This window comes from Triturus cristatus, chromosome 11, assembly GCF_964204655.1.
Source record: "Triturus cristatus chromosome 11, aTriCri1.1, whole genome shotgun sequence".
NCBI classification, from domain to species: Eukaryota; Metazoa; Chordata; class Amphibia; order Caudata; family Salamandridae; genus Triturus; species Triturus cristatus.
This window is the reverse complement of record NC_140594.1, coordinates 1,132,143,105-1,133,040,082: the sequence shown is the minus strand read 5'-3', so window position 1 is coordinate 1,133,040,082 and position 896,978 is coordinate 1,132,143,105. Positions and strand designations below refer to the sequence as shown.

At 48.8% G+C, this 896,978-nt stretch overlaps 1 protein-coding gene across 2 annotated transcripts; it reads left to right on the top strand.

Moving 5' to 3' along the window:
* The first annotated feature begins 288,449 nt into the window (after positions 1-288,449).
* ARMC9 (armadillo repeat containing 9) lies at positions 288,450-831,162 on the top strand. Of its 2 annotated transcripts, none has more exons than XM_085635734.1 (25): positions 288,450-288,536; positions 303,632-303,717; positions 319,753-319,878; positions 321,239-321,409; positions 329,281-329,436; positions 334,325-334,417; positions 342,244-342,268; positions 351,300-351,457; positions 388,772-388,870; positions 534,907-534,941; positions 538,092-538,203; positions 538,781-538,873; positions 547,275-547,365; positions 572,042-572,165; positions 610,553-610,692; positions 611,633-611,709; positions 632,912-632,986; positions 637,103-637,193; positions 640,430-640,488; positions 728,982-729,086; positions 750,458-750,573; positions 770,410-770,546; positions 773,491-773,623; positions 815,243-815,409; positions 830,396-831,162. In XM_085635734.1, exons 2-25 carry the CDS (start codon positions 303,664-303,666, stop codon positions 830,416-830,418), a joined length of 2,460 nt encoding a protein of 819 aa, XP_085491860.1. In that variant the 5' UTR covers positions 288,450-288,536; positions 303,632-303,663; the 3' UTR covers positions 830,419-831,162. The 2 variants fall into 2 exon arrangements, with proteins under 2 accessions (XP_085491860.1, XP_085491861.1); XM_085635735.1 differs by lacking the exon at positions 288,450-288,536 and adding an exon at positions 290,695-290,740.
* The last annotated feature ends 65,816 nt before the right edge of the window (positions 831,163-896,978 follow it).

Here is an 896,978-nt window from a genome sequence, read left to right as displayed (position 1 = left end):
CTATCCAGAATGCTTCAAGTTGACAGCAGCTTAACATTTTATGACTTTGTTGCACTAGAAGCATCAAAACTAAATTGACCTTTGACTGTAGATTTCTTACATCACTTTTAAGACACCGCAACAAAGCTCTCATTCTAGTCAGCAAATCCCACCAGTGCCAGGTCGGTTGGAAGCCATCAAGAAGATGTTACCCTGCTTCTGATTACAACATTCTGCCCACAGCAGTCACTATTTATCCTGATCCACTTGTAGTAGTGTCAGCCAAAAAGAGGTATCTGAGCATGTCCCAGCCTCAGCTCTTTATATGTGAACTGTAGGATAGACTTGGAGGGAACACAAACCTACTGTACATCAGCAACAGCTCCAGTTCCACACCTCTCCTTTGCTGATACTACTCTTACCTTTGTGTTCAGATTCGTAAACTACTATTACCAGTAGTCTATTCAGATAATGAGTGCAGATGACCTGGATAGTACAGCTCTTGTGTATTACCTTCTACTCTTGGTAAGGCACTCATCAAGGCTTCAGGTCACTTGATCGAAGCCTGGCGGTCAGCCGACGGTCCTGGGTCTTTACTGGACTGATCAGCTTTAGATCTCAGGCTGACAATTGTTAGTACATGAAATAAAAGCCAGAGTGAGTAGACTATACATAAATACTCTTACTCGCTTTATGATTGGGTCGAATGCGTAGCTATACCATAAATCATATTACCCGCACACATCTCCGCAGCAACATTAACAAAAGTACAATTTCCTTCACATTGACCTTCAAGGTGGAGAGCCGGCTTACAGGTATTGCCCTCAGCAGGGAAGTTCCCTGCTAATCCCAAGCAACCTCACTTCATTCTCAGTGTTGCTTCGAGTAAGCGAGCTTTGCAGCCGACATTAGCGTGTGGTAATAAAGGCGTATCAATACCCTCTGTCGTGAAGAATTGCTACTTACTAAAGCTCAAGCCATTGCCTACAAATGCACAACCCACAAAATCCAAATAGTTTCACACAGAGAACTTGAGACTTGTGTGTTGTCCAACTAAACCAATTGGTGGCGAGAGTCATTAGATACCTAGTAACAAAGTAATCTGTTTGAGGTTCTTTGGGGTGTGAAAGGAGAACCTACAAAAGGAGTTTGGATCCAACCTGTATTTGATAACAACGAACATGTGGCTTAAAATAAGAAAATGCATAATGCTGGTGCTTTACCAAACCTCCTCAAAGCTTCAACACTTCGATTGGATGCGCATTCTAGATCTTTAAGGTGCAGAGATCTTGAAGATGCATATGTTCATGTGCCAATCGATGACCAGGAAACACAGTTCCTGGGGTTTGCTGTTCAGAAGGAATACTTCCACAGTTCATATTTCCCTCGTCTGGTCTGGCGTCTCTCCTGAAAGTGTCCTTGAAGCGCATAGCTGGTATTATCTTCTCACCGTGGAGGGAAAAAGATCTTTGTGTACCTGAAATCGGGCTATTTGTTCCTCTAAGCCAATTCGCAACAACGTTTTCCAGCATTTCCATTCTTCAGCTACGAAAATGAAAGTCTAGGTTTCACCTAAGCACATCAGTGGTTTTCTTGTTTTGTTTTGTAACCATAACTTCACTTTTATTGTGTTTTTTGTGTGACTATAGCTGTGTATTGGCAGTTGCCAGCGTGTAGTTCTTGTCAGGCCAGAGTCCCTGAAAAGTCACTTTTTCTTTCCTAATAATTTTGGTGCCTTTTGATAAATCCTCATGTTTTGTGCATATATAGACCGACTGAGCAATCCAAAGTGGCAGAGGCTACCTGCTGATGAAGGCCAAACAGGTGGACTGAAAGTGGTAGCTCAAACAAATTTGAAAGTAAAACCTTGAAGATAACTTGATTACGCTGCTAAGGAAACACAAGTTATAGCACAAGAAACTGATTTGAGTTAACGCTGATTGGAGAAAGAACCCACGAGAATAGCCTGCAGTGCAGTTAATACAGATGTGAGCTAAAATAACCTTGTGTACAGATGTTGGAGACAACATCATGCACACACTCAAAAAATGTGACTAATAAATCTAGACTTAAATCTACACTTAAATCTACACTTAATTAAAATCATTAAGCTTCAAATGGCTAAAGGTAGAATAAAGGAAATCTGCCGAACAATTGCTTCCCTTTCTACCACATGCTTGATTTTGCCGTCAGTAGATAAATAGGGAAATTAATATATGACCGGTCACCTTAAGCTAATCGGTTTTATGGAAAGAGATCGTCACAAGTCACTGCAGTCCCCACCCATACATGTTAACATTGATGTTTGGGAGAAAACAGGAAGCTGTTCTTGGCTGCCAGAAGTAACGTGCTGCCCATAAAACATACAAAGATGGTTGGGTATGAAAAAAGGAGATGGAGGCAAGTGGTCCTGTAAAATGTGGGTAAAGTAAGGTTGTGTCGAATGACAATGAGACAACACGAGTAGTCCAACAGAGAGATGGGTATTAGGAGGACTGCTGAAATGATGCTGGGTGTGACCGGAATTGGATCACGCAAACCGTTCTAATGGGCAACCCACATGAAACTAGATAATGAAAAACCTGGCTGACCAGTAAGATAGGAGAAGCTTAGGGAGCAGGTATCAAACGGAGGCTCTGCAATCTAAATCAAGTGTACACTTACCAGAAACCGTACTCAATATCTCCATTACTGAAGCACTCCAGATTAATGCATGACATTAATTAATAGACTGCAGAGCTGTGTGGCCGTAAAGAAAAAACAAAACCCGTACAGTTGCACCGTTGGGTGCAATATCAACGTGTCCTACTCTGGCACCCTTCCATCCTCACCATTGTGCCCTGGTGACAGTCTGCTTCTTCAAGTATCATAAGCTGAAAAGGGGACTGGTTATGAAATTCATCAATAAGAGAGCTGCCGCTCAGACTGTTGGCTACCTGAAGGGTCCTCGTGATCTCATAATCGACTTGGATCTGCTGCTCCCTCTCTCTCTCTCTCTCTCTGTTCCAGTCATTTTACCAGTGAGTGAAGCCATCTCTACGTGCTTGGAGGTTCTGCTGTACTTGATGTAAACAAATATAGAATCCCAGCTTACTGTTGTTGAACAATCTGAAGGCACCAAATCCTGGAATGAGCATTTTCACTCTGACATTTAAATACACTGGTCACACTTAACCATTTTGGTTAACTCACACATGGTGTATTCCTCTTTCAGTTTTAACCCTCTGCCATGTTGGGTTGCGGGGGGATAAATTATGATGTTGTTCATGGCTGCCAGAAATAACTTGCTGCCAGTACTCGACTTAAGAAGGAGGTTGGAAATGTCAGCAGCTGGACCTCGGCTCCTACCCGGTCACCTGCTGGACCTCGGCTCCTACCCGGTCACCTGCTGGACCTCAGCTCCTACCCTGTCAGCATCTGAACCCGAGCCCCTACCCTGTCACCTGCTGGACCTGACCTCCTACCCTGTCATCAGCTGGACCTGCTCTATTTTCCTGTCAGTTGCCGGACCTGAGGTCTTACCAAGTCATCATGCAGCACCTGAGCTCCAATCCTGTCAACATCAGAACCTGAGCTCTTATTAAATCAGTTGCTGGACCTGAGCTCAGATTTATCAGCTGCTGAACCTGAGCTCTTAACATGTCAGCAGCAGGCATTTACCTGCTCTCACGCCAATAGCTGAACCAGTGTTGCTATCCTGTAAGTAGCTAGACCTGAGCTCTTACAATGTCAGCAACTGTACCTGAGCTCCGGTCCTGTCTGCGTATGTATCTGAGCTCCTCTTCTGTCAGCAGCTGAACTTGGTCACCTATCACTTCAGCAGCTGGCCCTAAGCTCCCATCATGTCAACTTCAGGACTCTGAGCTCCTACCATGTCAGCACCTGGACCTGACATCCTATCCTGTCAGGAGGTATACGTGAGCTCCTGCCCTGCCAGCAGGTGGACCTGCATTCCTGAGATGTCCGCTTGAAGGAAGTGACCCGAAATGGGCCACCCGGGTCATTCGCGACCACCTCTCGGCCCTCCCAACAATGAAGAGTCGGGACGACAGTGGAGAATACAATCTAACATGTTTATTAGTAAATACACCGCAGCGGAGCCCAGTCTGACCAGCCTCATGGGATAGCAGTTGAGGGGGACTGACTTCAGAACACTTGGTAACACAAAATAAGCTTCCAACACGGCCCAAATCCCACCCCTAGTGGAAAAATACAACTTGGGCAAACACTGGACAAAGGAGGCACAGAGGTATGAGCTACCACCTGCAGAATGGGTACACATTATCAGGCTTTCAAGGTCATCTTGCTCGGTCTCAGCCCTCTCTACTGTGGGAGCTTGACTATGCCCAGGGATAGGCATGCAAAGCTGAATAGACTTATTCATTTCATACATCTGGGTTTCAACCTTGAATATGACGAGAGAATTACTGAACAGCAGCTTTTTGCTGAAGTAAGCCAAGAACGGGGGCCCAGAGGGCAGATTTCAATCACAGCACAACATGGCGAGCTCATGGCAGGAAAATGGCGTCTCAGACGCTAACTTTAGCTTACACAATGTTAGAAAGGCTGGACACGCACACATTTGCAATAGCGATCAATATAAAGTAGCTACATGAATGCTAACATAACACAATATATGGCACAAAGGATGGGGTAATGGCGCATTCGAATCTAACAAGCTGCAAGACCTGAGCTCCGCTCCTGTCACCAGCAGAACCTGAGCTCTGCTCCTGTCCTGGTGGTAGATGGACATGGCCTTCTATCATGCCCTTTGTGGGTCCTGAGACCCTCTCCTGTCACTAGCTGACACCGAGCTCCTAACATGTCATTTGTTTGACTTGAGCTTCTTCCCTGTAAACACCTAGACCTGAGCTCCTGTGTCATCAGCCGCTAGACCTGAGCTTCTGTCATCAGCCGCTGGACCTGAGCTCCTGTCTCGTCAGCCGCTGGACCTGAGCTCCTCATCAGCCGCTGGACCGGTCTCGTCAGCCGCTGGACCTGAGCTCCTGTCTTGTCAGCCGCTGGACCTGAGCTCCTGTCTCGTCAGCCGCTGGACCTGAGCTCCTGTCTCGTCAGCCGCTGGACCTGAGCTCCTGTCTCGTCCGCCGCTGGACCTGAGCTCCTGTCTCATCAGCCGCTGGACCTGAGCTCCTGTCTCGTCAGCCGCTGGACCTGAGCTCCTGTCTAGTCAGCCGCTGGACCTGTCTGCTGGATGTGAGCTCCTGTCTCGTCAGCCACTGGACCTGAGCTCCTGTCTCGTCAGCCGCTGGACCTGAGCTCCTGTCTCGTCAGCCGCTGGACCTGAGCTCCTGTCTCGTCAGCCGCTGGACCTGAGCTCCTGTCTCGTCAACCGCTGGACCTGAGCTCCTGTCTCGTCAGCCGCTGGACCTGAGCTCCCGTCTCGTCAGCCGCTGGACCGTTCTCGTCAGCTGCTGGACCTGTCTCGTCAGCGTCTGGACCTAGGCTCCTGTCTAGTCAGCCGCTTGACCTGAGCTTCGCTTTAGTCAGCCGCTGGACCTGAGGTTCGGTCTCGTCAGCCGCTGGACCTGAGGTTCGGTCTCGTCAGCCGCTGGACCTGAGCTTCGGTCTCGTCAGCCGCTGGACCTGAGCTTCGGTCTCGTCAGCCGCTGGACCTGAGCTTCGGTCTCTTCAGCCGCTGAACCTGAGCTTCTGTCTCGTCGGACACTGGACCTGAGCTCCTGTTTAATCAGACATTGGACATGAGCTCCTGCCCTGCCAGCAGTTGGACCTGAATTTCTGAGATATCAGCTGTGAGACCTGACCACCTCTTCTGTCAGCAGCTGGACCGGAGTTCCTGTCAGCCGCTGGACCTGAGCTCCCGTCTCGTCAGCCGCTGGACCTGAGCTCCCGTCTCGTCAGCCGCTGGACCTGAGCTCCTGTCTCGTCAGCCGCTGGACCTGAGCTCCTGTCACGTCAGCCGCTGGACCTGAGCTCCTGTCACGTCAGCCGCTGGACCTGAGCTCCTGTCACGTCAGCCGCTGGACCTGAGCTCCTGTCACGTCAGCCGCTGGACCTGAGCTCCTGTCACGTCAGCCGCTGGACCTGAACTCCTGTCTAGTCAGCCGCTGGACCTGAACTCCTGTCTCGTCAGCCGCTGGACCTGAGCTCCTGTCTCGTCAGCTGCTGGACCTTGACTCCTGTCTCGTCAGCTGCTGGACCTTAGCTCCTGTCTCGTCAGCTGCTGGACCTTAGCTCCTGTCTCGTCAGCTGCTGGACCTTAGCTCCTGTCTCGTCAGCTGCTGGACCTGAGCTCCTGTCTCGTCAGCCGCTGGACCTGAGCTCCTGTCTCGTCAGCCGCTGGACCTGAGCTCCTGTCTCGTCAACCGCTGGACCTGAGCTCCTGTCTCGTCAGCCGCTGGACCTGAGCTCCCGACTCGTCAGCCGCTGGACCGGTCTCGTCAGCTGCTGGACCGGTCTCGTCAGCTGCTGGACCTGTCTCGTCAGCGTCTGGACCTAGGCTCCTGTCTAGTCAGCCGCTTGACCTGAGCTTCTGTTTAATCAGACATTGGACATGAGCTCCTGCCCTGCCAGCAGTTGGACCTGAATTTCTAAGATATCAGCTGTGAGACCTGACCACCTCTTCTGTCAGCAGCTGGACCGGAGTTCCTGTCAGCCGCTGGACCTGAGCTCCCGTCTCGTCAGCCGCTGGACCTGAGCTCCCGTCTCGTCAGCCGCTGGACCTGAGCTCCCGTCTCGTCAGCCGCTGGACCTGAGCTCCCGTCTCGTCAGCCGCTGGACCTGAGCTCCCGTCTCGTCAGCCGCTGGACCTGAGCTCCCGTCTCGTCAGCCGCTGGACCTGAGCTCCCGTCTCGTCAGCCGCTGGACCTGAGCTCCTGTCTAGTCGGCCGCTGGACCTGAGCTCCTGTCTCGTCAGCCGCTGGACCTGAGCTCCTGTTTAATCAGACATTGGACATGAGCTCCTGCCCTGCCAGCAGTTGGACCTGAATTTCTGAGATATCAGCTGTGAGACCTGACCACCTCTTCTGTCAGCAGCTGGACCGGAGTTCCTGTCAGCCGCTGGACCTGAGCTCCCGTCTCGTCAGCCGCTGGACCTGAGCTCCCGTCTCGTCAGCCGCTGGACCTGAGCTCCCGTCTCGTCAGCCGCTGGACCTGAGCTCCCGTCTCGTCAGCCGCTGGACCTGAGCTCCCGTCTCGTCAGCCGCTGGACCTGAGCTCCTGTCTAGTCAGCCGCTGGACCTGAGCTCCTGTCTAGTCAGCCGCTGGACCTGAGCTCCTGTCTAGTCGGCCGCTGGACCTGAGCTCCTGTCTCGTCAGCCGCTGGACCTGAACTCCTGTCTCGTCAGCCGCTGGACCTGTCTCGTCAGCCGCTGGACCTGTCTCGTCAGCCGCTGGACCTGAGCTCCTGTCTCGTCAGCCGCTGGACCTGAGCTCCTGTCTCGTCAGCCGCTGGACCTGAGCTCCTGTCTCGTCAGCCGCTGGACCTGAGCTCCTGTCTCGTCAGCCGCTGGACCTGAGCTCCTGTCTCGTCAGCCGCTGGACCTGAGCTCCTGTCTCGTCAGCCGCTGGACCTGAGCTCCTGTCTCGTCAGCTGCTGGACCTGAGCTCCTGTCTCGTCAGCCGCTGGACCTGAGCTCCTGTCTCGTCAGCCGCTGGACCAGAGCTCCCGTCTCGTCAGCCGCTGGACCCCTGAGCTCCCGTCTCGTCAGCCGCTGGACCCCTGAGCTCCCGTCTCGTCAGCCGCTGGACCCCTGAGCTCCCGTCTCGTCAGCCGCTGGACCCCTGAGCTCCCGTCTCGTCAGCCGCTGGACCCCTGAGCTCCCGTCTCGTCAGCCGCTGGACCCCTGAGCTCCCGTCTCGTCAGCCGCTGGACCCCTGAGCTCCCGTCTCGTCAGCCGCTGGACCTGAACTCCCGTCTCGTCAGCCGCTGGACCTGAACTCCCGTCTCGTCAGCCGCTGGACCTGAACTCCCGTCTCGTCAGCCGCTGGACCTGAACTCCCGTCTCGTCAGCCGCTGGACCTGAGCTCCCGTCTCGTCAGCCGCTGGACCTGAGCTCCCGTCTCGTCAGCCGCGGGACCTGAGCTCCCGTCTCGTCAGCCGCGGGACCTGAGCTCCCGTCTCGTCAGCCGCGGGACCTGAGCTCCCGTCTCGTCAGCCGCGGGACCTGAGCTCCCGTCTCGTCAGCCGTGGGACCTGAGCTCCCGTCTCGTCAGCCGTGGGACCTGAGCTCCCGTCTCGTCAGCCGTGGGACCTGAGCTCCCGTCTCGTCAGCCGTGGGACCTGAGCTCCCGTCTCGTCAGCCGTGGGACCTGAGCTCCTCTTCTGTCAGCAGCTGGACCGGAGTTCCTGTCAGCAGCTGGACCGGAGTTCCTGTCAGCAGCTGGACCTTAGCTCCTGTCAGCAGCTGGACCTTAGCTCCTGTCCTGTCAGGATGTGGACAAGAGCTCTTATACTCTCAGTAGCTAGACATGACCTACTGTCCTACCACTAGCTGAGCCTGAGCTTCTATCTGTTCTGTATGTGAGTAGCTTGGCTATTGGGACCCGTGCTGTACCTGTTTTGTATGTGAGAGAAGCTTCTGCTACAGCTACCCCACCTGAGTTGTACCTGTCCTTTGTGTGAAGAGCTTGTGCTGCTGCGACCCGTGACGTACCTCTTCTGTGTGTGAGGTGTGACACCCCCTCCCCCCAAAAAATGCATTATTTGCTTATCAGTTGGGTCTGGGGAGCCATGAGTCAGGTCTGCTATGTCTGTTCCATTTTTCGTGGGCCAAGAATGTAAGACAAAACAGTGACATAATGTAAATGGACGGCTAGAGAGACAGATAACCATCTGGTGGATTAATTTCAAAATGTGAAACCAGATAACCGGGAATCAATGCCAGCTTCTCTGTTTGTCCAAATTCTGTGATCCAAGGTATTATTTTATTTCACAGAGCCTGATTTTTACGTCTTGTGTAGACCACGCCTGTGCTGTCTCTGAGACATTTTGTGTACTGTTATTGGGCTTCAAGCCCTCCCATTACTTACCATTGGTGGGCTTCGAAGCCACTCTCAATTGCTTACACCTGCTGGTCAGATTTGCAGTCAGCACTTCCATCTTCTAGCTTGTGACCCTCCCCTAGAACATGGCCCAACTACTTGTGTCCTTACACTGGTCGCACTCTTGGGACCAATTGTTTTTTATTTTTGTTGAGCCACTCTACAGAGTGCATCTTTCCTAGCTGGTTCTGTCATTTGCGTGTTGGATTAGGCTGTCCAGACTAACTTTGTCTTTCTGGTAAAGACTTCTTGCTATCTGTTAACAAGCCTTCAAATCTTGTTCTTATCTGGTCTCATTTTCTGTGCATTCAAATGTCAGGCTTTGTATTCCGAGGGAACTTGCTGTTTACTTTTCTTTTGCTGATTTCAAATTGAAAGAATTTGTGATAATCCATCCTGCTGAGTACCCATGTGAGAGGACAGACTGTAGGATGTTATTTTTTCTAGCTCACAACAAAAATGAACTCTGCTGATATTTCAAATGATGAAAACAGTAGAACTGAAGGACATCTTTTTGATAAATGTGAAGGGTGGTGGAAAAAATATTTTAATATGATCAAAACAAATAAATACAATTAGCGATGGCATTTCCACACATTATTATTTGTACACAGTAAAAGTGCATGTTTGTGCAAATATAATGGCCATTTCCAATTTGAAATGTGTTGTCTTTTCAGGCATTGCCCTATCGCACCATGCATACTCCACACTATGCCACTCCACCTTATACACTACTACACTGTACGAAACTATACGCCACATCACTCTACAACACTTTCCACTGTATGCCGTGCCACTCCACTGTAAGACACACTACGACATGGCTCGTCACTCCACACCCCTCCACTCCACACCCCTCCACTCTACGCCCCTGCACTTTACTCCACTATACGCCTCTGCACACCACTCCACGCCCCTGCACACCGCTCCACTCTACCCCGCTCCACTCTACCCCACTCCACTCTACCCCACTCCAATATACCCACTACTTCACTACAATCTACCTTTCTAATCTACCATACTCTAATCTACTCCACTCCACCCTAATTTACCCCTACTCTAATCCAATCTGCCCCACTCTACTGTACTTCGTTCTGCCCCCACTCTACTTCGTTCTGCCCCCACTCTACTTCGTTCTGCCCCCACTCTACTTCGTTCTGCCCCCACTCTACTCCGTTCTGCCCCCACTCTACTCCACTCCAATCTGCACCCACTCTACTCCACTCCAATCTGCACCCACTCTACTCTAATCTACCCCACTCTACTCCACTACAATCTACCGTTCTCCACTCTACCCCAATCTCCCCAGCCTCCCCCACTGCACTCTACCCTACTCCATTCCACCCTTTGTACCCCACTACACTCTACCCTACTCCAAACCACCCAGTGTACCCCACTATACTCTGCTCCAATCTAGCCCACTCCAGTCTACTAAGCTCCATCCCAATATACCCCACTCCAGTCTAGCCCAATCTACTCCACTACAATCTACTCATTTTACTTAAATCCAATCTACTCCACCCTGCTCCAACCTACCCTTATCCACTCTGCCCTCTCCAATCTACCCCACTCCATTCCAATCCACCATACTCTATTCCACCCAGTCTACCCCACTCTAAGTGCCCTGCTCCACTCCAATCTACCCTGACTCCACTCCATCCTGCCTCACTCCATTCACATCTACCCTACTCTAATCCAACCAATATACTCCACTCCAATCTGTCCCACTCCATCCTACCCCAATCCACCCCCCTGTACTCTTCCACAATCTACCTCATTCCAATCTGCCCCACTTTAACTCACTTCACTCTACCCCGATGTATTGCACTCCTATCTACCCCCATCCATCCAAATCTACCCCACTCCAATCTACCACCCAACCCCTTCCACTCCAGTGTAACCCACTCCACTACAATCTACCAAACTCTACTACAATCTACCCCACCCACTCCAATCTACCCCATACTACACCACTACAGTCTATCCCACTTCAGTCTTCCTCCTCACTCTACCCTAAATATACCCCACTACAGTCTACCCCACTGTACCCAACTCCACTCTAAACCAATCTACCCTACTCCATGCTACCCCACCCCACACGATGCCACTAACGTTTAGCCATGCGGAACAGCAGCCATACTGGTGTACAACATGCCTAAAACACATTGCCAAAGCCAATAGCTCTTGCATAGGCGCGACCTATTGGCTTTGCCAATACTTATTCTTTATTTTCACATATTGATCCCACTTTAAATTCTTCAGGATGTGCACTGTACAAGCACCTCTTATGTATGATTTAATAGACTATAATGTTGCTTCATCTATAAGAATCTAGGCCACGTGTAGGGTTTACATGACTACTGACTTGCCTCTTAGTTCACTAATAACTTTGTCATTGGGGGGTGGGGCTGATCCGTGAATGTTTCTAAAATTTTTAACTTTTTATAAATGCCGTTCAATGCAGAAATATAATTGGACGTCCTAAGTTCAGGTGCAGGATATACATGCCAAGCGTTGGCATGGCTCGTCTCATCCACGGACTCTTAGAGCCACGCCAGACCTGTGGCTCAGATTTGACTCGCCCTATTAATTTGCCGGCGCGCCCTCCTCGGTTTACGACTTGGACTTAGTATATGTGGCTATCAGTATCTTAATAAAATGATTTGTAAAAGGAGAGGACTAGAAATATAGAGCCGTGCCCTCATGCACCAATTTGACAACTCTACCTTCAAGGTTTCTTGTAGCAGAGAAGAAGAAGAGTAAGTGCATGGGAAGTGCATTTAAAATAAGTGATCCCAGGGCTCGAGTGCAGACCATTGTGATGGACTTGATCGTAGTCATAAGTTCCCTGGTAGAATGACCAGGCCCAGGTGGGACAGGCAGGGGCATAGCTTCAGGGCAGTGTTTGGGGTGTGAAATGCCTTAAATGCATTCTTGGTTTGATAGTTGAGTCTGAGGGCCCAGAGTTTGGTCTGCTATGTTTGTTTTTCTCATTTCACTAAGAGGTTTTAACTTGTTCATATTTTGAATCTGGATCTTAAAAATAAATATATATATATATATATATATATATATATATATATATATATACTGCTTTACCAAAAAAGTAAATCTGTACCCATACAAGTACTCCTTGAATAGGTACAAATGTACTACTTTTTGGAATTCATAAGCATTGGCAGTAGTGGGTTTCGAAAGCTGTGCCTGTCTCTGGTTTCAAGGCATACGACTGGTAAGCAATCACCCAAAAGTGATGGGACAAACGTTTGCAAATTTTCTCACCAGTGGCAATCTTTTGGGAAAATATTCCAACGCATCATTTTTTGCCCACTGTGGCGCTTTAGACTGAATCCCGCCTAATGCAGATCAGTACTGACCCTGTTCTTCATGGAAACAGTCTATCCCGAACATTGGTCATCTCACACCTCTGCCATGCAGCCCTGTGAGAAGTTGGCCTGGTATATGATGTTCACTAGTTAAAGTGACCACCTTGTACCATGCCAAGCAACCCTTATGGTGTGGTTGTAAGTCAACCTTTTCGGACTAGCTGCCCTAGTGGTAGCGTAGGCTAAGCAGTCTTTGAGGCTAAACTCGTTAAAGCGTGTTAAGCAAGCTGTTTTACCATATGTAACCCCCCTTTATACCAATGAAAGGACACCACACAGATATATATTCAAAATATATATGTATTTATTTCTCAAAGTAACCCCTAGTCTCTTTATGAGCACAGGAGCACAAATCGTCAAACAAGAAAGTATTACAATATACAGAAGTTGCACTTTATATGGATGGGCCCTGGTGGCCGCTCAAACCATATACTAAAATAGTGGTATAAGTACCACGAACAGGAAAGGGAAAAGGCCTAGGGCCTCTAGAATCGCTGGGCCTACAAGGAGCTAACTTCAGTTAGTGACCTTCTGTCCTCTGTGCAGCAGAGCGTCAAAGTTCCCGTCTTCTTCTTGTAGTTAAGTTGATTCCAGGATGTCTGAAGTCTTAGGACACAGCTCCTACCTTTAAGCGGATTCTAGGGGCCGGACTACCTGCTAGGTCCCTCCCTAAGGGTGGGACCAGGAAGGGGGGTGGTTACACCCCCAATCCTTTGTCCAGCTCTCCCCAGGTCTGGGGCTGGTGTGCCCCAGGACCGGTTTGAACTGGCATATGCACCGAGGCTCCTTGTGAGCCTCAGGCATGTCTGATTCCATTCAAGCCCTACCTGACCAATACACAAAATCCTGTCTGGGGTGGTGCACGCACCTACCCTGGCAGGAAACCCTTTGTCCACGTCTCCCAAGCTGGAAGGACTCCCAGCAGCAGGAGGGCAGACTTGTGTCTGTGGTGGCAGCATCCATTTTGTGGAGCTGAGGCTATGTCTGATTTTACCCGGGTTTCAGGTACTGTACATGTCGTGTCCCTCTAGAAGGGTGGAATGCTAACCCCGTCGCCAGAATTGGCGAGGGGTTAGTATTCCAATTCGTATGACACCTTACTCGACATGTTTTGATAAAGCCAAACCAAAGATAGCATTTAACCGCGAGGTTCATAATGCACTTAAGAGTATATGGTATGACGATATCTGGAAACGGTAGAAGGAAGTTGTTCCGACCACTGCAGACAGGCTCAGCTCATGCCAGAGCACCATCTCACATGGAACCAAGCACTCTGCCTTCAGGATTGTCAAGGCCTGCCATAGGAGTGACTTATAGGTTAACATGTGTCCCATTTAAGGTTAGGTATAGGTATACTACACCTAAGTAAGAGGTGGTTACACCAACTTACCCCAGCTGAGGGATCAGCCAGTTGTGTCAAATTGCTAGGCCAGGCCAGGGGTGGCACAATACATGCTTCAGCCCCTGGTAGGCCTTAGATGCACCAATGCCCTGGGTACCTAGTGTACACTGGTACAGGGGCTCACAGGGTGATCCAATTCCAATTGGTTATGCACCTAGGGTGCATAGTGTCAATTTAGTTAGAGAGAACAGCAGGCTGGGGGTCTGATTAGCAGGCCCACAGCCTCAATATGTCAAAAACCAGTGAAGCAAAAAGCAAAAATTTGGGGTGACCATAGGATAGCAGACCCTACTCTCCTACAAGCCCACTGCAGCTTTAGTTGGGAAATTTGAGATTCACACCCCATGAATCACATTGACTTAAGCTACGCTCCTGGTGAGGTGCCTGTGCTGCTGGGACTTGTGCTGTACCAATTCTGTATGTGACAAACGCATGTGCTGCTGCAACCATTGCTGTACCTGTACTGTGATTGAGGATTTTGTGCAGTTGCTACCGGTGCTGTGAATTCTGTGTATGAGGAACGTATACTGCTGCTACCCGTGCTGTGCCTGGTTTGTGTGTGAGAAGCTTTTGCGACCTGTGCTGTTCCTGTTCTGTGTGAGGAGCTTCCTCTGCTGCGACCCATGCTGTATCTATTATGTGTGTGAGGAGCTTGTGCTGCGACCCTTGCTGCACCTGTTCTGTGTGAGAGGAGCTTCTGTGACCCGTGCTGTATATGTTGTGTGTGTAAGAGGAGCTTGTGCTTTTGCGACCCCTGCTGCACCTGTTCTGTGTGAGAGGAGCTTCTGTGACCCGTGCTGTACCAGCAGTGTGTGTGAGAAGAGCTTGTGCTTTTGCGACCCATGCTGTATCTGTTGTGTGTGTAAGAGGAGCTTGTGCTTTTGCGACCCATGCTGTATCTGTTGTGTGTGAGAGGAGCTTGTGCTTTTGCGACCCATGCTGTATCTGATGTGTGTGTGTGTGTGAGAGGAGCTTGTTCTTTTGCGACTCATGCTGTATCTGTTCTTGTGCTTTTGCGACCCATGCTGTATCTGTTGTGTGTGTGTGAGGAGCATGTGCTTTTGCGACCCATGCTGTATCTGTTGTGTGTGTGTGTGAGAGGAGCATGTGCTTTTGCGACCCATGCTGTGTGTGTGTGTGTGTGTGTGTGTGTGTGTGTGTGTGAGTGTGAGAGGAGCTTGTGCTTTTGCGACCCATGCTGTGTGTGTGTGTGTCTTGTGCTGCTGCGATGTCTTGTACCTGTCTGGGCGACAAGGTGCTCTGCTGCCTGTCTTACCTGTTGCGCGGTGCTGGGGAAAACCACAGCCCTCTTAAAAAAAAACACAACTGTTTCCTTATTTGGCGTGTTTGTATTATCTTTTTCTGTTTCATTATACTCTTATTTTTTCGACAATATTTGTACTGTCAGAGGTATGTCTGACCGCCATGTAGGTGTAACTTGTTTTTTTTTTTATTTTGCTGTTAAAAAAAAAAAACAGTCTATGCTCCTTCGAAAGTCGGGGCATTCTGAAACCTTTTAGTTTAACTGACATGTTTTTTTGGGCTGTGCTGCCGCAGCGCCAAACTTTGCCCCTTCTATGGACACATACCACCCTCCACCCCCTTGCATCCAGTGGACCCTCGAGCTTGTTCACTGGGCCCCCATTGCTTACGTGCAGGTGGGAGATCCCCATTGACTTATATTGAAGTAGAGGCAATTTCAGGTGGAATACAACTAAAATAAGGCCATTTTTGCTTCAAAAATTGGGAGTTTCCAGCCTAAATCTTGTCTCTTGGCATGTATGCCATTGTCCCTGGTGACGGATGGCTCGCTCCCTCCCTCATTAGCTGAGTTCTTCTTCCGGAAGTCCTTCACTGGCTCTTGACCTCTCACCCTCACTCGAGTTGAAACTTCCTGGACCCGGAGAATGACTCCTCCGGATCCAGGGTGATGTCATCATGAGCACAGACATGGCGGTGCAAGGCTGCCAAAAACCTCAGGCCCTGACTTCTTGCCACAGATAAACTCTGCGCCCAGCTTTGATGCGGACTCCAAGCTGCTGTCCGCCTGCGCCCTCGTTCCCGCCCACCCCTCCGCCACCCAGCCCTTGAAGGGCGTGGGTCACAACAGCGTCCTCTATAAATCACACAAAACACGGGGAATTCCATCTAAAGCTGTTCTTCGGTTTGTAATTACCAGTGACTTCTGCAGTGCCCTCTATTGTTCAATTCTGGAGTTTAAAAAACGACAGAAATAACATTATTCCATGATTTAAGCCCCAACATCAGGCCATCCATTGACTGATGGTCAATAGATGGCGTCTGTTCGCCACTGAATATAGCGCATGCGACCCTCAAGGACAGATACGTCCAATTCTTTACCTCAAACAACTCTCCATATGGTATTTTTAAATCGCATGTAATTGATGGCGCTAGGGCAGTGGTTCTTAAACTTCTGACTTCTGTGGACACCCACCGAATCATTATTGAAAGAGGGGGACCCCCACTGAATTATTACTGGATCCCGGGGACCGCCACCGATTACTGGAAAACGGGGATCGGCCTAAGCAACAGTAATAGTGTCAACCGCAACACAATAAACAAATGATGAAATATTTGATTTAATTCCCTAACCGGTTAATTTTAATGGGAAGGTTGGAGCTTTTCTAAATTCAATAAAGGTCACCCATCGCCAGTGATATATTCTGTTTGACCCGCTTACTGGCCCACAAATCAATCTGAGGATACCAACTTAATTTTTAGCCTCCAACTTCACATTCCTTCACATTTACAGAACATTTTAAAAAAAAAAATCTTTATTTGTATATACTTTATTAACCTGTTAATATTATTGAATTTTCTTAGCAGTTGTAGACGCCTTAAGTAGGCGTTGGAGACTCCAACGGGTCCCAGGGCCCCACGTTCAGAACCACTACACTAGGGTATTATTCTACAAATAAAAGCCGGCGCTATAGTGTGCCTGAAAAGTTTAGGCCTTGACAAACTGCAGAGCCCATGAGTAGCCAGTCGTGTTGATATCTCCGCCCGTCTGTGGCTCTGTGATTCTTGTGTGCACAGAAGTCTCTGACCCTGGGCATTAACACAACATGGGACATCCATGTCCGGATTTCCTTCCCTGTGTGACTTTCTTGTGTGGTTGGAAAGGCACATTCCTAACAGTGAGATGATGTGGTACAGCCGTGTCCGTACCCCCATCCACTGGAGTGTGGGTGGGAAATCCACCATCTTGATGGGTGAGATGTAATGTGGGCAGGCCTTATTGATCCCGCTGTCACTCTAGGACTCTTGTGTGGTTGGACGGTCACATCCTGAACAGTGAGATGATGTGGTACATACATGTCACAATCTCCTTCACCATATGATTCTCCAGTCTGGTTGGTAAATCTGTCACCCTGTTTGACATGGGCAACCTGCATCAACATCTCCGCCACCCCATGACTCTCTTGGGTGGTTAAGAAGTCACATCCCGAAGGATGGCGCATGATCTGGGCTAATCATGTTGTATCTCTTGCATCCTTACGGCTGTCCAGGGAGGTTTGCAAGCATGTCACCTGAATGTTGAGGCGTGATGTGTGTGGATAAGGCACTATCACAATATATCTATCTCCCCATGACTCTTGAATGTCTGGAAAGTCCGTCGGCCAGTGCCATTACTTATGATATAAAGCAAACACAGGAAGATGATGAATAGAGAGCTGAAACTTTTCAGACACTCACCCCCAGTCACAGATCTGGATTGAATCCATCATCATTCTTTAGCTCACTTCGCCACCTCAGTTCAGACCCAGCTATATGCAAATAAGTCCTGACCCTGTGTCTCATGGAAACAGTCCAGTCCGAACTGGCAAGCCAAGTCTTCCCTGAACCGGAAAGAAGCATCCTGGGACCGGTTTCTGAGCAACACCCTTCATCAGCCAGGCTAGCTTGAATCCAGTGGCAAAGTGAGCAAGGGACCCACGTCAGGGCATATGCTGCCAACTTAGGGCGAACAAAGCAAACACAAGGAGATGATGAGCGGAGCGCTGAAACGTTTCAGACACTCACCCCCAGTCACAGACCTGGGTTGAATCCATCATCCTTCTTTAGCTCACTTAACCACCTCAGTTCAGACCCAGCTATATGCAAATCAGTCTGACCCTGTGCCTCATGGGAACTGTCCAGCCGGAACTGCTAAGCCAGGTCTTCTCTGAATTGGAAACCAGCATCCTGGGACCAGTTTCTGGGTAACACCCTTCATCAGCCAGGCTAGCTTGAATGGCTTATGATATAGCTCAGCTGCCAGAGTGAAAGGAGCTGTAGGACCCTAAGTAGTTAAACTAGTGGAATATTTAAGGAAAGCCTTTCAACAATAGCAACCAAATGATGTCCGGCATAGCCATTTACCGCTTCTTCAGTTCGAAAAGCTGTTACGTGCACCGGTAAAATATCTTTCTTTGGGGAAAACTTGGAAACACCTATCCAAAAAAACATGCTATCTGATAGCGACTTCAAGTTGCAGATGGCCTTTTTTAGGTCTTCGGCCAAGGAGAGTCGTCTGTTGGTTTCATCTGTAGTTATAAATTGTTCTGCGTGAACCCTGAAAACTGATCATTTGCACCATCCATGTGAGAGATGGAAGACATGTAGGTGTTACTTCTATGTTTAGAGATTGTGCGTGAAGCCAGTCTATTGCGTGGGACTTTGGCCACACAGGAATCCATTTTAGTTTCCTAAATCCAATTGGTACCTAAGATGGAGGGCAGAATGAGCCTCAGATGGCGGTGTGACTAGCAGGGCTCCTGTGGGATGTTCCTTTGTGGAGGGCCAAACTTAAGCGTGTTGGGGAGAGGAGACAGAGGTTTCCTGAGCCCTTTCCTAACCTATTGTTTACTGGAAGATCTACCACTCCCCACAGTTGTTGGGTAGTTAAGTGTGGCAGCCTCTCACTATTTTGTGCTCCTGTTTTGGGGTCTCCCATGACAGACTTGCAACTCCACTCCACCCCTCCAACTCAACCCCACCTTCCTGCTGACACCTAAAGACCATGGACGTGCCAGTATTTGAGGACTAAGGTAAAGGCAAGAACTGCCCAAAAGCAGTCCCATAACTGACTCTTGGAAAACGCAAACACCGCCTGCAACTATAGCTGAACGATGGGACAGGAATTCCAACACGTGTGCCAATAATTCACGACCAAATCCATACCCAACACCAGTGCAAGCAAGAAACTTTTTTGAGTTCCTGGGTTGAGTGTATCAACCGCCTGCTCTTCTTTACCAGATTTGGAACTAGAAATCTTGTGAGTTATACAGCCTGTTGGGAAAAAGCGCCTTGGGGCCTGCCTTTAAGGAGCTCAATGACTGTTTAGATGGGATATTGGAGGTGCCGTCGCACAAGGAATACGTTGCCTGGAAGAGGGGGGCAAAGACATGAGGTGGCAACAAACGGAAGCTGCCACTACAACTTGGGGAAGATCTGCAAGCCGAAGGGTGATGCCTTCGTGATCTGGGTGTCGTGGCAGCATGTGCTGAGAAGCTAGAGTGCCCATGACTGTGGGGACTCTTAAGACCACATGTGAGCTTTGCGGGCTCTTCCACTGTAGAAAACTAGCATCTATAGGCCTGAGGCACAGAATGAATTGTGACAGCCTTCTGCAGTTTCATCTAACTGGGATCAGCCAAGTAGGAAGGCGTCCACTGTCATAGGTGAGAACCCCAGTTGACACTTGACCAGAGTACATCAGTTGACACTTGCTCCAAGGTTGGCTTCTGGCTTTGCTTGGGTCAGATGAGTGTGCGTGGGCCCAACACAATCCAGCAAATCAAGGCCCACTGGACTGTGAGCAGTGTGACTTGAGTACGGGCACTTGACGGCCCATACTAGTCATCTGCCGGGCGTTCACATTCACGGCGGACTGCAGTAACGTTGGCTGGGCCGGGATAGACACCAGGCACACCCTGCTCAGTGGGGCCAAAATAACACCACCATGAGTGCTCTGCAGATTACTAGCACCAGGCATGCACTCCACAAGCACCATCAAGGACAATGAATGTCTTGTGGAATTGTGACTCCAGGAGGGAGTGAGCCATCAATCCATTGAGACCAAACTAATCCACCTTGTGGGCCAGGGGTCAGTCAGCTCAGCCAAGAGTGAGGGGGCGAGGGGCGAGTGAGGGGGCGCCACAGGAGAAATTCCTCTAGGGTTCCCCCAAGAGGGCTAAAGACCCACCTTACATTGAATGGCGGTTATGGTCGAGTGAAAAGTTAATCTGTCTGCATCCACTTTCTTCTTGCCCTAGACGTGGGGCTTTTCTTTCAAACCGTCTTCTGTTTCCACGATATAGCCTAGTTGGGGGAAATACTATGGAAAATTTGCCAAAATGGGGGTAGGTTTTCTCAGGGTCGTAGATTTACCATCCCCTTATGCAGTTGGTTTACCACTGCTCATATACAGAAATGGTGGCTGACCAGACTGAGTTAGCACAGAGAAAATTCACAACTTTACTCTCCCGGTGGATTTACTGTATCCACCGATCTTTAGGCAGATTTTTCAGCAATGCTCATTTCCAAATGGAGCCTTTATTTTGCAAAATGAGCAAACTGTATGTCTCAGCCCTCAGCATCAGCCTTACCCCTCTGCTAACATTACTCTTGAAGACAAATTTATCACATTTATCTCCTTGCTGAAACCGAAGAGGATCATTAAACAATGGCCTATAATCATGCAGAAAATATTTTAGTAAATGACATAAAGACTAATGGTTTGCTTAAATAATCTGATTTGGCATTTCCCTGCCTTCCTGCCTCTCAATCTCGCGGCCAACGCGTGCTCTGTGTCGACCGCTGGACGCCGTCCCGGCCCTCTGAGTCGCGAAGAAGGGAACATCCACTTGTTAAATCTGCCATAAATAGAAAGTGTTCCTTCTGTGTTCTCTGTCCTTTGCTGTGGTGTTTGTTTTAAATGTGTAGATCCAGAGATCAAAGACCTACTTTGCGGCAACACAAGCTTTCTGGCATCGAGGGAGATGATGCGCATGTATGAAAATTGATCGAATCGGGGATATCAATTAGGAAATTTTATAAAAACTAAGAAGTTCTAATACATAAATATCCCTAATAAAGAAATATAATGAGAAAGTATTATTCTCTAGGCACCAATGAAAAGAATATTAAACATAAAAACGAAGTCAATTATCAATTCAATATTTAAAAAAAAAAAAAAACCATGCCTGTGACGACAAAATTCAGCATTAGGAATCCAGAGAGCAGTACAGATGAGGCACTTGGGACAGGAGTACATGTCCATTGCCATGCCGAGGACTTTTCAGCCTCAACCACAGACACCTGCTATTAAACATGATCACAAAATTGCAGTTTGCACTATTTCCATGCGCATCAATGTATGTATGTGTACTAAATTTGCACACGCAGCCCAAAATCACATCAGGGTCATTAATCTCGTGAACAAGATTAAATTCTGGGAACAAGTCATTGGTGTTTGCTTCAGCAAAAGCCGGTAGCAAGTTGTAGGAGCAAATTGTGTGTTCAGTTATGAAAACCTACAAATGGAAAATCCATCCTCTCACCCTGTATGGAGCAGAGGTCGTTGCACTTGATTTGAGATCCGGTGGGAGATGCAGTTCTTAAGGGTTTATTACGTTTTCCCCAGGAAGCAACGGTGTAGAGTATAAGGAGAGAACTACAGTTGGTACCATGACATATAATGTCTAATTCCTGCTTTCTGAGTGTGAGGATTTGGGTGTATTTGTACCGTGAAATACACTCCCAAAACTGTCTTTGATGCAGTTAGGCTTGTTTGAACAACCTTAAGCTCAACCCTAGGTAGCTATGGCCTTCGAGCAGCAAGGCCTGAACTAAGGAACTTACAGCATTTAACAGTACCACACAACGAAATTAGGAAGCCACACAACAGGAAAGAAACAAGACACCAATTAATAAAAATAGATTATATTGTTATGGATTTTTTGAGACATTGATGAGCAAAATCCACTGGAGTCTTCTGGAGATACAGATTTTTAAAGGTTTTATCACTTTTTAATTAAACCGCAAACACGCATTGGTCAACAAAAAGTTTGTAAACTTTTCAAAAGTTTGTGAAAGTTAGTTCGGCTACTCCGGCTTAGGCTACTAAATCCAACAGAAAAAAGGTCCACCGCTATAGACTTTAATGGCGTGGTCCTGATGCTGGGGATGCAGAATGAAAAAATGCTCAAAGATGTTGCGGTGCGGTCGACGGGGGTGCCTATGTGGTGATTCCTCAGTCCACAGTGATTGGGGATGACTTTGACCACAGAGGTCGGTGTCCCACGAAATCCTCTTCGCAACAGCAGAAGGCTGAGCTATCAGTCGCCATGCACAGCGGTTGGAGCAAAATCCTTTTGTGGGGGCTAGTGTCCCTCTTGGGCGACCAATCTAGACTTTGACGTTACTCCTGGATCCAGCTGACTCAGGTGCAACTTTGGCCATCGAGGATCGGTCATTTGGGGTGCCTAGCAGCAGGTCTTCTGCAGTGGCTAGCAACTTGCTGGTTTAGGTTTCTTTAGCTATTTTGTCCCTGGAGCTGGGTCTAGGGGATCAGCCGACTGATCCTTTGAGTCACTTCTTAGGTCCGGGGCTGGAGATCACCTTTTCCCAAGCTTGGAGCCACAAGCGCTGTCAAAACTTCACTAGCCTAAAGAGCAGCAGGTGCAGTGCAACAGACGGTACAGCCTCTCTTTGTGTAATTCCCAGGGCAGCCCTTCTTCGGTCCTCTTTCCAAATCCAGCATGATCTCAGTGTCCAGGGTGCCAGGGGTGCACTATTTATTCTGTTAAAGTGCCCCAAGGGGACCACGCGGTCAATAGCCAAAGTGCTACCAGGTCCCCTCTCTCATGGTGATGAGTTTCCAGTGGTGTGTGGCACCTGTCATACCCAGACTGCACCATTCTGGCCACTCTCAGGATGTCGGACCCTTCCTTGGATGTTAGCTCAGTAGCCCACTCTAGGTATGTGGCTACCTGGGGTCTACAAGTACATGGGAAAACTGGTTTGGAGACTGGATTTCCCCTGAACAGAGGGCAGCCCCTGGGGAATGTTCTCACTGTTTGCCCATCACCCGCGGCTTCCTCTTTGAAGCTCGCTCTTTGAGCTAACACCCCGAGTGGCTTCCTACAAAGGGGAGGTAACACCTCACCCTGCGGCAGGCTGTGTTTGATCCTAAGCCTGGGAGTCGATCACACGACTCCCCAGGCGAGCAGAAAAGTATCTGTGGGTCATAGCCCGTGTGAGGCTACTGGACCAGGGGGGCACAGAGTGGCAACTTTCTACAAGTTACCCTACTAATAGTGACAATAAATTCGACTAGGGCATCCAGTCTGGTTTAATGCCACAACTAATTTGATACATTACAGGACCAGTTAGGGAGTCTCGTTGAGGAGTTAGCCAGGCTGGGGTGCCAGCCTGTAACCCTATGTTAGCCAATGGACCTATTAACTTTTCCACAGCAAAACGACAATTTGAAGGGTTTTGCTGCAGGGACACATATATGTATACGTGCCCCACATAATATTATACAGCTCCCTGTCTTAGGGCTCTACAAGCCTTCCTTAGGGGAGACTTGCATATATTGTTAAGGGAAGAGGTAGCATTGCCATTGGTTTAGATGGAAAAGTCGAGCTGGCAGTGTAAACAGTGCCCTTCCAGTCTGCAGTGGCAGTCTGGGGGCCATTGTGTCACAGACAGGGTGGCACAATGAGTGCTGCTGCCATGGTGGACACTCTGCCTTACATGTCCTGGGCACGATATACTAGGGACTTATAAGTAAGTCTGCACTTGCCAGTTAGGAGTAACCAGTTCGACATACCCTTTGGAAGGGGTTAGAACACTGGCACTGAGGTCTGGTTAGCAGGCCTCCGTGCACTCAGAGTCAAAATAAACAGCGGCATCAGTCCAAAAATGTGGGGGTGAACATGCAAAACGAGGCATTCCCTTTCGCTGAGGTTCCTGAATAGGCTAGACCAGTTTGAAAAAGTTTTAAAAATCTAAAGGCTATGTTGGAAAGAAATCCTGAAAAGCAAAAAACAACAAATGATGGACGGAATGCTGAACAATGCAGACATTCACCCCCAGTCACAAACATCTGGGTTTAATCCATCGTTCTTTTGCGCACCACACCACCCCAGTTTGGACCCAGCTATATGCAAATCAGTCTTGACCCTGTGCCTCATGTGAACAGTCCGGCCCGAACTGCCAAGCCAGGTCTTCCCTGGACTGGAAACAAGAATCCTGGGACTGGTTTTGGGGCATCACCCCTCATCGGCCAGGCTAGCTTGAATACAGTGGCGCAACGAGCAAGGGATCCACATCTGGGTATACCCGGCGCACTAGGGAGAGAAGGCAAAAGAAACAAATGATGGACGGAAATCCTTGGCAGTTAAGGAAAGTCGGCCTGGGGTGTCCAGATAAGGAATCTTAAATCTGTGCATACCACATAGGGTGCAATAGAAACACAGTCCCCTTCCCCCAGTAAGCAAGTATTGAGGATATCGGCCAAGAAAGTAGGTTACTTGTTGGATGTGGCCTACTTACTGGATAAACTCTCAATAAAGTTTACGTTGCAGACCTTAGACTGGGAAGATGGTTTTCCCTATCTGTTCCAGCTGTCCGATACTAAGCTTCAGAAAGGCATTGGGGCATATTCACAAGAACGTGTGATAACTACCGCAAGAGTAGCTTAACGCAGCTCTCAACATTGCAGCCCATCGCGGTAAAATAACCTTGTGTCAATGTGGAATTCACAACAAGGCGGTACCATGCGATAGTCTGCCGAAACCGCGGACAATGTCCGCTATAAAACCACCTCGATGGAGATAAAAACACAAACCACAACACCAAAAAACCTGCAATGGGCCAAAGCGCGATGAGGAAATCAGCGATAAGCATCGCCAGGCCTGCAACATACACCTGGCCGGCGGGAAAAGTCACCATAAAAGTAGAAAAGACACTCAAACACAAACTGACCAACACCCAAGCACCATCGAGGCAGCCGGAGCAGGTGCAGAGGACGAGCGCAACCCCACAAGCACCCCGGACGGCCAGCCCAGGACATCGGGGACAGGGAAGGGCAAGGACAAGAATAAGAGGAAGACGAAGTTCAGTCCGCAGGCGAGCAGGATCATAGTCACAGAGGTGATGGAACACCATCAACAACAGTTCGTCACCTCCAACGTGTCATTGGGCACCAAAACAGGAATATGGAGGGTCACCGTGGACAAGGTGAATGCCGTCGGAGAGCACCAGAAGACAATGGACGAGGTCAAGAGGTGATGGAATTACATCAAGCGTAAGACCAAGGAGAAACTCGCAGCCTACCAGAAGGCAGCAATGCAGACTGGAGGTGGGGGCCCAGCGCCACAGCTCGAGCTGGAGGACATAGAGGAGCTGGTGTCGACAGTCATCAGTGTGGATACTGTGGCGGGAGTCAGGGGTCCGGATACTGCTCGACAGGACACAACACAACCGCAACAGGGTGAGTGACTACCAGGTCCTGGGGGGACGGGTGGAGATAGCCACGATGACGCACATGCACAATCAAGCAGAGCACAGTGCATACCCTCAATGACTGGGTCATCGCCCAGATCCACAGACTGTCACAATGTACAATGCCATGCTGTCTGAATGTCAACATGTACCATGCGGCTACATACATGTGGACACATTGCAATACACCATCTCCCCTTCACATTGCAGGGCCACCGTCAACAACCCCTGCAGAGCAGTCCCAGTCACTCTTCACTGATGACGAGGAGGACAACCCCAGCATCGACACCCAAGCCCTCCTAGACATCATTAACATCATCTGCGACTCACCTCCAGGATCAGGGCTGACCAGCTGCATCAAGGAGACCCCACCCACCACCCAAACCACCCAGCAGGAGGCACCCACAGTCCCGCCAGTCTCCCAAGACCCCCTGGAACAACACATGGCCTTCCAAAGCCGTGTGCTGAAGGCCCAGAGGGAGATTGCTGAGCAGGTGCGGGTGGGGTTCGACCTCATGGCTATCAAACTGGACGCCATCCATGGGTGTCTAGACCCGCTCCATGGCCCCAACGAGCCCTGACTGACATCGCTGGAGTCTTGACACGGAGAGAAGAACACCTGTCCGCTCAGAGGGTCTCCAGCGATAACAGCCGTGAGCTGGCACACATGCGGAGGCTCATGGAGGACATGGTGCGGATGGAGGCGGAAAGGATGACAGCCACCGCTGTTCATCAGCGAAATGTAACTGGGATCTACCATGCCCTGCAGACCATCATCATACCATTGCTGCCACAAGGCGTGGCGCTGATGAATGCTGCTGACCCCACACCATCCACATCTCTGCCCCCTGGTGTGTCAGTGCCCCACTGTGCGGCAGGCGTATCCACTCTGGCACCTGATGTCTCACTGCCACATAGTGCGGCCAACAACCCTCCTCTGGGCCCCTGATGTGTCAGTGGCACACACTGCCCCCGCCGGTACTGCAACACCCACAGGTGGGGCAGAGCACACATCCGGGGACGAGGACGTGGATGGGCTTGTGATCCGGAGGCACTAGCTTCCATTTCCGCCACCTGGCCTGTTCCTGCTTGGTGCTGCACATGGCCCCATGACCTTCCACTGACCCCTGATACACTCCGATAGACTCACCGTGGACAGCTACATGGACTGCCATATCCTGTTTGATGACCAATGACACGGCTACCAGACTGCGGACTGTACCCTACCTCTTCCGCAGTACTTGTCATCCCCGAATGGACTCTGGCTGGCCCTCCACGGGCCCATATTGTGTAGGGTGCTCGGCATTGGCCTGTACCGCTCCAGCTGCAGGACTGCACTGGATGTGCAATAAACATCCAGTGACGCACTGCTGTATTATGTCCTTCATCATCCATGTATGAATGTGTGGGTGAATGTAGGGACAGTGATGTCCCTTGCATCAATGATACTCATCCTGTGGGATGCCAGTCAGAGGGTGCTACATTGCATATTGTGTACCGGGTCCCGTGAACACTACAACAAGGACAGCATCAGTCACTTCCATGTCCAGACATGGACTGAACCACGCCCAGATCCCACGAGTCATTGTTGCAAGCCCTGCGCTGGTCCGGCGTACGGCAGGCCAGACCACTCCTTTTACGCTCCGAGGGGGGGCCCTCATTGTTACCCGTCGCAGGCGTACTCGCTGGTGGTGTGCAGGTCACTGGTCTAGTTGTCAGCATGTCACCGACACTCCCTGAGGACAGGTTTGCACGCACACCACACTCATCCGGCACAGGCGTCACACTCCGCCAACATAAGGGGCTGACGACGTCACATTCCCCTCTGCCGGTGGTGACTGGATGACGGATGCTCCACGGTTCTCAATCATAAAGGGCCCATGAGTTGTTGCGCACAGGGTTAGTGGCACCCGAGGCCTTGCGGCCGTCACAGGCCTGGCGCCAAGTGGCGCTGACTGGGGTTGCACAGGGTTAGTGGCGGCCGTCACGGGCCTGCCGCCACGTGGCGCTGACTGGGGTTGCACAGGGTTAGTGGCACCTGGAGCATTGCGGCCGGCACAGGCACCCTGCCAAGCGACTATGACTTTGGGTGCACTGAGTTAGGGGCACCTTGAGCTGCTGAGCCAGTGTGCAGCCTGTGATGATGCCCCGTCCCGGCAGTCCGGACAGCTCAGATTTTGTGTGCCCTGCTGGACCGCAGTGTAAGCCAGAGCCAGCGAGCAGCGCGGGCCTACTGCCACATGGCGTCGCTTCCGGGATCACAGAGTTGGTGGAACCTATTAGGCTGAGCGGGTGTGCAGCCTGCGATGAGGCCGGGTGCCCTGGTATGTCCTCTGCCATGGAGTAATCAAGACCCAGCACCAACCGTGAGACCTGATGGCCGGCGGGGAGGCATAGTGTGGAGTGTGCCATGTCCGCAGGCCCCGGGCTTGTGGCTTGCAGCGGCACGTGGTGAGCCCTCCTGTCTGGACGCCGGTGGCGGAAGGTGAGCAGTGCGGCCTGGGTGTGCATGGGCGGGCATGCTCCGATGGGCGGCGGCAGGTGCTGGGGTGCCTCTGTCTGGGTGTGCATGGGCGGGCAGGCGATGTTGTCTTGTGCAATAGTGTGTACTGTACCAAACATGTATCTGGACTCTGTTTCAGATGACGGGACTGTCTCAGATGTGTGACCTAATAGACTGCACTACATACCGGCAAGTGGTTAAAGACACACCGGTGGCAGCAGGTGAGCAGTGTGGCCTGGGTGTGCAGGGGCGGTGCTCTCTCTCTCCCCCTCTCTTCTTCTCTCTCGCCCCCTCTCTTCTTCTCTCTCGCCCCCTCTCCTTCTCTCTCTCTGCCTCCCCTCTCTTCTCTCTCTCTCTGCCTCCCCCTCTCTTCTCTCTCTCTCTGCCTCCCCCTCTCTTCTTCTTCTCTCTCTCCCCCTCTCTTCTTCTTCTCTCTCTCCCCCTCTCTTCTTCTTCTCTCTCACCCCCTCTCTTCTTCTTCTCTCTCACCCCCTCTCTTCCGCTCTCTCTCTCTCCCCCTCTTCTTCTTCTCTCTCTATCTCTCTCGCCCCTCTCTTCTTCTTCTTCTCTCTCTACCCCTCTCTTCTTCTTCTCTCTCCTCTCTTCTCTCTCTCTCTCCTCTCTTCTCTCTCTCTCTCCTCTCCTCTCTTCTCTCTCTCTCCCCCTCTCCTCTTCTTCTCTCTCTACCCCTCTCTTCTTCTTCTCTCTCTCCCCCTCTCTTCTTCTTCTCTCCCTCCCCCTCTCTTCTTCTTCTCTCTCTCTCTCGCCTGTCTTCTTCTTCTCTCTCTCTCTCTCGCCCCTCTCTTCTTCTTCTCTCTCTCCCCCTCTCTTCTTCTTCTCTCTCACCCTCTCTCTCCCCCTCTTCTTCTTCTCTCTCTATCTCTCTCTCCCCCTCTCTTCTTCTTTTCTCTCCCTCCCCCTCTCTTTCTCGCCCCCTCTCTTTCTCGCCCCCTCTCTTTCTCTCCCCCTCTCTTCCTCTTTCTCTTTCTCTCCCCCTCTCTTCCTCTTTCTCTCTCTCTCCCTCTTCTTCTCTCTCTCCCCCCTCTTCTTCTCTCTCTCCCCCCTCTTCTTCTCTCTCTCCCCCCTCTTCTTCTTTCCCCCTCTCTTTCTCGCCCCCTCTCTTTCTCTCTCTCTCTCTCCCTCTTCTTGTTCTCTCTCTCTCCCTCTTCTTGTTCTCTCTCTCTCTCCCCCTCTCTTCCTCTCTCTCTATCCCCCTCCTCTTCTTCTCTCTCTCTCCCCCTCTCTTCTTCTCTCTCTCCCCCGCTCTTCTTCTTATCTCTCTCTTCCCCTCTCTTCTTCTCCCTCTCTTACTCTCTCTCTCTGTCCTTTGATGTGCGCAGGACACACCTTCTCATCATGATTTTTGTCTTGCAGGCTGTGACCTACGGATTGTCCCGAGGGGATCCGCAATGTGTCTTCATTTCATTTCAGTGTTCATTTTTTTAAAGTTTGATTTGTTGCTTCGGAAATGAATGTGTGATGCTCATTTTTGTGACGACACATGCAGATAATTTTGTACGTGATTGGGTGTAGCTGATGTGTCATGTCTTTGGCCAGGGAGGGGGGGTCCTGGGGGTGGTTGCGGCGGGTGTTTTCCTTTCGGCACCTCCGGACTGCATGTTCAGTTGCCCGGGTGCATCTGTTGTTCCTCAGGTGTGGCTCTGGGCTGGGCTCCCTTTTGTGGTGCAGGCTGTGGTCCGACTTAGCACCAGGTCTTAGCAGGTGTTATTTTCCTGCTGCTAACGCGCCTTAACTCAGCGCAAGGTTGAATGGGAAGGCGCTTTCGTCCAAGATGCGTTTTTAGGATAGTACAGTGAGAATCACACGTGTTATATTGTGAATTAAGGGGAGTGTTAAGACTGGATTGTTCTAGGCCAGTTTTAATCGTACGTATTTATGGTTTTTAGATTTTTTTTATGGACAATTGTTCCAATAAACTTATTGTTACTAAAGCCGATTAGAATTATCAACCATAGAAAAATAACGCACTTTAAACCTATACTTATTAGAATTAAACACCCAGTAGAACTATTTCCCATACGAGTTCATGCCTTTGAAAGTGAACTCCTCTGAGACTGACCATAGAGTCACCTCCTTAAAAAGAATCCAGCCGCAAACAATGGGATGGCTTCGAGTGCGCATTGAGGGTGATTTATAGGGCGGCCTGCCAGACAGCGCTATAAACCGCTATCCTGACGAATTATACATTATTTAAACTGACAAACAGGCTGAAAGGGGAGACTGCGGGGCCGGAGGGGGCCGGGAGGGGGCCCGCAGCGGAAACTGGAGAATGATGCTCCTGTGTCATTCACTCACAGGCTGGGAGTTGTTACTGCGGCAGACGGCTGGAAGTTAATGGGGTCACCGGCGGGTCCTCCCAGACACAGGGCTTCTCCTAGCGCTGCAGACAGCGGTGCTTGGGTGGGCCACCCGGACCTGACGCCTCCTCTTCCAGGGTTGAAGCCTCAGACATCTTTATATGACATCAGCGCCCCCTCCCCGGCCTCAAACATCTGTAGATTACAACGGCGTCCGTCAGCCTCAAACATCTGTATATTACACCCCCAGCCCCCAAGCCTCATATCTTTATATGACAGCCCCGAAAAAAGTCTCAGACATCTTTATATGACATCAGCACCGCCAGCCTTAATCATCTGTATATTACAACAGCGCCTCCCCCAGCCTCAAACATCTGTATATTACAACCCCACCCCCAAGCCTCCGTCATCTTTATATGACAACCTCCCACAAAAAAGCCTCAAACATCTATATATGGCAACACCCCCTGCCCCCAAAAGCCTCAAACATCTGTATATGGCAACACCCCCTGCTCCCAAAAGCCTCAAACATCTGTATAAGACAACACCCACAGACCTCAAGCATCTGTATATGACAACACTCCAGCCTCAAACATCTGTATATGACAACACCCCCTCCCCACACCTCAAGCATCTGTATATGACAACACCCCAGCCTAAAACATCTGTTTATGACAACACCCCCATGCACCCAAGCCTCAAACATCTTTATATGACAAAACTCCCTCCCCCAAAAGCCTCAAGCATCTGTATATGACAGCAGCCCACAGCCTCAAACATATGTATATACCAACCCCAGCCCCAAGCCTCAAACATCTGTATATAACAGCACCCCCTGCACCCAAGCCCCAAACATGTTTGTGCCAACACCCCCTCCCCAGACCTCAAACATCTGTATATGACAACACCCCCAGCCTTAAACATCGGCATATGACAACAACCCCAGCCCCCAGGCCTCACACATCTGTATATGACAACAACCCAAGCCCTCAAGCCTCCAACATCTGTATATTATGACAACTCCAGCCTCCAAGCATCAAACATCTGTATATGACAACAGCCCCAGCCCTAAGTAGCATCTCGTGAGTCTCAGACACTCGAGCAGAGCTTTGGATTATTTTCAAGAGAAAAAGTCGATAAATTACAGGCCTAACAAGCATTGGCAAAGCCAATAAGTCTGGCTTTAATGTGCCAACTCAGGCAAACACACACATTCATACATTCTTTGCACGTCTTGCATGCCCGTATGTTGCATTTCATGTCAAAGCCAGTCCTATTGGCTTTGCTAGTGCTAGAGAAAAAGAAGCAAACATGGATTGGTTTCTGTGTAAAATGAATATTGGAGAAAATGAAGTGAATGTGACAAACTGGTGATGATTCAGTGTACTTTTCAGATGTAAAGTAGTCCCTCACGCATGCCATTGAAAGCACATCCTGAAGGGCGGAGTGATACACCAAACAGCGAGCAACCAATAGCATGAAGCGAGTCCTCTGGCTGGAGCCAAAGCCTACAGTTGGTAACAATAGGTCTGGCTGACAGCTGCGCTGTCTGGGTAGACCTAAAAGTGTATAACTTGTTCTTTGGAAAGTCTAAATGCTTCCATGCTCGTAGTTTTGGATGACCAACGACCTGGCAGTCGGGTAGAGTGGCAGGCGGAATCCCCGTGATAATGCAATAAGACCAATGAACGACCACATATACCATTTAAGAATATTTTTTAGTTTATTTACATGTATGTCAAATTCTTTATTAACCTCTAATCGTTTGCTTTTTGGGGAGCATAGGTTTTGATGCCAGCTGCAGCCTTCGGCCTTATAACCCAGCATCCAGAGTGTGTATGTTCTGCCAGTATGAATCGACAGCATTTTTCTGCACCAAAGGGTGGAAGGCCAGCCTTGTGCCAGCAGACTCTAAACCACGTGATATGTGCCCCCCACCTGAACTGTATTTGTAAACAATGCCTGGAATCACCTTCTACTCTTGATATGAATTTTTGCATTCCAGTTGGCCTTTTACTTTATAAGTCCAAGTACTGAAAGGGGTCATTGAAAATCTTCTATTTGGCGTGTCGCGTTACCTGTCCATTTCGTAGCCTGGAATAAAAACGCGGTAGGAAACAACTGGTCCCACTTGGGTGGGAAATCCTTTGCGTGCATTTGGCAGTGAAGGTAAAATCAGGCATTAGAGACCTGATTAGGACCTCTGATCTGTAACAAGGTACTCGGGTTTTTTGTGCGACAGATGACGGAATGACTGTGATGCAGAGAGGGAAGTGACCGCTCTGTTCAAAATTCTAGTTTACGATCTTGCCTAAACCTGATGGAGCAAGGACTCGTCTAAAAGAGACTTGCTCGGATGCGATCCTCTCATATAACTCGTAACACTGTATTAATTATGTTTTGTGTAGACTAATATGCACCACATTCCATATTTTAGCTAGAACGACGCTTGCTTATGTGTTTTACTAACAAGTAACTCGAGTGGAACTTAAGATGGCTGCTAACGCGGCAAACTGTATTGCGCATGCGTCAACTGCATCTACGAAGTATGACGGTCTTTCGCTTGGAGGGTATTTACTGCAGCTGCGCAGAAGCATCTAATATGGCCGCTTGGAAGCTCACATGAGAAGCATCTGCCTTGCTGAAACTAAAACATGCTATTTACTAAATGCAAATGCGGGGAGAGTTATTATAAGTAAATGGGATTAGAGTAGAGATGTATATTATATTTATATTTACTCATTTGTATTTGGCAACGAATCATCCCCAGGGGGATCTCTCGGCGCATGAGAGAGGAGCACAATGTTGCGGAGGAAACATTAGAATAGCCAGGTCTTAAGCAGCTTTTTAAAATGGCAGAAATTGGTACAGGCACGAATCTCGTCCGGCAGGGTATTCCACTGAGTGGGGGCTAAGTACGAAAATGACCGTCCACCCACCCTAGCCTTCCTGATTCTGCGTACACAGAGCAGATTACGGCTGCTGGATCTCATCAATCGTGTGGGTTGATACCATTCGAGCTTCTTCAGGTAGGCAGGGCCCAACCCATGAAGGGATTTGAAAACTAGACATAACAGCTTAAAAATGGACCTTTTTTTAATGGTGAGCCAATGTAGTTGGCGCAGGAGGGGTAGCGAGGGGGTCCGTGCCGGCTTGTTAAGGACAAGGCGGGCTGCCGTATTTTGGACCACCTGTAGTTTGGCGGCCAGATCCTCCCTCATCCCGACCAGCAGTGAATTACCATAATCCAGTCGACTGACCAAGAGCGACTGGATAAGGGTCTGTCGGGCCATAAACGGAATCCACGAAAAGATCCTTCTAAGCATTCGCATGGTTCCGAAACAGGTGCCTGCCACCGATTTGACCTGCTCATCCATTGATAGGTTGTTATCAATTTTTATGCCCAGATTCTTGGCCCATCCTCTGGGGGCGGCGCGTCTTCTAGCTCTGATGGCCACCAATCAGGGGTCCACATCTCCTTTGCTTTACCATATAGGACTATCTCGGTCCTAGAGGAGTTGAGCTGGAGAAAGTTCTTCTTCATCCACCTCGCTTTGCTGGCCATACAGTGTCCAAATTAAGTCTGGGGACTGCAAGGCACTTCTCAATAGGGACTATCACCTGGGTGTCATCAGCATAAGATATGGTTTCAAACCCACAGTTTCCGATAATTGAAGCTAGAGGAGCCACATATATGTTAAACAAGGTGGGACTCAAAACCGAGCCCTGTGGCACCCCCTTGTCAACGCTAGTGGTTTGAGAAATAAAGGACCCGAGCTGGACACATTGAGTTCTGTCTGCCAGAAAGCTCTGGATCCATATAAAAGCCCTGCCTCTGACACCAATCTCTCGCAACCGGTCCAAAAGGATCTGATGGAAATGGTGTCAAAGGCAGCCGACAGATCCAACAGCACCAACATAACAGGGACATCCCTGTCCAGGGATATCCTTATAGTGTCCGTTACTTCCAACAGTGCTGCCTCTGTGCTGTGTGAGGCATGGAAGCCTGACTGGGAAGTATCCAGTATGTTATTCTGCTCCAGATAATGGTAAAGATGCCGGTTGACTAAGGCCTCCATAATTTTTGCACAACACGACATAAGAGAAATAGGTCTGAAATTCTGAAGATCGTGGGGTCCGCTACAGCCTTCTTCAGAAGGGGTTTTATACGTGCATTTTTCCACTTACGAGGGATAGTGGAAGTAGCAAGCGAGATGTTGCAGACATTAGCAAGAGCCTCTGCAAGGACTGGAGATAGCGCTGACATAACAGCAGGAGGCACTGGATCTGATAGGGAGCCAGATTTCCCTCGGATTAACAGAGAACAAATTTCTTCCCCCGTAACATTAGGGATGAGTTCTAGGTTTGAAGGACTCTGACTCTCCAAAATGGGAGCTTTGCCATGAGCGCCCTCCTCAGCTCCAAAGGTACGATAAATCACATTGATTTTATTGGTAAAATGGCTCCCTAGGTCCTCACATAATTCCTGTGTAGGCGGTGGAAGCGTATTATTGGCCCTAGGATTGGTGAACTCCTTTAGAATGATAAAGAGTTCCTGGGATGAATTCTTAGCTTCCATGATACGGGAACCCAAATAAGATCTCCTAGCTGAGTTGCAACTACTCAGGTAGGCTCTGTGTGCGGTTCGATAGAGCAATTCATCCTGCTCCAGCTTGGACCTTCTCCATCGTCTCTCCTTGGCCCTACAGGAGGCTTTCTCTGTTCTGAGACTATCTGAGTACCAAGGAGCAGGCGCTGCCCTCGCCTGAATATTTACCCTCTTAAATGGAGCAATGGAGTCTAAGGCGTTAGTTATGGCGGCTTCGAACCTATCTAAAGCCATGTCACCATCGTCGACCTCCTCAAATATGGGAGAGATAAAGGCCCCACTGGAGGCGGCCGGTGTCACCTTTTACCAGGGTCTACGGAGGTCCCTATGACTGTGTGGGGGGCTAGATGGTTTTATACACACCCACAAGAAGTTAAGAGCTGAGTGATCAGTCCAGGCCATCTTCTGCGGGGGTTCCACCACCACCTCATTGATGTTAGTAAAGATAGTGTCCAGCACATGGCCCACCTCATGAGTGGGGCCAGTGACTCTAGGGGAAAGGTCAAGAGATTCCATCGCCGCTATCAAACAGGCAGATTCCATGCTGGAAAGAGCCTCCAGGTGATGGGTAAAGTCCCCACCCAGCAAGAACCTATCCGCTTGGAGCGTGTACGGGGCCAGCCTTTCACGCAGAGTAGAACAAAATTCTCTCTTATTACCTCCAGGAGGGTGGTACACTAGGGCACCCGCCCATTCAATGGCTTGGCCCCGCAGTACCCTAAATATCAGCAGCTCTAGGTTGGGGGAAGAAACAGTATCTAGGGTCTTAATATGATACAGGAACTGCGATGCGATGGCCAGACCTCCACCCCGCTTTCCAGATCTGTCCAACCGGACCACTGAGTAGTCAGCTGGGAATGCTATTGCCAGTGCAGGGGTCGCTTCATTATTTAGCCAAGTCTCAGTAAAGAGACATATGTCAGGCCTAGCTTCATCTAGTAAATCCCAGATTTCATCCACGTGTTTTGGGATTGATCTAACATTAAGATAGAGCCATTTAAAGGGCACTTCTGGCCCTCCCCCCCCAACTCCCTTTTGATCCCCTTCTCATGTGTGTTCTACGAGGGTTTAAGGGGAGATAGGTGGTATACAGTGAAATAATTTTATTTTGCATTTAATATGTTTCTTTCTGACCTCTCTACTAGTTCGTATTTGGGCCCCTGAGGGTGACCGAAGTCCATACTACACGTGACTTTTGCGCAAGCGCAGTAACCACCAGCCAGAAGCCATGATGGTGTACTTGAATATCGTCCAAGGCCACTTTTGAAACATGCCCTTGGAACCTGATGGACATCCTGAAATTTGAACAAGAATAAAGTCACATGTATACAATGTGTTGATAAAGATGTGAATGCGGGTGGGAAATAAAGCTTGGGAAAATAAATTAATAAGCGGGAACATTGAACAGAGAATTAAAGTATATTATCAAACTTAGCATGGTGTGATGATCATCCCCCCTTGCCTGTCCTATCAGAATTAGGAGGTTCATAAAGTTGAAACATTAAGGGGTGGTACATGCCATTAGAAAGGTATAATTGAGGTAGTTTAGTGAGTTAGTTATGCTCGTTTTGCTGAGATGCAGAGAGACTGGGATGCTGTCCAAGAACTGAACGAATGCTGCTGAAGAATCGAATTGCAGAACTCAGAACCTAAGAAGATCGCGGAAGAATCGAGGCTTGAAATAGGTAAAGAATTAGAAGAAGATTGTGGAAGAATCAAGGAGGAAGATAGTGGCAGGCGTCGGATCTAGAAGAGGGCATCTATCCTGTCCTGAGTCTTTGTCGCCTGATCTTTCCCAGGGGACCCTTCCAGCTCCTAGGCCAAGGGGTTGGTTTCCACACCATCCTAGGTAAATATACTTCAGTGTAGTATGTCATTGTACTGCTATCTCTATCCTCTTCTTTCCTGAGTGCTGTCATTATGAAATTTCGTTATTATAGATGACTGAATAATTGAATTAATCGACTTTCCTTCCCTGGAAAAACTGAGTTCATACTGTATTTGAAATTTGCTCTCATGAGATTAACTAGATAAACATTTAAAATATTTCCCTTGACTGTGGTTATTTCACACCAGAAAGCAATTAAATTTGTCATTTCACCATCAACTAGTTCCAACTAATAGGTCCATTGACCAGAGGAAAGAACTTTTTGATCAGTGAAAGATTGGTTAGGAATGTTCAGGTAACTAATCTTAAAGCATTTTATAAAAATTGACCCCCAGCGGTATTTACTAGCCTATGTGAATGAATGTCTGTTTATGGGCCCAGGTGAGTATATGGTTTGTGAGTATCTGTTGCTGGTATCCCGCTGGATCAAACCTTAGTGTCAACCAAGGCGGACTAACTCTTTACATTAAAAAAAAGAAATGATCTGAAAAAACTTGTTGGCCTTTTTGAATGGACCCGTTGTTGCTCTTGATAGACTTCAGTTATCTCACAAGTTGGTAGTATTTCTTCTATTTTTCCTTGGATGCAGGGAAGACTACATTTCCAGCTCCATCCTTTAGGGCATTGAGACGTCCCTGCCTAGAAATAAGAAAGACAAACCCACCAGTTTGCTGGACATACGTTGTAGATGAATTATTTTGCCTGCCTAAACCTGAATGATTCGGGTGAATTTTGGGGGGATTCTAGTTTGTAATCTTTATGGCTTGTGGTTGCCACCGATAATAATTCTGCTCTCCTCTACCAAGTATGCGTTGCAGCTTGGCGTTCCCTTTGGGATACTTTTCCCATTTGAACAAGTACTTTACAAGAGTCCGCTAAGGAATGAAAAGCACCCAGGATAAGACAGGCTTGTTAGACAGTAGCCTTCTACCTAATCTGATAGCCATGTTGGAGCCGTCGAACTAGTCAATCCATTCAAAGCCAAGCTCCTGCCTGAGGAATACTGCCTGCACCTACTTCCGGAGTAGGCTCCCGCCTACTGTCTTCCAGATCTGTAGGACACCCCGAGTTTGAACATCCCATGTGGTGCAACTGACGACCAGGCTTTTGAGAACCTTCTCATGGTCTTGTACCTGGAAGGAGAGAGGGAGAGAAGTTGGCATGGACTATCTTTGGAGCTTCCAAACTCCATTTCAAAATGTTATTGTTTGACGCCTGCGTTTCTGCTTCTGAACAAAAGGTTGAGTGTTGATCTTGTGCTCTAAGATCATGTATCCAGGACCAAGTATTTTTGCCCTGACATTTTACAGGAATGTACATGTCATCTCAGTAAGATCCTTGAGCACTGCAGTTATTTCAACTTCGGAGAGCATCTCTTATTCCTCAACAACCACTCTAAAGAGTTTCGAAACCAGAAGTACAGCGAGCCTAATAGATCCCCTGATAGGACAGAGGAACCTGCGATCTGCCTCCTATATAGTCGCCTCCTAGCCTAGGTTCTTCAGCTCCACACTGCTGAGGAGGCTTCAACTAATCCAAAATGTTACTGCCCGATTAATAAAAAACTGCTCTTTCAAGGATAATTTCTGATGCATACTTTAACCTGCAGATTCCTCACCCTTACAATATCCACAGGTGCCAGACTGGATCCAGAAGATTTTTCATGATAGTCCATGCGTGATAGTAGGTGGCGTTGTGTTATTCCATGTCGAATCCAATCCAACCCAGAATGACGACTAGCGTGCTGACATTCGTTCCTTTCTTTCCGCTCCTTCGTATGCAGATTTCGAGTCAGCTCCTAATATTTTTCTCACCTGTTGACAGGTTTTTTTCTGCTCAAATGTCAGCAGTGTGGAAGGGATCTCATCCCCTCCTAATACTACAAAGTTTAAGGCTTGTAGAGTTTGCAACAGATCCCTAATCAGGTGCATCTTGGGTGTTTCAGTTCGTGCCATGACTCTAAGTCGTGTGAGAAGTGTGGCGTGATGCGCCATGAGGCTTTCCGAGAACAAGAAGCCACACTGTACGTCAGTGAACACCGCAGGAAGTTGTGTAAGACTTGCTCCTGCTGAAAGTCAAGGATGAAGGCCCTTTCCTGCTCTCTGGGCTAGCCACTTCTCCACTGAAAAGTTGTGAGGATGTCAAGGAGGCCCCTGGTCTTGCTCCTGGTCCCCACAAGGAACCGATTCCACAGGTGACCCTGATGCACCCCAAATTACCGGGGCTTTCAGCGACACAGCAACAGATTGAGGCATTTAAAGAGACCATGCTTTTAATCCTTAGCACCCTACCGGTTCCCTTTGGTGCACCTTTGGGACCATGTATTTGGGAAGGCCTCCAGTCATTTCTTTAACCACTGGTGGGTCCACCCTCAGTGCGGTCTGTGCCTCCCGAACCTGCTTTGGGTTCAGCTGACTTTGGAGCTGACTCCACGTCTGGCACCACGATTGACACACCAGTTTGTGCTGCATCGACACTGGCTCCAACAATCTCATTATCCTGTCTGACTCGAACTGAATCAGCCTCAGGTGAAGTTGCGTCCCTACACAGTTCTTGCTTTCCTGCCCGCACTGTTGTGGCATTCCCGCCCCCGCTCAACTCTGACTCTGAGAAGACCATGTCTTTGCCTAGGAGCTGTTCCCATACCCGTGACCCTAAATATGATGACACTTATTGTATGGCTCTTTGAGAGGCCAGTGAGGTGAACCCTTCCTCTGACAAAGATGCTGACTTCTCCCTATGGCCCTTCCACAGAAGTTACCCTCATTCACTGTAGTCATCAGACGAGCGGTGGAAGTTCTTGATTTAGAGTTTTCTTCTGTTGAGGTGAAGATGTTTTACAACCCAGACAAACCGCATTGAAACCTTTACTTCCGTTCAACGAAGCTTTGTCCAACACCCTCATTGGTACTTCAGCTAAATCCTGGTCCTCATACCCATCCATGACCATACAGGCAGCTCAACGCCACAGACCTGCTCCTGGTGACCGTGCTTTCCTGAAGCATCTCCCCTGGTAGTGCAGGCATCTACTAGTATGGTTAAACCCAGTTCTTCTCTTACCACCCCTCTAGACAGAGTTAAAAAGAACTGAGGAATTTGAGAAGACCATCAGCTGTTTTCCATGCATTATTGGACATGATGGTGGAGATCTTGCCAGTGGACCCAGAAGAATTCCATGCACAGGCCATTCAAGATGGCCAGGGTGCACCCAAGTATGTCTTACGGTCAATCCTGGACACAACCAACTGGTTAGGCACAGCAGTCAGGACACATGTGGTGCTCTGGTGCCATGCATGGATGAGATTCACAGGCTTTTCGGGTGACATTCAAGCTTCGCTGATTGACATGCTTTTGATGGTTCTCGCCTTTTTTTTTTTTTTGCAAAAATGCAGACTCCGCGCCTTTCAAAGAAAGTAGAACCACTGCATGCTCCCCTCGGTTCCAACAATTTTGCTTCTTTCGAGATATTGCTGGGGGTTTCGCCTGCAGACAGCATCAAGAACCACCACCCCAAAAGCAGAGACCCCAAGTTTTTGGGGGGTCAACATAGAGGATCCAGCAAACAACATCCAGTGCTACAGGAAGAGTGAACCTCGCAATCCCCGCCCCTCCGGCTGTAGCATCAAGCCATTTAGTCTTCCCTTAGTGGCACATGACCACCCTGTGGGAGGCAGAATCAGTCACTTCTTCAAAGGTTTCAAGCCTTAACATCTGACGGGTAGGTTGCGGATAGTTAAATGGGGGATACTCTCTACCTAGACAATGGGCTTCTGAAGGCGGGCTAGTCACAGTACATTTTGAACCACTTCCAGAGGACAGCGAGCCTCTTACATGGCTGGGGTTCATGATCAATGAGCCAAAGTCTGACCTGACTCCTTTCCAGAGGAGCCATCCTGGATATTGTACACTTCCAGGCCTTTCTTCCAGATCGATGAATCCAGGACATTCAGCCTTTTAATTCCTATGTTTCAGCCGCTGTCCTGGGTCTCCGTGAGGGTGGCTCTGAGGCTTCTTGGCCCATTAACCTCCTGCATCCTGCTCATTGACAATGGCAGGGGGCACATGGGAGCTCTGCAGTGAGATCTGAAGTCTCAGTGGCTCAGTACCAAGAGATCCTGTCAGATTCCATCCAGGTTTCAGAGGTCACTACAAAAGATCTGCAGTGATGCCCACCCGACCTTAATTGCACCAGCAGAAGACTCCCCTCCCTGCCCCACCCAGAGCTGATGGTAGAAGTGCCGGGTTAGGGAGGTCACCTACAAAAGGTGGAGATAGAGTACTTTGGTCTCTGGTGGAGACCCGCCTCCACAAAAACCTGTAAGGGTTTGCTGGCCATTTACTTGGTGTAAAAACCATCCGGATGTCCCTCAAGAGAAGGCTGGTTTAGATTCTCAAAGATCATTCCATCACTATGTGGTATTGCAACAAACCGGGCAGAGTGGGTTCCTGGGCATGTGCCAAGAGGTCCTGCACCTCTGGGACTGACTGAATCATAAGGGCATTTCTCTGGTTGTACACCACCTGGCAGGATCTTTAGACGTCGGGGTTCAAACTCAGCAGGTGACACCTAGCAAATCATGAATGACAGTTAAATCAGAGGTGGCTTAGTGCATCTTCCAACAATGGCACGAACCCTGGCTCAATCTTTTCACCACAGCGAGAATGTGCAGTTCCATTCTTTTGTGCCCTGGAGTTCCCAAGAAGGCTCTTCCGCCACTTCCTCTCATGCCCTGACTTCTTCAGAAGGTCAAGAAGGACCAGGTACAAGTATTTATTTATTTATTTCGTGTTTTATAGAGCGCGAACCAGACCTGTAAGGGTATCAGAGCGCTTTACAGGAATGACAAGTAGTATACAAGGGACTTAGGAGGGGTGAATACATTTAGGATAACATAGATGGAAACAGTTAGGATAAAACAGGTAGATACATTTTGCAAGAGACAGGCGGTCTCAGATCCAGGGTGGGATGTCCAGGGGTGCCAGGTGTGTATCATCCAGACATCGTGAGAGCCAACAGAGAACAAAGTCGCTGAGGTGATTGTGATGAAGCGTTAGGAGAGGAATTTGCCCATAAGGAAAGTTTTCGCCTCCATTTTAAAGCGTGCCAGGGCCGAAATTTTTCGAATGGTGGGTGGGAGTGAATTTCTAATTTTTGGTGCGGCCCCGGAGATGGCCCAACTGTACGTTTTTTCCCCCGCAATCATGCAGGTTGGAGCAAAAGGTCTCTGGTGGAGTGGAACTTTCTGGCTCCTCCGGATACTACAAGTTTTTGGGCGAGGAATGCCAGTGAGTTAGAGTGTAACGCCTTGTGAGTGATGCAAGCCAGCTTAAGTTGGATTCTGGCTTCGAACGGAGGCCAGTTGAGAGCTTTAAGGTGAGGGAACATGTGGTTGAATTTCTTTGAGCCTGTTAGGAGTCTCGTGGCAGCATTGAGGCATGCTTTTAATGGCACCAGGGAGGTCTTGGGTAGACCTGCGAGGGTAGAGCATCCATTTTCCAGTCTGGAAATGACTAGAGCCTAGATTGCCATTTTCAGGTCAGGAGTGTCAAGGAAAGGTTTTAAGTTTCTTAGGTAGCTCAGGTGATATCTGGCTGTTCTGTCCATCGAGTTAATGTGTCCGCGCACGTTCAAGCTGCAGTCTAGGGTAATACCAAGGGATTTAGCAGAGTCCACAATGGTTGGCGGGCAGTTGAGCGCTGAGATCGCCTTGATCCATTCCTGGATGTCCGGGTTGGTTTTAGGTGGGGAGATTAGAAGAAATTCAATTTTTTTTGCGTTAAGCTTGAGCTGGTTGGAGGTGAGCCAATGGACAGTCAGCTTCAAGGCCTCATTCAGGGAAAGAATGTCCTTGGGAGAAGACATTTTTATGTAGCTCTGGGTGTCGTCGGCATACATGTTGTAGGAGATATTGGCGGTGCGTAGTACTTCTGAAAGCTGTTCAAGGTAGAGACTGAAGAGGGTGGGGGACAGGGTTGATCCTTGGGGGACTCCAACTGTGATCGGAGAGGGAGCGGATAGGTTGCCGTTGATTAGGAATCTATGAGAGCGATTCTGGAAGAAGGACCTAAACCATTCAAGAACGGGGCCATCCAGTCCCATCCTGTTTTTGAGGTGTTCAAGGAGATTTTCATGGTTGACCGTATTGAAAGCCGAGGATAGGTCTAGGAGGATTAGGAGACAGGTTTTGCCTTGGTCAAGGGCTTGGAGAGCATCATCCACGATGTGGAGGAGGGTGGTTTCAGTGCTGTGACCAGGTCTGAACCCGGATTGGAAGTCGTCCAGTAAGTGGAAGTTGGTGATGTGCTGGCTCAGCTGCTGTTGAATGCATTTCTCCAGAACTTAAGCAAGGAGTGGGATATTAGATATAGGTCTATAGTTGTCAGGGGAATTAGGATCCAGCGTAGGTTTTTTAAGATGGGGATGACGTGGCCGGCTTTGAGAGTCAGGTATCGATCTTTGTAGGAGGGAGACATTGATTATTGCAGTCCAAGAAGGGATGATGGCCTGAGAGGCGGCGGCTAAGCAGTTGGAGGAGAGGGTCATTGAAGGGGTTTTTCGGGTTAAGGGAGGATAGAATTTTCGAGACGGAATCTTTGTCGTAACCTTTAAAGTTGGACCAATGTGCTTGGTTTTTGGGTGATACCTGGGGGGGGGGGGGCAATGCAGAGAGCGGAGGCAGAGCCAGCGGGGTTTGGGAGCGAGTGGCGGATTGAAGTTCATTTCCTAAGGCAATGATCTTGTCGGAGAAGAAGGAGGAAAATTCTTCGCAAGATGTCAAAGATTTGGGGGTTTCTTTAGAGGTTTTTGCCAGTTTGTTAGATTGGTGTTTGACCATTTGATATAGTTTGCGCGGTCTGTTCTTGGCGTTCTCCAGTTCTGTTCTGAAAAATAATTTTTTTGAGTTGGGTTTTCTTGTTGTAGGCATTTCTGGACTGGCAGAGAAGTTTTAGATGGGCTGCTGATGGGTGCTGTTTCCAGTTTCGTTCTGTCTGCCGGAGGGCTTTCCTCTCATTGTTTTTTTTTTTTTTTTTTTTTTGAAACCGTTTATTGCAGTTTATAGAAGTTACAGGTATGGGCCTACAACCACCCGGCCGGCCGCTAGAGCATCAAAAGCATATTACATACATACAGCAAAAATTTTCTCAGCGGTGCACAGTAGGAAGACAGGAGTGATCAATGGTGCAGGTCTCCAAGCTCCATGCCCACAGTACGGTTCCATTTTCTTAATACAAAACAACATAAACAAACCACAACCGCAAGGCAACCCTCGATCCAAGTGACAACACGTGCTCCATAAGTGGGGGATCCACACCAGCAGCAAAATTCTGAAGAGGGGGACGGGAGTAGATCAGGGACTGGGGGACCGCGCGCCCGCGGCCAAGGGAGGGGCGCCATCTAGGGAGACGGAGCCGGCGAGGCCGCCGGTAGCAGCGGCGGCTCACAAATACCCCCGCGGTAGGTGTTCCAGGGGCCCCAGAGTTTCATCCACGCCCCAGGCTTACCCCTCGCCACATACACCACCTTTTCACGAAACATACACCAATCCATATGCTCTTTCCAGGCCGACACCGCAGGGGGCCTCTGGGATCCCCACAATTGGGCAATATCACGCTTGGCTATCATGTATCCCAGAGTCACCCACCGCGCCTGCGGGACCGAGTAGTCATTTGGTTCCCAGACATTCAGCAAGCATCTCCTCGCTTCAGGCAGCAGCGTGACACGCGTAACCATTCGTAGAACCTCATGCACACCACGCCAGAATCGCTCCACCTTCGGGCACTCCCACAGTATATGCATGAAAGTCGCCAACGCACCACAGCCACGCTTACACATTCCCTCACCGGCAAAACCCATACGTAAAAGCCTTGGCCCCGTCACGTAGACCCGGTGAAGGATCTTGAGCTGGACGAAACGAAGGCGAGCCGGGATGGCCACCTCTTTCGGAGAGGCCACCGCGGAAATCCAATCCTCGTCGTCCAGCTCCAGCCCGTCGGCAACCCAAGCCTCGCAGAGACTGGTCAGCAGACACGATCTATCGTTAATCAATTTTTTGTATATGAGGGAGATCGTGCTGTCCGGGACATGGCCATCTAGCACTCTGTCCTCCAGGGGGGAAGACTCCGGAATGGATGCAACATCCGGGAAGACGGAGCCCAGCGCATGGCGGACCTGCAGGTACCGAAAGTACTCGCTGCCCTGCAGCTGAAACTCCGCCTGCAGCGTCTCAAAAGTTTTGAATCCCCCCCTCGTCCAGAGATCTCCCACCGTGCTGATTCCGATCGTGTCCCACTTCTCGAAGCCCTTCGACGTCCACAGGGAGCCCAACCTCTCAGATGCATACAGCGGAGACGCTCGGGTCAAACGGTCCTTCCACCCCATAGCTGCATTAGCCGCGTGCCAGACACGCACCATGACACGCGTCGGTCCCGTCAAACGGGAGTCGGGCGCGCCAGAGTAGAGCGCTCGATTATAATCGCCACCGGGCAGAAGCGTCCTGTCCATCTCGAATGCCGGGTTCAAGGCGGGCCCGTAAAGGCCATGATTAATTGCAGCTAGTTGGGAGGCCCAGTAATACCGTTTGATGTCCGGGAGGGCGACCCCTCCGTCGTACCACGGGAGCGTCAATTTAGCCAGAGCAATACGCGGCCTCCCGTCCCAGAACAGGCGCCGCTGGAGGCCCTCCACCTCGCGAAAGTAGCGTGCCGGGACCAAGTCCATGGTATTCTGGAGGGCGTAGAGGAAGCGCGGCAGGGACATCATTTTAAATAAGGCCGCTCGGCCGAGCGGCGAGAGCGGCAGACGCCGCCAGCGCACCACGTCCTCCCTCAGACGCTGGAGGGGGGGCAGCAAGTTCCGCTCATAGCGGGCCTCCGGGTCAAGAGTGATATATATACCCAGGTACCGGAAACCCTGGGAGGCAATCTGAATCGGACAGTCCCGTGGCAGGACCGGGGCCTCCCCGGAGAGCACATAGACACAGGATTTCGCCCAGTTGATGACCAGGCCTGAGTTGCGACCGAAGGAGCGCAGAACATCAACCAGGACGATCAGTGACTTGCGCGGGGAGGCGAGATACAAAAGGATATCGTCAGCATAGAGAGACACGCGGTCCTCATGCTCTGGGGTCCAGCGGAGACCACGGAGAGAAGGGTGCCACCGCAGCCACTCCGCCAGGGGCTCCATGGCCAGGGCGAACAGGAGAGGGGACAGGGGACAACCCTGTCGCGTGCCCCGCCCCAGCGCGAACGGGGCAGATACTCGCCCATTCACCACCACCTGCGCCAACGGGCCCGAATATAGCAATTTGACCCAGCTGACGAAACCCGGGCCGAACCCAAACTTCGCCAGCATCGCCCAAATATATGGCCATTCGAGCGTATCAAACGCCATGGTGGCGTCCAAGGACGCCAAGATGGCCGGCTCCCGCACAAATGGGACACGCGCGAGCACCCCGTGCAAGCGCCGCAGATTAAGCGCCGTGTTGCGGTGCGGTATAAAGCCCGATTGGTCTTGGTGGACCAAATCGCTCACCACGCCAACCAACCGGTTGGCCAACACCTTGGCGAGGATTTTGGGCTCCGCGTTCAAAAGCGAAATCGGCCTATAGGATGTGACCCGTTCACGGGGCTTCCCCTCCTTGTGGATCACCACAATTGTGGCCAGACGCTGGTCCGGCGGGAGGGAGCCCCGCGAGTGGGCCGCAAGGAACATCGCGCGCAGGTGGGGCGCCAACACATCCGGGCGCAACTTGTATAGCTCAATGGGAATACCATTGGGGCCCATGGCCTTGCCGGATGCAACCGAACGAATAGCCGAGGCAATTTCGTCCGAGGTGGGGGGGGCGTCCAGCGAATCCCTGTCCTCCACCGTAAGGGAGGGCAGTGCGATGTCCCGAAGCAAGGCATGGGAATCTTCCTCCGAGCAGGGAGAAACCGGGGAGTAGACTTCGCGGAAATAATCCGCGAAGCAGGAGACAATGGCTTCCGGCTCAGTGACGCACACACCATCCACGCTCTCAATCAAAGGCACCACGCGGCTCGCTCTCTCCCTCTTGTCCAACCACGCGATCAATTTGCCAGCCTTGTCACCCACATCATACAATCGCCCCTGCTGCTCTCTACTGAGGCCCCTGGCCGCCTCCGTAACGAGGGCCCGATAGGCCGCCTGCTTTAAATGCAAAACATGCAACTTGGCGTCTGTTACCCCGCTCCCCAGGTCACCCTCCAGTTCTGCAATCTCGGCCTCAACCCGGGTCACCTCCTCCCGCTCGCGCCGCCGGGCATTGGAAATAAAGGAGAGGGCCTCCCCTCTAAGAACCACCTTGAAAGCCTCCCACAGGGAGATGGCAGACGGGACCGACCCCACATTCTCATCGAAATAGCGCTGTAAGGATTTGATCAAGTCGGCACGAATGGTGGGGTCGCGCAAATACCATGCATTGATCGGGGCTACCCTGCCATCCCCCCTCGGGAAGACATCGAAATGCAACAACAATGGGGAGTGGTCTGAGATACCCCGTGCCAAATGGCGCACCTCCCCCACCCTCCCTGCATGGGCCGCCGGGACAAGGATGTAATCAAGCCGCGAGAGGCTACCATGGGCCCCCGAGTGGAAGGTGTACTGTTGCAATACGGGATGCTTTAAGCGCCAGCAATCCACCAGGCCCAGCGTGTCTAAAAGGCCGGGCAGCCACGCCTGCGCCCGGGGGAGGTCCCTAGGGGGATGGCGGTCCATAGACCCAGAGGCAACCGCGTTAAAGTCCCCTCCAACCACCAACAGGCCACCCGGAAGGTCCAGAAGGAGGCGCCCCAGGTCCGCAAATGTAGTGGCTTGTAACCCAGGCGGGACGTACACTGATATAAAGATAAACACTCTACCCTCCATTCGTCCCACCAGAACAGTGTAACGTCCCCTCTCATCATGGCGCACCTCGTCAATCTCCAACGGGAGCGAGTTCTTGACCATAATGCCCACCCCCCGCGAGCCCGAAGTGAAGCCGGAGTGGGCCGCCAAACGATATCCCCGCCGATTCATTGCATGAAAGGTGTTACCTATGAGGTGTGTCTCCTGTAGGAAGACAACATCTGGTGAAATACGTTTTAAATACTGCAGGACCACACCACGTTTAATCCTATCCCCCAGGCCGTTAACATTCCATGACAACACAATCAAATCCCTACCCCCCATGATACGTCCAAACAATCGGTCGCCCCCCACCGAGCATCTTAAAAACGACAAAACAGTTGCGGGTTTGCCTTGCGGTGTTAACAAACAACACACCCCCCCCACCCCCCGGTCCCAACAGAACTCCCCCCTCCCTGCACCCCTGCATGAGCCCAGACAGCCCCCCCAAAGTGCAGTGTGCCTGTCGCCCCATAGCTAAGTACTAACTAGTCCCCCAGAGGAGGAGGGAAGCCCCCAGCAGACCCCACCCGACCTCCGTGGGAGGGGAACATACAAAAGCAATATATGGTAAAGGAGTAATATCCCGAGCAAGGCCTATACAGTCACCCCTCAATTCTGATCCGGCGGGCCCTCCCCGCCAGCCGAGCCCCCCCCACCCCGATCTCCAGGCAAAGTATCTAACCAGTCCCCAGCCGCCTCGGGCCGGTCGAAGAAGTGCGTACGGCCATCCACCTCCACCCTCAGCTTAGCCGGAAAGAGCATTGAGTACTTGAGGTTTAGGTCCCTTAGGCGACGTTTAATACCGAGAAAGCTCTGTCGCTGCTTCTGGACCGCCGGAGTAAAGTCTGGGTAGAAGTGTACATCCATGTTGTCCAGCCTGACCGGTCCCTGTTGCCTGGAGGTCTGGAGGATGGCGTCTCTGTCCCGGAAATTAAAAATCCGGGCAATAATAGGCCGCGGCGGGGCACCGGTCTTAGGGCGGCCCCCAGGGACCCGGTGGGCACGCTCCACCGCAAAAAGCTTACTCAGCCCCCGGGGCTGGAGATGGGTCAGGATCAATTCTTCCACAAAGAGATCCGCCGCCTCCGCCTCTCGGCCCTCCGGCACACCAATAATGCGAACATTGTTCCTCCGGGCCCGACCCTCGGAATCCTCCAGTCGCCGGTCCATCAGGGCGCTCGCCTGGCCAAGCCGGCGCACCTCCTTCTGGAGGGCCACCACGTCCGTCGTGAGGCTCGTTGTGGTGTGGGCCAGGGAGTCAACTCGGTCATTCGTTTTTGACAAGTCTGCCCTCACAAGGCCCACATCCACCAGGACCGAGTCAATTTTTTGCGCCAAGGTATCAAAACGCTGGTCCACCGAGGCCTTCATCTCTGCGATGGCGCCCATGACGTCCCGGAGGGTCAGATCCACCGGTTGGGCAGGTGCCTCCGTCGGGCCCACCAGGGATGACCGCGCTGTCTCCGGAGAACCCTTCTGGAGCGTATAGCGATCCATACTATTGGCCTGGTGCGCCGTGCCACGGCGGGTTGTCTTCATCTTCGCCCGGTCGCCATCTTGTTTGGTGGACATGCTGGCCCTTACACCGTCGTGCCAAGATCTCCAAACGGGCCGCCACACCAAATCACGGGTGTCAGGGGGGGGGACGGGGGCGACCACCGGCCAGCGGGTCAACCCACCGCCGGCGGGTCAGCCGGGCACCTGGACAAGGCAACACCACCGCACCCCGCTCCGCAGCCCGACCCCGCCAGAGGCAAGGAGGGCGCAAAAGCGAAAGTGAAAGTGCGGGGTATGCGAGTCGCTCAGCCCCGCTCGCCGTTGTTATTCACTTCGTCCCCGGATCGCCCCACTACTCCAATCCGGGGGGCCGGCGAGGAGAAGGCCGCAACCTTCAATCGATGCTCCCACCGGTGTTCGGGGTCCGATTCGAGCCCAAAGAACGGGCGGCGCCTCAGCTCGGGTTCACCGACACAGTCCCCTCAACAAGGACAGGATATCGCCAGGATTAATTCAGGAGGTCGCGGAGGTCCTCGGGAGCCTCGCACCTACGCGGCCATCTTGGTTGCGCGCTAGGCTCCTCCTCTTTTCCTCTCATTGTTGAGGGATCCGTTGAACCAGGTGTTCCTGTCTTTGATTTGGGATCTTATTAGTTTTAGTGGAGCATGGTCATCTTGATTGTTGATATGGTCGTGGAATAGTGTTCAGTGAGGTTGTTGGCTGTAGTGATATGAAGGGGAGGAGGACGTCATCCTAGTGGCTCTGGATTCAGCCAGGAGAGTGTGGTTCCCGGAAATTCTTGTGTGAGAATCTGTCTTTCAATCAGGCTGCTGCTTTGGGAGAATCATCTGTCACAGCAGCACTGCAGGGGTTTGCATCCGTTCCTCCGCAATCTACATCTCCATGCATGGGGGTTAAGCAGCTACAGTTGACTGCATTCGATCTTCCTCCCAAAGTAGTGCATTTTGACATTGACATTGTAGCCAGGTGTCCTTCCACAAAGTCTGTTTTCCTGGGCACTGGGGCAAGTTTTGGTCTCAGTGTGACACTTGTAAAATGGCCCTGTTGTAGGCCAAACTGACGAATGTTTATTTTATCTTTGGCCCTGCAAGTGGCCTTTTTGCACTAACCGTACCAACCCTCCATTTTTAAATCACCAGTTGTGATGGGATTTCTCAAAGGATTAATCTACATATTTCCTCCTAAAGCTACGTGGGCACACGGTGTGCCCATCTTGGATATCTGTCAGGCTACAATGTGAACATCAGCGCCCATGTTCATAAAACACTACTATATAAAACACAAAAAAGAGAGGGGATCTGGGAGCTTAAAAAGGTCCAGTGTCATGCTCCCTAGACTAAATATGTATCACCAGGAGGAAAAAGTTACTACGGGCAGGTGCAAAAAGTCACCCGAGCCCTAAAAAAATAGAAATAGAGAGTGAAAGGATTCCTAGTTTGGAGACCCACTTGGGTAAGTGGAAGACCACTCTATGTCCTCTGTTGCCCTCACACACCCCGAAGGGTGTCATGCTTCATTATCGGGCGGTTGCTCCTCGTAGGGCCGGTGCTGCAATTCCCTACGGGCCCCCGAAGTGTCACTTTGACGGCGATCTTTTGAGGACCGCTGGATGGTGCATGTGGGGAGTGGGTTCTATGTAGAGGGTGAAAAGGGTGCGTGCAAGTTAGTGAAAATATAGAGGGTCATCATGCAGCGAATTATATAGATGTACCCTGAGCAGAATTAAACTGCTAAAAAAGTAGTAACCCTGAAGGCACACTATGCCCAGGGGTCATGGATCAAAGGCCAACATGTTTCGCGCCTCTTTCGCCTAAAAGGTCGGTGGCGCTTCGTCAGGACCAAATTCTTAAAACAAAGGGCACGTGAAAATAAGTGAAACAAGTTAAAATACCCTCAGTATTGGTCTGGGCAATCGCCTAAACACCCTCAGTATGGTTACAGGTAAACAATGAAAAAAATCAATCCAGGTCAATACCTAGGAAAAATGAAGAAGAAAAAGAAACCACAGGGATGTGTATCAGTAAAACTTAATACAACATAAGTGTGCCACAGTCTTGTGCACATCAACCCCAAGCCAAGGCAGGTACACGAGTCAACAATATATATGAGGGCACCACAACCATGGATGGCATCTAACAAAATTCCCCACCCAACAGTAGCCGCATAATGGCATGTCAAAAATGTTATCTTAGTTCCCATATGTTGGGCCAAGGCAACATAATCTCACCCAATACATCAAAACCCTTGCACCAATAGGGAAACCTCACCCTAATAACAATAATAGAAGCTATATTAGCAGGGTAATTGGTTTTAAAAGGATCTTACCTAACTGGTTGAAGATACGTGCTCCATCAGCTAGGCGCATGGACCGCCCGCATATTATCGGGAATTCAGCCCGTGTAGTCATACCGGTGTACCGACCCCGTCCATGCGACTGCCAGTAATAAACTACCAGCGGCAGCACGCGCCACTTTAATAGGTCAGGAGAACTCGTATCGGGGTAATTTCCTTTTCCGAAACTTGGGCTCACAACAAAATAAGCTGCGCATGCGTAAGGCATTATTGGTAGTGCGCGTGCGCGTGCGTGTGTCAGGTAAACTAATCCCCTCTGCCCCAATACGGGCATGCTGTTAATATCTTAAATCACGTCACTCAATCGCAATACCAAAATTTAACGTGATCATAATGTCTCCCACACGCAAAAAATATTGAAGCCTGTATGTTTGAAAGTTATCCCAGGGCATGTTTCTTATATTTACAATGCATAGTAATGGTTATCAGCCAGCACAGAACATGCAAGGTTAAAATACACTATTGTTTCCAACCAATGGAACGGAGGTGAGGAATAACGTGAAGAATGTGGGTTGTTTTAATTTCAAATGCCCCTTAAGACCAAGCCTCATCAGGTTCGCTATGCCATATGAAATAAAGTAAGGTGTTAGTTGGAAAGGTATTGCCATATCCTGATCGTTGGAGCACTCATACACTACCCGTGTCATGGTAGTAAAGGCTTGTGTACCCGAAGAAAAATAAACTAAAGATTAATAATCCCACGGCTACACCGCCGTACTAAATATATAAAACACAAAAAAGATAGGGGATCTGAGAGCTAAAAAAGGTCCAGTGTCATGCTCCCTAGACTAAATATGTATCACCAGGAGGACAAAGTTCCTACGGGCAGGTGCAAAAAGTCACCCGGGCCCTAAAAAAATAGAAATAGAGAGTGAAAGGGTTCCTAGTTTGGAGACCCACTCAGGTAAGTGGAAGACCACTCTTTGTCCTCTGTTGTCCTCACACACCCTGAAGGGTGTCATGCTTCATCGGGCGGTTGCTCCTCGTAGGGCCGGCGCTGCAATTCCCTACGGGCCCCCGAAATGTCGCTTTGACGGATATCTTTTGAGGACCGCCGGATGGTGCATGTGGGTGTGTGGGGAGTGGGTTCTATGTAGAGGGTGAAAAGGGTGCGTGCAAATTAGTGAAAACATGGAGGGTCATCATGCAGCGAATTATATAGATGTACCCTGAGCAGAATTAGACTGCTAAAAAAGTTGTAACCCTGAAGGCACACTATGCCCAGGGGTCATGGATCAAAGGCCAACATGTTTCGCGCTTCTTTCGCCTAAAAGGTCGGTGGCGCTTCGTCAGGACCAAATTCTCAAAGTGGCGCGTATCCTTGTCTTTCTCTCTCTACTTCCTTCCCTTGAGTCCTTTCTTACCTTCATTTATTACTTCCATCTTCCTACTTTTCTTTTACTCTTTCTTGTTCTTTCTCATATGCTCTGCTGTCTCATTCTGTCCCTATCACTTGTTCATCCTCACTATCTCGCCCCACTTTATTCCTCTTTTTCACAAATTCTCACTCTTTGAGCCTTTCTCTCATTCTCTTTCACACTCCTTGCCTCTCTTTCTTCCTGTCTTTGTCTCACACCTCTCACTCTCTTCCACCCCTCTGTATCTGCCCTCTCTCATTGGTCTCCTAGAAATTTCATCTTGTGAGTGACCTACTCTGTTGCACGAGGGCGCGTGAAGATGATGATGGCCCAGCACATGGGCTGGGCTCCCTGAAACGTTTTGTTCCTTTCCTAGTCCTTTTTCCAAAATCTGATGGCCAACCTCTGTAGAAACATGTTGACTGGAGGCCAGCCAGCAGCTAAATAAGGCGTGTATTGTGATCCTAGACAGACTGCGGACCTGCACTCTGCTGCAGCAGTCCCCAGGGCGAGCCCATATCTGATGGGACACTCATGCCTTCACTCCGTGGAAGATTCATTTTACTGTGTAAATGTGTCCCACATCACAAGGCCGGGTCTCCAGTTTGTTATGGTAACTCGCAGTGTAGGCTCGAGGGAGGTCCACTTACGAGGACTTGGATCTAATCAGGGAGGGAGGGAGGGAGGGAGGGAGGAAGGACTGATTAGATCCAAGCCCGGGGCATAAGAACATCATGGACATATAGAGGAAGTATAGATTTACTATTCCTTACTCCACACCTATGTACCTTGAAGATATATGCACTGTGACGAGAGATATATATATAATTCACCACTTTAGTTCCAACTACAGCTCGCTCACAGTTTGTGAACAGGGCGGAACCATACCCTGTAATTTATTGTCCACCAAAAGATAAACGCTGCACTTCAGGAGTTGATTAAGCAATATTAGTTATTGGTGGCCAACCATTGCCACACAAAACACCATCACCAACGCGTTTCGACAAACCAGTCTTGATCACAGTCGTGATAAATATTAATGCTTAATCAACTCCTGAAGTGCGGCGTTTATCTTTTGGTGGAATATATATATATATATATATATATATATATATATATATATATGTGGAGTTAGTTATTTTGTCCTCAATATTTGTATACCTCGATATTCTATCCTTGATATTCAAGTGGCATACCTCGATAAGAAATGGTGAAACGTAAACTCTGATAAAAGGCATGCCACCCCAGGAGGCAATTTCCTAAAGTGTCCAGGTTCTGAAAACCTAACAATGTGCTCTTAGTTGCAGGCACCAGAACCTGGCTTCGTGGTACAGTAAATGCAACCTTCAAAGAAAACTCACTTGTTCCACAAGACAAGCGCCTTGAAGCGCTTCGGGGCACACGGTGCTATTGAAGTGCTCAATTCATTAGTTTACATAATATGGGGTGAATCGATTGTCCCAGCTGTTTCGATATACAGAGATGGGGCAGGTAATGCCTCAGTTTGCTCAATGCCCACCCCCCTCTGTTGTCCATTGGCTTTATGTGCTTGGTTTAGTGAGGGTGCATCATCATAGAGCAGCACAAATCTTGACCATTAGGTGCAGTACATAGAGCAGTGTAATAAGGGCTACATGTTACCGCACCCGAGGCCAGACGGAGTTCTGCCGCTTGACCATAGAGGACCTAATTGGGAAATCTTCTTCTTTAACGATTTGGGGAATGCTGCTATTTACGCTTCCGTTCACTTAATTTTGATCCTGCAGTTCTGGGTTCCTCACTTTGGATATATGTACAGCCCTGAAGAAGTCCATTTGTAATGGACGAAACGTGTTGGCTGATCCACTCTACATGTTGCATGTCACGCCAGAACCGATTGTGATTGAAAATAAAAGGAGAATTTGAAGGATACAACTCTGGATACAGACCTTGTATTTTATTGAATTGGTACATAGTGGTGCACCGATTGCTTTTTATGTTAAACAGTGTAATAAGGGCATTTAATTAATTCTTTGAAATGTGCATTTTTGTACAGGCAACTGTAATAGTGTTAAATTGATACAGCCAACTCCAAGATCATGCACTTCAGACAAACTGAAAAACCACCATAAACACAACTATGAGAACAGGGGTTATGCTTGTTCCAGAACTGAGCTTACTGGAGGCGCTGTGTGGGCCATAAAGGAAGGTGCGCTGCTTAAATTGTCAAGCGCCATGTTCTGGAGCTTCGCGGTCAGCCACGCACTAAGCGCTCGCAATGCTGGTACTGCCCTGGTGTCTTCATGCTCATGGCACGCAGTGCTCTGCGTGCTGCTTGGAGCACTGACTGAGTGAGGGTGGTGGTAGCGGTGGGATCACCGTACGCAGCAATGGTCGAAAGATGTCAACCTGTGCCTTCTTCGCTTACCATGTGAACACCATGATTCTCAAAGTGGTGTGGTGTGGCCTTATAACGTGCCCTCTCCATGATGGTAGTTTGCCCAGAGCATGGGTGCTCACAAACATTGGCCAGGGGCCGAAAAGTGCGGTCTGTGGTGTGACCGAAGGCCGCACTGATGCCAGCAGGGTGGTGGGAGGGGGTCTGAGTGGGCTAGGGATTGTGTAAAGAGGTCTAAAAATGTTAAATAAACGTGCAAGCATTTATTTGCAGATTAATAAATGCTTGTTCGTTTATGTAACTTTTTTTTTTTTTAATACTAGTGCTCATCAGCTAAACAGCAGCTTGTGCTGCTGTTCACCAGGGGGCCACATGTAAAGGTCAAGAGGGCCGCAAGCGGCCACCGCGTCGTACTTTGAGTATCACTGGCCTAGAGGATGTTAACAGAGGTTCCCAATGCAAGATTTAAACTACTTTACTACAATGTCATTCACCAGTTGTACTTAACTCCGCGCACCCTTCACGCAATCTACCCACACCGCACGAACAACTGCCCTAGGTGCACTGCTGGGGGTGCAGACTTTATACACATGATCTGGCAGTGCCCCAGGATCCAGCCCTACTGGGACAGTGTTTTGACACGTTTGTGGGAGGCTGGGGGATGGACTATACCACGGGAGGTCAGACAGGTGCTACAAGGCCTACTACCCAAACTCAAAAATAAGGCATTAAGTTGAAAATTTGTGAATCTGGGATTGGTATTAGCTAAAAGACGGATAGTTATAAGATGGATGCAACACCACCCACCGACGCACACAGATTGGCTGAGAGACATGAAGGAGTGGGCAATGGCGGAGTTAGTTAGGATGAAATTTGAGAGAAAAGACGAAAAAGCAGATGACGTCTGAATGGCGTGGTCCTCTATGATAATAGATCTCCAGTGGGACCAAGACCGGACCTCCCTACAGGCTGAGCAGAGAAACACTACCCAGAGAGACAAGAGTAACACTAGCCCAGAACGGGAGATTCCAAAATGCACTGCGGGTGATCATGAAACATGTTGCTCCAAGAGACAGGACGGGAAAGGGGAGGGGTTGATGTTCATGTTTTTTTTAAGTTCTACGAATTATCTGCCGCGAAGTTGGAACACGCCATAATGTTTCGAAGTGTTCCCACACTGTTCATGTAATTTGCGAAAGTGCTTCCCCATGGATGTACACAGCCTAATTTGACTGAGATGTAACTGAAAGCAAGAAGAGTATTGTAAATTGATTTGTGGTGCAATAATGTATACTGTGAATAAGATTAAATGCCTAAAAAAAAAACCAGAGTTTCCCAATCCAAGATGAGAGAGAGTTTTTACTGTGTATATCAGTGCCTCTTAGTACCAATAAAATAAGATGTTACCAAGTGGAGAGTTCTTCGTAATGCATAAATTCCCTTATTTTTCCTATTGCGCATCATCCCTTTGTCACCATATTTGCTCCTGATTGCAGCGGGAATGTCTACTGGATTCTGCTTCTGGGTACCTTCACCAGGCTGTTGTCAGGAGGGGTTGGTGCCTTGCTCCTCTCTTCAGTTCTTATCTTCCTTTTTAATCAAGACTTACAAGATTGCCAATGAGTTGTTTTTTTTGCCCATTGTGGTCTAAGTGGAGCCCTCTTAAGGCTATACCTCTCACCTTTCACGTATAGTGCTACTCGCCGAAAAAGCACTTTGACGCCTCGTCTGGGGTAGTAAGTGCTATATTAATGCAATTACGATACAATACAATATGATTCTGTAGGGGGGGGGACTTACCGAGCTACGGGGAAGATACGCCGTCTCCTCAGACAATCAAGAAGAGACCTCAACAGTTACGCAACCAGAAACCTTTACGTACTGCCGGGACAACAAAATGACACACAATTGTAACTTGTCATATATTATTATTAAATTTTTTAAGTGCAACTTTCACCTTAAAGGTATCCTGCCGCTTGAGCGGCCGTACCAAAAGCGTTTCAGCAACAGAAACACTTAAGTCCATATCTAAGGTACATCTTTGGGTCCATCCATCCTCCCGGTGCGAAACTGGCAATCTTGGGAAGAGCCAAGTTTTCGGATCTTTCCTGCATTGAAGGAGGCTGCCACCATTTCTAAATAACTGGTGTTGTCCAATCAATTTACCTTGAACTCTACTTCATATTGGGTGTAGCCGCAAGTGTTGAATACTCTGAGTTATCCTGCCGGACACGGATCAACATCTTGTCCAAAGAACCTACGGAGAGTGAAGTAGGTTCCGTCAGAAAGACTGAAATACCACCCAGTCAAACTATGGATAACTTAGAAGGCACATATATTTATTTAAATATCTTTATAAAATGAAACAAAAACAGTTTTGTGTTTGAACTTTTCCCAGCAAATATTGTTGACTTGGTGGGGAACAGCAACTAAGTCAAACTACAAAACAGGTAGTGAATGTTGTCTATGTTAACGTCTATTAGTAACAATGTTTATCTCTGTGATGTAGATAAAAAACGAATATATGACGTTACAACACAATTACAACCCATGCTTTTACAACGCGGTTTTTGCATCGCAACTACCATTACATCGTATGATTTTACAATGCATGCCATTATAATGCATTTTAAAAAACTACCTTTACGATGCATTCCATTACAGCGCATACCATTACAACGCATAATACTTTTAGGGCAACAGTAGGGTAAGTGTTGGATAGTGTAGGGGTACAAAATTACTATTCCCACTACAGTGAATGCAACAGTAGGGTAAGTGTTGGATAGTTCAACAAGGTAGTCAGGGCAAGATAGGATTCTGCTCTTTTCTAGGAAAAAGTTCCAGTCAGACCATGGTTCATGGATGGCCATGTAAGGGGTGAAACACGTGTTGGCTGTTAGTCTGTTCCTTCAATCACTCTCACGGATAGAGTTATAACACCATCATAAACACATATATCAACGAACCATGGTCTGACTGGAATTTTTTCCGAAAAAAGAACAGAATGAACCCCCTGGTCTTACCTTTGGCTGAGAATTTAGTCATCCAACTGGAGTCTTCAACTCTGTAGCTCACATTTGTACTATTATATAGACCTCCCAACTACATGCAGGAATTTTTGCAGGCCCTGGTAGAAGCGATAGCGCCTCTTATTGTCGACAATGCCAACGTCATCCTTATAGGAGACTTTAACTACTGGGCCAATGACATGGGGGGGGGAGGCATCAAGCTATAGATCTTACGGCGGCCCTGGGTGATCTAAATCTGGAACAACTGGTGAATGGTCCTACTCACATCAAAGGACACACCCTGGATCAGATGTGGACCACCAGTACTGAACAAGCATTGGCATAGCCAATAGGTCTCGCCTTTGGGACCTTATACGTTTTTAGCCATGCAACAGTTGGTGTTGGTGCACCAAGGATATTGTGCTGCATAACTAAACACTTATAAGGTCCCAAAGGAACTGTAAAATACAGGGTACCATATTTATTTTATTTACCATAAGTTACTTTTGGACAAACCTTCTCCACCATTTGTTTACTGTTTGGTTCTTTACCAAACATAATTTACTTCGTAAAAATATTTTAACAAAGATTATATGTTGTTTTTCTGTGTCCTTGTCTTGTGTGATTTTAACATCACTTGTCTATGCAGATTCCAGGTTCTTAAACAATGAAGGCTTCTTGTGCCAAGAAGCATTATTCAAACATTAATCAAAGGGGAGGCCATTCCTGGGCAGTTATTGACCGGGGTGAAGTCAGAGGGACAGAGGTCACAAAATTGTTTGTTAGATGGTATGTTTTTTATGAGACTGGTAAAATGCATTGTATTGAATGCCTGTTTTTGGTCGAGACATTTGGTCAGTGGGAAAAAGCATTACTCCCTTGGGTCTTCTCGTCCTGATTGGGAATAGTGAGGTGATTCCACCATGAAAGATATTAACCATGCCGCCCACACCAAACACTTCACGATTAGCATTTCTGCAGGATATTCTGCCGCTGCAAGAGGAGGGACATGAGTCCTGCACTCCTCTACCAAACCCTTTTATGGTCTCTCTGCAGCAATAGGCAACGGACCATCAGAAGATATTTCATCACATGTAAATGCTTGCATATCCAAAAAAGGTTTCACGTAACACCAGACTGAAGTACACACAGTTCAACTACACCCACATGACGTATATGACTCCCCACAAACTCAGGATTGTCTACGGTGGCGAGGCTCGCAAATGCCAGAGATGCGATCATAGTGATGCAGATTTCATAATTATGACTTGGGGACGTGCCGTCTTGCGTGGGCTTTGGGAGAAAGTGTTGAGGTCGGCAGGTACGGCGTACATTGGAGGACACAGTGGAGGTGTGCTTGCTGGGGCTCTTCCCTCTGCCACTTAATCGAAAGGTGGGGAATAAGTTCCTGGTCCTTGCCCAAGTCCTAGCTAGAAGACGGATAGCGTTGGCTTGGAAATCAGAGGTTGGGCCCGCAACTCTATGTGGAGGCAAGATGTGACCTATTAGGCTGGGGCTGAGTCCTGGTTATAGAGGAAAAGAGGGGGCTCAGATGCCGTCCCACTGCAGAACTATGGACAGAAGTCCGTGAGACTTGAAAGAATCTGGAGCGTGGTCAGAGTGGAGGGGAGAAGTAATAATACACAATCAGATGACAAACATACCTAGGTGGTTGGTGACCCCGATAGCAGCTGAATGACGGCCTGATAGTGAGGTGACTGAGGGACCATAGTACAGTTGCCCCAAAGTGGTTGAACAGGCAGAGTTTCCTCCTCCTACCACCAAGAAGACACTTCATGGTCGCGAATGAAATTAAATACCTGAGAAGTAGCGATCGGGGGTCCCCCCGCCCCAATGCCTTAACCAGCGCCCTGCTCAATATGTGTGTAAGTACCCCCATGAAAAATACTTGCTGTTTAACTTTCCTATAGGAAATTGTGCAAAACAAATTGGCAGTAAAATAAAGACATGAGGGAAGGAGGAGGAGAAATTGATGCTGTTTAGGAAGGTAAGAAGAATGTAGATGTATGCATGTGTGTGCATGTTGGTATTTGTAGAACGTGAATTTGTTTGCCAGGTTAACTGTGATCTTGTTATTAAGGGATTTAGAAGTGATGCAGTTGATCTCAAGATGACCCGGCTGTAAGGGGAGCAGTGTAGTTCGTTTAACTTGTGGGTGATGTGTTTGGATTCCTTCAACTCTTGTTGCGCCACCCTGCTGCGTCTATGATACCTTTCAGGGGTTCTATTGGCGGTATTTATATACCACATAAGTAGCCTTGAATAGCAGCTATATAAATATCGCCTATAAAATAAAGCAACCTACGAAGAGTATAATCGCTCCCAATGGTGCACTACTTTAATTTGGAGAGGTACGAGGTTATATATATATGTATATGCATTTTACATGTAAGTGTAAAATTAGAAGATGTTAAATGACTGTTAAGGTAATGGATTACTTCTGGCATATGTCTCGCGAGATAATGTCCAGAATAAATAAATAATGCTCTACAAAATGGCAAAAACGAGAAAATAAACGTAATTAGAAACAACTGCAGAGTCACTAGGCAGGGTTTCAAAGGGACAATAACTTTATCTGATTATACTACAGGCAGAACAGAATAAAAAGAATAGAGATTGAATACATAAACGAGGGTCTCATTCTATCATGATCTAAGAGCTAATGAGGGAGTGGGATCAACAGCCGGTAATAGCAGTCTTAAGAAGGGGAGTGCGCTGATCACATCGCTTGAAGGACCTCATAAAATAGTAGCACTTCTCTTCTATTGGCTTCTCTTTCATCCTTTTCCCAGGAACTCGAATAGTACGTGTATGCGTTATCTGTCGATGCCTTTTAGAAGTTTGCCCACATTGGCTCGAAGCTGTTCGAACGCAGACATGATTGCAGCGTGGGAGACTAGCACCGGAAGAAAGAAGCCGACGAACGCAGCAAAAGAAAACACTGCCTGTCCCCTATCTTTACATGTCCGGCTTATTTCCGGCATCCCCTGGCATAAGATGTCCCCGGTGTGCAAGGAGTAAAGTGTTGTTTCCTGAGCTAAAATGGCAGCTACGATTACGCACACCAGCTTCGATAGGGAGTTACGGTCTACTGTTCGAATGGGCTGCAGAGAGAGGATTTTTTTAGCAGTTTTGTATAGCGCGAACTCGACCCAAAGGCATTTTGATAGGCATGAGGGGAATTACTGGACACGGAGAAGGAGTAGGTCAGATACGGAGATGGGGATGTTATTCACTCAGAATAGTTTCATATTTAAATTAAATACTCTTTGTGCAGACAGTTTGTGAAGAGCATTATACTGAATATGTAAATTATTCTAAACTCAGAAGAACGTACTTTCTAAAATTCATTTTAAATTATGTCAACCTGTTTTCTTTTTTATATGATCTTAATAAAAAACATTTAACATTCATTTGAAAGCGTCCACACCATCACAAAAGCAAAAGAGCAGAACCCTGGAAATGGAACACTTATAAAATCACAGGCCGTGCAATGTGATGTCTCGATACAGGGACCCACATACGTGCAGAGCGGAGGACTCTCTTCATTGCGTCAGAGTGAAAAGGAAACCACTGTTGAGGGCGTTATGATGGGTCGCACGGGGTATTCTTTCAGGTTCACGGTTGGATCATTTTGTGTGGAATAGATGGATCTCGTCAAGAAATCGGATTTGGAACTTCCTTTGTGCTGATCTTATTGTTAAAATGGAAAATGTGGTATCTCCCACAGTGGTGATGTCTGATGACATGTTGAAAGATCACCATTGTGACGTACGTGTCCCTGGTATAACAAGCATTGGCCGCGCGGCCGTGAAAGTGACGCGGCCGCGAAAGTGAAAGTGATCTCATGCTTAATGAGGAAGAGAGGGGGGGCCAGTTGTGTGTGTAGAGTTAATGAGCCATGACGAGCAGATGGCGGCTGCGCGTGTAACCGCAAGCTTGAGGCCAGCAAAATCGTGTGGTAGCTCTTTGAAAACCCCACTTACTAAATGTCTCGCAGAGCAGTGCATGCGCTGGCTCAGGCGAGACCTAAAAAGGTGGGAGCAGCCGATCCCTCGGATATGAAAAACTTTCACCCTGTATCTCTTTTACCGTTCTTGGCAAAAGTACTGGAGGCCAGGTAGCCCGCCATCTCTGTTTCTTTATTGAGGTATCAGAGTTCCTGGACTCTAGTCAGGCGGGATTTAGGCCGGCGCAATCTACAGACGCTGTGATCATGTCAGTTGTTGATGACTTGAGGAAGGAAGTGGATAATGGCAATACTCAGACCCTGGTGCTACTGGACCTGTCTGCGGCCTTTGATACAGTCAACCATGCTATTTTGGCTGATCGGATCAGGGCTGCAGGGTTTCAAGACACAGCTTTATATTTTACTGAGTTTTATATAGCGCGAACTTGACCCGAATCGGGTATCGGTGCGCTTTACATAACACCAGTTGCATTACATGAGGACACATTCATTTTTTTTTTTTTTACGCACGGGGAGATTGTGATTTGCCCAGAATCACAGGATGTTCAGTGTCATTGCCGAGACTCGAACGCAGTTCCCCAGATTCGAGGTCGACCGCCCTAGCCATTAGCCCAACTCCTCTGGACTGAATTAACTCTTTCCTGAGTGAGAGATCCCAATCAGTCAGGTTAACCCCCTTTGTGTCATCTGAGGTACAGCTGCATTGTGGAGTGCCTCAGGGATCCTCTCTATCTCCTCACCTCTTCAGCATTTACATCTGCCCTTTGGTTAGCTATATTAAAAACAAAGAAATTAACATCTTTAACTACGCAGATGATATGCAATTACTATTCATGATCAAGTATAGCCCCACAGCTAGGCAACAATTCCAGGAAACTATGAATTCACTGGATTGGATAAACTGAAATCAGCTGATATTGAACTCCAACAAGACAGAGATAGTTATCACAAAAAGTAAGGTGGAGCGTTGGGTTCCATCACCGGCCCAGCGAGATGGGTTCTCTGCCAGTCCCTAAAAAGGTGGTAAAAAGCCTTAGGGTCATTATTGATGAGGAGCTTTCGTTTAAGCAGCACAAAGGCGAAGTTACTTTGGGAAGCTTTTACTAACTGCGACGCATAAAAAAGATAAGGACATTTCTTACCAGGGAGGCTCTGATCCAGGTAATAATAGCCCTTATCACGTCCAGAATTGACTATGCCAACTCTCTCTACTTGGGCCTCCCTAAAATCCTTCTGCGCAGATCCCAGCTAATTCAAAACCAGGCCACCCGACTGATATGTTATCTGCCCAAATATCGCCATATCTCCTACGTGATGAAGGACCTTCACTGGCAGCCAGTCGATCAGAGGACCAGGTTCAAGGTGTGCTGCATGGTATTTAACCCTTTCGTTGCGCCCGTCGGGCAACGGCCGTCGCGAGCACTACCTCGGTAGTACTGTGCACATCTGTTGGCCGACGCGGCCCCGCCCACTCAATGGAACGCCCCGCACCGCGGCGGTAAACGGGTTAAAGCCTTGTATCTGAACTGTCCTGCTTTCGGGAAGTCACAGATCAACAAGTATTGTCCTACCAGACAACTGAGAGCTAGCCATCTACATTACTTGGTGGTCCCACCATGTAAAAAACGACGAACAGGAGGGCGCAGGTTTTCTGTCATTGCTGGAATACTATGGTCCACTGTAAACCACACCAGATTCAGACAGCTTCTGAAAGCATGGTTATTCAAACAGGCCTACCAATAACCAGGGATCAGGCTGTATTAGCAATCCAGCTCCAAGAGACTGGTTGATAAATGTGCGCTTTAGAAATTTTCAGTAAGATAACATAACAGAGGGTTCCATGTAGAGGGCGAAGAAGATGGGAACAGGGTGAAACCCTTGGGGACTTAAAGATGGTAGGGATTTTCTGGGACCTGGGGGGTGTTCCCATTTGAATGAACTGATATTGGTTGGAAAAGTAGTAGGTGAACTGGTAAAGGATATTGCCAGCGAATACCACTCGGTAGTTAAGGGTGTGAATGGTGGGTTGGCTATTGGGATTGAAGGTGGCTGAGAGGTCCAGCAATATCAGGAGGAAAGGGTCATCTTTCATGGTCAGGAGGACATTGTGTACAAAGTCTGAGATAGCTGCCTCTGTGCTGCAGTCTGATCTGAACCCAGTTGGTGGTTGGTTGGCATTGCTATCATATTAGAGTTGAGAGAAGGTTGCTTTTTCGATGATCTTGCAGAGGAAGGATAGGTGAGTGATGCGCTGGTAGGTGATGATGTCATCAGGGTCAACTGTAGGTTTCTTAAGGCATGAGAGGATCTGGCCTGTCTTGAGTAGCCATATAGATAATTTCCTCGTTATCTGGGGGACGACAAAGCTTAAACCCCTTTTTTTATTATCTAATATAATAGTTTTATCTTGAAGAGCACTATGGTGAGAAGTATAAGTGTAAGCCTACAAGAGGAATGTCCTACATTGAACCTTCTTTCCAGTGTAAGTGCTAAAAGTAAGAGTTTATTAATGATACAGACACAGGGAAATTAAAGTCATACTTAATATGAAAATTATACTTTATCTGTTAAAGGGGTTTGTAAGGCACTGCTGTGTCGCTTTCGAGTAACTTGAGAGCTCTTGGCTATGAGTTCTAATTTTCCACAAATTAAATAAAAGCTAGTGTGTCCTGAAGCCACCCAAGCAGTGGAGCTGCCAGCCTTTATCCAGCCACATCCTCTGCCAGATGTCAGACCTGGCCCCCGAGGGTTATTTTATGTGGGATGAAGGACACAACAGGGCATCATTCCCTGCTGAATGGTACGCAGTGTGGCGTGTCGGCACCCTTGACACCTTGCTCGTCAGCTGTGAGGTGGTGTTTGGTGGGGATCATGTAGAGCAGCTCCAGGCTGGTGAGACAACGAAGGCACTTTGAAAGGAGCTGCACAGTCCTAGAGTGGTATACATGAGGAGCTGCAGCTGGGAAGCAAAACCTGCCAGAGCTGTGACCTGAAACATGCGCTGGCGAGGTTTGCTACGTCAAGGAAGAGGAGGATCTTGCGGAGCCCCTTTCCACAGAACTTTGATTTTGTGCATGGATGCTATTCTGGATGGTGGAGAGCTGGGGAGGGCGAGAACAGAGTTCTGCTGGTGGAGCTAAGCTACACAAGTTAGGTTGGCCAAGAAGAGCCTGACTCTGTCCCAGAAAGCCTGAAGAGGGGTTGCCACACTGCAAATTAGATTGATTCTTTCAGGGGGAATGGGGAGTAGGGTAACTGGGCCCCTCCCCACTGGACTTTCATATAAATTGAAGGAGTTGGCACTGGATCCCTTCAGCTGAACACCACATGTTGGTGGTAATTCTTTGCTGAGTTGGAGAGGTGGATGAAGTCACGTGTCCGGCCAGTGACCCCTGGAGGCCCATGAATGGTGTGACTTATTTAAGGTGAAGGATGGGCCTCCCAGGGGGCTGGTCATAGATGCAGTGACTCTCCTGTCGGCGACGCCTCAATGTTGGTGATGGTTGGAGAGTTCTGATGATCTGACTCCTAAGTGAGGAGCACTAGGGTCTCAGGCCGCAGCACCTGGGATCGCACTGGTGCAGGCTACTACTTCCAAAACTGGCCCCCACTGCTCCAAAACTGCCCCCCCTTCCAGCCTCCTAGGCAAACGCCCGATGCCCACTGCAGCCAATCCGGCCTGGTCTCAGGCCGCAACACCTGGGATCACACTGGTGCAGGCTACTACTTCCAAAACTGGCCCCCACTGCTCCAAAACTGCCCCCCCTTCCAGCCTCCTAGGCAAACGCCCGATGCCCACTGCAGCCAGTCCGGCCCTGGTCTCAGGCCACAACATTGGGGATCGCACTGGTGGTGATACAGGCTACTAATGCCAAAGGAAGTTATTACATGGTGGTAGCTGCCTAGGGGTCCTAGATGACTTTGGCCATATTTTCTGGGCACAAAGGTCACCTAGTCACAGGGTTGGTACATCTGTCCTTCCAGAGGTGAGGGGATAATGGCCCTTGATCGAACTCGGGGCTTAATTTGAGCCGGCAGCTGCTGGTGGGGCCCACTGGCACACATTTTTGGGGACTGGCACTTATTTTTCCTCATCAGACATTTACAGAGCAAGAAAGAAAAACACACAAGAAAGAGATAGAAAAAGACGGAAAAACCATCACGAAGGGAAAAAGCAGGAACCTGTAAGAGAGAGAGAGAGAGAGAGAGAGAGAGAGAGAGAGAGAGAGAGAGAGAGGGAGGGAGGGAGGGAGGGAGGGAGGGAGGGAGGGAGGAGAGAGAGAGAGAGAGAGAGAGAGAGAGAGAGAGAGAGAGAGAGAGAGAGAGAGAGAGAGAGAGAGAGAGAGAGAGAGAGAGAGAGAGAGAGAGAGAGAGAGAGAGAGAGAGAGAGAGAGAGAGAGAGAGAGAGAGAGAGAGAGACGGACGGACGGAGAGACGGACGGACGGAGACGGACGATGGATGAAGGAGGCGTGAGGTGGCTTCAAGACTGCACAGCCTTGGTATTCGGCACGCCGGCGTTTAAAAGCGCCGGTCGCGGACTACTGAGCAGAGTATTGGGTACTGGCACTCTTACTTTTGCAAATTAAGCACCCGGAAGTCCTTCCGTTTTTTACCACACTCACGTGCACCTGACCCAAACTGGTTCTTACCACTGCATATACTTTTGATCATTAAATGCTTTAAAATATATTCTGCGACTCTATGACTACCCGGAAGCAGCCTCTTTGTTCTCTGAATGGATTATTCATTAACCCATTGACTTTTTTTAGGGTTTGTTGTTAACTGATACCTCCAGGAGCCATAGCTGTGGTATCCTATACTTGCATATTTCCCCCCTAATTCCATCCGCCTCAGCATGTTTTCTTTTTCTGGCCTCAGCTGAGGATCAGTAACTGGTTTGTGTGACATAAATCCTCTGCATTACTAAAAACCAAAGGAAATGATGGACGGAGTGTTGAACATTGCAAGCACTCACCCCCAGTCAACTGATCTGAGTTTAATCCATCACCGTTCTTTAGCCCACTCTGCCACCCCAGTTCAGACATGGCCATATGCAAATCAGTCTGACCCTGTGCCTCATGGGAACAGTCCAGCCCGAACTGCCAAGCCACGTCCTCCCTGGACCGAAAACAAGCTTCCTAGGACCGGTTTCTGGCATAAAATCTATTCATAACTTCCAAACTGGGCGGGTTATAAAACTGTGAGTTGATCATCCTGGGTGTTCTCTGGAGCAGGCAGTGCAAACTCAACAAAGGCCTCAGGCCCAGCCACATAATGCAGAAGGGAGTTTCCTGTTACCGCAGCCAGGATTGACCCGGAAGTGCATTCTCCCTGGACAGTTTCCCCACCCAGGCTTCAGACACATCTCTTCCCAAGTGACCAGGAGGTGACCCGTCTGCCTCCCTCTTTTCACTGCTTTAGATAAACCAGCATTATGCTTGCAAACAGTATGTAATTAAACATGATGTACAAGTAATATTTCAACTCCCAACAATTCAGGACTTGACACTCGTGTTACTAATGGAATCTGACAACAAAGGCAGGATGTGTGTGGGCGGTATCACGAAAAAAGACACAGTTTGATACAGCGCCCAAGACAACTTCTGTTTGCTCCAAAAATAGACTTTGTATCGCAAGGGCTTGGTGCCTTGGTGATTTGTCACAGATCACACGGTGAAACCTTCGACTCGTGACTGTGCTCCTTGCACAGTCAGCTCAATACTAAGGGGCATATTCACAAGGGCACGGCAGGGCACAGAGCTGCCGATAAATTGGCAGCGCCACGCTCCACCATTTCCCCCTGCGCTGGCACTAAAAATAGCCGCCTGGCGCTAACACAGCCCCCCTTGTGCCATGGTGCAAGAGTGCCTGCGTTGCAGGGAATGATTGTTTCTGTGCAGTAAGGTGCACATAAACAATCTATAATGGCGATTTGTTACTTCTATGTGTGCTGCAGAATGCAGCACAAATAGAAAAAGCAAAAACGAGGAGAAATAAAGATATTTCTTCTTTATGCGCCATTCTAACGCCTGCTATTTCATGGCGTTCGTTTTGGTACAAAAATCGCATTAACGTTGATTGCGTCATAATACTTAAAAATATATATTTTTAGCCATGCTGCATAGAAGTCACACTGCTCTGCAGCATGCCTAAATATCATTGGCAATATCATTGCCAAAGCTAATACCGCTCAGGCAGGCGAGACCTTTTGGCTTTGACGATGCTTGTTTTTTTTTTTTGGCATAATGTTCCTGGGTGCATTAATGTATCCAATTCTGCTTATGCCAGTATTCCTACCAAAGCATTATTTTTTTTAAAGCCATTATTCGTTCTGGGCTTCCAGTTCAACGTATGCCAATGTGCACAGAATCCATGAAGGACATTAATCTGTCTTGGCACTGCGTCCCTGGCTGCAGGGTCGTACCCACAGGCAGTGCTATAATAAGTGCCAGGGCACTTGTCAGGAGGCCACTGCAGCTTGCACCACTTTGCCCCTGCCTGCGCTGCCAAAACAAAACTATTAACGATCACACTCCTAAAAGTGTAACAAGTCAGACCATACCAGGCCCACGAAGCTTGTAGGGGTCTCTTGGGTGGCAGGTTATTAGTAATTATTAATGTATAATTATTAATAAACATCTGTTGTTGTGCTCATCTCTAAATTAGTCACCACGTATCAGACTGTCATATGTATTGATGTTGACAATTAAGTGCTGGTGCGGAGCACCGGAAACCACCGGCTCAAATTAAGCACTGCTCACAGGGGTCTTTTAGGGCCCAGCCTGTCTGTATTTTTGTCTAGCGTCGCTAAAATAACTGGCCGCAGATTTTTATATTTATTTTAGCCCAAATTTGTAGAACTCTCTTCAGTTCTCCTTAATACTGAGGCAGCTCTTTGAGCAGAACGAGGGTTGTGTCAAGCAGGGTCGAGTGGAAGAAAACATAATATAATATAATGCACACACCATAAAGGAAAAGAAAATGCAGGCTAAACTGATTTGTATGAACAGCATTGATCTGGTAGGAAAGCTCATTTGGTTAACGCAATGACTTCTGGTGTCTGTGAGTCAAACTAGAGGGTCACCTATTTTAATCCTGGTTGGTGACAGAAAGCACTGTGAATACAGAAGTCATTAGTTAAAGAAAAATAATTACAGACAGTGTAAAATAGGCAAATGCATTTGAAAAATGTATTTCATACAATATAGGATAGGATGTATTACCTAGAAGATCGGCTCCTTCACAGTGTTAAACAAGCATTGGCATAGCCAATACGTCTCGCCTTTGGGACCTTTTAAGTGTTTAGCCATGCAACAGTTGTTGTTGCACCAAGAATATTGTGCTGGATAACTAAATACTTAGAAGTCCCAAAAGCGAGACCTATTGGCTATGCCAATGCTTGTTTACTTGGGTCGTTCAGATGTACATAATGTCTTCTTGGTTGTACGTAAGGTGCTTATAACACTTTTTTATTAGAACTATCAACATGCTGCACAGCAGCCATAATGCTTCACAACATAGCTTAAAGACCTTGGCAAACCCAATAGCTCTAGCTACACACTTATAAGATCCTAAAGGCTAGACCTATTGGCTTTGCCAATGCTTGTTCTTTATTCTCATGTGAGCGCACCCTTCATTTACGGGAGTTTAAGAAGTTAGCTGTACAAAAGTTGCATGATTTATTAGAAGCTGATGATGTCCAGTCTAAATTAACAATCTAGGCCACATATTGGGAACAAATGACTTGCCTGTCACTTCTCTTATGGCATTGTCATCTTAGCAGAGAGCAGGATTTTTCAAAGTTCATGTTTAAAACCTATCACTTTTAATACATGACACTCAATGAAAGGGTATAATCTGAGGTACTCTTCGACATGTTAAAAAAGAATAGACTTTCTTGAATTCTGAATAGATTTGATAATATTTTGACATATTTGTTGCATGGTTTACATGGACAATTTGTCATTTCTCAGCTCGTGCACGGACTCTTGCGAGTCAAGCCACACCTATGGCTCAGCTCTTGCTCTCCCTGATAACTTGTTGGCTATCCAACCTCTAGGTCTCACTGAACTTAGACCCAACTGGCACATATGTGGCCTTTTGCAGATAAGGGAAGCTTGTGCTACTAAGCTGTGCAGTGTCTTAAAGAAGCCTGGAAACGTATTAATATTGAAAAATTACATTGATCTGTTTTGACGAGGCTCTGTCATGAGGCCCAAACCGAACTCGCTGAGTATTTTAATAGTATACTTTCAGGTAATGATGGCAGCAACTAAGCTCAGCGCTGCTTCTGTCTGTTGAAGCCCAGGCCTGGCCCCGAACAGGTTCGCCTGCTCCTTCAGTGGTGGTGCATTCGTCCGAGCTGTCCAATAGGCAGAGCTCAGAAGGTTTAAGTAGAGAAAGGGACACGCGATCCCGAAGGGGTGCCTAATCATTTTCTAAAAGCACAATAATAAAGGTGGGGCTCAATATCGATACTTAGAACATTTAAATAGTATACGCACACTTAGCCTCTCAATTTAGGACCAGCGTGTTTTACAAAAAAATGCAGTCACAGAAAATAGTGCCAATATCGGCAACAGTTATCACAACACACATAAGTACATAAATAAAACACACGACACTGAATGTAAGTGGAGAAATATTGCTGCAGGTTTATTAGCATAATAAATATGCAAACACGGTGGGTTATCTTACGGGCGATCCCAGGGCAGGCCAGCCCCAAGCCGCCTGCCCGTCTGATAAGCCTAGAGTCACCATGGCAACGCCAATTGGTGTATACCAAATGTTGGGAGGGTCCCCCCCTCCCATCCGTGGACCTCCAGTCCACATGCTTCACACGCCCCCCCGTGATGGGTGGGCAGAGCATACATGGCAGCCCCCGGTTGCTCAGACCCACAACCGCCTGTCGGTTAGCGGGGCGCCGTAGGTCTTCCAGTGGACACGCTAAAGATCCCTGGGTATCCTGGCTTAGCACCACACGGTGCTGCTGCATGCTATACCCCTTGGTATGTGCAGACCCTGGATCGCCCTGTAACTCCTCCACAGCCTTGGGAGTGGCCACCGTCACTACCAGGGCCCCCCACCAAGGTAGACCTATTTCCTTACAACCTGCTGCAGCCAAAGCTTCCCCTAGGTCCAGTAGGAAAAGAACCGTGCCTAAACTAGAGAGGTGCACCCCATCTCCCTCCCGGCACCCTGTGGACTTGGCGTGTATAAGACCATGCCTGATGAAGCCCAAAACCTCTTTGCTCTGCGCAACTGCGCATGGCTCCAGGTAGACCTTTTTACCTACAGCAACTGATACCGGGCTTCTCCCAGGTCCAGCCAAGACAATCTACGCCCAGCTGGACCGGCGGGCGGCCTGCCCCTCAGGACAGGTGCCCTCATCCTTTCTAACTCCCCCGTGGATTTTGACTGAAATGACCGTAAACCTAAAACTAGGCGTTGGTCCAATGTAGCCTTTGAATGGCTGAAGAACAATCCCCTTGACAAGACACTCCTGCCTGACAGTGCCAATGCGGGAGGGGTAAGAGTTGACAAGCCCGCCTTACCTCCTCCTTCACTCAGTTGAAGTATGTCCATCGCATTCCATCAGTCACCACCAAATGAGAAGCCTTGCCCTCCCAAACTTTTGCTAGTATACCAGGGAGAGACAGGACTGAGTGACCACAGAGGAGGACCAACGTGTAAAATTCTTCACTATCTTGGATACTGGGTACGCCAATTGTTCTCCTGCTAATTGGTAGCCCAAAAGCATTACCCCGGGGTTTCCCTCAATCATGTGGACCATATCGCCCCCGAGGAAGGCCACTTCCACAACCTGCATAGCTGCCAGCCAGTGCTGGAGGGCAGGATACGTTACCCGGTACCGATACTCGCATCCATGGTACCTGTTTCGTCGAACTCAAGGACGGGCTACTAAGTGAGCAACCAGGCTCCGCCCACTCCTGCCTGGCAGAGCCCATGCGGGAGGAGGTAAGGGTTGACAAGCCTGCCTTCCTTCCTCTTTCACTCCGTTGGAGTACGCCCATCGTATTCCATCAGTCACCACCCAATGTGAAGCCTTGCCCTCCCAAAATTCTGCTATTATACCAGGGAGAGACAGGACAGAGTGACCACAGAGGAGAACAACGTGTAAAATGCTTCTCTATTTGAATACTGGGAAAGCCAAATTGTTCTCCTGCAGATTGTAGCCCAAAGTGTTACCCTGGTGCTTCCCTTAATCATATGGACCATGGCCCTGTTGGAAGGCCACCTGCATAGCTGCCAGCCAGTGCTGGAGGTCGGGAGAAGTTACCCGGTACTGATGCTCGCATCAAAGGTACCTGTTTCGTCTAACTCAAGGGCGTGCTACTAAGTGAGCAACCAGGCTCCGCCCTAGTACCCCGAGGCCAAACCCAAGCCCCTCCAAGTTCTGCTGCCTCACCTGCCTGTTAACACGAATCCCAGGGCAGACCACCGGCCTATAATCCATGCTTGGCCATGCCTGAGCTAAAATACCTCTGAACAGCCTGACAACAAGCTAACCACCAGCATTGAGTTCTGAATGTTTCTGACGCTGCCAAGAAACATGCGCATAACTAAAGCAACTGGCACCATGCCATAAAAGTAACAATTCAACCTTCTATGAAACAAACGTGCCCTTGTGGCGATCCGAGTAGTGCTCCCTCCAAGCCAGCAGCCCTACTCAGGCAACCCGCACCCTCTTGGCACTGGCACACCCCCGCCACAGCTGCCCTAGAGTGCCTGGTCGTGTGTAGCCACAACCTAGGTTTCATCACTGCGTCATACCGGGGTATGATGACCCATCTAACTCGACTGCTGAGTGCCTATTGCACCATCGCAAGTATGCCTTTGCCTGCTCAGAGTCTGGCTGTAAAGTTGGAAGGCATTGACCCCCCAGCCCAGGGTGAAGATGTCAGCATTACAGTACCTGGTGCTATAGACGGTCCCTGACCCTGATGGGACAGAAAGCAAATCCCTTGCTCCTGTTGAGCACGAACCCAAAACCAATTGCTCACCATGGTTTAATACCTTCCTGCTGCTAATCATTTCCTAGCTGAATGTTGACAAATCCATGTTCTGTAATGGCACTACTTCGCAGCCTGCACCATTCTGCCAGTGCCGAAAAGACCTTTGTCATGCTGCCTGGCCTCATCAATCTTGCCCTGTTCTAGCAGCGCCCGCTTCAGCCGTGGAGCAAACAACTCGCCGGTACCCCCAAACTGGCCCTGATGCGAGACAAACCGGGCCAAGGCACAACAGTGAGTGTACTAACTAATAGCAGGTCTAACAGCGTCAACAGGCATCCTCAGCTTACAATAGGCGTGATGGAGTGAGGGTATCCAGTGAGAATCAAGATGACAACTTCCCATCTGACCGACCGTGGTGGGAACCACTCCTGTATATTCTAGTACACATGGTCCCAGTTCACCTGTCACTGCCTGATGTACGTGACCTAGGTACATGGTCCCCTAGCATGGCGGCATGCCATTGAGACCACCATCCAGTCCCCGATAAGTACCACTATCTGCCTATGCTACAATCTTGCCTGTTCCTTCCTGCCAAGATATACCACGCGATGGTTGCTCTCCTCCGTCACTTGACCCGACCACACCTAGCAGAACAAACACAGCGAGAGGAAGCAGCCTGTGACCTACCCCAAGACTCTACGAAATCCTCCTACCAAATGACGTGGGAGCTCGCGGACCCCTATTGCTCCAGGAATTGGAGGGGGGAGGAGGGGCCGTCCTATCTGGAGATGTGTGTAGTGGAGGACCTGCGGCCTAGAGTACCTATTGTAGGGTGCAACGATCGCCTGATGTGTCTGATACTAATAACCGTAGTAACAACTCAATCAGCACAGGGCTAGTTGCCCCCCCCCCCGTCTTACAACCGTGCGTGACAAGCGGGGGGATTAAAGGAAGGCTAACCCCGGTCAGACACAAAGCACCACCACGTGGCTGTGCCCAAAAAACCACCAACCCGCATCAAACCGACCCGATGGAAAGACAACCAGCGCCTAAAGCTCTACCCCCGCGGATGACCCCGGAAATAACCAATCGTTTAACAATCGAGTAAATAACAACGGACATCCTTTCAGCATCTGAAGGCCTAGCCATTTCAGAAGTAACCTGGGACCCCAATGCCAGGCATCGGGGCAGGCCTCGGCACCTGTAGTGTGAGTGATCTTTTCCCACTTCCGTGTGAGCCAGGGCCCGCGATGCATACTTTCTTCATGATCGCTGAAGCACACGTAAAGCACCCTGGCAGTTCCTTGCCGCAAGGTCATCCTACCCTAAGGAGCTCAAAATGAACGACCAGGTTACATTCACACTCACTCAATCTAGGCGTAACTCTTTGCTTAGCCTAGGTGCTGGATGCAAAGTGACACCGACCCCTGCTCCCGACCATAGTGGTGAAGCGTCCAAGGGGTGCCCGGCTAATATAAAAGACCCCGACAGAAACGAGGAAGCCCTGCGCAGCTACAAGTGTTCTCCCGAGTAACTGGTCTGCAGGGCTACCCAGCATGCTCAGGCACTGGCTGTGGCCTACAGACCGGCCACCAACACACCGCACATTTACTAGGTGTTCCAAATCCACTCGGTCTCATTTACCAATTAAACAAGGCATTGCAACCAAGCCCCCCCAAATCCAGGCCCAGTCCCCCGCTGCGGTAGGAATACTATCAATCAACCGCCCATCTCTCCTCATCATTACTGGCTTGACTAGGCCTCTTTGTTGCATAAGATAAATGAGTCATCATTGTGGCCAACAGGCATATCCTTTTGAAAATGCCTCCGTTCAAGCCTGATAACGCCGGGTCACCAACACTACTAGCCAAACTTATAAAAAGGTTTATACTCCCAAGCCCTTTCAGTGTAAAAATTATTTGAATCAAAATGCACATGGGATACCTACGGGCCCCGATGTAATTTGAATGACGCTAGCCTGCAGGTAACCCAATAACATTCCGAAATTCCATCTGGACGCTCATCCCTGCTCTATAATTCTACTCTTCATCAAATTTACTTGTACCGTCACGGAAATTGGACGATATGTCACACACACAGCTAAGCTCTTATGAAGGGAAGGGAACAACCGACCAACCTTCCTAATAAGACTAATGTGTCCCGCCTATCAACTGCACACCACCTACTAATAGTGCTTTAATGAAAGCGCTGTAACGCAGCGACCCGTGTAGCAACAGTACCCAAGGTAGAATATACCCAGAAACAGTCCCCTGCGATAATGTGATGCCATCTTCTGTTGCCGGGCGCCAAAACAGCCCCCGTGCCCTAGCTTACCGATCCCCCTGATGCGAATGCGGACCGTGTGTCACCAGTATGCTTGTCGGTGGCGTTCACTTTTAGTTGCGACCTGGAAAATAAAGAATAAATGAAACAGACGCGGACCCCGTAGCCCATAATGCTACTGGTACCGAGGCAACAGGGGGTGCTCTGACTCAAGAGCAATGTCAGTAAACCTGTAGAGAAAAGTGAGACCATCTTCCCCCATAAACGACAGATGGCATGGAGAAGCACTAGAGCAAAAGAGGCACCAATTGTCCCATGTTTCACTGATATTCTTTGGGTCAGGAATGAATGGTGGCCCCTTGAATGACTGCCTCCCCTTGGACTCCCCCTAGTCAGGACAGGCCCAGCCAGCAACTCCCAAAATCATGTATGTCACCCAAGGAATGTGATATGTCACAAAAGCATATCTCAGAGCAATCACAACATCTCATTGGCTAAAACTACTTAAACACAATGTAGCGCATCTCCACCTTCAGGGACGGGAGAGTAAGCGACATGCCCACGATCAAATTGTGCGTACGCGACCCCGAGGCTCAAAAACATGGTGCTATTGCCAGCCCGAGGCCTCATACGTGCGAAGCATGCGCCCACTGAGCAGTAATATTCTTTTTAGCCACTGCTGCGGGATGGAAAGCTGGGAGGCCGCACAATGGATTCAAGCCCGTAACCTGCCGCCCACGCGCCCCCCGTGCGCATGCATACCCCTCCGTGTCGCCACTACTGCAGAGATAATGGATATAGCGCGACTCGACCTGCAGGAAAAGGAGCGCTTACACGAGCACCGTGTTTCCATTGCACATACAAGCACGGGAGATACAGTGACTTGGCCCGAGTCACCGGATGTGGCGCGACCCCGAGGCTCGACCCGTGATTTCAAACCCCGATGTCGGCAGTCTAGCAAGCGGACCACCTAGCGGACCTAGCCCCCAATATTCCTCGGCTGCGACCCGATCTGAGGCCCGAACCCTGGATACCCGTACAGAAATGGGCAGTGCCACGCAGGCGCACGAAACGACCCGAAGGTATAAAAGCGCACGGCCGCGCACCAAAGTACATCGCACCTTCAATCCCGGATGAAGTGGTTTAACCCGAGGGAGTTGGAGCGCTATACATAGCCCGTATTAACATGCACACTCCCGGTCGGGGGGGATGAGGATTCGCCCCTCCGACTCGCAGGAAGTGAACGCGACCTAGAGGCACAAACTCCGGTTACCGCACCTCGTCGCAGCGTAGCCGGAGGGCAACCTACTCTCCCAAACAAATAAGTCACATGTGAGGGTGTGATTCCTATTGCTTAAGACAACCCCGGGGATCGAACCCAGCTCGTCTTTTCACCCTGATGGCATAGACGTGTTACACTAATCCCACTCACTAGTAGGCGACCCTGAGGGGGGGTGCCACAGATCGCTGCGCCCTCCCCCGGGGATACCCTCCCCCAGGGATACCCGTGCCGCTCCGTGCGTGGGGGGGGGAGGTGGGGGCGGGCTGACGGTGCCCCTGCAAAGGGATCGAAACCGACCACGACAGCACTAAAGTCCCACGATCACTACGCTGAGCTGCTAGCTCCTACCGCATTAGTAAAAGGAGGGGGAGGGAACAGCCATCCCTACCTGGCCCGTGGTGGGGTTCGCCGTTCTCGCAGAGGGCCACCCTGCTGCCACACCCCCACCCGGTGAGGCTCCGCGGAGCTCTGCCCGCCCGCTGGATACCATGTGGCCTCGGCCACTACGGGAAGGTTCGGGTAGGGCACCCCCCCCCGACCGAGACTGGACTCCCCCGGGTGATAGCAAGTCCATGTGGCGTGAACTTGGCCCGGAGGAGGGAAAACATACATCATCGGCACACGATGGAAACGCTTGCAGCCTGATGGAGCCTCCAGGCCGGGTGTAAACCTGGTTCTACAGACTCTCATTAGGCCGCCCTGCCCGCTAAGGCAACGCCTCTGCGTCGAGCGCTAGAAGCCATGAGCCCTGGTGAGAAAAGTATGCCCGCTTTTGTGAGGCCACCGCGACCCCCGGGCATTCTTAAATAGTATATTATACCGCAACGCTCTCTGACTGGCACATATATCCAATCGGTCAGCGCTAGTTCCAGCCTTCCTTATAACACCTAGCTGACTAGAGAGCCTTGTTTTTACAAACTTTCCCACTCACGCGTGGCAGGAATCGAACCCATGCCTGCGGACTCTTGGACCACCGGCCGGAACTACTGTGCTAATGGCAAAGCTTCTGGTAACAACGCAATTGACTGCGATTAGTATCAAATATTCCACAGCTGTAACTACAGGCTAATACTGTTCAGGAATTGCCATTGCTGTTGAATAAACATGCATTTCCCGAGTTCTTTACCCTCCAGTACCTGTGGTGTTCGATGCAGTTCGAAGACACTGGCAATTTATATTCATTTCCCACTGCCAATTCATATTATGGTAGCGAGGGCCAAGCCCTAACCTAAGACTGTCCAGCCCCTGCACACCGAGACAGCCTCACCGGTTTATTTATTTATTTTTTTTTTGGCTCTTCTAATTGTATCGTCCCCGGAGCAGCGCGCTGACAACAGCACCACAACCTATTTCCCGATTTCCCAGCCCCAAAGATCAGCGGTGCAGTGCCAGCTTCTTTCGCTCTCAGTCCAGCCATAAGGCCTGGCCCCCCGACAGGGAATTAACTTCGGGTATGAGAGCTGGGAGTAACTTCGGGTAAGAGAGCTGGGTGGCTCGAGCGTGGCTTTGAACAGGTTACAACAAGTTCGAGCCGAGAGACCATTCAGCTGTTTCTAAATAGGAGTCAATAAAATAAGTTTTTTGGGATCTGAACAGTGCTAATTACGTGTTGTTCCTTGCGTGCTGTGTCCTTGACGAGTATTAGGTCTCTACTTTGCTACTCAATGGCATAATAAACCTAAATGGGATCGTCCCCAAGCAGCGTGCCAACAAAGAACAACAAAAGCGGATCTGCCCCACACCGAATGCCTTAACAATGTAAGAAACCGTGGCCACGCCCCCCATAAAAGGCATGCGGCCAATCGCCCCCACAGACGCAATATGTATCCATGCGGTTGCCATAAATTGAAATAAACAACTGCCAAATTGATACCAGGGATAAAACCAACAAACTTGTGCTCCAAGCACTATTAGATCGAGACGGGCAAGCCAATAGCTGGGTGAGAGGCGGCCTCTCTTATGGACCAGGTCCGCCGTGGATTGCTCTGTGCCGTCTCCGTTCCGAGCAGCTTGCCGGTGGAGGTTAACACCGCAAACCGCTCAGTGAGCTGGTCCCCACCCCCTCCAGCGGCGGACCGGGAATGGGCAATGGCCGATACCGGCCGCACAGACCAGTAGCAGACTAGGGTGGGGGACGCAAGGTGACTCACCGAGATAGCGAAGATTACCGCGTCGATGCAGCGAGGCGGGTTGCCGGATGCGCGGGAGATCGACGCTGCGACCAGCCAAGGCGAACGAGCGGACAAGAGGGCGAGGAGGGGGCGGGGACAGCATATGTACCCCCCTTTGCTCCTCCCCGCCGGAAGCAGCTACCTGTCTGGGGTCTCCCTTGGTCAAACCCAGGGACAAGACCTCCCACCCCTGTGCCTTCCTGTGGCACTAAGGCGGCCGCCCTCAAAGGGGCGGGCCGCTGCGCAACCCCCCCCCCCCCGGGCAGCCTTACAGGTTGTCTACAACCATTTAGCCAGTTCTTGTGAACAGCTCTAGAAGCGGGCGAGAAATTCAGTGTAATGTCCGCACGTATCAACAGCACTCCGTTCACTGGCAGTGACAACGGAACTGAGACGATAACTTCCGGTATTATTTCTTCCGGAGCAAACGTTACGTTTTCCAACTACCTGTCAGTCATGAGAAACGAGCTCTCCCATTTGCTTTCCCTGCAGTCCGTGTTTAAATCTGCTCAGACCCGGAAGCGAGGCAGAATGACACACACGGATATTCTGAAGATTACCTGTGGGTGGCTAGGTAAAGTGTGGAGTTTGAGACTGGATCTGGCAGGGTGCCAACGCTTTTAGGGGCAGATTTATGTTAACTGGCGCATCCCTGCATATCAGCAGGGATGCGCCAATTATTATGCGCCACAGCTCCGCCACCATGGATGCGCCGCATTTATAATGCGGCGCACCATGGGGCAAAAACGGCACAGATGCGTGACGCATCTGTGCCGAAAAGTGGCGCATTGCTGGAGTTGCGTCGCAAGCGCGACGCAGCTCCAGCAATGATCTGGGGGGCCCTATCTCTACAATGCTGCGTCAATCCTTACGCCTGCTTCAAGCAGGCGCAGGGTTTTGACGCAGCATGGGCCTAAAAGTGACTGAGTGAAATCTTGTAGATTTCACTCAGCCACTTTGAGGAGGCGTTCCTGCGCCGGAACGCCCCCACCTGCCCTGAAACGCCTACATGTGGCGCAGGGCTTTACAACGTGACGCATCTGGGAGATGCGTCACGTTTGTAAATACCCCGCACCATGGCGCAGGATTTGCGCCGCTGCTGCGTCACAAAAGTGACGCAACGGCGGCGTAAATGAGGAGCAAGTAAAACATAAATCTTCCCCTTAGTTTTTAGCCAAATATTTGTTATCCCATGATGGGATTTCTTTTTGCCACATTAAAATAATAATTAAAGGACAGTCTCGTTTTATGGGACATAATATTTGAAACTACGGGAATTGTTTATGTGTACGTGCTCAGTAACTCTTGGGGAATCTGTTTTCGGAGGAAAGCGGTGGTTTTTGTAGGCTACTGTTCCTTCTCCGCCTCAAAGAATGCAGCTCCCTATCTTTCGTTGGTTCTTTTCTGCACCTTTGCAAACTAGACTGAAGGAATTAACAAGAAACGCGAGTGGTGCACGCGCGCGCTTTCACGAAAAGTGAAAGTAGGCTGCGCGCGCAAGGGAAAGTGATCGCGGCTGGCTTTACACATTGCAAAGCTGCCGGCTGCGTGCGTGCACACTCACGTGAACGCAATCGCTAGGCCAGCCACCAGCACTTTGAAAACTCATCTACAAAAGTTTCTCCGAGCAGCGCATGCGCGCTGACTCAGCGAGACCTAAAATGGACTTTGGCAGCATTGAGCCATGCGTGCACCTTGCACAAAACGCAAGGGTGTGTGCGAGATGTCAAGTATAAGATTATGAAACACACAAAAGGTGATCGGAGGAATGCTTGCAATAAGTCTAACCACTAGCAATACCTCGGGGTAGCAATCCAGTCCATCATTCTTTTGCTCACCATGCCACCTCAGTTTGGACCCAGCCATATGCAAATCAGTCTTGACCCTGCTCCAGTGGGAATGGTCCAGTTTGAACTGCCAGGCCAGGTCCTTCCTGAGTCGGAAGACAAGCAACGCAGAACCAGTGTTGCCCTAGTTATGCAGTTATCAGCAGGGACACCTAGGTTCCATTGTCATAGTTTTTTTTTTACTGAAAACATTCCACACCCTTCTATGTTTAGACATAGTTAAAAAGCCTTGTATGTATGTGTGGTGTACCTTAAAGCACACATGCAGACATAGAAAAGTTTTGAGAAAAAAAAATTCCTGTGTGCCTTTTACATAGGAAGGGATTTTCATCAAAAGCCATGGAAGGTTGCATGGGAACGCTCATTTACCACTGATGTTATGCCAACTCAATGCAAACTGTCTTGAAGGAGTAATACTTTAGGGCTACTTTCCAATGCAAAACAAGTTTTGCTCTGGAACGTAAATACCAAAACAGCACTTTGCACTATTTCCATCACTTTTGTGACGCAAACCCAGCACAAAGTGTTTGCAAATGTGGGCCTCTGTGTTTAAATGCTTTCAGTTCTTTCAAACGTTATGGGTTTAGTAATACCAATGCGAGGGCAAAACTTTTTTTTATAGGTTTACAATAAAATGAACCGTTCCTGGTTTCACCCTTACAGTTTTGCAAAAAAGAATAACACTTTGTCCTCGTGAATCTTCAAATGGCGCCATCAATGAAAGCCTCCAGTGTTTCCAGAGCAACCTTTAGATTGCTTCCTCTTTAGCTGTTTGCCTTTTCCCTTGCTCCACAGTGCAAGGGCTCCTTCCTAGGTGACTGGAGGTCGGCATTAAGCCTTCAGTTGTTTTTAGCAAAAGGTAGAAAATTGGAATGTTGAGATCTCCACTGAAGACAATGAAGCAGCAGCGGCCTATATGAACTGGTGCAGGCCCGCTGCTCTCAACATTAATGTCCTAATACACAGCCTCTGCCTTTCCCTCTCCCTGCCTCTCCAAAATACATGGATGAGGAAGGGGAAAGCTAGAAAGGCAGAGGCTGTGCAGCAGACCCCCCCAGCCCTGCACCCCTAGCTCACAGTGTCACTGGGTCTCCCTGGCTTGGATGAAGAGCCCAGTGAGAACCAGGGGCTGACTAACTCCTTCATCCACAACTATTGCTGTGAATGTTGGATAGCTAACACCGTGGCCCTGCGCGCAACTGTTATCTGTTGAACAATTACAGAAACACCTGTGAAATAAAGACTTAGGAGCCACGGGGTGGGGGGGGGGGTTCAACCCCCTTGGGCTCTGGAAGCCATTTATGTTTTTAAATTTGGACATTCTGCGCTCATGGGGCAGAATGTTCTAACAGCCTTAGCGATCTACACCGGCCCTTATAGGCCCGCTCCCTTATGGCCCACACCTTCGGCTCAGCCTTTAATGGCTGGTATAGCCCACTGCGGCAGGCTATAAGGCTGTAGTATGGAAAGAGTTTTGTTAAGCATAAACAAGCGTCGGCAATCACAAAAATGCCCTTTCTGCCTCTGTTGGGCTTAGGCACTCAATAAGTCATCATACATGCACGCTGTCATTCATCTTTGCACTCCTGCATCCATTCATTCTTCCATCCAGTGCATGCACAATCGCATTGAAACACAGATAAACTCAACAACAAATGCAAGATAAATGAAAAGAATATAAGTAGAAAAAAAGAAATCATTCTCCATCCAAACATGGCCGCCATATCACTGCAATAACAAAACCAAACATAGGAGTGGCTGTCTGTCTTGCAGAGGTATTGTACTAGCCTATCTTGTTTTAAAATTCCATCAGGGCCGCCACATTTAGAACCAATGTGTTGGCCATCTTGGAAAGGTAAAACAATGACACACTGTTGGCAAAAGCATTCCATTATTGTTTCTTGGTTTTGAGGAAGTGGGCACATGTGATTGGGTGCACTGCAGATGAAATGAGCAGCAATCAAGCTATCCTTTAGCACCACCCGGAGAGCTATAGTTTTAAATTAAAAAAGGAGCAGCAAAAAAATTAAAAGAGGCCTAAAGAAGGATACAATTAAAAACTAAAGGACTGACTCATCCTATTTTTCAGGCGTAACTACTGAGAGACCCTCAAATTCCTGTTGACTTTAACGTATATTTTTCACAATCAATATGTCAAGCTTACTGTGCTCATCATAACTTTTCCTAATAACTAGATCAGACCCACGGCATCTGAAATATTTTTTGCTAGTGAACAATTAGGTCTTTGCTGTTATCATTGACTTGTCACCATAAACAACTCAGGCCACCTGTACTGGCAACCAGCAAGCAGACAGTTATACAATTCTAGAGCATGAATAATTACAACTAGCAAACAAAATACTATCTCTCCTAAGTGGGCCTCACAAGGATTCTGAAAGTGCAAATCATCTACGCCCAGGGTTTGTCAGAGGGGGTAACCAGCACCAAGTAATTTACCTAGTACGGTAATGTGTGAGAGTACATGCAACAAAAACCTATCTATAGGCTTTAAATACAGAATAACAATCCACCCTTAAATGACCTTTGACATGTCATCATGCCAGACCTACTGCCTTTATCATAACTTTTCATAATAAACAATCAGGCGTATTGCCTTTGTCATTGGTTTGTCACCATAACCAACTCAAGCCTACCACGCTGAGCGTAAACCATCTGGCACAAAGCCACAAAAACACAAATGTAAATAAAGTAAAAGCTGGCACTGCAACATACTACCGCTCCTAAGAGCGCCCAACAAGGATTATTGTAGTGCAATATCTGTTATCCTCATGACTTGTTATAGTGAGTCACCAACAGTGAAACCCTTGCCGAGGACGGTAATCTGTAAAATTCCATGTAACAAAATACATGCCTACGGGCTTTAGCACTGCGTGATAACTATCCATCCTTAAACCCCCATGGACTTTAACACATGCCTTTCACACGCCCATATGCCTACTGGCTTTGTCATAACGTTTCATAATAAACATATCGAACCAATGAAGCCTGCCAAGACTTTTCCCAACAAACTGATGAAGCCTTTGGCCCTTACCCAACCGTGGCATACTCACGTGCACAAAAAATAGCAATCATCATGCATACAGTTATAAAATTACAAATATGTATAAAAATTCATCTCGTACGGGAATTTGCAGCCCCTCTCAACAGGGCCTGAAAAGAATCATCTCAGTATAAGCCCAGAGTGTTTGTCAGAGTGGGTGACCAACGCCAAACCCCTGCCTGCTCTGGTCATCTGCAAACCTACATGTAGCAAAATACCTGTCTGTGGCCTGTGACACAATGTGATAACAACCAACTGGAAAAGCCTTACTGGCTTCCACAACTGCTTTTCACAATTAACAAACTAGGCCAATTGCCTTTGTCATAATGTTTCGCAATAAACAGACCAGATCTGTGGCATCAGACATACATTTTCCTAGTGCACCAAAACTTGTCGCCATAACCAACTCAGACCACAAGTTTTGAGTGTAAGCTTTTCCACAAGGCTACCATCCAACAGAGTCATAAAATTAGACTTGTGACAAAATCACAGTCGACTAAACACAATACGATCTCTCCTAAAAAGGATTCTTATGGAACAAACCTTCTATATCCACGGTTTGTCACACGGGAAATGAACACGAAAACCATTGCCTACTATGGTAAGTTGTGAGATTCCGTGCAAGAAAATACTGATAAGTCGTCTTTAATAGAGAGCAATAACAATCCTCACTTCAATGCCAGTTGACTTTAACATATGCTTTTCATAATAAAGATATCAGGCCTAGTGCCTTTATCTTAACATTTTATAATAAACAAGCCTTCAGCCATGGTCATTGGCTTCGCACCATAACCCACTCAGTCCTACTGTATCGAGTTTAAGCTTTGACACAAGCCAAAACATGCAATAAAAGACATCTTTTTATTGGAATCGTGCATTAGGGAGTTTGTTTTTGAAAAATAAAAAACTTTGGAAAAGTTTAATGGCCAGCCATCATGTTTGATGGAGCCATCCGCCAAACGTTTCTTACATTAACAGGAATCGCCACGATGGGGGTTCCTGCCAACGTAGAGAGATCTTCACGGGGCAGGTGGACATCTCTAAATTTGGCAGATGGAGTAAAGGCAAAGTGAAGGACGTGAAGTCCCCCGCCAGCCTGTCTGCCAGTTACTCTTTTACTCCAAAACCTAAATCCGGCCATCCGTCTACAGTGGACAAACCGCGATGGGTTGGAACGCGTCCCAGAGCGATTTCCAGAGATTGGACTCTTTGCAAGCATTCGGACCAACTCCTTTTGGTTGTTTCATTGCCTGGAGTTGGCTCAGAACCCAAGAAAGGGGCAGCTTTCCATGCCTACTGCTACCAATGTTTGTGATTTCCAAAATGTAGTAAATTTGCATCCATTCGAAAAGTACTTCTGTGTGTGTAGATTTATTCGTTTATTGGTAAAGCGGTCACTACATATATATTCACGCTCCAGATTCAAAAATGTTAAAACCGCTTAGTGAAATTTTGATGATAAGAAGAACAAACAAAGACATAGCAGCTCAGAAGCAGGGCCTCTAGACCCAAGTACCAAGCCAAGGATGCATTTATTTACGGGGAGTCACACCCCAACCCCACGCCTCGTTATTGCGTTATTAACAACGCTAACCGCCTAGGCGATAAAAAATCCAGCGATAGCGGCATTTTGGGAGGTTATCGCTGGTAATGCAGCGATAAAACTACAAGGATAGGGATATCCTTGTTGATAGCCCATGGTGGATTTAGCCATGTAATCCACCCCCCATTGGATTACATGGCTAAGTCTGAAAATTAGCAGACGTAAAAAAGCAGCGTTAACTGTGGTTAGCGCTGCTTTTTTTTGTCTCTAACAGGGTTAGCGTGAAGCTTGATAATTAGCGACATTTCTCCTATTATTTTGCTCTGGAACGCACCCTTTGCATCTCATTAGAGATGCAAAGGGAACCATAGTGAAAAAGGGTGCTAACATGCGATTTTGCATGTTAGCACCCTGTTGTTGATAGGGCTATATTTTTTTTCCGCTTCTTTGGCTTTTATAGCCAAAAAAGCGGAGATAAAGCCCTTGTTAATATGCCCCCTTGTTAGTTTGAAAACTGTTGTGTTTTAGGTACTCCTAAAAATCCGCACTCCTCTCTCTTTCCACTGCTTCTTAAACCCCTCTTGTGTCCTGCTTCTCATAATGTATTTTAGCATTATATGCCAGTGGGATTGTAGGGTAGTCTGAAGCTTACATCCCCCCAGTTTTACTGGGCATGTTACGCCCCTGGTGGCACTTCTCCTTTTAATGCAGCGATTAAAGAAGCACCCAGCGTTCTCCACAAGTCGCCCTGAAAGCTGATTTGTCGTGCAGGTGTAGGTGTTAAATAGGGGAAGCAAAGCGGCAATACCATAAAAGGATTTTGAACCCGTCGCCTAGAAATGTCACTTAGTTGTAGATGACTGTGCATCTTGCGGTATCCGAAAGGGGTCATGCTAAAATCAAAGCTCTGTCCAGTTCTATACCTACTAATGACCATATGGGTTAGAACTTAAGACCCTTCAAGCCTTGTCTAGTTCTTCATATTGTTAGCATGGATGTCATAGAGGGGTCGCCAGGAGTCGCAGCTGCGACCCCTGGCTTGCCCTTTGCGTCTCCTAGCACTGCTTTTGCTACCCCTGGCTTCAGAGTTGGCAAATTCAGTGCCAGGAACACAAGGGCAGCTGGGGCTCCATTCTCTTTATTTTCTGTCAATTGTTTATTACACTAATAGTGAATAATTGAAATATATTATTAACTAATAGTGTAATAAAAATGGAGTACAATAAGCTGGAATATGACTCTCCATGGCTGAGGTAAGTAAAAAATGCTTTTAAATGTATGTTGTGTACGTGCTGGCGAGTGAGAGCGTATTTATTTGTGAGAGAGTAGATATGTGTTATTTTGTGAAAATGTGTAAACGTGTGTGTGTGAGTGAAAGTGGAGGTCAAAGGGCGTGTGATTTCACTTCCGCTACATACTCCTTGCTACAGTCCTGCCGTGCCCTCCGCCGCTTATTCTTGTTTTACTCATAGCACAGAATCCAGTCAGTATTCCTGGTGATGTGCTTCTTGGCGCACTAGTGAGTATTATATCACTCCCTCTGTGGATGAGACCTTGTGAATAGTGTTTTTTAACAGTGCACTCGTTTACTTCTGCCGGTGTCAGTGCCAGGTTCACAGACTTACTGCTGCGGCCCAGCACAAGGTCATAGGAGCATCTCCATGGAGGTGAAGGTGAAATTTATCAAGGTTTTACATCACCCCTGCGCCACACAAGGGGGCGCTAAGGCAACGCAAAACCTAGAATGACATTTACTAAGCCACACAACGCCCTGTGGGGCTTGGTAAATGTGGAGCGATGCAAGGCAGCGCAAGTTGCTGCCTTGCGTTACCCTGCCCCACGGAGGCATTTCATGGATGGAACATGGGTGTTCCCACGCACCCACCTATGATTTACAATTAGTGGTAGACCTGGAAATGCATCAAAATGCTACGCCTTTCCAAGGGAAGAGTAACAACGAAATATATCTTTATTTCTCCTCTTTTTTTCTTCTATGTGTGCTGCATTCTACAGCATACATAAAAAAAGGAAAAAAGTCACGGGGTATTGTTTTTGTGCAGGAAGGTGCAGGAAGGTGTACCTTCCTGCACAAAAACAATCCTGCCTGCAACACAGGCACCCTTGCACCGTGACGCACAGGAGCCTGTGTTGGTGCAAGGCAGCAGTGTGCGCACCAGCGCAGCAGAGAGTATAATGATAAATACAGTGCACTACCACCCTCTCCCTTTCCCGCAGCTCAGTGCAGTGAATAATAGATAAATATTGTGAGAAGCTGGCCTGGTATATGCTGTCCACTAATTAAAGTGGGCACCTTGTACCAGTCCAAACCACCCTTATTGATGATTAGGTTAAAGACAACCTTTATTGAAAGCTATCCTAGTGGTAGCTATGGAGAGCAGCCTTCAGGCTAAGTCTCGAAGGAATGTAAAGCAGCTTGGTTTGCCAGATTATAACCTCCTGAATGACCAAATGAAAGGAGAACCACACAAGGTATATATATAAAATATATGTATTTATTACTAAACACTTTCTACTAACCTCTTTATGAGATTAGAGAGCAAGACACACAATATTACAACACTAAAACAACAGTAAATAGCACAATACACAGTCTGCCCCAGGGGGAGACCAAACCATATATTAAAAAAGTGTTATAAGAACCACGATTTGACTAGACACAGTGCCTAGAGCATGTAGAATTGCTGGGACCCCAAGGTAGTGACACAGGGGAACCACGGGGGATGCATGCAGTGTGAGAACACAGCCGCGAGCTCCGTACAATCCTATGGGAAAAGTCAGGGTTGGAATTTTAAAGATTAAGGACACTTCGGAGAGGACTTTGAGCAAACCCTTTCAAACTTAGAAGGTTCTAAGGCCAGCACCCATGTGCCCACCGGAGTACTCGTGGTACCTAACACAGGGAAGCCGGGTGCATAGGTGTCAAATGGTGTCGGGAATCTTCGCTGTTTTCAATGGCGTGATGCTGCAAAGTGCTGCTGCCGGGAAGATGAGAAGTGTCCGCTGTGATCCAAGCTTAGATCGAAGATGTGAAGAACCTGAAAACAGAGGGGACAGAGTCTGGGTCACTTGCTAGTGACCAGGGGCACGGAAGACGAATGCCCACCGATGTCGGGTGTTTCAGGTGCGATGAGGTGAAGCTTGACTCTGCAGCCACGGGGACCAGGAGACGTTGATGATGACCAGAGTCCACAGGCAAGCTGTCCCACGAAGTATGTCGAGTGCTGGGTGGTCGGTGTCCGGATTGAAGGCCAACAAGCCTTGGCAACTGCAACCCACGGGGTCTGAGAAAAGATGCTTCGGTGTGGACCAGCAAGGTCCTGGGGACTCCCCAAGCAATGGAGAGTCAGGGCACGTCTGGAGCAACCAGGTAAGCCCACTTAAAGTTACAAATCCCTCCTCAGGGACCCACAGGTCGACAGACCAGGGATCGCAAAGGGACCTCGAGAGGAATCACTAAATATCAGCCCACGGAACAATCATGGAGTGTAAGCCAGTAATCATCAGAGGAATCACTGCTCCGGGTCTGGACTACAAGTAGCCCAAAGAACAGCCTCAGGGGTCACCAAAAAGCATATACTGCTGCAAATGTGCACGGTGTCAAGGGGTTTGGGTTGCAGGGTCCCCACGAGGGCTGCATATCTCAGGTTTGCTGAGAGAACTTTTTGGCCTCGGGGAAGCTTCAGAACCCACCTCCTGTGTTGAAAAATCTTCGGTGTCCATCAGGAGCTGTGTAGATGTAAACCGGTCAGATGCTTTTCAAGTGCTTGCCTTGCAGTAACTCCTTTACTCCAAGGGAGATTTTTCCGTCATCCAGCGTAGTGTAGATAAACAAAGTACTTGGTTGCTGTAGCAGAGTTTCATCCAGGTAAATCTAAAGTCCTATAGCCAGGGGTTCCTACTTTATACCCAAGGAAGGGGTGGGACAAACTCTGGGGACCCACCTATGGGAGGGTCAGGACAAAGGGGTGGCTACACCCATGTCCTTTGTCCAGTTTTGCGCCAGAGCAGGGGCTCGACTATGCACAGGGACACCAAATGTGCCCCCAGTGCAGACATCAAAGCACTCTCAGAATGCACCCACCCAGCCCCAATACACTAAAGCCTGTCTGGGAGGCGGTCACACCTCCCTGTGACAGGACACCTATAGTCCAGCCATCCCCTGCCAGAGTTTCGTCCAGCAGCAGGAGGGCAGACTCATGTCTGTGGCTGGCAGCATCGATTTTGTGATGCCAGGGTCTGTGAAGTTGGTACCGGGTGTACCGGTGCTGTCATGTTTCCATGCAGCCGTTTTAAAGTTAGCATTTACCGCGAGGTTATAATGCACTTAAGTATATATGGTTGGCTACATCACAAACAACCCCAGAATATAGGTTCCAAAAGCTGCAGAGGGGCTCTGATTATGCATGGGCACCCTCTCACATAAAGCCTAGTACCCTGCCTTCAGGATTGATCAGGCCTGCCATAGGGGTGACTGATAGGTTTATATGTGCAGTGATTAGGATAGATATAGTGAACCTATATCTAAGTGAGGGGTGCATGCACCACCTTACACAGGCTGCTGTAGCAGACCTGTTGTGTCATTTTGAATGATCTCCCAGGGGTGGCATAATACATGCTGCAGCCCCTGAGAGGCCTCTGGGGTACCTATGCCCCGGGTATATAGTATACAATATACTAGGGACTTATAAGGGTACCCCAGAATCCAATCTGGAGTGTACCTAAAGTACATGAACAACCAATTTAGGGAGAAAGCAGATAGACTGGGGTCCTGATTAGCAGGATCCCAGTCAAACAAAGTCAAAAACCAGCAAAACACCTGGCAAAAAGTGGGGGGTAACTATGCAGTCAGATTCCACCTTCCTACATAAATCCCCCCTGTTGGACCCGGCCTCGTGGCGTGGTCCCGAACCCCCCTACCAGACTAAACGGGGGCTTCCCGAACCCTTCGGGGTCCCCCTGGATTGTACCCCGCTACCCTCCAGCCGACGCAATGCGACCCGCCCCCGGCCTCGGTCCCCGCGAAACCATGACCTCAAGGCGCCAAGACTTGACCGGAGGGGGGTCGAGTGGCCACTCCACAGATTCCGGAGGAGGAGAGTTTCGATGGGGCCTCCAGCCGTCCCCCGACGCCTGGTTGCGATCGCCCCCCGGCCTCCCTGGGCGCTGGCTCCACCCCCGCTGGGTGTCTGGACACTCTTCTCCCGGCCCCTCCGACCTCCCCAGGCGCGAGGGTCCGGACATCAAAGGGCTCCAGACCTATATCTGGGGCAGCCCAAAACCAGGACGGCAGTTGTATCCTGGAGTCGAGAGCCCTGCTGATCGGATCGCGGCTGACCCTAAGGAGAGAGACTCATTGCTTGGAACTGGGAACTCGAGCCCTGCTGACTGCGTCGCGGCTCCCCCTTGCTGAGAAGAAGACCCTCACGGAAACCATCGGAGCCCTACTGACCTCGTCGCGGCTCAATCTCGAAGAAGTTACCATCAGAGCCCTGCTGACCTCGTCGCGGCTCGACGTCGAAGAAGTTACCATCAGAGCCCTGCTGACTTCGTTGCGGCTCGACCTCGAAGAAGTTACCATCAGAGCCCTGCTGACCTCGTCGCGGCTCGCGGATCCCCCCCAGCTCGAGGATTGAGAGCTGAGCGCAGGGTGTTCCCGTACCAGGCTGGTACTGAGACTGTCCCGCTACCCCGTCCCTGAACGACCCCGAGACTCTTTTGGATCCCTCGATCCGCCTGTAAATATTGCCACAGAAACCTGCCTTTTATTTTCGATAAAGACTTGTGAGAACTGATATCCGGGTTGTGTCCCTTTGTGGTGGTGTGGGTGCTGGGCTGGTACGATCATAGGGGAAGGACCTCACCCAGGAGGCTTCTCAGCGGCGCTCGGCTACTTTCCTACGGAACGGTGGCTCTCGGAGTGGTCAGTCCGACACCCTCTGACTCCCCGGAGAGCGCCCTTCTAACATTGGTGGCCAGCGGTGCGATCCGAGCCGACGCAAATCGTACAGCGAGTAACTCACCCACTACCTATCCAGACACAGAGTGACCATGAGCATCCAAGAGACCACCCCAACAGCGGAGTTCCAACAAGAACGGTTGGAAGAATATACCCATAAAGAACTAAAACAGTTTTGTAAAGACAAGGGCATCGCGACCACCGGATTAAACACGAAAGAGGACCTGCAAAAAGCCCTAAAGACCTGGGTAGAGTCCGAAGCGGCCTCCCCCCAAACCGAAGAAAACCCGGTGCCAAACACGCACCAGCACCCAACCGCAGCACCGGCAGATGGGAGGAGAACCAGCGTGGAGACCGGCCTCTCCCCGGAAGAGTTACGAGAACGGGAAAGAGTCAGGACCCACGAGTTGGAGCTCGCCCGACTCCGTCTGGACGGCGAACTCCTACTAGCCGAGAAGAAATTGGCCCTAGAACAACTACGGCTGCAAAAAGAAATAGAGGAGAAAAAGCGGCACCGAGAACTGGAAGAGAGGAGGCTAACCCTCGAGCATGAGCGGGGCCTTAAAGAACTGGAAATTAAATCCAAGAATGGGGAGACCGGCACCCCCGGAAACAGGGACACCCAACCGCCGGCCGAGGCGAAAGTGCATATCCCCAAGGATGTCGTCAAAGAGTACTACAAGAACGACGACATCCAACAATGGTTCAAGGCCTACGAGGTCGCCATGACCGCCCATCGGGTACCCCGGAAAGATTGGGGTGCCGGCCTATGGGGACGGTTCCTCAGCGAAGGCCGAGACACCCTGCTACAGCTCCCAGACGCAGTGATGACATCGTATGACCATATGAAGGAGGCCTTGCTCACCCGCTATGGTCTCACCTCAGAAATGCACCGCCAGCGCTTCCGGGACTGCAAGAAGCTCCCCGGTACCACCTGGGTGGAGTACGTAGATTTCTTCAGCAGAGCCCTGGAAGGCTGGATCAAAGGCAGCAAGGTCACCTCCTACGAACAGCTGTTCGACCTCATCGTATGAGAACACCTCTCCAACAACTGCTTCATCGAGCTGAGACAGCACCTCCTCGACAGCAAGCTGACCGAGCCGCGGAAGCCCGCCGCCGAGGCCGATCGATGGGTGAACACCCGGGTCCCTCGGAACTCGATGGGGGAGTACCAACGGAACACCACGGGGCCCCCCCGCCAGCGTGGCGGAGGAGGGGGATCGAACAGGAACAGAGACTTCCCAGCAGGGCCGCCCCGGAATCTTCCCCGGGGACCGCCCCAGAACCGCATGTCCCCGGCCCTCGCCCGAAGAGGGGCCACCCTAACCCGACCAGGACCTCGACAGACGGTAACGTGCTACAACTGCCAACAGCCAGGGCACTATGCCAGTGACCCAACCTGCCCCGTGAACCGACGAGCTGGGACCACCGGGCCACCCCCCGCCAGTTGGCGGCTGCTGCCCTGGAAGAAGGGGGAGCAGAGGAAGAGAACGACGACGCCGGGCCAACAGAGTGGGAACCCGCCGCCATGACCTTGGTATGCCTGGGCAGCCGGGAAATGGTGCCCCGTGCTCCCATCCCGAGCAACACCAAGAAATACCAACAATGGGTCACCATTAATGGACGCCGGGCCGAAGCCCTCCGCTACACCAGAGCCATCGTAACAGCCGTCCGCTGCCACTTGGTGACCCCCGAACAGATCCTGCCTAATGTACTGTGCCCCGTCCGGTCGGCAGACAACACCGAAAGCTTGTGCCAGATGGCCCGGATCCCCTTCGAGTGGGGGGGAGTGTCGGGCAGGCTGAAGGTGACCGTCCGCGACGACGCCCCCGTAGACTGCCTCCTTGGGAACGACCTGGAGAGCTCCCCCTGGGCCCACGTCGAGCGCCGCGAGCATCTGGGGATGCTGGGACTGCCCGAGTGGGCCTGTGCAACCACCCGGTCCGCGACCGCCCGGGCCATCCAACCGAGCGTAGCTGCTCCCCCCGAAGAGCCAGAGTGGCCCGAGCCCCCACCTCCCCCCGTCGACGAAGAAGCCAACGCCGAGTCCGGGCCACCAGAACTCGCCCCGGACGAGGTCGCCGCGCTCGGCGATCTCCCCGAACTCGCCCAATGGCGCCAAGAAGGTGGCCCCACAAGGGAACAGTTCCGCCAAGAACAGAAGACCTGCCCCTCCCTCGAAGGGACCCGACAGCAAGCAGCCGCCCAGGCTGCCAGAGATCAGACGGGGACCCACTGGATCTATTGGGACAATGACCTCCTCTACAGCGAACAGAAGACCGCAGAGTTGGGGGCCAGCCGAGTGCTGGTGGTCCCCCTCCGATTCCGGGACTTCCTCCTTAATCTGGCGCATGATGTGCCCCTCGCCGGGCACCTGGGACAAGACAAAACATACAGCCGCCTGGTGACTCACTTCTACTGGCCCCGAATGCGGAGGGACGTGGACAATCATTGCCGAACCTGCCCGACCTGCCAAGCCAGCGGGAAGAGTGGGGGAAGAGTCAAAGCCCCACTCCAGCCCTTTCCAATAGTAAACACCCCGTTCGAGCGAGTGGGGATCGACATCGTGGGGCCCCTGGACCCCCGAACCTCCCAAGGACATCACTTCATCCTCGTCCTGGTCGATCATGCCACCCGATACCCCGAGGCCATCCCGCTCCGAACAGTGACGGCCCCCGTGGTGGGCCGAGCCTTGATGGGAATCTTCTCCCGAGTAGGCACAAACTTTATCTCCAAGTATATGAGGTCCCTGTGGCCACAATGCGGGGTCACCTACAAGTTCACCACCCCGTACCACCCCCAGGGGAACGGACTAGTCGAACGATTTAATCGGACCTTGAAGGGAATGATCAAAGGCCTGGAGGAGCCCCTGAGATGCAAATGGGACGTCCTGCTGCCCTGCCTCCTCTTTGCCTATCGGGAGGTCCCGCAAAAGTCTCTGGGGTTCAACCCATTCGAACTCTTGTACGGACACCCTGTCCGAGGCCCCCTCAGCCTGGTCAAAGAAGGCTGGGAGACCACCATCCAAGATGCTCCCCCCGACGTCTACCGGTACCTCCTGACCCTGCGAAACCAAACCCGGAAATTCAGGGAACTGGCCTGTAGGAAGGTGGATATCTGACTATGGTTACCCCCAAATTTTTGCCTAGTGTCTAGCTGGTTTTTCGACTTAGTTGGCCTGAGATCCTGCTATTCAGGATCTCAGCCTGGCTGTTCTCTCTTTAAAATGGACTCCATGTACCCTAGGTACGTACCCAATTGGTTGGATCACCCTGTCAGCACCTGTACCAGTGTACACTAGGTACCCAGGGCATTGGTGTACCCAAGGCCTGCCAGGGGCTGAAGCATGTATTATGCCACCCCAGGCTTGGCCTAACAATTTGACACAACTGGCTGATCACTCAGCTGGGGTAAGTTGGTGTAATCACCTCTTACTAAGGTGTAGTATACCTATACCTAACCTTAAATGGGACACCTGGTAACCTATAAGTCACTCCTATGGCAGGCCTTAACAATCCTGAAGGCAGAGTGCTTGGTTCCATGTGAGATCGTGCTCTGGCATGAGCTGAGCCTGTCTGCAGTGGTCGGAACAACTTCCTTCTACTGTTTCCAGATATCGTCATACCATATACTCTTAAGTGCATTATGAACCTCGCGGTTAAATGCTATCTTTGGTTTGGCTTTATCAAAACATGTCGAGTAAGGTGTCATACGAATTGGAATACTAACCACTCGCCAATTCTGGCGACGGGGTTAGCATTCCACCCTTCTAGAGGGACACGACATGTACAGTACCTGAAACCCGGGTAAAATCAGACATAGCCTCAGCTCCACAAAATGGATGCTGCCACCACAGACACAAGTCTGCCCTCCTGCTGCTGGGAGTCCTTCCAGCTTGGGAGGTGTGGACAAAGGGTTTCCTGCCAGGGGAGGTGCATGCACCACCCCAGACAGGATTTTGTGTATTGGTCAGGTAGGGCTTGAAAGAAACCAGACATGCCTGTGGCTCACAAGGAGCCTCGGTGCATATGCCAGTTCAAACCGGTCCTGGGGCACACCAGTCCCGGGCCTGGGGCGAGCTGGACAAAGGATTGGGGGTGTAACCACCCCCCTTCCTGGTCCCACCCATAGGGAGGGACCTAGCAGGTAGTCCGGCCCCTAGAATCCGCTTAAAGGTAGGAGCTGTGTCCTAAGACTTCAGACATCCTGGAATCAACTTGAAACTAAGAAGAAGACGGGAACTTCGACATTCTGCTGCACAGAAGACTGAAGGAAATCTCCCCTGTGGTCAGGGAGTGACCACCTTGCTAACGCAAGCACCATCCAGCGAATCAACGTCTGCTTTGCCGCCGCCTCCCGCCGGAGCCCGAGCCCAGAGACTGACAAGACCTGGACCTCCAGACCTCTCACCGCCCGATCCACAGTCCCTGAAAAGAGGAGACCCATGGAGGCACCGAGACACGTGGAGCCAGCCATCTTGAAACAACCACGACAAGCTGACAAGTGCAACAACCGAGGCTCCCTCCAAGTTGTGCTTTGGGATCTGAGAAGCCCAACCCTCGAGCAGCATCTGCACCAAAGGTGAGCCCTCCAGCATCTCCACGATCTGCGTGGGGCCCTTCTGCATTTTGCCACTCGACGCGCCTAACCGGTTGCTGGCCCGCTGGCTAGTAGCCATCTTGGCGACGAACTTTACAAAATACACCGCTGGTCTGGTTGCTCCAGACTGGCCCTTGCTCCCCTCCAAAGGAGCAGTCCCTCTGACCTTGCTGGTCAGAACCATCAGCTTATTTTATCTCCTACAACAATTGCTTTTGCCAAGGCTTGTTTGCTTCGATCAAGTCGCCGACACCGCCGACAGCGAGAACCTGCGTGGGACAGCTCGTGAACCGACTCCTGGACGTCGTCGACCTCCAGGGACCACGTGGCTGCAGAGACAAGCTACACCTTTCTTCCTGTTTCACATGACATTGCCTGGTACCCACCTGGTGCCACGCTGGTCACTGGCTAGTGACTGTGAACACTGTCCCTTCTGCTTACAGGTCTTCAACATCTCCGATCCACTCTTGGATCCACTGCATCTCTCCCGGACCGACCGCCTGCAGCATCTTTGTCTTCAGGCTCCACGGAACAGATAGAAGAAACCCGACGCACTTCGAGGCCTATGCACCCGCTTCCTGTGGGTGAGGTAAAGCTGGCACACCTGTGCCCAAGTGTAGTATTACATCTCTAGTGCCTGTGTTCCAAATCTTGAGTTCCTAGTCCATCCGGAAGATCCTTTTTGCAGTAACTTTGTACTTTTTACGCACCCATTGAAACCTATGGGAGCACGCGTGTGACTATTTGCTCTGCACACGCCACCCGTGGACCTCCTGGTCACTAACTGAAGTTAGCTCCTTGTAGGCCCAGCGATTCTAGAGGCCCTAGGCCTTTTCCCTTTTCTGTTCGTGGTACTTATACCACTATTTTAGTATATGGTTTGAGCGGCCACCAGGGCCTATCCATATAAAGTGCAACTTCTGTGTATTCTACTGTAATCTTGTTTGACGATTTGTGCTCCTGTGCTCATAAAGAGACTAGGGGTTACTTTGAGAAATAAATACATATATATTTTGAATATATATCTGTGTGGTGTCCTTTCATTGGTATAAAAGGGGGTTACATTTGGTAAAACAGCTGGCTTAACACGCTTCACGAGTTTAGCCTCAAAGACTGCTTAGCCTACGCTACCACTAGGGCAGCTAGTCCGAAAAGGTTGACTTACAACCACACCATAAGGGTTGCTTGGCATGGTACAAGGTGATCACTTTAACTAGTGAGCATCATATACCAGGCCAACTTCTCACATTGGTGAGCAGCGGTTGGATTTGAGCTTGCTGTGTTTTACGATTGTAATCTCTTGGTTACCAATTGAAAGATCACATAGGTACCTGTAGGTACATATAAAACAAGATTAGATATACATAAGTTCTACTGAACTTAGTTGTTGTAGAGCAAAGGGAGTAGCACACCCTGACTACAACTACTAGATAGGTTTAGTAGGTAAACCCAAGTGTAGGTAGATTGCAACACATCCACCCACACTTAAGAGCAATGGCTGGGGCAGAGGGGTCCACTGTACCCATCTCTGTTGAGAGTGACCCCCAGAGGGCACCATCCATCTTTGCTACCCTTAATCAGAATGAGCTCAGGCATTTGGCAACTCTTAGAGGCCTTAAACAGCCCAAGAACCCTACCTCTGCTGAGCTCAGAGAACTCTTGCAAAATGATGAGAATCAGAGAGAGCTCAAGAAAGCTTCCCAGTTAGCCCCCTTAGGGTCAGGAACAGGAGGCCCCCCTTCTGAAGATGCTACAGAGGTACCCAGTTCCAATAGTCACCCCTTAGATGGCAATAATACCACAGAGGATGAGAGTGATAAAGGTGCTGATACAGAAAGTAGTGATGATGAAGGGAGAACTAGCCCAGTGCCAAGTGTTATACTTGGCCCAGCTAAACTAAGGCTATTGGGGACTGACAATGGGTTTACCCCATTGGATCTCCCCAGTGGACTTAACACAGGGCTTGGGAGGCAAAGGAATCGCTCAGGTGACTCCAATGCTTCTCATGGATCTAGAGGCTCTCAAGGTCACTCCAGGAAAAGGATGACCACCCCTCAGAGGAGGGAACACGAGGCCAGAATGCAGGAAGCCCAGCTGAGGATCAGGAAGCAGGAGCTAGAAGTAGCCCTGATGGAAGAAAAACTGAGGAAGGCTAGGCAACCTAGAGAGAGTGGGTCTATACCCACTGGTGGCAGCATTGTCCCTAAGGACAAAGATAGGGTCTTTGATAATAGGAACCTGTCTAAGGTTGTGCCCCCCTACAAAAGTGGGGATGACATCCACAAATGGATAACTGCTCTTGAGAGAGCCTGCAAAGTACAGCAGGTTCCTGAAGACCAGTGGGCAGCAATCCTCTGGCTCTCCTTTGAAGGAAGAGGCAGAGACAGACTCCTCACTGTTAGAGAAGAGGATGTCAGAAACTACAGAGTCCTGAAGAGTGTTCTGGTTGATGGGTTAGGCTTAACCACTGAACAGTACAGGTTAATGTTCAGAGACACCCAAAAGACACAGACTCAGGACTGGTCTGAATATGTTGAATGTGCCACTAAGGCTTTGGAGGGTTGGTTGCTGGGAAGTAAGGTATCTGATTATACAGGATTGTACAATTTGATGATGAGAGAACAGATTTTAAGTAACTGTAAAAACCAGCTCCTCCATCAACACCTGGTAGACTCAGATTTGACCTCTCCCCAAGAATTGGGAAAGAGGGCAGATAAATGGGTCAGGACCAGGATCAGGCCTAAGAATCAGGGTGGTGACCAAAAGAAAGATACCACCAAACCTCAAGAGAAGGGAGGGGATAAGGCAAAAGAGAAATCTTCCTCAGGGCCCCAAAACTCCACACAGGGTGGTGGGTCCCAAGCTCCCTCCTCTACCACAGGTAAAAAGCCTTACTGCCATGAGTGTAAAACTCCTGGGCATTGGAAAACTGACAGCAGTTGCCCAAGGGCTACAAACAAAACTGTTCCTCCAATTACTCCTGTCACACCACCTATTACTGTCAGCAGTAATCCCCCAGGTGGTGGGAGTGCCCCCAAAAATTTGGGTGGGTTTACTTGGGGAACACAGGGGGACCCTGGCTTAGCCAATTCCCCTGCAGCAGATACTCTTGTCTGTGATGGTGGCATGGGGTTTGCCAACTTCACTGCCTGTCCCAACACTTTGGGTAGGTACAGACAGGAGCCCTACATCAATGGTACAAAAGCTGAGGCCTACAGAGACACTGGAGCTAGCATCACAATGGTGGCCCATTGGCTAGTTCCCTCTGAGCAGCTTTTGCCTGGTTTCTCCTACCAGGTGACCAACATTGATGGCAAACAGAACAGTCATCCCATGGCAGAGGTATGTCTCAGCTGGGGAGGTGTCACTGGCCCTAAAAGGGTGGCAGTGTCCCCAACCTTGCCTGTAGACTGCTTACTGGGGAATGACTTAGAACTCTCAGCTTGGGCTGGAGTTGAACAAGACACCCATTCTAAAATGGTAGGCCTTTCACAAAAGGGTAGTGGGGTTGTGCCATTCACAACCCCTGTCCAAATAGATTTCCTCCCTGGAAAGGTTGGAAGGGCAGTGGTAGCCACAGCCCAGGCACAGACAGACTTCCCTGTAGAGACTGGCAGAGCTGTGACAGTCACAGCTCAAACACAAACTGAGTGCCCCCCTGAAAAGGTTGGCAAGGCTGTAATGGTCTCAGCCTATACTCAGACTGACATAGGTGTAGTGAAGCCTGAAACTATGGATCACTCCACACAAACAGAGAGTAGTGGGGAGGAAGAAAAATCTCCCTCTCCCCAGACATTAGGAAAAAGTCAGCCTCCTCAGGGAGCTGACCTCACCCCTTGTGAAGGAACTGCCCCAGAGGTAGCCAGGCCTGGCCTGGCAGAGCCTCTGATGTCAGTGGCCCCTTCCAAGGTGGGACCCAGTCTGGTGCAGGTAGCCTGCCTCTCTCTACCCTGCCTCAGTCAGCCCAGGGCTGCAGAGGTCAGGGAGGCCAGTGGACCCCAAGAGGGCCCCTGTCCACAAGAACCCCCCCATCAAAAGAATAAGGATTGCCTGGCTAGTAGCCCTAGTCAGGTGATGGGTAAAAACATTCCTGAGGGATCTCCTTTACAGGTAGTTAGGGACCTCCCCCAGAGGGATTCTGTTGGGTACAGGCAAACATGGGACCTTAGGGCCCCAGACCTGACCTGTCCCTCCAGTAAGCCCACAAAAGGGACTTAGCCTCCAGCTTTAGGTAGCCAGAGGCTGACCCTGAGAGCACAGTGCAACTCAGTTAAGGAAAGAAAGGCATCCATGGTGGAGGGGGATTGGAGGAAGGTGAGGCCTCACTTTGAGGACACTCACTTCAGTACTCCATCTCAACACCAGCCTTTTACTTTGCCAAGACACACCAAAGGTAGAGATTCCCTATGGTGGAGACCCTCTGATACCCTTAGGGTGAGGGATTGCTTAGTGGACCATGAGACAGGGGGTAACCATGCCAGTGCTGGTTCCTCCTTATATGGCCACTTGGGCAATATAGGCTTACCTGGTCAAGGTCAGCCTTATCTCCCTTCGTTTGGGGGGGGTTGTGTAGGAAGGTGGATATCTGACTATGGTTACCCCCAAATTTTTGCCTAGTGTCTAGCTGGTTTTTCGACTTAGTTGGCCTGAGATCCTGCTATTCAGGATCTCAGCCTGGCTGTTCTCTCTTTAAAATGGACTCCATGTACCCTAGGTACATACCCAATTGGTTGGATCACCCTGTCAGCCCCTGTACCAGTGTACACTAGGTACCCAGGGCATTGGTGTACCCAAGGCCTGCCAGGGGCTGAAGCATGTATTATGCCACCCCAGGCTTGGCCTAACAATTTGACACAACTGGCTGATCACTCAGCTGGGGTAAGTTGGTGTAATCACCTCTTACTAAGGTGTAGTATACCTATACCTAACCTTAAATGGGACACCTGGTAACCTATAAGTCACTCCTATGGCAGGCCTTAACAATCCTGAAGGCAGAGTGCTTGGTTCCATGTGAGATGGTGCTCTGGCATGAGCTGAGCCTGTCTGCAGTGGTCGGAACAACTTCCTTCTACTGTTTCCAGATATCGTCATACCATATACTCTTAAGTGCATTATGAACCTCGCGGTTAAATGCTATCTTTGGTTTGGCTTTATCAAAACATGTCGAGTAAGGTGTCATACGAATTGGAATACTAACCCCTCGCCAATTCTGGCGACGGGGTTAGCATTCCACCCTTCTAGATGGACACGACATGTACAGTACCTGAAACCCGGGTAAAATCAGACATAGCCTCAGCTCTACAAAATGGATGCTGCCACCACAGACACAAGTCTGCCCTCCTGCTGCTGGGAGTCCTTCCAGCTTGGGAGGTGTGGACAAAGGGTTTCCTGCCAGGGGAGGTGCATGCACCACCCCAGACAGGATTTTGTGTATTGGTCAGGTAGGGCTTGAAAGAAACCAAACATGCCTGTGGCTCACAAGGAGCCTCGGTGCATATGCCAGTTCAAACCGGTCCTGGGGCACACCAGTCCCGGGCCTGGGGCGAGCTGGACAAAGGATTGGGGGTGTAACCACCCCCCTTCCTGGTCCCACCCATAGGGAGGGACCTAGCAGGTAGTCCGGCCCCTAGAATCCGCTTAAAGGTAGGAGCTGTGTCCTAAGACTTCAGACATCCTGGAATCAACTTGAAACTAAGAAGAAGACGGGAACTTCGACATTCTGCTGCACAGAAGACTGAAGGAAATCTCCCCTGTGGTCAGGGAGTGACCACCTTGCTAACGCAAGCACCATCCAGCGAATCAACATCTGCTTTGCCGCCGCCTCCCGCCGGAGCCCGAGCCCAGAGACTGACAAGACCTGGACCTGGACCTCCAGACCTCTCACCGCCCGATCCACAGTCCCTGAAAAGAGGAGACCCGTGGAGGCACCGAGACACGTGGAGCCAGCCATCTTGAAACGACCACAACAAGCTGACAAGTGCAACAACCGAGGCTCCCTCCAAGTTGTGCTTTGGGATCTGAGAAGCCCAACCCTCGAGCAGCATCTGCACCAAAGGTGAGCCCTCCAGCATCTCCACGATCTGCGTGGGGCCCTTCTGCATTTTGCCACTCGACGCGCCTAACCGGTTGCTGGCCCGCTGGCTAGTAGCCATCTTGGCGACGAACTTTACAAAATACACTGCTGGTCTGGTTGCTCCAGACTGGCCCTTGCTCCCCTCCAAAGGAGCAGTCCCTCTGACTTTGCTGGTCAGAACCATCAGCTTATTTCATTTCCTACAACAATTGCTTTTGCCAAGACTTGTTTGCTTCGATCAAGTCGCCGACACCGCCGACAGCGAGAGCCTGCGTGGGACAGCTCGTGAACCGACTCCTGGACGTCGTCGACCTCCAGGGACCACGTGGCTGCAGAGACAAGCTACACCTTTCTTCCTGTTTGCACCCGACATTGCCTGGTACCCACCTGGTGCCACTCTGGTCACTGGCTAGTGACTGTGAACACTGTCCTCTCTGCTTACAGGTCTTCAACATCTCCGATCCACTCTTGGATCCACTGCATCTCTCCCGGACCGACCGCCTGCAGCATCTTTGTCTTCAGGCTCCACGGAACAGATAGAAGAAACCCGACGCACTTCGAGGCCTATGCACCCGCTTCCTGTGGGTGAGGTAAAGCTGGCACACCTGTGCCCAAGTGTAGTATTACATCTCTAGTGCCTGTGTTCCAAATCTTGAGTTCCTAGTCCATCCGGAAGATCCTTTTTGCAGTAACTTTGTACTTTTTACGCACCCATTGAAACCTATGGGAGCACGCGTGTGACTATTTGCTCTGCACACGCCACCCGTGGACCTCCTGGTCACTAACTGAAGTTAGCTCCTTGTAGGCCCAGCGATTCTAGAGGCCCTAGGCCTTTTCCCTTTTCTGTTCGTGGTACTTATACCACTATTTTAGTATATGGTTTGAGCGGCCACCAGGGCCTATCCATATAAAGTGCAACTTCTGTGTATTCTACTGTAATCTTGTTTGACGATTTGTGCTCCTGTGCTCATAAAGAGACTAGGGGTTACTTTGAGAAATAAATACATATATATTTTGAATATATATCTGTGTGGTGTCCTTTCATTGGTATAAAAGGGGGTTACATTTGGTAAAACAGCTGGCTTAACACGCTTCACGAGTTTAGCCTCAAAGACTGCTTAGCCTACGCTACCGCTAGGGCAGCTAGTCCGAAAAGGTTGACTTACAACCACACCATAAGGGTTGCTTGGCATGGTACAAGGTGATCACTTTAACTAGTGAGCATCATATACCAGGCCAACTTCTCACATGGCCGAAGCCAACCTCGAGGCCAGCCAGGAGGAAATGAAACGCTGGAATGACCAGAACGCCTCCTCCATCGAGTTCGAGCCAGGACAGCAGGTCTGGGTCATGTCGCCCGTCGACCCCTGTGCCCTCCAAGACAAGTGGACCGGGCCCTTCAAGGTGGTCGAGAAGAAGAGCCCCGTCACCTACCTGGTCGACCTGGAGTCCCCCAGGAACCCCCTCCGGGTCCTCCATGCCAACAGGCTCAAACCCCACTTTGCCCGAACGGAACTTAGCCTGCTGATGGCTACAGACGATGGGGCCGAAGACGAATCCGAGCCCCTGCCCGACCTCCTAAAGAGCTCAGACAAGGACGGCTCCATAGAGGGAGTCCTCCTTTCCGCCACCCTGACTCCAGAGCAGCGCCAAGATTGTCAAGGACTGCTGCATCACTTCGCTGCTCTCTTCTCCCTCACTACCGGAGTCACCCGATGGTGCGTCCACGACGTCGACACCGGGGACAGCCCCCCGGTGCGACACCGAGCCTACCGGGTCCCCGAACGGGTACGGGCCTGCATCCAAGCCGAGGTCGCAAAGATGTTGGCCCTGGGGGTCATCGAACACTCCGACAGTCCCTGGGCCAGCCCTGTGGTCCTGGTACCGAAAGCTGCCGCCCCCGGTACCACCCCGGAGCTCCGGTTTTGCGTGGACTATCGGGGGTTGAATGCCGTCACCAAAACCGATGCCCATCCCATTCCTCGGGCAGATGAACTGATCGACCGCCTAGGAGCAGCCCGCTACCTTAGCACCTTTGACCTCACCGCCAGCTACTGGCAGATCGGGCTCACCCCAGGTGCCCAAGAGCGTTCCGCTTTCTCCACCCCCGATGGCCATTACCACTTCCGAGTGATGCCCTTCGGCATGAAAAATGCCCCGGCAACCTTCCAAAGACTTGTGAATAAGGTACTGGCCGGCCTAGAAGCGTTCAGCGCCGCCTACCTGGACGATATTGCGGTGTTCAGCAGCCACTGGGCCGAGCACCTAAGGCACCTCGGGGAGGTCCTGACCGCCCTCCAAAGAGCCGGGCTCACCATAAAAGCCAGCAAGTGTCAGATAGGCCAAGGATCTGTAACCTATCTGGAACATCAAGTGAGGAGTGGCCATGTGGCTCCCCTCCAGCCGAAGATCGACGCCATCGTGGCCCTCAGACTCCACCAACTCTCTCAGGGAGGCCTAACATTCCCAAATGGGCCTGGTATTCAACTTCAGCCCAGGCTGAAATTTCCAGGTCATTTCCCAACAGGCAATCTACAGGCAAGTTTGGGGACATTGGCACTCTCTTTGGGCCAGTGACCCCTCCCCAGCTGAGATAATTTTGGCCATGGGATGATCTGTCCTGATACCATCAAGGTTGGTCACCTGGTACTTAAACTTAGGTAAAAGCTGTTGAGGGGGGTGACTAGCCTCCCTGTCACCATGGTGACACTAGCCCCTGTGTCCCTGAATGCCAACACCTTCTGACCATTGATTACTGGCTCCTGTCTGTACTTGCCCAAGGAACTGTATCTGACAGTAAAAGTGGCAAATCTCATGCCACCATCACATACTGAGGAGGCCTGTGAGGGGGACCTTTCTAAATTATGGTTAACCTCAGTTCCCCATGAGAACCCGCCTAACTTTTTGGGTGCACTACCACCACCTGGGGGATTACTACTTGTAGTACCAGGAGGAGTGGTAGTATTGCTAGGAGGAACATTTCCTTATTGCTGACCTTAGGGCACATGGGTCATTTTTCCAGTGGCCAGGTTTCTTACAAACATGGCAATAAGGTTTTTTTTCAGGGGAGGAAGGAGTTTGGGACCCACCCCCAGAAGAGGACTTTTGGGGCCCTGTAGTGGATTTATCTTTTGATTTTTCCCCACTTTCTCTTGGGTCTTGGAAGAATATTTCTTCTGGTAACCACCCTGATTCTTTGGCTTTACTCTGGTTCTGACCCATTTATCTGCCTTCTTTCCCAATTCTTGGGGAGAGGTCAGATCAGAGTCCACCAGTTACTGGTGTAAAAGCTGGTTTTGACAATTAAGGATCTGCTCCCTCATAATCAAATTGTACAATCCTAAAAAGTCATGCACCTTGCTGCCATATATCCAACCTTCCAGAGCCTTTGTAGCACAATCTACAAAGTCAACCCAGTCTTGAGTCTGTGCCTTTTGGGTATCTCTGAACTTTAACCTGTATTGTTCAGTGGTTCAGCCAAACCCATCAATCAGAGCACTCTTCAAGATTGTATAGTTATCAGCATCCTCTTCTTTAACAGTGAGGAGCTTGTCTCTACCTTTGTTTGCAAAGGAAAGCCACAAGTTTGCTGCCCACTGCTCCTGAGGGACCCTCTGTACTTTACAGACCCGCTCAAGTGCAGTTATCCATTTGTGGATGTCATCCCCACTCTGGTAGGGAGGGGCAATCTTGTTCAGGTTCCTATGGTCATGAGTATGTTCTCTACCTCTAAGGACACTGTTGCTGCCACCATGGGGTTCTAGCCCCACCTTTTTAGAAGCTCTCTGAAGCTCCAGGGATTCCCTATCTAAGGCCAATTGCTCTCTCTTGATTCTGAGCTTAGCTCTTTCAACCTTAAGCAGTTGGCACTTCTTCTCATAAGAGGACTCCCTTTTATGAGAAGAAATCCTATGAGAAACAGAGGTCCCTACAGAAGTACCAGAATGATTAGATTCCTGAAAAGGAGATCTTGATCTTCTTGGTACACTGTTAACCCTTCCAGGTGGGGTAAAGAGAGGGCTACCGAGGCCTTCTCCCTCACCTTCAGGAAGAATTGGATTGTCCAGGTTAGAATCATCTTGATCCTCCTAGTCAGCTTCAGAGTCTAGGTCCTGGATTTTTTTTTTATGTTTGAAATGCTTTATTGAAGAGAAACATAGCGGACGACAAATACAGGTCATATAAAGAGCATTGTCATACAAAGTCAAAAGGAGAGAAAAAATATTACAGGGTCATTATAAGCTCAAAAACCTTAGGAACCTGAGGAAAAAATACGAAAAGCATTTTATAAAATTTTAAAGGGAACCGAAAGGAAAAAGAAAGAGGAGGAAAAGGAGAGAAAGGGGGGAGGAGAAAGGAAAGAAGGGAAAAGAAAGAGAAAGGGAGATATGAGGCGTCTTAGTGAAGAGTAAATGCTATAGTCAGACAGAAGATAGAAAAAATAGAGAGAGCAAATAAGCCAAGGGTAGGGAATATTTGAAAGGCAGGGAATAGGAATGTAAATATAGATAAGATAAAGAGAATAGAGAAGAAGAAAGAAAGAGGAAGGGTAGAGCCGGTGTACTTCATGGGGGTTTGAAATTCTCAGAGGATAAAGGAGAAACAGATTTCGACTTTAGAGCCATAGAATCAAGATAAGTTGTGAGAGGCAACCAGAATAGATCTCTGTTGAGAGTAGGAGTGGAGGCAGCCGCGAAGCGAACATCAAGTCTGTGATAGTGACAGAGGGAGTTCCACCAACATTGTATCGAAAGCTTAGAAAGATCCTTCCAGTTAGAAGCAATGTGCTGGAAAGCCAGAGCCAACATGAGATCTAATAGACCTGAGGAACTAGAAGGAATGTCAAGAGCGTCAGAGATACTACCTAAGAAAAGAAGAGGGATAGAATACGGAATAGAGATAGAGAATAAGCGAGAGACATAAGACCACACCTGATCCCAAAGTACTAGAGCAGAAGGACATAGAAAAAGTAAATGATACAGATCAGCATTAGGGGCAGAGCAGGTCCAACAGGTAGAATCCTTATCAGGAGAGAAGCGAGAAATAGAGAGGGGAGAGAGATAAAGTCTATGATATAGAAAGAACATAGACTGAGTTAGTGAGGCAGAGCGGGAGATTTTTAAAGATCTGACCCAGACTTTGTCCCAAACAACTATAGACCATTCACAGCCCAAATCAAGCTCCCAAGCAATTTCCAATTTGGATTTTGGACGAGTCGGATTGGGGGAAGAGAAAAACTTATAAATAAGAGAGGCTTTGGGAAGAGCAGAGAGAATCTGAAGAAGCGGGGACTGGGAGACAGAAGAGGGTGACAAAGGGAGAGAGTAGTAGACCTCAAGTATAATGGCCATTAGGACAGAGAATCTATGGAAGAAAGACTGGGGACAGTGAAACAAGAGTCGGAATCGAGGAAAAGAACACGGGAGAAAGCCATCAAAAAGCTGGTTAACCCATATCAGCCCCTTAGATCTCCACGCAGTCCAGCAAATAGGGCGGTTATGGAGGAGGATAAGTGAATTGTACCAAATCGGGGAAGCCAAAAAAGATTCGCGGGAGATCGGGTCCGAACGGACTAGAGCATGTAGTAGAGAGGTAGTATGTTTAAACAGGGGTAGAGGGGTGGTTAAGTTCTTAGCAGTGAAATGTACAACTTCAGAAAGGGAAAAAGGAGAGAGGAGTGAACGTTCAATGGAGAGCCAAAGAGGAGCTAGAGGGGAAGGTGTAAGGACCAGCCAATTAGAAGCCTGACGGAGAGAAAAGGATTTATGGTAGAGACGGAAATCCGGAAAGTTGACTCCGCCGTTAGCCTTTGGTTTACGAAGGGCAGCAAGCGCAACTCTCGATTTTTTATTATTCCAAAGGAATTTAGAAAGACAGGAATCAATGCGTTTGAATTAGACATCAGGGATATGAACGGGGAGCATGGAAAGAATGTATATGAGAATGGGAGAGATCATCATTTTGATCGAATCTAGCCGACCCCACCAGGAGAGAAAAAGGGGATTCCAAGAAGAGAGCAACTTATCTATACGGGATAGTACGGCAGTGAAGTTGATCCGAATAGATGAAGAAATGGAGTTGGAGAACCAGACTCCAAGGTATTTAATTTTAGAGGGATTCCATGCAAACCCGGTGGCCGAAAACTGGTGAGGGAGACAAAATTTAGTAAGAGGGAGAATCTCAGTTTTATCGGAATTGATCTTGTAACCAGAAACTTGGGAAAAGGAGTTAAACTCAATTAATAAGGCCGGAATGGATTGGTCAGGATCGGAAATAAACAAAAGAATGTCATCTGCATACGCAGAGAGTTTCAAGTGGGTTTTATCATAAGGAAAGCCAGAAATAGAAATATTGTTCCTAATGGACGAGAGAAACGGTTCTAAAGCCAGAACAAAAAGTAAAGGGGAGAGAGGACAGCCCTGGCGAACACCACGCTGCAAGGGAAAGTAAGAGGACGTTCGGCCGTTAACTAATACAGACGCTTTAGGAGAGGAATAAAGTAGAGAAACAAGAGAGATAAAATTAGGGCCAAAGCCGTGCCAACGAAGGGAGGCGAACATAAAGGACCAATCTACTCTATCAAAAGCCTTCTCGGCATCCACTGATATAGCAGCTAAAGAGGAGTTAAGAGAAGGTACTTTATTGAGAACATTAAGAAAAAGACGGGAGTTATCTGAGGTAAGTCTACCCTTTATGAAACCGCATTGTTCCTTACCGATAAGGTGTGGGAGGAAAGAATCTAAACGCCGGGCAAGAAGTTTAGCAAATAATTTATAATCTACATTAACGAGGGATATTGGGCGATAGTTCTTACAGAATCGCGGATCACGACCATCTTTGGGTATTAAGCAGATGGTAGCCTCGTGAAAGGTACCAGAAGCCGTGCCGGAGGTGAAGAAGGATTGAAAGAGGGAGAGAAGTTTGGGAAGCAAAAGATCTGAAAAATGTAGATAAAATTCCACAGAAAAACCATCTGGACCCGGAGATTTACCCTTGGTTAGAGATGTTAAGGCGCTGTCCAGTTCGGTGAGAGAGAGGCCAAGCTCAAGATCAGGGAAATTAAGATGAGAGGCAGAGGGGGCAGGAATTTTGTCCAAGTAGGATTGAATGAGAGTAGTCGAAGGGGGGGATTCAGGGGTATAAAGAGATCGGTAGAACTGCTGGAATTGGGCGAGTATATCCTCTTCCTTGTGGAGGAGATGGTTATCGTTGGAGTATATTGAATCAATCAGGTTACGCTCCTTGCGAGACTTAAGATAGTTGGCCAAAAGTTTACCTGACCTGTTACGACCTCCGTAGTAGCGGGCGCTGCTGCGGAGAAGCAATGAGGACGCATTGTCAGTAGAAATTTTGTTGAACTCGAGTTTGGCACGTATAAGGTCTGGTACAACAGTTGGAGTAGAAGAGGTGTAGAATTTATGTTCTAAGGATTTGATATGAGAGAGAAGGTCTTTTTGCTTCTTAAGATAAGATTTCTTTTTCTTTGAGACAGAGTCAATCACAAAGCCGCGAGCAGTAGCCTTGAAAGAGTCCCAAATAACATGAGGGGGTAAAGAAGGAAGGATCAGAATTAAGTAGGAAAAATTCCGTGGCAAAGGAAAGGAAGGAAGAAGAAAAAAGGGGGTCTAGGAGGAGAGAGTTATTAAAGCGCCAGCGGGAGGATTTGGGGTGAGGGGGAAGAAGATCAAAAACGGTGACAATAGGAGCATGGTCTGAGATAACTATCGGCTCTATAGATGAGGAAAGAAGATTTTGAGAGAGAGATTGAGAGAGGAATATATAGTCAATCCGGGAGAAGGAGGCATGAGGGGGTGAGAAGAACGAGTAGTCTAAAGAGTCAGGATGGAACAGTCTCCAAGAGTCAAGAAGGTGAGATTTGGAGATAGTGTCAAGGAATTGTGTATGTGATTTGTGGGGGGTGAAGCGGGCAGAGGATTTGCGATCAAGAAACGGGTCAACAATTTGATTACAATCTCCCCCTAGAATGAACAAAGAATCATTGTGTTGGAAACATTTAGAAGTTATTAGAGGCCAAAAGTTACAATCAGGGTGAGTGGGGCCATATACATTAAAAACAGTCAAGGAAACAGAATTAATTAACAGCTTAGTTAAGACCCAACGACCCTCAGTGTCATTTTCTTGAGAGAGAACTTTACATTTTAACTTCTTGTGACACAAAATGGCCACACCATTCTTTTTGTTAGAGGTAGGAGAAAATAAAACCGTTCCCACCCAACCTCTTTTTAACTTAAGAGACTCCGCCTCAGAGAGATGAGTCTCTTGCAAAAGAAGCAAGTCAGGGGTGTAAGAGGCTAGATGGGAAAGCACTCTCTGCCGCTTAATGGGGCTAACAAAACCTTTCACATTCCATGAAATAACTTTAAATTAAATCACAATAAAGTGTGTCAGGAACAGAGAAAAGGAATAAAACCAAAAAACGCCACAAAGGAGAATAACGAGCAGAGGAAAGACAAAAGCAAGACAAAAGAAAGTCGAAGAACATGGTGAAAAGAGAGCAAGGAAAGAGGAAAGGAAGGAAAGGGGCGAGAAAGAGGAGAAGAAGAAGATACAGTACATATCCAAAACGGACGACTGAAGGAAACATACCTGAAGGGGGAAGGGAGATGAGAAGATGACGACGATGGGGTGTGGAAGGATTCGACAAGAACAGCCCTCCGAGCCGGAGAGCAACAACCCACCGCAACAGGGCGGGTTATAAGGAAGACGGATTAAATGGTATGGAGAGGATTACAAGAGGGTTGGTCAAACAGAGAATCTGGGGAAAGAAAAAAGAAACATGTTATGCAGGGGTCATGGGAAGGTAAACAATACACAAACAAACAATTATATGCAAAAACAGAAACCCCAAACGACAACCATTATGTAATCACATCAGATAGAAGGAAAATCAACTAAGAAGGGAAAAACTCCAGCAAGAACCTGTAAGGAAAAAAGACCAATCAAGTAAATAATCAACCAGTAGGAGGATTGGATGTGTCCATGCCAGCGTTAGTCTGAGTGTGGATGAATTTCCTGAGCTCAGCCGGGTCTTGAAAAGTCCAAGTATTGTTCTGGTGAGTTACCTTGAAGGTACAAGGGTGAAAAAGGCCATATCTAGCTCCCATAGAACGTAGGGGAGCGCGAAGAGACAGAAATTCTTTTCTTCTGGCAGCAGTGGCACCAGAGACATCCTGAGAGAGATAGACTCTCTGACCCATCCAAGAAATTTGGCGTTTCGCTCGAGCTGTGGAGAGGATCAGGAGGAGGTCAGTAAATTTAAGAAAGAGGATAATGACCCCCCGCGGTTTGGTGGAGGAGGAGGAACGAGGACCAAGTCTGTGGGCTCGTTGGATACTAAGAGAGGTGGTAGCAGGAAGGTCTAACAACTTCAGGAGGAAAGAAGAGAAGAACGTGACAGGATCATCCCCCTCCAAAGATTCCGGTAGGCCATAAACGCGCAGGTTATTCCTCCTGTTCCTGTTTTCCAAATCCTCAGTATGCTGCTGAAGGGCAAGAAGAGACTTCTCCAAAGAGGAAATGCGATGGGAATTTGACTGAATCTCTGGAACCTGCTGCTCCACAGAAGAAACACGGGCCTCCATAGTTGACCATTTGTCCTCAAAAAGCTGCATCTTAGCGTTAGTCTCTTCCACGAATGGGCGCAAAGCGCGAATCTCCTCAAGTATCAACTCCATAGAGATAGGGGGTGGAGATGACTCAGGTGGCGGAGGAGAGGAGTCCGGCTTCATGCGCTTAGGTAAGGAAACAGGAATGCTGGAAGAAGATTGTGAAGAAGAAGAGCGGGAGGGACCTGCTGTCGCCATTTGCTCTATGGAAGGAGACTGAGGAGAGTGGCCTGATGGTGAGGAGGAGGCAGAGGAAGGTGGAGCCTTCGAAGGCACAAAGACAAACTTCGGATTGCGAAGCTTGCCCATAGAAGCTTGAAACGTGCCAATGATAGTGAGCAAAAGTCAAATAAGCAAGCCAACACAACAATCTAGGTTCAGAGGCAGGGATTGTCAATATGTCTACATGACCAGACCAGATCTAAATAGCCCAGCGACTATCAGAAATAATAGAGGAGACTTGGAAAGGTCATTGAAAAACTCCTGGACTGAAAATGATGTGAGCAGATATTAGGAGGTGTTTCCATGCATAGTAAGCAATTAAATATGGTTGTCCAATACCACGTTTAGTACCACATAAGGCTTGGAAGAGGTATCCTCAAGATTGCATACAAGTCGTGGAGAAAGAGCCCCTGGTATAGAATCCATCTCCAAGCGTCACAAAAAGCGTAGAAAACAAATTAAGTCATTTCCCTGAAGGGTTAAAGTAGACATGTAATCCTCGGGGAACAGTTCAAGACCACAGAGATATTCACCTACCAGGGAAGTTGTAATGAGTCTTTCATACAGCTGCTCCTTGAAAAGCGATTGGAAAGTAGGAATTGCTCCACATTGTCATGGAAAGCAGAGCGCGTCTGAAAACATGGGAGAAACTTGCTGTTCCAGATGCGCGCGCCGGTTACAGGCGAGCGTTGCTGAGGAGACAAAATGGCGGGCGTTCTGAGGAGCGCATTCAGCGCGACGAAGATAGCGTGTTTCGAACGCAAGAGGGATCACCCTTGGCTCCCCAGGTGCACATCCCGTTCCGCTTGCTGGACCGTCTCCGTGGTGTTGACAAAAGAGGTTGGAAGCTGTAATAATCAATCCGGGTCCATCCCGGTGCGGCGGAGCTCCGGGTCTAAGCGGCCATCTTAATCGGCGTCCAAGCCACGCCCCCGGTCCTGGATTTTTTAACTTCCTGGCCTGTCCTCCTCTGCTGCCCCACCCAACGTGCCTGCTTCATCTGACCCTGGGGTCTTTCTGAGATCATCTAAAAGCAAAGCCTCTATGAGACGTTGAGTTCTAGGGTTTTTCCCTGTCTTCAGTTTTCTAGATGCACACATATTTCTCAATTCCTGAAATGAGGGATGGTCATACTAAGTCAGCAAGGAGCCACTGGCTTCTGCTCTTGAAGACATACTAGTGTTATGTGTTGTGGCACCTACCTAACCTAGTGGGAACTACTAAACTCTCTTGAGTTGGAGAAAGGGTGTGCTAGACCCTTGACTTACCCAACTCTAAGTTCAGTAGAACTCACTTTATTCTAGTCTTGATTATATGTACCTATGTTCCTATAGTGGTTTTCAGTTAGTCACTCAATGAGATTATCTGGTAAAGCAATAGCAAGCTTGAATCCCAACCGCTGCACACCAATGTGAGAAGTTGGCCTGGTATATGCTGTCCACTAATTAAAGTGGGCACCTTGTACCAGTACAAACAACCCTTATTGATGATTATGTTAAAGACAACCTTTATTGAAAGCTATCCTAGTGGTAGCTATGGAGAGCAGCCTTCAGGCTAAGTCTCGAAGGAATGTAAAGTAGCTTGGTTTACCAAATTATAACCTCCTGAATGACCAAATGAAAGGAGAACCACACAAGGTATATATATAAACTATATGTACTTATTACTAAACACTCTCTAATAACCTCTTTATGAGATTAGAGAGCAAGGCACACAATATTACAGTACTAAAACGACAGTAATTAGCACAGTACACAGTGGGTCCCAGGGGGAGACCAAACCATATATTAAGAAAGTGCTATAAGAACCACAACTTGACTAGACACAGTGCCTAGAGCACGTAGAATCGCTGGGACCCCAAGGAACCACCCAAGGTAGAGACAAAGGGGACCCACGGGGGAAGCGTGCAGTGTGAGAACACAGCTGCGAGCTCCATACAATCCTATGGGAAAAGTTGTGGTTGGAATTTTAAAGATTAAGGACACTTAGGAGAGCACTTTGAACAAACCCTTTCAAACTTAGAAGGTTCTAAGGCCAGCACCCATGTGAGCACCAGAGTACTCATGTTACCTAACCCAGGGAAGCCGGGTGCATAGGTGTCAAATGATGTCGGGAATCTTCGCTGTTTTCAATGGCGTGCTGCTGCAAAGTGCTGCTGCCAGGAAGATGAGAAGTGTCCGGTGTGATCCAAGCCTGGATCAATCAATCAATCAATCATGGCATTTGTAAAGCACATTACATACCCGTGAGGGTCTCAAGGCGCTGGGGGGCGGGTGCTGCTACTGCTTGAATAGCCAGGTCTTGAGTAGCCTCCTGAAGGTTAGTAGGTCCTGGGTCTGCCGTAGGAGGAAGGGGAGGGTGTTCCAGGTCTTGGCAGCGAGGTGGGAGAACGATCTGTCGCCGGAGTTCGTTCTTCGGATGCGGGGGACGGTGGCGAGGGCGAGGTCGGCAGAGCCGAGCTGGCGGTTCGGAGTGTAGAAGGTGAGTCGACTGTTAAGGTATGCTGGGCCGGTGTCGTGGAGTGCCTTGTGTGCGTGGGTGAGGAGCTTGAAGGTGATCCTCATGTTGACGGGGAGCCAGTGCAGGTCTCTCAGGTGGGGTGTGATGTGGCTGTGTCGAGGGATGTCGAGCATCAGGCGGGCGGAGGCGTTCTGTATGCGTTGCAGTCGTTTCAGCAGCTTGGCCGGGGCTCCCGCGTAGAGGGTGTTTCCATAGTCCAGCCTGCTGCTGACGAGTGCCTGGATGACCGTTCTTCTTGTAATGGAGGGGATCCACCTGTAGATCTTGCGGAGCATGCGGTGGGTGTTGAAGCAGGAAGAGGAGACGGCGTTGACTTGCTTGGTCATGGAGAGCGTTGAGTCGAGGATGAACCCTAGGTTGCGAGCGCGGTCGGTGGGTGTCGGTGCAGCTCCCAGGTCGGTCGGCCACCAGGAGTCGTCCCAGGCTGAGGGGGTGGAGCCGAGGATGAGGACCTTGATCTTGTCCGAGTTCAGCTTCAGACGGCTGTGCTTCATCCATTCGGCAACGGCTTTCATCCCTTCGTGGAGGTTGGTTTTGGCGATGAGGGGGTCCTTGGTGAGGGAGAGGATCAGCTGTGTCATCGGTGTAGGAGATGATGTTGAGGTCGTGCAGTCTGGCGACGTGGGTGAGCGGGGCCATGTAGATGTTGAACAATGTCGGGCTGAGGGATGATCATTTGGGTATGCCGCAGATGATCTCAGAGGCTTCGGAGCGGAAGGGGGGGAGGCTGGCGCTCTGGTTTCTGCCGGTGAGGAAGGAGGTGGTCCATTCCAGAGCCTTGTCTCGGATCCCTTCATTGTGGAGGTGTGTGCGTAGGGTGCGGTGGCAGACAGTGTAGAAGGCGGCTGATAGGTCCAGGAGGATGAGGGCCGCCGATGTGAAGATGTGAAGAACCTGAAAGCAGAGCGGACAGAGTCTGGATCACTTGCCAGTGACCAGGGGCACGATAGACAAATGCCCACTGATGTCGGGTGTTTCAGGTGCGATGAGGTGAAGCTTGACTCTGCAGCCACGGGGACCAGGAGACGTTGACGATGTCCAGAGTCTGGAGGTGAGCTGTCCCACGAAGGATGTAGAGTGCTGGGGGGTCAGTGTCCGGATTGGAGACAAACAAGCCTTGGCAACTGCAACCCACGCAGTCAGAGAAAAGATGCTTCGGTGTGGACCAGCAAGGTCCTGGGGACTCCCCAAGCAATGGAGAGTCAGGGCACATCTGGAGCAACCAGGTAAGCCCACTTAAAGTTACAGTTCCCTCCTCAGGGACCCACAGGTCGACGGACTAGGGATCGCGAAGGGACCTCGAGAGGAATCACTAAATATCAGCCCACGGAACACTCCTGGAGTGTAGGCCAGTAATCTTCAGTGGAATCACTGCTCGGGGTCTGGACTACAAGTAACCCAAAGCACAACCTCAGGGGTCACCAAAAAGAATATGCTGCTGCAAATGTGCACGGTGTCCAGGGGTTCAGATTGCACGGTCCCCACGAGGGCTGCGGATCTCAGGTTTGCTGAGAGCACTGGTTGGCCTCAGGGAAGCTTAGGAACCCACCTCTTGTGTTGCAAAATCTTCGGAGTCCGTCAGCAGCTGTGTAGATGTAAACCGGTCAGATGCATTTTAGGTGCCTGCCTTGCAGGGGAGTAACTCCTTTACTCCAAGGGAGATTCTTCGGTCATCCAGCATAGTGCAGATAGTCGAAGTACTTGGTTTCTATAGCAGAGTTTTGTCCAGGTAAATTTAAAGTCCTGTAGCTAGGGGATCCTACCTTATACCCAAGGAAGGGGTGGGACAAACTCTGGGAACCCACCTATGGGAGGGTCAGGACAGAGTGGTGGCTACACCCATGTCCTTTGTCCAGTTTCACTCAAGAGCAGGGGCTGATAGCCCCTGCAACCGGTTTGAGCTGGACTGTGCACAGGGACACCAAATGTGCCCCCAGTGCAGACATCAAAGCACTCTCAGAGTGCACCCACCCAGCCCCAATACACTAAAGCCTGCCTGGGAGGTGGTCACACCTCCCTGTGACAGGAAACCTATTGTCAAGCCGTCCCCTGCCGGAGTTTCGTCCAGCAGCAGGAGGGCAGAGTCATGTCTGTGGCTGGCAGCATCCATTTTGTGATGCCAGGGTCTGTGAAGTTGGTACCGGGTGTACCGGTGCTATCATATTTCTCCCTCTAGTAGGGTGGAATCATACCTCTCACACCAGTTACTGGCGTGGAGGTATGATTCAAAGGTGTTTGACACCAAACACGCCATGTTTCCATGCAGCCGTTTTAAAGTTAGCATTGACCACAAGGTTATAATGCACTTAAGTATATATGGTTGACTGCATCACAAACAACCCCAGAATAAAGGTTCTGAAGGCTGCAGAGGGGCTCTGCTCATGCGAGGGCACCCTCTCACATAAAACCCAGCACCCTGCCTTCAGGATTGATAAGGCCTGCCATAGGGGTGACTGATAAGTTTATATGTGCAGTGATTAGGATAGATATAGTGAACCTATATCTAAGTAAGGGGTGCATGCACCACCTTACACAGGCTGCTGTAGCAGACCTGTTGTGTCATTTTGAATGGTCTCAGGGGTGGCATAATACACGCTGCGGTCCCTGAGAGGCCTCTGGGGTACCTATTCCCTGGGTATATAGTATACCATATACTAGTGACTTATAAGGGTAACTTACTTCATGGAATGTGGTATGGGGCGAAGAAAACCCCATTCCTATTTCATCGATGGGCACAAGGTGCAAATGGTGGATTCCTTTAGCTATCTTGGCATCACATTTTCTAAGAATTGTAGCTGGACTAGCGAGTTTACCAATGTCCGGGCCAAGATGGCGAAATGCGCCCATGGGGTGTTCAAGTTTGCCACCAAATTAGGGGACAAACGGATTAAAGACATGTTAAAAATCTATCAAATGAGATGCCTTTCCATTGCCCTCTACGGTGCTGGGGTTTGGGGACACGTCACGGCAGGGAGCCTACAAGTGGAGGAAAATCTCTTTTTAAAGAGACTCCTGTGTCTGCCCAAATCAGCCTCTAACGACCTGGTGCACAGAGAGCTTGGGATTCAACATCTCTCTGATCTGATTGCCCTAAGACCATTAATGTTGTGGCGTGCTATTTGGTCGAAGGAAGAGACCTCTTTAAAGAGAGCCATCATAAGAGATTGTCTTTCTACTGATAACCATTTAAAGATTCCTTGGATTAAATTTGTCATCAATGGTTTTTTAGAGATTTATGGTACCGATATAAGAGAGGATAGCTATGTTGCTTCTAGTTTGTCTAAATCCGAGATGAAGACTGCCTTCATGAGCTACAAGTTAGAGAGGCGGGGGAGGGACTGTGGCAACCTTACCACATGTATGCTCTACGGAAGATATTGCGAGAATGTGGGCTATCAACCGTATTTGAGTTTTGTCACCAGAGCTTCCCACCAGTTTGTCTTAACGAGACTAAGGTTCGGGATCGTGCATCACCTCGTGGCCTTCCCCTGCAACAAAAAACATCCGACTGGTCCGTGCCCATGCGACAATACTTCAGCACAAAGCACTATGCAGTTTTTATTGCTGTGTAAACTCTACGGTAACTTTCGTTCAGCTTTTTTAAAACCTATCTTCATGAAGTATGGAGTCAGAAATGTACACAATACCATGAAGTTGCTTTTTAACATGCCCCACCCTGACGTTAGTTTTTTTTACCGCTACCTTCCTTCTTCAAGCTATTAAGGCAAGGACTAGTATGTTTTTTTAACTGTCTTTTTTAACCATGTATTCTGTACTGTATTTCTACCATGGTTTTTATTGATTATTGTATATGTAATGTAAATGTATGTGCTTTTATGGACTTTGTATTTAAGCTCCGAATGATATGATACATGAACATCCAATTTAGGGAGAAAGCAGATAGACTGGGGTCCTGATTAGCAGGATCCCAGTCAGACTAAGTCAAAAACCAGCAAAACACCAGGCAAAAAGTGGGGGTAACCATGCAGTCAGATTCCACCTTCCTACAAATATACCCCTAAATTGTAAGCTTGAACCTGCAGGAAGCCGCATGTGCTAGATTTTAGCCGGGCTAATGCCACTCTAACTTGTGTAGAGCTTCTTTGAGGAAGCAGAATCCTGGAAATATGTAATGATCTGGAGATAAAGGGGTTTCCTTCAACGTATTCAGCTGTGCAGTCCTCTCCTTGGCTCAGCACTTGATACTGCAGGGACACCTGACTGTCCAGGAGGAACAGTGTGAAAGGTCGTGACCTTTGGTCTGATACCGGGAATAATGACTGGGGCAATCATAACATGGCTCTCCTCCCAAGGGCTGACTGCCAGCACAGAGGCATGAGTCTGCAGCAAGTACGGTGGGGGATGGTGGCAGCGGCTCTCACTCGGCCACTGCATTCGGCTCCTTCATGTCTGTGAAGTCATTAGGAAGTGGCCCTTTGGTCTCTTCCATGTTGGTGCTTCTGACCACATGTACATGAATGTTTGGTAGAACATGAGAGCAGTTAAGAGTCAAAGAGAGCTGGTCCCTGAGGAGAGTGGAGCCAAGCACTGCCCATTGGGCAGCTGTGTGACCTTTGCCCTGCCTTACATGACCCTGAAAGAGGGGGGTCTCTCTGTAAGGCCAGGACTCCCCGCTAGATAGGAAGACTTGGGCCCTTTGTGAGACCCTTGAGCTGGCCACAGGGTCCGAATTGGTCAGAAAACAGGCCCTGGGCACCAAAATAAAAGTGGCCCCAATTAGTGAATTAGAAAGCTAGAAAAGTGGCCCACGGGTACAAATAGGGGCAGTTATGAACCTGTACGACGCGCTATATAAATGTTTCGCAAGATATGGAAGACTGCATGGATTTGAGTGAGCTGCCAGCAATGTTTGTTTTAATATCAGGGAAATCAACAGTAAAAACGGCCCAGCAGACTATAAAACTGGCCCACAAACGGGGGAAAACAAGCATAGGCAAATCCAATATGTTTCGCCTATGCAAGATCTACTGCCTTTGTCAATGTTTTTTTTACATGTTGCACAGCTGTGTGAGTTGCTGTACTGCCCAGCTTAAAGTTAAAAAAATCTATATGATGTGGCATCATAGTGCTTTTTTTTTTTTACTTTAAGCTTATGCACGTACAGACAAGTTAACATTTTTATTTGCCCTATACTTAATATGCCATTTATATTCATGAACAAATGCCCACTGCAGTTACCAGGGTGACAAAGTGTAGCTTGCTGGAACACTGAGTATGGAGGGGCTGTGGCGTTACGGCCAGAGCTGCTTACTTTGGCGCTGGGGAACCAGGTTCGAGTCTTGGCGCTGGCTCAACACCCTGTGATTCTGGGCAAATCACTCAGTCTTCACGTGCCTGTAAAAATGAATGTGTCCTTGTGTCATGTAACTGGGCTCATGTCAAGCACTCTAAGTCCTTCCAGTTGACTTCACGCTATATAAAACAAGCTGCGACTAACAACGAGGTGGGGAAGAGGCAAGCAGTGACGGGAGCATGGTGGTGGGAGGGAGAAGCCAAATACGAACGGAGAAGGGGTGTGGGGGAAGGGACATGCAGTGACAGAAGTGAGGTGGTGGTAGGGACAGACGAGCAACAAACAGAATACGGACGCTGGAAAAATAATTATAATATGTTACAAGTGCGCAGCCAGTGGAAGAATACTGGTCGCCGGAAGCAGTACTCTGTCCAAGCGCCACAGCAAGGACAAAGATGTGAAGCTGAGGAGGAAGCTGGAGTCAGGGGGAGGCACCGACCAACAGGAGGAAAGGAAACAAGAGTGGCGTGGGAGCCAACCAATGGTAAACTAAGGTAAGTAGTGGGCGGGTTCTAAGTCCCTTTGAAGAATTTCTTTTTGTTACAAGAGATTTCACAAGCGTGGCACAATCTCTGAGAGGTGAAGCCTATAAACGGACCACACTGGCCTCTCAGACCAGCTCATTGGGCACTGCCTGATTGCCCTTTAGGAAGGGTTGCCACCTTTCCAAGAGAAAAATACCCACCATTTGTTGTTGTTTTAAGACCCGGATGTGATACTAAATAGGAAATAAAAAATTTGCTATGTATTCATTATATCACATGACTTTTCGGCCTTTGTTTCCTTTAATTATTAGTCGGGGGTCGTTAACACTGCTCTAGAACACATTTAAAAGTGTTTTCTGTTTATATTTGCTGTTTGAAGTACCGATAACAGCTAAAAATTCCAGCTTTAGGTGATTTTGCTTATTTCTGTAGCAGCCAGGACATTAAAATACTGGTGGGACCTGTAGAAAACCGACCAGGACCTATAGGACAGTCCAACTGTGGTGGCCAAGGCACTAAGGGGCAGATTTACAAGCCCCTTGTGCCTCTTTTCCGCCGCCGTTGCGTCACTTTTGTGATGCAGCGGCGGCGCAAAACCAGCGACATGCTGCGGGGTATTTACAGCGTGACGCATCTGGGAGATGCGTCACGTTGTAAAGCCCTGCGCCAGAAGTAGGCGTTCCTGTGCAGGGGGGGGGGGGCGTTCCGTCACAGGAACGCCTCCTAAAAGTGGCTGAGTGAAATCTACAAGATTTCAATCAGTCACTTTTGAGCCCATGCTGCGTCAAATCCCTGCACCTGCTTGAAGCAGGCGTAAGGATTGACGCAGCATTGTAACGATAGGGCACCCCACAGCCTTGCTGGAGCTGCGTCGCGCTTGCGATGCAACTCCAGCAATGCGCCGCCTTTTACGGCACCGATGCGTCATGCATCTGTCCGTTTTTGCCCCATGGTGCGCCGCATTGTAAATGCGGCGCATCCATGGTGGCGGAGCAGTGACGCACAATAACTGGCGCATCCCTGCTGATATGCAGGGATGCGCCAGTTATTGTAAATCTGCCCCTAAAACTCTACGAGGCACTGGCGGGCACATTCCTTGAGGACACCTGTGTCAGAGAGCACATCGTCATCAGTCATGGGGCGCCGGAGATGGAGGGGAGATGCGAGACCCTATTCTACCGCCTCTTTATGCGATGTAACTGGGCGATGCACAGCAAGTACCTACGACGATTATCAACCCAGCGAACAAGTCACTCAGCACTACTGGAAGTACACTCTTGAGTTGGGCGACCACTCGTTCGTTATTTTCACGGACTATCCGTGATCCAAGCATCAAATCCGTTGTCCATAATTGTTTCTTTTAGGGACGCATTTTGTTCGTAATTACAAGTGGTGCCTGAGAGCAGCAATATTTCCAAATTTAACTCCTTCATGAATGAATGCTTTTTGCTGCACTGCCTGTGTCTGGGCTTGGGGCTCACACGACAACTAGCATTTAATTTGAATAATCTGTGGTTACTGAAACATGATTATTTACAAGGATCCCAGCAGTGCTTAATTTGAGCCGGTGGTTTCCGGTGCTCAGCACCGGCACTTAACTGTCGACACCGGCGATTTTGACAGTCTGTAACAAGGTGGCGCTGTTTGGCTAATTTAGAGAGTTCATTATTAATTCAATATACATTAAAAATTACTATTACCTGTCACCCATTCCTATAGGTTGGGGGCCTGAAATAGTCAGTATTTTTACACTTGTAGGTGTGTGATGGTTAGTAGTTGTGTTGTTATTATCATTGGCAGTATAGCAAGGGCAATGCGTGGTGCAAACTGCAGTGCTGCCCTGACCAGAGCCCTGGCACTAATTTATCTTACAAATTAAGCACTGGGCCAGAGGTGTTCTTCTTTACCTGTTGTTAAACAGTCACTTCTCAATAGAGGGATTCTTCTATTTTTCAGTGTTTGTCTCAAAGACAGCCTTATGTTCTCGCCAGAATAAAAGGCACCAGGCAAAACACATCAGTGCATTTATGTTTATTTTACAAGTCAGCAAAGTCTTCCTTTAAAAGTGGCAGATTGCATTTTTTCATTCCTCTCTAGTAAATGTTTATACATTTGGCAGATTTTAACAGTCGTTTGAATCACCAACCGCAGCAGCCAGCTAAAGACTGCAGGGAAGATTTATTAACATTTCGCACTGAGTTTACATCACAATCGTGACCCAACCAGCGAAAATTGTTTATTTGGGATTTACTTTCCAAGTGCGTAACTTGTTTTTGATGTAAAGATACCTGGAAGTAAAGCAAAGCGGTGCTTTGCACGCCTTTGCATTACTTTGTGTCAAGGGGCCTTTCCATGTTTGGGACATGGGTGTTCCCATGCAACCAGCTATTGTTTTGACACAAAAACTGTTCTACTAGCAATGGTAGACAGGGCTTTGCGATTAAAAATCACGGGGCATATTTACAAGGGCTTTATCTCCGCTTTCTTGGCTTACAAAGCCAAAAAAGCAGTGATAAAACCAGCGCCCTATTTACAAGAGGGTGCTAACATGCATAATCGCATGTTAGCACCCTTTTTCCCAATGCCTCCCTTTGCATCTCTAATGAGATGCAAAGTGGGCATCACTGGGGGTACCCCAGATGGACTGCCTTGTAAATATCACTGATGTTTACGTCGCGATATTTACAAAGCAGCCCACATGATTTTAGCACACATTAGATTTTGGCGAAAACGGACGTTTTCGCCAAAATCTCACGTCTGCTAAAATCCTGACTTAGCCATCCCTAACATAGGGGGATACGACCCTGTGGGTCGTATCAGCAAGGTTATCGCCCTTTTGCAGGGAACCTCGCTGGAAAACCAGCGATGTTCCCTGCAAAACGGCGATAACCTTGCTATCTCCGGAATTTTTATCGCCCTGGAGTAACGCGTTGTTAATAATGCGCTACCAGGGCGATAAACACCAGAGATAGCCTGTGATAATATAATTATCGCTAAGCATGGCCAGCGATGATTATCGGTGGCCGTTGATAATATGCCCCAAAGTCTTTTTGAGTCAGGTGTTAAAAAGGAGAATTTCTTTTTCCAACTTTGTGTGTGTGCTGCACTGTATTATACACACCAAGCTGGGAATAGTTTTAAAGTTTGTCTGGGCACAGTACTTTGTACTGGAAGAGTGTTCTTCTGGTAGAAACCCTTTTCTAGACATGACACAGACACCAGTGGGCGTGGCCCTAGGGAGATAGGGGGGCAATGCCATATCTTGGTAGATATGGTGCCTCGCTGCTCCCTCCCTCTCACACAACACATTGCAGCAAGTTCAGTGGTAGCTGCGCATTGTATGAGTTTATAGTAAATCTACCCCTAAGTGTCCCTCAGAAATGTCACTCTTCATTGTTCATCTCTAGCACTGATCAGCTTTTACATTTGGCAGTCTCAATGAAAGCCTTTTAATTTGATGTTCATTAATGATTATAACTTCCACCCATATCGGCGTTCTGACTTCTGGGGCACAGGAGGGGGTGAGCCTGTTAGAGGGGAGAGGCAGAGACTTACAGGGGTTTACATGAGATGAGGAGTGAGAAAGCAACAGAAAAAAACAAGATTTAGGCAATGCTATAAAGAAATACGGGCAAAGACTAGACAAAATATGATGGTGGAGAGAAAGAAATAAGCGTTGTCACGCCAATAGTTTCACCCTCTAGCACCACGGAGTCTCCGTTTTATAGACTGCACAGTATGTTGGCGCCACAGTGCATTGAATGGTAAATTGACATTTCATTTTATGTGCATGTCTGACCTGTTCTTTTATTTTTCTAATATGTCAATGTATGCGAAGATCGCTTGTTGTATTGGCTTTGCCTATGTTAGAATCAAAGTAGCGTAAAACGCACACTGGAGTCAAGAATTGAATCTGACAGACAATGTGCTCATTGAGTGTACTTTTCAGATGCAAAATAGTGCCTCATACATTCCAGTGTGTGCGGAATGACACACAAACTAGCCAACAGCATGGAGTGAGAGGGTATTAGGTGTTTGGGAGGAGCCAAAGCCCACTCCATGTATATTTTAAAGAGTTGGTAACAATACACCTTGAAGACAGCTGTAGGGTCAAGACAGACATAAACGGGGACAGGAAATTGGGGGAGATATAGGAATCATAAACACGGAATAAGCAGAAGTAGAGAAAAATTAAATGGGTGACAAAGAGAAGATGGTGAAGGTAAGCATAACAGAAGAATTGAACAGGAAAGAAGAAAGGATATGAGTTGGTTTAGGAAAATAAGACAGTAGAGGGGACAGGACGTTGGAAGAATGTGGTAAAAAAGTAGAAAGAGCACAGGAGGAGAAATGGAGGGTTATGTGAATTGAGAGCAAAGAAAGTCGAAAGGGAAAAAACAAATAGAAAGGGCAGTAGAGAGGAATAAATCAATTCAGAAAAACAAACAAATAGAAGAGACAAGAGTGGGGGCGAGAGAACAACTGCATCGCAAAGTAAGAGCGCAAGAAATCCAGACGTGCAAAAACATGTTTCTTGCTAAACATACTCGGTAAGGATGTACTTAACCTAATCATGTTTAACAGGACATTATAGAATGTGTAAATATAAGTGAAGTATTCTGAAGAGCATAGTGTAATCCAGCCATAGGCAGTATACACAACAGTGACAATCTTACCCCTGTATCAGTAGTGCCAGGCCAGACACCACAATCAGCCCTGGCAGGGATGGGCAAACCAGCCGCACCCTCTTAGAGGCGGAGACTAGCATTGAGTCTCTGTGGTAGGGTTCGACTATGGGAGCCGATCCTATGCTGAAAGCAGCCCCCCAGCCTGCAGCCCCCGGGAGAGATGCCAGAGTGGCACCATACCACCTATGTGCTCTACACAAATCAAGAACTCTAAACCCGCAGGTGTGTCAGCTGTCTATTTACATCATTGTACATCACTGCCTGACCTTCTCTGATGTGTCCGTAAAATTGTCTTTTTTTGTCCTGAGTGTTGACCCTTTGTCCTGAATTTGTACAGTCACAGTCCATAATTGACCTCCATGCCAGCTGGCCACCCTACTCTGGGGGCTTCTTGCCACACATACCTTGCCCCACAGCCATTGCTACATTTGGCCTTTACAGCTGAGGGCATTTGAATCAGGCTGAGTTTAGGTAGAACCAGGAGGAACCTTAGGGGAGACTCTTACGACACCCCACATATAGTGTCGCCGTGTCCACTGTATCTGGATCCAGATGTGGTGTTAGCCACTTCAGGGATAGACCTACACTTATGGAGGGGTAAAGCCCCTGCCTGAGATTAACTGGAGGGAGATGAATGAATTCACTATTGTGAGTGAGACCCAAGAACTTGTGAATAGCCATGCTCCATCCGAGGCACTCTGATTCACGTCATGTCCTTATAGCATGCATAACACATGGACCAGGTAGGTACTCGCCCCTGTGTAGGGAATGTCAAAGCCAATCAGACCAACACAGAGAGGAGTGACATCCGAGGAATGGATTTGGTACCAGAATACCATGGCCTAAATATTGTTTACCAAAGTATCACCGCATTGGAGATAATAATAGAAAATGTACACTCAATGGATTGATTTTTTTTTGTTTTTTGTTAACAATATTTAAACGATTTTGATGTCAGACGATATTTTTGTTAAGGATATTCTGACATACAAGCAAGGGGTGTGTGGCGCACATAGTTAGAAACACAGCTTACTATGTTGGGGAAGCCGATGGTTCCCATGACCAAGGAATAAACGTATAGTCCGGGCAGGTCTGAAGGTGGAATGAATGCGCTTGGGATGTAAAAAGCCAGTTGTAAAATCCAGTGCAACTGGTCTCTCGCGTGAAGGGTGGGCGGCCACCACATTGCACTGCATGGCTTGAGGATGGCTAATCGCATCCATCGGCTTTCTGGTCATTTCTTCACTTGAAGCGTCTCTGTGAAAGATCAAGGCTGCCATACCAATGTTTTTAGTGAATGGGTTCATGATAATGTCCAAAAAAGAATGTAACCATCTTAAAAATTCCCTAGCACCCTGAGGGGGTCTGCAGTTCAGTTAAAAAATACCTGATGTAAGTGGCCCAGAGAATACACCACGGCCAACTTCTGTGTTTCAAACATGGCCGCCAGGGAGGCTAGCCTAGTGTCCCCATTGCTGCCCTGATCTCTGCCCTTGCTTCCCTTGGACTGAGAGTAGCAAGAACATCAAATAGTTATCGATTGTTTATATTCTGTGGTTCCTACATTTTGCCTTTTCTCTACTTGACCAACCAATAGGAGTCCCTTATGGGTTAATGGTGGGAGAAGGGGAATGTCCTTTGGTGTTATCCGGGGTCAAAGGCTGTGTGATGTCACTTCCGATCGACATCCATGGATGTTGGGGTCACGGATTTGTTGCCCTCCCCTTCCCCCACTTCAGCAAACCATGCTGGTTCTAGATTCATGATTTACTCGAAAACAAATCTAGAACTAATAAATATAATCGTTATAAGAGCGCCAACACATCACTAAAGTGCAACTCGCATCAAAAGGGAGTTACCATTTTTATGCAGTATTGTATTTATTTGAGTGTATTATTGGCTTCTAATTTATCTCATGTTTTTTATAGCTGATTTACATTTTTATTCCCAGGAGGTAGAAGCAACCTCTGGGAAACCTTAAACTCGACATAAAATGATTGTTGTTCTGGACAGCTCAGCAAAAAAATATCATTGAAATATTCTTTCAGAGGCGCAGCTAGGGCATTAACTATTATCTTGCACACAAGCCTTTCTGGTCTTCTTGGACAGGGGCTGCGTGACATATCTCAGCGACCCTGGAAGCCGCGTTCAGGTGCGATAGGACACAACGACATAACTACACATTTCCCCAAACGAAGGGGCATGGTTTTAGTTAAATGAGTGGTGGAGCAGGTAAAACAACATTTAGTATACATTCTCTATTTAGCATAAAAAAACTAATTACGTAATCATTCTAAATATTAATCTGTATTAACTGTTTGAAGTGTTTTTAACCAACCCGTGCACCTTAATAAACACAATATACATGTGGGACTAAAATGCTAATGGCATGGCTAATGAATCTACTGATTAACTGTGGTACGCAAACTAACTATAGGAAGTGTTGGAATAGAGTATTACATGATTTATGTTGCTTTTGTGATGGTTTGTGCTCCCGGTATTGCGGAATGGTGAGTATTATTGCTTTAAATGTTGCTATAAGCTAGGCCAATACTAATATATATTGGGATTAGTGTGGGTTTAAAAATTAGAATCCTCATTTCCGTGTATTAATTATTTTTATGTTTGTTTTTGCTTAAGTTGTCATTCGGGCCTACTAGGCCGCAGTATCCAAAATAGAGTTCGGCAGTGGCCACCGTCGGGTGAGCGAGATGTCTACTGCGCAGACTCGGATGGCTCTGAAGATCTCCAGGCGACCTCTAGCCGCGAGACTACGTGTTCCTTGTCAAGGATAGGAACGTGGAGGATTGCCAAGACCCAGCCAGTGTGAATGACTGAAAATACAATAAGCGACCTGTACCCGGAGGTCTACATGTTGTTACTTCGGAACCTTCGCTTGAGAACCCGAGGAAAACTTACAAAATTTGGAGATGTCGTATTCTGTTCCATGGGAAACAAAACTCTTGGGAAAGTCACCGCTTCTTGCAAATTCAGGGGGATTTAGCCAATCAGGAAAGTTCTGCTATTAAAATTTGTTGCAGATTTGTTATAGAAGTAAGGGGAAAATGTATAAAAGCAGGGGTATTTAGTAGAGAAAAAAAGGTCGGTACCGTATTTCTCATTGGTGACTGTTGGTGTGGAGTTCGATTTCATAGCGCGATTGCCTGGTCCCTTGACTACCTGTGGGACTGTATCGTGCTGCGCGAATGAACTTTTCCTGTACTCATTTGGGTTTTAAACTGCATTTGACTGAAGGATTTTTCCAGAAGGGATTTTGATTTATGCAGGGTTGACGGGTTTCTGGAAGTGGTCGCCGATGTCAAAATTTAGGTAAATATAATTGTATGCAAATTTATGCCAAAAGATATTCACAGAAATTTCTGATTTGATTAATATTCTGACTATGCCAATGAACGTGAATTAATTAGATAAACTAAACATTTATTAACTAATTGAGTCCGTGATTCTTTCAATAAGGTATTGATTAAATCGAAAGGTTCCGTAGCTTTAAATGTGTTTTAGCTGGTTCTAAATCACCATCAACCAGTCCAACTAATTGGTCCGTCGACCAAGTGGTGGAGTGCCTTGATGTTAAAGTTAGGATTCTATAGGTGCAGATGTATATGATGTACATAATGTAAAGATTTTCCTCCAATAAGTAACAAGGTACCCCACATGTCCAGCGCTTCTTTCCTCCTGTGTGCAGATTTGAGTGAGACGTATGAGTGTTGGTGTTATGGGCCCCACCAATGAATGCGTACGTCAATGAGTAAGGGTGATGACGGATCTGTGACACAGGGAGGATACGTAAATTTGCCCTTTTCCGCTGGAGCATAAGCTTCAACAAACTGTGGCATGGATGGCTTACCAAAATGGGACAGTATAAAAAGCAGTGGCACACGTGATCTCATCTACCCTTGGCTGCAAAAGGCTTCGACCTGGCAGGGAACAAAATGGCACAGAACTCGAGCCATTAGCCCTGAGCTTGCCTATTGGCTCTAGGTCTAGAACGAAGCAATACAACCCCACAGTAAATGTTGCCTGACTGTCCACACAGTCGTGATATTGTCTATTCCTTTGATTTTTTTCCATTTTCACTCTCCTGTAGTTAGCAATACGGTGCTTGCGGGCTTTCTCTGTTTATGGAGAGACCGCTGTGTTGATGAAGACACCAAGCATGAGTCACAGCAATAGTAGTGGGCTCTATGTTTATTTTGCTTGCATGTCAAGACACATCATCACTACACCCTTGCTGCTGGGTTTGGCTGCACAGTAAAAAACGTGGACTTGGCACACTTGAATGCCAGTTCGTGTTATGCACTAAAGTGCATAGTGTGCCTATTCCTTTGTGCACTCATCCACAACAGGATTATTGGTCCTTGCCTCACCATGAAACCTGCATTTTTAGAGAATGCACAAGTGCCACACGCATGTTTTTCTCTGTTCACGGTGATGGTGGTTTCTGTACTTCACCTCTTTGTCCCCGTCGCTTGAATTCATTTTGTCGAGAGGCCTCCCTGCCTGAGCCACCACCAATCAGCGACAATGTTTTGCTGCAAAAGTCCCTTCCACCCTTGCCACCTATGTTTATGCCTTTCTGGAATACTTCCAGTCGTCCTCCCCAGTACCAGATGATGCAGGGGGTCTGTTTATACCATATTTTATCACTCTGTTGGTAATGCTTCCTATTCATAAAAAGATTAAGTACCAAGGGGCATATTATCAAGAACGGCGTTAAAAATTATCGCCGGTTTAGCGGCAGAAAACTGCTGCTAAAGCGGCGATAATGGGCTTGATAATATGCTCTTGGAAATTCCAATAGAAGTCCATGTTCTGGTGTGAACCTGGGCTTCTATTGGAATTCTCCAGGGCATATTATCAAGCCCATTATCGCCGCTTTAGCGGCAGTTTTCTGCCGCTAAACCGGCAATAATTTTAACACCGTCCTTGATAATATGCCCCTTAATTTTTAAGCAGTGGAAGGAAGTGGATCATAACACCATTTTGAGATTTTTACAAAAGACGTGTATGTTGAAGGAACTGGAGGATGTTTTCCTGCATAATGTCCGAGTTGAAGCCATTCTAGCTCTGTTAATTGGTCGAACTACAGTGAACCCTTGGTACTGTCCTCCAAGTGATACTGTAGACAGAAGGGTGGATAGTGACCTAAAGAAGTCGTTCACAGCCAACCATTTGGTCCATGTTGGCCCTCTCCACATGACTACCCCAAACCTTTTGGCTTCACTCCCTTCCTTTGCTAAAGACATTTTTGTAGGCTTTTAGGACTCTGTGCATTTTACCACCGCTAACCTGTGCTAATGTGCGTGTGCTCTCTCCCTAAAACATGATAAAAATGGCCTACAGCTCATTGGCACATTTAATTTACTTATACGTCCCTAGTAAGGGATACTACATATACCTAGGGCCTGAAGATTAAATGCCACTAGTGGGCCGGCAGCACTCATTGAGCCACCCACTAAAGTAGCATTTTAAAACATGTCTCAGGCTGCCATTGCAACCTTTAGTGCAGTTTTAAACTGCCATTTCCACCTGGCGAAATAAACCTTTTGCCAGGCCTAAACCTTCCGTTTTAATACATATGTCACCCCTAAGGAAGACCCTAACCAGCCTATAGGGTGTTTTTTTTTATTATTACAAAGTAGAACATGAGTTTTTAAGTTGTACATATCATGGTAGTCAAAAATCCAAAATGCTTTTTCCAGTAATGTAAGGCCCATTTCTTCCCTTGGATAACATCAGACTACTTTATTACACTTAATAAGTGCAAACTTTTGATAGGGAGCAGATAGTGACATCAAGCTTGAACTCAAATGAATTGTTATTTTAAATTCTCTTTAATGATAAATTCGGATTTTAAGTTACAATTCTGAAAATGCCACTTTTAGAAAGTTGTACAAAAGGGGGTGGTGATGGACGGAGCATCAGAACCAATCAAACACTCACACCCAGTCAACAGATCTGGGTTTGATCCATCACCGTTCTTTAGCCCACTCTGTCACCCCAGTTCAGACATGGCCATATGCAAATCAGTCTGACCCTGTGCTTCATGGGAACAGTCCAGCCTGAACTGCCAAGCCATGCCTTCCCTGGACCGGAAACAAGCTTCCTAGGACCGGTTTCTGGCATTTCAGCTGTCTTCAGCCAGGCTTGCTTTAATCCAGTGGCAAAGTGAGCAAGGGACTCACGTCTGAGCATACCCTGCCAACTTATGGCGAACAAAGCGGTACAAAAGGGGGTGGTGATGGACGGAGCATCAGAACCAATCAAACACTCACACCCAGTCAACAGATCCGGGTTTGATCCATCACCGTTCTTTAGCCCACTCTGCCACCCCAGTTCAGACATGGCCATATGCAAATCAGTCTGACCCTGTGCCTCATGGGAACAGTCCAGCCCGAACTGCCAAGCCATGCCTTCCCTGGACCGGAAACAAGCTTCCTAGGACCGGTTTCTGGCATTTCAGCCGTCTTCAGCCAGGCTTGCTTGAATCCAGTGGCAAAGTGAGCAAGGGACTCACGTCTGAGCATACCCTGCCAACTTATGGCGAACAAAGCGGTACAAAAGGGGGTGGTGATGGACGGAGCATCAGAACCAATCAAACACTCACACCCAGTCAACAGATCCGGGTTTGATCCATCACCGTTCTTTAGCCCACTCTGCCACCCCAGTTCAGACATGGCCATATGCAAATCAGTCTGACCCTGTGCCTCATGGGAACAGTCCAGCCCGGCTGAAATGCCAGAAACCGGTCCTAGGAAGCTTGTTTCCAGTCCAAGGAAGGCATGGCTTGGCAGTTCGGGCTGGACTGTTCCCATGAGGCACAGGGTCAGACTGATTTGCATATGGCCATGTCTGAACTGGGGTGGCAGAGTGGGCTAAAGAACGGTGATGGATCAAACCCGGATCTGTTGACTGGGTGTGAGTGTTTGATTGGTTCTGATGCTCTGTCCATCACCACCCCCTTTTGTACCGCTTTGTTCGCCATAAGTTGGCAGGGTATGCTCAGACGTGAGTCCCTTGCTCACTTTGCCACTGGATTCAAGCAAGCCTGGCTGAAGACGGCTGAAATGCCAGAAACCGGTCCTAGGAAGCTTGTTTCCGGTCCAGGGAAGGCATGGCTTGGCAGTTCGGGCTGGACTGTTCCCATGAAGCACAGGGTCAGACTGATTTGCATATGGCCATGTCTGAACTGGGGTGACAGAGTGGGCTAAAGAACGGTGATGGATCAAACCCAGATCTGTTGACTGGGTGTGAGTGTTTGATTGCTTCTGATGCTCTGTCCATCACCACCCCCTTTTGTACCGCTTTGTTCGCCATAAGTTGGCAGGGTATGCTCAGACGTGAGTCCCTTGCTCACTTTGCCACTGGATTCAAGCAAGCCTGGCTGAAGACGGCCGAAATGCCAGAAACCGGTGCTAGGAAGCTTGTTTCCGGTCCAGGGAAGGCATGGCTTGGCAGTTCGGGCTGGACTGTTCCCATGAGGCACAGGGTCAGACTGATTTGCATATGGCCATGTCTGAACTGGGGTGGCAGAGTGGGCTAAAGAACGGTGATGGATCAAACCCAGATCTGTTGACTGGGTGTGAGTGTTTGATTGGTTCTGATGCTCTGTCCATCACCACCCCCTTTTGTACCGCTTTGTTCACCATAAGTTGGCAGGGTATGCTCAGACGTGAGTCCCTTGCTCACTGTGCCACTGGATTCAAGCAAGCCTGGCTGAAGACGGCTGAAATGCCAGAAACCGATCCTAGGAAGCTTGTTTCCGGTCCAGGGAAGGCATGGCTTGGCAGTTCGGGCTGGACTGTTCCCATGAGGCACAGGGTCAGACTGATTTGCATATGGCCATGTCTGAACTGGGGTGGCAGAGTGGGCTAAAGAACGGTGATGGATCAAACCCAGATCTGTTGACTGGGTGTGAGTGTTTGATTGGTTCTGATGCTCTGTCCATCACCACCCCCTTTTGTACCACTTTTAGAAAGTTGGCATTTTCTTGTCCTAACCATTTGGTTACTGCTGACAGTGTCCTTGGTCGCATAACTGTGAATAGCTTAGCAGTAAGGCTTTGTGTATTCCCACAGACAGTGAGACACAAGAGGACTAGATGTTGGCTGGATGGGCCGTCCTGCGAGGATGGCTAAAGGCAGAGCGGTTCCCTGCCCACTCACACTTCAAAGAGCTAGCCTACAGCACATACACAGAGCTCTCACCACACACTTCTTGGAGCCTGGTAGAGGAAGGGATGAACTTTCCAGAACCAGATGTGGGAGATAGCATAGGACAGTCCCACACTTCAAAGGATGGCACCAGCTATAAATATTGGGCCATCAGAACCCATCTTCAGTTCACTCCTGGACATGGGCACATTACAGAAGGGCTGCCTTGTTACGCAGAGGACTGCCCTGCTGCTTGAAGCCTACCTTGTTCCCCAGAGTACTGCCCTGCTCTCTGAGAGGGAAGACTGGACTGTTCCATTCCTTCTAGGCTACCTGAGTGATTCCAAGGGACCGTTGACTGACCTCCTCTTCTGAGCTACAGGGGCACAACAAGCTCCAGAGGTCTCCCTGCAAAGCCCAGCTGGCCTGCTGCAACTGGACCTGCTGGCCCCTGCTAGAGTGAGTTCCTGACTCCAAAGAGTTACCTCCCCAGGTTCTGGACCCCTGTCTGGCATCAACGGAGTGCCTTCTGTGAAGAAAGGAGAAATCCAGAAGTTTGGGGCTTTTGGCAACCAAGCCTGTTTGCGTCAAGACTCTGCCGCCTGTGACGACCACCAACTTGAAGCTCCTATATAACTGACTCTTCGTACTATAGTGAAACGCAGCTGTAATGCGAGATCTGCACTTTGCACTACAGCAAAGTAAGCTATCTGTGGCTGCCAATGCAAAGCAGTGATAGTCCGCAATGACAGCCCTCACCGACCAGCCTGTTATTTGCACTACAGTAACAACTATCCGCAATGCTCTCCCTGCTCCTCTCGGCCTCCTCCACCGTGAGCTGGACCCTTCATGCCAGACTTTGAGGAGGTAGCCTTTTCAGCAGGACTAGCCTTGTCCCTGTAGCCAGCCTGCACTCCATCCTGCTTGGCCTGAACTGGTGACTTTCCCCCGTCTAATACAACCAGATGACCACAAGTGGCGCTTTTTGCTTGTGTTGAGTTTTCACTTCTTCATTGTTTGTGTGTTGCATAAATACTTTACACTTAGCCTTTAAATTAAGCCTGATGAGTTTGTGCCAAGCAATCAGAGGGCTAAGAACAGGATAATTTAGTGACTTTTGTGGTCCACTCTGACAACGATTGTGGTTGTTGAGTTGGGTTACCACACTCTTCCACCAATACTCTGATTTCCTACAGACCTTAAAAGCCAGTACTTACGCAGATGTGTCAGGTCAGGAATTTCAAGTCCTTGGCAGTGGTAATCCAAGACGGCACATATTGTTTCGATCTCCTGGTGTACATGGAACAAGAAGCAAAATACTTAGAAATTTTAAGATCTGCAGTAGCTTCCGGGACTACAGTCAAAGACAGGAGATTAATTTATAGGTGAAGGATTGGATGACAGACTTTTAAGAGAAATTATCCTTGTTAAAAATTCCTTTTGACGGCAAGAAGTTGTTTGGAGGTCAGCTAGACTCTATGAGAAAGAAGGTCGTCCCTCATAGTCCTCTTTGGTCCAGCAAAAGTCCAGTTGCCACTGGACTACTGGTCTCCAGTCACAGTGAAACCGGCAGTTCCCCTCTTCTGGCAATAACTTTCCTTCTGGGCGACCAGACTGCACTCTGGCGCCTCCCCCCTGGACCAGCAGACTCGGGTTCTGAGTGATAATCTGGGTATCTGGGCTTCCATCTTTTGAGTTTGCGAATGTCATGGGGGTCGTGGATGTCTGGCGGTGGTTCCATCCGTCACTTGCCCGTTTTACGTTTCAGTCGGGGGTGCATGGCAGTCAATCGCGAATCGACTATATATTTACTCAGGCTCAGGACGTTCATCTTTTCACCACGGCTAGTTGCCTGGCCCGTGGGATCTCCGATCATTCTCCCGTCCTGGCGACTTTGAGTTCAAGGCACGGGGGTCGCCCCACCACCATTTCCATACACCCGTGGGCGCTAAAAATTCCGCACATCAAAGATGCTCTCCGCAAAGACACTGAATATTACTTTACTGAAAACACTGGCTCTGTTGACTCTGCGGTGACATTGTGGGGGGCCTTTGTGGCAGTCACAAAGGGCAGGGCTTTATCACTAATGGTGGGACACAGGACGTTCCAAGAGAGTGTGGGAGCTAGAGGCGGATGTCTCTGCTCTGGAGGAGTCGGTGGCTCGAGATCCCGACCAGGCCACATGTCATAGCCTGGCGATTAAGAGACAGGACTATCGGCAGCTTCTCTTTGACGATGCTGCGGCCCGCTCCCTCTCCTCCCGACACCAGATATACGAGCAGGGCGAGCAGACGGGTGAATTTCTGGTGTGGCTTGTACGACGGGAGCAAGCTACAAGGTGGGTCCGCGCGATAGTGAATACTGTAGACACTCTTTGTACTGGCCCTCAACAAATCGCTGACAATTTTGCTAGTTATTACGCAAGTGTCTACACTAGCTCTCCCACGTCCCAGGCCTCCCTGTCAGCTGACCTCCTGGCTACTATTGATGTCCCCACTATTCCCACACATGAAGCGGAACTCCTGGAGGCGGACATTACAGTACTTGAGGTCCAAAAGACGTCCGTTCTGGGAAGGCTATGGGACCCAACGGGCTTCTTATCGAATTATTTAAACCCATGTTGAATCTGTTGTCTCCCCACCTGTTAAATCTCTACAATGAATGTTTTGAATCAGGGGTCCTCCCCACCGAGATCCGAACCACGGCCATCGTGGTTATTCACAAACCAAACAAACCTGTCGAAGAGTGCAAATCGTATCGCCCCATATCCCTTTTGACGGTCGAGACCAAGATCCTGGCCAAACTTCTTGCGAATCGACTCCTCCATTATATTACTGATCTGGTCCACCCGGATCAATCAGGGTTTATGCCGGGGAGAAACACGGCTCGTAATCTTCGCCGGGTCCATGGGGTCCTCGGCGGGCTCCATATCATAGAGGAGGATGCGATGCTGTTATCCCTGGATGCCTCCATAGCATTTGACACCATTGAGTGAGACTTCCTTTTTGCCATGCTTGATCGCCTGGGGTTTGGGCCTAAGTTGATACGCTGGATCCGACTATTGTATACTCGCCCAACGGCTCATGTTGTGGTTAATAATCATCGCTCCGCCACCTTTGAGCTTCACCGGGGCACGAGGCAGGGTTGCCCCCTGTCGCTGTTACTCTTTGCTCTTGTTTTAGACTGCTAGTGGTGTGGGTCTGGGAAGACCCCGAGATACGGGGGCTTAAGTGGACGGTGAGTCACGAGGACTGTACCTCGCTTTATGCAGATGATATCCTCCTATACTTGGCTTCCCCTGCGCGATCGCTGCGGTGGGTGCTTCATATTTTCCATATCTTTGGTGCCCACTCTGAATACCAGCTAAACTGGTCCAAGTCCCAGATGTATGCGCTATGGGGTCCCCCCGGCGAGTTCACGGGGTTATGAGATACCGGTGGCTCCCCGGGGCTTTCAGTATTTGGGCATCTTTGTCACTCCAGACGCCGATCTCTTTTTCAATACCAACCTACTTGGCCCTCTTCAGCGCTTTTAATCCGATGCTGCACATTGGCGCTCTCTTCCCCTGACACTTCTTGGGCGTGCGTCCCTGTTTAAAATGCTTGCCCTCCCGCGATTTTGCTATGCCCTGCAAAATACCCCCATCCCGATCCCAGATTCTTATTTTTCCCAAATCGACGGCGTATTGTGAGACTTGTTGTGGGAAGGCCGTACGCCACGTATAGCAATGACTAAACTCACTATGGGTTGGTGTGATGGGGGCATCGGCCTACCTGATCTCCAACTGTATTACCAAGCTTCCCAGTTGATCGCTGTCAATAGATGGGTGTTCGAACCCCACGACGAGCCGAGCCTCCGCACGGATTACTGGCTCATGGGGCGCGGTGGGTACAGTAGAGCACTCTAAGCCGATCCCCACAAACTCAACTTAACTGGGCCTACGGCGCGTACGATCGAGATTTGGCACAGTGTCACTAAACGATTGGGATGGCACAAACGGCTGACGAAAGCGACCCCTCTCTGGGAGCCTGATGTTCTCGGCCGTCTGAGCTCTTGTCCCAGGTTTGAAAAATGGGAGTTAATAGGTATTTACATGGTGAGAGACCTCTGGAATAAAGGGAAACTGGCCTTGTTCACGGAGCTCCAGGCTAAATACCAACTGGCTCCGTCCGAGACATTTAGATATCTGAAGATTGCCCATGCTGTGTCCTCTGCCCCGCCGAGGGAGGGCCCCCTCCCCAATTCATCCCCCTAGAAGACCGGCTATTATTGGACCCCATGGATCGGAAAGCCATCTCACTCACATATAGGAAGTTGGTCAACAACCGCACTGACCCAATGCTGAAATTGAGGGGGGGTGGGAGAGGGATTTGGGAGTGTTGGAGGATGACATGTGTGGGGATGCCTTGACCTCGCCCCGAGAAGTCACCATCCCCCTGCGCATGCGGCTCCTCCAGTTTAAGATCCTCCATTGGGTATACTTCGATGCCAGATTGTTGTTCAAATTAGGCAGACGCCCTGACCCACTCTGTCTCCGCCACTGTCGCCAGGAGGGTACTTTCATTCATATTTTATGGGACTGCCCACGTATTCAGGATTACTGAGGGAAGGTTTTTTGCCAACTCGAGAGGGCGGGGGGCAAACCCATCGGGCTCTCTCCCCAGTTGTGTTTACTTAATGTTTGGGAGGCGACGGACCTTACACACGCAGAACAATCATGTGCCTCTATGGGTTTTATTGTAGCGAAACAAAATATTGCGCAGAAATAGGGGGTGGAGGCGGTCCCACTCCTGGTTGACTGGGCAAAGGATATGGACATCGCCATGGTCGCTGAAAAGTCTGTATTTAAGGGACGGAGTTGCCCCAAGAAATGGGATCAGAAATGAGGGAAATGGAACAGGTATAGAGGGGAAATTTGCATCTCCCCAACTGTGGAATTGCAGAGAGAAGGGCGAGCCTTAATGGACCAGCTGACGGCAGAAGTGCTGGCTTCCCCTCCTTAGACATGATGCTCGTGCAATATGCGGACCGGACCACCTGTTGCAACATATTCCTCTTTCTTAGATAGCAATGTCTCTAATTGCTCCCTGTAAATGGTGTGACCTGTGTTGCTACATATGCCTTCCTACTTTATTAAGGGGGAACTGTCACTATGCTGATGTATGTTGTGGAGGGGGGATCTTTTTCAGTGAACTCGTTTTACACATGTACCGGTACCCGGCTGTTGTTTGTACAAAAAAAAATGTTTTAAAAAAGAGCGGGCAGGACTCAGAGTAATGCAATTGATTAATTAAGTAATTGAAGCATTCCTGTTTATCTCATATTGTTGCAAGTTGGGGAAACTTAGCCACAATATGTCTGAATACAGCAGATAGAATTAACTATCTGAGGTTTGTAAGGTATAAAGGGGTTACATGTCTTTGACCAGTAGTTAAAAAAGCTCCCCACTTTGGGTTTCACCATGGAGTCTCCATTTTGCAGCCTGGGCTGAATTTTCGCCCCATAATGCATTACATTATAAATCAACGTCTAATTGTACGTCCATCTCTGAAATGTTCTTGCATGTTTCCTCATCTTCAGCCTCTTTCCTGCTGTGAATGGAGAGGGATGCTTATCCTGCAGCATGTGGTGAGTCAGCCCTCCTGCCATTTTGATGACAGAGACTGTTGTTCTAAGGCATTGGCTTATGTTTTTCCAGGATCGCCTCACCGCGTGAGTGCAAAAACATGCTGTCCAGGGAACAGGCTCACTGTTTGCCCAAGAGTCACGTGGCCATGCCGCGATGAAAGTTGCAGACACAGTAGATTATTTTTCGCGCCCAATAAAACTTGCACTTGGCACCTGCTTACTCCTCTTGTCTGGTGAGATCTTTGATGGAATTGTGAGATGTTTGTGGACAGCATGCAGGGAAGGACTCGGTTGGCTGTTTTTTGATGATGGTCCAAAACTGGGCTCCTCATGATTGGCTGCTTCAGTCTTGGCCGTCATTGGCTGCTGTTTGCCTTGGCAGGCTCAACACTTTCCAAGGAGGTTGGGCAGGAAGGTGAGCTAATGCAAATGACGCGGTCCGGAGACACGGGTGCATGTATTGGACTTATGCTCAACCGATTCCTGGAAAGGGACACGGCAGATGGATTCTCAGAGGTCCCTAAGGATTTTTGCTGAAATTAATTTATACCTTTTGTTTGTGTCCCTGGCTTCTTTGAAACTGGTGTAACCATCTCTTTGCACACTGGGTGTGACTCCTTCCACACCAGAGGAGGGCTAGAGCTCTTGGAGCCTGGTCCATGTACTGTGGACTAGGATTTGATGGTCGGTCAATGCAAATAAAATCTGTCAATAATTGGGGAGTGAATATTATTCAAACTATTGCAAATGGGTATCAGATAAACACATATAGGGCCAGATCTACGAACCTTTCAGTTTGCATTTCCTAAATAGCGAATCCTCAGAGATTGCCATTTAGGAAATGCACAATGGAATGTACAAAAACAGAGATTTCCTAGTAGCAATTCCTATAGAGTAGGAATCGCTGTTAGAAAATGGCTATTTAGGAAATGCTAAACTATTCGCTCCTATGGGCTTAAGGGCTAGATGTACGAAGATTTGTACTAGCGATTTACCAAATAGCGATTTTTTGCAATTCGCTATTACCTATGCACAAAAGTAATATATGGCCCATTAGCAATCCGTAGTGGGTCGCAAATAGACCTACCTCATGAATATTAATGAGGCAAGACGCAATTTGAGACCCACTAGGATATGCTGCCATCACTGGGATGGTGGCCTGCTGGGGTCAGCAGAGCATGAAATCTGTGTTTGCTTTTTATAGGGATAGTTTACACAAAATATCAAAAAGGAACATAAATAAGTCAGTGCTGTTCTGTGTGCTGAACCTCATGGTCCTGATACAACAAAAAAGGGTTTTCGTTGAAGGCCTTTGCCATGTCAAATATCTGGGCAAAAAGAACACCCTGAACAGGAATCAATCAGGAATTTAAATCTCACGATTTCTTCAAAACCAGACCCAACCAATGTATGCATCCCTGCTACCGATTACTTAAACTCCCCCTCCAAGGTACCTTTGCTTTATTTGGCGCCCCGGACAATGTGATAACAAACCCCCATATCGCTTGTTGATAAATACGCAATCCCACGTAATTTGGGTTATAACGCGATACTTGCTTTGTACTCTCTTGTATCGCTTGTGCTACACGTGATGTTTCCCTATGACATAAAAGTTGAATCTGATGAGCTGTGCTTTGTACCTGAGGGTGTCTTCGTGTACTGTGCATGACCAGTGCTCTGTTGTCCCCCTGAAGCTAGGCCTATGCTATGAAAATATCCCCTGTAAATAAAAAACACTTGCCAGAATAAAGTAGAAACACATCAAGTAAAATTCAGTGCACCAAGGAAGAGATCTATATTGTTCATGTTTGAAATGTATATTCCAATCTTTATAACAAACCAATTCTAGTGTATGTGGGGTCGGTGGGCAGCTGTTGAAGTTTCAAGGACTCCAGGCCATTGTTTACGGTGAATGTTGTTTTTTTTGTTAAAAATAGGAAAGTAGCCCTGGTTTGCATTTGAACTACAGAGAAGTGTAAAATATGTGTGTTTTAGGCCTGTCTATTCCCCAAGAATATGGAAATCCAGGACACATTTTGCATTGTTAGATGGGTTGTGCTGGGAGCACTGGAAGGAGAATGCAGAGGTAAAACAGAGGACATCAGAAAAGAGTTATTAAGCACTGGCCACCAAGGGGCACAAGGGAAGGAAGTAGTGTGTCAGACAGTGTGTGACAAAACATAAAGAGGTCCCCCCTGCAAAGTACATGGAGCCCCCCCCACACTCCAGACCCAGAAAGGAGCTCTCAGGCCAGGGGACCGATGCCCAGGTCCAGTGCCGGGGGGGACCCATGGAGCTCGGGCCACCGCTGCACCGTGGGGGCCATTGTTACGCCACTGGTTTCAGAATGAAATGAATGTAACCCACATGAAAAGCCCTGTGTTATGTATAGAGCCGGACTGGGAACCGAAAGCAGCCCTGGCAAATTTTGCTTGACCCGCCCCTGTACTGAACGTACCGAGAACAACGAGCGAGCCTAACCACTGCAAGCAGGGTAAGGGGCTACGCTGCCCCAAGAAATGTTTGAAAAAAATGCACATGTGGTATATTTTACTACACAGCCTTCATTATAGAACCTTGTCCAGTCCTTGGATGGATGGAGATTGGAGGCAGGGCTGCATGGCTCAATGAATGAATAGTTGGATGGTGAGAAGTGGGTGTATGAATTCATACAAGAATGATCGACAATGAATAAAGACGCTTAGCTTCGTGGAGCAATTGGCCTCACTGCATTGACCAGAGGTGACTGCTCTGGTTTCATCTTAGCTTCTGTATTGAAAGATCATCCTCGCCAAACACTACCACCCCTAATGCTTTTGAAACATGCATAGCCCAGACGTATTTAACACAGTGCACTGATTTAGTGCCTTAAAGAATTAAATACAAACCATTCATCTTTGGTCTAAACCAGAAGAAAGAAAGAGATAACCATGTAATAGCCAAATTGCAAAAAGTGAACCCAAGAAACCTTGCATCAATCCCGGCTTCCACTTCACAACATTGTGTGATCCCAGGCGTTTACTCTAGTCAGAGCGCCTCTATTTCCTTCATCGTCACATGAGAGCACCTTTAAATATATCAATTCTGGGTGTGCACTGCAGGAGGGCAAAAGACTATAATGTTTATTTGTAATAACACCCGAGGCCACATCTACGGGCAAAAGACAACTGACTTTCCTCTTGGTTAATTAACACCATCGTCATCAGGGCAGAGGTAGTGGGGGCAGGAATGCTACTACATTCATGATTGGGATATATAACTTCTTTTCAGTTTGAAAGGAAAGTTTATTAATAAAAGCAAAAGTATCGTTACAGAAGTCATAACAATAAATTCATGTCAACACATTACAAAAAATTCATGTCAAAACACTGCAGTAAATTCATGTCAAAACAATACGATAGATTGCATTACATAAAGTGAAATCTAACTTATGGGTAAAAAATAAACCATTAATACATAACAATTAAGTCATATAAGTACTGAGTTATGAAGAAATCTGGGAACGCACAAGGGATTCAAGGGGGTTTCAGAACCTCTTGCTGAGACGGTTTTGGCTGGGAACATTTTTTGGCGCACCTGTCAAGGTAAAGTGTAACGGGGGACCACAGGTCCAAACGCTTCGCTGCCATCTGAATAGGATATACAAAGGAGGTGTCCAACCTATGATTATGGCAAACAACATACCACCATGCCTTATAAGAAATCTTTGTGAAATCCTTCCAGTTAACAGTAATCTGCTGAAAGGCAGCTGCAAACAGCAAATCAATAATTTTAGTATTGGCTGTAACATTCTCCCAACACGGTGAAAGGCTCCCTAGGAAAACGTGGGAGATAGAAAAGGAAAATGTAGTATTGAATATGAGATTGATTTGAGACCAGACTTGTTTCCAGAAACTGTCTACCAATGGGCATAAAAATAACATGTGAAAAATGTCAGCTTTAGGGGAGGAACATGACCAGCAACTATCCGGAGTAGTTGCAAATCTACTACTCAAAACACTCGGAGTAAGTAAAAGTCGATTGTACACAAAGAACAACATTTGTGTTAGGTTAGCTGCCCTGGAAGATTTGCACAATTTAAGCCATATCTTATTCCAAAGAGATACTGGCCACGAGAGTTGAAAATCCCGTTCCCAAGCTTCCTCTATTTTAGATTTCTGCCTGACGGCATCCTTCCCTTGTAGAAATTTGTATATACTAGAGGCTGAAGATTTAGTGCGAAGGAGGGAAGACAGCTGCGAAGGAGAGACCTGGGAATGAGAAGCACAGGGCGTAGCTGACAATTGGTTAAGCCTATCCATCACAGCCACCTTGAGTAAATTATATTTATGTATAAACGAGGCAGGTAGGCCGAAACACTGTCTGAGTGAATGAAAGGGTAGGAAACTGGAATCGGAGAATAGCTGGTGTATCCAAATTAAGCCTTTCCGTCGCCAAGTCTTCCAATAAATTGGTTTATTACGGATAACTAGGTCCTTATTATGCCATATTGTCGAACTTAGGAAGGCGTCAGTAGTGGTAGGGGGTGGAGAGAATGTAGAAGCCAGAAGTTTAGAAGTGAGTTTAATTATGGGAGTAGACACCGCCTGCGGTTTGCGCGAGAAGGAAAGATACTCAGAGAAGGAAAAGGGAGACAAGAAAAAACGCTCAATTGTAGTCCATAATGGACAATCCTCCAAAGGGGCAAGCAACCAAAGTGAAGCTTGACGCAAAAGAAAAGCCTTTTGATAAACCTGAAAATCAGGAAAATCAACTCCCCCCTCTGTTTTAGGACGTGTTAATTTAGCTAGAGACATTCGAGGCCTCTTCGAGTTCCACAGGAATGAAGAGAGGGTGGAATTGATTTTTTTAAAGAATTTGGCAGGGATGGGAACTGGAATGTTGGAAATGGTATACAGAACAATGGGTGACAGCATCATCTTTATAGTGTCTAAGCGTCCCCACCATGATAGGTAAAGGGGATGCCACTTGGCCGCTAAGTCAGCAATTTTTTGTATACATTTATTCAAACATAGCTCTACTGTGCCTGATATTGAAGGGGTGACATACATTCCTAGGTATTTAATATGGGAGGGACTCCATGTGAAGTTAGATGCACTAAAATCCGCCCTGAAAGTGTACCTGCTCAGTGGAAGAATCTCGCATTTGTCATTGTTTAACTTGTAACCAGAAATATTAGAGTAAGCCTGTACCTCCGCCAAAAAGGCAGGAATGGAGACTCTAGGATTAGACATAAAAAGCAAGATGTCATCGGCGTAGGCAGCCAACTTAAGGTGGACGCTTGCGGATTGGAAACCAAATAAATTCGGATTTTGACGTAACTTAGAAAGAAAAGGTTCCAAGGCTAAATTAAAAAGGAAAGGAGAGAGAGGACAACCCTGACGGACTCCCCTGCCCAAATCAAAGAACGAGGAAATCAAGCCATTGGCACATATAGCCGCACATGGATTAGAGTACAAAAGAGAAATCAGGGATACAAACTTGGGACCAAAACCAAACCAATTAAGAGTATAAAACAGATAGGACCATTCAACCCTGTCGAAAGCTTTCTCAGCATCAAGTGCAATTGCCGCAAGGGAATGTTTTAAGGATGGAGATTTAGACAGGTCATTAAAGAGGAGTCTTGTGTTATCCGTTATATACCTGTCCTTGACAAATCCAGATTGTTCCTTACCTAGCAGATCAGGTAAGTAAGAGTCTAGACGTATCCCTAAGGCTTTGGAAAAAATTTTGTAATCAATGTTTACCAAGGAAATGGGTCTATAATTCTTGCAATACCTATGATCCTTGCCCTCCTTCGGTATAAGACAAATATGGGCCTCTGAAAAAGAACCGGAAGAGCTGCCCAATGTGTTAAAGAAAGTTATTAGAGAATGTAACTTGGGCAGCATGAGTTTGGAAAAATGCTGATAAAATTCTACTGTGAAGCCATCAGGCCCAGGCGCCTTATCCTTCTTAAGTTACTGGAGAGCCCCAGATAATTCTTGCTGTGTCAGGTCCAACTCCAAAGGAGTTAAATCCGGCGAAGAGTGGGGGGTCCTTTGGAGATTCGAGAAGAAATGAGATAAAGAATGAGCATTGGGCTGAGATTCCGAAGCGTAGAGGGACTTATAGAAGAGAGAAAATTCACTCAAAATCTCAGCATGTTTGAATTTTAAATCCGAATGATCGTCGTAAATAGATTCAATGTTAAGTTTATTGGGCCCGATTCACAGAACTAACTTAAGACAAAATCCTAAACTTACTACCATTTTGGTATTCACAGAAGGCACTTACTCATTTTGGTATTCACAGAAGGCACTTACTCATTTCGGTATTCACAGAAGTTAGGAGTCCTAACTTTAGGACTCCTAAATGCCTTCTGTGAATACCGAAATTCTTAAAATTAGGATTTTTCTCAATTTAGTAGTCCTAAGTCTAAATTTAGGACTACTAAATTGAGAAAAATCCTAATTTTAAGACTTTCGGTATTCACAGAAGGCATTTAGGAGTCCTAAAGTTAGGACTCCTAACTTCTGTGAATACCGAAATGAGTAAGTGCCTTCTGTGAATACCAAAATGAGTAAGTGCCTTCTGTGAATACCAAAATGGTAGTAAGTTTAGGATTTTGTCTTAAGTTAGTTCTGTGAATCGGGCCCATTATGTTTAACTTTTAAGTAGTTAGCCAATATTTTCCCTGCCTTGTTTTTACCTCCAAAAAATTTGTCGCTAGATTTTAGCAAGTATAATGAAGCATCCTCTGTTGATTTCTTATTGAATTCCAATTTAGCGTGAATAAGAGCCGTGAGGGTTTGTTTTGAGTGTGAAGTGTAAAAAGAATGCTCCAGTTTTTTGATATCCTGTAAAAGGTCTTTAGTGAATTTACGTGAAATATTCCGCCTCTTTGCAACAAAGCCGATAATAAAGTCCCTCGCTGATGCTTTAAATGCATCCCATGTAGTTGAGAAGGGCATGGAGTGATTTTGATTGAACATAAAAAACTCATCAAAAAAAGTGGTAAAAGAGGCAGTGAATTTTGGGTCTAGGAGAAGGGCATTGTTGAAGCGCCATCTTTTGGGACCAGTAATTTTAGGCAGAATCTCTAGACCAATTGAAACAGGGGCATGATCTGACAGTAAAATAGGGCCAATTTCCGCATGTGTGAAGCTTTGTGAGATGGAGTGGGATACAAAAACATAATCAATTCTTGACTGGGTTTGATGCGATGGGGAGTAGAAAGTGTACTCTCTGGTGGTCGGGTTACAGAGACGCCAAGCGTCCAGAAGCTTGTGCTGGGATACAGCTCGCACAAATGATTTCTGAGGTTTATTTGGAATATAGGAAACCCTGGAATTCCTGTCTATAAACGGGTCAAAGACCTGGTTGCAGTCGCCAGCCAAAATGAAATTATCCTCCATGCAGAGAGCAATCTGTCTATTCAATGTGGACCAAAAAGAAGGCTCTCCACATGTAGGAGCATAGACATTGAAAAGAGAAACAGGAACACCCTTCAAGGACAACTTAACATTCAACCACCTACCATTAACGTCTGAAGCCTGAGCCAGCAACAAAAGCGGAAGGGACTTACGACAAAGAATCATCACCCCATTCCGTTTACCATCACCAGGAGAGGAGTAAACTTCCCCCACCCAACCTCTTTTCAACTTTAATGATTCAACATCGGAAAGGTGGGTCTCCTGCAAAAAAAACAATATCCGCGTCTAGCTTGGCTAGGTGGGTCAGGACTCTTTGCCGCTTAATGGGAGAATTTAAACCCTTAACGTTCCATGTAACCAGTTTTAAAGGCATAGATGTTTAAAAATAGCACAAAATTCAATCAAAAAGCAAAAATCCAATGCAGTACAATCTGAACTAGACCAAATAATAGTAAGATCATTAAACCATGAACAAACAATGCAATAAACAATTATAAAATTGATATAAATGGAGATGCAGAAACATACTATCAAGCAAAGAAAGGAGGTAAAAGGTAAAGGCAAAAAGAGGAAATAGAAAAGGGCAAAGCCAAAGTCGTGAACTAGTAAGAAAGTATAAGAGCGAATGCATATTAAGAAAGTAAACAAAACAGAACTTAAGAAAAAGCCATCTTTTAAATGGAACTAGTGGAATCATGAGAAAAATTGAAAAGTGAAATGCAAAAAATAAGAGGTTAAACATCACACAAAATAAGGAGAGGACAGAGAAAGAAGAAAGAATAAGAAAGAAGAAGAGGTTTACATGAGTTGATATAGCTCGGCAACGGCATGGGATCTTCATACGTAGTTGTACTGTTGTTGTGTGTAACCTTGAAGAGACAAGGATGAAAAAGGCCATATCTGGCACCTATGGAACGGAGTTCAGCCCGCAAGTTTAGAAAGGCCTTGCGGCGATTTGCAGTAGCTTTGGCATAGTCCTGTGCGAAGAACAAAGATGAACCAGACCATGTAATTCTTGGCGAAGCTCGTACTGCCGAAAGGACTTTTAACAAATCTGTATATTCCAGAAAATATAGAATAACACCTCTCGGTCTTGTCGCGGATGAAGCCTGTGAAGGAACACGGCCTAATTGATGAGCTCGCTGAATGTTGAGGATCGTTCCATCCGGCATGTGGAGCAATTTTAGAAGGAAAGATTTGAAAAAGGAAACAGAGTCCGGCCCCTCAAGACCCTCACCCAGGCCATAAATGCGGAGGTTATTTCTTCTATTACGATTTTCCAAATCCTCCACGTGCTTCTGAAGAGCAGATACTTGAGAGTGAAGATGAGATACTTTGACTGACGTATCCTTGAATGAAGAGACATTTTGTTCAACAGAAACGACCCTTGCTTCCAGTTGAGACCAATTATCTGTTAAAACTTGTAATTTAATGTTAGTTTCTTCCATAAAGGGCCGAAGAACCCTTATCTCCTCCAAGAGTAACTCCATCGACACAGGCGAAGGTGGTTTAGGTGGAGATGGAGGATCCTTCTTTAGTCGTTTGGTGTTAGACTTCCCGTGAGCTGTAGACGGGGGCTCCATTGCAAAGTCTAGGTCCTGAGAAGAGGAATCTGAAAAGTCTGTTAGCCTAGAAAAATCAGAGAATATTTTCAAATTTTTGATAAAAATATGTTTGGGCTTGGAATTTATAGAGTGTGGTATCTTCGTTCTGCCCATAAGATCACTCAACATGCACCATAATACTGCAAGTTGTGAAACATATGAGCGCAGCAAAAATATAAAATGTCTCAAGACAGCTTTATGACTAGTAATAGGTCATAGAGGAGAGGATACGAAGCAAGAAAACTTAGCGACTGAAAAAATGAAGAAATCCTGAAAGTGTCAGAAACCAGAGTGCAGCCATGACAGTAGATAGAAAGCATAAATTGAAATAGGGGAAAGCATCCGTTTATAAAACCCATCCACTTGGGATTCTCTAGAGGATTTCCAGTTGACTTCTCTCGTCAGCGCAAGGTATATATTGAAGTATGGTAAAAGGTCAAGGACTAGGCAGCTGATGGCGACCTCCAAGAGCAAAACATAATTGCAGCTCCAATACAGTCAACCCGCATCAGCGCTGTTAATGAAGTGCGAAGAGATGGTCTCAAATCCGTGCTCCTCACAGCATATTAGCTCTGTTTCAGTCAGTGAGGACACGCACATCAGTGTTGACTGACAGGAATACTGCTCACAAAAAGCCCCACCGAATCAAAAACTTGACCAATATTGAAAATATCATCAGTAGCAGCCTCCAAAAACATTAGCAGGGAGGCAGGAGAGCTCACCAAAACAAAGATATCAAGTTTGCAGTAGCAGCTGAGGAGACGTGAATCGCGCGTGAAAAAACAAGATGGCGGCCGTTCTTCAGAAAGAGCCGCTACGGAACACTCACTGTCACATAAAACATGTTCAGAGGACAATACGGGGTCTTCAAGCCTTCCCCTGCAGGCTGCACAGCTTCAGAAACCTCCACTTGCCCTCAAATGAACGGCGAAGTCACCGCATGAAGCCGAATCCTCCGGGCTTATCGGGAGCGTCACCCCGCCGCCGCCATTCAGCTTGGGCGCCAAGCCACGCCCCCGGATATATAACTTCTAACAATTTCCCCTAATGTGTTGTTAGAGTTCACATTATAATGAAATACAGGGGCTTATTTACAAGAGGCCAGCACCGCCGGAAAATCACTTTCTTTGACGCTCCAGTGGAGCAGACCTCTGATTCATATCTATGAGGCGACGCAAAGCCACCCTGCGTGGCCTTGAGTGGCCTCATAGATACGGAGGAAGGTAAGGCAGTGCAAAGCACTGCATTGCCTCACTCTGCCTCAAGGAAGCGGTCCATGGGCGTTGCGGTGGGTGTTCCCACGCAGTACCCATGGATTTTGAGGCTTCCTCCGATTTACTAAATCACGTAAACCTGGGGCAGTGCCAAAACCTTACACCTCCTCAGAGCAGTCATGACGAGGAGAAATGTTATCATTCGGCTTTGTTTTTCCTCTCTACATGGGTGCTGCATCCTGCAGCACACGTAGAATGAGGAAAACACCTCTTGGGATTGTTTTTGTGCAGGAAGCTGTCCCTTCCTGTAAAAAAAAAAAAACAATCCTGCATGCAATGCAGACGCCCTTGCCCTGCATTGGCGCAAGGCAGCCATTGTGCGCCAGCACAGGGGGCGAGGACATAAATATAGTGCACTACTGCCATTTCACATTGGCGCAGGACCGCACAGCAAGAACACTTGCGGCGCTACCCAATGCCAATTCTTTGTAAGTGAGGCCCCATATTTCATAAATACGGTGCATTCCTGCCCTCTCACGTTGGCGTAGGGCAGCGCAGCAAGAAGACTCGTGGAGCTGCCCTGCGCCAATTCTTTGTAAAGGAGGCCCACAGCCTTTGGAATTGAGGAGTCTTTACCATATATGTACTCAACTCTCTGAGCCAAGCACCAGCAGACCCCTCTCCCCCTTTCCTTCTCAAGATCGGTACTGGTCATGGTGACCCTGCAGGAGACAGGAACCCCACAAATGCAAAAACAAATGGTCTTCAAGTGAGTGTTGTCTGATTGGCACATTTTAAAACCGTTTGTTTTGCATTGTTTATAAAGGGATGTATTCTGAATGGTTTGGACTGAACAAGCATTAATTAATAGCAGAAGGTTTCTACTTACCCTTTGATGCACACAAAGTTCTCTACAAAGTATGGAAGTGTGTAGCACTGGATCTACTTTACAGTTATAAAATCATGTGGTTTGCTTTCTTCACCGCTCCATTCGTTTGTGGGTGGTTAAAACTGGAGGGTAAAGCTCTGTGACTGAGAACATAGTCAATCCATTCTGTAAAGCTACACTTGAGTGGCATATTAAGGGTTTTAGTCCTGACTTTATCTCTGATTTTATGTTATGTTGTGCAGATCTGTAGAGCACCGGGCAGGGTATCCTGGCACTGAGCAGGTCTAGCCACACCTAGGGCCTAGTGGGCCTACTCGGAAAGCCAGGTCTTCAACTTCTTGTGAAACTCAAGAAGTAAACAGTGGGCTCTTATGTGTAGCCGCAGGTCGTTCCACGCTTTAGGAGCGATGTAAGAGAAGGCTTGCTCGCCAGATCTACTTTTCCATCTGTGTGGGATTTGTTCAAGTAGAAGGACAAGTGGTGGTGTCTGGAGGGTTTGTGAAATGTTACCATATGACTACATTATACTTTGACATTTGCTGCCTAATGCGATCAGGATTAAATTGTTATGTACATCCTAAACATTGTGAAGTGGTAGCCTCTTGATCTCTCTTAGAAATCATTGGTTCTTTTTTGTTGTGTTTACATGCGATGATATAATGTGTGTAACAATATAACGCTTAATATACTGTCTGTAAAGGAGACGGCACCAAACGAGGAGCATGGACATTGCTAGATTGGAGAAGAAGAAGAGCAAGAAGGGATGGACCAACAAGCTGGTCTTCTCTATCTACACAACCAGCATCTGGAACAATATGGCCACCATCATCAAAATGGCTCCCACCCTTCTGAAATCCAGTAATGATTGAAGGACCCCCCCTTCAAAGAGCACCACCTCCTTCATATGAGAAGTCAACCTATAGCTTGCTTCCTTGGATCTTATACAGATCTCACGCCGATTGTTCATCGCTCTGTGGTTCTCCGGAATTGTTTGCATTAGCCAAGTCTCACTAAACACATCTTTCTTGTAAGAGATGTAGAGCACTTCTCCCACGAAAAAAAATGTGTGTGTAGGTCCTTGCCAAGAATGGCAGTCTAGGCGTATCCCATCTTAGACGTATTCCTGCGACTCCCTTAGAGGTCTGATTTTCCTAAAAATAATTGTTAGGACTAGTGGCCGGCCTTCTGGCACAATCTCACCGCTCTTTTTAGGGAGAGGAACAATCACCCCAGATTTCTAAGGCCAACCACCCCAGGTCTATTAGAAGGTTTAAATTTAAGACAACAACAGCCATCTACTGCACAGACATCTGCTAGGAATGTGCATCCTCTTGAGAAATGAGGATACAACTTTCTGGTGCAATCCTATCTTTCAAAATCCACTCTCCCAAGCATTTTGTATGCTTCCCTCCTGCTGTGCTCTCAAATCAAGCTGAGATTTCCGATTAGTTGTCCCAGGACGAAGGACAGGCGGTGGGAGGCGTGTTCAATAATAGGTCAGTGTATTTCGGCATTGCAGTTAAGGACATGAATATAGGGCCATCATCAGTTTCAATATCTGCTACTAATTCCTGCCGGGTCTTGACCGGAAGCACTGAGCCCACTTAAAGCCCAGGATGATTTCACTGTGAGTGACGTCATTCTGCTCCTTCACAATGAGCGGATCCATACACAAAATAGTTCCCTTCTGTGCCATGGATAACTACGGCAATGTGTGCTTTTTGAGACCCCAAAATAATTTTGCCTTAAGCCAATGTTTATGTTTTATATCCCCACGGGCCTGGCAACTCACCAGACAATAAAAGTTTTACAAAAACCATGAGAAAACAAAACAAGCATTGCCAAAGCCAAAATTCTGGCAGCCAACACCGGACCTATTGGATTTGTTAATACTTGTTTTACCGTTGTGATAAAGGAGGTTTTTTCCCTTGGAATAATAACGGTGCCTACGTTTCCCGGCTATGATGCATGACATCATGCAAAAGCACTCATTTTCTGAGATTAACGACAGTAGATTTTACCTTAAATAGCTTCTTTGCTGAGCAAATGCCTCTGTACTAAAATAGTAATATTGTATCTTATTATATGTGGCTGCATATAGTACTACCATATTAAAGGGCAAATTTATCGGTAGAAAAATGTGAAATTTACCTGTTGCAAATTCCCTTTTCCTAAATATATATACATACCTGTAAGAAGAGCAAAAAAAAAGAAAGTTAAATACAGACGATGTATAAATACCATGTAAATCTACTATCAACTTGTGATGGTATCTGCAAGCACCAGGGGTTGCTGTGACTTTAAAAGGGCCATCTGGTAAATTATCTCACAACTGCTCTAAAAGGCAAACAAACATCATCAAAGAACATTCACGAAGGCCTGTTGTTGGTGATTCAGGGCCGTTTCTACCATTAGGCAAGACTAGGCGGCCGCCTAGGGTGGCAAAAAGGGGGAGGGCGGCAAAAAACATGAGTATGGGAATCCCCTTGAACGGCTTTCAACCTCGAAAGCGCATTGGGGAGCGCCTTCTACGATTCGACGTGACGTCACATTTGGTGCCACGGGTGGGGGCGGTGCGCGTCGCTAATAGCCAGCTGAAAAATTCCTGCCCGCGGCACGGCTGAGTCACTCGCTGACAACTACAGCCACGCCTGATGTCACCTGGCCAAGGTACTAGTGTGCAAGATGTCGCAGTAATATGAGGCGTGCGTAATCTCTACTAGACCACCGACCTACCACAGAAAACCTCAGACTCCGGTGAGCCTGGTATCTTTTACCAATCTCTGTGAGTGTAGCACTGCACGCTCGTAATAACTCAGTGTTTCATAGCTTCTTTCTGTAGCGCGTGGCCACTTTCCACTGCCTCTGGCATCGGCCCCTGTCATCGGCCCCCGTCTCCGTATGCACCAAAACGATAGCTGCACTGTGAGCGCGCGATGCCGCATGTCCCAGCAGGCTTGAGGACTGGTGGTTCATGTGCGCGCTAGAGTACCATACTACAGTGAATATTACCCGAAACACTCGGCCAGCATATCTGTCACTTTCAGTGCCCTGTGGTGAGACACTTTACTAGGGCGGTGCTACGAGCTGGCGGAACTTGAAGTTTAGCTGCAGTGTGTATGCTGTTTGCACTACCGCGGGGGCGGTGTAATGTATCCCGCGGCCCTCTCGGGCTGACCCGACCACCATTAGCAGGAGCCTGCTGCCTGGCAGCCTGTAGCAGAGGGAGCTGCTTGCTGCTGGCTTTCGGCTGCTGCCTAACTTAAAGATCCCGCAGCAGATTCTTGACAGATTCTTGACTGTGACTGAATCAATGGTTTGTGACATAGATTTGAGCCGGGCCCGGCTCAGAGAGGTGAGCGCTGGCATGTTTATCACTTTTTTATTTTAGCATCACAATAAGCCCAGATCAAAACCTGTGATCAATTAAGCTGCCCTCTGTCCGGGCTGCCCCACAGGCTTTCCTCGTGTGCTGTTCAACATATGGAGGAGAACAACATGATCCGGATCGCAATCCGACCGCGGGCACTGGCTGCAGCTCCCACGCAGATCTGGTGGTGCCTCGCCTCCCGTTTTAACCCCTTCGCTGCGGCGCGAATTCCGCCGCAGCGCTGGGGGTGTTTTAAGTGTGGGTGGCGCCGCCATGCTCATGACGGAACCACGCCGTCATGAGTCACGGGAGAGCTGTGCTCATGACGGAGTGGTTCCGTCACGGCGCCGCCCACTTACGTTAGACGCCCGCACAGGCGGGGAAAAGGCGCCGCGTGGGCGGAGCGGCAGCCAACGGCCGCGGCATGACGGAACCACTCCGTCATGAGCAAGGCGCGACCGTGGCTCATGACGGAGTGGTTCCGTCATGAGCAGGGAAGGGTTTAAGTGCTGGCAAGGCACCCCAGACGTCACTACAATGCACATGTAGTGTAAAGATTCCAGGTTGAAACAGGCTGTTTGGTTCTTTTTACTGAGCTGCCCTAAGCTGGGTTGTTGGCAAGATGCTTTATTTACCCCCCTGGGCCCTGCATCACAAAAAACCGAAGGGCCTCCTGGCAGTCAGTGGAGACCCCTCCCCACCCCTCCCAAACATCATTTCGGTCCCAAGCAGCCGCTCTGACTCCGAGAGCAGATCGTTGTACACCAAGGTCAGTCTACTCTGCAGCAAAACGAGCAGAACGGCCACTGTACCTGGCCGTTGAAGTTCTCAAAGAGTGCGAACCGATTGCGGAAGAATAACTAACACCCAGGGCAATCCATGACACCGACGCGGCGCCTGTTTACATTTCACACGTTTTACTCTATTTTGCATTCCTGAAGGCTGTGATGTTTCTGAAGATTTTAACCCTTTCGCCGCGGCGGGAATTCCGCCGCGGCGCGGGGGGGTGCGGGGGGGCAGCGCGGTGGCGCTGTGCTCATGACGGAGCCGCTCCGTCATGAGCCACGGTTGAGCTGTGCTCATGACGGAACGGTTCCGTCATGACTCCGCCCATTTGCGTTGTCCCCCCTGCACAGGCGGGGAAACAGCGCCGAGTAGGCGGAGCGGCCGCCAACGGCCGTGACATGACGGAACCGTTCCGTCATGAGCACACGGCAACCGTGGCTCATGACGGAGCGGCTCCGTCATGAGCGGGGAAGGGGTTAACAACGCACCGACACGGCGTGCTTATGGGCCATCTCAGAGAGATGTTGGAAGAGAAACAATGAAAGTGTATAGAGAGTGGACACTGAGCCTGGATGACAGGGCGAGAGAGTGATGGTAGTAACAGGGAGGGGGCGGCATTTTGCAATTCTCGCCTAGGGCGAGCAAAACACCTAGAAACGGCGGAGATGCAGAACTGGGTGAAGAGAATATTTTTTTGTCTGCCCTGTATGACCCCTTTAATAGATCAAATAATGTACTTCTTTAATATGTTATTTCAGGACAACAACTTTTACATATGACTTAACTTTCCTGTAGATTCATGTGTTTTTAGTCATTTCATTTATTGAATTTGTAAAGCTCTTAAATGTGCTAGATAAATGTTACCAACGTTACATTCAATAAGGAAACGCATCGAGGAACATCACACGATTTGCAAGCAAAGAAGATAAGGTACACCGGAGCAAGAAACGAAGAACGTAGGCCCGGAGTTAATACTCTTTCACGCAACGCAGCAAGGGACTTGCTGTGCTGCGTTGCATGAAAGATAAAGAGCAGAAACGCTCCGTAGCTCCTAAGACACGGCTCACTTTTGCTCCCTCCTTGCACTGGCACACTATGTGCAGCGTAGCCCCAACGCAGGCACCCTTCCCCCAACGCAGGCACCCTGTGTCATGCTGCAAGCGTGCCTGCGTTTCGAGCAGGAATGCTTTTGTGCAGGCAGGGACGCCTTCCTGCACCCAAACAATCCATAAAGACATTTTCCTTTTTCTATGTGTGATGCAGAAGGAACAAACTAGGAGAAATAAAGATATTTCTCCCCATTACGCCTGGGTTTGAGAGGTGCACCATTTGACACATTCTTAGGTTTACAACTCCTTGTAACTATAGGCAGTTAGTAAATGGGCAGCTCCAGGGCATGGAGTTACAGAGCCCTATACAAAATTGTATTTTGCCGTTTGGATGCTCCCTTTCCACTAAAAACAAGGTTGTTCTTGGGGCTATTTCTTGTAATCTGTCGCCCTCTTGTGGTCAGTTGTGTATGTTCCGCTGGAGTCATAAGACAGCTGGCTACAGAGTTCTTAATTTACCGTTGACCCTGGTATAGAACACGAGAGGAAGTGTAAACAGACACAACATAGGTACAAGTGTGTGTGGGGGGCTTAATGGAGATAAGGCACGCCCTTATTGCAGCCCACACTGTAAGTGGGAACACGCACCGGGACAAGATGTGCAAGCTGGATGGGGTAAGTGCCGGCTAACTTCCGTGCAGTGTCATCAAAGGTGGTCATCACCTCAGATGGTGCTACTGCTAATCATGTTTCTCAGCCCCCCTCCCTCCCCCCACACTTTATGCCTCTGTTTTGAACGTAAAACTCTAGACACAGATGTAAAGCCTCACAAAACTGAAATGCTGATAAGGGGTTTATCTGTGGGTTTAACGTGGGCGTCTAAATGACGTCACTGGAGTATAAGCCTGCAGCACAAATGTAAATAACGAGCGGAAACGTTCAAAGACACTTCATTAACGTCATAATCCAGACCTGCAAATCCCCGACTTCAGACCACGGGAGTTTACCTCACCTCTCCCCCCCCTCCGCCCCCCCCCCCCCTGCAGCTTCTCACTTGACCTCAGTGCTTAATTTGTAAAATGTTAAGTGCCAGGGCTCTGACCGAGAGGCCACTGCAGCTTGCACCACCCATCGCCCATGTCATCGCTGCCAAAACAACCACTAACCATCACTCGCATGTAAATGCGACAGTTCAGATTATTCCAGGCCCCCAAAGCTAAAGGGCTGGGGAGGCAGGGATTAGCACTATTTTAATGAATATTGTATTCATAAACAACCATCATTCTGCTCATCTCTAAATTAAATGAGCAGCGCCGCCATGTGGCAGACTGTCATAAGTGCTGGTGTTGCAAATTAAGTGCTGGTGCCAAGCACCAGGATACCAATTAAATGCCAAGCACCGAAGCACTGGAAACCACCGGCCCAAATTAAGCACTGCTGCTCTCGCCCTCTATCCCATCTGCCCCCTCCTGTGACCCTCCTCACCGCATTTTATGAACTGAACCATCTCCTCTGAAAATCTCGCGTACCATGTACAGTGCCCCGTTGCTTAGTAGCCAGGTCCGCGCTTTATAAACCAACATATATATTCACAGCTGTGCACACTTTAGCTTTTCTTCAGGTTTAAAGTTTTACATAAAAAAAGTGTTCGCTGTACAACCACATTAAACGATTAGAAATCCACCAGTCATTATAAAACAAGACAACAAGTCTTAGAATGTATGGGGGGGAACTGGGCTGGAGCAGCACAGGAGGCATGGGTCTGGGAAACTAGGCAGCTATGACCAAGAGCCAGCATCTTGCAATCATGGTTGTAAAATCGGCCATTTTGAGTCCATTATTTGGGTGTGCAACTTAACGGGGCCTCCGTTTATTACATCTGGCGTTAGACAAGATCTTTTGATTTACAAAAATAGGGGCAGATTTACAAGAAAGTGACGCATCTGTACAGATGCGTCACTTTCCCTGCGCCACCCTTAGAAACCCTTGCGCCACCATAGATGCGCCGTATTTACAATACGGCGCACTATGGCACAAGAAATGACAGATGCGTCAGAAATTCTGACGCATCTGTTGGCGGAAAAGTCACGCATTGCTGGAGTCGTGTCGCAAGTACGACACAACTCCAGCAATGCTTGTTGAGGCCTATTCCCACTACACTGCGTCACTACTTACGCCTGCTTGACCTGATTTCTTCTAGACCTCTCGGATGGTTGCCCGTTGATCATGTCATCGACATGAATGTGAGTCCTGTGCTCTCGGGGTGGATTTTCAAGGAAGTCATTTAAAAGTTGAATAAAATAATGAACAAGGTAAGGAATACTGGACAACCTTCCGGCTCGCTGCGTTACCTCACATGGAGGAACCAGTTCATCCCGTCATGTGACTTTGTTTGACTGATGTGGTTCTGTTAGAGAGGAAGTCCGAAACCATCTGATTGAGGACTTGGACACTCCGGACTGATGACCAAGAAGTGTGTTATGATTGATCATGTCTAAGGCAGCCTGGGAAATCCAACCGCACCAGAAGAACCAAGGATCCGTAGTCTGCTGTCCATACCAATTGGTCTTGTAGGCAATAAGGCAAGATCAGTCTCTCTTCCTTGTCGAAATGGTGATTGCGCATCTCCAAGCAATGCATGGGTTACAAATGGTTAGACAATGGAAGGTTTACCACCGTCTCTATAACTTCTGTAAGAAAAGAAAAGCGATACCTGCTTTCGGGTAATGGCCGGATCGTGTGGGCCAAAGAAGGCTTTCTCAATGAAGATTAAATCTTTGATTGATTCAAAGGTTGAGGGACTTTGGGACATATCAGCAAGGGCCGGCGATAATTATCGCTAAGCGCACTTAGCGCTAGGATAATTATCGCCGGCTATCGCTGCTTTCTATCGTGGAGATAGCGTGCTATCAGCAACGCTTATCTCTTAAGCGATAGAAATGCAAGCGTTAGCTGGAAAACAGTGTGATTATCGCTGGAAATCCAGCGACAATCTCACTGTGACCGGCGATACCTTACTGATAGGGCAGGGTGGTCTTAGCCATGTAATCCACCTCCCTTTGGATTACATGGCTAAGTCAGAACTAAAGCAGGTGTAAGGAAAGTAGCAATAACCATGGTTAGCGCTACTTTTCTTATCGCTATGCTTGTTAGCGATTCCCTTGATAATTGGAGAAATGTTCGTTAGCGACATTTCTCCAGTTATTTTGGGAAGGAACGCCCACTTTGCATCTCATTAGAGATGCAAAGGTGGACGTTCAGTAAATAGGCGCTAAGGCAAGTATTCACGCGGTTGCGTGACCTTGCTGATATAGCGATAAAATTATCGCTGCTTTTCGGCCAAAAACGGCCGCAAAAGCGGCGATAATTTTTTATCACTGCCTTGTAGATATGCCCCTTTGTTCTTATGAAGTGAGCAGTTGATGAATCTAACAGCAACTGCTGCTGTTAAACCTGCGTTCTTCTCAATAATAGATGTAGGAAAAGAGTCTCTTGGACAAATAGTAGTGTTCATGTAGTGTAGAGTCGAGTGAATGTATTCAATGGTCATTGTAGGTAATGAGAAAGGATGCATAAGGACCATTTGGCTTAGATCAGTGGCTACCTGCAGCTTCCTGGCGCCAACACCCTAACATTTCCCAATTGTAACTTCCTTTCCACCTTCTGAACTTCAATAGTGTTTCAATATGTCTCAACTTTTTCCTAAAAGTTTTTTTTTTAAACCACTTAGAACAGGAGCTCAAGTGATTCCAGACCTGTTTCACCCTTGTTGGGTCTCACTAGTGAGTTTTAGGCTCCATAGCAGAGCGAGGAGGAGCTAAGCTCCACCAGTGGCTCACAGTCAAAAATTGATGAATGTAAATTAATCTTAACTACTGGCAGTTGCTTTAGAAGCTGTTGGCAGTGAACTCGGATTGTAGGATGCTGCAAATTACCCAACTTGCTTCCCTGCAGGCCTCATTCTGTAGGTTCTTGAACTTCCTTCCTTCTGGAGGAAGAGCCCGGCTTCCATCACCTGCCCTTTCTGATGGCTCCTAGGTGCTGCTCCTCTCCCAGCCTCCAGGTCTGGCACCTAAATCTTAAGGCCCACGCCGCTTACAATGAACTATTACTTGTCCTCACTCTCTTACATAATAAGACATCCTATTACCAAATCCAGCGGCAAGTCTACAAACTAGTCACTTCGAGTCTTGGATTCAGCGAACAGGTGGTTAATGGCTGGCTTAAGGAACAACGGACCTCCTTGTTTCATGCGGTGATCCTGGGCAAATTAGACCATTGTGGATGAGATGAACAGTGTTGCAGAAGTCAAGAGGACACAGAGTGACTGCAAAAAGTGCGGGCATGATTTCAAGCGCCGGACAAAGGAGAAACTGGCAACCAATCTCAAGGCAGCATTGCAAACCGGAGGTGGTCGTCCAGCACCCTAGGAACAGCTGGATCCCTAGCAGGAGCAGGTGTCCGCTGTCATCTCCGAGGAGTCAGTGGTCAGAGTTGCGGGACAGGACAGTGCTGGCTATGATGAACTACAACAGCAGCAGGATACGTTGCAGCAAAGGGCAATGTGGGTAACTAGGACATGTTGTGGAGTGCAGGCAGCGATGTCCCAGTGGTATGCAGCACTGTCTGCAGGCCAAAGGGTAGGGTGCCGGCTCATCTATGGTTAAACATGATATGAATGGAAGTTTCATGGAAATTGTGACAACATTTTAGTGTGGAGTAGCACTGCAAGTCTAATAGCTGTGCTGCCCTACATCAAAAGAAAAGGACAGGAATGCATTGTATCTACAAGATACGGCGTATTTCTGTCCTTTCTACCAGTGCAGGCGAACAAACAACAGCAGACTCCCAACGCAGGCAGTCTTGCACATGGTGCAGGGGTACCTGCGTTGGTGCTAGCCAGCCTATTATGCACCAGCACAGAGGAAAGCACAGTGACGCATTGTATTGTTGTAAATACAGCACATACCTGCACTTTCCTAATGGCACAGCTTGACGCAGCAATGTTTGCGGCGCTGCGCTGCACCATATGATTTGGAAATATGCCTCTCTGCCTCACCTGGGCCAATGCACACTAACCTAGCCTGCAAATCCATGGCATTTAATGGCTTTGTCAGAGGAGAAAAACCCACATGAGGGGTGGGGGGTATGTGGTCTTTGGAAAATATCTACACACTGGGACATTTCTTGAGCCCAGTCCATACTAGCCTACATTAAACTACATTGCACGCAGCTGTCCTGGCATGCAGGGTCATAGCCCACAGGTTTCCGCCGCCATCGTAGGGACCACCTGAACTCCTCTCATCTACTAAGCCTGACTGGGTTTGGGGGTGAATGCAAATGATGTACACCAGAGGACCATGGGGCATCTTTACAATGAAATGGTGCAGTGTGTCGCTGCAAACCATTCAGCTGCGCCGAGCTGTGTCATTTAAGAAATGCAGGGATGCACTATATTTACAGGAATACGGGGTCCCTTCCTGCACATAAACAATCCTGCCTGCAACGCCGGCACCCTTACACCATGGGGCAAGGGTACCTGTATTGGCTGTGACACAGGTACCCTTGCCCCATGGTGTAAGCTGTTCTTTTTGTACCTGCTCAGGGGTGAGCAGAGGGGTGCCCCATATTCCTGCAAATAAGGCGCATCCTTCCTGGACATAAACAATCATTAATGACATTTTGCTCCTTCTGTATACACTGCATAATGCATCAAAAGTACAAGTAGAAATAAAAGTGTTTCTCCTCCTTTGCCCACTCTAAAGCCTCCTTTTGCAAGGTGTTAGTTTTTGTCACAGCCACAGGTTTGAGATTATTTGTAAATATGGGGCAGCACCAAAAATCAATGGTTGTTGTGTTGGAATGCCTACAGCAACACACATTGCATGCCCCTTTGACGCAGAAAACTTTGTCAAAGAGTACAATATTTACAAGGTGGTGTTAAGCCATGCAAAGTGGCTTAGTGCCACCTTGTAAACATGGAGCAGGGCATGGCGCGAATGGAGCGTCTTAAGAAGTAACGCTCTGGTGGCCCAATGCCCTTGTAAATCTGCCCCCATGTGTGTCAAAATAAATGATGGTGTGTGGCCCTGGTGGGTTCCTGCTAGTGCAGTGCGTTGGAGGTGCTTGCTGTGCACGTCGAAGTGCCTCTGTATCTGAATGGGGAGACACTGCATTGCAAGGAGGTAAGAAAGGGCTTGTACCCTCCCAAAAACACATGCACTGCTGTGTCTGACTGGGTCACACTTGTGTAGCAGCTGACAGACAACAACCCATTGTGGAACTAAAGTATACATTTAGGGGCAGATTTATGTTTCGTGGCGCATCCCTGCAAATCAGCATGGATGCGCCAGGGAAGATGCGTCACGCAAGTTTGCCCTTGCGCCACAGCAGATGCGCCGCATTTACAATGCGGTGCATTGTGGCGCAAGGACAAGCAGATACGTGACGCATCTGCCGGCGTAAGGTTGGCGCAGTGCTGAAGTTGTGTCGCAAGCATGACGCAACTCCAGCCCTGTTCCAACCTACCCCATACCTAACATGGTGCGTCAAGCCTTACGCCTGCTTCAAGCAGGCGCAGGGTTTTAATGCATCAGCGTTGGGAAAGTGACTTTTCAGGGTCGTTCCTGCGACGGAACGCCCCCCCTGAGTAGAAACGCCCACATGAAACCTGACGCAGGTTTCATGTGGCGCAGGGCTTTACACCGTGACGCATCTCCATAGATGGGGTGCAACATGGCGCAGGGTTTACGCCACCGCTGCGTCACAAAAGTGACGCAACCGCGGTGCAAAAGTGGCGCGAGTCTGATATAAATCTGCCCCTTAATGTGGACCTGGATGAAGATGTAGTATGTGCCAGGATGGATTCTGGTCCAAATTTGTGTCACTGTGCTACATGTACAAGTTTAAGGATGTCATACAGGGAACTGTCAAGGGATAAACCAACCACAAAGGACACGAGTCCAGGAAGGTCAGAGGCTGAGGTGATTGGGCCCAGTTGTCTTTGAAAACTGGGTAGGTAAATGTCACCATCCTCAGCACTATTACCATGTGGGGTGCTGCCTGACCCATATCACTCTATAACAGCAGGCCATCTCAGACCATTGGATATGGTCATGCATAATGTAGGTGTCGTAGGCACATGAGAGTCAGTGTATGATCTGGGTCCCATCACTGTGTGGCAGTAAGTCGGCTGCCAGGACCAAATTGGGAACAGCCAGAGAAGTGCATGGATCTGTGTGACACCCTGCAGACAACCAACTCTGGTCATGATGAAATGGGTTGAATATCAGTCATCGTCATCTGACTAGTATGACAGGGCCCATCCACTCAGAGTAGGCACACAGTGGCAGTGAGAACAATGCTGAGATCCAGTCATCTGAAAGGGAAATACAGTGCAATTTGCAATCCATACCCTTGCGTAACAGGGGTCCTACACATCAATGAGGAACTGAAAGTGACATGTATTGAACCTTGATTGTTAACCAGATTACTCATGTCAACATCTAAGAGAGATCAGCAATAGCATTTCTCCATCTCATTGCAGAGGATGAACTCTCACCTCTTGGCCAGCATGCTGTCCCAGACTTCTGCGATGATACGGATGACAACTTGCCAACCATTGACCAGGACACCCTCCAAGAACTCCTGGACTCCATCAGGACACCATCTCCGGCCATGGAAAGGGTCAACAGTATCGTGGGGTCTCCACATCCCCCGCCTACCAACCAACAGGCACCACCTGCCACCCCATCCAGAACCCTGGACTCCGAGAAGCCACAGATTACTTTCCAAAGTACTGTCGTAGGAGTCCAGCGGGAGATGGTACATCGGGTTTGGACAGGGATGGAGACTGTGGTGATCAACCTAGAGGGAGTCTGTGGGTGCCTCAGTCCCAATAGGCACAACACTGCAGCCATAAGAGGCACCTACTCTCCGCTCTGTGGCCTCCAGCAGACCCTGGCTGACTTTGCAGGCGTCATTAGGCAGAGGTATGACCAAATGCCCAGCCAAAGTGGCACCAGTGAGGTGGCCAACCAGCTGGGGGCAATAAGAACCATCTTGGAGTCCATGGAGCGGAAGCAGGACTCCCACTGTATTGCCATGGCTGCCTACCACAGCAACGTAACTGGTGTTTTGCAAAAGCAGATCCTCCTCGCTGCTGTGTTGCCTCATGTCTTGGCACAAATGAATTCTGCTGCAGGCACAGGATCCACATCTTAAGCCCCTGAGGTGTGTGTGCTTCCCTCGGCTGCTGCACCTACAACACCCCTTTCATGGGAGACACCACATACATCAGAGGAGGAAGATGTGGACTGCACCTCCTTTTTCTGAAAATGTGTCTGTTAGCATTCATCAGTGCCACATACCCAGTTTCTTCTTTACCCTGTGCTTATTAACATGTCAGTGGCATATACTCCCCAATGCCATAGTGGTCATCCTCACTGAAGCACTCCTGTCCTCCAGCTGTCCCATGACATGTTACACCCATCTTTTGGGGGTGATGACCTATGGACTGTTCCTGTGAGCCACATAAGCACATGTAAATAAATGCGCTTTGTACTTCCTGTGTGTTGCCTGTCTGTTGGAGTCTGGGCCAAGTTAACCATTGTGCATTCTGTGAGGCAAAGACACCAACTACATGTGTTGTTTGGAGTCAGGAACAATGCTAGACAGTGAGAGTGAAACATATTTGGTTAACCCTATGCGTGGGTTGACTAGCACGTGGTTACTCAAGGTTGCAAGCATGAAGTGCAACAGGTGTCATGCAGTCAGTGTTAATGGTGAATGAAGTCACATCACAAGTGTCAGGTCTACCCATGGATACTAGCAAGCCAACTATATTGGGCTGACAAGTAAACACTGCTAGTGTGACTGTGTATGGTGTAGCCATCAGTGTGTGAGTTCAAAAACCTTCCATTTGGGTGAATGCTTTGACCACAGCATCCTCCAAGGCATGTCGCATGATGTACCCAGACAGAGACAGAATACTCGTATGTTAATACACGTGTTGCACTGTGTACCATTTCCATCATGATTGCCATGTGCACTGCTCAACAATGTCTGTAGATAGATCATGTAAAGCCACAGCCAGCCTGTCAGATACCTGTCCATAGTCAAATCACCCATTTACAATTGTTGCCAAACACTGCTAGTAAAGACAAATGCATTTACATAACATTACCTGGGCACACATGCTTAATTCCACACAGTCAATCATGATGTAGACCTGAATGTAGCAAACAATGACATTTAATGGCAACAGAAACATTAAAATTACTAAAACAACCTAACCTACACTAACTAACTAATCTAACCTAACCTACACTAACGTATCCTACATACTAGCCTACATAACTTAACCTAGCTTACTTATTTAGCACAACATGATAAACATCAATCACCCACCCCACGTCTTCACACAAGGACAACAGAAACTACACCTAAACATCAACTAGCTACACATTGAATCCTAAACAATCATAATTTGTTTTTTTTGGGGGGGGGGGTTCATGATACATATATAACACATCACCCCATCCCAAAGAACGCAAAGTATCCCTACCCACTAAAAGTGTTCCCACCCTTAAAACCCCCTAAACCTGCTACCCCTACATTATAACTACACTAACTAAGCTAAACTAAGTTATAACACCATTAGGTACAAGATTGAAACTATGCAGAGGGGAAAGGGCTGAAAGGCTCCCTGTGGCTTTGAATGTGGCTAGGGTCTTGCCAGTGCCTGCTTCACTTCCTGGGGCATCTTGTGCTCAAACACCGCCACCCTCAATTTTTGGTCCGACAGGTCCTTCTTTATTTCTTGCTCAAATGAGCTTGCCCCTCCTGTGGGCTGAGGTGTAGGGACTGGTGGTTGTGAGGGTAGCTGGTGGAGGTGCTGGCCAGGGGCGGCTCCTCTACTATTTGTTGCAGGTAGTTGGCATGCACACTATTTTGTTTGTACCATATGTTGTTCAATGCTGTTTGTTACACATAGCTACGTACATGTTCTGTGTGGCATTTAGTAGCAGGTGTAATGTGAATGTTTTGATGTTTACTGTTAATTTTTAATCAGAATGCATACACAGTGGTAGTGCTCATATATTTAGTTACATATATATGTACACAGTTACATGTGTCATCATTTGCATTTGCATCAGTGAAAAAATTGTTAATAATATAGTCCCTCCGCCATGTTGCGGCTACTGATGGAACTGTTCGATGTGGCTCCTCATCTTCCTCATCCTCATCATCCGGCGGTTCCTGCTCCTCATTGCCATCGGCCCACGGTACATTTGTCCTTACACAAATATTGTGCAAAATTCAGCAAACAAGAATAATACTGTACACCACTGGTGATGTGCACAGCAATCGGACCCCAGACATATCCAGACTCCTGAAGCGGGATTTCAGTATGCCAAATGTCTGCTTTACTATCGACCGGGTCCTACTCAAGGCAAGATTGTACTTCCGCTGGGGTTCCGTCTGGGGGTTTTAAGAGGAGTCATCAGCCACAGCTGCAGAGCATACCCTTGGTCAGCTGAAGGGGTAAAATTAGTTAAGAGTCATGACAGGGGATGGCCCCACATTCGTTCTCATTCTATTATGTGTCCTGAATTACACATCCACCTTGCCTACTCTAAGAGACGTGCTATGACTTGGGCGCCGATCACGATCCTGTAAAAACCGGGTACGAACCGTCGGACGGAGCATATTCTCCGTCCGACGCGTACCCGGTCGTCAAAATATACAAACATGGAATTACGATTCGCACGGGAACACCATTTCCGTATGAATCGTAAAAAACCCCGACCGAACAAAATAAACCTACAAATGCGATCCGGGAAAGCGCCGACCTGACGTCGGGACGCTCGCAGCCTGCCATTCACAAACCAGGAATTACGATTCGCACCGACGTCATCCCGCACGGTGAATATTTTCCGGCTGCCAAAAACTGCCGGGAAATCAGGACGACGCGAACAAGGACTACCAGTACGCGACGGACAGACAGGACGACGCGAACAAGGAGGACCAGTACGCGACGGACAGACAGGACGACGCGAACAAGGAGTACCAGTACGCGACGGACAGACAGGACGACGCGAACAAGGAGGACCAGTACGCGACGGACAGACAGGACGACGCGAACAAGGAGGACCCGTACGCGACGGACAGACATGGACCCGAACCTACGTGTCATCCCGGCCCTCATAGCAGTCGACCTCCTCTACAGGTTCGGACGCAGACGCCGCAGAAGGTCAGAACAACTAAGGGAGGGGGGAAAGTAGGGTGGGGTGGGGGTGGCAGGACCAGGGCAGGCCACAAACCCCCCACCAAAGTCACACAGCACACATGCCCTGGACATACCTGACTCCCATGCCCTGGTCACTACGAGGGGGTGGGGGCGTGTCCAGCTAAGCCAGCGACCGCCACAACGGAAGTCCGTCACGACGCAAACCGGCAACACAAGCAGACAGGTACGTCCCGTACCCACGCCTGAAGAGAGTGGGTACGAGTCGTACCACGCCCACACCCACGTCACCCCAACAATGGCGGGACGGCTCGTACCCACGTGGCAAAGGCCTGGGTACGGGCCGCACAAGCATCACATAGCGTGGGCGACGGATATGTACGGACCCTACCCCCACCCCGTATGCATGGAGCGTACCCCCACCCCAACAGTGTAAGTATGACACGTACCCCCACCCGCGTACATATGGAGCGTACCCCCACCCCAACAGTGTAAGTACGACCCGTACCCCCACCCACGTACGTATGGAGCGTACCCCCACCCCAACAGTGTAAGTACGACACGTACCCCCACCCGCGTAGGTATGGAGCGTACCCCCACCCCAACAGTGTAAGTACGACCCGTACCCCCACCCACGTACGTATGGAGCGTACCCCCACCCCAACAGTGTAAGTACGACACGTACCCCCACCCGCGTACGTATGGAGCGTACCCCCACCCCAACAGTGTAAGTACGACACGTACCCCCACCCGCGTACGTATGGAGCGTACCCCCACCCCAACAGTGTAAGTACGACCCGTACCCTCACCTCGAATGCATGGAGCGTACCCCCACCCCAACAGTGTAAGTACGACACATACCCCCACCCGCGTACGTATGGAGCGTACCCCCACCCCAACAGTGTAAGTACGACCCGTACCCTCACCTCGAATGCATGGAGCGTACCCCCACCCCCAACAGTGTAAGTACGACCCGTACCCTCACCTCGAATGCATGGAGCGTACCCCCACCCCAACAGTGTAAGTACGACCCGTACCCTCACCTCGAATGCATGGAGCGTACCCCCACCCCAACAGTGTAAGTACGACACGTACCCCCACCTCGAATGCATGGAGCGTACCCACATCCGTGTATGCCATGAGCGTACATATTGTGAAATAGGAGGGGTGTGTGCAGAGTCCTCCCAGCAGTGCCCAGACACAGGAGGGGTGGGTGCCTATCACTCCCAGCAGTGCCCAGAGACAGGAGGGGTGTGTGCAGAGTCCTCCCAGCAGTGCCCTGAGACAGGAGGGGTGGGGGCCTATCACTCCCAGCAGTGCCCTGAGACAGGAGGGGTGGGTGCCCATCACTCCCAGCAGTGCCCTGAGACAGGAGGGGTGGGTGCCTAACACTCCCAGCAGTGCCCAGAGACAGGAGGGGTGTGTGCAGAGTCCTCCCAGCAGTGCCCAGAGACAGGAGGGGTGGTTGACTATCACTCCCAGCAGTGCCCAGAGACAGGAGGGGTGGGGGCCTATCACTCCCAGCAGTGCCCAGACACAGGAGGGGTGGGTGCAGAGTCCTCCCAGCAGTGCCCAGTCACAAGAGTGGTGTGTGCAGAGTCCTCCCAGCAGTGCCCAGAGACAGGAGGGGTGTGTGCAGAGTCCTCCCAGCAGTGCCCAGAGGCAGGAGGGGTGTGTGCAGAGTCCTCCCAGCAGTGCCCAGAGGCAGGAGGGGTGTGTGCAGAGTCCTCCCAGCAGTGCCCAGAGACAGGAGGGGTGGGTGCCTAACACTTCCAGCAGTGCCCAGAGACAGGAGGGGTGGGTGCAGAGTCCTCCCAGCAGTGCCCTGAGACAGGAGGGGTGTGTGCAGTGTCCTCCCAGCAGTGCCCTGAGACAGGAGGGGTGGGTGCCTATCACTCCCAGCAGTGCCCTGAGACAGGAGGGGTGGGTGCAGAGTCCTCCCAGCAGTGCCCTGAGACAGGAGGGGTGGGTGCCTATCACTCCCAGCAGTGCCCTGAGACAGGAGGGGTGGGTGCAGAGTCCTCCCAGCAGTGCCCTGAGACAGGAGGGGTGGGTGCCTATCACTCCCAGCAGTGCCCTGAGACAGGAGGGGTGTGTGCAGAGTCCTCCCAGCAGTGCCCTGAGACAGGAGGGGTGGGGGCCTATCACTCCCAGCAGTGCCCTGAGACAAGAGGGGTGGGTGCAGAGTCCTCCCAGCAGTGCCCTGAGACAGGAGGGGTGTGTGCAGAGTCCTTCCAGCAGTGCCCTGAGACAGGAGGGGTGGGTGCCTATCACTCCCAGCAGTGCCCTGAGACAGGAGGGGTGGGTGCAGAGTCCTCCCAGCAGTGCCCTGAGACAGGAGGGGTGGGTGCCTATCACTCCCAGCAGTGCCCTGAGACAGGAGGGGTGGGTGCAGAGTCCTCCCAGCAGTGCCCTGAGACAGGAGGGGTGGGTGCCTATCACTCCCAGCAGTGCCCTGAGACAGGAGGGGTGGGTGCAGAGTCCTCCCAGCAGTGCCCTGAGACAGGAGGGGTGGGTGCCTATCACTCCCAGCAGTGCCCTGAGACAGGAGGGGTGGGTGCAGAGTCCTCCCAGCAGTGCCCTGAGACAGGAGGGGTGGGTGCCTATCACTCCCAGCAGTGCCCTGAGACAGGAGGGGTGTGTGCAGAGTCCTCCCAGCAGTGCCCTGAGACAGGAGGGGTGGGGCCTATCACTCCCAGCAGTGCCCTGAGACAGGAGGGGTGGATGCCTATCACTCCCAGCAGTGCCCAGACACAGGAGGGGTGGGTGCAGAGTCCTCCCAGCAGTGCCCAGTCACAAGAGTGGTGTGTGCAGAGTCCTCCCAGCAGTGCCCAGAGGCAGGAGGGGTGTGTGCAGAGTCCTCCCAGCAGTGCCCAGAGACTGGAGGGGTGGGTGCCCATCACTCCCAGCAGTGCCCATGGAACGCAAAGGGTGGAGTAGCCACAGATACCATGCCCACAAATGTCAGTCAGGTGCACAAAGACCCTGCAGTACATGTACCACATGTGTGCGAGGCTGGGAGTATACGCATGCATAGCGCAGAAAAGAAAACATGTACACATGAAGTCATGTCAATAGGCCACATACACAAGTACAATGACTACCAAGGATGCCACGAATGATGCAAGTGGAGACATCGCTCAGCATGCATGTGCAAAGGTGAAGGACTACGTCACACACCCAGCTAATGGACACACAGCTCTGTGCTAAAGTCAGGGGACACCCTGCAGGGAAGAAGTCAGGGTACACAGAGGAAGGAATACACCTTGAGACAATTGCAACATGCAGCAACTGCTTACATGAATGGAGAAAGGTAGCTAACACCGTGTGATGGCACACAGATCCCAGGGTCCCCCCTATGAGCAGCACACTACTACATTTCCCACACACCCAACACATGACCAACACCCACAACCATGTAGCAGCCCCAACAACAGCAATGCCAGCAATGCAGGAGTGTTCCAAGGGCAAAAAATAAATAGCTTTATTCAGCATGAGCAAAAAACTAGTATGACGTAAGTCCAATATTAACAAAGGCCATAGGGCAGTCCAGGAGTCCCAGCTGGATGGGGGACACAGTGGGATGCGTGTCCCCTAGCTTGCCTGCACAGTTACAATCCGTTGTCTTCCACAGGGGTGAGGGCATCATGTGGGGGGGAAGAAACAGGCACCGCAGGGACAGGAGGGTGAAGGGTAGGCGTCGTGGGTGCAGGGATGGAGGACTCCACCACAGGGGGTGGGGCAGGGCCAAAGGCGGAGGCCAGGATCTCGCTGCACACCTTAGCAAGGTCCTCCAGGGACTCCCCTGCACCCGAAGGAACCACAGGCCCCAAGGAGGGTGGGGGGGGGGGTCAGAGGGATGGGTCGCAGCGCCACTGGGGGAGGGTGTGGACAGGGGGGGGGACTCAAGCACCCTGACCGGGGACCTCCTTGACCGCTTGCGGGGTGGTGTCACTGTGGGACTCAGGGACAGAGCGGCCATGAAGGAGTCTTTGGGGGAGATGTGGCCAGGAGAGCTGAGGGGAGGGGATTTGGAGGGAGTGGATTGGGTGGAATGCGGACTCCCACTCTGGCTGCGTGTCACACGTTTGCCCCCCGACCCAGTGGGTGTGCCTACTGCACCCTGTGTGTGCGTGTCAGGAGGTGTGTGGCGGACCTTCCCTGCTGGTGTGGTGCCTGTGTTTGTTGTGGTGGGTGCATGCTTACGTCTGGGTGTATGTGGGACAGGCATGGGAGTGGGAATTGTGGAAGGAGCAGGGGTAGGGGGTGGGACGTAGCGCTGCAGGAGACCCACTGCTGCAGTCAGTGTGGAGTCTATGGACCTCAGCAAGTTGCGTTGGTCAGCCTGCGATGAATGAATGCCCTCCAAGTATGCCTCCATGTTGTTGAGGACCTGGCTGTGGCCATGGAGGACATTAAGGATCGCAGTCTGACCAATCTGCAACTGCCGCTGGATGTCCACAGACTCAGCATTGGCGGCCAGCAGTGGAGACAGGGGCAGGGGGTGCGGTGCCTGGCAGGAAGGAGACATGTGGTGACCGGGCACGTTGGGAAGGGACACGAGCACGTGGGAGGCGGCTGATGCCAATGGAGGGGGCGGTGCCAGATGTAGGGCTGCTGTCAGATGGTGGTGCAGCCACCGCCCACTCGGAGAGATCATCCTCGGACCCGTCAGCTTCATACTCTGTTGTGCCAGTCGACAGGTCCCCGGGTTCACTCTCCTCCGCCTCAGTCCCACTCGAAGTGCCAGCCCCGATGTCACCACTGGCACTGGTGCTCGGTCCCTCCGCGCCGTCTGTGTCCATGTCTCCCTCCGTGTCCCCCGACGATGCTGTGGGCAGGGTGAAGAGACAGAAATTAATCATACACCTGTATACATATGTCACATGAGTCAAATCTACGTAGGTTACAGTGCATAGCCTGAAACAAAGGATGAGTTACAACTACAAAACAAGGTACATACGTAGGCCCTGCAAGACACAGTTGTGTGACCCACCATGCCATGGAAAAACTATGGAGAGCATGACACAATAGCAAATGAGATGACATGGTATTCTGACTGAGGAGCAAGGCCCTGGGGACAATACAGCACTGCATCTGCACCACACAGCGTGGCAGGAAATTGGGATGAGCAGGGCCAAATCCAGGAACTAGAGGCACATGCAGCATAGGTAATACTGAGAACATGCCCACCCTGACTGGCACGCTGCACCTTGAGTGTATGTCCAGACAAACATCACACACTGGCCAGTCCGAGCAAGGAGATGACAGGTCTTGACATGTAGGACATGGCCCCCCCACCCACCCCCTACATGAGACAAATCTGTGGAGACACAGAAAGCACTTACATCTCTTAGTCTGGGTGAAATACACATGGGATGCAACAATTCAAGATTGCACACCAAATACCCAAGGTGCGCCTGTCCAAATAATCATGTACAAATGGGCATCATCAGATGATTGCAACAAGACACACAGGCAATGGCCACCGTGAGTATGTACTTTGAAAATCAGGTCAGGCTGGACAGTGGACACTTGTAATACATCTCACGTCAAGAAACATGGTGCCAGGGGACAATGGCACAGAGCACAAACTATGCTGTAGACACAGAGATTGTCGACATTCTCGGATTACACACATGATACCTAGGAAAAGATGCCCCTGGGGACAGTAGTGGCCACACAACTCCATGCTCCTGAATGGGAATGACTGCAACACACGCTAACATCCCTGCACTATGCGTAACGCACACTCATGCACATCATGTCACAGGCCACCACATGGGACATGCCTGCTGGAAGGCCTGGCACTCGAGAGATTAACTCCCATGTCTGGACTCAGCATTAGTGCCAACTGACATGGAACCCACAAGTCCAGAACTGGACAGGGCACAGGCAAGGTCACAAAACCTGTTACACACCACCCCCACACATGATGCTGCAGGCATTGTACACTTGGAGAAGGTGTCAGGCTACATAACCTTGTGATGGAGTGACTACACACAGACCAGGGAACACATTGCAAGGAGGGGAAGGGAGGCAGGAGAGCACTGCAATACTGTGGGGAACAGGATCTGCACAGCACCATAAACCCTGGAAGTGTATCCATGGAACAGTGCACTTACAAATGCTGGTGAAACACAACAAACACACACATGTACCTACCCCCTTCCGGCTGCTGCATGTCCTGTAGACACCTGTCCAAGTCAGGAAAGACCACCGCCAGCACACGTTTCTGGATGTGGGAGAGACGGCGGCGCCCGCGGTTCTTGTGGCTCTCAGGTGAGTCCCCCAGCAGGACCCGTGCGATCCTCCGCGTCCAGCACCGGATATCCTGCCAGCGTTTCCTCACCTGGGACAGGTGCCGCCTCCGACCATCCGCACTCCTCACGGCGCTGACGGCGTCCAGCCATATCTGCTCCTTGGCAGAGGCGTCTACCTGTGAGGATGAACAAGTGACACTACATCAATACACCTTGCACATGTCACAGGGACACAGATTAGAACACATTTGCTGTTTACAACAAGGCATAGTGTGCATCCAACGCATTGCAACTTTGTCATAGGGACATGATCCTCTGGGGGAAGGCCAAAAGCAGTACGTGCCATTGAAAGGACACAGGTGGAATGAGGGCAACTACACAATCAATGAGCCAGGCTCACACTGTGCATCACACCCACCCCTCCTGTCTCAGGGCACTGCTGGGAGGACTCTGCACCCACCCCTCCTGTCTCAGGGCACTGCTGGGAGTGATAGGCACCCACCCCTCCTGTCTCAGGGCACTGCTGGGAGTGATAGGCACCCACCCCTCCTGTCTCAGGGCACTGCTGGGAGGACTCTGCACCCACCCCTCCTGTCTCAGGGCACTGCTGGGAGTGATAGGCACCCACCCCTCCTGTCTCAGGGCACTGCTGGGAGGACTCTGCACACACCCCTCCTGTCTCAGGGCACTGCTGGGAGGACTCTGCACCCACCCCTCCTGTCTCAGGGCACTGCTGGGAGGACTCTGCACCCACCCCTCCTGTCTCAGGGCACTGCTGGGAGGACTCTGCACCCACGACTCTGCACCCACCCCTCCTGTCTCAGGGCACTGCTGGGAGGACTCTGCACCCACCCCTCCTGTCTCAGGGCACTGCTGGGAGACATCAGGCATTCCCCCCCCTGGGACCCCCCCTACAGTACATAGCATGTGTGTCACACCTGGACACAATGGCAGAAGTCACGGTCACAAAAAAGGGACACAGTCTGTGCCAGTGGACACTGCACTCACCTGATAACCTGGTCGCCCATACAGCATGGGGTACCGTGGGAGGATCACTTCCACCAAAGCCATGTTCTCCTCCAGGGTGAATGGCTGTGACCTCTCCACAGCCCTTGACATGGTTCCAGGGAATCAGTAGCAGCAGCTGGGTCGTGGAATACAGAGATGTGCAGGCAAGTGCTCCCTCATGGGACCTGGCTGCCTTATATCTGCCTTGCTGGCCCATCTCATGCACAGGAGTACAGAGTGATTGGTCACTCACATTTGCATCCTATGTTTCCTCCAATCCCTTCAAACCTAGCAGTCTGTGGGTTCTCTATCGGTTTTTTTCTCCTGCATGATGTCAGCCCCACAAACACATTGCAACAAAGTAGATTCATTCCAACTGACTTCTGCTGTGCACCTTCCAGAACAAATTCAAAATTTGAACTTGGTCTCCATGACAACCAGCATGCATGTAGGCCTTAATACTTGTCCCTCATGTGTCCCCTATGTAATTTGGAGCTTCACACACAGGTACGGTGCGTTCCGGGGCCCTAGTGCTGGACGCGATCCTCCGCGTCCAGCACCGGATATCCTGCCAGCGTTTCCTCACCTGGGACAGGTGCCGCCTCCGACCATCCGCACTCCTCACGGCGCTGACGGCGTCCAGCCATATCTGCTCCTTGGCAGAGGCGTCTACCTGTGAGGATGAACAAGTGACACTACATCAATACACCTTGCACATGTCACAGGGACACAGATTAGAACACATTTGCTGTTTACAACAAGGCATAGTGTGCATCCAACGCATTGCAACTTTGTCATAGGGACATGATCCTCTGGGGGAAGGCCAAAAGCAGTACGTGCCATTGAAAGGACACAGGTGGAATGAGGGCAACTACACAATCAATGAGCCAGGCTCACACTGTGCATCACACCCACCCCTCCTGTCTCAGGGCACTGCTGGGAGGACTCTGCACCCACCCCTCCTGTCTCAGGGCACTGCTGGGAGTGATAGGCACCCACCCCTCCTGTCTCAGGGCACTGCTGGGAGTGATAGGCACCCACCCCTCCTGTCTCAGGGCACTGCTGGGAGGACTCTGTACCCACCCCTCCTGTCTCAGGGCACTGCTGGGAGTGATAGGCACCCACCCCTCCTGTCTCAGGGCACTGCTGGGAGTGATAGGCCCCCACCCCTCCTGTCTCAGGGCACTGCTGGGAGGACTCTGCACCCACCCCTCCTGTCTCAGGGCACTGCTGGGAGTGATAGGCACCCACCCCTCCTGTCTCAGGGCACTGCTGGGAGTGATAGGCCCCCACCCCTCCTGTCTCAGGGCACTGCTGGGAGGACTCTGCACCCACCCCTCCTGTCTCAGGGCACTGCTGGGAGGACTCTGCACCCACCCCTCCTGTCTCAGGGCACTGCTGGGAGTGATAGGCACCCACCCCTCCTGTCTCAGGGCACTGCTGGGAGGACTCTGCACCCACCCCTCCTGTCTCAGGGCACTGCTGGGAGTGATAGGCACCCACCCCTCCTGTCTCAGGGCACTGCTGGGAGGACTCTGCACACACCCCTTCTGTCTCAGGGCACTGCTGGGAGGACTCTGCACCCACCCCTCCTGTCTCAGGGCACTGCTGGGAGGACTCTGCACCCACCCCTCCTGTCTCAGGGCACTGCTGGGAGGACTCTGCACCCACGACTCTGCACCCACCCCTCCTGTCCCAGGGCACTGCTGGGAGGACTCTGCACCCACCCCTCCTGTCTCAGGGCACTGCTGGGAGACATCAGGCATTCCCCCCCCTGGGACCCCCCCTACAGTACATAGCATGTGTGTCACACCTGGACACAATGGCAGAAGTCACGGTCACAAAAAAGGGACACAGTCTGTGCCAGTGGACACTGCACTCACCTGATAACCTGGTCGCCCATACAGCATGGGGTACCGTGGGAGGATCACTTCCACCAAAGCCATGTTCTCCTCCAGGGTGAATGGCTGTGACCTCTCCACAGCCCTTGACATGGTTCCAGGGAATCAGTAGCAGCAGCTGGGTCGTGGAATACAGAGATGTGCAGGCAAGTGCTCCCTCATGGTGTGGAAATGTGGATTTTCCTGATCAGTTATGTCCCCTATCTTGGACCCCAACGGTTTTATATGCATGTTACAAGTACATGTATGTTCCCTCCAGTTCCAGTTTCTAAGACGCAAACATATGTGTGTCTACTGTCAACATGTTCTCTGTCAGATCCGCCATCAATGGGCTGGATATTCGATTCCTTAGTATGAAAGGCCACCGACTTTATATGGCTAAGTTACTCCATTTTTACAGTTCAGGCGAGTAGGCCCGATTCTGTCCTCAAAGCCTTTCCCTGCTCTCTGTCTCTGACAGCTTCAGCTTGAGCTCGCATCTGTATCCATGAACTTTGTCCTACTCCCTGTGCAGCTAACGGTGCCTGCCTCGGCCAGTTTTCGCCTGTCTGCCAAGAAGTTGTATTTCACCTTCGAATTATCTATTTTGCTCTCCAGCCGATGCATTCCTGTCCAGTGATTTAGGTAAACATTTCCTTTAGCTCACAAGCAAAGGACTCAGCCTTTCCGTCCTCCTGCAAGTGATTCATAGCCCTGTTGCCATGGAAAGTTTTCTATCCCTCGCATCTCATATAGACACTTAGACGCTTGTACAACGCACACAGTCAGTATAGAATAGATTCTGTCCGAGAGTCCTTCCTTGTGGATAACATAGTTCTTTAAACATAGGATGTTAGATATGATTTGGGATTAGGTTGACTTGACCCCAGACTTCTCGTCTCCACATGTAGAGCTAAATGTCAAGTCCCCTTCACCCCCTAGTTGCACGTCAATTACACGTCATGCTGCCGCGCGCGCATCTATGCCAAGTATTATCTTATAGATCCACCTATGCCTGATAATTCTAACCAATCATGTTTCTTTTATTCCTTATTACGCCTAGTTTCGATTATGTCACTGTTACGTCATTTTTCTTATCAAATGTTACGCCTTCTACATTCGTTTCATTGTAATGTACTTATTATAAAAATATATGTCTGTTAATAAATTATTGTACTTCACTTCCTGAACCTTCGTGGTGACGGAACCTGAGGGCCGCGACTCGAGTCGGCCATTTTGAATGGAATAAAGCCCATTAGAAAACCTCTTATACCACGGATTCTGCCTCTCGTTATTTTGAGCTATTTTACTTTAATTTAAGATTCCGCATGAAATTCAGTCCGGTAATATTTATTTTATTTACCACATAATGGCGCCCGAACAGGGACACTTTCTCATCTCACGCGCCGGCGGTGCGTTGCAGGCCCGGTCTCCTGCCACAGCTGGACGGACCATAAACGCGTACCAGCAGGATTTCCTGTAAGCTCCCTCCGGTCAAGCGGGGGCGACTGAGGCTGCGATCAACCCAGACGAGGCGGTGAGAAGTGCGAAGTATCCCGACCAGAGCCTAGCTGAGAGAGCAAGATCCGAGGTATACAGAGGCCCACCAGGTTTTCCGAAATTCCGACGTCCAGAGGGTCCGATGTCCGCAGTTATCGAGTCCTGTCCATTCTCTGAGGCCTTCCGTTTCAAGGAGCTACTCGGTGAGTACCATCGCCGAGGAGGCGTGTTGACGCGCACATAGGTTGTGCCGGTCAAGACGGATTTGGGTACACAAATCCGGTCTGCACTGTTTAGCAGTGTATATGTACTGTTTAGCAGTATATCAAGTATTCCGAAGTACTCAGTTATTGTCAAGAATTCAGCGTGGTGATTAGTTAAGCAGACTGTCATCATTGTCGATCATTGTTATAATGTTCAATGTTTAATGTTTAAAGTATTCAGAAATGTCTTGCATATTGTGGTATGAATGACTGTTCATAGTTCACTGTTCATTATTGTGTTTCTCGTATTAAGTAAGTTCAAGAGTAAGTATCAGGTCAGTTGTCAATATGCCGCTCTTCTCGAAGTTAAGACAGATTACTACTAGAAAAGGGGTGCTTGAAGAAGCAGTTCCTATTCCTCCTAGAGACACTCCAGGACATTTCATGTACCATAAACATGGCTTAGATGCCATATTGTTTCTTGATCTATGGGTAGATTATACCAAAGGATTACCGGAAAGTCAAAGGTGGCCCATAGCGGGAACCTGGGATGCAGAGTGCATCATGAAAGTGGAGGAAGAGTTATGGAAAAGAAAGGTCAGACAGTCACAGAAAGACGCTGTTGAGTTATGGCGTAAAGAATCTCATAGACGAACAGAAAAAGCACGTAGACAAGAAGAGAGGAGTAAAGAGAGTTCAAATAAAGTTCAAGAAAATCTATTAATTGAGGAAGGTATCCGAGTGAAATCAGAACAAGTAAATAGACAAAGAAATGCTCTTATGAATGGTATGTATCCCCTTCTAGCCGAAGGACTACCTAAGGCTGTTACGGAGGTGCCAAAAGACTTGCCACCCCCATTATTTCCAATTAAGGTACATCCAAAGGGGCATCCCAGAACCGCAGAGGATGTTTTTCTTTCCTCATATCTAGACGATGCAGCCCCCGAGTATGCTAACGCCACACCACATAGACCGTCTGGCGGAGGGATTCAACGTCAGGATCAGGTATCTGTCCCCGTGCAACAGCAAGTCCCGATGCAAGCTCCGGCAAGCACATCTGTTTCCGCATCTGTCTCCGCAGTCGACTCTACAGGGGTATCGACACCCATAGTTGCTGTATCACGTTCGACGAACCCTTTCACACCCGACGCCCCAGATGGGGCCACGGGAGGTGCTAGCAGTACTTTCACGCCACCTAGAATAAATAAACTTGTTTTTCAAGAGTCAGCACATTCACGTACACCTAAGTTCGTAAATGAACGTACGCTTAAGGAACTCCTTGTAAATTGTAGATATGACCCAGTGGTTGGTAAAGAGGACGAAATGGTCCTGGCATCATTACGTATCAGACGAGCCGCAGAGTATTTAGCAAGGTTACCAGGGATGACTACGCATCTAGATAACATATACCATTTTGTTCAAACGGGACGAGATCCAGGATGTATTAACAGAGCTATGGAATTCCAGAAAGTAGAGATACAGGGGGAACTGTTACGTTTCCTCATAAACTGTGTGATCAGAAATCAAGATCGTCCGGGGGTAGACCGGAATGCAATGCTTATTCTTACAAGATGGAGTCAGAATATATCAGAAGGGAGACACGATAAGCAAAATTGTATAATAGCCATGTGCCGAAAAATACGTAAAGAAATAGAGCGTATTCATGAAGAGAGATTGGGAACAGACGAGTTTGAGCAAGATGAAGTGTCCGAAGCAGGGAATTCTGCAAGACAGTCAGAGACCATAGCCTATGTAGGCAGAGGAAGATCTTGTGAAAATACTAGATGTTTTTCTGATCCAATACACTCTGTATGTCCAAATAATAGCAGAACGTATCCGACGCCTGTAATAAATCTGAAGTCTCCTGAACATTCGTTTCAAGCCGCAGATAAAATACTACGAGAACGAAGAGGTTACCACCTCCTCGATTCCATGGATGAGCAAGAATTAGTCAGATCAGCCGTTCATTGGATTGTTAGTCCTGAAAAATACGGTGATGAGACCGTAGCACACACGTTTCTCAACCTCAGTACAGATGAACAACGTTTAGCTGGAATCTATATGATTCAGCAACTCCTCATATTATATAAGAGCCAACATGCTGACCCTGGTCCTTTACCTGATATATTAACGGAACTACTCACGTACAGATGGAAAGGTTCTAGTAACAAGCTAATTAAAGAGATATTAGTGTCACGTAAGCAGTATGTTCTTTTTGTAAGTCCGGATTCTCTCTCCCTGCCCCCCAGAGAAAGAGCACCGTACTTCATGGATAGACAAAATCCTTTACGGGAAGTGCACCCAATAAAAGGCGAAGACAATGAGTTTCACCGTGTATTTGTTTACACACCCATATCAAAAATGGAATTATTAGAAATGAAAAAAGTAGTACCTAGTCATGACAAAGACCCAGCGGGTTTCCACCGAGAAATTAAAGACATGTTACTGATGGGAGAGTACACCTTTCCTGATATTATGACAATATTAAAGGTGCTTTTGCCTGCTGGCATTTATGAAAAACTGAAAGAAAAAGAGTGGGAAGTGGGAGACCAAAGGATAGACTGGACAGCATTAGCAGAGGAAGAAAGGGGCCGAACTGCAGGTTCAGGGCTCGGGGATAAAGTTAAACTATTACCAGGTTTACTAGTACAGGTACTGCCACGTTTATTAACTACAAAGAAGGAAGATTGGGGTGCAATCACAGCCTGTAAACAAAAGCAAGATGAAGACACAAGTGATTATTATGCTCGATTTGAAAAATGTTTTGGTATAAATAGTGGTATAAAAGCAAGTAGTGACTCATATCCACATCTATTTGTGACAAAATTAGTGGAAAATGCATTGCCTCCAGTGAAGAATAGAATATTGAAATTCGAGAGTACCTGGCAAAGTAACACTCCGTCGCAAATGCTACAAATGTTACAGTATCATCACAATAGAATTAGGGATGAACAAGAACACGAGCATAAACGCATGAAGGATACAAAAATGAAAATGCTAGTTTCTCAGACAGTACCAGCAGATGGTCACAAAAAGGGTGTGACACATTCTGGTGATTCTGCAGTTCCTGTAAAAGGAACCTGCAATTACTGTAAACAACTAGGCCATTATGTACATGATTGTCAAGTCCTGAAACGAAATATAGCAACAGGTATTGCAAAGGAGAGACCACGATTAGTTAGACAAGATCAGAATGAACAAGGAGCTATGCAGCATGGACAGTCCATGCCAGTTCAGCAACAGTCTATGCCAGCCTCACAGCAACCCATACAGTTTGTGCCAGCTGCACCACCGTTGCCTGCTACTGCCACACAAACCACAACACAACAAATGTATCAGACTGCACAGTATGAATACCCTGAGTATCAGCGTTACGCATGAACCAGCCTAGAGAGGGAAGTTGACTTGCCGCTTATCGAGATTCCGGTAGATCAAGAAGGACCTTATGTACATAGTGAATTATTAGGTCAAGATAGAAAATTCTTACTCGATACAGGGGCAAGTCGAACAACCATAAAACGTAGTGAAGTTCCAGGGGCACCCCTCTCAGGCTCTCAAAATGTTTCCCTTGGTTTTTCAGGAAAACCTATTGTTAATGAAGTATCACAGCCTCTACCACTTACGATAGGACCTTTGACACGAACTACAGATTTATTGCTTACTAAATCATGCCCAGAAAATTTGTTAGGAATTAAAACTCTGAAAGCACTAGGAGCCATAATATGTTGTTCTCCGGAAGGAGTAAGGTTGTTTTTGCGTGATTTTAAAGGTCACTATGTGTCTAGAGACATGGATCCCCGACTACAGATTTTACCAGTACATCTATGGGCACAAGGCCCTACGGATGTTGGCTGCATGAACATTACACCCTATCGAGTTACATTGAAAGCAGGAGTGGTATTACCACGAATGCGACAATACAAGTTACCGCATGATGCTGTAGTGGCTTTGTTGAAAATCATTGATGAGCTAATTGCCCAGGGAGTAGTTGTAGAAACAGACTCCAATGTATGTAATTCACCGATAATTCCGATTCTTAAACGAACTGATCCTACTGCTCCCCCAGTGTACCGATTGGTTATTGATTTGCGTGAACTAAACAAGTGTATTGTACCACAATTCCCTGTGGTCCCTGATATATCATCATTGTTGACAGCAATTGATTCCGAAGCAACATTCTTTACTGTAATTGATCTCAAGAATGCCTTTTTCAGCGTCCCAATAGATCCGGAAAGCCAATACTTGTTCGGATTCAGTTTAAATGGGCGCAGCTTTAAATTCTCACGCGCTCCCCAAGGATTTACAGAAAGCCCCAGCATCTACAGCCAAGCACTGAAACGAGAACTTGACAGTATCCACATGCCAGTCAATACTGCACTGCTTCAATATGTCGATGATCTGCTGATCACCGCGAGAAGCGAGCCAGAATGTGAAAAAGCTTCTCTGACAGTTTTACATTTCCTAGCCGACAAGGGGCACAAGGTGTCCCCTTCTAAGCTGCAATTCTGTGTTCAGCGAGTTATTTATCTTGGTCACTCGCTGTCCAAGGAGGGAAGGCAGCTTACACCAGATCGCATCCAGTTAATTGCTAACATGTCAATACCCCAGACACAAAAGGAGGTGCGGGCTTTCATAGGCCTCACTTCATATTGTAGGCAGTGGATCCCTCAGTACGCATTTCTAGCAAAACCACTCATTCAGTTAACCACACAGGAGGCAGCCACATCGACTGTTCTCCCTTGGACTCAGGAACATACACAAGCTTTTGAAAGCTTAAAGGAAGCTTTATGTCAAGCACCTGTTTTAGCAACACCATGTTATAGCAAACCTTTTACACTCTTTGTTACAGAACGCGAAGGTACTGCCTTGTCAGTACTCACTCAGGATCAAGCAGGATCACGCAAGCCATGTGCTTATTTTTCCAGTACATTAGATCCCGTAGCTCAGGCTTTGCCTGCATGCCTGAAATCAGTGGCAGCGACAGCTTTAGCAATCAGACAAAGCGATGCCATAGTATTAGGACACCCATTGACAGTACAAGTACCACATGCAGTAGAGGTTCTTGTGAACCGAACACAAACGCAACACTTGACCATAGCAAGACTTACCGGTTATGAACTGACATTGTTTCAACCACACATAGAGATCCGACGGTGTAATACATTGAATCCTGCTACACTATTACCTGTAATTGGAACAGACCCACTAGCTCATGATTGTGTTGAAATCATTGAAATAAAGACGAAACCTAGACAAGACTTGACAGACGTTCCATTGTTAGATCCAGACCTGACGTTGTATGTAGACGGATCATGCATGAGAACAAGTAAAGGAGATTTAGTGGCCGCGTATGCAGTCACAACAGACACTGAAGTTATTGAGACACATTGTATAGATACTCTGTCAGCCCAAGCAGCAGAACTTATTGCTCTAACACAAGCCTGTATTCAAGCCACAAATAAGAAAGTTAATGTATACACTGACTCACGTTATGCATTCGGAGTTGTACACGACTTCGGCGTGCTGTGGCGAGAGAGAGGTTATTTTACTTCCCATGGTGCCCACATTCAGCACGGACCCCTCATTCATGCCTTGTTAGACGCAATACATTTACCCACTGCTATATCGATTATGAAATGTAAAGCACACACGAAGGTTATTGATACCATTTCTCAAGGCAATGATTTAGCTGACAGAACAGCTAAACAGACTGCTCAGAATCGCACATTAGACATGACAAAGCCAATAGTTCAGACCCCAACACAGTGTATGGCAATTAAGGATCCCACACTTGACGTAATTGACATACAGACACATGCCACAGCAGAAGAAATAAAGAAATGGACTGAACTAGGAGGGATCCAGACAGATCAAGGATGGATGACGAAGGAGAAATCTGTATGGTTCCTCCCTGATTCCATGGTTCAAGCCATTATAGCTACAGTTCACAGTCCAGCACATTTAGGAGAGAAGGCTATGCTAGACAGCATTCAGCACATTTGGTTCAACAAACATTTACGAGCAGCAGCTAAACAAAAAGTTCGTACCTGTATGATATGTTGTCAGTTTAATCCAGGAAAGAGTGTTCCCGTAGAGCAGGGTGGATTTCAGCCTCCTGACCATCCTTTTGAAGTCCTCCAGATGGATTATATTCAGATGGAACGTTGTCGAGGATTCAAATATGTCCTCGTAGTTGTCTGCGCTCTCTCCCGTTGGACAGAGGCGTATCCCGTATCAGATTACACTGCCCCGACTACTGCCAAGCAGCTAGTTCGAGAATTCTTCCCACGGTACGGTTTACCACGTGTTGTATATTCAGATAACGGTCAGCCTTTCTCATCCGAATTAATGAAACATGTCTCACTCTTGTTGGGATATCAGTGGAAATTCCACTGTGTCCGACACCCCGAGGCAGCAGGTCTCGTAGAAAGACATAACCAGACACTGAAAATCAGACTGTCCAAAATATGTAGAGAGAAAGGTGTCGACTGGATAGTAGCATTACCAGTTGCACTCTTTTACATGAGAATGGTAGCACACTCTAGAACAGGGCTATCCCCGTATGAGGTGATCTTTGGTAGACCACCGAATATGTGGGGGACGCCTATACCACGTAAAATAACTGATGTTGACTGTAATATGCTGACAGATTACCTGGCTTCCTTGATGTCTGCACTACAATCTTCTCGTTCACAGGTAGCTGCAGCCTTTCCCGACAACACTGAGGCGAAACCCCATGACGTTGTTCCGGGTAATCTTGTCTTTGTGAGAAATTTCGACAGGAAGAGTCAATTGGAGCCCAGGTGGAAAGCACCCAAGTTGGTCCTGTTGACCACAAGAACAGCCGTGAAGATCGAGGGACGAAAGGGGTGGATTCATTCGAGTCACGTAAAAAAATTTCATGGACTACCTTCAGATATAGACACTGTGCCCTGCACTCCCTCACAGACTGATTCAAAACTTCCTTTTGTTGAACAAAATGACTCTCAGTGCTATAAACAGAAACTCAGGTCCAGATCTAAACTGTCGGACGATTTGATTGTTTAAGTCCTCTCCAAGGTGAAGCGGTTGAATCTGTCCCGACATGTACCCTTTAGGTCTGAATCATGTAGAGTCCAGAATCATAATGAAACGACATGCTTATTGTAAATTACTGCGTAACCACTGTATTGTGACATTATTAATTTTGTTTTTATTGAGTATTTTAGTAATTATTACGAGTATGATTTTGCACATATATCATCCTGTTTCTAAACGTGTTTTCAATATAACTGATGAACATTCTTTTAGTGACCTACCGCCACATGAATTATCTTATAGACTTGCGCTGCGCAATAACACATTCATTAGTATGTTACATCATTCCCATCAGACTAGTAATGCGACCAATTGTTGGGTGTGTGGCCGACTTCCTCCCTATCAGAATAACAAAGGAGTTCTGCCTTTCTTTCCACATCCATTCACACACAATGGCTCCTGTGGAGCATGGTTTAGTTTATTAAATTCCATAGACCCAGACACAGCAGTTTATCAACAACATTGGATATGGGGAAATCTGAATCTAGTTTTATTCAAAGTCTGTCACCCTAATAAGGAGGGTCACCCCAGTAGAACAGGAACTGATTTAGAAAATGAAGTGTATAAATTAGGTAATTTTACACCTAATCTTATGATTCTGAATGTCAAATCCGAAGTTGAACTAATTTTGCCCACTATGTCAGTATTTCCAGTTAAGGGTGAATTATGTGTAAGAAAAGTTGGTTCCATACATATGGGCCATAGCCAATGCGTTACTACAGTAGAATATAGTGATCAAGGCAAATCTTCATTTAGAGCTTCTCGCCATTCCTACTTCATATGTGGTCAGACGGCATATATGCGTCTGCCTCTAGATTGGGATGGTACCTGTTACATAGCATTCCTTTTTGCCACCTGTTTTCCTAGCTCCCCCTGATTATTATCGAAATGTTCATTTAGTACACAATAGAGAGAAAAGAGATCTCCCAGTTGTCGATTATACTGAGACAGCATGGGACAAGTATGTAGATTTCAATAAAGGTATCTTTCCCTATATAGGTACTATATCAAATAGTAAGCTGATACGCAGACTCACCAAGACTCTTGAAGCTGTAGTAAACGAGACTATAGCCGCCCTAGGCAATCTGACAGAGGAACAATCAGTGATGAGAATTGTTGTTCTCCAGAATCGTCTTGTCCTTGACGTCATCCTGGCCGATAGGGGCGGAGCTTGTAGGGTCATCGGATCCAGCTGCTGTATATTCATACCAGAAAATTCGCCATCTGTATATAAAGCTATAACACGCCTTCATAAGATTGTAAGCCAGATACACGAGAATCCAGGCACTTGGACGTGGTCCGGGTGGTTTTGGAGTGTGATATCAGCCTGGGGATGGAGAGTTCTATCCTTCCTAGGTATTGGCCTTCTTATGCTCTTCAGTTGTTGTCTATGCCTGCAATGTGGACCAGCGATTTGTGGTCTGTGTGCCACATCGTGTATTCCACATCAAGGTTTTCGCTCAAGATCCCGGAAGAAGAAAGAAGAAGAAATGATGCTCCATGAGCAAATCAATGGAATGATGAAGATTGATGTCTCGTGAAGGGCAAGAAGGGGACAAGGAGGGAATGTGGAAATGTGGATTTTCCTGATCAGTTATGTCCCCTATCTTGGACCCCAACGGTTTTATATGCATGTTACAAGTACATGTATGTTCCCTCCAGTTCCAGTTTCTAAGACGCAAACATATGTGTGTCTACTGTCAACATGTTCTCTGTCAGATCCGCCATCAATGGGCTGGATATTCGATTCCTTAGTATGAAAGGCCACCGACTTTATATGGCTAAGTTACTCCATTTTTACAGTTCAGGCGAGTAGGCCCGATTCTGTCCTCAAAGCCTTTCCCTGCTCTCTGTCTCTGACAGCTTCAGCTTGAGCTCGCATCTGTATCCATGAACTTTGTCCTACTCCCTGTGCAGCTAACGGTGCCTGCCTCGGCCAGTTTTCGCCTGTCTGCCAAGAAGTTGTATTTCACCTTCGAATTATCTATTTTGCTCTCCAGCCGATGCATTCCTGTCCAGTGATTTAGGTAAACATTTCCTTTAGCTCACAAGCAAAGGACTCAGCCTTTCCGTCCTCCTGCAAGTGATTCATAGCCCTGTTGCCATGGAAAGTTTTCTATCCCTCGCATCTCATATAGACACTTAGACGCTTGTACAACGCACACAGTCAGTATAGAATAGATTCTGTCCGAGAGTCCTTCCTTGTGGATAACATAGTTCTTTAAACATAGGATGTTAGATATGATTTGGGATTAGGTTGACTTGACCCCAGACTTCTCGTCTCCACATGTAGAGCTAAATGTCAAGTCCCCTTCACCCCCTAGTTGCACGTCAATTACACGTCATGCTGCCGCGCGCGCATCTATGCCAAGTATTATCTTATAGATCCACCTATGCCTGATAATTCTAACCAATCATGTTTCTTTTATTCCTTATTACGCCTAGTTTCGATTATGTCACTGTTACGTCATTTTTCTTATCAAATGTTACGCCTTCTACATTCGTTTCATTGTAATGTACTTATTATAAAAATATATGTCTGTTAATAAATTATTGTACTTCACTTCCTGAACCTTCGTGGTGACGGAACCTGAGGGCCGCGACTCGAGTCGGCCATTTTGAATGGAATAAAGCCCATTAGAAAACCTCTTATACCACGGATTCTGCCTCTCGTTATTTTGAGCTATTTTACTTTAATTTAAGATTCCGCATGAAATTCAGTCCGGTAATATTTATTTTATTTACCACAATGGGACCTGGCTGCCTTATATCTGCCTTGCTGGCCCATCTCATGCACAGGAGTACAGAGTGATTGGTCACTCACATTTGCATCCTATGTTTCCTCCAATCCCTTCAAACCTAGCAGTCTGTGGGTTCTCTATCGGTTTTTTTCTCCTGCATGATGTCAGCCCCACAAACACATTGCAACAAAGTAGATTCATTCCAACTGACTTCTGCTGTGCACCTTCCAGAACAAATTCAAAATTTGAACTTGGTCTCCATGACAACCAGCATGCATGTAGGCCTTAATACTTGTCCCTCATGTGTCACCTATGTAATTTGGAGCTTCACACACAGGTACGGTGCGTTCCGGGGCCCTAGGGCACCCCAAATGCATTGCAACGGCCCGTACACGCGTGCCTACGTTCACTATCACTATGGGTGTCCTCGCGTATGCATACTCGTAGTGGTACGGGCCGTACACACGCCTGTACGCTCCCTATCACTATGGATGTCCTCGCGTATGCGTACTCGTAGTGGTACGGGCCGTACACACGCCTGTACGCTCCCTATCACTATGGGTGTCCTCGCGTATGCGTACTCGTAGTGGTACGGGCCGTACACACGCCTGTACGCTCCCTATCACTATGGGTGTCCTCGCGTATGCGTACTCGTAGTGGTACGTGCCGTACACAGGCCTGTACGCTCCCTATCACTATGGGTGTCCTCGCGTATGCGTACTCGTAGTGGTACGGGCCGTACACACGCCTGTACGCTCACTATCACTATGGGTGTCCTCGCGTATGCGTACTCGTAGTGGTACGGGCCGTACACACGCCTGTACGCTCCCTATCACTATGGGTGTCCTCGAGTATGCGTACTCGTAGTGGTACGGGCCGTACACACGCCTGTACGCTCCCTATCACTATGGGTGTCCTCGCGTATGCGTACTCGTAGTGGTACGGGCCGTACACACGCCTGTACGCTCCCTATCACTATGGGTGTCCTCGCGTATGCGTACTCGTAGTGGTACGGGCCGTACACACGCCTGTACGCTCACTATCACTACGTGTACGCATACTGGGGTGTACATACATGGGGGTCGGACACGTACAGGGGTGGGGGTAGGACTCGAACGTACTGGGGTGTCCATAGAGGGTGGTACGACACGTACAGGGGTGGGGGTACGACTCGGACGTACAGGGGTGTACATACACGGGTGGGGTGTACATACACGGGGGGTACGTCTCAGACGTACGGGGGCGGGGGGTGTGTTGGGCGCGTATGCGGGCACATGTCTCCATGGTTGCTATGGGAGTTCGGTGCGGACGGTGTTTTTTCCATACGGTTGTAACATCGGACGCACGGGATGGATCGTGATTCCTCGGTCGGACTTCACCTTTCACATTTGTACGGTAAATCGTCCGAGGACGTGTCGGACACATTTTCCGACCCGAGGACGTGTGGGAAATCATTCCCGATGCGGTTCGTATGGACTTTTTACCATGCGAATCGTGATTGCCAGTTCGTACGGCACTTGTACGATTCGTACGGTAAAAAGACCGGATACGAGTCGCACGGGGAATTTTTTTACCGGATCGTAATTGGCACCATTGTGTGACATACATGCAAGTGGGAATTGGAAATGACTGTATCTCACTAAAAGTGATGAAATGCTAATGTCCTAAGGAAGAAAAATATGTGTGTGTAAAAGGAAGGGAGGCAAAGGAAATCTTTTCTTTTAAAGACGAGAACCCTCACTCACCCGAGGGTGACATGCTTCATCATTGGGTCCCCTCTTGCACACTGTAACCGCAAGGTATACAGTGTGGGCTACAACTCTCAAAAAAGGGACAAGAGAGGAGCGTGAGGTGTTTTAATGGGGATATCCAAGGTGACAGGGGGAGTAAGGGGCAGAGTGTGAAATTAAACAGTGTGTAGGTAAAATAAAACTAGCTACAGGGTAACAAAGTCAAATTTAATAATAGTTCCCATCAGCTAGAGTTAAAATGAGGTGATCTAGGATTGACAAAATATCCTAGTTATTGGTGGTCGACATGTTTCTGCCAGATGACTTAATTGTTCGCGGCATTCATCAGGACCTCTCAATATATCACTCTGCTCGTGTAATCAAAATAAATGAATTACAGACCATACTCGTTGGTAGGTTGTAAATGACAAAAGGACCAGCTGCAGTCCGGTACCATGTCTCTAGGGGTAATGTTAATTTACCTCTACCTTGCGACGAATGATGCTAAAGAGCACAGATTACTTCCGTTAATCCGTCTCGTCCTAATAGAGCACCAACCCGCTGGGGAAATGACTGACACTGTGCTACACATACAGCTGTGCTGTCCTCTGTGATTCACTTACTATTTGTCATACTTGAGAGTGCCAAAAAACTCACAGTCATCTGTTGTGTCTGTTGTGGCTACTATTGCCATTCGTGAACTGATATGTGTCTGACTTTCAACCTGTAGCTAGATCAGGGGATTTGGCAGTGAGAGTTGGAGTCAACGTTGTTCAATGTGTTCCGCCATGGGAAGGATAGTGAGTGGATATCAATGTGGGACACGATGGTGTACACACGGCAGTGCACAGTGTCCACTATGCTGACAGTAAACAAGGGGTTTGAGATATGTGTTAATCTTGTGCTGTACAGTGCAGCTGGTAGACTAACTACACTACAACGCCACACTGCTTGCGGACAGTGCAGGACATATTTTTCACATGATTCTGTATCCAGGGTTTGGTGCCTGCGCTGGCAGAAACTGTGCAGCATTGCTCCAAGGCAGGCACATTATTCCCAAGATGACTGTGTTGCTGCCTGTCATGGGAGATGTAGTTTGTGCTTGAGGCTGTACCTTGCTGCACAGTCTGAAGCCTTGGAGGACTGATAGAGTGGTTTGTGCGCTGCAAAACCCTGTGCACATAGGATGGGATCTGTGTATAGGATGAGAGATGTAATGTAGCATGGTAGACATGATCTTGCAAGGTTAAACTATGACTGTATTTCTCATGTTTCCCAGGTCTGGGATGCATCACATGCCTCATGACCATGGGATTTACCTGTGGACACACAGACTAGAGACAGGGAATCCCTACTTCAACAGGGTGTTTGGACGCAGCATTTCACATAGTACTGCATTAGTGAGGTTCCTTCACACCATTGAATGCACACACAGGGCCTCATGCGGAATGCAGTACACATAGTAATTGGACATGACAAAAATACATGTAATTATGTATCCTCATTTCACCTCCCCTTGGGAGGCACACTATTTGTAAACAGTCCCAGGGTCCCTGCAGCTTGGATATGTGGAAATGCGTGAGAGCTTTATTGGTGCTGCATTTGATAAGCCCATGGAACACATCCTTAATGTAGGGTGCATCTATGCTGCACTTTGCTCTGGCTTACCTAACTGCATAAGTATGAGTCCATGCAATGGCACGCAGACTGACTTTGCATAGCCTCATTGATATGAGTTGGAGACTTGCTCCACCAGAGCATCATGAACAGTGATGCTCCAGCAGCGCAGGTCACTTGTACATGTGGCCCACTGCGGCATAGGTGGTCTCAACATGTGACTTATAGGTTTGTTTCGCGCATATGCCATGTAGCATGGCATAAGTATGTAGGCTCACAACTACTGTATCTGCACTGTCTTATTCAGCCCAAATCTAATATGACAATGTATTCTAACATAATTGACTCTCATGTGATCTGTCATGTTTTTGAGAAGTACTTAGCAACCCGTAGGCCATTCCCATATGTCCCATCTGGAATCGCTCATTGATGGTGAAATGGCGGAAGATGAAGGGATGATGAGCACTGTCTGGGTACTTTGCAAGGACATTGATGAAGAGGCCCAGATGGTCTATGATTGCCTGCACATTCATGGAATGCGTGTGCTTCCTGTTGCGGGACAGGTGTGATGTATCCAATGGAGACACAAGTTGAACATTGATGCAGTCCGTTGCCACCAACACATGTGGAAATCCTGCAATGGCATAAAATCCTTGCTTATTTTCCTGTTGGTTCTGCGTTGTGTTGAGGAAGAAGTGGTAATGGGGTGTGAGGCTTATGATGGCATCCAGGACGGAGGGGAGGAACCTAGGGAAGGATGCCTGAGATACTCCTGCCACTCTGGCTGTGGTGGTTTGGAAAGTTCCAGACACCAGCATGTGTTGGATAGCCAGTAGCTTGGCCTGCGGAGGGATGTTGGTGCACCGCTGTGATGTTGGCTGCAGCCTTGTTGCAATCTGGTGCAGGAGGCGTACAATGGACTCCCTCCTGATCCTCCCTGAGGTCAATGAGGGTTATCCTTTGACACTATGTCTGCTCCCTTCTCCTGCGCTGCCTCCGTGGTGATGGTGGTGGTGATGGTGGACATGGTGGTGGCGATCTTCTTGGTGCTCCGAGCTGCAATAGGAGTAGGTCTATGGTGCTGTTGAGCTTGCCAGAGTAATTTCAGAATATTCTGCTTTTATTACAGTGGACATGCGTCATTTTTATGACTGGTTTTCCGTAGTGGTAAAATTCTGCTGCTACTGGGCCTCTGTGCGTCTTTTGCCAAAGTAGTATCATTTTCCAAAATCGTTGTAAATACGGCCGTGTCAGTTTTGCGTGGCTTTTTACGGGAGAATGCCTACCTTGCATATCATTATCACTAACTGCTGCAACAGGGTCTGGCGCTATGAAAAATAGACGCAGGAGTTGAAAAAGTGACGCTAAAGGCCTCTAGCATCACTTTGCAAATAAAGAGCAAAAAAAAGCTGCCACAGCATCAAAAAACAATGCTGCGGCGGCGCTAGCTCCTTGTAAATAGGCCCCTTAGTTTTCATATGGAATACTCCAGGCGGAGGAACGTGTTATTGAACTGGTCGTTGGCACTCCTGCTGCAGAACTGGCTTTGGATCAGGCTACGACCATGCCAACAAAACCCCAGGTTCGAGTGGGTCGTAGTGCCCGGCTTTGGGTAGCAGCCTAGTATCTGATTTTAGCTTTTATTAACATCAGGCATCACCAAACAGATCTTTATTTCCACATTAGTCTACTCTGACTGCATATCTTATCCTCCCTCTGTAGGTGGCCTTTTACGAGAACCTGTGAAGATTTTATGACTTTATTTCTATTATAAGATCCCTTGTTTTGGACGCAAGACTAGAAATAGACATTTTCCTTTTTTAACGTTGGATTTTTCTTATTTTAACATTGGCTGTAAACCAGGTTAAACAATCCCTTCTTATCTTTGGCTTATGATACACACAATTAGAACATTTTGAAAGCTTTTAGGGTGCAGTAAACTACTATCGATGGGAGGGGCTGGGCGGGAATGATTGAATGTATTAAGCCTGTGACAATGGTGACAGAGATCCCGTCTGCTGAAATATAAATCCCATATCATGTACCAGGATTTATATTTCGCCGGACAGTATATCCGTCACCATTGAAACGGAGTAACCCGTCCGCCAGCATCTAAATCAGGTCCAAATGCCACAAGCCAAAATAACTGGATGTCGTCACCTGGGCTTAATTTGGGGACAAATGCAAGTGCAGGGCTGCCTAGTTGGTTCTCAATAACTTGCGGATGTTGCTGAATACCAAAGGTTTTCACCTATGATTCCATCCAATGCCTCTTTCTTTCACCCCCTGCACATGGAACACATCCTTAATGTAGGGTGCATCAATGCTGCACTTTGCTCTGGCTATGAGGCCATGCAATGGCACGCAGACTGACTTTGCATTGCCTCATTGATATGAGTTGGAGACTTGCTCCACCAGAGCATCGTGAACAGTGATGCTCCAGCAGTGCAGTTCACGTGTACATGAGGCCCACTGTGGCATAGGTGGTCTCAACATGTGACTTATAGGATTGGTTTGCGCATATGCCATGTAGCAAGGCATAAGTATGTAGGCTCACAACTACTGTATCTGCACTGTCTTATTCAGCCCAACACTAATATGACAATGTATTCTAACATAATTGACTGTCATGTGATCTGTCATATTTTTTAGAAGTACTTAGCAACCAGTAGGCCATTCTCATATGTCCCATTTGGAATCGCTCATTGATGGTGAAATGCCGGATGTATGTATTAAGCCTGTAGGATTCCATAATGAGGCTTGAGCTGACTCGGTGAGGTATGGATGGAAGGGCAGGCAGGTCTAGTATTGACAATAAGTTTGGCTTTCTTATGGCGCTTACACAAGGATTTTACAGTCTGCGCCACCAGGGCATTACAAAAAGTGATGCTACAGCAGCACAAGGGGCTCATAAATACGTCCACAGTGTGCAGATTTTTAAATGAGTATCACAGCGTGCAATGTATCACAAGTGTCACACAGGTGTGGGAAAACTAGCATGTTCATATAAATGTTGCTTAACCTGATTAGCTCCTGTTTTTTTCAGGAACATTTATAACTGGGAACTCTCCGGCGACAAAAATCTGGTATCATAAGTGTGTGCATGGTATGAGTGCGGTTAAAAGAAAAACTGTGAACGTAACAAAACACGGAAGAGACCCGGTAGGTCCTGGTGAAAGCTGGATGACCCATGTGGACAGCGATGGTAACCAGCCGAAACATGTTGACTCATGGATGTTGAAAGGATTTGGACTACATCCTAGTTTGCTTAAAACTTGTCCTTGTGTGCCCAAGGAAAAAATCAATGTAAATACAAAAGGGACACCAAGAGGCATTTTAACTTTTTCCCTGGTCCCAAGATCATGATCTGCTATGACATCAAATTGCTCCCCCCCCGAAAGTCGTGTTGAGCCCGCCCGGTATTCTTCAATTTAGCGGGTGAGGATTCGATGATGAAGCATGCCACATAGAAATGTCTGGGTGAGAGTCCTTTTAAAAAGAGAAGTGTTCCCACATCAGCGGGACAAGACAGACTGTACAGGAGGCCACCCCCCATTTTGGTCTATTACTCTTAATTCCCCAGGGAATTGAGGTTCCCCTCCTAAAAAACCCTCCTTCCTCCCTTGTTTTGATCGAAGCAGCACCATATCGACTAAGATGTGGCTCTGTATTGCTCTCCCCGCGCTAGCGCCCTTTTGGCTGCCATGCACCAATGCAGACACCCTTGCGCCATATTGCAAGAGAGAGTGTCTGCATTGTGGCAGGTATCGCTTTTGTGCAGGATGGGGGCCGCTTTCTGTACAAAAACTATACTTTAAAGCAGCGAAACTCAAAGTACGGCCCGGGGGATGCTCGCGGCCATCTTGATCTATTCATGTACCCCCCCCCCCGGTGAACAGCAGCACAAGCTACTGTTTAATTGCTGAGCACTAATATTCAGGAATTTTTTTTAAATAAACGGGCAAGCATTTATTTGCAGGTTAAATGAAGTTATGAAGTAACTACAGTGGTGTCTTGAACCACTTCACTTTAGTTAACCTGCAAATAATTGCTTGCACATTTATGTAACTTTTTTTAGACCTCCTTACACAATCCCTAAATCATCCAGACCCCCTCCCGCCACCCTGCTGGCATCAGTGCTGCCCTCGGTCACACCACAGACTATACTGTGTGGCCCCTGTGCCAATGACTGCGAGTGCCCATGCTTTCAAGCATTCCCTCTTTGTATGTGTGCCGCACAATGCAGGGCACACGCAAAGAAGGGAAAATGAGGAGAAATGAAAAGATTTCTCTTAGCGACGCCTGCCTCAAGGAGGTGCTGGATTGTGGTGCAGATACCTTCCACCAGTTGTTTGCAGATAGGGATTTGCGTCAAAACCCATGGGTGGTTGTTGTGGCACGCCCATGCACCACTCATGGAAAGCCCCATTGATGCAAAGTACCACAATGCAGCACGTCTGCGCTGCGTTGCATTACTTTGGGTTACAATCCAATGCTAAACTTGATTTGCGTTGAATTGTAAATCCCACCAGACGACTTTAATCAGAGTTCCGTTAAAAAAACTCACGCAAACCATGCACACTTTCTCGGTACATATGGGCCCAAGGTGTCCTGATTTGAACTCCTGTTGCAACACGTGCTGTGCTAAAGTCCCCACAGCAGCTAACTGCGGGTCTGAGTTAGGTCTTGACGGATGGGTCGCTCTGTCACAACGGTGACAGAGATCCCGTCTGCCGAAATCCCATATTATGTACCGGGATTTATATTTCGCCGGACAGTATATCCGTTACCATTGAAATGGAGTAACCCGTCCGCCAACATCTAAGTCAGGTCCAAATGCCACCAGCCAAAATAACTGGATGTTGTCACCTGGGCTTAATTTGGGGAAAAATGCAAGTGCAGGGCTGCCAAGTTGTTCCTCAATAACTTGCGGATGTTGCTTAATACCAAAGCTTTTCACTTATGATTCCATCCAATGCCTCTTTTTTTCACCCCTTGCACTTCCGGCCTCTTTATCTCCCTCTTGCAGGTGCTACCTCAGATTGTCACTATTTCCTATATTTCATTTCCTCCTCCAGTCTCCCTCTTCTGCCTTTCTCCCTCTTGATTTGGGGCAAAATCTAACAATTAAAAATAATTCAAAGTCCTAGTAAATGAGTGTTGGGGGTCCACAGGGGCAAGTGCCAGCACAATTTTTTTTTCCTGCAGTTTTATATAGCGTAAACGCGACCCAAAGGTATTGGAGCGCTTTACATGAGCACCAGTAACATTACACAAGGACACATTCATGTTTGGGAGGCACTGGGGAGACTAAGTGATTTTTCCAGAATCACAGGATGTTGAGCCGACGCTCAGACTCAAATCCGGTTCCCTATTTCCAAAGTCGGCAGCTCTGGCCATTACGCCATTACGCAGGAGTGCCCAGTATGCTGGAGGATCAGAGCGGATGGGTGGGAGAGGAGAGGGGCACTAGGGGTCATGGGTGGGATAAAATAAAAGCAACATTTAAAAAAAGTACCTACAGCCGCCCCCATTACGCTTTTCTGCTCCTCTTCACCTCTTCAGGAAGGCACAGGCTCCCAGAATGCACTGCGGTCAATCCTGAAGATGCTCTCGCGCATGACAGCAGCTTCAGATTTGGCCTGAGAGGCCTCGATTTGTGATCCAGGACAGGTTTGGACTGAGACAGCAGGCCAAACCAACATGCACAGCGATGAAAGGGCACTACCACTCCCCTCAGTGCCGGTCACCACTGGGCCCCGCCCCCAAGACTCGGCAGGAAAGGAAACATAAAACGAGCGTTGTTTCATTTTTCCTTCCCTGACATTTTTGTGTGGGAGGCGATGCACCTCCGCCATAGCGGAGGAGCCGCCACTGCCGTTATGCCACATCCTGTCCTCTGGTTGGCACCTGCAGTCAGATGAAAAACGTTTTGGTCGGGGCTCAAGAGCCAATTATTGTTTTTTACAATCACTGGTGATAAAGACTGTGACGAAGAAGAGGACGGTAGTGGAAAATGCTGAACATCTTACCTGCTACCTTCATTACAACAAATCTTACATTCGATCTTCCACCCACTCCAGTGCTTAATTTGTAAAACATTAAGTGCCAGGGCTCTGACCAGGAGGCCACTGCAGCTTGCACCACCCATCGCCCCCATCATCGCTGCCAAAAGAACTACTAACTATCTCTCTCACATGTAAATGGGACAGTTCAGATTATTCCCGGTCCCAAAGCTAAAGGAATGGCTGGGGAGGCAGGGATTAGCAATTTTAATGTATATTGTATTCCTAAACAACCGCTGTTCAGCTCATCTCTAAATTAGATGAGCAGCCACCATGTGGTAGACTGTTCTAAGTATGGTGTTGACAATTAAGTGCCGGTGCTGAGCACCGGAAAGCACCGGCTCAAATTAAGCACTGACCCACTCCCTTCCTGATGGTAAGGGGGATCCCCTGATCACGTGGTAAATGCTCTATATGATACAGGGGGGCCTTTGGTTGAAGCCCTTTCTTGTACCCTTCCATTGGGGGAGGGAAAGAGGGGAAAGGTCAGTTTTAGGATTTGCTCCTAAAGACATAGGGGCATATTTACATGCTCCTATCGCCACCACAACGTCACTTTTCACGACATTGTGGTGGCGATAAGGGCTTCGCCTTATTTACAAGGCAGCGCTAAGCAACCTTAATGCTGCCTTGTAAATAAGGCCTCCTTTCACGCTATGCTTAGCGTGAAAGGGGAAGGCAATGGGTGTTGCGGTGGGCGTTCCACCGCAACACCCACTTATTTTGGCGCTGCCCCATATTTACAAGGTTGCGTAAGTATGGGGCAGCGCCAAAATTAAGACCAAGGAAAACCTGGTCTTACTCTGGCACAATGAGGAGAAATGTTTAATTTCTCCTCATTTTTGCTGCGTTGTGCAGAACACATGGAAACAGGAAAACACAATTGGTTGTTCATGTGAAGGAAGGTGTCCCGTCCTGCACAAAAACAATCATTAAAAAAATGATGTTTTGCAACTTCAGTGTGTGCTGCAACAAACAGAACATCCACTCAAACAAAGGGGGTCCCCTGATTCTAATATAGGTAGAGACCGACCGGGGAAATAAGAGATATAATCAAGAACAAAGTCTCTACCTGTGCGAATCTATATGTTCAAAAAGTCACTAATAAACTCAACACTAAGTAACTCAGGGCCACAGAGTGATCAGAAAGACAAATATAGAAAAGTATCAAAAGGTTTATTATAATTGATAATCCATACATCCAAAGAAATGTGTTAAGACACATATATATATATATATATATATATATATATATATATATATATATATATATAAACTATTCAATGTTCACAAAGCACATCCCACACATAAAAACATTCATTCAGCCATATCATACAACCTGATTCATATGCACACACACTCACATGTCAAGCAATTTCAGACATCCAACAATAAAGTATTTATGAACAGATGAGCATATCTATCCCCAAAGAAATCATCAGTTGCTCAGGTCATATTATCCTTTTTACAGAGAGATTGATGAGGCACATTAGGAAACAGGGATTAAGAATATGAATAGACAATAAATCAATCAATTGAGGAATACAGTTATTATAGGTGACCAGCTGAACATTTCTCGTAGTTTTGGGGGATTTCGTAACCGTAAAGCTTCAGCTTGCTCTTCCGGCTGCATAGGTACTGGTCCTGTCTCCTTCGAGCCTGTGAGATGCTGCCTAGATATTTGCCCATCCTCATTCAAGCCTGTGCAAAGCTGCATAGATATTGACCCTGCCTCATTCGAGCCTGTGAGATGCGGCAGAGATATTAGCACTGTCTCCTTCGAGGCTGTGAGATGCTGCATAGGTATTGACCCTGCCTCATTTGTGCCTGTGAGCTATTGCTTAAGAACTTGCCCTGTCTCCTTTGAGCTTGTGAGATGCTGCCTAGGCAATGACCCCTGTCTCCTTCGAGGCCATATATGCTGCATAGGGACTGGCCCTATCTTCTTCGACTCTGTGAACAGGGCCGAACTGGTCATAGCGGGCACTGGGCGTTTTCCGGGTAGGCCGCTAGGGTGGGGGCGGTTTTGGACCCCTGGGGGGCCGTTTTTGTTACCGGGCATCGGCAATATCGGCCCCCTGTAACAAAATCGGCCGAAACCGGCCATCGCAAACTGCTCAGCTGCACTCCCCCTCATCCTGGGGGGGGGGGGGGGGAGGGGGGGGCGGCTGAGCAGATTGCCAGGGCCGGTTTCTGTTCCCAGTCCGGCCCTGCCTGTGAGATGCTGCATAGGTACTGGCCCTGTCACCTTTCGAGCCTGCAAGATGCTGCATATGCACTGGCCTTGACTCCTTCGAGCCTGTAAGATGCTGCAAAGGCAGTGGGCCCTGACTCCTTCTAGTCCATGATATATGCTGCATAGGTACTGGTTCTGTCTCCTTCGATCCTGTGAGATGCTGCCTAGGGACTGGCCCTATTGCCTTTGAGCCTGTGAGATGATGCATAGGCACTGGCCCCTGTCTTCTTTGAACCTGTGAGATGCTACATAGGTATTGACCCTGTCTCCTTCGAGCCTGTAAGGTGCTGCATAGGCACTGGCCCCTGTCTCCTTTAAGCACATGATATATACTGCATAGGTAGTGGCCCTGTCTCCTTCGAGCCTGTGAGGTGCTGCATAGGGACTGGGCCTGTCGTCTTCAAGCCAGTAAGATGTTGCATAGTTACAGGCACTGTCTCCTTCAAGCCTGTGAGATGCTGTAGAGGCACTAACCCCTGTCTCCTTTGAGTCCATAATATATGCTGCATAGGTACTAGTCCTATCTCCTTCGAGCCTGTGAGATGCTGCATAGGCACTCGCCCTGTCTCCTACGAGATATTGGCCCTGCCTCCTTCAAGAAGGTGCCATGCTGCTTAGATATTGACCCTGCCTCATTCGAGCCTCTGAAATGCTGCATAGATATTGGCACTGTCTCCTTCAAGCCTGTGAGATGCTGAATAGGTATTGACCCTAACTCATTTGAGCCTTTGAGATGAGGCACAGGTACTGGCCCTGTCTCCTTTGAGCCTGTGAGATGCTGCATAGGCACTGGCCTGTGTTTCCTTCAAGGCCATGATATATGTTGCATAGGTACTGGCACTGTTACCTTTGAGCCTGTAAGTTGCGAATACATACCTTTACATCGCAAGCGTTACATCGCATGCTTTACAACGCGGTTGTTACAACGACCGCATTGTTACAACGCAAACTATTACATCGCAAGTTGTTTCAATGACTTGCAGAAGGGGGCGCGCTGGACTTAGGAATAGTATTATTTACTATTCCTACTCCAGTTTGTGCAACAGCAGGGAAGGTGTTGGATTGTAAAATCAACACCAGTGTGCCCCCTACAGCAAGTCGTTGAAAGGACTTGTGATGTAATGGCTCATGTTGTAACAATGCCGTCGCAGTAACGACCGCGTTGTAAAAGCATGCGATGTAAGATATGCGATGTAATGGCTGTTTCCCTTAAGATGTTGCATAGGGACTGGTTCTGTTGCCTTTGAGTCAGTGATATGCTGCGTAGGCACTGACCCCCTATCTCCTTTGAACCTGTGAGATGCTGCATAGGTACTGGATGTGTCTCCTTTGAGCCTAGAAGATGCTGCAAAGGCACTGGCCCCTGTCTCCTTCAAGTCCATGATCTATGTTACATAGGTACTGGCCCTGTCTCCTTCAAGGCCATGATATATGCTGCATAGGGACTGGACCTGTCTTGTTTGAGCCTGTAAGATGCTGCATCGGGACCTGCCCAGTCGCCTTTGAACCTGTGAGATGCTTAATAGGTACTGGGACGGTTTCCTTCAAGCCTGTGAGATGCTGCATAGGCACTGACTTCTTCGTGTCCTTGATATATAGTGCATAGGTACTAGCCCTGTCTCCTTTGAGCCTGTGAGATTCTGCATAGGCACTGGCACTGGCACTGTCACCTTCAAGCCTAAGAGAGGCTGTATAGGTACTTGCCCTGTCTCCAAGCCTGTAAGATGCTTCATAGGTACTGACCCTGTCACCTTCAAGGCTGTAAGATGCTGCATAGGTACTGGTACTGTCACCTTCAAACCTGTTAGATGCTGCATAGGGACTGGCACTATGTAATTTGAACCTGAAGATTCTGCATAGGTACTGACCATGTCTCCTTCGAGTCCAGTATATATGCTGCATAGGTATTGACCCTGTCTCCTTCGAGCCTGTGACATGCTGCATAGGTTCTGGCCTTGTCTCCTTCAAGCATGTGAGATGGTGCATAGGTACTGGCCCTGTTGCCTTCATGCCGGTAGGATGCTGCATAGGCACTGGTCCCTGTCTCCTTCGAGCCCATGATACATACTGCATAGGAACTGGCCCCTGTCTCCTTTGAGCCCATGATATATACTGCATAGGTACTGGCCCTGTCGTCTTCAAGCCTATGAGATGCTGCATAGGTACTGGCACTGTCTCCATCAAGCCTGTCAGATGCTGCCTAGGTACTGCCCCCGTCTCCTTCGAGCCTATGAGATGCTGTATAGGCACTAACCTCTGTCTCCTTTGAGTCCATGATGTATGCTGCATAGGTACTGGCCGTATCTCAATTGAGCCTATGAGATGCTGCATAGGCACTGTCACTTTCACCTTTAAGCCTGAGAGAGGCTGTATCGGTACTGGCCCTGTCTCCAAGCTGGTAAGATGCTTCATAGGTACTGGCCCTGTCACCTTCGAGCCTGTAAGATGCTGCATAGGTTCTGGCGCTGTCGCCTTCAAACCTGTTAGATGCTGCATAGGGACTGGCACTTTGTCATTTGAATATGAAGATTCTGCATAGGTACTGACCCTGTCTCCTTCGAGTCTATGATATATGCTGCATAGGTATTGATCCTGTCTCCTTAGAGCCAGTGAGATGCTGCATAGGTAGCGGCCTTGTCTCATTCAAGCATGTGAGATGCTGCATAGGTACTAGCCCTGTTGCCTAAATGCCGGAAGGATGCTGCATAGGCACTGGCCCTGTTTCCTTTGATCCTGTAATATGCTGGATAGACACTGGCCTCTGACTCCTTCCAGTCCATGATATATGCTGCATAGGTACTGGTCCTATCTCCGAGCCTGTAGGATGCTGCATAGGGACTGGCCCTATTGCCTTTGAGCCTGTGAGATGCTGCATAGGCACTGGCCGCTGTCTCCTTTGAACCTGGGGGATGCTGCATAGGTACTGACCATGTCTCCTTCGAGCCTGAAAGGTGCTGCATAGGCAGTGGCCCCTGTCCCTTTCAAGCCCATGATATATACTGCATAGGCACTGTCTCCTTTGAGCCCATGATATATACTGCATAGGTACTGGCCGTATCTCCTTCGAGCCTGTGAGATGCTGCATAGGCACCCGCCCTGTCTCCTTCAAGTCCATGATATATGCTGCATAGGTACTGGCCCTATCTCCTTTGAGCCTGTGAGATGCTGCATAGATATTGGCACTGCCTCCTTAAAGCCTGTGCAATGCTGCATAGATATTGACCCTGCCTCATTCCAGCCTGTGAGATGCTGCATAGATATTGGCACTGTCTCCTTCGAGCATGTGAGATGTTCCATAGGTATTGACCCTGTCTCCTTTGAGCCTGTGAGATGCAGCATAGGCACTGCTCTGCGTCTCCTTGGAGGCCAGGATATATGCTGCTTAGGTACTGGCACTGTTAGCTTTGAGCCTGTAAGATGCGAATATCTACGTTTATATTGCATGCGTTACATCGCATGCTTTTACAACGCGGTTGTTACAACGTGAACTATTACATCGCAAGTCGTTTCAATGACTTGCTGTAGGGGGCGCGCTGGACATAGGAATAATATAATTTACTATTCCTACTCCAGTAAATCCAACACCAGTGCGCTCTCTACAGCAAGTCGTTGAAACGACTTGCAATGTAATGGCTCGCGTTGTAAAAGCATGTGATGTAAGGCATGCGATGCTGTGGTTGTTTCCCGTAAGATGCTGCAAAGGGACTGGCTCTTTTGCCTTTGAGCCTGAAAGATGCCGCATAGCCATTGGCCCCTGTCTCCTTAGAGTCCATGATATATGATACCTAGATACTGGCCCTGTAGCCTTCGAGGCCATGATATATGCTGCATAGGGACTGGACCTGTCTCCTAAGAGCCAGTAAGATGCTGCATAGGGACCTGCATAGTCGCCTTTGAGCCAGTGAGATGCTTACTAGGTACTGGCACGGATTGTTTCAAGCCTGTGAGATGCTGCATAGGTACTGACTCCTTCGAGTCCATGATATATGGTGCGTAGGTACTGGCCCTGTCTCCTTCGAGCCGGTAGGATGCTGCATAGGCACTGGCCCTGTCTCCTTTGAGCCTGTAATATGCTACATGGACACTGGCCCCTGACACCTTCTAGTCCATGATATATCCATGATATATCCAGTTTGTACAACAGCAGGGAATCCAACACCAGTGCATCGCCTACAGCAAGTCATTGAAACGACTTACGATGTAATGGCTCGCGTTGTAACAATGTTGTTGTTGTAACGACCACGTTGTAAAAGCATGCGATGTAAGGCATGCAATGTTATGGCTGTTTCCTGTAAGATGCTGCAGAGGGACTGGCTCCGTTGCCATCGAGTCTGTGAAATGCTGCGTAGGCACTGACCCCCTGTCTCCTTTGAAACTGTGAGATGCTACATAGGTACTGACTGTGTCTCCTTTGAGCCTGGAAGATGGCGCATAGGCACTGGCCCCTGTCTCCTTCGAGTCCATGATATATGCTACATAGGTATTGGCCCTGTCTCCTTCGAAGCCATGATATATGCTGCATAGGGACTGGACCTGTCTCCTTCAAGCCTGTAAAATGCTGCATAGGGACCTGCCCAGTCGCCTTTGAGCCTGTGAGATGCTTAATAGGTACTGGCACCGTCTCCTTTGAGCCTGTGACATGCTGCTTAGGTACTGGCCTTGTCTCCCTCAAGCATGTGAGATGCTGCATAGGTACTGGCCCTGTTGCCTTTATGCCGGTAGGATGCTCCATAGGCACTGGCCCCAGTCTCCTTTGAGACCATGATATATACTGCATAGGTACTGGCCCTGTCGTCTTCGAGTCTGTGAGATGCTGCATAGGTACTGTCACTGTCTCCTTCGAGCCTATGAGATGCTATATGTATGGGCACTAACCCCTGTCTCCTTTGAGTCCATGATATATGCTGCATAGGTGCTGGCCATATCTCCTTCGAGCCTGTGAGATGCTGCATATGCACTCGCCCTGCCTCCTTCAAGTCCATGATATATGCTGCATGGGTACTGGCCCTATCTTCTTCAAGCCTGTGAGATGCTGCATAGATATTGGCACTGTCTCCTTCGAGCATGTGAGATGTTGCATGGGTTTTGACCCTGCCTCATTTGAGCCTGTGAGATGATGTACAGGTACTTGTCCTGTCTCCATTGAGCCTGTGAGATGCAACATAGGCACTGGTCTGTGTCTCCTTCGAGGCCAGGATATATGCTGCTTAGGTACTGACACTGTTAGCTTTGAGCCTGTAAGATGCGAATACCTACGTTTATATCGCATGCGTTACATCGCACGCTTTTACAACGCGGTCGTTACAACACGAACTATTACATCGCAAGTTGTTTCAATGACTTGCTGTAGGGGGCGCGCTGGACATAGGAATAGTATAATTTACTATTCTTGCTCCAGTTTGTGCAACAGCAGGGAAGGTGTTGGATTGTAAATCAAACACCAGTGCGCCCTCTACAGCAAGTCGTTGAAATGACTTGCAATGTAATGGCTCGTGTTGTAACCACGCGGTCATTGTAACGATCGCGTTGTAAAAGCATGCGATCTAAGGCATGCGATGCTATGGCTGTTTCTCTGAAGATGCTGCATAGGGACTGGCTCTTTTGCCTTTGAGCCTGGATGATGCCGCATAGGTATTGGCCCCAGTCTCCTTAGAGTCCATGATATATGATACATAGGTACTGGCTCTGTAGCTTTCGAGGCCATGATATATGCTGCATAGGGACTGGACCTGTCTCCTTCGAGCCTGTAAGATGCTACATAGGTACCTGCAAAGTCGCCTTTGAGCCAGTGAGATGCTTAATAGGTACTGGCACGGTTTGCTTCAAGCCTGTGAGATGCTGCATGGGTACTGACTCCTTCGAGTCCATGATATATGGTGCATAGGTACTGGCCCTGTCTCCTTCAAGCCTGTGAGTTGCTGCATAGGCACTGTCACTGTCACCTTTAAGCCTGAGATAGGCTGTATAGGTACTGGCCCTGTCTCCGGGCCTGTAAGATGCTTCATAGGTACTGGCCCTGTCACCTTCGAGCCTGTAAGATGCTGCATAGGTTCTGGCACTGTCGCCTTCAAACCTGTTAGATGCTCCCAAACCCGCGCACTGCGGTCCAATTGCCGCGTTCAACTGGCCGTCCCGCGTACGAAAAAGGCTCGACTAGGCGGATGGACGTTTTCGGCAAACGTTACCTCTCTATGGAACACTCTACCACAAGAAATCCAGCAGGCCCCTTCTGAACCTTGCTTTAAGAAACTGCTGAAAACGTGGCTCTTCACCCAACCCCGCTAGCTCTCCTTCTCTGGCCTCCAGGTCAACTGTGTTCTCCTAGTGCCGGGACACCTCCTAGCGAGGTAGCTGTTCGCGCTTTATAAAATGCAGTATTATTATTATTGACCCTGCCTCATTTGAGCCTGTGAGATGATGCACAGGTACTGGTCCTGTCTCCTTTGAGCCTGTGAGATGCAGCATAGGCACTGGTCTGTTTCTCCTTCGAGGCCAGGATATATGCTGCTTAGGAAATGGCACTGTTAGCTTTGAGCCTGTAAGATGCGAATACCTACGTTTCTTTCGCATGCGTTACATCGCATGCTTTTACAACGCGGTCGTTACAATGCATACTATTACATCACAAGTTGTTTCACTGACTTGCGGTAGGGGGCGCGCTGGACTTAGGAATAGTATAATTTACTATTCCTACTCCAGTTTGTGCAACAGCAGGGAAGGTGTTGGATTGTAAATCCAACACCAGTGCGCCCTCTACAGCAATTCATTGAAACGATTTGCGATATAATGGCTCACGTTGTAATAACGAAGTCATTGTAACGACCGCGTTGTAAAAGCATGCGATGTAAGGCATGTCATGTTATGGATGTTTCCCGTAAGATGCTTCATAGGGACTGGCTCTGTTGCCTTTGAGCCTTGAAGATGCTGTATGGGCACTGACCCCAGTCTCCTTAGAGTCCATGATATATGCTACATAGGTACTGGATCTGTCTCCTTCGAGCCTGTAAGATGCTGCATAGGGACCTGCCCAGTCGCCTTTGAGCCTCTGAGATGCTTAATAGGTACTGGCATGGTTTCCTTCAAGCCTGTGAGATGCTGCATAGGAACCGACTCCTTCGAGTCCATGATATATGGTGCATAGGTAGTGGCCCTGTCTCCGAGCCTGTGAGATGCTGCATAGGCACTGTCACTTTCACCTTTAAGCCTGAGAGAGGCTGTATAGGTACTGGCCCTGTCTCCAAGCCTGTAAGATGGTTCATATGTACTGTTCCTGTCACCTTTGAACCTGTAAGATGCTGCAAAGGTTCTGGCCCTGTCGCCTTCAAACCTGTTAGATGCTGCATAGGGACTGGCACTTTGTCATTTGAACCTGAAGATTCTGCATAGGTACTGACCCTGTCTCCTTCGAGTCCATGATACATGCTGCATAGGTATTGACCCTGTCTCCTTAGAGCCTGTGAGATGGTGCATAGGTAGTGGCCTTGTCTCCTTCAAGCATGTGAAATGCTGCATAGGTACTGGCCCTGTTGCCTTCATGCCGGTAGGATGCTGCATAGGCACTGTCACTGTCTCCTTTGAGCCTGTAATATGCTGGATAGACACTGGCCCCTGACTCCTAGTCCATGAAATATGCTGCACAGGTACTGGTCCTTTCTACGAGCCTGTAAGATGCTGCCTAGGGACTGGCCCTGTTGCCTTTGAGCCTGTGAGATGCTGCATAGGCACTGGCCGCTGTCTCCTTTGAACCTGGGGGATGCTGCATAGGTACTGACCATGTCTCCTTCGAGCCTGTAAGGTGCTGCATAGGCAGTGGCCCCTGTCTCCTTCGAGCCCATGATATATACTGCATAGGAACTGTCTCCTGTCTCCTTTGAGCCCATGATATATACTGCATAGGTACTGGCCCTGTCTCCTTCGAGCCTGTGAGATGCTGCATAGGGACTGGCCTTGTCGTCTTCGAGCCTGTGAGATGCTGCATAGGCACTGGAAATGTCTCCTTCAAGCCTGTGAGATGCTGCCTAGGTACTGGCCCTGTCTCCTTCGAGCCTATGAGATGCTGTATAGGCACTGACCCCTGTCTCCTTTCAGTCCATGATATATGCTGCATAGGTACTGGCACTATCTCCTTCGAGCCTGTGAGATGCTGCATAAGCACTCGCCCTGCCTCTTTCAAGTTCATGATATATGCTGCATAGGTACTGGCCCTATCTCCCTCGAGCCTGTGAGATGCTGCATAGATATTGGCCCTGCCTCCTTCAAGCCTATGCAATGTTGCATAGATATTGACCCTGCCTCATTCGAGCCTGTGAGATGCTGCCTAGATGTTGGCACTGTCTCCTTCGAGGCTGTGAGATGCTGCATAGGTATTGACCCTCTCCTCATTTGAGCCTGTGAGATGATGCACAGGTACTGGCAATGTCTCCTTTGAGCCTGTGAGATGCTGCATAGCCACTGGCCTGTGTTTCCTCTGAGGCCATGTTATATGCTGCATAGGTACGGCCACTGTTACCTTTACATTGCATGTGTTATATCCCATGCCTTTACAATGCGGTCGTTACAACGACCGCGTTCTTACAACGTGAACTATTAAATCACAAGTCGTTTCAACGACTTGCTGTAGCGGGCGCACTGGATTTAGGAATAGTATAATTTACTATTCCTTCTCCAGTTTGTGCAACAGCAGGAAAGGTGTTGGATTATAAATCCAACACTAGTGCGCCGCCTACTCGTTGTAACAACGCGGTCGTTGTAACGACCGCATTCTAAAAGCATGCAATGTAAGGCATGCAATGATATGGCTGTGTCCTGTAAGATGCTGCATAGGGACTAGCTCTGTTGCCTTCGAGTCTGTGAGATGCTGCGTAGGCACTGACCCCCTGTCTCCTTTGAACCTGTGCGATGCTGCATAGATATAGGCTGTGTCACCTTTCGTGCCTGCAAGATGCTGCATATGCACTGACCTTGACCCCTTCAAGCCTGTAAAATGCTGCATAGGCACTGGCCCCTGACTCCTTCTAGTCCATGATATATGCTGCATAGGTATTGATCCTGTCTCTTTCGAGCCTGTGAGATGCTGCATAGGTACTGGCCCCTGTCTCCTTTAAGTCTGTGAGATGCTACAAAGGTACTGTCCCTGTTGCCTTCATGCTGGTAAGATGCTGCATAGGCACTGGCCCTGTTTCCTTTGAGCCTGTAAGATGCTGCATAGACACTACCCCCTGACTCCTTCTAGACCATGATATATTCTTCATAGGTACTGGTCCTGTCTCCTTCAAGCCTGTGGGATGCTGCATAGCACTGGCCCCTGTCTCCTTTGAACCTGTGAGATGCTGCATATCTATTGACCATTTTTCCTTCGAGCCTGTGATATGCTGCATAGGCACTGGTCCCTGTCTAGTTCTAGTTCATGATTATATGCTGCAAAGTTACTAGCGCTATCTCCTTCGAGACTGTGGGATGCTGCATAGATAATGGCCTTGCATCTTTCGAGCCTGTGAGATGCTGCATAGGTACTGGCCTCTGTCTCCTTCGAGCCTGTGAGATGCTGCTTAGGTACTGTCCCTGTCACCTTCAAGCCTGTGAGATGCTACATAGGTATGGGCTCTCTCTCCTTCAAGCCTATAAGATGCTGCAGAGGGACTGGCCATATGTCCTTTGAACCTGTGAGATTCTGCATAGGTACTGACCCTGTCTCCTTCGAGTCCATGATATATGCTGCATAGGTATTGGCCCTGTCTCCTTCGAGCCAGTGAGATGCTGCATAGGTACTGACCCTGTCGCCTTTCGAGCCTTCAAGATTCTGCATATCCACTGGTCTTGTCTCCTTTGAGCCTGGAAGATGCTGCATAGGCACTAGCCCCTGTCTCTTTCAAGTCCTTGATATATGCTACATAGGTACTGGCTCTGTCTCCTTAGACGTCATGATATATGCTGTATAGGGACTGGCCCTGTCTCCTTCGAGCCTGTGAGATGCTGCATAAAGCCCTGCCTTGTCACATTCGAGCCTGTGAGATGCTTAATTGGTACTGGCACTGGTTCCTTCAAGCCTGTGAGATGCTGAAAATGGACTGGTCCTATTGCCTTTGAGGCTATGGGGTGCTATAGAGCACTGGCCCCTGTCTTCTTTGAACCTGTGAGATGCTGCATAGGTACCGACCATTTTTCCTTTGAGCCTGTGTTATGCTGCATAGGCACTGGTCCCTGTCTTGTTCTAGTTCATGATTATATGCTGCAAAGGTACTAGCGCTATCTCCTTCAAGACTGTGGGATGCTGCATTGATATTGGCCTTGCTTCCTTCGAGCCTGTGAGATGCTGCATAGGTACTGGCCCCTGTCTCCTTCAAGCCTGTGAGATGCTGCTTAGGTACTGGTCCTGTCACCTTTGAGCCCGGGAGATGCTGCATAGGCACTTGCCCTGTCTCCTTCAAGTCCATGATATATACTGCATAGACACCGAACCAAACTTCTTCGAGCCTTTGACATGTTGCATAGGTATTGGCCCTTCCTCCTTCAAGCCTGTGAGATGCTGCGTAGGTCCTGACCCTGTCTCCTTCAAGCCTGTGTGGTGCTGCATAGGAACTTGATTTGTCTCCTTCGAGTCCATGATATATACTGCATAGGTACTGGCCCTATTCCCTTCGAGCCTGTGGGATGCTGCATAGATATTGTCATTGCCTCCTTCGAGCCTGTGAGATGCTGCGTAGGCATGGACGCCTGTCTCCTTTGAACCTCTGAGATGCTGATTAGGTACGGGCTTTGTCTCCTTTGAGCCTGGAAGATGCTGCATAGGCACTGACCCCTGTCTCCTTCGAGGCCATGGTATATGCTGCATAGGGACTGGCCCTGTCTCCTTCAAGCCTGTGAGATGCTGCATAGGGACCTGCCCTGTTGCCTTCGAGACTCTGAGATGCTTAATAGGTATTGGCACTGTTTCCTTCAAACCTGTGAGATGCTGCATATACACTGTCTCTGTCTCCTCCGAGCCTGTAAGATGCTACATAGGCACTGGTCCATGTCTCCTTCAAGCCTGTGAGATGCTGCTTAGGTACTGGCACTATCTCCGTTGAGCCTGTGAGATGCTGCATAGGTACTGGCTCCTGTCTCCTTCAAGCCTGTGAGATGCTGCTTAGGTACTGGCCCTGTCTCCTATGAGCCATGTGAGATGCTGCATAGACACTACCCCCTGACTCCTTCTAGACCATGATATATTCTTCATAGGTACTGGTCCTGTCTCCTTCAAGCCTGTGGGATGCTGCATAGCACTGGCCCCTGTCTCCTTTGAACCTGTGAGATGCTGCATATCTATTGACCATTTTTCCTTCGAGCCTGTGATATGCTGCATAGGCACTGGTCCCTGTCTAGTTCTAGTTCATGATTATATGCTGCAAAGTTACTAGCGCTATCTCCTTCGAGACTGTGGGATGCTGCATAGATAATGGCCTTGCATCTTTCGAGCCTGTGAGATGCTGCATAGGTACTGGCCTCTGTCTCCTTCGAGCCTGTGAGATGCTGCTTAGGTACTGTCCCTGTCACCTTCAAGCCTGTGAGATGCTACATAGGTATGGGCTCTCTCTCCTTCAAGCCTATAAGATGCTGCAGAGGGACTGGCCATATGTCCTTTGAACCTGTGAGATTCTGCATAGGTACTGACCCTGTCTCCTTCGAGTCCATGATATATGCTGCATAGGTATTGGCCCTGTCTCCTTCGAGCCAGTGAGATGCTGCATAGGTACTGACCCTGTCGCCTTTCGAGCCTTCAAGATTCTGCATATCCACTGGTCTTGTCTCCTTTGAGCCTGGAAGATGCTGCATAGGCACTAGCCCCTGTCTCTTTCAAGTCCATGATATATGCTACATAGGTACTGGCTCTGTCTCCTTAGACGTCATGATATATGCTGTATAGGGACTGGCCCTGTCTCCTTCGAGCCTGTGAGATGCTGCATAAAGCCCTGCCTTGTCACATTCGAGCCTGTGAGATGCTTAATTGGTACTGGCACTGGTTCCTTCAAGCCTGTGAGATGCTGAAAATGGACTGGTCCTATTGCCTTTGAGGCTATGGGGTGCTATAGAGCACTGGCCCCTGTCTTCTTTGAACCTGTGAGATGCTGCATAGGTACCGACCATTTTTCCTTTGAGCCTGTGTTATGCTGCATAGGCACTGGTCCCTGTCTTGTTCTAGTTCATGATTATATGCTGCAAAGGTACTAGCGCTATCTCCTTCAAGACTGTGGGATGCTGCATTGATATTGGCCTTGCTTCCTTCGAGCCTGTGAGATGCTGCATAGGTACTGGCCCCTGTCTCCTTCAAGCCTGTGAGATGCTGCTTAGGTACTGGTCCTGTCACCTTTGAGCCCGGGAGATGCTGCATAGGCACTTGCCCTGTCTCCTTCAAGTCCATGATATATACTGCATAGACACCGAACCAAACTTCTTCGAGCCTTTGACATGTTGCATAGGTATTGGCCCTTCCTCCTTCAAGCCTGTGAGATGCTGCGTAGGTCCTGACCCTGTCTCCTTCAAGCCTGTGTGGTGCTGCATAGGAACTTGATTTGTCTCCTTCGAGTCCATGATATATACTGCATAGGTACTGGCCCTATTCCCTTCGAGCCTGTGGGATGCTGCATAGATATTGTCATTGCCTCCTTCGAGCCTGTGAGATGCTGCGTAGGCATGGACGCCTGTCTCCTTTGAACCTCTGAGATGCTGATTAGGTACGGGCTTTGTCTCCTTTGAGCCTGGAAGATGCTGCATAGGCACTGACCCCTGTCTCCTTCGAGGCCATGGTATATGCTGCATAGGGACTGGCCCTGTCTCCTTCAAGCCTGTGAGATGCTGCATAGGGACCTGCCCTGTTGCCTTCGAGACTCTGAGATGCTTAATAGGTATTGGCACTGTTTCCTTCAAACCTGTGAGATGCTGCATATACACTGTCTCTGTCTCCTCCGAGCCTGTAAGATGCTACATAGGCACTGGTCCATGTCTCCTTCAAGCCTGTGAGATGCTGCTTAGGTACTGGCACTATCTCCGTTGAGCCTGTGAGATGCTGCATAGGTACTGGCTCCTGTCTCCTTCAAGCCTGTGAGATGCTGCTTAGGTACTGGCCCTGTCTCCTATGAGCCATGTGAGATGCTGCATAGGCACTGGCCCCTGTCTCCTTCGAGTCCATGATGTATGCTGCATAGGTACTGGCACTATCTCCTTTGAGCCTGTGGGATGCTGCATAGGCACTGGCCCCTATCGCCTTCATGTCGATGATATATGCTGCATAGGCACTGGCCCAATCTCCTGCGAGCCTGTGAGATGTTGAATAGGTACTAGCCCCTGTCTCCTTCGTGCCTGTGCGATGCTGCATAAGTACTGCCCTATCTCCTTTCAACCCGTGAGATGCTGTATAGGGACTGACCCTATCTCGTTCGAGGCCATGATATATGTTGCATAGTGACATGCCCTTTCTCCTTCGATCCTGTGAGATGCTGCATAGGTACCGGCCCCTGTGTCCTTGAGATGTTGCATAGGCACTGCGGCCCTGTCTCCTTCAAGCCTGTGTGTTGCTGCATAAGTACTTGCTCTGTGTCCTTCGAGCCTGTAAGATGCTGCATAGGGACTGTCCCTGTCTCCTGTGAGTCAGTTGGAGGCTGCATGGGGCCGGCTCCTGTCTCCTTCAAGTCTATCATGGTTTGCTGTAGAGCTGTTGCCCCCGTCTCCCTCGTGTCCGTGAAATGCTGAGGGTGAAAGCATCAAAGAGGAAGCGCTAGGAGCAGGTGTGGGTGTTCCCAGAGCAGCTCAGCACCCTGCTTCCGAGCCACCCTAGTTAGCGCCTAGTGTCCCTGCGGAGAGCTAGAATGATGCATCACTGACCCTCGACATTAATCCTTCACCTACAACCCGGCAACCAGGGGCGTAGGAGACACTAAAATTCTGGGGGGGACAGGGACAACCATGTGGACCCTATACAAATCACCGCCCGTTAAACAAATACATTTGCATACTTTCGAAGTGAAAAATTGAGAAAAGCAGGCATGCCGTCACAGTTTGCATGTATGCTTTATTGTTATTTACATTCATATAGTAATGAGACCAAATGTTTAAAAAAACATGTTTATGAATCTTGCATCTTCATGCACAAAGCAAACAAAGGCCGCTGACTTAGGGTGTGGGCGTCGTGTTTGCAAGTGCATTATGGTTTGAAAAGTACCTGCTGCTGCATTCCTGGTCTCCAGCAATTTTCAGGCAACAATAAAAATGTGAAGATAACGTTGGTGATTAATGTTCTTTATTGAGAGAGATCGAAGGTTTTTCTAGTGGAAGTTTTAACTCATGGTAAGGTAGCCACAGTGGGGTAATATGGCTGCTGCAAAGAACGTGTACCACGCAGATCACAAAATGCATATCATGTAAATAGATCAGTGGGTTACTGCTTTTGTCTGAGAAATTCTTTTAGGATTTGCAGTTTATAAGTTAAAATCCTAATATTGAACAGTGAGCTATTAACCGTCATCAAAGAGCTGCATGAAAACATCAAGGTATAGATTAGAACGTTATGATTTTTCCCCAGTCTTTCCCTATCCTATTGTTGGAAAATGGGTTCATTAGGATAGAAATCAATTCTGATTATTAAAGAGAACCCCCCAACCATGGTGTTATGTTTTACATTCTGAGTTTGTGTGTTGCAAAGCCACCCTGTGCCCTGGGCGCTCCCCAACATTTTGCTGACTGGTACTGGTGGTACCTGACTGACTGACCCTGGCCTCTGCCTAAACAGCCAGTGCTATTCTGAAAGAGGCACTTAAAAATACAGTGAAAACACCTACATACACTAGGGTGCACTATGGGCTAGGGTACCCCTATGATTGGCATGACCTCAACTATAAGGCCCTAGTACATAATAGGGCAGGGGGATTAGAACTACATTTAAGTCCCTAGAATATAATAAGGCATGGCAGTTTAGAGGCCAGCAGCCCTTTCTGCGCTTGCATGTGTGCACTGCTGAAGCCTGAGGTCAGTTTAAAAGTAGCCCTGTGTTGTAGGACTGCTTTTAAAATGCAAATTGGGACCCATTTAGGCGCAACCAGCAAAGAGCTAAGCCTCGCAAAATCCTCGTCAACTTCCACACCTATGCCCTTAAAGAGCGGATTCTTAATTTAGCCTTGAAGCAAAAATCTCTTCCTGGAAAGGGATTCACTTTTCTTATTAGGTCTGATTTATCCAGGGCTACGTTAGAAAAACAGTGGGAGTTTGGAAGGCGTCTTGAAGCATTCAGAAAGTTGGGAGCCACCGCCCAGTTGGTTTTCCCTGCTGTCTTGAGGGTGATGTTTAACAACAAAATGTCTAACATTAGTACAGTGCAAGCTGCTGATGAGCTCCTCTTAGAACTAGGCAATAAGACAACGGGTTAAGTTAGAATTAAGGAAGGATTTGATTTTTGAAGCCTAGGTTTACTCACTTGAATGTTGTTATTTGAGAAGGGGAAGGGAAATGATAAGGAAGGAAGGAAGGAAAGGAAAGAAAAAAAATAAAAATAAAAAAAAAATAAAAACAAATAACAAACAACAAACAACAAACAAAAAAAAAAAAAAAGAGGGTGGACAAGAAATTTCTTTGTGTACTTTCCTAACTACCTTCCGCTTGTATAAACGGTTACTCTGAACTCTCTCTTTTGATTGCAACTCGGTTCAGGGGTGGGTGTGAAACATGGGAGCTTGAGTTGGGGGTGCCATCTGCTGGATTCGATCCGGTTAGATACACCACGGGTTCTCCAGGGGGGGGTGGGGAGGGGGTGAGGGTGGGGGGGTTGGGAGGGTCACGGGGTAAAACGATTAAAAATTTCCTCTTGTGCCATCTTAGTGTTCTATTATTTCTTGCTTTGAATATGAAAATCTTAGATATGTTGTTGTCTGCTATAAAGTTAGTTCAGACAAATGAGGGCACCTACGCAAGGTTTTGTATTTTTAGGGTCAGCTATCTAACATCATGGCTTTGGCTAATTTAAAGATATTATCATGGAATGTGAATGGTCTGCGTACTAAACCCAGGGCTAGGAAAATATTACAATATCTTAGAGACTCAGAGGCACAGGTCATTTTATTGCAGGAGACGCACTTGACTCAGGATGAAATGGACGCAGTAGTCAAAAGCAATAAGTGGATCAACTTTGCAATTTCTACTTCACAGTCTTTGACTTGTAGAGGAGTATCGATCATTTTTAAAAAGTATCTCGGAGCAAGGGTATTAGATTTCAAAGTCGATCCTGCAGGTAGGTGGGTAATCGCAGCGCTCTCCATCCTGGGTACCCAGATAACTCTGGTGGGGTATTACGGTCCCAATCAGGACGACCCGTCTTCATTAGAGGTAATTCTATCTCACCTCTTGACCTTTCCAGAACCTGTAGTTTTTGCTGGTGATTTTAATATTGTCCTAAATCCCTCCCTGGATAAATCTTGCAATAGTCGATCGCTAATTTCATCTAAATCAAGGTCTGTTTTGTTAAATGCTATGAAGCAGTTTGGATATGCAGATATTTGGAGGTTAAGGGCAGGGGAACAACAGGGTGTCTCCTATAGAAATCACAAATACAACCATCAATCTAGAATTGATTTTATACTAATTAGCCATTCCTTAGTAGATCTTGTTAAAGATATCAAGTACCTTCCAATTCACTTGTCTGACCACTTGGCTATAGCTTTGGATCTTACATCACTATTGAGGGCGCCGGCGAGGAGTTGGTCCTTCGATCGTTCCTTACTCTCCCACTCAGAAGACGTTCTTTTTCTTAAGTCTGAGGTGAGCCTCTTTTTAAGGGTAAATGTTGACTCGGCAGACATCGGAATTGTATGGGACTCTCTGAAAGCATTTCTGAGAGGGCTTATTACAAATAAAGTGGCTTTCAGGAGGAAGGAATATAGGGAGGCCGTTATGTCAGCCGAAGCAAATATTGTTAAGATTCAGACCCAATTAGATCAAGAGGATAATTATAACACAGCAGCGGTCCGCTCTTCTTTGTCTGAGAGTTTACTTTCTTCAAAGGGCCATCTAGCTTCGATTTTAAATCAGCGGGTTCAAGAAAGGTGGGAGGCCAGCAAACTTGCACACTTTCAATATGGAGAAGGAGCGGGGAAACTATTGGCCTGGAAAACCAAAACTGACCAAGTACGGAATAACATCGAGGTGATTAGAGTCAATGGTTCCCCGCTCTCCCGGGATGATGACATTAGATCTGCCTTTAGAGACTTTTTTCAAAATATTTATTGTGAAGACAAGAATATTAGCTTAAATACCATCAATGACTGGCTTAGCAAGATCACCCTTCCAGCACTTTCTGCTGAGCAGAGCGAAACATTAGAAGGTGAAATCTCGGAGGAGGAAGTCATCAAGGCCTTACATGATGGCAAAAAGGGGAAGGCGTCTGGTACAGACGGCCTCCCGGCTGAATTATATAAGGTGCTCGAGCGGGAACTTGTCTCGTTCCTGGTTCTACTATTTAATAACATCTTATTGGCTGGCGGGTCTCCCCCTAAGTCCTGGGACAGTGCGTCCATCACTGTAATTTTAAAACCGGGGAAATCACCAACGGCATGTAGTTCATATAGGCCTATTTCCATTCTGAACGCAGATTATAAACTATTTGCTTCAATTTTGGCAAATAGACTAGCTCTTGTTGCACCTAAAATCCTACATCCCGATCAGAAAGGGTTTGTCAAAGGGCGCCAGTTATATGAACTGACATACAACTTAATTGGGGCAATAGATCTGGCAGTTTTGGAGCCGTCCCCCTTGGCAGTCCTTACCCTGGACGCTGCCAAGGCCTTCGACAGAGTGAATTGGTCGTATCTGTCGGAGGCCCTGGCGAAGTTTGGTGTGGGACCAGTGTTTCGTCGGACAATTGCCCTTTTATATCAGAACCCAAGTGCTTGTGTATTGGTGAACGGAGGTTTGTCTGATCCCTTTAACATCTAGAGAGGAACAAGGCAGGGTTGCCCTCTCTCTCCGCTCCTATTTGATCTGTATGTTGAACCCTTTGCCCAAAGTCTGAGGGATAATGTTAACATCAAGGAGTTTGCGTGTAGGGGCTGGGAGAGAAAAGTGGCCCTGTACGCGGATGACATCATTATCTATACTTCCGATGCCCATATGGCTCTTCCAGAAATATTTAAGCTAGCCTCTGCTTTTGGAGAAGTATCTGGATATGAGATCAATGCCACAAAAACTGAGATGATGACTTGGAGTATGGATCAGAGTCCGAGTATTGCCGGTATTCAGCCAGGAAAGAAGTTAAGATACCTGGGCCTTGACATTGTTGAGGATTTAGACCAGATTGTCAAGACCAATTTTTCAAAGATAGTTAAGGACTGTCGTAAGTTACTTCAGTCCTGGTCTTGTCTCCCTCTGTCGTTACTGGGGCGGTCTAATCTGGTCAAGATGTCGGTTCTGCCAAAGCTTTCCTTGTTATTTAGTACTATTCCCCTGTACTTTGATCCAATCCCTATTAAAACATTCCAGGCCGAGATTAATACATTTATTTGGAATAAACATCTTCCAAGAATCTCGTGGAAAAAGATAAGGAGGCGTAGGGAAAAGGGGGGCTTGGCTGCTCCGGACATCCAGTTGTATGTATGGGCGTTCCAGCTTTCCCATGCCAGAATGCTGTTAAAAAAGCCATTAGAGTCTGGTGTGGGAACACTATACGCGACCCTGCTAGATGGAGAGGGGGTTAGTCAGTCTGGATTCCTTTTGAAATTTGGAGATCCGAAATACTTCAAAAAGATTAAGCTGAAGATCCTACTGGGGATGGCAAGGACTTGGGCCCAGGTTCTAAAAGCCACTAAAATAGGGTATTATGGCAGTAGGACTCCCTTATGGGATCTCCCAGATCCCCCGACCTGGTTGTGTGATCTGCTTGCATTACCTATCAGGGAGGCAGGGTTGGAGTGTTGGGGAGACCTATTTGTCGAGGGTGAATTGCTTTCTTGGGACTGCCTGAGGGGGAAGATCGGTTCTGGCCTATCTAGGCTAAAATATCTGCAGATGTCCAGTTGGTATAGATCTTATATAGCACAGCCCTCTCAGAGAAGCAAGCCCCCATTAGGTGGCTATAGTACTTTCATAAATTTGTTGATCGACAAACCCCCTGCCAGGAAAGAGATCTCTTTATGGTACAATTTGATTTTGGAGGAGTTAGACGGGGAATTTCAGCTACCTGATGAGCTTTGGGGGTCAGATATAAGCAATACCAACCTGCAAGAAGTATGGGGGAAATCATGTAGAATGATGTGGGATGTCGTGAAGCCGGCATGGTTGCGCAGGAACCACCTTTATACTATCCACAGAGCGTACTACTCTCCCCTTCGCCTGTCCAAATTTACTCAAGGGAACACGGTGAAGTGTGCTAGATGTGGTCTCTTGGCTGCCTCGGACATCCACATGTTTTACGAGTGTCCATCTTTGTCGCAGTTTTGGGTAGCTATTTGTAAGATTCTGTCAACTTCTGTCGATTTCAACATAGTATTGGATTCTCAGTTAGTGATCTTTGGAATCCTAGAGGGGGTTTCCAATATGGCGAAAAAGTTAGTCTTCTATGCAATATTGCTTGCTAGAAGGGAGATATGTAAGAAGTGGAAGGACTGTTCACCTCCCTCTGTTATTGAATGGTTTGCTTCTGCTCTGCAAGTCTCCAAGCTGGACTTGGTCAGAATAGGGAATCCTGAGAAAATATCTTTTTGGTGCCTCCTGAGATGGGATCATTGAGAGTCTGGGGATTTTTTTTTTTTTTTTTTTTTTTTTCCCCAGGTCCAATGATTAAGCCATCTATACTATGTCTGGGTATGAGTAATGCCTGGATACTCCTGTTCAGTATTTTGGTGGATCTCCAAAATCCTCTGTAAGGTTATGCTATGCTGATCGTTGGTATGTCAAGCTATACTGCTATGGGACGAGGCTCTCGCTCACCGTTTGGTCCCCTCCAGTTGCCGACTGAGCTAGCATTTTGTTTGCTAACCTATCGATCACGCACATAGAACCTTGGTGGCGCATGAGGACAAAAAAAAAAAAAAAAAAAAATGCAAATTGTGCCCAAACTCGACTTTTGGGTTTGGGGAACTTACAAATTGATCAACTACAATGTTGGGGCAAAATTAAGTTAAGTGGAAAAATGTTTTCCACTTAACTATGGCTGTATCATATTTGCCACATAATACATCATCTGCTGCATAATCCAACAATTTTCCCCAAAACTATTTTGTAGCTCAAACGGATCACAAATTACTAAAATAAATGTGACTTATGTTGCTGTGAAGTGTAGGGCCCTTTGCAAAGGTTAGTAAAGAAAACAATTGGTGCCAGACACTCCTAATTACACTCAAATTAATACCTGTAGGAGAGTGTAGTATGCAATCAATTCATACAACTGAAAATATATAATGTAAAGGCACATTCAACAGGGAAAATCTCATAGATAAGAGGCCAGGTATTAATTTGAGTGTAATTAGGAGTGTCTGGGACCAATTGTTTTCTTTATTGATCGATACCCAGGTCCTTTGACACTATACTGGGTTACCCCATTTATTATAATGGTTACCTTTGCAAAGGTTGACTGGTCACCTTTCCCACTGCTGCATTTGTATGTTACACCGGTACTAATGAGGCGAAAGTTTTGCAGAGGCTGTTAATATGTATAAATATGTCAAAATAATAAAGTGTCATAAAATTTACCACATTACGCTGCAGCCTTTTTATTATTGCATAATTTAGTCAGCACTGCGATGTCATTTTGGCCTCCATTGCTGCATAACTCCAGTGGCCCGAAAGCAGGCTGCACATGTTAAAAGTGTTTGTGCATGAAGCAGAGACCAAGAAGTTTGCAAACTTAGGTGCTGATTACGATGGCAGGCAGACTTCAGTTCGTCAGCCATCGAATCGGGGAATGGGACCGCTGGCCTTCAAGGTGGCAGCCCCACAATAGGCATTACAATGCGACCGCCACTACGTCGTTCGCAGTGCCTATCTTTTACATTGCAACAGATGCTGCTGGCTGCATCATCCGCCGCAATGTAAAAAAGGGACATGTTACATATATCACTGCACTACGTGGCAGGCACAATGCGGTGCCTGCCACATGGTGCAGTGATATGTAGAGGTCCCATGTCTGGGGGCCGGGGGGTAAAGGGGCCTGCTACGGGGCCCCAATGTCCCTTACCAGCAGCTTTTCCATGGTGGGTGAACCGCCATGGATAGGCTGGCGGGTAAGGGACATCATTATTCCTACTGCGGTGCCTGGTAGGCACCACCAGCATTGTAGGAACCATGAGCTCCTCCGCCGCAACGGCGGACTCAAGGAGCTCGTCGGGTGTGTGGCGGTTGGTCTTTCCGACCACCTGGGAACCACCCACCATCGTATAATGGCGGGCTGTGATGCAGTCACCAATGGCGGTGGGACCGCCACCGACGTGGCGACGTGGCGGTCCAACCGCCATTATAATCACCCCCTAAGTTTGGTGTGCTTGCAAATCCTACATTGCCAACCCCTGGCAATGTAGTGCTGGAAAAAGGCCAATGGAGGTACCAATGGGTGAGGTGGACTGGCCTCAAGGATCTTGTGACCTCAGTGACAGATTCACTGTTGATCTAGGGTGTGCTTCTTCGTATACCTGCCAGTAAGACAGGAAGTGAACTGCAGTATAGATTGTGGTGGACAGGCCTTGAAGGTTAAGTCACACTTGCCACCGTTAGGGTCCACCTGCGGGTGCTGTAACACCTGGGCTTCTAAGGTCTATCGGGCCTTCTAAGGTGTAACATCGGAATGAGCTCTGTCAGGAGTGTGGTCTGGTGGACTGGTCATGAAGGCTGAACATGGTTCTCCAGTTCCATATTCTTCAGCTCTGGCCAGAGTGCCACATCCTCTCCCACACTGAACACCATACTGCCCCACTGAGAGAAACTCGCACTGCCTTCAGCTGCAACTCAATTGTGCTGCGACTAAATTCAAATTATGCACTAGACAACAGTAAAATGCTGCCTGAAAAAAATGAATAACACCCTGGAAAAAGCAAACACTCATAGGGAATGCAAGAATAAGCAAAGCATGTGAACTGTAATCAGAAAAAAACATGGTTACCTTAACGGTTTTAAACTCATTATTCAGAAATCAGTAAGTGATTTTGCCTGAAAAGTTCAGGACATGGCTACAGGACCAGGAAGGGCACTTAGGGGCATATTATCAAGAACAGCGTTAAAATTATCGCCGCTTTAGCGGCAGGAAACTGCCGCTAAAGCGGCGATAATGGGCTTGATAATATGCCCTTGAGAATTCCCATAGAAGCCCATGTTCTGGTGTCAACATGGGATTCTATGGAAATTCTCCAGGGCATATTATCAAGCCAATTTTCGCCGCTTTAGCGGCAGTTTCCTGCCGCTAAAGCGCCGATAATTTTAACGCCGTTCTTGATGATATGCCCCCGTTTCAATGTCCATTGTTTATATCAAAATGTAAGCAGTTTGGTTTAAAAACGATCACATCCCCGAACACAGAGCCGCATTTTATAAGCTAAAATAATTAAAACAGTTGAAAACGATCATATTAAACGTTTCCACTCTACCCATCAACCAGGTATTGCAGTCCCTTTAGGAATGGCGCACTTACCCACCCTGGAAAAAAAATGTTGTTCAAAGAAAGAAGATAAAAAGAAAGTAGCGCTTTCACTGGCAAACCCTGTAAAGTGGCGCTAATGTGTGTGGGTGTAAATAACAGTCTGGCCTGTCTGCTGGCCACTCTGTATTGCTTTATTTAGGTATTTAACTATTTTTTCTCTCCATTCCGAGATTTTTCTTTTCAATAGAAAACGGTCAGAAAATGAGGACATTTCCAGCCAAAGTGTTCAGCCTTTTTTGGATCCATTTCACAGGGGAACAAATAAAGAAAAGGAGAGGCAAGAGAGAGTACCTTAAGAGCTGCCTCTTGAAATCAGCAGGTAAGCAGGAGCGAGACAGAGACAGAAAGGGGTGAGGAATAAAGAGAGGAGGGCAGCCGCCAGAGGCAGATCAGGAGTAGTGGACACGGTCCTTGCCATGAAGGAAAAGAGACCGCGTTTATTTTTTCTCCGTTCTCTGCCCTTCCCAGAACGGCTGAGCCTTCCCGCAGCATAACAAAAGGCAGAGGGCGGGTGGCCTCTTTGACTCCAGGCAGGTCAAGTGCAGGGCCATTAGGTAGCGCTTTCGCGCGCTAATGGCCCTGCGATAACAGAAGGGAGAGGGGAAATTCTTTTGTCCCCTCGTCCCCGCCACACTTGTCCCCGTGTCCCCCGCACTCCAAAATCTGTGGGGGGGGGGGGGTGTAAGGTTGTGAGCATTCTAGTAGCTGGCGGGGGCGGAGCCTTGGGGTGAGGGGAAGAGGAGGAGCGAGGAGAGAAGTGGGCAGTTAGAATAGGGACGAGGTAGAGATAAGGAGTAGAGAATAAAGCTCCTGAGAAATCGTAAAGGGCGTCTGTCATTATTTGTAGCACGATGCTACAACTGGCGACGAGGGTGGGATGAGCAAGCCCACACCAGTTACAGAGCCCTGGAGCGTGGTGAAGAACCGGACCTGCCTGAGGCGATTGAGCACCTCTGGATGCCACCAGTGACTACGGAAGTCGGGAGCCTACCCCGACCCCGCCTCGTGTCCCCAGAGTGAAGGAGAAGGTGCCTGACGCTGGAGACGCTGTCTCCAAAAGCCTGCCTGTAAGCGCTGTTGAGCGCGCAAAAAAAATAAAAGAAAAACGAAGACCGAAAATCCCTCGCTGCCGGCTAATCTCACGCCCGATGCGTGAGCTTTGGCAGGGTCGGCGCGCAAGAAGAGCGGGAAGCTGCAGAACAAGGCGGGAGCCCACCCCGACCTCACCTGGTAGCTGTCGCCGCCGTGAATGAGCAGGGACTGGAGGGTGCCACCCCTGAAGATGCCCGCCGGTGAGTCCAACTTGTAGTAGACTGAATGAGCCGGGAGAGAGCCTCGCGCGTGTGTGCAGGGACGGCGGCCATCTTGAAGTCAGGCAATCCTCCTGGGACACCCCCCATTAAAGTGAATTGGCGGCCATCTTGAAGTCAGGCGCCTAGGATTCACTGAGGGAGAACAAACAAGCATAAGCATACCCAGGATAAGTCATCAACAAGCACAAGCAAAGCCAAGATAAAGGAACAAACAAGCACGAGCAAAGCCAAGCCAAAGGAACAAACAAGCACGAGCAAAGCCAAGATAAAGAAACAAACAAGCACGAGCAAAGCCAAGATAAAGGAACAAACAAGCACGAGCAAAGCCAAGATAAAGGAACAAACAAGCACGAGCAAAGCCAAGACGAAGAAACAAACAAGCACAAGCAAAGCCAAGACAAAGAAACAAACAAGCACGAGCAAAACCGAGACAAGTGTGCTACAAACGCAGGTGCGAGCACGCAAGCCGACTGAAGTGAACTGACCCGAGCGCACGGGATTCACAATGTCGAATCAAGGATCACCGACCCGACAGGAGGCCAAACCCATCGTCATAGGGCTGTCACATCTGCGCCCTCCGGAGCCCCTGACGCTTGTAGTCGGTAGCAGCATGGGCCCTCGTTGGGAGGAGTGGATCGAGGACTTTGAGGACTATATCAAAGGTTCCAAGGTCCTCGGCGATGAGGACCAACTGATTGCGCTTCGAAACCTCGTGGGAAAGGACATTAGCAAGATAATTAAGGAAATCCCAGCTGCGGATGCAGGGACGTACGCCAAGGTACGGGAAGCCCTGGATAAGAAATTTTTACACAAAAAAAATGTAGACTACGAGAGGTATGTGTTCCAGCGGGCGCACCAAGTAAAGGATGAAGCGATGAACACATACATAACCCGACTACGACGGTTGGCACGCCACTGCAACTTTGAAGCATTCTCTACGGAGGATGCCATACGGCTGCGTGTCATTGACGGCTGTCAATCTGAGACCCTCCGAAGAAAATTGTTAAAGAAAAGTCACACCCTAGACGAAATAGAGGAACTGACGAGAGTGCATGACCAGACCGAGGAGCAGGCCAAGACCATGGAAGCAGGGCGTACGGAACGCCGAGAGCAGATATGTCAGGTGCGAACCGGTCGCCCTCGCCGAGGGTCCAGGGAGCGCGGGCGACACGATCGGCCATCATCGCGCCGGCGCCATTCTGGGCACCGTCGACCGGACTCGGGGAGAAACAACAGACGACATGATTATGTGAAGAAGGCGACAGCACAAAAATGTTACAGATGCGGGTACGACTTCCCACACTCCAGAGTGTGCCCGGCTATGGGCCAGCAGTGCCGCAAGTGTGGTCGGAGCAGTCACTTTGAAGCCATGTGCGGAGAGTATCGCCGCGAGAAAGGAAAGAAACCGCCCGTGACGTCGCGGAGTGACACTTGCCGGCAACATGCGCGAGCGGTGCATGGTCGCCCAAAGTCGTCATCAAGATCATCGCACTCCAGCAGGGAGTCGCGGACATCGCGATGGTCGAGGAGATCACCCTCTCGGGACTCTAGATCGACATCAGACGAACAAGAATATTCAATTGAATACGCGAGCATGGTTGCCGACCCGGACCAACTTAAGAAATATTCCCGACTGGACATCAGCGTCGGTGGACATGCCACAAAATTTGTGATGGACAGCGGAGCGTCACTAAATTACATTCCGGTGACGGAGTACAAAAAAATGAAACCCCTCCCGCGCCTGAGTCCTGCATTTGTTCGGGTCTACACCTGGATGTCCAGGAAGCCCCTCCCTTGCCTCGGGAAGTTTTCAACTACGCTGAGACACAACACAATGTCAGTTCCCGCTGTGATCCACGTCATAGAAGGGCCGGAGGCTGACTGTCTCCTTAGCCTGCCGACGGCCGAGCGGCTGCGTCTGGTGGAAGTTCTCTATCGCGTCAGCAATGACAATGACATCGTGTACAAGCCAGGCAAATCAGTCAACGTGGCTGACTACAAGTCGCGACACCCCAGGGCACCACACTCACTTGGACTGTCCGTTGTGGAGGAAGATGTCCACCTTGGGGAGGATCAAGCGCGACCGCCTGCGGGCCCCCTGGAGACCACCCCTCATGCCACCCTGAAAGAGTATCCACAGTGTCCAATAGTAGGGCACGGTGATCTTCCGGCCCCGAGTCAGATGACACCGCCGCCGCCTGGAGTGCGGCACGAACTAGCCCTGGACTTTTATGGCCCAATGCAATCAGGCAAATATGTTCTCGTAATAATGGACGAGTACTCCCGGTTTCCCATTGCCCAGTTTGTGCCGTCCACCAGTGCTGCCGCCACCATTGCGGTTCTAGATGAAGTCTTTGCAGCCTGGGGTGTGCCCAAGGAACTGAAAACAGACAATAGCCCATCGTTCACTGGACGGAAATTCAGCGACTTTGCGAAATCCGTGGGTGTCCGGCTTCGGCGGATAACACCTGTGTGGTCACAAGCCAATGGCACTGGTGAGAGGTTTATGGCCATACTCAAAGAGACTCTCCAGCAGGCTACCTGTGATAGACGAGATTTGCAAATGGCTCTCAACGAAGTGCTTCGAGCATATCGAACAACACCCAATGCCACGACAGGCAAATGTCCAGCGACACTCATGTTAGGGCGCCCCATCTGGACGCGGATACCCACTTGGGAGGGGGCATCAAGACCGGTGTCATCAGGTCATCTTCACCAAGAAATAGTAACTAACGCTGATCGCGCTGACAAGGAGAGCATGAGAAATTCTACGGACCACAAGAGACGAGCCAGATCTCTCTCGCCTCGGGAAGGGGATTGCGTCGTGGTCAAACAAGAACCAAGTAAGGAAACGGACTGTTGGTTCCGGGCAACGCCCCTCACAGTCACTAGACGAACGAGTACCGCGCTGACGGCTGAGTCGGAAAACAGGCGCACCACTCGCAATGCCCCCCACCTTCAAAGATGCGGTCTCACCATGAAAGAGACACTCACGCTGGGGCCTACAACGTCTGTGACTGGACACTGTGAAGGGCATGGTCGAACACCTATAGGTCAGGAACGGGACGCTGAGGGCGGCAATGGAACTGTGTCTGAAGGCCTGTCCCTCCGGCCAAGAAGAGATATTCAAAAACCGAGACGGTTGATCGAAGAGATGTGAGCACTGTCACAAGCTTTAGTAACAAAGGGGGAGATGTAAGGTTGTGAGCATTCTAGTAGCTGGCGGGGGCGGAGCCTTGGGGTGAGGGGAAGAGGAGGAGCGAGGAGAGAAGTGGGCAGTTAGAATAGGGACGAGGTAGAGATAAGGAGTAGAGAATAAAGCTCCTGAGAAATCGTAAAGGGCGTCTGTCATTATTTGTAGCACGATGCTACAGGGGGGATATATCCCCCGCATCCCCCACACTTCCTACGTCCATGTCGGCAAAGAAGCGAGAAGCCGAACTCTGCTGGGCCGAAAAGCAGCCTTTTACCAACCACAACGAACTATAAACAACAGCAACTCACGGAGCGAACCTTTTAAAAATAACGTTGCCGATACGTGAAGAAGACGCAGGGGTTGTCAGCAATGCATCAGCGCCCCCTGCAGGCAAACGCATGCACTTGTGTCCTGCACCATGTCACAGGGCTAGTGTCGAGCCCTGAAAAAGTAAACAAATAAAGTCACCATGTTCTTCTGCGTTATGGCAGTTGTAACTGCTTCATTTACTTGGAGAATGAACACAGCTCTCTGGACCCGCAAAGCCACACTTTTCCATGAAAATTAACACATCAGCACAATTTATTAAGGTAAAGGATGTTTTCAATATTTGAAACTAAAGTAAACGGCACCAGGGGTCAAACCGGAGGCCATATACTCGAATAATGTCTTTGCACCGGCCTAAATGCCCTGTCTGTCGTCGTGAAACGTCATTTGAAGATTTGTCTTTCTACAACCTGGGAGAGATATATTTATTCACAGGGCTGCCAAAGAGTGCAGGGCACATCTGTGCGCGCTGCAAGATTCAAGTAGCCTCCTGGCCAGGGCCACTGAGGACTCTTTCGTGAGCACAGTCGGTCACACCAGCGTGCAGCTTCCATGTCAGTTTGTATAGCGAAGAGAACCAGTTAGTCGTTCCGACAAAAGTCTTTAAAAAATGTGTGATGTAACTTACATCAAGCGTCATATAATGTAATGTCCTGTGATACCAAGGTTCATAACACGTCATTTCCAGAGCTATCATTTCAGTGGGGGTTATAATAGTCATCTAACCGATGCCCAAATTTCTTACACTACAGATGGAATCTGTTAACAAATAAGGGGGCTTATTTATAAGCCCCTTGCGCCGCCGGTGCGTTATTTTTTGTGACGGTCCAATGGTGTAGAAGCCTGCTTCATACTTACCAGGCTGCACTAAGCCACGTTTTTTGGCTTAATGCTGCCCTGTAAATATCGCTCCCTTTAACGCAGTTTTGTGTGTTAAAGAGGCGTGCAATGTGTGCTGCTGGGGGCGTTCCCTGCAACATCCATGGCATTTTGACACTGCCCCGGATTTACGAGAAATCGTAAGTCTGAGGCAGCGCCGAAAAGGAGGCGTAAGGGAGGCGCAAAGGGGAGAAATATCTATATTTCTCCTCTTTTTTCCTTTTTCTATGTGTGCTGCATTCTGCGTTGGCGCAGGGCAGGACCCTGCAACGCAGGCACCCTTGCACCATGGTGCAAAGGTGTCTGCGTTGGCGCAGGGCAGCACATTGTGCACCGGCGCTGGGGAAAAAGACAGGTATGCGCCGTATCTGACAGATACTGTGCATTCCTGCTCTTTTCTTTTGCCGTAGGGCAGCGCAGGAGGACGGCCTGCAGGACTGAGCTACGGCAAAACCTCATAAATGAGGCCCGCTTTGCTTTAAGGCGTGACCACCATCTTCCAGTAACAAACACTAATGATTGGCTTACTTTACCTCCTAGACGTCAGGTAGACTGGTAAATACCAATGAACCTGAAGAAATGACTATCGAATATTGAAAAACACAAACTACCACAAAAAGAAGCATCTACTAACTTACTTACTACCAGTAGGAAACTACTCCTAGCAGTGCTACACTTTATAAGGCCAAACCTACTGAATAAAGATTGCAAATATAACTGGTAACTGTGTTATTGTAACACAGAGGGGCCGATTCCGATCCGGGTCCTGAAACTACTCCATATAAAATTACTAAAATGACAAAAAATTACTAAAATCCAGTAAGGTGTGCAGGAGATACGACTGTTTGCATTTGTAAGTAGGAATAGTGCCAAAACACACAAAGTGCCAAAGGTAGTCTTAGGTCGAGGTAGAACGTGCCCTAGGCACAATTTGAAGCTGACCGAGTTGGTGTGCGCGTCAGGTACACCAACCAGATATGTCCTGTTCAAAGATTTTACCTTCTGACTTAAGTCCTTGAAGTCCTAATCCACCATTTTACCACTGGTTAGCAAGGGTAGCGTGCACAGAGTTCTATAGCCAACAAAATATCGGGTTCAGCACAAAGGCCAAAGAATTAGGGCTCTCCCAGCAGAACGGGCAAGTTTCCAATAACCCTTTACTCCAGGATCACCAAATATCATCTCAGATCCCTCTTATCGGAACAGCTCGCAGCTCGATGTTTGAGTGCTAGCCACAGAAAACAGTGTCTCCTTGGCAACTCAGGAGAGAATCGGTGCCTGAAATAAGCAAGGTCAGAACTGCGGGCCTGATTGCGAGTATGCCGGTCTCAAGCAGGCTCCCATGCTAGCACCCCACTGTGAGACCGACAAACCCATAGTCAGACTGCCCGCCGGATTATGAGTTTAATCCCATGCAGGAACTGGGAGTGCTAACATACAGGGGGCACACCATGTGCCCCCCTACAAGCACCACCCTGCACAGAGGTGACAGGGGACCCTGTAAGGGCCCCTGAGTTGCCTCACAACCACCCTCTCCATTGCGGGCTCATCGCAGTGGATAGGGTCGCAGTGAGGCAATCGTAATATGCTCGGAGGTGCTGCAACAGCACCCAGCGGCGGCCGCCATAAATAAAGGGTGGTGGGCAGATGGGATCGCGGGGGAGAGGTCGCACGGGGCGAGGGGGGCATACAAATAATTGTATTTCTAAAAATGAAATATGAAACTTAACTTTTCCAGACAGCTGCCGCCAGCTTTCGCCCCTCGTCGTGCCGCCTCTCCTAATATTCCTGGATCCCAGCAGCCCCTGGGACCCAGACTCCCATCCAATGCCCGTGCTGCCGAGCAGTGCCGGGATTGGTCTGAGCAGGGAGTACAGACGCCCTGCTCAGACCAGGGAGTATGAGGGGTTTCTCCAGGCTGGCTGCTCGATGCAGCCGGGCTGGAGAAACCCTAAGTGTGCATGTGTGTTTTGGTCAGCCTGAGCCGACCGGCCAAAACACATATGCGCGCTTAGGGTGTGGAGTGCACGTACCTAGGCCCCGCCCCTCCCACCACCACTGGCTAAGAACCAGCAAATGTAAAATAAAACGATGTAAGAGCATTGCTTTATTTTACATTTGCTAGCTCTGAGCCAGGTAGTGAGGCGACGCTCCTCCGCCACTGCGGAGGAGCCGTCACTGTCGATGGCACCACCAGCATATTACAGTCTCAGACTGCTGGCCACCGCCACGAGATCCATGATCCCCAGCGGTTGTGGCGGTCCTGCGGTGGCCCAACCGCCAAACTCGACATACGGCCGTCAGACCACCCTCACTGCAAGATATTATTGAACAACGGGCCCCTCAAAATCCTTGCCCTCGCTGAACCGTCAGCTGGAGAACGGGCACGAGAGAAGGCGCCCTCCCTATTTACGAGGTACCAAGGCTTTTTGGCTCTGTTTATGTAAAATAAATAAACGAAAGCGCGCTGCTCGCAGTTTACGGCAGCCATGTTGGCCCTCGTCCAGCGGCTAAAAGTACACAACATGTTTCTAGAATTCATCTTGTGACCTCAGGGCACCTGATCCCGGCTCGCGAACAATTTCTTTAAAGTTCACGTGTTTAAGCTGTATTTTAAGTTACAAGAATATCTCCTTTTATGATCCTTTGAAAATAATCGAATAAAGTTCATGATGAAGATGAAGTGATCGATAAACCCATATCTGTAAATTGATTTTAAGTGTCCGCAGTGGCCCTGGGCGCTGCAGTGGGAGCTCAGGTTTGCCTCGCCCACCTACGAGTATATATTGACCTGAAAATAATATATATATTTTTCATTTTCTATAATTTTCTTGGGAATTACACAACACAGAGGCGATGTGGCCTCCACGCGGGTGGCAGGGGTGTGTCGTGAACAGATGACCTGTTTGTAATTTAGGGATAGGTGGCTTGGGGAGGGACCACAGAGACGGTTTTTGTAGGCATGGGCAAAGTGGGCTCTGGCCCAGGGCTCCACCCTTTCAGGGGGCCCCCTGATAGAGCCACCTCTGTTCTGCAGAGAGTCTTGCCTGGCGATGATTTTTAAACAGATTGTTTCAATTGCCGTTTCCTTTCATTTGTTTTTGATGTGTGAGAGTCTATCACAGATATTTTGCTCAGAAATGTTGTGTTTAGTTTCATGCAACATCCATAAAAAAGTATCCTTTAGACCGAAACAGGACCTGACATATTCATATGTCACAGAGATCCTTTGCAGTACAATTAGTGAACAGCTGCTGTGTTACAATATTGAAAACACACATCACTATCCCTAAATATTAGCTGTAAACACATTTAACATTTGGACGAGTGTGCATGTGCACTGTCAGTGACCTGCCCAAGAGGGCATGAAAGAGCTGAAACTGGCTGTTCTGAACAGGAGCCCCCAAAATACATTTGGCCCAGGGTCCCCAAAATCCTTAAGATGTCCCTGCCTAAGAATCCCCGGGATGTCAGTGTATTTGGCCCATTGAAAGTTTCCTCAGTTCGGTCACCAGGGGGCTCCATGTCACCAAAGACGCTGTTCTCCAGTCTAGTACTTTCGTTTGACAACCTATTGCATTCTGGGGTTTGTAGTCTTGCTTCACTTTAGTTGAACTAATTTAACTAAAACACCGGAGAGCAATGATTTCTAAATGAAAAGTCTGGCAGTAGTAAGGGGCAGATTTGAGTGTGTTTCAGAGTATATCTACCGAGATGTGCCCCGTATACTTCTTTGTGGTAAGGGTTACACCTCACCTCAAGTAATTGTGGCCATCCTGACTCTATTCCTAGGCTCTTGTGTGACATCCTAACACACTCTAGCAGTTGGTTGACTTCAACGGAACCGGTTACATGTAAGTCACAGCAAAGGTTGTTAGTGAAAAGCCCAGGACAGGAAATACAGAGGCTGTGATGACAGGAAGTGAGGTGGCCACCCTCCCTGGCAGGTTCTTTTGTACCCTGTACACGTACAAACATTTACTCCATCACTGTATCCAGGGAGGGGATATGCAGGAAACACCACCGCCCACCCCAAAAATAATGGTGGTGTTCTAGAAAGGGCATAATATTTCCCCTACAGGCTAAAAACCCTAAGGGGCTCATTTATGAGAAGGTGACGCGGAGCAGCGCAGCAAGTCACCTTAATGCGCTGCACTGCGTGACAGGGAAACACCAGGAATGAGCGGCACTTAAGGCAATTTGGCACATTTCTGTCCTTTCCCTCAGCTGGCGCCCTTTTGGCAGCCTAGCGCCAACCCAGGCACTATGGTGCAAGGGTGCCAGCTTTGCACGCAGGATCGTTTTTGTGCATGAAGGTGCCCAACCAATCCTGGGAGGCATATTCCTCCCTTCTATGTGTGCTGCATAATGTAGCACACATAGAAAGAGGAAGAAGCGAGGGGAAATGGAGATATTTCTCCTCGTTACGCCTCCCCTGGGAAGGTGTGAGAGTTTGGTGCATTCCCATGTTAACAAATTCTTGTAAATCTGGGAATGTGTCAAATCCATGGTAGTTGATTGGCAACACCCACACAACGCCCATGGAATGCCATCCCAGGGCAGAGTAACGCAACGCAGCAATTTGCACTGCGTTTCTCCAGATTTTTTAAGCCACTTAGAGCCGCGCAAAGTTGCTTTGCATGGCTTCAAAAATCTGACTTAGAGGTTTGCATCACGCATGTACCACGTTGCGTTGTTCATACGCGACGCAAGCCTCTTATAAATATGCCCCTAAGTGCGCAGATACATATTAGCATTACATTTTCACATGGAAACACCTCCAGCCGGTATACGTGTTATATAGGGCAGGCACCGATTCCCATAACGGTCTAGGAACCCTTAGCAAATCTCTGAAAAGTCAGCAACTTCTCAAACTCTATGAGAAGCCCCACAGGAGCATGTTTGGGACTCTTCTTCTTCGTGCTTTGAGGGTTGCACCTCCTGTATTTACATGATTTTGTCCTCTCTCGGGTGCAGCACTCTGAATCCCAGGTGTTTTTGTTCTCACATTGAGTCAAAAACTCCCAGCCAAGCTGAGAGCCTGCCTTGGGGTTATAGAAACCTCAGGCTGAAAGAGTGACAGAAAGCTAGTAAAATGCTCTTGTTTGTTTACTTCTGCAGGTCTGTTTACATCTGCGGGTCTGTTTACTCCTGCAGGTCTTCCTTCATCTACCTCTGGCAGTGCACGTAGGCTCTGGGGGATGGCCCACCTCTGACGGTAGGTGGTACCTTGAATGTGTGCCCTTTCTGCTGGGTGTGTTACTCACAGGGTGGCCACCTGGGCAATATTGACAAGAATTCCTATTAAAACAGATGATATCTTTAGCGCGAACGCTGTGTGTTGAAGGCTATATACTGAAGCTGCTTCGCTTTGTTTGCTCTCACTAATATTGCGGCACCCTGCCCTCTCCTAATAACGAGGGAAGGTATCTGCGCGCACTACTCGTTTCTGCATTGAAACATTTTTAATGTCTTTCAGTTGTTTTTAAGAGATATTTTCCTGCCCACTCACCTGCACATAAAATTGGTTACGCTCCTCGCGACTTAGCGAGCCTCATTAGATCTTTTGGTGGTCGTGCCAGTAATCGGCCGCCATTTTGGTTAGCGCTCTAGCGCTTCTGTAGCTGGGGTTATTTTAGACAGGACGATGCAAGCGCGCAGTGCAACAGATGATATCTTTAGCGCAAACGCTGTGTGTTGAAGGCTATATACTGAAGCTGCTTCGCTTTGTTTGCTCTCACTAATATTGCGGCACCCTGCCCTCTCCTAATAACGAGGGAAGGTATCTGCGCGCACTACTCGTTTCTGCATTGAAACATTTTTAATGTCTTTCAGTTGTTTTTAATAGATATTTTCCTGCCCACTCACCTGCACATAAAATTGGTTACACTCCTCGCGACTTAGCGAGCCACATTAGATCTTTTGGTGGTCGTGCCAGTAATCGGCCGCCATTTTGGTTAGCTCTCTAGCGCTTCTGTAGCTGGGGTTATTTTAGACAGGACGATGCAAGCGAGCAGCGCGCGCACGCTGGTGGCGTGCAAGAGGCGCACCAGAGGCAAGCTCGTCTGTGCCCGTCCGCGCCAGTTCGCCGCCAGCAGCCAGGACCCCTGGTAGGTTGTTATCATTTACATTACCTACCCTAATATACCCCGCAGATATTCGCGTGATTCTTTAGTAGATCTTAAGCCTGCCCCTTGCAAATCACCCTCTCACCTTTATCGTGTACTGGAGGGCCCCTTCTCATGTCGAGCTTGTAGATTCCAGTGCACTGAGTGCTTCTGTCCCTCTCTGATTACTATTCAACAGCTTAATTTTAAAGACCCACCTCACTCTCTAAAGAATACCTTTCCTAATTTCCCATCTTCCCCTGGGAAAAATATCGAGTGGAACTGCTTTTTGGCTAATGTTAGGTCTCTCCCTAAACACGCCACAGATATATGGGATATCCTGACTGATCTAAAACCCGAGATGGGTTTCATTACTGAGACCTGGATTAAACCATCCTCCACTCCTGCCATTGCCTTGGCCATTCCGGAGGGTTATCGGATTTCGAGATTGGATCGAACAGGCAGAGCGGGCGGGGTATAGCTATAATCTATAAAGAAGCCCTAGCAATTACCATTTTAGATCAAATGGGCACAGAGGCGTTTGAATGCCTTGTATTTAGATTAGATCTTTCTGCACGCTGTAGCTGGAAAGGTGCTTTGGTATATAGACCACCTGTCCCAATACTGGATTTTACCAGCCAATTGCAAGACTTCATTTCTCCTTACATAATTGCTACTCGTAAATTTCTTCTGCTCGGAGATTTTAATATCCATAGCGAAGATGCCCTGAATCAGGACGCAAGACTATGTTTGCAAGACCTGGCTGCCTCTGGATTGGTTAAAATTAATTCTGCTCCTACTCATGTAGCGGGTCACACTCTGGATCTTATTTTAACCAATTCCCAGGATATCAAATGTGGTGATACTTACCCGCTTACTTGGACCGATCATTCACTAATACATTTTCAATTTATTAGTCCTACCAACTGTATTTCTGCTGCTACTACAATTCCAGCCGCTCGCCAGTATAGACCATGGCACAAATTTAACCCTGATCATTTTTCTTCGCTATTTTCTTCCTGGGACAGGGAAACCATGTCCTACAATGTCAATCAACAACTTGACCTTTTTAATTCTCTTATTTCCAATTTGCTTGATAAGGTAGTCCCTATGAAGCTTCTCACTCATCCTCCTAAAAATACCCCTCATCTGCTTTACGAGAGGAAAAAAGCTCCTGTAAGAAGCTTGAACGCGTATGGCGACTGTCGCACAATGAGCAAGCTAAATCTAACTATAAGGCTGCAATATCTAACTACCACAATAGTATTAAAAAGTCTCGCAAATTGCATATTGCGTCCGCATTAGATCAAGCAGGAAATAACTCTAGAATGCTTTTTCAAATTGTGAGGGATTTTACTAATTCTAAATCTTGTGAGACTAGGGACATCTCTTCCCAAACTCTATGTGACAATATTTCTTCCTTTTTTATCCAGAAAGTAGAAAATATTTATCAAAAAATTATTTTATCTAACACTCCCTTTCGTGTCTCTATTGTAGATCTATCAAATTACACTAGTGAGTACTCTCAACTATACACCTTTCCCAATGTTACTACCAGAGAAGTATCATCTTTACTGGAATGCACTAAATCTGGCTCCCCTCTTGATATTTTTCCAGCTAAAATTGCATCTAAACTTTCGGCTCAACTTGCTTCACCCATATGTTCCATTATTAATAGCTCTTTAAAATCTGGTAGTCTCCCGCAAGATTGGAAACATGCCTAAATTATTCCTATTGGCAAAAACTTTAAAATTCCGCCTTCCGAGTTGACCAATTATCGCCCTATTTCTTTGCTTCCTCTACAGAGCAAGCTCATAGAAAAACATATTAATAGACACCTATCGGCGTTTATTGAGTCCACTCATGCACTTGATATTTCTCAATCAGGCTTTCGAGCTAAACATAGCACCGAGACTGCCTTAGTGGAAGTAACGGACAATATCCGGATGGCTCTGGATAGCGGTCAAGCAGCACTTCTGGTGCTGCTTGACCTTTCAGCAGCGTTCGATACCATTTCTCATCAAATCCTGCTGTCCAGATTACAGGGGCTTGGATTTAAAGGACTTGCACTGAAGTGGTTGTCAGATTTCCTGACAAACAGAACTCAGGCAGTCACGATGGGCTCTTTTAAATCTGCTCCCTCCCAAGTTACCAGGCGTGTCCCCCAGGGCTCATGCTTGAGCCCTACTCTTTTTAACATCTATGTGACCCCCCTGGCGAAACTTATGAGAAATGTGGGGTTCAGCCCTATTTCTTATGCGGATGATACCCAACTCCTCCTCACTTTTGAAAAAAGATCAGACACACAACATATTTTCTCCCAGGGTATGATGGTTATTGCCTCTTGGATGCAAAGTAATTTCCTCCAATTAAACTCCGAAAAATCTGAGATTATGTTGTTTGGAAGTGCTGCCATCAGTTGGTCGCCAAACTGGTGGCCTGAGGAGTTGGGTAAAGCCCCTATTCCTAAAGAGGAGATAAAAAATCTAGACATTAAACTGGATCAAAAACTTACCCTAGATGCCCACGTCAATACAACCGTTGGCACTTGTTATCATGTTCTGAGCCTTCTCAGGAGAATTTTTCCTTTGCTTCCTATCTCCACCAGGAAGACTTTGATTCAGGCCCTGATTATGAGCAGAATTGATTATTGTAATGCTCTGCTTTTTTTTTACGAATGTAGCCTCATTGGGAAAATTCCAGGTTATACAAAACACGGCAGCCCGTCTAGTTACTGGCTTACCGCCTAGGACTCCTTCTCTGCCTTTGTTACTAAAGCTTCACTGGCTTTCAGTGAAAAAAAGAGTGGAATATAAGATAGGATGTATGATCTTTAAGGCCTTAAATGAGCTTAGCCCCTCTTATCTTGCCAGGAAATTTAATATCTACACTCCTGGATGCTCACTTAGATCTGGATCTAAGAGACTTCTTTCGATTCCCAGAATTAAGAAGGTACGCACTGGAGGTAAAGCTTTCTCTTACCTCGCTCCGAGTTTTTGGAATAGCCTTCCTCAATATCTTCGCGCTGAAATGACTCTCCTCCAGTTTAGAAAGCTAATCAAAACATATCTCTTCTAACTTGTTTGATAGGGTCGTATATCTGTTACAAGCGCAGAGATACCCCTCGGGGTGATTCAGCGCTATATACAATTAGAAAATAAATAAATAATAAATAAAAGGTTGGTATGCAAATTTGCAAATTTGAAACATTCCCATTGAAATAGAAACGTAAACAGCCACTACAAGTTGAAGTCACTCGCAAGGATTTTAGACCTTTTTAGCCTATTTGTTAGACCCAACAGACAATCAATCCCAAAACATTCAAACACATGATGCACTTGAAACCACAATAACAAGTACAACAACAAACCCCCAAATGCTGTTTAGACAAAATATTGTAAAGGAAAATATTGTGATACAAAAACATTGTGTCAATGTAGGAAACCGGGGTCACCATTCCCTATGGCGGTAACGTGACACGAGCGGCTGGGCACCCAAAGGTCTGTGTGTAAAGCAACCATACAACACGCACCTCTCATGGAACGGGGAACACACACAATAAGTGACGCCACACGGTATAAATTATGCAAATACTCAAGTTTATCCAAGCAGGTCGAGATAGATGCAGTTCATGAGATATCAGTGCAATTCATAAGCTTATAATACAATTCATTGAGATGTACATGCCAGTCATGAGATATAAATGCAGTTCATACCATAAATGCAGTTCATGAAATATATTGTCACTGCATGAGATATAAATGCAATTCAATGAGATGTACATGCAAGCTTCACTTTCCCCAGCACATTATTCACTCGTAGGTTCGCTGAAGGCCCTAGGCCACCCTCGTGCGTCTGACTCCCCTTAGTAGGGAGTGGGGAACGCAACGCCACTCCTGGGGGCGTGCAGGGACCCAGGACAGACCTCGCGGGCTTGCCGCGGTTTCAGCTACCTGTAGCGCCTTAGGGGTGATTCCAGTGCAAAGCGCGCTAAGCGGTGACTACCTCAGAACGGGGCATCTAGCACAGAGCACTACTCGTAATCGATGACAATGGATACTTCAAAACGGAGCATGTAGAACAGAGCGCTACTCGTAATCAATGACAATTAATACTTCAAAACGGAGCATGTAGAACAGAGCGCTACTCGTAATCAATGACAATTAATACTTCAAAATGGAGCATGTAGAACAGAGCGCTACTCGTAATCAATGACAATTAATACTTCAAAACGGAGCATGTAGAACAGAGCGCTACGGGTCTTGCGGAGCGAGTCTCTTGTGCTCCGGTGCAGTTCGTAGGGCACCACGCTCCAGTACAGTCAAGGGGGAACAAGGAAAGGATCCCTCGGCGGGGTCTCTCTGTCGTGGTGGCCAGGGGGACTCCCACGGAGAGGGAACCTGGGCTCAGGGTGCGGTGTGGCTCCCAACCAGTAGGGGGCGCACCGGGGTCAATCCCAGCCTCCGGGCTGACCTTGATCTCGACGTCGGAAGGCGTCCGCTCCGGCGGCGACGGGGGAACTCGTTCACGGCCTCGCGCACCTTCTCCCACAGCTGCGACGGCAGCGACGGGGCCCCGGGCTTCTCCGCGGGCCTCGTGACACTGAAGGGCACTTCTTCCGGCCTCCGGGCCGCAGCGGTGAGCGCGCTTCGCTTCCACGCCACAGGGGGGGCTCAAATTAAGTTGGGGAGCTCCGCGCTCAGCGGAGCACGCTGCCGGGGGTCCCAGGCCAGGTCAGGGAGCGCAGGAGTCACAGCGCTAATACCTGGTCGATCCCCAGCGATTCCTCAATCTGCTTGGCATAGGGTTTCCGGGTTTAGTCTGGACACGCAGTCTCAGCGCTTGGCATATGATTTCAGGGTTCAGTCTGGACACGCAGTCTCAGCGCTTGGCATACGATTTCAGGGTTCAGTCTGGACACGCAGTCTCAGCATTCAGCGTCTGTACTCAGTTGTTGTATGAAGTCTTGATGGCGCAGATGTCTCTGGCGCCCTTAAGAGGTTCTGTTACAAAGGGGGGTAGGGAGTGAGTTGGCGAGTAGGTCCTTCCTAGTCAGGCTGGGCAGAGGTGTCCGGGGTCCTCCTACTGCTGGGCAAGATCAGTGGGTTTCACAGGGTCCCTCACTCGCTTAAGAGGCAGCACCTAAATCCTGTCACTCTCAGAGGCATAAGTCCCTGGCTAGGGCCTACCGCCTACACTCCTGCGTGGATTCTCCAGCTCTGCTTTACCCCACTGGCCAACTAACTACAACAAGTTTTCTCCCTCACTTAAGTAGCCCTAGGTCAGGTGACCTCTAGCCAAGGCGGCAAAAGTAAAACCACACCTCCCTTCTAGAAGGTTCCAGCACATTCCAGGAGCTTCCCCATTCTACCTATGGGACAAAAAGGCGGGCTGGTGTCGCAACATTGTAGTGGGGTTCCAGCCAGCTCCTGGCAGCTAGGGTGCTACTATGAAAGACCACTCTGCAGTAGCAGGGGTCTGTGGCAGCCATCTTGGGAGAAGGGAGCACCTGCACCTTAACACTGCAAAAACGAAAAAATTCAGGGAAAAAGGGCCAAGTCCAACACAACCCCCTTCCAGCCGAAAGCCAGGGTAGACCGATCAATGCCTTGATGGGCTTCCCTGCTTGGGGCGAGAAAAGATGGACGCAGGCCCGCAACGGCAGGAGCACCTGCAGGTTCTCCTCCGCTCTGGAACCCGATGGTTCCCTCTCAAGCCTCCCTGGACCAACCAAGCCACCCCACTGGGGCTCCCTAGCTAGTTGTGGCCAGGACCGGCCCCCGGGCCATCCAGATGTCTCCGGTCCGTGTGGTCTCACAGAGTGGGGGGCAGTAGCCCCAGGCCTGTAGTGCCCGTTGACCACTCCCCTCCTCCTCCTTGCAGTCGCAAACTGCCACTGGTCCTTCCACCTGGGGTCCGCACCCTCAGGCTGACCAGCCATCAGGGGCGAGGCTCTCCTCCCCCTACCTCTCCTTCTGGGGTTCCTCACCTTCCTCCTCAGTCCAGGGCCTTGACCCTTCACTTGGTTCCTCAACCTAGGGTCTAAACCCTTAGGCTGAGCCGGTGCCCGAGGCGAGACCTTCCTCCCTCTGCAGCCCCTTCCAGAGTTCCGCACCCTCCCACCTGGAAAGGTACCCTGGTAAGTCAATCCTGGGGGGACACTGTTAACAGACGTCCCACCCACCAGGTCAGGCAACCCCTGAGCCTGGCACCCCAGCCCAGGATCTAAACCCTGCGACTGGGCCGTCCCCAGAACCTCGGGAGCTCTGATGACAGATGCTCCGGGTACTCCTGACACTAGGGGCTCCCCTTCCCTGGACGGCACATCCGGACAGCCTAGGCTCCCAACCTGGGGCTCACTTACAGAACTCTCCAGGCCCTGAGACTGCGGTTGGGGCACCTCGGGACACCTCCCCGTCTCACTCCTTCCTATGGATAGGTCGTGAGGCCCTACAACCCTCTCACTTTCCTGGGACCTAGCTGGGCTATCTGCAACCTCCCCCACCTCGCTGGGTTGGAAGATCCCTGCACCACCCCCTTCAGGGTCACACCCCAATGCCTCCTCAAACACCCTGGGTAAATAGAATGTTGGGTCTTGGGGATCTCTCGGTATGCTGCCACCATCGTCCCTATTGGACGCACTTATTTGGAGGGCGCGTAGCTCTAACTCTTTCAGCTGCAGCTCGTGCGCCATCTTCATTTCCTCCATTGCCCATCTCTTGTTTTCCCTTTCTTGTTCCAATTTGGCCAATTCCCTTTCTTTCTCTTGTTCCAACATGGCCAGCTCCCACTTTAACCACCTCTCCTCCCTCCTGTCCTCGTACTCCTCTGGAGACGCGCTCCTCCTCGACCCTGTCCTACTACTGGCCTCAGAACGTCTCCCTGGGGGCACATTTTCAGACACATCTACATTTAATATGTCGATTACTTCCTGGGCGCTCTCCTCCTGAGGTGCATCTGGCGCCTCCTGTCCCTCATCCCCTCTCCCTTCTGGGTGGGCCTCTACCCATGCCCTAATGGCGGTGCGGAGTTCCGGTCCTTTGGCCTTCCGCATCCCAGGCACCCCCATCCCCTGCCCGAACTCCCTCAGTTGCTTTACAGTGTACCCCTCGAGGTCAGCTAACCGGAATTCCATTCTGGCAGGTGGGGACCTAGATACTAAGGAGAAAATTCCTAGGATCTGGGTGACAGTTACCCGCTAACCAGGACTCATGCACTCTCAGCCTGGACAGTGGAAATACTAATGCAGCAATCAATGGTTTCAGAGCTTTGGAACAAATAGGCATTTAATTGTGGCGCCCTCCGCTTCACGGAAGGGTGCTGTATGGTCACAGGTCCCAAGATCCCACCGCTCGCCAACAATGTAGGAAACCAGGGTCACCAGTCCCTATGGCGGTAACGTGACACGAGCGGATGGGCACCCAAAGGTCTGTGTGTAAAGCAACCATACAACACGCACCTCTCATGGAACGGGGAACACACACAATAAGTGACGCCACACGGTATAAATTATGCAAATACTCAAGTTTATCCAAGCAGGTCGAGATAGATGCAGTTCATGAGATATCAGTGCAATTCATAAGCTTATAATACAATTCATTGAGATGTACATGCCAGTCATGAGATATAAATGCAGTTCATGAAATATATCATCACTGCATGAGATATAAACGCAATTCAATGAGATGTACATGCAAGCTTCACTTTCCCCAGCACGTTATTCACTCGTAGGTTCGCTGAAGGCCCTAGGCCACCCTCGTGCGTCTGACTCCCCTTAGTAGGGTGTGGGGAACGCAACGCCACTCCTGGGGGCGTGCAGGGACCCAGGACAGACCTCGCGGGCTCGCCGCGGTTTCAGCTACCTGTAGCGCCTTAGGGGTGATTCCAGCGCTATGCGCGCTAAGCGGTGACTACCTCAGAACGGGGCATCTAGCACAGAGCACTACTCGTAATCGATGACAATGGATACTTCAAAACGGAGCATGTAGAACAGAGCGCTACTCGTAATCAATGACAATTAATACTTCAAAACGGAGCATGTAGAACAGAGCGCTACTCGTAATCAATGACAATTAATACTTCAAAACGGAGCATGTAGAACAGAGCGCTACTCGTAATCAATGACAATTAATACTTCAAAACGGAGCATGTACAACAGAGCGCTACGGGTCTTGCGGAGCGAGTCTCTCGTGCTCCGGTGCAGTTCGTAGGGCACCACGCTCCAGTACAGTCAAGGGAGAACAAGGAAAGGATCCCTCGGCGGGGTCTCTCTGTCGTGGTGGCCAGGGGGACTCCCACGGAGAGGGAACCCGGGCTCAGGGTGCGGTGTGGCTCCCAACCAGTAGGGGGCGCACCGGGGTCAATCCCAGCCTCCGGGCTTACCTTGATCTCGACGTCGGAAGGCGTCCGCTCCGACGGCGACGAGGGAACTCGTTCACGGCCTCGCGCACCTTCTCCCACAGCTGGGACGGCAGCGACGGGGCCCCGGGCTTCTCCGCGGGCCTCGTGACACTGAAGGGCACTTCTTCCGGCCTCCGGGCCGCAGCGGTGAGCGCACTTCGCTTCCATGCCACAGGGGGGGCTCAAATTAAGTTGGGGAGCTCCGCGCTCAGCGGAGCACGCTGCCGGGGGTCCCAGGCCAGGTCAGGGAGTGCAGGGGTCACAGCACTAATACCTGGTCGATCCCCAGCGATTCCTCAATCTGCTTGGCATAGGGTTTCCGGGTTTAGTCTGGACACGCAGTCTCAGCGCTTGGCATATGATTTCAGGGTTCAGTCTGGACACGCAGTCTCAGCGCTTGGCATATGATTTCAGGGTTCAGTCTGGACACGCAGTCTCAGCATTCAGCGTCTGTACTCAGTTGTTGTATGAAGTCTTGATGGCGCAGATGTCTCTGGCGCCCTTAAGAGGTTCTGTTACAAAGGGGGGTAGGGAGTGAGTTGGCGACTAGGTCCTTCCTAGTCAGGCTGGGCAGAGGTGTCCGGGGTCCTCCTACTGCTGGGCAAGATCAGTGGGTTTCACAGGGTCCCTCACTCGCTTAAGAGGCAGCACCTAAATCCTGTCACTCTCAGAGGCATAAGTCCCTGGCTAGGGCCTACCGCCTACACTCCTGCGTGGATTCTCCAGCTCTGCTTTACCCCACTGGCCAACTAACTACAACAAGTTCCCTCCCTCACTTAAGTAGCCCTAGGTCAGGTGACCTCTAGCCAAGGCGGCAAAAGTAAAACCACACCTCCCTTCTAGAAGGTTCCAGCACATTCCATGAGCTTCCCCATTCTACCTATGGGACAAAAAGGCGGGCTGGTGTCGCAACATTGTAGTGGGGTTCCAGCCAGCTCCTGGCAGCTAGGGTGCTACTATGAAAGACCACTCTGCAGTAGCAGGGGTCTGTGGCAGCCATCTTGGGAGAAGGGAGCACCTGCACCTTAACACTGCAAAAACGAAAAAATTCAGGGAAAAAGGGCCAAGTCCAAAAGTCAAGAATACCGGAATTTCAAAATACCATCTACAGGAATTTCTAAGGTAAAATATTGTTTTTAGTGTTGTCTATAATATCGTTGTAAAACTTCTCATTATAAAAAATATCATTGTAATTAATGTCATTTGTAGGTGTTAATTAGTATGTAATTTAACGTAGTGTGTTTGATTGTATATGTATATTTTTTTCTTTGTGTTTTTAGTTAGGGTGTTAGCTACGAAACTGTTGAAATTAGTTTTATAGTTGCATTAATGTATATAAATAAATGCTGAACACTTTTTTTAATAACAGAATATTTGGTTTTTTGGGGCTAAGGGTGTGGAGATTTTTTTTAAATGTGTGTTTTAAATTTGAATGTTAAGTAAAAAAATTCAAGATACAGAAATTAATAATTGAGAATGTTTCACTTAATTTTGTCATATTAATATTTTAAAATATATTCTAATTTGTTATTTATTAAAATATATACTAATGGTATTAAATAATTAAACAAATATATTGTAAGATTTAAAGACATAAGCATTTTTTAAATAAAGTACAATATTTTGAAAATATTTGTTTTAAAATGTATAATTCTATTTTTATAAATATTTCAAGTTACATAACATTTTTGATTTTTTTAACATGACATTTTAAAAGTTATAAAATGCATTAAAATATATTTTTTAATGTATGATTGTTAATTTTGTAGTATGGTTTTATATTTGGTTTATTCTTTAAAGTTTATGAATGTTAGTAAATATTTACAACAATATACACATATTTAATGGTCATTAAAGTATTTATTTGTATATATTAAAATTTAAATATGTATATAAAGGTGTTTAGTTTAGATTAGTGTGTGACATTTTAGTCAGTTTTATATTAAAGAATGTGTGTGATTATGGAGTATTGATTTTGTTTGTAACATTGTTAATTTGTATTACCTTGCATAAAATATTTTATGTTGAAGTGGATATTGTAAATTTCATCTCGTTAGCGTCCAAAACCTTCTTCAAATAGCCTTAGAATGGAGTGGAAATAGTGAATGTCACTTGTTTAGTGTCCAACACCTTTCCCAAATTGTTTTAGATCAGATTAGGAATAGTAAATGTCACAGTTTTAGTGTTTAACACTTTCCCAAATCTTGGTTTAGATTAGAATAGGAAAAGAAAATTTCACCCTTTTATTGTCCAACACCTTCCCCCGGTATGGTTAGATTGGAGTGGGAATAGTAAATGTCACCCCTTTCGTGTCCAACACCTTCCCCAAATTGGTTTAGATTGCAGTGGGAGTTGTAAATGTCACCCCTTCAGTGCCCAACAACTTCGCACAATATGGTTAGATTGGAGTGGGAATAGTAAATATCACCCTTTAGTGTCCTACACCTTCCCAAAATTGGTTTTGATTGGAGTGGGAATAATGAACTTCACCCCTTTAGTAGTCAACACCTTTCCTCACTATTGTTTGATTGGATTGAGAATAGTAAATGACATCCCGTTACTGCCCAACACTTTCCCCAAATTGGTTTAGATTGAAGTGAAAATAGTAAATGTCCGCCCTTTAGTGTCCAACACCTTCCTCCAGTATAATTATATTGGAGTAGGAATAGTAAATGTCACCCCTTCAGTGTCCAATGCTGTCCCCAAATTGGTTTATGTTGGAGTGGGAATAGTAAGTTTTACCTCTTTACTATCAATACCTTCCTTCATATGGTTTGATTGGAGAGGGACTAGTAAATGTCTCCCCTTTCTTGTCCATCACTTTCCCAAAATTGGTTTCGATTGGAGTGGGAATAGTAAATGTCACCCCTTTAGTGTCCAACATCTTCCCCCAATATGGTTAGATTGGAGTGCGAATAATAAATGTCACCCCTTCAGTGTCTAATGTCTAGACCAAGTTGGTTTTGGTTTGAGTAGGAATAGTAAATGTCACCTGATTAATATCCAACACCTTCCACCAATATGGTTAGATTGGAGTGGGAGTAGTAAATGTCACCCCTTTACTCTCTAAAAAAAAATTACAAAATGATTTATGTTAGAATGTGATACATTTTGTAAATTTTTTATTTAAAAAACATGTATTTTACTTTTATTTGTCTGTAGTAGAAATGCTTTGTGTTATTTTATTATTATTGTTGGTGATTATTTTTTTAATTAAATATCTTTATTGACATCTGAGACAAGAATATAGGATACATCCTCTTCCACATATTATGAAACTGTACATCAAAGGAAGGTCAGTGAATCGAAAGAAAAAAGGGAGAGAAGGAGAGACAAGAAAAGCAGAACTAATAACACACAAAATGCATACATACAATTATTGTTGGTAATTAGCAATATAAAAAATAGTTATATGCCTGTAAACAATAATATTATTAATTTAATTTTTTTGTAAAATAAAGACATCACACACATTTTTCTATTTTTATCTATGTTTAAATGTTTTATTTATTATATATTTTTTTATTTTTAATTATACATACTTCAAGTAAAAACAATTATATAAAGTTAAATTCTTTTTAAAATATTTTTTTATTAATCAAACATGTAAATTATATTTGTATACATTTGTATGTTTTACATTTTAAACTTTTATTTTCCATTGTTTGACAATTTTTGTACATTTTTAACCTTTTTTATATACATATTTTTAACATTATTTTTACATATGTTTTATTAGAACATATTAAATATTTGCATGGATTTTATACTATTAGTTAATCTATACTTTTTCATATTTTTTATAACATTGTTTGAAACGTTGTACATGGTTAATCATTTTTTATAAAAACATTTAATCAACATTTTTAAAATAGTTTCAATTTATTTCTATGAGATAGTCTTCTTTAAAGTTTCATTCAACTGCCATTTTCTTTACTGCTACCTTCTATTTTGTAATTTATTTGTGTTATTTTCAGTCTATTTTCCCAGAACCAGGTCGCAGTAAGGCGTTGCTGTTCGTTGGAACAGGAAAGCCCTTTTCAAAGGATTTTTTAAGGGTTTTGAGGGTAGGGGAATTTAGGACGGAGGTCTAGAAGTTAGTTATAGTGTTGTTTGTGTTTTTTTTGTGTATTTAGATGTATTACTGTTTTTTTTTTTTAAACTTTATTGTGCAAAATAACATTGTTACAAATATGGGCCTACAACCACCAGGGCCGGTCGCTAGTATATGCATATCAATTGCTGGATGTCACGAAGCAGCCACTGATCCCCAGAGGTTCAGCAGAGTTACAGGAGATATTCTAAGCACCTCAGAAGCTAGGCAGGATACAGATATTTTTAATTTTAAAAGAAAGAACAAACAAAGAAACAATGAAACAAAACTCAAGGCGAGAAACAGTCTAGACGGTGTCGAGCTCCGATGGGGGGGATCCCACCATACCAGGTAGAGAGTAAGGAGGACAATAGAGATGACCAGGGGGGGGGGAGGCAGCGGGGAAGTCAGAACAATCAGCCAAAAGGGTACAGTATTCCAGGAACCTCAGGATCAGGGGGACAGAGAAATGTCCGGAGTATCTACAAAAGGGGGCGTACAGATGTTACCTCGGTAGGTGTTCCACTGACCCCAAATTCTACCCCACGCCCCAGGCTTGCCCCGAACCAGATACACCGTCTTCTCTCTGAACATGCACCAGTCCATGTTCTCCTTCCACACTGACACGGTGGGAGGCCGTCGGGAACCCCAAAGCTGCGCAATATCCCTCTTTGCAATCATGTTCCCCAGTGCCGCCCACCGGGCCTGGGCGACGTTGTAGTCATTCGGCTCCCATACATTCAACAAACATCGACGAGCCTCAGGCAACAAAGCGACCCCAGTGACACACTCCATTACAGCATGCACACGGTGCCAATATGCCGCAACCTCGCGGCACTCCCAAAGGATATGAAGGAAGGTGGCGCTCATTCCACAGCCGCGCTTACACAACCCAGCCGAAGAAAAACCCATCACAACCAAACGAGGACCCGTCACATAAACACGGTGAAGAATTTTGAGCTGGACGAGACAGAGACGGGCGGGAATGGCAACCTCCTTCGGGGAGGACAGTGCGGACTGCTAGTCTTCGTCATCCAACTCCAACCCGTCTCCGGTCCAGGCCTCCCTAAGACGCAAAAGGAGGTCCGCCCGATTGTTGATTAATTTCTTATAAATCAAGGAAATCGTACTATCGGGCAGATGACCATCAAGTATACGGTCCTCGAGTGGTGAAGATGCAGGGACTGTGGTACCGGCCTCGAAGACCGCAGCAAAGCGTGGCGGACCTGTGCATATCTGAAGAACTCCCTCTCACTCAACTCATACTCACTCTGAAGCACCGCAAAGGATTTGACCGCACCTTTCACCCAGAGATCACCCACTCTGCTAATGCCAATCATATCCCAGTTATCAAAACCTTTCGTTGTCCAGAGGCATCCCAATCTGTCTGATGCAAACAAGGGGGTCGCTCGTGTCAGGCGATCATTCCATCCCACAGCCACATTGGCATCCTTCCACACACGTACTGCAATCTTAGTGGGTCCAGTTAGGTTCCTCCCCGCCGTTCGAGAGTAGAGCGCTCTGTTGAAGTTGCCACCAGCCAACTGATATTTATCCATCTCAAAAGCTGGATTCGGACCGGGTGCATACGTAGCATGGTTGATGGCGGACAACTGGGAGGCCCAATAATACCTCCTGATGTCCGGGAGCGCGATGCCCCCGTCATACCAGGGGAGAGTCAGTTTTGCCAGACCGATGCGTGCGCGACCGTCCCAAACAAGTCTCCTCTGTAAACCCTCCACCTCCCGAAAGTAGGCCGCCGGAATAATATCAAAGGAGTTCTGGAGTGCGTAGAGAAATCGGGGCAGGGACATCATTTTAAAAAGTGCCGCTCGACCGAGTGGCGACAACGGCAATCTACGCCACCGAGCCACGTCCAACTTCAATCGCCGGAGAGGGGGAAGGAGATTATGCTTGTGGCGGACCGCTGGGTCCAACGATACGTAGACCCCCAAGTACTTGAAACCGGATTGCGAAATTTGAATGGGAAACCTGCTCGGTAAGGGAGGAAGGCCACCGGAGATAACATACACACACGATTTAGACCAATTAATGATCAAACCGGAGTTTTTACCGAAAGAAGTGAGGACGTCAAATAGGACATTAAGGGATTCACGCGGGGAGGTGAGGTACAAAAGAATATCGTCGGCGTACAACGAAACCCGGTCTTCAAAGTCAGGGGCCCACTGAATGCCCTTTATCGATGGTTCCCATCGGAGCCAGGCTGCAAGCAGTTCGAGAGCAAGAGCAAAGAGCAGGGGGGACAATGGACACCCCTGCCTAGTACCCCTCCCGAGAGCGAAGGGCTGGGACACCCTACCATTGACAACAACCTGAGCTAGCGGATCCGTATATAGAAGTCTCACCCAGCTAATAAATCCCGCACCAAAACCGAACTTCACCAGAGTGGCCAAAAGATATGGCCATTCTATTGTATCAAAGGCCATCGTGGCGTCCAAGGAAGCCAAGATGGCCGGCTCGGAGAGAAACTCCGCCCTGGCGAGAACGCCATGTAAGCGCCGCAAGTTGAGAGCAGTGTTCCGGTGCGGAATGAAACCAGATTGATCCTGATGAATCAGGTCACAGATGACAGCGAGTAAGCGATTAGCAAGGACCTTGGTGAGAATCTTCGGTTCAGCATTCAATAGAGAAATAGGCCTGTATGAGGCACAACGATCACGAGGCTTGCCCTCCTTAGGAATCACAACTATAGTGGCCAGACGCTGGTCACAAGGGAGGGAACCAAGCTCACGCGACTCCAAAAACATATCACGGAGAAACGGTGCGACTTTATCCGGGCGCAATTTGTACAATTCAATAGGCAATCCATTGGGGCCCATAGCTTTGCCAGAACGAAGGGAACGAATCGCGGTAGCAATCTTATCGGCCGACAACGACGCCTCCATGCGCTCTCGATCGTCTTCAGCCAAGCAGGGCAGCGCAATGTCCCTCAACAAGAAACGAGAGTCATCCTCATCTCTATCGGACACCGGGGAGTAGACCACACGAAAATAGTCAGCAAAACACTCCACAATCTCGCCAGGGTCAGTCACATGCACACCGTCAGAATTCTGAAGCATAGGGACCACACGGTTCACTCTCTCCTTCTTATCAAGCCATGCAATCAATTTACCCGCCTTATCCCCGACATCATACAGTCTACCTTGCTGTTCCCTGTACATTGTCTTGGCAGCATCCGTAACAAGGGATTTATAGTCAAACTGTTTCAAGCTAAGGGCGTGGAGCCTATCCTGGGTGACACCTAAGTTGAGATCAGCCTCCAACTCCAGTATTTCGGCCTCCAGCTTCACGACCTCCCCATTCCTAGCTTTCTTGGTCTCGACTATTAAAGATAGGGCCTGTCCACGAATAACAGTTTTGAAGGCTTCCCACAGGGACACTGAGGACAAAACAGACCCCTCGTTCTCCAGGAATTAGTGGTCGAGCGACTTAATGAGGCTGTTACGAATCTTGGGGTTGCGCAGATGCCAAGGGTTAATAGGGGCGATCCGCCCTGCGGCTTGCGTCCCCGTGTCGAAAAGAAGCCACACAGGGGAGTGAGCTGAAATGCCCCGGGCCAAGTGTCTTACCTCCCCAACGTGGGGGGACTGGGCCGCGGGCATGAGGAAGTAATCAAGCCTAGAGAGACTCCCATGAGCCCCGGAGTGGAAGGTGTATTGACATTGCGTCGGATGCATTAACCTCCAGCAATCCACCAACCCAAAGGTGTCCAGAAACCCACCAAGCCATGATTGGGAAAGGGGAAGGGCCCGGGGGGGGTGACGATCCAGATCGCCGGATAGCATGGAGTTGAAGTCCCCACCCATGAGGAGAAGACTATCGGGGAGTTCCAGCAACATCCGACCAACATCAGAGAAAGTGGAGGTCTGGAGGCCTGGGGGAACATATATAGAGGCTAAAGAAAGAGTCTTACCCTCCCACCTACCGGTTAGGGCGGCATAACGCCCTCTGTCGTCATGGATGACATTATCAATCTCTAGTGGGAGGGAAGACCGGACCAGAATACCAACCCATCTGGACCCAGTGGTGAACCTGGAGTGTGCAACCAATCGGTACCCCCACCTATTCATAGCATGACAAACATTGCCGACCAAATGCGTTTCCTGCAGGAGTACCACATCAGGGGTCAAACGACGCAAATATTGCAGTACAACACCCCGTTTAATATGATCCCCCAATCCATTGACGTTCCAAGATATCAACCTCAACCCACTACCCCCCATCCCCACAAGAGTTGCATGAGTCCCCCCACAGAGAGCAGGACACCTGAAACAGAGAAAGAACCAATATGCCACCTTGAGAAAAGAAAACACGAACACAAACACCCTCTCCCACCCCCCAACCAAAACCCGTTACAACTCCCCCCTCCCTGCACCCCTGCAGACTAAAAAGCCACCCCAAAATGCAGTGTGCCTGTCCCCCTAACAATCCCATTCTACAAAAAGACCCTGGAGGAGGAGAGAGGCCCGTCTCCACCCGCCACCCGGACGCGAACTACTATAAGGCAAAATATACAAAAGAAATAGAACCAAACTGAGCAATGTCCGATTGTCAGGGTTAGGGACCAAAAGGTTACTTCTGTGTAGGCTCACCACCCTCGGCACCGCCAGGGTGCCCCGTTCGATCGCCCCGACCAGGCAGGGAATCCAACCAGTCACTCACATTGTCCGGTCGCTCAAAAAAGAAGGTCCGTTCCTCGTATTCCACTCGAAGCCTGGTAGGGAAAAGCATAGCATACTTCAATCCCAGGTCCCTGAGACGTCGCTTAACCCCCTGAAAGCCCATCCTCTGTCTCTGGACAAGTTGAGTGAAGTCCGGGAAAAAATTGACAGAGGAGTTTTCAAATTTCACCGGGCCGTGCACTCTCGAAGCCTGCAAAATCGCATCACGGTCTCTGAAATGAAAAAGTTTTGCGATGATAGGCCTCGGAGGAGCGCCAGGCTTGAGCTTACCGCCCGAAAAATGATGTGCACGCTCCACAGCGAAAAACTTGCTCAGTCCAGAAGGGGCAAGATGGGTGAGGATTAGATCTTCGACCAGGAGGTCAACCGAACGTGTCTCGGGATTCTCTGGAACACCTATGACGCGAATGTTGTTGCGTCTTGCCCTGTTCTCAAAATCCTCCAGCCGATGGGACATCAGGTCGTTGGCCGATTTCAGAGTGCCAAAGTCTGTGTGAAGTTCCGACACATCGGCCGTGAGGCTGGAAGTCTTCAAATCCATTGGCTTCCCCTTCTCATTAGTCTTAGACAGGTCGGCCCTGATTAGAGTGACATCAATGGCGACCGTGTCGATTTTACGAGCCAGAGCCTCATACTGCTGACCGATGGTCTCCTGCATGCCGGCGATAGAGCCCATAATGTCCTGCAGGGACAAGTCAACAGGGGCAGAAGGGTCGTCTCTGGCGTGCTCCGGGGTACTACTGGAGGGCCCGGGGGATCCTTTGGCTTGAGTGTAACGTTCCATAACATTTGTCTGGAACGGTCCCCCACGAAGAGACGTCTTGGACTCCCGCTTCTCGGGTTCACCCCTGCCCGTCATGTTGGAAGATGCACCCCGGAGGGGCCCGCAAGACCTGGTGAAAATGGCCGCCGGCAGGTCGGGCACCAACAGGCCAAGAAGCTGGCTCGTACGGTCTGGAGAAAGTCACGACTTGACCCAAGAGGCTATAGTGAGGAGGCAGCGATGACACTAAATGGAGGCTGGATTGGTCCCCGGCCGAGCGAAACAGTCTCTCAATCAGACCATGTCAGGATCCGGAAACGAAACCGAAAGTGGGGGTACGGCCACCGATGAGGTCCCACTGCCGTTGTTGTTTAACTACGACCCGGCTCCACAAATCACCAAGTCCCCGGCACGGCCTCCAGGTGGGCCTCTAAAGTTCAAAGTGCTGTAATTCTGGTCGCCCAGGTCCGATTCAAATTCTGAAAAGAGTTATGGACTCAGTCAAGATTCACCTTCGAGAGTCCGTCCGAGAAATCAGGATATCATCAGGATAAATTGCGAGGAGTGGCGAGGGTCCGGGGAGCCCTGTGCTCACGCGACCATCTTGGATGCGCGCTAAGCTCCTCCTCAGATGTATTACTGTTAGTGTTTTTCACTAGATTGTAGTTTTGAGTTTTTGTACACTATTTTAGTAATGTATCACTATGTTATGTAAACTGTGTGATGTTAGTTATATTTTGATGATTAACTGTTATGTATATGTATTTTTGGGAATGTTATGTGGCTTGCGGGTAGTTTTTTCATTTACTTTAAAGGTTTTTGTCTACAAACGTGTCCTATGGGCATTTGGAATTTATATATTTTTTTAAGGAAATCAGTTTTGGTTAATAATAAAATCAATGGTTTTTACTTTGATTTCCTTTTTTTGGGTTCCTTGAGTGTTTCTTCTTGGAAATATATTTTTTTAAGGATCCTAGATACTTTGGATTGCTTTGAGGGATTCCTATTGGATTCGTTATATTTTTGCAGTTTTATGGGGGCATTTTTGGGTATCATTTACCTAGTTTTTGATGGAGTACTATTTTTTTATTATGTGTATTCAGAGAAAGATCTGCAGCTACAGAACTGGAAGCTTACTTTCCTTTCTTTTGGGTGGGATATGTGATATTATATTATTTATGTAAAAAATATGTGATTGTTATGTGGAATTGTTTGGTTTATATGTTGTAATTATTTTATGTGCTGGATTGAGTTTGCTTTGACCAATCCTGGTTGGTGATGGTTAATTGCTTTTAAATTAATTTATACATAATTCTAATATGTCAATCTTTATTAACATTGGGATTTTAAATAATTGACGGAGCTAATGAAGTATAATATTTTTTTTTTTTAAGAAACGTTTTGGTATGTTGGTATATAGTTTGCCATACAATTTGAGGACTTTGGGTGGTTACTATTCATTTTATAATATGCATTTGCGATGAGTTTAAGTAATCGGCCCTCTTATTTATGAAGAGTTTGACTTTAAATTGTAGCATGTCGTACATTATTTTGGTTTATTTATTACGTTTAGGGGCAATTTGGCTAACAGATTGCTCCACTCGTAGTCCTTGGTAGCTTTGCTCTTTTTGTGCTGTTTCTATAAATTTGTAGAGTGTAGGTTGAGTTATGCCTATTGTGGCTTGGAAGGCATTGTTCCATCCTTCCACTGCGTTGTTTGTTATAGCTTCCTGTGCCACGGTGCTGTCATAGACACCATGGTATTTGTAATTTGGGCTAGAGTCTGTGTCTGGAGCAATGCAGCCTACTATCTCAAGCGTCCATTAGGGGACTACGTTTGTCTTCATTTTGTTGGTAGAAAGGGCTTTCCATAAGTACATTGTAGTGGTTGGCTATTTCTGTAACAGGGACATAGGCTGGTGCTATTATTGTTTTAATTTCAAAGGCTGTTTTGAGCATATTCTACACTAAGGGCAGAACTCTGCCAAGCCGGTGGCTTCCTGACCGCTGTATTCTGAGAACTGGTCTGGCAGTGTTGTGTCGGTGGTGCCACGGTGGCGGCATGCTTCAACTCCTAGAAAGAGCCTTAAGCCTCAGCTGCAGCTGTGGCAGTGCCGCTTGCACATGAGTGCAATGTGTACCATGCGCCATGTCGTGCATGGCACACAATGCATGCACCACAGTGCATGCAGAGGGGGGCACAACATGTGTTCCCATGCATATCCCCCCAAGGGCAAATTCAACCTGGGGCCCTGGTTGGGGCCCCTTCCCTGCCTTTCAGCTGACCTTTTCATGGCAAGGTTGCCATGAAATGGTCGGCGGAAAGTCAGGTCGAAATAGGCACGGCAGTGTCAGCATCACCACTGCCTCCATTCCCTGCCGATTTCATCACTGCTGCTCTGTCTGAATCCAGAATGTTGGCGGTGGCGGCGGTCTAGCATTAGGCTTGTGCCACCATCACGGGAACGGCAATCTTAGGACCGGGTACTTGTAATCGGACCCTTAGTAAAGATGTTTGGAGGTGTCCTCATATATTTTGATTGAAGTGATAGCAACAGCTTTGCATGTCTGGGGGTGCATTTTCAGAATGGTTTGAATCAAGGCATGCTCAAAGTCTGTGATTATTTTCTGGAGTAGTAGCTATTTGTTTTATATGGTTTAGGAGGTCACAGTAAGTTCTGCTTTTTTTATTTGGTAGTAGGGCATACATAAAATGGATATTTGTGTTTTGATTTTCACCATGTATGCTGCCTCAATTAGGCATTGCATATGGCCATGTCTGAACTGGGGTGGCAGAGTGGGCTAAAGAATGGTGATGGATTAAACCCAGATCAGTTGACTGGGGGTGAGTGCTTGCAATGTTCAACACTCCGTCCATCGTTTCCTTTGGTTTTTGCTTTGTTCGCCATAAATTGGCAGGGTATGCTCAGACGTGAGTCCCTTGCTCACTTTGCCACTGGATTCAAGCAAGCCTGGCTGAAGACGGCTGAAATGCCAGAAACCGGTCCTAGGAAGCTTGTTTCCGGTCCAGGGAAGACATGGCTTGGCAGTTCGGGCTGGACTGTTCCCATGAGGCACAGGGTCAGACTGATTTGCATATGGCCATGTCTGAACTGGGGTGGCACAGTTGGCAAAAGAATGGAGATGGATTAAACCCAGATCAGTTGACTGGGGGTGGGTGCTTGCAATGTTCAACACTCTGTCCATCGTTTCCTTTGGTTTTTACTGGTGTATATCTGAGTGACTGACGTAGGACACATTTTGAAGGTCCCATCTAACATTCATGTTTGACATTGGGTGAGTGTTATTAAGTTACCCAATAGTTGGATTTGTTTCTCATTATGTAGGTTGTCATGTAAAAGGAAAGGTTCCTCATTATGTGTCATTGTTAAGTGTTCAGGTATGTTTATGTCTTGATATCTTCTAGCAGCAGGTGCGGTACCACTAGTGGCTTTTTAGTTTGTGCAATTAAATGCTTTAAAGTGGGGTTCGGTGGTAGTTGACCTTTTATATGTTCGGGGACTTTAGATAGTATATCTTTAAGGATTTTGCTTGTAGGATCCCAAGTTGCTAATGCTTCCCTCTCTTATATCCTGCCATATTTCTCTCACTTATATTTCTGTCACATTTTGGGAGGTGATTGTGCTCTCTCACATGAATTACAACATCATCTTTTGTAGTTGTCCTGCCACCCTCTCCATGACTAAGCAGGTCAACGCCGTCTCTTCCTCCTGCTTCAACACCCTTTGCATGCTCCGCAAGATCTACAAGTGGATCCCCACCGGATAGAGAAGAACGGTCACTCAGGCCCTCGTCAGCAGCAGGTTGGACTACGGAAACACCCTCTACGCAGGAGCCTCGGCTAAACTCCTGAAAAGGCTTCAACGAATCCAGAACGCCTCCACACGCCTGATCCTCGACATCCCTCGCCGCAGCCACATCACACCCCACCTGAGAGACCTGCACTGGCTCCCCGTCAACAAGAGGATAACCTTCAAACTCCTCACCCACACTCACAAGGCACTCCACAACACCGGACCAGCGTACCTCAACAGCCGACTCAGCTTCTACACCCCCACCCGCCAGCTACACTCCACCGACCTCACCCTCGCCACAGTCCCCTGCATCCCAAGAGCAACCTCCGGCAGCAGATCATTTTACCACCTCGCTGCAAAGACCTGGAACACCCTCCCCATCCACCTACGGCAGACCCAAGACCTGATGACCTTCAGAAAGCTCCTCAAGACCTGGCTTTTCGAGCAGTAGCAGCATTCCCCTCCCCCCAGCGCCTTGAGACCCTCACGGGTGAGTAGTGCGCTTTGCAAATGCAATGATTGATTGATTGATTGATAGCATGCATTAGAATAATATCTAGTACATTTCCAGTTTATAATTTTGGACTATGCACTTTCTTGGCTGTAGGTGTAGCACATGTGATTTAGTAATTACTTTCCTTTCTGTGAAGTGATAAATTTGGCGACCTCTGTCATTTTATCTGAAAGTAGTGTAATAGTAACTATATATATATTATATTTGAACTTTTCCACATGTTATTAATATGTAAAAAAAATGCAACTACTTCTATTCAGTATACTTAAACATATATTCTGTTTAGATGTTTCACATTGTTTTGCAGCTTTTCCATTGGGATGTTTTTCTAATGTGAAACAGATATTTTATTTTCTGTTGGATAAAAAAAATGCAACTTCCATTTTAAATGTTAATATGTTTGTAGTTTGTAGAGGTTGAGGTCATCAGGTTTATTTTTGCTCGTTTTTTGGGTGAGTTTGTTATTTTTATTAATTTATGTATGCTTACTTTTTTATATCTTGTTGCTGGTTTGTTATAGTTGAAATTTTCTGGTAGTTTATCTGTTTTCAAGTCGTAGATTTTTTCTTTTAGGCAGTGTTTAGTAAGAGACAGAAGTTGGTCAGTGTGTTAATATTTATTTGCTATTTTATGATTTTAAGTTATGTTTTAGTTTAAATATAAGTTTTACTTACTTGGTTAGGTAGTTGTTGGGTTGTATATATTTTTCTTTCATGGTCGGTGAATGAATCCAGCAGAGTTTGCTAGTCTTGCAGCATTTGTCATTTTTTGAAGTATTTAGATGTTTAAATTAGTGTGCCTTTTATAATGTTGATTTAATTATTATATATTTTTTTGATAATCAAGTTTATTGATTTTAAAGAACAAACCACAAAATACATTGGCAGTGAAATCAAGCACATTATAAGGATAAGATACAGCTATAAGAGAGACAAAAGAGATTTGTAAATCATTCGTAAGGGTAAAAAAGTTGCATATGGTTATTTCTGTATAGGAAACACACACCCCCCTTAGGGCAATAGGTTGAACCATTTACCCAAAATCTTGCCAAAAAGCTCGGGGCAGCCCCTGGCCTCACAAAGGGGTTCCTCTTGAGTTCCACACCAATCCACCCCTGTCTCCATTTCCGTACAATAGGGGGCTTGGCCGGAGACCAGAGTGCCGCTATATCTCACCACCGCCACAGCCACCGCTGTTCCAAGGAAGCGCTTATCGGCCCGAGATCCATCTAGGCCATCAAACACACCCAAGAGCAGACGTATTGGGCCATGGGGAACCCTCCACCCCAGGGTATGTGTGAGTTCCAGTTCCACTCCTGCCCAGAAGGGTGTAAGGAAAGGGCATTGCCAAATAATGTGATAGAAGTCAGCAGGGGCGTGAGTGCAGTGCGTGCAGGTCGGGGAGGGCCGCAGACGGGCGCTGTATAAGCGCGCAGGAGTGAGATATGCCATGTGTAGGTAGTAGAGTTGGACTAGACGCAACTTGGAAGAGGTTGTCAAGGTCTTGGGGGCCATGAGAGCGTCTCTCCAATCCGCATCGTCTAGGGGGCCCAACCAACCCTCCCAGCGGGCACATAACAAGTCTAGAGATGCGGGCCATTGTTCACCAGCGAGCTTGTTTGGTTGTTTTTATTGGGTAAATTTGTTTATAGTTTTATTTTATTGGTTGGTTTGAGCCAGTAGAGCCCACTACGGAGGGCTCTAAGGCTCTCAGAACATTCAACCTCTAGAGGGCAGAATGTTCTAATTTGTAAAACAAAGCCCGAGGCTCATACCAATGTGAACAAACATTGGTATGTTGGAGCTCCAGCCTTCTACCGGCCATTAGAAGCCCAGAGCACTCCATTGTCTTCAATGGAGCCCCCAACATTCCAGTGTTTTAATTGGTGTTATGCAGTGCTTAGAATTGCACCAATTGGCAATAGGTGTCTCACAAAATTCCATAGAGGACAGTCCCCCCTCTTTCAGAGTGGTCTTGAAAGGCTACCATGTTTTGGTCAATTCTGCTGACCTAACTAACTTCTATTTTTCCTGAAGATTCAAGGGATGAGGCTCCTGAACCTTCTAGTAAACTAGTCTTTAGGTCCTTCCTTTGGACTAACATTAATGCAAATGGTGCTTAAAAAGGACTCAACGGCCACTCAGTTTCTAAAAGAATCTCCTGGGGCCGAACCAGCAAGCCCAGCTTTAAAGTGGACTTCAAGTACTATTAAACGTTGACCAGTGTTACCGGCCCAGTGGACCTACATATGCACAATATGTGACTGCACGTCCTGAAACAATCTATGGGAGGATCTTCAAATCCGCTTGTGAAGTTTTCTCCAAATCCAAACCACCATGGCCCAAAGTTACAGTTCTAAAGTGATCAAAAATGAGTCACCTCTCACTGGATGACCTCCTGACCAGGCCTACGAGGGACCTGGTGCACCACGGCTGCAAATAGCACAAGGGACTTTTGCCAAAGTTTGTCCACCTCCTGTCCTGCTGGCTTCACTGCTGACTAATGGTCAAGTCTCTCTTTGGAAAAGCAATCTTCATTCCCAGCTATCCCTCCATCCAGTTATACCAACCGCAACAGCAATAGGTTTATTGGTGCAACTTCCAAAATATGGAACCTTCACTATCTGGAAACAAGGTCTCTAAAGATGCTGAGCTTCCTCAGGAAAACAAACAAGGCCCTAAGGTCTGGAACTTGCCCATGGGTGTTCACTCTCCTCCTGCCCTGCTTGTTTATTCAGTTTCCTGCCCCATTTCCCACCTCTTGTTGGCCTAGGTCTGCTCCCCGGCCTAGAGAGGACTTGACTGTTGTATCACTTCTACGGAATACAAGTGTAAATAATTTACTCTTCTTTCGTGCGACTTGCATCAGAGTGTGTGTTCGAACCATTGAGCAGGAGCTCACACCCCCCAACGCATCTCATGAGGTCTGGCACTCAGCGAGAAAGGGAGAATAGAGAACTTTAGAGAGGAACAGGGTCACCCACCCCCTCACCGCCTCCCTCAAAAGGAAACATTGACCCGCACCAACGTCTGCACTGCAAGTGTGGGCCACTGACCTTCAGCAAGATAGGGAGACATGTTCATCCCATATAAGGAATGTGCACAAATCGCTGCAAACTCCATCTCATCTTTGGTGGGAGATGCACCATCTTTTCAGGCCCTAATATTCATCCAGGGGTTCTACATTTCTCAAGCCATTTCGCTGCCAGTCTGTGCATCTTTTTGCACTGACTGACACACCGTGGCGGGCACTCCTTGTTTTTTTACAGGTTCTTCCTTCTGGACATTACAAGAAGGATGTGTGGACCCACAGGTCAGAAAGGAGTGAAGGACTGGAGTTGCAAGATGGCTGCAAACCCATGAAGGTGAGAAATGAATGAAGGACTGAGGGGCATATTATCAAGACAGGTGATAAAATTATCGCCGCTTTAGCGGCAGAAAACCGCCGCTAAAACTGCGATAATAGGCTTGATAATATGCTCTATGGAATTCCAATTGAAGCTCAGGTTAGATGTCCTGCACATGCGCTGCATAGGCAAAAATACCTTTTGCAATCGCATCAGCTTTTCAGCTGAAAAGTGCACGCGTTCCATTGCCTTCAATGGCAACGCGTGCATGTGTGGTGATTGCCTTGCGGGAGCGAGCTTGACACCATATGTTTGTAATTAATTTACAAACACATGGTGCCCCTGGCTCTCTCCTGCAAGGGAGACGCTTTGTGTGCTGTCGCACTCCCCCACCCCTCCCACTTTTAGCGCGAGGCGCGCGCACGCTTGTTCTTCTTTTCCAGTGTGGGCTTTACCTCTTGACCTTTCTTGTGCGTGTCCCTCCCCTGGAGCATTGCTGCATTATCTATTTCCCCCTGCTCCTCAATTTTCAAGCACTACGTTTTTCTTTTTGGTTAAGCACTCCACAAGAACGCATGGGTTTTCAGCTGTCATTGTTGTGTACTTCTATTGCCTCCTCTGTCACTTTATTTTATTATTTTTTAAGCATTCTGCACTGCCATCGGGCTGTTGTACAGTATGGAAAGAAGTGGAGGTGGCACCAGGTATGAAGTCACAGTCACGTGAAAATGGATTGGTTCACTGTGGTACTTTATTCTCCTTCATATAACATGTAAAAACAGCCAACGCGTTTCATTCCGTTTAAAGGAACTTCATCAGGGCTGTAACCAATACAGAATATACATATAAATAACGACATAGATATAAACATGAACATTTACCATTACTAAACATTCAGAAATATATCCCACATGGCACTAAACAGATAAAAGACACCATATATTATGGACATAAACATATCCAATAAACACCATATATTATGGACATAGACATATCTAATATCACATTAATACCTTGACGACATAACTCATAAAACACACAAAAGGTATTATCAAATCACAGTTAAAAATAAAAAATAAGTTTAAAAGAGCATACTATTTACAATCATATACGGTCATTTGCATTTCATGAATTTCAGAAAAGAAATGGTGACGGGAGAGAAAAGAAAAAGAAACAGAGGGAACAAAAAACAAAAATTGAAAGAAAAGCAAACGTCTTTATCAGTCGGCTGTGTATCTTTTGTGTTTGTCTGTTGTACAGTATGACTGAAACCATTGACAAAGCCAATCAGTCCAAATGAGAGACCTGCTGGCTTTGCCAATACTTGTTTTGGTAAGCCAACCGTACATTTACCAGGGGTAACCCTTGGGAACTAACTAGTCTCCCTGAAAACCATAGTGCCTGGCAGGCTTGTTGCTCTTCTGAAACATTTGCTAGTATGTGGGTGTTTCACTTTTAATAAGGGTGACACTCACAAAATATGCGTGAGCTGACAGCGCTGCTGGTTAGGTGACTAAACACAAGAGTTGGGTCTGAAGACCGTCACTGTCCCAGAGTGTACCATTGATGCAAAAGGCAGGTCTCACACTGTGAGTAGAAAGTGGGTTGGGAGCACACTGTCGCACATCCCGGCACAGTTTGCCCCTTTGCATTGTGGTAAATGCAGTACACAATTAGTCAGTAGCAGCTCCTCAAGGGGTAGTGCGGCAGGGTGGGGGAGGGGCAGGGTGGACGGTAGTAAACTCCGGCATACGGCCGACTGAAGTTGAGTAAATAAATAAATAAATTACATTGCACGCGCTGCAACGCCAAATCGGTGATGCAGCGCGCAATGTAATTTGTTTTATTTCTTTACTCAACTCCGGTCGGCTGTATACCGGAGTTTACTACTCTCCACCCTGCCCCGCCCCACCCCCCGCAGCACTCCCTCCAGGACCCGCTACTGCAATTAGTGCCCACTTCAATATTAACTGTCGTTTTTCACCAAAGTTGGTGCAGATAGTGTTGGACATCTCTAGACACGTGTGTTTCTGGATTTAGCAGAGTGCAATGGGGTGAACCGTCCTGGGATGAGAGGCAGTGTGCGCCCTCCCGAATGAGATTGGATTCAGCACACAGTGCCTGGGAATGGGGCGCCAGACTTTGGGGCAAAGTAAGAGAAAGCCCTGCTTCCGTTGGGTCGGAAGAGATAAAGGGAGAGAAGAGTAAATGTAGGTTTAAAGGGAGGGTAGAGGTTAAGGACGGTAAGGATAAATTTAAGGTTCAAGGGATAAAATAGTTAAAAGGGAGGTTAGGAATAAAAGGGGGATTTGGGGAATTCACCCCGAAATAAAAGTAAACATCTATCTATCTATCTATCTATCTATCTATCTATCTATCTATCTATCTATCTATCTATCTATCTATCTATCGCTCTATCTATCTCTATCTATCTTATCTATCTATCTATCTATCTATCTTTATCTATCTATCTATCGCTCTATCTATCTATCTATCTATCTATCTATCTATCTATCTATCTATCTATCTATCTATCTAGCTATCTATCTATCTATCTATCTATAAATCTATCTATCTATCTATCTATCTATCTATCTATCTATCTATCTATCGCTCTATCTATTTATCTATCTATCTATCTATCTATCTATCTATCTATCTATCTATCTATCTATCTATCTATCGCTCTATCTATCTATCTATCTATCTATCGCTCTATCTATCTATCGCTCTATCTATCTATCTATCGCGCTATCTATCGCTCTATCTATCTATCTCTCTCTCTCTCTCTATCTATCTATCTATATTCATCTATCTATCTAAAAAATACAATACATATATATATGCCACAAAGATGCGTGGTAAAGGGCTATGATGTAATGCGCCATATTGTAAAGGTCAAAGCGTTGTATTACATTCGTGGTAAAGGCATGCGTGCTAATGGCATGCGTTGTAAAGACATATAACCACAATCTTATATTTACACCTCCACCAACCCATACTGAGACCATCCCACAAGGTGGAGAAGATGTACTGGTCATGTATTTATTATTTGGATCGGTAACAATGCATCAGGATTTGAGTTCCTCGACTGGCACAACCCACGCTGACCAGTCACACAATTCACTATGAGCCTCAAGCCATCACTCTATGAAGCTAACAAGAACAGTGCATGGTGGTGAATCTCCACTTTACACAACTGTTGAGACTGCAAAGGAACTGCAAATGCAAGGCTAGCTGCTTTAAAGAGTCTCAGTGTCTGGTAGTATGTTTCCTGGGAAGACGTCTCCAACAATCGTAATGAGACTTCCTGTGAGAAGTTGGCCTGGTATATGCTGTTCACTAGTTCTAGTGACCACCTTGTACCATGCCAAGCAACCCTTATGGTGTGGTTGTAAGTCAACCTTTTTGGACTAGCTGCCCTAGTGGTAGCGTAGGCTAAGCAGTCTTTGAGGCTAAACTCGTGATGCGTGTTAAGCAAGCTGTTTTACCAATAGTAACCCCCTTTTATACCAATGAAAGGACACCACACAGATATATATTCAAAATATATATGTATTTATTTCTCAAAGTAACCCCTAGTCTCTTTATGAGCACAGGAGCACAAATCGTCAAACAAGATTATCACAGAATACACAGAAGTTGCACTTTATATGGATAGGCCCTGGTGGCCACTCGAACCATATACTAAAATAGTGGTATAAGTACCACGAACAGAAAAGGGAAAAGGCCTAGGGCCTCTAGAATCGCTGGGCCTACAAGGAGCTAACGTCAGTTAGTGACCAGGAGGTCCACGGGTGGCGTGTGCAGAGCAAATAGTCACACGCGTGCTCCCATAGGTTTCAATGGGTGCGTAAAAAGTACAAAGTTACTGCAAAAGGAATCTTCCGGATGACCTAGGAACTTAAGAGTTGGAACACAGGCACTAGAGATGTAATACTACACTTGGGCACCGGAGTGCCAGCTTTACCTCACCCACAGGAAGCGGGTGCATAGGCCTCGAAGTGCGTCGGGTTTCTTCTATCGGTTCCGTGGGGCCTGTAGACAAAAGTGCTGCAGGCGATCGGTCGGGAAGAGATGCAGTGGATCCAAGAGTGGATCGGAGATGTTGAAGACCTGTAAGCAGAGGGGACAGTGTTCACAGTCACTAGCCAGTGACCAGCGTGGCACCAGGTGGGTACCAGGCGATGTCGGGTGCAAACAGGAAGGAAGGTGTAGCTTGACTCTGCAGCCACGTGGTCCCTGAAGGTCGACGACGTCCAGGAGTCGAGTCACGAGCTGTCCCACGCAGGCTCTCGCTGTCGGCGGTGTCGGCGACTTGATCGAAGCAAACAAGCCTTGGCAAAAGCAATTGTTGTGGGCAAGGAGTTTAAGCTGATGGTTCTGACCAGCAAGGTCAGAGGAACTGCTCCTTTGGAGGGGAGCAAGGGCCAGTCTGGAGCAACCAGACCAGCGGTGTTTGTCGTAGATTTCGTCGCCAAGATGGCCACTAGCCAGCGGGCCAGCAACCGGTTAGGCGCGTCGAGTGGCAAAATGCAGAAGGGCCCCACGCAGATCGTGGAGATGCTGGAGGGCTCACCTTTGGTGCAGATGCTGCTCGAGGGTTGGGCTTCTCAGGACCCAAAGCACAACTTGGAGGGAGCCTCGGTTGTTGCACTGGTCAGCTTGTCGTAGTCGTTTCAAGATGGCTGGCTCCACGTGTCTCGGTGCCTCCACGGGTCTCCTCTTTGCAGGGACTGTGGATCGGGCGGTGAGAGGTCTGGAGGTCCAGGTCTTGTCAGTCTCTGGGCTCGGGCTCCGGCGGGAGGCGGCGGCAAAGCAGACGTTGATTCGCTGGATGGTGCTTGCGTTAGCAAGGTGGTCACTCCCTGACCACAGGGGAGATTTTCTTCAGTCTTCTGTGCAGCAGAATGTCGAAGTTCCCGTCTTCTTCTTAGTTTCAAGTTGATTCCAGGATGTCTGAAGTCTTAGGACACAGCTCCTACCTTTAAGCGGATTCTAGGGGCCGGACTACCTGCTAGGTCCCTCCCTATGGGTGGGACCAGGAAGGGGGGTGGTTACACCCCCAATCCTTTGTCCAGCTCGCCCCAGGCCCGGGACTGGTGTGCCCCAGGACCGGTTTGAACTGGCATATGCACCGAGGCTCCTTGTGAGCCACAGGCATGTCTGGTTTCTTTCAAGCCCTACCTGACCAATACACAAAATCCTGTCTGGGGTGGTGCACGCACCTCCCCTGGCAGGAAACCCTTTGTCCACACCTCCCAAGCTGGAAGGACTCCCAGCAGCAGGAGGGCAGACTTGTGTCTGTGGTGGCAGCATCCATTTTGTGGAGCTGAGGCTATGTCTGATTTTACCCGGGTTTCAGGTACTGTACATGTCGTGTCCCTCTAGAAGGGTGGAATGCTAACCCCGTCGCCAGAATTGGCGAGGGGTTAGTATTCCAATTCGTATGACACCTTACTCGACATGTTTTGATAAAGCCAAACCAAAGATAGCATTTAACCGCGAGGTTCATAATGCACTTAAGAGTATATGGTATGACGATATCTGGAAACAGTAGAAGGAAGCTGTTCCGACCACTGCAGACAGGCTCAGCTCATGCCAGAGCACCATCTCACATGGAACCAAGCACTCTGCCTTCAGGATTGTTAAGGCCTGCCATAGGAGTGACTCATAGGTTACCAGGTGTCCCATTTAAGGTTAGGTATAGGTATACTACACCTAAGTAAGAGGTGATTACACCAACTTACCCCAGCTGAGTGATCAGCCAGTTGTGTCAAATTGTTAGGCCAAGCCTGGGGTGGCATAATACATGCTGCAGCCCTTGGCAGGCCTTGGGTACACCAATGCCCTGGGTACCTAGTGTACACTGGTACAGGGGCTGACAGGGTGATCCACTTCCAATTGGTTATGCACCTAGGGTGCATAGTTTTAATTTAGTAGAGAGAACAGCAGGCTGGGGGTCTGATTGGCAGGCCCACAGCCTCAACATGTCAAAAACCAGTGAAGCAAAAAGCAAAAATTTGGGGTGACCATAGGATAGCAGACCCTACTCTCCTACACAACCCCCCCCCAAACGCTGGGACATTAAACTAGCCTTGACCAGTCTCGTCTTCATGTCCTAAGTGGAAGTACCTGGAGAGACCATCTGCATTCCCATGGTCAGTACCTGGCCGGTGCTCCACTGTAAAGTCCATCCCCTGTAGGGAAATGGACCACCTAAGCAGTTTGGGGTTTTCACCCTTCATCTGATTTAGCCACAAGAGGGGCTTATGGTCGGTCTGAATCTTGAAGTGAGTGCCAAACAAGTATGGCCTCAGCTTCTTCAGGGCCCACACCACAGCAAAGGCCTCCCTCTCAATAGCTGACCAATTCTTCTCTCTGGGGGTCAACCTTCTGCTAATAAAAGCAATGGGTTGGTCTTGACCATCTACATTAAGTTGTGACAGCACAGCTCCCACACCCAACTCAGAAGCATCTGTTTGGACAATAAACTCTTTGGAGTAGTCAGGACTTTTCAGGATAGGTGCAGAGCACATGGCCTCCTTCAGGTCATCAAATGCCTTTTGACAGCTTACTGTCCACTGAACCTTTTTGGGCATCTTCTTGGATGTCAGATCATTAAGAGGAGTCACAATGGACCCATAGTTCTTAACAAACTTCCTGTAGTACCCAGTCAAGCCCAAGAAAGCTCGAACTTGAGTCTGGGTGGTTGGAGGGGACCAGTCCTTGATGGATTGTATCTTACTCTCCAGTGGTTGAACTTGGCCTCCACCTACAAGGTGGCCCAAATACACAACCTTACTCTGCCCTATCTGGCACTTAGTAGCCTTGATAGTGAGGCCTGCCCTTTGCAGAGCCTCAAGAGCCTTCTTCAGGTGGATCAGGTGATCCTCCCAGGTGGAGCTAAAGACAGCAATGTCATCCAGATATGCTGCGCAAAAGTCATCCAACCCAGTAAGGACTTGGTTCACCAGCCTTTGGAAGGTGGCAGGTGCATTCTTCAGACCAAAGGGCATCACCACAAACTGGTAGTGCCCACCTGGGGTTGAGAATGCTGTTTTGGCCTTAGACTCCTCAGCTAATCTGATTTGCCAATAGCCAGCTGTTAGTTCAAATGTGCTCAAAAACTTTGCAGAAGCTAGTTTGTCTATGAGCTCATCTGCCCTTGGAATAGGGTGTGCATCTGTCCTGGTGACAGCATTGAGTCCTCTGTAATCCACACAGAACCTCATCTCTCTCTTGCCATCTTTGGTGTGAGGTTTGGGGACCAGAACCACTGGGCTAGCCCAGGGGCTCTCTGAGGGTTCAATGACACCTAATTCCAGCATTTTATGTACCTCAGCCTTTATACAGTCCCTGACGTGGTCAGGTTGTCTGTAAAGTTTGTTCTTTACAGGCAGACTGTCACCAGTGTCCACCACATGGGTACACCAGTCAGTTTGACTAGGTATCAAGGAAAACATATGTGAAAATGATTGTAGAACCTGTCTACATTCAGTCTGCTGATGGGCAGTGAGGTTGCCTCCAAGGGTCACTCCTTCAACTGAGCCATCTTCAGGGTTCTGAGACAACAGGTCTGGGAGAGGGTCACTCTCTTCCTCCTGTCCCTCATCTGTAGCCATGAGCAAGCCCATGTCTGCCCTGTCAACATATGCTTTAAGCCTGTTAACATGGAGTACCCTGTGGGGACTCCTGGGAGTTCCTAGGTCGACCAAGTAGGTGACCTCTCCCTTCTTTTCCAGGATTGTATGGGGTCCAGACCATTTGTCTTGGAGTGCTGCTGGGGCCACTGGCTCCAACACCCATACCTTCTGTCCTGGCTGAAACTCAACCAAGACAGCCTTTTGGTCATGCCAAGCTTTCTGTAAGGCCTGGCTTGCCTCAAGGTTTTTGGATGCCTTCTCCATATACTCAGCCATCCTGGAGCGGAGACCAAGTACATAGTCCACTATGTCTAGCTTAGGCTTTTTGAGAGGTAACTCCCATCCTTCCTTCACCAAACACAGTGGGCCTCTCACAGGGTGCCCAAACAACAATTCAAAGGGGCTGTAGCCAACTCCTTTTTGTGGGACCTCTCTGTAAGCAAACAGAAGGCAGGGTAGAAGGATGTCCCATCTTCGCCTGAGCTTTTCAGGTAATCCTTTGATCATACCCTTTAGGGTCTTGTTGAATCTCTCAACAAGCCCATTGCATTGTGGGTGATAAGGGGTGGTGAACTTGTAGTTGACACCACATTCCTTCCACATAGCTGTTAAGTATCCTGACATAAAGTTGGTACCTCTGTCAGATACTACCTCCTTAGGAAACCCCACTCTGGAGAATACTCCCAGCAGGGCCCTGGCCACAACAGGTGCTGTAGTGGTCCTAAGGGGAATTGCCTCTGGATACCTGGTGGCATGATCCACTACCACCAGTATAAATCTGTGCCCAGATGCAGTGGGAGGATCCATGGGACCCACTATGTCTATTCCCACTCTTTCAAAGGGAACCCCCACCACAGGTAGTGGTATCAGGGGGGCCTTTGTTGTGCCACCTGATTTGCCACTGGCTTGGCAGGTAACACAGGAGCGACAAAACTCCTTGGTATCTTCATTCATATGAGGCCAGTGAAAGTGAGGGACAAGTCTGTCCCAGGTCTTGTTCTGGCCTAGGTGTCCTGCTAAAGGAATATCATGGGCCAAGGTAAGAAGGAAGCCCCTAAATTGCAGAGGTATAACCAACCTCCTGGTTGCACCAGGCTTGGGGTCTCTAGCCTCTGAATAAAGGAGCCCTTCATCCCAATACACTTTATGGGTACCTTGAGCATTCCCAGCAGCCTCAGCAGCAGCCAGCTGTCTGAGGGGTTCAAGAGAGGGACAGGATAACTGAGCCTGCCTCAAGTCAGCCCTTGAAGGTCCCCCTGTCCCCAGAAACTCAACCTGGTCAGGTTCAAGCTCTTCAGGGACAGTTCCTTCAGGGTCCTCTAGATCAGCTTCCTGGGAAGGCTGATCATCACTCTGAGGCAGGGGGGAAGGCACAGCCTTGACCCTCCTGTTCTTCTTCTTGGTAGGTGCTTGGTCCATTGTTCCAGGATCCAAGACCTGTGGTTCAGTGAGGCACTTTTTGGCCTGTGACCTGGTCACAGCAAGGACATGTGATGATATACCTAACATCTCTGCATGAGTCCTGTACTCCACTTCTGACCATAGAGAACTCTCTAGGTCATTGCCCAACAAACATTCTACTGGGAGGTCTGCACTAACCACAACCCTTTTGAGGCCAGTTACCCCTCCCCATGGGAAGTTAACAACTGCCACACTATGTGAAGTAGTGGCATTGCTGGCATTGGTCACCAGGTAGTTCTCACCTGGTATGTACTGTCCAGGGTCCACAAAGCCTGGTGTCACCATAGTGACACTGGCACATGTGTCCCTGTAGGCTTGAGCCACTTTGTCATTAATTAAAGGAGTCTGTCTGTACTTGCCCAGGTTACTGGGGCTCACAGTCAGGGACAAATCAATGTCCCCATCACAGATCAAGACTGCCTGTGTCAGGGTTCTGTCTAAGTCAGAATCTCCTTCAGTTCCCATAGTGATTCCCACTACACCCTTTGTCTGGGGACCAACACTGCTAACAGTAGTACTGGGAGCAGGTGCCTTAGGGGCAACAGTGTTGGGGGCTCCACCCTTTTTGCAATCACTAGTCCAGTGAGTTGTATTTTTACAATGATTGCACCAGGGTTTCTTTTGACCTTCTTTCTTCTTTTTGGACTGTTGTTGGGACCCACCCTCCTTAGCAGTAGTTTGGGGCCCTGTTGAAGACTTCTGGTCTTTAGATTTCTGATCTCCACCCTTTTGGTCTGTTTTCTTCTGATCACCCCCTTGGCCCTGGTTCTGGTTCTTTTGCTTAACCCTGGTTCTGACCCATTTGTCTGCCTTCTTTCCCAATTCTTGGGGAGAGGTCAGATCAGAGTCAACCAAGTGTTGATGCAGTTGCTGGTTTTGACAGTTATTTAAAATCTGTTCTCTCATCATCAAATTATACAATCCTGTAAAATCAGATACCTTACTTCCCAGCAACCAACCCTCCAAAGCCTTAGTGGCACATTCAATGTATTCAGACCAGTCCTGAGTCTGTGTCTTTTGGGTGTCTCTGAACATTAACCTGTACTGTTCAGTGGTTAAGCCTAACCCATCAACTAGAACACTCTTCAGGACTCTGTAGTTTCTGACATCCTCTTCTCTAACAGTGAGGAGTCTGTCTCTGCCTCTTCCCTCAAAGGAGAGCCAGAGGATTGCTGCCCACTGGTCTTCAGGAACCTGCTGTACTTTGCAGGCTCTCTCAAGAGCAGTTATCCACTTGTGGATGTCATCCCCACTTTTGTAGGGGGGCACAACCTTAGACAGGTTCCTATTATCAAAGACCCTATCTTTGTCCTTAGGGACAATGCTGCCACCAGTGGGTATAGACCCACTCTCTTTATGCTGTCTAGCCTTGCTCAGTTTCTCTTCCATCAGGGCTACTTCTAGCTCCTGCTTCCTGATCCTCAGCTGGGCTTCTTGCATCTTGGCCTCATGTTCCCTCCTCTGAGGGGTGGTCATCCTTCTCCTGGAGTGACCTTGAGAGCCTCTAGAGCCATGGGAAGCATTGGAGTCACCTGAGCGATTCCTTTGCCTTCCAAGCCCTGTGTTAAGTCCACTGGGGAGATCCAGTGGGGTGAACCCACTGTCAGTCCCCAATAGCCTTGGTTTAGCTGGGCCAAGTATAACACTTGGCACTGGGCTAGTTCTCCCTTCATCCTCACCACTGTCTGTATCCCCCTCACTTTCCTCCTCTGTAGTATGGTTTTCATCTAAGGGATGGCTATTGGAAAGGGGTACTTCAGTGGCATCTTCAGAAGGGGGGCCTCCTGTTCCTGTCCCTAAGGGGGCTAACTGGGAAGCTCTCTTGAGCTCTCTCTGATTCTCATCTTCTTGCAAGAGTGCTCTGAGCACAGCAGAGGTAGGGTTCTTGGGCTGTTTAAGGCCTCTAAGAGTTGCCAACTGCCTGAGCTCATTCTGATTAAGGGTAGCAAAGATGGATGGTGCCCTCGGGGGGTCACTCTCAACAGAGATGGGTACAGTGGACCCCTCTGCCCCAGCCATTGCTCTTAAGTGTGGGTGGATGTGTTGCAATCTACCTACACTTGGGTTTACCTACTAAACCTATCTAGTAGTTGTAGTCAGGGTGTGCTACTCCCTTTGCTCTACAACAACTAAGTTCAGTAGAACTTAAGTATATCTAATCTTGTTTTATATGTACCTACAGGTACCTATGTGATCTTTCAATTGGTAACCAAGAGATTACAATGGTAAAACACAGCAAGCTCAAATCCAACCGCTGCTCACCAATGTGAGAAGTTGGCCTGGTATATGCTGTTCACTAGTTCTAGTGACCACCTTGTACCATGCCAAGCAACCCTTATGGTGTGGTTGTAAGTCAACCTTTTTGGACTAGCTGCCCTAGTGGTAGCGTAGGCTAAGCAGTCTTTGAGGCTAAACTCGTGATGCGTGTTAAGCAAGCTGTTTTACCAATAGTAACCCCCTTTTATACCAATGAAAGGACACCACACAGATATATATTCAAAATATATATGTATTTATTTCTCAAAGTAACCCCTAGTCTCTTTATGAGCACAGGAGCACAAATCGTCAAACAAGATTATCACAGAATACACAGAAGTTGCACTTTATATGGATAGGCCCTGGTGGCCACTCGAACCATATACTAAAATAGTGGTATAAGTACCACGAACAGAAAAGGGAAAAGGCCTAGGGCCTCTAGAATCGCTGGGCCTACAAGGAGCTAACGTCAGTTAGTGACCAGGAGGTCCACGGGTGGCGTGTGCAGAGCAAATAGTCACACGCGTGCTCCCATAGGTTTCAATGGGTGCGTAAAAAGTACAAAGTTACTGCAAAAGGAATCTTCCGGATGACCTAGGAACTTAAGAGTTGGAACACAGGCACTAGAGATGTAATACTACACTTGGGCACCGGAGTGCCAGCTTTACCTCACCCACAGGAAGCGGGTGCATAGGCCTCGAAGTGCGTCGGGTTTCTTCTATCGGTTCCGTGGGGCCTGTAGACAAAAGTGCTGCAGGCGATCGGTCGGGAAGAGATGCAGTGGATCCAAGAGTGGATCGGAGATGTTGAAGACCTGTAAGCAGAGGGGACAGTGTTCACAGTCACTAGCCAGTGACCAGCGTGGCACCAGGTGGGTACCAGGCGATGTCGGGTGCAAACAGGAAGGAAGGTGTAGCTTGACTCTGCAGCCACGTGGTCCCTGAAGGTCGACGACGTCCAGGAGTCGAGTCACGAGCTGTCCCACGCAGGCTCTCGCTGTCGGCGGTGTCGGCGACTTGATCGAAGCAAACAAGCCTTGGCAAAAGCAATTGTTGTGGGCAAGGAGTTTAAGCTGATGGTTCTGACCAGCAAGGTCAGAGGAACTGCTCCTTTGGAGGGGAGCAAGGGCCAGTCTGGAGCAACCAGACCAGCGGTGTTTGTCGTAGATTTCGTCGCCAAGATGGCCACTAGCCAGCGGGCCAGCAACCGGTTAGGCGCGTCGAGTGGCAAAATGCAGAAGGGCCCCACGCAGATCGTGGAGATGCTGGAGGGCTCACCTTTGGTGCAGATGCTGCTCGAGGGTTGGGCTTCTCAGGACCCAAAGCACAACTTGGAGGGAGCCTCGGTTGTTGCACTGGTCAGCTTGTCGTAGTCGTTTGAAGATGGCTGGCTCCACGTGTCTCGGTGCCTCCACGGGTCTCCTCTTTGCAGGGACTGTGGATCGGGCGGTGAGAGGTCTGGAGGTCCAGGTCTTGTCAGTCTCTGGGCTCGGGCTCCGGCGGGAGGCGGCGGCAAAGCAGACGTTGATTCGCTGGATGGTGCTTGCGTTAGCAAGGTGGTCACTCCCTGACCACAGGGGAGATTTTCTTCAGTCTTCTGTGCAGCAGAATGTCGAAGTTCCCGTCTTCTTCTTAGTTTCAAGTTGATTCCAGGATGTCTGAAGTCTTAGGACACAGCTCCTACCTTTAAGCGGATTCTAGGGGCCGGACTACCTGCTAGGTCCCTCCCTATGGGTGGGACCAGGAAGGGGGGTGGTTACACCCCCAATCCTTTGTCCAGCTCGCCCCAGGCCCGGGACTGGTGTGCCCCAGGACCGGTTTGAACTGGCATATGCACCGAGGCTCCTTGTGAGCCACAGGCATGTCTGGTTTCTTTCAAGCCCTACCTGACCAATACACAAAATCCTGTCTGGGGTGGTGCACGCACCTCCCCTGGCAGGAAACCCTTTGTCCACACCTCCCAAGCTGGAAGGACTCCCAGCAGCAGGAGGGCAGACTTGTGTCTGTGGTGGCAGCATCCATTTTGTGGAGCTGAGGCTATGTCTGATTTTACCCGGGTTTCAGGTACTGTACATGTCGTGTCCCTCTAGAAGGGTGGAATGCTAACCCCGTCGCCAGAATTGGCGAGGGGTTAGTATTCCAATTCGTATGACACCTTACTCGACATGTTTTGATAAAGCCAAACCAAAGATAGCATTTAACCGCGAGGTTCATAATGCACTTAAGAGTATATGGTATGACGATATCTGGAAACAGTAGAAGGAAGCTGTTCCGACCACTGCAGACAGGCTCAGCTCATGCCAGAGCACCATCTCACATGGAACCAAGCACTCTGCCTTCAGGATTGTTAAGGCCTGCCATAGGAGTGACTCATAGGTTACCAGGTGTCCCATTTAAGGTTAGGTATAGGTATACTACACCTAAGTAAGAGGTGATTACACCAACTTACCCCAGCTGAGTGATCAGCCAGTTGTGTCAAATTGTTAGGCCAAGCCTGGGGTGGCATAATACATGCTGCAGCCCTTGGCAGGCCTTGGGTACACCAATGCCCTGGGTACCTAGTGTACACTGGTACAGGGGCTGACAGGGTGATCCACTTCCAATTGGTTATGCACCTAGGGTGCATAGTTTTAATTTAGTAGAGAGAACAGCAGGCTGGGGGTCTGATTGGCAGGCCCACAGCCTCAACATGTCAAAAACCAGTGAAGCAAAAAGCAAAAATTTGGGGTGACCATAGGATAGCAGACCCTACTCTCCTACACTTCCGGTTGGAAGAGTGCCTCACAAAATCCAGTTACCACAATAAGGTAAAGTAATAAGGGTTCGAAAGTAGAAGATGGGTTCAGAAGATAGACTGAAGAAAAAAAAAGATGTCGGATATAAGAAGGAATGAAGGAAATTGACGATGGCAAATGAGCGATTAAGGTGGGAGTAGGGGAGAAAGAATACAGCGGGTGAGGGTTAAAACAAGAATGATTGTACTATTGAATATCGACCCCCAGAATATCCTGGTACAGGAATATGGAGGACAGTATACTGAGGAACAAACTATCGAAAGGTAAGTGCATCTTGGGAAGTATAAATTTACTGTTCACGCCTCCCCATCTACGCACCTCCCAGACATATGTACCTCTTAGGTACATATATGTGGAGTTAGGTATAGAAAATTAATACTTACTTACCTGTTGATATATTTTTCCCCACATTTTGTCCTCGACATTTTGGCCCATCGATATTCTGGGGTCAATATTGAGGGTGCACACCAACAAGAACAAATACCAATAATTGAACACAAATGTGTCGGATATCCCGCCTACCTTATTACAAGTGCCATAGGTTATAATGCTCATGTAACAAGGCGGACCAGATGTTTGTGATGGAGTAACCCTTCCACCAAACTCTGTTTCAGATCCTTAAAGTGTGCACTAGTGGAAGTGCAACGCCACTGACAACAGAGGAATGACCTCCTGCAAATCAGGGGCCATGATGGCAGCTGCCAATGTAATGTGGCACTGGTGCAGCAACGTGCATCGCTGGGGCGCTCATTCAGGTGCACCATGGCATGGGTGTGATCCATGCTACCTGTGAGGGGTAGAGGTGCCCAAGGAAGTCATTGATAATTCATGGACGTCACAGAAGCACCTTTTCCAATGCGCATTCGTACAAATGTTGGTGAAAAGAAAACACTGCATGTCATGACTGACAGTTACAAACAACCAATGGCTGAGGAACGTGTGCTGATCAGTATGTGACCAGAACTTACAATAACAAATGACTGAGAGGGACTGCTTCCGCCCATCTATTTGCCACTCTCTGTGTGCATTGCAATAATTAGCAATTAATGGTGGAAACACATTTAAGTCAAACCTAATCCAGGTGTGAAAAGAGCATCTTAAGTGCACTTGGTGTGGCCACAACATGTGTGCTTGAAAAGTGTTGGGAAAGTTTTGTTGGCTGGAAATGTGCCTCCTAGAATAAAGGTGGGATATCTGAGGTGGGATACCTGAGGTGGCAAACCTGAGGTGGGATGCCTGAGGTGGCATACCTGAGGTGGGATACCTGAGGTGGCATACCTGAGGTGGCATACCTGAGGTGGCATACCTGAGGTGGCACACCTGAGGTGGGATACCTGAGGTGGAATGCCTGAGGTGGCATACCTGAGGTGGGATACCTGAGGTGGGATATCTGAGGTGGCAACCCTGAGGTGGGATACCTGAGGAGGCATACCTGAGGTGGGATACCTGAGGTGGGATACCTGAGGTGGGATACCTGAGGTGGGATACCTGATATGGAATGCCTGAGGTGGGATACCTGAGGTGGAATACCTGAGATGGAATACCTAAGGCGGGATACCTGAGGTGGGAAACCTGAGGTGGGATACCTGAGGTGGAGTACCTGAGGAGGCATACCTGAGGTGAGATACCCGAGGAGGCAAACCTGAGGTGGGATACCTGAGGTGAGATGCCTGAGGTGGGAAACCTGAGGTGGGATACCGGAGATGGGAAACCTGAGGTGGCATATGAGGGGCAAGACCTGAGGTGGCATACCAGAGGTGGAAAACCTGAGGTGGTATACCTGAGGTGGGATACCTGAGATGGCATACCTGAGGTGGGATACCTGAGGTGGGAAACCTGAGGTGGGATACCTGAGGTGGAGTACCTGAGGAGGCATACCTGAGGTGGCATACCTGAGGTGGGATACCTGAGATGTAATACCTGAGCAGGATACCTGAGGTGGGATACTTGAGGTGGGATATTCCTGAGGTGGCATACCTGAGGTGGGATAACTGAGGTGGAGTACCTGAGGAGGCATACCTGAGGTGGGATACCTGAGATGGAATACTTGAGGCTGGATACCTGAGGTGGAATACCTGAGGTGGGATATTCCTGAGGTGGCATACCTGAGGTGGGATATTCCTGAGGTGGCATACCTGCGGTGGAATACCTCAGGTTGAATACCTGAGGTGGCATATCTGAGGTGGGATACCCTAGGTGGGATACGTGAGATGGCATACCTGAAATGGTATACCTGACATGGCATACCTGAGGTGTCATACCTGAGTTGGGATAGCTGAAGTGGGATGCCTGAGGTGGAATACCTGATGTGGGATATACCTGTAGTGGCATAGCTGAGGTGGAATATCTAAGGTGGCATACCAGAGGTGGCATACCTGAGGTGGTATACCTGAGGTGGGATACCGAAGATGGCATACCTGAGGTGGTATACCTAAGGTGGCATACCTGGGGTGGCATAACACAGGTGGGATACCTCAGGTGGGGTACATGAGGAGGCATACCTGAGGTGAAATACCGGAGGTGGAATACCTGAATTGGGATATACCTGAGGTGGCATACCTGAGGTGACATACCTGAGTTGGGATATACCTGAGGTGGCATACCTGGGGTGGGGTACCTGAGGAGGCATACCTGAGGTGGAATACCTGAGGTAGGATACCTGAGGTGGGATACCTGAGGTGGAATTCCTGAGGTGGAATACCTGAGGTGGAATACCTGAGGTGGGTACCTGAGGTGGGATACCTGAGGTGGCATACCTGAGATGGGATGCCTGAGATGGGACTTCTGAGGTGAGATGCCTGAGGTGGCATACCTGAGGTGAGATGCCTGAGGTGAGATGCCTGAGGTGGGATACCTAAGACTGCATTCCTGAGCTTTAATGTTTTTATTTTCATAGAGAAGCACACATTATTATTTGACGTTAGTAAACCTGTGATGTTGGTGTTCTTTCCAAAGGGAGGTGTTGGCAACAAGAGCATGGAAGGAAGCCTGCCTGCTGCCACTGGGCCAGGGCTCCTCGCCTTGGCAAGTGTGTGTCTTTCTTGAATGACTCATGTGTTGACCTAGCCCGGACCCAATGAGGCATTAAGGAAGAATTTGTTCATCTAAAGTATTCTGTGCTGTTTGAAGGGTATCTTTGTGAAAGCACGAATCCAGCACACATGATGTCAATCCGGGGTGGCGTTGACGGCAGCTGCCTCCCATGGTTGCCACTGCTACCACTACATTTGTCCTACCTACGCCCAGTCTGTGGATCTTTGAAGGTAACAAGACGAACCGAAAGTTCCTGGTTACTTCCTGTAGTTTCTAATATCAGCAGCAAAGAAGAGGCTATTGATGGCCTAAGGAAGGGCAAGGGGTCAAGCCCGAGATGTGAACAGGGAACACATGGGTTGTTATCACTTCTCCCACCCAAGGAGTTTGGTTGCTCAATTTCTTGAGCACAGAGGTGTTAGAGTATCCTCTTATGACACTGGTCCTTCCTCTGCAGAGATCTGGGTATCAGAGCTTTAATGTCGCTTGCAGTAGGCTCAGTCCATTGGTAGGTGGAAATGGGTAAAAGAACTCTAGCTGCGCTTCCGTTGATCTGCGTCCATTGGCATCAGCGACACAGGTATATGAGCTTTAGGAAGGCTTCCAATGGGCTATAGTCTTGGCTGCTGGTGCCCCGGAGATTCCAATGGGCTTCGTTTCCTACCCCGTGTAGGAGACATTCAACTTTTACAGTTAATGGACTATTTAGTGACATTCATGTTTGCGCTTTCTTTCTCAGTGCAGACTTTGAATTGGATTTGCCCTTCAGGTTGTTTCCCTGTATGCTTCGTGTTCATACTTAAGGTGAGTGTTTATCGAATATTCATAGTAGAGGCAGTGTTAATCCCTTAGGGCTCCATAATGATTAAAAGTGGTTCCAATTTTTATAAGGAGTTTTCCCCTACAGATGAGGAGGTGGTTGTTTTCAAAATTCATCAGTCAGTTCATTCACTGGTCAATTCTGGAACCCAGTGGAGGTCTGGCACTAGAGGGACAGAGTCTATACATATTATACAAACATACTTGTTAATATGATTTTAATGAAACCACCCCCCATTCTGTAGGTTTCTGCCAATACATTACTCACCCTGTCCTGATGAAGACCCCGTCTAAGGCTCTAACTGGCTCCTTCCCTATTTTTCGGGTCGAAACGTCGACATTTCTCTAAAGCCTGGATGGAAGAGGCTATCCACAGAGAGGCAATACTGATTTAAGTAATCACCTTTGCATAGTGGAACAAGTCTATAGTGTTTAAGATGATGAACAGTCGGGCTTGTTTTCAAATGAAACTGAACATGCTTTGTTGTTCTTTTCTTTTTCATCTATAAAACTCATGCTCTGCTTCTGGGCACCCTGTGGCACTCATTGGAGCAAACATTGTATATAAATATTGTATGTATGTTGCTGTTTCTTAATATAGTTTTTTTTTCTTTTGCATTCAGTTATACTCTTTTGTGTGATGTATTTCTATGTGCTCTTCCTTTGCCGATACAATACTTACCTCTACGTTTAATTGGCGGTTTAGGTCAAATTGTATTGCCTCAGGAGAGGTTTATTAATAAAGCTTGTCCACAAAATCCGCGAGGACCATTTGTTGCATGTATTCGTTTCCTGCTGGAGCAATGTTAGTACATTCAATGAGCTCAGCCTATCGGTGGGAGTGACTTAGGAGGAGGGGCATTATATATCTCACCAAGCACATGCTACTGCATGTGTGGGATCATGCGCATCACTGAGGACTTCCATAAGCAAACGGAACAAGAAAGAATGCAGAGTTCCTTTACGAGTTCATGGACCTCCAAGGTGAATTGCAATATCCTATGAATATGTGGTAGGAGGTACTTTATTTCTTATAATTGGAGACTTTTCATCAATATCACCATTGTCCTTGTCACAAACAGTCATCGAGTAAGATGGAGAGGTCTCCTTGCCTCTGGTAATTTGAGTCAATAGACTCAGACGAGAAGGTACATCAGCAGAAAGACAAAAGAAATGTTCAAAACTTCTTGAAATATTTTCTTACCCATCCACCAAAAATGCTTTTTAACCATAACCAGAGATGCCAACCTTCACACCGAGGCTGGTATCTATTGTATGCAGGTCTCCAACACTTTCTCGTTTTGTCTGAATCTCTTCATGGATGCCCATAGCGCTACAGACACCTTCATTGTGCCCATCACCCTAGCCCTGGTCACATCAGTTGGCCAAATCCAAAAAGAAAACAGAAATAGTAGTGAAAGCCCCCATCAGGATCATATCTAGGTTTGAAGCTGGCTCTTTGCAATACATCTCAGTATTATTGTTCAAGCTAAGACTGAATCCATTTTATTTTGTGATGCTGGAATCTGGTTGGCACATCGATCCCCCGCAAATAAGTATGATTTCTGTACTTGTATAACCCTAGGAAAGGGGGTGGAATAGCAATTATATACAAAGACCATCTTAAAATAACTACAACAGAGTTAAACTACACCGAGTGCGAGGCACTCCTCTTTACTATAGGCCTCTCAAGCAGATCATCATTTAAAGGCATATTAATCTACCGCCCTCCAGGATCCAGATCCAAATTCCTCTTGTTTCTAGATAACATCATCGAGGCTTCAGTAGGATCACCACACTTCACCATCTTGGGTGACTTTAATTTTCACCTAGAAGCCTCGGATGATCCTGATACTGTAACTCTAATTAATGACCTAGAGGCAGCTGGTCTCCAACAAATTGTTAAACAGCCCACACATAAAGCGGGACACACATTGGACGGACTCTTCACTAGTAACTCAAAGATTGCCATCATCAAGGTCATCCCTCTAGTTTGGACAGATCATGCGGCCTTATGTTTTTCTATCCCAATTAACTCTAACAAACCCCCGTCCACACCGTCTACACCTACGAATTTCAGAGATTGGAAAAACATTAATCTGGACCTTCTCACGCAGATAATGCGAGACAGCCCAATGCCAAATGAACAGGATCCCATAGCAGCCTCCGCTAATTACCTGAACAATCTAAAGGCAGCCTGCAACAAGCTAGCACCTAGCAAAACCTCTCACCGAACCAGAAAACTCCCTTCCGCACCTTGGTTCACCGAACAACTCCGACTACAGAGACAATACTGCAGGAATCTAGAAAGGCAGTGGCGTTGCCATTTCAATCCCTGTGAAAAAATCACATATAAAAATGCTTTATCAAACTACAAAAAACTTATAATAGCAGAGAAAACCACTTACTACACCAACCAAATCAATCAGGCCAAAAACAATACAGGTAAACTATTTCAGGTGGTCAGTTACCTATCCAACCCCCTCGCACCTTGCCCAGAAGGATCACAGGCTCTTTCAGATGCCTTGGCCAAATTCTTTGAAGATAAAGTCAGAGCTATTTTCACTACTTTCTCCCCGGACTCGTCACTCACCTCCACTCCGCAATCTACCGCCGAAATTGTCCCAGTTTTTCCAATTTTTGAAGCCACCATGCAAGAACTCATCCAACCTTTAATAGCCCGAACCAAATCGGGTTCACCTTTTGATCCTTGCCCTCCGGGCATTCTTAATCTCATTTCTGAAGCCATCGCCCCGTCACTATCTACCATCTGTAATGCAATGTTTACAATGGGCATCTACCCTTCTGTCTGGAAGGAAGCTACCATTAAACCTCTTTTAAAAAAACCTACCCTAGACCCCCTCCTCCCTGCCAGCTACAGGCCCATCACATGTCTCCCGTTCCCTGCTAAGATTTTTGAAAAAATCATGAACATCCAGTTGCCAACTTACATACATAACAACAACCTGCTGGACGACACCCAGTTTGGGTTTCGACAGGGCCACAGAACAGAGACTGCGCTACTAAAAGCAGCGGATGAGATAAGGTCCACTATGGACAACGGAGGCTCAGCGATTCTGATACTCCTAGATTTCTCCGCGGCATTTGACACGGTCGATCATGTCACCTTGATCGACCGTGTCACGGCCATAGGAATAAAAGACAAGGCTAAAGATCTTCTTGCTTAATTTTTGTCTAACCGTCCACAAACAGTGAAGATAGGCAACTATATCTCTCAGACTTTCTCCTTGCCTTGTGGAGTACCGCAGGGATCCTCGCTAAGCCCGACACTCTTCAACATATATGTGTCGGACTTAGCGAGGGTCATAAAATCCCATGGAATCTCACTCACTACATACGCTGACGACACCCAATTGGTGTTGTCTGTGTACAATGACGGCACTTCTGTGGCAGCCAATTTCCAAAATGGAATGAAGGCAATAAGCTCCTGGATGTCATCCAATTGTCTAAAATTGAATTCTGATAAAACAGAAGTGATGACATTCGGGAGACTGCAACCTACTTGGTCCCCGCAATGGTGGCCATCTCAGATGGGACAACCTCCTGAACCAGTGACCAAGGTACGAAACCTGGGTGCCATCTTCGATAACAAGATGTCCTTCCAGCAACATGCTAATTCGGTGGTCTCCTCTTCTTTCTACATCCTAAAAAGGATTAAAAATCTAATCCCTTACCTTCCTCCATCCGCAGGCAAAACCTTAGTCAGCACACTAGTCTTCTCCAAAATAGACTATTGCAATGCCCTCCTACTAAATGCACAACAAAAGGTCCTCAATAAATTGCAGACAGTGCAAAATGCAGCAGCCAGGACACTGCTATCCATCCCCAAGTTTGCATCCATCTCCCCTTACATCAAACAGTTACATTGGCTGCCGGTGAGAAGCCGGATCAAATTTAAGGCTTTATGCATAGCATACAAAGCTATCCACAACCAAGGCCCTCTATTCTTAAGACAAGCCTTTCGCCCGCTTGAACACCTTAGAACATTACGCTCATCCACAGCTCATTTACTAAGAGTCCCTCGAACAAGAAGAGCTAATTGGGGAGACAAGCGCTTCTCTGTCGCCACAGCCAAGTTGTGGAACACGCTCCCCCTCTACATTAAATCTGCGCCAACACTGCTCAATTTCAGGAAAAAACTAAAAACTTGGTTGTTCCCAGCCTAAATACTCCCTGATCCATTGGAAGTTCTGCAACTATAAGCGTCGAGACACCGTTGGGTATTCGCACAATAAATCACCAACCACCACTTACTTGTTAGCAAAAAAGGCCACTTTATTAAGACAGGTGCCAAATCATAATTTTCTGCAATGCAATAACTTTCCAAAGTTTGTCTTCAAATCACCCCAAACCTAACCCCCAATGTAAAACCCCACCCCTAAACAAAATCCCGACCCCTGTGTGCATTTTCCCCTACTTCTCATTTCCTGATCACGTGACTGCTCCCCCCCTCCCCCGTTGGAGGATAGGCTAACCCGCTCAAGGCTGCCCACCCCCCCAGCAAAACCCCGCCTACCCAGGACACTATCAAGCCGTAAAAACAAAACCCAAGAAAAACCTGTCTTATCGTGGCAAAAGGAAAAAAGAACGTCGGTGTAATGCCAACACCAGGAAAAATTGGGGAAGAAAAACAATGCTATGAAAAAGAGGGTGGGTGGGTGGGACAAAAAGAGTAAACCAGCCCCTCCTCCCCGCTCCCGAGGGCCCAGTGATTTTCCCGCCCCTGCCTCCCTCTACTTATCACCTTCGGCGCGCCTCGCGCCCCTAATCAAACCCCCTACCCTGCACCTGGGTGGCCGCTCCATTGTGCGAAGCCACCCAGGGGGAGACCTGGCTCGCGCCCTGCACCCCCTGGGTCCCCCCTCGCACAATAAATCACCAACCACCACTTACTTGTTAGCAAAAAAGGCCACTTTATTAAGACAGGTGCCAAATCATAATTTTCTGCAATGCAATAACTTTCCAAAGTTTGTCTTCAAATCACCCCAAACCTAACCCCCATGTAAAACCCCACCCCTAAACAAAATCCCGACCCCTGTGTGCATTTTCCCCTACTTCTCATTTCCTGATCACGTGACTGCTCCCCCCCCTCCCCCGTTGGAGGATAGGCTAACCCGCTCAAGGCTGCCCACCCCCCCAGCAAAACCCCGCCACCCAGGAAAACCAACAGAGTTTTCCTGCCCCACCCATCAACTTGGTGGTAGCGCACAAACCATTTGTCAAGCGCACCATATCTGTTCCTTCCAAATTTGCGCAATCAAATCCCGCAACTCCAGCAGGTAATATGCTTGCCCCATTGTAGATAAATGTACCCCATCCTCACGAAACATATACCCTTCGGTGCATTTAATGTTGGGATGAGCTAAGACCCGCACCCCATGACCCTCACAAAAATGTCTCATAGTGCGGTTAACCTTTCGTCTCGCTTTTTCCATCGCTGCATGATGCCGTGCTCCTCTCCAGTGCAACCTTGTAATGAACTCTGTCCAGATCAACTGGGTGTTCTCCCAAGTAGCCTGGAGGACCTCCAAATCATGTTTCATCAACTTTATTAACGACAGCCCTGACAAATCAACGAGGTCATTTTCACCCAAATGAATAATGAGCAAATGTGGCGGTCCCCTTCCAGAGCACATCGTGGCCAGCACCGGAAACAAACCCTCCCAACGCATTCCCCCTTTGCCTTTCCATACCACCTCGTGGCTGGCACTGCGCAGTCCAAGGGAACGCCCACACATCTGTTGTTCGGCATAGACTGCAGCCCATTTAACGAAGGAGTGTCCTACTATCCATGTCGATTTTTTCAAACTTACGGGCCCCGGTGCTAGACCTAGACAGAAAAACAATGATTAACCAAAGAAAAAACGAGGAGCTATGTAGAGACTTTCCGAACATATTTCTCACAACATTTGGACTTCCATCTCCCAATACGGCGTATGTCTGCCCAGGACCACCCCAACCTGGCCGCCTCTGTTGCTGCCCCGATCCGAAAAGAGTGTGTCCCAAAACATAAAGGGTTTTCTCCCAAAAGAAGAAGTATCTTCCTCATCACCGCCAGCAACTGAGCCACAGAAATAGGTTGCCCCGAGGCGTGGCAAAATACAAGACCCAGAGCAAAACCACTAGAAGCCTTGAAACTTTCCCATTCCCCGACAGGACAGCATAAACCGTCCACACTTCTGTTTAAGAAAACCCATTTACCCCTGCCCAGCTGATCCGTCTTTGACATTCTCAACCACAGGCTCAACCTGTGCCCCTCAATAAATACCTCATCACTGCGGATACCTGGCCTATGACGCAGCTCAAGCAGTTCCGAGGCTCTGAAAGCCCCAAAAAACAACCATAAGAAACATAATCTAAACAGCCTGCACTCAGACTCATCATAACATACCAAAGGTATCTGCCGCAGCATTCTTTGCAGCAAATCATAAGTCACCGCCCTGCGTAACTGTTTCGTCCCCGCCTGCACCCTGCTTAAACCTTTAAGGACCCTTTTCACCAAAACCCCCTGAACCAGATCCCTCCCCCACCCCAATTGCCCGTAAAAGGAAATCCCCGCCAACTTGCCAGAAATAGTAGTATGTGTGAGGCCTTTGTCAATCAAATGTAACACAAAACCTAGCACCAGATGAGCATCGGTCCAACTCCCCCTATTCTCAGCACACAGTTTACCATAGCTCAAGAACTCTCTCCACGCCTGCTGATAGCTCCGTCGTGTAGAAGCCGCTATGGAGTTTTCCACAAAAGCGGCAAGTCTCAATCCCCCCACTCCCAGACACACTGCGGGATTGGCATCTTGGTGTGTTCCGCCCCAGGGGCCAGCCTGCGAAATCTCGCCCACTGTAAACGAGACAGAGAGTCCGCTATACTGTTATGCACTCCCGGGATATGACGCGCCTTAAACACAACATTGAGCTGTAAACATTTGAGCATAAAAGCGCGCAGCAAGCGTAAAACTCTCAAATCCCTGGCTTTCTGCTTGTTAATCAACTGCACCACCGTTAAATTGTCAACGTGGAAAAGCACTGAACGATTCTGAAACTCATCGCCCCAAACATATAGGGCAACCAAAAGTGGAAAAAACTCAAGAAAAGCAATACTGCGACCTTGCAACATCCAATGACGTGGCCAACTCTCAGCGCACCAGCGGCCCTCCCAAAATACGCCAAATCCATGCGCACCAGAGGCATCCGAGTAGATCTGCACTTGCCAAATCATGTCTTCGTCCGCAAAAAACAAAGACACACCATTAAATTCTGCTAGAAATGTCAACCATATAGCCAAATCAGCCCGTGTAGCCGCTGAAATACGCACTCTGTGGTGAGGAAGAAAAGCCCCAGACATGGCCATGCCCAACCTCCTGCAAAATGTTCTCCCAGCCCGGACCACCCTGCATGCAAAGTTAAGATAACCCAACAGCTTCTGCACCTTCCTGAGCTCCAACTTGCGCTCGTCAATCACAGAGGACAAAATGCAGTGATTTCCTGAACTTTCCCAGCTGGCAACCTTGCTACCATCGCAATGGTGTCTATTTCAATACCCAAAAACACCATCGTCGTATTGGGACCCTCTGTCTTATCCGGGGCCAAGGGCACACTCAGCTCCTGCGCCAAAGTCTGAAAAACCAACAAAGCCTCCTGGCATTGACCTGTGCCCTGAACTCCAATGAAAAGAAAATCATCCAAATAATGACAAATGAGGGCATGACCAGTAACCTGAGTGAAGCGCCACTGCAAAAATGAGCTGGAAAGTTCAAAGAGGGCACAAGAGATAGAGCAGCCCATAGGAAGCATTCGATCTACATAAAAAGCTCCCTGCATCTGCATTCCCAAAAGTTCAAAGTCAGAAGGATGAATGGGTAACAGCCTAAAAGCAGATTGGATATCACTTTTGGCCAATTGAGCCTCCCTCCCTGCCGATCTAACCAAACGCAAGGCATCATCCACAGAAGCGTAGGACACACAGGCATCGTCGGGCGAGATGAAATCATTAATGGAGGAGCCCTCAGGCCAAGACAGGTGGTGTATCATACGAAACTCCCCTGCTTTCTTTTTAGGGACCACCCCCAGTGGAGATACAATCAAATTGGGCATAGGACAGCTGGAAAAAGGACCAACAACTCTTCCGGCCTCCACTTCACCCTGCAACTTCAGCTGAACCACCTGGGGCAACTCCTTAGCTGACTTCAAATTATCGGACCACCTACCCAGTCTAGGCCCCTGGTAACCTATCTTGAAGCCGTCCTTGAAACCCCAAAAAAGCCTACTGGCGGCCTCAACATCAGGATAGTCCTGCAACCATTGCCCCAAAACCTCCAACTTAACCGGAGTAGGACCCCTTTCCTGCAAACTGGAAAGCATTGCCCCTTCCCCTCTGCCCCCTACCCATGTCACCGAACCGCTGGCCGGCGAAGCATTGCGTGAGGGGATGCCTTCCACCACACTGGGAACACTCATGCTTATATCGGCAAAACTGCCTATTGCAGAAACCCCTGTTGAAATTCCAACAGGCTCCAAAAATAGGGGTCTGACCTCTGCCCCCAAACCCCGCCCCAGGCTGGGCGGGACGAGCGGGAAAGGGCCGATAAGATATAGGTAAACCACTAGCCGTGTGCGTAGTAGCAGGCGGCTGAGAAGACGCCATCCATTGAAGCCACAGCTCGGAATCCACATCACCCCAAGGTCTGTCCTGAGACACACTCAGACGGGCTCTAAACTCCTCGTCATATGACAGCCACGCAAAACCCCCAAAGTAACTCTGAGCCTTCCGAATAATATCCATGTATTTGAAAATCGCTACCGCCCTATCTGGGTATTTTTCACAATATACACTGGCATATATCAGGAAAGCAGAAGACCAGTTCTCAATAGTCTTAGGCACCCTAGGACGCCTCGCCAGCTCCCACTCCTCCTCCTTGGAGCCCTCCTTTGCCTGAATGTCACGGTGCAACAATTTGAAAACATCCACAAACTCATGGCGCCAAATCTTGCTTTTTGTCTTGTCAGATAAATGTGAGCCCAACGGCATGGCAATCCCCATATAAGGCAATTTTTTGTGTATATTTTTATCTTCCTCCACTACCTCCGGGGCCCCTTTACCTTGATCCAGAAGAGGCTGAGACCCAGGGACGGGGGCAACCCCCCCCCCCCTCCCCACACCGAAGGAGGAACCTTGCTGCTCAGACACTGCCTTGTCCCCCAAAGTATCTCCCCCAGTGCCAATAGACCTGGTCGCTTTTGACGGTTGACCCCCTTGTTGCCAAACAGACCACCACCCCGTAGTACCTGAAGGCAAAGGAGCTGGTCGAAGAGTGCTGACGGGCCATGCTGCTTGCTTGCGACTGGTAGCTTCCAGAGCCTGGTCCGTTGCATTGTCCGCACTAGACGTCTGCAAAAAACTAAGCACATTTGGTTGCCCCACAAAACCCCTCTTCCCCCTCACAGATTTCCCCCGGTGTTCCCCACAAGCCCCTTCTCCGTCCCTCAATTCCCCTTCCTCCAATTCATCACTGTCCAAATCCAATCGCCCCAAAACACCAAGATCACCAACAGGTGCCCCATTGTCCCCCATCCCCTCCAATAAACCCCCTCTCCCAAACCCCAAACGCTGCTGATCAGTCCCCCTAGTGGAGGGGTGACCCCGCTGGGAAAGGCAATCCGCTCCAGATCGCCCCCCCTCAGTAGGCCCCCCAGACAGAGCCGCAGCGTGCTCCATCCGCCGTGTGCGCTTGCCGGCCGCAAACCGTGTGGCTAAAACCGGTATATCTTCCTGGAAGCCGCTCAAACCAATACGTTCCTTCTTAAGCGTCGCAAACCCCTGACCCTCCAAACTGCCACCCCTCCTAACGCCCGAGGCATCTGCACCTTGTATCCAGATCCACTGTCCATCCCGTGGCGCCTGTAACCCCCTAGTGGGAAACCCCTCCAAGCTGGAAAACTGTGCCGCGTGCCCCAACGTGGAGCTCGTGCCCTGAAAAGCTGCCTGGCCAGTAGATTCGCCAGTGGGAATAAGGGGGGAAGCGCCAATTAGCTCAGGGGGACTGACAGTCAATGACGTAAAAACCGGCCCCTCCGTCGCACTCTGCCGCCCCAAAGCGCCTTCTCCCACATGAACTGGACCCGTCTCCACTGTGCCCAGGGCCCCCGACACCCTCCTGGGTGGCACAACCACTGAATTCCTCATTAAGGGGCATTCCTGAGGCACCTCCGGGGGAAAAACACCAGGCAATGTCGTCGCGGGGCTCAACAGAAACGTCGGCCCGTTCAACTGCACCAGCTGTGGGCTGTTATGCCAAGACAACTCAACGGACCCTGTAACTGGGGTAGTGGCTTGCCTCTGAACCGGCCCGGGGACCTGCAAAACCTCCATACTCCTCCCACGTCCCTCACTCCTGGCACGCCCAGCCTGACAACCAGCCCTGCAACCGGCTCTCCTCCCACGCAGACCGGCCTTCGAGAGGGACCGCCCCCTCCTTCCCCCCACCGTAGCACGCCTAGGGCCCACAACCAGACGGGCAGGAGCACATACCTGCGCCTCTTCGGCCGCCTCCTCCGACGGGCCTGCCTGCGCCTCATGGTCCACGAACTGGGCCGGTTCCGGCGCCACTACCGGACACATCGCGACCTTCTCCACCGCGTCGGGCCCCGGGGATAAGCAGGCCGCCACCGCTCGAGCGACGCCCCTCCTGGCCATACGAGGTGCGAGGTCAAGGCCCACCCATGCCTGGCCAGCAACGCCGGGCTTCAACAGGTCACTTCTGCCAGCTTCGTGCAGCACCCGTACCGCCTCCCGCACCGCCTCCTGTGACGCCATGACGCCTGCGCACAAACTACGGAAAGCGCGATGGGACAAAAAGAGTAAACCAGCCCCTCCTCCCCGCTCCCGAGGGCCCAGTGATTTTCCCGCCCCTGCCTCCCTCTACTTATCACCTTCGGCGCGCCTCGCGCCCCTAATCAAACCCCCTACCCTGCACCTGGGTGGCCGCTCCATTGTGCGAAGCCACCCAGGGGGAGACCTGGCTCGCGCCCTGCACCCCCTGGGTCCCCCCTTGCGCGCTCTAAAAATCGCTCAAATAAATAAAATAAAATAATCGCTTCACTTTTTCTTATTATGTAATCTTGAGTAAATCTGTAAACTCTTAATATGTAACTCTAACCACGAGTAACTGTTGTACCTATTAGTAGTTTTACCAACTTCCATGCTAGTCTCATTCCTTATGTAGTTTACTTCGCTCTATTCTGAAGCGCTCAGACACCTTTGGGTAAAGTTAGCGCTTTATTAAAACGCATGAATGAATAAATAAATGAATTAATTAATTAATAGATAAATAAATTAATTAATTAATACATTGCTTGGTTCTACTCACTATTTCGTCATTCCAAGTCCCACACACGAGGCAATGAAATGTCACACACGAGGCACTATGAAAACACAAATGTCACACAGTAACGAGTTTGAAAACTTTGGAAGCTTTGTGATAAAGCTAGATTGCCTCATATTTTCCAGATACGTTTTAATACGCAGTTTACAAACATATCCCAATATTTGAACACTATTCCTATTGAATTTAATTAATGGATAGCAACATCTCTTGTTTTTTCAATATCTTTGCAATAAGTACAGTTTCTTTTGTTTTCCCTTTTTCTTTTATGGCAACATTCTTCCACTCTAAGATGGTCGATTGAATCTTCACCTTTATCTTATGGCGCAAGTTACAGTGCCGCGCTCGCTCTAAAGTAGCTGATTGGTGCCCGAATACCACGTGATGTGATGACCTACTTACTGCCTCATTGGAGGGCGAGGTGTGGCTCGTTTCCTTGGTTACAGGCGAGGGAAGCCGCTCTGGGAGCGCATGCGCGGTAGGAAGCTGTTCTAGGGGTGCTGCAAGAGGACCTGTGCAGCGAACGTGTACAGGTGAGACACCTTGTACCCTCAATAAGGGCTGCTTCTTCCCTGTACCCCCTCTCCACGCCGTCCCCCTCTCTGCTACTTCTCGTGCACACCTTACAACGGCCACTTGTTATGAATTCTGTAGACTAACCGCCAGTTCTCTCCTGCAGCACATTCCCGCCCCCCCTTCTGTGCCTCACCCCCTTATTTCCCCTTTCTGCACACCAGCCTTCTCTGCATCGCCCTGGGTGGCCCTATCCCCCTCACCCCTTCCCCAGCACGGCCCCCGGGTGCAGGCTGCTCCAGGTAGCTCTCAGGCTGCCTCTTTCCTTACCTGGCTCCGCCCCTCCTCTGTGAGCGTCTGGAATTGGGATGCTAAGTGTTTCTGTGCATTTATTCACGCAGAGCAGCGTGTTTAAAATAGAAACTCTGGAGATGGAAGGGGCGGGGAACCGGTCACAGAGAAAGGGTGAAGATCATTAGAGGGAGTAGGGCAGCATATTGTCCAGAGCCCATAATATTACAGATCATAGACTTAGATACTATATGGAAACGAAGGGAGTAAACGACACAGATGGAACATCAAGGGCCAGAATGGCTGAAACGCGACTGCCTAGAGATCAGCCAGGGAGAAATGAAGTCCAAAGGGAAAACATAAACTGAAAGAGGGAAGGCTGGGGGATAACAGAAGACATGCTCATCGCAAAACACTGGTGATGGAGTGCATCTAAATACCTGTGCAGAGGAGCAAGGGTACAGTGATGAGGCAGAGAAGTACACAGAACACGAGGACTTCGAGAGAGAGAGCAACAAACGTGTTTAAAAGAACCTTGTCCAAGCTTCAATATATCTGGTTGCCCAGATTAGCTCCCTATTTTGATATGACATAGGCAACATAATTTCCAGAACTTTGCACTTTAGAATTCATCTTTTCCTTTTCTACTAAATGGCTAGGTTTTCTTCTTGTTCTGTCTAACAGGGCTATTCCATTCAGTATATATCTGCAACGTATAGTTGGTCTGACACCCAGCTGTCTCACCCTAATTTGCTCTGATTTATTGATGCTTAGAAACTTGTGATCCTTCCTCCAAGACATTTCTGCTCTAGCAGAAATATCGTTTCTAATCAATACACTTGGCCCTTATCACCCTAACCCATTTGACGGAAGAGACTTTTATATATTTGGCTCAGATCGAACAAAAGGGGCTCTTGCTCCTGTAGACTTTAACAACCAGTTGTGTCTTATTTCTTGAGAGTATCTCCTTTGCACTGAGTGGTCACGTGCTTCTTGTGGCATTATATGAACTTCTCGAGTCACCGATCATGATGGGTTAAGACAGTAGTCATGAACTATGTGCTACCTTCGTTTTGCTTTACATCCACAGCTGTACGTAAGAGTGCACATGCAAGCTTTGCACCCCATTTCCAACTTTGCAGACACATGGGCATCAGTACCATTTTCTCGCCCTTCTGTTTCAGTAATATCTGCATTACTACATGTTATTCTGATTAACTTGCATTTGACCACTGGCCTGATGAATTAATTTCTTCTTATTGGTTCTTGGGCTTGCTTTACTGATGTTTGTCTTAGGATCCCACCTTGTTTTGGAGGATTGAAGATTTCCACTTTTGGTTTCTCTATGACAACACAGTGCAAACAATTCTTTTACTCGTGTTTTTTTATTTTACTATTTTCATAAGAAATCAGTTTGCATTATAAGGCATTAGTGCACTTTATAATAAACTGAAAAGCAAGCAATGCAACATTAATTTTCTTTACAGTAGAACAATGTCTGGATTAGAATCCAGAGTTTGTGGGAAATATGGTCATAGAGGTGAGTTCGGAAGAGGTGGTTTTTGCATTGTTTCCTGAATGACACGAGCATGGGTTCAATTCTGATATCCGATTGAAAGGAGTTGTGGTGACAGCGCCATGGAAAGTTTGGTTCAGAGGTCATTTAGATACATGACTGTAGAAGCAGGGCAGCAGATCTTGCTTGTGTAGCGGGCCAGTGTCATTCATTAAGAGCCTGAGAGATGTGGTCGATCTGTCTTGTAGATGGTAGAAGTCTGAAAGGAGGATGGCCTAACTGGGCGCTGTTGAGTATTAAGAGATCACTCACATGGATTGCATTGCCCACGCCTAGAGAAGACATGACCCGCACATGTTCATCAACGTTTAGATGTGCAGAAAGGAAAACGTGTTTGATCTGTTTGAGTGATTTAAGGTAAGCGTTTTCTGATTTGGGGATTTTGTTGAAATGGGTTATGAGAGAGAATTGGAGACCTATCTTTAAGGGACATTCAGGGGTTAGTGTTACTCATGTAGTTCGGTTATTTACACAATATTTGATTACTCCAATAAATATATAGTTACTACACTACTCAGCTACTCCATGTTTCCTAAATTTATCTGGTACCCTCCTAACTTTCTCTTGGAGACTGACAGGTCCCAGCTCAGCATCGTCTCATATGCTGAGTAGTCAAGAAGTTGACCCAAAGGTCACACCCAATGCAGGGACAGCCCTCCTGTTTCGCTAGCTCAAGAGAGGGATCTGCTGTCTTGGTTTGAGATGTTGCATTTCATACCCTGTGTGGCAAGCTCTCTAGGTACATGGGGATGGGAAATGGCATGATATACAAAAACAGTCTTTTGCACCCCAACATGATGTCCTTTCCAAATGTCCTCTGCCCTGGGTTGTCACCATCTGGTGCACTACATATGTTGTACTTCAGTTCTGGTCCACTTCAGTATCAAGGAATTAGAATTGTTCAAACATTCAATAATTAATTTAATCAAAAATGTCATTCACAGTATAAAATAATATTTATTTGAAGTTTATCATCTCACGATATTTAATTATTCTTTGCTATTGTTATTGATTTCTTATATTTCTCCCGTATCCCAAGGAAACATTAAAACCAGTCTCTATTGTCACAGTTAATTTGCATCTGACCCCAAAGCGGTGAGCCAGGGCTGCACTATTGACGAGCGGTCAGTGGTTCTCACTATCACCACAATAGAGATTGGTTTTAATTTTTTTCTTGGGGCATAGGGGACAACAGAGGAAATTATTATCAATCATGAAGAATGATAAAATATTATGGGATGATTAAATTCAAATAAAAGATACTACTACTAGTAACTTTTCAAATGTAGGCCGATGTCCCCTCCATCGGGGAAGATATCTCTGTATGATATAGCATAAATAAAGTTGGAAAAATGACTAAACTTGAAAAAGTGTAAAAATATTTTAATGGGAAATATTTTAATTAAATGTTTTAATTAAAAATGTAAGTTAAATTATTTTACATATTTATGTACATTTTAGAAAAATATTTAAAATGTTCCAGCAATATTAACTTAATTTAAATATGAAATATTAATATTTTGACTATATTAAATTACAATTATTTTTCTGAAGTGTAAATTAGAAACAAAATCACAGCAAAAGAACAAAATATTAATGTAAAATATTTTTATAAATTTGCATTTTTCTTTTGTTTCTTGATAACTTTTTGCACCTTTGAAGCTGGGGATGTTTGGATCCTTTGTTTGCGGTATGAGACCTATGACCTTTGTGCTGTAAATGCATACAGAGTGACAGGCTGCACTGCCTAGTGTCCCAAAAGTGGCCTCACTGTGTGGGTCACTGTGAGTTAGTAACAGTAAGGGGGTCGCAAGTGATGCAGCGGAAGCATTGGGGGATTTTTGTCATCACACTTATCCACACCAACCACTATATAGCAATCGGAAACGTAACTCTAATGACGGGCCCATAAGTCATTATCACTCAGCAATATCAAAAGTCCTCCGATGAATCTTTAGTAGAGCTAAAATGAAAGACGGAATGCTATTCCTCCACGAGGACCTACAATGAAGAAATACGCGAATCATTAGTCTTTATAAACAGGTCTATATAACTTTAAAACTCAGGAATAAAGACAAACACCATTCTTTTCTATTGAGGTTTCCTTATTATTTCATAATAGGAATGGTCAAACACAAATACAAATCAGAATTTCATTACTTTGATTCTCAATGATACAAGTTAGATTCACAATAAACCTAGCAGCTCATTTATGTAGACATCAGATCATCAGATTTAGAGGAGTGAGAGTGAGAGAAAACATCAGCGAAACACAGTTCAATTACGTAATGGAAATACTAATGCACGGGACTTAATTTCTTCGGTTAATATGTTGCATTCTGTTTCTTCAGCAAGTCTCTCTATTGGTTAATCACGATGGTGTGACAGTCTACAGACAGTGACTTTACTTCTATTTTCTAAACACTCTTTGTCTAAATATTGTATAACTTCCAAGGGAGAAAGAGGCTAGAACCTAGCTACAAATGGATTTAAATGTTGTAATAGTTAAATTCATGTCCTCTACATCCCTCGCCTAGACAGGAAAGAACTCTAAAAGTTTATTCAGAATTAGGCAAAATATCTGTACTCTAAGGAAGCATTTGTAACATTTGAAGGACAGGAGCACGGAAAAGCAAATCCTAAGGCCTATATTACTGTAGCAAAACAGAGAATAATTTCTAAAAGCCTATATTATACTTTCACGAAGAATAAAGCTTTTTCTTTTGTCATTTATTTTCTGCAGTTAGGAAGACTGAATAACATCCAATTATCATATTTGTTATGCCTAATGCATATTTCACTTGTTGTACACTCTAAATATTATATGTTAGTAATTCCACACACATTATAAAAGCATGCATTACGGTCGATTACATCGAGCAGATTTTATTTACAAAAATCGTGCTCCATCTCAAGCTTTGAGGCTCATGACTGCCTGAAGCCACTGACATTCTTTTTCTGTATGGGGCTGTTGACGCTCATTGCGGCATGGGGCTGTTGATGCTCATTGCAGCATGGAGCTGTTGACATATATTGCTGCTTGGGGCCGTAGACGCTCATTGCAGCATGGGTCTGTTGACATATATTTCTGCTTGGGGCCATTGACTGACATTGCTGCTTGAGCTGTTGACACTCATCGCCGCTTGGGGCTGTTGACACTCATCGCTGCTTGGGGCTGTTGACTCTAGTGCTGCTTGGGGCCATTATTTTTCATTAATGTGTGAGGCTGTTGGTGCTCTTTATTTCTCAACACCATTGATATTCCTTTTGTCTGATGCCATAAATGCATACTTGGCCGTTGGCTTTGCTTGTTCATTAATTCCTGGGGCTACTGATGTTTATTACTATTTGTGGCATTGTTTCTTATTAATGACTGTGGCTAAAGTTATTTGTGCCATTAATGCTTGTATCCGTTGATGGGCTCTACTGCATGAGGCCATTAATCTACTTCACTACCGAGGTTCATTGACATTAATTTCTTCCTGGGGCCATTGTGTTTTATCCTGAGTTTTACATTGATTGTAATTAGCCTAGGTCTTCCTAGCTGCTCAGCCAGAGTGAGAGATGGTAACGGAATGTTGGTGTGACTGTGATGAATGGAATGCCTGGGTGCCTGTGTGGATGAGTGATGACAGTTGGAGATGGGCTGAGCAGCTAGGGAGGCTGCTCCTGGTGGGGCTGAAGTAGGGGCTGATGTAGGAGCTGGTACATGACTTGTACCTATCTAGAGCTGGATGAACTAAGTCTGATACAACCTGAACTGGAACTAATAAAGAGAAATTAGAAACTACAACATGGCTACCAGTGTCTTCATGTACAGAGCACAACATAATTTTGGCGACGAGCGGACCTGGACCCAAGCGTACTCAAGCACTGAACAGTAACCCAAGAATTACAAAGAAACCAGCGCAACTACAAAGAAAAAAGAAAGAAAAATACCAGCGCAACTACGAAGAAAAAAGAAAGAAAATACATGAAACAGAATGGAGTAAAAGGCAAGCCGGCCCCACCAGTGTCCTGTCATCGGACGGCCCCAACCTGTGTCCTGCCTGATCTTACTCCATGGACTTGACCACAGGTATGGTCTGTTTGTTAGGGTATGGATTGACTGGCTTTCACCCTACCACTTCCTTTTGAATCTTCTGTATGGTTGTATCTACTGCGCAAAGGAATGTGGCTGTTCAAGATGTGAGTTGTGGTCCAACTCAGTGAAGTAAATTCACAGGTGCCACACAGGAGCGGTGTGGTTCTGCTAAGTTTGGTACTTTTATGGCACTTAGAAAATACAAGCAGCGTCAGTGAACAATGGTGGAAATAATGTGCCTGGAAGTTGTTATACAAAGCAACATGTTACAAATTTCTGGACAATATCCCTACATTTCGTTTCACCCACAAGTATTGATCCAAATTGGAAAGTCAACTCTTTTGAAATGTTTTTCTACATTGAGTATACACAGCATGGATGCAGCAGATGTCATGTTTCACAAGGAAAGTTGTCCTGCAGTTAATCTGTCTACTGCCAGTGGTGAGTGCTATTTGAGAGGCGCCTGCATATTGCTTTTGACATCTAAAATGTTGAATGGATATTTGTGCACTACAAAAGGAGTTTTGCCTCAACTAAATATATGCCCGGTTTTTGGACTTGAGGCGATCTGAGTGTTGGGAGCTTAGGAAAAACTAACGCTGGTACTGATCTCGATAGCAGGAATTCTATGACTTGCACCTGAGGAGTTTTCCCATGGAGAACGCAGCGGTGGTTATTTGGCATGGATGTGAGTGTGGTGTATTTGATGCTGGCGATTTCTCTGCCGGCGACACTTCCAGCCATTTTCGAAGTTTGGTGTATTGGTGCAATTATGGATGGTGATTTTAATTGTCCCTGGCAGTCTCTCATTTTGGGCAGTTTAACCGCACTGTCTTGGTTTGAAAATGCGGCGCGTGTCTTGCTTGGCGCGCTCTTACCTTCACGAGGATTTCCGAAGGTTCGTTGGATGTTGTTCCAACTCTTCTGACGTCGTGTCAGCTTCATGGTTGTTTTTGGCGCATCCACGCGTCGTGAGCCACCCGGCGTGACGCCGAAAACGTGCCGCCATCTTGGGGTTGGCACAGTCTGCCTGTTATCTATCTTCGTTTTGCCAACCACGTTACTTTGCAGTGCTGCGAGACTGTTCGCAATAAAGTTTGTTCAAGAGTGTACCACGTCGATGCATGTCAACTGTAATGGACAGAGCGGCGCGGGTTTGTTTGCGAGTGTCAGCTTTGAAGCAGCCCTTTTCGCTTTTCGGTTTTCCCATATTGTGTGGCAAAAGTCTTCTTCAGCTGTCTAAAGGTACATTTATCTATAATATGTTCGGCGAACAAGTATGGTTCCAGAATCCAGCACATGGGAAGTCACCACGGGCTTATGCCAACGATCTCTTTTAGTCGTCAGACTGCTCGCTTCCACAGTCTGTATTAACTGTGTGTGTTTGGTATTTGGTTATCTTGGTCATGTCTGTACACACATTATATTGAGGTTAATTGTCCCCATATATTTTGGGTGAAGTCCAGCAATAGGGTGGTTGTTTTTGTGTTTTTCCTTATGTAGGGAAAGCTCTGATCTGGCACAACTCGGGTGAGAGGTCGCTCACCGGCGTGGAGCATAAGTCACCAGTGTTCTACAGTAATTGGGATTGTATTGGTATTATCTAATGTTTCAAAGTTTGTGATGCCACAGTTTTACGCTGTTTATGGTTGGGACGTCGTAGTCTCCTGGTGGGTGGACATCACAGTTTCTCCCTTAGATGAGGGTGGTCCTGATCTTGGTGGGTGATTCCCATCTTCTTATGTTGTGTGTGCAAGTTGCTTTGCGTTGCACGTCTTGTCTGTGTGTTGTGTGTAAGTCGCCTTGTGCATCACATGTGGTCCTGTGTAAGTCGTCCTGCGCTACAGATGTTGTTGTGTGTAAGTCGACCTGCGCATCACATGTGGTCCTGTGTAAGTCGCCCTGTGCTACAGATGTTGTTGTGTAAGTCGCCCTGCGCGTCACATGTTGTCCTGTGTAAGTCGCCCTGCGCTTCAGATGTTGTGTGTAAGTCGCTTTGTGCATCACGTGTTGTCCTGTGTAAGTCGCTTCGCGCTTCAGTTGTGGTCGTGTGTAAGTCGCCCTGCGCCTCACTGTGTGTACCCTCTATGTGGTCCATATTGTGGTACACGTGTATTTGTAGTGTCTGTTCACCCTTGTTGTCTGTTTATGGCCTCGGGTGTTCGTTGTGGGGTGTGTTCACCTCTCGCTACATGGTTTTCAAATGTTCAGGGGGGAAGGATGGGGTTACTGCTAGTTTAAGTTGTTTGACATTTTATACTCCTTCCCTAAAGTACGCAGTGTTATTCTGCGTTGTAACATGGTGTGTGATTTTAATATCTATATGAATTAATAATCTTCATGAGGGAGGATGGGGAATTTTGATGCATGTTTTCTTTAATATGTCGTTTTTTGCCCATCTTTTCTTTATTTGCTTTGTTCTCGCTTTTGTGATGTTTTACTTTTTGTTGCATCCTTGAGTTATGAACATTACTGTTCAACTTATGTAAAGTTCTCTGCTGTAGAATGGTAATCTTTGTTTTCATTTTAAAAGGAAAGGGATAATGTTTTATCCTGAGTTTTACATTGATTGTAATTAGCCTAGGTCTTCCTAGCTGCTCAGCCAGAGTGAGAGATGGTAACGGAATGTTGGTGTGACTGTGATGAATGGAATGCCTGGGTGCCTGTGTGGATGAGTGATGACAGTTGGAGATGGGCTGAGCAGCTAGGCAGGCTGCTCCTGGTGGGGCTGAAGTAGGGGCTGATGTAGGAGCTGGTACATGACTTGTACCTATCTAGAGCTGGATGAACTAAGTCTGATACAACCTGAACTGGAACTAATAAAGAGAAATTAGAAACTACAACATGGCTACCAGTGTCTTCATGTACAGAGCACAACACATTGCTTTCCTTTTTTGCCTCAGGACAATAGTGATTTGCACGCTGCTTATGCTTATGATGTTTGCACTGCTTGGAGCCAACAGTGAGTGCAGTGCACTGGCCGAGGCCATTGATGCACATTGAAGCTTATTTCTGCCTGGACCAATAATTATGCACCTTGCTACCTGGACCATGAAGGCTTATCTCTGCCCGAGACAATTGATGTTCATCGCTGACTGATACCATTAATGCTCAAACCCTCCTAGGTCTGTTGATGCTCATTACGGTCTGCGACCATTGATTTGTGTACTGTCTGCGATATTTGATGCTTGTTTTGGCCTAATTACACTGATGTAGGTTGTGTTTAAGGTCACTGTTGCTTAGGATTGTCTGGAGCCAGGCCTCAAAGAGGAAAGTAGGTTAGTACTTTACACTGGAAAACATCAGAGCTCAGGTTATCCAATACTAGTTGTGAATAATTAATTACATTCTTTAAGTTTTACTATTTGCAGTATAAGTGCAGAATTAGAAGTGCCCCATTTTTAAAGTTTTTGCTGGGCACCTGGTTTCTTTTCACCCTCTGGAAAAAATCTGTATGCACGTATATATGAGGTATTTGTATAGTGTGAACTTAGCTGAAGGGCAGCACAGTGATGTACGTGGTCAAAAAAAAGATATAGTCAGCAAGTGGGGCAGCTGGGGGCTGAAGTGAACTGTTACTGTGTTATGAAGTTGTGTTTTTAACAAGGTGTGTCTTCAGCTTTTTCCAAAATTGGTGCTTGATTGAAGTGGCTCGGATGGATAGATTGATATAATTTCAGATCCTGGGTCCATAGATGGAGAAGGCTTCATGTCTTATTTTGTTTTCTTTTTTACTCTCTGTTTCCAGTCCTTTGGTTGTGTTGGTTTTGTATATGGTGGCCCTGATTTCAGAGACGGTGTAGGCCAGCAAGGGTACCCAATTAAGTTACATCAGGAAGGTGTTGATGTGGTCATATTTTTCCAGGTTCTTCGTGAGGTTAAAAAAAGAAAAATAAATGAGGTATGCTGTGGTTGTACGATTGCCAACCAAGGGGTCTAGTCTAGTGTCTAGAAGGCCGTTCAACAAGGCATTGCCATAATCAAGCTGTGAGAGTATAAGGGCTTGAATGGCATTCAGTTTCTTAGCAGGAAAGCAGATATGAGGCCACCTTGGTTTTCTTTGTGATGTGTTCCTTGTTGGTGAGGCGGTATCCAGGTTGAATCTGAGTGAATTATTGTTCATGAAATATTTGGAGAGGAGTTGTCTTTTTGACTAAATGGTGCTTGTAGTTAAAATTGAAAAACTAGGGCAAGAGTATTAGGACCTCCTGAGGAAAACCTCCACAATCCCCAGTCCCATGTGAGAGGATGAAACGGAGTGTGTAGACACAGTTAACTGAAAAGCATTTTAAAGTATGTGTGGACAGTTATACTCCATAGGAATGCAGTAAGAAAGTCTTGAACTCTATAAACAGGATACAAGGTCCTATACCCTTGGTGAAGGAAAAATAATTGATGTTGCTATAGAAATCCTAAATGAAATAAAGGTTTCCGATCCTTATGGCGCATTTTGAATGTTGGATTTCAGTGCCACGATCATATCATTTGGATATGATTTTAATGGGGAATTTCATGTGGTTTTAGATAATTTGTGAGGTATTTGTTTCACTTGTTTGCACACTATGAGGGGTTGTGTTAGAAGAGAGCAGTTGCTACCAGAAGCTGTTGATATAGTGTGGTAAAGTAAACAGAACTGAAAAATACTAATCTGGTGCATCAGTAGAAAGTTTGGATGCTGTGAATGCTCTTGAATAAATGATTAGCCTTCCATGAGTCATTACGTGTCACTTAAGCAACAGTTCTTCTTTCTGATGCTAAAGATATCAGTCTTCCAGTTGCATTGCAATAGGAAACATTATTCGAAGAAAGAACCAGAAGTGACCTCTGTGTGCTGATGACACTGATATCTGTCGCTTTTTAGAACGCCTAGTGCAGAACACTCACCTGCATCAGATTGTGTGAATGAAGTCACCAAGCGCATAAAACAGACACTCTAAAGGTTTAAAAACAGAAAATGTGAATCTAATTTTAGGGAGATTAAGAAAGGAAGTATTGGAGTTCTCATTACACAATGGCATTCGGCCTGTCCTTTTTAGGGCTCGCCCCTAGCGATGCAGTTCACAGCACTGCTCGCGCAGGCGAGAGCACTTTTGTGGAGGGTTCCAAAACGGACCCTGGAATCGCACACGCTTGTGCGTGTGCTTTTTCTTTGGTGTTACGGGATTGACTTGTGAATGCTTGTTTTTTAGAAACACAGCACGCAATAGGCCAAAGGCGGTCGCGTTGCTCCGCCCATGGCCTATTGGTGTCTGTTACCCGCACGCCGAAATCTGTTTTCATTTATCGTGCCCAGACACAGGCACAATAATTGAAAACAGATCGCTCGCTGTGGCACGCACGCACCACTCGTTTCCTAATGTTACCGCAGTCTGCGCTTTGTTTGGGACATTCTCACGTGCACATATCCACAATCAATTTTTTAAATGTGGAATCAACAGCTTGGTCAAGCTACGTATTTTCCGAGCACTTGATATTTGACCAAAGGGAATTAGCCTATCGAGTCATTTAATTATATCACAACTGTTGTTCAAAATGTACAAATATAGCCAATACTTTTATATACGTTGTATCTTATTTAGCAACATAAAATCATTTGTCTCCCTTTTGCCACCTGCTTCTCTGCTCTCTACTCCCATTTGCCGCACTTCTCTGTATATTATCGAGTCTTGTTCCCCACCCTCCGCCTACTCTCGTCGGCCACCTCTTGTCCCACGCTCTTTGCACTTGCACTTCTCTTTGTTATTTCTCATTGCTCCTCGTCCTCGTTCGGTTCATCTCTCTTTTCATTTCTTTCTGGCCATGTTTCTCACCCCTACCCCGTCTCTTCCACACGTACGTGTCTGATCTTATAACGCGTTGTTACTTTCTCGTCACTCTACGTGCCCATTCTCTCTGCTCCACTACCACCATTTACTCTTCTAGGAGCAAGTATTGTTCCTTGCCTTTCTCCTCACTCCTTTGCTACCTGTTCTCTCTATGTTTATCAACTTCCATGTGCCCAGTTTGCTACTCTCCTTGGTCTCTTGGCACACTGTACAATCTCTACACACTTTTCCCACCTTCCCCAGCTCTCTCTATATCGTTTACACGTGCTCTTGTTCCTTTTAATCCTCCACTTTACCCCGAGTGGACCGTCTACCTTTCTCACACCATGTACTATACTTCAGTTAACTCTAGTTAACTCTCCTAGTCTCAGAGCTCTGTCTGTTCTCAATCCTCTCACACATTATAAAAAAATTATGACTAGTCTAGGACACCTCATGTACAACATAACGGGGGTTTTCGCAAAGGTGAATTTACCGACCACCTAAAATTAGGGCACCAGTAAGTACCGAAAGGGGTAAATACCTTACCCTTCGTTAAATTTCGGCAGGCTAAAGGAACCTAACAGAAAAGTGTATGGTATTTACTATACTAGACCGGTTTTGGTTGATTTATTCCCCACAAACTCAGAATAGTTGCTGTTAATTGCACCGGATAAATAAGGTGCCCTGGGCTAGCGATATTTATCAGGGGCTATAAATGGGGGCTATAAATGGCACCTATAATCCGAATCATGGCTGTGTTTTGTGTTTATCTAAATGTGTGCATCTGTTGAGTGCGGTGGGTGGCTGATTATTGTTTACTTGTGTGTGCGGATGCATGCTCTGTTCAAGGGTCGGACATATTAGCTTTCACAATTTTTTATTTCCTTCTTTGTACACCCGAGGAACTGTTTCGCTACAGAAATACAATAAAACAAAATGCGTATTTACAGGCACATGCATCAATATTGGCTGTCAATTAGAGAATCGCAAATTGAGAATGCATTTTCAAGGGTGCAAGGGTGTCAAGACGACACCCCGTTGCACCCCTGAAATTGATCTGTGCACAAATGTTGCGCACACACATGTCCAAAGGACATGTGTGTGTGTAACGTAAGAGTTTCCGCTATTTACCATGTGGTATGATTCCACGGTAAATAGCAGACCCAAATAGCGAAATCGCTATTTTGAAAGGCATCTTGCATTGCAGTTATGGAATGGCAATTTGAGATTCCTTAAATGCAATCGCAATTTAAGAAATCACAAAAATGTGCGATTTCTTAAATTGCGAGTGGCAAGTTGTTTCATGCACCGCAAAAGCTATTTTTGCGATCACATAGGCCGATTTTTGCGATTCGCTCCGTTTGCGATCGCAAAAAGCTTTGATGCATGTGCCTGTTACTGTACTTGTTCCCAAAACACTGCTCTGCAAGAAAAAGCAATCGCTCGTATTTCAGGAGCTATACTGAAGACTTCCAGAAGACCGCATTGGTTCACAAATCTGAGCTGCACAACAATCAAAACAGAAGAGCCTGCGTACCACTTTACGTGTGGCCCTACGAATGACGTTGTGAGGGCGATGATTGGAGCGTCCGGGGAGGATAGAAAGACCGCGAGCTGCTGACTGACAGCCGTCTGAGAAAGTCAATTGTTGAGTGAGTGGGTCAGCTCCTTGCTACTAGGCATCCCGTGCCATCTGACATGGTGGCCAGTGGGGCAGCGCGTGGTGAGGGGATATGCTTGACTCCTCTCATGGGTCTGAGGACCGGCCAAAGAAACAAGCATTTGCAATGCAATAGGTCTCGCAGTTACGCAAGTTTAAGCTATTGGCATTGTAAATGACAATGCCTTTTATTTATGTTTTTAAAACAACAATAAAAGGCAATGTTATTTGCAATGTCAATAGCTCAAAACTCGCGTAACTGCGAGACCTATTGCATTGCAAATGCTTGTTGTGTAGGTATGCAGCCTTGGAGTATCTTCTTAGGTCTAGCTTTGCAGCACATCTGTCTGCTTGACTTGTTAAAAATTCTTTAACATTCGTGAAGTGGGCTTTGGCTCCACCCAGAGGAATATTACTGTCTCGTGCTATTACCTGCCATATGCCTACAAGTGTTTAATTAAATACCAGGAGGGGGTTAAAGTTTTCACATGGTGAAATCAGCAGATAATTCAGCTGAAATCCTACATTTAATTTGTACCACCAGTAAACGACTGCCATTGTCACTAATTGTGGTTCGAGTGTGTTATCAGCAGTTGTATGGGCTACTTTGTTATGAACCTGAAAATAGCCTTTCACTCCAGGGTACTTCAGTAGAAAGCCCTTGTTGCTCCATGACAAACTACCATTGGCAAAGCGAGTAGGTCTGGCATTGGCTGTCTGCCTTATAACTTTGTCAATGCTTGTTTTGTCATGTTTTTACAAAATCTTATTGTTGGGGAGCTGCCGGCCCTTTGTCAATCTTAAAAAACACAAATAGAAGCTAAAAGCAAGACGTTTTTTAGTCTTAAAAAGTTCACATTGCCATAGTAGCCCCTGGCACTCAAGGCAACTACTGTGTGTGTGGATGCCGTCGCTTACATTGAAGGCAGTGAATAGCCGAAGTGGGCTGACCCATTGCCCCATTCTCTATGCTGTAGTGGGCAGAAGTAATATGGGAATGACACAACAACAGATCAATGGATGAAGAGGGGTAGTGGAACGCCCGTGCAAGTAAGTATATGGTAGTATAACTTTGGTAAAATTAAAAGCTCTTGGCTAAAGCCAGATTTAGAAATCGGAAATCCTAGTTACCAAAAACGATGGAAAAGTCAAGCTTCATGAACCATCCACCTATATAACACCTTGCAACATCACACAGTCTAAGAAGTAATGTCTTGAACTACACTCCATACTTCAGAGGTCTTGATTTACAATAGGAATCTTATCCATGGAGGAGGGGACATTTCAAGCTGATATGGACCGTGGTGGCCCTCTGCTTCTCCTCGAGCGTTCTGGCTCCTCTCCAACTAATAAGCTTGGGGTTTCCCTCCCCTTTCAATAATATTGCTTAACTGTGCTATGAAAAGGAAGAATTATCTTTCCAACCCCTAAGATCTATATGCCTGCCTCTAGTAACTGTATTCAATCTTACAACTTCTGTCTGTGAATGTACAAGGAATCCTAGGACCCATAAATGCTTTTACATGAAGTAGAATTAAAGTAAGGCCGACTGTCACTCAGCGTGACCAGCTATTGCGCACTAGACCTTCTACATCCCCTTTTTAATCTCTGATGCAACTGAGGCCAAGCGATGTGCTGCCTATGAAGCTGCTGCTTTATCGGAATTTTTATAACCGAAGGCTTTCTATTTATTGTAGGAGCTTGGCTATGCTAAAATCAGAATTTCCTTATGATGGGGGATATTCTGGCATATGAAGCCGACCTGCTTGGGCTGGTAAAAGAGGTAAGTTGAACATGATATTTCTTGATTTTTTTTTTTTTTTTTAAAAGAAGGGCAATGCTTTTAAGTTTTTATTTCAGAATTGTATTTTTTTACATAAATCATTGAATGGCATTTTCACCATTAGATTCTGTTGGTATAAAGACATGTAAATTAAGCAGTATATTCTCTCTTCTTTAAACATTGTGGGCGTTGAAAGTTATGGCCGTAAATAAAAAAAAAAAAGGTTATGGTAATTCATAGAATATGTAACTGTGCTGATTACTGTTATGAGCTTTCACATCACAGAAGACCTACTGCAGAGCACTTTCATGTCACAGAAATATTATTTCAGAACCTAGGTACATTCCCAAAGATAAACATTAGAACCCAGGAATGTCACAGAGTATGTATTGCAGAATGGAGCAGTGTCACAGGTAACATATGGCAGAACACTGTAGCAGTCAAGAATATGTACTGCAGAACGTAGTAACATCACAATACAATCTTCAGACCATAGCAACTCAGAGGACCTACTGCATAACACATTAATATCACAGAATACGTACGACAGAACACAAAAACATGTCAACAGTAAAATCTAAGAAATAGTGCTGGATACTGTGGCTTTTCAGTAAATAAACTTTAGAAAACGGTGACTGAAAATATATATCAGAACACAGTAACATCACAAAGGCATACTGAAGCACACAGAAACATATCGGAAGATGTATTGAGGAACAAGATATTATCTCTTCAGATATACTGTAGAACATAGTAGCTTCACTGAAGACATACTAGAGAACATCCATGCAGTCACAGAAATTCAAAAATCAGAAAACATTTAGTTTCCACAAAGTCTATACTTACACATAATAATTCATATTCCTTCAGTCCTTTTTATCTGCAAACATGCATGCAAATTGGTAATCTGGAATGGGGACTAGCTTTCATTCACATACCTCATTCCATACAAAAGCCTTTCTTTTCCTCATAAGTTCCCTCATGTGCTCTATTTTATTTGCTAAGTCTTGAATGAACTTGGGGTAGAACTAGTATAAGAAGAAGCCTGTTCCAGGCCTGTGTGAACAGGGTCCTTAAGGCTGCAATCATCAGTGTTCTAGTCCAACAGCATTGTTGCTTTTAATTTCACATTCTCTGTGTTCACTGTAATAACTGCTTCCTGTAGCCTCTGTAAAACCTTCCTCAGTACGTCATCCTTTTCTGATGCGCCCTTGCGAGCAATCATTCTATCTTCCTGGAAGCCTACATGCACCAGATACTCCCTCTGAGATCTTGAAGATGATTCTCTGAAAAACAGACTCCTAGGTTCTCCAACTAAAAGACATCCGGTGGATCTGAAATGTACCTACTCGGAACACAACTGCAGTTAGATCCTTGGAACGAGGATTTAACTCCACTTGATAGTAGTCTGAGGCAAGATTTATCTTGGTACAGTACATAGCCTCCCAGAACGTCATCAACAAATCATCAATATGTGGTGACCATTGAGACTCCACCCAAAGTGTTTTGTTCAAGCTACTAAAATCTACACATATTCTCAGTTTTCCATGCTTCTTCACCTTAGGGAAAGTATTGGGTGCCCCACCACTCATCAATTAACGATAGAAAAGGCTATTGTAACGCAAACAAGTGATTTCACATTCACTAGAAGTGCTTTTCATATTTCAAATCACTGCCATGATATTTCCTGAAAGTGGATTTATGCAATGATCAAGAGTAGGCTTATGCTTAGATTATGCTATCCTATTGGGAAAATATAATCTTGTACCACATACCTTTCTTTATTTATGTGATCTGGCATGTCATATGAGGTAACTAGTAATACATAGTGAAGTTATAGTTATGTAGCTAATCACAACCGACCCATTTAGTGTTTTTTTAGTTTAAAATGGTACAAATAGCATCCCTCTACCAGAGTTGTTTTCACTGTATTTGGATTTTTTAAAGATATGTTAATTTGTGATGTAAGTGGAGAATGACGATTCTCCAATTATCTTGCAGAGAGAATCTTGATTTCATAAAAGACAAACGGAGGCTATCATTATGCAAATACTTTTATTTGCTGCCCAAACATGCAGCCCTTTAAAGAATGTTATTACATCACAATAAATAGAACATTAGCAACATGACAAGTAGACTGTGCTGGATCCAAAAAATTGGTTTAGATATTTGAGGTTTATGACGGGACGCCAACACTTGTCCTTCTTTTTTACAAGGAAAATAGTACTTAAGAAACTCTTTGATATTTCTGAAAGAGGAATTTTTATAATAGCTCCCATTTGACGAATTTCCATTTTTATTAATTTTGAGTTCTCCTTGTCTAGAGTAATCTCGTTTGGAATCTTTTTTTGGAAGGGTTCTAGATAAAAGTCTATCTTGAAGCCACTCACAGTTTCTAGAACCCATGGATCTTTGGTGATTCTGAACCAATTCTTGTGTGTTTCAGTCTCCCTGCCACTTGGGGAGGGAAGGAGGGATTTAGACTTACCTTGGAAAGCTTGGTTGGAGAAATGTGATCTTCCACCACGGGCTCTTGAACCCCTTCCTCTCTGGGGGTAGAAGTTTGAGCGGGAGCCTCTGTAAGAGCGAGTCTCTCTCGTCTCATGTGGATAAAATTGGGACATGAAGTAACCACGGCTGACAGCTTGTCCCCTTCTGCCAGCCCTTCCACAAAGTGGTCGTCCACCAAAGACTCTTCGTATGTTAGATTGTGCTTTACTAAAGGCATTAAAGGTGGCCACGTATTTGCCCGAAGATTTAACAAAATTATCCCCGAAAAGCATGCCTTTGGCGTCGCACATGTCTTCTTTAGCGGAGAGGTCCGCAAGTTTAGGATTCATTCTGAGGAGGACTGCCTTCCTCCGTTCAGTAATCAGATTGGCGTTGGCGTTGCCAATAAGATATATTGCGCGTTGCGCCCATCCTCGTAATATATCGGAATCTATAGGGGTATTGTTAGATCTGGCTTGTTCAGTCATGTCCAAAATTTTGGATAGAGGTCCCATTACGTCGAGGAGCTAGTCTTGAGCTTGTTTGAGGCATTTTTCAATTCCCTTCATAGGGTCCCTTCTTGATTTAAAAAGGAAGGTTATCAATTCTGGGTCAAGGTTGGGTGTGCTGCAGATCTTATCCTCTGTGGAGGGTCTAGAGCACTCGTTTCGCAGTAAATTGCGAGTATTTGTATCAAGAGGTTTTCTGACCCATTGTGATAAGTATTTACCTACGTGCTCCATAGGCCACCATTCAGTGCTGCGAGGGTGACGAATGGTTGTAGAATTAAACATCTCTTCTCCGAGGGGGTCTTTAACATTGAGAGAAGATGTTGAGGGGTGGTCTAAGTCCTCATCGAGGTCCTCAAGTGTATCTTTAGGGTCAAAAATAAATTCATCTAAGTCCTCGTAGTCTGTTGTTTGGTTATAAAAATCATTGTAGTAATCATTTGTCCCGTAAAGGATACCGCTTTCTATAATGCCGCTATGGGCACCCCTTCTCTCTGCCCCAAGGAATTGGGGTCTCTCTAGTGTGCTGCTAAGAGCACCAAATTCTTTTGTAGCGCGTGGGCTACCAAATCTCATTGCATTGTTGAATGCTTCAGAAATATGTTTCCTTTTCTGAGTAACCTTGCCCCTTTTTAGGTCTCGGCTGCGAAGGCTGCGCTTGCGCAGTCTAGCTCCGAGATTTAATGACTTGGAGAAGAGGGGCTTGAACCCGCCCCTCTTCTCCCCTGTTCTCCATTGGCTGGCCTCTTGAATGCTGGCCAGCCATTGGAGAAGAGGTCAGTCATTCCGATTAGGCCCCGTCCTTTTCGGATCGGGGGGAGTGTTTTTTGCAAGAAGTCTCATTCTCTCCTCCAGCCAATGGCTGGAGGAGAGAAAAGACAAACACGCCCCCGAATCCGAAAATGCCGCTGCGTTTCTCCGAGGCATTTCTGCTCTGCCTCGGAGAAAGGCGGTGGTGTGCTTGCCTTTTGCTCTGCCTTGTTAAAGCTTCTGTTGCTGTTTGCTTTTTCCTTTGGGCTCGGGAGGGGGGGAATAGAGCAGTTACTATGCCACGCCCCACGCTGCTTCCAGCGGCCCGACCTCCGCTCGTCACCGTGTTTACAACTGCGACACCCGTGACTAGAAACACACGCCTTTACAGCAAACTCATTAGCTGGGATGGGGATCCTATGTCGTCACTAGATTCCCATCATGCCCCGGGCTGTATCGCAGGCGCACTGAGACAAAACTCCAAAGGCTTCGGCGAGTGCAGACAAGCAAGATGGCGGGCTCCTCTGATCCCCTGGAGGAGATGCTCTTCTCCGAGGTGGATGAAAAAGCCGTCAGCGACTACGACTCGGATTTTATGAACGGTAAGATTTGCATGCATTGCAGTGACCTGGAAAAACGACCTTGTGGTTCGAATGCGGCACGTGCCTTTCGGTTTCTGGTGGTAGGTTTGTGACGTATACGTTTTTCTGTGCATTATATAGTTATGTTCCATAGCTAATAAAAAGGTCGCCAGGAGTGGTTTTATTCTTCTGATTTCGATCTCTTGGGAGCTGCCATGGTGTTTGTCGTTTCTGTTTGGCCCGGGGCTAGTAGAGCTTGTCGTTCGTTTGCTTCTATGGATGTTGGTAGCTAATTGTATGTCCAGTTAATTGTGTGTCTGCCCTGGGCTGAGAAAATAAATGAGATGCTTTTATAGTCGAAGTGAGTATTCATGTGTGCCAGAAAGTTTCATTTGGTAGGTGTGTAAAAATTATTTCACGCAAACGTCCTGTAATGATCACAAAAACGGATTTAGGAACCGTGGCTCACGAGGTGTTCTACATGTGGGTTTTATGTTAAAGCACCTTCTTTCTAGGTGGGAGAAACCGTTTTAACATTAACTCGTATGAAAATGGCTCTTGCACTTATCGCCAGCTTATACTAACTACTCGCAAAGTAAAATTGCTAGTTTGCATGAAACTAGGCATGAGCTTAAACATAGTACGGCCATGACACTCTGAACCTGGGTAGGCGGATACAAGGATCTGTGTGAAACATACACTTGGCACACCCCGAAAAACCATGGACTTTAGCTATAACTAAGGACTGTCAACAGACACCTTTTCTAATTTCTCTTGGTGATACCACAGACTTTCAATATCTTCTGCTTTGCCTTTAATATTGTTGTTTACCAGTTTCTTTTATTTTCTTTTTTAAAAGTTCTGTTCGTATACATACACACATTTTTTGCCATTGATCGTATAACAATAAAACTGAAAAAAAAAAGCATAACCAGGTACAGCTCCTATGCCATTGCAGTGTCATCAGAGACACACCAGTTTGTCTTTAACATCCCATATGCTTATTTTTTGGTCTGGCAGAGTGGCAGGAGTAGCTGTCTCACCAGCCTCAGCCCTATTCATCCACTGTTCTGGTGTCAGTCACATGTTGTTTCCACTGCATCAGCCCATATTACCGATCAGATGTCTTTCAATGTGAGTGACACCATATTGCCAACTCTTGGGCACCGCAGCCTGACCAGTGCCGTATATTTGCCATTTTTATTGAATCTTGCATATGTTTTCAAAAGTAGAATAATATTTAAAAAAAATGCACACTTAGCTTTACCAATGCTTATTTCGTTTACCCCAGAGTGTTCGATATACCTGTGCGTTCTATTCCACTGAGTTAGGTTGGCGGTTTAAATTCTCTTTGATTATTAGGTGGTGTTTCAAACTTGTTTTGAGCCTGTATAGCTTTAGAGATGTAATCTATTTTACAAAGAATGATTTTTTATTTTATTAAATTTAATTTTAGCATTGTTTTTCATGGTTCTGCTGGCTTGGATCGTTTTTCTTTCCCCATGGCCCCCATTCAACCTCAACATTCCAGCTGTCCCACTTCTGAAGCATCAGCTTTGTGAACATTGCTTTTTAGGCCTCGCTTGACCATGGTGCTGTTGGTGATTTATGTGATCAGCGGCAAAAGATCTTTAAGAAGCAGTACTGAGCCATTGAGGGCTCAATTTTCTGTGTCTAGCTATGACTGTGGATATGATAGGAACACGTTGTAGGACACAAGCATAGACCTCACAGCAGACCTTATTGTAGGATTTATGTGAGAAAAGAAGCTACCAGATTAAGGGCTAAGAACACAATCACTTTCTGCGGCTCCCATACCTTACCTTATGTCAAGACCGTTCCTCCGTTGCTGCAGTCCAGTGGGCCTGTGTTCTGCCCTGAGAGCTACTGGAGGAGATCCGAGCATAGCTTGGTAAGACCATTTTACATGACTACCAGTAACTGTGCAGTACACAGCATTGAATGATGACTGGTGAAGCGGAGTGGAGACTGCAATCTGTACAAGGGAGCTCTGATACTGTGGACACAATGCTAAATATGTATTGGTACAGCTAAGTAGCACAATAAGTGTGAATATGTCATTTGAGGTTTTTTAAAGTGTGGGTCATGTCGAGTCTATGTTGGGACGCTGTGCAATTAATAAAGAACACACGAGTTATGAGCAGTGCTTTATTGGACTATATGCTGTTACACATTTACATGTTCAACTTGGAACAGACATTTTAAGGTTTATATTGATGATACAAGGTGTCAAAGAGACACTCCTTTAATGCAGCACATTAATGCCTTTAATGCTGCCCAACATTACAGTGTATTTATCTGCATTAGCGTAAAACATCAGTTGTGCAACTTCACCATGCTGCAGGAGCCTCGCCTTGCAAACCCTCAACGTCTCTTCCAATGATGATGCCTCCCACAAGTATAACGCACAATACTCCATGTTCTGCCTCTGTAGTGTCCAACAACGACACCCTGCGCACCAGTATTACACCGTCACCCCTTGGTTTGGGTGTTCCATGTTCTGCTGCAGGTGGCATGCAGCAGAGCACAGTTGCACATGTCATGTCCAACCCATCACTGTCGCCATCACTGAGGCATGTGATGGCGACTCCACCGAGAATAGTTTCCCCACAGCTCATTATGCGGCCTGCTCAACAAAGCACAATCCAGTTGCCTCCAGGTCTTTCTATACCACCTGGTAAGTGAAATTGTAATAATTGGAGCCTTCTTAAGTTTTTAATTTGGACACACCATTCTGTATTCCATGAACGGTCTCGGCATTGTTAAAGTTAGAGCTATTGGCATTGCTCATGACAATGCCGTTTCTTTAAATGTTTTAAAAACAAAAACAAAAATAATGTCATGAGCAATGCCAATAGCTCTAACTTTACCAATGCCGAGACCATTGCATTGTAAATGCTTGTTTGAGCTCCAGAGGTGGAGGGGGAATCCCCGTCGGAGAGAGAAAAATAGATCTCCTCGGGAGGGGAAGTCCTTTTCCTCTTATAAAGAGCAGCATCTACTGCCTCTCTGATTGAAGATTTTAATTCTTCTCCAATAAACCTCTTGAGGTTGTCATCCAATGTTTCCTTAGAGGAGTTTTGGCTGACGTTGCCATCAGATTCCATAATAAAATAAATATGTATTATTCTTATAATGAAGAAATAAGGGCTTGAATTATAAGGAAATCCCTAAGGATTCAATACCCAAAGGTGTACACATATAGAGTTAATCAACTCAATTAAATAAAATCAATTGATAAGATGGCTTACCAACAGACTACTTGTTCTTGAGGATGCAGTTTCTGTTTTTTTTTTTTTTTTTTTTTTTGATTTCAAAATATTTTTATTGAGAAGTTTTATGCAAACAAAAAGAGAAAACAGAACAGGAGTTGGGATCAGGGCAAGGGCCCCTAAGTACATATGACTGTGCTTCACCGGTTCAGCAGATAGCTGTCAACATTAGACAAACCCCTTGCCAGTGATGTCCCCCCTAAATCTCCAACTCCCGAGGAGGGAGAGGAAGAAAAAAGAGCAAAAAAAAAGAAAGGAGAGAGGGTGAAAGGAGAGACAGAAAGGGGGGAGAGAAAAGAGAAGGGAGAGTTATCCGGCGCCTCCAGCTTCCCAATCATATAACATATTACAGCATCAAGTGTCCGACCAAGTCAGTAGCCATGGTGTGATGACGACATGGGAATTTTCTTCCAGAAAGTGAAGTCATGGCGGCTTATGAGAAGCAAAATAGTCATCCAGGGTAGACCATATGTTCCTCGTGGAGGATTTCCAGGGTGACTGTTGTAGGACAATATTATCTGCTCCCCTGAGATGAATGACCCAGTTCATCCAACACTTGTAAGAGACCTTGCTAGTATCCTTCCAGTTGGTAAGTATCATTTTAACTGCAGAAATCAACAGTAGGTCAAGGAGATCACGATCCCCCTCCGAATGCAAATCCTCCTGTAAAAAAGCAGTTACCACGGACGATAGGGACCTAGGAAGAAGACAGTTAAATAAATTAGACAAAAACAGATAGACCTTATCCCAGAAGGGTTTCACAACCGGGCAGTGCATAATAAGGTGAGCCAAATTCCCCTTGTCTTGCTTACAATTCCAACACACATCATCTTCCCGGTGTCCAAAAGGCTTTGTGTAATAGCCAAAATTTCGTTTGGGAGAGGACTGGGGAAATCTTATTACGTGTGACTGATCTCCATAACTGGGGCCAAGAATCATCGGATAGCTGAGTATCAGACAGTCCCCTCCAGTAACTTACCACCTTAGAATTAAGCTTGGAGGACTTTGGGCGCAGAAGTCGATAGATTTGGGAGACTTGATGACCAAGCCTATTAAGTTTTGCCACAAAGTTGGGTAGCGATGGGGAGCTGGGAGACACTCTGGATTTCGTAATGGCAGCCCTCACTTTCAGGAAATTATAGAATTCGATATCAGCCAAGTGGAAGCGGGCTTGAAGTTCCCTGAATGTCAAAGGATATGTGTCATTAATCAATTGATGTGGAAAAAAGATACCTCTTCTACACCAAGAGTCAAGGAGTAAAGGCTCACCATTATAAAGGAACTTGGAGTTTAGCCAAAGTGACTCCATATTGGATCCCCTCATACCAACCTCCAAGGACCTATCCATTTTTAAGAGAGCCAGTTTAGTATTCCTAAAGATGGATCTGGAGTGGGTGGCGACAAGGCGGTTGGCCGTGAGAACTGACAGAGGACGTATGTTCTGTAAGAGAGCCCCTTCCACCTCCAGCCACACCGGCATATAGTGATCAGGAGGAGAGACCCAGAGCAGACCCTGCCTCGCTAGAAAGGCATATTGGTATAGACGAAAGTCAGCCAGGTTAACGCCGCCCATAGACTTGTCAAGCCTCAATTTCCGGATGCTGATTCTGGCTTTTTTACCACGCCACAGAAAGGACGTTAGAAGAGTATCTAATTTATGGTGAAAGGAGTCGGTGAGTAGCAATGGCAGCATACTTATGAGATAATTAACTAAAGGAGTAACCATCATCCTGATAGTTTCAATTCTCCCCCACCACGTGATGAATTTAGGGGACCAGGTTTCCAAGAGTGTTTTAATTTTCTGTAGGAGTACCTTTTCATTTTGATACAGGGTGTCCATGATATTATTACCAAATTCAATTCCCAGATATTTAATAAAACTCGACTGCCATGCTAACCCAGAGTCCCCCAGTATTTCGCTAGTACAAAACACGTTTAGTGGTTTAACCTCCGATTTATCTCTGTTAAGTTTGTACCCAGAGTGCAGAGAATACTCTGCAAACGTCTCCATTAGGGCAGTAATGGAGGAGTCTGGACGCTCTGTAACTATCAAAATGTCATCCGCGTACGCGGCCAGTTTGACCCGGATACCGTTGATATCCACACCCGCAATGTCCCCGTTAAGTTTGATAGCCTGAAGAAGGGGTTCTAGCGCCAGGAGAAAAAGTGATGGAGACAGAGGGCATCCCTGCCTGGTACCCTGATATAGGGGGAAGGGTTCCGAAAGAGCCCCATTGACAGCTATACGTCTAGTCGGTTTTAGGTAAAGTGACATAATCATTTTAATAAAGTCCTTACCCAAGCTAAAGGAGTGCAGACAACGCTCCAGGAACGGCCAAGAGACTCTGTCGAAGGCCTTCTCGGCATCTAATGTGATGGCAATCGAAGGTACAGTTTTGGTTGCAGCGTTTTCTAATACGTGGCATAACAGTCGTGTGTTGTCATTAGATAAACGGTTACGGAGGAACCCCACTTGGGAGATGCTTATCAATTTATGAAGGACCGAGTTGAGTCTGACCGCGAGAATTTTGGCATAAATTTTGCAGTCAACATTTATAAGCGAGATGGGCCTATAATTTTTTGGGAGAACAGGGTCCTTCCCCTCCTTGGGGATAACTACAATGTTAGCTTCAGTCATGGAGTCGGGTGTGTGTCCAGTATCAGCCATATGATTAAAAACCTGTTTCATAGCAGGACCTAATTGGGTTAAGAAAGACTTATAGAAGGATGCCGTAAAGCCGTCCGGCCCTGGAGCTTTATTTTCCTTCAAGGACCTGACCGTCTTATCTATTTCCGAGCTGTTGATTTCCATTGCTAGCATGGCAGAGTCATCTTCTGAGAGACGTGGCAGATTAAGATCACGGAGAAAGGCAGAGCACTTCTCAGTGTCGAAAATCTGATTGTTTGAGTATAGGTCCTGATAGAATTGTTTGAAAGTATTGAGAATGGCCTTGTGAGTTGTGTGGGTTAGGTTATTAGCGTCCTTGATTGAAGAGTTTCTGTTTTTTAAACCGAAAAAAAAACAGAGTAAAATGCCCTTAAAAGCTCATTGAATGCTTTCCTTTTGATGAAGCTAGTGGATGTTAGAGTATCCACTAGGTGGCAGTGCTTCTTTGTAAGTCTTCACGTCTTAATTAGAGGAAACGGGTCAGAAAAGGCTTCCGTTATGCTCACGAAGGGAGCGTAACTATGGAAACCAGTCCGACCCGTGATCAAGCGGAAGCAGCGCGAGGACGATCGTGGCGCTTTCCTGCGTCTCTCAGCTAGTCGCTAGGAGACACGGGGAATCAAGGGTGAAAAGGCCATGTTTGTATTAGAAAAGGTAAGTAACCGAATACTACGGAAGGCGAAGCCTGCCACGAACATTACCATTTCAATCAAAATACGAGCTTACATTTCAATTAAAACAGTAAGCGTGCCACGAACGTCATCTCTTCACTTGAAAACGGGGAAAAAAAGCCTCCCTCGGGTAGCGAGCTCCAAAGGGAAGCTCAACATGCAAATGGAACATCGCAAACACACATGATCGTTATCGTCACAAATGGGAAACTAGCAAAGTTTCATCAAGGGGGTAATCCTACCATAAATTGGTAGAAGTGCTGAAAACAGAAGTATACACTTAAAAATACATCATGCCTATAAATCGTAGAGCCAAAGTATGTATATGATGCTATAATATTATCAACATATGTATATGATGATACAATATTGTCAAAAGAGAAAGACAAATCCACTCAATTAAGGCAAACACCAGTAAGGAAATAAATGGTACTTAGCTGTGTCAGGGCAGCGAACAAAAGAGGATGATTGGAGCCAGCAGTCTACTTGTCATGTTGCTAATGTTCTGTTTATTGTGATGTAATAACATTCTTTAAAGGGCTGCATGTTTGGGCAGCAAATAAAAGTATTTGCATAATGATAGCCTCCGGTCTTGTAATGAAATCAAAATGTCTTCTTAAGAAACAGCACTAATTTCTCTGATGTTGTAATGACGCATACTTTTCCCTAACTGTAATAATGCCAGAACGTGGCTTGTCGCCATTCTCAGAGAGCACAAGTTACTGCCTGCAGTCATGTTCTGATCCAATGTCTGCAGTACATGGTGGGACCAGGACATGACACCTTCAGACATGCCTAACCTCACTGACAATGACTGTCTGTATCTGCTGAGCCGACACTGGGCCAGGTTCATTACCTCTTGCAATGTGCTTTTCACAGTCACTCCCTCTACCCTGTAGTAGCTGGGCAGAAAGTGTGGCCTTCACCCTCTCCTTTCCAATCACTTAGCACATGTCGAGGTTTCAGACACATCCCATGTCATTTATCCCTGTTATATGACAGCTCTTGTTAAATGTGAAGTAGAATATGGCAAATTAATTTTTGCTTATCAAAAAGCTTCTGAAAGGTACTGTTGACTGGGGCTAATGACTAGCGTTGGACCCTGCCTCCTCGCCACTGCCTCGCTCATCGCCTTCGTTCATGTTAAGTTTACCATAAATGCATGTTTTCAGAAAGGGAAATTGCATTTTTTTAATTAATGAAAAGAACACCCCAGTTTCTTTACACAGACTTTGAAAATCTGTACAATTACATCCTTTCATGAAGAAAATGTATAATTTTTTCACCTTAGTTTGAAGACAAGTCACGATGTCTTCCTTCAAAGTCTGCTAATCTTATGTGTGACCAGTAGTTTATTACTGAATTACTGTTATGTTAGCAAAATAGATCAGCCTTTTCCATATCCACGCCTCACAAGTTAAAAGATCCCAATTGCGTTCTCTTGCTGCATAATGTCCTGCATAGGGGGTCGAAGAAAACCGCAGTGATCCTGTTACACTTCCTGCATTTTAGGAGAAGGCTTTCAGGGAGGGCCCACTGATGCCTCCGCATTTACTTCAGCAGATCGATGCAGAAAATCCGCTTGTAGTTGGATTTCATGACACTCTTCCAGTTCAAAAAGTATGACGCCTTCAGATCAGCTTTATGCACTAATGTCCAATCTTTACAATTTCTCCTTTATCTTTCCGAAGTTTGTCATAACACAGTTTTCACATAAAACCCGAAATACTTTCAGTCTGTATAAAAGCAATAGGATAGCGGTTCGCTCAGTTTCCTAATTTCATAGTAATTGCTTTTCAAACCTATTAAAAGATGTATATTTTAACGGCCTACATATTTGAGAAACAGTGTAACTCCTTTGGTTTTCAGCAGTGGGTTTTGGTGAGGTCTCTTGCAAAGCAGAGGTTTTTCAAGGGTCTTCAAATATAATTCTGTCTCATTCCAAACCACTGTTCAATCACTTTCAAGGCCCACAAATAGAACATTTCAGCAAACTGTGGAATTCAACCACAGCCTCATTCCGATTTTTAAAAAGAATGGACAAATTGTAAATAAACGGGTTGTCTCAGAAATAATACTCTAACTAAGGCTAGACTTCCCCACTGTCATGAGGAGTTTCAGTCGGCGGGAGGATGTCTGTTGTAGATAGTTCTAGGAAGACCCAATATTTACGATGTTTCAATTAATAAAGTGTCAGTGGTTCTCTGCTTTATAATCGTTTAGTGTAACAACTGCTAAAGGGGTATTCTGATGCTGCCACGTCCCACTGTGTTGCTGGTGTTTTCTGACCTCAACGATTCTTAAAAACAACCCCACACTTTTATCGTGCAATGATAACTGAAATTATGCTGGAGTTTGAAGAATCTGTGGTCTGGAAAGTTTAGATGAAAGCTGTTAGGTTATCCCTTAAGCGCTGAAGGAAAAAGGTTACTAAAACGATCAAGCTCACGCATATGCTAATAATCCACAGATAGAGCAAAGGTTCTAAAGTGGCTTACTTAACCTGAGCTTACTTATTGACTCCATACATGGTCAGATGTCTTCAATGTCTAAAATACTACTGAACCTTTCTTGGGAGTGACCTCTAAGTGCCTTAAATTTTATCTTCAGAGTGCTAGTGTTGAAAATGCTGAATGTTGCTCCAAAAATCAACATTGCGTTACCATTGCAAACTTGTCTCTTAGGAACACTTCAGACATGAGTGAATTGTAAATATCTGAACAATATGGTGTTTGCTTTCCTGATCATGAAGCGTCTCTTAGCCTTGTTATGGTTGCAGTCAGCCGTTACTCCGCAAGGCATCCTCTGATGTATTGTGCATTCTACAAGTTGTGGTCTAGCTTCAATCCAATAAAGCTGGGATTCACCCATGAGGGTCCGAAGGCAGCTGCTTGGTGGTGCTATTGCTCATTCCAACAGTCAGGCCTTGAGTCCTTTCCTGAATACCCGGAGCGATGAGGCGTCCTCGCAAGCTTTGGCCGCCAGGTGTGAGAAGGAGCGTCCTCCGCTGTTGGCCCAGTGGGGTCTCGAGTAGCAGTAATTTAGTGCTGATGCCTGTTGTGAAGGTATTGGGGGAGGAGAGTCAACTAAGGGCCTAATTAAAGGGTTGAGGCATTTCATTGAAATAGTGGAAGGGTAGAAAATGACTTCAAATGCAGGCACCTTTGGGCTGATTGAAATGCAGTTACAGCTGGGCTCAGTGAAATGCAGTTACAACAGGGGTTAGTGAAATGCATTTACGGCTGGGCTTAGTGAAATGCAGTTACGGCTGGGCTTAGTGAAATGCAGTTATTGCAGGGCTTAGTGAAATGCAGTTATAGCTGGGCTTGGTGAAATGCAGTTATGGCTGGGCTTGGTGAAATGCAGTTACGGCTGGGCTTAGTGAAATGCAGTTACGGCTGGGCTTAGTGAAATGCAGTTACGGCTGGGCTTAGTGCAATGCAGTTACGTCTGGGCTTAGTGAAATGCAGTTACGGCTGGGCTTAGTGAAATGCAGTTACGGCTGGGCTTAGTGAAATGCAGTTACAGCTGGGCTTAGTGAAATGCAGTTACGGCTGGGCTTAGTGAAATGCAGTTACGGCTGGGCTTGTTGAAATGCAGTTACGGCTGGGCTTGTTGAAATGCAGTTACGGCTGGGCTTGGTGAAATGCAGTTACGGCTGGGCTTGGTGAAATGCAGTTACGGCTGGGCTTGGTGAAATGCAGTTACGGCTGGGCTTGGTGAAATGCAGTTACGGCTGGGCTTGGTGAAATGCAGTTACGGCTTGGCTTAGTGAAATGCAGTTACGGCTGGGCTTGGTGAAATTCAGTTATAGCTGGGCTTAGTGAAATGCAGTTACGGCTGGGCTTAGTGAAATGCAGTTACGGCTGGGCTTAGTGAAATGCAGTTACGGCGGGGCTTTGTGAAATTCAGTTACAGCGGGGCTTAGTGAAATGCAGTTAAGGATGGGCTTAGTGAAATGCAGTTACGGCTGGGCTTAGTGAAATGCAGTTACAGCTGGGCTTAGTGAAATGCAGTTACGGCTGGGCTTAGTGAAATGCAGTTACGGCTGGGCTTAGTGAAATGCAGTTACGGCTGGGCTTAGTGAAATGCAGTTACGGCTGGGCTTAGTGAAATGCAGTTACAGCTGGGCTTAGTGAAATGCAGTTACGGCTGGGCTTAGTGAAATGCAGTTACGGCTGGGCTTAGTGAAATGCAGTTACGGCTGGGCTTAGTGAAATGCAGTTACGGCTGGGTTTGGTAAAGTGCAGGTATATTTGGGCTTAATGAAACAATGTTGGTTTAGGAAACTAAAAGGAGTGGCTGAGGTTGTAGGATAAACTATGACATATAAAGTATGTTGGAGCCTTTAAAAGTATTGATAACTGCAGCATTTGTAGAGGCCTCTCCTGTGCACTGAGAGCAGGACTGCTTGCTGATCGACAGATGCTGTAGTAGTAGACGTAAGTGTGCAATGGACAGTGGCAGCACAGTTGACATAGGGGAGGAAGGAGTAAGTATCTAAGCCAAGGAGAAGCTGCATCAGTAGCTCAGTTTACGCAGTACAAGGGTTTAGATGCAGATCTTGTCTCTCCACAAGGCAGGGTGTGTAGATCTTGCAAATGCTGAGAAAGTAAATATCAAGGTCATGGCAGTAGAAGTTAAAAAGGTAGATGGGATATGAAGCTGTCAAAGTGGATTTCCAGGAGGCAGATGGCTTGTGCCAGGTGGAAGTCATGTTTGTGTGGAATTAATATCAACCGGCACAAAGTCATCTTGACTTGTATTGTCCCTCCCTGTTGTAGTTGTAGTTTGGGCAGGACTTAAGGGAAGAGGACTTTTGGGTGACATTGGCAAGAAGGTAGATTGCAATGTTGACTGGGTCAACCTAATGTCAGTAATTAGTGGGGTTCAAATGGCACTCTTGTGAAACTATACTTCAATTAATGCAAGGTTAAAGACCAACCCAGATATCTTCAGTACGAAATGGGTAAAACAGAGCTGCAGAGTGAGAAAACATATTTCCTTCTATCATGATTTATATAATGGACAGAAGTATTGGATTTAAAAATACTTGTTTGAATTGTTTTCCAGTATTTAAACTTTGCTGAGTTTGAGGATACGCTGAAAAGTTTTGCCAAGGAATGTAAAGTAAAAGGCAAGCCGTTACCAAAGACATCGGGATCTGCTTTCCGAGACTCCAACACATTGATGATCCAGGTAATAACGAGTGCAGTGACTTGCTGGAAGTCTGTGCAAAGTAATGTCAGTTTGGAGATGTCTGCAGTGGAAATGTAAGGAGATTCTACTGGGAACCAAGCAGTGAAATATACAAAGAAGTGAGGAACGGACATCTTGAGTTAACCTCAGCAACTGGTAGTTACTCTGGCCCGCAACCCAGTCCACCATTATTTTGCACACAATACCACCTCAGTTTGGGACTGGCCATATGCAAATCATCCTTGGTTTTGCTCAAATAGGAACAGTCCAGCTCAAACTGCCAGGCCAGGTCCGCCATGAAGTGGAACACGACCCATCCCAAGACCGGTTTCGCCCCAATGGACTGGGATTTGGCCTAGTAATTACCAGTAGCGGAGATTAATTCAAGTTTCCACCCATCACCTTTTTGTTTACTTCAGGGAAAAAGCAGTGACTTGAGGCAATGCTTGAGGTAGTTGTAAGAGGGTGATCTGGATCTTGATTTTGAGACTCGCGGGGTCTTGTAGAAAATGTGCTACGTTTTAAAACTTTAAAAAAGCTAGTGCTTTGTGTACTGTTCAGTAAGCTGAGTCCATATTTGTTTACACTTGTGGCAGCAGCCACACTCCTTTGAATGCATCAGTCTTGAATATGCCTATTGATACAGCCCTGATTGCTTTCCCATTGCAGATGTGTATGGCAGTACTCCCGTGTTTGATCCGCTTTGCTCCTGTGGGTGGGTTGGGGAATCCAGATGCACTGTCCTAGCTAGTTCTCAAAACTCGAAAGTAGAGCTCTGTGATTTCTATGAGCTTCCGTTGTATTTTCTCCAAAACCTTTTTTGTCCTCTATGACTATGTCCAATGCTTTGTAACATTGGAGAAGCTTTGCCCTCTTCTAATCCTTAGCAGATTGTTTCTTGTGTGCTTGTATGTCTCAGTGTATTTTGTATATTGCGGTCCAGAAGTTTTCCTTATGTTTCTTTCTGCTCCTTCCCAGCGGCTGCAGGGATGCACTCACAGAATCTGGAAAATTCTACATTCTCTTCTGTTTACTCCTGGAAGTCATTTGCCTCCTGAATTTGCCTACACTGCTTATGTACATGCTGGCTTAGACGCCACGTTTGAAGGACTCTGAATGAACGTGCAGCACCCAATGGCCAGCAACCCCATGGTTGCAATCCAACTGACTCCAACTTGCCTGACAAAGCCATGATGGAACTAGTTGTCCTGGGTTTTGTAGAATAGGATCCCCTCCCCGCTGCTTGTGAGGGTATGCGTGTTAAGGGCCTCTCCTAAATGTGTTTAGTTCAACGTGTTTGGAATGGTGTGAAATGCTGGCCTCAGGCTGCTCTTTAACTGAGGTTCCTTTGCTCCTACAGAAGGACCTGATCACGGCGTTTGAAGACGGAGATCGCAAAGTGTTCTTTGAGCTCTGGGAGGAGCACATTCCCCAAGAGATCCGAGATGGGGACCATCTCGCCCAAAAGCTGGAATTCTATCTCCACATCCACTTTGCCATTTACCCTTTGAAACACGGCAAGGGGAAGTCGGTATGCACAATTATTGTTCCTAATTTCTTTTGTTATGTAACACTTATGTTATATAATCTGATCTTTTTGCATTGTACAGCATATATCACATCTACCCTGATGAGGGTTTGTGCCCTCTCCTCACTCCACCCCAACAATGTCTGGTGGTTTTATCCTGATTTAGCATTTCTTTGTTTTGTCATTCTTCCACATATTGCCCAGATTGTCTGTATTAGTATGGAATTCCTTCTGTTCCTCCTGTGTAGAGTCCAGTTGCTCTGCCCTAGTGTAGTATTGAACTCTCTCCTCATCAAGCTGTGCAGTGTCCGGCTGTTGTTCAGTAGTGTTGTATTAAACCCTCTGCTCATCAAGCTGTCCATTGTCCAACTGTCACTTCACTAGGGTGGTAGTGAATCCTCTTGTCATCAAGGTATGCTATATCCAGCCACCCTGCCCCAGTGTAGTATTGAACCCTCTCATCATCCAGCTGTGATTGGCCAGCTGCTCTGTCCTATCACAGCACTATTCCGTCTTCTCTTTATAGTGCAGTATCCAACGCATTGTTACCTCTTCTCCTCAAGCTGTGCAAAGCTGGTCCTGGTGTGGTATTGAACCCTCTCATCGTAAAGTAGGGTGCCAGCCGCTGTGCTCTAACATGACATTGTAGCTCTGCTCATCACCATACAGTCTCCAGGTACTAGACTCTAGAGTGACATTGTTTCCAGTTCCCCTCATGTTGCACAGTGTCCCGATGCTCTGCTCTTGTCTTCCTCCGTTCCCTCTCCTCGCTGTGTGGTGTCCAAATCTTTGCTTCTGTCTTACCCTCACTTCATTCTCTGTCTTCTGAGTGCAGTGTTGAGTGCAGTGTTTAACTGTGCTCCTTCCTGTAGCTCCTTATCCTGCAGTGGTATCCTCATTTAGCATCAGACCTTGCTTCTCCTCGTGCTGTGCAGTGTCTGGCAACTCTGCACTATGGTGGCATTGATCCACTCTGCTTCAAGCAATGCAATATCCAGCTGTTTTGCTCTAGTTTCCTCTCCTCTGTATGCAGTGTTTGCGTACTCTCTAGCCTAGAGTGGGTTTGCTCCCTCTCCTCCATACACTGGATAAGGTCCAGGTGTTCTGCCTCTGGGCCGGTATTCCCTCTCACCATTGTGCAGTGTTAGGCTACCCCCCCTCCTGTAGCGCATCATGTTGCAATGGCTTGTTAATCTAGCCCCAGGAATGTGTTCCTCCTCATGCTGTGCAGTGTTCAGCTGCTGTATGCTAGGGTAGCAATATTCCCTCTCCTTGTCATGATGTCCAGTATTCAGCTGCGGTATGCTAGGGTAGCATTGTTCCCTCTCCTTGTCATGCTGTGCAGTGTTCAGCTGCGGTATGCTAGGGTAGCAATGTTCCCTCTACTTGCCATGCTGTGCAGTGTTCAGCTGCGGTATGCTAGGGTAGCATTGTTCCCTCTCCTTGCCATGCCGTGCAGTGTTCAGCTGCGGTATGCTAGGGTAGCAATGTTCCCTCTCCTTGCCATGATGTGCAGTGTTCAGCTGCGGTATGCTAGGGTAGCAATGTTCCCTCTCCTTGTCATGCTGTGCAGTGTTCAGCTGCGGTATGCTAGGGTAGCAATGTTCCCTCTCCTTGCCATGCTGTGCAGTGTTCAGCTGCGGTATGCTAGGGTAGCAATGTTCCCTCTCCATGTCATGCTGTGCAGTGTTCAGCTGCGGTATGCTAGGGTAGCAATGTTCCCTCTCCTTGTCATGCTGTGCAGTGTTCAGCTGCGGTATGCTAGGGTAGCATTGTTCCCTCTCCTTGCCATGCCGTGCAGTGTTCAGCTGGGGTATGCTAGGGTAGCAATGTTCCCTCTCCTTGTCATGCTGTGCAGTGTTCAGCTGCGGTATGCTAGGGTAGCACTGTTCCCTCTCCTTGTCATGCTGTGCAGTGTTCAGCTGCGGTATGCTAGGGGAGCATTGTTCCCTCTCCTTGCCATGCTGTGCAATGTTCAGCTGCGGTATGCTAGGGTAGCAATATTCCCTCTCCTTGTCATGCTGTGCAGTGTTCAGCTGCGGTATGCTAGGGTAGCATTGTTCCCTCTCCTTTTCATGCTGTGCAGTGTTCAGCTGCGGTATGCTAGGGTAGCAATGTTCCCTCTCCTTGTCATGCTGTACAGTGTTCAGCTGCGGTATGCTAGGGTAGCAATGTTCCCTCTCCTTGTCATGCTGTGCAGTGTTCAGCTGCGGTATGCTAGGGTAGCAATGTTCCCTCTCCTTGCCATGCTGTGCAGTGTTCAGTTGCGGTATGCTAAGGTAGCAATGTTCCCTCTCCTTGTCATGCTGTGCAGTGTTCAGCTGCAGTATGCTAGGGTAGCAATGTTCCCTCTCCCTGCCATGCTGTGCAGTGTTCAGCTGCGGTATGCTAGGGTAGCAATGTTCCCTCTCCCTGCCATGCTGTGCAGTGTTCAGCTGCGGTATGCTAGGGTAGCAATGTTCCCTCTCCTTGTCATGCTGTGCAGTGTTCAGCTGCGGTATGCTAGGGTAGCATTGTTCCCTCTCCTTGCCATGCCGTGCAGTGTTCAGCTGCGGTATGCTAGGGTAGCAATGTTCCCTCTCCTTGTCATGCTGTGCAGTGTTCAGCTGCGGTATGCTAGGGTAGCAATGTTCCCTCTCCTTGTCATGCTGTACAGTGTTCAGCTGCGGTATGCTAGGGTAGCATTGTTCCCTCTCCCTGCCATGCTCTGCAGTGTTCAGCTGCGGTATGCTAGGGTAGCATTGTTCCCTCTCCTTGTCATGCTGTGCAGTGTTCAGCTGCGGTATGCTAGGGCAGCATTGTTCCCTCTCCTTGCCATGCTGTGCAGTGTTCAGCTGCGGTATGCTAGGGTAGCAATGTTCCCTCTCCTTGTCATGCTGTGCAGTGTTCAGCTGCGGTATGCTAGGGTAGCAATGTTCCCTCTCCTTGCCATGCTGTGCAGTGTTCAGCTGCGGTATGCTAGGGTAGCAATGTTCCCTCTCCTTGCCATGCTGTGCAGTGTTCAGCTGCGGTATGCTAGGGGAGCATTGTTCCCTCTCCTTGCCATGCTGTGCAGTGTTCAGTTGCGGTATGCTAGGGTAGCATTGTTCCCTCTCCTTGTCATGCTGTGCAGTGTTCAGCTGCGGTATGCTATTGGAGCATTGTTCCCTCTCCTTGCCATGCTGTGCAGTGTTCAGCTGCGGTATGCTAGGGGAGCATTGTTCCCTCTCCTTGTCATGCTGTGCAGTGTTCAGCTGCGGTATGCTAGGGTAGCATTGTTCCCTCTCCTTGTCATGCTGTGCAGTGTTCAGCTGCGGTATGCTATTGGAGCATTGTTCCCTCTCCTTGCCATGCTGTGCAGTGTTCAGCTGCGGTATGCTAGGGTAGCAATGTTCCCTCTCCTTGTCATGCTGTGCAGTGTTCAGCTGCGGTATGCTAGGGTAGCATTGTTCCCTCTCCTTGTCATGCTGTGCAGTGTTCAGCTGCGGTATGCTATTGGAGCATTGTTCCCTCTCCTTGCCATGCTGTGCAGTGTTCAGCTGCGGTATGCTAGGGGAGCATTGTTCCCTCTCCTTGTCATGTTGTACAGTGTTCAGCTGCAGTATGCTAGGGTAGCAATGTTCCCTCTCCTTGTCATGCTGTGCAGAGTTCAGCTGCGGTATGCTAGGGTAGCATTGTTCCCTCTCCTTGTCAGGCTGTGCAGTGTTCAGCTGCGGTATGCTAGGGTAGCATTGTTCCCTCTCCTTGTCATGCTGTGCAGTGTTCAGCTGCGGTATGCTAGGGTAGCATTGTTCCCTCTCTTTGTCATGCTGTGCAGTGTTCAGCTGCGGTATGCTAGGGTAGCAATGTTCCCTCTCCTTGTCATGCTGTGCAGTGTTCAGCTGCGGTATGCTAGGGTAGCATTGTTCCCTCTCCTTGCCATGCCGTGCAGTGTTCAGCTGCGGTATGCTAGGGTAGCAATGTTCCCTCTCCTTGCCATGCTGTGCAGTGTTCAGCTGCGGTATGCTAGGGGAGCATTGTTCCCTCTCCTTGTCATGCTGTGCAGTGTTCAGCTGCGGTATGCTAGGGTAGCAATGTTCCCTCTCCTTGTCATGCTGTGCAGTGTTCAGCTGCGGTATGCTAGGGTAGCAATGTTCCCTCTCCTTGCCATGCTGTGCAGTGTTCAGCTGCGGTATGCTAGGGTAGCAATGTTCCCTCTCCATGTCATGCTGTGCAGTGTTCAGCTGCGGTATGCTAGGGTAGCAATGTTCCCTCTCCTTGTCATGCTGTGCAGTGTTCAGCTGCGGTATGCTAGGGTAGCATTGTTCCCTCTCCTTGTCATGCTGTGCAGTGTTCAGCTGCGGTATGCTATTGGAGCATTGTTCCCTCTCCTTGCCATGCTGTGCAGTGTTCAGCTGCGGTATGCTAGGGGAGCATTGTTCCCTCTCCTTGTCATGTTGTACAGTGTTCAGCTGCAGTATGCTAGGGTAGCAATGTTCCCTCTCCTTGTCATGCTGTGCAGAGTTCAGCTGCGGTATGCTAGGGTAGCAATGTTCCCTCTCCTTGTCATGCTGTGCAGTGTTCAGCTGCGGTATGCTAGGGTAGCATTGTTCCCTCTCCTTGTCATGCTGTGCAGTGTTCAGCTGCGGTATGCTAGGGTAGCATTGTTCCCTCTCCTTGTCATGCTGTGCAATGTTCAGCCGCCTGTCCTAGTGTGACATTTTTCCTCCTCATACTACACACTATTGTGTTGCTCTGAACTAGGGTTCTTATCTCAAAATAGAGAGGATGAAAATGCACCCAAATGTCCCTCCTACAAACAACTCATAAATCACATGAAAGTAGGGTGCCTGCAGAGAAGATCAAAGATGCATGAGGGAGACCACCACCTAGATTATAGGAGGGGTTAGTCAAAAGAACAGCTATACTGAGCGAGGGTCAATTTTAAAATGGGAAGCCCATCCATAATGGAAGAGGATGCCTCACACACATATTAGTGTCCTGCTTCATCATCGGCATCCTCTCCCTTACTGGTAAGATGATACTACCAGGGCGGACTCAACCTCTGCCAACACTAGGCAAAAGGAGGGCGTTCTTAAATAAAACTACTGGACAATGCGGAATCCAGACAATCTAAAAATGCCTTATGGTTCCTCGGTGATCACCTTTATTTGTGAGGACTCTAGGTATGTCTAAAAACACTTATCTTGGTGGGTAAAGAGAGCGCAGTGGCTCAGACCCGTATGCTACTCACCAACATGTTTCTTCCCTCAATAATTAGCCAACCTGGTCTGCTGCATTCGTCAGGGCTAAAGGATGCCTACAACAATCACCAATTAGCTTAGTTTATTCGAACTTGATAATGCAAGTGCATCACCACATAACGCAATCACCCAGATGAATCCTATCGGGTTTTCTTTGCAAACGATTTTCGCAAAAGACCTAGATTTTAGGGGATACCAGTAGGCTTCCATTAAGGATGGCCTTCCCATTTTAAAACTGACCCTCTCTTAGTATAGCTTTTCTTTGGACTAACCCCTCCTATAATCTAGGTTGTTGTCTCCCTCGTGCATCTCCGATCTTTTCTGCAGGCACCCTACTTTCATGTGCTTTATGCTCTGAACTAGGGTACCATTGTTTCCTCTCCATGTTCTGCTGTGCTGCTCCAGCTTCTCTTCCCTAGAGAGAATTGTTCGCTTTTCTCAAATTGTAGTGTTCAACTACCCACCTTCCCGTGGCTCTTTGTTACCCAGCTGTATGTTGATCACGCTGTGCAGTGAGGAGCTGCTCTGTACTATGATAGCATTATTCCCTCTCCTTGTTATGCTATGGGAAGTTCAGATGTTCTAGATTGTTCCCTCCCTTTGCCCCACTGTACTATGTCTAGTAGATCTGCTCTAGTATGTTTCCTGTCCTCCCCGCAGTGTTGAGCCAACCTGCCTTCCAGTAGCCTGACGTAGTGCTGTGGTGTGCTGCTCAGCCTCAGGACTTTCTACTTCTTCACGCTGTTCATTGTCGGGCTCCTCTGAACTAGCGTAGCATTGTTCCCTCTCCATGTAATACTGTGCAAATCCACCTGCCCTGCCCTAGTGTGGCATTGTTCAATCTTCTCACCACCACGTGCAGTGTTCAGGTAGCATGGCATTGATCCTCTCCTCCTTCGCTTGTGCAGTGCCCAGCTGCTGTGCCCTGGTACTCCTAACCCTGTGGCGATAGTTTACCCCCGATCTAGTAGTTTCACATACTACAGGTGCATGCTAGTCTAGGTAAAGGACCTTGTTCAATGCCCCTCTCTTCTGCTATAGTGGGTCATTGTTTCCTCCTTACCTTGTGCTGTGTTATGCAGTGGCATAACGAAACTGGAGGAGGTCCCGGGCCAAAGTAGACATGGAGTGTGCCCCCAGGGCTTCAGACCCCATGAGGATCTCTCAGACCAGGGGCCTGCCGCCTGTGCACAGTGCTGGATGGGCCCCCGGGAGCTCAGGCCCCCTGGAGCTCAGAGCCCCCCGCACAGCGGGGGCTAATGATATGCCACTGGTTCTGTGTCTAATTCATTTGCTCTGTTGTGACATTGTTCCCTCACTGTACAGTTTCTAGCTGCTGCACCCTGGAGTGACTGTTCCCACTCCTCCTCACCTTGTACAGTATTCGACTACCCTACCCCAGTGTGTCCATCTGTCCCGCCCTAGTGAGGCATTGTTCTCCCTCTTCACTGTGCAACAGTCTACAATGTTCTTCTGTAGCTCGTCATACTGTAGTGGTATGCTGATGTAGCCTCCGAAACCTGCCCTTCCCCAGGCTGTGCAGAGTCCCACTGCTGTGCACAAGGATGGCTTTGTTCTTTTCCTCTTCATACTGTGCAGTGCTCAGCTGTCCTGTCCTAATGTGACATCCTACCTCTCCTCACCATGGGCACTGTTCGGCCGTTCTACCTTACTGTGGCATTGTTCCCTCTCCTCACTCTATAGTATCCAGCTGCTTTACCCTGCTCTGTCATTGCTCCCTGTCCTCCTGGTGCGGTGTTGACTTACTCTACCTACCCCTAGATCCTCATACTGCAGTGTATGCAGATCTGGCCTCAGAAACATATTCTTTCCCATACTGTGCAGTGTCCAGTTGTTCTGTACTAAGGTTGCATTGTTCTCTCTCCTCACTGTAAAGTGTTCATCTGCTCTGTACTAGTCTGCCATTGCTCCATGTCCTCTCTGTGCAGTGTTGGGCTACCCTACCTACCTCTACCATCCCCATACTGCGCAGTGTTCCGCTGTACTATACGACAAATGCATTGTTCTCTCTCCTCAATATAAAGGGTTCAGCTGCTCTGCCCTGGTCTGTCTTTGTTCCCTCTCTCTGCTGTGCAGAGTTGGGCTTCCCCACCAGCGGTGTGCTCATCCTACCTCGGGACAACCTTACACCTCTCTCTCTGCAGTGTTTGACTGACTGAATAGTATCCTATTCCCTTCCTCTCCTTCTTGAGCCTTGTCTTTATCTTCCCCCGCCTTCGCATGACCCTCTTCTCTGATGTCTTTCACCAGTGTTGATGCACTCTGTCTTTGTTGATCGTCTTATTCCTTTTCACTCATTTGTGCTGTGTGCCCGGCCCCATCATGATACTGCTTTCTCTTATTTCTTCAATGTCCACATGGCCATTTTCCAAGCTTTCACTAAGCAGTATCCACTTGCCTTGTCCTCATATTGCCCTCTTCGTTTAGTGTTGTCCATGTTCCACATCTTAGTGTAGATCTCCTAATCTAGCAGTGTCCATGTGTACCACCTGTGCACCCTCTTTGCCTGGCTGTGTTCACATGCTCTGCCACTTGTGACCCTCACTGTGTTTTTCTGTCCTGCTGAAAAGCAGTGGTCATCATTCCCATTGGCCATTAATTACTTCCTGCTTGCTCTTTTTTTCTCTATAGGATCGTGCTGATATTGATGACCGAATCTCTCACTTTAGGACCTACTTGGAGACAAGCGGAGCTGCCCTCAGCCAGACCACAGAATTTCTGCCGTTCTATGCCTTGCCTTTTGTGCCTAACCCCACTGTGCATCCTTCATTCAAAGACCTCTTTCAGGTACAGTAGTCACTTCATTGTATTATTTTTTTGGACTGGACACTACCTCCAGCCCAACCATGAACCCTCGTCTGCTCCTGTATAAGGCTACATAAATCTCTTCTTTTATTAGCAACTGTCCAGCCTTGGTAGCAACTCTGAGGCAATAAAACACTGTATTTTAGAGTAGGCCTTCTGATCTCCACAGGTCATTTGGTTATTCCATTTTGTGACTGGCCGATAGGGGTCACTGCTGGAGCATTTTGTCTGTCTAGCGAATTTAGAGACTGTGGACACCTACAGGTCGTACCGTCCAGTAGACAGGCCATTGACACTGTGATGATCTAGCAGCCACCAGCCAATCCTTACTGGTGGCTGATGTCCCTCCTATTACCTCAGGCACCGAGAGTCCTCTGCATTTTAACCTCTCCTTGCGACCTACTTAAAGTCCGTCCATATCTCTCTGGCCATTGTTGCCACCTTTGTCTGCATCATGTTGTAGAAGCCACAAACGATGGCATCAGTTTGCACGATTCATGGAAGAGAAAACATTTGTCTGTAAAAGGAAAGCTTGGGACTGAATATGTGCTGTCTTATAATAAACAATGTGATTCTACCCTATCTAAATAAAACTATCTAGTATTTTTCGTTTTTGTTTTTTAATATTAAGTGATGATAAATGAGGTGTGTTTAGTGATCCACGAAATGTCATGGAAAAGCACTATGTGTTTTTAAAATATGTGCTGTCTTAGCCACACGTGGTCATAGCAACTCAAAATGATCGACCCCTGCTAACTATGCCAAACAAGCTACTTGTGAGGCTTTATAGTCCAGCAGACCACCATCAACAAATGCAGCCAAAATGGACTGTATGAATGTGCTGCTGTACAGGCCTGTAATTCACACGAGGCGCACTATCCTGCAGCAGCTGGATCCCAAGTTATTTGTGGGATCAAAGATGAATAGATATTTGGAGACTGTTTCACTCTCTTCAGTTATGATTACAAAGGGAGAAGGGTCTTAGAAGCTGTGCTTGTTGATCTTGAGCATGTTTGAAAAGATAAAATGGTCCTCAAGTCTTGGCTATTTTATGAGGCCCGATTAAAAGGACGAACCATCACCAGCTCTCACTCTTTTGAGATATTCTTCAAAGGACTGACGGCGGTACTCGCAGATTTGATTTCAGGTATGTGTTAAGTGTTCATTCACCACAAGCAGTGCTTTAAATGGGAAGAAATAAGTGCAGGTACTCATTAAAATGAGATACAGGTGTAGTGAGGGGGCGGGGCTAGGGGCGGGGCTAAAGGCCAGACATGATGATACTTAACGACTTCTGTAGTAGTTGCAGCATATACCAAAACACATGAGAAATGTGTTTATATAAACAAAGCAAGTTAACTTATTACACAAAATGAAAGAGAAATGCCATAATATGTTAATATTTCCTTTTTTTTTTGCAATAGTTGCACCTTTTGAATATCATACTGTTAATTGCTATATGGCACAATACTATATATTTTTGAGCATGCGAGTAGGAAGAAACTGAAAATACCCCCACTTCGAACAAAAGATCTTATGGCACCAAGTAAATGAAGCAAACCATCATGACCCTCCCCAGAAGAAATCTCTTGTCTCTTCCATCGATCTATCCATTCATCCTTTCATCCTACCATTTACCTGCTGATGTCCGCCATTTAACCTTTACATTCTATTGTCTAGTCAGTCTTTCATCAATCATTCAGCTTTTCACCATTCCGTCTATCCACCCTATCCATCTACAAACCTAACCATTCATCCTTTCACTCATCCATCTCTTTATCCACCTTTTCCCGCACCCATCAATCCATTCGCTCATCCATCCATCAACCCTTTCACTCTTATTCCATCCACCTTTTCATTCCATCCACCCTTTCACTCATCCATCATCCACCCTTTCATTCATCCATCCAATCTTTCACTTATCCACCCATCATCCGCCCTTTTAGCCAATCATCCACCCTCTTTCACCCATTCATGCTTTCACTCATCCATCCATCTATTCATCCATACATCCACCCTTGCTCACTCATCCATCCACTCACTCACTCACCCACCCACCCACCTTTTTTTCCTGGTTTATGAATCTTTGTCGCCGAGCAGACATGTACACACAAAGTGCCACCCATTTTCTTTAAAATACCTCCTGAGAGTGTCTTGATTCTCTCTCTCTTTCTCTCACTTTTTTCTTACAAAAACAGGCATACACACAAACATAGCAGACACACAAGGGCAGAGATTACATGAGCACCAGTTACATTACAGAAAGTCACATTAATTTTTGTTTTAGGCCTAGGACAATTAAGTCATTTGCTCAGAATCACAGGATCTTGAGCTGAAGCTGGGACTCAAACCTATTTTCATAGTTCCTTGTTAGGCAGCTCTGACCGGCCCTAACATTACATCCTCTCAATGTTCCTATCTGGGAAAGATGCCTCCCAGCCGATGCAAACATAAACCCCCCACCAAGACCTGAAAGACACTGGTGCTAACAGGCACACAGCAAGTCCAATTCACTAACTCTCCCCCTTTCCCAGCAAACTATAGCTTCAGAGCGCTAGCCTGGACAGGGAGCAGGGAAGAAAAGCAGAGAGACCCTTAGGCACCATCCCATCGCCCAATGTCCGCTTTACCAATCTGATGCTGGGTAGCGTGTAATACCCCCCTCGCCCCCTTCACAGACTCGTGCTGAGAGGTTGATTCATCTCGGGTGTCACGCTGTTATTAGATTTGTGGGGTAGGGTTATAGGCTCAGAGTCCCACACCTACAGTGTGATTGACTGGACAGTGTCTGATTGGACCCTTCACTTTTATTCCCGGAGGGCCACAGGGCATTCACAACCCTAAACAGCCCTTAAGTGATGGTAATGAGCCGCTGCTGGATTGCTCAGCAGTGGCTCCATTCAGAGGCATACACTGCCCCTCCCTCCATTCTGCCTTCTCTTTTTCGGCAGCAGCCGATCAGAGCACTTTCTGCGCAGCACAGGCTCCAGTGCCATCGAGCCTGCACTGCCTGACTTTCCCCTGACTACCTGTACTGTCCTTGGTGTAGGAAAAGTTCCGGTACTCAAAGGGAGAAAAATAAAAAGTGGCGGTACTCCGTACCGGTGAGTACCGGCCCATTTAAAGCACTGACCACAAGTGGCATTTTGGCACTGGGACTCTTTGTGTTTAAGGCATAATTGAAAGGCAGAATGGTCACCAGACCTGGGGTATTGTGCCTGAAAGGTGTCTGAAATGACTGCAGAGTCCTCAAGCTTAGACCTTTTTACCTGTGGCATACTGAAAAGTGTTGAAAGTACTTCAAGCTAGAGCCGGTGTCTGAGCCACATTTGAACGGGGTTCCAGATCCAGACTGTCGTCATAAGTAGGTCTATCTGCACGTGCAGTGATGCAGGGTCTATGGCTGATTTTACAGAATAGAGAGGCAATGTCTAATTCGTAGTCTAAGCGAATGAATAGGAATATTGTAGTAAAAGTATTTTTCACTACTATCAACCAGCCTTTCTTCAATGAGGAGTCAGATACTTGAATCTTTGCAGAAAAATGCTTTATTTCATATATATCCATAATCATAAAGTGAGTTGACAGCCAACGCGTTTCGCTCCCACAATGAGGAGCTTCTCCAGGGCTGTAGACCAAAATTACATATTCAGTCATAACATCAAAAAATACAATTAAAAACAGAGAAAAGAAAGACTAATTATAAATGCATAATCCAAAGAACCCCAAAATGGATGCTTTTACAGCGGGGCAACTACAGCACACAAATGCAAAATACGTTTGGGCCAGGGAAACGTGATACATACCCTGAATCACATTTTAGAATAATATTTACATAAATTACAGACACAAATTCTGAGCCCATCACCTTGTCTAAAACCAAGAAAAGGCAAGCGGCCATACATTTTGTCATATTGTTAATATTCTTTATGTGGGAAGGGACCAGTACTCCTGTGGTCCTCATTTTCCAACTTACTTATTCAAGTTATAAATACTAATTTAATGTAACTCTGTAAGGAAAAGTCTACCTTAACGAGTAGTAACACAGTTAATCCATACTAAAGTCAAGATAAGTTTTGTAACAGAAGCTGCAAGACCTTCTATATAGTTGTAAAATGTAGCACTGAGCCAAGAGTGCAGTTTGTACACTTTACGAAATTTGTTTTATTTTGTTCTTTTATGGAAAATCTAATAAAAGTATTTGAATGATCCAATGTTAAAAAAAAAATATATATATATATATATACACAAATTATATACTCTCTTCCTGATACAAAAATGTAATCGCTATTGGCTTCTCTTTTATACGTGAGTACACCCCCGTTGAGCAGGAATCTTATGCAAATGAGAGCAGCATGTAGTAATAAAGGTCAATAAATAGCATCAAAAAGTTTGATCTCCAGATAACTGAAAAAATACCAATGCTTGACAATGAACTTCTTGTATGAACTAGACTGAAAAGTGTAGAGGAGGGCAAAGGAAAAACACCTCAACGGCGCATACCCACCCGCCTCAATACTATAGTCAATAAAGATTAGAAAACATATTAGGAGGACTTCCAAAGTGAATAAGAGTGAAGCTGTTATCTAAGTTACAATTGAATAAGAAACATGTTGTTTATGCACCTTTGTGTAGCCTTTACCCCTGCTCTCTGCTGCCTCTATTTTGTAAAATTGCCGAGTGCTGTTTCAGGTTGTTGGACGACTGACCTGTGGAGTTGGACAATATATACAAAATCCTTTTGATACTCCTTGGATAGTGCGGAACAGCAGACCTTCGTTGTTATTTCTATGTGTATCGGTGCCATGGCTGATGGTGACACTTTCATGAGAGTTACAGTTTCAATATTGACTTTTTCTGTTTTCCTCAGGATTCTTGGGCCCCAGAGCTGCAGATAAGGCTGGAGAGGTTTCTGTCACAGACGCTTAAGGCTGGCAACACCCCAAGACTTCTTACAATATATGTATCCTTTAAAGGTAGTAGAGAGCGCAGTAAACAAAGCTGGACTCTTTATAGGCTATTGCTTCATTGGAGACAGTCTTCTGGCTGCAAGCGTTTTATTGGGTCTCCTAATTTACACATATAGCTTCTGAGCCCATTTTAACTCCGTGCAAAAGCATTGAGGCCGGGCACCCCGAGTCTGCAGTCGGCCTGGTGAGCAGTGATGGGAAGGGTTCTCATGCAGTTCTCTTTATCCCATCTGCTGAACCTCCTCTCTCCTTGAAACTGAAAACTGCTCTTCAAGTACTTTGGGCCTCATTCGAGTTTGTCGGTCCTCCAGCGCCGTCGCAACTGCGCTGTCTGCTGGAGGCCTGCCAAAGCCGGGGTGCATGGTGGAAAGGCAACTCAGAATATGCTCGGCAGTGCCGCTGCGGCACGCCAGCATCTTCCTGCCTCTGACCGCCACACTCGTAATACTGCGGGCAGGCCTGCAGTGTGGCGGTGGTCGTACTGCGACCACGAGCATGGCGGTCGTATGGACTACTGTGCTCGTAATAAGGCCCTTTATCTTAAATTATAGCCGTTATTCCAGGGATTGAGCGATTCGGACCTTACAATTCAATATCTGTTTCTACTATTGTGATGATTTGAATTGTTTTTGATTGTAATTTTTCTGGGTGACAAAATTGCTCCATGACTTGACGCAATTCTTCACTGTAAAGTTCAACCCCACCTACGGCGCAATTATGAGTTGCATGGAACAAGAGCGCTGGAATGACTGGCTGCAGTCAGCTGCTGTGCCCCTGCATCAGTCAATTGCAAGTTTCAGTCCCAAGAATGGAAAATAACCCCTGTACCTTTCCATGATCAGGTCTTTTCTGCATGTTTCATCGTACTTTTAGTAAGTGGTACATGGGAATATGGGTTATGAGGGGCAGTCAGGAGGGTGGGGAGTTTGAGTCAGTGACTGTTGAGGTGGAGTGTTAGGCACTCATTCATGCCTTGGGCGGAGAGGAGATTAGGGCCAGGCTGTGCTTGAAATCTCTGCCCCACCAGCGTGCAATGTTACTGGTTGCCGATTCATGCCTGGTAAAATTGGGCTTTCTGTTCCCACATCCAGTAATCCCAGGTGCATAAACACCGTCCACGTATGATCAGAGAGAGGGGTAGCCCCCCTCCCACATATATCACGCCTCCCGACGTAACCGTCCCTTAAGCTTGAACTCTTCAGGGCCTATTCAAAAACTGTATTTTATAATTCGTAAAGTAGTACTGCAGTAGTCCTACTCACTTAATATAAAATACTCTTCAGAAACCCATGTGTGGAGATCTCCGACCTCTCCTTTGTTTTCTGTGCAGAGATTTCTACCCATGTCTTGGAGATCTCTGTTCACGTAGGTATATGTTTTTGTCGTGAATGTTGGTGGGACCACGGATAGTAGCTGAAAAATGGGGAATACTTACTATTAAGAGGATGTAGGGAGGGGTAATGAGAGGTTTAGGGAGGGACTTTTACAAACTTCCACCCACAAAAGAGTAATTGCAATTCACAAACTACACTTCTCAAGTCACTATAGCCCTGAAGGGCACAAAACAGTAGTAAACGTGCTCCAGCAAAGCCTTGGACTGTCTTGCACCACACATGGCCATGTGAAAATAATAGAGAAAAGGACTTCAATAGCTACCCATTGGAAATAATGTTACAATTGTTTAATATAGATTTTTAATTTGAATATATATATTATTTATTCTATTTAAATACTATTAATAATTATTTAAAAATAATAATTAACATTTTTAAAAAATATATTAGATTACTTTTTAAACTGGTATTAAAAATGAATTAAGATGAATTAAACACAACCTTTAAAATAATAAAAATGTTAGTGAGGGTGATTTTATTTTGTTGAAACAATATTTATACAATAAATTTATATATTTCAATTATTAAACATTTATTATGAAGGGTTAATCTGCACTAAAATAATTTTATATTATTAGTTCCTAGGGAAAATAATTATTTACATTTAGTTAAAATTTATATTTAATATCAGATATATATTTTTTAATTAATAAAGTTTATTCATTTCCCTATACTTTACCATGGGGAGATCTCCAGCACAGTGGCGGAGATCTCCACGTATGTGTGTAAAATTACTAGTGGTAACATTACACTTGTAAATTCAGTCTTAGATCTCGCCACCCCCTGAACTGAGAAGGTGGAGACACGCAAGTCTACACTTAGTTGTAAATCTACACTCAGAAATGCTGAATAGTGTAAAACTTACATCTAGGAGAATGAGTACATTTACACATAGGTAAATCTACATGTGTAAATGTACCTTTGTAACTAGCGGCCCACTGTCTTCTCTGGTTATTCTGTGTCTGATCTCGAAAGTACACCTGTCAAGTCTTACCAAACCGTTTGCTTAGTATCTGAAGAGGATACGTTGATTTACGTTTCTGTAACCACACATTTGTTGTAGTACCAAGCAATTTACAAATAATATGACATAACTAATTCATTTCCGATCCTATTGTACCTTGAACACTACACTACAATGGCTACATGCGTTTCAGGGCTGTATTAGTTTTCCACAAAAGGTGTACCTAATACAGAAGGTGCCTGAAAATTCAGTTTATTGCAGTGTTAATCTACGAAGAAGACATATAACAGTGTGTGATGCTATTCTGCCGCTTAGGCTTGCTGGCAGTCAGATGTGCTCTGTTTCCTCTAGACTCGTGTCATGGCCCGCACCGTTGGGAAATTATTGTTCAGTTCAAAACATTGGTTATAGAAAGAAGGAACCTGCACTGCCCCATTCTGCTCTATTTGATGTGAGTTTTCCAATTCCTAATCCTCCTCTCCATCAATCAATCAATCAATCAGAACATTTATAAAGCGCACTACGTACCCGTGAGGGTCTCAAGGCGCTGGGGGGGGATGCTGCTACTACTCGAATAGCCAGGTCTTGAGGCATCTTCTGAAGGATAGCAGGTCCTGAGTCTGCCGTAGGAGGATGGGGAGGGTGTTCCAGCTCTTGGCAGCAAGGTGGGAGAACGGTCTGCCGCCTGAGGTCGCTCTTGGACGCGGGGCACTGTGGCGAGGGCGAGGTCGGTGGAGCGGAGCTGGCGGTTGGGGGTGTAGAAGTTGAGTCATCTGTTGAGGTATGCTGGTCCGGTGTTGTGGAGTGCCTTGTGTGCATGGGTGAGGAGCTTGAAGGTGATCCTCTTGTTGACGGGGAGCCAGTGCAGGTCTCTTAGGTGGGGTGTGATGTGGCTGCGTCAAGGGATATCGAGGATCAGGCGTGCTGAGGCGTTTTGAATGCGTTGGAGTCGTTTTAGGAGTTTGGACGAGGCTCCTGCGTAGAGGGCGTTTCCGTAGTCCAACCTGCTGCTGACGAGGGCCTGGGTGACCGTTCTTCTTGTTTCGGTGGGGATCCACCTGTAGATCTTGTGGAGCATGCGGAGGGTGTTGAAGCAGGAGGACGAGACGGCGTTGGCCTGCTTTGTCATGGAGAGAGTAGAGTCGAGGATGAACCCTAGGTTGTGTGCGTGGTCGGTGGGTGTTGGGGCTGTTCCCAGTGCGGTCGGCCACCAGGAGTCGTCCCAAGCCGAGGGGGTGGAGCCGAGGATGAGGACTTCCGTCTTGTCCGAGTTTAGCTTCATTTGGCTGTTCTTCATCCACTCGGCAACGGCTTTCACTCCTTCGTGGAGGTTGGTTTTGGCGGTGAGGGGGTCCTTGGTGAGGGAGAGGATCAGCTGGGTGTCGTCGGCGTAGGAGATGATGTTGAGGTCATGCAGTCGGGCGACGTGGGCGAGTGGTGCCATGTAGATTTTGAACAATGTTGGGCTGAGGGATGAACCCTGGGGTACGCCGCAGATGACCTTAGTGGCTTCGGAGCGGAAAGGGGGGAGGCGTACGCTCTGTGTTCTGCCAGAGAGGAAGGAGGTGGTCCAGTCCAGGGCCTTGTCTTGGATCCCAGTGTCGTGGAGGCGTGTGCGTAGGGTGTGGTGGCAGACAGTGTCGAAGGCAGCTGACAGGTCCAGGAGGATGAGGGCCGAGGATTCTCCTTTGTCCAGCAGGGCACTGATGTCATCGGTGGTGGCGATGAGGGCAATTTCGGCGCTGTGGTTACTGCGGAATCCAGAATGGGATGAGTCCAGGATGCTGTTCTCCTCGAGGTAGCGGGTCAGTTGTTTGTTGACGGTCTTCTTGATGACCTTCGCTGGGAACAGGAGCAGGCAGATGGGCCGGAAGTTCCCATGTGAACTTTATATGAGATTTAGGGGCCTTCGACCTGGACTTATTGGGTTTGTCCCAACAGCTTTTGAGCCTTTCTTCAATGGTTCTCTGATATGAGGAGTCCTTATGTGTCTGCGCACCACTCTTTTTCAAATTGCCTGCAGGCCTTTCTTGACCAGAGGAACCCAACCTGTGCCTAATGCTTGTGTTGTCCTGCAGTGCCTTGAGACTTAAAAGGCTGTTTATTTCGTCCAGAGGTGCCTTTTAAAAAGCCTTTCAGAGGAATTGCACTTAGCTTGCCATCTTAGGTATCCTTGCAGGGACGTTTTGCACTGTTTTGTCCTGTCCATCGAGCTTCTGTAAGCCCCTATTAGGCTTTGGTCATGGGATGCAACACTTGACTTGGGTATCTGATTGGACTAGGTGCTCTAGTGGGGTCTTCTTTCCATCAACTGTATGTCTACTGTGCTCTATACTGAGACGGTTTGTCCTTGTGACGACTCCTGCTTCCTGCGCTTGTGTGAAACATTCCTAAGAGCAATGAAGGTGGACCTGTGAGTGTTGGCCGTGAGGTCTCGCGTGGCCTAACCATGAGGGGACACTGAAGTTCTTTCTCTTTTTGTGCAAATATTGCTGTGTCATGATTCAGCTGTGCAGGGGTTACTAGATTCTCACTTCCCGAGTTTGGGCACTCCTTATTGGCTTTTGTGGACTTGGTGTTTTCGAAGCCCCTAGGTGGCCCCACTGCTGGACCCAATTAACAGTTGCAGCCCTCTCGCTTTTCTGCTACTTTTCCACAGCTTTTACCATAACTGAGCATTGTGGCTCCACTGCAGGACAGGCCATATTGCTTTATTAGGTCATTTAGAGCGGAACCTTGACAATACTGTATTTCTTTTGAGTCTCCTATGTAAGTGTTGGCTCATCATCCTCCACAGTGTGGCCTAAGGGTGGTTGTGTAGTCCCCAAATGCTTCTCTCCAAGATGACCCTTAGAGAGCCTTTGTCTGGCCATTGTTGCTCTTTCCTTCACGAATGGGCCTTGGTTGGAATCATCTGTGAGGCTCTCTGTACAACTGTCACTACCCTAATTAATCAGGTGCCCTGCTTGTCTATTTTTCCTAAAGTGGTGCACAGGTCATCTGATGCCATTGATCTTTTAATGTGTCTGAGGTTCTTTCTTGGACCTTTGGAATTTTTGTAAGGACCCTGGATGGAGGGCCTGCTTTTTGGACTATTGGTTTTTCGACATAACTGTTCCCTTCAGAACACTCTTCCCTTCAGCTTCTAGCCCTTCAGTTGCTCTACATGTGCACACCCTCTGTAAGGAATTTCCTTGGTTGGTGGTACTCTGTGTGCCCGCTCTGTTCCCCTCCTGGGTCTTTGTGACATTTCTTGGTCTTCTTGTATTACGTTTCTGTGTTTCAGTTGGATACTGAAGGACACCGCCTTTCCCTTCTAGCATTGGCAGATACATTTGGCTTAGGGCAATGTGGGGAGCACTAAACCGTTCTTGTTGGCTGACCCACACAAACCTAGCCAGGTAGTCAGTTCTTGTGTTTTCTGTGCTGGGATTCATCTGAGGTCACGGAGGAACAGGATTTTGTTGATTTTCAAGAATGAGCCATTATTGCCGCAAACCCTGGACATCATCACAGGGTCGAAATGGTAGCACATAGGGAAGAGGAGGTTGGTACCGTTGTGTTGTGCCTAAGTGAGCAGTTCCTAGTTGTCTGGTCCATTGGCCTGCGCTGGTGGTAGCAGGCTCTCCAGTGATGTTGCAACATACTTGTGACATCGTACCCAAAACTTCGGTGTAAAGCTCCCCATTTTGCCAAAAAGACTGCTGAGAGCAGGGAGTTTGGGTGTTCCCCACGGCCATGTTTTTTTTGGGATCCAAGATGGTGCTTTCCAAGGAGCAGCATGGATCACAAACCACTCTGTCATGGCACCCTGTTTCCTCCTCTGCTTTCTAACCTGGTAGTCTTGTTAACATATTCATGGGTGGCTAATTTAGCAGCCCAGGCTATCACAACCCATCCTACCTTTTTTAAACAGCTGATCTATGCGCCTTGCTTTCCATTTTTGTTCCTAATATTTTTTTTGCCTGTTTTTCTAGTTCATGCTCTCCTGTTTCTTCTTTGGTGCCTCCTCTTGCCGGGGTTTCAATCTACCTGGAGCAGCATTGGCTTTTGTCTTTAGTTCTGGTTCATTGGTCTTATACTTCTTAAAGGTTTTTTTATGCTGTAACGGCTTTTCCTCTTGAATGTGGCTATTTTCTGGAATCAACCTTTAGGCCATGTTTTAGTTTCACTTTTAACATATGATGCGGAGTGGGTTTGCCCTTTTCTTTGTCTTCTCTATAGGTTGGGAAGTGATTCTCTTCCTCCTACAGCCATTGATAGTGTTTGGGGCAGATAGTCAGTCTGCTGCGCACTTGTCCTGGAAGCAAAACAAATTTCCTCAGATGAGGAGGTTGACGGGGCCTTTTGATTTACTGTTCTGTCAGAACTGTCCTGATTCCCTCACTTAAGGAGCGCTTCCATCTTTTCAGCATAACAATCTCTCCCTGTCCGAGTCTCAAGACCGAATCTAATCTCTTCCTCAGGAGCGTAGTTCAATATTTCCAAATTGTATGTTTGAGTTAATACAAAGGTTGGCTATTTTTGAGGAGCTGAATCCGCTCTAAAGAGATCTTACCCAGCAAGTTTTGCTCCTGACACTTGTCTTTACAGAGAATATAGAATACTTGAACTTTCCTTATAGATCACCTGGAAGTGAGTTTTAAATTGACAATTTGAATATACTGAACTTTAGCCCTGAGGAAGCATCTAGATTTGGTTGCAGAATGTTTGTTGACAACTTAATTCTCAATGAAAGAGTCCTTTTTTTCTACAAAAATACAACAGAATGTCACATTTATTTTCATTCTTTAATCAGAAATTAAAAGTGGATTGGACTGACTAAAACAGTATTGAAGTGTCCCGCAACTACAGTCATCAATGCAGGAGTTTGCTCGCTTCCACTACTACCATCAATTCACGGCTTGTGTGCCTGCCTATGCACACTGGTGTGTATCAATTCCTGTCAGCCATTTCCATCGAATGAGATGCATGGCTAGGAAGTTGGGTGGAATGTAAGAATGGAGATGAGGCCTGGGACTCTTTGTGATTTATGATAGCAGGTTGGAAAGAGGTGGATTTCAGGATTTGGGCCGACCAGGGAATGAGGCATTCTTGCAAGCATCTCTGGTATCTGGGTTCAGTTCCATGATTGTTGGGTTGAATGTTGACAAGCAGTCTGTGTGTGCACATACCCACAAGACTGCATTGTGAAAGCCCTCTAAAGATGATTAGGAGGGTGTGGTCTTGGGGTAGGTGTGTGTGTGTGTTTCTGATGGTATATAGAGAGCGGTGGTGGGGTGTGGGTACACATAAGTGGCTGGGGTGGGATTCCATTTCGGAGGGAGGTACACATTGTGGCATTATACTACCCCGGTGGGGGTAGAGTACCGCGTGTCTTTTCTCTTGTAATGATACAGGCAGGCTGGACAGCCTCTCCTACTGAGAAGAAGTTGCTTTCCTTAACTTTCTTCTCCCCCAGAAGGAGAATGCTCACAGCAACAAAGGTAAGCTCTTCTATTCTGGAAGATATTGTTCTTTTCTTTGCCTACCAACTGCTTCACTCAGGAAAGCATGGGGACAATGTGTGAGATTTCATTGCTGCATGAGACTAGTGATGCAGGAAGGAATACATGAAACTCAGTCGTGCTGATTGATAACGACTGATTCAAAGTTGTCGATTGCGAGGAGAGTTACAGCGTGGCTTTGTATTAGCAGTGCTAGGATGAGACTGCACAGAGGTTTAAGAGGATAGCTGCGCAGAATGAATAGTGGCATCACTTGAAGTAAGTGGGCTACTTCGCAAGGGGGAAAGTCATTCCGAACAACTTTAATTGTCTTTTATTATCAGGAAATGACTCTACAATATGGCACTTCTCAGTCTGTTGCTGCAGTGGAGCTGGTAGGTGAGGGGGCGCTCTTTGTAATTCCTGCTAAGATCTGTCATTGGACTGATTCACACAAGGAACTGGAAATAAAGCAGCCTTGTAGGATTGCAGGTGTAGTGTTGCATGTAGGGAGCATAATTCCTGAACACCTACGGAGATTGGGACATTATGTTCACTGAATTTAGAACAATGTTGGGTTTAAACATTCAAGTGGCGTATGGTGTCCAGTTATGAAAGGCACATGTAGAATAATATGTTTCTTTATGAAGGTTGAATATGGAAGTTTGCGTCCAGTTACGAAGGGCACATCTCTGTTTCTACAACTTCCTAAATGTCCTCTTCACCCATTGTTTTTAAACTACAAGGTTAGTCAATGATGTCAAGCTGTGGTTTTGCTGGGAATTGGAAAATGTGGATGTAGCAATAGATCTGGGATCTTTATAGCTTGCTATAAAATGTAGATGGTTTTGTAACATTTTTAGTAAACCTTATAGTATGTTGTTTCCATTTTTATGTCTTGTTTTTAAGACCTCAGAGTAAATAAATAGATAAAATAAATTAATATTGTGTAGTTCTGAAGGCCAGATGTGGCCCACTATGCACTGAATACAGATAAAGTTACACCCCACCCCCCACTGCTTCCATGTGGTGCACTCAAAAATAATTGGAACCAGAGTACATGAATATTGCTTCCAGTGAGGAACCCTTAATCGGTTACATCCTTCTGGATAAAGACAGTCCTTGGTGCAGATCTTTTGTATTCATGTCGCCACTCAAAGGTGGAAGCAGGTAGGCCAAATGCAGGCTTAGTCTGGCTGTTCAGTTCCACCTTCTAGTCTGAGCTCCACTCGGTCACCCCAACCCACCCTTTGTCTCTGGTTATAAGCGACACATCTTCAATATTGAGTCCATTGATAAGAGGCCGGGGCGGGTATTGTGCTTATTTATGAAGGCCACAGCTGTCATTTTATGTCTTATTATGAAAGGCACATCTAGATTGCTGTTTACAGTTGTAACCGTCACATTTGCTATATTTTATGTAGATATGATGGTCACCTCTTACCATTTTGGATGCCACATTTAGAGCACTTTGTCCAGTTATGAAGGCCGCATGAGGAATATTGTGTCTAGTCATGAAGACACGTTTAGGCTACTGTGTCGAGCTATTAAAATCACACCCGTAATACTATGGTTTGTTTTGAATGCTACATCTAGGGTAGTGGGTCAAATCAAGGAGGCCATATCGAGATTACTGTGTCCAGTTATGTTTATGTTTGGTTTGCAGATGATGTGCATACAGCAGATCTAAATAGCTTCTAAGTGCATAGGTATCAGAAAGTATACATCCAGACTGCCAGTGAATACATAGCGACTGGAGAATTATGCAAACCTGAGGGGCTTCGGTCGACATGCATACATATGTCAGAAGAGAGGAAGAGTATCAAATCTGCATGTTTAAGCGGAGGCTAAATGGCAGAGTTTTCAGGATAGGTAGAGTAGGTGGACCATGAGCCTCTGTCTCAACCTTATCAACATTGGGCATTGCGAATAACCATGGGGCGGGCTTTTCCAAACGCCTGGGACTGCTACCGCCAATCTTAAGTTCACTTCTAGAGTTTTGTATCCAGGTCCGAAACTGGTATCCGGAATATGGAGCCAACATACAAAGGGTACGTGTGGAACCCTGTGTCAAGACATGAAATCCAAATCTGGAGTAGAGTTCAGTTATGAAATCTACTTCTGGTGCACTGAGTCCAGTTGTGAAGGCCGCATGCTGAAGATTGTGTTACACTGTAAAGTCCTCCGCTACAGTCGCGTGCCCAGTTCTAAACGACACATTCCCAGGAACTTAAAGGCAACGTGAGGACAGCAAAGCAACAGTTGATCATTTAAACCCAGAGCCCTATGAGGATATCATTAATTGGAATTTGAATACATTGGTGGAGTGGAGAGCGTTGAGGTCCTAAAAGGAATTCATGATTTCTGTCTTTGGAATAGTTATATAGCTTGGATCCGTGCAGCGGCAGTGGACAGTTTTTACAGAGGATGGTGAGATGAGAGCAGCAGGGCAGAGGAGATGAGGAAATGAAGCACTATGGCAAAGACCTCCTCTGATCTGGATGGTACTAGAGATGGTGTTTGAGGTGTCTTTGGCAGTCACTGAAAGGCTAAAGATTTGTTTCCTGTTATAGGAACGCCCAAGAGGTGGTAAAATAGCTTATTCCTGAACATGGATATGCTCTCTTCGAAAGCCTTTTATAGCAGAGAATGGCTTCTGGTTCCTCTTGGTAATTCAGCCTCATCTATTAGCAGACAGCTTGTCACTGGTGTTGAGTCTTGTCACTCAGATTCTAAATGTGAGGCGAACGCCCAGAGCCTGCCAGTTGCCTAACGTGAGGAGGGTGAACTGTGTCATAGTCCCAGAGGTCACGGGAGCCACACAAATAATTTTGCGAAGTTTGTGAGAGTGGACATGCTGCCAATAGGTGAGACTCCCTGCACTGTATGTGGCAGCACTGTGAGCAACTGCCAAGATGCCAGTAAAATTGAGAGTGGTAGTTCTAGTGATGCAAGACTCTTTCACTGTTTGTGTTAACATTGTAACTACCTGGTGAGATGCCAGTAAAGTGTGAGAGGGTAGAGGCAGGGTATGTGAGACTGCCTCGCCCTGTATGTGGCAGCATAGTGACTACCTGCTGAGATGCTTGTAAAGTGTGAGAGGGTAGAGGCTGGGGATGCGAGACTCTCTTTCACTGTTTGTGTTAACATTGCACCTACCTGCTGAGATGCTTGTAAAGTGTGAGAGGGTAGAGGCAGGGTATGCGAAACCGCCTCGCACTGTATGTGGCAGCATAGTGACTGCCTGCTGAGATGCCAGTAAAGTGTGAGAGGGTAGAGGCTGGGGGATGCGAGACTGCCTCGCACTGTATGTCGCAGCATAGTGACTACCTGCTGAATTGCCAGTAAAGTGTGAGAGGGTAGAGGCAGGGTATGCGAGACTGCCTCGCACTGTATGTGGCAGCATAGTGACTGCCTGCTGAGATGCCAGTAAAGTGTGAGAGGGTAGAGGCTGGGGATGCGAGACTCCCTTATAGTGACTGCCTGCTGAGATGCCAGTAAAGTGTGAGAGTGCAGGCTCTGGAGATGCGAGACTCCCTCGTACTATATGTTGCAGCATAGTGACTACCTGCTGAGATGCTTGTAAAGTGTGAGAGGGTAGAGGCTGGGGATGCGAGACTGCCTCGCACTGTATGTCGCAGCATAGTGACTACCTGCTGAATTGCCAGTAAAGTGTGAGAGGGTAGAGGCAGGGTATGCGAGACTGCCTCGCACTGTATGTCGCAGCATAGTGACTGCCTGCTGAGATGCCAGTAAAGTGTGAGAGTGTAGAGGCTGGGGATGCGAGACTCCCTTATAGTGACTGCCTGCTGAGATGCCAGTAAAGTGTAAGAGTGTAGGCTCTGGAGATGGAAGACTCCCTTATAGTGACTACCTGCTGAGATGCCAGTAAAGTGTAAGAGTGTAGGCTCTGGAGATGGGAGACTCCCTTATAGTGACTACCCGCTGAGATGCTTGTAAAGTGTGAGAGTGAAGAGGCTGGGGATGCGAGACTCCCTCACACTATATGTGACAGCATAGTGACTACCTGCTGAGATGTCAGTAAAGTGTGAGAGTGTAGACTCTGGAGATGCGAGACTCCCTCATACTATATGTTGCAGCATAGTGACTACCTGCTGAGATGCTTGTAAAGTGTGAGAGGGTAGAGGCTGGGGATGCGAGACTGCCTCGCACTGTATGTCGCAGCATAGTGACTACCTGCTGAATTGCCAGTAAAGTATGAGAGGGTAGAGGCAGTGTATGCGAGACTGCCTCGCACTGTATGTGGCAGCATAGTGACTGCCTGCTGAGATGCCAGTAAAGTGTGAGAGGGTAGAGGCTGGGGATGAGAGACTCCCTTATAGTGACTGCCTGCTGAGATGCCAGTAAAGTGTGAGAGTGTAGGCTCTGGAGATGGGAGACTCCCTTATAGTGACTACCCGCTGAGATGCTTGTAAAGTGTGAGAGTGTAGAGGCTGGGGATGCAAGACTCCCTCGTACTATATGTTGCAGCATAGTGACTACCTGCTGAGATGCTTGTAAAGTGTGAGAGGGAAGAGGCTGGGGATGCGAGACTCCCTTATAGTGACTGCCTGCTGAGATGCCAGTAAAGTGTGAGAGGGTAGAGGCTGGGGATGCGAGACTCCCTTATAGTGACTGCCTGCTGAGATGCTTGTAAAGTGTGAGAGTGTAGAGGCTGGGGATGCGAGACTCCCACACACTATATGTGACAGCATAGTGACTACCTGCTGAGATGCCAGTAAAGTGTGAGAGTGTAGACTCTGGAGATGCGAGACTCCCTCGTACTATATGTTGCAGCATAGTGACTACCTGCCGAGATGCTTGTAAAGTGTGAGAGGGTAGAGTCTGGGTGCGAGACTGCCTCGCACTGTATGTCGCAGCATAGTGACTACCTGCTGAATTGCCAGTAAAGTGTGAGAGGGTAGAGGCAGGGTATGCAAGACTGCCTCACACTGTATGTGGCAGCATAGTGACTGCCTGCTGAGATGCCAGTAAAGTGTGAGAGGGAAGAGGCTGGGGATGCGAGACTCCCTTATAGTGACTACCTGCTGAGATGCCAGTAAAGTGTAAGAGTGTAGGCTCTGGAGATGGGAGACTCCCTTATAGTGACTACCCGCTGAGATGCTTGTAAAGTGTGAGAGTGTAGAGGCTGGGGATGCGAGACTCCCTCACACTATATGTGACAGCATAGTGACTACCTGCTGAGATGCCAGTAAAGTGTGAGAGTGTAGACTGGAGATGCGAGACTCCCTTGTACTATGTGTTGCAGCAAAGTGACTACCTGAAGAGATGCTTGTAATGTGTGAGAGGGTAGAGGCTGGGGATGTGAGACTCTCTCACACTGTATGTTGCAGCATAGTGACTACCTGGTGAGATGCTCGTAATGTGTAAGATGGGAGAAGTTAATGGTCCATGAGACTCCCTTGCACTGTATGTGGTGGTATAGTGACTAGCTGGTGTGATGCTAGTAAGGTGTTAGATTTGAGAAGGAGGAGAGGAGTCTCCTTGGCACTGTATGTGATGGTATAGTGACTAGAAGGTGAGATTCCAGGAGTTAGATTGGAGAAGCTGAAGATCTGTGAGACTCCCTGGCACTGTATGTGGTGGTATTGTGACCAGCAAGCAAGATGCCTGTATGGTGTGGGATTGGAGAGGCAGGAGAGGAGACTCCTTAACACTGTATGTGGTGGTTAACTGACTAGCTGGTGAGATGCCAGTAAGGTGTGAGCTTGGAGAAGCTGATGACCCGTGAGTCTCCCTGGTTCTGTATGTGGTGGTATATTGACTAGCTGGTGAGATTGAAAAGGGCGGATTTGAGACTCCTTGGTACCTTATGTGGTGGTATAGTGACTAGCTGTTGAGACAGTGGTAAGGTGCGAGATTAAAGAGGGAGGGCAGGAGTCTCCTTGGCACTGCATGTGGTGGTATTGATACTAGCACGCAAGATGCTAGTAAGGTGTGAGATTTGAGAGGGAGGAGAGGAGACTCCTTAAGACTGTATGTGGTGGTGTTGTGGCTAGCAGGAGAGATGCTAGTAAGGTGTGAGATTTGAGAGGGAGGAGAGGAGACTCCTTAACACTGCATGTGGTGGTATTGTTACTAGCATGCAAGATGCCAGTAAGGTGTGAGATTTGAGAGGGAGGAGAGGAGACTCCTTAACACTGTATGTGGTGGTGTTGTGACTAGCAGGAGAGATGCTAGTAAGGTGTGAGATTTGAGAGGGAGGAGAGGAGACTCCTTAACACTGTATGTGGTGGTGTTGTGACTAGCAGGAGAGATGCTAGTAAGGTGTAAGATTTGAGAGGGAGGAGAGGAGACTCCTTAACACTGTATGTGGTGGTGTTGTGACTAGCAGGAGAGATGCTAGTAAGGTGTGAGATTTGAGAGGGAGGAGAGGAGACTCCTTAACACTGCATGTGGTGGTATTGTTACTAGCATGCAAGATGCCAGTAAGGTGTGAGATTTGAGAGGGAGGAGAGGAGACTCCTTAACACTGTATGTGGTGGTGTTGTGACTAGCAGGAGAGATGCTAGTAAGGTGTGAGATTTGAGAGGGAGGAGAGGAGACTCCTTAACACTGCATGTGGTGGTATTGTTACTAGCATGCAAGATGCCAGTAAGGTGTGAGATTTGAGAGGGAGGAGAGGAGACTCCTTAACACTGTATGTGGTGGTGTTGTGACTAGCAGGAGAGATGCTAGTAAGGTGTGAGATTTGAGAGGGAGGAGAGGAGACTCCTTAACACTGTATGTGGTGGTGTTGTGACTAGCAGGAGAGATGCTAGTAAGGTGTAAGATTTGAGAGGGAGGAGAGGAGACTCCTTAACACTGTATGTGGTGGTGTTGTGACTAGCAGGAGAGATGCTAGTAAGGTGTGAGAGTTGAGAGGAAGGAGAGGAGACTCCTTGGTACTGTATGTGGTGGTATAATGACTAGCTGCTGAGATGGTAGTAAGGTGTGAGAGTTGAGAGGGAGGAGAGGAGACTCCTTAACACTGTATGTGGTGGTGTTGTGTCTAGCAGGAGAGATGATAGTAAGGTGTTAGATTTGAGAGGAAGGAGAGGAGACTCCTTAACACTGCATGTGGTGGTATTGTTACTAGCAGGAGAGATGCTAGTAAGGTGTGAGATTTGAGAGGGAGGAGAGGAGACTCCTTAACACTGTATGTGGTGGTGTTGTGACTAGCAGGAGAGATGCTAGTAAGGTGAGAGAGTTGAGAGGAAGGAGAGGAGACTCCTTGGTACTGTATGTGGTGGTATAATGACTAGCTGCTGAGATCGTAGTAAGGTGTGAGAGTTGAGAGGGAGGAGAGGAGACTCCTTAACACTGTATGTGGTGGTGTTGTGTCTAGCAGGAGAGATGCTAGTAAGGTGTGAGATTTGAGAGGGAGGAGAGGAGACTCCTTAACACTGCATGTGGTGGTGGTGTGACTAGCAGGAGAGATGCTAGTAAGGTGTGAGAGTTGAGAGGAAGGAGAGGAGACTCCTTGGTACTGTATGTGGTGGTATAATGACTAACTGCTGAGATGGTAGTAAGGTGTAAGATTTGAGAGGGAGGAGAGGAGACTCCTTAACACTGCATGTGGTGGTATTGTTACTAGCATGCAAGATGCTAGTAAGGTGTGAGATTTGAGAGGGAGGAGAGGAGACTCCTTAAGACTGCATGTGGTGGTGTTGTGACTAGCACGCAAGATGCTAGTAAGGTGTGAGATTTGAGAGGGAGGAGAGGAGACTCCTTAAGACTGCATGTGGTGGTGTTGTGACTAGCAGGAGAGATGCTAGTAAGGTGTGAGATTTGAGAGGGAGGAGAGGAGACTCCTTAACACTGTATGTGGTGGTGTTGTGACTAGCAGGAGAGATGCTAGTAAGGTGTAAGATTTGAGAGGGAGGAGAGGAGACTCCTTAACACTGTATGTGGTGGTATTGTTACTAGCATGCAAGATGCTAGTAAGGTGTGAGATTTGAGAGGGAGGAGAGGAGACTCCTTAACACTGTATGTGGTGGTGTTGTGTCTAGCAGGAGAGATGCTAGTAAGGTGTGAGATTTGAGAGGGAGGAGAGGAGACTCCTTAACACTGTATGTGGTGGTATTGTTACTAGCATGCAAGATGCTAGTAAGGTGTGAGATTTGAGAGGGAGGAGAGGAGACTCCTTAACACTGTATGTGGTGGTGTTGTGTCTAGCAGGAGAGATGCTAGTAAGGTGTGAGAGTTGAGAGGGAGGAGAGGAGACTCCTTGGTACTGTATGTGGTGGTATAATGACTAACTGCTGAGATGGTAGTAAGGTGTAAGATTTGAGAGGGAGGAGAGGAGACTCCTTAACACTGCATGTGGTGGTATTGTTACTAGCATGCAAGATGCTAGTAAGGTGTGAGATTTGAGAGGGAGGAGAGGAGACTCCTTAAGACTGCATGTGGTGGTGTTGTGACTAGCACGCAAGATGCTAGTAAGGTGTGAGATTTGAGAGGGAGGAGAGGAGACTCCTTAAGACTGCATGTGGTGGTGTTGTGACTAGCAGGAGAGATGCTAGTAAGGTGTGAGAGTTGAGAGGAAGGAGAGGAGACTCCTTGATACTGTATGTGGTGGTATAATGACTAGCTGCTGAGATGGTAGTAAGGTGTGAGAGTTGAGAGGGAGGAGAGGAGACTCCTTAACACTGTATGTGGTGGTGTTGTGACTAACAGGAGAGATGCTAGTAAGGTGTGAGAGTTGAGAGGGAGGAGAGGAGACTCCTTAAGACTGCATGTGGTGGTGTTGTGACTAGCACGCAAGATGCTAGTAAGGTGTGAGATTTGAGAGGGAGGAGAGGAGACTCCTTAACACTGTATGTGGTGGTGTTGTGACTAGCAGGAGAGATGCTAGTAAGGTGTGAGAGTTGAGAGGGAGGAGAGGAGACTCCCTCGCACTGTATGTGGTGGCATTGAGACTAATGGGTGGGAGAGAGCAATGTTCCAGATCGGTAATGCTGGTGATATGCGAGTGTCCCAGGCAGACCTGCCCAGCGCTTCTCATGATGCTCTACTTGACTCTTCACAGAGCTCCTCCAGCACCTGCAGCAGCAGCTCTCGGAGGTCGATCACCGCGCCATCACCTACATGAAGCGCTTCAACAAGCTGCAGGCCGACTACCACAACCTCATCGGGGTCACTGCCGAGCTCGTCGATTCCCTGGAGGCCACAGTCAATGGCAAGATGGTAAGGCGACACAGCATTTGCAACACTCACCGCAGACGTGGGGCATGCAAAGTCCATATAGGCCTCTCACGACACAAAGTGTGGGGAAATGGAGGCAGGCAATATGTATTATAATCTGTACCACTATTGGCGTTTAGCTAAAACATGTCCTCTGCATCAAGGCTGGAAATCTGTGTGCCACGCAGCTCCTCATAGACCTGCTCAGACCTTGCCACATTGCTGGAAGCACTTTGAAGTTACGCTCTCTTCCCGGCTTCTTGACTTGTAGAGCTATTACGTACCGGTACGATCTTGGCTGCGGGCACCCTAGGAAGTCTGCCATGACTCTCTTCTTCAGAATTTGAAGACATGTTTGGCAATTTGAGGTTCTCACTGGGCATGTTAAGATCTATCTTGACATTAGAGGTTCGATTTTGGCTTTTGATGTTCTCCCTGCATATTTGGGTTTCTCCCTGGGCATTTGTAGCCCGCCCACCCTAAAATGCCCTCTCTGGGCATTTGAAGCCCTTCCTGGGCATTTGAAACCCTTCCTGGGCATCTGAAGCTACCCCTGGACATTGGACCCCTAGCCAGGGCTTTTGTGACTGTGTTTAGTCATTTGAAGCAGAGCTTGGGCATTCAAGAGTGTGTCTAGGCACATATTTGTTCCCAGCTACACAATGACAGGCACACATGGCCTGGGGCCATGATAGATATACTTTGGCATCTCAGCAACTGGGCATTCCTACTTTTAATTACGTATATAATGTTACTCTTGAGCACAGGATGTGACTGTACCTGGGGAGCTGATGGTTATGATGTTAGCGTTTTGCACAGTGGTATTTATAATAGATGATAGGCGCTTATGGTGAGTACACCTGATGTATATAAACTTAATGGATCAGTGACGGTGCTAGAGGGTAGGGGAGAACCACCAGCCTCCCTAAAAACTGCGGTCAGACCACATATAATCAAGATCAGGGTACCCAAGCACACGTTAAATCAAAGTTAAGACGGTTAGTATATACATAAACAAATAACACAAATAGATCTTCGTTTCTTTCTTTTGGGTTTCTTCGGTTTAATGTTCTTTTCTCAAAGTGTGTTTCACAATCTTCAAAACGTTCCCAAGCCAACACGTGTTTCGTCGCCTTTAGTAGTTTTTTACATGCGACTTGTTCACGGCTAGGTACAAATTGATATGGTAATTACATTAATTAATATGTTATTACAAGATGCAAACATTTGTTAACAGCGTAAACAAATGTGCTCCCAGGGTAGGTGTAAAACTATGGGTAGATTTATCCATAGAAGGTATCATAAGGCTATAGTGTACTATCAAACACCGTGAGGTATGGTGAGCACTAGCCATATCATATCAGTTGGTGATTGCCAGATCTCCTACAAACTAACGTGTGAGTGGTATATGTAAAACAATCCTTTGTGTGCCGGAACTTATATCCAGTTCGAATTTAATCCAAAATCGCATGCGGTATGAACAGTCCATTAAGTTAGAAAGCAAAATAAGTATACAGACTCTTGTTGTAAAAAATTCTTTATGAGTAGAACTAGAAAGTGTGCCAAATGGAAAAAAGGTGCCCCAAATCTGAGCACCACGTCTGTAATAGAAAGGTAGAATGTCTAAGTATAGTACACAGCCAAACATAACTGTTCGTCTATCCGAATTTACATTACTGCTGCAATGTCGAGATAAGCTATGTATAGATTTGTGAGGTCCGTATACGTCTCGTCTGCGTATACTATTAATGCATCTGGTCTTTAAAACCTCGTACATGTGGAAACTAATCTTAAAATCTATACATAGCTTATCTCGACATTGCCGCAGTAATGTAAATTCGGATAGACGAACAGTTATGTTTGGCTGTGTACTATACTTAGACATTCTACCTTTCTATTACAGACGTGGTGCTCAGATTTGGGGCACATGCGGAAATGTGATAACATTTCATTCGGATATAATTGATCAAATACCCCCTCCCTCGTCGTCGGATTGTATGACCTGGAATTATCGTCATACTAGACGTATGTATATGATTTTGGACATAAACTTCTCCATTTCTCAAACGTTTTACAAAGTGTCTATATAGTCACCATTTTGACACTTCTCTTTGCTTGATTATACTTTTACAGACTTTGCATACTAAACCGTATTCAGGTCAGTTGTTTTATTTGCGTCACCTTTTTTCCATTTGGCACACTTTCTAGTTCTACTCATAAAGAATTTTTTACAACAAGAGTCTGTATACTTATTTTGCTTTCTAACTTAATGGACTGTTCATACCGCATGCGATTTTGGATTAAATTCGAACTGGATATAAGTTCCGGCACACAAAGGATTGTTTTACATATACCACTCACACGTTAGTTTGTAGGAGATCTGGCAATCACCAACTGATATGATATGGCTAGTGCTCACCATACCTCACGGTGTTTGATAGTACACTATAGCCTTATGATACCATCTATGGATAAATCTACCCATAGTTTTACACCTACCCTGGGAGCACATTTGTTTACGCTGTTAACAAATGTTTGCATCTTGTAATAACATATTAATTAATGTAATTACCATATCAATTTGTACCTAGCCGTGAACAAGTCGCATGTAAAAAACTACTAAAGGCGACGAAACACGTGTTGGCTTGGGAACGTTTTGAAGATTGTGAAACACACTTTGAGAAAAGAACATTAAACCGAAGAAACCCAAAAGAAAGAAACGAAGATCTATTTGTGTTATTTGTTTATGTATATACTAACCGTCTTAACTTTGATTTAACGTGTGCTTGGGTACCCTGATCTTGATTATATGTGGTCTGACCGCAGTTTTTAGGGAGGCTGGTGGTTCTCCCCTACCCTCTAGCACCGTCACTGATCCATTAAGTTTATATACATCAGGTGTACTCACCATAAGCGCCTATCATCTATTATAAATACCACTGTGCAAAACGCTAACTACCTAACAGAATAGAAGGCTGCTGTGGTGCACCATGAATACTTTTGAAAATATGAGAAGCAGTAGAGACAAAGAAGCGGATGATCTCTTTAACAATAGGGATGACAACACATCATCTTTTCCGTCCAACCCAGGGGCTACACCTAGACCGAATGAGGGTCTCAAGAGTAAATTCCAACGTCTTGAGAAATTACGGAAGAATGAGGCTTCCAAATGGTGGGACGGGGCCACCCTGAAACAATACATTAAGATTAAACAAATACCTAGGGGACTCCGTTCCCAAATTCTGCCTACTTACGATGACCTAGACCCAGACCTACTAAAGGCATGGGAACAGGAACTTACAGAGAATTCTAATAAACTGATGGAGATACTGATTGAGAATTGCGATAGAAAGACAGCTAAATTACAAACAGAGATAGAAACCCTAGAGGCAGAAATTAAATCTCTCAATCTTCCAGAACCAACTGAGAAAAACTATAACATCTTGAATGACATCTTGAAATATCACATCTCAGAAATTAAAGCACGAAAAACCAAAAAACTTAAGAGAGATGAGGCTGACTACCGTAATGGTAGGATTTTTACCTTCGCAGCTAAATATGATCACCTTGTATCCAAGGATGACTCCGTGAAATCCAAACTGGCAACTCCCGTAAGCTCAAGTAACACCTCACTAGATACACCAATAACAAGCGAATCAGAACAGGGAGATACCCGGACAGACCCATCAGAGTTAGAGAATCGTTTTTTACAAGAGGTGTTACGCATCAAGAAAGGGAACAGGGAACAGAACAAACGCCCTATTATAAGCCCAAAACAAGGAGAGGGAAGAGAGGAGGTAGGAAGAGAGGAAAGGGCAGGTATGAAAACGAGATCTTGGAACAAGAGAAAGTAAATACTGTGAATATAGTTAATTTGTCAACCAGAACTTTAACAAACGATGACGAAACACTTCTGAAAAAAGGTCTTAATTTTTGTCCCAAAAGTCATGGTAATGTGGTGGATGTGAAAATTGATTTGTTTAAATTTGTTAGGAAAATGAAAATCAAGAAACACTTTATGTTCACAAATGAAATGAATAAAAAAGATACTATTGATCAGCAACTACATCCTCTGAGTGCGGTAACTATTCAAGAAATTATTGACACTAGGCTACTTTTATCACTAACAGATTGTGAAGATGAAATTACTACTGCAGATATTGTCATGCGTGATCTGAATGTGATAAGTGATGTACGAATAGAAAGTGGCCTAAAAGCAAAATCCAAATGGGTACCAACGTTACAGAGTGGGAACAGCATAGACATTTTTCATAAACTTGTCAGCAGTGATTTAGACAGATTTGATCTAAAGAAACACACACCACGACTAAGGAATGATAACCTGACATATGGGGAAAGACAAGCACTACATAAGTTAAGAACTGATGACGACATTATTATAAAGGAAGCGGACAAAGGGGGCAACATTGTCATCATGTCCAACCTTGACTATGAGAAACAAATTCTCTCTCAACTAGGAGATTTGGAGTGCTATGAACATCTTCCCAGCAATCCAATTTGGAAATTGACAGAATACATTAACAGACACCTAAAACAATGGTATGGCATGGGTATTTTGGATCATGATGAGTACAGCTATCTGCAGGTTAATAAACCAAGATACCCTTGCCTGTACACACTGCCCAAAATACACAAAAACCTTCCGTTCCCTCCGGGTAGACCCATCATTTCAGGGATAGAGGGCCCAACAGAAAGGCTGTCAGAATATGTCGACATTTTCCTAAAACCACTGGTTTGCAACCTCCCATCATATATACGGGACACAAAACACATCTTGGGACTCTTATCGGACATTACATGGGGACCAGAAATGATACTAGTGACACTAGATGTCACGGCCCTCTACACCAGTATCAATAGAGAGTGTGGATTAAAAGCTATCAAAAAAATCCTAAGCACTAGATCAGCAAGTACATGGGAACACACAGAAATGTTAATTACCATGATAGAACTTATCCTTGACAACAATGTATTTCTATTTAAGGACAAGTGGTACCGTCAGAAACAGGGAGTTGCCATGGGCTCCAGATTCTCTCCTTCATACGCCAATCTGTTTATGGGATGGCTTGAGGAGGAGTGGATCTGGGGCCAACATGGTTCAGAATGGATAGAGTTTATTCTCTTTTGGGGCAGGTATATCGACGACTGCCTAATGATCTGGACAGGAGATGTAGAAACACTCATGAAATTTGTTGAACACCTCAACAGTAATACATGGAATATTAGATTCACACACGAGTATAGCAAGATGAAAGTCACATTCCTTGACATAGAACTGTATGTAGGGAACAATCAGATCAACAGTAGATTGTACCGCAAAGACACGGCGTGCAATGCAGTATTGCATGCCACCAGCGCACACCCTAGACATCAGATCAATGCGATACCCTATGGAGAATTTGTCAGAGCCAGACGCAACTGCAGTCTGGACTCTGAATTTACAAAATGCACTGAGGAAATGACTGAACGCTTCAAATCCAGGGGTTACAATACCAACATCCTAAAAAAAGCTAAAACTAGGATCATGAAGATCAAAAGAGAAACGACCCTCAGGGACAATACTAACAGGAAGACAGAGGATAACAAAGTGAGATTTATCACAAACTACAATGACATTTCGGGTGTGCTAGTTAAAAGTCTCAACAGACACTGGCATATCCTCAAAAAAGACGACACCATGACAGGGGTTATTGGCAACAAACCAGAAATCACCTATAAAAAAGGAAACTCCCTTAGAGGTCTCCTTAGCCCCAGCTATCCAATAGCCACCACCGGTAGGAACTGGCTGGCTACACACATGGAGGGTTTCCATAGATGTGGACACTGCTCAGCGTGCAAATGGGCTTACAATAAAAAATTGGAATTCATGGGTCCTAACGAGAAAAGTTACAAGATTAGGACAAATATCAATTGTAATACAAATTTTGTTGTATATATCATCGAGTGCAGGTGCAACAAAAAATATGTGGGCAGCACGATACGCCCCTTACGTGTCAGGATAGGGGAACACATGAGGGCAGTGAAACAGGGTGATGAAAGATACCCAATTGCAACACACATCCTGGAATGCCATTCGCAGGGAACACACAGGGACTTTAAATTCTATGGTATAGAACAAACCATGAGGAACCCTAGAGGGGGTAACAGAGAACTAATGCTTCGTAGGAACGAAGCCTCCTGGATATTGAAATTACGTACGACAGAGCTAGGGATTAATGTTGATGATGAAATGCATTATTTTCTAGGTAAATGAAACCAGATAACATACATGACCATATTACTGTATCATCTCCTGAGTATATTGGACACTGTACAAACCTATGGATATTTTCCTTTGAAAACCTTTTTGTTGTGGTATAGATATGGTTCCACTGAAGAGATTATGGGAATTCTGCGAAGTATATGTTTCATGATGTCACTCACCCATCCACCGTAATTCACTTTTGATTGTATATGGTAAGCCACCATTAACTTTACACACATCACGGTATGTACAGTCTTTGAGTTTCAGAAACACTTTAGATACTTTACAAATGAAGTTTCATTCTCACTACAGGCACGCTTCATGTTCCATAATTCTGATAAATTCCATATTGAATTTGACTAGTCCACAATATATATATGTGGCCCTATATTTATGCCTTTATAATATACATTCGACGACTACCTAAAGTGCAGTCGTGATCTCTGGGCACTTTTGACCGTCATAAAGTTTCTTTCTAACAACGCGAATTTGTTATACATTATTTTTTACCAATTTATCGAATTGGTTACGAATATAGCAATGTCGCTCACACTAATATTAGGTCGGATATGCCGACAAAACTGGGTTAAATCATGCCGTATTCATTGAGGGAATAGAATCTAGGGAGATTAAGACCCATTCGACGCTATCGATACGCAACCCTCTTAAATATGGCGCCTATTTTCGTAAGTGGTTTGCCATCCGCATCGGCCCGACTTCCGGTCACATGACCTCACAATTACGCATATACTTGACGGCTAAACGCATACCGGCAACTCTAACTTGGAGCCAGACGCGGTTGGGGGGAGATACAACTTCACAGAACGAGAGGTAAGAGGATAACGAATAACGAGATATACTTTGTTATTCTGCCATAAGGAGAACGAATCACGGAGCACGCCGTGTCACCTTATCCTAGCCCTTAACTAAAAGTAAATAGTCGGAGAGATTACGAGCCAGATAGTGGGAGTATAAGGATCTCTACCTGTCTCCAACAAGGATTGCTTTTCTGATAGAACTTAATAACCATGAGTAGGAAGTTTATTTATTTTAGTGTTCTCTTGTTCCATTGCCAAGAATATATATGTGCATGGGTATACAGAGACTGTGTTCGTGTATACTGAAACTGAAGTCCTGTATCGGTTTTAAAGAGATTAGGAGCCCCTCGTTTTTGGCTATTGACAAACGATATTATGGACCTCCCCATCCCTCGTATCATTTTAAGATTAGTTTCCACATGTACGAGGTTTTAAAGACCAGATGCATTAATAGTATACGCAGACGAGACGTATACGGACCTCACAAATCTATACATAGCTTATCTCGACATTGCCGCAGTAATGTAAATTCGGATAGACGAACAGTTATGTTTGGCTGTGTACTATACTTAGACATTCTACCTTTCTATTACAGACGTGGTGCTCAGATTTGGGGCACATGCGGAAATGTGATAACATTTCATTCGGATATAATTGATCAAATACCCCCTCCCTCGTCGTCGGATTGTATGACCTGGAATTATCGTCATACTAGACGTATGTATATGATTTTGGACATAAACTTCTCCATTTCTCAAACGTTTTACAAAGTGTCTATATAGTCACCATTTTGACACTTCTCTTTGCTTGATTATACTTTTACAGACTTTGCATACTAAACCGTATTCAGGTCAGTTGTTTTATTTGCGTCACCTTTTTTCCATTTGGCACACTTTCTAGTTCTACTCATAAAGAATTTTTTACAACAAGAGTCTGTATACTTATTTTGCTTTCTAACTTAATGGACTGTTCATACCGCATGCGATTTTGGATTAAATTCGAACTGGATATAAGTTCCGGCACACAAAGGATTGTTTTACATATACCACTCACACGTTAGTTTGTAGGAGATCTGGCAATCACCAACTGATATGATATGGCTAGTGCTCACCATACCTCACGGTGTTTGATAGTACACTATAGCCTTATGATACCATCTATGGATAAATCTACCCATAGTTTTACACCTACCCTGGGAGCACATTTGTTTACGCTGTTAACAAATGTTTGCATCTTGTAATAACATATTAATTAATGTAATTACCATATCAATTTGTACCTAGCCGTGAACAAGTCGCATGTAAAAAACTACTAAAGGCGACGAAACACGTGTTGGCTTGGGAACGTTTTGAAGATTGTGAAACACACTTTGAGAAAAGAACATTAAACCGTAGAAACCCAAAAGAAAGAAACGAAGATCTATTTGTGTTATTTGTTTATGTATATACTAACCGTCTTAACTTTGATTTAACGTGTGCTTGGGTACCCTGATTTTAGCTGATGGTTATGATTCTGACAAATCATGGTCAGACCAGCATCATCAAAGAAAAATCTTTTTCAAACTTTGTTTTTTTTTAAATGAAATTTGTGCTGTTTATGTTGCACTCCTGGTCTGGAAATGGCCCAGTCTCATTTTGAATTTTAGTGAATCTGGCCGAGGGCTGTGCGAGTTGTCCTACTTGAGAACACTTGTTGTGACCTCTAAGCCATCCTGCCCTGCCTTCACCAGGGTGCTGCAGTAAGCTGACCCTGCCCTGATGCCATGCTTCCTTCACCCTCACTTCCCTCACGCTGGTAACCCTCTTTAGTCCTTTGGTTTTACTCTGAGCGTCTTCTTGCCCCACCGAGGTGTAACAAGGGCCTATAGCGATATTAAGCCAGGGCAACTCATCCTAATCTCCCTCCCTCCTTCGAAGAGTAATCGCTTGCCTGCACGTGATGTGTGTCCTAGCGATCTACAAATTTAGGAAACGCGAGAGGACCCAGGGGTAAGCAATAGTCGAACACCAGAAAAAGATGAGCTTTGGAAAAGCTAGTATGTTTTGCTTTGGCAGGCCTACCATTTATGTATTTATTTGGAAGCATATCCAATAGACTCTAAAATTATAAAAGTAAAAGCGTATGCAATAGACTCTAAAATTATAAAAATAAAAGCATATGCAATAGACTCTAAAATTATAAAAGTAAAAGCATATGCAATAGATTCTAAAAGCAAAAATGCCACAGACTAAAGCATGTGTTAAAAAAATCTTTTTTAAATCATTACAAAAAATAAGTTTCAAATATCATGAAATGAAAGCAGAGATTGCCCGTCCAACCCTGGCACTATGGTTTACTATGTTTTAGGCGACTACACATGCACAAGAGCAAAGAGCTGTGACTCACAGTGAAGCGAGCCAATGACCTGCGTGGGCGGACCCATTGCCTCATGCTGTAGGCTGAAGTGTGCGGAAGCAAAATGTGACGAGCACTTGAAAAGTCCAATAGATGAAGAGGGCATCTCTAGGCCTGACCTAAAAAGGGCCCGCTGATCACAAACAGTCCAGTCAGTTGTCTTTAGTAGTCTCCTACATTGTTGGTATCCTTTCAGGCAGGGTCATCCCGGGACCGCTGCCTCGTCTTGCCAATCGCCCAGGTCTGCTGATGCTTATTCGTAAGCGTGGGCAAATCTATCATCAACCCCTCAGCCATTGGGCTTGTGAAAAATGTCACAACTTCTGAATCCACTTTGTCACCTAATTACATCTTTGGTGAGGCCTTATCCTCTTCTCTGCTGTGCATTCCTGATAGTCAGACACCTGCACTCTGCATCACATATATTTTAGTTTGACAGGCCCACATAGTGCTGACAACTCGCAACAGCGGGCAGATGGGCTCTGCGCCAGAAACTCTGCCAACCTTTCATAAAAGAGCAGCGAAAATACAAGAAGTCGTGCTCCCTTGCACTTGCGTGCAGTCTGAAGCCTTTTGGGGTTTCCAGCACAGAAAGAATTTCAGGGGCACCTGGACCCATCCTCATTCAGAGGCGCAAACCGCTCCACCTTCTAGTTGTTTATTATAGACAGTGCCAGCGGAATTATATGGCATGGGAGGACTAAATAATGTGGCAGGACTGACTAAAGTATGTAACAACAAAAAGCAAACTATGCAGCGTAATGTGGCACATTTTGTGCTGGTATTTCTTATTTTGTCATTTCTGTTTATACAGGTTAAAAATTGCCCAAAATGGCCAAAATTTCTCCAGATCTTTACTAGTTTAACTCCCAAATCCAGCAGTGACCAGCCAACCTTTGTGAACTGCCTTCCAGTAAAAGGCAACGTGTCTCACTGCATTTATAGTAACTTTTGATCCATTTGAGATCAAAACAATTTTGTGTTGAGATTATGCAGGTGATGATAGATTGTGTGGCAAACACAGCAAATGCATAATTATGCGGAGAATTCTGATTTCGCAAAGTCGCATAGGTCCAGTGGTCATTGTATGAATGTTATTGGCGCTGCCTGCCTGGCAATCTTTTTCACTCCCCAAAGAACTCCCAGTGACATCACTGGCTTGACCTGCCACAAGCACCCTACCCAATAAGTTCAGATTTAGAGGCCAAGTCTGAAATCTCTATTTTCTCTGTGATCCAGCTGCTTCCAGGCTGCAAGAGCAGTGCCAGGGCGAGCCAAGGGCGAGGCAGGGACCTCCGCTCCACCTCCTCTAACCTCTTGCTACTACCGGTGTCCATGCAGTAACTGCTGGCGACCATATTTCATCGTTCTGTTTCTGCAACAGCAGCAAGACCATAGTCTGCTTTAGAGGGTTCAAGACACCTGCGTAATGTCGTTGGGCTCCTGGCCCACATGCTCACATAAAGGACAACACTGACACTAGTTAGGTGGCGCATAACTGGCCGCGAGCACATGTGCTCAGGCCCTTTTATTAACAGGGTCACTGGACCGGTGATGACTGTGATGGATGGATGTGCGGTGAATGTAGACAATGCCCCTAGGGAGGGGCTGCTATAGGACGTGTCCAGCAGGACAATACATTTCTCCCAAAATCCAAAAGAAAAACGAAGTCCAACCTGTGGGAACAAAACAACGATAAATTGGATACCAACAGGACATTTCCGCTCACATTCATAATTTGACCTGAGCGCTTCAGGACCCGAACGCTGGCCCAGAGACATCAGGGACCTTCGGCTGCGCGCTGGCTGGAGTCATGTCCATTGTGTGGAGCTGGACCCCTCTGCTGATGCTTCAGATAATTTGTGGTTAGTGTCAAGAGTTCAAAAACAGGGTGCGTCAGTAGCATTGTCGGAGTGCACCACGTAGCATCCATCTTGACGCATGCTTTGCTGATTTTGGCTTGTTAAACACGCCGGCAATCTGTTGAGATTCACGAAACAAAGGTCTCGCTACCTCCTGTAAATCCGTCAGTGGGACATTGCCAAGTCTATCTCTTGCGCTTGTGGAGGCCCCTTGGATGGGTTTCCACCAGACTGTGTTAGGTCTGCTCTGGGGCTGCGTACGTGCAGCATCTGAGCCACTGCAAAACTGCCGAGAAGCCACTGCCTAGTTGCTCGTGCATCTGCAGAGGTAGATGGGTCTTGGTCAAGTCTCGCTCTCTCCTCCGGAATCTGGGTTCAGGCAGGGTGAGCAGGTAATCTCTGGTTGACTGACTTTCCGAGTGTCACTGGTGCTTCTTGTCTGTAGTTCTGATAGTGGTGTTGGACTCCACTCTGGGTGTTCGATGCTCCATAGATGGTAGGGATGACAGACTAAGACCGGGTTGGCATGCTGGGGTTGACAGACATGTGGCGAACCTCTACGGTCTGGAGCGATAAATTACCTTGATAATGGAAGGCATTCTTTCTGGGGTCATCAAGCAGCTTGGATTGATGGTGCTAGGTGCATACACGTTTTCATTGTGGAAGCATCTGCATCCTTTTGCCTGGATATTTTGGGTTGCTGAGCAGTTGGTGACTGTGTCTGGACAGATACTGTGGCAAGCGTGGGGCAGAGACTTGGTTCGCACGTGCTTGTGGCTTACTTTTGGTTCTCTCGCTGTGATGTTGCCAGGTCGTCCTCGTTTCACCTCTGTGGCTTGCTGCTTGTGTCTAGATGTGTTACGTTAGCAGCTCGAGTCTTCTTGAGCGTACCTTTCAGGCCTGACTCCTGATCTTCCCTCCTGGGCTTGGTTGATTCGCAGGTTTCCCAGTGTGGCCCAGCAGGTCACACTTACACTTCCTCCTTCTCTTTCTTTGTGGTGCTTTGGCATGTACCTTCTTTCCAATGATGCAGTTGAGGCCTCTCGTTGCAAGTCTCTTCTTCTGGGAGAAGCAGCGTGCACCATCTTTGGGACACGTCAGAAGGGCCTCTTAGTGGTCAACTGTCTCTGGAGTATGTGGGTGAGACTTCTAGTCGCTTGAGAATCTTCACCAACAGGGACTCTCAGTGGTCGACTGCCTCCATAGTCCGGCCACCAGCCTCGGGTATTGGGCTCCGTCTTGGTGATGATCAGGGCAGTCGCTGATCTGGTTCTCCTCTTCTTCTTGAGTGCAGTGTGGCATCTGGCCATGTGTCTTGTGTTCCCTCTTCCGGCACCTTCTACTATGGGGTGTTTCCTCTTCTGGGACACTCTTCAGTTGGTAGTAGGGAGCTGTGGTTGTGTTCCCTTTCTCTGGGTGGCGCAGGACTTACACCTTGAGGTGTCGCTGCCATCAGGCAGGGTTGGCATACTTCTGTCCACCTTCAGGTCTGGCCTCGCCTTTTTGGACCTTCTCCTGCCAGGGGCTGTGTCCATCTGGCAGGCTTGGACCACCAGTGTGGTGTTTCTGGGGTTTTCAGTCTCTTTAATGGGTGGCACTTGGTGAGTTGCACCTTGTGATCTGAGTGTTTTCCTGTGATACCTCTACTCCTTTGTTGTGTGGAGGCCAGGGTCTTAGCACTCTCCTCTCATTCGCTGCTTGGCTTCCCTGGTTCTCTCTTCACCTCTAGGGTGTTAGGCTTTGGGCAGAGTTGTGGCGGGTCTGGCGGGGACTATGTGGTACTTCAGTGTTACAGCATCCATGTTGTGCCGCCAATCTGTGTCTGAGTGTTTTCCTGCGGCGCTCAGATCGCCCCACATGAAGAGTGGTTCCTGTTCCAGCTGTGACCTAGTTGGGTCGAGCTTCTCTCTCTTCTCTTACCGCTAGTTGGGACTTTCATCTTGGGACCTTTGACCAGTGGCGGACGCTCCATTAGGGTGTTGGAGCTCCGCCCCACTGCTTTCTCGCAGTGCGAGCAGCAGAAAATAAAATGGTATTTTAAATACCATTTTATTTTCTGCTTCTCGCGCTGAAAGAGAGCAGATGGCAGGGGTATGCCTGGTTGGGGGCGGTCGGGAGCGTATATCTGGTTAGGGGCGGGCAGGTCGGGAAGGAGTGGCTTGCACCACTCTGAGTGCCCTGACTGCTTGGTCGGTCCTGGGGCTGACCCAAGCAGTCATGCGCACTCTACATTTTCTCTATGTAGGCTGCATGCAGCCTACATAGAGAAAAAGTCCCCCCGACAGGTGCCCGGCAGGGCGCCGTCTGGGACTCCGCACCACAGCATTGTGATTGATTACAGGAGGGGAGGGAGCTGCAGCATGCTTGTCCCGCGTTTTGTTCCAGTTCAGAACGCGGGACCCCGGCCCAGGAGCAGAGTCGGCGCGGACCCGGTCAGGTAAGTTTTCTCTTTCTTTTATTTTTTTTATTTTAAATCCTCCCCCTCACGATCCCCCTCTCCACGTTGGGAGGGGGGGGGGTCTAAAATTAAAAAATGTTAAGAAAAAAAAAACTTACCTGACCAGGTCCGCGCCGCCTCTGCTCCTGGGCTGGGGTCCCGCGTTCTGAACAGGAACAGGACACGAAACAGGCATGCTGCAGTTCCCTCCCCTCCTGTAAGCCAATCACAACGCTGCAATGGCAGCGTTGTGATTGGTGCGGAGTCCCAGACGGCGCCCAGTTGGGCACCAGTAGGGACGCCATTTTCTCTATGTAGGCTGCATGCAGCCTACATAGAGAAAATGTAGAGTGTGCATGACTGCTTTGGACAGCCGCAGGGCCGACCAAGCAGTCAGGACACTCAGAGTGGTGCAAGCCACTCCTCCCCGACCTGCCCGCCCCTACCAGGTATACACTCCTGCCTGCCCCCAACCAGACATACGCTCCTGCCCGCCCCCAACCAGACATACGCTCCTGCCCGCCCCCAACCAGACATACGCTCCCGACTGCCGCCAACCAGGCATACGCTCCTGCCCACCCCCAACCAGGCATATGCTCCTGCCCGCCCCCAACCAGGCATACGCTCCTGCCCGCCCCCAACCAGGCATACCCCTGCCATCTGCTTTCTCGCAGCGCGAGAGGCAGAAAATAAAATGGTATTTAAAATACCATTTTATTTTCTGCTTCTCGCACTGCGAGAAAGCAGTGAGACGGAGCTCCAACGACCTAATGGAGCAGCCGCCACTGCGTGGCGGTGGCGGCAGTACAGCAATGTGCCCATGAGCGTGCAGAGTCTGCACCTGGGTGGCGGTGTTGGCCTCCTGTAACTCCGTCTCTTGTGTTTCTCTTTTTTCCGCTGGTCACTTGATGGGCAGTAGGGAGTGTGCGCTGTAGGTGTGCCAATACCTATCCTCCTCCAAGTCTGTGACCGCTGCCTGTGATCGGATGGTGCAGTACTGCCCCTGGCCTCGAGGGGATAGGACTCAAGGATGTGACCTCATGGTCGCAAGTTGGTTTTTCGAAATGTCGTCAGGACCCTGAAGTCCTTGCCTTTGGAGATTCATTCGCCCTTTACTTGTCTTTCAGACTGCAATGGGATGCGATTTTGCCAGAGCTCTTTATATTCCGTCAGTGCCCAGTAGATGGCGCTGCTGTCTCACTGACACCAACAATGGACAGACTCGTGAATAGCAGCTTGCTTTCGCACTGTTGCGCATGGCCGGAGGGTCCCAGGAACACTAGCTTGATTTTCTTGCTGCGCCGAAATATTTTTCTCCCACGAACACAAACTCCTGTCAAAATCATAAACCGAGAACCATGTGTCACGTAACCTTTGCATTCCTATTGGAACTAATCCGTTTAAGTGCGGTTTGGTGTTCCGATCGACACACGGCTTAGGCAGCGTGAACGTGCTTCGCTCTTGTACCCGCAGTGCGAGTAGAAGTGGTTCCCGCCATTTTTCGAACCCACTAACAGTCCGAGATGCCAAATGCAACGTGAAGGTCACTCATAGTCACCTTGGTGGGATGCGACCTTCCATGCCGGAGGCCGGGACCCTTGTAAAGCCACAGACCCTCAAGGTGACCAGCGTCATCCTTATGGCGTGCCGCAGGCCGGGGCCCTTGTAAAGCCACAGACCCTCAAGGTGACCAGCGTCATCCTTACAGCGTGCCGGGGGCCGGGACCCTTGTAAAGCCACAGACCCTCAAGGTGACCAGCGTCATCCTTACAGCGTGCCGGGACCCTTGTAAAGCCACAGACCCACAAGGTGACCAGCGTCATCCTTACGGCGTGCCGGAGGCCGGGACCCTTGTAAAGCCACAGACCCTCAAGGTGACCAGCGTCATCCTTACAGCGTGCCGGGGGCCGGGACCCTTGTAAAGCCACAGACCCTCAAGGTGACCAGCGTCATCCTTACGGCATGCCGCGGGCCGGGCCCTTGTAAAGCCACAGACCCTCAAGGTGACCAGCGTCATCCTTACAGCGTGCCGGGACCCTTGTAAAGCCACAGACCCACAAGGTGACCAGCGTCATCCTTACGGCGTGCCGGAGGCCGGGACCCTTGTAAAGCCACAGACCCTCAAGGTGACCAGCGTCATCCTTACAGCGTGCCGGGGGCCGGGACCCTTGTAAAGCCACAGACCCTCAAGGTGACCAGCGTCATCCTTACGGCATGCCGCGGGCCGGGCCCTTGTAAAGCCACAGACCCTCAAGGTGACCAGCGTCATTCTTACAGCGTGCCGGGGGCTGGGACCCTTGTAAAGCCACAGACCCTCAAGGTGACCAGCGTCATCCTTACAGCGTGCTGGGGGCCGGGACCCTTGTAAAGCCACAGACCCTCAAGTTGACCAGCGTCATCCTTACGGCGTGCCGCGGGCCGGGACCCTTGTAAAGCCACAGACCCTCAAGGTGACCAGCGTCATCCTTACAGCGTGCCGGGGGCCGGGACCCTTGTAAAGCCACAGACCCTCAAGGTGACCAGCGTCATCCTTACGGCGTGCCGCGGGCCGGGGCCCTTGTAAAGCCACAGACCCTCAAGGTGACCAGCGTCATCCTTACAGCGTGCCGGGGGCCGGGACCCTTGTAAAGCCACAGACCCTCAAGGTGACCAGCGTCATCCTTACAGCGTGCCGGGGGCCGGGACCCTTGTAAAGCCACAGACCCTCAAGGTGACCAGCGTCATCCTTACGGCGTGCCGCAGGGCGGGGCCCTTGTAAAGCCACAGACCCTCAAGGTGACCAGCGTCATCCTTACAGCGTGCCGGGGGCCGGGACCCTTATAAAGCCACAGACCCTCAAGGTGACCAGCGTCATACTTACAGCGTGCCGCGGGACGGAGTTTACTTTCTATAATATTTAGAACTTCTAAATTTAGGATTCGGAATGCTAGTAGGTATGAAAATTTACTAGGACACCCCATCTGAAAACGCCTTTAAGGAAGCCACCATTGGATCAGACTCAATTCACCTGAATGAGAAGCAAAAGTTTAAAATCCATTCTTGTCAATGCAAGGACTATAGTAAAAAATAGACTCACATGCACAACCTAAACACAGGCATGCACCTAGGCTCACTGTTCCTAACCGCAACAGGACTTAGATGATGAGTCAGTACTCAATTTGTAAAAGTGCCCGGGCCCAAAGTTTGGATCCGAAGCCCTCAGCCAGTGCTATAGAACGTTGGGTTGTTGAATACCAAAGCGTGCCTAGTCTTGATCCCACCTCATGCTTCTTTCTTCCACCACCAGAACCTCCCTGCCTCTTTATCTCACTCTTCCAGGTTCCTTTTTGTTAGAAATTGGGTTTCTGGGTGGCAGAGGTATGTACCCTGCCCAAGCAGGAACCACAATCGTAGGCAGGGTCAGTCAGATACACACCCTAAATTAACCTGTGCTCACCCTCTGGTAGTTTGCCACAGAGCAGTCAGGCTTAACGTAACAAGGGATTTTGTATAAAGTATTTGCGCAACGCTTCAAACAGTAAAACAGTGAAAACTCCACACAAGGATACCGCACCTCGTTAGAAAAACAACGCCAACGACAAAAATCCAATAAGTAGAACCGGAGTTATGAATTTTTAAAGAACATCTGCAAATATAGTGCTTAAAAGCATAAAGAGCCGTCTGGGGCTATTTACTCGCACTTGAACTAGTCAACCCCAAAAGTTAAGACTGACTGCAATAGAGTGCGAGTCGGATACAGGGACCAACCTTGTCCTGCTGAAAAAGTATCTTGGTTGTGGGATGCGTCAACGTCAAGATATGGGGAGTATGGAGGTGATGCATTGGTTCAGATCCTTAGGATTCGCAAGCGATGCATCGTCGTCGAGCCCCGCACTCGGAGATGCATCTTCATCGAGCAGCACTGCATGGAGTCGAAGCATCATTGAGTCACGCAGCTGGCGTTGCAATGTCCTCGGAGCAGGTGGTGCTTTGGTGCTGAAGGAGATGCATCAGTTCTGACTGGCGCAACAATGGCAATGCGTGGATTTTGAAGATCTAGCTAAGAAAAACCCACTTCCAAGGGTCCAGGACTGGAGTAGCACCACTAGGCAGGGTAGGACTCTCAGATGGCAGAGTCCAGGTGTTGCAGGGTTGCTGGAAGTCTTTGATGTCTCTGAGACTTCAGAACAGGAGGAAAGCAGACAAGCCTTAGAGTCACTCTGGGTTCAAGTGGTGTAGGTCCAGTACTTCTCGGCCAGCAGAGAGGGCAGCAGGCAACAGGCACATCAGCACAGCAGAAAAACAGTTCTTCCAGAGTGGCAGTCCAGCAGAGTGGGAGTCCTTCATCAGCACAGCAGTCCTTCTTCCTGGCACAGTATCTACAGGTCCAGAATTGTACTGAGTTGGTGGTGTCAAAGGTCCAGTACTTATACCCAGTTGCACGTTTGAAGTGGGAGAGACTTCAAAGAGAGGCCTTTCAAGTGCGCAAGGTCCCTGCCATTGCTGCCCTGGCTGCAGACTCGCTACAGGAGGGTATTCAGCCCTTTGTGTTGGGACAGGCACAGCCTATTCAGGTGAATGTGTCCGCTCCTCCCTCCCATCCTGCCTAGGATGGCCCATCAGGATGTTGATGGCCCATCAGTCACACCTAATCTCCCTTTGTGCGTGGCTGTCTGGAAAGAATGTACAAAGCGTAGCTGTCACCCACCTCTGACATGTATGCAGAGACAGACAGAAGGCACAGAATGAGTGCATAATTTGAGCCGGAGCTTTCCGGTGCTGAGCACCGGCACTTAATTGGTTTCCGGTGCTTGGCACCGGCACCTAATTGTCAACACCACATTTAGGGCAGTCTGCCACAAGGTGGCGCTGCTCATGTAATTTAGAGATGAACAGTATAACAGTTGTTTAGGAAAACAATCTACATTAAAAAAATGACTAATACCTGCCTCCCCAGCCATTCCTTTAGCTTTGGGGACCTGGAATAATCGGAACTGTCGCATTTACAAGTGAGAAAGATGGTTAGGAGTTGTTTTGGCAGTGATGACCGGGGCAATGGGTGTTACAAGCTGCAGTGGCCTCCTGGTCAGAGCCCCGGCACTTAATATTTTACAAATTAGGCACTGCACAGAATGGTTAAAGTAAGACAATGCCAACTTGCTAAAAGTGGTATTTTCAGACTTGCAACTTAAAATCCGACTTGACCATAAGTTATGATTTTAAATTGTAAGTCCAGAGACACCAAACTCAAAAAGCTTATCTTTTGCCAATTTTGGAAATTGCACTTCTAAAATGTAGTAAAGTAATCCCAATGTTAACCAATGTGAGAGATAAACCTTGCAGTAGTGAAAAAATAATTTAAGAGTTTTTCAGTACTCGGTTGTGTAAAACTTAAAAGTACATGTCCAGATTTTCAAATGCACTGCACCCTGCCCTAAGGGCTGCCTAGCCTACCTTAGGGATGACTTTTATGTATTAAAAAGGAAGGTTTGTGGCTGGAAAGAGGGTTAACTTGTCAGGTCGACATGTTAGTTTAACTGCACATACAGGGTCTGCAGTGTAGGCCTGAGACATATTTACAGGGCTACTTAAGTGGATGACACAATCAGTGCTGTCGGCCCACACGTTGCATTTAATTTACAGGCCTAGGCACACGGAGTGCCCTTTACTAGGGACGTATAAGTAAAAATATGCCAATTGTGGAGAAGCCAATGTTACCACATTTTAGGGAAAGTGTACATGTACTTTAGCACTGGTTAGCAGTGGTAAAATACCCAGAACCCTAAAGCCAAAAACACAAGGTCAGAAAGAGGGGAGGAGAAAGGCAAAAAGTTTTAGGGCGACCCTGCAGAAAGGTCCATTCCTGCATTTTTCAACTCTTCTTTCTCCCTTTTCTCACTGTTTTCCCATATTTCTCTTCCTCATTCCTTCCTCCTTTTTGTGCTTTATTTCTCTCTTGCTCTGGTTCAAAGTTTGTTGATGAAAAATAAGCGCTGGTCCCCAAAATGGAGAGCCGATGTGCCAGATTTGGAAACACCAGCTCAAATTAAGCACTACCTAGGACTCAATACCTATTTTGCATGCAGGAATACCAACAGGATGGACAGGTTTTTTTTGGTGGCATTTTTTATTATTTAAAAAAAATAGGAAACCGGTGGAGTGCGGGGTTGTAATGAGGTTTATTGTTGGAAGTAGAGCTCTGCAAGTCTTCTTGGGGAGAAGAGGTAAGAAGAGTTAAATGGCATGGAGGTTTGTATTCAAGGGCAGGGAGGCTCGGGGCCTGGGCATCTTTGGGATGGGGTCAGTAACCATCCATACTGATTCTGCTGTGGTTGAGGGTAAAGCCGTGCCGAATTTGTAAAATAATAAGTGCCAGGGCCCTGACCATGAGACCATTGCAGCTTGCACCACCCATCGCCCCAGTCATGGCTGCCAAACTAACTACTATCAATGGAACTTTATTTCGGCCAATTTGACCATAAAAGTATATATACAATAAAATACATTTCAATTGATTCATAAATAAAACAATAAAAGAAAATCCATTCTTCATGTAGCAATGCATGTATAACACATGAATGTAACATACAGACAGTCTATATTACAGTCAGTCCAATCTCACTAGCTTCATTAGAGTGCATGTGCAATATATATGTACAATTTACAGTGCCGGGCATGATAAGCCCATGCTCTAGCCCACAGGTCATTATAGTAACTTTTTGTAAAGTGCTTATATCTGTTGATTAAAAACTGTGAGCATGAGCATACAAGCCGGAGGACCACAATTCATCTTGTTGACAGTTCTGCGCACTAGTGCACTATTCATCAAAAATACGTCAATAATATGATTAAAAAGAGCTCGTAAAATTCATAAATATTACATACAAATAAAAAGACATCCAAAGTCCGTTAAAAAATATATAACAGAGATCAACCAGTGTCTGTGGGGGTCAGCTTCAATAATGCTCTGCGTGTACACCACATGGAAAATAAAAAGCCTGCTACTGAAAATGCTACAGGGAGGCGTGCATCATATTTCAATATCCTAAAAGCCTCTGAGCTGTGCCTGGTTCCCAGGTTTCTGCATATCTGAATCAGCCATCGTTTTCTCACCTTCTTATACCCTGGGAAGAAAAAAAACACATGGTATTCTGTCTCTGCTGCGTTATTGCAGGCCGGGCAACCCAAAGTTTGTGAGCCCGCCCATTTGTTTCTGAAAGCACGCAGTGGCAGTACACCATGCCTAAATTGCAGATATAGCTTCCTTGCAGCAGCCGGCTTGATGTAGTCCAGTACAGACTCTAATCTGTACTGTTCTTTAATTTCTAAAAACACTGTGGTAAGCTTGCCTACTGAAGGGCTCCCCTGGAGGTGGGCCAATTTGTTCTCCCAATAACACTCCTTTAATTCCTTCCTTGTCACTGTGGGACAAGTTATATCTGGACTATCCCACAAATTACCCCTTCCCATAGTCCGAAAAGTGTTCCGAATAAAAGCCAGCCATGGTAGTTTCCCCACCCCTGATATACTCAGCACCTCTCTCAGTTCTTCCCTGCACTCAACCAGTCGTGGAGTAACCCACAAACGTCGCCAGAATAAAAGAGGTCTAAGGGCAGCTTCTTCTGCAATTGATCTGACCCCCAGATCTAATTGAAGCGGTGTGAGGGGGAGCTACGAGGGAGGCCAAATAGTTGCCTGGCAAATGTGTTCTCAGCTTTCGTTAGACTGTCAAGGTGACAATGTCCCCAAATTTTAGTCCCATATAAGGCAGCATCTCTAGCTTGCGCCTTGTATATTCAACTACCGGGCCCACAGGTTTGTGAGTAGTTTTGGAATACCTTTGTCAGGCCCCCCGTTGTCTGGGCTAACTTCAGACTGGCTTTTTTGGTTTGTGTCCCCCAGTCCATTTTTTCTGTGATCGTGATGCCAAGATACTCAAAGACAGACACCCTCTCCAGGGGTCTGCCGTCCAGGCATGGATTTGGTCGGGTACTATCGCCTGAGTTAAACACCATAAATTTTGTTTGCTGTAAGTTGATCTCAAGCCCCCTTTCCTTACAGAAGACATCAAACTTATTAAGAACCCCCTGTATGCCCATGGGTGTTTTTAAAAGTAACAAGGTATTGTCAGCAAACATCAGGGCCGGGATTTTATGGTTCGCCAACTTGGGTGCATCTATGTCATTCACTGTATTTAAAATTTCAACTAACCCATTTATAAATAGACAAAAGAGAGTCGGGCAAGGACACATCCCTGGCGGACACCTCTATCTACAGGGATGGGTGTAGTAAGTTCCCCATGTTTACCAAACCTTATTTGTGCAAAATGTCCTTCGTATAATCACCTCAAAAGTTGGCACAGGTACACTGGAACCCCCAAATCCAGTAGGGTTGCCCACATCTTATCTTTCTGCATCAAGTCGAATGTAGATTTTAGGTCCACAAAGATTAAGTAGAGCCTGCCACCCTCAATGCCCACGGTCTTCCAGTGTAATAATTGGAGCCTAAAAATCTGGTTTAGTGTGGACATTTGTTCTCTGAACCCAGCTTGGAACGGGCTGAAGACATTGTGCTCCTCCATCCAGCTCTGTAGGCGACTCAGCAACTCTCGGGCAAATATTTTTTGACTGATGTCAATGAGGCTTATGGGCCTATAATTTGTGGGGATCAGAGGTGAATCCTTTTTGTAGACGGGTACGATTTCCGCACCTGCCCGAGTAGCGGGGATTGTCATACCTAACAGAATGGCATGAAATAGAGTCCAAAAATAGGGTGCCCAGATGGTGGGTTCACTGCGGAACAGGTCTCCGGGGAGCTTGTCAAGCCCTGGGGCTTTTGCTGGTGCTATTTTGCTCAGTGCTGCAGTTATCGCTTTAAGTGTTCTCATCGGGGTTTCTTTTTTCTCTTTAAAGGTGATCGTGTGTGCCTTAGGACAGTTGGCCTGTGGGGGAGAAGGCTCATTATCCACTGCCTCTACCCTCAAATAGAGGGACTCAAAATTGTCCTTCCACACATCTGCCCTTAAATTTGGTTCTGTCGCGGGTTTGCCTTCAGAACTGCCCGTATTTACCACGTTCCAAAAAGTCCCCATATCATGAGTACCCAAGGAACTTCTCGGAGTATCCCACTTGTCTCGTTCCCACCCTTTTTTCTCCTCATCCATATTATTTCTATAGGCCGCTCTTTTAGCTTTAATTAATGGCCCATCCTTGGCCTTAATGGCAGAGATCAGAGCTAATTTGGCCTTGAGACAGCTTTTGGTATAACAGGGATGCCGGAGTTTTCTATTGTTTTGAGATCTTTTAATCGGATAGAAGAATTTAACCATAGTAGTTGTTAGTCTAGTATGGTTTAAGGCAACTTTCGGGAGTACAATTGAGGTACCGTCAGCTAAAACTGATTGCATCGCGTTCGTGAGAATCGGGATGATGGTTTTATATAGGGAGGACAACTTTTAATGGGATTGGCATATATCCGCCCATCGGACTCTCTTCCTGCAGTTGGATCATCAGCTGGCACTTCCAGACCAGATACACTCCCAGGGCATGGCGTGGCCATCTCTAGAATCAGGGCATCGTGATCACTGTTGTGACGAGGCACTATCTTAAAATCTATTACCCTGTGCCAAGATTTTAAGTCAATGGAAATGTAATCTAGAATGGAAGCATGCCCAGTTCTGTTAAAAGTGTATTTACCTGGTGCGTTCGATTTTGTTCTACCATTACATGCCCTCAGTGAATGTTTTAATGTGAGATAATTCATCTGGAGCTCTAAAGGGGTCCAGACTCTTACTAACAGACTAGTAGTCTCTGGGGTAACCCAGTGTTGATCTTCTTCACTGGGATTACCTCCATCCAAACCTTCCAGGGGATCATATTGGGAATTGAAATCCCCACCAAGAATCACCAGGCAATTATTAGGGATAGTAGACAGAAAAGACGTTAGCTCATCAAGTGTCCTTGGCTCTTGACTGCGGCTAACCTGTCTAGAATAGACATTGATTAGGACAATTGTAGTCCTCGATGGAAAATTAAGAAGAATACCTAGAATGTCGTTTGAGGATGTTTCCATCTGTTTTACTGTACAGCCCAAATGAACCCCCCGAGGGCTTCCCCTTTCCCCCCGATATTGCAGTTATGCTATACAATGCGTAGCCTGGTTCTGAAATATCCCCCCAGCCCAGGTTTCCTGGAACATACAGTCCTTGTGTTGTTCAATGAATATCCCCCATTCAGGGTTATTCATCTTGGGAGTTAGTCCAGCTACGTTCCAAGATAAAACCCGCAGCCTTGGAGGGTCCAACTGGCTATCTATGATGGTAGATATAGGAGATGGTGGGTCTAAAATCTCAACTGTACCCAAATCTAGCATCTGGGAATCTCATTGGATAAATTTAAAGTTGGTCTAGTTATTGTTGCCATATTGCGCCTATCAATTTCTTCCATTTTTTTTCCACACAACTTCCTGCAAGTCTCACCCCACCTTGATGGTATACTCTGTTCAGGGACCTCCCCTGTTTGGAGAATTGTCCCCTGTTGCTCTCTCTGGTGATAGCATTCCTCTAGCCAATACCTTTCAGGTGCGAGTCAATCTACTCCCTCTAAGACACCATATCTATTTGTTGTTGGTATGTTAAAAAGTAGCTGCCTGGGCCGATCATAATCTAGATTAACTGGTTGATAGGTCTGGCTTAACATTCCCCCCCTCCCAACCATTCTGCCATCTAGTTTGTGGGGTATCCCTGGAGGGTAAAAATAGCCCAGCGGAAGGGCCCTTATGGCCCCCTCCTGTCTGAAGTCATCCCTGCTTAGTGGATTTCTAAAACTAATCACTATACAATCCCCCTGAGTATCATTTGGTCTCCAGCCCACCCAGCCGACTCTGCGTGTTAAGAGGATCTCTCCTGCATCCTTATAAGAAAATTGCCTCTGTTTGGCTAGCCACAACATGCATTTGTTTTTTAGTTCCTGGTGTGATTCACTGTGCCCCCTCCCAAGCTCTGGTACACCTGTCAAAACGACAACATATGGGGTCGAGGCGGATGGTAGATTAATGCATGGCCGACTAGTCTTTCTTTGCTGACTTCTATACGTCTAGCAGATCCTCCCCCCTCCCGTTGTCTATGCTCCTGCCACTGTCCATTTTCGTGTACTTGTGGGGGGATTAAGTTGGCCCTACTTACACTTGTGGTACACTGGTTAGCTTGATTTGGGTCAATACCAGTGGTTCCGTTCTGTACAAGTGGGGAGTTAACCTTGTTAGTGCAGGATGCAGCCTGTGCTTCTTGACCACTAACATTCTCATTCCCCCCAGTTGGTACCCGAGTCTCAAGCAGCACTGCCAACTTATCAACCCGTTCGATCAGCAATTTGAGCTCATCCTTCACAATAGCCCCATCTTGGGTGTGTAGATCCGCCACTAAATTTGTGACCCATGTTGGTTGTTCGCTGTCCATCGTTAGGCAGCTGGATGTTCCTCCCTCCCCTGTGTCACTGGTGACCATTATTACTTCAACATCTTTCTTCCGTTTTACACCTGATCTCACAGGTGCCTTAGGTTTTCCTTTTTTCATGAGGCGTGTTGGAGCAACGCCGGTGTGCAAATCAGCGTTGGATAGTTCATCTGCAGTTGTCTGGGCCTTGAGGGGATCACTAACCAGGGTTGCTGAAGCATGTGTAGCATCCAGATCTGTCAGGGGAAAGTCCAAATTCGGGGTTAGTGATAACCCTCTTTAAGTCAGTTCAATTTCGGTAGCCACCACTCCTATTGCTCTCTGTAGCATCCTGTCAATGGAAGTGGGATGGGCTTCAGGCGTTCATTGCAGGAGTGTCATTTGTTTCTTATCAACGCAGGTTTGCTTCCTCATTGTTCTATTTGCTTGGTGTATTCTACTTGATTTGTGTGCGTAGGTAATATAGGGTCACCACTTGTATTCCAAAATGACAGCAGGAGACCAACAATTGGTTAGGCTATATGCTAAATCACACCGGTCAGGAAGGGAAAAAATAAAAGAGCTCAATGGCACAAATGTGTCTGGTGCAAAGGGTTAAAACACTAACCTCAAGCCAAACGAAGTCCAGTTACCAAGTCCGCTGTTTCCGGGAGCAAAAACTAAGGAGGGTGGCCCAGCCCAGCCTCTTCCGGCTGCGGACGGGAGCCCTGGTTGTCCAACTGCTGCGATGGTGGTGTCCTTGCCGCTAAGCTACCTGGGAGCTGTAGTTCCTGCTCCCAGGCGATGCGGAGTGAAGTTGCGGTTACTGGTCCCCCGGTCAGCGTGGCAGCAATGGCAGGCAGGAGAGCGCTCCTGCTCCCCGCGAGTTGGTGGCAGCAGAGGCTGTGTGCTGGTAAGGTCTTCAGTGCTGCGGGAACCCTGGCAATCCTAAAAGCGCCTCCTGGCGCGAAACTGCTGCGATGGCGGCGTCCTTGCCGCTAGGCTATCTGGGAGCTGTAGTTCCTGCACCTAGGCGTGTGGAGTGAAGTTGCAGTACCTGTTCCCCAGGTCAATGTGGCAGCAATGGCAGGCAGGAGAGCGCTCCTGTTCCCCACGAGCTGGTAGCAGCAGAGGCTGTGTGCTGGTAAGGTCTCCCATGCTGCAGGAGCCCTGGCCGTCCTGAAAGCTCCTCCTGACGCGAAACTGCTGAAAAGGCGGCATCCTTGCCGCTAGGCTACCTGGGAGCTGTAGTTCCTGCTCCCAGCGATACGGAGGGAAGTTGCGGTTCCTGGTCACCCGGTCTGCATGGCAGCGTGGCAGCAATGGCAGGCAGGAGAGCGCTCCTGCTCCCTGCGAGCTGGTGGCAGCAGAGGATGTGTGCTGGTAAGGTCTCCCGCGCTGCGAAAGCCCTGGCCTTCTTTAAAGTTGCGGTTCCTGGTTCCCCGGTCAGTGTGGCAGCAGAGGCTGTGTGCTGGTAAGGTCTCCCCACAACAACAGCTAAAGGAATGCCTGGGGAGGCAGGTAGAAGTAATTTTCAATATATATTGTATTCATAAACAACTGTTGTTCTGCTTATTTCTAAATTAGACGAGTAGCGCCACCATGTGGCAGACTGTCCTAAGTGCGGTGTTGACAATTAAATGGCGGTGCCGAGCACCGTAAACCACTGACTCAAATTAAGCCCTGGGGTAAAGTGTCAATGATCCTTCGCCACAACGAGAAAGAAAAGCAATGTTCTATGCTTCAGTCAGTGAATGACTGACTGAAAATAATCACACCCTCAATCACTCCTTGCATTTTGAGAGCTAATTTATGGACAGAAAGGAGACACAATACTACCAAGTTTGCCGAGTGTTGGAACTGGAATGCCCGCCGTGTGATTTAAAGTGCCACCTGCCCTGCGTGCCTGAACTGTAAATCTGTGATTCCGGTGTCTTGATATTTGGTCCCATGTGCGCACACAGACCTAAACATTGTCAAACTCTTCAGTTGATAATGGTAGGTCCTGGACCTAGTCCTGAACCCTGTTGAGTACACCAAGTGCACCCTCATAGTGACAGGAAACTACCGTCCTATTCATGGATCATGCGTGGAGCGCAGTGGTGACCGCATACAATAGTTTGTGTATTATGATGACCGGATTGTACCTGTGAGACATTAATGTGCGCTTACAGACCCATTTATATCATTAATTGCTGCTCACGATGAACCCGGCATCCTGAAAGTGACATCCTGCGTGTGCTAAATGTGATAGTGTGCCTTACGCGAATAATACAGACCTGAGGAGAGGTTGCTTTATCCAGAAAGCATGTGTGTGGCTGGCAGCTCCTATATGGGAAGGGGAGCACCAGACGCTATGGTGGGGAAGGTGGAGACCGGCTTTTTAAAGAGATGCCAGGGCCCTTACTGATACAGAGTGCTGTAAATGACTGACTGCAGCTGTTATTAGGAGATCTCAGGGAGTACAGGATGAGGCCTGCAGTAGGTGTTCCTAAGGTAAGGAGCCCTTTAAAGGGGCACAGGCTACTGTCTTTCATCCTGACCTCTGTGAGGAGGAGTGTTAAATAGCTGCGTGCAGCCTGTTCTCACCTCTCTGTACTTTAATGGTGGGCACTCCACCTGGGAAGAGCATACTTGCAGACAGAGGCCACGCGTGTAAGGTGGCCTGTGCAGGACACATGAAAGGGGAACCGACCCAAACTGGTTTCAAGGAAGCAGAACCGGAGCGCACAACTTCTGTCTTTGAAACTGGTATAAAGATGGGAGCTCAAGACCCATCATTGTTGTTGTGGTCTCTTCTGCAGAGGAGGAAATTCTCAGCAGAGTAGTCGTGGACTACTAGGCAGTCACTGTCATATTGACAGCCAACTTCCCTGAGGTGAGGGAAGATTTCCTACTGTCTAATTTGAAAGGGAATTATTGGATTGCACAGGATGCCAAAATATTGTGCCTGTGAGCAAGGGAAGGAAGCCTGCAGGTGGAGGGCATCATGTACGGAACGGCTCCAAGCGACCCTGTCGTAGTACCCATCCAATGGACTCTCTAAGCAAGTGCGGAGTCGCAGTACAGCCGGATTGGGCAGTGCAATCTTAATCATTTACCCCCATCGTAGTCGCCAGACACCTGAAGTGTGGTGCCTGTGTGTTAGGTCAGACTGGTTCCAGGATAAGCAGCTGCTGGTGCCCCGTGTGCCCCACAAGTGAACTGCGTAACCACTGCACTGCCAAATTTGTCATTGAGTTGCAGTCAGTCTGGAAGACTAAGTGACCTGAGAGATGCCGTTTTTGGCAAAGATAACGTCTGGCCTCTGCTGTACTGAAGAATCGCCATTTGTGGTTGAGTCGCCGTGGCACTCATGAAGAAGCGTCAAGTTCTTACAAGAGTGTTGGAGTGAGCTGCATTGTCAATCAAGTACCCACTGGAGCGAGCTGCGATCTACAGCCTGCTGCACTGGAAGAGGGCCCTCGCCAGAAGCCTCAGTTCCTGCTTTGCCCTCAAAGCTGTGCGTTCGGTGGCCGGCTTCCGTGTGGTGCCTAAGAAGACTGCCGTGTGGTGCCTAAGAAGACTGCCGTGTGGTGCCTAAGAAGACTGCCGTGTGGTGCCTAAGAAGACTGCCGTGTGTCGCCTGAGAAGACTTCCGTGTGGCGCCTAAGAAGACTGCCGTGTGGTGCCTAAGAAGACTGCCGTGTGTCGCCTGAGAAGACTTCCGTGTGGCGCCTAAGAAGACTGCCGTGTGGCGCCTAAGAAGACTGCCGTGTGGCGCCTACGAAGACTGCCGTGTGACGCCTAAGAAGACTGCCGTGTGGCGCCTAAGAAGACTGCCGTGTGGCGCCTAAGAAGACTGCCGTGTGGCACCTAAGAAGACTGCCGTGTGGTGCCTAAGAAGACTGCCGTGTGGTGCCTAAGAAGACTGCCGTGTGGCGCCTAAGAAGACTGCCGTGTGGCGCCTAAGAAGACTGCCGTGTGGCGCCTAAGAAGACTGCAGTGTGGCGCCTAAGAAGACTGCAGTGTGGCGCCTAAGAAGACAGCCGTGTGGAACCTAAGAAGACTGCTGTGTGGAACCTAAGAAGACTGCCGTGTGGTGCCTAAGAAGACTGCCGTGTGGTGCCCTGAGGCTTTTCGTGCTGGTGAGATGCTGCTGCCGCGAGAGGGCCACAAAAACGGCCACCCGTGGATTCGTGCATTATTGATTGTGTAGTGGAATTATATGTTTTCTGCGTTATTATTTACTTGTCTTTTCTACAATGTGCAGCACTGGCTCAGACATTGTCTGTCCTTATTGTACTGCTGGGGCAAAGAGGTATTGATTCTTGAGCCTGAGTAACCTGTACACTAACCTCTCTGAGAAGCCTGCGACTGCTCCCCCTCACTACTACTGTGAGTCAAGAGCAGAAAGGGTTGTCAGTGACCCAGTTTCCCAAGCCATAGTAGGGCTGGCCCTAGGACAAAAATGGTAGAAGGCCTGAACCCCCACGGTTGTGGCCCAGTAGCCGCTTCTTGAGTCGCGGCCTCCTGAACAGGATCTGACACCCAGTGTTTCTCAAAATGTTTGCCAATTGTTCAATTTTTCTGTAGATACCTTATAGCAAAGCTAGATTTTGGGATTGGAGTAGTGTTCACCAGACATCCTTTAGTTATTTTTTATTGGAGGAGCTACATACAGGTGTAAGAATGTTTCCCAGGCCTCAAAGCTCTTGCTGATCTTAGCAGTTTAACGGGGAACTGCTGATCTTAAGTGTACACACGCCCATCTAGTGCCTATTATATCACAAGAGGCCCTCTGGGAGGATTATCCTACACAGAACCATGTACCTCGATTTGTTAAAACATGATCTTTAATGCATGCTGTGCTTGCCATTTGTCACTGCAGACCTACATTCTTCAAATATTGGCCTAAGGACATGTCTGTTCACAGTGAGCATTTATTGAAATAGTTGTCTTCTAAACCCACATTGTATAATCAGTTTCTCACGCGCGGCTTAAGTTCTCTGGATCATTTAAAGAGCCTTCTGCGAATGTATTTTCCAGCAGGTGCGTGGATCTGGTCTTGTCTGTCTCACCTCTATGGCTTTGATGTATTACTCCAAATACCTGAACACTGAAAACATTTAGGTGAGTTTACACTTCTTTGTGCTCAGAAAAGTTATTAAGGACATTCTGTGAACACTGCTGTATGAGCGATGGATACAGAGGCTGCAGTGGTCAAATCGGCTCACAACTTGGATACTGCTTGGGTCTTCGATCCAAGGGTGCCACGTCCCAGATCTTCCATGACCACAGCCAGTGCGGGTTTACAATGCACTTATTGTGAACACTTGCAATGGTTAGCGGGCTTACTCTGGAGAAAATGAAAATGTGGAACACCAGCATGGCGATCCAGACTAAGACTCAATTCTGGGACATTGCAAAATGAGGCAAATCTTTTACTATGAAAATCTGGTCATTTTCAGGAAACTAAGAATGTAGGACTCGAGCTAGAATCCTGGTTCCGGTATAATAATAATAAAAGAAGAAATATTTACTAATTGTTAGTACATTCATTTTTGTAAATAGAAAATGCGCAAAGGGGTTTAGCAATGGATAAACAAAACACAGATTTTAGTAGTCTTTTAGGACTGGCCTGGAGACAGCTTTAATCGTTCCACCAGCCTTGTGTAATAAAAAAAAGTATACATATACATATGCTTTGGTCCAGCCCTCTTCATCCATTGGCCTGTTGAACTGTCATTCACATTTTGTCTCTGCCCACTATTCTATACAGCATGGGACAATAGGCCAGCCCACATCAGCCACTGGCTCTCTCCACTGTGACAGCGTTTTACTGATCAGATTTGCACATCTGCTTAAAAAGAAGTCCACTTCAGTGACAGGTCTGCTGTGCCAATAGTTTCATTTTACTTTGTTTTTATTACCAGCCTTTATTTTATATTTGTTATATATTTTTTAGTCAACTATGTTTGTATAAACTTTGTCACTGCTACAGTAATTTGAAACCTAGAGTACCTTTCCTTTGTGCCATTAAAAATCACATTTTCTTGTGATATGTATTAAAATAAATTGAGGTTCTCTATCTTTTCTAGCTACACTTGTCTACTAGGAAGCAGCTATAACGGTCTATAAAAATACTGTTCTAATAAAATATGTGATGGTTATTTTGTTTTAACGTTTTTATGACAAACATATTGCCACCACATTAAGGCAACGCCGTGTTGTCTTTTTTCCCCTTTGTTTTTGTATCGTGTGCTTGAAAAGAAATAATAAAAAATAACCCTTGCATCAGCTAAGGCCAGATAATTTGACTTTGCAAATGTTTGTTGTCTGTGTATGCCAAGTCAAAAGGAATGGAGATCTCAAAACCGGGTGGGGACAATAGAATTAAAAAAAAGTAAAAAAAGGAAAGTTAAACAAACCAGCGGAGGGGTGCGGGTGTCAACAGATGTAAACACATGTTGGTATGCCCCTTCCTAATAGCGACTCACAAACCCTATTTTGCAAGTGTGTAATAGGTTACTGACTCGCAAAATAGGATTGGTACATTGTCCCAAACGGCCCGATTCCTTGTTTGCAGTTGCGAAAAATGGTTGTACATCCGGCCCACGGTTCTTAACGGCACAAAAGAAAGGTACTTCGGGCTCCAAATTACTGTAACAGTGACACAGTTCATACAAACAAGGTTGACAAAAAAAAGACTGGAACTTCTGATCAGTCTTCGCCTACACTGTACGGTGGACATGTTGGACTGTTCCAGATCAGTGTGTGACCTTTGTGATGTCCGTGACGACTTTATTTTCTTTGCTATTTTAGTCAGATCAGGCTACTGCTCAACTGCAGATGCAAGCCAGATGCCCAAACAAGAGGAAATGGTCACCAGCCTTATCCTTCTTTGTCACTGTGCCCCTTGAACTCATTCTAGATTTCCAGTGATTGGAGACTTTGAGGGGATGGTTACTGCTTTTCCAGTGTCTGCTCCCGAGTGTCCACTTGGTTTGATGGCTCAGAAGGATCTTGTTACGGTAAATGTAAGGAAGAGATCATTTTTTAGCCCTGCTGTAGTGTCAGAGTGCCACATCCCATTGATAACTCTTGATCGCAAATAGTCCCACCACCTGCAAATCTTCTTGATCCTGTACCGGAGATCTGACTTTGATTTTGTTCAGCCGTGTCGACCAACTGGTGCGTGGGTCACTGAGATTTACTTGTATTTGTAGTGCTCTTGGTACAGTGTAGGCGAAGACTGGTCAGAAGTTCCAGTCTTTTTTTTGTCAACCTTGTTTGTATGAACTGTGTCACTGTTACAGTAATTTGGAGCCCGAAGTACCTTTCTTTTGTGCCGTTAAGAACCGTGGGCCGGATGTACAACCATTTTTCGCAACTGCAAACAAGGAATCGGGCCGTTTGGGACAATGTACCAATCCTATTTTGTGAGTTAGTAACCTATTATACACTTGCAAAATAGGGTTTGTGAGTCATTATTAGGTAGGGGCATACCAACATGTGTTTACATCTGTTGACACCCGCACCCCTCCGCTGGTTTGTTTAACTTTCCTTTAAAAAATTTTTTTTTATTCTATTGTCCCCACCCGGTTTTGAGATCTCCATTCCTTTTGACTGGGCATACACAGACAACAAGCATTTGCAAAGTCAAATTATCTGGCCTTAGCTGATGCAAGGGTTAATTTTTATTATTTCTTTTCAAGCACACAATACAAGGGGGAAAAAAGACAACACGGCGTTGCCTTAATGTGGTGGCAATATGTTTGTCATAAAAACGTTAAAACAAAATAACCATCACATATTTTATTAGAACAGTATTTTAATAGACCGTTATAGCTGCTTCCTAGTAGACAAGTGTAGCTACAAAAGATAAAGAACCTCAATTTATTTTAATACATATCACAAGAAAATGTGATTTTTAATGGCACAAAGGAAAGGTACTCTTGGTTTCAAATTACTGTAGCAGTGACAAAGTTTATACAAACAAGGTTTATATATAACAAATATAAAATAGAGGCTGGAAATAAAAACAAAGTAAAATGAAACTATTGGCACAGCAGACCTGTCACTGAAGTGGACTTCTTTTTAAGCAGATGTGCAAATCTGATCAGTAAAACGCTGTCACAGTGGAGAGAGCCAATGGCTGATGTGGGCTGGCCTATTGTCCCATGCTTTACGGAATAGTGGGCAGAGACAAAATGTGAATGACATTTCAACAGGCCAATGGATGAAGAGGGCTGGACCAAAGCATATGTATATGTATACTTTTTTTATTACACAAGGCTGGTGAAACGATTAAAGCTGTCTCCAGGCCAGTTCTAAAAACACTACTAAAATCTGTGTTTTGTTTATCCATTGCTAAGCCGCTTTGTACAATTTCTATTTACAAAGATGAATGTACTGACAATTAGTAAATATTTCTTCTTTTATTATTATTATACCGGAACCAGGATTCTAGCTCGAGTCCTACATTCTTAGTTCTCTGAAAATGACCAGATTTTCATAGTAAAAGATTTGCCTCATTTTGCAATGTCCCAGAATTGAGTTTTAGTCTGGATCGCCATGCTGGTGTTCCACATTTTCATTTTCTCCAGAATGAGCCCGCCTAACCATTGCAAGTGATCACAATAAGTGCATTGTATACCCGCAGTGGCTGTGGAACATGGAAGATCTGGGACGTGGCACCCTTGGATCGAAGATCGAAGACCCAAGCAGTATCAAAGTTGTGAGCCGATTTGGCCACTGCAGCCTCTGTATCCATCTAACATACAGCAGTGTTCACAGAAAGTCCTTAATAACTTTTCTGAGCACTAAAAGGTGTAAACTCACCTAAATGTTTTCAGTGTTCTGCTCCCTTGGGGGCTCTCTGTATCCATTTTGAAATGGCCATGAACTTGGGGTCCTTTCAGAAACTCATCTAATGCCCTCAAAATCAGGGGACAGATTACAGCATGCCAGAGTCACCGCCCCCTTACATTCTTATGGCAAAGAAGCAGATCTTCACTTCACCGTGGCATGGCCAGAACACATCAGATGCTTACGGTCTGCCCAGGATCCAAGAAACGCAAACCCTCATCATGGATCTAGGAATAAATACTGTCGCTGAGTCCCGTCAGCTTCCAAAATTGGGTGCGTACAATGCAGCGGTACTAGGGGGGACAAACAATTTGCTAAGGACATGCACCATATTTTGCAACTGCTCCTGCCATAAGAAACTTGCATCGGGCCTAAAGCCTAGGGATCGACAGCCACAATGAGGTATTTGGGGTGATGCATCAAAGCCATACAGATGAGACACACAAGACCAGATCCACTCACCTGCCGGAAAACACATTCGCAGCAGGCTGTTTAAATGATCTCTAGAACTTAAGCTGCGCGTGAGAAACTGATTATAGAATGTGGGTTTAGAAGCCAACTATTTCAATAAATGCTCACTGTGAATAGACATGTCCGTAGGCCAATATTTGAAGAATGTAGGTCTGCAGTGACAAATGGCAAGCACAGCATGCAGTAAAGATCATGTCTTAACAAAGCGAGGTACATGGTTCTGTGTAGGATAATCCTCCCAGAGGGCCTCTTGTGATATAATAAGCACTAGATGGGTGTGTGTACACTTAAGATCACAAGTTCCCCGTTAAACTGCTAAGATCAGTAAGAGCTTTGAGGCCTGGGAAACATTCTTACACCTGTATGTAGCTCCTCCAATAAAAAAATAACTAAAGGATGTCTGGTGAACACTACTTTAATCCTAAAATTTAGCTTTGCTATAAGGTATCCACAGAAAAATTGAACAATTGGCAAACATTTTGAGATACACTGGGTGTCAGACCCTGTTCAGGAGGCCGCGACTCAAGAAGCAGCTACTGGGCCACAACTGTGGGGGTTGAGGCCTTTTACCATTGCTGTCCTGAGGCCAGCCCTACTATGGCTTGGGAAACTGGGTCACTGACAACCCTTTCTGCTCTTGACTCTCGGCTCAGATAGGCTAGTGTAGAGGTTACTCAGGCTCAATAATCAATACCCCTTTGCCCCAGCAGTACAATAAGGACAATGTCCGAACCAGTGCTTCACTTTGTAGAAAAGACAAGTAAATAATAATGCAGAAAACATAATTCCACTACAGAACCAATAATGCACAAATACACGGGTGCTCGTCTTTGTGGCCCTCTCGTGGGAGCAGCGTCTCACCAGCACGAAAAGTCTCCAGGCACCACCCGGCAGTCTTCTTGAGCACCACACGGACGCCGGCCACCGAACGCATGGCTTTGAGGGTGGAAGCAGGAACTGAGGCTTCTGACGAGGGCCCTCTTCCAGTGCAGCAGGCTGTAGATCGCAACTCGCTCCAGTGGGTACTTGATTGACAATGCAGATCACTCCAATCCTCTCGTGAGAACTTGGCGCTTGTTCATGAGTGCCATGGCGACTCACCCACAAATGGCGATCCTTCAATACAGCAGAGGACAGACGTTATCTGTGCCAAAAAGGGCATCTCTCAGGTCACTTAGTCTTCCAGACTGACTGCAACTCAGTGACAAATTTGGCAGTGCAGTGGTTACGCGGTCCACTTGTGGGGCACACGAGGCACCAGCAGCTGCTTATCCTGGAACCAGTCTGACCTAACACACAGGCACCACACTTCAGGTGTCTGGCGACTACGATGGGGGTAAATGATTAAGATTGCACTGCCCAATCCGGCTGTACTGCGACTCCGCACTTGCTTAGCGAGTTCGTTGGACGGGCACTACGACAGGGTCGCTTGGAGCTGTTCCGTACATGATGCCCTCCACCTGCAGGCTTCCTTCCCTTGCTCACAGGCACAATATTTTGGCATCCTGTACAATCCAATAATTCCTCTTTCAAATGAGACAGTAGGCAATCTTCCCTCACCTCAGGGAAGTTGGCTGTCAATATTACATCAACCACTGACTGCCTAGTAGTCCACGACTACTCTGCTGAGTATTTCCTCCTCTGCAGAAGAGACCACAACAACAATGATGGGTCTTGAGCTCCCATCTTTATACCAGTTTCAAAGAGAGAAGTTGTGCGCTCTGGTTCTGCTTCCTTGAAACCAGTTTGGGGCGGTTCCCCTTTCATGTGTCCTGCACAGGCCACCTTCCAAGCCTGGCGAATGTCTGCAAGTATGGTTGTAAACCATTAGTACATTTCATTGCAGTTTTCAATTACACCGAACACCCATTTCATGCTCCCTTCTAATAGTGATGTGGAATGAGTCGCTAGCAGATTTTGGTACATTAAGCAATTAATTTGTCTGCCACAAACCCTGAATCGCAAGGTTTGTGATGCCAAAATCTTTTCGTACATCAGGCCCTATTTTCTTTATTGTAATTAACTGAGGTACCCCTGCGTGTTGATCTTGTTGACAGTTCCACATTTATCTGATAAAACAATCATTGTTTTGCACTTGAGTAGTAAAATATTTTCATCTGATAGAAAATGTTTGAGGAGTGTTGAATTTTTTCAGTAGCTAGTGACAAGCACATGAAGGAAGTGGTTCACACAGATATTTTTGGTTATTCTTCGTAGTAATATGTATGTCTGTCTTTACATGATCTTTCTGTAATGAAGGTTGGAAATTAGGGATAGGAAGTACATGGGGAAATAACCAAATTAAGTTTGGGTGAGTGAGTGGATGAATGAATGTATAGCTGCAGAATTGGCCTCCTCTCTTCCATATTATACAGCAGTATTATGCAGAATGAAGTGCTCTGACATTCTATAGTACAGGCTTTGGCAAGTATTGTCTTCAGTCCTTGAGCTTGGAGAACTCCTCTTGTGCACAGAGGATCGCGGAGGTCTTAAACTTCCAGGTGGTTGTCTCCAGCCTTATCATAAACGGGCACAGCATACAATATGCTGCCTTTCCATACTGTGTGACATTTGGGAATAAATGCAATTGACGAAATATGCAGATATAAAGGGTCAAGCATTTTCACTCCATGAAGTCAAACGTAGGCCATAGCATCGGTTTCCACAAAGCTCAGCTTATCCACAAACGTACTTATTTTCTAGCTGGGAACCACCAGCTTCCACTATTGTTAATTAACAGTGTAATCCATTCTGGTTCTCAGTGTTTTTGTTTGAGGAACTGTGTAACAGATCTTGTTTTATTTTTGAAGATCACGCCAGAGTACCTGCAAAGCGTCTGCGTCCGTCTCTTCAGCAACCAAATGAGACAAAGTGTGGCTCACAGCATCGACTTCACCAGACCCGGCACCGTAAGTAGACGCTTCTTTAAGACCTAGGATGCTGTAGATGGTGCACTGCTTCCGTATCCGACAGTCCGAAGAAAACCTAGTGGCATTTTGAAAGCACTTTCAAAGGAAAGGCCCACGCCCCATCCTCCCCCTTATCCTCCTGAACCTTAGCCCATCTTTATATGTTATGTGCACTGTTCCTATTGCTCAGTGATGCTTAAACACCTCCTCCCCTGACACCCCATGCCTCATTCTTGAGAAACACATGTGCAGGCACAGCTGTACGCACAGACCTACACTCTTTATATCTCCGCCATACATTCATTGTGGGAGTTGCTTGGTATTCATACAGCACACCCCTTCTTTTGTGTCTGCATGATCCATGTGACCGAGACATGTACACGTTCACTTACCTCCCTAGTGATGTTAGATTGCAAAGGAAGACACACTTCAAAGCCCTCATGTCTCTCTAAGTCATTAGACCAGCTGCAAATACTCTTGTAGATTTCCCACCTTGGCTTTCCTAGAGCCGGGAGAAGCTATTTTTCTCTATCTAAAACCACTAGAACAAATATGCACACGCACCCTGGAACCAAACCATTTTGTTACAATATTCCTACTTCTGCTTGCATATGCCACTCAAGGTATGCAAGGGCACGCAAGTACACACATATAGATGACATGGGCATTCTGGGAGTTGATTAAAGGATGCCCATACATTATTGATTCTGAGATTAAACCTACCATCTGTCTTGCTCTATGAGTCTGAGAGTTTCGTTTTTCAGCAGATCTATCTAAATGTGGTACTTATGTGAGCTTCAGAGTAAACTCTTCCAAAACAGTTAGCCTCCCTCCAGCTAGAGGAAATGATCGATATCCGCCCTTTCAACGTCGAAGATGTTATTGTGTGGTACAATAATATTGTACAACGAGTTCTGGGCTGCATTTCAGTTAATAAGTGTGAAAAGGGCGTGCAGGCAAAATCCTGTCCGCAGGGTTCTGGGGGCTGGTTCGACTCAGATTGCCAAAAGATGAAACGACTGGTGAGACTGAGAGCAAAGAGCGTTAGGAGTTATAACATTCCCTCAGCCACCCAAGAGTTGGTTAAACTCAAACGTCAATATAAATCCCTTGTGCAGTCGAAAAAAGCAACCTTTTACCTTAGTAAGTGGGACGAGATGCAGGAAATCATATTATTAAACGAAAAATTCTGGAAAAAGGTCAATGAGTTCAATGGTCAAAATAGGGGCACACTCGTTTGTATGATCTCCGAAGACCTGTGGGCCACTGATTCAATTGATCTATAAAAGGCACCCTCCAGGGCAGATGGTCTTTAGAAAATATGTGGGCAAACTCTCCCAGCTATATGGTTCTCAGTAAAGGAAGTAAGGGCTGTTATTGAGAGGGTAAAATTCTCCCGAGCCACAGGCCCCGATAATATCCCAGCAGTTATAATCAAAACAAATAGCCTTTGGTGGGCCACGATATACTCCTCTTTGTCTAGCTGGATTGCTATTACTGGTCTCTATCCCTTGTCCTGGAAGGAGTCAATAGTGAAACCGATTTGAAAAAAAGGGAGTGGTTCAGACCCCATGCATTACAGGCTGATAAGCCTCTTAGATATTTCTTTAAAAATATTTTCTAAGATCTTTTTAGCTAAACTCGAAGATTGGGCAATTGAAACTAAGCTAATTCCACTAGAACAAGGGGGCTTTCGTGAGGGTCATTCCACTATAGACCACTGTTTTGCTATGTGGGCCATTATTCGAAAGGCTCTGCAGGAAAATCAGAGGCTGTGCTGTTGTTTTGTAGATTTCCGGACAGCCGTTGATTCTGTGGATAGGGATACTCTGTGGGAAAAACTTGCCTCCTGGAACCTACCTCCAAATCTTCTTGGGGCACTCCAATCTCCGCACTCTGGCAATTGGGCTCAGGTGGAGTTAGATAAATCGGGTCGGTTATCACAAAGAATTGCTATTGACAATGGCCTGCGCCAGGGGTGCGTTTTAGCACCCCTGCTTTTTAGTTTATTTTTGGCCGACCTTCCTACCTTTATTGTCCAATCTGAGTCCTTTTCGCCAAAAATAGGGAACCAGCATATTGCTTGTCTGCTCTATGCAGACGATTTGGTGCTATTGGATTGTACTCCAATAGGTTTGCAGAGGAAACTAAATGCCCTGGTATATTATAGCAAGCAGAACCAGCTCAGTATCAATCTGGAAAAGACCAAGATTATGATCTTTGGAAAAAAAGTACAGAGTTTCTCTTGGAATCTAGGTACGCAGGTGGTGGAGCAAACCGATCAATATAAATACCTGGGTTTAATTTTTAGGAGGAATTTAAATTGGGGAGCGCATTGGGATGCCACTAAGCAGAAGGCCCTACTGCAGGCCAGTTGTCTGTCAAGATTTAATGGTAGGTTCGGGGGGCTATCCCATACCCCATTACTGAAGGCTTATGATGGGAAGATACCCCCGTTAGGCCTAAATGGGGGAGAGGTTTTTTCCCTCCACCCCTCGGTGGTGCTCAAAAGACTTTTATCACTCCCACAAGGCTGAATGGTTCAGGCCATAAGGAGAGAGTGCAATTTGGTCTCTTGGAGTATAGCGGCCTCTACCCGGGCACTAAGATATTTTAACGCATTGTCGGAGGATGATGAGGTGGTCAAAGTGTCCAAATTGTTTTGGGAAGAGATCCAAAGTAGTGAGAGGATGTGGGCAAAGGCCGTAAGAACTAGAATAATTGCACTAAAGAACCTTCATGTAAATAGTGGCACAGTCACATCTTGGCTCCCATTTCCAGGCAAATGAGCACTGAGGAAATCAGCTTCTACGGCGTCAGAATCTATCGACCTGATGTATCTAAAAAATAGATTATCCATTAGTTTCTCGATTGCTACATTGGGCCAGGATACTGTTTTTCCCTATCTATCACGGCTCCAAGATCCAGGATTGAGGAATTACATTTTAAGGGCCAGGGTGGGATGTAACCCAATCTACTCTTCCCACCCACACCCTGCCCTCTGAAAGTTAAAAGTACCCTTATGCATATTCTTATGGACTGTGCCTTTTATTTTGCAAATAGAATAAAAATGTTAAGACCTCTGTTTTTTAAATATGATGCTCTCCATAGGGATAACGCTGTGGAGTTATTGTCTGAAATGCGTAATCTCGATGTAACAGTTGGAATTGCCCGGTTTCTACGATCTGTAAAACAAAATCTTAATTATGAAATGTAGTGTAAGGGGGGTAGGGTAGCTAGGAGGGGAATCCTTTGAAATGTTTTAACTGTTGTAATGTTTTAATTGTCTAGTGTGTTTTTTCTTTTAGAATGTTTTATGGACAAATGTCTAAATGAACTTGTTTTTGACCCTGAACCTTCCAAAAATCTTCTATTGTGAGCCCTCAAGGTGAATTACTCAAGGATAATCTTGTGTGAGTAATGAAACAGCCATATATCTAAATGTTTAATACTAGGAGTCCTCGTGCAGTCCGTTTCAAAGGGCAGGGCAGACTTACCAAAAGACATACAGCAGACATACATGAGCAGTTTATCCATCGAGTCTGAGACCAGATATCCTCTGTTGTGTTTTTATGGGTCGTAGAACAGAAATATTTAAAAAGCCCCCTTGGCTCATATTACGATTACTGTTGGAATCCTCAAGTAGACAGACAACTCCCAAATATCTTAGTCGTTGATCATTTAAAAGTGCCCTGAATCATGTTCCAAAGCGTTTCATCTATTTAACTTTGTAAGTTATGTTATTTCAATTGTTTGTGTGGATTGTGCGATAGCTCACTTTTTCACTGACTGCAGATCTGTTAGATTTTAGTTGCCCATTTTTTAAGCACAAGATCATTTCAAAAGGCCATTTGCTGCTGGGAATGTCAATACACAAATTATAGAAAGAGAGACCTGCGTAACTATGCAACGTTCAATATTCTTGGCATATCAGAGGCAGGTGGTTGAGAGTTCCACACAGACCAGGACCAGTCCTCTCGGGGAAGAACCCAAGAGGACTAGTGAGAGGGGCTGGAGTGATAATGATGGAATTTGTCTGGGAGAAAAGGTAGGGATTGTTCATAAAGGACAAGATAGGCAAACTGATGTCAACCTTATGTGCTTAGGTACTGGAAGCTGAAATAAATTGGTTTCAACAATCACTTTTCACGCCGTCTGCTTATCCATCATTGGACTTGGTTGAGTAACCTCAATTAGGCTAGGTGTGAATCAGATGCTCTCTCTGGGACTCCAATTTGGAGAGTATCTCACCCAAACTGATAATTCTTTTTTTTGGTTCTGCCCTCGGCCACTAATAATTCCGCTATATGTTGAATTAAGTATTGAAGCACTGTTCATAAATCTGTTACTAAGCTTGAACTTACATGAGTTAGAACACAGTCTAACCTGAGGGATTTTGTTTATAAGAAGGAGTGAAAGACTTATTGAGCCATGAGGAGACATTGAAGTCCACCCTTGTTGAGGCACTCGGAATAAGTAGAACCACTGTGGTCACCATCCTATTTTGGGATTCTGTTGAAATTGGCCACTTGAAATGCAAGACGAGCAGTACATTAGCCATGGCATTGAACGTCACACCATTCTTGCTGGTAAGAAATGGGACCACTCCTTTTACCTTAGAAAATTATACATCAGATTCAGGTTAAGTATTTTTCTGCTTAGGTCTTTCATGCCAAAACAAAATAAGGGTAGACACTTTTTTTTATGATTGATGGTGTTTTGATGGAAGAGGATCTTGATTTCCTATTTGCATGTCCTTATGGCCCTTGTTGGAGGCACATATTGAAGCCTTTAGGATTAAAACGATAGAAGGAAAGCCAAACACTGGTAATGAAATCCTACTCTAGTTCCAACATTACATGGGACGCTTGTCTGAAACATATTATTATGTCAAATAATGTTACCTACCCAGTATAGAATAACCAAGGCTTCTAGCAGTGTTACTGTATTTAGCTATCACGTAATATATGGATCATTTTTGTCATCTAGAAAGTAGAGTACACATAGTGCGAGAAAAAATGATTGTAATCTCTTTTTTTTACAAGATTGTGTTTTTCTAATCATCCAATTTATTATTAACTGCTATATTATTGTTGGGCTATGAGCTTCCTACATTTTGAAGTAAATAATTGCACTTGCAATTTTTAAATCTTTTGTATTGTGTTATATGTTTCATAGTTATTTAGAAGTATTGTATAATCTATGAAAGCAAACCGCGTACCAGCACCTTGGACATATGTCTATTTTGGAGTTATTCCAATTTGAATCTTCTTAGATTGTTATTTTCATATTAGTTGAGAGGCTTTACACTAATAGCTGTCAGACATCTACATAAACGAATACTGTCAACTCAAGCAAAGCAGGCCTAGTGAACTGCACACTTAGAATTGAAAGTTAAACTAAAAGTTCATTGCCAAATGGGTTTGTCTTATCTTGGAGTCTCGGGAGAGGTGTATCAAATGCAATTGTTGTGATTTTATTATCTATTTTGGGGATGAGAATATTTCTGGTTGTCAATTAATGGTGCCTTCAAATAGTTTTTTAACGCTTTATTGGAAACATTAAATATTAGAAGGTCTTTTACTGGTAAACCCGTGCCTTGCACTTATGCCAACTGGTGCTGGGGCTTTTGTGTGCTTTAAATAGTTAATCACTTCATAGATTTCTTTATAGCTATCCATATAAATACATGGATTCATAGTTTTTGAAGCAAATTAGATCCTCCACTTCCACGTGCTGAAGACAGACGGTAACTAGAAAGCTGATGATGTCACAGCTAACCCTATATATTTGAATAGCCAAGAAAAGCCTCTTACTGTGTGCTTCACTGACTATTTTACTGTGCATACGTTGGGGAAAATATGGATTCCATGCAAAACTGTAGAATCTTTAAAAAAGATGACTAAATATGTTGTTTTTAATGTATTTTTATTGGCCTATCATCTGCGGTAAAACACATTATATAGTCAAATTATATCCAGGTAACTTGAGATGAACAATACCAGTAATCATTGACTTTGAAAATTGGTTATAAGAAATTAAACTTGATACTTCATTAAGCTTGTACATTTTTTACAGATCGACATTGCTATTGCACGTGTCTTGGTGGCATTATTTTTTCAGCAATTCATATTTTAGTGTAGATGAAGTGACATTTTTAAGATAGAATAATTCATGAACTCATCTAAAACAGCATAATAATAAGTCATCAGTTCCTGGAAAGATTGCTAAACATGTTGGTTTGAAATTTCTGAATTACAAATGACACATTTTATATTTAATTTCTGTGTTTTCTCAAAATATAGATTCTTAAAATAACACTTTTGTAATAACCCGAACACACCCATATCTTCCCCTTAATTTTAAATGCTAACTTACTAAGTGAGGCTATCCCTCTCCCCTTGCATCCCTGATCCTTTCTATAATGTCTACCATACAGGCATTGGATGAATTTCAAATGAAGGTCTAGGCACAACTGGATGCCTTCACCACTCTAAAATGGCCGCTGTGTTTCTAGCCTACCTGGACCATGGTCAGTTCCATTGTTCCATTGTTCCCTCAGACCTGCAACATTATCGTACTGAAACCCGATCATAAGGTTTGCAAGCCAGATCAGATCAAGGACAACTTTGTTGGTGTTTCCAGTGGGATGTAGCTTGATTTCACTGCATGGATCATGAGTCAAGACATTGTTAAAATTATTCAATATATTTAGTAAGATTACACATATTTTGACGCAAAGGGCGACATGGAGAATTCACTCGCTCATATTTACATCTCATTTCGGGGGCAGGAACCGAAACCCACAGATATATGTATATCAAATAATTCTAAAATACTGAATATGTTATCATGAGAGAGATGAATTGCATGTTAACTTAACCAAAACCAGAGAACCACTTGATGCACCGTTCCCACTTGGGGCACCTGTAAGCAAGGTGGTCACACCTCATGAAATCATAAACCTGTGGGCAACCCTGAGCTAGGGCTAGGAGGCCTGGCAACCAGCCGGCTGTCCCTCCCTCCAACCCCTCTCATACCCACCAAAAACTCTTATGAAGAGAGTTGAGATGCTTGTTGTTATAATTATTTGGCATTCTTCCTGCTTACACCAAATAAAATCTATAACAATTAAAGAGCGGGGTGGGCGGGTTTCATATTGGGTTGGCACACCTCCTTCCTTTGGGTATTGTGAGACAAAGAGGATGTCCCAGGGGGTGGGGGGCGGTTTATATGGTCGCTGCCTGCCCCCTGCTGATGACTACATCCGGGTCAAGCAGTGGTCACTGAAGCACGACGACAGAAGGACCATAGAGAAATCTGGAGGGCAGTTAGGATGATACAGAGAAAGTAGCCATGGCAACAAGATGGACAAAACTCCTTTGAGGTTGGAGCGACTTGTAGCGCTTTTCCACTATTTGTGGGATGCTCTTGTTATTTTGCTGCCTCCCAAGCACATAGCTTGCTCTAGTGCGCAGGCATGAATGAAAACTTGGGCTTCATTCCCCTCCTGGGGATTGGTTGTGGTCGAGGGGATGAAGTCTGCCCCCCTACCATTTGTGTGATCCCCTCAGTCACCCAATTTACTCCTCACAGCAATAGCCAATTGGTTTTGAATTTTTATATTTTTTTTTTTCATTTTAACTCTCAAACCAACTAAGGCCTTATAGTCACATCACATTATCACATCAAGATCAAAAGTTCCAAGCTGTGGATACATATGAATGTTATAAATGGAAGTACCACACACTTCACACATGGCAATACGTTTCTCATAGCACCTCAGACTGACCAGTAGTAAGACTGGACAGGGCATCGGGGCCTTCTCATGCAGACCCAAGCACCAAATATCCTGTCCACCAACCTCAAATTTCATAAAATTTGCGAGGGCAACCTCTGCTACGATATATCACTTTCTGTGCCATAATATAGAGGTCCATCCCTCGTCTCCATTCCTGTATGGAAGGTTCCTCGGGCGTTCTCCAGTATCTAGCCACATCTCTTTTGGCCACGACTAAGCCCAAGGCACCAAATACAAGTTAGAAGTGTGGGATATTGACCGTATCTGGGATCCCCAACAGAACAAATCTTGGGTCGAGCTGGAGTGTCACCTCGAATGCTTGAGAGCTCCTGGATGACCATCCTCCAGTGGCTTTGTATATAAGGACATTCCCAGAGGGTGTGCATAAAGGAGCCCACGACATCGCGCATAACAAACAGTCAAGGTAGATGCTCTGCCCATTGTATGTAGCCTATGGTCATAATAGACCCTATGAAAGTTTTTGAACAGTATCAAGTGTAGGCGGGACCTAATGGCGACATCACGAGGGTGCATTTGTGCTGCCTCCCAGTCTATATCCTCAAGTTCGTCCACTTCTCTCTGCCACTGCCCTTGCAGCGTGCCCAGTGTATCTGGCATATCATTATTATTTATTCAATATGTGCTGGAAACTGCACCCCTTTCTAGTTCACCCATTAGGATACGGCCCTCGAGGGAGGGCACATTCAGGTATCTTAGCTCCCGCCAGCCCCTCAGCCCGCCATGCATCTCTGAGCTGGGCGTACTTTAGGAATTGGGACTGGTGTAGTTCATATTCCCTCTGTAGCAAGGAGAGTGACGTAAGGTCCCCCAACTCAAGGATATCTCCCACTTGGAGATACCAATAATTTCCCAAATCCCTGCAGTTTTGCGAGCTGTCATTGCCATGTCCCTTTCCAGAGGGGTGCTTCCCTTGTGATCTTGTGCGCCCACCCCAGTGTCTTTGTGACTTTATCCCAAGCTGTCAGTGAAGCCAGTCTGACTGGCAGTAACACCTGAGACCTCTTCCCACCACACAGATAGTGTCCGTGTGTCCCACGTTCCAGCAAAGTACGTTAAGTCTGAATGTCTGGTGATCCTGCGGGCATAGATCCAATTATTAATGTTTATTGAGTGGGCCACCCAGGAATTGAACCCTGGTCCCGGGCTAGACCTCTGCATCAGGGTCTGCCGCTCTAATCATTGAGCCACACTTCTCCACATCTCTTTTGGCCACGACTAAGCCCAAGGCACCAAAGACAAGTTAGAAGTGTGGGATATTGACATCATCTGGGATCCCCAACAGAACAAATCTTGGGTCGAGCAGGAGTGTCACCTCGAATGCTTGAGAGCTCCTGGATGATCGTCCTCCAGTGGCTTGTATATAAGGGCATTCCCAGAGGGTGTGCATAAAGGAGCCTACGACATCGCGCATAACAAACAGTCCAGGTAGATGCTCTGCCCATTGTATGTAGCCTATGGTGGTCATAATAGACCCTATGAAAGTTTTTGAACAGTATCAAGTGTAGGCGGGACCTAATGGCGACATCACGAGGGTGAATTTGTGCTGCCTCCCAGTCTATATCCTCAAGTTCGTCCACATCTCTCTGCCACTGCTCTTGCAGCGTGCCCAGTGTATCTGGCATATTATTATCAATTATTCAATATGTGCTGGAAACTGCACCCCTTTCTAGTTCACCCATTAGGATACGGCCCTCGAGGGAGGGCACATTCAGGTATCTTAGCTCCCGCCAGCCCCTCAGCCCGCCATGCATCTCTGAGCTGGGCGTACTTTAGGAATTGGGACTGGTATAGTTCATATTCCCTCTGTAGCAAGGAGAGTGACGTAAGGTCCCCCAACTCAAAGGTATCTCCCACTTGGAGATACCAATAATTTCCCAAATCCCTGCAGTTTCGCGAGCTGTCATTGCCATGTCCCTTTCCAGAGGGGTGCTTCCCTTGTGATCTTGTGCGCCCACCCCAGTGTCTTTGTGACTTTATCCCAAGCTGTCAGTGAAGCCCGTCTGACTGGCAGTAACACCTGAGACCTCTTCCCACCACACAGATAGTGTCCGTGTGTCCCACGTTCCAGCAAAGTACGTTAAGTCTGAATGTCTGGTGATCCTGCGGGCATAGATCCAATTATTAATGTTTATTGAGTGGGCCACCCAGGAGTATCCCTCTATTTCCGGAGGTGCAAGCCCGCCATTATATTGAGTGCGCTGCAGTGTTTTGAGCGATATTCTCAGGTGTCCCCCATCCCACAGCAGGGTCCTCGAGTCCCCATTGACCCTGGTGAATACTGTCTGAGGTACCGGGTAGTATGTATTCTGGAGCCCGTGTAGAGCTGTCCGTCCTATCAAGGAATGGGGAAGGCCATTCCACTAGCTACGTCAGCCTGATCAGCTGACAACACCCTTTCTACATTACGACTGAAGCAGAGCTCTGTCTGTGATGTTACAAATATCCGCAGGTACTTAAAGCCATCTGTTGCCTCCCTTAGCCCTCACGGGTGTGGCCGCGTCTCCCGTGTTTCCTGCGGGGTATAAAGCACTGGCTTGTCCCAGTTTATTGTATACCCTGAGGAGGCCCGTAATCCCCGCATGTCTGAAACAGCGCCAGAATTGTACGCATGGGGTCTGTAATATACCAGAGAATGTTGTTACCGCAAAGCAACAGCTTGTCTGCCGCCCCATTGTTCTCTGCAATGCAGAACCCCCCACTCCGGGATGCTGCCTCACCTCGCATGCTAGAGACTGCGGCGTGAGGCAGACAGTAGTGGGGATAGGGGGCAGCCCTGTCTTGTCCCTCTGCCTTCCCATCAACGCTTACCATTGCAGCTGGGTTCCAGTAAAGCACAGCTGCCCAGTTCCTGCGTTTGGGGCCAAAGCTGAATTTCAATAGTGTTTGTTCTAAGAAGGGCCAGTGAACAGCGTCAAATGCTATGTGCGCATCACAGCTGACCCTCCGGAGGACGATCTCTGCCGGACCACCGCGTATGGTTTCCAAGGCCCCCACCCGGAGTTGTTATTGTGCCATAGTTGCAATGGTGGGGATGGGTGGCCGGAAGAAAGTGGGATTCATAGAGGATTATAAGCGAGCCGGCGGAGCTCTCAGAAAATGCGGCTAGTCAGCCATCTTGCTGGCCACGCCCCCCCAGTAGCCAATTGTTGTACATTTGACTGCTTTCACTATATGCAAAATATAAAATAACACCAAGAAAAAATAGGTACTGCTTTTAATATTCTTTTAATGAAATATTCATTTTACATTCTTTATTAGTATTATTATGATTACTATTGTTTACCGAGGGTGCAAATATGCGGAAGAATTATTGTGACTGTTTTTTCTTTGAAGCAGGCTCTGTAATTAGTGAAACTGTATACACCCAGCATGAGTAGAAAGATTACCAAAGTTTGACACACAATAGGCTTTATGTGGCAACATAATCTCCTGGCTTTGTGCCCCCGGGTAGAGGTTTCCAACAGACAACGTCATTGTAAAAGGGCTACTTTTGAGAGGCTTGCAAATAAACAATGTGCTCGTTCAAGTATTACACCCATTGTTCTAATCCTTGTACTGTACAGTTTTAAATAGAGGGCACACGCCCACTTTTATTTATTGGTGATATGCAGCGCCAACTTAATCACGTGGGCAATGAAGTGCTTCATACACTAGTCACACGGCAGTTCTAGCAGAAGGTACATGAGGTCAGACGCAGTGAGGAAGGGGGCGGGGTCTATCATGGAGGGCACCTTCTGAAGGGGGCGGGGTCCATCTTGGAGGCACCTTCTGAAGGGGGCGGGGTCCATCTTGGAGGCATCTTCTGAAGAGGGCGAGGTCCATCTTGGAGGCGCCTTCTGAAGGGGGCGGGGTTTATCTTGGAGGCGCCTTCTGAAAGGGCCGGGTTTTTCTTGGAGGCATCTTCTGAAGGGGGCGGGGTCCATCTTGGAGGCATCTTCTGAAGAGGGCGGGGTCCATCTTGGAGGCACCTTCTGAAGAGGGCGAGGTCCATCTTGAAGGTGCCTTCTGAAGGGGGCGAGGATTATCTTGGAGGCGCCTTCTGAAAGGGCCGGGTTTTTCTTGGAGGCACCTTCTGAAGGGGGCGGGGTTCATCTTGGAGGCGCCTTCTGAAGGGGGCGGGGTTCATCTTGGAGGCGCCTTCTGAAGGTGGAGCCTTCAAGTCTTTAGAAAGATAAAACCTGTGAGTGAAGCCTGGTGAGTTCAGAGCTAAGATTCCGCCATCTGAGGACCAGGCTAGAGATAGGCTGGTTTAGTGTCTTGTTTTTCCACCTTTGATTTGGAGCAGGTCCTCGTGCCAGCTCCCCGTGCAACAGTCTCCAGTCCAGCTTACCTGCAGTCCGCTACCCTCTGCTGCCTGTCTACCTGCTGCCCTCTGTTTGTGCCTCCTCTGCTCGTTTTTCTGCCCTCTATTTTGCCTTTTTCTGCTTATTTCTTCCCACTTCCCACCATTTCCCTCCAGCCGCGATCCAGCGCCCCGCCCTCCCCCCAGGACGTACTTAAGGGAGGCCTTAGCACGGTCCATTGAGTAGTTCCTCGTGCCAGCTTTCCGTGCGACAATCTCCTGCCCAGCTTGCCCGCAGTCCGCTCCCTCTGCTGCCTCTCTACCTACTGCCCTCTTTTTGTGCCTCCTCTGCTGTTCTGCCTTTTCTGCTCGTTTGTCTGCCCTCCACCCTTGCTTCTCTGATGATGATGTATCACCCACAGCACCCAGATACCCCTAGGGGGGGACAGTGCTGGGCTACACAAATGCTGATTGATTGATTCGTGCCAACTTTTACTTCGACATGTCCTGGAAACAGCAGCAGTGAGACGGTCCTGTTCCACTGACTGTTTCACCATAGAGTGCTCAGCCCTGCATCCAAGAAGTGTAGAGACAGAGCCTGGGGCTGTGATAGTCCATCACCCGCAACCCCGGCCGCCATTCACCGGTAGGCCCTCCTCTAGACAGACATCCTGTAGGAATACACACAGTCACTAGGCCAGCAGTTGATGGGAGTCATCGCTGTAGGGTTTTTGTTGATATCTTGATATCTTGAACAGAAAGGACGCAGACTGAATACGATATGTTGATGCTATTTATGGCTTAGTTAACATATATCCATGAAATGAGTGTCACGTTACGGCGCTTGCCGTCCCCCTCCACGAAGACGCACACACAGAGACGACCCGGAATACTCACTTCCGGGCGGAAGTCGAGTACCGGTCTAGTCGTTCACAGGGGCACTAGGGTCAAGGAAGCGCTTCCGGGGGAAACGCTTATACGCCGCGTTTCCCGCCGGTTCGGCGCTTCGTATTCTCTTGGAGTACCCGAGCCGCGAGGAGCGAGATTAACCGTCCTGAAGCCAAACGGAAGTGAACGCCGTCCCTCTCCACTGGAACCCTGATTCTCCCTTCGTCCACACTTCGGAACCAGTCCAGGCTTCTCAGGTTTTCCAAACCCTTGCCCCCTAGACTTCCCGGGCGGTTGAAGGGTTCCCCTGCTTTTGTGTCTGTGTGGGAAGTGAGCTTGCCATTGATGATTTTGCCTATAGATGATTTGCCACAGTTTGTTTTGCCTAAAGCGCGCAGAGCGCCATTCCTGATTTCCATTGATGATTTTGCCTATTGATGATTTGCCACAGTTTGTTTTGCCTAAAGCGCGCAGAGCGCCATTCCTGATTTCCATCGATGATTTTGCCTATTGATGATTTGCCACAGTTTGTTTTGCCTAAAGCGCGCAGAGCGCCATTCCTGATTTCCATTGATGATTTTGCCTATTGATGATTTGCCACAGTTTGTTTTGCCTAAACGTGCAGAGCGCCATTTCTGTTTCCATTGCTGATTTTTCCTTTGCTGATTTTGCCAATGTATATGTGCTGAATTGCCATTGAGGAATTTCCGTTGATCTTTCGCAGAAGCGCCTTGCTGTTTTGTTTTCTCTACTCGGGAGCAGGGTTTAAACTCTGAGTGCCGCTTCCAGGGTTGTTCTTTGGGAAACTAGATTGCTTTCCACTGACCACGGTGTAGGAGCACCGACATTTGCTTTACTGCATAGCCTGTCCTCAGCACTTCACCTGCGCTACTGCCGTGTAGCGACCGGCGTCCCCGCAGTCAGGGTGAGTTCCTTGAGTCTAGGACAGGACCTAGCTCTGTGTGTGTTTCCACGGTGGTTGGGGGTTCTTCACTGACCATAGTCTTCCTCTTTTGTAGGTCATTCTGAGATACCCTGCACCCCTACCTACCGCTTTCACTCAGGCTCCTTTCCCTGCGTCCATCTCATCCCTGCTGGGTTCTACGGTCCACGAGGGTCAGGTGGGTGCAGGGACGGGCGCTCCTGTCGTCTCTGCGGAATCGCTGCACAAGCAGAGGTAAGTCTTGTGGAGCAACCTGACAGAATACGAAGCCCACGTTTACCATTCTGCCCAGACGACATGGGCGACCCAGAGGTCACCTTGCAAGACATTGCCTCCATGCTAACCGCCATACAGGCAGAAAACCTCAGCTTACGTCACGACATAACTACCCTACATGGCCAGATGTCATCTGGGGTCACCAACCCTTGGGGATCCGCCCCGAGCCACCGGGGCATGCAGGAAGGGATATTACGACAGCCAACGTTTACGTTTGGGGGTCCTCTGCCGCCAGCAACCCGAATCCTGCAGTCCAAGTTATCGCTCCTCATCCCGTACAACTGGCACCACCGGAACGGTTCTATGGCGACAGTGCCAAGTACGGCATCTTTATCCATCAATGCCACCTGCATTTCATGGCCAGGAACACTGCCTTTCCTGATGATGCATCCAAAGTTGCCTACATCCTGTCGTACATGGGCGGAGACGCCGCTCAGTGGTCAATAGCATTGGTTGAACACGACGACCCCATGCTGCACCACCTGCCGACCTTTAAGGAAGCTATGCGACGTATGTTCGCGCGGCACACCTTTGTGCAAGCCGCTGACAACGCGTTGCTCAGCCTCAAGCAAGGCAACCAGGACCTCCTGCACTACATCACCACCTTTAGTAGGCTAGTGATTGAGGCCCAGTGGCCCGAGGACAAGAAGGTGTCAGTATTTTATCGAGGATTGCGAGACGAACGAAAGGATCTCATTTCGCAGTTCCCTGACCCACCTGAGGAAATCGGTCCCTTCATCGATCTGGTGGTGAAGATGAACTTTCGGTTGCAAGAACGAAGGACAGATAAAGGAAGAAGCAGTGACAGTCGTTTCCTACCTATGGGGGAGAAGGAGACCCGGAAGACCCAGGAAGGGCTCGGTCCCCAGAGCGACGCACCTGAACCTATGCAAATCGGAGGCATAAGAGGTCCTTTGTCAAGTCAGGAAAGGGAACGACGGAGGAAACAGAATCAATGCCTGTACTGTGGGAAAAGCGGACACTTCGTCAGGGAATGTCCGGTGAAGCCCACGAAGTCCCGGAGCGGAAGGCCGTTCGCGTTGCCCATCACCAAAACGGAGAAGACGGGAAACGAGACAACCCAGTAGATAAGGGGATCCGTCCTCTGGGTTTTTCGTATTGCAATGCCGCGATCCCTGCTGTAGTCGACGGTACTCACCATATAGGAATGGATGTTTCCTTGCAAAACCAGGAGGGCAGAACCTGGCAAGTAACGGCGATGTTGGACTCCGGTGCTACAGGCTGTTTCATAGACACCGCATTCTCACGTGCCTTAGGTATAACCACAGTGTCAAAGGCCCAACCCGAGACTGTCAAGGCGGTGGATGGAACGGACCTAACATCCGGCCCTATTCGGCACCACACCGAGAACATGACTATGTCCTTTATCAATCACCACGCCGAAGTCATCAGCTTTGACGTCATTGATGCTCCTCAATTCAAGTTGATATTGGGGTTGCCGTGGTTGGTGAAGCACAATCCTCGCGTTGATTGGGTATCCAGAAGCATCCACTTGGACTCAGAGCATTGTTGTGATTCCTGTTATACCCAAGACCACCTCCTCGGGACCCGCTCCATACAAGCGAGATCGCTGCCCGTGCAGGGAATGGGGTTGGTTTCCCAAGCAGCCGTGCCCAAAGAATACCTGGACCTAGCCGACGTGTTCGACAAAAAGGGAGCCAACACCTTGCCGCCGCATCGCTCGTTTGATTGCCGGATAGACCTGATCCCCGGTTCCACGTTGCCCTGCAGCAGGATTTATTCTCTCACGGAGAAAGAAAATGCCCACCTACGCTCCTACCTGGACGAGTATTTGGTCAACGGCTTTATCCGTCATTCCAGGTCTCCAGTTTCCTCTCCTCTATTTTTCGTGGCTAAGAAGGAGGGCGATCTACGGACGTGCATTGACTTTCGAGCGATGAACAACATCACCATAAAAAACCGTTACCCGCTGCCCTTGATAACCAATCTCCTGGAACAGGTAAAAGACGCCTCAGTGTATACTAAACTCGACCTGCGGGGTGCGTACCATCTAGTCAGAGTCCGAAAAGGCGACGAATGGAAGACCGCTTTCCGAACTAAATTCGGGTTATTCGAATACCAGGTCATGCCTTTCGGACTCTGTAACGCCCCCGCAGCGTTCCAGTACTTTATCGACGAGGTGTTACGGGAGTTCATAGACGTCTTTTGCATCGTCTATATAGACGATATCTTGATCTATTCGCGGACCATCACAGAGCACGTGCAGCACGTGCGTTCCGTCCTTCAGCGGCTGGGTAGACATCGTCTGTACGTAAAGCTGGAAAAGAGCGTCTTTCACGTCACCACGGTCGAGTTCCTGGGGCATGTCATCACTCCAGAGGGCATACAAATGGACAACAAGAAGGTGGAAGCCATCCTGTCCTGGCCCCCCCCGGAGTCCGTGAAAGGGGTACAACGGTTCCTGGGGTTTTCCAATTACTACCGCCGATTCATTACAGGCTTCTCCGAGATGGTAGCCCCGATTACCCGGTTGTTGCGTAAAGGCGTGCGCTTCAGTTGGGATCAGAAGGCGGACGACGCCTTCCAAGAACTGAAGAGACGTTTCACCATAGCCCCGGTTCTGATGCACCCCGACACCAAGCAGCCCTTCGTCGTGGAGGCGGATGCCTCTAAAAATGCCATCGGGGGCGTGCTGTCTCAACGGAGCACCCGCACTGGACTACTGCATCCGGTGGCATTCTATTCCAAGAAACTACAACCTGCGGAACGCAACTATTCAGTATCGGACAGGGAGCTCCTGGCCATCAAGACCGCTTTTGAGGAATGGCGCCACTTCCTGAAAGACGCCAAGCACACCGTAACCATCTACACGGATCACAGGAACCTCCAGTTTCTCCGGTCAGCACGTGCTCTCACCGCCCGACAACTCCGATGGACCCTTTTCTTTAATGACTACGATTTCGTGATCACGTTTCGGCCAGGAAAAGAAAATGCCAAGGCTGACGCCCTCTCTCGGCTGGAAGAAGCTGACGACGAAGCCGAGAACACCGAGCCTGTTCCTATCCTTACCGAGAAACACTTCCAGGGTGTTGTGACGTCTTCGGGCTTCTTATCTCAAGTACGGAAGGACACGGAGCAAGTCGACCTGGAGTGACTGGCGGATGGACGCACAGACGTGTCATACACGGACGGATTGCTGTTTCATGGAGACCGGCTGTATCTACCTGGGGTGCCCAGTCAGCAGGAAGCGGTCCGCCTGTGTCATGATCACGTTTTGTCCAGCCATCCCGGTTTCCATAAGACACTTGAGCTCTTGCAAAGACAATTCTGGTGGCCGACCATGGTGGCCGACACAGGACTTCATGTGAGGAGCTGTACCATCTGTCTCCTGAGTAAGAACGCTTCTGAGCCTCCGGTGGGCCTTCTGCGTCCCATTCCGGTACCACCGTATCCATGGCACACCGTCTCCATGGACTTCGTGGTGGAACTCCCTACCACCAAGACGGGGCACACCACGATTCTCACCATCGTCGACCATCTCTCCAAAATGGCGCATTTCGTACCTTTGCTGAAGGTGCCCACAGCTGTGAACCTGGCCGGGATCTTTGTGCAAGAAGTAATCCGCCTTCATGGCATTCCATCGGTGGTCATAACAGACCGGGGATCGCAATTCGTGTCCCACTTCTGGAGAGAGGTGTGCAGAATCCTCGAGATGGACGTACGCTTGTCCACAGCGTACCACCCACAAACGGACGGTCAAGCGGAAAGAACTAACCACACCATGGAGCAGTACCTCCGTTGCCTGCTGCTTATGGTTGATAAAGACTGGTCCGAGGTCCTATGGATGGCTGAGTACGCCTACAACAACAGTAAGCATTCTGCCATCGGAATGTCTCCCTTCTTTTGCCTCCAAGGCCGTCACCCCCGCACCTCTGCCTGGGAAATACCCCGGGACTGCTCCTTGCCGTCAGTTCATTCCTATCATGCTGCCTTGCGTACTATCTGGCAACAAGCTCGGTTTGGGTTGGCCAAGGCAAAGGACACCTACAAGGCGCATGCTGACGCCCATAGACAGAAGGAACCCGAATACCGCTTGGGTGACCGAGTGTGGTTGTCTATCAGACATCTCAACGTGCATGGCCCCAAGAAGCTGTTACCCCGTTATGTGGGTCCCTTTGTCATTGAGAAGGTGGTAAATCCGGTGGCTATGAAACTTACGCTCCCTCCGCACATGAGGATCCACCCCGTTTTCCATGTCTCTCTTCTGCAAGCGGTCCGCCCTGATGGCGGGGTTCCCTCTCCTCCGTCTCCAGTGGTGGTGGAGGACCATGTGGAGTACGAAGTCCGGGCCATCCTGGGTTCTCGTCGCACCAAGGGGAAGTTGTTCTACCTGGTCGATTGGAAGGGGTACGGCCCGGATGAGCGGTCTTGGGAGCCTTTGTCCCATGTTCGCCATGCTCCTGTTCTGGTCCGTGCTTTTCATCTCAGTCACCCCTACAGCCCTCGCCCTGCGGTCCCTTTTTGAGCCCCTGGGGTTGGGGGGGGGGGCCTGTTTTTGAGGGGGGGTTCTGTCACGTTACGGCGCTTGCCGTCCCCCTCCACGAAGACGCACACACAGAGACGACCCGGAATACTCACTTCCGGGCGGAAGTCGAGTACCGGTCTAGTCGTTCACAGGGGCACTAGGGTCAAGGAAGCGCTTCCGGGGGAAACGCTTATACGCCGCGTTTCCCGCCGGTTCGGCGCTTCGTATTCTCTTGGAGTACCCGAGCCGCGAGGAGCGAGATTAACCGTCCTGAAGCCAAACGGAAGTGAACGCCGTCCCTCTCCACTGGAACCCTGATTCTCCCTTCGTCCACACTTCGGAACCAGTCCAGGCTTCTCAGGTTTTCCAAACCCTTGCCCCCTAGACTTCCCGGGCGGTTGAAGGGTTCCCCTGCTTTTGTGTCTGTGTGGGAAGTGAGCTTGCCATTGATGATTTTGCCTATAGATGATTTGCCACAGTTTGTTTTGCCTAAAGCGCGCAGAGCGCCATTCCTGATTTCCATTGATGATTTTGCCTATTGATGATTTGCCACAGTTTGTTTTGCCTAAAGCGCGCAGAGCGCCATTCCTGATTTCCATCGATGATTTTGCCTATTGATGATTTGCCACAGTTTGTTTTGCCTAAAGCGCGCAGAGCGCCATTCCTGATTTCCATTGATGATTTTGCCTATTGATGATTTGCCACAGTTTGTTTTGCCTAAACGTGCAGAGCGCCATTTCTGTTTCCATTGCTGATTTTTCCTTTGCTGATTTTGCCAATGTGTATGTGCTGAATTGCCATTGAGGAATTTCCGTTGATCTTTCGCAGAAGCGCCTTGCTGTTTTGTTTTCTCTACTCGGGAGCAGGGTTTAAACTCTGAGTGCCGCTTCCAGGGTTGTTCTTTGGGAAACTAGATTGCTTTCCACTGACCACGGTGTAGGAGCACCGACATTTGCTTTACTGCATAGCCTGTCCTCAGCACTTCACCTGCGCTACTGCCGTGTAGCGACCGGCGTCCCCGCAGTCAGGGTGAGTTCCTTGAGTCTAGGACAGGACCTAGCTCTGTGTGTGTTTCCACGGTGGTTGGGGGTTCTTCACTGACCATAGTCTTCCTCTTTTGTAGGTCATTCTGAGATACCCTGCACCCCTACCTACCGCTTTCACTCAGGCTCCTTTCCCTGCGTCCATCTCATCCCTGCTGGGTTCTACGGTCCACGAGGGTCAGGTGGGTGCAGGGACGGGCGCTCCTGTCGTCTCTGCGGAATCGCTGCACAAGCAGAGGTAAGTCTTGTGGAGCAACCTGACAATGAGCTTATGGAAAATGTTTTGTATCAGAGTAGTGAATTGAAAAAAAGCTTATAGACTGGATGTGGACCATCCAAGCAAGACGCTAGACGCTGGACCACAGGCCAAGACAGTCCAAAAGGGTGGCATTTTTGGGAGTAATGTTGGGGGAAGCAGGCACTACATTACCACCTCCTTGCCTTAAAGGCAGCTTCTGAGGTGCAGCTCACAGTCTCAACCTCTGGAAAAAATTGAGTGACCATGTCTTGATTCTGTGATGTGATAGGGAGCAGGTCGTTCCCATCTTCCCCTTAATTCTCTTCTTTTCTATTCTTTGGAATTTATATAGTGCATGGCTACCCACGGACCTTCTAGTGCTGGTAATAAACCTCCGCTGACAGTGCTGCATGCCTGACTAGTGGTTCCAATAGGTATGTTTCGGCTGTTATCTGAAGCTGGTTTATGATCAGTCCAATCTGATGTGTGCGGGGAGAGAGTTCCAGAGTTAAGGTGCCAAATATATGAAGGAACTTTCACCGCATTTTGCTTTCTTGCCCCTCAAAACCAATAGTAGGTTACGACACTCGGAGCGTAATGTTCTTCTTATCGTTTAAGGAGTTACCAGGTGTTGAATGAGCTGGGGGCCTTTTTTGTTCACGGTGCGATGGACCAAACAGAGAGATTTGAACTGTATTCGCTTCTGGATTGGCAGCCAGTGCAGGCCTGCCAGTGCAGGTGCTGCTGACATACGCTTGGGGATTTTATTGACATTATGTGCTGTGGCGTTCTGGATTACCTGCAGTTCATTTGTCACATATTTGGGACTGCCTAGGTAGAGCGAGTTTCCATAATCCAGACGCAGACTGATTAGTCCCTTTGCTGCCACTCTATGGAGGGCAGCCATGAGCCAGCTTAGTAGTCTTATCAAAGTCCAGAGGAGTCCAAATCGGCATGCGGCCAGATTCTTGGCCTGAACTTCCATGGATAGCCTGTCGCCTATCCAGAACCCCAGACTTTTGACTGAAGGGGAGGGTGTGGAAGTGGACTGAGACAATCAGGCCAGTTAAGTTCCAACCAGTGGGAGAGGTCGTTTGCTACAACTAACTATGTCACGTCCTCGTTCAGTTTCAAACAGCTGTCGGACATCTAGTTTGTTACTTGTTTGAGGCATCTGATTCGAGGTTTAGTTGGTGTCTGCGGTGAGAGATGACAATCTGTGTGTCATCTGCACTGGAAACCAGGGCAATCCCATGAGCATGCACTATTTCTGCCAGTGGGCGTACATAGAGATTGAAACGAGTGGGACTTAGGGAAGATCCCTGCGGGTCTGTGGCAGTTCGGGCTGGACTGTTCCTACGGGGAGCAGGGTCAAGACTGATTTGCATATGACTAGGCCAAAACTGGAATAGTGATGAATTTAGGACCAGATCTCTGTACCGGGGGTGAATGTTCAACATTGTTCAGCATCCACTGGAGTCAAGCTAGTCTGGCTGAGGGGTGATACCCCGAAACCGTTCCCAGGATGCTCATTTCTGGTCCAAGGCGAACCTGGCCTGGCAGTTCGGGCTTGACTGTTCCCACGGGGAGCAGGGTCAAGACTGATTTGCATATGGCTGGGTGCAAACTGGAGTGGTGTGGTGAGCAAAACACCAATGGATTTAGACCTAGATCTCTGTACTGGGGGTGAATGTTTGACATTATTCAGTATTCCGTCCAACAATTGTTCTTTTTGCACTCTGCACTTCAATGCTTATGTTGCGGAAAGTGAAGAGTCCTCCTGAACCTTAAAGCTCCTATGCTCTAGGAAAGCTGTAAGCCATTTGTAAGTCACAAGCTGCCCTCAGATCCAACAGAATCTTTGCTGCTGAGCCGCCTTGGTCTAGAGTGGCTCTGAGTTCTTCCATTGAGGCTAATGAACCTCCTGTAAGGCAGACACTTGTTAACATACTTTTCTAGGGTCTTACTAACTCCCAAAAGTAGGGAGATGGGTGATAGCTCTCTACCTGTAGGGGGACTGACGTGGGCTTTTTTAGGAGGGTTTTACCCACTGTATGTTTCCATCCCAAGGGGGCCATGCCACTGTGTAGGGGTGGTTATATAGGTTGGTCAGTTTGGCTAGGATTGTGTTTCCTCCTCTCTGTAAAATACCAGGTAGGGCTGGGTCATGCAGCGACCCTGATTTGATTGTCCTAAGGGTCTCTCCTGTTGCTTCTCTGCTCAATTGAGGGAAGGCCGTCAGTGTGATTTCTGATGGCACTGCAGAGACCTGAATTGAGCTTTGCATGGCGTCTTTGGGTAGGGCTAGCAGAATGTTGTTCACCTTTCCTAGGAAAAGTTTGCAAGCATGTTACACTGCTCTACTGAGGGCGTGGGACTGCTTTGACGTTTAGCTTGCTTCAGAAGGCTGTTTACCAGTTTGAAAGCTCTTTTGAGGAGTTTGGGACATTTTCTATTTTGGCGCTGAAGTATGAAACTCTTGCTTCTCTTATCGTTTATTGGTACTTTTTTATTGATTTCTTGTATTATGCCTTGCTGGGCCCATCATACGATTTTCTCCATTCTCTTTTCGCTTCCATTTTTAGTCCCATGAGGTTTGCTGAGAACCATGGTGCACATCCAACCGAGCGACATAAACCCCGGGGCTACATGGGGACCAAGGTGTCCAGAGAGCCTGTGAGACAATTCTCAATTTGTCAAATCTCTCATCGATTTCCCTTTCCATTTTTGGGCTGTATTCGGTCAGGGAGCTTTCCCAGCTTGCAGTGTCTAGTTTTGACCCGCAACGCTTTAGCTTTGTGGAGGTGAGCGGTTTATCTGTGTGCTGGAGTGTGCGCAGAGAGAAGGGCACTACATGGTGGTTTGACCAGTATATTGGGGTAGGAGTGTCCGTTGAGCGCTCATTGATGTTAGAATAAATGGGGTCCTATATGTGGTCCAGTTTGTGGGTGGGTTGTGTTATGAGTTGAGTCATGTGGATGGCTGCCATATCCTGAAAAAGTTTTTTTTTATGATTTTGTTGCTATCTTGGTCAAAGTGTAGATTGAGATCTCCCAGTACTTAATGCAAAGGTGGTTTTGTGCGCCCCTTGTGACTGGTGAAGAGTCAGGGTTGGGCCTTGGATGGTTCATCACATGGTCTTTGGATGTAGGGTAGAGACTAGTCCAGGAACCCTCTCTAAGATGGTGGGGCTGTTGCTGTTGACCACTATGAAGCAGACTGTCTCATTCGCTACTGCCCAGGCAGCTTATGGGGCTTCTCCTTCAAAGGTCTGGTTGTCACCCCCTTGCTTCATAGTCCACTTCTGAGGGTGCGCCTCACTGCTTCCACTCCAGGAAAATATAGTGACGGGCCTTGATTCTGTTTTCTGATGGGGAGCAGGCCACGTCACTCTTCCCTTGATGCAAAGGCAGTTCTTTGTGACTGTTGAAGAGTCATGGACTTGGTTGTTTCATTGCATGCTAGAGGCTCAAAGGTTTAAGTGTGGGCAGAGCTAGTTCATATGTCATGTCGAGTCAGAAGCTGCCCACCATCAATCACTTTCTAAACGTCTTGCATCATGGACCCATTTTCCATGATCATCGCCCCAAGTCTCATTCACAGACATTTACTTAGGACCCAGACACAACAAAAAATCTATCTCTGAATGTCCGTTGCAAGTTCCAGAGTATAAATACAAGAGATAGGACTGTGTGTTCAGGGAGTCTTCGCCCGGAACAGAGTGCTTCTCCGCCTTCGTGCTGACACTGACCATCTGACGTTTTGGGAACTTTTAAAGAGTCGGCTTTGCCCTTTCTGCATCTGTAGTTTTCCCACCAATAACACTGGGTTAGCAAACCTTTAAAGACCCGGCTTTGCCCTTTCTTGAGCTCTTGTTTTCCCACGAGTAACACTGGGTTAGGAAACCTTTAAAGACCCGGCTTTGGCCTTTCTGGAACTCTTTTTTTCCCACTGGTAATACTGGGTTAGGAAACCTTTAAAAACTCTGCTTTGCCCTTTCTGCAGCTCTTGTTTTCTCTCAAGTAACACTGGGTTAGGAAACCTTTAAAGACCTGGCTTTACCCTTTCTGGAGCTCTTGTTTTCCCACTGGTAACACTCGGTTAGGAAGCTTTTAAAGACCGGCTTTGCCTTTTCTGGAGCTCTTGTTTTCCCACTGGTAACACTCGGTTAGGAAGCTTTTAAAGATCTGGCTTCGCCCTTTCTGGAACTCTTGTTTTCCCACTAGTAGCACTGGGTTAGGAAACCTTTAAAGACCTGGCTTTGCCCTTTCTGGAGCTTTTGTGTTCCCACGGGTAACACTGGGTTTGGAAACCTTTAAAGGCCCTGCGTTGCCCTTTTTAGAGCTCTTGTTTTCCCACCAGTAGCACTGGGTTAGGACACCTTTAAAGACACGGCTTTGCCCTTTCTGGAGCTCTTGTTCTCCCACCAGTAAGACTGGCTTAGGAAGCTTCTACAGCTCTGTCTTTGCCCTTTCTGGAGCTCTTATATTCCTCCAGTAGCAATGGGTTAGGAAACCTTTAAAGATCCGGCTTTGCCCTTTCTGGAGCTCTTGTTTTCCCGCGGGTAACACTGGGTTAGGAAACCTTTAAAGATCCGGCTTTGCCATTTCTGGAGCTCTTGTTTTCCCGCGGGTAACACTGGGTTAGGAAACCTTTAAAGACCCAGTTTTGCCTTTTCTGGAGCTTTTTTTCCCACGGGGTAACACTGGGTTAGGAAACCTTTAAAGACCTGGCTTTGCCCTTTCTAGAGCTCTTGTCATCCCACGGGTAAAACTGGGTTAAGAAACCTTTAAAGACCCGGCTTTGCCCTTTCTGGATCTGTTGTTTTCCTACCAGTAACACTGGGTTAGGAAACCTTTAAAGACCTGGCTCTGTCCTTTCTGGACCTCTTGTTCTCCCACCAGTAACACTGGGTTAGGAAACCGTTAAAGACCCGGCTTTGCCCTTTCTGGAGCTCTTGTTTTCCCACTGTTAGAAATGGGGGTCTCTAGTTGGCAATGGCTGGCCACTGTCCAAGTAGGGACCCTTCTTCCTAAGTCAGAGTAAGCAGCCTACACCCTTTGACAACCCCTGCTCAACCCTGTGGTAACGTAGCACGAGCAGCTAGGCTTATCTCAGAGGCAGTGTGTGAAGCATTTATGACCATACACAGTAATATAATGAGGAACACTACAAATGGACACCACTCAAGTAGTTATGAAAAATAGGTATTTTTATATAGACTTAATCACAAGACCAATAACAGTAAAAAAATCCACAATACTGTAAAAATATAATTACTTTAGAAATGCTGCAAGGAAAAATAGTTCAGGATGCACAAAATGATGTTTAGTTCAAGGCAGGGGTCTCTGCGACCCTTTTACTCACAAAGTATCTGGTTCCTGGAGCAAAGCAACAAAAATGTCGCTAAGGAGTTGTAGCGAGAAATTTCCTCACGCTAACCAGCGATGCGTTGAATCCTTACCGCGAGGGAGGATGATGCGCTGGGTTGCGGGCAGGACAAAGCGACAAACTTCCTCACGCTAAGCCGGTGATGCGATGAAATCCTTGCCGCGAAGGGAGATGATGCACCGGGCCTGTTGCGTGTGCGATCTTGCTGCGTTGACAAAGATGGCGCTCCGCGAGGGAGCGACGATCCGGATTCGATGCGGGGAAAATGGCGAACGCTCGGCGTCCGCGCTGCGATGATCCTGTTGCGATGATTTCAGATAGCGGGCGTTTTCAGGCCCGCAGACAGGTGCTGCGACGATCTTCAGATAGCGGGCGTTTTCAGGCCCGCAGACAGGTGCTGCGACGATCTGCGGGGTTAGCGAGCGCTCGGCGAGAGCGGAGCGGCGATTTTTCTCACGCTCACCAGCTGCAGCGGCTCGCTAACGGAGGTTAGCGACGATTTTCAGCACTCTCTTCTCAACAGTAGAAATAGAGGTCCTGGAACACACAGGAGCCTCACCTGCAGATAGTAATCCTCGCTGGGAGGAAACAGGAGGCTGATGGTGGAGTGTGATGTGCCTGAGACTCCAGCAGGAGGCTAGCTCTCTCCTAGCCCTTGGGTAGTTGCTGTAGCAAAAGAAATAAAAGTCCAATCAAAGTTCCTTTCCTCTTCTTGAAGTCCAGTAGTAACAGCTGCAGGCCAGTCCCAGAAACAGCACACAAGCACAAGGACAGTCCTTCTCCTGCAGATTCTTGTAGCCACACGGACAGAGGTTCTTCTTGTTATCCAGGAGCAATACCAATTGTAGGGGTTTGTGCACAAATATTTATACCCCCAAAGTCTTTGTTCTTAGGGGTCCCAAGCCTCTGAACCCAGCCAGAACCAGTTTTGCCCAGCCCTGGAGCACTTTGTTGATCAGGCTGCATCCTTCCTTTCAGAAAGAGGGGGTCTGCCTCAGACGCACAGTGGGAGGTGGAGCCAGCTTTCACCTTGCCAGGCACAGCCCTATTCAAGTGCAGGAGCTACCCCTCCCCTCACACCTAGGTAGGTCGCTGTATTCAACCCAGGTCTGACTCAGCCTGCCCTGTTCCTCCAAAACCAGACAGCCAATACACATAATAGCAGAGCAACTGGAAGGCTTAGGCAAGAAAGTACCTATACTCTAAAAGTGGTAGTTTCAAACCCAGGATATAAAAAATAACCTTCACTAAAAGATGTATTTTAATATTCTGAGCTCAGGCATACTAGATTCGTTTTTCTACCATGTTCTGTGGGTCAGTTAGGACTATAGGATGTAATAGCCCAGACCTCCCATTCTGGCCTATGGAGAACAGGTAGCCTTACAGTAGTGAAAAACGAAATTGGGTGTAATTCACTACTAGGACATGCTACATACAACAGGGCATGTCCTACCTTACACATACAATGCGCCCTATCATAAGGGGGGCTTACATGATGCCAAGGGAAGGTTTAGGGGCTGGGAAGCGGGTGCACTTCACAGCCAAGATGGCAGTTCCGGACTGCACGCAGACACTGCAGTGGCAGGTCTGAGACACACTTTACAAGCTGCTTCTGTGGGTGGCACAAACCAGTGCTGCAGGCCCACCAGCAGCATTCGGTTTACCAGCCCTGGGCACACACCGGCCACGCTACTAGGGACTAACAGGTAAACTGAATAAGCCAATCATGGATGTACCAATTCATATGTCATCTTTACAAAGAGAGCATTCGCGCTGTGGCACTGAATGGCAGCGGCACAGCGCCCAGAGCATCTATAACCAGCAAAAACAGAGGAGACACAGCGAAAAAAGGAAGGGAGACTCACGCCAATGGTGCCAGGTCTAACACGCGTCCCCTCCAGCTGAAATGTGGGGAGAACTACCCATCCCCTTGGAAGTTCTCTTCACTAAGGCGGAAAAATCTGGACAGACCATCAGCATTGGCGTGTTCTGTACCAGGGCGATGTTCCACCGTAAAGTCCATACCCTGTAGGGAAATGGACCACCTTAACAACTTGGGATTCTCACCCCTCATCTGCATCAACCATCTGAGGGGCCTGTGGTCTGTCTGAACCCGGAAGTGAGTCCCAAAAAGGTATGGTCTCAGCTTCTTCAGTGCCCAGACCACAGCAAATGCCTCACGCTCAATTGCACTCCACTTCTGTTCCCGTGGAAGTAATCTCCTACTGATGAAGGCTACGGGTTGGTCTAGTCCCTCCTCATTCATCTGTGACAGAACAGCCCCCACCCCATGCTCTGAAGCGTCTGTCTGGACAATAAATTCCTTAGCAAAGTTGGGCGCCAGGAGCACGGGCGCTGTACACATGGCAGTTTTGAGGGCATCAAAAGCTTTCTGACAGTTGTCAGTCCAGTTCACAATCTTGGGCTGCTTCTTGGAAGTCAGCTCAGTCAAGGGGGCAACGATGCTGCCATACCCCTTGACAAACCTCCTGTAATAACCCGTGAGTCCTAAGAAGGCCCTCACCTGGGTCTGGGTCCTTGGGGGCTCCCACGCCAGGATGGTTTCAATCTTGGGCTGTAGAGGTGCCACCTGGCCACTCCCTACCTGGTGTCCTAAGTACACCACCGAACCCTGCCCAATCTGCACTTACTGGCCTTGATTGTGAGGCCTGCTCGGCGCAGCGCCATCAACACTTCCCAGAGGTGGTGTAAGTGGTCCTCCCACGAGGAACTGAATACTGCAATGTCATCCAGGTAGGCGGCACTGAAATCCTCCAGCCCAGCCAACACCTGAATGACCAACCTCTGGAAGGTGGCAGGGGCATTCTTCATTCCAAAGGGCATCACACGGAACTGGTAGTGCCCATCTGGGGTGGAGAATGCTGACCTCTCCTTTGCCCCATCAGTTAAGGCGATCTGCCAGTACCCAGACGTTAGATCAAACGTGCTGAGGTACCGGGCAGCCCCTAACCGATCTATGAGCTCATCAGCTCTGGGGATGGGGTGCGCGTCGGTCCTCGTGACCGAATTGAGACCTCGATAGTCCACACAGAACCTAAGTTCTGGAGTGTCACTAGGCGCTGCAGCTTTTGGTACCAAGACCACGGGGCTGGACCAGGGGCTGCTAGAGGACACAATCACCCCTAGAGCAAACATTTTGGAGACCTCCTCCTTGATGTAGGCCCTTACCCGGTCAGTCACTCAGTAAGCCTTGTGCTTGACAGGAGGACTGTCCCCGGTGTCCACCTCATGGACGCACCAGTCAGTGACACCAGGCACCAGGGAAAATAAATCAGGGAATTGCCCCAACAGCTGGCGGCAATCTAACTGTTGCTCAGGGGTCAGTGTGGTGGAGAGGACCACACCCTCCACTGACCCATCCTTTTCTCCTGCACACAGGAGGTCAGGAAGAGGCTCACTTTCCTCCTCCATCCCTGCATCTGTGGCAAGGAGCATGCCCACTTCAGACCTCTCAAAGTGGGGCTTCAGGCGATTCACATGCAGGACCCGCAGGGGGTTCCTGGGAGATTTAAAGTCCACCAAATACGTAACTTGACTTTTGCGCTCCACCACCTCAAAGGGACCGGTCCACTTATCTTGGAGCGCACAAGGCTCCACTGGGGCCAGTACCCAAACCTTCTGACCAGGTTGAAATTCGACCAGAGTGGCATTCTGGTCGTGCCAACGTTTCATCTCCTCCTGTCTGGCTTCCAGATTTGCCTCAGCAATTTTTCTGAAACGCCGAGTTTGGTTCCTGAAGGCCAGGATGTAGCTAAACACATCCTGGGGAGGTTTCCTGGGAGATTGCTCCCAGCCTTCCTTGACCAAACTCAGAGGTCCTCTTACCGGATGGCCATAGAGCAGTTCAAAGGGACTGAACCCTAAGGACTTCTGTGGCACTTCACGGTATGCAAACAACAGGCATGGCAAGAGGACGTCCCACTTACGCCTCAGGGGCTCTTCTAGGCCCATGATCATGCCCTTCAAGGTCCGGTTGAATCTGTCAACCAGACCGTTACCCTGGGGGTGGTAAGGAGTGGTGAACTTGTAAGTCACCCCACACTCCTTCCACAGGGACTTCATATACTGGGAGATGAAGTTGGTCCCCCTGTCGCTCACCACCCCTCTGGGGAACCCCACACGGGAGAAGATCCCCATCAGTGCACGTCCCACCACGGGGGCCGTCACTGTCCTGAGCGGGATGGCTTCAGGGTACCGGGTGGCATGGTCCACCAAGACCAGGATGTACCTGTTGCCCATGGCTGTCTTGGGGTCCAGAGGCCCCACAATGTCGATGCCCACTCGCTCGAATGGGGTGCGAACAACTGGGAAGGGTTGGAGTGGGGCTTTGATCTTCCCCCCACTCTTCCCACTTGCCTGGCAAGTCTCACAGGTCCTACAATACGTATCTGAACTCTTGCGCATCTGGGGCCAATAAAAGTGGGTGACCAGCCTTTCAAAGGTCTTAGTTTGCCCCAGATGTCCTGCCAATGGGATGTCATGAGCCAACCCCAGTAGGAAGGTTCTGAAGCACTCGGGTACCACCAGCACACGGGCTGACCACGGTTCAGCAACCTTAGGCTCGCTATACAGGAGACTGTTCTCCCAATAAATCAGATGTGAACCGGACACATCACCTGCTGCCTGGGCTGCAGCCTGTTGCCGCATACCCTCAAGAGAGGGGCAAGTTCTCTGCTGTTCACAAAACTCCTCCCTGGTGGGCCCCCCTTTCTGCTGCCACTGAGTCAGCTCAGGCAGGTCCCCCAGGTCGGTACTCTGCTCCCCGGTAGGCTCCAGGGCATCCCCCTCAGGGTCTGCTCCCTCCTGGGCCGTGGGAACCAAGGGGGCCGGTTTCCCGCGCCCCCTGCCCCCTCCCTCTAAGGCAGGGACCTGGGCCATATTCTCAGGCTCCAGGTCTTTCTCAATACTCTCTTTGGCTGCCATGGACCGAGTGGTAGCACATGCCCACTCAGGCAGTCCCAACATTTGCAAGTGAGCTCTCTTCTCCACCGTAGCCCACGGGGAGTTCTCCAAATCATTGCCCAACAGACAGTCCACAGGCATGGCGGGCCTCACAGCTACCTGAAGAGTTCCTGAGACCCCCCCCCCCCCCACTCAAAGGGAACCTGAGCCACCTCACAGTGGCTCTCTGTGTTGTCTGCAGACACTACTGGGTAGAATGCATGGGGCACAACCTGCTCTTTGGACACCAACCGGGAGCTGACAGCAGTTACACTGGCTCCTGTGTCCCTCAGAGCCTCCACTCTATGGCCATTGATGGTTACCCACTGCCTGTATTTTTTAGTGTTATCAGGCAGTGCAGGCTTAGGAACCATTTCAAAGTCTCCTAGTGAGACAAGGGTCAACTCTACGGGGTCCCACTCACCGGGGGCACCCATCTCCTCCTCCCCCAGGGCTACACTAGCAAGCTGGTGGGGCGGTGCATGGGGTGGTGCAGGAGTATCCTTTTGGGGACACTGGGGGTCAAAGTATCTGTGGCCCACCTGGCCACACTTAGAACAAGTAGGGGGCCTCCTTGGAACAGGATTACCTGTTGGAGGCACTGGCTTCTTATCTGGGGGAGGCTGGGATACCACTGCCTGGTTCCCTTGGGAATTATCTTGGGGCCCTCGGTGGAACTCCCTTGGTTTACCCCTGTCCCCCCACCTCTCTGCTGGGGACCCTGCCCACCTTTGGCGAAGTCTCCCACTGGACCCTTGCGAACCCGGGTGCTCACCCAGCGGTCCGCCTCCTCAGCAAGCTTCCTAGGGTTAGTCAGCTTGCAATCTATCAGATGCTGGCGTAGCTCAGGAAAACAGTTACTAGAAAAATGCTCCCATGCAATCAAGTCATACAGTTGCTCAAAAGTTTCTACTTTGCTGCCTTTTACCCAGCGCTCCATTGCTCTGCCAAAAAAAGACACATATTCTACCCACGTGGTACCCTCTATCTTCTTGCAAGTTCTAAATCTCTGCCTGTACATTTCAGGGGTCAAACCATAGCGGGTAATCAAAGCTTCCTTCATGTGGGCATAAATCATTCTACTTTCTGGGGGTAGGTCCAACAAGGTATCCCTCCCCTCACTCACAAAGCGTTCCCACAACCCCGCTCCCCAATCCTTCTCAGGGACCCGGTGGGACACCATAGCTAATTCATAAGCGGCAAACCATTGCCCAATATCCTCACTTTTATGAAAATCCTTAATAACCTCTTTAGGTATATACACTCTACTCTCATTATGCACTACCGGTATGCTGCCACCAGAGGGGGAGATCTCAATACTCTTGGCCTTAATCTCCAACTCCCTTAAAATTCTCTCATGTTCAAATTTCATCTTCATTATCTCAACTTCCAACTTCTTATTCTCTAGGTCTCTCTGACCATCCAATTTAAGCTTAGCCATCTCCATATTATGCCGCCTATCTCTCTCCCTGTCCTCCATCTCTTCTGGAGTCAGGCCCCTTGAGGACACACTAGTGCCCGGGCTGGAAACTGCTTTATCCCCTACCAAATCTACAATTTCGTCCTGCCGCTCTCCTGCATCCTCTCCTCCCTCCACAGGCTCTTCTACATTCTTTGGGGCATCCCTGGCTTCTAACCAGGCCTTCAGCGCCTTGTAATACTCTTCCCTTTTAGTGAGACCTGTGATAGGGACTGTGAAGCGTTTGCAAAAATATTTGAGCTGCTTGGCATTGTAGGTGTCTAATTTCTCTTCTTCCCAGGAGAGATCCTCAGAGGCATTGGATCTGGGCTTGGCCATTGTAATAATAACTGGCAATATCGATCAAAAATAGAATAAAAAATCTCAAAAACGTACGTGGTTGTGTTATGGTCTGCACTCACTAGTAGTGTACACTATAATTACTGTATGCAATCATAAATGCAAGTCCAGATCCTCACCGCTGACCACCAATGTTAGAAATGGGGGTCTCTAGTTGGCAATGGCTGGCCACTGTCCAAGTAGGGACCCTTCTTCCTAAGTCAGAGTAAGCAGCCTACACCCTTTGACAACCCCTGCTCAACCCTGTGGTAACGTAGCACGAGCAGCTAGGCTTATCTCAGAGGCAGTGTGTGAAGCATTTATGACCATACACAGTAATATAATGAGGAACACTACAAATGGACACCACTCAAGTAGTTATGAAAAATAAGTATTTTTATATAGACTTAATCACAAGACCAATAACAGTAAAAAAATCCACAATACTGTAAAAATATAATTACTTTAGAAATGCTGCAAGGAAAAATAGTTCAGGATGCACAAAATGATGTTTAGTTCAAGGCAGGGGTCTCTGCGACCCTTTTACTCACAAAGTATTTGGTTCCTGGAGCAAAGCAACAAAAATGTCGCTAAGGAGTTGTAGCGAGAAATTTCCTCGCGCTAACCAGCGATGCGTTGAATCCTTACCGCGAGGGAGGATGATGCGCTGGGTTGCGGGCAGGACAAAGCGACAAACTGCCTCACGCTAAGCCGGTGATGCGATGAAATCCTTGCCGCGAAGGGAGGATGATGCACCGGGCCTGTTGCGTGTGCGATCTTGCTGCGTTGACAAAGATGGCGCTCCGCGAGGGAGCGACGATCCGGATTCGATGCGGGGAAAATGGCGAACGCTCGGCGTCCGCGCTGCGTTGATCCTGTTGCGATGATTTCAGATAGCGGGCGTTTTCAGGCCCGCAGACAGGTGCTGCGACGATCTTCGGATAGCGGGCGTTTTCAGGCCCGCAGACAGGTGCTGCGACGATCTTCGGGGTTAGCGAGCGCTCGGCGACAGCGGAGCGGCGATTTTTCTCACGCTCACCAGCTGCAGCGGCTCGCTAACGGAGGTTAGCGACGATTTTCAGTGCTCTATTCTCAACAGTAGAAATAGAGGTCCTGGAACACACAGGAGCCTCACCTGCAGATAGTAATCCTCGCTGGGAGGAAACAGGAGGCTGATGGTGGAGTCTGATGTGCCTGAGACTCCAGCAGGAGGCTAGCTCTCTCCTAGCCCTTGGGTAGTTGCTGTAGCAAAAGAAATAAAAGTCCAATCAAAGTTCCTTTCCTCTTCTTGAAGTCCAGTAGTAACAGCTGCAGGCCAGTCCCAGAAACAGCACACAAGCACAAGGACAGTCCTTCTCCTGCAGATTCTTGTAGCCACACGGACAGAGGTTCTTCTTGTTATCCAGGAGCAATACCAATTGTAGGGGTTTGTGCACAAATATTTATACCCCCAAAGTCTTTGTTCTTAGGGGTCCCAAGCCTCTGAACCCAGCCAGAACCAGTTTTGCCCAGCCCTGGAGCACTTTGTTGATCAGGCTGCATCCTTCCTTTCAGAAAGAGGGGGTCTGCCTCAGACGCACAGTGGGAGGTGGAGCCAGCTTTCACCTTGCCAGGCACAGCCCTATTCAAGTGCAGGAGCTACCCCTCCCCTCACACCTAGGCAGGTCGCTCTATTCAACCCAGGTCTGACTCAGCCTGCCCTGTTCCTCCAAAACCAGACAGCCAATACACATAATAGCAGAGCAACTGGAAGGCTTAGGCAAGAAAGTACCTATACTCTAAAAGTGGTAGTTTCAAACCCAGGATATACAAATAACCTTCACTAAAAGATGTATTTTAATATTCTGAGCTCAGGCATACTAGATTCGTTTTTCTACCATGTTCTGTGGGTCAGTTAGGACTATAGGATGTAATAGCCCAGACCTCCCATTCTGGCCTATGGAGAACAGGTAGCCTTACAGTAGTGAAAAACGAAATTGGGTGTAATTCACTACTAGGACATGCTACATACAACAGGGCATGTCCTACCTTACACATACAATGCGCCCTATCATAAGGGGGGCTTACATGATGCCAAGGGAAGGTTTAGGGGCTGGGAAGCGGGTGCACTTCACAGCCAAGATGGCAGTTCTGGACTGCACGCAGACACTGCATTGGCAGGTCTGAGACACACTTTACAAGCTGCTTCTGTGGGTGGCACAAACCAGTGCTGCAGGCCCACCAGCAGCATTCGGTTTACCAGCCCTGGGCACACACCGGCCACGCTACTAGGGACTAACGGGTAAACTGAATAAGCCAATCATGGATGTACCAATTCATATGTCATCTTTACAAAGGGAGCATTCGCGCTGTGGCACTGAATGGCAGCGGCACAGCGCCCAGAGCATCTATAACCAGCAAAAACAGAGGAGACACAGCGAAAAAATGAAGGGAGACTCACGCCAATGGTGCCTGGTCTAACACCCACCAATAGCACTGGGTTAGGAAACTGTTAAAGACCCGGGTTTGCCCTTTCTGGAGCTCTTGATTTCCCACCTGTAACACTCGGTTAGGAAGCTTTTAAAGACCCGGCTTTGCCCTTTCTGGAACTCTTGTTTTCCCACTAGTAGCACTGGGTTAGGAAACCTTTAAATACCCAGCTTTGCCCTTTCTGGAGCTGTTGTGATCCCACGGGTAACACTGGGTTAGGAAACCTTTAACAAACCGGCTTTGCCCTTTCTGGAGCTCTTCTTATCCCACGGGTAACAATGGGTGAGGAAACTTTTAAAGACCCGGCTTTGCCCTTTCTGAGAGCTCTTGTTTTCCCACCATTAGCACCGCGTTAGGAAACCGTTACAGACCCGTCTTTGCCCTTTCTGGAGCTCTTGTTTTCCCACGGGTAACACTGAGTTAGGAAACCTTTATAGACCCGGCTTTGCCCTTTCTGGGTCTGTTGTTTTCTCACTGGTAAAACTGGGTTAGGAAACTTTTAAAGACCCGGCTTTGCCTTTTCTGGAGCACTTGTTCTCCCACCAGTAACACTGGGTTAGGTAGCTTTTAAAGAGCCGGCTTTGCCCTTTCTGGATCTGTTGTTTTCCCACCATAGCACTGGGTTAGGAAAGCTTTAAAGACCCCGCTTTGTCCTTTCTGGAGCTCTTGTTTTCCCACTGGTAAAACTGGGTTAGGAAACCTTTAAAGCCCTGGCGTTGCCCTTTCTGGAGCTCTTGTTTTCCCACAGGTAAATCCGAGTTAAGAAGCTTTTAAAGACCCGGCTTTGCCTTTTCTGGAGCTCTTGTTTTCCCACTAGTAGCACTGGGTTAGGAAACCTTTAAAGACCTGACTTTGCCCTTTCTGGAGCTTTTGTGTTCCCACGGGTAACACTGGGTTTGGAAACCTTTAAAGACCCTAAGTTGCCCTTTCTAGAGCTCCTGTTTTCCCACCAGTAACACTGAGTAAGGAAATCTTTAAAGACCTGGCTTTGCCCTTTCTGGATCTGTTGTTTTCCCACGGGTATCACTGGGTTGGGAAACCTTTAAAGACCCGGCTTTGCCCTTTCTGGAGCTCTTGTTTTACCTCAGGTAACACAGGGTTAGGACACCTTTAAAGACCGTCTTTGCCTTTTCTGGAGCTCTTATTTTCCCACTAGTAGCACTGGGTTAGGAAACCTTTAAAGACCTGGCTTTGCCCTTTCTGGAGCTTTTGTGTTCCCACGGGTAACACTGGGTTTGGAAACCTTTAAAGGCCCTGCGTTGCCCTTTATGGAGCTCTTGTTTTCCCACCAGTAATACTGAGTTAGGAAATCTTTAAAGACCTGGCTTTGCGCTTTCTGGATCTGTTGTTTTCCCACGGGTATCACTGGGTTTGGAAACCAAAAAGACCCGGCATTGCCCTTTTTAGAGCTCTTGTTTTCTCAACCTTAGCACAGGGTTAGGACACCTTTAAAGACTCTGCTTTGCCCTTTCTGGAGCTCTTGTTTTCCCACCAGTTAGACTGGGTTTAGGAAGCTTATAAAGACCCAGCTTTGCCCTTTCTGGAGCTCTTGTTTCCCATGATAACACTGAGTTAGGAAACCTTTAAAGACCTGGCTCTGTCCTTTCTGGAGCTCTTGTTCTCCCCCGGGTAACACTGGGTTAGGAAACCTTTAAAGTCCCTGCTTTGCCCTGTCTGGAGCTCTTGTTTTCCCACTGGTTACACTGGGTTAGGAAGCCTTTAAAGACCCGGCTTTGCCCTTTCTGAAGCTCTTGATTTCCCACCTGTAACAATCGGTTAGGAAGCTTTTAAAGATCTGGCTTCACCCTTTCTGGAACTCTTGTTATCCCACTAGTAGCACTGGGTTAGGAAACCTTTAAAGACCCAGCTTTGCCCTTTCTGGAGCTGTTGTGATCCCACGGGTAACACTGGGTTAGGAAACCTTTAACAAACCGGCTTTGCCCTTTCTGGAGCTCTTCTTATCCCATGGGTAACAATGGGTTAGGAGACTTTTAAAGACCCGGCTTTGCCCTTTCTGGAGCTCTTGTTTTCCCACCAGTAGCACTGGGTTAGGAAACTTTTAAAGACCCGGCTTTGCCCTTTCTGGAGCTCTTGTTTTCCCACCAGTAGCACTGGGTTAGGAAACTTTTAAAGACCCGGCTTTGCCGCTTCTGGAGCTCTTTTTCTCCCACTGGTAAAACTGGGTTAGGAAAACTTTAAGGCCCTGGCGTTACTCTTTCTGGAGCTCTTGTTTTCCCACCAGTAGCACTGGGTTAGGAGACTTTTAAAGACCCGGCTTTGCCCTTTCTGGAGCTCTTGTTTTCCCACCAGTAACACTGGGTTAGGAAACCTTCAAAGACCCGGCTTTGCCCTTTCTGGAGCTCTTGTTTTCCCACCAGTAACACTGGGTTAGGAAGCTTTTAAAGCCCCGACTTTGCCCTTTCTGGAGCTCTTGTTTTCCCACTGGTAAAAGTGGGTTAGGAAACCTTTAAAGCCCTGGCGTTACTCTTTCTGGAGCTCCTGTTTTCCCACCAGTAACTCTGGGGCCAATCCTGGGCAGATATCTCACAAATAAGGTGATTAGTGAATGACATCGTCACAGCATCCAGGAGTTGTACGGCACCACGGTGCAGCCTCAGTCCCCATCTGGACCTCAGCCCAGCCCTGAATATGGTGCCAAGCCTGCACTGCCAGCGGGCACTTTTTAGAAACTCATCCACATCCCTGAATTCACCAGCAGAATCCCCTGATTGGAGGCTCTTCCCACCCTCGGCTCGTTGGCAGGCACAGATGAGACCCTCCTTTACATTTGGGACCAGGTGAGATCTGTGCCTGCGGCAGGCAAAAAGCAGTGTGACCTGCAAGAACACGGTGACCCCCCGCCACCAGCTAACACACAGAATGTACCTCCAGTGCCAGGGCTTGGCGAGCTGCACATCCGCCTGTACGGGCACCCACACCTTTGTGTGAAAGAATGCAACAAATGTAGAAATAAACTAGTGCCCTGGGGCCATGTCTGTACCTTGTATTTAATGTCACTCGGGGAGAGCAGGGTGTGTCTGCACTGTATGCATGAGTAAGGCAGAAGCGATGCAACCAGGGCCAGGCAGACTGCAGCTAGTCAAACTGACCCACCCCAAGGTCCACTTTATGGGACACTTTTTATCGCCTTGTCCTGTGAGCTCCATCACCGAGAGAGCTACGAGTAGTGGCACGAACTCTTAAGATGAGCCTATTTCAAATAGCTTTACATTGCAGACACAGATGCACCACAGGTCTCATTCTGAGAGTGCAGTGCAGACACAGATACACCACAGGTCTCATTCTGAGAGTGCAGTGCAGACACAGATACACCACAGGTCTCATTCTGAGAGTGCAGTGCAGACACAGATACACCACAGGTCTCATTCTGAGAGTGCAGTGAAGACACAGATACACCACAGGTCTCATTCTGAGAGTGCAGTGAAGACACAGATACACCACAGGTCTCATTCTGAGAGTGCAGTGCAGACACAGATACACCACGGGTCTCATTCTGAGAGTGCAGTGCAGACACAGATACACCACAGGTCTCGTTCTGAGAGTACAGTGCAGACACAGATACACCACGGGTCTCATTCTGAGAGTGCAGTGCAGACACAGATACACCACAGGTCTCATTCTGAGAGTGCAGTGCAGACACAGATACAACATGGGTCTTATTCTGAGAGTGCAGTGCCGACATAGACAGATTGCAGGCCTCATTTAGGTGCGCACTGCAGACACAGAGAGACCGCAGGTCTCATTGTAAGAGTGCAGTGAAGACACAGATAGACCGCAGGTCTCATTCTGAGAGTGCAGTGCAGACACAGATACGCTGGTCTCATTCTGAGATGCAGTGCAGACATAGACAGGTTGCAGGCCTCATCTAGGTGCACACTGACGACATCGATACTCCTCAGGTTGCTCAGATGGTTCGTGAGTCTCGGCTTGCGCTCCAGTGCTCAGGGCCCAATATTAACAATGGCACGCGCCTCACAAATGGCTGCACCCAAGAGCCATTGGGAATACAATAACTTGAATTGTGGGTGGAGGTCTGTGCCTTCTTATCAGATGTCTTGAGAGGAATAGTTCCTAAAACTCATGTTCTTTTGTTGACAGAGTGTGTCGTCTTTCTGTTCCTGGGACTGCAGAGACCACGTCGCTCTTTCTTTCTTCAGATTTAGGACCGCTAACCAGACACTCTGCCTTGAGAAAGCTCTTGGCCAACTGGCCATCGGGCGAAACACGTGTCGGCTGTTTTTTTTCACATGATCTCACTATTGGAATACATTATTAAAAACGACACACTCTGTCAACAAAAGAATATGAGTTTTGGGAATTATTCCTCTCAGGACAGCTGATAAGAAGGCACAGATCTCCACCCACAATTCAAGTGACAGATACACCACAGGTCTCATTCTGAGAGTGTAGTGCAGAGACAGATAGATTGCAGGCCTCATTTAGGTGCGCACTGCAGACACAGATAGACCGCAGGTCTCATTCTAAGAGTGCAGTGAAGACACAGATAGACCGCAGGTCTCATTCTGAGAGTGCAGTGCAGACACAGATACGCTGGTCTCATTCTGAGATGCAGTGCAGACATAGACAGGTTGCAGGCCTCATCTAGGTGCACACTGACGACATCGATACTCCACAGGTTGCTCAGATGGTTCGTGAGTCTCGGCTTTGCGCTCCAGTGCTCAGGGCCCAATATTAACAATGGCACGCGCCTCACAAATGGCTGCACCCAAGAGCCATTGGGAATACAATAACTTGAATTGTGGGTGGAGGTCTGTGCCTTCTTATCAGATGTCTTGAGAGGAATAGTTCCTAAAACTCATGTTCTTTTGTTGACAGAGTGTGTCGTCTTTCTGTTCCTGGGACTGCAGAGACCACGTCGCTCTTTCTTTCTTCAGATTTAGGACCGCTAACCAGACACTCTGCCTTGAGAAAGCTCTTGGCCAACTGGCCATCGGGCGAAACACGTGTCGGCTGGTTTTTTTCACATGATCTCACTATTGGAATACATTATTAAAAACCACACACTCTGTCAACAAAAGAATATGAGTTTGGGGAATTATTCCTCTCAGGACAGCTGATAAGAAGGCACAGATCTCCACCCACAATTCAAGTGACAGATACACCACAGGTCTCATTCTGAGAGTGTAGTGCAGAGACAGATAGATTTCAGGTCTCATGTAGGTCTACACGGCAGACACAGATAGACCGCAGGTCTCATCTAGGTGCGCACTGCAGACACAGATATACCACAGGTCTCATTCTGAGAGTGCAGTGCAGACACAGATAGATTTCAGATCTCATGTAGGTCACACTGCAGACACAGATAGACTGCAGGCCTCATCTAGGTGCGCACTGCAGACACAGATACACCACAGGTCTTATTCTGAGAAAGCAGACACAGATAGATTGCAAGCCTCATTTAGGTGCGCACTGCAGACACAGATACACTGCAGGTCTCATTCTGAGAGTGCGGTGCAGACACAGATAGACTGCAGGTCTCATTCTGGGAGTGCACTGCAGACACAGTTAGACCGCATGCCTCATGTAGGTGCACACTGCAGACACAGATACACCACAGGTCTTATTCTGAGAGTGCAGTGCAGACACAGATAGATTGCAGGCCTTATATAGGTGCGCACTGCAGACACAGATACACCACAGGTCTCATTCTGAGAGTGCAGTGCAGACACAGATAGACCGCAGGTCTTATTCTGAGAGTGCAGACACAGATAGATTGCAGGCCTCATGTAGGAGTGCACTGCAGACCCAGATACACCACTGGTCTCATTCTGGAATGGCAGTGCAGACACAGATAGATTGCAGGCCTCATCTAGGCACGCACTGCAAACACAGATAGACTGCAGGCCTCATTCTGAGAGTGCAGTGCAGACACAGACCGCAGGTCTTATTCTGAGAGTGCAGTGCAGATACACCACGGGTCTTCTGAGAGTGCAGTGCAGACACAGACAGATTGCAGGCCTCGTCTAGGCAGGCACTGCAAACACAGGTAGACTGCAGGTCTCATTCTGAGAGTGCAGTGCAGACCCAGACCACAGGTCCTATTCTGAGAGTGCAGTTCAGATACACCACAGGTCTTATTCTGAGAGTGCAGTGCAGACACAGACAGATTGCAGGCCTGATTTAGGTGCACACTGCAGACACAGATACACCACAGGTCTTATTCTGAGAGTGCAGTGCAGACACAGATACACCACAGGTCTCATTCTGAGAGTGCAGTGCAGACACAGATACAACATGGGTCTTATTCTGAGAGTGCAGTGCCGACATAGACAGATTGCAGGCCTCATTTAGGTGCGCACTGCAGACACAGAGAGACCGCAGGTCTCATTCTAAGAGTGCAGTGAAGACACAGATAGACCGCAGGTCTCATTCTGAGAGTGCAGTGCAGACACAGATACGCTGGTCTCATTCTGAGATGCAGTGCAGACATAGACAGGTTGCAGGCCTCATCTAGGTGCACACTGACGACATCGATACTCCTCAGGTTGCTCAGATGGTTCGTGAGTCTCGGCTTGCGCTCCAGTGCTCAGGGCCCAATATTAACAATGGCACGCGCCTCACAAATGGCTGCACCCAAGAGCCATTGGGAATACAATAACTTGAATTGTGGGTGGAGGTCTGTGCCTTCTTATCAGATGTCTTGAGAGGAATAGTTCCTAAAACTCATGTTCTTTTGTTGACAGAGTGTGTCGTCTTTCTGTTCCTGGGACTGCAGAGACCACGTCGCTCTTTCTTTCTTCAGATTTAGGACCGCTAACCAGACACTCTGCCTTGAGAAAGCTCTTGGCCAACTGGCCATCGGGCGAAACACGTGTCGGCTGTTTTTTTTCACATGATCTCACTATTGGAATACATTATTAAAAACGACACACTCTGTCAACAAAAGAATATGAGTTTTGGGAATTATTCCTCTCAGGACAGCTGATAAGAAGGCACAGATCTCCACCCACAATTCAAGTGACAGATACACCACAGGTCTCATTCTGAGAGTGTAGTGCAGAGACAGATAGATTGCAGGCCTCATTTAGGTGCGCACTGCAGACACAGATAGACCGCAGGTCTCATTCTAAGAGTGCAGTGAAGACACAGATAGACCGCAGGTCTCATTCTGAGAGTGCAGTGCAGACACAGATACGCTGGTCTCATTCTGAGATGCAGTGCAGACATAGACAGGTTGCAGGCCTCATCTAGGTGCACACTGACGACATCGATACTCCACAGGTTGCTCAGATGGTTCGTGAGTCTCGGCTTTGCGCTCCAGTGCTCAGGGCCCAATATTAACAATGGCACGCGCCTCACAAATGGCTGCACCCAAGAGCCATTGGGAATACAATAACTTGAATTGTGGGTGGAGGTCTGTGCCTTCTTATCAGATGTCTTGAGAGGAATAGTTCCTAAAACTCATGTTCTTTTGTTGACAGAGTGTGTCGTCTTTCTGTTCCTGGGACTGCAGAGACCACGTCGCTCTTTCTTTCTTCAGATTTAGGACCGCTAACCAGACACTCTGCCTTGAGAAAGCTCTTGGCCAACTGGCCATCGGGCGAAACACGTGTCGGCTGGTTTTTTTCACATGATCTCACTATTGGAATACATTATTAAAAACCACACACTCTGTCAACAAAAGAATATGAGTTTGGGGAATTATTCCTCTCAGGACAGCTGATAAGAAGGCACAGATCTCCACCCACAATTCAAGTGACAGATACACCACAGGTCTCATTCTGAGAGTGTAGTGCAGAGACAGATAGATTTCAGGTCTCATGTAGGTCTACACGGCAGACACAGATAGACCGCAGGTCTCATCTAGGTGCGCACTGCAGACACAGATATACCACAGGTCTCATTCTGAGAGTGCAGTGCAGACACAGATAGATTTCAGATCTCATGTAGGTCACACTGCAGACACAGATAGACTGCAGGCCTCATCTAGGTGCGCACTGCAGACACAGATACACCACAGGTCTTATTCTGAGAAAGCAGACACAGATAGATTGCAAGCCTCATTTAGGTGCGCACTGCAGACACAGATACACTGCAGGTCTCATTCTGAGAGTGCGGTGCAGACACAGATAGACTGCAGGTCTCATTCTGGGAGTGCACTGCAGACACAGTTAGACCGCATGCCTCATGTAGGTGCACACTGCAGACACAGATACACCACAGGTCTTATTCTGAGAGTGCAGTGCAGACACAGATAGATTGCAGGCCTTATATAGGTGCGCACTGCAGACACAGATACACCACAGGTCTCATTCTGAGAGTGCAGTGCAGACACAGATAGACCGCAGGTCTTATTCTGAGAGTGCAGACACAGATAGATTGCAGGCCTCATGTAGGAGTGCACTGCAGACCCAGATACACCACTGGTCTCATTCTGGAATGGCAGTGCAGACACAGATAGATTGCAGGCCTCATCTAGGCACGCACTGCAAACACAGATAGACTGCAGGCCTCATTCTGAGAGTGCAGTGCAGACACAGACCGCAGGTCTTATTCTGAGAGTGCAGTGCAGATACACCACGGGTCTTCTGAGAGTGCAGTGCAGACACAGACAGATTGCAGGCCTCGTCTAGGCAGGCACTGCAAACACAGGTAGACTGCAGGTCTCATTCTGAGAGTGCAGTGCAGACCCAGACCACAGGTCCTATTCTGAGAGTGCAGTTCAGATACACCACAGGTCTTATTCTGAGAGTGCAGTGCAGACACAGACAGATTGCAGGCCTGATTTAGGTGCACACTGCAGACACAGATACACCACAGGTCTTATTCTGAGAGTGCAGTGCAGACACAGATAGATTGCAGGCCTTATATAGGTGCGCACTGCAGACACAGATACACCACAGGTCTCATTCTGAGAGTGCAGTGCAGACACAGATAGACCGCAGGTCTTATTCTGAGAGTGCAGACACAGATAGATTGCAGGCCTCATGTAGGAGTGCACTGCAGACCCAGATACACCACTGGTCTCATTCTGGAATGGCAGTGCAGACACAGATAGATTGCAGGCCTCATCTAGGCACGCACTGCAAACACAGATAGACTGCAGGCCTCATTCTGAGAGTGCAGTGCAGACACAGACCGCAGGTCTTATTCTGAGAGTGCAGTGCAGATACACCACGGGTCTTCTGAGAGTGCAGTGCAGACACAGACAGATTGCAGGCCTCGTCTAGGCAGGCACTGCAAACACAGGTAGACTGCAGGTCTCATTCTGAGAGTGCAGTGCAGACCCAGACCACAGGTCTTATTCTGAGAGTGCAGTGCAGACACAGACAGATTGCAGGCCTGATTTAGGTGCGCACTGCAGACACAGATACACTGCAGGTCTCATTCTGAGAGTGCAGTGCAGACAGAGATAGACTGCAGGCCTCATTCTGAGAGTGCAGTGCAGACAGAGACCGATTGCAGGCCTCATTTAGGTGTGCACTGCAGACACAGACTGCAGGTCTCATTCTGAGAGTGCACTGGAGACACAGATAGACCGCAGGCCTCATCTAGGTGCGCACTGCAGACACAGATACACCACAGGTCTTATTCTGAGAGTGCAGTGCAGACACAGATAGATTGCAGGCCTCATCTAGGTGCGCACTGCAGACACATATACACCTCAGGTCTCATTCTGAGAGTACAGTGCAGACATAGATACACCACAGGTCTTATTCAGAGAGTGCAGTGCAGACACAGACAGATTGCAGACCTCATTTAGGTGCGCACTGCAGACACAGATAGACTGCAGGTCTCATTCTGAGAGCGCAGTGCAGACATAGATACACCACAGGTCTTATTCTGAGAGTGCAGTGCAGACACAGATAGATTGCAGGCCTCATGTAGGAGTGCACTGCAGACCCAGATACACCACTGGTCTCATTCTGGAATGGCAGTGCAGACACAGGTAGATTGCAGGCCTCATCTAGGCACGCACTGTAAACACAGATAGACTGCAGGCCTCATTCTGAGAGTGTAGTGCAGCCACAGACCGCAGGTCTTATTTTGAGAGTGCAGTGCAGATACACCACGGGTCTTATTCTGAGAGTGCAGTGCAGACACAGACAGATTGCAGGCCTTATTTAGGTGCGCACTGCAGACACAGATACACTGCAGGTCTCATTCTGAGAGTGCAGTGCAGACAGAGATAGACCGCAGGCCTCATTCTGAGAGTGCAGTGCAGACACAGATTGCAGGCCTCATTTAGGTGCACACTGCAGACACAGATACACTGCAGGTCTCATTCTGAGAGTGCAGTGCAGACACAGACAGATTACAGGCCTGATTTAGGTGCGCACTGCAGACATAGAGAGGCTGCAGATCTCATTCTGAGAGTGTAGTGCAGACACAGATACACCTCGGGTCTTATTCTGAGAGTGCAGTGCAGACAGAGACCGATTGCAGGCCTCATTTAGGTGTGCACTGCAGACACAGATAGATCGCATGTCTCATTCTGAGAGGGCAGGGCAGACACAGATACACCACAGGTCTCATTCTGTGAGTGCACTGCAGACACAGACAGGTTGCAAGCCTCATCTAGGTGCACACTGCAAATACAGCTACACCACAGGCCTTATTCTGGGATGACAGTGCAGACACAGATTGATTGCAGGCCTCATCTAGGTGCGCACTGCAGACACAGGTACACCACGGTCATTCTGAAATGGCAGTGCAGACACAGGTAGACAGCAGGTCTCATTCTAAGAGTGCACTGCAGACAGATAGACCACAGGTCACATTTGGATAGCGCAGTGCAGACACAGACAGATTGCAGTCCTCATTTAGGTGCGCACTGCAGACACAGATACACTGCAGGTCTCATTCTGAGAGTGCAGTGCAGACACAGATAGACTGCAGGCCGCATTTAGGTGCACACTGCAGACACAGACTGCAGGTCTCATTCTGAGAGTGCAGTGCAGACACAGACAGATTACAGGTCTGATTTAGGTGCGCACTGCAGACACAGAGAGGCCCCAGATCTCATTCTGAGAATGTAGTGCAGACACAGATACACCTCAGGTCTTATTCTGAGAGTGCAGTGCAGACAGAGACCAATTGCAGGCCTCATTTAGGTGTGCACTGCAAACACAGACTGCAGGTCTCATTCTGAGAGTCCAGTGCAGACACAGATACACCACAGGTCTTATTCTGAGACTGCAGTGCAGACAAGATGGATTGCAGGCCTCATTTAGGTGCGCACTGCAGACACAGATACACCACAGGCCTTATTCTGGGATGGCAGTGCAGACACCGATAGATTGCAGGCGTCATCTAGGTGCGCACTGCAGACACAGGTACACCACGGTCATTCTGAAATGGCAGTGCAGACACAGATAGACCGCATGTCTCATTCTAAGAGTGCACTGCAGACAGATAGACCACAGGTCACATTTGGAGAGCGCAGTGCAGACACAGACAGATTGCAGGCGTCATCTAGGTGTGCGCTGCAGATACAGGTAGATTACAGGTCTCATTCTGAGACACAGGCTAATTACAGGCCTCTTCTATGTGTGCACTGCAGACACAGTACACCACAGGTCTCATTCTGACAATGCAATGCAGACACAAACCTCATTCTAGATGATCAGTGCAGACACGGTTAGATTGCAGGCCTCATTCTAGGGGCTCAGTGCAGACCCAGATAGACCACAGGTGTAATTCTGGGATGTCATTGTAGACACAGATAGAGTGCAGGCCTCATTTTAGGCTGGGGCGTAGCTCCAGGGGGGATGTTTGGGATGTGACATCCCTCAAACACATATGTTCTTAGCTTGGCAGTGAGGTCTGGTGGCCCAGAGTAGAGTCTGCTAGGCCTGTGTTGGTTTTTCTTGTCCTGATTTCACTAAGAGGTTTTAACCTTATTATTTTTTTAGATCAGGAAATTAAATATATTTAGTGACTGATTTACCAAAAAGGTAATAAATCTGCACCCACGTATGTTTTCCTTGAATGGATGTAAATCTACTCCTTTCAGAATTCACAAACCCTGGCAGGAGTAGGCTTAGAAAGCTACGCCAGTCCCAGGTTTCTAGCCATACTACTGACAATCAAACACCCAAAAGGTGATGGGGAGAATGCTTGCAAATAGTCTAACCACTGGAAAACCCTCTGGGTAAAAATCCACACCTTAGTTTGCTGCCCACTGTGCTGCTCTAAGCAGAGGGCCTGATTTAGGATTTAGCAGATGGAGTAAAGGCAGACAGGGTGGCAGAGAACGTGCTGCCTTTACTCTGCCCTCCATATTTAGAGTTGTTTGCCAGCCCCACGCACATCTCTGGGCATTGTCAGGACCCAACATCATGACAGTTTCTGTCAATGTAGGAATTAATTGACGGATGGCTGTGCCAAATATGAATGCTGGCGTAAAACTTCTCCAAAGTTTTATTTTTATTTTTAAACAACAAACTCCCAAAGCAGGAGTTTGTTTTTGGAAAATGATGAAAACTAATGAATGCCACACCATGGGAGTTTTCTCCCATGCTGTGAGGGTCATTTTTGTTTTTTAATGTACCTCACCACCAGGCTATACCTGGCGGTGATAGACGGTTAAAAATGAAAAAGCCATCTGACCAGTCACTCTAAATAGTACTGTTGGTTGGATGGCTTACTTCTGACTGCACCTTCTGTGTTGGGCCATTCAAGGAAGTTTAACACTGATGGAGTAAATTTTACTTCATTGGCAAAAAACTTGCAGCCCACCCATCTCAAAGTCTGGCGGGCGGACCCTGAGTTTGGTGGAAAGGGCACTCAGGTGCTCCGTCTGCCAAGCTTTAAATCAGCCCAGGAGGTGCAATGAATGCAAATCACTACTGACCCTGCTCCTCATGGGAACAGTCCTTCATATGATCAGTGCAGCAGTGCTTAATTTGTTAACAAAAAAAAAGGTAGGCGCCAGAGCCCTCCTCTGGACCCTACTGCTGCCTGCACCACCCATTGCCCCTGCCAGTGCTGCCAATGACCGTACCGACAGGGACTTGTAGCTGACGCACCCCTACAAATGTGACAATTCTGACTATTTCAAGCCACACAAAGCTATAATAAGGGTGTGTGTGACTGGTATTATTCTTTCTTAATATATATTGACTTATTAAACACTTGTGCTCATCTCAAAATTAGACAGACAGCACCACCATGTGATAAACACGAGAGCCGGTGCTAACAATTAAGTGCCAATGCCGAACACCAGAAACCACCAGCTCAAATTAAACACTGCAGTGCAGACGCTGCAGGTCTCATTCTGAGAGTGCGTGGCAGCCACACAGACTGTTGGTCTCATTCTGGGAGTGCAGGACAGAGTATGACTCATTCAAGCTGTGCAGTGCAGTAACAAGCAGTCCACATGTCTCATTTTGGTAGCACAGTGCATGCGCTTCAGGTGTCACTCTGGGAGCGGAATGGAAAAACTGATAAACTGTAGGCCTCCTATGAGCGCTGCGCAGACAGGGGTAGTCTAAAGGCCTCGCTCTGGGACCTCAGCACAGACGCAGATAGACTGTAGGACTCATTCGATGAGCGCTGCTGCCAGACATGGGTAGACTGAAGGCCTAGTTCTGGGACCTCAGCACAGACGCAGATAGACCGTAAGACTCATTCGATGAGCGCTGCGCAGACATGGGTAGACTGAAGGCCTTGTTCTGGGACCTCAGCACAGATGCAGGTAGACTGTAGGACTCATTTGATGAGCGCTGCGCAGACATGGGTGTACTGAAGGACTTGTTCTGCGAGGTCCTCAAAGACCGAGATAGGCCGTAGATCTCATTCTATAAGCGCTGCGCAGACATGGGTAGGCTGAAGGCCTCGTTCTGCGGAATCAGCACAAACCAGATATACAGTACATCTCATTCTATGAGCTCAGCACATACACAGGCGGACCGTAGGACTCATTCTATGAGCTCAGCACAGACACAGATAGACCGTAGAACTCATTCTATGAGCTCAGCACAGACACAGGTAGACCGTAGGACTCATTCCATGAGCTCAGCACACACACAGGTAGACTGAAGGCCTCGTTCTGTGAGCACAGCATAGACACAGATAGATAGTAGGACTCCTTCTATGAGCTCACCAGCCACAGGTAGACCGAAGGACTCAATCTATGAGATCAGCACAGACACAGGTTGTTGCAAAGTCATCCTGTGCCCTGGGCACCCCCCAACTTTTTGCTGACTGATACTGGTGGTAACTGACTCTGACTGACCCTGGGCTCTGCCTAACCAAGCCCAGGGCCAGTGCTATGCTGAAAGAGACACATTAAAACACCTACATACACTAGGGTACGCAATGGTATGGTGGGGTACCCCTGTGATTGGCATGACCTACCCGATAAGCCCCTAGTATATAATAGGGCAGGGGGATTTAAACTGCCTAGAAGTCCCTAGTACCCTAGGGCATGGCAGCTTGGAGGCCAACAGGTCTTTTTGCACATGCATGTGTGCACTGCTGAAGCCTAAGGTCAGTTTAAAAGCAGCCCTGGGTGCCAGGACTGCTTTTAAAAAGTACATTGTGCCCAAACTCGAGTTTGGTGTTTGGGGCATTTTAAAAAAATGGATAACCTACAATGTTTTGGCATATTAGGGACCCCCAGGGTCTCCCCTAGGTATCCCAGGGGTGGGAGGTCAGGTATTTGTATGTATGTATGTATATAATACTTATTAAGCGCAACAAACAACCCATGGGTACCCTGGCGCTGCAATACGTAATTTGGAGGACTAATATTAATCACAGCGGCAACAGAGGGAATGAGCAGTACTTAAAGGACAGAGTCAAATTCTAGGAAATAAACATGTCTTAATCCTTTTTCTGAACAGCAGCAGGGAATTACATTGTCTGATATCAAGTGGCAGCTCGTTCCACAGCCTTGCTGCAGCAATGCTGAAAGCACATCCACCCATTCTGACCCTATTAAACCTAGCACCTTTCGCCAAACAGGCCGAAGAAGAGCAGAGATGTCGAGTGGGGATGTACCAAGATACTTTTTCTTGCAGCGGTTTCGGTCCGAAGCCATGCAAGGCCTTGAACACTGTACATAGGAACTTAAACTGTACTCTCTGCAACACTGGCAGCCAGTGACACCCTTACAAATGAGTTTTTATATGCCTGGGTAAAGTGAAATTTCACATTTCACTCCCCACATTGTGGTAAAGTGCTGCTCAAATTCGACTTTGATGCTAGGAGCACTGTGGAGGGAGGATCTGCAAGATTTCTACAGATTCGGAACCCCTAAAGTCTCCCCAAGTTGCACATGGGGTGGGGTTCCTGTAGATATAAGACAAGTACTTATAAAATATGTTTTTGTAAGTCCTGGTGCTGAAAAAATGGCCCAAGTCATTTTTCCCATTGCAAATCCCCTGTTACATAGATTAACATGGTAGGAAGTTACTGATTAATAACTCTTGATAGGAGAGGGCTAGAAATGCCATTCAAAGACTTCCCAGAATGGTATTAATACATCCAACAATATCATAGTGTTGAATGTCTCCTAAAGTGTACATACAAGAAGTTATAAGACTTTCTTGATTGTAAGTCCAAATTCAGCATTCCAAGGGTCTGCCCTGATTGGTCAGAGTTTAGTGGATTAGCCAGGCTGCCTTGTAGAGGTGATAAAGAGCCCCTGGGGTTGACCACCTCTGCTGGGAGGGCAGTGTGCTGTTCCATAGGAATGCCAGGCCAGGGGGAGGAGTCGTAAACCATGGTCTTCAAAGAGTGTCATTTACAGCTCTGAACTTGCCACCTCAGGCAGATGGTAGGATTAAGGAAGGTATGAGCAGATGCAAGGGGGAGAGTCTAAGTAAATTAGCCATCCTAGGGGTGTGTTTAGCCAGCTCTTACCTCCTTGCTGGAAAATCAGCCATTATGGATTTGGAAGATTTGATGCACTCTGGGACAAAATAATGCCACACTCTGCAGAATGTGGGCATAACTTGGAGGAGTGACCCTGCTCCCATTGGTCAGAAGTGACCCTCTGCATGAGCCAGAGAACTTGGAATAAGTATCTGAGAGGGGCAGAGCCTCTCAGATCTACTGCTTGAAACTTACTGAAGCAAGACATTGCCAAGCTGAGATGTTTTGCTGTGCAAAGATTTCTAAGGCCAGACCTCTGAAGACCGTGCCATCTGAAACTACAGCCCTGTGGATTATCTTGCTGAAAAAGAACTAAAGAGTGGACTCCCTGAAAGCTACAGGTTAAAGGAGCTCATCTGGAACATCACCAACTAAATCTACACCTTGGAGAACCATCAGTGGATTTGTAAGGGTTTTGTACTAGTGGATTGTGGGAACTGACGTCCTCAACTTTCAAGGACCATCTTGGAGCTTCCAGACCCTTGGGAGTAAGTTTGAGACACTGTGGGACCCCTTGAGGAACTTCAGGAAGAGGTTCAAGAAGTTTGGAGAACTTTGAAAAAAAGCTCCATAGAGGGATTGACTCAACCTGGCCAGCCAGACCGCCTGCCTTCAACCGCGAGCCGGCCAAGCCAACCAGGTTTGTCCCGCTAAAAGCTCTATCGCTCCAACTTTCAGAGATTGACCGGGACTAGGAGAAAACTGAAGCCGGCGAACCCTCTCCGGATCTGGCTACATGAGGAGCATCGAGAGACCCCGCGAGAAAAAGCTCCAGAAAAATTTCTAAGTCCGCTCGTTGAAAAAGGTGACCGGGAGCAACCGTGAGAGCCAAGCCGCCTGCCTTCAATCGCGTGCTGGCCTGGATTCCTGGGTTGCCCCGCTTAAGCGATCTTGAGAAATGTTCTACGTCCGCTCCAGGGAAGTTGACCGGGACCTCGTCACAAGTCAAGCCGGCGAACCCTCACCGAATCCGAACAGGCTGGGAGCTTCAAGGGGCCTCGGGAAGAAAAGCTCCAGAAAAGTTTATAAGTGTGAAGGTAGAAACTGAGACCAAGACCTGCCAGGAGCTGTAGTCGCTCAGGGCTCCATCGCGCCCGGCCTGAAACTTTGACTTTGGCCCGGTCTATCGCGAGCAGGTATCCCAATATCGTGGTATAATCTTCTAAATGCTATATTTTATTACATCTTTGAAAATTCATATCTCCGGTTCCCTACTTTGGATTTTTGTCGTTTTGGTGTCATTTTAAAGATACAAATATTTCCTATTTTTATAAATTGGTGTTGGATTTTTATTATGTGTTGTGTCTTAATTATTTACTGAAATTGTGTTTTAAAATGCTTTACATACCTGTCTTTGAAGTTAAGCCTGTCTGCTCACAGCCACGTTACCAAGGGTTGAGCATAGAAATAATTTTCTAAGACCTATGCTGAGTCCTATCATATGTTAGTGGCCTTATTGCCAGTGGCAGACCTACATTTGCCCCTACCAATAACCCACTTTCCAACATTTGGTGCTCAGCGGTGTAGATGAGGACTTGTGTTTAAAAAGTACACCTTTCAGTGAATGATTTAAGATTATAACAATCCTCTAAATTGCCTTAGAACAAAACTTTTGCGTTTGATTTTTGGAATTTGGACTAAACTGTTTTTAATCCATTGTTTAGATTTTTCCAAATTGTTCTAAGTCTGTTGCGCCTAGTTTTTGTGACTCAAAACTATGGAGCCATGGAGCTGGACCTGGCTAAACTGTCCCAGTTTAAGATAGCTGATCTTAGGGAACAGTGTAGGCTTAGGGGGCTGCCTGCTGCCAAGGAGATGAGGAAGGCAGGGTTACTTGAGTCCCTACAGGCCTGGGCCGGGGCAACTGAGGAGAACACAGGGGGGTGGGAGTATGTTACCCCACAACCTCACCCAAAAGGGGGGTGAGGATGAGACCTCTTCTATTGTGACTAGTGTTAGCCAGGTGAATCAAGGTGGTGGTGGGAGTGGGGAAGGGTCCCTTACTCCAGAACCACTACTGTCCCTTGTACAGAGACAGCTTCAGGCTCAATCGGAGTTGATTGCCTTGGAGAAGGAGAAATTTGAGTTGGCTAAGAGAAGATTGGAGAGGGAGGAGGAGGAGGAGGAGGAGGAGAAGAGGAATGGTGGCAACGAAAGTGAAGATGTTGAGATGTCCAGGGGTGGTAGATTTGAACCTAAACTTCCCAAGGGCATAGTGCCCAAGTACACAGAGGGGGATGACATTGACAGGTGGTTAGCAGCTTTTGAGAGAGCCCTTAAAATGAGTAGGGTCCACTCTAGGTATTTGGGTGCACTCCTGTGGGAGTTGATTCGAGTAACTGGGAGGGATAGGCTCCTGACCCTGAAGGGAGAGGATGCAGAATCATACCAGCAGATGAAGGCATGCTTAGTCCAGAGATTTGGTCTGACTCCAGAACAGTACACGGTGAAGTTTAGAGGCACCTAGAAATTGATTTCAAAGTCTTGGGTAGACTTTGTGGATGTTTCAGTGAAGGCACTGGAAGACTGCATTGTTGGTAACAAAGTTGACACATATGAGGGATTGTATAATTTGTTTTTGAAGGAACATATTTTGACTCATTGTGCAGAAGAGAAGTCACGCCAGTATCTAGTGGACTCTAAGCTGACATACCCTAGAGAGTTGGGGTAATCAGCTGATGAGTGGGTGAAATACCGGGTTTCCATTCAGCATCAAGGGGGTGACCAGAAGAAAGGAGGACAGGTCCCTTCCCAGGGGAAAGCCCAGGGAAATGAAGGTTAAAAACCTAAGGAGTCCTCCAAAGACCCACAAAAACCCAAATTCAAAGGGAGGGGGTTTCAGGGAAAGCCTGGTAGGTTATTTGACCCCTCAAAGGTGGGTAAGTACTTTGACTGTAACCAGCCAGGGAACAAGCAGGGAGATGCTGTCTGCGCCAAGAAGCTCCCCCCTAAGGGGCCATCCACAGGGATTGCCAGTGTCAGTGTAGGGGTGGAGAGTGGTGCCCCAGAGAGGGGTAGTCAGGTGGTGGAAGCAACCTTAGTGCCCCTGGGTGGGGTGAATATTGCAACCCTTGCTGCCTTACCTCCAGACATGGACAAGCACAGGCTGAGGCCTAAAGTGAATGGGACTGAGGTTGAGGCTATCAGAGACACTGGGGCTAGTGTAACTATGGTCCTGGATGAACTGGTGCCTCCAGAAAGGTTGTTGCCTGGTGAGTTTCACCAGGAGACGTATGCAGACAGCACTACCAAACTCCATCCTATGGCTGTGGTGGATTTGAAATGGGGAGGTGTGACAGGCCCTATGAAGGTAGCTGTGTCAAAGGTGCTCCCAGTCCAGTGTTTACTGGGCAATGATCATGAAGCCTTTGTGTGGTCAGAGGTGAAGAGAGGACTCCATATGAAAATATTGGAGCTCCCTGAGTGGGTATGTGCTGTGACTAGGTCACAGACTAGCTAGAAGGGAGGGGCTGGACACTTGGACCCTGGAACAAAGGGCCTAGCATCCAAGGACAAGGGTACTGGGCCTGGTGACCAGGGAACTCCAGAGGTGCAGGAAGAATCTAACCCTGATGGGGAGGATCGGACCTCTGAGGGAGGGACTCCATCCCTGCTAGAGCTGTCAGATTTGGCAGAACTGACAGGAGCAGGTGGACCCTCCAGAGAGGAGTTCAGTAAGGGACAGCGTGACTGTCCCACCCTTGTGGGCTTGAGGCGGATTGCTTCTAAGCAAGAGGAGGGGGATGACAGTGGGTTTCACAAACTCTACTGGGAAGATGGACTGCTTTATACTGAGGCCAGAAACTTCAAGGAGGGGGCCATCAGGAGGTTGGTGGCGCCCCAGAAGTACAGAGTTCATCCTGACTTTGGGTCATGAAATCCCCTTGGAAGGACATTTGGGACAGACAAAGACATGGAACTGAATGGTGAACCATTTCTACTGGCCCCATATGTCTGAAAAGGTAAAGGCGTTTTGCAGCTCCTGTGTCACCTGTCTGGCCAGTGGCAAGGCAGGGGGCAAGACAAAGGCTCCCCTAATACCACTGCCAGTGGTTGGGGTTCCTTTTGAAAGGGTGGGGATGGACATTGTTGGTCCCCTGGACCCACCATCTGCATCAGGGAATAGGTATATCTTAGTGGTAGTTGACCATGCCACTAGATACCCTGAAGCCATACCTCTTAGAACCATTGATGCTCCTGCGGTGGCTAGAGCACTGCTTGGTGTGTTCACCAGAGTGGGTTTTCCAAAAGAGGTGGTGTCAGATAGGGGCACGAACTTCTTGTCCAGCTATCTGACTGCTATGTGGGATGAGTGTGGTGTCAACTACAAGTTCACCACCCCCTATCACCCACAAGCAAATGGTCTTGTTGAGAGATTCTACAAAACCCTAAAGGGCATGATAAATGGGTGATCTGAAAGAGACACGTTAGTGATAGATTCCTTACCTTAGAATATCCCCAGGCGTCAGACTGGATCCGGAAAGTTTTCAGCAGTACCCCTGCGCGGCAGTAGGTGGCGTCGTGCGGCTCCGCATCCGTCGCTGGCGTCGTATGCGCTGAGATGACGTCACGGAGACTACTTAGGCGCCACCCATGCGCACTAACATCAGTTCTTTCCTTTTCCATGCGCCAGTAAGCCCAGATCCGGTTAGAGCACGTACCATAGTCACTTTCTGACTATCTTTTTGAGACTTTTTGTCTCCTGTAAGTTCACTTTGGTGCCGTAGGGATGCCTGGTTTTAAGTCTTGTGGGGCTTGCCGTCACAATATGTCGGTGACAGACCCCCACGACGTCTGTCTCTACTGCCTGGAGCGCGACCACGACTCCCGGGCCTGTATGGAGTGTTTGGCCATGGCCCCGAAGGCCTTGAGGGAGCGGCGCCGGAAGCTGTTTGAGGTCCGGCACTCGTCCCCGTGCCGTTCACGGTCCAGGGGCCACTCCAGGGAACGCTCGCGGGATCGCCATCATCGCTCCTCGGGCTTCACCCTCGGATTCGGGTAAGAGACGACACAAAAAGAAGTCGAAGAAGCGCTGTTGCTCTCCGACGTCCCCCCGTTGATCCCCGGATGCGGATGAGGGGTACAGGGGTTCTGCCCCTTTGGCTCCTTCGGAGCTCGGGAGTCCCGTGGCCTACCCACCTTACCAGGGTCCGTCGGCGGCTCCCGCTCAGGTGCAAGAATTTCTTGCTACCATGGACCGCCTGTTTAGGCCTCGGGCTCCCGCCGGGGCGCCCTTGGGCCCCGCGGTCCCGTGGTCCCGTGTCCGGATCCTCAGTGGGTGCCATTTGTTCTGCCCTTGCCCCGGTCCCAGGACAATATGTCCCTACATGGGATACGCATTGGGACATGGCGCCGGTTCGGCCCCGTCCGGCGCCGTTCCCGGCGTCGTTCCTTCCCCGGTTCCTGTCCTGCCGCCGCCTGTCCCACATACGGCGGAGGGAGAGGACGACTGGGAGTGGTCTGAGGACCCTCTTGCTCGTCAGTGTGACTCTGAGCAGGACTGGGTGGACGCGTTGGTGGAGGTGGGTGGCCTTGATCTCTCCTCTGACCCGGGGTTTGCCTCTCCTCTGCCTACCATGGAGGAGGGCGCTTCGTACACGATGGTGCTCCGTCGGGCCGCTGAGGTCCTCCACCTTGAACTCCAGACAGTGGCTCTGAAGACTAATCTCCTCACTGAGGTGCGTCCGTTTTGTCGGAGCCCCTGCTGCCATTTAATGACGCCCTCACTGACGTCTTACTGTGCACTTGGTCGCGGCCTGCCACAGGGGCCCCGGTGGACAAGAATGTCACCAGGCGTCATTGCCCGGCGCCGGGTGACCCTGTCTTTCTGTCAACTCATTCTACTCCCGAAAGCCTGGCTTCGACGTTCCAGAGTGCCTTTCCCACGGCTCCGCCGGATAAGGACTCTAAGAAGCTGGAGCAGTTCAGCAAGAGGTTGTTCTCTTCGGCCAGCTTGGGGCTGCGGTCGGTGAACACCGCATGTCTCTTGAGCCACTATTCACACGCGTTGTGGGATGCCGTTGCACAGGTGTTGCATCAGTGTCCTGAGGAGGCCCAAGCCGTGCTGTCTCAGGCTGTTGCCGAGGGTAAAGATGCGGCTAAGTTTGCCATTCGGTGTGGTTTGGACACTGCGGACTCACTGGGCAGAGCTATTTCTATGACTGTGGTGCTTCGTCACCACGCCTGGTTGAGCTCCACCGGGTTCTCGCCAGATGTGCAAAGCTCACACATGGACATGCCCTTATGGCACCCGCCTGTTTGGCGATAAGGCCGATAGTGCGCTGGAGCGTTTTAAGGACTCGCGGCCTACGGCCAAGTCCTTAGGTCTTTCCACGAAAAGCCCAGCCACTCTTGGTTTTCGTTCCTTTCGTGGCCACGGCAGGGGCGCCCAGGCACGTTCCTTCAGCAAGCCTGTGCAGAACTAGCCTTGCGCAAACGCGGCTTCCGCAGGGGCGGGTCTGGGAATCAGCGTGGGGGTCAGTCCACCTCCGCCCCCTCTGCTTCTACCTCCAAACCTTCCTAATCCGAGGTTTGAGGAGCACCCCATGCCGGTGGGTGGCAGGATCCGCCATCACCTCTCCCACTGGCACGCTATCACATCGGACAAGTGGGTGTTGCAGATCATCCGCAAGGGTTATTCCCTTCCCTTTCAGTCCACCCCTCCAGCCATGCCACCTCGGTACCGCCGCATGTCGGGGGAACACTTGGCAACTCTCCAGCAGGAAGAGAGGCCATTGAGTGCGCTCCTGGGCCAGAAGTAGGGAGTGGTTGTTATTCCCACTACTTTCTGGTCCCCAAGAAGGACAAGGGGGGTCTGCGTCCCATCTTGGACCTCCGGAACGTCAACCGCTTCCTCCAGAAGGAGAAGTTCAAAATGCTGACTCTGGCTCAGGTCTTGGCTGCCCTCGACCCTGGAGACTGGATGGTAGCGTTGGACTTGCAGGACGCGTATTTTCACATCCCTGTCCTGCCTGCCCACTGGCGTTACCTGCGGTTCACGGTAGGCCTGGGGCATTTTTAGTTTGCCGTGCTCCCCTTCGGCCTTACCAGCGTCCCTCGGGTGTTCACGAAAGTGATGGCGGTGGTCGAAGCTTATCTGCGCAGGTCAGGGGTGTCAGTCTTCCCCTACCTCGATGACTGGTTGTTGAAGGCGGGCTCGCCCCAAGCAGTCATCTCCCACCTTCAGACTACGCCCGACCTCCTGCATTTGCTGGGGTTCTCCATCAACGTGCCGAAGTCGCACCTGAGTCCCTCTCAGCAGCTCCCCTTCATCGGAGCGGTTCTGGATTCGACGCGGTTTCGGGTTTATTCTCCCGAGCAGCGAGTCCGGGATGTTCAGGCTATGATTCCGATCTTTCAGCCTCTATCCCGGATTTCAGTCAGGGTGACGCTCCGGTTACTGGGCCTGATGGCCTCCTGCATCCTGCTAGTGCAACATGCCAGATGGCATATGCGGGCTCTGCAGTGGGACCTGAAGTTCCAGTGGGCGCAGCATCAGGGCAACCTGTCCGATCATGTCCAGATCTCGGAGTGCACTGCACGACGATTGCGGTGGTGGCTCACGAATCGCGATTGGGTCAATGGCAGATCCCTCTCCCTTCCACAACCGGAGCACACAGTGGTGACGGATGCGTCCCTTCTTGGATGGGGAGGCCACTTGGGAGAGGCGGAGATCAGAGGACTCTGGACTCCGGTGGAGTCCAGGCTCCATATCAACCTTTTGGAGCTTCGGGCCATCCGACTTGCACTGAAGGCATTCCTTCCCTTTGTCCGGGGAAGTGTGGTGCAGGTGATCACAGACAACACCACCGCCATGTGGTATTGCAACAAACTGGGCGGGGTGGGGTCGTGGACCCTATGTCAGGAGGCTCTGCGCCTCTGGACATGGCTGGAACATCAAGGCATTACCTTGGTGGTTCAACACCTGGCAGGTTCTCTGACGGCCAGGGCAGACAAACTCAGCCATCGGTGCTTGATGGATCATGAATGGCGTCTTCACTCAGAGGTGCCGCAAGGTCTCTTTCTGCAGTGCGGAGAGCCTTGGTTAGTTCTATTTGCCACCGAAGAGAATGCGCAATGTCATCAGTTCTGCGCGCTGGAAATTCCAAGGCGGCATCGCTCGGCGACGCTTTTCGTCGTGAGTGGAGTTGCGGTCTGTTGTATGCCTTTCCACCTATACCACTTCTGCCCAGAGTGCTGAAGAAGATTTGGCCCGACCTGGCCCAAGTCATCCTTGTGGCTCCAGATTGGGCACGAAGATACTGGTATCCCGAGCTACTCAGCATGCCTATTGATCCCCCGATCCGGGAGGATCTTCTGTCACAGCAGCAGGGGACGGTCCTCCACCTGAACCTGTCCAGCCTCCGCCTCCATGCGTGGAGATTGAGCGGTGACATTTGACAGCTTTTGATCTTCCTCCCGAAATCTGTAATATCATTCTGGCAGCCAGGCGTCCCTCCACTAATACGGTATATACGACTGCCGGTGGAACAAGTTTGTGGCATGTGCACAGCAAAGTCTGTGGATCCCCTTTCTGCCCCTCTTTCTGAGGGCTCTGCTCTGGGCACTATCAAAGGTTGTCTTTCAGCCATTTCCGCCTTTCTAAGGCTTCCAGATCAGCCTCCTCTCTTTAAGTCCCCGGTTGTTAACCGTTTCCTGAAAGGCATTACGCACACGTTTACTCCCGTGCCTTTCAAAATGCCTCAATGGGACTTAAATCTTGTCTTGACCTATCTGATGTGCGCTCCTTTTGAGCCCCTTCATAACTGTCCTTTACGTCTTCTCACTCTCAAGACGGCTTTCCTGGTAGCTATCACCTCTGCCAGAAGAGTGAGTGAGCTCCAGGCTCTTTCTTCTAAACCTCCTTTCCTTTCTGTTCATCCGGACAAGTTGGTGTTAAGAACCCGTCCTTCTTTCTTGCTGAAAGTTGTCACGCCCTTCCACATCGGGCAGACCATCACTTTGCCCACCTTCTTTCCGCATCCTTCAAAAGAGGAAGAGAGGCTCCACCGTCTGGACCCAAAACGTGCGCTCTCATTCTATCTGCAGCGCACACAACAGTTCCGGGTGGATGACCAGATCTTTGTTGGCTACGTGGGCACCAAAAAAGGTCGGGCCGTGTGCAAACAAACCATCTCTCGGTGGATCGTTCTGTGCACCAAAGTGTGTTACTCGCTGGCTAAGAAGGAGCCTCCTGTGGGGCTGCGTGCCCATTTTACCAGGGCGACGGCGGCTACTATATCCTTGGGATGCTACGTTCCCTTGCAGGACATTTGTCAGGCAGCTACGTGGGCTTCGCTGCACACGTTTACCAAGCATTACTGCCTTGACAGTCGGGTCCGGAAGACGGCTTCTTTGGCTGTTCTGTTCTCCATTACTTTCTGGTGTGATCAATTCGCAGACCCACCACCGGGGTTGGTATTGCTGTGGTATCTATTATAAGGTAAGGAATCTATCACTAACGTGTCTCTTTCAGATGCACAAGTTACTACTTGTGTAACGATATATCTGTAAGAGACATTAGTTAGTGATAGATTCCTTACCTTCCCACCCATCCTCCCCGTTCTGCGAACTGATTTCTAGGGTTAAGGTCATCCTTTTCAGGGCCCTAGTTTCATGGCACCAGTGGTCAGTTTCTTGCATGGCTCTGCGTTCCTGGCGCGGAAAGTCGTGTATTGAACTGACGTCAGCACGCATGGGTGGCGCCTAAGTAGTCTCCGTGACGTCATCTTGGCGCATACGACTCCAGCGACGGACGCGGAGCCGCACGACGGCACCTACTGACGCGCAGGGGTACTGCTAGCGAAAACTTTCCGGATCCAGTCTGACACCTGGGGATATTCTAAGGTAAGGAATCTATCACTAACTAATGTCTCTTACAGATATATCGTTACACAAGTAGTGACTTGTGCGTCAGAGAAACTCAGGAGGAGATGGGATGTTCTCCTCCCAAGCTTACTGTTTGCCTACAGGGAGGTGCCACACAAAGGGGTTGGTTTCAGTCCCTTTGAGTTGTTGTTTGGACACCCTGTGAGGGGGCCATTGAGCCTGCTGAGAGAGTCTCTAGATAAGCCTCTTAAAGAAGCAAAGGACAATTTTCTTGACTATGTGCTAGGCCTTAGATCTAGAATGGCAGAGTACATGTACAAGGCAAACAGGAAACTGGAGGCCAGCCAGGAGCTCATAAAGCACTGGTATTATCAAAAGGCTACTATGCCTGAGTATACTCCAGGACATTTGGTGTGGGTGTTGGAGCCTGTGGCTCCCAGGGCCCTGCATGACAAGTGGAGTGGGCTCTATCCAATCTTATAAAAGAAGGGTGAGGTTACCTATTTGGTTGACCTTGGCACCCCCAGGAACCCTCATAGGGTCCTGCATGTGAATAGATTGAAACCCCACCATAACAGGGCAGATATGACCATGTTACTGGTCAATGATGAGGGGGTGGAGGAGGAAACTGAGCCTGTGCCCGACCTCCTCTCCACTAATGTGCAAGATGGGTCAGTGGAGGGAGTTTTACTCTCTCCCAAATTGACAGACCAGCAGCAAAGAGACTGTAAACAAGTGCAGGAGCAGTATGCTGGCCTGTTCTCTTTGACCCCAGGCATCACTGAGTGGTGTGTGCTCCACATTGACACTGGTGACAGCCTACCTGTCAAAAATAAACTGTACAGGTTGTCTGACCATGTCAGAGCCAGCATTAAAGCTGAGGTTGCAAAGATGCTGGAACTGGGGGTAATTGAACAGTCTGAGAGTCCATGGGCCAGTCCAGTGGTGCTGGTACCTAAACCTGATCCTCAGGGGGGACCCAAGGAGTTAAGGTTCTGTGTGGACTACAGAGGATTGAATGCAGTCACAAAGAATGACGCTCACCCTATACCTAGAGCTGATGAGCTCATTGATAGGTTAGGGGCTGCTAAGTACCTGAGTACTTGTGTTTTGACTTCAGGTTACTGGCAGATTGCCCTCACTGATGGAGCAAAGGAGAGGTCAGCATTCTCCACACCAGAGGGACATTATCAGTTCAAGGTAATGCCCTTTGGATTAAAGAATGCACTTGCCACCTTCCAAAGGTTGGTGAACAGGGTCTTGTCTGGGTTGGAACAGTTCAGGGCAGCTTACCTGGATGATATAGCTGTATACAGTTCTACCTGGGGGGATCACTTAAGCCACCTAAGGGAAGTGTTTCAGGCCATGCAGCAGGCAGGCTTGACTATTAAGGCAAGCAAGTGCCAAATGGGCAGAGTTCTGTGGTGTACCTGGGCCACCTGGTAGGTGGGGGCCTTGTACAGCCTCTCCAAGCTAAAATCCAAACTATTTTGTATTGGACAGCTCCTGTTACCCAGACTCAGGTCAGGGCATTCCTTGGACTGACAGGGTACTATAGAAGTTTTGTTCAAAATTATGGGACCATCGTGGGCCCCTAACAGAACTCACTTCTAAAAAGAGGTCCAAGAAAGTGATTTGGACCCCAGAGTGTCAGAAGGCTTTTGACACTCTGAAAGCTGCTATGTGTTCAGCACCAGTGCTACAAGCCCCTGACTACACAAAGGAATTTGTGGTTCAGACAGATGTTTCAGAGCAAGGGATTGGGGCAGTGTTGTCACAGCTAAATGAAGGGGGCCTTGATCAGCTAGTTGCCTTTATTAGCAGGAGACTTCTTCCCAGAGAGCAGAGGTGGAGTGCCATTGAGAGAGAGGCGTTCGCTGTGGTGTGGTCCCTGAAAAAGCTGAGACCATATTTGTTCGGGACTCACTTTCGTGTTCAAACTGACCACAGACCTCTCAGATGGCCCATGCAGATGAGAGGGGAGAATCCCAAGCTGTTAAGGTGGTCCATTTCCCTACAGGGAATGGACTTTACAGTGGAACACAGACCTGGGGTTGCCCATGCAAATGCGGATGGACTTTCCAGGTTTTTCCACTTAGCTGATGATGACTACCAGGGTGTAGGTTAGTAACCCATCACCTTTCGTTTGGAGGGGTCTATGTTGCAAAGTCGTCCTGTGCCCTGGGTACCCCCCAACTTTTTGCTGACGTATACTGCTGATAACTGAGTCTGACTGACCCTGGGCTCTGCCTAACCAGGCCCAGGGACAGTGCTATGCTGAAAGAGACACATTAGAATACAGTTAAAACACCTACATGCACTAGGGTACACAGTGGTATGGTGGGGTACCCCTGTGATTGGCATGACCTACCCTATAAGCCCCTAGTATATAATAGGGCAGAGGGATTGAAACTACCTAGCAGTCCCTAGTACCCTAGGGCATGGCAGTTTAGAAGCCAGCAGCTTTTTTTGCACTTGCATGTGTGCACTGCTGAAGCCTGAGGTCAGTTTAAAAGCAACCGTGGGTGCCAGGACTGCTTTTAAAAAGTAAATTGTGCCCAAACTCGACTTTGGGGCACTTAGAAATGGATAACCTACAATGTTTTGGCATATTAGGGACCCCCAGGGTCTCCCCCATGTATCCCAGGGGTGGGGGGGGGGGGATCAGGTATTTATAAGGTACACCCTTATAAAATTAGTTTTTATATGCCTGGGTAAAGTGAAATTTCACATTTAACTCCCAAAATTGTGGTAAAGTGCTGCTCAAATTCGACTTTGATGCTAGGAACACTGTGGAGGGAGGATCTGCAAGATTTCTACAGATTCAAAACTACTAAAGTCTCCCCTAGTTGCACATGGGGTGGGGTTCCTGTAGATATAAGACAAGTACTTATAAAATATGTTTTTGTAAGTCCTGGTACTGGAAATATGGCCCAAGTCATTTTTCCCATTGCAAATCCCCTGTTACATAGGTTAACATGGTAGGAAGTTATTGATTAATAACTCTTGATAGGGCTAGAAATGCCATTCAAAGTCTTCCCAGAATGGAATTAATGCATCCAACAATATAATATTGTTGAATTTCTCCTAAAGTGTACATACAAGAAGTTTATAAGACTTTCTTGTTTGTAAGTCCAAATTCAGCCTTCCAGTGGTCTGCCCTGATTGGTCAGAGTTAAGTGGATTAGCCAGGCTGCCTTGTTGAGGTGATAAAGAGCCCCTGGGATTGACCAGCTCTGCTGGGAGGGCAGTGTGGTGTTCCATAGGAATGCCAGGCCAGGGGGGGGGGGGAGTCGTAAACCATGGTCTTCAAAGAGGAGAGCAGAGACCAGTGTCATTTTCAGCTCTGAACTTACCACCTCAGGCAGATGGTAGGATTAAGGAAGGTATGAGCAGATGCAAGGGGGAGAGTCTAAGAAAATTAGCCATCCTAGGGGTGTGTTTAGCCAGCTCTTACCTCCTTGCTGGAAAATCAGCCATTACGGATTTGGAAGATTTGATGCACTGGGACAAAATAATGTCACACTCTGCAGGATGTGGTCATAACTTTGAGAAGTTACCCTGCTCCCATTGGTCAGAAGTGACCTCCTGCATGACCCAGAGAACTTGGAATAACTATCTGAGAGGGGCAGAGCCTCTCAAATCTGCTGCTTGAAACTTACTGAAGCAAGACATTGCCAAGCTGAGAAGTGTTGCTGTGCAAAGATTTCTAAGGCCTGACCTCTGAAGACTGCACCATCTGAAACTACAGCCCTGTGGATTATCTTGCTGAAAAAGAACTATAGAGTGGACTCCCTGAAAGCTACAGGTTAAAAGGGCTCATCTGGAACATCACCAACTAAATCTACACCTTGGAGAACCATCAGTGGATTTGTAAGGGTTTTGTACCAGTGGATTGTAGGAACTGACGTCTTCACCTTTCAAGGACCATCTTGGAGCTTCCAGACCCTTGGAGTAAGTTTGAGACACTTTGGGACCCCTTGAGGAACTTCAGGAAGAAGTTCAAGAAGTTTGGAGAACTTTGAAGTAACTTTGAAAAAAAGCTCCATAGAGGGACCGACTCAACCTGGCCAGCCAGGCCGCCTGCCTTCAACCGCGAGCCGGCCAAGCCAACCAGGTTCATCCCACTAAAAGCTCCATCGCTCCAAATTCCAGAGATTGACTGAGACTAGGAGAAGACTGAAGCCGGCAAACCCTCACCGGATCCGGCTACATGAGGAGCATCGAGAGACCCCGCGAGAAAAAGCTCCAGAAAAGTTTCTAAGCCCGCTCGTAGAAAAGGTGACCGGGAGCAACCGTGAGAGCCAAGCCGCCTACCTTCCATCGTGTGCTGGCCTGGATTCCTGGGTTGCCCCGCTGAAGCAATCTTGAGAAATGTTCTAAGTCCGGTCCAGGGAAGTTGACCGGGACCTTGTCACAAGTCAAGCCGGCGAGCCCTCACCGGATCCGGACAGACTGGTAGCTTCGAGGGGCTTCGGGAAGAAAAGCTCCAGAAAAGTTTATAAGTGTGAAGGTAGAAACTGAGACCGGGACCTGCCGGGAGCGGTAGCTGCTCAGGGCTCCATCGCGCCTGGTCTGAAACTTTGACTTTGGCCCGGTCTATCGTGAGCCTGTATCACAATATGGTGGTATAATCTTTTAAGTGTTTTTAAGGTTCCCTACATTGGATTTTTGTTGTTTTGGTGTCATTTTAAAGATAAAAATATTTCCTATTTTTATAAATTAGTGTTGGATTTTTATTATGTGTTGTGTCTTAATTATTTACTGAAATTGTGTTTTTAAATACTTTACATTCCTGTAACCCACTTTCCAACACAGGTAAACCGTAGGACTCATTCTATGAGCTCAGCACAGACACAGGTAGACCGTAGGACTCATTCTATGAGCTCAGCAGACACAGGTAGACGGTAGGGCTAATTCCAGGAGCTCAGCACACACACAGGTAGACCGTAGGGCTCATTCTGAGAGCGCTGCACAGACACAGGTAGACTGAAGGCCTCGTTCTGTGAGCACAGCACAGACACAGATAGATTGTAGGACTCATTCTATGAGCTCAGCACAGACACAGGTAGACCGAAGGACTCATTCCATGAGCTCAGCACAGACACAGGTAGACCGAAGGACTCATTCTATGAACTCAGCACAGATACAGATAGACTGTAGGACTCATTCTATGAGCTCAGCACAGACACAGGTAGACCGTAGGACTCGTTCTATGAGCTCAGCACAGACACAGGCAGATGGAACAACTCATTCTATGAGCGCTGCACAGACACAGGTAGACCGTAGGACTCATTCTATGAGCTCAGCACAGACACAGGTAGACGGTAGGGCTCATTCCATGAGCTCAGCACACACACAGATAGACCGTAGGACTCATTCTATGTGCTCAGTAGACGCAGGTAGACCGAAGGACTCATTCAATGAGCTCAGCACAGACACAGATAGACCATAGGGCTCATTCTGAGAGCATAGTGCAAACACAGGCTGTTGGTCTCATGTTGCCTCCCATGTGCAAATGTGACATCACCTGGCTGAAGAGAGACTGCTGGTCTGATTGTGGAGAGGCGGTGCAGGCACAGAGCCTGCAGCTCTTCTTCTTTGATGCAGTGCAGACACACCTTAGGTCTCAATCAGGGGGTGCAGTGCAGACACAGACACACCTTAGGTCTCAATCTGGGAGTGCAGACACAGACACACATTAGGTCTCAATCTGGGGTGCAGTGCAGACACAGACACACATTAGGTCTCAATCTGGGGGTACAGTGCAGACACAGACACACCTTAGGGCTCAATCTGGGGTGCAGTGCAGACACAGACACACTTTAGGTCTCAATCTGGGAGTGCAGTGCAGATACAGACACACCTTAGGTCTCAATCTGGGAGTGCAGTGCAGACACAGGCACACCTTGGGTCTCAATCTGGGAGCGCAGTGCAGACACAGACAGACCTTCGGTCTAAATCTGGGGTGCAGTGCAGACACACCTTGGGTCTCAATCTGGGGATACAGACACACTTTGGGTCTCAATCTGTGGGTACAGACACACTTTAGGCCTCAATCTGGGGGTGCAGTGCTGGCTGCTCTCTCATTGCCACCTCATTGTCGGAGTACACAGTGCAGACACTGGCGGCGTGCAGGCGTCATGCTGGGAGTGCAGGGCGGAGTGCAGGCGTCATGCTGGGAGTGCAGGCCTCCTACTGGCAGTGCAGGCGTCCTACTGGCAGTGCAGGCGTCCTACTGGCAGTGCAGGCGTTCATGCTGGGAGTGCATGCGTTCATGCTGGGAGTGCATGCGTCATGCTGGGAGTGCAGGGCGGAGTGCATGCGTCGTGCTTGGAGTGCATGCGTCGTGCTGGCTGTGCAGGTGTCATGCTGGGAGTGCAGGGCGGAGTGCAGGCGTCATGCTGGGAGTGCAGACCTCATGTTGGCAGTGGAGGCGTCCTACTGGCAGTGCAGGCGTCATGCTGGCAGTGCAGGCGTCATGCTGGCAGTGCAGGCGTTCATGCTGGGAGTGCATACGTCATGCTGGGAGTGCAGGGCGGAGTGCATGTGTCATGCTTGGAGTGCATGCATCGTGCTGGGCGTGCAGGCGTCATGCTGGCTGTGCAGGCGTCATGCTGGCTGTGCAGGCGTCATGCTGGGAGTGCAGGGCAGAGTGCAGGCGTCATGCTGGGAGTGTAGGCGTCATGCTGGGAGGGTAGGCCTCATGCTGGGAGTGTAGGCCTCATGTTGGCAGTGCAGGCCTCATGTTGGCAGTGCAGGCCTCCTACTGGCAGTGCAGGCGTCCTACTGGCAGTGCAGGCGTTCATGCTGGCAGTGCAGGCGTTCATGCTGGGAGTGCTTGCGTTCATGCTGGGAATGCATGCGTCATGCTGGGAGTGCAGGGCGGAGTGCATGCGTCATGCTTGGAGTGCATGCATCGTGCTTGGTGTGCATGCGTCGTGCTTGGAGTGCATGCGTCGTGCTTGGAGTGCATGCGTCGTGCTGGCAGTGCAGGCGTCATGCTGGGAGTGCAGGGCAGAGTGCAGGCGTCATGCTGGGAGTGTAGGCGTCATGCTGGGAGTGCAGGGCGAAGTGCAGGCGTCATGTTGGCAGTGCAGGCCTCATGTTGGCAGTGCAGGCCTCATGTTGGCAGTGCAGGCCTCCTACTGGCAGTGCAGGCGTCCTACTGGCAGTGCAGGCGTTCATGCTGGGAGTGCATGCGTTCGTGCTGGGAGTGCATGCGTCATGCTGGGAGTGCAGGGCGGAGTGCATGCGTCATGCTTGGAGTGCATGCGTCGTGCTTGGAGTGCATGCGTCGTGCTTGGAGTGCATACGTAGTGCTTGGAGTGCATACGTCATGCTTGGAGTGCATGCGTCGTGCTTGGAGTACATGCGTCGTGCTTGGAGTACATGCGTCGTGCTTGGAGTGCATGCGTCGTGCTGGCTGTGCAGGCGTCATGCTGGCTGTGCAGGCGTCATGCTGGCTGTGCAGGCGTCATGCTGGCTGTGCAGGCGTCATGCTGGCAGTGCAGGCGTCATGCTGGCAGTGCAGGCGTCATGCTGGGAGTGTAGGTGTCATGCTGGGAGTGTAGGCGTCATGCTGGGAGTGTAGGCGTCATGCTGGGAGTGCAGGGCGGAGTGCAGGCGTCATGTTGGCAGTGCAGGCGTCATGTTGGCAGTGCAGGCCTCCTACTGGCAGTGCAGGCGTCCTACTGGCAGTGCAGGCATTCATGCTGGCAGTGCAGGCGTTCATGCTGGGAGTGCTTGCCTTCATGCTGGGAGTGCATGCGTCATGATGGGAGTGCAGGGCGGAGTGCATTCGTCATGCTTGGTGTGCATGCGTCATGCTTGGTGTGCATGCGTTGTGCTTGGAGTGCATGCGTCGTGCTGGCAGTGCAGGCGTCGTGCTGGCAGTGCAGGCGTCATGCTGGGAGTGCAGGGCAGAGTGCAGGCGTCATGCTGGGAGTGCAGGGCAGAGTGCAGGCGTCATGCTGGGAGTGCAGGCGTCATGCTGGGAGTGTAGGCGTCATGCTGGGAGTGCAGGCGTCATGCTGGGAGTGCAGGGCGGAGTGCAGGCGTCATGTTGGCAGTGCAGGCCTCATGTTGGCAGTGCAGGCCTCATGTTGGCAGTGCAGGCCTCCTACTGGCAGTGCAGGCGTTCATGCTGGCAGTGCAGGCGTTCATGCTAGCAGTGCAGGCGTTCATGCTGGCAGTGCAGGCGTTCATGCTGGCAGTGCATGCGTCATGCTGGGAGTGCAGGGCGGAGTGCATGCGTCGTGCTTGGAGTGCATGCGTCGTGCTTGGAGTGCATGCGTCGTGCTTGGAGTGCATGCGTCATGCTTGGAGTGCATGCATCGTGCTTGGAGTGCATGCGTCGTGCTGGCAGTGCAGTCGTCATGCTGGCTGTGCAGGCGTCATGCTGGCTGTGCAGGCGTCATGCTGGGAGTGCAGGGCAGAGTGCAGGCATCATGCTGGGAGTGCAGGGGAGAGTGCAGGCGTCATGCTGGGAGTGTAGGCGTCATGCTGGGAGTGCAGGGCGGAGTGCAGGCGTCATGTTGGCAGTGCAGGCCTCATGTTGGCAGTGCAGGCCTCATGTTGGCAGTGCAGGCCTCATGTTGGCAGTGCAGGCCTCCTACTGGCAGTGCAGGCGTCCTACTGGCAGTGCAGGCGTTCATGCTGGGAGTGCATGCGTTCATGCTGGGAGTGCATGCGTCATGCTGGGAGTGCAGGGCGGAGTGCATGCGTCGTGCTTGGAGTGCATGCGTCGTGCTTGGAGTGCATGCGTCGTGCTTGGAGTGCATGCGTCGTGCTTGGAGTGCATGCGTCGTGCTTGGAGTGCATGCGTCGTGCTGGCTGTGCAGGCGTCATGCTGGCTGTGCAGGCGTCATGCTGGGAGTGCAGGCGTCATGCTGGGAGTGCAGTGCGGAGTGCATGCGTCCTGCTGGGAGTGCAGGGCGGAGTGCAGGCGTCATGCTGGGAGTGCAGGCAGACCCCAAGTCAGCGCAGTGATGACACAGCCTGCAGAGCTCCTTTCAGGAGGGCAGTGCCGCGCAGACAGCCCACGGGACCCATGATGGAACCGCAGTGCAGTCACAGACCAATCACTGATCTCGTTCTAGAATAATGGGTCAGAGGTGGACCAAATTATACGGCAGGGTTAAGTTATGCGGCAAGAAAACAGGCAAATTATGTGGCGTTTTGCGCCACATTAAGTGTACGCATTACCTCTTTATTTTGAAACTCTTGCACATGTTTAACACTCTGTGCGTACAGATGTTTGACCGTATTAGTACCACACTGACACCCAATAATTACACTAAGCAAGAGAAATGACCGTTACCTTACGAAGGACCTTCCGCTGCGTCGCACGCCGACACGCTTTTAGTAACTTGTGATCCGTGTGAGCGAGAACGTTTTTTGATGCTGAAATTTGCAGATTATGCAGAAGATCATGGGTTATGTGGGGAACGCGGCAAATCCATAGTTATGTGGAAAACGGTAGGTCTGCAAAACCGCATAATTCCAGTGGCTCTGATTTTAGGGCAGGGGTGGCTAGTAATTTGCAGCCTTCCCCACCCCCGCTGCTCCCAAGGTACTGAGTATTTGGACCGATTTGGGTTGAAGCAGAAAGGTTGCCCAATTCCTTTTCTCAGCCCCTCCCCAGAAGTGCTCCATTGCGGGCTTGGCTAGAGAGTGCTATAGCGGACTCTGAACGCTAGGCGGCGCTGCTGCAGCAGTTGCGTATTTCATCGCTTGCAACGCTTGTCTAAACCCACAGATGCAGTCCCTCTGCATTCCTTGAAGTATTTCATATGTAACCAGAGCCTGTAAAACTTGAAATGCCACATTCCAAACACACATGGTGTAGGAAACAAAAGAACCGTGATGTTGCAATGATATGTTTAGGATTACATTTAGGACAAAGCGAGGTGGAAAGAGAGCAGTGACACCGTCTCACTCATCACGAGTGACAGTCACGGCTCTCACTGCAGCTGAGCTGCACGCACCAGTCACGTGCTCCAAATATAATTAGTGATCTATTTTCCATTTTCACCTTAACACGTATATAGATAATCCATTCGCTGCGGTTTTCTTTATGTATCTGTTTTAGTGAGTATTGGCGTCGCCGCGTCGGTCATTTTACGTTTATTTCAATCATGTTTACGTGAAGACGTCAGTCATAAAGGGCTTGTATGACGACTTCCTGTCGAATTAGTTCTAGCCCCCAAAATATTCTATAACTAGCTCTCCGAGAGTGGTGGTGTGGGAGCAGGGCCGGCTGTAGGACAGTGCGACGGTGCTGCCGCACCTGGCGCTGGGGGTGGGGGCGCTGTGTTTAGAAATAACTTATGAGTTTAAAAGCACCCGCTGCAGAGTTCCTTGTGTGACCAGCAATTTTCAAGCATCAGTAAAAATGTCAAGATAGCTCTGATGATTAATGTACCTGCTGGGGAGAGATGGAATGGTGTCTAGTGGCAGCTTTGACTCAAAATAAAGGAATGCAGAGGGTTAACGTGCCTTCTGCAAAGATTGTGCAACATGCAGATCACAAAACTTTATTTAAGTAGCTAGTTCATTGCGTTACTGCTTTTGTCCCGGAGATCCTTTTGTGGCGTGCAGCTCGTAAGTCAATTCTCGTATAGCACAGTGAGCTATGTTTCTCCAGACCCAGCACTCTTGAATTATGCAGCCGACTATTATGGATGGCACGTGACTCCTACACCTTGTAATCCCCTTTGTTTTATGTAACATTTAATTCACACCGATTTACACACGTGATTCATTGTCTCCGTATAATGTGTGTGTGATGTAAAGTGCTCCGACACCTTATATTGGCACGATTAGCGCTAATAAATGAAATACAAGTGTGAGAAGTGCTGTGGAGAAATGAGGGGCACCGTTGGGGGATGGTAGTGAGGGAATGCGTGAAGAAGCAGGCCATGTGGGCGCCAAGAAGGGTTGTCGCACTGTGCGGGAGGCAGGGTCCCTGAGAGCAGAGCTGGCACGCAGGGGGGCGGTGACCGGGTTCTGCTCCTATTCTTAAGCTGGCACGGGGTCCGGGTCCCTGGTAACTCGTCGTGACACGTGTGCCGCATACATACATTCAATATTTCACGTGTCACGCTGAGGAGCGCTCGTCGAGTAGTCGGGTGGGGGAAGAGATGCGTTACCCTCGCCACGGCGGTGCCTCTCAGGGATCATAGCTGGAGACTGCCACGCATTGTCTTCAGACTCCGGGGCCCATCGGGTGAAGCACGGATGGAACTTCACAAGCGGGTCTTTAGATAAACCTAGGCATGGAAGTGCTGCGCTGTCTCACGCGGGCTAAAATTCCAGCCCTTCGAATGAAAAGCAAAGAAAAATGTGTGTGATGACATTAGTATAACAAGCATTGGCATAGCCATGCAACAGTTGATGTGGTTGCACCAAGGATATTGTGCTGCATAACTAAATACTTATAAGGTCCCAAAAGCGCGATCTATTGGCTATGCCAATGCTTGTTAACTTTCTCTGAAAGTACATCATTGAACAGTGCAGTTTTATTGTTTTCCCCAAAACTATGTTGCCAAAATGTGGCAAGTGTTGTCAGGAGTGTAATGCAGAAGTTACTTACTGTTGTGGAGTATGTTATCTTTTTTTGAAACTGTACTTAGAATATTTGTTAATACTCATCGTACTAAACTCCTTTCTGCTTCTTGTGAACGTTTTCTCTGCAGACATGTTTATTATTATTACAGAACTATAAACTGAACTTTAAGTTCAACTTGGCTTCATTCACTACTTCATTTTTGATTTCTGTGGTAAATGTATGTGATGCATAGTCAGTTCTTTTTATCATTACAGTTGCATTCATGTCACTAGTTATTTGTGCACCTGGATGCTTTTTATAATTGATGTATATGGTACAGTTTGTTTTACCTTTAATCCTGTGTCCGAGGGATTTGATATTTTGCTCTGGAGAAAGTTGTTATGCAGGTGCTGTTGAGCTAGGTTAATCACCTGTTTAAAGTGGTGAAATTTAGGTCCATAAGAAATGTATGTTACTGAGAAATAATGAGCTGCCTCTAGTACGGTACTGTGTGTGTTGTCACTCGATATGGTTTCCGATATACGAATGGCTTCCTGATACCGAATCTCCATGGTTGTGGGAAAGAAAAGATGCATTTTGTAATATGAAATAAGGAATTAACTATGCACGGATTGTTGTTGACGTGCATAGTAATTGTATTCATGGTTTGTTCTTCGCTGCTAGTGTAAGCTACTCCAAATGTAATGGATTTTTGGTGTAGTTCTTGTTACCTAGGTGCATTGTAATCTAGATATTCATTGAGCTAGCTATTGACAGGTACACAATGGTTGCAAATGTTCTATTGTTTTTGTCAATCTTTCTGTTTTTAATAGTATGATAAATTGTGTGTGAACAATTCTGACAGTCATAGGTATTACATATAATTATTAGTCATTGTCTAGTCATTGTCTAGTAAAATAAATGTCAAAACATACTCTTCTGCCATTCCGACCCAAATAGTTATTCTCTCACATGTCACTTAATGTGCAACTAGCCAGGTGAAAGTGGATGTTCGAGCTGTAAAGCTACAGGGACGAGCAGAAGGCTTATGAATCTTAGATCTGTATGACCGTAGCAGAAGTCGCGGTTCTGCTGATGTCTTTCGTTTTTGGAAAAGCCCAAAGAGAATGCAGAATGCATTTGAGATAATTTAATGGCTCTTTGAATTGAATAATGGCTCGGGTTGCAACTTTTTATTTTTTATCAATGCCAATCTGCAGTTTCAAATTGGTGACAACAGTGAAACATCTCAAAACGTGCACAAAACTATTAAAGTGCAACATAAATAAAAAATAAATTAAAAAAAACATGCGAGTGGTGCGCGCGCGCACAGGGAGAGCTAGAGGAAAGCCAGATGGCGCCTCTGAGCAGAGAAAGTGAAAGTGATCGCGATGCACTTAATGACCCGTGAAAGACAGATGGCGGCTGCGCGTGTGCATGCTTGCACGCTTGCGTGAACGCTAGCGCTACGCCAGCCAAAGCGTGGGGTAGCACTTTGAAAACCCACCTTCTAAATGTCTCGCAGAGCAGCACATGAGCTGGCTCAGGCGAGACCTAAAAACAGGCATTGGTGCAACACGTGACTCATCCTGTTTTTAAGGGGGCCAAAATGACATGTGTGTCACACATTAGCTCATTGCTGGATGTACACACATTTCTGCAGCAGGCGCCTTAACCCCCTCGGCTCTCTTAAACGTCGCCCTGTTTATTGACAAGTAAACTAAGCCAAAAAAACTTTCGTCGGGTCAGTATTGTTGTGTCCTGCGAGACACGTTCTAGTGTCTCAGCAGACACAGAGTTGTGGAGTGGGCACACATGCACCCCACACGCATCCCTCACAGGCGTCACAAGTGACGTGAGCCCGTTAATAAAAGGGCCCGGGTGCACGTGCTCGTGGCCAGTTATTAGGTCCCATACTACTGTGTCCGTGAGTGTAATTCTTTAGCATGTGGGCCTAGCGCCCACTACACAACATTGGCGACGAGGGGGGATGACCCCATGCCATGTCGACTCCCAGTTCTCAGTGACTGAGGAGGAGTTCAGGATCACACTGAAACTGCAGCCTTGTCCCCGCGATGAAGATACTTTAGCCTCTAGAAGAGGTCCGTGGCGTGCTGTCTACAACCTCTGCCGTGCTGGGGGAGAGAAAACAGAGGCGAGTCGTCTCTAACTCCTCGCTACAACTGCCGCTGTCTGCCCGTCTAGTGACGGTGTGTGGTTGGCTAGTGCGGCAGTGAAGCAAGGACAGAGGATGAGAGGATGTGGTCCGTCTGCTACGCTGCCGACTTTGGTGCTAGAAACCAGGGTTCGAGCCTCGGGGTCGCGTCCACATCCTGTGATTCTGGGCAAATCACTTAATCTCCCCGTGTCTGAATGTGTAACCGGTGCTCATGTAAAGCGCTATAATACCTTCGGGTCGAGTTAGCGCTATATAAAATCTGCAAAAAAAACCAAAGGACAGCTGTCGGAGGAAGACCGCGAACGGACCCCCAGGTACTGCTTCGGGCCCTACGTGACGAGGAGTCGATAAGCCACCCCTCCCTGCCACCATCTACCCCGGTGAGTGGAAAGCAGTGGCCCCACCACAAGTGCCTGCTGAGACCGCAAGAGGTCTCCCAGCAGTCCTTGAGGGGCACCTTGCCAGCATAAGGGGGAGAAAAACTGAGGTCACACCATCTAAGTGTGCGGCACTCGCACCGTACCAAAGCGCTCGTACAACTAGAGTCGGCCACAGCGCTCACCAGCAACACTGCACCTCAGCCTGAGCCCTACCACACTCAACGCCACAGATCTGCAGAGAGGGGGGTCCCACAAAACGGATGTTGCCCCAACAAGGAAAGCCAAACCGGTATGCTGCCCAGAGCGCCAGTATGCCTGCTGCAGCGCCCGCAGGTGAGAGGAGCTGCGCACATCTGTGCAGCACAGGCCGCAGCGGTAAGAGAGCTGCCTAGACGAGTAGCAGCCGTGCCACCAGGTGGCCACAGCGCCACACTGCACCCGGCGGTAAAAACAAAAAGATGCAAGCAGCCTGAGACTAGGCCTGCTTAAAGGAACTTACCGTCTGGCATGTGTATCGAGCCTGGATGCTCCCCATGACTCCACCGGAAGCAACACATGCAGAGGAGCCTGCAGGGAGGCCCGCAGCCCCTAGTGGAACAGAGCTGTTGCCTGGCCTGGGAGTGCCACATAGCAGCGATCATTAGTAGTACTGCACCTGAACTAAGACAGCTCCCAACGAGGAATGCATGAGACCTACCATGCAACAGCCTCTCCAGTGCCATGCCGAGAGCCCAAAGGATGCTGCTACACATCCAGTTATTCCAAAGGCCCTCATTACAAAAGAAGGGACATGCGGGCAGTGCACAGAGTGCAACACTAGAGAAAGTAGGCTGCCCACCCTCTGGAAGTCCTCTACTGACACCACATGTTGCCGGGGCCAGCAACAAAGGTGCCCAGACCCACGAATCCGCTGTACTACAAGAGCACTGCCCCCAGCAAGGCAGAACAAGCAACTGACTAAAGGCTGCACCGGCAAAGACTAAACGCCAGCAAATCACAGGAAGGGTGCACCTGACCTGCTTACCACCTGCATCAAAATGCCACAAATGCCCCATGCTACAAAAGGACAGAAAGGAAAGAGCAAGGGTGCTGCGGCGTCCTCCAGGACCGCTTGCCACTACTTGCTGATGAGGGGGGCCCTTCGTTACTTTATGCTGCTAGGCCTCTCACCTCATTGCGGTGCCCATCCACAGCCCCACCTAGTGGTCGCCTGTGGGCGAACATGTAATATCTGAAACGCTGCAATTTGCACAGATTCAAGCCTTGCAGTACAGCACAGAACAGTTAAGCAGCCCTGACAGAGCTAAGCTAAAGATGCCCTGCTGCACTGTCTGCCTACAGTGGCAAAATCAGCAGAAAGAGAATTGATCCTGGCGGGAGGATCCAAGCTCATGCTTTGACAGAACGGGTAGTCCCAGTGAGTCCCATTGCTCAATAATGAACCTGAACTGTGAAGAAAGTCTAACACTCCAACATGAATCTAGATGGCAGCCAACTTTGCCCCTGCACGAACGGAAGTGCATAGCTTCCCATCTCCCTACTGCAGCAATAGACTGTATACTCCAGTAAAAGAGTCCAGTGAAAACAAGAGGACCGAAAGTTGCCAAGCTGCATGAAGGCGTAAAGAGAACGTAAGCTGAGCGCACAACCCTCTGTGGCTGTCGGACGCCTCCGCAAGCAAGGAAATTGTGCCACTCGCCCTCAGTGGTGAATGCACACCACCGCAAGTTGGAAAACGGGCACACTAAATGCCAGAGGAGGGTACCCTGAAGAAGGACCAAGAGCGCGGAGTCCGAGGCACGCCGATGCATGTACCAGCAAACCTGACCACACAGACAGGCGCCCAGGAGAAAGAAACGTCTCCACAGAGAAGCAATGCTGAAGACAGCAAAGAGAGCCTCTACATCTCTACTGCACCAGTGAAGCCCGCAGTAGGCCAAAGAAAGCACAGTGTCCTCCCTCACACTGCCTCAAGACGGAGTCGTCAGTGACCCAAGACAGGTAAGAGGAGAGTCGCACGCTCCCAAGTGGCCAGCCACTACCACAGCTCCCTACTGCCTGTGGAAGTCATTCCCAGAAGAGGGAATACCCGGAGTAGGAGCTGCAAGAAGCTGCCTGAAGAGGGAGCACACAAGACAAAGTGGCTGTTCGCCACCCAGCAGAGAAGAGCGATGGAAGTCTCGCCCGCATGGTCCAGTGACCATTGAAGTTGATAGGCCCTGTTGGCCTTTTTGGAACAAGGTGCATGCAACTGCACCTGAAAGAACAATCGGAAAAGAAGAGTGACAATTCTGTCATCATGAAGAGCTGGACAAACACAGGTGTGCTACGGAATACAAGAGAAGAAGTATGAGGACTCGTAACACCACAAGCCAAGAGTACGCCCAGAGACACCAGTCAGCCACCAAGGCGGACCGACTTCCCTGGAGACAGCTCTGTAGGAGAACCAAACATAAGCCGCAGCAAGCGCGAACCGCGTCTCTCCCCAACGCTTCCCAGTGTGACCGTCCATCCCCGAGTGTCGGCCGTCAAAGTCGGACGGCATCCCTGCGCCTGACCGCAGATGCCAGAGGTGAAGGAACAGCCTCAGCAAGGCAGAGACATTTGGCTGCGAAGTCCCTCCAGAAACCACATCTCACAGAAGATCATGAACACCTGTTGTCCAGGTCCCATGGCAACCTCATCATCATTGCCATTTGCAGATCACCTCATTCAGCAAGAAACGTGGAAGTGTGACCGGAGGGTCTACACTAAGAATCAGACAACCGACCAAGTTCAGAAGGGGAAGTCATGAGTGGCCGGGCCGGACGATGAAGAGAACCCGAGCTGCAAAGGAGCGAATCCTGACTGATCAACAGCAAGTGAAGGGGGTGACCACCAGAGAATGAACTGGCGACTGCCCAACGGGAGACGAAGAGTAAGCCGCAAAGCCTGCGCAAACAGTCTCATGCCTCACGTTTCTCAGCGTGTCCATCACGCCACTGTAACCAACGTCCTAGTAGCCCAAGAAGTCCTAGTGCACGGTTGTAACTGCTTCCCCAAAAGAAATGGAGGCACCTGGTCACCCCCACTCCAGACTGAAGGCCTGCAACCATCAAGGCAAGTCATCACCAACCGTTGTCCAGATTCACCACATGGCTGGCAATGCCATCAGGCCAGTCCTCATCAAATGTGTCAACCACGACTATATCGAGTATCAATGGGCTGGAGTCCTACACTGTTGCCAAACCAGCCGACAAGAAGACCCAGCGACTACCTGCTAACCTGGTTTACACCTGAACTGCGGCAGCTAGAGCATGTCTTGACCAAGACTCATCCACTTCTGAGGGTTGTGCAAGCGACTGGATAATGGCTCCTCGGTGGTCTTACAGCTGCCCCCAGTCGGCACCCACGCAGTCCCAGCGCAGCCCACAAGCAGTTCCGTGGCAAACCCGACAAAGGGCCTCCCCAAGCGGGAGAGTTGGAAGAGACATCGCCCCACCGACAGGTTACCGGATACAGCAAAATAGTCTAACAGAGACTTCCGGCAATCCTGCAACACTTCCGTGAACTTTCACCATGGACTCCAACCATGCTTTTGACGCACCCTATTTAATTAACAGTTAGTACCCACCACATTCCATCCTCAACGTCAGTGAAGGGGAGCCACCTCAGACCAAAAGACATGTTTCCACCGGCATGGTACGAGACTGCAGCTGACGTCTCCAAGCCAGCGTTCGTGTCCTGAACCACTCAGGTCAAATTATGAGTGCCTGCCGAGATCGTCCTACTGCAGTCAATCACCAGCCCCGTCTACTGTCTTCCTGCTGCCTGACACGAGACTCTGATGGACCACGTGGTGGATAGTTAATTGTTGTTTACCCCTACAGGTTGGACTGGTGAATGTTTGGTCTTCCTTAAAATTTAGGAGGAATGGTGTGTCCTTCGAGACACGTTTTAGTGTCTCAGCAGACCCAGAGTTGTTAACCACTCCCTTGGGGGAGTGGGCACACATGCACCCCACACGCATCCCTCATATGTGTCACAAGTGACATGAGCCTGTTAATAAAAGGGCCCGGGTGCACGTGGCCAGTTATTCGGTACCATACTACTGTGTCCGTGTGTGTAATTCTTTAGCATGTGGGCCTAGCGCCCACAACACAACAAGTATGTCTTCTTAATGTGGACGTCTCGTGGGGAAGAGCGTGTAAAAGGATGCAGATCAGTGAGTGACGTCACTGACTCCACGCCCCATGATTCCCCTACATTCACGACTCATTTTCCTTTCCACTTAAACACCCGGTTTGTGGCTTTTTTAAGTAAATGTTCGCATTATCTTTGCTGCTAAAGGTATCCCCCCCCCCCCCCCATGGGCATTCACCGTCTGTGCGATACGCAGTTTCTAAACTTGCCTCTAGGTGGCGGGCGAGGACTAACTGGGAGTAGGAGATGGCGCTGGACTTCTGGTGTCAGACAAAAGGACTCTTTATCCTCTGATTATAAGGTGCCAAACCCGGTTATTATTCCGCACACTAGTTGGAATAGGAGGCCTTCTTCTTCCAAACCCCTGTCGCTCTCACGTCCTTGCTTGCCTCTGAGTATTAGTTATTGTGCACGCACTCTTTTTCTCTTTTCCTCTTTCACAGCTTCCCTGCTGGCAGGCGACCACCGGGACCGCTTTCATAAAACTATTATTAAAAAAAAACACGGCGACTTCCCTTGGAACATTGTTTTTTTAATCCAAACGTATTTAGTGGGTGTGGCCTTTGAGAGAACAGCAGCGGCATAGCAAACATGCCCCAGGCCCCAATGCAAGCTGGAGCAAGCATTGGCAAAGCCAATTGGTGTCGCCCTAAAATATGAGTGACGCGCAACCGGCTTTGCAAATATGCCTGTAAATTATTGTTAAAAAAAAGTGAAAGAAAAACATTTCAAAACACTGAAGGAAAATCAAACTTATGTCTTATTGTATATCAAAACTGTACATAGATTTTAGTGTTTGTAAATGAGATACGTTTCACTTAGGACATTCCGTACAAATTATGAACAGAAAATAAACTGTCAGGATGTGAAGAGAAATGCCTGCCACAAGATTCGTTCATTTGGTCGTCTGTAGTAGTCCAGTGGCCAGATTTATGGGCCGCCGGGCGAAGTGTCATGCTAAGTACACTGCCTGCCTCAGATGACGGCCGAGTGAATGCGAAGATGGCCCCATGTCCACTGCTGTAAAAGCCTTGGTGTGTCAAACCTTGCGCTTTCAAGCATTATGTCGACTGGAGTAGATAACACAAAACAAGCCTTATTGTCTGCTCTTCAGCCATTCCCCAGCCAAAAAAGATCCCTGTTGAGTTTAAAGGCAAGCTGGAGGGGAGCAAGGTGCGGATTTTTGAGGTGGGAAGGAGCACACCTGGGAGATAGCTAGAAACACATGCACTCTTGTGGAGAGCTCAATGAAAAAGAAAAAAAAGAGTTCCCTAAATGCAAGCAGTGGAAGAATACAAGTCATCCAATGAAAAGGATTATAGAGAGGCTGTTCTCCCAGGGAGAGACAAAAACTGGAGTGTGAAGGCAAGCCGTCCAATAAGAAGCAAGCACATGGCAGTGACTTTTAAGGCCACTATAAGTTCGCTGTAGGTCTCTTGCAACCAGACGGCTTACGCTCTCTGATGAGCAAGATATAAAACGGGTCCCATCCTCTGGTTTGGTAGTGATGTCATGGTGTGCAAGGCGCCTGTCAGATACAAGGGGCCAGGTGCCTCTGCACCTGCTGCACCTGGATAGCTTTGGTCCTATGAGGCACCTTCTCACCTTCCACACCAGTTCGAAGTCCGGATTAATAGTTAAACGGCCTCATTAAAAGTCTTTCACTCATTATTAAGAAGGCCCTGTTTGTTGTCCTTTCCAAGCCGCGCCCTTTGTACAGTTATAAAGTGTGGATTAGGTGTGCCCAGACCGCAGGATCTTACAGTCTCTGAATGAAAAGGCCGCTCAGGTACTTTTATGACCTTTAGCAGCTGGCATTTCACAATCCCAGAGAGCTCCTAAGCCAGGAGCAAACATGAAACTGGCCAGCTGGCCCAGTATGGGTTTAAGGAGGGTTGGACCCGAGTGCCTTCTGGCATGATGGCGTAAGTGGGCCGCCACTACCCAGGCGCGCAACACCCATTGGACTCAAAGGGCTTCAGCCCCCCCCGTCGTGTGTGGCAGCCCGGGATGAGACGGATTCCCGGGCAAAAAAGCAGCCGCACCCGAGCACTTCACAGGTCTTTAAATGACCATTTGCATGTTAATGAGGCCTCGCTGTTGTTTCACCCCTTCTAAGAGCCTCTGCAGCTCCCCTCTGCCTATTGCTTAAAGTTCAGCCCCCCCCGAAATTTTTGCTCAGCCCCCCCCCGAAATTTGGCTCTAGTTGCGCCTCTGCCACTACCTGCCCCGCACAACACCGATCCGGCAAACTCGCGTTCCATTCCCCAGGCCTCCCACCAGATCTGCTTCCACGACGATCTTTGTGCAAGTCCTTGTACGAATGTAAAGCCATCTTTTGTGGATTCAAAGAGTGGTTGCACTTCTAAACAAGCATTGGCATAGCTATGTTGTAAAGCATTGTGGCTGCTGTGCAGTATGTTGAAAAGTTATAATAAAAAAGTGTTATAAGCTTTTTTGATACCTTATATATAACCAAGAAGACATTATGTACAACCGAACAACCCTATTAAACAAATAATTAATATAAAAAAATGTCTTCTAATTTTTTTTGTCCTTTCAATGCTGGCACTCCTTCCCGCCTGTTCTAATGCTTGTTTGTTATAGCCTTTTTTGTTTTGTGGGGGGGGGGGCGCAACGCATAAACAACGTGAAGGTGAAGGTTGGGAAATAGTGCCTGAATTACAACATGAGCTGCGGAAAGCCGCTAGGGGAGATTCAACAGATGCCAGATTCTGAGGGCAGGCTGAGGTGGTGCTGAGTGATGCTGAGTTAGTGGTGTGCTGGTGAGGAGGTGATGCTCAGGTAATACTGAATGATACTCAGGTGGTGCTGACTGATGCTGGGGTGGTGCTGAGGTGGTGGTGTGCTGGTGTGGAGGGTGATGCTGGATGTTACTGAGATGGTGCTGAGTGTTGCTGAGGTGATGCTGAGTCATTCTGAGGTGGAGCTGCACTGGTGCTTAGGGGTTGTTGGGGGTCCTGAGTGATGGTGAGTTGGTGCTTTGCTGTGGTGATGCTACGCTGATGCTGAGGTGGTGCTGTATTGGTTCTGAATTTCTGCTGCGCTGGTGGTGGTGCACTGATGTGGAGGTGGTCCTGTGCTGATCTGGTGCTGTCCTGATGCTGAAGTGGTGCTGAGGGATGCTGAGGTGGTGCTGCTGAGTAATACTGAAGTGGTGCTGAGTGATGTTGTGTTGGTGCTGAGTGATGCTGTGGTTGTGCCGAGGTGGTGGCGCTGCACTGGTGCTCAGGTGGTGCTGAGTGATGCTGAGTTGGTGCTGTGCTCCTGCTGAGGTGGTGGTGCGCTGAGTGATGCTGTGGTGTTGCTGAGGTGGTGGTGCTGCGCTGGTGCTGCTGAGCTGGTCTTCACTTGGTGCAGAGTGCTGCTGAGTTGGTACTGTGCTGAGGTGATGCACTCATGCTGTACTGAGGAGGTACTGCACTGGTGCTGAGTAATACTGAGGTGGTGCTGAGTGATGCCGAGGTGGTGCTGAGTGATGCTTTGGTGGTGCTCAGGTGAGGCTGTGGTGGTGAACAGGTGGTGCTGAGTGAAGCTGAGTTGGTGCTGCACTTGTGCTGAGGTGATGCTGCAATGGCGCTGCGTTGGTGGTGAGGTGCTGCTCTGTTGCTGTGGTAGGGCTGCGCTGGTGCTGAGTTGGTGCTGCGCTGGTGCACTGATGCAGAGTGGTGCTGTGATTATGCCGAGATGGTGCTCTGGTGGTGTTGAGTGATGCTGAGGAGATGCTGCACTGGTGCTGAGGGATGTTGTACTGGTGCTGCGCTGATTCTTAGGTGATGATGCTGCACTAATACTGAGATAGTGCTGCGCTGGTAGTTAGGTGGTGATGCACTGGTGCCAAGGAGGTGCTGTGCTGGTGTTGTGGTGGTGCTCTGATGCTGCTGTGTGATGATCAGGTGGTGCTGAGTGATGCTGACTGATGCTGAAATAGTGCCGCACTGTTTCGGGGTTGGTGCTGAGGTGGGTTTGCACTGTGTACTTGCAGGATATATTGGTAAGTAACCTCATATTACATGCCATGTTAACCCCTTCGCCGCGGCGCAAATTCCGCCGCGGCGCTGGGGGGTGTGGGGTGAGCACGGCGCCGCCATGCTCGTGACGGAACCACGCCGTCATGAGTCACGGGCGAGCTGTGCTCATGACGGCGTGGTTCCATCACGACTCTGCCCGCTCTTCATTTCGCCCGCACAGGCGGGGAATTAGTGCCGCGTAGGCGGGGCGGCCGCAGCATGACGGAACCACGCCGTCATGAGCACAGCTCGCCCGTAACTCATGACGGCGTGGTTCCGTCATGCGCACGCAAGGGGTTAAGAAAGCATGAGGAGGCATCCCTGTCAAAAGCACAATGTAAATAGGTTGATCCTACTGTCGGCCGGCTTCTTAAACTGCACTTCCATTAAGTAAGTATATTATTTAAGGTTTGAACATTTGAGCTAATGAAACCAAAAATGTTATAGGATGAAAAAAAAAATAGCCTCTAGCTGAAAAGCACTTGCAGCCCTCCCCTGAGTTTGTTCGGAAAGCCAAAACAAGCCCAGGTAAAAGAAAAAGTAGTACACCAAAACTAACTAATATCACCAATAGTGAAGTGGTCCATGTGAAAGGGCTAGTCTCCAGGACGGCACCAAAACACCTAAAGGGGGAACAAATGTAAACTATTCACCAACGAAAACAAAGAAATTTCGAAAGCACATGTAGGAACGAATTGAAACGGATGGGCGTGCTGTAAGCCTATACAGTACATTCAGCATGTCTCGGGAGACCGTGCATTCGCTGTCTAATCACGACCTAAAAAGGCTTTCTGATGGATACATCTGCCTGTGGATTCCTCACCTTGTGAATATCCCCTGCGCCAGCAACATTCGGAAACTTTTGTAGCAGTCCACGCACAATTTACCTGCACCCATGACTTTTTAATCTTGCCCCCAAGATTTATTCTCTTTTTCCATGACAAACTTTATTGAATTTTAGAAATAAATCAAGGCCGGAGCAGCGCACAAACATATACAGGAGATTGTAATAAAACCCCTCGTGAACAAATGCAACATAGAAACTTTTGCAGTCAGTCCCAAGCATCCCACCCACGTACCACATGCCGCTAGTAGAGCCCTTAATCGGATTCAACATTAGACACAGACCTCAGCCTCTCGTGCCTTGGCACCATAGTTCTGTATTTCAGCATCAAGCTGGGGGTCGATAGAGAGAACTGGAGCCAGAAATATACCTCTGTAGTCAGCCCATCTCTGCCAAATTTTGTGGGTTTTTGGGGGCATCCCTTTGCTTGGGACACTGCTACCCAGGGCCCCTTACTATAGTCCATCCCCTTCTTCCAGGCTCTGATGGGTGGAGGTGTGTCCCCTTTCCACATTCTAGCTAGGGTCTATTTTTGTCCATGTCGGCTCCTGGAATAACAACTCCCTTTTATACCTATTCCCCCCCTATTCCCTCTGTACTGTGGATTAGGATTAGTTTAGGGTCAAGGGGAATCACCCAGGAGAGCACCTTCCCAAGGCAGAACATCACCCCGCCAAAAACAAGACAACGCCATGCAGCTCCACACTGTGTAGAGGAAGGTACCATCATCTGCCCTACAGCGGAGGAATACAAGGGAGTCAACCACACCCATGTGTCAGAGGCGGCGCCATGTGTAGTAGGCCCTGTGTAGGTATTTTAGTTTTATCAAGTGGCGATGGGCTCGAATGGCCGCTGCACGGGTAACTCCCCGGAGTCTTTGTCATCTAAATTGTCAATGTTGGCCTCCCATGCCACCCTTAGTGCAGGCAGTCTGATGGAGCCGTTTGTGATAAGGCACTGGTATATTTTGGTGATATTGTGGGTACCCAAGTTGCCCAGTAGGTGCTTGCCCTCTAATGGCCCAATCTGTGGTAGCTCTTGGCGGTCCCGGAGATATGGAGATATGGCGTGACAAACTGCAGGTATTGGTAGGATTGGCTGCGGTGTAGCTAATAGTCATTCCTGGAATGATTTCTGGAAGCCACACATTTGAGCCACTGACTGAAGGACAGTGCCCTGCCACAGAGGCGTCCACCCTGTCAGTCTCCGCCACCACCCCATCTGCTGGCAGGAGCGTCTCCGTGTGTCTAGGACTACTTGTGTTGCCAGTGCGAAGTAACCCTACCTTCCTCCCTCCATATAGGTAGTCTAGCAGGAAAGCATGGCCCATCTCTCAGCCGCACACGCCGGGTCCCCCTGAGGGGCCGCCACCAGGTGTTGGTAATCAGGGAATGGGAGGCGGCACAGTGAGAACAGACATCGGTAGCGGCAATGCCTCCGCAATAGGTGGACTGGAAGCGTGGTCAGAGGGCAGTACCGCCCCCCCCCCCCCAAAGGAACCCACCCATGACCGCACTGATGTGTCGAAACTATGGGTAGTTCTGGAGCTGGTATAGGAATCGGGGTAGCGAGGCCATTTTAACAAGCATTTACAATGCAATGGTCTCGGCATTGGTAAAGTTAGAGCTATTGGCATTGCTTATGACATTATTTTTGTTTATGTTTTTGTTTTCAAAACATTTAAAGAAACGGCATTGTTAAAAACAAAAACAAACAAAAATAATGTCATGAGCAATGCCAATAGCTCTAACTTTAACAATGCCGAGACCGTTGCATTGTAAATGCTTGTTTTAAGGGGGCCTCGAATGGGTCTCCATCGGGCTCTGTTTTGTGCCCTGGCATAGGCGGTCCGTTTTTTTTCCGGACTGCAGTGACAGCAGGGACAGCAGGGACATCAATGTGCACGTGGTGAAGGTTGTAGAGGTAGGGAAATCATTTCAAGAGAGTCCTTTTCTCTCTGGATTTCCCTTCTGTTTTTGAATCTCAGGAGCAGCAACATTTTCGTGGTGTCACCTGGGCTGTAAGTGGAAGCGTTTTCAAAATTATACACAAGCCATAGTTGCTGCTTATTTATCTTATGCAACTAACAACCATTGACAAAGCCAATAGTCCTGACTTGTTGTAGGTATGATGTGGCTTGTATGATATATCTGGACGCAATGAGAGGAACAGCAAAATAAAAGTCGGGCGGTACACTGTGCTACACACAGATTTTTAGCTTACGTATTTTTAAGCCACCCCCTTAATTACACTGACCACGCCCCCTTGAGAGACCCCCCCCCCCCGTTTTTTCATCTCACTTAAAGCCCTGCCAACGAGTATGTGATGGTACCTCGGAAAACGATAGAACTGTATGACTCGTATATTAGTCCTAGTTTAGGACACTGCCTTTAAGAGGGCGGTTTTAAAGAAACACGGATATCAGCATGGCCAGCCACTAGCTACAGTCGCCTGCTTCCAGGGCAGGGCCACCTTCTGTGCCTTTCCTACGCGGCATCTAAAGTGCAATTTTCGGGAGGCTTAAGAGATCTCCTCTTGAAAATTGCGACATTTATACAAATCTTTACACAATGTATTCCCGGTTCGGCAGCTCCCATGTGCAATCAATTACTGGTTATGCTTAGAACTTCGCTTATGGAGTTTAGTAAGCACGTATACGCATCAATTACGTTTCAAATACGTTTGACACTCAAATTGCTTTTTTGTGTTTTATCATAATAACCTTTTGGGGATATTGAACTATTATTTATTGCGCTTAAATGTTCAGAGACTCGTGTTAATCGTAATGGCTGTTAAAATACTAATCATTAAAATGACAAGTTGGGTTGCATGGAGAAAAACTTCTTTTAAACAAACAAAAAAAGCCTACTCAGCAGGCAGGAACAGTTGAAGAAAACACGGTTCTGGCGGGAAACGGAGACAAAGTCAGAGATGGAGGCGGAAGAGACGGATAACGGCGACAGGAAGGGGTGTAGGAGTAAGAGTGAAAGAAGGGCTCGCAAACAGAGCGGGAAGAGGAGTGAGGACAACATGTTTATCTATGCATCATATGGGCTCTCGTTAAATAAGTGTTACTAGTATGTAGCTGTTCCTTTGTAGCATAAATCTGCAATTCTGGAAGGGACCAGGCCGCCAGGAGGAGTTCTCACAAACCAAAGGCGCAGAAACAATTCCTAACACCCCGTGGAAACCCGAGACGGCTGTCCCGAAGCGTAATCCAGAGTGCAGCTGGACCCCGAAGGGTTTAGGTGTTGTTTGTCCCCGGGCTTCTGGGGGCGGGGAGGTTCCCTTTGTATTTCCCGTGGAAGTAGAAAAGCTGCTCGTCTGCCCTGGAGCCCCTGTTCTGTCTGACTGCGGACTTAAAGGCAGTCTCGTGGAGACCGTAGCTCCTTTAGCAAGCAATTCAATTTGGGAGGGGTCTGGTCTCCTGAAAACCCTCACAATTGATCAACACATACGAACACTGTAAAGTAATTATATTTAAGTGTGTTTACTAAAGGCTGGGAAGAGGGGCAGGCTGCACCCCGAGCGAGCAAAAACAACGCTTTCTGGGACCGAACGAAACGCCCTCTCTAAATGTAAGCAAAAGTCTGCAACAACAAAATACCAAACCTCGGAAAACCTCTGCAGCGAAATGTTGATCTTTTGGAGCTGAAAATAAGGACGCGATGATTCTGCTCTGTTCAGCAAACTTCCCAGCTGGACGGCACAGCGACGGGCTCATTAGCACAGTTTGGTGCAGAAAGGAAATGTGCAGCCCCGCTCTTCCCCACTGGCTCCTCGACTTCAGGCTGAAAGAATAAGTGTAGGTGTCGGGGAGAGTAGGCATAGAATAATGATGGCTGCTGAAGCTGGGGGCTGAGAGATGCGAAGACAGAGGGGAGGAAGGGGGAAGAAAGAGCGAATGGTGGAGAGAGGTGATCAGGCAGGAGTGACGAGGGCGAGGAGCATGTGCGAGAAAGATGGGACACCACTGCCTTTCTCCGAGGCGAAGCAGAAATGCCTCGGAGAAAGGCAGCAGCAATTTCGGATTCGGGGGCGTGTTCTCCTCTTGCCATTGGCTGGAGGAGATAATTAGACTTTCTGAAAAAAACACGCCCCCCGATCCGAAAAGGACGGGGCCTGATCGGAGTGACGGACCTCTTCTCCAATGGCTGGCCAGCATTCAAGAGGCCAGCCAATGGAGAACAGGGGAGAAGAGGGGCGGGTTCAAGCCCCTCTTCTCCAAGTCATTAAATCTCGGATCGAGACTGCGCAAGCGCAGCCTTCGAGCCGAGACCTAAAAATTGCCGATCTATCCCGCAGGGACAGCTGACGCGCGATAGCACCGAGGCTAGAATGGGGGTCCAGGGCTACCCCAATGACCGACTTTCCCCCATTTGTCTTTGATAACTCTTCTAAAAGCCATCAAGTTGCCGTTGAATGATTTGAGAGCGATAGTGGGAATGTTCTCTTTACTTAAACTACTGAAATGCACGGCGCCTGTGTGACACATCTTTATTTATTTTACTTTCTGCCTATCTCGCCTCTGTTTGGGTTCCTTACGCCCTTGAAAGGCGATATTTCTTTTTTAATAGAATATGTAACTAAAGTGATTTCTGTCAATTGCGAGGTCAGTGTTGGCAGCCCTCTGTCCTTGTTCTGACTCGGGCTCTCAGTCCCAGATGTCCACCTGGCCTCCATCTTGCACAGCAGCCTGGATATGTGAACTCCGTGGCTTCCGTTGATGTCAATCGGTGTTCTCAGTGTCTGATCTTGTGGGGCGAGGCCTCTGCTCACCTGTCCTCTTTTTCTGCAGCGTTCCTTCCTGTGTTGTCATTGATGGAGTTCAGGGCAGTGGTCTCCTGCCTGGGTTTCCTGTGCTACCTAACTTGTCTTCCTTTCTTTTCTGACATGGCTGTTATTCCCTGAAGGAGTGTGGCTCTGTGAGGCCATGTGATGTAGGAGATGTAAGTGTCGGTTTCTTGCCCCCTTTCTTGTTGCCTGCCTCATCCGTTCAGCATTCTCCCCCCCCCCGTTCATGCCGCCCTGTATGTACTCCCATGCACAGCACTCAAACCTGTTCACTCCGTCAGCCATCGGTGACTTGGTACCTTGTATGTCTGCTCGCTACCGTCCTCACAACATGGTGGTCTTTGTACGCCTGCTTGGTAGCTCCCTCACTGAACTATGCTATCACAGGCATGCATCATGAAACCCTCTCAAAATTGCTTGTCAAATGCTTGCTAGCTCCCTCAAAATCAGCCCTTGTGGCATGCGTGTTGACACATTACCTCAGAAGACAGTGCTTGTCGCATTTCTCTTTACTGGTCGCCACACAACGCATTCCTTGCGTTTGTGTGCTAGCTAGTTCCTTATAAACTCTGTTCATTGCGTTCCTGCATGCTACAACCCTCGTTAAACTGTGTTTGTCACACTCCTGCATGCCAGATCTCCTGCACAGCTTGCAACAGGCCTCTTTGCTAGCTCCCTCATAAAACAGTGGTTTTCACATGCTTGCCTGCTAGATGTCTCAGAGAATCCTGCCTGGCAGATGTCTGATTTCTGGTTTCCTCACAAAACGACGCTTGTCACATGCCTACCTGCTAGATGTCTCAGAGAATCCTGCCTGGCAGATATCTGATTTCTGGTTTCCTCACAAAACGACGCTTGTCACATGCCTACCTGCTAGATGTCTCTGTATCCTATTTATCATATGCCTTCCTGCTAGATGTCTCTCGGAATCCTACTTATCAGATACCTGCCTGCTAAATGTCTCTGTATCCCACTTATCAGATACCTGTCTGCTAGGTGTCTCTGTATCTTATTAATCAGATACCTGCCTGCTAGATGTCTCTCAGAATCCTACTTATCAGATACCTGCCTGCTAAATGTCTCTGTATCCCACTTATCAGATACCTGTCTGCTAGATGTCTCTGTATCTTATTAATCAGATACCTGCCTGCTAGATGTCTCTCAGAATCCTACTTATCAGATGCCTGCTTGCTAGATGTTTCCGTATCCTACTTATCAGATGCCTGCTTGCTAGATGTCTCTGTATCCTACTTATCAGATACCTGCCTGCTAGATGTCTCTCAGAATCACACTTATCAGATGCCTGCTTGCTAGATGTTTCTGTATCCTACTTATCAGATGCCTGCTTGCGAAATGTCGCTCTGAATCCTACTTATCAGATGCCTGCCTGCTAGATGTCTCTCAGAATCACACTTATCAGATGCCTGCTTGCTAGATGTTTCTGTATCCTACTTATCAGATGCCTGCTTGCTAAATGTCGCTCTGAATCCTACTTATCAGATACCTGTCTGCTAGATGTCTCTGTATCCTACTTAGCAAATGCCTACTAGATGTCTCCACACCCCACGTATCAGCTGTCAGCCTGCTAGATGTCTCTCAGAATCCTACTTATCATATGCCTGCTTGCGAGATGTCTCTGTATCCTACTTATCATATGACTGTCTGCTAGATGTCTGTCAGAATTCTACTTATCAGATGCCTGCTTGCCAGATGTCTCTGTATCCTACTTATCATACATATGCCTGCTAGATGTCTCTCAGAATCCTACATATCAGATGCCTGCTTGCGAGATGTCTCTGTATCCTACTTATCATATGACTGTCTGCTAGATGTCTGTCAGAATCCTACTTATCAGATGCCTGCTTGCTAGATGTTTCCATATCCTACTTATCAGATGCCTGCTTGATGTCTTCATATCCTACTTATCAGATGCCTGCCTGCTAAATGTCGCTCTGAATCCTACTTTTCAGATACCTGTATGCTAAATGTCTCTGTATCCTACTTATCAAATGCCTGCTAGATGTCCCCACAACCCAGTTATCAGCTGTCAGCCTGCTAGATGTATCCCAGAATCCTGCTTGCTAGATCAAACTGTATCCTGCTTGTCATAAGCCTGCCTGCTAGATGTCTCCATACCCTACTTATCCGCTGTCACCCTGCTGGACGTGTCTCAGAATCCTGCTTGGGCGATGCCTGCCTGATAGATGTCTCTATAACCTACTGATCAGCTGCCTGCTGGATGTCTCCCAGAATCCCAGTGGAGTTCACTTACTAACTAGTGCAGTGAGCCCCTTCATAGTTTGGGGTGAAAGGAGCTCAGTAGTGCGACGAGCATCTTCTCAGCTTGGACTGGAGGAGCTCACTAACTCACTAGTGAAGGACCCTCATCCCAGTGGAGTTCACTTACTAACTAGTGCAGTGAGCCCCTTCATAGTTTGGAGTGAAAGGAGCTCAGTAGAGCAACGAGCATTGTCTCAGCTTGGAATGGAAGAGCTCACTAACTCACTAGTGAAGGACCCTCATCCCAGTGGAGTTCACTTACTTACTAGTGCAGTGAGCCCCTTCATAGTTTTGAGTGAAAGAAGCTCACTAGTGCAGTGAGCATTGTCTCAGCTTGGAATGGAAGAGCTCACTAACTGACTAGTGTGGGACCCTCATGCAAGTGGAGTTCACTTACTAACTAGTGCAGTGAACCCCTTCAAAGTTTGGAGTGAAAGGAACTCAGTAGTGCAGTGAGTATCTTAGCTTGGACTGGAGGAGCTCACTAACTCACTAGTGAAGGACCCTCATCCCAGTGGAGTTCACTTACTTACAAGTGCAGTGCACCCCTTCATAGTTTGAAGTGAAAGAAGCTCACTAGTGCAGTGAGCACCTTCTCAGCTTGGACTGGAAGAGCTCACTAACTCACTAGTGAAGGACTCTCGTCCCAGTGGAGTTCACTTACTGACTAGTGCAGTGTCCCCTTCATAGTTTGGAGTGAAAGGAGCTCAGTAGTGCAGTGAGTATCTTAGCTTGGACTGGAGGAGCTCACTAACTCACTAGTGAAGGACCCTCATCCCAGTGGAGTTCACTTACTTACAAGTGCAGTGGACCCCTTCATAGTTTGAAGTGAAAGAAGCTCACTAGTGCAATGAGCACCTTCTCAGCTTGGACTGGAAGAGCTCACTAACTCACTAGTGAAGGACTCTCGTCCCAGTGGAGTTCACTTACTGACTAGTGCAGTGTCCCCTTCATAGTTTGGAGTGAAAGGAGCTCAGTAGTGCAGTGAGCACCTTCTCAGCTTGCACTGGAAGAGCTCACTTACTAACTAGTACAATGAGCCCTTCATAGTTTGGAGTGAAAGGAGCTCAGTAGAGCAACGAGCATCGTCTCAGCTTGGAATGGAAGAGCTCACTAACTCACTAGTGTGGGACCCTCATCCTAGTGGAGTTCACTTACTAACTAGTGCAGTGAACCCCTTCATAGTTTGGAGTGAAAGGAGCTCAGTAGTGCAGTGAGTATCTTAGCTTGGACTGGAGGAGCTCACTAACTCACTAGTGAAGGACCCTCATCCCAGTGGAGTTCACTTACTTACTAGTTCAGTGCGCCCCTTCATAGTTTGAAGTGAAAGAAGCTCACTAGTGCAGTGAGCACCTTCTCAGCTTGGACTGGAAGAGCTCACTAACTCCCTAGTGTGGGACCCTCATCCTAGTGGAGTTCACCTACTAACTACTGCAGTGAACCCCTTCATAGTTTGGAGTGAAAGGAGCTCAGTAGTGCAGTGAGTATCTTAGCTTGGACTGGAGGAGCTCACTAACTCACTAGTGAAGGACCTTTATTCCAGTGGAGTTCACTTACTAACTAGTGCAGTGAGCCCCCTCATAGTTTAGAGTGAAAGGAGCTCAGTAGTGCAGTGAGCATCTTCTCAGCTTGGGCTGGAAGAGCTCACTAACTCACTTGTGTGGGACCCTCATCCCAGTGGAGTTCACTAATGAACTAGTGCAGTGAGCACCTTCTCAGCTTGGACTGGAGGAGCTCACTAACTCACTGGTGTGGGACCCTCATCCTAGTGGAGTTCACTTACTAACTAGTGCAGTGAACCCCTTCATAGTTTGGAGTGAAAGGAGCTCAGTAGTGCAGTGAGCACCTTCTCAGCTTGGACTGGAAGAGCTCACTAACTCTCTAGTGAAGGACCCTCATCCCAGTGGAGTTCACTTACCTACTAGTGCAGTGAGCCCCTTCATAGTTTGGAGTGAAAGAAGCTCACTAGTGCAGTGAGCATCTTCGTAGCTTGTACTGGAAGAGCTCACTAACTCTCTAGTGAAGGACCTTCATTCCAGTGGAGTTGACTTACTAACTAGTGCAGTGAGCCCCTTCATAGTTTGGAGAGAAAGGAGCCCAGTAGTGCAGTGAGCATCTTCTCAGCTTGGGCTGGAAGAGCTCACTAACTCACTTGTGTGGGACCCTCATCCCAGTGGAGTTCACTAATGAACTAGTGCAGGGAACACCTTCTCAGCTTGCATTGGAGGAGCCCACTAACTCACTAGTGTGGGACCCGCATACTAGTGGAGTTCACCTACTAACTAGTGCAGTGAACCCCTTCATAGTTTGGAGTGAAAGGAGCTCAGTAGTGCAGTGAGTATCTTAGCTTGGACTGGAGGAGCTCACTAACTCACTAGTGAAGGACCCTCATCCCAGTGGAGTTCACGTACTTACTAGTGCAGCCCCTTCATAGTTTGGAGTGAAAGGAGCTCAGTAGTGCAGTGAGAATATTCTCAGCTTGGACTGAAAGAGCTCACTAACTCTCTAGTGAAAGACCTTCATTCCAGTGGAGTTCACTAATGAACTAGTGCAGTGAGCACCTTCTCAGCTTGCACTGGAGGAGCTCACTAACTCACTAGTGTGGGACCCTCATCCTAGTGGAGTTCACTTATTAACTAGTGCAGTGAAACCCTTCATAGTCAAGATTGATAGGAGCTCAGTAGTGCAGTGAGTATCAACTTGGGCTGGAGGAGTTAACTAACTCACTAGAGTAGGACTCTCATCCCAGTGGAGTTCACTTACTAACTAGTGCAGTGAACCCCATCGTAGTTTGGACTGAAAGGAGCTCACTGGTGAAGTGAGCCCCCTTCCCAGCTTGCCTGAAGGAGTTCACTAACTTCTGCAGTGAGTGAATTATTCTCACTAGGACAGTGAGCACCCCAGGGTTGGCCCGAAAGTCCTCTCTTTGGCCAACATCCTGCTATAAGGGGGGTGGGGCCAGTGAGCCCCTAAGGATTGTGGGTGCAGGGCAGGCTGCTGGGGACAGAGAGAGCGGGATAGTGGACTCTGGCTGTATTTGCTTCCTGATGTTAACCCGTGCTTCCAAGGGTGACTGGGGCAGTGTTACTGTTCGGCCTTCGGCCACTTGGTGGCAGTCGCTGCTTCCTAGTGAGAGTGGGCCCTTGTGCTGTGAGCCAGGCCTGGGCTCCACTACCCCATCCTGCTGCCCTCCCTTCTATCTCTGCCAGAGGAGCAGCGCCTCTCTCTGGCTTCGTGTTCTGGATCTCTTTGACCAGCTCAATGCCAGCCCTCCTTTCCCCCTCCCTCCCTCCCTTCCCTCCCTTCCTTCCTTCCTCCCCTCTCCCTCCCTCACTTCCTCCCCCTGTCTCTCCCATCACTGTGTGAGCCACTGAGGTGCAGTGAGATGCTTGTATCGAGTTATGATCTGCCTGCCCCTCAGATTCATAGATTAATCCCAGCTTCCCATGGTTCATGGATGGTAACCCCTGTCTGCCCGAGCTCTTGTGCAGGGCAGTGACGCTGCCTCCCCCCCCTCCCCCCACCCCCCACCTTTTATAATCCGTAATATGAACATACCCAACACAGGTGAAGCGGTTTAGCGCCAGAGACCAGATGTATGGTGAATGTGCAAACCTGTCACTGCAACTACATACATTTTTAATCTAACATATCTTATGTCTGTGCATTTGGGAACAATTGGGCTCCACAGACCTGTGAGCTGCCCAGACTTCCAGTTTCGGCCTCGTTGCTGTTCCCCCTACAGTGAGAACCGTGGCCTTTTTAGGTCTAGCGTTAGACGTGAATTTTCATTTTACCAAAATGATATTTCTAAGATACACATTATGAAATGGAACGAGTGACGTCATACAGCTCGTCCATGAGATCGACCAAGCACAAAGAAGCTCCCTTTAGTGCCAGGGACTACTATTGTATTGTACTGTTTTTATATAGCGCTTACTACCCCCGACGAGGCGCTGAAGCGCTTTATGGCGAGTAGCACGCCACCCCTGAACACACGGGTAGCGGTTAATCCAGTCGTTATTGTGAGTAGTCATGTGCACTCAAGAAAGATTGCATGCGTGTACTCCAGGTACTTCCTGATATATCAATCCCGGTTGTGTAGGATTGTTATTAGGGGCTGTGTGGCTTCAGGTGAATGACTGGGGAGATGGTCTGGTGGAGGTAGGATCGTTATTAGGGGCTGTGTGGGTTCAGGTGAATGACTGGGGAGATGGTCTGGTGGAGGTAGGATCGTTATTAGGGGCTGTGTGGGTTCAGGTGAATGACTGGGGAGATGGTCTGGTGGAGGTAGGATCGTTATTAGGGGCTGTGTGGCTTCAGGTGAATGACTGGGGAGATGGTCTGGTGGAGATTAGGGAGTGTTCGGCTACAGGGATACGGTTTTAAAGGGGACAGGTTGTGATCAATGAAGCGACGCGTCAGCCAGTTGTAGAAATCTAATAAGAGCGATCCAGGCAGAGAGGAGTGAGTGGAGGCCGTACTCAGAAATAGAAGGCATGCAGAGGATGGAAGGTAAGAAGACGGTCACTCTGAAAAAGAAAGGAGAGGAATCAAGCGGAAGGAAAGCGAGGGCAATTTTCCATGCAGGACATTAGGGGCATATTGGGAGAAGGCTTTTTAGGTCGAGGACCGTCCGGTCTGCCGAAGGCAGAACCGGAAGTCCGGAGATCTTATGTTTCTTAGAGTGGCTATTTAGCCCGCCTCTCTTTTTGCTTCTCCTCCATTGGCTGGCTTCCTAAACGGAGGCCAGCCATTGGTGGAGAGAGCCGTCCCTCCAAATAGGCTCCGTCTTTTTCAGATTCGGGGGCGTGTTCCGTGCTGTTCTTTCCACTTTTTAGCCACGACCTTTTTTAGGCGTGTTTTTCTCTCCCCCAGCCAATGGCAAGAGGAGAGAAAAAGAAACACGCCCCCGAATCCGAAAACGCCACTGCGTTTCTCCGAGGCATTTCTGCTTTGCCTCGGAGAAAGGCAGTGGTGTGCTTGCCTTTTGCTCTGCCTTGTTTGGGTTGTCACATTAACATGGCCGCCGGAGCCATAAAACTCAGTTGCCCACGTGCGTTTCCCCTCTCTTGTTTTCTCTTCCCTTTCTTTCGCTCCCTTCTCGCTCCGTCATCTCCTTTTCAGTGCGCTCTCTTCAGACTTCTCTAGCCTCTTGTCCCGGAACCAGTTCGCTCCCTAGTTATGCACCGCTGCCTCGCGGTGGCATCTGTCGCTGGCGCGGTGTCAGCTGCGAGCCAAGGGAGCGTCACTGTCATCTCGAGCCAAGTCATGCGGGTGATATCAGGAATGTGTCTATGCATGTGCTGTGTCTGTTTGTGTGGCTGTTTCTGCAGTAGTTTGTGTGTCTGCCTCCGTGGTGGCTGCTTCTTCCTGTTTGGTTACCGTGTGCGCGATTGCTGGTTTTGAAACTGCCTGAGTAGTATGTGTTTTTTTTTATTTAGAGAAGCTTGTGTGCTCGTGTATGCCCCTTGCCCAGCCCCCCTCCCCGGAATCTCGCTGATATCCTCGCGGCTCCACAGTGTTGACCCCCGGGGTTCGGCTCTCAGCCCTGCGTGGAAGGGCGCAGGCCCTCCCGGACACGCTCTTGTTATCTAGCGGGCCCGTCCGCCTTTGTGTGGATTCGAGGGAGGTGGAGTCACCCATGTGTGCACAGCGCCTGAGAGGAACGGCACAGTGATCCACGGAGTGTCAGGGGCCAAACGCAGCCACCCCCAATCTCTAAGGGCCCCTTTCAGCCCCAGACATCTGAATATTTGTGACGTGGGAGTCTCAGCCCCCCCCCCCATCACATTTTGCGGTGGGGGAGTGGGGTATTTTGAGTTACGCCAGCGCTGCTAAGTGCTGTGTGGAAGGTTGCTTTAATACAACAGCTGCCAGCTCTTAATTCGCAACCATTGGCATACTAGAATCCGCCTTGCGTACAACCACCCCAATAAGCATACCAACACATGGGGGGCTTTGTGTAAATAGCGCCAAGGGCAAAACCAAATTTGGCACCACCACCAGCGCCTTCCGTAAAAAAAATTCCTAGCACCGCCTGTTTCAGCTCTGTTTTGAGTCCGAGAGTGTCATACATCCTACATACCCCCCACGAGTCTTTAAAGCAAAGATTACCCCCCCCCCCTCCCCCAGTGCTTTAAGACCCTCATGGGTGAGTAGTAGCGCTTTACAAGCCCCTGACTGATTTGATAAGTTGGTTAAAAAGCTAGGGTTGAATACGACACTGGCAGTTCATGCAGAAGAACAGTGTTTAGAGGCTGCTGTGCGTGGCCTGTGTGCAGAGAGCTGCACGCGCCCTTTGCTGTGTGTCTCAGGTGCTCCCTCGTGTCACCAGGAGCGACCATATCCGCCGACATTGTTCCTTTCCTAAAACAAAACACCCCGAGCCTGGTTAGGGTGGTTTTATCCCCACAGTTCCGCAGTCTCTCGTTCACTTCCGAGACCTGCGTCACACATGTTCACGAGTCTATCTTCCTTTTATGTTTTAACGACCATCTGAAGTTCTGCCTCTTGGGAGCCTCACAACTTTGGGCTTGGTGGCTAACAGGCCACACACACAGACCGCCCTTCCCCACCTCCCACCGCTTCCTTCTTGCAGAGGGCCTGTCTCTCCTGGTCATGCACGGGCCAGGCTACAGAAGTATTCATGGGGAGTGGTGTCCCCAAACTTGAAGCCCCACCCCCCTCACTCAGGGGCTCTCAGGCCAGGCTACTGTGCTGAGGGGGCCATACGCACTGCGGGGGGCCTTAGTTATGCCACTCTTCCTGGGTAAGATCCAGTACTTCAATCTGAAACGGCATCAGATATAGCGCCCAGAAGAGGGGGGGATGAACATGCCACTTCTCGGATCCCCCACTCCCAGTTTTATACCAGTGAGTGGCTTAAGGAGAAAACCTTTGTGCGTGAGTGGTTGGTTCTAAGCATTCAAGATGCCACAACAGTAACAATATAGAAATGACTAGGCCATGTGCAGGCCTTTTACATTGATTCACTCCCAGTGAATACCACGGGTGGTCTCGCCCAATCTGGTGTCCCCTGATCTAAGGATTCCATGAAGGAACAGACCTGTAAGGAACAAAGCCATAATCTTTTCGTACAATGTCCCAAACACCCCATCCAGAAACAGACCTCTCAATACAAGGCCTCGTACACAATCAATATTCAGAAACAGTAACCCATTCATTAAAATTCACAGGCACTCTATCAATATTCAGGAACAATAATCTATTAACAGAAGCTGCCATGCACTCTAGTACTATGACAAAGACAGAAAATACATCAATACCGCATGCCCAAATCGCCTACTGATAAAAAGTCTCTGAAACCCTATGAATATTCAGAAAATACAAACTATATAAGAAAATCTTATACCAATAATCAATATCCACAATAACCCAGGTATTCTGCTAATTCTGCAAGGCAGACAGCCCTGGGCAAGTTTTTGGGGCACAAGCTCTTCTTGTCAGTGGTTATTGGTCAATGCTTCTTGTGAAATACAGGACTCGATTATTTGCAGTCAGTCTCGCATAATGCACAGGGGGTAGCTTCTTAAGGAAGATTGGGGGGGGGAGGGGGGGAGGGGTATGTACGTCAGATTTCCCAACAATCACGCAGGTTAAAATACATTATATGCACTCTCTCTCTATCTCACTACCTCACTCTCTATCACTACATCACTATCTATTTCTATCTCACTCTCACTACCTCACTATATCACAACACACTCTCTCAAAACTTCACTACATCACTCTCTCACTACCTCGCAAATTCACTCTCTCTTTCTAACTCACTAATTCACTCTCTCTATCGCACTACCTCACTCTCTCTCTCAAATACACTAAGTCACTTACACTCACTCTTTCACTACCTCACTACATCACTCTCTGTTTCTATCTTAATACCTCACAACATCCCTCACTACCTCACTCTCTCTTTCACTACCTCAATCTTTCTCTATCTCTCAACATCACTCACTGTTTCTATCTCACTACGTCAGAAAATACCTCACTCACTAACTCACTCTTTCACTACCTCACTCTCTATCTACCTCACTCTCTCTCACTATCTCATTCTCTATTTCAATACCTCACTCTCTCTCTGCTAATGCAATAGGTATCACATATGCAAAAAAAAGAATGCCAATAGAAATGACAATGCCATTTATTTAGGGATACAAAAATGATAAAAAAAATAATGAGCAATACCAATAGCTCTACCTATAATATTGCCGAGAGCATTGCATTGTAAATGCTTGTTGAGATGGCAAGCAATCGGGGAATGTAAGCTGTGGAAAGAAACATTATACACAGTGCCCCATATCCAGTTCGGGCTACTTAAACATGCAATTCTGAGTGTGCACATCATTGAAACATTACAAGCCCAAGTCTGCCTTGTGCCAAGCCTAGGGTGGCCTTCTAAACATGGTCTGCATTATTCCAACCTTGATATTGGGTCTGTACGCCGAACAAAGGGAGCTGGCGCTGAAAAAAGGCCTTATTTAAAGATCTTCCCTCTCTATTCTGTAATTACAGTTCATCTCACTCACTGATAAAAATGTATTATTTGGCACTGGCTGAGAGCGTCTCACCAATGCACAGTTGGATTTATACTCTGTCGTCTAATCACACCCAAGTGTATTTGTGTATGTGGCCTTTGCAGCGTATAGATTGTACGTATAAGCGAAGCAGAGTGATAGCGGCCCCTGGGTCCCATTTTGAAAGCCCCTGACCTGTTCCTGTGCACAAAATGGCAGTGATTTTGTTTTCCCAGATAAAGGAAGTGTATCACGAGTGATGTAAGTGAGAGGAGACCTAAACAGTGGAGTGACGGCAAAGGAGGCCGGGCACCTGTAGAAATTGGGTGAGGTCTTATTGCTAAGAGTAACTCCTGATTAGTCTTCCTGTAGCACTGCCACTTGGTGGATGGCGGGCGGAGGGGGCCTGCTGTCTATGGCAATGTATGCTTTTTGAAACCAAAAGTATAGTTTTGCCTTTAACCAATGTTTTTAGGTCGAGCATTTGAGACCTCTTGTTTTTACTTTAGTATATACTTATATGTGTATGTACTTTGTGGGCTCTGGAGATCAGCCCTAGGACTTGTCTGCTTCCGCTTAGGGACTTTTTTTTTGTTCAACTGCCTGTATTTAACTGTCTTGATAGAAAATGACCAGTAGAGGTCAGTAAAATACCAGAATTGCTTTCTGCTGAGGGACTTTCTTTTTTAAATTTTTCTGGCAACTGCCTCTATTCAACTGTCTTTATAGAAAACGACCAGCAGAGGTCAGTAAAATACCAGAATCACTTTAGCATTCTCTAGGTTCCAGTCCATAGAAATTATTTTCCACGAGCATCCGTAGATAATATTCTTTTTTTCAAATCTTATATTTTCAGTGATATGACCACCGAAGGTCCTGATTTTTTATTAAAAACAGAGCTTTGGACTACACCATTTGCAGCTGAAAGGCAATATTTCTCTCTATGTGTTGTCACACAGTTTGGTGCTTACTTTCCCTCCATGTCAAAGAACAGTAGACGTTTCAGCACCCAGGCTAATGTGCTGCATAGCTAAATACATATAAGGTCCCAAAGGCGCGACCGATTGCATTGCAAATGCTTGTTTTTATGTATATATATATATAGCATTGCAAGAACAATCGCAAACCAAGCGGAGGCTGTTGAGGAAGCGGGCACGCCTCCTCAGAAGAGCGGGGTTGGCTCCATGCCAGCAGCCTCTTGGTCCCTCTGCTGCCCAGATGGCCACTGTGTGAGCACCGCTCGCCAGGACAGAGCCCAGGGGCGTGCATTCTTCGCTCGGAGAGGATATTAGTCTGGTGGGGTTGGCACACAGTCCCCTCTGACGACACAGCCAATGCAGGCTCTAGAATCGTTGGCACTAGCACAGTCAAGGTGGCCTTCCATGGTGTCGGATTTAGCCTTATGTAATCACCGGGATCCTGGCAGGGGAGGAAGGCACAAGTACTTATGTTTGCTCGTCATAAGCCTAGCAGGGCCAACGGTGCACTTCAGTGCCCACTTGCTATAGAAATGAATATATTAACCTGTGGCCAACCAAGCTGTATTTCACGTACGCTTTATTTGAAGTACTTTGTGTGCGCTGTCACGTCCACTTTCCTTTGATATGAATATTCTCCCATGCATATTCAGGTTTTCATAAATTCACATTCTTTCTGACCGCATAGTATTTTTTCTTGGACTAAACTTAAGCTGTTATGATGGTCCAAGGAGAGCAAGGACGTGGCCGCTGTTTGGTGAAAGGAATGTGCGTGAGGGGGATGGTACTGTCAGCATGGCGGGCACTGGGCTGTCGACAAGGCTAACGTTTAATCTTCTGTGAACTGGAGTTTGAGGAGCTCCCTGGAGGTCATTGGTGCAGGGGAGCTTCCGCTTCCTTAGGGTTCCACGGAGCATGACTGCCGCGCGCTGCTGACACTCTCTGTGCTGCCTTCTAGAGGAGCGCACAGGTATTCAGTGCAGTGCACACGGGTAAGCGTCAGAGAATAGTGTGTTAGACGTGGAGAGGTTTTTCAACGCAACATCGCGCAGTGCAGTGCGTGAACATCTGTATGGTTACAAGGTAGAGACATGTCTTCCGTTAGGTGCGTGGAAGAATGCTGGCTGTTATTTGTTTCTGAGTAGAATGGTTCTCGTAGCCTTGGTCCTGGGCAGTCTTCTGTCTTCCCTGCTTCTCTTCTGAAAGGACATACACGATTGGTCCCGGAGCTTCTGTGGTAGATATACGTTCACTTCCTGTTCTGTCTTCCCTGCTTCTCTTCTGAAAGGACATACATGATTGGTCCGGGAGTTGCTGTGGTAGACACAGCTCCGCTTCCAGTTCTGTCTTCCCTGCTTCTCTTCTGAAAGGACATACACGATTGGTCCCGGAGCTTCTGTGGTAGACACAGCTTCACTTCCAGTTCTGTCTTCCCTGCTTCTCTTCTGAAAGGACATACACAATTGGTCCTGGAGCTTCTGTGGTAGACACAGCTCTGCTTCCCGTTCTGTCTTCCCTGCTTCTCTTCTGAAAGGACATACACAATTGGTCCTGGAGCTTCTGTGGTAGACACAGCTCTGCTTCCCGTTCTGTCTTCTCTGCTTCTCTTCTGAAAGGACATACATGATTGGTCCTGGAGCTTCTGTGGTAGACACAGCTCTGCTTCCAGTTCTGTCTTCCCTGCTTCTCTTCTGAAAGGACATACATGATTGGTCCTGGAGCTTCTGTGGTAGACACAGTAAAAAAACGATGGATTTAGGCCCAGATCTCTGTACTGGGGTGAATGTATGACATTGTTCTGCATTCTGTCCATCAATTGTTGTTTTTGCATTTGTCACCCCGAGTGGGACGGGTATGCTCAGACGTGAGTCCCGTGCTCTCCATGCCACTGGAATCAAGCTATCCTGGCTGAAGAGGGGTGAAACCCCGAAACCGGTCCTAGGATGCTTGTTTCCAGTCCAGTGAGGACCTGGCTTGGCAGTTCGGGCTGGACTGTTCCCATGAGGCACAGGGTCAAGACTGATTTGCATATGGCTGGTTTCAAACTGGAATGGCATGGTGAGCAAAAAAACGATGGATTTAGGCCCAGATCTCTGTACTGGGGTGAATGTATGACATTGTTCTGCATTCTGTCCATCAATTGTTGTTTTTGCATTTGTCACCCCGAGTGGGACGGGTATGCTCAGACGTGAGTCCCGTGCTCTCCATGCCACTGGAATCAAGCTATCCTGGCTGAAGAGGGGTGAAACCCCGAAACCGGTCCTAGGATGCTTGTTTCCAGTCCAGTGAGGACCTGGCTTGGCAGTTCGGGCTGGACTGTTCCCATGAGGCACAGGGTCAAGACTGATTTGCATATGGCTGGGTTCAAACTGGAATGGCATGGTGAGCAAAAAAACGATGGATTTAGGCCCAGATCTCTGTACTGGGGTGAATGTATGACATTGTTCTGCATTCTGTCCATCAATTGTTGTTTTTGCATTTGTCACCCCGAGTGGGACGGGTATGCTCAGACGTGAGTCTCGTGCTCTCCATGCCACTGGAATCAAGCTATCCTGGCTGAAGAGGGGTGAAACCCCGAAGCCGGTCCTAGGATGCTTGTTTCCAGTCCAGTGAGGACCTGGCTTGGCAGTTCGGGCTGGACTGTTCCCATGAGGCACAGGGTCAAGACTGATTTGCATATGGCTGGGTTCAAACTGGAATGGCATGGTGAGCAAAAAAACGATGGATTTAGGCCCAGATCTCTGTACTGGGGTGAATGTATGACATTGTTCTGCATTCTGTCCATCAATTGTTGTTTTTGCATTTGTCACCCCGAGTGGGACGGGTATGCTCAGACGTGAGTCCCGTGCTCTCCATGCCACTGGAATCAAGCTATCCTGGCTGAAGAGGGGTGAAACCCCGAAACCGCTCTTAGGATGCTTGTTTCCAGTCCAGTGAGGACCTGGCTTGGCAGTTCGGGCTGGACTGTTCCCATGAGGCACAGGGTCAAGACTGATTTGCATATGGCTGGGTTCAAACTGGAATGGCATGGTGAGCAAAAAAACGATGGATTTAGGCCCAGATCTCTGTACTGGGGTGAATGTATGACATTGTTCTGCATTCTGTCCATCAATTGTTGTTTTTGCATTTGTCACCCCGAGTGGGACGGGCATGCTCAGACGTGAGTCCCGTGCTCTCCATGCCACTGGAATCAAGCTATCCTGGCTGAAGAGGGGTGAAACCCCGAAACCGGTCCTAGGATGCTTGTTTCCAGTCCAGTGAGGACCTGGCTTGGCAGTTCGGGCTGGACTGTTCCCATGAGGCACAGGGTCAAGACTGATTTGCATATGGCTGGGTTCAAACTGGAATGGCATGGTGAGCAAAAAAACGATGGATTTAGGCCCAGATCTCTGTACTGGGGTGAATGTATGACATTGTTCTGCATTCTGTCCATCAATTGTTGTTTTTGCATTTGTCACCCCGAGTGGGACGGGTATGCTCAGACGTGAGTCCCGTGCTCTCCATGCCACTGGAATCAAGCTATCCTGGCTGAAGAGGGGTGAAACCCCGAAACCGCTCTTAGGATGCTTGTTTCCAGTCCAGTGAGGACCTGGCTTGGCAGTTCGGGCTGGACTGTTCCCATGAGGCACAGGGTCAAGACTGATTTGCATATGGCTGGGTTCAAACTGGAATGGCATGGTGAGCAAAAAAACGATGGATTTAGGCCCAGATCTCTGTACTGGGGTGAATGTATGACATTGTTCTGCATTCTGTCCATCAATTGTTGTTTTTGCATTTGTCACCCCGAGTGGGACGGGCATGCTCAGACGTGAGTCCCGTGCTCTCCATGCCACTGGAATCAAGCTATCCTGGCTGAAGAGGGGTGAAACCCCGAAACCGGTCCTAGGATGCTTGTTTCCAGTCCAGTGAGGACCTGGCTTGGCAGTTCGGGCTGGACTGTTCCCATGAGGCACAGGGTCAAGACTGATTTGCATATGGCTGGGTTCAAACTGGAATGGCATGGTGAGCAAAAAAACGATGGATTTAGGCCCAGATCTCTGTACTGGGGTGAATGTATGACATTGTTCTGCATTCTGTCCATCAATTGTTGTTTTTGCATCTCTTTTGAAAGGACATACACAATTGGCCCGGGAGCTTCTGTGGTAGACACAGCTTCACTTCCAGTTCTGTCTTCCCTGCTTCTCTTCTGAAAGGACATACACAATTGGTTCTGGAGCTTCTGTGGTAGACACAGCTCTGCTTCCAGTTCTGTCTTCCCTGCTTCTCTTCTGAAAGGACATACATGATTGGTCCTGGAGCTTCTGTGGTAGACACAGCTCTGCTTCCAGTTCTGTCTTCCCTGCTTCTCTTCTGAAAGAACATACATGATTGGTCCCGGAGCTTCTGTGGTAGACAAAGCTCTGCTTCCAGTTCTGTCTTCCCTGCTTCTCTTCTGAAAGGACATACACAATTGGTCCCGGAGCTTCTGTCATAGACACAGCTTCGCTTCCAGTTCTGTCTTCCCTGCTTCTCTTCTGAAAGGACATACACGATTGGTCCGGGAGCTTCTGTGGTAGACGTACGTTCACTTCCTGCTCTGTCTTCCCTGCTTCTCTTCTGAAAGGACATACATGCTTGGTCCTAGAGCTTCTGTCATAGACACAGCTTCGCTTCCAGTTCTGTCTTCCCTGCTTCTCTTCTGAAAGGACATACGCAATTGGTCCGTTCCCTGCTTCTCTTCTGAAAGGACATACACGATTGGTCCGGGAGTTGCTGTGGTGGACACAGCTTCGCTTCCAGTTCTGTCTTCCCTGCTTCTCTTCAGAAAGGACATACATGATTGGTCCCAGAGCTTCTGTCATAGACACAGCTTCGCTTCCAGTTCTGTCTTCCCTGCTTCTCTTCTGAAAGGACATACACGATTGGTCCGGGAGCTTCTGTGGTAGATATACGTTCACTTCCAGTTCTGTCTTCCCTGCTTCTCTTCTGAAAGGACATACACGATTGGTCCGGGAGCTTCTGTGGTAGATATACGTTCACTTCCTGTTCTGTCTTCCCTGCTTCTCTTCTGAAAGGACATACATGATTGGTCCGGGAGTTGCTGTGGTAGACACAGCTCCGCTTCCAGTTCTGTCTTCCCTGCTTCTCTTCTGAGAGGACATACACGATTGGTCCGGGAGCGTCTTAGGTAGACACAGCTTCGCTTCCAGTTTCATTACTCTTTGGTTTCTCAGGACGCCGGGCTTCTCTTTGCTCATTAGTAGGGTGCTTTTGGTGCCACTTCCTGATTGCGTCATTATTGAAATGCATTGTCGGGTACATGGGTGATCTGGCGTTGGAGGATTTTGTGATGATCCTAGTGATTGGAAGAAGGCGGAGCGGGTTGATGGAAGAGGACATAGGCTGGGAAGGTGAACTCTGAAGAGGAGTTTTCAGTTTCGCCCTAAAGTGTATGAGGCTGATGGCGTTGCGAATGGTTATGGGAGCTCGTTTCAAAAATGAGTAGTGATGGAGGGGAAGCGTGTATTGCCACCTGCATTTGACCTCAGCTAAGCTCAGTTTTCATGAGTTGAGTGCAAGGAATGGATAAACTGATGGGTTCTTGAGCAACAATCGGATTGAACTTCCCAGGTAATGTAGGGAGAAGGCTCGGATCTTGCAGGGCAGTCGGGCTCGCACTGGGGTCCAGTGCTCGCTCCTTGCCAGGTGTAAGACTCTTACACACACAGCACCTGACCGCTTCCTGGACCTTTCCCTGGTAAGCTGCCATTCCTGCACGGAGGGTGTTTGTACAGAGAAGGCACATTGTTGCCAAGGTATACACAATCTGTGCAGCTACAAGAAGTACTTAACCAAGGTCCATGCGACAATTCACTGAGAAATCGAACAAACTGATGGCTGAAATGCTTGAATTAATCTGAGCCACCAGTACATACCAAGGCTGCATTCCACTCCATCGTTTTTTGCCCCCTAGGCCACTCGCGTCAGAGTCCAGCCTTTTTGTGGCAGTTGCTGCATATTATGAAGTGCCCGACCAACCCCGAATTGACACTCCTTCACGGAGAAGAGGAGGATTTCGCTTCTAACCTCTACTGACCGGCGGTGTTGCTGGTAGCTCTTCTCCAAGGCAGTGCTCCCTGTTAGAGCAGGGCCTTTCAGACGAGCTGTGCTGATGTCGGGTTGAATGGAGGTGTTCTTCATCCTACCGAAGGCTGAGTCCCCAGTAGACCGGTCTCATTATCATGACAGGGGATACACCTGGTTTTCTGAACACAATGAACCCATTCGTACTGAGAAACTAGTGCTTGAGAAGAGGAACATTTTTTTCAGATTTAATCATTAATTGCGAATTCTTTGTCATCAAAATGACGATATGCCTCGGTTTTGAAATGTTCAGCATTGAAAGTGACCCAGAGAGCACCTATTGTGTCCAGTGTTACAACAGAGAGGTGGTACCTCGTTTCAAAGACCACCACAAAGAGCTAGGGAAAGTAAACCGTAAAATACTAAGAGTTTGCAGGGAGACATAACCTGTCAAAGTATTGTCCATGCAGAGCTGAGATAAAATAAGAGGAGAATCGAGGTTGTAGACCCCGTAATGTGAGAGGCTCTTTCTGACCAGGTTGTTCATGCTGCCAGCAGGCTTGTGGATGATCCTCCTCGTCCAAATTGTACAACCCAAAGTGTTCCAGGCCATCATACGTCTCGGGTATCACCCTAGAGGGTAGCAGCAAAACATGAGCATTGATCGCACGTATTGTTGGTGCGAAGATCTATGAGCCTACTCACTTTTCCGCACTGTCAAGAGACATAATTTTTTTCACCTTGTTTTGACTCCGAGGACTTTGTAAGTGTTGCAAGAAGACCCCAGTTAGGGTCCGAAGCGTGAAGGCGATGGCACCGGCAAATGCAAATTTGCTTCTGAAGGTGATGAAGAGTTGTGGAAGGATGCAGCTGGTGAACATGGTGTAGGAGGAGGAAGCTGAGCTGCCAAAGTGTGCGCTTGTCAGTTTGTGAGCTAGCCATCGGCTTCCTTCGTCTAGCTTTAGTGGCCAGCATGTGTAAATTGGCAGTGACTTTGCGATTGCTTGCACTGATGTCCTCATTACTGTGCTTCAAAAATGCCTCTCTCTCTCTCAGCAGAACTGAGCTCAGTTAAAGATCTGGCTATCATTTACAGATCTCCCACTGGCCTTTGTCCAAAACTCCTAGTGCGGAATGGGAAACCAAGATGAAGCTACGCAGATCGCAGTTCTGCATATTGCGTTTCTGTGGAGGTGCCAAGAGCCATTCCTGCCTCGACTGAGGAGATGGTCGTATGTCAGATGGAATGCGCCTTTCCATCTGCCCAGCGTCTCCTCTACCTGTGAGGTGTGGGCGCCAGGTGAGCAGTTTTCAAGAAAGCCTTTAAGTGCCTACCTGAGCAGCTTAAAGTATTCCATTCCCCACTGCCCGGCGTGCTTTGTCTCACATTCTGCTCCTGCGGAATTACATTCTTACACTGGAGCTCTGTTGCGTTAGGTCCAGCCAGGCAGCGCGGGTTGACCTTGGCGGTCGTTTTTTATTGAAATAAAAAAAAAAAAGTGAAAACAAGTTAAGCACTTTGGCTTGGACCGAGGAACCTGAGCAGGTTTTAACATGCCACTCTCTGCCCTTGACGCTTGGTCTTTGAATGCCAAGATCGGGTTCTGAGCCCTGCCGACCACGCGGATGACTATCACTTACCACTTAAGAGAGGGATCTGAAGCCTGGCTGCCAATACTGCCATTGTCACTTCTTCTGAGCCTTGAAGTGGATCTAGGGGTGATGCCCGCTGTACCATAAGAAATGATCTGTTGTCCTCAAGGGCTGTGCCTTTGTCAGGTGCCTTTTGTAAAAATTGTTACATTTTTGCAAGATTAGTCGTGCTGTGGTGCCTGGGTGCTGCAGGTCTTGTTCGAGGAGCTGTTGTCGTAGACCCGCCTAACTACTCATCTGGGGAACTCACATGGCATCTGCTCCTTCCTGTCTGGGACTTCTCCTCAAGGTTCTGCTCCTTCGAGTGAGTGACGGGTGATCTCTGCTGATATGGTATGGCACCTGGTGCTGGCAGGCTGCTATTCAGCTGGTATGAAGCCATGCCTCTTACAGATCGAGGTTACAGATCTATACGTGTCCTGGCGTCTTATGAACTTTTCGGGATGACGCTCCACCTGTACTCTCTTCTTAGAGTCTAACGTTGTTTAGGAGTCCACTGTCATTCTTGGCTTCCTACCTTCAGAAAGTGATCTGAGTGAGTGTCATGAAGGTTCTAGGACAGAACCTAGTTGGTATGGGAACGCCGCTCTTGTCGAAATCAGACATTATATCTGTGTTCATGTGTTGATGCGATGGGGGAAGTCGTGAGAGATGGGAGTTCTCTTCAGAGCTTGTCCCATGTAGATCAGAGAAGTTCCCTGTAGGTGGCAGATGAAGTTCCTCTTGAAGACTTGAATCTTCAGCTTCTTTTTGAAATAGAGACGCGTAGCAGCGAGCCTCGTGCGGCAGACTCTTCCAGTCCTGGTGCAAAGCATCAGAAATCTTGTTATCTGGTCTCTTCATTTTTGCAACTCTCCAGGATCTTCTGTATTTACAGGTCCAAGAATTCCAACAACCGCTACAACAGGTGAAACCTGCTTCCTGCACTGTCTTCTGCCGGTCATCAGACCTCGGCGTGGTATTTTTAGGAACTCCCCGAATTCATCCAGCACTTGCTTATATTGACTACGGTTCTCTTTGGCCTATAAACATAACTGTGGCTTTGTTCAGGGGTTGGCCTTTCGTGGATTCAGAACGCACCCAAACTCTACATTTTTAGACAATAGGCAACAGGTGTATCATAAAAACAGGCAGAGGTTATAAAACAGATAATGATAATTAACAGCAGTTTATTGTATGTATTTAGGAGTTTTGTAGCCACACAGCTGCTTCAGAGATTTGGCAGTGTTTACAAGAGGTGCAGAAAGACAGGAAGCCTATTCTTTAAGGCAGGAATAGCTGGGTCCAGTGATCATCAGTCCCCAGAGTGTTCAGTTCAAGCCACGTTTGTGTAGTTCAGTTTCCTGACAGCCCCATGCCTGTGCAGTGTTCAGGCATTTCCTGCAGCATTTGTGATTTGGTTCAGATCTCAGATTGTGATTAAAGGCACTTCACGTCCTACATCCTTGACTTCCAGGGTTCTGTGTCCAAGTGTTGTCCTCCTTCAGGATCACTAATTGATCAGATGAGCAGTTGCTTAGCAGAGTTTTTTTGGGAAACGCATAGCCAGGCGCCAGTCTCTGGATATCAAAGGCCTCTGCACAGCACGCTTTATAGACTCTGCAGAAGACCTTACATTGAATCTTGTCAATAGGAAGGCGGTGGAGTTATTTCAGGAGCACCTTGAGGTGATTGCATCTGCACAGGACAGAGCCCGCACTGTCTGCCTGGTTATGACCTTCATGAGAAGGGTTAGACCCGCACTGTCTGCCTGGTTAAGACCTTCATGAGAAGGGTGAGGCCCGCTCTGTCTGCCTGGTTAAGACCTTCATGAGAAGGGGGAGGCCCGCTCTGTCTGCCTGGTTAAGACCTTCCTGAGAAGGGTGAGGCCCGCTCTGTCTGCCTGGTTATGACCTTCATGAGAAGGTTGAGGCCTGCTCTGTCTGCCTGGTTAAGACCTTCATGAGGAGGGTGAGGCCCGCTCTGTCTGCCTGGTTAAGACCTTCATGAGAAGGGTTAGGCCCACTCTGTCCGCCTGGCTAAGACCTTCATGAGAAGCTTGAGGCCCGCTCTGTCCGCCTGGTTAAGACCTTCATGAGAAGGGTGAGGCCCGCTCTGTCTGCTTGGTTAAGACCTTCATGAGATAGGTGAGGCCCGCTCTGTCTGGCTATGGCTTCATGAGAAGGGTGAGGCCGGTCTGTCTGCCTGGCTATGGCCTTCATGAGAAGGGTGAGGCCCGCTCTGTCTGGTTAGAACCTTCCTGAGAAGGGTGAGGCCTGCTCTGTCTGGCTATGGCTTCATGAGAATGGTGAGGCCCGCTCTGTCTGCCTGGTTAATACCTTCATGAGAAGGGTGAGGCCCGCTCTGTCTGGCTATGGCTTCATGAGAAGGGTGAGGCCCGCTCTGTCTGCCTGGTTAAGACCTTCATGAGAAGGTTGAGGCCCGCTCTGTCTGGCTATGGCTTCAAGAGAAGGGTGAGGCCCGGTCTGTCTGCCTGGTTAAGACCTTCATGAGAAGGGTGAGGCCCGCTCTGTCTGCGTGATTAAGACCTTCATGAGAAGGGTGAGGCCCGCACTGTCTGCCTGGTTAAGACCTTCATGAGAAGGGTGAGGCCCGCTCTGTCTGCCTGGTTAAGACCTTCATGAGAAGGGGGAGGCCCGCTCTGTCTGCCTGGTTAAGACCTTCCTGAGAAGGGTGAGGCCCGCTCTGTCTGCCTGGTTATGACCTTCATGAGAAGGTTGAGGCCTGCTCTGTCTGCCTGGTTAAGACCTTCATGAGGAGGGTGAGGCCCGCTCTGTCTGCCTGGTTAAGACCTTCATGAGAAGGGTTAGGCTCACTCTGTCTGCCTGGTTAAGACCTTCATGAGAAGTGTGAGGCCTGCTCTGTCTTCCTGGTTAATAACTTCATGAGAAGGGTGAGGCCTGCTCTGTCTGCCTGGTTAAGACGTTCTTGAGAAGGGTGAGGCCGCTCTGTCTGCCTGGTTAAGACCTTCATGAGAAGGGTGAGGCCCCGCACTGTCTGGCTATGGCTTCATGAGAAGGGTGAGGCTCGCTCTGTCTGGCTATGGCTTCATGAGAAGGGTGAGACCCGCTCTGTCCGCCTGGTTGAGACTTTCATGAGAAGGGTGAGGCCCGCTCTGTCCGCCTGATTAAGACCTTCATGAGAAGGGTGAGGCCCACTCTGTCTGCCTGGTTAAGGCCTTCATGAGAAGTGTGAGGCTTGCTCTGTCTTCCTGGTTAATAACTTCATGAGAAGGGTGAGGCCTGCTCTGTCTGCCTGGTTAAGACGTTCTTGAGAAGGGTGAAGCTGCTCTGTCTGCCTGGTTAAGACCTTCATGAGAAGGGTGAGGCCCCACACTGTCTGGCTATGGCTTCATGAGAAGGGTGAGGCCCGCTCTGTCTGGCTATGGCTTCATGAGAAGGGTGAGGCCCGCTCTGTCCGCCTGGTTGAGACCTTCATGAGAAGGGTGAGGCCCGCTCTGTCCGCCTGATTAAGACCTTCATGAGAAGGGTGAGGCCCACTCGTCCGCCTGGTTGTGGTCTTCATGAGAAGGGTGAGGCCCGGTCTGTCTGGCTATGGCTTCATGAGAAGGGTGAGGTACGCTCTGTCTGCCTGGTTAAGACCTTCATGAGAAGGGTGAGGCCCGCTCTGTCTGGCTATGGCTTCATGAGAAGGGTGAGGTCTGCTCTGTCTGCCTGGTTAAGACCTTCATGAGAAGGGTGAGGTCCGCTCTGTCTCCCTGGTTAGGACCTTCATGAGAAGAGTGAGGCCCGCTCTGTCCGCCTGGTTAAGACCTTCATGAGAAGGGTGAGGCCCGCTCTGTCTGCCTGGTTAAGACCTTCATGAGAAGGGTGAGGTCCGCTCTGTCTGCCTGGTTAAGACCTTCGTGAGAAGGGTGAGGCCCGCTCTGTCTGCCTAGTTAAGACCTTCGTGAGAAGGGTGAGGTCTGCTCTGTCTGCCTGGTTAAGATCTTCATGAGAAGGGTGAGGCCCACTCTGTCTGGCTATGGCTTCATGAGAAGGATGAGGCCCGCTCTGTCTGCCTGGTTAAGACCTTCATGAGAAGGGAGAGGCCCGCTCTGTCTGCCTGGTTAGGACCTTTATGAGAAGGGTGAGGCCCGCTCTGTCTGCCTGGTTAGGACCTTCATGAGAAGGGTGAGGCCCGCTCTGTCTAGCTATGGCTTCATGAGAAGGGTGAGGCCCGCTCTGTCTGCCTGGTTAGGACCTTCATGAGAAGGGTGAGGCCCGCTCTGTCTGCCTGCTTAAGAGCTTCATGCGAAGGGTGAGGCCCGCTCTGTCTGCCTGGTTAAGACCTTCATGGGAAGGTTGAGGCCCGCTCTGTCTGGCTATGGCTTCATGAGAAGGGTGAGGCACGCTCTGTCTGGCTATGGCTTCATGAGAAGGTTGAGGCCCACGCTCTCTGCCTGGTTGTGCCCTTCATTAAAAGGGTGAGGCCCGCTCTGTCTGCCTGGTTAAGACCTTCATGCGAAGGGTTAGGCCCGCTCTGTCTGCCTGGTTAAGACCTTCATGAGAAGGGTGAGGCCCGCTCTGTCTGCCTGGTTAAGACCTTGATGAGAAGTGTGAGGCCTGCTCTGTCTGCCTGGTTAATACCTTCATGAGAAGGGTGAGGCCTGCTCTGTCTTCCTGGTTAAGACCTTCTTGAGAAGGGTGAGGCCCCGCACTGTCTGGCTATGGCTTCATGAGAAGGGTGAGGCCCGCTCTGTCTGGCTATGGCTTCATGAGAAGGGTGAGGCCCGCTCTGTCCGCCTGGTTGAGACCTTCATGAGAAGGGTGAGGCCCGCTCTGTCTGGCTATGGCTTCATGAGAAGGGTGAGATCCGCTCTGTCTGCCTGGTTAAGATCCTTCATGAGAAGGGTGAGGTCCGCTCTGTCTGCCTGGTTAAGACCTTCATGAGAAGGGTGAGGCCTGCTCTGTCTGCCTGGTTAAGACCTTCATGAGAAGGGTTAGGCTCACTCTGTCTGCCTGGTTAAGACCTTCATGAGAAGGGTGAGGCCGGTCTGTCTGCCTGGCTATGGCCTTCATGAGAAGGGTGAGGCCCGCTCTGTCTGGTTAAAACCTTCCTGAGAAGGGTGAGGCCTGCTCTGTCTGGCTATGGCTTCATGAGAATGGTGAGGCCCGCTCTGTCTGCCTGATTAAGACCTTCATGAGAAGGGTGCAGCCGCTCTCTCTGGCTATGGCTTTATGAAAAGGGTGAGGCCCGCACTGTCTGGCTATGGCTTCATGAGAAGGTTGAGGCCCACGCTCTCTGCCTGGTTGTGGCCTTCATGAGAAGGGTGAGGCCCGCTCTGTCTGCCTGGTTAAGACCTTCATGAGAAGGTTGAGGCCCGCTCTGTCTGGCTATGGCTTCAAGAGAAGGGTGAGGCCCGCTCTGTCTGCCTGGTTAAGACCTTCATGAGAAGGGTGAGGCCCGCTCTGTCTGCGTGATTAAGACCTTCATGAGAAGGGTGAGGCCCGCTCTGTCTGCCTGGTTAAGACCTTCATGAGAAGGGTGAGGCCCGCTCTGTCTGCCTGGTTAAGACCTTCATGAGAAGGGTTAGGCTCACTCTGTCTGCCTCGTTAAGACCTTCATTAGACGTGTGAGGCCTGCTCTGTCTTCCTGGTTAATAACTTCATGAGAAGGGTGAGGCCTGCTCTGTCTGCCTGGTTAAGACGTTCTTGAGAAGGGTTTGGCCGCTCTGTCTGCCTGGTTAAGACCTTCATGAGAAGGGTGAGGCCCAGCACTGTCTGGCTATGGCTTCATGAGAAGGGTGAGGCCCGCTCTGTCTGGCTATGGCTTCATGAGAAGGGTGAGGCCCGCTCTGTCCGCCTGGTTGAGACCTTCATGAGAAGGGTGAGGCCCGCTCTGTCTGCCTGATTAAGACCTTCATGAGAAGGGTGAGGCCCACTCTGTCCGCCTGGTTGTGGTCTTCATGAAAAGGGTGAGGCCCGCTCTGTCTGGCTATGGCTTCATGAGAAGGGTGAGGTACGCTCTGTCTGCCTGGTTAAGACCTTCATGAGAAGGGTGAGGCCCGCTCTGTCTGGCTATGGCTTCATGAGAAGGGTGAGGTCTGCTCTTTCTGCCTGGTTAAGACCTTCATGAGAAGGGTGAGGTCCGCTCAGTCTGCCTGGTTAGGACCTTCGTGAGAAGGGTGAGGTCCGCTCTGTCTGCCTGTTTAAGACCTTCCTGAGAAGGATGAGGCCCGCTCTGTCTGCCTGGTTAAGACCTTCGTGAGAAGGGTGAGGCCCGCTCTGTCTGTCTGGGTAAGATCTTCATGAGAAGGGTGAGGCCCACTCTGTCTGGCTATGGCTTCATGAGAAGGATGAGGCCTGCTCTGTCTGCCTGGTTAAGACCTTCATGAGAACGGAGAGGCCCGCTCTGTCTGCCTGGTTAAGACCTTCTTGAGAAGGTAGAGGCCCGCTCTGTCTGCCTGGTTAGGACCTTCTTGAGAAGGGTGAGGCCCGCTCTGTCTGCCTGGTTAGGACCTTCATGAGAAGGGTGAGGCCCGCTCTGTCTAGCTATGGCTTCATGAGAAGGGTGAGGCCCGCTCTGTCTGCCTGGTTAGGACCTTCATGAGAAGGGTGAGGCCCGCTCTGTCTGCCTGCTTAAGAGCTTCATGAGAAGGGTGAGGCCCGCTCTGTCTGCCTGGTTAAGACCTTCATGAGAAGGTTGAGGCCCGCTCTGTCTGGCTATGGCTGCATGAGAAGGGTGAGGCCCGCTCTGTCTGGCTATGGCTTCATGAGAAGGTTGAGGCCCACGCTCTCTGCCTGGTTGTGGCCTTCATTAAAAGGGTGAGGCCCGCTCTGTCTGCCTGGTTAAGACCTTCATGCGAAGGGTTAGGCCCGCTCTGTCTGCCTGGTTAAGACCTTCATGAGAAGGGTGAGGCCCGCTCTGTCTGCCTGGTTAAGACCTTCATGAGAAGTGTGAGGCCTGCTCTGTCTGCCTGGTTAATACCTTCATGAGAAGGGTGAGGCCTGCTCTGTCTTCCTGGTTAAGACCTTCTTGAGAAGGGTGAGGCCCCGCACTGTCTGGCTATGACTTCATGAGAAGGGTGAGGCCCGCTCTGTCTGGCTATGGCTTCATGAGAAGGGTGAGGCCCGCTCTGTCCGCCTGGTTTAGACCTTCATGAGTAGGGTGAGGCCCGCTCTGTCTGGCTATGGCTTCATGAGAAGGGTGAGGTCCGCTCTGTCTGCCTGGTTAAGATCCTTCATGAGAAGGGTGAGGTCCGCTCTGTCTGTCTGATTAAGACCTTCATGAGAAGGGTGAGGCCCACTCTGTCCGCCTGGTTGTGGTCTTCATGAGAAGGGTGAGGCCCGCTCTGTCTGGCTATGGCTTCGTGAGAAGGGTGAGGTACGCTCTGTCTGCCTGGTTAAGACCTTCATGAGAAGTGTGAGACCCGCTCTGTCTGCCTGGTTAAGACCTTCATGAGAAGGGTGAGGTCCGCTCTGTCTGCCTGGTTAAGACCTACATGAGAAGGGTGAGGCCCGCTCTGCCCGCCTGGTAAAGACCTTAATGAGAAGGGTGAGGCCCGCTCTGTCTGCCTGGTTAAGACCTTCGTGAGAAGGGTGAGGTCCGCTCTGTCTGCCTGGTAAGACCTTCCTGAGAAGGGTGAGGCCCGCTCTGTCTGCCCGGTTAAGACCTTCGTGAGAAGGGTGAGGTCCGCTCTGTCTGCCTGGTAAGACCTTCGTGAGAAGGGTGAGCACGCTCTGTCTGCCCGGTTAAGACCTTCATGAGAAGGGTGAGGCCCACTCTGTCTGGCTATGGCTTCATGAGAAGGATGAGGCCCGCTCTGTCTGCCTGGTTAAGACCTTCATGAGAAGGGAGAGGCCCGCTCTGTCTGCCTGGTTAGGACCTTCATGAGAAGGGTGATGTTGGAGCCGGCCTCGTGGCGTGGTCCTGTTCCCCCTCGCTAAGCCGCACGAGGTCCCATGCACCTCGGGGCTCCTCCATTTTGGATTGTACGTGACTCTACGTAACCACCTACGTGACCCCGCTTCACCCGGCCTCGGTCCCAGCGAGGCCCGACATCGAGGCGCCAACCCCTGGCCAGGGGGATACCACGTGAACCCTTCCCACTCCCGGCGGAGGGCAGTATCGATGGGACCCCCAACCGTCCTTCCACACCTAGGTGTGATCGCCCCACAGCTCTCTGGGGCCTGGCGCCTCTCCTGCTGGGCGTCTGGCCGCTCCCTACCCGGCCTCTCCGCCCCCCCGGGCGCAAGGGTCCGGACATCAAAGGGCTCCAGTCCTATATCTGGGGCGACCCGACAACAGGACAACAGTTGTATCCTGGAGTCAAGAGCCCTGCTGATCGGATCGCGGCTGACCCTACGGAAGAAGACTCATCCTGAACCCACCCTCTGAGCCCTGCTGACGACGTCGCGGCTCCACCGTGCTTAAAGACCTTCACGAACCTTTGGGGCCCTGCTGACGCTGTCGCGGCCCGACCTTGTTGAACCTTACCATCAGAGCCCAGCTGACCTCGTCGCGGCTCGACCGAAGCGGACCTACCACCGGAGCCCTGCTGACTGTGTCGCGGCTCGACCCAAGCGGAACTACCACCCGAGCCCTGCAGACGCCGTCGCGGCTCCCCACGTCCGAGCCGCTCTGAGACCAGCACTCAAGGTCTGGCGCAGAGCCATCCCGTACCTGGCTGGTACTAAGACTGTCCCGCTACCCTATCCCTCTAAAAACATTGAGACTCTTACTGGATCCCTCGATCCCCCTGTAAATATTGAACGTACTACTATTGATAAAGAACCAAGTGAAGCAACTGATACGGAGTCCTGTGTGGTGGTATTACTGGGCCTAGTACGATCATAGGAGAAGGACCTCCCCTAGGGGGCTTCTCAGCGGCGCTCGGCTATAACTTGGCGGTAGGAAGGTGCCCCGGAGTAGTCTCCCCGACTCCCCGGTGGTCCTCCCTCCAACAGGTGAGGCCCGCTCTGTCTGCCTGGTTAGGACCTTCATGAGAAGGGTGAGGCCCGCTCTAGTTAGCTATGGCTTCATGAGAAGGGTGAGGCCCGCTCTGTCTGCCTGGTTAGGACCTTCATGAGAAGGGTGAGGCCCGCTCTGTCTGCCGGGATAAGACCTTCATGAGAGGGTTGAGGCCCACTCTGTCCGCCTGGTTGTGGCCTTCATGAGAAGGGTGAGGCCCGCTCTGTTTGGCTATGGCTTTATGGGAAGGGTGAGGCCCGCTCTGTGTGCCTGGTTAAGACCTTCATGAGAAGGGTGAGGCCCGCACTGTCTGCCTGGTTATGACCTTCATGAGAAGGGTTAGACCCGCACTGTCTACCTGGTTATGACCTTCATGAGAAGGGGGAGGCCCGCTCTGTCTGCCTGGTTAAGACCTTCATAAGAAGGGTGAGGCCCGCTCTGTCTGCCTGGTTAAGACCTTCATGAGAAGGGTTAGGCTCACTCTGTCCGCCTGGCTAAGACCTTCATGAGAAGAGTGAGGGCCGCTCTGTCTGCCTGGTTATCGCCTTCATGAGAAGGATGAGGCCCGCTCTGTCTGCCTGGTTATGACCTTCATGAGAAGGTTGAGGCCTGCTCTGTCTGCCTGGTTAAGACCTTCATGAGAAGGGTGAGGCCCGCTCTGTCTGCCTGGTTAAGACCTTCATGAGAAGGGTGAGGCCCCGCACTGTCTGGCTATGGCTTCATGAGAAGGGTGAGGCCCGCTCTGTCTGGCTATGGCTTCATGAGAAGGGTGAGGCTCGCTCTGTCCGCCTGGTTGAGACCTTCATGAGAAGGGTGAGGCCCGCTCTGTCTGGCTTTTGCTTCATGAGAAGGGTGAGGTCCGCTCTGTCTGCCTGGTTAAGATCCTTCATGAGAAGGGTGAGGTCCGCTCTGTCTGTCTGATTAAGACCTTCATGAGAAGGGTGAGGCCCACTCTGTCCGCCTGGTTGTGGTCTTCATGAGAAGGGTGGGGCCCGCTCTGTCTGGCTATGGCTTCGTGAGAAGGGTGAGGTACGCTCTGTCTGCCTGGTTAAGACCTTCATGAGAAGTGTGAGACCCGCTCTGTCTGCCTGGTTAAGACCTTCATGAGAAGGGTGCGGCACGCTCTGTCTGGCTATGGCTTCATGAGAAGAGTGAGGTCCGCTCTGTCTGCCTGGTTAAGACCTTCATGAGAAGGGTGAGGTCCGCTCTGTCTGCCTGGTTAAGACCTTCATGAGAAGGGTGAGGCCCGCTCTGTCCGCCTGGTTAAGACCTTCATGAGAAGGGAGAGGTCCGCTCTGTCTGCCTGGTTAGGACCTTCATGAGAAGGGTGAGGCCCGCTCTGTCTGCCTGGTTAGGACCTTCATGAGAAGGGTGAGGCGCACTCTGTCTGTCTATGGCTTCATGAGAAGGATGAGGCCCGCTCTGTCTGCCTGGTTAAGACCTTCATGAGAAGGGAGAGGCCCGCTCTGTCTGCCTGGTTAAGACCTTCATGAGAAGGGAGAGGTCGCTCTGTCTGCCTGGTAAGGACCTTCATGAGAAGGGTGAGGCCCGCTCTGTCTGCCTGGTTAGGACCTTCATGAGAAGGGTGAGGCCCGCTCTGTCTGCCTGGTTAGGACCTTCATGAGAAGGGTGAGGCCCGCTCTGTCTAGCTATGGCTTCATGAGAAGGGTGAGGCCCGCTCTGTCTGCCTGGTTAGGACCTTCATGAGAAGGGTGAGGCCCGCTCTGTCTGCCGGGATAAGACCTTCATGGGAGGGTTGAGGCCCACTCTGTCCGCCTGGTTGTGGCCTTCATGAGAAGGGTAAGGCCCGCACTGTCTGCCTGGTTATGACCTTCATGAGAAGGGTAAGGCCCGCACTGTCTGCCTGGTTATGACCTTCATGAGAAGGGTTAGACCCGCACTGTCTACCTGGTTATGACCTTCATGAGAAGGGGGAGGCCCGCTCTGTCTGCCTGGTTAAGACCTTCATGAGAAGGGTAAGGCCCGCTCTGTCTGCCTGGTTAAGACCTTCATGAGAAGGGTTAGGCTCACTCTGTCCGCCTGGCTAAGACCTTCATTAGAAGAGTGAGGGCCGCTCTGTCTGCCTGGTTATGACCTTCATGAGAAGGTTGAGGCCTGCTCTGTCTGCCTGGTTAAGACCTTCATGAGAAGGGTGAGGCCCGCTCTGTCTGCCTGGTTAAGACCTTCATGAGAAGGGTGAGGCCCCGCACTGTCTGGCTATGGCTTCATGAGAAGGGTGAGGCCCGCTCTGTCTGGCTATGGCTTCATGAGAAGGGTGAGGCTCGCTCTGTCCGCCTGGTTGAGACCTTCATGAGAAGGGTGAGGCCCGCTCTGTCTGCCTTTTGCTTCATGAGAAGGGTGAGGTCCGCTCTGTCTGCCTGGTTAAGATCCTTCATGAGAAGGGTGAGGTCCGCTCTGTCTGTCTGATTAAGACCTTCATGAGAAGGGTGAGGCCCACTCTGTCCGCCAGGTTGTGGTCTTCATGAGAAGGGTGGGGCCCGCTCTGTCTGGCTATGGCTTCGTGAGAAGGGTGAGGTACGCTCTGTCTGCCTGGTTAAGACCTTCATGAGAAGTGTGAGACCCGCTCTGTCTGCCTGGTTAAGACCTTCATGAGAAGGGTGCGGCACGCTCTGTCCGCCTGGTTAAGACCTTCATGAGAAGGGAGAGGTCCGCTCTGTCTGCCTGGTTAGGACCTTCATGAGCAGGGTGAGGCCCGCTCTGTCTGCCTGGTTAGGACCTTCATGAGAAGGGTGAGGCACACTCTGTCTGGCTATGGCTTCATGAGAAGGATGAGGCCCGCTCTGTCTGCCTGGTTAAGACCTTCATGAGAAGGGAGAGGCCCGCTCTGTCTGCCTGGTTAAGACCTTCATGAGAAGGGAGAGGTCGCTCTGTCTGCCTGGTAAGGACCTTCATGAGAATGGTGAGGCCCGCTCTGTCTGCCTGGTTAGGACCTTCATGAGAAGGGTGAGGCCCGCTCTGTCTGCCTGGTTAGGAGCTTCATGAGAAGGGTGAGGCCCGCTCTGTCTAGCCATGGCCTCATGAGAAGGGTGAGGCCCGCTCTGTCTGCCTGGTTAGGACCTTCATGAGAAGGGTGAGGCCCGCTCTGTCTGCTGGGTTAAGACCTTCATGAGAGGGTTGAGGCCCACTCTGTCCGCCTGGTTGTGGCCTTCATGAGAAGGGTGAGGCCCGCTCTGTCTGGCTATGGCTTTATGGGAAGGGTGAGGCCCGCTCTGTCTGCCTGATTAAGACCTTCATGAGAAGGGTGAGGCCCGCACTGTCTGCCTGGTTATGACCTTCATGAGAAGGGTTAGACCCGCACTGTCTACCTGGTTATGACCTTCCTGAGAAGGGGGAGGCCCGCTCTGTCTGCCTGGTTAAGACCTTCATGAGAAGGGTTTGGCCCACTCTGTCCGCCTGGCTAAGACCTTCATGAGAAGCTTGAGGCCTGCTCTGTCCGCCTGGTTAAGACCTTCATGAGAAGGGTGAGGCCCGCTCTGTCTGCCTGGTTAAGACCTTCATGAGATAGGTGAGGCCCGCTCTGTCTGGCTATGGCTTCATGAGAAGGGTGAGGCCGGTCTGTCTGCCTGGCTATAGCCTTCATGAGAAGTGTGAGGCCCGCTCTGTCTGGTTAAAACCTTCCTGAGAAGGGTGAGGCCTGCTCTGTCTGGCTATGGCTTCATGAGAATGGTGAGGCCCGCTCTGTCTGCCTGATTAAGACCTTCATGAGAAGGGTGCGGCCGCTCTCTCTGGCTATGGCTTCATGAGAAGGTTGAGGCCCACGCTCTCTGCCTGGTTGTGGCCTTCATGAGAAGGGTGAGGCCCGCTCTGTCTGCCTGGTTAAGACCTTCATGAGAAGGTTGAGGCCCGCTCTGTCTGGCTATGGCTTCAAGAGAAGGGTGAGGCCCGCTCTGTCTGCCTGGTTAAGACCTTCATGAGAAGGGTGAGGCCCGCTCTGTCTGCGTGATTAAGACCTTCATGAGAAGGGTGAGGCCCGCTCTGTCTGCCTGGTTAAGACCTTCATGAGAAGGGTGAGGCCCGCTCTGTCTGCCTGGTTAAGACCTTCATGAGAAGGTTGAGGCCCGCTCTGTCTGGCTATGGCTTCATAAGAAGGGTGGGGCCCGCTCTGTCTGGCTATGGCTTCATGAGAAGGTTGAGGCCCACGCTCTCTGCCTGGTTGTGGCCTTCATGAGAAGGGTGAGGCCCGCTCTGTCTGCCTGGTTAAGACCTTCATGAGAAGTGTGAGGCGTGCTCTGTCTTCCTGGTTAATAACTTCATGAGAAGGGTGAGGCCTGCTCTGTCTGCCTGGTTAAGACGTTCTTGAGAAGGGTGAGGCCCGCTCTGTCTGCCTGGTTAAGACCTTCATGAGAAGGGTGAGGCCCCGCACTGTCTGGCTATGGCTTCATGAGAAGGGTGAGGCCCGCTCTGTCTGGCTATGGCTTCATGAGAAGTGTGAGGCCCGCTCTGTCCGCCTGGTTGAGACCTTCATGAGAAGGGTGAGGCCCGCTCTGTCCGCCTGGTTAAGACCTTCATGAGAAGGGTGAGGCCCACTCTGTCCACCTGGTTGTGGTCTTCATGAGAAGGTTGAGGCCCGCTCTGTCTGGCTATAGCTTCATGAGAAGGGTGAGGTACGCTCTGTCTGCCTGGTTAAGACCTTCATGAGAAGGGTGAGGTCCGCTCTGTCTGCCTGGTTAAGATCCTTCATGAGAAGGGTGAGGCCCACTCTGCATGCCTGGTTAAGACCTTCGTGAGAAGGGTGAGGCCCGCTCTGTCTGCCCGGTTAAGACCTTCATGAGAAGGGTGAGGCCCACTCTGTCTGGCTATGGCTTCATGAGAAGGATGAGGCCCGCTCTGTCTGCCTGGTTAAGACCTTCATGAGAAGGGAGAGGCCCGCTCTGTCTGCCTGGTTAAGACCTTCATGAGAAGGGAGAGGCCCGCTCTGTCTGCCTGTTTAGGACCTTCATGAGAAGGGTGAGGCCCGCTCTGTCTGCCTGGTTAGGACCTTCATGAGAAGGGTGAGGCCCGCTCTGTCTGCCTGGTTAGGACCTTCATGAGAAGGGTGAGGCCCGCTCTGTCTAGCTATGGCTTCATGAGAAGGGTGAGGCCTGCTCTGTCTGCCTGGTTAGGACCTTCATGAGAAGGGTGAGGCCCGCTCTGTCTGCCGTGTTAAGACCTTCATGAGAGGGTTGAGGCCCACTCTGTCCGCCTGGTTGTGGCCTTCATGAGAAGGGTGAGGCCCGCTCTGTCTGGCTATGACCTTCATGAGAAGGGGGAGGCCCGCTCTGTCTGCCGGGTTAAGACCTTCATGAGAAGGGTGAGGCCCGCTCTGTCTGCCTGGTTATCGCCTTCATGAGAAGGGTGAGGCCCGCTCTGTCTGCTTGGTTATGACCTTCATGAGAAGGTTGAGGCCTACTCTGTCTGCCTGGTTAAGACCTTCATGAGAAGGGTGAGGCCCGCTCTGTCTGCCTGGTTAAGACCTTCATGAGAAGGGTTTGGCCCACTCTGTCCGCCTGGCTAAGACCTTCATGAAAAGCTTGAGGCCTGCTCTGTCCGCCTGGTTAAGACCTTCATGAGAAGGGTGAGGCCCGCTCTGTCTGCCTGGTTAAGACCTTCATGAGATAGGTGAGGCCCGCTCTGTCTGGCTATGGCTTCATGAGAAGGGTGAGGCCGGTCTGTCTGCCTGGCTATAGCCTTCATGAGAAGTGTGAGGCCCGCTCTGTCTGGTTAAAACCTTCCTGAGAAGGGTGAGGCCTGCTCTGTCTGGCTATGGCTTCATGAGAATGGTGAGGCCCGCTCTGTCTGCCTGATTAAGACCTTCATGAGAAGGGTGCGGCCGCTCTCTCTGGCTATGGCTTCATGAGAAAGGTGAGGCCCGCACTGTCTGGCTATGGCTTCATGAGAAGGTTGAGGCCCACGCTCTCTGCCTGGTTGTGGCCTTCATGAGAAGGGTGAGGCCCGCTCTGTCTGCCTGGTTAAGACCTTCATGAGAAGGTTGAGGCCCGCTCTGTCTGGCTATGGCTTCAAGAGAAGGGTGAGGCCCGCTCTGTCTGCCTGGTTAAGACCTTCATGAGAAGGGTGAGGCCCGCTCTGTCTGCGTGATTAAGACCTTCATGAGAAGGGTGAGGCCCGCTCTGTCTGCCTGGTTAAGACCTTCATGAGAAGGGTGAGGCCCGCTCTGTCTGCCTGGTTAAGACCTTCATGAGAAGGTTGAGGCCCGCTCTGTCTGGCTATGGCTTCATAAGAAGGGTGGGGCCCGCTCTGTCTGGCTATGGCTTCATGAGAAGGTTATGGCCCACGCTCTCTGCCTGGTTGTGGCCTTCATGAGACGGGTGAGGCCCGCTCTGTCTGCCTGGTTAAGACCTTCATGAGAAGTGTGAGGCGTGCTCTGTCTTCCTGGTTAATAACTTCATGAGAAGGGTGAGGCCTGCTCTGTCTGCCTGGCTAAGACGTTCTTGAGAAGAGTGAGGCCCGCTCTGTCTGCCTGGTTAAGACCTTCATGAGAAGGGTGAGGCCCGCACTGTCTGGCTATGGCTTCATGAGAAGGGTGAGGCCCGCTCTGTCTGGCTATGGCTTCATGAGAAGTGTGAGGCCCGCTCTGTCCGCCTGGTTGAGACCTTCATGAGAAGGGTGAGGCCCGCTCTGTCCGCCTGGTTAAGACCTTCATGAGAAGGGTGAGGCCCACTCTGTCCACCTGGTTGTGGTCTTCATGAGAAGGTTGAGGCCCGCTCTGTCTGGCTATGGCTTCATGAGAAGGGTGAGGTACGCTCTGTCTGCCTGGTTAAGACCTTCATGAGAAGGGTGAGGTCCGCTCTGTCTGCCTGGTTAAGATCCTTCATGAGAAGGGTGAGGCCCACTCTGCATGCCTGGTTAAGACCTTCGTGAGAAGGGTGAGGCCCGCTCTGTCTGCCCGGTTAAGACCTTCATGAGAAGGGTGAGGCCCACTCTGTCTGGCTATGGCTTCATGAGAAGGATGAGGCCCGCTCTGTCTGCCTGGTTAAGACCTTCATGAGAAGGGAGAGGCCCGCTCTGTCTGCCTGGTTAAGACCTTCATGAGAAGGGAGAGGCCCGCTCTGTCTGCCTGTTTAGGACCTTCATGAGAAGGGTGAGGCCTGCTCTGTCTGCCTGGTTAGGACCTTCATGAGAAGGGTGAGGCCCGCTCTGTCTGCCTGGTTAGGACCTTCATGAGAAGGGTGAGGCCCGCTCTGTCTAGCTATGGCTTCATGAGAAGGGTGAGGCCTGCTCTGTCTGCCTGGTTAGGACCTTCATGAGAAGGGTGAGGCCCGCTCTGTCTGCCGGGTTAAGACCTTCATGAGGGGGTTGAGGCCCACTCTGTCCGCCTGGTTGTGGCCTTCATGAGAGGGGTGAGGCCCGCTCTGTCTGGCTATGGCTTTATGGGAAGGGTGAGGCCCGCTCTGTCTGCCTGATTAAGACCTTCATGAGAAGGGTGAGGCCCGCACTGTCTGCCTGGTTATGACCTTCATGAGAAGGGTTAGACCCGCACTGTCTACCTGGTTATGACCTTCATGAGAAGGGGGAGGCCCGCTCTGTCTGCCGGGTTAAGACCTTCATGAGAAGGGTGAGGCACGCTCTGTCTGCCTGGTTATCGCCTTCATGAGAAGGGTGAGGCCCGCTCTGTCTGCCTGGTTATGACCTTCATGAGAAGGTTGAGGCCTACTCTGTCTGCCTGGTTAAGACCTTCATGAGAAGGGTGAGGCCCGCTCTGTCTGCCTGGTTAAGACCTTCATGAGAAGGGTTTGGCCCACTCTGTCCGCCTGGCTAAGACCTTCATGAGAAGCTTGAGGCCTGCTCTGTCCGCCTGGTTAAGACCTTCATGAGAAGGGTGAGGCCCGCTCTGTCTGCCTGGTTAAGACCTTCATGAGATAGGTGAGGCCCGCTCTGTCTGGCTATGGCTTCATGAGAAGGGTGAGGCCGGTCTGTCTGCCTGGCTATAGCCTTCATGAGAAGTGTGAGGCCCGCTCTGTCTGGTTAAAACCTTCCTGAGAAGGGTGAGGCCTGCTCTGTCTGGCTATGGCTTCATGAGAATGGTGAGGCCCGCTCTGTCTGCCTGATTAAGACCTTCATGAGAAGGGTGCGGCCGCTCTCTCTGGCTATGGCTTCATGAGAAAGGTGAGGCCCGCACTGTCTGGCTATGGCTTCATGAGAAGGTTGAGGCCCACGCTCTCTGCCTGGTTGTGGCCTTCATGAGAAGGGTGAGGCCCGCTCTGTCTGCCTGGTTAAGACCTTCATGAGAAGTGTGAGGCGTGCTCTGTCTTCCTGGTTAATAGCTTCATGAGAAGGGTGAGGCCTGCTCTGTCTGCCTGGTTAAGACGTTCTTGAGAAGGGTGAGGCCCGTTCTGTCTGCCTGGTTAAGACCTTCATGAGAAGGGTGAGGCCCCGCACTGTCTGGCTATGGCTTCATGAGAAGGGTGAGGCCCGCTCTGTCTGGCTATGGCTTCATGAGAAGGGTGAGGCCCGCTCTGTCCGCCTGGTTGAGACCTTCATGAGAAGGGTGAGGCCCGCTCTGTCCGCCTGGTTAAGACCTTCATGAGAAGGGTGAGGCCCACTCTGTCCACCTGGTTGTGGTCTTCATGAGAAGGTTGAGGCCCGCTCTGTCTGGCTATGGCTTCATGAGAAGGGTGAGGTACGCTCTGTCTGCCTGGTTAAGACCTTCATGAGAAGGGTGAGGTCCGCTCTGTCTGCCTGGTTAAGATCCTTCATGAGAAGGGTGAGGCCCACTCTGCATGCCTGGTTAAGACCTTCGTGAGAAGGGTGAGGCCCGCTCTGTCTGCCCGGTTAAGACCTACATGAGAAGGGTGAGGCCCACTCTGTCTGGCTATGGCTTCATGAGAAGGATGAGGCCCGCTCTGTCTGCCTGGTTAAGACCTTCATGAGAAGGGAGAGGCCCGCTCTGTCTGCCTGGTTAAGACCTTCATGAGAAGGGAGAGGCCCGCTCTGTCTGCCTGTTTAGGACCTTCATGAGCAGGGTGAGGCCCGCTCTGTCTGCCTGTTTAGGACCTTCATGAGCAGGGTGAGGCCCGCTCTGTCTGCCTGGTTGTGGCCTTCATGAGAAGGGTGAGGCCCGCTCTGTCTGCCTGGTTAAGACCTTCATGAGAAGGTTGAGGCCAGCTCTGTCTGGCTATGGCTTCAAGAGAAGGGTGAGGCCCGCTCTGTCTGCCTGGTTAAGACCTTCATGAGAAGGGTGAGGCCCGCTCTGTCTGCGTGATTAAGACCTTCATGAGAAGGGTGAGGCCCGCTCTGTCTGCCTGGTTAAGACCTTCATGAGAAGGGTGAGGCCCGCTCTGTCTGCCTGGTTAAGACCTTCATGAGAAGGTTGAGGCCCGCTCTGTCTGGCTATGGCTTCATAAGAAGGGTGGGGCCCGCTCTGTCTGGCTATGGCTTCATGAGAAGGTTGAGGCCCACGCTCTCTGCCTGGTTGTGGCCTTCATGAGAAGGGTGAGGCCCGCTCTGTCTGCCTGGTTAAGACCTTCATGAGAAGTGTGAGGCGTGCTCTGTCTTCCTGGTTAATAGCTTCATGAGAAGGGTGAGGCCTGCTCTGTCTGCCTGGTTAAGACGTTCTTGAGAAGGGTGAGGCCCGTTCTGTCTGCCTGGTTAAGACCTTCATGAGAAGGGTGAGGCCCCGCACTGTCTGGCTATGGCTTCATGAGAAGGGTGAGGCCCGCTCTGTCTGGCTATGGCTTCATGAGAAGGGTGAGGCCCGCTCTGTCCGCCTGGTTGAGACCTTCATGAGAAGGGTGAGGCCCGCTCTGTCCGCCTGGTTAAGACCTTCATGAGAAGGGTGAGGCCCACTCTGTCCACCTGGTTGTGGTCTTCATGAGAAGGTTGAGGCCCGCTCTGTCTGGCTATGGCTTCATGAGAAGGGTGAGGTACGCTCTGTCTGCCTGGTTAAGACCTTCATGAGAAGGGTGAGGTCCGCTCTGTCTGCCTGGTTAAGATCCTTCATGAGAAGGGTGAGGCCCACTCTGCATGCCTGGTTAAGACCTTCGTGAGAAGGGTGAGGCCCGCTCTGTCTGCCCGGTTAAGACCTACATGAGAAGGGTGAGGCCCACTCTGTCTGGCTATGGCTTCATGAGAAGGATGAGGCCCGCTCTGTCTGCCTGGTTAAGACCTTCATGAGAAGGGAGAGGCCCGCTCTGTCTGCCTGGTTAAGACCTTCATGAGAAGGGAGAGGCCCGCTCTGTCTGCCTGTTTAGGACCTTCATGAGCAGGGTGAGGCCCGCTCTGTCTGCCTGGTTAGGACCTTCATGAGAAGGGTGAGGCCCGCTCTGTCTGCCTGGTTAGGACCTTCATGAGAAGGGTGAGGCCCGCTCTGTCTAGCTATGGCTTCATGAGAAGGGTGAGGCCTGCTCTGTCTGCCTGGTTAGGACCTTCATGAGAAGGGTGAGGCCCGCTCTGTCTGCCGGGTTAAGACCTTCATGAGAGGGTTGAGGCCCACTCTGTCCGCCTGGTTGTGGCCTTCATGAGAAGGGTGAGGCCCGCTCTGTCTGGCTATGGCTTTATGGGAAGGGTGAGGCCCGCTATGTCTGCCTGGTTAAGACCTTCATGAGAAGGGTGAGGCCCGCTCTGTCTGCATGATTAAGACCTTCATGAGAAGTGTGAGGCCTGCTCTGTCTGCCTGGTTAAGACCTTCATGAAAAGGATGAGGCCCGCTCTGTCTGGTTAAGACCTTCATGAGAAGGGTGAGGCCCGCTCTGTCTGCCTGCTTAAGAGCTTCATGAGAAGGGTGAGGGCTCTGTCTGCCTGGTTAAGACCTTCATGAGAAGATTGAGGCCTGCTCTGTCTGGCTATGGCTTCATGAGAAGGGTGAGGCCCGCTCTGTCTGGCTATGGCTTCATGAGAAGGTTGAGGCCCACGCTCAATGCCTGGTTGTGGCCTTCATGAGAAGGGTGTGGCCTGCTCTGTCTGGCTATGGCTTCATGAGAAGGGTGAGGTCCGCTCTGTCTGGCTATGGCTTCATGAGAAGGGTGAGGTCCGCTCTGTCTGCCTGGTTAAGACTTTCATGAGAAGGGTGAGGTCCGCTCTGTCTGCCTGGTTAAGACCTTCATGAGAAGGGTGAGGCCCGCTCTGTCCACCTGGTTAAGACCTTCATGACAAGGGTGAGGCCCGTTCTGTCTGCCTGGTTAGGACTGTCATGAGAAGGGTGAGACCCGCTCTGTCTGGCTATGGCTTCATGAGAAGGTTGAGGCCCGCTTTGGCTTCATGAGAAGGTTGAGGTCCGATCTGTCTGCCTGCTTAAGAGCTTCATGAGAAGGGTGAGGCCTGCTCTGTCTGGCTATGGCTTCATGAGAAGGGTGAGGTCCGCTCTGTCTGCCTGGTTAAGACCTTCATGAGAAGGGTGAGGTCCGCTCTGTCTGCCTGGTTAAGACCTTCATGAGAAGGGTGAGGTCCGCTCTGTCTGCCTGGTAAGACCTTCCTGAGAAGGGTGAGGCCCGCTTTGTCTGCCTGGTTAAGACCTTCGTGAGAAGGGTGAGGCCCGCTCTGTCTGCCCAGTTAAGACCTTCATGAGAAGGGTGAGGCCCGCTCTCTCTGCCCGGTTAAGACCTTCATGAGAAGGGTGAGGCCCGCTCTGTCTGCCTGGTTATCGCCTTCATGAGAAGGGTGAGGCCCGCTCTGTCTGCCTGGTTATGACCTACATGAGAAAGGTGAGAGCCGCTCTGTCCGCCTGGTTAAGACCTTCATGAGAATGGTGAGGCCCGCTCTGTCTGCCTGGTTATGACCTTCATGAGAAGGGTGAGGCCCTCTCTGTCTGCCTGGTTATGGCCTTCATGAGAAGTGTAAGGCCCGCTCTGTCTGCCTGGTTATGGCCTTCATGAGAAGTGTGAGGCCCGCTCTGTCTGCCTGGTTATCGCCTTCATGAGAAGGCTGAGGCCCGCTCTGTCTTCCTGGTTATGACCTTCATAAGAAGGGTGAGGCCCGCTCTGTCTGCCTGGTTATCGCCTTCATGAGAAGGGTGAGGCCCGCTCTGTCTGCCTGGTTGGGGCCTACATGACAAGGGTGAGGCCCTCTCTTTCTGCCTGGTTAAGACCTTCATGACAAGAGTGATGCCCGCTCTGTCTTCCTGGTTAAGACCTTCATGAGAAGGGTGAGACCGCTCTGCCTGATTATGACCTTCTTGAGAAGGGTGAGGCCCGCACTGTGTGCCTGGTTAAGACATTCATGAGAAAGGTGAGGCCCACTCTGTCTGTCTGGTTTAGACCTTCATGAGAAGGGTGAGGCCCGCTCTGTCCGCCTGGTTAAGACCTTCATGCGAAGGGTGAGGCCCGCTCTGTCTGCCTGGTTAAGACCTTCATGAGAAGGGTGAGGCCTGCTCTGTCTGCCTGGTTAAGACCGCCATGAGAAGGGTGAGGCCCGCTCTGCCTGGTTATGACCTTCATGAGAATGGCGAGGCCCGCTCTGCCTGGTTAAGACCTTCATGAGAAGGGTGAGGCCCTCTCTGTCTGCCTGCTTTAGAGCTTCATGAGAAGGGTGAGGGCCGCTCTGCCTGGCTATGGCTTCATGAGAAGAGTGAGGCCCGCTCCGTCTGCCTGGTTAAGACCTTCATGAGAAGGGTGAGTCCCGCTCTCGCTCTGTCTGGTCAAGACCTTCCCGAAAAGGGTGAGGCCCGCTCTGTCTGCCTGGTTAAGACCTTCATGAGAAGGTTGAGGCCCGCTCTGTCTGGTTAAGACCTTCATGAGAAGGTTGAAGCCCACTTTGTCTGCCTGGTTAAGACCTTCATGAGAAGGTTGAGGCCCGCTATGTCTGGTTAAGACCTTCATGAGAAGGTTGAGGCCCACTCTGTCTGCCTGGTTGTGGCCTTCATGAAAAGGGATGAGGCCCGCTCTGTCTGCCTGGTTGTGGCCTTCATGAGAAGGGTGAGGCCCGCTCTGTCTGCCTGGTTCTGGCCTTCATGTGAAGGGTGAGGCCCTCTCTGTCTGGTTAAGACCTTCCTGAGAAGGGTGAGGCCTGCTCTGTCTGGCCATGGCATCATGAGAAGGGTGAGGCCCGCTCTGTCTGCCTGATTAAGACCTTCATTAGAACGTTAGGGCCCACTCTGTCTGCCTGGTTAAGGCCTTTATGAGAAGGGTGAGGCCCGCTCTGTGTGGTTAAGACCTTCCTGAGAAGGGTGAGGCCCGCTCTGTCTGGCTATGGCTTCATGAGAAGGGTGAGGTCCACTCTGTCGGCCTGGTTGTGGCGTTCCTGAGAAGGGTGAGGCCCTCTCTGTCTGCCTGGTTAAGACCTTCATGAGAAGGGTGAGGCCCGTTCTGTCTGGCTATGGCTTCATGAGTAGGGTGAGGCCCGCTCTGTCTGCCTGGTTAAGACCTTCATGAGAAGGGTCAGGCCCGCTCTGTCTGGTTAAGACCTTCATGAGAAGGGTGAGGCCCGCTCTGTCTGCCTGGTTAAAACCTTCATGAGAAGGGTGAGGCCCGCTCTGTCTGCCTAGTTAAGACCTTCATGAGAAGGGTGAGGCCCGCTCTGTCTGCCTGGTTAAAACCTTCATGAGAAGGGTGAGGTCCGTTCTTTCCGCCTGGTTAAGACCTTCATGAGAAGGGTGAGGCCTGCTCTGTCTGGTTAAGGCCTTCATGAGAAGGGTGAGGTCCGCTCTGTCCGCCTGGTTATGACCTTCATGAGAAGGTTGAGGCCCGCTCTGTCTACCTGGTTAATACCTTCATGAGAAGGGTTAGGCCCGCTCTGTCTGCCTAGTTAAGAACTTCATGAGAAGGGTGACGCCTGCTCTGTCTGCCTGGTTAAGACATTCATGAGAAGGGTGAGGCCTGCTCTGTCTGCCTGGTTAAGACCTTTATGAGAAGGGTGAGGCCCGCTCTGTCCGCCTGGTTAAGACCCTCATGAGAAGGATGAGGCCCGCTCTGTCTGGTTAAGACCTTCATGACAAGGGTGAGGCCCGCTCTGTCTGGTTAAGACCTTCATGAGAAGGGTGAGGCCCGCTCTGTCTGCCTGGTTAAGACCTTCATGAGAAGGGAGAGGTCGCTCTGTCTGTCTTTTTAAGACCTTCATGAGAAGGGTGAGGCCCGCTCTGTCTGCCTGGTTAAGACCTTCATGAGATAGGTGAGGCCCGCTCTGTCTGGCTATGGCTTCATGAGAAGGGTGAGGCCGGTCTGTCTGCCTGGCTATGGCCTTCATGAGAAGGGTGAGGCCCGCTCTGTCTGGTTAAAACTTTCCTGAGAAGGGTGAGGCCCGCTCTGTCTGCCTGGTTAAGACCTTCATGAGAAGGGTGAGGCCCGCTCTGTCCGCCTGGTTAAGACCTTCATGGAAAGGGTGAGGCCTCCTCTGTCTGGTTACGAGCTTCATGAGAAGTTTGAAACCCGCTCTGTCTGGTTACGAGCTTCATGAGAAGTTTGAAGCACGCTCTGTCTGGTTACGAGGTGCATGAGAAGTTTGAAGCCCGCTCTGTCTGGTTACGAGCTTCATGAGAAGGTTGAGGTCTGCGCTGTCTGTTTACGGGCTTCATGAGAAGGGTGCGGCCCGCTCTCTCTAGTTATGAGCTTCTTTAGAAGGGTGCGACCCGCTCTGTCTGGTTACGAGCTTCATGAGAAGGGTGAGGCCCGCTCTGTCTGGTTACTAGCTTCATGAGAAGGTTGAGGTCTGCGCTGTCTGGTTACGGGCTTCATGAGAAGGGTGCGGCCCGCTCTGTCTAGTTACAAGCTTCATGAGAAGGGTGCGGCCCGCTCTGTCTGGTTACGAGCTTCATGAGAAGGGTGAGGCCCGTTCTGTCTGGCTATGGCTTCATGAGTAGGGTGAGGCCCGCTCTGTCTGCCTGGTTAAGACCTTCATGAGAAGGGTCAGGCCCGCTCTGTCTGGTTAAGACCTTCATGAGAAGGGTGAGGCCCGCTCTGTCTGCCTGGTTAAAACCTTCATGAGAAGGGTGAGGCCCGCTCTGTCTGCCTAGTTAAGACCTTCATGAGAAGGGTGAGGCCCGCTCTGTCTGCCTGGTTAAAACCTTCATGAGAAGGGTGAGGTCCGTTCTTTCCGCCTGGTTAAGACCTTCATGAGAAGGGTGAGGCCTGCTCTGTCTGGTTAAGGCCTTCATGAGAAGGGTGAGGTCCGCTCTGTCCGCCTGGTTATGACCTTCATGAGAAGGTTGAGGCCCGCTCTGTCTACCTGGTTAATACCTTCATGAGAAGGGTTAGGCCCGCTCTGTCTGCCTAGTTAAGAACTTCATGAGAAGGGTGACGCCTGCTCTGTCTGCCTGGTTAAGACATTCATGAGAAGGGTGAGGCCTGCTCTGTCTGCCTGGTTAAGACCTTTATGAGAAGGGTGAGGCCCGCTCTGTCCGCCTGGTTAAGACCTTCATGAGAAGGATGAGGCCCGCTCTGTCTGGTTAAGACCTTCATGACAAGGGTGAGGCCCGCTCTGTCTGGTTAAGACCTTCATGAGAAGGGTGAGGCCCGCTGTATCCTCCAGGTTAAGACCTTCATGAGAAGGGAGAGGCCCGCTCTGTCTGCCTGGTTAAGACCTTCATGAGAAGGGTGAGGCCCGCTCTGTCTGCCTGGTTAAGACCTTCATGAGAAGGGAGAGGTCGCTCTGTCTGTCTGGTTAAGACCTTCATGAGAAGGGTGAGGCCCGCTCTGTCTGCCTGGTTAAGACCTTCATGAGATAGGTGAGGCCCGCTCTGTCTGGCTATGGCTTCATGAGAAGGGTGAGGCCGGTCTGTCTGCCTGGCTATGGCCTTCATGAGAAGGGTGAGGCCCGCTCTGTCTGGTTAAAACTTTCCTGAGAAGGGTGAGGCCCGCTCTGTCTGCCTGGTTAAGACCTTCATGAGAAGGGTGAGGCCCGCTCTGTCCGCCTGGTTAAGACCTTCATGGAAAGGGTGAGGCCTCCTCTGTCTGGTTACGAGCTTCATGAGAAGTTTGAAACCCGCTCTGTCTGGTTACGAGCTTCATGAGAAGTTTGAAGCACGCTCTGTCTGGTTACGAGGTGCATGAGAAGTTTGAAGCCCGCTCTGTCTGGTTACTAGCTTCATGAGAAGGTTGAGGTCTGCGCTGTCTGTTTACGGGCTTCATGAGAAGGGTGCGGCCCGCTCTCTCTAGTTATGAGCTTCTTTAGAAGGGTGCGACCCGCTCTGTCTGGTTACGAGCTTCATGAGAAGGGTGAGGCCCGCTCTGTCTGGTTACTAGCTTCATGAGAAGGTTGAGGTCTGCGCTGTCTGGTTACGGGCTTCATGAGAAGGGTGCGGCCCGCTCTGTCTAGTTACAAGCTTCATGAGAAGGGTGCGGCCCGCTCTGTCTGGTTACGAGCTTCATGAGAAGGGTGCGGCCCGCTCTGTCTGGTTACTAGCTGCCTGAGAAGGTTGAGGTCTGTGCTGTCTGGTTACGAGATTGTGGGGTAGAGTCAGGCACCGCCCTGGCTGTCTGATAATGGGCTCTGTGGGAGGGTCAGACCGGCTTTGCATGGCCGGTTATGAGCATCATGGGAAGGGTCAGGCGCAAGTTCCTGCCCTCACATCAGGCCATAGCCATTTATTTATATCCTGTGGTCTAGTGGTGAGGCTGCAAACTTTGAACCCGAGAGACCTGGGATCGAATGATTTGGTGAAACTTGTGTCTAAATTGTGTGTACCTGAGCAAATCAATTTGAGCATTAGGTCTCTTGCCTGCCCTATATCGAAAGGGGCTTTAGGGCATTCACTTAGCTTTACAAGGTAATGTATTTGTTCAGTGGAAGAAGTCTGTCTTACCAGAAACGCTTCCTCGCCCCTTGCGAAGTGTTGCAATAATGTGGCATGTTCAGCTTAATTAGATCTTTGCCTGCGTCAATACACTAGTAAATGGATTTATTAGCACCTTCCACCCGCCAGCCGTCCTTGATATGCTGATGTGTGGTGATGCAAATATATCTTGAAAAAGGTAGGGATTTGCAGCCGCGCCTGATATAAATTAGTTTCCTCACTAATATTAGAAATGTGCTCAGTCACCTATTTTCCTCCTTTTCGCTCCATCCTTGACTGAGTGTGAAGCCCCCCTCCTTCCCAAGTTGTCCCGTAGGGTTGGCCGCACACCTCCAATGACTTTTGTCTCTTTAAAGCGTACAGTAGCCACTTGCCCACTCAACACTTTACTGCCAGAGGGGACAGGTTTTAGCACTGCAGATAGGGCTTATCTCGGTCATTTCAGTGGAGCAGAATCTTACAAGGGACTCTCTTCTCACTTAGGACACACATTCCGTGATGTTACCCCTGTGGTGTTGTGTGTGGACCACAGTCAACCCAAGTGTGAGGTCGGCACATTCAAGGGACCGTCATACAAAATGGGCATTTTCTCTTTTTTTTCTATTTGTAAAGCATTTTCTTTCTGGGATGCACTTTGTTAGATTTGGGGCTCTCTAGTTGGCACAGGTAGGTACCTGCGACAAATAGGGACCCTTCCCTCTAGTCAGGGTAAGGGGGTACACTCCTAAAATTACCCCTACTTACCCCATTGGTAGCTTGGCACGAGTAGACAGGCTTATCTCAGAGGCAGTGTGTGAAGCATTTGTGACCACATACAGTAATCCAGTGACACTACAAATGGACACCACACAGGTTTTATATAAAAAATAAGTATGCTTTATATAGATTTACCACAAGACCATAAACGACAAAAATACACAATACTATTACTTTAGGATGGTAGTTTTTAGCTTAGTTCAGTTCAGTTCTTAAGATGCAACACTTTGCGTCAATGTACCTTACGATGCATTGCGCTTCCACGACAAGTAATGTCGCAGCGATGGAAATGCGGTAAAGTTCTGGTGCAAAGAAATAAAGACGTGAAGATCTTCCAGATGCGGCACGCTTCTCCGGGGATGCGAGAAGTTCTCGGTTCGATGCGTGGACTGCAGCGGCGACACTCTTGTTCAGAAGTTCGACGGCAACAGCTCCAACTTCGACACTCTTCTCCCACGATGCGTGAAGCTTCCGCACGATGCGACAACTACAGCGGCGACATCCTTGTTCAGAAATGCGACGGCAGCAGCTCCGACAGCGGCGCGCTTCTCGGGGATGCGAGGCGCTTTCTCCGATGCGGTGCAATGCTACAGTTCCCGCGGCGACACCCTTGTTCAGAAGTGCGACGGCAGTGACGGCGACACACTTCTTCCTCGTTGTGAGACTCTTCTCTCGATACGGTGCAGTGCGACAACTCCAGCAGCGACACTCTTGTTCAGAAGTGCAACGGTAGGCAGCAGCGACTGCGACACGATTCCTCTTCGTTGCGAGACGCTTCTCTCGATGCGGTGCAGTGCGACAACTCCAGCGGCGACACCCTTGTTCAGAAGAGCGATGGCAGCAGCAGCGACGGCGACACGCTTCGGCTTCGTTGAGTCGCGCTTCCAGCTCCTTGCGACACGCAGTCCCTCAGAAGGCCCAAAACAGCAGCAGGCATTTCCAAAGAACTCTGGGGAGCTCGGGGTTGAAGTCTGTTGTCCCTGAGACTTCAGCAGGAGGCAAGCTCTGTTCCAAGCCGTTGGAGATCCTTACAAGTTGATATAAGCACACAAAGTCTCTTCTCCTTCCTTTGGCAGTCAGGCATACCACTGCAGGCCAATCCCCCAAGCAGCACTTCAGCTTAGGGATAGTCTTCTCAGTTTCTTCAGGTTCTACTCCTAAATTCTTGGGATCAGGGTCCCACTACTTATACTCCAAAATCCTTTGTTCTCTGAGGGGAGAGGGGCCTTTGCCTAGTCCAAACCAGTTCCTGAGCACTCTGTTTACCAGACTTCTCCTTTCCTTTCACAATGTAGGGCAGAAACATCAGACGACGCACAGGAGCTGGAGCCAGCATAGTGGAGGGAAAGCACAGCCCTGGAGCACTTTGTTGACATGATTCCTTCTCTTCTTTCACAGTGCAGGGCAGAGACATCAGACGCACCACAGGGGGTGGAGCCAGCACTGTGGGGGGCAGGCACAGTCCTATTCAGGTCCCAGGTGCAACTCCTCCCTCTCATCCAGATGCAGATCTCTCTATTCACCACTGGGCGGACTCACCCTGTCTCCTGGAATCCCCCAGCCCTGTCACTCAAACTCCAGACAAGGAATACACAACCTAGCAGAGGCACACTTGGAAAGTTAGACAAGAAAATACCTACTTTCTAAAAGTGGTATTTTCAAAAACAGAATGTTTAATCCAACTTCACTAAAAGATGCATTTTATCATTCTGAGTTCAGGCATACTAAACTCTAATTTCTACCATGTTCCCTGAGTCAGTTAGGATTATAAAATGTAATAATCTAACTGCCCATTCTGGCCTATGGAGAACAGCTAGCCTTGCAATAGTGAAAAACGAAAATGGCTGTAATTCACGATTAGGACATGCCACACACATCAGGGCATGTCCTACCTTATACTTACAATGCACCCTGCCCTTGGGGCTACCATAGGGGTGTCTGATATGAAGAAAAGGGAAGGTTTAAGGACTGGCAAGTGGGTGTCCTTGCCCAGTCAGCATGACAGTACCAGACTGCACCCAGGCTCTGCAATGGCAGACCTTAGACACATTTTACAGGGCTGCTTCTGTGGGTGGCACAACCAGTGCTGCAAGCCCACCAGCAGCATTTGGATTTATAAGCCCTGAGCACACTCAGTGCACTGTACTAGGGTCTGACAAGTAAACCAAATCAGTAAATTATGGAATCACCAATTCATACATCAATTTACAATAGGGAGAGCATATGCACTTTAGCACTGATCAGCAGTGGTAAAGTGCCCAGCGTCATAAAACAGCCAACAACAGGTCATAAAAAATACAGGAGGAAGGCAAAAAGTTCAGGGATGACCCTGCAAAAAGGGCCAAGTCCAACACACTTCTTGAATTCTCTTCCCCAAAATCTTGGAAAATCAAAAATGACTTCTGAAAGAAACCCAAAACCTCACTCGAACATTATGGGTGACTCTGCAGTTTTCTTCTCCTTCGCATCTTATTCTTACCTGTTGTTTAAGTACAAATGAATCCCTTCTAGGAGCTTTAGAGAGTTATTTATTTCGGAGAACGGTGCAGGTTAAGTGTGTAGCTCACTTGGGATTCCCTCCTCACAGCAGGAAGAATTGTGACTTCTAAAGACACCCTAGATATCTACTTGGTGCAAGGAGAAGCCAAACTCGATCCATGCCTAACTTTGGGTGTATCCCCTTCAGATAAATTTACACAGAATCCTAGTAAATCTCATAGTGGGTATCATGAAGATCTTGTATACACTCTGCCTTTCTGGACTTAGTTTGGACACCCATTTGTTACTGGCTTAATCTTGACTGCTGGAAATCAGGGCGTGATGTAGGTCTGCGTTTGATGAATCTTCTGAAGACCGTCCCCCTAGTTTACTGTTCAGTGGGCACTGCCCAAGTGAGCAGCTTCCCAACGTATGTTACTGGCTTCCATCCATCCCCCTGGACTACTGTACATTGTGGTAGGACAGCTTTATCGGCATTGTGGTCAGCCTCCATCCATTGACTATGCGATAGCTATTGCACTGGTGTTTTGGACAGCCTCCCTTCTAGCTGAGAGTACTTGTGTTTTTGTCGATTTCCCTTCCTGCTGCCTTATTGATAGTGTCCTGTGGTCCTGTCAGAGCTGCGGTTGATGGTGTCCTGTGGCCCTGTCAGAGCTGCGGTTGATGGTGTCCTGTGGCCCTGTCAGAGCTGCGGTTGATAGTGTCCTGTGGCCCTGTCAGAGCTGCGGTTGATAGTGTCCTGTGGCCTGGTCAGAGCTGCGGTTGATAGTGTCCTGTGGCCCTGTCAGAGCTGCGGTTGATAGTGTGCTGTGACCCTGTCAGAGATGCGGTTGATAGTGTGCTGTGGCCCTGTCAGAGCTTCGGTTGATAGTGTCCTGTGGCCCTGTCTGAGCTGCGGTTGATAGTGTGCTGTGGCCCTGTCAGAGCTGCGGTTGATAGTGTCCTGTGGCCCTGTCAGAGCTGCGGTTGATAGTGTGCTGTGGCCCTGTCAGAGCTTCGGTTGATAATGTCCTGTGGCCCTGTCAGAGCTGCGGTTGATGGTGTCCTGTGGCCCTGTCAGAGCTGCGGTTGATAGTGTCCTGTGGCCCTGTCAGAGCTGCGGTTGATTGTGTCCTGTGGCCCTGTCCGAGCTGCGGTTGATAGTGTCCTGTGGCCCTGTCAGAGCTGCGGTTGATAGTGTCCTGTGGCCCTGTCAGAGCTGCGGTTGATAGTGTACTGTGGCCCTGTCAGAGCTGCGGTTGATAGTGTACTGTGGCCCTGTCAGAGCTGCGGTTGATAGTGTGCTGTGGCCCTGTCAGAGCTTTGGTTGATAGTGTCCTGTGGCCCTGTCAGAGCTGCGGTTGATAGTGTCCTGTGGCCCTGTCAGGGCTGCGGTTAATAGTGTACTGCGGCCCTGTCAGAGCTGCGGTTGCAATGGCCAGAGCATTGAGAGCTAAGCCTGCCAGGTCTCTGGCATTGAGAGTTGGCCGCACACTCACTCTTACCAGACGAGTGAGCAGCTCTCTGCTAGTCACTGTCGGGCTAGGCTGCTTCTCTGCTCCTGCTGATAGACACCATGATGGAGTGCCAATCCCGTACCCCTGTGGGAGGAGGGAGCTGAGGGTGGTCTCCCTGTAGTTAAGTGGCAGTGGGTTTAGACATCATTAAATACTGTGATGCCATTAAATATCATACAGGTTGAGTGTCTCAGTTGATTTTATAGAAAGTAAGTTGCACTTGAGACAGGTTTCAGGGAGCAGTTGTGACAATATTATCACCTGCAACCCCCCCCCCCCCTCCCCAGACTGCCAAGAAGACTTACCCAACTTGTAAGCGCTCACAGGCAGACTTTATGTAACTGCTGGGAGAGGAGTCCTTAACTTGTGAAACAGCACCTTTGACAACACGTCCTGGAGGCAGCCTTGCATTACCTGTACAACAGCACATTCTGGAGGCGGCCTTAGATTACCTGTACGACCGCACATCCTGGAGGCGGCCTTACATTACCTGAACGACAGCACATTCTGGAGGCGGCCTTAGATTACCTGTACGACCGCACATCCTGGAGGCGGCCTTACATTACCTGTACGAGAGCACGTCCTGGAGGCAGCCTTGCATTACCTGTACGAGAGCACGTCCTGGAGGCAGCCTTACATTACCTGTACGAGAGCACGTCCTGGAGGCGGGCTTACATTACCTGTACAACAGCACATTCTGGAGGCGGCCTTACATTACCTGTACGAGAGCACGTCCTGGAGGCGGGCTTACATTACCTGTACAACAGCACATCCTGGAGGCGGCCTTACATTACCTGTACGAGAGCACGTTCTGGAGGCGGCCTTACATTACCTGTACGAGAGCACATCCTGGAGGCGGCCTTACATTACCTGTACAACAGCACATCCTGGAGGCGGCCTTACATTACCTGTACGAGAGCACGTTCTGGAGGCGGCCTTACATTACCTGTACGAGAGCACATTCTGGAGGCGGCCTTACATTACCTGTACGAGAGCACGTCCTGGAGGCGGGCTTACATTACCTGTACAACAGCACATCCTGGAGGCGGCCTTACATTACCTGTACGAGAGCACGTTCTGGAGGCGGCCTTACATTACCTGTACGAGAGCACATTCTGGAGGCGGCCTTACATTACCTGTACGAGAGCACGTCCTGGAGGCGGGCTTACATTACCTGTACAACAGCACGTTCTGGAGGCGGCCTTACATTACCTGTACGAGAGCACATCCTGGAGGTGGCTTTGCATTACCTGTACAACAGCACATTCTGGAGGCGGCCTTACATTACCTGTACGAGAGCACATCCAGTGCAGTCTTACATTACCTGTACGAGAGCACATCCTGGAGGCGGGCTTACATTACCTGATCAATGGCCGAAACCTTTCGAGAGTAGAGAAGAAGACAGTGAGGCACGTCCTATCTTCCACGAGGATCTTTTATCAATAGACCTCCTGGAGAAAAGAAAGAAAAAAACAGAAAGGAAAAAGGTCAAAAAGGAAGATATATACTCCTGCACATCAAAGAAATCAGTATAATATATCGCAAACTGTCTTCTACCCTCGTCCCCGCATCTAACTGGAAATCATCGATGTAATTGTTGCTTCATCAGTCGCTTGTTTAATACATCCCAGCTACCACAGTACCGCAGCTGACAAAAGTATCAGTTAGAAGTGACTACTTTATCAGCAAGCACTAGATCCCAACTTCTCTCGACCTTCTTATTCTTATTGTTTTTATGAGAAACATTGTGTGGCTTTCCTGACGAAGGCGCTATTGCGCCGAAACGCGCGTCGAAGATAATCTATTGCCGCAACTTCATATATTTTGAATGTCTACATTTTGATTTACTCTCATTATTTTATATTGCGTCTATTGAATAGGTTTTTCATGTCATTGTATTTGTACTCCAATTTATATTTGGTTAAAGTTTTGTTCTTTTATAAAATTCATGTACATTTTTAGAAATTGCATTGTGTTTTAGTTTTACGTTGATTTAAACATCAAATATGATTTTACACTGACAATAATAAAAAAATGTTTTAATCTTCACTATTGCATGGTACACTGGTTCTTATTAAAAGTCTTTCTAACGTTTTCAGTTTTATATCAATTGACCTAGTGGCTGATATCTATATCTATTGTGATTGCCTAGGAATATACTTTTCATTGTGTTACATTACCTGTACAACAGCACGTCTTGGAGGCGGCCTTGCATTACTTGTATGAGAGCACATCCTGGAGGCGGCCTTATATTACCTGTGGGAGAGCACATCCTGGAGGCGGCCTTATATTACCTGTGGGAGAGCACATCCTGGAGGCGGCCTTACATTACCTGTATGAGAGCACATCCAGTGCAGTCTTACATTACCTGTACGAGAGCACATCCTGGAGGCAGCCTTACATTACCTGTACGACAGCACGTCTTGGAGGTGGCCTTACGTTACCTGTACGAGAGGAATGTATGATGATACAATGCGTGCTATTACCACGCGGTAGGTAACTACGTGGTCGCGTTGTTACCACGCATGGCTTTAGATCGCAAGTCTTTTCTACTTGCGCTAGATGGCGCTGGATTTAGGAATAGTTTAAATTACTATTCCTACTCCAGTTAGCGCAACAGCAGGGAATGTGTTGGATTTAAAATCCAACACATTCCCTGGTGTTGCACGCCACCTAGCGCAAGTCGTAGAAACGACTTGCGATGTAAAGCCACGCGTGGTAACAACGCGGTCGTTGTAATGACCGCGTTGTTACCTACATGCGTGGTAACAACAGCGTTGTAACTGCTGTTTCCCTTATGAGAGCACATCCTGGAAGCAGCCTTACATTAGTTGTACAAGAGCACGTCCTGAAGGCAGCCTTGCATTACCTGTACGAGAGCATATCCTGGAGGCGACCTTACATCACCTGTACGAGAGCACATCCTGTAGGCGGCCCTACAGTACCTATATGACAGCACATCCTGGAGGTAGACTTACATTACCTGTATGAGAGCACATCCTGCAGGCGGACTTGCATTACTTGTACAAAAACACATCCAGGGCGGCATTACATTACCTGTACGAGAGCACATCCAGGACGGCCTTACATTACCTGTATGAGAGCACATCCAGGGCGGCATTAGATGACCTGTACGAGAGCACATCCTGGAGGCGGGCATACATTAGTTGTATGTGAGCACATCCTGGAGGCGGCTTTACATTACTTGTACGAGAGCACATCCTGGAGGAAGTCTTACATTACCTGTACAAGAGAACATCCAGGGCAGCCTTACATTATATGTACAATAGCACAGTCCGGAGGCGGCCCTACAGTACCTGTATGACAGGACATCCTGGGGGCAGGCTTACGTTACCTGTACAACAGCACGTCCTGGAGTCAGCCTTACATTACATACCTGTATGGTTGTACGTCCTGCAGGCAGCCTTACATTACCTGTACCACAGCACGTCCTGGAGGTTGCCTTACATTACCTGTACAATAGCATATCATGGAGGCAGGCTTACATTACCTGTACAATAGCACTTCTTGGAGGCGGCCCTACAGTACCTGTATGACAGCACATCCTGGGGGCAGGCTTACATTACCTGTATAATAGCATACCTTGGAGGTAGTGTTACATTACCTGTACGTCCTGGAGGCACCCTTACATTACCTGTATGAGGCCACATCCTAAAGGCAGCCTTACATTACATACTTGTATCACAGTCCACAATTCTGCTAAAAACCCCAAACTGGCTAACCAGAAACCAACTCAAACTCAATTCTCTCGAAATCAAATTCGTTTTAATTGCCCCACCAAAACGATCCCTTGACATCGAAGATTGGATGAAACATTTAACAGCCTTCAACTGCCTTACACACATTATAGATTTCACAAGTTCACTGGGAATTACACTTGACAAGAATCTCAACATGCAGGAACACATCAGCTCAGCCACCAGAGAGCAAATGTTAAACTGAGCATTCTAAGAAAAATGAAACCCTTCCTCCCCTTCGACGACCTTAAATCAGCTGTGCAAGCGCTAGTGATCCATATGTTGGACTATGGTAGCGCTACCCTATGTGGTCTGACAAGATCCAAGTTGGCTCCACTAAGGGCATCCCATAACTCTGCTGCAAGGCTCAGCACTAGATCCATAAGGAACAACCACATCACTCCAGATCTGAAGGCACTAAACTGGCTCCCTTATTAGGCAAGAATACAGATGAAAATTACTTGCATGACCCACAAAGCCCTACACTTCAATACACCGAAGTACCTAGCGGATAAACTGGACCTGTCTGGCGGTGGCAGATCATCTAGAAGCACCAGCACCTTACTGTTGAAACCTCAGAAATTTTAGGGAAAAAAAACCTACAACCGAGACTTCTCCGGATTGGCCCCTAGAATCTGGAACTCCCTGCCCCCTGAAATCAGATTGAACCCTTCAATCCCTTCATTCAAAAAAGAGGTCAGGCTGCTTTTAATGAACAAAACTCTACCCTTAACCCACTGATTCACTCTCTGGATACTGATATGACACATTTTTCCAACCAGGGTTTGCACTCGCCGGCTAAGTTATTATTTCTAAGTCATTGTCCTACTCCTGATTTGCAACTAATAGTGTCAGCGTTTGTTTCTTGGTTGGCTGTTTTCTAGTTATCAAACCATTTGTAAAGCCCTCCGATACCCTTCTAGGGTCAAGGTTGCGCTATATAAAACGTTATAAATAGAATAAATAAATAAATCTTAGAGGCAGCCTTGTGTTACCTGTTCCATAGCACATTCCTGAGGGTAGCCTTACATTACCTGTACAACAGGCCTTGCATTACCTGTACGAGAGCACATCCTGGAGACGGCCTTGCATTACCTGTACGAGAGCACATCCTGGAGGCGGCCTTGCATTACCTGTACGAGAGTACATCCTGGAGACGGCCTTGCATTACCTGTTCGAGAGTACATCCTGGAGACGGCCTTGCATTACCTGTACGAGAGCACATCCTGGAGGCGGCCTTGCATTACCTGTAGGAGAGCACGTCCTGGAGACGGCCTTGCATTACCTGTACGAGAGCACATCCTGGAGGCGGCCTTGCATTACCTGTAGGAGAGCACGTCCTGGAGACGGCCTTGCATTACCTGTACGAGAGCACATCCTGGAGGCGGCCTTGCATTACCTGTAGGAGAGCACATCCTGGAGGCGGCCTTGCATTACCTGTACGAGAGTACATCCTGGAGACGGCCTTGCATTACCTGTACGAGAGTACATCCTGGAGATGGCCTTGCATTACCTGTACGAGAGCACATCCTGGAGGTGGCCTTGCATTACCTGTAGGAGAGCACATCCTGGAGGCGGCCTTGCATTACATGTACGAGAACACATCCTGGAGGCGGCCTTGCATTACCTGTACGAGAGCACATCCTGGAGGCGGCCTTGCATTACCTGTACAAGAGCACATCATGGAGGCGGCCTTGTAATACCTGTAAGAGAGTACATCCTGGAGGCGGCCTTGCATTACCTGAACGAGAGCACATCCTTGAGGTGGCTTTGCACTACCTGTACGAGAGCACATCCTTGAGGCGACCTTGCATTACCTGTAGGAGAGCACATCCTGGAGGCGGCCTTTTATTACCTGTACGAGAGCACATCCTGGAAGCGGCCTTGCGTTACCTGTACGAGAGCACATCCTGGAGGCGGGCATACATTAGTTGTATGTGAGCACATCCTGGAGGCGGCCTTGCATTACCTGTACGAGAGCACATCCTTGAGGTGGCTTTGCATTACCTGTACGAGAGCACATCCTTGAGGCGACCTTGCATTACCTGTAGGAGAGCACATCCTGGAGGCGGCCTTTTATTACCTGTACGAGAGCACATCCTGGAAGCGGCCTTGCGTTACCTGTACGAGAGCACATCCTGGAGGCGGGCATACATTAGTTGTATGTGAGCACATCCTGGAGGCGGCCTTGCATTACCTGTACGAGAGCACATCCTTGAGGTGGCTTTGCATTACCTGTACGAGAGCACATCCTTGAGGCGACCTTGCATTACCTGTAGGAGAGCACATCCTGGAGGCGGCCTTTTATTACCTGTACGAGAGCACATCCTGGAAGCGGCCTTGCGTTACCTGTACGAGAGCACAACCTGGAGGCGGCCTTGCATTACCTGTACAAGAGCTCATCATGGAGGCGGCCTTGCATTACCTGTAAGAGAGCACGTCCTGGAGGCAGCCTTGCATTACCTGTATGAGAGCACATCCTTGAGGCGGCTTTGCATTACCTGTACGAGAGCACATCCTTGAGGCGGCTTTGCATTACCTGTACGAGAGCACATCCTTGAGGCGGCTTTGCATTACCTGTACGAGAGCACATCCTAGAGGCGGCCTTACATTACCTGTACGAGAGCACATCCTGGAGGTGGCCTTACAGTACCTATATGACAGCACATCCTGGAGGTAGACTTACATTACCTGTACGAGAGCACATCCTGAAGGCAGCCTTACATTACCTGTACGAGAGCACATCCTGAAGGCAGCCTTACATTACCTGTACGAGAGCACATCCTGGAGGCGGCCTTACATTACCTGTATGAGAGCACATCCAGTGCAGTCTTACATTACCTGTACGAGAGCACATCCTGGAGGCGGCCTTACATTACCTGTACGAGAGCACATCCTGGAGGCGGCCTTACATTACCTGTACAACAGCACATTCTGGAGGCGGCCTTACAGTACCTGTACGAGAGCACATCCTGGAGGCGGCCTTACATTACCTGTACGAGAGCACATCCAGTGCAGTCTTACATTACCTGTACGAGAGCACATCCTGGAGGCGGCCTTGCATTACCTGTACGAGAGCACATCCTGGAGGCGGCCTTACATTACCTGTACGAGAGCACATCCTAGAGGCGGCCTTACATTACCTGTACGAGAGCACATCCAGTGCAGTCTTACATTACCTGTACGAGAGCACATCCTGGAGGCAGCCTTACATTACCTGTACGAGAGCACATCCTGGAGGCGGCCTTACATTACCTGTACGAGAGCACATCCAGTGCAGTCTTACATTACCTGTATGAGAGCACAACCTGGAGGCTATCTTGCATTTCCTGTACAAGAGCACATCTTGGAGGCAGCCTTTCATTACCTGTATGACAACACATCCTGGAAGCGGCTACCTGTACGAGAGCAGATCCTAGAGGCAGCCTTACATTACCTGTACAACAGCACATACTGGAGGCGGCCTTACATTACCTGTTTGAGAGCACATCATGGGGGCAAGCTTACATTACCTGTACAGAATAATATCCTGGGGGCATGCTTACATTACCTGTATGAGAGCACATCTATGCTACAGCCTTACATTACCTGCACGACAGCACATCTGTGATGCAGCCTTGTATTACCTGTACGAGTGCACATCCTGGAGGCAGCCTTACATTACTTGCGTATGACAGCACATCATGAAGACAGCCTTACTTTACCTGTTCGACAGCACATCCTAGATGGTGACTTACATTACCTTCACAACAGCATATCTGGGAGGTATCCTTACATTTCTTACCTATAACAGCACATCCTGGAGACTCAGCCTTATATTAAGAGAGATGCAGCTCTCTGAGTGGGTCTGAAAGCACACAGAAGAGCGCATTGCATCTATCTGATGGAAACCTTACCTTGTAAAATAGCACATTGATCGTAAGATGGTGTCTCCTGGACTCTTTGCTTACATTACCAAGGCTACAGTAGTCTACCCGGCGTGTATATAAGTAGTGGTATGTATAGTAAGGTTGTGACAGGCATAGGCGACAGGGATTATATGCCACTTTAAAAAAAGTGACATCAAAACTTTGAGGTTGAGGTCTTAACAGTATCAAATATTATTTAATCACCAATTGATATTTGATAGTGATTTTGCAATTTTTTCTCCACAGGCTTCCTCTATGTTGAGAGCTTCCATCGCCCCAGTGTAAGTAACCCCTTCATGGCTGTCAGATATGTTTATATGGTGCTAAGGTATCAGGGCGCTGACGCATTTTATCGCTGCATCACCACAGCGGAGTGCAGGTAGCCTTCAAGTCTCTTTGAACTTTGCCATAAGATGTCCAGGAGGAGAATGCTGACTTTTTATATTTGTTCAAGTGAGATGTATTTTATTCAGTTGTATCTTACACGCGTATTCAGTGATGAGAGGAGTCTGATATGACCACGTCACGAGGTGAGGGTTGGTGCAAGTGAGTGGGAGCAAGGCTAATATCGAGATGGACCGAGATAATAGACCGGGGCAGAGCTTGGGGAGCTGGGCATGGGGGCTTGAGGGACTGAGGTAGGTCCTGATGGATTGTGATCGAACTTGAGGGGCTGGTGACATGGTGATCTGGACAAGAGCTTGAGAGACTGGGCAGGGCTACATGAACTGCAATAGAACTTGATGGACAAGGCAGAGATTAAGGATGTTGGACAAAGCAGGAAAAAGTGGAACAGACAACACCACCGCCATGTGGTATTGCAACAAGCAAGGCAGAGTGGGATCTTGTACTCTGTGGCAAGAGGTCCTGTGCCTCTCGACCTGGCTTAATCGGCAGGACGTCTCCCTGAGTGCACACCACCTGGCAGGATCTTTCAACTCCAGGGCAGACAATCTCAGCCAGCGACGTCTAGTTGATCACAAAAAGAGGTGCTGCAGGGTGTCTTCCTGTGCATATCCATGGCAGGCTTCAGAGGATTCAGCAACTCAGCATTGGCTGACAGTTGATGACCTGATCGAGGCTTTGCCTCAGTTGGAACAGCTTAGGCGAGTGGTGTGTTGATCTAGCAACACCGGACGTCGGTTGAAGACATTGGAGACTCTTTAAGGAGTGCCAATAGTATTTTCTTTCCACTATCCTGTGGTATTGTAATGCTGCTCCAGCTGCCCGTTTGGCCGGCTGCAACATTGAGGCCAAAGTTGAGCCTGAAGCTGCTTTAGCCTTTGGATTCAAATGATGACTCTTCACAGTTGGATGTTCAGTATGATATTGGTGATCAGGGAGTTTGGTATGAAGAACAAGGCACCTTCTTACCAAATGGTAAGGAGGTGGAGAGCAGGAGCTCCCAGCAACTGCCTCTGGTGACTATGGCTCCTGCAATGCTTTGCTGCAAAGGGCTTCTTCAAACTCTGGTCTTATGTTTACCGGCTGTGGACTCCACACTCCTTCCCAGTCCTCGAGGTCCTGGGGCTAAATCTGTATGCACTGTACATTACTCTTAACATACATTCCACATCACCTAAATCTGCTATTTAGTGAGTTATAATGGCACCTGGCAGCCCCCTCCAGCCCCTAAAAGTTCTTCTAAAAATAGTTATTTATGCTTACCGATGGCAACATCAACTTAATTGACTTATTGAAATTAGTGACCACAGTGGGTTGAAAAAACAAGGCTGATTTAGCTCTACCACTGTTACTTTAAATAAAGTGGATTTATTCGGTGGAATAGGATCACATAGGTACCAGCTTGGAAGGGCTGACAAGGAACCATTAGTTCCACTACCCACCAATCCACAGTACTAGCCGTCAACATCAAAGTTAAATCTTTACAGAGGTTTACGCTTGCTTGACTATTGGCTTACCTTCTCAAACAGTATTTTATTGAGAAGACCTTGCTCTTAGTATGTTATTTACTTATCACAGACTGTAATTTCACATTTTTAGAAGCATCTGTCCTGTGGAAGGAAGAAGTCGGATATGGACCACCATGCTCTTTAAGCCTTGATCTGAGTAGATGTTAACGATGAAGGGATATTACTTCTTGTCAGGACATATCTGAAGGCATCATGGTGCATGCAAGACACCAAGAGGTTCTTGGTATTTGAAGCTCGCCTAGTCTCGGGACCGTTGTTTTGTTAGGGAAGGTGGTCTCTCCACATCATAATCTACTGCCTTTTCACTGACTTCTCCTCCCTCTCCCACGCAGTGGAAGATCAGAGTGCCACCATTCCCCGTCGTGTGTTGGATGTTGATGAAAAGATGATCATTCAGTTGTTCGTTATCTCTGAGTTAAGAAGCACCTTACATTCTTAGACATAAACTGTTAAAGACCACCGTTGACGTTGAAAGAGCCTTCTGAGTGGAGGGTTCCTATGAAGCCGTGGTATTCTTCTCTATCTACTTAGTCCATGGGATTAACAGGATCCAGGTACATAGATGACGTAGTCTTTTCTCCTTTAAGGCTGGAGATATTGTTGGAAAAGACTTTGGTACCAAAAGGATGAAAGTCAAAGGTCTGTACCCTTCAGAAATCAATAGTGGACACAACATCTTGTCTACAAACAAGTACCAAGCTTGTGGAACAGTCACATGTTCATATGTACTCCAATAAATTAGCATGTTCGTAGGGTATCCCACACTCCACCACATTTGGGTGCTTCAAGACGTCGTCCCCCAAATCTCAGTGGACTATACAAACTCTCCAGCACCATCACCTCTGAAAATCTCATCCCCTCTCAGGTCACAGGAGTAGCAAAGAGCAGTATGCCTGGGGCTACAACACAAGTTATGGTCTTGAGTTATTTTCGAGAGCTTGAATCCCTGAGCTTCATCTAAATGTCCTCTGCTGTTGGTTCCTGGGTTTATTGAACGAGCAATAGAGAGTTTTATAGTGCGGGTCAAGGCCAAACTGGGGATTGTCTGCAAAAAATGCAAGCCTTCAGAACACGGCTTCCTGTTTTGAGGGAAAAGTGAAACAATTGTTTCTTATTTCGAAGAAAATTTGTATGCCTGGGAACGACAATTGCAGATAAACAACTTTTACTTTCAAAACACTAAAGCTGGATATTGGTCTTTTTGTGGAACACCCCCAGCCTCGTGGCCCCAGCCTCGTGGTGAAGGGACAAATTCATTATAGAGAAGATAGATTTTTTTATGGGGAGTGGAGATGAGGTGTGAGTAATTTCTGCCCTTGCAAGTGCTCAAAGTGGTCAGAGAATGGTGTGGGGTACATTTTCTTATCACTAAATTGTGAGATTTTTGATGGATGTAATTGCCACTCAAGAATCTACCAATTCCATTCTTCTTTGAAGGAGACGAGTTCAATGATTCATGTCAAATGTCCAGTGACCCCTTTCCCCTCTCTCCGTCAGGAAACCTCTGGAGGTGCCGCTGCTCCCCTCCCTGGATTACGAGAAGCTGAAGAAGGATTTGCTGTTCGGCAATGATCGATTGAAGGCCTTCCTGCTGCAGGCCCTGCGATGGGTAGGTGTGGTCCTTCCGTGGGTGGACCTTCTGTCTCTTTCCCCTGCATGGAGCTGGAAATGAGGCTTGGTTGACCCTTTATGCATGTCAAAATCTATCTTGTATGCTTATTAGTAGCATTGCTCCTTGTTGCTTGTTATTTTTATTGTCATTATTAATATCATCATGATCATGCAGTTTGTTTACCCTTTTATGCATGGGGCTACCAGTCCTGTAGAAATGAATTGAAAATAAAATATATAAAGCGTTCTACTACCTGGAGGTGTCTAGGCGCTAAGTAATAGCAGTAGTATTAATGTATTGCCCCTCTAGACATGTGGGGGGCCTGTCTTTTAACCTAATGAGTATCTCTGGTAGGCCCTGTTGCGGTGGCGTGAAGTTGTGTTGCTACCTTCTTATGAGCACGGTGTGGTTCCAACGACAGGCAGTGTGAGGCTGGCTGTCACTCTCTGCTACACGCTTGCCTCTGACCTCTGCTTCCATGTGCTTCTTTTTACTCATACAAACATTCTAACCAGGAGGTGCACAAACCTCACATGTTTTTTTTAATGACAGTGTTTTTGTCCTCCTCATGCAGCGCTTTACTAGGAGCCAGCCGGGGGAGCAGAGGGACACGGTGTTGCAGGCCTACATCAGCAATGACCTGCTGGACTGTCACCGCAGTCAGGGGGTAAGTGCACCAGTGGGGGTGAGTGCACCAGTGGGGGTGAGTGCACCAGTGGGGGTGAGTGCACCAGTGGGGGTGAGTGCACCGGTGGGGTGAGTGCACCAGTAGGGGTGAGTGCACCAGTGGGGGTGAGTGCACCGGTGGGGGTGAGTGCACCAGTAGGGGTGAGTGCACCAGTGGGGGTGTGTGCATCAGTGGGGGTGAGTGCACCAGTGGGGGTGAGTGCACCGGTGCGGGTGAGTGCACCAGTGGGGGTGAGTGCACCGGTGAGAGTGAGAGCACCAGTGGGGTGAGTGTATCAGTGGGGGTGAGAGCACCGGTGGGAGTGAGTGCACCGGTGGGAGTGAGTGCACCGGTGGGAGTGAGTGCACCGGTGGGAGTGAGAGCACCGGTGTGGGTGAGTGCACCGAGTGGGGGTGAGTGCACCGGTGGGGGTGAGTGCACCGGTGGGGGTGAGTGCACCAGTGGAGGTGAGTGCACCGAGTGGGGGTGAGTGCACCGAGTGGGGGTGAGTGCACCGATGGGGGTGAGTACACCGGGTGGGGGTGAGTGCACCGGGTGGGGGTGAGTGCACCGGTGGGGGTGAGTGCACCGGTGGGAGTGAGTGCACCGGTGGGGGTGAGTGCACCGGTGGGGGTGAGTGCACCGGTGGGGGTGAGTGCACCGGTGGGGGTGAGTGCCCAGGTGGGTGTGAGTGCCCAGGTGGAGGTGAGTGCACCGGTGGGGGTGAGTGCACCAGTGGGGGTGAGTGCACCGGTGGGGGTGAGTGCCCAGGTGGGTGTGAGCGCTTCGGTGGAGGTGAGTGCACCGGTGGGGGTGAGTGCACCAGTGGGGGTGAGTGCACCGGGGGGGTGAGTGCACCGGGGGGGGTGAGTGCACCAGTGGGGGTGAGAGCACCACACCACAGCAGGCCAGGAGCTCTATCTGGGGAGTGTTAGAAAAGGAACAGAAAATGGATCCTCATCCCTCTTACCCTCTGATCCACCCCTCCCCTACTCAGGGACTTCTGACTTATTTCCTCAATATTCCTCTTTGATGAAGTTATGGTCAGATAGGGATTTCAGACACACTGCTCCTCTGTACACTGCTGTACCAAGACTGCTACCTGAATGCAGATCTCTTCCCAAGGGCCTTAGCTACCGGACAGATACGGCCAGAGTAAATGGAGGCCAATGCCTGTTCAGTTTCTCTAATTGCTCACTTGTAAGTCATTGTGCAGGGGCACCGACTCCTTACTTTAGGACATCAGTGCTGTGCGGCAAGAGGAGCTCCATGACCACCGCCACAGTACCAAAGCGTCACAGTTCGAGGGTCTCCTTGGAGGACCGCCCTTCTCACTGCGCTGTACCTTGGGACTGATTTCCAAGGGACTGGGACACAAAGCGGATGCGACGTGACCCGAGCCTTCTTTAGGTCTGCCTACAGGCTGCTTCAGAGATTGTCCAACCTCTTGTCCTCAGTTCTTCAGAAAAGTACCATATAAATGACAGAAAGCGTGAGCTTTGCATTAGGACTCGTCAGCCATTGGCTAGCCTGTTTTTTTATGGTTTGCCATTGCTTAGATGGGCTGCTAATCAACAGGGTGGCATTTCATGGGCGGTTTCCGTGGGTCAGATGTACGAACATTGTACTCACTAAAAGTGGCCCTAATCGCGCACCAATTCTTATCCAATTCAGTGGTATTTTGCTAACCCACCTACATATGAATATAGGTCAGATCACAAATTCCGAATTGTAGTGAGTTGCAATTTGAGCTACTGCAAGCATGTTAATGAGACAGCTTGCAAACTACTGCAACACACTAGGATTCTCTGCCACCATTCAGCAGACCATCATGTCTGTGACTGCTTTTAAATAAAGCTATGTTTTTGTCTTAAATGGAATGCATTTAAAAAATGGAAATTTTAGAGACTTAAAAAAATATATATATTTAACCCATGGCGGTGGTCCTTGGCACAACTGCCTACTCCTAAAAATATTCTTGTCAGCATTCACAAACACCCCCTCCCTGTTCGCTTGGATTACTACTACCTTTAAGGAGTCAGTAAAATATGATTGTTTTGTAACAGGATTTCGGTTGCAAAACCTAAATACATCCCATTGCGAATCTGTGTTTGAAAGTGACTCCCTAAACATGCCCCGTCCAAGCAACGGTTCGGTGTGTGCGCGGAAGCCCACACTGCGATGCAGGGACCATCCTGTATTACAACTTGGGTTTTGTTCTTGCCAAAAAGGTCATTTTGCCGTCACCAAGGCTTCGCTGTTGAGACTCGGAGCCTTTGAATCCACAGAATCCCTTCGTACACCGGGCTCTCTTGTGTCCCATCAGTATCTGAGAACGGGGCATTGCGCACTGCAGCCGCGACAAGACACGCAGCTTGCCATTGAAACCCAGTGTGTGCTCCGTGATGTGTTTACTTTGCTGACGCAACAACACGTCACGTGTTGAGCTGTGGGTTTGTAAGTCTCGCCTTGTCGGCTGGCCCATGTTATCAGTACCGTACGCTGGGCACAGACACAATGTGTGTGGGCACATGACCCTCAGGCTTGTAAAACATCAGGAAGTCAGTGATGAGTCGTTGGCAAAATTGCCCCCGACGCTGGCACCCATGTGTTGGTGCGCGGCGCCAGCTGCTTAAAATGAAACCCATTCAAGACCGGGATTCCCCTGATGCAAAATACACCCAGATCCGCCATTCCTGCCCCTTCAATGGGACCATGCTCCAAGACCGCAAGAAAACCCGGATATTACGATCGACATTACTTTAACTTTCAAAAAGATAGCTTGAGCATTGTTTTTGTCTTTAATAGAGATTTATATAGACCAGAGACGTCGGGTATCAGAGCGCTTTATGAGGACACATTCATTTCTGTTAGGCACTTGGGGAGCACATTCATTTCTGTTAGGCGCGGGGAGATTAAGTGATTTGCCCAGAATCACAGGATGTTGTGATTCGTTGCCGCGACTCGAACCTCGAGATCGACGCTCTAGCCGTTAGGCTACATCCTCTCCCCGATACTTTAGTATCGCAGAACATCTGTTTAGCATGTCTCATATCAACACTGTATGCCTTGACCTCGCCCCCTGAGACTTCCTCGGCTCGGTATATCTAGGCTTGCCAGAAAGAACATAGAATCAATTCCCGCCTTTTCAAACGGTGCAGTCTGTGTAAGTTTTGGCCGAAGAAATCTGAATCTGCTTCCCTGTCAGTGCGCAGCCGCTGAAGAACTGGGTTTTCTTTGAATGCCTTTACATTGTTCGCCAACGTTTTTACCCATCTAGTCACAAGTTTTGCAATAGGATGTTTCATCGATACAACCCTTGATGTTCACTACACTTGTTGCAGGTTAATCCATTTGTAATTCTTAAATCGATTTAAATCTCCCCTCAAACATTTAAAACTCCCAAAAGATCTTACAGCTTAGCTACTTTATGTAGAGATGCAACTTGACTTGCATTGTTTTGATTAGGTCTGACTTCCTCCGTCTGATATTTCACTTTGTGTTAGGCCAAAAGACACAATTTAGGTGAATGTTTTGCGCGTCTACAAATATACTTTGAGAGAGGTGGGGTACACTTGCGGTCTTAAAATATTTTGACTCTGCGTTCTAAGAATGTTTGCCCCAATGTAGTTTCCATGCAGTCTCTTCCTGCAGTCACCAAACCTTGGTGTGAATGAAACAAAGTAACATAGGAGAGAGAGAGAGAGAGAGTGAGAGAGAGACAGAGAGAGAGACAGAGAGAGAGACAGGGACAGAGAGCCAGGGAGAGGTAGAGAGGGAGAGAGAGAGAGAGAGAGAGAGAGAGAGAGAGAGAGAGAGAATGAGAGAGAGAGGAAGAGAGGAAGAGAGGGAGAGAGAGAGAGAGAGAGAGGAAGAGAGGGAGAGAGAGAGGAAGAGAGAGAGAGAGAGAGACAGGAAGAGAGAGAGAGAGAGAGAGAGAGAGAGGAAGAGAGAGAGAGAGAGGAAGAGAGAGAGAGAGAGAGAGAGAGGAAGAGAGAGAGAGAGAGGAAGAGAGAGAGAGAGAGAGGAAGAGAGAGAGAGTGAGAGTCAGGGACAGAGAGCCAGGGACAGAGAGCCAGGGAGAGATAGAGAGGGAGAGATAGAGAGGGAGAGAGAGAGAGAGAGAGAGAGAGAGAGAGAGAGGAAGAGAGGAAGAGAGAGAGAGGGAGAGAGGGAGAGAGAGAGAGAGAGAGAGAGAGAGAGAGAGTCAGGGACAGAGAGCCAGGGAGAGATAGAGAGGGAGATATATATATATATATATATATATAGAGAGAGAGAGAGAGGAAGAGAGAGAGAGAGAGAGAGAGAGAGAGAGAGAGAGAGGAAGAGAGAGAGAGAGAGAGAGAGAGAGAGAGAGAGGAAGAGAGAGAGAGAGAGAGGAAGAGAGAGAGAGAGAGAGAGAGGAAGAGAGAGAGAGTGAGAGTCAGGGACAGAGAGCCAGGGACAGAGAGCCAGGGAGAGATAGAGAGGGAGAGATAGAGAGGGAGAGAGAGAGAGAGAGAGAGGAAGAGAGGGAGAGAGGGAGAGAGGGAGAGAGAGAGAGGGAGAGAGAGAGAGGGAGAGAGAGAGGAGAGAGAGGAGAGAGAGAGAGAGAGAGAGAGAGAGAGAGAGAGAGAGAGAGAGAGAGAGAGAGAGAGAGAGAGAGAGAGAGAGAGAGAGAGAGAGAGAGAGAGAGAGTCAGGGACAGAGAGCCAGGGAGAGATAGAGAGGAGATATATATATATATATATATATATAGAGAGAGAGAGAGAGAGAGAGAGAGAGAGAGAGAGAGAGAGAGAGAGAGAGAGAGAGACAGGGACAGAGAGCCAGGGAGAGATAGAGAGAGAGATTGAGAGATTGATTTTCTTGGTGTAACAGAAATCCACTCCTTCCTCTTTCAGGATGGAGGGACGCAATGTTATTATAATTTTATTTTTCCGTACTGTGGCATAGATGCAGGCGGGGCAGGGCTTGTCAGAAGCGGGGGAGTAGTGGTGGGCACTCTCTAAGTGGGCATGATGGTGGGGTCGGCCAAACAGTCATGTGCACTGAGCATGTTCTCCACTCGCTGTATCGCACAGCCTGGGTGTAGAACATGCACAGGCTCCCACTCCCTGTCTTAGCGCCGACCCACGGCACTAAGACCAATCACAAGGCTGCTGTCATGCTGGTGACAGCAGCGTCGTGATTGGCTGGGGGAGCCTGTGTGCTTCCTGCTTCTAGGAGTCGACCGAAGAGGACCGAGAGGCAGAAGCCAGTCTGCTTGTGTAAGTGATTTTTTTGCTTCATCCCTCACCCCACCACACCTGTTAGGGAGCTGACACCACTGCCAAATAGATCAATTTCAGACTGGTATAAATTGTGTTTATTTTTAAAATACTGAAGTATGCTAAAAGGTGATGGATGGAATGCTTGAATGAATCTCTGCCATTGATAATTGCTCAAGGTAGCATTGCAATCTATTGTTCTTTTGCCCACCATGTCACCTCAATTTGGACCCAGCCATACGCAAATCAATCTTGGCCCTGCTGCAATGGGAACAGTCCCACCCGAACTGTCAGGCCAGGTCCTCCCTGAATTGGAACACAAGCAAGCAAAGGTCGATTTCACCCTTAATAGGGCTCTTCAGTGGAGTCTAGCCTGCTCTGGTGGCACAGTGGGCCGAGACCCGTTCCACCTATGGACATCGCACTAAAGCATACAATAAGGGGATGGATTGCGACTACTCATGGCCTCGTTTCAGTCCATCATTATCTTACATGTCGAGCCTCTTCAGTTTGGACCCAGCCATGTGCAAATCAGTCTTGACCATTCTCCATTGGGAACAGTCCAGCCCGAACTGCCTGGCCACTGGAACCAAGCTATACCCGACTGATGGCCCTTAATCCGGGCGGAAACGGTCTTGGGGTGCTTGTATTCCGGTTAAGGGAGCATCTGTCCTGGCAGCTCGGGCTGGGCTGCTACTCAGGTAACATGGTGTTCAAAATAGCCATGGACTGACGTGCGAGAGTGATTACTAGAGGCTGAGATAACTTCAAGCATTCCATCCATCACTTTTTGTGTATTTAAAATACGACACAAAACTGCAATAACTGGTAAGTAGCAGGAATGTTGTGCAGTGCAAACAAAATAACCCTTGCAGTTATCCCCATAAGTGAACTTTACTTCCTCTCGTCAAAATTCCAAAAATGTGAAAAGCATAGTCGGGCGCTTGCAAATAATCCAGGTTTGACTTTGAGCATGAATAGACTCTCGAAGCTAATGAAGCCCTGAAACGCCTCTGGAAATGCCCGGTGGATGCTGCTGTCAATGTTGGATGGGCTTAGGGGCGAAGATCCTCGGCCGACAAAGCAGCCTTGTGGGAGCAGCACATTTGTTTCTGAAAGACACGGACGTGGTTTACAGTGGCAAAGCATTGCTCCTTGGTAGTGTGGTATCAGACCCAATGTTTCTGAATATTTTATGGCAGTGGTTCTTAACCTTTCGATTTCTGTGGACCCCCAAATTATTACTGGAACCTGGGGATCCCCATTGAATCATTACTGGTATCCGGGGGCACCCCCTGAGTCATTATTGGAATGCGGGGACCCCAGCTAAGCATTCTTGATGATTTGAACCGCAAGAGAATATACTAAAATTACAGAAACCAGCATCCATCAAAACAAGTACACAACTGATGAAGTACTTTATTTAATTCACGAACAAATCAAAATTTAAATTTTAATGAGACGGTTGGATCTTTACTAAGTTGACGGCTAGAGCGGTCGACCTCAAAGCTGCGGAACCGGGTTCGAGTCTCAGCATCGACGCTCAACATCCTGTGATTCTGGGCAAATCACTAAATCTCCCCGTGCCTAACGAAAATGAATGTGTCAATCTGTAACGAAACTGGTGCTCATGTAAAGCGCTCTGATACCTGATATCTTCGGGTCTAGTTTGTGCTATATAAAACTCTAAAAAATAAAAATATATAAATCTATTGAGGCCACTCAGCGCCCATACTATATTCTGTTTGATGCATCTACACTGCTCCCACAAATCACTTTGAAGATACTAACATCATTTTTATGCTCCAACTTCAAATTCCTTTAAATTTACAGAATGTGTTAAAATTGTAAATTTACAATGTGCTTCTTTACTTATATCTTTACTTATATACTCTTTAATAATCTGTTATTATTACTTCATTTCCTAAGTAGACACAAACCCCCTGAGAAGGCTTTTGGGAGCCCCAGGGGTCCCCGTACCACATGTTAAGAATCACTGTTTTATGGGTTTCTTAGCAGAACAATATGTAAAAGCCAAGGCTTTTGAGTAAATAACATTTGGAAAATTGTTCCACAAAAGAAATCCCATGGCCCCATTGAGGGAACCTGTTCCTGTGGGAGAACCCATTGGTTTCAGAGCGCTGGCCCAATGCAGTAAGTTCGCTGGTTTTAGTTGCTCGTCAAGCCCTGCAGTGACTCTCGCGCCTCAGCGCGATGACTCCTTGAGTTTTGGGATCTCAAGGATGGTCTATCCATCAAATATTTATTTCAGTACAAAAAAGGCCCATTAAGATCCACAAATGTAACAAATAACATACCAAATGTCCTCCAAGCTTTGAGCTTCAGGTTTCCACATTACTCACCTGTTCCAGTTTAATGACCTCACTCTCCAGTGCCTCCAGAGTGGTGCCGTGGGAGCTCCCTTGATGTCTGTGCCTGGCTTGCCACCACTTCAGACTCTATGGGGTGTGTGTGAATGTACCGCTTGGATATTCAGTGCATAGTTCTCTGGACAAACGCATTACTGATGTCCTTTGTTCACACAATCACCTAAACTAGGGGTAAAATGTTTTTATTTCTAGTTGCGCCTTGCACCTTTGTCGCATGACGTCCCCCAGCGGGCGGGGAGAGCGGTTTCCTAGCATCTGATACCTAGAGAGTCCTCTAGCAAGGAGGTTGTAACACTTGCACTTGACAGATAAGTCAGCTTTTAGAGGCAGCCTATGAAATTTGTGTATCTTATGTTTCCAAAGTGTTTCAGGAATGTGGTCTTTAAACCATAAAAGACTAACTTTGTGTGTAAAGCAGTGTGCAACTTAATCTCTTTACTTTAAAGGTCTCGAAAATATCTCTTTAGCCAAAATATTCCGACTGTAGGGGGAAAAAGATACATGTAATTAACAAGTAACTGTATAATACTGTGCATAAAACACAGCCATCTGAGAACGGTGAGGACAAAAGAAAGGATGTATACTTGATGCGCAGACTAAGGTGTGTACCTACCGTCAGCAGTTTGCCTGCTGGTTGGCCCGACTGGCTGAAAATGATAGTGCTCTTTCTGGATGCTTGTATCATATTGCCTTTAGACATCAGTATTGTGAAATTAATCGGATACTATTGTATGACACCCACTGTGCTTTTCTCCCTCGCAGAGAAGCGTGCTTGAGTTGTTGCACTCCAAAAGCGAGATCGTCCGGCAATATGCTGCCCGGCTCGTCAACGCGTTTGCGTCGCTGGCTGAGGGTAAGAGTCCTTCTCTGCTCTGTGCATTATCTCCCAGCTTTGTATCTTGGAGAAATTGCTACATCAATTCTATGTATTGCAAACATCTGCTTGACACCAGCATAACCCATAGCCATCATGATCGTGCTGGGAATCCACCCCACTAGTCCCTGCAAGGATCCCCCAAACGTTCAACCATGTCTGATGTACCCCTCCACAACACATTCTTCAATTCTCCCTCAGAACTCCGTAAGCAATCAAAATGTTGTTGACAAGCTGCATAAAGAACATGCGTATGGGGTAGCCTTCTGAATCTGTTTTGCTGACACATACATATTTGAACTTCCACTAATGGACTCTTTGTCCTAAAAAAGAATTCTGGTGCATGAATAGAGGTTCCGCCAATCCTCCCCGACTGGTTGTGCTGTAGGGTGTGAGAGCAATGGGCCAGATGTATCAAGCATTTTTCCGGATGTGACTGGAAAAATGCATTTTGCTATGTATCATTCCCAAATTGCAATTCGGTAACACGTTACCGAATCAAAATTTAGAATTGCAAATACTTACGGGTTCATTATTACGAAGGGGCGTGTTTAGGGAGTCACTTCCTAATACCGAATCACAGTGGTATGTAAGAATGTTTAGCGACCAAAATGCAATCGCTAAACATTCACATTTTACTGCCTACTTCAAGTTGGTGGTAACCCATTTGCAAATGGGAAGGGATCCTCGAGGAATCCCATTTGTGAATGGTTGCAAAAACGTTTTTTAAGAGCTGGTGGTGGTCCTACAGATTTCAGCCTACTCTTAAAAAATGAAATGAACACTTAATTTTTAATTTTTCTTATTTAGACAGAAAACTCTAAGGAAAACGGGCTGCATTAAAAAAAATTGCTTTATTTAAAAGCAATCACAGACATGATGGTCTGCTGACCCCAGCAAGCCCATCTCTGTGATTTAAAAAAATTCCTAATGAGTAGCAAATTGCGAACTACCGTGTAAATATTTATGAGGTGGGTCAATCTGTGACTCACCAGGAATCGAGAAATGAACTCTGAGTTTCATACTTTAGTAATAGCGATTTCCTAATTGCAGTTCACGTAAAATTGCAATTAGGCAATCTCTATTCCTAATATTGATATATCTGGCCCAGTGTCTTCTCCTTCGTCCTTTAGCTACTGACCATGTTAATTCCCTGTGTGTAGAGAAATAATGTGCCACTCTGCCAGCATCATTCTCTTGCTTCCTTCAATTTGTCAACTTCAGAATTGTTTCTGCACCAACTTTGCCTGGCATTGCCTGTGGCACACCAGTACGGCACTGGTGTTGGTGGTTTGGCGCTCCATCCTTTCCAGTGCATCCGACTCATTCCTACTTCGCCATTATGGTCCAAAACATCTGTTTTTCCATAATTCTTCATCTTCCTTGAACATCCAGTGAAGTTGGTTGTATTTTGGAATTTCCCACCTTAGGAGCCTATTCAGAGCTTTCGTGATGTGGTTCATCCACCAAAAAGTGACAGATGTTCCGTTCTCCGTCTTAAGTGTGCATTGATGTCAATGGCACTCAGTATGGCAGAAGCGACAGCTGTCAGTTATTGGAGGATGTCCTGCTCCACTAACCTGTATATAAGGCCCTATATGTGAAAGCAGGGCTCTGACTGACCAATCAGCCTTTGTAAATGTCTGGAGCTGGCCTGTGAAAGTCACAAAATCTGAAGATCTTGTCCTTTTAAGTGGGTGAAATTGCTACCTAGAGAAACAGTCTTCACTAATATCTTGAAATAGTTTTCTGTTTGGATTTCAGAGATATTTGGCAATCCCCTTAGTTTTAGACTAGAGTTTATACTTATTAGGGCTTTCATGAGTCTGGGCCATGCCATCTACTGTGAATGTTCCTAAATGCTCTATGCAGCCTGGTCCTTGGAATGGGTACTGGCACCTAGCTGTTGTCATAAAAGATTGTATGACTCAGATTAACGTCTACTGTTCAACACCCTGCAACTTGAAAATGGAAGTGGTCCGGGTTTCACTGGAATCCTCTTGAAAAATTGTCCTTGGAAACCTCCTGCCTTCATTATTGTTGACGGCCCGGGTATTAATTCTCCCGGAGGATCAATAAGGGAGATTCAGACTTCCGTTCTCAAGCTCAATATCTTTCTTCCCTGCAGACACAGTGGAACTGTTTATCACTCCTTGCCATGCTGCCATGGGTGTCCAATCCACTTTTAAGCCATTCCATGGCATTTCAGTCTTTGTCTCTTATTCCTCACACATTCATCCACAGTAGAGAGCATGGCATTCAACATGAATGTCAGAAAAGTACTGTATGTGTGGATGTAGATGGAAAAGGCAACCACAGCCCTCAGTGCACATGACGTGGCCTATCGTAAGAACTGTGAGGCAGGGATATAGTCAAGGAATCCCATCCATTTCCTGATTAGCTAGTTCTAGTTATTACTCTGGCTAATCGTATGCACTTCTCCTTCCTTGATACATCTCATTCTCTAAAATTGGATATTTCATAAATTAACATGGTTTGAATCAGCTCAGACGTCGAGCTGGAAGTCCCACAGTAACCATAGAAAGCAGAGCAATGTTAGACATAGACTGAAAAGCTTTAACTCTGTCACAGAATGTAGCCCATCCACATCATTTTAATATATCTAAACTTCAGCCAATCAGCACACAGCATTCAACCTTCCTCACCCAGGTCACTCTAATTCAGATTTCTACTGCATGTTGTGTGGAAGGAAGTCCCCTGAGCTCTGCTCAGTCAGTCACAGGTAAGTTGACTATTTTTACTTAAGTGTCCCTTTACCATCCCTAAGACTTGATCATGGCTGAAAGATCTGAAATAATTATTTTTAGAATGTGTCACCTGTGGCAGGAAAAGGCTTCACTAAAGACCCTCATAAGGACTGCATGTATTGTTTATATCCTGCCCACAAGGCAAAAGATTGGACCTTTTCTACAAAAACCTGAAAAGACCGAGAAAGTAGACTTTGAATTTGGCTCCACACATCTGAATAAGGAGAAACTCACACTTCTGAAGTGGAATATGAGCGTACTACGAATGTTGCAGGGAGCGCACATACAAGGGCTCATTCATGCCGAGTATGCTTCAAAATCAACACTAGAAGATAAATCCTAAACTTCTGAGGAACCTCCAAAAAAAGCTCACAAAAGAAATCTGTGTGAGAAATTGAGGTCACCTATGAGGTAGTAATACTGACTGAAAAAAATGCCTTCAAAGTCAGCCCCAAGACGTCCTTTGTGCCACCAATGCCAAACAATGTGTCTGAGGAATCCAATCCAAAAATGAAAATGTCTACATCATTGCCATCGACAAGAAGACTAAGGTCCAGTCATTAACCACGGCTCTGGGAAAAACCTTGTGGATGCCGAAACCGCCAACAAGACCGTCATTGAAAACTTTTACTCCTTTGATGACTACACCATTGATGACTGCTTCAACGACACCATCTACTGCACTATCCAAGACAATCACATTGGCACAGTCAACAAAACTGTGAACAATGATGAAACACAATCAAGGCGTCATACAAGAAGGACATCTCCACGTTCTTCTGCCATGTGTCTTTGTGTCAGGGTCCGTCAACACCATTGTCACAATACTACTCTTTGACAACTCAGTCTATACCACCAACTGGACATGAGCCATACTCTGATGATGATGATGAGGAAGCATGTCAAATGCTGCCTGTCCCTCACCAGTCTACTGGCCCGGAATAGGATGATTATGTAGCACGCATTTCAGGAGGAGTGATCCTCCCACGGCATATTCCCTCCTGATGCCATTGGTGGCTTTAATAACCTCATCAAAACGGCGTTTAAGAGATTTAATTTGCCAGTACCAACTAAAGACAGTTTTCTTTATGACTTTAAGGAGCCAACAAGAAAATCAGTAAAGTCAATACCAATATTTGTCCAGAAGTCTTGAAAATCCAGCCACTGTAGCTTCTGTGATCCCCAGGCTTGAAAAGAAATACAAGGTGCCTGCAAGTACACTGGCTTCCCTCGTTGGCCACCGCACTGCAGTTTGGTAATCCCATGTAGAGTCGGTGGTGATGCAGGAGTCCCAACTACGATCAAGAAACCGGACTTCTCCATGTGCTGCTCCAAACAATCGAGAGGTCAGAAGATTTAACAATACCTGTTGAAGGTTTTCTGCAACAGCAGATCCTCTACCACGATAACCAACTCATTGGCAATCCTTGCCTGGATTGACCGATACATTGTGGTCATATATCAGACCAAATATGGACTACCTACTAGATGACAAAAAGACCAAAGCAAATGCGATGCTCAGTGAAGGAGAAAAAAATTGTCTGCAATCACTGATACAGCAGTTGGCATTGCAGCTCTCTTACTCGGGCAGAGTTGGTTGTGCTCCACGTCTTATAGACTGGAGGTACCAAGTAGGATCTTACACATGCCATACAATGGAGAATCTTTGTTTGGACTGCATGTAGATGACGCTGTCCGGTCCATTAAATCAGACACAGCATGATCTGTAGGAGTCCTTCGGCAAAGGCGACCTCAGCCCATTCATGGAACCTGTGGAGTGTGCCAACAAACTTACAGAGGAGGATGCCAGCCGAATAGGTACCAACCGTACCAGTGGTCTCAGCAGACATATTCCACCTAGGTTCTATGTACTAGTACAGGGTGGCACCACAAGTGTCCTATCATACACAGGACCCTGGTAGGAAAGCTGGATATCAGTAATGATGTAACGAGTGCTCAAGATAACAGTGAAACTGCAGAGGCGATGGCCACATAGAATCGAGACATTTGTGTAGGAGGGAAAATTGTGTCTCGTACAAACAGTGGACCAATATAACATTGGCTCGCTGGGTATTAGACCCCATACAGGTTGGTCACACACTAGAGTTTATCCAGGAACCACCACATACCCCACTACTCAACAGGCCCCATCTACACCTTCATCTGTTAACATCTGAGATTCTCACTATGGTTTAGAAAGGGGTGATAGAACAAACCACCAGGTTCCTGCAAAATGTAGGTTTTTATTCTCACTTTTTCCTTATAAAGAAAAAAAATCGGGAAATAAAACAAGTTTGACAAAAACTAATCATTTCGCATTTTGACTTTATAAGCAGTCCTCCCACTTCTTTGACGAAGATATTACATGACATCTCTGGACCGGCACCAGGCACATTTTCATTTATCAATCCATGGCAGACATTGAAAATATCTGAGATTCAAAGTGACTGGTCACCATCATCAATTCAGAGTACTCTCCCGTTTGGCCCAAGTCAGCTCAAAATTTTTACGAAGTGCATGGATCCAGTAACGACTTATCTGAAAAAGAAAACATGTCAAATATTTCCATATTAGACGATTGTCAAACCAAAGGAAATTCTCCCAAGGCCACAACAGCATGTATCAATGACTCTCTACAGCTCTTCAACAGGCTATGCATTATTTTAAACAAAGGCAGTCCATCATTAGTTCCTTGGAGGAAAATGCAACATTTTGGAGCAACGCTAGGCACAGATTCCAAAAACCTTTTCACAGTGTGCCAGGGTACAATGTTCCCGCCAAAAATAACATGATTCGAGGCTGCAGGTAGTAGGCCCCGATCACAGACCTGCACAAGGTATCTGATGGTATGACCACTGGATGCACTTTGGTGATTTCATAATACAACAAAGGCCTGGAGTGGGTCGACTTCGGTTCAAGGTCACAGATGAGAAGAGTCCAGCCTGAACTGTCAAGCCTAGTCTTCTCTGAACCGGAACACAAGCAACCCAGGAGCAGTTGCATACTTTTATCGGCTCATCAGCGGGGTGTAGCTTGGTTCCAGTGACAGTGTGCACGGGACCCACATCTGGGCATACCCGTTCCACTTAGGGCGGCTCACTAAAGTATACAAAAGTGATGGATGGAACCCTTGAATTATCCTCAGCCACTGGTAATTTCTCGGTGCATCCCATTCCATCATTATTTTGCACACCATGCCACCTCAATTTGGACCCAGTTATATGCAAATCAGTGTTAAGCCTGCTCCAATGGGGACAGACCAGCCTAAACTGCCAAGTCAGCTTCTCGCTGAACCGGAACACAAGAAACCCAAGACCAGTTTCGTCCTTTTTATGGGCTCGTCAGCAAGGCATTGCTTGGTTCCAGTGACATAGTGTGTACTCCAGTTTGTCTACCCCAGTACCAGCAGAGTATTCTTGCTGTTTTTGGCTCTGATTTGGACCCATTGCAAGAGGCACCCTTTGTCCTAAGAACACTGATGATGATGATGAGGAAAAGGGTAGTTTGCTACACCTTCATTATACTGATGATGTATTTACTCCTACAAAAGGCCAGCCGGCCAGACACATCTGCGGAAATCGCTAGGTTCGCCATTTGAGCTCTCAGCAAAAGATACTGCTTCATTTGCTGTGGTTGTTTAGAGAGTACTTGAAACACTAGAATTGCAGTTTCACACTGTTGAGACAAAACAAATGTATTGACCGATATTGTTCAACCGTGGCCAGCTTCATCTGAGCCTTTATTGGCATTAAATGAAATGCTTACTGATACCTTTCTGGCTACATGTGCCAAGCAATGTTCATGTATGCAAATCAGACACATCGCTAGGCAGCATAGACTGACCACTGGTGACCCGGACTTCCTAATCAAGCATCCTTCACAGAGGGCCTGATCGATTAATCTTCGATAAGCAGGATAAATACAAATTATTTTCCGTACAATCTTGCAAGTGGAGATTCCAAATAAATTGAAGGGTCCAGGAAGTAATATTTTTGGCTAGTCTAAACCTCAGATCTGTCACCGCAGTTTGTCTTTTGGATAGGTACATCTATGCATTGTGGGTGATGGCCAGCAACATCTTGCCGGCTGTCCTGGAGGACATCAGGGCCTCATTAGCCAAATGATACATGATGGTCAGGCTGCAGCCTAATATGTGCTCTGAGCTGACCTGGACACTACAGGCTGCCTTGGCAGTTCTCAGAAGACAGTCATAGATAAGATCGACCAGCATTTCTGGAGACGGATCAGTGTCCTTAATGGACATATCCTGAACGGCTCTGGTCTACTTGGAAAAGGGCTGATTCGGTGCTGGAATGATATAAGGGTTTTCGCCCCACAACATGATCTCTGGTGCTGGAGACACCCGCTAAACAATTTCTCTATCCTTACAGAAAATTTGGAAGCTATTCCAGAGTGTTTGTTTATAGACCATGCCAGCCCTCTCAACTGGCACTGCAGCAACCAACTCGGCCCTTTCTAGCTAGGCGGCATGGATTGCATCAGAGGGATTTGTCCAAACAAGCACGGGCAGCAGTCCTTCAGTTCTTCCTCTCCTGCTGCAGTGGCTGCCAATCCACTTTTGTTTGTCCTTTCTGGCTAACGTCTAGGAGGTGGGTGACAGAATACACTATTGCCTACCCATCTGGAGATCCAGCACATGGGACATGTGGGTCATGCAAATTGTTCAAAGGGGCGATGCCCTACCCTTCATCTCCTCCCTACTCTACCTTTCTACCACAGTGGAGCGACTTTCAGAGGACCGCTCTCCCCTCTGGAAGTAGAAAGTCAAACTTCTGTTGGCCATCAGACTTGGATGCGTCTCCCATTACTTTCTCATTCTGAGGAAGTATGGTGGCCCCAGGCCTAATTTGGACCTTCATCCACTGAATGACTGGTTCAAAATGCATACTCTGGCTCGGATACTTTAAGCCCTGGATCCAGGAGACTGCATGCGCCCTTGTACCTGCGGGATGTATATTTCCATATATCAATTGGGCAGTCCCACAAGCGTTACCTGCAGCTCAAGGTTGGACAGGAACACTTTAAATTTGCCATGTTCCCCTTCAGCCCCTCGGTTGGTATGAAAGTGATAGCAGTTGTCGTTCCCTTCTTCAGAGTTCAGGAGTACATGTATTCCTGTCCCTAAATTACAGTTGTTAAAGGCAAACTCGCCATAGTCGTTCAAAGATCACCTCTGCATGTTGACCAAATTCCTAAAATTGTTTGGTTTAACCATCAATAACTCTAAAACAAATGCCCTTTTGCACCAAAGGAATAGGGTTCTCTTATAACATCAATAAATGACAATGTATCCTCTGGTGGACTATATATTATACACCATTCACATTCATAACGGTCACTCGTATCTCGTTCTTCAAAAATAACACAAAATGGAAAAATATCGTTCTCTGCTCCAAATAATGTGCCAACACGCACATGTGGTAATAGAATTTTTACAAAACGGTTGATTAACAACAATAAAAACAGTTCATAATAAGGAAGATTCAAATGTCACAGAGAATCATATATATTTCACATCTCTACACAAATAGTACTAGTATCCTGCAACAATTGTATACACATAAGACTCAATCTTGCAAAAGAAAATAAACCACATGGAAAAAGGAAAAAAAAGAGAGCATTAAAAAACAATACACTTTGTCATCACTACAGCACATCCGTGTAAAAATAGCGTTAAGGCTGGAACTCGATATGTTGAAATATATTTGATATCTTTTGTGCGAACCCGCAACTCAGATCAGGTGTCCAAGCGTCGACGCGTTTCGATGGTATCATCCTGGTTAAACCATCTCTCTCAAGACAGTAATATTAACTCCCGAGTTGCATATGTAAGGACAACCAATATAATATACCTTCCAGATATTGTTTTCTTAATGGAGAGATTACAAACGCACATTTGCTGGGGGGATTCACTGGTTCGCAGTATCACAGGCATCCCTCAAATGGCTCGTTCAGAAAACCAATCTTCCAAGTTACAGTTCACAGCTTACACAACAGCCGATGCTTCCTTCATAGTGCACTGAGAGGCACCGCCACAGATGCCCCGGTGGGGCTCTTATAGAAATGACATACTGCACTGAGGGCACCGCCACAGATGCCCCGGTGGGGCTCTTATAGAAATGACATACTGCACTGAGGGCACCGCCACAGCTGCCCCGGTGGGGCTCTTATAGAAATGACATACTGCACTGAGGGACACCGCCACAGATGCACCGGTGGGGCTCTTATAGAAATGACATACTGCACTGATGGCACCGCCACAGATGCCCCGGTGGGGCTCTTATAGAAATGACATACTGCACTGAGGGCACCGCCACAGCTGCCCCGGTGGGGCTCTTATAGAAATTACATACTGCACTGAGGGGCACCGCCACAAATGCCCCGGTGGGGCTCTTATAGAAATGACATACTGCACTGAGGGCACCGCCACAGATGCCCCGGTGGGGCTCTTATAGAAATGACATACTGCACTGAGGGCACCGCCACAGATGCCCCGGTGGGGCTCTTATAGAAATGACATACTGCACTGAGGGCACAGCCACAGATGCCCCGGTGGGGCTCTTATAGAAATGACATACTGCACTGAGAGGCACCGCCACAGATGCCCCGGTGGGGCTCTTATAGAAATGACATACTGCACTGAGGGGCACCCCCACAGATGCCCCGGTGGGGCTCTTATAGAAATGACATACTGCACTGAAGGGCACCCCCACAGATGCCCCGGTGGGGCTCTTATAGAAATGACATACTGCACTGAGGGGCACCCCCACAGATGCCCCGGTGGGGCTCTTATAGAAATGACATACTGCACTGAGGGGCACCGCCACAGATGCCCCGGTGGGGCTCTTGTAGAAATGACATACTGCACTGAGGGGCACCGCCAAAGATGCCCCGGTGGGGCTCTTGTAGAAATGACATACTGCACTGAGGGCACTGCCACAGATGCCCCGGTGGGGCTCTTATAGAAATGGCATACTACACTGAGGGGCACCCGCACAGATGCCCCGGTGGGGCTCTTACAGAAATGACATACTGCACTGAGAGGCACCGCCACAGATGGCCCTGTGGGGCTCTTATAGAAATGACATACTGCACTGAGAGGCACCGCCACAGATGCCCCGGTGGGGCTCTTATAAAAATGACATACTGCACTGAGGGGCACCCCCACAGATGCCCCGGTGGGGCTCTTATAGAAATGACATACTGCACTGAGAGCACTGCCACAGATGCCCCGGTGGGGCTCTTATAGAAATGACATACTGCACTGAGGGGCACCACCACAGATGCCCCGGTGGGGCTCTTATAGAAATGACATCTTTAATAATGCCCCATAGTTTACGCTGTGTCCTCAAATAGTATTATCTTGTTAGTATGCTACTAGCCAGGGAACTTTAAAATAAGGGTTCCAAATCTGTCCCTTCATCAATTGGGTCTTAATCTCCAAAATCCAGCACTGTTCTACATCCGGTCTGCGTTTATTAAAACAAACAAAATACTACTATTTGAGGACACAGAGTAAACTATTGGTCTTCAACTATGGGGCATTATTAAAGATGTCATTTCTATAAGAGCCCCACTGGGGCATCTGTGGCAGTGCCCTCAGTGCAGTATGTCATTTCTATAAGAGCCCCACCGGGGCATCTGTGGCGGTGCCCCTCAGTGCAGTATGTCATTTCTATAAGAGCCCCACCGGGGCATCTGTGGGGGTGCCCCTCAGTGCAGTATGTCATTTCTATAAGAGCCCCACCGGGGCATCTGTGGGGGTGCCCTTCAGTGTAGTATGTCATTTCTATAAGAGCCCCACCGGGGCATCTGTGGGGGTGCCCCTCAGTGCAGTATGTCATTTCTATAAGAGCCCCACCGGGGCATCTGTGGCGGTGCCCTCAGTGCAGTATGTCATTTCTATAAGAGCCCCACCGGGGCATCTGTGGCGGTGCCCTCAGTGCAGTATGTCATTTCTATAAGAGCCCCACCGGGGCATCTGTGGCGGTGCCCCTCAGTGCAGTATGTCATTTCTATAAGAGCCCCACCGGGGCAGCTGTGGCGGTGCCCTCAGTGCAGTATGTCATTTCTATAAGAGCCCCACCGGGGCATCTGTGGCGGTGCCCCTCAGTGCAGTATGTCATTTCTATAAGATCCCCACCGGGGCATCTGTGGCGGTGTCCCTCAGTGCAGTATGTCATTTCTATAAGAGCACCACCGGGGCAGCTGTGGCGGTGCCCTCAGTGCAGTATGTCATTTCTATAAGAGCCCCACCGGTGCATCTGTGGCGGTGTCCCACAGTGCAGTATGTCATTTCTATAAGAGCCCCACCGGGGCAGCTGTGGCGGTGCCCTCAGTGCAGTATGTCATTTCTATAAGAGCCCCACCGGGGCATCTGTGGCGGTGCCTCTCAGTGCAGTATGTCATTTCTATAAGAGCCCCACCGGGGCATCTGTGGCGGTGCCCTCAGTGCAGTATGTCATTTCTATAAGAGCCCCACCGGGGCATCTGTGGCGGTGCCCCTCAGTGCAGTATGTCATTTCTACAAGAGCCGCACCGGGGCAGCTGTGGCGGTGCCCTCAGTGCAGTATGTCATTTCTATAGGAGCCCCACCGGGGCAGCTGTGGCGGTGCCCTCAGTGCAGTATGTCATTTCTATAAGAGCCCCACCGGGGCATCTGTGGGGGTGCCCTTCAGTGCAGTATGTCATTTCTATAAGAGCCCCACCAGGGCATCTGTGGGGGTGCCCCTCAGTGCAGTATGTCATTTCTATAAGAGCCCCACCGGGGCATCTGTGGCGGTGCCCTCAGTGCAGTATGTCATTTCTATAAGAGCCCCACCGGGGGATCTGTGGCGGTGCCCCTCAGTGCAGTATGTCATTTCTATAAGAGCCCCACCGGGGCAGCTGTGGCGGTGCCCTCAGTGCAGTATGTCATTTCTTTAAGAGCCCCACCGGGGCATCTGTGGCGGTGCCCCTCAGTGCAGTATGTCATTTTTATAAGAGCCCCACCGGGGCATCTGTGGCGGTGTCCCTCAGTGCAGTATGTCATTTCTATATGAGCCCCACCGGGGCAGCTGTGGCGGTGCCCTCAGTGCAGTATGTCATTTCTATAAGAGCCCCACCGGTGCATCTGTGGCGGTGTCCCTCAGTGCAGTATGTCATTTCTATAAGAGCCCCACCGGGGCAGCTGTGGCGGTGCCCTCAGTGCAGTATGTCATTTCTATAAGAGCCCCACCGGGGCAGCTGTGGCGGTGCCCTCAGTGCAGTATGTCATTTCTATAAGAGCCCCACCGGGGCATCTGTGGCGGTGCCTCTCAGTGCAGTATGTCATTTCTATAAGAGCCCCACCGGGGCATCTGTGGCGGTGCCCTCAGTGCAGTATGTCATTTCTATAAGAGCCCCACCGGGGCATGTGTGGCGGTGCCCCTCAGTGCAGTATGTCATTTCTATAAGAGCCGCACCGGGGCAGCTGTGGCGGTGCCCTCAGTGCAGTATGTCATTTCTATAAGAGCCCCACCGGGGCAGCTGTGGCGGTGCCCTCAGTGCAGTATGTCATTTCTATAAGAGCCCCACCGGGGCATCTGTGGCGGTGCCCCTCAGTGCAGTATGTCATTTCTATAAGAGCCCCACCGGGGCATCTGTGGCGGTGTCCCTCAGTGCAGTATGTCATTTCTATAAGAGCCCCACCGGGGCATCTGTGGCGGTGTCCCTCAGTGCAGTATGTCATTTCTATAAGAGCCCCACCGGGGCAGCTGTGGCGGTGCCCTCAGTGCAGTATGTCATTTCTATAAGAGCCCCACCGGTGCATCTGTGGCGGTGTCCCTTAGTGCAGTATGTCATTTCTATAAGAGCCCCACCGGGGCAGCTGTGGCGGTGCCCTCAGTGCAGTATGTCATTTCTATAAGAGCCCCACCGGGGCAGCTGTGGCGGTGCCCTCAGTGCAGTATGTCATTTCTATAAGAGCCCCACCGGGGCATCTGTGGCGGTGCCTCTCAGTGCAGTATGTCATTTCTATAAGAGCCCCACCGGGGCATCTGTGGCGGTGCCCTCAGTGCAGTATGTCATTTCTATTAGAGCCCCACCGGGGCATCTGTGGCGGTGCCTCTCAGTGCAGTATGTCATTTCTATAAGAGCCCCACCGGGGCACCTGTGGCGGTGCCCTCAGTGCAGTATGTCATTTCTATAAGAGCCCCACCGGGGCATCTGTGGCGGTGCCCTCAGTGCAGTATGTCATTTCTATAAGAGCCCCACCGGGGCACCTGTGGCGGTGCCCTCAGTGCAGTATGTCATTTCTATAAGAGCCCCACCGGGGCATCTGTGGCGGTGCCCTCAGTGCAGTATGTCATTTCTATAAGAGCCCCACCGGGGCATCTGTGGCGGTGCCTCTCAGTGCAGTATGTCATTTCTATAAGAGCCCCACCGGGGCATCTGTGGCGGTGCCCTCAGTGCAGTATGTCATTTCTATAAGCGCCCCACCGGTGCATCTGTGGCGGTGTCCCTCAGTGCAGTATGTCATTTCTATAAGAGCCCCACCGGGGCAGCTGTGGCGGTGCCCTCAGTGCAGTATGTCATTTCTATAAGAGCCCCACCGGGGCAGCTGTGGCGGTGCCCTCAGTGCAGTATGTCATTTCTATAAGAGCCCCACCGGGGCATCTGTGGCGGTGCCTCTCAGTGCAGTATGTCATTTCTATAAGAGCCCCACCGGGGCATCTGTGGCGGTGCCCTCAGTGCAGTATGTCATTTCTATAAGAGCCCCACCGGGGCATGTGTGGCGGTGCCCCTCAGTGCAGTATGTCATTTCTATAAGAGCCCCACCGGGGCAGCTGTGGCGGTGCCCTCAGTGCAGTATGTCATTTCTATAAGAGCCCCACCGGTGCATCTGTGGCAGTGTCCCTCAGTGCAGTATGTCATTTCTATAAGAGCCCCACCGGGGCAGCTGTGGCGGTGCCCTCAGTGCAATATGTCATTTCTATAAGAGCCCCACCGGGGCAGCTGTGGCGGTGCCCTCAGTGCAGTATGTCATTTCTATAAGAGCCCCACCGGGGCATCTGTGGCGGTGCCTCTCAGTGCAGTATGTCATTTCTATAAGAGCCCCACCGGGGCATCTGTGGCGGTGCCCTCAGTGCAGTATGTCATTTCTATAAGAGCCCCACCGGGGCATGTGTGGCGGTGCCCCTCAGTGCAGTATGTCATTTCTATAAGAGCCGCACCGGGGCAGCTGTGGCGGTGCCCTCAGTGCAGTATGTCATTTCTATAAGAGCCCCACCGGGGCAGCTGTGGCGGTGCCCTCAGTGCAGTATGTCATTTCTATAAGAGCCCCACTGGGGCATCTGTGGCTGTGCCCCTCAGTGCAGTATGTCATTTCTATAAGAGCCCCACCGGGGCATCTGTGGCGGTGTCCCTCAGTGCAGTATGTCATTTCTATAAGAGCCCCACTGGGGCAGCTGTGGCGGTGCCCTCAGTGCAGTATGTCATTTCTATAAGAGCCCCACCGGTTCATCTGTGGCGGTGTCCCTCAGTGCAGTATGTCATTTCTATAAGAGCCCCACCGGGGCAGCTGTGGCGGTGCCCTCAGTGCAGTATGTCATTTCTATAAGAGCCCCACCGGGGCAGCTGTGGCGGTGCCCTCAGTGCAGTATGTCATTTCTATAAGAGCCCCACCGGGGCATGTGTGGCGGTGCCCCTCAGTGCAGTATGTCATTTCTATAAGAGCCGCACCGGGGCAGCTGTGGCGGTGCCCTCAGTGCAGTATGTCATTTCTATAAGAGCCCCACCGGGGCAGCTGTGGCGGTGCCCTCAGTGCAGTATGTCATTTCTATAAGAGCGCCACCGGGGCATCTGTGGCGGTGCCCCTCAGTGCAGTATGTCATTTCTATAAGAGCCCCACCGGGGCATCTGTGGCGGTGTCCCTCAGTGCAGTATGTCATTTCTATAAGAGCCCCACCGGGGCATCTGTGGCGGTGTCCCTCAGTGCAGTATGTCATTTCTATAAGAGCCCCACCGGGGCAGCTGTGGCGGTGCCCTCAGTGCAGTATGTCATTTCTATAAGAGCCCCACCGGTGCATCTGTGGCGGTGTCCCTCAGTGCAGTATGTCATTTCTATAAGAGCCCCACCGGGGCAGCTGTGGCGGTGCCCTCAGTGCAGTATGTCATTTCTATAAGAGCCCCACCGGGGCAGCTGTGGCGGTGCCCTCAGTGCAGTATGTCATTTCTATAAGAGCCCCACCGGGGCATCTGTGGCGGTGCCTCTCAGTGCAGTATGTCATTTCTATAAGAGCCCCACCGGGCATCTGTGGCGGTGCCCTCAGTGCAGTATGTCATTTCTATTAGAGCCCCACCAGGGCATCTGTGGCGGTGCCTCTCAGTGCAGTATGTCATTTCTATAAGAGCCCCACCGGGGCACCTGTGGCGGTGCCCTCAGTGCAGTATGTCATTTCTATAAGAGCCCCACCGGGGCATCTGTGGCGGTGCCCTCAGTGCAGTATGTCATTTCTATAAGAGCCCCACCGGGGCACCTGTGGCGGTGCCCTCAGTGCAGTATGTCATTTCCATAAGAGCCCCACCGGGGCATCTGTGGCGGTGCCCTCAGTGCAGTATGTCATTTCTATAAGAGCCCCACCGGGGCATCTGTGGCGGTGCCTCTCAGTGCAGTATGTCATTTCTATAAGAGCCCCACCGGGGCATCTGTGGCGGTGCCCTCAGTGCAGTATGTCATTTCTATAAGAGCCCCACCGGGGCATGTGTGGCGGTGCCCCTCAGTGCAGTATGTCATTTCTATAAGAGCCGCACCGGGGCAGCTGTGGCGGTGCCCTCAGTGCAGTATGTCATTTCTATAAGAGCCCCACCGGGGCAGCTGTGGCGGTGCCCTCAGTGCAGTATGTCATTTCTATAAGAGCCCCACTGGGGCATCTGTGGCTGTGCCCCTCAGTGCAGTATGTCATTTCTATAAGAGCCCCACCGGGGCATCTGTGGCGGTGTCCCTCAGTGCAGTATGTCATTTCTATAAGAGCCCCACCGGGGCAGCTGTGGCGGTGCCCTCAGTGCAGTATGTCATTTCTATAAGAGCCCCACCGGTTCATCTGTGGCGGTGTCCCTCAGTGCAGTATGTCATTTCTATAAGAGCCCCACCGGGGCAGCTGTGGTGGTGCCCTCAGTGCAGTATGTCATTTCTATAAGAGCCCCACCGGGGCAGCTGTGGCGGTGCCCTCAGTGCAGTATGTCATTTCTATAAGAGCCCCACCGGGGCATCTGTGGCAGTGCCTCTCAGTGCAGTATGTCATTTCTATAAGAGCCCCACCGGGGCATCTGTGGCGGTGCCCTCAGTGCAGTATGTCATTTCTATTAGAGCCTCACCGGGGCATCTGTGGCGGTGCCTCTCAGTGCAGTATGTCATTTCTATAAGAGCCCCACCGGGGCACCTGTGGGGGTGCCCTCAGTGCAGTATGTCATTTCTATAAGAGCCCCACCGGGGCATCTGTGGCGGTGCCCTCAGTGCAGTATGTCATTTCTATAAGAGCCCCACCGGGGCACCTGTGGCGGTGCCCTCAGTGCAGTATGTCATTTCTATAAGAGCCCCACCGGGGCATCTGTGGCGGTGCCCTCAGTGCAGTATGTCATTTCTATAAGAGCCCCACCGGGGCATCTGTGGCGGTGCCTCTCAGTGCAGTATGTCATTTCTATAAGAGCCCCACCGGGGCATCTGTGGCGGTGCCCTCAGTGCAGTATGTCATTTCTATAAGAGCCCCACCGGGGCATCTGTGGCGGTGCCCCTCAGTGCAGTATGTCATTTCTATAAGAGCCCCACCGGGGCATCTGTGGCGGTGTCCCTCAGTGCAGTATGTCATTTCTATAAGAGCCCCACCGGGGCAGCTGTGGCGGTGCCCTCAGTGCAGTATGTCATTTCTATAAGAGCCCCACCGGTGCATCTGTGGCGGTGTCCCTCAGTGCAGTATGTCATTTCTATAAGAGCCCCACCGGGGCAGCTGTGGCGGTGCCCTCAGTGCAATATGTCATTTCTATAAGAGCCCCACCGGGGCAGCTGTGGCGGTGCCCTCAGTGCAGTATGTCATTTCTATAAGAGCCCCACCGGGGCATCTGTGGCGGTGCCTCTCAGTGCAGTATGTCATTTCTATAAGAGCCCCACCGGGGCATCTGTGGCGGTGCCCTCAGTGCAGTATGTCATTTCTATAAGAGCCCCACCGAGGCATGTGTGGCGGTGCCCCTCAGTGCAGTATGTCATTTCTATAAGAGCCGCACCGGGGCAGCTGTGGCGGTGCCCTCAGTGCAGTATGTCATTTCTATAAGAGCCCCACCGGGGCAGCTGTGGCGGTGCCCTCAGTGCAGTATGTCATTTCTATAAGAGCCCCACTGGGGCATCTGTGGCTGTGCCCCTCAGTGCAGTATGTCATTTCTATAAGAGCCCCACCGGGGCATCTGTGGCGGTGTCCCTCAGTGCAGTATGTCATTTCTATAAGAGCCCCACCGGGGCAGCTGTGGCGGTGCCCTCAGTGCAGTATGTCATTTCTATAAGAGCCCCACCGGTTCATCTGTGGCGGTGTCCCTCAGTGCAGTATGTCATTTCTATAAGAGCCCCACCGGGGCAGCTGTGGCGGTGCCCTCAGTGCAGTATGTCATTTCTATAAGAGCCCCACCGGGGCAGCTGTGGCGGTGCCCTCAGTGCAGTATGTCATTTCTATAAGAGCCCCACCGGGGCATCTGTGGCAGTGCCTCTCAGTGCAGTATGTAATTTCTATAAGAGCCCCACCGGGGCATCTGTGGCGGTGCCCTCAGTGCAGTATGTCATTTCTATTAGAGCCTCACCGGGGCATCTGTGGCGGTGCCTCTCAGTGCAGTATGTCATTTCTATAAGAGCCCCACCGGGGCACCTGTGGGGGTGCCCTCAGTGCAGTATGTCATTTCTATAAGAGCCCCACCGGGGCATCTGTGGCGGTGCCCTCAGTGCAGTATGTCATTTCTATAAGAGCCCCACCGGGGCACCTGTGGCGGTGCCCTCAGTGCAGTATGTCATTTCTATAAGAGCCCCACCGGGGCATCTGTGGCGGTGCCCTCAGTGCAGTATGTCATTTCTATAAGAGCCCCACCGGGGCATCTGTGGCGGTGCCTCTCAGTGCAGTATGTCATTTCTATAAGAGCCCCACCGGGGCATCTGTGGCGGTGCCCTCAGTGCAGTATGTCATTTCTATAAGAGCCCCACCGGGGCATCTGTGGCGGTGCCTCTCAGTGCACTATGAAGGAAGCATCGGCTGTTGTGTAAGCTGTGAACTGTAACTTGGAAGATTGGTTTTCTGAACGAGCCATTTGAGGGATGCCTGTGATACTGCGAACCAGTGAATCCCCCCAGCAAATGTGCGTTTGTAATCTCGCCATTAAGAAAACAATATCTGGAAGGTATATTATATTGATTGTCCTTACATATGCAACTCGGGAGTTAATATTACTGTCTTGAGAGAGATGGTTTAACCAGGATGATACCATCGAAACGCGTCGACGCTTGGACACCTGATCTGTGCTGCGGTTTCGCACAAAAGATATCAAATATATTTCAACATATCGAGTTCCAGCCTTAACGCTATTATTACACAGATGTGCTGTAGTGATGACAAAGTGTATTGTTTTTTAATGCTCTCTTTTTTTTCCTTTTTCCATGTGTTTTATTTTCTTTTGCAAGATTGAGTCTTATGTGTATACAAGTGTTGCAGGATACTAGTACTATTTGTGTAGAGATGTGAAATATATATGATTCTCTGTGACATTTGAATCTTCCTTATTATGAACTGTTTTTATTGTTGTTAATCAACCGTTTTGTAAAAATTCTGTTACCACATGTGCGTGTTGGCACATTATTTGGAGCAGAGAACGATATTTTTCCATTTTGTGTTATTTTTGTAGTGAGCGATACTAGTGACCTGTATGAATGTGAATAGTGAATAATATATAGTCCACCAGAGGATACATTGTCATTTAATAACATCAATGAGCCAAAGTCCCACATGAGCCCCATGTTGGGAGTTACATTCATTGGGGCACTTTTAAACACGTGATGTCAAAGCCTTTCCTCTACCTCTGTGAGTCTAGGACATTTATGGTATGATCCTGATGTTTCAGGACGATCCTGGGCGTTACTTGTGGGCATATGTATCAACATCTCCATTTGCGATTCTCAAATAGCGATTTTTTGAGAATCGCTATTTGAGAATTGCAAAACGGGATGTATCTAAAAATTCGTAGAAATTTTGCGATTTCTTAAAATTCCTTAATTGCGATTAGCAAATTGCGAAATCGCAATTAAGGAATACCTTCCCATTCATTCCTATGGGCCAGGAGGCCCCTAGCAATGAATGGGAATTCTTTCTCAATTTGCGAATCATTATTTGCTAATCGCAAATTGAGAATATTTTCAAAGGTGCAAGGGTGTCATGATGACACCCTGATGCACCCCTGAAATCAGCATGTGTGCGCATATGGCGCACATACATGCCCTAAGGGCATGTATGTGCGCCACATGGCACTTTGAAAAATGCCACAAAGTGCATTTTTCAAAGAAATCACAAATTACCACCAACTTGAAGTTGGTGGTAATTTGCGATTTCTCCTTAAGAAATCGCTCAACTTGGGTGCGTGTTACGTAGCATTTAAGGAATCGCAATTTGCGATTTCTTAAATGCTTACGCAAACTTAAGAAATCGTAAAATTAGCCATTCCTTAAGAATGCGCTGCTGAAATGCCTCATACATCTCATTTTGCGATTTTGTATTTGCAAACACTGTTTTTTGCGATTCGCAGCGTTTGCGAATACAAAATCGTTTGATACATATGCCCCTTGGTCTCCTGACCTTGTGCATCCTCATCCCGATTGTGTGCATACTTGCCCTGCAATGGAACCTGAGATCCCAGTGGGCCCAGCATCATGGATGCCTCGCTGACTCCATTCAGATGTCAAGGCAGGCAGCGAAGGACCTACACTGGGGCCTGACTGCGGTAGCCCACTCCCCTTCCCCAACCCAGGGTCCATGGTGATGACAGATGTGCCCCAGCTGGGTTGAGGGTAGGTATCTTGAACAGGTGGAGATGAGAGCACTCTGGTGGAGAGCCAACTCTATATCGATCTTTTGGTGCTTTGAGTAATCCATCTGGTTCTACACTCCTTCCGGCCATCCATTAAAGGGATGCTGCTGCAGGTCGTCTTAGACAACACGACCACCATATGGTACTACAACAATCAGAGGCAGTTGGATCATTGAGCCTGTATCAAGACGCGCTGCCCCTCTGTAGGTGGATGGACCAACAAAGTTTCTTCCTGTTCACCAACCACTGAGCGGGGTCCTTGAATACCAGAGAGGACAACCTTAGCAGGTGTAGTCTGGTGGACCAAGAGTGCTGTCTTCATCTTGAGGTGGCGCCGGATCTCTTTGTCCAAGTGCCCTGGCTAGATCTATGTACCTCAGTCGAGATCACACAATGCTAGCAATTCAGCTTATTGGCTTTTCCTTTAAAGCATACATTTGGAAATGCATTCCGGATGCAATTGAAGGGAAGACTCCTGCACAAACGTGCCCTGATAACTCTCCTGCCTTGAGATTGGAGGAAGATCTAGATAGATAGGGCCCACGTCTTTCTCTTCCTCTGACTGGGCCAAGAGGATGTGGTAGCCAGAGCTCATTGAGCATTTATCCTTCGATCAAGTTCCACTTTGGGAGCACCTCCAGGCAGGGTGCAGCATCTGAGTCTCCAAAACCTACACCTCCAATCCTTTGACTTGCTGGCTGAGGTGGTTGATGTCATCCTTGTGGTCAGGCGGCTTTCCCCAAAGTTGATCTATGCTCCGCTCTGGGGCATATTTGTTGCCTGGTGTGGTGCCTGACCCACCAACCCATTACTATCCATGCTCTTTCCTTAGCCAGCAAAGGAACAGTGAAAGGTTATTTGCCTGCCCTTTGGGCCTTCCTGTGTTTACCTGACCAGCCGTCTATATTTAAGCCAGCGGTTGTGATTTGTTTCATGGAATGTTTGACTCGCATGTTTCCCACCAAACCATTTGTTATGTCTCAATGGGCTCTGAACTTGTTCCTAGACATTTTTCTTGTGCACGACCTTCGAATCTAGGCACAGCTGTTCCTTAAGACTTCAAATACAGAAGACTCTCTTCCTCATTGCAGTTATGTCACCATGCCATGTGAGTGAACTGCAGGCGCTTTCAGTCCAATAGCCATACACCACTTCCCTTCTTGAGAAATTAGTACTGACGACCCGGTCCGCCTTCGTTCCAAAGATCGGCCCTCCTTTCTACCTTGGTCGATTGAACCCTCTGCCACTGTTAATTGTTTTGTGCCCCAACTCACCCCTCAGAAGAGAGAGAGATATTTCATCACCATGACCCTTAGAGAGTGTTAAACGTTTTCATCTGCTGCATAAAGAGCTATGGTGTAGGTGATCATCTATTTCTGGGATTTTCTGGTGTAATGAAAGGCTTTGCAGAAGAGGGCACAAACAAAGTGGACAGCCCTCTCCATCAAAATCTGTTATGTACTTACCAAGAAGCAGCCTACTGAAGATCTGTGGGCCCAATCCACAGGGCCAAGCCCACCACAGTGTCTTTGGTGCGAGGAGTACCTGCTCTAGACATCTGCCAGGATTCGACGTGGGAGTCGATGCACAAAGGCCTGACACTCTGGCCCGCTGGGAAGGCCAGTTCACTTGCCTGGTTCTGCAGTGCTTTTAGTTCTGAGTCCACTTACAGACCCTCCGCCTTTGGGAGATACTACTGTGATATCTACTTTACAGGTGATAAATCTACAGTTAGAGGTATCCATCAGAAGAACACGGACTTACCTTCGATATGGCTGCTTCTAGCAGATAATATGTCTAACTACAGATTCCATACAGCCCTCCCACCACCCTGTTCTTTGGAGTGGCCTCTTTAACATCTAAAAGGGTCCAAGTTAGGAGATCAGCACGGTGGCTCAGTTCGCTCTGTTCTCCGTATCCAAGGGCGTGGAAGAAATAAAATATAAGAAACTTGCGCCAGCGTGAAGTGGAATATATCCCACTCTGCTCCTTCCCCTCTTGGGTGGTATGGAGTCACTGTGGACTCACACTGTGCCACCTGCCAGTGTCTGGGAGCACTTGTAGAAGAATTCTTGTAATCCAGTCTGGGCCCAGGATAATCTAAAGGTGCAGAATCTGCCATTCGGTAGAGTAACCACCAGAAAGAACGTTACCGAAGGTAAGCAACTCGCTGAACTGCGTCAGAAAAAGATTCCTTATAATCTCTGGGCAGATGCATAGGTTAGTCATTTTCTGTCCCTGCCTTAATTATGCATCTGTACACCAATGTATTGTCTATAATTAGTAAAAGAGATTTCCTCAGTTTTTATCGTAAGTAGTTTTTGGATAGACCGATGCAACCACTGCATAGTATAAATTCAATATCTGCATCTCATCAACTCTATTTCATATTTTTGGGGAGGGTTGATAACAGTAATGCCTCCCTGGAGCCATGGTCCCTTGTAATGGGACAGTACTTTGAGCAGCTTAGGCATGGAAAACCAAGAGCTCTCCAAGGTGGAGCCCATTGGAGTCCTGTCTTTTCAGATTTGAAAACAAAGTTGTTGGATTTTGCAGCTTAAACAACTAAAACATTCACGTTGGTAGGGATGCTCCTCAGACTGGCAGGAGTTCATCCGGTCATATCAGAGAGCTGGCATAGTCCCAACTGAAGGCACAGATCAAAGCATGTCTTTACACAAGAGTGTCCTTGTGTCAAAGCTCTGTAAATAACAGGTGTCTCTATGACCCAAGCCACTGGTCCTGGTGTTGATCCACTGTGGGTCTTTGTTTCCTCTCCTCTTCGGCCAGGTTTCGTCCCAGCTCATCAGGAACAAACACCACAGATGAAACAAACTGGTGTTTGTTGTCTGGTGACTCATTCTCAGTGTACAGTGTCTTATCTGGGACTAGCGGCACTTTCATACATAGCTACAATTTGAAATGAAACCTCACAAAATTGCTTGCAGACCCAGACGTCTTTATAGCTCTGTTACAGTAAAAACGATTAACTGTCTACAAGACAATCTGTGATTTTCAGAACTTTCCACCTGGGAGAGCTACAAATCTAATTGGCATCTCATGATAGACTTGTAAACTAGTTATTCGAAGAAGTGTGGGGTAAGGTGCTTGTGTTTTCCTGCATTCTACTTTTCCAAGGCGTTTGTTTTGCTGTTCTTTTTAAATTAAACATCTGGTGTAGTGCAACATGGTACATCTTTCTCCAATGATACCCAAGGTGACCTGGGTATCTCAAGGCGTGGCCCACAGAGCCCAGTGTGCCATGTGGACTCGAGATCCACCTCATGGGACCCATGGCCCGGTGAGCCCGGTGTACCATGGACTCGAGATGCACCTCACGGGACCCATGGCCCGCAGAGCCCAGTGTGCCATGTGGACTCGAGATCCACCTCACGGGACCCATGGCCCGCAGAGCCCGGTGTGCCATGTGGACTCGAGATCCACCTCATGGGACCCATGGCCCGCAGAACCCAGTGTGCCATGTGGACTCGAGATGCACCTCACGGGACCCATTGGCTGTGTAGCCTGGTGTGCCATGTGGGTCGAGATCCACCGTAATGGGACCCATCTGTAGTGGTTGAGCTGGGGAGGGCATGGCCAAGTAATTCGGGCATGATGACATCTATCGTGTTAAGATGAAGACCTACTTGCATATGGTTGAGCCCCTCCTTTTAATAGCACAGTGAACTGAGAGCAGTGAACTGGGGCAGTGCCAGTTGGTATGATTGATTCAGGTATTCCCTGAATCGCATTTTATGTTCTTGTGGTCAGAGCCCTACTAATGTCACGGTCTGGTGTTCCTGGCACACTGAGTAGCCTCTGCTGAGAAATGACTCTTACAAGGCAGCTTTCTGGAAAACATTTGTCATCCTATTTTTATTGTTGTGTTTTTTTTAAACCTTTATTGGTTTTTTAGACAATCAAAACCATAAAGTCAACAATTGAATCCAGTAAGAGCTTAATTCATATGCTTGAAGGAGTAAAGCTAAGAGATTCATCCGGTGAGCACAGTAAGGATCACACGGTTCATTACTCATGTTTGCGTATTTGCAGGAGAGATTGTCAAGTGTACACAACAAGAGGAGATATATAACTTTTGAAAGAGGGGGAGGGATGGGGTGTGGCGGTATCTTGCGAAGAAACGGCATGGAACGCTAATGCATTTGGCATGAGGGCTGGCCCAGACAGTGTGAATGGGGTTGTATAAGATGTAGATGAGCAAAGCGGAGTGGAGTGGGGGAACAGCAGGTACTGCCAGACACGCTTAATGCGCGGCAGCCACTACGGGGGGAGGTATAATTTCTAGTGTGGAGCAGAAACTCTGAGAGAAGGGTGGCCCAATTGGTGGAAATGGGTTGGTTGCGGTGACCCCGGACCTCCTTGTAGCGAACTGCGCCGTGCCAGGCATCTAGAGAAGGGGTCACTGAGGAACATCAGTGCAGGGTTAGAGTACATTTGGCGAGGAGAAGTGACAGGGAGGCGAAGCGCATGCACACTTATGCTGCCTGAAGATGCCGAGTGAACACGCCTTCTATTTGTGGATATCAGTGCGCTGTATGACTTGTCGCAATGTTTCGTGCACTTTTTTCCAGAAGTAGTGCAGAGCTTGGCAGGACCATATCATGTGCTCTAGGCTAGCGCCTGAAGCCTGACAGCGAGGGCAATGGGCATTTGCTTGCAGGAAGAAGGGATTACTTTGGGCTGGGGTGAAGTAGGCGCGATGTAGCTTGAAGAATTGCAGGTCTTTGAAAGCATCAACATTTGTCATCTTAACTCTTTCTGTCTTCTTTTGGCATCAGGCCGCCTGTACCTGTCGCAGAACCCACGGCTCATTAGGGCCCTGGAAGAAACACTGAAGGCAGAAGACAAGGACTCAGTTACAAGGGAGAATGTCCTGGGTGCCCTACAGAAGCTCAGCCTGAGGTAAGGAAACCGAACTGGGGTCTAGTAGAAGAGTGAGACTCAACACAGCTTGTCTGATTCCCTCATCTACAGTGAGGCATCATCGGCATGCTTGATTCCCTAATCTTCAGTGAGGCATCAACGACATGCCTATACCATGCATCTAGAGTGAGGCATCAACGACATGCCTGATTCCCTCATCTACAGTGAGACATCAACAGCATGCCTGATTCCCTCATCTAGAGTGAGGCATCAACAGCATGCCTGATTTCCTCATCCACAGTGAGGCATCAACAGCATTGCTGATTCCCTCCTCTGCAATGAGGCATCAACGACATGCCTATTCCACTCATCTAGAGTGAGGCATCAATGACATGCCTAATTCATTCATCTGCAGTGAGGCATCATTGGCATCTGTGATTCCTTCATCTACAGTGAGACATCAACAGCATGCCTGATTCCCTCATCTAAAGTGAGGCATTGGCAGCATGCCTGATTCCCTCATCTGCAGTGAGGCATCAGCAGCATGCCTGATTCCCTCATCTAGAGTGAGGCATCAACAGCATTCCTGATTCCCTCATCTGCAGTGAGGTATTAACAGCATGCCTGATTCCCTCATCTGCAGTGAGGGATCAACAGCATGCCTGATTCCCTCATCTGCAGCGAGGCATCAACGACACACCTGGTTCCCTCATCTGCAGTGCGGCATCATAGGCATGCCTGATTCCCTCATCTGCAGTAAGGCATCATAAGCATGCCCGATTCCCTCCTCTACAGCGAGGCATCAACAGCATGCCTGATTCCCTCATCTACAGCGAGGCATCAAAGCCATACCTGATTACTTTATCTACAGTGAGGCATCAACAGCATTCCTGATTCCCTTATCTACAGCGAGGCATCAATGGCATGTCTGATTCCTTCACCTACAGCGAGGCATCGACATGCCTGATTCCCTCACCTACAGTGATGCTTCAACGACATGCCTGATTCCCTTATCTACAGCGAGGCACCATTTACATACCTGATTCCCTCATCTACAGTGAGGCATCATAGGCATGTCTGATTCCCTCATCTACAGAGAGGCATCATAGGCATGCCTAATTCCCTCATCTATAGTGAGGCATCATTGACATACATGATTCCCTCATCTACAGTGAGGCATCAATGACATTGCTGATTCCCTCATCTGCAGTGACGCATCAACGGCATGCCTGATTCCCTTATCTACAGTGCGGCATCATAAGCATGCCTGATTCCCTCATCTGCAGTGAGGCATCGACAACATGCCTAATTCCCTCATCTACAGTGAGGCATTAACGGCATGCCTGAATCCTTCATCTAGAGTGAGGCATCAATGACATGCCTGATTCCCTCATCTACAGTGAGACAGCATCGGCATGCCTGATTCCCTTATCTCTAGTGAGGCATCATAAGCATGCCTGATTCCCTCATCTGCAGTGAGGCATCAACGGCATGCCTGATTCCCTCCTCTGCAGTGAGGCATCAACAACATGCCTGATTCCCTCATCTACAGTGAGGCATCAACGGCATGCCAGATTCCTTCATCTAGAGTGAGGCATCATTGGCATGCCCATTCCACTCATCTAGAGTGAGGCACAGACGGCATCCCTGATTCACTCTTCTAGAGTGAAGCACAGACGGCATGCAGGAATCACTCTTCTAGAGTGAGACACAGACTGCATGCCTGATTCAATCTTCTAGAGTGAGGCACAGACGGCATGCCTGATTCAGTCTTCTAGAGTGAGGCACAGATGACATGCCTGATTCACTCTTCTAGAGTGAGGCACAGACTGCATGCCTGATTCAGTCTTCTTGGGTGCGGCACAGACGGCAGGCAGGATTCACTCTTCTAGAGTGAGGCACAGACTGCATGCCTGATTCAATCTTCTTGAGTGAAGCACAGACGGCATGCCTGCTTCAGTCTTCTTAGAGTGAGGCACAGGCGGCATGCCTGATTCAGTCTTCTAGAGTACGGCACAGACGGCATGCAGGTTTCACTCTTCTAGAGTGAAGCACAAGACTGCATCCATGATTAACTCATCTAGAGTAAATCTTAGAAAGTGTGGGTGAGTCACTCCTCTAGATCACTTGTCAGGAGTCTCCCTGTTTAAAAAGTGCGTTTGAAAATGGTTCCCCCACACCTTTCTTGTATATCCCCGTCCCTGAAGTGCTACTGTTCTAAGAGGAGTTTTTAAATCCTTGAGTACCTTGGACTAACTTTCAGCTACTCATCACTGCAGGAGACACCTGTTGATCTTCCGCCCTAGGGTTTATGGCTTCTTTATCTAGTTATCCATGCGAGAACAAAATATCTAACCTAGGTTTAGTTGTGCTATCAGCATAGGTCATGGTGTGTGCTTATGGACTCTGTCTCCCTGAATAGCCCAATGATTCACCCACAGTTTAGGGGCTAGGGTTGAGTTGTGCCATCAGCATAGATCATGGTGTGTGCTTATGGCCTCTGGCTCCCCTGAATAGCCCAATGATTCACCCGCAGTTTAGGGGCTTGGGTTGAGTTGTGCCATCAGCATAGGTCATGGTGTGTGTTTGAGGCCTCTGGCTCCCCTGAATAGCCCAATGATTCACCCGCAGTTTAGGGGCTTGGGTTGAGTTGTGCTATCAGCATAGGCCATGGTGTGTGTTTGGGGCCTCTGGCTCCCTGAATAGCCCAATGATTCACCCACAGTTTAGGGGCTAGGGTTGAGTTGTGCCATCAACATAGGTCGTGGTGTGTGTTTGGGGCCTCTGGGTCCCCTGAATAGCCCAATGATTTAACCACAGTTTAGGGGCTAGGGTTTAGTTGTGCTATCAGCATAGGTCATGGTGTGTTTGTGGCCTCTGGCTCCCCTGAATAGCCTAATGATTCACCCGCAGTTTAGGGGCTAGGGTTGAGTTGTGCCATCAGCATAAGTCATGGTGTGTGTTTGTGGCCTCTGGCTCCCCTGAATAGCCCAATGATTCACCCGCAGTTTAGGGGCTAGGGTTGAGTTGTGCCATCAGCATAGGTCATGGTGTGTGTTTGTGGCCTCCGGCTCCCCTGAATAGCCCAATAATTCCCCACAGTTTAGGGGCTAGGGTTGAGTTGTGCCATCAGCATAAGCCATGGTGCGTGTTTATGGCCTCCAGCTCCCCTGAATAGCCCAATGATTCACCCACAGTTTAGGGGCTAGGGTTGAGTTGTGCCATCAGCATAGGTCATGGTGTGTGTTTGTGGCCTCCGGCTCCCCTGAATAGCCCAATGATTTACCCACAGTTTAGGGGCTAGGGTTGAGTTGTGCCATCAGCATAGGCCATGGTGTGTTTGTGGACTCTGGCTCCCCTGAATAGCCCAATGATTCCCCCACTGTTTAGGGGCTAGGGTTGAGTTGTGCCATCAGCATAGGTCATTGTGTGTGTTTGGGGCCTCTGGCTCCCCTGAATAGCCCAATTATTCACCCGCAGTTTAGGGGCTAGGGTTGAGTTGTGCCATCAGCATAGGCCATGGTGTGTGCTTATGGCCTCTGGCTCCCCTGAATAGCCCAATGATTCACCCGCAGTTTAGGGGCTTGGGTTGAGTTGTGCCATCAGCATAGGTCATGGTGTGTGTTTGAGGCCTCGGGCTCCCCTGAATAGCCCAATGATTCACCCGCAGTTTAGGGGTTAGGGTTGAGTTGTGCCATCAGCATAGGTCATGGTGTGTGCTTATGGACTCTGGCTCCCTGAATAGCCCAATGATTCACCCGCAGTTTAGGGGCTAGGGTTGAGTTGTGCCATCAGCATAGGTCGTGGTGTTTGTTTGTGGCCTCTGGCTCCCCTGAATTGCTCAATGATTCACCCACAGTTGAGGGGCTAGGGTTGAGTTGTGCCATCAGCATAGGTCATGGTGTGTGTTTGTGGCCTCCGGCTCTCCTGAATAGCCCAATGATTCACCCACAGTTTAGGGGCTAGGGGTTTAGTTGTGCCATCAGCATAGGCCATGGTGTGTGTTTGGGGCTTCTGGTTCCCCTGAATAGCCCAATGATTCCCCACAGTTTAGGGGCTAGGGTTGAGTTGTGCCATCAGCTTAGGCCATAGTGTGTGTTTGGGGCTTCTGGCTCCCTTGAATAGCCCAATGATGCACCCACAGTTTAGGGGCTTGGGTTGAGTTTTGCAATCAGCATAGGCCATGGTGTGTGTTTGGGGCCTCTGGCTCCCCTGAATAGCCCAATGATTCACCCGCGGTTTAGGGGCTAGGGTTGAGTTGTGCCATCAGCATAGGCCATGGTGTGTGTTTGGGGCCTCTGGCTCCCCTGAATAGCCCAATGATTCACCCGCAGTTTAGGGGCTAGGGCTCAGTTGTTGAAGGGTCTGTCGGTGACTGCTGAAGCAGGGAGCAGAGACCTGAATCCCCCTGGAAGCAGCTTGAAACATCTCAGCTTGGTAAGACATATCCTGTGCCCTTTCTTTGCCTAGAGGAGTTTACTAAGGTGTGGCTGGTGCAGGTGCAGGTGTAGATGTGAAGTGGGGGTCATCAATATAAAGATTCCTTGTCCTCTTCCCTTCTTTCAAAGAGGTGGCGCCAATGTTCATTCTGTCTGTCGCTTCCTCTAGGCCGCTCTTCACTGATCTATGCGGCGCTCATTGAATCTTGACATCATGGCCGTCCCCACAAGCTTTCCTCTTGGGACAGGACCTCCAAACTACTGAACACTTCACTGCAGCTGCTTCTGTTGGGCGGGACCCTCTAAATATGTATTGCAAAGCCTCCCCAACCTGTTTGCTTTCTTGTTGCCATTCGATCCATTAGACCAAAGCCCCCGCTTTCAATCAGGCGTATCCAAACATGTCTGTCCATGTCTGAAAGAACAACAAACCGAATCCCTTTTAGGATCTTCTAGCACATGCAATAGACGTATGTTTGGACAAAGTCCTATGCAGCATACCAATACATGCTGGTGAGAGTGAAGGTCAGTGGGTGGAAGCTGGCAGCCCAGAGAAACACAGGAATGACAGCGTTTTATGTATTTGTGAGATCTCTATTAGGGAACAGAACCATCATTTTGAAATTTCAAAGCATCAATGCAAAAACATTCCATGTCATAGCTTCGAACTTGTTTTTGAGGGAGGTGTTTAGTTCTCTTGTTTTCTTTTTTATGGGGGAGTAGGGGTTCCTTTCATGCTTTCAGTCATCTTTTTTTACGCTAAAGCGTGCAGGAACCCGTATTTAGTTACACACATCACAACTTATGTGTAGGAAGCATGCTAGAGGACTGCAAGATGATGAGTACGATTAAAGGGTTTGAGCATGTTTGAATGAATCCACAACAAAGGAACAATTTGATCATTATGAAGAGCCGGTCAAACAAAGATTTGTGTTTGCCAAGGAAGGATCATTGTTGGCTACAAATACTGTACAAAGGCGTTAGTGATGCCTACAGAAGAATAATATTCAGATGTATCTAGTGATTGCTACCACAGGTTTGCAGTGTACAAAAAACTGTTGTTACTTTTACCTAATGGTGCTAAATTTGTACGCCTCAAATGTTTAAATGTTGACACGGCACCTTCAGAAATTGAATTTGTGACGTGTTCACACAGTTTTGTCTGCAGCAACTGTTTAACTCACTGAGCCATCATCACAGCTTCTAAAAATATTTCTGCCTAAAGTTCTTAGTCTAATAATTGGGTTTATATTTTTATTCATGATTTTTCTTAAAACCCTTATAAAAAGTAAAGCGAGTGATGGCGACGTGGTTAGGTGTTGAGTAGTAATGGATACAAAGCACAGGTTAGTGTGACAGATTTTTTGCAGCAACTGACAAAGTATTATTTACAGCCAAATATTAAAAACCCATTTCATTTAGCTAGTTTTAATTAATGACTTTTGTGGTGGAGCACATTTCAGATGCCGCCGTTGTGGTGAAACGAATCATACATATGCATTCTCTGTTGTGACTCCGTCTCTCAAAGAGTTCACTGCATCTTGCATCTTTCTGTTCATTGCTTCATGACTCAAAGGACCTCTTTTGCTGTAACCTAAATCTTATACATTTTTGTCCTACTCAAGTGCCTAGCGGTAAATAGAGATCACCGTGTTCTCGCAAGACTTTAGTACTACACTGTAATTCAACTATTTCATGTTAATTTACATGTAACTGTCAGATCAATCTCAAAGCTAAACTGTTTAATAGTATATTTAATACATCTTTTAATTGCTAATCACATTATTAATTGCGAATTGTTTGATAATTACATTGTTTCTTTCAACAAAAAATTATATTCCAGAAATACATTTTCCAAGGTTATTACAGCTACATGTATACATTCCATGAGTCCTAAACTAAAGTAAAATAAATTCTTTTTTTATAGTCAGGCAATTAAGCGATGTTCTTTGATTAGGCAGAGCGATGGGATTAATTGTACTAAAATTCCAGTCAGAGAAGTCCTTGATGTGTAGACTGACAGGACCCTAAATGTCTAGAAATACGATTGTGTGCTATATTGATGAGTAGGCTGTTATATTGGTGACTTAAAGCTGGAACATAATGCATTGGAATATTATCTTAGTCAGTTGTAAGATGAGGCTAGTAGACCTTCCAACCAGAAGACGCCAAAAAACTCCAAGCATGGTCAAAAGTGTATGTTTCACCCCAATCCATGTCAATTGATTCACCAGAAAAGTAAGATGAAATAGAACAAAGTACAGGTAGAAAGCAAACATGAAACAGAAGACAGTACATAGACAGCCTGCAGCCCTGTCTTTATGGACTCCTGTGGTGTCTTAAGAAGCCACTCACAGTTGAGGGTATCTTTGTATGTGTCTACCATGAATGAACTGCTTCTCAGAATTGCCTCTCTTTTGCATGTCCTGTGATCCCCTAAGATGTCTAAGATTTTAATGCTAAACATTCAAGTCTTAGGATGGAATGACACTTATCTGGTGAGGGCGCATCCCAACTTTTGGACTATCTTCCTTCCTTTTGAATTTTAAAGTTCTCATAATCCTCGCCAACTCCTCTTCAGCACTGTTATTGGACTTGGTTAATATTTCACTTATACAGTATTGCGTGATAATCCGGCTGGAAGAGTTTTCTTGTGTTTTTAAATGTACTTTAAGGGATTCGTACTTTCCCACGTGGACAAGAATCATGCTTCTTTGCAATTTAGGTTGCTATATACATTCCTTAAATAATTCTTAGAAGTACCATCTCTTAACCTGTTTTTCTAAATGTATTTTATTTTGCACATCGTTGCATAATGTGATTAACTTTTATTTATGTTTGGATTTATCATGGATATTTCGCCCACTTTATATTGCAAAAGTGGCAAATAAGTTTTGCATGTGTGTGGTTGTGTTTTTGTAGTTTCCGAACTAATTAGATAATAAGGATAGACCTCAGGTCTCTTGCTTTGTTTCTGTACCTTGCTCTGAGTCTGTACTAGGCACATTTGTGAGTTCTCTGCCATGCGATCAATGTTTTCCGTCTAAAACCAAACCTGGGTGTGACTCACTAGGTTTACAAAATCTGCACAAAGTCGAGAGCATTAATTTCCTTTTTTGTCTACCATTCTATGTGTGTATATCGCCAATCTGCACAAAACCCCAGAGTGTCCCTAGCTCCTTTGTGGTGGACGAGCAGCATCGGGGATCACTTTGTAGCCGAGGGGTTCGCCATTCAGAAGCTTGCAGAGCATGTTTTCCCCATCATCCTCTCTCCGGGTATCCCTGTGCTATTCGGAAATGTGTGAGAAGCGTGACGCAGTAGTGTTGTTTAATCAGAGAAAGGGGCACACTTTTGGCATTAGGAAGGCTTTCACTCTTGCTTTTTTTGTGCCTTATTACCTGTGGTCTTTCCGTTTTTTCTGTATTCATTAGGTTGCTTTTGTTGTGAATTACGTGCTTACTGAAATATGCGGCAGTACATATCGCAAGAGAAAATAAAGACAGAGTAAATCCTAATACACTAAGTACCATAGAGAATTTGCAAGGGAACCACGCTGAAATTAGGGCCACAGTCATTGTATCCACAGGTTGTTCTGTGCTCTACACACACTGTTATTGGTATTACCGCTCACTCTGTGTAAAATAATTGGATGGCCAACATTGAGATTTGGCCATATAATTGATCAGTATGCTACAGAAATAATACTCACAGGGAACTAAAAAGACTTGGACACTTGGAACAAGGAAAATTCCTTCTTTTAATTCAGCCGAGGTATTCTGTGGGTAAGGATTCCGACACAGAAGGGAGAACGAGTTACATCCTCAAAGCTGCAAGTGTGCCGCCTTGTCAGTGCTCAGCAGGAGCGGGCGTTTGTGCTGAATCCAAAATGGAAGCTCACGTTCAATCCATTGGTACTGCACAAATGCACTGCAGTTAGTTGTGCCAGCAGATGCACTCGGGACGTTTGGTGTGCAAGGAAGTGGGCGACGTTTTTATACCATTGGTAGGTAATAAAGATGTGGTTGCTGTAGCAGCGATCTATTCCCACATGCATCTGCTGTTGTGTGCTTGGTGGCGTACAGTTGCATAAAGGGGCAATGGTAGCAACCTGATTGTTCTTGGACTCCCGCATTCAGCAGCCATGACCTGTCTTATGTTAGTGGCTTAAAGCTGGAATAATGCAGTGAAATATTATCTTAGGTCCGGGGGTGTGCCTTTGGTCCCCTCCATTGCCTCTGGACTTAGCATTGTATGCGAGTTGCACAATGAGGAAATCCAATGTTTCCTCTTGTTGATGTCAATGCTTCTTACCAAGGCACTGTGACTGCACACTGTCATTCACATTTTGAGATCCCTCTGTAGCCTCCTCACCTGATGCCGCTCGCTTCCATTGGAGAACATGCAGGGTTTGTACTTCTGTTTATAACCAGCGTGTGATGACCCATCTCTTTGCAAACAGCATCCAATGCTGGCCTCTCCAAAGCACACTGGAGTTCATGGGCCCATCTTACTTCGGCAGAGGGGTCATGAACCATTAAGGTCCCCGGAGCCACTTGCACCTAGAACATCGATGGAACCTGGGCTTGGAAGATGGGGGGGGGGTGTGTCATGAACCATTAAGTTCCTCTGAGCCACCTGCACCTAGAACATCGATGGAACCTGGGCTTGGAAGATGGGGTGGGTCATGAACCATTAAGGTCCTCGGAGCCATTTGCACCTAGAACATCGATGGAACCTGGGCTTGAGGGGGGGGGGGCGCGAGTCATGAACCATTCAGGTCCCCGGAACCACTTGTATCTAGAACATCGATGGAACCTGGGCTGGGGGGGTCATGAACCATAAAGATCTCTGGGGCCACTTGCACCTAGAACATCGATGGAACCAGGGCTGGGGGGTTCATGAACCATTAAGGTCCCCGGAGCCACTTGCACCTAGAACATCGATGGAACCTGGGCTTTGGGGGGGGGGGGCATCATGAACCATTAAGATATCTGGGGCCACTTCCACCTAGGACATCGATGGAACCTGGGCTTGGAAGATGGGGGGGGGTCATGAACCATTAAGGTCCTCGGAGCCACTTGCACCTAGGACATCGATGGAACCTGGGCTTGGGGGGTGGGGGGAAGGGGAGTCATGAACCATTCAGGTCCCCGGAACCACATGTATCTAGAACATCGATGGAACCAGAGCTGGGGGGGGGGGGGGGGGGTTCATGAACCATTAAGGTCCTCGGAGCCACTTGCACCTAGAACATCGATGGAACCTGGGCTTGGGGGGTGGGGGGAGGGGGAGGCATGAACCATTCAGGTCCCCGGAACCACTTGTATCTAGAACATCGATGGAACTAGAGCTGGGGGGGTGGGGGGGTCATGAACCATAAAGATCTCTGGGGCCACTTGCACCTAGAACATTGATGGAACCTGGGCTTGGAAGATGGTGGGGGGTCATGAACCGTTAAGGTCCTCGGAGCCACGTGCACCTAGAACATCGATGGAACCAGGGCTGGCGGGGTCATGAACCATAAAGATCTCTGGAGCCACTTGCACCTAGAACATCGATGGAACCTGGGCTTGAGGGGTCATGAACTCCTAAGCTCTATGGAGCGACTTGCACCTAGACGATTGATGACACCTGGGCTTGAGGGGTCATGGATTCTTAATGTTTGTGTGTTACTTCCAGGTGTGGACACTGGAAACCATACAAATGAGCCAGCTGCACTTAATGGAGCAGCTTACCCTGACACCGGCCCCATGGGCACCCACCAGTAGGTAAGTGTTGGGGAACACACTAATGGGTACAGTTAGCACTTGGTATATTAAGGGTCCATGGACATTGATAATATGTGCCCTAGTAGAAGTGTACACTGAGGATAGTGGTACCTTTCATAGTTGGAAAATCTGGTACATTTGAGCACTGGGGACCCTGGGATCGGGGGGGCATTTGGGGGACTGATTACTCTGTTCCTGATGTAGGTATGTTTGAATCTTGGAATTGAGAGTGTTGCTACTTATGACTCCAAGTGCCCCCAGTACTGACAAGAACTTGCATGGTCGCGTTTGATCTGCTGTGGCTCCAGCGGGGGTGCTGATCCTGGCACTACTACTTGTGCGGTTTCTGGCAGTGGCGAATGACATGCCTACTGGACTCTTATGGGCATTGAAACGGTGGGAACTGGGGTTCCTGCCTGTCAAGGCCACAGGTGGCGATAGGTGCTGGGACGTAACCTAGTATCGGCAGTCATGACTGTAAGTACCCTGGAACGGATGTGTACTGGAGACCTTGATACTGATATGCGCTAGAACGAACAGTCAAATGAAATGTGAGAAGGATGGACACGGATATTCCTAAACGCCATTAACGAAGGACGTTCCTGGCACTTGTAAGCACTGGTACACATGGACACCACAGCCCACCACTGGCACACATGGGCACCACAGCCCAGCAATGGCACACATGGGTACCACAGCCCAAGACACTGATGGCACTGACAAATACTGGTACTCGTCGACACCAGCACTGTTGGGCACTGGAAACCTGGCACTGGCAGTCCCTGGCATGGACGGGTGCTAGAGACAGTAGCAAGTCACTCTGGTACCAAGCAGACGCCGCACTTCAAAATGTGAAAAATGACTTTATTGTCCTACTGGAAGCATGTTCTTGTTTACCCAGTGCCCATAAAAGGGCAGCGCCCTGGTCCCTCAGCTGGTACTAATGTATTTACAGGGCCTTGAACCTGAGCCAAAGCCCATGGCATTGTGAACTGATCTGCCCAAGGACAAAGGGAGCAATAAAACACCTGCTGAATGGCACCTGTGACGAGCCCATGAACCAGTAATTCCTGTGCTTGTTGCCTATGTTTGGAGTCAGCATTTGAAGAAGGGGTGGGGGCGCTGTAACATCAGGAGATAAGTTGGCGTGGAGAAGCAGCACGTTTCCACTGGTTCTGCGTTTATTTGCACAAAGGGTTTCTTTCCAGTCGATGGACCACATCCTTGAACGTCACTCATTGCACAAGCCTTTCTTGTTTCTAGAGAATTACCTGTCTTAATGTAAATAGCTCTAGTTGGCTGCAGGGAGCGTATTTAAGCCCTTTACGCAGTTTTGCATTGTAGGCAGCACATCTGTAACTCCCCTGGTTGTGCATGACTTCCCTCTGTGGGCAGGTTAATTCTTTACATTATGCAGTTTAAACTAATGTAATCTAACAAACCATTTGCTGCTGGTAGAGAGCTCACCTGCAACTCCCCTCGGTGTGCATAACTCCCCTCTGTAGGCAGAATAATCCTGTACATTCAGCAGCTTAAACCTTTTTCATCAGACCTTTTGGTGCTGCCTGCTGGTATGCAGAAGACCTGCAACCTCTCAGGGTCTCCATGACTCTCCTCTGTAGGCAGAATATTCCTGTACATTCAGCACCTTAAACCCTTTTCTATCAAACAAGACATGTGCTGCTAGTAGAGAGCACACCGGTAACCTCCCGCTGTAGGCACCATATTCGTGTACCTTTGTCTTAAGTGGTACTTGTTTGAAACAGTGTATTCCAAATAAACAGAAGCACAACTGTTGTGTGGTTCACTACCCATATGGCTTGTTTCTTCCAGTTCCTTTTATTCCAACAATTAAGGACCGTAATAACGGAAGGCGGGTCTTAACATCTCCTCTGAAACACAAATTGTGATTGGCAGATGCTTGCAATAAGTCTAACCTCTGGCAATCGAAACCATCTTTCTTTTGCTCATCATGCCACCTCAGATAGACCTAGCTGTATGCAAATCAGTCTTGACCCTACTCCAATAGGAACAGTCCAGCCCGAACTGCTAAGCCAGGCCCTCTCTGAACAGACACAAATTCAGCCCAAGACCAGTTCTGCACCATTTCAGGCTCCTCAGTCGGGTGTAGCTTGATTCCAGTGGCACAGTGAGCACGGGACCCACCTCTGCACATACCCTTGGCCACTTGGGGGTCACACCAAACACACAAAAGGTGATGATATGATGATTGGCTTAAGCCTACCCACTGACAATCTCTTGGGGTAGCATTCCAATCCATCATTCTTTTGCTAACCATGCCACGTCAGATTAGACTCCGCTATATGCAAATCAGTCTTGACCTTGTCCAATAGGAGCAGTCCAACCAAAACGGCCAGGCCAGGTCCTCAGTGAACTGGAACACAAGTAATCCAAGACTGGTTTTGCCTTGATTGGGGCTCTTCAACCAGGTGTAGCTTGATTCCAGTGGCACAGTAAGCATTGAACACTTATGTGTTTTACGAGTCTCTGAAACCCTGCGTATTTATTGTATTCTAGTGTTTGGGTTAGAACTGTGGCCTTGAAGATGGGACCTGTATCCCAAAACGCATTGTGAACTGTATCATAAAGTTAAAAAATACATCGATGTCAGTTCAAATTCAAGATGCAATGAAGTGAGAAGTAGTGCATCATTGACCGTATGAATTATGCTGCGTTTCATTTGGAGTATGTGTTGAAATCACTATATCGTCACTGCAATAAAGGAGGGACTATGATCTTCACCAGTTCTGGGGTTGGTTCTTTGAAGCTTTCAGGGCTGCTACCACAGATCTTGCTCAACTTCACAGCCTGCAGTTATTTTCCTACTTGTCACACTTTATTTGTTTAAGGTGACATTACCTTGGATTGACTTTATTGTGCTTTTTGAGAATTTAACAGACTTAAAGGAATATTGAGCGCTTCTAGTTTGGGCCAAAGCAAGGACCAGTAAATGGTGCTGAGAGACGATATTTGTAGATTTAGAAGTCTATAATGGTGCACTGGAGCTTACGTCTTCTTTTTCCAGAGAGCAAGCATTTGAGTGAGACGGAGATGGCGAGTCGAATTATTTTGTCTGAACCCGATTCAGTCGGTGGACTCATCAGGGTCTATTGCATTGGTTATCGGTTTTGATCATCACGCCCAAAGCAAGTAAAGTCTCTATTATCTTCTTGCAGCCATACACCTAAATGTCTTGGGTTACTGGTTAGTAAAGCCTCATTGACCACCTGCCCTATCGATTGGATTCAGGACTTGAGGAAACACCGGTATCTTTGTAAGTATTCAGTGTGGATTGAACGACGGCTTTAATGAGATTGAGTCCGGTATGAGTGTCAAGACGATACTTCTCCTTCTGCTCTTGGTTATGTGTGATGTGAGTTCCTATTACTACCCATAGTTAGCATATGCCTACCTGTTGATGCTCGGTCATGCCATACATACAGTTGGAAGCACAAGATGATGGTTTTAAAGAGATGGACATTGAGTCCACTACATATGAGATCCCAGTATGACACATTTCTCCTTATATTCTTGCTAATGTGTGACGTGAGTATCCTTTACTCCCCATAGTGACTGTATGCTGTCCATTGATGCTCTGCTAGGGCATGCAGTCAGCTGCAAGCACACGGTGATGGTTGCTTTGTGTTTCTGCACTCCTTGGTATAAGAGAAAGCACCTGTGAGCTTTCTTCTGACAAGGAGCATGAAATGTATGTGATCTGATAGGACATTCATGAAGGGGGACTTCCTAACGCGCATGGGTGCCATTCCCCCTGAAAATAAAGAAGGCCGGTGATGATGTTTCTTTAAAGAACTTTAATCGGCCTTACCATTCCCTTCTGAAAAGACAACTTATAGACCATTATCTGTGTGGTCGACAAAGAGTGCTCTTTAGGGGCAATGGATGGAGGACATCTTTGTTAGGGTCCATCTTTGTTAGAGATCCATCTTTGTTAGGGATCCATCTTTGTTAGGGATCCATCCTTGTTAGGGATCCATCTTTGTTAGGGATCCATCTTTGTTAGGGATCCATCTTTGTTAGGGATCCATCCTTGTTAGGGATCCATCTTTCTTAGGGATCCATCTTTCTTAGGGATCCATCCTTGTTAGGGATCCATCCTTGTTAGGGATCCATCCTTGTTAGGGATCCATCCTTGTTAGAGATCCATCCTTGTTAGGGATCCATCCTTTCACAAATACAAAGAGGACACCTTGCCTACAGCAGGAACACCTTCAGGCATAAGAGGGAGAATGGAGACTCCATAAAGCAAATAATGTTTCATAAATTCACAGCCTAAGGTGCATGTGTAATGATCATTATGAGCTTTTATCAATTCCATCCTTTGATGTTCCAACTCTGATTTACTACTCTTCTCCGTTTCCCTATCTGATAGTATAAAGATTAGTCAAAAAGTCCTAATAGGTATTTAAATACTTCAGAGAAGCTGAAGTATTTTTATGGTAGATCCACGGAGATTTCGTCATTGAAGAACAACTGGTCCTGTCTCTTACCAATGAAGATATTTCCTTTGCGCACCGCAAGACCAGAAATAAACTCGGGTACCAGGTCAATTAAACATTTATTATTTTTATGGTGGTTAAAGCGAGAATCAGTTGGGATAAATCATGTAATGTCATTAACCTGTTTGGACAGCCTGAAATAAACTATGCGCAGGAGTTACTTTGTAATCGCTTTATTTACAGTACATTGTGTACAGCCCAACCCTGTAACCACACCTGTTCCCATTCAGGTAATTTAATGTAATGTGTGACTACATCATCACATTCAAATTGTGACTGAGCTCAGTTGAGAGAATGAATGTCCTCCAGGTATGTTCTTGATACAACATGACTTGAGTTCTCCCAAAAGGGATCCTTATTATGTTTCTAATGTACCTTTACATCGAACACCTAATTCACAAAGCTATTTGCTGGTGTAGGGTTAGCTTTCAAAGCACACATTTTTTATCAAGCATAAAACTACATTTGCTGTTCACAAAAAGTAGTTTACACTAGCTTTAATATGTATTTAAACAAAGATGTTGTGACAGGGACCCCCTGAAAGGTTGGGAACATCAGAAACTGTTTTCTGTCTCATTTACACACAGGAAAAAGAGTGGGAATGTGCTAGGAACAACCCACGGAATTGGTGAGGCTGTAGGATAAGGGTTTTTTCACCAGGAAAAATTATTTACCACATAGATTAGAAAAATTAACCGAAAAAATGCAGTTGGGCACATGCCAAGACATTTTCCCTATGAGCAGTTGTTTGCAGTGTGTAAGCGTAAATGCCTTTGCATGGCTGTATGCTGACACTTACACATACTTTTCAGCAGAATGTTGGAAACCTTTGCCTGTTGCAGGATTCCAGCCGTGTTTCGGGAAATCTCTGGAATTTCATACATTCTAAACTCCACATCCATGCCAGGTCATACTCCTAAGCGTGCAGATTTTAGACTTTTTCCTACAATCAGGCCCTGTGCATCTAAGAAGTATTCCAAACTCCAGGTTGGTCCTTTTCCATCCACTCTCTCTTTTACATTCATCAATTACAATCAAATTTGCTTTGATGACTGCACCTCTCTCTGGACATCATTGCTACATTCATCCAACAGTCTTAAACTATTTGTGATTCCGGATATCAGGGGCAAGGTTGGATTGAAGCCTCATAGCTTGAGGCAGCTTCTTCCAGAGTTTAGCTGCGCGGAGTGTGATTGCTCAGCCACCCCAGCTTTCTCGTCTTATCTTTGGCACATTGACAAGACCTTGAGTGGCCGATCTGAGAGTACGTAAGGGAACATACGGTACAAAGAGTTTCTACAGATCATCCGTGGCACCTCCGTAAATTGCCTTATGCACAAGTGTTAGGGATTTAAACTCTATACGCTGTTTAATAGGCAGCCAATGAAAAGATCTAATTCCCTCTGAAGTGGGCTGTCCTCTAGGAATGCTCAATAACAGCCTAGCAGCAGCGTTTTGTAGTGACTGTAGTTTCTGCAGTTGAAATTTATCGATCCCTAAAAACAACGCATTGGAGTAATCCAATTTTGAGAGGAACAGAGCCACCATCACTGTTTTTTGTGATTCCTGAGGTATAAAAGGAAAAACCTTCCTCAGAGTCTTCAAGAGAAATAAACATGCAGACGTAAGGCTGTTGACCTGTGCACCAAAATTCAACTTATCGTCAAAAAGAATACCTAGGCTCCTGACCTTCTCCACTGGGGATGGACATTCTCTAGCCTGACTCTGCCACCAGGATTGATTCCACAGGGGCGAACCAGACCCAAACTCCATCTCCTCTGTCTTCAGTGTTTATTTTCAAATAGTTCTGACCCATCCAAGACATAATCTCAGTGAGACAGGAGTGAAATCTCAGTGCTGTGGTGTCAGGCCGGTGAGTAATAGAGATGATAAGTTGAGAATCATCGGCATACGAAACCAAAGCAAAACCATGTCTCCTGACAAGGTGGGCCGGTGGTGTAACATATAGATTAAACAGGGTTGGAGATAGGGCAGACCCCTGTGGTACTCCGCAGGGAAGGTGGAAACTGTCAGATTTCATGCCCTCCCAGAACAACCTCTGCTCCCTGTTTTCCAGGAAAGCGGCTATTTGTGACAAGGCGGCCCCCCCACCCCTATATCCCTCAGCCGCTGCACCAGAACAGTGTGATTGACGGTGTCAAAAGCGGCCGATCGATCAAGGGGCATGAGGACCGCCTTCCCACCAGCATCCACCACCCTGCGGTTTTCTTCGGTTGCCATGATCAGAGCAGATTCAGTCGAATGACTGGGACGAAAGCCATGTTGAGACGTATCCAACAGATTATTTACATTGAGATAGTCTGTTAAGACATTGTTTAGTCGTTTCTCTAGAACCTTGGCCACCATAGGGAGACCAGAAATAGGGCGATAGTTTTTAGAGTCACTAGGGTCTAGACTAGGTTTTTTTAGGAGAGGGGTGATAGCTGCCTCTTTCCAGATTGTAGGATATAGACCAGAGGCTAAAACTTGATTTAAGATGGGAACAAGATTAACACAGATCGTATCTGCTGCTTGATGCATAATGAACGGAGGACAGGGCTCGGTGGGTGCCCCTGATTTTAAGGAGAGAAGAAGTTTAAAAACCTCCTCTTTGTTCATTAACTGAAAACTAGTCCGCTTACATTTGAGATGTATTGGGGATACTGTCATGTTCTGGAAACTCCGGGTGCTCGGAAAGTTGTTATAAATTCCCTGCACCTTTTCTTGGAAATAATCCGCAAGCTTATTGCAAGAATTTTGATCTTGCTTGAAGGCAGCTCTTTGTTTGGGTTTAGCCAGCAAATTAATGGTTTTAAACAATTCTCTGGTAGAATTATCTGCCTCCTTAATTTGCATTGTAAAGAATTGTTTTTTTGCAGCCACTATTGCTACCTTATATAAGTTAATGGTATGATTGTAAATCACTGTTCGAGGCATATGAGCTGCAGATTACACACTTGTGCATAGATCGCCATCTGGTGTTGGGCCCGGATGTTTGCAGTTTGTTTTTCCTCTTGGAAAGTCTTTGGAAGTCACGAGGTAGGTGACTCCTCCCTTGGATCGTATTGCGCATGGGCTTCGGCTCCATCCTCAGATTGTTTTCTTCCGCCATCGGGCTCGGATGTAATCTTCGCGCTCCGGTTTCGAACAGCTTCCAGTTCGACGATCGACGCGCAATCCTCACCCCAATTCGCGGTATTGTTTCGATCGCGATCTCCCCACTCGACGTGCCTCTCATTGGCAACACCTTCGGTTCCAGTCATCGACAGCGGCCTTCGGGCCTACCCAAGCTCCGGTCCTGGCTAATGGAAAGGACTCCATTTAAAAAGTGCCCTCGATGTGGGTCCAAATTCCCCCACACCGATCTCCACGAGGTGTGCAATCTCTGCCTCTCCCCTGAACACAAGGCTCGAGACTGTCCGGCGTGTAAATCCTTCCGGTCCAAGAAAACTATTCGGGACCGAAGAGCCAGAAGAACCATGGCACACTCCTCGACGGCGATCCCGGACGACATCTTCGGGGAAGGCGTCGACGCTCCAGAACAACACACCGACGAGAGACTCATCAGCGCATCCGAAGCCGGCGATTCAGATGCGGAGGACATCACTCTGGCACAGAGGGTCATGAGTACTAATCTACCCCCCCCCCCCCCCCCTTCCCCCCCACACCCTCACCGGCACCGAATTCGGCTTCGGTCACGCCTTCGCCTTCGGGCCTAAGCAAGACCAAAGACACTGCTTCCCACACCGCACCTTCGGGACCGGTAAAGAAGCCAATTAAGCCTTCGGCGGCTTGGGCTCGAGCCAGCCCACCGTCGGAGCCGATAAACACTCTTCGGCACCGAAAAAGAAACCGGCCTCCCTCTCGACACCGAGCCCCACACCGAAACACTCGGGGTCGAGACCCAGCTCCTCGGCACCGACCCCATCTTCGGTATTGACAAAAGCACACAAGGCCACCGGCACCGACACTTCGAAGCCGAAATCCATCTCGGCGCCTACTAAACAATCGGAGCTTTCCAAGCATGGTTCCAAACAACGAACCAGCACCGATAAACCTAAGAAACCAACGGCCCGACGCCTTCGGCGCCGACGGACCAACCAACCTCTCCAGAACTATTCGCACCGGATCCCTTACAAAAAACACTAACTAAGGATCCCAAAACTGGACATTTGATGCTCTCTATCAAAAAGAGACAGTTAGAGAAACCTGCTCCGCCTCCACCTCCAAAAAGGAAGGACTCTGCTACCTCCCCTTTCAGACTTCCTTCTCCACCTCCACCACCTCCTCCACCTTCCCCTCCTCCACCTTCTCCACCCCCACCTCATCAATCCCCGACCCCATCCCCGGATGATGATGATCAAGGGGATCCATATGATGACATAGGGGATGTGCCCCAAGATATACCTACAGGGGACCCCACTCCCACAGGATCCCCAGACCCATGGGACGATTATAATATCCCTGATATCCCTAACGTCCCACAAGACGATCTTTACCCTTCCAGACCTTCTCCACCAGAAGACTCCTTGGGGTTCAACCATTTACTGCAAAGGGCGGCACACTACCACGGGGTAGATTTACATACAGGACCCAGTGGAGGAGGATTTCCTCCTAGATACATTTGACACCACACATAGGACCACCTCCATATTGCCTATGCTTAAAGTTGTTATAAAACATGCGCCAGAGATCTTTAAGGACCCAGTCAGGGCCACGGTCATTAACCCGCGCATTGAAAAGTAGTATAAAGCCGCCCCAACAGATCCCTCCTACATCAGAGGGCCAGCGTCACTAGATTCCCTGGTAGTATCCACAGCACGGAAAAGGGGCAATTCCCAGGCATCAGACGACGCACCGCCACCTGACAAAGAGTCTAAACTCTTTAACGCATCAGGCAAGCGTACTGCATCTCAAGCGGCCAATATATGTCGTATCGCCAATACACAAGCAATACTAGCGAGGTATGACAGGGCCCATTATGACGAGTTAGAAGCCATGATGCACCATCTCCCTGATAAATACAAAGCTAGGGCCAATGAGCTAATTCAGGAGGGCAAAACAATTACTAATACCTCCATACGTTGTGCCTTAGATGCAGCAGACACAGCCTCTAGGGCCATCAATACTAGTGTCCTCCTCCGTCGCCATGCCTGGCTAAGGATATCAGGTTTTAAACCGGAGGTACAGGCCTCCATCCTCAACCATCCCTTTGACCAGGAACATTTGTTTGGCCCAAAAGTGGATGACGCCCTAGAGAAAATGAAAAAGAACACTGACACGGCAAAATCCATGGGAGCCTTACAATCTCACCCTCCCAGGCGCTCCTTTCGCCGCTCTTCCTTTCGGAGTACATCCAGAGGCTACTCCTCAGACACCGCTTCCACTTTATACAAATCCCCTACTTAGTCCACCTTTACAAGGGGGTTACCAAAGAGGTGGCTACAGGGGCAACAATAACAAAGGCAGAGGCAAAACAAACACCGCCCGCTCTGCCACCGCGCCTACCCAATGACTTCCCTCCACTTCCCCCAGACCATCCCACTCCGGTCAGGGGCAGACTACAACATTTCCTTCCGGTCTGGACTACCATCACCTCAGACAAATGGGTAACACAAATAATTTGGTCAGGCTACTGCCTAGAACTAATATCTACCCCCCAAACATTCCACCCAGACAACGCCCAATGTCACCAGAACATCTACTGCTGCTCAAGCAGGAGGTAATCTCGTTCCTAGACAAAAAAGCAATAGAACACGTTCCTACCAACCAACAAAATATGGGGGTCTACTCCCTATATTTTCTCATACCAAGAAGGGACGAGACTCTACGGCCCATCCTAGACCTTCGGCCCCTAAACAAATACATACATTCAGGCCATTTTCATATGGTGACGCTTCAGCAGGTACTTCCGCTGCTTTCCCAAAACGACTTCCTCACGACTTTGGACCTAAAAGACGCTTATTTCCACATTCCAGTGCACAACGCTCACAGGAAGTACCTCAGATTTGTAGTGGACGGCCAACACTACCAATTCAAAGTGCTCCTGTTCGGAGTCACAACCGCACCATGAGTATTCACCAAGTGCCTAGCAGTGGTGGCAGCACATCTGCGAAGACAACACATTCATGTCTTCCCATACCTAGACGACTGGTTGATAAAAGCCAGTTCATACAATCAGTGTGTACAACACACACACACCACGATCCAGCTACTTCACCAGCTAGGCTTCACGGTAAACCACGAAAAGTCCCATCTACAACCATCCCACATAAAACAATATCTAGGTGCCACTATACACACCTCAAAAGCGCTCGCCTACCCCAATCCTGCCAGGATTGCAAGCATTCAGGCTCTACGCGCAAAATTCATAGCACAACACTCCCTTCCAGCTCGGGTGTTCATGCAACTAATAGGGATGATGGCCTCTTGCATCTTCATAGTACCGCACGCAAGACTCCAGATGCGTCCTCTCCAAGAGTGCTTAGCGCACCAATGGAACCAGACCCAGGGTCAATTAACAGATCTGGTGTTGGTAGACGGTCGTACCCATCGCTCTCTGCAGTGGTGGACCACCACAAACCTTTCCAAAGGTCGACCGTTCCTGGAACCGGTTCCCCAGATAGTACTAACAACAGACGCATCGCTCTCCGGCTGGGGAGCTCATCTATTACATCTCACCATGCAAGGCAAATGGTCACCTCAACAGAAGCTACTCCATATCAACCATCTGGAATTACTAGCAATCTTCCTAGCCCTAAAATCTTTTCAAACACAGATTTCAGGCAAGGCAGTCCTAATCCGCACAGACAACATGACAGCCATGTATTATATTCAAAAACAAAGCGGCACACACTCTCCACAGCTCTCTCAATTAGCACAGAGCATATGGAGATGGGCCATACCCCAGAAAATCTTTCTCCTAGCCCAACATGTCCCAGGAGTCCAAAACACTATGGCAGATCTACTCAGCAGACAAACACAACAACTCCACGAGTGGGAACTTCACCTGCAAGTTCTTCACCCGTACTTTCAAATGTGGGGGCATCCACAGATAGACCTCTTCGCCACCCACGAAAACACAAAATGCCCAAGCTTCGCCTCCAGATACCCACACCCATTGTCCAAAGGCAATGCAATATGGATGAACTGGTCAGGCAGATTTGCGTACGCTTTTCCACCTCTCCCACTCATTCCACTAGTGGTGCGCAAACTACAACAGCACTCCCTCATACTAATATTAGTAGCGCCAACTTGGGCTAGGCACCCGTGGTACACCACACTGCTGGAACTATCGGTAGTACCGCATCAAAAATTACACCTCTCTCCACACCTCTTAACCCAGAACCATGGAGAGATCAGACACCCGGACCCAGCTCAGCTCCACCTTGCGATCTGGCTCCTGAAATCCTAGACTTCGGGTACCTAAATCTTCCCCCTGACTGTATGAACGTCATCAAAGAAGCTAGGCGCCCTACCACTAGAGCGTGCTACACCGCCAAGTGGAAACAACACCATCGATCCCCTAGATGTGTCAATTCAACACATCATAGGCTACTTACTCCACCTACAAAGGTGCAATCTAGCCTATACGTCCATTCGACTACACCTCGCATCCATAGCAGCTTACCTACAAAACAGGCAACATCTCTCACTCTTTAGAGTACCTGCCATTAAAGCATTCATGGAAGGCCTTAAAAGAATAATTCCCCCCAGAGTGCCACCCTCACCTGTGTGGAACCTAAATATCGTTCTCACCAGACTAATTGGACCTCCTTTTGAACCACTACACAAATGTGAACTTCAATTCTTAACATGGAAAACCGCTTTTCTTGTAGCCATCACTTCCCTCAGAAGGGTCAGTGAGATACAAGCACTTACTATTCAAGAACCTTTTCTACAAATGCACCATAATAAGGTGGTTCTCCGTACCAACCCAAAATTCCTCCCCAAAGTCATTTCTCCATTTCACCTAAACCAATCTGTAGAACTACCAGTATTTTTCTCGCAACCACAGACCGTTGCAGAAAGAGCTCTTCACACACTAGATGTCAAACGAGCCTTACTCTACTACATCGAGAGAACACAACCTTTCCGTAAGACCAAACAACTGTTTGTCTCTTTCTCTCCACCACACAAAGGCAACCCCATCTCCAAATCAGGGATAGCTAGGTGGATTGTCAAATGCATTCAAATTTGCTACCACAAAGCAAAACGAATGCTATCCTTTCCCCCCTAAAGCCCATTCTACACGTAAAATAGGGGCTTCAATGGCTTTTTTAGGAAACATCCCATTAGATGATATCTGCAAAGCAGCTACATGGTCAACACCGCACACTTTCACTAAACACTATTGTGTAGATGTGCAAACTAAGCAACAAGCTAGTGTGGGCCAGGCTGTACTCAAAACATTATTTCAAACCACTGCAACAGATACCGGTGGTCGCTGCTAGGGATGGGTACTGCTATATAATCTATGCACAAGTGTGTAATCTGCAGCTCATATGCCTCGAATGGAATATGCTGCTTACCAGTATGCATCTGTTCTTGGCATGTAGAGCTGCAGATCTACACACGCCCACCCGCCTCCCCGGCTACCTGTATCTTTTCCAGTCTATCTTATTTAGATAGCACACACATGGGTTTCTTCACTGTTATTACTACGCTCCATCTTTCCCTACTGGCGAAAAACAATCTGAGGATGGAGCCGAAGTCCATGCGCAATACGATCCAAGGGAGGAGTCACCTACCTCGTGACTTCCAAAGACTTTCCAAGAGGAAAACAAACTGCAAACATCCGGGCCCAACACCAGATGGCGATCTATGCACAAGTGTGTAGATCTGCAGCTCTACATGCCAAGAACAGATGCATACTGGTAAGTAGCATATTCCTTTTTCTCACTATCATAGTCTAGCCTCCAGAGACGTTCCGCCCTTCTATAATTAATCTTTAGATTTTTGAGTTCTGGGGTGTACCATGGGGCTGATATCTTAACTCTTTTCACTGTTGCTATTTTCTCTGTCGCAACCTTGTCAGCTGCTAACAATAACCAGTTGTTAAACTGCTGCGCTGCCTTATTGTTATCAGGGTCTAACACAATAGGGACTAGGTCTTATTGGCAGTTTAACTGTACTGGCTTGTATTCTCGAGAGTGTCTGAGTGGTTTTGAGGTTAAAATATATTGCCTTATGGTCAGTCCATGGCAATTCTAATGCCTTGGAGAAGGTGATTTCAGGATTACTAGTAAAAATCCCATCCAATGTGTGACCTGCTAGGTGGGTAGGACCAATAACTACTTGTCTGAGGTTGAAAGCCTCAAGATTGTCTAGGAGCCTAATCGTGTCTGTGTTATTATTCAGCTCTAAGTGATAATTGAAATCTCCCAGAGTCGTAAGCGAATAAGAATCCGTATATGATTCCAGGAGTGTCAGCAGGGATTGAGAGAAAACCCCTCTAATACCTGGAGGTCGGTAAATCAATATACCTTGAAAGATCTGAAAATTATTAAATTTTATCCGGAAATTCAATGCTTCAGCCTGAAGGGTAGAGATCGTTTCATGTTTGTATTTTAAAATTGGCCCGATAGATAATAGCTATTCCCCCTCCCTTACCTATCGCTCTATCTTGTGAGAAACACACGTAACATTCTGGTACAGCAACGTTCCAGTCGGGCGCGGAGGTACTATCAGTCCATGTTTCTGTTAAAAAAAAAAAGGTCTGGTGAGGAAGCTTGAATAAGATCTTCCAGTTCGTATTTGTTTCACCACAGATCGGACATTTACCAACAAGCATTTAACATACTCGGTTGCTGCTGTATTAAGATTGCTAGTTTTCTTCTCCGCCACCTTTCCTGTGTTTACGGAATCCCTATTTCTATCATTAGATTTTTTTCCCTGCTTCTGCACCTCATCATGTAGGCACATGGTGTCAGGTATTATGTCCAAACTCAGTATAAAATTGCAGTTTGGACACCGGGCCTCTACTCTGGTGTCATGTTGTAAGGATATGTTGTGGGGAACACATACGTTTAGGTCTAAAGCAAGTAAAGCTTGCCTACCATATCTAGCTTGTACACTTAGGTCCGGGGTCCTGGCGCTGGTCGCGCTCCGGGCACAGACGGGCTTGCCTTTGGCGCGCCCGCTGCGCGGTCGCTCCAGCATGTGAGATATGCGAAAAAGACTAGAGCGTCAACCCCAGTGCAGTGCGGTCCCGATCAACTTCCGGGAACCGCAGGGGCCGAACGCCAAAAACTATCGTTGTCAGGATGCTTAGAAGGTGGGAGTAATGATTCACTATTGTAAAAAATCCCTCACATACAAATTAACAATCTAAAAGCAATGGGCGCAAAATGGCGCGATATACTTAAAAGTAGCGATTGGCCACACACTCCGTACAATGATTTCCAAATTAGCAGCTAGTTTATACAAAGCTTTCCGTAGCAGCAAGATTGTGCAAATAGGCAAAAGTATCAACTTAAAAGTGTTAAAAGAGAAGCTAAGACTAATGCCCTGCCACCCACACGCTGCGCGGTCGCTCCAGCGTGTGAGATATAGCGGAGGCAGGCGAAAAAGACTAGAGCATCAACCCCAGTGCAGTGCGGTCCCGATTAACTTCCGGGAACCGCAGGGGCCGAACAACAAAAACTATAGTTGTCAGGATGCTTAGAAGGTGGGAGTAATGATTCACTATGGTAAAAAATATGTGAGATATAGCGGAGGCAGGCGAAAAAGACTAGAGCGTCAACCCCAGTGCAGATGGTCTTCTGTTTCTCCTGCATCTATTGGCAAGTCAGTCTCTGGAAAACCTACGACATGCCCACCAGTGTATGAGGGGAGATACAGTGCTGAGGTGGGCCTTGTTGTCCTCAGCAGTTTCTGCCCCTTTGGTACACCTGCGGTGCCCTTTTCCCCATCGTTCCAAGGGTCATTTAGGGCAGTAGCAGGGCCAGGAAGTAAACTGGTCAAGACACTGAGGCTAGTGATGAGCTAAGGGCTTGCGTAAGGGGATAAACCTGCAATGTTATCTGGGATGAAAGGGTGTGTGACCTCATTTCTACTGCCATTGAGCAGAATTGATGTCTATGTTGGGAGGACAGCCTAATAGTCATGCACAACAGTTGTAACACCGTCCACTCTGCCACTGGCAGCCAAACCAGTCTGTGAAACAACTGGTTAAATTTAAAAAATGACTCTTCGGATGACCCCAGCACTCAACAGAGCCCCCCCCCAGCGCCTTGAAACCCTCACGGGTGAGTAGTTGCGCTTTACCAACCTTGATTGATTGATATATGTGTTTGAGTAAGGGAAGACTTCACTGGCTCTGAAAGTGTGTAACGTTAACATGGTCTAGTGTGAATCGGACAATTGCTGTGTTTGGAAAAATTCTGCAACAAGATACTAGGAATTAGTTGAATCTTCTTGCCAATGTAGCTGTTCCTTGTTTTTAAACACGTCTTGTTGGTCACACTATATTTCTATGTGTATTTATTTACTACTACCATCGAGGTTGGTGCTGGTCCCAGTTGATCTAGCAAATGGAATGATGAGGTGCAGATGGAGGTGCTCCAACGACCAGCAGTTCCAGGGCCGGCTCTAGGGCAGTGCGACCGGTGCCACTGCACCGGGTGCAGACTTCGCGTGGGGGCGCCTGTTTGCTACATTACATTGTTTTTAAAGCACACACGGCCGCGTTCTTGGCCTCCAGCAATTTTCAGCCAATAATAAAAATGTAAAGTTAACTCTGGTGAATAATGTTCTTCCTGGAGAGAGACCATAGTTATGTCTAGTGGAAGTTTTGACTGCTGGAAGTTTTGATTCATCATAAGGTAGTGCAGAGGGTTAATATGCCTGCTGCAGAGAATGTGTGCCATGCATTTCACAAAGTGAATATACATAAAGAGGCCAGTGGGTTACTGCTTTAGTCAGACACTTCCTTTTGATACGTGCAGTTTACAAGTTAAACTCCTAATGTAAAACAGTGAGCTACCAACTGTCATAAAAGAACTGAAATGCAGATATCTGAAAGAAACACGTTAGTTAGATTCCTCACCTTAGAATATCCCCAGGCGTCAGACTGGATCCGGAAGATTTTTGTAGCAATACCCCTTGCGCGTCGCTAGGCGTCGTCTGCGGCTCCGCGTCCGTCGTTGGCGTCGTGCGCCGGAATGACGTCGTCGGAGTACTTAGACGCCACCCTCGCGCGCTGACGTCAGTTCTTCTTTTTTCCGCGCCAGTAAGCGCCGATCCGGGAGAGCTACCCCTTTAGTCATTTTTTGACAAAATATTTTGACTCTTTTTGGTCACTTTCTCGACTCTGGTGCCAGTAGGATGCCTGGTTTCAAGGCCTGCGACGACTGTCACCGACTGATGTCGGTGACCGATCATCACCGCCGGTGCCTGTACTGTTTGGGGCTCGACCACGACGCGGAATCGTGTTCCGATTGTATGGCCCTGACCTCGAAAGCTAGGCGGGAGCGCTCCCGTAAGCTTCTCGAGCTTCGCCACTCGGCTCTGCGCACCTCTCGATCCCGGTCCAGTAGGAGGTCCAAGGATCGGTCGCGGAGCCGCACTCGACACCGTCGCTCGTCTGGCTCGAAGTCTTCGGGTAAGTTGAAGCGCTCCAAGAAGTCCAAGAGGCGACACCGCTCTTCGGACTCCCCTCGCCGGTCGCGCAACTCGGCCAAGGGTCAGGGTGGTTCCACCCCCGCGGCTCCGCCGGAGCCGCAGGCGCTGCGCACGTCCCCATACCCGCCGGTCCCTGGGACTGACGCGACGCCGGCGGAGGTCAGTGCCTTCCTCTCGGCCATGAGGAGCCTGGCCCCACCGTCGACGCCCGCTGGCGTGCCTTCGGGCCCCGCGGACTCGACTGGGCGACCTTGCGCGCCGGCGGCTCCGGCCCCGGCGCCGTTGGAGGCTCCGGCCCCTATGCTGCAGGTCCCCGAGGAGCCCAGTCCTGGGCCCCCGTCGACGCCGGTCGACCTCGTCACGCCTCCTCCGCCGGCGTCGAAACCGGTGTCACCTCCGACACCGACTCCGGTCGACGTCTATCCCCGGTTCAGCCCCTGTCCGGACCCGACGCCGGCACGGCGCCACTCGATGCCGCATCCGACGCCGCTAGAGACACATTTTGTCTATCGTCCGGCTCCGATCATTCCTCCTGTTTACCAGGAATCGGATGACGGGGGCGACTGGGAGGGGTCCGTGGACCCTTTGGCCCTTCAAGGCCAACTTTCTCAGGACTGGGCAGATGAACTGGGGGAGGCCAGTGGTTTGGATACCTCACCGGACACTAGATTCATCTCTCCTCCGACTGTGGCTTCGGAGGAGGGTGCAGCTTTTTCTGTGGTGCTGCGCAAGGCGGCCGCGGCCCTTGGGCTTGAGCTGCCTGCCGTGGCTGTGAGGACTAACATCCTCACTGAGGTGCTTCAGTCTGCAGCAAGTTCCACTGAACCTCTGCTGCAATTCAATGAGGCCCTCATTGACGTTCTGCAGGGCACCTGGTCCAAGCCCTCCACAGTCCCTCCTGTGGATAGGAACGTTGCCAGGCGCCACCGCCCTGCTCCGGGTGACCCCGGTTTTCTGTCCCAACACCCCACCCCCGAGAGTCTGGTTATCCAGGCCTCTACCTCCCAATCCTCCTTCCCGTCCGCTCCTCCGGACCGGGATTCCAAGAGACTGGAACAGTTCGGTAAGAAGCTGTTCTCCTCGCTCAGTTTGGGCCTGCGGTCTTTGAACACCGCCTGTCTCTTGGACCGTTATTCCCACTCTCTGTGGGATACGGTGGAGGGCGTGCTGCCCCTGTGCCCGGAGGAGGCCCGGGCACAGCTTTCCTCAGCTCTGGCCGATGGGAGAGATGCAGCGCGCCATGCAATCCGATGTGGCCTCGACACTACGGACTCGCTGGGTAGGGCGATTTCTACCACGGTGACGCTTCGACGTCACGCCTGGCTGCGGTCCACGTCCTTTTCAGGGGATGTCCAGAGCACTCTCATGGACATGCCTTTTGATGGCACTCGCCTATTTGGTGAGAAAGCGGACAGTGCGCTGGCTCGCTTCAAGGACTCCCGGGCTACGGACAAGTCCTTGGGCCTCTCGGCCCCGCGGCCACAAACTTCCGCTTTTCCCTCCTTTCGTGGCCAAGGAAGGGGCACCTCCTCACGTCCGCCTAGCCACCGGCCGCAGAACCAGCCTGCACGCGGTCGCGGACGTGGTATCCGCCGAGGCGGTACTGGAGGACAATGCGGTCAGTCCACATCCACCCCGGCAGCATCCGCCTCAAAGCCTTCCTAGTCCGAGCTTTCAGGCCCATTCCTCGCCAGTGGGCGGCAGGGTTCGCCATCACCTGCTCCACTGGCGTACCATTACTTCGGACAGGTGGGTGCTGCAAATCGTCCGAAGGGGCTACTCCCTCCCCTTCGAGACGACCCCTCCAGCCATGCCACCGCAGCACCACCGTATCTCGGAGGATCATTTGAATCTTCTGCAAGAGGAAGTTTTGGCCCTCTTGGCCAAAGAGGCCGTCGAGCGCGTTCCGAGCCCAGAAGTAGGTCGTGGTTGTTATTCCCACTACTTTCTGGTTCCCAAGAAGGACAAAGGGGGCCTACACCCTATCTTGGACCTCAGGAACGTCAATGCCTTCCTCCGTAAGGAACGGTTCAAAATGTTGACTTTGGCTCAGGTTCTAGCTGCCCTCGACCCTGGAGACTGGATGGCAGCGTTGGACTTGCAGGACGCTTATTTCCACATCCCCGTCCTGCCGGCCCACCGGCGTTACCTGCGGTTCACGGTGGGTCAGGAGCACTTTCAGTTCACCGTGCTCCCCTTCGGCCTTACCAGTGCCCCTCGGGTGTTCACGAAAGTGATGGCGGTGGTCGCAGCTCATCTGCGCAGATCAGGGGTTCCAGTCTTCCCCTATCTCGACGACTGGTTGTTGAAGGCGGGCTTGCCCCAGGCTGTCGTCTCCCACCTCCAGACTACGGCGGATCTCCTGCATTTGCTGGGGTTTTCCATCAACGTGCCGAAGTCACACCTGAGCCCCTCTCAGAAGCTCCTCTTCATCGGAGCGGTTCTCGATTCGGCGCAGTTCCAGGTTTATCCACCGGAACAGCGGGTCCGGGATATACAGGCCCTGATTCCCATCTTTCGGCCTCTATCCTGGGTTTCGGTCAGGCTAGTGTTGCGGCTTCTGGGGCTGATGGCCTCCTGCATCCTACTAGTGCATCACGCCAGGCGGCGCATGCGGGCTCTGCAGTGGGACCTGAAGTTTCAGTGGGCCCAGCATCAGGGCAACCTGTCCGACCATGTCTTGATCTCGGAGGGCACTGCACAGCAGTTGCGGTGGTGGCTCACGGACCGCGATTGGGTCACGGGCAAGAACCTCTCCCTACCCCTACCGAAGCATGTCGTAGTGACGGATGCGTCCCTCCTGGGATGGGGTGGTCATATGGGAGAGGCGGAGATCAGAGGCCTCTGGTCTCCGGCGGAGTCTCGCCTCCACATCAACTTGTTGGAGCTGAGAGCGATCCGACTTGCACTGAAAGCCTTCCTTCCCTCTGTTCGGGGAAGTGTCGTGCAGGGGTTCACAGACAACACCACCGCCATGTGGTATTGCAACAAACAGGGCGGGGTGGGGTCGTGGACCCTTTGTCAGGAGGCCCTGCGCCTCTGGACATGGCTGGAACATCAGGGCATCACCCTGGTGGTTCAACAACTGGCGGGCTCTCTGAATGCCAGAGCAGACGCACTCAGCCGCCGGTGCATGATGGATCACAAATGGCGTCTGAACTCAGAGGTGGCGCAAGGTCTCTTTCAGCAATGGGGAGAGCCTTGGTTAGATCTATTCGCCACCGACGAGAACGTGCAATGTCAGCAGTTCTGCGCGTTGGAATTTCCAAGGCGGCACTCGCTCGGCGACGCTTTTCGTCGCAAGTGGAGTTGCGGTCTGTTGTACGCCTTTCCGCCTATACCACTTCTGCCCAGAGTGCTGAAGAAGATCAGGTGCGACCGGGCCCAAGTCATCTTGGTGGCTCCGGATTGGGCACGAAGGTACTGGTATCCCGAGCTACTCAGTATGCTGACCGATCCTCCGATACGTCTGCCCCTTCGGGAGGATCTTCGGTCGCAGCAGTAGGGGATGGTCCTCCACCCGAACCTGTCCAGCCTCCACCTCCATGCGTGGAGATTGAGCGGCGGCAGTTGATGCCATTTGACTTGCCTCCTGAAGTCTGTGATATCATTCTGGCAGCCAGGCATCCCTCCACAAAGACGGTATACGCCTGCCGGTGGAACAAGTTTGTGGCATGGTGCACAGCAAAGGCTGTGGATCCCCTTTCCGCCCCTCTTTCTGAGGTTCTCCTCTTTCTTCTTTCCTTGGCCCAGCAGGGCTCTGCTCTAGGCACCTTGAAAGGTTATCTTGCTGCCATCTCTGCCTTCTTATAGCTTCCTGATCAGCCTTCTCTTTTCAAGTCCCCTGTAGTTTCACGCTTTCTTAAAGGCATTACTCACACGTTCCCTCCTGTCCCTTTCGTAATGCCTCAGTGGGACTTGAATCTTGTCTTAACATTTCTGATGTGCACTTCATTTGAGCCTCTTCACAATTGTCCACTTCGTCTTCTGACTCTTAAGACTGCTTTCCTGGTAGCCATCACCTCGGCTAGACGGGTGAGTGAGCTCCAGGCTCTATCGTCCAAGCCTCCTTTTCTATCTGTTCATCCGGACAAGGTTGTCCTTCGGCCTCGTCCTTCCTTTTTACCGAAAGTGGTGACCCCCTTTCATCTTGGGCAGTCTGTCACCTTGCCCACCTTCTTTCCGCCTCCGCATCCTTCCAAGGAGGAAGAGCGGCTCCACCGTCTGGACCCAAAACGTGCGCTCTCCTTTTATTTGGACCGCACGAAACAGTTCCGGGTGGACGACCAGCTTTTCGTTGGCTACGTGGGTGCTAAGAAGGGGAAAGCTGTGCACAAACGGACCATCTCCCGGTGGGTCGTTTTGTGTATAAAAACCTGTTATTCCTTAGCAAAAAAGGACCCTCCTGTTGGGCTGCGAGCCCATTCTACTCGGGCCAAAGCGGCTACTGCTGCTTTGGGACGGGGAGTCCCTTTGCAGGACATCTGTCAGGCGGTGACGTGGGCTTCGCAGCACACTTTTGCCAGGCATTATTGCCTAGACAACCAAGTCCGGAGGGATGGCTTCTTTGGCGGTTCTGTCCTCCAGGACTTTCTGGTGTGATCTTGGTTCGCAGACCCACCACCGGGGTTGGTATTGCTTGGGTATCTATTCTAAGGTGAGGAATCTAACTAACGTGTTTCTTTCAGATGAACAAGTTACTTACCTTCGGTAACGATGTATCTGTAAGAAACATTAGTTAGTTAGATTCCTCACCGACCCACCCATCCTCCCCGTTCTGCGAACCGACATCTAGGGTTAAGGCTATCCTTTTCAGGGCCCTAGATTTTTTGGCACCAGTGTCGGTCTCTTGCATGGCTCTGCGTTCCTGGCGCGGAAAGCTATGTACAAGAACTGACGTCAGCGCGCGAGGGCGGCGTCTAAGTACTCCGACGACGTCATTCCGGCGCACGACGCCAACGACGGACGCGGAGCCGCAGACGACGCCTAGCGACGCGCAAGGGGTATTGCTACAAAAATCTTCCGGATCCAGTCTGACGCCTGGGGATATTCTAAGGTGAGGAATCTAACTAACTAATGTTTCTTACAGATACATCGTTACCGAAGGTAAGTAACTTGTTCTTCAAGTACAGATTAAAGCATATTGATTTTTTCCCCAGACTTTCATTATCCTAATGTTTCACAAAGGGTTCATTTGGGTAGAAATATTTTCTGATTATTAAAGAGAATCCCCAACCATGGTATTACGTTTCAAATTCTGAGTTTGTGCTTCTCCAGACCAAGCCCCCCTAAACTATACTCCCTACCAGTATGGATGACATTTAAATCCTACCCCTTGTAGTCCTCCATCTTATGTAACGTTTCCTATACATTGATTTACACATATATGATTGATTGCCTTTGTGATGTGTGTGCAATGTAAAGTGCTCTGACACCCTTCACTTTTATGAGTAACACTATAAAGCTAATTAAATGCATCTGAGAGAGAGTGGTTATGGAGACAGTTAAAGGGTGGTAGTGCGGGAATCCATTGCGGAGGTGCTCATTGGGGAGGGGCGCCAAAAATCATTGTCGCACAGGGCGCCAACAGTGCTAAAGCCAGCCCTGAGCAGTTCTGCTTGTGCTCCATCAGAGTACTGAATTATTGTCCCCAAGATGTCACATTGTAAAGCTTAGGGTGATATGTTTGCCAGTGACAGGGTTCTCCGCCTGTTCCTTTCTCACCACCAACAGGTAAAGAGGTCCTACAAGTACTTGGGCTTCAGACAGCGCCCTGAAACGGTCTTATTACAGACCACCTTACAGCAGGGTTGGGGCCTGTAACGTCCTGGCTTTCTCGGGGTTGGGACAAACAGACGACAGACCAGAGAAATGAAGGTTTAAGGATGATTTAATAAACAGATAAACAACTACAGACAACAAAGAATACCGGTACTGGAATCACCAGTTAAAGTACGATACCCATTCAGAGCTCGTCTAACCGTCCTCCGCATGCACACCAGACCCGGTATGCTCCAACGGAGGGCACAGTGCTAAGCAGTGGCCGACAATGCCACTCGACCGCTGTGAAGGGTAGTTCCAAGGTTGTGGAATCTACGGGGGGCACGTGGGAGTCACCCGGCCGGGCTCTCTACCACCTGGGAACAGCCGCTCTACCAGTATCCCCCAGAGTACTGCCACAACACAAAGACGCTGGGAACACCTCCTAGTGTGCGTCTCTTGTATCCGGGTTTAAGTGATGATACCCAAGGTGGCGCAGAGAATGGATGGGAGCAGCCGCTCTACCTATCCCAGTTCTCCTACGAGTGTCGATGGCTAAGACGCGGAAACACCTCCTAGATAGCGTCTTAGCTCTAAGCGTGTGTTTACCCAAGGAACGAGGGTTGGGAGCTTCGGCTCGCACCAACCTCGTTTTCTCCAAATTGTCAGGCCGTTGGGAGCTTCGGCTCTACCAACGGGACTTGTGCCCAATGACGTTGAATACGGCTCTCAGAACGGGACAGGACACGGGCAGGAAGCACACGCCAGCACCTCTCCTCCGCTCCTTAGAATGTTCCTTCCGCCGCTCAACTCACCAACGGGTCCGTGTACCTCAACCAGGTACTCCGGCAAAGATCAGAATATCCGACGCCGAGTCCCAGTGATCTTCTCCTTAAGTAGTACTCTCGGCGTTGTGTAACCATGACTCTTGAGTTGCATAACATGAAAACTAGGCGTTCCCCTTGGTGTTATGCAACCAGAACTCTTGAGTTGCATAACATGAAAACTAGGCGTTACCCTTGGTGTTATGTAACCAGAACTCTTGAGTTGCATAACATGAAAACTAGGCGTTTCCCTTGGTGTTATGTAACCAGAATTCTTGAGTGGCATAAGGCAATTGTTGCCGGAGGGCATTCTGGGAGTTGTAGTCCGCTCTCCTCCATGCGCACCAGGTTCACGGAAGTGGCATCGTGGGAGGGAATCCATGTGCGGGAGGGGATTCCTGACAGGGCAACACCAGGCATGTGCCCATGATAGGACATGCGAGTAGTACCTAAAGAACAGTCCATCACATACGGGAATTTCTGATTCTCCCCCGCCACTTTGATTTCAAGTGGCTGTGGCTCGGCATGGTAGTGGGAAACGGTGGTATCTTGATACCCTGTGTTCTGGGGTCAGGCTATGTAGGGTGTGAAGGCATTCTAGAGCTGGAGTGTGGAGTTAGAAAGTTAGTGATGTTGTGTTGTAAATACCCAGTGCCCCTTTTTGCATGGTTGCCCTCCACTTTTTGCCTGATGTTTGATGCTTTTTGACTAAGTGTGCCCTGGGTTCGTGCTAACCAGGTACCCAGGGCTTGTGTTCTTTCCACAAAACTGTACCTTTTCCCCCACATTGGCACTTCCCTGACCTACATTTAAGTCCCAAGTAAAAGGTGCCAAGGGCATTGTAGCCAAAGAAAGTCTCTGAGGGCTAAAGCATATATTTTGCCACCCTCAGAGACTCCTCCCCTGACCCATGCACACTGCATTCTGTGTGCCAGGGGGAGACCCTAAAACTACAAGTCGACATTACACACATCCCTGTATGGCATGCCCACCAAAACACTGCCAGTGGCATAGGTCAGCCACCCTACTAGCAGGCCTTTCAGCCCTAAGGCAGAGAGCACTATACTACAGATCAGGGCACAGTGGCATGAGCCCTGGGCCCCTACACTACATATGCTATCCACGGGTATTATAAGTGCAGTGAAGCCATTTTAGACCATAGGCTGGGAGTTTGGCACCTCGAACTCCATAACTCCATGATGGCTTTACTGAAGACTAAGAAGTTTTGTATCAAACTTCTCAGCCCATTAAACCCACACTGATGCGAGTGTTGGATTAAATATAAAATGCACTCCAAGGGCATTTTAGAGAGGCCCCCTTAAAAACAACCTAACTCCAGTGTCCTGGCTAAGTGGCTGCTCGCCAGCTGCCACCACCAGACATTTTGCTGGACCCATGGGTTGAGAGCCTACTACCCTCGGGGGGTCTGGAACAATGCACATCCTGTGACGAGGTGCCAAGCTTCTTCCTTCAGGATGGGCAGGGTCCACGAAGGGGAAGCTTCAAAGGCTTGCCGTCTTTGTTAGCTGACCCTGCCTTTTGCTGCTCCCAGCAACTGGCCCCCACCTATTCTAACCCCCACTTTTGGGGGGAGAGTTGGCAGAAAAACCAAGATAGGAAGAGAGGTGAGCCCACCTTTGCCAACTCCACCCCTCAGGTGAAGGAGGTGAGGCGAAGCACAACTCTCAGTCTCCACCATCTTGAAGAGGGGGTGACCCACCCAACCAGAGAGAGGCTTATGCCCCCCTCTCACTGGAGGGTGGCATAATAGGGAGTGTACCCACTCCAAGGAGGGGAGCCATTTGTCCCGACCTGTGCCTACCTGAAACACCCCTAAATGTAGTATTTATGAGCGACCCCGAACCTTGCCTCCTCAGACAAGCAAGAATCAGAAGAAGTGTGGAAAAACTAGCTGCAATAGCTGTTAGCATCTGCTGAAGCCCTTTTGTTTGTGGTAGCCATTTTAGTTGGCCATGTGCTTTCTCTCTCTTCGCTGTTGACTGCCCTTGTATTCTGCTTGTGTCGTGTGATATTGTTAACTCTTTCAGCACTGAGCCAGAGCCTTGAACATGCTCAGAAGAGTCAGTAGCTGCTCATGCACCTGCCTTAGACTGTAACTGTCAGGCTGTTCTAACTGATGTCAGCAACTCCTACTCCTCCTACTTGTTGACTGTGCATTTTCTGTATGACCATCTATGTGTGTAACTCTTCTCATGTGTACTTGTACCGCCTCCTTTTGAGCCCCTGTGTGGGTATAAAAGGCCCCTGTTCTCTGCACTCCTTAGACTGTCTCCTACAGTGGCCTGAGGGTACTGTATGATGCAGTCTCCCTCATGTGAGGTTAATAAATACTTCTTTTTGATATTACAACTTCCGTACCAATCTCTTATTTGTTGGTTTAAAGGACCAGGTGTATCAGTGAACCCTTAAAAAGGTTTTTATTTCTTCAGAAGAATCGAAGAGTCGTGCTGAAGGAAGAAGAAGATGACACCAACTGCCTTTGTCCCATCCATACTGGCCTGTCCCGACCTTCTCCAGCAGAATCCCAGGGCAGCCAGCAGCCCCCAGAACCTGCAGGACTTGCCCTGCCTTCCCTATAAAGACGCTGTCTCTCGTGAGCACCGAACTTGCTCAAGAACCAGCCTCTGGCTCCGGCCAAATCCACGAGTCTGCACCCGACGCCCACAACCCGAATTCGATTGGCCCAACCCCACGAGGAGGTCCCCCCAGCGAAGCTGACCTGGGATCTGGTGATCCCTGACCTACCTCAAGCCTCTTGATGACACCGGTAGCCTCTATCTGGAGCATCCCCCAACCGCGCCCGGAGCTGGTAAGGAAATCCGACGCCTAAAGACACCCAGTATCTGACGCCCCACGGCCTTGGGTGGCCCAACCGACGGTGTCCAGGCAACTCCCTGCATCCCAACTTACCTCTTCAACCGGTGGTCACCTCCAGGAAGCCTCCCTGTCCGATCCTGCAGTCTTTGTTCCGACCGGAGATCTCCCATTGCAAACATCAGGGCACCCACCTGACACCAACTCAACACTCGGCACCCGGCTGCCCCTGTGCCGCTCTGTGGGTGCGCCTTGTGTGCTAACCCTGATCCCCCTTTGTCCGGAGCTTAATCCTAAGAGCTCTGCTCCCTCAACCCCGTGGCTTGCCCGAGAGCAGCCACAAACCGACGGCACCCTAGCCCCATAGGCTAACATTGGGCCTCAGCACTCTGTACCCAGCCGCCCTAGTGACGCTGAGGGTACTCTTTGAGTGCATCCTTGACCCTGGGAAATCCCTGGCTCTAACCCCAGAAACTCAACCCTCAAGACAGATTGCTTACCTGCAAACCGATAACCTCATTTTTCTCCGTAGGTTTGCATTGACTGTTTTTCCTCTGAAAACCTAAGCAACTGCGTTTTAATGCAAAAGTGTTTTACTTACCTTTGTCTAGGAAATGTTCCAGTGTGATATCTAGGCATACCACACTGAGTAGAAAAAGTAATCTCAAAAATTAATCACAAAGTAATCGCAAATATCTATTGTCTTTAAATGTTTTACAAATCTGTAACAAAGTCAATTTCATCCAGCTTGCTTATTTTGAGCACCTGTTTAGAAAAGTACAATTTTACTTACTTGTATCAAGTCCTGCTTGGTTCTAAAAATAAAATACAACTAAAGAAATATTTTTTCATACAGACAATTGGTCTGAGTTCAGTCTTTGAGTGTGTGACATTATTTCCTGCCTGAGTGTGTACAATAAATGCTTAACACTACCCTCTGATAAAGCCTTACTGCTCGCCCACACTACCACAAATAGAGAGTAAGGCATTATCTACTTTTACCTCTGTAATCATTTGGGGATCCACTGGACTCTATGCACACTATACCTTACTTTGGTATAGTATATACAAAGCCAGCTTTCTACACCCACCAGGAGGTTGGGACATTAGCTTGCACCCTCTTGAGATGAAGTAGTCTTTCTGTCATTTTAAATTAATATACCTAAAGCTTACTGGGAATGCTGTTTGACTTCTCTACAGGAACTTTTCACCTTCAAGCCACAAGTTTTAATTCTGAACTGCCAATCTCTTTCAGAGATAATTACCGTCTGTCAAGCTTACTCCGGACAGGGTTGGGCTAATTTGTGTATGATTGGCACTCTTTTGAAATTACAAAGCTAATGTGATTGGAAAATGATGCCCTGAGGCATTCACCGGTGATTTAGAAGTGTACACACAAGTTCAAGTACCTAAAGTGTGCCTTTGGTTATGTGCATTGTTCACCCTCTGTGAGAGGTGTTTCCGTGCATGGCACCCTGGGTTAAAGTGCCTTTGGACTCGCACTGCACTGCACTGATGATTCTCATTGATTGCATTAGACATTAAATCTACCTTGTTTGCCACTGAGTTTCTAAGTACAGTATGTTATTCACATCCCACCAAAAGCTAATCAAAGCTGTTGTTTCTTCCTAGACGTGCCCTTCAGTCGACGATGATCAGGGACGGCATCATTTTCTGGCTCGTGGATGTCTTGGAGGAGACAGATTGTCTTTCGGACTACACCGTGGAGTATTCGGTTGCCCTGCTGATGAACCTGTGCCTCAGGAGTGCAGGTAGGGGCAGTTGGAGTGTGTAGACCATCTTAACTCGTTCCTGACACCCTGATTTCACACTTGATCTCACCCATGTAAAACTCATCCAACTTACATTAGCGCACCAAATAACATTTCCGTTGGCACTTAGTTGTTTTTTGCATCCAATTCGTGCATGAACACAAACAAATATGGTTTAGCATGTGGTGATAAATATAGTTTAACCCATATTGCTTGTCTTATTACCCCTAGTGCACTGTTTTGCTTTTTTCACTTATCCACAAGGTTGGACCTGGTGGACCTTGCCTAGGGAAATACTGGAGTGAGGGCTATTTGCATTTGTCTTCTCTTGAGACATTAGACATCTATTTTAAGATCTTGAGGTAGGCAGGACCTTTTGATTTTTACTGAAATTAGATCTGTACTATAATATGTTTACTTACAGGGGACCTTCAGCCAGCCCTCTAAGTCCATTGGTCTTTTGTTGTGTTATTGACAATTTATTTCCACTCACTCCAGGAGGCAGCCAGTGGACCTGCCCAGTTTGGCCATTGGCTAACTTCACTGTGATTTACTGCATCCTGCTGTTTCACAAGGAGCTCCTCTGCACACAGAGTAGTTCCTTCTGTGCTAAAGACTAGTATGGCAATGTGTGCTTTTTGAGACCAAAATACATTTTTGCTTTAAGTCTGTTTTTAGGTCTTGCAAGATGTCTGTTTGCCAATTACTCATTATCAGCTTACGTTGGACTTGGAGTACTCCCACTGCTTACCATTGGTTGGCTTTATTGTCACTCTGATTTACTTGCTTCTTATTCAATGGCTTGCATTGTCCATCTTGTGTCTTTAGAACACCTTGACATCAAGAAGGACGTCTGATGCACCAAATATGGTGATTTAATCTCTTTATATTCTGCTTCTATTCTGTTGCTTTGTTTGAGAGTTTGTTTTTTTCTTTTCAGGAAAGATGATGTGCGCGAAGGATTCGCGGCATGTGCTGAAAGTGCTGTCGGACCTCCTGGGCCACGAGAACCATGAGGTATGGAAAAAGGACATATAGCCAGTATTTGCTGCAGACCGTGTATTGCTGCTTACTGGGAGAATAGTTTCCAGTGTTAAGGAGGCTGCTCAGGGAATGGATAGCTTGATTGCATGTCTCAATGAGGTCAAAGTAGTATCCAAGCCCGTCTGTAGACATGAACCTGTCTTTGCTAGTGGTAGTGAGGGTGCCTTGTTGATGACGCTCACTTGTGGGTGTTACTTCTTGCTTTGATCATCTATGCGTGACAATGGAGGTACCCTAGCTATCCTTTATAACTTGTTTATCAGAAACCTGCCATAAACACATGCTGTCTCTAATTCACAGATTATCAGCGTTATAATGTGTTCCCCAGGGCTGAAAATCTATGAAGATCAGCCTGAAAGCTGACACTTTAGGTTTATTTTAGCCCTGCAATCCACATGCTCTCTTCTATTGTTAATGCTGCATCATGACATGACCCAGCCGACCGATGGCTGGTGCGTCTTGGTCATTACGTTGGTGCGCTGGTCACAAGTGCAGAGGAGATGGCCTGGCATCTCAGAAGCCTGCGCATACACATTTTTGAAAAGTCTATTTCTGGTCCCATTTCCTCTCCACATCATAGTCTGATAGGAGGGTCTCTGTGTGCAACACTCAGACATCCTCCTGTTTGGGATTTAGGTGGAATCCAATGTGGGGATTCCCTGCAGCTGGAATTACTGTTACCAGACGGTATGTTTGCATGGAATCAGGGTATTCCTTGTTCCGCGGGGGTTTAACCCCACACACTTGCAACTAGACCTGTGGTGGTGCTATAGGTGTTCAGGGGCTTTGAGGTGAAGCAGGGATATCTAGGGCAGAGTACAGAGGGTAGAGGAAGGGCATGGAAGGAAGGTTCTGGCAAGGTTCAGCATTGCATGCTCCCCTTCCCCCCCCCCTCCCTCCCCTCCCAGAGAAATATATTGGCCGAACCCAGGGACTAGGCTTGCCTGCTGTTGCAGGTAAATCCTCATGTGATTTCACTGACCTTAATTACTGCCTGGTAAAGTAGGATCCTGGGTTCCCACTCCTGGAAAAAAGTGGGTGATGGAACCCCAGGCCAGTCGTGATCAGGCAGAGTGGAATTCCATATGGTCATTCCGCTCTACCTGGCTTCTAAACTGGCCAGAAGTGTGATTTGATTAGACTCTGTCTCCAATGTACCATTGCCGCTTCACTGATCAACCCCAAACACAACAGAGGTGGGTTTCATGGCTGAACCTGCAAAAGCCTCCTTTATTTCTCCAGCTGCAAACAAATCTGTATAACAAAAGTTACTTCTGCCCTGAACTGAGAAACCATGCCTGTGGAAAGGTTTCTGCTGCAAAACATGTTGCTATTCTATCTTGAAATATTGCATGGATAGCATATTTTATGATGTTAGGTCTGCGATTGTGGGAAAGGTCACCGGGACTGCTTTGTTTCCTCTGTTGTGTAGGGCGTGCATGGGTTTTTGGCACTATTGTAGAACTTTACAGCGGAGGGATCGATCCTATGTGTGCTACCCCACTCGATAGTTGCCTTGGAGGAACTTCGATGAGTGCTGTTATACATCTCACTGGAGTTGGGCTCTATTGAGCTTCGACCTTCTGGCCAAAATGAAACAGAATGTCCTACTACAAGTTACAGTGGGCTGGGAGTAATACAAAACATAACACAACCCTGATTGCCTGTAGTTTATACCAGAATTGGGCACGCTGTGCGTGAAGCACCCGCTGCAGGAAGTGCCAATACTGATATCTTGGGTCATACCTGGTAGCCCACGGAGTAGACTTAAACCCCTGCCTCATTCTGTCTGCGCACAGTGCAGCATTTGCAGTGTTTTAGCAGCGGCGGCTCCTCCACAAGAGCGGAGGAGCGTCGCCCAACCTCCTGCAAGCACAGCAGGCAAACACACATAAATAAAATGGCATAATAATACCATTTTATTTTGCCTCCAGCTGGCGCTGTGTACAGTGCGATCGCAAAGCAGGGGCGGGGCTGAATCCTGCTATTGCTGGATTACTGCTGCCCCTTCCAGTGCGCATGTCGGATTGGCCAGCTGGCTACCTACGGCCAACCTGACATGCACACTGTAGACCCACCAATCCCCCGGCTGTGAGATAGCCGTGGGATTGCTGTCACAGGCCCGCAGCCTCAAAATGCATGCTGAGTTATCCTGCTCCAACCAATCCTGGAGCTGCTCTCATGCTGATGTGAGCAGCATGAGGGCCGCTCCAGGATAGGTTGGATTTGCTTTCCACTGAGCAGGAAGGAAGTCCATCTATTCCTGCTTGTGGTACGTCGGGGATAAGGTCTGCATTTATGGTGAGTTTGGCGCCATCATGCCTCACTATATTTTTAGGTCTCGTCTATGCAGCGCACAAGCGCTGCATAGGAGAAACCTTTAGTCATCGGCACAGCTTTGCGGCCAAAAACGTGCAGGCGTTCCATTGCCTTCAATGGCAACGCGTGCACGTGTGGCGATTCACTTGCGGGAGCGAACGACTGGCGCCATATGTTATCAATTATCGCGGCGCCAGCCGCTCGCTCCCGCAAGTGAATCGCACAGGCCCCCTCCTCTCTCCCCCTGCTGCCGCGCGAGGCACGCACGCTTGTGCTTGTTTTGTGACAGATGCGGTGATTGGTTTCTAAAATCCAAGCATTTCTTTTTCTAAGCAAAGGGCAAATCAACCAAAAATGTGGTGTTGTGTGAGCAGCGAAATAAAGGCAGATGGGCAAAAAAAAGTCATGCTAGAGATATAAGACAATACTTTGATTCAATGCCCCTCGTGCTCTTAATATACGAATTAGTTTAGCTAGCTCAAGATGGCAGAAATCACTTACAATCGAGATGCACATACTTTAAATATAGCTCCAGGGCTGGCGTGTGGCTCCTACAACAAATGTAATATGCTAATTGCGCAGTTCAGTTGATAAGCCTTGTCAAACAAAAGGACATACAAGCGCTTTGACGCCTCGTTAGAGGTAGTAAACGCTATAAAATGCAATTACAATACAATATAGGTGTGCATGGACCTACTAGGTGGCATTGAGTCACGGCAGGGATGTATTTAACCCGTTGTTGCTCGGACTCCATAGGGGAAGTTAATCCCTCCACAGCTGGGTCCTGTCTGGGCACTAGAGGGGCTTGGAGCTTCTTACCTCTTTAATGGCTCTGGTTAATTGCTCAAGGACAGGCGGCCTATCACTTACAGAAATAAACATCAGAGAGCTACACTCATAAACTGGCAGACCAGGCAGGCACGTTCCCAACGCCGGGTGTGTCAACTGTGACCCATGAAGTTTGCAACTTTGTTGTTTTTTTGTTTACGTATTCTCCTTGCAGATCACAAAAGGCTAGGAAATGATGGCCATGGATATATTTGTTCTGCATTATCCTTCGGCAGTGTTGTGACTCCTTGGTTTTCCCTTGTTGCATTGTGCGTTTTTTGCTAACTTTTTATGAGCACACAATACATGTTATGATGTAACAGACGAGGGCCAAGAAACCAAAGGGCACACCTAAAAATGCAGTGCTCTTTGTGGGAGCGGGGTGCATCGTGCACACCTTAGGGTGGTAAAAATGTGTGACGTTGGCAAGGACGTGCTGTTTGCACAATATCCCCCTTCTGCCCCCCCCCCCCATCACCCCAACAAGGAGCTATTCCAGAAACCCATTGAAAACAAGCATTTGCAATGCAATAGGTCTCGCATTTACGCGAGTTTAAGCTATTGGCATTGTAAATGGCAATGCCTTATATTTATGTTTTAAAAACCAAATCATAAAAAAAACAGTCATTTTCTTTTACAATGCCAATAGCTCAAACTTACATAAAAGCGAGACCTATTGCATTGCAAATGCTTATTTAACAGGTAGCCGCCGCTGACTGTTTGTCCAGAAATGCCCAGTTGACAGCTTGACCACCACAGTATTGAAGTAATCTATTGAATAATAATGCTGCACATGTGAATGTTTGACTGTTTGAGTACAAGCTCATAACTTAGTAGGACGTTTCAATAGCACAATAGACCTGGGAGATTAAGTAAATAAACTGCACCTTCTCATCAAGTCACTCTCTTGAAAAGTTATTCAGGAACATCCAGACCGTTCTTCACAAATATTCAGCCACAACAGCCCATGACATTGTACTAGCAGAAGTAACTCTTCTAACAACTTTTACATTAGGGTAGCGAAAACATTTTATTGCCATGCATGAAGGCCATTGGCCCAGTCCAGCCCACAACCATACTTAAAACTCAAGAGTAACTACCTCTGCCTACCTGCATGGAGTTTAAACCCTTAGTTCCAGAGCATCGAATAATGGAGTTAGTACAAGTAGAACCTCCTAAAATCTTTTGTTTCCTCGATCAATGTGTCAAAGTCACACCGGCTCCTGTTTATTGGATCCATTATGAATCCGGTGCAGTTTTAAGCCTTTTTGCCACTTCAACGATTCCCAGACATTCAGACCATAATCCTTCTGTTTCATCCTTGGTCCTGGCTCTCTGTGAGAGTGACTCTGAGACTTCTTGGCTTCCTGCTTCTCCACTACGCTAGATGGCTCATACGGGCTTTGCAGTGGAATCTCAAGACTTTGTGGGTTCAGCACCAAGAGAACCTGTCAGATTCAATCCAGGTGTCGGTTAGAGATTGCAAAAGATCTGCACTGGTGGTTGCTCGACTACAATTGGACCAATGGCAGACCCTCTCCCTACCACCCACCCCACCTAGAGCTGTCAGTGATGACTGATGCATCGCTGCTAGGTTGGGGAGCTGATCTGGGAGAGGTGGAGATCTCAGTACTCTTCAGTAATGCTCTTTCTGGTGGATACTCTGGCCGTAGAGTCCTCACTGCCCCCTCACACCCCCCGTTCTGTGGAATGATCTCCTTTCCATCTAAAAAAAGGTCTCAGTCTAGGAATCTGTACACTGTCACATCTGATCTGTTGTTAAGCTCAGTGTCTTACAATGCGGATAGAGTTGAGAAAGAAACTGACTTCAGTTCACAGGGGTGGCAATTATATGTGGCTCTGACATCACTCCTTGACAGGCTGAATCTGGCGCTGAGCTGCACCAGACCACCTGCTGGTGTGCAGGAGAACTACTCTGAAAAATGTCCAGATCCAGTCTGGCAGATGGGTGTGTCCAGAAGGCGAGGAGTCTGCGGTTAGATATAGTATCCACCAGAAATGCGTTACCGAAGGAAAGTAACTTGTTAATCTTTTCGTACGTGGTTTGCCTCCATCACCAGTGCTCTGTGCTTGACATGATAGGGATCTGATCCAAGTGGCATCTTGGTGAGCGGTTAGAGGGGTTTGAGGCGGCCAAGCTTTTGATGCATGTACAGGGAAGACATACTCTTTAACCTGTAAAAATAGTGGTTATAATGTCACTAACACCTGCCCATTCTTAGCCAAAAGGAAGGAACATACCATGAAATGAACTCAAGAAAACAGTAAATGAAAATAACTTCAGCTTAGTGTTAGAAACATTTCTGTGAGTAACTCGCTGATACGGAGATGAGGCAAACACGGACAGCCAGCCCTCTGGCGCTCTAGCAGCGGCACTCTGGCGCTCTAGCAGCGGCACTCTGAAGTTCTAGCAGCGGCACTCTGAAGTTCTAGCAGCAGCACTCTGAAGTTCTAGCAGCGGCACTCTGGAGTTCTAACAGTGGCACTCTGGAGTTCTAGCTGAGGTGATCTGGAGTTCTACCAGCGGTGCTCTGGATTTCTACCAGCGGCACTCTGGAGTTCTAGCAGTGGCACTCTGGAGTTCTAGCAGGGGCACTCTGGAGTTCTGACAGGGGCACTCTGGAGTTCTAACAGGGGCACTCTGGAGTTCTAACAGGGGCACTCTGGAGTTCTAGCAGTAGCACTCTGGAGTTCTAGCAGTGGCACTCTGGAGTTCTACCAGCGGCACTCTGGAGTTCTAGCAGCGGCACTCTGGAGTTCTAGCAGCGGCACTCTGGAGTTCTAGCAGTGGCACTCTGGAGTTCTAGCAGCGGCACTCTGGAGTTCTACCAGCGGCACTCTGGAGTTCTAGCAGGGGCACTCTGGAGTTCTAGCAGTGGCACTCTGGAGTTCTAGCAGTGGCACTCTGGAGTTCTAGCAGTGGCACTCTGGAGTTCTAGCAGCGGCACTCTGGAGTTCTAGCAGCGGCACTCTGGAGTTCTAGCAGCGGCACTCTGGAGTTCTAGCAGTGGCACTCTGGAGTTCTAGCAGTGGCACTCTGGAGTTCTAGCAGTGGCACTCTGGAGTTCTAGCAGTGGCACTCTGGAGTTCTACCAGCGGCACTCTGAAGTTCTACCAGCGGCACTCTGGAGTTCTAGCAGCAGCACACTGGAGTTTTAGCAGCAGCACACTGGAGTTTTAGCAGCGGCACCCTGAAGTTTTAGCAGTGGCACTCTGAAATTCTAGCAGCGGTGCTCTGGATTTCTACCAGCGGCACTCTGGAGTTCTAGATGGGGCGCTCTCGATTTCTGCCAGCGGTGCTCTCTCTTTCTACCAGCGGCACACAGGAGTTCTACCTGCGGCACTCTGGAGTTCTACCTGCGGCACTCTGGAGTTCTACCTGCGGCACTCTGGAGTTCTAACAGCGGCGCTCTGGAGTTCTAGCTGCGGTACTCTGGAGTTCTAGCTGCGGCACTCTGGAGTTCTAGCAGGGGCACTCTGGATTTCTAGCTGCGGCGCTCTGGAGTTCTAGCTGCAGCACTCTGGAGTTCTAGCTGCGGCACTCTGGAGTTCTAGCAGGGCACTCTGGATTTCTAGCAGCGGCACTCTAGAGTTCTAGCAGCAGCGCTCTGGAGTTCTGGCAGCGGTTCTCTGGATTTCTACCAGCGGCAGACATACTCTTTAACCTGTAAAAATAGAGGTTATAATGTCACTAACACCTGCCCGCTCTTAGCCAAAAGGAAGGAACATACCATGAAATGAACTCAAGAAAACAGTAAATCAGGGTATAGTGACCACCATCTGCTCCTGGTGGTGATTTCTGGAGTATTGTAAACACTATCTCCTCCTTATAGTGATTGCCAGGGTATAATGACCACCATCTGCTCCTGATGGTGATTGCCGGGGGACACTTCACAGGGAAAGCCAGGAGGGGTTCCACAGCGGTATGAGTATCAGCGCCAGGAAACCACAAAAGGCGACACCGCAAGGTGGCCGTCTGGTGACAGTGCGCTCTATAAGTACCTTCACTTACTTGACCATCTGCTCCTGATGGTGATTGCCAAGGTATAGTAAACACTATTTGCTCCTGATGGTTATTGCTGGAATATTGTGAAAACTATCTGCTCCTGATGGTGATTGCCAAGATATAGTGAGCACCATCTGCCCCTATGGTGATTGCCAGGGTATGGTGAACACTATCTGCTCCTGATATTGATTGCCGGGGTATAGTGAGCACTATCTGCTCTTGCTTGTGATTGCTAGGGTGTGGTGAGCACTATCTGCTTCTGAGGGATTATCAGGGTATAGTGAACACCATCTGCTCCTGATGGTGACTGTCAGGATATAGTGAGCACTATCTGCTCCTGATGGTGATTGCCGGGGTATAGTGAACACCATCTGCTCCTGATGGTGATTGCCAAGGTATAGTGAACACTATCTGCTCCTGATGGTTATTGCTGGAATATAGTGAAAACTATCTGCTCCTGATGGTGATTGCCAAGGTATAGTGAGCACCATCTGCCCCTATGGTGATTGCCACTGTATGGTGAACACTATCTGCTCCTGATGTTGATTGCCGGGGTATAGTGAACACTATCTGCTCCTGATGGTGATTGCCAAGGTATAGTGAGCACTATCTGCTTCTGATGGTGATTGCCGGTGTATAGTGAACACCATCTGCTCCTGATGTTGATTGCCGGGGTATAGCGAGCACTATCTGCTCTTGATTGTGATTGCCAGGGTGTGGTGAGCGCTATCTGCTCCTCAGGGATTGTCAGGGTATAGTGACCACCATCAGCTCCTGATGGTTATTGCTGGAATATAGTGAAAACTATCTGCTCCTGATGGTGATTTCCAAAGTATAGTGAGCACTATCTGCTCCTGATGGTGGTTGCCGGGGTATAGTGAGCACTATCTGCTCCTTATGGTGATTGCTCCTCATGGTGATTTCCAGGGTATTGTAAGCACTATCTGCTCCTGATGGTGATTTCCTGGGTATAGTGAGCACTATCTGCTCCTGGTGGGGATTTCCGGGGTACAGTGAACACCATCTGCTCCTGATGGTGATTGTCAGGGTACAGTGAACACTTTCAGCTCCTGATAGTGATTGCCGGGGTACAGTGAACACTATCTGCTCCTGATGGTGATTGCTGGGGTACGGTGAACACTATCTGCTCCTGATAGTGATTACCGGGGTACGGTGAACACGATCTGCTCCTGATAGTGATTGCCGGGGTATAGTGAACACTATCTGCTCCTGATAGTGATTGCTGGGGTATAGTGAGCACTATCTACTCCTGATGGTGATTTGCGGAGTGTAGTGAACTCTATCTGCTCCTGATAGTGATTGCGAGGGTATAGTGAGCACTATGTGCTCCTGATAGTGATTTGCGGAGTGTAGTGAACACTATCTGCTCCTGATGGTGATTGCTGGTGTATAATGAGTACTATCTGCTCCTGAGGGTGATTGCCGGGGTATAGTGAACACTATCTGCTCCTGATAGTGATTGCTGGGGTATAGTGAGCTCTATCTGCTCCTGATGGTGATTTGCGGAGTGTAGTGAACACTATCTGCTCTTGATAGTGATTGCCAGGGTATAGTGAGCACTATCTGCTCCTGATAGTGATTTGCGGAGTGTAGTGAACACTATCTGCTCCTGATGGTGATTGCTGGGGTATAATAAGTACTATCTGCCCTTGATGGTGATTGCCGGGGTATAGTGAACACTATCGGCTCCTGATAGTGATTGCCGGGGTATAGTGAACACCATCTGCTCCTGATGGTTATTGCTGGAATATAGTGAAAACTATATGCTCCTGATGGTGATTGCCAAGGTATAGTGAGCACTATCTACCCCTATGGTGATTGCCAGGGTATAGTGAGCACTATCTGCTCTTGATGGTGATTTCCAAGGTATAGTGAACACTATCTGCTCCTGATGGTGAGTCTGGGGTATAGTGAACACTATCTGCTCCTGATGGTGATTTCCAGGGTATAGTGAGCACTATCTGCTCCTGATGGTGATTTCCAGGGTATAGTGAGCACTATCTGCCCCTGATGGTGATTTTCAGGGTATAGTGAGCACTATCTGCTCCTGATGGTGATTTCCAGGGTATAGTGAGCACTATCTGCTCCTGATGGTGATTCTGGGGTATAGTGAACACTATCTGCTCCTGATGGTGATTTCCAGGGTATAGTGAGCACTATCTGCCCCTGATGGTGATTTCTGGGGTATAGTGAGCACTATCTGCTCCTGATGGTGATTCTGGGGTATAGTGAACACTATCTGCTCCTGATGGTGATTTCCAGGGTATAGTGAGCACTGTCTGCTCCTGATGGTGATTTCCAGGGTATAGTGAGCACTGTCTGCTCCTGGTGGTGATTTCTAGGTTATAGTGAACACTATCTGCTCCTGATAGTGATTGCCGGGGTACAGTGAACACTATCTGCTCCTGATGGTGATTGCTGGGGTACGGTGAACACTATCTGCTCCTGATAGTGATTACCAGGGTACGGTGAACACGATCTGCTCCTGATAGTGATTGCCGGGGTATAGTGAACACTATCTGCTCCTGATAGTGATTGCTGGGGTATAGTGAGCACTATCTACTCCTGATGGTGATTTGCGGAGTGTAGTGAACTCTATCTGCTCCTGATAGTGATTGCGAGGGTATAGTGAGCACTATGTGCTCCTGATAGTGATTTGCGGAGTGTAGTGAACACTATCTGCTCCTGATGGTGATTGCTGGTGTATAATGAGTACTATCTGCTCCTGAGGGTGATTGCCGGGGTATAGTGAACACTATCTGCTCCTGATATTGATTGCTGGGGTATAGTGAGCTCTATCAGCTCCTGATGGTGATTTGCGGAGTGTAGTGAACACTATCTGCTCATGATAGTGATTGCCAAGGTATAGTGAGCACTATCTGCTCCTGATAGTGATTTGCGGAGTGTAGTGAACACTATCTGCTCCTGATGGTGATTGCTGGGGTATAATAAGTACTATCTGCCCTTGATGGTGATTGCCGGGGTATAGTGAACACGATCTGCTCCTGATAGTGATTGCCGGGGTATAGTGAACACTATCTGCTCCTGATAGTGATTGCTGGGGTATAGTGAGCACTATCTACTCCTGATGGTGATTTGCGGAGTGTAGTGAACTCTATCTGCTCCTGATAGTGATTGCGAGGGTATAGTGAGCACTATGTGCTCCTGATAGTGATTTGCGGAGTGTAGTGAACACTATCTGCTCCTGATGGTGATTGCTGGTGTATAATGAGTACTATCTGCTCCTGAGGGTGATTGCCGGGGTATAGTGAACACTATCTGCTCCTGATAGTGATTGCTGGGGTATAGTGAGCTCTATCAGCTCCTGATGGTGATTTGCGGAGTGTAGTGAACACTATCTGCTCATGATAGTGATTGCCAAGGTATAGTGAGCACTATCTGCTCCTGATAGTGATTTGCGGAGTGTAGTGAACACTATCTGCTCCTGATGGTGATTGCTGGGGTATAATAAGTACTATCTGCCCTTGATGGTGATTGCCGGGGTATAGTGAACACTATCGGCTCCTGATAGTGATTGCCGGGGTATAGTGAACACCATCTGCTCCTGATGGTTATTGCTCGAATATAGTGAAAACTATATGCTCCTGATTGTGATTGCCAAGGTATAGTGAGCACTATCTACCCCTATGGTGATTGCCAGGGTATAGTGAGCACTATCTGCTCCTGATGGTGATTTCCAAGGTATAGTGAACACTATCTGCTCCTGATGGTGATTCTGGGGTATAGTGAACACTATCTGCTCCTGATGGTGATTTCCAGGGTATAGTGAGCACTATCTGCTCCTGATGGTGATTTCCAGGGTATAGTGAGCACTATCTACTCCTCTGGTGATTGCCAGGGTATAGTGAGCACTATCTGCTCCTGATGGTGATTTCCAAGGTATAGTAAACACTATCTGCTCCCGATGGTGATTCTGGGGTATAGTGAACACTATCTGCTCCTGATGGTGATTTCCAGGGTATAGTGAGCACTATCTGCCCCTGATGGTGATTTCCAGGGTATAGTGAGCACTATCTGCTCCTGATGGTGATTTCTGGGGTATAGTGAGCACTATCTGCTCCTGATGGTGATTTCCAGGGTATAGTGAGAACTATCTGCTCCTGATGGTGATTCTGGGGTATAGTGAACACTATCTGCTCCTGATGGTGATTTCCAGGGTATAGTGAGCACTGTCTGCTCCTGATGGTGATTTCCAGGGTATAGTGAGCACTGTCTGCTCCTGGTGGTGATTTCTAGGGTATAGTGAACACTATCTGCTCCTGATGGTGATTGGTGGGGTATAGTGAGCACTAGTTGGTCCTGATGGTGATTTCCAGGGTATAGTGAGCACTATCTGCTCCTGATGGTGATTTCCAGGGTATAGTGAGCACTGTCTGCTCCTCATGGTGATTTCCAGGGTATAGTGAGCACTATCTGCTCCTGATGGTGATTTCCAGGGTATAGTGAGCACTGTCTGCTCCTCATGGTGATTTCCAGGATATAGTGAGCACTGTCTGCTCCTGATGGTGATTTCCAGGGTATAGTGAGCACTGTCTGCTCCTGGTGGTGATTTCTAGGGTATAGTGAACACTATCTGCTCCTGATGGTGATTGGTGGGGTATAGTGAGCACTAGTTGGTCCTGATGGTGATTTCTAGGGTATAGTGGGCACTATCTGCTCCTGATGGTGATTGCCGGGGTATAGTGAGCACTATCTGCTCCTGATGGTGATTGCCGGGGTACACTAACCCCTATCCCCCTCTCGTAGTCAGATGGCCTGCTCTATTGTGCAGCATCCTTGTGTTCACAGGCACCTGCTTGCTTGGGCAGACTGAGATCCACGTGCCCTGCTGTGCCAGGGCAAAGGCAGTCTGTTTCAGAGACCAGGAAGCGGAAGAGCTCATCTGCTGTAGGTGCCTCGGGCCCTTCAGAAGTTCGTCTGATGTCTCAGCCCGTCTGCGACCTTTGACTGAACTTTATTAAAGACCAGGCGCTTCCTCAGTCTGGTTCCGTGACGTGGCGTCCGCGTGGATGATAAGCCTCTGGCACGCGCTCCCTGTGCGCGCACAGCATTTCCAGTCCAGATGGCAGCTCCTGACCTGGCAAGATTACCCTCGCAGTGCACATGGGCGCATCGACCTCCATGCCCAAGGTATGAGAAACCAGCCTAGCCCATCTGCCACATGTCTGGTGTCTGCGGGGGCGTAGGAAACTCATGATTGTAATAGTGTTTATATAGCGCTTGAGGAGACATCAAATCACGTTTTTTGGCGAGTAGCACGCTACCCCGGAGCCCATAAAGGATTAGTGGTGAATTAGTATAGTGAAATATGAAAGTAATTTGAGTGGTGGACATGCTAGTCAGTTATTTGGATTGAGAAGAATAGTGGAGGGAAAAGGGTTGCCTTTATATACTAGTTGACATTCATATAGTAATGCAGAACTATTAAGGGTTTTGTAAAATTGCCTTCACCTTTCAATAACTTTTGATAAAATTTGCTATAAATAGGCACAATTTAGACTACGCTCAAAGTCAAACACAGGGACAACAGGTGAGGTGTCGAAGTGCTTTTCAGTGGGTAGCATGCTAGCCCGGAGCCCAACTACTGTGGGTAGTCCGGTGAGGTCACTCTTTCAGCAGATGCGCTGGTGACTCTACAGCTGGATGCACCTCTGGCGCAGCAGCAGAGGGGCCTCTCGCGCAGCATTTATTAGCCTTAAAATCTTATGACTATAACCGGTCTGGTGGCTCAGTGGGCTAGTGCACCCACTGTAGGGATCTGTGTTCGACCTCACATTCACCGGTTCAAATCCCGGCGGATCCACTCAGTCTTTCATCCTTCTAAAGTGAATAAAATGAGTACCATTGAGTTGGGTAACAATAAACATCTGTTATTCAGCGCTATGATACTATTGGGTGAACGTGCACTTTCCAAATACACATTATGTTAGCTTTGCTTGGAGAACACGGTGCCTGCAGGTCTCCGCATTCATGTTGATTTTTGTACTGTGCTGGCCTGTCTCACCAGATTGAGATGAAAATGTCTTTTTCATCTCCTCCTCCCTCCCCATCCCAAATAAACCATATATAATATACATATGAAGAAAAGCGTTTATCTGATAGACACTACTAGCCACAGATTCCGTAACGTAGAACTATCCCCAGACGTGAGACTGGACTCAGAAAACTTTCTGTGCCCCAGCATCTCTGCGCGCCGGGGGGCGGTATCACGCGACTCCGCCCTGACGTCGTCCGCGGGTGTGACATCAGCGAGGTCACATTAGCCCCACCCTGGCACGCTGACATCAGTTTCCTTCTTTTCCGCGTGCAACGCGGATCCGGATTATATCCCTGTCCGGTTTTCAGGCCTTCTTTTCACACTTTTGTGTGGGGGGAATGTGTGCGAATGCCTTTGGGCTTTAAAGCGTCCTCGTCTTGCGCGTGTCAGATGTCGGTGATGGACCCTCATCCGATTTGTATGGGGTGTTTGGGCGAGCACCATGATTCCACGGACTGCGACGCTTGCCAGCATCTGAAGCTCCTCTCAGCCCGATTGCCCAGGTCTGGGTCGTCCCCGCGTCCGTCCCTCGCGGAGGGGTCCATGAATTTCCGCTTTCGGCATCGCCCGACACCGAGGCTGCTCGGGCGTCGCTCCCCCTTCGGTAAGTCTCATAGCTTGTCTCGGAGGCCTGGTCCCCGCTCTGCGGAGGGCGCGGGTTCTCCGCGGGACATGCGGCCTCATTCGTCGCCACCCTACCCGCCGTTTCCTGGCGCCGGGGCGACTAGGGCCCAAATGGAAGCCCATGCTGCGGCTCTGCAGGTTTCCTTGGCCCCTCCTCCTCCTGAGACGCTCGTGGATCCCTTGCCACGTGCGGGGCCTTCCGCGGCATCGCCAGCGGCTCCGGCCCCGGCACCGACGGGTTCAGCTTCAGACTCTGGAGGTGTGGTGTCGTCGGGGTGCGGCCCTACGGGGTTCCCCTCTTCGGCCCATGGCGCCTCTGCCTCGCCGCAAACCCCCGTGGGGCTCCCTGTGGTGTCGGGGGAGGTCGCCGGGACTCGCGGCTCACCCCCGAGTCCTCCTCTGTCTTCTGGGCAGGCGGCGGCCTTGTCAGAAGCCGAGCTGACACCGCTCAGGCGCTGATGGCTGTCGACCCTGGCGGCGCCGCGGGTGCTGGCTCGGGGCTGGAGCGTGTCCCCGGGTCCCTCTCGTCTCTCCGCACAGGCGGCTGCTTTGTCGGCGGTCGAGTCGGTGCCTTTTCGGCACCATTCTTTAGCCGCCCCGGAGCCGGCCCCGCTCCATTCTCCTGGGGTGCAAGTGGTGGAAGAGGTTGTCCCGTCGTCCCCTCTGGCGGACTCCAGGGCACCGTGCCGGCGTCGGGTTGTCGACTCGTCTCCAGAGGCCCCCAACTCTCCGGAGGTACGTCAACTGTTTCTCTTCTTCCCCAGAGAAGGGCCGCCGTGTTGTGGCTTTTTCCCCGGCGTCTTCCAGGGAGGGCTCCTCGCTGTCCCCACGGCCACAGCCCTCCCCAGAGGTACCTCAGGTCCCCCATTCGTCCATCAATCTTCCACCATTCCGAGGCTGGACATTCTTCCTCCAGCTGAATTCGGGGATGGTCGGCTTAGTTTACAGCCGTCGCCCACGGAGGAATTGCTCTCCCCTCGCAACGCCCTATGGAGGCGTGTGCGGCCTTTGCCAGGGCCATTTCCATGGCTGCTGGCATTTTGCACATGGGCGACCCTGCTACTCCATTTCCTAAGCACAATTTGCTGGAGGTTCTCCATCAGGGCTCTGGTGGACGGGAGCTGCTTCTTCCCTTCGAGGCTTCGCTCCATAATTCTCTTCTGGGGGCCTGGGGGTGTCCTGCTAAGGGGGATCCGGTGCCTCAGCCGCTCCTCCACCGCCACCGTCCTGCTCCGCACGACCCAGTCTGCCTTTCTTTCCACCCTTCTACTCATGGCCCTCTTCTGCAGACTGCTTTTCCTTCTTTACCTTTGGTGTTGTTTCCTCCGTCACAAAAGGCCCAATGGTTAGATTCCTGGGGGCGGAACCTCTTTGCCTCTTCTAGTGCTGCTTTGCGAGCACTTTACACGCTTTGTGTGTTGGCCAGGGCTACTTCCAGCTTGTGGGATTCCGTGGAGTCCCTTCTGTCTTCTGCCTCTCCAGGAGGTGTTCATGCTGATCTGCGACGCCATGTGATGGATGGCCGGGAGCTGGCCGCGTTTATTCTTCGTTCGGCCTTGGATGTTTCTGATGCTCTCGGCCGCACAATGGTGAGTTCAGTTGCTCTCCGTCGCCATGCTTGGCTGAGGGATAGCGTTTTCCCTGAGAATGTGAGGGAGCATCTCGTTGATCTGCCCTTTGACGGTGTGCTATTATTTAACACCCATGCGGATGCTGCCATTCAGCGGCTCCTTGCGGGGCTCCCTCCTCTTCCTCCTCCTCCTCCTCCTCCCCCTCCGTGACTTGACCCCTTTGTGCTGTTGGCTACTGGTACAGCCCCTTTGGAGTTTGTGATTCTTTGGTTGTGGTCCGCCCATATGTGTCCTCAGGATGGGCCTTTGGTGTGTTTTTTGATTGGCTGCTTGTCAAGCCGTCTGTGGTTCTATCTGCAGGTCCTTTTTGTTCTGTCCTCTGCTGTGGGATTTTTTCCCTAAGAGGTGTTCCCATGTTTTCCTGGGACGTATCATACCTTACCTTTATGTTCTGATCCTCTGCTGCGGGGTTTTTTCCCTAAGAGGTGTGCCCATGTTTTAGTGGGAAGTGTCATACCCTATGTGGGGTACTTGTAGCTATTGGATAGCTCTGTCTTGCGCTGGGGAGGTCTGGTTGCCCCCTTATTCGGGTTCTCCGCCTTTCTTGGCATCGCTGTATACCGCTGGGCGGTCTCTTGTATCTTGTCCAGGCGCGGCTTGTGCTGCTCCGGATTCCTTCATTCTCGGTGTTCACTTCGTCGCTTGACAGTTTGATATGCTGTCTGTGGTGTAGTGTTGTGGCGTTTCCGCCTTCCTGTCCGGCGTTTCGGCCTGGTCCTCTGTCTTGTGTTCCAGGGGGGCTAGGTTTCTCCTGGCTTTCCTGTGTTCTGGTTGACGGCTTGGTCTGTCCTCCATGTTCCCCCCCCACTTTTTTCTCTTATGGCTGGTTCCATTTCTCTTCATGGGTCGGTGTGTGTCTATTGTACGGCTCTTCCTTGGGGTTTGTTCTGCATTTCCGGGCCTCTGCCCTCGGCTTGCGCCTGGCTTGTTCTGGGTGCGCATCTCCTTGGTGCTGTCTGTTGTCGGCGGTGCTCGCCTGCTTGTGCTGGCCCACCGCCATGGTCCTTGTGGTGCTACCTTGTGCAACCTGCCTCTTGTTCTGCTGGGGCTTTGCGCTCCTGTGCCTTTCTTTTTCTGCTGCGTTCCTTGGCTGTGGGGCCATTCCTGCCTTGCCTGCTTCCTTGCGACTGATGCCTGTTCGGCTGTCCTCTGTCATGATGTGTCTTCCTGCGGCAGGCTCTGCCTCCAGTTCTGCCTCTTCTCCCTGGAATTGGGGTCGTTCTTTCCTCCTGGGTGCTCCTCTGCGGCTGTCTGCCCCATGGGGGTTTGTGGCCATTATACCTTGCATGGGCTTGGGGTCTCCTGGTCTTACCTTCGCCTTGCTAGGGCCTTGTGTCTCTTCCTACTGGGGAGGTTCTCTTGCAGGCCCTCCTCCCTTTTGGGTGTGGCTTGGGTATCTATTCTACGTTAAGGAATCTGCGGCTAGTAGTCTCTATCAGATGTACGAGTTACTTACCTTCGGTAACGATGTATCTGGTAGAGACGATTCTAGCCGTAGATTCCTTCACGGCCCGCCCTTCCTCCCAGTTCTGCGAGGACCTTTCCTGTGGTTTTCTGGACTCACCTCCCTCCGGGTGGCTGGTCTCCTATGAGTATCCGCTTCGCTCTGCTCAGACAGGATACTTGTTTTGCTTGATTGTTCCACCCCTTCCCTTATTGATACATGGTCGGTTGGTTCATGTGTGCTTCTGCATTCCTCCACCCTGCCTTTTCTTTGGTGTCGGGCCTGTTTTTACTCTTCTACGATTTACTTGCTTGGGGTTCTGCTTCTTTTGCAGTCCTCTGAGTTGTGGTTTTTATTTGCGTGTACTTCGGCCTTTTCGCTCCTTTCAGGGTTTACGGCCCTCCTTGAGGGTGTCGTCTGAGGGTGGATTGCTGCTCCTCCTTGTTCTGGGCTTGTTGCCCTACACTGTTGTGGGTGGTGATTGCAGTCTCTCTCTTTCGCTCTCTTCTGCTGTGCCCTTTTTCACATGCTTCTGCCTCCTGGACGGTTTTCGCCTTCCCTTGCAACAGTGTTCCTCAGTGCGGTGCTCTGCTCTTTCGCTGCTATGGCCTTCCTCGCTGTGGTCTTTTGTGCCTTGAGGCTCGGCACTTGTCCATCCGAGGCTGTTCCTCCCCCTTTGTTTCTCTTTTGTTTCTCTCTTTTCTGTTTCACTTCTTTTTCGCACACTGTTCTCCTACTCTCCAGTTTTGTTGGTGATGGCTCCGCGTTGTGGCGCGGAAAAGTTGTCCAAAGAAAACTGATGTCAGCGCGCCAGGGTGGGGCTTATGTGACCTCGTTGACGTCACGCCCGCGGACGACGTCAGGGCGGAGTCACGTGGTACCGCCCCCGGCGCGCAGAGATGCTGGGGCAAAGAAAGTTTTCCGGGTCCAGTCTCACGCCTGGGCATAATTCTACGTTAAGGAATCTGTGGCTAGAATCGTCTCTACCAGATACATCGTTACGTAAGGTAAGTAACTCGTACTTCATTGGTCTGTTAAATTTTCAGCTATGGAAACATGCGGTCACAGACGGAAATTCTTGGGAGAAAAATCTATCCATTTGGGTCCAATTCTGGGAACCAAAATTTCGCGTTCTTCATAAACTCTTCTTTCAGAATGAAGGGGTAAAGATGCCTAGGACTTCCAGCTTCAAATGAATGAAGTTACTGCCATTAAAATGAAGTTTTCTAAGAGAGGAGCCACAAGTCACAGGAGGCAATGGGCTGGAATACAGCAAACCCTGACCTTGGGGGCTTCTTATGTTTAGAGTTGGGTTGAGCCAGAGCCTGACCCACTCATTGTGGCCTTCAGAGCAATGTTGGCAGCTCAGCCTTAGCAACTTCCGGCATTGCAAGTTAGATTGCATTCTGCATTTCCCTCTGCTGCATGGGACATCCGGTGTGTGATCACACTCCATTCAAACTAATGCGGCTTGAGTGGATTTTAGCAGGCATGTACCTCCTCTGTGTGGTTCAGGTACATGGGTACACCACAAGCATTTGCAGGTATTGCGTGCTTGAGTATTCCTTTGGAAGTGTTGCAAAATGCGGCTGGTTGTTCTGCGGTGCTTTCTTGTGTCAGTCTAAACTGCTGGATTCTGACATCTTGTTCTACGTCCCTATTCCGTAGGCTATGGATCGCGTCCAATTGTGGAGAATAGGAGAGAGTCAAGAAGCAGAAGTTGGATAAAGTTACCTTCATGGCGTCTCTTTTACTCCTAGTCCACAGGATGTTTCCTATGAAAACACCCTCCTGGTAACCCATCAGCCATCGGCCAAAACCTACATTGATGTACTCCTTTTTTTAAGTGATGGGAACCTATGTCAGTTAACACAAGGAGATGATGGACGGTGCGTTGAAACTTTTCTGACACTCTCCCTCAGTCACAGATCTGGGATGAATCCATCATCATTCTTCAGCTCACTTCTCCACCCCAGTTCAGACCCAGCCATATGTAACTCAGTCTTGACCCTGTGCCTCATGGGGCTGGAAACAAGCATCCTGGGACCGGTTTCAGGCTAACAGCCCTCATCAGCCAGGCTAGCTTGAATCCAGTGGCAAAGGGAGCAAGGGACCCACGTCTGGGCATACCCTGCCAGATATTGGGCTGGACTGTTCCCATGGGGATGAGGGTCAAAATTGATTTGTATATGGCTGGGATTGAACTGGAATGGAATGGGGAGCAAAAAAATGAGAGATTTAGGCCCAGACCTCCGTACTGGGGTGAATGTTTGACATTGTTCAGCATTGTGCCCATCAATTGTTCTTTTTGCATTTTTCCCCTCGAGTGGAACGGGTATGCATAGACATTGGTCCCGTACTCTCCATGCCACTGGAGTCAAGCTAGCTTGGCTGATGAGGGGTGATACTGGAAAATCCGGTCCCAGGATGCTTGTTTCCAGTCCAGGGAGGACCGGGCTTGGCAGTTCGGGCTGGACTGTTCCCATGGGGAACAGAGTCAAGACTAATTTGCATCTGGCTGGGTCTGAAGTGGAATGGCATGGGGAGCAAAAACAACGAAGAATGTAGGCCCAGATCTCTGTACTGGGTTGAATGTTTGACATTGTGCAGCATTCTGTCACTTGTGACAGGAGTCACGAGGCTTGAATCCAGTTCGAAAATGTGACATCCCTTGCGCACCAGGAGTCGAAGATGCTAAAAAAGACGTCGAAAAAAGTTTAGTCAAAAAATTACTAAGGGGCAAGCTCTCGCCGGATCTGCGCTAGGATGGTGTGGAAAAAGAAAGAACTGACGTCAGTGTGCAGGGGCGGGGTCTCAGTAGGCATCGCATCGTCATCTCGGCAACCATGACGCCGATGTCGGACGCAGAGTTGACCGATACCGCCTACTGATGTGCAGTGGTATTGCTGAAGAAAAATTCTCTTGATCCAGTCTGACGCTTGGGGGTAATTCTAAGGTAAGGAATCTATAACTAATAGTCTCTTACAGATACATCGTTACTGAAGGTAAGTAAATTGTTCTTTGGGTCTAGATCTCTGTACTGGGGTGAACATTTGACATTGTGCAGCATTCTGTCCATCAATTGTTCCTTTAACCTATGTCAGTTGCCATCTGCAAGGTAGATGGATGTGTGCCAAAATATTACTCACACCCAAGTGGTACCAGCACTCAGAACTCATGAAATGTCCAACCCTGCCAGTGGGTGGCGCAGGACGCGCAGCTTGATAGGGAAAGAGAGCCTACAGACCAGAAGAAATTGATTCACCATCAAGGTAACTTTATGCAATTATTGTCTAATTTAGTGATGATCATAGTATTGATCTCAGTAGGAGAAAAGGCTTAAGTAAGCCTCCTGGGACTTGAACCTGTGATCCACAGGCCTCAGCGCTGCTACTGAGCTACAGTCCCTTGAAACTTGTGACGTAGGTGGCTTGGGCACTACACCTTCTGCAGGAGCTTAAGTGTCTGGGAGGGATATAGAGCTGGTGGAGTAACACTGTTTAAAATGTAGGATCCAGACGATAACAAATGTTCACTGGATAGGGTGGTCGTAACCTTAGTACCAGGGAGAATGCGCCAGACAGGAACACAGCAGGTTGTCAATAGGAACACAGAAGGTTGGCAATCCAAAAATCGGAAAGATAGGACTGGACTAAGGTGATTACTCTAGCTTCTGAGAAGGTGTGAAGCAGATCTTGACATGGAGTGAGGAACACCACCAAAGCCAAGTAGATGCTTAGGTTTTAATGGTAGGTGTAACCCCACTCGAGGATCTGCTTAGCCTGAGTGGCCTTTAACTAGAGTTTCCTCTGATAATTCAAGGGCTGAGAAACAGTGGCTTTGCAAGATCGCCTGTAAGTTTTGCTTTCTCACAGCTTGTTGGAGGTAGCTCAGCGGTGGGCAGTCTAGACATATGCAGGAGAGTTTTAGTTTTCAGTGCTTTTTTTTAGAGCCTTGGGCAAAATGTTACATTTCTGTCTGTGTTTATGCGAGAGCGAAAGACAGGATCTGTAGTATGTCATAGGGTTATCCGAGTGTGACCCGGCTGCTTCTGTGTAACAGTTTTAAGGATAGATACCTGTATTACACAAGTTATGATGTAATGGAGTTACCCATATCTTGGCCAAATGGGTTTGCACCTATTAACCTGGGCAATGTGTGACGCATACGAATGTCAAACACTCCTTGTTGTAACTGAGTACCTGCGTGTTTCCACCCCTTAGATACGTCCCTATGTCAATGGAGCCCTGTACAGCATCCTTGCCGTCCCATCCATACGAGAAGCGGCTCGAGCAATGGTAAGAGATAGGACTTCGACCAGAACAGCTTGGAGAGAAATACCTGTTTTCACTTCAACGAGAATGTTATGTGGTTTGTAAATTGAGAACAGATTAATCATTACAAATTCCTGTAATTATATACACGTTCTATGTCTTTTTATAAACCCTATCCGTCAATGCACAAGGAGGGACCTGTAACAGAGAAAGAAAATCCACCAAATGATGGCGCGATGCCAGGGCACTGTTTTGGCAGCTCTTTTCTACCCTCTGGGTGTTTTATCGTAGGTTGGATGCGTCTTGATCATGACATCCTTTCTTTGTGTGTGGCCTTTTTCTTTCACGGTTCTGTGCACCACTCAGCGCCATCTGCCCCGTACGACCACAACGAAATCCGGATCTGAACACAATGTGGAAGATACAAAGCGCCAGATGTATCAACATTAGGAATTGCAATTTCCCAATTTTCATTATATCTGAATCGCAATTAGGAAAGCGCTATTCCCAATGTATCAAACCCTCGTGAGTCCCAAATCGACCTACCTCATGAATATTAATAAGGTAGGTTGCAATAAGTGACAGACTAAGAATTGCTGCTATCACAAGGATGGTGGCCTGCTTGGGTCAGCAGACCCCCATCTCTGTGATAGCTTTTGTCTTTTTTATGCATTCCATTCTTAAAGGAAAACGAGATATGTTTCAAAAAAGAAAATGAAACTTTTAAGTTTCATTTTTTAAGAGTAGGCAGTGATCCCTGAGACCACTGTATGCTCTTGAAAAATATTTTGTTTAACATTTTCAAAGGGGAAAGGGCCTTTTGGGGACTCCTCGCATTTGCAAATGGATAACAAGCAATTTTGAAATGGTGGTAAAGTGCTCCCGTTTCGTGACTGGAATTTGGTCACACAACTTTAATGTATACCTCTGTGATTCCGTTTTTGGAAGGGACACCCTAAACACACCCCTTTCAAGTACTGAATCGGAATTGGGGGACCAGCAGGCCTTGGCCCCCAGTGCTCGTCACAGTCAGAAGTCTTGCCAAGCTTCTTCTCCGCTCGCAGCCCGACTGGCTGCTCGGCAGACGACAGATCTGCGGGTCAAGCTCCTCTTCCTATAGTCCACTTCCAGACCGCAAATGTGATTTAGGTCCTGAGTCTTTGGAGTTTTTATATGCTGTTAAATCCTTGTGATAGGATGTTTGAGAAGAAGGATCACTAGCGACTATATTGTTTTTTGCATTGTGACGCATTGCTTTCTCATTTGAAAAAATCAATGAAAACATTTTTTTTAAAATCTTAAACAGAGCTGTACACCCCAGCGGATTCAGGGGCAGGGGGCCAATGCGTTGCAGATCTTTATTCAGTCTAGTTGTGAAGGGGTTCAAATCGAGGTTCCACACCAAGTCTGGCAGGCAGGAGATGTAAATGCGTAAATAATTGAAGGAGAGGTGGTGCTGTGGGATTGTGGCACACCAGGACCAGGCATCTGGGTCGCCCTCCATTGGTACCAGGACTTAGATTTGATGACCCGAAAGCCAAAGGCGTCACCATACAAGTGGCGAATCTCCAGACACCGGGTGCCTGAGGACTGTGGGTCCGCTAGGAATAACAGTAAGTCCGCAGCATACAGTGCCATGCATTCCTCTAGTCCTCCACCTCTCAATGACCACCCTGACCCTTGCATCACAACAGTTGAGATGGGCCAGGGGTTCAATCACCAAGGCAAATAGAAGAGGGGACAGCCCTGGTGGGTGCCCCTGCATATGGGGAAACGTGGTGAGAGTGTCCCATTGACCTGGACCCGGGAAGCGGGATTAGCGTAGAGAAGCCCCACAACCTTGCGGAAATAAGGATAAGGCCCACCCCTGCAGCACCGCTTCCAAGAAGGACCAATCCACGGTATCGAAGGCCTTTTCAAAATCCATAAGGAGCAGAGCTGTGGGGTGGGGGACGTGGTGTGCCTGGGAGAGGGCAACATGGACCCTGTGGATACTGTGTCGGGTACTTCTATTTGGCATTAACCCAGATTGATCTGTATGAACAAGATAGGGCAGTGTCCGGGTAAGCCGGGCAGCCAAAAGTTTTGCAAATATGTTGGCATCCCTAGTTATAAGGGATATGGGCCTAAACGATGAGCACCTGTCTGGGTTTTGACCTGCTTTAGTGTTCACGGCAATCATGGCCAGGATGTTCGTGAGGAAAAGGGGTCAAAAGCGTTTAAAGTATTCAACTGGTAATCTGTCCGGACCCGGTGTCTTCCTGGAGGACAACGCAGACAATGCCTCTCCAACCTCCTCCACTGTGAGTGGTTAGTCAAGATCTTGTGCCAGAGACCTAGGGATAGGGGGCAACAGAATGTCGTTGAGGATTGGGTGGCTAAGCTTCTGTGGAGATCCGGGGGCTGCCGCATAGAGTGTACCGTAGTAGTCCACGAAGGCTTGTGCCACTTCAGAAGCTTGTTTATGAAGACAATATGCTACATCTCAAATTGAGGGCACTATCCTAGAAGCTAACTCCCTAGAGACAAGCCAGTAGAGGAGCTTGCCGTATTTGTCTTTGTGCTCATAGTTGGTGGAGGCTCTCCAGCACTGCTGGGCCTTCTCCAGGGAAATCTGTTGTAACCTGTATCTCGCCAGTGCCAGCTCAAGATCTAGGTTGGTCGCGGGCCGGTGATGCAGTTGCCTTTCTAGATTGAGGATCTGAGATTCTACGTCCGCCGTCTGTGACTGCTTGAGCATTTCTTTGCTACAGGGTAGCCCTTAAACAGCCCTCTGAGAGTAGGTTTGCCTGCTGCCCACAGCGTTCCGGCAGATCCCACAGTGCCTTGATTGGTGTCATAGAATGCCTGAATTTGTTTGATGAATGCTTGTTTCTGTTTTGTTTTGCAGTTCAAAGTAATCAAAATGCATTGGCCGGGGTCCTCGTCTTCCAGTAATTATTCACTGGGGGTCCCCGGATTTCAATCATTCAGTGGGGCCCTCGGGTAAGTGGGGGGTCCACAGGAATCAAAAGGTTAAGAACCACTGGCATACATCAAACCCAGATCTCTAACAGTGGAAAGGTGGAGAATGTAGAGGAGTTCAGCAGCTGCAGGAAGACTTACTTGTGGGAAATAAACTGTAGGTTCCCTGCCTTTCCCCCACTTCTGTGATCCTTTGTGGGTGGGTGGATAACCATTGTCCTTTAAGTTTAGGATGTGATCACTGGCAGTTATTGAGTTATCCAAATGATTTCTCTAGGTACATTATTATTATTAATTTTTAACTGGGGGGTTGCGCTGCATGAAATTATTTTGTACAGACCGTTGCAGCCTTTTGGATCTGGACAGCCGTTGTAGAACTTTCTTGATCACCAGAACCACCGTACCTTCAAATAAATGTGAGACCTGCTCTAGACATATGTTTTGTAAACAAGGTTGAGAAATTCTCATTTCTAGCTTTATTGGGGTGTGTGGTTGGAGCTGATCTCTCAAAAACAGAATATGTGTTGATCCTATCTGGATTAATGGTTCATCATAGTGAATTTGTTACGCCTATCACACCCTCACCAAGATCATTCATTGTTATTTCAAATTTCCCGGGTCACTTCCTCGTTTCAGAGACCTGCAGTTTTGGAACCAGATATCACTTGACACTTTTTGCAAATGTTCGTGCTTCCATCTAGATTTCAGTGCAGATTATTAGGTGGGACAGACCCCACCCAAGAATCCCTTTTGAGCACATTTCTCCTTGTTCTTGATCTTAGTTTCTCTCTATCTTCTTCTGAGAGGCTTGCTCTTCCTTCCTAAACATCTCTTAAGATTAGGATGCACATTGATTTACCTTAGCCATCTGATACTGTAGAGGATGGACAAGAGGTAGAACTCTACACACTACCCCTCTTCTCACTTCTTATGGTATCGCACACTGAGTTTGTTGAACATGTAAATTTATGGGAACAATAAGATTTGATTTTGAGAAATTGAAAGTGCTGATCCCAGGAATAATATAAGAGTGTGAACACAAAAGTTATTTAGTAAAATTTACCAGATACAAAAAAATCTCAATATTTTTAATTTCATTTTCGCGAAATGCAAATGTATTAATGTTGGTAAATACATGCTAACCCAAGTCACCCTCTCTATTTCTAATTCTTGAAGGGCATGGAGGAGATGTTGCGATGTTTCATCAAGGAAGGAAACGCTGAGATGAATCGTCAGATCGAGTTCATCATCAAGCAGCTGAGATCAGGTCAGGAAAAGAAGCTTCAGCCAGTCCTGACATTTGATATTTCTAATGTGTGCATGCCTGTCTGTGTGTGTGTGTGTATTCCAACCTGCATCTGTGTGTCTTTTATTTTGTGAAACTTGCCATACTGACCACCAGTGGATGCAAATGGCACTCGTCCAATCTTCCCTGCTGATTCTTTTTTGGCAGTGACAGGACAATTATTGAGAGGCGGCTTCTGGAGTATTAAGGTGATCCATGAAGTAGCCCTAAATTTAGAAAGGTTTAGATACAATGCTGCAGAGAAATGAAGACCCCTTTAAGCAAACTCCTTCCTTCTTTCTAGTAGAGGTCTTTATTTACATTCCCACATGCTGTTCTATATTCGCAAGGTGGGCCCGACTGTAAACAAAAATCAACTCTAGCCAATAAATTCATGCTACCCCTACAGTGCATTTCACTGACAGAGCTCGACTTTCTGAAGAGAAAGGTCAGGTAGTAGGGCGAAGAGGGTTTCAGGAGAGATGGAAGGGAAAGTTATTCCTTCCTCACCAAAAAAAGTTCTGAATAATGTAGGATATTACAGTTGAAGTTTTTGGATATATTACTTAAGCCAGTACTTCATTGCAGCTGGAGGTTGCAGGTGGTGCCTCACAGCACTCATTTCTTTGGATCAAAATGTATTTTTCCTCCTAAGACTTTGATCCAATGCAAGAGAGAGAAAGAAAGAAAAACAGAAAAGGGGAAAGAAGAAGGAAGAGAAAGATAAAAAATATTATGACAAAGTGGGGAAGGATGTAGGAAAAAGAACATGCAAGAGTGAGATAAAAGGACAAGGAGTTTATGGTGATGGAGGAACGAGGCACGAAGTCAATTCAAGACTACGGACTCTTGATATTTGGTACCTCTGTCAAGAGGGCACCAGCACTTATTATCTTACAAATTAAGGCCTGCTTAAAATATAGTGTTCTTCACAGGCATTTGTACCGTAAAAGAAGTAAATATCCTAATACATTTGAGTCTGCCACAGTAACCTGGCGCAATTTTTCTCTACGTCATCAAATTGTACATATGCCGTTAAGAAAATTGTCTTCACAAAAATATATATATTTATAAGGTATCGCAGGAGAAACAATACATATCTGATACTTTTCCAAGCTTGGAGGAAGTAGACAAGTTTTAAATTCTGTGCCCATTACTGATCCGTTTCAAGATCTAAAATACTGTCACACTTGGCACCATTTGAGTCAGAATGCTGTCATCTCCCAGGAAGTGTCTAAATTGTATGTGAATATTCGAGTATTGCTTAGATATTCTAGCAACAGCAATTAAAACTCAAGTTTCTGTTCAAATATACCCAATGTCTGTTAATAGGATTAAGATACTGCTGAAACATGCTTCAGTATTCTCCATGTGGATCCTCTCAGTGTGATCACTAACTAGCCTGAAACATTCGTATTACCTGTCCGGTTACAGATCGGATCCTGTCACCGAAGAGATAACGTGTCAATATCAGTATCACCCCCAGCTTATAAAGCACACCTTGCCATTCCATAGTGTGTAAAAAACATTTGGCCACTTTTGTTTCAATTTCTTTAAGTGCCGGTGTCCTGCCCTTTTCCCATATTACCCCAGCATTTATTTTGCACTTGACTCCACCTCCTTTCCTCAGAATGTAAAACACTAACAGTTCTAAATAGCGACTTCCCTCATGTCCTGTTCCTTGTCCATTTTTACCACATTCTCCTCCTCTTGCTCCCTTTCCTCTTCTAGTTCCATTGCACATTCCTCTTCCTTTACCACAAGGCCTGGGCTAGCAGGAAATGATGAAGGGTGGGACTGTCATCTCAGATCCTCTCTCCAGTCTCCATCGTTATTTATTTATTTAGTTCCCTCAGTCCCTTCGCCTCCTACCATCCCCACTCATTCAGGGCAGTGGAGCGAAGAAGAAGCGGTTTTAGGGGATTAAATACTTCATCATCTGAACCATAGTTCATCATAGGTTGTGATCCTGAACAATCAGTATTCAGAAATTCCCAGGCATCTGGCCTTTTTCGGTCTTGCGCTTCCACCATGATTGCTGAGTAATACCCCTGAGCCACTGAAAGGCCTGGTTGCCCAGTTCTGCCAAGTTCAAAACATCAGTACAGTATTATTATCTTCTAGATTTTCTAGAAATCATACATTAACATGACATAATACTTAACCATCTCTGTGTAGCAAGCCCAACGTGTGAGATGCTCTTAAGCACATATGCAGGTATGAAAAGCTCGGGCACTGTACATCCACCCTTGCCAACATGCCCATTTTCGTGTTTTTCTAACCTTCCCACCGTGGCCTCAACAGACCAGGGCAAACACAAGGAGATGATGGACGGAGTGATGAAACTTTTCACCCCTAGTCACAGATCTGTGTTGAGTCCATCGTCGTTCTTTAGCTCACTTCGCCACCTCAGTTCAGACCCAGCCATATGCAAATCAGTCTTGACCCTGTGCCTCATGGGAACAGTCCAGCTCGAACTGCCAAGCCAGGTCTTCTCTGGGCCGGAAACAAGCATCCTTGGACCAGTTTTGGGGAAACTCCCCTCATCAGCCAGGCTAGCTTGAATCCAGTGGCAAAGTGAGCCCGGGACCCATGTCTGGGCAGACCAGGCTCATTGGAGCTGAAGCATGTGTTTGCATTGCTCCTCCAGAGATTATTTTGTATGGCATATAAAGTTATTGGTAAACATTGTCCTGCGTTTCCTGTGTGCAATAAAGACCAATTTTTTGTAAAGATATATCTGTGACTAGAAATGGAGTTTGAGAGTGGAACAAAAATATAAATTAGTTTGAGAGTCAGTTGTGCATCAAATAATGTGAATTTCAAACCTAGTACTTCCACCATTGGTAAGTCTTGATTATTGGATCTAGATGTAGGTAGGATTTTTGCTTTGTTCTCTTTGTGTAGAGTCCGTCTGGTTCCACCTGGTGTGAACATCGAAGGTGGTCAGCTGGTCAAGTCTCGCTGTGGTGCAGTCCTGCATGCCTTCACTATTAGCTATTGATGTGCAGGCAGGCGTGAAAAAAGGAAATTGTGGTCATTACTGCAACTGCCAACAATGATGCTACCCTTACTAGGGCATTAGGGAACTCACTTAGATGTGTACAAACTGCAAAGGAGGGGTTACCTGTGCCATGTGGGGGATTTCGTGATCCAAAATTAAAAAAAAATTCATATTGTACTTTTTAGTTAACCTGGATGTTTTTATTTTTATTTAGAAGAGGCACTTGATGCTGATCCCGAGTCAGATGATGAAGAAGAGGAGGACGATGATGACGTAAGTTATCTTATTCTATTCAACATTGAACAGCAAGTATTTATCATTTGAATCGACTTTTAGCATTGGTGGGGTTTCTCCAGGGTGCTCAGGCCACAGGACAGTTCTTGTACAGAAGAGTTTGGTTCTGTGTGGGACAGTGTCATTGGATTGTAAAGAGGGCAATGGCCTTGTAAGTATGTGCATCGACCTCTGATATTTCACCATGTCATCTTGGACACACCATAATAGAAAGAAATAATCAGTAGGCAAGCATTCACTTCTGCCTCATAGCTCTTCAGCATTGTGCCTGGGCATGCATGTTTTGATGTATATGCAGATTTTACCGAATGCCTGTCTTCTAGAAGATGTCATTACTCCCTCCTGCTGATGATTGCAGAACGTGTTGTTTTCTTGGACTGATACCATCCAACAGGAGCAGCTGTCTAGTCAATTTGATGCTTTATCAACCTACAGGTCATGGCTGTAGTGGTGATGCACTGTTGCCCTACAGACGAGAGGAAACGTATCCTGGAATAAGGAGGTGTTTTTTGATTGGCTAGAGTTAGGGATTTGTGGTGTCTTTCCGTATGTGGCAATGCAGAGTGTATGTTTTGGAGTGATATTGTGTACTCCTGCCGACAACGGCTGAAGATTAGATCAAAGGATTGATCAGCCCCGTGATTGATGTAATGTCCTTCTATATGTGAGGGCTCCCGCTGTGGGCACAGCCCGCCACTCCAAGGCATTGCATTGCCTCCTCCAGATCTCACTTCGCACAGCAGTCCTACAAGGACAATGTCCTTCCCGTTCCAGGTACCACATCATCCCCAGTGGTAAAGTATTTCCCCCCTATCCAAGTCGGAAAACGCTGTGTGTTGCGTGTGTGCGGAGGGAGTTTTGAGAAGAAGAGGAACAGATCAATGGACTAAGCTCCCCATACTGTGCTGTCGCAGGTCTGTACAGAAGCGCTGCTAGTGGTTGAATTGTCCTTCTTGGTCAGGGGTTTCTTGGGCAGGTTCCCTGCCACCGTCCCAGGAAAATGTGACAAAGCCATCCCCTCTTCTTCAGTAGATCCTGATGGGCTATGACTGCGCTTTTGAGTTTGTGCCCCCTTATCTCAGTGAAGTACTCATTCAGTTCACCCCTGGTGTTACCTGAATCCATCCTCAGTCAAGTCCTTCTGCATACGGTTCTCCACGCCTGTAACTGTATTCCGAACAGTCAAGCCTGAGGGGTGTCTCATTCATTCTAATCATCCCAAACATATAATTCATCAGTAAGCCCAGAAGGTAGGCCTAACAAGTAGGGACCTCCACAATGTCTTGCCATCCATCTAGTTCTGGAAGTCTTCCTTGACTTCCTCAAACTCCAAAGTGGAGCCTATATGGGGCCAGACAGCCCCACCTGGTACACTAACATCATGCCAGTATTCTGGAAGTAGAGGTCATACTCCATATCCTCTCAAATGCACTACTGGCGCTTTCCATAGAGGCTACTGCTAAGCTGCCACAGCGTTGGGCTTTCGATGCTCGTCGGTGACTGCATCCACTCCGCCATCCACTCCTTCACCAAATCCTTCGCTCCATAACGAGCCCAGCGTTCGCATGCAGGTGTAGGTTTGGCATAAGCCTAACTCCGAGACTATCCTCTCCGTGTTATTGGGCACGAATTAAAGATCCAAAATCAAGATCCTATAGGGCGTAAACCCTCCACATCAGTTTGTGATGGGTATGGTTGCCTCTCCAAAGTGCAAGGTTCTCTTCCTATATGAACAGCTAAGCCAAGGACATTGAAACTACAGACCACAGATGAATCAATCCATTGGTCTCTTCCGAAGGCAGCCACATTCCAAAATAAGCATGGCTAGTTATGGGAATCATCCATGTGCATGAGCTTTATTGTTCTGCTGCCCTTTCACAATCCAGGGGGAGTATATGTATATGCTCAATTGAGGCAAAGTGGTGACTGAGTAGAAATGTGGGATGTCCCAAAAAATCAGCACAGGTGCGCGATCTATGAGCATTGGCCTCTCCGTGGGGCACTCAGCTTGACCGAGATCTTCAGGCTCAAAACCGTAATGAAGACAAGGGTAAGAACCGACATTAAATGAAAAGAACCAAGAGAAACCCTCAATGGAAGTGGTGTAATTTAGAAGTAAGCATGGTCAAAGCCAAATAAATGAGCTCCTTTCAGGTAGGCAAGCACGGAATTCAGTCTTTCAAAGGGAGGATCAATGTTTCTCCAGGCCTTTGGCCAGCGCTGCTGCCTTCACGCTGCCCCTACAGTTCAAGAAGAGGTGGTTAAGAGAGAAGATTGTCCTACCGCCCAGGCCTCACCTGTGGTCAAAGGGTCCCATTGACTTCTTAGCGGGCCTGGACTCTTTGGCATTAGATTTGCAAGCCAGCGAGATAAGCTTTTTGTTTCCCATATTATTGGGCATGAGTTAGAAAAAAAATCATGCTCCTGGTGTTAAACGATGGCTATTCTCTATAGCTACCCCAGCCCCCATTACCAAGACTAGTGCTGCTTCAGTCGATAGTTCCAAAACATCTGGTGGGACCCTTCCTTGGCACCAGAAGTACCACCTCTACTCTTATCTAGACGAGTGCCTAATAAGGGCATCCTTCCAGAGAGCTAACTGCTTCCGGTTTGACCCTGTTCCATTGGATGGGCTCTGTATAAATGTCTTGCCTTTAATCTAAGGTGCAGCCCCGGTTTCTATCGCTTTGACTTTGGACGTCACATCATACCACAGGTTGACACGGAGAAAGGACACCATGTCAGACACCAGTAGAAGTGCACGTTTACCTGTCACAGTCCAAACAGACCTGCAGCAGGCTAAAGCCATATGAAGGAAGGTAGATCCATAGGTTTGCAAACAGCATAAATTCAGAGTTTCACGTAACGAAGGTAAAGTGAAATTACTAAACTTACGCAAGATTATGCCCGCGTCATGGAAATGTTGCCAGTGCTTATTAAAAAAGTGCCTTGACGCACAGGTTTTTCTGTTGCGCCCTCTGGAATCTTCTGGAGTGAACATCTGTAAAGACTCCTGCATAACGTCACTACCGTTTTGCGTATTTCAGTTTCCTTTCTACAGGAGAGGGGTAGACTCCACTACAGTTGTTTGTTTGCGTAAATAAAACAGTACAATGACAATGGTAACAATTGTGTGTCAGAGTGAGGTAATGTACATGTATGATGTATTATCACCGCTTTATTGATGAACACCTCCCAATATCGAATACAGTGGCCAGAGCTGACTTTTACTGCTGCCCCTGGTACAGAAGGATCCCTCTATGGAGGGAGGATTGCTAACCCCATACCTGCCTATCTAAGAACACTGTACATGTGTTGCTCCCACAGCTCTTGGGACTCTTCAGCAAAGGAGGCTCTACCTGTGTTGTCAATTGAATTCATTTTTAGTCAGAGGGAGGGTTTAGTTTCTAAGTGGTGGGACTAGGAGGCAGAAGAAAGCTCTGCCTCAGACCATTAAAATGTATCTACATTTGAGTAAATGTAAAAGGGACAAGTGTAAGATTTACAAGTGATTCTCCCAGAGGAGCAACCATCATACTGCAGTGAAAAGGGGAGTGCTGTAAGTGGGATCTTTTGGGGCCTTGGACTATAGACACTGAGCAGTATTGCCTTAAAAACTCAGGGGGCCCAATGGTATTTTAGGACAAGAATGAACACCGGTGAGATGGTAGTGCTTTGTAAGAGCTAGTCCTTCTTTTTACTAGATTCTGTGGTCACCTGTGCTCTCTGATTGCTTCCAGCAGCTGTGAGGGGAAGTCCCCAGGACAGATCGAAGGATTGTTGAGTTTTACAAGGGGACAGCTGCCAGCTGGCTGCAAACTTGTCTCCAAGGGGCCTTTAGCCCTGGGTAGCTCCAGAGATCCCTGGTCATCGGTGTGCTATGAAGGTCTTACCCACTTCAGTGTGACCCTTATAACTGAAAAAGGTTAATACCGCCGACGAAGCTAGCTTCACAAACTTTCTAAATACCATTATGTCTGAATAACCTATTAAGAGGGGCACTCTGCCCTTTTCTGGACCAAGATAGATATGTGCATATTTAAAAGACCAATATGGACTCGAGCATCCCTCTGACTAATGTGTAATTGTGGTGGATACATGCCAAACCTTGTGAATCTAAAGGTTTTCACTGAATTCTTCCCACAAAGTCGAACTCACCTCATGAAGCCCTTTCTCAGATACAAACTTTGTTCCACTGATCTACTGCAAACTTTAAAAAAAACATACCGGTATGTGATTGTGTCACTGTTTACCTGGGCCGGCTTCACTATTTAGTGCAACTAGAACTACTCATTAGCTGGCCTACGATCGACCTTTATCCTTCCGAGCGAGCTTTCACAAGCAGGTATCCAGCATGCATTGAGATGTCCCTCTCGCGTATCCAGCCTTTGGGTTAGTTCTTCTTCACTTTTCTTTATTCTAAATTTGTTTGCAAGTTCAAAAGGTAGAACTCCTTCCTAGGTCCAGTCACAACCTTCAGTCCGACTGCAAACCTTCTCATTTTAGCAGCGTGAAGTGCCATCAGGACCTCCAGTGGACACTTTACATTTTTTTTGCTTTTTTTTCCCTTTTACAGTTGACATTTATGGCTACACCTTTGGTCTTGTCATGCTTTGAGGAGTCAAGCTAAGTGAATGTGCTGTATTATAAGGAATTAATTAATCATGGGCCAATATCACAAAAGGCAACCCGCTCTGCCCAGGGCCTCTGCTATGAGTCAATGAAGCTGAGTCAGGCAGGTGAGATGTGTCCTCAACATGGAGTTCTTCTACAGATCCTTGCAATTCATCGTAAGTGGCCTAGTCCAGCATGGACGAGACCAACAAACTGAGCCTGGGGATAGAGGGTAAGAAGCTATTCTTATCACAAGGACGACCTATGGATTCCAGAAAGCCTCCAAGAAATGTTCACTGTGTGAGGTGGTTCTGCTCAGTCTTCTGGGAGGTGGTCCAGCTGGTCTTCTGGGAAGTGGTCCAGCTGGTGGACTCCGGCAGGTTTGGTTCCCTCAACCCTGGTGATCCATCATTATTCGTATGGTGGACAATAAATAGTTTGTAAAGCCGATAGGGCACTGAGTGGCGATCATTCCCATAAGTTCCTAAATAATTTGAGTATTGTTAACGCATTTGAAAGATATAACCCTGAAGGAATATCAGGGGCGCCAAACATTGTAGAAAAGTTTATTTCAAAGGGTCCATGTCCTTTTGTACCGCACAGAATCTTAAGACGGCTGAAGAACAGTCTGCGTTGTTCGGAGGGACTGTCCGTTCTGCTTGACTCATTACCTGATATCAGCTGCTCAACAGACTCGGTTCAGACATCATTACACAAATATTGCTTTTAGGAAACCAAGCTAAGCGCATATTAAATGATCAATCTTTTTTAAAGTATTTGTGCTCTTCTGGATTATTGCCTTGCTGAGTCGTGGATTACGAGTCCTGGGACCCATTAAATACTGTTGAGTTTAAAAGTAATTGAAGGATGCCTCTAGTTGAGGAGCTGGGACGGTGAGGTGTATGCTCCCTCTGGTCGAGGTTCACCTTTGAATTACCGCTTCCCTAAAATTGAGTTTTCCCTCTGTGTTGTGGACACAACGAATGACCAAAGCGTTATCCTTTGTTTAATTTGACTTTTTCAGGAGAGTGTTCTCTGTGCTTCTGGTGTCCTTGTTAGTTTCCTCACTGTCACTGTTCCTATCGCCGCTTTCAAGAGTTCGAGTTTTATAGACACAGACAGCTAGCTGTTGTCGCCTACGACCATGGCAAGTACCGCCTTCTTTAGCCGGTGTATACAAGAATACCTTAGTGTGTTGAGGATTTCACACAGTTCTCCTCCCTGGTCTGTGTGGCAGAGTGATGTCCATGGGTCATTCAGGGATTGTGTTAGGATGAGCCACGCGGGCACTGTGGACAAAAATGGGACAAACTGTGTGTCCTGGACTGGGTTCTACTGAATTCAGAAAACTGTCTATGCCAGCATTTGTTGTAATTGTTTATGCTAAGAAATAAGTTCCATTACGTGCGTATTCATTTTGGATAGTACCAAAACCTGCTAAGGTTTATTTGTGGCATGGGCTAACTGGAAGGGCGGATTGTGTGTTGCACTTGTTTGATGTTAGCTCCTCGTCAAGGTAAGTCTTTTTGAATTGGGAAGCATTTGGTGTATTATGCAAAGTGAAAACTACTCCTGCAGCTAATGAATTTCCAGTTCAATTGAACTCATTTCATGTTCTTATTTTTAGTGGCTCCACAGTTTGATTGATTTTCTGAGCTTGATGGTGATATTTCAGGTGCAAGATAGTCCTTTCTTTTACCTGTGGCATCAGCAGTGTCTTGCTTGCTGCATGTGGATTGCATCAAGAAATATAGGCCTTTTCGGGGAGATATATGTACAGCCCCTGTGATCCCCTCTGACGATGACACTTTGTCCCCCTGATACCAGATCACCTGTTCAAATGGATCCTTGCTATCTGTGATGCCCGAATGTATTGGCCATATGTATTACAGTCAAGTAACTGTATGCTGTTCTGCCGAATGTCTTGGTTTACGTTTAATAAATTAATCAATCAATCAACAAAATTTGTATAGCGCGCTACTCACCCGTTAGGGTCTCAAGGCGCTTGGGGGGGGGGGGGGGAACGGGACGCTACTGCTCGAACAGCCAGGTCTTGAGTTGTTTCCTGAAAGAGAGATGGTCCAGGGTCAGCCGTAGGTGGGTGGGGAGGGAGTTCCATGTCTTGGCCGCCAGGTAGGAGAAGGATCTTCCTCCGACAGTGGATTTGCGGATTCGCGGGACGGAGGCGAGGGCGAGGCTGGAGGAGCGGAGTTGGCGGGTGGGTGTGTAGAATGTAAGTCGGCTGTTGAGGTACTTCGGGCCCGTGTTGTGGAGAGCCTTGTGTGCGTGCGTGGGTGAGGAGTCTGAACATGATCCTCTTGCTGACGGGGAGCCAGTGCAGGTCTTTCAGGTGGGCAGAGATGTGGCTGTGGCGGGGGATGTCCAGGATGAGTTGTGCTGAGGTGTTCTGAATGCGCTGGAGTCTTTTCTGGAGTTTGGCAGTGGTTCCAGCGTAGAGGGTGTTCCCGTAGTCCAGACGGCTGGTGATGAGGGCCTGGGTAACGGTCTTCCTGATATCGGTGGGGATCCATCGGAAGATCTTTCGGAGCATGCGCAGGGTGTTGAAGCAGGATGAGGAGACGGCGCTGACTTGCTTGGTCATCGTGAGGGAGGAGTCCAGGATGAAGCCTAGGTTGCGAGCGTGGTCCGTTGTCTTGGGTGCGGTTCCCAGGGCGGGGGGCCACCAGGAGTCGTCCCAGGCGTTGGGAGATGGTCCGAGGATGAGGACTTCCGTCTTGTCTGAGTTCAGTTTAAGCCGGCTGATCTTCATCCATTCCGCGACGTCTTTCATTCCTTCCTGGAGGTTGGAGGCGGGGTCGTTGGTGAGGGAGAGGATCAGCTGGGTGTCATCGGCGTAGGAGATGATGTTGAGGTTGTGTTGGCGTGCGATGGCTGCGAGAGGGCTCATGTAGACGTTGAAGAGGGTGGGGCTGAGTGAGGATCCTTGCGGAATGCCGCAGATAATTTCGGTGGCCGAGGAGCGGAACGGGGGGAGGCGGACTCTCTGCGTTCTTCCGTCGAGGAACGAGATGATCCACTCCAGGGCCGCTCCTTGGATTCTGGTGTTGCTGAGGCGCTGTATCAGGGTGCGGTGGCATACGGTATCGAAGGCTGCTGAGAGGTCCAGGAGAATGAGGGAGGCAGTTCCCCCGTTGTCGAGCAGGGACCTGATGTCGTTGGTGGCTGCGATGAGGGCGGTCTCGGTGCTGTGGTTTGCTCGGAAGCCGGACTGTGAGGGGTCGAGGGATCCGTTGGTCTCGAGGAAGGCGGAGAGTTGTCTGTTGACGGTCTTCTCGATGACTTTGGCTGGAAAGGGGAGGAGCGAGATGGGGCGGAAGTTCTTGAGGTCCGTGGGGTCCGCGGTGGGTTTCTTCAGGAGGGCGCTCAGCTCGGCATGTTTCCAGCTCTCCGGGAAGGTGGCGGATGCGAAGGAGCTGTTGATGATGTTCTGGAGTTGGGGTGCGATGATGGAGTCGGCTTTGTTGAAGATGTGGTGTGGGCAAGGGTTTGTAGGGGAGCCGGTGTGGATGGTGTTCATCAGGCGGGTGGTGTCTTCAGTGTTGATCGGGGTCCAGGTGCAGATGGTGGTGGTGGGGGGCGTTGGTTCGGTGGTTGGGTCCTTGGTCTGCATGCCGAAGCTGTTGTGTATATCGGCGATCTTGCGGTGGAAGAATGAGGCGAGTGAGTCGCAGAGGTCTTGTGAGGGTGTGATGTCGTTGTTGCAGGGGCTGGGGTTGGAGAGCTGTTTGACGATGCTGAAGAGTTCCTTGCTGTTGTGGGTGTTGTTGTCCAGACGTTCTTTGAATGTTGCCTTCTTGGTGGTGCGGATCAGCTGGTGGTGTTTTCGGGTGGCGTTCTTGAGGGCGGTCATGTGTTCTGCTGTCTGGTCGTGGCGCCAGGCTTTCTCGAGGGTGCGGCAGGTTTTCTTGGAGTTCTTGAGTTCGTTGGTAAACCACGAGGCCTTTCTGCTGCCGGGTCTGCTTGGAGGATTCTTCAGTGGTGCGAGTTCGTCGGCGCAGTTGATGAGCCACTGTGTGAGGTTGCCGGCTGCTTCGTTGGGGTCCGTCGTGTTGGTGGGCGGGTTCTGGCTGAGGGCGGTGCTGAGCTGGTCGGTGGTGATCTTGCTCCAACTTCTGCGGGGAACCTGTTGCGGATGGTGGTGGGTCGTGGTTCTCCTGAAGCTGAAGTGGACGCAGCTGTGGTCTGTCCAGTGTAGTCCGGTTGAGTGGCTGAAGGAGATGTGCTTGCTGGAGGAGAAGATGGGGTCGAGCGTGTGGCCGGCGTAGTGGGTGGGGATGTTCACCAGTTGCTTGAGTCCGAGGTTGGCGAGGTTCTCCAGTAGGGCGGCGTTGTTGCAGTCCTTGTTGTTCTCCAGGTGGAAGTTGAGGTCCCCTAGGAGGATGAAGTCTGTGGAGGTGAGGGCGTGCTGAATGAGGAAGTCGGCGATGGCTTCGCTGAATTGTGTGCGAGGTCCCGGGGGTCTGTAGATGAGAGTGCCTCTGAGGGTGGTCTTGGGGTCGGTGTGTATCTGGAAGTGTAGGTGCTCGGCGGCAGTGAGGGTGTCGTCGGAGTTGGTCGTGATGCGGATGGTGTTTCTATGGACGATGGCGATGCCTCCTCCAGTTTGGTTGACGCGGTCCTTCCGGATGATCTTGTAGCCCTCCGGGATAGCTATGGCGATGTCGGGTGCTGAGGAGGCGTTCATCCATGTTTCAGTGAGGAAGGCGACGTCTGGAGATGTTGAGTCGAGGAGGTTCCAGAGTTCCACAGCGTGCCTGTGGATGGAGTGGGTGTTGAGCAGGATGCACTTGAGGTGGTTGTTGCTGGTGCTCGGCTTGGCGGGTGCGGTGCAGGTTCGGAGGCAGGTGAATTTGCAGACTTGGCAGGTGAAGGGTCCGTGGGTGCGTTTCTGGGTAGCTCGGTAGCAGGCGGGGTTCCGGACGGCGTTGAGTGCGAGGGGGGGATGCGGCTTCGTAGGTTCGTCGGGTGCGCTGCCATCGACGAGGACCAGGGATTCTGGCGCTGGGCGCGATCCAGGCGCGGACGGGCATAGACGAGCTTGCCTTTGGCGCGCCTTCGGCGCACAATCGGCGCTCCCGCTGTGCGTATGCGCGGACTCCATTTAAGGCGAAGTGGGAGGGAGGAGCAGCTGGGAGGCGGGAGAGGGGAGGACACAGAAAGAAAAGGGGGCGGGACCGCGATGTAACAGCGACGGGAAGCGGGGAGCGGAGGGGGGGTCACACCAGGGGAACAAGCGGCAAAATCGCTAACCTAGTGAAAAAATACAGAGTTACAGTGCAATACAAAAACGAAGCAAAACAGAGGCACAGGAGGGCAAAAACGGAAGGAAGAACGAGCAGCAGCGAGGGGGCACCGAGGTCAAGGGAAGACCTGAGGTGCTGGGGCACAGACTCGCCTACAGCTGGAGGGCCGTGCAGCGTGGGGGTGTCCTGAGGTCAGGTCACACTCACCTGCGCCGCGCGGTCTCCATTTAAGGCCACGTGGGAGGGAGGAGCAGCTGGGAGGCGGGAGCGGGGAGGACACAGAAAGAAAAGGGGGCGGGGCCGCGATGTAACAGCGGCGGGAAGCGGGGAGCAGAGGGGGGGGTCACACCAGGGGAACAAGCGGCAAAATCGCTAACCTAGTGAAAAAATACAGAGTTACAGTGCAATACAAAAACGAAGCAAAACAGAGGCAAAGGAGGGCAAAAACGGAAGGAAGAACGAGCAGCAGCGAGGGGGCACTGAGGTCAAGGGCGGACCTGAGGTGCTGGGGCACAGACACACCTACAGCTGGAGGGCCGTGCAGCGTGGGGGTGTCCTGAGGTCAGGTCACACTCACCTGCGCCGCGCGGTCTCCATTTAAGGCCACGTGGGAGGGAGGAGCAGCTGGGAGGCGGGAGCGGGGAGGATGCAGAAAGAAAAGGGGGCGGGGCCGCGATGTAACAGCGGCGGGAAGCGGGGAGCAGAGGGGGGGGTCACACCAGGGGAACAAGCGGCAAAATCGCTAACCTAGTGAAAAAATACAGAGTTACAGTGCAATACAAAAACGAAGCAAAACAGAGGCACAGGAGGGCAAAAACGGAAGGAAGAACGAGCAGCAGCGAGGGGGCACTGAGGTCAAGGGCGGACCTGAGGTGCTGGGGCACAGACGTGCCTACAGCTGGAGGGCCGTGCAGCGTGGGGGTGTCCTGAGGTCAGGTCACACTCACCTGCGCTGCGCGGTCTCCATTTAAGGCCAAGTGGGAGGGAGGAGCAGCTGGGAGGCGGGAGCGGGGAGGACACAGAAAGAAAAGGGGGCGGGCCGCGATGTAACAGCGGCGGGAAGCGGGGAGCGGAGGGGGGGTCACACCAGGGGAACAAGCGGCAAAATCGCTAACCTAGTGAAAAAATACAGAGTTACAGTGCAATACAAAAACGAAGCAAAACAGAGGCACAGGAGGGCAAAAACGGAAGGAAGAACGTGCAGCAGCGAGGGGGCACCGAGGTCAAGGGCGAACCTGAGGTGCTGGGGCACAGACTCGCCTACAGCTGGAGGGCCGTGCGGCGTGGGGGTGTCCTGAGGTCAGGTCACACTCACCTGCGCCGCGCGGTCTCCATTTAAGGCCAAGTGGGAGGGGGGAGCAGCTGGGAGGCGGGAGCGGGGAGGACACAGAAAGAAAAGGGGGTGGGGCCGCGATGTAACAGCGGCGGGAAGCGGAGAGCGAAGGTGGGTCACACCAGGGGAACAAGCGGCAAAATCGCTAACCTAGTGAAAAAATACAGAGTTACAGTGCAATACAAAAACGAAGCAAAACAGAGGCACAGGAGGGCAAAAACGGAAGGAAGAACGAGCAGCAGCGAGGGGGCACTGAGGTCAAGGGCGGACCTGAGGTGCTGGGGCACAGACGTGCCTACAGCTGGAGGGCCGTGCGGCGTGGGGGTGTCCTGAGGTCAGGTCACACTCACCTGCGCTGCGCGGTCTCCATTTAAGGCCAAGTGGGAGGGAGGAGCAGCTGGGAGGCGGGAGCGGGGAGGACACAGAAAGAAAAGGGGGCGGGCCGCGATGTAACAGCGGCGGGAAGCGGGGAGCGGTGGGGGGGTCACACCAGGGGAACAAGCGGCAAAATCGCTAACCTAGTGAAAAAATACAGAGTTACAGTGCAATACAAAAACGAAGCAAAACCGAGGCAAAGGAGGGCAAAAACGGAAGGAAGAACGTGCAGCAGCGAGGGGGCACCGAGGTCAAGGGCGGACCTGAGGTGCTGGGGCACAGACTCGCCTATCGCTGGAGGGCCGTGCGTCGTGCGGGTGTCCTGAGGTCAGGTCATAAAAAGATATTTTAAAAAAAGAAAAGAAATATAGGCCTTATTTAGGTCCAGGCGGTGGAGCGTGGAGATCAGGACCTCAGCCGCCCTAGCAGAGGACCGTCCGATATATGCAGGGATACCCACGTACGTGGCCGGGGTGTCGGAGCTTTAAGAAAAGCTACAACCACGGAATCTCCCTTTACAGCACACAAACTTGCCCAGTGGTTGCCATATTTAAAGCGCTCATTTGGCAAACTTTTTTGTTCAGAGAAAACTAATTCCTAAAGCGAGGTTTGTTTTTTTCTCAGCAGTGTGGAGTTTTCTGCCAGCATGTGGGGACCATTCTGCATTTTCCCTGCCGGTCTCTGCTGTGCCTCACATGATGGACACGGGTAGGTAAAATGAGTGGCAGTCAACCCACTCTCAATTGGGCGTGACGACTCACTGTGAACTGACGGGCCGCTGGTTCAAATGGCTACACCAGCCAAGCCAGCGGAGGTGACGCCGCTGCGAGCCTGGTCCTTCCCCCCAACTCCAAAAAGAGCGGGGGACCGTGAGTTTGGTGTAATGGGGCAGGGCCAATTCTTGGTGGCGCCCCCACTCCGCAAACCCTGAATGAGGCCCTTTGTCTATGATGGAGTGCGGAGTTAGCGATCCAAGCCTTGAAGCTTTTAACCTGACACACAGATCCCTTAAAGAGAGGGTTCTGCTGAATTAGACCCGGACCTGTAAGACCTGTTTTCAACCCGAGGGGCCGCTCAGCTGTCTCTGCCTTTAAGATGCTTGTACTCTAGGGCCAGCTGTGTCGCCATAGCTCTGAGCCTGCGCAGTGTGAGCTGCATGAGAGGTTTTATTGCTGTCTAAGGTCTTCACCTCTATGGTCAGCATTGTCTGAGTGAGAAGTCTTTCTAAAAATCTAGCTCTGTTACACCACTGTTGGCTCCAACATCTCTTTGAAAAGCCTTTACATTTTTCAGACTATCTCAAATATGTGACCTGTATTGTTTATTTGTTTTACCTTTTCTCCTTTTGTTCATTATCTTGCTTTTGCAGCTTAGTTTCAGGTTTGGAATGTTGCAGTAAGACATGTTGTACAGTTGATGTTTTATGTACAAACAAGGAAGGCGGTGTAAGGACATTGGCAGTTTGTTTAACCTGACAGCGGAGTCGAAGTCACTTAGGTGGAATTCACAGGCGGAGTCATTTTCACACGAAGTACAAATTAGGCTCTTTGTTGACCTTCACCGTGTGATAACAGTCACCATAAATACTGAACTTTAATGAACCTATGAACTGTGGGTGCTTCACATGTGTTAGCAAGATGACCTGCTCGCCCCCCCCCCCATCTCCCTACCAAAGTCAGATACACCTCAAAAACAGGTGGTCACTGGAGCACAGTGAAAAACAACCACCACTCCTAGCCTGAAAACTGAAGCCTTTTAGAAGGAATTGTTTAAAGAAATGTATTGCTGAACCTCAAAAAGTGTATGGCTCAGACATTTGGATCATAAGGGGTATTTGTGAAGGGAACAATTACTTAGGACACAGAGGCGAGGGATGTACTCCACGAGTGTGTCTAGGAAGATGGTTTGCATGTTGAATCTTTGCATCCTCACCATGGCCCTTGAACACATACAAGCTTTAGAAGGGAGATGGCCAAACACATAATATCTTCAGGAGAAAGCGAGACTCTCTTCAGAGAGCGGCCATTTAGTTCCACCCACACCAGTGAGGGGAACACACATCTGTCAGAGTCACTAGGGAGTGCCCACTAAACTCCACTTGCACCAGTGAGGGAACTCTCCAACAGTCAGCGTCACTAGGGAGTGCCCTTTAATCCCATCCACACCGTTGAGAGGCACCGCACAGCACTCAGCGCCACTAGGGAGTGTTCCCTTAATTCCAAACACACCAGTAAGAGGACTGCACAGCAGGCAGGGTCACTTCGGAGTGCCCACTTAATTGCATTTTCACTGGTAAGGGGCATTGTACAATATTTATTGTCACTAGAGAGTTCCTCCTTAGCTCCCCCAGACCTCCGCACACAAGGCAATAATATTTTGCATTTCATAATTTTTGCTACATAGTATTGCCCCCACCATTTTTCCATGTTTGTGGGGTACACTCTGGCTATGTAGATCATTTCCTCCAATTTTGCACACCAGTCCGTAGTTTGGGTGCTTGCTGAGATTTCCAGCAGCGGGCGATATCCCTTTTAGTGTAGCTGTGGCCAGTCCCACCAAAGTTCATTCAGGTCTTGCTTGCCCCAGATCGGCCGTGATATCTAAGAGAGCTACCCAAGAGCCAGCTGTCAGGACTTGGGTAAGCACTTTCTCAATGGCACTCCAGCACTTAGCAATTTTGGAGCACGTCCATAGCTTATCGAAGAAATCTGCATCCTGATGAGGGCATTGAACCAGCCCGGAGTGGGCACTTCGTTAGCGTGCCAGAGCTAGCTAGGTGTAAGATATGTGCCGTGTAAATATTTCATCTGCATTAGTCAGAAACGGGGGGATGGCACTAGTACGGGAGCATACGGGCATCCCTGCAGTCATCATAATCTAGTGGATCCACCCCATTTTGCCAGAGGGGTCAGAATTTGTCTTGAACATTAATTACTTAAAGTTGGGATATTTCCCCTTTCCCATCTGTCACATGGGGGGTTTAGCTTACAATGGGGTTTGCATTCCGAGGGTCTTGAAATGCCTCTTGGGGACTCGCCAGCACATGGCGTAGTTGCAAGCATTTATAAATTTGGATTTTAGAAAGTGCAAAGTTCGCTGTAGGTTCTGCATGAACCCTGCCAGACATCCCCCAGATTAGTAATTCCTGTTGTGTCCTATTGTTTGAATCCCTCTCGCTACGCTGTGTGTCGCAGCCACATCATCCTCCCACTTTGGAGTGTGCTGGGTAGGCTTCCCATCCTAGTCAGTCTTACATAGTGGTGAACGACAAACCACGAGCACCACCCTAGTAGGTTCTGGAAGATGTCAGGGGATGGGCTTCCCATAAAGCAGGCTCATTACCTGGTCTATGCCTAGTAGGGACAGGTCTGTGCCTAGTCGGAAACAGTTCTCCGCAATAGGCCAGGCCGTTCAACACCCTACACAACCATTCATTTATTACAAGGAATTGGGAGGCCCAATAATAGAGACGTAGATCCGCCATGCCTGAGCCCCCAATATACAGTGCCTGGCAACATTTTTAAAGGGCTATTCGAGAGGGTCGGACATCCCAAAGGAAGGAGCAGATCAGAGCAGTTAGGCTGCGGAACCATTTGGATGGAATTGCTCACGGGACGTTTTACAGGATGTATAAAAAGCGAGGATGGATCTTCAGTTTGAACAGGGCTGTACTGCCTAGGATATGAAGCAGGAGTTGTCTCTAACGTTGGCGATCTTGTTCCGCTCCTGTTATGAGCGGCGGACTGATATTAAGGCTCCAGGTGAGACCCGGTTCCGTTGAGACATAAATGCCCAAATAGTGAAAGCTGAGCTGCTGATGAGGATGGACATATTCCAAGAAGAGGTGTCATTGTCACCCTTAAGCCGGATTAGTTAGTATTTAGACCAATTATTAGGGAGTCCCGATGTCTCTCCATACAATGCGAGGATGCAAAGCCTTTGTGAGCCCAAGTGGATGTGATAGATACAATAAAACATCGCCAACTCCCTAGAGTTTTAGGGCAGGAATCCTTGCGAAGCCTGCGGTGCTTGTGATATGTAGATTCCGACACTTTATCTTTTCCTTTTCCAGCAGACGGGCGCTAATGGGTCTTTGCCAACTTTAGACTTTAATTGTGGTCTACTTGCTCACCTTGTCATCCAAGTGACCTACACACCTCGCCAGTGAGGAAGTTACTTACGCGTGAAGCTTCAATTAATGAACAAGCAGCAGAGACATTGACTTTTGGGTTTTAATCAGAATAAAATAGATCCTCTCTGGTCATCGTGTTCTTGACTGGGAAAGGAGGCACAAATGAGTTGAGATTGTCCCATCAATGAAGCCTTCGTTGAGCAGATCCTGGAGCCCACCTTACAATCTCAAACTTCTCTACTTGATTCAACTTCAGTTTCCAGAGATATCGGCCTATTTCATTGGACCCTTCCTATTTCTTTGATAGCCCAGCTCTGGTGTTAATCAAGCTTCACTCAGTTGATTGAAGCAGACTTCTATCCCATCAATCCTACTGGTAGGAGTCACAGAAATGGAATACTTACTGCAGTAAATGTTTATCTCTGGAAGTCACCTCTCATCTCTTTGAATGCAGCCTGTCAGATCTTTGAAAGAACTCCTTAAAGACTGGAATGTGTCCCCCCCCCAACAGGCTGCACAGACTGCTCTGGATACTGCAGATCTGGCGATGCACTCCTTAGAGGTTGCGGTGATGCTGAGAAGGCCCTCATGGACCACGATTACAAGGTTCTTCACTGACATGTCTTTTGATGACCACACCGGTGTGATGAAAAGGCTGAGGAGTCTCTGGAGCCATTCAAACAGTCTCAGAGCTCTAGCACTGTCATCTCCTACTCCGATGGTTTAGATACAGCCTGGAAAGCTTGGGAGCTACGTCTACCGACGTGGGTGAGAACCGTGGCGACAGCAACCAAGGCTTCGCGCAGTTTTTACGGCCACTCGATATTGCAAGCAGGTAGCGGTCCAGGTAGATTAGCTCAAGTTACCCCTTCCTATTATTTCCTTTCACCCTCATTGAAGTTGTTTGAAGATTTGGTATGTTTCACCCTCGTTGGGAGTTGTGTGGCAAAAGTTCATCGAAAACAGCAGAGAAAGGCCAGCTTGTGTTCAAGCATAACAAGTCTGTGAGAGCTGTCACAGCCATCAGAAGGAAAGATACCGATGGCAACTTGTTTGAGTACAATAGATCTTTTTAAAAATGTTATCTAAAATGAAAATATTGTCCTTACCTTTAAAAAAAACTGTCGGGCACCTTTTCCCGCACGATAAAATCCCGTTTACTCCAAGCCTCGGTCGGTGCAAGCGACGCTGTCTGTGATCTGCGTGTGTAGTTCTGTATTAAATTAAGATACCCCGAAATCACCAGGGCCTGCATCCCTGTGAGTATGATAGCATGGAGGATGGGGGGGGGGGGGGGGGGAATAAAAAGGCAGGATTTCTTTAAAACAAACTGACTGCATCTTTTTTGTAAAATATGGCATAGAGACCCCGGAGCTAACACAATGTACACAGAGCTGCAAGAGCCCCCCAGGCCCTGGCCGTTGTCAGCCCAGGCAGAAAGCAGTAGCCGTGTTTAACTTTCATTTATGGCATAAGGAGCTTCGCTTAGGTACAGGTTGATGCCGCTTCAGTGGTGTCTGCAAGATGCCAGTTACTGCCAAGACTGGTTCGCTTTTTGTGGGGCACTGGGCCGCGCTGTCCCCAGACTCGCATCACATGACAACAAATGGCCACCCCTTACGAAGAATGGAAACAAAGGAACAGAACTGGCTTTCAGGTTCCGAGGACATGCCTGGTGTGGATGGCCAAGTACAATTCAAAAGGGATTTATTTTAACATGGCCCTCAATCTTTAAACAAGCATTTGCAATGCATTAGGTCTCGCATTTGCGAGAGTTAGAGCTATTGGCATTGTAAACGAAAATGTATTTTATTTATGGGTTTTGGTTGGAGTGGAGTGGAACTATGTGGGTTGCATTGGAAATGTTAGTTGTGCAATTATGTGGAGTGTAGATGTGTAATTGTGTAGTGGAATTATGTGGTATAGTGAACAGATGGGGTGAGAGTTATATAGAATAGCTAGAAAGCAAGCTAGAGAGGGATGCGTAGTTGAGTAGGAAGTGGTGAATGACTTCGGCATGTATGTGACTGCGGCACAGAAGTGAAGATAGAATGTCCAAGTATATTTACAAAAGGGGAATTGGTGCAGCTGCCTTGGTGGCCGTAGAGGGGGCCTTAACATTGAGAGGGCTCCTGTCTGGGAGCACAGAGAGGAAACCGAACAGAGGAACACTGACATTCTTCACACAAGCATTGGCATAGCCAATAGGTCTCGCCTTTGGGACCTTATAAGTGTTTAGCCATGCAATGGTTGATGTTGTTGCACCAAGGATATTGTGCTGCATAACTAAATACTTATAAGGTCCCAAAGGCGAGACCTATTGGCTGTGCCAATGCTTGTGTTTGCTTATTTTGCAAACCTGCAATGTGGAAAAAGAGTGGGAAAATAAACAAAATAAAGGAGCAGGCCACGGCTCTAACATGCCAGCACGTGCACTGAAGTGTACTCCTCCTCATGCTCCTGTGCACATGTGATCAAACAAAATGCTCTCACTCATAGTGCGGACAGCCAGTGAATAAAGTGGGTTGACCAACTACAGTGTAACCGGAAGTCACGGGGCAGTAGATGAGCTGTACAACGGATGGGTGATCTGCAACTCTACTCAGCAGAACCCTTGCTAAATCAGGAAAGGACAAAAATCAAGGAGCAGCACCAAAGGAATTGCTAATGGTACATAAAGCAAGAAGGGCAAAAATGAGCAGCTTTTCCTTCCATGTGAAAAGTTATGCACGCATAGAACGAAGTGAGCATCTCCCACTTTGCACACTGTAAGTGTTCAGACCTTAATCGGACTGCAATTTCTGTCTCTAAAGGTGGGGAGGGCGGGCAGAATGAGGTTTTGCGAGCTGCGAGGATGCCACAATTCCTAATCAACAAAATACATTTTTAAAGGCACATAAACTGGCACTGGAGATTAGAGAATGGTGAATGGTCATGTCAGTGAAGCGCGGGATGGAGTGGTGGGGAAGGGAGCGCATTTAAAACTGATAGCGCGACGCTCTGGATAAAAAACAAAAACAAGCGCGACCCAGCCGGGAGTTGCGTGGCGCGCAATTAAATAAACAAGTGAGACAGATGTGAGCGAGTTACACCAGAGACTTCACGAGACAGACCTCGAAGAGAAGAGTCTGATCTGAGGCAGAACAAGATAGCGTGAGAGAATGAGACAGACCAGAGCAGCATTACATCGCGGCGCTTGAGCTGCGCAGCTGCCGGTATTAACTGTATGAGACCGGGTTCCTTCAATTAAGACAGCGCCCGCCTCACGCCGGTGAAGCGCGGGATGGAGTGGTGGGGAAGGGAGCGCATTTAAAACTGATAGCGCGACACTCTGGATAAAAAAAAAAAACAAGCTCGACCCAGCCGGGAGTTGTGTGGCGCGCAATTAAATAAACAAGTGAGACAGATGTGAGCGAGTTACACCAGAGACTTCACGAGACAGACCTCGAAGAGAAGAGTCTGATCTGAGGCAGAACAAGATGCGTGAGAGAATGAGACAGACCAGAGCAGCATTACATCGCGGCGCTTGAGCTGCGCAACTGCCGTTATGAACTGTATGAGACCGGATTCCTTCAATTAAGACAGCGCCCGCCTCACGTCGGTGAAGTGCGGGATGGAGTGGTGGGGAAGGGAGCGCATTTAAAACTGATAGCGCGACACTCTGGATAAAAAAAAAAACAAGTGCGACCCAGCCGGGAGTTGTGTGGCGTGCCATTAAATAAACAAGTGAGACAGATGTGAGCGAGTTACACCAGAGACTTCACGGGACAGACCTCGAAGAGAAGAGTCTGATCTGAGGCAGAACGAGATAGTGTGAGAGAATGAGACAGACCAGAGCAGCATTACATCGCGGTGCTTGAGCTGCGCGGCTGCCGTTATTAACTGTATGAGACCGGATTCCTTCAATTAAGACAGCGCCCGCCTCACGTTGGTGCAGCGCAGGATGGAGTGGTGGGGAAGGGAGCGCATTTAAAACTGATAGCACGACACTTTGGATAAAAAAACAAACAAGCGCGACCCGGCCGGGAGTTGTGTGGCGCGCAATTAAATAAACAAGTGAGACAGACGTGAGCGAGTTACACCAGAGACTTCACGAGACAGACCTCGAAGAGAAAAGTCTGATCTGAGGCAGAACGAGATAGCGTGAGAGAATGAGACAGACCAGAGCAGCATTACATCGCGGCGCCGCGAAAGTAAAAGTAATTAGCAGAGGCAGAGAATGAAAGCGGTCTAAGATTAGAAACACAAACGATCTTCCGTGCAGTAAGGGAGGGGAGGAGCGGGTGAGAGAGGGGGAGGAAAGCCGGCCATGCGAGGAAAGGAATGCTAGAAACCAGGATAGCAGCTATGCGCGCGCACGACATCGCGAACGCAAGCTGGAGTCCTGAAAAAAGCCGCTAGGTTAGCACTTCCAAAACCCGCTTACTAAAACTCTCGCCAGAGCAGCGCTATAATCGCTGGCTCAAGCGAGACCTAAAAAAAGGCCTGGTCAGACTTACGATTCACAAAACACGGTTAGCTACCGCTGATGTATTACGTGTCAAACTACGGAATGGACAGTAGCCTTATGCCCATTGTGAGGAAACGCTTTGTGCATTCCTCCAAGTCACATAACAGGTTTTGGACCTTACATTGCCAGAGGCAGGACTGGGCCTCTGTGCACAAATTAGATTAGCATGATGCTAGGGCCCAACCAAAAGTCAGGATACTCTCACAAGCAGGGTTGCCCATCTGTTTAGCATGTAGGGGACACTCTGATCCCATTATCTGCTATATGCAAGGAAAAAAGGCAACAATATAAATGATATAAACATAAATTAGTGGCTCAGTAGTTCAAGCACACCAGCCCAATCACTGAAGTACATTCCTTTTCAGATTGCTGTGCACATGTGATCAGGTAATGTAATATGTCTCTACTCACAGTACTCGGCATCAAATGAATGAAGGGGGTGACCTCTGGCGAGAAAACCAAAATGTAGAAGAAACTTGAGCAAATCGATGGATCTAAAGGCCTGGGTGATAAGCCCTTGTATGTAGTGAAATGTTAATATCTTTGTGGGGTTTTTTTTGGGGGGGGGGGGGGGGGAGGGAGGAACTTGAGGCTACCTGTGTCTAGGCCAGACCTAAAACAGTACAAGATGCATTTTAAAAACGTTTCAGTATATTTTTATAACAACTGTGTATGATTGTGAGGTTCTGGACATTTCAGAAAGAATGAACCCACATTACTTAAATAAAACCAATATCCTGGGATTCAAGTCTCAAATGTTAGAAATACTCACAGTTTTCTATATTAAAATGCCCGGTTCCTGGACATAGTAATTTCATACGAAGTACAGAATTCTGGGACAGTGCAGGGCCATTTTGAAATTAATGGAAACAATAGCATTTCACCTACCTCTAGTAATGTGTGCATCATAGTTATGGCTTCATTTGATTTTCACTGTTTGTAACCCGCCATGTGAATTTTACTATTACACAGATATATAGATTGTTCAACGAGTTACACACGTGCTGTGGAGGTCTGTATGCAAACTGCAACTGACAGGTTCAAAGCCCTGCATATCTGAGTTTGACTTTCACACTTAGGAGGTTGCTAAATGAGTCCTATTAAAATGGGTGAAAAGAACACCTGTTTTTTTTTTTTACAGAACTACGAAACAGGGAGAAGAAATAGGATACCAAGTGCTATGGGAAACAAATATTTAAAATACTAAAATGTGTAATGAGCATAGGCATGCCTCAAAAACCAGGGCTTTGATCCTATGTCTTCTATATTGTAATTTACCCACTATGAGAGAGACAAATTTATCAAGGGCTCCCACATCTCCTCTGAATACACTTGAAAATGTTGAACTTTCTCAAAATTGTCTTAATACCATTTGACGCACTTCACAGTATAAATGTGAAACATAATTTTTATAGCACTACAACATCACTTGACTAATAAAAAGGCAACCAGCACCTTACACCTTGATTGATGGGCTATGTTTATATTTGCCACAAAAAGCAGAAGAACCGGGATGAACGGAGTGCCACTAGTTCCAAAACAAATACATTGTGGGGGTTGGAGGAGGCCTTGTGCGTGACTTTCAAGCTTAGGACTTGTCTACACTAAACACAACTCTATTTACTGCTGATAGATATACACACATTTCACAGAAGAGGCCTGGAAATAAACTCGTATTTCCTCATAAAATGACAAGTTGTAGCATTCCAGACATCGAAACTCAGAACAGGATAGGGGCGCACGCGCAGCTGTACCTCATTTGACTTGTCAATCTTTGCTCACTGTTACACGTGGGGTTGCCTCAGGAATACTTCTGTGTGAGCCCTTAGGTCTGTGAAGAAGACCTTTTGTGACAAATAAAGGGATGCTATGCTACAGCACATTAACTCCCCGAATTGCAAGCATTCATCTCCCATATTTTTGAGGTGGGACATCAAACACATTATTAGGGAGGGACAAGCCAAGAGTCTGGCTTGGCTCTAGAGCCATTGCACGAGCCGAGCCTGAAATTATTTGCCATATATTTATTTAGCAAATCATACAACAAACAGCGTGTGAAAACATGATAAAGTGTCTTCACCATTTTTTAAAAAGTATATTTATTTAGCACGTGGAAACTTTAACTTCAGTACATTAGATTATATCTCTGCATTGAGGTATTAGTAAAAAGTGATATTTTGTAATCATTAAGAAAATGCTTGTCCTCCTGCCTTGACAAAAATGCTGTTGGTGCACTAAGAAGCAACTCAGTGGTCACATGTACTCTATATGTGATAATAAAATATGTCCAGTGTATCACACAATTTGCGAGCAGTGCAGCTGAGATTGATCACAAGTTTTCTTGTTTCAAGTTGTGCAGTAGGCACTAGATGTGTATCTTTGTCTGTCTCCGGTTTCACATCAAAGGCTCATGCTTTGTTCTTGGTGCCTGAGATCGGATCGTCTTTGCATAGAAGCGAAATGACAGCTGGTCTGGAGGGTTCAAGAAGAGATCGTGCTGGGCCAGAGACTCGCATCTGGCTTGAGTCATTAGTGGTTCGCACTCCTCTACCAGATTTAACAACAGTTCTGAGTTATGCAAAAAAAAATAAAGTTTCTGCGTCACATCAAAAACATTGTGGGTGTCTCGCGTTCAAAACAAGCATTGGCCGCGCGGCAGTAAAAGTAACGCCGCGCGGCCGTAAAAGCGAAAGTGATCGCGATTGCTCTGTGAAAGTGATCGCGATGACGCGCTAAAGCACAGTTTTCAAAGTGCTGCTGCCGGCCGGCTGCGCACGTGCACGATCACGTGAACGCAAGTGCTAGGCCAGCCAGCAGCACTTTGAAAACTCACATACAAAATGTCTCTCCGAGCCAGCGCATGCGCTGGGCTCAGCGAGACCTAAAAATCTGAAAGATGAGCAGAAAGGAAGGAGAACGCCCAGCGCAAGATGGCGCTCCAGCGACGAGGTTACAAGTGCGTCATTGATAGGGTTCCCAGATATAACAAGCTTTGGTAAATGCATTAGGTTTCGTCTATTTGATTATTAATAAGCAGTTTTGTGTTGTAAGCTGTAGATTGCTGAGTAGTTACAGAAAGTCTGTTAAAGTGTCATGACTTGTTTATGAACAAAAAGGCAATGTATTGTGCTTTTACTAGTTGTATAGCGCGGGTAAGTAATAGCAACATTTTGAAAAATGAAATGAAAGAGGGAAATAATAGAATTAATTGATGTAATAGCAATATTATGTGTTTCGAGGAGTTCTAATAACGTTTGGGCATGGTACCACTGAACCTGCTGCACCATTCAAATCATGCCCCTACTGCCTGCAAGATAACGGCATGTGTGACTGCCTTTTTAGTGGTAAAATATAGCAATATTTGGTGTTTAGAGGAGTTAGGACTACGTTTGGGCCTGGTGCCACTGCACCTGCTGCACCATTCAAATAATGACCCTACTGCCTATGCGGTAACTGCACTTGTGACTGCCTGTTTAGTAGTAAAATAGTGCAATATTTGGTGTTTCGAGGGGTTTCTAGAGCTTTGGGCCCCAGTGTCACTGCACCTGCTGCACAATTGAAATGTTAAACCTAATGACTGCAAGGTAACTTCACTTGCGACTGCTTATTTAGTAGTTAAATATGGCAATATTTGGTGTTTAGAGGAGTTCTGACAATTTTTGTCCCTGGTGCCACTGCACCTACAGCACTATTGAAATCATGGCCTTAGTGCCTGCTAGATAACTGCACTTGTGACTGCCTGATTAGTGGTAAAATTTAGCACTATTCTGCGTTTTGTGTGGTCCCTAAAGCCTTTGGCCCTGGTGCCACTGCACCTGCAGCACCATTCAAATCAAGCCCCTTTTAACTAAAAGATAACCACAATTGTGCCTGCCTCTATAGTGGTCAAATATAGCAATATTAGGTGTTTAAAGGAGTTCTGACAACTTTTGGGCCTAGTGCCACTGCACCTGCTGCACCATTCAAATTATGACCCTGTTGTCTACAAGGTAACTGCACTTGTGATTGCCTGTTTAGTAGTAAAATATAGCAATTTTAGGTGTTTAGTGCGGTGCCTAGAGCTTTTGATCCTGGTGTCACTGCGCCTGCTGCGCCATTGAAATCATGACCCTGTTGTCTGCAAGGTAACTGCACTTGTGGCTGCCTGTTTAGTTTAAAAGTTTAGCAATAATCTGGGTTTAATGGGGTCCCTAGAGCTTTTGGCCCGGTGCCACTGCACCTGCTGCACAATTCAACTAGCTCCAGCTTTTTAACTGCAAGGTAACTGCAATTATGACTGCCTGTTTAATAGTAAATTATAGCAATATTAGGTGTTTAGAGGAGTTCTGATAGCTTGTGGGCCCGGTGCTACTGCACCTGCTGCACCATTCAAATCATGACCCTGTTGTCTGCAGTGTAACTGCACTTGTGGCTGCCTGTTTAGTAGTAAAAGATAGCATAGCTCTTGTATATTAACTTTATTTTTAACATGCAATGTGTTTTACAGCATTTAGAATTTGATCATAATTACCAAATAGATTAAGTTGAAAACATCAATCCGATAATGTTTACATAGTGCAAAGAAAGGTACTGAGGCATGAATAGGATGTGCCACACACATTCTAAGGCTGAAGCATCTGCTTTACACAACTAAGTAATAAAAAGCAAGCATTCCAGCATTAGATGCTGTCTGCCTTTTCCATGTGAAGAGATCTTATCTTGACAGTGAATGGGGCTTAGCCAGTGAGAACAGCTTTAGTAGAAGTATCGTAAATGCGTGCAGCCAGGGGAAGTTAACAACAAAAAAGTTCCACACTAAAGCAAATGAACACAGTAATTTGGGAATGGGAACCGATAAGAGCCCCCTTTTAAGATATATTAAATAAAATAGATTTTACAAGCACAGCGGAAGCGCTGTGCTGGTGACACCTAATACATCTTTTTAAAAGGGACGCTTCACTGAAATAGAAGAAGGACTGCAATTTTTCATCAGCCAAGCAGCACCAAATGACAGCGCTTGTCAACCTAGAAAAACAGAGGAAGCACCGTAAAAATAAATAAAGTGCAATTTTCAACCCCACTATCACATCACACCTGTTAATTAAATTGCTTTCTGACCGCTGCTTACTCGTCCTGCTTTGGAACATATAAAAACTCGCCTCCCTCGGTTTTCAGTCGATCCTCTCTGAAAAACGGGACATGAGCCAAATTTGCTCCAATCTGCAGGGACAGCTGCTGACACCCCGGGACTGTCCCGGCAAATCAGGGGCGCATGGTCACCTCAGCCATTGAACATTCAGATTTAGACATATTCACACACTGCCTGGATCTGGCTGAAGTCTCTGTGCAAACCCTGCCCATAGGTCGTCGATGACGGAGTCCCAGCCAGTCAAGGCTGTCGCGACTCAGTGACAAAATAATTCTGTGAAATCCCTGCGCTCTGAAAGATGGGGCGATGACAGCTCGGCGTCCCAGGCATTGGGTAACATTGGTGCATTCTTGCTGGCATTACCGGCTTTGGCGGAGTCAAGACTTGTCTTTGTTCTACCTGGTCGCCTGAAGCCTCTGCTTGCGGCCTCTGTCTGCTCTCAGATATTTGGCCGCAGAGCTCATTTCTAGCAGACAAAGGGTGTGTGTGTCTTGCTGCCCCCCCCCAGCACTGCGTGGTAACTGGCCAGACCTCGCAGGACCCCGGGCTACTAATTCTTGGCTCTAATCTCTCTCAAGTGCTCCTGGGGTGGTCCCAGGTACATCACCCAGACACTCCTGGAACGTCTGCAATCTCATTACCTACCAGGGCTGCTGACATCAAACTCCTTTCTCAGAATGAATGGACTTGTGAAGTTTGTGCAGCTCCAAGGATTGTAAAAACAACAAGATGATGGACGGAATGCTTGAATTAATCTGTCACCGGCAATCTCTCGGGTCGCATCCCAATCCATCGGTTTTTGACCACCGTGCCACCACAGTTTGGACCCACCCATATGCAACTCAGTCTTGACCCTGCTTCTCATAGGAACAGTCAAGCCCGACCTGCCAGGCCAGGTCCTCCCTGAACCGGAACACACGCAACCTAGGACTGGTTTCGGCCTAGTTAGGGCTCTTCAGCCAGCTATATCTTCCAGTGGCACAGTGAGCCCACAAATCACGTCTGGGCATACCTGGTGCACATAGGGTGGCAAATGCAAAAACAAGGTGAAGAAAGGAATGCTTGAATTAATTAATTACTTGGGCCACATTCCATCCATCACTTTTTGTGTATACTTTAGTGTGTCGCCCCTTAAGTGGAAAGTGTATGCCCAGATGTGGCTCCCGTGCTCACTTTGTCACTGGAACATAGCTGTTCCCAGCTGATGAGCCTAGTTTTAGGGCAAAACTGGTCCTGGGTTGCATATGTTCCAGTTCAGTCAGGATCTAGTTTAGCAGTTTGGACTGGACTGTTCTGACTGGAGGAGGGTCAAGACTGATTTGCATATAGCTGGGCCAAACTAAGGTGGCATGTTGGGCAGAATAGCGGTGGATCGGGATGTGGACCAGAGTAATTATCAGTACCTGAGATTAATTCAAGCATTCCATCCATCCCTTTTTGTGTATACGTTAGTGTGTCACCCTAAGTGGGACAGGCATGCCCAGACGTGAGTCCTGTGCACGCTGTCATTGAAACCCTACTGTTCCTGTATGATGAGCCCATAATTGGGACGAAACCGGTCCTGGGTTGCTATTGTTCCAGTTAAGTGAGGATCTTGCATGGCAGTTTGAGGTGGATTATTCCAATTGGAGCAGAGTCAAGACTGATTTGCATATAGCTGGGTCCAAACTGAGGTGACATGGTGTGCACAATAACGATGGATCGAGATGTGGCCCAGAGTAATTATCTGTGGCTGTAATTAATTGAAGCATTCCATCCATCCCTTTTTGTGTATACTTTAGTGTGTCACCCGAAGGATTGGGGTGAGGCTTGTTACCTTTAGATTGAGTAGATTTATGTGGCCATGTAGAGTCTGCTGCTCAAAGGTTTGGCTGGGGCTTGTTACCTGTAGGTTTATGTGGCCTTTGTGGAGTCTACTGCTTGACGGTATGGACTGGGACTTGTTACCTGTGTGTTTATGTGGCCTTGTGGAGTCTGTGCTGCCCGAAGGATTGGGCTGGGGCTTGTTACCTGTAGGTTTATGTGGCCTTTGTGGAGTCTGCTGCTTGACGGTATGGACTGGGACTTGTTACCTGTGTGTTCATGTGGCCTTGTGGAGTCTCCGGCTCGAAGGTTTGGCTGGGGCTTGTTACCTGTAGGTTTATGTGGCCTAGAGTCTGTGCTGCTCGAAGGATTGCGCTGGGGCATGTTACCTGTAGGTTTATGTGGCCTTCTAGAGTCTGTGCTGCTCAAAGGATCGGTCTTTGGCTTGTTACCTGTAGGTTTATGTGGCCTTTGTGGAGTCTGCTGCTTGACGGTATGGACTGGGACTCGTTACCTGTGTGTTTATGTGGCCTTGTGGAGTCTCCGGCTCGAAGGTTTGGCTGGGGCTTGTTACCTGTAGGTTTATGTGGCCCTGTAGAAAGATTGGTCTGGGGCTTGTTAACTGTAGGTTTATGTGGCCTTGTAGAGACTGCTGCTCAAAGGTTTCGCTGGGGCTTGTTACCTGTAGGTTTATGTGGCCTTCTAGAGTCTGTGCTGCTCGAGGGATTGGGCTGGGGCTTGTTACCTGTAGGTTTATGTGGTCATAAGAAGTCTGTGCTGCTCAAAGGATTGAGCTGTCTCGACTTACCAGTTCTGGCGTGTTGGAGAGGATCTCGACTTTGGTTCTTGAGCGTTCTGGTCCGTCCGAGGTAAGGGTGACCCTTTCTGGTAGCCACAGTGCTGCAGACAATGAAAAGCCAGAGCAGGCTGTGCCTTTCAAAAGGAGTCCCAGAGGAAAAAACCCTGCAGGGAAAAACCTCTGTTGAAGGTGGAGACTCCAGAAACAGAAAAGAAGGAAAGAACCCACAAATAAGAGTAAACACCAGCAAGGAGTGGAGAATAGAAGGCAAAAATTCCAAATAGGAGTGGAAGGTTAAAAGGAATCCAAACTGGAACAGGAATTGCCAACCAGAAACAAAAGTTCGCCGACAGGAAGCAAAAATACACCAAGCAGGAGTAAAGGTCACCAACACGAGTGAGGACACACCAACAGGGGCAAGGAGTGTTGCAATGGAAGTCAGTGAAGGACCGTGGCCCGCGATGATGAAGTGGGCAGCACCACGGGCTGAGCAATGGCCTTCTAGAGTCTGTGCTGCTCGAAGGATTGAGCTAGGGCTTGTTACCTGTAGGTTTATGTGGCCTTTGTGGAGTCTGTGCTGCTCAAAGGATTGGGCTGGGTCTTTTTCACTTGTAGGTTTATGCAACCCCAACTGTAGGTCTATTGTCGGAGACCTGTCTCTGAGCTGTGTCCTCTGAAAGGCAAGTGTGCTCCTTCAGAAGGTGTCCTGCTGCTGAGGAATGTGCATTACTTAAAGTATAGCTTTACTGTCTAGATTGGGCCTGTACTATCTGTGTGAGGAAAGGCCTGCTGTGTGTAGGCTGAGCCTGTGACATCTATTCACCAGAAGGATACCTCTACTGTCTACATACCTCTGCTGTCTACAGTTTCAATCAGTGTAATCCTTGTACCTAAACGGATAGTTCTGCTGTCTGAGGGCTGACCCGGTTTCAGCTGTGCCACCTGAAAGGTACCACAACAGGAGCCAGCCTTGTGCTGTGTGAGGTCTAAGAAATGTTTGGTACTTTAGATATAGCTTTGCTGTCTATAGATTGAGCTTTTCTGATCTGTGTGGGATTGGTGGTCTTGCTATGTATAGGCTGTACCTGTGTCATCCATTGACTCAAAGGATACTCCTTCTGCCATGTAGCTAGAACTAACATGATCTGTGTGAGGGGTGGCTCTGCTGTGTACAGGTTTAACCTGTGACAGCCCTTGACCCAAAGGATACCTCTGCTGTCTATAGCTTGAACCTCTGCACTGCTTGTAGCTAGAGGGATAGTTCTGCTGCCTGAGTCTGTTTGACTTCTCTCTCCTGAATCATACTTCTGCTGTGAATGCCTTGAGCCTTTAATGTCTGTGACTTTGCTAATTGTTCTGCTGTTTACAGACTAAGCCTTTGAGACATATGTAAACTGAGGCATACTTCTACGGTGAAGGCCTTGAACCTGTATGACCTGTGTCTTTTAAGAGGTTTTTTCCCCCTGTAACTCTTGAGCCTTTGAGATGTGTATGGCATGAGGTATATCTCTACTGTGTATGCCATGAACCTGTCCGCCCTGTGTAATTTGAGAGATAGTTCTGCTGTGTATAACTAGAGCAGATGACATCTGTGTACAGCTGGAGTCTATGGTACGTGGGAATGGCGTGTAAGTTTAGGCATGGCTCTAAGGTGCTATCTAGAAGCGAGGCATACTTTTCATCAGCTAGAAAGACTGCTTGAATTGTGGGAGATTAGAATGCTTACCCGGGAACTTCTTACGTAAAAATAATGAATGGAGTCCTGGCGTTTGACGTTTGTGAGCAGAGTGCAGATTTCTGATGGGTATTTTCATCCGGGCCCCATACGAACCTAAAACTATGTTGCTCATTACTTCATATTCATGAGTCAGGCCTGTCCTGGGTCTGTGTGCAGTCGTCCTATCTTCTGTGGGTGCATGTTTGCCTCTGCTTTCGCCACCTTTACTCCTACAAAAGGCCGCACAGCGATTACCTAAATACTTTGTGCCACACTAACAGTACCCCTGCACCCACCTCTTGAAACCCACTGCAGCCGCCAGCTCCTGTGGAAGAACTGCCCTAAAGCTGAACTTCGATACCACTATGGGAGTCACCTCCTCATATCACATGTGCCTGACAAGAGCCTACTGAGCACCCTGTGGCCATCACCTCCAGGAGTACCAAGGGGTCAGACGACTGTCTCTTGAATGCTCCATGGCGGCTGCCTCCTAGTGCATGAGGCTCAGACAACTGTCTCTTGAATGCTCTGCGACTGCCACCTCCTTGTGTATGAAGGGCTCAGACAACTGTCTCTTGAATGCTCCGCTGCCGCCACCTCCCAGTGCATGAAGGGCTCAGACAACTGTCTCTTGAATGCTCCGCGGCCGCCACCTCCCAGTGCATGAAGGGCTCAGACAACTGTCTCTTGAATGCTCCACGGCCGCCACCTCCCAGTGCATGAAGGGCTCAGACAACTCTCTCTTGAATTCTCCACGGCCGTCGCCTCCCAGTGTATGAAGGGCTCAGACAACTGTCTCTTGAATGCTCCATGGCCGCCGCCTCCTAGTGTATGAAGGGCTCAGACAACTGTCTCTTGAATGCTCCACGGCCGCCGCCTCCCAGTGTATGAAGGGCTCAGACAACTGTCTCTAGAATGCTCCATGGCCGCCACCTCCCAGTGCATGAAGAGCTCAGACAACTGTCTCTTGAATGCTCCACGGCCGCCACCTCCCAGTGCATGAAGGGCTCAGACAACTCTCTCTTGAATTCTCCACGGCCGTCGCCTCCCAGTGCATGAAGGGCTCAGACAACTCTCTCTTGAATTCTCCACGGCCGTCGCCTCCCAGTGTATGAAGGGCTCAGACAACTGTCTCTTGAATGCTCCATGGCCGCTGCCTCCTAGTGCATGAGGCTCAGACAACTGTCTCTTGAATGCTCTGCGACTGCCACCTCCTTGTGTATGAAGGGCTCAGACAACTGTCTCTTGAATGCTCCATGGCGGCTGCCTCCTTGTGTATGAAGGGCTCAGACAACTGCCTCTTGAATGCTCCTCGGCCGCCACCTCCCAGTGCATGAAGGGCTCAGACGACTGTCTCTTGAATGCTCTGGGGCTGCCACCTCCTTGTGTATGAAGGGCTCAGACAACTGTCTCTTGAATGCTCCATGGCGGCTGCCTCCTTGTGTATGAAGGGCTCAGACAACTGCCTCTTGAATGCTCCACGGCCGCCACCTCCCAGTGCATGAAGGGCTCAGACGACTGTCTCTTGAATGCTCCGCGGCCGCCACCTCCCAGTGCATGAAGGGCTCAGACAACTATCTCTTGAATGCTCCATGGCCGTCGCCTTCCAGTGTATGAAGGGCTCAGACAACTGTCTCTTGAATGCTCTGTTTCAGCCGCCTCCCAGTGCATGAAGGGCTCAGACAACTTTCTCTTGAATGCTCCAAAGGGCTCAGACAACTGTCTCTTGAATGCTCCGCGGCCGCCGCCTCCCAGTGTATGAAGGGCTCAGACAACTGTCTCTTGAATGCTCTGCGGCTGCCACCTCCCAGTGCATGAAGGGCTCAGACAACTGTTTCTTGAATGCTCCACGGCCGTCGCCTCCCAGGGTATGAAGGGCTCAGACAACTGTCTCTTGAATGCTCCACGGCCGCTGCCTACTAGTGCATGAGGCTCAGACAACTGTCTCTTGAATGCTCTGCGGCTGCCACCTCCTAGTGTATGAAGGGCTCAGGCAACTGTTTCTTGAATGGTCCACGGCCGCCTCTTCCTAGGGTATGATGAAGGGCTCAGACAACTGTCTCTTGAATGCTCCGTGGCAGCCGCCTCCCAGTGCATGAATGGCTCAGACAACTCTCTCTTGAATTCTCCACGGCCGTCGCCTTCCAGTGTATGAAGGGCTCAGACAACTGTCTCTTGAATGCTCCATGGCCGCTGCCTCCTAGTGCATGAGGCTCAGACAACTGTCTCTTGAATGCTCTGCGACTGCCACCTCCTTGTGTATGAAGGGCTCAGACAACTGTCTCTTGAATGCTCCATGGCGGCTGCCTCCTTGTGTATGAAGGGCTCCAAAGGGCTCAGACAACTGTCTCTTGAATGCTCCGCGGCCGCCGCCTCCCAGTGTATGAAGGGCTCAGACAACTGTCTCTTGAATGCTCTGCGGCTGACACCTCCTTGTGTATGAAGGGCTCAGACAACAGTCTCTTGAATGCTCTGCGACTGCCACCTTCTTGTGTATGAAGGGCTCCGACAACTGTCTCTTGAATGCTCCACGGCCGTCGCCTCCCAGGGTATGAAGGGCTCAGACAACTGTCTCATGAATGCTCCACGGCCGCTGCCTACTAGTGCATGAGGCTCAGACAACTGTCTCTTGAATGCTCTGCGGCTGCCACCTCCTAGTGTATGAAGGGCTCAGGCAACTGTTTCTTGAATGGTCCACGGCCGCCTCCTCCTAGGATATGATGAAGGGCTCAGACAACTGTCTCTTGAATGCTCCGTGGCAGCCACCTCCCAGTGCATGAAGGGCTCAGACAACTATCTCTTGAATGCTCCATGGCCGTCGCCTTCCAGTGTATGAAGGGCTCAGACAACTGTCTCTTGAATGCTCCATGGCCGCCACCCCCAAGTGTATGAAGGGCTCAGGCAACTGTTTCTTGAATGGTCCACGGCCGCCTCCTCCTAGGGTATGATGAAGGGCTCAGACAACTGTCTCTTGAATGCTCCGTGGCAGCCGCCTCCCAGTGTATGAAGGGCTCAGACAACTGTCTCTTGAATGCTCCATGGCCGCCGCCTCCTAGTGTATAAAGGGCTCAGGCAACTTTCTCTTGAATGCTCCACGGTGCCACCTCCTAGTGTATGAAGGGCTCATACAACTGTCTCTTGAATGCTCCACGATGCCACCTCCTCCTAGTGTATGAAGGGCTCAGACAACTGTCTCTTGAATGTTTCACGGTTGCCACCTCCTATTGTATGAAGGACTCAGACAACAGTTTCTTGAATGTTTCACGGCCGCCACCCCCTAGTGTATGAAGGGCTCAGACAACTGTCGCTTGAATGCTCCCGCGGCGGCCACCCCCTAGTGTATGAGGGGCTCAGGCAACATTTTCTTGAATGGTCCACGGCCGCCTCCTCCCAGGGTATGATAAAGGGCTCAGACAACTGTCTCTTGAATGTTCCACGGCCGCCGCCTCCCAGTGTATGAAGGGCTCAGACAACTGTCTCTAGAATGCTCCATGGCCGCCACCTCCCAGTGCATGAAGAGCTCAGACAACTGTCTCTTGAATGCTCCACGGCCGCCACCTCCCAGTGCATGAAGGGCTCAGACAACTCTCTCTTGAATTCTCCACGGCCGTCGCCTCCCAGTGCATGAAGGGCTCAGACAACTCTCTCTTGAATTCTCCACGGCCGTCGCCTCCCAGTGTATGAAGGGCTCAGACAACTGTCTCTTGAATGCTCCATGGCCGCTGCCTCCTAGTGCATGAGGCTCAGACAACTGTCTCTTGAATGCTCTGCGACTGCCACCTCCTTGTGTATGAAGGGCTCAGACAACTGTCTCTTGAATGCTCCATGGCGGCTGCCTCCTTGTGTATGAAGGGCTCAGACAACTGCCTCTTGAATGCTCCTCGGCCGCCACCTCCCAGTGCATGAAGGGCTCAGACGACTGTCTCTTGAATGCTCTGGGGCTGCCACCTCCTTGTGTATGAAGGGCTCAGACAACTGTCTCTTGAATGCTCCATGGCGGCTGCCTCCTTGTGTATGAAGGGCTCAGACAACTGCCTCTTGAATGCTCCACGGCCGCCACCTCCCAGTGCATGAAGGGCTCAGACGACTGTCTCTTGAATGCTCCGCAGCTGGCACCTCCCAGTGCAGGAAGGGCTCAGACAACTCTCTCTTGAATTCTCCACGGCCGTCGCCTCCCAGTGTATGAAGGGCTCAGACAACTGTCTCTTGAATGCTCCATGGCCGCTGCCTCCTAGTGCATGAGGCTCAGACAACTGTCTCTTGAATGCTCTGCGACTGCCACCTCCTTGTGTATGAAGGGCTCAGACAACTGTCTCTTGAATGCTCCATGGCGGCTGCCTCCTTGTGTATGAAGGGCTCAGACAACTGCCTCTTGAATGCTCCATGGCCGCTGCCTCCTAGTGCATGAGGCTCAGACAACTGCCTCTTGAATGCTCCAAGGCCGTCGCCTCCCAGGGTATGAAGGGCTCAGACAACTCTCTTGAATGCTCCACGGCCGCCACCTCCCAGTGCATGAAGGGCTCAGACAACTGTCTCTTGAATGCTCCGCGGCCGCCACCTCCCAGTGCATGAAGGGCTCAGACAACTATCTCTTGAATGCTCCATGGCCGTCGCCTTCCAGTGTATGAAGGGCTCAGACAACTGTCTCTTGAATGCTCTGTTTCAGCCGCCTCCCAGTGCATGAAGGGCTCAGACAACTTTCTCTTGAATGCTCCAAAGGGCTCAGACAACTGTCTCTTGAATGCTCCGCGGCCGCCGCCTCCCAGTGTATGAAGGGCTCAGACAACTGTCTCTTGAATGCTCTGCGGCTGCCACCTCCCAGTGCATGAAGGGCTCAGACAACTGTTTCTTGAATGCTCCACGGCCATCGCCTCCCAGGGTATGAAGGGCTCAGACAACTGTCTCTTGAATGCTCCACGGCCGCTGCCTACTAGTGCATGAGGCTCAGACAACTGTCTCTTGAATGCTCTGCGGCTGCCACCTCGTAGTGTATGAAGGGCTCAGGCAACTGTTTCTTGAATGGTCCACGGCAGCCTCCTCCTAGGGTATGATGAAGGGCTCAGACAACTGTCTCTTGAATGCTCCGTGGCAGCCGCCTCCCAGTGCATGAATGGCTCAGACAACTATCTCTTGAATGCTCCATGGCCGTCGCCTTCCAGTGTATGAAGGGCTCAGACAACTGTCTCTTGAATGCTCCATGGCCGCCACCCCCAAGTGTATGAAGGGCTCAGGCAACTGTCTCTTGAATGCTCCAAAGGGCTCAGACAACTGTCTCTTGAATGCTCCGCGGCCGCCGCCTCCCAGTGTATGAAGGGCTCAGACAACTGTCTCTTGAATGCTCTGCGACTGCCACCTTCTTGTGTATGAAGGGCTCTGACAACTGTCTCTTGAATGCTCCACGGCCGTCGCCTCCCAGGGTATGAAGGGCTCAGACAACTGTCTCATGAATGCTCCACGGCCGCTGTCTACTAGTGCATGAGGCTCAGACAACTGTCTCTTGAATGCTCTGCGGCTGCCACCTCCTAGTGTATGAAGGGCTCAGGCAACTGTTTCTTGAATGGTCCACGGCCGCCTCCTCCTAGGATATGATGAAGGGCTCAGACAACTGTCTCTTGAATGCTCCGTGGCAGCCGCCTCCCAGTGCATGAAGGGCTCAGACAACTATCTCTTGAATGCTCCATGGCCGTCGCCTTCCAGTGTATGAAGGGCTCAGACAACTGTCTCTTGAATGCTCCATGGCCGCCACCCCCAAGTGTATGAAGGGCTCAGGCAACTGTTTCTTGAATGGTCCACGGCCGCCTCCTCCTAGGGTATGATGAAGGGCTCAGACAACTGTCTCTTGAATGCTCCACGATGCCACCTCCTCCTAGTGTATGAAGGGCTCAGACAACTGTCTCTTGAATGTTTCACGGTTGCCACCTCCTAGTGTATGAAGGACTCAGACAACAGTTTCTTGAATGTTTCACGGCCGCCACCCCCTAGTGTATGAAGGGCTCAGACAACTGTTGCTTGAATGCTCCCGCGGCGGCCACCCCCTAGTGTATGAGGGGCTCAGGCAACATTTTCTTGAATGGTCCACGGCCGCCTCCTCCCAGGGTATGATAAAGGGCTCAGACAACTGTCTCTTGAATGTTCCGCAGCCGCCGCTTCCCAGTGTATGAAGGGCTTAGACAACTGTTTCTTGAATGTTTCACGGCCGCCACCTCCCAGTGTATGAAGGGCTCAGACAACAGTTTCTTGAATGCTCCATGGCCACCGCCTCCTAGGGTATGAAGGGCTCAGACAACTGTTTCTTGAATGTTTCACGGCCGCCACCTCCTAGGTGATGATGAAGGGCTCAGACAACTGTCTCTTGAATGTTTCACGGTCGCCACCTCCTAGTGTATGAAGGGCTCAGACAACTGTCTCTTGAATGTTTCACGTCCGTGGCCTCCTAGTGTATGAAGGGCTCAGACAACTGTCTCTTGAATGTTTCACGGCCGCCGCCTCCTAGTGTATGAAGGGCTCAGACAACTGTTTCTGCAATGTTTCACGGCCGCCGCCTCCTAGGATATGATGAAGGTCTCAGACAACTGTTTCTTGAATGTTACACGGCCACCACCCCCTAGTGTATGAAGGGCTCAGACAACTGTCTCTTGAATGTTTCACGGCAGCCACCTCCCAGTGTATGAAGGACTCAGACAACTGTCTCTTGAATGCTCCGCAGCCGCCTCATCCCAGTGTATGAAGGGCTCAGACAACTGTCTCTTGAAAGCTCCGTGGCCGCCGCCTCCCAGTATATGAAGGGCTCAGACAACTGTCTCTTGAATGCTCCGCGGCCACCACCCCCTAGTGTATGAAGGGCTCAGACAACTGTCTCTTGAATGCTCCGCGGATGCCGTATCCTAGTGTGTGAAGGGCTCAGACAATCGTTTCTTGAATGTTTCACGGCCGCCACCTTCCAGTGTATGAAAGGCTCAGACAACTGTCTCTTGAATGCTCCACGGCCGCCGCCTATTAGTGTATGAAGGGCTCAGACAACTGTTTCTTGAATGTTTCACAGCCGCCACCCCCTAGTGTATGAAGGGCTCAGACAACTGTCTCTTGAATGCTCCACGGCCGCCGCCTCCTAGTGTATGAAGGGCTCAGACAACTGTTTCTTGAATGTTTCACGGCCGCCACCTCCTAGGGTATGATGAAGGGCTCAGACAACTGTCTCTTGAATGTTTCACAGTCGCCACCTCCTAGGGTATGATGAAGGGCTCAGACAACTGTCTCTTGAATATTTCACGGCCGCCGCCTCCTAGTGTATGAATGGCTCAGACAACTGTCTCTTGAATGCTCCATGGCCGCCGCCTCCTAGTGTATAAAGGGCTCAGGCAACTGTCTCTTGAATGCTCCACGGTGCCTCCTCCTAGTGTATGAAGGGCTCAGACAACTGTCTCTTGAATGCTCCACGGTGCCACCTCCTCCTAGTGTATGAAGGGCTCAGACAACTGTCTCTTGAATGTTTCACGGTTGCCACCTCCTAGTGTATGAAGGGCTCAGACAACAGTTTCTTGAATGTTTCACGGCCGCCACCCCCTAGTGTATGAAGGGCTCAGACAACTGTCGCTTGAATGCTCCCGCGGCGGCCACCCCCTAGTGTATGAGGGGCTCAGGCAACTGTTTCTTGAATGGTCCACGGCCGCCTCCTCCTAGGGTATGATAAAGGGCTCAGACAACTGTCTCTTGAATGCTCTGCGGCCGCCGCTTCCCAGTGTATGAAGGGCTTAGACAACTGTTTATTGAATGTTTCACGGTCGCCACCTCCCAGTGTATGAAGGGCTCAGACAACAGTCTCTTGAATGCTCCATGGCCACCGCCTCCTAGGGTATGAAGGGCTCAGACAACTGTTTCTTGAATGTTTCACGGCCGCCACCTCCTAGTGTATGAAGGGCTCAGACAACTGTCTCTTGAATGTTTCACGGTCGCCACCTCCCAGTGTATGAAGGGCTCAGACAACAGTCTCTTGAATGCTCCATGGCCACCGCCTCCTAGGGTATGAAGGGCTCAGACAACTGTTTCTTGAATGTTTCACGGCCGCCGCCTCCTAGGGTATGATGGAGGTCTCAGACAACTGTTTCTTGAATGTTTCACGGCCACCACCCCCTAGTGTATGAAGGTCTCAGACAGCTGTTTCTTGAATGTTTCACGGCCACCACCCCCTAGTGTATGAAGGGCTCAGACATCTGTCTCTTGAATGTTTCACGGTCTCCACCTCCTAGGGTATGATGAAGGGCTCAGACAACTGCCTCTTGAATATTTCACGGCCGCCGCCTCTTAGGGTATGAAGGGCTCAGACAACTGTCTCTTGAATGCTCCATGGCCGCCGCCTCCTAGTGTATGAAGGGCTCAGACAACTGTCTCTTGAATGCTCTGCGGCCGCCGCCTCCCAGTGTATGAAGGGCTCAGACAACTGTTTCTTGAATGCTCCGTGGCCATCACCTTCTGGTGTATGAAAGGCTCAGACGGGTGACTTTTGAATAACTTGCTTCCACTGTCTCACTCTTCATTACTCCCACCCGCTACACCTTCTCTTTTCACCTTCACCCAACTCACTCCTCCTGCCCCTATTCATCCCCCTTCCCCTAGTCCTTCACCCTTTTTTGCCTCTCCCCCACCCTTCCCTTTGGGTACTCCCCACCTCCCCTCATAAGCCTATGGTTCCTATTCACCGCCCACTCCGCCCTCTTCCGCTGGCTTGTCATTAGTGCTACCCGGTCTTGCTCAGAAACAAAAGGCTCTCTATATAGCAAGCTCCTTATCTTTAGTGCAATCCGCTTTTTGCTTCCTTTTTAAATGATTGCTGGGTCCAAACGGGGGTGGTGTGGTGAGCAAAAGACCAATGGATTAAACCCACATCTTTGTGACTTGGGGTGAATGTTTGCATTGCTCTGCATTCCGTCCATTATCTGTCCTTTTTGCATTTATCGCCCTGAGTGGTAAGGGTATGCCCAGACGTGGGTCCCTTGCTCACACTGCCGCTGGATTCAAGCCAGCCTGGCTGATGAGGGGTGTTACCCCGAAACCGGTCCTAGGATGCTTGTTTCCCATCCAGGGAGGACCTGGCCTGGCAGTTTGGTCTGGACTGTTCCCATGAGGGGCAGAGTCAAGGCTGATTTGCATATGGCTGGGTCCACACTAGGGAGGCATGGTGAGCAAAAGAACGATGGGTTGAACCCAGATCTTTGTGATTGAGGGTGAATGTTTGCTTTATGCAGCATTGCGCCCATCATTTGCTCCTTTTCCTTTTTAAATGAAGCATTGGTAGAATGGAAGCCTTAGTTGTAGTCGTTATAGTCTTTCCTTTCTTTCTTGGCTGAACTAAAGAAGGACTACAATAAAGACGTTTGACCTGGAATTCAAAACAGGAATGCATTAAAGGGAAAGGAGACTTCTATACAGCCAGCCTTTGGTTTCTTACATTTTTCTGGCTTGAATGTGTTTGTCATGCTTTAGGCCCTGTTTGTTTTCTTAGAATTGTTTGCTTTGCAGTGCTGGTTGTTTTCATGGCAGACTGAAGGGGAATCTAGGTTGAACACTATAAAGGTTACCCGTCGAAACAACCCATTTACATGGCAGTCTGTTTAAGTCAATGGAATTGTAAGAGAATTGTTTTTGGGGGTCTGTGGTTTCTCACCAGTGTGCTTCCAATACCAGGCACTTAGCAAACTTCATCGCACCGCAGTTAATGAAAGTGTAAAAAGAAACAAGCACTTGAATGCTATAGGTCTCGCATTGATGAGAGTATGAGCTAATGGCATTGGTAATGACAATGCCTTTTATTTATGTGTTGTTTTTAAAACCGATCATTAAAAGCAATTGTCATTTACAATGCCAATAGCTTTAACTCTCCGAAATGCAAGACCTATTGCGTTGCAAATGCGTTCAGCGCCCGTGCTATACAAGCATTGGCATAGCCAATAGGTCTCGCCTTTGGGGCCTTATAAGTATTTAGTCATGCAACACTTGATGTTGTTGCACCAAGGATATTGTGCTGGATAACTAAACACTTATAAGGGCCAAAAGGCAAGACCTATTGGCTATGCCAATGCTTGTTTAGAGTGAAATGCACCCTCCCATCTATTGTGGTTGGCTGGATGCATTTTTTGCTAAAACAATTGCACAGTAGCACCTGTGACAACAAGCATTTGCAATGCAATAGGTCTCGCATTTAGTTTTTTCTTCGGAGTTTTATATAGAGCGAACTTGAACCTGAGGTATCAGAGCGCTTTACATGAGTACCGTTGCGTTACACAAGGACACTTTCATTTATGTTGGGCACGGGGAGATTAAGTGATTTGCCCAGAATCACAGGATGTTGAGCATCATTGCAAAGACTCGAATCCGGTTCCCCAGATTTGAGATCAACCGCCCTAGCCATTAGGCCACATCCTCTCCCCAAAAGGAAATTCTTGTAAATATGAGACCTATTGCATAGCAAATGCTTGTTTGTAAAAGCACCTATGCAGCTCTTTCACTTTAATGTTGGCCGTACCCCTTTCCTTAGACGAGCCTTGTCTAAAGAATGGGGCGCACCCGCCATTAAAGTGAAAGCACGATATGGGGGCGCTTTTACCAAAAAAGCATTTGTTTGTCAACTTGACAAACAAATGCTTTTTCTTGTGGCGAAAGTGCCCCATGCCACGGTTTTACTCTAACGGCAGCCGCGCCCCTTTCCTTAGACGTGGCTCGTCTAAGGAAAGGGGCGCGGCCGCCATTAAAGTGAAAGTGCGGAATGGGGCAGTTAAATAAAATAAAAATCGAAAAACACAACAAAAAAACATGCAACCGCACTGGGCCGCAAATAAACCAAAGGCCCATGCCGTGCTATGAAAAATTAAAAAAATGTAAGCAATGGGGGAGCAGAGGCAGGAGAAAACCATTTAAGCAAATAGTGCTCAGAGGCTGTAATTAAAGCCACCTGTTGGACCTGGCCTCGTGGCGTGGTCCTTAACCCCCTGGATTGTGGCCGTTCCCCGCCCCGGCCGTCACGGGCCACCCGTCTGGACTGCACCAAGGCCCTTCACCCGGAGCTGCACGTGGTCGCATACTCCTCGTGGCTCCGCCATCTTGTTGGCATCCACGTCACACCGTGCCCCAGCCGGCGCGACCCCGCTCAACCCAGCCTCGACCCCAGCGAAGCCCCGACATCGAGGCACCACGAACTGGCCAGGGGGTGCCGCAGGAACCATTCATCGCCCCGGCGGAGGACAGTATCGATGGGACCCCCAACTGTCCTCCCCTCTCGAGGTGTGATCACCCTGCAAACTCCCATGGGCCTGGCGCCTCTCCTGCTGGGCGTCTGGCCACCTCCACCCGGCCACTCCGCCCCCTCGGGCGCATAGGTCCGGACATCAAAGGGCTCCAGACCTATATCTGGGGCGACCCCACCACAGCTCGGCAGTTGTATCCCGGAGTCGAGAGCCCTGCTGATTGAATCGCGGCTGACCCTACGGAGAAGAACTCTTGTCGGAACCATCACGAGCCCTGCTGACTGTGTCGCGGCTCCTTCTTGTGAACCCTTTCTGAACCACCTGGAACATCGGAGCCCTGCTGACGCTGTCGCGGCCCAACCTCGCTGAAACCTTCCTCGGAGCCCTGCTGACGACGTCGCGGCTCGAGCTGAGCAGAAACCATCTTGAGAGCCCTGCTGATTGAATCGCGGCTCTCCACGAACTGTACGCCAGAGCCCTGCTGACGCCGTCGCGGCTCGACCCCTCCGAGATCGGAGGTCCTCCAGCGTGAGGATAAGAACTGGGCCCCAGGTACCCTCGTACCACATTCCTGCCAAAGACTGTCCCGCTACCCCTACCCTTCCAAAGAGACATTGAGACTTTTGGTGGATCCCTCGATCCCTTCGTGTAAATATTGAACTCGTAACCTTTTATTGATGATAAAGAATTGCTTGTCTTGAGACAACCTCCTTGAGTCCGGTGTGGTGGTGTTACTGTGCTAGTACGGGATAGGAGAAGGATCTCTCAGGAGACTTCTCGGCAGCGCTCGGCTACTTCGTGCAGTGAGAGGGCCCCCCCTTGGTGGTCTCACCGACTCCTCGGGGTCCGCCTTCCAACATTTGGTGGCCAGCGACGGGATCCGAGCCGAACGCAGTACGTACCAGCCAGTACCCACTAGCTACCCATCCAAACGAATAGCATCATGAGCAGCCAGGAAAACAACGCGACAATGGAGTTCCAGCCCGAACGGCTGGAAGAATATACGCACAAAGAATTAAAACAGTTCTGCAGAGACAAAGGCATTGCAACCACCAGCCTCGGTACCAAGGAAGAGATGCAGAAAGCTCTGAGGGCATGGCTGGAGGCTGGGGCAGGCCCCCCCCAGGAAGAAGGGCCCTTGCCCCTGACGGAAACCACAGCAACCGCACTGACCCCGGCAACCGGAGGAAGAAAGAGCCTAGAAACCGGCCTCTCCGAGGAAGAAATACGAGAGCGGGAAAAGGTCCGGAGCCACGAACTAGAGCTCGCCCGACTGCGACTGGACGGCGAACTCCAGCTGGCAGAAAAGAAACTGGCCCTCGAGCAGCTACGCCTTCAAGAAGAAATAGAAGAGAAGAGACGACACCGGGAGTTGGAGGAAAAGAAACTAACTCTTGAGCACGAGCGCAGTCTCAAGGAGCTCGAGATCAAGGCCAAGAACGGAGGGACCAACACCCCCAGTACTAGAGACACTCTACCGCCCCCCGAGGCCAAGGTGCATATCCCGAAGGAGGTCGTCAAGGAGTATTACAAGAATGACGATATCCAACAATGGTTCAAGGCCTACGAGGTGGCCATGACCTCCCATCGAGTGCCCCGAAAAGACTGGGGCGCAGGCCTGTGGGGGCGATTCCTGAGTGAAGGGCGGGACACGCTGCTCCAGCTACCGGAGGAGGTGATGACCTCCTACGATCACATGAAGGAGGCCCTGCTCACCCGCTACGGGCTAACAGCGGAGATGTACCGCCAGCGGTTCCGAGACTGCAAGAAAATCCCGGGTACCACATGGGTGGAATATGTGGACTTTTTCAGTCGGGCCCTAGAAGGGTGGATCAAAGGCAGCAAGGTAACCACCTACGGGCAACTGGTCGACCTCATCGTCTGGGAACATCTTTCCAACAATTGCTTCGTGGAACTGAGACAGCACCTCCTCGACAGCAAAATGACCGACCCGCGAAAACTTGCCGTCGAAGCCGATCGATGGGTCAACTCCCGGGTCCCCCGGAGCTCAATGGGGGAGTACCAGAGGAACCCCAACGGACCCCCACGCCAGCGCGGTGGGGGGGGAGGGCCGAACAGGAACCGAGACCCTCCCGCTGGGGCCCCCAGGAGCCCCCCTCGAGGGCCACCGCAGCCACATCTCTCCCCGAGCCTAGCGCGAAGGGTGGGCCCGGCCCGACCCGGACCACGGCCACCAGTGACCTGCTATGGCTGCCAACAAACCGGACACTTTGCCAGCGACCCGGCCTGCCCCCTGAACCGAAGAAACGGGGCCGGCGGGCCCCCGCCCCGGCAGCTGACAGCCGCCGCCTTGGGGGGAGAGGAGGAAGAAGAGGCCCTCGACCGAGAAAACACTGAGTGGGAGCCGGCAGCCATGTCCCTGGTCTGCCTGGGTAGCCGAGAGATGGTACCCTGCACCCCCATCCCAACCAACACCCAGAAGTACCGGCAGCAGGTCACAGTCAACGGACAACGGGCCGAAGCCCTTCGCGACACTGGCGCCAGTATCACCGCTGTCCGCTGCCACCTGGTGACCCCTGAACAGATTCTACCGAATGTGCTGTGCCCTGTGCGGACGGCCGACAACAGTGAAAGCCTATGCCAGATGGCCCTGGTCCCCTTCGAGTGGGGAGGGGTGACGGGCCTGCTGAAGGTGACAGTGCGCGACGACGCCCCGGTCGACTGCCTCCTGGGGAACGACTTGGAGAGTTCCCCCTGGGCTCAAGTAGAACGACGAGAGCACCTCCGAATGTTGGGACTGGCTGATTGGGCCTGCGCCATCACCCGGTCCATGACCGCCCAGGCCCCCCGCTCATCCTCGACCTCCGGGACTGCCCGACCCGAGGGGCTCACACCCCCTCCCGCCAGCAGCGAGGAGGAGGCGGACACCGACCCCGGGCCCAGCGAATCCTCCCCCGAAGAGATGGCTTCTCCGAGCGCCCTACCAGAACTGACGCAATGGCAACATGAAGGGGGCCCCACCCGAGAGCAGTTCCAGCAAGAGCAACAGTCCTGTCCCTCTCTCGAAGGGGTCCGACAGCAGGCGACCGCGCAAGCCAACGGTGACCAGACCGGCACCCACTGGATCTACTGGGCCGAGGGCCTGTTGTACAGTGAACAGAAAGTGGCAGAACTCGGGGCCGGCCGCGTGTTGGTGGTCCCCCTCCGCTTCCGGGAGTTCCTTCTCAACCTGGCCCATGATGTGCCCCTCGCCGGACACTTGGGGCAAGACAAAACGTACAGTCGTCTGGTGACCCACTTCTACTGGCCCCGGATGCGGAGAGATGTGGACAACCACTGCCGGTCCTGCCAGACCTGCCAAGCCAGCGGAAAGACGGGGGGTCGGGTCAAGGCCCCCCTCCAGCCCTTTCCCGCCGTCAGCACCCCGTTTGAACGAGTCGGAATCGACATTGTGGGACCCCTGGACCCCCAAACCGCCCTGGGCCACCGCTTCATCCTGGTCCTCGTGGACCACGCCACCAGGTACCCGGAGGCGGTCCCGCTCAGAACTATAACGGCCCCTGTGGTAGGCCGGGCCTTGATGGGGATCTTCTCCCGAGTGGGATTCCCCAGCGAAGTGGTGAGCGACCGTGGCACGAACTTTATCTCCAGGTACATGCGGTCCCTGTGGCAACAATGCGGGGTCACATACAAGTTCACGACCCCATATCACCCTCAGGGGAACGGACTGGTTGAGCGGTTCAACCGAACATTGAAAGGGATGATCCAGGGCCTGGAAGAACCCCTCAGGCGGAAATGGGATGTCCTGCTGCCCTGCCTCCTGTTTGCCTATCGGGAGGTCCCGCAGAAGTCCCTGGGGTTCAGCCCGTTTGAACTATTGTATGGACACCCGGTCCGCGGACCACTCAGCCTGGTCAAGGAGGGCTGGGAGATGAAGCCCCGAGGCGCCCCTCCTGACGTCTACCGATACCTCCTGACCCTCCGAAACCAGACCCGCAAGTTCCGAGCCATGGCCGAAGCCAACCTCGAGGCCAGCCAGGAGGACATGAAGCGGTGGTACGATCGCAACACTTCTACGGTAGAATTCGAGCCAGGTCAGAAAGTATGGGTCATGGCCCCGGTCGAACCCGGCGCCCTCCAGGACAAGTGGACCGGGCCCTTCAAGGTGGTGGAGAAGAAAAGTCCCGTCACCTACCTGGTTGATCTGGAGTCCCCCCGGAACCCCCTCCGGGTCCTACATGCGAACAGGCTAAAACCCCACTTCGCCCGGACCGAACTGAGCCTGCTGCTGGCGACCGACGAGGGGGGCGAGGACGACTCCGAGCCCTTGCCCGACCTCTTGCAATCCGACAGTCACGATGGATCGATCGAAGGGGTCCAACTCGCCTCGTCCCTGACCCCGGAGCAGCGCAACGACTGCCAGCGATTACTGCGGGACTACGCAGCCCTCTTCTCTCTCACCCCGGGGGTGACCCACTGGTGCGTCCACGACGTCGACACCGGGGAGAACCCCCCCATACGACACAGAGCCTACCGGGTGCCTGACCGAGTGCGGGCCTGCATCCAGGCCGAAGTAGCGAAGATGCTGGCCCTGGGGGTCATCGAGCCTTCCGACAGCCCGTGGGCCAGCCCTGTCGTCCTGGTGCCCAAGGCCGCAGCTCCCGGTCACCCCCCGGAGTTGCGATTCTGCGTGGACTACCGAGCCCTGAATGTAGTAACCAAGACGGACGCACACCCGATACCCCGGGCCGACGAACTGATCGACCGCCTAGGGGCCGCTCGCTACTTGAGCACGCTGGACCTCACCGCCGGGTACTGGCAAATCCAGCTCACCCCCGGCGCCCAAGAAAGATCCGCCTTTTCGACTCCGGATGGGCATTACCACTTTCGGGTGATGCCCTTCGGAATGAAGAACGCCCCGGCCACCTTCCAAAGACTGGTGAACAAGGTTTTGGCCGGGCTTGAGGCCTTCAGCGCGGCCTACTTAGATGACATTGCCGTGTACAGCAACCACTGGGCCGAGCACCTCCTCCACCTGGAGGCCGTCCTGGCCGCCCTCCAGCGGGCCGGGCTCACAATCAAGGCCAGCAAATGCCAAATCGGCCACGGATCCGTGACCTACCTGGGCCATCAAGTGGGGAGCGGGCAGGTGGCCCCCCTCCAAGCGAAGATAGATGCCATCCAGACCTGGGAACCCCCCACTACCCAGACCGCTGTCCGGGCCTTCCTGGGCCTCACCGGATACTACCGGCGGTTTATCCGGGACTATGGGAGCATTGTTGGCCCCCTCACAGAGTTAACGTCCAAAAGACAGCCCAAGAAGGTACACTGGACACCCCGCTGCCAAACAGCCTTCGACACCCTCAAAACGGCCATGTGTACTGCTCCGGTGCTGCAAGCCCCGGACTACCAGAAGGAGTTCGTGGTACAGACGGACGCCTCCGAGTATGGGATCGGGGCCGTCCTCTCCCAAACTGACGAAAGGGGGCTCGACAGACCAGTGGCCTTCATCAGCCGGCGACTACTGCCCCGGGAGCAACGCTGGAGCACTATTGAGCGCGAGGCCTTCGCTGTGGTGTGGGCCCTCAAGAAGCTCCGGCCCTATCTCTTTGGCGCCCACTTCCGGGTCCAGACCGACCACCGGCCCTTGCAATGGTTAATGCGAATGCGGGGCGAGAACCCCAAGCTGCTGCGATGGTCCATCTCGCTACAAGGGATGGACTTTGACGTCGAACACCGGCCCGGCAATGACCACGCCAACGCCGACGGCCTGTCCCGCTTCTTCCGCCTTGACGAGGAGAATCCCCAAGGAGATGGGTGACTCTCCATGCCTTCGGCTGGGGGGGACGCCTGTTGGACCTGGCCTCGTGGCGTGGTCCTTAACCCCCTGGATTGTGGCCGTTCCCCGCCCCGGCCGTCACGGGCCACCCGTCTGGACTGCACCAAGGCCCTTCACCCGGAGCTGCACGTGGTCGCATACTCCTCGTGGCTCCGCCATCTTGTTGGCATCCACGTCACACCGTGCCCCAGCCGGCGCGACCCCGCTCAACCCAGCCTCGACCCCAGCGAAGCCCCGACATCGAGGCACCACGAACTGGCCAGGGGGTGCCGCAGGAACCATTCATCGCCCCGGCGGAGGACAGTATCGATGGGACCCCCAACTGTCCTCCCCTCTCGAGGTGTGATCACCCTGCAAACTCCCATGGGCCTGGCGCCTCTCCTGCTGGGCGTCTGGCCACCTCCACCCGGCCACTCCGCCCCCTCGGGCGCATAGGTCCGGACATCAAAGGGCTCCAGACCTATATCTGGGGCGACCCCACCACAGCTCGGCAGTTGTATCCCGGAGTCGAGAGCCCTGCTGATTGAATCGCGGCTGACCCTACGGAGAAGAACTCTTGTCGGAACCATCACGAGCCCTGCTGACTGCGTCGCGGCTCCTTCTTGTGAACCCTTTCTGAACCACCTGGAACATCGGAGCCCTGCTGACGCTGTCGCGGCCCAACCTCGCTGAAACCTTCCTCGGAGCCCTGCTGACGACGTCGCGGCTCGAGCTGAGCAGAAACCATCTTGAGAGCCCTGCTGATTGAATCGCGGCTCTCCACGAACTGTACGCCAGAGCCCTGCTGACGCCGTCGCGGCTCGACCCCTCCGAGATCGGAGGTCCTCCAGCGTGAGGATAAGAACTGGGCCCCAGGTACCCTCGTACCACATTCCTGCCAAAGACTGTCCCGCTACCCCTACCCTTCCAAAGAGACATTGAGACTTTTGGTGGATCCCTTCGTGTAAATATTGAACTCGTAACCTTTTATTGATGATAAAGAATTGCTTGTCTTGAGACAACCTCCTTGAGTCCGGTGTGGTGGTGTTACTGTGCTAGTACGGGATAGGAGAAGGATCTCTCAGGAGACTTCTCGGCAGCGCTCGGCTACTTCGTGCAGTGAGAGGGCCCCCCCTTGGTGGTCTCACCGACTCCTCGGGGTCCGCCTTCCAACACCACCCAAGTAACAACACCTGTAACAGGGGGTGTCCTCATGGGAGATTACAAAATGAGAAAAGACGGTACTAAGGAGGGACTGCTAAGCCTATTGAGCAATGAAAAGCCACAGTTTCCAGAGGACAATGACACAAGCCAATGAAAAATATGGGCAGAGAGTGGGCGGAGCTTCAAGTCCATACCTGAATACAGCATGCCTCGCAGAGCAGGGCATGCGCTGCCCAGGCTCGACCTAAAAAGGTGGCATATTATACTGAAATGACAAGGGCTGCAGTTTGATGAAACAGGCAGAAGTGAAGGCAATCGTAAACAAAGTTACCACGGGCAAGAGACTGGGACTACAGCTGTGAAGAGGATCGAGGTGAGCATGCATCTAGAAAGTTAAGACAAAATGTAGGTAACACTGCTGCACAATGAATGTATGTGAAAGCCATATTAAGAAACGCATCACAACGGATGACTTTAATAGGGAGACATGATGAGGCAAACGAAGAAAGGACGAAAGGGCTGATAACTAATCCTTAGCTGTGCCCACATCATGGCCTTACTGGGCCGCACACAAGAATATCAGTTTCACTTACAGGTGGTCGACTTCTCCCTCTTCAACCCAGGTGAGAAATATCGCCCAATGACTTGAATTAACGGACTTAGCGGCGGGCCAGCCAAAATTACAACCACTTCTGACGGAAAAGTAAAAGATATAGCTTTGTTCTGCTCAAATTTCCAGATAATAGGGTGTAGGTTGTGGATGTTTCGGTTTTAAACTCTGCTCTGCTTCTGGGACAGCAGCCCCTCCCAAAAAACAGCTGAAGTAGTGAGCATATGCTCAGAATCAGGAGTTTGGAGTACCGTACCCTGGGCACACATCCCAGGCCTGGGATCACAGGTGAGACGGCGCACAGGAAGGAGGCCAATGTCCCACTGAAAGGAGAACGTTTCCTAGAGACCTTCAAAAGGTAAAATCCAGAATACAAAACACTGAGCAAACATTGTTTTCAGAGGTTGAAAAAAGGTCTACCAAGGGCCAGCTCCACTGAGAAAAGAACCTTATACCACATCTGGGTGCAGTTGCCACCTGTGATCAGCAAGATGACACCTGCTTCACTCATCTGCCCGGATGATGAGCGAGCCCACTAAATGGAAAACCAAACTTCTGTAGAAATTCAGGTCAAACAATCGAAGGCGAAACCTCAGATTGTGAATGGTGCCACACCTGATAATTTCCTCTTTCCATAATATATTTCAAAGAAAAAAGAGCCCAACAGGTGCAAGCTCCTTCTCAGTGCAAACATGCAAGCTTTAGAATGTACACCCAACGAGTATAAGTATCAACAACTATTGCAAAATCAAACCAGAAGTAAAAATGTGGCCTTTTCCAACATCAGCACCAGGCTGACATATGCCATAATCCTGCCAGGCAAATAAATACATTTAGCTAACTAGCCTATGTTCATATTTCTTACATCTACAATCCCATGCATACGAAACGTGCACACTGCTGCAACAGGTCTGGAGCACACTCACCACCCTATTCAAAACACTAAAATCCAACACTAATAAATGCACTCCAACCCATACCCTTATCCAATCTATAGCATTATTTATTCACCTGACTGTACAGAAAATGCAAAGGGGCCGCAATAAGAGATAGGCAAGTACTACAAAAATGCTCACATACAATAAAAGTTACATATATAAAAACAAGTGCAGAAGTCCATATTCTGGAAGCAATCTTCATAGAGTAACAAGATGTGCATTCTCAGCAGTACAAAAAGGCCTGGCACAGGGCAATGGTCAGTTTCCTTCCATCGACTGCCGCTTTGGAGACTGCAAAGTGCATCAATGCACTGCTATAAACAGTAGCAGCAATACACATAGGGAGGAGCCTAGTGTAGTATGTGCCATTTACTATTTCCTATTCAACTTCATTGTGCTTTGCTATTTGTACTGCTTACATTTCTCAAGTTGTGTCATGTGCATTCCTCTGTGGAACCACGGTGACAAAGTGTTGGTTTAGTTCTAGAACACGAGGCGTTGGTCAGTTGCCTGCTGTTCTTGGGACTGATCGGTAGTTGAGTCGTTTGTGGGTCCTTTTAATTAAAGGATCTATTGTTTTACTTGAACGAGCCTCCAGTATCTTTTTTATACACCAGAAGTGGATCGCATGATCTCTGTTGGTGATCACAACACCGAATGTGCCATGAATGGCACTAAACAGCATTTTGTATTTTTTCACGGACACATGCACATAAAGTTTGCTTTACCTGGTTCCGAGTGATAACTACTAATGTATATAGACTTTTTCCAGCAGTTTGAAGCCTTGTGAAAACATAAATCCCCTTTACTCATCCACGTGCAATTAATGCAGACTTTTAAAGTGATGCTGGTATTGCCTGCCCAGCTGCAGAAGTGTGAGGATGGGTATGACTAAGCATGGTAACGTGTGAAAGGGCACCGTCCAAGTAAATACAAAGACTGAAGTCAAACAAGACAAGCCCGGCGGAGCGTGGCGCGCGCGCCTGGCGGGGGTGGGGGAGCGCATTCCAGGCGGGGGAGCGGACCCTTTGAAGTGCGATGCCAAACGGATTGCATGGCGGCACGATGCGTGTGATTGTGCGCGTGCTCGCCATGCAATCCGCTTTTCGGAGCACTTTTGGGAGCCCCTTACAATAGTCTTGCTTTGCGATCGCTTACGCGATAGCAAGGCGAGACCTAATAAAGTTTAAAAAAGCGTTAGGAGAGAGTGTGTCCTGCCTGCAACAACGGGCAGCGCAAAGCTATTTGAGAAAATAGTGCTCGAGGCTGTAATTAAAACTTACCGAGCAATAACACACGTAACAGGGGGTGTCGCCATGGGAGGTTACAAAATGAGACAAGGCGGTACTAAGGAGGGACACTAAGCCTTTTGACCAATGAACAGCCACAGTTTACAGTGGACAATGACACAAGCCAATGAAAAATATAGGCTTGGAGATGAAGTCCAGTCTCCATAACCGCTGTTTTCTTGTTACTTGGACTGACCAGGGACATCTTAAGTATTTGGGGTTCCTGGGCCAAACGCTTTTTTTTGGGGAGGGGGGGTGCTAATTGGAACAGCTTTGAATTTATGATCCAATTTCAGATTTTATATTGTCTCTTTAGCCAGGTCACTGACAGTGCATAGGACGCGGGTCCAAATCTTAAATGTCTACATATAATACTCGGGGATAGGGATGTGTGTTTTTACTATTGTCACGCAGCAGCTGCTCACAATTAATGCAAATAATCTCTGTGACATCCTCCCATTTCTTGTGAAGTTCTGTTTTGACCAAAAAAAATCATTTTTATGGATGTTTCATAAAACACGTTTCTCTGCAAAATGTCTGTAAATAGACTCACACATTAGACACATTAAAAATAAATTAATGTTTAATGGTATTTAAAACAATCTGTTTATGAATTATTCAGGGCCACCAGGGAAGACTCTGCAGAGCAGGCCTGGCTCTTTCAGGGGGCACTGAAATGCTGGCGCCCAGGGCCAGAGCCCACTTTGCCCATGCCTTAAAAGGTCTTTGTGACTGACCATTCCTGTTGGGCTCTGATAGCGCCAACCATATCTGCCCATTGGTCTGCCATGAGACTGCATGCCCCTCTCACCTGTTGGGCATGAGTGGGCCTGCACACGTCCCCCAGCCGAGGTTCTGGTGAGAGCCAGGGACGGTCTGCCGGGCCTGGCACGGTGCCGGGGCAGTCGGCCGCCGCCGCCCTGGGCCGCTGGGCACATTACAGCGGTGCCCGTGCCAAGGTGAAATGATACAGCGCCCGCCGGCGCTTATTGGTTTCCATGCGCACCCGGTCATTTGTGGAGCTCGGTTCTCAGGGTCGGCCCCCCCTGCTCTGCTGGGACACACACTGCTATTGTCTCCGTGGTCTTTGTGTGGGGGCCATGGGCGCCCCTCCTTGTGCCGCCCTGCAGCAGGCCCGGGGAAGGAGTGATACCTGTGAGGGCCGAATTAAACCAGACGCCTCTGAAAAGAGCGTTTGTGAACTCTCGAAACTGCAAACAAAAGGGGGGTGGGGGGTTCAGCCAAGAATGGCCGGGTTCCCTCTGTGCTGATCCTGACGAGAGCCTGGGGATGCGGGCGGGAGAAGGCCGCAGCGCTGCGTCTGTGTTACGACTGAAAGGCCGGATGTGTGAGCTCTGGGTTGGGGTTTGTGTCTGGTTTTGTCTGTGGAGAAGGACATTGTGTGATAACCTGCGTGTGTTACACGGAAGGAATAGGAACACGTGTCTTCGCAGCAGCGGTGGGTAGAGATGTGAACTCACTCATGGGGACAACGGACAACGCTTGTCGAAGCAGGTGATTGTGTATCCTAAGTGTAACGGCACTGAGCGGAAGGCACAGCACTCAGAGCTGAAGGCACAGCACTCAGAGCTGAAGGCACAGCAGGCAGAGCTGAAGGCACAGCACGCAGAGCTGAAGGCACAGCACGCAGAGCGGAAGGCACAACACTCAGAGCTGAAGGCACAGCACTCACAGCACTCAGAGCTGAAGGCACAGCACTCACAGCACTCAGAGCTGAAGACACAGCACTCAGAGCTGAAGGCACAGCACTCAGAGCTGAAGGCACAGCACTCACAGCACTCAGAGCTGAAGGCACAGCAGGCAGAGCTGAAGGCACAGCACGCAGAGCGGAAGGCACAGCACTCAGAGCTGAAGGCACAGCACTCACAGCACTCAGAGCTGAAGGCACAGCAGGCAGAGCTGAAGGCACAGCACGCAGAGCGGAAGGCACAACACTCAGAGCTGAAGGCACAGCACTCACAGCACTCAGAGCTGAAGGCACAGCACTCAGAGCCGAAGGCACAGCACTCAGAGCTGAAGGCACAGCACTCAGAGCTGAAGGCACAGCACACAGTGCAGTGTCGGCATGCAGGGAGTGGGCTCAGTGTGTAACAGCACTCACAGCCGAAGGCACAGCACACAGTGCAAGGTGTCGGCATGCAGGGAGTGGGCTCAGTGTGTAACAGCACTCACAGCCGAAGGCACAGCACACAGTGCAAGGTGTCGGCATGCAGGGAGTGGGCTCAGTGTGTAACAGCACTCACAGCCGAAGGCACAGCACACAGTGCAAGGTGTCGGCATGCAGGGAATGGGCTCAGTGTGTAACAGCACTCACAGCCGAAGGCACAGCACACAGTGCAAGGCATTGGCATGCAGGGAGTGGCTGGCAGTGTAACAGCACTCAGAGCTGAAGGCACAGCACGCAGTGAGGGTGTTTGCATGCAGGGTGTGGCCAGAAAGGGTAACTGCACTTAGAGCTGAAGGCACAGCGCAAAGTGCAGTGTCGGCATGCAGGGAGTTGGCTGGCAGTGTAACAGCACTCAGAGCTGAAGGCACAGCAGGCAGTTCAAGGTGTCAGCATGCAGGGAGTGGGCTCAGTGTGTAACAGCACTCCGAGCTGAAGGCACAGCACACAGTCCAAGGTGTCGGCATGCAGGGAGTGGGCTGGCAGTGTAACAGCACTCAGAGCAGAAGGCCCAGCACGCAGTGCAAGGTGTCGGCATGCAGGGAGTGGGCTCAGTGTGTAACAGCACTCACAGCCGAAGGCACAGCACACAGTGCAAGGTGTCGGCATGCAGGGAGTGGGCTCAGTGTGTAACAGCACTCACAGCCGAAGGCACAGCACACAGTGCAAGGCGTTGGCATGCAGGGAGTGGCTGGCAGTGTAACAGCACTCAGAGCTGAAGGCACAGCACGCAGTGAGGGTGTTGGCATGCAGGGAGTGGCCAGACAGGGTAATTGCACTTAGAGCTGAAGGCACAGCGCAAAGTGCAGTGTCGGCATGCAGGGTGTTGGCTGGCAGTGTAACAGCACTCAGCTGAAGGCACAGCACACAGTGCAAGGTGTCGACATGCAGGGAGTGGGCTCAGTGTGTAACAGCACTCACAGCAGAAGACACAGTGCAAGGTGTCGGCATGCAGGGAGTGGCTGGCAGTGTAACAGCACTCAGAGCTGAAGGCACAGCACGCAGTGCAAGGTGTCGGCATGCAGGGAGTGGCTGGTAGTGTAACAGCACTCAGAGCTGGAGGCACACCACGCAATGCAAGGCGTTGGCATGCAGGGAGAGGGCTGACAGTGTAACAGCACTCAGAGTTGAAGGCACAGCACGCAGTGCAAGGTGTCGGCATGCAGGGAGTGGGCTCAGTGTGTAACAGCACTCAGAGCCGAAGGCACAGCACACAGTGCAAGGTGTCGGCATGCAGGGAGTGGGCTGACAGTGTAACAGCACTCATGGCAGAAGGCACAGCACGCAGTGAGGGTGTTGGCATGCAGGGAGTGGCCAGACAGGGTAACTGCACTTAGAGCTGAAGGCACAGCACAAAGTGCAGTGTCGGAGGGCTGGCAGTGTAACAACACTCAGAGCTGAAGGCACAGCACACAGTGCAAGGCGTTGGCATGCAGGGAGTGGCTGGCAGAGTAACAGCACTCAGAGCTGAAGGCACAGCACGCAGTGAATGTCTTGGCATGCAGGGAGTGGCCAGACAGGGTAATTGCACTTAGAGCTGAAAGCACAGCGCACAGTGCAAGGTGTTGGCATGCAGGGAGTGGCTGGCAGTGTAACAGCACTCAGCTGAAGGCACAGCACACAGTGCAAGGTGTCGACATGCAGGGAGTGGGCTCAGTGTGTAACAGCACTCACAGCAGAAGGCACAGTGCAAGGTGTCGGCATGCAGGGAGTGGCTGGCAGTGTAACAGCACTCAGAGCTGAAGGCACAGCACGCAGTGCAAGGTGTCGGCATGCAGGGAGTGGCTGGTAGTGTAACAGCACTCAGAGCTGAAGGCACAGCACGCAGTGCAAGGCGTCGGCATGCAGGGAGTGGGCTCAGTGTGTAACAGCACTCACAGCGGAAGGCACAGCACACAGTGCAAGGTGTCGGCATGCAGGGAGTGGCTGGTAGTGTAACAGCACTCAGAGCTGAAGGCACAGCACGCAGTGCAAGGTGTCGGCATGCAGGGAGTGGCTGGTAGTGTAACAGCACTCAGAGCTGAAGGCACAGCACACAGTGCAAGGTGTCGGCATGCAGGGAGTTGGCTGACAGTGTAACAGCACTCATGGCAGAAGGCACAGCACGCAGTGAGGGTGTTGGCATGCAGGGAGTGGCCAGACAGGGTAACTGCACTTAGAACTGAAGGCACAGCGCACAGTGCAGTGTCGGCATGCAGGGAGTGGCTGGCAGTGTAACAGCACTCAGAGCTGAAGGCACAGCACACAGTGCAGTGTCGGCATGCAGGTAGTGGCTGGCAGTGTAACAGCACTCAGAGCTGAAGGCACAGCACGCAGTGCAAGGTGTCGACATGCATGGGGGGGTTCAGAGTGTAACAGCACTCGGAGCTAAAGGCACAGCACACAGTGAGGGTGTCGGCATGCAGGGAGTGGGCTGGCAGTGTAACAGCACTCACGAGCTAAAGACACAGCACACAGTACAAGGTGTCGGCATGCAGGGAGTGTGCTGGCAGTGTAACAGCACTCAGAGCTGAAGGCACAGCACACAGTGCAAGGTGTCTGCATGCATGGAGGGGGTTCAGAGTGCAACAGCACTAGGAGCTGAAGGCACAGCACACAGTGCAAGGTGTCGGCATGCAGGGAGTGGGCTGACACTGTAACAGCACTCAGAGCTGAAGGCACAGCACACAGTGCAAGGTGTCGGCATGCAGGGAGTGGGCTCAGTGTGTAACAGCACTCAGAGCTGAAGGCACAGCACACAGTGCAAGGTGTCGGCATGCAGGGAGGGGGCTGACAGTGTAACAGCACTCATGGCAGAAGGCACAGCACGCAGTGAGGGTGTTGGCATGCAGGGAGTGGCCAGATAGGGTAACTGCACTTAGAGCTGAAGGCACAGCGCACAGTGCAGTGTCGGCATGCAGGGAGTGGCTGGCAGTGTAACAACACTCAGAGCTGGAGGCACACCACGCAATGCAAGGCGTTGGCATGCAGGGAGAGGGCTGACAGTGTAACAGCACTCAGATCTGGAGGCACAGCAGGCAGTGCAAGGTGTCGGCATGCAGGGAGTGGGCTCAGTGTGTAACTGTACTCAGAGCAGAAGGCACAGCACACAGTGCAAGGTGTCGGCATGCAGGGAGTGGGCTGACAGTGTAACAGCACTCAGAGCTGAAGGCACAGCACACAGTGCAGTGTCGGCATGCAGGTAGTGGCTGGCAGTGTAACAGCACTCAGAGCTGAAGTCACAGCACGCAGTGCAAGGTGTCGGCATGCAGGGAGTGGCTGGTAGTGTAACAGCACTCAGAGCTGAAGGCACAGCACGCAGTGCAAGGTGTTGGCATGCAGGGAGTGGGCTCAGTGTGTAACAGCACTCGCAGCCGAAGGCACAGCACACAGTGCAAGGTGTCGGCATGCAGGGAGTGGCTGGTAGTGTAACAGCACTCAGAGCTGAAGGCACAGCACGCAGTGCAAGGTGTCGGCATGCAGGGAGTGGCTGGTAGTGTAACAGCACTCAGAGCTGAAGGCACAGCACACAGTGCAAGGTGTCGGCATGCAGGGAGTGGGCTGACAGTGTAACAGCACTCATGGCAGAAGGCACAGCACGCAGTGAGGGTGTTGGCATGCAGGGAGTGGCCAGACAGGGTAACTGCACTTAGAACTGAAGGCACAGCGCACAGTGCAGTGTCGGCATGCAGGGAGTGGCTGGCAGTGTAACAGCACTCAGAGCTGAAGGCACAGCAGGCAGTGCAAGGTGTCGGCATGCAGGGAGTGGGCTCAGTGTGTAACAGCACTCAGAGCAGAAGGCACAGCACACAGTGCAAGGTGTCGGCATGCAGGGAGTGGGCTGACAGTGTAACAGCACTCAGAGCTGAAGGCACAGCACACAGTGCAGTGTCGGCATGCAGGTAGTGGCTGGCAGTGTAACAGCACTCAGAGCTGAAGGCACAGCATGCAGTGCAAGGTGTCGGCATGCAGGGAGTGGCTGGCAGTGTAACAGCACCCAGAGCTGAAGGCACAGCAAGCAGTGCAAGGTGTCAGCATGCATGGAGTGGGCTCAGTGTGTAACAGCACTCAGAGCTGAAGGCACAGCACGCAGTGCAAGGCGTTGGCATGCAGGGAGTGGGCTGGCAGTGTAACAGCACTCAGAGCTGAAGGCACAGCACACAGTGCAAGGTGTCGACATGCATGGGGGGTTCAGAGTGTAACAGCACTCGGAGCTAAAGGCACAGCACACAGTGAGGGTGTCGGCATGCAGGGAGTGGGCTGGCAGTGTAACAGCACTCACGAGCTAAAGACACAGCACACAGTACAAGGTGTCGGCATGCAGGGAGTGTGCTGGCAGTGTAACAGCACTCAGAGCTGAAGGCACAGCACACAGTGCAAGGTGTCTGCATGCATGGAGGGGGTTCAGAGTGCAACAGCACTAGGAGCTGAAGGCACAGCACACAGTGCAAGGTGTCGGCATGCAGGGAGTGGGCTGACACTGTAACAGCACTCAGAGCTGAAGGCACAGCACACAGTGCAAGGTGTCGGCATGCAGGGAGTGGGCTCAGTGTGTAACAGCACTCAGAGCTGAAGGCACAGCACACAGTGCAAGGCGTTGGCATGCAGGGAGTGGCTGGCAGTGTAACAGCACTCTGAGCTGAAGGCACAGCACGCAGTGAGTGTGTTTGCATGCAGGGAGTGGCCAGACAGGGTAATTGCACTTAGAGCTGAAAGCACAGCGCCCAGTGCAAGGTGTCGGCATGCAGGGAGTGGCTGGCAGTGTAACAGCACTCAGAGCTGAAGGCACAGCAAGCAGTGCAAGGTGTCGGCATGCAGGGAGTGGCTGGTAGTGTAACAGCACTCAGAGCTGAAGGCACAGCACGCAGTGCAAGATGTCGGCATGCAGGGAGTGGGCTCAGTGTGTAACAGCACTCAGAGCCGAAGGCACAGCACACAGTGCAAGGTGTCGGCATGCAGGGAGGGGGCTGACAGTGTAACAGCACTCATGGCAGAAGGCACAGCACGCAGTGAGGGTGTTGGCATGCAGGGAGTGGCCAAACAGTGTAACTGCACTTAGAGCTGAAGGCACAGCGCACAGTGCAGTGTCGGCATGCAGGGAGTGGCTGGCAGTGTAACAGCACTCAGAGCTGGAGGCACACCACGCAATGCAAGGCGTTGGCATGCAGGGAGAGGGCTGACAGTGTAACAGCACTCAGATCTGGAGGCACAGCAGGCAGTGCAAGGTGTCGGCATGCAGGGAGTGGGCTCAGTGTGTAACTGTACTCAGAGCAGAAGGCACAGCACACAGTGCAAGGTGTCGGCATGCAGGGAGTGGGCTGACAGTGTAACAGCACTCAGAGCTGAAGGCACAGCACACAGTGCAGTGTCGGCATGCAGGTAGTGGCTGGCAGTGTAACAGCACTCAGAGCTGAAGGCACAGCACGCAGTGCAAGGTGTTGGCATGCAGGGAGTGGCTGGCAGTGTAACAGCATTCAGAGCTGAAGGCACAGCAGGCAGTGCAAGGTGTCGGCATGCAGGGAGTGGGCTCAGTGTGTAACAGCACTCAGAGCTGAAGGCACAGCACGCAGTGCAAGGCGTTGGCATGCAGGGAGGGGGCTGGCAGTGTAACAGCACTCAGCTGAAGGCACAGCACACAGTGCACGGTGTCGACATGCATGGAGGGGGTTCAGAGTGTAACAGCACTCGGAGCTAAAGGCACAGCACTCAGTGAGGGTGTCGGCATGCAGGGAGTGGGCTGGCAGTGTAGCAGCACTCAGAGCTAAAGACACAGCACACAGTACAAGGTGTCGGCATGCAGGGAGTGGGCTGGCAGTGTAACAGCACTCAGAGCTGAAGGCACAGCACACAGTCAAGGTGTCGGCATGCAGGGAGTGGGCTCAGTGTGTAACAGCACTCAGAGCCGAAGGCACAGCACACAGTGCAAGGTGTCGGAATGCAGGGAGTGGCTGGCAGTGTAACAGCACTCAGAGCTGAAGGCACAGCACACAGTGCAAGGTGTCGGCATGCAGGGAGTGGCTGGCAGTGTAACAGCACTCAGAGCTGAAGGCACAGCACACAGTCAAGGTGTCGGCATGCAGGGAGTGGGCTCAGTGTGTAACAGCACTCAGAGCTGAAGGCACAGCGCACAGTGCAAGGTGTCGGCATGCAGGGAGTGGCTGGCAGTGTAACAGCACTCAGAGCTGGAGGCACACCACGCAATGCAAGGCGTTGGCATGCAGGGAGAGGGCTGACAGTGTAACAGCACTCAGAGCCGAAGGCACAGCACACAGTGCAAGGTGTCGGCATGCAGGGAGTGGGCTGACAGTGTAACAGCACTCATGGCAGAAGGCACAGCACGCAGTGAGGGTGTTGGCATGCAGGGAGTGGCCAGACAGGGTAACTGCACTTAGAGCTGAAGGCACAGCACAAAGTGCAGTGTCGGAGGGCTGGCAGTGTAACAACACTCGGAGCTGAAGGCACAGCACACAGTGCAAGGCGTTGGCATGCAGGGAGTGGCTGGCAGTGTAACAGCACTCAGAGCTGAAGGCACAGCACGCAGTGAATGTGTTGGCATGCAGGGAGTGGCCAGACAGGGTATTTGCACTTAGAGCTGAAAGCACAGCGCACAGTGCAAGGTGTTGGCATGCAGGGAGTGGCTGGCAGTGTAACAGCACTCAGCTGAAGGCACAGCACACAGTGCAAGGTGTCGACATGCAGGGAGTGGGCTCAGTGTGTAACAGCACTCACAGCCGAAGGCACAGTGCAAGGTGTCGGCATGCAGGGAGTGGCTGGCAGTGTAACAGCACTCAGAGCTGAAGGCACAGCACGCAGTGCAAGGTGTCGGCATGCAGGGAGTGGCTGGTAGTGTAACAGCACTCAGAGCTGAAGGCACAGCACGCAGTGCAAGGTGTCGGCATGCAGGGAGTGGGCTCAGTGTGTAACAGCACTCACAGCCGAAGGCACAGCACACAGTGCAAGGTGTCGGCATGCAGGGAGTGGCTGGTAGTGTAACAGCACTCAGAGCTGAAGGCACAGCACGCAGTGCAAGGTGTCGGCATGCAGGGAGTGGCTGGTAGTGTAACAGCACTCAGAGCTGAAGGCACAGCACACAGTGCAAGGTGTCGGCATGCAGGGAGTGGGCTGACAGTGTAACAGCACTCATGGCAGAAGGCACAGCACGCAGTGAAGGTGTTGGCATGCAGGGAGTGGCCAGACAGGGTAACTGCACTTAGAACTGAAGGCACAGCGCACAGTGCAGTGTCGGCATGCAGGGAGTGGCTGGCAGTGTAACAGCACTCAGAGCTGAAGGCACAGCAGGCAGTTCAAGGTGTCGGCATGCAGGGAGTGGGCTCAGTGTGTAACAGCACTCAGAGCAGAAGGCACAGCACACAGTGCAAGGTGTCGGCATGCAGGGAGTGGGCTGACAGTGTAACAGCACTCAGAGCTGAAGGCACAGCACACAGTGCAGTGTCGGCATGCAGGTAGTGGCTGGCAGTGTAACAGCACTCAGAGCTGAAGGCACAGCACGCAGTGCAAGGTGTCGACATGCATGGGGGTTTCAGAGTGTAACAGCACTCGGAGCTAAAGGCACAGCACACAGTGAGGGTGTCGGCATGCAGGGAGTGGGCTGGCAGTGTAACAGCACTCACGAGCTAAAGACACAGCACACAGTACAAGGTGTCGGCATGCAGGGAGTGTGCTGGCAGTGTAACAGCACTCAGAGCTGAAGGCACAGCACACAGTGCAAGGTGTCTGCATGCATGGAGGGGGTCCAGAGTGCAACAGCACTAGGAGCTGAAGGCACAGCACACAGTGCAAGGTGTCGGCATGCAGGGAGTGGGCTCAGTGTGTAACAGCACTCAGAGCTGAAGGCACAGCACACAGTGCAAGGCGTTGGCATGCAGGGAGTGGCCAGACAGGGTAATTGCACTTAGAGCTGAAAGCACAGCGCCCAGTGCAAGGTGTCGGCATGCAGGGAGTGGGCTGACACTGTAACAGCACTCAGAGCTGAAGGTACAGCACACAGTGCAAGGTGTCGGCATGCAGGGAGTGGGCTCAGTGTGTAACAGCACTCAGAGCTGAAGGCACAGCACACAGTGCAAGGCGTTGGCATGCAGGGAGTGGCTGGCAGTGTAACAGCACTCTGAGCTGAAGGCACAGCACGCAGTGAGTGTGTTTGCATGCAGGGAGTGGCCAGACAGGGTAATTGCACTTAGAGCTGAAAGCACAGCGCCCAGTGCAAGGTGTCGGCATGCAGGGAGTGGCTGGCAGTGTAACAGCACTCAGAGCTGAAGGCACAGCAAGCAGTGCAAGGTGTCGGCATGCAGGGAGTGGCTGGTAGTGTAACAGCACTCAGAGCTGAAGGCACAGCACACAGTCAAGGTGTCGGCATGCAGGGAGTGGGCTCAGTGTGTAACAGCACTCAGAGCCGAAGGCACAGCACACAGTGCAAGGTGTCGGAATGCAGGGAGTGGCTGGCAGTGTAACAGCACTCAGAGCTGAAGGCACAGCACACAGTGCAAGGTGTCGGCATGCAGGGAGTGGCTGGCAGTGTAACAGCACTCAGAGCTGAAGGCACAGCACACAGTCAAGGTGTCGGCATGCAGGGAGTGGGCTCAGTGTGTAACAGCACTCAGAGCTGAAGGCACAGCGCACAGTGCAAGGTGTCGGCATGCAGGGAGTGGCTGGCAGTGTAACAGCACTCAGAGCTGGAGGCACACCACGCAATGCAAGGCGTTGGCATGCAGGGAGAGGGCTGACAGTGTAACAGCACTCAGAGTTGAAGGCACAGCACGCAGTGCAAGGTGTCGGCATGCAGGGAGTGGGCTCAGTGTGTAACAGCACTCAGAGCCGAAGGCACAGCACACAGTGCAAGGTGTCGGCATGCAGGGAGTGGGCTGACAGTGTAACAGCACTCATGGCAGAAGGCACAGCACGCAGTGAGGGTGTTGGCATGCAGGGAGTGGCCAGACAGGGTAACTGCACTTAGAGCTGAAGGCACAGCACAAAGTGCAGTGTCGGAGGGCTGGCAGTGTAACAACACTCGGAGCTGAAGGCACAGCACACAGTGCAAGGTGTTGGCATGCAGGGAGTGGCTGGCAGTGTAACAGCACTCAGCTGAAGGCACAGCACACAGTGCAAGGTGTCGACATGCAGGGAGTGGGCTCAGTGTGTAACAGCACTCACAGCCGAAGGCACAGTGCAAGGTGTCGGCATGCAGGGAGTGGCTGGCAGTGTAACAGCACTCAGAGCTGAAGGCACAGCACGCAGTGCAAGGTGTCGGCATGCAGGGAGTGGCTGGTAGTGTAACAGCACTCAGAGCTGAAGGCACAGCACGCAGTGCAAGGTGTCGGCATGCAGGGAGTGGGCTCAGTGTGTAACAGCACTCACAGCCGAAGGCACAGCACACAGTGCAAGGTGTCGGCATGCAGGGAGTGGCTGGTAGTGTAACAGCACTCAGAGCTGAAGGCACAGCACGCAGTGCAAGGTGTCGGCATGCAGGGAGTGGCTGGTAGTGTAACAGCACTCAGAGCTGAAGGCACAGCACACAGTGCAAGGTGTCGGCATGCAGGGAGTGGGCTGACAGTGTAACAGCACTCATGGCAGAAGGCACAGCACGCAGTGAGGGTGTTGGCATGCAGGGAGTGGCCAGACAGGGTAACTGCACTTAGAACTGAAGGCACAGCGCACAGTGCAGTGTCGGCATGCAGGGAGTGGCTGGCAGTGTAACAGCACTCAGAGCTGAAGGCACAGCAGGCAGTTCAAGGTGTCGGCATGCAGGGAGTGGGCTCAGTGTGTAACAGCACTCAGAGCAGAAGGCACAGCACACAGTGCAAGGTGTCGGCATGCAGGGAGTGGGCTGACAGTGTAACAGCACTCAGAGCTGAAGGCACAGCACACAGTGCAGTGTCGGCATGCAGGTAGTGGCTGGCAGTGTAACAGCACTCAGAGCTGAAGACACAGCACGCAGTGCAAGGTGTCGACATGCATGGGGGGGTTCAGAGTGTAACAGCACTCGGAGCTAAAGGCACAGCACACAGTGAGGGTGTCGGCATGCAGGGAGTGGGCTGGCAGTGTAACAGCACTCACGAGCTAAAGACACAGCACACAGTACAAGGTGTCGGCATGCAGGGAGTGTGCTGGCAGTGTAACAGCACTCAGAGCTGAAGGCACAGCACACAGTGCAAGGTGTCTGCATGCATGGAGGGGGTTCAGAGTGCAACAGCACTAGGAGCTGAAGGCACAGCACACAGTGCAAGGTGTCGGCATGCAGGGAGTGGGCTGACACTGTAACAGCACTCAGAGCTGAAGGTACAGCACACAGTGCAAGGTGTCGGCATGCAGGGAGTGGGCTCAGTGTGTAACAGCACTCAGAGCTGAAGGCACAGCACACAGTGCAAGGCGTTGGCATGCAGGGAGTGGCTGGCAGTGTAACAGCACTCTGAGCTGAAGGCACAGCACGCAGTGAGTGTGTTTGCATGCAGGGAGTGGCCAGACAGGGTAATTGCACTTAGAGCTGAAAGCACAGCGCCCAGTGCAAGGTGTCGGCATGCAGGGAGTGGCTGGCAGTGTAACAGCACTCAGAGCTGAAGGCACAGCAAGCAGTGCAAGGTGTCGGCATGCAGGGAGTGGCTGGTAGTGTAACAGCACTCAGAGCTGAAGGCACAGCACGCAGTGCAAGGTGTCGGCATGCAGGGAGTGGGCTCAGTGTGTAACAGCACTCAGAGCCGAAGGCACAGCACACAGTGCAAGGTGTCGGCATGCAGGGAGGGGGCTGACAGTGTAACAGCACTCATGGCAGAAGGCACAGCACGCAGTGAGGGTGTTGGCATGCAGGGAGTGGCCAGACAGGGTAACTGCACTTAGAGCTGAAGGCACAGCGCACAGTGCAGTGTCGGCATGCAGGGAGTGGCTGGCAGTGTAACAACACTCAGAGCTGGAGGCACACCACGCAATGCAAGGCGTTGGCATGCAGGGAGAGGGCTGACAGTGTAACAGCACTCAGATCTGGAGGCACAGCAGGCAGTGCAAGGTGTCGGCATGCAGGGAGTGGGCTCAGTGTGTAACTGTACTCAGAGCAGAAGGCACAGCACACAGTGCAAGGTGTCGGCATGCAGGGAGTGGGCTGACAGTGTAACAGCACTCAGAGCTGAAGGCACAGCACACAGTGCAGTGTCGGCATGCAGGTAGTGGCTGGCAGTGTAACAGCACTCAGAGCTGAAGGCACAGCACGCAGTGCAAGGTGTCGGAATGCAGGGAGTGGCTGGTAGTGTAACAGCACTCAGAGCTGAAGGCACAGCACACAGTGCAAGGTGTCGGCATGCAGGGAGTGGGCTCAGTGTGTAACAGCACTCACAGCCGAAGGCACAGCACACAGTGCAAGGTGTCGGCATGCAGGGAGTGGCTGGTAGTGTAACAGCACTCAGAGCTGAAGGCACAGCACGCAGTGCAAGGTGTCGGCATGCAGGGAGTGGCTGGTAGTGTAACAGCACTCAGAGCTGAAGGCACAGCACACAGTGCAAGGTGTCGGCATGCAGGGAGTGGGCTGACAGTGTAACAGCATTCATGGCAGAAGGCACAGCACGCAGTGAGGGTGTTGGCATGCAGGGAGTGGCCAGACAGGGTAACTGCACTTAGAACTGAAGGCACAGCGCACAGTGCAGTGTCGGCATGCAGGGAGTGGCTGGCAGTGTAACAGCACTCAGAGCTGAAGGCACAGCAGGCAGTGCAAGGTGTCGGCATGCAGGGAGTGGGCTCAGTGTGTAACAGCACTCAGAGCAGAAGGCACAGCACACAGTGCAAGGTGTCGGCATGCAGGGAGGGGGCTGACAGTGTAACAGCACTCAGAGCTGAAGGTACAGCACACAGTGCAGTGTCGGCATGCAGGTAGTGGCTGGCAGTGTAACAGCACTCAGAGCTGAAGGCACAGCATGCAGTGCAAGGTGTCGGCATGCAGGGAGTGGCTGGCAGTGTAACAGCACCCAGAGCTGAAGGCACAGCAAGCAGTGCAAGGTGTCAGCATGCAGGGAGTGGGCTCAGTGTGTAACAGCACTCAGAGCTGAAGGCACAGCACACAGTGCAAGGTGTCGACATGCATGGGGGGGTTCAGAGTGTAACAGCACTCGGAGCTAAAGGCACAGCACACAGTGAGGGTGTCGGCATGCAGGGAGTGGGCTGGCAGTGTAACAGCACTCACGAGCTAAAGACACAGCACACAGTACAAGGTGTCGGCATGCAGGGAGTGTGCTGGCAGTGTAACAGCACTCAGAGCTGAAGGCACAGCACACAGTGCAAGGTGTCTGCATGCATGGAGGGGGTTCAGAGTGCAACAGCACTAGGAGCTGCAGGCACAGCACACAGTGCAAGGTGTCGGCATGCAGGGAGTGGGCTCAGTGTGTTACAGCACTCAGAGCTGAAGTCACAGCACACAGTGCAAGGCGTTGGCATGCAGGGAGTGGCCAGACAGGGTAATTGCACTTAGAGCTGAAAGCACAGCGCCCAGTGCAAGGTGTCGGCATGCAGGGAGTGGCTGGCAGTGTAACAGCACTCAGAGCTGAAGGCACAGCAAGCAGTGCAAGGTGTCGGCATGCAGGGAGTGGCTGGTAGTGTAACAGCACTCAGAGCTGAAGGCACAGCACGCAGTGCAAGATGTCGGCATGCAGGGAGTGGGCTCAGTGTGTAACAGCACTCAGAGCCGAAGGCACAGCACACAGTGCAAGGTGTCGGCATGCAGGGAGGGGGCTGACAGTGTAACAGCACTCATGGCAGAAGGCACAGCACGCAGTGAGGGTGTTGGCATGCAGGGAGTGGCCAAACAGTGTAACTGCACTTAGAGCTGAAGGCACAGCGCACAGTGCAGTGTCGGCATGCAGGGAGTGGCTGGCAGTGTAACAGCACTCAGAGCTGGAGGCACACCACGCAATGCAAGGCGTTGGCATGCAGGGAGAGGGCTGACAGTGTAACAGCACTCAGATCTGGAGGCACAGCAGGCAGTGCAAGGTGTCGGCATGCAGGGAGTGGGCTCAGTGTGTAACTGTACTCAGAGCAGAAGGCACAGCACACAGTGCAAGGTGTCGGCATGCAGGGAGTGGGCTGACAGTGTAACAGCACTCAGAGCTGAAGGCACAGCACACAGTGCAGTGTCGGCATGCAGGGAGTGGCTGGCAGTGTAACAGCACTCAGAGCTGAAGGCACAGCACGCAGTGCAAGGTGTTGGCATGCAGGGAGTGGCTGGCAGTGTAACAGCATTCAGAGCTGAAGGCACAGCAGGCAGTGCAAGGTGTCGGCATGCAGGGAGTGGGCTCAGTGTGTAACAGCACTCAGAGCTGAAGGCACAGCACGCAGTGCAAGGCGTTGGCATGCAGGGAGGGGGCTGGCAGTGTAACAGCACTCAGCTGAAGGCACAGCACACAGTGCACGGTGTCGACATGCATGGAGGGGGTTCAGAGTGTAACAGCACTCGGAGCTAAAGGCACAGCACGCAGTGAGGGTGTCGGCATGCAGGGAGTGGGCTGGCAGTGTAGCAGCACTCAGAGCTAAAGACACAGCACACAGTACAAGGTGTCGGCATGCAGGGAGTGGGCTGGCAGTGTAACAGCACTCAGAGCTGAAGGCACAGCACACAGTCAAGGTGTCGGCATGCAGGGAGTGGGCTCAGTGTGTAACAGCACTCAGAGCCGAAGGCACAGCACACAGTGCAAGGTGTCGGCATGCAGGGAGTGGCTGGCAGTGTAACAGCACTCAGAGCTGAAGGCACAGCACGCAGTGCAAGGTGTCGGCATGCAGGGAGTGGCTGGTAGTGTAACAGCTCTCAGAGCTGAAGGCACAGCACTCAGTGCAAGGTGTCGGCATGCAGGGAGGGGGCTCAGTGTGTAACAGCACTCATGGCAGAAGGCACAGCACGCAGTGAGGGTGTTGGCATACAGGGAGTGGCCAGACAGGGTAACTGCACTTAGAGCTGGAGGCACAGCAGGCAGTGCAAGGTGTCTGCATGCAGGAAGTGGCTGGCATTGTAACAGCACTCATGGCAGAAGGTCAAAACCTTGCATGGTAGTGGCGTGATGAACTCCCCCCATGCTGGGAGGGGCCGCCATGGTGAAAAACTGCTGTGTGGGAAAGAAAGAAGGCATGTGAAGTAGCGGTACGGTGGCCCGGTATGTTCGGAGGGGCCACCATGGATAACTTTGCAATGTTGACTGGGTTGGAGCCCATGGACAGTGAGCAGTGGTGACCCCCGTTTGTCGGACGAGGTCACCAGAAACACCAAGGATTGCATCTTGTTCTACCCCTTTGGAGAAGTGACGCTGCTGTGGGACCAATGTCACCAAAGTGTGGGACTGAGAACAAGATTGTCTAGCCCCTCCCATCCCTCTCATGAGTGAATGAACACTTACCCCGCTACAGGAGCGCGACTGCAAGAGAGAGACCCTGCACATGGCAAGTGCAGCCGCGGAGTCCCCATGTGGCTGACTTACCTGACTTTGGCTGGAGCTGCTGGAAGCACCCGTGGACTGGGTACACTACAGAAATCCTTTTGACTTTTTGTCCGTGTCATTTTCAAGTCGTAGACTCCTGGTGTGTCGAGGATGTCCCAGCAAAGGACTAGCTTCAAACCCTATGGTTCCTGCCACCGGATGATGTTCGTGACAGATCCGCACCTCGTGTGTCTTTGGTGTCTGGAGCTGTTCTGCTTGATTTTCCCGGCCTTCTTGTGTTAACAAGTGATTGAATGTGACTTCAGTCTCTTACCATTCAAGCCTAAGGGTTAGAGTAGTGAATGGAGCCTATTTACTAGGCACTTCGACATGATTCTGTGCTCTTCCCCATAGATCAGGGCTTGCACACATAGCCTAGGGGATAGATTCGTTAGTATTAGGGATAACCTGTCCTGTAGTGAGGGTATTTCATGGAGCTGTGCTGAATTCAGGCCTGGTAGGCCTCAAACGGGAGAGACTCCATCTTTCTTTCTGCTCCGGCAGCTTGGGATGCTTCTAGGTCAAAAGTAATGTTTTAGTTATGAGGTGTTATTCGCTTGGAGAGAACCGGTTCAGGCCGGCCCTTATCGAAGGATTGTATTTTTCTTCATGCCGAAGACACTACATCAGGCCGGCCGGCTGGGAACGTGTCCTTGGTACGGGGAGGTACAAGAATTTGGTGGGCGGCAGGTTACGGGCCGGAATTTTCCATGAGGAAATGCACCTCTATATTAGTGAAAGTCTGAGGCAGTTACATGTTCAGTCCGTAGGCGGCATCTTGCCGTTAGCAGTAAAGCTACTACTTATTCCAGGGAAGACAGACGCCATCTTGAAGGCGGAGAAGAACCGAGAGACAGATGCTTTCCTAACAGAATAGCCAGAGAGGAGAGAGTAGCCGATAAGGAAGAGGTCCCAGTGACTCGGAGAAGGGTGATTCCAGGCGAGCCGAGGCACAGACGAGAAGGGAGCCTAGATGACCACTGAGTGCAGGCTACATACTACTAAGGTGATGTCGACCCTTTCTTATTAGAGTGTACAACTTAATCTTTCACTTTTCTTTGCAGGTTATGTGTTATGTCGTAATGTTATGTGATTGTGTATGTAATGAGTAATAAAGTATCCAGTTTGTAGTGAACCAACATGTGCTGCGTGTTCTTGTATAAGAGGGTAGCCTATTCTTCTAGTCAGCTGCGGCTACATGAACAGATGTTAACCCTGATCAGGTAAGTGGTAACTGAATAAAGGAAAGAGGAGCCCCTCGAACCTGAGAACAGGCTATGCCCGAACTGGCAATCCTTGTGTGGTCTGATGAATAGTGAGACTGATTCCCATTTTGTTTTTTTTTTTTTTTTTTTTTTTTTTTTGAAACCGTTTATTGCATCCATAAAAAGGTTACAGGTATGGGCCTACAACCGCACGGCCGGCCGCTAAAGCATCACAAATATAGTACATACAGACAGTAAAGGTCTCTCAGCGGTGTACAGTAGAAACACAGGAGTAATCAACGGTGCAGGCCTCACGGCGTCCTGCCACAGAGTACGGTTTCATTTTAAGGACTAACAACATCAACAAAAAACCACAACCGCAAGGCAACCCGAGATTCAAGATGACAACACTTGCTCCATAGTGGGGGATCCAGACTGGCAGGAAAGATCTGAAGAGGGGGATGGGAGGAGATCAAGGACTGGGGGACCGCGTGCCCGCGGCCGAGCAAGAGGGTCCAGCTAGGGAGACGGAGCAGGCGAGGCAGCCGGCAGCTGTGGTGGCTCACAAATGCCCCCACGGTAGGCGTTCCAGGGGCCCCAGATTTTCACCCACGCCCCAGGCTTACCCCTCGCCACATACACCACCCTTTCACGGAACATACACCAATCCATGTGCTCTTTCCAGGCCGACACCGCAGGGGGCCTCTGGGATCCCCACAATTGAGCAATATCACGTTTCGCTATCATGCATCCCAGAGTCACCCACCGCGTCTGCGGAACCGAGTAGTCATTCGGTTCCCATACATTCAACAAGCACCTCCTCGCTTCGGGCAGCAGCGCTACACGCGTGACCACACGCAGGACCTCATGCACACCACGCCAGAATCGCTCCACCTTCGGGCACTCCCACAGTATATGCATAAAAGTCGCCAACGCACCACAGCCACGTTTACACAGTCCGTCCACGGCAAAACCCATACGTAGAAGCCTCGGCCCCGTCACGTAGACCCGGTGAAGAATCTTGAGCTGGACGAAACGAAGGCGAGCCGGGATGGCCACCTCTTTCGGAGAGGCCACCGCGGACATCCAATCCTCGTCGTCCAGCTCCAGCCCGTCGGCCACCCAAGCCTCGCGTAGACTAGTTAACAGGCACGATCTATCATTAATCAGCTTCTTGTATATGAGGGAGATCGTGCTGTCCGGGACATGGCCATCCAGCACTCTGTCCTCCAGGGGGGAAGACTCCGGAATGGATGCAACATCCGGGAAGACGGAGCCCAGCGCATGGCGGACCTGCAGGTACCGAAAGTACTCACTGCCCTGCAGCTGGAACTCCGCCTGCAGCGTCTCAAAAGTTTTGAATCCCCCCCTCGTCCAGAGATCCCCCACTGTGCTGATTCCGATCGTGTCCCACTTCTCGAAGCCCTTCGATGTCCACAGGGAGCCCAGTCTCTCAGAGGCATACAGTGGAGACGCCCGGGTCAAACGGTCCTTCCACCCCATAGCTGCATTAGCCGCGTGCCAAACCCGCACCATTACACGCGTCGGTCCCGTCAGACGGGAGTCAGGCGCGCCAGAGTACAGCGCTCGATTGTAATCGCCACCGGGCAGGAGCATCTTGTCCATCTCGAATGCCGGGTTCAGGGCGGGCCCGTAAAGGCCATGATTAATTGCAGCTAGCTGGGAGGCCCAGTAATACCGTTTAATGTCCGGGAGGGCGACCCCTCCATCGTACCACGGGAGCGTCAGTTTAGCCAGAGCAATACGCGGCCTCCCGTCCCAGAACAGGCGCCGCTGAAGGCCCTCCACCTCACGAAAGTAGCGTGCCGGGACCATATCCATAGTGTTCTGGAGGGCGTAGAGGAAGCGCGGCAAGGACATCATTTTAAACAAGGCCGCTCGACCGAGCGGCGAGAGCGGGAGACGCCGCCAGCGCACCACATCCTCCTTCAAACGCTGGAGAGGGGGCAGCAGATTCCGCTCATAGCGGGCCTCCGGGTCAAGAGTGATATATATACCCAAGTACCGGAAACCCTGGGAGGCAATCTGGATCGGGCAGTCCCGCGGCAGGACCGGAGCCTCCCCGGAAAGCACGTAGACGCAGGATTTCGCCCAGTTAATGACTAGGCCTGAGTTGCGACCGAAGGAGCGCAAAACATCAACTAGGACGATCAGGGACTTGCGCGGGGAGGCGAGATACAAAAGGATATCGTCCGCGTAGAGGGACACGCGGTCCTCGTGCTCGGGGGTCCAGCGGAGACCACGGATGGAAGGGTGCCACCGCAGCCACTCCGCCAGGGGCTCCAGGGCCAGGGCGAACAGAAGAGGCGACAGGGGACAACCCTGTCGCGTGCCCCGCCCCAGCGCGAACGGGGTCGACACACGCCCGTTCACCACCACCTGCGCCATCGGGCCCGAATATAGTAATTTGACCCAGCTGATGAAACCCGGGCCGAACCCAAACTTCGCGAGCATCGCCCAGAGATATGGCCATTCGAGCGTATCAAACGCCATGGTGGCGTCCAAGGACGCCAAGATGGCTGGCTCCCGCACAAATGGGACACGCGCAAGCACGCCGTGCAAGCGCCGTAGATTAAGAGCCGTGTTGCGGTGTGGGATAAAGCCCGATTGGTCTTGATGGACCAAATCGCCCACCACGCCAACCAACCGGTTAGCCAACACCTTGGCGAGGATTTTGGGCTCCGCGTTCAAAAGCGAAATCGGCCGATAGGATGTGACCCGTTCACGGGGCCTCCCCTCCTTGTGGATTACCACAATTGTGGCCAGACGCTGGTCCGGCGGGAGGGAGCCCCGCGAGTGGGCCGCGAGGAACATCGCACGCAGGTGGGGTGCCAGCACATCCGGGCGTAACTTATATAGCTCAATGGGAATGCCATTGGGGCCCATGGCCTTGCCGGATGAAATCGAGCGAATAGCCGAGGCAATTTCGTCCGAGGTGGGAGGGACGTCCAGCGAATCTCTGTCTTCCGCCGTAAGGGAGGGGAGTGCAATATCCCGAAGCAGGGCACGGGAGTCCGCCTCCGAACAGGGAGAAGCAGGGGAGTAGACTCCGCGGAAATAATCCGCGAAACAGGAGACAATGGCTTCCGGCTCCGTGGCACACGCACCATCCACACTCTCAATCAAAGGCACCACTCGGCTCGCTCTCTCTCTCTTATCCAACCACGCAATCAATTTACCGGCCTTATCACCCACATCATACAAGCGCCCCTGCTGCTCTCTACCAAGGCCCCTGGCCGCCTCCGTGACGAGGGCCCGGTAGGCCGCCTGCTTTAACTGCAGAACATGTAACTTGGCGTCTGTTACCCCGTTCCCCAGGTCACCCTCCAATTCCGCAATCTCGGCCTCCACCCGGGTCACCTCCTCCCGCTCACGCCGCCGGGCACTGGCAATAAAGGAGAGGGCCTCCCCTCTAAGAACCACTTTGAAAGCCTCCCATAGGGAGATGGCAGATGGGACCGACCCCACATTCTCCTCAAAATAGCGCTGCAAGGATGTGATCAAGTCGGCACGAATGGTGGGGTCGCGCAGATACCAGGCGTTAATCGGGGCCACCCTGCCATCCCCCCTCGGGAAGACATCGAAATGCAACAACAATGGGGAGTGGTCTGAAATACCCCGTGCCAGATGGCGCACCTCTCCCACCCTCCCCGCATGGGCCGCTGGGACAAGGATGTAATCAAGCCGCGAAAGACTACCATGGGCCCCCGAGTGGAAGGTGTATTGTTGCAATACGGGATGCTTTAGGCGCCAACAATCCACCAGGCCCAGTGTGTCTAAAAGGCCAGGCAGCCACGCCTGTGCCCGGGGGAGGTCCCTAGGGGGATGGCGATCCATAGATCCAGAAACAACCGCATTAAAGTCCCCTCCAACCACCAATAGGCCACTCGGAAGTTCCAGAAGGAGGCGCCCCAGGTCCGCAAATGTAGTGGCCTGTAGCCCAGGCGGGACGTACACCGACACAAAACTGAACACTCTACCCTCCATACGTCCCGCCAGAGCAATGTAACGTCCCCTCTCATCGTGGTGCACCTCATCAACCTCCAACGGGAGCGAGTTCCTAACCATAATACCCACCCCCCGCGAGCCTGAGGTGAAGCCAGAGTGGGCCGCCAAACGATATCCCCTCCGATTCATTGCATGAAAGGTGTTACCTATAAGGTGCGTCTCTTGCAGAAAGACAACATCTGGGGAAATACGTTTTAAATACTGCAGGACCACACCACGCTTAATCCTATCCCCCAGGCCGTTAACATTCCATGACAACACAGTCAAGTCCCTACCCCCCATCATACGTCGAAACAATCGGTCGTCCCCCACCGAGCAGTCTAAAGACAACAAAACAGTTGCAGGATTGCCTTGCGGTACGAACAAACAACACACCCCCCCCACCCCCCGGTCCCAACAAAACTCCCCCCTCCCTGCACCCCTGCATGAGCCCAGACAGCCCCCCCAAAGTGCAGTGTGCCTGTCGCCCCATAGCTAAATACTAACTAGTCCCCCAGAGGAGGAGGGAAGCCCCCAGCAGACCCCACATGACCTCCATGGGAGGGGAACCTACAGAAGCAGTATGTGGTGAAGGAACAATGTCCCGAGTAAGGCAATACAGTCACCCCTCAATTCTGATCCAGCGGGCCCTCCTCGCCAGCTGCGCTCCCCCCACCCCCCCGGCCCCGATCCCCAGGCAAGGTGTCCAACCAGTCCCCAGCCGCCTCGGGCCGGTCGAAGAAGTGCGTGCGACCATCCACCTCCACCCGCAGCTTAGCCGGGAAGAGCATTGAGTACTTAAGATTTAGGTCCCTTAAACGACGTTTGATGCCAATAAAGCTCTGCCGCTGCTTCTGGACCGCCGGGGTAAAGTCTGGGTAGAAGTTTACGTCCATGTTGTCCAACCTGACCGGTCCCTGTTGCCTGGAGGTCTGGAGGATGGCATCTCGGTCCCGAAAATTAAAGATTCGGGCAATAAGGGGCCGCGGCGGGGCACCGGTCTTAGGGCGGCCCCCGGGGACCCGGTGGGCACGTTCCACCGCAAAAAACTTACTCAGCCCCCGGGGCTGGAGATGGGTCAGGATCAAGTCTTCCACGAAGAGATCCGCCGCCTCCGCCTCACGTCCCTCCGGCACACCAATAATGCGGATATTATTCCTCCGGGCGCGACCCTCGGAATCCTCCAGTCGCCGGTCCATCAGGGCGCTCGCCTGGCCAAGCCGGCGCACCTCCTTCTGGAGGGCCACCACGTCAGTCGTGAGGCTCGTTGTGGTGTGGGTCAGGGAATCGACTCGGTCGTTCGTCTTTGACAAGTCCGCCCTCACAAGGCCCACATCCACCAGGACCGAGTCAATTTTTTGCGACAAGGTATCAAAACGCTGGTCCACTGAGGCCTTCAGTTCAGCGATGGCGCCCATGACGTCCCGGAGGGTTAGATCCACTGGATGGGCAGGTGTCTCCGTCGGTCCCACCGGGGATGACCGCGTTGTCTCCGGAGAACCCTTTTGGAGCGTGTAGCGGTCCATACTATTGGCCTGGTGCGCCGTGCCACGGCGGGTCGTCTTCACCTTCGCCCGGTCGCCATCTTGTTTGGTGGCCATGCTGGCCCTTCCACCGTCGTGCCAAGATCTCCAAACGGGCCGTCACACCAGATCACGGGTGTCAAGGAGGCGACCACAGAGCCGCGGGTCGACCCACCGCCGGCGGGCCAGCTGGGCACCTGGACAAGGCCACACCACCGCACCCCGCTCCGCAGCCCGACCTCGCCAGAGAGCAAGGAGGGCGCAAAAGCGAAAGTGAAAGTGCGGGGTGCGCGAGTCGCCCAGCCCCGCTCGCCGCTGTTATTCACCTTGTCCCCGGATCGCGCCACTACTCCAATCCGGGGGGCCGGCGAGGAGAAGGCCGCAACCTTCAGTCGATGTTCCCACCGGTGTTCGGGGTCCGATTCGAGCCCAAAAAACGGGTAGTGCCTCAGCTCGGGTTCCCCGACACAGTCCCCTTAACAAGGACAGGATATTTCCAGGATTCATTCAGGAGGTCGCGGAGGTCCTCGGGAGCCTCGCACCTACGCGGCCATCTTGGTTGCGCGCTAGGCTCCTCCCTCCTGATTCCCATTTTGTATGTTATGGTGATCATAGGATGAACTGTCGTATGAGACTGCCGTCTAGGTAGAGAGGTCTGGATTCGTAGGGGATCGCGAGGCCGCCGATTGTGATACTCTCGTATGGGCAGAGAGGTCTGGATCCGTATGGGATCGCGAGGCCGCCGATTGTGCTGATACTGTCGTATGGGCAGAGAGGTCTGGGTTCGTATGGGACCGCGAGGCCGCCACTTGTGATACTGTCGTATGGGCAGAGAGGTCTGGATTCGTAGGGGATCGCGAGGCCGCCGATCGTGCTGAGACTGCCGTCTGGGTAGAGAGGTCTGGGTTCGTATGGGACCGCGAGGCCGCCACTTGTGATACTGTCGTATGGGCAGAGAGGTCTGGATCCGTATGGGATCGCGAGGCCGCCGATTGTGCTGAGACTGCCGTCTGGGTAGAGAGGTCTGGGTTCGTATGGGACCGCGAGGCCGCCACTTGTGATACTGTCGTATGGGCAGAGAGGTCTGGATTCGTAGGGGATCGCGAGGCCGCCGATTGTGCTGAGACTGCCGTCTGGGTAGAGAGGTCTGGGTTCGTATGGGACCGCGAGGCCGCCACTTGTGATACTGTCGTACGGGCAGAGAGGTCTGGATTCGTAGGGAATCGCGAGGCCGCCGATTGTGCTGAGACTGCCGTCTGGGTAGAGAGGTCTGGGTTCGTATGGGACCGCGAGGCCGCCACTTGTGATACTGTCGTATGGGCAGAGAGGTCTGGATCCGTATGGGATCGCGAGGCCGCCGATTGTGCTGAGACTGCCGTCTGGGTAGAGAGGTCTGGGTTCGTATGGGACCGCGAGGCCGCCACTTGTGATACTGTCGTATGGGCAGAAAGGTCTGGATCCGTATGGGATCGCGAGGCCGCCGATTGTGAGGTCTTGGTATGCATAGTAGGAATCCCCTGTCCTTAGGTGATAGATATATGTGGTTGCAGGATTGTAAATAGGTTCTAGGGAGGGGGTAACGTTCTGGCTGGGTTAGTGAGGCTCTGATGAGCGGGTTCTATCTGATCCGAAAACCCAAGCAGAACATTTGGCGTCACGAACCGTTTACGAAACCTGTGTGCGTTGTGGTTGTATCGTGTTTGCTTTCGGTGCGTGCGTGGTTTCGTTTGTATATTATTTCTATATAATTGTTTCTTCTTTTCTTTTTTCTCTTTCTTCTTTTTCTTTTTCTCTTTTTCTTTCTTTTCAAAGATGTTTTCTAGAAAGTCGAAATCTACTTTTAAGTTGCCCGTTGATATTCCCGGCTGGGATTCAACGCCTTATGAAGCCTTAGCCCGTGAGTGGGCTGATTCTACTGGTTTGAGTGAGAATTGGAATTCTTTTTTGGAGCTGGCGGAGCCGGCTAATGTGATTACTTGTTTACAGAAGGCGCCGGTATCTAAGGGTGATGAGCTTCCCGTTTTGGGGCGCAGAGGTTGGATTGTTCTGTCTGCGTACAGGATTCTGCATGAGAGGTTGTTGAAGTTGCAGAACTTGCATAAGGATTTGGAAGCGAACTTTGTTGAGATTCAGAATGCTCATACTTTGTTGCGGTGTCAAAATAAGTTGCTTGCTGATAAACTTGGGACGTACCAAACTATTGCCGAGAGGGCGGCTGTGCAAATTGCTCGTTATAAATACAAGAATCGGCGTGGTCGGGTCTCGACGCGAAAGGTGCGTCTGGTCGTGGCGAAAGCCGGACTGGATTGGAATCCTGATGAATGGGATGGTAATATCTGGAACTCGAGTGATTCTCCTTCCTCGGGTGAGGAGTCTGCCAAGCGCGAGTCCTCTCGCTCCGGCCGTGCTTGTAAATCTGCTTCTTGCGCCTCTGATGGTGCACCCCGTGATTGCGCTCGTCCTTCGAGCGGGGTTGATGCTTCTTCCACTGATTGTTCCTCTACGTGTACTGGTCGAGCTCCTTGTGAATGGAAATGGTATATACAAGACAGGGCACGTGTGGGACAAAAAGGAGTTGCATCTTTGCATGAGCAGGTGGCACGGGCGCCATCAACTGAAACTGAGAGTGACCTCCGAATGTTGATGCTAAGCCCAATGAGATCAGAGAGACTGTGATGTACTGGGAGATTACTCCCGGAGCTTTGGCTCCATGCAGAGCGACCCCAGGGTCGGCAGGTTTAGACTTGCATGCCATGGATGACACCATTATAAAAAGTAAAGATCGAGTCATCATTGAAACAGGTGTTGGTGTTCAGATACCACCTGGAAATTTCGGATTATTTGCCCCTAGATCGGGGCTGGCTGTAAAAGGCATTCAGGTGCTTGGAGGAATCATTGATAGTGATTATCAGGGAGAGATTAAGGTGCTCCTGCTGAATAGCAGTGAGGTTGACTTACTGATACATAAAACTGACCGAGTGGCTCAATTGCTAATAATGCCTGTTTTCAGTGGTGAGATCACAAAAGGCACTGCCCCAACGTTGCTAACTGTACGAGGCCAGAAAGGTTTTGGCTCCACAGATAATCCTGGGCTCCACAGATAATCCTATGACCCCCGGGACTGCATGGAGTCCCGGGGGTCATAGTTTCGGACAGAGGCCCGCAGTTCATTGCACGCTTCTGGAAAACATGGTGTACGGCCCTGCAGGTGGAGGTAGCCACGTCGACCAGCTTCCACCCACAGACGGATGGCCAGACCGAGCGTCTTAATCAAACACTCAAGACGTATCTCCGTTGCTTCTCCAAAGAAGCAAGCGCTTCATGGGTATCGCTCCTCTGGTTGGCTGAACTCTCCTACAATAATGCGTGGCATAGCTCCATCAAGGAATCGCCCTTTAGGGCTACCTACGGTTATCACGCCAGGGTTCTTCCGTTGTCTTTCCCAGCGGAGGTGCGGGACCGGCCCGCTCTGGCTGCCCAGCTGCGGGTTCTGGGGAACTTGCATAGACACCTCAAGAAGAATCTGGTGAGAACGAAGGGCCTTTATAAGGCCTGGGCTGACCGCCGTCGACAGGACGGCCCGTCCTATCTACCGGGCGACAAAGTGTGGTTATCCACGAAATACCTCCGCTTCAAAATGCGCAGCGTCTTTCATCCTCGCTTCATAGGCCCATACCCTGTGGTTCGTCGTGTGGGTTTAGTGGCGTATCGATTGGCTTTACCTGTCTCTTTGCGCATCCACCCGGTGTTCCACTGCAGCTTGCTGAAGCCGGCGGTGGGGGCCAGGAGGGTGGCAGCCCCGCCGATATTTCGGGATGGCCAGTTGGAGTACGAGGTCCGGAAGGTGTTGGATTCCAAATTGAGGAGGGGTCGTCTGTGGTATCTTCTGTCCTGGAAGGGGTACTCGGCGGAGGAGGATTCCTGGGTCCCGGCCTCGGACATACACGCTCCGGAGGCGGTCCGTTCCTTTCACGCCCGCTGCCCGGGCAAGCCTGGTCATAGGAGGCGCCCGGCGAGGGGGGCATACTGTCAGGCGCGGATCTAGGGCGCCTACCGCATGTACAGTCAAAGGAGGACTTCATTCACCAGAATCCCCGGCTGTAGGGAGGCGTGGCCAAGAAAGGGTAAATACGAGCGAAGCGAGCCAATCGAGGCGCGTAATACTGGAAGGTGGTTTTGATGCTGATCAGGAGGATCATTGGAGAGAAGGAAGACGCGGGTGTTCGCGTCTAATACCATTGGGGAAGCAAGTACCTGGCCGTGGCAGGGGTTAGCCGCGAGGTACGCGGCTTCGGGAAAACAGGCCCGACTTCACGCGGGACGCTGACGTAAGCGTCGCCGCGCTTCTCAGTCGCTGCCGTCTGGGTAGAGAGGTCTGGGTTCGTATGGGACCGCGAGGCCGCCACTTGTGATACTGTCGTATGGGCAGAGAGGTCTGGATCCGTATGGGATCGCGAGGCCGCCGATTGTGCTGAGACTGCCGTCTGGGTAGAGAGGTCTGGGTTCGTATGGGACCGCGAGGCCGCCACTTGTGATACTGTCGTATGGGCAGAAAGGTCTGGATCCGTATGGGATCGCGAGGCCGCCGATTGTGAGGTCTTGGTATGCATAGTAGGAATCCCCTGTCCTTAGGTGATAGATATATGTGGTTGCAGGATTGTAAATAGGTTCTAGGGAGGGGGTAACGTTCTGGCTGGGTTAGTGAGGCTCTGATGAGCGGGTTCTATCTGATCCGAAAACCCAAGCAGAACAGGAGCGCAACCACGATCCGAAGGCGTGCTCCAAGTGCTGGGCCATGAACCTGAAGGCTTTGCAGGAGCAGTCCTGAAAGCTGCTGGAGGCCCGCCGATCGGCTCTGCTTCACTCCCGTTCAAGGAAAATGTCTCACACGGTCGCGGAGCCCACACTCCTTTCACTCCAAGTCATCAAAGAGATCCTTGGGTAAGTCAGGAAAGCACAAAAAGAAGTCGAAGAAGCACAGGCGTTCTTAGACTTCTCACCGTTGGTCGGCCCACGCGATGCGGGATTCCAAGTGTCGTTGCTCTACTTCTGAGATGGTTTCACACCTCCCTCCCTTTCCGGGAGCCAGAACATCTCCTGCCCAAATCCAGAAATTCTATGATGCCTTGTACCTCATATTTGGGCAGCGCAGCTCTGCTGGCACACCTTTGGGCCCCGCGGAGTCGGTCTGGGGCCCAGGGACTTCGACGCCAGCGGCACCGGCCCCAGTTCTGGAGGGTCCTCTTGAATCCAGGCCTGGATCCGGATCGATGCCGGTCGATCTTCACCGATCTGACGACAACACTCCCAGCGTCGACAGTGCCCCGGTTGGCGCCGACCCCATCCTCATATCCGAAGAGGGCACGGAGCCAGACCGACGTTGATTCGACGCCGGAAGGGATTTTTTCCCCTGTATTCATTCCTGGGCCAGAAGGTGAGAAAAAGGACTGGGAGGGGCCCCTGAACCCTTTAATCGACCAGGTTGAGAAACTGGACTGTAAAATGGACCTGGGTGAACCAGTGGTCTGGACACTTCTCCTGACACTAGCCTGCATTCTTCCCCTACTGTGGCTATGGAGGAGGGAGCTTCCTATGCTGTGGTGATGAGGAGGGCACCTGAAGTCCTCGGCCTCGAGCTCCTTACGGTTGCAGTCAGGACTAACCTCCTGGAAGAGGTGCTTCGGCCTGCGCCTTCCTCTTCTGAACCCCTTTTGCCATTCAGTGAAGCCCTCACTGACGTCCTTTTGGGCACCCGTTTCAAGCCCAGCACAGGGGCTCTTGTGGATAGAACGATTGCCCGCTACCCTGCTCCGGGCGACCCAGCATTCCTGACCAAACACCCCTTTCCTGAGTGCTTGGTGGTCCTAGACTGTTCATCAAAAGGCACATTCCCTTCTGCTCCCCCAGCTAAGAAATCCAAGAAGCTGGACCAGCTGGGGAAGAGCATGTTCTCTACCTCCAGCTTGGCATTGCGGTTGGTGAATACTGCATGCCTCTTGGGCCACTACCTCCATACTATCTGGGATATGTTCGCGCAGATGCTGCCTCAATGCCTGGAGGAGGTCTGGGCCATTCTCTCTCAAGCAGTTGCAGATGGGAGTGACGCCGCCAAATTCACCATACGATGTGGACTGAATACCACCGGTTCACCGGACAGAACGATTGCCACTTCGGTAGCTGTTAGGCGCTACACCTGGTTGAGGACTTCTGGCTTCTCAGGGGATGTCCAGTCTTCCTTGATGTATGCAAAAGAAACAGTTGATGGACGGAATGCTGGACAATGCAAACATTCACCAGCAGTCACAAGGATCTGGGTTTAATCCATCGTTCTTTTGCTCACCACACCACCCCAGTTTGGACCCAGCCATATGCAAATCAGTCTTGACCCTGTTCCTTGTGGGAGCATTCCAGCCTGAACTGCCAAGCCAGGTCTTTTTTACATTGGTCACCCCGAGTGGGACGGGTATGCCCAGACGTGGGGCCCGTGCGCTGCATGCCACTGGAGTCAAGCTATCCTGGCTGATGAGGGCTGAAAGCCCAAAACCGGTAATAGGATGCTTGTTTCCAGTCCAGGGAGGACCTGGCCTGGCAGTTCGGGCTAGACTGTTCCCATTGGGCGCAGGGTCAAGACTGATTTGCATGTGGCTGGGTCCAAACTGGAATGGCATGGTGAGCAATAAAACGATGGATTTAGGCCCAGATCTCTGTACTGGGGTGAAGGTATGACGTTGTTCTGCATTCTGTCCATCAATTGTTCTTTTTGCATCAGTCTTCCTTGATGGATATGCTCTTTGATGGCACTTGCCTTTTTGGCAACAAGGCAGACTCAGCGCTTGAGCACTTTAAAGGAATCTCGAGCTACGTCAGATTCTTAGGCCTCGTGGCTACCTCACGTCCACCTCAGTCTGCCTTTTGTCCCTTTCATGGCTACAGAAGGGGCTCCCAGCCACGTCCTGTCCATCCCAGCCACAGAGTCACACAAACTGTCCAGCCTATGGGTGGCCGCGGACGTGGGTCCCAGCATCCTCGCCTTTCAGGGACCCAGCGGGCGGGCCAGTCCACCTTTTCCCCCAAGCTGCAGCTTCCAAACCTTCCTAGTCCGACATTACAGGGCCATCAACTGCCACTTGGAGGCAGGATCTGCCATTACCTCCTCCAGTGGCAATCCATTACGTCTGACAGGTAAGTTCTGCAAATCGTCTGAAGGAGCTACTCCCACCCCTTCGAGACTACCTTTCCCTCCATGCCACCTTCTTACGATCACATGATACAGGTTCATTTAGCACTTCTCCGCCAGGAAGTATCGGCTCTCGTGGCCAAGGGAGCTATAGAGAGTGTCTCTGTGCCAGAAGTAGGTTGTGATCGTTACGCCCTCTACTTACTGTAACAAACAGGGTGGGGTGGGGTCGTGTACCCTTTGTCAAAAGGCTCTCCGCCTCTGAACATGGCTGGAACATCAGGACATGACCCTGGTGGTTCAACACCTGGCGGGTTCCCTGAATGCCAGGGTGGACAATCTCAGCTGTCAGAGCCTAGTTGATCACGAATGGCGTCTCCATCCAGGGGTGGCGCAAGATCTCTTTCAGCGGTGGGGACAGCCTTGGTTTGAGCTGAAGAGAATGTGCAATGTCAGCAGTTTTGCGCGTTGGAGTTTCCAAGGTTGCACTCGCTCGGCTGCGCTTTTCATCGCGAGTGGAGCTTCGGCCTCCTGTACGCCTTTCCACCTGTACCACATCTGCCCAGAGTGCTCAAGAAGATCATGTGATCAAGTCATTCTTGTAGCTCCGGACTGGGCATGATGAGTCTGGTACCCCGACGTCCTGTGCATGGCCATCAATCCTCCGATCAGACGGCCCCTTTGGGAGGATCTTCTGTTGCAGCAGCAGGGAAGGGTTCTTCCCCTGAACCTGTCCAGACTCCATCTCCTTGCGTGGAGATTGAGAAGTGGCAATTGACCGCTTTCGACCTTCCGCCCGAAGTATGTGATGTTATCTTGGTAGCCAGGCATCCCTCCTCTAAAACGGTATACACCTGTAGATGGAACACATTTGTGGCATGGTGCACAGCAAAGGCTGTTGACACCCTCTCTGCTCCTCTGCTCGAGGTCCTTTTGTATATTCTTTCTTTGACCCAGCAGGGATCTGCCCCGGGCACTCTTAAAAGATATCTTGCAGCCATCTCTGCTTTTCTTTGGCTACCAGATCAACCTTCTTTATTCAAATCTCCTATTGTTAGCAGATTCTTTAAGGGCCCTACTCATCTGTTCCCTCCATCTCCTTTTGTAATGCCCCAATGGATGTTAAATCTGGTTCTCACCTTACTTATGTGTGCTCCCTTCAAGCCTCTTCATAATGTCCCCTCAGGTTGCTGACTCTCAAAACTGCCTTTCTTGTTGCCATCACTTCTGCTATCCGGATAAAGTGGTGCTGTGGACCGAGCCTTCATTCCTTCCTAAGGTCGTCACGCCTTCTCATTTGGGACAATCTATCACTCTGCCCACCTTTTATCCACCTCTGCATCCCTCCAAGGAGGAGGAGAGACTCCACCGTCTAGACCCAAAACATGCATTACATTTATCTTGATCTTACAAAAGACTACCAGGTGGATGATCAACTCTTCATTGGGTATGTGGGTGCCAAGAAAGGTTGGGCTGTTCAGAAACGGACCATCTCCCGATGTGTTGTCCTTTGCATCAAAATATGCTATTTTTTTGGGGAAGAAGGACCCTCCTGTGGGGTTGCGTGCTCATTTCACCAGAGCAGCGGCGGAAACTATGGCATTATCATGTGGAGTTCCAGTCCTTGACATCTGTCAGGCAGCAACGTGGGCATCCTTGCACTACTGCCTCGATAGCCAAGCCCAGAGGAATGGGGACTGTGCCCGTTCGATCCTCCAGGACTTTCTGGTTTGATCTTAGTTATACCCTCCTCCGGGAATTGAAATTGCTGGGGTACCAATTCCAAGGTAAGGAATCTACAACTAACAGTCTCTATCAGATGAACAAGTTACTTCCCTTCAGTAACGATGTATCTGATAGAGACATCTGTTAGGTGTAGATTCCTTACCGCCCCACTCATCCTCCCCGCTCTGCGAACTGATTTCTAGGGATAGGGATTCCCTAAAGGTCCCTAGTTTTGACACACCAGTGGTCAGTGTCTTTCGTGGCTCTGCACTTCGAGCATGGAAGGTCGTGTTAAGAATTGACGTCAGCGCGCATGGGCGGCGTTTATGTAGGTCCCGTGACATCATCCAGGCGCACTCGGCGCTGACGACGAACTCTGAGCCGACTGATGACACCTAATGATGTGCAGGGGTACTGCTGAAGAAAAGAAACAATCTCCAGATCCAGACTGACATCTGGGGGAAATCTACAACTAACATATGTATCTACCAGATACATCGTTACCAAAGGTAAGTAACTTGTTTTTTTTCAACCATAGTCCATGTCTTTATCAAAGTATTGCATAGCATGCTATTACCTTCTTGCAAACTTCACAGCAAGTGTAGTTTTTGGCACCTCCTTACTTCTGCCTGTACCATGGCTCTGAGATAATGTTGTTTGATCACATGCTTCTGGCTGCGGATAGCAAGTATGTGGTGCCCGCAGGACTCATTTGCACAGTGTTGGTTGAGTATTCTCCCTTACAAAGGCAGCCTTTATTTATGTATTTCGGCCCTTTACAAAAACCTGCATGGTGAACAGTGCAGGGTGTAACAAGTCAAATAAACAGAAGAGTGGCAAATCCTCTCAAATGTAGTACATGGTATTCACAATGAATGGCAAAAGCTCTTTTCAGACAGATTTAAAACAATTATTGGCTGATGCAGTTGGTCTGGCGTTGACTGCCCGTCTTTTACATTTCTTGCTCCGTTTGTCTTGATTTTTGCAAATCCTTATTGTTCGGCAAGCTGCCGGGTCCTCATTAAATATAAAAAAACAATGTCTAAGGGCACACCCGACATTAAAGGGAACTACCTTGTGTGTGGATGTGCTCTTTGTGAAAGGGCAAAAGAGCAAAAGAATGATGGATTAAACCCAGATCCTTGTGACTGGGGGTGAATGTCTGCATTGTCCAGCATTCCGTCCATCAATTGTTTCTTTTGCATATATCGCCCTAAGTGGGAAGGGTATGCCCAGACGTGGGTCCCGTGCTCACTACACCACTGGATTCAAGCTACCCTGGCTGATGAAGGGTGATGCCCTGAAACCAGTCCCAGGATGCTTGTTTTCGGTTCAGGGAGGACCCGGCTTGGCAGTTTGGGCTGGACTGTTCCCACAAGGAAATGGATCAAGACTGATTTGCATATGGCTGGGTCCAATCTGGGGTGGTGTGGTGAGCAAAAGAATGTTGGATTAAACCCAGATCCTTGTGATTGGGGGTGAATGTCTGCATTGTCCAGTATTCCGTCCATCAATTGTTTCTTTTGCCTTGTGAAAGGGCAGCATGCTGAAACTCGTAGTGAAGTCAGTCAATGGCAACAGTGCGCTAACATTGGCTCTTGATGCATGCTACAATGGGTGGAAGGAAAACGTGAATGACACAATGACAGACTAATGGATGAAGTCTGGCTGAAACTATGTTAGACATACCTTTAATAAAATCAAAAGGTCTTGGCAAACACAGGCCCAAAAAAGCCAAAGGTCTAGTATTGGCTGCTACCCTCGCCTTTGAGAATGAAGTCAAGAAAGAAGGGAAGAATGCAAGGAATGGAAGAGCAAAAAGGAAGGCAGACAAAAGGAAAGAAAAACGAAAAAAGGCAACAACGGAAATAAATAAAGAAGGTAAAAAAGAAAAGGCAATAAAATAAAGAAGGTAATAAATGAGGAAAGAAGACAAAGAAAGAAAGAAGCAAAAAATGAAAGACAGACGGCAAAACAGAAAGAGAAGAAAAGAAGGAAAGAGCAAAGGAAAGAAGGTAAAATGAGGAAGGAAAGATAAGGGAAAAAAGGAAAGATGGCAAGAAACAAAGATGCAAAAATGGAAAGGAAAGAAATAGGAATTAAGGTAAAAAACAAAGAAAGAAGGAAAGGAGAATGAAGGGAAGAAAGAAGGAAATAAAAAGGAGAAAAAAGAGAAAGTGAAAAGGTAACAAAGAAAGAAAAGAAGAAAGTAAAGAAAGAAAGGAGGACGAAGGCAAAAACAAAGAAAGAAATTAGAAAGGCAAGACAGGAAGAAGGAAAGAAGGCAAACAAGAAAGGGATAAAAGAAGGGGAACAGGAAAGGAGAGAAAAAAGGAAAGAAAGAAGAAGTAGAGAAGGAAGTAAAGAGGTTTCACCGTATAAAACACTGGATATTAAAACCCAAATTACACCGCACCTATGTTTAAATAAAACTGTTGCAAGTGTGCTGCCAATTAGACACCATAAAGTTTGGGTTTCTTCCAGTGCAAAGTTATTCATAGAACCATTGGTGAAGCCCCATCTAAAAACACAATGTGGTAAGCTGTGAAATAGCAGCAGTCCACTTCAAAAGGAATTTACAACAGTATTGGAAGGAGATAGGAACTGATAAAGCTGGAAGAGGCCCTGTGCTCACTTCCAATGCGTCCTAGTATCCCATACCACAACACGGGCACTAAAGGAACTCCTTGTGGAGGATGTGCACCTGGTGAAAGAGCAACGTGCTGTCACTCAAAGTGACACTAAGCAGAGGCTTAAGTTGGCTGACCCATTGCCCCATGCTGTATGCTTTAGTGGATGGAAGCAAAATAGGAATGACACAACAAGAGACCAATGGGTGAAGGCAGGTGGCCTACAGCCCCTTTCAAAGTAAGTATATTATGAATATTATTTTAGTAAAATCAGGAAGTCTTGGCTAATGACTGACCTAAACCAGAATCATCTGGACCAGGTCTTGTGGGAAGAGGCTGTGGACAACTGGTGAAGCAGTTTTATACTTCTGTGTGCTGGATTTGTTGGTGATACTGAAAATCCAGATTTTTTTTTTATGAGCGCATGGCTACCCTGGGGCATCCCAGCGCTAAGACAGAAGCAGAGAGGGACAACACAGCACACTCAAGGGAAGATTCAGGTCTTCAATGATTTCCGGAAGGCTAAATGGCTAGTTTCCCTCCGCAGGCAGAGGGGAAGAGTATTCCACATCTTAGCAGCGTTGTAAGCGAATAGGCGTCCGCCACTCCTGGCCCTCTTAATCTTGGGAACAGCCGCCAAATGTAAGTCGTCAGAGCGCAGTCGTCTATTTGCCACATAAAGCTGAACCATGGAGTGGTTGATCGTGGGGCCATTACCAGTTAGCATTTCATGTAATCCATCCAAGCAGAGCAGAAGGAGTGAATGGACCTCATAAGCCTACACACACACACACACACACACACACACACACACACCTCTTAGAGAGGACCCCTCCTTAACCCCTGATCCTTACTCAACATGGTGCTGTGGCTGATGCTGAGAGCAGGTGATAAAACCGCTGAAATGTCCCCTGAATCAAGAAAAACCTGTGCCTTATGACACGTTAATTTTGTTTCCATGAGGTCATTCCTCATTCTGGGGACTGAAAATAACAATGCTGCAGTTAGGGGTAGAAATACAGTCTAGAATCGGTAGTTCCAGCACCGCTATTTCCCCTTCAGACTACAGACATCTCGTAAGAAAGCCCTCTGTGTGAGGCCTATAATTGCAGTCCTCCTAAGTTAAATTAAAGGCAGTTCTGGCACTGGCGCCATTTACTTGAGAGGGCACTCATGCTCACCCTTGCTTTGGCACCGTTTCAAAGTAACACAAGACGAGAAGAGACTGTAAGTGTTCCATGGAAGAGATGCTTGACACAGGCATTTTGTATCACTTACGATTGTGAACTGAATTGCTTTTGGATTTAAAGAGAGTTAGTGTAGAGGTCAGCATGATTTCCATAGAGCCCGTGTACGTTTAAGGCCTTCCACACACATAAGTGGTACTTAACTAGTCGGAGGTGAGGATGATTTCTACTTTTGGGACCTTGCGTACCGGGCATTCGTTCCAGAATCCCAGTGAAGAGCCGTGTGTCGGTCAGGGTTGTACTCCTATGGTTTGGTGCCAACAAGGAGAGCAATCACCACTTACTAAGAGAATACAACTCAAAAGTGAGAACCACACACAGAACCATTTCGAATTTGAAGAAGTTGGGAAGGAATGGAATCTGGCCTTTACCAGAGTTAGAATTGGGTAGTTAGTCCCTTTTCAAATCCAGGCATGGTCAATTGGCAAAAAACATTGACTGTATTTTAACAAAAGCAAGGTGGTGGGAGATATCATCACACACTTTTTTACAAATTCCAAACACATTATATATGACACTGTGGTATACCAAGCACATAGGCATTGACCTGAGATTGAGATAGCAATCCTACAAGCGTAGATCTAATAACTTTAAAATATCCACGAAGCAGATGAAAGGCAGAAAGCAGAGTCATGCCAGGGTCTCAGGACACCTGATCATCAGTTTCCTGGTCGCAAGCTTAGAAGACCATAGGGTCTCACAACCGCAGGCCTAGGCGACATCCATGGGAACAGCCAGGCACTATGACTCTCTGAAATAATCAACCTAAATGAGCCACTTGGTGTTTTGGGGCTAAAAATGTAATTTTTCTTTTAGTTCCCTCTGGTTTGATCAGAAAGAAATAGGGAAAGGGCACACTTGTGAGATGCCGTCACTAGAGAAGCCAATTTTTTTGATTAAAAGGCAAAAGTACATTGTTCAAAATTATATGGTTCACCGAAGGGAAAAAACACAAGCAGTGGACACGTGGTAGAAAACTATACATTTGGAAATATGGGATGCAAACTGATAGCGTGAGTATCCTATCCGGCATCATAACAGGCATGGTGGGGCTCATAGTAGAATGTGCTTGTAGGAGCAACGCAGTACTACTATTACTATTGGACTGTGACTTCGGTTGAAGTAAGTCGCTTGGAGTGGGCAGTGACAGCAGTCACACCCTGCGAAGAGCTCACTGTATGATGCTTGGACACGTAAAGGATGTTTGGGAGGCCTCTTGAAGAATAAATGCTTCTTAAATCTTTGAGGTACTTAGAAGGGGTGTGTAGGTTCACCCTCTTCTCCCCTATGGCACATACCCAGTAGAAACTAGAATGGCACTCGAGGAGATTGCTTATTTAGTGAGATGGATAATACCTTGCTGGAAAAGGTTAATGAAGTTCATGGAAGTATTTTGAGGTGGGGCTTGAAACAAAACTGGCTTTGGCGAATGGTGAGTTTCATGGCCTGACAACGGCTTCCTTCGGTTAAACCTCCCACAATCTTCATTGTGCCTGTTTTCCCTTTTAATGCACCCTCCTCGGGTTTGGATTGTTGGCCAATGCCATGTATCGTTGTGCTGATGCATCAATCATTGGTTATTGCTTACTATACTGTCTCTAGAGGTCAAGACTAGACTGCTGATGAATGTATTTTACCTACACAGGAGGACCAGGATGCGATGGAGGCTGATTTGGACAAGTCAGAGCTGCTGCAGCCTCAGCTGGGAGAACTGTCTGGAGAGAAGCTGCTGACAACAGAATACTTGGGTGTAAGTGGTACTTTGTCATTCCTCTTTCTAATTGAGCCACACGTAAGTCCGGGTTGTTGTGCTAGAAGGCACACAACGCTACATGATAATTTTAAATGTACATTTCAAAGAAGCAGGTAGTTTTCCTATTATGTTACTACTTATATAATGTGCATGCACTACAGCGGTGTCTTCTTTAGGTCTTGGGGTCGACAGCATTGCTGTAAAACAGACTTATGGCTAACAATATACAAAGTGTAGATTCAAGCATTAGCTTTCTTTAATCAGCCGCTTTCTGCCATTTGCTGGAAACTATCAATCGTGTCTAGGTTTGATCAGCCCAACGGAATATACATCTGTCACCTAATGCTATTGGCTGTTTGGGTGTATCCTTTCACCTCCATGTGAGTGTATATATTGAATTGCATGATGGATTACTTTAGAACTATAACCCTCTCTCTCTCCGCTCCTGTTGGCTTCCTCTCAATATCTCTCTCTAATGTGCTAATGATGTATGTGTTAACACATTCCACCCAGACCTATTGGTCTTGCCAATGTTTATTTAACCTGTTATCTGGAGAGTGTTGGAACCGAGTGACCAATGTCATGGTGGATTTGCTACAGAGAAGCCAGTTGTAGATCACTTTCTGAAGTACCAGTGGTCCGATAGATCTTGTAAGGGATTTTTGAATCCATCCATGGTCTTCGTCTAGGGTAGACAATGTGCACCCACAAGAAGGAGGCTAAGAATCAGGTGCAGGTTTCTACAATCTGAAAGAAACAGTTAGTTATAGATTCCTTACCTTAGAATGACCCCAGGCGTCAGACCGGATCCGGAAAGTTTTTCGTCAGCAGTACCCCTGCGTGTCGGAAGGTGGCGTCAGTCGACTCCGCGTTCGTCGTTGGCGTTGTGGTCGCCGGGATGACGTTGCGGTAGCTACATAGACACCGTCCTCACGCGCTGACATCAGTTCTTTATTTTTCCGCGCCAGCAAGCGCAGATCCGGAGAGAGCGGTACACCCAGTCACTTTTTGACTGACTTTTTCTCGACTTTTGTTTACATAGTTTTTTGAGTCCATCGACTCCTGGTGCATGAGGGATGCTTTGGACTCATTCCATCAGCATGCTAAATGGTCAGTGTTGGCATGAATGACTATGAGTCCCTTAATGTAAGCTGCTCTTTGAGTTTACTGATAAAGAAAACATTGAAGCCTGCTTTACATGGTCTGCTTGGCATTTAGCAGCTGTGACTGCATGCAAGTAAAAATAATTAAATGTATGGGTTTATACGAGTTGGAAAGCCACGCACTTGATCGAAGGAGTTACTGTCTCGGTCACAAAGTTAAAAACCGAGCGTACAGTCTCGCCTTACGTGTCCAAGTGAGTGAACAGAGGTACTGCTGCCATCCTACAAATTGCCAGATGGGTGTATACAACCCAATGTGCCTGTAATGGGTTTTTCAGCAATACCATAGTCCCAGTCTTAGATTTAGACTTTCCTTAATCTCATTAAAAGTGCAGGCTTCAGGCTGCTGGTCCTGTTTTTATTATTATAGGCCTAGATGATCTAATCAGTACTGGAATCTGACACCACAAGATTCCTTTAACTCTACTCAATAGTAGTTCAACTAAGCCATTTTACAATGTTTGTGATTGTTGACAAAGGCCACAACGCCTGCAATGAAGCAGATCCCATCAATGAAGATAACACTGTCATTGATGTAGACCTTAACACCAACCAGGGTTCCGGATATGTACTGACGAGTATGACTGCACGGATAGACCGAGCCCCACATCTCCCGTTCCTGAGTTTGGGGAGGAAAAGTGTCTGGCTTGTTACCCATCCTGGAAACAAATTACACACAGCTGCTGAGTTTTGGAAAGAATGTATGTCTACAGGACAGAATTGCTAACAGACACCACCATAGCTCCTGAGAAAGGAACATCTTATACATCTGCAGATATTGCAACTGGAAATGATCAAGCTTCTTCAAAAGGCAACCATAAAACTGTGCTAACACAAGGAGATGATGGACGGAGCGCTGAAACTTTTCAGACACTCACCCCAAGTCACAGATCTGGGTTGAATCCATCACCGTTCTTTAGCTCACTTCACCACCCCAGTTCAGACCCAGCTATAGGCAAATCAGTCTTGACCTTGTGCCTCATGGGAAGAGTCCAGCCTGAACTGCCAAGCAAGGTCTTCCCTGGACCGGAAACAAGCATCCTGGGACCTGTTGCGGGCTAACACGCCTCATCATCCAGGCTAGCTTGAATACAGTGGCAAAGTGAGCAAGGGACCCACGCCCTGTCAACCTAGGGCGAACCAAGCAAACACAAGGAGATGATGGATGGAGTGCTGAAATTTTCAGACACTCACCGCCAGTAACAGATCTGGGTTGAATCCATCATCACTCTTTAGCTCACTTTGCCGCTCCAGTTCCCAGAAGTCCAAAGGAATCAGTGCTTTGTCTCCAGATTTTCCTTTATCCACTAGAAATGTGGATGGAGGATGGCATCCTATCTTAGATTTAAGGGCATTAAACACATTTATATATAAAGTAAACTTGAACGATATCTCCTATGGACATTTAGTCAGTCAACCGTTCAGACAGCCGAGCATCAACAGATCTGAAGGATGCATTCTTGTGTCTGCCAGTTCACCCTGAACACCAGAATTACCTCTGTTTTATGGTGTACGGACACCACTACCAATTCAAGGCCGTTCCATTTGCCCTAGAGTCCACACCAAGAGTGTTTACCCAATGCTTAGTTCCTGTTGCTGCACATCTGCAAAAGCAAGGAGTGTGAATGTTCCTGTACCTAAACTATTGGTTAACAAAGTTCCTCCTTGAAATCAAACTGTAGCAGCTGTTGGCACTGTGGAAATATGGATTTTCCTGGTCAGTTATGTCCCCTATCTTGGACCCCAACGGTTCTATGTGCATGTCGCAAGTACATGTATGTTCCCTCCAGTTCCAGTATTGATGACGCAAACACATGCGTGTCCACCGTCAACATGTCCTCTGCCAGATCCGCCATGAATAGGCCGGATATTCCATTCTTAAATATGAAAGGCCACCGGCTTTATATGGTTCACTTATGCCACTTTTCAGTCCAGGCAAGTAGGCCCTGATTCTGTCATCAAACTCTTCTTGCCTTCTGCCTCTAAAAGCTCCAGCCCGAGCCTGCATCTGTGACCATGAACTTTGTCTCATTCTCTGCGCTGCTCACGAAGCCTGACATCAGCTTACTCTCTGCCAAGAACTGTATTTCACCTTCGAATTATCTGCTTCCCCCTCAGCCGATGCATTCCTGCCTAGTAGTTTAAGTAAACATTCTTCCACTTACCAAGCAAAAAGACCCATCTTCTCTGTCCTCATGCAAGTAATTCATAGCCTTGTTACCATGGAATATTCCTACCCCCTCGCATTCAGTGTAGACACTTAGACGCTTGTACACGCACAGTCAGTATAGAATAGATTCTGTCCGAGAGTCCTCCTTTTTGGATAACATAGTTCTTTAAACATAGGATGTTAGATATGATTTGGGATTAGGTTGACTTGACCTCCCAGACTTCTCGTCTCCACATATAGAGCTAAATGTCAAGTCCCCGTCACCCCCTAGTTACACGTCAATTACACGTCATACTGCTGCGCGCGCATCCATGCCAAGTATTATCTTATAGATCCACCTATACATGACATCACAACCAATCATGTTCCTTTTTACTCATTATTACACCCATTTTCGGTTACGCAAACCAAACGTCAATGTCCTTATCAATTGTTACGCCTACTGTATTCACTTCATTATAATGTATGTATTATAAAAGTTACTGCTTGTCAATAAAGTATGTACTTCACTTCCTGAACCCCCGTGGTGATGGAACTTGAGGCATCCGATTATAATCGCTTATTGGAATAAAGCCCATTCCGAAACTCTAATATCACGGATTCTGCCTCTCATTTTACTGAGCTATTTTATAATGTTTCTGTACCAAATTCAGTCCCGGTAAAGGAGAAATATTTACCACATGATGGCGCCCGAACAGGGACACTTTCTCATCTCACGCGCCGGCGGTGTGTTGCAGGCCCGGTCTCCTGCCACAGCTGGACGGACAATAACGCGTACCAGCAGGATTTCCTGTATCTCCCTCCGGTCAAGCGGGGGCGACTGAGACTGCAATCAACACCCAGACGAGGCGGTGAGAAGTGCGAAGTATCCCGACCAGAGCCTAGCTGAGAGAGCAAGATCCGAGGTATACAGAGACCCACCAGTTCGAAGTCAAGCCCAGTGTCCGACGAGTCGAGTCGAGTCGAGTCCGGTCCGGTTCAAGTTCAAGTTACTGAGGCCTTCCGTTTCCGAAGCTACCCGGTGAGTACCATTGCTGGGGAGGCATTTCTGACGTGCACATAGGTTGTGCCGGTCAAGACGGGTTTGGGTACACAAATCCGGTCTGCACTGTTTTAGCAGTGTATCTGTACTGTTTAGCAGTATATCAAGTATTCCGAAGTATTCCGAAGTGTCTAGTTATTGTCTAGTTATTGTCGAGAATTAAGCTTGGTGATTAGTTATGCAGACGATCATCATTGTTGTTTCAGTTAATGGTTTAATGTTAAATGTTTAAAGTGTTTAAGTATGTTCTGAATATCGTGGTATGAATGACTGTTCATTATCGTGTTTATTGTATTAAGTCTGTTCAAATTCAAGTATCAGGTCAAAATCAAGTATAAGGTCAGTTCTCAATATGCCGCTCTTTTCGAAATTAAGACAGATCACTACCAGAAAAGGGGTTCTCGAAGAAGCCGTCCCTATTCCTCCTAGGGACACTCCAGGGCACTTTATGTATCACAAACATGGCTTAGACGCTATATTATTTCTTGATTTATGGGTAGACTATACCAAGGGATTACCAGAAAGTCAAAGGTGGCCCACAGCGGGGACCTGGGATGCAGAGTGCATCATGAAAGTCGAGGAAGAGTTATGGAAAAGAAAAGTCAGACAGTCACAGAAAGACGCCGTTGAATTATGGCGTAAAGAATCACATAGACGAACAGAAAAAGCACGTAGACAGGAGGAGAAGAGTAAAGAGAATTCCAATAAAGTTCGAGAGAATCTATTAATTGAGGAAGGTATCCGAGTAAAATCAGAACAAGTAGACAGACAAAGAAATGCCCTTATGAATGGTATGTATCCTCTCCTGGCCGAAGGATTACCTAAGGCTACTCCAGAGACACCAAAAGACTTGCCAACCCCATTGTTCCCAATAAAGGTACATCCTAAGGGGCATCCTAGAACCGCAGAAGATGTTTTTCTTTCCTCATATTTAGATGACGCAGCTCCCGAGTATGCTAACTCTGCCCTACATAGACCGCATACCAGGGAGGTTCAACGCCAAGATCCAGTACCCGTATCCCTGCAGCAACAAATCGAGTCACAAGTTCCGGCAAGCACATCTGTTTCTGTACCCGCTCCTACAGCTACTTCTATGGCTGTGTCCACACCTGTAGTTGCTGTGTCACGTTCGACGAATCCTTTTACACCCGACGCCCCAGATGGGGCCGCGGGAGGAGCTACCAATGTCTTTTCTACGCCACCCAGAATAAATAAACTTACTTTTCAAGAGTCAGCGCATTCACGTACACCCAAACTCCTTAGTACCCGTACGCTTAAGGAACTTCTTATAGACTGTAGATATGACCCGGTGCCTGGAAAGGAGGACGAAATGACCCTAGCATCATTGCGTATCAGACGAGCCGCAGTGTATTTAGCGAAGTTACCAGGAATGACTGCGCATCTAGATAATATATATCATTTTGTCCAAACAGGGCGAGATCCAGAATGTATTTACAGAGCTATGGAATACCAGAAAGTAGAGATACAGGGGGAACTGTTACGTTTCCTCATAAACTGTGTGATCAGAAATCAAGACCGACCGGGGGTAGACCCGGAAGCCATGAAAATTCTTACAAGATGGAGTCAGAATATATCGGAAGGGAGACATGATAAACAAAACTGTATAATAGCCATGTGCCGAAAGATCCGTAAAGAAATAGAACGCCTACACGAAGAGCGATTAGAGGTAGACGAGTTCGAACAAAACGAGGAAGAAGGGTCAGGACTGCCCACAGGACAGTCGGACACCATAGCCTATGTAGGTAGAGGAAGATCTTGTAATAGGAGTAAGACTAGATATCACACTGACTCAATACATCCGATATGTCCAGATAATAACAGAAATTTTCAAATACCTATAATTAACATAAGGTCTAACGAGCATTCGTTCCAAACCGCCGACAAACTACTACAAGAACGAAGGGGTTATCATTTCCTCGATTCTATGGATGAACAAGATTTAGCCAGGGCAGCTGTCCATTGGGTGGACAGTCCCGGAAAATATAGTGATGATACAGTAGTACGCACATTTTTGAATCTTACCCCAGATGAACAAAGGTTAGCTGGGATTTATATGATTCAACAACTCATTATACTATATCGGAGTCAGCATTCGGACCCTGGTCCCTTGCCTGACATACTGACTGAATTACTTATGAATAAATGGAGAGGTCCAGGTACTGAATTAATTAAAGAAATTCTAGAATCAAGAAAGCAGTATATTCTTTTTGTATGTTCAGAACATGTTCCATTGTCTGTCAAGGAAAGAACTACGTATCACATAGATAGACAGAATCCCTTACGAGAAGTGCACCCAATAAAGGGTGAGGACAACGAGTTTAAACGCGTATTTGTATATACGCCTATATCGAAAATAGAATTGTTAGAAATGAAGAAAGTAGTACCCAGTCATGACAAGGACCCAGCGGGGTTTCACCGAGAAATTAAAGACATGTTACTCATGGGAGAATATACCTACCCCGACATTATGACAATATTAAAGGTGTTGATGCCTGCTGGCATTTATGAGAAACTCAAGGAAAAAGAGTGGGAGGTAGGTGATCAAAAGATAGAATGGTCAGCATTAGAAGCAGAAGAAAGGGCCCGAGGTCCAGGTTCGGGGCTTGGGGACAAAACTAAGGCATTACCAGGACTACTAGTACAGGTACTGCCACGTTTATTAACTACGAAAAAGGAAGATTGGGGTACAATTTCAGCCTGTAAACAGAAGCAAGACGAAGACACTAGTGATTACTATGCCCGTTTTGAAAAATGTTTTTGTATAAATAGTGGCATAAAAGCAAGTAGCGAATCATACCCACATCTGTTTGTAACAAAATTAGTAGAAAATGCTCTGCCCCCAGTAAAGAATAGAGTATTAAAATTCGAGAGTACCTGGCAAGGTAACACTCCAACACAAATGTTACAAATGTTACAGTACCACCACAATAGAATTAAAGAGGAACAAGAACATGAACACAGACGCATGAAAGACACGAAAATGAAAATGCTAGTTTCCCAGACAGTTCCAGCTGAAGGACATAAAAAGGGTATGACACATTCCGATTCAGCAGGACCTGTAAAGGGGACATGCAATTATTGTAAAAAGCCAGGCCATTACGTACACGATTGTCCAGTTTTAAAACATAATATCGCCATAGGTAAAACACAAGAAAGATCACGGCCACTAAGACAAGATCAGAATGAACAAGGAGCTATGCAGCATGCCCAGGCCATGCCAGCCTCACAACAGCCAATACAGTTTGTGCCAGCTGCACCACCGTTGCCTGCTGCTGCCACACAGACGACAACACGACAAATGTATCAGACCGCACAGTATGAATATCCCGAGTATCAGCGTTACGCATGAACAAGCCTAGAGAGGGAAGTTGACTTACCCCTTATCGAGATTCCTGTAGATCAAGAAGGACCTTATGTACATAGTAAATTATTAGGTCAAGATAGAAAATTTTTACTCGATACAGGGGCAAGTCGAACAACTATAAAACGTAGTGAAGTTCCAGGGGCACCCCTCTCAGGCTCACAGAATATTTCCCTTGGTTTTTCAGGAAAACCTATTGTTAATGAAGTGTCACAGCCTTTGCCACTTACGATAGGACCTCTGACCCGAACTACAGATTTACTGCTTACTAAATCATGTCCAGAAAACTTGTTAGGAATAAAAACGTTGAAAGCCCTAGGAGCCATAATATGTTGTTCTCCGGAAGGAGTAAGGTTGTTTTTACGTGATTTTAAAGGTCACTATGTATCTAGAGACATGGATCCCCGACTGCAGACTTTACCTACACACCTATGGGCACAAGGCCCTACTGATGTTGGTTGCATGAATATTACACCATATCGAGTCACACTAAAGGCAGGAGTGGTGCTACCACGAATGCGACAATACAAGTTACCACCAGATGCTGTAGTGGCTTTACTACAAATCATTGACGAGCTCATTGCCCAAGGAGTAGTTGTGGAAACAGACTCCAATATATGTAATTCACCGATAATACCGATTCTTAAACGAACAGATCCTACAGCGCCGCCAGTATATCGATTGGTTATTGATCTGCGCGAATTAAACAAATGCATTGTGCCACAATTCCCTGTGGTCCCAGATATCTCGTCATTACTGACAGCCATTGATTCCGAAGCGACATTCTTTACTGTAATTGATCTCAAAAACGCCTTTTTCAGCGTCCCAATAGATCAGGAAAGCCAATATTTGTTCGGATTTAGTTTAAATGGGCGTAGCTTTAAATTCACACGCGCACCTCAAGGATTTACAGAAAGCCCCAGCATCTATAGCCAAGCACTGAAACGAGAACTTGACAGTATCCACATACCAGTCAACACTGCTTTGCTTCAATATGTCGATGATCTGCTGATTACCGCAAGAAGCGAACCTGAATGTGAGAAAGCATCACTGACAGTTTTACAATTTCTGGCCGAAAAAGGGCACAAGGTGTCCCCTTCTAAGCTGCAATTCTGTGTCCAGCAAGTTGTTTATCTTGGACACTCGCTGGACAAGGAGGGAAGGCAGCTTACACCCGACCGTATTCAGTTAATAGCTAACATGCCAATACCCAAGACACAAAAGGAGGTACGGGCTTTCATAGGCCTCACTTCATATTGTAGGCAGTGGATCCCTCAGTATGCATTTCTAGCAAAACCACTCATTCAATTGACAACACAGGAGGCAGCCACATCGACTGTTCTCCCTTGGACTCAGGAACACACACAAGCTTTTGAAAGCCTAAAGAAAGCTTTATGTCAAGCACCCGTTTTAGCAACGCCATGTTACAAAAAACAGTTTACACTCTTTGTTACAGAACGCGAAGGTACTGCTTTGTCAGTACTCACACAGGATCAAGCAGGAGCACACAAACCATGTGCCTATTTCTCTAGTACATTAGATCCCGTAGCTCAGGCTCTGCCTGCGTGCCTGAAATCAGTAGCAGCGACAGCTTTAGCAATCAGACAAAGCGATGCCATAGTGTTAGGACATCCATTGACAGTTCAAGTACCCCACGCAGTAGAGGTTCTTGTAAATAGAACGCAAACACAACACTTGACTATAGCGCGACTTACAGGATATGAACTTACATTGTTTCAGCCACATATAGAAATAAGACGCTGTAACACATTGAATCCGGCCACACTTTTGCCAGTAACCGGAACAGACCCACTAGCCCATGACTGTATTGAAGTTATTACTGTAACGACAAAACCCAGACAAGACTTGACCGATGTTCCATTGTCAGATCCAGACTTGACATTTTATGTCGATGGTTCATGCATGAGAACAAGTACAGGAGAGTTAGTAGCCGCTTATGCAGTCACAACAGATACTGAAGTCATTGAAACTAATCGTATAAATACTTTGTCAGCTCAAGCCGCAGAGCTCATCGCTCTGACGCAAGCCTGTATTCAAGCCACGAATAAAAAAGTCAACATATACACTGATTCACGTTATGCATTCGGAGTTGTACATGACTTCGGCGTGCTGTGGCGAGAGAGAGGTTATTTAACTTCCCACGGTGCCCACATTCAGCACGGACCCCTCATTCACGCATTATTAAATGCAATACATCTACCCACTGAAATATCAATTATGAAATGTAAGGCCCATACGAAGGTTACTGATATCATTTCCCAAGGCAATGATCTAGCCGACAGAACAGCTAAACTGACTGCTCAAGCTCAGACCCCCGACATGACAAAGACAATAGTCCCGACACCGACACATTGTATGACCGTTAAAGATCCTACTCTTGACGTAATTGACATACAGACACATGCTACACCAGACGAAATAAAGAAATGGACCGAGTTAGGAGGGATCCAAACGGACCAAGGATGGATGATGAAGGAAAGGTCTGTATGGTTCCTTCCTGATTCAATGGTCCAAGTCGTAATTAACACTATACATAGTCCGGCACATCTAGGAGAAAAAGCTATGCTAGACAGCATTCAACACATTTGGTTCAATAAACATTTACGAGCAGCAGCAAAACAAAAGGTCCGTACCTGTATGATCTGTTGCCAGTTCAACCCAGGAAAAAGTGTTCCCGTAGAACAGGGTGGATTTCATCCTCCTGATCACCCTTTTGAAGTCCTACAGATGGATTATATCCAGATGGAACGATGTCGAGGATTCAAATATGTTCTCGTAGTTGTCTGCGCTCTGTCCCGTTGGACAGAGGCGTACCCGGTTTCAGATTACACTGCCCCGACTACTGCCAAACAGTTGGTTCGAGAATTCTTCCCACGATACGGTTTACCACGTGTTGTCTACTCAGATAACGGCCAGCTGTTCTCATCCGAATTAATGAAACACGTTTCACTTCTGTTAGGTTATCAGTGGAAATTCCACTGTGTCCGACATCCCGAGGCAGCAGGTCTCGTAGAAAGACATAATCAGACACTGAAAATCAGACTGTCCAAAATATGCAGAGAGAAAGGGGTCGACTGGATAGTAGCATTACCAGTTGCACTTTCTTACATGAGAATGGTAGCACACTCTAGAACAGGGCTATCCCCGTATGAGGTGATCTTCGGTAGACCACCGAATATGTGGGGGACGCCTATACCACGCAAAATAACTGATATTGACTGTAATATGCTGACAGATTACTTGGCTTCCTTGATGTCTGCACTACAATCTTCTCGTTCACAGGTAGCTGCAGCCTTTCCCGACAACACTGAGGTGAAACCCCATGACGTGGTTCCGGGGGATCTTGTCTTTGTGAGAAATTTCGACCGAAAGACTCAACTGGAGCCCAGGTGGAAAGCACCCAAGTTGGTCCTGTTGACCACAAGAACAGCCGTGAAGATCGAGGGCCGCAAGGGCTGGATTCATTCAAGCCACATCAAGAAATTTCATGGACTATCTTCGGATATAGACATTGTGCCCTGCACTCCCTCACAGACTGATACAAAGCTTCCTTTTGTTGAACCGAACAAATCTGAAAATTACAAACTAAAGCTTAGGCCCACCAAGTCGAGCAATTTGATTGTTTAAGTCCTCTCCAAGGTGAAGCGGTTGAATTGTCTCTGACATGTATCCCTTGGACCTGAGTAGAGAAAATACCCGAAAAATGTTGAAACGACAGGCGTATTGTAAATCACTGCGTAGCCACTGCATAGTGACATTATTAATTTTGTTTTTATTGAGTCTTTTAATAATTATTACAAGTATGTTGTTGCACATATATTACCCTATTTCTAGACATGTTTATAATGTTGCTGCTGAACATTCTTTTAGTGACTTACCTCCGCATGAATTGTCTTATAGACTTGCGCTGCGCAATAACACTTTCATTAGTATGTTACATCATTCCCATCAGACTAGTAACGCCACCAATTGTTGGGTGTGTGGCCGACTCCCTCCCTACCAGAATTATGAAGGAGTCCTGCCTTTCTTTCCACATCCATTTACACATAATGGCTCCTGTGGAGCATGGTTTAGTTTAATTAATTCCATAGACTCAGACACAGCAGTTTACCAAGACCATTGGATATAGGGAAACCTGAACCTAGTTTTATTCAAAGTCTGTTACCCTGACAAGGAGGGTCGCCCCAAAAGAACAGGAACTGATCTAGAAAATGAAGTATATGGATTAGGTAATTTTACACCTAATCTCATGATTCTAAATGTCGTATCCGAAGTTGAGCTAGTCTTACCCACCATGTCAGTATTCCCAGCAAAAGGTGAATTATGTGTAAGAAAGGTTGGTTCCATACATATGGGCCACAGTCAATGCACTACTACCGTAGAATTCAGTGACCAAGGCAAATCTTCATTCAGAGCTTCTCGCCACTCCTACTTTATATGTGGTCAGACTGCATATATGCGTCTACCCCTAGATTGGGATGGTACCTGCTACATTGCATTCCTTTTGCCACCTGTTTTCCTAGCTCCTCCTGATTATTACAGAAATATTCATTTAGTACACAACAGAAAACGGAGAGATCTCCCCATTGTCGATTACACTGAGACGGCATGGGACAAGTATGTAGATTTTAATAAAGGCATCTTTCCCTATATAGGTACTGTTACTAATAGTAAGCTGATACGTAGATTAACTAGAACCCTTGAAGCAGTAGTGAATGAGACTATTTCCGCCTTAGGCAATTTAACGGAAGAGCAGTCTGCTATGCGGATTGTTGTGCTTCAAAATCGTCTTGTCCTTGACGTCATCCTGGCTGATAGGGGCGGAGCTTGTAGGGTCATCGGATCAAGCTGTTGCGTATTCATACCAGAAAATTCGCCATCTGTATATAAAGCCATCACTCGCCTTCATAAGATTGTAAGCCAGATACACCAGAACCCAGGCACTTGGACTTGGTCCAGTTGGTTTTGGAATGCGGTATCAGCCTGGGGATGGAGAGTTCTATCCTTCCTAGGTATTGGCCTTCTCATACTATTCAGTTGCTGTCTATGTCTACAATGTGGACCAGCGATTTGTGGTCTGTGTGCCACATCGTGTATCCCACATCAAGATTTTCATTCAAGATCCCGGAAGAAGAAAGAAGAACAAATGATGCTATATGAACAGATCAATGGATTGATGAAGATTGATATCTCTTGAAGGGCAAGTAGGGGACAAGGAGGGAATGTGGAAATATGGATTTTCCTGGTCAGTTATGTCCCCTATCTTGGACCCCAACGGTTCTATGTGCATGTCGCAAGTACATGTATGTTCCCTCCAGTTCCAGTATTGATGACGCAAACACATGCGTGTCCACCGTCAACATGTCCTCTGCCAGATCCGCCATGAATAGGCCGGATATTCCATTCTTAAATATGAAAGGCCACCGGCTTTATATGGTTCACTTATGCCACTTTTCAGTCCAGGCAAGTAGGCCCTGATTCTGTCATCAAACTCTTCTTGCCTTCTGCCTCTAAAAGCTCCAGCCCGAGCCTGCATCTGTGACCATGAACTTTGTCTCATTCTCTGCGCTGCTCACGAAGCCTGACATCAGCTTACTCTCTGCCAAGAACTGTATTTCACCTTCGAATTATCTGCTTCCCCCTCAGCCGATGCATTCCTGCCTAGTAGTTTAAGTAAACATTCTTCCAGTTACCAAGCAAAAAGACCCATCTTCTCTGTCCTCATGCAAGTAATTCATAGCCTTGTTACCATGGAATATTCCTACCCCCTCGCATTCAGTGTAGACACTTAGACGCTTGTACACGCACAGTCAGTATAGAATAGATTCTGTCCGAGAGTCCTCCTTTTTGGATAACATAGTTCTTTAAACATAGGATGTTAGATATGATTTGGGATTAGGTTGACTTGACCTCCCAGACTTCTCGTCTCCACATATAGAGCTAAATGTCAAGTCCCCTTCACCCCCTAGTTACACGTCAATTACACGTCATACTGCTGCGCGCGCATCCATGCCAAGTATTATCTTATAGATCCACCTATACATGACATCACAACCAATCATGTTCCTTTTTACTCATTATTACACCCATTTTCGGTTACGCAAACCAAACGTCAATGTCCTTATCAATTGTTACGCCTACTGTATTCACTTCATTATAATGTATGTATTATAAAAGTTACTGCTTGTCAATAAAGTATGTACTTCACTTCCTGAACCCCCGTGGTGATGGAACTTGAGGCATCCGATTATAATCGCTTATTGGAATAAAGCCCATTCCGAAACTCTAATATCACGGATTCTGCCTCTCATTTTACTGAGCTATTTTATAATGTTTCTGTACCAAATTCAGTCCCGGTAAAGGAGAAATATTTACCACAGCACAACACTGCAAATTCTAGAAACCTTGAATCTCACCCTGAATAAGAACAAGTCAGTGCTCACTCCATGTCAGCATAGCCTGTTTCTGGGAGCAAAGATCCACACAGACACTTTAAAGTCATATCCTACACAGGAAAAGGTGCAAACTAAAGAACTTGCTATAGAAGCGCCAGCACCCTATTGATCAAACCACAAAAGTTCAAGAAGAAAAAAACATATATTCGAGCCTTCTCTGGTATAATCCCAAGGATTTGGAACTTCCTCCTCCCTTAAGTCAGGGTGAACCCATCCATTGTCCTCTTCAAAAAGGAAGTCCAAGGGCTCTTGATGAAGAAATTTCTGCCTCTAACTGTCTTTTCAAGTGGTTACTTAGGTCACAGTCATAGTTCTATTGCCCAGCTGATATGGTCACGAGATTCCCTTGGCTCTACATGACTCTCTCATCTCCTTTGTTGGTTCTGTTTTGATTGTATGTATCTATATTACGCTTGGTGTATAAATTGTAAAGCCCTCTGTCTGCTTTTCAGTCTGTTATGAAGGTCACAGTCGTAGTTTGGTGGCACAGCTGATATGGTCTCGAGACTCCCTTTGCTCCACATGACTTTATCCTCTGGTCGGTTGCTTCTGCTTTGATTGCTTCTATCTGTATTCCGCTTGATGTATAAATTGTAAAGTGCTCTGATACCCCCTGTGGTCACGTTTGCGCTATATAAAACTTTTAAAAGAAATAAAGAACATCATGGAGAGATCTCAGATACCAGTACACAAGTTCAGAGCATTATTAGGAATGATGTCTAAATGAAACCCTTTAATACCACTATGCAGACTGAGAATTAGCCCTCAACAGAAACAGCCTTATTTGTACTGGAGGCAAGTCTCAGACCTTTTGGACAATCTGATTCATATAACAGCAGAGATCAAGAGCGCCTGGGAACGGTGGAGAAACGAATACAACATTTACAGAGGCCAGGAGCTGTACATCATGGAGTCACAATATAGTTTGACAGCAAATTCCTTGTTAAAGCGTTGGGGGTGCTCACTTGGCGTATCTCACAACAAGCAGTCTGTGGACCCTTTAGGAACAAAACATTCACATTGACATCCTGGGGCTCAGGCAATCAGACTAGCCCTCGGCCTTCCTGCGGCAATGAGACCATTAGCAAGTCCTAATAGGAAAAGACAATAGAACTGCTTTTTATTACATGAAGAAACAAGGGTGACAATATTTGAGCACCTTTGGTACCGGGTGTTGACGAAAGGAGTCACTTGTGTCAGACCTCCAGAACTGCATGACGGATGCATTAAGCAGATGAGACAAAGACCACCGCAAATGGGAGCTGGACAACGGACAACTGCAATTAGTTTTTCAGAAGTGGGGCTCCCCTATCTTGGACCGATTGGAAAATCCAGAAAATTCCAAAGGCTGAAACTTCACTAGCTGGCTATGGTTCCCAGGGACTCAGGGGAAGCGCTTTTGATTCTTTGTTGAGGAAAGTTTGTTATACCTTTTCACCGAGGTTTCTCCTGAGGCTGACTAAAGAACAATGAATGATCAGTGTCTTCAGCATGGGCCAGGCAGCTCTGACACACAGACTTCTGGAATCTGTTGATAAAGACACCCATCACATTCAAAGAGAAGCCTTACCTTTTATCCAAGACCAGGGCAAAGTTCTTCATCACGACCCTGCCTCCTGCACATGACTGCCAGGCTGCTGCAGGCCTAGAATACTGTGTTCCTTACATCCCGTCCAGCTGGTGCAGGTTTCTCAATGCCGTGAGAGCGACTTCTACCATTAAAGGCCACTCGAAGAAATGGAAACACTTTTGCCTCTGGGTAGTGATAACCATTATTGATCCCTGCCTCATGACATCTGACTTTGCCTCTGCTGCACCTTGAAGAATCTGACCTAAAACATTCATAAGTCTATATAGCTGCTGTTTTGAGATATCTTGGAATGTTGAATACAATACCACTTTTCTCGACTGGAGTATTTAAAGAATTCATGACAGGACTCTTTCGCATATGACCTCCAGTAGCCAGAAATCCACCATGTTGGGAGCTTAACACAGTCTTAGGGGCTCTTATGATACACCTTCTTGAGAACCACCTATAAAACATCACTTCAAATGCTTTCATGAAACACTGCCTTTCTTTTAGCCCTCACCTCAGCAAGTCGTGTGATTCAGGCGTTTTCCATCAAGAAATCCTACCTGAAACTTTAACAAAGGTAAGCGGACACCAACTAAGAATCCAAAGTTCATGCTGGAGGTTCCCATGACTTTCACCTTAATGAAAAGGTGTACGTATCAACATTGGCAACCTACTACAGCAGCAGAAAGAGCACTACATTCTTTAGATGTGAAACTCTGTTTGCAAGTTTACACTGATTGCACAAAAGTCTTTTGTAAACTGACCAACCCTATGCATCCCTCGGAGATTTCAGCACACGTACTCCTCTTTCAAAATAAGGCATTGATGCTGGCTCACAGCTGCCAGGTTTTTTTGCCTTCGCAGGGCTGGTTTCTCTTTAAGGAGTGGTAATAAATGACATTCCACAAAATGTATGGTGGCCAAAGCGGCATTATTTGCTGATGTGCCTTTATAACACATTTGTAAAGCAGCAACATGGATTTCGATGCAAACCTTTATCCAGGCTTCACTACGTTGATAAACAGCAGTTGGACAGGTGGTGGTGCATAACTTGTTTCCATAAAGTGAGACTTATTTCCACCTATTTTAGTGTCATGTCAGTAAACTGCTTTGTTAGTCGTAAGTCAAGCGTGTTAATCTGTGAAAGATCCAATGATGAGCAAGAAGAAAAAACTGCTTACCTGTAACTACAGTTTTCGAGCACTGGGATATTTTATAGATTCAAATGCACCCTCCCTCTTCCACGTTCATGAAGCTGCCACATGAATTCTGCTGAACTCTGAAAATCTGACAGGTGTGTCTCTGAGGAGAGTTGTAACCCTGCGCTGTTCCACCTGATAGGCCAGACCACGGGTCATAAAATGGGATCGATTGGGTTCTTGAATACTGAGGAGGTTTTCAGTGTTCATTGAGGCATTGTATACTGTTAACATTGATTATTGAGGGTTTCCAGTGTGATATCAGGGAAATAATTCATGTATGTAAATGTATGAAAGATAAGAATACGGAAGAACCCTAGTTTTACTGTAAACTGTCACGACAGCAAGCACAAGAAAGCCAAAGAATTACAGCACTGTACTAGCAAGTGCTGGGATTGATCGTAGGTAGCAAGTGCCAGCTAATAGTATGGAAGTACTCAAAATCCATCAAGGAGAAAAGCTAGATATACCTCTCAGAAGCGCTGGAGTTAGACAAGGATGAAACCCCCATATATGTGCACAAGAATCAAAACCAACTGAGATTCATCTAAAGTAGGAAAAGATAGTAGACCAACACTGATTTTCAAAGTAGCTGGCGAAAGAGTCAAAGAGAGGGTCTGACAGAGGCATACAAAATGTAGGCCAAAGAATATTCGTAGTTCCGGAAACTAACGGTTCTCAAGAAGATTATGAATAAGTTTTTGGCCCATGACTAGTTTTGGGTTTTTTATTGCCATCAAGGCTCTTCAAGGGATCGAAAGACACAACTCTTTCAGGTATCCTTGCTGTCCTAACGGATGTCACAGATGTAAGAAGAGAGCAATAGTTAGGGATAAAGGTAAAGGGTAATACATGCTGTAGGACTTCGTCCTTTCTGCAGAGTCATCCCCCAAATGTTTGCCTTCACCCTCCTGTTCTCTGAATCTGTTTTTGTTGGCTTTTAGGACTCTGTGCACTTTGCCACTACCAACCAGTGCTGAAGTGCTTTCGCTCTCTCCTTTAAACATGGTAAAATTGGCTTATACCCAATTGGCCATTCAGTTTACTTGTAAGTCCCTACTAAATTGGTACTACATGTACCCAGCGCCTGTAAATTAAATGCTACTAGTGGGCTTGAGAACTGATTGTGCCACCCACTTAAGTAGACTTTTAAACATCTCCCAGCCCTTCCATTGCAGCCTGTGTGTGCAGTTTCAAACTGCCATTTTGATCTGGCCCCAAAAAACATTTTCCAGGCTTAACCCTTCCTTTTTTAAGACATATACGCCACCCCTACAGTAAGTCCTAAACAGCTCATAGGGCAGGGTGCAGTGCACTTAAAAAGTGGACATGTACTTTTAAGTTTTACATATCCCGGTAGTGAAAAACTCTTCAATTTGTTCTTCACTACTCCAAGGTCTGCCTCTTCCATAGGATAGTACTTGATTAACTTATTACAATTATTAAGTACTAACTTTCAATTGGGAGCAAGTAGGAATGTCGAGTTTGGTGTCTAAAGGATTGTAATTTAAAACCCCATCTTTAATGCTAAAGTCGATTTTTGCAGCCTGTCCTAAGTCACATGGCTGGGTGTAGTTGACAGTTGGACTTTGTTTATTCCTCCTAGACAGCCACACAATAGATAGAGGGGTTAGGTGTGCCTAGATGGGCTATCAACTGGTGGGATGGGTGGTTGGAGCTGGACACAGCCCATCTTGCAACTGAAAAGGCTGTGCTCTGACTTCACACAATGGATTTGTTACCCCTGCATTGTTCATGCAGCCAGCTTGTAACCAGGGCAGGGGAGGCTGGAAACTTCAAGAACTTCCAGGACCACCAGAGTGGCGCCAAGGACCACCAAAGTGACTCCAAGGGCTAGTTGCTGGCTACCTGATCATAGCCCCAGCGACAGAAAAGACTCCAACCCCCTTGAACTGAGCACCTGGACTCTCTCTGCTGTGAGTCTGGCCCGCGAGTGGGACCAGTCGACACAGTGCAATGCATCTCCTCACAGCCTCGTTGGAACCACCGCAGTGTGACACATCCCAGATGCAGGACCCTGCATCACAGCCCACAGTCTCACCGGAACTGCCACTGCATGTTGCATCCTTGATGCAGGACTTTGCATCAGAAGCCACTCGTCGACCGCATTCTAGAGAACGACGCAGAACTCCGCATTGCAGCTCCTCAGGCCTGCTGCTGCGTGGCACATCCTCGACACAGGATTTTGCAATGCTCCGCAAACCAGGATTTAAGGTACTTTGTTCAGCGGGCTTAACTTGGTCCTTGTATCCGGTCCCACGCTCCATTGCGGTCAGTCTGAACTTGGGACTTTGTTCCTGTCTGTTGTGACCAAATAACCACAGTTGGCACTTTGTGCTCCTAGGCCCTATTTTCACTTAAACCTTTAAAATTGCACATCTCCATTTCTACTAATTGGATTTTTGTTGTTTTGATCTCAAATAATTTATTCAACTGTACTACATATTTTTTTAATTGGTGTGGGTTTTTCTTGTTTGGTGTTTTCACTGTATTACTAACTCTGCATAAATACTCTATACATTGCCTCTAAGTTAAGCCTGACTGCTTTGTGCCAAGCTACCAGAGGGTTAAGCACAGGTTAATTTGGGGTTGCTTCTGACTTCATCCTGACAGGAATTGTGTTTGCTGCTTGAAAGGGTTTCACCACCGTACACCACTAACACAATTTCCAACACATGCCTATGTTCAGTTAACAAATGTAGTGGTAAAGATGTGGCCTTTGTACCTCTAAATGTTTTATTTTTCATAGCCGCATTTAAGGGTTCTGAGTGAGATTTGAAGAAGAGAATAACAGGAACTTTACGAAACCCAGTATAATGTGCAATGATAAAAACCTTTAAGGTGTATCCAGGATGTAGACCACTTCCTTCCTTCCGCCTGCTGTTTCTGTAGGTAAGGCTGTCTGTTGGATATTACTATTGGGCACAGCTAGTGCTTAATTTGTAAATAACATAAATTCCAAGGCAATCGTCAGGTGGCCACTGCAGCTTTCACCACCCATTACCACTGCAAGCGCTGCCAGTGGCAGTACCAACACCACTGACAATCACGCTCCTGCAAGTTTGATAGTTCAGACTATTCCAGGCCCCTAAAGCTATAAGAGGGGCTTTGGTGGCAGGTCTTAGTCATTTTATTGTATATTGGATAAATAAACAGCTGTTGTGCTCATCTGTAAATCAGGCAAACAGAGCCACTATGCAGCAGAGTGTCATATGTGCCGCTGTTGACCATTAAGTGCTGGAACCGAGCACCGGAAACCACTGGCTGAAATGAAGCACTGATTGCAGCACAGTTGACAATGGGAAACAGATGAAATGAAGACTTGGATGGACGGGTAGAGAAGAAGAATGGAACTGCTATCATAATTTCATGTACATTTCTCCTTTATTGCTATGGCTGACCTGATATCTAAGAACTGATTGTTACAAGTGGTTCCTCCTTATTGCTTTCTAATAGGAGCTTATCGTCATATTAAAGTGGTAACTAGCCCAGCCTCAGGTTGTGTCTTGTCTGCTTAGTGGCAGAATTCTTAATTTGTAGGTAGATATTGCAAACCTACTGGAAAACGATATTCAACTTTCAATGTATTTCCAGCAATGTTATGTGTATCCTGTCACTGAGCTGGGATAGGTGCCCATTGCTGGTTCGTTAATTGAAAAGCCAGGTTTTCAGCTTCTTGTGGAATTCAAAAAGAGAGGAGGAGGCTCTGATGCGAAGTGGGAGATCATTTCACGCTTCAGAAGCAATGTACGAGAGGGCCTGTCCTGATCTGGTCGGTATATGCATGCAGTGTGTGCGAGTATGAGTCCTGCGGATCAGATGTGTCTGGTTGGTTGGTGGAAGGAGATTTGACTGTTTGGGTAAGTGGGGCCCAAGTTGTGTAGGGCCATGTATGTGTGTGTGAGGAGTTTGAAAGGAGCGCGTTGGGTATCTGGAGCCAGTGCAACTTCATGTTATGCGTATTTGTAAAGTGCACTGTCATCTGCGAGGGTATCCTGTCACTGAGTTGGGATTGGTGCCCATTGCTGCCTATGGTTGGCTCGTTAATTGAAAAGCCAGGTTTTCAGCTTCTTGTGGAATTCATGATGAGAGGAGGAGACCCTGATGTGGAGTGGCAGGTCGCCTCTTTAGGATAAATGTAAGGAAACGCCAGCCCTCCTGATCCTGACTCTGTATGCATGGAATGTGTGAGTAAAAGTCCTGCGAACCGGAGGTGTCTGGGTCGTTGATGGAACGAGATGCGACTGTTCAGCAGTCACAAATGAAGTTATGGTTGTTGGTGTCTTTGCTCTCAGAATCCCACTCACTGCTTCTTCTTGTTCCTGTTTACTCGCCACAGATTATGACACACTCACAGAAGGCGAAGAAAAAGATGTTCCCTGGAGTCCATCAGAGCATTGATGAACCTCTTCAGAGACCCGTCACCCCTAGTTATCACCGAGCTGCATACCCTCTGTAAGTCTTTCAATTGGCTGGTGAAGATATTTTGCTAAAAAAAAAGTACATATTTCATTTTGGTTATAGTAACCAAACTAATAGAACTAGCATAAACTTGAAGGCCCTAATAACAACGGTTCCAAGAGTACTAAAGTAGTATTTCTGTTGCAGTAATTACCAATACTATGAGCATCTGTAGTCCGGGTATGCAGGAATATGGCATACTCTTGAGTTAGGCCCCTTAGGGTGAATTCCGAAAATGGGGAATACCATATGTGTGCCTTATAGCACCTATTTGTAAACAGTAATACCCATTTTTTTCCTCCATTACACACCCACAACTTTCAGTAGTTTTAACCTGGTGAAAGGTCTGGGAGAGGTGTGCTTTGGAAGTGAGGCATTCCTACATCTCCCATTGTTCCCACTTTGGCCAGAAACTGTTGCCGGCAAAACCGCAAACTACCCAGCGGTCGGAATGGAGGCCTGAATTGCTATCAATAGGAGGGAGTTGGAGGTCCTTCATAGAGAGTGGAGTCAAAGCAAGGACCAGTACTTGGGTAAGAAAATGGGGAAAAAACAGTGACATTGAAAAAACAGGCAGAAAGGTGAGTACTGCAGCTAAAACTAGTAATCAGTAAGTTCAATTACGTCTTCCAGCTAACACTTCAACACATTGTATTTCATAGTTGAGGGACACAAGTCCTTGCTTAGCTTGAAAATCCTGTGCCACCCTGCCGTAGAACTTTTTTTCTGTTAGCTTTGGATTTTACATCATTGGATTTGACAAGCTTTGAGTCCACTGAAAGCAATTCCTCTTTGTTCGGACAGGCAACTTTGGTTGCTACTGGCACACGCATGATGCGGCACCATCGATAGTCTAAGAGAGTTGTTGCCCTCTCCTACCAGCTACCGGGACATTGCGCTTTCTTGGAGCTGATTCTTTTTATCTGGGCTTCTTAATGTGGGAGGCACTACTAGTCTCGCCTGTTAAATCCATTCTGCTCCCTTCATAACTGGGCTTCTTTTTTCCCAAGGAGTGTGGTGTGATTTATGTGTGTAGAAGACTGAGAGATGCATGAACCCTGTTCACTGAGGGCACAAAGCTTGGAAATCATTATAGAGGGTTTGGCTTCAAAGACGTGAAAATGGTTGGCTCCTCAACATGCTACAGGCCTTGTGCACCACCTGCCGCCTCAGTTCAACACCTAATGCCTCTTTTGCTAATGGGTGACAGAACCATGGATAATTGCTGAGGAAAGAGCTCCTCGGACGAGTTGGGTTGGACAAATTGAAGTGGGGTATTTAGGTTACCGTTCCCCCTCTGATTCAGTGCTTCCCAAACTTTTTAGAACTATAAACGTTTGCGACCCACCTAGCTTTAATGGACATGAACTGGGCATTTTTTTTAAATATAACTAAAGCATCAAGTGACAGTGCAGTCATTTGGAGACAACACATGTTCCATTGAAATGGCCTATAAATTTGCACAGAAATACAGTTTTACTAATAAAAACTATATTGCACACAGATGAAAATGTGTGGTAGTCAGGTTTCAGTGAATATTTCTCATTTGTGAATCTCTAAGTAACGAGTCTTGATTTGTTTTGGTCCTATTAAAATCTTTACATCCATCTCACTTCAGAATTACAAAAAAAGTGCTTCCTTTTTCTTTAATAACTGCTGAATGTGTACAGTTGATTTACACATCTTTAAATGTTGATTTGTTTCCAAAAAATTAAATCCGACAACCTTTCCTTTCACAACCACCATTCCCCAGCAAGATTTTCACATAATTCACTTTACTTTTCTTTCTCTGACTGCAGTGAGAGCAGTTTGTGAACACCAATCCCTTTTGTGAACACCAATCCCAATGTCAAAAAAAGTAAGCAGCAATTTGTCAGAAGACATAGCCTGACATTTGACCTTTGTCTTTGAAGCGCAGCAAATGTGACAAGATTAACACAGAATTTAAAGGCATCTTTATTTGTTGTTTGGACTTTCAGGATCCAACAAGAATTAGCTCAGGACCCACCAGTAGGTCGCGACCCCGAGTTTTGGAATCACTGCTCTGATTCATTGTTTCCTTCCTGTTTTGAGTTTTACTTTCACATTCTTCTGAAAGGAATCAAAAATTAGCTAGCATTCGCGCCAAGAATTTTCAATTCTATTAAGGACACGGAGGCGAGGATTATGCTTCTCTTTCTTATATTTGCTACTCACAGCAGCCAATGAAAAACATTTTGTATGCAAACAAAACTACATTTCCCATGATGCTCTTCCATACATCACATCCTGTATAGCCCCATAAGAGCCACAGTGTCCTGTTTCTCCTCCTCTTTCTTTGCTCGAACCTTAATAATCAATAACATTAATACAGTAGTCCAAAAAACGGAATATGAGTCCAATAATCATCCTCCAACGTGGCAGATCCATATCCAAACCGGAATTGAACGTCTTCTAAACCAGAAGTACACTTGCTCCTTCTTGTCCCAGAACCTGAAAGGAAGGAGACAGGGAAAACCCGTAACTTCTGCTTACACAGAATATCAAGTACATGCGGGTGGGTAATTATTACCAATATTGTAATAAACCGGGTGGGATAATCCTCGCCTCCGTGTCCTTAATAGAATGGAAAATTCTTGGCGCGAATGCTAGCTAATTTTTGATTCTATTACAGGACCGGAGGCTTCGGATTATGCTAGTTTAACGCTTATCCGACACAACTACAGTCATATCACCCACCGGTTTAATAATAACTGTCCAAATATAGAGTGAGAAAATCAATCAGTATATCTTGAAACATCCTGTACTATGTGGATCAGCAAACAACATTGAGAGATATGGTCCCAATAACAGACTGTCTCAAACAGTAGGTAATGGATACCGTATGCTGGCATAACTGCCATCAACCACCGGCTATAAGCCTTAGACATATGTAAAGATTCTATAATGTAATAAACAGTTATAGCACAACAATTATATCACAACCGCAGGTAGTAACACCAAGTAATCTCCCATGTAAACCCTGAGGCATGGAAAAAACACACGTATATTGCATCAGTTGGAAAACATAGCGTGAACAGACCTTGACCAGATGTAATTCTGACATTAATTATAATGAAACTGGAGGAGGAGCCTAGCGCGCATCCAAGATGGTCGCGTGAGCACAGGGCTCCCCGGACCCTTTCTGCTCCTCGGAATAAATCCTGAGAATATCCTGATTTGGTGTATGGAATCTGAGAGATGAAGACCAGCTGACTATATATCTCTTTTCAAAACTCTAATCGGACCTGGGAATCCTGAGTTATCGTCGCCGGAACTTTTGGGACCCACCCGACGGAGGTGGCCGGGGTGAAGGTGACCCGTGGGGCCGGGCTGCAATTGAACAACAGCGGCCTCAGCGCGGTGCCAGTTACCGATTCAGCACTTTCGGTTTCGGTTTTGGCCTTCAGGAGATCAGCTGGCGTGCGTGCTCGAGGTGGCGAGGTGCCTCCTGGGCCTCTGCCCGAGGTTTGCTTCCATCTGCTACTGGCGGGTCTGACGCCTCCGACCCCTACACCGACAGTTTGTGGTCCTTTCGCTGGCACCCGCGCACCCCTTGATCGGAGGTCCCATTGAGTGACTGCGCTCACATGGCGGGCAAAGGGGGTCCGGAGGGGCGCAAGACCAAGGCTTCACTGCGCGGGGGAGCGGTCCAGAGCAACAACATGGACCGCTATACCCAGGGCAGGGGGTCCCCTGGCGCTGCTGGCCTTTCCCCGGATGCTGCGGGGGGAGGCACGACCGTCGCTGCGGAACCTTCCCTACAGGACATTATGGGTGCCATCGAGGGCATCAGGGAAACTATCGCGACGCAATATGAGGCCCTGGCCCGTAAGATCGACACTGTCGCGATCGACGTCACCCTGATTCGGGCCGACCTCTCTAAAACCAACGAGAAGGTCCAGGCCCTTGATACACGGACCTCCACCCTGGGTGCGGAGGTGTCGGATCTGCGGGCCGCGCTTGGGGACATTAGAGTGGTCAACGACCATATGGCCCGGCGGCTTGAGGACTTCGAGGGACGGGCCCGACGCAACAATATCCGCATCATTGGGGTACCGGAGTCCTCCGACAGCCGCCCGGTGGACCTCGTGGTCGAGGAACTTATCCTGCAACAGTTGTCCCCGGTTGGCCTAAGCAAATTCTTCGCTGTGGAGCGGGCCCATCGAGTTCCGGGCGGCCGGCCGCGGCCGGGGGCCCTCCCGAGGCCTATCGTGGCTAAACTGTTCCACTACAGGGACCGCGATGCTATTCTGCAGGCTTCACGGACCCGTGGCCCGGTCCGCTACGAGAACTCGACCATCAACTTTTACCCGGACTTCACGCAACTGGTCCAGAAACAGCGGATGGGATTCCAGGGGGTGAAGCGCCGTCTCCGCGAGCTAGGCCTGAAGTATTCGATGCTCTACCCGGCGAAACTTCGAGTGGAGCATGGAGAGCGGACAGCCTTTTTTGACACTCCTGTGGCCGCAAGTGACTGGCTGGACTCGCTGCCGGACGGGGGTGGCCGGCCCGGGCCCTCTGGGGGCACCGCAGGTGACGGGTCCCCTTAGACTGACCTTTGGTCCTTGCTTTTGCGGTTTTGCACTGTACAGTTGGGTCTTACTTCTTTTGCATACTGTGTTTTACCAGGACCCGTGAGGGGTGCGGGCGGGTTCGGGTCCCTTTCCTCCTCCGGGGTCTTTTTGTAGAATGGGGTTAGTGGGGCGACAGGCACACTGCAAGTTGGGGGGGGTCTTTGGCCCGCAGGGGTGCAGGGTGGGGGGCGTTGGACTTGGGGTGGGGTTGGGGGGGAAGAGGGGTTGTTTAGTTGTGTGTTTTTTGTTTACAGGGCGAGGTATTGATTTTTATCCATATTTGGGAGCGGTGCTGCGGGCTGGGGGCCTCTTGACCCATTGGAGGGGATGGGGGGAGACGGGTTGAGGCTTATGTCGTGGAACGTCAATGGGTTGGGGGACCGCATTAAGCGGGGTGTTGTACTGCAATATTTGCGTCGTTTGACTCCTGATGTGGTGTTTCTCCAGGAGACGCATTTGGTCGGCAATGTCTGCCATGCGATGAACAGGGGGGGATACCGCCTCGTAGCCCATTCTGGTTTCACAACTGGCTCCAGGGGGGTGGGCATTCTCCTGCGAGCCTCCCTTCCGGTGGAGATCACGAGGATAGTCTCGGATGACAGAGGGCGCTATGTGTGTCTGATTGGGAGGTGGGAGGGGCAGCCCCTTACCCTGGTTTCAGTCTACGTCCCCCCGGGCCTCCAGAACTCCACCTTTACTGATTTGGGTCGAATGCTGCTTGACCTCCCGGACGGCCTCCTGCTCATGGGCGGGGACTTTAATTCTGTGGTTTCGGGTGAACTGGATCGTCACCCACCGAGGACCCTCCCCGCTGCCCAGTCATGGCTGGGTGGGATGTTGGAGACCTTCGGTTTGGTGGATAGTTGGAGACTAATGCATCCGACCCAGTGCCAGTTCACCTTTCATTCGGGGGCGCATGGGAGTCTCTCCAGGTTAGACTACTTCCTTATGCCCGCGGCGCAGACTGGTCGGATTCGAGAGGTCAGACACCTGGCGCGTGGTATCTCCGACCATTCTCCGCTGTGGCTTGTCTTTGACACCGGGTCGCGGTCCGCAGGGCGGATAGCTCCCATTAACCCCTGGTACCTGCGGGACCCTGTGATTCGTGACAGCCTGGTTAAGGCCATGGACCAATACTTCAGTGAAAACGAGGGGTCGGTGTCGTCTGCGTTGTCCCTTTGGGAAGCCTTTAAAACTGTTATACGTGGACACGCCCTCGCCCAGATAGTGGTGGCCAAGAAGGTTAGGAGCGAGGCGGTGGTGAAGCTGGAGACTGACATCTCGGGGCTGGAGTCGGCCTTGGAGGCGAATGTTACTCCGGACGGGCTACATGCCCTTAGCCTGAAACAGTTCGAATATAGGTCCCTGGTCACTGACGCGGCCAAAACTATGTATAGGGAGCAGCAGGGCCGATTGTATGACGCGGGGGACAAGGCGGGAAAGTTGATTGCATGGCTGGACAAAAAGGAGAGAGTGAATCGTGTGGTCCCCGAGTTGCGTGCTGCGGATGGTGTGTGTGTGACTGAGCCGGATGAGATTGTGGAATGCTTCGCTGACCACCTCCGGGCGGTGTACTCCCCGGTGACTGACAGGGACGAGGATGACTCTCGCCTCCTACTGAGAGATATTGCTCTGCCCGGCCTGTCCGTTGAGGACCGGGAGCGGCTGGACGCCCCCTTATCGTCGGATGAAATAGCGACCGCGATTCGTTCCCTTCGCTCGGGCAAGGCTATGGGTCCTAATGGTCTGCCCATTGAACTATACAAATTGCGTCCTGATAAGCTTGCGCCCTTCCTCAGCCGCATGTTCCGCGACTCTCTTGCGGCGGGTTCCCTCCCGGCCGACCAGCGCTTGGCCACTATAGTCGTTCTCCCCAAGGAGGGCAAGCCGCGTGACCGCTGTACCTCTTACCGGCCTATTTCACTGCTCAATGCGGAGCCTAAAATCCTGGCGAAAGTCCTGGCCAATCGATTGTTGAGTGTCGTGTGCGACCTTATTCATCCGGACCAATGCGGCTTTATCCCGCACCGCAACACCGCTCTTAACTTGCGGCGTCTGCACGGGGTCCTCGCCAGGGCGGAGCTCCTCACCGAACCGGCCGTGCTGGTTTCTTTGGATGCCACGATGGCATTTGACACTATTGAGTGGCCATTCCTCTGGGCCGTCTTGGATAAATTCGGCTTTGGAGAGGGATTTATTGGCTGGGTGAGGCTCCTTTACACGGGACCCATGGCTCAAGTGGTGGTGAATGGGCGGGTCTCTCGGCCCTTTGCCCTCGGCAGGGGCACGAGGCAGGGGTGCCCGTTGTCCCCGTTGCTTTTTGCTCTCGCCCTGGAGCCACTCGCTGCCTGGCTCCGTTGGGAGCCCTCGCTTAGAGGGATCCGGTGGGGCCCGGGCTTTGAAGATCGGGTCTCGCTGTATGCGGACGACATTCTCCTGTATCTCACCTCACCGCGGCAGTCACTCAACGTCCTCTTTGACGTTCTGACCTCCTTTGGGAACAATTCGGGTCTCACGATCAATTGGTCTAAATCCTGCGTTTATCCCATCGCTGGTGGTCCTCCTCTCCTGCCGCCTCGGCTCCCGATTCAAATATCTCTGAGCGGCTTTAAGTACCTGGGGATATACGTTTCGCTGGACCCGGTGGCTCGCTACGAGCAGAATCTTCTGCGTCCACTTCGGCGACTGCGTGAGGACACGGCCCGGTGGTGCAGGCTGCCCCTGTCCCCGCTGGGTCGGGCCGCGCTGTTTAAAATGATGTCCCTTCCCAGGTTCCTCTATGCACTCCAGAACTCCTTCGACGTTATCCCAGTGGCCTACTTTCGGGAGGTGGAGAGCCTGCAGAGGAGACTGGTGTGGAACGGCCGGGCGCGTATTGCTCTTGCCAAGCTCACTCTCCCCTGGTATGACGGGGGCATCGCGCTTCCTGACATTCGCAGGTACTATTGGGCCTCGCAGCTATCTGCCATTAACCACGCCACGTATGCGCCCGGCTTGAATCCGGCGTATGAGATGGACAAGTTCCTGCTTCCCGGCGGGAACTACAACAGGGCACTTTATTCCCGCCTGGCTGACCGGACCCTTACGGGTCCTACTAAGATTGCTGTGCGGACCTGGAGGGCTGCCACTGCGGCCATGGGCTGGAGTGAGCGAATGACATGTGCTACTCCCTTGTTTGCCTCCGACCGCCTGGGCAGCTTGTGGACCACCAAGGGGTTTGACCAGTGGGACACGATTGGTATTAGCAAAGTGGGAGACCTGTGGCACAAGGGCGCGGTCAAGACTTTCGCGGTGCTCCAGGCCGAATACGAGCTGACCGACAGGGAGTTCTTCCGCTACGCCCAGGTTCGACACGCCCTGCTCTCGGTCTTCGGGGAGGGGACCAAGATCCCTGTTTCCTCGCCCCTCGAGGACCGCGTACTTGACGGACATGTCCCTGATAGTACTATTTCTTTAATTTATAAAAAATTGATTAATCACCGGGCGGATCTCCTGGTGCGCCTTCGGGAGGCTTGGACTGGGGATGGGGTCGAATTGGACGACGAAGACTGGCAGTCTGCACTGTCGTCCCCCAAGGAGGTTGCCATTCCGGCTCGTCTCCGGTTGGTACAGCTCAAGATTCTCCACCGGGTGTATGTTACGGGTCCGCGCTTGGTCGCGATGGGATTTTCCGACGACGGGCTCTGTAAACGAGGCTGCGGGCTCAACGCCACCTTTCTTCATATCCTTTGGGAGTGCCGCGAGGTGGCGGACTACTGGCGCCGGGTCCACACGGTTATGGGACAGGTCACCGGGGTTGTGCTGCTGCCGGAGGTGCGTCGCTGTGTCCTGAATGTGTGGGAGCCCAATGACTACAACGCGGCTCAGACTCGGTGGGCGGCCCTAGGGAACATGATTGCCAAGAGGGATATAGCGCAACTTTGGGGCGCTCAACGGCCGCCCACCGTGTCAGTATGGAAGGAGAATATGGACTGGTGTATGTTTCGGGAGAAGACAGTGTATGTGGCCCGTGGCAAGCCGGGGGCATGGGGTAGAATTTGGGGTCAATGGAATGCGTATCGCGGAGGCATCTGTACGCCCCCCCTGGTAGACACTGATATCGCCATGTCCCCCTGACCCTTGACGGCTCCTGGCGCTTTTTGTAACAACTACATATGGACGTTCATCTCCCTTGACCCCCTTCCCCCCCCCCTCCGTCCCCGGCCTCCCGGTACTCCTCTCTTTAGCGGATTGCTCAAATGTTCTGACTGGAGTTTCCCGGGGGGAGCCTGAACCGCACTGGTATCCCTCGTAACTCGCCTTTTGTTTTTATTGTTTTTCCTTTTGTTTCTGTTCTTGTTGGACTGACACTTGCTGTTCTTCGAGAACTATCTTGAGCCACTGCGGGGCAGTGCCCTGGGAACGGACTGCAGCCTTGATATGTGTATATTTCCTTATGTACCTAGCGGCCGGCCCGGGTGGTTGTAGGCCCATACTTGTAACCGAATTATTGTTCAATAAAAACTTTTTCAAAAAAAAAAAAAAAAAAAAATTATAATGAAACTCCTTGGATTAGGTACTGTACCTGTACAATCGTGGGTCTGTCCCGTTGTCGGAACCCCGAAAGGTAAAAGGTCTCGCAACACCGCCTGACAATAGGCTATTCCCTGTCGACATATTTTGCTGACCATTTGTCAAAGAACAAAAAGCGAGAGAACCTCCACAGCGGATTATTTTGGTATGGGTGTTTATGCTACCCATTGCCTCTCAACAACTCCCAGGGAAAAACAGGCGCAAGCCCACCAACTTGCCTGTATCGAAAACGACCTGCCTAAATGGCCGAGATGACCACTGCGAAGGGAACGCAACGCAAATCCGGATTACCTAGTAAAACATACACAAGGTAGGAAAAATCAGTTCTCACGGAGATAGCACGACGTGTACGTACCGAGAAACGCGACCTGTCGACGCCGAAAACTAATACGCTCGCATGGAAGGACCCAGGGTTGGTAAATGAACACCAACAGTGTGGCCGAAAACGTAGAACATAACAAAAAACGATGCATGAAAACATATATACCACCTGGGGAAACTGAATGTACAGCCCTGACATGTTTTGAACCCTGACTCTGTGCCACCAAAAGGCGCCAGACTAACCTTTGAGCTATAGTTCCTTGGCACATCATAAAGGACCACTGCCCCAATCCACCATGCGCGCCTCTGCATGAAATAGAATGGTGTTACGGGTCGCGGAGAACTCGGGTCGGGCGCCGCCGACTCAAGGAGTACTGAAAACAAAATGGATACTTCCTACAAGCGCTGCAAAGATCGCTTCCGCTAATCATTGCCATTTTTTGTTTCGCGTCCCCTTCTCCGAATGTGGATGGAATGGAGGAAAACATAGGTGAGTCCCACCGACAGTCGTGAGACAAGGCATACCTCTTTTGCCCCATGGATCTGATCTCCAGCCGAACGGCTGAGATGAAGCATTCCTGCCACTAAAAAGGGTCTGCAGAGCCAAAAACCCAAAAAAGGCTTACAACCACTGAATGTCCTTCGGGCGAAGCTGCCACCTACTTCCCTCTGGAGATACCAGAATCACCAGTCCGCCACTGCGCCCTGTTGCTATGGATGCTAATTCGTAATGACCGAAATCTGCTACCACCGGCAGAATGCCAACAGTCCGTGACCAAATCCGCTAGGAAAATGACCTCGTACCCTTTGGCCTATCAATAACTCTCACAACCGAGATATTACACGCGGTGAGAAGGGCGTGTCAAGAGACCTACGTGGAAAAAAAGGGACTCGAAAGGACTGGAGGGCAGGAAAACAAACAGTTGCCAGACTGTGCTAAGCGCCCCACTACACCGGCAACAGCCCGAAGCGGAACCTTCTGCATGGATAACGTAAGAACGGGTCCCATTGAAGCTCCCAATTAGGTCTTGTAAGACATCGCTGATCTGCGAGGAAGGAGATAACTCTGACAATAAAAATCGAAGCCAAGCGACACCAGGGTATCCAAGGGAAGAGCCGAAAAGGCCATTACACCTTGTAGCCCAGAGGGCAAATTGGAATCCAAAGAGGAAAACTGACGTCTGGAAAGATGCGAGGCTAAGGCCTATGTCCGTTTTAAAAAACCCACACACATATATATCTAGAAATATACACATCTATACATAACTACATCGACATCCCACGAGATGCTCCCCGAAAGCCATATAGCAGAAATTTGTGGAACCTAGTGGGAAAGTAATTACGAAAACAAACAGAAACCCTAAATGGTCTACGAAGGGCCGGCCTCGTGAGAGGCCCCCCGAAATCTAGAGGGTGTGACCAAGGTTAACGATGCCTACCTAACATAGTTGCGACCCGCAACGAAGCGGTCCCAGATGGGGTCCGTCGCCACGGGTCAGCGCAGTCCGGACGTCAGAATTGTCCGTCGCTGCTTGTGTCCGACCCCGACCAGGAGGTTTCCCTGGCAACCTACCCGCTCCGGGAAACCCTTTCATAGATTCTTGTACAACTAGCCAGTAAAGAAGACCGGTGCTGGCGCCGGACGAACTCTTCCGCCGTAACCAGAGTATCCGGCCGCGGTACCCGAACTATAACTACTGTGTCCTTATCGAAGTTCCGTCGCGCGCGTGCGGTGCCCTAACATCTGACATGTGGAATGATCTAGAGAAAAAACATGCCCACGGAAGAAAAATGACTCAAGAGTGATAGGCGTCAATCAAGTTTTGCGTCCCCAAGCTAGGGGCGGTTACATTTGGGGCCCGGTTGACCTACTCAAGGACGTGTAGACCTGAGCGTCAACATAATTAGTGCAGGAGCCTTGTGCGCTCCGTTCGAATAGATCACATCCTCCTCATATATCTCACCCATGCGTTGCCATGGGGTGTCCTGTACTCAATATAGTTGTGCCAAGCACAACGTAACGGAGGAGTAGAGGGGGAGCCAACCCTATGCACACGAGAATTGAAAAGTAATGTCGCGGCTCCTCAGCAAAGCTGTAGTCAAATTATTCCAGCCCCATGGGCGTCCGAGTCATAGTGAAATATCAGGAGCGTGTGCGCACTCCAAGGGCCAGCCGATTGTTACAGCCTGGAAGGCGTACAAAGAAATCTGCCAATGTAAGGCACGAGGCACTGAGCCTATGAAGCAACCCAGGGACGCGTGCGACGTGCGTAGACCAAAACGCCTAAATGTAGCCCAATTGGGTTACGCACACCGGAGCGTTATGACTCCATAACCACACTCGGCTACTAGGGAAACCTTTGGCGGAGAAAGCGCGACACCGCGCAATGATCAGAACCACCCTGTGGAAGTGACAGGAGTAATGTTAATTCTGTAACCTTAAGCAATGAAACACCTAACCTTAAAGCAATACTCTAGAGCTAGCCTCTGTCACCCAGTGACTCATTTGACATGCTGCAAAGACAGCGCAGTATTTCAGCCCTTGAGGGAGCGTTACAACTCTGTGTTCGGCCGTACCAAGTCCTTCCCCTGAGGATCAAACGGAGGCCCAATCAGTTATGCCACAGGCATCATCAGTGCGCCATCTCCACTCTTGTGGGAGCGACCCAATCTGCACCCTGTCGGGCTAAACCAAGAGCGCTACCACGCGCACACAAGCCAGTGCAGTAGGAAAACTGAACATTCATGAGAGACAAATCGCTCCTAAATTGTAACAAGAGTTCCAAAATTCAATAGAACATAAATCTAAAGACAATCCTGTCAAGTGAAAACACAACCCGGCGCACCTGGGTGCGAACCCCGAACCTCTGGGGTCGGAGGCAAAGCCTTGCCCCCTAGGCCACATAGCCTCGCTGCAAACGTGAGCAGAACCTGTGGCCTACATGTGTCAATGGAAGCTGCCAAGGGCAGCGCAACATTTCCAGTCCAGCGGGAGCACCAGTAAGCCTGATCAGGCCGCCCGCATTAAGATGCCCCGCTCCTGACGGGGAAGGCCCCGCAATACCCGCCTTCAACAAGTAAATGGCGGCGTCGCCCGTTTCAAGATTTAATTGGGCCCTGCGCGTGAACAAACAGCGCGGTACGCAGCGGCCAGCGGGGGGTGAAGCGAAGGCCGAGCGGGCCGCCCGTGTGCTATCACCGCTTTGCTCCGAGCGGTAGCGCATCCCCAATCGGGAATCATTGAGGGGGCCTGCCGGCCCTCGGGGAAGGAAACCATGCCCAAAAGGGGACCCCAGATGATTATGCACCGCTGCAGTGGAAGCTGCCCCCCAGATCGCACGTCTCCCAGCGGGAACCTCTTAAAATGCCGGCAAGCCAACAACAATAGCGCCCGCGAGCGCTAAATCGAAAATACATGGCAAACGTAAACAGAAAACAAATTGCCCCCAGCATAAAAACACACATGTTTAAACACAGTTATTCTGCCTAGCGCTATATAAGCGCAAACATAACTTCAAAATCATCAAGGGTAAACTCAACAGTCATAATCACGACATAACGTTCCGAGCACTTAACTGTCTGCGTGAGCAGCAAAGAAAGAGAAGGAGAAACAGGACACTGTGGCTCTTATGGGGCTATACAGGATGTGATGTATGGAAGAGCATCATGGGAAATGTAGTTTTGTTTGCATACAAAATGTTTTTCATTGGCTGCTGTGAGTAGCAAATATAAGAAAGAGAAGCATAATCCGAAGCCTCCGGTCCTGTAATAGAATTGTCTCCAGCCTGTAAGCCCCAACCATCCCACATTTTGTTTTAACAAATCTTCTTTATTGGGTACACAAGTCCTCCTCATGATTTGTATATTTATCCTTCTTGGTAAAGCTCAGCTTGAGCCGAAGGCTCTGAACAGTCCTTGCTGGAAATGGGATTCCACATTCTCAGAGTAGCGACTGTTGTGATGGGGTCCATCTCTTCTACCATGGCTTCCAGCTAGAAGAACTCTGTTCCTGGGGATTTTATATTTTCATGTGCTCCTCGGGTGCCCTAGCCACATCAGGAATTACCACTCTTCAAGTACCAAAGCTTTTACCTCGAGAGCGTTGGGTGTGGGAAAAGTGCCTTTGTCTAAAACTACAGTTTTTTTCTAAAATGGAAACTTTAATCTTTTCCTGTTGTGGGCCATAGGCCTAGTCACACAAGTGGGGTATTGTTTTTATCGGGATAAATGTGGAAAAAACTGGGAGGTAGGTATTTTGTGGTTCCCCCGTAGATTACGGAACTTCCCATCTCAGAATATGTGTGCTTTTAGCTACAGCTTGGTGGTTGCATGGCATTCCAGGTAAGAAAACATCATGTTATCCACGGATATCACACCTCCCTAGACTCTCCAGAAACGTGTAGGTTTGCTGAACTTCACTAGGTGGCGGTTTCGCCAGGCACTGCTTGTACCCTCACATATTACGTCACTCGAGACCTGTTCAATGACTGCAGTAATAACATCCCTCGTGACATCCAACATGGAATCATTGTAACAACACTGTGCATGACGGGGGCGTCAGTTATAGTTACTTTAGAGCACAAGTTAAAGTTCCTTGAGACAACTATAACAAATGAATTTCAGTGACTTTTTTAGTTTAAAACAGTGTGTTTCAACTGACATTTTTACCTAACTAAAACGTTTCTTTAACCTTTGGTATTTTCAGTGAATGTAGATCTATAAAGATATCAGGCAATACCAATGCTTTGCGTTATTGAAGCATGAATGGTAAAGTACTGTGTGGTATTAAAACACAGTAATGCCTGCAGGGTAAAGGCATGCCTTGTAAAAGCATGTGTGGTAAAATCTGATATTCATATAATCTGCTGCTTGTATAAACTTCTATCCAGCCCATCTATGTACTGGTGATGTCTGCTGGGTTTGAGTCATTTCCAGCCCTTTCATTGACTAAAGTAAGCTGGTGGGTGCTTGTGTTGATCTCGATCTCTTCAATGGACTCATCGCGTCCGGTTGGGTTGGTGTTATCTCAAACACTTCCCCTAGTACCTTATAATGAATGTACCTGTGCCTTTTTTTTTATAAGCTATTTTTATTGCAATTTCATAATGAAAATAATATTAGAATTACAAGCATGTAAATCAATTCATGGGTAAAGATTGCAAAACGTTGGTATAACTATCAGAATAAATAGAAGACATAAAAAGAGAAGGAGGGAAGAGAGAAAAAGATGAATGAGGAAAGGAGTAAATAAAGAAAGATCAAAAGAGTTGAAAGAAAAGTGGGAAAGAAAAAATAATAAAGTTAGGAGTGCAGAGAAAGAAAATTGGTGACATGTAGACAGTGTAGATCAGATAAAGGGGTCGATTACGATGTCGTTCGGAAAGGCTCCGAATTGGATTCAGGTCTGCCGAATCCGATTCGGAACTTGTCTTTCCGACCTATTCTGAAAGCTTTCGGAACGACCGATTATGATGTTCACCCTTTCCGACTCGGTTTCCGACTCGGTTCTGGATGGCATTCAGAGGAACAAGAGTCGTTCGGAACCGACTCGTACAGGTCTACGGACCGGGTTCCCGACTGAGTAATTACGATGTCAGATTCGGATAGCCTTTCCAAATCGGTTTGTCCGACGCGTATCGGCTGTCGGAATCTGACTTTGGTGCCACATAGCAGACCCCCCTTCACCCGGAGCCTTCCATATGGGGCCCATGGCGGTACCCAAGGGACTCCCCTTTCAGACTATGCACAGTGTGGCAGGCACCAAGGGGTGTCCGCCACAGGGTGCAAAATTTTCTCCACCCACCCCTTTCTTCAATAGGAGCCTGCGTATTCGGTCAGTACACAGGCTCCCATTAAGGTCAATGGGAGTCCGACCTAATGGTATCCGTAACCATCGTAATCGGTCGGTCAGACTCCCCAAACCGGAGTCGGTCAGAAACCATTCCGAGGCCAATTCGGTCGGAATGCTTTCCGAGCGACATTGTAATCAACCCCTTAATCTTTTGCAATATATTAAGAGAGGTTACAGTATGAATCCTATGTTCACCACACACACGTTTCCACCAAGTGACTATAGACAACTTATCTAAATCATTCCAACAAGAAATTATTACTTTAAAGGAAAGTGCAATTTAACACGGAATACTAGAGTATAAGGACTTTTCCTGTAATAAAAAATACGGTTAAAGAGGTAAGAGAGTTGGACATAAAGTTTAAAATATCATTTAGATAGGCAGATAGTGTTACTTCCTGAGTACCATGTTTAAAACCAGATATGTTGGGGTTACGTCTAATTTTTCCAGAAAGGGCTTCAAGCATAAGACAAAGAATGAAGGAGATTATGGGCAGCCTTGTCTAGTACCTAGGTGCAAATCAAAATAAGGGGAAAATGACCATTCACAAATCAGTTTGCTCGGGGATTGGACTATAGTAATTCCACGAAGGAAATTCATTTAGGGCCAAAGCTAAACTATTGAATCGATTTCAACATATAGTGGCAATTGATCCGGTCAAAAGCTTTTTAAGCATCCATTGACAATGCTGCCAGCAGGGATGTCATTCTTCCAGCTTGGATAACAACATTCGAAAGCATTCTGGCATTATAGGCAGCGAGTCTCCCTTTAATAAAACCAGATAGGTCTGATTTGACAAGCTTGAGTATAGCAGATTTCAAGCGTGAAGCCAGGATCTTGGTAAATATCTTGTAGTAATAATTGTGAAATGGGTATATAATTCTTACCAAACTTTTGATCTTTGGCTTTGGATTTAGATATAAAGGAGTTAAAAAGTTCCAACAACGTGTGTGCCAAAGCAGGGGAAATGAAGAAATCAGTTCAATAGAGAAGCAACCCGGGCCAGGAGCTTTCACTCTCTTCAAGCATTTAATAACTGTGAGAATTTCTCGAATAGTAATATCAGCTTCCAGATCTGAAAATTGACCAGGGATATAGGGGAGGGCGAAGGATTTCATCAAAAAATGATTGAACATTAATGGGTTAGTATTTTCAGTATATCAGGACTCATAAAATGTGTGAAAAAATGTAGAAATATCAGCATTAGAAACTGATAGATAATCATCTAATTAATTAATGATGGAACTGACAGCTTTACGTTTTGATTTAATTTTTTGATAATTAGCAAGCATTTTACCAGCTTTGTTCTGCCCTCCAAGAAAGTGAGACTTGACTTTAAGTACAATATTGCATGCATCAACAGTAGCAAGTTTATTTAAATCAGATTAAGCCATGATTAAATCATGATGTATAGCGGAAGATTTTGAAGAAGAATAACTATGTTAAAGAACTTTATTTTCTTGTAACAAAAGGATGTATTAACTGGTTAAATTATTTTTCCACTTTGCTGAGTAGGCAATAGTAAATGCTCAATAAGAAGCTTTGAAGGCATCCCTGTTATCGGCAATTAAAGTATCAGCAGCATTATTGAACTGGAAGAATTCCTGTATAAAGTCAGTAGCTTCAGAAATAAAACAATTGTCTGACCACAAAGAGTTACTGGATCTCCATCTATCAGTTTTTGTTCCAATACCGGAGTTATCCAAAGTAGCAAGAATTGGAACATGTTCGGATATAAAAATGGAAGGAATCTCAGCCGAGTGCAAAGTAGTTAATATGGATTTAGTAGCTAAAATAGTAAATTATGGACGTTGTATTATGAACATTAGAAAAGAAAAACTGTTCCAGTTTATCAGGGTTACATGTTTGCCAAACATCAAATAATGGTATAGAAGAGTTTACAAATTTATAATCCTTATGTGATGCCTCTGGTTAAAATTTGTATTTGGATTGCCGATCCGTAAAAGGATCTAGCAGTTGGTTAAAGTTACCAGCTATAATAACCTTTGAGTTGGAAATTTTTGCAAGTTTTACCTTAATAGTATGCCATAACTCAGGATCCGATTTAACAGGATTGTAAATGTTGAGTCATCTGCTGATGATCCACAATAACTAGCACCCATCTGCCAGCACTATCACATTCTGTAGAAACAACATGTAGGTTCAGCACTTAATGACATAAAATAGCAACCCCACCCTTTCGGTCAATAGCTGGTGGAAAACAAAAACTGACCATCACATTGTCTCTTCAATCTAAGAGACTCACAAGCACTGCATTGCGTTTCTGGTAAAAAGGCAATCTTAGATTCAAGTTTAGCTAGATGTGACACTACCTTTGGGCTTTTTATCAGGTATGCAAGCCCTCAAACATTCCAAAAGACACAATTATACATACTTGACACATGAGGTAAAAAAGGGACAAAGATGGTAATCTGCTAAATAAAAGAAAAGGATGTGAGAACAGTGGCAACGTAAGTTAGGGTAAAGACACTAGTATCCTAATAAAAGTCAAGCACTCAGAAAAAAAAGATAAGAAGGAAAAATATGGGGTAAAAAATAAGAGAGAAAAGAAAGCAGATCAAGGATGAATATCCAGATTTTAAAGAACAAACAATGAAGAAGCAAATGTGACGTGTCAACACCAGGACAAGACGGACAGTAGAAGAAAAATAAATTGTATAATATGAAGAAGAATGCCAGACAGAAGGCATAAATCATCTTAAAGGTTTCAAAACATTAGTTTCTATGACATTTGAGGCAATAGTTTGAAGAAACTCTTTCTGTTTAACAGTATCATCAAAGGTTTTAGTAGACCCCTCACAGGTGTTCTTTCATGAGCATGGATAGAGGATTCCATAACGAATATTCAAATCTCTCACCTGAGGTCTCAAGGCGAGAAATTCCTTTTTTCGAACGTTGGATACAGTAGAATTATCTTGCGATGTAAATAATTTATGTCCAGACCATATGAGTCTTTTTTTTTTTTGCTTTAACTGATTTCAAAACATGGAAAAGATCTGTAAATTTCAGAAAATGCATTCTAATGCCTCGAGGTTTCGAAGATTAAAGATTGGGTCGTCTTAAACGATGTTTGCTTTGTAAACTAAGAGGAGGACTTCCAGAAATTCAGGAAAGAATTTCTTTAAAAATGTAAGAAGATTAATGCTTTCAACAGCATTCGATAGACAATACAGCGAAAAGGTATTGTAGAGGCTCCTCATTCTCCAAATACTCCTTGTGAAGTTTAAGCCTTGAACTCTCGTGTTCAAGTAAGGAGATCTTCACAGATATATCTTGAAGAGAGCTGACACGTTGTTCAATCTCAACCATCCTGCCTTCCGCAATGATCCATCGATTTTCAATATGTAGTAGTTTCTTATTGGTAGCACTCCTAAAAGGTAAACGGTTTTAGACTCCTCGCCACATCCAGAATGGTACCTGAAGTAGGATTACTAGATGAAGCAATAGGTGATGGAGGATCATTTTTGGCCCTTTTGGTTTTGCTCCTGAGGAAGTAGTTCCGGCCCCTATGACAGAGTCACTAGCCATTTTAGTGTGAATCTTTGTAGTATGCGTAGATTTAAGTCTGCCTATATAATGTAAGCATAAGCCAGTCTTTAGAGCAGGGGACCAAGGTACCTCAGCAGTAGATCAGTAAGTTAAAAAGGAGACCAATAAAATAGTAACAGTGTATAGTTAACTCAGATGATGGCTACAAGACCTGCACCACAGTAGGAACACAGAGAATAACCAGAAAGCCATCCAGTAAAGGTGGCAAACTAAAATGGCGGTCTCATGGACAGAACCTATTATCACATAATGAGGTCAGGAGGCTGAGTGCTGAAATTCCGTAAGTAAAGCAAAAATGTAGGCAGGAAACCATGAAAAGCTGGAAGAGCTAGAATGATACCATAAGATAATTACCACATTTGTACAGTAAAGAAAGAAATGCGAGCAGTGCAAAATGGAGCCTGCTTGCTTGAAAATCGGAGACTTTCGGTGGCGGTGATATAATGCACTATAAGTCAGGAAAGAGATTCCCACGGTGGCATAAACTTACTGCTAGGAAAAGCAGGGCTAAATAAGCCCAAGAAAATCTCCACTTGGCAGCTTCAGAATAAAGGTAAGCTCCTCGTTGTGACAGAGCGTCACAGGTCCGCTGCCATCTTGTTCAGTGCGGAAGCTACGCCCCATGTACCCTTATCTTGACACTTTTGCCCAGGAGCGCTTGGTCCTGCACTAAAAAGGGTACCTGTCAATTTATGCGTTAACAGTTTTATGACCCACTGGAAGTCATGGTACCATAAAAATAGTATAGTTAGAGCACTTCTGGGGAATATTATGCCTTGGGGCTACAATGATATTTGTAGTCCTGCACTAAAGTAATGATTAAGGATTTGTATGCGAATGAATCGCTCTTCTTAGTAAAAGAAATGATGCTTCTTTCATGTCGCTTGGATTGATCCCGAAGGCTTTCTTTTTCCCCCTAGCCCAGAGAGCTCGTCGAGGTCACGACAAGCACCAAGTCCTATAAGAGACGGCAGGATTCAGTTCCAGCAAATCTCCAGGCCACCAACACGGAGTGGAAGTAGGAGCAGCATCTCTGAGTACTGCATCTCCTCTGCATGTAAGTCCCGAAGCGGGTACTGTGTTTCATGGAATGATTCCTGGACAGGATGCACGGTACTGTGTGAAAAGCTCTTCTATGGACAGACCCTTATCTGTGTGGTTAGATGCTATGGGGATTTTCTGATTCGCCATAAGATTAGTTTGCTAAACATTCTTGTTCTCGTTCCTATAATTGTGACCCATAGTCCACAATCAACAATAGCTTAGATGGCAGAGGAAGACCGTACCTTTAGTTTGAAGGGTTGACCTAGCTGGAGTCTGTACACACATCTTCTCAGTAGAATACACACACACACCTCCTCTTAACCGATCGGTAGACTTTTGTTTAGAAGGTGACGCGCACCGTTTGACAGCCTCCATTAGGGTAAGTGTGCTATAAGATTTGACCTAGCATGCTTACATATAAGGCAGTTGAAGAGTTCAGCAAAAGAGTCAATGAGCTGCTATTCTTTGCCCTCATTACCTATTGGCAGCTGCAAGGTGGTGTTTTCCAATATGAATCTCTTCTTGTTGGTTTGGCAGTGGTTGTTTAAACTCCCTAAGTGGTTTATCATCTTCAATGCACAGTTGTGCACTTCAGGCCCTGTAATCACCGATAGGAGTTCACATGCACGAGCGCTTCTGTAGTCACAAAAAGTCAGAACACACACCCAGACGTTTTGGGTACAGTTTCTCCATGAAGTGATCCCTAGCTGTACAAATCCCTAAGCTGACTGACTGAGACCATCTCTTCCACACTTGTCCCTGGAAAGGCTACACTGCCCACTCACGGCTGGCTTTGAGCAGAGGGCCCTACCATTTTAAGGATGAGATTGACTGACAGGGACCTCTGTGCCGCAATGAAAGATAAGCGTCTGTGATTACCACGACTGATGTGTGCTGACAAGGTACACAACACAAAAAGCGGTTGAGAAAATTGTCAGTGCCCACCAATACCCATCCTGTTTCTACTATCACCACTCAGGCACCTAAGATCTCCCAGCCCTGGCACACATAATTTCACCACACTAAAGCCATCTTCCTCACCTAATCCATGCTATCTGAATTCATTGTCAACAACATTACTTACAAAACCTTCAAATCTTCACCTATTGACAAGCATCACCCACATCTCTAGCTTCTCTCCTTGCCACACGCTACATCTATGCGGCACATATAGCCGTAAGGAAACTTGCAACACTGATCACTCATTATGCAGTTGGAATGCCAGATTTAGCTGCATTGCTGATATTGTACCCTTTCCACTCATGTTGCTCACTCTGTGCCTTCATCATCCTCTCTGTCATGGATTACAGGATGTCCCCTCCACATTGATAATACCGCGATCACCCACTCCCCAAGTGTCTTTGAAAAAGTGGACGAGGTAAGATTATGTAATGCAAACCATCCACAACACCCCCACTAACAGCCCTGACCTCTCCACCCCATGGTCTGCCATATCCTTTCAGCCTGCTCCCTCATTCCCCTTGTGGTTGCTTGTGCAGACCCCACACCTTAGCTTTAGTTTGTCCTCTTATGTGGCATCTTCATCTTGCATCAGTGTTCAACCTCCTGGGTGACTACAATTGCTTTTTACCTCTCATGGCCGGGAACTTCAGTTCCGTCTCAGTGTCTCTAATGAACACGAGCTCTTTCTCGCTCAACTCTCTTTTTCTCTGACACATTAACCCCTCATCCTGCCTATGAATACAAGTGATAAAGGACACATCATCCATTCCCTCACTTTTCTCCCCACTTGTGCTCTTCGAGACACTACAGACTGGTTTGACTCACTCAATAAAACCAGATGATGTAGTTGATCTGCCTTCTGTGCAGTCGGCGCCCTCGCCCCATGAGCATGCGGTCCATCCCCGGCTCACTGCCACCATCATCTCCAGAATCAGACGCTGCCAGAGTGCAGCTGGTGCAGCAAAGGTTCACACTCTGCGGGAATCTAAGCAAGGGGAAGAGGCAGAGAAAGCACACTAAGGATCTGTCTTTATTTAGGATATGTCAAGGAGGTCCTCTCCGGGGTCCGCCGGCTGACGCCAATGCTACTTATTGCTAAGCGCAGGGTAGCGATCCATTGAGATGGGGCGGGCTCCTATGAGGGAGGCGCGGCTGGAACTGCTGAACGCATCCTGGGAACTGATGCCCGCATGAGCCCGACCTAGAGAAATTAGGTCTCCCCTGACGCACTATCTCCGAACACTCAGTGACTTGGGGGATCCCCCCTGCTATAACATTCTCTCTCAGGAGATATACTATCTTACACCTCTCCTGCCTGGCGCCAACTCGCCTGTACGCCCCACTGAGCATGGTGAGCGACTTACCAACTTGGTTTGACCAGATGCATCTACTTCAGCTCTAACCAACATTTTACAGGCGGATCAATTTTGAGTGACTATGTCCCTGTTGAATCCTTTGCTTGTCTTCCCTACCACTTTCCTCCCCCCCTTTTTATCTCGCTTACATTTTGCAAATCGAAATGTTACTCTACGGAATAAAAGCTTTATTATATAAATGCTTTTTGTCCTACTGCTTTGTTTGTTGTAAAACTCAATACATAAAAATTGAAAAAGGTTGTGTCTTTACACATGCTGCCCTCAGGGTCCACCTCTGGGTGCAACGTGGAGTTTTTGATCGCTCTACACTGAGATTACAAGGTGGCAGAAGAGAACCCCTACTCGCACGATACCATGGACATAGCCATAAAGTGTTTGGACCAGGAATAAAGTTTTAGATATTATTTGTTAACATTTCTCTAGCCCGGGGTAAAAAGGGATCTCGGAGCATCCTGCTTCGAGTACACTATATGGTACCCCGGAACACGATCATTGTCATGAATGCTAGCGGTAATTTGCTGTTATTCTCCTAATGTTGATGGGATTATTTTAATTAGGATTATTAATATGATTTCATACCACTGTACACTGATAAATATCATTGCCTCCAATGTGCAGCCATAGAAACCGAATCCTCAAGGATGTTCTCACCACCATACAGAACAGAGCAGCACCTGAAGGGGGCCGGTGAACCCCTCTCGCCCCGCGCCATGGACCTCAGTCTGGAGAAGGGCAGCGCTCAGGCCAGCACGTAAGAGATTGTCAGCTGCTAGGCTCATATGCTGCTGTTTATAGCCTTGGTTTCTTGAATGAATTCATAATCAAAAATGTTTAGATCTAATAAGATTATACAACTCTGAATTGCCAGGCTTTGCTATTGGCTGAACGAGAAAAGAATTCCAGTGTCCTGCTTCTGGATTGGAGCTTAGCTTTGCACATTCTCATTTTACATTTGCAGTTTTTATTGGCGGAACAGATAGAAATACATTTTCCTGGATTAAAGACCGTTTTAAAGCAGGCACAATGTCACCCAGTTTTAACAGAAAGGGGGGCTAGAGGAAGGGTAGGGCCCTGCAAGGATTTGCTCCCCTAGTGAGCGTATCAAACTCAAAATGGAACCCTTGGGTCTATTAATATTGTTTTCATAGCTTGGAACCTAACCATGGTGAAGTGCGCCTTTTAAAGGACGGTTTCCCTCACCCACCTTACATGGCATGCTTCATCATTGTGAACCTCCTCGACACCGTGATGCCTAGTCACGGTATAGGCTACAAACCCCTCACTGAGAGAGAGGAACTCAGGGACGTTTTGGTGAAAGAGAGGTATAATAAATACCCAATTGATGAGCTGGGGGTGATGAGGGGCAGCTGCGCAAGTGAATGTGATGATTAAAAGTAACTACAGGGCTCGTAAATAACTTTATTGGGATATCCCTGGGCTAGGATTAAAAAACAACAAGGCACTGTGGGAGTAATTAAACCTGCTTTAGTGTCACAAAAAGGTTGACATGTTTCAGCCTGTAACCCTCAAATGTGTTGCGGCTTTCTTCCGGACCCAAAAGTTAGTGCTGCTGCTCAAAACGCTCAAATCAAAAGACAAATTATATTCATAACATTTACGAAACCATCTAGTAATTCTATGAGAAATCACAAGGTGGATTGACTGGTGGTAACCGGCTATTGTCGGGGATCATGGCTCAACTCACGCCCTGGCATGGGGCTCAGAAGGCTCTGTTCTTACAACGAAGATCCTGCCCGCCGTTCGCCACGCCAAGGATATGTTTCTTTATTCATGCACTGAATGACCTAACGAGCCATCACTTTCAAAATAGTTCAACTGATCCACTCACACTCCAGGAGATTTTGTTGCAAGGTTTATTTAATCTAGTGAGTAACAGCCATCACCTTCAAAAGCTCACAAACCAACACGTTTCGACCACTTGGTCTTGATTACGGTTAGCAGTGATCCACCTGTTGAGTCTATTTATACACATAAGCCCATACTGCCTGTAATGATAAACCGTAAAAATCAAACAAGCAGTAATGATGCATTCTGGGAAGTGTAGTTTACTAATTATAGTGATTATTAATTAATTTGAGAAAAAACTAAAATAAGCATACAATTTGTACTTTTCATGAAACCCTCATTGGTCTTATTGTCACTTGAGGTTTTTCTGTTTGATTATTACAGTTCAGAAAATCGATCTTGGCTCTGTCGTGAATTGTAATGTGTATACTACTGGGAGACCTGAATTTGTATAGACTTTTGGAAATAAAAGAATTATGACTTACCCGTGAGTGCGACTCGACTTGTTGTCAAGGTTTTAGGAATCAATAATACTGTGTGGCTCTCCCGTATTTGGGACCGCACTGCCATAGAAGCGCCATAACATCCAGCAAAAGGGAGCCGCTGATGAGACACACACACACATATATATATTCACTGAAGAAACAAAACAGGTTAAAGTAATGTTTTAGTTCGGTGTAATGTTCAGGAACAATGTATCGTTTTCATTAAAATTCACCAGTTATAGTTATCTTAAGTAAACCACTTGTGCCCTAAGGTAACTATAACTTGCGCCACCACCATCCATATTTTTCTCATCAATAATTCCACTGCAAATGTTGCAGTGATATTATCAAGGATGTCATAGAAGATGTTATGAGTGATGTAATATGTGGGGTAATTAGCAGTGCATGGCGAGGGCAGACAACACAGGTTTCCCTGCCCACGCTGGTGCGGGCAGGGAAATTGCTATGTCCTGGGGGGTAGGCTCCCCAGGACACAGCCAGTGAGCCATCCCTGGGAGATGGGGTCCCTATCGACATTAATGGCTCAGGGAGGGGGGCAGCATGGCCCCACTTCCTTTTCAGAAGTTTAAGTTCCTGGGGGGATGGGATCCCCGGGGCCTTTAGAGACTTGGAGGGGGGGCGTGCAGCCCCCTTCCGGTTAAAAGAATATGTCGGGCCCTGTGAGATGGGATCCCCAAGGCCAAAAACAGCCCGGGGAGGGGGTCTGCCTGCCAGTCTCTTTCTGAAGAATATGTCAGGCCTTGGGTAATGCGGAGCCATGTGCCCACCTCCCCCTCAAGATTACATCGGTCCCGGGGATGGGATCCCCGGGGCCGAAATCGGCCAGAGTGGGATAGCGCATGCCCCCCTTCCTCCTAAAAGTTGTTGGGCCCTGGGAGATGAAGTCCCCGGGGTCAAAATCGGACCGTAGAGTGGGCTGTGTGCAGCCTTCCCCCCCATAAAAGATGTTGGGCGCCGGGGGATGGGGTCCCCAGGGATGAAATTGGCCTGAGAAGGACCATTTAGTGTTTGAAAACATGACAGATGTTTCATTAAATGTACAATTACATTCACACACCCTCACTGATGACTGGCCCTCTGAGGTTCGTTCGTGGGTTGCATTGCGTTAGATACTGAACTTTGCCAAGTTAACCTTGGCTGATGCTGGAGGCTTTCCTTTAACCAGTAAAGGATTGTTGCTGTGTAGAATGGCTCCAGAGTGGAGAGATGAACAGACCATGCACAATCTTTTCCCAAGAACTGATCCCGCTTGACTGAAAGCCGTATAGTGGCAAGGGGTAATTGTCTCTCATTCTTCTGGTATCATTGGATTATTATGTATCAGGTGATGTCTCATCCCTCCAGTGTGATCGCATTAGCTATTGTCTGCCACTCATCTGGGGAATTTCCCATCTCTGGTTGCGTGGTCTTTTGTTCCATGGTCTGTGGCTGAGCTTCTCCGTTACTTTCACTGCACAACAATGCTCATTGTAGGAACACAACCGATCCATGCTTATGTTATTGTCTCCCTTGTGTTGTTTTGCCCTAAAGGCTATTTTTTATGCCCAATTGCCTTCTCGCTGAATAGTGAGCTGGCAACTTCTGTTTTGTTTCAGAGGAAGATCCGGTTTCCTGCCTTTCTCAGACTCTGTATTTTCAAGCTTATCTATTCAGCCTGTAAATCTCTTGGCTCTGGGCTGAAGCCCCACAGAGATCAGCAGCCCAAGCTACTACACCATATCTTTTAGGCTATCCAGGGAAGGCCTGGTGGTCCGTTCCTCCTCGCACATGGTTTAGGGTTGAGAGCGATATCCACCGGAGAGGGGTTTACGAAGAAAGTCTTTGTCTCCCTCTGGTAGCGCATCAGATGCTTGGAATTAGATAGGTGAACGGAATAGCATGCTTGACACACAATGCTCAATATACTCACAGAACTAGCCTAGAAAAGTCCCAAGCAGGCTTTTATGGGTGAGGCAGAGCGCTATAAAAGTACAATGTAAAGGTACTGTCCTGGTGGTGAAGGGCTCTCTGAAATGTGCAAATCGACTCCGACTTCTGGAAGACCATTTACCTTTTTCTAAAACGACTAGCATTGGGCGGGACTGTACGTTGTTGCATCTACTGTGTGGTTGTGCTGAGTCTCCACTCTTTACACTACTTCTCTACTCCCTTCATTGCTCCTATGAAGAGATTCTTGCACAGGCTGTAGGTGGGATATCTGTTTGTTGAAGAAAAACCTCTGGGGTGACTGAAATCAGTAGGTTCAAAACTGACAGCGGCGTGCCCACCTTCAATAATCAATGATTGAGGTACGGGAATACATGTATCCCCGGCCTGTGTAGATGGGCCGCGGCCACCAACCTCACCTTTGTAACCACTTGAGGAGTGGAGGTGAGGCAGAAGGGTAGTCTTGCATGGAGGCGCTCTACCCCGCCTTGAACCATAGGAAGCTTCTGTAGGACTGCGCGACCAGAACATGAAAGTATATTTCCTGCAAGTTCAAGGACTCCATCGAGTCCCCGGCATTCAGGGCGTAAAGTACCAGGACGAAAGTCAATATCTTAAACTGGTCACTCAGGAAGGTGATCAGAAGCCAAAGGGCCACGATCGTCCCAACTCCTCCATTTTATTGTTGGGTACGGGTAATAACAGGATGAGCAGCCCCCTGTTTTCTCTGCCTCCATGACTGTCTATATCATGATCTGTAGCGCCCAATGGTCTTAAGTTATAGCACATCAGCTCGGCAGGAAATATCGAATTCAGCCGCCTGCCGGGTACATATGGCCACGTGGCGGTTAGAGGGGTTCTTTTTTGTGTTCTGCAGTGTTGGGCTCCTCATGCGCCTTGATCAACATTTGGTGCATTAAGGAGCATTTGTCACATGATTTCATGTCCTGTTCAGAACTTAGACCCGACAGACAGACATTGTGAGGATCCTTGACGGACATTTGTTATCTGCAGTCGAAGCACGGCATGAAGCTTATGAATTATTTTGAAAGGGACATTTCCCTAGCACCCTGTATCTTGTTTAAAATGAAATTTTGGTGATAAAGAAAACAAGCAAAGTTGGGAGCAAAGCTCCAGATTATCCACCAATAAGAGGATTACTGAAGGTAAGAAAGATGTTGATCTTCGCAGACTGAATCGAAGATGCACTTTGAGGGCATTTATATAATCGAAATGCATCACAATGAAGCCATTGACCAAGGAACCATGTCTTCAGTCCACGATGGACCCTGTTCTTAGGGGCATCAGAGGCAGCATGGTCTGCTTTGCCTCAGCCATGGGAGTTGAGGTTGGTTGCCCCTGTCCCAGGGTTTGTTCTTCTCTGGATCAAGGGCAGCCCCTTCACCACTTCACTCTCATTGATAGCCATTGCGAGCAATCACAGGCTTCTCAAGGAGGTAGTGTCGCAGTGCTCGGGCTCAGGACTCGTCAACCACACAGCGCAATCAATGGTTTTCTAACCCTTACTTTCACAGAAGTAAACTACTTTAATGCACACTAGAACGGCGTACACAACATGCGATAGGTGCAAGGGCTCCTGGGCTCTGAGTGCTGGCTGGGCCACTGTCTGCTATCTCCCTGTGATCTCTTTATCTGGTCTAGGTTGTTCTCTCGAGGGAGGGAGGGAGGGAGGGAGGGGGTGGAGTGGGGCGGGTTTCATGCAGTAGTGTTGTTATTGCTCAAATGCAGATCGCCCCCTCCAGTGAATATTGTGATCACTTTCAGTTACGCAGTTATTACTTAGTTTCATTCCTTAGTCCTTACCATCTGCGGAGGATCCAGTCTGGTTGGGAACCACCCTTTTTTTCCTCTATGCATCTTCTCTGTTTCTAAGAAGCGCACAAACTGGCATCTCTGTCGCGGTTTCTTTGTGGACTGCAAGCACATGCCCGACAGAAGTGTCCTTGGCAAGGATGTTGCTTCACGACTCCGATGGCTGTAGGCAGCAGTCTCCGCAGGAAGGGACAGTGTTCCCAGCAGACATCTGGATCACACATGGAACAAGTGGGCAGCAGCTTTTAGATTGGTGTGGCATCTGCTAGGGCGGATATACTTCTACCAGTATGGTCACGCACAGACTGATCACTGACCTTCATTACAGCCACACACCGGCTGAACTTCCTTTGAGCAACAAGCCAATGGTTAAGCCTAAGGTCTTCTGCGCACTATCTCTAAATACAAGTTGTGTTTCTTCTGGGCCACCATGGCTGCGTAAAAGCCACTCTTCTGCTGGGCACTACGGCTGTATAGGCTGCATGTACTCAAACCACACCCCAGACCAGGCTTCGGCAATCTCCAGGTTCTGTTGTCATAGTTCCCTCTGGGAACCTCTCTTGGAGATTCTGTATCTGACCGACACTGGGTACACAATCGCTCTCCGCAGTCCTCCTCTTTTTGGGTCACTCTGCACCAAGCTCTTCCCGGACAGTCACAGCTCCTGCAGGGTTGGCAGGCTCCTTCCCTCTTTCAGCAGGCAGGCTGATTTCTAGGTACTCCAGGTTAGGAAAACAACTCTTCCCCCTTGCCCATACTCTCCTCATCTATGGAAGCAGAAGTGGAGGGTGCTCCTTCTCCCACATCACTGCAAAGACCTGGAACAGGCCATACTCCCCTCTTCTATGGAAGCAGAAGTGGAGGGCGCTCCTTCTCCCACACCGCAGCACAGACCTGGAACAGCCCATACTCCCCTCTTCTATGGAAGCAGAAGTGGAGGGCGCTCCTTCTCCCACACCGCAGCACAGACCTGGAACAGCCCATACTCCCCTCATCTATGGAAGCAGAAGTGGAGGGCGCTCCTTCTCCCACACCGCAGCACAGACCTGGAACAGCCCATACTCCCCTCATCTATGGAAGCAGAAGTGGAGGGCGCTCCTTCTCCCACACCGCAGCACAGACCTGGAACAGCCCATACTCCCCTCATCTATGGAAGCAGAAGTGGAGGGTGCTCCTTCTCCCACACTGCAGCAAAGACCTGGAACAGCCTCTCCACGCACCTCCGGACCATCGCCTCACTTCCCGAATTCCGAGTGGCCTTGAAGACCTGGCTGTTCGAATAAGCCTCCGGGGCCTGCAAGCACCTGGATACCCTATCGGGTAATTAGCCACACTTTATAAATCCTGATTGATTGATTGATTCCATCTAAGGTAGACTTGGGTCATGTTCCCTTACCTCTGGGATGTTGGCTAGCATGAGCTCTATTCTGCAGAACAACAGCAGCTCCTCTTCTGGGTTGTAAAGGTTCCACCCCCTCCCCCCCTTTAACTTCAAAACCTCCCCCATCAGTGAGGTACAAGTGAAAAATGACAAAAATACAGAGCCCGTCCGTGTTCAGCAGTGGTTGGCACCACTGTTCCCTACTCAGTGTGACCTGCAGGGGCAGAGTTATCTTTAAGGCAGGGCATAGCCTGTCCTAGTGATGGGCAGTGCAGCCTCGTCTGAAGTCCAGTGCGCATGTCGAGTTGGAAAGATCTCGGACTGTGCCAGCAGGCAATACAGCACAGGCTCCCTGGTCTCCTTTAGAGCGCTGGGTGTATCTGACCCAACCAATCCTTGCTTTGGTCTCATGCAGTTTTAACTGTAAAATGCATGAGAGTAAAGCCTGGATTGGTGCTGGGCAGGGACGCTTCTAAGGCAGCACAGGGGAGGGAAGATTAAAGGGCAGTACCAATCACTGTGTTTTCTTAATTTTAAGTCCACAGTGATTGGTCATCCTTCTTTAACGTTGATGCAACAACGACGATGCTTGTCACCTTTTCCCATCAAGCACAGCGCCTGATACAGCCTTGTGCATGAAAGGAGTGGAGAATTGACTGTTATTTTCAATCAATTCCAGGAGAAATGTAAGCGAGCCTGATTGGTAGTAATCCCCAACCGTCTCCACCCCCAGCCTCATCCTGGGGCGCAGGCGTGCCACCCTAGAATGTGGTCAGGCGTGGAATCAAGGACACCGCTGGTGCCCACCTCCAGCCTGTCCTAGTTCTAATGCCTGTTTCCACCTGTAGATCGCAGTCATAAACCGCCCTGGTTTATTCTTCTTTTTCTTGGTGGGAGCTTGTTCAGTAATTCACCCATTAACTGTCCTTTCTCTACACTGGATCCAGTCAGACCGGATTCCTGCAGGTGCATGGCTTCCATCCAATCCGAAATCCACTTGGCCTGCGCGGTCAGGTCGCACAGTTCAAAATCCACTCAGTACGGCTTCGTCATTGGGCAATTTCTGCTTAGCCAGATCTTTGCTACACGTACATGGTAACACCTGCCTTTTCTTTTGAGGCCATTCAGGCCTGTGCTCAGGGGTCCCCGGGGCTGCGGTATGGTTTTGAGGCTGGCCTCAGACCGTGAGGCTCATGGTGAGTTTTCTGAAGCTGTTTATTCTCCCCATGGGGGTCTTAACCAAGGAACAATAGTGGTTCCCTTTGTAGAGCCGAGTACGCCATCCCGCTATCCCGCTATACCACCAGCACCGCCCAGCGCTCTCTCTGGTAGTTTGAAGCACCTCTCCCGCTGGTAACCAGTCTCCTGCAGGGGTTCCTGGGGAAGAGTAAAGAAAAGCCCCTGGTCTGCCATTACTGCAGACAGAGCACTCTGTGTGCCTTACTCTGTCAGCAGCGAGTTCCAAAGCCCACTCTACACCCCCGGCTCTTCACTCTCTATCGGTATGTGGCGGGTACTCCATCCGGCTCTCCTAGAGGCGAGAATGTGGATGGAACAGTTGTACGTCAGACCACCAGGTCTTCACCACACTGCAGAATCATGGTGTTTGCCTTTCCCAAATTCACTTCACATTCAGGGGCCTCAGGTGAGAAGGAGTCCTAGGGCCCAGTGTGAAGGACGATGGGAGAGTGTGATGGGTGCAGTTCACACCTGTGTCTTCAGCCAGAGTACCTCTTCCATCACGTGGTGTCTTCTAATGTACCGCATAGACACACTGGTGACGGGGGAAGGCAGGCTGTGATGGAGTGTAGGGTCTCAGTGTGAAGGACGATGGGAGGGTGTGATGGGTGCAGTTCACACCTGTGTCTTCAGCCAGAGTACCTATTCCATCACGTGGTGTCTTCTAATGTACCGCACAGACACACTGGTGACTGTTAGGCAGGCTGTGATGAAGTGTAGGTCTCAGTGTGAAGGACGATGGGAGGGTGTGATGGGTGCAGTCCCCACCTCTCTACCTGCAGTCCCTGTCTGTGTCTTCAGCCAGAGTACCTATTCCATCACGCGATGTCTTCTGATGTACCGCACAGACACACTGGTGACGGGGGAAGGCAGGCTGTGATGGAGTGTAGGGTCTCAGTGTGAAGGACGATGGGAGGGTGTGATGGGTGCAGTTCACACCTGTGTCTTCAGCCAGAGTACCTATTCCATCACGTGGTGTCTTCTAATGTACCGCACAGACACACTGGTGACTGTGAAGGCAGGCTGTGATGAAGTGTAGGTCTCAGTGTGAAGGACGATGGGAGGGTGTGATGGGTGCAGTCCCCACCTCTCTACCTGCAGTCCCTGTCTGTGTCTTCAGCCAGAGTACCTATTCCATCACGTGATGTCTTCTGATGTACCGCACAGACACACTGGTGACGGGGGAAGGCAGGCTGTGATGGAGTGTAGGGTCTCAGTGTGAAGGACGATGGGAGGGTGTGATGGGTGCAGTTCACACCTGTGTCTTCAGCCAGAGTACCTATTCCATCACGTGGTGTCTTCTAATGTACCGCACAGACACACTGGTGACTGTGAAGGCAGGCTGTGATGAAGTGTAGGTCTCAGTGTGAAGGACGATGGGAGGGTGTGATGGGTGCAGTCCCCACCTCTCTACCTGCAGTCCCTGACTGTGTCTTCAGCCAGAGTACCTATTCCATCACGTGGTGTCTTCTGATGTACCGCACAGACACACTGGTGACGGGGGAAGGCAGGCTGTGATGGAGTGTAGGGTCTCAGTGTGAAGGACGATGGGAGGGTGTGATGGGTGCAGTTCACACCTGTGTCTTCAGCCAGAGTACCTATTCCATCACGTGGTGTCTTCTGATGTACCACACAGACACACTGGTGACTGTGAAGGCAGGCTGTGATGAAGTGTAGGTCTCAGTGTGAAGGACGATGGGAGGGTGTGATGGGTGCAGTCCCCACCTGTGTCTTCAGCCAGAGTACCTATTCCATCACATGGTGTCTTCTGATGTACCGCACAGACACACTGGTGAAGGTGAAGGCAGGCTGTGATGGAGTGTAGGCCTCAGTGTGAAGGACGATGGGAGGGTGTGATGGGTGCAGACCCCAACTGTGTCTTCAGCCAGAGTACCTATTCCATCACATGGTGTCTTCTGATGTACCGCACAGACACACTGGTGAAGGTGAAGGCAGGCTGTGATGGAGTGTAGGCCTCAGTGTGAAGGACGATGGGAGGGTGTGATGGGTGCAGTCCCCACCTGTGTCTTCAGCCAGAGTACCTATTCCATCACGTGGTGTCTTCTAATGTACCGCACAGACACACTGGTGACGGGGGAAGGCAGGCTGTGATGGAGTGTAGGGTCTCAGTGTGAAGGACGATGGGAGAGTGTGATGGGTGCAGTTCACACCTGTGTCTTCAGCCAGAGTACCTATTCCATCACGTGGTGTCTTCTAATGTACCGCACAGACACACTGGTGACGGGGGAAGGCAGGCTGTGATGGAGTGTAGGGTCTCAGTGTGAAGGACGATGCGAGGGTGTGATGGGTGCAGTTCACACCTGTGTCTTCAGCCAGAGTACCTATTCCATCACGTGGTGTCTTCTAATGTACCGCACAGACACACTGGTGACTGTGAAGGCAGGCTGTGATGAAGTGTAGGTCTCAGTGTGAAGGACGATGGGAGGGTGTGATGGGTGCAGTCCCCACCTCTCTACCTGCAGTCCCTGTCTGTGTCTTCAGCCAGAGTACCTATTCCATCACGTGATGTCTTCTGATGTACTGCACAGACACACTGGTGACGGGGGAAGGCAGGCTGTGATGGAGTGTAGGGTCTCAGTGTGAAGGACGATGGGAGAGTGTGATGGGTGCTCTTCACACCTGTGTCTTCAGCCAGAGTACCTATTCCATCACGTGGTGTCTTCTGATGTACCGCACAGACACACTGGTGACGGTGAAGGCAGGCTGTGATGGAGTGTAGGGTCTCAGTGTGAAGGACGATGGGAGAGTGTGATGGGTGCAGTTCACACCTGTGTCTTCAGCCAGAGTACCTATTCCATCACGTGGTGTCTTCTAATGTACCGCACAGACACACTGGTGACGGGGGAAGGCAGGCTGTGATGGAGTGTAGGGTCTCAGTGTGAAGGACGATGGGAGAGTGTGATGGGTGCAGTTCACACCTGTGTCTTCAGCCAGAGTACCTATTCCATCACGTGGTGTCTTCTAATGTACCGCACAGACACACTGGTGACGGGAAGGCAGGCTGTGATGGAGTGTAGGGTCTCAGTGTGAAGGACGATGGGAGAGTGTGATGGGTGCAGTTCACACCTGTGTCTTCAGCCAGAGTACCTATTCCATCACGTGGTGTCTTCTGATGTACCGCACAGACACACTGGTGACGGGGAAGGCAGGCTGTGATGGAGTGTAGGCCTCAGTGTGAAGGTGCAATATTGAGTGATGGGTGCACTGTGCTCTGCAGCTGCTGGTTCAGCCTGCTTCCCTTACTCACCGGTTTCATGAGACAGCCAATGATTCTTACTCTTCAGAAAAAAACCTCAAATTACTTCTTCTCAACAAATACCTGAACCCTCCCTCCTAAAATAATCAACTTCCCTTGATACACTTCTCCTTTCCACCATCGTAGAGCCGGACACCATCTATTGTATATTATTACCCTGTATGCCTATTACTTTTCTCCTCACATGTATTGCCTGTGAATGTTGCTGTGCACACCCTGTGCAGCGCTCTGATACCTTCGGGTCAAGTTCACGCTATGTAAAATTAAAAAATAAATAAATGACAGGAGCCCACTGTGCAAAGGACCTTAGGAGAAGGTTATAGAAGGTAATGGGTCCTTGTGGGGCCCTCGCTGCATGCACTGACCTGTAAGTGAAGCTTCAAGATCCAAAGCAGTGCGTGCAGGTAAGAGAATTGAAAACTTTACTTGGTACAATTTGCACTCTTAAATAACTAGAGCATATTTAATGCACCAAGATGTGGGGTGATCTTTGTTTTTAAATATTTCAAGTCTTCACGTTCAGAATTGCTTTCTATACCGTTTTCCTTTCTCTCAAAGTTCTTTATTAAAATTAGTTTTAGAATGTGCCATTTGCTTCTATTTTTTTCAAACGTTTCTAAGAGTTCAGACCACTTTGATCAGCTTTATGTTACTGGGGCTCGCTCGCTTACTTCATAAAAGTCTTCCCAACTTTCACGGCCAACCACTTTGAAATGACACCAGCCGCCACTGCTCTCTTTCGTGGTCATATAGAACTTGAAACTGGAACAACAATTGGATTAGCGGGGTACTACATTTATACAGTCAAGTGCAGATGTGTATCCACTTTCGGCACTTTCAAGGTTCAAGTTCATTCCCTACGTGACAAGCGCCAGTCCCTTCTGACTCAGATAAGATGATGCCGATACCTAGAAGTCGCCCACTTCAACATCTTTTTGATTCAACTCTGGCCAGAGCCAACCTGCATTTGGTGATGATAATAGTGGGGAGGATTTTTCCACCCAAAATGATGATGACAACTTTTACATTGACTTACAAGAGGCACTTAGACTAGACACGTGCCCTGACTAGGTTGGTGTCCCCACTGGTCCCTCTACTGCAGAGTCAGTGTCCTTCGCTGTGGTTATTTGAAGGGCAGCTGAGGTGCTAGTTCTGATAAAGGCTTCAACCTGCAGATCTCTCACACTCAGAATTTCCCACAGGTGACAGACGGTGCAGTATTCCCTTGCTCATCGGCAGGTGGTATTGTGCGGCTGCGTGTCAAGTCCATCCCACCTCAAACATCAGGGCCGCTGTATGTGCGCTGTCTCCTTCCACTGATGTCAGTTCCTTTCTTTCCACACCTACTGATACAAATTCAGAGCTTGATTCCTGTCATATGTGACAGGGAATTTTATCCACCAAATCCTTAGTGTGGGCAGACAATGTCTACAGGTTTTAAACTGTGCCGTAACTGCAACTGACAGATGTGGTAACAGACACCCACAACATCTGCTTATGGGGCCTCGGCTCCAAACACAACTTTGAGTCCTATCCGTATTGTGCTAAGATGAACTAGAATGCTATCTGTGACCTAAAGACAAAATTCACCATAGGTGTTTACATCGTTCGACCGTTCACGATCGAAGTTGAAGGCTCTGTGGTCCTTGTCAAAGAAGTCTGCTCCCAAGGCCGCTCCAGTGACCAGTGGACATCCACGTCATTGGGTTTCAGGGTAGTCTAAAAAATACACAAGGAAAAAACGATCAAAACATGGGTCTCCCTTTTCCCACCACTGGAAATGCCGCAATGCTCCTGACACCTCTAGGCCACAGAGTCATTACCGCCAAGTGCAGCCGATTCCAACTCTAGTCCCACTTCGGCCTTTCCCTGAACAGACAGCAAGGCCACAACAGCTCCAGCAACTACAGGTGTCCATGGAAAAAATATTTAGTTCCACATCAGATCCTACTTGCGTGCCTTTGGGCTGCACGATTCGTAGGGGGCCTCCAGCCGTCTTACAGTTGGCGAGTCATTCCTCGATGCTGATTGTGTACCCCGTATGACAATTGATCCCATTCTGTGGGATCAGGGCTGCCGGCTTTGGTGCCACCCATGCTTCTGACCCTGATTCCACCCTCAATGCTAACTTCGACTATTCAACCACAAGCTCCAGTTTATGCCCATTCTGAACCTTACCCTTATGCTCCACTCTATGATGTGGGAGACAATGATTAAGAAGCTGACAATCAATATGGTGAATAGGGTAACTTTTTTGATGACCTCCAAGATGCCCGTAGTCTGGACACTTTGCCCAATATAGGCCTCTCCTCATCTAACCCTATGGCTACTGAGGAGTCCCTTCTTTTATCACAGTTACTCCAAGGGTGGCTGAGGTAATGAACCTTACCTTACTCAATCGAGAAGTTAAAACCAATGTGTTGTCTGAAGTTATAAACCCTGCTCAATCCAGCCGGAGCCTCTACTCTCCTTAAATGTGGGCTTAATTTATATTCTGGTGGGGACCTGGGCAAAGCCAGGATCTTGCCCGCCAGTCAGCAGACATGTGGCGAGATGGCACAGGCCTGCTCCTATAGATCCAGACTTCGTATTGGAGCAACCTACTACAGAGAGCTTGGTGTTGTAGGCATCTACCAGTCGTCTTAATCCCAATTCCTTTTCCATCACCTCGCCTGACAGAGTCTAAAAGGATAGTGACATTTGTGTAACGGATGTTCTCTTCGACAAGCTTTGCACTCAGTCAATACGATGTGCCTCCTCGGCAGGTATTCACGTGTTATGGGACAGAGTGGCGGACATCAGCTTTATGGGACACAGTGGCTGACCAGAGGAGCTCTGCTCAACCTCACAGAGGCTCGTTTTGGATGGAGAGGATGCTGCAAAATACTCAATCCGATCTGGTCTGATCTGATTGAGTACCCATTGCTTGGGTAGGGCAGTGGGTACCAGTGTAGTGCTTAGGCACCACGCCTGGATTTGCTCCACAGGCTTTGTATCTGACCTATAACAGTCCCTCATGGGCATGCGCTTCGACGGCTCAAACTCAGCCCTTGCACAGTTCAAGGACAGTGAAGCCACTGCCCACTCTAGCCTTAGCTCCACCAGTTTGGCAGTTTCCCCAACAGCAGTGCCGCTTTTGAGGCTTCAGTAGGGGCTTCTGTTATATTCTATATAGACTGGCATGGTTCCAACTACAGATGCAGTTTAAAATGTTGGGGTGGAATATTGGGGAGATTGAAGCTGGAGGGCAAACAGAGCAGTTGAAGCTGGCAGTGACTGCCAGGGCTCGTTCTTACTCACTTAATAAAGTGACTTGTATATGTACGTGTGTTTGCTTTGTTTGCCCTAAGTTGTCAGGGTATGCCCAGATGTGGGCCGCTTGCTCACTTTGCCACTGGATTCAAGCTAGCCTGGCTGATGAGGGGTGAAACCCCGAAACCGGTCCCAGATGCTTGTTTCCGGTCCAGGAAAGACCTGGCTTAGCAGTTCGGGCTGGACTGTTTCCATGAGGCTCAGGGTCAGGACGAATTTGCATATGGCTGGGTCTGAACTGGGGTGGCTAGTGAGCTAAAGAACGATGATGGATTCAACCCAGATCTGTGACTGGGGGTGAGTGTCTGAAAAGTTTCAGCGCTCCGTCCATCATCTCCTTGTGTTTGATTTGTCAGCGTGTCACCATCTCAAAACTGAAGACGGATGGGATACAGCGTTTGGCGATTTTAGACATCTTTTGTGAACCAGGTCAGACCAGGTCACCTGTCCACCATCATCTTGGTCCAAGTCACCCTGGCTGTGAGGTAGTGGGCTGGCAAAAAGGAAAGAACAGTTGCCTATGCACTAATTTAAGGTTAAGAGAGCCTTAATTTGATTTACTGTTCCCACCAACGCAATCAATAATGTGTGTTGATAAGGGGCACGAGGGAATCGAAGGAGTGCCACGTGCATCTTTGGCAACTGTAGTGCTGCAGAAAGCCAGCATGGAGGCTGTGTGAGAGTGTGGTGGCAAGATTGGAGCAGCGGCCAATAACTATTGCATGTGTCTAGCCAGATTCCAGCGTGTTCACTATAAACGGGTTAAGCTCTCACCAGCAGTAAATCTGGAAGTGGTTGAATCGGGTGTATCTCCAACCTACCCCAGGTGCGCCCCGTTTTTCCTGTGGGCAAAGCACGAATTATATGAGTGCGTCCTGATTAGTCTGAAGCTGCTCATGAATTAGAACATCAACTTTGATTTGTGGATGTAACAAGAAGTGATGCACTGACACTTGCAAGTTATTGCTTCCCAGTTGTATCTTCAAACAAGTTTGTTGCTGGATTAACTATGCTTTCATGTATTCCGCCAAATTGACAATGGTGACTACTTTACTTATTTTAGACAAAGCTGCACATTCAGTGCATCCTCCTCCCACATTTTTATCTTGAGGATATTAGAGGGGAGGTATTTCTGGGAAAAAGGAAATAAGCCATGTTGAAGCATAGTTTGGGTGTAAAAGGGAGTTAAGACATTATTGATGCCTATGAGGGAAAGTAGTCGGAGTCGGATTATGAATTTTTGTATGCCATAAGAGTGATAGAGGAAAATTATGACAGGCACGTCAGTGTAGTGGTTGAAAGACACAAGGTGTTTTTCCTGTGTCCAATTACTGGGTGAGACCATGGAACATGACAACCTTAAGAAAATTGACTGTATCATGTAAGTTCAGGGACTTACAAGAAGAAAAGATAAGAAATCAAATGATCGATCGAACGAACGAGTATCATGAAGATTCAAGAGACGTTGTTAGGATTGAGGGATCCAACGTTATAAAAACCAATTCCTTTATCAAGACACATGGAAAACACTTCCCGTTTTGTGAAAGAACAATGCGAAATGAATGTTGCGAATGTGCTCCAAAAGGTGGCACAGAAGACGTATAATGAGCTTTCTAGCAAAAGTTAATCAGTTACTTGACAGTGATAAAAAGAGAACATGTTACAGGTGTGGAAGTATGAGGCAAACAGCAGAATCAGTGGTATGTGCAGCCTCAAATGTCAAGTGTCACAAGTGCAAAAGGTTAGAACACCTTGTTGTGTATGTAAGATGAGTGGATTTGTTAGTGGGAAATGCACAGTCAATATTGTGCATGAGAAAGAAGTGGAAATTCGAGTCAATGCAATTACTAAAGATGAGGAAGTAGAAGTTTAGTGGTATGTGGCATGAAATCACAGCATGTAGTTAATGATTGAAACACTTCATCCTGTGAATTGTATTCTGAAAATGAATGGTAAGGAGGTGCAAGTGTGGGCGGGTTTGTGTTCACCTTACACTTTGATTGATAGAAATATGTGGGAAAACCCGAGCAATTACAAATTGAATCCCACTGATGTGGAACTAGAGGGATACTGTGGAGTTGAATTGCCAGCTTTGGGATATTTTGTATCTGATAGGAGGGCTGAAAGGCAAAGTTTATACGGTTGAAAAAGTGAAAACATTTTTGGAGTGGAACCGCTCCAACCAAGTGTTGCTGGCTGTTCAGAGTGAATTGGTTAAGTGGAGTTTTCAATTTCCTGATAAATTGGAATGTTTGAGGGAATTTGCACACCAGATAAAACTGAAAGAAATGTTGCTTAAAGTGCACAAGGTGCAAAATGTTCCACTTACTTTACGTAAACAACTGAAGAATGAATTGGAATGGTTGTGTGACAATGAGGTAATTGAACCCATTGAGTCGTCAGAATGTCTGAGTCCTATTGTGTTGGCCAATAAAGCTAATGGCAACCTGTGAATATTTGTAGATCAGAGAGATCAAATTAAGAGCTTATGGGTTGACCAGCATCCTCCTCCCCACATCAAAAAAATATGAATAAATGTGAGAGCAGCCAGGCGTTTCATTAATTTGGATCTATTTAGTGCGTACCGTCAGATGAGACTACAGCCTGAATCTAGGCATTTGATGTCCTTGATGACAACAGAAGGGGCATAACAATTTGTTTCTATGCCATTTGGCTTGGCTTTAGCATCTGCTGTTTTTTAGCATATCATGCAGGGCATATTGCTAGGGATATCTAATGTATTAGTCTCCTAAGAATGTGTGTTACGTTGGGGTGCTGATAAAGAAAGTCATGATTCAGCACTAGAGAGTGTATTAGAGAGGATGGAACTAGCTGGATAAACCATCAGTTTGGAAAAGTACAAATTTGGTGTGGAAGAGATGGAGTGTTTAGGCATTCATTGTCATATTAGGGAGTTAAACACAAATATAGTTTGGTGGGAGCTATCCAGAAAGCACCTTCACCTATGGATAAGGACCAACTACATTCCTTCCTAGGACTAGCGGAGTATTACCTAAGTATGTAGATCATTTTTGTGTGGAATTTAAATCTTTGGTTTAGAGATGGGCTATCAAACATCACGCAACAGCTGTATTTCATCCTCGTGAGAATGGTTTCATTGAACGTTTCATTCGCGTTCTGGAGCGGAAATGTCCAGTTAGTGGTGTGTGGTTTTTTAGGTCTCGACTGACCCAGCGCATGCGCTGGTCTGGCGAGACTTATTGAGAGGGCTCCAAAAAGTGCTACCAGGCCAGCCTAGAGCTACAGTGCATGTGCGCGGGCGCGCGCGCCGCTTTTACCGCGATTACTTTCACTGTCGCGGCCGCTTTGATGTTTGATCGCGATCTGGATCACTTTCGCGGCCGCTTGGCATAGCCAATAGGTCTCGCTTTTGGATACCTTATAAGTACTTAGTTATGCAACTGTTGCATGGCTAAACACTTAGAAGGTCCCAAAGGCGAGACCTATTGGCTATGGCAATGCTTGTTTGTGTTGGAGACAGCAAGTGAAAATCTTGGGAAATTACAGGACTACGCCCCATTCCATCCCTGGGGAAACACCATTCTTTTTGTTGAAAGGGAAGGTACCCTGTACTGATGTAGGACCTGCTTGGATGGAAATCACTAAGCGGGAAAAGGTTGATAGTATGGTATTTAGATATAAAGTGAAGAAGTATCAGAGTATGTATGCTCAAAGGGATAATGATAAGATTAAAAAAAGAAAATTGTGAGTGGCATGTAAGAGTCTGTCCGAGAGGTATGTGCAAAAAGATTTGTCCAAGTCGTCTAATCCCAAGGAAGTGGAAGATGTTAAGGTTAACACAGTGAGGCTTTCAAATAGAAAGTAGTTGAACAAGAGGAAAGTTACCCTGTGTAGTGAAATAGAGCAACGGTTGTGGCGTGATTCAGTCCCATCTTACAAGACTAATGTTCCATTAGGGAACATGAAGGAGAGGGAAAGACCTATCTGTGTAACCAGTAAACCCAAGTAGTTGAAAGATTATGTATGTACTTTAAAACCGATTTCCTTCCTCGTATGTTCATAACTTATGCTACATTTTGTGAAGAGTAGTAAATGTATCTGTGCACAACAGAAATGTACATTTTGTATGTTTTTTTCCAGAATGTTGGATTGATTGAAGCTGGCATGTAGAGAGAGCAGTTGGAGCTGGCTGAGCCTGTCAGGGGTTGTTCTAACTCACTTAATAAAGTGACTCTTATATCTACCAGTGTGTGTATCAGCCCGTCACAGTCTCAAAAGCTACTAGCAGGGGCAGAGACAATATGTGCCTCAGCAACAACAGGCCTCCGAGTCTTTTTGAGCTGGAGGTTGGAAGCAGGTTGACAGCGTCCCGACCCCTATGGACACCAAGCTACCCAAACCCCTGCACCTCCCCCACAGCTGCAAAACCACTTTAATTTGCACTTGGCAGCCCACGATCCGCCAGTAGAGGGTTGGAACTTCTTCTTCCTCCCCCCTGGAGGAGTATCACGTCCAATCAATGGGTGCTGCAGACCGTCCAACATGGATACCTCCTACCCTCTCTTTTCTACCACCCCAGGACATTCCACCCTCACTGCAACACCTCCCAAAGGACCACTTATCCATACCTCATGGAGATGGAGAAGTTCAAGGTCTCTTCGCTAAGGGAGCAATACAGAGGGTGCCGGCATCAGAAATCCAGACTGGTTGTTACTCTGCTACATTCTGATGCCGAAGAAGGACTTTGGTCTCCGTCCTATCTTAGGCATTCGCCCTCTGAACTTCTTCCTCCGGAAGGACAACTTCAGAATGCTTACACTGGCCCAAGTTCTGTGTGCCCTGAATCCAGGAGACTGGATTTGCAGGAAGCATATTTTCACATCCCTCATACTGCAGTCCCACAAGATGGCACCTGATCTTCAGGTAGGCCAATAGGACCTTCCGTTCCATATTCTCCCCTTTGGCCTTACACCTTGGGTGTTCACAGATGTATGATTGTGGTCACAGTCCACCTGCGGCCGTTGTGAGTACAAGTCTTCCCATATTTTGACAACCTGGCTGCTAATGGCAAGCTTGCCTAAAACAGTCCTAATCTTGAGATGCAAATCCCTAGGCAATTAATGGGTCACTTAATCCACAGCGACTCATATAAGTACATACTTGATACAATACACTCACTGTCTCTATCAAATTACGTTAAAATATAAATTTTTATTCTTCTCTTTTTAAAAACATCATAATACAAACATACAGTCAAAAAGCAACATACTAACAAATGACATCTAAACAGTCAAAATATACTACAATAAGACACACTTCGTGAATAGTGTCATTGGACACCATGGAGTAAACAATATACAGTGATTCACCAACAACATATATAAGAAAACACAAAGGACGGTGGCTATGCGATGGATCTTCTTTTCTAAAAAAAAATTGATTTTTTAACATAATTGATATGAGTCGCTGATGATTAAGTGACCCATTAATTGCCTAGGGATTTGCATCTCAAGAGTATTATTTCCCTGCCCTTTGGAATTGGATTAGTGACAGGGGGTCCTTGTTATACGCTCAAACAGTCGTAAACCACCTCCAGATGAGGACCAACTGGTGGACATCATTGGGGTTTTCCATCAACGCGCTGAAGTCACACCTGACTCCGTCACAGTGGTTCCCCTTCAACAGAGCCATCCTGGATACTGTGCTTTTCTGAAGCCAGGCTGAAATGGCAGTTTAAACTTCGCACACAGGCTGCAATGGCAGGCCTGAGACATCTTTAAAGGGATACCTAAGCGGGTGGCTCAATCAGTGCTGCAGGCTCACTATAAGCATTGACTGTACAGGCCCTGGACACATGTGGCACCACTTTGCTAGGGACTTGTACGTAAATTAAATGTACAAATTGGTTGTAAGCTAATTTTACCATGTTTAAAGGAGAGCACACCAGCACTTTAACACTGGTTAGCATTGGTATAGTGTGCAGTGTCCTAAGGCCAACAAAAACAAGATCAGAAAAGTAGAGGAGTAAAGGCAAAAAGTTTGAGAGAAGACCATCCTAAGGATGACGGGTCTAACAGTAGGATCATCCTAAGGATGATGGGCCTAACAGTAGGACCACCCTAAGGATGGCAGGTCAACGTGTATGTCAGCTAGAGGAGAGAGTCACTTTAGTTATGAGTACTTCAGAGTTTTGAGACTGGTCTTGAATTGAGCAAATGAGGCCTCTTTTCTAGGTGTGTTTGTTAGCAGGTTCCATGGTTGACAGATGGAAAGGCCAACATCTACCAAAGCTTTAATTGAAGCTGTCCACTCAAGAGTTGTTCATTGGTAGCAGTAACTTGCCTTTGATGGAGCTAAAGTGTGGGCACATGGCATTTGCAAATTTTAGCCTCCTAGCTTGAGCCAGTACAATTATATTCTAGAGTCTGAGATATGTTCTCCCCTTTGAAGTCTCAAGAGTAGTCGAGCCACGAGCGTTTGTGCAATCTGTAGTTTATGGACACGGGCTTTGGTAACCCTAAATATCTAGAGTTAGCATTATCAAATTGGAAATTAAACAAAGTGCGTACCACAACTGGGAGCGCTGAGCATGGAAGAAGGTTGCAAGATGGAAAAGACTGTGCCACATCTAAAATAAGTCAATTGAGGAGTATCCCTAGATTGATCACTTTTGCCCTTGATGCAGTTCATTGTTCAAAGATAGAGAAATTAAATCCTGCCCCATGCCTCGTGCGCCGAACAGAATAGCTCCTTCCATCTCACCCCTCTAAACGGAAAAATGTGCACAAGTCGGACTCGGCTCTGGAGTTGGATTCTCCATCACTCGATCTAAGAAGTGGAGTTTAGCTGCATAGCTTTTGGGTGGGTAATTTGTCATTCTTTGTCTAAGTAATCTGTTTCAGTGTGAACTGTCCTCTGTTTTCCGTGTGCCATGTGCTGGCCAAGACAAACCCTCTGATGGCCACCACATCACCCCTTCAGCGAGTAGCTGATGTTAGGCCAATGCGTGAGCTTCAGTGCATGGTTTCATCACGTACGTCCGGGAATGATGCCTGTATTCAGTCAGCGAATAGCTGTCCGGCCCATACTTGGGCTTCAGTGCATGGTTTCACCAGATTCTTCCAGTTGGATGTTGAGACCAGGAGGGACACCTGTTTCTTCAACATTTTTGATATGATGAGGTATCTGCTCAGTAAAGGAGCTGTGCTGCAGGTAAGGAATCATCAGGGAAACGCATTAAATATCGTTCCATAATAGTTTTCGGAGTGATATTCTACCAAAAGCAAACACAGTTAGCTGCACCTGCACCACTTATCACCTTTCTAGGACATCTAAACTCTTAGTCAGGCCGTGTGCACGATGAAGCACATATAAAGCGCCCCTTCCCTGCCTCTGATTATGGTTAAAGAACTGACCGACAGGGAGGGCAGACTTTGTCCCTCCCTTTATTCCTCATCTCCTTTGAGGTCCTGAGACTGCAGCTCTGAGTCAACAAACACCTGCCAGCAAACACAGGTTCGCTAACTGGGCTCTCTTTTCGAGCGTCACCGTTAACTCTTGGGAAATAGCCCTGTGTTTCTACAGTATTGGATCTTTTATAGATTCACATACTTGAATCATCTCTGTCGTCGTAGTGGGAGTTCCACGGTATACATATAAAAGCAGTTGATAATACTATCATAGGCTAAAATGCAATGAACAGTCACTGCAATAGCCTATCCATTTTCTTTTGTAAAAAAGAACCAAACTTAAGTAACAGCCAATCAGGCGACGTCACCCTCTAGAACAATCCCAAGAGAGGCTAGGTTCCTCAGATGTTTAACCACACATCGTGTGAAGGGGAGTCTCACCGAGCTCGGCTCAGTTTCTTCAATTTTCCAGATTTATACTCAAAATGTTGGATTCTTCAAAGAAAGGTCTTTTCAGGTAATGATTTAAGAAGAGGATGCATGCTGAAGATCCCCATAAGACCTGTATCTACTGTCTCTACTCTAAACATAAGGTAAAAGACTGCAAGATTTGCAGGACTTTTTCAACCAAAACCCTTAAGGACAGAGAGGGTAGGTTGTTGATTTGGCTTCAGAGACTGAAAAGTAAATCTGATGCCATCTCTGAGGATGAGGAGAGCTCTATCTCACAGGCTTCTCAGGAAACATCTAAAAGGAGAGAAAGATCTCATGAATCTCCTGAAGTTTCCAAGAAAAAGGCTTCTAAAAAGTCTCGTCCGGAAGATGCAGGCACCTCACAAAAAGAAAACCATTCATTTCCTACTGAGGAGAAAAGCCATCTAAAGCATTAACATGAAAAACATTCTTCAGAAGCATCCATGAAGATTACAGTCTCTAGGAAGCTTATATAGTCGACAGCGTTGTCTTCTGGCTCCCCATCGACACAAAAATCACCATCTGAATGCATTTTACCTACCTCCTCGTGGAAAACTACATCGTCAACGACGGATACGACTGCACTATCGACGACGTCCCCGCCGACGATGATTCCAACAACTACGAAGGCTCCAACTCCGCCAACGACTTCTTTGTTGATGATGACTCTGACGACGACGACTTCCTCGTCGGCGACGTTGGTTCCGTCGAAGACCTCCTCGTCTACGACCGTGTCGACGACGACCGCTACGGCATCATCGACAATAGTTACGACGATTACTTCTTCTGCTCCTATCATGTCCTCGTCGATGATATAGACACCGCTGCTGTAGACGAAGCAGACAATACTGTATCCCACGCCTGGTGGTAAGCGACCGTTGATGTTGCAACTAACGCCTGTATATCCGTTGACGACGTTCTCGCCGATGACACCGTTGACGAGGCGTTTTTTCCAGAATACTGCAGTGGTCTCACCTTTACCACCTTCAACATATTTGGAGGAATCGGATGATGATGGAATGTTTGGTCCTGCTCACACTCCCTCTCAGCTTCATGTTAAGTATCAGGACGATGATTAGGATGACTATGAAAGTTACTATTAACAGGAATATCACCATCCACATGCAAAAATACAATACATGGAGCCTGTTGGTGAGCCCATGGCTCACCTTCCTGTGGCTTCGGTTCAGGATCTACAGGACATGCTACATGATTACCGCACTCGTTTTCCTTCATCAACTGCTCCTCCTCCTCCGCTGCCTCCACCACCTGCACCTTCACCACTGGCGTCTCATCCACGTAGTTCTGAGGCTTATCCTCCAGCGTCCCATGTGACGGATACTGTTTTGCCATCACAACAACATGACACTTCTGATGATGGAGAAATTGAGGAGGGTCAACTTCAGAATGAAGGGCAAATAGTTAATGAATGTAAAGACTTTGTTATTTCAATGCCTGCTTCGCTATCTCCTCAAACTGCAGATTCTCTGCTGGAGGACATTGGCGGCTTCCACGCACTAATGGCAGGGCGGCTTCTCGTTTTCAGTTGTCAATGACAGTCAAGCAATCTGACTGTTTTCTTTATGCTTTTAAGGATCTGTTTAGAAAGACTGAGCGAGAGATACCCATTATAGATCACATCTGGGAGGAAGGTGTGAAATTGATGAGAACATCTGCCACAGTTATCCCGGTCTTGCCCAGTATTGACAAAAAATATAGAGTTCGTGATGATGCTCCAGCCTGTCTGGTAGGGCATCCTAAGCCGGATTCCGTCATCTTGCAGACTGCCCAACGGAGATCAAGAAATCCTTTAGCACCTATTACTGCACCACCTGACCAGGTGGGAAGAAGCCTTGATAATATTGGCAAGAGATTTACAACCACTTCAGGTACTACTGTGCGTGCGGCTAATGCTCTAGTGATATTAGCAAGATATGACTGTCAAAGGCGATTCAATAGCGCTCCTTACACGGGCCTCCTTCCGGAGGATAAAAGACTAGAAGCAAGAAAGAATCTACTTGAGGGAGAAAGATCTGCATCAGAAATGATAAATGCTTCTATGGATGTGTCATCCTTAGCCTTCATCAGCTCGCTGGAGTGGCTGTCCTCAGGTGTCAGGGTTGGCTGAAGGTAACAACGTTCCAAAGCAAAATACTGGACATGCTGCTTGATGGTGAGATGCTTTTTGGCAAACATATTGATGACGCCTTACAGAACATTAAGACTGACACAGCTAAGGCTTTGGGCACACTCCAATACAGGAAGACCCCCTTTTGTGGAGCACGTTCCAGTGCAGCCTATTCTTTTCAAGGAGGTTACCAGAAATACCAGCCTCAGGCTTGCACCTCACTTCGCCCTTCCTACCAACATCAGCAGCAATATCGTGCACCACCACCTGCTGCTTACTTCCAGACAGCCCAGGCAGAAGCAACAAGGTCAATCGAGGGACACTGTCAGAAAACAGTGACGAGGTCTCGCTGCCTGCCGCTCTTCCCACGATTACTTCATCCATGAAAACTCCTCTCTCTCGTTATCTAGGTCAATGGAAGAAAATAACCACAGACAAATGGGTCATGGATATAATACAATTTGGTCATACCCTAGAGTTTGTCACAGCACCACCTCCTCATCTGCCTTAAAAATCAATACCACCCCATCTTCAGTTGCTAAAGAATGAGGCATTGATCATGCTCCAGAAAGGAGCAATAGAATGTGTGCCATGCTCTCGGAGAGGAAGGGGCCTTTACTCCCTGTTTTTCCTGATAAAGAAGAAGTCCGGAGAATGGCGTCCCATTCTGGACCTCAAAAAGCTCAACGAATACTTGTAGAAAAAGTCCTTTAGCATGGTAACTCTCTAGGAGATATTACAGCTTCTAAAGTATACTACTTTCAGGAGCAATTGGACAGACAATGGCTTCAGATAGCAGGATCATTCAAGGATATTATTCGGATCACCCTGGTCATGAGAAGCGCACTTACTTGGTGGCTGTCCGCCAACAATCTCTCTGTGGGACTGACATTCCTCTCTCCTCTTCCGGAGTTCGTTCTGACCTCAGATGCATCATTGGAAGGCTGGGGGCGCATCTTCAGAACCTCCAAATAAGCGGCAAATGGAGTCTTTCTCTGTCAAAAATGTATATCAATTTTCTAGAACTGAGAGCGATTTTCCTAGCCCTTCAGTCGTTTCTCCCTAGGATACGGGCATCCTCAGTCCTCATTCGTACAGACAATACCACCTGTATGCATTATCTCAAGAAGCAAGGAGGAACGAGATCTCCAATCCTATCTTTGGAAGCTCAAAGGATCAGGGAATGGGCACTATGGCATCACATAACCATCAAGGCGGAGCATCTCCCAGAAATAAAGAACAACCTGGCAGACACCTTGAGCAGATTATGTCAAACAAATCACCAGAGGGAACTGATTCTCAATTCCATCTTCCAGAAATGGGGAACACCCAGCTTGCGTTTTTCCCCCATGCCCTCTTATTTCCAGGATTCTGATGAAAATTAAAAGGGAACCGTGCCAGCTCATCCTCATTGCTCCACGTTGGCCACGCCAGCATTGGTTCACTGAGCTATTCCTGCTGTCGCAATCCAAGCCTTATCGCCTGCCAGTAACAACAACTTGGCTAACCAATAGCAAAGAACAAATCCTGCATCCGCACCCAGCTTCTCTTCAGTTGCATGCTTCGCACCTGAATTCAATGAGTTCAAGGATTTAGTCATTCCCCAAGACTGTAGAGATATATTGTCCAGATCTTGAGCCGAGTCCACTACTAAAACGCACAGACTGAAATGGAAACATTTTTGTTCTTGGTACCTTCGGAATAGCACTCACCCTCTACTCTCATCTCCAGAACAAATCTTGCCTTATCTCCTATCTAGGGCGAAATCAGGTCTGGCTTATGCGTCAGTAAGGGTCCATCTCGCGGCCCTCAACCCAATACAGACACACTTTCGGCGCTTCTTCTTTTTGGCCTTCTCGCATCATCAAGCAGTTCATGAAAGGATTATTTAGGACTTTTCCTCCCATTCCACCTCCTGCACTGGAATGGCACCTTAATGTAGTCTTGTCTCAACTAATAAAACCACCTTTTGAACCAATTCTCACCTAGAAAGTGGCATTACTTCTCGAGCTTACTTCTGCAAGGAGAGTAAGTGAAATTCAAGCCTTCAGCATAAAATAGCCCTATTTATGATTTACTGAGGACTATGTTGTACTGAGAACAAACCCTAAATTCATCCTGAAGGTTCCATCTCAGTTTCACCTTAATGAACCTGTGGTCCTGCGCACTTTTTTCCCACATCCTTCTTCACCGGCGGAGGAATGTCTCCACTTCTTGGATGTCAAACGGTGCCTTAAGTTCTATTTGCAAAAAACAAGCAGCTACGCAGACGGATCAACTGCTAGTCTCTTATGGGCCTCCAGGACTGGGGTTTGCTGTCAAAAAAATAACTATTGCACGATGGATCGCTGCTGCTATTCAGCTCTGTCATACTAAGGCGGGTAAACCGCTTACGATCAAGGCCAAGGCACGTTCTACTAGAGCAGTGTCCTCTTCTGCTGCTCTTTTCACTGGAGTACCATTGGACAAGATTTGCTGTGCCGCTACATGGAAGAGTGCTCATACTTTCATGCAGCATTATTACCTGGCTATGGCAACTTATAGTGAAGCAGCAGTGGGGCAGGCAGTCCTGTGTCATCTATTTCTATAAGGTAAGTCTCTACTATTAGAGGTGTTTTTTTCCTTCGGCATTATGTGCCTTTACCTGCTTAAAATGATGTTATCCAATTTTGTATGCTTATGTAACTTGGAATGTATACTGATAGTAGATAGCTACATTATATCTTATATATGTTCCAGTATATACATGTATAATGTTACCCACCATCCTCTAAGGGTAGATATGTATATATTGTATTGTTTATATACATGTCTGTCTATGCAACTGCTAGCTACTCTGATTCAAGCATGTGAATCTAGGAAAGATCCAATACTGGAGAAGAAAATTAGTTACTTACCTGCAACTACGGTTCTCCAGTATTGGTATCTTTCATAGATTCACATGCGACCCACCCTCCTCTCCTGAGAGGCTTCCCTTATTTCCTCTAGGTATAAAGTTTCACACTTATGCTTGAAAATCTGAGGAACCTAGCCTCTCTTTGGATTGTTCTAGAGGGTGCCGTTACCTGAGGGTGCCATCACCTGATTGGCTGCTAACTAAGTTTGGTTCTTTTTTACAAAACGGATAGGCTAATGCAGTGACTGTTCATTTCATTGTAGCCTATGATAGTATTATCTACTGCTTTTATATGTATACCGTGGTACTCCCACCATGACGACAGGGATGATTCAAGCATGTGAATCTATGAAAGATACCAATACTGGAGAACCGTAGTTATAGGTAAGTAACTCATTTTCATCTCAGGCTGGAATTACTGGGTTCCCAAATGCCATGTGCTGTAATTCCAGACCCAACATGTCCGCCACATGCTCCAGGGAGATGATACAGTGGCGTAATGCAAAATTATGGGGCCTCCTGGAGAATCTGATGAGTGGCCCTTGAGTCTGCCACAGCTCCCAGATATTCATGGGCCTTGGGCCGAATGGGACCCCCCTGGCCTCTATGTATCTGTTATATTCCCAGATTGGAGAAAGGCGCACTGAATTTGGACCTGGCATTCCCTGGTGGGTTTGTCACTCTCAGTTTACGGGATAATACCTCGCCATGCAGGGATTGGGGATTCCGCCCCCTTTACCCCTTCACCAAAAACAGGGACCTGGTAAGGTCTGCACAAAAACATGAACTTATCTCTCCAAAGTCCGGAAGGAGGAGATGCAAACCTGAGAGTTGGCTGTACTAGAACAACAACAGAAGCTGGCATAGGTGCAGCTGGGCTTTCATGGAGGAGCTTGTGTCCTGGGACATAGGGAGGGACACAAACCATTCATTCAGTGGAAGCGGACATATCCCGTTCCGTCTGTATTCACACCTGCAGTGTCATCTGACAGCCGATCTCCCACCCAGGACTTGCCACCACGTCTGGGGAGCTTTTGTACCACATTCGGCAGACGCCCAGTGCTGGGGTGAAAAGGCCGCTGGTTCTTGTGTTACCGTCCTCTTGTTCACCCTTTGTGGAGGGCGCCTCTGTCCCTGATGCGTGTTGCTGGCTCTGTGCCTCGCCTTCTGTGTGCCGAGATCCTGTTCCAGGCCATTCTTACGCGCACTCCTCAGTGGCGTCACACACAATGTTGCTCACCTACAGATGATGTGATGGGGGAGCCCGAATCTCCCATGTGTCACACATATCCATTGGCCTTGGACTAAATGGGGGTCCGCTGAAGAGTTGGGGGGGCCCAAGGGCTGCTGGGGCCTGTGTTACGCCCCTGGCGCTCCTGTGAGGTGGTGCAGATTCTGAAGGCCATGAAGTTTTACAGGTGTGAAATGAGACCACAAGATACAAGACATGCAAATTCATGCATCAGTGGTTTGCACCATGATTGCGGTTGCAAACCATTGCCAACTGACTGCCAAAAGGATTTTAAGCTGTTGTGCGCAGACCCCTGGGGGGTCCGTGACACAGTCATTCGTGACGTCAGGTCAGTCAGTGAATCTCATGCCATGGGTGAATGTGAACAACTTGTTACATTGTAGCCTGCCTGAACCCAGAGCGACCTGAGCCAGCCTTCCCCCAAGCTCGCTGGCAGCGTGCAGACCGCGCGCTGCCAGCTTTCTGTCAGTGTGCTAATTTAGCAGGGCTTCGGCTTGTCGACAGCTAAAGAGGTTCTATAAATGTGTGACTTTGCATTTCAGTGTGGTGATGCGGACCACACACTGAAATGCGTTGGTCTAACGCCTTTTTGTGTGGAACTTGGCAGGGCTGACTCAGGGGTGCAAGACTGTTTACAAAATTAAATGTTAGGAATAGTAACCTACTTATAAATAAAAAAGCAAAATTCAAATGTTTTAAAGCATTCTTTAAATGTGAAGGAATTTTGAATTGAAGGCTCAAAGAAACCTGGTCTAGGGAACCCCAGCGCGCTTTGCTTCGCCTAATGGCATTCACTGGGCGCCCTCTTTTTCTTAAATGCAGCCCTGAGTCCAGGGCCTCTTGTGTTCCTCAGTGGTTTGCAGGGCTTCCAGTCTTTCTCGCTGCTCTACATTTCGTATAGCTTTGGCAATTCCATTCCAGTCAAGTATTTCACAATTTCCTTTCTGGTTATACCTTCAGTTTTTGTGCAGCCTTTCGCCAAATGGTTCCTACATTTCTTATTAAACCCTTCCCTGATGATCTCAGTGATTCCCTATTACTGAAGTATATATGTCTGGGTCCTGTACTTTTTCAGTAACCAAGGCCAGCATTCAACCTAATCTATCCCCTACACTATTTAGAGTCTTTGTATGGATTGCGTAGGAGGGCACTTGTCTAATCTATCCATCTCTTGGTGTCTACTAATTGTTGCATTTTATCTGTATTAAGCGCCACCTCTTGCTCAGGCCTACAAGTGTTGTTTCTGTATCTTGGAGTGTGCGTTCCTTTTGTATTTTCACCTGTGATTTTTTTAAATGCACTCCCCTCTGACTGCTACATTTTAAGCCTCCCACTCCAATGCCCTGATTCCTACCATTTACCGCTTATGATGGATAAACTGGGTGATGCATTTCTGAATAAGTGAGAGAAAAGGCTGGTCAGTTAGGGCCTTGATCCGAAGTCTGCATAGTGGTGTTTTGGGTCTGGCCTTAGTCTTTTGATGTGTGCACCGAAATAAGTGATCGGAGAGGAACCTATTTAAGCTTTCTCGCACATCCCCAATAGATTTTCTACTTTCATGAAGATGTAATCAAGTCTGCTGCAAGTGTGATGCGTGTGGGAGTAACCTGATTAACTTTTAATTCAGTACTGAATTGTCTACCCGATTAAGGGCCTTATGTAAGCATTTCTTAACAGACCGAATCGCTATTTCAAGCTGTTAAAAATTGCAAATTAGGCTTTCAGTATGTACGAAAGGCATAAATGCGGTCTCAAAGTGCGATTTTTACCCAGTAATATTAGCATTTTTGGAAATCGACAAAATAGGAAATCGCAAATAGCGATTTCCTATTAAAGATTGTGCATCCGTAGGAATCACTACTAGGAAATTGCATGGTACGCACTTTCTGATTTGCAATTCCCAAATAGCGATTTCTACAGATTCGCTATTTAGGAGTCGGAAATTAAGAATTCGGTAAATATGGCCCCAAGTTCTCCTATGTGTTCTAGTAACAATACCATTCCCAATTTCAGTTCGACTGTGGGAGTGAATTTATCATTATGCACATGTAGGACACAATTTAGAACGCCTGCCCTGATGAATTGGGTATCAAAGTAGGGAGACGAAACCTGCATTATTTCCCCAAAGAACAAATTGTCATCAGTGTTGGGTGTGTAAATGTTTACTAAGTCAGTTTATGTCCTGTCCGGGAGGCCCACAACATCCCTCGCTAAAGGATCCAGAAATGTTTCCTGTTTCTGAACTAGGACCCCTGCAGCAATCCTTACAAGTACCACCTGAAACAAGCAGAGTAGGGCACTGCGAAAATATGACACTCCATTGTTTTCTTAGTTTATCAATCTGTGGCTGCAGTAAGCGTGTTTCCTGTAACAGTGATTTGTATCTCTCGTCTCTTAAGGTAAACGTGTGTTCTGTATGTTTAAGGATACCGATTCAGCCTCCGTATATTCCAGATCATCCGTTTCCTCTGCATCAACATTGAGTTGTTACCATCAATATGTCCAGTATTTTTGCTAGCTCCCACCAACCACATAAGTATATGTACTGCAAATTCACATTTCATTGTTCTTTAGATGTGTGCATCTGAGTCCCAACTCACTCCAAGGCTGCTGATTAACATTGTGTTTTCTATAAAAACAAATAACTTCCGCTCCCTGCCCCCATTACACCTAAGGGGTGGTGTGAATATAAACCCACCTAATTACAAACTAGTCATCCATCCAAATGGTTACAAGTGCCCTCCCTAATCTAGACTGTAGAGCTCACTAATCTTTGTCCAGGTCCTTTAAAACGTCCAATATCAACCGCTCCACCATTGCGGACTCTGATGATAACAAACTAATCCTAAATCCACATTCATTATCCTTAACTTTACCTTGTGGTCAGATGGTAGCTAGCTCAAACTCTCCCTTCCAGAGGCAGAGTATGTCTACGCCAGCCCGCGACCACCATCTGTCCTAAGAGAATGGTTTATTTTCCCTATCAGCAATTCTGCAGATCGTATTTGGTGACCGATTATGCTATGTCCCTTCCCCCTCACAACCTGCACTTTGATTCTTTTTTTTTTTTTTTTTTTTTTTTTTTTTGAAAACCTTTATTTCAAAATTCAGGACACAGCTATTCAGCCGACAGCCCGAAGGTTCGGCAGCATTGAGAGTTAGATACAGCGATGTGTCCCCAATACAGTTCAAAGACTAATGCAAAGGTCCAATTTTAAGTAAACACAGAAAAAACTCACAACAAACCCCAGCAAGGCAAGGACATTGAAAGCCCATGGCGAAAGCCCCCAGGGGAGGCCGGACCCCACTCATCTACTAGTTACAAGACTGTGTACGGAGGAAGAAGGGGGACAGCAGAGGCCCAAAACGGTTCCTAAAACCAAACTGTGCTGGAAAGTAGGTCAGGGGGAAAGCTGTTCCTCGGGAGGTTCCAGATCCGGGGCAAGACATATTCCCCCCCTGTATTGGTTCCACCGCCCCCAGATGGCATGCCACTTCCGGGGGCGACCTCTAGAGCAGTAGACCGTCTTCTCCCTAAACATGCTCCAGTCCATGTTCTCCTTCCACGCGGTCAGTGTAGGGGGTCCCGAGGAGCCCCACAATCGCGCGATATCCCTTTTAGCTACCATGTTACCCAGAGTCACCCATTGGGTCTGCGCCTCATCGAGGTCAGTGGGCCCCCAGACGTTCAGGAGGCAACACCGCGCCTCCGGCTGTACCGCAGTGCCCGTCACCTCCCCCATAACTGCATGGACTCTCCTCCAGAACTCCACAATGACACCACATTCCCAAATGATGTGCAGGAAAGTACCCACCATACCACATCCCCTTCTGCACAGGCCGTCCTCCGAGAATCCCATGTGGACCAGCCTTGGCCCCGTCACATACACCCGGTGCAGTATTTTAAGCTGCACCAGCCTCAGACGCGACGGGATCGCAACCTCCTTAGGAGAAGAAACCGCTGACTGCCAGTCCTCATTATCCAACTCAAGGCCATCCCTAGTCCACTGTTCTCTCAGCCCCAAAAGCATGTCTGCCCGGACGTTAATCAACTTCTTATATATGAGCGAGATCGTGCTCTCGGGCATATGACCATCAAGGACTCGGTCCTCAAGGGGAGAGGACTCCGGCACCTTCTCACCCTCCACGAGGACTGATCGGAGGGCGTGACGCAGCTGGATATACCTGAAATACTCTGAGGGCCCTAGCTCATACTCAGTCTGCAACTCCTCGAAGGACTTCACCCTCCCCTTATGCAGCACATCTCCCACCTTGGATATACCTATCAGGTCTCACTTATCAAAGCCCTTCGTATGCCAGAGTCTTCCCAATCTTTCCGATTCAAACAATGGGGTAGCGAGGGTGAGCCTATCCTTCCAGCCCAATGAATCAGTCGCCATCTTCCATACACGCACCGCCACACCTGTGGGCCCCGTGAGGGACGAGTCTAAGGACCGCGAAAACAACGCCCTGTAGTAGTTGCCGCCACGCAGCAGCCACCTATCCATGGCATACCCAGGGCTGAGGGCAGGGCCATAAAACCCATGGTTGATCGCGCTCAGCTGCGTGGCCCAATAGTACCGTCGGATGTCTGGGAGCGCAATGCCCCCATCGTACCATGGGAGCGTCAACTTTGAAATAGCTATTCGCGGCCGCCCATCCCACAGCAACGTCCGTTGGAGGCCTTCGACCTCCCGAAAGTATTTGGCCGGTACCCAGTCCAAGGTGTTCTGGAGGGCGTAGAGGAAGCGGGGAAGAGACATCATTTTGAACAGGGCCGCACGCCCAACAAGGGAGAGCGGCAGCCTCCGCCAACCTTCAACATCTCGCCTCAAGCGCGCCAAGGGGGGGAGCAGATTCCTCTCATAGCGCACAGCAGGATCCATGGATATAAAAATCCCCAAATACACGAAACCCTGCTGGGCAACCTGTATCGAACATGTTCTAGGGATCGGTGGGACCTCGCCACTAAGAACGTACAAGTACGATTTGCCCCAATTAATCACAAGCCCCGAGTTCCTACCGAACGATGCGAGTACGTCACAGACCACTATAAGTGACTTCTTAGGTGAGGCAAGATACAGCAGGATATCATCGGCATAAAGCGAAATACGGTCCTCGTGATCAGGCGACCACCGAAGGCCCCGTATATCCGGGTGCCAACGTATCCACGCAGCCAACGGTTCAAGGGCGAGGGCGAACAACAGAGGCGACAGGGGGCAACCCTGCCGAGTACCCCTACCAAGCTGAAACGGAGTAGATGCCCGACCATTCACCACAACATTCGCTAGTGGCCCCTCGTACAGCAACCGAACCCAACTCACTATACCGCGACCGAAACCAAACTTGGCCAGCACGGCCCATAAGTATGCCCACTCCACCGTGTCAAAGGCCATCGTGGCATCAAGAGATGCCACAATAGCCGGTTCACGCAGCGTGCCCGCCCTGGCGATGACGCCATGAAGACGCCTAAGGTTTAATGCTGTGTTTCGGTGCGGGATGAAGCCAGATTGATCCGGGTGGACCAAATCGCCAAGTACCCTAATCAAACGGGTAGCCAGGAGTTTGGCCAGAATTTTCGGCTCAGCGTTGAGGAGTGAAATGGGCCGATAGGAGGCGCACCTATCTCGGGGTTTACCCTCTTTATATATGACCACGATCGACGCCAGCCGCTGATCCAACGGAAGGATCCCATCCCCCCGCGCCTCCAAAAACATGGCGCGCAGGTGAGGGGCGACCCTATCCGGGAACAGTTTGTACAGGTCGATCGGCAGTCCATTCGGTCCAGAGGCCTTACCCGAGTTTAACGCGCGAATCGCCCCCGCCACCTCGTCAACCGTTATGTCACCATCCAAATCGTCCCTATCTATGTCAGAGAGGCAGGGCAACTCGATATCACGGAGGAGATCAGACGAGTCCTCGGGCGGCCTGTCCGACACAGAGGAATAAACCCTACGAAAATACTCCGCGAAACACTTCACAATCCCCTCAGGTTCCACAATCGCCTCTCCCCACTCTCCCGTCAACTCTGGCACCACTCTATTGACCCGTTCTTTCCTGTCCAACCACGCCAGAAGTTTCCCTGCCTTATCACCAACGTCATACAGGCGGCCCTGTTGTTCCCTACTGAGGGTCTTAGCGGCGTTCGTCACCAGGTCCCTATACTCCGCCTGCTTCAAGCAAAGCTCATGCAGTGAGGACTCTGTAACCTCCTCCTCCATAGCCCCCTCAAGGGCCGCGATCTCCTCCTCCACTTGCCGCACCTCGCCATCCCTCCGATTCTTGGCAGCCACCACCAGGGAGAGGGCTTCCCCCCGAAGCACGGTCTTAAAAGCTTCCCACAGCGACACCGCCGAGTCCACGGTTCCCAGATTGTCCTTAAAGTAATTATCTACCTTCTTTACCAGGGCGCTGCGCATCTTGGGGTCTCGGAAATACCATGGGTTGATGGGGGCCACCCTCCCTCCTCCCTCCCGACCTAGATCCAGCCGGATCCACACTGGCGAGTGGTCAGAGATACCGCGTGCCATGTGCCTCGCCTCGGATATCAACGAGGCATGTGCGGCCAGAGTGAGCAGGTAATCAATCCTGGAGAGGCTACCATGCGCCCCGGAGTGAAACGTGTATTGACTCTGTGTGGGGTGCCGGAGCCTCCAGCAGTCTATCAGACCAAACGTATCCAGGAAGTCTGGAAGCCATTTCTGAGCCCCCCCTGTGTCCCTGGGCGGGTATCTATCCAACAGTCCGGAGCCCACAGCGTTGAAATCCCCTCCCACTACCAGCATTCCCCCCGGGAGAGTCAGCAAAGCCCTGCCCAGTTCAGCAAATGTGGAGGCCTGCAGGGCCGGCGGGACATAAACCGAAACCAAAACCAAAGTCCTTCCTTCCCACCGCCCCGCCACCGCCACAAACCTCCCCCTATCGTCAACAATGGTGGAGTCCACCTCAAAAGGCAACGATGCTCTAACGAGGATGCCCACACCCCTGGACCCAGAAGAGAATCCCGAGTGTGCAATGAATTTATACCCCTTCCTATTCAGGGCATAGCACGTATTACCTATGAGATGCGTCTCCTGCAGCAGGACAACATCTGGCATTGAGCGTTTCAAAAATTGCAAAACAATCCCCCTCTTGATGCGATCCCCCAAACCATTAACATTCCAGCTTATAACACTTAAGCCCCTACCCCCCATCCTCAAACGGAAAGAGGCCCACCCCACACCCGAGGAGCCACCATGGAACAGCCCTGAAGATAATCATCATGCCTTGCAGAAATAAACCCCCCAACAACAAACTCAAAATCCCCAAAACTCCCCCCACCCTGCACCCCTGCTGCAGCTTACAAAGCCCCCCCAACTTGCAGTGTGCCTGTCGCCCTACAAAAACAAAAAAGCTACAAAAAGTACCCTAAGGGAGGAAAAGAGCACCCCTCGTCCTCCCGCAACCCTCCACAGTTACTGCACTCTGTTCAAATCTACAAGTATGGTCAAATCAAGTCAGGCCGGCTCTGAGATATCAGCCCTGTCCATCCCGGCCACTGTCTCCATGCTCGGCTGTGTCGTCCCCCGTCCGTCGCCGGGGCAAAGCGTCCAGCCATTCGTCGGCCATAACAGGACAGTCAAAAAAGAATGTCCGATCTTCATGCACCACCCGTAGTCTGGCAGGGAAAAGCATGGCATACTTCAGATCCAGTTCCCGAAGTCTCCGCTTCACCCCCAGGAAGCTCTGTCTCTGTCTCTGCACCTGCTGGGTGAAGTCCGGATAAAAATTCACCGACGCATTCTGGAAGGGGACTGGGCCCGTCACCCTCGAAGCTTGCAGGATAGCGTCCCGATCTCGAAAATGAAAGAGCCGGGCGACAATCGGCCGCGGCGGGGCACCCGCCTTGGGCCGCCCGCCCGGCACCCTATGGGCCCTTTCCACCGCAAAAAACTTTCCAAGGCCCTTAGGCTTCAGATGATTGAGGACCAAATCCTCCACAAGCAGGTCTGCTGAAGCCTCATCCGAGGACTCCGGGACCCCGATGACGCGCACATTGTTGCGCCTGGCCCGGCTCTCGAAGTCCTCCAGCCGGCGGGCGGCGAGGTCACTCTCGGCCCTCAGCTTCCGAACCTCGGTCTGCAGATCCGCAACATCATCAGTGAGGCCCGTGGTCTTGTGGTCCAGGTTCTTAACGCGTTCGTTCGTCTTGCCCAGGTCCGAGCGGATCAGATTGACATCCACCAGGATGGCATCCACCTTATGCGCCAGGGCCTCGAACTGTCTCCCCATCGAGGTCTGCATCCCGTCGAGCGCGCCCATGACATCCTGTAGGGAGAGCTCCGGTGTCCCAGGCGAGTCCTCCTTCTGGGCATCCGGCGCCTGGCTCGATCCACTCGGCGATGCTTTCAGGAGGGCGTAGCGGTCCATACTGTTGACTTGGGAATACGTTCCCCGCCTGGTGGACTTAGTCTTCAGCCGATCCCCTTCTGCTTTGCCCGACATAATGGACTCCAGGCAGTCCAGTGCAGTTAAGACTGTTCCCTCTCAGAGAGAGGAATAAGGAGTGAGCAGGTCTGCCTTGTGCTGCCAGAGTAGCCCGCCGAGCGTCCTTGGGGTAATAAAGCCACCCAGAGCTCTACAGTGTCCGGGCAGACAAAGGGAACGAAATCGAAAGTGAAAGAGCGAGGACCTCCGTCCGACAGTTCACACCTCGCCAGGCCGTTGTTGATCAACTAGGAGTCGGGCATCCTGCCAACTCTAGCCCCTGGCATCCCCGGGAGTTAGGCCGCAATCTTCCGCCAGTCGTAAGTCCGGTTCCCGATGGGCGATCCGACCGCGGGTAGCATCAATCGCCTCCCTGACAACTCAGCAACACGGTGCCATGCATACCATCAGGATTAGAGACAGGATAGTCGACGGAGGGCGCGAGGGGCTCGGGAGCTCTAAGCTCACGCGGCCATCTTGGTCAAGCGCTAGGCTCCTCCCCTGCACTTTGATTCTTAATCCCCTACTTTATTCTCCACTTCTTGTGCATTCTATTGCTTCAGCAGCATAATGTGTTATTGTTACAATATTGATAATAAGCTGCTCGGTTTCATTATTACATTGTTCCAAATGATTCAAGCGTCAGGATTATTACTCCAGGTACTTGCCACCAGGTTCAGATTTTGCTGCATTTCTCCTCTAACTTGGTGTCATCTTATTGCACAAGTATTGTATTTCATCGGAATGTGGGTCTTGTTCTTCTTGTGATCAAAATTCTGCCAGATTTCCCCACCCCCTTCTGCCTGAGCTTTGACGGTTGTGCCTCTACATCTTTGAGGTGTTTTGTCCCCCATCTCTAGCCAAGTGCACTCTTCCTCTGGGGTATCGAAGAAGTAACTTTTTCTGTTTGCTGTTACTTGTAGGCAAGCTGGATAGTATAACATGTATTTCAGCTTTTGCGTCACCTTGTTATATGTTTTAATTTGCACTTGCACTCTTTTTGTATGATAGCAATCATGATTTTTGGGGAATCGGAGTGTTATGCTTTTTGTAGGAGATAGTCTTTGTCTCTGACAATAGAAGTCCTCTCCGAGAGGCTCCCAGTGGGGGTCTGGAGACCAGGGATCTCTGCGATATTTCTACTGCAGACGTGCCTGAGAGGCCTTGGGGTTTGAGAACATCTAAAATCCATTGTTCAAGGAGTAATTCAGTTGACGTTCCTTCTGATTGGGAAGCCCAAAAACCTCAAGTTAATTGGCCTGGAGCTGCCTTCTGCGTCTTCCGCTCTATCTTCCAGCGTTCTAGTTAGCGCATTCAGTTTGAACATCCCGTTCCCATAAGGTGCCAACTTCAAGTTTCAATCCAATGGTTTCAAACTGCAGACGTTAAGGTTTTGATGTTGCCTGCAGTTCTTTGGACCCACTCCACCATTTTTCTCAAGTATGTATGCAAAAAGTTGACTTCAAACATCATTGCATCGATTTAGTTTTCTAGTGCCGACACGAGTTTTAAATGGCTAGGAGCGAGTCAGTCAAGGGGATCTCCTCTCTTTGAATATTCTGGTCATATGGCAGAGGGTGCCTGTTTGCTGGGTGTTCCTCCGAGACGCTGTTTAAGGAGTTATATATATTTGGTGATAGAATTACCTTGCGCATGTTTGCCCATTTTATTCTTACCCATGTTTAGTGATTTGGATTATGTAGGTCTTTGGCCGTACTTTACAGTTTTAAAAGCCTGATGCTTGCAGGAACAATACGGAGCGATACCTCCGTTTATTGTCGATTATGGAGGCTAGCTGTCCTAGAGCATACACGAGGGCTGTCGCAGCAAACCCCACAATGGCACTAATCGGGATGTCACCCGTCCCTTTACATCATGTATCAGAGCAGAGACAGTATCAGTGCAGTTCTTTCACATTCTTTTTCGAAAACTGCAAGTCTCTGCAGCCAGTTTGTATTGATTGCACATGGATTCATTTATCCTTGGCTGGGCCATCTGTCCCCAAGGAGACCCTTAGGCTGAATCCCCTCCTCCTAGGCTTGGGCCCAGGGCATCCTGCCAGGGCATACCCCTGTTAGTCCTGTCTTACTTGCTGATGTATGGCCTTTAGGCTGGGTGAATATGTGAGAGGGTGAAGTGAATGGAAGTGGTGACATCTTTCTGTTATCACAGCAGCTACGTGGATGGTAGTTGTCAGGTTGGCCGATACAATGGAGCAGACGAGGCATCAATATTATTTGTGGACAAGATGGCTGATGCTTTTTCATCCATGGGCAGGTCTTGATGGCTGTGATTCCTGTTTGCTGGTCTCTTGTAAAAGTAATGTCCTCACATTGGTGCTCAACAGACTCACCTACCCTCAATCTCAGCCCCTGCAGTAGTTTGCGCCCCTTTAGTCATCTGTACCATTCCAGCAATGACCACAGGTTGCCTGAGCAGTGGCCCTGTGGTCCCAAACTAAATAGACAACAGGCTTCCTGAATGTGAAACTTGGACACTTGCCTGAAACCAGTGTCTTGAGTGCAGTGGCTGGAGACACCAGGAATGTCTGCACTGACCACCACTGCATTCTGGGGCAACCTATGACAATCAGGAGAGAGTAAATGCACGCTCTGAAGTTCAGGACACTGTTCCCTTCTTTTGTACTTTACTGGGTACATTGGTAATACATTGAAATGTATGTTTCCCTTTTCTTGTTGTGTTAGGATCTCAAACAGTAAACAATATTGGCTATTAATATAAGTTTTGGCAGAATCCTCCAATGTGAAATGTACTGATTGTCATCGGCTAGTGATCACGATCACCAACTGTTTGCAAACATTATTTACACAATGTAGATATAAGGACTCCCTGCTACTTATAACTGTTTCCAGGGCAGGGAAAATACAATTGTTAAAAAAAGTTTCCTAGGAAACTTATTGCTCTATTAAATATGCAGGACCATTGTTCCCCCATGAGTGGAGAAGACTCCGTGTACTGCAATTATCAGAAAACTCCTTTTATTCATACAAAATCATTAAAAAAAAGACCGACCATCATTGATTCTATTTTACTAAATAAACATATTTAGGACAATAACATAACAATACAAGCATCAGTAATGGCAATAATGATTGTTTTCCAAATGCCTCATACAACATAGTGATACTATGAAGATCCATCATTGAATTTAAAGCCACCAAATTGCATTTCAAATATATTGTACTTTTTGTTTTTCATTCCTACTATTTAATCTAGCATCACCTTTACAAACTTGTATACATTTAACCTCATGATTGATTGTCCAGTCTTTCCTATATGGACCGTATCTATAGGACACTCAGCTTTGCCTGTTGTATGAGGCATTTGTAAAACAATCATTATCGCCATTACTGATGCTTTTATTGTTAAAAAAGGGGCCTTTGCAGGAGATATCTCACATCTGCCTGTGACTGAGGAAACCCCTTTCACCAGAATGAGGTTTCTGGGCACTGCCCAAATGGGTCATCCTGCCAGAGGATCAGAAAATGTCCCCAAACCCAAGCATTTGCCTTTTGCTCTTGGAGGAGTTGTCACACCTCGTTTACAGTTGAGCACTCGAGGGTTTTAGCTGGAGGCAAATACAAGTTAGCCTCCACTGTCTCCAGGCGGGGGAAACACTAGCATTTCCAGGTGTTTCCTAGCCTGTGATAGAATCATTACATTGAATATTGCATCCTAGTGTTTTCCTGTAGAAGAGCCTCCGAACTGCAGTGCAAATAGCTTGTGGGGCTTTTTCACTGTAACAACATGTTTAAAATTAAATTTCTACATGTCCTAAATCTCTACCTGTCCTAATTTTAAAAGCCATGCACCGTGCCTTATGGGCAGTGAGACTTACAAAGGGGTTACCTACATTTAAAAGTAAGGTTTTGACCAGTCGAAAGGGTTTATTTTGACGGGTTGATATGCTGTGTAAAAGCTGCTTTAGCCAGGCCAGAACAATAGGCCTGAAACCTTGTTTTGCACTGCCACTGTAGTGGATGGCACAGTGGGTGCTGGAGTCTACCAGTGACATTGAACTTACAGCCCCTTGGTACAATTTGCACCATATACTGGGGACTTGTAGGTAAGATGCATATGTCAATGAGAGGTATACCAGTTTCATCATGTTGAAAGTAGTAGAACAGGCACTTTACCTCTTTTTAGCAGGGGTAAAGTGCAAGGAGTTGTACAGCCAGTATAACCAGATAGGGCCAAAATGTGGGCGGTACACCACGCAGAAGATGGTAATTTTGCCTCCAAAAAATAAATGGATGTTTGTATGTTGGCTATGTTTTATTGTATTCATATAATGTGTACAAGGACTACTGCAGTAAACCGTGACGTAGCAGCCCAGTGTGTGTTGAGGCGGAAGAATCATTATCGATTGTGTTTTGGTGCTGTAAAGGCTTTTCTCCTGTTGCAAGACTGTTTGTAAATTAAATATATAACATGTAATTAATGAATCCTATTTCTCTTCCAGCGATATCTCCTCAGCCTTCAACAGTAAATCGAAGATGCCACGAAGTGCTGAGTCTGTGAGCCCAAGGAAAGGGAAAACGCCAAACATTGCCCCGCAGTTCTCACAGTCTGGACCACAGCAAACCAGTCGCCCCAGCTCCGCCGGATCCTCTACGCGAAGCAGGCAGAGTAAGCACTCTTAGTTGTGTAATCCACTAATCCCCCAATGAAATGCCTCTCTTCACACCACCTTCCCACAGCACCCACCCCATTCGAAAGGTAACAGGTCCTTGAATAATGACAGCCAATTAGATTCAGGAAGTTCCTGAAATGGCTTACGCAGAGTAGGAACTCTTGTTCCCAGTAGCCTTGTGGCTGCAACGGTCACTCAAGTTATACTTGTGTGGCCTTTGCAAGAAGTAGTAGCAATAATAGTACGTACCCTTACCAATCAGTTAAAAGAGAAGTGTATGTGATCAAGACTTGAGAATAAATAAAAAGCTAACCTGTTTACTAAAAACTTGGATGAATGTGGGAAATGAAAAACTGTTGCTAATTAATGTTAGTACGTGACCTGATATTAGGGAACCCGGTTAGTGCCAATGACTTTGACGCAGTAGGTAAGTGATTATAACAAAATGATAAAGTCCATTCTCAGGAATTGCATCTGACTAAGATGCCCTCTCTTTCATTTCTGATTATGAGGCTACCTCCATGTAACCTTCTATGAATACTGTGCCATTTTGTTTTGATTGTTTCTTTTTTTAGAGTTTTATATAGCGTGAACTAGACCCAAAGATGATATGACACCATACGGGCCATTACTGGACTGTCGCTGGTGTGCTCCCCATCAGTTGCATTGCTAGGCTACGTGGAGGAGATCCCACCTGAGTCACGCCGTCTCACGGCTATGTTGCTGTTGCTCGCCAAGCGTAGACTAGCTATACATTGGGGAGCCCCTAGGCGCCCCGTGTTACTGAATGGATTCGGGACATAGTTATTGCCAAGAGCAACTGGCGGCATTTTGGGATATCATGCCAATGGCATCTCGCCCGAAAGATATCTGGGAACCCTTCACAACGTGGCTCAGGGGGAGCGATGTGGATCTCCTTGACGATACCAGACCATAGATAACTGAAGCCCCGCAGGAACCGACTCGCCTAACAAGCAGCGCACGCTTCCCTTCCAGTCAGGACAGTGATATCCCCTGTATGGGGGCCGGCGACCCCTCTCTTTTGATCTCAGTCGCCTTAGCTTCCCAAATCCTCATTTGCTCACTTATACTGCCATCAAGTCTCTATACTTATTACTTAGTTGATTGTCCTAATATATACGGAGTTGCATTTTATCTCTGAAATGTATATTTGTGTAACAAGATAGTAATGTACAGCTTATTGCTGCCATATGTCCCATGTCAGTTGCCTGGATTGTAATTTACTGTGCAATGCATATATTGGAGCACGTTCTGTTATAAATTTGTCTGAATAAAAATAAATAAAAAAAAAAAAATGAGACCCGAAGATATCGGGTATCAGAGCGCTTTACATAGCACTAGTTTTGTTACTCAAGGACACATTCATTTTTGTTAGGCACGGGGAGATTAAGTGATTTTCCCAGAATCACAGGATGTTGAGCGTCGTGTCCGAGACTCAGATCCGGTTCCGCAGCTTCGACTTCGGCCGCTCTAGCCGTATGGCTAAATCCTCTCCTCTTACTTTGTTTTTTTAAAGTTTTTTGCTTCAGTTTTCTCCAGATTTATTCTCAAATAATTATGATGACTGTAATTTACCAATTTATTTAGAACTTGTACAATTTAAGTTTGGTTAGCAGAAATAATTAAAACAACTATAGGTAAGGAGTTGAACTTCTTAGCTTTGGGCAGATTTTGATTTCAATAATGTGGACTCAAAGATCAGCAAAGAAAGGGCTGAGAAAGCGATCTTATTTAAATCTGTTTACAGATGGTATTCTTTGGGGCTAGCCTCCCATCTTCTCCCGCATGCATGTTATTCCAATTATTTTAGAATAGTCTACGATAAGAGCGAGAAGGTCCAATTTTTAATCTCTCCTGTTTTGGCAAAGGCTGCTTCCTTGGAAATGATCATCTTTGATCAGACTGAGAAAATCTTACTGGGAACAGGAATCTATCTTTTCGTACATTTACCTCCCAGGAGGAGGTTTCATTTACCACTACTTCGTTTCTTGGAGAAAACCCATATTTAATTGATTTGTTTCATTTATTGGGATACAAGCCCAAAGTTCTCTCTGCAGTTGTGTCTCAGGAACTGGTTTGTCTTTTAGCAAACAAACTGCCACAGATTTGGTGCGATCAAAGAATGAGAGATTTTGAGACCGATCTGAACATAGCCTCCGGGTCCCGCCCGCCCACAGAGTTTTGGCACTTCGAAGGGTTAGTGGGTGAGCTACAGCTTTACTCCAATTCACGATGGGGCACACCGTTATAATCCTTCACCTCTGCTTGCAGAGCTAGTGGGCTCCAAAGCAGGGTGGGCAGGTGGCGGCCAAAGCAGAGGCGGATGCTCTCCCGGATAGAGTGTCTGAGATTTGCCAGGACCATCCCTCTTATTAGGTCGAGCCTATTCAGCGTATGCACTGTCTGGAAGACATGCTGTATTCCGTCTATGGGCTTTCAACACCCCCAGCGCTTTCAGTTGGTTGTTTTGCCTGCCTTTTGGAATTCCTTTGCTCTGGTTGGTGAATAAAGTGCATCTGTCTGGCTTTGGGTGGTTGTTTCCCTCCCATCGGAATTCATCGATTGTTCCTTTGTTGGCCATCTCTGGCCATCTGTTGCCTCCTGGCGCACACCCCCTACCTCTGGTCATTGCTATTGCCCTTCTTGCGTCAGTGCTTGTTTTATTTTCTTGATTGTTGGAATCGGGTAGCGTGGTGCAGAGCGGGCGGGCCAAACTCCAGAGGAAATGTGCAAAGCATCCACGCAGTACACACATGCGACACACAAGGCACACTACAAAAAGAGACACTACACCAGTTTCGGTAGAAATAACTTTTGTATTGTCAAAACCACTAGGTGTCAGGTAATCTCTACACTGCGCCAACTGGCGCTCGGTTCCAATTTACAGGGGGGAATTATGTACAGGGCAGGGCCAATCGGGCCCCTGCCGGAATCATTGCGATTTACAGATAAAATAATTGTACGTGAGAAATAAAGCTCCCATCCATCCACATTGATCCTGCAATAAAATACATCAGGGCATGACATGAGACATTCGGCCGGAACACCTGTAAAGGAAACCTCACAGCATCACAATAAACATGACCGTCCCGGGCATCCCCTGAGGCAGGAAATTAGGTTAGGCAGAGCATCAATACATTAACCTGGCATTTAGACATAACCATTAACATAGCACTTAAGCACAGGACATTCAAAGATAGCGCTGCACCTTTCACGGCGATAGCGCGTTAAAACAAGGCCTTAGCGCGCAGGGCATGGCAACTAAGCATAGCGCTGCATGGGGCAATTGAATCGCATTTTAAATCAGGCATTTACCCTAGCGCTGCCCATATCAATTCAATAGCGCCTTAAAACCAGGACATATGAACATAGCGCTGCTTCTTGCCAATCAATAGCGCTTCAAACATGGCCTGTAAATCTGGCGCTGCACATAGCATAACATTAGGCCAGAAATGCATTTAATTATAGTCCCCGGCAGTCCAGTAGGTCAGGGCATCCCAGGTTGTGATGAGGAAGGGACACTGGGGGCGGGCACCGGCAATGTACCCCGAATTCACCCCCTATCCCTCGGCATTATCTTCCCCCTCACCGGCTTACTGAAGAGTTCCCCGGGCCGATTAGGCACACGTGGCAGCTGCCCACTGCCAGTCGGGGCAGCTGTACCGAGTCCAGCCAGTTCTGGCGAGGTGGAGGTCCCTGCCAGGACCTGGAAGGCAGGGGGTGTCCCTACAGTAAGTATGGGCCCCACGGGGCCCTCCGGGCATTCACCGGGGCGGGCACCGACTATGTGCCCCGACTTAGCCCCTCCCCACCAAGGCAAGCGCGGACCAAGGCCCCACGGAAGATAACGGACCCTGGGGGCGAGCACCGGCAACGTGCCCCGACACTCCCCCCACTCCTCAGTGGCCCCACTCACCAGGACTCTTCGGCCTGCTCCGGTGTGGCTCTCGGCCTCTTCTGCCCTCCTCCTGGACGCTCGAGGGCTTCCGGTGTGCGCGTTTCGCCTCCTCCCTGCAATCGAGGTTGCTAGACGACACCTCGCGCCGGCTTCACCCGGGCAGCACTCACCGGCACTCTCCTGGCGGGGGCAGGCACCGAGGCGTGCCTCGACTGTCCCCCGCTCTTTCCGGACCTCTTGGCCTTCACACGGGCGGTGGGGGCAGGCGCCGACAATGCGCCTCGGGCCCCCCTGACCTTCCGCCTCTCTGCTAACCCCACGGGGCTCTCTTCAGCGCAGGAGAGCCCCGACCACATCCGCGCTTCCTCCCGCTTCACCCGGGCCCCCTCCTGGGACCCGGGGCGGCAACACGGAGCCCGCGAGGCTCACGACGACTTCGGCTGCACCGGGGGCTCTCCTCAGTGCATGGAGAGACCCCCGGGCCGCAGCTCCTCTTCTCGCCGGCTCCTCGTTCTTCTTCTCGGGCCTGAGCCCGTCAGCCAATCCTGTCGCGGCTTCCCGGGGGCGCGGCCACTGACACGGCCGGCGCCCTGGTTGCCGGGCAACACCTGCTCGCGTGCCTCAGGCCTAGCACGGCCTTCACTGAAGCCGCGGCGGCTCTCCCTGGGCCGCGGCGGTGATTTCGGCGGCGGCAAAGTGCGGGGTGGGCACCCGCTTAGGTACACAGCAGGTAACGCGCCGCCATTACGCGGGGTAGGCACCCGCTGTACACAGCATTCACAGGCGGCACACACGCGGGGTGGGCTCCCGCTCCGCTTTACATACGTTCAAATGTGCCCGAGTCACGGGGTGGCCTCCCGCTGGCTTTGTAGGCGTTCCGGGGTGGCCCCCACGCGGCGCTTCCACGCGAACCAGTCCTTCCCTCCAAACAGCGCTACTGGGGCCGTAGCACGGGCGCTTCCCAGGCGCTAGGCAGCCTCCTCAGCTCCAGGGGCATCAGGCAGCTGGGTTACCACACTCACCAGCCGAGCACCATCCGTTTCAGTGTAGCGCTCCCCAGATTTAGCGCTCTCCTTCCAGGGAGCTGGGGAATAGCGCTCTCCTTCCAGGGAGCTTGTAGATAGCGTTTCCTGGTCCCTGCCCCTTGATTGAGGGTTTCTTGAGGGGGGGGAAGTTGCGTTGGTGGCTGCAGGCGGACTACTCAGTCTCTGCCTGTCGTCCCTGGATTCTCCTCTCGCCGGGCCAGATCAGTGGGTAGTTCAGGATCCCTCACTCACTTAAAGGGCAGTGCCTAAACCCTGTCACCTTCAGAGGCATAGGTCCCTGACTGATCCTACCGCCTAAATCTCCTGCGAGGGCTTCTCCAGGTTTGCGTTGCCCCAACTATATCTTTCCCTCGCCCTGTGGACAGTAGGGGGGGGGTAGGTAGGCTCAGGGCCCAGCACACAGGCCCAGGTGGCGGTAACCCCTGGCAGCAGGTCCCCTCTCTCCCAGGTCCACCCTCTGACTGACTGCATGGCAGCCCAGCTCCGCCCTTTAGACGCCCCTCACCTCACCTTCCAGACAGTGCCAGAAGCTTCTAGAAGCGTCTGGGGAAACTGGCTCTAACTGGCCTAGGGGGAGGGGTAGAGCACCCTGGGTGCCAGGCTTCCCTCCAAAAGCTGGGGCTGCTGGGAAATAATGCCTAGACTGACAACCCAGCTCAGTCAAACGGCGCAACCACACAGCTTTGGCATCCATCTTAAATTACATTTTTAAAATGGGGAAACGCAGTCTGCACACATTCAATCTTTACATTTCCACATTTGGTTCCACAGAAAAGCGAAAAATTTCTGGGAAAAGGGCCAAGTCCAACACAACCCCCTTCCAGCCAAAAGCCAGGGTAGACCGATCAATGCCTTGATGGGCTTCCCTGCTTAGGGCGAGAAAAGGTGGACGCAGGCCCGCAACTGCAGGAGCACCCGCAGGTTCTCCTCCACTCTGGAACCCGAAGGTTCCCTCTCTCAAACCTTCCTCGACCGACTGAGCCACCACCCGGGGGTCCCCTAGCTGGTTGTGGCCAGGACTGGCCCCTAGGCCACCCAGATGTCTCTGGCCCTTGCGGTCTCACAGAGTGGGGGGCAGTAACCCCAGGCCCGTAGTACCCGTTGACCACTCTCCTCCTCCTCCTTTCAGTTCCGAACTGCCACTGGTCCTCCCACCTGGGGTCCGCACCCTCAGGCTGACCAGCCCTCAGGGGCGAGGCTCTCCTCCCCCTACCTCTCCTTCTGGGGTTCCTCACCCTACTCCCATGCGAGGCACCCTCAGACCACCACTCTCTCCCCAGTCCAGGGCCTTGACCCTTCAACTGGTTCCCCAGCCTAGGGTCTAAACCCTTAGGCTGCACCGGTGCCGGGGGTGAGACCTCCCTCCCCCTGCACCCCCTCCCAGAGTTCCGCACCCTCCCAACGGGGGTAGCACCCCTGGAAGACAATTCTGGGGGGACACTGCTAACAGATGTCCCACCCGCCAGGTCAGGCAGTACCCATCCCTGGCCTCCCAACCCAGGATCTAAGCCCTGTGGCTGAGCCGGTGCCCGAGGTGAGACCTTCCTCCCTCTGCACCCCCTTCCAGAGTTCCGCACCCTCCCACCTGGAGAAGTACCCCTGGAAGTCAATTCTGGGGGGACACTGGTAACAGATGCCCCACCCGCCAGGTCAGGCAACCCCTGAACCTGGCATCCCAGCCCAGGATCTAAACCCTGCAACTGGGCCAACCCCAGAACCTCAGGAGCTCTAATTACAGATGCCCCGGGTCCTCCTAACACTAGGGGCTCCCCCTCACCGGGCGGCACATCAGGACAGCCTAGGCTCCCAACCTGGGGCTCCCTTACGGAACTCTCCAGGCCCTGAGACTGCGGTTGGGGCACCTCGGGACACCTCCCCGTCTCACTCCTTCCTATGGATAGGTCGTGAGGCCCTACAACCCTCTCTTTTCCCGGGGACCTAGCTGGGCTATTCGCCACCTCTCCCACCTCGATGGGTTGGAAGATCCCTGCACCACCCTCTTCAGGGTCACTCCCCAATGCCTCCTCAGACACCCTGGCCCTCACCCAGAGGTCTGCCTCCTGTGCAAGCTCCCTTGGGTCGGAGAACCCACACTGTACTAGGTGGTGACGCAACCTGGGGGAACAATTTCTGAGCATGTGCTCCCGGATGAGTACCTGGCACAGCCCTTCCCACTCATTCACTGCACTCTTCACCACCCAATCCTCCAATGCAGTCCCACACACCTCCACAAACTCCCCCCAGGACTGGTGGGACAGTTTTCCCCTGCCCCTGAACTCCAACCTGTCCCCCTCTTCCTGGGAATCAGGCACCGTCTCCTGGGCTCTGGGAGTGGGACACCCTACATTGGATCCACTCTCGCTGCCACCACTGGATCCCACCCTTACTGGTGAATCCAGACCACAAAAACCACTCTCAGGGGACAACCTACCCTCCCGAGCTGGTCTCTCCCTGGCAAAGGCCCTCTCTGCCTCCGCCATCCTCTCCTGCGCTAGGACCTTCTCCGTCTCTAGCCTCTTCTCCTGCACACTCAGCCGCGCTAGCTCCACCTTGAGCTTTTCCAGCGCCAACTGATGCTCCCTTCCTTCCCTCCTATCTATCCACTCTTCTGGGGACAGGGAAAGGGACGGGGCAGTGCCCCCGGGTCTGGACCCAGCGCGGGACTCCCTAACTCTGGTGTCCTCACTCGCTACTGGCGTCTCCCCCCGGTCATCTTCCTCCTCCTCGTCAGTGTCACCTCCCTCCTGGGTTATGGACTGGGCCCCCTCACTCTCGGAGTCCTCCCTACACTGGAGGTCCTCCTCCGGGTCTCCACTAAATCCACCCTTTAAATATGCGGAGGGGTAATCTGACAGGTCCCCACCAATCTCTAAGGGTTCCCCCCTCTTGAGGGCCTCATAGAGAAATAGCTTCCTGCGTGTGTTGCCTACTGGGGGTATCCCTCTCTCCCTGCAGAAATAAATCACTTCCTGCTCCGTGTACTCCCCAAGATCACCTTCGTTGTAGGTCAACCCCATCCTGGCAAGGTACACCCAGGACACACCACCCACAGTGCAACAAGGGGACACAATTTAAAAACACTTCCAGGAGGAAATCACAATTATGGAAAAAACAATAATTCCCCAAAACCTGAGATTACATTACACACTCAGTTTGCAGTGCAACCCGTGGTCGCTGCGGTACTGCGCAAACACAAGTCCTATCCCACCGCTGAACACCAATGTTGGAATCGGGTAGCGTGGTGCAGAGCGGGCGGGCCAAACTCCAGAGGAAATGTGCAAAGCATCCACGCAGTACACACATGCGACACACAAGGCACACTACAAAAAGAGACACTACACCAGTTTCGGTAGAAATAACTTTTGTATTGTCAAAACCACTAGGTGTCAGGTAATCTCTACACTGCGCCAACTGGCGCTCGGTTCCAATTTACAGGGGGGAATTATGTACAGGGCAGGGCCAATCGGGCCCCTGCCGGAATCATTGCGATTTACAGATAAAATAATTGTACGTGAGAAATAAAGCTCCCATCCATCCACATTGATCCTGCAATAAAATACATCAGGGCATGACATGAGACATTCGGCCGGAACACCTGTAAAGGAAACCTCACAGCATCACAATAAACATGACCGTCCCGGGCATCCCCTGAGGCAGGAAATTAGGTTAGGCAGAGCATCAATACATTAACCTGGCATTTAGACATAACCATTAACATAGCACTTAAGCACAGGACATTCAAAGATAGCGCTGCACCTTTCACGGCGATAGCGCGTTAAAACAAGGCCTTAGCGCGCAGGGCATGGCAACTAAGCATAGCGCTGCATGGGGCAATTGAATCGCATTTTAAATCAGGCATTTACCCTAGCGCTGCCCATATCAATTCAATAGCGCCTTAAAACCAGGACATATGAACATAGCGCTGCTTCTTGCCAATCAATAGCGCTTCAAACATGGCCTGTAAATCTGGCGCTGCACATAGCATAACATTAGGCCAGAAATGCATTTAATTATAGTCCCCGGCAGTCCAGTAGGTCAGGGCATCCCAGGTTGTGATGAGGAAGGGACACTGGGGGCGGGCACCGGCAATGTACCCCGAATTCACCCCCTATCCCTCGGCATTATCTTCCCCCTCACCGGCTTACTGAAGAGTTCCCCGGGCCGATTAGGCACACGTGGCAGCTGCCCACTGCCAGTCGGGGCAGCTGTACCGAGTCCAGCCAGTTCTGGCGAGGTGGAGGTCCCTGCCAGGACCTGGAAGGCAGGGGGTGTCCCTACAGTAAGTATGGGCCCCACGGGGCCCTCCGGGCATTCACCGGGGCGGGCACCGACTATGTGCCCCGACTTAGCCCCTCCCCACCAAGGCAAGCGCGGACCAAGGCCCCACGGAAGATAACGGACCCTGGGGGCGAGCACCGGCAACGTGCCCCGACACTCCCCCCACTCCTCAGTGGCCCCACTCACCAGGACTCTTCGGCCTGCTCCGGTGTGGCTCTCGGCCTCTTCTGCCCTCCTCCTGGACGCTCGAGGGCTTCCGGTGTGCGCGTTTCGCCTCCTCCCTGCAATCGAGGTTGCTAGACGACACCTCGCGCCGGCTTCACCCGGGCAGCACTCACCGGCACTCTCCTGGCGGGGGCAGGCACCGAGGCGTGCCTCGACTGTCCCCCGCTCTTTCCGGACCTCTTGGCCTTCACACGGGCGGTGGGGGCAGGCGCCGACAATGCGCCTCGGGCCCCCCTGACCTTCCGCCTCTCTGCTAACCCCACGGGGCTCTCTTCAGCGCAGGAGAGCCCCGACCACATCCGCGCTTCCTCCCGCTTCACCCGGGCCCCCTCCTGGGACCCGGGGCGGCAACACGGAGCCCGCGAGGCTCACGACGACTTCGGCTGCACCGGGGGCTCTCCTCAGTGCATGGAGAGACCCCCGGGCCGCAGCTCCTCTTCTCGCCGGCTCCTCGTTCTTCTTCTCGGGCCTGAGCCCGTCAGCCAATCCTGTCGCGGCTTCCCGGGGGCGCGGCCACTGACACGGCCGGCGCCCTGGTTGCCGGGCAACACCTGCTCGCGTGCCTCAGGCCTAGCACGGCCTTCACTGAAGCCGCGGCGGCTCTCCCTGGGCCGCGGCGGTGATTTCGGCGGCGGCAAAGTGCGGGGTGGGCACCCGCTTAGGTACACAGCAGGTAACGCGCCGCCATTACGCGGGGTAGGCACCCGCTGTACACAGCATTCACAGGCGGCACACACGCGGGGTGGGCTCCCGCTCCGCTTTACATACGTTCAAATGTGCCCGAGTCACGGGGTGGCCTCCCGCTGGCTTTGTAGGCGTTCCGGGGTGGCCCCCACGCGGCGCTTCCACGCGAACCAGTCCTTCCCTCCAAACAGCGCTACTGGGGCCGTAGCACGGGCGCTTCCCAGGCGCTAGGCAGCCTCCTCAGCTCCAGGGGCATCAGGCAGCTGGGTTACCACACTCACCAGCCGAGCACCATCCGTTTCAGTGTAGCGCTCCCCAGATTTAGCGCTCTCCTTCCAGGGAGCTGGGGAATAGCGCTCTCCTTCCAGGGAGCTTGTAGATAGCGTTTCCTGGTCCCTGCCCCTTGATTGAGGGTTTCTTGAGGGGGGGGAAGTTGCGTTGGTGGCTGCAGGCGGACTACTCAGTCTCTGCCTGTCGTCCCTGGATTCTCCTCTCGCCGGGCCAGATCAGTGGGTAGTTCAGGATCCCTCACTCACTTAAAGGGCAGTGCCTAAACCCTGTCACCTTCAGAGGCATAGGTCCCTGACTGATCCTACCGCCTAAATCTCCTGCGAGGGCTTCTCCAGGTTTGCGTTGCCCCAACTATATCTTTCCCTCGCCCTGTGGACAGTAGGGGGGGGGTAGGTAGGCTCAGGGCCCAGCACACAGGCCCAGGTGGCGGTAACCCCTGGCAGCAGGTCCCCTCTCTCCCAGGTCCACCCTCTGACTGACTGCATGGCAGCCCAGCTCCGCCCTTTAGACGCCCCTCACCTCACCTTCCAGACAGTGCCAGAAGCTTCTAGAAGCGTCTGGGGAAACTGGCTCTAACTGGCCTAGGGGGAGGGGTAGAGCACCCTGGGTGCCAGGCTTCCCTCCAAAAGCTGGGGCTGCTGGGAAATAATGCCTAGACTGACAACCCAGCTCAGTCAAACGGCGCAACCACACAGCTTTGGCATCCATCTTAAATTACATTTTTAAAATGGGGAAACGCAGTCTGCACACATTCAATCTTTACATTTCCACATTTGGTTCCACAGAAAAGCGAAAAATTTCTGGGAAAAGGGCCAAGTCCAACATTGATGCATTTCTTTTTTTATTTTATTGCACTCATTGTAAATGGAATAACCTATTCGGCTTGTCTTCAGTCTTCACACGGTTGACTTTATTGTACAATAGTTCCCCGATAATATGAGAGCTACAGAAAAGCATAGATTTTATTGATGCCTCGGTAAGAATATCAGTGAACCAAAAAATAAATAAATCTTGCTTTACTGTGCTACCTCTTGCCACAAATTTCATCACAGTTGAGCGACTGAAAACATGGAGCGTGCTTGACTGTATCACCAAGCATGATTCCTTTTCTATAATTAATTTGGGAAAGACCCACGGGTAACAACACGGTAGAGTGGCAATTAGCTGCACAACAATTCTTAAACAAGAACTTATTCCCAGCGCTCGCTATTTAATTTGTACTCTTTTCAGTTTCCATTATCTCAAAAACATATCTACTACGTATAATCATCGTGCGCATCTGTTCAGATTGAAACAAGCAGTGGTAAGACTTTGATAAACGAACCAAAGTTTAAATAATGACTTTCCATAAAGAGACACCTTAACCAAACATTTTTCTAATGCAATACAGGCTGGGCATTAGCCAGTATTTGGCGCTCAGCAATTGGAGTTACATTACATAATGTAGGTTGCTATGTAATGTGCATTTTAGTTATCTTTGCATAGCGCTATGCATCTCAGAGGCCACTTCAGAGCGCTAAATTACATTCACTATGCGCTGCTGTAGCTTGTCTCTCATTCTAAGCTCAAGATCATTTAAACATCTGCTAAAGTTAGAGTGACAAAGAAGGGACAGACTGGCAGACAGCGCCGAAACGTTCATTTGGTTTTATTTGGGGGCGGGGTTATTTGGAGTTTTATTTAGCGCAAACTCGACCCGAAGGCATCGGTTACATTACACATTCATTTTGTTAGGCATGGGGAGCTTCATTGATTTGTCCAGAATCACAGGATGTTGATCCTCCCTGCTGTGAGTCGAAACCGGTTCCCCAGTCTTGAGGTTAATAGCATTGTACATCTAATGTCTGTATCCATAGACTGCCCAGAGTCAGGGGCTGTATTCATTCCTGTCTCTGTTGCAGGGCCGAGACCTTTAAGTTGCACTGGATGAACTATCAGTTTAGAGCTTGAAAGGCAGGTGAAAATGGGCACCAAGAGCCATTCCCACCTGCCTTTCAAGCTTTAAACTGATTGCTTTGTTTCATGTGTTCAGATGGTCAGTGTGTGCTCTGGCGAGCTAATTTTGTATTATGCGCTACGGCTGGTGTCTGTCTGGGACATTTTCATAATGTTTACTTCTTTTTTAGGTCGAGCCTAGTGGCAGCGCGCATGCGCTGCTCGCTCTACGAGGCATGCTGTATTAGAGTATGCACTGGAAGCCCCGCCCACTCTCCTCCCATATTAGTTATTAGCTTGTAGCATTGTCCTTCGGAAATGCTGGCTTCTGATTCGTAAATAGGCTTGTTAGTCCCTCCTTGGTACCGCCTTGTCTGCATTTGTTACCTCTCATAACGACTGGACCTTTTACTTGTGGCGTTACACGGTCTCCTTCATAAGTCGGTGAGTACTATTTTCTTTAATGATCCTCCCTATTCCACCCACGACATCTCAGCAGGCCCTCTGGTTTTTCTAATGTATTTATTTAAGTTATAGCACATCCGCTTAAACTATAGCAGCCACACTTATTTATTTAATTAATAATGCTGGCCGCTTACGTAATGTATTCATTTAAATTATAGCGTGACCACTTTAACTGTAGCGGCCGCGCTTAATTATATATTTTAATAATAGTTCAGGCTGCTTTCGTTAGGCCCAAGCAGGTGAACATTCTGCCGCTAAGGATCTAATTGGGAGGTAATTGGCCTTCCTGCTGCACTTTTTCAGCTAGTATGCAGTTTTTTTGTTGTTATTTCCACTCCCACAATGAAGAAGAGGCCTTTTATCTATGTTTTAAAAACCAAAATATAAATAAAAAGCATTGTCATTTACAATGCCAATAGCTCAAACTCGCGTAAATGCGAGACCTATTGCATTGCAAATGCTTGTTTTAAATTGTCTGCAGCATATCCTTTATGTCTGTTTACTTACAATCTTTAATCTTTATCAGTCCCCCCGGTTTACCCTCAGTCCTGGTGAGACCCTAGTCTTCTTAATAGTGTCGAAACGCCATCAAGAGAAACAGACGGACAAAACACAGCCATGTGCATTCAGCACATTCTGTATTCAACCTTTGTCGCTCGTGGAAAAACATTAACTGTCTCTCCAAAGAAACAATTTTTATTGTTTATGTCCATTTAACTGGTCACTTTGCTTCCTTTTTTGGTTCTGGTTTTTCACTTGGGTGGTCCCTAAAACTCTCTCACTGCTCACCTTATTATTAATGGTATAATAGTTCATTACAACGTCTAACTTGAAATAAATGTTGGTTTGGTTGGATCAAGTTGGATATCTAAATAATGATATTCTGGTTGTTCGCCATTCTAAATTGAGAAAAGATTGATTCTTTATAGAAAAAATGTCTGGTAGACTGAAAACGTTTTTTAGAAGAATAAAGTCTGTTTCTATACCAACCATCTGTAACTATCCTTCCCATGCATCACCTACCGTCGTTTCATTAATCTAATCGGCCAGACATCTATCCATGTACTCATACAGGTATCCATCTGTTCAATAATTCATACAAACATCTACCATTCCACCAACCCAGCCATCCTAAACTACACCTCTGCTTCTTAAATGCTCACATTATCAGTATGGTAACTACATACATCCACTCCACATAAGTAAAACATATTTACATTTACAATGCCAATAGCTCTATCTCCCATTTTGCAAATAAACACTTCACTACAAACAAAAAACATAACTAGAATACATTGTCATTTACAACGCCAATAGCTCTAACATTCACTAATGCGAGACCGATTGCATTGCAAATGCTTGTTTTTACCATCAGTTCTGGCACATTCCAGTAAATGGAGCACGTCTGGGTGTCCACATGGGGTCAGCTGAGAAGGAGGGAGGTTTTCATGAGTGAGAGGCTAATGCTTTGCAGGTCAGCAGGAATTGTGTTCAAGTCCTCCAGTGCTTCTTGCTCTGCGTTTTGTGCCACTTGTTTGTACTTTTAAACTACTTTTGATTGCCTTTCCTAGGTTGTACGAAAGTGTATGTGTTGTCATATATTCTATCTCATTTAATTTCATTATAATGATTCATGTCCCTGGGGTAGCCAGCACTAAACATTTTAAATAAATCATTATACTTCCTTTTATGCTTCTGTTTTTCTGTTGACTATATCATTGATCCTGTCCTGCTGTGTCATCTATTTGTTTTTGCTGTCCTCGAGTTAGCTTTTCCATATTTTTATATATTCTTTCATATGGCGCGTCACGTTCTATTTCTTCATATTTTCCTCTTGTTGCGCTCCTAGGTTCTATGTTTTACCTTCTTTATATTGCTCCCTATCTTCTCCTCCTCTCTATGGCTGGTATATTTATAAACTGGGTTTGTGCTTGTGTGTGTGCGCGCACACCCTTGTACGCTCTTTTGTTGTCCCCAACGTTCGCTTTGACTTGGTATATCGAGCTCTCTATTCCTAAATCTACTCTCTTCTAAAGTCGTTCAAAGAAACACAGAGGATCGACTGTCCTCAAATTTAGATAAAAACAAATTCCTCTGTCCACTGTAACTGATAGCGCCTCTTCTCCTTTTCCTCTGCAGGCAGCCAGTCTTATAGGAAGTGAGGACAGCAACTGTCCTCTGGGAGGAGCCGCCAAACGTCACCTCAGGACCAAGCCAAGTTCCGATGATTGGAGCCGCACAGCAACAATGTGTTAGGCAGACACAGCGGGATCCGGCAAGCAAGCGCTCAACACTGCAAATATTTTTCAGAGAAAGAGGGGCAGACTTCTTAAGTCTTCTACAGGTTCAGCCAAGACACTCATCCTCATAAGAAACTTTGAGAGAATCATGGACAACCTCTTCAATCTATCATCGAGACATCTGGGCCACTCAGCGTCAAAAGAGCCTTTAAGAGAATCACTGACCAACTTCTTCATTTCATCAACCTCCCACCTAGGCCGCCCATCCTTCGAAGAACCATTCAGAGAACCAGCGGTCAGCATTTTCAATCCCTCATACTCTAATCTAAGCACCCCAATCTCATAAGAACTGGTCAGAGCATCAGGGGCAAGCCTCTTTCATCCTTGATGCAACCAGCCACTTTAATCTTCCACACACACAGCCGGGCTCCTCCGACTCTCAGGAACCATTGAGAACATCGATGGTCCATACACCTCGAAGCACAGAAGCGAGGAGGTGTCCACAGCTCTGTAGTGATCTAGTGTACAGACAAACTATTTATCATAATTTATTTTTATAATCTTTACACATTGCTGCATATCATTAAAGAGTTTCATATTTATGTAAAGCGTGAACACATATCACCCTGTGTAGTGTGGAAATAAAAGGCATTTGGATGACAAAAATGGAGTGGAAGTCAATATATTAGGATCATTGCCAGCTTTCACTCAGGTTGCGTACAAGTGTCTGTGTGCAAAATGAAACTTACCTGTGGCAGACATGGGAATACAGTGTCATTGCCTATCAGGTGGTTGCTGCTGTAGTTACGTTCATGCTCCCATACCACATCCCCCTTCCCCCTTACTGTTGGATACATGACAGCATTTAAAAACAGGAAAGAGAGAGATTTGGAAAAATAAATTGGGTGAATTGGGAGAATTTATTTTCTCAAATGAATTGCATTGAAGGGGATCCAATTTTATGGAAGAAACCGCTTAACTATATCCATATTTGACTTAATAAATTGGGGGTCTCCAACCTGACTTGCAGGGGGTGGCTTCTGGGGGTTGGTGTTTGTGGTGTGGCACACCCCAAACCATGGTATTCTTGGCTTGATAGTCTGGTCTGAGAGCCATGAGTCTGGTCTTCTATGTCTTTTTTTCTTGTCATCCTGATTTCACCGAGAGGTTTTAACCTCTTCATGTTTTGGATCAGGAACTTAAATATATATATAGTGGCAGATTTACTACAAAAGCAGTAAGTCACACCCTAAGTAGTACTCCTTGAATGGATGCAAATGTACTACTTTTTGGAATTCACAAACATTGGCAGTAGTAGGCTTGGAAAGCAGACTCTAGTTTCCAGGCGTACTACTGGCAATCAAAAACCCAAAAGGGGATCGGACCAATGCTTGCAAAGAGTCTAACCACTCTTAATCGCTCGCAGTAGCATTCCAAACCATTGCTTTTCACCCACTGTGCCACTCTAGACAGAGAGCCTGATTAGAGGGAGTAAAGGCAGACAAGTGGTGGAGGATTTTATGCCCACAACTCTGCCTTTAATCCACCTACCAAATTTAGAGATGTCTGCCGGCCTCTGTACACATTGCCAGGACCTGCAGTTATGTCGGCTCCCGTCAATGTAGGAAATGTTTGACGGGTGGCTCTGTCAAACATGACAGCTGCCTGTCAAACTTTACCAAAGTTTTTTATTTTTCAAAAAGAAACTCCCAAAGTGGGAGTTTCTTTTTGAAAAATAAAAAAAACTAGCGACCTCCATCCCATGGTGAGGGGATCATTTTTTTTTTTTTTTTTACAGTCCGGCAGTGACAGACAGGAGAGTACCGGTGATCTAAAATGAAGTTCTTTTTTTTCCTTGTTTTTTTTCAGATTGCAAATTTTACTTTCCACCTCAGCTTAGATCCCGCTCATACTGTAGGAATCGCCAAATCCTCAGAGCTTTTTCCAGTAGTTCATGGGTGTGCAGCGGTTTTGTATTCATGCAGTTCTCTATGGCCTATGTCTTTCACAGCACACTCACTAGCACCTCTGTGAGGTTTTCTCCCATTCCTGTGCACCAGCAGAGTTCTTACATTTTGATGCACATATAATCAACACAGGCCGACTTCTAGACAGGGGCTGAGGTCAAGCATGCCACCATCCCTTTTTTGTTTTTCTAATGCCAACTTGTGCAACATTTTAGCATTGAGGCAAATCAGGTCGTTGAGGTAAGTAAATGCTAAGGCACTGAAGGCAATGACACTTGCCGGAAAAAAGGCACTGGCAGGCCTTCCAGGGGACCATAAATGGGGGGTCAAGGGCACCCACAATCCTCTGCTTTTTTCGTGCTTACTGTCCCCTCAAAAGGCGAGAAGGAATCCAATTCTTCAAAACCATAGTCATGGGAGACATCCCGACATGCTTTCAGGAGATGTGCATTCACTCCAGACATGTCTTATCCAGTCAGAGATTAACTGAACATTATCGGTGGAAGGGCAGAGAGTATATCCCTTTGTCTTGGATATTATCAAGAAGTCTCTTTTTTTATACCAAGTAACTTTGCGCACCCGACAAGCTGGCATGTTGGATTTTCCACAAACCAGTTGGTAAACGCAGGGCTTTCCTTGATCCATTCGATACACAATAACTCGAGTGAGATGAGTAGAGCAAGGACATGCAGGACAGACGGTTCCCACATATTTACAGCTGTCTTACTTGTTGTTACATTTTCCTCGGGCAACACACAGAGACGGGGGTTACAATTCCATCTCAGACTCTGGGTTTTGAAGGGGTTAGAGTGCCCAGTTATGATAGGGTGAGTAGGCAGCTTCCCCAACAGAGTCGCAGGAAAAATGTCTTTACCCCTAAAACATAACTGGTTGCCATCAACCACCAGTCCTAAAGCAGCATGGGTTTAGGGGACATTAGCACCCTTATTGAAAGAAGATACGCCTGCTCTGAGTCACCATTTCCATAGAGGTGAGCTCACTGCTGGGAATCAACTTAAGAATATAACCTTGGAACATGTGTCAGGGAGCATATGCATGAGTTTCTTGAGCAGGAAACATACACGTGTGCTAGGTGAGGAATATGTAGGAAGATTGTGTATCCACCAGAAACAGCGTTACCAAAGGTAAGTCATTTTTTCATCTGGAGTTGAATGACACACCTTGACTGCACTAGGGGCTTTCAGCCGTGTAGTTCCATGTACCAATGAAGGAAGAACATTGCTGCTTCCCGGGGTTCACTTTTGGTACTGATGAGCTGTGATATTGGAGGTCTGGTCTTAGTGCTCAGTTCACCGACCCGTTAAGAAAAAGGGTGTATGTATTCGCGATCTGGTGCAACATGTTGAGTGTTATTTAACCTTAGAAAAGAACTTGGCTTTTGCCCTCATTCCTGTATATGGTTATGGAACTCCTCTGTGACTTGCATTATGTACAGCAGGAGGTACTTTATCCATTATATAGTTCCTCAACAGTTACATCTTTAAAAGATTCATATGCGACCCATTCCCCTCCCTGTAGAAGCAGATTCCAAAAGAATATAACTTGAAAGCACAAGAAGAGTCTAGAATGTCTCCTAGTGTCCCTGAGACGGGCTCACATAAACACAGCTTAAAACAATGGGTAGGTTGCAAAATGAAGGCCAACATGTCTGCTGCTATGTTGCATCTATGTGGGTTTTGTCAACTTCAAAATATCTGGGGTTTTCCTCCATGACGACGGAAATATTTAAAAAAATGAATCTTTAAAGGATACTAGTCTTAGATAAGTACATGTGCAGGAAAGTATTTCTTTGTTTTTACTTTTTGGAATGGTGCTGCTAAAGTCCTCGTAGGTCAAACTACTGCATCAGTTCTATCTTGACCATGGGCCATCCGGGAGGGCTACTAACAGGATTTCATATGTCCGCCTCACCACCGCCAGCGAAACCTTCCCCTCCGCCGAACACCTGCACTTCCAGATCCAGACCACCCCCAAAGCCACACTCCGAAGAACCCTCGTCTACAGACAACCCAGCCCCCGAACGCCCTTCGCCACCACCATCACTGACTTCATTGCACCCCACGCCATCGCCTCAACAAACTACATACACATTGGAGACCTGAACTTCCACCTCAACAACCCCAGCGACCCCAACTCCACTATCCTTCGTGACAACCTCGCCAGCATTGCACTTAAACAACTCGTCAACACACCGGCCCACAGGGCAGGACACACCCTCGACCCCATCCCCAGCGGCAGGAAACTATTCACTTACTAAGGGCTAACTTCAGTTTGGGACTAGATAGAGATATGCTGTTTACACTCAAATTAATTTTAATTTAAAATCCTCATTAGTGTTAAAGTTGGATTTTAATTCACTATTCTGAAAATGCTACTTTTAAAAGTTGCCGTTTTCCTGTCCTAAACCAAACGTGCCTTTCTGCCTGTTTTCTGGGTCCCATGACCATGAATGGTTCTCCTGTTGTGGGTTGTATATTGCTTCCAGACACAGATACAAAAGACGCCTAGGTGAGAGGGTAGAGGGTCTTCCTGACAGAATGGCTGGGGAGGGTGTGCGTCCTGCCCTGATTACACTTCAAATGGCCCTACCTGGAATGTGACACCGGGCCTGCTCTTGCTTTTGCCACCCTAGACAGTTTGGAGCAAGGAGAAGGGGAAATAATAACAGAACCAGTTTTGGGGCAAAGTCAGGGAAACCCCACACGGTTGCTCAGACAACCCTTCAGATGTCCCTACATTTCTAGGTCCTGAAGAGACCCCACACTGCACAAAGGGTCGAAACGTCGTCGACAAAAAACAAAAGTGAACCATTAAACCGGTGCTTATCACTGTATTAGAAACGCGGTGTACATTCTGTATACTTGTAAATGGTCGACTTTGTGATAAATTGGAAACCATGCACATATGTCACAAATATGTCATCACTATTTTAGGTTACATTTTTCACTGGGCACACTACGCACTATTGTTCCATTACTTCCTGTATATATTTTGACTAACTTTTTTTCAAAAACCATAAAAATTGATTGTGAAAAATAAAAACCAAGGTGTATGTGGTCTCTTCTCCTTTTGACATCACCCTGACCCTTTCCATTGCGATTGTGCATATCTATATCAGTACATAATTATTTTTTCACAGGAGCCATTGTTTTTGCTATTATTATGATCATGAGGGGCACACTTGTTGCATGACTTAGAGTGGGGTCCGGAGCCAAGCACAATAGACTCCCCTCCTACGTGCCTGTGACCACCATCTGCTTCCTGCGCTCTCAACACAGTTTGAATCCTGACGTTTCCGGTGGGGACATTGTTCCCTAACACACTGTTAAAAGTTGAGTAGAGCTATGCATTTGCATTGAAGGGGGTCAAAAGAATGGAGCTGACGTTAACATGAAGGCCTACCCTTGCATGTGGCTCTGCTCCATGCCTTCTGGGGCTGTATGGGAGTCACTGCTGACCCACACAGCAACACCTACCAGTGCGCAGGAGCATTGCTGAAGAATTCTCTGGATCCAGACTTGCTCCTGGGGATGTTCTAAAGGTGAGGAATCTGCAGTTAGAAGTATCCATCAGAAATAGAGATGATATCAAGTATGCACAAGGACTAAGTGATCAGTGTATGAGTGAAAAAGGGTGGTGAACAGGGGCGGAGCAAGGGGTGGTGGGTGGTCAGCCCCAGGTGGCATGAGTTTTGGGGGCAGCTGCCACCTCCCGCTCTTAGCTGCCATTTCAGGGATGGCAGTCGCCCCACCATATGCGGCCGGAAGTCTAGCTACGCTACTGGTGGTGAAAGGAAAAAAGTACAACTAAAAGTAACTAAAAACGTTCATATTGGGGGGGCGTGGCTTGCAGCTGACGAAGATGGCCGCAGCCTAGGAGAGCTCCGCAATCAACAGCGTCTCTCCCTGGCTATCCTGACATAAATCCTACAACACGGTGCAATCCAGAACCGGCAACGGACACCGGAAGATCGCAGCCTGCATCGCCACTAATTTGGGAGCGATACGCAAGATGGGCGAGGTACAGCCCCGAGTGAAGAGATCGCGGACTGCATAATTATTAAAAGCCGGGGACTCCCGTAACGTGACGCGGCAAACAAGGAGTCCGGAAGCGGGTGACGGCATGAGGGGCCGGCAGTGGTAAAGTGCCACATCACCAGAGACAGAACCACCTGCAAGGGGCCAGGCAGTGAAAAAGCTTCGTACCCACCAGCATAAAAGACAATATATTAGGAAGAACGCACCCGCAACGAGACAGTTAACAGACCTAGGTCGGGCACGCACATCGACGGGGAAAAAGAACGCAATAAGGCCCCGGCACCCGTCGCAGCGTGTCAGGCTGCACATCGCCCACGGGAGCGAGACTGCTGCAATGTGGAAAACTGAAGGCCTGGACGGCACCTTGCACGCCAGTGTGTGAAGGGCCGTGGCCGCGAGGGCAGGCGGCTGGAGATAAAGATAAAGAGTAGCGGAGTGTCGGCGCGGATCGAAGATCGAGACCACAATGGTGGAGACTCAGAGGTGAGCAAAAAACCTAGCAGGAAGAAATCGTTCCCCACTGCCGCCTCCACAGAATAAATACAGGGAGTAGAGCCTGGATCCTGGCAAATAACACTGAGGCTTATACACAGCATAACATGGTCTCATAGCCTGCACCACACAAGATCACAACCCCCAAAATAAAAACAGTGTCCAACGATAACTGAGGAGCGTGGGCAGGCCCACCGAAGCCCATGCGAGGGGTGGAGTAGATGGAAGAGCAATTTAGCGGCTGATCGTGGACACGAGGCAAACCCCTACGGGAGGCATATAAACAATAGAGGCGAACATACGCGCGCGCTGGGGCCAAAACCCCCAAATCCAGGGAGCAACGGGACGTATAGCCTCACCAAACTGCAAACATAGGCGCAGTGAGAAAGTACAGTCTCGATAAAACGGGACGACCACATAAACAAATGGAAGTGAAACTCGATGACCAGGAAGGCCGCTCTCGGCACAATAATATTCACCTGGTAGGGGTGCCTGAGAGTGTGCAAGGATGGCTCTCGACCTCTTTGTGGAAGAACTCACCACAACCAAACTGCAACCACGCGGATTATCCAGTTTCTTCTCGGTGGAACGAGCCCATAAGGTACCGGGTGGGAGACCCAGGCCGGGAGTCCCACCAAGGCCTATACTTGTGCAGATATTCAACTTCCGTGACCGCGACACAATTCTACAAGCAGCACGTATAGCACCCCCAATACAAGTAGACAACAGCAAAATAGCAATGTACCCGGACTATACGGCGCTAGTAACAAAGCAGCGGCGGGATTTCTTGGAAGTGAAGAAAGAGCTACGAAACAGAGAACTCAAGTACGCAATGCTCTTCCCCGCAAAACTAAGAGTGGAGGCGGAAGGAAAGACTTAGTTTTTTACAACACCGCAGGAGGCTACGGACTGGTTGGAAGGATGGCGTAAGGCTACGGGGCCCAGGAGATGAGGACAGGGACATAGACAATCCACTGAGAGGTTGGTGGAATCGGACCCATCCGAAAGGGGAGCGACTGGTGATGCAACGACTCAAAACATATAGAGAGACTCAGATTAAAACTGAATCGAGCAGGCTAATGTTGCAGAAAAAGGAACACCCCCCAAAGAAACGACTAAATGTAAAAGCTGTAGGCATCGATGTCGATGACAGACTCAAAGAAGACCTCAACTCGTGGAATAGGTGTGCTGGTAATACAGATACTTGTAGACTAAAGTAACGGTGTCACTGAATCGTATACGTAAAGCAGTGGACGTAACGCAGAACTATGGGAGGGACCAGGACTGGTCGCAAATGGCTCTCCCCCCCCCCCCCCACACACACGCAAGTACAAAGTTCTGGGGAATAAGTACTCTGCTCAGTTGGGGTGGTGGGTAGTTCAGAATCCGCCGGGCAGGGAGGAGGGAGGGGGGGTAGGGATCAGTTGAAGGGGTTTTTGTTTAAATTGGTTCAGCTGCACACCAAGGGACAAGACGAAATACGAATCAAAAGTAATACATACACGCTCCTCAACAAATACACGTTTAATAGCACGATAATCCGGAACGATACTACATATGGTACCAATGATAGTCGACAACTCACAAACTTTAATAGATAAGGGGAGAACCGCGCACCTCACGGTGATGTCATGGAATGTGAATGGGTTGGGGGACAAGATAAAGAGGGGTCTGGTCCTTCAATATATCAAGAGGAAGGGGCCAGCAGTGGCACTGATACAAGAATCACACTTGACAGGCTCCGCTTGTAAGGCCCTAGACAGGTGGGGATACAAAATGGCAGTACATTCAGAATTCACTTCGGGATCAAGGGGAGTCGGAGTCCTGATACAGAAACGTTGCCCCTTAATAATCAAGAGATCATAGACGGATGATCACGGCAGGTTTGCCGCAATTGCATGCCAATGGGAAGGGAAACCATATAATTTAATATCAGTTTATGTCCCACCTGCTCTACACCAATCCACCCTCCCGGACCTAGGCAAATTCCTACTCTCACTCCCACAGGGAGAACTCATTGTAGGGGGAGATTTCAACGCTACCATTGACGCATCCATGGACAGACGACCCCCCAGAGATTCCAGTAGCTCCAATCCCAAACTAAGAGACTTTGCTTACGCGATCGGATTAACAGATGTATGGAGGGCCAGGTACCCGCAAGAGCACCAATATACCTTTCATTCGGGGGCACACAATAGTTTGTCAAGGATAGACTATATATTTACACTGGCAGCAGGGATGGAGAGGGTACTAGACATAACGCACTTGCCCAGGGGTATATCAGAACACTCACCAGTATTGATCACCTACGCTTTCTTCATCCCGGGGAGACGCAGACTTTTCCCACAGTACCCAAACTATTTAAAGGTTAAAGAAAGTAAGAAAAACCTAATCACAACCACAAAACGGTATTTTGCAGGAAATGAACACTCGTGTCAGCACCAACGACACTGTGGGAGGCATACAAAACGGTCCTACGTGGCCAGGCTATCTCATTGGTGACGAATAACAAGAAACAACAGCACCAACAAATTCAGACACTAGAACAACAGTTAGAAAGGGAAGAAGCAGATCACGTCTCAGATATCAATGAGGACACAACACAAAGGCTCCAGCTAGCACAACAAGAATATAAGACCTACACATGGGAGGAGACAAAAACCAGACTCACAGCCACGCGACATAGTATTTATGAACAAGGTGATAAGGCAGGAAAACTCCTAGCATGGTTAGACAAAAAGGAAAGAGCCAGTAGATGGATAGCGCAACTAGAAATACAGCAAGGAGTCACCACCGCGGACCCTCAGGACATAGTCGACCAGCTGGCGACCCATTATGAGCAAATATATACACCTATAGCCACAGCTACAGTAGATGAAAATATAGCCTTTCTAAAAGATATAAAAATGCCAACACTAGACCAAGCAGCAACCCAATCTTTGACGGCGGATCTTACACACGATGAACTGATATGGGCGATACATGACTTACATACAGGTAAAGCCCTGGGACCCAACGGAATTCCTGTAGAATTCTATAAACAGACGGCTACTATTCTTGTGCCTCACCTACTTAACATGTACTCGGACAGTTTAGAGAAGGGTGAACTTCCTAGAGATCAGCGCCTGGCAACGATAGTTGGAATACACAAGCCGGGCAAACCACCACAAGACTGCATGTCATATAGACCGACCTCTCTCATAAATACAGAAGCAAAGATATTGGCAAAAGCGCTAGCAACACGACTGCAACCCTATTTAGAAACGGTGATTCACCCGAATCAATTAGGATTCATGCCACAACGCAATACAGCATTGAATCTGAGAAGAATCCATAGTATTATGGCGCTTAGATCCACTATAGAGGAGGACGCAATTATTCTGTCTCTAGATGCGCAAATGGCGTTCGACATGGTCGAATGGCCCTTTCTGTTCGCAGTTCTTCACCATTTAGGCTTCAGCCCCAAATTCATACGGTGCTGGAGCTATTATACATGAAACCAATGGCGCAGGTGGTAGCAAATGGGCGCATCTCGGGTACCTTCCCATTGGGTAAAGGGACAAGGCAGGGTTGCCCGTTGTCTCCGCTCTTATTCGCAATAGTACTTGAACCCCTAGTGGCATGGATACGGCAAAACCAGGCAATCCGTGGGCTCAAGTGGCCAATGGGATGGGACGATCGCATCTCGCTATATGCCGCTGATGTGTTGCTATATTTGGCTTCACCATCGCGTTCCCTTAACTTCCTCCTAGGTATTTGTGCGGCATACAGACAAGTGTCAGAGTACACCATAAATTGGACGAAATCACATATCTTTATACTCTACGGCGATCCTCTGCGACTCCCGCGACATTGTGACATACAAATAGCTCACAAAGGGTTTAAATATCTTGGTATTTACATAACATATCAGGATACACACTTTACGGAAGAAAATCTTATTAATCCCCTAGCCCGCTTTCGCCGAGCTGTCCTCCACTGGCGATCCCTACCACTCACATTATTAGGCAGGGCAGCCCTCTTTCAAATGATGGCGCTCCCAAGATTCCTATATATCCTGCAAAATACACCATTTCCGGTCCTCCGACATACTTCATAGCAATCAACAATGAAGTTAATAAGTTATTATGGGATGGCAAGGCAACCCGTATAGCTATGCATAAACTGGTTAAAAGCTGGTGCGATGGAGGCATAGCACTCCCCCCATATCAAAACATACTACTGGGCATCCCAATTGGCGGTACTAAATCAATGGTTACACGCAGCACAGGATGAACCAGCATACCGCATGGACAGACATCTCTTAGGTGTGGACGGAATGATGAGGGAACTGTATAATAATAATAGAACAAAGACTATGACAGGGCCAAAAGCACATACAAGCAAGATATGGCATGAGGCGCTAAGAGCACTGGGATGGGAAGGAGTCACGACGCAGGCAACGCCTCTATGGGACACAAAAAGGTTAGGCAAGTGACGAAATACTAAAGGCTTCAGGCAATGGGACCTGATAGGCATCTCGAAGGTGGGGGACCTATGGAAGAGGGGCGAGGTCATCCTGTTTATACAATTACAACATACCTATGGCCTAGCACAGAAGGAATCCTACAGATATATGCAAATTAGACATGCACTTGCCACACTGATCCCACAGGGCACACAACTACCGGAGTCGTCACCCCTAGAAGACGGGCTACTCACTGACCATATGACAAAAAAAGCTATCTCACTAACATATAAGAAAATGATAAACAACGAACCGGACCCAACAGCAGCCCTAAAAACTAGATGGGAGACTGACCTGGGGGAAGTTGACAAAGCAGACTGGCAGGAAGCAATGGCATCTCCCAAGGAGGTAGCGATCCCCTCCAGATTAAAACTAATACAACTGGAGGTTCTACACCGCACGTATTATACCAGAACACTACTGCATAAATCACACAAGACAGATACACCACTTTGCCTCCGGCAATGTGGAGCACCAGGCACGTTCTGGCATACAATCTGGCAGCGCATAGAAATCACATTGTACTGGAAAGCAGTCATGCTCACAATTTCACAGGTAACAGGGATAACGTTCGAGCCGGAACCGAAAAAGGTGTTTACTCAACATTTGGGAACCGACAGATCTAAATCATGCGGCTCAAACTTGGGTGGCACTGGGTATGGCATTAGCTAAAAGAAATATACCACAATTATGGGGAGCCAGACAGACCCCCCACTATCAGTAAGTGGTGTCGGGATATGGACGAAGTAATGATAACCGAAAAATCTGTATATATACATAAGAGGTGCCCCAAAAAGTGGACCCGGGTGTGGGGAAAGTGGAATACATATTGAGGCAACATTTGTGACCCCCAACAAGATGAATCGCTATCAGAAGACAATGACTAGCTACTGTGACAACAACAAGTGCTAATGTATTAGATATAAATGTGAGCAAAGATGAGGGTGCACAAGAAAACCCGAAATATGTATTGACTAAATTATTGCTGTTCGTGATTCGGCTATTGTCCTATAATATAATGTATGCAAAAATGAAGACATATTGTATTGCAGCAATGGTTATAACAGAAAATGTTAATAAAAATATATCTTTTTTTTAAACGTTCATATTGAGAGAAGTTACTGTCAGATCCGCGATTCATTTCTTCCCAATCCCAGGACTGGCTTGATTCTCAAGGTGCCCTTTCTTCATCACCACCAAGTTTGTTTCAGACACAATAGAGATTATCAGAGTGGCTTTTTGGAAGGGAACAGTGAGGAATGAGACATGAAAGAAAAATTATAACTTTATCTCACACTTTCTACGACTGTTTCTTTCACGTCCCATAAATTATGAGCCACGTTTTTCTCCTGGGTCTTCTATCTCTGTGACCCTCTGGTCTCCTCAGGATGACCGTATATGTAAAGCTGGCTATAGCGATTGAACAACAATGGGTATCATTAACAATTATCTCTCTTCCTGATAATGAAGTAACCAAATTACTGTATTTTTTTTAAAAAACAACAGTGGTCTAAATGAGCTTGCCTTACTGGATCCCTTTCTAACTCTTCCTCATATGTGGCCCACAGTCGGTGTGATTGTCCATGACCAAAATTGATTCCCGGCAAATTATTACTTTTGCAAATCACTGTAGTCTTTGTAATAGCAGTTATTTTAACCAGTAAGGAGTTCTTTCACCTATGTTTACAGTATTGTGGTTTGTGCCAACTTTTGCAACTTACGTTTGCAACTTATCTTGCCATACAAATTAAATATGTTCTTATCACCTTAATGACGCGATCAACAAATGTACACCACACAGAAACACCTTGCACTTAGGTCGCGGTGGGGAAAAGCACAGTCACACCTCTTTCTGGAATAATGCTGACGTTTAGTATTACTGATGCTTGCCACATCATATGCCCTTAATACCATCCGGTGAGTTTTCATGATTGATGGATTGAGGACACTTTGTTTCCCGAAAGTTACAACTGTGTATACAAGTTCAAGTAAGTTCTTCCACTAACACTTGGTAACTCGATTTGTTGACAATGTTTTGACCCCTATTGCAGAGATTGGCAAGGTCTTCCTCAGGGTTTATCAAATGTCCCTGTTATCAATCAAATCATTTGATGGAGGATGAATGAAACATCAGAAAAAGAGATCAGAGATGCTTGCAGGAAAGGTGTAAATCAAAAAGGTTGCTGAAAATGTATATTTCATCTATTTCCTCTATTTTAGCTGCAGTCAAAATTACCTCAAAGAAGCAAGGCAAAAGCTGGGTTTGGACCTTACTCCTAGAAAATAGTCCATGGCGGTGGTCAGAATGATCCCTAATGAAGATTTATCGTACATTATTTCAGATACAAATTGGTGATTTAGGTTATTAAATTAAAATACTTACAAATTAATTAATTAATTATGATTAAATTATAGGGTTAGATAGTTAACCATGTTAAAGATCATTAATCATTTTAAATATTAGACTATGGTTATTAAATTAATTCAAAATGTATTAACTATATAGCAATTAAATATTTTGAATGCAAGGATGGGTCATTAAGTTAAGGTCACTTAAATAGTTTTAAAGATTAGGGGCTAATAACATTAATTCAAAATTATGTGTATTTTCATATTCAGATGTTAGGGTTAGGGGTATAACTTATTTTAATTATCAATTAATTAAACAAATTTAAAGGTTAGGATGAGGTTAGTACAATAAATTCATTTTCTAAAATAATTAAATCTGTAGGAAAAATAAGCATAGGCTAAGTTAATTCGATAATAAATGAAATAGGGCATTTAAAGGCTATTTGCCAGGTTATCAAATACAATGAACTGTAGGCTGAAGGCCATTTTAAGATTTTGAATTACAATAAAGAAGACAATTGGACTTATTTGGATGTTTGGGACTCTTTCTCTGGTGCTCCTTCCTTTTCGAAAAAACTAAACTTTCTGGAAGTTAGAAGAGCCTACCTGCGGCAGGCTCTGGAAGAGATTGCACAGAATACTAATCTTCTCAAAATTAGGTTTGAGGTGCTGAGCCGTGGTCAGCTGCAGTTTGGTTTACGTTAATGAATTAAATTCTTTTTTTTTTTTATTTGCCAACGTAAAAAAGAAAAAAGAAAATTTACAAAAAGCATTACAATAAAGCAGCCATCCCCCACCCCTCAAAGAGAAAAGAGATTGCGTATGGTTAAGAGAAAAGAAGAAATACAGTAAGCCAGCAAAAAAGAGAAGCACATACAATTAAGAGGTAAAAAAAAAAAAAAAAAATAGGAGCAAGATATGAAATACATGAAAAAAAAGATTTACTTTACACAACACTAGGAAGGAAGAGCGGGACGAAGTAAAGTTATCCTGACTGTGCCATTCAAAGAGTCAATTTTGCCAAACCTCTAATCCCTTCTTCCGTCCTTTCCTTCCTTTCTTTGCATATACAGCGATTTCTAGATGATACGTGGCGATAAATCGGGCTAGCCAGTGTGAAAACGATGGGGGCTCCGGGTCAAGCCAGGAAGAGGCCACACAGCCTCCAAACAGTCATCGCGATGAAAATTAAACCATCTCTTTTCAACTGAGAGGTCTCGGTCTGCGTTCCTAGCAGAATAATAGTTGAATTCAATACTATAGGCTGAGTTGTAACTTCCCTTAAAAATTCCTGTATTCGGTTTAAAGTGGTGGAGAGTTTTAAGCATGTGGAAAAAATATGGATAGAACTGGCCCCATATTCCAAACATCTAGGACAAAGGGTACCTTGGCCAGTCCCCTACTTTACAATTTTACTAGGAGTGAGATATAAAAAGAAGATAGTTTTAAAATGTTGCGCCTGTAGTTTGGCTGAGATTAGAATGTTCTGTGAGAGGGCAAGTGAGTTAAAAAAAAGTGCTGTTAGAAGTGTCAATTTTGTTGCACCATTTATCAGCTATGTTCTGTAGATCATCGGGGGTCTGCCTATTTATTATATTGTATAATAAGCCAATTCGAGGCGTTAATGGCTTACATAAGATATTAAGCAGATCAATTTCCCTGAAACCAGAGGGCCCCCCTACCTTCCTAGACAGAAAGTCAAATACACAATAGTATTTGAATGCGTCTTCGTTTTTTAGTTTAAATTTAACCAGTAACTCAGAGAAAGGGACTACTCCTTCGCAAGTAACAAGTTCTCCCAATTTCAATATGCCGGCCTTGTGCCAGTCTGAGAAGTAAGCCCTGCCGAATATAGCAGGCAAGCTGCCATTATTCAGCGTGGGAGTATAGAAGTTAAATCTACCCAACCCTAAGAATTTACGAATGCTGCGAAAGGTTTTAAAAGAGTTTAGTAATGTCTTAAATCTCACCCTTTTGTAATATCCGTGGGTGGTTTCCTGAAGTAAACAGCCCCAGGACTGTTCTGCCAACAATAGCTGAAAAGGCGTGGGGAGCCCTAAAGTCTGCGGGGGTGGAGCTTCTTTTAGCAATTCTGCGCTATATTGTAAAACCGAGGCCCAATAGTAAAGAGTGATGTTAGGAAAAGACCAACCTCCTCGCTCTTTTGGTAGACAAAGCTGCCTTAGTTCCCTTCTGGGTTGGGAATAAGACCAGATAAACTGTGTGAATATTTGTTGAAATTTTTGCAGATTAGATTTACTGAATTCCAAAGGTATTGTGCGGAAGAAATATAAGAGTTTTGGAAAGTATGTCATTTTTATGACATTACATCTGCCAACAAGGGTTAAATGTAGGTTGTTAATTTGTTTCAGGGCCTTTTTAGTGTGTAATGCAAGAGGAGCTAGGTTGTCTGTAACAATTTCATCCAGATTTGATGATATAGAAACTCCCAGATATTTGGCTTTGGAAACAACTCGATAATCGGTCCATAGTACTTGGCTGTTTGTTATTATTTGGGTTTTGTTTTGATTCAGGCATAGCCAGAGAGCCTCCCGAATTTTAGCGCCTCATTTGTTAAGAGCCACTATGGTGTTTAAAGGATCAGGTGAAGTGATGGCCAAATCATCGGCGTAAGCCATGATCTTAATACAGCTACCTTGGAAGTTAACTGGGAGGATCTCATTATTTCTCTCTATTTGCTTGATAAAGGGGTCCAAATAAAGGGCAAACAGCAAAGGGGAGCATGGGCAGCCTTGCCTGGTGCCCCGAGAGATCTCGAACTGCCTGGTTAGTTGCCCATTAACTGAGACACAAGCTGTTGGTTTTACATAAAGGGCTTGTACTGCCTGCGTGATCTTTGGCCCAAATCCCATTCTCCTTATTGTGGAAGAGTAGGTCGCACACCGCTCGTCACACCAGCAAGTTGCCCCAAAGGACTGTGGGAAATGTAGTGGCGACGGCGGGTACGCCTATGCCACGAAATGTAAAAAGAACAGTATGTGTTGCGTTAGCCATCCCTGGACACGTGTTTCGAGGTAGTTGCCTCTCGTCAGCAGGGAGCACTGACCTGCTCCCTGCTGACGAGAGGCAACTACCTCGAAACACGTGTCCAGGGATGGCTAACGCAACACATACTGTTCTATTTACATTTCGTGGCATAGGCGTACCCGCCGTCGCCACTACATTTCCCACAGTCCTTTGGGGCAACTTGCTGGTGTGACGAGCAGTGTGTGACCTATTGTTCCACAATTTAAACGGCTTCCTTGAGCTAACGGGCTGACGAGCCTTGGTTCTGCACCTGCGCGCCAGGAGAGGTACTTGACCTGCTTTTAATTACATTTTGGCAGTCCACGCGGCACCCCTTTACACTGACCTGCTCCCTGCTGACGAGAGGCAACTACCTCGAAACACGTGTCCAGGGATGGCTAACGCAACACATACTGTTCTATTTACATTTCGTGGCATAGGCGTACCCGCCGTCGCCACTACATTTCCCACAGTCCTTTGGGGCAACTTGCTGGTGTGACGAGCAGTGTGTGACCTATTCTTCCACAATTTAAACGGCTTCCTTGAGCTAACGGGCTGACGAGCCTTGGTTCTGCACCTGCGCGCCAGGAGAGGTACTTGACCTGCTTTTAATTACATTTTGGCAGTCCACGCGGCACCCCTTTACACTGACCTGCTCCCTGCTGACGAGAGGCAACTACCTCGAAACACGTGTCCAGGGATGGCTAACGCAACACATACTGTTCTATTTACATTTCGTGGCATAGGCGTACCCGCCGTCGCCACTACATTTCCCACAGTCCTTTGGGGCAACTTGCTGGTGTGACGAGCAGTGTGTGACCTATTCTTCCACAATTTAAACGGCTTCCTTGAGCTAACGGGCTGACGAGCCTTGGTTCTGCACCTGCGCGCCAGGAGAGGTACTTGACCTGCTTTTAATTACATTTTGGCAGTCCACGCGGCACCCCTTTACACTGACCTGCTCCCTGCTGACGAGAGGCAACTACCTCGAAACACGTGTCCAGGGATGGCTAACGCAACACATACTGTTCTATTTACATTTCGTGGCATAGGCGTACCCGCCGTCGCCACTACATTTCCCACAGTCCTTTGGGGCAACTTGCTGGTGTGACGAGCAGTGTGCGACCTATTCTTCCACAATTTAAACGGCTTCCTTGAGCTAACGGGCTGACGAGCCTTGGTTCTGCACCTGCGCGCCAGGAGAGGTACTTGACCTGCTTTTGATTACATTTTGGCAGTCCACGCGGCACCCCTTTACACTGACCTGCTCCCTGCTGACGAGAGGCAACTACCTCGAAACACGTGTCCAGGGATGGCTAACGCAACACATACTGTTCTATTTACATTTCGTGGCATAGACGTACCCGCCGTCGCCACTACATTTCCCACAGTCCTTTGGGGCAACTTGCTGGTGTGACGAGCAGTGTGCGACCTATTCTTCCACAATTTAAACGGCTTCCTTGAGCTAACGGGCTGACGAGCCTTGGTTCTGCACCTGCGCGCCAGGAGAGGTACTTGACCTGCTTTTGATTACATTTTGGCAGTCCACGCGGCACCCCTTTACACTGACCTGCTCCCTGCTGACGAGAGGCAACTACCTCGAAACACGTGTCCAGGGATGGCTAACGCAACACATACTGTTCTATTTACATTTCGTGGCATAGACGTACCCGCCGTCGCCACTACATTTCCCACAGTCCTTTGGGGCAACTTGCTGGTGTGACGAGCAGTGTGCGACCTATTCTTCCACAATTTAAACGGCTTACTTGAGCTAACGGGCTGACGAGCCTTGGTTCTGCACCTGCGCGCCAGGAGAGGTACTTGACCTGCTTTTAATTACATTTTGGCAGTCCACGCGGCACCACTTTACACTGACCTGCTCCCTGCTGACGAGAGGCAACTACCTCGAAACACGTGTCCAGGGATGGCTAACGCAACACATACTGTTCTATTTACATTTCGTGGCATAGGCGTACCCGCCGTCGCCACTACATTTCCCACAGTCCTTTGGGGCAACTTGCTGGTGTGACGAGCAGTGTGCGACCTATTCTTCCACAATTTAAACGGCTTCCTTGAGCTAACGGGCTGACGAGCCTTGGTTCTGCACCTGCGCGCCAGGAGAGGTACTTGACCTGCTTTTAATTACATTTTGGCAGTCCACGCGGCACCCCTTTACACTGACCTGCTCCCTGCTGACGAGAGGCAACTACCTCGAAACACGTGTCCAGGGATGGCTAACGCAACACATACTGTTCTATTTACATTTCGTGGCATAGGCGTACCCACCGTCGCCACTACATTTCCCACAGTCCTTTGGGGCAACTTGCTGGTGTGACGAGCAGTGTGCGACCTATTCTTCCACAATTTAAACGGCTTCCTTGAGCTAACGGGCTGACGAGCCTTGGTTCTGCACCTGCGCGCCAGGAGAGGTACTTGACCTGCTTTTAATTACATTTTGGCAGTCCACGCGGCACCCCTTTACACTGACCTGCTCCCTGCTGACGAGAGGCAACTACCTCGAAACACGTGTCCAGGGATGGCTAACGCAACACATACTGTTCTATTTACATTTCGTGGCATAGGCGTACCCGCCGTCGCCACTACATTTCCCACAGTCCTTTGGGGCAACTTGCTGGTGTGACGAGCAGTGTGCGACCTATTCTTCCACAATTTAAACGGCTTCCTTGAGCTAACGGGCTGACGAGCCTTGGTTCTGCACCTGCGCGCCAGGAGAGGTACTTGACCTGCTTTTAATTACATTTTGGCAGTCCACGCGGCACCCCTTTACACTGACCTGCTCCCTGCTGACGAGAGGCAACTACCTCGAAACACGTGTCCAGGGATGGCTAACGCAACACATACTGTTCTATTTACATTTCGTGGCATAGGCGTACCCGCCGTCGCCACTACATTTCCCACAGTCCTTTGGGGCAACTTGCTGGTGTGACGAGCAGTGTGCGACCTATTCTTCCACAATTTAAACGGCTTCCTTGAGCTAACGGGCTGACGAGCCTTGGTTCTGAACCTGCGCGCCAGGAGAGGTACTTGACCTGCTTTTAATTACATTTTGGCAGTCCACGCGGCACCCCTTTACACTGACCTGCTCCCTGCTGACGAGAGGCAACTACCTCGAAACACGTGTCCAGGGATGGCTAACGCAACACATACTGTTCTATTTACATTTCGTGGCATAGGCGTACCCGCCGTCGCCACTACATTTCCCACAGTCCTTTGGGGCAACTTGCTGGTGTGACGAGCAGTGTGCGACCTATTCTTCCACAATTTAAACGGCTTCCTTGAGCTAACGGGCTGACGAGCCTTGGTTCTGCACCTGCGCGCCAGGAGAGGTACTTGACCTGCTTTTAATTACATTTTGGCAGTCCACGCGGCACCCCTTTACACTGACCTGCTCCCTGCTGACGAGAGGCAACTACCTCGAAACACGTGTCCAGGGATGGCTAACGCAACACATACTGTTCTATTTACATTTCGTGGCATAGGCGTACCCACCGTCGCCACTACATTTCCCACAGTCCTTTGGGGCAACTTGCTGGTGTGACGAGCAGTGTGCGACCTATTCTTCCACAATTTAAACGGCTTCCTTGAGCTAACGGGCTGACGAGCCTTGGTTCTGCACCTGCGCGCCAGGAGAGGTACTTGACCTGCTTTTAATTACATTTTGGCAGTCCACGCGGCACCCCTTTACACTGACCTGCTCCCTGCTGACGAGAGGCAACTACCTCGAAACACGTGTCCAGGGATGGCTAACGCAACACATACTGTTCTATTTACATTTCGTGGCATAGGCGTACCCGCCGTCGCCACTACATTTCCCACAGTCCTTTGGGGCAACTTGCTGGTGTGACGAGCAGTGTGCGACCTATTCTTCCACAATTTAAACGGCTTCCTTGAGCTAACGGGCTGACGAGCCTTGGTTCTGCACCTGCGCGCCAGGAGAGGTACTTGACCTGCTTTTAATTACATTTTGGCAGTCCACGCGGCACCCCTTTACACTGACCTGCTCCCTGCTGACGAGAGGCAACTACCTCGAAACACGTGTCCAGGGATGGCTAACGCAACACATACTGTTCTATTTACATTTCGTGGCATAGGCGTACCCGCCGTCGCCACTACATTTCCCACAGTCCTTTGGGGCAACTTGCTGGTGTGACGAGCAGTGTGCGACCTATTCTTCCACAATTTAAACGGCTTCCTTGAGCTAACGGGCTGACGAGCCTTGGTTCTGAACCTGCGCGCCAGGAGAGGTACTTGACCTGCTTTTAATTACATTTTGGCAGTCCACGCGGCACCCCTTTACACTGACCTGCTCCCTGCTGACGAGAGGCAACTACCTCGAAACACGTGTCCAGGGATGGCTAACGCAACACATACTGTTCTATTTACATTTCGTGGCATAGGCGTACCCGCCGTCGCCACTACATTTCCCACAGTCCTTTGGGGCAACTTGCTGGTGTGACGAGCAGTGTGCGACCTATTCTTCCACAATTTAAACGGCTTCCTTGAGCTAACGGGCTGACGAGCCTTGGTTCTGCACCTGCGCGCCAGGAGAGGTACTTGACCTGCTTTTAATTACATTTTGGCAGTCCACGCGGCACCCCTTTACACTGACCTGCTCACTGCTGACGAGAGGCAACTACCTCGAAACACGTGTCCAGGGATGGCTAACGCAACACATACTGTTCTATTTACATTTCGTGGCATAGGCGTACCCGCCGTCGCCACTACATTTCCCACAGTCCTTTGGGGCAACTTGCTGGTGTGACGAGCAGTGTGCGACCTATTCTTCCACAATTTAAACGGCTTCCTTGAGCTAACGGGCTGACGAGCCTTGGTTCTGCACCTGCGCGCCAGGAGAGGTACTTGACCTGCTTTTAATTACATTTTGGCAGTCCACGCGGCACCCCTTTACACTGACCTGCTCCCTGCTGACGAGAGGCAACTACCTCGAAACACGTGTCCAGGGATGGCTAACGCAACACATACTGTTCTATTTACATTTCGTGGCATAGGCGTACCCGCCGTCGCCACTACATTTCCCACAGTCCTTTGGGGCAACTTGCTGGTGTGACGAGCAGTGTGCGACCTATTCTTCCCCATTCTCCTTATGACTGCCCACAGAAATTGCCAGGAGACCCGATCAAAGGCTTTCTCAGCGTCCAAGAGTGTAAGTGACATCGGGTCTCCAGCAGCCTGTGTGGCGTCAAAAAGAGTAATGGCCCTTCTAACATGTTCAGTTGTTCCTTTTTTCGGGATAAACCCGTGCTGCCACTCTGAAACCAAAGATTCAACCACAGAAGAGATTCTATTAGCTAGTACTTTGGAGAAGATCTTTGAGTGACAATTAATGAGCGTTATTGGTCGATATGAGCTCATCTCTATTGGAGATTTATCCTTCTTTGGGAAAATAGCTATTCTGGCCATAGACCAGGATGCTGGTGGTAAAGTCCCATTAAAAATAGAGGTTATTACTTCTGTTAGAAAGTTTCTTTATTTGTGGAGCGAAAGTCTAATAAAATTCTACTGGGATGCCATCTGGCCCAGTAGCTTTCTCATCAGGCAGACTGTTAAGGGATTCCAGTATCTCATCCCATGTGGGAGTTATATCTAACCTTTTCATATCTTCTAAGGAAAGAAATCTGAGGTTGATCTCGCTAAGATAGTTGGTGGACTCGTGAGCGATTAGGTCGCTAGGGCCGTGAATCTCCTCAGTATAAAGTTTGGAGTAAAGATCCTGGAATCCGTTTCGTATGTGATCTGTGTCGTTGGTCTCATCCCCTGATGGGAGTTTAATTGGAAACCTGTTGCCTGGTCCCGACAGCCAGATGATGTCCAATATTGTCGCTGCACTCATAATTTTTCTCCCAGGCGCTTGCCCATTTTGCAGTGTTTTTTTCAGCAAAAATTGCCCCAATTTCGGCTCTGACCAGCACTACCTCCTTCTGAACTGTCTTGACATCTTGTCCTGTTTGAATGCAGTGAGTCAACTTAGTTTCGGCCACCCTTAACTTTCCTTGTAAGTTGTTTATCACCGTTTTCTCTTTTAAATTTTTGCGTACAGAGAATCCCAGAGTCTCGCCCCTGATCCCCGCTTTTAAAGCTTCCCAAACTGTCATAAGAGAGGCGGAGCCAACATTGAACCTCAGAAATTCCTCTAGCCATCCTTGCATATGTGTTTTATACAACCGGTCCTGTAGTAAAGCTTTTACAAAGCTCCAGGTAGAAACCTCGTTAACTTACCCTAAACCTTTAATGTTAATGATAAGGGGATTATGGTCAGACATAAAATGTGGGGCCATTTCAATATTGCAGTTGTTGATGATCGAAGATGAAAGGAAAAAGTAATCCAGTCTAACAAGGGTGTGATGCGGAGCAGAAAAAAATGTATACCCTGGCAGAGAGCGGTTCAGACTTGCCCAACAATCTCTTAGACCATGCACCTGCGCAAGATCTATCAAAGCCTGATATACCAGGGGTTTCCTACCCTTGTATTTCCAATGACTAACACTATCCCAGTTGGAGGGTAAATGCAAATTCAGATCGCCACAAAGGACAATGGGGGTGGTCCAGTGTGCTAGTTCCCCAGAAACCAAATTAATAACTCCTGGGTCATCTACATTATTCCCGTAAATTGAGCAGAGGGTAAAAGGGGGATTATTAGAGACATGACACTCAGTAATCACCCATCTGCCTAAGGAATCAGCCTTGACCCGGGGTGAAAAGATAGAAAGTTTTCTTTCAGCCAGGATACCCACCCCCTTGATTTTGGAACCCTGCGTAGTGGCCCCCAAGACTTGAAAACCCAAAGAGTCTAATAAGTACCTCTGAGAGCCCTCGATATGAGTTTCCTGTATACAGTTAAAATCCCCCCCCCCAAAGAGCGAAGCCCAAGCACCACATTCTGTCTTTTTGAGCGATCGTTTAGTCCGCAGATGTTAACAGAGACAATTCTTAAAGAGTTTAACTTAGCCATTTTTAAAGAAAAAAAAGAAACCAAAGAATATTAACACTACAGACTCCTGACGTCTTATCTTGTACCATAGCAAGTGTGTCTTAGGTATACATGTGTATGTGCAAGAAAGATTTAAAAAACTCGTGCTTAATTTTTCTGTGCAGAACTTTTCTCTTGTAGTGCCTTTCCCACTACTCCCCCCTCCCCCCCCCCCTTCTTCGAGCAATCAGGCAAGGCCTGAATGATGACAATCAACTTGAGCCCCGACTGCCAGCCACGCCGGATTGATAAATTCTATAGCTCTAGTTTATCTGTTTGGCCGCATGCCCCTTTTTCTTGACTGTGTTCAATAATAGAGTGAAACGATGTGATAATAACATAGAAGAATAGAGAAACCACACAGCAGAAAATAAAACGAGTAAACAAATAAAGTCAAAAAGAAAAAAAAAATGATGCCAGAATCAAGGTAGGAAAAGCGCGACTTAGGTCTGGTTTCACTCGTTGAACAGAGTGAGCGAATGTCACTTGTTCCTGATTTTCAATTCTTCCAAATACTCCCCTGCTTTAATCTCGGAGAGAAAAACCTTAGTACTCCCGTTTAAGATTACTTTGAGCCTTGAGGGAACCATAAGAAACACTTCCGCCCCCAGCTGTTGATAAGGGGAGATTAGTTGTCTCATTCGCCATCTCCGTTCAACGGTCTGATGGCAAAAGTCTGGTTTAGCAAAGAATGTTACACCATTTGCTCCTTTCTTGGAGTTAAAGCGGGCCTCGTCATATATCATCTGTCTAAGGCGAAAGTTTCCAAAGTAAACAAGAAATACCCTAGGTTGCCCTCCTGACGTGTTAGCACCGCTATGTTGTCGCTTTTGATGAAAAGGAAATAGGTGCGCCCTCTGGACTTCATAGTCCCAATCCCATCCCGGATGGTCTGGAAAGGAGTCCTTTAGTAATTTAACTATGAAGAGCCTGGGGTCATCCCCCTCCTTCCCCTTCGGGATACCAAGTAAGCGGAGGTTGTTCCGGCGCTGGCGATTTTCCTGCTCCTCCATTTTTGTCATCAAATCCATCATGCAGGCAGTATTAGACTCCCCCTGCTCTTTGGTGGTCAGAGCGTCAGTTTCCAAATGTTCGATTCGTGTTTCTACCATTGAAACCCGATCACTGATGTCTGCGCAAGTTTTATTCAGACGCCTTAGCCCACCCTGCAACTTTTTGGCAGCATTCTTGGCGATACGGTTGTCCGCCCGGACTTCTTCGTGCAACTCCTTGATGGAGGTCAGGATGGAAGCTAAAGAGGGTTCAGACGTGTCAGCATGCAGGCTCTTGGTACTGCCCCACTGAGTAGAATTTAAATTGTCTTCATCTGGGGGGTATGATACCTGAGAGTCGGAGTAGTCCCATTTTAGCTGACTGCGGCGCTTACTTTTGCTGGTGGGCTTTTTATGTCGCTGTACTGTGCCTGTATTTTGAAGTGAGGTCTCACTATCCCCTTCGCTGGCTTCTCCAGAGACATCTTCGTTGGAAGAATTTGGAGTACTGTCAGATACGGTGTAGAAATCTTCCCCTCCTGCTTCAGGTGTCCAGGGAGTCTGGGAGCCAGGGGGCACCATCAGGTTTCGGATCACTTTGTTAGTCCCTGCGCCAGGGTCAGGGTCAGAAATGAGCCGTAGGGCCTCCATACTATTCTCGCCGAGCAGGTTTTCAGGTACCTGTGCCTGTTTGATAGGCTGTGACAAAAGAGTTGTAGTGTCTGGGGGTGGGAGTACTGACACCGGAACTAGGGAAGGCCCATCCTGAGCCCCTATAGGCTCTGTTAATTCAGCCAAGTCGCTTTCTGGTATGGTGGATGGGGCAACAGAATCCATTCCACTCCCTGTTTGGGGTTCCCCCGCCTTTACGATATCGACTGGTGGGTGATTAGTGAGAGAGGATAGAGGTTTCGTACTGGGATTTAAGATATTTTTTTTGACTCCCAAAAAGATTTTCGCAAGGGGGGGGAAGAGAAATCTCAGTGTTTTTTATATCTCTAGGCGGAACCCACCCCCCCCCCCCCGGCTTGCCCCACTGTTTCCCCTGCATTTTCTTATCCCCACTGACCTCATTTTTAAGTTTAGGAGCTCCCTCAGTGGCGGAGGCGGCATCTTTGGCAGCTTTAATATCCTTAGAGTCCAAGGCAGCAACAGGAGTCTTTTGCTTGGAGCCTCTTCGGTCCCCCCGCGCGCTCATAGTGGTCCTGCTGTATTCCAGCAACTTCGCTCCACAAGGATCTTCAAGGAAAGCAGTCCAAAGGCCCCACAGTTCGTTGACCTCACTGAAGACTACGAGGGATGCAAGAAGAGCAGAGCACAGAGTCGAATTTTTTAAAACGTGCAGTGTATCCAATGCTTGTTTCACCAGCTTCTTGCGGGCAGAAAGGACGGGCCGATTAGCCCTTGGCCGGGACGCAATCTCCAAAAGAGACCCCCCTTCCAAGAGGAGCAGCCTCGGTGCTCGCGTTACAGAGCAGTGAACGTAGCGCTCTGGCATCTCTGAGGGCGGCGCAGGACAACTAGCCGAGCATTACGCGTCCGGCGTGAGCAGCCGAGCAGCGTGAGCTCAGGCCAATTCCATCTTGCTCTCTGCAATGAATTAAATTCAATGTATTTACATTTTAGGGTTAGGTAATTCAATTAAAATAATGAAAACTATAATATATATAGAAAGATTAGGGTGGTGGAATGATAATAAAAAACAAGTAACACATAGCGGAAAAGGGTTACAATTTTGTCGATGTGCATCGAGTGTAATGATAGGGTTGTGGGGGGGTCGGGTGGTGGTGGTGGTTAAATCCTTCTGTGACAGTTTATTGGTAGTAAAAGTAGTGGCTGTGATATAACTGTAAGTCCGTGTAATGGTGGTCGACATAGCGACATACACTAGAGAACAACTGTAGGAGATCAAAGTCCAGACACTCTCACTCGGTGGCCATCTTCTTGGGTTAGAATATTTAGATCTGAAAATCTTCTATTGGCTTTTGCTCATTAAGTCCAAGAACTGGTGATTTGACATCAACACTACGCTAATAGTATATATTTTGGCTCTGCCTATCTTCTACGCTTCTTTCAGAACCTGCAGAACATCACCACATACCTAGTTATATGCCTAGAGCTCAGGGAACATATCACGCAAGCACTTCCGCAATCCTACTTCAAATCAGGAAAGAGCTGAAGACGCACCTCCTCAAAGAACGTTACATTGTAACAACATAGGAGATAGATCTTTACCAGACTGAACGTAGCAGTCCCTCCACCGTTAACAATCATTGAGTGTACCCATTGCCCTGTGCTGCCTGTAGCATTCAGTGTCTGAGTGGATCTGTGACTGGGTGCATTAGTGTCTGAGCGAGCGTGTGAGTGGGTGCATGAGTCTCTGTTTGGATCTGTGAGTGGATGTGTCACTGTCTGAGTGGGTCTGTGAGTGGGTGAATCAGTGTCTGCGTGCATCTGTGAGTGGGTGTCTCAGTCTCTGAATGGGTCTGTGAGTGCATGAATCAATCAAGCAATCAGGGAATTGTGAAGTGCGCTACTCACCCTTGAGGGTCTCAAGGAGCTGGTTGGGGGGTTGCGTCAGTCTCTGAATGGGTCTGTGAGTGAATGTCTGAGTCGCTGAATGGGTCTGTCAGTGGGTGTCTCAGTCTCTGAGTGGATCTGTGACTGGGTGCTTTTGTGCCTGAGTGGGCATGAGACTGGGTGCATGAGTCTCTGAGTACATCTGTGAGTGGATACATCAGTGTCTTAGTAGGTGTTTCATCGGCTGCATGGCTCTCTGAGTAGGTCTGTGCGTGGGTGTCTGAGTCATTTCATTTCAATAATCTTTATTCGGATAAAAAAAAAATATCCATAAAAGATACACATCATAAAACAATCATACAATCCATTAAAAGAATTCGAATCAATTATGCACGTACTGTGTAAAATCAGTAATATTAAAACCTCGTTGTACAAACAGGTTAAAAAACGGGACAATCAATTGCAGTAAACCTTTATATGCGGCTATCGTACATTGAAAAATATAGAATGTATCTGTAAGCAGCCAATAAATCCTACACAATTATCCACTGCCTACTTCAATGGGCCTCTCCTCTGGTCGTTCTTAATTTGACTGCCAATCGCAGAAAGTGCACAGTGCTAAATAAAACAAAAGGGTCGGTGGACATTTTAACCCCTTGAGTGCCCGCCCCTTTCCCCGCCCTGTGCCGGCCGTTGCATTGGCGGGCGGGGTTTATGACGAGCTGGTCTCGTCATGGGCACAGCGCAACCGCGGCCCATGACGAGACCAGCTCGTCATGGGCACTCAAGAGGTTAAGGAACAGAAGGGCCACTTTGGCCTGTCTGAATTTAGCTCGTCTTAAGACAGTTTTTAGGAACCGGGACCTTGGGAATGCATAAAAGGGACACAGTAGGACGAAATGTAGGGTGTCTTGCGGAGATCGTAGATCGCAGCCGCAGCACCCTTTTATCCTAACATCGCTTACAAAACCAGCAGGGACTGACAGGATGTGGTGCAAGAGGTTAAACCTAAATCTGGTCATCAGGAATCTGTCCTGTCTATTATATATATTAGACAGGTAGAATTCCATCCCTAGAGAGGTTTTTGTGAGCTGATAATCACTAACACTACGTTTCCGCCCTTCTCTGCCCTCTCTGGCCCTGACTGTGTATCGTAGGTAATCTGCCTTTATAAGGCCCAAATCCTTTTTAGCCAATGTGGATGGATTATTAAAAAAATGTACGTGGCCCAATATATCTAGTACATCCCTTACGTATTTAAGCCAGGGTATTTGCAAGCCCTTATCCCCCCTCATGCAATCCTCCAAAATTTGTCTGGTTAGCAGTGCCTCAGGATTTGTCCAGATTTTGACCCAACGGATTATCGGGTTGAGCTGTACCCTGTCACTGAGGTGGGGAATGCCCAGTTCCTCATGGACAATGTTTGAGGGGATACATTGGGGCACTTGCAGGAGTCTCCTTAAAAACTTGTTTTCTTCCACTTGGATTTTTTGTCCGTCTGTAAAGCCCCACACCTCACTCCCATACAGTGTCTTTGCACAGCAAACTGACCTATATAGCTTTACTATTTCATTAGGCGACCAACGGCCAAGTCTGCTTGCATAGTTCATGATTGACCCTGCAGCTCTCGGGTATTGACTGCATTTGTGCTTTACAAGGGGTTTAAAGGTGAGATCCTTATCAAACATGATTCCCAAATAATTAAAAGTTTTTACCTTCTCAAGTTTATGGGTGCCTATAGAGAAGGTACAGTTCTTTAGAGGCATTTTGCCTACTTCCATGACGTAAGACTTTGAAAGGTTGGGAACTAAGTCTAAATCTGCCATGAAGCGTACAAATCCGCTGATGAGGATCTGCAGGCTCCTTCCTGTGCGCGCCAGGAGTACCGCGTCATCTGCATAAAGGAGGACTGGTATACTTCTCCTCCCAATGCAGGGACAATCGGCCTCCAGATCTCCAAGCGCCTTGTCAAGCCCATTGATATAGAGCGTAAACAGGAAAGGGGCAAGGATGCACCCTTGTCTCACCCCTCCACTGCACCCACAGTCCTCTGTGACTTCCCCCCTCTCGCTAAATCTGACCCGTGCCGTGGTGTTTAGATGAAGTGTTCGTAAGATGTGGATCAGGCCCGGATCAATGCCCAAAGCATCCAGGATCTCCCACAGCTTTCTTCTGTTTACGCAGTCGAATGCTGCTGAGAGATCCATAAATGCCAAGTAAACAGTGCCTTCCCTGGCCACAGTATACTTCGCTACCAGATGGTACAGGTTAAGGCATTGGTCAGTAGTGGAACGCCCGTTTCTAAACCCGTACTGTACGTCCGTGATAGTGTTATACTCATCGGCCCAGATCAATAGACGATTTAAGACGACTCTCCCCAGAATTTTCGCCGTAACGTCTATGAGGGAGATTGGGCGATAACACTGTGGGTCGTTTCTATTGCCCTTTTTAAATATTGGCACAATGGTAGCCGTGGACCAGGATCTGGGCATACCTGCTTCAATGGCTGTATTAAGCACCCTGGTCAGTATCGGGGCCCAGAGATCTACCTGGCTTTTAAAGAGGTCAGGGGGTATCCCATCTGGCCCTGGAGCCTTCCTCACCACCAAACCCTCTATTCCCAGTTTAACCTCGTGAACCGTGAAGGGTGACCAATCACCGCCGAGGGATCCTGCAGCTAGAATTGGCAGCTCCTCAGGCTCGCCCCGGTTATATAAGCCTCTAAAGTGTGCCACCCATTCATCTGACAGGATATGGGAAACCAGCTGAGACTTATTTGGGGGTTGGAAGCAAGGGGCATTTATGATCCTCCAAAAACTGGTCATATCGTGGAGCTCCGCGGCCTCTCTCAGGGATTCCCAGGCCTCTATTTGTAGGGATGTTTTCCGTGACTTGATTGCCTTTTTATACCGGGCCCTACAGTCAGCAATCTTTCCTCTGTCCCTAGGGGCAATTGATAATGCCAACTTTAGGTCCCTATGGGCTCTAGAGCAGCTCTTATCAAACCATCTAGGGCAGAGATCTACCTGGGGCCTTGGTTTGCTCCTTAAGAGGGTGTCTATATGCTGGGCAGTGCCTTCAAATGCTGCAATCAAGTCCGTCCCCTCGACAGTAAGATCTAGACACCTCCACAAGTGATTCTCGGCATTGGCAAGGAGTACTCTGTGGAGTTCTTCCCCATCAATATTATCCCATTTAATTCTTCTTCCCTGATCCTTTGCCTTGAATTCACCCGTAGTGGTCCTTCTGTCCGTTTTAGTACAGGGAATAGTGTCCACCAGTGACATAAGCAGGGGATTATGGTCACTAAACGCACTGGGCACTATCGTAAAGTGGCCTACCCTAGTTGTTAAGACGGTGGAAACGAAAATATAATCTATTATTGAATTACAGCCCCTTCCCTTAAAGGAGGGGGCGATATTGTCAGACTTCCCCCGATCGATCATGTCCATCGTCTGAGTTAGGGCGAACTCACTCAATATTGAGCTCAGTGACAGACCCTCTCTGGTGTGCTCCAAGTGCCAACCCTTGGTGGAAGGGCAATCATCCCAAATACCACCTTCCCATATCAAATATGGGCACTGGTGGCAATTAAAATCGCCCATAAGGATTAACTGGGAGCCTTCATCCCCTGAGTCCTGGAGGTTGGCCAGTCTTTCCTCTAGCTCCATCAAGTTTGTTAAGGATTGTCCCCCATTATAAAAATTTATAAAAATGAGCTTTAACACCCTGAAGGCAGCCGGAGTCCCACCCCAAATCTTGCCATTTCCCCTGCAGTGACAGTGCTACATACATTGTTAGTCCGCCCTTGGCACGGCCCATATTGGATTTCCGGGCTGGCACAAAAAACAATTTATATCCTTCCAGGAATGGGACAGTTTTGTTAGTTTCCCATGTTTCCTGTAGGCAAATGATTTGGAATTTAGTGATAAAGGCTAACCATTCAGTATTTTGGATCTTACCTGCAAGTCCTGCAATATTCCAGGAAATAATCCTCAGATCCTTAGGGTTTGGTTCTAAACCCCTAATCGTTCTGGTCGTCTTTCTTGGGAAGGGGCTAGTGTCAAGGCCAATTGGCAATTTCGGCCTGACTTCCATTTCCGTCCCTTGCCCTACCATGGGGACGACTACTGAAGCTGGGTCCGGGACCCCTGGGATATTGGTGTCTGCAATGTTACACGGGGTGTCATTTACCAACTCGGGCTCCATACTCTCTATTTCCATCAGTCAGTCCTGTTCGTCCAATGCGGAGAAACAGGAGAGCTGAGCAAATCTATTTGTGTCGTGTGCAGGTGCCACCTCCCTCCGTTTTTTGGCATCCCAGGGCCCCAGCCATCTCTGCCCAGTCTCAGGTGCACTATTCCTATAGAAGAAGTGCAGGGGTAGCATCCTTATACATGTTCCAAAACCCCCAACCATGTATCGATTATCAAGCAGTTCTCTTACCATCTCAGGGTGTTTGAGGTTAACTATGATACAGTCGCCTGTAAATCTTTTCTCGCTATTTCCAATCCAGGCCACCCTCCTGGCCATTAAAATATGCCTACGTTGGAGCCTCGTCCCGTGTGAGTTATTATGCACCCAATGTAAGGTCTTATTAATCAAAGTGCAAGTCGATTCCTCGATGTCTTTATTAAGACCTGGAACGCCTACTAACACTAGCGTGTAAGGGCTAGATGCGGGGGTAAATCCAATATCGGGAGACCTGGGGTATTCTGTGCGCAGGTAGTGTTATTGCTAGTGTTAAGCCAAACTGCATTCTCCTTTGGTCCCCGGGGAGCGGCCTTTGGGTCAAGGGGAGTCCGCATATTGCCCTGGGTTTTTTGTCCAGAATTCCTGTTACCAGTGTTTGTTTGTTCTGGAGCAACTTCCCTACGGTTTCTGGGCTCGGGGTCAATATTGATGGTGACCGTTTTACCACTGTCAACCATATTTGACTCCTCTTCTCTCCCACCTCCCTCTTGCCTCCTCTGTAGATTAGTCCCGGCTGGCTTTCCAGGAACCGGGTCTGCCAACCTCCCTAATTTGCCTTCCAAATTAGAGATTGCTGTTAGTACTGGGCCTAAATGTTGGGCTAGCAGCTGTTCCATTTTTCCCTCCAATGCTGTAATGATTTCATGCAGCCCTGCCGACCCATTTGCTAATTTACAGGTTGGGCATTCTGAACACTCGGGGTTCTTAGTGGTTCCTTTAGTGGACTTTGATGGTCCTCTACGGCTAGGCCTACTATTGGTGTTAGGAATATGCATCCCACCTTTAGCTAAAGGCCCTGTCTGCAATTGGGATTTTTTAGATCGGGTTACCACTTCCCTGATGGGCGATTGCATGGATTCGGTGTCTGGTGCTATTGGAAGTGCACTAGGTCCCCCCCTTTCAGTTTCTCCTAACACAGTATCAGTGTGTGTCAAGCCGACCACTTGTGGCGCCCTGTGTGTAAGGGAAGTAACTCTGGCAGACGGGCTTACTAGTTCTAAGGCCCATCGTGGGCTAGAGTCTGCCGTCAATAAAGCTGCGGCAGAGTCGGGGGGGTTTCCCCCCGGCGTAGCGCTAAGGGCCATATTGCCCAATGAGGACCGTTTCTTTGCTATTAAAGAGTCCAGAGAGAGCCGCCGCTCCGTCAATAAGATTTTGTGTGCTGCTAGCAGGGACTCTGCTCTTAAAATAAAGGCATCGAGGGTACCCTTTACCCCTCCCTCCACCCTAGGCTGGGAGTTCTTAGTCTTTACCATGATCTTGATCTGGTAAGCTGGCCGGCTCTTAATTTACTAGGGGCAGGAGAGGGGGTGCGGATCCCAGACCAAGTTCCCCCACCACTACCTTTTAAGAGCACCTCAGGGCCAATATAAAAGGCAAGATGAATGCAATACTATGGCAATTGATGAGGTCAGTGAACAGGAGGCAGGTAATACAACCAAAGTGACAACATCGGCTATGACAGTCTCAGAGTCCCGGGTCCCGTGCCAATGGTTGAGTACTTGCCTTAACAGCTATAACCAGATGTATCTTTGGCAAGCACTTAGAGATGTGGCCCAGCCCGGCCTCTTCCGGCTCCTGACGGCCACAGACGGCCCGCCCTCTGCCCGGCGGCGCCCGCGACGCAAGGGAAGCACTCGCTTTTCAAGCGCCTCTGGGCGCGCTGGAACGCAGGAAGAGACGGGCTCACACAGGATCACGGGAGCTGTAGTCTCCCCCCGCAGCGGCCAATGGTGTTGAATGGCAGCGGGGGAGACAAACAGCGTAGGGCCCCCGTCGCTGTCGAGCTGTTCGGTCCCAAGAGCAAGAGGTCAGGTAAGGCGCTGTGGTTATGCTGCCAGGAAGATTATGGCCCCCGCTCCACCAGGGAAGCACTCGCTTTTCAAGCGCCTCCGGGCGCGCTGGAACGCAGGAAAAGACGGGCTCGCACAGGATCACGGGAGCTGTAGTCTCCCCCCGCAGCGGCCAATGGTGTTGAATGGCAGCGGGGGAGACAAACAGCGTAGGGCCCCCGTCGCTGTCGAGCTGTTCGGTCCCAAGAGCAAGAGGTCAGGTAAGGCGCTGTGGTTATGCTGCCAGGAAGATTATGGCCCCCGCTCCACCAGGGAAGCACTCGCTTTTCAAGCGCCTCCGGATGCGCTGGAACGCAGGAAGAGACGGGCTCGCACAGGATCACGGGAGCTGTAGTCTCCCCCCGCAGCGGCCAATGGTGTTGAATGGCAGCGGGGGAGACAAACAGCGTAGGGCCCCCGTCGCTGTCGAGCTGTTCGGTCCCAAGAGCAAGAGGTCAGGTAAGGCGCTGTGGTTATGCTGCCAGGAAGATTATGGCCCCCGCTCCACCAGGGAAGCACTCGCTTTTCAAGCGCCTCCGGGCGCGCCGGAACGCAGGAAGAGACGGGCTCGCACAGGATCACGGGAGCTGTAGTCTCCCCCCGCAGCGGCCAATGGTGTTGAATGGCAGCGGGGGAGACAAACAGCGTAGGGCCCCCGTCGCTGTCGAGCTGTTCGGTCCCAAGAGCAAGAGGTCAGGTAAGGCGCTGTGGTTATGCTGCCAGGAAGATTATGGCCCCCGCTCCACCAGGGAAGCACTCGCTTTTGAAGCGCCTCCGGACGCGCTGGAACGCAGGAAGAGACGGGCTCGCACAGGATCACGGGAGCTGTAGTCTCCCCCCGCAGCGGCCAATGGTGTTGAATGGCAGCGGGGGAGACAAACAGCGTAGGGCCCCCGTCGCTGTCGAGCTGTTCGGTCCCAAGAGCAAGAGGTCAGGTAAGGCGCTGTGGTTATGCTGCCAGGAAGATTATGGCCCCCGCTACACCAGGGAAGCACTCGCTTTTCAAGCGCCTCCGGGCGCGCTGGAACGCAGGAAGAGACGGGCTCGCACAGGATCACGGGAGCTGAAGTCTCCCCCCGCAGCGGCCAATGGTGTCGAATGGCAGCGGGGGAGACAAACAGCGTAGGGCCCCCGTCGCTGTCGAGCTGTTCGGTCCCAAGAGCAAGAGGTCAGGTAAGGCGCTGTGGTTATGCTGCCAGGAAGATTATGGCCCCTGGGTGTCTGAGTCTCTTAGTGGGTCTGTCAGTGGGTGTCTCAGTCTCTAAGTGGGTCTATGACTGGGTGCATTAGTGTCTGAGTAGGCATGTGACTAGGTGCATGAGTCTCTGAGTCCACCTGTGAATGGGTGCATCAGTGTCTGAGTAGGTGTTTGACCGGGTGCATGACTCTGAGAAGATCTGTAAGTGGGTGTTTTTCAGTGGGTTCATCAGTGTCTGAGTGGGTGCATTAGTGTCTTAGTGGGTCTGTGAGTGGATATATGAGTCTCTAAGTGGGTCTGTGAGTTGGTGAATGAGTGTCAGAATGGGTCTGTCACTGGCTAGGTGTGTGTATAGTTATTTTTCATCAATCTTTACAAAGACGTCATGATCTTCGCGGAATCTCCACGATGTTACACGGGGGCCCACGCTGATGGTCACGGCGGATTAGCGAATATTACGTGTGGTAAAAATCAATTTTTCGACACATAACTTGTGCCATTAACAGCTCCATTTGTCAAACATGGGGTCAGAGTACCTCTACACAGACCCCTCATATCAGCTTTGGCCTGAATTTTCAGCCCCGGGAATCGTTCCCCGTTTTATAAAATGGCGGCTGCAACTTTCTCTAAAGATTGCAACTAGCCAATCACAGCATTCCTGTTGGTGCGCGTATTTGTGATTAATCGTGAAAAGGTCATAGCTTAGCTGCAGCCACAGACATCACTATCTTTATTTTCTTACATTTCTCAACAACTCCTGAACAGATTTACACCAAATAACAACAAAATTTTGCAATGCAATCGGTCTCACCTTTGGGACCTTCTGTGTTTAACCAGAGCTATTAGCTCTGCTAATGTGTTTGAACAAATGAAGAATGATTAAATATCCATGGGCGAGTCTTCTGATGAATGGCCAGTGTCAGTTGGATAATAATCAGCCCAATCCATACATTCAATTACCTAAAAATCAAGAGAAAAAGGAAAAATAAGAAGAAAGACAAACAGAAATACCATGGGCCACTCACATATCCCTGTGCAGACCTTAAAAAGCGCTCAAATCACTTAGATAATCAGGCCAAAATGTTCTGTCCCATCCCAATGTTTGATGTAAATAGGGAAAGGGAAGAAATTCTATTATGGACATCAATGGCGTCTGGAAAAGGGGGCTTCCCTTTTAAACTTGCGAATCTCCGGAGCGAATTGCAAAATGCAGATATTTGTTTAGATGCAAACATAACACCCCCAAAACATGGGGTGTATCCACCCATTCTCTCCAAAGTAACATCACAGTATTAGATGGGAACAGAGAAATGGACGGAAAGTTATTATCACCAAGAATAGGATTGAAACAAATGGTGGGGGGGGCTCCCATGCGAGTCTCGGAACTGTGCGAATGTGACCATAACGCCCCCAATACGGAGGGGTTGTCCGTTTATTACTCGCTATAGTAATATCCCAGAGCCTGATTCACAGACCTAACTTAAGACAAAACCCTAAACTTACTACTTTTGGTATTCACAGAAGTTAGGATTTTGTCTTAAGACAAACTTAAGACAGACTTAAGACAGACTTAGGTTAGGATTTTGTCTTAAGTCTGTCCTAAGTCTGTTTTAAGTTTGTCTTAAGTATGACGAATTTAAGACAAAATCCTAACTTCTGTGAATACCAAAAGTAGTAAGTTTAGGATTTTCTCTTAAGTTAGTTCTGTGAATCGGCCCCCCAGTGTTAGATGCGAACAGAGAAAGCGGTGAAGATTCTACATGTGTTTGTTACTTCTGCATTAGTGCAGGGGACTTTTAAGAACGTTCACCGTTCAAAAGTGTTTTTTGACTTGTGTACTAGCTCGAGACTTCAATGGTTTCGGGGAAAGATTAAAACTAAACGTGGGCCCCAAAGTGGATTTTCTTCTCCAAAGAAGTAATTGGGGCAGTAGGGATTGGACAGTCATGTGAACGGGCCGTGGTGCTTGAAAGAGTGTCTAATGTTTGTGTTTTTAATAAAGTGCCACAGACGCTGTTTAATAAAGTGCGACAAACCGCGTGTAGGCGCTTCAATGACAGAATCAACCGAACTGTTACTTTGATATTAATTGGATTGTGTTAGAATTAGTTGGTTGGGTAATAACGTCTGAGGTTGGCACGCGGTACTTTAAGACAGCTGGAAGTAAGGAATACCTGTTGTAGAAAATGCAGTCTTTAGAGGTGGATAAAAAATGCGTGCCACTAAGTGCGCTCACACTCATCCTCTCAGTGAAGCGCCTATAGGGATGCCAGTGCGCTTTCTATAACAGATGAAGGCTCTCATCACCGCTAGATATTTTTGGGGAGGGTTTTCTAAACATCATAGGAAGAAACCACCCAGCATGACTCTATTTGGTGGCTTTCACTTTCACTGCACACGGGTGTCTGCAGCGCCATGGACAGTCCATGGGGCTCACTACAGGCTGAGGGCGCGGGGCCTGACCCGGGCAAGGGCCTGCACACGGGTCACTGCAGCACCATGAACTGTCCATAGAGCTCAGTGCAGGCTGAGGGCGCGGGGCCTGCCCCGGGCATGGGGCCTGCACACGGGTCACTGCAGTGCCATGGACAGTCCATGGAGCTCACTGCCGGCTGAGGGCGCGGGGCCTGCACACGGGTCACTGCAGCGCCATGGACAGGCCATGGAGCTCACTGCAGGCTGAGGGCTCGGGGCGTGCCCCAGGCAAGGGCCTGCACACGGGTCACTGCAGCGCCATGGACAGGCCATGGAGCTCACTGCAGGCTGAGGGCACGGGGCCTGCCCCGGGCATGGGGCCTGCACACGGGTGTCTGCAGCGCCATGGACAGTCCATGGGGCTCACTGCAGGCTGAGGGCGCAGGCCTGCCCCGGGCAAGGGCCTGCGCACGGGTCACTGCAGCACCATGAACAGTCCATAGAGCTCAGTGCAGGCTAAGGGCGCGGGGCCTGCCCCGGGCATGGGGCCTGCACACGGGTCACTGCAGCGCCATGGACAGTCCATGGAGCTCAGTGCAGGCTGAGGACGCTGGACCTGCCCCGGGCATGGGGCCTGCACACCGGTGACTGCAGCGCCATGGACAGGCCATGGAGCACACTGCAGGCTGAGGGCGAGGGGCCTGCCCGGGCATGGGGCCTGCACACGGGTCACTGCAGCGCCATGGACAGGCCATGGAGCTCACTGCAGGCTGAGGGCGCGGGGCCTGCCCCAGGCATGGGGCCTGCACACGAGTCACTGCAGCGCCATGGACAGTCCATGGAGTTCAGTGCAGGCTGAGAGCGCTGGACCTGCCCCGGGCATGGGGCCTGCACACGGGTGACTGCAGCGCCATGGACAGGCCATGGAGCACACTGCACGCTGAGGGCGCGGGGCCTGCCCTGGGCATGGAGCCTGCACACGGGTCACTGCAGCGCCATGGACAGGCCATGGAGCTCACTGCAGGCTGAGGGCGCGGGGCCTGCCCCAGGCATGGGGCCTGCACACGAGTCACTGCAGCGCCATGGAGAGTCCATGGAGTTCAGTGCAGGCTGAGAGCGCTGGACCTGCCCCGGGCATGGGGCCTGCACACGGGTGACTGCAGCGCCATGGACAGGCCATGGAGCACACTGCACGCTGAGGGCGCGGGGCCTGCCCTGGGCATGGGGCCTGCACACGGGTCACTGCAGCGCCATGGGCAGGCCATGGGGCTCACTGCAGGCTGAGGGCGCTGGACCTGCCCCGGGCATGGGGCCTACACAGGGGTCACTGCAGCGCCATGGACAGTCCATGGAGCTCAGTGCAGGCTGGGGGTGCGGGGCCTGCCCCGCGCATGGGGCCTGCACACGGGTGTCTGCAGCACCATGGACAGTCCATGGGGCTCACTGCAGGCTGAGGGCGCAGGCCTGCCCCGGGCAAGGGCCTGCGCACGGGTCACTGCAGCACCATAAACAGTCCATAGAGCTCAGTGCAGGCTGAGGGCGCGGGGCCTGCCCCGGGCATGGGGCCTGCACACGGGTCACTGCAGCGCCATGGACAGTCCATGGAGCTCAGTGCAGGCTGGGGGTGCGGGCCTGCCCCGCGCATGGGGCCTGCACACGGGTCACTGCAGCGCCATGGACAGTCCATGGAGCTCAGTGCAGGCTGAGGGCGCTGGACCTGCCCTGGGCATGGGGCCTGCACACGGGTGACTGCAGCGCCATGGAGGGGCCATGGAGCACACTGCAGGCTGAGGGCGCGGGGCCGGCCCCAGGCATGGGGCCTGCACACGAGTCACTGCAGCGCCATGGACAGTCCATGGAGCTCAGTGCAGGCTGAGAGCGCGGGGCCAGCCCCAGGCAAGGGCCTGCACACGGGTCACTGCAGCGTCATGGACAGTCCATGGAGCTCACTGCAGGCTGAGGGCGCGGGGCCTGCCCCGGGCATGGGGCCTGCACACGGGTGTCTGCAGCACCATGGACAGTCCATGGGGCTCACTGCAGGCTGAGGGCGCAGGCCTGCCCCGGGCAAGGGCCTGCGCACGGGTCACTGCAGCACCATAAACAGTCCATAGAGCTCAGTGCAGGCTGAGGGCGCGGGGCCTGCCCCGGGCATGGGGCCTGCACACGGGTCACTGCAGCGCCATGGACAGTCCATGGAGCTCAGTGCAGGCTGAGGGCGCTGGACCTGCCCCGGGCATGGGGCCTGCACACCGGTGACTGCAGCGCCATGGACAGGCCATGGAGCACACTGCAGGCTGAGGGCGAGGGGCCTGCCCGGGCATGGGGCCTGCACACGGGTCACTGCAGCGCCATGGACAGGCCATGGAGCTCACTGCTGGCTGAGGGCGCGGGGCCTGCCCCAGGCATGGGGCCTGCACACGTGTCACTGCAGCGCCATGGACAGTCCATGGAGTTCAGTGCAGGCTGAGAGCGCTGGATCTGCCCCGGGCATGGGGCCTGCACACGGGTGACTGCAGCGCCATGGACAGGCCATGGAGCACACTGCACGCTGAGGGCGCGGGGCCTGCCCTGGGCATGGGGCCTGCACACGGGTCACTGCAGCGCCATGGGCATGCCATGGGGCTCACTGCAGGCTGAGGGCGCGGGCCTGCCCCGGGCAAGGGCCTGCGCACGGGTCACTGCAGCGCCATGGACAGGCCATGGAGCTCACTGCAGGCAGAGGGCGCTGGACCTGCCCCGGGCATGGGGCCTGCACACGGGTGACTGCAGCGCCATGGACAGTCCATGGAGCTCAGTGCAGGCTGGGGGTGCGGGGCCTGCCCCGCGCATGGGGCCTGCACACGGGTCACTGCAGCGCCATGGATAGGCCATGGAGCTCACTGCAGGCTGAGGGCGCGGGGCCTGCCCCAGGCAAGGGCCTGCACACGAGTGTCTGCTGCGCCATGGACAGTCCATGGAGCTCACTGCAGGCAGAGGGCGCTGGACCTGCCCCGGGCATGGGGCCTGCACACGGGTGACTGCAGCGCCATGGACAGTCCATGGAGCTCACTGCAGGCTGAGGGCGCGGGGCCTGCACACGGGTCACTGCAGCGCCATGGACAGGCCATGGAGCTCACTGCAGGCTGAGGGCGCGGGGCGTGCCCCAGGTAAGGGCCTGCACACGGGTCATGCAGCGACATGGACAGGCCATGGAGCTCACTGCAGGCTGAGGGCGCGGGGCCTGCCCCGGGTATGGGGCCTGCACACGGGTGTCTGCAGCGCCATGGACAGTCCATGGGGCTCACTACAGGCTGAGGGCGCGGGGCCTGACCCGGGCAAGGGCCTGCACACGGGTCACTGCAGCACCATGAACAGTCCATAGAGCTCAGTGCAGGCTGAGGGCGCGGGGCCTGCCCCGGGCATGGGGCCTGCACACGGGTCACTGCAGCGCCATGGACAGTCCATGGAGCTCAGTGCAGGCTGAGGGCGCTGGACCTGCCCTGGGCATGGGGCCTGCACACGGGTGACTGCAGCGCCATGGAGGGGCCATGGAGCACACTGCAGGCTGAGGGCGCGGGGCCGGCCCCAGGCATGGGGCCTGCACACGAGTCACTGCAGCGCCATGGACAGTCCATGGAGCTCAGTGCAGGCTGAGAGCGCGGGGCCAGCCCCAGGCAAGGGCCTGCACACGGGTCACTGCAGCGTCATGGACAGTCCATGGAGCTCACTGCAGGCTGAGGGCGCGTGGCCTGCCCCGGGCATGGGGCCTGCACACGGGTGTCTGCAGCACCATGGACAGTCCATGGGGCTCACTGCAGGCTGAGGGCGCAGGCCTGCCCCGGGCAAGGGCCGGCGTACGGGTCACTGCAGCACCATGAACAGTCCATAGAGCTCAGTGCAGGCTGAGGGCGCGGGGCCTGCCCCGGGCATGGGGCCTGCACACGGGTCACTGCAGCGCCATGGACAGTCCATGGAGCTCAGTGCAGGCTGAGGGCGCTGGACCTGCCCCGGGCATGGGGCCTGCACACCGGTGACTGCAGTGCCATGGACAGGCCATGGAGCACACTGCAGGCTGAGGGCGAGGGGCCTGCCCGGGCATGGGGCCTGCACACGGGTCACTGCAGCGCCATGGACAGGCCATGGAGCTCACTGCAGGCTGAGGGCGCGGGGCCTGCCCCAGGCATGGGGCCTGCACACGAGTCACTGCAGCGCCATGGACAGTCCATGGAGCTCAGTGCAGGCTGAGAGCGCTGGACCTGCCCCGGGCATGGGGCCTGCACACGGGTGACTGCAGCGCCATGGACAGGCCATGGAGCACACTGCACGCTGAGGGCGCGGGGCCTGCCCTGGGCATGGGGCCTGCACACGGGTCACTGCAGCGCCACGGACAGGCCACTCACTGCAGGCTGAGGGCCTGCTCCGGGCATGGGGCCTGCACACGGGTCACTGCAGCGCCATGGACAGGCCATGGAGCTCATTGCAGGCTGAGGGCGCGGGGCCTGCCCCGGGCATGGGCCCTGCACACGGGTCACTGCAGCGCCATGGACAGTCCATGGAGCTCATTGCAGGCTGAGGGCGCGGGGCCTGCCCCGGGCATGGGGCCTGCACACGGGTCACTGCAGCGCCATGGACAGGCCATGGAGCACACTGCAGGCCGAGGGCGCAGGGCCTGCCCTGGGCATGGGGCCTGCACACGGGTCACTGCAGCGTCATGGACAGGCCATGGAGCTCACTGCAGGCTGAGGGCGCGGGGCCTGCCCCAGGCACAGGCCTCTCTCCTGGCTGACCCTGCAGAGTCAGTCGGCGGGTTCGCTTCCCGCTGGTGAGAAAGAGGAGACGCTGACAGTCGACCCCTGGCTGAGGACAACCAGCCTGTCCCCTCTCAAGGGCAGCGGGGCTGGCAGGAGACCCGCTCACGGCGCCAGGGACGGGGCTCGAATGTCCCCCATTGGAGGACTGAGTGCCGCAGGCCTCCCCTCCCGCCTGCTCTCAGCTCGCTCCCCCTGCTGTCCACGCCTAGAGGTCGGGGAGCTCCCTCCAGGGTGTCCGGAGCGAGGCGGGCCTGTCTGGAGAGGGGATGAGGCCGCCGGAGGCGACACATGCGAGGACGGTGCAATGAACCGACATTTATTCCAGCTGGCTCACGGCGACCCCGGCGAGTCTTTCCTAGTGCGCATCCGTTTCCGATCCTTTCCACCTCCTTCCGTTTCAGATTCACTTCCGCTCCGTTGGGTTCATGGCCAGGCTAGAGTTTGATGGCCGAGGTTCTCTGGGCGCTCTGTGAGCTTATCTCACGCACCCCAAAGTATATCACTCCCACCTCCCATGGCTCCTGCGGCCCTCAGTACGAGTCAGGTGCAGTGAAATTACCGCATCGAATTTTCCTTTCTTCTGATTCCAAGTGGGTTGAATTTTCCTCACATGGGCAGTGGATAACTTGTAAAAAATAATAATAATAATAAGTGCCAGGGCCTCGTCAGGAGGCCTCTGCAGCTTGCTCCACCAATTGCCCCTGCCAGCGCGGCCAATGACAGAAGCTACACAGCTACTAACCAGCACACTCCTGCAAGTGAGCTACTAACCAGCACACTCCTGCAAGTGAGCTACTAACCAGCACACTCCTGCAAGTGAGCTACTAACAAGCACACTCCTGCAAGTGAGCTACTAACCAGCACACTCCTGCAAGTGAGCTACTAACAATCACACTCCTGCAAGTGAGCTGCTAACCAGCACACTCCTGCAAGTGAGCTACTAACCAGCACACTCACGCCTGCAAGTGAGCTACTAACCAGCACACTCCTGCAAGTGAGCTACTAACCAGCACACTCCTGCAAGTGAGCTACTAACCTGCACACTCCTACAAGTGAGCTACTAACCAGCACACTCCTGCAAGTGAGCTACTAACCAGCACACTCCTCCTGCAAGTGAGCTACTAACCAGCACACTCCTCCTGCAAGTGAGCTACTAACCAGCACACTCCTCCTGCAAGTGAGCTACTAACCAGCACACTCCTGCAAGTGAGCTACTAACCAGCACACTCCTGCATGTGAGCTACTAACCAGCACACTCCTCCTGCAAGTGAGCTACTAACCAGCACACTCCTGCAAGTGAGCTACTAACCAGCACACTCCTGCATGTGAGCTACTAACCAGCACACTCCTGCAAGTGAGCTACTAACCAGCACATGCAAGTGAGCTACTAACCAGCACACTCCTGCAAGTGAGCTACTAACCAGCACACTCCTCCTGCAAGTGAGCTACTAACCAACACACTCCTGCAAGTGAGCTACTAACCAGCACACTCCTGCAAGTGAGCTACTAAGCAGCACACTCCTCCTGCAAGTGAGCTACTAACCAGCACACTCCTGCAAGTGAGCTACTAACCAGCACACTCCTGCAAGTGAGCTACTAACAATCACACTCCTGCAAGTGAGCTCCTAACCAGCACACTCCTGCATGTGAGCTACTAACCAGCACACTCCTGCAAGTGAGCTACTAACCAGCACATGCAAGTGAGCTACTAACCAGCACACTCCTGCAAGTGAGCTACTAACCAGCACACTCCTGCAAGTGAGCTACTAACAATCACACTCCTGCAAGTGAGCTACTAACCAGCACACTCCTGCAAGTGAGCTACTAACCAGCACACTCCTCCTGCAAGTGAGCTACTAACAAGCACACTCCTGCAAGTGAGCTACTAACCAGCACACTCCTGCAAGTGAGCTACTAACAAGCACACTCCTGCAAGTGAGCTACTAACCAGCACACTCCTGCAAGTGAGCTACTAACAATCACACTCCTGCAAGTGAGCTGCTAACCAGCACACTCCTGCAAGTGAGCTACTAACCAGCACACTCACTCCTGCAAGTGAGCTACTAACCAGCACACTCCTGCAAGTGAGCTACTAACCAGCACACTCCTGCAAGTGAGCTACTAACCAGCACACTCCTACAAGTGAGCTACTAACCAGCACACTCCTGCAAGTGAGCTACTAACCAGCACACTCCTCCTGCAAGTGAGCTACTAACCAGCACACTCCTCCTGCAAGTGAGCTACTAGCCAGCACACTCCTGCAAGTGAGCTACTAACCAGCACACTCCTCCTGCAAGTGAGCTACTAACCAGCACACTCCTGCAAGTGAGCTACTAACCAGCACACTCCTGCATGTGAGCTACTAACCAGCACACTCCTGCAAGTGAGCTACTAACCAGCACACTCCTCCTGCAAGTGAGCTACTAACCAACACACTCCTGCAAGTGAGCTACTAACCAGCACACTCCTGCAAGTGAGCTACTAACCAGCACACTCCTCCTGCAAGTGAGCTACTAACCAGCACACTCCTGCAAGTGAGCTACTAACCAGAACACTCCTGCAAGTGAGCTACTAACAATCACACTCCTGCAAGTGAGCTACTAACCAGCACACTCCTGCATGTGAGCTACTAACCAGCACACTCCTGCAAGTGAGCTACTAACCAGCACATGCAAGTGAGCTACTAACCAGCACACTCCTGCAAGTGAGCTACTAACCAGCACACTCCTGCAAGTGAGCTACTAAAAATCACACTCCTGCAAGTGAGCTACTAACCAGCACACTCCTGCAAGTGAGCTACTAACCAGTACACTCCTCCTGCAAGTGAGCTATTAACCAGTACACTCCTCCTGCAAGTGAGCTACTAACCAGCACACTCCTGCAAGTGAGCTACTAACCAGCACACTCCTACAAGTGAGCTACTAACCAGCACACTCCTGCAAGTGAGCTACTAACCAGCACACTCCTCCTGCAAGTGAGCTACTAACCAGCACACTCCTGCAAGTGAGCTACTAACCAGCACACTCCTGCAAGTGAGCTACTAACCAGCACATCCTACAAGTGAGCTACTAACCAGCACACTCCTCCTGCAAGTGAGCTACTAACCAGCACACTCTTGCAAGAGAGCTACTAACCAGCACACTCCTGCAAGTGAGCTACTAACCAGTGGACTCCTCCTGCAAGTGAGCTACTAACCAGCACACTCCTGCAAGTGAGCTACTAACAATCACACTCCTGCAAGTGAGCTACTAACCAGCACACTCCTGCAAGTGAGCTACTAACCAGCACACTCCTGCAAGTGAGCTACTAACCAGCACACTCCTCCTGCAAGTGAGGTACTAACCAGCACACTCCTGCAAGTGAGCTACTAACCAGCACACTCCTGCAAGTGAGCTACTAACCAGCACACTCCTGCAAGTGAGCTACTAACCAGCACACTCCTGCAAGTGAGATACTAACCAGCACACTCCTCCTGCAAGTGAGCTACTAACCAGCACACTCCTGCAAGTGAGCTACTAACCAGCACACTCCTGCAAGTGAGCTACTAACCAGCACACTCCTGCAAGTGAGCTACTAACCAGCACACTCCTCCTGCAAGTGAGCTACTAACCAGCACACTCCTGCAAGTGAGCTACTAACCAGCACACTCCTGCAAGTGAGCTACTAACAATCACACTCATGCAAGTGAGCTACTAACCAGCACACTCCTGCAAGTGAGTTACTAACCAGCACACTCCTGCAAGTGAGCTACTAACCAGCACATGCAAGTGAGCTACTAACCAGCGCACTCCTGCAAGTGAGCTACTAACCAGCACACTCCTCCTGCAAGTGAGCTACTAACCAGCACACTCCTGCAAGTGAGCTACTAACCAGCACACTCCTGCAAGTGAGCTACTAACAATCACACTCCTGCAAGTGAGCTACTAACCAGCACACTCCTGCAAGTGAGCTACTAACCAGCACACTCCTCCTGCAAGTGAGCTATTAACCAGCACACTCCTGCAAGTGAGCTACTAACCAGCACACTCCTGCAAGTGAGCTACTAACCAGCACACTCCTGCAAGTGAGCTACTAACAATCACACTCCTGCAAGTGAGCTACTAACCAGCACACTCCTGCAAGTGAGCTACTGACCAGCACATCCTACAAGTGAGCTACTAACCAGCACACTCCTCCTGCAAGTGAGCTACTAACCAGCACACTCTTGCAAGTGAGCTGCTAACCAGCACACTCCTGCAAGTGAGCTACTAACCAGCGCACTCCTCCTGCAAGTGAGCTACTAACCAGCACACTCCTGCAAGTGAGCTACTAACAATCACACTCCTGCAAGTGAGCTACTAACCAGCACACTCCTGCAAGTGAGCTACGAACCAGCACACTCTGCAAGTGAGCTACTAACAATCACATGCCTGCAAGTGAGCTACTAACCAGCACACTCCTGCAAGTGAGCTACTAACCAACACTCTCCTGCAAGTGAGCTACTAACCAGCACACTCCTCCTGCAAGTGAGCTACTAACCAGCACACTCCTGCAAGTGAGCTACTAACAATCACACTCCTGCAAGTGAGCTACTAACCAGCACACTCCTGCAAGTGAGCTACTAACCAGCACACTCCTGCAAGTGAGCTACTAACAATCACACTCCTGCAAGTTAGCTACTAACCAGCACACTCCTGCAAGTGAGCTACTAGCCAGCACACTCCTGCAAGTGAGCTACTAACCAGCACACTCCTCCTGCAAGTGAGCTACTAACCAGCACACTCCTGCAAGTGAGCTACTAACAATCACACTCCTGCAAGTGAGCTACTAACCAGCACACTCCTGCAAGTGAGCTACTAACCAGCACAACCTGCAAGTATGCTACTAACAATCACACTCCTGCAAGTGAGCTACTAACCAGCACACTCCTGCAAGTGAGCTACTAACCAACACACTCCTCCTGCAAGTGAGCTACTAACCAGCACATTCCTCCTGCAAGTGAGCTACTAACAATCACACTCCTGCAAGTGAGCTACTAACCAGCACACTCCTGCAAGTGAGCTACTAACCAGCACACTCCTGCAAGTGAGCTACTAACAATCACACTCCTGCAAGTGAGCTGCTAACCAGCACACTCCTGCAAGTGAGCTACTAACAATCACACTCCTGCAAGTGAGCTACTAACCAGCACACTCCTGCAAGTGAGCTACTAACCAGCACACTCCTGCAAGTGAGCTACTAACCAGCACACTCCTGCAAGTGAGCTACTAACAATCACACTCCTGCAAGTGAGCTACTAACCAGCACACTCCTGCAAGTGAGCTACTAACAAGCACACTCCTCCTGCAAGTGAGCTACTAACCAGCACACTCCTGCAAGTGAGCTACTAACCAGCACACTCCTGCAAGTGAGCTACTAACCAGCACACTCCTGCAAGTGAGCTACTAACCAGCACACTCCTCCTGCAAGTGAGCTATTAACCAGCACACTCCTGCAAGTGAGCTACTAACCAGCACACTCCTTCAAGTGAGCTACTAACAATCACAAGTACGAGTCAGGTGCAGTGAAATTACCGCATCGAATTTTCCTTTCTTCTGATTCCAAGTGGGTTGAATTTTCCTCACATGGGCAGTGGATAACTTGTAAAAAATAATAATAATAATAAGTGTCAGGGCCTCGTCAGGAGGCCTCTGCAGCTTGCTCCACCAATTGCCCCTGCCAGCGCGGCCAATGACAGAAGCTACACAGCTACTAACCAGCACACTCCTGCAAGTGAGCTACTAACCAGCACACTCCTGCAAGTGAGCTACTAACCAGCACACTCCTGCAAGTGAGCTACTAACAAGCACACTCCTGCAAGTGAGCTACTAACCAGCACACTCCTGCAAGTGAGCTACTAACAATCACACTCCTGCAAGTGAGCTGCTAACCAGCACACTCCTGCAAGTGAGCTGCTAACCAGCACACTCACTCCTGCAAGTGAGCTACTAACCAGCACACTCACGCCTGCAAGTGAGCTACTAACCAGCACACTCCTGCAAGTGAGCTACTAACCAGCACACTCCTGCAAGTGAGCTACTAACCAGCACACTCCTACAAGTGAGCTACTAACCAGCACACTCCTGCAAGTGAGCTACTAACCAGCACACTCCTCCTGCAAGTGAGCTACTAACCAGCACACTCCTCCTGCAAGTGAGCTACTAACCAGCACACTCCTCCTGCAAGTGAGCTACTAACCAGCACACTCCTGCAAGTGAGCTACTAACCAGCACACTCCTGCATGTGAGCTACTAACCAGCACACTCCTCCTGCAAGTGAGCTACTAACCAGCACACTCCTGCAAGTGAGCTACTAACCAGCACACTCCTGCATGTGAGCTACTAACCAGCACACTCCTGCAAGTGAGCTACTAACCAGCACATGCAAGTGAGCTACTAACCAGCACACTCCTGCAAGTGAGCTACTAACCAGCACACTCCTCCTGCAAGTGAGCTACTAACCAACACACTCCTGCAAGTGAGCTACTAACCAGCACACTCCTGCAAGTGAGCTACTAAGCAGCACACTCCTCCTGCAAGTGAGCTACTAACCAGCACACTCCTGCAAGTGAGCTACTAACCAGCACACTCCTGCAAGTGAGCTACTAACAATCACACTCCTGCAAGTGAGCTACTAACCAGCACACTCCTGCATGTGAGCTACTAACCAGCACACTCCTGCAAGTGAGCTACTAACCAGCACATGCAAGTGAGCTACTAACCAGCACACTCCTGCAAGTGAGCTACTAACCAGCACACTCCTGCAAGTGAGCTACTAACAATCACACTCCTGCAAGTGAGCTACTAACCAGCACACTCCTGCAAGTGAGCTACTAACCAGCACACTCCTCCTGCAAGTGAGCTACTAACAAGCACACTCCTGCAAGTGAGCTACTAACCCGCACACTCCTGCAAGTGAGCTACTAACAAGCACACTCCTGCAAGTGAGCTACTAACCAGCACACTCCTGCAAGTGAGCTACTAACAATCACACTCCTGCAAGTGAGCTGCTAACCAGCACACTCCTGCAAGTGAGCTACTAACCAGCACACTCACTCCTGCAAGTGAGCTACTAACCAGCACACTCCTGCAAGTGAGCTACTAACCAGCACACTCCTGCAAGTGAGCTACTAACCAGCACACTCCTACAAGTGAGCTACTAACCAGCACACTCCTGCAAGTGAGCTACTAACCAGCACACTCCTCCTGCAAGTGAGCTACTAACCAGCACACTCCTCCTGCAAGTGAGCTACTAGCCAGCACACTCCTGCAAGTGAGCTACTAACCAGCACACTCCTCCTGCAAGTGAGCTACTAACCAGCACACTCCTGCAAGTGAGCTACTAACCAGCACACTCCTGCATGTGAGCTACTAACCAGCACACTCCTGCAAGTGAGCTACTAACCAGCACACTCCTCCTGCAAGTGAGCTACTAACCAACACACTCCTGCAAGTGAGCTACTAACCAGCACACTCCTGCAAGTGAGCTACTAACCAGCACACTCCTCCTGCAAGTGAGCTACTAACCAGCACACTCCTGCAACTGAGCTACTAACCAGCACACTCATGCAAGTGAGCTACTAACAATCACACTCCTGCAAGTGAGCTACTAACCAGCACACTCCTGCATGTGAGCTACTAACCAGCACACTCCTGCAAGTGAGCTACTAACCAGCACATGCAAGTGAGCTACTAACCAGCACACTCCTGCAAGTGAGCTACTAACCAGCACACTCCTGCAAGTGAGCTACTAAAAATCACACTCCTGCAAGTGAGCTACTAACCAGCACACTCCTGCAAGTGAGCTACTAACCAGTACACTCCTCCTGCAAGTGAGCTATTAACCAGTACACTCCTCCTGCAAGTGAGCTACTAACCAGCACACTCCTGCAAGTGAGCTACTAACCAGCACACTCCTGCAAGTGAGCTACTAACCAGCACACTCCTGCAAGTGAGCTACTAACCAGCACACTCCTCCTGCAAGTGAGCTACTAACCAGCACACTCCTGCAAGTGAGCTACTAACCAGCACACTCCTGCAAGTGAGCTACTAACCAGCACACTCCTGCAAGTGAGCTACTAACCAGCACATCCTACAAGTGAGCTACTAACCAGCACACTCCTCCTGCAAGTGAGCTACTAACCAGCACACTCTTGCAAGTGAGCTACTAACCAGCACACTCCTGCAAGTGAGCTACTAACCAGTGCACTCCTCCTGCAAGTGAGCTACTAACCAGCACACTCCTGCAAGTGAGCTACTAACAATCACACTCCTGCAAGTGAGCTACTAACCAGCACACTCCTGCAAGTGAGCTACTAACCAGCACACTCCTGCAAGTGAGCTACTAACCAGCACACTCCTCCTGCAAGTGAGGTACTAAGCAGCACACTCCTGCAAGTGAGCTACTAACCAGCACACTCCTGCAAGTGAGCTACTAACCAGCACACTCCTGCAAGTGAGCTACTAACCAGCACACTCCTGCAAGTGAGCTACTAACCAGCACTCTCCTGCAAGTGAGCTACTAACCAGCACACTCCTGCAAGTGAGATACTAACCAGCACACTCCTCCTGCAAGTGAGCTACTAACCAGCACACTCCTGCAAGTGAGCTACTAACCAGCACACTCCTGCAAGTGAGCTACTAACCAGCACACTCCTCCTGCAAGTGAGCTACTAACCAACACACTCCTGCAAGTGAGCTACTAACCAGCACACTCCTGCAAGTGAGCTACTAACCAGCACACTCCTCCTGCAAGTGAGCTACTAACCAGCACACTCCTGCAAGTGAGCTACTAACCAGCACACTCCTGCAAGTGAGCTACTAACCAGCACACTCCTCCTGCAAGTGAGCTACTAACCAGCACACTCCTGCAAGTGAGCTACTAACCAGCACACTCCTGCAAGTGAGCTACTAACAATCACACTCCTGCAAGTGAGCTACTAACCAGCACACTCCTGCAAGTGAGTTACTAACCAGCACACTCCTGCAAGTGAGCTACTAACCAGCACATGCAAGTGAGCTACTAACCAGCGCACTCCTGCAAGTGAGCTACTAACCAGCACACTCCTCCTGCAAGTGAGCTACTAACCAGCACACTCCTGCAAGTGAGCTACTAACCAGCACACTCCTGCAAGTGAGCTACTAACAATCACACTCCTGCAAGTGAGCTACTAACCAGCACATTCCTGCAAGTGAGTTACTAACCAGCACACTCCTGCAAGTGAGCTACTAACCAGCACATGCAAGTGAGCTACTAACCAGCACACTCCTGCAAGTGAGCTACTAACCAGCACACTCCTCCTGCAAGTGAGCTACTAACCAGCACACTCCTGCAAGTGAGCTACTAACCAGCACACTCCTCCTGCAAGTGAGCTATTAACCAGCACACTCCTGCAAGTGAGCTACTAACCAGCACACTCCTGCAAGTGAGCTACTAACCAGCACACTCCTGCAAGTGAGCTACTAACAATCACACTCCTGCAAGTGAGCTACTAACCAGCACACTCCTGCAAGTGAGCTACTGACCAGCACATCCTACAAGTGAGCTACTAACCAGCACACTCCTCCTGCAAGTGAGCTACTAACCAGCACACTCTTGCAAGTGAGCTGCTAACCAGCACACTCCTGCAAGTGAGCTACTAACCAGCGCACTCCTCCTGCAAGTGAGCTACTAACCAGCACACTCCTGCAAGTGAGCTACTAACAATCACACTCCTGCAAGTGAGCTACTAACCAGCACACTCCTGCAAGTGAGCTACGAACCAGCACACTCTGCAAGTGAGCTACTAACAATCACACGCCTGCAAGTGAGCTACTAACCAGCACACTCCTGCAAGTGAGCTACTAACCAACACACTCCTGCAAGTGAGCTACTAACCAGCACACTCCTCCTGCAAGTGAGCTACTAACAGCACACTCCTGCAAGTGAGCTACTAACAATCACACTCCTGCAAGTGAGCTACTAACCAGCACACTCCTGCAAGTGAGCTACTAACCAGCACACTCCTGCAAGTGAGGTACTAACCAGCACACTCCTGCAAGTGAGCTACTAACCAGCACACTCCTGCAAGTGAGCTACTAACCAGCACACTCCTGCAAGTGAGCTACTAACCAGCACACTCTTGCAAGTGAGCTACTAACCAGCACACTCCTGCAAGTGAGCTACTAACCAGCACACTCCTGCAAGTGAGATACTAACCAGCACACTCCTCCTGCAAGTGAGCTACTAACCAGCACACTCCTGCAAGTGAGCTACTAACCAGCACACTCCTGCAAGTGAGCTACTAACCAGCACACTCCTGCAAGTGAGCTACTAACCAGCACACTCCTGCAAGTGAGCTACTAACCAGCACACTCCTGCAAGTGAGCTACTAACCAGCACACTCCTCCTGCAAGTGAGCTACTAACCAGCACACTCCTGCAAGTGAGCTACTAACCAGCACACTCCTGCAAGTGAGCTACTAACAATCACACTCATGCAAGTGAGCTACTAACCAGCACACTCCTGCAAGTGAGTTACTAACCAGCACACTCCTGCAAGTGAGCTACTAACCAGCACATGCAAGTGAGCTACTAACCAGCGCACTCCTGCAAGTGAGCTACTAACCAGCACACTCCTCCTGCAAGTGAGCTACTAACCAGCACACTCCTGCAAGTGAGCTACTAACCAGCACACTCCTGCAAGTGAGCTACTAACAATCACACTCCTGCAAGTGAGCTACTAACCAGCACACTCCTGCAAGTGAGCTACTAACCAGCACACTCCTCCTGCAAGTGAGCTATTAACCAGCACACTCCTGCAAGTGAGCTACTAACCAGCACACTCCTGCAAGTGAGCTACTAACCAGCACACTCCTGCAAGTGAGCTACTAACAATCACACTCCTGCAAGTGAGCTACTAACCAGCACACTCCTGCAAGTGAGCTACTGACCAGCACATCCTACAAGTGAGCTACTAACCAGCACACTCCTCCTGCAAGTGAGCTACTAACCAGCACACTCTTGCAAGTGAGCTGCTAACCAGCACACTCCTGCAAGTGAGCTACTAACCAGCGCACTCCTCCTGCAAGTGAGCTACTAACCAGCACACTCCTGCAAGTGAGCTACTAACAATCACACTCCTGCAAGTGAGCTACTAACCAGCACACTCCTGCAAGTGAGCTACGAACCAGCACACTCTGCAAGTGAGCTACTAACAATCACATGCCTGCAAGTGAGCTACTCAACACACTCCTGCAAGTGAGCTACTAACCAGCACACTCCTCCTGCAAGTGAGCTACTAACCAGCACACTCCTGCAAGTGAGCTACTAACAATCACACTCCTGCAAGTGAGCTACTAACCAGCACACTCCTGCAAGTGAGCTACTAACCAGCACACTCCTGCAAGTGAGCTACTAACAATCACACTCCTGCAAGTTAGCTACTAACCAGCACACTCCTGCAAGTGAGCTACTAGCCAGCACACTCCTGCAAGTGAGCTAGTAACCAGCACACTCCTCCTGCAAGTGAGCTACTAACCAGCACACTCCTGCAAGTGAGCTACTAACAATCACACTCCTGCAAGTGAGCTACTAACCAGCACACTCCTGCAAGTGAGCTACTAACCAGCACAACCTGCAAGTATGCTACTAACAATCACACTCCTGCAAGTGAGCTACTAACCAGCACACTCCTGCAAGTGAGCTACTAACCAACACACTCCTCCTGCAAGTGAGCTACTAACCAGCACATTCCTCCTGCAAGTGAGCTACTAACAATCACACTCCTGCAAGTGAGCTACTAACCAGCACACTCCTGCAAGTGAGCTACTAACCAGCACACTCCTGCAAGTGAGCTACTAACAATCACACTCCTGCAAGTGAGCTGCTAACCAGCACACTCCTGCAAGTGAGCTACTAACAATCACACTCCTGCAAGTGAGCTACTAACCAGCACACTCCTGCAAGTGAGCTACTAACCAGCACACTCCTGCAAGTGAGCTACTAACCAGCACACTCCTGCAAGTGAGCTACTAACAATCACACTCCTGCAAGTGAGCTACTAACCAGCACACTCCTGCAAGTGAGCTACTAACAAGCACACTCCTCCTGCAAGTGAGCTACTAACCAGCACACTCCTGCAAGTGAGCTACTAACCAGCACACTCCTGCAAGTGAGCTACTAACCAGCACACTCCTGCAAGTGAGCTACTAACCAGCACACTCCTCCTGCAAGTGAGCTATTAACCAGCACACTCCTGCAAGTGAGCTACTAACCAGCACACTCCTTCAAGTGAGCTACTAACAATCACAAGTACGAGTCAGGTGCAGTGAAATTACCGCATCGAATTTTCCTTTCTTCTGATTCCAAGTGGGTTGAATTTTCCTCACATGGGCAGTGGATAACTTGTAAAAAATAATAATAATAATAAGTGCCAGGGCCTCGTCAGGAGGCCTCTGCAGCTTGCTCCACCAATTGCCCCTGCCAGCGCGGCCAATGACAGAAGCTATACAGCTACTAACCAGCACACTCCTGCAAGTGAGCTACTAACCAGCACACTCCTGCAAGTGAGCTACTAACCAGCACACTCCTGCAAGTGAGCTACTAACAAGCACACTCCTGCAAGTGAGCTACTAACCAGCACACTCCTGCAAGTGAGCTACTAACAATCACACTCCTGCAAGTGAGCTGCTAACCAGCACACTCCTGCAAGTGAGCTGCTAACCAGCACACTCACTCCTGCAAGTGAGCTACTAACCAGCACACTCACGCCTGCAAGTGAGCTACTAACCAGCACACTCCTGCAAGTGAGCTACTAACCAGCACACTCCTGCAAGTGAGCTACTAACCAGCACACTCCTACAAGTGAGCTACTAACCAGCACACTCCTGCAAGTGAGCTACTAACCAGCACACTCCTCCTGCAAGTGAGCTACTAACCAGCACACTCCTCCTGCAAGTGAGCTACTAACCAGCACACTCCTCCTGCAAGTGAGCTACTAACCAGCACACTCCTGCAAGTGAGCTACTAACCAGCACACTCCTGCATGTGAGCTACTAACCAGCACACTCCTCCTGCAAGTGAGCTACTAACCAGCACACTCCTGCAAGTGAGCTACTAACCAGCACACTCCTGCATGTGAGCTACTAACCAGCACACTCCTGCAAGTGAGCTACGAACCAGCACATGCAAGTGAGCTACTAACCAGCACACTCCTGCAAGTGAGCTACTAACCAGCACACTCCTCCTGCAAGTGAGCTACTAACCAACACACTCCTGCAAGTGAGCTACTAACCAGCACACTCCTGCAAGTGAGCTACTAAGCAGCACACTCCTCCTGCAAGTGAGCTACTAACCAGCACACTCCTGCAAGTGAGCTACTAACCAGCACACTCCTGCAAGTGAGCTACTAACAATCACACTCCTGCAAGTGAGCTACTAACCAGCACACTCCTGCATGTGAGCTACTAACCAGCACACTCCTGCAAGTGAGCTACTAACCAGCACATGCAAGTGAGCTACTAACCAGCACACTCCTGCAAGTGAGCTACTAACCAGCACACTCCTGCAAGTGAGCTACTAACAATCACACTCCTGCAAGTGAGCTACTAACCAGCACACTCCTGCAAGTGAGCTACTAACCAGCACACTCCTCCTGCAAGTGAGCTACTAACAAGCACACTCCTGCAAGTGAGCTACTAACCCGCACACTCCTGCAAGTGAGCTACTAACAAGCACACTCCTGCAAGTGAGCTACTAACCAGCACACTCCTGCAAGTGAGCTACTAACAATCACACTCCTGCAAGTGAGCTGCTAACCAGCACACTCCTGCAAGTGAGCTACTAACCAGCACACTCACTCCTGCAAGTGAGCTACTAACCAGCACACTCCTGCAAGTGAGCTACTAACCAGCACACTCCTGCAAGTGAGCTACTAACCAGCACACTCCTACAAGTGAGCTACTAACCAGCACACTCCTGCAAGTGAGCTACTAACCAGCACACTCCTCCTGCAAGTGAGCTACTAACCAGCACACTCCTCCTGCAAGTGAGCTACTAGCCAGCACACTCCTGCAAGTGAGCTACTAACCAGCACACTCCTCCTGCAAGTGAGCTACTAACCAGCACACTCCTGCAAGTGAGCTACTAACCAGCACACTCCTGCATGTGAGCTACTAACCAGCACACTCCTGCAAGTGAGCTACTAACCAGCACACTCCTCCTGCAAGTGAGCTACTAACCAACACACTCCTGCAAGTGAGCTACTAACCAGCACACTCCTGCAAGTGAGCTACTAACCAGCACACTCCTCCTGCAAGTGAGCTACTAACCAGCACACTCCTGCAAGTGAGCTACTAACCAGCACACTCATGCAAGTGAGCTACTAACAATCACACTCCTGCAAGTGAGCTACTAACCAGCACACTCCTGCATGTGAGCTACTAACCAGCACACTCCTGCAAGTGAGCTACTAACCAGCACATGCAAGTGAGCTACTAACCAGCACACTCCTGCAAGTGAGCTACTAACCAGCACACTCCTGCAAGTGAGCTACTAAAAATCACACTCCTGCAAGTGAGCTACTAACCAGCACACTCCTGCAAGTGAGCTACTAACCAGTACACTCCTCCTGCAAGTGAGCTATTAACCAGTACACTCCTCCTGCAAGTGAGCTACTAACCAGCACACTCCTGCAAGTGAGCTACTAACCAGCACACTCCTGCAAGTGAGCTACTAACCAGCACACTCCTGCAAGTGAGCTACTAACCAGCACACTCCTCCTGCAAGTGAGCTACTAACCAGCACACTCCTGCAAGTGAGCTACTAACCAGCACACTCCTGCAAGTGAGCTACTAACCAGCACACTCCTGCAAGTGAGCTACTAACCAGCACATCCTACAAGTGAGCTACTAACCAGCACACTCCTCCTGCAAGTGAGCTACTAACCAGCACACTCTTGCAAGTGAGCTACTAACCAGCACACTCCTGCAAGTGAGCTACTAACCAGTGCACTCCTCCTGCAAGTGAGCTACTAACCAGCACACTCCTGCAAGTGAGCTACTAACAATCACACTCCTGCAAGTGAGCTACTAACCAGCACACTCCTGCAAGTGAGCTACTAACCAGCACACTCCTGCAAGTGAGCTACTAACCAGCACACTCCTCCTGCAAGTGAGGTACTAAGCAGCACACTCCTGCAAGTGAGCTACTAGCCAGCACACTCCTGCAAGTGAGCTACTAACCAGCACACTCCTGCAAGTGAGCTACTAACCAGCACACTCCTGCAAGTGAGCTACTAACCAGCACACTCCTGCAAGTGAGCTACTAACCAGCACACTCCTGCAAGTGAGATACTAACCAGCACACTCCTCCTGCAAGTGAGCTACTAACCAGCACACTCCTGCAAGTGAGCTACTAACCAGCACACTCCTGCAAGTGAGCTACTAACCAGCACACTCCTCCTGCAAGTGAGCTACTAACCAACACACTCCTGCAAGTGAGCTACTAACCAGCACACTCCTGCAAGTGAGCTACTAACCAGCACACTCCTCCTGCAAGTGAGCTACTAACCAGCACACTCCTGCAAGTGAGCTACTAACCAGCACACTCCTGCAAGTGAGCTACTAACAATCACACTCCTGCAAGTGAGCTACTAACCAGCACATTCCTGCAAGTGAGTTACTAACCAGCACACTCCTGCAAGTGAGCTACTAACCAGCACATGCAAGTGAGCTACTAACCAGCACACTCCTGCAAGTGAGCTACTAACCAGCACACTCCTCCTGCAAGTGAGCTACTAACCAGCACACTCCTGCAAGTGAGCTACTAACCAGCACACTCCTCCTGCAAGTGAGCTATTAACCAGCACACTCCTGCAAGTGAGCTACTAACCAGCACACTCCTGCAAGTGAGCTACTAACCAGCACACTCCTGCAAGTGAGCTACTAACAATCACACTCCTGCAAGTGAGCTACTAACCAGCACACTCCTGCAAGTGAGCTACTGACCAGCACATCCTACAAGTGAGCTACTAACCAGCACACTCCTCCTGCAAGTGAGCTACTAACCAGCACACTCTTGCAAGTGAGCTGCTAACCAGCACACTCCTGCAAGTGAGCTACTAACCAGCGCACTCCTCCTGCAAGTGAGCTACTAACCAGCACACTCCTGCAAGTGAGCTACTAACAATCACACTCCTGCAAGTGAGCTACTAACCAGCACACTCCTGCAAGTGAGCTACGAACCAGCACACTCTGCAAGTGAGCTACTAACAATCACACGCCTGCAAGTGAGCTACTAACCAGCACACTCCTGCAAGTGAGCTACTAACCAACACACTCCTGCAAGTGAGCTACTAACCAGCACACTCCTCCTGCAAGTGAGCTACTAACAGCACACTTCTGCAAGTGAGCTACTAACAATCACACTCCTGCAAGTGAGCTACTAACCAGCACACTCCTGCAAGTGAGCTACTAACCAGCACACTCCTGCAAGTGAGCCACTAACAATCACACTCCTGCAAGTTAGCTACTAACCAGCACACTCCTGCAAGTGAGCTACTAGCCAGCACACTCCTGCAAGTGAGCTACTAACCAGCACACTCCTCCTGCAAGTGAGCTACTAACCAGCACACTCCTGCAAGTGAGCTACTAACAATCACACTCCTGCAAGTGAGCTACTAACCAGCACACTCCTGCAAGTGAGCTACTAACCAGCACAACCTGCAAGTATGCTACTAACAATCACACTCCTGCAAGTGAGCTACTAACCAGCACACTCCTGCAAGTGAGCTACTAACCAACACACTCCTCCTGCAAGTGAGCTACTAACCAGCACATTCCTCCTGCAAGTGAGCTACTAACAATCACACTCCTGCAAGTGAGCTACTAACCAGCACACTCCTGCAAGTGAGCTACTAACCAGCACACTCCTGCAAGTGAGCTACTAACAATCACACTCCTGCAAGTGAGCTGCTAACCAGCACACTCCTGCAAGTGAGCTACTAACAATCACACTCCTGCAAGTGAGCTACTAACCAGCACACTCCTGCAAGTGAGCTACTAACCAGCACACTCCTGCAAGTGAGCTACTAACCAGCACACTCCTGCAAGTGAGCTACTAACAATCACACTCCTGCAAGTGAGCTACTAACCAGCACACTCCTGCAAGTGAGCTACTAACAAGCACACTCCTCCTGCAAGTGAGCTACTAACCAGCACACTCCTGCAAGTGAGCTACTAACCAGCACACTCCTGCAAGTGAGCTACTAACCAGCACACTCCTGCAAGTGAGCTACTAACCAGCACACTCCTCCTGCAAGTGAGCTATTAACCAGCACACTCCTGCAAGTGAGCTACTAACCAGCACACTCCTGCAAGTGAGCTACTAACCAGCATACTCCTGCAAGTGAGCTACTAACAATCACACTCCTGCAAGTGAGCTACTAACCAGCACACTCCTGCAAGTGAGCTACTAACCAGCACATCCTACAAGTGAGCTACTAACCAGCACACTCCTCCTGCAAGTGAGCTACTAACCAGCACACTCTTGCAAGTGAGCTACTAACCAGCACACTCCTGCAAGTGAGCTACTAACCAGCGCACTCCTCCTGCAAGTGAGCTACTAACCAGCACACTCCTGCAAGGTAGCTACTAACAATCACACTCCTGCAAGTGAGCTACTAACCAGCACACTCCTGCAAGTGAGCTACGAACCAGGACACTCCTGCAAGTGAGCTACTAACCAGCACACTCCTGCAAGTGAGCTACTAACAATCACACTCCTGCAAGTGAGCTGCTAACCAGCACACTCCTGCAAGTTAGCTACTAACAATCACACTCCTGCAAGTGAGCTACTAACCAGCACTCTCCTGCAAGTGAGCTACTAACCAGCACACTCCTGCAAGTGAGCTACTAACCAGCACACTCCTGCAAGTGAGCTACTAACAATCACACTCCTGCAAGTGAGCTACTAACCAGCACACTCCTGCAAGTGAGCTACTAACCAGCACACTCCTCCTGCAAGTGAGCTCCTAACCAGCACACTCCTGCAAGTTAGCTACTAACCAGCACACTCCTGCAAGTGAGCTACTAACCAGCACACTCCTGCAAGTGAGCTACTAACCAGCACACTCCTCCTGCAAGTGAGCTATTAACCAGCACACTCCTGCAAGTGAGCTACTAACCAGCACACTCCTGCAAGTGAGCTACTAACCAGCACACTCCTGCAAGTGAGCTACTAACAATCACACTCCTGCAAGTGAGCTACTAACCAGCACACTCCTGCAAGTGAGCTACTAACCAGCACATCCTACAAGTGAGCTACTAACCAGCACACTCCTCCTGCAAGTGAGCTACTAACCAGCACACTCCTGCAAGTGAGCTACTAACCAGCACACTCCTGCAAGTGAGCTACTAACCAGCACACTCCTCCTGCAAGTGAGCTACTAACCAGCACACTCCTGCAAGTGAGCTACTAACCAGCACACTCCTGCAAGTGAGCTACTAACCAGCACACTCCTCCTGCAAGTGAGCTATTAACCAGCACACTCCTGCAAGTGAGCTACTAACCAGCACACTCCTGCAAGTGAGCTACTAACCAGCACACTCCTGCAAGTGAGCTACTAACAATCACACTCCTGCAAGTGAGCTACTAACCAGCACACTCCTGCAAGTGAGCTACTAACCAGCACATCCTACAAGTGAGCTACTAACCAGCACACTCCTCCTGCAAGTGAGCTACTAACCAGCACACTCTTGCAAGTGAGCTGCTAACCAGCACACTCCTGCAAGTGAGCTACTAACCAGCGCACTCCTCCTGCAAGTGAGCTACTAACCAGCACACTCCTGCAAGTGAGCTACTAACAATCACACTCCTGCAAGTGAGCTACTAACCAGCACACTCCTGCAAGTCAGCTACGAACCAGCACACTCTGCAAGTGAGCTACTAACAATCACACGCCTGCAAGTGAGCTACTAACCAGCACACTCCTGCAAGTGAGCTACTAACCAACACACTCCTGCAAGTGAGCTACTAACCAGCACACTCCTCCTGCAAGTGAGCTACTAACCAGCACACTCCTGCAAGTGAGCTACTAACAATCACACTCCTGCAAGTGAGCTACTAACCAGCACACTCCTGCAAGTGAGCTACTAACCAGCACACTCCTGCAAGTGAGCTACTAACAATCACACTCCTGCAAGTTAGCTACTAACCAGCACACTCCTGCAAGTGAGCTACTAGCCAGCACACTCCTGCAAGTGAGCTACTAACCAGCACACTCCTCCTGCAAGTGAGCTACTAACCAGCACACTCCTGCAAGTGAGCTACTAACAATCACACTCCTGCAAGTGAGCTACTAACCAGCACACTCCTGCAAGTGAGCTACTAACCAGTACAACCTGCAAGTATGCTACTAACAATCACACTCCTGCAAGTGAGCTACTAACCAGCACACTCCTGCAAGTGAGCTACTAACCAACACACTCCTGCAAGTGAGCTACTAACCAGCACATTCCTCCTGCAAGTGAGCTACTAACCAGCACACTCATGCAAGTGAGCTACTAACAATCACACTCCTGCAAGTGAGCTACTAACCAGCACACTCCTGCAAGTGAGCTACTAACCAGCACACTCCTGCAAGTGAGCTACTAACCAGCACACTCCTCCTGCAAGTGAGCTATTAACCAGCACACTCCTGCAAGTGAGCTACTAACCAGCACACTCCTGCAAGTGAGCTACTAACCAGCACACTCCTGCAAGTGAGCTACTAACAATCACACTCCTGCAAGTGAGCTACTAACCAGCACACTCCTGCAAGTGAGCTACTAACCAGCACATCCTACAAGTGAGCTACTAACCAGCACACTCCTCCTGCAAGTGAGCTACTAACCAGCACACTCTTGCAAGTGAGCTGCTAACCAGCACACTCCTGCAAGTGAGCTACTAACCAGCGCACTCCTCCTGCAAGTGAGCTACTAACCAGCACACTCCTGCAAGTGAGCTACTAACCAGCACACTCCTGCAAGTGAGCTACTAACCAGCACACTCCTCCTGCAAGTGAGCTACTAACCAGCACACTCCTGCAAGTGAGCTACTAACCAGCACACTCCTGCAAGTGAGCTACTAACCAGCACACTCCTCCTGCAAGTGAGCTATTAACCAGCACACTCCTGCAAGTGAGCTACTAACCAGCACACTCCTGCAAGTGAGCTACTAACAATCACACTCCTGCAAGTGAGCTACTAACCAGCACACTCCTGCAAGTGAGCTACTAACCAGCACATCCTACAAGTGAGCTACTAACCAGCACACTCCTCCTGCAAGTGAGCTACTAACCAGCACACTCTTGCAAGTGAGCTGCTAACCAGCACACTCCTGCAAGTGAGCTACTAACCAGCGCACTCCTCCTGCAAGTGAGATACTAACCAGCACACTCCTGCAAGTGAGCTACTAACAATCACACTCCTGCAAGTGAGCTACTAACCAGCACACTCCTGCAAGTCAGCTACGAACCAGCACACTCTGCAAGTGAGCTACTAACAATCACACGCCTGCAAGTGAGCTACTAACCAGCACACTCCTGCAAGTGAGCTACTAACCAACACACTCCTGCAAGTGAGCTACTAACCAGCACACTCCTCCTGCAAGTGAGCTACTAACCAGCACACTCCTGCAAGTGAGCTACTAACAAACACACTCCTGCAAGTGAGCTACTAACCAGCACACTCCTGCAAGTGAGCTACTAACCAGCACACTCCTGCAAGGGAGCTACTAACAATCACACTCCTGCAAGTTAGCTACTAACCAGCACACTCCTGCAAGTGAGCTACTAGCCAGCACACTTGTGCAAGTGAGCTACTAACCAGCACATCCTACAAGTGAGCTACTAACCAGCACACTCCTCCTGCAAGTGAGCTACTAACCAGCACACTCTTGCAAGTGAGCTGCTAACCAGCACACTCCTGCAAGTGAGCTACTAACCAGCGCACTCCTCCTGCAAGTGAGCTACTAACCAGCACACTCCTGCAAGTGAGCTACTAACAATCACACTCCTGCAAGTGAGCTACTAACCAGCACACTCCTGCAAGTCAGCTACGAACCAGCACACTCTGCAAGTGAGCTACTAGCCAGCACACTCCTGCAAGTGAGCTACTAACCAGCACACTCCTCCTGCAAGTGAGCTACTAACCAGCACACTCCTGCAAGTGAGCTACTAACAATCACACTTCTGCAAGTGAGCTACTAACCAGCACACTCCTGCAAGTGAGCTACTAACCAGCACAACCTGCAAGTATGCTACTAACAATCACACTCCTGCAAGTGAGCTACTAACCAGCACACTCCTGCAAGTGAGCTACTAACCAACACACTCCTCCTGCAAGTGAGCTACTAACCAGCACATTCCTCCTGCAAGTGAGCTACTAACAATCACACTCCTGCAAGTGAGCTACTAACCAGCACACTCCTGCAAGTGAGCTACTAACCAGCACACTCCTGCAAGTGAGCTACTAACAATCACACTCCTGCAAGTGAGCTGCTAACCAGCACACTCCTGCAAGTGAGCTACTAACAATCACACTCCTGCAAGTGAGCTACTAACCAGCACACTCCTGCAAGTGAGCTACTAACCAGCACACTCCTGCAAGTGAGCTACTAACCAGCACACTCCTGCAAGTGAGCTACTAACAATCACACTCCTGCAAGTGAGCTACTAACCAGCACACTCCTGCAAGTGAGCTACTAACAAGCACACTCCTCCTGCAAGTGAGCTACTAACCAGCACACTCCTGCAAGTGAGCTACTAACCAGCACACTCCTGCAAGTGAGCTACTAACCAGCACACTCCTGCATGTGAGCTACTAACCAGCACACTCCTCCTGCAAGTGAGCTACTAACCAGCACACTCCTGCAAGTGAGCTACTAACCAGCACACTCCTGCATGTGAGCTACTAACCAGCACACTCCTGCAAGTGAGCTACGAACCAGCACATGCAAGTGAGCTACTAACCAGCACACTCCTGCAAGTGAGCTACTAACCAGCACACTCCTCCTGCAAGTGAGCTACTAACCAACACACTCCTGCAAGTGAGCTACTAACCAGCACACTCCTGCAAGTGAGCTACTAAGCAGCACACTCCTCCTGCAAGTGAGCTACTAACCAGCACACTCCTGCAAGTGAGCTACTAACCAGCACACTCCTGCAAGTGAGCTACTAACAATCACACTCCTGCAAGTGAGCTACTAACCAGCACACTCCTGCATGTGAGCTACTAACCAGCACACTCCTGCAAGTGAGCTACTAACCAGCACATGCAAGTGAGCTACTAACCAGCACACTCCTGCAAGTGAGCTACTAACCAGCACACTCCTGCAAGTGAGCTACTAACAATCACACTCCTGCAAGTGAGCTACTAACCAGCACACTCCTGCAAGTGAGCTACTAACCAGCACACTCCTCCTGCAAGTGAGCTACTAACAAGCACACTCCTGCAAGTGAGGTACTAACCCGCACACTCCTGCAAGTGAGCTACTAACAAGCACACTCCTGCAAGTGAGCTACTAACCAGCACACTCCTGCAAGTGAGCTACTAACAATCACACTCCTGCAAGTGAGCTGCTAACCAGCACACTCCTGCAAGTGAGCTACTAACCAGCACACTCACTCCTGCAAGTGAGCTACTAACCAGCACACTCCTGCAAGTGAGCTACTAACCAGCACACTCCTGCAAGTGAGCTACTAACCAGCACACTCCTACAAGTGAGCTACTAACCAGCACACTCCTGCAAGTGAGCTACTAACCAGCACACTCCTCCTGCAAGTGAGCTACTAACCAGCACACTCCTCCTGCAAGTGAGCTACTAGCCAGCACACTCCTGCAAGTGAGCTACTAACCAGCACACTCCTCCTGCAAGTGAGCTACTAACCAGCACACTCCTGCAAGTGAGCTACTAACCAGCACACTCCTGCATGTGAGCTACTAACCAGCACACTCCTGCAAGTGAGCTACTAACCAGCACACTCCTCCTGCAAGTGAGCTACTAACCAACACACTCCTGCAAGTGAGCTACTAACCAGCACACTCCTGCAAGTGAGCTACTAACCAGCACACTCCTCCTGCAAGTGAGCTACTAACCAGCACACTCCTGCAAGTGAGCTACTAACCAGCACACTCATGCAAGTGAGCTACTAACAATCACACTCCTGCAAGTGAGCTACTAACCAGCACACTCCTGCATGTGAGCTACTAACCAGCACACTCCTGCAAGTGAGCTACTAACCAGCACATGCAAGTGAGCTACTAACCAGCACACTCCTGCAAGTGAGCTACTAACCAGCACACTCCTGCAAGTGAGCTACTAAAAATCACACTCCTGCAAGTGAGCTACTAACCAGCACACTCCTGCAAGTGAGCTACTAACCAGTACACTCCTCCTGCAAGTGAGCTATTAACCAGTACACTCCTCCTGCAAGTGAGCTACTAACCAGCACACTCCTGCAAGTGAGCTACTAACCAGCACACTCCTGCAAGTGAGCTACTAACCAGCACACTCCTGCAAGTGAGCTACTAACCAGCACACTCCTCCTGCAAGTGAGCTACTAACCAGCACACTCCTGCAAGTGAGCTACTAACCAGCACACTCCTGCAAGTGAGCTACTAACCAGCACACTCCTGCAAGTGAGCTACTAACCAGCACATCCTACAAGTGAGCTACTAACCAGCACACTCCTCCTGCAAGTGAGCTACTAACCAGCACACTCTTGCAAGTGAGCTACTAACCAGCACACTCCTGCAAGTGAGCTACTAACCAGTGCACTCCTCCTGCAAGTGAGCTACTAACCAGCACACTCCTGCAAGTGAGCTACTAACAATCACACTCCTGCAAGTGAGCTACTAACCAGCACACTCCTGCAAGTGAGCTACTAACCAGCACACTCCTGCAAGTGAGCTACTAACCAGCACACTCCTCCTGCAAGTGAGGTACTAAGCAGCACACTCCTGCAAGTGAGCTACTAACCAGCACACTCCTGCAAGTGAGCTACTAACCAGCACACTCCTGCAAGTGAGCTACTAACCAGCACACTCCTGCAAGTGAGCTACTAACCAGCACACTCCTGCAAGTGAGCTACTAACCAGCACACTCCTGCAAGTGAGATACTAACCAGCACACTCCTCCTGCAAGTGAGCTACTAACCAGCACACTCCTGCAAGTGAGCTACTAACCAGCACACTCCTGCAAGTGAGCTACTAACCAGCACACTCCTCCTGCAAGTGAGCTACTAACCAACACACTCCTGCAAGTGAGCTACTAACCAGCACACTCCTGCAAGTGAGCTACTAACCAGCACACTCCTCCTGCAAGTGAGCTACTAACCAGCACACTCCTGCAAGTGAGCTACTAACCAGCACACTCCTGCAAGTGAGCTACTAACAATCACACTCCTGCAAGTGAGCTACTAACCAGCACATTCCTGCAAGTGAGTTACTAACCAGCACACTCCTGCAAGTGAGCTACTAACCAGCACATGCAAGTGAGCTACTAACCAGCACACTCCTGCAAGTGAGCTACTAACCAGCACACTCCTCCTGCAAGTGAGCTACTAACCAGCACACTCCTGCAAGTGAGCTACTAACCAGCACACTCCTCCTGCAAGTGAGCTATTAACCAGCACACTCCTGCAAGTGAGCTACTAACCAGCACACTCCTGCAAGTGAGCTACTAACCAGCACACTCCTGCAAGTGAGCTACTAACAATCACACTCCTGCAAGTGAGCTACTAACCAGCACACTCCTGCAAGTGAGCTACTGACCAGCACATCCTACAAGTGAGCTACTAACCAGCACACTCCTCCTGC

Excerpts from the sequence above, each read along its gene's own strand:
- ARMC9 (XM_085635734.1), top strand. The coding sequence starts at position 303,664 with ATGATGGGGGATATTCTGGCATATGAAGCCGACCTGCTTGGGCTGGTA. Across the intron at positions 572,166-610,552 it reads CTACAGAAGCTCAGCCTGAG|ACGTGCCCTTCAGTCGACGA; the intron begins GTAAGGAAACCG and ends GTTTCTTCCTAG. Across the intron at positions 815,410-830,395 it reads CTCTACGCGAAGCAGGCAGA|GCAGCCAGTCTTATAGGAAG; the intron begins GTAAGCACTCTT and ends TTTCCTCTGCAG.